Source organism: Schistocerca serialis, chromosome 1 (genome assembly GCF_023864345.2).
Source record: "Schistocerca serialis cubense isolate TAMUIC-IGC-003099 chromosome 1, iqSchSeri2.2, whole genome shotgun sequence".
Taxonomy (NCBI): Eukaryota; Metazoa; Arthropoda; class Insecta; order Orthoptera; family Acrididae; genus Schistocerca; species Schistocerca serialis.
The window spans coordinates 557,316,851-558,470,283 of record NC_064638.1 but is presented as its reverse complement, the minus strand read 5'-3'; the positions used below and the strand labels follow the sequence as shown (position 1 = coordinate 558,470,283).

Genomic DNA, 1,153,433 nt, shown 5'->3' with positions numbered 1-1,153,433 from the left:
CATGGATAAGCATCTTTTAATGTGGTGGGAGCACTTCTGCATCAAATTGAAGATGTTTACAGAAGATCTACCATTTGTGCAATAAGTTTTGTGAGCAGAATTCTCATGGAGTGTGAGCGATCATACTCAGTGACAGCATTAAAAGCATTTGCAGTTGTTTGGGCTGTTAGAAAATTTCTGTATTGTCTGTGGTCTTGCACGGTGGCCTCTTTTTCTTCAACAGTTTAATTGTGAAATTGTATGTATCAATGGAGAACAAATAAATATTTTTGGGTGCTCATTTTTGTCTTCCATGAGGTCTTAATGAGATTGTGGAGCTCTCTGAGCAAACATTTGACTTTCACATTTTTCTTATACATAATGGCGCTTTCTGTTCATATTATTTAAAGATGTGTGATAACATGGACCTTCCACAAGATGCTGATCACCAATGGAAAGCTGTAAAACAAAATCTTTAGCAAAATAGTCATGATGAACTATGTAAATGGAGTACTGTTTCACTGTCACACACCTGTATCTTCTTGGCGGTATGTAAACGCAAAAAAAGAGTTATGACCTAGACATCGAGCTATGAGCCACTCATTAGTTTATGCTTTAACTGACTGGTACAGGACCTGAGTGTGGAGGAGGATTGGTTCTCTCACCCACACTTGGAGGTGTGACTATTTACATTCTTATGTAAAATAATGGCAGCATAAAACATTGATGTACACTATACAATTTTGCTATATGAGGCATAATTTTGTATTATATCTGAAACTATGATGCAAAATACAATTCAAGCAAGATCTTATACAACAACTCAGTCTGAAGTGTGAAACTCATAACAAGAAATTAGTAATACGAAATGAGGAGAAACAGTGAATATGTTCTGTTAATAAGATTAGTATTTACCTTCTACACATGCACATATATGAAGAGAACTTAAAAGATTTTTCTTTGCACACAAGTGAATAAAACTAAAGTAATGTAAACATTTTTAGCTGTATTACTAGAGAAATTATTCCAGGCAAACAGTAATATACATGATTGAATCGAATTTTCTTCTTGGAAATGACTAATCCAGATTTCTAACTTTTCACAGTGCTGGATGGAATTCTGATTAAATTGGTGATGAATGTACATAGTAGATTTTGGAATAAACTTGTGTGTGTGTGTGTGTGTGTGTGTGTGTGTGTGTGTGTGTGTGTGTGTGTAAATAGAATAACAGAACCAGCTCAAATCTGGTGTATCTATGACAGATATCATTCTGGATAAATCTCTGTATGTAAATATGTACACATTCTTAGTGACAAAGGTAGGAAGTAAGTAATAAATAATTTTGTATGACGACTTATAAAGGCACATTTGCATGCCATGCATGAGTTTCCTCGGAAACGCGAAATCTTAATTAAATAATTAATCTCTGACAAATAAATAAAGCCTACGGCACAGAACTGCAGCGCTATGCCGCTGATAAAATAAAATACAATTATGACACTCTTATGTATCATTAAGAAGGAGAAGGTCTTGTAGAATAGCTGAGGCTGGAAGCACGTATATTTTATTAACTGGCACACTGCCATTTTTGATGTTGTATAAGAGATGCAACCTTACTAGGCACTCGATTCTGTAAAGAATTTATATTTATGAAAGTAAGTTGAATTATTTAACTGTAGGCTTATTCGTTGAATATATCTGATTTAACTAACTGTGTAAACTTTTTTATGTTTAGTAGACAGTCACCTCTGTACGAAGTATTGACATGGCTGGCAAATTATTCTAATATTGAGATTTAGATTTTGAGTCCGCACCTACCACAGCAGTCTTTGGAAATGATTTAAATACGAAGTCCGATTATTTGTGTCTTATTTCACGGTCAACTACGAATAACATTGCACTTACGAAAAAGCCATTGTCAAGCGTCTGATACCAAATAATTAAACGTCCACGTTCCAGATAAACAAATATTAATTACAACCAATCACTATAATACATAATCTATAATTGATCTTTTATTATTATTATTATTCACGTTTGGGCCCTACTGGACCACGCGAAGTACAATCACGGGGCATTCAGTTATTTTCTTTTAGACTTTCTCTCTGCCCAAATTGTTTTCATTCTCTCGGAATGAGCTCTTTTCCTTTCATCAGACCATGTGGTTCCAGTTTTCTTTGGTTTTTCAGCTTGACCAACTACCCAGTCATGAATTTTTTGCCTAAATAATTTTCTGTCTTGAATTTCATCTTGTTTTATATCTGCTTCTTTCATGTCCTCTTTTATAGCAGCAATCCATTTTATTGTCTCAAATTTAGCTTTACTTCGATTTTCGTAGAATTCCACTACTTGTTTAGTTAGTCTGGTAGCATCCATTCTTTTAATATGCCCATAAAATTTTAATCTGCGTTTTTTCATATCCGAATATATGCTGGTGTATTGTTGAATTTCACTATTTGCTCTTAGCCTGTATGTTCCTTCTTCAGTATATTTTGGACCTAGAATTTTTCTGATTACTTTTCTTTCTCTTTTTTGAATTTCTTGAATGTCCTTTTTTCTGTTTAAAATTAGCGTTTCAGCCCCATAAAGGCACTCTGGTTTTATGACCGTGTTGTAATGTCTCAATTTAGAGTACCTCGAGAGACATTTTTTGTTGTAGATGTCTTTTGTAAGTCTAAAAGCTGTCTCCATCTTTTGACAACGAATTTCATTTCCAATTTTTTCTAGACCAGTCTCTGAGATTGTTTCACCTAAATATTTGAATTGATCTTTTATTTTATTTATTAATTTATTTTATATTGGCGACTGCGTGTCGGACTTGTTATTTTGTCATTGTTCTCTTTGTTTCACGTGAAAAATTAACTTTCTGTACCTGGACTTGGATATATGAGAAATAACAAAAATCTGAAGATATTTTCCAATTCTAAAATTTTGCGGGAAGACGCAATGAAGCTTCCAGCAAAATAAGGTTGACGCAGCATCTGTGCATTGGCAGGCTTGACCAGACGCATAATTCAGTGTATTAGCTCTTCAGTAGATTCTGTAGTATTTCTTTCACGCGTAGCAGTTTTCAGTGATAAATTTCATTCTCAGTGCTTTTCCTTAAACAATAACTTCTGCAACAATACCTATACACGAGTGTACAATATGGCCGACTTCTGTACGATACGTTGCAACATGGCCAGCAGCCATTAACAATAATCCCATATTCAGTTTACATTTTTAAATTAACAAACAGCCATTGTTGCTACGAGCGATTCATGTTCAATTGCATTTTATTTTAAAACCAGTGTCAAACTTTATTTTCTCGAAGCATATCTTACGTGTGGCATGGTCATAACTAGAAAACAGCAAAGACATACTATTCAGACGCGATCCGACTCGGACGAGAGACAAATGTTTGAAAATGACTTTACGACAGCAACCGGTAGTGACGATTCATCAAACATTGACGCAAGTGTTACCGGAAATTTTGACAATAGGCCGTCCACCACAAAAATTTCAAAGTCTCAGTCAGAGCCCATGTTAATACATGACGTCACGTCTAAAGACGCGGCGGGGGCAGATACCTTGTAAACAGCAAACATTGCCAACATGTTACAAATGCTAATGAAACAAAACGCAGAAAATATGTCAACCTTAAAGACACAAAATGAACAGTTAAAGACACAAAATGAACAGTTAAAGACACAAAATGACGAAATTAAATCTGATCTCATAGCAATCAAGACAGGTAATGACACTTTATGTAAACGTGTGGAACTTATAGACGCCACACTGACCAAACAGATGACTGAACTCAGTACGAAATTTTCCAAGCTTAATACGATACAAGAAAAGACTACAAATGACGTAGCACTTTTACAGACACAAGTAAAAAACTTTAATGTCACGTGTGAAGCTCTTACTGAACAAATTCAAACATATCCTTCAGTACACGACAACCTTGAAAAACGAATTACTGACGTGCAGAATAAATTTGACGATGTTGAACAACACCTGACTGACATCTTACAATCTGATGCCACAGCTCATTTTCAAAATATTAATAAAGAATTTCATGATTGGGTAGAGAACAAAGACAAACATTTTGATAGATGCATACGTGAAAATTTACCAACAATTGTGCACGACTCCGTAGCGGAGTACATCACTAATAACAAACAGCTGATTAGTGACGCAGTACAATCTGTCACTGCACCCATCAGACAATTCACCGATCAACCACAGTCTGAATGTAACGAAAATATCAGTCAAAATGTACAATTCAGAAACCAATATACATACGAGTATGACGCACCCATACCGCACACGACAAACACACAAGAACAAAACACACCACGACAACAACACATACCTCGACGTGCAAACACAAACACAAGCTATTATCATGGCAAACCACAGCAACATTATCGTAATTACTCGCCATCTGAACATTACAGTAATTACAGTGGAACAAATCCATATCATAATGCAAAGGAAGAAGAAAGCTTAATAAAACACAGGCAGTTACAGACTTTTATCCCAGAAAAACGAACCATTCATCCGGTGATTTTTCTTAAATCTTTTAGTAACGCATTTCCACGCACTTGGAGTGACCGGAAAAAGATTTCATATATCGTCGGTTACATCCAAGGCGATGCAGCTGTCTGGGCATACAGTCAAGCTGACGTATGTACCACATACAGTGAGTTTGAGTGTGCCTTGCTGAACAAATTCTGGTCGCAATCCGTCCAGGAGCGACTCAGAAGACAAATTTTTGAAACTGAAACTTTTAACAGTAAAAATGGTAACTTACGCAGATATTTTGAAAAATGCTGGAACATGGGACATTTTTTGGACGAACCAGTCGCAACACGTGATATACTCCGTGCGTTGAAGGCCAAATTGCCTTTCAACATTAAAGAAAAGCTCTTACATATTCCGGATGACGATCCAGATTATTTTTTAACAGCTTTAGATTCGGTTGACATCTTACTAGAAGATCAGCAAAACAGCAACCACAATGTTTATATTAGTGGTATGCAAAACATGCAGGCTTGCCAACTCAGCGCCGACAGTTGGATACGCGGTACAGCAAAAACAGCAAACTCCCATGCCGTCTCAATACGGAAATCAAAATCAACACGCGTATTCCAATACAAACAACGGTTACAACAGTAATAACACTTCATGCGGCAATCCATACAAAAGGCACCGCGGTAACAACAACAACGGATACAAATATAACAACAAAAACACAAACGGAATTGAAATAATAATAACTACGAGCCAAGACAGTTTCAAGGGTGGACTCTTAGCGATCAATACTTTCATTCAAACACTGCTATACCACAGCAGCCACCAGGACAAAATTGGAGCATACCTTACGACCGACAGGTACGTCATAATGCGCAACAGCAACAACAACCGCAAAAGTTTGGAGATCACAACAGGCAATATCCGAATGTGAATATAATAGAAGTGACACCTGATATACAACCTCAATCTGTGTCAGTACCTAATACAAATGCTAATCCAACAAACTAGAAACAGTCACTTCTATGCCCCGGGTCGTGGCTGAAGAATTCTTGGGGGGTGACTTCATTGTTAATCAGTTATTTGACACCATCATCGAACAACAAAATATTGATATGCCTAATAATTCTAAACAAAAACTACCTATTTTTATTTATTTTATTTATAAGATACAACCACAATGAGAATTGTAGTAGGTGGGATTCCAACTACTATTATCTTAGATACAGGTGCAGTTGTGAGCGTTTTGTCTTTTAATTTCTATAAAAAGATGTGTGAATTGGAGCCTGTGCCTGAGTTTCCCGCCCAAAACTGTAAAATAACTACTGCTCTAGGTAATAAGTCTTGTAGGGTTAAGAAGCAAGTTTTTGTAAACATTAAAATAGGTAATGGAACCGTACAATGGCCATTCCTGGTTGCACAAAACCTTGTGACAAATTGCATATTAGGATTAGATATTATGAGCGAGAAGGACTGCATTATAGACTTCTCCAAAGGTAAATGTATTTTAAATGATAAAGGCAGTGTAATTATTATTGATTTGGACAGGAGAACTCTAAAGCATGACAAACACTGTACAGGGTACAAGGTTCAGTTAGTACTTGACAATGACATTTAAGACATGCAAACACACTCATCTGACACAGAGCTAATGGACTTGAAAACATTGCTTGATCATAAGATAAATGAAGCTACAGCTCTCAGTGTACATGAACATATAAAACTACAGGAAGTGTTATCCAAATATTTACAAGTTTTTACCAAACGATTAGGTGTTATCAACACGTATGTGTACAAGATTGAAGTTAAGCCTCACAAGATCTTCTACCACAAGACATATAACGTACCGTTATCTCAACGACCTGCTGTGTGGCAAGAATTAAAACAAATGTTAGACTGGAAGGTCATTGAACCATCCACCTCACCTTACTGTAGTCCTCTACTTGTTGTCAAAAAACCAAATGGTAGCATTAGGCTAGTGTTAGACGCATGAGCAATTAATGAAATAATTTTACCAGTTCACACTAAACCCGAAAATTTAGAAGAGCAATTACAGAAATTTCTAGATGCAAAATATTTTTCCACAATAGATCTCGCTAATTCATTTTGGCAAGTAGGTATCACTCCTGATTCTCCGAAATATACTGCATTTATGTTCGGGGGGCGAACCTATCAGTTTTGTGTTCTACCCTTCGGATTGAATGTCAGTTCTGGGGTATTCATTACAGCCCTAGATACCGTGCTTGGCGATGATTTAGTTGAGACAGTCACACACTATGTAGATGATATACTGATAGCTACACAGTCTTGGAATGAACACGTTGACACACTTCAAAGAATTTTAGAAAAATTTGCACAAGCTGGAGTCACAGCCAATCTTAGAAAATCAAAATTTGGTTGCAGTGGGATAAAATATTTAGGACATATCATTAATTCACAGGGCATAAGTCCTGATCCCAGTAAATTAGATGCTATCAGAAACTTTCCTAGCCCTCGAACAAAAAAGGAGTTAAAATCATTCCTTGGGCTATGTTCATTTTTCAGACCACAACCACTTTTGAACAGTAAACGTCTGTTAAATCTACTCAGAAAGAATCAAGTTTGGATCTGGTCGGAACAGTGCCAGAATGACTTTAATACAATTAAACATGCTTTAGTGAATGCAAACATATTAAGCCATCCAGATTTCAATTTAGATTTTTCTATGACTTGTGACGCTTCACGTTCTGGCCTGGGCTGTTGCTTATTTAAAGTTGTAAAGAATAAAGAAAAGGAACAGAGAAGAATTATTGGGTTTGCAAGTCGTACTCTAACTGAATGTGAGCGTACATACTCTGCTACTGAGTTAGAAACACTTTCCATAGTCTGGGCATTCAAGAAATTCAATTATTATTTATTTGGCAAACATACAGCAATTTATACCGATCACAAGGCCCTGACATTTTTGTTAACTTGTAAACTTGTACATCCTAGATTATCACGATGGGCAGTTGGGCAGTTACTCTTCAGAACTACTCTTTTGAAATTAAGTACATAAAAGGTAAGGACAACACCATTGCCGACGCTTTGTCTAGACTTCCACAAGGTATGAATGAAACCAACAGTGAGTTAGAAAATATAAATGAATACAGGAGTCTCTTAATGCAAGACAAGCAGTATCACCAATATTATATTCATATGTGCAGAAACATGGCTAAATTACAAAAATCTGATCCTCACTGGTATAAGATAATAACATTACTGGTAGAAAAACACAATCATCCTTTGACTAAGTATTACAAGTTACACAATGATGTGTTATTTTATCGCCGACATCCAAATGCTACTAACTGGTGTGTATGCATTCCCAAAGAGTCTGAACGTAATTTGATTTGGCACACACAGTTTGGGGTCATTATGGGACGAAAAGGTGTTTGGCAAAGCTCGGCCCATACTGTTATTTTAGCAATATGAGAAGAAAAATTTACAGGGAACTGAAAACATGTGTCATATGTCAAAAATCAAAACCTCAGAATTTATCCACAAAAACAGATTTACATTCTATTATACCGAGTAGACGCCTGGAAATTCTGTGTACTGACATCAGTGGATCGCATCCAGCAAGCTCTGGAGGCGTCAAATATATCTTAGCTTTTTACGATATATTTTCTAAACATGTAAAACTTTATGCTTTAAAATCCGTCACTGCAAATGGTATAATACGAAGATTCTCAAGTGATTACCTGACGCACGTGGGAAAACCTAAAGCAATTCTGTCAGATAATGCAGCATACTACTCTGGGTACAAATGGAGAAATTTCTTGAGGGACAATAACATTAAAAGTATATTTATTTAAAGGTTTAGTCCACAATGTAACGCGACTGAGAGACTTTTCCGAGAACTAAACCGATTCATGAGGACTTATATTTCATCAAAGCATACTAATTGGGTGTCCTACTTAAGTCTTTTCGAAGACGTACACAATAACTTAAATATTTACAATACAAATTACACACCTAACGAGATCATGTTCAATTGCAAACAAAACGATCAATGGATAGAACCATTACCTAAGTTGTCAGACAAGGAAATCACACCTGAACAGAAAATAAAAGAAGTATTGTCTACACTGACACATCACGCACAGATACGAAACAAACATCACGCAAACATAATAAAAAGAAAACAAAAATGCAAGGCAGGAATGCTTGTACTACTTCGTACTCATCATAAATCTGTAGCACTCAAACGACGCAATGCTAAGTGGCGTCTGCTATATGAAGGACCTTATATTATTGTTAACATACCGCATCCTGGTGCGTATCTGTTACAACATCCTAGAACTAACAAAATTATTGGGCTATACGCACACCGAGATCTTAGAGCATTTCATGCTAAATAATGTCAAAGTCATATCCATGAAAACGTTGCTAAGCAACTCGCAAAACTCTGTTTGCTACAACATAGATAATAAGTAGTATAGAAATTCTCATTTCAGCTGTACAAGTGACGCAGTTGAAGGCAGAAGAACTTTTCTTTCAACGCCGCGGCACTACCAAGAAGACTGAATATTAAGGTAAAATTTATGATTACGTAGCAGTGAATGATATATTAATTTTTCACGGAACATTTGTGACTGTAGGTACCACTGACTTGGTATGACACCTGATGAACCAACAGACGTCATCTGTGAAGGGACCTTTTACTTCGAGAAATAGATTAGACGCACATCTCTCAGCAAGAAAAGCATCTACCAGTAGCCAAGGCCACACAGACACTATACACACACGCACAAAACGCGAGGAATCTAACAGTTTTGCGTCTCTTATTATTTTGAATATTTATTGAGTAGTGAAAACGCCTGGTCTTGCCTACTGATGTAATGAATGTTGTGTCTAACTTATCTTAATTTCAGATGACATCACAAAAAACATCGATAAAATCCCAGCAAAACCGTTAAAGAGAAAGTAAATACCTGCAATTCATGTAATCAAATGTGACATAATGTAATAATTTGTAGCTATGTAATGATGATGTAAACATGCTTATGTGTAACTGAATTATGTTTATGCTAAGAAAATATGTGACATGTATATGTATGATTACTTATGTTCTTTTTAAAAAATGATGTATAATGTAACTGTTACTATGTGAAAATTTGAACGATAACGAGTGCCAAAATGTGAAAAACTTTTAAAAATTTGCATAGTGAACCACTGTTCACGGACATTAACGTACATTACTAAGTCTGCAACTACGCAGAAACCTATGTGAAAGAAACTGTTAATGACATTCATCATGCATCGTACCTTTGTAAACGCGATGAACGATTTCTTTGATAAGTAACTACGATCATTTAGGTGAGCTATATTTTAAAAGAAAAACTGAAAATGTGAAGTGCGTAATTGGTGCATCGTCTAGTGACATTACTACAATACCTAACTTCAAGATGTTACCTGGATTAAATGGTCACAACGTGCCTGTCCAGACGACAACACGACGAGTGGAAGAATTTTGGTTGGAACTTCAGGGAATGGAATGTTCTCGAAATGTGACGGGCACACTTACCTGGTCTGTCCAAGGATCTACGCCAGCTATGTGCCGTTCGAGGTTCTGCAACCAAGCTTCCACGGAATATCGAAACAAACTGCGTATGGACCAATTACTCGACGGGTCACGTCCGATCTGTAATAAACAATGCTTTTTTTCACGACGAACTGGATCACAACGACTATAATGGAAATAGGAAATGGACATGCTTATGTATCAATTACGTTGTTATACAGCGATGTTACTGTGAAAAAAAAACTTTACCACGACGACACTAACCTGTGAAACATTACTGTGCAGCAGATGAATATAAACTGTAATAACGACACAATGTGTATAGGTCAACGCACCTGAAACAAAAACACATTTTTCTTTGAAGCATTTCAATGCAATACTGTGTAACTAAGAACATTCAACAATCTAAAGTTGTATTGTATTATAACAAATATTGTACTTTTAAAATTAAGTTACCTGTCATAGAATGTACTCTTCATATGTAACCTTGGTGGAATATTTTCTTTGTTCAACGACTAAGAAACGCGCGCGCACACGAACAATATGAACTGTAATATTGTGCCGCGTGATGTAAATTTACGATATAACGGCAGTGCCGGAGTCACATAGACGCTTCTGCGCATGCGCGCACTCTATTTTGCCAACATTACAACTTTTACGGCGCACGCGCGTCATTCAAATTTTGTATATAATATGCTGTATAATGTATGTCATGTAAATAGTTGTAGATAACTTAGATTTTCTTGTGCCTTTAGGTGAATTGCTCGCCTGCAGGTGTGTCCTTTCGCCTTGCAATTCAGGGGGCAATATAAAGGCACATTTGCATTTGCGTGAGTTTCCTCGGAAACGCGAAATCTTAATTAAATAATTAATCTCTGACAAATAAATAAAGCCTATGGCACAGAACTGCAGCGCTATGCCGCTGATAAAACAAAATACAATTATGACACTCTTATGTTTCATTAAGAAGGAGAAGGTCTTGTAGAATAGCTGAGGCTGGAAGCGCGTATATTTTATTAACTGGCACACCGCCATTTTTGATGTTATATAAGAACACTGCGAGATGCAACCTTACTAGGCACTCGATTCTGTAAAGAATTTATATTTATGAAAGTAAGTTGAATTATTTAACTGTAGGCTTATTCGTTGAATATATCTGATTTAACTAACTGTGTAAACTTTTTTATGTTTAGTAGACAGTCACCTCTGTACGACGTATTGACATGGCTGGCAAATTATTCTAATATTGAGATTTAGATTTTGAGTCCGCACCTACCACAGCAGTCTTTGGAAATGATTTAAATACGAAGTCTGATTATTTGTGTCTTATTTCACGGTCAACGACGAATAACATTGCACTTACGAAAAAGCCATTGTCAAGTGTCTGATACCAAATAATTAAACGTCTACGTTCCAGATAAGCAAATATTAATTACAACCAATCACTATAATACATATTCTATAATTAATATTTTATTTTATTTTATTTATTTATTTATTTTATTTATTTATTTATTTTATACACTTCTGGAGGATACAAAAGTGGTTGCATATCAGGGGCGATTCTAGAAGTCCGTCAAGGGGGTGCTAATGGGGGAGGGGGGAGGGGAATGGAATATCGCTTAACAAAAGGAGAGTTGGGGTCCTCCACTGACAAATTGGTAAAATTTTGTTTTGCTTAAAGTAGTTTTTGGTATCTGTTTTGGAGTTCAGGGTAAAAAATGTGAATTAATAAATAATAAGACGCCCATATTAAGCTAAATGGTATTTATTGGTTTAGATGGTAAGCTGTTTGCCGCTCTTCTATATTGCTATATAATTATAAAAAATAGATTGAATCTGTTGGAGTAATATAGTCTCTGATTTCTGAAGTTATTTTAGCCAGTGTAATATGATACTCCATTGGGGGGGGGGGGCTATAGCACTCATAGCCCCGCACTTGCCACTGCCTCTGGTTGCCATGACCACATCTTCAGTAAATATAAGTGGACACAAGTTAAATATGAGTTCTATGTGAGGAGATAATGACGAGTCATGCTTTTGCTATAGATTCCATGTATATTTAACTTAATGCATCTTTTGTTGTAGAATTAGCTATGTTTCACTTCACTTGTAGGATGTACGATGTATATTCTCCTTGCTTGAATTTACATAGCTGAAATGTATCCACTGAGTAAAGTCTAGATTCTCTTCTAGAAGACTGTGGGATTTAGTTGCCAACCACTCGGATCTTAATATGTAATATGGGGTTATGTTGTGTTGCGTGTGATGTGAATCGAGCGTGAATTGCGATTCGTCACTGTAAAATACAGTAAATAATGAAGCTCCAATATTTTATTTTATTTACTTGGTGTGTAAAATCGGTTTCCACGCTAGTAAGCAGACTAAATACGAGCAGAGCCAGACTCTTAAAGCAAGTGTGTTAACGGAACATTGTGAATCAAGTATGTATTCATGAAAATAATTTTATTGAAATGTAAAACTATATATCGGCAGTTCAAATTGTCTTAAGTGCAAAGACATTGTGTTAATAAATAGGAATTTAGGAACTATACGTAAAAGGATGTTTGGTACCACAATAATAACGTCAGAACGAAATAAACAAAAACATTAGTGATTCAAAATAAACTCGGTGCACGGCAATGGATTAAGTGAGAGACGCAAACCTTGTTTCGTGTGTCGAAAAGCGTGTGATGGGACCGACGAGAGACAAATTGCAGTCGCCTCATGAAGATTTCCGCGGACAAAATGCGTAGCAACTTACCTGGCTGAAAAGCAAGTAGCGTGTTTCGCATCCTGTGTCTTTCTGCCTACACTATTAAATCGCGGGTCGGCGCAATCACGAAATAGATGAGTTCGACGGCACAAGGTAAATCACTATTAGACACGGAACAGTGTTCCTACACTTGCTGTCACTCCTGCTACCACCGTCAACGATGTCTCACGTGACAACAATGCTAAGCAACAATGCTGGCTGACTACATCATTATAGATCTACACTAACGTCATAATGAAGTGTGAACAATGCCATTTACTAAAGTGACTTCATCACAGTAAAGACAAAGAGCCATGAAATTCCGTCGCTGACTGCTCTGTAAAATAAAAATGAATAAAGATTATGCTTATTACACAAATTCATGTAAATCTGTGCCCTAAGCCTATGAAGGGTGTGCACTGTATATAAATGCTTTTATCCATGATTTACTTACTTACCCTTCATGTCTGTAAATTTCTTTAAGGACATTCTATAGAATTGTAGAATGATATGCATTCTGCACAATAAATTCTTTTTTTAGACTGTACATTGAATGTTCGACGCCCTTCACTATAAAACAGCTGATATCATACTATTGACTGCTATAGTAATTCATTTATAAATTCATGACTTCAGCAGCCAGTGGGGGAAATTGTGCTGTATTTAGAATACTTGTTCGTGCACTAAATGTCAAGGAATGTAGTTGTCTTTTTATTCAAATGATTCGCATGTACACTCGACAGCAAAAAAAGTGGATCACGTCTGAATTCCAATGTGTAGGCTGCACCTGAATGTATGCAACCAACATAGCATATATGTGTTGCACATCGTCGCAGCTCTCCACAGTTCAACGGGTGGTTTCGCATCAACTTTATGTAAGACTAATCTGTTAAAAGAAAACGTGATTAATGGCGGCAAGCACTCTACGGAAATCCCAATATTAACAGCGAATCACAAGTCATTTCATTGTTCACATTACTCATCAACAGTTACTTGTACACAAAGTTGTACAGTAAAATGACATGACCAATGTCTTTGTTCTGGATCCGGATGCAAAGCCAGAACGTAAAGCCATTGTTAACCAAGCAAAGCTTTGTGCCTTATCGAGACTCGATCGCTAGGCAGAAAGAGACGTCAAATATTGACGTTTGCACCAGTATCAGTTATCAATTCTCAACTTGAACGTAAATGACGATAATGTTCGTACGAAACCAGGAACCCTAACATGACAATTACCTTCTTGGTAATTAACCTCGAAAGACGTTGTATATTGTTGCATTGTCAAGGAACGAAGGATGCACATGTTTAAAATTGAAATGCCATCATGTAATGCTGGTGACAAGGATGCAAACCCAGCACCTAATCGGACTGTTGAATAAGTACGTAAAATTAGAATGTAGATATCACAGTTTGTCACCAGTAGTGTGGTTGGAACCTTAAATGACGACTGAAGTTGTATTGCCTGACCGGGATTCGAACCCAGCACCTACCGCCCTCGTCGTCTAACCAGGAACAGACGAGAAATGTCCAATGTTGATCCACCATTAGCGAGATGTGCGCACGTTTAACTAGAAATAAGGCGACGAAAACGTCTATACTGACTGAGAGTCGAACGCCGCACCTGGTTATGAAGACACGTTAATTATCAAATTCTTATTCAGTAGTAGCTAGGAGTAGCATGTTTAGTTGCAAACCTTAAGGCCTTTCTCAACGCTAGTAACGTGTTGCCTAATATCTGCGATATCATGGTGTTAATTTACGAGTGGATTGACTGCCGTAAAGAGCAATGTTCTCTAGTAGTCGTGTATCATTGAGATGTGAAAAAAGTGCCTCAGCAGAAAGTGATTTCCGTCGTGCAGCACGTATTGTTTCAGAGACACTGAGTACGTGTTATAAGTGCACAAAACGTGTATTATACACTACCTATATACTATTATTTGGAGAAGCTGCTGCCAAACCTGTTTACTTTTACATTCCGCATAGTTGTCGTGGTTGAATACACGTTTTCTTAAGGCGACATCTAATGCAGAGCGCTTACAAGAAAGAATAGTGTTCTGCGTCATGCTATTGCTAGCTAGGTGAAATATTTTGTGGTAGCTATGTTTAAAATGAATATATTTTTGAACATATTGATCGTCAAATATTTGAATGAATCGTCAACTGTAGGTGTGCCTGCACATGTTACAGCATAATACCTGTAGCTGCGTTAGTTTATACTACAGACTTGGGTAGGTTAGGTGTAACTTTTGATCCTTCAAGGGGTGATCATGGCCTTGCGGCCCGGGTCTGTACTAGCGGCGGCCCGCGAGCTACGGGCCAGCCAGGCTGGCCGAGGCGAGACGGAAATGAGCGAGCTGGCTGTGGCGTTGGTGGGCCAACAACCCGTGACGAGCCAGCACGGCTGCGCCGCATGCCTCTGACTTTGCCGCTCCGTCTGACGTAAATCTGTTTACCTCCTCTCCTGGCATCAGTATAAGAGCGGCAAGCAGAAATACACATCAGGCTGTCTGCGGTAATGGCTCACTGGGAGAAGTCTATTCGAGATAGAGTCGTCGCTCTCATTGAAGAAGGAGGAAGTTCCATCAGAGAAACTGGCAGTTGTATGACGTACCATATATCACTGCAACGAGATGGTGGAGGATCTGCCTTGAAAGAGGCACCACCAACAGGGCTCCTGGCTCAGGCAGGAAGAGAGTGAGCTCACAGCAGGAAGACATGGGCCTAGTGTCTAGGAGCAGAGAAAATCCCTTTCTGAACGCGAAGCAGTTGTGGCAGGAGACCAACTTCCCCGGCTCCAGTGACACGATTCGCCGAAGGCTGAGGGACGCTGGACTGCATGCACGACGATCCGCCGTGAAACAAGAGCTCAGCAAAGACAACGTTTTATACCGGCTAGCATTTGCGGAGCTTCATCTGAGGGCGTCGTGAGACAACGTCATTTTCACTGATGAGAAGGTGTTTTCCACCAGTAAGGACGGTCCACGAATCGTTTACAGGCCGCAAGTGACTCGCCATCGACGCGAATATGTAACAACGATGAGAAGAAGTGGCCGGCTATCTGTTACCTGCTAGGGTTGGATTTCTGCGAGAGGGGCGGGAATTCTTCACAGGATAAAAGGAACTCTGGACAGCGTGCAGTATGCCCACATATTGGAAAATGTGATGCTTCCGTCAGTGCGAATGCTGTAAGCGGAAGGGGACGTCACACTGCTAGAGGACCATTCTCCCATTCACAAGTCTGCATTTGTTCAGCAGCGGCTCTCCACGATTGGCGTCAACGTCATGGACTGGGCGCCACGGGCGGCTGATATGAACCGCATGGAAAACATGTGGGCTGAGGTCGCCAGAACATTAACAGAGAACTGGCCACGAAACCAACCATCTACTGCAGACGCTCTTTGGGACTGCCTCCTGGAAACCTGGGAGGAAGTTGCTTCTTCAGGCTGTTACGTCCGACGGCTCATACATTCTATGCCAAGACGCATGATAGAAGTACAAAATAATGAAGGATTCTGGATAAAATATTAGAGTCCTTAAAATGTTTTTTATGTCTTCTTTTTCGTCATTTTTCCTCATTGGGAGCTAGTGGAAGATCGCGTGGCAACAGGAAAGATACAATATGGGTTAGTTTTCCTTTGAGCAGCCTTTTTAATTCAAGTGGGTTTCTTTTGAATATACAGTTTGTTAAATATTCTATTTTAATTTCATTTATACCCTGTCTAGATACTTACAAACTAATCAGCGTAGATGGACTCTGTCACAGCAGTTTTTGTTATTTCAAACACATCTCTCTCTTCCCCTCCATCCATAAATACACCCTCCGTGCTCCACACAATAAGCAAACGATTTCGTATTATGTTTACTCGTTGTTAATATCTCCATATCTCCTCTATTCTCTGTCACACTTTCTCTCTCTGACACTATCGCCGCAAGTGCCCTTCTATTCCATTCCCCCAAAACTGTATAAACCAATCTAGCGGTTTAGATTGATGCTACATTTTCTCTTTTAATTGCTACTGTCTTTACTCTCTATCATTCCTCTCAACACCTCTCTCTCTCTCTCTCTCTCTCTCTCTCTCTGTTCGTTTAGTCGGTTCCGACTCTTCGTGACCCCATGAACCAAATCACGTCACTTTTTCCTGTCTTGGACTTTCTCCCGTAGACCTTCCAGGTTGGAACACATTGCTTCTGTGATGCCATCGATCCATCTCATCCTCTAACGTCCTCTTCTTCTAGTCCCTTCAATCTTCTCCAGCATTAATGTTTTTTCCAGCGAGGCATGCCTTCGCATTGTGTGTCCAAAGTGGGTCAGCTTTTGTTTTAACGTTAGAACTTCCAGGGAGAAATCTGGTTTTATTTGCCTCAATATTGATTTGTTGGTTCTCTTTGCAGTCCATGGAACTCTAAGAAGTTTCCTCCAACACCGCAATTCGAAGGAGTCAATTCTTCGCCGTTCAGCCATTCTAATGGTCCAGGTCTCACATCCATACATCACAACTGGAAAGACCATAGCTCACAGTACGGATCTTTGTTGCTAGTGTTATGTCTCTGGAGCTTATAACCTTGTCAAGGTTTGACGTCGTCTGTCTACCGAGCAACAGGCGTCTCCGGATTTCATGGCTGCAGTAGCCATCAGCAGACATCTGGGAACCGAGATAACTGAATGTGGTCACTACCTCCAATGGTTTCTCCTGCTATATCCCACGAATTGGTAGGTGTAGTTGCCATAATTTTCGTTTTCGTCACATTCTGCCTAAGACCGGCCTTTTCACTTTCGTCTTTCACCTTCAGCAAGACTGTTCTCAACTCTTCTTCACTTTCTGCCAAGAGGATCGTATCATCCGCGTACCTGAGGTTGTTTACATTTATTCCAGCTATTTTAATTCCTGTTTCTCCTTCATCTAGCCTCGCATTCCTCATAGCATGTTCTGCATACAGATTGAATAAGTACGGTGACAGTACGCATCCTTGCCGGACCCCTTTCTGAATCTTTATCCATTTCGTTGTTCCATTCATAGTTCTCACCGTGGCTTCTGGGTCGAGGTATAAACTGCGTATCAGATGAATGAGATGATCTGGTACACCCATGTTTTTCAGTACGTTCCATAATTTCTTGTGATCGATGCAGTCAAAGACTTTGCCGTGGTCAATAAAGCAGAGGTACACATCTCTTTGCAATTCTCTTGCTTTTTCCATAATCCACTGAATGTTTGCAATTTCATCTCTAGTTCCTCTTCCTTTCCTAAATCCAGCTTGTTCTTCTGGTAGCTCTCGATCTGTGGTGAAGTCTATTTTGTAAGATTTTCAACATGACTTTGCTAGCATGTGAGATAAGTGCGATTGGTCGGTAATCTGAACATTCTTTAGAACTTCTCTTCTTAGGAATGGGGATGAATACCGATCTCTTCCAGTCTTCTGGCCACTGCTGCGTGATCCATATTTTTTGACATATTGAGTGCAGCACTTTCACTGCATCCTTTCCAGTGACTTTAAACAATTCTGCTGGCATTTCATCATGTCCACTAGTTTTTTTATCAGCCATATTTTCAAGGGCCCATTGGATTTCGGTCTCCAAAATATCTGGCTCTAGTTCTAAATTAACATTAGCATCAGCAGTAGGAGCCCTGTCATTACGCAGTTCTTTCTTGTATAGGTCTTCTAAATATTCTGCCCATCTTTCCTTAACTTCCTCTGCTTCACTCAGATCTTTCCCGTTTCTATATTCTATCATTCCAATTTTTTCCTGGAATTTTCCTTTAATTTCTCTAAATTTCTTATAAAGATCTCTTGTCTTCCCCATTCCGTTACTGTCTTCAACTTCCTTGCACTGTTCATTAAAGAATATATTTTTATCTCTTCTAGCTAATTTCTGAAAAGCTTTATTTAATTCAAACACAGCTGATCTATCTCCCTTGATTTTTGCTTTCCTTCGTTCTTCTAAAATTTGCAATGCCTCACCTGATAGCCATCTAGCCTTCTTGCTGTTCCTTTTCTTGGGAATGTGTTTCTCTGCGGCCTCCTTGATAGTATTAGCTACTTCTGTCCATATCTCTTGTGAGCTTTTGTCCTCCAGCTCTAATACATTAAATCTGTTTTGCACCTCTATAGTGTAGTCGGAGCGTATAGAGTTAAGGTCGTATCTGCAAGTTGGGATACTTTTTGCTACATTCTGAAGTTTCAGCCGAAATTTTACAATCGGGAGCTCATGATCTGATCCGCAGTCAGCCCCGGGTCTTGTTGTAGCTGACTGAACCGCGCTCTTCCACCTCTGATTACAAAGTATGTATTTAATTTGGTTCCGGTGTAGGCCATCTGGCGAAGTCCAGGTATATAGGCGTCGGTTTGGTAGTTGAAACAGTGTATTAGTAAGTATCAATGAATTTTCTTGGCAGAATTCTAGGAGTCCCTGTCCTGCTTCATTTGTTGTACCAAGACCATATTTCCCTGTTATACCTTCTACAGCTTGATTTCCCACTTTTGCATTCCAATCTCCATCTATGAAGACGATATCCTTTTTTGGTGTTGACAGTAGTAATTCTTGTAAATCTCTATAGAACTGGTCAATAATTTCCTTTTCAGCATCGGTTGTTGGCGCATAAACTTGAATTACGGTGATGTTGAGGGGCTGACCTTGAAGTCTGATGGATATCATTCTATCATTTTTATATTTGCATCCCATTACAGCTTTTCTCACTTTATCACTAACTATGAAGGTTACTCCATTACTTCTGCTGTTATCGTGCCCAGGATAATACACCATATGGCCATCCGAAGCAAATTCTCCCATGCCAGTCCACCTCATTTCACTTATTCCCAATATGTCGATGTTAATTTTTTCCATTTCTCTTTTCACTATGTCTAGTTTTCCTTGATGCATGGATCTTATATTCCATGTCCCTATGCAGTGCTTCTCTTTGCACCATCTTACTCTTCGTGAAGCTCCTCTCAACCTGGTTCCCCCCGGAGATCCGATCGGGGAACTTGAAACTCCGGAACATTTTGGGCTGAGCGAAGACATGGGGTTTTCTTGGGATAGTTCAGTGGTGGTGTCCCGTTGCCTTCCACTGTCCTCCAACTCCTATCTGCTCACCGAATCAGTTTCCCGCTGGGATTGGTTACCCAACCTTCCGCTGAGTTGCTCGGCTTAACAGGGGCTCCACGTATGGGTAAGACGTTAGAGAATTGAGGTGACAGAGGATGTGAGAACTCTCTTGCTGAGTTCTTGTAATCGCGTATCACCCTCATTTCGTTCTGAAAACAGTCCTTCCTTAACTCTCGGTCCTAAGATAAAACGAACTGTGGCACACATCTAAGTATGCAATACTTTGCAAGCATTCCACGCTTATGTTTTGCACTTCTGCACTTCTGTCCATTCCCAGATCCCGCCCTCCTCCCTTGACATCTGCATCTACATTTCAATGAATACTCTGCAGTTCAAAATTATGTGCTTGACAGGGGGTTCTGTGGTCTGGTGGATTAATCTTGTATTGATGTGTAAAACGTGTAGGTTCACATCTCACATCAGGCGTAGATTTTTAACACACACAAGTAACTCTCCTTCACCCTTAGTAACGCCAAGTGCAGAACGCCAGTAAGCTCCGTAGTTCAATATCCGCAGTAAAGATAACATCCCTGGGGCAGAGCGGCATTCGTTTGAGCTGTGACAGATGGAGAAACCACGGAAGGCAGAGGCTCTGTTACCAGCAATCCGTCGTAAACTAGAAAACGTATTTCATTTAATGAACCAATGGCCATGTAAGTTCACAAGGCTCTTACCTTATTTGAAACTGAGACGTTGAAAACTGTGGTGCTGGACTGGGATTCGAATTCAATTTCACTGTGTTCTCCAAGATTGCAAAGTCTTCTAGGCCTCCTCGAAAGGCACCTATCTGGTTTCGAATCCTGATCAGCTCAAAATATTCATTATTTCATTTCAAGCCCTAGCATGTGCACTCCGAACTACTAGTGAAAAATAGTTGCATTTTCAACGTCTCTTCGTGCGTTGTCAGCTGTAACGTGTTCGTTTCAACTCACATCCACATGATGAGCTTTTTATCACATTACGAGATCAAACGTTTTCTTACATCTTTTCAAGTTCAAACATTCCTCTCCATCCTACTGGAGAAAACGGATTTGGATTTGGATTTGACGTTGTGTTCGTTGTGATCACCAACGACGATATGTTGTGGAGTCAACTTCTAGCCAGCAGAGTATTTTCCATCACATCATTTAAAGTACAAACATGCCACGCCTAGCTATTATTGGAAAAGAAATTGATAGTTAAAGCGTTTCCATGACCACGTGTGCGGGGTTTGAATTCCATTCAGCACAGAACTTTTCATCGCCTGATGTCTAGCTAAACATGCGCACATCTTGCTACTGGTGAACCAACAATAGCTATTTATCGTCTGTTCCTGACTAGAAAACGACGGCGCTAGATGCTGGGTTCGAATCCCAGTCAGGCAAAAACAATTCTATCGTCATTTAAGGTTCCAACATCTCGCTCTTGGTGAAAACATTTGATATTTAACTTCTGATTTTACGTACTTCGTTAACAGTCCGATTAGGTGCTGGGTTCGCATCCCTGTCACAAGCTTTACATGATGGCATTTCAATTTTAAACATGAGCATACCTTGTTCCTTGTGAATGACACCATATTAAACGTCGTTGGGGGTAGTTCCCAGGAAGGTAACTGTTATGACAGGATTCCCAGTTCAGTACAAACATTTTCGTCATTTATTTTCAGGATCTGAATTGATAACTGATACTGGTGCAAATGTCTATACTTCACGTCTCTTTATGCCTAGTGATCTGGTCTCAGTAAGGCACAAACAAAGCTTAGCTTAGTCAGCAATGGCTATAGGTGCTGGGTTTGAATCCAGGTCCAGAACGACGACGTTGGTCATGTCATTTAAATTTCAAATTTGTGTACACGTAGCTGTTGATGTGTCACGGGAACAATGATATTTCTGGTGATTCGCTGTTAGTGTTGAGATTTCCGCAGAGTGCTTGTTGCCGTTAATCGCGTTTTTTTTAGTGGTTCGTCCAATATCCAGTTTCCAGAGCCACTCGCCGTTGAGCGACGTTCAGCACGTGGATGGAAAACCTTTTCGAGAGCAAAAAACTTTTTTCCAATTGCCGTACAGCTTTGTAACTCCATATATTGTCTCAAGTATTTAATTTTGACTAAGGATTACTGTACGACATATGTAAAATAATCCGTTTTCTCAGAACTTTTGGAATGTCACTTGTTGTAATTAAGGTTAGTTTATGAGTGTTATGGGGTGTCTCATTGCTAATAACGTGTTTTCTAATATGTTTTGTATGACGATATTAGTTGACGCTTAGACTGACGGCCATGATGACCTTTGGTCTCTAGTAGTCTCTTGCAGTACTCATTGTGTGTAGCCAAACGACTGTACCCCGCGGGTTTCGGTGTTTAGAGGACCTGCAACACAGCTACGTTATGTTGGTTGTATTCGGCAGTGACCCACTTTTTTTCTGTCAAGTGTACATCTCCGAATGCAAAGGAGGCACTATCTGCGAAAATAATTGAACTGGATGATTTTCATTTTTGTGTAGCATCTCGGTGTTGTTGATGTAAGACGTATTACTTCAGAGCTCAAAAGGATATGTATTTCAATACATTTTCCAACTCCTGTGAAACGTATTACTTGGAGAGAAAGTCCGATATGACAAAGGAAATATCAGTTAAATACGATGACTGTAGGTGTTTATCATTAAGTTGGCGGTAAAGGATTTATGAAAGGATATTTCACTGGCCTGCACAACATCAAAAGTGTCTTTATACCTTAATGTAACTAAAGATTTGCCGTAAATACCTGCGGAACTTCCTCAGCGGCCGCCAGTTGTGGTTTCATGGAAGTGGAACATTCCAGAAACAATTCTGCATTCAGCGCTTTGTGCACAAAACGCGTGTAACACTACAGTGCGTGTCTCTCTGTTGCGGCATCAAGCGAAGCCGCAACTACGGTCGCCCTGCTGACACCCCATTGTGCTTCAGACGCCCTCTCACTGTTCGTGTGGACGCATGTCTTGCTGGAAACAAGGACACTGTCTGACGCAAGTTACGTGAGGCGTCTGCACGATTCTGTGCGGCGAAACGAACAACACCCTGTCAATTCAGAAAGTTTAGAGACTGGATTAATAAAAAATAAAGATAAGTTAAGATGGTGCTTTAAATGCTTAAGGTGTTCTAGGAGTCTCCCACTCCCCCCACGGCTGTGGAACTGACAGAAAAATCCTTTGGGGTGTTGCTCAATTTGCGAGCCACGTCATTCCATTGTTGATGTTGGTGAACTGACAAGAGACTCGTTGTGCACTTTAATTTGTATCAGATTCGTATTGATAACAGCAAGTCTCGTCACCTGTGATGATTTTTTTTTTCAGAAATAGACCCATTCGTGTTTTTTATTTCAGTGAAGTCGCGGCAGGCGTCCACTCGCCGTTATTTTTCATTCGGGAGTCATGAAGTGCGGGTCAAACATTGCACACGCTTTTCTCCTCTTCAAAACATTCTGAAGTGTGTCTTGGACACTTGATTTAGAGATTTTCAGTTCGTTGTCCCTTGCAATTCGAGACTGAAGAACGCTGACACACTAATGGTACAGAAGCACGTCCACTTCTTAACTCTGCTTCCTCATAACTGACTCGTCGAATGCACATTTGTTGTTTACAGCTGTTTGTTCAGACTGCCACCACAGTCACTGCGCTGACGTCGGTCGTACGCCAGGAATGAAATCAGTTTCGGAACTATTTGGACGGACGGTGTGTATCTACCCACTCAGGCGATACACACATGTAGCCGTTGAGATCCAGGATAGCGTTGATTATGATCTTACTGAATCCTTCGATTCCATTTTGACATGATAGTCTCAAGATACGGACCAAGGCGAGCAACAATATTGCGGAACGATAAACCGCCATCTGGATAGAGCACGATCCAGCCGCTGTCAAATTCCGACTTTTAATGTTATAAATTTCGCTTTTTTTATTTTGAGTCATTAGTCTTCTGACTGATTTGTTGCGGCTCCTGTGCCATCCTTCTCCTCATCTCAGAGTAGTAATTGCAATCTATATCTCAATTATTTTACTGGTTGTATTTCACTTTCTGTCTTCCTCTATAGTTTTTACCTTTTACAGCTCCCTCTAGTATCACAGAAGTTATTCCCTGATGTCTTAATAGATGTTCTATCATTCTGTCCCTTCTTCTTGTCAGTGTTTGCCATACATTCCTTTCCTCACTGAGTCTGCGGAGAACCACCTCATTCCTTACCTTATCACTCCACCTAATTTTCAACATTCTTCTGTCGCACCGCATCTCAAGTGCTTGAATTCTCTTCTGTTCCGGTTTTCCCACAGTCCATGTCTCACTGCCATACAATGCTGTGCCGGCCGAAGTGGCCGTGCGGTTAAAGGCGCTGCAGTCTGGAACCGCAAGACCGCTACGGTCGCAGGTTCGAATCCTGCCTCGGGCATGGATGTTTGTGATGTCCTTAGGTTAGTTAGGTTTAACTAGTTCTAAGTTCTAGGGGACTAATGACCTCAGCAGTTGAGTCCCATAGTGCTCAGAGCCATTTGAACCATACAATGCTGTGCTCCAAATGTACATTCTCGGAAATGAAGATCTATGTTTGATACTAGGAGACTTCTCTTGGCCACGAATGCCCTTTTTACCAGTGCTAGTCTGCTTTTCATGTCCTCCTTGCTCTCCCTTTTATATTATGGTTATAATATTGGACGCCTATGTCTTCCCTTCCTACTCCTATTTCTTCTTCTATCACGTTACCAGCCAAGTCTTCTCCCTCGTAGAGGCCTGCAATGTATTCATTCCACCTATGCGCACTCTCCTCTGCATTTAACAGTGGAATTCCCAATTAATGCTACCGCCCTTGCTTTTAATTTCACTTTTCTGTATGCTGAGTCCGTCCTTCCGATAGCCACTTCTTTTTCGATTTCTTCGCATTTCCCCCTTGACCCCCCTGACTGCTTCTTACAGATGGCATAACACAATATTCTCACAACCAACACTCAACTGCAATGTCTCTTTACTTACGTACAATATGTAGATGGCGTTCCTGCGACTTATCTTGGGCGGTTGCTGTGCAACAATAATCATTTCCATACCGTTGTATGTATTGCGCCTTATGCCAATTTGACTTTTGTTGCATGCCGCCAACATGGTGCTGCAATTTTGTAGCCAGCGGTGGTGACAACCCACACTGTGTCTGAGCCTGTACTGAATAAGCTTATCAAGTCCGGTAAACAGTAAAAATCAGTGACAGCCAAATGTAGCCCTTCTATGGCACACAAGTTTTCCTTTAGAGATACAAAGATTATATCTCTCGCTTTGTCTTAGTAGCACTGTGTAATAAAAGCAGCGTTAGAGATTCTAACGCGTTAATATAATTTACAGAGACAGTGTGTATAATGTGTGTGCGTTTGTTGTCAGCCAATATAAACAAAGAGTTCACGAAGAATCAGAATTCGACTGTAATATTTGAGACGCGAACTATTCCCGTCAGTCAGCTCCTGACGAAGACTTGGAGAATATCTTGAAAAGCTCGAGACTAAACTCAAACATGACGCGGTTTGCACACCGAGAAAATTTTATTTATGGATGTCGTCACGAAACACTCTGAAATCAAAAAAAGAGATGAATGTAACAGTCGTAACGAAAAAAAGGTTTCTTTCTCGAAACTTGGTAACAGACTCTAGTAACCGATATTGCAGTACATGGTTCCTTTAAGGACAGCAAAGCAAACGCCAAGTAAACTGCGAGTGTCTCACAAACGGGTGAGTTCTTCACCCGTGGCTGAAACCCGGGAAATGGCGAGATGTCCGCGTCCGTGGCGAACTACAGAGGTTTCTCTTGCCTCCTGGGAGAGCGCACCGTTGCAGAAGAAAGTGTGTGACAAGTAGGTGGAAGGAACTCGCGCGGCGTGACTCATACCGCCGCGTGCGAACCTAGCTCAAGGCGAGGATGATGCTTCTACTTCCGATTACTGCCAACACAGTATGAGGCTGCACAAACCGCGAACAGGAAGTTCCCAGTCTGCGGTCACTGTCAAGGTTTCATCCATACAAGCAGTGCTTTTTTCAATAGCGCAGAGCGAAACCTCGAGCAATGAGGGAACTGCGTCGTGAATATTTTAGACATGTCATAAAAATGAAAAATGTGCCATTTATTATTGCCTTCATTATAACTACAGATACAATGTCTTCAACAACGGGCTTAAAAACAGAGCGGTAAGGAAATTATTCTGCGTCTCTGCCAAATGCCAAAGTTCCGCTCCCCCCCCCCCCCCCCCCCCACGGCCCTCTTCCCCCTCTACTCACCGTAAAAATAGATTTACGCAATTTTTCCTATGCGGATTTAGTAAATGTTATCGTTTTATGAAAAAGTTTAATAACAAATGAATTACTGAAAAATATTTCTTAAATGAATTACACAGCTGGAAAAGAATTAGTACACCTGGGAAGATGACGTCGATTTTGATCCAATGATGGCATATGCCACCTGAAGCATAGGAGATGTACTGAAGATGATTTCAACGTCATATCCGTCCTCTAATAGGGTATGCTCACAGCCAGAAAGCTCGGTGTGGTGCAACGTGTGAAGCAAGTAGACAACCACGCAACGGAGACTTACTAGTGCTTCTTACAGCCAACTGAGCGAGTTTGAAACTGGTCAAATTGTGGCCTTTCGAGTAGAGGGAGGGTTCTTTCGGAGAACTGTCACACAAGTTAAACATGCTGCGTCAGTTATGCAACGATGCTCGTATTAGTAGTCAACGTGGACCCGTAGAAGAGGTTTTGAACGTCCAAGCAGCACAAACGCCCGCCAGGATCGTCACATTGTAAGGGGAGTAGTGGCAGATCGTACAGCTGCCACAGCACAGATAAGAGGGCTTGTGAGCCCAGACTTGTCAACAGGAACTGTTGCGAACGGGTTGTTAGCTGTGGGACTATAGGCAAGCACACCTCTAACCCATCTTCCCCTCACTCGACAGCATCGACGGGCACTGCTCGACTGGCGCTGTCAAGAGGATCACTTGGAAGATGGAATGGCGTGCCGTAGTCGTCAGCAATGAAAGCAGGTCCGGCCTGCACTCAAGTGATGGTCGTTTGTGCGTACGATGTAGACCTGGTGAGCGCTGTCTCGTAGAATGCATTCGTCCAAGACATACGGGCCCCACCCCAGGCCGTATAGTCTGGGGTGCAATAAGCAACAACTCTCGTTCACCTTTCGTGTTTCTGGAGGAGACGCTGACCAGCGTTCAGTACGTGCAGAATGTTGTTAGACACGTTTTATTGCCGTTCTTGCAACATGAATACGATGTAATGTTCCAGCAGGGTACTGCTCGTCCACACACTGCCCGTGAAACTCAACGTGCTCTGCAAGAAGTTCAGCAACTTTCCTAACCAGCATTATATCTAGATTTGTCTCCAGTCAAGCATGTGTGTGATATTACGGGACGAGAAGTGACTTCTACATCTACATCTACGTGATTACTCTGCTATTCACAATAAAGTGCCTGGCAGAGGGTTCAGTGAACCACCTTCAAGCTGTCACTCTACCGTTCCACTCTCGAACGGCTCCCGGGAAAAACGAGCACTTAAATTTTTCTGCGCGAGCCCTGATTACTCTTATTTTATCGTGATGATCATTTCTCCCTATGTAGGTGGGTGCCAACGGAATGTTTTCGCAATCGGAGGAGAAAACGGGTGATTGAAATTTCATGAGAAGATCCCGTCGCGACGAAAAACGCCTTTGTTTTAATGATTGCCACCCCAATTCAGGTATCATGTCTGTGACACTATCTCCCCTATTTCGCGATAATACAAAACGAGCTGCCCTTCTTTGTACTTTTTCGATCTCATCCGTCAGTCCGACCTGATGCGGATCCCACACCGCACAGCAATACTCCAGAATAGGGCTGACAAGCGTGGTGTAAGCAGTCTCTTTAGTAGGCCTTTTGCACCTTCTAAGTGTTCTGCCAATGAATTGCAGTCTTTGGTTTGCTCTACCCACAATATTATCTATGTGATCGTTCTAGTTTAGGTTATTTGTAATTATAATCCCTAAGTATTTAGTTGAATTTACAGCCTTCAGATCTGTACGACTTACCGCGTAATCGAAATTTAGCTGATTTCTTTTAGTACTCATGTGAATAACTTCACACTTTTCCTTATTCAGGGTCAATTGCCACTCTTCGCACCATACAGATACCTTATATAAATCATTTTGCAAGTCGTTTTGATCATTTGATGACTTTACAAGACGGTAAACGTCAGCATCATCTGCAAATAATCTAAGACGGCTACTCAGATTGTTTCCTATGTCGTTAATATAGATCAGGACCAATAGAGGGCCTATAACACTACCTTGGGGAACGCCGGATATTACTTCTGTTTTACTCGATGACTTTCCGTCTATTACTACGAACTGTCACCTTTCTGACAGGAAATCATGAATCCAGTCGGACAACTGAAGCGACACTCCGTAGGCATGCAGTTTGGTTAGAATACGTTTGTGAGGAACGGTGTCGAAAGCCTTCTGGAAATCTAAAATATGGAATCAATTTGACATCCCCTGTCGAAAGCACTTATTACTTCATAAGTATAAAGAGCTAGTTGTGTTTCACAAGAACGATATTTTCTGAAACCGTGCTGACTATGTGTCAATAAATCGTTTTCTTCGAGGTACTTCATAATGTTCGAATACAGTATATGTTCCAAAACCCTACTGCAAATCGATGTTAGTGATGTAGGCCTGTAATTCAGCGGATTACTCCTACTTCCCTTTTTGGGTATTGGTGTGACTTGAGCAATTTTCCAGTCTTTAGGTACGGATCTTTCTGTGAGCGAGTGGTTATATATAATTGCTAAATATGGAGCTATTTTATCAGCATACTCTAAGAGGAACCTGACTGATATACAAGCAGTACCGGAGGCCTGGGCTATATTAAGTGATTTAAGCTGCTTCGATACTCCGAGGATATCTACTTCTATGTTTCTCATTTTGGCAGTTGTTCTTGATTGGAATTCAGGAATATTTACTTCGTCTTCTTTGGTGAAGGAGTTTCGGAAAACCGTGTTTAATAACTCTGCTTTAGTGGCACTGTCATCAGTGACTTCACCGTTGTTATCGCGCACTGAAGATATTGATTGCGTCTTGCCACTGGTGTGCTTTACGTACGACCAGAATCTCTTTGGGTTTTCTGCCAGATTTCCAGACAGAATTTCGTTGTGGAAATTATTAAAATCACCTCGCATCGAAGTACGCACCATGTTTCGAACTTCTGTAAAACTTTGCCAATCTTGGGGATTTTGCGTTCTTTTAAATTTGGCATGCTTTTTTCGTAGCTTCTGCAACAACAATCTGACCCGTTTTGTTTACCATGGGGGATCAGCACCATCACTTTTTAATTTAGGTGGTATATGTCTCTCAATTGCTGTCGATATTATCTCTTTGAAAATATTCCACAACTTTTCTACACTTACATGATCAGATCGGATGGAGTGAAGACTGTGTCTTAAAAAGGCGTTGGGAGCATTTATATCAGTTTTTTTTAAATAGATATACTTTGTGTTTCTTTTTGATGGTTGAGCGACTCTTCAGCCGACAACGCTTACAGAACTACGTGAACAGGTCGAGCAGGCGTGGAATAACGTATCCCATTACAGTATTCGCCATATGAAAGACCGACTGGATGCCAGAGTCAGCGCCTGTATTGCCGCCCGTGCAGGATACACCTTGTACTAACATGGGTGTTTCAGCAAGAGTCGATATCTCGTACCTCAAAACCGCTTGTGCTATCGATTTGCAAATATCATCATTTTATCTACCCATATGCACTGTTGCAACAATAAAACTTGAGTGAATTGGAAACCTCTAAAACGGTGCACTTTTTTTCTGGCAGTGTATATTCATGAAAAATATTGCAAACAACAAATTAAATCCAGAATGAGATTTTCACTCTGCAGCGGAGTGTGCGCTGATATGAAACTTCCTGGCAGATTAAAACTGTGTGCCCGACCGAGACTCGAACTCGGGACCTTTACCTTTCGCGGGCAAGTGCTCTACGAACTGAGCTACCAAAGCACGACTCACGCCCGGTACTCACAGCTTTACTTCTGCCAGTACCTCGTCTCCTACCTTCCAAACTTTACAGAAGCTCTCCTGCGAACCTTGCAGAACTAGCACTCCTGAAAGAAAGGATATTGCGGAGACATGGCTTAGCCACAGCCTGGGGGATGTTTCCAGAATGAGATTTTCACTCTGCAGCGGAGTGTGCGCTGATATGAAACTTCCTGGCAGATTAAAACTGTGTGCCCGACCGAGACTCGAACTCGGGACCTTTGCCTTTCGCGGGCAAGTGCTCTACCAACTGAGCTACCAAAGCACGACTCACGCCCGGTACTCACAGCTTTACTTCTGCCAGTACCTCGTCTCCTACCTTCCAAACTTTACAGAAGCTCTCCTGCGAACCTTTCAACAAATTAAATGTAAACAAGTGAGGCCAACTTACAGTGGCCTTACGACAACGGATGCTTGAGCACTGCAGCTGATGACCAACGGCAGAACATACCGGTGTGTTTGTTTACACGTCGGTTCAGCTTAAATGAACGGAGTATAACTGTCTACAGGCACAAGGAATGGCAACTTCCATAATATTATTAGACAGCTGCAGAAGACTTATCCTTGAAATCTTTTTCATTTACCCAACAGATCATACCAACCGAAACTTGGGAGCAGCAAATGTACTGGCTGGAGAGGTAAGTAAGTTACACATCCCCTCCACCTTTTCTGCTTGCCTCCTCCACCGTCCGGTCTCGTCCTACTCCTCAGTCGGCAGAAATCAGCAAAAACCAGAAGCTTTCATTAAAATACTGTAGTGTATTTGCCTCAACACCAGACCGCCGGCCTATGAGATGGGCAAATACTGTAGTGAAGCAGTTGCAAGAAGTCTATGTTGAACACGAGCGAGTAGTATAGCCGACAGCTGTGTGAACGGCTCATTCATTCATTCATATGTTCATCGCGTTCTGTAGATCTCATCAAGGAGAATCTCAGGGATGTGGAACGAGTCAAGATATTCATTAATATGAGTTAAACACACCATAGTAACTGATTTGTATAAAAACTAACAGTGTAATGTTTAATGCTATTCTCGCTTACGCCATCTAAATTTAATCGAGTAAATTAGTAAGAAACCTGCAACTTCGCAAAAAAGCTACTGTCTCCTCTGTTCCATGAGGGTTATTCGAAAAGTAAGGTCCGATCAGTCACGAAATGGAAACCACTTTGAAAATCAAAAATATTTTATTTGCCACAGTTAGCTATACCTTCCAGCTACTTCTGTACATAGTCGCCGTTCTGACTTAGGTATTTGTTTTGCCTTGTACCAACGATCCACTACCCTCGTCATAGAATGCAACCGCCTGTGTTTTCTGCCAGGTCTGTACGCTGATCTACAGCTCTTTATTTGTGCCAGAATGTTATCTTCAAAGCCAGCGGTTCATGTGAGCAGTGAAGGAACCTGGTGGGTGATAACACTTTCCATCGGAAACGCTCCAAGAGTATCTTCATTGCCTCTGCAGGGTGCTGCCGAGAATTGTCACAAAGATGAAAACATGTGTCAGTTATGATATGTGGGCTGCTTTATATCAGGCGAAATCTCTCACCAGGTCCTCATACTTGGCGGGAGACGCTATTTACATGGGTTGGATAAAAAGTAATGGCAACACGGGAATAATTCGTACCAGGCTTTATTGACAAACGTTCACCGTATTACATGTCCTCAATATGATGGCTCCGCATCTGGATCACCTATTCCCTCAGAGATGGAAAGCATCGTACACCGTCAGCGCAAGCATCTCTGTCGATGTCTCACAAGAACCGCCCTATAGCACGGATGATGTCTTCTCTTGTGTTGTAGCGCGTGCCACGAAGAGGTCTCTTCTTTTTGGCGAACAGGTCGTAATCGCATGGAATCATATCCGGTAAACACGGCGAATGTTCCAGTATATCCCAACCCTACGTACGCGCAGCTTTTACACGTGGTCCGCCGTGCAGCGTTGTGCATAATCGTGAAGGATGATGGGATGCAGACCCAGAAGGAAACATTGTTGTACACTCCGACCACGTGCCACTGCAATCTTGATCCACACATTTTGTTCGCGTTACCTAAACATACTTTTAGGGCTCATGGACTGCCTCGCGCACTTTCAGACAGTACACACAGCAGCTGACGCCAACACAATTGTTGACGCTTGCTGCACTACTTTAACTGACCATGTGCTATCAGCTATAGGCAGCGGACATGTCATACGATACATATCTTCATGTTACAGCAGTGTTGCCACCACTTTTTGTCCAACCCATGTATCTAGGCGTCTTAACGAGCTCCTTGTGCGCTCAAAACTGAAAAGAGTGACGTGACGCGATCAACGGGCATACCAGAGAAACAGCCCAACGCATCTGTGCAAAACTTCGTCGAATTTTCACTATGGTTTCCATTTCGCGCCCGGAAGGACTTTGCTTTTCGAATAGCCCTAGGACTATACAGCGGTTATTTATTTGCTGTCAGCAGCTTAATTTTTCTTGATGACAATGGCATTTTTCAGAGATAATGTTTTTACATCCATAACTAATGAGTCCTATTTACATTACATTATTGTTTGTCGTACAGCTTGATAACAAACACTGCTACATACCATGCAACTAACAGAAATTTTCAGTGTGAACCTTGATATTCCTGGGCTAATGAGCTATTTTTTAACTTCCTTTGAATTGGTAGGGATTCCCATTTCCTTGTTCTGTTTTAGATGCAAGCCTGTTGAATACCTCACCATCAGAGGACATAACTCCACTCTGAACCATGAACAAGAAGGCAAAGTCTACGCGTAACTTATTTTTGTGTTCAGCTCAAGCTGGTTTTTATTATAAGCAACAAAAATCATTAAGAAGGAAATTGGGAAGTACGTATAAGGCTTCCCAGGCACTCTCGAAAAGGCTTCTGCAAGATGTACGATTATTCACTTTGCACAATATTCTTACTGTTCGCTTAGGTGCACAGTCCCAGAAGGTAGTTCCATAAGACAACAGGGAATGAAAATGTGCAACATAAACCAATAATCTTGCGTTCGATGTGATTTCGAAAATTCTGTGACGCTGTATAAGAGAACAGTGAAAGTTAGTTTTCCTTTCCAGCTCATGTGTGAGAAATATAAGAACATAAGCAGTGCAACAAAAAACATGCCGTTTGACAGTACAAAATTAAGTGTTGCCCAGAGCATCATACTTGTTGCATGCTAGATACGTCGTCTTACAATGGACGAGACAGTGTCTGAGTGCGAAGTTTCAGTGAATACGGTTTCTGACTGTTACACTTTTTGTATGAAGGTGTGTTATGGTTTAGTTACTAATGACAGCGGCCCCACTAGTGGTCGAAACAAAATTGTAGACGTAGATGAATATCACACTTGCTACCCGCAAGTATGGAAAAGGACGATTACTTAAAAATGAAACAGAATTCACCTGTGCTTTTGGGAGACTAGAGCGGGAATCAAGGAAGTGCTTCATTTTACGCGTGTGTTCCAGGGGAAAGAAAACGTTAGTACCTCTCATTAAACATTCCATTTTACCAGACAACAAAGTGTTCACCGATGGTTGGAAATCACATAAAACATTAAAAAACGAGGGAATTGATCACGAATTCGTCTATGATTCAGTAGAATTTATTTCGTCCAACGACCCATCTGTGCACACACAGAACATTGAGCGTCTCTGAAAGTCACTTAAATCGTCTCGTAAGAAGGAGAAGAAGCCCAGGGATAGAGAGACACAAATTTCAGTTTTTATACTACCACAGCTTACGACGATCTGGATAATCTCTCTCCTGTGAGACTCTCCCAATTTTCCTAAGAGAAGTGTCAAAAGTGTCCCCTTTGTCTACGCCTCACACGGTATTGTGCACAACGACGATAGACCTGATAAGTAAGCTAAGTGAGATTACTTATTTCTTTAGTACATTCCCATTAGTGAAAAAGTGCTGTTTTCAATACGATCGTATTTTGTCGCCACTCTTGTCAACATCCCGAGAGTCGAGCGTTTGCTGCTCGAGTGACCGCGCGGATTTGGGTGCCATGTCACAGATTGCACGGCCCCTCCCACTGGACATTCGAGTCCTCCCTCGGGCATGGACGCGCGAGTGTATGTGTGTGCTTGAGCTTGTGTGTGTGTGTGTGTGTGTGTGTGTGTGTGTGTGTGTGTGTTGTTCTTAGCGTAAGCTAGAGTATTGTGTAATCTAGGGACCGATGACCTCAGTAGTTTGCTCTCTTAGGAATTCACACACATTTGAACTGTTTTTTCCCCAAGCGTTCGATCTCTCTTGCCCACAATGACGCCGCGGATTCGACCTGCACACAATGAGGCTGCGAATTCAGTACTCACCGCTTCTTGGAAATTCTCCAGCTCTGGACTACATGAATTTATTGCGGACCACTTGTATCCCTTCACAATTAAGGTCTTTCCCAGTGGCGATGGCGTCTTCCAGCAAGATAAATGTCCGTGTCACAGGGCGAGAATCGTGCTACATTGGTTCGAGGATCGTGAACTCACGTTGATGTCTTGGTCACCAAATTCGTTTGGTTTGAACTTGATGGAACACACCTGGAACGCTGTCGAGTGCCATATCTGTGCACGCAAACTCTCGACCTGTAATTTATGGGAATTCTTGTCCTGTGCGCAGCTGTCTGTTGCCATACACATTCAGAAACCTATGAAGTACTTACCGCATTCAAGTCACGCAGAATCGCTGCTGCAGTGTATACCGTCTCCAAATTTGGACATTAAAGACTGCATGATTTTTGTAACTTATTACTAAAATGTCTGAAGTATACAGTAATTATTTTTCATCAGAGACATTGTCTGAACAATATAACTATCATACCTGACAATTGCTATTATAGGTAATAACATCTTTTTTTGTTCTCTAAAACAAGCGTCGTAACAACCGCTACGTCTTCTGTCCCTTTCTTTTGTTTTCGCTGATCTTGGAGAAAGTAATTTACGCTGAGGAGGTATGTATGTTGTAATTGTTTACATATGATTGAATTGTTAGCCTTGTTATGATTGAAAGTAACCTTCCGATCCCTCATGTCAATGTTTTCACCATTTAAACACTTTCTAGCTACTTATAGTTGCCGCGACGCCAGGACACAGAATATTCGCTGGTGTGCAACAATCAGTCGTCATTACGCGGTAGTTTCAAATACACAAAATATTTCATGTCTTTTTCCCACAGCAGCAGCCAAAGACCAGTTTAAAGCATTTCATTTAATAATAGCTTGCATAGCAAAGAGTTTATTTTATTAAAGTGTCAGTATTTACAATACTTTAGATCCAAATTAGATACAGCAGCTTTGGCCCTGACTACGAACGAGAGAATCTTAAAATATATAAATTGTTTAGGCGCCTTGTATGATAAAAGTGAACCCACCCACACAAAGCAAATGCAAAACCAGTATTTTATTCCCTTTGCGTACTCTTATTTCATTGGCTTGCCTACGGAAGCCTGACCTCTATTTTATAGGCAACTTTACGTGATTTATAGGCAGGCTTGGTGTCGGAATATCAATCAACGGACCCATAAGCAAGAATAAAATGGAAATAGTTGCGTTCCGGAGATGGAGCAACCCGACATTAAGTGGTAATAATGTTCTGGCTCTCCAGTGTACAGGGCGGTTGTAATTAAACTTTCGCTACTTGAGAGGCCCCCAATCAAAAACGAGAGAGCGTAGGACAATGAAAGTTTGTGGAAACATTTTTAAGGATATGCAGAAGAGAAATAACGAACAAAATCATCAAAAGACACATTTTTTAATTTCCACATGAGAGTGTAACACTTTTGAACTACGTGCCATGCTTACGTTCCAGATTACAAACGTTGCTCATTGTGGCGACCACGACAGCCTGGAACCTCACTAGGGATACCATTCTCCAACTGTTCGCAACACTTTTCAAACGGTGGACCACGAAATATTCATCTGTCTGACACAATTTGTGCACTGCTTGAAGATCGCACACTGCGTCCAGCATTCGCAGTAACTTCAACAAATCGGGTCGCAATTTGCCGTCGGCCTATGCAGAAGCAATTCCTAATAGCCGCTCAATTCGAACTTCCAAATCGTGTTCTTCATTCCTGGTGCACAAAGGCGTGTAATGCCCTTAGAAGCGTCTCTCATTATGTTGACCCAAAGACAAGGAAAACTAACTTTCACTCTCCTCTTCTACAGCGTCACAGAATTTTCGAAGCCTCAGTGAATGCAGTTACTCGCATCGTGATTTGGAAGCATTCCATAGTGCCAACAGAATCCTATGTATTTTTCAGTATCACTCAAACGGGGAATCAACTGCTTCCACATGAAAGAATTCGACATGGACATTGCACTATATTCACCCATGACTTCTGCTACTTTCATGCGATGTTCCGTTGTCAAAGCAGAAAACAATATCCACACTTCCACGCTTCGAGATTCGAGCGTTCTATATACACTCATGTTGAGAAAAAACAGGACACGTTGAACGACTAGAGGTAGGACGTTCACATTCGCAGGACATGTACGTCAGTACGGTCTACAGAAATGTTTAGCATTTCACTCACCTCGGTTCAGCATGTGTCCAGTTGCCTAGTAGGCACAGGGTCCGCCATGGGCTCTGGTAACTTGTTCCATGCGTGATGGCATTGACGCGTGTTAGGCGATGGCGACCTGTGGATAGGCATCCATGCTGCATGAACCTGCTTCCAAAGCTCATCTGTAGCGGCTGGGTCTCAGTGATGCACCTGTCGTTTCATCATACCCCACACATTTTCGATTGAGGACAAGTCTGGTGATCAGGCGGGCCTGTGTAGAAGGCTGAAATTCCATGATACCGAGAAGATACGTGTTCGTGCAGCAGCATGTGGTCGTGCATTGTCTTGCTGAAAAATGGCGTCTGGGGTGTTGCGCAGAAAGGGTATGCCTACAGGTCTCAGAATGGCATTAACGTAGGTCACACTGGACACACACCAACTGTGATTTGTGGGTGGGCGCAATAGCACCCAACACCATGAGGCCTCAATTGCATGTGTGTCTTGTGAGAATGCAGTCAGTCACTGTGATGTCGCTCCCCCTGTCTGCGGCGAACCAAAATGCGGTCCTCATTTTCAAACAGACAGAACCTGGATTCATCCGAAAACACTGTCTGATGCCATTCCTGTCCCCAGCTACGTCGTTCCATACACCACTGCCGTCTAGGTAGGTGGAGAAGTGGACGAAGCGCACGTAACCCATGGAGTAATAAACGGCGACAGACTGTCGCCCCTAATAGTGTATGATGTGTCACACTGTTCCACTCTTGCGCCAGAGCCGAAGAGGACGCAGATCAGTCTTGCTACGACATTCAGATGAGGTGTTGCTCTTCTCGGAGAGTGGTCTGGCTGGTGCGACCTGACCTATCTCGTCCTGTTCTACGGCCTTCCGTGAACCATTCTACATACACCCGTTGTACTGCACAAACGTTTCGTCCCACACGATCGGCAATTTCCTCGTTCGATGCATCACAATCTCTTATGCCAATAATTCACCCCCTTTCAAACTCACTCATTTGACGGTAAGGTTCGCGCACACCCCTGCGAGGCATCTTGCACGTCTGCTCAACTCACACTGATCCATCATTACCTTCGGTTTGTAGCGACAATGAGAGCCACAGTCACATTTTACCGGTGGGTGGTGTTGCGCCGCGATGTCGTTGTTGACCTTGAACCTGCATGTTTCAAATGCTAATCATTTCTGCAGTACATAGTATGTACATGTCCCGTGAATATGAACGTCTTATCTCTGTTTTTCCTAAACATGAGTGTAAGTCGCTCGCAGTGCGGCCGCGACTTCGATGTGCACCTTTCCTTGGAAATTACCCACAGTTGCAATTGTGCCTTCGATTTCTACCTCAAGTCCCATGGAAGACATGATGAATGTCTCCCATAGCATGATATTGCCCACACTGGTCTACGTCCATCGCATGGTATATTTTTAAGCCCTCCGTTTGGATGACGCCGTATCTGGACACGAGCACCGATATGGTGTGACAAGAAACATGATTCATCCGACCAGGCGACACGTATCCACTGATGCACGGCCCATTCTTAGTGATCCTGCGCCCATTGCAATCGTAACTGACGTTGTTGTTGGGTCAAAATGACACTCGTGTGGGTCGTCTGCTGCGCAGACTCATGTTCAGCGATGTGCGCTCAACAATGTGCTCTAAAAACACTCACGCCTGCGCCAGCATCGTACTGTGTCTTCAGATCTGCCACAGATCAACGCCATCCTACTTTACAGAATGAGGAAGCCGCCGACCTCGTTCTGTGATGAGATGCAGACGTCCAACATCTTATCGCCCACTCCTGTTCTCACTGTCCTTCAACTACTTCCCATAGGTGCTCACGAATGTAACAGCGAACAGACAAGTGGCATGATCTTTTCCGAGCACTGGCTTCCCATCCGACGGGCTATAACAACTAACCGTTTATCAAAGTCTTTTATGTCAATGGATTTCCCTGTTTGCGGTCCACTACAATTATTCCCCATTAATATCTGCTACGTTTTTGTACAATGCTGTGCGAAACGTAAGGACGAAAGTAACTTTCGCATTATGTGTCACTGTGTAAGTAGGCTGTTTAGGTTTTTGTATTGGTAACGCCATGTAGTGCTCTATATGAAAATCACTGACTGTGCTGTGTGCAGTCTGTGGCTGGTTTGCATTGTTGGAATATTCGCCATTGTAGGGTTGGGCAGTTGGCTGTTAACAGCGCGTAGCGTTGCGCAGTTGGCGGTGAGCCGCCAGCAGTGGTGGATGTGGGGAGTGAGATGGCGGAGTTTTGAGAGCGGATGATCTGGACAGAGACAGTAAATTTGTAAGACTGGATATCATGAACTGATATATATATATTATGACTTTTGAACACTATTAAGATCCAGTAAATAATAATTTTATGATCTACTTCCAAGAAAACGAGGGAACATAAATAGACATTTCCCTTCACAGGAATTGCATAAATAATTTTTTTACGATTTGGTAACTTATCTGCTAGAGTAAGTTCTCGTGATGCATCACCCTAGTGTTAAGATGTGACATAGGTATTAAACATGGCCATTTTTACTGTAATATTTGTTCTGCTTGAGCTTTGTCATGTTTAGATATTAGTTATCGCATTTGCTGCTGCTATTTGCCAGGCATAGTGTTACTGAATTTGACTTTGTATTACTCTGTTAAGCCAGTTTTACTACCGATTTATATTTCTTGTTGCTCCACATTGGCTCATATTAGTTGTAATGTTGCATTTGCTCTGCTAATTTAGATATACTGCTGCTAGCTTTGCCAATTTGCATTTTTTGTCATTCCTGTTTGTGTTAATTGTTTTGTGCTGCTGCATTGCCTCGTCCCTTAGTTTATGCATTTGAGCTCAGTAGATTTAAGTTAGCTTAAGTTGGGGTAGGCTATATAAGAGAACGAGTTGTGATGAATTGGAAGAAATGCATTGAGACGCTATAAGAAAATGGTTTGGCCAAAACAGGATTTTGAAAGAGGATATGAACAAAAAAAGTAGGGTTTAGGGACAACAGGTTTAGGTACGATTTTCTTGGAAATAAATGATGAGGTAAGATAATGGAAAATAAATAATGAGATAAGAAATATATGAACATGTAAACACAGAAAGCATGCTTGGATAGGATTTTTTTTTGTTGGAAACAAATGTTGAAATAAGAGGAAAGATCTATGGAATGAAGTTTTGGGTTGGACTGCAGTACCAAATGCCACACTGAAAACAAACCCTGTCCTGTTCTTTTGTGTTATTCTACTATGTGTCTGTGTACCTTGTGTATTTGTGTTCTTCCTGTCTTTATGTGTTTATCTGATAAGACTTATGTTGTAGAATTTTTCTAATACTCAGCTACATTCACTATGATGAGGAATACTGTTATCCTCAAATATAATTTGCATTTATAATATGTTATTTACTTTGTAAAGATGTTTAGACATTATTTATTCTGTTTTGTTTTTATGCTCACGTGTGAAGATGACGTTTTGAAAGTTATTCTGACCTTTTATGTATTTACTTATGTCATAATTCCTGTAACACTGATGTATATGTTATTTCGATTCTTTTGTAAGGCCTGTTTTACTACAAATGTTATCTGAATTTTTATGTTTTTTAATGATGTTTTCTGTACCTTTATAATTGTATTCTCATGTTATAAAATTGTAATTGACACCAGTTCATCAAATTAAGTAACTTGTAAGCATACATTTCACTGCACACGTTTCTGTTGATCATAGTATATGCACAATATGTGAGAAGTTGAGACTGTTAGTGTTTGCACGTGTGTTGATAATTCAGCAAGGGACTGGTTAACAGCATTGCTGGTTCTAAGGACAATTCCAAAAACTTTGTGAGTGCACAAGTGGTGGTTTATTGTCCGCAAGACTCTTTGATGGTGATTGTGCACCTGCACAGTCGCAACAGATGGCTGCTGGCCGTCTCTACAAGGACTGAAGTGAATCTGCACCTTTGATGGCCCACCAATACCATAATTTCTACAAGGACTGCAGTGGGTCTGCACCTCTGGTGGCCCACCAATACCATAATCTCTACCAGGACTACAGTGGGTCTGCTCTGTGATGACCTACCTACCAATATTCTTCAAAACTTCGACTGACTCTGCTGTGGGTTTGCTCTGTTGTGGCCCATTACCTGTCTGCATGTCAAGAGTCAGCACTGTCTTTCCGTTGGAAGGACAACACTACTTCTTCAAGACAGCATGGAAATCCACTACTTCCATGTGCATTTTCTTTTACTGTTCAAACTTTATGCATAAAATTGTAATTAATACTGTGGTCAATGATCAGGACTGTCTTTATGGAATGTGAGAAAATCTTTGCTTTTGACCAACAGTGTATCAATAAGTGTGTGCGTTGGCTTTCTTTGTTATTGCAATTATGAAAAATTTCTTCAAATCTGTATTGGCCACTGCCCAAAACAATTTGTAAATTTTTTTGTGGGGAGCATGGGGGCTATGTAAGTAGGCTGTTTAGGTTTTTATGTTGGTAACGCCAAGTAGCACTCTGTATAAAAATCACTGGCTGTGCTGTGTGCAGTCTGTGTCTGGTTTGCATTGTTGAAAAATTCTCTATTGTAGTGGGCAGTTAGATGTGAACAGCGCGTAGCGTTGCGCAGTTGGAGGTGAGCCGCCAGCAGTGGTGGATGTGGGGAGAGAGATGGCGGAGTTTTGAGAGCGGATGATCTGGACGTGTGTCCATCAGAGACGGTAAATTTGTAAGACTGGGTGTCATGAACTGATATATATTATGGCTTTTGAACACTATTAAGGTAAATACATTGTTTGTTCTCTATCAAAATCTTTCATTTGCTAACTATGCCTATCAGTAGTTAGTGCCTTCAGTAGTTAGAACCTTTTATTTAGCTGGCAGTAGTGGCGCTCACTGTATTGCAGTAGTTCGAGTAATGAAGATTTTTGTGAGGTAAGTGATTCATGAAAGGTATAGGTTATTGTTAGTCAGGGCCATTCTCTTGTAGGGATTATTGAAAGTCAGATTGCGTTGCGCTAAAAATATTGTGTGTCAGTTTAAGCAGTCATTTATAATTTTTCTAAGGGGACGTTTCAACTGTCAATTAGCACAGCTCGATGAAATAAGGACCATATATATAAAGAACTAGCACAGTATAGTGCAGAAGAACACTAAAAGAAATACAAAGTGATACATACAGAAGTGACACTGTTATTCAAAGGCAATAATTTAGGCGTTTTCTGGAACAACCTCTTAACTGAATCCCAAATGAGTCAGTCGTTCTTACACATTACACCATCACGTCATATATCCTGAAACCACAATATTTCGGTTATATTTGTCTGAAATGAAGTCCATGTACAACAGTTTGAAATGAATAAAATACTATTTAGATACGTTTCATGCTCTGTATCTTGACCTCAATATACTGTATTTCAAGTAAGTCAATTTTTATAGTCAATGCCTCAATTAGACCTAAGTCATCGCGATTTATTATGGTCCCCTGAATATTACAAAAACTGTGCCATGGTTCTTAATAGGGAAGCTAATACATGCTCTGCAACGTACTCTCTATGCTGGCAAGAGGACAAAAAGTTTTTGTGGTAGGGCGTTACATTGTTCCACCAAACAGTTGACGACTGCTGCTGTGGATTAGAGATGGGCGATCTGATCCTGAACTGCTTCAGAGAACTGGATCCTTCTGAGGAGTGAGTGATCGATGACTCAGAAAAAAGGAGCATTAGCTCCGCTGATCTGGAATGTCTCTCTGGAGACACTAGTGAGCAGCACAAGGATTTTGTGGCAGGCTGCTCCAACAGTGCCCCACATCACATACTGAAGGGAACGTTTCCAAAGCTGCAAAAAATGCACTGTGGACCATGTGCATGTATGGATTTGTATGGCTTGCTAATGTGTGTAGTTTTTCTCAGATGCGAAAAGAATAGGAAATGAAGGAAGATAAGTTCTCCAGAATACTGCATTAATGCACTTCATACAGAATTTAAACGACAACTGTTTACAATGAATCACAGTGTTATGGAGGAAGTCAAGAAGCAACAATTTGGTCTACCAAGTCGGGAAACGATTCAGATTGGTGTACAAGAACTACCTAAGGTACAGTATGTACAAGTCACCCAGGATTTTCAGTATTCTCTAATTATGTTTGTACAACCTGTTAATCCTAGAGAAAAATGAATGCAACATTATAAAACATATTTAATTATTTTTAACGTGCTTTATACTCATTGATGTGAAAAAAATGTTCCATCCTTCGCTTTACGCTCTTAGGGATCGATGTTTCCATTCTTTCTTTTACTTTCTAAAGTAGCCTAGGTTCTTTCTCTGCATTGAAGCCATCTCCATATCAAATTTCATTGAAATTTGATCAGCAGTTTACAGACAGAGTTTTTGCGTTAGTAATATTACTGTGGAAGTACAGATTAAACACGTTGGGACTGTAGAACCATTGTAGTCATTATGGTGGACCGAATTACGTAGAACATATCAATCAATAAAAGTATTTTCACAAATATGATTCAGTTGAAATTTCAGAGAGTAAACACCTTTTCCCTATGTTACCTTATACAGTATTACTATACATTTTTGTGATCTGATTTTGTGGAAATAAAGCTAATATGCTGCCCCAAGCTACGCACAAGTTACATGTGAAAACTCCATGAAAATTCGTTTATTAGTTTAGGAGACTAGCGTGTTCAAACAGACAGACAGATATGCACGAGAGTTTTACAGTTTTACTACTAATAGAGATTACATCATATTTTTGTCTCGTCAATGTACCAGGTGATCAAAAAGTCAGTATAAATTTGAAAACTTAATAAACCACGGAATAATGTAGATAGAGGGGTAAAAATTGACACACATGCTTGGAATGACATAGGGTTTTATTAGAACCAGAAAAAAAACAAAGTTCATAAAATGTCCGACAGACGCGTGAAAGATCTCTTGCGCGCGTCGTTTGGTGATGATCGTGTGCTCAACCGCCACTTTCGTCATGCTTGTCCTCCCAGGTCCCCAGACCTCAGTCCGTGCGATTATTGGCTTTGGGGTTACCTGAAGTCGCGAGTGTATCGTGATCGACTGACAACGCTAGGGATGCTGAAAGGCAACACCCGACGTCAATGCCTCACCATAACTCTGGACATGCTTTACAGTGCTGTTCACAACATTATTCCTCGACTACAGCTATTGTTGAGGAATGATGGTGGACGTATTGAGCATTTCCTGTAAAGAACATCATCTTTGCTTTGTCTTACTTTGTTATGCTAATTATTGCTGATCAGATGAAGCGCCATCTGTCGGACATTATTTGAACTTTTGTATTTTTTTGGTTCTAATAAAACCTCAAGTCATTGCAAGCATGTGTGTCAATTTGTACCTCTCTATCTACATTATTCTGTGATTTATTCAGTTTTCAAATTTATACTGACTTTTTGATCACCCGGTAGTTTCTGGCAGGGCTGTGATTAGGAAAACTATTTATAAAATTTTTAAGTTGTTTCAGATTAGGTAAGGCTTCTGAAGACCTCTAATTCCCTACAGGAACAGCTTTCATCAAGTTTGTTTTGAAGCTTTTAGAGTCCTTCAGAAATAAAAGAGAAAGTGCGTAGCCACCAAAATTGATGACATAACAAGTCTTTTTTCTTCTTTTTTACCATCAGTTTCCTGCTGATTTGATACGACTTGGCTATGCGCCACATTTTCTGAGAATACATGTTATGTGCCTTTAATGCGTGGTTTATATTGCCTTCTCCATCTTAATGTCATTGTTAATTATTGATTATTCTGCCCAGACATACAGAAGAGCAAGGGGCGCCCTGAACCTCTATCCACACTTCCATCTTCTTTGACAAGGGTGTTGGCAGAATCAGGGTGATTCCCTATACCAAAACTCTTTGACCACTATTGCTGATGAATATTTTTGTTCAAAATCTATACAGCGACTGTTATATAGCACAGGGCCTTTGATCCTTTTATTGCACACCTGACAATAACTTTAGCACCAAGAAAAGGAGCAGTAAACGAAATGAAACATCACCAGTTGAGAGGGTATGGTGATATTCTTCCAGTCGTTACAAAGTCGAGTCCAATTTACAAAGAACTAGGCAATGTGAGACGTTGGTTGGTTGGTTGGGTTTGAGGGCGCTCAACTGCTGAGGTCATTAGCGAATGTGAGACGTATCAGTACGGTTATATGGTTATGGTGTCTGTTCTTTCGGACATATATTTCTGATATCAGTATGGCGTTGCATATCCTCACACCTGCACGCATTCACTGATAGCAAATGACACACAGCTGTCGTAAATGATCATTTATATCCCAGTTACTGGCACTGGAACGGAGTTGATGGGTAATTTGGCCCCACACGTGTTCTATGGACAGATATAGGTATCCTGTGGCCACAAGAGCGCCTCAATATTATGCAGACAGTTGACAGAGACGTGGGCCATGTGTGCATGAGCGTTGTCCTGTTGAAGCATGGCACAACTGTACTATGAGTTAACACATGAAGACGCAGGATGTCCACGACGTACTATTGTGCCGTCAGAGTTCCCTCAGTCCCTACCAGCAATGACCTGAAGTCATACCCGATGGTTTCCCACACCATGATGCCAAGAATTAACACTGCTGTGCCTCTCAAAACATTGGAAGAATATGACCACTCCCCACTCGCTGACGATGATCATCCTGGGTAGTAGAGTCGCAATTCATGGCTGAACACAATGCGACACCATTCGTCAGCACTCCTTGCTTCCCAGTCACGGCGCTACTTCAAACGCAGTTGTTTTACGGTATTGTCTAGTGTGCGATTTAGTGTATTGGAGCACTAGTCTTTGCCAGTACCCTTTCAACAAAGCTAAGTCGCCGTTTCGCTTTCGCCAATACTGATTTTACATGATCATCCCATTTCATATCGCTTCATAGTTTTATCCCTTAATAATTAAAATATATAACGTCCACCACATTTTCGCCATTTATCGCGTAATTGGACACTAATGAAAACTGTCTTGCATTCAACTGCTGACTGACGGATGGCTGGCGACTAGACGCAACGCGCTGTTCCTTGTCGACAGGTGGCACATGCGGCTTTCGACAAGTTGCATTTGTTTAAGGCTCTTTTACAAGATCTACTTTTTTGTGTCAACTGACTATTGGAGGGAAACGAGTCTACTGCAACGCCCCTGGCGTTTTACTTCTGTAGTGGGTTTCGTCTGTTTGGAGTAGACATTTCTATTTACACCTCAGCGCCAAAACTGCGCACGTTGTGACTACTGTCTGCTATAGAGCTCGGCACCTGAAAGGTGAATGTGAGGTGACGAAAGACTACCATTTTTACGAAAAAGATCCAAATATAATAACAAAATGTAGGAAGAAGCAATTTCTACAGTGTCTGTTAATGATCAAAACACAATTCATGGTTGGTGCTCTTGTCAATGGTCGTGTGGTAAGTTCTTTACTTGGCTGAGAAGTGAAAGACCAGGCAAAGTGTCGTCCAAACAACATGTGTTTAGAAACACATCAAACAATATCTAGAACGCAGTAACTGGAACCTGTTTTACCTAATCCCTTATCTTTTGTTTTCTTGCTAAGTACCAAATAACATCGAAAATTATTTTTCTCCTCAAATAATTCTGATTTTGTTGCTGATGAAATAATTTTTAATAAAACATGATTATCTATTTGTGTTTTTATACATGCATTGTACAGACTTTTTCTCCGTAAAAAGTTAACATCTTTTTGCTTTCAGATATTTCGTCTGTCTTGTAGACAGAGTAGAAAAAATACCAGGACCTCGTCCAGCCTTTTCATTGTGTCACGAAAACAAAGCAAACAATACAATAAAGAATAAGAAGATACGAAAGCACAAAATCTATTTCTATAATAGAAGTGAGCTCTGCTAGAACAGGGTAACTTCTGATGTTCCGATGTCACTGTACCCCGTTTCTGCGCATGCGCAGTGTGGAGCACACTAGGAAATGTAGAACACATTCCGCACAGTCTATGGCTCGTTGACGTCACAGACACACTCGCGACGTGATTGGCTTCTGATTTAAGCGCAGATACGTAAGGTGCACGCACTTCGGGTAGTCGATTTCGACCAGAAAGTTGCTCGTATAGAAAGGGCTTTAGTGTGGCAGCCTACAGTGGCGCATGCGTCGTGTTGCCTTGCTCCATACAGCATGCGTCATAGCCCCACTCCAAATGCTACCTCGGTGGAATTCCGCCTTCAGGTCCTCGTGCACTACTTTCATTTCACTACTTTTCATTTCCTGGAACCGAGTCTCGAAGGAACGGTGCCGCTCCTTTCAGACCTGCGGAATTTGCTTCCTCCTCGCCCGTCTTAACACCGTCTTCTGACCTTGGTGTTTCATCTCCATCGCAGGAAGCAAAAGGAAGTTCAAATGGTTCAAATGGCGCTGAGCACTATGGGACTTAACAGCTATGGTCATCAGTCCCCTAGAACTTAGAACTACTTAAACCTAACTAACCTAAGGACAGCACACAACACCCAGCCATCACGAGGCAGAGAAAATCCCTGACCCCGCCGGGAATCGAACCCGGGAACCCGGGCGTGGGAACAAAAGGAAGTCATTGTATGTACTGATCGGACTGTGATAAGGATGGGTGAGTAGTTACAGTTTTATGGACGAAGCTAAATGCGACGTTCACCGCGAGTATTGGTGGGCTTCCGTGAAGGGGACAGAATGCTTCCTACTGTAGTCCACAACGGTAGCTATGCACTGTGTTGACTTATCTACTGAGTCAGTGCAGATAACCGCACATATTGCAGAGGTCGCGTCAAGGATTTTAGAATTCATACATCACCATCGACAAGAAACGACGTCAACCAGCGAACAAACAATGTCCAATAGCACCCGACTAGGGATAAGTGGCAACTTCTGGAGACAAACGTGTCGTTTAATAATTTAGGGGCGATATTAGGAAGCGTTATGAAATGGAATGACCATGGAAAATCAGTATTAGGGAAAGCGAAATAACTTTTTCTTATTTGGCCTCCAGAGTTCTTGCTCTGTTTAGCATCTAAAACACATGTTTCCATTGTGCGGAGAAAATAGTTAGGTGCGTATTTGCAGAATTAAAACCTCAAATTGTCACAATTTCTCCCACAGAAAATTTTACAAAAAATGGTTCAAATGGCCCTGAGCACTATGGGACTTAACAGCTATGGTCATCAGTCCCCTAGAACTTAGAACTACTTAGACCTAACTAACCTAAGGACATCACACAACACCCAGTCAGGAAATTTTACATTTTTATGTTGTAACCTCCCCACAAAAATATAAAATATAAAAAATAAAAAATATAAAATAAATAAATAATATGAATAATGATTCTAATTTAGTGTAACCTAAAAAAAATTTCTTTCACAGTGTAACCTCACCACAAAATTCATTTACGTTTATAACCTCCCTACAAAATTCTTTTCACATTAACCTCCACACAAAATTCTTTCTGATTTAATCTAAGCTCAAAATTCATTCACATTTAGCGTAACCTTAAAACAGAAAAATTCCTAAATCTCTCAACAGTAAAAATTATAATTATGTCGTTCACATTCAGTGTAACGTCCCAATAAAAAAATAAATTCAATGACCTGGTAATAAAACAATGTAACTAACCTCTCAATTAAATTGTCGCTCACTTATGACTTTTCAGTAATTCACTGTGAATTTAACCTGGTAAATTTTGGACGACAGCAGTGCTGCGTCATGGCCCTGAAAGATCATTCTGAATAAAAAAGGAAACATTCTTACCTCAATGAAGTCGCCGGATATATCTGCTCTTACAATAAATTTTTCCGGCACAGCTCTGTGCAATGTTGGCCGACCTATCTGTCATTTATGAAAGGAAGCAACTGATTTTTCTGTTGCAATAATCGGGATGATCATGGATGGGAGAAATTAGTAAATTCTTTAAATTGAAATGAATGGTTGTTAAAAGTTACCTTTTATGAGGAAGATTATTATTACGACAGTTTTAAAACATTTACATGCGACTTGAGATAACATTACTACGTATGCGCGAGACTGCTTTTTACCTTATACAATAATACTCAAGCTCCGACATCGCTGCACCGCGACCGGGCCAGCGAACACGATACACCAGACCAGACCAGAGCAGACTCCAGACTAGCAACAACTTACTGCTACAGCTACACAGTTCCTACTGCAGTCATCACTGCTCTCTGCTCAGAGACCTTGCATATCGCAGGCAGCGCATGAGCAGTACATCGAAATTACATCTGCTCGGACTTCTTACAATGTAATCAATTCACTCTAGTTCTTAATCATGAGCGATATATAGAAATGAAAAAAGTTATTCCTTTTAAAACTACAGATTTCTCCCCTGTATTCTTAATGGAATTAAAGGAAGAATTCAAAGGGTCCTGGCAAAGTGATGTGCGCCTGTACAGGAAATCGCATGCAAGATGCTAGTGTGGCCATTTCTAGAACGTAATTCCAATGCCAGGATAGTGAGGCAAAGATGACTTGAACTAAGGCAGTATTGAGTACGACAAGAGATGCTCTAAGCGAGGCGTTACGTAGTATCATGCCACTTACTCGGCCACCTGGGTTTCCACGAGAATTTGAAGCTGCTAGTAAGGTATATTTAATGACTAGGGAACTTCGCAATATAGGTAAGTGGTACACAGATACAGCACAGAAAGATTGGTGAAATATTGAATAACTGCATTTTTATTGGCCAGTGGTCTATTGCTGCGTCTTTGTGTTTTATTCCACATCTGGAATCACATACTCGTAGCACTGTCTCTGAGCATCAGAGGGTACAAGTTTTCTTCTCTGTGAAACAGTGGGGATCTGGCTTCGACGTATGCAAGTAGTAGTAATAATTAGCAATAACAGTAGACGTAGCAACAGTTCTTTCCCCGCGTGGATCACTTTTACAATGATACTGGGCTTATTGTTATTAGAATTTAAGAGCAAAGCACATAATTCATTTATTCCAGCACTGCAAACCCACTGGTCAAGTTTAACAAGGGAGGGACACGCCGTGGCCTTGAAGTAGAAAACATCCTGGGCTTTGCGAGGAGTAATTTATGGAAACCACGGAAAAGCTAAATCAAGATCGTGTCCATGTCAGGCAGGTTTTGCTAATTGACTTTTGGAGGTTATTCAGGATTAAGGCCGCGCGGGTAGCCGCTCGGTCTATGGCGTCTTGTCACGGTTCGCGCGGCTTCCCCCGCCGGAGGTTCGAGTCCTCCCTCGGGGACGGGTGCGTGTGGTGTCCTTAGCGTAAGTTAGGTTAAATTAGATTAATTAGTGTGTAAGCCTAGGGACCGATGACCTCAGCAGTTTGGTCCCATAGTCCTTACCACAAATTTCCAAATTTCGATGAAGTATAATTTACTTATGACGGTGAGCAAGAGGGCTATCTTCCTACACGCAGTGACACAAGGTATGCAACATCAATTCCTGTGGCCAAATTTCGTGCTAACGTGGACTAAATGTACGCAGAAACTAAAAATACGGAAGCAGTTTAACGCTGTAGGTTGCGTATGAATTACTGCAACAGTATGAACATGCATCAAAAACCGGAAAACTCGACATTTTGACGTTTATTTATAAAAGTACTCACAAACAGAGGACAGTCTATAAGTTAAATCAGACTAAGCACGAACATAAACAGAAGTCTTGTTTCTTCTGCATAAGTTCTTTTTGAAAGCATTTATTAATTGATTCTACCAATTTCGATGTCTCCACTGCCGATATTTTATCCCAGGCTTCTGGAAGCGGCTTCCTCCAATTGCTTTTAATACAGGAGTCTAAGATGTTCCACAAATTTTAACAGTTTTAAATTAGGAGACTGGAGTATCTTCAGCAGGTTTGGGATGTTGTACAGGAGCCAGTTTAGAGTGTCGTTGGCAGTGCGTTCATTACAGTTGTCCTGTGAAAAGTGAAATAGTTTTTAATTACGTCTATACTCTGCAGTCCACCCAGTGGTGCTTTATGTACCGCTGGTCGCAACCAGAAACTAGATTGGTCGCAATCAGAATCTAGATTTTTTCGCAGTCGTGCACAATTCCCTACAATGTGTGAATGCGTCATGTTCTCCATTATAATTTCAATGAGATAAAGGTTTCCGACTCGAGCAGACCTTCATATGCACACACTCAGTTTTATGGCTGAAATTACGGTACATGTTTGCCCTGAAGCTTTACACACGTACCAGATGTAAAATTGAAAATATAATGGAAATCAGAGAACTGAATAATACCTCTAATATAGAAAAAATATAGTATTCCCCTTGTACGGAAACCAGGCCGCAGTTACAAGAGTCGAAGGACATGAAAGAAAAGCAATAGATGAAGAGGGTCTGCCCCCCAATGTTATTGAGTCTGTAGATTGAGGAAACTGCAAAGGAATCCAAAGATAAATTTAGAAATGGAATTATAGCTCAGAAATAAGTTTCAGGTTTGCCGACGACACTATTATTCTGTTAGAGACAGCAAAAAACTTGGAAGAGCAGTTGAACAGACTGGATGGTATGTCGAAAATAGGTTATAAGATGAACTTCAAGGAAAATATAAATTGAGTAATTAAATGTACAGTAATTAAATCAAGCTATGCTGATGGAAATGGATTAGGAAATGAGACACTAAAATGAGTTTTACAATTTGGTCAGCAAATTAACTGATGATGGCCGAACGAGAGAGGATATAAAATGCAGATCGGCAATAGCAAGAAAAGCATTTATAGAAAAGGAAAATTTGTTTACATCGAATACAAATTTACATCTTAGGAAATCTTTTCTGAAGGTTTTTGTGTTGAGTATAGCTTTGTGCAGAAGTGAAACATGGACGATGTATAGTCCAGACAAGAAGAGAATGTATGATTTTGAAGTGTTACGCTACAGAGGAATGCTGGAGATTAGATGGAAAGATCTAATAAGTAACGAGTAGATACAGAGTCGAATTGGGGAAAAGAAAGAGATTAATGCACAACCCGACTGACGGGACACGTCGTGAATGATCAAGGAATCGCCAAGTTTGTAACGAAGGGAAATGTGGGGAGTAAAAAATGTGGAGGGAAGACCGAGGTTTGAATTCAGTAAGCAGGTTCAAATGGATGTAGGTTGCAATTGTTCTGCAGACGAGAACTGACTCAATACAGAACAGATTAGAGTGGATTGCTGTAGTATGCCAGTTGTTGGACCGAAGGCCGTAACAACACAAGGGCAGTATAAACTATGTTATTCTACTGTTTATTATATTTGACTTCCTTGATCATGTAGTAAAAACTGTTCTGTCGCTCTCTGTGGGGTTGCTTTCTCGACTAAGTATTATGATTTTGACTAGAAAATTTAGAACATTTATAAAACTGTAAGATATACCTCTTTCAGGCAAGATTAGCAGACAGATTAACTATTTTAAGTGCAAGAGATACGACTGAAGAAGATTGGAAAACCATTAAGAATGTATTTTTGAAAACATCTAACGAGGTTCTTGGCAAAAATGCAGTATACGGAAGAGAGAAAGGCTTAAAGTGTTAGAACTAAGAGACAGAACAATAAATGAATGAAGAAGCGTATAATATTTACCTAAAATCACACTTCCAAAAATATCTCCTCATATATCGCAGGAAAAGAAATATTCTTATAAATATAAATAGGAAAAAGGAACAGGAATCATGGAAACTTTTCATTAATGAAATTGAAAATGACATTCCTGGACGATCCATCAATAGCATAAAAATTAAGGAGACACATGAAACAAAAAGAAAAAGATACAGCCGAAATAAATGTAATAACTTTAGGTCGGTGGGAACAGCATTATAAAAACAATCTGCCGGAAAAAAATTAGTACACCCTTTCAGAGGTTTCCAATTCACTCAAGTTTTATTGTTGCAACAGTGCATATTTAGTACATGAAATGATTACACTTACTGATCAATAGCACACGTGGTTCTATGGTACCATGTATCGACCCACGCTGAGTTAATCATATTAGTAAGTGGTGTAGCCTCCACGGGCGGCAATGCACGCACTGATTTTGGCGTCCAGTAGATCGAAGAGATGACGAATACTGTTCTGGCATACGTTATTCCACGCCTATTCGACCTGTTTACGTAGTTCTGTAAGAGTTGTTAGTTGACAATCACACGAGTCACCTCTCGTCCCATCATATATCACATGTGCTCCTTTGAAGACAGGTCCAGAGATCGTGCTGACCAGGGAAGTTGTTGCACCTCTTGCAGAGCAGTGTGTGGGCGAACATTATTGTGTTGTAACAACACATCATCTCCCTGTTGCAAGAACGGCAGAATAACGGGTCTACCAACATTCTGCACGTACTGAGCACTGGTTAGCGTCCCCTCCAGAAACACCAAAGGTGAAGGAGAGTTGTAGCTTACCGCACCCCAGACCATAAGGCGAGGGTTGGGGCCAGTGTGTCACTATACGAGACAGCGCTCATCAGGTCTGCATCGTACGCACACACGGCCACCATATGCGTGCAGGCAGAATCTGCTTTCATCGCTGAAGACCATGGCGTACCATTCGATTTTTAAGTCATCCTCTGGTCCTCTGACGTCACCAGTCGAGTCGTGCACGTCGATGCTGTCGCTTGAGTGGAAGACGGTCTAGAGGTGTGCGTGTCCGTAGACCTGCCGCTAATAACCGGTTCGCAAAAGCTCGTGTTGGCACGTCTTGACTGAAAAGCTCTCTTATCTGTGCCATGGTAGCTGTACGATCTCCCACTGCTGCCCTTACAATACGACGATCTTGGCGGGCGTCTGTGCTGCTTGGACAACCAGAACCTCGTCCACGCGTGTGAGAATGTTGACATAACCACTGATACCAGCTTTGTTGCTCAGCTGTCGCAGCACGTCCAGTTTGTGAGGCAGTTCTCCGAAAGGACTATCCACTACGCTATCTGCTGGCGGACGACGTTAAAATTGCTATCATTCCATTTACTATTCCCCCTGTTCACACGGAGGAAACCAGTTCTGAACGACAGACTCCAAATATCTGATCAATTTATCCCATAGTCGCCGGGAGTGAAGTATCTCGTTGTCTACCTTGACAAAAAATTACTCTTTACGCAGCATATTGACGACAAGAAGACGTCAGCCCAGAAGATGGCCAGGTCATTGATTCCGTTCCTGAAGAGTAAGGATCTCAACCCTAAGACTAAACTCCAATTGTATAAGGCAACGGTGGAACCCACAATGTTCTATGGCTCCACCTCGTGGGGAACTATGTGCGTCTCCAATTACAACAAACTCCAAGCGCTGCAAAACATTTGCTATCGATTGATCACAGGAGCTCCATGGTGGACAAGAAACGTCGACATTCGCACCGCACTCCACGAGACCACTATACAAGAGAGGGTCCATGACAAGGCTGTACGAGTTTTTGACAAAATCGATGCCCCTTCGAAGTTCGACAATTAGAATCGGTAGGAACGGTAAACCCTGCAAGATGGCACAAGTATCGAGTACCGAAGTCAATAACGTTTCACCCCCCATAGGCAGTCTGTCATAACACGAGGAAGCAGTCACACATAACAACCTCGACACATTTCACCCTCCACAGGAGATAGACAGCACCAAAGACAGCAGGCTGAAGGACCCATTGTGTGCCCAAGCCTAATCGAATGTGTAATTTCCTTTTATCCTTACATCCCATCCTAGAAGAATAAGTCATCAAGGATGATCTCTTCAGTCCTCTCTACACACTATATATATATATATATATATATATATATATATATATATAACTATTCCCCAGAAGGCATATATCGTCATCGGATCAAAATCGACGTCGTCTTTCCAGGTGTACTAATTTTTTCCGGCAGTGTATGTGGCTTGATGATTCAGCAGTGAAGGAATATTGTGAAAATTATCCATCGACAAGAACATCGACCTCGTCGAAATGAAAGAATTAGGATAGCATTGTAAAAATTGAAGGATAGAAAAGCAACACGGGCAAACGGAATAAAAACGTCGAATTCTATAAAATCGGATGTCTTTTACTGAAGGAACGTGTGCTATATCTCATTAACCTACGCTGGACTGCGGGCAGGGCACCTGAGGAGTGGATTCTGGCTAAAATTTCCTCTATATTGGAGAAAGGCAACAGAAAAGGCGCAAACAACTACAGAGGAATTAGCCTCGTTAATAGAAGCTATAAAATCCGTAGCACTGTCTGAAATCATAACGTGCGCCGTATCTCTGATAGTTTTCTTACAGTCGAAGAGCAGATTAATTTTAGAAAAGGACGACCACGCGCTGAAAGTATTTTTAGTTAAAACAAGTAGTAGCGAAAGAATTTAACTTAGAGACGCACATAGCGTTTGTAGATAGCAAAAAAGCTTTTGATAAAGTTAACAGACACCGACAACGGCGTATCACGAAGAAAAGGCTTCTCAACGCGTCTAATTAAAACTGTAAAGGTTATTTATAAAGAGATGAAAATTGTAATGGAAGATGGAGGTAACTTGTCTAAACAGTTAACAAGACGGGGAATCAAACAAGGATGCGGTCTGTATCCAAGCTGCTTTTACGTCTACGTAGATGACCTAAACTGGGTTTGGAAACAAAATATCACCTACGGCATAAAGATCAACAGGGAGAACCCTCTGCTATATGCAGACGATCTGATAACAACTCAAGGAAATGAAGATGATTTTCAAAGAGACATTTATCGACTAAATTAGTTGGCTTCTAAATATAATATGAACATCCTATTAATAAAATAGAAGTTATGGCACTTAAGGGAAAATCGCCTATAAGATCTAAAATTATATTAAATAATGTAATACAGGAACAGACAACCCACTTTCACTATCTTTGCTGTGACACAGGACGAAATTCCGACAATGAAATTGATAACAAGATCATAAAATCTAGACTAATGCAGTCTTTGGAATAATTAGAGACACACTACGTAAAGAAGCCACGAAAGAGGCACAGACGAAGTTTTACAAAATCATGGCAGTACAATCTCCGCTGAGTGGATCTGAATTCATCTCTTAACGTTTGTTCTGCTATGCAATTTTTGGAACTACTATTTACAATAAATAAAGAGGGCATGAAAAAATGATTGATACAGCTCACTACTACAACCTACTCACACAGTGATTTTATCATAATAATATGAAAAGAATACATAACATGCATAACTCCACACATCATGTACACAATATCTCTAAATAGTTAGGTCACACATGTTTAAGTGGTTTAAAATCACATTCAATAGTAATGCACTCTTTTCGGTTGACAACAACATTGCAGCCGATGAAGGAAGAGGAATCTTTGCGTTAACCTTGCGGTGATAAAGGACGCTTGTCGTGTCTTGCATCTGCTGCAAGAGAACGGTAGATGATCCATGTCTCCTTCTTCATTGCATAAATCACGTAATGGAGATTCCTTCAATGCTATACGAACCAGGTGAATTGGAAATTTGTCATGATTTAAGAGCATATGCGTAGTGGCTGTTATGCATCGTCTGCTCCTATTCCAATCAGTAAACCAAGGGGAACGGTATTTTATGGCGCAGCGGCCATATCGTGCTCCTTCTGTTATCTTGGTCGAATCCCATTTCTTCTGACAGTCGTTTCTCGCTTGTTAATTAATTGAGCTTGGCATTTCTTGATACGGAATTCTATAGCTTAGTACTTCACTTACTTTCAATTGCTCGCTTCGCTAAGGCGTCTACTTTTTCATTTTGAAAGACACCACTGTGTCCTGGATCCACAAGAATTTTTTTCTTTTCCTGCTTGGTTATTTGTTGGGAGTTCTTTAATAATATCTATAATTACGGGCTGCACATTTTTGTTCCATTATGGTTTTTTCGGGCTCTTTAGTACACGTAGGGAATCAGTTAATATCACCAAACTGTTTCGTGTGCGAGATCTGCCGTATTTTATTGCTTCCCTAACTGCGATGTCTTCCGCGGAATAGATTGTTGCCTCCTTAGGTAGAGAGTATAGGGTTTGTTAATTTTATGTCGGCTTGTGTATTGCACGTCTTACTTTATCGCCGTCAGTGGTCTTGCATCTGTCCGTATGCCTCTTCGTCGAATTCACGAAAAATAGTATTGAGAAAATGTTGACGTCAATCTTCATATTTGGTGAATTTGTGTACTGTACGCTATTATCAAAGATTAGTACCTACAGCTTTTTCTCGGTAGCTGAATTGGGCTAGGAATTCTGTAAGAGATCGTATTTCCGTATTTTGTTTTCATACAAGACCTAGCATTCAAGTGTTATCATCATCAGTGGCTTTCTTCTGTTTCCAGAGAAGCTGTTAAATTTCTCAGTGTCTGACCACATTTCATTACGTCATTGATTAGAGGCTGTTCTTCCTGTGAGATTCGCTTCCAGATACATGAATTTGCAAGTTTTTTTCCCTTCCGGTGCTTAGTGGCGGTATCCCTACCTCAACAAGGAGAGCACTAATAGCCATGGATAACATGGCTCCAGTACAAATGATACATAATTTGCCACACAAAAGGATAAGAACAGGAACCAGGCTACACAAACAAGATTTCTACGCAGTGTTAGAGGGAACACCACAGAAGATTGCTTTAGAGGTGGAGACATTAGAAATATTTTACAAACTACACTACTGGCCATTAAAATTGCTACACCAAGAAGAAATGCAGATGATAAACGGGTATTCATTGGACAAATATATTATACTAGAACTGACATGTCATTACATTTTCACGCAATTTGGGTGCATAGATCCTCAGAAATCAATACCCAGAACAACCACCTCTGGCCGTAATAACGGCCTTGATACGCCTGGGCATTGAGTCAAACAGAGCTTGGATGGCGTGTACAGGTACAGCTGCCCATGCAGCTTCAACACGATACCACAGTTCATCAAGAGTAGTGACTGGCGTATTGTGACGAGCCAGTTGCTCGGCCACAATTGACCAGACGTTTTCAATTGGTGAGAGATCTGAAGAATGTGCTGGCCAGGGCAGCAGTCTAACATTTTCTGTATCCAGAAAGGCCCGTACAGGACCTGCAACATGCGGTCGTGCATTATCTTGCTGAAATGTAGGGTTTCGCAGGGATCGAATGAAGGGTAGAGCCACCGGTCGTAACACATCTGAAATGTAACGTCCACTGTTCAAAGTGCCGTCAATGCGAACAAGAGGTGACCGAGACGTGTAACCAATGGCACCCCATACCATCACGCCGCGTGATACGCCAGTATGGCAATGACGAATACACGCTTCCAATGTGGGTTCACCGCGATGTCGCCAAACATGGATGCGACCATCACGATGCTGTAAACAGAACCTGGATTCATGCGAAAAAATGACGTTTTGCCATTCGTGCACCCAGGTTCGTCGTTGAATATACACCATTGCAGGCGCTCCTGTCTCTGATGCAGCGTCAAGGGTAACCGCAGACATGGTCTACGAGCTGCTACAAACGTCATCGAACTGTTCGTGCAGATGGTTGTTGTCTTGCAAACGTCCCCATCTATTGACTCAGGGATCGAGACGTGACTGCATGATCCGTTACAGCCATGCGGATAAGATGCCTGTCATCTAGACTGCTAGTAATACAAGCCCGTTGGGATGCAGCATGGCGTTCCGTATTCCCCTCCGGAACCCACCGATTCCATATTCTGCTAAGAGTCATTGGATCTCGACCAACGCGAGCAGCAATGTCGCGATACGATAAACCGCAATCGCGATAGGCTACAATCGGACCTTTATCAAAGTCGGAAACGTGATGGTACGCATTTCTCCTCCTTACACGAGGCACCACAACAACGTCTCACCAGGCAAGGCCGGTCAACTGCTGTTTGTGTGTGGGAAATCTGTTGGAAACTTTCCTCATATCAGCACTTTGTAGGTGCCGCCACCGGCGCCAACCTTGTGTGAATGCTCTGAGAAGCTAATCATTTGCATATCACAGCATCTTCTTCCAGTCGGTTAAATTTCGCGTCTGTAGCATGTCATCTTCGTGGTGTAGCAATTTTAATGGCCAGTAGTGTAATTCAGTGCACAAGAATATAGATATAACATGACCATATGCTGGGAACATGTTGACTGAGCATATGAAAACAAACTTCTAAAACAAGTTCTTGACTGCATAGCTAAAGGGACAAGAGAGATGGGAAGATCACGGAAGAGACGGCTGGATTCTCTTGGCCACAACAGATGAAACCACCTATCTTTTAAGGGACAAGAGGAAGTTGGAACGTAGTGAACTTATTTTCGTAAACAAACTTCTGTTCTCAATTGACTCAGAGCAGACGACCGGCAGAGCGACGAGAACGCTTAAAGCCGCTTATCGACTGCGCGCAGCTGCCGCCCGTGTCTGTTCGTTTTTCGTGCGCTGCGACAGCGAATGCCGCGGCCAGTCGATACGGGGCTTAGCCCGATACAACAACAGGCTGTCCCAGGGAGTAGTTTGCAGTAAAACATCCTGGGCAGATTTAACGTCGCACGAACCTGGTAGCGCTGATCAACAGCGGGGACACTATTCTATAATACAGGGTGTTCACGATATGTCTCATAGTCACACAGGAACTAGTCAGAACTAGCAGAAGAGTTTCTATGAGGGTGTCATCAGAGACTAAGGTTACAAGGCCGATATTTTGGACTTTCGTCTGTTATAAAGAAATTAGCAGTGTGCGATAATTCTACTACATGCGGTTGGCAACTGTGCAGAGTTTCAGCAACCCACCACCTAAAGCGCTAGTTGTAGGTAAACACAAATGGCGACTCGTTCGGAAAACTGATCTCGCGAAGACATCCGCTCAGTTATTCGATTTCTGTGGGCGAAACCTGTCACAGCGGCTGAAATTCACCGGAAGCTGGTAGAGGTTTAGGGAGATACTGTAATGTCTCGTCAGCACGTCGCAGAACAGTGTCGAAAGTCTGCAGCTGGCAGAAAAGCCACCATTGAGGATCGCAGTTTCGCTGAGACATCATAAATCCGATCCTCCCTACAGCTCTGACTTCGCTCCAAGCGACTTCCATATTTTTCCTCACTTGAAGCAACACCTAGTAGGCCGACGATTCACTTCAGACAAGGAGGTGAAACACCACACAACAACGTGGCTGAAAACACAAGGACAAGATGTTTACCAGGAGGACATAATCAAACTCATCCCACGAAGGGCAAGTGACTAAACCGATATCTAATGTAATGTGGCTGGCTCTGAGCACTATGGGACTTAACATCTATGGTCATCAGTCCCCTAGAACTTAGAACTACTTAAACCTAACTAACCTAAGGACAGCACACAACACCCAGCCATCATGAGGCAGAGAAAATCCCTGACCCCGCCGGGAATCGAACCCGGGAACCCGGGCGATGTAATGTACTATCAGTTGGTTGTATGAAATAAAATGTTATACATTTTACTGAAAGCTTTGTAACCTTAGTTTCTGATTCCCCTTCATACATTTATACGGGTGCTTCAGAGTCTTTGCAACAAACTTCCAGGGATGATAGATCTTATCAAGGGGATCAGCTCTTGTTAGAAACAGAATGGTCACTGATGCTTCCCGGCGAAGCTTTTTATTGGACTCGCCGGCCCTAGAACGTCGAGATTTCGTCGAACCAACAGGGTCTGCTAGCCAGGTTTGCTGCATCTGCATACTATATAATTCAGTAAATAGCGAGTGATCTTAAACAAGAAAATCTTGAAAATGAGTATCTCTCAGTGAAGAAAGATACACTGCCGGGAAAAATAATGCAAAACCCTCAAGTAGAAGATCATTTGGTGATGTGACAGGCAGTTTATCATTTTAGAAGTACGTGATTATACATTCAGTCCAAATGAAAACACACATGTCACAATAAAGAGTCCCTAAACAGTCGCTTCAATACACACTGTGTACCCCCCCCCCCCCCCCCCCTTGGGCAGCAACGCAGGCGTGTATTCTTGCATTCAAGCGATCATAAAGGTGCCAAATGGCATCCTGCGAAAGACTGTCCCAAGCTCTTGTGCCTTTTATTTCAATTCAGGATTGGTTCTTGCTGGCCCTGGAGAAAGAGTATGTTCTAGCTTCATCATGTCCCATAAGTGTTCAATTGGCGAGAAAACTGATTATCTTGCTGGCCACAGCAGTTTTTATGCACCATGAAGAACATGTTTCATATAAGCGGCAGTTACATATTGCGTGCACTGTCCTGCTGAAAAATCTCATCACCATCCTGCCTAAGAAATTCCAGTGGCACAGGGATTACAACTTGTGTAAGGTAGCGGACACTGGTTGCTTTACTCTGCGGAAATACCAAATGTGATGGCGAGGTGTAACTGATGCCCACTCCCCCTTCCCCCCCCCCCCCCCCCCCCCACACACACACACACGCACATGAAAGCCTGAAGGGAGGTCTCTGTGTTGTGGTCGAATATATTCTGGAACAGGCCGCTCAGTAGGTCCATGCCATACTTGTGTATGTGCGTCATTCACGTACATGCTGAACGTATTCTCATCACTGAAACAGGAGAGCGCCATTCCTCTCTCGAGTAGACTTTTCCACGACACCAAAGTGGCCCTGTTTGGCGTTGTCGTAGTGTCTGCAGTAGCCTTGCCATAGGCATATGTTCTGCTGCAAGCACACAATTCCCAATGGTTCTTGGTGACAGAGCAGGTGTAATATCTGTCATGATTTCTTCCCTGAGTGGTATTAGGCTGGCCACCACAATGCATCAACCTTGATGTGAATCTGTACAACACAGACATCGAGAACCTGGTCTACGAGTGCGTGAATGTTTCACATATCTCTGTTAAAAGCAGCCATGCACCACCAATACATTGTGGCCAAAACATACAGCAATCTGTCGATATATCCATCTAGTTTCCTGCAGACCTACAATGAAACTCCATTCAGCTAACTGAATTTGTTCAAAAGAAATATATACTGGTCGACGGGGCATTGTTGTGCTCTAGAATTAACGTTGCAAACCTCCAAACTCAGCATAGATACAGCCTGAAGAGTCAAAACAGAAGGTGCAGAGACAAGCCACCTTAGTAGTGGGACAAGCTATGTTCTGTTCCACTCTGCATTGTTTCTTCAAGATGGTGGCGATGACGTCATACAAGATGGCGGCGTGTATACTTGGCAACAGTGCATGACATCCAAGATGGCGGAATTTGGCGGAAAATACGCCAATTGTGCTACCACCACTGACCTAACTCCCAGAAAAATGGCGCCAAATTAGAATTTTGGCTGTAAAATAGGTCAATTGGGCTATGCCCTCTAACCTAACCCTCCAGAAACAATTGGTGTGAAATTCAAATTCCAACATGATAACATGTCACACCATGAAAATGATGGGAAAATAGACCAATTGGGCTACGTCCACTAACCCAACCCCCCCAATCCCTAGAAAATGGCACAAAGTTCAAACTCCAACAGGATAATGTCTCAAAAACTGTACTTGCCTTTATTATTAGCATTTATTATCATTTACTATTATTTATTGTTATTATTTATACCATGCATGTGTGTTCGTTATGGGGTCCAGAGTCCAAGTGTGTTAGTTCATACCTCTGCCACCAGAGAGCACCGCCTTGACATTATTCAAGATGGCGGATTTTGGCGGGGAAAATAGGCCAATTTGGCTACCTCCGCTAACCTAACACACAGAAAATTGGCGCGAAATTTGAATTTTGATGGGAAAATAGGTCAATTGTGCTATGTCCACTAACCTATCCATCCAAAGAAAATTGGCGCCAAATTCAAATTCCAACAGGATAATGGCTACAAAACCGTACTTGTCTTTATTATTCATTATGATTTATTATTATTATTATTATTATTATTGGCCTACCTCCACTAGAAAATTGCGCCAAATTCAAATTCCAACACGATAATGTCTCGAAAACTGTACTTCTATTTATTATTATCATCATTTATTATTTATTCAAGATCTCCAATTTCGGCAGGAAGAAAGCCATTTGTCCTACATCCATAACAAAAAACTGTCACAAGTTCAAATTCCAGCACCATAATCGATCACATGTACAAAATAGTCCTACATCCTACATTATTTTTAATTGTTTACAATTAGCAAGCATGTGTGTAGAGCATTAAAAATGAGTTATGCAGGAGTGGTCTGCAGGTCTGTATGGTGTGGAACATGTCAGTGTGTGTATTCTGTGATACATATACTCCATCCCTAAATCAAGTACATTCGTTCGTCCATCCATGGGCCTAGCGCAGGCTGAGTCCTTTTACCGGAAGAGGTTGCATCCTGGAGGCTTAAATTAGTGGTGATGAGCTTCGTTTGCAACAATTTTCTTAGGTTGGTGGCAGATGCTCAAGTGATCTTTCTTTACTGACAGAATTCAAACTTGGCACTGGTTCCTAAGAGGAAGTGGCGGTCGGGTTGCTGAGATTAGTACAAGTGTCCTTCCTTTCCAACAATTTTCTTAGGTTGGTAGAGAAAGTGCAAGTGACCTTTCTTTACTGATAGAATTCAAACTCGGCGCTGATTCCTAGGTAGAGGAGGCGGTCTGGACCTTGAAAAGTAGTTGAAATTAGATAGTTGAATGCGTTTTCATACTTACATGAAATTGTAAAATTGAATTATTCAATATGATTAAAATTGAAATGCAATTTAGTACTTAGGCAATTGATAGCTTCGATGCATGATGTTGGTGTTACCATATTTACAGAAGACTATGTTTGGCACGTGTGTGGAGGTGGACCGATGGTGTGTGACGTAAGCGGTCAGACGCCCATGGGGCGGCAGCTTGGCGTGTGTCTGGGTATAATGTGCACGTGAGAGAGAGAGACAGAGCAGACAATCTTAAGTCAGTTAACTTAGCGACAGTGTTCTTTGTCAAGCATGCCATGTGGTGGACCGGCGGTTGTTTAACGTCAAGGCAGATTCCACTCTCCAGCAAACAACTTTGGCGCCAAACATGTTCTTTGTCTGCCACAAAACCATGTGGTGGATTGCTAACTGACCGTTGTGATGTTGACATCGGCAGGTTCGAACCTGTCCAGGACAATTTTTGCGCCACAAGTGTGGCAGGGCATTTTTTTGCCAACCACATGCTGGACCAATGAACCGAGCGTTGTGTGATGTTGGGGGAGATTCCACACTTGGGTGAACTATTATGGTGCAAAACGTGTGGGTAGGGACGAATATACATGGTGAACAGACAACCTACCATTGTGACATCAGCATCAGCAGGTTCAAACAAGCAAAATATGTTTATGCCACTGGGCTCGTGTGGTCAAAGCGGCTGCTGGACCACTGATGTGCACGTAGGCTACTGCTGACCGGTGGCACTAGGGGTAGCATCCTCTGCTGACTATGAGTTGAACTAATTCAGATGGACTCTGGACCTAGTGGCGAGTGCACTGGGTGTCGCCATCTCGAAGAGGTGTACTAAGTCTGTTGGAGAACAAGTGATGACACAATTTTCTAGAGGAGGTAGGCCAATAATAATAATAATAATAATAAATGATAATAAATCATAATGAATAATAATAAAGACAAGTACGGTGTTACAGCCACTATCCTGTTGGAATAGAATTTGGCGCCAATTTTTTCTGCATGGTTAGGTTAGTGGACATAGCACAATTGACCTATTTTCCCGCCAAAATTCAAATTTCGCGCCAATTTTCTGTGGGTTAGGTTAGCAGAGATAGCCCAATTGACCAATTTTCCCTGCCAAAATCCGCCATCTTGAATAACGTCAAGGCGGCACTCTCTGGTGGCAGGGGTAGAAATTAACACAGTTCGACTCCGGACCTCGTAGTGAACACACGTGCATGGTATAAATAATAATAATAAATAATAATAAACATTAATAAATAATAATAAATGATAGTAAATGATAATAATAAAGGCCAGTACCGTTTTCGAGACTTTATCCTGTTAGAGTTTGAACTTCAGGCCATTTTCTAGAGGGTGGGGGGTTAGGTCAGTGGATGTAGTGCAATTGGTCTATATTTCCGCCATTTTCGTGGTGTGATGCGTTATCATGTTGGAATTTGAATTTTGCGCCAGTTTTTTCTGGAGGGTTAGGTTAGTGGTCCTAGCCCAATTGACCTATTTTCGCGCTAAAATTCTAATTTGGCGCCATTTTTCTGGGAGTTAGATTAGTGGAGGTAGCACAATTGGCCTATTTTCCCGCGAAAATCTATCATCTTGGATGACGTCATGCACTGTTGCCAAGTGTACACGCCGCCAACTTGGATTACGTCAACGCCGCCACCTTAAAAATATTTGGCAACAATGCAGAGTGGAACAGAACATAGCATGTCGCACTACTCACCTTTATTGTCAGAGACCATTTTGCCTCCAACAAAAGTTGTTGCCTATGGTGTTTTATATCATCCCCATTCATTTGATGTGTAGGGCCCAGAACGCCCAGCTGATGCCCCTGCTGCATTCAGGGTGGTGGTGGTAGGGTCCTGGACGTGTTGGTAGATATAGTAAAAGAAGAATCAATTTTAATACATGCTTATTCAGTAATTTTACAATCCAGCTGGTGTATTCCGTGCTCTGCTTTGTCTTGGGGCACACCCTAACATCTGTTTGTTGCTGTGGTCTTCTGCCTGGGCGTCTGAGATGTCGCTCCCATGGGTCCTCTCGCCTTCCCACACCGCACTGTGGAGTCGTTGGAAGCCGTGATGCCAGATGCTATTGGTGAGGCTGCATTTAATTCCTTGAAGGTATCCTATGGTGGACATCTTGATATCCGTCGACTATGGAGTCAGACATACCGGTATTCTTCAACACCTGTGGTCACATGAAGCAACCTGATGCATCAAAACTAATTAATTTAATTTTAACCATTCCTGCAACCTGTGCACCGCCAGAAAGATCATTTTCGGCGTCGAAGAGAATCAAAACTTGTCTTCCTAATACACAGCTGCAAACCAGACTTCTTCATCTTGTTTTATGGTCCGTTGAAAAACGGTTGCTCAAGTCCGTGAAACAACAAGTGTCATTCTACGACTCCATGACCGAAGTTTTCGACAAGGACAGCGTAGCTGACCTTAGATACAAATAAAACTGCGAGTACCGGAACTTTTAATATCATCTTTATTCATATAGATACAATAAAAGGTATTTTGTGAGTATCCATTATCGCTCAGTAGGCCTAAACTTTTCGAGGGTGGTCCTTGTACTTTAATAAACTGTATGCATTATTCAGTGTATTACTAGCGCGTGATGCGAAGCAGTAATGGATAATCGTAAACAATAACGTAATAATAATAGCAATGACAATTATAATAACAACTACAACAGTAATACTGTTACTTTACCAATTTTTAAAAGGCTTATGGTTACAAATACATCACACGTCGTCATTGGTTTCAGAGCAAAAATAAGAGAGGCTGGTGGCAGATTGTTCGGAGGCAGACAACGGAACGCTGTTCATGTTCTTTCCTTAACGCTTTACAAGGAAAAACCAGAACTCCCTGACATATTTTATCCGATCATTTCCCTTGCTCGCGCAGTCCGGAACCGTGTGACTGCTACGGTCGCAGCTTCGAATCCTGCCTCGGGCATGGATGTGTGTGATGTCCTTAGGTTAGTTAGGTTTAAGTAGTTCTAAGTTCTAGGGGACTTATGACCACAGCAGTTGAGTCCCATAGTGCTCAGAGCCATTTGCACCATTTTTTTCCCTTGCTGTACGTAAAGTTTCATTGTGAGAATTGCGTGGGTCTGATCGCTTTCCGCTTGCGAACAATGACGCCGGCCAGCCTGCTCGCTGGCCTGATGCAATCTCAATTACAAGAAAACGTTCTGATGATGGACCATAACAAAGTAATGTTTCAGTTAGAGCAAGAGAAGTTTCAGTGAGTTGCATCATTGTGGGTTGCCTCCACGTCGCGGCTGTTGAGTTATGCAGAGTCAGATATCCTGTTAATTAATAATTAATGTCGTCCCTTTAAGAAATCTTCCCAGTGAATATCTCATTGTGAGACTGCCACGATCTGTCTCGTAGAACTTTACTGCAAATTTCTCGCACTTGTTAGGCATTGTTCAGTTGTTCAATCGTTCACCTTTAGAACTGCACGTTGCTTGAATTGATTTGTGTTACTGGGTCTGTTGACCACATTCTGTAGCTGTTTTGGTGTGGTATCTGAGGCGATTCTTTTTATTTAGAGATAAGAAAGCTCAGAAACATGATATCATGGTAACAGACATAGTAATTTTCAGGGCTATGTTTATAACCGTACCAACGCACCATAGTCTTCGATGAAAACAAGAGAAGAACTGTATCAGTTTTATGGCATCTACAGCAGACAGGGAGAATGTGATTTGTAATATAGATTAAAATTTTAAGGAAATGAAAAGAAGCACTCGCGCGCGCGCGCTTGTGTGTGTGTGTGTGTGTGTGTGTGTGTGTGTGTGTGTGCGTGTGTGTGTTTGCTAATGAGTCATTTCCATTCCAAAACCGGAAAATATGTCAAAACACTACCTTTCTTGGACGAAGAATAGCCAGATAGTAATTTGTGACGCTGAGATTACTTTTAATATTGGAATGCATGACACATTAGAAGTTATTCAGAGACTTAAAGTACCTGCAGGGAAAAAATCATAAAATATTTGAAGAATAAAAGACACGTAGAAAATAAACTCTTTTAAAGACGGGTAGAATGATTCACCGTTGAGCAAGAAAAGCAGGAAGGAGGCAGGAATCACAAAAGCAAGCAATAAAGGAAAAAAAGCATGTAACATACCTGTATTGTTCTCCCGGGAATTTTCACTCACACATGTCATCCGAAGGTACAGTAAAGAATTTATCAAACTTAGAAGTTGATTTTCTCAGTTCGTATACTTACGAAATGGCTTCCGTTGTAGCATCTTGCCTAATGTATGAGTCATGTCATAATTTTGGAAGGATATTCTACTTATGATGGTCTGAAATATAAACCAAAATTGTAGCTGAAGACGGCAAACTTCTTGAGTTATGAGTTTTAAAGGGATGTAAATATGGTGCAAAAAGCGGTTAAGTACCTCAATTTAGGGATTATAAAATAGTTTCCACTAGGAGTGTCTTGATGATGCTAGTGAATGTTCCTCCTATGTATAACGCCTATAAAACCTGATGAACAAAAACAGAAAATGTTTATTACATGTTGAGTAATCATGGAAGACGTAAAAATCACCACTGTTGCAATGTTAAATTTTAATTGTTAATTAAGACATTTTTAAACTAATTATCCAAGTGCCTGTCGCTCTCACTGTCTGTACGCTTATTTTTTGACACAATAAAATGCATGGAATTATCTTTTATATTTTTTGAGCAAGCCGTAGCTTTGGTGTGCGATAATCGTATCTACCCCTTTGAGGCCACCGTTCGACGTTGTCACAGATTTTGCCAATATTTGGATGGTGCAGCGGTTTTTGTAATTTCTGACTAGTTGCTGTTGGTCGGCAAACACAAGTGGAGTAATTGTACGCATTTTGTTTTTTCTGTAGGATACAATCTTAGACAAAAAGACGACGCACCTCGAAGGAATTATTTGAATGGGATGGAAATCAGTAGGTGTGACGTATAGACATACAAAGAATTAAAATTTCAGAAAAACTGGATGATTTATTCAAGAGAAAGAGCTTTGGAAACTCAAGAAGTCAATAATGCCTTGGTTCACCTATGGCCCTTATGCAAGCAGTTATTCGGCTTGGTATTGGCTCGTGGCCTCGCGGTAGCGATCTCGCTTCCCGAGCATGGGGTCCCGGGTTTGATTCCCGGCGGTGTCAGGGATTTGCACCTGCCTCGAGATGACTGGGTATTGTTGGGTCGTCTTCATCATCATCATTCATCTTGATGAAATGTTAGCCCAGGATGACTTGAGATTTAGGGTAGCAAAACGGTGCTTTCATCGATGTACCGCGGTGCTGTAAGGGTGCCGTGAATGACAACCAAAGAGATGACACCCCAAACTGTCACTGCTGGTTGTTGGGCCGTATGGCGGGCGACAGTAAGGTTGGTATCCGCCAGCCGTTTGGGACGTCTCCAATCACCTCGTCAGCCTCGAATGTCCTTGACTGAAGTAGAACCGTTTTCAGTGATGAATCGCGCTTCGAACAGTGCCGACGTCTCTGGAGACGCCCTGGCGTTGGTGGAATACCGACCTGACTGTCACCGACATACGGCATGACAACCAGGCGCGATGGTCTTGGGAGCCAATGAGCGGGACCGCTTTGATTGTCATTCGCGGCACCCTTACAACACACTGATCTTCTTCGCCCAGTTTTGTTACCCTTCATGGAAAGCGATCCTGAACTTACAATTCAGCAAAATAATGCCTTTCAGCACATGCCGAGTGTTTCCGCTGCATGTCTTGGCCAGAAAGGTCGCCTTGTCTCTCCCCAGTTGACGATCTAACGCACCAGTTGGACATAATCTGACTCGATATCCCCCAGGAGGACAACCAACAACTGTATCAATCGATGCCAAGCCGAATGAGTGCTTACATAAGAGACAGATATGGATCACCATATTGTTGACTTGCTCAACTTCTGGAGCACATTCTCTTGAATAAATGATCCGTTCATTCTGAAATTGGAATCACTTGTATGTCGGCAAATGTACATCACATCTACCGATTTCCATCCAGTTCGGATAATTCCTTGGTGCTGAGTCTTTTTATTACGCCTTAGAATGTGTTATCAGTCAGGGAAGAGCTATAGACATTACTGAATTAACGCTTTCACTAAAATCTGTTGAGGGGGTGGGTCACAACCCCTTCCCCCCTCGGAATAACAGCTGTAGCGAAGGGCTGCTCGCACTTCCAGTGGAAGCCTGGCCTGGCAGCTGGACCGCGGCAGCTGGCGCCGACACCCACGCCGCGGCACGCACCGGCGCCTCCGCGTGTCTCCAGCCAAGAAAGCGCTGCCCACGAGTTCCAGTTACAGACACTCGCAGAGTAGCCGCTAACGGTACGCCACACTAGTAGCTCACCCGGATGGAAGCAAGCTAGATTACAGGCTAAGCGAGCCAGCCTGCGACGAGGTCATTAATCACGGGACACCATCTCGAATCAAGGAAGATGTTGTATATGCACTTAAACAATGCATCCAGTGTGTGTGTGAGTGTGCGTGTGTGTGTGTGTGTCACAGATACCTGCTGCCTGGGCCAGGCGCGTTAGGCAATAATATAATCATTGACAGAAAAAAGGGGAATGTGCCTTGTCGACAGGTGGCAACATCTTGAGTTGTCGATGGTTGCAGCATCGAGGGCACTGCTTTTCTCAGCTAGCGCTCACAGTGACGGGAAGAACGTTGTCTATCTATCAGGGCTTAAAATGTATGTTCTTTTTCTCAGTTTCGAACAATTTATGCGAAGTCCAATTCCGATTGCTGGAAGAATTTGGACCTCCTGCAGCCCACAGGGACACAATCGCTCGAATAAACAAGCATTTTGATGCCAGTGCCTGTGCTGTAACCCCCAAACACCCTGCCCAGCTGAGAACTGTCCGAACTCTCCACACACACACACACACACACACACACACACACACACACACACACACACACACAACCACGCGTTCTTCGGAACTGGCACCCACTCCTGACAAATCGAAGTCTACCTGTCATTTGTTGGCCCTGTTGAACAACAAGTTTGCGCAGAGTTTTGCGAGACTTGGAGCTGACGCCATATCATCCACATCTTGTTTATGTGCTTAACAAGGACAACTTCGACAGGCGACCTGAGTTTGCTGAGGTGATACTCGCCAAGTTACTGGAGGCTCCTGACCTCATGCGAAATACCGTCGAGACTAGTGAACCAAACTCCACACATCAGAATCGGTGAACAGACACCACTGCGAGTTTTGCAGGGGAGAGAACCCCGTTGTCAGCACTGACTATGTTTTCCAGTTCCCAGGAATAACTGGGTAGAGCAGGGTGACATAGGAAGTACTGATTGGCCAGTTCTTGCTGGAAGGTCGAGTCATGGAGAAAACGTACCATGAGTTAGTGATAGATACTGTCTTCACAGAAATTCAGAATTGTCCAAACTTTCTATCAAATGAAAGAAAGAACAATGGTTTATAAACTGGTATGCTGATCATAGATGATCAATATTTGTTTTGGAAGACGGATTTAGTTAAAGTATAATCTGAGTGCAGTACGCCATCAATCGAGACCGTCGAGATATGTAGTTAGCAGACAATACTTGTATTATGACATGCGTTTCTTCGTAATATCAGAAAGCTCGTAAATACTAAAAGATATTGCAACAGAACGTATTAACATTACTATGCCCTGGTCCCAACGAACGTCATGAAAATTCCAACCCTCTGTCCACAAGCGTTGATATCTTCAAAACTAAAACGGGAATTTGAGGTTTCACTATACGACTGATGCGCACCAAATTACCTACTGATATACTTATTTCTATGCCCATAAGGCAGACTGCATTGTTCACTTTTCCTCCATTCGCATAGGTGGAGTTAGCCCTATTACTTTTCCTCACCCACTCCAAATACACTCGTGGAAATTGAAATAAGAACACCGTGAATTCATTGTCCCAGGAAGGGGAAACTTTATTGACACATTCCTGGGGTCAGATACATCACATGATCACACTGACAGAACCACAGGCACATAGACACAGGCAACAGAGCATGCACAATGTCGGCACTAGTACAGTGTATATCCACCTTTCGCAGCAATGCAGGCTGCTATTCTCCCATGGAGACGATCGTAGAGATGCTGGATGTAGTCCTGTGGAACGGCTTGCCATGCCATTTCCACCTGGCGCCTCAGTTGGACCAGCGTTCGTGCTGGACGTGCAGACCGCGTGAGACGACGCTTCATCCAGTCCCAAACATGCTCAATGGGGGACAGATCCGGAGATCTTGCTGGCCAGGGTAGTTGACTTACACCTTCTAGAGCACGTTGGGTGGCACGGGATACATGCGGACGTGCATTGTCCTGTTGGAACAGCAAGTTCCCTTGCCGGTCTAGGAATGGTAGAACGTTGGGTTCGATGACAGTTTGGATGTACCATGCACTATTCAGTGTCCCCTCGACGATCACCAGTGGTGTACGGCCAGTGTAGGAGATCGCTCCCCACACCATGATGCCGGGTGTTGGCCCTGAGTGCCTCGGTCGTATGCAGTCTTGATTGTGGCGCTCACCTGCACGGCGCCAAACACGCATACGACCATCATTGGCACCAAGGCAGAAGCGACTCTCATCGCTGAAGACGACACGTCTCCATTCGTCCCTCCATTCACGCCTGTCGCGACACCACTGGAGGCGGGCTGCACGATGTTGGGGCGTGAGCAGAAGACGGCCTAACGGTGTGCGGGACCGTAGCCCAGCTTCATGGAGACGGTTGCGAATGGTCCTCGCCGATACCCCAGGAGCAACAGTGTCCCTAATTTGCTGGGAAGTGGCGGTGCGGTCCCCTACGGCACTGCGTAGGATCCTACGGTCTTGGCGTGCATCCGTGCGTCGCTGCGGTCCGGTCCCAGGTCGACGGGCACGTGCACCTTCCGCCGACCACTGGCGACAACATCGATGTACTGTGGAGACCTCACGCCGCACGTGTTGAGCAATTCGGCGGTACGTCCACCCGGCCTCCCGCATGCCCACTATACGCCCTCGCTCAAAGTCCGTCAACTGCACATACGGTTCACGTCCACGCTGTCGCGGCATGCTACCAGTGTTAAAGACTGCGATGGAGCTCCGTATGCCACGGCAAACTGGCTGACACTGACGGCGGCGGTGCACAAATGCTGCGCAGCTAGCGCCATTCGACGGCCAACACCGCGGTTCCTGGTGTATCCGCTGTGCCGTGCGTGTGATCATTGCTCGTACAGCCCTCTCGCAGTGTCCGGAGCAAGTATGGTGGGTCTGACACACCGGTGTCAATGTGTTCTTTTTTCCATTTCCAGGAGTGTACTTGTTTGTAGCTAGGAATGCGCTCGCCCAGCTCTTACCTGGCCTCTGGATCGGCGTGATGACGCCATCAGTTGGTCTGTTCGTTCGCATGACTGAACGCCACTGGCCTTTTTCCTGTGGAGTAAACTCAAAGGTGAAGTCAATGCACAACTACCGACAATACATAACGGTTTGAAACAACGCATCATTACAGCATGTGCAATGATATCGAAGAAATCTCTTCAGTTATCCAGAAATCTCTTCAGTTATCCAGAAATCCTTGCTCCAGTGACTGCAGTCTTGTACTGCAGTAGACAGTTGGCATTTCGAACACTTGATGACATAAACAGAATTTAAAAAGAAAGTGTTTATGACCATTCTCTTTTGTGATTTAGTTTTTGTTGTTCTTGGTGATCTAATTTTGATATGTAAGTGTGTAACTCGACCGTGATCTCATGACACGAAATTATTATTTAACAGTCTTTATACCTTAATCTTCATCTTCTTAAGGATTATCTACGGGTAGCGCCGCTTCTCTGTCCCCGGTCGCCATCTTCTGTCTTCCCTCAATGACCATATCCCTCCCTTCCTTTGCCTCCTTCTTATTATTTTGCTAGTTGCGTCATTGGCGACCCTTTTTCTTCCACTGGGATGGTATCCATCGCAGTATCTTATTTGGTATCCTCTCTTCACTCATGCTATTCACAAGCCCAAACTACATCACCTGTTTTTGTTGGATGTCGTCACAGATATCCCTATCCATTTTCATCCTTTGTCAAATTACTACGTCATAGCTTACCCTATCCGTCCCAGCACAGTTTGAGCTTCGTACTAAATAATCCATCTCTGTGGCAAGCTATTTTTCTCCCCTAAGTCCCTGGCGTCTGCTCCGTGCAAAACTACACTGTGGATTATAGCCTTATACAGTCGCTTCTTCGCTGTTCTTATATTTTTATTCCACAGAACAGATTTCGTTGCCCTCGTTACAGCTTCTTCTTTATTCATCCTGCTAGTGATTCCATCACTGCTTGTGCCCTGTTTAATACCCCAAGATATTTTGCCTTTACCACACCTACAATTACTTGTCCATCTACCTTCAAATTATTTACTTCTTCCGTTCCAACAGCCAAATACTCAGACTTCTTCACGATCATCTTCAGGCAAACCTTATTGTATTCCTCTTTAAACTTTCTTATCATAGAGCTCAGACAATCTTCATCTTCTGCTAGAACAGTTTGGTCATCTGCAAAATACAGGCTAAATATCTTACTGTAGTCTACTGTCAGTCCCATGATCTGTCATTTTCAATGTAAAGTCTGTAGGATTGCTCCTAGATACAGCTTAAAGAGGGTCGGCGACCGCACACATCCTTGCCGGAGACCCTTATCCATCTCAAATTATTCTGTCTAACTATTCCCAGTCCTTTCTCTCACTGTGTTATTTTCATATAATTTCATAATAATCTTAGTAATCTTTGATCTATCTCTATCTCTTTCAGCTTTTCGTACAGTTTTTCGGCGGTTACATTATAATATGCTTTCTCTAGGTCAAGCAGTGCAACAACGGCTACATTACCATACTCTTTCTCTAAGTCAGTCAATGCAGCATTCATTACCAGTACAAGCGTTGTGCGTTTTTCACGTATTACACTACTGGCCATTAAAATTGCTACACCAAGAAGAAATGCAGATGATAAACGGGTATTCATTGGACAAATACATTATACTAGAACAGACATGTGATTACATTTTCACGCAATTTGGGTGCATAGATCATGAGAAATCAGTACCCAGAACAACCACCTCTGGCCGTACTAATGACCTTGAAACGCCTGGGCATTGAGTCAAACAGAGCTTGGATGGCGTGTACAGGTACAGCTACCTATGTAGCTTCAACACGATACCACAGTTCATCAAGAGTAGTGACTGGTGTATTGTGACGAGCCAGTTCCTCGGCCACCATTGACCAGTCTTCGTGTAATTCTATTATAACATTATATAGGCTGCAGTAAGCGAAGTCCGATATTCTACCGTGTGGAACAGGACTACTTATACTGATAATTAGGCGTTGTAAATTAGGGGCTCCCATGATAGCAAGGCTGCTTCATACTGATGAATATGTCTACACTACAATAAAATTCTCCTGACTGTTTCTTGTCTCTAATCGTACCACAGGTCCGAGTATATTCACACTGGTTGTTTTGGCAGAAAGGCCGACGAGATGTCCACTGTCACCACGATCATTATGGCAGGACAGTTTCTCTGGAGCTAAGAAACTGCTTGTCTGATATCAAAGAAGCAAGCAACAGCAATGGAAAGAGTAATCCCAAGAGTTACAAGGGTACACCACTTTTCCTGAGGATTTCAAACATACCACGCCATTTTACAGTGCCGGATGGTGATTCTATCAGGGCCTGCTGAAAATTATTGCCTCCGACTTTTCTACTGTGTTGTCAATACCGTTAAGTTATTACATTACCGGCCATTAAAATTGCTACACCAAGAAGAAATGCAGATGATAAACGCGAATTCATTTGACAAATATATTATACTAGGACTGACATGTGATTAGATTTCCCGCAATTTGGGTGTACAGATCCTGAGAAATCAGTACCCCGAACAACCACCTCAGGCCGTAATAACAGCCTTAATACGCCTGGGCATTGAGTCAAACAGAGCTTGGATGGCGTGTACAGGTACAGCTGCCCATGCAGCTTCAACACGATACCACATTTCATCAAGAGTAGTGACTGGCGTATTGTGACGAGCCAGTTGCTCGGCCACCATTGACCAGACGTTTTCAATTGGTGAGAGGTCTGGAGAATAAGCTGGCCAGGGCAGCAGTCGAACATTTTCTATATCCAGAAAGGCCCGTACAGGACCTGCAACATGCGGTCGTGCATTATCCTGCTGAAATGTAGGGTTTCGCAGGGATCGAATGAAGGGTAGGACCACGGGTCGTAACACATCTGCAATGTAACGTCCACTGTTCAAAGTGCCGTCAATGCGAACAAGAGGTGACCGAGACGTGTAACCAATGGTACCCCGTACCATCACGCCGTGTGATACGCCAATGTCCATTCACCTCGATGTCGCCAAACACGGATGTGACATCACGATTCTGTAAACAGAAGCTGGATTCATCCGAAAAAAATGACGTTTTGTCATTCGTCACCCAGGTTCGTCGTTGAGTACACCATCGCAGGCGCTCCTGTCTGTGATGCAGCGTCAAGGGTAACCGCAGTCATGGTCTCCGAGCTGATAGTCCATGCTGTTGCAAACGTCGTCGAACTGTTCGTGCAGATGGCTGTTGTCTTGCAAACGTCCCCATCTGTTGATTCAGGGATCGAGACGTGACTGCACGATCCGTTACAGCCATGCGGATAATATGCCTACCATCTAGACTGCTAGTGATACGAGGCCGTTGGGATCCAGCACGGCGTTCCGTATAACCCTCCTGAACCCACCGATTCCATATTCTGCTAAGAGTCATTGGATCTCGACCAACGCGAGCAGCGATGTCGCGATACAATAAACCGCAATCGCGATAGGCTGCAATCCGACCTTTATCAAAGTCGGAAACGTGATGGTACGCAATTCCCCTCCTTACACGAGGCATCACAACAACGTTTCACCAGGCAACGCCGGTCAACTGCCGTTTGTGTGTGAGAAATCTGTTGGAAACTTTCCTCATGTCAGCACGTTGTAGGTCTCGCCACCGGCGCCAGCCTTGTGTGAATGCTCTGAAAAGCTGATCATTTGCATATCACAGCATCTTCTTCCTGTAGGTTAAATTTCGCGTCTGTAGCACGTCATCTTCGCGGTGTAGCAATTTTAATGGACAGTAGTGTATATGTCGAGCACATTACTCGGTCGAGTTTGCCGCTTTGATGACGCAAGCTGCAACCCTCTGCCGCTAGAGGGCTCCGAATTGTAGCGTGTAAGGTGGCGGCGCGTAAGCTAACTACGTCTGGGCGTGAGAAACAGCCTGCTTTGAAGGAGTTTCTAACCATCACACGTGCAGCACCTTCCTCTTCAGCATCACATTGCCAGACCACACACGGGCGTGCGACGCCTGCAAAAGTCTGACGCCCTGGGTTCACTGTCGCTGCCCATCCGATTTTCATGTTCTTCAAAACTTAAAGAAGATTTTCGAGAACTTCACTTTCATAGCGATACAGCGGTGCAAGCACAGGAGAGGCTTTCACACCGTCAATAAGGTCAAACACTCTGCAGTAACGATATCAGCAAACTGGTCTCTCCTTGAGAGAAATTTGTTCATCGTCAGGGTGACTATGTTGAGAAATAAATATGTAAACTTGAACAATAAAAGTGTGGAATGTTAATGAAGTTTCTTTTATTTAAAAACCCTTGAGTGTTTTCTTATAAAAAATTCGGAGGTATTACTTTTCAACACGCCCTCGTAAATCGACGGATTCTTACTTTCAATATTAAGAATAACGTCAGAACCGACGTTAACATTTCCCTTACGAGAGGAAGGACAATGAAGGAAATGTTACGTCGTTTTTGAAGGAACTATCCCAGTAGTTATCTTAAGCAGTTTAGAAAACCTATTAAATATCTGAATCTGAATGACCCAACAGGGAGTTGAGCCACCGTCCTCCAGAATGCGAGTCCAGTGTGTCAGCACTGCGACACGTCGCTAGGTTGAGGCCTGGTCAGACAGGACGCGGTGCAGATCAGGCCGCAAGTAGGGGTATTTGCGTTCAAAAACCGCTCAAAATTGTTTAGGTTGTTTTCCGCAATGGAATCAAATGAAATACATTTCTTGACTTTAATTGTAAGTTTACTTATAGAATACACAAACTTGACATGCGAACTATTACAATATATCTTTATTTAGAGTCAAACTGTTGGTCACCATCCTCTTCGTCATTTTTGCCTTTCTTTATAGTTTCGTCGTTATCATTTTCATCTAGAGGTAAAGTGGCGTTCTTGCGACATTAGAATGATTGCTTCCTGCAAAAACGGGACAATTTTCTTATGGTTCTTGGTGATGATGATGATGATGTTTAGTTTCTGGGCCGCTCAACTGCGCGGTCATCAGCGCCCGTACAAAGTCCCAAGCTCCAAGCTTTACACTGTCCAGTCTAGTCACTTTCACGACTGTTGATGATAACACAAACATCCAGTCCCCGGGCAGAGAAAATCCCGAACCCGGCCGGGAATCGAACCCTGGATCCTGTGATTCAGAGGCAGCAACGCTAGCCACTAGACCACGGGCTGCGGACAGATCCTTCGTCTGCTACAATTTAAATATGGGTCTGAACTTAGTAAAAATCTGTGTAGCACTACTCTGTTATAATAGACACTTGAAAATTTACGAGCAAAATTTATTCTATATTGTCGTATGTGCTTGCTGTAGGCCTTAAGTGCCTCCTCCAACAACTTGACTGTCGATAGAACTGCTTTAAATTTGACTTCGGCGCTATGCGTTAAAACATTGTGAAGAATTAATCCACTGTTCATTTATTATCAAGGGATCTTCGTGATTGTAACCAGTGGCTGCCAGCTTTTCCTTGAAGTAAATTTTGAAATATCTCAAAGCGCGACGTAAAACAGCTGTTTCATCACCTGAGCACTTGAACATTTCTGCAAGTTTTTCTCCCGTAAACGAAAGCTTGTCCTCTATTTTTTCCCCTTTAAGTTGCTTCATAATTTCGCACAATGCAATTCTGGTAAATTTCTCGACTGTTACCAAAGACTCTATAACAGAATAAACAAAAAATTGATATGCTGCAGTAGTTTAACTAATTCAACATTTCACTTTGAATGACTAAAAAGCAAAATGCCTAATGATGGTGGACAGTGTTGTTGTGCTGAACAATTGTCATAGATTTAAATTTCATATCTGTAAAAGAAATATAGCTCGACAAGCCCTTATAGGCAGCTAAAAGCATTGAAATCTCAAGATTTTGAGGTAACAAAAATGCCCATAGAAATACTATCTATGAACGTACAATTTGAACGACAAATCATTAAGGGTACAATGTAAGATAAGTACATACCTTTAATTTCCATATTCAATAGGTGTTTTTGTCTAAATTTAACCACGAAAGTGAGAGAAACAAATCTCACAGACAAAAGCGCACGTACGAACACAGGTATGTTCCACTGTGTGTGGTCTACGAGTCACTTTGCAAGCAGGTGGCGTGAGCGTGGAGAAAGGTTCTGGCTGCCGAAAGACGGCCAGTTTGTCATGTTCGAAGATTAACACGTTTGAAAGTATTTTAAAATTATTTGTCGATTTTGATTTCTGACCGATTTTTGAGTGCAAGTACTCCTATGAGAGCGGCAGCGGATGGCCGTGGTGCACAGCTGCGAGGAGCGCCACAAAGGCCAAAGCGGTTGGCAGTAGCGGCTGCTGCTGCGTCGGCTGTCAGAACCTCCTCCTCTCCACGTCTGGGGCTGGTGCCGAAGACGCTCCCGAGCGCATTCTTACACTCCAACTCGTTAAACTTCCGCAAATTTTAAAAGAGCAGGCTTTTTACGTTATGGCCCAGACCAGCTGTCAGGACTGTAAAGGGGGGCAGTTCATATAAATTACGAAGAATGCTCAACGGACGTCCACTTGACAGCTCAATAGGAACTATTAATTGCGACCTCAGAGAGTGAGGAAGTCTTACGCCACAAAATATTTTAACAATATCCAGATGAATCTGGAGAACATATCAACACAGTACAAATAATGTGAATTACATCTAAATGCAGAGAAATACAGGGCTGTTTGCGTCCTTCATAAAACTCAAACGTGTAGCAGCCTTTGACAAAACGTATAAAGGGTCACAACTGTAGGTCGTAGTGCTTGTCCTATCCAGAGTGACAGTTATATTCTCTGGGAATCAATCACTGCATATCGTACGTTAATTCCTTCTCATTAATAGAGCAAAAACTCCTCTTTTGGCCATACCACAATCACAAATATATAATTACCTCTTGCTAAATCTGTACAAATTATAAAAATTGATGTACATTTTTATGTATGTATGTTCCATATCTCCTCCTAAACGCCGGCCGGTGTGGCCGAGCGATTCTAGGCGCTTCAGTCTGGAACCGCGCGACCCCTACGGTCGCAGGTTCGAATGCTGCCTCCGGCATGGATGTGTGTGATGTCCTTAGGTTAGTTAGGTTTAGGTAGTTCTAAGTTCTAGGGGACTGATGACCTCAGATGTTAAGTCCCATAGTGCTCAGAGCCATTTGAACCAATTTCCTCCTAAACCACTAGACCTATTGCAACCAAACTTGGTACACGTATCATTTACTGTCTGGAAAGAATCACCGTGGGGATAAGAGGGTAAGAACCACTCACATACCAAAGGGCTGGGGGTGGATCTGAAAAAGCAGCTTAGCCCACACTCGCGGATACCTATGTCTCTAATCAACTAGTATTTGAGAATCAGAGCACACAGAGACCTGAAAGAAATTAAACTCATAATTTCGAAGCTTTAAAAAACTTTTTCTGCCTGACAACCCCCACGAACTGATGAAAGGAAAAAAAGTTTATCGCTACTATATTTTCGCTGTACATGCAGCAAAACGGTCACATGGTGCGTGACGTTTTAGTTTATTGCTTTTTTTACTACCAACTATATTCATATGCCGATACTTTTGAGACATACCATCGAATATACTAAAAAAATTACATCGTTCTACGATACTTAGTTCAAGAGATACGACGTTATAAACACTGAATGCGTGAAAAACTACCGCGTCATGCAAGACGTTTAAATTATTACTTCGTTTACACAAACTCCATTCACAACATTTTTCGCAGATAGTATCCATATATCCGCTGAATGTAACTACAAAAATATATCGTTGTGCGGCACATAGTTCAGGAGATACGTCAGATACTGAGATGCGACAAAAAGCTACCGCATCATGCATGACGTTTTCGTTTATTACTGTGTTGCAACGGCCGGCCGCTGTGGACAAGCGCTTCTAGGCGCTTCAGCCCGGAACTGCGCGCCTGCTACAGTCGCAGGTTCGAACCCTGCCTAGGGCATGGATGTGTGTGATGTCCTTAGGTTAGTTAGGTTTAAGCAGTTCTAAGTCTAGGGGACTGATGACCTCAGACGTTAAGTCCCATAGTGTTTAGAGCCATTTGAACCATTTTTTCTATTCGCAACACATTTCGCAGACAGTGTCCACTTACTTCTTTACTACAAACCCTATTCGCAACACATTTTTCAGACGGCACGCACATATGACTGGCTGTACCTGTAAAATCATATCATTGTACAGCATACAGTTCAGAAGATACGACGTCATGAACATTGAGCTGCTTGAAAATGGAACTGCAGGGTGAATGAAATATGTTAATATGTGTTAAATATATCTGACATGTGCGTATGCAAGCAAAGCTATCGGTAAAAAGCTCATCCTAAGCTTCTGGAACGATTTCAACCACATTTGATATACATATTAGTTACAATCAGGAAAGAAATACTGTAGGGGTAAGAATCAGTAAAGAAATGCTGTAGGGTAAGGGTAAGAAGAATCAGACTCTTATTGGGGTGAGTGTGATAATGTGGAAAGAGAAGAGAAAGGGAGGACGAGAAGATGGACAGACAGCGAAGGGGAAGGAGGAGATAGGCATAGATAGGGGGAGGAGGAGATGGACAGAGACAGGGGAGAGGGAAATGGACAGAAAGAGGTGAGAGGACAAGGGGGGCAGTAAATGGAAAAAGGTGGAGATGGAGAGGGGAGAGATGAGAAGATGAAGACAGCAAGGAGAAGATAAATAGGATGTGGGGGAGTAGGAGATGGACAGAGAGACAGGGAGGAAGATATGGTCACTGAAAAGAAAGGGGAGGAGATGGAAAGAGAGAGGGGAGGAGGAGATAGGGAGAGAGAGGGGGGGGAGGAGATTGAGAAAGAGAGGGGGAGGATGAGATGGAATTAGAGATGGTAGGATGAGATGGACAGAGGATCTAGGAGCAGATTGACAGAGGGTATGGGGCAGATTGATAGAGAGAGGAGAGAAGGAGATGGACTAAAAGAGGGGCAGTAAGATATGGACAGAGAGTGGTGGGGGGGGGGGGGGGGAGGACCAGATGGACGAAGAGAGGGGTGCGGGGTGCAGGAGGTGGGTAAAGAGAGTGGGTGGTGGAGGTGGACAGAGAGAGGGGAAAGAGACTGGTAGAAGATTGGAATAAATACACACCAGGGAAACGCCAGGTACTCAGCTATTGATAAATGTATTAATGGAGCAGACTCCAGATAGAAAGTTTCGTCTACTGAACTTCAGTTACCTTAATTTGTAAAGTGAATCTTCAAGAAGTATTCGTGACTATGAAGACGTCAGTCAGCAAATTTAAATACAAAAGTTTTCTTGCCGTACTGGAAATTATTAAACTTGTTGATCACATGAACACCGTGCTGAGTTTCGTCTGCTATGAGGTTCTCGGCACGATCATACAGCCAGTCCGATATTCTGTAAATTCGTATTTTGCTAACTACAATGGTGGTGGACTATAGTGGAATTAAATCAGGTGGTACTGTGGGAACTAGATTACGAAATGAGACACGAAAAGTAGTAGACGATTTTAACTGTTCGGGTAGCAAAATAATTATGATGGCAGAAATAGAGGGGGCTATAAATCACAAATCACGGACTGGCAATAGGAAGAAAAGCATTTCCGAAAAACAGAAATTTGGTAACATCGAATGTAAATTTAAATGTTAGAAAGTGTTTTCTGAAAGTATTTATCTGTCTGGAATCTAGCCTTGTGCGCCAGTGAAAGTGGTCGATAAACTGTTCAGATATAAAGAGAATAGAAGCTTTTGAAATCTGCTATACATATGGGTACTGATGATTGACGGGTGGATCGAATGACTTATGAGGACGTAATGAGTCGAACTGGGGAAAAATACATTTGTGGAAAAACCTAAATACAAGAAGCGATTGGTTGATAGGACATTTCCTGAGGCATCAGGAAATCGTCAGTTTGATTATGATAGAGCGCGAGGGAGGCAAAAATAGTAGAGGTAGATCAAGACTCGAGCACATTAAACAGGTTCAAGTGGGTGTGGGTTGCGGAAGTTATACAGAAATGAAAAGATTTGCTCAGGATGTACTAGTGTGAGAGCTGCATCAAACCAGTCTTCGGACTGAAGACCGCCCGCAGCTCGTGGACGTGCGGTAGCGTTCTCGCTTCCCACGCCCGGGTTCCCGGGTTCGATTCCCGGCGGGGTCAGGGATTTTCTCTGCCTCGTGATGGCTGGGTGTTGTGTGATGTCCTTAGGTTAGTTAGGTTTAAGTAGTTCTAAGTTCTAGGGGACTGATGACCATAGATGTTAAGTCCCATAGTGCTCAGAGCCGGACTGAAGACCACAACAACACCAGGCCCCAGTACATTACAGTATCGAATGCCTTTGGTTGTGAAGGAACGCGATATCAGTCCAAACGCCGTTGATGTGTGTCACGGGCTATTCGTGCTGCCACAAAGGACTCTATTGTTTCTTCTGTCAATTTTCTCCATAACCGACTCTCTCGGGAAAAGCGCACAGAGCGGGTCGGGTCTTACAAGATCGCTGCTAGCGGAATCCGTGATGACCCTGCACAGAAGCTTTATGGTTTCCAACCTTCAATTTTCAGTAGCACTCTATAGCACCACATACCAAACTTATCGATTCCCTTCTTTTACGGGCTTTCCCACATTCCATGACTCACTTCTACACAATGCTGTGCTCCAGACGTCCAATCGCAGAAATCTTTTCCTCAAATTAAGGCTAATGTTTGAGACTATTAGATTTCTTTGGCCAGGAATGCCCTCTTTTCCTGTACTATTTTCTTATGTCCTTCATGCTCCGTCCATCATTCGTCATTTTGTTTCCAAGATCACTTAATTCCTTCTATTCCTCTACTTCATGGGCCCAAATCTGATGTTAAGTTCGTTACTATCCTAATTTATGCTGCTTCTGATAACTTCTCCCTTCAGTTTACTCTCAGTCCATTTTATGTGCTCACTAAACCGTTGCTTCCCTTTAGTATAAGCTATCAATCCTCCTCGCTTTTATTGACGATAGCAATGTCATCAGCGAATCTTTTCGTTGATATTCTTTCACCGTGCATTTTAATCGCATTTCTGCTCCTACATTTTATTTTCGTCATTGCTTCTTCCATGTACAGATTGAACAGTAGAGAAAAAGGACTGCATCTCTATCTTACACAATTTTTAATCCGAGCATTTCGTCTTGGTCTTTCAGTCTGATTGTATCCTCTTGGTTCTTATGCACATTTTTCGAGTATATTACCGGTAGTTCCCTGTATCTTACACCCATTTTCCTGAGAAATAGTGGGCACTGCTACAGCGATCTACGATAGCCTGGTGTTAGAAGGTTGACAAATTATTTTGGATTAACAATATAAACTAGATGTAGGAAAAGCAGGAGCCAGGCTGTGATTCATTGGCGGAATCCTTATGAAGTGTACATTATCCATGAAATAAGTGGCTTACAAAACACTCGTTAGACTGATTGTTGTGTATTACATAAGTGTGGCACTCTTACCAGACAGTGAAGGAGATAAAGAATAGCCACGTACTAATTTACCAAACGTGCACATTCAATCCCAGTGGTAGATGATGCAAGGCAGGAATAGTACCTCAAGCGTATGTTTACATTTACAATTTCAAGAATGCACATTCCAAGCAGATTCAGGCAACGTATCACTTCCTCATACACACATCTCGCGAATGACCACGAAAGAAAAATCAGAGGAATTGGAGCTCATACGCACGCTTAGAGACAACCTTTCTTCCTAAACACCAGACCATTCTAGAATGGAGTAGGAAAAAACACAGGGAAGGGGCGGGGGGAGGGGGGGATCAGAGGATAATTGCGGTCCTGAGAGTAACTCCGCCGTACACAGTACTAGAGGTAGTCATAAAGTTTTAATTGGTATTGTTATGGTCTTCAGTCCGAAGAGTGGTTTGATGCAGTTCTCCATGCTACTCTGTCCTGTGCAAAAATCTTCATCTCCGACTAACTGATGCAACCTAAATCGTTATGTATCCTTATTTATCTGCTTACTGTATTCATCTCTTTGTTTCCTTCAACTATTTGTACCTCCCAACACTTCCCTCCGATATTAAATTGATGGTCCCTTGATGTAAGCCGATCCCTTCGTTTAGTCAAGTTGTGGCACAAATTTCTTGTCTCCCCGATTCTATTCAGTATTTCCTCATTAGCTACGCGATCTTCCCGCCTATTCTTGGCATTCTTTAATAGCACCACATTTCAAACTCTCTATTTTCTTTTTGTTTAAAGTATTTATCGTCGGTGCGTGTTTCACACTCCGAACCAATACCTTCAGAAAACTTCCTCATACTTAAATATATACTCAGTATTAAAAAATTTCTCTTCTTCAGAAACGCCTTTGCCAATCTGTATTTTATTTCTCTCTACTTCGGCCCTTATTAGTTATTTCACTGCCCAAATAGCAAAACTCCTCTACCACTTCTGGTGTCTCGTTTCCTAATCTAATACCCTCAGCATCAGCTGATTGAATTCGACAACATTTCATTATCCTTGTTTTGCTTTTGCTGATGTTCATTTTATATCCTCCTATCAAGCCGCTGTCCATTCCGTTCAACTGCTTTTCCAAGCCCTTTACTTTCTCTGGCAGAATTACAGTGTCATCGGCAAACCTCGAAGTTTTTATTTCTTCTCCCTGAACTTTAAATCCTACTCTCCAAATTTTTTTTTGGTTTCCCTTACTGCTTGTCAGTGTACAGATTGAACAACATCTGCGACAGGCTACAACCGTGTTTCCCTTCCTTCTCAGCCACTGGTTACCTTTCATACCCCTCGACTCTTGTAACTGCTGTCTGGCTTCTGTACAAGTTGTAAATAGCCTCTCGCTCCCTGTATTTTACCCTTGCTATCTTCAGAATTTCAAAGTTTTATTCAAGTAAAAATTGCCAAAAGCTCACGACCAAATTATCAAGTTTCAACCTAACCTAGACCATGAAAACACTACCGATCAGCCAGCTACAACAAACAAGACTTCAGGCAAGCATCCAGTATCGCACTAGTCACAATATTTGCTTTCGAAGATGTACCCTTCAGTTTATATGTGTGCTTTTTTCATCACTTTCTGAGCAACTTCATAGCCCCACAGAATGAAACATGTAAAATAAACAAACATTTGCACAAGTACTGTCAAAAATAACAGTTACTGTTCAAAAGTGTAAAGGCAGTAACGTATCACTTCTGAAAATGTAGGTCGCTGATCTAGTCTAGAGTTACAGCATGTTGAGTAATTTACACTTTCTGTTATATATGAACATATTTTCCCCTCTATGAAGGTTAGACTTACAGCACACAAGCAATATTTACTTTCTACTGTCCCTGAAGAATAGTAATACCTACCTCCCTATGAAGGCTATCCAATTTTATCTTATGAAAAATTTTCATTGCTTAACTGCATGATAACATCACACTTACCTAGGTAAAAGAAAGGTCATCCACAGTAGTAGTCAAACAGTAGTTGATAGTTTTACAAAACAATTTAAAATATCCACATACCTGTGAAATGTAATATTCGTTCGTTTCTCGAATTTATTTGCACAATTAATCGCTGCGCAACTCTTCACATTGTACTTCTTTTGATTGGAACGTACAGACAGTAGAATTACGAGTAACAAATACTGTATGTACGCCCCATATATAACGTTGTATCAGGGTCTTCATAAACAACAATACTACACAACACAACAGACTACAACCACTATAATGGCGTCCAGCCGAAGGTCCAAATTATCCCGCGACTGCAGCGCCATCAGTTAGTCTAGTTATTTTTTAAAAGGTCTTTGATCTCTTGTGACGCCCTCACTGTGAGCACTTTGAATTATGCCGCGCTGCTGCCACCGGAGCTTTGGGACACGGTGCTCGAGAAGGAGGTGGCGGCGTCTTACGTGCAGCGACCGCGCTGCATGAACGCACGACACACTAGTCCATTACATGCCCCAACAAAGTTATCACGGATCATGCTGTTACCCTCTATAATGTTGCTTTCGGTGATAGTACTAATCGCTTTCTATGCAGGGTGGTCCATTGATAGTGACCGGGCCAAATATCTGACGAAATAAGCATCAAACGAAAAAACTACAGAGAACGAAACTCGTCTAGCTTGAAGGGGGAAACCAGATGGCGCTTTGGTTGGCCAGCTAGATGGCACTGCCATAGGTCAAACGGATATCAACTGCGTTTTTTTAAAAATAGGAACCCCCATTTTTATTACATTTTCGTGTAGTACTTAAAGAAATATGAATGTTTTAGTTGGACCACTTTTTTCGCTTTGCGATAGATGGCGCTGTAATAGTAACAAACGTATAAGTACGTGGTATCACCTAACATTCCGCCAGTACGGACGGTACTTGCTTCGTGATACATTACCCGTGTTAAAATAGACCGTTTACCAATTGCGGAAAAGGTCGATGTCGTGTTGATGTATGGCTATTTTGACCAAAATGCCCAACGGGTGTGTGCTATATATGCTGCTCGGTATCCTGGACAACATCATCCAAGTGTCCGGACCGTTCGCCGGATGGTTACGTTATTTAAGGAAACAGGAAGTGTTCAGCCACATGTGAAACGTGAACCACGGCCTGCAACAAATGATAATGCCCAAGTTTTAGCTGCTGTCGCGGCTAATACGCACATCAGTAGCAGACAAACTGCGCGAGAATCGTGAATCTCAAAAACGTCGGTGTTGAGAATGCTACATCAACATCGATTGCACCAGCACCATATTTCTGCGACAAGTGGAACATCTGCGACCTTGGCGGGTTAATGTGTGGTGCAGCATTATGGGAGGAAGGATAATTGGCCCCCATTTTATCGATGGCAATCTAAATGGTGCAATGTATGCTGATTTCCTACGCAATGTTCTACCAATGTTACTACAAGATGTTTCATTACTACAAGATGTTTCACTGCATGACAGAATGGCGATATACTTCCGACATGATGGATGTCCGGCACATAGCTCGCGTGCGGTTGGAGCGGTATTGAATAGCATATTTCATGACAGGTGGATCGGTCGTCGAAGCACCATACCATGGCCCGCACGTTCACCGGATCTGACGTCCCCGGATTTCCTTCTGTGGGGAAAGTTGAATGATATTTGCTATCGTGATCCACCGACAACGCGTGACAACATGTGTCAGCGCATTGTCAATGCATGTGGGAACATTACAGAAGGCGAACTACTCGTTGTTGAGAGGAATGTCATTACATGTATTTCCAAATGCATTGAGGTTGACGGACATAATTTTGAGTATTTATTGCATTAATGTGGTATTTACAGGTAATCACGCTGTAACAGCATGCGTTCTCAGAAATGATAAGTTCACAATGGTACATGTATCACATTGGAACAACCGAAATAAAATGTTCAAACGTACCTACGTTCTATATTTTAATTTAAAAAACCTACCTGTTACCAACTATTCATCTAAAATCTTGAGCCATATATTTGTGACTATAACAGTGCCATCTATCAGAAAGCGAAAAAAGTGGTTCAGCTAAAACGTTCATATTTCTATACGTACTACACGAATACTTAATAAAAATGGGGGTTCCTATTTTACAAAACGCAGTTTATATCCATTTGACCTATGGCAGCGCCATCTAGCGGCCAACCATAGCGCCATCTGGTTTCCCCCTTCAAGCTAGACAAGTTTCGTTCTTTGTAGTTTTTTCGTTTGACGCTTATTTCGTGAGATATTTGGCCCGGTCACGGTCAATGGGCCGCCCTGTACACACTGTCTGATCAAAAGTGTCCGGAAATCTACTAGCGGGCAATAATTTGTGACGTGTCCACCCTTTGCCTTTATGACGGCTTGAATTCTGTTGGTGACATTTTCAATGAAGTGTCTGCGGAGGAATGGCGGCGCGGTTTTCCTCAGGAGCCCAAATTTGAGTAGGCAGTGATGCTGGACGCTGGGATCTGGAGCGAAGTCGACGTCCTGACACATTCCGAAGGTGTTCTGTTGAGTTTAGATTCGGACTCTGCGCGGGTCAGTCCATTTCAGGAACTTTAGTGTCCACAAATAATTGCCTCACAGATTCTGCTTCATGACAGGATGCAGTGTCCTGCTGGTACAGTCACCGTCTTCAAACTGCTCCTCTACTCGACGCAGCACACGGTGCTCTAAAATTCGCATTTAGCGTTTTCTTCAGAGCAATAAGGGGGCCCTAACAAAGAAAAACACCCCCTACCTGATCACCGCCTCTCCCATACATGATTGTTGACACATTTGTTACTCAGCTGACATTAAACGACTAGTTCACTTTCGAAAATATTGAGCTCTGCTGACCCCATTCTGCTGTTACTAATTCTCTACTGACCACACAATGCTCCCCTCCTCCGTTTACACCGGGGCGTCCGCCTCTCGTGCTATCTAGTGGGCAACTCTACATTTCATGTGGGTGTCCGGATACTTTTGATCAAATAGCGTAGGACTGATTTGAGAAAATCGTAAGTAATTGGAAATCGGAATTTATTGTCGCGTTAGTGGACAGATATGAGCACCCTTCGCTGCGAGAGAACCACTACTGTCGTGAAGACCGCATTCGGTTACGTCATCTGGCGTCAGATATCGCCACAAGGAAGAAGAAATATTTGTCGTAGCGCCCCGTGCGGTTAGAGGCGATAGCTTTCACCGAGCAGCTCATTGACTTGCGGACAGTGACGGAGTACGAGACACCTGTTACTCTCCCAGTCATTTGGTGCGGGCAGTTCCGGTGGACTGCACCGCGTCCCGGATACGTGGCACACATCCTGACGTAACGCCGCGCGTCCTTTCGTACGGTGCCTGCAGGCGCACTGCGACTTGATCCACTGCCACACTAAATATATTCACTGCAGCACGTAAACATTGAGTGTCATACAGATCTGGAGCGCCGGGAAATATGGCCATTATTAATAACAACTCCTCAAGTGCCTGGCATTAACCAGTTGCTCATTTATCCCAGTCTCATATTCGACATTTACGACTGCAACACATTTCGCAAACGTGGCGAAGGATACTTCGTGTAACACCACCACTTTTCCCCTGTCCTGCTCCAGTCGGGAATTATGCTCTGGAAGACTGTTCGTAAATCTCCGTATAAACTTAAATCTCTCTCATTTTATCTTCATAGTCTTCCCACGAGATATACAGTAATGAAAATCAGTATAAAGGCAGGTTTCCTACGAAAGTAATATGTTGTAGTTGTTGTGGTCTTCAGTCCTGAGACTGGTTCGATGCAGCTCTCCATGCTACTCTATCCTGTGCAAGCTTCTTCATACCCCAGTACCTACTGCAGCCTACATCCTTCTGAATCTGCTTAGTGTATTCATCTCTTGGTCTCCCTCTACGATTTTTACCCTCCACACTGCCCTTCAGTACTAAATTGGTGATCCCAGGGATGCCCCAGAACATGTCCTACCAACCGATCCCTTATTCTAGTTAAGTTGTGCCACAAACTTCTCTTCTCCCCAATTCTATGCAATACCCCTCATTAGTTATGTGATCTACCCATCTAATCTTCAGCATTCTTCTGTAGCACCACATTTCGAAAGCTTCTATTCTCTTCTTGTCCAAACTAGTTATCGTCCATGTTTCACTTCCATACATGGCTACACTCCATACAAATACTTTCAGAAACGACTTCCTGGCATTTAAATCTATACTCGATGTTAACAAATTTCTCTTTTTCAGAAACGCTTTCCTTGCCATTGCCAGTCTACATTTTATATCCTCTCTTCTTCGACCATCATCAGTTATTTTGCTCCCCAAATAGCAAAACTCCTTTACTACTTTAAGTGCCTCATTTCCTAATCTAATTCCCTCAGCATCACCCGACTTAATTCGACTACATTCCATTATCCTCGTTTTGCTTTTGTTGATGTTCATCTTATATCTTCCTTTCAAGACACTGTCCATTCCGTTCAACTGCTCTTCCAAGTCATTTGCTGTCTCTGACAGAATTACAATGTCATCGGCGAACCACAAAGTTTTTATTTCTTCTCCGTGGATTTTAATACCTACTCCAAATTTTTCTTTTGTTTCCTTTACTGCTTGCTCAATATACAGATTGAATAGCATCAGGGAGAGGCTGCAACCCTGTCTCACTCCCTTCCCAACCACTGCTTCCCTTTCATGTCCCTCGACTCTTATAACTGCCTTCTGCTTTCTGTACAAATTGTAAATAGCCTTTCGCTCCCTGTATTTTACCCCTGCCACCTTCAGAATTTGAAAGAGAGAATTACAGTCAACGTTGTCAAAAGCTTTCTCTAAGTCTACAAATTCTAGAAACACGAAAGTAATATACAGTGTTTGAATTTATTGTGAAAGTAATAGATAGAGCCGCGCGTTGTGGCCGCGCGGTCAAGGGCGCCTTGTCACGGTCCTCGTGCCCCCCCCCCCCCCCCCCCCCCCCCCCCCGCCGGAGGTTGGAGTCCTCCCTCGCGCGTGGGAGTGTGTGTTGTCCTTAGCGTATATTAGTTTAAGTTAAATTAAGTCGTGGGTAAGCTTAGGGCCGATGACGTCAGCAGTTTGATCCCATAAGACCTTACGACAAAATTCCAAATTCCAACTGGTTCAACTGTCTTTAAGCACTATGGGACTTAACATCTGAGGTCATCAGTCCCCTAGACTTAGAACTACTTAAACCTAACTTACCTACGGACATCACACACATCCATGCCCGAAGCAGGATTCGAACCTGCGACCGTAGCAGCAGCGCGGTTCCGGACTGAAGCGCCTAGAACCGCTCGGCCACAACGACCGGCTCCAAATTCCAAATAGATACACTAAGACGTAAACAATCGTGACGTAATTACTTAGCTTCTTTCAAAACATGACTAACAAAATAAGGCGTTTGCATTTCCTCGATGGAAATTGGTAGAACAGCACTCACTGCATTGTTAGTAATTTGTCCAAACTCTGTTCTTGTGAATTACCTCAAAAAATCTCTTCGGTATTGATTTTCTTGGGGCTTGTAGTTCTTACAGTGAAATTGTCCCCCACTCTTCTCGTATCGCTCTTTTCAGCTTACATACGGCCTCAAAAAGCCTTCCGTTGCAATTAACGCTCCTTGCAAGTATTCCTCAAAGGTTTTTCACGGGCTGAATCCATGCTACGTGCAGGCCAGGGCAAGACATAGATATCTTTGTGTCCAAAACACGTTTTTGTTGTGCAGATACCTCGGTAGATGCATTATCTTGTTGAAACATTAGACTTCTGTCCCTTAGGTCATCATACATTCTACCCCATTCTGTCTCTAGCAGCTCAGTGTACATGTGGCGCCGGCCGCGGTGGTCTAGCGGTTCTAGGCGCTCAGTCCGGAGCCGTGCGACTGCTACGGTCGCAGGTTCGAATCCTGCCTCGGGCATGGATGTGTGTGATGTCCTTAGGTTAGTTACGTTTAAGTAGTTCTAAGTTCTAGGTGACTGATGACCATAGATGTTGAGTCCCATAGTGCTCAGAGCCATTTGAACCATTTTTTTGTACCTGTGGCGTTCGTTGTAGTATTCTCCTAAGCAATGCGTGATTTCCCTTTAGTGCAGAACGCTGCCCAAATCATAACACTCCACCAAAATTTCTGCTCATTCTTACCTGCTACTCTGTTCTTTGATCATGACGGTCATACTGAAATCCACCCAGACCATCTAAATTTAACTTCTTCTCATAACTGAAGATCACTTTATCCCGTTCTCAAGTTTATGACATACGTTTTACAACAAACTCAAATCTGGCATGTTTATGTTTGCGTGTTAAAGCAGGTTTCTGCAGTCATTTCATGAATGCAAGATGTTTTCATTTGCTAAAATTTGTTGTACGTATCTGACAGTTACTGGTAACTGTAAATCAGCAACAAACTCAGAAGAATAACGGTTTGTGGACCTTGCTTTGCCCAAAAGTAACCGTTTCGACGCCTCAAATAATTTTCTACTTTGCCCAGATTACCCGTTCCGTCCACATCGTTTGCCGAATCTAACGAAATTATAATCACTGCATTTCCACAGTTCAACTTATTGGCGATTTGACAATTAGGGAGTCCCGCTTCCTTAGACGCAACGATTTTTGATTTTTCATCACATGATAACTATACTCCTGGAAATGGAAAAAAGAACACATTGACACCGGTGTGTCAGACCCACCATACTTGCTCCGGACACTGCGAGAGGGCTGTACAAGCAATGATCACACGCACGGCACAGCGGACACACCAGGAACCGCGGTGTTGGCCGTCGAATGGCGCTAGCTGCGCAGCATTTGTGCACCGCCGCCGTCAGTGTCAGCCAGTTTGCCGTGGCATACGGAGCTCCATCGCAGTCTTTAACACTGGTAGCATGCCGCGACAGCGTGGATGTGAACCGTATGTGCAGTTGACGGACTTTGAGCGAGGGCGTATAGTGGGCATGCGGGAGGCCGGGTGGACGTACCGCCGAATTGCTCAACACGTGGGCCGTGAGGTCTCCACAGTACATCGATGTTGTCGCCAGTGGTCGGCGGAAGGTGCACGTGCCCTTCGACCTGGGACCGGACCGCAGCGACGCACGGATGCACGCCAAGACCGTAGGATCCTACGCAGTGCCGTAGGGGACCGCACCGCCACTTCCCAGCAAATTAGGGACACTGTTGCTCCTGGGGTATCGGCGAGGACCATTCGCAACCGTCTCCATGAAGCTGGGCTATGGTCCCGCACACCGTTAGGCCGTCTTCCGCTCACGCCCCAACATCGTGCAGCCCGCCTCCAGTGGTGTCGCGACAGGCGTGAATGGAGGGACGAATGGAGACGTGTCGTCTTCAGCGATGAGAGTCGCTTCTGCCTTGGTGCCAGTGATGGTCGTATGCGTGTTTGGCGCCGTGCAGGTGAGCGCCACAATCAGGACTGCATACGACCGAGACACACAGGGCCAACACCCGGCATCATGGTGTGGGGAGCGATCTCCTACACTGGCCGTACACCACTGGTGATCGTCGAGGGGACACTGAATAGTGCACGGTACATCCAAACCGTCATCGAACCCATCGTTCTACCATTCCTAGACCGACAAGGGAACTTGCTGTTCCAACAGGACAATGCACGTCCGCATGTATCCCGTGCCACCCAACGTGCTCTAGAAGGTGTAAGTCAAATACCCTGGCCAGCAAGATCTCCGGATCGGTCCCCCATTGAGCATGTACGGGACTGGATGAAGCGTCATCTCACGCGGTCTGCACGTCCAGTACGAACGCTGGTCCAACTGAGGCGCCAGGTGGAAATGGCATGGCAAGCCGTTCCACAGGACTACATCCAGCATCTCTACGATCGTCTCCATGGGAGAATAGCAGCCTGCATTGCTGCGAAAGGTGGATATACACTGTACTAGTGCCGACATTGTGCATGCTCTGTTGCCTGTGTCTATGTGCCTGTGGTTCTGTCAGTGTGATCATGTGATGTATCTGACCCCAGGAATGTGTCAATAAAGTTTCCCCTTCCTGGGACAATGAATTCACGGTGTTCTTATTTCAATTTCCAGGAGTGTAGATTCGTTAATTCATCACCAAATCTGTTCTCAATCAGTCGTAACGAGTAAGACAGAGGAACACGAGTAAAGAGAGAGACCACGTAGAAATTTAGTAGAGTATCAGACTCATTCAAACGCATTATCTCTAATCGACTAATCGACATAAGAAATCCGCCGAGTTCTTAATGTCGTGCTCATACAGACCTACTATAGGGCTCAACGGGTAACACGGTGTTTCGCTGCACGATATGTCTGAGCACCACTGTTACTACCGAGCAAGACGGTGCAGCAGTTAGCATACTGGACTCGCATTCGCATTTCTAATGAAATAATTTCAGGACAAACATTAATATAGAAACTTTTAGTACCAGCTTACACATGCAATACGCTAATATGGCCTTTCCTCTGGATGAAAGAATACTGTCTAATCGTGATGACTCTTCGTGCAATATCAAGATATGAGATCTAACAAATGGAAGACCAGAGCAAGGATACGTCTTCAGTATCCTGTCTTCGTTTAGACAACGTCGAACGCATAAGGTCGCGAACACTTTACTAGTTTTTGTTACCTACTACGAAAAAATGGCTCTGAGCACTATGCGACTTAACTTCTGAGGTCATCAGTCGCCTAGAACTTAGAACTAATTAAACCTAACTAACCTAAGGACATCACACACATCCAAACCCGAGGCAGGATTCGAACCTGCGACCGTAGCTGTCCCGCGGTTCCGGACTGAGCGCCTAGAACCGCTAGACCACCGCGGCCGGCACCTACTACGACAGCAGCTTGCCAAGTAGCCAGGAAGTTCAGGTATTGAGTTAGACGTCATGTAGTTAATGGGGGTCGTATTGATTACATGGGTTTCTAATTTGTTTACAAGCTGTGTGTACCACAATCAACTCCAGCAACAAGGAGAGGGTATAATATTTATCATCCTGTGCGTTTCCTCAGGAAAAAGAAATGGCTCTGAGCACTATGGGACTTAACATCTGTGGTCATCAGTCCCCTAGAACTTAGAACTACTTAAACCTAACTAACCTAAGGACATCACACAACACCCAGTCATCACGAGGCAGAGAAAATCCCTGACCCCGCCGGGAATCGAACCCGGGAACCCGGGCGTGGGAAGCGAGAACGCTACCGCACGACCACGAGATGCGAGCATTGCCTCAGCACCCTGAGAGCGCACCAAGTTTGAGGATCCCAACATGAGACAATGGTAACTGATAATTATTTGCAGAAACTGATTAGTCATGTAAGTATAAAACGACTTTATACTGAGGAAAGCAAAATCATTGTGGGAAAGTATCCATGAAGTGAAACCACCTATACATTTACTACCTTAAAAACAAATGAAATACTGTAGAGAGTTTCTATACGTCGGTCAGAACAGACGTTTGCGTTTGTTATGACATCTGAATCTAGCCACACCTGTCTACAAAAATTTTGTTATAAAAACATTCATTACATTAGAGTTTTAACGCCATTGAACTTAAGGAACTGGACTGTCTTTATCAGAATGTGTCCCTTCTTCAATTCGATTTTCTTTTAAAATACATACCAATTAAAGTGCGAAGTCAGCAATCCATTGCGGATGTTGTAATTTCCATTCCTGCATTCCTTTTTCCTTCGTAAATCCAAAAATTTTTTTGGGCCGTCAGTCTTCTTACCTTACCAGTCCACCTAATTTTCAACTTTCGTCTGCAGCACCATATCTCAAATGCTTCAATTCTCTTCTGTTCCAGTTTTTCCACAGTCCATGTTTCACTACCATTCAATGCAGTACTCCAGACGTATATTCTCAGAAATGTCTTCCTCAAATTAAGGTCTATGTTTGCTATTGGTAGACTTTTATTGGCCATGAATGCCCATTTAGCCGTTACTATTCTGCTTTTGATGTTCTCCTTGCACTGTGGATCACTGGTTATTTTACTGCCTAGGTAGGAGAATTCCTTGACTGTCTACTTCGTGACCATCAATCCTGATGTTAAGTTTCTCGCTGTTCTCGTTTCTGCTACTTGTCGTTACTTTCGTCTTTCTTCGATTTAATCCCAATCTATATTCTGTACTCGTTACATTGTTCATTCCATTCAGCAGATCATGTAATACTTCTTCACTTTCACTTAGGATAGCAGTGTCATGAGAGAATCGTATCGTTGTTACCCTTTCACCTTGCATTTTAATTCCACTCCTGTATCTTTCTTTTATTTCCATCACTGCTTCTTCGTTGTACAGATTGAACAGTAGGGGTGAAAGACTACATCCCTGTCTTACACCCTTTTTATACCGAACACTTCGGTTTTGGTCGTCCACTCTTATTACTCGCTCTTGGATCTTGTACGTAATGTATATGCCCCGTCTCTCCCTAAAGCTTACCCCTATTTTTCTCAGAATTTCGAATATCTTGCACCGTCTTACGGTTTCGAATGCTTTTTCCAGCGACAAATCTTATGAACGTGTCTTGATTTTTCTTTAGTGTGGCCTCCATTATCAATCGCAACGTCAGAATTGCCTCTCTCATGCTTTCACCTTTTCTAGAGCGAAACTGATCGTCACCTAGCACATCCTCAATTTTATTTTCCATTCTTCTGTATATTAGGCTTTTCAGTAACTTGGATGCGTGAGCTGTTAAACTGATTGTTCGATAATTCTCGGATTTGTCAGCCCTTGCAGTCTTGTGAATTGTGGGCATGATATTTTTCCGGAAGTCAGACGGTATATTGCCAGACTCATACACACATTCTACACGCCAACGTGAATCGTCGTTTCGTTGCCACTTCCTCCAGTAGCGAGTTTCAAATCGAAAAATCGTTCCAGGAATGCCCCTTGACTTAATCAACGTACTTTGCAGTCGAATGTGAAGTCTCGGTACTCTCTGTTCAGTTCCATTGAAAACTGTTGTAGCCGACAACTGAATTATGTGTGGGACATTAGAAATTTTACTGTCCGTGCCACTAATTTCTTCACGTGCTCCATGCCTGAAAATTTAGCACAAAGAGCTTCTTGATATACAGAACAATGAATCCCGTCTGTCGACCGTTGTAATTTTTTGCTCTTTGATCATCAACTAAAGCTTTAAATTCTTTCTGCAAGGTTTTGTGATGTCGTTTCATATCGGATATGCAGTAACCGTCGCTTATGCGAGCTGAGAACCCTCATCCCGCTTTCCTGTTATTCCCATTCATTTTAGAGAACTGTGACGATAGATTGCTGGAATTTCTCTTTTTGTGCAAAGAGCGATTGAACCTTTGTACTTCCTTCGTTCCACGAACAAAAAGCGAAAGGTACCACCACAATTCTGCCGACAGAAAATGCCAGTGCTATATGAAATGTTGCGCTGTTCCGGGTAATTCTGAGAAGGACCGAGAAAAACTGAGTTTCCTCGGCGCACCAGCGGCCCGCACTCGCTGCACGCGTGAGATTTGGTACACCGTGGGGGGATGCCTCTGCCTCACGGGGTCCCGGGTTCGATTCTCGGCCGGGTTGGGGATTTTATCTGCCTGGGGACTGGGTGTTTGTGTTGTCCTCATCGTTTCATCATCATCATCATTCGTGACAGTGGCTCGATCGGACTGTGTAAAAATTGGACTGTGAACAAACTGGGATTATGCACAGTTGAGCGCCACACAAACCAAACGTCATCATCAACACCGTGTCCGATACTGCTATAATTCAATCAACGTACCGTTACAGAAATTTCTATATTTTTCTACCGTTAGTTGCGAGTACGTCATACCAGATATATTAGTAATGAAGGTGAATGTGGCACTTTTGAAAGTGAACTTCAGAATGAATAAATCGCTAAACGAAATTACAAATGATGTCTCGTTCCTTTTGACGTAACCGTGCTTCTTGCAAGTGACAGAAGATATTTATGTTCTGTTTGTTTCAGCGGTGTAAATCCACAGTTATATTTTCAATAATTCTTAGTGAATCCATATATATTATAAAATGGATGTATGTTCCATATCTCTTCCTAAACTACTAGATCGATTCAGCCACACTTGGTACACAGATGGCCGGCCGGAATGGCCGTGCGGTTCTAGGCGCTACAGTCTGGAGCCGAGCGAACGCTACGGTCGCAGGTTCGAATCCTGCCTCGGGCATGGATGTGCGTGATGTCCGTAGGTTAGTTAGGTTTCATTAGTTCTAAATTCTAGGCGACTGATGACCTCAGAAGTTAAGTCGCATAGTGCTCAGAGCCATTTGAACCATGTAGGATGTTTTAATTCATTACTTATTTACCACTGAATCTATTCACAATATATGTACTTCACAGGCAGTATCCACGTAAGATGCTGAATGTACCAATAAAAAAATTCATTCAGGACACGGGACATATAAACAATGAAAATAGCGAAAAACTTCTGCACCATGCAGAGCGTTTTAATTTATTGATTCTTTACCACTGGCTCAATTCACAACATATTTCACAAGCAGTATCCAAATACACCGCAGTAACATTACATCATTGTACAGAACATAGTTCAGGAGATGTAAAACATTGAGCTGTTTGAGAAGGATACTCCAGGCCGAAATTCGGTAGAGATACACATGAAATTTTGTGTACAAATAAATTTGAAATATGTTAAATAACTGTGAAATATGTTTGGTGGGTGAAAGTGGACAAAGACATGGGTAAAAATCTCATTCTATGCCCCTTGAAGGATTTCAATGAAATTTGGATATATATTAGTTGCAATCTGGGGTTAAAAAAAGAAAGTAAAAGAAAATAAAAGAAAATAAAAGCAAGCCTTCTGGTCCAGACTGTACACAAATTAGGTTCCTTTCGGAGTATGCTGATGCATTAGCCCTATACTTAACAATCATATACAACCGTACGCTCGACGAAAGATCCGTACCCAAAGACTGGAAAGTTGCACAGGTCACACCAATATTCAAGAAAGGTAGTAGGAGTAATCCACTAAATTACAGGCCCATAACGTTAACGTCGATATGCAGCAGGATTTTAGAACATATATTGTGTTCGAACATAATGAATTACCTCGAAGGAAACGGTCTATTGACACACAGTCAACATGGGTTTAGAAAACATCGTTCCTGTGAAACACAACTAGCTCTTTATTCACATGAAGTGCTGAGTGCTATTGATAAGAGATTTCAGATCGATTCCGTATTCGTGGATTTCCGGAAGGCTTTTGACACTGTGCCACATATAATATAATAAAATAATGGAGTAGATGATAATAAAATGTTGAAATGTGTGGCTTTTTAAAATGTATTGAATTAATGAGATTAATTTTTCGGCATGAATGACAAACACAATAAGCTGAGCTATGCATGGAAATAGGTTCGTATTAGTTCATATTATTTTGCAGGGCGAAGTAGTTTCTTTCTCCGCTGTAGATTTGTGCTTACCATTCTTTATAATGCTACGTTTGGTCGCCGTGTTCACCTTTGCGGTCTTGACCGTGTTCCCATTAAGCTTATCGGATGTTCGTAATTTTCCAAAGTACACAGGTGGGCTTCAGTTCTTGTAGTTATCGTACTATTTGAAATAACAACTCACACGACATTTCTGTTAATAAAACAATACTGTATTTTTCTAAACGGTGCACATATGAAATACATACTCCTCACTTATTCATAGCGGCCCCAAAATGGCGGTCTACAATTACTCGCTTAAAATGGCGTGCTTTTCACTCGTCCACTAGCTGAGCGCGAATCCTCCCTTCCTCATACTGGTACAAGAAATTCTCCTCTGTTTTTTAACAACTGAAAATCAAAAGTACCTGAAGGTTGGCATAGGCTCTATGATGGGCTACCGCTTCATCTTTTCTCTTTCTCTTTGCCTTTAAAGAAGACGAAAACATAAAAGAAGTGCAAAAGGTTTATCACACACACAAGCGGCTCGTAGTGAAATTGCGTGCTTATGGAATATCGTCTCAATTATATGACTGGATTTGCGATTTCGTGTCAGAGAGGTCGCAGTTCATAGTAATTGACGGAAAGTCGTAAAACAGAAGTGATTTCAGGTGTTTCCCAAGGTAGTATTATAGGCCCTTTGCTCTTCCTTATCTATATAAACGATGTGGGAGACAATGTGAACAGCCGTCTTCGGTTGTTTGCAGATGACGCTGTAGTTTATCTACTAATAAAGTCTTCAAAGGTCAAAACAAACTGCGAAACGATTTAGAAAAAAATATCAGAATTGTGCGAAAAGTGGCAGTTGACCCTAAATAACGAAAAGTGTGAGGTCATCCACATGAGTGCAAAAAGGAACTCTCGGTTACACGATAAATCAGTCTAATCTAAAAGCCGTAAATTCAACTACATTCCTAGGTATTACAATTACGAACAACTTAAATTGAAAAGAACACATAGAAATGTGGGGAAGGCTAACCAAAGGCTGCGTTTTATTGACAGGACACTTAGAAAATGTAACAGACCTACTAACGAGACTGCATACACTACGCTTGTCCGTCCTCTTTTAGAATATTGCTGCGCGGTGTGGGATCCTTACCAGGTAGGACTGACGGAATACATCGCAAAAGTTCAAAGTAGCACGTTTTGTATTATCGCGAAATGTGGGAGAGTGTCACAGAAATGATGCAGGATTTGGGCTGGAAATCATTAAAAGAAAGGCGTTTTTCGTTGCGACGGAATCTTCTCACGAAATTCCAATCACCAACATTCTCCTCCGAATGCGAAAATATTTTGTTGACGCCGACCTACATAGGGAGGAACGTTCCCCACGATAAAATAACGGAAATCAGAGCTCGTAAGGAAAGATAGGTGTTCATTATTTCCTCACGCTATACGAGATTGGAATAGTAGAGAATTGTGAAGGTGGTTCGATGAACCCTCTGCCAGGCAACGTGATTTTCAGACTGTCCATGTAGATGTAGATGTAGAAATGCTGTAGGGGTAAGAACCACCAGCCTCCTATTAGGATGAGCGTGATGACTTTTAGAGAGAAGGGAATGAAGGGGAGGAGATGGACATACAGCGCCAGGGGGCAGGAGGATATGGGCACAAAGGAAGACATGGACAGAGAGAGAGGGAGGGGGAAATGGAGAGGATGAGGTGGACAGAGACAGGGGGAGGAAGAGAGAGGCAGAAAGAAGGGGGAGAAGGAGTTGCACAGAGAGAGAGGCAGGAGGAAATGGACAGAGAAAGAGAAATGGTGGAGATGAACAGTGAGACAGGGGAGGGGGAGATGAACAGGGGGAGGTGGAAACAAAGGAAGGAGGGATGGAGAGAGAGTGGGGGGAAAGAAGAGGGACAGAGGGGCAGGAGGGGACAGACGAAGAGAAGGGGAGCAGGAGATGAAATAGGAGGGAGGATGAGGAGATCAACATAAGTGGAAGGAACAGATGGACAGAGAGGGGAGGGTCAGTTGGAATGAGAGAAGGGGAGGAGGAGATGGACAGAGAGAGAGGGGCAGTAGAAGATGGACAGTGTATGTGTGTGGGGGGGGGGAGGGGAGGAAGAGAGGGGGGAGGAGATGGACAGAAAGGGGGCGAAGGAGCAATTAGAGGGAGAGAGAGAGAGAGAGAGAGAGAGATAGGAAATTGAAATAAATGCAACCCTGGTCACGCCATGTACTATACTACTAAATAAATAAAAACAGAAAATAAAATAAAACATAACAATTCATAAATAACGTGGAAAATAGACGCAATACAAAGGAATGAGAAATTTTATTGCAGTATGCATGACGTTAAGAGATGATGAACTATCTCCTCAGAACGTTAGTGTCGATCCAGTTGTCAAAAGGTAAACCTCTTTCACAACAGTCCAAACAGTTTCGAGACTGATTTTATTCTTGACCTATAAACGACAGCATCGTAGTAACTACGGTGGCATCTTGAACTAACAACTGTAAAAACAGACGTGTATTCCACCATTAAATTGTGAGCACGTTGTTTTAAACAGTGGACGTGCTGCGATAGCTTATCAAAGTTGTTGTGTCACAAATCACAATGGAGCAACATCTCTAAATCAAGTGTTCAAGAGAATAAGACCACCGACGTAGAGGAGGAGAAGGAACTTGCTTTGCTGCCGTTCTGTGGCTCTGTGTCGGTAAAGATAAGCCACCCGTTGAAAAGACACAAGATCAAATCAATCTTCAGGCATCCAACGAAAATCCGTCAGTTACTGAGACCAGTTAAAGACGCAGTAGGTCTCAGAACACCTGGAGTCTACGAAATACCTTGTGAGAGTGGCCAGAAGTACATCGGACAAACAGTGCGGACTGTGGAACAACGCAGGAAAGAACATGAGAGGTATTATCGCCTACGCTATCCAGAGAAATCTGCATTAGCTGGGCATGCGTTAGAAAACGGTCACCACATAAAATTTGACGATACCTTTGTCGTGGCTCACACTAACAGCTTCTGGGACTGTTTAATAAAGGACGCTATTGAAATAAAAATTACCTCAAACACCCTGAATAGAGACGGTGGCTTGCAGCTCAGCGCTGCGTGGGATCCAGCAATCGCGAGGTTGAAGAGGGCACATCGAACGCCGACTCAAAACATGCCCATATATGGCAATGTCACGGGCACCGGTGGCGTCACAGCCGGCAGCTAGCGTATATAAGGGCGCACCAACAGCCCACCGGCAGTCATAACAATTGACATTGGCCAAGGAGTGCTTGGCCGAAAGCTCGTGTAGTTTTAAGCAATTGACGCGTTTGGAAACCCGAGAACATTTTATTCGATGTTATCGCCGCGAGATTCTGCATTCATACAAGTGTTCAAGACGTTCTCCTGAGTCTTTTTGAAGAAGAGAAAAGTACCTGGTAACCTGGTCCCGCAAATTTTGTCTACAGAACAAAAACATCTGTGCGTTGACTTCTAGAGCCACTGGAATAAAATGCATCTGGGAACAATAATGATGGGTGAGAAGACATGGTGTTATTGGTACGTACTTCCCACAAAAATGCATAAATTTACATGAAGGATCAACGCTTGGATGACGCAAGTAATATTTAAGCCTGTGTGACGTACTAGTGAAACTACATCCCGAGGAAGAACACTTTCGCATGGTTAGATGAACGCTCTGTGCGTAATACTCAAGTGGATGAAGACTGTGTAGAAAACCTGAAGAACTAAAACCACTGTCTTAACTATTCTCTATTTTTTCTAATAAGTGAGTGACGCGCATGCGCGTGACAACGAGCTATGTAAATTGGATGCAGTAGGAGTAAATGACATGTGGAGATAATGTCAAGCTCACGAAGCAGCTGCCTGCACAGAGAAGTCGTTGACTTTGCGGTAGATAGCGCGCGATAAAGGTACCTTATCCAGAAATTACCAGATATTCTTAACTACCTTCGAAGAATGCGCCAAGGATCTTGATAAAACGTGTGTTTTATATCAGCCACAAAAAGCAGCCAAGTGTTGATTGCACAGACAATATGAGATATGGTTATCACCTCGTGTCTTCGAGGTCGTGGGAACAAAAATGCATTACACATCACCCGTCCTGTCGCAAGATAACTTAAGCCAAACCGCTATATTCTGCGCATTACCTCTTGACCTCATGTATTCCTGACGCAATATTCTGAATCGGTTTTCACTTTTAAAGTAAACAGAAAGCGTTATTTACTGTTTCGCCACGTGCAGATAGCGTCAGTAGCTAAACACACAATCTTCCTTCCATTCCAGGTGACACGTAACAAAAAAAGCACTTTGTGCTGCTTATGCTTTTGTGCCCACGATTGTGATCTACACGCTTCAGTGAATCTTATCTTCCTCTTAGCTACATAAGTGTACAAGGTTTTCGCAACTGACCAAGGTAAGTAAAGTTTTTCTTGTGCCCTACAGTGGTTTCAAGACACATTCCTATTTGCAAGGACATGAAATTGTTTTATGATAACATTTCAATACGCATTATTCATACAGTTTAATTTCAGTCAACTTATAAGTAATAATGCTTCATTGGAGGTCCCAGGATATCAACGCAAACCTAGTTCCAAGTCGTCAAAACTGTGATTTTTAGGTTATAATGCCCCTGTACATACCTACTCCATTCGTAATTAAATTGTACCTTTATCGTCCTTTAACACGAATGGCCGGTCACCCCAGCATACCCTGAATGGCTTTCGTAACGTCCTACTATGGTTCGCAAATAATAATAGAACTTGAGAACTGTTTTGACTTGAATTGAAATCTCTTACACATGTTAAGTGTGTAAAGCTGTTCCAATATTATTTACTATCTTACTAACTTTGGAGAGTGTAATGGCAAAGTCAATGGTTGAACTATGCAGCAACGAAGTTTAACTCTTCGTTTCACTCCTTACCTTTAACTGTCGTTTTCATGACAATGTTTTCCCCTGAAACATAGCATCAGTATTGGCAACTGTGCCAGGAACTAATAAAAATACATCTTAAGAACTTTCTCTCTGAAGGTAAAATAAGTCTCATTTCTGATAGTGAGTGATCGCCAGTCCTAATGGTACAAATTTTGTAGATAATTGTGTACATCAAACTTGAAACAGTTAACGAATTTATCTATGAATAAATATAATTATAGCTTTTAGAACCAGAAAGAAATTCACGATATCTTTAATGACTTCCATTTCAACAAGCACGATACAAAATATTTTTTAAGATAAAAATGAATTTACTTGTTCCTTCCAGATTGAATTTTACTGAAGTCTCGACAAACTAAGCAAATTATTTTAATCAAATACTATTACATTGCGACCCATCAAAGTAGTATAGGTCTACTTCCTTACATAAATGAACCACACAATCATTGCAGTAACGGCAATTATTTTACTTCTTAAAAATAATTTTTAGATTCAGTTTAAGCAACATAATTATAAGGTAGTTGAAGGAAGAAGTTGACGCTTTTGAGAAATAACTACTACTGTACCAAAAACACAATAACTTCAGTTTCTGTTAACGAAAGTCTGGTTTTCCTATTACATTTTCTAAATACGAAATAATTTGTGAGTGCAGTTTAGAATAAAAAGCAGACTTGTTTCCGCATTGTTTTCAAATCTGATTTTATTTGGAAAGACTAAACACACCATATTGTCTACCATTTGAATCGTTATTGAAGTATGATGCAATTCTTGCAGCACCATATTGTTTACCTGAGGTGATTTATTCCTGCAGAAATGCTGATTATCACCTTCCTCCATCAACTGCGCCAACGTTAACACAAAATATTAAAATCTTGAAGAGATTTCCACTAATTCACTCAATCACCTCTAGTTGGTTACAGTCTCAACTTCTGTCGCCCGCCATACATTAAAAAAAAAAAAAAAAAGTCGTTACGAAAACGAAAAAGCTGCTTACTAAGATTATATTGACGCTGTCCACAGGGTCAGCCTACTGAGCATTTTTCCTCCAGGAAAGGCGTTCCAGAAACGGGAATGACAACGGAAAAACCTTGGCAGTTCACGGGCCTAATGGATTTTCAATTTGGTTAGCTGGGTACCACTCTTTTCATTATTATAAATTGTTGCTTCCTCAGGAAGAGACCAGATTTGTTAACAACAAAATAAAGTGTTCAGTTCCTAATTACAGTATACGTTTACAGTCATTTTATGTCATCTGTCTCTCCATATTCACAACGAACCTTAATAAGTTATCTCAGTCATTGACAACACGTCGCAGAGGTGTAAAAGCAACGCTGTTCCGTTACGGTATCAAGTAGTAGTAAGTGCGTATGAAAGTGTATAACTCTCTGTAATTTATGTCCTATTAGTTATGTTGCTGGTGATTTGAGTGATTTTGTATCGGTATTTAGGTATTTGAATATGAATCTTCATAATCGATTGCAGCTGAAGTGGAAAGTAATAAATGCAACTCCTTCCGCCATGAAAAGTTTACTATTTGACATCCCAAGCCCTTGTTTCACTATGGAAGCTATGAGGTAGAAGCATTTGTACCTCATGTAGGCTATAATTCAATGCAGGGCAAAAGCGTGACTTAGATTACTACGTTGACGGGAAAGAAAGGCAACACCTAGGAGTCGTGCGGCATAAACGAAAGTTTGTAGATGTGTTTCTACACCTGGAAGATCATGTGTATACTAATTTCGTTCCAGTTGCATAAGAGTGATGCTAGCAGAATTCCTTTAAGGCGACAAAGACGCCATTTTTAACACCTTACTGTGTTTGAACGAGGTCGTGTAATTGTGCTACTAGAAGCTGGATGTTCCTTCTGCGACGTTGCAGAAAGTCCTGGCAAGAATGTTGCCACTGTATCTAAATTCTGGCAGTGGTAGTGAGGAGAATGTACGGTCGCGAGAATATCGGGCTACGGACGACCACTTGGCACTGCCGAAAGGGAAGCCCACATACCGCTACTGACATGTCGTTTTGGCTTTCTCGATTATCAGACCTGTCTCCGATCGGTCACATCTGGGGCATCGTGCGACGAAAACTCCAGCGTCATCCACAAATAGCATTAACCGTCCCTTTATGAAGGGGGCAAGTGTAACAGGCATAGAACTCCATTCCACAAACTGAAGAAAGAATCGTTTCGCACTGACTCTCAGTTTTCATCCAGTACATTTCGCGATTTCTACTCACTGAATGTGATAACACATATGACAATGGTGCCGTCCCACCCAGCATCCGATGATGAACCCAAGCGGTTTCTGCATACCTTTAAGCTACAGAAGTTGAAGATGCTGTCAGCTGCACCCAAGGCCGAGGTCCGAGATCCTCATCCAGTTTCTGGCCTCTACTACTATGGGAAGGCACTCCAACGTAACCGCTGTATGACCGCCAACACTGCAGCCCCTGGAACCTCCTGGAGCCTCCATCACGCCCACACCTGCCCACCCATAGCCTTCACTACCTGCTACGCATAGAGTTTAGAGTTCATAACCTTGGGATGGTCCCAGGACATACAACAGGTGCAATCAAAGCCGCCCAAGACTGACAAATGTTCACAATGGACGCCAGTGGCACTTGGATAGCACGACACGCCAACCAACTGTGACCACACTTAGCGACTTCCACCTCGAGACATTTACCACAGCCCCCAGGCCACCTTATTGCGAAGTACGAAACTTAGAAGACCTACATCCAGCGTCACTACTACGTTCAGCGTCGATGGAATTGGTTCACCATGGAATGGGACACCTTTCCATTCCAAGCACCATTGATTTGCATCACGCACCGGAACATCAGATCCAGCCGACCTTAGTATGAGCACTATGCCCACACCAAAAACACAGGAGCAATATGCGTCGAGGTGGATAACAAACCTAGCCCAACCCCATCTCCCACTACCGGTACAGCGATCAACATACTAAGAAGGATGCTTCCTGATATAGGCACCGACTAAAGACGTGAGGGATGCCATACTTCTGACATCTGACAGCGATCTTACAATGTCCGCTCTCAATGACGCCTGTTACACCCAGTAAGAAGCACCAACATGGGCTTCCCTACTGACGTCAAGTTGGAGACGAATCTCAGCAAACTCGCAGCTGCAAGATGCTTTGAATTGTGTTGTGCTAAAGAAGTCTTTACCTCGATTACAGCGTACTTTTGTAACCTGGGTGTTTACTTAATTAAGTGGTTCCCCTAGAACAGAACTACTTAAACCTAACTAACCTAAGGACATCACACACATCCATGCCCGAGGCAGGATTCGAACCTGCGACCGTAGCGTTCGCGCGGTTCCAGACTGTAGCGCCTAGAACCGCTCGGCCACTTCGGCCGGCTTACTTAATTAAAATTGGACTTAGTTTTAGGTTGATGTTCTACAGACGCTGATGGATTTAGTTGGTCCGGAGCTATATGAATTATTATCAAGGTGTGTTCTCCAGTTTACGACGTGGACTGGAATTGTAAACTGTACAGTGACCACAATGAATCTATGTTTCCTGTGTTAAAATGTGTGTATTTTACCGTAAGAGAACTCCTGAAAACACAAGACTAATGAAAGACATGTTTCTGGATATGGAGCCTGATTATTAACTGTATGGAGCAGTCCAATGAAAACGAGACAGATGGAAAAACAGTAACTAAACTAATTATTATTTCAAAAATAATCATCATAACTGTTAATTCATTTATCCTATTGTGAGACAAGATGGTTATTGCCTTCATGGAAAAATGCTCGCAGTTGTATTCATGCTTGCACCTTTTTGCCTTAATTGTTCTAAAAAATGGAAATAGTGTGGAGGGTGATGGTACCGTATGCAGGATGTGGACCGACCCACATGTCGCAAAGGTTGTTTCAAGCACACTACGAACGTTTCGCTGGAAACCCTTACACACCCTCCATAGAGTGCCAGTTCTCCCTACGCAATTTCCATATTTTCGCAGGCCCAAGGAAAAAATTCATGGGCGTCGATTTGTTTCCGGTGAAGAGGTCATGGTTCCGTAGCGAACAGTAAAAATTTTCCATGAGGGCATTGGTCACAGTGAGATAAATGTATTAACAGTTATTATAAATACTATATAAATAATAAACGTTTTCTTACTTCTTTTGCAACTGTAGAGGGGATATCAATAATGGGGTAAGTACCAAAAAAACTGATTCTGAGTTATTCAATTTTTTTGTTTTGATGAAAATATTTTAACGAAAATATCTGAACAATATTTTTTATTTGTTGTGTACAGTAAGAGTGAGACAATTATTGCAAAAATGCTTGAAGTCCCCTTCATTTTATCCATGAAAATAAATATATTATTCCGAATAATTCAAAACGTGGTAAATGCTATCAGCCAATGAAAGAAATCTTAAGCATTTATCAGCTTTTTAATAACAACGATTTTACAAATACACTATCCTACGACTAAACCCTTTTTAATAATACATTTAATTTTGCAAGTACAAAAGCAATTTTAATTAATCAACTGTTCGAAAAACATTCTATTAGCTACTTTCAGATATTGTAGCATCTGTGCCAGATCCTTTTTCTTTCCAACTGACGAGTTTTTTTCATTCAAATGTTTTTTATTCCAGTCTTTGATCACAATATCAATTCTTTAGACGATGACCGGTTTCAGTCCTTAATGACCATCCTCAGATCTTTTTTACACCATGTCCTAAAGTAATAAGGACATAATACGCGACCATGTCGAAGTTGGTATTTTTACATTGTTGTGACGGTAAAATAAAGTTCTCTATTATATCAGTGGGAACGCCTTCTTGAAAATATTGTAGGTGTTCCATTCTTCAAGTTTGTTGAACATTGTTCTCGTCTTCACGATCCCAGGAGCACTTTTTTCACTTGAATCCAACTACATTTGGAAATATTTATTTTAGTTGGCTGCTTTTTTAAAATAAAAAAACTTTTCAAGCTGGAGCGTAGTAACCACAAATAGATTGTTAGGTGCGCATTCTCCATACGTTTTGCAAGGTCTTTACGTACTTGACAGCCTTCCAGTCTCTGACGTTTCTCAATGCGGGAAAAATCTCTGTCACACGACATAAATAAATGGCCAGAGACCAAAAATTTATGATTTACCTCATCATACTTTCCTAAAGCCGCAAGATAAATCCAAAGAAAAAGGATCATTTTGTTCTTATTCTGGCCAATGAAGTTATCAGGCCAGATGGTAAGCTTCCGTTTCCTACAGCACTCAAGTCCACTAAGTGCTTTAAGGAGGCATGAAGCAATTTCATTGCTGCCTTGACCACTCATACCCTCATGGCACAAAACCATTAGCCGCTTATTGTTGTCACCAACAGGAACACACAGATTGTAGCATGAAAGCTGACGTGAATAATACATCACACAGTGAGTAAGAGAAGGCAAGGATAACACTTCTTCAAGATCTATCGAACACATGGTCACGTCACTATTAGGGAGCTAAGAAGATGTAGTATCTTCTTCCATTGCTTCTCTTGCTTTCTCAGCTTTTTGTGGTGTATTCCTAAAGCGATTTTTGCTTTTCTGTTGCCAGGTTTTGCTGACAGCTCGAATGAGTCGCATTTAGTCGCATTTAGAGCAAGTATCAATTGGTAGTCAATAGAATGAAATTTGAGAGGAAAAGTTTTTTAAAGGTTTTATAATAAAACTTATACGTAATTTTAGAGTTTAAATACCTACCGTTATAGGCACGATAAAGCCTGCTGACATTCAAATCTTGGCTCAAATACTCCTTGTTACTATTTCTTCTTCCACAATGACTCTCATTCCTTGGAAATGAGTTGACATTCTCCAAAATAAGGTTATCTACTTCCGTGAACTTAGTTCTTTGAGCTTTGTTACCCCGTTTTTCTGTTAACAATATTTCACCTTTCTTCCCCGCTGACACAATACTTTCGATTCTGCGTTTTGTTATTGCGAAAACATGCATAAAAGTGTTCTTGCAGACCTGTACAATGTCACCCTTTCCATCTGCCAACGAGTAACAAACCGTAACTTGCCGTCTGCTGTCACTGAGGTCTTCATGCTGACCATGGCGCCTTCTTTTCACACTTTTAACAACCATCAAACAGTGGCGGATTTACATGTAGGCCCAATAGGCACAGGCCTAGGGGCGGCACCTTAAAGAGGGCGGCATTTTTTGCTCAGTACTCATTTTAATCTTTTACGTTTTAAAATAACTGCTCTTACAAACGACAAAATTTTTTAATACTGTTAAACAACTTTCTAGTTTAAATGAGCCTTAAGAACGAAATTCGACAACACGAGCTTGGAAATATGCATAGTTTACTTGCTGACTGAATGGAAATTCAGCATTGGTTTTCTGTCTGGTATCACCTTCATGATTGTTCAAAATATTGTGAAGTAGGTTGTCAGGATGGCAATCTACAATACAATGTTTGAAACGTTATTATTCTGAGAATGTTGTCGGCTTCTACTTAACAATATCATATTTTCCCCATGAAAATACTGGGACACCTGAAAAGCTATGATAAACTAATCAGTAGTTTCTTAAATATTGTAACATATGTGGGCCTCAGTATGTAAAACCCGACTCTACTTAAATTTCTTGTAGAAATTAGAAGCATCAAGTTAACCCCCTTATTACTGTGATTAATGTGAAAGCTCTGTGGTCTTCAATATCTGAGCTTTGGTTTAATGACACCGTTTAAAAAAACATGTTGGTACTGGAAATGTTTTACATTTTGAACACACGTTCATACAAAAAGGACATAAGCAGAATATCTAATAATGTGTGAAACACACTTCACAACAGTTTAAAAATTTTATTTATTTATTTACTTAGTTACTTTTTTTGGCGAAAAAAGAAGAAACCAACTTTCGTTTGTCTCAGTTATTGTGCTGCAGCTTGCACGATATCAAACTTCCCACTCTATGTAATCGAATAGTATGTGACATTGCGAATTGTATATTACACTTTTTAACTAAGCTTTTTTTCTTAGAGGAAAAGATGGATAGTTTTTATGAGGCACTCAGTGATGTAGTTGTTAGAATAAAGGGCAAGGACAGTGTTCTGCTCATGGGTGATTTTAATGCCAGGATTGGAAATCGAACAGAAGGGTATGAAAAGGTTATGGGTAAATTTGGAGAGGATATGGAGGCCAACAGGAACGGGAAACAACTCTTGGATTTTTGTGCCAGTATGGGCTTAGTAATCACAAACTCCTTTGTTAAACATAAGAACATTCACCGGTATACTTGGGAAGGCAGGGGAACCAGATCTGTCATTGACTATATAATAACAGATCAGGAATTCAGGAAGGCTGTGAGGGATACATGTATATTCAGGGGATTCTTCGATGACATTGATCATTATTTAATCTGCAGTGAAATTGGGATTGTGAGGCCGAAAGTGCAGTAGGTCAGGTCCATATGTAGGAGGATAAGAGTGGAGAAACTTCAGGATAAGGAAATCAGGCACAAGTACATAACAGCGATCTCAGAAAGGTACCAGTTAGTAGTATTAGTCAATTACAGTCATTGGAAAAGGAATGGACAAGGTACAGGGGCACAGTACTAGAAGTGACTAAAGAATGTCTTGGAACGGTAGTGTGTAAAAGTAGGATGAAGCAAACAGCTTGGTGGAATGACACAGTCAAGGCAGCCTGTAAAAGGAAAAAGAAGGCGTATCAAAAATGGCTACATACTAGAACTCAGGTAGACAGAGAAAGTTATGTTGAAGAAAGAAACAAAGCCAAACAGATAATTGCAGCATCCAAGAAGAAATCTTGGGAAGACTTTGGAAACAGGTTGGAGACTATGGGTCAAGCTGCTGGAAAACCATTCTGGAGTGTAATTAGCAATCTTCGAAAGGGAGGTAAGAAGGAAATGACAAGTATTTTGGACAGGTCAGGAAAATTGCTGGTGAATCCTGTGGATGTCTTGGGCAGATGGAGGGAATATTTTGAAGAGTTGCTCAATGTAGGTGAAAATACGATCAGCAATGTTTCAGATTTCGAGGTAGAATGGGATAGGAATGATGATGGAAATAGGATCACATTTGAGGAAGTGGAGAAAATGGTCAATAGATTGCAGTGCAATAAAGCAGCTGGGGTGGATGAAATTAAGTCGGAACTCATCAAATACAGTGGAATGTCAGGTCTTAAATGGCTACACAGGATAACTGAATTGGCCTGGGAGTCGGGACAGGTTCCATCAGACTGGACAAAAGCAGTAATCACACCAATCTTTAAATATGGAAACAGAAAAGATTGTAACTACTACAGAGGTATCTCTTTAATCAGCGTTGTGGGTAAAATCTTCTCAGGTATTGTTGAAAGGAAAGTGCGAGTATTAGTTGAGGACAAATTGAAAATCAGTGTGGGTTTAGGCCTCTTAGAGGTTGTCAGGACCAGATCTTTAGCTTACGGCAAATAATGGAGAAGTGTTATGAGTGGAACAGGGAATTGTATCTATGCTTTATAGATCTAGAAAAGGCATATGACCAGGTTCCTAGGAGGAAGTTATTGTCTGTTCTACGAGATTATGGAATGGGAGGCAAACTTTTGCAAGCAATTAAAGGTCTTTACATGGTTAGTCAGGCAGCAGTTAGAGTTGACGGTAAATTGAGTTCATGGTTCAGAGTAGTTTCAGGGGTAAGACAAGGCTGCAACCTGTCTCCACTGTTGTTCATATTATTTATGGATCATATGTTGAAAACAATAGACTGGCTGGGTGAGATCAAGATACGTGAACACAAAACAAGCAGTCTTGCATATGCGGATGACTTAGTTGTGATGGCAGATTCGATTGAAAGTTTGCAAAGTAATATTTCAGAGCTAGATCATAAATGTAAGGACTATGGTATGAAGATTAGCATCTCCAAAACGAAAGTAATGTCAGTGGGAAAGAAATATAAACAGATTGAGTGCCAAATAGGAGGAACAAAGTTAGAACAGGTGGACGGTTTCAAGTACTTAGGATGCATATTCTCACAGGATGGCAACATAGCGAAAGAACTGTAAGCGAGGTGTAGCAAAGCTAATGCAGTGAGCGCTCAGCTACGATCTACTCTCTTCTGCAAGAAGGAAGTCAGTACCAAGACTAAGTTATCTGTGCACCGTTCAATCTTCCGACCAACTTTGTTGTATGGGAGCGAAAGCTGGGTGGATTCAGGTTACCTTATCAACAAGGTTGAGGTTACGGATATGAAAGTAGGTAGGATGATTGCAGGTACTAGTAGATGGGAACAATAGCAGGAAGGTGTCCACAATGAGGGAATCAAAGAAAAACTGGGAATGAACTCTATAGATGTAGCAGTTAGGGCGAACAGGCTTAGATAGTGGGGTCATGTTACACGCATGGGAGGAGCAAGGTTACCCAAGAGACTCATGGGTTCAGCAGTAGAGGATAGGAGGAGTCGGGGCAGACCAAGGAGAAGGTACCTGGATTCGGTTAAGAATGATTTTGAAGTAATAGGTTTAACATCAGATGAGGCACCAATGTTAGCACTGAATAGAGGATCATGGAGGAATTTTATAAGGGGGCTATGCTCGAGACTGAACGCTGAAAGGCATAGTCAGTCTTAAATGATGGTGATGATGATGATGATGAAGGTTATTTTTATTTTATTTTGGAACAAAAGGTGCATTTACGCGTAAACATAACAGCAGTATTCACTCAAATGACAACACACCACATCAACTGCCAACAAGACTACTTTAACTTCGTAGTCTGTCTTCTCTGCCCACAGAAACCGCTAAAATGCTATAAGAATAAGTGGGATAAGAGTCTACCCAGCACATCTCACTACAAGAAACTTCAAAAATTAAATGCTTTCTAAATTAGAGACAGAGTGTCAAGAATATTCAGAACATATTTGCGTCCCAGTTAAAATTCCGGCGACGCGGGCAACAAAAGCCAAAAAAAGGGACTGTCCCGGTTTCTTTACGAGACGAATTCCAGCCGGCAGATGTGCTTCTACTGTTCACTGACAACAGAGAAACAGGCGACAATGAAATTAAATTATTCTGCATTGTCGTTCTTTCATAGCACTGTTACGTTGAGTAATCCGAGTTGGTCACTTCAACGCTCCGTGTTTACAGGAAAAATCTTTGCGCTCGTGTGCCGGGTTTAAAGCAGAAAGCTTTATGCTTATGTGCGGTATAGAACGATTGGAACTGGGTAAGGTCTTTCTTTCTTTCCATTTACAATTTTTTTCTTTTGTTTTGACTGCTGGTTGACAATTTTGTAAGTACCTTAACATGAATAACACTGAGAAAAGCAAACATGTGAAATTAAGTGTGGCGGCATTTCGGAAATTGTCGAAGGAGAGGCGAGAAAGAGAAGCCGATGTTGGAAAAACTCTTGGCAGAGTAGATAAATTCCTCGCAAAAAATGTTGCTGGTTCGACTTCAAGTAATACGGATGATATTTCTGGCATTGTAGCTGTTGTAAAAGAAGTAATAAATACAGACGAAACAAAAGTTAAAAATGAAGAAAAGCAAATTGTTCCGTATTTCGAGTTTCACGGAAAACTAAGTGTTGAGTCACACATTACAAAAAGAAAAAACCTCGTTAGTGATGATCCTGCAGAATGATGTGTCATTGAATCAACAGTCGACATTCTCTTAAAACAGTGCATTAATCAGAATTCTGTAACGGTGATTTTTCTAACTCAACAAGATCAATAGGTGACAAAACCAGATATTTGAACAAAAATGTATTTTACTGTAAACTTTTAAATGGCCTGTGATTCTGAATGCGAACAAAGATTCCTATTCCGTTCTGGCTCTCGTGCTTTCCGGTTCTTGTGTGTGATGTGGTAACAAACGTGGCTGTTCTGAAACCTATTGAGAAGGAAACATTGTGATCTGTGCGGCCTTGGGTTGCGAACAGCATTTTCTCTGAGGACGTGGGGCGGAAATAATGTTAATAGTTGCTGCAAATAAGTGTTTGGCGAGTTATGTTGAAGCATGGTGCTCTTGTAGGCACTGAGACAGTATGAGTAACGTGGTGGGGCTTGCGGATTCGATTAATGTGGTAAATATCTTGTGTTTCTATATGGTGTATGTGATTTGTAACTGAGCTGAGTATTAACTGTATATTTCTTACTTGTCACTTCTTCTTCCGTGTGTTTTTGCTTTTAGGAAGCTTTAATTGTCGAGTGCTAGTAATAGTGTTCCATAGATTTCGTGTTTGGTTTGAATACAGAGAGGGTCCCTTTAGTCAGCCATAGTGCCAGTAGTGTCAGTGTCGTCGTAACTGCCGCCCGCTTCACGTCTGCTGTGCAGCGAGCTACCTTAATTTAAGTATTAACTGTATATTTCTTACTTGTCACTTCTTCTTCCATGTGTTTTTGCTTTTAGGAAGCTTTAATTGTCGAGTGCTAGTAACAGTGTTCCATAGATTTCGTGTTTGGGTTGAATACAGTCAGAGAGAGTCCCTTTAGTCAGCCACAATGCCAGTAGTGCTAGTGTTTGTTTTGAATACAGTCCAGAGACAGGTAGTGCTATTTTCATTGTTTTCTACAAGAAGTGGCTAGCAATCACAGTTTAGTCAACAATCAGCCGCCTTTAGTGAATTAGCAGTCTAGTTAAAAGTTGATTAACTCTCTACAGCAAATTGATTCCTTAGGATGAATAGGATGTGTGACTGCTGTGTACGGACGCAGGAGGAGCTGGCCACTGTTCGCGAACAGCTGAGCGTGTTGATGGCCGCGGTCAGCCGTTTTCAGGCTGCTGCCTCGGAGTGTAGCGGCCGTGGGGAGTCTGGTGCGTCGCATGGTACACCCCAGGTGTTACATGCTTCAGCCACTGTCTCTGCTGTCGAGACATCTTCGCGGGTGCCGGGCGCGGTTGGGTCACCCTCTCCCCAAGGGGAGTGGCGGGTTCAGCGGCGTTCACGGCGCACGAGGCGGACGGTAAATGTGGAGGCTGGCCGTGTGGCATCGCCCGCTCTGCCTGTGAGTGGACATGTGGCTGCTCCTTCAACAAAGTCCGAGCAGGCACATGGGGGGAGGGGTTTATTAGTTATTGGGAGCTCCAACGTTAGGCGGGTGATGGAGTCCCTTAGGGAAATAGCGGAAAGGTCGGGGAAGAAGGCCAGTGTTCACTCTGTCTGCTTGCCGGGGGGTCTCATCCGATATGTGGAGGAGGCCCTGCCGGCGGCGATAGAGAGCACTGGGTGCACCCGACTGCAAATTGTTGCTCATGTCGGCACCAATGACTCCTGCCGTCTGGGTTCAGAGGTCATCCTCAGTTCGTACAGGAGGTTGGCGTAATTGGTGAAGGCGGAAAGCCTCGCTCGCGGGGTGGAATCGCAGCTAACTATTTGTAGTATCGTTCCCAGAACCGATAGCGGTCCTCTGGTTTGGAGCCGAGTGGAAGGCTTAAACCAGAGGCTCAGACGATTCTGCGGAGATCTGGGGTGCAAATTTCTCGACCTCCGCTATCCGGTGGAGAAATGTAGGGTCACCCTGAATAGGTCACGCGTGCACTACACGCCGGAAGCGGCTACAAGGGTAGCGGAGTACTTGTGGAGTGCAGGTGGGGGTTTTTTAGGTTAGAGAATTCCCTCCCTAGGACCGACAAGACGCCTCCTGAAACGCGGCAAGGTAGGAGTAGGCAAAATGCCACAGGGAATAACAATATTAATGTGCTAATAGTAAACTGCAGGAGCGTCTATAGAAAGGTCCCACAACTGCTCTCATTAACAAACGGTCACAACGCCCATATAGTACTAGGGACAGAAAGTTGGCTGAAACCAGACGTAAACAGTAATGAAATCCTAAACTCAGATTGGAATGTATACCGCAGAGACAGGCTGGACAGTGAAGGGGGAGGCGTGTTTATAACGATAAGTGCAATAGTATCTAAGGAAATTAAAGGAGAACCGAAATATGAAATGATTTGGGTGAAGGTCACGGTTAAAGCGGGCTCAGACATGGTAATTGGATGTCTCTATAGGCCCCCTGGCCCAGCAGCTGTTGTGGCTGAGCACCTGAAGGATAATTTGGAAAATATTTCGAGTAGATTTCCCCACCATGTTATAGTTCTGGGTGGAGATTTTAATTTGCCGGATATAGACTGGAAGACTCAAACGTTCATAACGGGTGGCAGGGACAAAGAATCCAGTGAAATTTTTTTAAGTACTTTATCTGAAAACTGCCTTGAGCAGTTAAACAGAGACTCGTGGCGATAACATATTAGACCTTCTGGTGACTAACAGACCCCAACTATTTGAAACAGTTAAGGCAGAACAGGGAATATGCGATCATAAATCGGTTACTGCATCGATGATTTCAGCCGTAAACAGAAATATTAATAAAGGTAGGCAGAAAATCCTAAGAAATTTTGGTCTTACGTCAAAGCAGAAAGTGGATCAAAACAAAATGTCCAGACACTCTGTGACCAAAATGGTACTGAAACAGAGGTGACAGACTAAAGGCCGAAATACTAAATGTCTTTTTCCAAAGCTGTTTCACAGAGGAAGACTGCACTATAGTTCCTTCTCTAGATTGTCACACAGATGACAAAAGGTAGATACCGAAACAGACGACAGAGGGATAGAGAAATAATTAAAATCGTTTAACAGAGGAAAGGCCGCTGCACCTGATGGGATACCACTTCGATTTTACACAGAGTACGCGAAGGAACTTGCCCCCCTTCTTGCAGCGGTGTACCGTAGGTCTCTAGAAGAGCGTAGCGTTCCAACGGATTGGAAAAGGGCACAGGTCATCCCCGTTTTCAAGAAGGGACGTCGAACAGATGTGCAGAACTATAGACCTATATCTCTAATGTCGATCAGTTGTAGAATTTTGGAACACGTATTATGTTCGAGTATAATGATTTTTCTGGAGACTAGAAATCTACTCTGTAGGAATCATCATGGGTTTCGAAAAAGACGATCGTGTGAAACCCAGCTCGCGCTATTCGTCCACGAGACTTACAGGGCCACATACACGGATTCTCAGGTAGATGCCGTGTTTCTTGACTTCCGCAAGGCGTTTGATACAGTTCCCCACAGTCGTTTAATGAACAAAGTAAGAGCATATGGACTATCAGACCAATTGTGTGATTTGATTGAGGAGTTCCTAGATAACAGGACGCAGCATGTCATTCTCAATGGAGAGAAGTCTTCCGAAGTAAGAGTGATTTCAGGTGTGCCGCAGGGGAGTGTCGTAGGACAGTTGCTATTTACAATATACATAAATAACCTTGTGAATAACATCGGAAGTTCACTGAGGCTTTTTGCGGATGATGCTGTGGTATATCGAGGGTTTGTAACAATGGAAAATTGTACTGAAATGCAGGATGATCTGCAGCGAATTGACGCATGGTGCAGGGAATGGCAATTGAGTCTCAATGTAGACAAGTGTAATGTGCTGCGCATACATAGAAAAAAAACCCTTATCATTTAGCTACAATATAGCAGGTCAGCAACTGGAAGCAGTTAATTCCATAAATTATCTAGGAGTACGCATTAGAAGTGATTTAAAATGGAATGACCATATAAAGTTGATCGTCGGTAAAGCAGATGCCATACTGAGCTTCATTGGAAGAAACCTAAGGAAATGCAATCCGAAATCAAAGGAAGTAGGTTACAGTACGCTTGTTCGCCCACGGTTTGAATACTGCTCAGCAGTGTGGGATCCGTACCAGATAGGGTTGATAGAAGAGATAGAGAAGATCCAACGGAGGGCAGTGCGCTTCGTTACAGGATCATTCAGTAATCGCGAAAGCGTTACGGAGTTGATAAATAAACTCCAGTGGAAGAGTCTGCAGGAGAGACGCTCAATAACTCGGTACGGGCTTTTGTTGAAGTTTCGAGAACATACCTTCACCGAGGAGTCAAACAGTATATTGCTCCCTCCTACGTATATCTCACGAAGAGACCATGAGGATAAAATGAGAGAGATTAGAGCCCACACAAAGACATGCCGACAATCCTTCTTTCCACGAACAACACGAGACTGGAATAGAAGGGAGAACCAATAGAGGTACTCAAGGTACCCTCCGCCACACACCGTCAGGTGGCTTGCGGAGTATGGATGTAGATGTAGATACGTCTTCCCACCGCATCCTACATGTGATCGATGGGATTTAAGGCGGGAGATCGAGTAGGTCAGTCGATTCGCCGAATATCCTCTCGTTCCAAACGCTCCTCGACCTGCGTAGTTCGACGCGAGTGCTCATTGTCATCCAGAAAAATGAAGTCACGGCTGAATGCACCCCTGAAAAGACCGGCTGCCCCCCGTCGGAGGTTCGAGTCCCCCCATGGGCGTCAGTGTGTGTGTTATCCTTAGCGTAAGTTAGTTTAAGTTAGATTAAGTAGTGTGTAAGCCTAGGGACCGATGATCTGAGCAGTTTGGTCCCATAGGAACTTACCAAAAATTTCCAAAATTTCCTGCAAAGATGCAAATGGGGAAGAAATACAGTGTCACAACAACGTCGAGCCTGCCGTGGTGGCCGAGCAGTTCTAGGCGCTTCAGTCTGGAACCGCGGTGCTCCTAACGGTCGCAGGTTCGAATCCTGCCTCTGGCATGGATGTGTGTGATGTCCTTAGGTTAGTTAGGTTCAAGTAGTTCTTCTAGTGGACTGATGACCTCCGATGTTAAGTCCCATAATGCTTAGAGCCATCTGAACCATTTTAAAAGGGGTGTAAGACAGGGACATAGTCTTTCGCCCCTACTGTTCAATATGTAAATCGGATAAGCAATGACGGAAATAGATGAAAGGTTCAGGATCGAAATTAAAATTCAAGGTGAAAGGATATCAATGACACGTTTTGTTGATGACATTGCTATCCTGAGTGAAAGTGAAGAAGAATTATATGATCTGGTGAATCGAATGAAGAATCTAATGAGTACTGAATGCGGATTGAGAGTAAGTCGAAAGTAATGAAAGGAGCAGAAATGAGAACAGCGAGAAACTTTATAGTAGGATTGTTGGTCACAAAGTTGTTGAAGTTAAGGAATTCTGCTACCATGTTGTTGTTGTTGTTGTTGTTGTTGTCTTCAGTCCTGAGACTGGTTTGATGCAGCTCTCCATGCTACTCTATCCTGTGCAAGCTTCTTCATCTCCCAGTACCTACTGCAGCCTACATCCTTCTGAATCTGCTTAGTGTAATCATCTCTTGGTCTCCCTCTACGATTTTTACCCTCCACGCTGCCTACCAGTACTAAATTGGTGATTCCTTGATGCCTCAGAACATGTCCTACCAACCGATCCCTTCTTCTAGTCAAGTTGTGCCACAAACTCCTCTTCTCCCCAATTCTATTCAATACCTCTTCCTTAGTTATGTGATCTACCCATTTAATCTTCAGCATTCTTCTGTAGCACCACATTTCGAAAGCTTCTATTCTCTTCTTGTACAAACTATTTATCGTCCACGTTTCACTTCCATACATGGCCACACTCCATACAAATACTTTCAGAAACGACTTCCTGATACTTAAATCTATACTCTATGTTAACTAATTTCTATTCTTCAGAAACGCTTTCCTTGCCATTGCCAGTCTACATTTTATATCCTCTCTTCTTCGACCATCATCAGTTATTTTGCTCCCCAAATAGCAAAACTCCTTTACTACTTTAAGTGTCTCATTTCCTAATCTAATTCCCTCTGCATCACCCGACTTAATTCGACTCCATTCCATTATCCTCGTTTTGCTTTTGTTGATGTTTATGTTATATCTTCCTTTCAAGACACTGTCCATTCCGCTCAGCTGCTCTTCCAGGTCCTTTGCTATCTCTGACAGAATTACAATGTCATCGGCGAACCTCAAAGTTTTTATTTCTTCTCCATGGATTTTAATTCCAACTCCTAATTTTTCTTTTGTTTCCTTTACTGCTTGCTCAATATACAGATTGAATAACATCGGGGAGAGGCTACAACCCTGTCTCACTCCCTTCCCAACTAGGCGGTAAAATAGCCAACGACGGACGGAGCAAGAAGGATATCAAAAGCAGACTAGCAATGGCAGAAAGGGCATTTCTGGCCAAGAGAAGTCTACTAGTAGAAAACATACGCCTTAATTCGAGGAAGAAATTTCTGAGAATGTACGTCTGGAGTGCAGCACTGTATGGTAGCGAAACATGGACTGCGGGAAAACCGGAACAGAAGAGAATCGAAGCATTTGAGATGTGGTGCTACAGTCGAATGTTGAAAATTAGGTGCACTGATAAGGTAAGGAATGAGAAGGATCTGCGCAGAATCGGTGAGGAAAGGAATATGTGGGAAACGCTGATAAGCAGAAGGGACAGGATGATGGGACATCTGTTAAGACATAAGGGAATGATATCCATGATACTAGACAACTAGAGGGAGCTGTAGAGGGCAAAAACTGTATAGGAAGACAGAGATTGGAATACGTCCAGCAAATAATTGAGGACGTAGGTTGCAAGTGCCACTCTGAGGTGAAGAGATTGGCACAGGAGAGGAATTCGTGGCGGGCCGCATCAAACCAGTGAGAAGACTGATGACACAAAATATATATATATATATATATATATATATATATATATATATATGATATAATGCATATAATTTATATATATATATATATATATATATATATATATATATATATATATATATGCATCTTTATGCCTCCCCATGCCGTAACATCTGGACCATCATAACAATCATATTTGACAATGCTCCTGAGCGCATTATTTATTCACACCTTTCGCCTTATGAGGGTAAGTCCGGAATCACTGTTCAGACCGAATCTGTTCTTATCATATAAGAAAGCGCGACCCCACTCCTCGTGCTGGTCCAGTCCCTATCCTTTCGGCAGCATCGCAGACGGTGCTGCCGTTCTGCAGGTATCAACGGGAACGACGTACTTGTCATCTGGCAAAGAGACCACAGCGAATGCAGTCGCCGTACCACAGTGGAGCGTCAGGTTGCGTGCTTTGCGGTCCTGTTTAATGTAGTTGCAACTGCACCCGCTGTCTTATGTGGGACTCTTTTTTTCTGTTGCACAATGTATCGGCTGTCTGCTGCTCTACTTGATCGTGGACGAGCAGCTCCTCTCCTTCGGGCAGCAGTGTCTGTGGCTCGCCGACCGGAGTGGCCGAGCGGTTCAGGGCGCTACAGACTGGAACCGAGCGACCGCTACGGTCGCAGGTTCGAATCCTGCCTTGGGTATGGATGTGTGTGATGTCCTTAGGTTAGTTAGGTTTAAGTAGTTCTAAGTTCTAGGGGATTGATGACCTCAGCAGTTAAGTCCCTTAGTGCTCAGAGCCATTTGAACCATTTTTTGTCTGTAGCTCGAAACGCACGCGAAACAGTGATGCGAATAATACCAAACTCCTGGGCTACACGAGTCACGATGATTATTCCATGTGTGAAGCCATCCAGAAGTCTTCGTGGGCCATTTTGTAATGGAGAGCACCACCACAGTTCACCGCAACTTCTCGTTGATTAACATACGCTGGCTTTTGCCGTTCCTTCGACTGCTACGTGTTGGAGGACCAGCCACATTTGGCTCTATGGTCACCCTGACGTCACGCCATGCGAAGTAAAGCTTTCTGTGCACGACTGGGAGACCTCTGGCAACATGCTTCCGCATTTTCAATCATTTTCACCGAGTAGTTAATACGTTATGTGGCCGCCCGACTAGCTGTGTGGTCTAACGCACTTCCCCGGCACGAATCCGCCCGGAAGATTAGTGTCGAGGTCCGGTGTGCCGGCCAGCCTGTGGATGGTTTTTTAAGCGGTTTTCCGTCTGCCTCGGGGAATGCGGGCTGGTGGCCCTTCTTCCGCCTCAGTTACACTATGTCGGCGATTGGTGTGCAAACACTGTCTCCACGTACGCGTACACCATCATTACTCTACCAGGCAAACATTGGGGTTACACACGTCTGGAATGAGACGTTCCCGGCGGGGTCTACTGGATGCCGAACCGCGCCATAACCCTGGGTTAGGTGTGGGGCGGCGGTGAGGTGAGTGGATTGCTGTAGCCTGATGTGGGGTTGTGTACCATTGAGGGCTACGGCGGGGAGAAAGCCTCTCTGTCGTTTCCAGGTTCTCAGTTCAATACATACATTCATCCATACTAATACGTTATGTTATTTTATCGCGCTCGTCCTTAAGTTTTAGAGAATATTTTATTAGTTACTTATTCGTCAGAGAGAAAAATGGGGTAGGGCCACGGAAAAAGGTGTAGGGGGACCGTGGCAGACGAATTAATGGTATCTGAAGAAAAGTGACTGTTACGTGAACTTTCATTTCAAGCAGACGAGTTCAGAACTTTTGCAAATTCAGAAATGTTCATGTTGGGGAATAGCATGCATTAGTGTTTTGCAAATATTAAAGTAAAGGGGCACGTCGTTTATTAAATACATCATTTGTGAGGGTGCTCATCAATAAACTTATATGCCGCGTTTTGGACATTACCTGTATCGCAATCCTATCCAGAAATCCTATCTGAAATGTTTAGAGCGTTTCGTATTGTCAAGCTGTTTTGCGAAGCTATATTTTGAGTGTCAGTAAGTTTGAATTAATTTATTTAATTTTCCAGACGACACATCGCCGTATTAGTGGCCAGAGGTAATGAACGACGGTGTTGGAATCCAGAGATCTTCTTGACAGCGCAAGGTACAGAACATTCTGATCTTTGGTTTCAAAACGAAATAAGATGTCGCACGTCTATACCACAGTGGCTACAACATAGCGTAGAAATATTTCTGCTTGATGAGCTATACGAACGCTGTAGATCTGTAAAGACCATTTCAATTCGGTTTACTGAAAACAGTCTGAGAGGCAAAATTTTAAAAGTAGTGAAAAGATTACCAATAACAGAAATATTCGTGTGCTCTGGTATAAGCCAAACTGCCGCTCGCAGTTAGTTATCTTACATTTCTTTATAAAATCAGCTACCTATTCTCCTACAGACTGTGTGGGAATTATTAAGATTATGATGGCACGTTTCATTCACGTAAAATATAGTACAATTCAATTGTCGCCTGTGAGGGAGCCTCAAAAATTACATAGACCATTTCACTCATGTACGATATTTGTCGGCTGTGAGATTTAAAAATTACACAGACCATTTCACTCATGTACGATATTTGTCGGCTGTGAGTTAGTAAGCAGAGAAGTTGCTCGGGAATAACTGCACTCGCACGATACAACTGACTGCATAAAGACACTTACTAAACCTTCGGTGATGGCACGTTTCATTCACGTACAATATAGTACAATTCAATTGTCGCCTGTGAGGGAGCCTCAAAAATTACATAGACCATTTCACTCATGTACGATATTTGTCGGCTGTGAGTTAGTAAGCAGAGAAGGTGCTCGGGAATAACTGCACTCGTACAATACAACTGACTGCATAAAGACACTTACTAAACCTTCGGTAGACAATTTCACTGATGTACGATATCACGGAATACAATTGCCGGCTGTGAGGTAGTAAGCAGAAACAATGTTCGGAAGTAACTGCATTCGTACCACACAACTGACCACAAAATTATGATGCTACCATTTGAAGCATCATACAGTTTTTACAACTGACTACAAAATTATGTTGCTGCCACTTGAAACATCAAATATTCTATTTCTCAGTCTGCTCCCACCCGCAATGCCAGCCATCCCCCAATGTCCGCCCACCCACCACAGCCCCGGCCTAGGCTGATAGTATTAATTGAGGTAAGCTCTATGGTTAGATAAATAAACTCTGCTCCCACCCGCAATGCCAGCCATCCCCCAATGTCCGCCCACCCACCACAGTCCCGGCCTAGGCTGATAGTATTAATTGAGCTACGTTCTATGGTTAGATAAATAAACTCTTAACCTGTTTAACAAAATAAAAATAAACAATGTCAAAGCCTGCCTTGGTCTGGATGAATCTATTCACTGTCACTGATTTCATTATAATTGTCTGATATTGATGAAAACAATCAACTTCATCTACGTCCTTCGATGAGTAAAGATGAGCTGTGGTTATCCTTTCAATCATACACTTGGTCGTCTGGAATGTAGTACAGGAACCGCCGTTGCATTTGAAGCACTCTGATACCACGAGAGTTCCATTCATTGTAAGTGTAGACAGTCGGTTTCTCAACTTTTTTTCATTATCTTGTTGAATTAAAAAAAATAATTGAAAAACTCAATAGTTGACGATACGGATGGTAAGAGTAGCAACTAAATGACTTACAGTCTCAGGGCAATAATGATTTTTATCTTACCTGAATACTTGTTCGCATTCTGATGTGGAATTTGGAAGTAACAGTACTGCCTGGGCGAAGTCCATTAAAGAACCATAGAAATGCACGCCGCCGGCGGATGTAATTTGTCCAACCCGAAAATTATGTACCTTGTCCTACAATTAGATCTGTTTTCACAGAGATTTAAAGCATGGCATAACGCTTTTTCCTTCAAACTACATTTACTTTAAAAGTTCATACACAGCATATTATTATGAGAAGCTAAACGTATCTTGTGCCAAAATCTGTCAGGTTCAGATCTCGAAAAAAGGTTCAAATGGCTCTGAGCACTATGGGACTTAACATCTGAGGTCATCAGTCCCCTAGAACTTAGAACTACCTAAACCTAACTAACCTAAGTACATCACACACATCCATGCCCGAAGGAGGATTCGAACCTGCGCCCGTAGCGGTCGCGCAGTTCCAGACTGATGCGCCTAGAACCGCTCGGTCACACTGGCCGGCGAAAAAAGGTCTGCTTGTAGTACATCCAACCGTAAACAGCGCCATTAACCATCCAGTCTTTTGCATTTCAGGTGGTTTTAACTCATGGTGCTGAGTTGAGTTGTGAAAGTAGGTGTTAATTCTCTCTCTGTAAGAGACAAGGATCTTCCTGGAGATAATTCAGATAAATATTCTAGAAGATGGTCACTAAATTTAAACCGCATTTGAATTCCTTTACATCTACGAATTAAGAAGTTACGGCATCTCTCTCTAAATTCCATTATAAGATGAGGCATGGGCAAAACATCTTTCGGCTTCATTTCTTCCAGAAGATCTACTCCCGAGTACATGTCGTTAACGAAAAAAAAATGGTCTCATCTGCCGTCTCTACAGGATTCATAATAATTGTATCCCGAGATTCTTTGTGAACATAATCCAGTTTCGTACACTCGTAGACTGCCAGAATCTCTTTAAAAGAGTTTTCTATTTGTTACTTTATGTTTAGCGCTACAACTCGTGAAGATTGGAATTAAGCGTTCATTATATTAAATTTGGGCAAAATCTACTTTAAACATTATTGATAACATCTGTCAGAAGATGTATGCAGAAACTACTGCAAAGGTTGCAGCTAATATTAAACCTCCATCAAATTTTCTGAAAGTAGCAACAGAATACCATGTGACTGGGAGAGCTTCTGACAGTACTCACATGTGTAAATTCTGCTTCCAGGAAAAAGTGGGACTAGCATTCTTTCTCTGCACACATATTGCTGCTTGCGTTAAACGTGGACCTACCCTTTCTTTCTGTGCTGTGTGTCAGAGACCTGTTTTAGCTGCAGTAAGAGCGTTTTTCACAAAGGCAACGATGTTGTAACAGATACTATTACTTTATGATGTATTTTTTTTACTTTGTTAATACACATTGCGAAGAATAAAGCATTATCCTTAAAATGCGTTTTTTTCTTGGTTTTTTTTTTCCTACGTCGATCACACTTGGGTCTGCCCTTAATATGACTGCTATGATTATGCTGCGATCTTAACACCTCCTGGCCTGCATTGAAGTCTCGTGATTTTTTTTTAAATGTCAAAGTATGGAATTGAGATACAATACCATCGTGCTGTTAATGTATTCAGTATTCCAGGGGGTTAAAAAACATCATTTCGACCCTCAGCAGAGTACTATTGTTAAAATCTCTGTTACAGACTTCCATATGATCCACGAGCAAGAGCCTTGCGACATGTGTACCCAACTAAGCTAGTAGCGACTGGTTTCTGTATTGGGATATACTGCTGTGAGGAAAAGAAGATCTGAGTGCTGACTACAGCTGTGCATCATATTACTGTAAAGCATTGCATAACAGATGTAATCTGAATTGGCGGTTGAAGATGCTTGTATTCTTAATGTATGCACTATGTGTTGGATAGGAGGATGATTTTGTACATGAGACTTTAATAGGTGGAAGTCTATGCACTCTAGAGACATTGTACCATACTACATAGCCACAAGCATGGTGTATATTTGGAGAAATTGGTATGGATGTAGCAGGAATATGAAATCAATCTGTCTAGAGAAGAAATGGTTGATGCTGAAATGGACCATCAGCCTGTACTATTGCAACTGCCTTTTATAGATGACTATTAGCTAATGGATTCTGACAAAACGCTAGTTTTTTTTTTTTAATCAGAATGGATATGTGCGACTACATAACGTTTGAGAGAAACGATTACACCTTCCTCCACTAAAAAGAACCTGGTTTTTAAACTCTGTTTTATAACTATGGATATGGACTGTTGGAGCTTGATCCTGTAAAAGTGCTAGTGATACAGATGTACATTTCAGAAATCAGTATGGTATGTATATGTGCAGAAGGCTGTAGATTTAATGTAACATTTGATAAGGATGGGAAGGACTACCCTACGCACAATCGCTGTACTTTAATACCCTTCACAGTCGTTTGGAACCTTCACACATCTGTTTCCATTGCACCACAGGATGGTGTCTGTATGTATGTATATGACATCAAAGACTGCGGTTTTAATGGAACGTTTGTTTACTGTGGGAGGAATACCAACACAGCATCACTGTACAGAATAAGTCTGGCAATCGTTTGGTGATTAAGTTACACACATCTTGTTCCATTGCACCAAAGATGTTATGAGTTCTAAACTTAGAACCATGCAAGTTAGTACCTGCAGGGTGACGTTGTGGAGAATTTTGGTCCTCCTGCTCAGTGGTTTACAATGTTGGAAGGTCAGATGAGAATAATATGTTAGAAATTCATAGTGGGAGACTTCATTCTTGATGGGTAGTAAGTCTGGACGCTACAGGTGAGTAGTGGATAGAAATCTGCTGGAAATTTTAGAAGTCCTATGTAAAAGGTGGAACGCTAACAATTTATCAGAGAAATCACTCAAAAATGCAATGCCAGCCCGAACATGAAATCGTATCTGCTTATAAGAAGGACGGATGAACTTAACAATCGTCTGCATAAGTATCAAATTCCCATCACACAAAGATACGTCTACAGCGAAAATCGGTGTTAGTTAAAAAAGCTATACTGCCCTCCATCAAAAGAGTGTTGGGTCGCTATGACACAGCTGGCTAGGAATTGTACAGTTAGTTGGCAACCTACTGCAATCTGAATTCGTCATTGGCCTACTGTTTGAACCTATGGAGTCTACTATTACAAATGCTAGTATGGTACTATATTAACTGAGCCAAAGCGACCAACACATATCTATGAGCTATTATAGCACATTTTCCTGTACAAACACCAGTAAAATTCATCAGAAATAAGAGGTGTGATCTGCAGTTTCTCGATGGGCAGTAAGCCTGCATACAACACATTGTGGAGAATATCTTATATCTCTGCTAGTTGGTCCCTTTTTCAGTTCCACTTGCATATGGAGCAATGGGAGAAGGAATATATGCCTCTGACAGGTAACTTTAAGTGTTCAACTGTGGTGAATCTGTGGGACTTGTACTCTGCAGTATGGATCGCTATGAAGAGATCATCTATGGTGAATATAACTGCTCTTCGATTATGTTGTCAAATGAACTATTAGAGCACATTTTCCTGTACAGTGACAGCATTCCAGAACTTGGATTCTGACATCGTAGAACTTATACCAGTTTCTCAAGTCTGGACCAGTGTACCAGAATTCTACACTGTTACATCCCATCTTAAACTGCATCCCTTTCTCATTCCTCTCCTCCTATATACTCATGTTCAAAACTAATGTGATGAATGAGTGTCTCACACACCATTTGCACACACACACACACAGACAAAGTAATGGGAATATTATTTTTTTGTAAATAACAACAACAAAGATGTATGGTAACGAATTAATTCATTCAGTGCTCTTACACAGAGATGCACATAAATAACAGGGTGTGTTTCAATTCTTTATGATACAATTTGGCTCTTTAAAAATTTCACATCAAAATCATCTTGTTCATTTTTCACAGCAGTACAGTATCTGTCGAACAACTATTACTCATATGCCCTAAAATCTGCTCGTATTTCCCCAAACTGTAGGAGCATTTCAAAACTCAGGTATTCCAGTCATAAGTTTAGTGCAGATGGTTTCCATAGCTACTGAAGCAAAGTAGCTGAATTTGACGTTACAAGGATACGTGAACTGAATCACTGTTCTAAATCATTCATATGTATACTATACACATGAAGATAGTTAATAAATCCATTGTACACAGCTTGAGTAAGTGTAGCCAGCGGTTCAGTCTCTCTGACACGAGAGATAGCACCACCCCTAGTGCAAATAATTTCTTAACAGCAGAGTGCCGTAAGTAACTGGATGTATCTCCAGATTTCACCCTGAGCACTATTTCATAGTGCATTGATGTGATATATAGCCCCTGACCAGAACAGTAAATGTCTGAGGGAGAAAGAGATGGGTTGTACTCTGTATCAGCTGAGCACTGATGTACAACATTGCGCGACATAGCTCCTCCCATTCTGACTAAGTAAACCACTCTTTAATACCCTTCATCACATTATCAATCTCCATCTTCACACGGCAGTCACTGCCGCTTCTATGCCTATATTCGGATGCTTTGACCCACTAACATTTAAATTATATTATGATGAATAGTAGTAGCAGTGCACTGGGAGCAATTGGGTTCTTCTCATCCACTACATCAGTACTGTGTCCTTGCAGTATCACTGGAATATTCCACAGTTTAATATGTGGTGTGTGTGTTGGAGTCCATTACTGACCTGCATCATGCTGTTTGAGACTCCTGGTGCACTGCTGATGCTGTTCAGCAGGTTGTGGCTATGGAAATTGAAAGCCTCTGGTGCACTTCTGTGGCTTGTAGACAGGTATATACATGCAATGCTGTTGGGTGTCTTCATCACACAAATCGATAAGCAGTATAGACAATAGCGGATCCCTGTCTTGCTCCAACATGCTGACCAGTTCCGCTATAGGATCCCACGTGCTGGAAGCCGCTGCTGCTGCTGCAGGTCCTAATAATCTGGGCTATTGTGCTGCTGCAGGTCTCGACAGCTGGAGGACACCGCTGCAGCAGGTCCAACTTGTGCCACTAAAGGTAGAAGAAGGAGAAGAACCATTACATGAGATAATAATAATAGCAATTACAGCTATAGACGTAATAGATATAGAAGTAATATTATTTATCAGCTAGTATTTACTCTGCAACTTCTTTCTATTCTACTGGGAGGCGTTGGACGATTTCATCTGCTGCTGAAATGTCATGGTCCTTTCACTGACTGCAGTTGGAACTGGTTGAAATCTTACATGCCACTTAGGAGAACTACATTTCACACTCCTTGTGTAGTACAAGAAAAGACGACCATGACAAAATAACACACACACCAAGAACAGTTTTGCATCACCCCAGTTCCCAGAACTCCTGAAGATACACGTTGACTGTGGATATTGCATCACAGAGACAGTCCGTTTGACTGTTCAGAGATGTCACTAAACCTGCCCAAAGATGTAAACAACCATGCATGAGCATCGACTATTAGACGGAGGGGACCCGACAGCCGATCAGTTCCAGTCATTCCACTAGGAAAGAGGTACACGGCTCGTGGTGTCTGTAGTTCAGCCATGCCTAGACAGTCAATATCGCGGTTCGATCGCGTCCGCGTTGGTACTTTGTACCAGGAAGGGCTCTCAACAAGGGAAGTGTCTGGGTGTCTTGGAGTAAACCAAAGCGATGTTGTTCGGACATGGAGGAGATACAGAGAGACAGGAACTGTCGATGACATGCCTCGCTAAGGCCGTCCAAGGGCTACTACTGCAGTGGATAACGCTACCTACGGATTATGGCTCGGAGCAACCCTGACAACAACGCAACCATGTTGAATAATGCTTTTCGTGCAGCCACAGGACGTCGTGTTACGATTCAAAGTGTGCACAATAGGCTGCATGATGCGCAACTTCACTCCCGACGTCTATGGCGAGGTCTATCTTTGCAACCACGACATCATGCAGTGCGGTACAGATGGGCCCAACAACACGCCTAATGGATCGCTCAGGATTGGCATCACGTTCTCTTCACCGATGTGTGTCGCATATGCCTTCAACCAGATAATCGTTGGAGATGTGTTTGGAGGCAACCCAGTCAGGCCGAACGCCTTAGACACACCATCCAGCGAGTGCAGCAAGGTGGAGGTTCCCTGCTGTTTTGGGGTGGCATTATGTGGGGTCGATGTACGCTGTTGGTGGTCGTGGAAGACGCTCTAACGGCTGTACGAAACGTGAATGTCATCATCCGACCGATAGTGCAACCATATCGGCACCATATTGGCGAGGCATTCGACTTCATGGACGACAATTCATGCCCTCATCGTGGACATCTTGTGAATTACTTCCTTCAAGATAACGACATCGCTCGACTAGAGCGGCCAGCATGTTCTCCAGACATGAGCCCTCTCGAACGTGTCTGGAATAGATTGAAAAGTACTGTTTATGGACGACCCACCAACCACTCTGAGGGATCTACGTCGCATCGCCGTTGAGGATTGGGACAATCTGGACCAACAGTGCCTTGATGACTTTGTAGATAGTATGCCACGAAGAATACAAGCATGCATCGGTACAAGAGGACGTGCTACTGGCTATTTGAGGGTATTAGAGGTACCAATGTGTACAGCAAACTGGACCACCACCTCTAAAGGTCTCACTGTATGGTGGTACAACATGCTATGTGTGGTTTTCATGAGCAATAGAGGTGTGGAAATGATGTTTATGTTGATCTCTATTCCAGTTTTCTGTGCAGGTTCCGGAATACTCGGAACCGAGGTGATGCAAAACTTTTTTGATGTGTGTATTAAGTACAGAGTAAGTAACCAAATATGTATTGTGTGTGGTTGTTTGTAATCTTATATGCAGACTTTAAACAGGATATGTGGAATACATTTTACGTTTTCGCGTCGTGGCTTAGTGGTGGCTTGACTGTCAAGGAGCAACCCCACTCTCCAAGAATTAAAACAAAAGACAAGATGGTTTTGTGACAAATATAGTATATTGTAATCTCCAATAACAACTGCAGAACGCAAATAAGTCCAGCTTTTCCTTGGCCATATATGGGATTTCAGAGTCACTGATCTGCAGGACCTCTGGGTCGAGGAAATCGACTACGGCTATAATTTAAGAAAAAAAAAAGGTAAATGCGTGAGATATTATGTCAGGTGACAGATATCATAAAGTGTTGTGACTCTATTTCAACCACAAGGAGCAAGTCACCAGCTACATAAAACCCTAAACCAACAGAAAAAAATACTTCATGGTGAGATACTGTCCTCGCCTTATACCTTCGGTGTTGTCAGATTGCACAGTGGGGCCTTGCACAGGCATTAGTCGGTTTGGAGCTGCAGAAGAGAATGGCTCGCAGCAACCCCGTCCGTTTGGCTATGGGAGAACCGATATTAGTTCAGCATATTGCTACTATAATCCGTTCATCATAAGAATAAACCTAATGTAAACATTGCACTATGTATTCTTCCACATTTGCTGGAACCTCATTGGATTCCCGTTTCACGCGGGACTGCAGCCAAGTTATTTCGAGTAGTGTCAAGTACGATAATAAGGGTAAGTTTTATGCTGTGCGTTATGCGCACATCGACTTAGCGATAATATCAGACAACAGCTATACCAGCACATTGAACTTGGACAGCACTGGCCGGTCAGCTGGTACAGCTAGCTTGCAGTGACGTGGCCAGCTGCAGTTCTCACGTAAACAGAGGCGAGCAGAGGAGCAATACAGTTTCGGATGTCATTTAATTTTTAAGCAGAATGACATAATGCACTGCAAATCCCCCACAATACGCTCCTTAGACGACTAGACGGTATCCGCAACACGTTATCGTTTTTAGTTAACGCACTATTGTAATTGAAAACAAGAATAATGAAAATTCCTGACTTAACGACAGGTTAATTTTTCACATTCCATTACGCTACCAACTACGCTACAAAATTGATATGAATTTGTTTACAACGCTGGAAAAACTTCAAAGCCGATTGTCTCCGTAAATTTATGAAAATCATTGAGAACAGCCTGATTCTCAGCCCTTTCTAACCGTGTTCCACGCACGCGTTTCACTACGGAACAGAGAGCAGCCTCAGCCATTTTTATACTGCGCAATAACAGCGCGACAATCAGAGCACAGTGCTGCAGAGTCTGTGACTGTACACGATGTTTGAAATAAAAACTACGTAGCTGAAGCGTGATTAAGACAAACGTTCAAAAATGGCTCAAATGGCTCTGAGCACTATGCGACTTAACTTCTGAGGTCATCAGTCTCCTAGAACTTAGAAATAATTAAACCTAACTAACCTAAGGACATCACACACATCCATGCCCGAGGCAGGATTCGAACCTCCATACTGTAGCGCCCAGAACCGCACAGCCACTCCGGCCGGAAGACAAACGTTGATGGCTGTTAATACATTTGAATGTCTTAAAGTTTCATTTAACGTAACTTAGTTATAAGATATCTAATACATAAGTAGGACCTACTTCCAACAGAGCAACAACATTAGTGTATGTGTGCTACTGCTTCTGGCCAACCATTGCGTTTGTTTACATCAGGTTTATTCTTATGATGAACGGATTATATCAGTCAGATTCCCCCCCCCCCCCCCCACCCCCTCGCCCTCCAGACAGTGAAGCATCTAAGAACAATATCACTTACCTGTTGGGTCGGTGGCAATCGTCTGTTGCACAGTGCAAGATGTAGATTGACTGGCCATTTCAAACAAGGTCATTAGTTTGAGGGCTAGCAACCATCTGTATCAGTTGCCAAATGCATCTTCAAGCCATCCAACTCATGACCACTTTTTCCAGGGTGCGTGTCCTCTGGTGACAATTGTGAACTAGGACAGTCAGCTCCACACAGTGAGGTGAACACACACAGGGCCTTTTCCGTCAATTTTACTCACATGAGACTGGGTGCAGTGTTCCCAGGTCGCATTTCCCAGCCCCTGGTGGCGGTATTGTCAACTAGGTCAGACAGTCTCCATATGTCAACATGAAAAAAAAGACACTCACCCCCCACCCCAATTGACAGCCTAGCACAGATTGTGTCCCACCATTTCCACGTGGGGAGGGGACAAGAAGGGAAGGGAAGGGGAGGGGAATGGAAGGGAGGGGAAGGGAGGGGCAGAGGAGTGGAGGGGAGAGGGTAGGGGAGAGGAGGGGAGGGTAAGGGTGGAAAAGGGAAGGGAGGGGAGGGGTGGGGAGGGAAGGGAAGGGAAAGGAAGGGAAGGGAAGGAAAGGGAAGGGGAGGGAAGGGAAAGGAAGGGGAGGGAAGGGAAAATCATAAATTCATCTGGTGATGTTATCAATGAGATGCTGCCACATCTATTGCCAGTATCTTGAAATAATTTGGCAACAGTGCAGACTCTCTCCTTGCTTGGAGGGGAGGTGGAAAGCACATAACATGATCTGATGACGTAATTAGTGCGACATTGCCACATCTACTGCTGCTGTCTTGAATAAATTTGGCAACAGTGAAGACTTTCTCCTAGCCCACAGGAGGAGGAACGCTAAATGGGCTGTGGTTTTTCCAACTGGGGAGGGATGTAATTAATTGAGGAATTTAAGTAAGTAGTTAATTAATTTAATATCAGAATTGGATCAGAACTCCCTTGGTTCACTGTTCACAGCATCTAAGAAGATGTCCATTAATTACATGAGTGGTTTTCTTTAAAATTTGGAATCCCCCTCCCCCCTTGGCGAAATTTGGTGAGCTTTGGTGAGATGTGGTGGAACGCCTTCCTCCCCATCACGTAAGGTTTACTCCATATGTAAAAACTAAAATTTGTTTTAAACATTTGGCTCCTTGGATTCCAGAGCTATGATCATACGTCACCCTCATCCTAGAAGTGTTTCTTACTGTACGTAACTTTTTTGTATCCAAAAAATTGAGGAAGTATTGTGATATCACAGAATTACACTCTTCAAGTTATCACTGCAAAAAATAATGAGACAAATTAGAAAATGAATAATTTATTAAGGTCGTTCTATTACAAACAATCATCGTCCTCAAACTGTACCTCTACTACACGCAGTATACAGTGCTGCAAAATGAATTCACATCGTTTCGTAGTTAGCATTTCCTTAGGTGCAGTAAGGAGATCACCACGAAAGACACCCAATACTGTAACACCACCTCCTCTGTACTTCGCTGTTGGCACTGCACTTGATGGCAGGTAACGTTCTCCAGCCAGCTGCCAGATCCAGGCCCTTCCATCGGAGAGCATAGGGTGTGGCGTGATTCATCATTCCAATCCACTAGCTTACCATCATCCATTGTCCAGTGGCGTCGTTGTGTGCAACAGCTGGAGCGTCGCTTAGCTATGGCTACAGAAATGTGTGGCTTATGAGGAGCTGCTCGCCCCTGTACCTCATTCTTTTTAACTCCTTAAGCACAACCACTGCGCAAGCTGGACTAGTGGCAGCACTTTGAAACTCACGAGTGATTCCTTCCGCTGATTTCATGCGATTTTCTTACAACCATCCTCTGCAATCTTGACAATCCCTGTCCGTCAGTAATTGAGGTCTGTCTGGTCTTGGTTTAACTGGTTGTTCCTTCACATTCCCGCTTCATAATCGCATCACCAAGATGGAACTTGGGAAGAAAGGTGTTGAAATGTCCCTGATAATTTTGTTACTCATGATATATTCAGTGGCAAGTCCAGATTCGAAGTCAGTAAACTCTCCTGGCCGACCCATTCTGCTGTTAGTACTTCTCCACTGACAATACTCACCTCCAGTTTTCATACTGTCGGATCCGCCTCTTGTGATATCTAGTGGTCATTACATACGACAGTTCTCATATTTCTGATGAGACAGTGCACACTGTGGTGACAAAAGAAATGGGATATCATTATTTGCAATACACATGACGGTAGTATCGCGTACACAGGGTATAAAATGGTAGTACATTAGCGGAGGTCCCATTTGTACTCGGGTGATCCACGTGAAAAGGTTTCCGACGTGATTATGGCCGCACGGCGGCAATTAACAAACTTTCAAAGCGGACTGCTAGTTGCAGCTAGACGCATGGAATACTCATTTTCGGAAATCGTTAGGGAATTCAACATTCCGAGATCCGCAGTGACAAGAGTGTGTCGATAATACCAAGTTTCAGGCATTTCGTTCCACCGAAGAGAACACAGTGGCCGACAGCCTTCACTTAACTGCCGAAAGCAGCGGCGTTTGCGTAGAGATATCAGTGCTAACACACAAGCAACACTACCTGAAATCAGCGTGGGAAGTGCTACGAACGTGTCCGCGAGCACTATGCGGCGAAATTTGGCGTTAATGGGCTGCGGCAACAGACGAGCTACGCGAGTGGCTTTGCTAACAGCACGACATTGCCTGCAGCGCCTCTCCTGGGCTCGTGACCGTATCGGTTTGATTCTGGACGACTGGAAAACCGTGGCGAGGCTAAATGAGTACCGATTTTAGTTGGTAAGAGATTACGGTAGGGTCCGAGTGTGGCGCAGACACCACGAAGCCATGGACCACGTTGCCAACGAGGCGCTGTGCAAGCTGGTGCTGGCTCCGTAGTGGTGCAAGCTGTGTTTACATGGAATAGACTGGATTCTTTGGTCCAATTGAACCGATCACTGGCTATAAATGGCTATGTTCGGCTACTTAGACCCCATTTGCAGCCATTTATTGACTTCATACTCCCAAACAATGATGGAATTTTTATGGATGACAACGCGCCATGTCACTAGGCCACAGTTGTTCGTAATTTGTTTGAAGAACATTCTGGGCACTTCGACAGACCCAGATAGCCCAATATGAATCCTATCGAAAATTTATGAGACATAATTGAGAAGTCAGTTCGTGCACAAAATCCTGCACCGGCAACACTCTCGCTATTGTGGATCGCTACAGAACAGCAAAGCTCAATATTTCGTCAAAAATGGTTCAAATGGCTCTAAGCAGTATGGGACTTAACATCTGAGGTCATCAGTCCCCTAGACTTAGATCTACTTAAACCTAACTAATCTAAGGACATCACACACCTCCATGCCCGAGGCAGGATTCTAACCTGCGACCGTAGCAGCAGCGCGGTTCCCGACTGAAGCGCCTAGAACCGCTCGACCACAGCGGCCGACCAATATTTCTTCAGAGGACTTCGAACGACTTGTTGAGTACGTGCCACGTCGCGTTGCTGCACTACGCCGGCTCGCGTATCATGTCGTTTTTGGAAACCCAGAACTACTCTGTAGGAATCAACATGGATTCCGGAAACAGCGATCGTGTGAGACCCAACTCGCTTTATTTGTTCATGAGACCCAGAAAATATTTGATACAGGCTCCCAGGTAGATGCTATTTTCCTTGACTTCCGGAAGGCGTTCGATACAGTTCCGCACTGTCGCCTGATAAACAAAGTAAGAGCCTACGGAATATCAGACCAGCTGTGTGGCTGGATTGAAGAGTTTTTAGCAAACAGAACACAGCATGTTGTTTTCAATGGAGAGACGTCTACAGACGTTAAAGTAACCTCTGGCGTGTCACAGGGGAGTGTTATGGGACCATTGCTTTTCACAATATATATAAATGACCTAGTAGATAGTGTCGGAAGTTCCATGCGGCTTTTCGCGGATGATGCTGTAGTATACAGAGAAGTTGCAGCATTAGAAAATTGTAGCGAAATGCAGGAAGATCTGCAGCGGATAGGCACTTGGTGCAGGGAGTGGCAACTGTCCCTTAACATAGACAAATGTAATGTATTGCGAATACATAGAAAGAAGGATCCTTTATTGTATGATTATATGATAGCGGAAGAAACACTGGTAGCAGTTACTTCTGTAAAATATCTGGGAGTATGCGTGCGGAACGATTTGAAGTGGAATGATCATATAAAATTAATTGTTGGTAAGGCGGGTACCAGGTTGAGATTCATTGGGAGAGTCCTTAGAAAATGTAGTCCATCAACAAAGGAGGTGGCTTACAAAACACTCGTTCGACCTATACTTGAGTATTGCTCATCAGTGTGGGATCCGTACCAGGTCGAGTTGACAGGGGAGATAGAGAAGATCCAAAGAAGAGCGGCACGTTTCGTGACAGGGTTATTTGGTAACCGTGATAGCGTTACGGAGATGTTTAGCAAACTCAAGTGGCAGACTCTGCAAGAGAGGCGCTCTGCATCGCGATGTAGCTTGCTCGCCAGGTTTCGAGAGGGTGTGTTTCTGGATGAGGTATCGAATATATTGCTTCCCCCTACTTATAGCTCCCGAGGAGATCACGAATGTAAAATTAGGGAGATTCGAGTGCGCACGGAGGCTTTCAGACAGTCGTTCTTCCCGCGAACCATACGCGACTGCAACAAAAAAGGGAGGTAATGACAGTGGCACATAAAGTGCCCTCCGCCACACACCGTTGGGTGGCTTGCGGAGTATAAATGTAGATGTAGATGTAGATGAAATGGAGACCCAACACAATATTAGTAGATTTTCCGTGCCTTCTGTCGCCACAGGAGCAGCCCGTAATGCTTGTTTACGTGCAAAGTTATAAACACAGGTTGTTGAAGTAATCTGTATGGGCACAATGTACGCATCAGATCAATGTGGGAAGTGCTACGAACGTAACCGCGAGGACTGTGCGGCGAAATTTGGCGTTAATGGGCTGTGGCAACAGACGACCACTGGTGTTGGCCTAGAAGCTAATGGAGGCCACAAGAAGCTGGAGTGCGACTTTCACTGGTGACGCCGAGGAATTCCGGGCACGCGGCGTCACTGGCCGCTGAGTCAGCCGGCGGAGGGGCGCTTTACGCTGGAGATGGAGCCTTCCTGGTGACGCGGCGGGCGCAGCTTCCCTGTCGACGCGTGGAAGCTTCGTGGAAGGGCCCAGTGCACAGTACATCGCAGCGAAAGCTGGCGGAAACCAGCCGATATGTAAAAGGGCAGGCGGGTCACCGGAGCGAGCCGGCTTCCGGCCCGGTCACCCGGCCCGTGCCGTGCCGAAACACGCCCTACAGAGTCCGCACTCCACTCTCTTGGTTCCGGAATGCCTTAAGCCATCCGCTCAGAGGATGTGAAAGCGCACGTGGACGAGGAGCTGGTGACGTCACAGCGTGGAATCCACGTAGCAGTATACTCTGGAGCGTGAAATAAAGAATCTGGCATGTCAGATTTTTCTCTCTTGGAGAGGAACGTGGCAGATGAAGTGCGACAACATTTTACGTTACAGTCAGAACATTGTAGCCGCCTTATTGAATGTCGTTACACTGAGGTATCAAAAGTCATGGGATATCTTTATTCCGGCGTAGTGCACCAGCTCGACGTGGCATGTACTCAACAAGTAGTTGGTAGTTCAAATGGCTCAAATGGCTGTGAGCACTATGGGACTTAACTTCTGAGGTCATCAGTCCCCTAGAACTTAGAACTACTTAAACCTAACTAGCCTAAGGACATCACACACATCCATGCCCGAGGCAGGATTCGAACCTGCGACCGTAGCGGTCGCGCGGTTCCAGACTGTAGCGCCTAGAACCGCTCGGCCACCCCGGCCGGCAGCTTGTAGTTCCCTGCAGAAATATTGATCCAGGCTGCCTCCACAGCCACCTATAAGTGAGAAAGTGTTGCCGGTGCAGGATTTTGTGCACGAACTGACCTCTCGATTATGTACCATAAATTTTCGATAATATTCATGTCGTGTGATCTGGCCGGACAAACCAGTATGTTCTTCAAACCAATCGCGAACATTTGTGGCCCGGTGACATGCCTCATTGTCATCCCCAAAAATTCCATCATTGTCCGGGAACATGAAGTCCGTGAATTGCTGCAAATGGTCTCCATGTAGCAATACATCTCTAGTCAATGATCTACATCTACATCTACATTTACATTTATACTCCGCAACCCACCCAACGGTGTGTGGCTGAGGGCAGTTTACGTGCCACTGTCATTACCTCCCTTTCCTGTTCCAGTCGTGTATGGTTCGCGGGAAGAACGACTGCCGGAAAGCCTCCTTGCGCGCTCGAATCTCTCTAATTTTACATTCGTGATCTCCTCGGGAGGTATAAGTAGGGGGCAGCAATATATTCAATACCTCATCCAGAAACGCGGACAGCAAGCTACACCGCGATGCAGAGCGCCTCTCTTGCAGAGTCTGCCACTTGAGTTTGCTAAACATCTCCGTAACACTATCAGCTTACCAAATAACCCTGTGACGAAACGCGCCGCTCTTCTTTGGATCTTCTCTATCTCCTGTGTCAACCCGACTTGGTACGGATCCCACACTGATGAGCAATACTCAAGTATAGCTGTTTTGTAAGCCACCTCCTTCGTTGGTGGACTATATTTTCTAAGGATTCTCTCAATGAATCTCAACCTGGCACCCGCCTTACCAACAATTAATTTTATGTGATCATTCCTCTTCAAATCGTTCCGTACGCATACTCCAAGATATTTTATAGAAGTAACTGCTACCAGTGTTTGTTCCGCTATCATATAATCATACAATAAATGATCTTTCTTTCTATGTATTCGGTTCAGTCTGACCAGAGAACCAATCCATTCCATGTAAATACAGGCCACACTGTTACGTAGCCACCACCAACTTCCAAGTGACCTGCTGACAACGTCAGTTCACGGCATCGTGCGGTCTGCACCACAGTCGAATCCCACCGTTAGCTCTTAACAACTGAAATCGGGGTTCAACTAACCAGGCCACGATTTTCCAATCGTCTGATACGGTCACGAGGCTAGGGGAAGAGCTGTAGACGATGTTGTGCTGTTAGCGAAGGCACTCGTTTCGGTCGCGTTTTGCCATAGCCCATAAACGCCAAATTTCGCAGCGCTGTCCTCATGGATACATTCGTAGCACGTCCCACGATGATTAGTGCGGTTATTTCACGTAGTGTTGCTTGTCTGTTGGCACTGACAACTCTACGAAAACGCCTCTGCCCTCGCTCGATAAGTGAAGGCCGTGGCCACTGCGTTCTCCTTGGCGAGAGGTAAGGCCTGAATTTTGGTATTCTTGACACGCTCTTGACAGACGTGGATTTCGACATATTGAGTTCCGTAACGATTTCAGAAGTGCAATGTCCCATGAGTATAGCTCCAGCTACCATGCCGCTTTCAGAGCCTGTTAATTCCCGTCGAGAGGGTATAATCTCACCAGAAACTTTTACACACGAATACGAATGACAGCTCCGTCAATGCACTGCCCTTTTATTACTTTCTACACGATACTACCGTCATCTGCATACGCGTATATCGCTATGCCATGACCATCACTTCAGTCTAAACATCGCATTTGGTTGGCGTGAATATAAGCTGTTTCATAGCATCAGCAAATTGAGGATCTCTCGAAATCATGTCGTTATAGCTACGATTTTTTATGACAAAAAGGCTGGAAGCTATCGATAGGCAAAGGATTCCTGCATTTGTAGTGTTATACTTGCATCTTCGACCCTCCTCCCTTCCCTTCCCCCTCCCTCCCCCCATGAACCGTAGACGTTGCCGTTGGTGAGGAGGCTTGCGTGCTTCAGCGATAGAGATAGCCGTACCGTAGGTGCAAACACAACGGTATCCGTAGTGAGGCCAGACAAACGATTTGTACCTGAAGAGGAGTAGCAGCTTTTCAGTAGTTGCATGGGCAACAGTCTGGATGATTGACTGATCCGGCCTTGTAACATCAACCAAAACAGTTTTGCTGTTTTGGTACTGCGAACGGCTGAAAGTAAGAGGAACCTACAGCCGTAATTTTTCCAGAGGGTATGCAGCTCTATGTACGATGATGGCATCTTCTTGGGTAAAATATTCCTGAGGTAAAATAGTCCCCCATTTGGATCTACGGGCAGAGACTACTCAGGAGGACACCGTCATCAGGAGAAACAAAATTGGCGTTCTACGGTTAGGAGCGTGGAATGTCAAATCCTTTAAACGGACAGGAAGATTAGAAAATTTAAAAAGGGAAATGGATAGGCTAAATTTAGATATAGTGGGAATTAGTGAAGCTCGGCGGCAGGAGGAACAGGTCTTCTGGTCATGTGAATACGGGGCTATAAATACAGAATGAAATAAGTGTAACGCAGGAGTAATTTTAATAATGAGTAAAAAAATAGAAACCCTGATAAGCTACTATGAACAGCTTAGCGAACGAATTATTGAACCAAGTAAGACACGAAGCCCATACTCGCCATAGAGTACAAGTTTATATGCCAAGTAGCTGCGCAGATGTGAGGGAGACTGAGGAAATGAATGATGAGGTGAAAAACATTATTCAGATAGTTGAAGGAGACGAAAATTTAATAGTCATGAGGGACTGAAGTTCGGCAGTAGGAAAAGGAAGAGAAGGAAAAGTAGTAACTGAATATGGACTGAAAGAAAGGAACGAAAGGAGAAGCTGTCTGGTAGAATTTCGCACAGAACATAATTTAACCATAACTAGCACTTGGTTTAAGAATCATGAGAGAAAGTTTACAGAGATTTCGAAACCAGATTGTAAACTATAAGACCATTTCCAGGGGCAGATGTGGACTCTGACCACAATTTATTGTTTATGAACTGCAGATTAAAACGCAAAAGTAAGAATTTAAGAAGATGGGACCTGGATAAACCGAAAGAACTGGAGGTTGTAGAGAGTTTCAGAGAGAGCATTAGGGAACAACTAAAAGGGAAAGGAATACAGTAGAAGAAGAATGGTTAGCTTTGATAGATGAAATAGTGAAGGCAGCAGAGGACTTAGTAGGTAAAAAGACGAGGGCTAGTAGAAATACTTGGGTAACATCGGAGATACTGAATTTAATCGATGAAAGGAGAAAATATGAAAATGCAATAAATGAGATAGGTGAAAGGGAATACAAACATCTAAAAAATGAGATAGAGAAGAAGTGCGAAGTGGCTCAACAGGAATGGCTAGAGGACAAATGTAAGGAGGTAGAAGCATATATGACTAGTGGTAAGGTAGATGTTGCATACAGGAAAATTAAAGAGACATTTGGAGAAAAGAGAACCATCTGTATGAATATCAAGAGCTTAGATGGAACACGAATCCTAAGCAAAGAAGCGAAAGCAGAAAGGTGGAAGGGGTATATAGAGGCTCTATATGAGGGAGATGTACTTCAGGGCAACATTATGGAAATGGAAGAGGATGTAGATGAAGACGAGAAGGGAGATACGATGCTGCTTGAAGAACTTGACAAAGTACTGAAAGACTTAAGTCGAAACAAGGCCCCCAGGTAGACAACATTCCTTTAGAGCTTTTGATAGCCTTAGCGGAGACAGCATTCACAAAACTCTTCCATCTGGTGAACAAGATGTATGAAACAGGTGAAATACCCTCAGACTTCAAGAACGATATAATAATTCCAATTCCAAAGAAAATAGGTGCTGACAGGTGTGAAAATTACCAAACTATCAGTTTAATAAGTCACGGTTTCACAATACTAACACCAATCCTTTACAGAAGAATGGAAAAATTGATAGAAGCCATTCTTGGGGAAGATTAGTTTGGATTCCGGTGAAATGTAGGAACACACAAGGCAACACTGACCCTAGGATTTCTTGTAGAAGAAAGGTTAAGAAAACGTAAACCTACGTTTGTAGCATTTGTGGTCTAAGAGGAAGCTTTTGTCAATATTGACTGGAATATTCTCTTTCAAATTCTAAAGGCGGGAGGAGTAAAATAGAGGGAGCGAAAGGATATTTACAATTTGTACAGAAACCAGATGGCAGTTATAAGAGGAGACGCTCACGAAAGGGAAGCAGTGGTTGAGAAGGGAGTGAGACAGGGTTGTAGCCCATCCCCAATGTTATTCAATCTGTATACTGAGCGAGCAGTAAAAGAAAGAAAAGAAAAATTTGGAGTAAGAATTAAAGTCCAGGGAGAAGAAATAAGAACTTTGATTTTTGCTGATGACGTTATAATTCTGTTAGAGACAGCAAATAATTTGAAAGAGCAGCTGAACGGAATGGACAGTGTCTTGAAAAGAGGATATAAGATGAACATCAACAAAAGCAAAACGAGAATAATGGAACGTAGTTGAATTAAATCAGGTGATGCTGAGGGAATTAGATCACGAAATGAAACAGTTAAAGTAGTAGATGAGTTTTGCTATAACTGATGATGGTCTAAGTAGAGCAGATATAAAATGTATACTGACAATGGCAAGGAAAGCGTTTCTGAAGAAGAGAAATTTGATAACATCGAGTGTAGATTAAAGTGTTAGGAAGTCCTTTCTGAAAGTATTTGTATGAAGTGTAGCCACAAATGGGAGTGAAACATGGACAATGAACAGTCTACACAAAAAGAGAACAGAAGCTTTTGAAATGTGGTGCTACAGAATGCTGAAGATGAAATGGGTAATCACATAACCAGTGAGGAGGAACTGAATAGAATTGGGGAGAAGAGAAATTTGTAGTACAACCTGAGCAGAAGAAAGGCTCGGTTGGTAGGTCACATTCTGAAAATGGATCACCAATTTATTGCTGGAGGGGAGCGTGGGGGGTAAAAATCGTAGACGGAGACCAACAGATGAATACAGATAGTTACTCGGAGATGAAGAGGCTTGCACAGGATAGAGTAATGTATAGAGGTGCATCAGTGCAGTCTTTGGACTGATTACCACGACAACACTCATATCTTGTGTGCTACGAAAGTATACTGCTTCAGTGCTATGGTGCAAAGGTGACCTGTCAAGCGCGTCCTTTTGGTACAAATTGCATATTAAATACCAAATAATGACATTTGTAAGATGCAGTCTCTACAAAATGTATTCCATTTACCAAGGCCTGATTGCATTGTCCAACCTAGCCAGCATGGTGAACTGAACAGACACTTGTGTGCGGCTCAGCATGCTTGCATGTCTGTATGCTGTGTGCTGCATTATTTCGGTAATTTACGAGTTTTTTGCCTGTCTGTACATCAGTGCACTGCATTATTTCGGTTTGTAGTTTGCAGGTCTGTATGCTGTGTACTGCGTTATTTTGGTAATGTATGAATTGTTTGTGGGTCTGTACATCAGTGTACTGCGTTATTTATGAGTAGTTTGCAGGTCTGTAAACTGTATATTGTGACCCCAAGCACGTCAGAGCTTTTGTATTAGTGTAATAAATATATTTTGTCAAATCTGTCCCTAAATAAATTGTCCCAGAAATAAAGAAAGTACACTCCTTCCTCTCCTCAGCAGCCCACAACAGGCTGAGTCCTTTTCCCGCCAATTTCCCCTCCAGACCACCATCTTGGATTATGTCACGGGCGGGACGATGGCGCTCCCTGGTGGGAGTACTGTGTACTAGGTCAGTTGGACTCCGGGCCTTGTGGTGAACACACTGGACGACGATACTGCCTCAAATTGTTTAAATATTGGGCTGCCTGCAAAACAAAGACTAACGTCCAGCCTTTCCAGCAGCCCAGCAGAGGCTGAGTCATTTTCCTGCTATTTTCCCCCTCCAGAGCGCCATCTTCGATTACATCACGGGAGAGCCGACGGCGCCCTCTGGTGGTGGTACTGTGTACTAGGTCAGTTGGACTCTGGACCTCATGGTAAACACACTGGATGGAGTTACTTCCTCTAATTGTTTAAATAAAGACTGCCTACAAAATAAAGGCTTAAGTCCATCCTACCCAGACAGGCGGAGTCCATCAATTCCTAGAAAGAGGTGGCAGTTGGATGACAAGTTAGTGGAGGTATCCCAAGTGACTTTTTCTCCAGCCATTTTATTAGGTTAATGGAGGTAGCCATAGTGTGTTGCATTGTCCTGCTGGAATTTGAACTTCCTGCCTTTTTCTGGGGGAGGGGAGGGGAGGGAGAGGAGAAGGGGTTAGGTTAGTGGAGGTAGCCCAATTGATTTATCTTCCCACCAAAATCAGAACTTCCTGCTGTGACATCATTGCGACATTGATATATCTATCGCCGCATCTTGGATCCGCCATCTTGAATTAATTTGGCAACAATGGAGAGTGGGGCAGTACATAGGTTGCCCTACTACTGCCATAGTGTAAGTTGTTGGCAGCACAGTCAATGTCGGAGGTCTCGCCAGCCGGCAGCTGCGGCACTCGCCACTGTAAACACTTAGTGCGGAAGTGGTCGGGAGAGTTGCACGCTGCGCACGTCCTCGGCTGGCCATCGTGTATAACGATGCCTCGGCAACCACTGATGCTGATGTTTGATGGTACATGTCCGTGCAAGGCATCCTTTAATTGTCTCACTCCGTTGAACACTTGGGATTTGCGTTGCATTGGACCACTTTTCAGCAAAATTACTGAGTACTTTCCCATACAGCGCTATCACTGCAGTTATCTGATCTGCTGGTACTTCGAATGGCAGTTCGAATATCTTGATCGTCCGTATTCCAAATCCTGCATGTGCTATGATAACTTTATCTACATTTTCGAGGCAATGTTTAAACTTCATAATTCCTCCTCAAGACTCAACTACTTTCTCATGTAAGTTAAGCATTCTTCAATTTGGCAAAAACAATTCTGCTCACTATTGAAACATGCATTCCAATACCAGCCTCTGAATCAAGTTTCACTTCGTATGCTAACCAATCTTCGACTTCATGTAGCTTGGGTCAGGTGTAATTACCATCAAACGATAATTACAAAGTATCTTTTCTGTTGATGTGGGCCGTCACGGTATGATATTTCAGATTTCAGCAAGTATAGAAATTTCTGCAACGCTGCAGGAAGCACTGCGACTTACCACGCCTTAGCACAGCAGACCACGGCCCACGAAACTCAGCACATGTTTGCACAGCATAGCTGACTTGGTGAGACTTCAACGTTAGCCACCTCGTCCTGTCTGGACGGCTTTTGGAATGCTGCCTCACTGTTATGAAATAAACAAAACACACTACTGTGTGTTCCAAATGTGATGCACCCTTAAGCAGTGCAGGTTTCTTTTTTGTTGAAGAATAAATAGGTTACACACCACAGCAGCGAATATTCTTTATCACCTAGTACATTAGACTTGCCAGTTACTTCGAGGCTCGGAATGCCTACATGTGAAAGTGCACTGCTGGTTATTAAAAGTGCAACATCATGAAAGAGGCGTGCAACATACATCAGCTTAGTATTACGTGTACAACATGCTGGGATACTTATTTTTATCGTCATTTTTTTATGTTTTCTGTCGCTTCTTAGTTTCTTCCATATTTTTTCACCTCTATATTATATAACTTTATATTACATAACTCACATTGCGTAAAATAGCTGCAGTTCCTCCTCTTTCTTTGTTGTTTTCTAATTTTGAAATATTCAATCTTCTCCCACAGTTGTTCCCGGTTTATTATTTCTTCTGCCTTGAAAGCTTCTAAATCTAGTATTTTGTTTTTAACAATCTTTCTGCAATTTCCAACTCTCTGGTGTTGTTTCTTTCTAGTTATTTTCTTATTTTTGTAATCTGTGCTATCGTCGACTTGTTTTTTCAGACACAGCAATATTCGTTTCTTTAACCTGTTCTAATTTATTTGGTAGAGATGTCCAAAGAAGATTAATCTTTGCTTTGCCATCATTTCTGATATTTTCTCTATATCTTCGTACATCTCATTGTTACTTCTCACCGAGAGGGGTAGCGCAGTATTTAGCACACTGGATTCAAACCCACATCCGACCACCCTGATGTAGGTTTTCCGCGATTTCCCTAAATCACTTAAGGAAAATGCTGAGATGGTTCCTTCGAAAGGGCATGTCTTCTTTCCATCTTCATCCTTCCCTAATCCGAGCTTGTGTCCTTCTCTAATGACCTCCTTGTCGATGGAAGGTTCAACACTAATCTCCTCCTCATCCTAATCCTCATTACTTCTCATTTTCAAACTGTCTGTAGTTTGTATTGCATCTGTTACTTTTCTAATACTCCATCTCTCAAGTTCCTCTACTCTGTCCAGTTTGTAGTTCATCATGTATCAGTCACTTGGATTCTGGTCTTACCAATGTGGTACAATGTTTAATTTTTATTTTTCTCGATGCTCATATCTTGTTCTAGATTTTATTATGTCAAACCATGTGTTCTTTCCACTTTGCGAACTCTTGCATCTATGGCAAAATTTTCTAGTCCATTCAATTTTATAGTTTCTCCAAAATATTTAAATTTACCAACTCGCTATATTTCACCTACTTGTGTTTGTAAGTATTTGGATGCATATTTTATGTCTGTTATAAATAATAATTTTTCAGCTGAAATTTCAAGACGAGTGCTGTTCGCTATTTTTTTCCCAAAGATTTATTTGTGTAACTGTCAATGTCAGATTTTCTGGAAATATTGCAAATTCGTCTGCAAAAGCCAGGCAGTTTACCTTAACTCCTTTCAAAAATTATTGATTCAATTTTTTGATTTTTTACCTCTAAATTCTAGATAGTCATCGTTTCTACAATGCAGTTAAGCAGAAAAGATGATTAGCCATCTGCTTGTCTAATACCAGTTATATGTTATTATTACTGTTATTATTACCATCATCTTCTGCGAAATGTGGTCCATCTGTGCAACTGAATAAAGAGTTGTTTCTTTTTGTGCCATACAAGTTTCGCTTCCTTTTACTTAAGAAGCACCCTCAGAGGCCTGTAACACAAGTTCGTTGTATGTATATAATTAATGTGTTAGACAATATTTCCATATATTTTCCTATATTGCACATTTTTTCCGTTATTCTCCTGTTATTAAGTAAGCAAACTCTTTTTGGATCACAAATGTTGTAAAGCTACCATTTATAATGCAATTTTACGAAACTTGCGCTCTAAGAAAATGTTTATAATCTGACAATAAAAGAATAACGAAAAGAATCTATAGAGAAACGTATGTGGAAGCATTATGTAACACAATTTTGTATACATACAGCAAGCATGTACAGGGTTATTACAAATGATTGAAGCGATTTCACAGCTCTACAATAACTTTATTATTTGAGATATTTTCACAATGCTTTGCACATACATACAAAAACTCAAAAAGTTTTTTTAGGCACTCACAAATGTTCGATATGTGCCCCTTTAGTGATTCGGCAGACATCAAGCTGATAATCAAGTTCCTCCCTCACTCGGCGCAGCATGTCCCCATCAATGAGTTCGAAAGCATCGTTGATGCAAGCTCGCAGTTCTGGTACGTTTCTTGGTAGAGGAGGTTTAAACACTGAATCTTTTACATAACCCCACAGAAAGAAATCACATGGGGTTAAGTCGGGAGAGCGTGGAGGCCATGACATGAATTGCTGATCATGATCTCCACCACGACCGAGCCATCGGTTTTCCAATCTCCTGTTTGAGAAATGCCGAACATCATGATGGAAGTGCGGTGGAGCACCATCCTCTTGAAAGATGAAGTCGGCGCTGTCGGTCTCCAGTTGTGGCATGAGCCAATTTTCCAGCATGTCCAGATACACGTGTCCTGTAAAGTTTTTTTTGCAGAAGAAAAAGGGGCCGTAAACTTTAAACCGTGAGATAAAACACGTTAACTTTTGGTGAATTGCGAATTTGCTGCACGAATGCGCGAGGATTCTCTACCGCCCAGATTCGCACATTGTGTCTGTTCACTTCACCATTAAGAAAAAATGTAGCTTCATCACTGAAAACAAGTTTCGCACTGAACGCATCCTCTTCCATGAGCTGTTGCAACCGCGCCGAAAATTAAAAGTGTTTGACTTTGTCATCGGGTGTCAGGGCTTGTAGCAATTGTAAACGGTAAGGCTTCTGCTTTAGCCTTTTCTGTAAGATTTTCCAAACCGTCGGCTGTGGTACATTTAGCTGCCTGCTTGCTTTATTCGTCGACTTCCGCGGGCTACGCGTGAAACTTTCCCGCACGCGTTCAACCGTTTCTTCGCTCACTGCAGGCCGACCCGTTGATTTCCCCTTACAGAGGCATCCAGAAGCTTTAAACTGCGCATACCATCGCCGAATGGAGTTAGCAGTTGGTGGATCTTTGTTGAACTTCGTCCTGAGGTGTCGTTGCACTGTTATGACTGACTGATGTGAGTGCATTTCAAGCATGACATACGCTTTCTCGGCTCCTGTCGCCATTTTGTCTCACTGCGCTCTCGAGCGCTCTGGCGGCAGAAACCTGAAGTGCGGCTTCAGCCGAACAAAACTTTATGAGTTTTTCTAGGTATCTGTAGTGTGTCGTGACCATATGTCAATGAATGGAGCTACAGTGAATTTATGAAATCGCTTCAATCATTTGTAATAGCCCTGTATTACAGGCCGCTGGAGATCCCTCGTAAACAAAAAGAAGCGTAACACATGTCTGAAAGAAGAAACATCCTTTCATATACAGTACTTGTGTAGACGGCCCACATCTTCCAGAAGAAAGTATTAACAATAATTTATTTTTATTTCCTACCATTTACATTTGATCTGTCACATAGTGCCTAGGAGAGGTCATGTTCCCAAAATATTAAATTATAGTTGTACTTAAAATGAAGATAGTTAGGTTTCCTAGCATTTTGACAAAGTTGTAGCTTTACATACTTGCAGACTTGAAATTAATTAGTAAAGCCAAATGATTAAAATTAACCATTTATATATTAAGAAGCTATTTGGGGAGCAAAATAACTGATGATGGACGAAGTAGAGAGGATATAAAATGTAGACTGGCAATGGCAAGGAAAGCGTTTCTGAAGAAGAGAAATTTGTTAACATCGAGTATAGATTTAAGTGTCAGGAAGTCATTTCTGAAAGTATTTGTATGGAGTGTAGCCATGTATGGAAGTGAAACATGGACGGTAAATAGTTTGGACAAGAAGAGAATAGAAGCTTTTGAAATGTGGTGCTACAGAAGAATGCTGAAGATTAGATGGGTAGATCACATAACTAATGAGGAAGTATTGAATAGGATTGGGGAGAAGAGAAGTTTGTGGCACAACTTGACCAGAAGAAGGGATCGGTTGGTAGGACATGTTCTGAGGCATCAAGGGATCACCAATTTAGTATTTGAGGGCAGCGTGGAGGGTAAAAATCATAGGGGGAGACCAAGAGATGAATACACTAAGCAGATTCAGAAGGATGTAGGTTGCAGTAGGTACTGGGAGATGAAGAAGCTTGCACAGGATAGAGTAGCATGGAGAGCTGCATCAAACCAGTCTCAGGACTGAAGACCACAACAACAACAGGAAGATAGTAAACATTTTAGATTTGTAGACTGTCACCACCTACGCCACTGAGCAGGGAGTTTCTCAGCAAAAGATTACAACTCTCCTTCCTGGACAGCCACCACCCAATCTAATCGAAGACCACAGCTTTCCTTTGAACCCTTCGACCTCAGATGGTAGGGTCCTAAATCTTATTTATTTCATTTACTTTTTAACCTGATTTGGTTAGGACCATCTGACCCTCTCTTACATAGGAGCTGGGTTTCACAAAAACACTACCTGTTTACATCATAGTTACCTAAGAAAAACAATTTTGATGTGACAAATAACTTTAAAATGATTTGAATTTCTATAGTGATAATGAGAGTAAATAATACTGACTGTGAACTAATAAAGTTAATACTGGCAGTACTTGTACCACCTCTGCAGCTGCTACTAATTGTGATAATAGCTACAATAGTAATAATAACAATACTTACAATAATAATGGAATATTAGCAATAATGTTCGTAGTATATGTAAAAATATTTTATATATGTACAAGATGTATGTTTTCTGATACAGTGAGTTCTGCGGGAAGGAAATATAACCAGACTGCACCAGCTAATAACGCTGGAAAAGAAGGACAATCTGGTTGGAATATACAAGGGGAACAAGTGTGTACAGGGACAATGGTAATCATAATTGTTGCTTTAGAAGTTACATCATTAGCTGTATCCTGAAGCTGCAGATGTTATTTAGTTCTTTAATATAATGCGAAAGGTTGCCCCAGAGTCGGGTTCCTGTTACTGAGAAGGATTTCGAGAAAGTGGCTGAACGATGGAAAGGATTTTCTCTGGTGGGAACGAATATTTCTGCCATGTTGTTCAGACAAGAGCGTTAAGGTCGAGGGGAGATGTGAGGGATAACTTACGTTATTAAGACAATAGAGAAGACAGAGGGTACGGAAATCTCTGCGCATGTCTGCAACCAGTCAGAATAGCAGTGCATATGATGATGAAATTTACTCTACGACAAAAAAAGGTGCACTAAGAAGGAATTATCCAAATAGGACGTAAATCGGTAGGTGTGATGTGCAAATACAGACAAAGAAAGGATTACAGTTTCAGAAAGATTGGATGATTTCTTCAAAACAAAGAGCTTCACAAATTGAGCAAGTCAATAACGCGTTCGTCCACCAGTGGACCTTATAAAAGCAGGTATTCGGCTTGGCAGTGATTGATAGAGTTGTTGGATGTCCTTCTGAGGGATATCGTGCCAAATTCGGTCCAATTGGCGCGTTATATCGTCAAAATCCCGAACTGGTTGAAGGGCTCTGCCCAATGCTTCAAACGTTCTCAATTGCGGAGACATGTTAGCCTAGGTGGGGTATGGCAAACACGAAGACCAGCGTTATTAACTCTGGCTATGTACGGGTGGGCATTGCCTTGCTGAAATGTGGGCCCATGATGGTTTGACATAAAGCCCAATAAAAGGGGCATAGAATATAGTCGACGTAACTCTGTGCTGTAAGTGTGCCCCAGATGACAACCAAAGGAGTCCCACTTTGAATTGAAATGGTACCCCAGACCATCACTCCTGGTTGTCGGCCAGTATGGCGAGCGACAGTCCAGTTGGTATCCCCATTCCGTCTGTGACGTCTCTAGACACGTCTTCGCTGGTTATCAGTGCTCAGTTCGAAGCAGAACTCATCTCTGAAGGCAATTCTACTCTAGTGTAGGAGATTCCAGGCCGAAGATGTGTCTGGAGACGCTCCAGACAGTGGTGGCGTACTAACCTGACTGTCGCCCGCCATACTGTATGACTACCAGGAGTGATGTCTGGGGTGCCGTTTCTTTTCGTAGCAGGACCACTTTGGTTCTCATCCGCATCACCCTTACAGCACAGCAGTACGTCGCAGATAGTCTACGCATTACTGATATGCTCAGTTTGAGAATCTCTTTCTCTTGAATAAATCATCCAATTTTTAGGAAGTTATAATCGTTCGTTTGTATGTGTACATCACATGTACCGGTTTTCGCTCCATTCGGAAAATTCCTTCGTAGTGCTCTTTTTTGTTGTTGTCTTGGAGTGTATGATAAAGAAGTCGAACATCAAGCATCAAGGTGTAACGGACATAGCCATTCATAACCAGTTACAGGATCCGCTAGCTTTCCTGAGAAAGGCCTTGCAAGATAACATCACTGCAATTAATAATTGGAAGTATAAGTGTTTATATAAGTTTCTTTTCCAATTGAAGAAGGAAGAGTTGTTTATACTCGTATTTTCGCATAGCATGGAGAGATGCTGATACCTTCTTGCATATTACTGTTACGTGCTCAGTTCAATTTAAATTTTCATTCATTATTAGTCCCAGACTTTTGTTGAGGGAGACAAGTTGATATTTGTCCTATTTAGGGTTTAAGATGGTAGGGATTCCCTATATTTCATGTTAATGAGCCTAGAATGACAAACCAGTACCACCTGGGTTTTGAGTGCACTGAGCTTTAACCATATATCCTGCACCCATCTTGACAGCACCCACAAGTCGGTATTAAGATTCTTGATAGCTGTCTTCAAATTTACTGCTTTTGCAGTTGGATACAAATGGAGGTCATCAGTGTAAATGTGGTATTTGCACTAGGACAAAAATGATGACATACCATTGACATGCAATGAAAAGATTATAGGACCTAATACAGAACCCTGAGGGACGCCTAGTACTTCTTGCCTCCATTGTAACATTATCTTGCTGGACATGGCTCATTCGTGGCGAGACGTCAGGTATGACCGAAACCATTGCACAGATTTCGTCGACGCTTTAAAAGGCTTTCCTGCAGACTAAGAAGCGCTTGATGGTGGTCTGTTGTGCATCCATGGCAAGCTTCAGGTGATCTGTTATCTTTATTAAGGCTGGGAAATCTGATTGGTATCCATCTAATAGGTTGTTTGTGGTTAGGTAGATTGTGAGCTGGCTGTGAACTATATATTCTAAGGCCTTGGGCAGTACAGGAAGAATGCAAATAGGTAGGTAATCAGAGGGTGCTATCACAACATCCGTTTCTGGTAGTGGCTTCCTAGTACCTGCTTCCAGGCCTCAGAGAAAACACAGTAGGTGGTATCCACAGTTCCTGCTCCATGTCATCATCTCCACATGTCATCGCTGGAGTATGGCTCGAATGTGATCCACATTGGTTCGAAACCAGTCGCCACTTACGAATAGAAGTGTTTTAGGTGATCAACACTGTTCTGTATAAAATTTTGTTACTGTACACTATGATCGCTGCTATGCACAATATGTTTACAAAGATTATCAGCACGGAATGAGTACCCTAAGATGTCATCGATGTTCCGTTAGATTCTATGCCCAACCGGACAGGGTCCTGTTCGTACTACCCTGTATATGCACAGTAAATAAATTTCGTTTATTCAGTACTCTTCATCGAGTTGTAATTTTAGAGATCAGAAGCTTATTATTAACGATGTGCCAAACATGCACACTGTCAAGCAGCTGCACGAGAAGTTCCAGAAGGCAGGAAACGTGACAGATATAGCGTGAAATTGTCGACAAAGAGTGGTGATATAATAAAAGTGGGCTGACGTGCAACCTGCGTTTTCTTTGAGTCGCAGGGTATCTGGGCGACGCCTGTATAATCAGTCTTTCTATTCCATTGGTACTGCTCATACAGCATTGCATAGAGTTTTAAAATTACGTCCGCACACAAACCGTGCTGTATTCGGGTAGTTACCTGAAGATAATTAGAAAATGTGTAGTTTACTGACAACGGTTTTTGTTGTCTGTAACGTCAGATGGGGTAGAATTTTACTACTTAAGACATTTGTTTCTGAATTGATGGGTATGTGAATGCACAGGATACACACAAATGAGCCACGGAAAATCAAAGCACGAGTCCATCCTGCAGGCAGAGAAGGAGGCTTTCTGGTGCGCTGTGTCACCTAGGCCAATCTTCCTCGACATAGCAAGCAGTCAGTGCTATATACTGTATGTGGATACTACAACAATTTTTAAGTGCTATACCTGAGACGCCTACAATACTCACAGTTTCAGTAGGAAAATGCTATGGATCCTAAAGCCAACAATAGCAAAACTTTCTTGTATCAGTTTCTTTGTGGACAAGTGATACCCATGAGGTTATGGGACCCTATATCTCCTGATTCATCACCAACTGACTTTTTTGTGTGATTGTGGTAAGGATGCCGCTAACAAAACTCACTATCTCATTATTCCCCAGTCGCATGAAAAAACTGAGCGATCTGTATGCTGAAAATCGTTTGACTTGTGACGTTAAGTCGCGCAGGGGCCTGAGGCCACTACACTGACGTGACAGAAGTCATGGGATACCTCCTAATATCGTGTCGTACCTCCTTTCCTCAGCATAGTGCAGCAGCTCGATGTAGCATCGATTCGTTGAAAGTCTCTTGCAAAAACATTGAGCAATGCTGCCCTTTAGCCATTCATAATTGCGAAAGTGTTTCCACTAGATGATTTTGTGCATGAACTGACCTCTCGAGTAGATCCCATAAATGTCCGATGGGAGTCATGTCGAGCGGTCTGGGTGGTCAAATCATCTTCTCAAAGTGTCTGGAACGTTGTTCAAAACAACCGCGAACAGTTGTGGCCTGGTGACATGGTGCATTGGCATCCATAAAAATTCCATTGTTGCTTGGGAATATGAAGTCCATGAATGCTGCAAATGGTCTCCACGTAGCTAAACATAACCATTTCCAGTCAATGATAGTTTCAGTTGAACCAGAGAACACAGTCCATCCCATATAAGCACAGTCCACGCCATTATGGGGCCACCACAGTGCCTTCTCGACGCCGTGGGATCTGCGCCACACTAGAACCCTACCGTCAGCTCTTACCAACTGAAATCGGGACTCATATGACCAGAGCGCGGTTTTCCAGTCGTTTAGAGTCCTACCAATATTGTCACGCGCCCAGGAGAGGAGCTGCAGGCGATGTCCTGCATTTAACAAAGGCCATCTGCTGCAGTAGTCCATTAACGATAAATTTCAGTGCACTGTCCTAATGGATACGTTCGTCGTACGTCCCACGTTGATTTCTGCGGTTATTTCACGTAGTGTTGCTTGTCTGCTAGCACTGAAAACTTTACATAACTGTCTCTATTCTCGAGCATCAAATGAAGAACGTCACCACTGCGCTGTTCGTGGTGAGAGATAATGCCTGAAGTTTGGTATTCTTGGCACACTGTTGACATTGTGGATCTAGAAATATTTAATTTCCTGAACCTACACAATGTGATCAATGTGTGTTACACATCTGCACACGAAATTTCCACACTCCTAAACATCCCTAGGTCGCCTGTTTCCGATGTGATAGTGAAGTGCAGACGTGGAGGAACATGTACAGCACAAAATCTAACTGGCCGACCTCATCTGTTGACTGACAGAGACTGCCGACAGTTGAAGAAGGCCATAATGTGTAATAAGCAGACATCTATCCAGACGATCACATAGGAATTCCAAACTGCATGAGAATCCACTGCAAATACTACGACCGTTAGGCGAGAGGTGAGAATACTTGGATTTCATGGTCGAGCGGTTGCTCATAAACCAAGTATCTCGCTGGTAAATTCCAACCGACGCCTCGCTTGCTGTAAGGAGCGTAAACATTGGACGTTCGAACAGTGGAAAAACGTTGTGTGGAGGGACTAATCATGGTACATAATATGGTTATCCAATGGCAGGGTATGGGTATGGCGAATACCCAGTGAAAATCATATGCCAGCATGTGTAGTATCAACAGTAAAATTCGGAGGCGGTGGTGTTATGGTGTGGTGGTGTTTTCTATGGAGGGCCTTGCACCCCTTGTGGTTTTGCATGGCACTATCACAGCACAGACCTACACAGATGTTTTAAGCACCTTCTTGCATCCACTGTTGAAGAGAAATTCACGGATGGTGATTACATCTTTCAACACGATTGAGCACCTATTCATAATGTACGACCTGTGGCGGAGTTGTTACACGACAATAACTTCCCTGTAATAGACTGGCCTGCACAGGGTGCTGGCCTGAATCCTATAGAACACTTTTGGGATGTTTTAGAACGTCGACTTCATGCCAGGCCTCACCAACCGACATCGATACCTTTCCTCAGTGCAGCACTCCGTGAAGAACGGACTGCCATCCCAAAAAAAACCTTGCAGCACCAGACTGAATGGAAGCCTGTGAGGTGAAGCTGTCAACAGTAGTAGGACAAAGTTTGTATGGCGCCACTCTGCATTGTTGCCAAATTTATACAAGGTGGCAGATCCAAGATGGCTATGATAGATATGGCAACGTTGCAATAACGTCATGGTGGGAAGTTCAAATTTTGGCTGGAAAATAGCTCAGTTGGGCTACCTCCACTGACATAACCCCCTCCCCTCCCCCAGAAAATGGGGGAAGTTCAAATACTGGCGGAAAAGAGGGTCACTCCAATAACCTAAGAAAATGGCGGGAAAATAGCTTACTTGGGCTACCTCCAATAACTTAAGTCATCCGACCACCACCTCTTCCTTGGAATTGGCAGGAAAAGGACTCAGCCTGTTCTGGGCTGCTGGATAGGAAGGACTGTACTTTATTTATTTTGCAACAATTTATTTAGGGATGGATTTGACATAGTATATTTATTACACTAATACAAAACACTCATTCTGACGTGCTTAGGCTCACAATACACAGCCTACAGACTTGCAAACTACTTGTAAATTATCAAAATAATGCAGTACACTGATGTACAGACACGCAAAAAACTCGTAAATTACCGAAATAATGAATTGCACAGCCCACAGACCTCCAGACTACCCATAGATCACCGAAATAATACAGTACACTGATCTGCAGACACGAAGACAACTCGTAAATGCCGGCCACTATGGCCGAGCGGTTCTTGGCACTTTAGTCAGGAACCACGCGACCACTACAGTCGCAGGTTCAAATCCTGCCTCAGGCACGGATGTGTGTGATGTCCTTAGGTTAGTTCGATTTAAGTAGTTCTAAGTTCTAGGGGTTTAATGATCTCAGATGTTAAGTCCCGTAGTGATCAGAGCCATTTGAACAATTTGAACTCGTAAATTGTCAAAATAATGCATGTAAAAGGCTCTGCAAACAAGCTCACAATGCTTAAACAGCCAAAACTAATGCAGTGCACAAACATTCATTGCTTGTAAAAACGCTTTCGAATTATCGTCAATCGCGTTTCAGAGGCTGCAAGGTGCGCATCGCCATCGCCACCATGAGCCAACACAGGACAGCCGAATGCCGGGGTATGAACCATTACTCTCAGGCTGCTGTCACCTACAGCCAGCAGGTGAAAGTTGCATCTATTTTCGAGTATATAGATAGAATTCTTTGAGTGTTATACTGACGTCACATGTCTATGTGAATAAGAGCATAGTCACCCCCTGGACGTGCACATGTTGACTGTTGCTGGCACGATGCCTCTCAACCTGCAGTCCAGTGAAGATCTAATTGCCAAGTGACTCACCCTCATAGACACAGCTAAAAGGTTCTCATTGTTATACTGACATCACAGGTCTATGTAAATAAGATCCAAGTCTCCACTCTATACACACTATAGAAATCTGTTGCAGTGCTTCCCTGAACAGCACAGGGTACAATCTTCAAAAAATGTTTCAAATTACTCTAAGCATTATGGGACTTAACATCAGAGGTCATCAGTCCACTAGACTTAGAACTACTTAAACCTAACTAACCTAAAGACATCACACACATCCACGCCCGAGGCAGGATTCGAACCTGCGCCTGAAGCAGCAATGCGGTTCCAGACTGAAGCGCCTAGAACCGCTTGGCCACAACTGTTGGCTTGCAGTCTTCCTAGTGATCCTAATGGGTCATGTGAGATGCCTCTGGCCACTCACATGTTTACTGTGGCTGATGCATGGCTGTGAAATGTTCACATATCGACTCACCATCGCAGGCACAGGTAAAAGGTTCTCAGTGTTGTACTGATGTCTCATGTCTATGTAAATAACAATCATGTCTACCTCACAGAAATCATAAACTGTCGCTTTTGCAGGAGCTTTCGTGATGTCCCGGCTTGTCTGCATGGAAATTCTTGTCCTCACAGGACCTGTTTCCGAAAATAGCCCAGAATAACGCTGAATTCATTCCTCCTGATGGTCCTAACATGCCATCCCATCCATCACTTGTAACCCTTTCTGGAAATGGTTAAGTCCTTCCTTCAACAAACATCTCCAAAAGACAAACATTCTCACCGCTATGTAGACCCTCGTATGTCCCAGCATGAAGGATGTCTTGCAAAGGAAAGGAGCATTCTGATCGACTCTTACTGAATCTATCCTCCAAACTACTTATACTGCCGGTGTGGAAGCACTGTCCACCTTTTTCTTTCTGCAGACGACACTTTCAGGGGAAAAACAATTTTGTATAGATCGCCATATTGCACTGACAGTTAACCTCTGCAAAAGTGTCCTACAGGTCGTCAAATACGGAAGGACTCTTCTTCAATTACACTGCTCTGTCACTGAGTACAGAAGCTTGAATATTTCAGCGTGAAACCGATCTCCAACCCGGCAATATATCAGCACATACTGTATCGATGTAGTAAACACACAATTCGTATCATGTACCATACAAAATCGCCTCTTATGCATCATGCATGTAGCTATCGACCGCCAGACATTCATACATTTACCGCAAAGACAGATAGCATAAGCACATGCCCCTCACAGCACTAGATATTTCCCGGAAGGTCGGGTGGTCATCGATCGCAGACGACGGTCACAAGTCAATGCATGACCAGAGCGCCCTCAGTGGACTGAAGTCACTCTCAGAATTGTTGTACAAAGTCGGGGTCGGTTCCCCTTGGCACAAAGGCGTTACTGTTTCTGGCTCCGACCCGCTTGCTTGCTTGGTTTCTACACCCATCTCCAGACTCTGGGACTACAAGAACGCATGTATTTTCACATGGTTTGCCAGAATATTATACCACTTTTGCGATACTTCTCAATATCAAGCACATAGCAATATCGCTTGCATAGCAGTATCACTTGCACTGTATAATTTCTAAGATATAGACTGGAAATTATTTCTCTAGAAACCTGAAACTTTAGCGAGGTGCAGCATGCTGTAAACCACTGAACAACTAGAAACATCTCTTCTGCGAAGACCTTTACATGAAACTTCGAAAAAAATAGAGGAAACTGATATTTCCACTCACGAATACTGATGTCGGTGATATAACAGATTCCAAATCCTCCTTATAGTTTACAAAGTCAACTAAGGTCTTTCTCAAGTCTAGAGAACCAGCAAACGTGTCCTCCAATCATGTTTTGCCTGCTAGATGCACTCAACACAATCCACGATCGATGTTCTCTCAACTAAATAAAGACGGGAAATGTGAAGAAGCAGTCAAACGGACAATTTACATGGGAGGCAATAATGGTCCAGAGCAAACACATGTTCATATTGAATCTTTTCAAATATCCACGCAGTCACGAAAGGTATCCAACACATACTACAGGGTTATTACAAATGATTGAAGCGATTTCACAGCTCTACAATAACTTTATTATTTGAGATATTTTCACAATGCTTTGCACACACATACAAAAACTCAAAAAGTTTTTTTAGGCATTCACAAATGTTCGATATGTGGCCCTTTAGTGATTCGGCAGACATCAAGCCGATAATCAAGTTCCTCCCACACTCGGCGCAGCATGTCCCCATCAATGAGTTCGAAAGCATCGTTGATGCGAGCTCGCAGTTCTGGTACGTTTCTTGGTAGAGGAGGTTTAAACATTGAATCTTTCACATAACCCCACAGAAAGAAATCGCATGGGGTTATGTCGGGAGAGCTTGGAGGCCATGACATGAATTGCTGATCATGATCTCCACCACGACCGGTCCATCGGTTTTCCAATCTCCTGTTTAAGAAATGCCGAACATCATGATGGAAGTGCAGTGGAGCACCATCCTGTTGAAAGATGAAGTCGGCGCTGTCGGTCTCCAGTTGTGGCATGAGCCAATTTTCCAGCATGTCCAGATACACGTGTCCTGTAACGTTTTTTTCGCCGAAGAAAAAGGGGCCGTAGACTTTAAACCGTGAGATTGCACAAAACACGTTAACTTTTGGTGAATTGCGAATTTGCTGCACGAATGCGTGAGGATTCTCTACTGCCCAGATTCGCACATTTTGTCTGTTCACTTCGCCATTAAGAAAAAATGTAGCTTCATCACTGAAAACAAGTTTCGCACTGAACGCATCCTCTTCCATGAGCTGTTGCAACCGCGCCGAAAATTCAAAGCGTTTGACTTTGTCATCGGGTGTCAGGGCATGTAGCAATTGTAAACGGTAAGGCTTCTGCTTTAGCCTTTTCCGTAAGATTTTCCAAACCGTCGGCTGTGGTACGTTTAGCTCCCTGCTTGCTTTATTCGTCGACTTCCGCGGGCTGCGCGTGAAACTTGCCCGCACGCGTTCAACCGTTTCTTCGTTCACTGCAGGCCGACCCGCTGATTTCGCCTTACAGAGGCATCCAGAAGCTTTAAACTGCGCATACCATCGCCGAATGGAGTTAGCAGTTGGTGGATCTTGGTTGAACTTCGTCCTGAAGTGTCGTTGCACTGTTATGACTGACTAATGTGAGTGCATTTCAAGCACGACATACGCTTTCTCGGCTCCTGTCGCCATTTTGTCTCACTGCGCTCTCGAGCGCTCTGGCGGCAGAAACCTGAAGTGCGGCTTCAGCCAAACAAAACTTTATGAGTTTTTCTAGGTATCTGTAGTGTGTCGTGACCATATGTCAATTAATGGAGCTACAGTGAATTTATGAAATCGCTTCAATCATTTGTAATAGCCCTGTAAGTATTAGTTCACTGTTCGCCAATCTAGAGGACGACATGGTTAAGTCAGTTACATTCCTGCATCCCAACAGGCCTTTCCATTCGGACCGCTCCTGCTGTTAGCAGGAAAGGAGAATCATTCCCACCACAGGCCATGCACCCCTAGACAGAATCGTCCTATCAAAAATGGTTCAACTGGCTCTGATAAGTATGGGACTCAACTTCTGAGGTCATCAGTCCCCTATAACTTAGAAATACTTAAACCTAACTAACCTAAGGACAGCACACACATCCATGGCCGAGGCAGGATTCGAACCTGCGATCGTAGCGGTCGTCCTAGCAAACTGGCCACATACATATTTGATCACTATACTTAGAATTAAATATTACGATCGCGATCTCAACTGAACGACATTCGACAATGAGCGAAGTATCGGAAATACACCCTGCTGACGGCTGTGGCTCTGGAAATATAAATATCTGTACCATTCTTATGACTTGACATACTTTCCCCTTTGCTATCACAGTATTCCACCTCAAATCCATACCTTCCCTACGACGGGACATATGCATTCCCTTTGCACATGTCGGAACACACGTTCACATACTTTATGAGCCTGATGCTCAAGGCGAACCTATCATGCATCTTCTACAACTACGTATAATACTCCGCCAATAACTGATTTCTGGCGATATGAAATCATACTGAACAAAAATCAGCGATAGGTGGACATGTCTCGTAAGTTTTTCTTAAAAAGAGAGATGTAATCATCTTACAAACCGCCAGATGTTATAAAACACGATCGCAACAATTACTGTATGTTACAGTCAGAAGCGGTCATGGTTCTACAGGTGCACACAAGTATCCATGTTAAAAGCTATACTAGTTTTATAAATCAAGACATGGCATTACCTCCAAATGAAGTGGGTTTTCCAAACAAATACCGCGACACTGAATGTAGACGGTGATCGCCGGAGTGAATATTATCAGACCAACAGTGCGGTTACATGTCGCCGACTGTGCAACCTCGTAATAAAATTATCGAATCTAGTAAGTGATTTGGCTAAGGAACGTGGTATGAAACCGTTATTTGCAACTCCCTCATGCCGCCGCTAGATATTTCTCTAGTATTTGTAACACATTCTGTCTCAATGCCATGTCAGAGTTTCGGTGATATATCGACCGGTTTAAAGGCAATTGTTGATTGAGAACGATCATAAACAGTAGATGGTGTGGTGATTGATGTCGTAAGAAATGTACAGAGGTTTTCCAGATTGCTAGTACTACGCTTTCTGGTAGAAATTTCATCCAATCACATACCTGAAATGTATCCTATGGAGATGTCCTTTAATGATTACAACCACTAGTGAATCATGTTTCTGGCACTCTCATATCTCGAAACGAGTCACCTTTTTCGAAGCTATCTGCTACAGTAAAATTCCAATGTGGTTTCAGGTAGTCCCTATGCCTCTTGCACCTGCTGCCATTTATGCAGCTTTGTGCATTTGATCATTCTAATTTAAGTCGGAATTGAGTAGAAGTCACACAGAGCTATATCTACCACCTCCTGCAACCTGTGTAGGAACAGAGTGACTTGAGTTAGTACGACAGGTCCGTGTTTTGACCATTTAGTGGAAATGGAAACATGTTGTCATAGCTCCACCAACAGCGTACGATGAGTAAGGTCAGCGCCAAACAAAGCCCACTCCTGCAACATGAGGCAGTGTAAAAGACAGTATGGGAACTGGGGAGAAGGACGAGGAATTTTCTATTGCATTGTGGTGCGTCTCCAAAGTATATACAGGTACTCCAGTCTGAAGCAGATCCGCGTCCCTCATGGCCCATTCACGTCTTTCACCCCAACACGCTATCATCATTATTCTCTACCAGCCAACAGACAAAAAATTACGAAGTATGAAAACTCCACTAACTACATACGATAGAGAACTCGAAAAGATTTTTACTGCATCTCTCTCCTCCCATACATCAAAAACAAATACTGTCTGTGTGCCAGCACCGAGAGCAAGTGGCGATCCTATTAAATATACAGGAGTTGATCTACTGTGCAGACCAGTGTAAAGTTGCACTGCGTGTACTGCAGGAGGATGACCGTATCCCACGAACTATACTATAAGTAGCAGGAGACCCTCCCTGTGACCCTGTGGCGGTGTTTGAAACATTGTCTTTTGTGCCGTAACATGTTTCATACACTGCCATACCTTTTGGGTTTTCCGCCACGACTTTGAAGTCTGTGTCAGGTTCTAAACTGATAGTAATACGTTCTGATCCATTGCTTCACACAGAAAACTAGGCATCGCATGGTGCAAATCATTTTGTTACTGCTGCTACCATAACACACCACACACACACACTGTAGGATTTTAAATAAAAGACAGTTACAACATAAGGAGACTGGAAGAGTTTTGCGGTGTTGTGGATTATTTCCAAACTGCTGTCTGAAGGTGATTGACGACCTCTACATTTAAACTCTTCTGCCACAGTGACAGAATAGCTCATGGTTCTGCGTTCAATTTCGACGGATTCCTCATATTGAAGTCATGTATGCGATCACTGCTTCGGTGCAGCCATCCCCAGAAGGTGTTGCCCCTCCACCTTACATGGTAACCAACAGTGTACCAGTGGACGGATGGAATGGAAAAGACACCCTCGATATACTGTAATAATAAGCATCACAGTTGATAGTGCGAACAATTATAGAAATTTTACAGTACTTTCAACACTGACCAATGATGTGACAGCATGTTTCCTAATTTCAGTATCTCTACTTTGAGAGTATCATTGCGAATGTAGGTAGATGACTGTGCACTACGCCCATTCATTGTTAATGCTCGAACATGTACATCATCAAAGTATACCAGACGGCACTCTACATATTTCTAGCACCTGGAGCATAGTACTTAATTTACAATGTATCTCTATGCGGATGGGTGTCACAGAGAATTCCCGCAGTGTTCGTATAAATTTAGAGACTAAAAGAACTTTTCACCAGCCCACCATGTAGCACCATTATCGAGTTAATCTGCAGCTGACCAGAAGCAGACCGCTACATTCCACATCTCGTGAGTGAGTGGAGCTTGCCGAGTCCTCACCCATCCAAGTGCACAAGGTTTCTCCAGATGCGCCCATGTCGAGGAGGTTAGCACTCCTTATCGGTGTATAGTAACAGATTTCCAAGTGTTGTGATGTAATAGCAGACGGTTAAGAAGAAGAACAAGAAAGGGGTGATTTTTATGCATTATGGAACTCCAGACAGGTGAAGTTTGAAGCGTTTTACGTAAATCAACTACGCTATCAGTTTTAAAGTATTATTCTAGTATCTGGTATCAGTACCAGGAGGGTACTGGTAAGAACATAAACACACACACTCCTAAGGATACATGGTTCTGTACTTAAAACAAGCTATAATATTAGATCGTTTGAGTTTCCGACCTTTCAGTCGTGTGGAATGCAGCGCTGTTAATATTCCAATGTAAGAAATATATTTCCAGCGCATGATATACATCGTTCTTGTAGGTTTCTCTGCGATAAACTATGGTAACAAACTGTAAAACAAAAAAACTACTTCCTTAAAACATCGGCTCTCTGTGATACATGCACAATATAGCTTTCCAGAGATGTATAGCATCCACTGTTCACATCCGATCACGGTTCAGAAATTATACTATGGCTACATCAGTCCTATATAAAATGATTGTTAGTAACGGAGAATACCTCTTACAAGGAAACAGATCAACGCATAGCAGCAGTGTCCGACATGTGAAATTACACGTCATGATGCCAGTAACTCTGTAACCATCACATCTGTCAAGTAGATGTATACAGGGGGATTGCAGTATCTCACAAACACCTATCAACTTAGAATCATCTTAGTTATGAAACTGAAGTCTCGATTTTATACCCAAACTGCGATAGTGGAATGGAGTACATCGCAAAAATCTTCGTTCGTTTAGAGGAATGTGTCGCAACAGGATAGTCACAGATTTCATCACACGTGAGATGGAAGTCCTCTGATGAGTGAGAGGTTAGTAGTTAACGATCGCAAGCAGACAGTGCTCTATGTCACATACAGAACACGTGGTTGTATACGAGTCGAGCGCAGGCTATGTCATCTGACTGATACATCCTGACAGAACAGCGGAAAAAATGGTCAAATGAACTGCGGCAACATCTCCATCTCTAGAATGCATCATCAGTCTGCCATTAAATTGTACCTCGTTACAGCTTCACCTCAATCGATCTCCGTCCACTGTCTGTTATCCTTCAGCGCAGATGCATGTAAGTTTAAAGGGAGATGGTTCTCTGGTTTCCTGAAAAGCATCAAATACAGTAGTCAACTCGCGTGTATCACCATTATCTCAATTACATGCAGTAGAATGCTTCCTCAATAAAAAAAAGTGACTGTTTCCCTGGTTACCTTGGCTTTCATGCCGACGTTTTCTCGGATTCCTGTTACCTTGTGTGCAAGGTGTCCATGGGAGGAAAGGCGGCTGCACACAAAATACCGCAATTCAGCCAGAAGATCACGTGACCAGATGTGCCGCTATCGTGGATATTTAGAGTATAAAAGGATGCATGACAGCCGCAACCGATCCTCTAACCCGCTTGTCTCGCCCATCCCACCCACGCCCGCTGCCACACCTGTATTCCCATGTCCCACCCGGTCTCCATCTCTCCACCCACCTTACCCTCTCCCAAGGTGGCTTCCACCAGCTCCCCCTCCCTGATGATGTCCTCCTCCCCTCCATCTACCCCTCCTATCAACTTTGATCCTACACCCCCCCCCCCCTCCTGTGTCCTATCCTTTAGGCACCCTCCCTCCTTTCTCTTTCCTTTTCCCCCATCCCCTTCCTCCACCTCTCTTCCCCTGAGCTTCCCCTCCCCCTTCCTCCCTTCCCCCTATCTCCCCTGCCTGTGGCATCTGCTCTCCCCTCTCCCTCTCCCACCCCCCTCCTCCTCTCTTGGCAGGTCCCTGGACTCGTACACGATTAGTAAACTTTCACGCGCCGGAGATCAACGCCTCGTATTTTTGTGTGTGCCGTCGTTTTGTGCTTAAGTGGTTCAGTATTATTCGTTTTGTGCACCTACGTTCACGTGTGACAATTTTCGTCTCTGTATGTGTCCAGGTGTCTGAACAAATTTTATCTTGGACTCCACGCCCATGAATGGCTCCATGTATTTTAAAAAGTGTTTGTCTCCGTTTATCTGTGCACCATATTTTTTTTCTCTCAATGTCTTCAATTGTATATTTTGCGTTTCTCTGAAGCCAAAGAGCGGCGTAGTATGCTGCTGCTGGCCTGCCTGTAAACAGGTTTAAAAATAACAATAAAGAAAAAAAAACCGCAACCGATCAGTCTTCTGTTGTGGTTGAAAGTGTCAACACGGATTCCTCCAAAGTGCTGAACATGCCTCAGCTATTAGGGAGGAGGACGAGACCAACTGTCCAAAGCTTTAGTTTATTGCTCCTGGAGAACCTTGACAGTCTTCTTTCTGATAATGGCAACATAAATTACACCGAAAATGGTACGCTCCTTAGCAAGAACAATTAAAATGTGCTTACTCCTATTACAGAACCGCTGTGCGATAACATTTTGGTAGTTAAAATCTGTGATCAAGGGAGCTGTCAGGAGCAGTTAGAGAAGGGACGACCCGTAATGTTAAAGAAGGAGATGTGTGGCTCATGTAACTATTATCTACGTAGTAAATTCTCAAATTTCTTCACTGCAAGACATGGTGTCAAGGCGAAGCTACCATTTCTCCTACACTGATGCGACAGTGTGACAGCAAGAGGAATCGGCAAGGAAGCACTGGAAACCATTTTGAAGAAATACAAAAATCCTGTAGCTATACCATATAAAGTGCAATTAGCCGACGTTAAAGTGGATATTCTAATGGAAGAGTTGCCCGGGAAACTGCAGCAGCTAGTTGTAGACGATTATTACCTTTTGGATTTAGTCATAACGCAAGACTTCACCGGAATTTTTAATACACTGGAGATGTGCGACTACCTAATATCAACCCACGACTTCTGCATGGAAGGAGACCATCAAGGAAGCAGCAACGTGATTGTGAACAATGATAAGACTGCTGGAATAAACTGTTTAGCGTGGATGAGCTCCAGTTGTAGAGTAAAGGTATATAGCAAATTTATATGTCATGGAGAAGAAATAAAAACTTTGAGGTTTGCCGATGACATTGTAATTCTGTCAGAGACAGCAAAGGACTTGGAAGAGCAGTTGAATGGAATGGACAGTGTTTTGAAAGGAGGGTATAAGATGAACATCAACAAAAGCAAAACGAGGATAATGGAATGTGGTCTAATTAAGTCGGGTGATGCTGAGGGAATTAGATTAGGAAATGAGACACTTAAAGTAGTAAAGGAGTTCAGCTATTTGGGAAGCAAAATAACTGATGATGGTCGAAGTAGAGAGGATATAAAATGTAGACTGGCAATGGCAAGAAAATCGTTTCTGAAGAAGAAAAATTTGTTAACATCGGATATAGATTTAAATGTCAGGAAGTCATTTCTGAAAGTATTTGTATGGAGTGTAGCCATGTATGGAAGTGAAACATGGACGATAAATAGTTTGGACAAGAAGAGAATAGAAGCTTTTGAAATGTGGTGCTACAGAAGAATGCTGAAGATTAGATGGGTAGATCACATAACTAATGAGGAAGTATTGAATAGGACTGGGGAGAAGAGAAGTTTGTGGCACAACTTGACTAGAAGAAGGTATCAGTTGGTAGAACATGTGTTGAGGCATCAAGGGATCACCAATTTAGTATTGGAGGGCAGCGTAGAGGGTAAAAATCGTAGAGGGAGACCAAGAGATGAATACACTAAGCAGATTCAGAAGGATGTAGGTTGCAGTAGGTACTGGGAGATGAAGAAGCTTGCACAGGATAGAGTAGCATGGATAGCTGCATCAAACCAGTCTCAGGACTGAAGACCACAACAACAACAACAACAACAACATGTCAGATCAGAATTCAGGAGTAAACAAAGTTATCGGTAATCATCTTATAGACTTTATAACGAGAAACTTTTACGTCTTCTTCGGCTAAAGAGCATGGCATTACCGGGCTGGAGGCTACTACATACAACTACAGAACGGACCGTGTGTTCGACCCAGTGCAAAGCTGTTTAAGTGTATTAGACATCAACAGGCAGTATTTACAATGTGCTCCACTTTGCTCTGTGCCAATTGCGTCCATGCGATGTCAACTAACTAATAATTTACAGAACTGTTGCCGTGTGGTGTTTAACAACGTTCTGCAATTTGTCTACTGGAGTAATAAGAACACCCGAAAATTGACTAGTGTGCAAGTATTCTGCCGGACGAGAAAAGCTTATAAGTTGTGCTCTGTCTGCATACAGTTTTAATTATCTACCTGTAAACTACGTAGATGTTCTTAACACAGACTCAAACAAAGACAATATTAGTATTATGCAGAAATGTTATGTTATTTTTTTATTTTTTTATTTATTTATTGTTCCGTGGGACCACATTAAGGAGAAGTCTCCATGGTCATGGAACAAGTCAATACATGAAATTATAACATGATTGTAGAAACAGATAAAATGAAATATAAGAAACATATTCAGTTGTAGATTGTAGAAACAGATAAAATGAAATATAAGAAACATATTCAGGCGACAAGTCGTTAGTTTAAATAAAGAAAATCAAGAATGTAACACTGGAATTTGCTTAATTTTTTAGCTCTTCCAGGAGCTCCTCGACAGAATAGAAGGAGTGAGCCATGAGGAAACTCTTCAGTTTAGACTTAAAAGTGTTTGGACTACTGCTAAGATTTTTGAGTTCTTGTGGTAGCGTATTGAAAATGGATGCAGCAGAATACTGCACTCCTTTCTGCACAAAAGTCAAGGAAGTGCATTCCACATGCAGATTTGATTTCTGCCTAGTATTAACTGAGTGAAAGCTGCTAACTCTCGGGAATAAGCTAATATTGCTAACAACAAACGACATTAAAGAAAATATATACTGTGAGGGCAATGTCAAAATTCCCAGACTATTGAATAGGGGTCGACAAGAGGTTTTCGAACTTACACCACACATAGCTCGAACAGCCCGTTTTTGAGCCAAAAATACCCTTTTTGAATCAGAAGAATTACCCCAAAAAAATACCATATGACACAAGCGTATGAAAATAGGCGAAGTAGACTACTTTTCGTGTTGAAATGTCACTTACTTCAGATACTGTTCTAATAATAAATAAAGCGGCATTTAGTTTCTGAACAAGATCCTGAACATGGGGTTTCCACAACAACTTACTATCTATGCGAACGCCTAGGAACTTGAACTGTTCCGTCTCGCTTGTAATATGCCCATTCTGTCTGATTAAAATATCAGTTCTTGTTGAATTGTGAGTTAGAAACTGTAAAAACTGAGTCTTACTGTGATTTAGCATCAAATTATTTTCCGCAAGCCACGAACTTATTTCATGAACTACATTATTTGATAATGTTTCAATATTACACACAAGATCCTTCACTACCAAGCTGGTGTCATCAGCAAACAGAAATATTTTTGAATCACCTGTAATACTTGAAGGCATATCATTTACATAAATAAGAAACAGCAGTGGCCCCAGCACCGACCCTTGGGGAACGCCCAATTTAACAGTGTCCCATAGGGACTGAACATCACTACCATTCTCAATATTGTGGAGAATTACCTTCTGTTTTCTGTTCTTAAAGTAAGAGGCGAACCAATTGTAAGCTACTCCCCTTACTCCATAATGGTCCAACTTCTGCAGTAATATTTTGTGGTCAACACAATCAAAAGCCTTCGTTAAATCAAAGAAAACACCTAACGTTCGCAACCTTTTATTTAATCCGTCCAAAACCTCACAGAGAAAAGAGACTATAGCATTTTCAGTTGTTAAGCCATTTCTAAAACCAAACTGTACATTTGACAGCAAATTATGTGAATTTAAATGCTCCAGCAACCTTGTATATACAACCCTCTCGATAACTTTAGCAAACACTGACGGTATAGAAATAGGTCTATAATTGTCAACATTATCCCTGTCTCCCTTTTTATAAAGTGGCTTCACTACCGAGTACTTTAATCGGTCAGGAAACCGATCGCTCCTAAAGGAAAAGTTACAGATATGGCTAAGTACTGGGCTAACATACATGGAACAATACTTCAGTATTCTGCTAGATACCCCGTCATATCCATGAGAGTTCTTGGTCTTTAGTGATTTAATTATTAACTCAATCTCCCTCTTGTCAGTATCATGGAGGAGCGTTTCAGGTAACAGTCTCGGAACACTTTTTTCTACGAGCGCTATATGATTCCCAGTTGGGACTAGGTTTCTATTTAGTTTACCTGCTATATTCGGAAAGTGATTATTAAATACTGTACATATATGCGACTTATCAGTAACACGGACATTCCCACTACGCACTGATTCTATATCCTCGACCTGTCTCTGCAGACCAGCCACTTCCTTTACGACTGACCATATGGTTTTAATTTTATCCTGAGACTTAGCTATTCTATCTGCATACCACATACTTTTTGCCTTCCTAATAACTTTTTTAAGCACCTTACAATACTGTTTGTAATGCGCTGCTGCATTTAGATTGTGACTGTTTCTAACGTTTTTATATAATTGCCACTTTGTTCTACAAGATATTCTTATCCCTTTAGTCAGCCACCCAGGCTGCCTGTTTGTGCTAGTACCCTGTTTTGAACGTTCTAACGGAAAGCAACTTTCAAAGAGCACGAGAAAAGTCTTGAGGAAAGCATTATATTTATCGTCTACTGTATCAGCACTATAAACATCTTGCCACTCTTGTTCCTTGATAAGGTTTACAAAAGTCTCTACAGCAAATGGATCAGCTTTCTTAAAAAGTTGGTAACTATATTTAACATGTGTTGCAGCACAAAAAGCAGGAGAAACTTATTTTTCCCAGTCTAGAACCCTGTTCTCCACAATACTGTCCGATATAGATATCGCCGAATTGGGAATATCGCCGAATTGGGACTGGTTCCTACAAATAATGTTATACCCCAAGTCTTAAGAAAAAGAACCAAAGTATCAAACAGACTTAAAGCATTCCCCATTAAAGAAATTACTCCTTTAAGTGCAGTTAATGTATTAAGTGTACGGAAACGAAAACTGGAAACTGAAGACCTCGAAGTAAAGAAAAGGAAATTAGACTATACGAAGAAGACTACTGCCATAAAGGAAGAATATAAGCTGCAACTGGAAAAGGAATAAGCTATTTCCGATGTGCAGGCCAGTTTTACGTACGGATTTAAACATTCTGTAAGGAAAAATATGACTACGAAGGGGAATACAAAATATTGGCATTTACAGTAAACAGCCATGGAAACTGGTCACGTGTTGGAGTACTGGCCGAAATCAGTGGAATCGAGAACGTTTACTATATTAAGGGATACACGAAAAATGTGTTTATTGAGCTCTATTCCCATTTTGATCGGCTTAAAAGTGTGGCGAGCTGGATGATGTCCACCCACCAACAGAACAGCCATTTGCCGAGTTTAAAAGTCATGGAATTACTACATTTGATGGACATTCGTTTGCAAAAGTTGTAAACCTAAAGTTCTATATAAAAATCCTGCAAGAATGTGGAGCAGAAGAGTTGCCGACATACACACACAGGAAGACGTGGAACGCTTTAACGATAGCGTCATGGAGGAGATGTGAGGAAACATTAAAATCCCCGAATGCTCTCACCTAGAAGAACTGCAGGAAGGAACAGACCTAATAGTTAAAGCCATAAAACAAGTATTTTACAGGAAGAAAATTAGATATGTATCAGAATTCGAGAATATACCTTCTCCGTATTTGTCAAATTACTGGCTGGAGAAAGAAATAGATGATTTAGATGTGGATTTAAGTTACAAAAATTAAACTGGACATTATTAAAGCTATGCCTAACAAAAATAAGGAAATAGTTGTTTTCTGTGTGTAAATACATAGGCAAAAGTTAATAAATATTTTGTAAGACGATATTTACCTGTCTCACTCGCTAACCTACCGAAAATCCTAAGACATTTCCTACATACATCGATCTATGTCCCTGTATTTAGGATGTGGAAGTGAGTGGTTGGACGACATTAAAAAGTAGTTGAAACTAGGTAGCTGAAAGCGTAGCGACTCCCTTTTCTTACCTATAGGAGAACGTTTGCGTTTCGGAGACGTTTGTTGAAAGCAGGGCTTAACGATTTCCAGGAAGGGTAACACGTGATGGATGGGGTGCCACATTAGGACCATCAGGAAGAATGAAATCGGTGTTATTCTGGGCTATTTTCGTAAACAGATTCTGTTAGGACAAGAATTTCCATGCAGACAAGCTAAGACATTACAAAAGCTCCTACAAAAGCGACCGTTAACTATTTCTGTGACACTTTACAATTTACGAGAGGTAGATTGGCTCTTAGTTACATAGCTGCAGGACGTCTGTACAACATTGAGAATCTCTTACATGCACCTGCGATGGTGAGTTGCTATGTGAACATTTCATGGCGATGCGTCAGAGACGCTGGGCAGGTAAACATGTGCACGGCTAGATGCAGCTTGCATGTCCCATTAGGATCGCTAGGAACAATGCACCCTATGCTATTCTGGGAAGCATTGTAACAGATTCCTATAGCGTGACCTGGACCTCAATATAACATTGAGAACCTTCTACCTGCATCTGTAAGGGTGAGCCGCTATACGAACATTTCTCTCGGCTCTGGACTGGCAGGTATACCTCAGCCACGGTGGTTAGGTGAACACATTCACGTCCAGCGGGTGACTTGGAAATTATTTAAACAGACATGCGACATCAGTATAACACTCCAAGAATTCTAACAGTATACCCGAAAATAGACGCAACCTTCACCTGCTGGCTGTAGGCGACAGCGGCCTGAGAGTGATGGCTTGTGCCACGGGGTTCATCTCTCTGTCACTGGCTTGTGTCTGGCTGGCCCTGCAAAGAGCCTGTGCTGTGTCGGCGGTATTGGCACGTGCGCATGTTGCAACAGTTCGCTGATAGTCGCGGTTGACGATAGTTCGAAATTTGTTTTACGTGCACTGAGTGTTTGTGCACTGCATTATTTTCGGCTGTTTAAGCGTTGTGAGCGTGTTTACAGAGACTTTTACATCATTATTTTGACCATTTAGAGTTGTTTGTGTGAATGTTACATTATTTTGCGAACAGGTCTGTAGGCTCTGGTATGCATTATTTCAGTAACTTCCGAGATGTTTGTGTGTCTGTACATCAGCGTACTGCATTATTTCGCCAGTTTATAATTAGTGAGCGTGCCTGCAGAGCGTTTTTCATGCATTATTTTGACAATTTACGAGTTGTTTACATATCTGCACATCAGTGAACTGCATTATTTCGGTGATTTACGAATAGTTTGCGGGGCTGTAGGCTGTTCAATGCATAATTTCGACAGTTTACAATTAGCAAGCATGTTTGCAGAGCATTATACATGCATTATTTTGACAATTTACGAGCTGTTTTCGTGTCTGTACATCAGTGTACTGTATAGTTTCGGTGATTTACGAGTAGTTTGCAGGTCCGTAGACTATCTACTGTGACCCCAAGCACATCAGCACGAGTGTTTTGTATCAGTGTAATAAATAAACTATGTGAAATTTGTCCCTAAACAAATTGTGCCCGAACAAATAAAGTACACTCCCTCCTCTCTCTAGCAACCCAGCAGAGGCTGGGTCCTTTTCCTGCCATTTTTCCCCGGACTGCCATAGGACGATAGCCCCCTCTGGCAGCAGTGCTGTTTACTAGGTCAGTTGGTCTCTGGACCTCATGGTGAATACACTGGATGGAGCTACTGTCTCAGATCGTTTAAATGATCAGTGCCTGCAAAATAAAGTCTTACGTCCATCCTATCCAGCGGCCCAGCACAGGCTGAGTCACATGAATTCCTAGGAAGAGGTGGTGGTTGGATGACTTAGGTTAGTGGAGGTAACCCAAGTGACCTTTATTCCCGCCATTTTCTTAGGTTAGTGGACATATCCCAGGTGACCTTTTTATGCCAAAATTTGAACTTCCCGCCGTTTTCTTGGGGAGGGGGGAGGGGAGGGTTGGAGGAGGAGAGGGGGTTAGATTAGTGGAGGTAGCCCAGTTGACCTATCTTCCCGCCAAAATTTGAACTTCCCACCATGACATCATTGCAACGTTGCCATACCTATCGTCGCCATCTTGGATCCCCAGTCTTGAATAAATTTGGCAACAGTGGAGAGTGGGGTGACACCAGCCTTGCCCTACTACTGTCATCAAGGCTAAGGGTGGGTCAACACCATATTGAATTCCAGCATTACCAATGGAGGGCGCCACAAACTTGTAATTCGTTTTCAGGCAGGTGTCCAGATACTTTTGACCACATAATGTAGCTCTACCTACCGTTCCGAGATCAAAGTCTATTATGGGCCATAATCACATTGGAAATTTTTGCACATGTATCACCTGAGTCAAATGACAGTTCCGTCACTGCATTGTTCTTTTATACCATGTGAATGCGATACTACCGCCATCTGTATATGTGCATATCGTCATCCCATGTCTTTTGTAACCTCACTGTATATGAGTAGTCAGCACATCTCTAATATTGCTCTTTGGCGCTAATAACAACAGTACAATTGTCGCTGAAACTTTTTTATTTACGCGTTTCGGGAATAACACATGAACAGGATACAGATAAAAGAACTTAATAAAGAAGTTAATAAATGGAAGAAAAAAAATTTTAATTTAAAATATTATTAAGCTGTTGTGTTCTTCAGTCCAAACTTTGTTTTGACGCAGTTCTCCATGTTAGCCTACCGCGTGTAAGACCCTTCATAGCGCATAACTACTGCAACCTACCTCCACTTGAACCTGCTTACTGTACTGATCTATTGGTGAATTTTACTCTACAAATTTTACTCCTCACATTTCTCTCCATTTCTGAGTTGAATATTCCTACATGCCTCAGGATGTGTCTTGTCAACCAATCATTTTTTTAGTAAAGTTGTGCCACAAATTTCGTTGTTCCCGGATCGGTTCCGTCATCGGTTACTCGATTCACCCATGTTAGCTTCAGTGTTCTTCTCCAGTATCACATTGGAAAAGCTTCTAGACTCTTCTTGTCTGAACTGTTTATTGTGCACCTTTAACTGCCATGCAAGGCTATACTCGACATAAATAACTTTAGAAAAGACTTCTGAACACTCATATTTATGTTCGATGTCAACAGACTCTTCTTCTTGAGAAAGTCTTTTCTTGTTATTGACAGTCTGCATATTATATGTTCCCTAACTCGGCCATCATGAGTTATTTTGCTGACCAGATAACAAAACTCACAAACTACTTCTATTGTCTCTTTTCCTAATTAAATTACTTCAGCATTTCCTGATTTACTTCGACTACGTTCCACTATCCTTGTTGTTTATTTATACTCATCGCATAACCATCTTGAAGAAATTATCCTATCCGTTGAACTGTTCTACTAAGTCCTTAGCCATCCCTCTTAGGATTACAGTGTCATTGGCAAACTGCAAAATTTCTTTCTGTAACTTTAATTCCGTTTCAAAACTTCTCCTTGTTTTCCTTGACAGCGTGCTCGGTGTACAGACTGAATAACGTTCGAGATTGTCTACAACCTCTCTCTCTCTCACTTCTCACGTATGGCTTCCCGTTCATGTTCTTCGACTCTTGTAATTGTAGTCTCATTTCTGAACAAGTCGTAAATAATCTTTCGGTCCCTATATTTTTTCCCTCCTACCTTCAAAATTTGAAAGGAAATTGTTAAGAAAATTAAAGGAAATAAAACATAAGAAAAGTACAACAGAGTATCGATTCTCCGAAATTAATGGGGACGAGGAGCGTTCGAATAAATGATTTTTCAGGTAACTCAACAATTACGAAAACACATTGCGCAATTGTTCATAGCAAAATGGAACAATGAATCAAACAAAAAACAATACACATATGTTTTCTATCACACGCCACAAATAACAACGAGAAGGACGACAGGCGTTCAATAAGTTATGCAGCATACTTTTTTTCTGAACGCATGTCGGTTTCATTCAGGATTCGAATACACCATATTATTCTCCACTCTCCATTCACTGCGACAACCTTATTATACCTTACTGAAAGGGCCTGTATGGCCGCATGGTACCACTCTACTGGTCGACGTCGGAGCCAACGTCTTGCTGCATCAATAACCTCCCCACCAACTACGTACTGCTTCCAGCAGAGTGCATCCTTCATTGGACCACACCGATGGAAGTAGGAAGTTGCGAGAGTTGGGCTGCAGGGTGGATGGGGAATAACACTCCAATGAAGTTCTGTGAGCTCCTTTCGGGAGCACAGACTTGTGTGAGGCCTTGCTTTGCGTGGAGAGGGGGAAGTTCGTTTCCATTTTTGTGGTATCGAACACGGTGAAGTAGTTTCTTCAATTTCGTGAGAGTAGCTCAATACACTTCAGAGTTGATCGTAGCACCATGAGGGCATTATCAACAGAGATTACTTGTTGAGCAGTGAGGCGTTTGGCTGTGATCCGTCGATCACCTCGAATGAGAGTGTCCGCACGTTCCAACATTGCAGGAGAGACGGCTGTATGCGGCCGGCTGGCACGCGAGATGTCGGACGGGTCTGCGCGACATTGTTGCGATTATGCAGAGGCCTCGCCCAATTGTGGTTTTCTTCACTGCCATGTCTCCATGGGCATTCTACAATGACCTGGTTTTGCGCCAAAAGAAACTGAAAGACAGTTCTCTGGTTGGAGTGCACCTCCGTTACAGACGACATTTTGAAGACTACGTACACCGCCGTCACTAATCAGAACTTCATGAAAATGTAGGAGTTGAAGCGCGAATATTCTCGGATGTCCCACAGCAAATTCCGCATTTTTTCAACTAAAACTGGCCGATAAAAAATTGTTGTATTACTTTTTGAACGACCCTTGTAACCATTTACCCTAGTTTGAAAAGTTTCGGTTGGACATTAAATTAAACCTAAAATTCTGGAAAAGAAAAGCAAAACTCGTTTTTCCTCTAGAGCTGAGACTCGATTTCTTGCCGCTTGCTCTTGCCAACATTCTAAAGACACCAACTGGGCAACATCACATTCGTCTTTTTCTAATCTTTGACAACAAGGCAGTGCAACACTTTCTCACTAACTGGTCCTTTTCCAGCACGGCCGTTGTCGCTAGGCGCCCTCTCGTCACTGCAAGGATCTCGGTCGTCGATGACACTAACAATACAATGCCTGGCAAAAAAAAGAACCACCCGGAAGACATGCTCGGATGCCTGTGGAATTTCGTACACGTACACAACTTCGGTGGATACGTAAACGATTACAGCTGCATTTTTCTTTTGCAAGTAGAATGGCACCGGAATGCGTTAGTGTTGTTCGTGTTTACTGCTGTTACCAGGGCACAACAGTATCACTGGGGATGTTTCCAGAATGAAGGTAGGAGACAAGGTACTAGTGGAATTAAAGCTGTGAGGAGTGATCGCGAGTCATGCTTGGGTAGCTCAGTTGGTAGAGCACTTGCATGCGAAAGGCAAAGGTGCCGAGTTCGAGTCTAGGTCCGGCAAACTGTTTTAATCTGCCAGGAGGTTTCATATCAGCGCACACTCCGCTGCAGAGTGAAAATTTCATTCTGGAAACATCCCCCAGGCTGTGGCTAAGCCATGTCTCCGCAATGTCCTTTCTTCGAGGAGTGCTAGTTCTGCAAGCTTCGCAGGATAGCTTCTGTGAAGTTTGGAAGTTAGGAGACGAGGTACTTGTGGAATTAAAGTTGTGAGGACGGGTCATGAGTCATGCTTGGGTAGCTCGGTTGGTAGAGAACTTGGCAGCGAAAGGCAAAGGTCCCGAGTTCGACGGTTGGTCTGGTACACAGTTTTAATCTGTCAGGAGGTTTCAGTAGATAGCTTTTTCAAAGAGTAAATATTTTTACGTAATTCGCGTGATATTCTTCAAATAAATATCTTATACTACACACTTTCCAAAGTAGCCTATATTGTTCCTCATGGTTCATTCTATCCCCTTACCAAATCTCATCGTAACAGGTTGAGCGGATTGGTGATAATAAATTTAAACGTCAAGCATGGTGCTGCAGTTTTTCATGCATCTCCGTGTTTTTGACGTCATACCTCCTGAAAGTGGTCGTGCAACAATTTTGCACGTGACAGTAATGTGCATAATTGGTAAAAAGACGTTATTACTTTAGTTACAGCTACAGAAATAGATGGAAATTGAGCTCTCCAACAGTTACTAAAATAGTGTACTACTACGCAAGTAATTAACTAAATAAGTCCAAGCTAAACAAGTAAGAGTTACTACAAGAATAATTTATACTATAGTATGGCGCTCGCCATACGAACCACGAGTTTACGTTTAGTCGTCATTGCGAAACTCACAACGGCGTCATGATCTATAGCAAGCTAAGACTGAGGAGACAGAACGACAAGAATGACGGTTGTCAGGGAGGGGTAATCCGCCGTACTGGCCAGCGGAACATCCACATTGCGAGAGCAAATCTGAATCTGCTGACAGGGACGCTTTCGGTCACCCGCGTTTCGGTAGCTCGGTATTCCGGTAATCGACCCTCTACTGTACTCTAACCATACCTGTACTACTTAACAACCTACACTCTTTACTATTATGTTATGAAGAAAAATGAAATGGTCGTGTGGCATTGTTGGCCGGGAGGCCCCTACCGGGTTAGAGCGGCCGCCGGTTTGCAAGTCCTATCTGAGATGACGCCACATTCGGCGACTTCCGTGTCGGTGGTGATGAAATGACGATGAGTACAGCACAATACACAGTTCACGAGCAAGAAAATCTCCAATCCGGCCGTGAATCGAACAAATCGAAAGAGAGAACAAAATGAATCTCAAATTCGTGTAGCAGTTATTGCAAGATACAAGACTGATTATCAATTTGGTATTCTCAGCGTTTTGAGTATCCTAAAGAAACTTGCGATACCTTTTACTTGTGTTCAAATAAAGTAGATAAACAATGTTGTTGTGAGGTTTATGAAGGCATTCTCATGGACCTGAAGAGAGGTATTAACGCAAGTCAAAAAATTATATTTATAGACAACATGTGTTTATTTTCCAAGCGGAGTCGATAAATAATCGCAGAGTTAAACACAGTTCCAGTATCAGATGAACAGTTTAGACAATGTGAAATTTAAAATTTTCCCGGCAAACTGAATATTAAAAAAGATTTCGGCCTTGCAGCCGGTCGTCTTTAGCTTCCATCCACGACATTTCGACTGGACAACTGATAGCCATCCTCAGGTGAGCCATCGAAGACTGACGAAGACGCCCTCCGTTCCGTAATATATAGCACTGAGCAATGCATTCCCACTGGACACTCAATGGAGTATGACAAGACAACAATTTTGGCCACAGCAACATCCTTTTGGGATTCCGTCATAAAAGAATCAGTGGAAATTCGCATGAGAGACAATCTTATCAACCGTGACAATGGCTACCAGCCAGATAATGCGTGGAACCCCGTCATCTCGAAGATCTGCTCCAGACGAAGACGTCAGAGTACTTCGATGGCCGCGGCAATTGACAACGCCGTAGACAGCTGAGTTCTGCAGTTCCACCAGCGAGGGCGCGAGGGCGTCTTCGTCAGTCTTCGATGGCTCACCTGAAGATGGCTGGTAGTTGTCCAGTCGAAATATCGTGGATGGAAGCTAACGACGACCGGCTGCAAGCCCGAAATCTTTTTGAAAGTTTAGGCAATGTTTCACGAAATATAGACAAGTGTGTCTTGAACATATGCGCCTTCCAGAGCTTCGTTTTCCTCATTCTCTTGTTTCGCGCGGTGCATACTGGGTGTCGATGACACGCCTGTGGTTGGAGCGAACATTGGATTCCTCGCTGCGCTTTCTGCTCTTCTACGTCCGTTAGAGTACCTCTCCATGTCGGCTTCGTAAATAACGTTATTGATAGCGTGCTTCACTTGGGCTAAGGTTGTCGGATCGTACTTTCTGAGCTCGTTGGCGATATGTTGTCCGAATGTAACATAGGCGTCCGTCGACGCAGTGGCGCTGGGTTTGAGGATCTCGAACACCTCCCGGAGCAGCGTGCGGTTCTGCTCTGCTGTCCCGACGGCGGCAGGCGTGGACTCTGTGAGCAGGCTCCAGCCCCGATGCGATACCGAGGCTTCTGCGGACCTCAGTGCTCTAGTCTCTTCAGCTGCAACATCTGTTAAGGAGCCTTGACTGCCAACCTTTGAGGTGTCAGTGGTACGTGAAGCTCCATACTCCTGCAACAAAACATTTCTACACGTAAAACGTGTTTATTTTATTACAGGCTCTGTGCCTAGGGAAAAGACAGGCTGGCGACTGCACAAGGAGCTGAAACGAGTTTGAATTTTGATTGCTACAGATGCTATGGTCAGAAAGCAAAATATGTTGCAAACATAAACACAAGCATTTTCAGCATTTTATGGTTTTCTCTCTAGGACGCAGCCCAGTATTTTCTCTGAGGCGGTGCTGATAGGGAGGGGCGAGAAATGAGATCGCTAATCCGGAGAAGCTAGAGCACATGAGAACTCTCCATAAAGCATGCCTCACGGGAATCTTTAGAAGATGTTTTTATTTTTATTGGTTTTCAGAGTACATGCAGCGTACTTTGCTGCATAACTAGTACAGCAGCTGATTAAAAAACAATAATGACATCCGATGCACATAACACATCACAATAACATATCAATGTAAGTGACAATAAACACAACTTTCTATAATAATGTAGGAAATGAACTAGTAATGGTACAAAATTACTAGTTTGTTCTAAAATAAAATTACTGCAAAATTTCCTGGTTTTGCGGTGTATTCAAAAGGGAAAGGTTAAACTTTATGTAGAGATGGCACTATCGCCAGACAATTAGTCTATGTGATGACAGAGAAGCTCTTCGTGTTTTTTTACAATAATATTTCGATCAAAAAACTACGTAGAAAAACCATTTCATTGCGGATTTTACTTAAAGATTCAGGTGCAGTATAAGTTCGCCGCCACGCACGGCATGACCGACATTCGTATCAAACGCATACACTGAGAAGTCATTGAAGGAAATTCAGGTAGAAGTGTTTTTTAAAATGGTACAGATGGTGATTAAAAAATGTAACTTAAGAGCTGATAAGAGATCATAACAACACAGCATGGTAATTGGCAATTAACAAACTTCTTTTAGTTTACTGCAAGGGGTGGGGAGTAACGAATAGTGGAAATACTCGTTAACTTGTTATGAAGCTAAAGTGGCGCGTAATCTTCTGGTTTCATCGTGGCTTCCTTCATATAAATATTAAACAATACGTATATATGTTAGTTTCGCCAAACATACAGTCCATGGGGTGAAACAACAGCTCACGTGCTTTTCAAAATAATAGTTAGACGGAAAAAAAACATTAGAAGACAAACCGTTACGCCACTGACTACTTATATTTCTATGTGCAATATCAGCTCTCTACGGTGCATTACGTTATTGCCATGCGTATCAAATACATACACACAGATAATCGAAGGACATTCAGATATATGATACTTTAATCGTTTTATATTTGCTATTCAGACAGCTTACATAAACTTTAAAGAGTCTTGAAGAACATAAATACCAACAGCCATAATTTTATTTAGTTCCCAGTTTCGGTGCCTCATGAGCACGTCCCTATACACGAAACCAGGTAAGTCATCCAGTAGTTTGTCGAATTATAGGGACCACTATTCCAACTGGTTTGCTTAGACTACCACAAACCAGTTGGATACAGTGTGCCTACAAATAAGACAAACGACTGCATGACTTGTCTCGTTTCGCGTATAGGGGGCTGAAGATGGTCGCAAAGAGGCAACGAAACTGGTAGCTAAATAAAATTGGGGCTGGTGATATACATTTTCTTCAAGTATTCGACCAACTGCAGTCCCATTCCATATACACAAGATGGAATTAAAGAAGTTTAAAGAGTCTGCCCGAGAGCGTAAAGACAACAGTTACACAGGGGTGATGGATGTGACTGTCATCAGTAAACACTTCCGGGCTAAGTTGCCGTGGTCGATCTGTAGAACTTCTTCTCCCTGACGTTTCGTTCTCAACTACGGAGAACATCTTCCGAGGTGAGTCGACGACTAGCTGCTAGGAGCTGGGGCCGCCGCTTATATGGAGATCGTAGAGGGCGCCACCGCACGTCATGTGGCGTCGATGTGTAGCTATCTCTGGCTATCGTCTGTTCTCTCGTTTGCAGGCAATCGATTGTCACGTGATTGATGCAACGTCGACCGCCATATCTTGTCCAATTTTAATCCTTCTTCTTTACGGTTAAAATTGTATTGATGTTTGTGGATTTCAATTGCCTCTCTATACATACGTGTATAATAATGCGACGTCCTCGCTAGCACGCTTGTCTCACCAAATTTTATTTCGTGATCTCCACCCTTAAAAACATGTTCCGCTACTGCCGATTTGTCGATATGTCCCAAGCGACAGTTTCTTTTGTACTCCGTCAACCGTGTATTGATGCTTCTTTTTGTAGTTCCTACGTAAACCCTGCCACAACTACACGGAATTTTATATACCCCTGGGGTGGCTAGGGGGTGACGAACTCTTTTGTTGATCTTAGGCATTCACTAATTTTCTTAGTAGGTCTGAAAATAGTCTCCACCTGAAACTTGGCTAGTACTTTCCCAATGCGATCCGTGATGTTATAGATGAACGGAAGAAATACTTTTCCAGCTGATGGTTGTTGCTGTCTCCTATTTTTAGGCGTTTTTCAACTTGGGTGAAGTGCTCGGTTAATCTCGTTTTTCGTATAACCATTTTTCGCAAAAGCCATTCGTAAATGATTTATTTCTTCTTGTAAGTAGCCTGGTTCACAAATATTATTGGCCCTATCCACTAGTGATTTTATGACCCCCCTCTTTTGCCTAGGGTGATGGTTTGAGTTCTTATGGAGGTAGCGTTTATCGCTGCCTGACACCTATGTGGTATGTTCCAAATAAGCCAACGGAGATCACCCTGCAGTATCAGTTCCCATTCTTCAATGACAGCTCTTGAGAGTTCTTGGAGAGTCTGTGGTGGAACAGTACGACCACGAACACTTCCATAAAGCATGTGTCACACAGGTACGATGGGGTTTCGGTGGGATTCACGTCGCTTTTCTATGCAAGGCTTGGTGACGCGCGTCACGTGTGCTCTGGCATTATCGTGCACGAGAAGGAATTGAGGGCCAGTCCCACATGCAGCAGCCACCACGCGTTTCAGCGGGATCTGATCGATGTACTGCCTGGCGGTAAGGCGGCAATGGACAACGACAAGATGTCACCCCACATCATCACAGAACCTTGGCCGAATCTGTCAGTTTCCTGGACAACATTTGGCAGGTACCACCCACCAAGGCGTCTCCACACACGAACACGGCCATTGAGTTGCATCAGAGGCAATCTGGACTCCTCTGTGAATAACACGTTTCGCCACTGACGGAGCTGCGAGTTTACACGGGAACAGCAAAACTGGATGAGAACTGCGAGATGCTGTCGTGTCAAGAGAGGTACCCGCTCAGCCGTACGATACTGTAATGCAGAGGTGGCCAGATAACGATTTCCACAATCAGTACAACTGCGTCGGGTGTGCTAAATATAATTTTGATACAGGCGGTACCCGTGCTCATATAGCACAGCCTTCGATCTTTGTTTTCAGTGTAAGCAACAACTAAAGTCATTCGCCATCTATCGGCTGCGTTATGCATTGCAGTACCAGGTGAACCCGCAGAAAGAAGTGAGTTGCTGTGACCCTAGTGTTCGCTAGTGAGGTACACGAACGGCAGTTGCCATTTGTGGACGTTGTCTTCAACCAAGCACTAGAAATGCAACATTTGAACGCAGTGGAAGTTTCAAGGGCGATAAACGCTGAAGGAGGGAATACTCGTTATTGAAGCTCTCTAATTCCAGTGAAAAAACACAGGATGACAGAATGAATGACCAAGTTTGGTACTCGTACGGTAATTAGTTTCCATGTTCTAACGCGTTAAATAGGAAAAGTTCAATTATAACCACCCGGTATTATAACACCGGGTGTGAAAGCGATGAGCAGAAATTTATAGACCACAGTCACTGTTTACACTGTGCTAGTACTTGTCAGTATTACTAGATAAAAGATGAACCCGAGCTTCAGCGACAAAATTTCTATCTATTCAGGGATTTAAAAAAAAAAAAAAAGGTTCAAATGGCTCTGAGCACTATGGGACTTAACATCTATGGTCATCAGTCCCCTGGAACTTAGAACTACTTAAATCTAACTAACCTCAGGACATCACACAACACCCAGCCATCACGAGGCAGAGAAAATCCCTGACCCCGCCGGGAATCGAACCCGGGAACCTGGGCGCCGGAAGCGAGAACGCTACCGCACGACCACGAGCTGCGGACGGATTTTTTCAGAGTACTTTGATATAAGAGCCCCGTGGTCTCCGGTGGTTCGCTTCACAGTAATAAACTAAATATTATTTACTAAGTTTATTTCATTATTACCTTTGTTTCTGCGAAAACATTTCCTCAACAGTGAAAAACCGAACCGTGGATGCTTGACGCTCCGTGAGACCAGCAACTTTACTTCTCGTCCACAAGTCGTTCAGAAGACGCACTGAGTTGTGCAGAAAGCGGATTGATTGTGTTTTAAGGAAAATGGACACCCGTTCAGCACACTTAACTGAATATTCCACCACCAGAACAACCATCTGTACAAAGCCAGTTACCTCCAGCAGCCGGCCGAAGTGGCCGTGCGGTTAAAGGCGCTGCAGTCTGGAACCGCAAGACCGCTACGGTCGCAGGTTCGAATCCTGCCTCGGGCATGGATGTTTGTGCTGTCCTTAGGTTAGTTAGGTTTAACTAGTTCTAAGTTCTAGCGGACTAATGACCTCAGCAGTTGAGTCCCATAGTGCTCAGAGCCACCTCCAGCATTTTGCTTGCACGCCTAGGACTCTGAACGATTCTCGCTCGCTAACTAAAGCTGATAGATATTTGATATAAACTGATTTGTACAGATGTGGTTTAAATAATCAACGACACGATTGAAAATAGATGGTATATGTAGAACATTATAATTCGTTGTTGTATCTCTCTGAAAAAAACGTAACTCATCATTGCCCAGCCAGAACCGCTAAGTACAGAAACTAGAATTTTTTTTTTTGGGGGGCGGGGTGTGGGGGGGGGGGGGGTGTTGATCTTATACTGCAGGCGTCGTTTCAGAAAATATTTTTGGAAATGCAACCCCTAATAGGATAATATAATGCAAGGAAAATTTCTGAAAATATGGCACTTAAGACAATTTTGAAGCGAGACCTACGGAAATTGGCATATGGTTTCTCGATCAGAAATAAAGAAATACGTGTTTCAACTTTTTTGGAAATTTAACCACTATGGGAAAATAAATAGTGGGTGAAAGTGTTTTTTTGAAAACAAATCATTGTTGAAGAACTGCTAAAGTATTTTTAAAGCTACATACATGGAAATTAATATTTGTCTTCTCAGTTAAAAACGAAAAATATGTTTTCACTGTTTTTAGAAATTCAACCGCTGAGTGGGTGAAACAGCGCCAGGCCGATCCACTAACTCATCGTCGCCCATTCCAAACCCCTAAGGACAGAAACTTGGAGAGGGTGTGGATCTTATACTGTGGGCGTCATTTAAGGAGGGATTGTTCGAAATTCCACATCTAAGGGGGTGAAGCAGGAGTCGAAAGCCTTTTTAAAAATATGTCGCTATTAAGCAAATTTTAAAGCTAGAACTACGAAAATTGGTATTCAGTTCCTCAACGAGAAAAAAAAAAAAAAACGTTTTTCATTGTTTTTGGAAATTCAACCACTTAAGGGCGTATATGGCGGGTGAAAATTTTTTTAGAAAATAAATCATCGTTAAAGAAAACTACTAAAGCATTTTTAAAGCTACATCTATGAAAACTGATGTTTACTTCTGGGTCAGAAATTAAAAAAATGCGTGGCAGAGGGTATTTTGTTCCGTCGTTACAATTACAAGAAAATGCGTGCTTTTCCCACCAGATGCGTTTCGCTTTAGTGAAGTAAAGAATGATCAGTGGTCTTTAATTAAAGATATTTATAGTTTGATTTGCTTTTTAGATCGAGAAACAGTTCGTTAACAATTCGTTGGTTTTTAGATACGGTAATTTCGGCTTGGTTTTTCGCTTGGCTCAAGAAATGCCGTCTGTTAGCACGTCTTTGGTTTTTTCTTCCTTAGCCAATGATACTTGTGGTCTTAATTTTTCGCTGCTTTGCAGAACAATGTATATTTTTTTTTTACTTTTTGCAAGCATACTTTTTCGTATATCACTGTTCGCTGTTTATTTGTATAATTCTAAATGTGCATTTGCTTTGTAGTGTCGCCAGGATTGCCACTTGTTTGTCTTTGACCTATACTTTCTTCTTTTTGCCTGTAGTTAATTGTACGTGTTTTATTCTATTTAATTATGTAATGAAGTGAAATTGGGGGAGGCGGAGGAGGGAAAGAGGATTGAATGGTAGAGGGTGAAGAACGGGAAAAGCCCTATTCTTTGTCACGTGACTTCTTCGGTTATTTTATATAGTGTCCAATATTGATTTGCTCATTGGGAAACTGTTTATTTTGTGTTGTGGAAATTTTCTTGGAAAGGGAAGAGGTGTCTGTCTGTACTGATTCTTATGATGTTCATATCTTTTTCAATAGGGCATGGTCTGCAGTTTTACAGTTTTAGATGGTCTCCAAATGTTGATGTGGTTAAGTTAGTTTTTGTGTTTTTTTTCTGATTAGTTTATCTACCAGTGTTTCTTTGTGTCCGCTTTAATGCTATTTGTTTTATAATGGCCATATCTTTTTGGTAGCCAGACGGTTTTAGGGGCAGTCTGTTACGTCTGTTTAACATGTATCCGATTGCAGCCTGTTTCTTATTCTGCAGGTAGATTGAGGTTGCATTTAAGATAGTGACATTTGTTGTAGGTGTTCTGTATACATCAAATATATATTTGCGGTTATCCTTTCTTATGATTACATCTATAAAATTGAGTGTGTTCTCGTTATTTTATTGTGAACTTCCTTTTTTTGTGTATAGTGTTGCTAGCTTTGTGTAATTTCTGTATTTTATTTTTAGGTTATTACCATGCATATTATGTCATCCATATACCTGTACTAGTAGGTGATGTTGTAGCTTTTCTTTGTTATTATGTCTTCAAATATTAATTGCTCTAGGTAATTAATGACACTGTTGGCTAATGTTACTAACATAGGTGAACCATGGGTAAACCTTCTTCTTGTATGTAACTTTCTTGATTGAATTCAAAATAATTTTGTTGTGTTGTTAACTTTAACAGTTGTGTTGTTTCATCTGTGTGTTCAGGTTCTCTTCAGTTAATATTATGATTCCATTAATTTTTTTGTACAAATCTCTGGTTCTCTTGTCTGTAAGTGTATACTATATGTTGCTGAGAGTGTTTTTAACATATGTATGAAGTCTGTTGGTTGGGTTTGCCTTCAACTTATGTTGTTTTTGCTGATGAATTCTTCTGTTTTTTTTTTTTTTTTTTTTACTGTGTGTTCATTTTTTTATGAGGACAACATTATTACCTTTGTTAAATTTTGTTATACCGATATTTTCTGCTTGTAAGTTTTTTCTTTAGTTTTCTAAGTTTTGTTTCATCATGATTATTTTTGAATTTATTGTGTACTTTTTTAATCTGTGTTGCTATGTTTTTAATTTTTTTCTGTAGTAAGAATATATTGAGATGATATAATGTGATCTTCTATTTGTTGTTCATTTGCTGGTGAGTTAGCATTGTATTTTAAACCTTTTTCTAAGAGATGTTCTTCGTTTCTATTTATTGTTATATCTGTAAGTTTGACCACAGTTGATGGAAATGGTGAATATGAATGTGTTTCTTGTTATAGGATTGTCTGTGTGGTACAATTTGAGGTTTGCAATTTTCTTGTTATGCTTTAGTCGTATTTTGTTCATTGCTCTGCATTTGCAGTATTCGAGTTTTTCCATGTTGGAAGCGAAACTAGCACGATTATTTAATTTTTGTGCAATCTGAAGGTGAATTTCGAATAATTCTTCGTACAGTGGTTGTTTTTTCGTTTATGGTGATTTAATTTCATGATTCAGCTAAGCATTTTTAGCAGCTAGCCAGGGAACTTTTGCTGCTTTCGATTATTTTGTTTTTGACCTTTACATTTATGTCCTTTGGCATAAAATCATTATGTATACACAGGTTATTAAATGTGATGGTTTCAGTAGTTTTGTACAGATTAAAATGAATCTTCATAAACTGGTAATAGAGGCCACACTCAAGAAAGAAACATGTGTTTCAGTGTATTTGGAAATTCAACCCCTAATAGTGTGAAGTAGGACACGAAAATTTTTATGAAATTACTTCATTATGAAACCATTTTCAAAGCTAAGTTTATGAAACTTTGTATTTGGCTTCCCTGTTAGAAATAAAAAACCGCGTTTCACAACTTTCGTAAACCTTAATGGGGTGAAATTTTACGACAATATTTCGTTTTATATCAAAAAATTTTGAAAGCTAAATCTGTGAAAACTGGCGTTTCACTTCCCGGTTAGACACAAAGAAATATGTGTTGGGGGATGAAACTTTCTATGGATATATCACCACAAGAAGGCATACGGCATGATTAACAAAAACCTTGGACTCCAGCTACCAGAGTCGCTTTTTGATCAGCAGTACATTCGGAAAAGACCATGCTTCTATGGCCTCAATTAGCGTGAAAAGTTTAGAAGCTGTTGTAGTTTCTGAACAACATGAAAATTCGATTAAGGAAAACAAAACTGTGCGTACCGTACAGTCTATGCAAGCGAAGCAACTGGCGCTAAGCTACTAATTAAATAAACTCTCTTCATAAATGTGCAGAAAGAGTAACGTCTTTTTACGTCTACCTGTCTAAATAAACATTCCTTTCATTCATTTTTTGCAAGTTATAGAGAAATCACCTTATCTGAATCGTCCTGTCTGTGTGTAAAAATGTATGTACAGTAAGGGTAGGTAAATTCATGCTCAACACAGTGTTTGTCAGCAGTGAGCAGCAAATCCATAATAAGCAGCAATTTGTCATGTTGCCCATTGTAAGTGTACAGTAATATTAGCATCTCTCCCAATTAGCAGAAAAACTATCTGTCATACTGACCAGTCAATCACTATGCTCCCTCACAATTTCACTTCAAACCGGTGTTGATGGTTTTTCAGACCTGTAGCGAGGCGATTCCCAATGGAACATACGTGATTACTGTGGCTACTGAACTTTCCACCTCTGGTGAAACGCGCTTCATAACAGAGAAGTACTTACACAGGAAAGTAAGGATACACCACACAACTTTGCAGTGCCCATTGGCTCAACGTAGTGTGATATCTGCAGTCAACAGGAATTACGGCTTCTTCCTAATGTCCATAGTACGATTATACAATAGTTGCTGTCCCCGCACTAATGCTGCGCGGGGTAGCCGCGCGGTCTTGGGGGCTTGCCACGGTTCATGCGGCTCTCCCCGTCGGAGGTTCGAGTCCTCCCTCGGGCTTGCGTGTTTGTGTTGTTCTTAGCGTAAGTTAGTTTAACTTAGATTAAGTAGTGTGTAAGCCTAGGGACCGATGACCTCAGCAGTTTGGTCCCATAGGAACTTACCACCCGCGCTAATTTCCACACAGTACTCAGCTTGAAACCGATTTCACGTGCAGCTGGTACAGCGCTTACTTGCATGGTGCTCTGCTAAATATTCAAGACCTGCTTCTGCCAAGTCGGAAGTATACAAAGCTTGTGGTCTCCTCAGTTATTCTGTTGTGGTCACTTGCCCTGTTTCCTTGAACAGTTATAAGATTTTCGCAAGCATGGTGTGATTATGTCTCCTACATGAGTACTTGGCCTGGTACAACCTGTAATCTACCCTGCAGTGTTCATCTACTTACCTATGTGTGAAAACCACGTCCCCCAATTCTGTAGTTATGTACAATGCCAGTACACCAAAATCATGCCGCACAGTTTTGTAATCAGCACAGTTCTCACTTCACTAGCGCTGATGACTCTACACAACAACTTGTAAAGATAGATTACAATCTTAAGGATGTCTACATCAAGACTCATCATTTCAGTGTACATCATGCCATCTGTAGTGAGTTAGTTCAGTATCCAGCACCCACCGTTCATGATGTATACCTGGAGATTGGTCAGGTTTGCCTACCTTACAATTTTAGCATTTGTGTACATAATACATCAGTTTGTTACATTGCAGAAAGATTCGTGGGTTCTCATCTTCGCCTATATTCTACTATTGTTTCTAGATCATTGTCCCTTATATCAAACTTACATTTTCGTTTTACACTGTTCCATTATCAACGAAAGTTTGTATCATAATAGCAGAAACATCCTGAACTGTTATGTACAACTGTCGGACATTGACAAATAGCACTATTGAGATTAAAAAGAAAAGCATGAACACCACAACAACCCGATGTGGAGGAAGCAGTAGTATCATTTTAGTATCGATTCTCTGGGGGAACAATGCAATAGACACTGCATCGTGGCCAGAGAAATATTTTTTACATCCTTTTGGACCTGTCCCTGTTTTAAATTAGTTGAGTTCTGATTACTATTCAGATTTTCTATCCTATTAGGACTGTGCAGTGATTTTGATTTACTTCGGTGATTTTGTTTTATTTACATAGGCGCCTAATAAGATTTCTAGAATCAATTCACGTTAGTTATAAAATGATATACTTGCAATCATACTACCACAGTACACAACAAGCTTGCTAATGAAATAGTTACAGTTTCTCTAATTCGTCACATATTCACTACTAAGCCAATGGATATCCGAAGACAAAATGAAACATTTAAATTTTCATGTTACCTCTTACCTGCTCATAATACTTTAACATCACCTCAGCATTGTGGCACTGCAGTACACACAGACCAAGACAGAGGTTATTTATATTTTTTAAAAAACCTGGAGAAATGCTAGATTGAAAAGTTAAAGCTACTTAGAATCTGAATGACGTCTTTTTGATTGCAGTTTGGGAAAATCAGAAACATTTCATGTACTACCAGTATAAACTGTAAATATTTAATCAAATGTACTGGAACTCGTTCCTTATATTTCAGTGAATTTAAGAATAGTGTAAAAGTAGTATATGGCTGAAGGCCCTTAGTTTTTTGTTCAATTAATAAGAACAATAAATGCAACGCACACTGTACGTCACAGCTGTGAAAGAGCACTTAGTAGGCGCTAATTACGCACTTCCCTCTACTTTTAATGAAAAATATGCTTAATGAACTTTATTCACGAACAGTACGACACTCCTGGAAATTGAAATAAGAACACCGTGAATTCATTGTCCCAGGAAGGGGAAACCTCATTGCCACATTCCTGGGGTCAGATACATCACATGATCACACTGACAGAACCACAGGCACATAGACACAGGCAACAGAGCATGCACAATGTCGGCACTAGTACAGTGTATATCCACCTTTCGCAGCAATGCAGGCTGCTATTCTCCCATGGAGACGATCGTAGAGATGCTGGATGTAGTCCTGTGGAACAGCTTGCCATGCCATTTCCACCTGGCGCCTCAGTTGGACCAGCGTTCGTGCTGGACGTGCAGACCGCGTGAGACGACGCTTCATCCAGTCCCAAACATGCTCAATGGGGGACAGATCAGGAGATCTTGCTGGCCAGGGTAGTTGACTTACACCTTCTAGAGCACGTTGGGTGGCACGGGATACATGCGGACGTGCATTGTCCTGTTGGAACAGCAAGTTCCCTTGCCGGTCTAGGAATGGTAGAACGATGGGTTCGATGACGGTTTGGATGTACCGTGCACTATTCAGTGTCCCCTCGACGATCACCAGTGGTGTACGGCCAGTGTAGGAGATCGCTCCCCACACCATGATGCCCGGTGTTGGCCCTGTGTGCCTCGGTCGTATGCAGTCCTGATTGTGGCGCTCACCTGCACGGCGCCAAACACGCATACGACCATCATTGGCACCAAGGCAGAAGCGACTCTCATCGCTGAAGACGACACGTCTCCATTCGTCCCTCCATTCACGCCTGTCGCGACACCACTGGAGGCGGGCTGCACGATGTTGGGGCGTGAGCGGAAGACGGCCTAACGGTGTGCGGGACCGTAGCCCAGCTTCATGGAGACGGTTGCGAATGGTCCTCGCCGATACCCCAGGAGCAACAGTGTCCCTAATTTGCTGGGAAGTGGCGGTGCGGTCCCCTACGGCACTGCGTAGGATCCTACGGTCTTGGCGTGCATCCGTGCGTCGCTGCGGTCCGGTCCCAGGTCGACGGGCACGTGCACCTTCCGCCGACCACTGGCGACAACATCGATGTACTGTGGAGACCTCACGCCCCACGTGTTGAGCAATTCGGCGGTACGTCCACCCGGCCTCCCGCATGCCCACTATACGCCCTCGCTCAAAGACCGTCAACTGCACATACGGTTCACGTCCACGCTGTCGCGGCATGCTACCAGTGTTAAAGACTGCAATGGAGCTCCGTATGCCACGGCAAACTGGCTGACACTGACGGCGGCGGTGCACAAATGCTGCGCAGCTAGCGCCATTCGACGGCCAACACCGCGGTTCCTGGTGTGTCCGCTGTGCCGTGCGTGTGATCATTGCTTGTACAGCCCTCTCGCAGTGTCCGGAGCAAGTATGGTGGGTCTGACACACCGGTGTCAATGTGTTCTTTTTTCCATTTCCAGGAGTGTATATACATGATAACGTGGATAACAAGATAATTTGCAGTCACTTAAACACATTGAACTGCTTATGTGACATAGTGTCAAACTTCAGAAAGCACTAGTCGTCACACTGGTACAAAAGCAAATTTAAACAAATAATAATTATTTTCTTTTAAGGTCAATGATGGTGAGATCTACACTCAGTTCGGTGGTGCTCAGACATGTTCTTCCTACTGTACAGCTTAGATACCGTTTGTGCATTCTTCTTCCTTGTATACCTCTCTGCGTGCAGTTAATATTTCAAAAGCTGTGCTAATTACAGAACATCCTCCAAGCCTAATAACCATTATCATGAGCAGAATACAGGCTGTGCTAATTACAGAACATCCTCCAATCCTAATAACCATTATTATGAGCAGAATACAGCCACATTTTTTCTAAGATTTCTTCTTGCCTCGCTCGCAGCTCTCAGAACAGGTATATTTTCCCAAAAGCACCTGCCACTACGAAATGTTTCGTGCTACGCCTTTTTGCGCGCGAGCCGATCTGTAGCGTGTCTGAATCACGGAGGGGTTTCCAACTGAACTGCATCCGGATACATCCCAAGATTTACAAATTACCTGCCTAAGCAGTGCACAATTACTGTTTCTTTGATGTTATTACTACACAGTTCTACTGACACAATTTCTATAAAATAAAAACAGTAACACAGTAAAGTTACAATAGTCATTTAGGATTGATAAATACAATAAGATACGCAAATAGAATAGCTAATTCACAGGATAAAAATAAAAGCATATGGTCACTTGTGAAGGAAGTGTCGGGTCAGCAGCACAAGGTCGACAATATAAAGTCAGTTTGTCGTAAAAATACTTCTGTTACTGATAAATTACATATATGTGCAGTATTTAACAGTCATTTTCTGAGCATTGCTAGTGAATTGAATAAAAATTTAGCTTCTACAGGGAATCATATAACTCTCTTGGCAAATGCCTTTCCGAGATTGATTTAATTCAGGCGTTTGATTGTGTTGATCACAAAGTTTTGCTCCAGAAGTTGGACCATTAGAGAATACGGGGAGTAGCTCACAATTGGTTCACCTCTTACTTCAGCAACAGACACCAAAAGATCATTATTCATAGTGTTGAGAATGGTTGTGATGTGGGTTCTAAGTGGGATACTGTCAAGTGGGGGCAGGGATCAGTGTTGGGGCAACTCCTGCTCCTTATTTATGTAAATGATATGCCCTCTAGTATTACGGGTAACTCTAAACTATTTCTGTTTGCTGATGAGACTAGCTTGGTAGTAAAGGATGTTGTGTGTAACACTGGCTCGGTTACAAATAGTGCAGTCCATGACATAAGATCATGGCTTGTAGAAAATAAACTAACTAACAGTAAGAATCAGTTTTTACAGTTTCTAACACACAATTCAACAAAACCCGACGTTTTAATTTCAGAGAATTGGCATATGATTAGTGAAACTGAACAGCTCAAATTTTTAGGTGTTTCGATAAACAGTGAACAGTCGTGGAAAGCCCACGTCAGGATCTTGTTCAAAGACTTAATGCTGCTATTTTTACTAATCGAACGGTATCTGAAGTTAGTGATCGTTTGACACGAAAATTTGTCTACTTTGCTTATTTTCATTCGCTTATGTCGTATGGTATTATATTTTGGGGTAACTCTTCCCATTCTAAAAGGATATTTTTGGTTCAGAAACAGGCCGTTCGGGCAATAAGTGGTGTTGGTTCACCAAAATCTTGTCGACTCCTGTTCACTAGACTGTGTATTTTGACATAGGCCTCTCAATGTGTATATTCCTTATTGCCAGTTCCTGTTAACAATATTCTCAAGAATAAGCAGCTTTCACCCAGCTAATACTCGGCAGAAATTGAACCTGCATTTGGATCGGACTTCCTTAACTCTTGTGCAGAAAGGTGTGCAGTATACTGCTTCATCCATTTTCAATAAGCTGCCACACGAATTTAAAATCTTATCAGTAATCCACGTGTTTTCAAATCGCAACTGAAGAGTTTCCTCATGGGTCACTCTTCTATTCTGTCGAGGAATTCCGTGAAAAATTCAGCTGATTCTTATTGCATTGTTAATTGCACTTACTTAAACTTATGGTTTGACTTTTGTGGGGTTCACAAACATTTTATTTTTATCCATTATTATTTTTATGTTGTAATTTGATGTACTGACACGTTCCATGACTTTGGAGCTTTGCTCCTCAATTTTGAACCTACGGAACTTGACATGTAAATAAATAAGTAAATAAACAGGCTCAGCGGTTTTCAGTGCTGGCTGTAACACTTTGAAATACACATGAAGTTGTTTTGGTTGATAAATGAAAACGTTTAAGAAAAATTCTACGTCTTTGAAAAACGTATAACTCATTGTGTTGAATTACTACCACTGAGTTTTTTTTTAGTAAAATTGTATTCCTAGTTAAGTTTGGCTTTTCATAACATCTGACAATTCAAATTACATTACTTAGAAAAATTATATGCGTTTTACTAATTGATTCACAAACTATGAGATTTATACAGCAAGTATTATCGAACCTCACTAAAAAAGCATAAACACAAATAATCAAATTACATACACCTGTGTTAACAATACATTATAAAATGGAAATATTTAACTAGCCTTTTCATCAAATCCATTTACGTACATTCTGAGGTTACTCAACAATTACAAATTATCAACACTAAACGAGAGTCATAAATATTTAACATCTTTACCTCGCTCGCGAGAAGACTTCTGCTTACATTTTCTCGTAATTTCTACATTAATCTAACACTTGGTGGCTTCACAGAGCTCACCACAAAAACTGCCTACTCCATCCTCTTTCGCTCACAGACAGCTACTTACTACTGTGAGCCAAGCACTCTTTACTCCAGCACTACAATCTAGGACCAGAGACAGTATCTTTGGCTCTGTGGTCGTACACAGCCAGCGATCCGTATTATAAAGCCTATCAGAGACATACATCTTTTATACAGGGTGGTCCATTGATAGTGACTGGGCCAAATATCTCACGAAATAAGCATCAAACGAAAAAACTACAAAGAACGTAACTCGTCTAGCTTGAAGGGGTAAACCAGATGGCGCTATGGTTGGCCCGCTAGATGGCGCTGCCATAGGTCAAACGGATATCAACTGCGTTTTTTTTTTAAATCGGAACCCCCATTTTTTATTACATATTCGTGTGGTACGTAAACAAATATGAATGTTTTAATTGGACCAATTTTTTCGCTTTCTGATAGATGGCGCTGTAATAGTCACAAACGTGTAAGTACGAGGTATCACGTAACATTCCGCCAGTGCGGACGGTATTTGATTCGTGGTACATTACCCGTGTTAAAATGGACCGTTTACCAATTGCGGAAATGGTCGATATCGTGTTGATGTATGGCTATTGTGATCAAAATGCCCAAAGGGCGTGTGCTATGTATGCTGCTCGGTATCGTGGACGACATCATCCAAGTGTCCGGACCGTTTGCCGGATAGTTACGTTATTTAAGGAAACGGGAAGTGTTCAGCCACATGTGAGACGTCAACCACGACCTGCAACAAATGATGATGCCCAAGTAGGCGTTTTAGCTGGTGTCGTGGCTAATAAGCACATCAGTAGCAGGCAAATTGCGCGAAAATAGGGAATCTCAAAAACGTCGGTGTTGAGAATGCTACACCAACATCGATTGCACCCGTACCATATTTCTTTGCACCAGGTATTGCATGGTGACGACTTTGAACGTCGTGTACAGTTCTGCCACTGGGCACAAGTGAAATTACATGTCGATGACAGATGTTTTGCACAGGTTCTATTTAGCGACGACGCGTCATTCACCAACAGCGGTAACGTAAACCGGCACAATATGCACCATTGGGCAACGGAAAATCCACGATAACTGCGACAAGTGGAACGTCAGCGACCTTGGCGTGTTAATGTATGGTGCGGCATTGTGGGAGGAAGGATAATTGGCCCCCATTTTATCGATGACAATCTAAATGGTGCAATGTATGCTGATTTCATATGTAATGTTCTACCGATGTTACTACAAGATTTTTCACTGCATGACAGAATGGCGATGTACTTTCAACATTATGGATGTCCGGCACATAGTTCGCGTGCGGTTGAAGCGGTATTGAATAGCATATACGGTGACAGGTGGATCGGTCGTCGAAGCACCATACCATGGCCCGCACGTTCACCGGATCTGACGTCCCCGGATTTCTGTCTGTAGGGAAAGTTGAAGGATATTTGCTATCGTGATCCACCGACAACGCCTGACAACATGCGTCAGCGCATTGTCAATGCATGTGCGAACATTACGGAGGCGAACTACTCGCAGTTGAGTGGAATTTCGTTACACGTATTTCCAAATGGATTGAGGTTGACGGACATCATTTTGAGCATTTATTGCATTAATGTGGTATTTACAGGTAATCACGCTGTAACAGCATGCGTTCTCAGAAATGATAAGTTTACAAAGGTACATGTATCACATTGGAACAACCGAAATAAAATGTTCAAACGTACCTACGTTCTGTATTTTAATTTTAAAAAACCTACCCGTTACCAACTGCTCGTCTAAAATTGTGAGCCATGTGTTTGTGACTATTACAGCGCCATCTATCGCAAAGCGAAAAAAGTGGTCCAACTAAAACATTCATATTTCTAACGTACTACACGAATATGTAATAAAAAATGTGGGTTCCTATTTTTAAAAAACGCAGTTGATATCCGTTACACCTATGGCAGTGGCATCTAGTGGGCCAACCATAGCGCCATCTGGTTTCCCCCTTCTAGCTAGACAAGTTTCGTTCTCTGTAGTTTTTTCGTTTGACGCTTATTTCGTGAGATATTTGGCCCGGTCACGATCAATCGACCACCCTGTATTATATCAGCTCCATTTTAGTTTGCATTAATATTATTATCACATTCGGGTGCCACATACAAATGTACCCTGCAGGCTCCTTTCAGCAAGTACGGTACATAACAATGTAATGGCTGTAATCAGTATTTTTTCTTTATTTTGCACTCGAAGTTGTACTCTACTGTTTAGTTACTGAATGTAAAGACGACGGTTTTTAAAGTCGTTTCCCCGTAAACGATTACGTTTTTGAATTATTGCCGCAGTGGTTTTGGAAAAAAAGTCGTTCGCTTGGAAAAGATGTGACTACAACTGGTAAATATTTCATGGCATACTTACACAGTCGCAGGAAGATAGATTTCATAGTTTCCCTGAGTGATCGTGGTAATAGCTGAACCAATATACATCTGAACTTCAACCTCCACTGTAGCAGCAGACGACTACTGCTTAAACTTTATGCCGCTATGTGCTATATTTTTATTATGCTTCGCCGGCCGGTGTGGCCGTGCGGTTCTAGGCGCTTCAGTCTGGAACCACGTGACTGCTACGGTCGCAGGTTCGAATCCTGCCTCGCGCATGGATGTGTGTTATGTCCTTAGGTTAGTTAGGTTTAAGTAGTTCTAAGTTCTAGGGGACTGATGACCATAGATGTTAAGTCCCATAGTGCTCAGAGCCATTTGAACCAGCCATTTATTATGCTTCCATGTATCGATAGTCTCATCTTCTTCTTCTGCCTCGCCGGAAGAAGCGGACTTGCTAGGTTACTCATTTCATTGGCGTTTTTTGTGAATTCATTTAATTTAGTAACCATTTTACTGTTGGTCAAAGACTCTTTAAAATGTAATCACTTAATCTTTGGGTCCAACGCAGTAGTCAGGGACATAATGGAATTGTTTGTAATCTTCTGGGCCAGCTGCGTAATAAATGCCTTTCAAGGAGATACCCTTGAAAATTTTGGATAAAAAGTTTACGGTGCGACAGGTAGGTTTTTATTTTTTTATTTGAACTGTAGACGTATTTCAGCTATACAGCCATCATCAGGTTATCTGTAATAGAACATTTTATAAATTTTGATACTTTTGTTGTGTGACATGTGATTATTTGTGGCTAGTATGATTTTGCATACGTTTCCAAGTGCTAACTTCCATGCAGTATTGTCGATTCTGTTGCTGTCTATTTGTTTACTGACTATTTTTTCGCTGTTATTTTCATAGTAAACAACCGTGTGTTGGAACATCATTAATAATGCCCAGAAATAAACTTAATTTCCAGATGAAGTTTTCTGACAACAATTATGTCACATGATCAGCGATATTCTACCGTTACATCTGCTTCTTGACAATTCTATTAGCGATGGAAATGGAAATGTCGTGTGGCTAGGGCGTCCCGTCGGGTAGACCGTTCGCCTGGTGCAGGTCTTTCGATTTGACGCCACTTCGGCGACCTGCGCGTCGATGGGGATGAAATGATGATGATTAGGACAAAAGAGCGGAGAAAATTTCAGACCCAGCCGGGAATCGAACCCGGGCCCTTAGGATTGACAGTCTGTCACGCTGACCACTCAGCTACCGGGACGGACCTATTAGCGATGTTATCGGGTTATATTGAATGGATATTTGTTGTCTTGTGTTACTTAATTTTTGTTTTTGGTTTTATAATGATTTATCCAGGATCTTGGTGGATACTGTCAATAAAGGCTTCAATGAAATGTTTATGTTTAGGTAAACTTGTTCATTGAGGATTAAATGTGGATTGTTTCTGGTGTGTAAATATGTCTCGATTTCCTCCAAGATATTCATAATCTGTCCTTCTGGTGTTATGTGTAAAATATCTACAGCATTTACCAATCTGTTTGTTGTATGTTCTTGATTTTTAACATGGAGGAAAAAGGTGGTTGGGTTGTTCTCACTTAGTATAAGATGCTCTCAATGCCTTGTGGCGAAGCTTCTAGCTGTCTGTCCTGTGTAGAATTTTTCACAGTCCTTGCAGTGAATTTTATATATACCTGTGTTTCCAGTTGCATGACTCTTTTTTTGTTTTTATATTATGTGATGTATGGTAAGGGAAATATACACTGGCATTTTTCTGTTGTGGATTAATTTTGTTTCATGTACTGACAGGAATGTGGTGGATGTATATGTAATTTTCTGTTTTTTTTCTATATCTCTTTACATGTAGTAGGTCAAGAGGGTTTTCCATAATTGTTATATAACTCTGTGATTATTTGTGGATTTTATTCGTTCTGTATGCCACATATTGCAGAATTTTAATTTCTTTTTGTATAGTGTTCTGTTATATCGGCAGGTTTTGATACAACTCACTCATTAAAACCTTCGGGGTACTTCCCTTTAACATATAGTCCTGAAATTTGGCAGCAAGCAAAATTTCACAGTACAAGCAAAGGGAAAAAAATCCAAATTTTTAAATTCGTAATCATGTTACAAGAAAAATTTTTTTTACCTTTTCTTATCAGAATGTCTGTCTGGCCGGCCGGCTGTTAAGACATATTTTTCTCTGGAACTGGTAGACGTATAAAGTTGAAATTTATGTCGCTTATTAAGGTCTGTGTTTCATTGACTGTATAATAAACGTTAGCTTCTGAGTTCAAATGGCTCTGAGCACTATGAGACTTAACATCTGAGGTCATCAGTCCCCTAGAACTTAGGACTACTTAACCCTAAGGACATCACACACATCCATGCCCGAGGCAGGATTCGAACCTGCGATCGTAGCAGCAGCGCTGTTCCGGACTGAAGCGCCTAGAACCGCTCGGGCACACCGGCCGGCTTAGCTTCTGGGTCAATGCAATCAGAAAATACGGCCATATATAAAATGGTTCAAATGGCTCTGAGCACTATGGGACTCAACTGCTGAGGTCATTAGTCCCCTAGAACTTAGAACTAGTGAAACCTAACTAACCTAAGGACATCACAAACATCCATGCCCGAGGCAGGATTCGAACCTGCGACCGTAGCGGTCTTGCGGTTCCAGACTGCAGCGCCTTTAACCGCACGGCCACTTCGGCCGGCCACATATAAAAAAAAAACATCAATTTTGGCAAGAAGAAATATTTCGGAGTACAAGTAAAGAGAAACCAGAAAATTGCTAATTTGTAATTATATCACACGAAAATTATTTCTTTTGTCGTTGTTATCCGACTTCGAACTTGAAATTAAAACATTCACCAAAGTCTTGGAATCCCTAGAACCGATACCTTGCCATTATCAACGTCGGCAACAGGAAAAATCGTGGAGATCGTTAATGCTCGGAAAGGATGAACTGTCCACATACATAATCAAGTTTGGTTCGCACGGGGTAGCCGCGCGGTCTATGGCGTCTTGTCAGGATCCGCGCGGCTTCCCCCCCCCCCCCCCCTCTCTCTCCCGTTGGAGGGGTTCGAGTCCTCGCTCGGGCTTGGGTGTGCGTGTGTCGTCTTTAGCGTAAGTTAGTTTAAGTTAGATTAAGTAGTGTGTAAGCTCAGGGACCGATGACCTCAGTAGTTTGGTCCCATAAGACCTTACCACAAATTTCAATTTTTTCAAGTTTGGTACGGGCGCTCAGTGGGTAGGTCCTACTCGCACCTGAACAATTTTTTCTGGTTATTCCACTCCCTGGCGATAGTGTTCGACCGATTTACATATTTGTCGCGGTCGTAATTGTCTGTCATAACTTTTTACATATTTCTCGCAGGCGTAATAATCAGGAATAGTAAAGTCTCTGCTGTAAGGCAAATGTGCGGACTTGGAGAGAAGGAAATTTGATCACCAATGCCTTTATTTTACCTGATTATATGTATGCAACTTTAACAGCCATTGCAATAACTAAGCACCGAACTATCCTACATAAATGGCGCTACAGCAGCGCAAACCACAATTATAGGTTCAAGAGCCATGTCCTCCCATAGGCCATCCCTGTCAGAGGAGGTTGGAGATCCAAGTCGTCCCGCAGCCCTTCTGTGGTGCTATGCTCATATTTTTGTGCTTAAATACAAGTCTGGATCTGATGAAAACTTCCACAGATCTTTCGGCAAATCGCTGTGGCTTGTGTAACCTCCCCCTCACTTATCGACCTTAATGACAGTGAAATATTAAACCGCGTGCACCTAATGGAAATTTGGGAAAAGCAATCGTCACCGAAGTTAATTTGTCGGTAAAGAGGGAGGAAAGGGTTACATCTAAACGAAAGGAAAAATGCAAATGAAATTGGTGGAAATTAATTTTGAGAAAAGGGTAAAATTAATAAAGAAAGTAAATGTGCGGTCGTCATGTTAACAATTAATTGGCGTTAATTAGATATTTGAGATTTGGGGAAAATTACGGTCGCCAGTCCTATGGACAACTACTATAATAACTGAAAATGAAAGGTTATTGCACATATAATTAGCACTAAAAGGGTGGCAACTGTAGGTTGACACGTGTTGTGTGAAAACTGAAAGTTTGTCAGAAGTAATAAATTCCACTACACTCTGACTTAATTTAGCAAAAGAATTAATAAAACCGGAAAATTGAAAGTTAATTTAGTGAGTGAAATTAATAGTGAGATTTGTTTCTGAAGCACTACGAAATTCAGTAAAATAAGGTTAGTCTTGGGCTACCTCAACAATCATTTCAAAAGCTACTTGAATCTATGCAATTTAGAAATAAGAGATTTAACTTTGAACTTGAATTAAATGATTCTGAACAATTAACAATAGTAAAATTTAGTACGTACCAAGCTGAGCTGCAGTCACAGGTAAGCTAAAATATGGTAACAAAACTCGCACTCTTAATTTGTGCTTGTGTAATCTAAATATTGTACCCAGCTATGAATACTTTAACTGAACTTTGAAATTAAAGCAGTGAAATGGAATGATATTACTTTAATGCTGCCGTCTGAATTTCAACGACACTCGGGTTCATTTCGGAAAAGGAAGGGACCCTGCTTGGTAATGCAGTTGGGACAATGAGCAACAAAGGTTCATGCTAAGTTGCTGTAATTTTGTGATGCAACAATTTTAAAAGCTGAGGTCTGCCATACAGTTCTAAAACTTTACGTGCTTCCAGTCTTCCTTGTTGGTTGATTGAAGGTTTCTAGTCGTCGGTCGAGGAGGTGGCGACAGTCACTCATTGTTGGCCGTCGCTGTTGCAGAAGCTGGATGTTGGCACGCCTTCTTCTCGACACTGTCACCAGGCGAAACGGACTCTTGATGTGCGTCAGCTAATGCTTCCCGTCCGCGACACCGTGTCAGAAACTATCATAGCAAGTCGTGCGCAATTACATGCTGCCAAACCCCGAAAGCGCGGCGACTCGCGGGTGCGTCACGCAACACACCTGCTCAACCGTACTACACCAGCCAGACTCTGCTCTGCCCGCGCTCCACGCGGCAGAGTTAACACTACCAAAGATCCTAAACACTTTGGTTCTCCACACGACCTATCGGTGTAGTCGTTCGATAGCATAGTTTACCCTAGGCCAGACCCAGCGTAAAAATACAAATAATATTTACAAAACAAACCAATTATACATCGACACAAATATATATATATATATATATATATATATATATATATATATATATATATATATACGTCATATCGTCAGGTAACAAAATAAGGAAAAAAATTTGTAGTACAATAGGTGGAAATAGGAGGATATGCATTTCCGGCGTCACACTTGTTTTTATAGTTTAGAGGTTTCTTGTCAGAAGAAATAACATCTGCTTCCTCATGTTTCGCCAGTCTAACCTGGTGCTATCTTCGGACGATTTCCGTCGACTCAAGCGGCTGAACGGTGCTCCAGATTACAGGGATCACCTGCGGCTCTGTCTTCTAAATAGAGAGTATTGCTGTTCCAAGTAACGGTCGCTTCTGTGTGCTGTTGACTCGACGCAGAAGAGGACGATAATGACTATAATTTGGCGGCGGCCTGCCGCAGGCAAGGCCGTTTCTGCTCGCAGCTGTTTGTCCGGAGGACGTCTCTGCGTTGCGCCAGCAAAAAAAGACGCACAGAACGACCTTCCATTAGAAGAGCGGTAACACTCGCAGGTCGCTGTCCTCGTTCTTTGTACACAGTGAACAATGCCGTTCGAACCAACCGTTAATCCAGGTATTGCGTAGTTCGTATCTGCGTTTGCACTGCGATTCGAGGAAAACGCCTCCGAAGTACATGCTGTAGAGCTGCTGCTGGGGAGATATTTCCGGGGGCGGAGATACCGCGCAATTTCAGTCGGAGTACTCGACATCCGCCAGTTCAATAGGGAGCGAGGAAATTATACACAGCCGGCCGCTGTGGTCAGTTATAAAATGCAGGACAAATCTGAGAAGCATTTTTTCTTCAATTTTTCGTGACCCTTAGAGACGGAGGACAAGTTTGGATTCATTCATCCAGCTTTGCTTTGTGGAAACTGAGTATGAAAAAGGTTTTCTTCCAATATGGACTAACAATCAGACTTGAAATCCGCATAGCTTTTACATAATCTGAAAAAGCTTTCAATCGAGTTGTTCGAAATAAATTATAGCCAATAGTGAATTACAGTTTCTAGCCATCACATTGCATAACGGAAATCAGAAGCTTACATCTTCAAACAAAAATAGTAACAAATATAGAAGAGAATAGGACAAATGAGATAAAAATCAAACAAAGAATCAGACGGTGGTGTTCCGTGTCGTCTACTCTTTCCTGCATTTATATTAAAGTTTTCCTCAAGAACTGGAAAACAGATAATTATCCAGAAATTAAATTAAGTAAGTATACTTATTTTTATTGAATTAACTGTGGATTTTTGGTGAAACATTGTAAATTAACTAAACAAACACTGCTTTTAGTCTTATTTCACAATTTTTTGTTAATGTTGTTGCAGAACCTAGGTTTCGGCTTATAAGCCCATTTTCAAGGACATTTCTGATTCCCAAAGATGATAATACATTGATAAACATGATGACAAGGCAAAGATAATCTCAACTTCTTAGGTATCGATCCATAGCATAATGTACACTTACATCCATTATTACACATTCACCAATTATACCACAATGACCAGAGAATGTTATGCATAAGCTAAGATATTTTTAAGTAAGACGGACTGGGGCCCAAAGTTTTGTTTCTATCCTGGGTTTGTGATCTCATCTAAAAGAGGTGAATAATTAAATTGGGTTTTCTCGTTTAATAATAGATGTGGGGATGTACATTTCTGTTTTTTAATTTCTAAAATTTCTAATTGTCGAGTTTGGCCCCCTTTTCCTCTGTGTGTAGGACTAATACATCTATTGTGTATTTGTGATTATTGTTCAGGCAATCTTCTGCAAAGGATGAATCAGGCTTCCTCAATCTCCAGTTTCTATGGTGTTCATCAAGCCTGGTACAGACTGACCTCCCCGTCTGTCCAATGTAGCAAGAGTGACATACCCGACATGTGATTTTATATCTGTACCAGGCTTAAGGAACACCACAGAAGCTGGAGATTGTGGAAGCCTGATTCAGCCTTTGCAGAAGATTGCCTGGACAATAATCACAAATACACAATAGATGTACAAGTCCTACACAAAGAGGTAAAGGGGGCCAGACTAGACAATTAGAAATTTTAGAAATTAAAAAAACAGATGTGTATATCCCCACAGCTATAATTAAACCCAATTCAATTATTCATCTTTTTTTGACGAGATCACAACCTCAGAATAGAAGCAAAACTTTGGGCCTACGTCCATCGTAGTTAAAAATATCTTAGCTGATGCATAACTTTGTCTGGTCATTGTAGTATAATTGGTGAATATGTAATAATGGATGTAATCTGTTAAAAATGGTCATTGATGTAAGTGTACATTAAACAATGGATCGATACCTAAGAAGTTGAGATTATCTTTGCGTTGTCATCGTGTTTATCTATGTACTATCATCTTTGGGAATCAGTAAAGTACCTGAAAATGGGCTTATAGCCCGAAAGCTAGGTTGTGCAATAACATAAACAATAGATTGTGAAACAAGGCTAAAAACAGTGTTTGTTTAGTTAATTCACACTAATTTAAGTGCCTCACTATTCACAAATGACAAGGAAATAAGCAAAGAATGAACTCCAGTTAGTAGCACAGCGGCTGAACCAAATACGTACAGAATACAATGTAAAAATCTCATTTCATAAGACGAATGTTATGGTTTTCAAAATATATACACAGTACGGACGAAAGCAGTAGTTATCAACAAAGTAGTTCAGCATGTGTCACATTTTAAATATTTGGGCTGCGACACGAGTTATGATTATGATAATGACACAGATGAAGAGCTGCACAAATCAGAAGCACTATGTGGAACAATCAACAGAACAATTAACTATGAAACACCGGAAAGATACAAAAATTAAATTTTATAGAATTATGGCGATACCTTAATCTTGTATGGAAGCGAAAGTTGGATAAATAAAAGGAAAGATGAGAGCAAAATTCAAGTAGCCGAGTTTAGATTCTTGAAGAGCTAATGGACGGCACAAGAAGAGATGTAATTAAGAACGAAGGTGTTCGAAATGAACTGAATATACGAGTGCGTACTGTTAATGAGGTAATAACTGTATTCGGAGAGAGGTGGACACAACATGTGACTATAACGAAAGAAGAAAGATTACCCAACAAAATCCTAAACCACAACCCGGAAGCAAGGGGTGGCATAATTCGACCAAAGAACCGATGGACATAAACTTTGTGAAGACGGAACCGGCATATACCTAATCCTTGGATTAAGACGACAACGACGATGCCACAATTCGTGTCATAATTTGTGTTAATCGATTCAGGAGACTTGGGGAACCTAAGTCTGACGAACTGGATCAGTACACAAGCCACAGTTCTCCAACATACAAGTCCAATGAGTTAATTTTTCACTTAATTGACGTAATCTTAATTCACCATGTCCTGTGGGACCATTTGCGCTAATGCTGTTCCAGTCGTGAAATGGGTCATTATATCATTCACGAAAAAGCAATTACGAAAATCAACTGCCAGAAAGAAGAGCATAAAATAAAAAGAAAAAAGAAGCACCTACAGTAATACGTACAATAAATAATACGTCATAGTGTAAAGCTCTCAAATGCTGCGAGGATAGAATACCAGGAATGTGCCACAATGGAGTCTTTCAACTTCGTTTTGAAGCTACGGTGTTTATCATTAAAATTTTTCAGTTCCGCTGGGAAACTGTCGAAAATGAAACCTGCAGAATAATGTTCACCTCTGAGTAGTTTGGTTAAAGTAGTGTTACGTAATTTCAGATTGTTTTTCACATCTGGTGTTCATTGAGTGAATGTGACACTTCCATCTGATTGAGTACATACTTTAAACTACAAATTCCATCAGAGATTAAATGCGCAGCGACGCTAGAATCAGAATTCCGAGACGCTTGGATAATGACTAGCACAAAGTTTGCGAAATGGTCTCGCAGGTCGCTCTGTGTGTCCTTTGCTCGGTTACGACTTTTATTTGAGAATGAACAGAGTTGTTCGAAACTCTGATACCATAGGATATTACAGAGTAAAAGTACGCAAAGTAAAGAAGCTTTCGTGATTGTCAATGCGGCGTCGGTAGTTACGATGCCACAATGTTGGTGCACGCTCTCTTAAGTTGGCACAACGAGAGAAGACTGACGCCGCCGACCAGAGCGCCCTCTGGCCGACACTGTGAAGCTGAGGGAGTGCCGTCTGGATTTCCGCCTATTTCATCAAAAGTAGACGGCCTGGAAATATCGCTCCTACTAGCGAGTGGGTTAGCTTGCTATTGAGACTTTGTATTAGCTACGTTCAGTTAAAGTTTGGACAGCAACGAGTCTTTGTTAGTTTTGAGATTACACAGAACAGTCACCCTAACTTCACAGGATTAGACATGGACTACGGCTTCACACCCACGTGTTCATCCTAGCCAATGTTATGTACGCATTTGATATTTACTTGTAGTTTTGACTCTATTAAAAGTGTTAAAGTTACATGCAGTACCGAAGTGCTTCACCTCTCCTGCTGCTACTCGCTTCCTTCACTCTCGGCCTATATTACAGAAGCAGTTCACAGGAGCAGACCCACGCACCACCTATCCAGGCGAGATACAAAAGTCAAAACATAGTTGCATTTAGTACAAATATGTCCAATTTCAGTCTTTAGATAGCTCTTATTTATTTTTAAATAAGCGGTTTCGAGGCAGCTGCCCATCTTTAGTTCTGTTAAACAAAATGATACGACAATTGGCTCAAAACTAATGTTTACGATGCTCCAGATTTTCAGATACTAATTATGATTCAAAGCAAGCATGCTATTTATCACACTTAAAGACTAACCTGTTGGAAGAGAGCTGCAAGTTCATTGTCATAACAAAAAATATACTCGCATGCTGAGAATTACAGTGCATTTTTCAAGAAACGTAGTTACTGGGACGATTGTAGCGCTGAAAAATGACCTCTGTCTGCGGACATGCCGAAAATGTTCCAAAGTACGCATGGTGACAAAAATAATTTAAAATAATTAAATTTTAAGCAACACTGAAGGAGATTTAAAACTATTTTTAGGAAACATTTCAAAAATCTTTTTGGAGAATTATATTTCTTTTCTTTCTACATGTATATCTACATATATACACCGTTAGCCACCAAGCGGTGTGTGGCGGAGGGCACAATTAGCCCCAAAGTCATATTCCTCCCTCCCCCCCTCTCCCCCCTCTGTTCCACTCGCGGACGGAAAAACGACTGTCTGAACGCCTCAGTACGAGCTCTTATTTCCCTTATCTTTGAATCGTGATGATTGCGCCATTTGAAAGTTGGTGGTAATAATATATGCTCTACATCCGCGGTGAAGATCGGATTTCGGAATTTAGTGAGCAGCCCCTTCTGTTTACCGCGCCGTCTGTCTGCAAGTGAGTCCCACTTCAAACTTCCTATGAGATTCTTTCTATCTGATGTTCTTATAGGGAGCTTCTATTGCGCCAGGCCACACGTAATGCCACGCCGAAGTTTCCTCTGCCGTGTCCTATTCGCCGCCGTCCGTACGCTGAGGACCTCCGCAGCTGGTGTTCGAGAAACTTTTAAAATGTTTCCTGAAAATGAGTAACATCTTCTCTAGTGATCGGGGCTCATTCCGAAGCGGGTGAACTCCACTCTAGTCAATTAGATTCCAGGCCGAAGGCGGCTTTGGAGACTCCCTGGAGATGGCATGGCTAAAATGGCTCTGAGCACTATGGGACTTAACATCTGAGGTCATCAGTCCCCTAGAACTTAGAACTACTTAAACGTAACTAACCTAAGGACATCACACACATCCATGCCCGAGGCAGGATTCGAACCTGCGACCGTAGTGGTCGCGTGGTTCCAGACTGAAGCGCCTAGAACCGCTCGGCCACAACGGCCGGCCGAGATGGCATGATACCAGTGTGACTGTTGCCCGCTATGCGGTCCCCCGACGACCAGGAGCGATGGTCTGGGGTGTCACTTCATTTCATGGCACGACCCCTTTGATTGTCATCCACGGCACCCTGACATCACAGCGGTATGTTCACGATATCCTAGGCCCTGTTTTGTTGCCCTTCTTGGTAAGCATTCTGCGTTTACATTTCAGCAAGATAATGCCTGCCCGTACAAGGCGAGAGTGTCCTCGCGCTTGTCAAACCATACCTTTGCCAGCAAGGTCGTCGGATCTGTCCGCAACTGAGAACGTTTGGATCATTATGGGCAGAGCCCTGCGGGCAGCTCGGAATTTTGACTGTATAACCCGCCAATTGGACAAAATTTGGCACGTTATCCCGCAGGCGGACATCCAACAACTCTATCAATCAATGCCAAGCCGCACAACTGCTTGCGCAAAGACCAGAGGTGGACCAACGCGTCTCTGACTTCCTCAATTTGTGAAGCTCTTTCTCTTGAATAAATCATCCAACTTTTCTGAAACTGTAAACATTTGTTCGCCTGCACATGTGCATCAGATCTACCAATTTCAGTCCGATTCGGCCAATTCCTTCGTGATTCGTCAGTTTTCTTTCCTTAAGAGTGTATAAAGAGGATCCTACTGGACCTAGCAACGTAGAAAATAAGGTAATAGCCGCAACTGACCCTTAACATAGACAAATGTAATGTATTGCGAATACATAGAAAGAAGGATCCTTTATTGTATGATTATATGATAGCGGAACAAACACTGGTAGCAGTTACTTCTGTAAAATATCTGGGAGTATGCGTGCGGAACGATTCGAAGTGGAATGATCATATAAAATTAATTGTTGGTAAGGCGGGTACCAGGGTGAGATTCATTGGGAGAGTCCTTAGAAAATGTAGTCCATCAACAAAGGAGGTGGCTTACAAAACACTCGTTCGACCTATACTTGAGTATTGCTCATCAGTGTGGGATCCGTACCAGATCGGGTTGACGGAGGAGATAGAGAAGATCCAAAGAAGAGCGGCGCGTTTCGTGACAGGGTTATTTGGTAACCGTGATAGCGTTACGGAGATGTTTAACAAACTCAAGTGGCAGACTCTGCAAGAGAGGCGCTCTGCATCGCGGTGTAGCTTGATCGCCAGGTTTCGAGAGGGTGCGTTTCTGGATGAGGTATCGAATATATTGCTTCCCCCTACTTATAGCTCCCGAGGAGATCACGAATGTAAAATTAGAGAGATTAGAGCGCGCACGGAGGCTTTCAGACAGTCGTTCTTCCCGCGAACCATACGCGACTGGAACAGGAAAGGGAGGTAATGACAGTGGCACGTAAAGTGCCCTCCGCCACACACCGTTGGGTGGCTTGCCGAGTATAAATGTAGATGTAGATGTAGATGTAGAACAGACAAATTGTTTTTAAGGCCTAAATTTCTTTAGGACGATTAGTACTTTAAAAAGTTTACATTTTATGGACCTGATCATTGCACAATGGTACAGAAACAAGTCTGGCTATTTATAAATAGCAGTTGTGTGGATCCTAGTTCCCGTAAGTTGGAAACTAATATTCATTGCTGTGAAATTTGATTACAGTCATGAGTTCTAAATGGCCGATTGTTCTACATAGATTTCTAAAGCTGGCTTGTTACTTTACTTAATTAACATCCAGTTTTAGTTCTGTGCTATTGGTGTTACTTTTGTGAATATTTTCAAAATTACAGAGAGGAGTTTATAGGTCTAGACTCGTTCTTTGTTATTTGCGTGTCTCCATTCGTCTAAAATAGAACAATAAAAGCATTTTCCAGTTTTGGGAGACTGAATTTCCGAACAGAAAGTGTACAAATTTATTATAAACTCTATTTTATGATGTTGTCTCCGCCTTTAATCATTGCTACTGAAACACTGTTTCCTGATAATTCTCTTTTCTTTGCGTCTGGAATGTCCTCCAGTAAGACCCTGCGAATTAGGCACTGCCGTGCTTATAACTGCTAACGACTGTGTTCATCAGCCATTACTTTTGGAAGTTGTTACTTTCGTTATTAATTATCTGCGTCTTTCTGTCATCTCTTCAACTATACAAACATTTAAAAAAATCTTCGAAGCCTGTAGAATTTTGTTTCTGTTGTTAGTTACTGCTCTAACTGCCATCTTACTGATCAAATGTGAAAAAGCTACAAATATTTGAAAGAAAAATATGAGCAATATATAAAGGCCATAAATGTCTATCCCGGGATGTGAAAAGCAACAGTGTAGGATAAATACCTAGAAGCTCTGGAAACACAAAGAAGTAAGGTCAGGAATTTGCGTAATTGCTTGGGAAATGTTTGTAGAATGAATGTAAAGAGTTTAGCGGAATCAATTGTTCATGTAATCTGGGCAAAAAAATTGGCAGCCATCAACATTACACAGTTACTGTGCTTGATCCTATTTTTGGTGCTGTAGCATTGCTTCTCCCCTCCGACCGATCAACTGACTTGCACAGCCAGTTACAGCAGTACCTATGGCTTAACGTGAAAGCTGCATCACATTGAAACTTGTCATTTTTGAAGCCCGTAGCACTACAACGACGAAATAATTAAAAAAATATGTTCAAAAATAACGAAAGTGTTAATATTAAAATGTTTTCACGGGTAATTGTTATAGAGCCGCGCGGGATTAGCCGAGCGGTAAATGCGCTGCAGTCATGGACTGTGCGACTGGTCCCGGCGGAGGTTCGAGTCCTCCCTCGGGCATGGGTGTGTGTGTGTTTGTCCTGAGGGTAATTTAGGTTAAGTAGTGTGTAAGCTTAGGGACTGATGACCTTAGCAGTTAAGTCCCATAAGACTAAAAAAAATTGTTATAGAACGATTCAATGATGTAAAGTTTAATAAAATGGTGCAAGATGTCTACATAGAGGAAAATGTGAAACAGTTAAGAGCTGTAAGTATACTGCAGCCATAGGAAACGACAGACGTGAAGAAACTGAAAACTGATGTCTTGATCTCAGATGTATGTAACGAAGAGAAGTGACAAAAAGTAAGTGAAGAAGAGAGAAAGTAACTGGATGAGATGTGTTAATCACTCAACGAAGTGCTTTACGCCCAATTGTCGGCGAGGTCATTTCAGATGGGAGTAAAGCTTTTCAGGCAGGAAGGTCCGATTCACTAGATTCTTTACGGAGGCATCATCAGGACAGCTGATTTATGACTGAAGTGCTTTAAAAGTTTGTTATGTTACCCTAATCAGATTTTTGTAGATTTTGCTATGTCACTACAAAGCAATGTTCATAAAGGCAAGACAGTGCTCCACTACCTCTACAGTGCCAGCAAAACTGACATTGTTCCTTCCTGGAACCACCAGACTGTTAACTAGATGTTATATTATCAAAAAAGGAAAAAAAAAGTATATCAACTTGGCATCGAATCTGTCACATTTGCATTCCACTTTCTCGTTGTGAAAGATTCCATTGGGAATCAATTTAATCGTACTAGAGTGGAATAATACGGTTTTTTTAAAAAACACACAGATCGTTTTCTTGACTTCACTGAGTGCTGATTATGGTATTTATAACGCAAGGGAAAAACTTCTCCATTTTTTTCTAGTGACAGCAAACACACTCCACCTTATCGACACTAAATATAAATGTTCTAAAAAGTCGAAATACTGCTCTCAGGGCAGAGAAGAGAGGTAGTTTTAGAGATCGAAAAATGGAAAATAAAAATAAAAAATCAGAATACCACGCGGAACTGCTAGTGAATCACTAAACGCATTTTACTTTATCGCTTCTCTGTATTGCCTAAAGAGTTAAGAGGTTGTAGTGGATCGCCCGCCAGCTCCTCGCCCTGTGACTCTTCCTCAGTTGTGGAACTTGCCCCGGAGTCCAGGCGTGGCCGGAGGTTACACATTGCTCCGGGTGCGGACAGCGGTGTGCGCCCTGCTGCACGTGTGCAGAAACAAAATTGGACACTCCCAGTGGAGGTGCGGTAACACCTACTGCGGAAAGCGATAACTGCAGTCGCAGTCGCAAGCTTAGCTGGGACGAGGAAACCGAACTATTCGTGTATCTCTCTGCTCAATCAATATATTTACCTGTATTTATCTGTTTTTAGATGAGAATATCCTCAGCCGATTAACAAACGACGATAAAATATAAAGAGAAAACCACTGAATTAACGTATGAGATATCAGGTACTTCGTATTTTAATGTTATCGAAGTTTGTATTTTGATGTTATCGTTGTAATCATCGGTCCGAAGAGTGCAAGTCTATCTTGTGCAAATCTCTTCATATCTGCATACGTACTGCAACCTAAATCTCTTTGAACCTACTTACTACATTCAAGCCTTGGTCTCCCTCTACTACTTTGCCCCCCCCCCCCCCCCCCCCCCCAATACTTCTCTCACTGACTAACTGACGATTCATTGGGCTTCACGATGATCCAATCAACCGATCCCTCCTTTTAGTACAGTTGTGTCATAAATTTCTTTTCTTCCGAATTGGATTCCATGCCTGCTCATTAGCAATCGATGTAGTCATCTACTTTTCAGCACTCTTCTGTGGCAACACATTTCAAAAGCTTCTATTCTCTTCTTGCCTGAACTGCTTATCACGCACGTTTCACTTCCTTATAGGCTACACTGCGCATAAATACCTTTAGAAAAGACTCCCTAACAATTAAATTTATGTTCGAAACAACAAAATTCTATTCTTCAGGAACGATTTTCTGCTATTACTAGTCTGCTTCTTATATCCTCTCTGCTTCGACCATGATGAGTTATTTTTCTGCCTAAATAACAAAACTCATCACCTACTTTTAGTGTCTAATTTCCTAAACTGATTCTATCAGCATGCCTGATTTAATTCGACTATATTCAATTACTCTTGTTTTACGAGTACTTTTGTTGAAATTCATCGTGCAACCTTTTTTCAAGACCAATTCTATTCAAATCCTCTTCCAGGTCCTTCGCAGTCTGTAAATTAGAATGTCATCTTCAAACCACAAAGTTTTTTTTTAAATTTCTTCTCCCTCAGTTTAATTCACTTTCAAAAATTTCTCCTTGGTTTCTTTCAGCGTTTGATCAAAGTACAGACTGAATAACATAGGAGAAGGGCTATACCTCTGTCTGACTCCTTTCTCAATAACTGCTTGTTTTCGCGTCCACCGATCCTTATAATTCCAGTCTGGTTTCTGTGCATTTTGTAGATAGCCTCTTGCTCCCTCTATTTTACTCCTGCCACTTTTAGAATTGAAAGAGGCTATTGCAGTCATCATTGTCAAAAACGTTCTCTATATCTGCAAATGATAGAAACTTAGGTTTACCTTTCTTCAGTCTATCGTCAACGATAATGCGTAGAATCTGCATGGTTTTGCGTGTCCCTTCATTTCTCTGGAAGCCCACGGTCGGCTTCTGCCAAATTTTCCAGTTTCTGTAAGTAATTCATGTCAATATTTTGCAACCATGAATTGTTAAACTGATAGTTTGGTAACATACGCATCTATTAACAAGTGTCGTTTCTGGAATAAGAGTTATTACACTCTTCTTGTGATCTAAGGATATTTCACCTATTTGATATATCATGCGTGAAAGATGGGATAGGCTGCATTAGCATTCTATAAGTTGGGACAGTCCTGTTGTAGCTCTCCCAAGAATCTCATTATTTCTGAGGTACTATCGTTTACCACAGATGACTTGTTTTGACTTAGGTCTTTCAGAATTCTGTCAAATTCTTATCGCAACACCGTGTCTCCCATCTCATCTTCATTTACTTCCTCCTCTCTTTCTATAATATTGTCTTCAATTTTGTTTCACTTATACAGACCCATTACGTATCCCTTCTATCTTTATGCCTTCCCTTCTTTGCTGAATTCGGGACTGCCTACTGAGGTGCTAATATTATCTTCTCTACAAAGGTTCCTTTAATTTTCGTATGAGCTGCATGTTTCTTCACCAGAGTCATGCGTGCCTTACAGCCTTGCATTTTTCACCGCGCCATACCTGCTTTGTCAGTTTCAGTTTCTGTCAGTCTCATTTTTAAACGTATGCATCCCCTTTTGCCGCTCCATGTAGTGCATTTTCATATTTTCTCCTTTCCTCATTTATTCTCAATATCTGGTGCATTATCCAACGATTTATATTGGGAATTGCCTTTTAGCCTATTTGAACCTCTACTGCTTTCATTATTTCATCTCTCAGGGCTACCCATTCGTCGTCTATTGTGTTCCTTATATCTGTCTCAATGAATCGCTGCTTTAACGCTCCCTGTAAAACTCTCAACAGCCTCTGATGCTTTCAACTTGTCAAGGTCCCATCTCCTTGATTTCTTACCTTTCTGCAATTACTTCAGTTACATCTGCAGCTCATAACTAACAAACTATGGTCAGAGTCCACATCTGTCTCTGATAATGTTTTGCAGCTTAAGAGCTGGTTTCGAAATGGTCTTAGCATTATGTAACCTATTTGAAAAATTCCGGTGTTTCTGACACGCGAAACGAAAACGCGTGTCTTCATTAGACAACTGAGAAATCCCAGTTTGTCCATGTTGTGCTGTGATTAAGAATATGCGACCGTTTATGTTATGAAAGACAAATTAAAGCTATTATCTGTGTCAGTCACTTTGAATTTCTCCCAGGACAGATTTCGACTGCTTATACCCTCGTCTTCAGGCGTACTATCTGTGTAACTGAGTCTTTCTTTTCCTGGATGTAGCCAGCTGCCTGCCTTACGCTTCATTTCACTACAAATGTGTCTCTTGTCATCATAATGTGGTACTGAAAAGATACACTGAAGCGCCAAAGGAACTGGTATAGGCATTCGTATTCAAATATAGGGATACGTAAACAGGCAGAACACGGCACTGCGGTCTGCAATGTAAGTGTCTGGCTCAGTTGTTAGATCGGTTGCTGCTGCTACAATGGCAGGTTACCAAGATGTGTGGGTGTGAACGTGGTGCTACAGTCGGTGCACGAGCGATGAGACACAGCATCTCCGAGGTAGCGATGAAGTGGGGATTTTCCCGTACGACCATTTCACGAGTGTACCGTGAATATCAGGAATCCGTTAAAACATCAAATCTCCGACATCGCTGAGGCCGGCAAAATATCCTGCAAGAACGGGACCAACGACGACTGAAGAGAATCGTTGAAAGTGACAGAAGTGCAACCGTTCCGCAAATTGCTCCAGGTTTCAATGCTGGGCCATCAACAAGTGTCAGAGTGCGAACTATTCAAAGAATCATCATCGACATAGACTTTCGGAGCCGTAGGACCCACCCGTGCACCCTCGATGACTGCACGACACAAAGCTTTATGCCTCGCCCGGGCCCGTCAACACCGACATTGGACTGCTGATGACCAGACACTTGTTGCCTGGTCGGACCAGTCTCGTTACAAATTGTATCGGGCGGATGGACGTATACGGATATGGAGACAGCCTCATGAATTCATGGACTCTGCATGTCAGCAGGGGACTGTTCAAGCTGGTGGAGGCTCTATAATGGTGTGGGGCGTGTGCACTTGGAGTGATATGGGACCCCTGGTACGTCTAGATATGACTCTCACAGTTGACACATACGTGAGCATCCTGTCTGCTCATCTGCATCCATTCGTGTCCATTGTGCATTCCGACGAACTTGGGCAATTCCAGCAGGACAACGCGACACCCCACATGTCCATAATTGCTACTGAATGGCTCGAGGAACACTCTTCTGAGTTTAAACACTTCCGCTGGCCACCAAACTCCCCAGACATAAACATTATTGAGCATATCTGGAATGCCTTGTAATGTACTGTTCAGAAGAGATATCCACCCGCTCTTACTCTTACGGAGTTACGGACAGACCTGCCAGGTTTCATAGTGGCAATACTCTCCAGGACTACTTCAGACATTAGTCGAGTCCATACCATGTCGTGTTGCGGCACTTCTGCGTGCTCGCGGGGGCCCTACACGATATTAGGCAGGTGTACCAGTTTCTTTGGCTCTTCGGTGTACAATGTAAACGATAACAAAGCTAATTACATAACGTTCCATCTAAACGCGCACTATAGACATGTGGACCACTGAATATCACATATGTACAGAAAAGTATCAAACAAAGCGCAAACACATGTAAACATACGGCCCTTGATAAGTCAAAGAGCATTAAAACGTTTTGAGGATCAAAGATACAGACAACATTCATATTAATGTTTACATCTTTAGATTTTCCTCCCAAAAAATAACCTTATTAAAAATGTATTTACGTAGGTTCCAACGTATTTATTTGATAATGAATCGGTTTGATGATTTGAGTATTGAGTTCTGGTTCCCATAATTAAAGAAGTAATATTGTTTTGTAGCAGATTTTCTCGTATTTATCAATAGAAGAAAATATAAGCATTATGACGTTGTTGTAACAGAAGTCTCAAGCTGTCCAGAGATACTAGTACAGAAAGCGGCCAACAGGTCGACGGTGCTATGGGTGAACCATTTCCAAGTCACCGCATGTGCAGAAAGGATCTCTGTTGTGTTCGCCTGTTGTTCGGCGCGATGATGCACAACGGATGAGCCTGAGGGAGTGAAAATTTATAGCACGAAAGGACACCGAGGTTGCATATTTCGAGATGTATCACTGAACTAAGCGTTTCGAAATACTGGAATGTCTCTTGGTAAATGATTGCACAACAGCAAAGAAAGCAGCTAATAAATAATTCAATTGGAGGAATAAAGTATTTGAGCAATTCCTTTATATTTAAGGAAATGCCCAGGGCGAATTTACGAGAAAGTCAGGAGAGAGACGAGACGGAGTGATACTCCAACAGAGTTATCGCTTTGCTGCTAGGCCTGATGTGAGGCACTTCAATGTCTGCTGGGAAGTCGCTCAAGATTTTGATAATGAGTGGAAGCAAAGACAGTCAGATGGAGTCGTTGGTGCTAACTTTGGAAATTCGGTTTGGTCTAGGAAGCAAACACAAAACAGTCACCACTCAGGAATATTGTTTAATCGTCTCTGCAGCCACTTGAAAACAGCACGATGGCCACACACCACACGAAGATCAAATGTACTGATAAACCACTGTAAACGTCCTCCTACCAATATTCTGTTTGTCTTAAAGTAGCAAATGACACCCAGGAAAGTGGACGTGAAGTTAATTATACTATTTTTAAGCTTTGTGTGTCATGTTAACTGTGTCAGAATAATTTTTGAAAACTATAACTCAATCAATTGAGCTGTTGTCGAAAATATGTATATTTAAGTTATAAGATTGACCGTTATAATATGCTTCCATTACATTCCTGTAGCTGGCATATCTAATCTGCTTATATGTTACTGGTTGCAAATGTGCCACTTTAGAGCGTTCACTAACGTTTATGTCTGTATTTAACATACATTAGTGTCTCAAGTTGGATAGTGTAATAAATGCAAAACAGCACATAATCTGCCTACGAAAAGTGTGTCTCACAAATTTGTCACTGCGATGTGCTAGGGAAAAAAATTTAAGACTGAACCTCTTGAAAGTTCATGAGCTAAGGTAACCATAGGACAGGAGTCAGACAGTACTGTTATTAACATCAGCAAATAACTTGCTTACAGAATCAAATTTAAGGAACTTCACTTTGAAGATTTTTTTATAAGGTAGGGTGATTGTGCTTTACTGACTTGGCTATTGCGATATGGGCTGTTATAAACTTTGAATCCTCGTATACAATAAGAAAATTTATATTTGTTTGTCTGCAGTGTATTCTAGAAAAAAACTGCATTTCGTTCTCCACGTTTGACTCATTTTGAAATAAATAAATTCAATTCCAAGAAGGTAAGGAACACTAATTATCTGCGTTGTGATCACATACATCGGGATATTAACGATTTGCTCGTTTTAAGGAGAGAGAGGCAACCAGATTGCCGGTAGATAAGAAACAATGTGACTTGTCCAAAATCCTGGTCGGTTTCATCGCTCTCACCACAGAACACACAATATTGGTCATTAAAATTGCAACATTATGAAGGCTGCATGCAACAAAATTCAAATTATAAAGAAATGTATAATATACTTGGAAATGCAAATGTATTTCAGTGCAACTGCACAAACTAAGTGGAGGTACATTCAGTGTATAAGGCAAGATTATAGAGCTGATTTCTAAATTAGAAATCAAATTTAAAAGTTATTTGTTTGTTAGAATATCGTGTTATTTCATACACAGGGCTATCTTAATCCATAATGGCGAACAGAACAGAGATGAGATAAGCAAAATGTTTTTGAACATGATTTTCATGGTGATTTGGCGGATAAAGTGATTTTTCTCAGTGGGAACCCTAATATTTGATTTAAGATTTGAAAAGAGAGGCAAATTTTGCATACAGAATGATACGTTTTTCAATGTAATGGCAAGGGTCAATGAGGGTCAAATAAGCAAATATATTTTTAGTTCTAGTAGGTATTAACTCGGAATAGAGGAAGGATACACCAAAATACAATGCTAGATACAAATTGGAAAGTGCATCCCGACGAATGAGAGGCGAGGGGACTCACTCAGCGACTTTTAAATCAATGATTTACCTTTTATTTATGTTTGTTCTGTCAAATGTCAAAATGACATTTATACGTTGTGATATATTTATTTTTGGAAATAAACTCCTTCCATAAACTTAAATTTCAGATCTCTCTTCGCTCTTTCCAAATCAGACGTCACAAATAGGGGTTTTCATGAAACAAAACCCAATCTCCAAATGACCTTCGACAATTACCTTTAAGACCATGGTTATTAGTAATGATACGTCACACATTATGCCCCTTCCAATTTGTATCTAACATTGTATTTTGCTGTATCCCTCCTCTATTCCGAGTTACTCTCTCTTAGAAATAAAAACATACCCACTGATTTGACCTGCATCGATCTCGCCATTATATTAAATAATGTATCATTTTAGACGTAAACTTTACCGCACTTTTCGAAACTTCAATCAAATATTACAGTGCCCATTTAAAAAACCACTTTAAACTCCAGATAACCGTGAAAATCAAGTTAAGGTCACGGCCGTTAATAGCAATGCGTGACCCTCTTTACAGCCTATGGCCTTTATCTAAAACATTTTCCTGTATAACATCTCTCTCCCAGTTATTACCCATTACGGATTAAATTATCGATTAGATTGTATTGAATAGGAGACTCCCCAGAAAGACTGATTTTTTCTTGATTGTAAAAATATTTCGTTCCTAGTCTGGATCAAACAGCTGTCACTCATTACTTTCATAAATAGCATACAGTGTGTTACTTGGATGTTGAGGATATTTAATTAATCCACGAAAGAAGTGGCTTACAAAACACGTTTCACGTATTCTTGAATATTGCTCCTCACTCTGGAAACCTTGACAGGTAGGTTTAATACATGAAATACAAAAAAAAGTAAATGATGGCAGACTACTAATTCCTCTTACCGACAGCCGCTCCTCCTGGGCATCAGTCGCGGACAGAACACTACCTGACGACCTGGGGTAAACTACAATTGTACCACAGGTACCCTATGCTGCACACCATAAGGTGGCCAGTGCAGTACACAGGGTGTGAATGGTAATTGTATACAACTTGTAAAAGTGATTTATACGAAGGCGAGACGGACAATTTTATACAGGTCATTTGTGGTCCATCAAGTCGAGAAACTACTACAAATTGGCCTACAAAAACCACCTAAGCTACACTGCACGCTCGGGTGCGCGAGTTTTTCAGTTTTCTCTCGTTCTCTGCGCGCAAACTATTGGTCCTAGGAAACAAAAGGACCTGTACCGTAAGAAATTAAACGTAGTTTAAATTTGTACTGGGATACATTTTTCGCTGCAGACTGCGGTTTTCGAGTTATTCGAGAACCATGAACGAAAGGGACTTTCAGAAGTGCCTGGAATTAAATGGTTTAATAGATGCAGAGATAGATGCACGGACATTTCGTTTCTTTGGGGAAAGTGTCACAGCTGAGATATTAATTTTTTTTATTTCTTTTAGGGAGAGTAAGATTAGCCAACGCTGATTTTTAGGTTTTACACTGCATTTAATCGTTTGTTGTGTTAATAAATGGTGCTCTGTGACGTCACTGCGAAATCGCTTCATAATGTAGCAAATTGAAAGTGTTCTGAATAACTCAGAATTTGCAGCTAAGACATGCAGCAAATTACTGATTTGTCACAATTTTAAACATTGTTCGCGTCGAAGTTCCTTAGTGTTTACTTTGCCGTGCTACTACGTTCAGTCTTCTATCATTCTTGGGGAATGTAACTATTAATTGCACACCTTCGTTCTCCGCGCCATAGGAACCAGTACTACACTTTCCATTCTGACTACTTTAAAATAAGTACAGTAGTTTTCAGATTTGTACAATACAAAGATAACAACTGAGACTATTATACACAAGTTTCATCTCTTCTTCTTCTCCTGGTCTTAATCAGTAATGGGATAAGGGCGCACCACCCCATTTTGATATCAAGTTTATATGCAAACTAATTAAATTGATCAATTAATTACCACCCACACACCCACCCCCAGATGACGTCAAGTGTTTTCCGCAGCCGACATGTGAGACCCCGGCCTCCTGCCCTCTCCCTCTCTCTACCTCCGCCCCTCCTCCCGCCTAGCCTATTGGTGCGAACTTCGAATTCTGTCGAGAATCTCTTTGTCACAGGGCTGTGCTGACATCCCACCCCACCCACCACACGGGAATTGGCAGGTAATTAAAAATTGTCGATGCCTTTTCTGGAACTCGAACCCCAGTCCTTCTGGATGGAAAACCCAAGTGCGCCACCCAACTGTCCAGATGCAGGAGAGGAAGGTTAGGTTCGTGTATTTTATTTATTTTGGTTGGGAAACTGAAGTAAAGATCGGTCCTAATTATGTAATTAATCATAAAGATCGGTCCTAATTACACAACTGTATGCATAGCATTAGATACGGAACACCTAAAATCGCAATACAGCTCAAAACTGGAATTACCCTGCTGGGAAAAAATTCACAATACCATTCGAAACTAGTGGCAGACATTCTTAAACACTACCCGTCAGCTACAAGTTTGTGGTAAAAAGACTGGAGTGGAATGTACTAGTTTTAGTTTTGGTGGGAAATAAGTACAACTGACGAGATCCTGGTGTTCGACAGAGAGGAGTTTAATAATTGTGGTACCTGTAAGCATGCAGCTGAGGACTGCGTCTATCTCTATTTGACGCCAGAGATCACTACAGACGTCTCCGCTGCATTGTTCGACAACAGCCTTGTAGACCAGGTAATCGAAATTCAGGAAAGGCAATACATGCTACTACAACTGATAGAAACTGGTTCACTGTTCTAATTACATATCGAAATCGTCGTGAAAAAAACCAGCACTCATAATCAATGGGTCATAGTGCAACATATGTATGGCGATGAGGGAAAATCGCCGTCCCAAAGGATTCACCAGGTAAGAGGGGTGACAGTCGCACATGTATTCTCATCGATGAGTGGTCATGAATTAACCAACTTAGAGCCACTCTTACTTCCCCTCATTCATTCCTCTCCCCACCATAGGTAGGGATGTAGACTTTTTCAAACAGTCAGCTGCTACCGCTTTTGCACACCGCCTGTGCTGACTGCAGCCTCCCGCTGTATCTGGGAGTAGAGTTCAGTACAATGCGTCCCGGCGACCATGTGGCTGCATGCTCCAGGCAGTTGGTCTGCGCTAACGATGCTGGCATACGCAGTAGGCCGCAATACCCCCTGAACAAAGCGAGGTAAATGACGGCCACCCCGAGTGCAGATGGTTTGTCTAAAATGCTGCACCACCCATCCACGCTGCACCCACGCCTCCAGCACCCCACCCACAACCACAACCACAAACCAGTCCGCGATGGAGAATACTTTACTAACGTCAACACATCTCCTACAAGCGAGCATGTATTAAAAGAAACACAATCGCGATGATAATAAACGTCCTGGTTCCACAAAAACAGGCGCAGTCCACTTACATTTATTTTATGAGCAAAATTGGCATAGTTTGAGAGCATTCATCATGTTAATATCATAAATTGTTGTGCACAAGAGAATTATATTCTTTTCAGATGGTTGAAATTTCAATATAGAATAGTATCTATACAGTCACACTTTTATGTACGACTGCAGGGTACAATTTGCATTTCTCTCTCCCTCACATCGGACTATTTTGTAACATTCAATAAACTGAAAAAAACTGAAACTACTGCACTGTCGCCAATTACAGATGACCAAACTGCAACATCGAGGTACACATCTGAGAGATGTATTAACTTATCTCACATCTCCTATACATGTCCACTTTCACTATTTTGCTTTAAAAATACCGATAACGGCAGAATGTCTTCATTATTACGATAATGTCATTGGAGTAAAGACACAGCGAGAATTACAGCTCCGAAGAAAAAATATCTATGTTAAGCGATTTCTTTCAGCTTGATTTATATTAAAAAACATGGATTGAGAGCATCCCTGACACTCAAATTAGTGTCTATGAAGAAACTGTCATGCATGTGCGTATTACAAGCACTTCAGACATGTGAAATAACATTACAGAATGAAGCCTTTCACGCCATTTGCTGAAATGTCGAAAAAATTCAGTTTAAGTTCGACAACAAGAAGCTATAATTGAAGAGGACATTGTTGTTTTGTACACTACACCAGTTCCCGTTTTACCATGTGATGCTATATCGCACAGGCGTTTACGAAACAAATGTTGAAAGCATGATTTGTAATAGAACCTCCTAATGTCAGCTCTCCCCACGAACCATGGACCTTGCCGTTGGTGGGGAGGCTTGCGTGCCTCAGCGATACAGATAGCCGTACCGTAGGTGCAACCACAACGGACGGGTATCTGTTGAGAGGCCAGACAAACGTGTGGTTCCTGAAGAGGGGCAGCAGCCTTTTCAGTAGTTGCTAGGGCAACAGTCTGGATGATTGACTGATCTGGCCTTGTAACAATAACCAAAACGGCCTTGCTGTGCTGGTACTGCGAACGGCTGAAAGCAAGCGGAAACTACAGCCGTAATTTTTCCCGAGGGCATGCAGCTTTACTGTATGATTAAATGATGATGGCGTCCTCTTGGGTAAAATATTCCGGAGGTAAAATAGTCCCCCATTCGGATCTCCGGGCGGGGACTACTCAAGAGGACGTCGTTATCAGTAGAAAGAAAACTGGCATTCTACGGATCGGAGCGTGGAATGTCAGATCCCTTAATCGGGCAGGTAGGTTAGAAAATTTAAAAAGGGAAATGGATAGGTTGAAGTTAGATATAGTGGGAATTAGTGAAGTTCGGTGGCAGGAGGAACAACACTTCTGGACAGGTGACTACAGGGTTATAAACACAAAATCAAATAGGGGTAATGCAGGAGTAGGTTTAATAATGAATAGGAAAATAGGAATGCGGGTAAGCTACTACAAACAGCATAGTGAACGCATTATTGTGGCCAAGATAGATACGAAGCCCACACCTACTACAGTAGTACAAGTTTATATGCCAACTAGCTCTGCAGATGACGAAGAAATTGAAGAAATGTATGATGAAATAAAAGAAATTATTCAGATAGTGAAGGGAGACGAAAATTTAATAGTCATGGGTGACTGGAATTCGAGTGTAGGAAAAGGGAGAGAAGGAAAGATAGTAGGTGAATATGGATTGGGGCTAAGAAATGAAAGAGGAAGCCGCCTGGTAGAATTTTGCACAGAGCACAACATAATCATAGCTAACACTTGGTTTAAGAATCGTGAAAGAAGGTTGTATACATGGAAGATCCCTGGAGATACTAAAAGGTATCAGATAGATTATATAATGGTAAGACAGAGATTTAGGAACCAGGTTTTAAATTGTAAGACATTTCCAGGGGCAGATGTGGACTCTGACCACAATCTATTGGTTATGACCTGTAGATTAAAACTGAAGAAACTGCAAAAAGGTGGGAATTTAAGGAGATGGGACCTGGATAAACTGAAAGAACCAGAGGTTGTACAGAGTTTCAGGGAGAGCATAAGGGAACAATTGACAGGAATGGGAGAAAGAAATACAGTAGAAGAAGAATGGGTAGCTTTGAGGGATGAAGTAGCGAAGGCAGCAGAGGATCAAGTAGGTAAAAAGACGAGGGCTAGTAGAAATCCTTGGGTAACAGAAGAAATATTGAATTTAATTGATGAAAGGAGAAAATATAAAAATGCAGTAAATGAAGCAGGCAAAAAGGAATACAAACGTCTCAAAAATGAGATCGACAGCAAGTGCAAAATGGCTAAGCAGGGATGGCTAGAGGACAAATGTAAGGATGTAGAGGCCTATCTCACTAGGGGTAAGTTAGATACTGCCTACAGGAAAATTAAAGAGACCTTTGGAGATAAGAGATCGACTTGTATGAATATCAAGAGCTCAGATGGAAACCCAGTTCTAAGCAAAGAAGGGAAAGCAGAAAGGTGGAAGGAGTATATAGAGGGTCTATACAAGGGCGATGTACTTGAGGACAATATTATGGAAATGGAAGAGGATGTAGATGAAGGTGAAATGGGAGATATGATACTGCGTGAAGAGTTTCACAGAGCACTGAAAGACCTGAGTCGAAACAAGGCCCCCGGAGTAGACAACATTCCATTGGAACTACTGACGGCCTTGGGAGAGCCAGTCCTGACAAAACTCTACCATCTGGTGAGCAAGATGTATGAAACAGGCGAAATACCCTCAGACTTCAAGAAGAATATAATAATTCCAATCCCAAAGAAAGAAGGTGTTGACAGATGTGAAAATTACCGAACTATCAGTTTAATAAGTCACAGCTGCAAAATACTAACACGAATTCTTTACAGACGAATGGAAAAGCTAGTAGAAGCCAACCTCGGGGAAGATCAGGTTGGATTCCGTAGAAACACTGGAACACGTGAGGCAATACTGACCTTACGACTTATCTTAGAAGAAAGATTAAGGAAAGGCAAACCTACGTTTCTAGCATTTGGAGACTTAGCGAAAGCTTTTGACAATGTTGACTGGAATACTCTCTTTCAAATTCTAATGGTGGCAGGGGTAAAATACAGGGAGCGAAAGGCTATTTACAATTTGTACATAAACCAGATGGCAGTTATAAGAGTCGAGGGACATGAAAGGGAAGCAGTGGTTGGGAAGGGAGTGAGACAGGGTTGTAGCCTCTCCCCGATGTTGTTCAATCTGTATATTGAGTAAGCAGTAAAGGAAACAAAAGAAAAATTCGGAGTAGGTATTAAAATTCATGGAGAAGAAATAAAAACTTTGAGGTTCGCCGATGACGTTGTAATTCTGTCAGAGACAGCAAAGGACTTGGAAGAGCAGTTGAATGGAATGGACAGTGTCTTGAAAGGAGGATATAAGATGAACATCAACAAAAGCAAAACAAGGATAATGGAATGTAGTCTAATTAAGTCGAGTGATGCTGAGGGAATTAGATTAGGAAATGAGACACTTAAAGTAGTAAAGGAGTTTTGCTATTTGGGGAGTAAAATAACTGATGATGGTCGAAGTAGAGAGGATATAAAATGTTGACTGGCAATGGCAACGAAAGCGTTTCTGAAGAAGAGAAATTTGTTAACATCCAGTATAGATTTAAGTGTCAGGAAGTCATTTCTGAAAGTATTTGTATGGAGTGTAGCCATGTATGGAAGTGAAACATGGACGATAAATAGTTTGGACAAGAAGAGAATAGAAGCTTTCGAAATGTGGTGCTACAGAAGAATGCTGAAGATTAGATGGGTAGATCACATAACTAATGAGGAAGTATTGAATAGGATTGGGGAGAAGAGAAGTTTGTGGCACAACTTGACCAGAAGAAGGGATCGGTTGGTAGGACATGTTCTGAGGCATCAAGGGATCACCAGTTTAGTATTGGAGGGCAGCGTGGAGGGTAAAAATCGTAGAGGGAGACCAAGAGATGAATACACGAAGCAGATTCAGAAGGATGTAGGTTGCAGTAGGTACTGGGAGATGAAAAAGCTTGCACAGGATAGAGTAGCATGGAGAGCTGCATCAAACCAGTCTCAGGAATGAAGACCACAACAACAACAACAACAATGTCAGCTAGTAGAAAACCCTATAATATATACATCCTGTAATATATCCTCTGATATATTGAAAAGAAATACCATCTGTATGTTTACATTTGACATTTTTACTTCATTAAATACTTCTACTGTCCTGCATGTAAATTTTCTGCAATAGCAGCAGATTCTTACGTTCTAGTTTTGTAAGCAATCTCATCATCACAGAACAGCCTGTTTCATGCAGTCTAGTCACGTGTCAGGAAAAACACTATCATTTCTAGGTTCCACAAGGAGCTATGATTCAAGTGTTGTCTACATTATAATTAGAGGCTATGAAGTATGAAATAACAGAGAACTAGCAGTAACACCTATTTTATACACGCAATCGATGCAGTAATAATAGAAATAGTCATGATTCCACGAGAATACGTACAGTCGATTTCTATTAGTTTTATAAGCAAGATCAGTGTAGTTTCAGAGTAATCTGCATGTTCAAATTACAAATTGTCATGCACAAGGCCATTACATTCATTTCAGACATACGAAATACCAATACAAATCAGCATCTATACATTCATCTGGTACGTTCAACAGCATTACTCATTGGTATTTTGTAACATCATGAGTAGGTAAAAAAAAAAAAAAACAATGAACTATCTGCAGCCGACCATGGTGGCCAAGAGGTTCTAGGCGCTTCAGTCCGGAACCGCGTGACTGATACGGTCGCAGGTTCGAGTCCTGCATCGGGCATGGATGTGTGTGATGTCCATAGGTTAGTTAGGTTTAATTAGTTCTAAGTTCCAGGGAACTGATGACCTCAGATGTTAAGTCCCACAGTGCTCAGAGCCATTTGAACCATTTTTTGAAGTATCTGCATCCAAATTTTAACCAGTCATAGCACTCCTTGTAATAGAACATCCTGTAAGATTCAACTGCATCCCTCTCTTCCCATACGTCGAAAAAGAAATACTGTCTGAGTGTTGACCTTGAGCATATTGTATATACATGCATCGCTCCATTATAGCAGGTGGCCAGTGGTTGAAGTCGTTCCATTCAAAAGCTATTTAAAACATTTATTTTTTCAACTGTAGGACATCCAAGCAGTGTATGACCAGTTTAGTACACCACCATGCACTTCATTTTTGTACCATGACTTCGATTATGCGTCAGGTGCTAAACCAACATTAACATGTTTCGATCCATTGGCTGTCACAGAAAGCTGAACACTGCACTGTGTAAACTATGCTGCTCCCACAATACACGGGATGGTAGAAATAACACACTGACTTGATGTCTCTCATTGACAAGAATGTGGAAGACATCGCAACATATGGAAACTTGTAAAGTTTGCTGCATTTTAAAGCTTTCTAAACAGTTAATCACATCTTCCACAGTGATGTGATAGCAGATGTCCTGGTGTTCTGTTTCGAAGAGATCAAGAGCATTGTTTCCTCACTTTGCAGTTATGTACATGATCATTCTTCTGGAGTTCATCATCGCTCGAAGGTGCTATTAATTACATGCATGGGGTAGTAGAAATAAAAAAAGGTTCTGTTATCTTATTGGTGAAGAAAAAGAAAACGTGGCAGGCATCACAACATATGGAATTTGGACGAGTCTGCAGCATTGAGGAATGCTGCTAAACAATAGTTTAAAGGTGATGACCTCTACATTTAATCCCATTCTGCACAATGATAAATAGCAGATGTCCACTGTACCGGCAAGGTTCCCTCCATCCCAAACAAGTAGTGTTAGACAATCATTATGTGGTAATCAACAGTGTACGAATGGACATATTGGATAGAAAAGACACCATCCATGTACTATAATTTTAGCAATTTCATGTGCTTACATTCCCTACAGGATCGCCATTTGCACGGCTGTAGAAATATCAAAAATATCGTACAACTGGTTGAAATCGAGACTTCGCGATTGGTACTACGCATGCATAGTCACTTTATGTGTGTGTGTAGACCTATCTGCAGCAGCCAGTTGCGAGTTGAATGAATAACTTACTAAATTTTAGTCTACAAATTACGCTTCCTGGGAGGCGCACTCTGTAGGTACAGAGAAGGGAATCTCTAACGTTCCAGGATGCTGAGTGCAGGCGATATACTATCAACTAATGAATGACATATTACTAATATAAAAAATACCAAAAATCTACTATTTGTAGATGTCCTAGTTGCGGGAACTTACAAAAATTGGAAGGTATAAACAAATGTAGCGAGGCTCATCTTTAAGCAACAAGAGCATATACTTATGGGAAAAATATCAGAGCATTAGCAGAAATCAACTCTATACACATGTCAACTCCCTATTGCACATCCCTAAATGGTAGGATGAATGAACATGTAAAACTGTGCGAGCCTTTGTGCTTCTGTCAAGTGGATTGCTGCATGAGTACGTAGATAAGCTCTCTGATGTGTCGTAGCAGTACATGAACTGTTTCCAGACTTTGAGTTTCCAATCTGCAGCACTTGTTGAGTCCCATCTAGGTACAATATGAGTGTTATTACACTCTTTATGATCCTCCTATTCAAAATGCATGCGTATAGATCATCAGGATGAGGGGAATTCTTAGGGTTTTTTGCTAGGCTCGTGTGTACGACAGGCAAATACCCTTGTATAAAATCATACAACGCATGTCTATGCCAGCAAAAGCACCACATACATACGCAAAAATATCGAAAAATATGAAAAAATGAGAAAAATTGGTAACAATCGAGAAAAACATAGTATAATTCTGACAAATTGATCTTAAATACGTATGAATGAGGGAAATACGACAAAATGTGTAAAACCGCGAAAAACATGCAAAATTTCGTAAAGTGACTGCGAATACATAAAATTAGAGTTGAAGTACCATGAAATATGGAGAATTATGTGGGTCTGGAACCCAGATGCTCAAGACCGAAAAAAACTTAAAAATTATGCTCTGTCTGCATTCAGTTTTAACCTCCCCCTACCCCGTAAAATACGTGGGTTTTCGTAACACATACTTCAACAAACGCGATATAAGTATTACACAAAGGTGCTATATTAAAGCAGGCACAACTCTTGTATCCCAGTCCAGAACTGTTTTCTCACACATGAAGTCGAATATAGATAGTACCGAATTATGGGAGGTTCTACCAAGTAATGTTATTCCTTCAGTGTTCAGAAGAATCAATGTGTATATCAGATTTAAGCAATTCCCTAGTGTGTTCGGTAAGAGAGTGGACTGATGCTACATACGTCAGCGTTAATAGTGTGAGGAGGGTTTACTCTAGAGACATGGTTTTAGGACAAAACTGCTATATTATCCTACACATGAGCAAAACTATATAACGCCAGACTGGGACTTCTGTGTGCAAGAGGAATGCTACCAGAGCCATGGTGATTCTACTTTAAACAGCAATAAGATTGTTACGTCTCCTTTGGCTTTTGATCGTGGTGCTTACTCCCTCTAAAGAAGTTGCTGCCTCTTCATGTGCATTTTAGTGCAGCAGGGCATGGGTGCTAGCTCTACGACTCAACCATCGAAAAAATTCAAGTGTTTTCTCCTCACTCTATTTCTTAGTGAGGCATAAAGCACTAGGTCTTCAGGCCACAAGTGGCTCATTGGGACCATCCGACCGCCGTGTCACCCTCATCTACATCTACAACATACTCTGCAAGCCACCTAATGGTGTGGGCAGAGGGTACTTTCGGTAACACTATCTGATCCTCAGCTGAGGATGCGGATAGGAGGGGCTTGTGGTCAGCACACCGCTCTCCCGGCCCTTACGATGGTTTTCTTTGATTGGAGCCGCTACTATTCAGTCGAGTAACGCCTCATCTGGCATCACGAGGCTGAGTGTATGGTGGTCTGGATGAGCACCCATCCAAGTGCCGGCCACGCCTGACAGCGCTTAACTTCAGTGAGCTGATGGGAACCGGTGTATCCACTGCAGTAAGACTGTTGCCTAGTGAGGTATAACAAGTCTGTAAAAACTGCCACTATTACTAATAATAAGCACGACTGAAGCGGGAAGCGCGAGTCAAGGTACGTACGCTTCCTACTTAAAAAGATATATAAAATCCATACATTTCCTAAGAGACACAACAGCAGTCTCCTGGCTTGATTCTAGTTGGTCTGTAAGCAGCTCAAGTGACGGACATACACCGATGATGCCTTCATAGTGAGGAAAAGCTTGGTCGCTTCATAGGACGCCAAAACAGTGTAGAAGGAAGCAGTTTCATCATTTTAAAGTTTGTCACCATTGTGATTGGGGGTTGGAAACTTGCAGCGTGGTTGTATGTCTGATGTTGGACAGGTATGTCATGCATTAGAGTAGCAAGTGCATTGCATTCCACATGACTAGTACTTGGGAAACTATACGGCTTTAACAATATAGTATTTTTAGGTGCAGACCATGCAGCTATAGGAATGTATGTTTATGCTGTGTGATCATTTCTCTTGCACCAGTACCTTCTTGGTACTGACTCCAGACATTGGAATAATACTCTAGAACTGATAGCACAGTTAATTTACCTAAAATGATTCAAACTCCATCCATCTGGATCTACAACAAGTATAAATTACACGTTTCTTCTTAACCATCTGTCAGATCACCGGAACACTCTCATGTCTACTATACACAGATAAGGGGAGCTAGCCTCCTTGACATGCACACATCTCAAGGGATCTTGTGCACTTGGATGGGTGCTTTGAGTAAGACTAGTGTGGAACAGTCTTTGCTGAACAGCAATTACAGACACAGCTCACTCTGTTCCTTCTCGAGATGTGGACTGTAGTGTGTATTATACCCTCATACTTCTGGTCAATTGCAGATTCAAGTGGCGACTGTGTTGCAGGGAGGAGTGGTCTAGCACATCGTTGGGAGCATCTGTCAATCTCTGGCTTTATCCTATGACTGTGAGAATACTCTGTGACTCCCACCCATACAGGGAAAATTGGCCAGATATAATATAAATTCTGCACTATGTTCAATGTGCTAGAAATAAGTAGATAACCTAGCTGCATCTGTATAGGAGACTGTCTGGTATACTTTGGTATACTTGGCCGAATGGATGTACTGCACTGTCACATATCTGCATTTACAATCTAGTATATGGTACTTGCAAAGTCGGTTAAATTTCGCGTCTGTAGCACGTCATCTTCGTGGTGTAGCAATTTTAATGGCCAGTAGCGTAGGTCATCACCTTCAGATAGCTGTTTTTAAACGCTCTACAATGCCGCAAACTTTTCCAATTTCAATGTGTTGCGATACTTTCCACATTTCTGTCAATGAGAAGCTTTTATTTCTACCATCCCGTGTGTTGTGGGAGCAGCATAGTTTACACAGTGCAGTGTTCAGCTTTCTGTGACAGCCAATGGATCGAAACATGTTAATGTTGGTTTAGCACCTGACACATAATCGAAGTCATGGTACAAAAATGAAGTGTATGTGTATGGTGGTGTACTAAGCTGGTCATACACTGGTTGGATGTCCTACAGTTCAAAGAAATGCATTAAATTGATTTTGAATGGAACGACTTCAACCACTGACCACCTGCTGTAATGGAGCGATACATGTATATGCAATATGCTCACTGTCAACATGCAGACAGTATTTGCTTTTCGATATATCAGAAGAGATGGATGCTGTAGAAACTTACAGTATGCTCTATTACAAGGATTGATATGACTGGTTAAAATTTGGATGCAGATAGTTTGTAGTTTTTTACTTACTCCTGATGTTACAAAATACCGATGAGTAGTGCTGTTGAATGTACTAAATGAATGTATAGATGCTGATCAGTTTGGTATTTTGTTTGTCTGAAATGAATGTAATGCCCTTGTCCATGACAATTTGTAATTTGAACATGCAGACTGCTCTCATCCTACACTGATGTTACTTATAAAACTAAAAGAAATCGACTGTGTGTATTCTCGTGTAACCATGACTGTTTCTATTATTATTGCCTCGATTGCATATTTAAAAATAGGTGTTACTGCAAGTCCTCTGTAATTTCATACTTCATAACCTCTAATTATAATGTAGACAACACTTGAATCATAGCTCCTTGTGGAACCTAGAAATGATAGCGTTTTTCGCGACATGTGACTAGATCGCATGAAACAGGCTTTTCTGTGATGATCAAATTGCTTACGAAACTAGAAATCAAGAATCTGCTGCTATTGCAGATGATTGTCTGCTGGATGACAGAAACTTTACATGCAGGTCAGTAGAAGTAAGTCAGAAGCAAAAATGTCACATGTAAGAATGCAGATGGTACTTTTTTTTAATATATTGGAGGAATCTTATAGAGTTTTCTACTAGGTGATATTAGGAGGTTCTATTATAAGACATGCTCTCATGATTTGTTTCATAAACGCCAATACGACATAGCATCACATGGTAAAATGGAAACTGCTATAGTGTGCAAAACTGAAATGTCCTCTTGAATTATAGCTTCTTGTTGTCGAAAGTAAAATGAATTTGTACTTTCTGGCATGTGAGCAAATGGTGTGAAAGACCATGTACTGTTGTTTCACATGTCTGAAGTTTTTGTAATACACAAGTGCATGGCAGTTTATTTATACGAGTGTAAGTCAACTAGTATCCGAAATTTAGTTATATTTTCGTTTTACGTTGATGACGCATGCTTTGTTTATTTTTTGTTATATCTTTGCAATTTTCAAGCTGCTAGGTTAGTTTCGTTATTGCTGCCGTGTTGTTAATCATGGCTGCTCCGCTGTATATTTGCACCAAAGAAGAGCAACGTTCAGTGAATCGTTCTTTGTGGTCGAGAGGCGTATCAGGGGAAGGAATTCATCGAAGACTTTCGGTACAGTACGGGAACAACGTTTCTCCACAACGGAGTGTCTACGAATGGATTGAAAAATTCCGAAACGGTGGCACAAGTGATACGCACGATGAAGGATCCGGACGACCGTTTACCGCCACAAATGGAGAATCCATTGAGCCTCCCCGTGAAACGATTCTCTTACACAGACGACGAACTGTTGACGAAGTGGCGCATCGTCTGCAAATTAGTCACGGTTCTGCCTACGAAATCATCCACAGCAGACTTGGGATTCATGAAGTTTGTGCAAGATGGATCCCAAAACAACTCACACAGTTGCATAAACAAACGCGCTTGGACATCTGCAAAAAACATTTGGAATGCTTTGGTAACGAAGGGGACAACTTCTTAGGCAGGATCATTACTGGTGACGAAACATGGATCCATCATTACGAGCCGGAGAGTAGATGGCATAGTGTGGGATGGAAACATCCAAATTCGCCAGGCAAGAAAAAGTTCAAGACCCAAACGTCCGCAGGAAAAGTGATGCTTACGGTTTTATTAGGACGCACAAGGTCCAGTACTGGAACATTATGTGGGAATGGGCACAACAATAAACAGTGTACGTTACAGTGAGATGCTTATTACCAGGCTAAAGCGTGCAATTCGAAGCAAACGCCGAGGATTGCTGTCAAAAGGTGTTGTGTTGTTGCACGACAATGCCCGTCCGCATACTGCTGCTCACACTGCGGAAACGCTCCAGAAACTCAAATTTGAAGTACTGGATCATCCTCCCTGTAGCCCCGATCTTGCCCCTTCTGACTGTCACTTGTTGGGTCAAACAGGCATTAGGGCACCGTCGATTCGCCTCGGACGAAGCAGTGAAAGAAGCGGTGCATTCCTGGCTCGCAGCTCAACAGAGAACCTTGTTTTAAGAGGGCATCAGGAAGATTGTACAACGATGGACCACGTGCGTTGAAAAGCAAGTACACTAGGTAGAAAAATGATGTTCTTTTAAGTTTCCTATTCGATTAAAGTAAAATTTTATAACTACTTTGCGGATAATAATTGACTTACCCTCGTAGATACTGATTCGAATGTGAGGGAAGCTCTCAAGCCATGTGCTTTAGTCCATCAAGGTGAAAGAAATTGCTTAACACAGATGTTTTCTTCTTTGGAGTTTAAATTCTCGCTATGTCTTTACCCCAATGACAGTTTCAAAATAGCAAGAACATTCTGCAGTGATCGGTAGTTTTTAAGCAAAATAGGGGAAGCTTTTTTTCGATTTTATGCATGTGTTAGGAGATGTGACGTAAGTTAACACATCTGTCAGATGCGCAGCTCGACCTTTGCAGTTTGGTTGTCCGTAATTGTCAGCAGTGCTGTAGCTTCTTTTTTTGACTTCGTTGGGTGTTTCATAACAATGGGAGGTCAAGCAGAGAGAGCTGCAAATTGCTGAATGTGAAAACTATACGGAATTTCCTCATTTAATTCGAGAAAATGGAATGCGCCTATTTTTGTGAACCAGAACATTTAAGTATCATCGCAACCGTGTTTTCTTATTTTTAATAGATGCTCAGTAGTAGGAGACATTAAACAAAAGTGTCTCCATTACAGAACAGTATTCGGTTGTAGGTTGGGCTGCTGCAGGCTTGGGAGCGGCGTGGGGGTTGTGCGGCATGGCTACATTTTAGATAAACAAGTTGGACTCGGAGTGTCAGTAATTTATCTCGCTTTGTTCGGGGGGTATTGCGGGCTACTGCCTAGCGCTGAGCAACTGCCTGGAGCATGCAGCCACGTGGTCGCCGGGAACGCATTGTGCTGAACTCTATCCCCAGATACAGCGGGAGGCTGCAGTCAGCACAGGCGGCGCTCAAAAGTGGTAGCAGCTGGCTGTTTGAAAAAGTCTACCTACCTATGGTGGGGAGAGGAATGAATGAGGGGAAGTAAGAGTGGCTCTAAGTTGGTTAATTCATGACCACACATCGATGAGAATACATGTGCGACTCTCACCCCTCTTACCTGGTGAATCCTTTGGGACGGCGATTTTCCCTCATCGCTATACATATGTTGCACTATGACCCATTGATTATGAGTGCTGGTTTTTTTCACGACGATTTCGATACGTAATTAGAACAGTGAACCAGTTTCTATCAGTTGTGGTAGTATGTGTTGCCTTTCCTGAATTTCGATTACCTGGTCTACAAGGCAATTGTCGAGCAATGCAGCGGGAGACGTCTGTAGTGATCTCTGGCGTCAAATAGAGATAGACACAGTCCTCAACTGCATGCTTACAGGTACTACACTTATTAAACTCCTCTCTGTCGAAAACCAGCATCTCGTCAGTTGTACTTATTTCCCACCAAAACTAAAACTAGTACATTCCACTCCAGTCTTTTTACCACAACTTGTAGGTGAAGGGTAGAGTTTTAGAATGTCTGCAACTAGTTTCGAGTTGTATTGTGAAATTTTTTTCCCAGAAGAAAAACAGCAGTTGCATGACATCGTCAGTTGTGAGCTGTATTGTGATTTTAGGTGCTCCATGAGTGACGCTATGCATATAGCTATGCGATTAGGACCGTTCTTCATGATTAATTACATAATTAGGACCGATCATTACTTCCGTTTCCTGATCAAAATAAACAAAGTACAATAACGTAAGCTTCTGCTCCTGCACCTGGTCAGTTTTCATGTATTTGGTGGTGAACACTGGCTTTCCATCAAGAAGGACTGGGCTCCGAGTCCCAGAAAGGGCTTCCACCACTTGTAACTTTTCGCCAATTTCCGTGATGGTGGGGGTGGGGGGGGGGGTGGACATCAGCACAGTCTTGGGTCAAAGAAATTCCCGCGAAAATTCGAAATTCGCGCCAATAGCGTAGGCGGACGGAAGGGGTAGAGAGAGGGAGGGGGCGGGGACCCACGTGGCGGTGGTGGAAACCACATGACGTCATGTTGGGTGGGGGCTGATTTGTACATCAATTTGATATCAGAATTGTGGTCGTGCTCCCCTTGTCCCAATATTTTTATGCTGTATCTTGATGGGGCTGGCATGCTAATCTGGATGCGGCAGTGTTAGTGGGAGGGGGTGGCCAGATACCCTTCCTGTCACCACCCCCTCCGCCTGGTACGAAATCTGTGTACACCGTCCGTTTGCATCTAGTGTTATCCCATGTGAAAGCGTGAGAACATTGTTGAAAAGTTTGAGAATCGTGTAACTGAGGTTTGTTGTGCGTACCAGCTCGATATTCACCTAGTCGGATGTGGAAACCGCCTAAAAATCACTTCCAGGTGATCAGCACTCCGGCCCTCGTTATTGATCCGCCTGGCAGATTCGATCCGGGGCCGGAGCGTCTCCCCAAATCCTGGAAGCGGCGTGCTAATGCACGTGCCTATTCTGTCGGGTAGTATATAAATGTTTTGTGAAGGTGGAAATTGCTCGGAATGGGAGTTCATTCAACGGACTGATTGGCAGCACAATCCCGCACTTACCTTGTAAATATATGACCACGCAGTCACATAAATCAGCCCCACGATATAACTCTTTTTTACGCTCTCTCGATATTTTTCAGCACGTAAGTAGCTTCTTACTAGTGTGATGACTATAATTATACCTTTGTGATACTTACGTATGAAAAACAAGTTTTTGATCTTTTGACGTATTTCATTAGAACATTGTCCGCCCCGATATCTGAGTGGTCAGGCTGACGGATTGCCGTCCTAGTTGCTCGGGTTCGATTCCCGGCTGGGTCAGGGATTTTCTCCGCTGAGGGATTGGGTGTTGTGCTGTCCTCATCATCATTTCATCCCCATCCGGCGCGCAGCCCACCCAATGTGGCGTCGAATGTAATAAGACGTGCACTAAGGCGGCCGGACCTGCCCCACAAGGGACCTCCCGGCCAATGACGCCAAACGCTCATTTCCATTTCCATTACAACATCGATCTTAGAGTAACATATAAATAAGTAGATTTAAAGTAGTCACGTAATAGTTCCGGTTTGGTACTAGCGACATGTGCAGTATCCTACTCTAATTCCATTGTTATTACTACTCCATGAGTAAATCGTCAGGCATGTATTATTTTTTATGTGAATCCTTTGATTATTTGTGTCGCGTCTTGACTTCGAACAACTGAATAAATATGTACTGTACCTTCTAGAAGTCGATCAAGGGGGGGGGGGGGGCGTGTTAATGCCGGAGGGAGGGGGGCGGCTTGTGCGACTGGAATATCGATTAACAAAAAGAAAGTCGGGGTCCGCTACCAAACAAACTGGTAAAATTTGGTGTTGCTTAAAGAAGTTTTTGGTAACCGTTCTGGGGTTCAGGATAAAAACGTGTCTACAGAATGTGTATGCCCAGGAAAATAATACGATTTGACCCAGATGTCCGGCGATTTCGAAGTTTTTGTCTGGGGTCAGCAATTTAAGTGTTGGTAGGCATACCTGGCATATTTAGAGCTTTCTTGATTACTGTAAGTGGTACTCGTACATTATTAACATACATCCAATGTATATTAATAAATAATAAGACGCCCATTTTAAGTTAAATGATATTTATTGCTTTAGACAGTAAGCTCTTTGCCGCTGTTATTCTTTTGTTAAAATGTGTTTGAAATACATTGCAACCTATATTGCTACGTGATTATAAAAAAATGATTGAATCTGTTGAAGTAATAAAAGCGCTGATTTCTGAAGCCATTTTATCCTGTGTAATAAGATTCTACAGTGATTATGCTAAAGAACTTGCCCCCTTTCTATCAGCAATTTATCGTAGATCGCTGGAAGAACGTAAAGTACCTAGCGACTGGAAGAAAGCGCAGGTCGTTCCCATTTTCAAGAAGGGTCATAAATCAGATGCGAATAATTATAGGCCTATTTCGCTTACGTCAATCTGTTGTAGAATAATGGAACATGTTTTGTGTTCTCGTATTATGACGTTCTTAGATAATACAAATCTCCTTCATCATAACCAACATGGATTCCGCAAACAGAGATCATGTGAAACTCAGCTCGCCCTATTTGCCCAAGAAATTCACAGTGCCGTAGACACTGGCGAGCAGATTGATGCCGTATTCCTGGACTTCAGGAAGGCATTTGATACGGTTCCGCACTTACGTTTAGTGAAAAAAATACGAGCTTACGGAATATCGGACCAGGTTTGTGATTGGATTCAGGATTTCCTAGAAGAAAGAACACAACATGTCATTCTTAACGGTTCAAAATCTGCAGATGTAGAGGTAATTTCGGGAGTACCGCAGGGAAGCGTGATAGGACCTTTATTGTTTACAATATACATAAATGACTTAGTTGACAACATCGGTAGCTCCGTGAGGCTATTTGCAGATGACACGGTTGTCTACAAGAAAGTAGCAACATCAGAAGACTCGTACGTACTCCAGGAGGACCTGCAGAGGATTAATGCATGGTGCGACAGCTGGCAGCTTTCCCTAAACGTAGATAAATGTAATATAATGCGCATACATAGGGGCAGAAATCCATTCCAGTACGATTATGCCATAGGTGGTAAATCATTGGAAGCGGTAACGACCGTAAAATACTTAGGAGTTACTATCCGGAGCGATCTGAAGTGGAATGATCACATAAAACAAATAGTGGGAAAAGCAGGCGCCAGGTTGAGATTCATAGGAAGAATTCTAAGAAAATGTGACTCATCGACGAAAGAAGTAGCTTACAAAACGCTTGTTCGTCCGATTCTTGAGTATTGCTCATCAGTATGGGACCCTTACCAGGTTGGATTAATAGAAGAGATAGACATGATCCAGCGAAAAGCAGCGCGATTCGTCATGGGGACATTTAGTCAGAGCGAGAGCGTTACGGAGATGCTGAACAAGCTCCAGTGGCGGACACTTCAAGAAAGGCGTTACGCAATACGGAGAGGTTTATTATCGAAATTACGAGAGAGCACATTCCGGGAAGAGATGGGCAACATATTACTACCGCCCACATATATCTCGCGTAATGATCACAACGAAAAGATCCGAGAAATTAGAGCAAATACGGAGACTTACAAGCAGTCGTTCTTCCCACGCACAATTCGTGAATGGAACAGGGAAGGGGGGATCAGATAGTGGTACAATAAGTACCCTCCGCCACACACCGTAAGGTGGCTCGCGGAGTATAGATGTAGATGTAGATACTCCATGGGGGGAGGGGCTATAGCCCGCATAGCCCCACCCCTTCGCCGCCTCCCCTGCCCCCACACACCGATTTACGCGCCGAAACGATTAACTGAATCCGCAGGAACGATAAAACGCTTTTTACTTACATTGTCGCGTCAACTGCGTCACACGTAACAGCTCATGACAACCGCATCGCGTAATCAACACCTAACAGACAGACATACAGAAGACTGCAAGCACTGACTTCCTTCTGGAAAACGCAATTTCAGTCCGATTGCAATAAAATCTCTTTCCTCTGGTCGGTATATACAATACTGTGGTTCAACACCACTGAGAACCAACCTGTCTTGGACTACGCCATCTCACACGAGAATGAAAATACAGTGATGGAAATGGAAAGTATTACTCAATGAACTCCTTGACCGACCACTACCGCACTGATACTCCAGCATTTCCGTGACTGTGGAATATGTTGCTTAAAATTCCATGCTTACGCGAGTTTATTTTCAGTGTGTTCAGTACTAAAACTGCCATTCCTACAGATGAAGAATGGTGTGGTATATGATGGCTGTTGGGTGTTTTTATAGCTACTGAAACTTTTCAGGTGATGATCGCAACATTGCAAGCCCATAGGACGCGCACCTGCAGCTGATCGCCAACTGTCTACTGTCGGACTTTGAGAAAGGCCGAATCATTGACACGAGGGACATAGGAACGTCATACCGATAGACTGCACAGCCAACTGCTTGTAGTGCAATGACTGCAGAATGAACGGTGACGAGATGGAGTCCGGCGAACAGTGCAGCAAGAAAAGTAGGCGATAAGGACCACGCCACGAGAAGATCGTCTGACTGAGCGACTGGTTCCGACGAATAGACGGACGACAACAGCTGAAATCTGGGAGAGGTTACAGGCAGCGTGTCACCACGAATCCTCGGGAACAGATTCCTGGAAGCTGGGCTGATACCTCGAGCTGCAATTCGCCGTTTAGCGATGACACCATACAACAGACAACAGAAATTTGCGTGGATTAGAGCCAGAGTCAACTGAGGCATTGGGGAGCATCCTGTGACTTTCTGTGATAAGTCTCACTTCTTCTTGTGGCGGTCAGATTGGCGCCAACAAGACGGTAGACCTCCTGGTGAAAGGTCACAGGAGACAGCTATTCTCGAGACCTCTCCAACTGGAATCACGCTGTGACGAGCTATTGGAAATGACAACAGAACAACTGGTAATTGTTGAAGGGCAGCTGAATGCTCGCAAGTATGTGGTAATAATGGTGAAACCTGTTGTCAAGTTCATGACCAGTGTACCAAACGGCGTATTGCACCAGATATTGTACAGCTCCACTCTGCAATCATGCTAAAAACGGCTTGAGGAATGTGAGGATTCTATACTGGACTTCCAATTCCCTTGATTTGTCATCCACAGCCAGCAACCTTCGTGAATTGAGACAGCATGTACTTCAGGCTTGATAGTAAATTCCTCAAGACGACATTCCGTGGTTGTTTGCTTCCATGCGACGATTAAAAAAGGCCGTGCCCGCGGCGGCTACACCTCATACTAATATTGATAATGGACACTAGTTTAAAATGAAATGAGAGTTTAATCGTTTAATACTTTTTATGTAATGAACATCTCCACAAAGTTTTACGAATATCGGACTGGTGCTTTCCATTTCCGTGACAGTAGTTACGTGGTGGCTGCACACAACGAACAAATGGCTAGGGAAGTACAAGTCGTTGTAACTTTGACACCTGTTTACTGCCGCTGACGAAATGTCAGAAAAAAAAATCATTGAACAAACGTGGCCCGAAGTTACCGACAAAAAACGTGGACATTCATAATAGCAAACTTGTCTGTGTACAAACTGTCTCCACTAGATTTTAGTCCTAATGGCAATACATAGCTGATCAAGATCTTTTTTCTTATTGTCATGTTATCAGAATAAAGTCAAGACCGAACGTAGGGTCGCGGATGAAGTACAGCTCTTAGCAATGGACGCACGTTTATTACGAGCGGTAACGTATAGCCAGGAAAGAACCAAACTGTTCGTCAAAGATTGCTACCACTCATACAAATTTAGAATATTCTAGACTATATGAACATTACAGACATTAGAAATTTAGAGAATCTTCTGAGTATGGTACACATTAAAAAGCTGCTGGTGGTCGGGTTTGAACTGGCGACCCGCTGCACTCCAACCAGCAACGTTAACCGCTACGGCACACTGCATGCAGCCCAGTTCGCAACAATATATTACTGACCGATGTAACAGGAAAACACGTTACAACACTCATTTTTTTCATATCAAGTATTGCTATCACCTCCATCAAATCTGTTTGTAGTACTTTTATCTGCCATTAAAAGTATGTAACTCCTCTTGTCTATTTCATGTTCAAGTAGTGAATAATACAACCATGTACTTACAGTTATGAGAGTGAATATGCTCTACTGGAAACGTTATTGCTGTTAATGAAGATTATTCACAAAAAAAAGCTCCTGTGCTCACAGTTCATGTCCGCGCTGTAGATTATTCGTGCTAACATAGGATAAAATCTTAACAAGTATTTCGTAATAATATATTGTTTAGTTATCAGTCTCTTTAATACAGTGGCTACGCGAAGGAGTATAATGATTACAGAACAGATAAATCGGCGGCTCCTGTATACTCCACGGGGCACAAGCTACGTAATCGCTTTACACCGTTTTTTCGTTTCTTTTTCGACGCTGCCGTAGCTCTCGCTTTCGTTCTGGACTTTTTTGGCGTTTTGGATTCTTTACGACGCGGGCTTTCCTCTGACTTGCGCTTTCTATAATTGCAAACATATTTGCGAGTCGTCTGAGACGACATCTTTCATTGTTTTGTAATTTGCGCACGCATCTGTCTGGTGTGATGACGTCACAGACAAAACAAATACTGCGCGACAAACACGTACAAGCATGATGCATCCGTTGTGGCTGAAGCACTGTTCACGCATTACACCGAGGCGACAAAAGTGATAGAATAGCGATATGCACATGTACAGATGGCGCCAGAAACGCCTCCACAAGGTATAAAAGGCAGTGCACTTGCAGAGCTGTCTTTTGTACTCATGTGATTCTCTTTTGTACTCAGGTGATTCGTGTGGAAAGGCTTCCGACGTCATTATGCTCGCACAACGGGAATTAACAGGCTTTGAACGCGGAATGGTAGTTGGAGATAAACGCATCGTGCATTCCATTTTGAAATTCGTCAGCGAATTCAATGTTTCGTGATCCACAGTGTCAAGAGTGTGCCGAGAATACCAAATTCCGGGCACTACGTCTCACTACGGACAACGCAGTGGCCGATGGCCTTCACCTGACAACCGAAAGCAGTGGGATATGCGTGGACTTGCCAGTGTTAACAGGCAAGCAGAGGAAAGGCCGCTGGACCTGATGGGATACCAGTGCGATTTTACACAGAGTACGCGAAGGAACTTGCCCCCCTTCTTGCAGCGGTGTACCGTACGTCTCTAGAAGAGCGTAGCGTTCCAAAGGATTGGAAAAGGGCACAGGTCATCCCCGTTTTCAAGAAGGGACGTCGAACAGATGTGCAGAGCTATAGACCTATATCACTAACGTCGATCAGTTGTAGAATTTTGGAACACGTATTATGTTCGAGTATAATGACTTTTCTGGAGACTAGAAATATACTCTGTAGGAATCAGCATCGGTTTCAAAAACGACGATCGTGTGAAACATAGCTCGCGCTATTCGTCCACGAGATTCAGAGGGCCATAGACATGGGTTCTCAGGTAGATGCCGTGTTTCTTGACTTCCGCAAGGCGTTTGATACAGTTCCCCACAAAGTAAGAGCATATGGACTTTCAGACCAATTGTGTGATTGGATTGAAGAGTTCCTAGTTACCAGAACGGAACATGTCATTCTCAATGGAGAGAAGTCTTCCGAAGTAAGAGTGATTTCAGATGTGCCGCAGGGGAGTGTCGTAGGACCGTTGCTATTCACAATATACACAAATGACCTTGTGGATAACGTCGGAAGTTCACTGAGGCTTTTTGCGGATGATGCTGTAGTATATCGAGAGGTTGTAACAAAGGAAAATTGTACTGAAATGCAGGAGGATCTACAACGAATTGACGCATGGTGCAGGGAATGGCAATTGAATCTCAGTGTAGAAAAGTGTAACGTGCTGCGAATACATAGAAAGAAAAATCCTTTATCATTTAGCTACAATATAGCAGGTCAGCAACTGGAAGTAGTTAATTCCATAAATTATCTGGGAGTAGGCATTAGGAGTGATTTAAAATGGAATGATCATATAAAATTAATCGTCGGTAAATCAGATTCCAGACTGAGATTCATTGGAAGAATCGTAAGGTAATGCAATCCGAAAACAAAGGAAGTAGGTTACAGTACACTTGTTCACCCACTGTTTGAATATTGCTCACCAGTGAGAGATCCGTACCAGATAGGATTGATAGAAGAGATAGATAGGATCCAACGGAGAGCAGCGCGCTTCGTTACAGGATCATTTAGTAATGGCGAAGGCCTTACGGAGTGGAAGACTCTGCAGGAGAGACGCTCAGTAGCTCGGTACGGGCTTTTGTTGAAGTTTCGAGAACATACCTTCACCGAGGAGTCAAGCAGTATATTGCTCCCTCCTACGTATGTCTCGCGAAGAGAACATGAGGATAAAATCAGAGAGATTAGAGCCCACACAGAGGCATACCGACAATCTTTCTTTCCACGAACAATACGAGACTGGAATAGAAGGGAGAACGGATAGAGGTACTCAAAGTACCCTCCGCCACACCCCGTCATGTGGCCTGCGGAGTATGGATGTAGATGTAGATTGCGTGAAAAAACCGCAGAAGGCAATGTCGGACGCACGACGAACGTATCCGTTATGACAGTGTGCGAAATTTAGTGTTAACGACCTACAGCAGCAGACACCCGACGCGAGTGCCATTGCTAACAGCACAACATCGTCAACAGCGCTAGAAAAACGCGGCCTGACCAGGTCGAATCCCGATATCAGTTAGTAAGAGCAGATGGTAGGGTTCGAATTTGGCGCAAACTCCACTAAGCCGTGGTCCCAAGTTGTCAACAAGGCACTGTGCAAGCTGGTGGTGGTTCCTTAATGGTTTGGACTGTGTTTACATGGTGTGGACTGGATCCTCTGGTGCAACTGAACTAATCATTGATTAGAAATGGTTATGTTCGACTACTTGGAGACCATTTGCAGTCGTTCATGGACTTTACATTCCCTAACAACAAAGTCATGTCACCGGGCCACAATTGTTCGCGATTGGCTTGGAGAACATTCTGGGCAATTCGAGGGAATGATTTGGCTACCCAGATAGCCCGACATGAATCCCATAGAGCATTTATGGGACATAATCGAGATATGAGTTCGTGCAGAAAATCCTGCACCGGCAACACTTCCGAAATTCTGGACGACTGTAAAGGCAGAATGGCTCAATATTTCTGCAGGAGAATTCCAACGACTTGTTGAGTCCGTGCCACATCGAGTTGCTGCACTACGCCGGGCAAAAGGAGGTCCGACACAATCTTAGCGAAGTATCCCACGACTTTTGTCATCTCAGATTATTATTAGTCTCACAGCAAATAGCAATTCAAAGCTGACGGTATTTTGTCGCACAAGGAAGTTCGACCGACGAGCGAACAGAACGTTTTCACGTCAAAAAAGGCAACAAGCAAAAGGTCAACAAGTGTCCGGGAAAGCCTCAAGACTTTTGAAATGCAAATGCTATGTCACTAGCCAATAGCTCCTTGTACGGGAAAAACTCAGAAGATGTCCCTGAACAACCTCCGATACTTTTCCGGTGGAGTGCGTGTTGTGCCTGTGCCGTTTAATCAATGTCGGAGCTACACGCTGCCGTCGTGATGTTTGTGGATATCCGCGGCAGCGAGGGAAGACGGCGACCGGGTTGCGACGCTGCCCCTGGCCGTGGGGAGGGGCGCAGTTTGGCTGTGGGCGAAGTGGGTCGCGCGGGCCCGCTGCCGCCGCTGGCGGTACCGTAAGCGGCCGCCACCTGCCGCGGCCCGGCCCCTCAGTCCGGGACAACCGAGGCTGGCGCCCGCACCGCACCTCAGCGCCCAACGCACCGCCTCTGCAGCAGCGAGCGAGACGGCCACGGCGACACCGAGCACGCTCCGACACGCCGCGCGCAGCACATTGTAAGTACGCCGAGCGACCAGCGTCTCCTCCCTCGCTGCCTCGGGAACCGTGAGTACACATCGGCGGGTCAGTCCCTGTTTGTTGACTTTTGAAAAACTTGCGACAACGCCGGCTGTAGATAATTCTGTTGTGCCAGACATTTAGGCACGTTTGCTATTGCGTTCAAGACGTCTTTTCAGACAGAACGCTTTGAAGAAACGCTGCTCGTGTAAAAAGAACAACACACTACTTCATGTACAATACCGAGACTGTTACCTGAAATGCTCCTCCATGATACTGACAAGAGGGAGATTGAGTTAATAATTAAATCACTAAAGACCAAGAACTCTCATGGATATGACGGGGTATCTAGCAGAATACTGAAGTATTGTTCTACGCATGTTAGCCCAGTACTTAGCCATATCTGTAACTTTTCCTTTAGGAGCGATCGGTTTCCTGACCGATTAAAGTACTCGGTAGTGAAGCCACTTTATAAAAAGGGAGACAGGGATAATGTTGACAATTATAGACCTATTTCTATACCGTCGGTGTTTGCTAAAGTTATCGAGAGGGTTGTATATACAAGGTTGCTGGAGCATTTAAATTCACATAATTTGCTGTCAAATGTACAGTTTGGTTTTAGAAATGGCTTAAGAACTGAAAATGCTATATTCTCTTTTCTCTGTGAGGTTTTGGAAGGATTAGATAAAAGGTTGCGAACGCTAGGTGTCTTCTTTGATTTAACGAAGGCTTTTTACTGTGTTGACCACAAAATATTACTGCAGAAGTTGGACCATTATGGAGTAAGGGGAGTAGCTTACAATTGGTTCGCCTCTTACTTTAAGAACAGAAAACAGAAGGTAATTCTCCGCAATATTGAGAGTGGTAGTGATGTTATGTCGCAGTGGGGCACTGTTAAGTGGGGCGTTCCCCAAGGGTCGGTGCTGGGGCCACTGCTTTTTCTTATTTATATAAATGATATGCCTTCTAGTATTACAGGTGACTCAAAAATATTTGTTTGCTGATGACACCAGCTTGGTAGTGAAGGATCTTGTGTGTGTAATACTGAAACAGTATCAAATAATGTAGTTCATGAAATAAGTTCGTGGCTTCTGGAAAATAATTTGATGCTAAATCACAGTAAGACTCAGTTTTTACAGTTTCTAACTCACAATTCAACAAGAACTGATATTTTGATCAGACGGAATAGACATATTATAAGCGAGACGGAACAGTTCAAGTTCCTAAGCGTTCGGATAGATAGTAAGCTGTTGTGGAAAGCCCATGTTCAGGATCTTGTTCAGAATCTAAATGCTGCTTTATTTACCATTAGAACAGTATCTGAAATAAGTGACATTTCAACACGAAAAGTAGTCTACTTCGCATATTTTCATACGCTTATGTCATATGGCATTATTTTTTGGAGTAATTCTTCTGATTCAAAAAGGGTATTTTTGGCTCAAAAACGGGCTGTTCGAGCTATGTGTGGTGTAAGTTCAAAAACCTCTTGTCGACCCCTATTCAATAGTCTGGGAATTTTGCCATTGCCCTCGCAGTATATATTTTTTTAATGTCGTTTGTTGTTGGCAATATTAGCTTATTCCCAAGATTTAGCAGCTTTCACTCAGTTAATACTAGGCAGAAATCAAATCTGCATGTGGAATGCACTTCCTTGACTCTTGTGTAGAAAGGAGTGCAGTATTCTGCTGCATCCATTTTCAATAAGCTACCACAAGAACTCAAAAATCTTAGCAGTAGCCCAAACACTTTTAAGTCTAAACTGAAAAGTTTCCTCATGGCTCACTCCTTCTATTCTGTCGAGGAGCTCCTGGAAAAGCTAAAAAATTAAGCAAATTCCAGTGTTACATTGTTGATTTTCTTTATTTAAACTTACGACTTGTCGCCTGGATATGTTTCTCATATTTCATTTTATCTGTTTCTACAATCGTGTTATAATTTCATGTATTGACTCGTTCCATGACCATGGAGACTTCTCCTCAATGTGGTCCCACGGAACAATAAATAAATAAGTGAATAAAACCACGGAAACGACACGGGTGGACAGCTAGATTCTGTTTTCCTCTTTTTCCAAACAGATACTGTAACAAATCGCCGTCCAATAACTAAGTTACGATCACATCCAATATCCTCTCAGGTATGTGACTGTCTGGTGAATGTTTCACTGATACCACCCAGTACGTTATACTGGACGTCGATTGCTCAACAGTACCGAAAGAATCACTGGGTATGCCACAAGTAAGCGTAATAGGACGATTATTTTTCAAAAACAACTTATTAGTAGTAAATGTACAACAGTTCAACGTAATACAGACATTTTCACGGTAAGCAGCACACCAAACTGCCTTTTGTTGACGGCTCATTATGTAACTTTTACGTTTTGTTAGCACAGTAATCAGCATTACTTTCATTTAGAGACTGGAGCTACAGTATCATGACGACGAACACTCTGATCGTCATCTTCTTCAGCATCTTCACTATCACCAACTTGGTTGCTTCCACTCCGCTGCTGTCGTTTGCATCATAAGTTTCTTCCTCAGCAAACGTCTATGGTTCTTCTCGGTTCAGTGTGTAATGTTTAAGAACGCGGTCCCTAGGTCTCTTCCTAGTTTCAGTGACTGGCTGCTCAAGTCTATCAATGCCGCTACGTAGCGATGAAAAGAGCACCAGCAACCTTAACTTCAGGTACAGAATACGCTCAGCCATGCACAACTATGCCGTCCACCTCAGATGCTTCATTTATGTTCTTAGCAAGGGCAAATTCACTGGCGGAAGCCACCAGTGGCAGACAAATTGCAATACCAGCATTGTAATTTCTATCTCTTCGTGTTCTGTCTTTTTCTTTCCGCATATTTTCACTAGTTCCAGTGCTGAGATACATTTTGCATACTTTTGTCTATATTTACCCTCTTTCGTTAGTAATTGTACCTGTCATGCTCGGATATGATCGCTTTTCCTCAGATAAGGCCAGTAGAAGTATCCGATTGTTTGTTGAGATACCGTTCCTACAGCAAGGCATCGTCTTCGGACTACCGTATGATAATGCACAAACACTTCGCTAAAACTTCCACTTGGTGTAATGAACGATAAACTCTCTTTAAATGTGAATGAATGCAAGATAATGCTTATAACAAGGAGAAAAAACTCCTCAGCATCCGATTTTAACAATAGTGACGTGACGAACGTCTGGAGATCGCAACCGCATGTAAATACTAAGAAGCGATGTGAAACGAGACGAACACGTAAATCCAGTATCAGGGGTGACGAATGGAAGTCTTATATTTGTTGGGAAGGTTCCAAGAAAGTGAAGTGCATCCCTAAAGGAAACTGCATGCAAACGTTACAGCGACTAATTCCGGAGCATTGCCATAGTATATGGAGTTCTTATAAATCGTCTTTGCTAAATTTTGAGAATGTGTAACAGGGGAAAACTATGAGTCGGTTCTGATGTCACAGGCGGATATCACGCTCAGAGATCTTGAGAATGAAACAGAGGCACAAAGACAGTTGTATTTTGTCGCTCAATACGCGAAAGAAATAGGCCACAAAATCGCTAATATTGATACAGAACACGCTCTGCCATGCACAGAACTGTGGCGTCCATGGTTTATATGTAAATAGCTGTCACTCGTTGGCAACTATTAGGCCAGCCTGTTACGGAACCCATACTCAGTTACTGTATTCTAGTACAGTACTCACATGAATTTTGCAAGGAGCCTCTCTGATACACAAACTGCACTTTCAAAGTATCCTACCAATAAATCAGTGACTGCCTTTTAATTTACCTGGAGCTAAGATCTATGTGGTTGCTCCAATTCATAATCCTGAGTATTCCAAATGTTTGAACGTCGTGACTGACCGCAATTTCAGCCAAACAATAAATTTTATTTTTTATTTTTTCTGTACTGCGGAGCTTTACATTTCTCTCCCAAAGACTAACTGCCAGTCGCTGCTTCAGGCTGCTTTAATGCTAACGTTGAAAGGGATATTCCTACAGGTTTTTCTCGCATAACAGTACTCATGGGCGACCCTCTGCAAAAGGAAACTATAGATTTTAATTGTAGCCTGTATTATTCTCTCGCACTTTAAAGCATTGCACCCCGGCAAGAACAGTGACAAAACTCAGAACTGCAATACTTCAGAAATAATTCTATAAAATTTCTATTGAAATTGTATAACCTTCCTTTAAATTTCAAGTAAGTGTTGTTGGCAGTAAATTCCATTATATTATTCGTGCACGTTGGACACTTCACACGTATTTTTCAGTGACATAAACTGAATACGCCTTTTTTCACTTGTCATTTTTCTTGCGGGGTGCGATATGTGATTAACGAAGTGTGACATCGACACAGCGATACAGATGTTCTAATTGTATTATTTGTATCGGTCTTTGATCGCAAGAGTTTTTATTATCGTATGTGATAATCAATGCAGTCAGGAATGACCATCTTCTTATCAGTCTGTGCTAATAAAATTGTGTAAAAAACATAAATCTGGTGTCCAAGATAAACATTCTGTGGAGCGGCAGTGCTGAATACGCAGACGTTGACCCCAACTGTATAGGTCACGCACAATGATTGTTCTAAAGTTTTATCGTGTAATTAATTATCTGATGTCGTCAAACGTGGTACAAATTTTATCACGTTTTTAATACTATTTTATCAGCGCAGACTGATCTGAAGGTAATCATTGCTGACTGAAACTGATTATCAAATAAATTAAAATCGTGCGGTCAAAGACTGATATAAATACTACAAATCAAACCTAACATGAACAATAAGGGATGGAAAAAAAGGAAGATTGGAGTTTAACGTTCCAATTACGATTTCCTTAGAATGAGTCACAAGCTCGTATTGGCGAAGGGTGAAAAACAAAAAGGTCATGTCCGTCCCAGATGAACAGTCCTAGAATTTTTCTTACGTGATCCAGCAAAACTATAGAAAATGTTAGTGTAGTTGACCGGGCAGGGATATGAACTGACGTCCTTCCAAATGCGACTATATTCTCGTAACACTTACCCAACGACCTCTGTAACCATTTGAATATGAGTCAACCTATTACACTTTTCTGGTGCATGTCCGAAACTGCTTTTGTTTCTGTGTTTGACATTCCGTCCTGACCGTTAAGACGTCCTCATACAGGTGGCAAGGGTGAAAATACATGATGTCCCAGGAGGAATGGTCAGTGTTCAGGGATATGACAGAAAATATCATTCGAAACAAAAAAGTCTAATAAACATGGTCTGTAAAATGCATGCCCTAAGACGTATGAGCACTTCATTTTCGATACTGTAAAACATATCTCTTCTACTGCAGGTTCTATCCTTTCCATATTTTGAAAAGTGGTGGTATAGATCAAAAAAAGGAAAAAAAGCATCCAGTAAACATGGGCTCTAAAGTGCATATATTAAGAGCTATGAGCCCCTGTTTATCTTCGCTGCTGTGAATCAGATATCTTCTTCTGAACAGGTGCTCATATATCTTAAGGTCGGAATTTTAGAGCCCATTTTTTCTTGTTTTCATCCTAACTGCCCCCTTCCAAAATATGGAAAGCAAAGATCTTGCAGTAGAAGAGATTTCACAGCATCGAAGATTAAGTGCATTTTATAGCCCAAGTTTACTGGGCGTCTTTGCTTCGAATGATCGTTCCTGTTATATCCGTGGATATTGACCATTCCTCCTGGGACAACCTGCGTATCATAAACTGCACGGTGGAATGAGAAATATGCTAAAACAAATATCGGTAAATTTGGTAGGAGTAACGACGTCGTGCACAGTATAGCGAGTCGTGTATCAAGCGAGTCTCAGCGGCCAAGCGAAAATTTGAGTTGTGGACAAAGCAAAAAAATCCTACATTCCGAAAAGTTCTGCATCGTGATTATCGATTTTTTTTATCTATATGCCCATTTCTTGAAAGATCCTTTGTTGTTCCACTTCTACTGAATGAAAATCTGCTGAGATTAAATCGATAGCACTTTCTCCAGTCTGATAGCTGTCACAATTCCATAGTTTTTACCCGAATTGTTGTTTAATTTATGTGGCTGATCAGTGGCACGACTGTGTTAGTCGCTTCACAGTAGAGAACCGTTTCGAGGAGTATGTGGGTCGACTTAGTCTTTCAGAGACTCAATATCTCGCTGGCAGCGGTGGCACGTTTCGCACCGCAGAAGCTGACAGCTAGCCGGACGTGCGTGAGTTGTCACGGAGAAAGCAGAGGCCACCGTTACCGAGAGATTCCGCGTCTGCAGGAAATACCACCGCCCGCTCACCAGAATTCTCTCCAAACGATAAAAAAAATAAAAGTTGTGATGTATCACACAGCGTATCAGCGGCAGATCGCTCAAGATACTGTATATTTCTCTTGTTCCTGTCTTTCTTTCTGTCGTCTTTGTCTCCCGTATCAATTTTCAGCATAGCGTACTAGGTCGTTTTAAGTAGAAAATGTAATTCGTCTCAGTACACAGCCACAACAGAAATGGGACAGCTAGACTGATTTAATAACTGTTTGTCATGGCGTATTAGTTGTTTCGTTCATCAGCCTATACGCAGTTCTCCGTTCCAATCGTTTGTCAAATCAAATAATAATAACTAGGCATGCCCCTACCATTGTTTCCTTCTACCGCCCCTCAGCAACGGTTTCCAGCAACGATTTACGTCTTAATATGTGCACAATCATTCTCTCTCTTCGTTTCGTTACGTTCTTTATTCGATATTGTTTCCTCGTTGACTTATCTCAAGAAGCGTCATTCCTGACTCGATCAATTCATCGAACCTTTAACAGTATTCTGCAAAACCACATTTCCAAGTTTTCTAAGACTTCCGTTTCTGTCTTTCCCCGTTATCCACGTTCTGGTCTCCAGGTTTATGTGTTATCAGCTGTTTCTTTTTATAGAAAGCTTTTGCTGCTATATCGTTAATAAATCTTCCTTCATTATACAGTGTGTCCCATTTACCTTGACTACTCCAAATAACGTATTGCCCAGAAGGAAATAAAAAATACATCAAATAAATGTTCTTTATCTACCAGGGGGACATTAACCAACATGACTTCCTTTCTTGTAACTTTATTCATTGCGTGGGTCAGAACAGTAGTACGTCTTTTTTAAACAGAAACAGAAGGAAAATGCACGTTGGTCATTCAGTCAACTACCTTCAGTTGAAGATGTGTGTGAATACAACGTACATCAATGAAGAGAAGGTAGAAATGCAGCTCATTCGTGGTGTTCAAGATAAATGGGACTGAATTACCAGTGTGCATTTTCTCCGTATTTCCATTTGTTTGCTGTCGACTCCAGCAAGTGCACGAAATAGCTTAGTTTGTGCACCTGGAATGTACAGGAATGAAAGTCACTTTTGTTTTACGTTTTTAATTGCGTAATTTTTACGTTAATGGTATTCTGTGATACGTTTGTGAACAGGTCTCGAGGAGAAGAAATGGATTACAGAATTAAAGATGTAGGGTGCTATTTAAAAAAGACTTACTGCTGTTCGCAGCTTCGTAACGAGTAATGTTACAACAAAGGCAGTTGGTTAATGACCCGTGGTAGCTAAAGAATATTTGCTTGATACATTTTTCTTTTTTTATCTTGCTTCTGGACACAACGTTATTTGGGTCGGTCAATATAAATGGGATACACCACATATTTAGATTCTCGCGAAGCAAAATTATCCACTTGTTTAAGAGTATGTTGTCCTAGTTTGGCATTAGGTGTCCAGCATGTCCCCCTGCTGAGTTTTCTTTCTGTTTAGTGAGTACTACACCCATGAATAAACTCTCGCACCAATTAATGAAGCACTCGATACTATTGCTGTACGTTTCCGGCGATTACTGCCTTGTCGCCTGCGAAACATATCATGATGATTTTCTGTCCGCGTCAAATAACTCCCATAGAGCGTTTTCTCCTCATTGCCTTTTCGATATACAAATTAAATATCAGCGTTGGTAAAGAGAAGTTCTGGTTTCGAACTGATTCTGAACTTTTTTATCATTCTGCAGTGTGCTTCGCATGAAGAGAATCCTGTAGTTGACATTGCAGCTCGAATGAAATTACTCTGTGACTGACAGATTGCTTTGGCCGGAAAGGGGGAGGGCGGGAGAGGAGAGGGGTAGAGTTGCCGACGTAAAGTCAGCCATGCTTTACAAGACTCTGCACGTATCTACAAAATAGGTAGCACGGCGATCATATGGCGCTTGAGAAAGAACTACGATTGGCTTGCGGATGGTCTCTGCCACTCGACTCGCTGAGACGTCAGTAACAAAATTATTTTAATCGAAGTATACCCTGTGTAAGAGTGGAAAATATTTTTCTCCGTTCCATATTATCACAAGTCTTACCAAAATTTAGACATAACGAATACAATGTATGTTGCCGAATTACTGAGTAGCTTTGCTGTGACAAATTTCAACTTCCTCCGTCAGCACCGAGACAGAGGAGAATTTACTATAGACGTGTTCTTGTACTGCGTAAAGAAATATTTTATACTTAGAAATTATATTCAGTTAGTGCTAGCAACCTCCAAAAAAGGGCATTTGTTCCTTCCTAGTGTCCTCAGTAATGCTATTAGGAGCTCCGTCATTTTTGTCTTCTGGCGGAAAGCAGAAATATGTATGCAGCAACGTGTTCGTTCACTGCATCTGTTCTGATGGATTGTGATGAAACTTCTCACAGCCTGAGGGCACGCTTCACGGTCGGACAACAGTCATATAGTTCCTTAATAATGCAAGCAACGTCGTTTTTTTATGTCTAGGTAGCATTCTAAATGATCGCTTTATGCTACCTTCTTTCCAGATTTTCTAACCCTGCTATGAGCTAATCAATACGTACTCCGTATAATTATTTGTTTCCTTATTCATTCCTCTTTCTTTTCGGTTCACGATATTTTTTTAATTTCATTTTCTCAAACGATTTCGCTTCTCAAAAATAGTGTTATTCAGGGACCTATAGCGTTCTTCTGTAACATACTAGCGGTCTTCAATACTTTCCGAAATGTTAATACACGTTCTGCATTTAAAATTACACGAGGGGGAAAGATTCGCAGACCCATCATTAAGAACGGTGTAGGCTGCTTTAAATCATTCTGTCTGTATAATTTCCTAAGTTTTCTGCAACAAAAAATCCAACTCTGCAAAAAACTGTGTTGCTTTGGTGGTAAATAATGTGGCAGAACTAGTTCTAGCTAACAGTTGGACATAAGCAGATAAGGTACTTTTTTGTCGTAGATTTATCCCACAAATCAAATCCTCCTCTTTGTTTCAGTAAAAGGTTTAGTAATGAGTTATAACTGCCGATCGTACAATGAACAGTCTGCAGCCTTTTCCATGTTCGAATCGACGTTGGTGTATTTACCCACACAAACACATCACACGTACTAAGACTTGAGAAAGAATCCGGCTCTGATAATGTGTGTTTCACTCTTCGAGAATAAAAGTAAATAAATTGCTCACACCCTGTCCAAGTATTTCGAAATTGCATCGATTAGTTTACCTCCGCGTCAATAAAGCTCCTTATCTAACGAGAAGAATTCTAAAACAGCCTCACAACTCTCAAATATTTCTCATTATAGATCTCCTTAATCCGAGAGAAAATGTATTACTTTCTACGGCTAGACAGCTGAAAGATGGGAGTGGTTATGATCAGCGCAAGATCTCCATACCAAACACGGGTTACAGAACCGAGTGAATGTCTACTATATATACAGCGTCTACTCGGACGATCCCTTAACATTTATTCATTCAACTTTAGTGCTCCTCGCTGTTGTGTATTAAATTGTATCCATATGTACAGGAGCTTTGTAACTTACGCAGCAAACACAGCTGAAAATTCTGCTAATGCAGCTGCCTGAAGCGATTAATGAAATAATAGTAAAAGAGAATCCGACACAGAAATTCCCCTCTGTTGGGACAGTTTAATGTCATCTAATGCACGTTATGCACTAGAAACACGCTTCGAGCCTCTGCAGATATTCCGTTGCCTGCTGCAAAGTTCCCTAACACGCAGTGCGTAATTTGCTGTCTTGTTTTTCGATGCTCGGCGTCGATGTCAGCATACACTTGCTGCAAGATCGCCGGCGGCTCGGTTGCGAAGCGAACGGGTTCTTTGAACCTTCACTGGAAGGTCATGAATAATGCAAACTGGCTGCGGCTTTCTTGGCTGTAATCCTCCCGATTCCTTATCCGCAGAAATGGCACCGCCTTAAACGGCGCTTTGAGTATGGCAGAAACCTTTACGGACACATTTAAAACTTTATTAAGTTATCCTTGTCCTTCTGTTCTTATGAGTATGTCGTCAGTCTGAGGTGCAGTGCGTGGTAGAGAACTTTGTACGTATCAAGATTGCTTTCACTGCAACACAAGCGAGAGAAAACTGGGGTTTCTTTATTGAGGACGCAGACGAAAGAATCCGCTTCATTCGCCGGCAGCAATGGGAGCCGCGGTCTGAATGCCAATGGTGTTGCTTGTGGCTGCGTGTCTCGCACATAAACAAATCCGAGCGCCTTTTCAGAACTACTTCTTCTAAGGGTCATATTTTTCGATATATTCATTCTGTACAGGCCACATGCTTGTACAAAGAGTGGTTTAGAAATAATGTTGTTTACATAAGCTTTCACGTTCGAAACCGGACGCGATGGTTCAGTGGTAAGAGAGTATGAGACACAGCAGTGAACTCCAACGACAACAAATTCTGCATTGTGTATGAAATATCGTTGTCATGTGAATTAGATCATGTTAGATACTGAAGATGATAGCTGCCGGCCGGAGTGGCCGAGCGGTTCTGGACGCTACAGTCAGGAACCGCGCGACCGCTACGGTCGCAGGTTCGAATCTTGCCTCCGGCATGGATGTGTATGATTTCCTTAGTTTAGTTAGGTTTAAGTAGTTCTAAGTTCTAGGGGACTGATGACCTCAAAAGTTAAGTCCCATAGTGCTCAGAGCCATTTGAACCATTTTAAGATGATAGCTACATCTAAAGTGTGACGATATGAATAGAGCTGTCCACACTAATTATATCCCAGAAACAAAATACGTGGATTGTGAAAGAGGGCAAGACCCGACACTACTCAGTCAATAAATAATTCAAATGGTTCAAATGGCTCTGAGCACTATGGGACTTAACTTCTGAGGTCATCAGTCCCCTAGAACTTAGAACTACTTAAACCTAACTAACCTAAGGACATCACACACATCCATGCCCGAGGCAGGATTCGAACCTGCGACCGTAGCAGTCGCGTGGTTCCGGACTGAAGCGCCTAGAACCACTCGGCCACCACGGCCGGCTCAATAAATAATTAGCAGCTTAGGTCCCAACAATTAAAAATGTCTTTCCTTCAGTAAAATTTTCGATGTTCACAATTCCTTGGGGTTGCGTTTCACCCATGAATCATGATTTGGGAATTTGGTAATTCTTCTTCGATGGCCCGACGAAGTCTCGGGTAGATGCTTGATGAGGCAATGGCACATTTTTTTGCTGATGTAAGACGACGTCTAACGCACCATTGTGGTTCGAGATGAATTGATGGAGCAGAGCCTGTGCCTTGCTGTCAGATATCACCCGCTCTGTGACCTGGGTTTTTCTGCCTTGCGTCGTCTCAGAAGTGGAATGAACAGCACGCATTGACACAGTTAAAGAACTAGAGTAGCGAATTGCACACTCTTGAGATGCGTCCTTATTCATGAAATTGTGACCATAACACATGTTTATGTAGCAGAGATCATACATAAGCCGATCCCACTAACAAAATGTTCACTGTGGTACGCATAGAAAGTTTTGCATCAAAAAGAAATGAAGGAATTTCGTGGTGTAATACTGAACATGGCTCTCGAATTACATGACTGTTTTATTGGAAAGACCGAAGCGAAATCCTCAAGGCTATTTTCTCATCTGTCGGTTTGCTTTTTCATATATTCATTAACTTTATTCCCCATACACTGGAGAGAACGCGGTTGACAAAAAAATTGTTCAGCTATACCAACGTCCTTAATGCTAACCTACCAGACTGCCCCTCTGGTAGAGCGAGCAGCTGCACGGTCACAGGTCCGTTAGCTGACCAGCGCCTGCAGCCGGAGAGTTGAACGCTCGGTAGGGACAGCAGCCTTGGCCCTGTGGCGGCAAGGCCGGCGCGCCGCTCGGCGAGTCGTCCTTGGCCGCAGAGAGTTCCGTGACGTACCGGCCGCTGCCTGACCACCGACACGCTGCCTGGGTCACTTGCTTCCCAAGCGCACCACAGTTTCCCAATGACAGAAAAGCCGCACTAAACGGCAGTGAAATTTTCTGTCAAACGACAAAGCTTTTATTAGTGCCTTTTAAGTACGTTGTAGTTGTCTTCAGTCCTGAGACTGGTTTGATGCAGCTCTCCATGCTATTCTATCCTGTGCAAGCTTCTTCACCTCCCAGTACCTACTGCAACCTACATCCTACTGAATCTGCTTAGTGTGTTCATCTCTTGGTCTCCCTCTACGATTTTTACCCTCCAGTACTAAATTGGTGATCCGAGGGATGCCCCAGAACATGTCCTACCAACCGATCCCTTATTCTACTTAAGTTGTGCCACAAACTTCTCTTCTCCCCAATTCTATGCAATACCCCTCATTAGTTATGTGATCTACCCATCTAATCTTCAGCATTCTTCTGTAGCACCACATTTCGAAAGCTTCTATTCTCTTCTTGTCCAAACTAGTTATCGTCCATGTTTCACTTCCATACATGGCTACACTCCATACAAATACTTTCAGAACGACTTCCTGACCTTTAAATCTATACTCGATGTTAACAAATTTCTCTTCTTCAGAAACGCTTTCCTTGCCATTGCCAGTCTACATTTTATATCCTCTCTACTTCGACCATCATCAGTTATTTTGCTCCCCAAATACCAAAACTCCTTTACTACTTTAAGTGTCTCATTTCCTAATCTAATTCCCTCGGCATCGCCCGACTTAATTCGACTACATTCCACTACCCTCGTTTTGCTTTTGTTGATGTTCATCTTATACCCTCCTTTCATGACACTGTCCATTCCGTTCAACTGCTCTTCCAAGTCCTTTGCTGTCTCTGACAGAACTACAATGTCATCGGCGAACCTCAAAGTTTTTATTTCTTCTCCATGGATTTTAATACCTACTCCGAATTTTTCTTTTGTTTCCTTCACTGCTTGCTCAATATACAGATTGAATAACATCGGGGATAGGCAACAACCCTGTCTCACTCCCTTCCCAACCATTGCTTCCCTTTCGTGCCCCTCGACTCTTATAACTGCCATTTGGTTTCTGTACAAATTGTAAATAGCCTTTCGCTCCTTGTATTTTACCCCTGCCACCTTCAGAATTTGAAAGAGATTATTCCAGTCAACATAGTCAAAAGCTTTCTCTAAGTCTACAAATGCTAGAAATGTAGGTTTGCCCTTTTAAGTACATAAACGAGCTGTCACTTAGTCGGGAATTGGTCTTTTAAGTACATAAGACTAATTCCCGACTAAGTGACAGCTTGTTTATATAATTTCCAGTAGCTCCTTTTTTCCCATGGCTATACAACAGATACGTGAGAAACGGACACCACATATATAATTAAGGCGATGATGCCCAATAATACCTTCAGCACGCAGCTGCACAACAAGCCCGAACTCTTGCGGGAATCGGAGAGATGCCGCGAGTAATGAGGTTAATGAGCAAGGGCGCTACCGAAGAAGCGTCCAGTACAAGTTGAGAATTTGAATCTGTCGTGAGGCGTGCCAGAGTAGTCCGTGCGGTTGTGGTGACCGCTGTGTCCGGATGGAGTAGTGGTCTGTGCACCTGCGTAATAAGCTGGAGACGCCGGCTCGAATCCCAATCCGGCACAAATATATAAATCAATGTCTACTTGCAGCTAAAGTCTCTAATTCCTTTGTGTCATAATTCTGATGTTTGTGTATTATATCTTCCTTTTAAAGTTGGTGTCCCATTGAGAGGTTAAAAATAACTTTTGGGCGCACGTGTTCCTCTAGATTTTAACTTTTTTTTGTTGTCACACTTACAATTTTTGTAACGAAATAATAAGCAACCAGTTGCATAAAAGAAATTTAATTTCCTTACCGGTTTCAGAAGTGCCCGAAACCGGTAAAGATATTAAACTTCTTTCTTGCAACTGGTTGCTTATTATTTCGTCACTTAGAACTACAGTTCTTGAGGATGGATAAAATACTAAACTTATGATTTTGTATGGCACATATGTACCGCGGCAGAGTTGTGCTTGGCTATCCTGTAGGATCGAGAGTTACGTACGCTCGCGTTTTCTTAAGTGTGTTTTTTTAACGCATTTATTGTACGTGTTTACTAACTATGGCATTATCAACTACCATGGTTTAAGAAAAAAACGCTCTAAATGCATATGCTAAATGTAGGTCTATAAACTGAAATGTCGAGAATAGAATATCCTGAACTGAACGTGATAACCAAACACAGTTCGGTCAAAAAATGTAATTGAGACAAAAACTTCTTCAAACCTAGAATATTTAGAGTGCCAAAACGTTTTTATGACCTAACAATAGAAGATTAGCTCCAAATAGTAAACCATAAAAACATGTTCAGAGCTATACCATTCACTCAAATGAAAACCGAACACTCGCACCAACAGGACCATGGATTGGTTCCATTCAAGATAATAACTACACCCTTTAAGACATTTATCCCACTGGAGGACGAGACTCTTGCATTTCCTCGTCCGACTGAAACAGACGTTCACGCATGTCTTTATTCAGTTCGCCAAAGATGTGGAAATCACACCGTGAAAGATCCAGGCTGTACGAAGGATGTTGCAGTTTTTCCCAAGCAAATCGCTTCAGCGTAGCCTTCATACGATTGACAAGGAATTATCACGCCACAGAATGATTCCGTCCGGCAGCAATCCTGGGCGTTCTCACTTTATGGCGCGTCGCAGTTTCCGCAAAGTGTCTTCGTAGTGCTAGGCGTTGATTATGGTTCCACGCTCCAAGAACTCAACGAGCAGAGGGCGCCTGCAGTCGAAGACGAAGGTCATCGTGACCTTACCAGAACTTGTGTGAACAGCTTTGGAATTCTTTGGTGGGGGAGATAAGTGATCGTTTCCAGTGCTGGCTGGCTTTCCCGTTTGCTCTTGAGCTGTCGGAATGCTGTCGGACCGAATCCTCCTACTGCACTGTAACGCTCGCCTGTGCGGTGGCGCTCGACTCAGAGGCAAGCCGGTTCGAATCCTGGAGGCGGATGATGTTTTTACTGCCAGTATTTAATCAGCAATGGGAAGAGAAGTGAGGAGTAAAGTTTCTGATCGTCTGTTTTTGCTCTAATGTCCCGAATTAAACTCCAAGCTTCTCCATAGTATCTCATGAAGTGAGGGCATGTGACACAGTTGAGCCTGAGCTGTCCGTGGGATGTGGGCATTACGCTCGGCGGCCCCCTTGGTGCTATTCGAGAGGAGTAGGCTAAGTGCCGGCACCGGGTTTCACCCTCTCCCTTCCCTCGATCCATAACACCACAAACCCAACACTCACTGTACAAGCATTCATCACCGTCATGTACACACGACACAAATACACACTTGACACTTCATGACAGTTCGGAGGAAGGCAACGGCAAACCACACCCCCTAAGACCGTGGCATGGGCGACGGTGCATCTGCTCCAACCAAGTCGCATTAAAGGAAGACATTGAAACAGTTTGCCGTTTGTATATGTTCGTCCATTTATTTTGTGTATGTGTTGTTATGAGTTACGTGTAATCAAATGACAAATCCTATATCACATGTGTGATCTATTGGATGCTAAATATATAAATAAAAAAAAAAAAAATAGAGGTCCGCTGCTAGATCCGTTACCGGTTGGTTCGAACAAAACGCAAGTATTACGGAGATGGGAATTCCTGGAAGGAAGACGATGCCCTTTCAGTAAGGCAGTTTTCAAATGGTTTAAATGGCTCTAACCACTATGGGACTCAACATCTGAGGTCATCAGTCCCCTAGACTTAGAACTACTTAAACCTAACTAACCTAAGGACATGACACACATCCATGCCCGAGGCAGGATTCGAACCTGCGACCGTAGCAGTAGCACGGTTCCGGACCGGAGCGCCTAGAACCACTCGGCCACTACGGCCGGCAAGGCAATATTGCGCAAATTTAGAGAACCGGCATTTGAGGCCGACTGCAAACCAATTCTACTGCCTCCAACGTATGTTTCGCGTAACGACCGTAAAGATAAGATGGAAGAAATTAGGACTCGTACAGAGGCTTTTAGACAGTCGTTCTTCCCTCGCTCTGTTTACGAGAGGAACAGGAGAGGAAATGACTGCTGGTGGTACAAAGTACCCTCCGCGATGCACCGTACAATGATTTGCGAAGTGTGTTTGTAGATGCAAATGTAGATCTTCCCTTTATCAAAGTCACTTATGTCAGTGAATTTCCCTGTTTGGGTCTGTATCATTGCTAAAATAGTTCATCGTTAATCTTTGCTCCACTTGTATATTTTCCTTACCGCGTCACCAGGTGACACTGTTCTTGCGGTGGGCAGTGGTCGCGTATTGGTTGCTCAGAGTATCAACTATGCCGTAACTGTAGAAGCTGTAAAGTACTACTCTCACTCGAAAACTTCAAATACAAGACGGAATAGCTTGTTTGACGAATCTTTACCAATGGCACCAGTAGGAACTACTTTTGGAAGCTCTGAAGTGCTTTAGAGAGGAGGTAACTCACGAGCCAAAAAATTCGAAATAGGAAGCTCATTAATTACTAATTATTATACGATTACGATTCACTGCAGAACTTTAAGCTATGAATAGTATTCAAGTGGAAATGTTTTTGGTAACATATTACTGGTAGAGACTTAACAAGCAAACGATATATCACCCAATGTCGACAATGTTCTAAAATCATACAGACTGAAGCAATCAATTAAAAATTGTATCAGCGCTGAAATTCGAACCGATGTCTTCTGCTTATTAGGCAGATGCAGCTACCACACCGGCATGGACTATCCTAGTACGTCTCCCTCCACGATATAAACTCTAACTCACAGCTCAGCGCATTGCTACTCCCTTTCTGTATATGATTGATCTTCTAAAACATGATGTACCCATGAATACATGCAGAAATAAACAAGACTTAACCAGTCAGTAAACTATTAATTACGACATGTTTCTGAGGTTTGTTGTATTAGTTGACAGTTTTGGTTTTCAGCTCAGCGACATTAGTCCCAGGAAAGCAAGGATGTCAAAACTTCTAGAAATGTTTTAAATTTATGTCTTTGGTTGGAACTTTATTTCGTGGTCCATTAAAAAGACACACTTTTAGACCTGATGTTGCATACCAGCAGACCTGCGCATCTGCGTTGTGTATTAAGCTCGAGAGCTCTGCATTAGAGCTTTACTCACTCAGTGTTTACGCACAGTAACATACATGTTACGGGGATTTAGCACTTTTACAGAGATTGTTATGAAGGGATGCAGTAGTGGATATTGTTTTATGAATGTTAACAGATTGTACTACTCCTTAAATAAAACTGGTGGTTAGTCTCCTATTCCATCCATGAAGTTTAAAAATAATCTATACCTCTTCGACTGATGCTTAGGTGTACACCAAAAATTTAAATTAGAGCTCAGTTTTTATTTATTTTAGAAAGCAATATATGCTGTTGTACATACACATCATAAAAAACAGTACACCCTGAACGACTAGGAATAGGACGTTGATATTCACAGGGCATGTACATTAGCATGTTCTGCAGAAATGATTAACATTTGAACCATGTCGGCTCGCGCGTTCAGGGTCAACATCGATATCGCAGCGCAACACCACCCAAGTGTACAATGTGTCTGTTGATCTCTTTGTCACTATAAAGCGAAGATAATGCATCAGCGTAACTTGAGCAGACGTGCAGGATGAGTCGTAGACGTATGCGCGAACCGTACGTCCAATCAGTGAGTTTGAAAGGGGATGCATTATTGGCATGAGACAATGTGATGCATACATCTGGGAAACAGCTGCTCGTGTGGGACGAAGTGTTTCGGTATTGCAATGAGTGTGTACGTAATGGTTCACGGAAGGCCCTAGAACATGACGAGGTAGGTCAGGTGGCACCACCCAGGCTCTGACAGAACAGTGTAACACATTGTACGCTATTAAAGGTGAAAATCCGTCGCCGTTTATTACGGCACGGGTTACGTGCACGTCGTCCACTTCTCCGCCTACCTTCGACCAACGTACAGAGAAAGCTAGACGGCAATGGTGTATGGAACGACGCCACTGGGGACAGGAGTGGAATCAGGTAGTGTTTTCGAACGTATCCATGTTCTGTTTGTTTGAAAAGGACGGCCACATTCGGTTCGGCACAGACAGGGAGAGCAGCATCACAGTGACTCACTGCATTCGCACAAGACATATAGCACCAACTCAAGGCAGTATGGTGTGGGGTGTTATTGGGCACAACGACCAATTACAGATGCTGTGTGTCTACGGCGTTGTGGCTGTTGTGACGTACGTGAATGACATTCTGAGACCCGTAACCGTACTTCTCTGCACAACAAATCAAACGCCAATTTTCAGCAAGACAACGCACGACCACATCTTTCTGCACCAAAACGCCCCTTCTTGGTGGCAAAGGATGTGAGTCTTTTGCCCTGGCCCGCCAGATCACCAGTCTCCTCGCCAATCGAAAATTTGAGGTAGATGGTGAAACTACGTGTGCAGCGCTGTGACCCAATGCCAACCACCACAGATGAACTTTGGAACCAAATTAATGCAGCATGGATGGCTATATCACAGGACACCATTCGCGCCTGATACGCGTCGATACCATCACGCATGGAACAAGGTATCAGGACCCAAGACGGACCCTGAGGCTACTACGCAACAAGACACACGCTGAATCGAGGTGACTGAAATGCTAATCATTTCTGCAGAACATACTAACTTATTTGTCCTGTGAACATGTACGTCCTGTCTCTAGTCGTTGAAGCTGTTGTGTTTTTTCTGAACATGACTGTGTAATAAGAGTATCTACAGAGTGTTTCACGTTTCCTATTACAAAGCTTCTACGAGTTGTGAAGAGGACTTAGTAGATGAAGTGTTGATAAGGAAACCGTGTCCGGAAATGTTCCGTTTGGATATAAAATAAGTTGAAGATCAGATCAGTTTCAAATAACCCGCTTCATAGTAGGTACACGAACGAAGAAGAGGCGGCCGTTGTCAGTCCATGTTATAATTATTATGACATCACATTTCGTCCGATTACAACGGCTGCGAGAAACTGAAATGTTCGCAGCTAGGACCGTTGGCTGCGGTGCTCCACAGACGAGCCGCACTCTCGACTTTGAAGAGGGCGTCCTTCGTCACGCAGAAGAGGACCCGGGGACAAGTACTCGGAACATTACCCATCCCATGCCTCCTGCAGAGTAGGCGCTGCGTGCGTACTAAGAAGCGGTAGATTTGGAACTGATCTTCAGACTCTCACCTCTCCATGTTCTTTCTCTGTCTCTTCATTCAGGATTACATATTGCTGTAGCTTCTGTAAATTTCTAGTGTCTCTAGGATATTGCAAACTACCAACGCAGTCACCGTTCAGCTGTTAAGAGTTTTCAGACCAGTTATACTGCGACGAGCTTGATCGTAAAGAACAGGAGTTTCTCCGAAGCAGAAAATAGTGTAGTCGTTGTCGTAATGCGGAAACAGAACTGACGACCAAAAGGACATGATCATTACCTGTCGGGCCAAGTGTGGAAAGATTTTTGAAACGGGTAAGTTTGTAAACTGTTCACGTGCCGTTATGTTTAAAGTATACCGTGTGTGGCAAAACGGCGCTATCCAAAACCGGTGCCGAGGCAACTGTGGTGCACCACGGGCCATAGATAACAGGGGTGAGCGACGGCTGAGGAGATGTGTACGGGGGAACAGGCGTATAACTGTTGAGCTACTGACTGCGCAGATGAACCAAGGGACTACCAGCAGTGTCTCCTCAACGACCGTTCAGCGAACACTGCTGCGTATGGGTCTCCGAAGCAGGCGCCTCGTTCATGCACCAATGCTGACAGCTGTGCATCGGCGACGAAGGCTGGAATTTAGACGCCAATTTTGCACCTGGACGTTCACTGGGTGGCGACAGGTGGCCTTTTAAGACGAATCACGGCTTCTGCTCCATCAGACAGGTGGACGTTGGTGTGTGCGGTCTGGAGAACGTTATCGTGGCATCCCCTGGGTGATCTCGTCATTCTGGAAGGCACGATGGACGAACACAAGTATGTATCTATCCTTGAGGACCACGTCCACCACTACATGCAGTTTGTTTTTCTTCGGCACGATGGCATCAACCAGCAGGACAATGCAACGTGTCACACAGCTCGCAGTGTATGTGCTTGGTTCAAAGAGCTCCACGATGTGTTTACCGTGCTCATCTGGACACCGAAACTCCCCAGATTTAAACCCAATAGAGAACCTGTGGGACCACCTCGATCGGGCTGTTTGCGGTATGGATCCTCAACCGAGAAACCTGCCGCAGCTGGCCACGGCACAAGATTCGGTATGGCTAAACACCCCTATCGGTACCTTCCACAGCCTCATCGACATTTTTCCTGCACTTATCACAGCAGCCCACGCAGCAAAAGGTGGTTAATCAGGCTTTTGGCAAGTGGTGACACTAATGTGACTGGACACTGTAAATAAATCGGTTATTAGAATTTTTCCACATAATTTAATAGTTCGCTAATCACTTTACTCCAGGGAGTACGTTCTTGACATCCACTAGCGAGTTACGATCAGCGCACTGCCTGAGTCTGAAGGCAATGCACCAAAACTTCTGCTTTACCTCAGGACACTGGTGCACAGTATAGGAATCCGGAACTGTGGGTCATCACGTTCCGTTAGTGTACCACGCTAGGGAGACGCCGGCACGTGGTCCACGGAGTGTAGAAATGCGCTCTTCCTTTTGGCCGCCCTCATTGCGTCCTGAGCGCTGACAGGCCGTGGCTGCTTCTCCACGGGGAGCCAATTGTTTCGAGCATACGGGTCAGCCGAGACGCCTTTGTCTGGCGGTGGAATTCCGGGCCCTCACCGTTACCACAGGCAAGTGGAGCACGCGCCCGGGTGGCCATGTGCGGCCTTTCGCAAGCCATCTCTTTTGACCATCTGACTTTTCATTTGGTCGTCGCCACACACAGCACTGCTGTGAAAAAACAGTACTTGAATAAGTGTTTTGATGCACCATTTACTGAAAACCAAGCAATTTTTTTGAATACTTTATTTATTTTTTCTTCTGTTGTCTCATATCTGTAGGATTTGGTGGTGGTACTAGCATCATCAAGCAAACAGCACTATTTCTGCTCTCCCAATGTAGAATCGAAAGTAGTTTTATGCTGTTTCACCACTGTTGAACTTGATTATAATACTTGTATCATATCATCAAGCGAAGAACAATAAGAGCGCCCTCAATACTGAACCGTGTTGAAAACCTGTAACAAGGTGCCAGTAATCAGAAGAAGATTCATCGTGAAAACTGTACGCGTTATCTGCTCCTGCATCTGCATAGGGTTCAGAACTTGAGTCGTGAATTACAGTTGCAGGTCTTCTCAAATGTTTGAGATCAGCAACATTTCCTCTATGTGTAACTACTGATTTTCGTATTAAATCATCAGAAAATAGGTTTGCTTCGCACACTTTTATCCATTAAAATCATGTGGAATAACTTGACACACAAGGCACAAAGTATTCATCGCACAAAAACGTGATGTAAGGGTGATAACCGGTGTCTGTCCTTATTCTGATGTGGGATATTGTTTAAAATAACTCTACATAATAACCACAGCAACACAATACATAGTTGTCAAGAGTCACACAAAATTTTAAAATAATAGTAGCATTCAAGTAAACGAAAAAATAGGAACAAAAATATCTTTCACTGGCAGAATTTAAGCTTATTCTGGCACAGAAAAGAGCAGAGTATGCAGCCATAAATGTATTTGATCAACTGGCTCGTGAATTAAAGATGAAGTGGCTCGTTTTAAAATAAAGTTGACGTCATTTCTACTCAACACATTACTTTCTGAGTACGTCCACTAGCGCTGATTCCCGCCCTCACCAAGAGTCCGCCACCACAATGTCTGGGTATTTAGCCCACAGACAAGGTGTTACAAAAAAAATGGTTCAAATGGCTCTGAGCACTATGGGACTTAACATCTGTGGTCATCAGTCCCCTAGAACTTAGAACTACTTAAACCTAACTAACCTAAGGACAGCACACAACACCCAGCCATCACGAGGCAGAGAAAATCCCTGACCCCGCCGGGAATCGAACCCGGGAACCCGGGCGTGGGAAGCGAGAACGCTACCGCACGACCACGAGATGCGGGCACAAGGTGTTACAGGTCACTGGTCCTGTCCGGAGCATAGAGCCGTTTGCCTGACTTGCAAACTTCGTAATAAATCATAAGCTGTCATAGAACAAGCAGCACCTACATTCGGTGTGCTCCAAGTCCACGATGTTCTTCCGCTCGGTGAGTCCTACAGTCAAATGTTAATGGAAATGCCTACTATGCAGGGCCGAACCTTTTCGCCTCAAATAACTTCGCCTCGTTAAAGATATTTGTAATCTATTTACATCCAGGCGAACAGTGACTGGAGCGATTTCGCAACTGAATTTATCATCGAGATACAGGCATTATTTTTTACATGTAACTATGGTATTTTTGGAGCCAGAATAGCATATTTGTATGAGACAAATTCAGTAATATAAATATTGTAAATGTAATAAGGAACTGTGGAATAAAAATTCAGTGAACGATGGAATTTTTGTGCTGTTATTGAGGCTGATTGTATGCAGGAAGTTCACCACACTCTCCCCGCAAAAAAGTGCCGCCGAGGTACGTGATACGCGACGTTTACGCTTCTTCCGACGGAAACCTGCGTCGTCGAGACAATAGATACTTCACCAGTTCTGCGTTGGCCCTTGGAGGAGATGACTGCAGCGCAGGGAACCACTGACTACGAAGACTGAAGGTTCATACCTCAGTATGTCTAACGCTGAAGCATGACTTCGGATCTCAACGGATGGAGAATGGAGGCCTAAACTTCCGAATTGGTCTGCCTCTTCTGTTCCTAACAAACTATCCAACTGTATTTTCCCTACGTAAGTGCAGTCTTACCCGTCTCCTACCACCTAAATTCTGCCTCTTGCCCATCCTAGTAGTCATCCCACATACTTTCTCGTACTAATTCTTCTCCAGTTCCCTCTGTCTCCGAATCCTTAACCTAATAAGTATTACCAAGACTCTATAGTACCATCACACTTAAAAATTTTAAGACCCTATACATCGCCGATACCTCATTAAGCTTCAGATCGTCATTTTTATTTACATCAACGTATTTTTAATTTCCGGTTTGAATTTGATACAATACCATTAACAAGTTTTCGAGCCACTGCAGGCCCATCACCATGCGGAGGTATTACAGGCATATGGGAAAAGTATTCGTCGGTGCGAGTACGGACAACTTCCAACAGTAGAATGACATGACGACATTAAAAATTTGTGTCGGACCAGGACTCGAAGCCGAATATCGCGCTAATCGCAAACGGTCGCCGTAACAACTTAGGCTCCCAAGCACACTTCACGGCCAGAGTCAAACTTCCATATGTCGTCGTCCATCTGTCATTAATCTGCACTCGTACATTTGCTGTAATTCCCGTACAGGGAAGACATTTAATCGAAAGTCGCTAGCCTGGTATCAGCGAATAAATACGATACTGCAATGCCTGTGTTTGTAAGAAGTACGTGGCAATGTTCCTTCCGACATTCATGCATACCAGGCTAGCGACTCACGATTCAGTGTCTCCCCTGCATAGGAATTACAGTAAGTGAACAAGCGCAGGTTAATGACATGTGGACGACGACCTATGGAATTTTGAGTCCGGCCGTGAAGCGTGTACGGATAGCCTAAGCTATTAAGGCGATCGCTCGTGAAAAGCGGCAAACCAGCGTTCGAGTCCTGGTCCGACACAAATTTTCTGTGTCGTCATTCTGTTCTAGCTTTGGAGGATGCCCATATTCGCAGCTGTGAATACATTTCCTGTATCTCATAAAGGTTACAGTCGCCGCATGCATGTCCAAAGAAACATTGCATTGTACTTCTTACAAACACAGGGGCTGCTATGTCTTATTACAGGAACATTATTTTGTGGACCATGTGCAGGTTGACGCTAGTGTCGTGGTGACTGCATTGTATCTTGATATCCATGACAATTTAATTCCTATAACGTACGCATTATGCGTAAGTTAAATTAAATGTACCATATCGGAATGAATTTGTCATCGATACCAAGATGCAATGCAATCGCCACGGTTCTAGCGCCTAGCTGCACATGGCTCACAAAGTAATCTTCCTGTAACACCTCCACCTGATGATGTTGCAGTGTTTCTAAAACTAGTTAACGGTGAAATAAATCATAAAAAAATTCAAAAAGCAACTGGTTGCATATCATAAGTAGAAAAACAATCAATTTCAATCGCAGTTGCAGCACGTCATCTGCAAAGGATAAGTGTGGTTTAATTATTTTAATCAAAGGTAGAAGAACGTGAATACAGTAGATACGAACCCGCCATCCTACTGGAGAACTGTGCATAACAGATAAACAAAAAAGTAATATGCTTTCTTACAAATCTAAAACGGAAAAGTAAGTAGTTGAGGATCAATGGTTAATACCAGCCCAATAACAATTATCGACGAAAACAGAATGATTTTCAGATTACAGTACGAGACAAACTTTCATCACACTTCTGTCCTGTCCCAGAGGAGAGGACAGGTTATAATGGCGACTTACGATCATAGTGAGGTGGATTCGAGTGTTTCGTAAATAAGAAAGCATTGTCGTTGGTGGAAAAACGTTTGTGACGTCGGGAAATGAAAAGAGCCGTAGAAGACATCGCGCAACACTGATCTTGTTACCTTTCTCTCTGTTCATTGTACAGCCGCGTGTGCAACTATTTACTCCTGAATAAAACATGGCCGGCTCCGCATGCTTGTAAGAGCAGCCACATGTTTTATTCAAGAGAACACCTCTCCACAGAACGTTTGTAACGAATGGAAACATTCGCGAACACTCGGGTGAATCCGCTTCCCGCCGCAGCCTCTTTAAACCAAAAGAGAAATACGATTTTCTTTCAAACGTAGAAAAAAAGTTGAATAAGTGCCGAAGGTCTCGTTGTTTCACAATACTGTTTACTTACATGAAGGTTTTCTCAAAGGCACATGTTAAGCGAAGTGAAGACGACGTTGTTATTGATTTAGTCTCGAATCCGAACACTGGTTCCCGTGCAAGTATTTTCATCTGTGCGTTACCACCGCAACCGAAATACGATACGTTAGAACCTGTTTAGTGTGTCTCTTCCTACAATTTTTAACCGCGCCCCTTGAACGCCTCAAAGACAACCCCACACACTTCCCTTCATTATCAAATTCCTTATTTCCTGAGGCATCAGGGTGCATCCCACCAACGAAAGACTTCTTTGAGTCAAATTGTGCCATAAAGCTCTCTTTCCTCCTTTTCAGTTCAATACTACTTTATTAATTACTCGATCTATCCGACTAATCTTAATCATTCTTCTGCAGCACCACATTACGAAAGAATCTATTCTCTTCTTGCAGGGCTTTTTCCGATTTCTTTCCAAGCCCTCGAAGTCGTGCAGTTCTGATAAAGCCGATACACCATCTACCCTTTATTCTGAACAACGGGCCGTAGCGCCATATGGCGATCGGAGACAGCGCTTGTTTGTGAAGCACATTGTATTGCCAGGCTCGTTTTCTCTGGTGTTTCGGCAAATACACTGGTATGCGAAACGTAAGGACGAAAGCAGCTTTGGCATGTTGTATCATTGCCAAACAACATAAGCTCACTAAAACTTGAAAGATACGTAGAAAGAACTGTTAAAGTATAGTGCAGAAGGTACTTGAAAGAAATGCCCAAAAGACGAATAGAAATTCAATTACATTAATTACGCTGACGTCACCGTCATTCATGATCGACAGTTCTGGGCGTACCTTCATATGACGAGAAATGGAAACACGTTATGCACCCAGAAATAATCCCGGACAAATCGTTTTGGTGGTCTCAGTGTTACGGTGTGGCAAGGCCTAATGTTGCATGGACGTACTGACCTTCTAAGCTTCGAACACCGCACACTCAACTGTCAATTTTATTGTGACACTATACTTGTTTTCCACGTACGTTTTTTCAAGGGCGCATTCGGTACAGACATCATTTTCGTGGATGACAACGCGCGACCGCATCGAAAAGCGCCGATGGAGGAGTTCTTCGGTCGAAGGTGCAGGATGCGTCGGGGAGACGTATAGCAACATGTCTGCATGCACCAACGACCTTGCTGCAGTTCTGAATGGAGCTGGTGGAGGAATGGAACTCCTTGCCACAAGAGCTCGTTACCAAGCTTGTGGTAAGCATAGGAGCGCGTTGCAGATCGTGCAATGCCGTTCCTGCTGATCACACATCTGTTAAGAACCATGTCTCACCTTTTGTAATGTGCAGGGGACCATCATGGTCGAGGTGACATCAGTGTAATTATTGTCTTTGAATAAAAGTGCCGTTTCTGTTCGTCTCACTGGGTATTTCTTTCAGTTATCTTCTGTATTGTACTGTACTATTCTATGCTGTAGCAATTCTTTCTATGTATGCTCGAAGATTCATTGAACTATATTAATTTGTAGTGGTCACATTGCAAAGTAAGTTTCGTCCTTAAATTCTGCATCCAGTGTGTTTGCTATTTCGTTAATGTAATGTTTAGATGGAGCAAGCCCAAACAAACATTGCTGTATCACGCGTTTCACGAGACGCCCATTGTCAATGGAAAACTTCAGTATATTTTTCATTACAAACAAAAAGAGGTTTTGAAGTGGAATTTTTTGTCGCTACTCGTTAGATCGGACACAAACTAGTCCAAAAGCCGCAGGTGTCATTAGGTGGAAATGGATATCCGTGCAGTGATTATAACGGAGGACATCCCTTTGACGTTTTATAGAGATAATGGGGAAGAAAGTTCTCGTTCTACCGATTCTTGTATATTGATCACTAGTCTGCGACAATTACCTCGTAGGATTAGTAGAAATTATGGACAAGATGCAAAGAAGAGCGGCGCGTTTCGTCACGTTATCGTTTGATCATCAAACACGAGTGACAGATGCTACAAGAGAGACGTTGTGAGCCATGGAGACGTATACTGTTGAAATTTCAAGATCGTACGTTCCAAGAAGGTCGGCTAACGTGTTACTTCCTCCCATATATGTCTCGCGAAATGATCATGACGAGAAAATTAGAGAAATTAGACGTCTCACGGATCTTTACCGACAGCAGTCCTTAACACGCGCCATTCGTGAGTGGCACAACAAAAGGGAGGGAAAGGTAGTGGTGCCCGGAATACCCTCTCCCACACAATGTGAAGTGGCTTGGCGAATATAGATGTAGATGTGCAAGGTGGTAAGAAATAGTCTGGAAAGCTTGTAAGGGTGCTGCGGAGTAGGTTATGTTGAGAAATAATTGTTAAGACAAAAATTTGACGCGTTGCGTCATGTACAAGTTAATCATCATTGAAGTTAGGCAATCAGGCCGTTGCGCACGCATATTCAAGCGGTTCGCCAGATACAATTACTGTCAAAATGTTCAAATGTGTGTGAAATCTTATGGGACTTAACTGCTAAGGTCATCAGTCCCTAAGCTTACACACTACTTAACCTAAATTATCCTAAGGACAAACACACACACCCATGCCCGAGGGAGGACTCGAACCTCCGCCGGGATCAGCCGCACAGTCCATGACTGCAGCGCCTAGACCGCTCGGCTAATCCTGCGCGGCATTACTGTCAAAAATGGTTCAAATGGCTCTGAGCACTATGGGACTTAAGATCCGAGGCCATCAGTCCCCTAAAACTTAGAACTACTTGAACCTAACTAACCTAAGGACATCACACACATCCATGCCCGAGGCAGGATTCGAACCTGCGACCGTAGCGGTCGAACGGTTCCAGACTGAAGCGCCTAGAATCGCTCGGCCACACCGGCCGGCCAATTACTGTCAGTTGTTCTCATTAGGGCAGATGATAGTGCACGAGACTGCTCAGTCTTTGGCTCGAGTTAGATCCTTACTATTGTCTCATATCCAATTTTTTTTACTGTTCTCTTGCTCGGTTTTAGGAAATCAAGAACACGTTTGGCGACACAGTCACTGGCTTGCCGCTTGAATCTTCTCGCGCAACAGACTGACTGGCTACCTGTAATGGTAATTAACGCGGAAACGACGCAACGTGTCGATTTTTTTTTCTGAGCAGTTATTTGTCAGTACAATGTATCCCGCAACGCTCTTACAAGCTTTTCAGACTGCTTTTCACCACCCTGTAGATGCCGCAGCCCGGCAGATTGCCCGCTAGATACAGGACGCACAGTACGGGGCACCTCGCGCCGTGAAGTCCCGTGAACCTTGACACTGTGGGCGGCCAGTGACGCCGGAGTGACGCTCTTGACTGCATTCTTGTTCCTCGACGCAGAGGTCACGGCTGTCTTTTGGCGGAGAAAGCTGGCCTGCGTGGCCGCGCCGCCCACGTGCGTGTCGCGGGGCGTGGGCCCAGCAAGAGCAGGCGCCAAAACCAGTCCGCCGGATAACTGTGCCGACAATGACGCGCGCCGCCCGGCGCAGCTGGACGCCGTGCCGCAGGGAGGCGGGCGGGCCAGCCCACATTCCAGTGGGCGGCCGCTGGCCTCGCTTACGGACTGGCAATAACAATAAACACGTATTTGTTTTTGTGGCTTTCGTTTCAGTCGCAGTACTACCGGTAATGAACTGCAACCACTGTCTGTTATAGCGCTTAAACACGCCATTTCTTGTTTATGTTGTGACATACATAATAGTAAATCCTACTCAACTAGCCGCTCTTTTCATAAATCGAAGATCGATCACGACTATTCGACCTATTTCAAACCGTTCGCTACAGACCAAAACTGCTTTGTTAACTGTAGCGTCTTGTATCTTAGGAAGCAAGGGAGAGGGTGTTGTTACAGGTGGCCTGTATCCTCTTTCTACAACACAAATGTAGACGTCGATTAATACCGTTCTTTATTTACACCAGCAGGATACTTAACTAGAATAGAGTCCATGTGTTGTGGTACAAGCTCCTCAATAATAGTCCTCTTGCAGTCTGTCGTAAAGTCCATCGGTAATCTTGCTGTTACAAACTTCAGTCTCGCTATAATCACTAATCTGGGCGCTATGAACTGTCGTAGCCTGGTACTAAGCAAGGGCGCTAAGCGAATATACTGACAGACGCCACACTAGAATGAGTGAGTCAGTGACGCCCGCCGGTCGGCGGCGGCGGCCAAAATACGCACATCAAACAAAGTTTTGCATCACCTCGGTTCCGAGAGTTCCGGAATCTATACAGAAAATTGGAATTGAGATCAACATAAACTTTTTATCGCTCATGAAAACCACACACTGCATGTTGTACCACCATACAGAGAGACTGCAACGTGCGCGTGGGGCACACAATACTCGTTAAAGCCTGTACTATGGTAAGTGAGCGGGGTACACCTTATGAGAAACGATTTTCGTATAGATATCGAGCGCGTGTACCTGAATGGTGGCAACACCCACTCTGTAATAACAATGATCCGTCAAGTAAGCTCGAAATGCAATTACACGTCAGAATGGACCAAAAGCAAACCAGAAGATTCTACCTATTTAATAATAATACGGTCGCCAGCCTAATTAGGCATTAACTGAGTTTCTTCCCTGTACGAGTTGGTATATATTCATGCAAAACAACAAATAGTAACACTGCATAATATAGTAGAATTTTACAACCAGAAAATCTATTGAACTGATAGTTTCTTGTTCTGTACTGATATGGAAAAACCATGAATACATAACACTACACTATAATGTATACTACAAAACTTCATACTGTCTATTAATCTGATTAAAATCGGGCATAGGTTACCCTAGCAATAGCACTTTCGTGACACACACAAAATGTCAATTTTGATAAAGATAAAACACTGATAAATTTTGGCTTTTATATTGACTTTAACTTTTGCTGGTCAAATCAATGTGGAACACTTCAGATTTCAAATGAATAAAAAGGGGGGGGGGGACAGGAAACTGTATTAAAAAATTGATTACTGAATTTATTATGCGTTCAAGATTTCCAGTATATAAGTTACTACTCTTTTCGTCTTATTTACTGCTCATTTAAATACCTTTATATCTGTCTCGAAATAATTAAACTTCATTTCTATATCAATATTAAAGTTATCTTTCAACTTCGTTAGACCTTCGTTATTCATTTACTGGTTCATTAACAAACCAGTTCTTCAAACACCATTCTTACATAGTTAGGTCTGCAGGTAATTGTTATTAACACAAAATTTAATTTTTCATTTCGGGACACTCGGATTGCACAACATTTGGAAAGGACCCTATCTAGGTTAGTTGTGAGGATAATTGAATGATAGGAAAGTTCTGGTAAAATTTAAGTTATTATTGCATAAGTCATTCTCTGGTCCTTGCGAATACAGTACTAAAAGTTTCAACCTGCTTGTATCGATGCGGCGGTCGGCAGGCGGCGAGATGGCGAGGCACAGAGCACACATACAACCACAGCTATGGCTCTTGACGTATCGGCACTTTAATTCTTCTTAGCGTCGCAATACTTTTCCGTTTAGTGCCTATGTAATTTTACCGTGCTGTATGGGCGTTGGAACGGCATACCCGAGACTCAATGAAACTACGTCTTCCAGGACAGCCTCCTCGCTCCAGAAGGTGTTGCTCAGACCAATGCCAAACTCCAACTACTACTGCTGATTCCGTTGTGCCGTGCAGCGCCCGCGCGCATTTCCCCACGCTCGCCTGCCATCCACCTTTTACCGCTCCCTTACAGACAGGGTATTCACCCGAGGTTTTGCATTCTACATATCCTAACACATTGCCTACGTATGGACCAGACGCACAGTTACAATTTTAAACATCTTACAACAGTCTCAACATTTATTACATTTCAATTCTATTACAATATTGCTTGACATTTGACATAAACATTAATATTCACATTGAAACTTGTTTACAGTTTTCTTAACACAATGACATGAAACAAAAAAGAAATGAAATCAGAACATCAATTACACTAGTTTATCGAAAAATCTGATAGAAAAAAAAAATTACTTATATGTACAATACTACAGCGTCGTTGTTGTTACAAGACCTTCAGAGCCAGTAGTCCATACTGCTGTACACACCGGTATCTCTAATACGCAGTAGCAAGTCCTCTTGCATTGATAGATGCCTGTATTTGTCGTGGCATACTATCCACAATTTCATCAAGGCACTGTTGGTCCAGATTGTCCCACGCCTCAGCGGCGATTCGGCGTAGATCCTTCAAAGTGGCTGGTGGGTCACGTCGTTCATAAACAGCCCTTTTCCATCTTTCCCAGACACGTTCGATAGGATTCATGTCTGGAGAACATGCTGGCCACTCTAGTCGAGCGATGTCGTTATCCTGAAGGAAGTCATTCACAAGATGTGCACGATGGGGCCGCGAACTGTTGTCCATGAAGAAGAATGCCTCGCCGATATGCTGCCGATATGATTGCACTATCGGTCGGAGGATGGCATTCACGTATCGTACAGCCGTTACGGCGCCTTCCGTGACCACCAGCGACGTGCGTCGGCCCCACATAATGCCACCTCAAAACAGCAGGGACCTTCCAGCTTGCTGCACTTGCTGGCCAGTGTGTCTAAGGCGTTCAGCCTGACCGGATTGCTTCCAAACACGTCTGTCTGGTTCAAGGCATATGTGACACTCATCAGTGAAGAGAACGTGATGCCAATCCTGAGCGGTCCATTCGGCATGTTGTTGGGCCCATCTGTACCACGCTCCTTGGTGTCGTGGTTGCAAAGATGACCTCGCCATCCACGTCGGGAGTGAAGTTGCGCATCATGCAGCCTATTGCACATTTTGAGTCGTAACACGACGTCCTGTGGCTGCACGAAAAGCGTTATTCAACATGGTGACGTTGCCGTCAGGGTTCCTCCGAGCCATAATCCATAGGTACTGGTCATGCACTGAAGTAGTAGTCCTTGGGCGGCCTGAGCGAGGCATATCATCGACAGTTCCTGTCTCTCTGTATCTTCTCCATGTCCGAACAACATTGCTTTGGTTCACGTCGAGACGCCTGGACACTTCTCTCGTTGAGAGCTCTTCCTGGCATAGAGTAACAGTGCGAACACGATCGAACCGCGGTATTGACCCTCTAGGCATGGTTGAACCACAGACAACAGGAACCGTGTACCTCCTTCCTGGTGGAATGACTGGAACTGATCAGCTCTCGGACCCCCTCCTTCTAATAGGCGCTGCTCATGCATGGTTGTTTACATCTTTGGGCGGGTTTAGTGACATATCTGAGCAAAGGTACTGTGTCTGTAATACAATATCCACAGTCAACGTCTGTCTTCAGGATTTCTGGGAACTGGGGTGATGCAAAACATTTTTTTGATGCGTGAAGATGATGTCGAGAGGGCGTTACCGGAGTGTTGCTTGTCGGTGTGTCTCCGGCCTCTCTCGTGATAGGCGCGCTTGATTCTACTATCGATCTTCGCGCTACATCTTTGTCGACTGGTGTGCTGGTGACACATTACGCCAGAACATAAACTATAACCCAAAAATTCTAGTTAGTAAATCTTGGTTTTGATCTAACTTAAGACGCTTTTTTTGACATAACTGCTTTTGTGGGTGATAGCTCCCATATACTAATACTATGAGAACACTACTTATCTGAATTTTGCCACTTTTTTAAAGCTTTTTGAAGCAACCGATGTACTTCAATCGAAGCACGAGGTTAAAATAAGTGGATTCTGATAACTACTTTCACTTAAAAGACGATGTTTTGATTACTGTGAATTACTTAAAAGAACGTTAACCTACATAGTACTTTACCTAGACAAAATCCAATTTCAGTTTCGTGCTCCTGTGACTAATTGTAATCATTTGACTTACATGACAGTTACATTCTGTTCGGTTTTTATTTTGGCACTAGCTCACAAACCCGGCACTGACTGGATAGTTTCTGTACGCCGGGCGCATCTGCTCCGCGTGTCTACAACGCGATTTTGCAAACGTCTCTATCGCAACGCCTGTCCATAGCTCCAGAGAAGGCTATTGTTTTCGCCTACAGTTGTTTGTGCTTCGCATTTCAGAGATTTCAAAAGCGCTTTCCGATGTCACGGATTTTCTTAATACGTAAATTGAAGCAGGATAGTGAGAGAAAGGAAGGGAAAGGAATCACTGCTGTCAGCAGCATCGGGACATTACGTGGCATCAGCGGCTACGAGTGAAAATGTGTTCCCAACCGGATTCGAACCCGGGATCGCGTTAACCGCTGCGCCATCCGGGACGCAGCGTTATCGCTACTGCGCGGACTACCACGGTACGCCTCACGGCCGATCCACACTACCATCCAACGCCACCTATCTGCAGTCGCTGCGCATTTCCCCCAAGCTCGCTACACTGAGTTTCCCACAGGACGTATTTGTGCATCCGCACAGTAGAAAGTGGATCCGTTGCCAAGCTAGATCCAATTAATTATATGAGTGCGTGTGTCTGTTCTTTCGGGTTTGTGTGAAAGAACAGACACCAAGCACTCATAGGATTTTCTTAAGTTGAGTCGACAGTAGGAGTGTATTAGTGATGGAGAATAAATCTATTAGAACTTGATGCACGATGCGGCATTTTTACGAGCATTTCAGGGTTTATCACGTCATAGCTCTTGACCCATGTGTCCTACAATGATATATTTGTGTAGGTACATTCAGGGGCGTATGTGGATACAGTCTGCGAATTTATTGCGAAAAGAGTTACTAACACGGAAGTAATAAAATTTTCACGCATCTGATTGTTTATGACGTCATATTTCCTGAACCATAATAGGCAGCTGGTTCTTACTCCCATAGCGATCGTTGCCTGGCGATAGGGGATATGTGTCCAAGTTTGATTGAAATCGGTCTAGTGGTTTAGGAGGAGGTTTAGAACATACATACGCACATACATGCACTTTTATAATAGGTATGGATTGTCGGAAGACTTCTGCTTTTGTACATTTTTTTAGCCTTTCCACCCCTCATTTAACCCGGTTTGATCAGTATATTATAAACAAGATTTGCATGCGAACAGAACTGTCAATTAATGAGGGATTCCCCATATGTAATCATCATTTTTTATGAAAAATGCTTGCCTTCTTGTTTCAAATTACGTAACACGCACAAAATTTCGGTTTTCATTGGATATAAAAATTCTGTGGTATCGATAGCTACGATGCCTCGGCGTAGATTGGCACTACGACACCGACGACAGCGCCCTCTAGCCGGTGCTGTGCTCCACGAGCTCCGCTCCAGATTCAGCCCATTTCATCAAGAGCAGACGGCCTGGAAACATCGCTTCAGCCTCAGCTTGCTATCGAGACTATGTACTACTTACGACGGGAATACGGTTTTGCACCTACGGGCTCTTCAGTTGTAAAGTTACGTATGTCATTGACTAATAATTAAATGTAAGAAGTCTAAGCTTAGGTAATTTCGTTCGATGATTCGGCTTGGCCCTAATGACTGTTCTGAATTGTCGAATCACACTGTCGTATCTTCTAGTACTGGGATCGCTGTACAGGCAGCTCCCGAAAGCCAATTAAAAAACGAAAAACTAAACTCGTGTCTACAGTAGAAGTAGACAAGATAGCAAACGAAGGCTTTCTGTACTGCTAGCGCAGAAGTGTAAACAAGGCGAACTTCCTTTGATGGTTCACTGAAAGACCGACAAGTAGCAAATGCGAACCCAACCGAAAACGACCGAAAGCAGTTCGCTCTCGCTAGTCTACCGTTTACACCAGAGACAATTTCCGCTCGCTGTTGCTCGTTCGCTTGTGTTCGCTCTGGTGTAAGCCGGGCTTCAGTGACACGGGTACGTGTTCAATACGCTGTACGCATGGAATTGCGTCTATATCGGATCATTGTTTCCAGCTGCTTATTTTTTTTTATCGGTGAGCATAAACGGTCAAGTGCGAAGTCATCATGCCGGAACAAAGAGACTAGTTGACGGCGAGCATTGTTTGCCCAGAGGGTAGACTGACAGTTGTTGCCGTGCGTGCACTGGCAGCCCGGAAGCGACTGTTTTGCTCTGGACGTAATGCAGGGCCCCGGTGGCTGCGGTAACTGTGCTGTGGTGCTGTTCTGCATGTTTCTCCGAAATGCCGTGGCGGCGGCGGCGGCGGAAGGCGGCTTGGCGACCGGCATTACAGAACCGTTAGTGGCGCGGCTGCGCCCCTCGTGTAACCCGATGCTGCGCTAGCCTGGCGTGTCGCGTCTGCTGCCCTCCTAAGCATCCGCCGCTTCTCGTCTCCGGCCGCATTCACAAACCGGCCAGGCAGACACCAGAGCTTCCGCGAAAAGAGTACTCAGCGCAGCGTACACTACTTGATCAAAAGTATACGGATACTCGTGTGTACTGTGCGACTGACCACTAGATGTCATGAGAGGCGGACCCGCCCGTTTAAAAGGAGGCGTTCAGTATTCTCTTGTCAAATTCCTCTATATCCAAAAGGACCAGAGATAAAACACCACACTCCTAGACTGAACAGCGAGAGAAAAGCGCCGGCCGGTGTGGCCGAGCGGTTCTAGGCGCTACAATCTGGAACCGCGCGACCGCTACGGTCGCAGGTTCGAATCCTGCCTCGGGCATGGTTGTGTGTGATGTCCTTAGGTTAGTTGGGTTTAAGTAGTTCTAAGTTATCGGAGACTGATGACCTTAGAAGTTAAGTCCCATAGTGCTCAGAGCCATTTGAACCATTTTTGAAAGAAAAGCCCAATAAGACATTTTTGTAGAGTTGCAGCAAATACTGAAAAATAAAGAAAACATAAACCATGATGTAATATCCGTGGCTGAAAAACGCCAGACAATAACCATTCGACCAGTCCATCCCCCTCCATTCCTCCACAACTGGAGAGAATTGAAGAGTGCAAATAATAATAATAATAATAATAATACGTGTCGTCAGAACATTTACATCCTGGGTACCACAGAGATCCGTATCAATTTTAACATCATGAAGATTCCATACAGGCGTACTACACGTCCTGTCACATTAATGAGACCACCTGTCAAAAGCCTGAATAAGCTCCTTTTGCAGCATGGACTTGCAGGAAGAGAGTCAGTGAGGTTCTCAAAGGTACCGACAGGTATGTGCAGACGTGCCGACTCCAGTGCCGAAGTGAGCTGCACTGGGTTTCTCGATAGAGGGTCCCTGAACCTAACAGCTCCATAGAAGTTGTCCCGTAGATTTTAGACTGGGCTTTAATCTGGGAAGTTTGGTGGCCAGGGGGGTGAGGCAAACTGATTCTGGTGCCTCCTCAAACTTCTGTTGATCCATTGTGACTTCCAGAATGAAGACACCACCCGGGGAATTGCGCGATTACATTCCCCACATCATAACGCCCCCTCCTCCGGCCTGAATCATTCCTACGATTGTTGCAAGTTCGTACATGCCAACAGCCACCAGTCCGATGGAGCATAAAATGTGAACCATCTGAAAAGGCTGCCAGTCACCAAGCAGTGGATGTCCAGTAGTGGTATCGGCGTGTAAATTCCAAATGGTTCAAATGGCTCTAAGCACTGCACTGCACCGAGGTCATCAGTCCCCTAGATTTAGAATTACTTAAACCTAACTAACCGAAGGACATGACACACATCCATGCTCTAGGCAGGATTCGAACCTGCGACCGTAGCGGCAGCGCGGTTCCAGACTGAAGCGCCTAGAACCGCTCGGCCACAGCGGCCGGCTGCAAATTCCAGCCTTCGTCGCCAGTGAATGGGTGCCTGAACCAGGCGCCTGCTGCGGAGCCCATACGCAGCAACGTTCACTGAACCGTTCTTGAGCACACACTGTTGGTAGCCCCTTGGTTCATCTGGGCGATCAGTTGCTCAACAACTCCACGTCCACATCTCTGCAGGCATGGCTCACCCATATCATTTATTACCCGTGGTGCATCTCAGTTGACCCGTCGCTGGTTTTGGATCCTGCCATTTTTCCATGCACGGTATACTTTAACCATGGCTCCACGCAAACAGTTTACAGATTTAGCTGTTTCGAAAATGCTTCAACCTATGGTCCGAAAGCCAATGATCACGCCCTTTTGGACGTCAAATAAATCACTCTGTATCTGCATTACGACAACCTGCACTGTTTCCGCCCCCCCCCCCCCCCGCCCCCGCCCCCCAAGACAAGCTTTACACTCTGATCTTGAACATTATGACCACCGACCCACTATCAATATAAACCTGTCCAGGCGATAGCAGCGTCACTTGGCGAGCAATGACTGCTAGTCAGACCAGACACATGCACGGTGCATGTAACTACCAGTAAGCGTGCTGTCCATGTATAGAATGGTCTATATGAGTTTGACCGAGAACAGATTGTGATAGCTCGAAGACTCGGCACGAGCATTTTGGAAACCACACGACTTGTTTGGTGTTAGAGGAGCGCTGTGGTGAGTGTCTTCACCAAGTGGCGAAATCATGGTGAAACCATTTCCAGACCTCGTGTGGTTGGGCGGCCACCTCTTATTAAATACGTCGGACTTCGTAGGCCGCGCAGACTGATAAAACAAGACAGGCGGCCAACTGTGGCGGAACTAACATCAAACTTTAATGCTGAGCAAGAAACATGTGTGTGTCACAACAACGGGCCTCCGCAGCTGACGAATCGGCAACTACATTATGAGATCAAAAGTATCCGGATAGCCCCAAAAACATACGTCTTTCATATAAGGAACATCGCGCTGCTACTCACTGCCAGATACTCCATACCAGCGACCTCAGTAGTCATTAGAAATCGTGAGAGCAGAATGAGGCGCTCCGTGGAATTCACGGACTTCGAACGTGGTCAGGTGATTGGGAGTCACTTGTGTCATAGGTCTGCACGCGAGGTTTCCACACTCCTAAACATCCCTAGGTCCATTGTGATACTGAAGTGGAAACGTGAAGGGACACTTACAGCACAAAAGCGTACAGACCGACTTCGTCTGTTGACTGACAGAGACCGCCGACAGTTGAAGAGAGTCGTCATGTGTAATAGGCAGACATCAATCCAGACCATCACACAGGAATTCCCAACTCCATCAGGATCCACTGCAAGTACTATGACAGTTAGGCAGGAGGTGAGAAAAAGTGCATTTCATGGTCGAGCGGCTGCTCATAAACCAAACATCACGCCGATAATGCCAAACGACGCCTCGCTTGGTGCAAGGAGCGTAAACATGGGACGACTGAAAAGTGAAAAAACGTTGTGTGGCGTGACGAATCACGGTACACAATGTGCCGATACGATGGCAGGGTGTGGGTATGGCGAATGCCCGGTGAACGTCATCAGCAGCGTGTGTAGTGCCAACAGTAAAATTCGGAGGCGTTGGCGTTATGGTGTTTTTCATGGAGGGGCTTGCACCCCTTGTTGTCTTGCGTCACTATCACAGCAGAGACCTACATTGATGTTTTAAGCACCTTCCTGATTCCCACTGTGGAAGAGCAATACGGGGATGGCTATTGCATCCTTCAGTACGATCGAGTACCTGTTCATAATGCACGGCCTGTGGCAGAGTGGTTACACTACAATAACATCCCTATAATGGACTTTCCTGCACAGAGTCCTGACCTGAATCCTACAGAACACCTTTGGGATGTTTTGAACGCAGACTACGTGCCAGGCCTCACCGAGCGACACCGATACCTCTCCTCAGTGGAACACTCCGTGAAGAATGGGCTGCCATTCCCCAAGAAACCTTCCAGCACCTGACTGAATGTATGCCTGCAAGATTGGAAGCTGTCATCAAGGCTAAGGGTGGGCCAACACCATACTGAATTCCAGCATTACCGATGGAGGGCGCCACGAACTTGTAAGTCATTCTCAGCCAGGTGTCCGGATACTTTTGATCACATAGTGTGTGACTGAAATGGGCTCGTGACCATCGGCACTGGACGCTGGCGCAGTGGCAGATCGTTGGATAGTCTGATGAATCGTGATACCTCCTTCATCATGTCGATGGGAGGGTGCGAATCCGTCTTCCAGGGGACAACTGCTTGACACGTGTACTGCGGGACGGAGACAAGTTGGCGGCGGCTCCATGAATGTATGGAGAACATTGACGTGGACGTCCATAGGTTCAGTTGACCTCGTCCAAGGCACCATGACGGCCGCAGAGTATCGGACACTGGTTGCCGACTACGTACATCCCTTCATGACTATCATGTTTCCCGGCAGCAGCGGAATCTTTCAAAAAGATAATCCGCCATGTCACAAGGCCAGGAGTGTGATGGAGTGGCTCAAGGAACTCAGTGGCGAGTTCCAGTTCATGTGCTGGTCCCCCAACTCACCAGATCTGCACCCGATCGAAAACATGTGGTATGTGATTGAACGTGGCGTCAGAGCTCATCGCCTCCCTTCCCGGAATTTACGGGAATTAGGTGGCTTGTGTGTGTGTGTGCAGATGTGATGCCAACTTCCCCTAGGTACCTACGAAGCTTCCATGCCTCGACGTGTCGTAGCTGTCATCTGTGCCAAAGGTGGAGATACCGCTATTAAGTAGGTGGTCATAATGTTTTGGCTGATCAGTGAACACCCTCCGCTGCTAGTGCTGCCACGTGCCTTCTGTGAATGGTTATTGCAAATTGATGTCCAACAGCTGAGACAACTAACGACAGCTCGAATGTTTTGTTCGAAGGGATGCTGCTTCAAAACAGCGATTTTATTGTGGTATTTCACCGCAAAAGACTCATAGGACACAGATTATGCAGCATTGTATCATAATGTCTCAAAAATGGTTTGTATGAAAAAAGCTATTTGCAGCAGAGACTTCTGAGTGATATCGTCGCAGCTTAAGCTGGTACAAGATGTCCATCATGCTGCTGGGCCCTCAGAAACGATCTGGAATGCCCGTACAGTAAGTGCATTGTGAAATGGTATTGATTGTTGATAGATAACAACCGTCTCAAGTCTTAGCTGTGGAAATTTAGGAACCAAATATGATTTTTTAATAGGAGTTTTGCGAATCACTCTCAAAACCGTGACAGAGAGTGCCAGACATTTATTCAAAAATAAAAAAAAGTCTGGTGAACATGAACAAATGGTTCAAATGGCTCTTAGCACTAGGGGATTTAATATCTGAGGTTATCAGTCCCCTAAAGCTTAGAACTACTTGAACCTGACTAACCTAAGGACATCACACACATCCATGCCCGAGGCAGGATTCGAGCCTGCGACCGTAGTGGTCGCACGGTTCCAGACTGAAGCGCCTAGAACCGTTTGGCCTCGCTGCCGGCGAACATGAACAGATGTAACCTAATTGCGCAAAGAATATAAAAAAATAAAAATAAAAAACAGGAAACATCGTGCTGATACCATGTAAGAACGCCTCTAGGCTTGAAGACTCCATTTGTCGAAAAAAAGAGAATCCACAAGTTTCTTTAGGTATGCCACATCGAGCTGAAGCCACTCACTGATGATTACATCCCGCAGAGCTATGGACTTTCAGGGATGCTAATTTCTGCGTTACATCCTCTGGTCCAAGAAGTCGCAGACATTTTCTACGCCGGCCGCAGTGGCCGAGCGGTTCTAGGCGCTTCAGTCTGGAACCGCGCGACCGCTACGGTCGCAGGTTCGAATCCTGCCTCGGGCATGGATGTGTGTGATGTTCTTAGGTTAGTTAGGTTTAAGTAGTTCTAAGTTCTAGGGGACTGATGACCTTAGATGTTAAGTCCCATAGCGCTCAGAGCCATTTGAACATTTTCTACGGGGTTAAGATAGGGCGATTTAGAGGCCACTGGAGGTACGATAGGATGCCTTGGTGTCTGTCAAACTAACAACTCTGTGAATAGGGTAGCTGTAAAATTGGAGGACGGGAGTGTCAACAGCATATAATTGTGAAGGCGACAAAGAAATTGTAACTGGTCACAGGAAATATTGAAATTTTCATGTTTACAATAATCTGAATGAGTGACACCAAGCCATGGCACGAAACTCACCACCCAAATGTCACAAAAGTATCTCCGGAGTGAACTACACCCTCCAAACAGCGCGCGCTAATCTCTTTTTTGGGCCGTCGGTACACTCGACACTTTGCACCACTTGTAAAGAGGCTAAACTGAGAACCGTCGAGCCACTCAACACGCCTCCAATCAGCCTTTGTCCCGTTTCTGTGTTTGGTCAAATGAGGAAGCTTTATATGCCGGTGAGAGCAAGAGCCATTTTCGAGGTAACTGTCTCGAAGTGCCACTTCGCAACGTTCTGTCCGAAACTAGATGAGCTGAAGCTGCATTCACCGACAGCGTCGGGTTTGAAAGGGGTGGATGATGTTATCCCTGAGGCTTTTTGCGGATGAATCTGTAGTATATCGAGAGGTTGTAACAATGGAAAATTGAACTCAAATGCAGGAGGATCTGCAACGAATTGACGCATGGTGCACGGAATGGCAATTGAATCTCAATGTAGACAAGTGTAATGTGCTGCGAATACATAGAAAGAAAGATCCTTTATCACTTAGCTACAATATAGCAGGTCAGCAACTGGAAGGAGTTAATTCCATAAATTATCTGGGAGTAGGCATTAGGAGTGATTTAAAATGGAATGAGCACATAAAATTAATCGTCGGTAAAGCAGATGCCAGACAGAGAGTCATTGGAAGAATCCTAAGGAAATGCAATCCGAAAACAAAGGAAGTAGGTTACAGTACACTTGTTCGCCCACTGCTTGAATACTGCTCACCGGTATGGGATCCGTGCCAGATAGGGTTGATAGAGGAGAGAGAGAAGATCCAATGGAGAGCAGCGCGCTTCATTACAGGATCATTTAGTAATCGCGGAAGCGTTACGGAGATGATAAACTCCAGTGGAAGACTCTGCAAGAGAGACGCTCAGTAGCTCGTTACGGGCTTTCCTTGAAGTTTCGAGAACATACCTTCACCGAGGAGTCAGCAAGTATATTGCTGCCTCCTACTTATATCTCGCGAAGAGACCATGAGGATAAAATCAGAGAGATTAGAGCCCACACAGAGGCATACCGACAATCTTTCTTTGCACGAACAATACGAGACTGGAATAGAAGGGAGAACCGATAGAGGTACTCAGAGTACCCTCCGCCACACACCGTCAGGTGGCTTGCGGAGTATGGATGTAGATGTAGATGTAGGTTGTCATTGACAAGGCATGATTCTCGTCTCCAGTCCCTGTCGGTCAGGATCTTTATACGAACATTGTTCTTACACTCTGCGTTGATGCAGCAACAAATTGAACAACTTCATACACGATGTAGCCATGGGCACGTTCAATAACAATAGCTCCTTTCTGTGCTTTGTGTAGCATTTCCACCTTTCTTATGCTGGAACCAATCCTACACCATCTAAAGCCCTCCAAAGTGATCATTGTGTTCTTTTATGGGGATGACTGAGATCTTGTCCAGAAAGCTTACTGAACTGCCGAGCTTCTGCGGCAGAATCCGGGTGATTGGCAACCCTGTGTGTGTGTGTGTGTGTGTGTGTGTGTGTGTGTGTGTGTGTGTGTGTGTGGTGGGGGTCGGAATGCCGCTCGGTGGTGGCGCGCGAAAGCAGCCGACCATTACGTTAGCGGCGGCCGCTCGTTTTGTTACGGGAGGCAAAAACGTGACCGCCCGGTGACGGCGCGAGCGGGTTCCCGCGGGACTGTCGCTTTCTGCAGGCCGCGCGGCGCCGAGCGCTCCACACCCACCAGGGCAGACACAGTCAGCTGGCTCCCGCCAGCCCTGCCTTCGTCATCATACAACAGTAGAAAATGAAAACTAACGTCGCACATTAATACACCGCATTTCAATTGAAACGAACTGAAACTACACTAGCGGCCATTAAAATTGCTACAACACGAAGATGACGTGCTACAGACGCGAAATTTAACCGACAGTAAGAAGATGCTGTGATATGCAAATGATTAACTTTTCAGAGCATCCGCACAAGGTTGGCGCCGGTGGCGACACCTACAACGTGCTGACATGAGGAAAGTTTCCAGCCGATTTCTCATACACAAACAGCAGTTGACCGGCGTTGCCTGGTGAAACGTTGTAGTGATGCCTCGTGTAAGGAGGAGAAATGCGTACCATCACGTTTCCGACTTTGATAAAGGTCGGATTGTAGCCTATCGCGATTGCGGTTTATCGTATCGCGACAATGCTGCTCGCGTTGGTCGAGATCCAATGACTGTTAGCAGAATATGGAATCGGTGGGTTCAGGAGGGTAATACGGAACGCCGTGCTGGATCCCAACGGCCTCGTATCACTAGCAGTCGAGATGACGGGCATCTTATCCGCATGGCTGTAACGGATCGGACACCCACGTCTCGAACCCTGAGTCAACGGATGGGGACGTTTGCAAGACGACAACAGTCTGCACGAACAGTTCGACGACGTTTGCAGCAGCATAGACTATCAGCTCGGAGACCATGGCTGCGGTTACCCTTGACGCTGCATCACAGACAGGAGCGCCTGCGATGGTGTACTCAACGACGAATCTGGGTGCACGAATGGCAAAACGTCATTTTTTCGGATGAATCCAGGTTCTGCTTACAGCATCATGATGGTCGCATCCGTGATTGGTGACATTGCTGTGAACGCACAGTGGAAGCGTTTATTCGTCGTCGCCATACTGGCGTATCACCCGGCGTGATGATATGGGGTGCCATTGGTTACACGTCTCGGTAACCTCTTGTTTGCATTGACGGCACTTTGAATAGTGGACGTTACATTTCAGATGTGTTACGACCCGTGGCTCTACCCTTCATTCGATCCCTGCAAAACCCTACATTTCAGCAAGATAATGGACGACCGCATGTTGCAGTTCCTGTTCGGGCCATTCTGGATACAGAAAACGTTCGACTGCTGCCCTGATTCTCCAGATCTCTCACCAATTGAAAACGTCTGGTCAATGGTGGCCGAGCAACTGGCTCGTCACAATAAGCCAGTCACTACTCTTGATGATCTGTGGTATCGCGTTGAAGCTGCATGGGCAGCTGGGATCCAAGCTCTGTTTCAATCAATGCCCAGGCGTATCAAGGCCGTTATTACGGCTGGAGGTGGTTGTTCTGGGTACTGATTTCTCAGGATCTATGCACCCAAAACCCAAATTGCGTGAAAATGTAATCACATGTCAGTTCTAGTATAATATATTTGTCCAATGAATACCCGTTTATCATCTGCATTTCTTCTTGGAGTAGCAATTTTAATGGCTAGTAGTGTACAAGTTAACTGTCGTCCTCATCATTCAGTTTATTGTTACCGTCATCATTATTCGAGTTCTGCCCAGAGGCAGGTTTTCATCAACATCATACAACAGTTCCAGTTTTCCGGGTATTGGTAATGAGCCTCTTTCACTTCGTCCTGTCTAAATACACCTGCTCACGGAGAACATCACAGGTGGTTTTCCCATGATAATTCTCCATGTCCTCCTGTCTTCTACCATCCTCTTCAGGTCCGCCTACTTTCCGCTTCCCTCTTATGCCGTCCAACGTCTTGTACCTCCTTCTTTCTCTCAGTACCCTCCCACAAACTAGTCTTTCAAAAGCGTCAGCTAGCAGACACTCCCGTCTCAACGAATGTCGCTTCCAGTTCTTCTTCCTTTCTTTTACAATCTGCAGCAGTCTTCTCCTCTCACAAGCCTTTGCAACGCTCTTTCGTTACTCTTTCTATTCAGCTTACGCTCTCCATTCTGCTCCGCACCCTCATCCTAGATACTTCTAGCCTTTTTTGTCCTCTCGTCTCATTGTCCATGTTTCTCCCCCCATAGAGTGCCTCACTCCAGACAAAACACCTGACAAACCCTTTTCGTCAAACCCTTTTCTAATTTGTCACATAATAAACCCCTCTTTCTCCAGAATTTCCAGTCACAATTTGTTTCATATGCACTTCGTTTTTCAGAGTTTCAAACATCCAGTACGAGGTGAATTTGTGTCAGTTAATAATACATGTATGTGTCATGTCTGCAACTCTGGCGTAATCTGTGGCTGTCTCTAGTAACAGTGGTAGCACACTAGAGTCGCAGGCAGGAGAACGACGGTCCAAACCCCCATCCTGCCATCCAGGCTTAGGTTTTCCGCAGTTTTCCTAAATCGCTCCAGGTAAACGCCGGGATGGTTTCTTTGAAAGGGCACGGCCGATTTTCTTCCCCATCCTTGACATAATCCGAGCTTGTGCTCCGTCTCTAATGACCTAGATGTGACGGAACGTCACACCCAATCTTCCTTCTTCAGTAACAATGGACAAAGGAAAACACTCTTTTAGTACATGGTTCGAAGTTTAGAGAAGGTTTTTGATTCCACGGGTGAGCAGAAATGTAGATGTAAAGTTCTCCAGTGGTTCTTTTTCTGTCGCGTTCACAGCACATAAATTTTGTACACATTGAAGTAAGCAAAATGGCATCTTACTAACGAATAAGAGCAAAGAACATAAAAGTGATAATTTTGATACACACACAATAATATTAATAATAATAAAATTAAAATGGTTGTATAAATTTGGCACTGTTTATATAACAACTTTAATTATTGTATTATATTACTATACACAATGTCAGTGTGATATAATAATAATAATTAAAGTTTTTATACACGAGCTATGGTCAACATTCAGGGATACGACAGGAATGCTCGTCTGAACCGAAAAACTTCATACGCACATATGTCCTATTCCGAATGGTTTGCCGGCCGCTGTGGCCGAGCGGTTCTAGGCGCTTCAGTCTGGAACCGCGCTGCTGCTACGGTCGCAGGTTCGAATCCTGCCTCGGGCATGGATGTGTGTGCTGTCCTTAGGTTAGTTAGGTTTAAGCAGTTCTAAGTCTAGGGGACTGATGACCTCAGATGTTAAGTTCCATATTGCTTAGAGCCATTTGAACCATTTTGAACCGAATGGTTTCCGAGACAACACTTTTAATGTACATTTGTTTCTCGGCTAGTGACGTGCACGTATATATCTCACTCAACCAACTTCTTTAGAGTTTTATTCTAGCCCAATCTACTTCGTTACTTTGCTCTGGAAGTCTTTCTGCCATTAAACTTTCAGTGAAGAAGCAAGGGACAGAGCATATCAGAGTAGAGCATCGGCTATGTTTGTACACGCACTGACTAAAATGCCACGCATCTACACTACTGAAGAACATGTAGCTATGGTACATGTTTACGGCTTCTACGGTTGCAGTGTTCCTGCTGATGTCGAAGAATACCGTCGGCGCTTTCCGACAAGTCGAATTCCTGATCGTTGAGTATTTACCAGGATTTTCAACAAGTTGCGTGAAACAGGTATTCTTCAGAACGTGTAGTTCAACAACCTAGTTCAACACATTGTTGGTGGTGCAACAAAGTCCTAATAACACTTAGAGATGCATGTGTTAAAAATACTTATTTTTCAATTGATACTTTGTAAAATGCATTTTGTAATGTTTAGAAACTGTTGTAAATGTGTAAACCCGGAAGTGTATTGAATAACACAGAAAAATAAGTGACAATGTACATTAAATGTGTTCTATACCGTAAACCATACGAACTAGGGCATATTTCTAAACGAAGTTTTTTGCTTCAAATGATCGATCCTATCGTACCTCTAAAGTAATGACCACTCCTCCTGGGACCCCTCTTTATAAATTTATCACTATGATGGCTATGGTACCTCCAGCAGGACAGCTGTCCATTTCTTCTCAATGCCATAATGTGCTATAGTGGTTTGGCGAGCGTGCTAGTGAACTCAGGCAGATGTCCTGGCCACCTAATGTGCCGGATGTGAACCCGATGGAACTCCTCTGAAACCCTACTGGGCACCAAATTGCGACCACACACAACCGGGCCGTATTTTGCGGCAATTGCGTGTCCTGTGCTATGACAACTGGTGCCACATCTCTCCAGAAACCTTCAAAGCACTTGACGAATCCATGTCACGCAGAAGCGCTGCTGTACTGAATTTCAAAGGTACGCGGACACGCTATTAAGCATGGTCATAATGTTTTGGTCCATCAGTGTTTGTGCTATAGAGAGCTAGTCACTGGGATGATCTCAAATAATATTTCAGTACAGTGGCCGAAGTAAAGAACCGTTACGGATGTTTGATACTGCTCTCAGATAAGATACTGATTTGTTGTGTACTTCCCCAGCTCATTGCAAGCTTTTATTGAATATATGTAATGTATTGTATCTATATGGATGTATGTATTAAACCGGGGAGCTAGAAACGACGGAGAGCAACTGGGGACCTAGAAACGAAGGAGAGGCTTCGTCCAGCCATAGCCCTCAGTGGTTCACAACCCCACAACAGGCCACAGCAGTCTACCCATCCCACCGCCGCCCCATGCCGAACCCAGGGTTATTGTGCGGTTCGGCCCCCAGTGGACCCCCTCGGGAACGCCTCATACCAGACAAGTGTAGCCCCTAATGTTTGCGTGGTAGAAAAATTATGGTGTACGCGTACGTGGAAACGGTGTTTGCACAGCAATCACCGACACAGTGTAACTGAGGCAGAATAAGGGGAACCAGCCCGCATTCTCCGAGGCAGATGGAAAACCGCCTTAAAAACCATCCACAGGCCGGCCGGAACACTGGCACACCGCCGGGCGGATTCGTGCCGGGGACCGGCACGCCTTCACGCTCAGGAAGCAGCGCGTTAGACAGCGCGTTGTATGTATATACTAAGCTAAAATCTCTTTAGATTGCCTTAGATTGACCCCGGAACAACACTTTAACGACTGTTGTGACTAAAAGGAACCATATTCTCTGGCCTTCGCAAGAGCGATAGTATGGCACGATCCCTGGACTTCATCCCTTGTTGTGAACAGTCAGCTGAATCAATCGTCTACTAGAAGGTGGAGCAAGGCAGGTTGCCTGCTCGCACAGCACCGCCGGGATACATCACATTCAGTCGTACTTAATATGGCCCCACTCTTGTGTGAATATCAGTGATTACAAGAAGAAATGTCTCTCTGTTTTCCGAAACAGAAGAAAGGGGGGCAGGAATTATTGTAAGCCTTGTCTTCTGAGGCGACCCTGAAACTCAGATTCATTCTTTAAATATTTATTTAAACTCTCATCATAATTCTCAGGACACCAGACCACAAAGGATCCATTTATTTGAAATCACTCCCCTGCAGACTCCGAAATACTGACGACTGTTCTTTCGTATATAAAGACTACAGAGGAAAAAAGGGTAGCGTCCATGTAAATACAGGACGTTTCAAAAATGACCGGTATATTTGAAACGGCAATAAAAACTAAACGAGCAGCGATAGAAATACACCGTTTGTTGCAATATGCTTGGGACAACAGTACATTTTCAGGCGGACAAACTTTCGAAATTACAGTAGTTACAATTTTCAACAACAGATGGCGCTGCATGTGATGTGAAAGATATAGAAGACAACGCAGTCTGTGGGTGCGCCATTCTGTACGTCGTGTTTCTGCTGTAAGCGTGTGCTGTTCACAACGTGCAAGTGTGCTGTAGACAACATGGTTTATTCCTTAGAACAGAGGATTTTTCTGGTGTTGGAATTCCACCGCCTAGAACACAGTGTTGTTGCAACAAGACGAAGTTTTAAACGGAGGTTTAATGTAACCAAAGGACCGAAAAGCGATACAATAAAGGATCTGTTTGAAAAATTTCAACGGACTGGGAACGTGACGGATGAACGTGCTGGAAAGGTAGGGCGACCGCGTACGGCAACCACAGAGGGCAACGCGCAGCTAGTGCAGCAGGTGATCCAACAGCGACCTCGGGTTTCCATTCGCCGTGTTGCAGCTGCGGTCCAAATGACGCCAACGTCCACGTATCGTCTCATGCGCCAGAGTTTACACCTCTATCCATACAAAATTCAAATGCGGCAACCCCTCAGCGCCACTACCATTGCTGCACGAGAGACATTTGCTAACGATATAGAGCACAGGATTGATGACGGCGATATGCATGTGGGCAGCATTTGGTTTACTGACGAAGCTTATTTTTACCTGGACAGCTTCGTCAATAAACAGAACTGGCGCATATGGGGAACCGAAAAGCCCCATGTTGCAGTCCCATCGTCCCTACATCCTCAAAAAGTACTGGTCTGGGCCGCCATTTCTTCCAAAGGAATCATTGGCCCATTTTTCAGATCCGAAACGATTACTGCATCACGCTATCTGAACATTCTTCGTGAATTTGTGGCGGTACAAACTGCCTTAGACGACACTGCGAACACCTCGTGGTTTATGCAAGATGGTGCCCGGCCACATCGCGCGGCCGACGTCTTTAATTTCCTGAATGAATATTTCGATGATCGTGTGATTGCTTTGGGCTATCCGAAACATACAGGAGGCGGCGTGGATTGGCCTCCCTATTCGCCAGACATGAACCCCTGTGACTTCTTTCTGTGGGGACACTTGAAAGACCAGGTGTACCGCCGGAATCCAGAAACAATTGAACAGCTGAAGCAGTACATCTCATCTGCATGTGAAGCCATTCCGCCAGACACGTTGTCAAAGGTTTCGGGTAATTTCATTCAGAGACTACGCCATATTATTGCTACGCATGGTGGATATGTGGAAAATATCGTACTATAGAGTTTCCCAGACCGCAGCGCCATCTGTTGTTGAAAATTGTAACTACCGTAATTTCGAAAGTTTGTCCGCCTGAAAATGTACTGTTGTCCCAAGCATATTGCAACAAACGGTGTATTTCTATTGCTGCTCGTTTAGTTTTTATTGCCGTTTCAAATATACCGGTCATTTTTGAAACACCCTGTATATTTTACGGGTTAGCAATTTCAAATAATGAATCACAATGTTTCACATAATATTCTATTCCTGAAATCTTCCTTCATTGTTATGTTCAAAAAGTCTCTCCGCAGTGCCGTATGATTGTTAGCCACGCGTGCCGTATGCCGCAGTGAACATATCGAAATGAAACTCAGTGAAATACAAGTTATTAATTTACAGAATATTCGTTTTTACTGAGATAAACGAAACAGTGGAATGTTGGGAGAGTCCATTTGAAGGGAAGTAACCCAGGCAGGCGAACAATCGTACGGCACGCGCGGCTAACAATCATACGGCACTGCGGAGGGACTTTTTGAACACCCGTACTTACTTCTACGAATAACATTACATATTTGTTATATGGGCATTTTTATAATGAATAAAAAAACGGTGGAAACTAATGTGGCATGAATTTGCTCTACGGGAAATTACATGTAAAAACAAACACTTTTTATTCTGGGGCACAGAAAAGAGAATGTTTTTCGTGCTTGCATTAGTGCTTCTTGCTTAACATTTTTTAATACTGTCAAAGTAATAATATATCAATCATGCCATAGTGAGGACAATAAATCACTCATGCGATAGGGTAATTAGTCTTGGGCTTTGGAGGGTAGACTCCGTCCGAACAGGCCTTGGAAGACCCAACGGTACTGACCTGCCGCCGTGTCATCCTCAGCCTACAGGCATCACTGGATACGGATACGGAGGGGCATGTGGTCTGCACACCGCTCTCCCGGCCGAATGTCAGTTTACGAGACCGGAGCCGTTACTTCCCAATCAAGTAGCTCCTGAGTTCGCCTCACAAGGGCTGAGTGCACCCCGCTTGCCAACAGCTCCCGGCACACCGGATGGTCACCCATCCAAGTGCTAGCCCAGCCCGACAGCGCGTAACTTCGGTGATCTGACGGGAACCGGTGTTACACTGCGGCAAGGCTATTGGCCCCTTTGGAGGGTACAAATTATTAAAAATGTTTAATTATCTTTGACCTTTTTGGAGGTTCCATATTTTTCCAGCTACAAAACTTACTTTGTACACTTGACTGCACGCTTAGCCTCCTCTTCGCGTGATTTAACTTTCCATGTGGTTCACTTCTTTAGCACTCAATAAAAGGAAAATATTCTAAGACGCACTAATAATAACACGGCAGCAACAAACACATTACTCCTTAAATGACAACAAAGACAACGCAACTGAGCATACAGCTTCAGGCAGAAATGAAGACTAATTAAGTTCTCTGTTTAGCTAAGTGCGGGTTGGCCAACCAAAAATTCAAAATAAGATGCACTGTTACAGTGATGCAGTGTAATATTTATGAAAGGTCCCCCTTTTTTCCATTAGGTACTGCTTGCTGCCTCTGGATCGCGGGGTCTCGGGTTCGATTCTCGGAAGGTTTGGGGATTTCCTCTACATGGAGACTTGGTGTTTGTGTTGTCCTGATAATTTCATCATCATCATTCGTGACAGTGGCTAGGTTGGATTGTGTAAAAATTGGACTCTGTAAAATTGAGACTTTGTACGGGCGCTGATGCCCCCCCCCTCCCCCCTTGCACTTATATACAAGGGCTGGAACTTAAATTGTGGCAAATATTTATTCACAACCGATACAAAGGAGTTACATGTTTGCAGCTGTTACTGACGTTCAAAGTAGTCACCTGCGTTGTGTAGAACCCGTTGCCAGCGATGTGGAAGGCGTAGTATACCGTTAACAGAGCTTGTTCTGTTGGTGGTGAGAATGCAGCGGTCTACTGCCTGTCGAATCTCTGGAACAGTTCTGAAGCGAATGCTATGAAGTAGTTCCTTCATCTTCGGAATCAAATCAGAGTCACAAGGACTTAAGTCGTATTACTGTTCGTTTTTGGAGCATCACCTGCGACCAGCTTTGCGAAAGAAGCGGCGACACTTTCTGCGCAACCCACCCATCATTTTGCACGACAATGCGCGGGCGCATACAGCCCAAGCTGTGGCAATTTTTTCCGACAGATGGAACTGGGAAGTACTGAACCATCGACCATACTCCCCGGACTTAAGCCCTTGTGACTTTGATTTGATTCCAAAGATGAAGGAACCACTTCGTGGCATTCGCTTCAGAACTGTTCCAGAGATTCGACAGGCAGTACACCGCTCCATTCGCACCATCAACAGAACGGGCTCTGCTAACGGTATATTACGCCTTCCACTACTCTGAAGGACGACAGTAACAGGTGCAAGCATGCAACTCGTTTGTATCGGTTGTGAATAAATAGTTGCCACTGTTTATGATCTAACCCTCGTATGTAGAAAGAGTAATTACTTCTGTGACTAACCTCTTTCTTCCCTAAAGCATTTGTTACTGTAGTAAACAAACATAAGCTACATCTGTGGAGCACCGAGCGACGTGGCACAGATTTAGGTTTTCCACGATTTCCCTTAATCGCTCCAGGCAAATGGCGAGATGGTTCCTCTGAAAGAGCACGGCCTATTTCCTTCTCCCTCGTGCTCCGTCTATAATGACCTTGATGTCGACGGGAGTTCAACCCGGTTTTCCTTCCTTTCTTTTTCACGTGTGGAGAATCAAAAGACTTTGGTGTGGTGTTGTATTCTTTCCCTCCCGTGCTCTTCGTTTGAGTACCTCGGTATTAAGTACGGGAGGAAATAATAACCAAGTTATAAAAGGAGATGGCTTTTCCTACTTCTACTGTGTTTATGTTATTGGCACGTGACTAGTTTCTGCATTTTATATTTTCAAGTTATTTTCTGCAACAGAAAAATGTGCCACATGTACTTCACGCTGTATTAAAATTTCAGGCTGTGAGACCAACAAAGCAGCATGCATGTGAGCCAAAACGAATAGAACTCATAAATTTAAATACGCTGTCATTTTAATGCATGTGGCGCATTTTTCTGTTACAGAGAATCGCTTGAAAATGGCATATAAGGGAGAAACTAGCCACGTGCCAATAAAATATAGACAGTGGAAGTCCAAAACGCCGCTTTCTTTTAGCAGTATTTTTGCAGTTGTGCCCGCTATGAAGAAGAGCATTTAAAATGTGGTAGGCAACGGCACGTCAAAAGCAGGAAACAAAGACAACCATAGACCATCATTAAGTGCATTCGAGAGCGCCCCGATAGCAAATGGAGGCACGGCTCGTGGAGCACGAGCGCACAATTGCTCTGGAGCTGGGCCTACATCCGGTGCGGAGTCGTGGCAGAGGTCCACGTAGCCTAGTTGCCAGTCACGAGGGAGAAACGCCGCTGCCACGGCGACATTGACTCGGGCCCACACGCCGGAGCGCGAAAGCCGTCACGATAAGTCCCCCATAGCGAGACGCAGCGCGTGAAAGTAAGCTAGCCGCGGAGAAAAGTACACGGGGTACAAATGAAGTCACATTTCGTATTCCTGTCGGAACGTTGTTTCGTCGGAGCTTCCGGAATTCACGCGAAGTTCTTCCCTCGGGCAGCGGCCAGAGGGGACACATACTTGGCGGTGGGAGCGCCCGACGAATTAATGCACTACTGGGCATTACAATTGCTACACCACGAAGATGACGTGCTACAGACGCGAAATTTAACCCACTGGAAGAGGATGCTGTGATATACAAATGATTAGCTTTTCAGAGCATTCACACAAGGTTGGCGCCGGTGGCGACACCTACAACGTGCTGACATGAGGAAAGTTTCCAGCCGATTTCTCATACACAAACAGCAGTTGACCGGCGTTGCCTGGTGAAACGTTGCTGTGATGCCTCGTGTAAGGAGGAGAAATGCGTACCATCACGTTTCCGACTTACCTAAAGGTCGGATTGTAGCCTATCGCGATTGCGGTTTATCGTATCGCGACAATGCTGCTCGCGTTGGTCGAGATCCAAGCGTTGGTCGAGATCCAATGACTGTTAGCAGAATATGGAATCGGTGGGTTCAGGAGGGTAATACGGAACGCCGTGCTGGATCCCAACGGCCTCGTATCACTAGCAGTCGAGATGGCAGGCATCTTATCCGCATGGCTGTAACGGATCGTGCACCCACGTCTCGATCCCTGAGTCAACAGATGAGGACGTTTGCAAGACAACAACAATCTGCACGAACAGTTCGACGACATTTGCAGCAGCATGGACTATCAGCTCGGATACCATGGTTGCGGTTACCCTTGACGCTGCATCACAGACAGGATCGCCTGCGGTGGTATACTCAACGACGAACCTGGGTGCACGAATGGCAAAACGTCATTTCTGCGGATGAATCCAGGTTCTGTTTACAGCATCATGATGATCGCATCCGTGTTTGGCGACATCGCGGTGAACGCACATTGGAAGCGTGTATTCGTCATCGCCATACTGGCGTATCACCCGGCGTGATGGGAATGGGGTGCCATTGGTTACACGTCTCGGTCACCTCTTGTTAGCATTGACGGCACTTTGAACAGTGGACGTTACATTTCAGATGTGTTACGAGCCGGCCGAAGTGGCCGTGCGGTTAAAGGCGCTGCAGTCTGGAACCGCAAGACCGCTACGGTCGCAGGTTCGAATCCTGCCTCGGGCATGGATGTTTGTGATGTCCCTAGGTTAGTTAGGTTTAACTAGTTCTAAGTTCTAGGGGACTAATGACCTTAGCAGTTGAGTCCCATAGTGCTCAGAGCCATTTGAACCATGTGTTACGACCCGTGGCTCTACCCTTCATTCGATCCCTGCGAAACCCCACATTTCGGCAGGATAATGCACGACCGCATGTTGCAGGTCCTGTACGGGCCTTTCTGCATACAGAAAATGTGCGACTGCTGCCCTGGCGACCACATTCTTCAGATCTCTCACATATTGAAAACGTCTGATCAATGGTGCCCGAGCAACTGGCTCGTCACAATACGCCAGTCACTACTCTTGATGAACTGTGGTACCGCGCTGAAGCTGCATGGGCAGCTGTACCTGTACACTCCATCCAAGCTCTGTTTGACTCAATGCCCAGGCGTATGAAGGCCGTTATTACGGCCAGAGGTGGTTGTTCTGGGTACTGATTTCTCAAGATCTATGCAGCCAAACTGCGTGAAAATGTAATCACATGTCAGTTCTAGTATAATATATTTGTCCAATGAATACCCGTTTATCATCTGCATTTCTTCTCGGTGTACCAATTTTAATGGCCAGTAGTGTAAGACGTACGACGAGCGTTCAATAATTAATGGAACACATTCTTCTTCTCGGTCAGTTTCGATTGAAGAAATGCGGAATTTGTTGTGGGACATCGTGGAATATTCCTGCTTCAGTCCCTATAGTTTCGTGAAGTTTCGATGGGTGGCGGCGCTATACGTGGCCTTCAAAATGGCGTCTGTAACGGCGGTTCTTTCTAAGCAGAGAGCTGTCACTGAGTTTTGGCGGAAAAACCAGAGGATCGCAGATACTCATAGGCTCTTCCAGAACGTCTGGCAGTGAAGAAAAGCACGGTGAGTCGTTGGGCCAGGCGTCCGTCATCATCGCAACAAAGTCACGCAGACCAGTCCGCTCTCCTGCGTGCCGGCCGGCCGCAGACAGTTGAGAGTCCTGCAACGTTGGGACGTACAGACGTTCTCATTCGAGATGATCGACCAATCATAATCAAACACCTCGCTGCTCAGCTGGGCATCTCACTCGCCCATCAGTTGGGGTACTCAAAGGTGTGTGCCCGCTGGGTTCATCGGTGCCTAGCAGAACACCACAAACAACATACGAAGGGCCATCTGTGCGGAACTGCTTGCGCGCAACGTTGCTAACCTGATAATTTTCTGTCGAACATCGTCACAGGCGATGAAACGTCAATTCGAACCGGGAACAAAATGGCAATCCACGGAGCGGCGCCACACCTCCTCTCCTCCGAAGAAAAAGTTCAAAGCCGCGCCCTCAGTCTGTAATGTCATGGCGACGGTCCTTTGGGACTCCGAAGGAGTTATTCTGTTTGATATCCTCCCTCATTGTGTAACTCGGAAGTGTATTGTGTTACCCACAGGAAATTGAAGAAACGGCTACGGCGTGTTCGTCGCCACAAAAATGTAGCGATGATGATGATGTTTGGTTTGTGGGGCGCTCAACTGCGTGGTGATCAGCGCCCAAATAAAGTCCCAATTTTTTCACAGTCCAATTTTTTTTCACAGTCCAATATAGCCACTGTCACGAATGATGAGGATGATGATGAAATAATGAGGACAACAGAAACACCCAGTACCCGGGCAGAGAAAATCCCCAACTTGTCCGGGAATCGAACCCGGGACCTCATGATTCAGAGGCAGCAACGCTAGTCACTAGACCACGAGCTGCGGACAAAAAAAGTAAAAAAATGTAGCGAACTTCTCCTATTCCATGACAACGCAAGGGCTCACACAACTCTGTGCACCCGCAAGGAGCTCACAAAATTTCACTGGACTGTCCTCACTCATTCACCCTACAGCCTGATCTCGCACCTTCCGACTTCCATCTGTTTGGCCCAATGAAGGATGCACTCTGCGGGAAGCAGTATGTGGATGATAGGGAGGTTGCTGATGCAGCAACACGTTGGCTCCTACGTCGACCAGCAGAGTGGTACCGCGCTGGCATATAGGCCTTTCCACTAAGGTGGTGTTAAGGCCGTCGCATTGAACTGAGATTGTGTTGAAAAACAGAGTTTTGTAGCCAAAAAAGTGGGCAATAATATGGTGTATTGGAATCCTGAATAAAACCAATCTGCTTTCATGTCTTGCATAACTTGTTGAATGCCCTTCGTATTAAGCCCCTTTTACAAGATCGACTTTCTTGTCTCAACTGACTAGTCGAAAGTCTACTGCGGCGCATCTAGAGTTTAGTCCTTACTCAGCCTCTTCTGTATGAAGTGGTCATTTTCGTTCACACGACAGCACCAAAACCACGTGTGTTTTGAGAACTGTCGGGTAAACAGTTTGGCATCTGAACGGTAAAAGTGAGGTTACGAGGAACTGTCACTTTTATGGGAAAACCGAAATACAGTTATAAAATGTCGGAATAAGCAAAGGCAGAATAGCTTGTTAATGATCAGAGCGGAATTCATGCTGGAAATGCTTGCCAAAGATCACGTGATAAGTTGTTTACAGTCGTGAGAACTGAAAGAATAGCAAGAGTGCCATCCAATCATTTCAGAACATATACATTTGTTCAAGAAAATGTATACTTGCAAACGTATTAGACAACGTTTAGGACCCAGTAAATACCGTTCTTGCGCTTTATTCTTTGTATCTTATTTTCTTGCCAAGTTTCAAATAACATCGGAGATTATTTTTCTCCTCAAACAATTCTGACTTTTTCACTGTTGAAATAATTGTCATTAAAACACGTTTATCTGTTTACGTCCTTACTTATGCATAGGCTTGTTCTCTTTAAAACGTAAATATCTTTTTGGTTTCATATACTTCGTCTCTCTTGTACAAGAACATTAGCAGGTAAAAATAGCAGGACCTTGTGTAACTTCTCAGTCTGCCGTGAAAATAAAGGAAACAATACAATAAAGATTGAGATGACACACCAAAGCACAGTTACCATTTTTGTAACAGGGGTGACATCGACCAGAATAGGTTAACTTTCGATACTAGCAGACGCCGCCACAGTCCCTTGTTTCTACACATCCGCTGTGCGCAGCATATTCGGAAATTTGGAACTCCGCCGTCGGCGCAGTCTATAGATCATTGACGTCATAGACACACTCGAGGCTGGTGTCTGATTTACAGGCAGATACGAAAGGTGCACACAAATCGAGTAGTCGATTTCGACAAGAAAGTCCTTCGTGTAAAATGGGCTTTACTTTGTAGATTTACTACGAAACTTTTTTTTAAAGACCGGCTTAACCCTCTGCACTGCCACACTATTAAATGAGGGCCGCTCTCTTCCATAGCTGAGGTCGGCGAAACACGCCATTGCAGTGGCGCTCGACTTGGAGGTAAACCTGTTCGAATCTTGGTGAAGAAAAATTTTCGCTGCCAGTATTTGGCTAGCAAGGGTAGAGGAGGTGGCGGTGTTTTGTTCCGGATCGCCAGTCTTTGCGCCTATGTCCTGGATTAAATCTGAGACACCTCAGCAGTGTCTCATGAACTGAAGGCACGTGACATTGTTGATGCTGATCGGTACGTCGGATGGCAGCATTAAGCTTGGCTGCCCCCTTGGTGCTATTCGCGAGGAGTAGGCTAGGCGCCAGCACCGAGTTTCACCCTCTCTCTTCCCTTCGTCCATAGTAACACATATCCAATACAACACAGCACGACTGCTAACCACAGTCATCCGCCCGACGCTGATACACGCTTTACACTTCACAAAAAATTCGAAGAACCAACGGAAATCCAACTACACCAGCACCTTGCCTAGAACAGCGATGCAGAATTCCTGCATCTGGTCTCCTACATTCATTTCCTGACTATGGGGCTACTCTGCCTTCGAAAAAAGGGCCTCCTACTCCACTTTGACACGAAAGACTGATTTAAACTTGTCATTACTCCAAAAGAATAATTAAAAGCCGCGTACCTCATTAACTATTTTCAGAAAGAGTCCAAGGTGCTGGAAGATCGCTCATGCACCAGATCCAGGTGCCTCCTAACAACTTCCTTCGATAAACTCCACAAAACAGAACTGGTATCCGTGGGTCATCTGCCCCTCCACCGCTGATTAAGTAATGGCAGTGAAGTGGTGAGTACGTGTCAGCCGATTGCATGGAATTGGTGCAGTACGATGGATGGATGTGGAGGCGTGACAATGACAGAAAGGAGCTACCGTGTTTTTACGGGCCACGACCAAACCACGAGTCGACTTGCAACACTGACAGCCGTGCAAAGTCGAGTAAGAACAGCGGTTGTAAAAAGGTCCTAACCAGAGACAAGTGGCGCCTCTTCTTAACGACTATCGGTTTCAAACACGAAAGAAATTGCTACTGTCAACGAAAGTAGATCCATCTCAGTCAATTCCCAAGAGAGTACTGCGAAGACACTGCATGGAATGATCATTTGGAGTGAAGTACTTTGCAAAGGGCCATTGCTCATAGCAGCACATGAACTGATCAGCCAGAACATTATGACCACTGCCCACCGCAACGTTGGATGCCGTCTGGTGGTGTTGCAGACACGCAGCGCAGTAACAAAAGTATGTAAGCGGAGTAGACACGGATGGGATTCACCGTAGCGAATATAAGGGCTGCAAATGGGGAAACCCACTGAGATAAACGACTTCGACAAAGCAGATAGTTATTACGCAGACCCTATGAACGAGTATCTCGAAAATGGCGAAACTGGTCGAATGTTCACGGGCTACAGCCACGAGTATCCAAGGAAAGAGATAGGACAGTGAAACTAGGCGTTAAATAGTTGGACGTCAACGACTCTTCATAGGCTTGTCTGCTCTGTAAAGCGGCATAGGTGTTGATCTGCGCCGTCTCTGCCGAAAGAGGTCAATGCTGGTGCACGCATAAGTGTTTCTGAGCATACCGTTCATCGTTCGTTGTTGAACATGGAGCTTCGCTGCAGACCACCCCTACGTGTTCACATGTTTACCGAACGACGCCGTCAGTTATGATTGCAGTGGGCACGGGACCATAGGGACTCGACCATCGATCAATGGAAACGTGTCGGCTCTTCGGGTGAAACGCATTTTTGCTACACCAGATCGATGGTCGTCTCCACAAACGCCATCATCGAGGTGAACGGCTGTTCGAAACGCGCGGCTCGCCTGGGACGCATGCTTTGAGAGCAGTATTATGCTACGGGTGATATTCTACTGCGCTTGCGTGAGACCCGTGGTAATAATCGAAGACGCTGACAGCTACGAACCACCTGCATACCTTTAAGCTTGACGTCTTCCCGACGGCTATGTCATCTTCCAACAGTATAATTGTCCTGGTTTCGGAGCCAGAACCGTGCTACGATGGTTTGACGAGCGTTACAGTGAACTCGCGCGGGTGACCAAATTCGCCTGATGTAAATCCTATGGAACCCATCTGGGGCACTATCGGGCGCCATCACAGCGTACACAAATCAGCGGCCCGTTATTTACGCGAGTCACATGACCTGTGCGTAGACATCTAATACCACATACCTTCAGAAATCTACCAAAAAACTGTGGGATTTCTGATACGCAGAATCAGTTATATCTTTCGTTCCAAGGACGCACAGGCAATCTATTAAGCAGGCGGTCATAATATTTTGGCTCATCAGTGTAAAGCGGCACGTCCTCAGTGGGTCGAAAAACGTAGAAAATGAACAGCAGTCGACTGCAGGGCATGTAGTATGGTACAACTCGCGATTTTGCTTCGTTTCAAATGATACGAGGCTTCGTGTGTGGAAAGCGTAATTCAGACCGGAGTTAATTCTTTGAGGTTTCCGGTGTGTTTTTCGTACAATGACGCGGGCCCATTCATTCACGTTACCGTGAACATGAACCAGGGTATTTATTTCAACACTGTCGATCACCAAGTGTTGTCCCTTCTTCTACATCCTGCCTTTCAAGATGACAACACCCGTACTCACAAGTTTGGTTGACGAACACTGTGTCATCCAATCGTACGTCATTTGACGCCCTAAATCACCCGATATTAGTCCACAGAAAATGTCTGGGATTATTTCGAACAGTGGGTGAAACGTAGCAAACACTATCCTTGAATGGGATGTAATCATCAATGAGTGGCTTCTGCCGAGTATGGAATACCTGGAGAAACTTGGGACACTCTTCCTTGCTGAATTGAAGCTCTTATCGTGGATATAAATGGTGATACACGGTATCAGCGAGATGTCACCAGCGGATGGACTAATTTTTTGTCCTGTGTGTTTATTACACGGAGCAGACAGCCTGCTCTATCTGATGGTCCGAGTTGGTACCATATGGCGAAACGCGTTGGACTACCAGCGACAGCAAAGCAGGGGATTAGGTAACAAAAACATTACGTAAACAATATAAGTCACTGTAGCCAACGACTCAAGGAGCACATTGTGTTTTATGTATGAGGGTGAAGTTCACATAAAATATCAGTGCATTCCCGACTTAGAAGAAGTCGTTCCCTGAGTGGAAGGGACAAAAACCTTTCGTCTCAGAGCAAGGAGGCCAATACCCGGGCCAAGAGGGAGCCGCAGCCCCTCCCTAGCTCTCAGGAAAAGGGAAAAGATATAGTGTAGCCACGTGTTTTCCTTTCAAGAAAATGATTTAAAAGTTGGTGTTACTCAGGTTTTTAACAGAGTCGGAAATGGAAATTTTTATAGCTACTTACAAGTCGCCTTCGTCTTCCAAAATATCAATAATACTTCATAAACACGTCTCACCACCCCCCCTCCCACCGCCTTCCCCCCCTCCTCACCGCCTCTCCCCACCCCTACAAACTATCGTACGGGCGTCCTTGTTCAGAAACCCTGAGGGGGATAACTTTCCTGCTTTCCTTCACTGTCGTCTTGTTCCATCATAATCAGCGGTAACTCAGCATCGAGGAAAACTGTTTCTTGCGTAGGAGAGTGTGATAAGGATAATATGTAGTGTCCACTCCAGAACTTCTCGTAGCTCTTTAAACAGTTGTGAGTACTGACAACAGCCTCAGAGTAAATTTAGTCCCTTACGTAGTTTGTTGTCAAGAGTCACAGTTTGGAAACAACAGTAACATTCATCGACATAACAGTACAACGAGAAATACGCTGAGGTGACAAGAGTCGTGGAATAGCCATATTCACATAAACAGATGGCAGTAGTATCGTGTACACAAGGTATACAAGAGTAGTTCATTGCCGGAGCTGTCATGTGAACTCAGGTGACTCATGTGAAAGGGTTTCCGACGTGTTATGGCCGCACAGCGGAGACTAACAGACTTTGAATGCGGAATGGTAACTGCAGCTGGAAGTATGGGACATTTCGTTTCGGAGATAGTGAACCCAATATTCCGAGATCCATAGTTTCAGGAGTGTACCGAGTATACCAAATTTCAGGCGCTACCTCTCACCACGGACAACGCAGTGGCGGACGGACTTCACTTAACGACCAAGAACAGTGGCATTTGAGTAGTGTTGTCAGTGGTAACAGATAAGCAACACTGCATGAATTAACCACAGTAATCAATGTGGGACGTACGACGAACGTATCCGTTAGGACGAGGTGGCGAAATTTGGTGTTAATGGGCTATGGCGGCAGACGACCGACGCGAGTGCTGTTACAGCACGACATAGCCAGCAGCACCACTCCTGGTCTGTCACCATATGGGTTGGACCCTAAACGACTGGAAAACCGTGACCTGGTCAGATGAGTTCCAGTTTCAGTTGATAAGAACTGATGGTAGGGTTCAAGTGTGGCGCAGATCCCACGAAGTCTCGGGCCCAAGTTGTCAACAAGACACTGTGCAAGCTGGTGGTGGCGCCATAACGATGTGGGCTGTGTTTACATCGTATGGAATGGGTCCTCTGGTGAAATTGAAACGATCATGGACTGGAAATGATTAGTTCGGTTTCTTGGACATCATTTCGATCTATTCATGAACTTCATGTTCCCAGACAGCGATGGAATTTTTATAGATGACAATGCTCCGTATCACCGGGCCACAGTTTTCATGATTGGTCTGAAGAACATTCTGTACACTTTGAGCGAATAATTTGGCCATCCAGATCGCCCGACATGAGTTCCACCGAACATTTATGGGACATAATCGAGAGGTCAGTTGGTGCACAAAATCCTGCAGCGGCAGCGCTTTCGGGCACTATATCTCTGCAGGAGACTTGCAAAGCGTTGTTAAGTCCATGCCACGTGGAGTTGCTGCATTACGCTGGGTAAAAGGAGGTCCGATACGATATTAGGAGGTACTCCATAACTTTTGTCACAGTGTAATGTACAGTACCCATCACTGTGTCTTTGTGTGGCACAGAAAGTAGGTATTCAGTCACCAAAATCTTTGACCACCTACCCAGTGTCGTAAGGAATTTAATAGATGGTAAAATTAGCTTCAAACACGAGCTGAAATCATCTCGGCTTGACAACGCGTTCTACTCTATAGACGAATAACTGAATGTGTACCGAGCGAGGTGGCGCAGTGGTTAGCACACTGGACTCGCATTCGGGAGGACGACGGTTCAATCCCGTCTCCAGCCATCCTGATTTAGGTTTTCCGTGATTTCCCTAAATCGTTTAAGGCAAATGCCGGGATGGTTCCTTTGAAAGGGCACGGCCGATTTCCTTCCCAATCCTTCCCTAACCCGAGCTTGTGCTCCGTCTCTAATGACCTCGTTGTCGACGGGACGTTAAACGCTAACCACCACCACCACCACTGAATGTGTGGGAGAATGGTGTGTGTTTGTGTGTGTGTTAAGTATACCGCCTGAAGCATCCAAAAGGGGGGGGGGGGGGTGGGATGGAGAGGAAAAGAGATAATACTTTGTAGGTTGAGAGGGTACGTAATGTTATTTCAGCGATTAGAAAATCGAACCAAGTTTTCAAAAAAATGGCATTATGAGCCCACTTGTCGGCTAGACGTTGCACCCTTTCTGCCCTTTATGCATGTACTGATTTGGTTGCGAAGGGTGTCACGAAGCCGCTGTATCCTCTCCTGAGGCAAACTGGCCCACATATGTTGTAATTGGTTCTTCATATCCTGGATACTGGTACCGTGTTGGAGGTGACGTCAGGGCTCTATCGGAGAGAGACTGGGGATGTTGTTGACCACGGGAGTACCTGAGTCTCATGCAGAAGGTTCCGAGACTCATGTCATGTGTGAATGAGCATTGTCCTCTTGGAAAATGACGCCACGATATCGTCGCGTGAGAGAAACACATGAGGGCTCAGGATGTCTGTGAAGAACCGTCATACCGCCAGAGTTCCCTTACCCTATGACGCCAGGAATAACGCCGCTTCGCCTCTCCAAAAGGGAGGAGATTAGTGTTTAACGGCCCGTCGGCACCGAGGTCATTCGAGGCGGGGCACAAGCTCGGATTAGGGAAGGATGGTGAAGGGAAGTGGCCGTGTCCTTTGTGAAAGGAAACATCCCGGAATTTGCATGAAGCGATTTAGGTAAATCACGGAAAACCTAAATCAGGATGGCCGGAGCCGGGTTTGAACCGTAGTCCTCCCGAATGTGCCTCTCCAAAACACTGGAAAGGTTGGACCTCTTCCCAGGTCGCCGCCATACTCCCGGACGATGGACCTCTGGGGTAGCGCAGAACCACGATTCGTTGCTGAACACAATGCGATGCCATTCATCAGCAGGCCATGCTTCCAACTCAGTGCACCATTCCAAACGCAGCCGCTTGTGTTGTGGTGTTAGCGACAGCCTACGCATGGGACGGAAATTCCCTAGTCAGACCGCTGCTAGTCTCTGACCAGTGGTGGGGATGACCCAGAATGTTGCAGGGAATTGTCGGACGGCAGTGGCGGATTTGAAGAGGTGACAATGTACTTACTGCACAATGCGGTCATCCGCCCCTAGGATGGTCAGGGGTGATCGACCGGAAACTTGACGATGAGTGTGCTTGACCTCGCGTTCTTATGTGGTCCAAGGTCGGGCCACTGTCACGTGTGAATGCCCCACGCATCTGAATATTGCACGATTCGAGGCCCTTTTCAAACTCTGTCATGGGCTAACAACGCTGTCTCATACAAATACGCAACATGTCCGTGTCCTTGACAGTCACCACTCAACATCTGATGCTGTTCACGTCCCTTATATTAACCACCGGGCTTGGTATCAACATTACATATGAATAACTCGAATGCAGTCTGGTGGCCGGTATGCCTGTCACAAAGAATTGTGACTCTATTCATTTACATACCTGTTGATGGTATGTATGTGACAAATTTACGTTGACATCCAACCAAGTCTTCTGGGTGATTCACATTTTTTCAGCCATGTATAAATCTGCGTTGGTACGTAAAAAATGAAGAACATTAAGAGAAGGAAATAGAGATTTAACATAGTTAGGTATAAATCACAATATGCATTGAAAAAGTAACTCAAAAATCATGTTAGTAGTTACCATGTGGCTGTATTTTTAGCTGAGAAAGTGTACGATAACCATAAAACTGACGCGTTTCACATCATAACGAGAGGATGCAGTTGTGATCCATGGAGGGTGCAACTAGCTTACTAACTAACTCCTTGGTGAGGTCTTCAGCTACGCCATAATTTGGCGCTCCTGAAGGCAGTTTAAACGATGGCCGCAGAACAAACGGGTACCTCTGGTCGTCTCCTGGGTACCACTTGTGTACCAGACTGCGACTAACGAATCTGGGCTGTTTCCGCTGGTTGTTACCCGGATCGCGTTATCTCCTGCTCTTCACTCTTTCCGAGCTCTGCTTTCTCCTCTCACAATTGACACCCTGCTGTTTCTTGCGGTTATGAAGGTAATATGCCTTCCCGGCATCAACCCGTAATGCACTTGGTTTTCTCTGCTTTTGTTCCAGTTTACAGTCCCCATTTCCTTCCACTGACGGAGTTTTCTCGCAGCTACGTAATTGGTTCCCCACTACAGTGAAACCGTTAAATACTCTTCAGTAATGTCTCGTTTCGTGGACAAAATGCTGGAAACGGAAGGGTACGAGTCACGATTCTTTGCACCATTCTCTGTGAAGCTTCAAGAAACGGAGCGAGTGGTTTTTCATACCCGAGTATGAAATAGACGATCACTTATTAAATAAGTTTCAGATGACATGTGGCAATACGCAGGACATTGAGTGACGAAACAAGGAAGGGTTCAATGCTAAAATTTTATAAAGCATTTAGTACACCAATACTAACCAATGGAAGCGAATCATGGACATTAACTATGAAACAGAAAACAAGAATACTGTCGGCTGAAATGAAACTTTTAAAAGGACGTGCACTCAGAGATAAAATAAAAAACAATATTATAAGAGAAGAACTTAATGTATACTGTATAAATGATAAAAAGCCGGGCAAGTGAGATCAAGAATCGCTCTTTGAGGGTTCCGTACAAACTTAATTACGTATATATAGTTCATCTATAGGTTTTGCTGAGTGACGAGTTTGTTTGTGTGGCCATCATGCGCAGCATGAACAGAAATATTCGTTTTGTAAATAAAAACAGCCTTTTATTGCTGCAATATATTTTATATCCTCAGTGGAATCTAGAATAACACAGTTTTGTTTTAATATGCGATACAGATTATATTGCATGTATTTTACACAAATGATTACTTACAGTTTTTCGCGGTTTTGGTTGGCATCTGCGATTCCTCACATCTGGTCACATGGTGGAGGCGCACTTATCTACGCAAAAAACAAGACGTGAACTGTTTTATAATCTACAAATATCGCATATTAAAATAAAAGTGTATCGGTCTAGATTCCACTGACGATGCGTTAAAGTAAAAGGCGAAACGCATCTGGAAGAAATAACATACATTGCAGCGACAGAAGGCAGTTTTAATTTACAAAACGAATTTGATGTGTGAGCTAGCAAGTATAAAAAAACGTGACATAAATAGCGGTATCTTTTGATTGCATTGACTTACACCGCTAATAGACAGTAGACCTTAGTATTTGATATAAATTTCAACTCTATACCTCTAGCCGTGCGTGAAAAAGGAGCCTTAACAGACAGACAGAGGGACAGCAAATGACAAAAATATTTTTATATGATGTAATTACAAATTAACAATTTTCGGATTTTTTTTCTTCGCTTGTACTGTGAGACCTTGCTTCTTGCCAAATTTTATGATTATAGGTTAACGGGATTTACCGGTACCTTATAAGCTTTGATGAACCACTTTGCGAGTATCGCGATGTGTTACAAAAATGGCTGCTTCTTTTGAGGGCATTGACTTAGCAGATTAAAGTTTTTACACCGCCAAGGAAACGCGTACTTCAGTTTTCACATAAATTTCAGATTGATATCTCTACCCGTTCCTGTGAGAAAGGGGTCTTAACAGACAAACAAGTGACAACAAACGAAGTGATCCTATAAGGGGTACCTTTTCACCGACTGACTGAGATACGGAACGCTTAATAATGGAGCAAACATGCATGAAATGGAAATAACGTATCAACAGAATGGCTGAAGGCAGACAGTTAGCCAAAGAAGCAATCAATTATAAACCAAAAGGAAGCCCAACAAATAAATACAAAAAAGATACTGGACTCGCATTCACGTAAACGGCGTTTCAAATCCCCGTACGACCGTCCACACTTAGATTCTTCGTAGTCTTTCTACAACACTTAATACAAAGTTACTTAGTTAGTTACATGTTCCATAGATCATTTGAATGATTCTTTTACCGAAATGATGTGGAAATAGTTAGTTTGCAGGATATGTATAAATGATTAGTGTTAACATTAATGAACACACTATTACTTTATTCCTACTCATGAGACTACACTTAAAAACATGCATTATTATTTGTTTCATCTGGCTACCGGTTTTTAAGTAGAAATTCGTAAATGAAATAGGAGTTGTCCAGGAGAAATGATTTTAAATTACATTTAAAACTTACTTCGCTACTTGTCAGGCAAACGATCAAAAACTTTTATTGCTGCATACTGAACTCCTCTCAGGCTCACTGACAGCTTTAACAGTGGGCAACAAAGCCCATTTTTCGCTCTAGTGTTGTTGGTATGTACATTACTATGCTTCTCAAATTATGACGGATTATTTATGACGAATTTCACTAGTGAAAATGTGCATTATGACGGCGCAATTAAAATGCCTAGCTCCTTGAAGAGGGACGTACATGATGTCTATGGGTGAACACCACAATTTATTCTCACCGCTCGTTTTTGTGGCATAAGTACGTGATGAGCTACCCCAAAGAAGTATTCTGTACGACATTATTGAGTGGAAAAATACAAAAAATGTCGTGGTAGTTTCTTCGAAAGGAGACACCGAATTTCTTTCCGCAGTCTGAGCTTGTGCTTCGTCTTCAGTGACTCCACCGTTGACGAGACGCTAAACCTGAATCTTCTTCTTCTTAAAAAAAAAAAAAAAAAAAAAAAAAAAAAAATGCTCGATCAGTGAGGTAACAGAAGCAACTGGCTGAGATACGTTTTGTAGAGTCCCGGCCGGCGGTCTCACGATGTGCCGTGATGCTGGCCTTCTTGCCCGTAGAGTTCCTATTTGCCGTGAGAGAGAACGAGGTCGTGGCGGAAACTGCTCCCGAGAGAAACAACGGCCCGGCCCGTTGGAGGCGGAACGGGTGGCGAATCGCTGTGCCACGGGCAGATGCTGGGCCACTTGGCACAGCCGTGGTGCTGCGTGCCTTCCCACGCAACGGCTCCAACCTTTTTCACCGCGTACCGAGGTCGCTAGAAAAAGTCTCAGCATGGTGTGTTCTGGCCCACGGCAGTACTTCCAGGCTGACTGAAAAAGAAAGAACAGATTTCAGTTGTTTATTACAAACTCAGCGTGTTCGGTCAGAGGGTTGGCTGCCCACTGTAATAAAAAACTGAGTTAATCGATCAACGACGAACTTAAACGGGTGTCTTACGACGTCCGCCCCGAGCACATGCAAAGAACGAAAGCGAACAAAAAAGCCGGCACGGTAGCTCAGCGTGTTCGGTCAGAGAGATGGTTGGCCTCTTTAACAAAAAACTGAGTGGAAGGATCAACAAACGAACTCGAACGGATGTCATGTGACGTCCGCGACGACCAAACACAGCGATCAGCAACGAACAAAAATGAAAATAAAAAAATAAAAAATGGTCAGCGCGACAGAATGTCAATCTTAAGGGCCCGGGCTCGATTCCCGGCTGGATCGGAGATTTTCTCTGCTCAGGGACTGGGTGTTGTGTTGTCCTAATCATCATCATTTCATCCCCATCGACGCGCAAGTCGTCGAAGTGGCGTCAAATCGAAAGACTTGCACCCGGCGAATAGTGTACCCGACGGGAGGCCCTAGTCACACGACATTTACATTTTTTTTTTTTTTTGTATCGAAGTTTGAATATATACACGTCCTCCAGCACACGCAAATGGAAAATCGGTTGGTTCTTTTTGCATTAGATGTGATCTACGGTGTGCTTTAAGGGGCTTATGGAAGCAACATTTAGTTGATGGGCGGGTCCTGAGCAAATCAGAAAAACATGGCTTTTCGATACCAAAACCGAGCCGTGGATTCCAAGACGGCAGTACACATAAATCACCTAAAATTTTTACGACTTATTTCCAACATAAGGATCTCGAACAATATTGAAAATTTTGTTAATATCTTTATCCGTTTCCGAGATGTAGAGATTGAAAATTATCTTACACGTCATGTAAAATACCTATGTAAATTCCGGAGTGAGGCGAAGTACACAGACGGGAAGAAACTCGTAGCGCCAGAAAATAATTAATATGGAGTAATGAAATTTCGGGAATACATTCGTCTAGATAACATATTTAAGTGATTAACATTGCAAGATCGCAGGTTAATGTAACCACGAGATAAACCGCTGCAAATGTCAAATTCTGGACCAGTAATAACCAGTGTAACCGGCAGAATATTGAATGCAAGCAAGCAAACGTACATGTATTGTGTTGTAAAGGTGTCACAAGTCATTTTTGGGATGGATTTCCACATCTGTTGCACTTCGTCGGTCAATAGAGGGACGGTTAATGCTGGTTGTGGATGACGCTGGAGTTGTCGTCTGATGATGTCCCATGTGTGCTCGATTGGAGACATATTTGATGGAGGTCAGGTCAAGGCAACATGTCAACACCCTGTAGAGCATGCTGGGCTACAACAGCAGTACGTGGGCGAGCGTTATCCTGTTGGAAAGCACCCCCTGGAACGCTGATCATAAATGCCGCCACAACAGGTCGAATCACCAGATTGATGCTCAAGTGCGTGGGATAAACACGAGAGTGCTCCTGCTGTCATAGGAAATCGCACCACATACCATAGCTCCAGGTGTAGGTCCCGTGCATCTAGCACGCAAACAAGTTGTTTGCAGGCCCTCGATTGGCCTCATTTTAACCAACACGTAGCCATCACTGGCACTGGCAGGACCAGCCTTCATCAGAAAAAATAAGAGACATTCAGGAAACATAACAGGTCTCCATCCTACCCTCCACTGCGCTCTCGCTTGAAACCACTGAAGTCACAAGTGGCGGTGGTTTTGGATCAATGGAATGCACGCTACAGGTAGTCTGGCTCGGAGATATAGTTGAAGTAACCGATTTGTAACAGTTCTTTGTGGTACCAAACGGTGCTCAAAATGCTGCTACAGACGCAGTACGATGCACCAACCCGGCCGGCTAGCCGCACGGCCTAACGCCCTGCTTCCCGAGTGGGAAGGAGTGCCGGTCCCCAGCACAAATCCGCCCGGCGGATTTGTGTCGAGGTCCGGTGTGCCGGCCAGCCTGTGGATGGTTTTTAAGGCGGTTTTCCATCTACCTCAGCGAATGCGGGCTGGTTTCCCTAATTCCGCCTCAGTTACACTATGTCGGCGATTGCTGTACGAACACTGTCTCCAAGTATGCGTACACCATAATTACTCTACCACGCAAACATTTGGGGTTACACTCGTCTGGTATGAGACGTTCCCAGGAGGAGGGGGGGGGGGGGGGGGGTGGTCCAGTGGGGGCCGAACCGCACAATAACCTCTGTGCGCTACGGTCACAGGTTCGAATTCTGCCTCGGGCATGGATGTACGTGATGTCCTTAGGTTAGTTAGGTTTAAGTAGTTCTCAGTTCTAGGGGACTGATGACCTCAGCAAATCGCTCTGACCACTATGGGACTTAACATCTGTGGTCATCAGTCCCCTAGAACTTAGAACTACTTAAACCTAACTAACCTAAGGACACCACACACATCCATGCCCGAGGCAGGATCCGAACCTGCGACCGTAGCAGCGGCGCGGTTCCGAACTGAAGCGCCTAGAACCGCTCGGCCACTCCGGCCGGCATGACCTCAGCAGTTAAGTCCCATAGTGGTCAGAGCCATTTGAACCATTTAACCCCTGTGTTCGGTGTGGGGCGGCGGAGGCGTGGGTGGACTGCTGTGACCTGTTGTGGACTACTGAGGGCTACGGCAGGACGAAGCCTCTCTGTCGTTTCTTGGTCCCCAGTTCAGTAAACACACACACACACACACACACACACACACACACACACACACACACACACACACACACACACACACGATGTACCAGACCCATATTCCAAACAACATGGTCTTCCCTCTTGGTAATGCCCGTGGCCGTCCGGAGCCCAGTCTTCTTGTGACTGTACTTTCTCCTTACCATCACTGTCAGCAATCATGTACAATGGTTACACTCCTGCCAAATCTTCTTGCTGTATCGCAGAAGGAACAACCAACTTCTCGTAGCCCTATTACACGACCTCGTTCAAACTCAGTGAAGTGTTGATAACGACATCTTTGTCACCTTATGCGACTGCAGCAAAATTTGAGTAGTCATAATTTTTCACATGTAGAAACACGCCCACCAACTTTCGTCTATGTCGTACAACATCTTCTTGGTGTTGTGATTTTTTCCGTCTGTGTATAAATGATAAATAACCGCAGCATAGTGCCTTAATTTTAACGGTATATTCTCTAGGCATTTGTTTGGAAGTGTCGTTTTCTCGTGTTCAAAAACCTTTATATGCTACCTCAAAACACCTCGAAAACATTATTTTTGGGTACCACAACCGAGCCGCGTATTCCAAGACATCTATGCAAAGCAAAAGGCTGTAATTTTACAATAAGTTTCTAAGATCCCGATCTCGAACAACCTTGAAAATGTTCTTGACGTCTTTATCCGTTTCCGAGGTACAGATGTTCAAAGTTATCCTGCTTTCACACGTAAAATTCTTTGTGATGCAAAAATGTAGTTTATAAAGTGATGTAGCACCGAGAAATACGCTGTAAAGTGTCTCCATGATCATCAGAAAGATTCCGGACATTTCATGTTGTTGTAGTATTGAAGCACGCGCACAATTTTCGTGGCCATATAATTCAGTCCGAGATGTAAAATTATATAGCTTTGCTATATTTGAATAGAACATAAGCAAACTATCAAAACTTTACTGTCCCGTAAAGTCCTTTGCAAATGAGTGACATGCACTGCTGTAGCACGCAAAAGAAGGGAACACAAAAACGGTGAATATGCTCCTGTTTATTAAAACACTGAGTGTAAAGTGGGGTACCAGCTGCGCCATTCTGCCTTCCTCAGCACATTTAAAAATTTTCCCAAAAACTTTGGCATGCGAACATATCCGCGCTTTTTGATGCTGAGAGAGAAGTGGACAATGGCAGTGGGAGAGCGACCGAAAAGTAGTAAACACTGGAAGATTGTAGGCAGTGGTAGTGGAATAGAAAGAGCGAAGGAGACAGTGGTGGTGTGGAAGAAAGATAGGGAGACAGTGGCAGAGGAACGTTGTGGACAGTGACATAACAGTGCTAGGAAAAGATTGAAGGTGGCAGTGTCAGTAGCAGAGGAACAAAGAGGAGAAAGTGGAAGTGGCTGAGAGTCAGTGATAATGAGAGACAAAATGTGTGACAACGACGAGGAGGGAGAGAGAGTTAGTGACAGTGAGAAGAGACAGTGGCAGAGAGAATGAATGAAACTGATAGTCGCAGTAAGAGATGAAGAGGGAGACAGTGACAGCGTGAGAAGACAGTATTAGTAGGACAGGACGAAGGAGACTGGCTGTGTGACAGGGGATGGTGGCATTTAGAGAGACACAAAGACATCAGTTGGACTGAATGAGAGAATGAGAATGGGCAAGTGGGAGTGGATGGATATGAGCGACTTACAGCGATGGACTAGTGGGTGTGAGCGAGTTACAGTTAGGGGAGCTTGTGGGAATGTGAGCTGAGCTGCTTGTTAAAAAGAGCGCGAATATGTTCGCGTGCCAAAATTGTTGGGATAATTTTTAAAGGTACTAAGGAAGACAGAATGAGGAAGTTGATACTCCACTTCTCAGTCTGCATACACGCCTTTTTTGTGCTCCAGGAGCATTTTTCTGCATGTTTTCATCCTCCAACATCACGTGACTTAGAGTACATTTCATTGCCCTTATTGTGCTTTAATTTGTTCATCTTCTAATCTCTTTTCAAACCATTATCCATTATGTTCAACTGATCTTCCAGGTTCTATAATATTCCATCCTCATACAGCAAAGTTTTTGTTTCCTCTCCCAAAACTTTTACAAAATCTCTTTTTTTCTGTCTTACCCCATAAAAATTGTAATAGACCTAGTGTGGAATGTATTAATTGTGTAATATGCATTACTCTGTAACAGTATAATTATATTGGTTGCTATGCACGTAGTTGGATACTTCCGGCTCGCCTCGTATCCACCAGTGCATTAAGTTAAGAGTCTTTACTGGCGTACCTTGCGGAGTAAAGTATATGACACGTCGTTTGAGGTCTGTCTAGAAAGGGACGTTAAACCTAACGGCACGCTCGGTGCTTCTCTATTGTAATTGTTACAGGATCCCACACTACCCTCTCCCGCTTCAGCCATAAACAACTTAATTTACGTACAGTCTCTCACACTGAACAGGTGCGCCCAACACACACACACACACACACACACACACACTGCTCGTAACTTCGCAAGGTTAACGTGCCAATGAACGAGTAAAGAAAACCGCTGGATATTATGGCGTCAGTTCTGCTCCTCAGTACACAACAGCGATTTTACTGATTTAATGATATAAGATTCTATGTTACAGATCATAAAATACTGTTGAGTGTAAAGGAAAGTACAGAAAGATGTATTTCTTTAAACGGTATAATATTTAAAGGATAAATCATCTTAACGTTTAAAGTTCATCTAATGTTATTTAACAGAGACTGTCTTGGGTGTAGCGAATAATAATGGTTAATACTTAAAACCACAAGGTTATTTCGCAGAAACAGATTGTTTTTCACTTCGATACTCACCACGTCTTTCGAGATTTTTTTTTTTTTTTCAGTTTGTGGTAAGTCCTTATGGGACCAAACCGCTGAGATCATATCCGACGTGGGGAACCGCACGGGCCGTGACAAGGCGCCTCAGACCGCGCGGCTACCCCGCGCGGCGTCTTTCGAGAATTTATTCTCAGTTTCAGTTGTCTGTTCTTGTGTATTTTTATGTATGATCGTCTAATTCTGTGTTATTCGCTAGTGAGGTGCTGCATTTTATGCTTTTCTTCTTCATATATAGAAGCGCCAGACATCCATTAAAATTCTTTTTAAAAAATACGAAATCAAACGTAAAATGCACCACATAGCTCGGAAACAACACATAGCCAGACCATCATACATAAAATATTTGAAAAAAACACTCGATAGTTATCATAACGCTCTGTACTTAATAATACAACATTTATATATTTACCAGCAGTAGAAACTAATTTATTAGAAATAACTTTACACATGCGTTTATTTTTAATTTTAAAAGTATCATCTGTGACTTAATTTGCACTCCCATGAATCAGGACATTGTTCTTATGACTGTTGCATGGTACTCGTATATATTTCAATCATTTTATTTGCAACAGTTACGATATACCCTTAAGATAAAACCGGTTGAGTATTTCGTACAATATATTTTCTGTTCGTACTATTACAGTCGACTCTCGATATTTCTCTGTTCAATGGATATCACAAAAAGTTCGAATAACTGAGAAATCGATGTAATGAAAATTTGAGTGATTAAGTTGGAATCAGGAAAAATTAGAAATAAAGGTTCCCTCTACAAACAAAATATCTGAAACATGGCACTCTAGTCTCTGTAACATTCCTGTTTGTTTACGCAAAGAAATAGAAAATAGCAACTAGTACTCAAATTAAGAAAATTTTTTTACGTGTTTCATTAATTTTTATTTATTTTTAACATTTCAAACGAAACACACATATAAAATTCCGAAAACAAATAGCAGAATTTCAATCAGAAATCAACGATTTTTTTTCTGATCAAGTGACCTATAGCGTGTCTCGTCAACGCCATTTTATATTATAACAAAAGCCAAAAACACATCTACTTCTGCTGTAAGTATGTACGTGCTCCGTGACTTATCTTCTTTTGGAGTCCCAGTTGGAATCAATTTGCTTCCTTTTCTTCATCTGGTACATTTCCCGATACTTTAGCACAACAAACCGTACTAAAAATAGCCTTTAATGTGGTGAATCACTCAAACAGCTTATTTTCGTAATATGCAGGTAACACATACAAAAACCGCCAATTATAGCCTCTTAGCTTCACACACACTGAAATCATAATACATCGGCTATAATGATCTTCCTTCTTCTTGTCAATATTTTCCCCATGCTCCTCTCCTCGCTGATTCTGCAGAGACACTCTCATTTCTTCTATTGCCAATCCACCTAATTTCCAAAATCTCCCAGTATTACCACATTTCAAACACTTCGATTCTCTTTTCCGATTTTCCCACAATTTTTGATTTACTTTCATACAATTATGTCGTCCAGTAGACTTCTTTGGTTTGTGAGTACCCTCTTGCCTATGCTAGTCTGCTTTTTGTCTTTGCTTCGTTCGTCACGCGTTGTTTTGCTTCCAAGGTAACAGTATTCCTTCACGTCGTCTACTTCGCAATCATTCCATTTCATTGTACACTACGTGAAGATGGCATAAACGTGACGAAACCAGTCTGATCGTATGAATTATCGGAAATGTAATGCTCTACAGAAAGTTATGTAGTAAAATTATTCACACAGAATCAATCGCTTCGACTGTCATTATGGGTACTCTGAATACGAACGTAATAGTTGGTGTAATCTCCCGCTTTAGCTCCGGGAGCAATAAGCGCATGTCACTTGCATATTCCCAAGTTCTAGCAAGACGAAGGGCTATCCGTAGCCGCGAATGCAGCCAGTTGTCGCCGAACTATACTTCTGAATATATTTTCCAAAGGGTTGTGCCGCACAGCTCGTAAATATTTGAAAAAATTCGTGTTACTGCCTCGAACTTCTCATAAAACTTTTGATTTACATAACCAGTTTCGGTCGACTGACCGTCATCAGGTTCCTAATAGTATTCACACTATCATATTAGGTGAAATATAAAATAATCAAAGTCAGATGACAAAACAATGAATTAGACACTGTTATTATATCGTAATACAAATTACATCATCAATCTATAAAATCTGTACCAGTTAGTGTTCGCTATCAACAGCAGTTTGTATAGACTGACGATGTAATTTATATTACAATATAACAGTGTCTAATTCGTGGTTTTATCATATGACATTAATGATGATATATTTCGCCCAACATAACGCTGTGAATAGTTTTACGAACCTGATGATGGGTAGTCGATCGAAAAAGGTTGTACAAATAAAGCATTTTACCATCAGCTCAAGGCGGTAATATGACATTTTTCGAAAGCTAAATGCATCAAAGCTTTGTGAGATGCGGTGACGGTTCTGTAATGCACTCAAATACTTTTGGACGTTGCTGTACCTACTCTACATCTTTTCCGTTACCAGAGCAAAACGTTTCTGCAGGAAAGGCACCAAATAGGTGACACCGAATAGCGGTTGTACAGGGACTGAGGAAATAAAAATACGAGTAGCGGCTACTTGACTTCTCCATCTCTCTCTCTCTCTCTCTCTCTCTCTCTCTCTCTCTCTCTTTTCGTTCTGCCTAGAGACTCGGTCTGTTTGTTGCGGGACACAGGTAGCAGCAAAAAACCATTCGAAGTCTGCGTTTTGCATCTTCAGTGGTGGGAGCGTGCCGTGACCCGATGCAGCGATAGAATAACGGCAACCTTCTCGGTTGAAAACCAGGCGTCGCCGCCTAACAGTTCAGAGGCGCTGAGCAAGCACTGGATTTGCCCTGCTACTGTATACTTCCGAAACTGCCACGCAAAATGTATTCAAATTTTCATTATCAGTGAACTTTCACCTATAATTTTCGTACAGAATTACCAGGGGTCTTTCCACATGGTATGTGGGAATGTAACTGATTTCATTAAATTCCCCTTCTGGTCGAGCAAGACACGATCCTTCGGCAGTTCTATCCCCCAGTGGTGCTAGTCCCACATAGCCCTTGGGAGAACCTCTGCTTGTAGCGTTCGGAGATGATAGTAAGTGGAAACATCAGATATTGACTACACCGGAGGCGTTCAGCATGCTGAAGAATCTTCAGACACTCAGACAGAAAGCGCTGCTAAGTGTGTCCCCCAAAGAAGAAACTGTCTTCATGGGGCACAAAACCCCCTGTTAGGAGAGCTCGTCTTGTTGCTGATTACACTGTGTTTATATTCCGTAGATGAAAGTTCAAATGCCGTGCGCCGAACAATTGTACCACTGGGGCTACACAGTTCAAAAAAACGCTAAATCTGAGAAGGAAGGGTGGCATTCATTGACAAACGTCTACAGCTGGGAATACTGCTGTCCTCACCAGTCAGTATATCCAGGGTCTGAATCCATAGACAGTAACCCATATTGGCCTTAACGGGGTGGTAAGAGGTGCCAAGAGCATGCAAATAACGAAGAACTGTTTAGGGCTACAATAATACCGCTACCAATTAACAGTCTGTCTGGCAGTTTTTACAGCAACTGGACCGGATGAGATCATCTGAATTTCTACAGAATTATGCGAAAGAACTTGCTTCTCTTCTAGCACGAGCTTATGACGGATCGCCAGAGACACGTAGGTTGCTTTTCTGGCACAACGCGAGTAATTGACGCAGCTAAAAATTTTAGCATTCCTTCTTGAACAAACTCCTCCTCCTCCGCTCCTCTTCCTCTCTTTAAAAATGTAGCCACGTCCATAAACAATTCTCTTTATTAAGAGAATTATAAAATTGCCGTTAACCTTGCTTCACGGAGCTGACGAACCTGGAGCATCCGATTTAAACACGCCATTCGCGCAAAACGGCTGACGCTCGAAAAATTATGTTTGACAGCGCTAGCAAAATCGATTGATTCCTAACATGTAAATACAATATCGAAAATCAGATTAGAAACATCGATTTTATTGTTTCCCAAGTTGTGCCGCATGTAATAGTTGTGGCCAAAAGAGAGTTATAAATAGTAAAGGATTCTGACTATTAAGCTACATCTACGCTCATGCATTATAACGTTGCTGGAGATCGAAAATCTCCTCTACAAAAACCAACATGAATGTCGTAAATTAAGACTTTACGAATCACAGGTCGCAGTACTCGTCCACGAAATCGAGACTGCAATAGACACAACTTTCGGTTTACTACACGTCTATGATCACAAATTTTTCTGATCAGACTACCGGTTTCGGTCTATAATGACCATCTTTAGATATGTTTTATAAAAACATGCCATTAAGGCGTCAGTATATTAGGACATCTTTTACGAAACAGATCTGAAGGTGGTCATTATATACCGAAACCGGTAGTCTGGTGACAAAAAATTTGTGATCATAGACGTTTAGTAAAGGAAATTTATTCTATATTCAGGTCACTGATCAGTTCGCGACCATGTCACAGCATCTGATAAACGCAACTTGCGAAAAAATAAAATCGAAGATCATAATTACATGTTACAAGTCAATCGGTTTTGCTAGCCCCGTCGAACATCGTTTCTAGATGCAATAGGCGAAGACACCCAGATTAACTCCGTGATTCTTGGCTTTCGGAAGGCATGTGATACATTTCCAAATTGACGGTTAGTGAATAAAATACGAGCTTATCGAGTACGAGACCAGATTTGTGACTGTGTTCAGGACTCAATACGCCGTTCTTAAGGGAAAAAAGATCGACACATATGAAGATAGTTTCAGGAGTACCTCAAAGAAATGTTATAGCGCCTTTACTTTTTACAATCGATACATATTTTAAATCAAAGTCCCCCGCCGCGTTTTTCTGCCTGTATATGAAGGCTAATCTATGGAACTACTGTAGGGAATTTTAGACGGTTTTCACTAGCAGATAGAAAGGTTCATGAGGAAGGTTCTTTTACACACGCATTAAAAAAAGTTCCGAGATTTCCAGAAACTTTACAGAAAACTGGTATAGCCATCAACATGAACATCATTTCCGCCCTTTTTATTGCTCATAAAAATCACACATTGCGTGTTGTACCAACATACACCGAGACCTTCAGAGGTGGTGGTGGTCCAGATTGCTGTACACACCGGTACTTCTGATACCCAGTAGCACGTCCTCTTGCGTTGATGCATGCCTGAATTCGTCATGGCATACTATCTAAAAGTTCATTAAGGCACTGATGGTCCAGATTGTCCCACTCCTCAACGGCGATTCCGCGTAGATTCCTCAGAGTGGTTGGTGGCTCACGTCGCCAATAAACAGCCCTTTTCAATCTATCCCAGGCATGTTCGACAGGGTTCATGTCTGGAGAACATGCTGGCCACTCAAGTCGAGCGATGTCGTTATCCTGAAGAAAGTCATTCACAAGACGTGCACGGTGGGGGCGAGAAGTGTCATCCATGAAGAAGAATGCCTCGCCAATATGCTGCCGATATGGTTGCGCTGTCGGTCGGAGGATGGCATTCACGTATCGTACAGCCGTTACGGCGCCTTCCATGACCACTAGCGGCGTACGTCGGCCGCACATAAGGCCACCCCAAAACAGTAGGGGATCTCCACCTTGCTGCACTCGCTGGACAGTGTGTCTAAGGCGTTCAGCCTAACCGGGTTGCCTCCAAACATGTCCCCGACGATTGTCTGGTTGAAGGCATATACGACACTCATGGGTGAAGAGAACGTGATGCCAGTCCTGAGCGGTCCGTTCGGCATGTTGTTGGGCCCATCCGTACCGTGCTGTATGGTGTCGTGGTTGCAAAGATGGACCTCGCCATGGACGTCGGGAGTGACCTTGCGAATCATGCAGCCTACTGCGCACTGTTTGAGTCGTAAAACGACGTCCTGTGTCTTCACGAAAAACGTTATTCAAAATGGTGGCGTTGCTGTCAGGGTTCCTCCGAGCCATAACCCGTAGGCAGAGGTCATCCACTGCTTCAGTAGCTCTTGGGCGGCCTGAGCGAGGCATGTCATCGACAGTTCCTGTCTCTCTGTATCTCCTCCATGTCGAACAACACCGCTTTGGTTCAGTCCGAGACGCTTGGACACTTCCCTTGTCGAAAGCCCTTCCTGGTACAGAGCAAAAGTGCCGACGCGATCGCACCGCGGTATTGACCGTCTAGGCATGGTTGAACTACAGACAACACTAGCCGTGTAGCTCCTTCGTGGTGGAATGACTGGAACTGATCAGCTGTCGGACCCCCTTCGTGTAATAGGCGCTGCTCATGCATGATTGTTTACATCTTTGGGATGAACAGCCAAAGGGACTGTGACTCTGATATAATATCCACAGTCAACGTCGATCTTAAGGAGTTCTAGGAACCGGGGTGTTGCAAAACTTTTTTGATGTATGTATATACGACGGGTAGTTTTTCGAGGTCCGATCAGTGAGGAAATTGAAACCACCGCAAAAGTCCGCTGCAGCTTTGCACAGATGTGTTGCACAGTGTCTCTAGTACGTCCATCGACCGCGTAACGTCGAGCTCTTCAATTCTGAACACGAAAGATGCCTAGAACAATAGCCTTTCACCAAGAGTGTAATGCCTGCCGTCATTCGATGTCTTCATGCTGAGGGATTCAGCCTAATTTCATGCGGTCCACATATCTTAACTGTCACGCGTGACGATAAAGTCCTTCTACATGACAATGCTCGGCCGCATACTGCAACAAAGACACTGATACACTATTTTAGATGAGAAGTGTTTGAGCAACCACCATATATCCCGAACTTGGCTCCCTCTGATTTTCATCTTTTCGCCCGCATAAACCGCAGTCTAGGGGGGGCAGTATTTGGCACAGACGACGACCTGTAGACCAACGTAGAGGGTTTGGAAAGCAAAGCTGCGACAAATGTGTAAGTCGTAGCGGCGAGAAGTATATACGATATAGCAGTACCTGTGTTTCTAAGAAGTACGATGGAATATTCCTTCTAATATGCTTGCATGTCGGAAGGAATAGGCACGCGGCGACTACAGCCGTTATGAAATACATGAAACGTATTCGCAATTGCGAACGTGGACAACCATAAGATGTATAGTGGAATGACGATAATGAAAATTTGTGATGGACTGGGACTCGAACCCGGAATGAGCTATCTGAGCACGAGTCACGGCCAGCCTCATGGTTGACGACGTGTGGAAGTTTATTACCGCCACGACACTTCCAGCCGTAGATATTTAGTGCTAACCGCATGAAACCGGGGCGGGTCGCTAGTTTATGTTGATAATTTGTTGGGTAGTGCTGCACACTCGGTGAAGCTATTCGCAGACGACGCTGTTATCTACAGGAAGGTTGCAAGGGCAGAAGACTGTAGCGAACTGGAGGAAACCCGCAGAGGATCAACGACTGGTGCACGCTCTGATAGTTGGCCCTGGAAATAAATAAATGTAACTTACGGCGCATAAACAGCCGAAGAGATCCGCTACTGTTCCATTATACTACCGGCTACAAACCGATGGAAGCAGTAGCTGCAGCAAGTATCTAGGCGTAACCATCCGGAATAACACGAAGAGGACTGACCATATAAAACAAGTAATAGTAAAATCAGATGCCAGGAGAGATTCATTCGAAAAATCTTAAGAACATGTAATTTATTCACGAAAGAAGTGCTTGCAAAACACTCGTTTGACTGATTTTTGAGTATTGTTCAACAGTTTAGGGTGCTTATCAAGTAGAATTAATAGAAGGTACAGAGAAGATCCAAAGAAGAGCGGCAGGTTTCGGCATGCTAAAAAAAATACTGTAAAGACGCGCCACGAAGGAATTGTCCGAATGGAAAGGAAATCGCATGTACAGAAAAACAAATGATTACAATTTCAGAAAATTCGGCTGATTTATTCAAGAGAAAGGGCTTCACAAATTGAGCAAGTCAGTAACGCGTTGTTCCAACTACGGCCCTTATGGAAGCAGTTATTCGGCTTGGTATTGATTGATATAGTTTTGGATGTCCTCTTGAGGGATACAGAGCCAAATTCTGTCCAATTGGTGGGTTCGATCGCCGAAATCGCGAGATGGTCGGAGGGCCCTGCCCATAGTGCTCGAAATCTTCTCAGTTGGGGAGAGATTCGCTGACCTTGCTGCCTAAGGTCGAACACAAGCAGTAGAAATTCTCGCCGTGTGCTGGAGGACATTATCTCGCTGAAATGTAAGTCCAGTGTGGCTTGCCATGAAGGGTAACAAACGGGGCGTAGAATATCGTCGAGGTACCGCTATGCTGTAAAGGTGCTGTGGACGATATCCGAAGGGGTCCTACTATGAAAGGAAATGGTAGCCTAGACCATCACTCCTGGCTGTCGGGCAGTATGGCGGGCGACAGTCAGACTCGTCGCCCAACTCTGTCTGGGGCGTCTCCAGAGACATCTTCACTGGTGATCTGGGCTCAGATGAAGAGGAACTCATCACTGAAGACAGTTCCACTCCAGTCAGTTTGATACCAGGCCAGCCTTTAACATTACTTTGAGCCTGTGGAATTTCAGACCAACTATGTTATTGGACTGAAGAGTTTCTACTAAATAGAAGACACCATACTACTCCTCATGGAGAGAAAACACACAAAAGTAACAGGGGGCATACCCGGAGGGAGCGTTTTAGTTACTTTTCGGAATACATACAAATGACATACTGGATAACGTGAGAAGTTCCATGAAGCTTTTCGCAGATGGTGTTGTTATACACAGAGACGTTGCAACACCAGAAAAGAGTAGCGAATTGTAGGAAGATCTGGGGCAGATCGACGCAGGGTGCAGGGATTGGCAGTTGACCCTCAGCATACACAAACGTAACATGGTGCATAAGTAGGTAGAAAGACGCATGTTCTATGATTTCACGATTGTTGAACAAACACTCAACACCCACACCCATTAAATATTTTGGAGTATGTGTACAGAGCCGTTTTAGGTGAAAAGACCATATAAAAGTAACTGCAGTCAAGGCAAATGCCAGACTGAGTTCCATTTGAAGAATCCTCATAAAGTGTAGAGTGTAGACCATTCACGGAAGACGTATCTTACAAACCTCTCTTTCGACCAATTACTGAATATTGCGCGCTAGTCTGGGGTCCAAACCAGAAAGGGTTTATAAACAGAGATGTTCCAAAGAAGAACAGCGCTTTTCGTATAGTATAATTCAGTAAGCGTGAAAGCGTCACGGAGATATCACTCAACGCCAATGGCAGACGCTAGAAAAAGAGTTGCTGTGCGTAAGCATATGGTTTACTGTTAAAACTCCAGGAGCATCCATTCCAAGAAAAGTCGACAACTCCATTGCTTCCTCCTACGCAGAACTCGCAAAAAGACGACGAAGAGGTGTTCGTTCTCGCACAGAGACTTCCCAGCTATCGTACCTTCCTCGAACCATTCGCGACTGGAACAGAAATGGGGGCAAGTGACAGTGGTACCCAAGTAGCTTCCGCCACACACCACAAGGTGGCATGCGGAGTGCATTGGCCAGGTATGCAGGACACACGGTTGCTGCCAAGAGGTTAGATTTTGTTAATACAGCAAATGCATCAGCAGCTGCCTACCAATTTCCAGTTAAATACACTGAGGCGACAATAGTCATGGGCTACGTCCTAATATCGCGTCGGACCACCTTTTTCCCAGCGTAGTGGATCATCTCGGCGTGACATGAACCCAACAAGAAGTTGGAGGTCTCCTGCAGAAATATAGACCCATGCTGCCTCTATAGCCGTCCGTAACTGCGAAAGTGTTCCCGGCGCAGGATTTTGTGCACGAACTGACCTCACGATTGTGCCCATAAATGTTGGATGGGATTCATGTCCTGCGATCTGGATGGGCAAATTATTCTCTCAAATTGGCCAGAATGTTCTTCAAACCAATCGCCAACAATTGTCGCCCGGTTACATGGCGCATTGTCATCCATAAAAATTCCGTCGTTGTTTGGGAACATGAACTGCACTAATGGCTGATAATGGTCTCCAAGTAGCCCAACATAACCATTTCCAGTCAATGATTGTTTCAGCTGGGCCGGAGGATCCAGTCCATTCCATATAAATATAGCCCACACCATAATGGAGCCACCGGCAGCTTGCACAGTGCCTTGTTGACAACTTGGTTCCATAGGTTCGGGGGTCTGCACCACACTCGAATCCTACCATCTGTTCTTATCAACTGAGTTGGAGACCAGGGCACGATTTTTCAGTCGTCTAGGGACCAACCAGGTCAGCAGCCCAGGTGAGTCGTTGCGTCGTGCTGTTAGCGAACGCACTCGCGCCGGCCGTCTGCGGTTATAGTCCATTGACGTCAAACTTCGCAGCACTGTCCTAACGGTTGATGTTGTTCGGATCGTGGGGCGCTCAACTGCGCGGTCATCAGCGTCCGTACAAAGTCCAATTTTAACATAGTCCAATTTTTTACACAGTCGAATATAGCCACTGTCACGAATGACGTTGATAATGATGAAATGACGAGGACAACACAAACACCCAGTCCCCGGGCAGAGAAAATCCCCAACCCGGCCGGGAATCGAACGAGCTGCGTAATCTGTCCTAACGGACACGTTCGTTGTACGTCCTTCACTGATTTCTGTGGTTATTCCATGCAGTGTTGCTTGTCTGTTAGCACCGACAGCGCTACGCAAACGCCGATGCTCTCTATCGTTAAGTGCAGGCAGTCGACCGCCCCGTTGTCCTTGGTGAGACGTAATGCCTGAACTTTGCTATTCTCGGCTCACTCTTGACACTGTGGATCCCGGAATATTGAATTCTCTAACGGTTTCCAAAATGGATGCGATTAGCTCCAACTACCATTTCGATTTCAGTGTCTGTTAATTCCCGTCATGCGGTCATAATCACTTGAATACAAATGATAGCTCCGACAATGCACTGCCCTTTTCATACCTTGAGTACGCGATACCATCACCATCTGCATATGTATATATCGCTATCCCATCACTCTTTGTCACCTCAGTGTATAGGAACGGAATTATTTCCTGGTCAATCGGGTACTTTATCATCTCCTTCACTCCACATAAAATCACTTTTTCCACATTTACTAACATTTTATACACCAAATAACAACCTGACAGTCCAATCACAGCTCAAATGAGTTAGAGCATTTACATTGTAATGTTCTGAACGAATCAGTATACTACAAACTTAAACAATGTAAGTATATTTTAGGTATAATTATTCGCCTTTTTTGATCTGTTTAATAACCACTGGGAAGAAGTAATTGCATTCAAAACTTCTTTTTTTACTTATCTTTCTCTGTTGTTTTCTGTTCGTTGCCTACAGTCGGGTTTGTTATAAGATGACTGAAATACATTTCTTCGCCTTTTTCGTAATTTATTAACATCACATCAGATGTTCACTACGGAACTTTTACAGACAAGTGAGACAAATGACGAATAATAGCTTCAGATGAGTAGCACAGTATCTTTACAGGTCGAAAACTATATGGTACGTTGGGGCACAACGCTCAAATTTATAACCTCGCATTTCCCGCAAGAATTTTCACGAAACAGAAACTTTTTAACTACAATAATTTTATCATCACCAGACTATTTTTGAAAATGGTGCACATTTTTAAAAACCTTGTTACTGTTATTAAACCATTTTTCAGTTTGACACGAGAATATTCTAGAACGCGAAAGTTTTTATCATGAATAACTTTTCAAAGTAATTATTTTTGAAGAATTTAAACTGTGCTTTCATAAGCGAAGCAAAGCAGGTCTCAATTGAAATATGTCAAGGCTAATACAAATAACCTTTCACTTGTAAAAAAATTTGTATCTTCATCTTATAGTAAATTTGTAAATAAAATGTTCTTAATAAAGTAAACTGCAGTATTACATTCCGGTGTCTGATAACTAAATAGTGAATAGTTTTGTTTAATCTTTGATAAAATCTTTGATAAAATTTCGACTACTTCTGTACTGATTACGCATTACGAATTTAATAGATATTATAAAGGAAATATCAAGTGTTCTTTGGATCGTAAGTTCCCCGATTTGTTTTTAATTATTTCCTTCGTTTTAAAATAAATGATGTGATGGCGAATATTCGTTAAACATACGTGTTATACTTGTCTGTAACTCAAAACAAATAAATTTCATTAGTTACAACAATTATTGAACGCAATAATTACTTATATGCGATCACATGTTTCGCATAATTGAGACATAAGTTAATATCGAGAGTTTTTATAAACACCGGTATCGACTACCAGAATAACGGAAGTTTATCTACCCCCACACTCCCCCACCCAGTAACACTTCAACATGGAGCGAACCCACATTTCCAGATATTGGGTGTTTATGTGATCAATCAAAAACGGCATTGGAAAACAGATTTATGGGAAACTGGATTTGAGAGGCCCATGTAAACGTAGTGACTGTCACATTGTTTCGTGACCGATGGAACATGTGGAACACGAAAATCGAATTCTGGAAACCGATTTTCGCTGTCTTGTTGACATCGCTCAGTCGAATATCGGTGCTCCTGACATTCGCCGTTTTACACGAATTTTCTCTGTAAATCAACTATGCGCGATAAAGCTATGTTATCAGTTCTTTCGAAATATTTTTAATAAAGAGGGAGTAGTGTACTACTTATTTACCGAAGTAACAAGGAATTATGAGGAGGAGGAGGAAGAGGTTGTTAAAGAAAGATGTTTAAAAATCTTACTGAAGCCGAGTAGTCTAATCAAAACTGTTTTACCAATCCACACAAAAATTGGCGCGTTGTGGAAAACAGTGTGAACTAGGCTTTGGTCGAAGATTGTACGACTGCAAGGCTTTGGAGACTTGGAACGGCTAGAAAACCAGTTAGTGAGTACAGTCGCATTAATATTCCTGTGCGCAGACTTAGCAACTGTTTTTTTTTTCAGAAGTCACTGATTTTGAACGAGAGCGTTTAATGTTGGAAGACAGATAGGGTGTAACTAAACCGGATAAAATATTGTTACTATGCGATTTTATTTTCATAAATCAGCATGTGCACCACCCCAAAGTATCTCTTTCGATCTAATAAATACAAAACACGCTTCTCTTCAGTCAATTAAAGGAAACAGAAAACTTCCTGACATGTTGAATAATCGATTTTTCTGAAGACCCGATTATTCAACACGTCAACTCATCGCCGGGAAAGCCTGAAGAAACACAGAAGACTTCCTGGTCAGTCAAACGCAATGGGCATACCCAGCGAGGGACGAGGAAAGGAATCGGTCCAACTTCCCAAGCCTAGTAAGAAATAAATAAATAAACCTTAGAACTGTTCCATTTTTCACATCGAAACTAACATGAATTGGCACCTCCTTCCGCCCCCGCCACATCCCCTTTCTTTTCCTTCACTCCACTTCGATCACAATAATCAACTTTTTAAACAGCAAGTAGTAACTGCCTGGAACCGAACCACTACTCAGACACGTTTCAGCAGCCAAACCCGCATTTCCGAAATCGATACTGGAGTGTTTATATGATCAGCCAAACCGATTTACGGAAAACCTCATTTGCAAGCCTAGATAAACGCAGTGATCGGACACGACAGCAGCCCTACACCCGCATGTGGGGACCGGCATGTGCTGGGCTGCATCGCAGCAAAAGTGTCCCGGATGGGTCTGGGCGGCGGTGGAACGCGACGTAACGGTAGGGTTGACGTCCGGCGCCGACGGCGGCTGACCTTGAACCCGACCCGCGCTTAGTGGGGCGCACCTTTGTCCCGCTGCTGCCCCACATTCCTGCAGTGGCCACGCCGAAGTCAGCTGCGCCCGGCGCGCCGCTAAGGTATGCAGCACGGATGTAAAATTACCGCGCGGACCCACTGCCGAAGAAGTCTGCTTGAAGGCGCCAACTATACGCCCACCATAATGACCGAATGACCTCGAGCTGTGTCGACTATAGTCCGATCCACGAACGATGACGGTTCGTTAATGTCGATGCACAGACAGGGATTGCATCATTGACGATGCGCCTGCTTTCCGCTTGAAGAAAGTGTATATCCGGTAAACTATATTCCTGGCTTGTGTCTGCAGAATTTATCACTTACCACCATCATCAGCGATGACAACTCACAGCAAACGGAATAGAAATTCACTAAACTCGCTACGGTCACGTTTAATGTTCGCATTAGCTACGGCATTAACAGCAGAGCGCTCACAATGCGACTGAACGCTCATTGGCTTTCGGAGAACGCGTAGCGTAGCTGCGCAGAACAAGCCTAAACTCGAGCGCCATTGTTAGTGACTCCAACTATAGTGCGGTGTTTAAGTTCATTTCTAAGGCGGCTTCTAGACTATCGATAATACTGAGCAATAATTTCCTGCAATATATTGACAGTTGGCTCCAGGCAGCTAATCGATATTTGGCAACTTAAGATCGATGCACCCTGGGTGGCGAGACGCAGGGTCACAAGTCGTTTCAGTGCACACGCTGCGGCATCGCAGTGATATTCGCAGAGTAGCATTAGAGTGGAATCCATGCGACATGGACGTAGGCAGAAGAAAATGGGCAGTTTTTGCTTATTTCGTTAATGAATACATTAAGAAAGACGAAAGAAGTTTTTGTAGTCATGCAATGATTAGTTCACAGCTGCCGAGAGGAGCGTTCGTGACACTGTTCATGGATTTAAGAGAAGATGAAAGTGAATTCTTTATTTTCGAATGCATGTGCAGTCGTTTGATGATCAACAGTAAAACAACACTGTACATCTTTCCCAGATATCCGAGTAGCAGCTACGCTGTAGTAACTGATCTGCATTATCAATACAGAATCGCCCACATAACACGGTGTAAAATTTGATCAATTTTTGAAAACCTGCTACTGTAGAAACAATAGGTTTGTTTATAAATAAATAAATCTTCTGCTATCAGTCACGATTTTTCTTTATTTTACTTTTCGCACGACGCGTTTCGAGAAGCAATTCCCATTTTCAAGTGCGTTTTTTGTGTGTATTAGGCCAATTTTTTTTTTGATGCTGCACAAATGGACCACTAGAAAACTTAAAAGTCAACGAAATTAATCAGACTCACACACACTGACAACATCAAAAGAAATGGCTTAATTCGCACAAAAAACGCACTTGAAAATGGGAATTACTTCTCGAAACGCGTCGTGCGAAAAGTAAAATAAAGAAAAATCGTGACTGTTAGCAGAAGATTTATTTATTTATAAACAAACCTACGGTGTAAAATAGTAAGTAAAGTTTGTAAATCTGTGTGAGACGTCTTGCAAAAAGAGTGCATACCGAAACTCACAGAAGAAAGGCGACCGAAGAAAGCCAGTGGATGTGATAAAGGACGCTACAACACATGGACAGTAAAGTCCCGTCAAGCCAACGAGGAACTTCACGTAACAGTATAGAAATTATTTCGCTGATTATTTTAAAGACAGTGCTGGAAAAGTGCCACAGCAAGAAAAAATATATTTAAACATCTCGCAGCAGTCGGCGAGATCGCTGGGATGCAGCAGTGGTTGGCGAGCATGGCTTAATGTGCGCCGTTCTATTGTTTCACATGCACCGCTGAAACGCGCGAGAAAAGGACGCTGCGGGCTCGCAGTAATAAATCGCTCGTATGCATCGAACCTAGCCGTCCGTACACGGGGACACTAAAAGGGAATGCAACGGGGAACAGATCTACATCGGCAACTGGTTGCCGACTAACCGGTAATGCAGTTCAGCTCACGGTGCAACTCTGAAATCAGAAACCACTTGCCGTATGTGAGCGTAGAGGGGAGGGATCACTGTTTGTCGCACCCGAGCATCTTTTGGTTACACTTCGCATGTCGAGAACTGATTCAAGCTCAGAGAAAGATACGATTCTCTATTATTATTACACACGAGTGAGAGAACGAAGACATTTTTGGATACATCCATACATCAGAATTAGCATAAACTGCACCGTATGTAGCAACCAAGGAGCTGCGACAGATTCGAAATTCATAGCTTCTTATAGGACGACTAAACAGTGATACAGTAATTTAGCACAGTTGATTTCTTCCGCCATAATACATCTTTACTTTCACTATGAAAACACAAATATCTTGAGGTTCATATTCACGGAAATGTAATGGTGATTTGTGTTCGTTAAATCATTTGTACGTGAACGCCATTATTTTTACACGTATCGTAAATTTGTGGCTTTTGTATTGTTTTCCCGCCGTTTTCACTGTTCGTTTCTACTCGACAATGCACCACGAAAGACACAAGCTGCTAGTCACTCAAAAACGAAAAAAAAAAACTCTCGGTATAATTTACATTTTTTGTACTTTTGCTTCCACTGACGTAATGGCAACTTTATTTTAAGCAACTGATGTACGGTACACTATGTACATGTCATATGACATACTTTTCCCACTTCACATAACGCTTTACCTGTCAAATCCCTCCTGCAGTAGCCTGGGAGCTTGTTGGTGTACGAAATGGGATTATTTCCACTTCCCGTACAAAGCTTATGACCACAACCTGATCGTTCATCTTCCAGTTAAACCAATACAGAGCTGTGTTCGAGGGTACACCGCACCTCAGGTCGCTTGACAACGCGGTCGCCGAGTTGCTGGCAACTGGTTGACAACGCAGTGGAAGCGATTTACTGGTGAGTCACTCTGCAATCGCACTGTCTGCGGAGACCTGTTTACCATAACTAAACGGGAAGTGATTCGCAAGCGACCGGTTACCTACACAAGTCGGAATGGGGTTTCATTTAAGTCACTTCGTGTGCGGAGGTCCTTTAGTGTCAAGCCTGGGATGTTCTAAGGCTGGCTTAGTGGCTTTCCGATCGTGTATGGAAAAGCCGAAGCGCAAATGGATAGATGGAGTGCTATAACAAGAGACGGAGGGAGATAAACGAAAATTTGCTAAGTGACTTGAGGATAAGCGAAACACATGAATATCGAGACTTTCTGAGCATGGTCGCACGTTCATTTGCTGTAATTTTGTAGTATAAACATTTTTATATACATTGTGCAAAGAAATTTATTCCCCTTGCAAAAAGTTGATGGCGTCGAGCTACCATAGTTCGCCAGTGCCAACTCCGCTTTTCGATGATTCGTAATTGCTTTCTGTTTCTGTCTGTAATTTGTCTGCAATGAATTTATTTTTTTACTAATTGAACAGGTTACGAATACATGTCACTACATATTTCGACAATAATTGATCGAATCGATTTGTTTTCTTTTGGCGATTACTATAGTCGTTTTACTTAACACTCCATAGTGCTGACGAACCCCAATACGGGCGTTCATGATTTGAGCCTTCGATATATTGACTATGGCCGGCCGGTGTGACCGAGCGGTTCTAGGCGCTTCAGTTTAGAACCGCGCGACCGCTACGGTCGCAGGTTCGAATCCCGCCTTGGGCATGGATGTGTGTGATGTCCTTAGGTTAGTTAGGTTTAAGTAGTTCTAAGTTCTAGGGGACTGATGACCTCAGATGTTGAGTCCCATAGTGCGCAGAGCCATTTGAACCATATGACTATGTGAGGGTGTGTATTGACGTACAGTCAATACTGAAAATACTGACGAGCAGTATTGATGGCTCCTGAAATAATCTTAGTATTGTCAAATGGTTCAAATGGCTCTGAGCACTATGCAACTTAACTTCTGAGGTCATCAATCGCCTATAACTTACAACTAATTAAACGTAACTAACCTAAGGACATCACACACATCCATGCCCGAGGCAGGATTCGAACCTGTGACAGTAGTGATCGTTCGGCTCCATACTGTAGCGCCTAGAACCGCACGGCCACTCCGGCCAGCTTAGTATTATCAATTCATACTGAGCGTGTGATGTCGAGTGTTAATGGTCTAAAATTATTCGCCATTACGATGCTGACAGAGCTTCATAAACCAGCTACACTCCCTGTTTATGTTTTCAATTCGTCTGTGTTTTTGTTCGTGGTTCACTGTTCAGTTTTATAAAATAAAGGAAGAAATAATGGTTGAACTTATCGAGTGCTACAAGAAAAAAGCAACCCACGTTTCAATTTTCAAAGGAGTGTGTGAACAAAAATAGAAAAAAATATCCTAGCTGAAAATAATTTCTGAACATGCACATAAAACAGTTATGACGAATAGTCTTAGTATTTAGGTTTTAGTGTTCTAGCGTACAATGGCGCCAGCACACCATGCGGCATAGAGGTTACGAGAGACCGATCGAGGCCAATGACAAGACTCGCTGGAAACGTGCCGCCAACGCCCCTGAGACGCCAGTATTTAGGATCGCCACAGCAGACCGGTGGGCCAGTTTAGCCAGTTAGTTCGAGCCTGTTACGCCAGTTAGTTCGAGGTTGTGCGCCGTGTGAGATCCAGCGTGTCACCGAGACGGAGCCGCAGACAACCTCTCGCACAGAGACAGGCAGCACGTAGCTACATTATAGTGAACACAGCAGACTTCATCCTCAACAGGATTGAGGCTACGTGGACTATACAGAAGAGAACTTGTACCACAGCACATGGAAACTTAAGTAGGCATTTGTTTATGAATAAAGAACCCATTTATTAATTGCGTGCAGTTGTGTTACAGAACGAGGATACCGGCGACCACCCAACATCCTCTCCTAGCTTCCCACGGTACAACTCTACAGAGAGAACGAGACGACATAAAAGCGGCAAAAGAGAATACAACATTTAGGATGGTCACTGGAGGATTCTCTATGTCACTGCTTTCATTATTAATTTGAAAACATAGTATTAGTGTGTACAGTTACATAACAGTATCAAACACTTCTCATCTAACAAGGCGTTTAACAATAATTATTACACACTTCTAGGGGTTGTAGAAGAGACTTAGTAGGTTAAGGTGTGATAACGAACCGATGCCTGTATATGTACCGTTTGAATATAAAATACGTTTGAAGATCGGATCACCTTCAAATCTCCCACATCACGGTCTCACACAAACTGAGATGAAGGCCTGTAGCCGGTCTCTTTGTATGTCGCCCACAAGAAAGACAGGCCATGGCGAGTACGTCACAACACGTGGCAATGCAAGTCTTACACGAGTACCAGCAGCCGTCACTGAGGATGATCTTTCTTGTACGTACTTATGTTTAGTACCCCCTGCTCCTTGGACGACGATTGTCCTTATTACGTTACAATGGAGATGGTATTTATGTTTCCTTGTGCGACAAGAATGATGAACTGCATGGCTCGACAGCTGCTTCAATATCATTTTCACTAGTTAAGCACGTGTCATCATCACTGTACTCCTCATGTACATTGTCCGCGCAGTCGAGCGTATATGACGCCACACATTCCACTCACTCATCTTGCAGACACGCTAATATTCCATCTGACACTTCCTGCTCACTCTGCGAAATTCCTTGGGTTCCTTTCTGACGAAATGTCAACTTCGGCAACTATTATTCTAAATATAATGCAACGTTTGCTTTGTTTATGGTTGCCATTGCTCTGCTTTTTATCAACACCATTAACACTGTAGCGTCGTTGTGAGTTACTCGTCGACTAAGCAGTTCAACTAATTTCCTCATTTTGTTCTCGCCACTGGATACCTTCAGCCCCGCCCCTTGTTGTCATTTAGTAACCAATATTGTGGTTGCATGGCAGACAATATGTGGGGAGGGGGGGGGGGGTCGAAAGCTGTAAACATCAATGGCCTTTTGCGACCTCGCAATCAAGTGGTTCCTTTCTAGACGGTGCTAAGGTGTTTAGAAATTTCTTTTGTCATTTCAGTTTTCACTTTCAGCTGAGAACACTTCCGTTAGCAACACTTTAGAAAATAATCGTGTACCACATCTATCCGGAAGCTGTTCTGTCTCTATGTCTTCTCTTTCCCTATCCTGTCTGTTGCGTTTCCATGGAAAAGCTTTTAGTTTCTATCAGTTCACATTCTTTTTTCGACCTACACAACATTCCTCATCTTGCCCTATCGTTCGCTCCATTAGTGCTAAATTACAAGCGTGGCCAGCTTCTTCGGAACAGCAAGTGTCTCGAGTGTTGTGTTTCTGAGACGAGCGACACCAGTGATATCGACTTTTGCAGTTAAGCGACCCTCTCCCTCTAAAATCCGGTTCGACATAACCCTCTGAAAGATAGGAGCACATTAAGAGAACGGCCGTAACGCATCCCTCCAACTGAGCATACTGGCCAAACCAAAGCTATGCACAGCGCCTGGTCTCACAATGAAAGATATTTTAGATGCCAGGCACTTCCCTCAAGCAGCAGAGCTCGGACGTGCTGGAGGAAAGTTGGCAGCTTGAGGAAATAAGTGACTTATTTGTTTATTTGTATCATGCCTGTCAACAGCTTCTTATGCAACCCAGTGTCCGAGGAAATTAGTTACAAGAATAAAATTTACAGAACAAGAGCAGCTGTAACAGCCTACAAAAGATAGGACGTTCTTCTAAATACTTGAATGGACTTGTCACATGTAGTGCCGGATAAAACTATGTGGGGCCCCCGGTTGTTGTTTCGGTCAGCAACGCTAAAGTTCCTTTGATGCAGTTCCTGCCGCTTGCCGGAGAGCCTCCTCATTCCAGTATAACTACTGCGTCATTCATCATTGACGATCTGCATTATATTCTCGTAACTAGGCTTACCTCTGCGATTTGTTCCTTCCACCATCCTTTCAACTACAGCTTTCAGCGTCGACTAATGTAATCTTCTCTTATCCTCTTTGCACGTCGTTTTCATTCTTTACTCCATCAATCTGTCTGATCCCCAATTGTCTCCAGTAACGTCACATTACAAAGCTTCTAACCGTTTCATTTCTGACTCTCCTACTGCCGACGTTTCGTCTCCCTACAGAGCCGTGCTTCATACACAGCTGTAAGTGAGCAGCTTTTACTTGTGTGTGTGTGCGCGCGCGCGCGCGTTTGTGTGTGTGTGTGTGTGTGTGTGTGTGTGTGTGTGTGTGTTATCGCAAATACAAACCTGGGAATGTGAACTTATAACCTAAATGTGCTACTGAGCTCAAAGCGACATTACTTAAGTGAAAATGAAAAGAATCCTGTATGTGTGAAAACCGATCTCATTCACATGCAAATAAAGCAAAACAATAACCTCACGCTCAGTCGACTTGGCCAGTTCGAACTGTTTGAAAAAAAAAAAGTAGCTGTCTTAAAAAAAGCTGTGATGTCGGCCTGTATAAGCATCTGCTCTGAGGGTATTCTGTATCAGATAAGGAGTATGAAATGGCTTCGTGTACGAATGATACTGTTACACAGCATTAGACAATGACGACTACAGTGGTGGTACGCCTACTGTGTACAGTATCATTTGATCGTCGTTACGAGAAGAACCAAATACACTCTAAGACAAAAAGAAAAAATACACACCATGAAGGAATTATGCGAATGGGATAGAAAGTGGTAGATGTGACGTACATGTAAAGAGAAACAAATGATTACAATTTCAGAACAATTGGATGGCTTATTTAAGAGAAAGAGCTTCACAAGTTGAGCAAGTCACTAACGCATCGGCCCACCTCTGGCCCTTATGCAAGCAGTTATTCGGTTTCGTATTGATTGATAGAGTGATTGGATGTCGTCCTGACGGATGTCATGGCAAATTCTGTTCAACTGATGCGTTAGATGGTCAAAATCTCGGGATGGCCCAAACGTTCTCGATTGGGGAGAGCTCCGACGACTTCTGGCCAAGGTAGGCATTGGCAAGCACAAAGACTAGCAGTAAAAATTCTCGCCGTTTGCGAGCTGGCATTATCTTGCTGAAACTAAGCCCAGAATCGCTTGCCATGAAGGACAACAAAACGGGGCGTGGAATATTGTCGACGTACGGCAGTGCTATAAGGATGCTACGATTGGCAACCAAAAGGATCCTGCTATGAAAAGAAATGGCACCCCAGACCATCGCTCCTGGATGTAGGGCCGTATGGAGAGAGATAGATTAGTGTCACGCCGCTGTCAGGGGCATCTCCAGACACGTATTGTCTGGAACCTCATTGTCTGGAGTACAATTGTCTTCAGTTTCGACTCCTGCTCCAAACTGAGCGCCGACGGCCAGTGTAGGCGTATCTGGAGATGCTCCGGACAGCGGTGGAATACCAACACGACAGTCTCCCTCCATACTGCTCGACATCCAGGAGTGGTGGTCTGGGGTACCATTTCTTTTCATAGCAGATCTTTTTTCATTGTCATCCGCGGCACCCTTTCGGCACAGCGGTACGTCGATAACGTTCTGCGCCCCATTTTGTTGTCCTTCATGGCAAACCATCGTGAGCTTACATTTCAGCAAAATATGGCCCGCTCGCAAAGGGCAAGACTATCTTCTACTGCTTGTCTTCGTGCTAGGTAAAGTCTAACTTGGCCAGAAGTAGCCGGACATCTCCCCAATTGAGAACGTTTGCAGCATTACGGGCCGGGCCCTCCAACCTTCCCGGGATTTTGACGAGCTAACACAGCATTTGACAGAATTTCGCACGATATTCCTCAGGAGCACGTCCAATGATTGTCAATCAATGCCAAGCCGAACAACTGCTTGCTCAATTTGTGAAGCTCTTTCTCTTGAATAAATCATCCATTTGTTCTGAAATTGTAATCATCTGTTTGTCTGTACATGTACGAGGGACATTTGAAAAGTCCGTGCAAAAATAAAAACTACTTACATGTTTGGGTACACCTTTTTTATTTTTCGACATAGTCTCCTTTTAGACTTATACACTTCGTCCAACGCTGCTCTAAGTAGTTGATACCGTCCGAATAATAGCAATTGTCCAAGTCTGCAAAATAGCTATTAGTTGCTACAATCACCTCCTCATTTGAATAAATTCTTTGTCCCATCAGCCATTTCTTCAAACTGGGGAACAAATAGCAGTCCGAGGGAGCCAAGTCTGAAGAACAGGGGGGATGTGAAACGAGTTGGAATCCTATTTACATTAATTTTGCGACCACAACTGCTGAGGTGTGTACTGGTGCATTGTCGTGATAGAGAAGGACATTTTTGCGGTCCAATCGCCAGCATTTTTCTTGCACCTTGGTTTTCAAACGGTCCAATGACGATGAATAATATTCACCTGTAATAATTTTACCCTTTTCCAGATAGTCGATGAGGATTATCCCTTGCGAATCCCAAAAGACAGTCGCCATAACCTTTCCGGCCGAAGGAATGGTCTTCGCCTTTTTTGTGCAGATTCTCCCTTGGTAACTCATGGTTTAGATTGTTGTTTGGTCTCAGGAGTATAATAATGTATCCATGTTACCTCCACAGTGACGAAACGACGCTTAAAGTCCTGCGGATTCTTCCTGAACAGCTGCAAACCATTCTTGCAACATTTCACACTATTCCGGTTTTGGTCAAGCGTCAGCAATCGCGGAACCCATCTTGCGGATAGCTTTCTCATGTCCAAATGTTTACGCAAAATATTATGTACTGTTCATTCCAGACGCCCACAGCACTAGCAATCTCACGCACCTTAACTCTTCTGTCATCCATCACCATATCATGGATTTTATCAATGATTTCTGGAGTCATAACCTCCACAGTGCATACAGAACGTTCAGCATCACTTGTGCACTTGTGGCCACTCCGAAAATTTTGAAACCACTTATAAACTAACCGAAGGTGCAGAGTCACCATAATGTTTATGAAGCTTCTCTTTGGTCTCCTGAGGCCTTTTGCCTTTCATTTTTCGTCCATTTTTTTGACAATCACTCGAGTTCCTTAATTCACACGAATGCCAAACACAAAGAAATAGACCAATATGGCTGAAACTTGATGTGCGTTCTTTCCAAAGATGCTAGTAACTAAACATGACCTCGATATGCGCCGGTGGTGCCATCTCTCGAACTTTGCACGGACTTTTCAAACGCCCCTCGTACATCACATCTACTGATTTCCGTCCGTCTGTGATCATTTTTTCGTAGTGTGTCGCCCCTCTCCCCCCCCCCCCCCCCCCCACTTGTACGGTGTATTAGCAGCTTGAATGCCATCGACCTCTACCGATTCAGTACTAGAGAGCTGAAAATCCAAGAAAATGCGAGCGCACTGCACTGCAATTGAAGGTACGTACTGCTGCCGGCACACAAACGATAGCTGACCCATGTTGTTTAATAATACGTAAACTGAAACAACGATTTCAAATCTTATATCATTCAGGTTTATAAAACACTTATGACCGAAAAGGCAAACTAATTTCCTGACAAAAATATAGCATGATGTTTGAAATTCGTCTATAATCGTTAGAAATTCTTATAAATATGTTATGTTACGACACGTGCTTGGCAAACGTGTCTTTCAAGACACTGCGGTAACATATTCGACTCGTAGAGCGATTACAGAGATCACTTGGCACGGAAACTTTGTAGGAGAATGTCTGTAGTATTCCGATTTTACTCTAATTACAAGAGTTGTAAAATTAATGCTACTTCAAACACAAACTGCTTCAGATAAATCTTGATAAGCCGTCTAGACGACTAGTTTGCAAAATCAAATTATCCAGAATGAAACGGCGTGTCTAACATCTTCATATTCATTAAACATACACGCCTGTGAGAATTTACGTTATGCGTCGGAAGAGTGTACAGCTGATTTGGCGCCAGCGTCTTGGATGCCACGGATTGACAGAACTCATAGGTTTGTTGTTGACTTACCTTCCGACTGTTACAGTTGCTCCGTGCTCTTGCTGCACTTCACGATATCCTTAGGATTTTGCTGATTGGGGACGGACAGATTCGTGTTGCTAATCAGTCGCTTTGCCTCAAACTGGTGCTAAGCAACAGCTTGAGTCGCTGCAGCGACCCTTGCATTGTTAGTAATGACGTCACGTCGCGGTATGTTGTTTCCGCCAAGAGTATATACGGAAAATAATAGCCGTACAATTAAGACTATCCAGCGAGGATAGCAGGTACTAACTAGGTTGGGGGGGAAATGTAATGGGTAGCAAAAGTGAAAAATTTAGTAAAATCGATCAGTAAAGAGATGTCTTCCATTATGTAGAAGCAATAAAAATGGTTTTCAAAATCATTCTGACGTAAAATTATACGAATAACTGCCTCCTCCGCCCAGGTCAAAGGTCAATTTACATTAGGATACGAACGTAAGTTATATGAGTGTGTAGTACGAAGGGGATTAAATGTGAGCAATTATTTCGGTCAAGACTATGATTGAGCATCCGTCACGAGTGACATATACAATGGTGTACAAAATTAAATCAAGTCATAATTTAAATTGAATACTTAAAAGCTTTTAGAGTCTAAGAGGCTAGTCAAGAAACAGCGGTGTATTTGGAAACAGTTGAAGACATCTACAAATTTTTTGGTCGTGGCATGCTGCAGCAGTAGGAGTTAAAAATTTGTTCCTTTTGTATTTCCAAGGTAACGCTAAAAACACCAAATCCAACGCATTGGGCTGGCAGATACGGAAGCACCAATACGTCTTAATACTAAGACAAACATATTCTATTACGTACATACCACACGTCGATGTACAATAAAATGAAGACTATTTAATTGCAGTCTGAGACAAAAATCCCATAATTGTTTTATGTGTTTGCACGTTAACTAAGAATTTTTATTTATGATTTATCTATTTAAAACTAGAAATTTTAATTTTTTTAAAACTAAACATTAGTTGGGTTGGAACTTTGTTTGCAGTATCGGCTAGTATCTGATCTTGTTGATGGGTGACGTTCTTATGAACATTGGCAACTACTGCTGTAGATCAGTGAAAGCTATGTATGTGTTTCATTAAGCTCTACTCTTTTAACAGCAGGAGTGTTAATTTTTGTTGAGTCTGAAATTGGTTATGTGTTAACCTTTGTGGGAGTACTGGCTACTATCTAATCTCGTTCAGGTACTGCAGTCCCAGAAACATTGAGAATAACTATCCTTGGAAAGTACTCGGAGTATTGATAGCAGCAGCAGTAGCAGGAGAAGTTTTATTCAACCGTCGATCACTTTTACAAGGGTACTGAACATGTCATGCTATAACAGTTTAAGAACAACAAAAATACACAATTCATTAATACATACTTATATGTCCAGTTTGACAAGGATGGGACAGGTGGTCAGCCATACCCCATACTAAGACCCATCCTGGCATGTGCATGAAGTAATTTGAAGAAAAAAAGAAAAATCTAAATTAAGATGACCGGTGAAGACTGAAGCCTCTATCCATCCGAATATAAGGCCACTATGTTTAGAAGTGCTAGCTCATTCGGTTTATACCTACCGTACAACACTGTTTTGCAAAGAAATTGTTTAAAATTGTAAAACACTAGTGCTAATCCGTTTATTCATTTCTCACCATCAGTTACTGCAGACGCTACACACATTATAAACACGTTATACGAGAATCTAATACTAGATACAGTATCAGGTGATTACAGGATCGCCCGCATCTCGTGGTCGTGCGGTAGCGTTCTCGCTTCCCACGCCCGGGTTCCCGGGTTCGATTCCCGGCGGGGTCAGGGATTTTCTCTGCCTCGTGATGGCTGGGTGTTGTGTGCTGTCCTTAGGTTAGTTAGGTTTAAGTAGTTCTAAGTTCTAGGGGACTGATGACCATTGCCGTTAAGTCCCATAGTGCTCAGAGCCATTTGAACCATTTGATTACAGGATCAAAGCGATGATATTTTATTTCCATTCAGTGTGCCACAAATTCCCATTTACTAGCTAGAATAATTTGAGTTAGTCCGTAGTGAGTGAAATTTTGAGCTCAGAAAGAATATTGTTAGATTATGTATTGCAGACCTTTGGGAGTAAGGTTTTCTAGAAAAAAAGTAGTGTGAAAGTGTTATGTGAAATGATATAAGTTTTTTGTTATTATCATTATTATTATTTACTCGAGTTTTACTAACAAAACTCCTGTGTTATCTAACCAATCCTTTGCTGTACGGAATCGTACCTGTTAAGCAGTATTTTCATACGTTTTAGCTACCTTTTTAAATATCGTTGTTTCAGTAATCCATTTAATCCTCTTGGGCAATTTATTGTGCAGTTTTATTTCCCTATAGAAAACGCTGATTTGAGTTTTTATGTTTATTCTTTCTTGGTAAATGTAAGTTCAGTCTGCATCTTGTTCCCGGTCATGGGCAGAGCAGTTTGTGCAATCATTATTAATTCTATTTTTTATGTGCATAACTGATTGCTAATGTATTCACATGGTGCAATTAAAAAATGCAGTGCCTTGATGAGCAAGAGTAATGTTTCTGGTTATTATTCTACTGGTCTTTTCTGTAGACTGAAAACTCTGATCCTACTCTGTGCTTTTGTTCCCTAGAACAGAATTCCATAGCAAAGAACTGATGAGGAGAACACGGCAAGTAACATAACCCGATTTCCCAGAAACTTCGCTCAATGGAAGACGAGTCAAAGTATGCGAATACGTGTCTCGGCTAATCCGTAGACTTTCGGCCGTTTTTGAAAAAACGACGATCAAAGTTTTCGAGGTAGATCCCGGGTAGTTTATGTGCCTTTCACCGGACAACAACATCAGACGAAATGGATGCACTGTGGTTAGTGTCGCGGTTTTTTAATTTTGCGCCCCGTGTTGTTTTTCATATATATACCCATGACTGGAGAACACACGGATGTTTTCCTGCGTATATTTATACAACGTTGACCTTATTCGTCTATTAATTGCATGGCAGGTGAATAAATTAAAAAAGAAAAGAATGGTAAAATCATTTGAAATTTTATACGGGGAAATTTCTGTAGTATATCTTGATTCAGAATTAACTGCAAGCGCTAGTTTACGGTGAAGTGATCCGCTATACAAGGTTTGCTGCGAAATAATTGTCAACATGCGAAATCTTCAGCAACGTTAACGACGTTTCTTCCCCGAGTCAGATTCATTCGAAGAAATGTCACTGTGGAAACCTACCTTCGTGAGATGCTCACGGTGTTCGGAATATCTGTTTCGAATGTTTCTACGATCGGGATCATCCAAGTGAATGCACAAATCTTCCTGATGAAAAAATATATGAATGAAATATAAGAACTGATATGAGAATTTAAAAAGATTGTAACTCATCAACATAACGTACACACCTACTGTGTATTATATAATAAATACACGAAATTCAGTTGTATTTTCACAATTAATGTAACATCCTTGTATCCCCTTATTTCATAAGAAAGACTGGTGTAGTAACGTTCTACGGACATGAATGGAAAAATGAAAAGAATAAAAGTAAAATAAAATATAATATATAAAAACAATATCGGCTTTCAAACATGGTGCGAAAAACTAAGAAGCCGCGACACAAACCACCGAACCATCATTTCGTCTAAAATACCGCCTCGTTCAAAAATGGTTCAAATGGCTCTAACACTATGGGACTTAACATCTGAGGTCAGCAGTCCCATAGACTTAGAACTAGTTAAACCTAACTAACCTAAGGACATCACACACTTCCATGCCCTAGGCAGGATTCGAGCCTGCGACCATAGCAGCAGTGCGGTTCCGGACTGAAGCGCCTAGAACCGCTCTGTCACAGCGGCCGGCTATCGCGTCGTAAAAGACACACAAAGTACATCGAAAATACCTCTGAAACTTTGACCGTCGTTTCTTCAGAAACGGTAGAGTATCTACCGATAAGCCGAAACACGCTTTCGCTTATTTTGACTCCTCTTCCATTGAGCGAAGTTCCTGGGAAATGGGTTGATGGTACTTGCCGTGTTCTTCTCGTGAGTGTAATATGAAAGTATACAACTAAAAGACACGTTACGTAATTCCAGAAGAGTTTTCCACTCTACAGCGGAAGTGTGCGCTATTTTTAAACATGCTGGTGGGTTAAAACTTGTGCGCTGCAGCGCTAATGTGTATTTGTTTGCAGGTAGAAGATGAGGTGGGCGAAGCCCGCAAAGGCGCTGCTGTCGGCGGCTGCCGTACTCTTTGCCTTGTCGTCGGCAGCTGCGAACCCGCAGACTGGCTCCAGTGCGAGCGCGGCGGACGACGGCGACCAAGAGGTTGCTGCAGCTGCGCATGCGCCTACGGCAGCGCCTCTGGTGGCGGAGGGCGCGGCGCACCAGGGCTACCGCATGCCCGGCCTCTTCGGCTTCAACGGCGGGCGGCCCTTCTTCGCGGAGCGCGACCCGCTCACCGGCTCCCTCGACTTCGGCACGCGCGCCGTCACCGCCACCGGCGCCGGTGCTGCCTCTCACGGGGACGGCGACTACTTCTACGAAGACGAGGAGGTAGACATGGCAAACATTACCTCATAACAGAAGACCAAAGTAGTTGTGATCTTCAGTCCGAACACTGGTTTCATGTAGCTCTCCAAGCTACTCTATCCCGTGCAAGCCACTTCATTTCTATGTAACTACTGCAACCTACACCCAGCTGAACTCTCAGACTGTACTCAGCCCTTGGTGTCCCTTTACAATTTGTAATACCTACACTTCCCTCCATTACGAAACTGACAATTCCTTGAAGCCTCAGGATGTGTCTTATCGACCGATCCCTTCAAGCTGTGGCACAAAATTGTTTCTTATTTTTTTTTTTTTCACTTCAATTCAGTAAGTCTTAATCAGTTATTCGATCCACCCACCGAGCGAGGTGGTGCACTGGTTAGCAAACTGGACTTGCATTCGGGAGGACGCCGGTTCATATTCGTATCCAGCAATCGAGATTTAGGTTTTCCGTGATTTGCCTAAATCACTCTAGGCAAATTCCGGGATGGCGACCAGTTTCCTTCCCCACTTTTCCGTAATCCGAGCTAGTGCTCTGTATCTAATCACTTCATTGGCGACAGGACATTAAACCCTAATCTTCCTTTCTTTCTTCGATTCATCTACCCAGTCTTCAGTATTCTTGCGTAGTTGTCATGAGAAATGAGCTCCGTACGCGAAATAGTACTGCCTGTCTTTTTAAGAATTACGATCCAATATTCCTTCGGACTTGTATGCTTGCATGTCCGATTTAACATTGCATTGTACTTGTTAATTAAGACAGGCATTACTATTTTGCATTTATTCGCCAATACCATGTTCTCCACTCTCAATAAATATGCGGGAATATACGCAACATAGGAGTGCAGGTTGTGACACATGGACGACAACGACATATTGAAGTTTGGGTCTGGTTGTAATTCGTGCACGGATAGCCGAAGCAGTTAAGGCAACCGTACAGGTAACGCAGAAAATCCGGGTTCGAGTCCCAATCCGGCACAAATTTTCACTATCGCCATTCTGACATAGGTTGAAGGCGCTTTATATCCGCAACTGCGAATACTTGTCCAGATCCGTACACTCGCTTTAAACTCGCCAACGAGTGCTGTGTCGCCATCTTCGAATTCGCCGTCACCATGTGCCCGCAGACACGACCCGTGAGTCTCCGCTGCAGCCCAACCGTCATCAGAGTCTGTTGCCGGGCGCTACTGCAGTTGACTTCCTCAGAAAGGAGAGCGAGTACACGAGTTCACAAGTATAACCGCCTTGACTCGCAGCATTCCCGCTACGTACACAACCGTTCTGAATGAGATTTCCGCCATTAAACTTTAAATTACTATTTATTTACTTCATATAATCATGATTTCGGCTTTTTAGCCATTCACAAGTGTAGACTGAAATGCAAAATGTTCGACCTGCCGAAATGACAAGCAAATTATATACCAATATTACGAATGATAAGTTAGCAGAGAATATTATTCTGCTTATGTATACATTTGTATGGGTAAAAATTTTTCGAAGAGTGCTGTAAATGTATTTTAAAACTTCATATCTATTCAGAAAATATCTAACAATTACGTTGACATATACTCAGTTTCGAGGCGTTACCGAGTCTGTATCGACTCAGGAGGACGTCGTTGTCAGGAGGAAGAAAACTGGCGTTCTACGGATCGGAGCGTGGGATGTCAGATCCCTTAATCGGGCAGGTACATTAGAAAATTTAAAAAGGGAAATGGATAGGTTAAAGTTAGATATAGTGGGAATTAGCGAAGTTCCGTGGCAGGAGGAAAAAGACATTTGGTCAGGTGAATACAGGGTTATAAATACAAAATCAAATAGGCGTAATGCAGGAGTAGGTTTAATAATGAATAAAAAAATAGGAGTTCGTGTAAGCTACTACAAACAACATAGTGAACGCATTATTGTGGCCAAGATAGACACGAAGCCCACGCCTACAACAGTAGTACAGGTTTATATGCCAACTAGCTCTGCAGATGAGGAAGAAATTGATGAAATGTATGATGAGGGGAAGAAGTAGAAGAAAAGGTTACAGGAGAATATGGGCTTGGGAAAGGAATGAAAGAGGAGAAAGACTAATTGAGTTCTGTAACAAGTTTCAGCTAGTAATAGCGAATACCCTGTTCAAGAATCACAAGAGGAGAAGGTATACTTGGAAAAGGCCGGGAGATACGGGAAGATTTCAATTAGATTACATCATGGTCAGACAGAGATTCCGAAATCAGATACTGGATTGTAAGGCATACCCAGGAGCAGATATAGACTCAGATCACAATATAGTTGTGATGAAGAGTAGGCTGAAGTTCAAGATATTAGTCAGGAAGAATCAATACGCAAAGAAGTGGGATACGGAAGTACTAAGGAATGACGAGATACGTTTGAAGTTCTCTAACGCTATAGATACAGCAATAAGGAATAGCGCAGTAGGCAGTAAAGTTGAAGAGGAATGGACATCTCTAAAAAGGGCCATCACAGAAGTTGGGAAGGAAAACATAGGTAGAAAGAAGGTAGCTGCGAAGAAACCATGGATAACAGAAGAAATACTTCAGTTGATTCATGAAAGGAGGAAGTACAAACACGTTCCGGGAAAATCAGGAATACAGAAATACAAGTCGCTGAGGAATGAAATAAATAGGAAGTGCAGGGAAGTTAAGACGAAATGGCTGCAGGAAAAATGTGAAGACATCGAAAAAGATATGATTGTCGGAAGGACAGACTCAGCACACAGGAAAGTCAAAACAACCTTTGGTGACATTAAAAGCAACGGTGGTAACATTAAGAGTGCAACGGGAATTTCACTGTTAAATGCAGAGGAGAGAGCAGATAGGTGGAAAGAATACGTTGAAAGCCTCCATGAGGGGGAAGATTTGTCCTATGTGATAGAAGAAGAAACAGGAGTCGATTTAGAAGAGATAGGCGATCCAGTATTAGAATCAGAATTTAAAAGAGCTTTGGAGGACTTACGGTCAAATAAGGCAGAAGGGATAGATAACATTTCATCAGAATTTCTAAAATCATTGGGGGAAGTGGCAACAAAACGACTATTCACGTTGGTGTGTAGAATATATGAGTCTGGCGATATACCATCTGACTTTCGGAAAAGCATCATCCACACAATTCCGAAGACGGCAATAGCTGACAAGTGCGAGAATTATCGCACAATCAGCTTAACAGCTCATGCATCGAAGCTGCTTACAAGAATAATATACAGAAGAATGGAAAAGAAAATTGAGAATGCGCTAGGTGACGATCAGTTTGGCTTTAGGAAAAGTAAAGGGACGAGAGAGGCAATTCTGACGTTACGGCTAATAATGAAAGCAAGGCTAAAGAAAAATCAAGACACTTTCATAGGATTTGTCGACCTGGAAAAAGCGTTCGACAATATAAAATGGTGCAAGCTGTTCGAGATTCTGAAAAAAGTAGGGGTAAGCTATAGGGAGAGACGGGTCATATACAATATGTACAACAACCAAGAGGGAATAATAAGAGTGGACGACCAAGAACGAAGTGCTCATATTAAGAAGGGTGTAAGACAAGGCTGCAGCCTTTCGCCCCTACTCTTCAATCTGTACATCGAGGAAGCAATGATGGAAATAAAAGAAAGGTTCAGGAGTGGAATTATACGATTCGCTGATGACATTGCTATCCTGAGTGAAAGTGAAGAAGAATTAAATGATCTGCTGAACGGAATGAACAGTCTAATGAGTACACAGTATGGTTTGAGAGTAAATCGGAGAAAGACGAAGGTAATGAGAAGTAGTAGAAATGAGAACAGCGAGAAACTTAACATCAGGATTGATGGTCACGAAGTCAATGAAGTTAAGGAATTCTGCTACCTAGGCAGTAAAATAACCAAGGACGGAGCAAGGAGGACATCAAAAGCAGACTCGCTATGGCAAAAAAGGCATTTCTGGCCAAGAGAAGTCTACTAATATCAAATACCGGCCTTAATTTGAGGAAGAAATTTCTGAGGCTGTACGTCTGGAGTACAGCATTGTATGGTAGTGAAACATGGACTGTGGGAAAACCGGAACAGAAGAAAATCGAAGCATTTGAGATGTGGTGCTGTAGACGAATGTTGAAAATTAGGTGGACTGATAAGGTAAGGAATGAGGAGGTTCTACACAGAATCGGAGAGGAAAGGAATATGTGGAAAACACCGATAAGGAGAAGGGACAGAATGATAGGACATCTGCTAAGACATGAGGGAATGACTTCCATGGTACTAGAGGGAGCTGTAGAGGGCATAAACTGTAGAGGAAGACAGAGATTGGAATACGTCAAGCAAATAATTGAGGACGTAGGTTGCAACTGCTATTCTGAGATGAAGAGGTTAGCACAGGAAAGGAATTAAGGAATTCGTGGCGGGCCGCATCAAACCAGTCAGTAGACCGATGACAAAAAAAAAAAAAAAAAAAAAGATAAAAGAAATTATTCAGGTAGTGAAGGGAGACGAAAATTTAGTAGTCATGGGTGATTGGAATTCGAGACTAGGAAAAGGGAGAGAAGGAAACATAGTAGGTGAATATGGATTGGGGCTAAGAAATGAAAGAGGAAGCCGCCTGGTAGAATTTTGCGCAGAGCATAACTTAATCATAGCTAACACTTGGTTCAAGAATCATCAAAGAAGGTTGTATACATGGAAGAACCCTGGAGATACTAAAAGGTGTCAGATAGATTATATAATGGTAAGACAGAGATTTAGGAACCAGGTTTTAAATTGTAAGACATTTCCAGGGGCAAATGTGGACTCTGACCACAATCTATTGGTTATGAACTGTAGATTAAAACTGAAGAAACTGCAAAAAGGTGGGAATTTGAGGAGATGGGACCTGGTAAACTGAAGGAACCAGAGGTTTTAGAGAGTTTCAGGAAGAGCATAAAGGAACAATTGACAAGAATGGGGGAAAGAAATACAGTAGAAGAAGAATGGATAGCTTTGAGGGATGAAGTAGTGAAGGCAGCAGAGAATCAAGTAGGTAAAAAGACGAGGGCTAGTAGAAATCCTTGGGTGACAGAAGAAATATTGAATTTAACTGATGAAAGGAGAAAATATAAAAATGCAGTAAATGAAGCAGGCAAAAAGGAGTACAAACGTCTCAAAAATGAGATTGACAGGAAGTGCAAAATGGCTAAGCAGGCATGGCTAGAGGACAAATGTAAGGATGTAGAGGCTTACCTCACTAGGGGTAAGATAGATACTGCCTATAGGAAAATTAAAGAGACCTTTGGAGAAAAGAGAACCACTTGTATGAATATCAAGGGCTCAGATGGAAACCCAGTTCTAAGCAAAGAAGGGAAAGCAGAAAGGTGGAAGGAGTATATAGAGGGACTATACAAGGGCGATGTTCTTGAGAACAATATTATGGAAATGGAAGAGGATGCAGATGAAGATGAAATGGGAGATATGATACTGCGTGAAGAATTTGATAGAGCACTGAAAGACCTAAGTCGAAACAAGGCCCCGGGATTAGACAACATTCCATTAGAACTACTGACAGCCTTGGGAGAGCCAGTCCTGACAAAACTCTACCATCTGGTGAGCAAAATGTATGAGACAGGCGAAATACCCTCAGACTTCAAGAAGAATTTAATAATTCCAATCCCAAAGAAAGCAGGCGTTGACAGATGTGAAAATTACCGAACTGTCAGTTTAATAAGTCACGGCTGCAAAATACTAAAGCGAATTCTGTACAGTGAATGGAAAAAGTGGTAGAAGCCGACCTCGGGGAAGATCAGTTTGAATTCCGTAGAAATATGGGAACACGTGAGGCAATACTGACCCTACGACTTATCTTAGAAGCTAGATTAAGAAAAGGCAAACCTACGTTTCTAGCATTTGTAGACTTGGAGAAAGCTTTTGACAATGTTGACTGGAATAATCTCTTTCAAATTCTGAAGGTGGCAGGGGTAAAATACAGGGAGCGAAAGGCTATTTACAATTTGTACAGAAACCAGATGGCAGTTATAAGAGTCGAGGGGTATGAAAGGGAAGCGATGGTTGGGAAAGGAGTGAGACAGGGTTGTAGCCTATCCCCGATGTTACTCAATCTGTATATTGAGCAAGCAGTAAAGGAAACAAAAGAAAAATTCGGAGTAGGTATTAAAATCCATGGAGAAGAAATAAAAACTTTAAGGTTCGCCGATGACATTGTAATTCTGTCAGAGACAGAAAAGGACTTGGAAGAGCAGTTGAACGGAATGGAAAGTGTCTTGAAAACAGGATATAAGATGAACATCAACAAAAGCAAAACAAATATAATGGAATGTAGTCGAATTAAGTCGGGTGCTGCTGAGGGAATTAGATTAGGAAATGAGACACTTAAAATAGTAAAGGAGTTTTGCTATTTGGGGAACAAAATAACTGATGATGGTCGAAGTAGAGAGGATATAAAATGTAGACTGGCAATGGCAAGGAAAGCGTTTCTGAAGAAGAGAAATTTGTTATCATCGAGTATAGATTTAAATGTCAGGAAGTCGTTTCTGAAAGTATTTGTGTGGAGTGTAGCCATGTATGGAAGTGAAACGTGGACGATAAATAGTTTGGAATGAAAAGAATAGAAGCCTTTGAAATGTGGTGCTACAGAAGAATGCTGAAGATTAGATGGATAGATCACGCAACTAATGAGGAAGTATTGAATAGGATTGGGGAGAAGAGGAGTTTGTGGCACAACTTGACAAGAAGAAGGGATCGGTTGGTAGGACATGTTCTGAGGCATCAAGGGATTTACCAATTTAGTATTGGAGGGCAGCGTGGACGGTAAAAATCGTAGAGGGAGACCAAGAGATGAATACACTAAGCAGATTCAGAAGGATGTGGGTTGCGATAGGTACTGGGAGATGAAGAAGCTTGCACAGGATAGAGTAGCATGGAGAGCTGGATCAAACCAGTCTCAGGACTGAAGACCACAACAACAACATCGACAGTACTAGAAAACGTGACACGAGGATGAAGTGTAACCTCTAAATGGTGTTACATTATTAAAATAAATTAGAGAAATTAATAATAACATACACAACTCGCTGTTAGCCCATAAACTCAAGTTACCACGAACAAATGAATACAGCAATAGCTGGATTTTTGTCGTAAGGATATAACACTGACGTTGCTCTGTGACCAGTTTCCGCTTGAAGCAGCGCACATGTTATCTCATGGTGGACATGGAATAAACACGAATAGAATCATTTTGTTTGCACTGGACAAAATCTGCATGTTTTTCATCAGAAGCGTGGACTATAGTTTGAAACTTGTTCTAGATATCATTCCTCCTCTAATGGAACACATTTGCAATTGTGTACTTTGCATTAATTAATTTTCGTCTTACACCCTCCACAGTCTCACAAATACAGATTCGTTAAAGCCCATCTGATTCCGACAATCGGTCACTTCACCTTGTCAGCACTACTTCACAACAGCAAGACCGTGTACCCATCTTCCGTACTAACAATAAGTCACGCCTAGCCTTACACTCCTGCATGCTTCAACAAGAGGGAACGAGTCGACGAGTATGAAGCGACCGAAGCGCCACAGTTCTAGACCCATCATACTTGCCGGAATATAGCGGGAACGAAGGAAGCGCGTTAGCAATGTTGTAACAGCGGCGCCTTGATCTGTGAAGTACGCAACCCGAACATTAAACTCGTACTAGCTTCGTTTCTTATCTGTTATAACCACATGTTAGAAGCTTCTGTACTCTTCTTGTCTTAACTGTTCATCGTCTACAATTCACTTCCTAACAAGGTGACACCATGCAAATACCTTCCGAAAAGAATTCCTTGCACAAAAAAATTAAATTCGATGTTAACAGTTATATTGCTGCCCAAATAGCTAAACTCATCGACTACTTCTAGTTTTTCATTTCCTGATCTAATTCCCGCAGCATCGCCTGATCTGATTCGACTGCATTTCACTACCATCCGTTTCCTTTAGTTTATATTCATGTTAGAACCTCTTTTCAGTACAATATTCATTTAATTCAAGTGCCGTTGCTTGTACATCGCCGTGCCTGACAGGATTTTAAAGTCGCCGGTAAAGCCTCACAGTTTTTATTTCTTCTCCCTGAAACTTAATTCCCTTTCCACAATTCTTCTTGGTATACTTACTTCTTGCACAGTGCACAGATTGAATAACTTTGCGAATTACTACAACCTTCTTTCGCTCCTTTCTCGAGTACTCCTCCCCTTTCAAGTACTCCTTTGACTCTATAACTGAAGTCTGATTTCTGCATTAGTCGTAGTAAACTTTTCACTGTCTCTGTTTTGTTCCCGCTACCTTCACAATTTCAAAGAGTTTGTTGCAGTCCACATTGTCAAAAGTTTTCTGTAATTCTACAAATGCAGTAAATGTAGATTTGCCTCACTACAAACTATCGTCCGTAATAGGGTAGGTTAAGTATTGTCTGACGTATTCCTACGTTTCACTGGAGCTCAAACTGACGTTCACTGAGATCGGCTTCTACCAGTTTTTCCATTCTTCTGCAATCAATTCGCGCCAGCATTTCGCAATCATGACTCATTACACTGATAGTTCTCTAATAGGCACATCTGTCAGCCCCTATCTTTTTTTAAATTGGAATTATTACATTCTTCCTGAAGTCAGAGGGTATTTCTCATACATCTTACAAATTTGGCTCTTCCAAGTATCTCAGTAATTCCGAGGGAGTGTCTTCTGTTCCAGGTGCGTTCTTTCAACTTCCGGCTTTCAGTGTTCTGTCAAATTCTTCTCACAACATCGTATCCCCACCACATATTCACCTACTTGCTCTTCACTTTCTATAATACTGTCTTCAAGTTTGTTTCCATTATACAGACTGATATACGCACGGTGTTAGGGGTATAGTAGCAGATATTGTGATCATCGATACCTTAATATTACCCACTTCAGTGTGTTAGTTGTTTTTACTCTGCATCGAGTAGTCTTCCTGCAAACACTTCACATTAATTTACTACCTGATGTTTTCTGCACGGTCGTAACTGCACCAGGAAGAGGACTACACGTGTCAGTATAGACTACCCGTTTTGAGTCCACGTGTCAACACTTCAGTACCTGACCTGCTATTCAGGGAAAATAAAATAATGGCTGGCTTGTGCCACTAGTACTTGGAGGTACTATCCAATCTAAAAACATACCACTCATAATAGCTACAATTATTAATCTGCATGTGAAGTAAGTATTGATGTAATTTTGTTCAGCACACTACCCTCAGTCGACAATAAAAATGCCACTAAAACTTTGTATATTCCTTCAACCTATCAACCTTCTGATTTTTGCTCTGTATGGCCTTGCATCTGAGCTCTTGACATTCATATATGTTGAAATTGTGTTAGCGATGGCAAACGACTTCGATGATCAATTGAACGAAATGGATAGTGTCTTGAAAAGAGATTATAAGATGAACGGAAATAAAAATAAAACAAGGTCGATAATGGAATGTGGTGGGATCAAATCAGGCGGAATTATATTGCGAAATGAGATGCCATAAATAGTAGATGCGTTTCACTGCTCGGACAGCAAAATAAACGGTAAGTGTCAAAACAGACAGCATCCAAAATACAGACTGGTAATGGTAAGAAAAGCATTCCTGGAAATAGAAATTTGTTAGCACTGCAACACCAAGAAAAATGCATTGCCTGACAAAAAAGTGGAACACCCAAAAGACACGGACAGGTGCCAAACCTTGCACACGCACTCGCCATCTGCGAGTATGTCAATGAGTAGAGTTGCAATTCTCTGTGATAACTAGAAGCCGGCCGGTGTGGCCGAGCGGTTCTAGGCGCTTCAGTCTGGGACCGCGTGACCGCTACGGTCGCAGGTTCGAATCCTGCCTCGGGCATGGGTGTGTGTGATGTCCTTAGGTTGGTTAGGTTTAAGTAGTTCTGAGTTCTATGGGATCGATGACCACAGATGTTAAGTCCCATAGTGCTCAGAGCCATTTGAACCATAACTAGAACGGCCACGACAGCGCATTACTGTTATTCGTGTTAAATGTTGTCTGGAGGAGGGGGGGGGGCGGCGCGGGGGCGTGTATAAGCGACGTTAACAACGTCAGATGTTGGGTGAACTCTGTGAAGGACAAAGAGGCGCTGTGTAGTCGTTTGAGATAGCATTGTCAGCACCTAACACAATTTGAAAGTGGCCTCGTTGTGGGTCTCCATTTGACCGGCTGGTCGAAACATAAAGTACCCAGATTTATGGGGCATTTGGATGTGGCAGTAGTCCGGTGTTGTAGTATATGAGAATATGACAGCAGGCATACTCATCATCAAAGTTCTGGTATACCACATCTGACCACTATAAGGGAAGATCGCCATTTTGTGCATCAAGCACACCATGGGTGTTGTATTCTCTTTAGGCGCTTTTATGTCATCTCTTTGTCTCTAAAACTAAACTATGGGAAACAGATTTTATGTCATTTCGTTGTCTCTAGAACTGTACTATGGGAAACAAGGAGAGGATGTTGGTTGGTGGTCGGTATCCTCGCTCTATAACACAACTGCATGCAATTAATAACTGGGTTCTTTATCTTAAACAAAGAACTACTTAACTTAAGTTTCCATGTGCTGTGCTACACGCTATCTTCTGTACAGTCCATGTAGCCTCAATGCTGTTGAAGTAGAAGTCCGCTACGTTCACTATAAGGTTGCTATGTACTGAATGTTTCTGTTGTAGAGACTAAGTCTGCTGCTTCGCCTCGGTGACGCGCTGGGACTCACGCGGTGTATACATCTACATCTACATCTATACTCCGCGAGCCACCTTACGGTGTGTGGCGGAGGGTACTTATTGTACCACTATCTGATCCCCCCTTCCCTGTTCCATTCACGAATTGTGCGTGGGAAGAACGACTGCTTGTAAGTCTCCGTATTTGCTCTAATTTCTCGGATCTTTTCGTTGTGATCATTACGCGAGATATATGTGGGCGGTAGTAATATGTTGCCTACCTCTTCCCGGAATGTGCTCTCTCGTAATTTCGATAATAAACCTCTCCGTATTGCGTAACGCCTTTCTTGAAGTGTCCGCCACTGGAGCTTGTTCAGCATCTCCGTAACGCTCTCGCGCTGACTAAATGTCCCCATGGCGAATCGCGCTGCTTTTCGCTGGATCATGTCTATCTCTTCTATTAATCCAACCTGGTAAGGGTCCCATACTGATGAGCAATACTCAAGAATCGGACGAACAAGCGTTTTGTAAGCTACTTCTTTCGTCGATGAGTCACATTTTCTTAGAATTCTTCCTATGAATCTCAACCTGGCGCCTGCTTTTCCCACTATTTGTTTTATGTGATCATTCCACTTCAGATCGCTCCGGATAGTAACTCCTAAGTATTTTACGGTCGTTACCGCTTCCAATGATTTACCACCTATGGCATAATCGTACTGGAATGGATTTCTGCCCCTATGTATGCGCATTATATTACATTTATCTACGTTTAGGGAAAGCTGCCAGCTGTCGCACCATGCATTAATCCTCTGCAGGTCCTCCTGGAGTACGTACGAGTCTTCTGATGTTGCTACTTTCTTGTAGACAACCGTGTCATCTGCAAATAGCCTCACGGAGCTACCGATGTTGTCAACTAAGTCATTTATGTATATTGTAAACAATAAAGGTCCTATCACGCTTCCCTGCGGTACTCCCGAAATTACCTCTACATCTGCAGATTTTGAACCGTTAAGAATGACATGTTGTGTTCTTTCTTCTAGGAAATCCTGAATCCAATCACAAACCTGGTCCGATATTCCGTAAGCTCGTATTTTTTTCACTAAACGTAAGTGCGGAACCGTATCAAATGCCTTCCTGAAGTCCAGGAATACGGCATCAATCTGCTCGCCAGTGTCTACGGCACTGTGAATTTCTTGGGCAAATAGGGCGAGCTGAGTTTCACATGATCTCTGTTTGCGGAATCCATGTTGGTTATGATGAAGGAGATTTGTATTATCTAAGAACGTCATAATACGAGAACACAAAACATGTTCCATTATTCTACAACAGATTGACGTAAGCGAAATAGGCCTATAATTATTCGCATCTGATTTATGACCCTTCTTGAAAATGGGAACGACCTGCGCTTTCTTCCAGTCGCTAGGTACTTTACGTTCTTCCAGCGATCTACGATAAATTGCTGATAGAAAGGGGGCAAGTTCTTTAGCATAATCACTGTAGAATCTTAAGGGTATCTCGTCTGGTCCGGATGCTTTTCCGCTACTAAGTGATAGCAGTTGTTTTTCAATTCCGATATCGTTTATTTCAATATTTTCCATTTTGGCGTCCGTGCGACGGCTGAAGTCAGGGACCGTGTTACGATTTTCCGCAGTGAAACAGTTTCGGAACACTGAATTCAGTATTTCTGCCTTTCTTCGGTCGTCCTCTGTTTCGGTGCCATCGTGGTCAACGAGTGACTGAATAGGGGATTTAGATCCGCTTACCGATTTTACATATGACCAAAACTTTTTAGGGTTCTTGTTTAGATTGTTTGCCAATGTTTTATGTTCGAATTCGTTGAATGCTTCTCTCATTGCTCTCTTTACGCTCTTTTTCGCTTCGTTCAGCTTTTCCTTATCAGCTATGATTCGACTACTCTTAAACCTATGATGAAGCTTTCTTTGTTTCCGTAGTACCTTTCGTACATGATTGTTATACCACGGTGGATCTTTCCCCTCGCTTTGGACCTTAGTCGGTACGAACTTATCTAAGGCGTACTGGACGATGTTTCTGAATTTTTTCCATTTTTGTTCCACATCCTCTTCCTCAGAAATGAACGTTTGATGGTGGTCACTCAGATATTCTGCGATTTGTGCCCTATCACTCTTGTTAAGCAAATATATTTTACTTCCTTTCTTGGCATTTCTTGTTACACTTGTAGTCATTGATGCAACCACTGACTTATGATCACTGATACCCTCTTCTACATTCACGAAGTCGAAAAGTTCCGGTCTATTTGTTGCTATGAGGTCTAAAACGTTAGCTTCACGAGTTGGTTCTCTAACTATCTGCTCGAAGTAATTCTCGGACAAGGCAGTCAGGATAATGTCACAAGAGTCTCTGTCCCTGGCTCCAGTTCTGATTGTGTGACTATCCCATTCTATACCTGGTAGATTGAAGTCTCCCCCTATTACAATAGTATGATCACGAAACTTCTTCACGACGTTCTGCAGGTTCTCTCTGAGGCGCTCAACTACTACGGTTGCTGATGCAGGTGGTCTATAGAAGCATCCGACTATCATATCTGACCCACCTTTGATACTTAACTTAACCCAGATTATTTCACATTCGCATTCGCTAATAACTTCACTGGATATTATTGAATTCTTTACTGCTATAAATACTCCTCCACCATTGGCGTTTATCCTATCCTTGCGGTATATATTCCATTCTGTGTCTAGGATTTCGTTACTGTTCACTTCCGGTTTTAACCAACTTTCCGTTCCTAATACTATATGCGCACTATTTCCTTCAATAAGAGATACTAATTCAGGAACCTTGCCCTGGATACTCCTGCAGTTTACCAATATTACGTTAACTTTTCCTGTTTTTGGTCTCTGAGGACGGACGTTCTTTATCAACGATGATAATGTCCTCTCTGGTAAGCCGTCAGGTATTTTATCGTTTCGCCCAAGGGGGGTCCCTCTAACCTAAAAAACCCCCGTGTGCACGCCACACGTACTCTGCTACCCTAGTAGCTGCTTCCGGTGTGTAGTGCACGCCTGACCTGTCTAGGGGGGCCCTACAGTTCTCCACCCAATAACGGAGGTCGATGAATTTGCAACCATTATAGTCGCAGAGTCGTCTGAGCCTCTGGTTTAGACCCTCCACACGGCTCCAAACCAGAGGACCGCGATCGACTCTGGGCACTATGCTGCAGATATTAAGCTCAGCTTGCACTCCGCGTGCGATGCTGGTTGTCTTCACCAAATCAGCCAGCCGCCGGAAGGAACCAAGGATGGCCTCAGAACCCAAGCGGCAGGCGTCATTCGTTCCGACATGTGCTACTATCTGCAGCCGGTCACACCCAGTGCGTTCAATAGCTGCCGGAAGGGCCTCCTCCACATTACGGACGAGACCCCCCGGCAAGCACACCGAGTGCACACTGGCATTCTTCCCCGACCTACCCGCTATTTTCCTGAGGGGCTCCATAACCCGCCTAACGTTGGAGCTCCCTATAACTAATAGGCCCGCCCTCTGTGACTGTCGGGACCTTGCCGGAGAATCGGCCACTCGCCCAACAGGCGAGGCATCCTGTGGTGGCTCGGAAACGATGTCATCACCACTAGGAAGCACCCCGTACCTGTTGGAAAGGGGTAAGGCAGCTGCCACGCGGCCAGATCCCACCTTCGCCTTTCGGCCAGGCACGCGCGAGCCCACCACTGTCCGCCATTCACCCTGGAGTGATGGCTGACCGGTAAGATGCTCACTGCCGGAAGACGCAGCGACATCAGGGGTTCCATGTGATTCCAAGGCCACCGAAGTAGGCATAGGTCTCACCACAGTTGCCCCAACGCCACTACGAGCCGACGCCTGCGCCTCGAGCTCGATGAGCCTAACAGACAAAGCCTCCACCTGCCCCCGAAGAGTGGCCAATTCTCCTTGCGTCCGCTCACAACAACCACAGTCCCTACGCATGACTATGTTTACCCTACTCTATACGGTGACAAATTCCCAAGATAATCTTCTGATGAGCTACTCTTATAATCAAGAAACACTCACTGAAATACGAGACGCGAAAACTACGCTAGGTTTTCCCAGAAAAACTATTTAAAAGCTAAGCGCAGCAAATAAGTACAAAAACGCTTTATACAAACAGTACTCGCTGCTGCTGGTGCTCTCGCTCTGGCTGTCACAAGACAACTGCTGATTCAAGTGACTAGTGGCTAACGGCCGCGAAACAAACAAAAGACGGTTTTAGGGCGCTTTCTGTTCTAAACGATCAAGAAAACACTAAGAAATCTAACACGAAAACTACGTAAAGTTTTATCAAGAACTGTTAGTTACTATGCAGAGCAGATAAACACAAATAGAATCCCTTCCTTAGTGGAAGGTCGTAAACAAAATGCAAAATAAACGCTTTATACAAACAGTACTCGCTGCTGCTGGTGCTCTCGCTCTGGCTGTCACAAGACATAGACTCGAACTCGAACTATTTCATGGCCTACATTAGACGCAGACAGCTGGGGTACACTCATTCCGTCCCAGGGGGTTCGGGGTGGCGACAGGAAGGGCATCCAGCCAGTCTCTGACGCTAACATCGCCAAATCCGTAGTAACGATGCCTACCCCGCATAGAAGTGGGACAAAAGCCCAAAGAACATGATGATGACATTCGAATCTATGTCTTCTCCCATAGATTTTGCTTAATTACAGAGTATCGCGGAAGCCATTCTTCAATGTCTTAACCTATGTCCCATCATCCTGAAAAAACAGAAAGAAAGAAGCAATATTGCGTAAAAATGGCTTCGCCACAGCCTAGGCAGCTGTATCCTGAAAGATTCTTACTCTCTGCAGAGGTGTACACTGTTTGGAAATTTCTTTCCGCCTTTAAAACCGTGAGGTTTAACATAGTAAGACAAGTGTAACATTTAGAAACTGTATACAAGTCCTATGGCAGTGAAATTCGCGGCACCAAAATTTCCCAGACTATATCCATCCAGTATTTGAGAACGACAGCACTTAGCCACTTCCAACAAAATTCACACAGCATTTCAAACTTTTTCGATAGGTTCCTTTTCTCGCTGACCCTCCACCCCCCCCCCCCCCCCCACAAAATGATGACACGAAAAATGTTTATTGCCTACTACATTTTCGTTGTTCGTGCAGTAAAACTTCAGCATCAGGCATGACGTATTAATTTTCTATTTCTTTACTACTAAATACACTACTGACCATTACAATTGCAACACCAAGAAGAAATGCAGATGATAAACGGGTATTCATTGGACAAATATATTATACTAGAACTGACATGTGATTACATTTTCACGCAATTTGGGTGCATAGATCCTGAGAAATCAGTACCCAGAACAATCACCTCTGGCCGTAATAACGGCCTTGATACGCCTGGGCATTGAGCCAAACAGAGCTTGGATGGCTTGTACAGGTACAGCTGCCCATGCAGCTTCAACACGATACCACAGTTCATCAAGAGTAGTGACTGGCGTATTGTGACGAGCCAGTTGCTCGGCCACCATTGACCAGACGTTTTCAGTCGGTGAGAGATCTGGACAATGTGATGGCCAGGGCATCAGTCGAACATTTTCTGTATCCAGAAAGGCCCGTACAGGACCTGTAACATGCGGTCGTGCATTATCCTGCTGAAATGTAGGGTCTCGCAGGGATCGAATGAAGGGTAGAGCCACGGGTCGTAACACATCTGAAATGTAACGTCCACTATTCAAAGTGCCGTCAGTGAGAACAAGAGGTGACGGAGACGTGTAACCAATGGCACCCCATTCCCATCACGCCGGGTGATACGCCAGTATGGCGATGACGAATACACGCTTCCAATGTGCGTTCACCGTGTAGTCGCCAAACACGGATGCGACCATCATGATGCTGCAAAAAAGAACCTGGATTCATCCAAAAAAATGACGTTTTGCCATTAGTGCACCCAGGTTCGTCGTTGAGTACACCATCGCAGGTGCTTCTGTCTGTGATGCAGCGTGAAGGGTAACCGCAGGCATGGTCTCCGAGATGATAGTCCATGCTGCTGCAAACGTCGTCGAACTGTTCGTGCAGATGGTTGTTGTATTGCAAACGTCCCCATCTGTTGACTCAGGGATCGAGACGTGGCTGCACGATCCGTTACGGCCATGCGGATAAGATGCCTGTCATCCCGACTGCTAGTGATATGAGGCCGTTGGGATCCAGCACGGCGTTCCGTATTACCCTCCTGAACCCACCGATTCCATATTCTGCTAACAGTCATTGGATCTCGACCAACGCGAGCAGCAATGTCGCGATGCGATAAACCGCAATCCCGATAGGCTACAATCCGACCTTTATTAAAGTCGGAAACGTGATGGTATGCATTTCTCCTCCTTGCACGAGGCATCACAACAACGTTTCACGGGGCAACGCCGGTCAACTGCTGTTTATATATGAGAAATCGGTTGGAAACTTTCGTCAAGTCAGCACGATGTAGGTGTCGCTACCGGCGCCAACCTTGTGTGAATGCTCTAAAAAGCTAATCATTTGCGTATCACAGTATCTGCTTCCTGTAGGTTAAATTTCGCGTCTGTTGCACGTCATCTTCGTGGTGTAGCAATTTTAATGGCCAGTAGTGTATTTGCAACTCACTTTGCAGACAGTGTCCACATACACCACTAAACTTATCTGCAAAATTATATCATTGTATGACACATAGTTCTTGAGACATGACGTCATGAACATTGAGATACGTGAGAAACTAGCCTTGTTTAAAATGGGAGGGCAAATAACACATGCTATACTGATCCAATGTTTGACAATGAGAGCACTTAGCAACTTCCAAGAAACTTTAAGCAATAATTTCATATAATTTCTGAACTTTTTCTCACTTACTCGCTTAACATCAATTATTTAACGCATGAGGATGTTTGAAAAGTAATCATACGTTTGAATCTGTAGTATGTAAGGGCATTCGAAAGGTTTCCGCTTGAGGGCATTGCTGCAGCGTATATGCAACGTAGCGCGACTCCCATGCGGGTATAAAAGTACCGACATGTAGACAACGGATTAGTGTGGCATTCGTGTCTTTCCGAAGCGCGTGCGGTACATGCGGCAACGTGATCTATGGCGCCGTTGTTATCAAATGCGTCCAAACAGGACCAACGTGGTGTTCTTCTTTTCTTGGTTGCCGAAAGACAAACACCGGTAGACATCCACCAGAGAATGAAGAATGTGTATGGGGCAGCACGTCCGTCGAAAACCACCGTTGTTGACTAGTGCGCCAAGCTGCTTAATGGTAACGCACGTCGATATATCGCAAATGTCGTAGTGCAGAAGTTATGCCATCTCAAGTGGGAAACACTCGAGCTCCCTCCCTGTAGTCCTGACCTCCCCTCACGCGATTATCACGCCTTCGGTCTCTTAAAACACGCGTTGAAGAGTCGGCGATTCCTGTCGGATGAGGATGTGCAGCAGGGAGTTACGGACTTCTTCAAGCAGCAGGTATCTTCCACCTGGGATAACTGCCTCCTTGCTTACGGTGATTTTGCCTGATTGGCATACCGATGGCCCCTTATACATTGCCGTTCGATCCCTTAAAGAATAATGGGTAGGGAGTTTACTGGTAACGAGATCTAACGGTCCAGCCTGGCCCAAAATGGATGGTTAGAGCGGAGACCGTATCTTGACCTGAAGATCATCTGACCTTCATCCTCTGGATGTTCATGTTTGTGATCACCTCAGGAGAGAATTTTATAGTCTTGTCGAGATTTACGAGGTGATTCGGGAGTGTTTGAAAAAAGTCGTAACTCACGGCAGAGACAAGCGAGGTATCGCAAAAAAGACGAAGGCGACACGTTGGACACCTCCATTAACAGGCGGAAGCGTGCAGTAATTCCTAATGTGTGACTTGCTAAAGTAGTACTGTATTTCCCGTTAACATTGGCCTCGAATAAAATTTTGGGTCAATTAGAAAAGTTTACATTTAAAATACATATATAGTAACAAGGACAACATTTCACACCGAAGTCACTTGCGGTTCGTAACTACACATTCCAGTTATCTCGTAAACGGTTCATTTTCCGATACATGTTTACTGCAGCGTTCTTACTTCTGTTGCCTTATACTGTCAGCCTCTTAACAGTCACTGAGCCCAAAGCACAAAAACAAAATTTTGAGAAAAACAGTTGTATGTGAAAAACAGTTTTATAAAGCAATCACCAGTGTCAGAGGTCTGAACTGATTTTTAACCAAGGCTTAATGTCCAATATTTTTTTATGAAACAATAATGTACCCATGTCATGTTATGAAATATTAATTAATATTTAAGATTATAACAGTTATTAGTGTTAATTCACAAAAATTACTTTTATAGGCTAGTGATAGTTATAAAGTTCGTAAATTAATGTGAAACTAGAATCAGAACATAAAGAATAGATACGAAATATAACACACACACACACACACACACACACACACACACACACACACACAGTTATTACCTATACGGCAATTCATGATCCTCGTTTACGATCATCTTCATGAAGAACATTCTGTGTTTTGAAGTTCTGATAAAACTGCCGATACACCTCTGATTTTGAAATATAAGTCCTACGTACATGACATACACTAAATTACAGCTCTATATAACAACAGAGTAGTGCAGAACAACGTAATTATGCTTTGTGCTATGGGTCCAAATGGAAATGAATATTTGAAAACACCGTGCGACAGCTTTTCGTGAATTTTCATACATACAGTGAGGAGCTACATATACAGATAAAGCTTGTTCGCCGTAAGATCAAGAGGATATCCGGAGCTTACATACGTGTTACAATCTCAAAATCGATGACTGTGTGTTTTAGGCTCTTTGGTTCTCAGCACCTCAATTGTAACACACCTTGTACACTTACGAAAGCTCGAGATGGCAACCAGAGAAGTCGCAACGCTGGAAAATTGCAGCGAGATGCAGAAAGACTTGCAGAGCATCGATATTTGTCGCAGGGATTGGCGGTTGACTTTCAACATAAAAGAATATTAACGCGTTGCGTATAAGTGGGCAGAAAGACCCATTACGGAATGACTCACGATTGCCAAGTAAGCGCTGAAAACTGTCACATCCACGGAATATATCAGAGTGTATTCACAAATTGATTTAAACTGTAACGAACACTCGAACTAATATTACGAATGGCAGATTTTCATTGACAGAAGACTTAGGCAGACATTTCTGTCCAGGAAGGAGGTAACATACGAAGCACTCATTCGAACGTAGTTTAAATGCTACTCTTCAGTTCACGATCCGTAATAGAAATGATTGATAATAGAAATGTAGAAGGACCAAGTTTAGCTCGTTTCGTTACAGGTGCGTTCTGTACCCGCGAAAGCGTTACAGAGATACTCGTCTAACGCCAGTAGCACATGTTAAAAGTGAACCGATTCGCTTAACGGTGTGATTTAATGTTAAAATTCGATGAGCGTAGTTTCCTGGAAAAGTGAACCCATATAGTGCCTCCTCCTACGTATATCTAGCGAAAATGGCACGAAGATAAAATTAGAGGACTTCTGGCTCAAGCGGAGTCTTACCAACATTCCTTCTTCCCGTGGGACATTTGCTCCTGACCAGGGAGGGGAGAAAGTGGCTTGCGGAGTATGGATGTAGATTTAAACTAAAAACTTCCTCGCAGATTAAAGCTGTGTCCCAGACCAGAACTCAAATCTGGGACTTTTGCGGTTCGTGAAACTTGCTTGGGTAGCTCAGTCGGTAGAGCACTTGCCCTCGGAAGGTGATGGTCGTAGGTTCTAGTCCTGGTCCGACACACAATTTCAATGTGAATATTCAATCTAGATGTAAATGTATACATGTTGTTGTTGTGGTCTTCAGTCCTGAGACTGGTTTGATGCAGCTCTCCATGCTACTCTATCCTGTGCAAGCTTCTTCATCTCCCAGTACCTACTGCAACCTACATCCTTCTGAATCTGCTTAGCGTATTCATCTCTTGGTCTCCCTCTACGATTTTTACCCTCCACGCTGCCCTCCAATACTAAACTGGTGATCCCTTGATGCCTCAGAACATGTCCTACCAACCGATCCCTTCTTATAGTCAAGTTGTGCCACAAACTTCTCTTCTCCCCAATCCTATTCAATACTTCCTCATTAGTTACGTGATCTACCCATCTGATCTTCAGCATTCTTCTGTAGCACCACATTTCGAAAGCTTCTATTCTCTTCTTGTCCAAACTAATTATCGTCCATGTTTCACTTCTATACATGGCTACACTCCATACAAATACTTTCAGAAACGACTTCCTGACACTTAAACCTATACTCGATGTTAACAAATTTCTCTTCTTCAGAAATGCTTTCCTTGCCATTGCCAGTCTACATTTTATATCCTCTCTACTTCGACCATCATCAGTTATTTTGCTCCCCAAATAGCAAAACTCCTTTACTATTTTAAGTGTCTCATTTTGTAATCTAATTCCCTCAGCAGCACCCGATTTAATTCGACTACATTCCATTATCTTTGTTTTGCTTTTGTTGCTGTTCATCTTATATCCTCTTTTCAAGACACTATCCATTCCGTTCAACTGCTCTTCCAAGTCCTTTGCTGTCTCTGACAGAATTACAATGTCAACGGCGAACCTCAAAGTTTTTATTTCTTCTCCATGGATTTTAATACCTACTACGAACTTTTCTTTTGTTTCCTTTACTGCTTGCTCAATATACAGATTGAGTAACATCGGGGATAGGCTACAACCCTGTCTCACTCCCTTCCCAACCATCACTTCTCTTTCATACCCCTCGACTCTTATAACTGTCATCTGGTTTCTGTACAAATTGTAAATAGCCTTTCGCTCCCTGTATTTTACCCCTGCCACCTTCAGAATTTGAAAGAGATTATTCCAGTCAACATTGTCAATAGCTTTCTCCAAGTCTAAAAATGCTAGAAACGTAGGTTTGCCTTTTCTTAATCTAGCTTCTAAGATAAGTCGTAGGGTCAGTATTGCCTTACGTGTTCCAATATTTCTACGGAATCCAAACTGATCTTCCCCGAGGTCGGCTTCTACTAGTTTTTCCATTCGTCTGTAATGAATTACATATCGTTATTATTTCTACAAAATGTTGACGTTTCTGATACATCAATGTATCTTTGCCATCTGCAGGCGGTGGACGACACCGAGGCCGACAGCTGGGACGGCGTGGACCGTCGAGACGGGCCTATCCGCGGCAGCAGCAGTGCCGCCCCGGCGCACAACGAGGTGGCGGGCGTGCGCATCGTGCACGGCTACAGCAACCACAAGTACACCGAGGAGGACCTCAAGTACCCGCTCATCTCCAGCTCGTACGCCAACACCAAGGTGCAGGGCGCGGGCGGCAGCCAGCGCGTCGTCCGGCCGCAGCCCACCAGCTCCACCCCCGTGCCCTCCTACTACACAGTGAGGCCGCACCCCGCCACCTCCTCGACGACGACCACCAGGCGGCCAGCTCCCACCACCACTACCACTACTCCCATCAGCACCACCACCACTACCACTACCACCACCACGACCACCACTACGACCAGAAAACCTCCGACGACTACGACAACGACCACCACCGAGCCACCGTTCGATGAAAATTACGACTACGAATTCTATGATACGGCACCGGAGGGGCCCAGTCCGTCTGGCCACGCGAGACCGGTCGAGAATGGGGTACCCTCGTACGATATCAGTCACGGCTACATCTACCCCATTGCCAATGGAGAAGTAAAGCCCGTCACAACTGCAGCAACTACCACCGCATTCACAACCACCACCACTACTGCCACCGAGCCCACGACGAAAGACACCCGCCGCGAAGACTCACCCTCTTCGACTACCAGTACCACAGCCGCAACCACCACACCGACTACCACCACCAGGAGACCGGCAGTGACATATGTTACTTCGGATAATAAGGAGCCTACATCAGCGCCATTCGTCGTCACTTCGATGCCACTCGATGCCCACACTCCTCTGAAACCTCAGGGACGACCTCCCTCTCTAACCAGCAATGTCATATTGACTCCCAACCAGCGTCCACAAGCGTCATCATCACGCCCTCCTCTCGTTCCGTCTGTCGAACTACAGACCGAATCCTCGTATCTGAATAATGCCGACAGGCTGAGTCCGTACGGTGCCTATGCCGAGGAACCTTTCCGACCGATATTTGGGCCGGGTGAAGGTGTCGAGCAGACGCGTCCTCCCGGTGGTACCCCTACCCCGAGGCCACGACCGCCGGCACCTGGAGTCCTGAGACCCGGCTATGCCCAGAATGCTACCGTGTTCTTCCCTTACGGTGCTAACAGGCCAGCTGCAACTCCCACTAACACTCACAGAGTGCCGGCAGATTCACTGACTGGTCATATCCGCCCCACTGCCAGCCCTGTAGCCGTACAGCCCAATCCGCTGGCGACACTGCTAGCTTCTTCTGGCGCTCTAGCTGTCCAGACACAGCCTGCCCCTCGCCCGAGTGCTCCTACTCCCCAGCCGGCACCACAAGATGGCAACAGGTGGACTGCAGCATCAGCCAAACCTACTACCACCAGTGGAGGTGTCGTCAAGTTTCCTGAAGACAAGCAACCTTCTCGCCCAGTTCCGGACACTTCTTCGACTCCAGCAGCTGGGAGCAAGGTCGACGGTAGTGGTAGCTTCATCAGCTCTGTGCAGAAAGTTCCACTGTCTGCACCACCCCCGGCTGGCATCCCGTCACGGCCACAGGTCCGTCCACCTTCTACAGAGCTGCAACCGCCAGCAGAAGCCTCTCGCCCACCGCCCTTCTCATGGGACACCCGTCCTAAGCAGCCTCCTCTGAGATACCCTCTCCCTCCTCCACCGCCTCCTCATCCCGCTTCACCCCAAAATAATCAGATCGCACGTCCCAAGGTGGACACTGTCCCATCGCCGACATACGTAGTCGGTTCACCGGCAGCAGGTGGTGGCTACAATCGCGGCAAGCCTCCAGCAGCCCAGCCTCACAATGGGCGACCTAGAGTACCGCCGCCGCCGCCTCCACCTCCATCGCCTCACTCGGCAGCGCCAGGAGCAGCTCTTCCCAACATCCTGCCACAGTTCCGGCCGACAGCGGGGCAGGGTGACGGTCGCTTCCCATACCGTCAGCAGCCACTGGTGCAGCGTTTGCAGCCACCACCCATGCAGCCGGCAGCACACTACCGCCGCCGCAGTGACCGCCCTGATGAAGAACCACTGCCACCCCCAGCGCCACTGGTGCATCGCCGCGCAGGACCCGACAACCGACGCATCACTACGCTGCAGATGATGCAGGGTGCAGGAGGTGGTTCCGGTCCTTCGTCGGCATTCCTGCCGCCCCCTGTAGCCGCCGCCGCCAGGAACGAATTTACCGTTTCCCCAGCTGCTTCCGAAAACAGGCCCGTGTTCGTTGTTTATCCAGTGAAACCTAATGAAGAGCGAATCGCCGACACAGGTGTTGTGATTGGGTCGCACGGTCCACAACGACCACTGCCTCCAGCTGACCTGGAGGCAGAGCGTGAGGCAGCTGCCGCCTCCGAGGAGTTGCCTCTACTGCAGCCAGTCAGGGATCGCACAGACACACCACTGCTTAAGCCGCACCGTGCTGAAACTGTTGCTCCAGTTACAGCAGATGACTTCCCCTACCGCATGGAAAGACCGCATCTCGAAGAAGACAGACCTCTCGCCGAAGCACTCGATGCTGAGATACATGACGATCATTTTGGTGGCGCAACGGGCCGCGACAGAGACGACCACGACACTGAAGACAATGTAGTCATTCCTTATCTGCAGGACTACCAGCCTTTTGCCACCAAGAAGCCTCCTCATTCGCCATCCACTGTGGGGAATACCGACAGGTGGGCGTCCGTCAGCAAGGATGTAAGTACTACAACGACAGCTACAGTCGCTACCTCGCAGAAAAAATATCCTTCGATGCAGGAGACGGTAGTGGAACCTGGTGCTGGTGGCTCCGAATTCACAGTGTCGGCAGTGATGCACACCCGGCCTCAACTCGGAGGACTCAATGGCAGCCACCGTTCCAATCATCGGGAGCGTCCAGAGGACCTCCCATCGTCATCTACTCCTCCGTCTCTCAATTTCCAGGCTCCATTCCAGGCGAGCGCCAACGTGGATGCTGCTCCCTCCAACCAGGGCTGGAGTGTGGTACCTGACACTCGCTTTCCACCAGCTGCCGAAGACAGGGAGGACTCTCCATTACCCACGCCAGCGAACTCCAAAGACGACATTTCTGAAGCCACCCCGTCCAAATTCGACTTTGAAAACTTCAAACCACAGTTGTTCGGAGGTTTCAAGCCCATCTATAACGTCCCCATCACCAACGGCACTGCCTCAGCTGGGCAACAACTACTAGCAACGGAGAGAGAAGAGAGACAGCTCTGAAAGCGGCTTCTTCTTTGGTGGTTCATGTGAGCCGTAAGCTTCATCTCTCCCGCATCATCAAAGGACTCTGCCGATTCCTCCGTCCTGCCTATGGACGACCAGTGAACGAATACTTCCCACGTAACGATGTTCTGCGGTCTGCAGATGGACAATCTCGCGGCATAGTAAAAGATGCCACGACAAACGAGACGAATGTCGAAACGTAAGAAGTATTGGTGGAAAGGTGCATACAGACGTTTACGAGCGTGCAAAAAGCGCCGCTGACGCTACTGGCCTGAACATTATTTTTGGTCTAATTACGTTTTACGAAAAGAAATCAGCAGAAAATATTGTCTTGATTTCGTTACGTTTGTAACGTCCTTCTCAATGGGTAACCTACATTAATTAGGTAATTTTCTACGTTGGCTACTTCTTTTGGTACGATATTGGGTGAAGCTGAGTGCCTTTACAAGCACCAGATCGACTTCTGTTCCTATTGCTAAGGGTCTTCTAGGTTCTGTCTCACTGTTGTAACAAACAATAAAAATGGTTCGTTTTCAAGTTGGCCACTGTATTCCCTTAAAGCAGTAGGCCTCATACTCGGTGTAAAATCCTTTCTCTTTCTGTATGGGAGATCCCTATTCCGTAGTCGTTGCTACGTAGTATACAGTTCCTTACAGTCTAGCGGGCGCCGTTGTTATAATCTGGAAACCAGAAACACAGCTGAGTATAGAAGGTTTAAAAATCTGCTGTTAACTCAGTTCCTTTAAATAAATCAACAGGAAACTATCAAACAAGAAGTGATCTTTCAGATCTTTTCTGCAATCATTGCACATAACCTTATTTTACACACGATTCCTGTGTTGTATTTTAAAAAGCCTAGCAACTACTGTCCCTTATATAGTTCCGTTAATATAGTTCCGTTAATATAGCTTTGGAAAAGTGCTCGGTTCTGAAACAGCGTTACAATACCAGAATCGTAGCGTTGTCTTTACTTACTATCAAGCAGTAGAGATCTAAATATACTACACAAACTGTATCTTGCGAACATGCTCAGTCAGGGGCAGGGAAACGCTCAAATGTCAACATTTGCTGTCAGTGTTTCTTCCTCAAAGATAGCTGCAATCGAGGGACAGGCGCTGGTGAACGTTATGGGAGAACCAGCGCCCCTTACATCGCCTTCATGTTCCTTATTACTCTCAGATTCAATAACTGCAGATGCATCAGAATCGGTTGGAAAATGGTACGACATACATATGAAAACGTTACTCGTTTAACAACCACACAGTTGGACACTGTTACAAGATGGAACAGGAGCTAGCTTTCTAGATATGGAGAAGTAAGTGCAAGTCAGGCGAGAAATAGAACTTTGTATTTTGTTTCCAAAATTTCGCCTTAATTTATTATTTATTTATTTATTTAGTTAATTTATCATTTATAATTTATTGCCAGTATATAGCAATTGTCATTTTTCATTTTCATGCGTGTTGTTCATAAGAAAAGTCTTCATTATCCACCAGGTAAATAACTGTAACATTGTTCCTGGAAATGTGTGTTTTGCATGATTGTAGTCAGTTCTGTGTAAGTGTTGGCTAACCTCTATCCAGGGTTTCACGAAATGGTTATTCAGACCTGATGGTATCTGAGCATATTCGTCGAAGCTGTCACTTCTGAAAGAAAAGAATGAGGTAATATACTGATTTTTGAGAGCAGTCAGTTGTTAATTAGCCATCGATATCACATAAGATGAGAAACAACTATTGACAAAATTTATGTCTGTCTAAGAGCAAGAGGCATACACAGTGATATTATTTATGTACAGTTAACATTTAATCAATATTTAAAACCAATATAATCAGCTATGACAGAGATTTATATGTTAAGCTTTCGAATAAAATGTCATCTGTATTTATAAGAACGTCTCTTTGGTTGTACAGTCAGTTGCTTCTTTTATGCAGTAGTATATCTAGTAACTTTTTATTGAATATTTTTCACTTTGCACACTGCATACAATAAAACAGTGTTTATAGCACCTGTGGTGTTCTGCTTGACGTGGCCAGTAAATGAGGCCTTTTATTTGTTACTGTTGTGTAGTCAGTATGTTGTTTGTTTCGCGTCAGTGTAGGAGTTGCATCCACCTCATGTCATGACTACCTAGTCATAAACTTTGTAATTAAAAGAGAGGACACAATAAATATCTTGTTTTGTAATATTTACCAGTCAAATTTCCAGTTGGCCTTTTCCTTTTTGTAGTGACAACTTTATGTATGAAAATGAAGCACCAATCTTTGAATCTACACCATGTGAATATCAAGATAAAGCACATTCACTCTAAGAAAAAAAAAATCGAGGCATCACGAGGAATTATCCGACCGGGACAGCTATCGGTAGACGTGATTTACTTGTACAGGCAAACAAATCAGTACAATTTTAGTAAAATTTAAATTTATTCAAGAGAAAAAGCTTCTCAAATTGAGCAAGTCAATAACGCGTTAGTCCACCTCCACTTCTGGTCCTTATGCAAGCAGTTATTCGGCTTGGCATTGACTGATAGAATTGCTGGTTGTCCTCATGAGGGATATCGGGTAAAATTGTTTCCAACTGGCGTGTTGGATAGTCAAAACCCCGAGCCAATTGGAGAGCCATGCCCATAATGCTCCAAACGTTCTTAATTGGGGAGAGATCTGGCGAAGTCGCTGGTAAGGCAGGGTTTGGTAAGCACGAAGACAAGCAGTAAAACTCATTAGGTGTGCGGGCAGGCATTATCTTGCTGAAATGTTAGCCCAGGGTAGCTTGCCGTGAAGGGCAACAAAACGGGCGTTGAATACCGTAGACATACCATTGTGATGTAAAGACGCCGCGTATGATAACCAAAGGGTTCCTGCTATCAGAAGAATAGCACCACTGACCATCACTCCTGTTTGTCGGGCTACACGGCGGGCAACTGTCAGGTTGATATCCCATCGCTGTCCGGAGCGTCGTAGACAAGTCTTCACTGGTCATCGGGACTTATTTCGAAGAGGGACTCGTTACCGGAGACAATTCTACTCCAGTCAATGAGATTGCAGGCCGAATGTGCCCGACACCACTGCAAGTGGGTTTGTTTCTGTTCAGAGGTCAATGGCAGTCGGCACAAGCGGTGCCATGAGCTAAGTCCTGTAGGCCACCTATTGGTGGTCCTTGTGGTCACTGAAGCAAAAGTTGCACGCCGATCGATGATAATTATGGATCTGAGGCTCTGAGTGCCTTTCTGACGATCTATGTCGACGGCTTACCTGTTAACGCTGTGTTCGGCCATGGCACACCCATTCCCTCCAACATCGTCGTCGAGTAGTGTCGTCACTAACAGTCAAATGTCGAGCGATTCACCAGTTCCTCCAACCGGCTTCTTTCAGTCCAACTGCCGTCTCTCTCAAATGCTGCCATATTCTTCACGCGCCTGTCTGCGAGGCATAGTTACTATCCAGCTGAGTACACGGAATGAAATTTGCAAAGACTTTAGGCCCTGGTATCGACATGTCCCCTGTTTTTCTGACCTTGACAGGTGCGCGGTGAAATTGCGCTGCAGCGTCACACATTCATCCCATCGGCCGCCAAAATTTATAATTTTGCATTTTGAGATGGCTCTGAGCACTATGGGACTTATCATCTGAGGTCATCAGTCCCCTAGAACTTAGAACTACTTAAACCTAACTAACCTAAGGACATCACACACACCCATGCCCGAGGCAGGATTCGAACCTGCGACCGTAGCGGTCGCGCGGTTCCAGACTGAAGCGCCTAGAACCGCTCGGCCACATCGGCCGGCTTTTGCATTTTCCGTCGATACCTGTATGCATATCAATTTGTGACCAATTTGCATAACTCCTTGCTAGTGTCAAAATGATGATGAGCATGATTGCGGTTTTAAAAGAACTAAACTTATGTTCAGAAAAAAAAAACAGAACACCTCGAACAACTAGAGACAGGACGTTCATATTCACAGGACATGTGCATAAGTATGTTATGCAGAAATGATTAGCATTTCAGTCACCTCGGAACAGCATGTGTACTGTTGTCTGGTAGGCACTTGGTCCGCCATGGGCCCTGTTAAGTTGTTCCATGCTGATGGCATCGGCGCCTATAAGGCGCGAATAGCCTCCAGTGGTGTATAGCCATCCATGTTGCATTCACCTTGTACCAAAGTTCATATGTGGTGATTGGCATTGGGTTACAGCGCAGCACCTGTCGTTTCACTATCTCCCACACGTTTTCGATTAACAACAGGTCCAGTCCGGTGGTCCGGCGAGCCAGGGCAAAAGGCTGACATCCTGTGACACGGAGAAGGCATATGTTCGTGTAACATCATGTGGTCGTGCATTGTCTTGCTGAAAAATGGTATCCGGGGCGTTGTGCAGAAAAGGCACGGCTACAGGTAGCAGAATGTCGTTCATGTAAGTCACACTAGTCACAGAGCCCTGGACACACACAACATGTGATTTGTGGTTGTACCCAATAACACCTCACACCATATGGCCTTGATTTGGTGCTGTATGTCTTGTGCAAATGCAGTGACTGTGTGGTGCCTCGCCCGCTACCCCCCCCCCCCCCCCCGCACCCCACCCCTTGTCTGCGGCGGACCCCGATGCCGCCATCATTTTCAAAACAAGAACCCGGATTCGTTCGAAAACACTGTTTGATGCCATTCCTGTTCCCAGTGACATTGTTCCGTACACCGTTGCCGTCTAGCATGTTTCTGCACATTCGTCAAAGGTAGACGGAGAAGTGGAAGACGCGCACTAACCCGCGCCGTAATAAACGGCGACGGCCTGTCATCCCAGATAGCGTACGATGTGTTGCACTGTTCCACTGTTGCGCCAGAGCCGAGGAAGACGCAGATCTGTCCTGCAATGCTATTCGGATGAGGTGTCGATCTTTCCGAGGGGCGGGTCTGGATGGTGCGACCTGACATATCTCGTCGTGTTCTACGGCCTTCCGTGAATCATTCAGCACACACTCGTTGCATCGCCGAAATACTTCGTCTCACACGAGCAGCAATTTCCCGGATGGATGCTTCACGTTCTCCCATGCCAATAATGTACCCTCTTTCTAACTCTCTGATTTGATAGTACGGTTCGTGCCACGATATCGATGTTGACCTTGAGCCCGAGGGTCGACTCGATTCAAATGCTAATCATTTCTGCAGAACGTAATAATGTACATGTCCTATCTCTAGTCGTTCAATGTGTTCTTTTATTCTGAGTATGAGTGTACATAGGTATTACATATTGCTCCTTCACTCATCTCATGGTGGTTAACAATATGTGTTGTGCAAATGCAGTCACTGTGGTGTCGCCCCCCCCCTTCTTTTTTTATTATTCGTGATAATAATGTTATCATATGTTTTACGCCTGGCACACAATTCTTAACTAAAGTAAACTAACATCATATGTAAAAAAAAATCCAAAATGTGTAGTTTATATCTTCTATGTTCAAGAATGGCAGTGAAAGATGTTTTATTGTTTAAGTTGGGTTCAGGAACAAAGAATCGACTGGGTGGCGCCTCGAAGATAAAAGACAGAGAAAGGCCCCACTACTCGTCCCCGCTCTCTTAGGCGCCATCTGATAGTCTTGATTTAAAATCTGTCGTAATACCCGCTCTTTATTTTGAACCCAAGTACATGCCTTCTAGACTTTACTTCATCCGCTAGGAACGATGGTAGTCATTTTTTAGTTTCTACTGACGTAATATGTCTTGTCTGCTTGCGCCATCATCAGGAGTGGCACGAAAACGTCTGAGCTTCTCTGCAGATGCACCTTTGACAGGGATGCAAATCCAAATATATGTAGGAAGAAAGGGTAACTAAGTCTTTGTGACTTATTTTGTGACATTTTTCATCAAATTCACAAGTACTGATTCATCTGTATTAAACAATACACTACTGGCCATTAAAATTGCTACACCAAGAAGAAATGCAGATGATAAACGGGTATTCACTGGACAAATATATTATACTAGAACTGACATGTGATTACATTTTCACGCAATTTGGGTGCATAGATCCTGATAAATCAGTACCCAGAACAATCACCTCTGGCCGAAATAAAGGCCTTGATACGCCTGGGCATTGAGTCAAACAGAGCTTGGATGGCGTGTACAGGTACAGCTGCCCATGCAGCTTCAACACGATACCACAGTTCATCAAGAGTAGTGACTGACGTATTGTGACGAGCCAGTTGCTCGGCCACCATTGACCAGACCTTTTCAATTGGTAAGAGATCTGGAGAATGTGCTGGTCAGGGCAGCAGTCGAACATTCCCTGTATCCAGAAAGGCCCGTACAGGACCTGTAACATGCAGTAGTGCATTATCCTGCCGAAATGTAGGGTCTCGCAGGGGTCCAATGAAGGGTAGAGCCACGGGTCGTAACACATCTGAAATGTAACGTCCACTGTTCAAAGTGCCGTCAATGCGAAAAATAGGTGACGGAGACGTGTAACCGAAGGCACCCCATACCATCACGCCGGCTGATACGCCAGTATGGCGATGACGAATACACGCTTCCAATGTGCGTTCACCGAGATGTCGCCAAACACGGATGCGACCGTCATGATGCTGGAAACAGAACCTGAATTCATCCGAAAAAAATTACGCTTTGCCATTCGTGCACCCAGGTTCGTCGTTGAGTACACCATCGCAGGCGCTCCTGTCCGTGATGCAGCGTCAAGGGTAACCGCAGCCATGGTCTCCGAGCTGATAGTCCATGCTACTGCAAACGTCGTCGAACTGTTCGTGCAGATGGTTGTTGCCTTGCAGACGTCCCCATCTGTTGACTCAGGAATCGAGACGTGGCTGCACGATTCGTTACGGCCATGCGGATAAGACGCCTGTCATCACGAGTGCTAGTGATGCGAGGCCGTTGGGATCCAGCGCGGCGTTCCGTATTACCCTCCTGAACCCACCGATTCCATATTCTGCTAACAGTCATTGGAGCTCGACCAAGGCGAGCTGCAATGTCGCGATACGATAAACCGCAATCGCGATAGGCTACAATCCGACCTTTATCAAAATCGGAAACGTGATGGTAAGCATTTCTCCTCCTTACACGAGGCATCACAACGACGTTTCACCAGGCAACGCCGGTCAACTGCTGTTTGTGTATGAGAAATCGGTTGGAAACTTTCCTCATGTCCGCACGTTGTAGGTGTCGCCACCGGCGCCAACCTTGTGTGAATGCTCTGAAAAGCTATCATTTGCATATCACAGCATCTTCTTCCTGTCGGCTAAATTTCGCGTCTGTAGCACGTCATCCTCTTGGTGTAGCAATTTTAATGGTCAGTAGTGTAGATTAAAAACAGTACCTAGGCCTACAACTTGGTTATTGACACAAGTTCTGAACTGAAGTTGATGGAGTAGGTTTGCTGGTAACTGAACAGTAGGGCTTTTAAAGCTAAAATGGATGAAGAGCCGGTAGTGTAATGTCTCTATGAAAAACTTGAAACATTTAGCTCTGCACAGGAGCATGTAGAGGAACTACGGCTCAAGTTTAGAAGAATAGCTGACCATGTACTGGATAGTATCTAGTAGAACAGTTTGCGATGGGAGGGACACTCCAAGGTATACAGTCACTACAAAGAAACTTCTAAAGAAACAGGTACTACTGCGTAATAAGTGTAAACAAAGCAAAGGGCTGTTAGATACAGAGATGCTGAACGAAACGCGTTTGGCTGCCAAGAGGGCAATACATGAAGCCTTCAACGACCACCGTAACAGTATATTACCGAAAGAAATTATGCTTATATGTAAAGACTAAGAGCGGCAACGAAGTTTGTGTCCAGCCGCTCATGGGCGAGACTGGAACTGAAATTGACGATAGCAAACCAAAAGCGGAAATGCACAACTCCGTTTTCAAATGTTCGTTCACAAAGGAAAATCCAGGAGTACTGCCCAATTTAATTCTCGTAACATGCAAAAAATTAGTGAACATATTGGTGTCAGTGGCACTGAGAAGCTGCCGAAACTGGATCCCTGTAAGATTCTATACCGAATTTGCGGTTGAGTTAGCCCCTCTTTTAACCATAATTTACCGTAGACCTCTCAAACAAAAAGCCGTGACCGGTGGTTGGAAGACAACACAGGTCACATCCATCTATAGAAATGGCAGCATAAGTCATCCACCGCGCTACCGATCAATATCCTTGACATACATTTGTTGTAGAAACTTACAAAAATTCGGAGTTGAAATATAATGAAGTAATCTCGAATAGAATGAGATCCTCCATGCCAGCCAGCAGGATTCCAAAGACATTAGTCATGTGAAAACCAACTTTCCACACATCCTTAAAGCCATGGATCAGGGCAGTCAGAGAGACCATTTGAATCAGAATCACGCATTAGTATCGAAAGTATGTTCGTGAGAGCTGTCAGGCGAAATTCGTAAATGGACTGAGGATTTCTTCGTAGGGAGCACGCGGCTGCTATTATCTGGGACGGATGTGGAAGTAATTTCATGGGTGCTCCAGAGAATTGTGTTTGGACTCTTGCTGTTGATGTTGTATATTAATGACCTTGCAGACAACATTAATAGTAACCTCAGATTTTTCTCGCAGATGATGTACCCTGAAGAGCCAAAGAAACTGGTACATCAGCCTAACATAGTGCAGGGTCCCGCGAGCACGCAGAAGTGGCGCAACACGGCGTGGTATTGGCTCGACTAATGTCTGGAGTAGTGCTGGAGGGAACTGACACCATGACTCCTACAGGGCTGCCCATAAATCCGTAAGAGTGCGACGGGGTGGAGATCTCTTCTGAGCAGCACGTTGCAAGCCATCACAGATATGCTCGATAATGATCATGTCGGGGAGTTTGGTGACCAGCAGAAATGTTTAAACTGAGAAGAGTGTTCCTAGAGCCACTCTGTAGCAAGTCTTGACGTGTGCGGTGTCGCGTTGTCCTGCTGGAATTGCACAATCGACATGATTGGATGCAGGTGATCAGACAGGATGCTTACGTACGTGTCACCTATCAGAGTCGTATATAGACGTATCAGGGGTCCCATATCACTCCAACTGCACACGCCCCACACCGTTACAGAGCCTCCGCCAGCTTGAACAGTCCCCTGCTGACGTGCAGAGTCCATGGATTCATGAGGTTGTCTCCATACCCGTACATGTCCATCTGCTCAATACAATTTGAAACAAGACTCGTCCGATCAGGCATCATGTGTACAGTCATCAACAGTCCAATGTCGGTGTTGACGGGTCCAGGCGAGGTGTAAGGTTTTGAGTCGTGCAATCATCAAGGGTACACGAGTGGGCCTTCGGGTCCGAAAGCCCATATCGATGATGTTTCGTTGAATGGTTCGCACACTGATACTTGCTGATTCCACAGCACTGAAATCTGCAGCAATTTGCGGAAGGGTTGCACTTTTGTCACGTTAAACTATTCTCTTCAGTTGTCGTTGGTCCCATTTATACAGGATCTTTTTCCAGCCGCAGCTATGTCAGAGAATTGATGTTTTACCCAATTCATTCGTGAAATGGTCTTCCGGGAAAATCCCCACTTCGTCGCTACCTCGGAGATACTGTGTCCCACCGCTCGTGCGCCGACTGCAACACCACGTTCAAACTCACTTAAATCTTGATAACCTAGTAAGGCGTAGGGATTTTGGACATCTTACAAATCGGGTGCCTCGGTTTTACGTGTCGTTTATAGTGTTGCAGGACAGTGGTTTTGCAACATGGATCGGTTTTTTTTTTGTGTATATTACACTCGTTTGAAATTTAATACACGTGGCAAAGAGAATGACGAGAATAACTCCCTTATGTAAATTTGCATGTTTAAGTTAGCTAGAAACGGGGTGGAAGCATCACTGGAGGGGAAGCCACGGTGTGAAACAATGGCCTACAGAGCCGCAGCCTAGTCAAGATAAAGCACAGGTGACGGACACGGCTGTGAACTGGGGAAAGATCAGTATATCACGTGAGCGGTGCGTGAGGACGTAACTTAACATTCTTGTGGATGATGGAGTGTTAATAATGGGGGGGGGGGGGGGGGGTAACAGACTTGGCTGTTCACTTGAAAGCCAGCCAGTTATGCGACACTGTACTTATTAAGCTGTTTGCCGATTGGGCAGCCATGGCTACTATAAATGAAAGAGCGACTGTAATTGACTGTCCCATCCAGTGTCCAAAACCACTGTAGAGGGAAGGGAAGCTACGCTGAGGAGACGCGCAACTGCCCAGCGCGGCAGGTACGTTCCCTTCAGATGTCGTCGAGTGTGGTCGGAGGGCATGGTGTGAACACTTTGTTCATCTGGCTCGAAAATTCAGTCAAGAGCTGGCTGAATTCCTTTCGTATATCTCCTGAGCGGAGAACGAAGAGACCCAAGTTTTCGCGAGAACAGCGAGGCCAGTTACCACACGGCGCGCCAGCCTTGCGCGTCTGCTTAGCCATTAAAAGCAGACTAGGGTGAAGTTAACGTTTTTCGGTACACGAAAACGTAGGGCAATTTTGCTGATATAGAATCAGCCAGGCTCAGTATAGGATTTTGATAGAATTACAGATCCGACGACACGCGGCAGCAGGCAAGCCGACGACGCGGTGTAACAAAAGGTAAAGAACGCTACACGCCATTAAATGTAAATGTCGTGTCATAAGCCAGTTTTTACTCCAGTGATACGAAGCTCAAAGCACTAAGAGCTGTCCTCCTTGTAGTACTTCCCGAAGTTAACATGTTTCCTTCGTGCACTCCATGGCCACGTTTGGTTAAATAAAATTTGTTAGAGCCGGTAACATTGTTCAGCTCGACATTAGAATAGTCTTCCACCAGAGAGTCTGTCCCTCAGTTAAAATAATTTACTATCCTAAATTTTGTGATATTATTGTTCTTGATATTTTATGTTATTTTATAATTTAACACAAGGATCCCCCTTGTCTGAACAGGCGATGCCTGAGATTGCTCTTGTACACTGTAATGACCCAACATGTGCAAAAGTGATTCCAATAAATACAATTACAGATTGTAAATAGAGGTACCCTTCCTACCGCATTGGAATATTTTAGGAGCATTGATGGCAGTTATTCCTCTGAAGTCTAAACTCTTGGTGAATAATAGCACCTGTAACGGTGGGGTTCAAGGTGCGTTATGCGCGCTACGGGGAATCGTGCAGACAATGCGAACGTGGCATTCACTTATTACCAACCAGAGGCGTGTTTAGCTGCCATTGTAGCAGCAGTAACCCATCTAACAACTGCGCCAGACACTTGTTGTCTTATATAGGCATTGCCGACAGCAGCTCCGTATTCTGCCCGTTTACATATCTCTGTATTTGAATACGCATGCTTATACCAGTTTTTTTATTTTTTATTTTTGGCGCTTCAGTGTAGTCATCTATACTGGAGTACTGTTTGAAAAAGGCTGCATAAACATTCAGTGAGATCTTGATAAGATTTCAAAGTGGTGCAAAGATTGGTAAGTTGCTTCCAGTTTCAGAAATGTAAAAATGTGCACGAAAAACTGTGGTGTCCTACGACTAGAATATCAGTAAATCACAGTTGGAAACGGTCAGTTCATACAAATATGTGTGTAACAATTTATAAAACCGTCGGTACACGGACCGTGCTTTCGAACGTCAGTAGCAGAATCCTTACAATATGTAACATACAAAACTTGAAACAAGAAATTGCAAAATACCTTGTTGCAAGTAGTGCAAGCTGCCTTGCAGATAAAGCCAATCGAACAAGCTCACTCCTCAGAGAATGCGCATAAACGATGCGACTTGTGCAGGCGGTACGTGTGCCTCAGCGTGGTATATGCGATTCCAGAAGCAATTATCGGCTGTAACTGGCTGGCAAATCATACTGTTTACGAAAAGGAATGGCGTTAAAGTCCTATGTTACCTCTATTAAAACGCACATTTCCTCCGTTGTCGATCTGCTAGTCATTTTGTTTTCATTGTATTATACCGTACGTAAATACTGAAACAAAGAAGAAAGGCCAAGGAGAAGAAGAACTGGATAATTATGTACATATCTGGAGTGGGGTATCAAAAGCAGTAAGAGCCAAAGCAGGAGTCTCCATTATGATAAAAAAATCATGGAAAGAAAGAATCACAAATTGGACATTCATCAATCAACGTATAATAACTGTTGAAACGACATTATTTGCTAGTGAAGTTGTGATTATTGGCGTATATGCACCCACGAACGACACAAAAGATAAGGAGAAAGATACATTTTGGGACACCCTCAGGGAGACTATTGAAAAAATCCCAAGAAGAAAGGAACTGATTATCATGGGAGATCTGAATGGAAGGGTAGGAATTAGAGAATCTTGTAGAATAGTAGGAAAACATGGAGAGGACGAATATAATGACAATGGAGAACGATTGATTGCAATTTGTGAACAATATGATCTAAAAATTACCAACACATTTTTCAACCATAAGGACATTCATAAATATACTTGGCAACAGAACACCAAAGAACTTCGTTCTATAATAGATTATACACTCCTGGAAATTGAAATAAGAACACCGTGAATTCATTGTCCCAGGAAGGGGAAACTTTATTGACACATTCCTGGGGTCAGATACATCACATGATCACACTGACAGAACCACAGGCACAGACACAGGCAACAGAGCATGCACAATGTCGGCACTAGTACAGTGTATATCCACCTTTCGCAGCAATGCAGGCTGCTATTCTCCCATGGAGACGATCGTAGAGATGCTGGATGTAGTCCTGTGGAACGGCTTGCCATGCTATTTTCACCTGGCGCCTCAGTTGGACCAGCGTTCGTGCTGGACGTGCAGACCGCGTGAGACGACGCTTCATCCAGTCCCAAACATGCTCAATGGGGGACAGATCCGGAGATCTTGCTGGCCAGGGTAGTTGACTTACACCTTCTACAGCACGTTGGGTGGCACGGGATACATGTGGACGTGCATTGTCCTGTTGGAACAGCAAGTTCCCTTGCCGGTCTAGGAATGGTAGAACGATGGGTTCGATGACGGTTTGGATGTACCGTGCACTATTCAGTGTCCCCTCGACGATCACCAGTGGTGTACGGCCAGTGTAGGAGATCGCTCCCCACACCATGATGCCGGGTGTTGGCCCTGTGTGCCTCGGTCGTATGCAGTCCTGATTGTGGCGCTCACCTGCACGGCGCCAAACACGCATACGACCATCATTGGCACCAAGGCAGAAGCGACTCTCATCGCTGAAGACGACACGTCTCCATTCGTCCCTCCATTCACGCCTGTCGCGACACCACTGGAGGCGGGCTGCACGATGTTGGGGCGTGAGCGGAAGACGGCCTAACGGTGTGCGGGACCGTAGCCCAGCTTCATGGAGACGGTTGCTAATGGTCCTCGCCGATACCCCAGGAGCAACAGTGTCCCTAATTTGCTGGGAAGTGGCGGTGCGGTCCCCTACGGCACTGCGTAGGATCCTACGGTCTTGGCGTGCATCTGTGCGTCGCTGCGGTCCGGACACCAGGTCGACGGGCACGTGCACCTTCCGCCGACCACTGGCGACAACATCGATGTACTGTGGAGACCTCACGCCCCACGTGTTGAGCAATTCGGCGGTACGTCCACCCGGCCTCCCGCATGCCCACTATACGCCCTCGCTCAAAGTCCGTCAACTGCACATACGGTTCACGTCCACGCTGTCGCGGCATGCTACCAGTGTTAAAGACTGCGATGGAGCTCCGTATGCCACGGCAAACTGGCTGACACTGACGGCGGCGGTGCACAAATGCTGCGCAGCTAGCGCCATTCGACGGCCAACACCGCGGTTCCTGGTGTGTCCGCTGTGCCGTGCGTGTGATCATTGCTTGTACAGCCCTCTTGCAGTGTCCAGAGCAAGTATGGTGGGTCTGACACACCGGTGTCAATGTGTTCTTTTTTCCATTTCCAGGAGTGTTTTATCATTAGGCAAACAAGTAGTTTCAAGGCAGTAGACGTCAGATCTTATAGAGGAGCCCAGTGTGGATCAGACCACTATCTAGTTAAAATGAAGTCTTTCTGGCCATGGAAGAATGCAAGGAGTGATACAAGTAACATAAATAAAACGAACCAGACTGAGAAAGATGAAAATTTACCTTTTAATATTGACAGCCTACAAGACGAAAGTATCAGAACACTCTTTGCGGCCAAGATGGAAAGGAAACTGGTTGAATCATTTGAAGGAAGTACAGAGGAAATATATGACTATATAAAAGCTAATGTGAAAATCATAGCAACAGAGGTGTTGGGTAAAAAAGATAGCAACCACAACCGTGCAGCAGAGGGGTGGTCAGAGGAACTAGAGGTCCTCATTAGAGAAAAACGAAATGCGTTCCTTCAGTGGTTGAATGATAAATCAGAAGAAACAAGGTCAATATACAAGGAAAAGAAGAATGAAGTGATGAAAAAAATAAGGATGGTAAAAAATGAAGCATGGGAAAGAACATGTGCCAAGGTGAATAGCAAATTAGGATTTGGGAGAGCAAAAGAAGCATGGTCAGTATTGAAAGGGCTTCGACAGGATACAAAAAGCAAAACTAATCTCCAACTGATAACACAAAAGGAATGGGAAGAGTATTTCCAAAAATTATTAAATGAGGACAGAGAAGAATATCTAGAAGAAGGAACAGGGGAAGATAAAGGACATGAAGATGATGAGATCCATATTTTAGAAAGTGAAGTACTTCAGGCGTTGAGAACAGGAAAGAATGGTAAATCACCGGGACCAGGCAATATCAATCTGGAGTGTCTGAAATATGGTGGTGACAAAATTGTGAAACTGATAACACACCTCTTCAACAAAATGATACATGGAGATTCAATACCCAACGAAATGAAGCTAGGTTACATTAATACAATATTTAAGAAAGGGGATCGCAAAATTTGTTCAAACTATCGAGGAATTTGTGTTACAAACACATTAATGAGAACTTTTGCGAAAGTAATTAAAAACAAACTGGAAAAAAATTTTAGAACCCAAGAAGAACAATGTGGATTCACGGCTGGGAGATCATGTGTAGACCATATTTTCACATTACGACAGATTTTGGAGAAACATAGGGAAAAATCAAAAAGTATAGGATTAATTTTCATAGATCTAGAAAAAGCGTATGATACTGTTCCAAGAAAATTACTTTGGAGAGCACTACATACGGCAAACATAAACCCTTCCTTGATTAAAATAATACAACAGATGTATAAAGATAACATTTGCCAAGTGAAAGTTGGTAATAAACTTTCACAGAAATTTAGAACAAGCAAAGGCCTTTTACAGGGCTGTCCCATGTCACCATCATTATTTAAAATCTATATAGATATTAGCCTTAGAACGTGGTCTCGTAAATGTAATAGTATGGGATTAGAAATAAGAGATGGAGTTTACCTACATCATTTATTATTTGCTGATGATCAAGTAGTCGTAGCACAAGATGGGGAGGATGCTAACTATATGTGCAATCAACTAGCAGTATCATACAAAACTTGGGGTTTGAAGATTAATTACCAAAAAACAATACTTGACTAATGATTCAGATGAGCTATACATTGAAGGAAAGAAAATCAAAAAGATAAACACTTTCTGTTATTTGGGATCCATTTTAGAAATCGAGGGAAAATCAGAGTCAGAAATCAATAAAAGAATTAGTAGCGGACGGAGGGTCATTGGGATGCTTAACTCAGCCTTATGGAGCAGGAATGTAATGAGCAGAACTAAAAAATTAATATACAAATCCATATTAGAGAGTGTGGTTCTGTATGGAACGGAGACCTGGACAATTAACATGAAGCACATTAAAAAATTACAAGTTCTAGAGATGGACTTTTGGAGAAGATCGGCAAGAATCTCCAGGAAAGAAAAGATAAGGAACACCGAAGTAATAAGGAGAATGGAAATAAAAGAAAGAATATATGACGTAATGGATAGGAAGAAATTACAGTGGTACAGGCATGTACGACGAATGGAGGAAGCCAGAATACCAAAATTGATACTGGAGTGGGAACCGGAGGGGAGAAGAAGAAGAGGACGACCTGTGACCACCTGGTTCCAAAATGTACAGCACACAATGAGGAGAATGGGCGCAGAGGAAGAGGACACGCAAGACCGAAACACCTGGAGAAATATTTTGAGAGTATAGTTTAAGAACGTTTATTGTTTGTATTGTAATTTCCAAGTAAATTATTATGTTGGAGATAAGCCTCTGTAATGAGGAAAAGCTCAAAATAAATAAAAATTTTAATATCCATGAACATGTTTCAAAGCAAAAAGAAAAATATAATGTTCAGTCAATAAGGACGTTGAGTATGAAAGTTCCGTGACAAATAATGCGATACAAATTCACAATAGTTCTCACATAAGACAAAAATTATTGTACGATTCTCACCTTTTGCTAAAACCCTAACTTACTTATTTAATCACGTTCCTATTCAGTAGCAGAATCCTTACAATATGTAACATACAAAACTTGAAACAAGAAATTGCAAAATACCTTGTTGCAAGTAGTGCAAGCTGCCTTGCAGATAAAGCCAATCGAACAAGCTCACTCCTCAGAGAGAGCAAACTTATATTTACATAACTTCCATTAATGTACAATTTACTTCTATTAAACTTATAAGAACGTATCAGAACCTATTAGGAAACGCGATGTTTAAGAAGAGATTTCGATTTAATGGGATGCCAGCAAGTAATATCTATTGAATTACATTACTAATCTGCAGCTCTAATCATTACGTTATACCGATCACAACTATTATGTGACCATACCTTGTACGTTTCCATCTCCTGAAAGCGTTAATCGTAGATATGTTTTTAACTGGCATAAATTATAACAAATTGTACCACCAAGAATGCGTTTTTGATGGATCCTTAATATTCCATTACCTTGAAGCGGCATATTTTCATAAAACGTAAGTGACAATAATTCTTTAGGCACTAATGTGACGTTTCTCATCGTTTTATTTCAACAAGTCGTATAATTAACGAGGGGTTTTCGGGAGATCCGCAATGGCGTACATACATATGCGCTTCAATTGAAAGCGAAAATAGCGTCTCGCGACTCTGTAATGAAGAGAGATGGCATCTTCTGACGTAAGTCGCGTTCTCCCATCTCATTGGACTACACGCTCAAACGCGTGTTCACAATATCTGATATGCTAGAAATTTCCCAACACGATCGGAAACACGCTCCTACGTGTTTCCCACGGTATAACGTTAGTAATTTCGCATGCTAAACGCTCAGCGTTCGAATACACGATCCGTGTGCCGACGGCTTAAGAATGTGAACTGGAAGGATCACATAAGCTCAATTGCAGGTATAGCAGATAGGAGACTTCGGTTTATTGGTAGGATACTAGGGAAGTGCAAACAGTCTACAAAGAAAGTACCTTTCTTTCTGCGGCCCATACGTGAATGGAAAGGGAAAAAGGCGTAACAACTGTTGCTATGGGAAGCAAACTCCACCATGCACTTCACGGTGCTTTGGAGAGCACAGATGTAGATGTAGACGAATGTCAATGTTTCTTTCAACCGCAGTCATCTAGTGGATTGATGCAGAAGTTCGTAGCGTTTTTCCATAAGTTTAATAAACACAACAGACACACATAACATTGACTTCAGTCGTTAATAACATATTCTGCTTCACTATTTACGACAGTCTGCCAACGCTGAAGTAACTTTTCGATTCCGCGACTGTAGAAATTTCGTGGTTTTGAGGCTAAGAACTCGTCGAGCCATGTTCGGAGCGCATTTTCATCCGGAAAGGAAATTCCTTGCAGGTTGTTCGATAGAGAGCGGAAAAGGTAAAAATCTGAGGGGGCAAGATCATATGAATAAGGTGAGTGCGGTAATGACTTCTGGTCCATGTCCCGTACAGTGTGTTTATCAGTATAGCAGAATGCGGGCGGGCGTTACCGTGAAATAGCGTCACTTCACGCAGTCTTCCTGGTCATTGTTCTTCGATTGGGTCTACAAGACATCTCAGTTGTTAACAGAAAATGTCAATAGTGATGGTTACACTTCGTGGAAGCAATTCGTGGTACACCACATAGTCGCTGTTCCACCAGATGCGTAATATGCAAGCGGGTCTTTCTACGGAAAGTTGCTGCATTGTCTGAGTTAAATCATTCTGTTCTTTTCCTTGTGTCAACATAAAGCACAGTTTCTCATCACCAGTAACGATACAGGCCTGGAATGGTTGGTGTTGTTCACAAGCCAATTGAAGACGAGCAAGCAGAGCATATGGTCACCCACTGATTTTTGTGATTTCGGCTAAGAGCATGCGGTATCCATACACCCGATTTTTTAACCTGCCCCATTGCATTCAAATGTCGCACGATGGTGGAATGATCACAGTTCATCACATATGCTAGCTCTCGGGCACTCTGACATGGATCATTGTGGATTAATGAGTTTAAACAATCTTCGGAAAACTTCGAAAATCTTCCTGAACCTGGAGATTGACGAGTGTCAAAACGAACCTCCTTAAAGCGAGGAAAGCATTTTTTTGCCGTGCTCTGTCCAATGGCCTTATTCCTATACACCAGTAGCGGATTTACATATAGGTCCACTAAGCTCGGGCCTAGGGGCGGCACCTAAGGGCGGGCGGCATTTTTTGCTCTGTACTCATTTTAACCTTTTACGTTTCTCATCACCAGTAACGATACAGGCCTGGAATGGTTGGTGTTGTTCACAAGCCAATTGAAAACGAGCAAGCAGAGCATATGGTCACCCACTGATTTTTGTGATTTCGGCTAAGAGCATGCGGTATCCATACACCCGATTTTTTAACCTGCCCCATTGCATTCAAATGTCGCACGATGGTGGAATGATCACAGTTCATCACATATGCTAGCTCTCGGGCACTCTGACATGGACAAAAAATTTGAATGTTGTTAAACAACTTGCTAGTTTAAATAAGCCTTAAGAACGAAATTCGACAATACAAGCTTGGAAATGTACATAGATTACTTGGTGACTGAATGAAAATTTAACATTGAGTTTCTTTCCGGTATCATCTTCATGACTGATCAAAATATTTTGAAGTAAGCTGTCATGACGGCAGTCTACAATACGATGTTTGAAACGTTATTATTCCGAGAATGTTGTCGCCTTATACATAACCCATATTCTCCTCACGAAAATACCGGGACCCGTGAAAAGCTGTGACAAACTAATCAGCAGTTTCTTAAATACTGTAACATGTGTGCCCCTCACTATGTAAAACCCGAATCTACTTAAATTTCTTGTAGAAATCACGGGGAAGTATCAAGTCAACACGCCATTGCTGTAATTGATGTGACAGCTCTGTGGTCTTCAATATCTGAGCATTTAACAAAACCATGTTACATACTGGGAATGTTTTATATTTTTAAACACATGTTTATATGAGAATAACATAAGCATAATATCTACTAATGTGTGAAATACACTTCACAACGGTTTAAAAATTTTATTTATTTATTTACTTAGTTACTTTTTTGGCGAAAAAAGGATAAGAAACCAATTTTCGTTTGTCTCATTTATTGTGCTGCAGCCTGCACGATATCAAAGTTCTCACCCTGTGCTATCAAATAGTATTTGGCATTGCAAATTTTATATTAAACTTCATAACAAACCTTTTTTCTTCGAGGAAAGGTTATTTTTATTTTATGTTGGAATAAGAGGTGCATTTGCGTGTTGACGTAACAGCAGTGTTCACACAAATGACAACACACCACATCAACTGCCAACAAAACTACTTAAACTTTGTAGTCTGTCTTCTCTGCCCACAGAAACCGCTAGAATGTTATAAGAATAAGTGGGATACGAGTCGATCCAGCACATCCCACTGCAAGAAATTGCTAAAATTATTCGCTTTTTAAATTAGAAAGACAGTGTCAAGAATATTCAGAACATATTTGCGTCCCAGCTAAAATTCCGGCGACGCGGGAAACAGAAGCCAAAAAAGTCCTGTCCCATTTTCTTTACGAGACCAATTCCAGCCGGCAGGTGTGCTTCTACTGTTCGCTGACAACAGAGAAACAGGCGACAATGAAATTAAATTATTCTGCATTGTCGTTCTTTCATAACACAATTACGTCGAGTAATCCGAGTTGGTCAGTCCATCACTCCGTCTTTAAAGGAAAAATATTTGTGCTCGTGTGCCGTCTTTAAAGTAGAAAGCTTTGTGCTCATGTGCGGTATAGTACGATTCGAACTGGATACGGTCTTTCTTTCTTTCCTTTTACAATTTTTTCTTTTGTTTTGACTGTTGGTTGACAATTTTGTAAGTGCCTTAATATGAACAACAGAGAAAAAAAAAAAAGCAAACGTGCGAAATTAAGTGGTGCGTCATTTCGGAAATAGTCGAAGGAAAGGCGAGAACGAGAAGCCAACTTTCTAAAAACACTTGGCTGAATAGATAAATTTTTCACACAAAATGTTCCTGATTCGACTACGAGTTCAAGTAGTACGGATATCTCTGGCACTGTAGCTGTTGTAAAAGAAGTAAATACAGACGAAACAAAAGTTAGAAATGAAGAAAAGCAAATTGTTCCAGATTTCGAGTTTCATGAAAAACCAAGTGTAGAGTCAGACATTACAAAAAGAAATAACCTCGTTAGTGGTGATCCTGCAGAATGGTGAGTCAATGAGTCCACAATCGACATTCTCCTACAACCTGGCATTAAAATTGTAACGGTGATTTCTATAATTCAAGAAGATCAATAGGCAATAAAATCAGATATTTAAACAAAAATGTATTTTACCGTAAACTTTTAAATGGTGAATAACTATGCGTCATGTTCTAGTATTCTCCTCTTCTTTGTGCACCATGTAAATTATTCGGAGGTAAGGCAGCGATTGCTACTAATGGTATTGCAGATTGGAAAAACATTTCTAAGATTTTACCTCATCATGAGAATTCATTTAAGCACAAAAATTCTGAGTTTTCACTCTGAACAAGAAAAAAGTCACTTGGAACAATAGATAACTATTTCGAGTCATATGTTGAGACAGAAAAAATGTACTGGCGCAGTGTGTTGAAAAGGGTGTTTGCAATAGTGAAAAAACTAACAAGTCGTGGGCTTCCCCTAAAGGGACACGTTGAAAGATTCCATTCATCACATAATGGTCAATTTATTATGTCTCTTGAACTTATAGCCGAGTTCGATCCTTTTCTCGCAGAGCTCATTGAACGATATGGACCCCCAGGGCAGGGACATACAAGTTATCGTTCTTCAACAATCTGTGATGAAATAATAGAGCTTCTTTCTAAACGAATAAAAAGAATTATCATAAGTGAAATAACACAGACCAAATATTTTACTATAATAGTAGATTCTACTGTGGTCATTTCACACATTGTTCAGTTACGTTTCATATTAAGATATGTGAACGAGAATGGTGAACCTGTTGAACGTTTCCTTCTGTTTTTACGAAACCGGGGGCACAAGTCTGAAAACTTAGCTTTGGCCGTACTAAAAGTGCTGTCTACAAATTCCATTAATATTACTGAGGCCAGTCATATGACAACGCAAGCAATATGTCAGGAACCTACACTGGTTTGCAGGCACGCATTTAAGAACGAAATCCGAAAGCGCACTATGTGCCTAGTGCAGCACATTCTTTGAATTTAGTCTGCACTAGTGCTGGAAGCTGTTTTCGGGAAGCGTGTTCATTTTTCAGTGTACTGTAAAACCTTTATAATTTTTTCTCTGCTTCTACACAGCTAGATAAACTTCTTTCTTTTATGAAACCAGGCAGCAAAACGGTAAAAAGTTTATGAAAAACACGTTGGTCAGGAAGAGAGGAAACGACGTTACCAATGCCCTCACACATATTACCAATAATGCGCTTGAAAAACCACTTACGCGAAATGAGGCTTCAGCTTTAATGAATCAACTCAGCAGACTAGAAACACTATTCAAGATGTCAGTTTGGAAGGACGGAATCCAGACATTTAATAACTTAAATCTGAAATTGCGAAGTGTAAATAGCGATACTTTAAAATAGTTCGTGAATTACTCCAATCACTTGTAGGATTTATTGCATCTATTCGTGGCATATTCGACTATTATGAAAATAAAGCACCTATAAAAGATCACGAAAACGCAAACATCATGATGACGAATAAGCGGACTCTGGAAGAAGTTTTTCTGACTGGAAGGGAAAAAACTAAAGTCGAAACATTTTTCCCAGTAACCGACAACTTGTACGCCGAATTAGCGAGAAGCGAAAGCTATAGAACATTGTTGAACTCCTTCACAATTTTCAGCAACCTTGACAGTTCAGTGCTGAACTTTCTGCAAAACTCCTAGCGTCATATGACACACATTCCCTAGTGAATGGGTACATTTCGCGGAATTTTTGAAATCTTATGAGATTAGTGACATACCAGTCGAAATGACTAAAATTTTACAAAAAGAGAGGTTACAGTCCGTGTTTCCGAATGTTGACATTGCTCTTAGAATATTTTAATGTACGGCACTTATAAATTGTTCAGCAGAACGCTCGTTTTCGGCTCTTAAAAGACTGAAATCGTACCTACGTTCTACGTTGTCTGAGGAGAGATTGAACGCCTTGTTCATTCTTCACATCATAGCCGACCTCATAACTGATAAGTAACCGTCTGAACTATGGAAATATGATCAACAAGTTTTCTGCCGTCAAAGCCAAACGCAAACTTCGCTGACTGGTAGGTTTGTTTATTTATTCATATAAATTTTAAAAATTTAAGATTATAATGTGATTTTTATTATAACTTAGAGCACATTCATTGGTTTTATAAACTACGTATTAATTACCTGTCTATTTTACAATTGCCGATGGCAGAACGCGGAACTAAACCTCGTTTACATTCAGACGTGACCGAAGACGCCCGACAATAATAAACAATAACCGAATGACCCAGGCCGTTCGGCGCTGTACAGTCAAGTCATACTGATACTGTGTTATATTATAACTGATGCGTATTCTTGGCGTCTGCTGAAATGTGTAGTTATCGCGGAAATATACGTTATCGGACAGTACCCTCAGATGAAAAAGTGTTAGTAAATAACGTAGTTTAGTTCTGTCGATAAATACGTAAACCCTTTGCTAATACCATTAGAAAGAGCTATGATGAGAGCAGTAGCTGCAGTACGAAACTGTTCAGCCCTTGCATGGATTAAAGGTATTGTGTACACTTATTATGCAGCATCTGGTTACACAGACCCTAATGCTTTACGCGTTAACTATTAGATTATAAAACAAATTTGGTTTTTCTACACTAGTCTGTAAAATTAGGTAATAGCAAATCCTGCTCCGTGTCATTTTCAACGATTTCGTGTAAAATAACATATTAAAAGTGAATGTATAACAAAAATCCGTTGTCTCCTACAAGCTCTGCTGAATTTTTAGGCCATAAAAGAAAAGTTACTTTCCTTGTGTTTGTTTCTGTTGTCTTTCGATAGAAGAATGTGATAGCACAATGCAGTTTTAAGTTTTTTTATCCGCTGCCGTGCACCAAGTACAGATCAGGAACCATATTACATTTTGATTGAGCGCAACTAGACCGCCGACGTGTCCTTCAGAACAACGAATGGCAGAGTAGGGAAACAGCTCACAGCGCTCCCACCCAAAACGGCAGTTATGAAGTGATCGGGTAATAGTTATTATTTAAATTTTTTTTGGGGGGGGGGGGGCGGCGTATAATATGGTGTGCCTAGGGGCGCAAAATTTTTAAATCCGCCACTGTCTGCTGCAGTTCTTCAGACGAATTTCCTTGGATTGTGTCGAAGAATTCCAGAACCATGGCGACATATTGAGGAGTAACTACACTTTTTCTGGGGCCAAAATTCCCCACCAGGTCATCAGCCACGCTGCTTGTCAGTTACAGTTTAGAGAAGAGCTTATAAATGGCTTTTACATCGGATAAATTTCCAGCATTGGATCGTGTTTGAAGAATGCGCGCTACTGCTGTAGGGCTGTGTTCTAACTCGCGGTCACTTTGAGGTGTCGCGTATTATTTATATGCACAACGTGTTTCTTATACGTCACCTGCCCATGTTAGGCAAAATTCTTCTGCCTGACTCATGTAGTACTATCACCGTCAGAGGGTGGTACGGGACTACAAGTCCCACCGCCACACCCCCAAAGTGAATTGCAGTGACGGAGTCACTGCTCTGTGGAAATTTACTGCCTCACCAACACAGTTAGACCGCAATAGACCGGTGTAACATATCACCCTGGACTACAAGTCCATTGAAAAAAAAAATCTTATACGTATTGCGATTACAGCGCAGTTTCGAAAATTCTTACTACTTTTGTTTGTTGCACTCGTCTATCAATATTAAATTTTCGAGATACGGTACTTAATTTTGAAATCTGGGACTCCTTCGCTGGACAGCCTGTAAAATAAATGGGGGGAAATGCAATAAAACGACTGTTCAGTTGGTGTGTAGAAAATAAATGGGGGAAATGCAATAAAACGACTGTTCAGTTGGTGTGTAGAATCTATGAGGCCTGACAGACAGCATCAAACTTTGGGAATAGGCCTAATGTCGGCCACACAGTTCTATAGTTAGGTGTTCTGAAAAGTGGAAGAACTGTCACACCAAATTTTTGAGAAGATAATTACTTTAGAACAGCATTTCAATAATATGCTCAGCAAATACAGTTTGGCTTTGCACCACTGAGAAAGCCATTTACATGTTCAATCAACAGATTTTACAAGCATTAAATAACAAAACAGCAAAGTCTTATGGGACTGGTGGTATAGCCAACCAGTGGTTGTGTTATACCTATAAAAAAAAGCTGTACTTAGAAATTCAACAAATGTAGTCCTGGGGCGTAACCCTAAAGTGGGAGAAATCACATATTGGGTTCCACAAGATTCAGTCTTAAGTCCACTATTGTTCCTCATATATGTAAATGATCTTCCCTCCAATATACAACAAGCGGAATTAGTTCTTTTTGCAGATGACACTAATATTGTTATCAGTCCAAGCATACATACAAAAACAGAAGAAATGATAAACAAAGTTCTTAAAGGTTTTCCGTGAATGACCTCAACCTCTATTTTAAAAAGATACAATATAATCAGTTCTGCACTACATCAGTCTATTTTAAAAAGATACGATATATTCAGATCTACTCTACGCTAGTCATAAGTGTAACACATGGTGAGGATATAATAAATAGGGTGAAAAATTCAAGATTCTTAGGTGTCCTTATTGATGAGAAGTGAAACTGGGAAAAGCACGTTTTAGAACTCCTAAGACAACTTAGTTCAGCCACATTTGCATTTAGAATCGTTGCAAATCTTGGGTAGAGGTAAAGCAGTATGTTGACATATTTTGCAAATTTTCATTCAGTAATGTGATATGGAATAATGTTATGGAGTAAGTCATCTTCAAGAAAAAAGTCTTCGTTTCTAAAAAATATGCTGTAAGAATAACATGTGAGGCTCACCCACGATCATCTTGTACATATCTGTTTAAGGAGTTGGGCATTCTGGCTACTGCTTCACAGTAATTTACTCCCTCGTGAAGTTTGTAGTAAATAATCCACTACAGTTAAAAAGGAACAGTGATGTACATAATGAACCATATGTTCAAATTAATTTGCAATGCGAATGTAAAATGACTCAGTCCACATCATTATGATTTATCGTGCAAAATGATCCATGGAACATGAAACCGACCAACAGTCAGCCTAAGAGTTCATGTATCCAACTTGCTGACAAGAGTAATACACAGATGAATGGGAAAAAATCGGGGAGTTCTTTAATTAATGGTCAGTTTGCCTGCAGGAAAGGTAAAGCCACTAAAGAGGCAGTGCTGACACTGCACTTCATAACAGAAGTAAGACTTAAGAAAAATCAAGAAATCTTCATTAGATTTGTTGACTTGGAAAAGTGTTGCAAAATGTCCGAAATTCTCAGAAAGCATATTGGGAAATGCAGTGGTCCAAACCCCTTCCTAGCCAATTAATGAAATAATTAAGCTGATTTATGGAATGTTCCTGCTGTGACATGAATGCGTCAGACATGGTAACTGTGGAAGTTGTTCTTTGCAAATAGTTGCGTATGGAGGACTACACAGAATGCTTTGCGAGTAAGTGCTTTAGCCATTTTCCCCTGTTCCTTCCCTAGCTCATCAGAGGAAGGTCTGCTTCTCTCACTTCTTCTCAAGTTGTCTCAATGACCCCATTGGATGTCTTCTTCATCGGCCACAGACCCTAACATGCATCAAATAGACAGTGAACTTTGGAACAGTTTTTAGGAATATTTTGACATCACTGTAATGAACATTTTGATATACTGGAATTCCACCTGAATTATTCCTTGAATCTCAATATCAGAAAATGATTTCTTATAATGAATACTATTTAAGAGCTAGTCTAAAATCAGTTATTGCATTAACAGTTGTTGCATCTAATTACAACTTTTGAGCACCATGATAATTCACATAAACGATTTCCAGATGACTTTGATGGCAGTGTTTTGAACTTCTCTGTTCAGGGTGCTCTTGTGATTGGTCTGTCTAGACTGCTAATCATTTACACATTAATGTCATTCTGTAATTAAGCTTTGCACATAAATTGTGATTGATAGAAAGTATAATTTGAAAGCCTTCCGTACAGATGACGTCTTCAGTATAGTTAGAAGCAGGTATAAATATTTCAACAGTAAATTATAGATAACCAAAGTTAAGGGTCTTGGCGCCACAACCAGCTTGTTCACACACTTTCAGCCCATCTGCTACTTTGTGGGGTGTGTAGCCCAAAATATGGCTCAAATGCCACAGAAAGACAGATAACATACAAGAACAAAGTGTTTGGATTAAAAAGTATCTGACAGGGATGCAGTCTTTCAATATTACTATTCAAGAAGTGAAGAAGAATTGCAGGACATACTGAATGGAATGAACAGTCTAATTGGCACAGAATAGAGATTAAACTGAAGAGAGATGAAGGTAATGATGAGTGGCAGAAATGAGATTAGTGATAAATTTACAATTAAAATTGCAGACGATGAAGTAGATGTAGGAAAGAATTCTACTACATTGGAAGCAAAATAATATATCACGAATGAAGTAAGGGGGACAAGTTAGCACAGGCAAAGAGGACATTACTGAACAAAAGAAGGCCTTAATTTGATGAAAAAATTATGGAGAATGCACATTTGAAGCACAGCATTGTATGGTAATTAATCATGGATTGTGGGAAAACTGAAAAAGAAGAAAACTGAGGTGTTTGAGATGTGGTGCTATAGGAAGTTGCTGAAAATTAAGTGGACTGATAAGAAAAGGAATGAGGAGGTAGAAAGGAATTATTCAGCATTCACGGCACCTCGTGCAGTGTTTTATTCTGCGCTGAACTGCTGAATAGTTCTGACTACTGGATAAAAGTGCACGTGGAAGTTGAAATGGGAAATTGAGTAATAAAACTCCTGTTCCTAATAGTAAGTGGGTTGATTGTAAAATGCATTTTTGGCATTGACTTCCTAGGGGAGAAGGATTTACTGATCGATTTCTCCTCAGGCAAATGCTCTCTAAACAGTGATGGCCAAAATATTGTAGCTGACTGGGTAAAAACAAAGATATAGCATGGCCAGTGTAAGCATACTGCAGTCCTCTTCTAGCTGTGGCAAAGCCTGGTGGCAACATTCACTTGGTTTTAGACACAAGAAAAATCAACAAAATTATCATTCCATTACAAGCTAGACCAGAGAATTTAGATGAACAGTTGCAAAAGTTTCAATGCAGTTGCAAAAGTTTCACCTTACCAGCATTGATTTGAGTATTCATATTGGCAGGAAAGATCAAAAGAAATCAAAGACTATTGGTGGAAGGAGTTAGCAATTTTGTGTATTGCCATTCCGACTAAATATAAGTTCAGGAGTATTCATTACCACATTGGGCACTGTCGTAGGGCCTGGCATCCTTACATTGATGATCTACTAACAGCCACCGCTATGTAGGAAGAATGAGTAGATTTGTTGGAAAGAACATCACACAAAGCAGGAGTTAAGAAAATGTACAGAAGTGAAAATTTGTCAGAGGCAAGATCAAATTTCTTGGTCTTATAATTTCTTCCAGAGGAATAACACCAGACACAAACAGTATCAGTCATATAAAGAGATTTCCTGGTTCAAGAACTAAAACACAGCTTAAGGTATTTTTTGGCCTATGCTCATTTTTCAGACAATTTGTGCTAAATTAACTGTTGAATAGCATAGCTATGTTAAACTTATTAAAGGAAAATTCACTATGAATATGGACAAGTGACTGCCAAAAAGATTTTTATTAAATAAAAGATGCTTTAACTAATTCTGATATTTTACATCATCCAGATATGTCACAAGATATTTACGCTATGACTGATGTCTCATTCACTGGTTGGGAAGCATGTTTATTTCAAGTTAAAGATGGGGATGGCAAGCAAGATATTTGTGTTATATGTTTTGCAAGCTGCACATTGTCAAAACATGTATGCGCCTGCACTGCTATCAAGTTGGAAACACTAGCTGTAGTTGACCCTTTAAAAAATTAAATTACTATATTTATGGGGAAAAACATCAAAGTCTTCTGTGATCATCATGCATAAAGGCATGTTATGCCGTACAAACAACTCCATGCATGCTTGATGTGTTGGTCACTATTTTTACAAGGTCACAGATTTGAAATCACACACATTTCAGGAGAAGACGAAATAGTGCCAGATGTCATGTCATGTCATGTCTACCACAAGATTTACCCGAGTACACAGAACTTAGAGAGAGAGAGAGAGAGAGAGAGAGAGAGAGAGAGAGAGAGAGAGAGAGAGAGAGAGAAAACGATTATCACTTACTGATAATGAAAGACAGAAATTACAGACTGCATTATTTAGATATGTGCAAAAATACAACTGGTTTGCAAAATGCTGATCAGTGCTGGTGTCAAGTTAAAACACCACTTTAACAAATTCCTAATCAAACATTAAAACAACATTACTAAATAAATAATTAGGTTCTGTACTATAGGCATGATGTATGATCTGACATATTGTGTGTTTGCCACACATGAGAACATGGCATAATTTGGTACACGTATCTCACCTGGGGGCATTATGGCACAACTAAATGTCAAGATCAGTTTGTATTGCTATTTTCCCAAGATGAGCAGGTGAATACACCAACTACTTAAAATATGTCTCATATGTCGGAAAACAAAACCCACAAACTATTATTGTCTTGCAGAATTATGTCTCATCATACAAACAATTATGCATTATGTTAAAGGATACACAGTACAACCTATTACTTGTTTTTAGAATTTTACAAGAAATATCATATATGTCTACATTCTCAGATGATCTCAGATGTTTAACTATTTCTAGGACAAGACGAGGTGGGACCTCAGAGAAGGTAAACATACCTGTATTTACTAGTGGTTTACAGACATTTTTGAAAGAATCTCAGATGAGCTAATGACAGGTTTGGTGATAGCATTTCCTGCTTCTTGAACTCATTTAATAAAGAAATCATTGAATTTCTGAGGGCATATACCGATTTTTCTGTTTGTTTCATCTTTAGTAAGACTGTTAGTTAGTTTCCATGCAACTTTGCATTTATTCATGGAATTCTCAATACCGCTGAAGTTGTGTGCTCTTTTGGCTTCCACAATGGCTTTTTTGTACTTGTTCCTACAATGCTTCAAATTTCACTTGTCACGCATGGAAAAAATTTCTCCATGAACAACAGATTAAATAATACTAACGTCACGATTCAACCCAGAAGGAAATCCCACAGTGAGAATTTTCTGTAAGTCGAACAGGTTTATATACACATATGCACAGTGTCAACAAACACATTGGGTAGAATACCTATAGTTCTTCGATCAGATTGTAAACTACTCTTCGCTGCACATAACACAATTCACTCCACTTGAACTAGCATGCAAGACAACAGAGACAAATGAATGGACAGGTCCCCTTCTACATCTTTGGAGAGAAGAAGAATGTTTGTAGGAAGAAAAGGTAAGGCAACACTCGCTGAAGAAGCATACACCAGGAAAACTTGCTGTGATTAGGAACAGGTGCAAAGACATCAAGGAGGAGAATGTATTCTTTTGAAACTTCACCTGCAATCTTTACTTCTGCACAGAAGGAATTGTAAGTGCCAGTGACTACAAAGGGTGATTATAATTAAAGTTAAACTTTAAGAACTATAAAGTTATGACGAGAAAAGCACACATATTGCACTAAAGACAACCTTTTGCCATATCACTGATGTTAACAGCAATGTCCTTTTTCCTTCTCATCATCTCATCATTCAAGCATTCAGCTTTGAACTTATGTATTTATTTTTTTTTTTCTTTTCATTTTATTTTGTGGGATAAGCACAAATACCACATTACAAAGTTACAGCTCTCCAGAGTCAGGTCAAACTAAAATTCCTATTTCACACATGCTATACTCTGTTAGCAAGAGTGTCATTCTTGGCATTATATCTGCTGAATACATTTCATTTAGTGTTTGCCATGGAGCAATTTTTCTGGAGGCAGAGATTCAGAGACATTTTCAGTGACAGTCAGACTCACTCCATTTCAAAAGGAAGTTCTAATATGTGGATTGGGGTGACTGCTTTCTGTCAGAAGTTCTTAACACATTTGCTTGCAAAAATTCTTTGATATTTTCATGTTTGTGTGTGGTTCAGAAGATTAACAATGCAAACAAATTGACAAGCATCTAAAATTTACTGCAGTCTTTTGAATAGAACATCAAAAACTAGTTTGGTGTTTTAGTATGACACATATAAGAGAATGTACTGCTAGAAGAGTGCAAAAATATCTGTTGATGTGACTGATTGTAAACTAAAAGTAACATTATTAGTTATGGCATGGAGAGATGAAACAGATTTTCCAATAAGAGGTGGAAGCGAGAAGGCATGAACACCTTTAGTGTCAAACACAGTTGTTAATTATAAATACCAATATCATTGTACACTGAAGAAACAAAGAAAATGGTACAACTGCCTAATATTTTGTAGGGATCCCGCTGGAATGCAGAAGTGCCACGACACTACATGGCATGGAGTCGACTAATGTCAAAGTAGTGCTGGAGAGAATTGACACCATGAATCCTGCAGGGCTGTCCATAAATCTGTAAGAGCATGAGGAGGTGGAGATCTCTTCTGAACAGCATTTCCCAAGGCATCCCAGATATGTACAATAATGTTCATGTCTGGGGAATTTGGTGGCCAGCATAAGTGTTTAAACTCGGAAGAATGTTCCTGGAGCCACTCTGTAGCAGTTCTGCCACTCTGTAGCAATTCTGCACACGTGGAGTGTCGCACTGTCCTGCTGTAATTGCCCAAGTCTGTCGGAATGCACAATGGACACGAATGGATGCAAGTGATCAGACAGGATGCTTACGTACGTGTCACCTGTCAGAGTCATATCTAGAAGTATTAGGGGTCTCATATCACTCCAGCTGCACACGCCCCACACCAGTACAGAGCCTCCACCAGCTTGAACAGTCCCCTGCTGAAAAGCAGGGTCCTTGAACTCATGAGGTAGTCTCCATACCCATACATAGATCAGCTAATGGTTCTGTGTACAAAACAACTAAACAAAAGTAGTAAGTCTAATACTGATTTGCATTAATATGAATTCATTACTAACTAGTAATGAGACTGTCTGCACTGAAGGTCGATAACTTTGGGTTATGCTCAGTGGCACAATAGCCAGAAAATTAATCGCACTACAAATATTTAATATTACTCAGATGGGTAGTATCACATATATTATTATGGAACCCATAAGGAATGTGCTGGCTCAAAACTTAGTGAGCCACACACCAACCAGATGGCTGTTCATAGTAGAAAAACACGAATAAAGTGTTTGTGGATAATATTTGTAGAAAATGTATATGTGGCTGTATGTTGAAGAATTTCTGACTTGGTGTAAGTAAAACTTAAGACTGAGGTACCTACAAACTGAAGGGCATCAAAAGCAATCCTTAAAAGCAACTTAACATATTGTGACTAAGTAAACTTCCCTGGCATATTAATTCATCCTATTCTTGTTGAGTCTGCAACTGGATCATACAGTCATCTTGGCAAAATATTTCAGCAGTCCATCCGGCTGCCATCTTAAGGTGAGAACCACCACCCCCAGCTTGGTGGACCATAGGCCTCTTCTGTCTGGCCAACTACTGCCTACAAGGCAGTATGAGGAGAGACTGATGATCGTGGGACATGTGGCCAGCTTGTTGTGAATCCTGCAGCTACCATTGCCAATAGAAGAATCCTGATAGTGCTACTACTACTTTATTCAAGCAACTACCCATTTGGCCCTACAAGATTGGATGGACTCCATTCGAGACCTCCCTACCATAGGGAAAATCTGAGAAGGTATCGGAAACTCAACCCAGGTTCTTCTGAACCAAAGGCAGCAATTATAACCACTCAGCTATGGAGGCACTCTCAGATGAGAAAGTTGTTTGCTAAGTCTCACCTAATGATAGTGGTCAGATCTTTTTTTAACATTATAAAAAATGATTTACTTGCAGATTACAAAAGCAACAGTATTCTCTGAGAAAATGCTGCTCTATGTGGCATTTAAATTATATTCAAATTAACATTGTGAAATTCCATTCAGCATTTTTTCTCTCAAATGAATGTCTCCTCTGTTTTATCCTTATTTCATGTGACTGAAACGACTAGTCAGTAAAGTTCTCTGTATCTGCTGGCCACTTGGTCAAGTGACTTCTTGCTCCATTTCTTCCAACTGCCATATCTTGCACATTGTCTTCTATGCTAGTACTGGAGCTGGAGACTATAACTTACTTCTCATTTAACTGTATCTACTTACCAGTCCTTTCACAACATTAAACGAAAACTTTGACTACATGGACTTTTATAGCCTGTTGAGAACAACCGTTAAGAAACATTGGATAAAACGAGCATAAGACATGAGGGATCATTGTAAGCAGGAAATATTTTAGGCTGTAAAATTTGCAGTTTTTGTACATCATTCTAATGAAGCCAGTTCAAACTCAGAGCAGAGAAGTTCACTTGTATTTGGGGTGTGTTCATATATGTATAGCCTATTTTTGCTACCTTGTCTTATGTGATTTATGATCTACATAATGTTTACGAATAAAAGAAAAGCACACTGTCATTTTGACAACTGCATATGATTTATGGCAAAGCCTGTAGTCAGTTATCGTCTAGTACTCTCGGTGAATTCTTATGTATGGGCAACAAATGCCATTCCAAGTGAAGCGTAATTATAAAGTACATATACAAATTGTTTCACAATACTGCTTCGTATTTGCTTATAGTGTTTACTGAATATGCTTATCCATGATCAATAAATCTTTAGCAATGTGAACAGCCTATACCCATTATATTTTCTGTGGGTTCTATTTGCACTGGATAACTTGTTCCTCCTCTTATTTGCTGTCAATGGAGAAGTGAAAAATATCACTAACATTGAATAGAAGCTGGTTTATAAATAAAAAAGCTTAAAGAAATTATTGCTTATTTAATGTTCTTTATTTTATAAATATATTTGTGTGAATACAAAATATAAATTATTCCATTGTTTTACTTGCATAAAGAAGCAGAATTAAATGGACATATAATAATTGAAATTAATTTAGTATTAAGTCAGAAAATAGATATTTTATCATGCCAAATTAGTGGCTAACATTTCCATTCAAAATATAATAATCTGCTTCATTTTGTAATTAATTTCTGTAGTATGTCCCTTACTGGTAACTATATAAAATTCCAGATTTTTTTCTGCATCTCCTCAAACACCTCCAGTTGTTGACAAGCACAACTGCACCATCCATGCCTTATCTTTGAATAAAACCTTTGATGAAATAGCTACAAACTTCTTCTCTACATTTCACTTACAAGATGCTTACTACAAATCTATTGCACAAAATTAAGACATGCAAGTGAAAACTATATGGCCTATAAGGTAACGGAAACTGGTCTTTGAGAGCTACATCAATAAATCATAGATTCAGTCTGAAATTGAAAGGATGTGTAAATTATTCAACTCTTGAAACCATAACTACTGTGATGGAAAATTCTATGTGGTACTTAGAAATGTCTATTATTTCAGGTACTGTGTACACAAATAATCTTGAAAACATATGAAATTAAGAATAACCTTCTAAAGATTTTGGTACTTCATGTTACTAAGAAACTATAGTAATATCACTCAACACAGCAGGCTTTTTTTTTTTTCAAAGTGTGAGATTCATTATAGTTTTTATAATTTTATTACATACAGTAAGAATGCTCGTAACACTAAAATGAAGTCACACTATGATTGATGAAGTTCAGGGCAAAGGCATTATCAGGGTGTGGTCAATGAGCACTACAAAAATTAGAGCTTAGGAAGTTACAATTTAAGAAAGTTATGTTTGAGAATGTAGAATATGGACACACTGACACCTGACACAGTACTTATACAGTACTGAATAACATTATTTGCATCGTTTCACTGACTGATAGATTATAGTGCTCCAAGAGGTATTCTAGTCTGAATGTCAGGTAGAAGTAGTTTGCATGAAGAATCAACAACAGATGTTTTTCTATAGTAAATACTAAACTAAACTTTTCAGAAGATATAGAAAGGCAGCAATTTTTGTGTAATTTTCTATTGGTTGAGTTTAGCATAATAAATGCACTCTGCTGTCACATCTGTTCATTAGAAATCAAATTTCAATTTGTGAAGCCAAGTGAAATGCATGGAAGAAACCACTTTTCAACAAAATCCATCTTCAGGAGTTAGCGTGTCAACCTCAAGTAGGTATTTTTCATCATTTTAAATAATCTGTAGACTCCCTCACTTTGGAAGAAAGGAAATTCAACTGAAGGTTTAATTTTTTTTCTGTAGCTGTGTTTACTTTTAACAACTAATTTTGATTATACTCTTAAAAATCTGTGCTTTCTGGTAATAATTTGTATCTTTTCTTAAACAATACATACTTTATTTCATGTTTTCACTTTCGATTCAGGTGTCAACATTATCCACTTACTACTATCTGATGCTCATAAAAGGAAAAATAATGTTTTATAGCACTGTAGATAGATAAATTTACTCTACATTCAGGATTACAAAACTGCAGAATGTCAATTGAAGTAACAGTTTCACATATCTGTAAAGGTGACTATCACATCTGAATAGAGGAACATTCTACCAGGGATCTGAAATGCAAAGGAGCATATCAAATATTTAACGACCTATATAAATAACAACAAAATAGCCTATACTTCACTACATCTGAATATGTGAAGGATGAAGTGTCTATATAAACACTATTATTTCTCTACGATCTTGTCCGCATTTGTACATTAAGTAGGGCATAAAAACAACATCCTTACAAAAGATAAATAATAACAACATTTCAAAAATATCTAACTAATATACTTTTTTTAAAATTTCTCTTAATATCGTGGTAGACACACCTCAAAAAGGACAAGAGTAACAGGAAGACTCCTTCAAGGACACAAAAAACAACTTATTACCACAATGAGTCTTAATGAAGACTGTGATAAAATTGAATATCATTTCCAACAAAGATAACAAAAAATATAGAGATACTTTCAATTAAAGTGGCTAGGCTGCTTAAACATTACAGTGCGAACCATTTACATACATTCTTGATAACCTATTCGTGAGAGTTACAATACAATATAGCCTTTTAGGATCCATATTAATGGGAAATATTTACATAGCATAAGAAGTTATAGTAATATTATTTTCTTGCAAACGATAGCAACAAATAACACTATTATCTTACATTTTGCTGTACAATATTTACACTGATAGTTACAATGAACACACATTCCACATCAGACATCAAAAAGGAACAATAAAGGATGTGAATATTTGTAACTAATATTCACAAGTAAGCGTATTTTTTATATTCAAATAAATATTTTCAACGAAGTAAAAAAGATGCACTCATCCATTCTGCAGCCCACGAACACTTCGGGTTGCGTGCATTCTGCATTAAAGACATACATGAAACAAAACATTCTCTCCCACATAAACATGTCTTTAGAATTTATGTTTGAATATATGAATGAAGTTCCTTACCCCTTTTTTGGAGAAAGGGGATGAATTTTTTTACTTTTATTTTGTAGAATATGTCACAGATTTCGTGTCAGCAAATACATCTCACTTTAAATTCAACATCAATTTTAAATGCAAAGTTTCCACATTTCCTGTCATACTTTAACCACTAAACAAATTTCTATTTTAAAACTAAACTTCTTCTCACAAACTGCCAGACTGAGAAATAAGGTTTTCATCAAAGCTTAGTTGAAGAAGTTGCACAGAAGCGTGAAGTCCAACGTGTCTTAGTGCTAGCACTTCGGTCCAGAGATTCAGCACCGCCCATTAGTGGATATGACGTTGCACGCTTTGCAGATCGACTGAAGTAAAGAATGAAATTAAAGCATTTTTAATTTAATTATTCTTATATGGATCACTGTGTACAGTATTATTTGCATTATGGATATTTTAAGTAAAAGAAACCATACTAAGTACTGTAAAATAAGCACAAGAGTAACTGCAATTAAACATCAAAGCCAGATACTAACAAGGAGGAATAGAAACTACAGCTGATGTAGGCATGCTGCATTGATAACATGAGACAATCCTCCTGAACTTCCATACACTTGTCTATAGAGCATTGTATTATCAAATAATTATGTTTTCATTCGTTTTCTTGTGCTCTGAATGTGTGTGACATCAATTTGTCAATACACCATGTCCTTTTCTTTCTGGGCAGGGGGGGGGGGGGGGCAGCTACGCAATGGACAATTGGACTAATTTTCTTTTACATTGGCTTTAATTTTCCACATGATACAAAATTCCCCCTTGTGAAGAGTTTAGGATGAGAAGACGTAAGCAGTTTCTCCATTAATGAAACTTACTATAACATAGTGCAATAAACCAATTTAATCTGCTGGTCTCTCAATATATGATGGTTATGATACTTTTCTTTATTCTGTACATATTTTTCCCATAGTCTGAAATAACAACCACAGAAAAATTATTTACTTGAAGGCTGCTTATTAGAGAATAGATGATTTGCCTACTATGTGGCAAATTGAACCCATGCAAAGTTAAAGTGTTTTGTACAAAATGTATGTTTTCCATGCACATATGTCTGTAACAAATACCTGTAAGAATTAAGAACTAGTGGTGCATGTACAGCTTCCAGATAGGTAACAGTAAAAATTACTTAGGTATCTTGCAATAAACAGTGAGTCAAATTTTACAGAAACGAAGACATCATTCATTTACAGATTACATGTTTGGTATAATAGCAATACCAAATTAATATTGTAATTATACACATTAATGTTGTCCTGTTAATTTAACAACTAACAAATTATGCTGCAGTAAATGATTAATTTCCATCACATATGTGAAGTGTAAGTCATGCTATTCATCTAACCAAATGAATGGACACAATTCCTAAATACCTGTTCCCATCTCTAACAACAGGAATCTGCGCCACCTACAAAATGCTCTTTTACTCACATACCCTTCCCTTTTTTTGTGTGTGTGACTGTAGCAACAGTTGGGCCTCAATTGATTGCTGATTTTGGTAATGAGAGTATCAGAATATTAGCTTAATTTGCATACTTTTATTTATTAATGTAATATGGTATAATTTTCTGAGTCGATGCCACACACTGACAAACTGTTCACTGGACAGAAACACATTGTAAGGGTATTAAAAATATTATCTTGTGCCCATTCTCTCTCTCTCTCTCTCTCTCTCTCTCTCTCTCTCTCTCTCTCTCTCTCTCAAACACACACACACACACACACACACACACACACACACACCCACCCTATCCAGGCAAATTCTGTATAGTGCACTAACAACAAATTATGCTACCTATTCACAATCATAATTATGCAGTTTATTTCTAGATTACTTTCTACACTTACATCCATTTTTAAAAAGGCTACTGCCTCTGCTCTTGCACTACTTATCTACTCTACTATGTCGTACTAAACTTTTACATAAATTTACTGATTTCAGAGACCACTATAGTTCTCTATGTACTGAAGAAGTTAAAAAAAACTGTTCAATGTGAATGTTAGATGTCACTGGAATTTATATCCTTGAGTCCGTATAGTCTGAAAAATCATTTTCTGGTGTTAGTTACATTGCCCAGTACTTTATGCAGAAGTATGAAGGTCAAACCTCAATTGGAAACTGTTTAGAAAACTAAGCTTAGTAACAACAGTTTCACAATACACTTACACTTATGAAGTTTGCTATGTAAAAGATAATAGCATTCATAAACATGATATCCACAATTTAACCTTACCTGTGCACAGAGAGGAGTAAAGTATGTAATTGTAAAAATGTTTGACTCCCTTCCATGTAAATTAAATGTGCTAGGAAACAAAGGAAACGTTTACAAAAGCAAATTAAAATCGTTTCTGTTTCATGGCTTCTTCAAGCACACAGGAAGGTTTCTGCATATTCAATATCTATACATGTTTGGCTACATTTGTTAAAATGTAATGTGCATTAATATTAAAGTAAAAATCTAGTTATGTAAATGGTCAGCATGTATCCATATTTTCCCTAGGAAATTGTGTAACATCTGTAAATTTATTTAATGTCACACCAAGTTGCCCATAAGCTAAAATTAAAAACTCAGTCATCTTACCCATCATTGTGTCACTGCTATTTATCCCTTTGTATTTCATTCAAATGACACCCCTCTTAGTAACTAATTATTTAACAATGTAAATGAGCAGGTGTGTGCAATTGTTGGAATACTGGTTTTGTATTCGGATGGCTCAAGGTTCAAAATCCTGTGTTTTGCGGTATCTCTAAATGATTTCAGGCAAATACCAATATGGCTCCTTCAACACCCAGAACTCTACCTCCAACGATCTCACTGTCAATAGAACATCAAACTCTAACTTCCTTCTTCATTCTCCTTAGGTAGTGAGTGTATATATCCCTCATGTATGTCACTTTTCATCTGGGTTCTACAGAATACTTCTATCTTCCAATGGCTTTTACGTTTTCAGATTTTTCTTCTCAGTGCCACAGGATGGAAGTTTTGTTTGCCATGTGTCTCGGCACATGAGAAGCAATCCAAATTTATAGTGACATTATATATTGCTTACCAAGCACTTTCTTCTGGAACACAATGACAATATTTGATTAGCAGAAAGAGCAGGGAGTGCAAAATGTGAAAAGGGTAGCATGAAATGGCCTACCACTGCAGTAAAAGAATTATATATATTTTGTTCCCTTCAAACAAACAAACAAACAAACACACACACACACACACACACACACACACACACACACACACACACACACACACAATTTTCTCCCTTTCTCCAAGAAGCAGGCACTGAATACCAGACTGTATCTCTGGTGTTGCCCATTTATGCATTCTTAAACAAACACAATATGTGTGTGATTTGGTTTTGTGAAACAAACAGGTAGAAAATTTATATAATTACTGCGAGTAGCTATCAGCTCGAAAGTGGAAGCTAGTTTCAGCATATATTGTGAACAGCAAGCAGAATTAAACAAACAGATAAGTTATTCAAGAAACTCATTTAGGTGGTCTTGCACATGGAAGCATGCAAATATACATTGACAGTGTATTTTATGGCTATTTTCTTTCATTTTCTGGTGATCTACAAGTTAAGAAATTAGGATTCTTACATCCAAAATGAATATACTACACATTCCACAAAACTGCTGCAAAAATCATGCAGTAAGACAATTTATAGCAAGTTCAAACATATAACACAAGATGTAAAATAAAACTGTGAAATTATCTTGCACAATCTAAATTTTAAAGTGAACTTCTAGATTTTTGTACACAAATATATAAGAAATTGACAACAGGAATCAAAAGGAAACTGAAAGCTTACCACAAGTACTAAAAAACAAACACAGTTCCTACAAATTATCCAACTTTCCGGCATTTGGAAGTGTAAATATCTGTAACTAAACTAAGTTAATACATGCAAAGCAAAATAAATCTTCACATTAAAACAAATACAAAATATTTCTCTCATTAAAAGTAAGGAAATTAATGTACTTGTGCACATATATATGTATCATACTAAAGTAATAAATAAATTCCACATGAAATCCACGACTAAAAAGCAGAAGCTCATTTGCAAAGTAGAAGTCTTTTGTATAATGGAATAAGATCATTTATTTGCAATCAGATGTCTCACACATGACTGCTGAGAAATAAAACCACTCTGCTGTTAGACTATGAGCGTAACTAAAAAATCTGTCCTAGCTAGCAGAACATCTTGGGTAATGCTTCCCCCTCCCTCTTTCTATGTAACTCTGGTCCAGCTTGCTATTTCCCACCTATGTGTGCACATCAGCCCGAAACCACTCACCAATCACACTGCAGCATCAGAAGAGACAGTTATTTCTTTCTGCCTCAAGCTTCTGCTGTGAGCTATGTCACTTCAATAATTTTGTTTGTGTGTGTTTGTGTGTCACAGTTAATGCATTAAAGAACAAAATTAATTTTAATGTGTTAGCCATCAGTTCTTGAATGCCTGTTCACCATTTTCTTCAGTCACATTATTTGTTCCATCAGTCTGTAAAACACTAAATTCTTTGGATCATAAGTGGAAAATTCTTTTCAACACCAGAAAATTCTTTTTATCATCATCTTTCATTTCAAATTGTAACAACCATTTCTCTATTTCCCTACTACCACACAATCTGTAACCATCTTTTTGTTTGTTTCTCACCATTACAGTTTATTTACATCTGTTTCATCTTCTTCTGTTCATTTATCCATTTCCTAAGACTTCTATGATCCTTACAAGACAATTAATTTGAAATATATTTCAGACACAATTGTCCTACATTTAGTCAGCTGAATATTCTTCTCACACAACTAGATGCCTCATTGACCCCTTCCGTCTCTTTCTCGGAGGTTATTCGTGCTCTTTTGCATTCTGTATAATTTATAATCATTGCATCATCAGTTTATCCTCAATAATTAATTCTGTGTAATAGTTTACAACATTCTACCCCTTCCACTTCATCAACTAATCACTCATCCAGTTCCAAAAGCAAGCATTCCCCAACAATTTGGTACCGGTTCTATGGTGTGAATACAATGTCCAACCTGAGAAACCTGTGGTGACTGCAATAAATACGGAATCAACACCAATATGAGTGCGATTCATCTTTGAGATGCAGAATACATAACTGCCTTTGTTTCCTTATTCTTTGGTCTTATTTTTGTGCATGTTGAAAGTGCGCGATACGTGATTAGTTTCATACTGCAACAGGTGCTCCACCATTCCAGACCACATTACAACGGGTCACACCAAGCGCAGATGATAACCTCTTTCAGCAGCTACTTAAGGAATTCCCCACACTCACAGACCCAGTTCTGCAAAAGACAAGCATTGCTATTCCACATAACATCACAGCTGGACTACATATGAGTAGCTTGTTATTGCTCGGCCATGTCAGTTAGCACCGGAGAAACTACTGGCCATGTACGCGGAGTTTGACGAAATGCTTACTGATGGTACCATCTTAAGATCTGACAGTGTGTGGGCATCACTGTTTCAAAAGGTAGAAATAAGGATGGTTCTTGGAGACTGTTAAGAACTATACGGTCATAAATACCTGCACCATTCCTGACAGGTATCCCATCCCTAACATTGCGGATTTTAACTGCAATGTGTCTGATGCCCATGTTTTTAGTGTGATCAATTGTGCAAAGCATATTCACAAATTCCAGAGGCCCATGCACATAAATATAAGTCTGCTGTCATAACACCACTGTCTGAATATTATTCTATCCCTTTCAGATTATGAAATGCTGTTCGAACATGGCAGCGCTTCACAAATTCGTTTTCCGCTATGTTGCTATGTGTTTTGATGTACGAGGACGAAACAAGTATAAACAGGATTTTATTTTTAGAATAATTCATGTATTGAAAAATAAAAGGCAGTTACATTTATTTTTCCACATAGTTTCCCACTTTAGAAATATGTATTTCCTAGCGAGAAGGAAGGTATTTAATCTGCATCACAGAATAGGTCTGGTTGCTTCATGAGCCAACTGTGAACAAATTCATCCATGTCCTCACCATTTTTGAATCTGTGCCCTCCTAGACCTTCTTGAAGTGGTCCAAATAAATGGAAATCGCAGCGTGACAGGTCTGGGATCAAGATGAGTCCACTGCTTTTCCTGTAGTTTGGAGAGTGTTGGATGTGCAGTATTTATTTGGCATTGTCCTGGAGGAGGAGGACCTGTCAAATTGCTTGGTCTCATCTCTAGGTGATGTGCATCTCTCATCTTATTCAACAGCTTGCTGTAGTATGCAGCATTCACTGTGTATAGCTCATGCAAAAACCGGTTGAAAGAACCTTGCCTTGCTTTCACTGGAACACCCTCCCCTTTCGTCCATCACTCCTTACTAGCTTGTTTAGGTTTGGGAATGTAGTGGTGGGCTCACGTATTGTCACAGGTGATGATCCAACCTTCTTTCACAACCTTGCTTAAACCTCTGACAGATGTCCAAACTCCTCAACTTCTGATTTTCAGGCAAAAGGCAAGGGTTCCATCTGGAACATACATTTTACGAACCTGCATGTCATTTTTGATGATCCCTTGACAGGTCCCATAACTTATTCTGACCTGTTCTGCAGTTTCTGATACTCTTGCCCATTGACTGCCTTTAAGAATGTCTCGAACCACATGAATGTTTTCATCTGTAATGCTGGTCCAAATACAGCAATCACCTTGCTGATTTTCCATGCATTCTTTTCCTTTCTTGAACTGCCAGGGAAACACCCACTTCCTTGACAATGTTTGATCACCAAACTGTGCAGTCAATCTCCGAAAAATTTCTGTCACTTCAACTCCTTTTCACAAGCAAGAAATTTTATAATTATGCTTTGAGCAGTGCACCTGTTGCTCCAACATCATGAACATTAGTGACAAAGCTGTTGGAAGTAAGTAATTGTTGGCTCTCCTATCTCCTAACAGCCCCACTCAACAATACTAGAAATGGGGGTGTGGTCATACTAACTGTTGATGCTCATGAACAAGTATCCCTTTTATATTTGATTAGCCCTCATATTAGTATTTTCTGAGACATGGCTGCAGTGTAATAATCACTTACAATTGGTGTTTCAATGCCTAGAGTGTTATAGCATGATAATCAACAGTGACTGTGAATTAACAAAGTGAATTTTTCAGGTTTTGCTGTCTCTCATGCACGCTCTTCTCCCCTGGTTGAGAAGGTGGAAGCTATTCAGCAGATGCTTTTACTGACTGCATTAAAAGGTCTCCGCAGATTCATAGGGATTTTAAACTACTACTACAGGCAATGTTTACCTCATTTGGAGGCAATACAAGAACTGCTCGACAGATTGCTGACTAGAAACAATATGTCTGTCAGCAGGAAAGTTCTGTGGATGAGGAAAGTGGAGCTTACATTTCATGATTTAAAGGTGGCACTAGCTATAGCTTCTTTACTGGCACATCTGGTTCCAGGTGCTTCCCTGCAGTAATGGTGGATGTAAGTCAGGTGGCGGTCAGTGCCAACAAAAATGGAGGGTATCTGGTAGTGTGTTACTTGTCATCTGCTTACCCATCAAACACTGAAGACCCTGGATAGAAGGCAAACATTTCAAGATACTTACTGATCGCAAGCCTCTAACCTTTGTATGTCAACAGATGACTGAGCTCAACCTGCCTTGCCAGTGCAGGCATGCTGAATTCATCATCCAGTTTACTACTGACATAAAACACGTAGCTGAAAAAAACAACACTGTGCAGACTGTCTGTCCTGCAACTGCACAGGATTGAATACGATGGATGGATGGATGGATGGATGGGTATGGTGTTATGGGCGCTCAACAGTGTAGTCTTTAGTGCCCGGATTGAATATGATCAGTTGGATTGACATGATGGCTGGTCAAGGAAAAAGATGCATTCCTTCAACACATTACTGCTAATTGAGAATCAATGGCCTTACAGCTAGAGCACATATCTAGGCAGACCATGCACCAAGGAATTTGGTGCAACATAAGTCATAGGAGGAAACAGCATGTCATCCGTATGTGATGGTGGCATGAGATTTTCAGTGTCTACCACAACCTTGCATACCCAAACATCAGAGCTTCTGCCAAGCTTGTTGCTTGGAAGTCATCTGGCTGAGTACGCAGAAGCATTGTTGCACCTGGGCACATGCATGCAAGAGTTACCAACTCAGCAAGATCCCTAGACACACATTCATGCCAGGGGATTGCCCCCCCCCCCTCCCCCTCCCCACTTACAGCGAGGTAAACTCACATTCATGTTGACATTGTTGGGCCTCTGCCATACTAAAGAGGAATCCTGTTATTCATTTATGATGATTGACCATTCCACGAGATGGCCAGAAGCAGTATCTATTCCCAATATAGCGGCAGAGTCCATGGCTTGAGAATTGGTGCATGAGAATTGGTGCAATCTTGGTTCGGTGTCCCACAAACCATCATGACAGAAAGAGGATGACAATTCGACAAACAGCTTTTTAAGGTATTGCTCCTACTCTGTGAAAGTAGGCACATTTTCAAGACTAGCTATCATCTTGCAAGCATTGAGATGGTAGAGCGAATGCATTACATTTTAAAGGTGGCATTAAAGTGCCACATGGAGGCCTAGTTTGATGCATTATCCTTGGCGCTGCTTGGACTTCGCATAGCGTTTATGAAAGACATACGCTGTTCAACTGAATAGATAATATATGGAAAGTAGTTTCCTTCTCACCTACGCCATTTCCTCCACTGACTGAGGAAGGTTCTGCAGCCTTCATCCACCAACTGTGTTCATCCACGTGCCACCTCATACCACTTAACATAATCATTGTGACAGAAAAATTGAGATACATAAAAATGTACACAGATGAGAGTTTGGCGCATGATCTGAGATGATGCCATCTGACTGCCACACTTTCCCTTATTCGGGACTGTTTCGTGTTGTTATGAGAAGAGGAAACACATTCGTTATCAAGAAAAATGGCAGGCACAATACTATATCAACTGAATGCTTAAAACCAGCATATACAGATTATGCAGCACTGATAACCTTTAGCACTTCACTTTTTCCATCTTTTAATTCACAGGAACTCGCAACACATGCCTTAGAACTGCCACAGGATTTACAGACTCCATTACCTAAAGTAGTGTCACCTCTCAGGCCACCTTTAATTTTCACATGTTCTTACAGGCAACTAAGATTCAAATTTCCTCTCATGAGAGGGGCTCCTGGTTTTGCAATGAGAGAGTTTAGTCAGAGGGGTGACCATATCACACAGCTCAAACATTCTACCCAAAGCCATGTGGCACCCCTTGGAACACAATGTAAAAGTGCCTGTGAGTGGTGCTTTTCAGAGTTCATACCTACTCTCTACTTGCTTCACAGTGCTTAGTAATGTGAAAGGGGCCTGCAGTGTTCTGCTTCAGTGGCCAGCTACTATACAGCCAGTCATCTCCCCCCAAACTTCCTCAGGGAACTAGGAAGCAACATGAGGTTTGCACCCATTTGTGCCATGATTAGTTCGTATTTAGTGAGACTGTATTTAACATACATAAAGTTGTGTTATACTTTACTTGCTGTGTAAAGGTTTAATATTGGAGATAGGCACAACAAACGGGTGCTTTTCATTTATCATCACATAAAACTTTTTAAGGATACAAAAACATTTAATACTTTATGCTTCCATCTACAAGAACATCAGCTGTAAGACATTGTGTCTGTTTCCAAGATCTCTAATAATTATCTACATTTAATTGTTACATTATGGCTTCCTTCACTGACAAAAAATATGAAAGGGGAAAAAACAATGCAAAATGTTTCAAGGGACAACGTCTCAGTTTCCTCTTGTCCTACTCTAACCGCTTGACAAAGGATCTGTGCAACTTCTGTTTCTAATCCTCACATCATCAATTCCTCTGCTCTCCATTTTGCTAGATTAAGCAAAACCTTGTCACGAATGCTAGTGTTTCTGTCAACTTCTGTATGCGTCTAACATATTCAGTTTATTCTTACTAGGTAAATGTATCTTGTTTTTCTTCTGTTTTAGTAGTTGTAATTTCATTTTGGAAATCATTTTACTTACAGTTGAAGAAACAATAAATACAGTTTATACCATATATACATTTCTATTAGTACTGAAATGATTATACCACAAATTGACAAATTTATGAAATACTAGCTTCCCACAAATACACTACTTTTATGTTTAGGTAATTTACAGAAATATGTCCAGTCGAAGAGAAAGAAAGATTTTTATGCTTCCTTCAATTTTTATATTCAGCAGAAGTAAAATATACTCACCGGCCATGCTTAACAAATAGAAACATTTCAACAGTAAAGCAATTTAATGTCTACCATTAATTTTTTCCAGTTACTTGATTACAAACCTTTTCATATGAAAGACGGCCACTTCTTATCTAATATCTTCCTTTAACTGTTTTATTTTCACTTTTTTTAGTTTCATGTTTAGAGTGTGAGATATAGTTGTTGTTCAGTTTAATAAAAATTAATTTCAAAGAAGGTTAATAAATATTTAAATTATAGTCAGCCACAGTTAGAGGGGTGAGAACTTGTACAGGCACAATGTTGGAGGGCTTGCTGAAAATTATTTAGGTATATTCCACCCAATAAATTACCATTAACATAATTCTCTGCAGAAACAATTGTCGAGATCTTAGTTACTGATCGGCATGAACAGGTTTAATGAGAAAAAAAACTTGAAGAAATGTTAAGAGCCTGTGCTCTCCATTTCAGAACTCCATATAAATACTGTTTTTGCTGTGTAGGGACACTACAGGTATTGTGAAAATAAACACTTGTTTCAGACTTAACTTTCAAGTTTAACATTTCTGTAGAAATAATGTTTTCCTATCTGACAATCAGAAAAGACTCAAAGAATTGGCAACAGAAACTGAGTATTTACAAGAGAACTGTGATACTTTTGGATATAAAAGCAGAGGGATAAATGTGCTAAGAGCTAGCAGTAGTGTGTGATAGGTGAATCATCCAAACAACTACAGAACTTGTCTAGTTCATGTTGTTGAGCGTTAAATGGTTTCATATCTGAATACAGGGAACATTTTGAAATGCATAATATTTAAGGACAAAGTTTATATATGAGTTTTAGAACTGTGAAAAATTATGATTATCCAATGTTTGGAAAACAAAACAGAAGCAGCAGTATATGTCAAGTTTTAAGATAAAGGGTTAGTTTTGTGAGATTAAGAGCACATATGTGAGGATCAAACACAAGAATTAACATAGGCCTTGAAAAATAAACACTGAACAAGGTATATTGAAAAACAAAACATGGATAGTTACCGTCATGAGGGGACTAGAAGATTCCGTAACAACTGCTACTACAAATCGATGGGTGCTGGATTTGTACAGTTGTGCTACACATGACTAATGTACACTTTTCTCTTAATGTACAGGCTGCCACGAGGAGGTGAAGGGACTGTGGTTTCATTGCTGAAACAGACAGTAATCTTCCAGTCACATAATATTTTCCTTACTCACTTATGGCCAATGATCACATGCTGCAGTCGTGAAGCTGTTACATGTTTCATATAGTCTCTACAACACAAACTTCTAATTTTTATGCATCTATGCAAAAAAATGAAAGAATGATGGGAGAAAGCTACACCTATGTCTAAAAAAATATAGTATAATATAAATGGATAGATAAAAAATCTACTCACCAAGTAGCAGCAGGGGAAAACACACACACACACACACACACACACACACACACACACACACACACACACAAAAATAGGATTTAACTTTTACAAGCTTTTGGGGCCAGTGGCTCCTCCTTTTGGTGGAAGAGTTGAAGGGAAACAAAGTAGGGTGAAGGAAAAGGACTGGAGAGGTTTAGGGAAAGGGGTGCAGTTCAGAAACATCAGCCAGAACTCCAATTTAGGGGAGACTTACCAGACGGGATGAGAAGGTATTTCCTGCTCATCCCGTCTGGAAGTCTCCCATAACCCAGGGTTCTGAGTGACTTTTTTGAACTGTACCCCTTTCCCTAGACCTCAGCAGTCCTTTTCCTTCACCTCTCTTCCTTTCCCTTCAACTCTTCTGCCAGAAGAAGGAGCCACTGGTTCCGGAAGCTTGCATTAGTTAAATCCTTTTGTGTGTGTGTTCCACGGCCACTGCTTGGTGAGTAGATATTTTATCTATCCATATATGTTATATTATAAATAATTGATTATTTTTGTTGTTATAAAAATTTATAGCTAATATGAATTCGTAGGCAGATGACTGTGTAACGTAAATGTTACATGTTTTGCCGTACTGAAGCAATCTGATACCGAGTACATGAATCGATGGGGAAACTGATGAACTTTATTGCAGTATACTGGGCAGGTCTCATAATGATCTTGTTTTCAAAATAAACTATTTATTCTCCAAAGCTGAGAGAATGCCAGAACTGCAGTGGTAACGCCTACTCATGATATGATGAGCCACACTGTCATGAGGTCCTCACATTATTCGGCGACTATGGCTTGCACAGTTACAGCTCCCTTTATAAGTCAATATAGCCCAATTGTAAAGCCACAGGAGGGTGTTGCATACGCTCCAGCATTCCTTTTTGCTCCAATGTTTTTTCCCTTTGTGTGTTCTATCTACATTGCAATACACCAGTTTGAACTTTCTGTTCTCCAGTTGTGAAATTACTTATAAAAAATATTGCTTTAGGGGAAGAGATCATCTTGTAAAGCAAATTTTAAATGTTAGTTCTAAATGTAATGACAGTTCAGATGATGACAGCATTTCTTCTTGTAAAGTTTACAACAAAAGCAACAGTTCTTCTGATGAAATTAGTGATCAAAGTTCAACAAAATTTTCTTATCTACTCTGTACTAATGCATATTAAGTCCTTATACTGTGCACCATAAAACCACAGGTCAGAGTAAGAAAATGTTTGCATACTTTAGTGCTAACACTTGGGGAACAATCATTCCAAATAGTGCAAATCCCAGAATATGTAACAAGAGGAAGGCAGGTGTTACCCTCTACAAGCAAAGTATTGGACTCGTTTTTAAAGGCACTTCTCGTTAACTGAAAGTAATGAGAGACTAACAAAACATTGCACAGTGAGCTCAGTAGAGGAAAATGAAGAGCAACTGCTTCACAATGCAAAAAATGCTGTGTCTGTCTACATTTACTGCAATTTTTGGGGAAAAAGAAAGGGAGAGGGGGGGGGGGGGGGACAGAGAGAGAGAGAGAGAGAGAGAGAGAGAGAGAGAGAGAGAGAGAGAGAGAGAGAGAGAGAGAGAGACCCACCCAGAATATTATTCTGGACCTATATTGAGTATAAGTGCAAATTATAATAGAATATTCCATGAATGAGTGTACCATATCTTACTTTATGTATGGGCCAAGAATGAAGATTTTTTTCCTGAAACCCACTACTAATTTGTTGAAACAAGGCTATCAGCACAGTAACGGTAAGAATAACATAGTACACATTTTGTTTCCCGAAAACAAAATAACAATTCTCATTACATGTGTTGTAACTGTGTGACGGAAAAAATAATAAGCTTCTCCACATATTATTGATACTTCAGACCAGAAATGTGGGATTTCAAATACTTAACACACATTACCACAAAAGCCTAAAAGACAAGAAAAGACACAAATACTTAATTAAAATTTGAAATCATATTGGCAATAGACTACAGAAGAAACAGACCAGTTTGAATTAATTTGATCAGCAAGTGAAGAGATGGCTTACAGATTTGACTAAATTTGTGTTACATTTTGACCAGATGCCAAATATGGTAGCCAATCATTTTCACTCACCTTCTGTTGATGACTATTTTTATATCAAATTTGTTTCTCTTTTATTGAGAATTTAAGTTTGATATGCAATAATAAAATAAATTACAACAATAAACAAAACTACTGCTTGCACATAGGAAATAATTAATATACAGAATTTGGAATTTTCCATTTTCTACTAAATGAGCATTCATATTTGAACACTTTCTGTGTGTGTGAATGAAGGATAATCAGAGCTACATATTCTAATCCCACTGTTCAAAATTAAATAAGTCTGAAGGGTCACATCAATAATCCAACAATTTACATGCAATAAATGAGATTCCACTTTTTACAAGATGATTCAACTGATGTATCAAAGGCATCATCATGCAAAATGACACAGAGTTATTGAACTTTCAATATTATTGACATAAATAAACTTCATTATTACCTGCGCCTTCTAATTGAGGCATTTTGTCCTGGCAGTCCAAAGTATCCTCTTGGTATGACCATTCTGGCATTTCCTTGGGCAGGCCGAGATCCACCAGGAGCCATTAAAGTTGTCAAATGTGCTGCATATCCATCTTGCAAAATTGTTGCCAGTGTATGATGCTTTTTTGAAACTTTTCCAACAATGAATATTTGTTTTGGTTTCAAACCAATTGAAGTGTACACACTGATGTCTTTGCTACTACCATATGCTACATGAATCGCAACCCCATGTTCCTGTAAGAGCAAGAGTGTAAATGCAGTTCTGCACTTTTTTTTACAAACACACACACACACACACACACACACACACACACACACACGCACACACAGCTGTATTTTCCTGGTTGACTATAATGTAACAGTGCTGAAGCTTGGCTGCTGTGAAGGGTTGTGTATGTTGAACTGGGTGGGGTGGGGAAGAAAGTGTAACTTCAACATTTCATGTCAGTCATAATTTTCACTCTTTTTATAAATAATGTTTAGGCTGTTTTTATTTGTATGCTTTGTCTAAAACAGAACTCCCTGATTTTAAAATTAAATAGCCTCAAAACAAAGATTAATACAAGAATGCAACAAATGTTATGTTTATTGTGAAATCTTTAAGTATTTTATACAGCAGTTTTGAATTAGTGGTTACAAAAACTGCTAAAAGATGGTAGTGTACACTGTATGGCTCATATCAGCACATAGTCTGCAACCATTCTTTGCAATGACATCTCCTCATAGTGGAGAGATTGCGCAAACAAGCAGTGAAATTTGCCATCACATCTGGTAATGGCTCTGCAGAAATGGATTCAATTGCCAAACAGATCAATGATGCAAACTCACCCAGCATGGTGGGGTAGTTCTACAGACAGTGTCTTTCAATGCACTCCACAAAAAGTAGTCACAAGGAATCAGGCTGGGTGAATAGGGAGCCAATTCGTGCCTGAATCAGTAAATTTTGGATAGTCCAACACAGTGACTATTCCTGATGTATTCATCAAGAAATCAAAACATCTATTCGGTGTGATGTGGTCGGACCCTATGCTGCAAGGACCACTTAGTGTCTGGTCGATCCTCCAACTCTTAGCCAGTCACTACTTACTGAATTTCACATGGACAAAGGGCCAAATAAACCTCTGCTGTACACTGAAAGCCTGTGAACCAGATGCAGCCAACGTAAAAGACTCCATTGTTGTGAGAATCTGGCTTTCAAAGTCGGCTGTTTGTCTCACAACAGGCATGAGTTTGACCTGGTGACTTTGCATTTTGAACTGCAACATGTAGATTGTTTCTCAATATTGTAGGTATGCTGAAACACTTCATATCACTCTCTTCTGTAACTATTTGCGTGTATTTTCTCGTATATTGCCAAACAAGCTCAGAAACTGTGGAAGATAATTTCAGGAGTAACCACAGTTGGACATTGGCCAACATTTGCCACCAAATTTTCAGCCACACTAACTGTCTACTCGAATTTGGTGAAGAACTTGTGAATGGTTTTCACACTGGGTCCTTTTGGAACATTAAATCATGTCTGAAACCTGTGCCTTGTTGTAGCAGCACTGTCAAACACTGCAATATTCCGGTACCAGTAACACATGTTGTTCAATGGAATACATGATTTCCACCTTTACTTTCTACGTGGTTAACCTCCTTTCTCCAGTGGAATTCATCACTCTGGGCCTCTGAGTACTATTTACAGACACTATGTATTGTAACTGTAGCTACTACTTTAACATTCCTGTGTAAAATTCTTACAGCTTTCATAGTAAACATTCCATTGTTTCGTTCTTCTATTGATCTTCCTTTTTATATAATTTAATTTTAAAACCAAGGAGTCCTTTGGTAGACACCCTGAATATTAACTTGTAATTTTGTGCTCAATATGGACATATTCTATATATGTATTGTATACTGCAAAATAATACAATGGGTATTTGGAAAATAAGTTCCAATTGACCACAAAATGGAAACCACTATGAAAATAAAAAAAATGTTTTATCTGTGACAGTTAGCTACAACTTCCAGCTATTTATCTACACAGTCACTGCTCTGACTTAGACATTTGTTGTAGTGTTGTAACAGCTTTCCAATACCCCTGTGATAGAAGACAGCTGCCAGTGCTTTCTGCCAATTCTCTACACTGGTCTACAGCTCACTGCCTGTGCCAAAATGTTGTCTTCATAGTCAGCAGTTCATGTGAACAGAGATGAAACTCAGAGGAAGCCAATTATGGGCTGTATTGTGGGTGATTAAACAATTTCTATCAAAAATGCTGCAGGAGCATCTTCATTGTGCCTGCAGACTGCTGCTAGTTAAGTTATGTGGGGTGCATAGCTTCAGGCAAAATTTCTCCTGAGGTCCTCATACTTGGTGGGAGACACTATATTCTAGGCATCTTGACATGCTCACTGGGCACTCAGAACTCAAAAGAGCAACATGATACAATCAATAGACGTACTACAGACACTGGCCAACATCTGTGCAAAGTTTCATTGGATTTTCACTGTGGTTTCTGTAATGACAGAATGAGAACAGTGGAGGCAAGTCCTACACTAGGGAGACAAAAGCATGCCAATGAAAAAGGTGGAAAGGTGGAAGGCACAAAGGATAATGCACCTACGGTTGTTAGCCATCGGATTGCACAGGTCGAAATGCGGATGTGAGACTGAAGTATTTTCAGTCCCAAGGAATTACAGCATCAGATGGAGATTCATTCTGTATTTGAAGGTGAGAGAATACTAATTATCTTGCATGGCATTTAGTAACTGGGAAAAGAGTGATGTGTGAGCTACATAAATGCTGAGGTATGTATGTATAATACTCATAAATGCAGTAATTCCTTCTGTTACCTACAGCCAAAGCACTATTTTAATTAGATTTGTGCAAATGCACTGACAAATATTTATTATGCATTGTTCATGAATACACTGGTACAATGTAACTGATGTGTGTACCCAATCAGTCACTGATTCAGTTTGTGTCTGTTTGAAAGGATCCTGGTCTGAATCCTAAAATCTACCTTAGTCCTATAACTATAATGAAAGAAAGGCAATTTATTCTAAAAATGATTTTCACAGATCAATAATGTTAGTTGAATTTCTTGAGAAATGATTTACAGACTGAAGGGAAAAAATAGTGTGTTCAAATGGGTTATTGCACAACATTGAAGTAAAATTTCAGGCTTATTAAAAATTTCTATTAATCTGAAAATAGCTTGCATCTGACAGTATTATTCAACAAGTTTAAGATAAATATTTAAATTTTGTTTAGCACTCCATTATTTTCTGCGCAACAAGAGCATATTCATCCATGTGCACTTGTGCTAATAGAGTATCTATGCAAAGAAAGTAGGTCTGCAAGTTTACTTCCACAGTAACTTCAGATGTTGATTTACTCACAACTATCCAGACAATTTTTGTAATCATTAGTGTGATGAAGTAATTATTAGTATCTCACAGTAAAGAGCAAAATTAATATTGTAGTGATGAGTTGATTCCACTAAACAGTTTCCTCACAAAACTTTGGTGAAGAAATTTAATTTATTGAAAAAGTTCATGCCTTTTTATAATGCCATGATTTGATTTTGTTAGTACACTACTCAGTGATGTAATCACCATCTGTGTCTGCTATCATTCAGTTAGGAGTTCTATGCCTCTCTTGTACAACTGTTGTTATTTAATGTTGATGAAATCTGATAACCAGATGCTACAAGAAGTTTCATCATGAAACACTTGTCCCTGAATGTTATTAAAGAGAGGCCTGAAAAAATATAATCATAAGTGGGGTTCAATCTGGTGATTATAGAGAGTGAGGAAACGGCTCCCAACCAAGTTCAGCAATCATACATGACATGATTCCACCAGTATATGGTTGTGCATATCATGAATTAACAACATAGATTTACCAGATCTTTAATTTTCAGTAGCAAAAGGAAGTCATCTTAGCTGTTTGTTATATGCAGCAGCTTTTACAATTACATTTCATGTTAGCAGTTCATGGTGAAGAATGTTGGTTTGGTTCCATCAAATGTACAATAGTTTTTGAGGGTGTGCATAATCCTGCATATGGGGTCTTTCTTTTTTCAGTAGGTGGAGCCATTCTTTCCTGTTCTTTAAATTCACATACAGGCACCATTTCTAGTCAACTGGAGCAAAGTTCCCAAGGAATGGCTTGTGCCAATTACATAAAAGACCAGCAAGGAAAAACATATCATTATTTATGGATTTTCGTTGGTGTCACTTAACACATGTGGTTTCCATATACCCAAGTTTTGTATCTTACCAATGAATGCAAAAGGCTCACAATGATTGTGTTATCACATTCCGTAATTTGTGATAGTCTGCAAATTGTTTGGTGAGCATTGCTGTAAAACAACAGATTTGGGAGATTTTTATCAAAATGAGGTGGTTTTCTGGAATGCAGTTCATCACACAAGTTGAGTTTTTCTTTTCAGAAATGAGAGAGTTCCCACCAAAAGCTTCACCCCTACAGGCCACAAATTATTCTTAAGGCTCCAGCAGCACTAGATCTTAGATTAAATTCTAAGGGTAAAATGTGTTGGAATTTTTCATTTTTATCTACTTGACATTCCATACTGATTAACCCCAAAAAAGATGAAAAATGAGCTGTTAACAACATACAAGCTCCTGTTCATAACAGCCAAACTCCTAAATGAAGAAAAACAACTGAATAACAAAGAATGAAACTTTGACAATGTGGTGGTGTCAGGCCAATAAGTAATAGTAAGGACTTACACAAAGACTCAATATTTACTAAAATTTTGAGTTTAATGATTACAATTGTCTTGTATACTAAAATATATGTCTAATTTGGACCAGCAAACATTCTATTACCTTACAATAATTAGTACTAATTCCTTTGCATGACTCAACAAAAAAAACTATGAAACTAAACATTTTTCTGTGAAGTAATTATGATGTGTTTCGGAAATGAGTAAATAAATACTCATCTGATTGCCTAAGCAAAAGATTGGTAATACTATCACCATCAAATTTTAGTTAAAGAGGAACACAAGAGAGTGAATGTTACAAATGAGGTCAGGGTGGGGAGTTGGAGGAGAGATGGCTGAGGGCTAGGAGTGAGAGGAGTCAAGTGTAAAAGATAGGAGTGTGGCACTGGTGAACTTGGCCCTGGCACATGATGGGGTAATTACATGTGACACACACTGATGTGGAGGAGTAGACTGGGAGAGGAAGACATTAGAGAGTAAGAGGGAGGCTCTGTACAGGAGAGGGAGCAGAGTGAGTGAACGGGAAAGGGAAAGGGCTACAGATCAGTTTGCAATAAGGGCTAATGGAGACTGAGGTCAGGAGGACTGAGATCAGCACATGTTGCACTTACCAGTCTACAAAAAGTTCACATAACCTTTACCTGAATTAAGTTTCTCAGATACATTGTCTTGTGACCCAGTGGATCTGTAGAAAAGCCATCAGCAAACGAAAGGAGACCATGGGGAAAATTGTGTTGTGACAGCCATGAGACCACTTTCTGCTGCTGCATGTCTGGTCTGCCTGTTATGTACACTATCAAATAACCCAGTTCTTGCCAGTGCCTGCCAAACAGAAATCTAAAGTTATAATAGTACAATTCAACATTTTGAATGTTAGAAATGGACTATAATTTTAACAATGCACATGTGTTAATAGTTGTATTGTATTGTATCTTAACCGGGGGCCTAGAAACGATGGAGGGGCTCTGTCCCCATCACAGCTGCAGTGGTCCACAACCCCATGACGACTACCGCAGTCCACTTCACCCTTTCGTCGCCCCACACTGAACGATTCTATCAGTGTCATGAGAGAAAGAAACCAAATTCCACATGCCATCATAATACTAAATATTGAAGCTTCAAATAACACTACTAGATTTGCAACAATTTCAATCCACATCTTCACATCATCATCATCATCATGCACCAAATGTTTCTAGCTCCAGTACCTATGAGTCAGCTTCTGCCCTATGCACCCGCAACCCCTCCATCGCACATTCCTAGCCTGCAAACCTGCTGCCTCCCTCCGAGCCACTAGCTACCCTTCCCTGCCCCTCCTCCAGCTTCCCATCTCTTTCTCCTTATACCCACCATAAGCAAAAGGCACCACCATCCCATCCCAGTCCACCTGCTGAACTGCATCTTGGTTTTGTATGTCCAGCTGGCGTAATGTTGGCACACAGGTTTGTTTGTTTGTGTGTGTGTGTATGCATTTTTTTGTTATATGTTGCTGGCATCTCTAATTCTGAGGTGAAATCCATGAAGAGCAAACATATAGTGGTTCCACTTTGGCTAATTTCTACTATCTGTAATGTATTACGAATACACCTTGATATTTAAGCCCTCAGTATACAGATGACACACACATTTTCCATGTGTGTTATCTTTCAAGGAACACCTATTTATAACCTATTTAATTCAAGTTAGCAATTTTTTCCACTTTACAGTAAGCATGAAAGTAATAATTAAAGGAATTCACTCAGTACTCGAGAGAAAATGGAATGATGAAAATTTTTACATATCTCTCTCTCTCTCTCTCTCTCTCATATATATATATATCACACACACACACACACACACACACACACACACACACACAGTGGCAAAAGTACATTGAATACCAATATTAAATTACAACAAAGTTCTTCTGTACCTCACAACATCTACGGCACCTGCTCTGACTTTTGGATCACGACCAGTCACAGACATACTTGCAGTGAAGGAACCATCTATACTGAAGACAACGAACTCTGTTTTAGGTGGAACAACAGCCATGTAGAAGTCCACTGATGTGTGATCACCTCTGAAACAGTTATAAGCACCTGTAAATATTGCAGCATGAATACAGAAGTGATATAACAACAATTAAACTAAAATATTCAAAGGTACAACCACCTAATGCACATTTTACTCTGCAGTAGAGTACGAACAGTTTTGAAACTTACTAGAAGATTAAAACCATGTGCTGAATTGCAACTCACACCCTGAATCCTTTGTAGGTCCAAGTCTGGCACGCAGTTCTAACCTGTCAGAATGTTTCACACAATGACTTTTTCTTCAGTTACTTTCTTCAGAATCTCAAGCTAGATTCTGCATGCAGCATATCATTTGAAGCTGGCGGGTATAAAAATCAGTCTTTTCCACAGGTAACATTGTCGTTACACCAGCTTCTTTAGCAACTTTTTCTCTTGCTGCTTTTTTGTGTTTCTATCAAGAAAGTCATTAAATAAACAGCTAAAGAAATGGAGTGTCAAAGAAAAAGCTCTTTTTACCTATATCTGGCTTTTTCCATGAAAGTTTACTAATATCTAACTGAAGTTAGCCTGTAGCTAATTTATCTTATTATATCAGCATGTTTAAAAAATATGTTCACATCTTTGCAGGAAGAATTACAAGGAATTGAAGGTAAGCATCTAAAGAAGTTTTGAAAAACAGATATTATGTCACAAAGAAGCACAGTCCATGATCAATAGTTATTATAAAATAATTATGACGAGTCTTGAATACAGGCATTCAGTAACTGAGCAGTTGCTGCTGCTATAGCTATCTTCAGATCTTATCTTGACATAGGATGTCTCTGGTTCAAACCTTCACGCATTACTATTATAATTAAATATTTCAAGTGTGAAGATGCTTACAGTAACTGAAATTTGTCTCTAATTGCTTGCTTGTCATCAAGGCTGTTAAGCAACTTTTATCTAGAGAAAAGCAAAAAATTCCAGCTTTCTGCAACACGCAAGAATGAATGAAACAGATAATGTGTGGTAGGATGTTATGCCTTTAAAATAAGGATTATTCAAAGATATCAGGAAAAAAGAGTAATTATAATGTATATTAGTACAACTTCCAATAATATAATGAAAGCATTCACAGCCAATGTTTCCCTCTGTTAAGACTCTCGGACCAAGAGCTGTAGTTGATGCATAGAAACTATTCACAGAAGAGAGCTTCAATGAAAAAACTGGTGGTTAGGGCAAATAAAATATGATAGGCAGGCTACTTGCAAAAAGGAGCTGAATTACTTATAGCCTACTTTTAAGGAAAATGGTTACTCTAATGAGGAGGTGGAATGAGTACTGCAGCCAAAAAGAAAGATTTCCAGGACTAATAAACAACAACAACAGTTGCCCATGAGGAAAGTTTGCTTCCCCTTTACAAACAAGATTAATGACAGTTTTGGATAAGTCAGCTGTAGTGAGTTGCATACAGGTGCAGAAATGACCAAATTTCATGAAACTAAGTTTTAGCCATGACGATGCATTAAAATGTGCAGAATAACAGAAAGGAAGAGATATTTGAAAAATAAAATACAGGCGTAACAATTGCACATACCTGAAGATGGGGACACGACATTAGAGAATAATGTTATTTATCGAACACTTGTTTCAGCTTGAAAGTTTTAACAGAAGTCTAACTAATCAACCTACCAACCAATCAGTCAACCTACCAACTTATCCTCTTTCACATACTGAACAGGTTTCAAGTGAAGTGGAAAGAAATGAATGGGTTTTTAATGTAAGTATGTGGCTGGTCCTCCAAAAGTTAATGCACAGTAGTTAACCAAGGAAAATATGTGTGTGTTTTGTACTTACTTTACAAATACAATGTATCTTATCAAATGCCACCAAAATTTTATTGCAGGTCAAATTTTTTAAACAATAATCACTGCTTAGACACTTTAAATTTTGTCATATAAATTCAATAAGTTAAATCTGACAACCTCTCAAGTAGGTAAGAGTAACTCACAAGCCTAAAAACTACTACATGTTTATGTGGTCAAATGGCTGCTGCAAGAGTTTCAATAGTCTGTTATCATAATAAAGAAATGCACTGGTACATTTGAAGTAGTATGACTGCTGGGAATTTGTTATTCATTTCAGTACACTCCATGAAATTGCAGCAGGAATCAGCTTCCACACTGTGCAGTTCCAGTTAAGTAGTATTTACATTTTGTTATATTTTTGTGGCATTTGTTGTGTTAAATACTCTCTGTGATCATAGTTCGATCATAACAACATTCCAGTGATACAGTGTGGACCTCAACATGAATGTGAATATACAGAAAGAGATTGAATTATCACTGAAAATGAATTATTTTCATACAATGACTGACATAGCAAACCAGTTTCCATTAGATGGCAGCTCCCAGCAAGGTATTCCAGCTTAAACACATCGTTAAAAAGAAATAAAAATTAGCAATATGGTGTAAGCAGGATGAACATGGTCACACATTTTGAGGAAGGTGGTGTCTTACAGGGCCTTCAAGTTTTGTAACCATTAATTGTTTGATGTGTCATGTTCAGAGAGATTTGAAGTTCTTCAGCATCTTTCATATTCTGTTCTTACTTTATATCACTTTTTAAACATAGCATCCTCGGTGAAGTACCTCCACTGTTATCTGTCACGCATTTTTTTCCACTTCATACTTTTCCTGATTTAGAATTAGTTCACAAAAAGGCCCGCTTAGTTCTAAATGTTCAAAATTTATCTGCAACTATTTTATGCTGCTATTGGCACCGTCCAATTTGATGCTTATTCTGTGGTTAACACTCCGAACTCTTATCTACATGGACAAAGTATTATTTACAAAGTCAAAAAGTGCTGGAAAAATCAAAAAAATAAAGGAAAGTGTGAAAAATTTTCAATTAATAAATATGGTAGAGGAAATCTGTGATTACCACAATCACCATAAGCACTAAGAACTATTATTATTGCTATAACCACAAAATTACAGAGTATGAAAACATTAAACAAACCTAACAACCATTTTTACTGGGTACATTCCATAGCCAAGGGCTTTGTCATCAGGAATGGTGTATGTCACCCGTCCAGTCTTGTCAGTAACTTCTGTAGCTATCAATGTCCACTCTCCAGCACGCACATCTTTCATTATATGAATGTCCACCTTCTCCCCTTAAAAGGAAAACTTGTGTGAATAATTATTATAAACAAGTAAATAAAGCTATAAACAAACAGAGGGTGCTAAGAAGTAGTTTCTCACATGACTGGTACTCCCAGTCAAGCCATTTTGAAAAGTAAACATGATAATTTGAAACACAGAATGTAAACCAGAAGCAGTAAATATACAACTAAGGAAATAAAATGAATAAGATTTTTTTCCATTGCATTATTTAGTTCAGATTCCATATATCTTAGTAGATGAGTCTTTGGGATGTGAAAAATATCAAATGTATGCATTTTATAGTGTGATATAAAAATGATGTGGATATGAAATATTAGCAACAGATTTAAGAGGGTGAGTCAATAGATAAGCCACAAATGTCAAAATATTGCACACAGTTATAAATTTCCTGTTGGTCTATTTGTAGGAGGAAACAGCATGTCAGCCGGAAGAGATTCAGTATACATTACTCTGCAGTCAATAGTTAGTGAACTGCAGCCAGTGTAAGATGGTAGGTTTGCCACAGGAAAGTACTTGACTAAAACAGCCTGCAGTTGTGCTTTTGTTTTGGGCTAAGGGACTGTCCATAAATGTGGATATCTTTTTCAAAGTGGATACAGAAATAGCCAAAAAGATTGGAAATAATTGTAAACAATGAGATGTTGTTCACTCTATGGAGTTTCCCAGTAATGCCACATTATAATGTGGGGAATGATCCATAAAGATTGTCAAATAACAATCTATGACAAGTTGTACATCCTACGTTGCATGTGCAGAATTGTGCACAACGTTAATAGCAAGTGGCTGAATTTTTGCAAAGTTTGTAGACAGAGTCCTCTGCAGGTTGAGAGTAGGGAAGAAATGGAACAAAGCCAGCATATACATACAGTACCTATTTCTTTGTGGTAAAGGTAACTTCCTAATATGGATCATTGGGGCATCAAGATTGCCATCCTGAGTTAAAGCTGTCTTCCAGTTGCTGAAATTTCAACCTCAGAATGAGCCTTAATACCACACTCTACTGTACCACTCTGCAGGAACTACAAAAGGCCATTTGCTGCAAATGTCCTGGACTCAATGCAGTGGGCACTATTCGTCTGGATAGAATTCTCATCCTCACACAACAAGACAAATTATTGCAAAAATTTCACTAGGAATGTATGGTATGTCCACTGAATGATCCAGACTTAGCTTCCAATGATTTTCATCTGATTGGGCCCCTTAAAAACCAGCTGGGAAGGCAGCAAAATGAAGGCGATAAGGCTGTGGCTCAAGTAATCACTTGTTGGCTGAGACAGGAGCCATAACAGTTCTTAGATGCAGGTTTTAAGGTCTTATTGAATGTGGGGTAAGTGTTAAATTTACAGGGGGGAACTTTTGAAAAAGTAAAGAAAATTCCGATTTTCCGGGCGGGCAGGAATGCCTGGTCCCCGGCACGAATCCGCCTGGCGGACTTGTGTCGAGGTCCGGTGAGCCGGCCAGTTTGTGGATGGTTTTTAGGCAGTTTTCCATCTGCCACGGCGAATGTGGGCTGGTTCCCCTTATTCCGCCTCAGCTACACTATGTCGTTGATTGCTGCACAAACAAGTTCTCCACGTATGCGTAAGCCACAATTACTCTACCACGCAAACATAGGGGTCACACTCGTCTGGTGTGAGACGTTCCCTGTGGGGGCCCATTGGGTGCCGAACCGCACAATAACCCTGGGTTCGGTGTGGGGCAGCACAGGGGCAATGCGGACAGCGGTAGCCGTTGTGGGGTTGTGGACCACTGCGGGTGCAGTGGGGACAGAGCCTCTCCGTCGTTTCTAGGCCCCTGGTTAACATACAATGCAATACAATACAAAAGTAAATTCCAGCTTGATACCCTCAGCACTGATCTCATTACCCATATTGTGACTTATTTATTGACTCAGCCATGGACTAATATGAATGAGATTACAAAGAAATGTGTTTGTTTTTAAGAACTCCTGTACAGGTACTTTTCCATGGTAAAGGACAAGTTGGCCAAAATAAATGTCTGTAATTCACTCAAGCTTTGTCACATGTGAACAACAAGAAAATTTCTTCATCTGACACAGATACTGCAGCAATAGTAAGGAAATTCTTCTGCTGGTACCTCCTGAGCATAAATGTCAATGAAAAGCCAGTTTCATCTGGGGAATAGTTACATTTGGTTATGCTTAGTTTAAAAGAAATTTACTTGAAGAAACAGATCATGTACCAATATTTTCACATATTACTTTGTTGTGGTGATGTTTGTATAATGCAGTTCAAGCAACACATACAAACTTCATGTTGGACAAACAGTGAAGCGAATGCTCACTATACTCAGGTACTTAATACCATTTTTGTTTTTGAGCAGGGCTCATATCGTTTCCATCTGTTTATCTCCCTTGCGTGCAATTGCTTCACCAGGCCATTATGAAAGGTTTGACTGAAATACGTAAACTCTGAGGATTAAGCTTTCACTCCATAATACCTAAAATGAAATAAATATGATAGTGGACTTTAGTACATAAAAAATGTATCTTCTACTGTCTCTGCATGCTAGGTGAAACCATTACGAAGAGGGGAGAAAATATGAAACATGTAACATAAAAAATTAATTTTTGTCGGATTCTTTTAAATGGACAGTTCTCAAAAGGCGAAACAATAATTGATGAGTACAATGCAAATCTTCTGGCTGAAACAGATGAAAAAAATTTGTGAACAGTCTCTTTAAGGAAATTATTATTCCTCAGGACAGTGTCAATGTCAATGAGAGGACTGAGATCTTTGAAGAACAAACTGCTGCACATTCTATGGTTAGTCAGAGTTTTAATTATCAGCACAAAAAATAAACTTATATAATTATTTGTTTGATCGCTGGTACATTCTGCAGTCCTCGTACACAGTGAGATAAGTCATGCCACAGTACAGTAAATGCAGCTAGAGGATGCAATAATAGTACAGCCCATATCCACTTCCTCAATGGATTGTGCCATTTGTTTTGGCTGCCCTAGTCGCATGGGGATGTCAGTGTGTAATTGGACTGCTGATCCATACCTACAAAATTTTGTAACTTTAATTTTTTAGGAGATAATTAAAATTTTATGAGTATCCCCTGTATACTTGATTCACATCAAGAGATCCATCTATTCCAACATCTAAAAAAATTTGTAGTTGAAAAATGTTTCCAAGCCCAATGAAATGGTAATACGGCTACAGAGTGTTATTTTGAAAATGCTCCAGGATACCAGTCAAGGATGGAATATATTCAACAGAAAAGTAAAGTAAATTGAAGTAAAAGCAAAAAAGAAAATGATCAAGAAGGGGGCAATGTTTTAAGAAAAATGAGTGCATTTTTAATCTAATCATCACAGTGATTCTATTTCAGACCAACAAATTTTTTCCTTGCCCTGAAATATTACACTTTCTGTATAGTTCTGACAGAATGTAAATAATTTAGGGGTGAAGATAAGAACTGACACAATAGCAGAAGCATTGCATCATCAACAAGCACACTAAAGAAAGAATCAAAACATTGCTAGTTTTCAGACAAATCTTGTTACAACGATTCTTCTTTTACAAACAGAAATAGATGATTATGAAGGGTTCTCTGCTTACATACACCTCCCTCATCCCCAAAGGTTATTTATCATCACAACTGTCACCAATCAGTCTAGCAACCCCTATCACTGCGGGTTCAACATTAACATCAGTCAGTTTTAATTATTTTTACATATTACTCACTTCTCAGGTACAACACCCCTTCTAATAATATTAGTGGTGTCTTACCCTCAGAGCATTTTTTTTCTAGATAGTGAACCACGTGTGTCGAAAGTTTGGTTCAAATTTCTCCATGCTAACTTATTAACTCCTTCCTTTCCTTACCCCATCTTCACCCACAGGAGTGCTGAGGTATCCTATAGTCCCACAGTAGACATTTTTGTTTTGTCTAGAAAATTCTGAGAACAATGAGATGCACTTGCATAAAGGGCAGTCAAATGAAAACAAGATAGAAAAAAGTAAATTAACTATTTAGTATTTCAAAAGTAAATGGCATAACTGTTTATACATTTATTGCAATGTGAGACAACACAGTCAATGCCTTAAAGAAAAAAATGTCTGCCATAATCTATGGAACATGACTGAACCCATGCATGTCACCTCTTCACCTGAAGCAAATCAACAGCCATGAATGTCTTTCTTCAGGGCTTCAAAAGTGTGGAAATCACATGGGGAGAGCAATCAGGTCCATATGGAGGATGTGTAAAGAATTTCCCAGCAAAACTTCTGCAGTGTAGTTAAAACAACCTTGGCAACATGTAGATGGGCGTTATCCTGCAACAGAATTATGCTGTCCATCAACTTTCCTGAGCATTTGGATTTGATAGCATTTCAATTTTTGCAAAGTGTCTACAGACTGCTGTGCATCAACTGTAGCACTGTGTTCTAGAAATTCAGTGAGCAATGGGCCCTTGCAGTCAAAGAACAAGGTCATCATGACTTTCCCAAAGCTGGCTGCACTGATTTGGATCTTTTTGGTGGAGGTGAATCCATGTGCTTCCATTGTTGGCTCTGACACTTATTCTTCAACTCAAAATGATGACACTGTGTTTCATTTCCTGTGACAATAAGAAATTGATGCAGCTTCTGCTGCTCCATCTGGCTGTGGGAAACCCACTGCGTTCAGTTTTCCAGAACTTCAGATGCTATGTCATGATGGTGTGTGCCAAACCATGACTGATGCCCAAATAAGCCAAATGTCTTCACTGTCTGCTGTCGGTCATTTCTGATGGCAGTATCCACCATGGCAACAGTAGAAGGGGTAATGACATCATGAGCCTGTCCTGGTTGACTGCTGTCTTTCAATGACACCGACCTTCTTGAAGTCGTTTATTCCATGCAAACACATGCACACATTACCTACTGTGTTTGCCACACACAGCACACATATGGGCATGAATTTCACTTCCTCACATTCCTCCCACTGGTATGCTCACACTGTTCCTTCCTTTTTCAAATACAGAAGTATCCTCTACGCAAACCTAACTATGTTATCAACATCTGAACAATGCTCGTTATATGGTCTGTCTAATTTTCATCTGACTGCCCCTTAGAGTTGTATGCTATTGCTCTACTTTCTTTCTTCTGAAGTGGGGTGACTACAGCATATTAAAGTTGCCTGGCAAACTATTACTCTGAAGAGTTTAATTGCAAAACTGAATTACTGTATTACGAAGCTTGTGCAAACAATTTTTGTTTATTTTACTACTGATTACGTCATGAAAGCTAGAATGTTTTTCAAAGGACAGTTGACAACATTACAAACTTCCCCTAGAGATCTAGTATGTAGCTGGATTTTATTACAATTTTTTTTGGAATGCTTTTCTTGGAAATGGTAGGGCCTTCCTTCAAGGATCATCTTAAAACGTAAATTATGTGCTACTGATAGAACACTATAGCAAATATCTGACATTTGTGGGCTTCTATGAGCAACCAATTGTCTCATTTCCTCAATTTCCTTTTTGTTGCAAACAGTTGTTACCATGTTCTGATGCCTTTGCTAAGAACTTAATAGCACCAATTTTTAATGTCATAATGGTCTGTAATCTTTTCCTCTACTTCAAATGTAATTTTTTCATATTTTAGCATGATATAGTAATGCCATTTTGAAATTTAGGATTAGTTAGTTTATTGAAATAGGACAATTGTTCCTTCCATTTTTTTCCATTATGCTTTACTATTTCTTGTAATTTGTGTCAAGCATAATGTTCTGATGCCTCTGATGTTCACATGTAGTTGAGCAACATGGTCTGAAAGATTATTTACTACAGTATTTACACTAATGTGTGGATGTGTGTTTAAAAATGTTATCAACTACAGGGCTATTTGCTTCAGTAGTTGAAGGTGCAAAATGTACCACTGATTTATATTTTACAAAACAGCTTAGGGTTTGATAGGGCTGCAAAACAGCTATATTGCAGAAATTTAAATTGGAGTCACTATTCAATTTTTGCATCATGCACTATGTAATTTTCTTCATGTATACCTTGTCTTGTTGCACATATCTGAAGTTTCTATTTCACAATGGGATCTATGAATATACAACATTGTAGTGACTGTGACTGCATTGTGTGTGTTCTAGCATTAGCTTGACATAAGACAGCTTCACTGAATATGAAATTTCTACATAGAAATCCCTGCTTTGGTAGTTTTTGTCATACTAGTACAAAATCCTAACTATAAATATCTTATGCAAGCACTGCCAGAAATGTGTTTTCTCTGGCTCCACTTATTATCATCATATTTACCTGCTAAGGTGATCATGTCCAATGGTCCATACATGAAGCGGGCTGTCAAAATTTGAGGTGCACCCTCTTTTACTATTACATCATTTGCTCGATGATTTGCAGCAACATTCTGTTCAGGGAATAAAGCATAAAACAGCTGTTAAAACCAATGCCAGAATAGGCAGTTTCTCATCAAATTTTAAAATATAAATTATACTGAAAATAAAAGAACCAACACACTTTCTTCTCCTTTTTACAGCAACATTTGCATGAAATCATCAAACCAATGCCTTCTGCAAACATTAGACATGATAATAATACATAATTATACTGGGAAAACACATTATGCAATTTATATCGCCTTTATACACTCCCGGAAATGGAAAAAAGAACACATTGACACCGGTGTGTCAGACCCACCATACTTGCTCCGGACACTGCGAGAGTGCTGTACAAGCAATGATCACACGCACGGCACAGCGGACACACCAGGAACCGCGGTGTTGGCCGTCGAATGGCGCTAGCTGCGCAGCATTTGTGCACCGCCGCCGTCAGTGTCAGCCAGTTTGCCGTGGCATACGGAGCTCCATCGCAGTCTTTAACACTGGTAGCATGCCGCGACAGCGTGGACGTGAACCGTACGTGCAGTTGACGGACTTTGAGCGAGGGCGTATAGTGGGCATGCGGGAGGCCGGGTGGACGTACCGCCGAATTGCTCAACACGTGGGGCGTGAGGTCTCCACTGTACATCGATGTCGCCAGTGGTCGGCGGAAGGTGCACGTGCCCGTTGACCTGGGACCGGACCGCAGCGACGCACGGATGCACGCCAAGACCGTAGGATCCGACGCAGTGCCGTAGGGGACCGCACCGCCACTTCCCAGCAAATTAGGGACACTGTTGCTCCTGGGGTATCGGCGAGGACCATTCGCAACCGTCTCCATGAAGCTGGGCTACGGTCCCGGACACCGTTAGGCCGTCTTCCGCTCACGCCCCAACATCGTGCAGCCCGCCTCCAGTGGTGTCGCGACAGGCGTGAATGGAGGGACGAATGGAGACGTGTCGTCTTCACCGATGAGAGTCGCTTCTGCCTTGGTGCCAATGATGGTCGTATGCGTGTTTGGCGCTGTGCAGGTGAGCGCCACAATCAGGACTGCATACGACCGAGGCACACAGGGCCAACACCCGGCATCATGGTGTGGGGAGCGATCTCCTACACTGGCCATACACCACTGGTGATCGTCGAGGGGACACTGAATAGTGCACGGTACATCCAAACCGTCATCGAACCCATCGTTCTACCATTCCTAGACCGGCAAGGGAACTTGCTGTTCCAACGGGACAATGCACGTCCGCATGTATCCCGTGCCACCCAACGTGCTCTAGAAGGTGTAAGTCAACTACCCTGGCCAGCAAGATCTTCGGATCTGTCCCCCATTGAGCATGTTTGGGACTGGATGAAGCGTCGTCTCACGCGGTCTGCACGTCCAGCACGAACGCTGGTCCAACTGAGGCGCCAGGTGGAAATGGCATGGCAAGCCGTTCCACAGGACTACATCCAGCATCTCTACGATCGTCTCCATGGGAGAATAGCAGCCTGCATTGCTGCGAAAGGTGGATATACACTGTACTAGTGCCGACATAGTGCATGCTCTGTTGCCTGTGTCTATGTGCCTGTGGTTCTGTCAGTGTGATCATGTGATGTATCTGACCCCAGGAATGTGTCAATAAAGTTTCCCCTTCCTGGGACAATGAATTCACGGTGTTCTTATTTCAATTTCCAGGAGTGTATATTTAACAGTCTCTTCCACATGGCTTCACCTACATTTGTACTTGACGTACACTCCTGGAAATTGAAATAAGAACACCGTGAATTCATTGTCCCAGGAAGGGGAAACTTTAATGACACATTCCTGGGGTCAGATACATCACATGATCACACTGACAGAACCACAGGCACATATGGAGAGACGTCTACAGACGTTAAAGTAACCTCTGGCGTGCCACAGGGGAGTGTTATGGGACCATTGCTTTTCACAATATATATAAATGACTTAGTAGATAGTGTCGGAAGTTCCATGCGGCTTTTCGCGGATGATGCTGTAGTATACAGAGAAGTTGCTGCATTAGAAAATTGTAGCGAAATACAGGAAGATCTGCAGCGGATAGGCACTTGGTGCAGGGAGTGGCAACTGACCCTTAACATAGACAAATGTAATGTATTGCGAATACATAGAAAGAAGGATCCTTTATTGTATGATTATATGATAGCGGAACAAACACTGGTAGCAGTTACTTCTGTAAAATATTTGGGAGTATGCGTACGGAACGATTTGAAGTGGAATGATCATATAAAACTAATTGTTGGTAAGGCGGGTACCAGGTTGAGATTCATTGGGAGAGTGCTTAGAAAATGTAGTCCATCAACAAAGGAGGTGGCTTACAAAACACTCGTTCGACCTATACTTGAGTATTGCTCATCAGTGTGGGATACGTACCAGGTCGGGTTGACGGAGGAGATAGAGAAGATCCAAAGAAGAGCGGCGCGTTTCGTCACTGGGTTATTTGGTAACCGTGATAGCGTTACGGAGATGTTTAATAAACTCAAGTGGCAGACTCTGCAAGAGAGGCGCTCTGCATCGCGGTGTAGCTTGCTCGCCAGGTTTCGAGAGGGTGCGTTTCTGGATGAGGTATCGAATATATTGCTTCCCCCTACTTATACTTCCCGAGGAGATCACGAATGTAAAATTAGAGAGATTAGAGCGCGCACGGAGGCTTTCAGACAGTCGTTCTTCCCGCGAACCATACGCGACTGGAACAGGAAAGGGAGGTAATGACAGTGGCACGTAAAGTGCCCTCCGCCACACACCGTTGGGTGGCTTGCGGAGTATCAATGTAGATGTAGATGTAGACATAGACACAGGCAACAGAGCATGCACAATGTTGGCACTAGTACAGTGTATATCCACCTTTCGCAGCAATGCAGGCTGTTATTCTCCCATGGAGACGATCGTAGAGATGCTGGATGTAGTCCTGTGGAACGGCTTGCCATGCCATTTCCACCTGGCGCCTCAGTTGGACCAGCGTTCGTGTTGGACGTGCAGACCGCGTGAGACGACGCTTCATCCAGTCCCAAACATGCTCAATGGGGGACAGATCCGGAGATCTTGCTGGCCAGGGTAGTTGACTTACACCTTCTAGAGCACGTTGGGTGGCACGGGATACATGCGGACGTGCATTGTCCTGTTGGAACAGCAAGTTCCCTTGCCGGTCTAGGAATGGTAGAACGATGGGTTTGATGACGGTTTGGATGTACCGTGCACTATTCAGTGTCCCCTCGATGATCACCAGTGGTGTACGGCTAATGTAGGAGATCGCTCCTCACACCATGACGCCGGGTGTTGGCCCTGTGTGCCTCGGTTGTATGCAGTCCTGATTATGGCGCTCACCTGCACGGCGCCAAACACGCATACGACCATCATTGGCACCAAGGCAGAAGCGACTCTCATCGGTGAAGACGACACGTCTCCATTCGTCCCTCCATTCACGCCTGTCGTGACACCACTGGAGGCGGGCTGCACGATGTTGGGGCGTGAGCGGAAGACGGCCTAACGGTGTGCGGGACCGTAGCCCAGCTTCATGGAGACGGTTGCGAATGGTCCTCGCCGATACCCCAGGAGCAGCAGTGTCCCTAATTTGCTGGGAAGTGGCGGTGCGGTCCCCTACGGCACTGCGTAGGATCCTACGGTCTTGGCGTGCATCCGTGCGTCGCTGCGGTCCGGACCCAGGTCGACGGGCACGTGCACCTTCCGCCGACCACTGGCGACAACATCGATGTACTTTGGAGACCTCACGCCCCACGTGTTGAGCAATTCGGCGGTACGTCCACCCGGCCTCCCGCATGCCCACTATACGCCCTCGTTCAAAGTCCGTCAACTGCATATACGGTTCACGTCCACGCCGTCGCGGCATAATACCAGTGTTAAAGACTGCGATGGAGCTCCGTATGCCACGGCAAACTGGCTGACACTGACGGCGGCGGTGCACAAATGCTGCGCAGCTAGCGCCATTCGACGGCCAACACTGCGGTTCCTGGTGTGTCCGCTGTGCCGTGCGTGTGATCATTGCTTGTACAGCCCTCTCGCAGTGTCCGGAGCAAGTATGGTGGGTCTGACACACCGGTGTCAATGTGTTCTTTTTTCCATTTCCAGGAGTGTATATTGAATGGCTCCTCCTCCCACTCTTTCTGCCTACCTCTTCCTTCCTCTCTCTGTCTATCTCATCCTCCCACTTCTATCTGTATATCCTCGTCTCCACTCTCTGTCCTCTCTTTGTCCATCTTCTTTGTCCATTTCCTCACTCTGTGTGTATCTTCCTCCTCCCTCCCCCTGACCATATGCTCCTGCCCCTCTCTCTTTCCCTGTCTGTCTTCCCTCCTTCCTTTTCCACCTGCTCACTTCACTACCCCTCTACACCTTACACCTGAGCACAAAATCTTGCCCTGATTATAAAAATTTATAACACAGTAACCATTTGGCGTAATAATTTGGATTTGATGCCGTTACATAGGTTAGTGTTACTATTTTTAAGACAACTTACGTTAGTAAACTTCAACGTGTGCTCCCTTGGTAGCTTGGAGAATGTCGAGCCGGTATTCCAGATCTTGCCAGGTGTTTCGTAATGTGTGTTCTGTCACAGTACCCACAGCAGTTTGTATCCTAGCCTTCATTTCATTAACGTCAGCAACTGGTGTGACGCAGACTCTGTCCTTGAAACAGCCCCAGAAAAAAAAAGTCAAGGGGCATAATGTCTGGCGAGTGGGGTGGCCAGGGTGTTGGACTGTTCCTTCCAATCCACTGATCCGGACATTACTCCCCTCTCCAGACATTACGCCCCTTGGTTTTGTTTTTTCTGGGGCTATACCAAGGACAGAGTCTTTGTCACACCAGTTGCTGATGACGACGAACTGAAAGCTAGGATACAAGCTGCTGTGGGTACTGTGACAGAACACATGTTACAAAACACCTGGCAGGAACTGGAATACCACCTCGACATTCTCCAAGCTACCAAGGGAGCATGTGTTAAGGTTTACTAGTCTAAGTGGTCTTAAAAAAACTAGTAACACTAACCTATGTGATGGTAGCAAATGTAAATTATTATGTCAAATGGTTTTTCTGTAATAAATTGTTACAATCAGGGCAGGCAAGACTTTGTGTTGACCCTGTAGATGTAGAATTTAATCCCACTGACAAGAAAACAATAAATAGTCACACAATACACAATATTTAATATCTGGCTTTGGTCTATCTTCGCAGCTGACTAAGGAATATGAGCTACCACTTATTTTAAAAATATAATAAAAACAATGTAGACTGCATAAACTATTGTATTTAAAAAAGAATGGTGACTGGTTTTGATTTCTGTCTGATCAACGTCAGATTGTTACATACTTCTTGCTGACTGCTGGAACTGGTGGCACTGAAGCACTATTGTTCTTGGCTGGTGTGAGCAGCAGTTATAGGACCCATATACCCCTCTCTGAATAAATTACTTGCTTGTTAGGTATGTATTCTTATGACCTCTAAACTCTCATCCTAACCTAATGTGCCCACTGCCTACATTGGCCACCCTGTACACTGGTGTGCAGAAATTTGATCTGATATGTAATCTTTCACCTGAATGCCCTGCTTCCTTATGGCACAATAGATGGCTGACATCCCTGGTGCACTATGCTTTCGTGTGTCCTTTGACTATGGCATGTGTGTCAGTAGACAGCTGGGTGCTGCCTGGCAAGGCAAACAAGTTGCTATCTATTCAGATTTCGTGGGTACACCACTGCTTACATGGGTGCATCAGGTGTACATGTCTTGTGGACCTGGGTATCTGAGCACTTTGACAACTGGTTGTTCATCATAGTGGAGGGTCCTGGGTTTGGTTCCCACTCCACCACATGTTGCCCTCACATTGCCTGCAGGCTGTGCTCTGCTGTTGCTGCTGCCACAACACTGTCCTCATTATTATTCTAGGCCCCTGTTATGACTGACGATCCAGAAAACAGTGCAAGATGACCTACAAATATAAATTTTGAAATGGAACTTCATTTACAACTAAGAGTCATGAGATAAAGCCTAGCTCTCTACACTTTCACTGAAGTAGTATTTGCCTGACAATATCTGTTCATCATTATTTATTTGTTGCCCAATTTAATTAAAGTGTGCAACTATGCTATATACACTACTGGCCATTAAAATTGCTACACCACAAAGATGACATGCTACAGACGCGAAATTTAACTGACAGGAAGAAGATGCTGTGATATGCAAATGATTAGCTTTTCAGAGCATTCACACAAGGTTGGCGCCGGTGGCGACACCTACAATGTGCTGACGTGAGGAAAGTTTCCAACCAATTTCTCATACACAAACAGCAGTTGACCGGTGTAGCCTGGTGAAACGTTGTTGTGATGCCTCGTGTAAGGAGGAGGAATGCGTACCATCATGTTTCCGACTGATAAAGGTAGGATTGTAGCCTATCGCGATTGTGGTTTATCATATTGCTACATTGCTGCTTGGGGTTGGTAGATCCAATGACTGTTAGCACTGGAATTGGTGGGTTCAGGAGGGTAATACGGAATGCTGTGATGGATCCCAACGGCCTCGTATTACTAGCAGTCGAGATGACAGGCATCTTATCCGCATGGCTGTAACGGATTGTGCAGCCACATCTCCATCCCTGAGTCAACAGATGGGGTTGTTTACAAGACAACAACCTTCTGCACAAAGAGTTCGATGACGTTTGCAGAGACCATGGCTGTGGTTACCCCTGATGCTGCATCACAGACAGGAGCGCCTGCAATGGTGTACTCAACGACGAACCTGGGTGCACGAATGGCAAAACGTCATTTTTTCGGATGAATCCAGGTTCTGCTTGCAGCATCATGATGATCGGATCCATGTTTGGCGACATCACGGTGAATGTACATTGGAATCGTGTATTTGTCATCGCCATACTGGCATATCACCCGGCGTGATGGTATGGGGTGCCATTGGTTACACATCTCAGTCACCTCTTCTTCGCATTGAACAGTGGATGTTACATTTCAGATGTGTTACGACCCATGGCTCTACCCTTCATTCGATCCCTGTGAAACCCTACATTTCAGCAGGATAACACAAGAGCGTATGTTGCAGGTCCTGTACGGGCCTTTCTGGATACAGAAAATGTTAGAATGCTGCCCTGGCCAGCACATACTCCAGATCTCTCACCAATTGAAAACGTCTGGTCAATGGTGGCCGAGCAACTGGCTCGTCACAATACGCCAGTCACTACTCTTGATGAACTGTGGTATCGTGTTGAAGCTGCATGGGCAGCTGTACCTGTACACGCCATCCAAGCTCTGTTTGACTCAATGCCCAGGCGTATCAAGGCCGTTATTATGGCCAGAGGTGGTTTTTATACGTACTGATTTCTCAGGATCTATGCACCCAAATTACTTGAAAATGTAATCACATGTCAGTTCTAGTATAATATATTTGTCCAATGAATACCTGTTTATCATCTGTATTTCTTCTTGGTGTAGCAATTTTAATGGCCAGTAGTGTATTTATTACTTTACACTCTCTATGAAAGATGGGAAAATTTTTAGAATGTCCGTTGAGGCAAAGAATTATTAAGATTAGAGCCCCAGAGAAAGATGATAATAGTGAAATTACTTGTACTGTAGACAGAAATATTAATAGCAGATGTATAGTGAATGAGGTTATTATGCAGTATTTAGAGCAGTTACAGCAACAAACTGCAACTTTAGAGAACCAACAATTAAATGGAAATCAAATCAAGCAGTTGTGGTTGCAGCGTTTTTAGTGGAGACAAAAAATTAGCAACTGCTTCAACTTCATAAGCCCATTTAGTTTAGCAATCTGTTCCAATGGCAATTAACCTGATAAAAGGTGGTTCTTTCAGCAATTTTCTACTGTTTTCTTGTGGAGATATCAAATGAAAATTTTGTTATATTCCTATAGCATATTAGATATGTTGGGTCATGTGTGTGCACATTCCTGTGAGCTACAATTGAATAATACTCAAATTGAACTGTCTGCTGATGATACATGTTTTGCAAACAAAAAATGTTATCTTCTGTGGGGATAAATTATCTAATTTGAGAGAAAAATATGTTTATGATACTAAGTCATTTTCAGATAAAATCCAAGCTGCTTCTTCCTGCATATATATTTTCACAGGATGCCATGAATATAATGCTATTCTGCTTAATTAGGCCATGGCTCTAAGGAACTGATTCTAGAATATGAGCTGAGATAAAGTTTGCATCTCCTGGTACTTTGCAAGAAACAGTGTGGCTTACTCTAATGAGGGAAGAAGAAAACTACACAGTAACAACTGTGACAACAGGACTGGTGCATCACAGTGTACACACTGTAGAGCGTATGCTACAGGCATGCCCCAGGTTTGGGTGCCATAAGAATAGAATTTGCCAAGAGCTTGATGTGACCACAGAGGAAATAGTGAAGGTGCCAGTAGAGGCAGAAATTCAGGAAATAGATGGAGAAACAGAGGAGCCACCACTCTAGAGCTCATTCATCAGGTGAGAAGCCACCACCACCAATGCCAGGCTCCCCCCACTCCCACCCCCTACCCTCCCTCTGCCTAGTGACATCCACACCTTGTGGCAAGTTACTTCTCATCTGAATGGTTGAGGATTCAGAATAATGTGTCCTGAAGGCTCACAGGAGATTAATTTGGAGATTGATACAGAAATATTTGTTTTCACAGTAGAGGTACTACAATGGGAAAATCCAGGTTTTGATGTGCTCCTAAAAAGTGATTTCCTGTGCTGTGTATGCAGTGTCGTTCAATTAAGTGACCAAGAATTCCACTTTTGGTAGCAACAATATTGTACAGGCATTTGAGAAGGGCAGGACAGGGTCTGTTTCACCCTTTCCAGAAGACTGCTGCACTTCAGTGTTTAAGTCAAATAGCTGGGAAACTTAATGAGGGGGAATGAGAAAGGTTCTCTGGGTGAATGTCAAATCTAAATTTCCAACCCTCTTAGGTATTCTAGAGAATTCCATCAGCAGAAATGAGTTGCCAGATGACTCTCAACTGCACATGAAAAAAGTATATGTTAACCAGTTGTATTTATGAAGCAATATTTTTGTCAGCTAATACTAATTTTGGCATTACATATGCCATGTAGCCAACAAAATAGATTTAGTGAACATTTCAAGAGCTGCCAGCAAATGAAACTGTAAAATGGGAAGACAGGGGAAAAAGAAGGAACAAGAAAAATTACGTTGTAGTAGAGTATTTAAAGCAATGTAAATGTCACAAGCCCCTTAAAACAGAAATTACCAGAAAAGCTGATGCATCTGCCTGAGAAGGGTAGAAATTTGTTGTATTCAGTACTTAAAGAATTTAGCAGCACAGGTTTTTCAGAACGTTGGGATTTGCCTGCTATAAATTTGACATGTCATCTGATTGTGACTTGAACACAAGACCATTTAATAACAAATCATATAGGCAGAGCATTTAAGAATTGTTTGGTGCTGGAGCAACACAACTGTCAAGCAGTTCTTGAGCTCTGTCCATCATGATTATTCCTAAATGGACAAAAGATGGAGAAAAATCATACCGTATAATGCACCATCAGAATTCCAACATTTTTCTAATTTATAGCTGAGGGGAGTGAAAACTTTCAATCTGCCTTATTTATTTAGATGGCACAACTGTATTTTCTAGTTCCCTAGAGGAACATGCACACTGACAAAGCTGTTCTTTCACAGATTCAAAATGCAAATGTCAGTCTGAAATAAGAGAAATTTAAGTTTACATAATCACAGTTTAAGTATCTGAGCAACATAATTTCTGCTGATGGAGCTCAAGCCAAACCATGATCACAACCAGTGTGGTGAAAACTTTTCTTCCCTTTGTAACATGGTAGAATTACAGTCATTTTCTGAGCTCAGAAAACTATTACTGCAGCTTTCTCCCAGAATATACCACTACTGCCAAACCTCTCACCAAATTGCTAAAGAAGGGAACAATACTTATGGCTTCCCTGAGTGTAAAACAGCCAAGCTAAAACTGAATGAAATTCTAGCCCAATTTGCCATTTTAGCATAGCTTGACACAGAGAAATCATTTATAATCTCCCATGGTGTTGGTCATTTTACAATTGGTTGTGTTCCTGGTCAAGTTCATGGAGAGCTTGAATGCTACATGGGTATTAATCTAGGCAGTTGAATCAGGCTGATGTGAACAACAGGACAACAGAAAAAGGAGCTGTATTCTTTCTCCCAGGAGTGTTAGTTCTACAAAGTAAGCAGGAGGACTTCTGTGAAGGTTGGAAGTAAAGCTGTGAGGGTGGATTGAGAGTTGTGTTTGGATAGCTCAGTGATAGAACACTTGCCTGTGAAAGGCAAGAGGCCCAGGTTTTAAGTCGTGGTTCAGTACACAGTCTTACTTTGCTAGGAAGTTGCAAATCAGTGAACACATTGCTGCAGAGTGAAAATTCATCTTGTATGTTAGGACATTGTTTGTACAGAAAGGAATATTGTAGTATGAAAAATACCCATCTCTTGGTATTTCCTTCCAAATCCACCAACTGTTGGTAGTTACAGCCCCCCCCAAGGATTGGCACATACTGGCATTTAACTGTACCTGATTAATCTAATACTGTTTATGTTTTATGTATATAATTAGAGTGTAGGAAAAAGGTGAGTACAGTGTGGTACCACATTTCTTTTTGTTGTGTGTGAGTTAGTTGTCCTACTTGAAAGGTACTTTTCTCGATATAGGAAATTATACGGTATTGAATACAATGACATAGGCAGCAATTTTAGCTGCTAAAGAACAAATGTGGGATAGATGTGCACCCAGTAAAATTTAGGAAAAGCAAGATGTTCAAAAGTATGGAAATTTAATAAAATATTTAAATCAAATGGGAAGAATCATACCAGGATACAATTAGTATCAATGAAACAATGAGTAGACTATTACCAGCAATTACTGAACATATAAATAATTATTTCTGAAACAGAAATATTAATTGAAGAGAGAAACATTGATGTTCCCACACTTGACAGAACTGTATATAAATTAAAAAATGGGTGCCCTGCAGGTCCAGAAAGAATCCCAGTAGAACTTGTCAAGTGTGGAACAGGGAAACTATATGAACCCTTGTCCTGGTGAATTGATTAGTTTTTAAGCAATGCTCTTCTATACAATCAGGTGAAGGCTGCTCGAGTATCAGTCATTTACACAATATGAAAGGAAATGTACAGTGCAAAATATAGAGGCATTTCATTGACAAGTATGGTGACTCATTTGTATGGAAGAATTCTCAAATACCTAGTGCAGTCAGAATACAAACAGGAAGAACAGCAATCAGGCTTCTCAGCTGGTAGGACTTGCAATGCCAATTTGCTTTCTTTGAAACAAGTAATAGAGGAAAGATCAAACACCAAGCAGATGCATTGTCTATATTCATATCATATATGTTGAATTAATTCTCTTCATTGCACTATTAGTTGCAACAGGCAGAGGACATGCTTTGCTGGTGCTGGACATTTTAGTGATATTGACCGAGATAAACTCATGCTGAAGTGTTCGGCACACCAGTATACAAGTGTGCACAGAAACAGCTAAGTGAAAAATCCGTGCAGCTGGTATGTTTATTTGTGTGTAAGCTGACTTCACAATTTTCCTTCGTGCGAGATTATGTGTAGAAAACGTGCGCCCCAATTTGAAGTTCAAAATTCACATATTTTACCATCACATCACTTCTGCATAAGCTCCCACTGACTGTATCAAAACCCATTTGTATTGTGATACATTGTGAAATTTTGTACCTTCTGAGTGCCACGCAAAACTCATCTTGTTATCGACAATTATAAGTTTAAATTTAATTGTGCTCTTTTAAAGTAGAACAGTAGACATATCCTCATTCAAAATTAAATTTTTCGTGGTACAATTATGTGAGAAATAGGGTTATTTTTGAGAAATTTTGGATACTTACAAACAAAACTATATTTTCATAAGTTACCACTATGAGTGTTTGGATACATAACTTATTTCATAGCAAATTAGCATCTGTGATTCACAGTTCTGCCAAAGAATACATCACCCCTTAAATCCATGCAAATAAATGTGCATTTTTGAGAATATTTGGAAGCTACCATTGTCCTTTGCATAATCATCAGCAATTTGTAGTAAATCTGTTTTTGGTTTAGTTACTGTAGCAGATATTCTCACTAACATATCATGTTACATCTAGTTCTCTCTTAAAAAGGAATAGCCCTCTACTCTCTTAAAAAAGAGTAGCCCTCTATATAATCTGCATTTATTGTAAACTAACTGTTTTTGAGTTTGCTAACAATCATAATTAAGCTAAAAAGTTTTAGGATACTAGTAGTTTTTACCATGTTTTGTTGTTGGGTTAATAGAAATCTTGTTTTGTGTATTTGCTTCAATCCTTAAAGAGAATTAGCAACTTTTTAGATCAACAGACTAAAAGATAATCAACAGGCTTAATTTAAAGTTAGTTGCTCACTGCCTTGCAATACGTTGCCAGCCAAAATGCAGCCCTGCTGTGAATGCTGTTTTCAAACACGGGATGAGTTGGTTGTCATTGATAAGCAGCTGGAAATCACACTGATTACTGTCAAACAAATGGCAGCTGCCATGAATTAGTGTGCTGGAAAAGTGCCAGAGGTGTACCTGTGATACCTGTACCAGAGGTACCTCAAGTACTATCCTCTCCTCTGGATCCTGTCACCTCTGCAGAAAGTACAACATCTGTCATAACCCATCCACTTGACTGTGACTGGCATGTCAATTATAGTTACATGCTTTTTATTTGATTTTGGTGACATTTTATACATTTCAAGGTAGCCCTTTGTTACAAATAAGTGATACAGAATGATGGTTTCATCATAGTTGATGATGTTGCTAGGTGGGATATTTTCTAGCTTTGCCTTGATATTGGAGAAAAACATTTTAACAGTCTCTTTGTTCACTTCTGCACGAGCTCGTTTAATATTTTTGCTTAGGCGAACGGAAAGATGTTCTGACTGTCGTTTGAAAAATAAATGCACCCATTCTTCTCCTAGCAAATTATTATGAAATTTCTTCTCTTTTTGGCCAGATTTATCAAGGTAGCATTTAACTAAATATCTAACACCCAATTTAGTGAAGGGAAATCCCCAATGTGCAGCCCTCAAGATACTTTGCTTCAACATTTCTTCTTCTTCTTCTTTTTCTTCTTCTTCTTTATTCTTTATTTAGCACTGGCTGTCCTCCCATTTTTTTTGGATGTGCTTCCTGCACTTTATTTTGTAGGGTTGATTTAGGTATGCCATACAAATCACATGCTTTTCTGTATGATAATTTACCACTCTGAATATCACAAACAGCTTTATCTAAAAGTTACAGGTCATAATTACACCGTACTGTAGCACCTCTCCTGCTCTTACACGTTCTCGGCATTGTCCGAAATCACCCCATACAGTACACAGTTTCACAAAAACCGTTGTTATTATATAACCTTGCATGATAAACTTGACAAACTTGTACAGAAATTGTCTCATACTGTTAGCTACATAGCACACCAACAATTACGGTTACAATAACTTCCTGCTCGACGCAACAATAGAAAGTTTCCACTATATGATAATGCATGGATTTCTAACACTGAGACTGTTTGTCAGTTATTCACCTAGGGAAACAACTGATGCAAAATAAAAGTTGGGGAAAGCGATAAATGAAAGCTTGCGCTTAAAATAACTGATGCACGGACTTTAAAATAAGTAACTCTTTGTTTCTATGCGGTGGCAAAGAGCAAATAAGCCATACTGTTCAAATTCGCCCCGGTGTCTGAAATCACCCCGTTTGACGGTATACTGAAAGGATAGATAAATGGGAAGTGGAGGTGGTGTACCCACCACATTATACATGAAGCTCAAATCCACAGATAGAAACTGGAGCTTCTGGTGAGATTGACTGGGAAAGACTCAGTGTCAGGGATGGACATAAAATGATAATCCTTATAATACCCACCAGACTTCTCCCCTAATGTAAGCAAAAGCTTTAGACACAATCTCATTTCACTTGTACTTAAGTCCCTCAATCGTACTTTAACAAAACTCATTTCCCTAATCAATTGTTGGATGACAAATGGTGGGCATGATAAGACATCCTGTGAAACATCACTAAATGCCTTCTCTGGAAACTACCTAGAACAGATAGATAGGAACCCTGCTTATGATGGAAATACAGTAAAACTTTCTCAAATTGGCACGTGTATAATTCAGATATCTGCCTAAACCATAGTACAAGTATTTCTGTCTCAACACATTCAGTGCACTTTTTTATGCTGATTTCTTGTATAAAGTGGAACATGCCTAACATGGAAACAGAAAGCAAATCTTCAAAAATACTTAATAATTCATTGTATAATGAAGAAAAGAGCCTATACAGTACTGCTGTATTACAGTTCATTAGTTATTCTACAAGGATGTTACTTTTAACACCTATGTTAAGTGGCACAAAACCAAGAAAATAGGTCCAGCACAGCACAGTGCTGTTGGTGTGGACCTAAAACCGCGCTGCTCTGTTCAACAACGAGTGAGTTACACTCAGTATCAGTACAGTACATCAAAGGAAACGGTTCACTGGTCAGCACTCTGTTTGTCAGCTTTCTCATTTTCCTTATTATTAATGGACACCGGTGCATACAGGAACATTGTTGCACATCTACCAACACACTGCTGCAATGGGCGCAGTGAAAGAGGTGGGTATTGTCCCGTTAAACAATGGTTTTACCCGGCAAGGTCATTATTTTCTGCCAGCTTCAGTTGAATAGTAGACTTTTCAAGATACAGTAACATGATGTTGAACAAATGGTATGTGCTGTTGCCACATAACAAAAAGGTTAATGTAATCAAGGCGACTGTGTGTACAAAATTATGTTCCATTTCAAATGTGGGAACACACAAATTTATGAGACTTTAAGAAACAAAGATAAGAGTCAGGATGAATGGATGAAAAGGAACGGGCAGATGAAAAGAAAGGCAAAGAAGACCGGAAATGAAGAAATTGACGAAATAGTGTGGGAATGGTTCGCTAGTGCCTGGGCAAAAGTTTACTTTTATCTGGACCTATGTCGCAGAGTGAGGCTCTGAAAGTCACTAAAGAGCTTGGAATTATGGGGTTTAAGGTATCCACAGGATGGCTGGACAGTTTAAAAGCTAGGCACAACATTGCTTGGAACAAAGTGTGTGGGGAAGCTAAGGATGTGCAGGAGAGTGTAGCAACAGAATGGAAGACAATGCTGTTCAACTTAATTGTGGATTATGATCCGAAAGATGTGTTCAGTGCTGGTGAAATGGGACTGTTTTATCATGCGCTGCCTTCAAAACTAGCAGTTTGGGGTGACAAATGCACCGGCGGAAAAATATCCAAGGAAAGACTCACCATACTGCTGTGTGGAAACATTGTAGGCAAAATGGAGAAGCCATTGGTGATTGGAAAGGTGGGAAAACCATGCTGTTTCAAAAACATGGATGTCAGTAAGCTCCCAGTCACATGGCGAAGCAATAAAAAGGCATGGATGGTGAGTGGTCTTATGAAAGAATGGCTGGACTCTTTCAATGCCAAAATGAAAAAAGGAAATCGTCAAGTTCTCTTTTTCTGAGATAATGCAACCTGCCACCCAAAAGTAACACTATCAAACGTGAAACTGACTTGGTTCCCTACAGATTCAACCAGCCTCTCACAACCCATAAACCAGGGGGTTATTTACATAGTCAAGTGTCATTATAGTTGATTACTTCATCTTAGTGTTGAAAAAGCCGAAATTGCATTAGCTCTTGCACACTCAGTTTCTGTCGTGGATGCAGTAAATTGGATTGGCTTGGCAGTAAAGGAAATAAAACCTGAAACTGTCACAAAGTGCTTCAGCGAAGTGGCGTTTGGGGATCAAGAACAAGACCGTTCTGTGGCCATTGAAGTTCAAGAAAATGCAGCAGCAACTGCTGAATTGATGAAAATGCCAAACATTTCATGTAGTGCAGATGATTACATTTGAAGTAATGACATTCTGTCAACCCACTCCACTTTCACTTCACCAACAGATTTAATCTGCAACACAGAGGAGGAAGATGATGATGATGATGATGATGATGATGATGATAATGAAGAAACGAAGAAGAAGAAGAAGAAGAGCAAAGTTATGTCCCTAGAAACATTAATACGCCTGAAGAACCCATTGCATGCATAAACAATGTTATGCAATTTGCAGCACACACAAATTCTCCCTACTTGTTGGAACTATTGTATGATGCAAAAAATTGCCTAGAAAAACAATTTTGAACAGGAAACTAAAACAAGTTTCCCTCCTTGATATGTGGCAAAAAAAGTGAAATGTAAGGCAAATAAATATGGGAATAATATCTATGTATGTACAATAATAAAGGAATTTAAAGTTCAAGTAAAAGTACAGAAATTCCATGTTATTTATCAATTAGTTCAATTAGTGTACTAGTCCAGTGTTCTACTACACAATATACAGTAAATGAACATCTACTGTGCTGGAGTGAAGGTATGTAAATAAAGTATATGCATAATTAAAAAAATTTCCTGTACTTTTGTGTATGGTATCTGACAAATTTTATGTACCCCATTGAGTTTTCTTTTAATCCAGAAACTTGTCCAATTTGGAAAATTATTTTAGTCCCAGGCAATTCCACTATGATGAAGTTTTACTGTATATTGGATCTAATGGCAACAAACAGATCTGACATTTTTGAGGATGTCCACACAAACTGGTATAAGTAACGATGTCGCAACTGTGGCAACAATTATTACCCCAAGTACAAAGTACAAGTAAACTAAGCAGAAATATGTATACATACAGTAAACTAGACAAAAATCAGTAGCATATATTTTAATGAGGAACTTGAAACTTTCAGCACAGGGAAGGAGCATGTAGAGGAACTATGGCTCAGGTTTAAAAGAATAGTTGACCACACTGGATAAATATGTACCCAGAAGAATAGTCCATAATGGGAGGGTAGCTCCCTAATATACAGTCACTGTAAAGAAACTGAGATTACAGCATAATATGTATAGTAGGGCTGTAGATGGAGATATACTGAATGAAACATGTTTGGCTGTCAACAGAGTAACGCATGATGCCTTCAATGATTACTACAGCAGGGTACTGTCAAATTTTATTTCAAAAAACCTGAAGAAATTCTGGTCACATGTAAAGCCAGTTAGTGGCACCAAAATTAGTGTCCAGTTCAAAGCAAATGAGACAGGCACTGAAATTGAGGGTGGCAAAGTGAAAGCTGAAATGTGTAACTTTATTTTTAAATGCCCTGTACAAACAAAAACCCATGAAAATTGCCCTGATTTAATCCTCGTACCACTGAAGAGATGAATGAAATAAGTACTAGTGACAGAGTTGTTGAGAAACAGCTGAAATTGTTGAAATTGAAGAATGCTCCTGGACCCAATGGAATCCATGTCAGAGTCAATGGTGAATCTGTGGCTAAGTTAGCCCCTCTTCTAACTATAATGTAGCACAGATCCCTTGAACAAAAAACCATGCTCAGGTATTGGAAAAAAAGCATAGGTCACACCTTTCAACAAGAAGGGCAGTAGGAGCAATCCACAAAACTACCATCCAATACCCTTAATGAGGTATCTTGAACAGAGCAACCTCCTCCATGCCAACCAACATGGATTCCAAAAACATCAATCATGTGAAGCTCACCTAGCACTTTTCTCACAAGACATACTGAAAGCCTTTGACTCATTATCATACTTACGCTTATTGTCGAAAGTACGATTGTATGGGATATCAAGTGCAATTTGTGACTGGATTTAGGAATTTTTGATAGGGAGGGCCTAGTATGTTATTTTGATAGATAGTACATATACTCATTGATGTCCTTTGTCATTTCCAACATGTCTCTTTTTACACAAAATAGTGCAAAACATGATTATAATACCAGAACCAAAAACAATCTGTATGTTGTTGTTGTTGTGGTCTTCAGTCCTGAGACTGGTTTGATGCAGCTCTCCATGCTACTCTATCCTGTGCAAGCTTCTTCATCTCCCAGTACCTACTGCAACCTACATCCTTCTGAATCTGCTTAGTGTATTCATCTCTTGGTCTCCCCCTATGATTTTTACCCTCCACGCTGCCCTCCAATACTAAATTGGTGATCCCTTGATGCCTCAGAACATGTCCTACCAACCGATCCCTTCTTCTGGTCAAGTTGTGCCACAAACTTCTCTTCTCCCCAATCCTATTCAATACTTCCTCATTAGTTATGTGATCTACCCATCTAATCTTCAGCATTCTTCTCTAGCACCACATTTCAAAAGCTTCTATTCTCTTCTTGTCCAAACTAGTTATCGTCCATGTTTCACTTCCATACATGGCTACACTCCATACAAATACTTTCAGAAATAACTTCCTGACACTTAAATCTATACTCGATGTTAACAAATTTCTCTTCTTCAGAAACGCTTTCCTTGCCATTGCCAGTCTACATTTTATATCCTCTCTACTTCGTCCATCATCAGTTATTTTGCTCCCCAAATAGCAAAACTCCTTTACTACTTTAAGTGTCTCATTTCCTAGTCTAATACCCTCAGCATCACCCAACTTAATTCGACTACATTCCATTATCCTCGTTTTGCTTTTGTTGATGTTCATCTTATATCCTCCCTTCAAGACACCATCCATTCCGTATAAGGACTGTAAAAGCTTAACATTAGTACAAAGAGGAGTCAAACACATGGATACTCATATATTCAGTAACTTACCAGAGCATATCAGAGGTCTTGTAAGTGATAAAGATCAGTTTCAGAGAGAATTAAAGAACTTCCTGTTGGCCAACACCTCCTACTCCATACTCCATCAATGAATATCTTCACATGGATTATAGCTCATAACTCTGTCTGCATTAGAATTGTACAGTATCCATGTATCTGAGTAAAAAAAAGAGAAAAGGGACCTTTGGCTCTTTTCACGTCTCAGAGACTCCTCTCCAAGGGATCCATGGAAAACGATAAATGTAATGTAATGTAATAGTCATCGTCAGATGTAGAAGTAACCTCGGGTGTGCCCCAGGTAAGTGTTCGTACTGTATATTAATGACCTTGAAGGCAACATTAATAGTAAAATCAGGATTTTTGCAGATGATGCAGTTATCTGCAATGGAGTAATATCTGAAATAAGCTGTATAAATATTCAGTCAGATACTGACAAAAGTTCAAAGTAGTGCAACAGTTGGCAACTTGCTTTAAATATTCAGAAATGTAAAATTGTGCACTTCGCAAAACAAACAAAAATGTAGTATCCTATGACTATATTATCAATGAGTCAATGTTGGACTTGTACAAATACTAGGGTGTAACACTTTGTAGGGATATGAAATGGAATGACTATGTAGACTTAGTTGTGAGTAAATCACATGGTAGATTTTATTTTTGGCAGAACACTGGGGAAGTGCAATCAGTCCACAAAGGAGATTGTTTACTAACCACTTACGCAACCAGTTCTAGAATATTGCTGAAGTGTGTGGGACCCGTGTGAAATAGGACTAACAGAGAATACTGAATGTATACAGAGAAGGGCAGCATGAATTGTCACAGGTTCATTTTATCAATGGAGAGTGTCACAAGTATACTGAAGAAACTGAACTGGCAAATTCTTGAAGATAGACGTAAAATTCTACTAACAAAATTTCAAGAACCAACTTTAAATGGTGACTCTAGCTCTAGGAACATACATACAACAACCCCCCCCCCCCCCCCCCCATACATATATATTGCTCCCATAGGGATCGTGAGGATAAGTTAGAATAAATGCAGCATGCACAGAGGCATTGAAACACTCATTCCTCCTGTAGTACATACATGAATGGAACAAGAAGAAACCCTAATAACTGATTCAATGGGATGGGATGTACCCTCTGTCATGCACCTCACGGTGGTTTGAGGAGTAGTGATGTAGATGTAGTTGTTGATGTCATCCCCCACTCTCCCTCTGGGGAAGAGATGGGGCATTGACTGTATTCCTGAACTGGTTGTTACAAAAGTAAAGTGACTGGTAAGCCTAATATTTAATTGCAGGCCCCCCATCCCCCTCCCTAAGCCACATTTTTGTGTGTGTACTTTTCAGCACTTGGCTTGTTGACTTCAACAATGTCTTAACTAACAAAAAGCAAATTTTACAGGAGAATAAAAAACTGTTTTATGCTTACTTATTTGGGTTTTCTTGATGCATGCATTATAAACTAGGTAAAACATCATCCTGGATACGTTTCGGTCAAATGTTTGAGTAAGGGAAAAACACTACTCCCTATACATTACAAAGTGGGTTTTGTCCAAATTTTAATAGTCAAACGAAGAGTGGGAAATGGAGAAATATGGTATCAAATTGATCAGTGCGAAGCCAGGCCCGTAAATTGACATACGGTCAGGAGAGTGGTGTGCTGACCACATGCCCCTCCATATCTGCATCCAGTGACGCCTGTGGTCCGAGGATGACAGTGGCCGGCCGGTACCATTGGGCCTTCCAAGGCCTGTTTGGATGGAGAGAGAGAGAGAGAAGCCTAGTTTTGTATACCAAATGTTTAACTTCTGGAAAGTAACCAAGGTAACTAGGCAAAACTCAATAATTTGAGGGACAATTGAAATATTTCACGAGCAGCTGCTGCTAGCTATGTAAATGAAGTGTCAAAAAGTTCATCTCTTCAAGGTCTAGCAATTTTGCACCATCATAAAACTTTTCTTTGAATCACGTGCTAAATTTAGGACATTCCAAGAACAAAAGACTCTGGAAAGCAAATGAGTTGTCAAAAAGATCATGCTTTCTGAACAAAATATGGAAACAAATGTTTTTTGAAAAATTGAAAAATTGTCAAGTGTTTTGTGAAACAATTTGCATAAATGTGAGAGTCTGCTGTTGTGTGGCCTTGACATATTTTGATCACTTATGCCCGAAGATTTAAGAAAGTTCTAAAAGTTTTTCAGTCTCAAAAATCTGTCAATAGACAATCCTTCAAATATCAGGAAAGAGAATGTGTGTTGGTATCTCATTTGCTGTGCACATTTTCAAGGATCATTCAAAGGTATGACAAATGTTTCGCTAATCTGTTTCATTTCTTAATTTTTAATAAATTATTTCACAAATATTTGTATTTTTTATTCTAACGGTTATTATACAACATAAAATGGCACATGTTATCTTTGAAAAATAGTATTAATTTGATTTTTTTGGGAAACAACGATGTATCAGTGCAGTTACACTGTTGCACCACTGAAACATACTGATTTTTCTATGTTACTAATTGCAAAAATAGCATACTTCGAGAAACAACAATAAAACATATAATGTTTATTGTAGTACAAGTACATAAAAGAAGTAGCACTGGAATATGTTGAAACATTTAACACTGCTTCTGTTGCATGTATACTAAATCTGTACATAGTCAGTATTAAAGCCTCAGTAATCAGTCAATGGGTTTTACCATGCAGATTTTAATCTGATATTCACTTGGTAGTTGCTAATAGAAATCCTGTTTTTCAGCTGGGATGTACCGACATGTCAAGGAAGCCCTTCTTCTTGGCGCTTCTGGCTGGCAAAAGCTTATCATACAAGGTAAGTAACTCTTCATCTCTTTGCAATGCTTTGATAAATTCACAGTTGCAGAATGCTATGACTTTTTTGTTCCCTAGTATAGCAGTGCCATCAGATGAAATTTGTAGCCAGATATACTGAGATATTTTGAATTAACCTCTATGTGACACATGGCCTATGCGGCCAAGATATCTGAAATCAGTTCATCATGTAGACAAGAAATTCCAGGGTGTTTACGTGGACAAGGAAAAAAAATTCCCGGATTTTTCCCGGATTTCCCGGTTAAAAACACAATTTCTCCCGGATGAAATTATGTAAAAAGCGAGTGAAAATATATCCGTGTTAAGCAACAGTATACTTCCCCTTGGAGCTGTAAAACCTATTAGTCCTCTGAATAGTGAAGGTCTTATACCGGCTGAGGACGTCCCAGCACTTTAGGAAACAGGAGAAACAATGCGTTTGGAAAGATGTTTGATGTGAGACAATATGGACAGATTTTATTTTCGTATTGCGAAAGTATATACACAAATTCCACAAGTTACAGCACGGTAGCTTCCAAAGCCTTAAAATAGAGATTGCGTTGAGCGATGCACTTTTGTCAGCCAGTCATAGCTCTTGTCACGTGATCTCGTTAGCGAACGACGGCAGTTATTCAGAGCACGAGGCCTATGAGAAAGACAGGCCGCGGCGCGTACGTTACAGATGTAGGCCGAGCTCGCTCAACTTAGCAAAGTGCGTTTCTACACCGGTTAACGTAACTAAATGTGTATGTACGAACGAGAATTGCATCGACTATTGGAATCCACTATTATTAGTCCTACAATGATAAGAAGTCTGTAGGCCTACTAACAGGGTCTAATTTGGCAATTAAAATCGTACCAAAATGATTATCAGTTGAGTAAGGTACCACATCTTCTATGAAAGGAGAACTGTTACAAAGAAGAGACTAAATGCTGTAAACGAGCGGTTATACCATTTCTATCGAGAACTGACATTAAATTTTGTTGTACGAACAGCAATCAGTAAGACTTCATAATAACGGATTCCAGTACTAGATGAAATTCTCGTTAGTATGCACGAACCCGGTTGTGGAGTTAACAGATTTAAATACGCATTTTGCCCGCTGAGTTAAGGGAACTAGGGAGCTGAGGCCCTTCTTCGTGACGTACGCGCCGCAGCCCGTCTTTCTCGTGGGCCTCGATCAGTGCATAAGACATGTTATGTACTCAACCACTAACAGCATCATTGTTAAGTAGCACGACCATACAAAGATGAAAGGTTAATGGGTTAAAGTAATGTAAGTACACTATATCTTCACGAAAAGCTGAACTTTCACATATAATATTGGGCATTAACAATGTTTTGCTGTTTTTTCTCGAAGGGCGTGGTTAGGAAGGAACCTAAGAATGCTTCGGCAACTAAACTGCTGTATTTGATGTATTTCGTACATATACTTTCGTATTACGCAAACATGCAGTCCAAATGCCGATGCGAATCAAAGATCTTTCCAAAATGCGTTGTTTTTTGCTGGATTTCATTTCCTAAAGTGCTCGGAAGTATAAAACCCCTAAACTTTCCATAAGCCGTTTTCCAATAACACTATTTAGTTTTTATTTCGTGATCATAGCTGCAGCGATTTAGGAGAACCTTTACAAAGTGAAGTTTATACTTAGCTGTAGTCAGTGTCATGTTTTCTCGAAGAGTGATGCATCAACTTTTACATTGTTTTTATTCGAAACTCTGAATATACTGTACAACATTTAAACACCCACTGACGTAAGGCTGCGAGCACTCACAACAAGGTATAAGGATCTTTGAGAGCATTCTGTGTTCTGCCTGACTGGGACTGGAGTGGCAATGAAGGATGGGACAGAATAGGAGTCACCATGGCGTCAGCTGGTCAATGCAAAGCGATCCAGTGACTGGATGAAATGGGAAGAGACATCGCTGCGAGCTGAGGAGGCGAGGTGAGATGACCAAGCCAGCACTCAATCACACAAAAGACGAGCCATCGCTTTCAGCAGCTAACATCATTACATGCCTGCTCAAAATCCCAATACCGTGAAACGCCGTAATAATACAGCCGCTGTTACCGTGATTAAATACAAATAAAACAATTGCCGTTTATACATTCAATGCCAAAAAGTATAACTTGGTATATGTAAAGAGAAAAAAAAAAACGTCGAGACAGTATTACAGGAAAATACTAGCTGGCAAATAATTGGTAAACAAAAACATTACGTAAGTTGGTCAATAATTAAAGAAGAAAAGTCTGGAGCAAGAGTCTCGAAATACGAGTTTATTGAGCTGAGTAGCATGTTCTTCAGATGATCATAGACTACCGTGTAGCTAGCACGTTCCAGGTTGTTTTTGTGCTCTATCTTTGCAACAAACATTGGCAAATACAGAAACAGTTACTAGAGCACACTCCGCAACGTCTAAGTTCTCCAGCCATCGGATCACGCAAATCTTCAATGGCAAACGTTCCGATTCAATGGTCCAAATATACAGAGCTAGTCTGGAATGGAAATCCTTAAATAGGGTTTACAAGGCATGTACAAACTGAATCATCATCCAGAGTGTTTCCTTTACTGCGAACTTTATTAGCAGAAAAATATGGAGAGGGGGCTTGCAAGTACGTCAAAGAACAGCAAGAAAACATAACGTGAAGACAACAATAACAGCTGAACAGGGTTTATTACATTTATAAGTGCGGAGGGATACATAAAAAGCGACATTATCAATGTACTGGATCACAAACACACATATCCATCCGCACATACACAGACACAATCAGACATTTGTAAAGGCAAAGACTTTGCCTTTACAAATGTCTGCTTGTGTCTGTGTATGTGCGGATGGATATGTGTGTGTGTGTGTGTGTGTGTGTGTGTGTGTGTGTGTGTGTGTGTGTGGGTGTGGGTGTGGGTGTGTGTGTGTGTGTGTGTGTGTGTGTGTGTGTGTGTGTGTGTGTGGGGGGGGGGGGGGGGGGCGCACGCGCGACTGTATACCTGCCCTTTTTCCCCCATAAGGTAAGTCTTTCCGCTCCCGGGATTGGAATGACTCCTTACCCTCTCCCTTAAAACCCACATCCTTTCGTCTTTCCCTCTCCTTCCCTCTTTCCTGATGAAGCAACTGTTTGTAACGAAAGTTTGAATTTTGTGTGTATGTTTGTGTGTCTATCGACCTGCCAGCGCTTTTGTTTGGTAAGTCTCATCATCTTTGTTTTTAGATATATGTTTCCCACGTGGAATGTTTCCCTATATATATATCATGCACAGTCACAAGCAGACATGTCTGCTTGTGACTGTGTATGAGCGCGGATGGGTGTGTGTGTGCGCGAGTGTATACCTGTCCTTTTTTCCCCCCTAAGGTAAGTCTTTCCACTCCAGGGATTGGAATGACTCCTTACCCTCTCCCTTAAAACTCACATCCTTTTGCCTTTCCCTCTTTCCTGATGAAGCAACCGTTGGTTGCGAAAGCTTGAATTTTGTGTTTGTTTGTGTGTCTATCGACCTGCCAGCGCTTTCTTTTGGTTTGGTATATATATATATATATATATATATATATATAGAGAGAGAGAGAGAGAGAGAGAGAGAGAGAGAGAGAGAGAGGAGAAGCCTCATGGTAAGGAATTAGCTAGAACGAAAAGGTGGCGAAGCCTTCAGAACTTTGGTCGATGAGCGCGGTGGCTTTAATATCTTTCGTCTTTATAATTGAGGTGCTGTACTGTACATGTAAAATTAGCTAGAAACTTGCAACAGATTACTGGAGTAAGACTGGTTTATAAGTCTTGTCATTCATAGTTTCTTAAAGGGTCAACAAACGCAGCGCTACTAATAATATCATAATTAATGCTGATTGTTGCTTGGCAGAGACAGTGTTGTCGAACGTGCCTCACTCGTTTTTCAAATCACACAGTCTGTCAGTAGTCAGTGTGCTTGGCTCACCTGCTGAATTCAGTTCTGTGCACGTGCGGGGCAAAGTTTTATAAACTGACAAGGTAGGTAACACTCATTGTGTCACATTTCATTATGCGTAATAATGAGGCGCAGCCTTATTTACATCCATCGTTCCTCTTTCTCCAATAAAGGTTACCCACCAACAACCACTGCGACTGTGCCATGTCGATTGGTTTTCAAGATAGCTGGCTTTCAGATCCTGCATTCAAGGACTGGTTGGTGAAAGTACCTACAGACCTTTATAGTGCTAAATGTGGATTATGTCCAGGGACCCTCATTAACATCTGTACTATTGGAAGATCGGCTCTTACAAATCACATGACAAAATCCAAGAAGCACGTCACGAAAGCAGCTGCCATGAGAAGCACAGCAAGTTTGTACATCTACACCCGACCGGCGGCGACCACTTCAACCCAGCAGACAGAGTCTACTTCCACTACCACATCTGCGGATTCAGTGGCGTTGGCCGCTGGAATTATTGCGCCTCCGCAAAAGCATGTCACTGCAATGTCTAAACCCGGGAATAAGCTGGGAGGAATTGATCGGATGGCAATAAAGGACGAAGTAACAAAGGCGGAAATACTGTGGTGTTTGGAGTGCATCGTTTCACACAAGTCACTGCGTAGTTCTGCGAACTACGTGTTGCTTTTCCCCGCAATGTTCCCCGACAGTGAAGTGGCCAAGAGCATGTGCTTACAAAAGGACAAAATCGGTTATATCGTGCAATATGGACTAGCCCCCTTCTTTGAGTCTGAAATTAAATCTGACCTCGTAAACGCATCAAGGATTGTTGTTTCTTTTGACGAATCCTTGAACAAGGTGTGCAAAAGAATCCAGAGGGACATTTTAGTGCGTTATTGGGACATTAAAAAAAATCTAGGGTGCCCCCGTTACTACGCATCGGCTTTTCTAGGCAGTTCGACGGCAGCTAAGCTATTCGAGTCCTTCATAAAAATAATTCCCGGCGAAGCAATGAAAAAACTTTTACAAGTATCGATGGACAGCCCTAACGTCAACTTCGTGTTCTTAAGGGAACTTTAAAAATTTTTTGAACGAAATGGAAGGAGTAGACACCGTTTTACTGGAAATTGGAACGTGTGGGCTTCACGTTGTTCATGGTGCCTTCAAGTCCGCAGTTCAAGAAACACAGTGAATGATAATTCAGTTTTTACGTGCCTTGTACAATCTTTTTAAGGATGTCCCTGCCAGAAAAGCTCCATATATTTCGACAACGGAATCGGAACTGTTTCCCTTAAAATTTTGCGTGATCCGATGGCTGGAGAATGTGGAAGTTGCTGAGCGAGCTCTAGTAATGCTTCTGTTTCTGCGAATATTTGTTGGAAAACTGGAAGGAAAAAACAAACCAAAATGCGCTAGCTACCTCAAGGACAAGTTACTTGGTCCGAAAATTGCCCTTTTCAAGACTCTTGCTGGAGACTTGACACCTTTCCTAAAGGATTTCCAATCCAATTGGCCACTATCACCATTCCTCCACCCTGCTTTGACAGAGATAATGGAGACAACAATGACACGTTTTGTCCAGCCGACGACGATTTTGCCGTCAGTTAATTTGGACAAAGAATCCAATCTTTTGGGTGTGAACCACATCAAGATTGGGTTCACCATCAAGAATGAATTCAGAAAGGGCAGGTCTCTCACAGCCCTTGAAATCACTAAGATCCGGAGCGAATGCAGAAGAGTAATGATCAAGCTCGTGTCAAAGTTGATGGAGAAATCTCCCTTACACTTTAGGTTGACAAAAGCTGTAAGCTGCTTTGATCCCACAATAGCGTGCAGGGAGGCTGGTCCCAAATGATTTAATTCCTTTCTACAGATTTTGGCGGAGAGCAATTGGATGGACGGTGTATGTGCCGATAAAGCAGAAGCTTCTGTTGTAAAGAAGAACTGCAAAACAAAGTTCGAAACATTCAACAAAAAGAAGCAACAGCTAGATGAAATGTCTCAAAAACCAGAATGCAAAGTGCCACGAGCTGCAGAAGGCAATGGAAATCATGCTCACTTTGTACCACGGTCAAGCAGCTGCGAAGCGAGAATATGAGGGAACAATCTGTAATCAGCAGAAGACTGGTGTACGACGCCGTCAAGACACACGGCGGAGTCCAAGGAGTGCCTATAACAAAGTACCTTATACACTCTGTAAGAAACTCACGAGATCAATATGCTGAAGACCTCAAAAATCGAAACGACGAGTCATACAGGAAAAAGGATCATCTGGCTAAAAGGAAGATTGCTGACGCATAAATAAGTCAGCTTAAAGAGAAGAAGGCAAAACTTGAGGGGACCATTCAAAACGCTCAGATAGAGCGAGAATCTATTACAGAACGAATCAAAACTCTCGCACACAGTTCCAAGTGAGTTATTCTCCAAGGCCAATTCGTAAATTACAGTATTTGTTGTTAAACATGGTACTTCCTTCTAAATTATTTGTTGTATTGTCTAATAATAATTAAAATGTTTCTTTAATAAAATGTTTTTAAAACAAATTAATATGATAGTGTTATTTATTTGAAACTGCTAACTCCCACAGATATTTAAATATACATTTCAAACAATAACTTCCGTGATTAAAAAATATTTGAAAAATAAACCTAATTTCAGAAATTAAGTATTAAAATAAAGACCTGAGCTAAAATTTAGCAAAACGAAAATCCGAAAAGAAAGGACTGTAAAAATGCACAAAATATTTTACGGAAAAAATCTCTTATTATTCTAAAACGAAAGACAGTAATTAAAGGTATTTAACAGCAATTAAACCACAAGCTTTTGTATTTAAATAAAAAAATAATAAAATCAGATAAATTGAGGAGTGGAAGAGGTAAAAGACATACTTGTCCTTACAGAAAACAAATTTTAGAGTGGGGAATACAGTAGCTGCGCTTGACACAGGTTTCGCTCTAAAACAGGACTAATTTCATACACGAACAAGGTACGGGTAGAAACAAGTAGTAGCGAACGTTAGAGCTGTTCGGAGACGAAGATCCAATTCACCGGCAAAAAAAGTAGAAAAGAAGCGAACTGGTATCGTTCTGCATGCCAGAACACTTCGTCTTTTCTATACTATAGAAAAGTCTAAGTGCTCTGGCATGAAGAGACCTGTGACATTGCTCAGCAACACATTATTCACTTTTTTTGAAGGTCAATTATACTTTTTGCCATTGACTGCATAATTTTTTATCTATGAAAGAACAACATTAAATATGAAAACTAACTTGACGCTCAGTCTTTTTTTTAACGTGTTACATGTTAAGTCATATCAAATACAAATGTGCGGTAAAATTTTAAATAGTGACATAAATGACTTATCTTCTGGGCCCGAAATTTTTCAAATGGTTGATCCTCAAGTGTTACCGGTACGTTTTGAATGAGAGTTATAACGCCCTGTGATTTAAGAAATTCACTGCACATTCTCACACGTAACATACATCATCTTGCGTGGAAATTTACTTTGAAAGTAACACTTCTCAAGTCACTATTCGTAATATTTTCCAGTGATCTGTTAGAAATGTAAACAATTGTGACACAAGCACATCGAATGCACGTTAGTTGTTATGGACGTACTGCATAATCTTCGACTTAAAGCCCTTGACACTTTTCGGTGTCGGCAAACTGGTCTGTGCATTGTGTAAATTACTCATTTTCTACGCAACTAAACTTTTATTTTGGTGTTATTCTCTGATTTATGTTTCATTGCTGCAGTATTATTCAGCAGTAGTGGGCTAAAGTTCCTTGTCAAGGTATCAGATCTTACACATCAAACCTACAAAAATTTAACTGAAATCTAAAAGAATGAAAAATTCCGGAATTCTAAAAAATTCCCGGGTTTTTCCCAGATAAAAAAATTCCCGGGTTTTTCCCAGATAAAAAAATTCCCGGGTTTTTCCCGGATCTCCCGGGCCGTATACACCCTGAATTCATTGCCCTGGCATTGGCAGTGACTGGACCTCAATCATTTTGATGATATCCATGAAAGGCTCTTTTATTTGGCTGTGTAAGGGTAAAATTCTGAAGACTGGTAGGAAACTATACCTTGTAATGAGTAATTTATAGTCCACAGCAGTGGATCATTTATTAATTCCTGTTTTGATTGTTATACTACTGTATTTAACTCTGCAAATATTTTACAAATACAAGTTCTTGGCTATGCAAATTATGAGAAACTTATTTTCATTATGATTAACAGTTATAATATTGTTCCACTCACCCATCAGAAGTCAATTTTCCACAAACAGGACAATTTGTGTTTGCTATAGAAGGGTATTTACTGCCACTAAGTGTCTTCTTTTCATTGACCTTCCACTCACAAAATGGTAACTTGACTTTTCCTTCCTCTATTCATGTGTGCTATGTGCTATACTCATTACCACAACATTTTGTATGTCGTCCATGACCCCTTCACGTACAATGTTGTTCCCCGCAGCAAAGAAGTGTGTGGTTTCACAGTGATAGCAAAAGTAACCCGAGACAGTAACAACTTAACGATCAGATGCAGGATCTCAAATACAGCGCTTTCCAACTCTTTAACTCCTATCCTATGAAAATGTTGGTTACAATACTGTTCAGGCAAACTAGTCACTTCCTGAGGACACCTAAGTTAAATTATGTGCCTGCAGAAGAAAATGTGACAATAATTAAGGGGAGGCAGCTGAGAAAGGGAGATGGAAGGAGAGTAAAAGGGAAAGGGAGTGGGAGATATAAACAGAAATAGAAAGAGAGAGTGAAAGAGAGGAGGGGGGGGGGGGGGGGCTAATACCATGAGAAAAGACTAAACTTAATGACACTTTACTCACCATTTTGGAATTATGAAAGATAGAGATATATGAGACAGAAACTACAAACGGCATTAATAGAAAAAAATTCATTCACCTTCAGTTTAACTGAAGTTCTCTTCTTGATCCATTTTTCCCGTGGATGCCCTGGATTGAAAGCAGCTGTATCCTTTTCCTCAAATCCTGCTGCAGGTGCCCCATCAATTCTTGCCAGCTGACACAAAACGAATTGAAATTTTTGTCAAAATTAAAATTTGTAAAACATAAATAATTTAATAAAGGGAATAAGAACTTATTAAAATACATTTTCTTATTACAAAGAGATACAGTGAACTTTCTTTTCATCTAAATTAACATTTATGCACCACAAGTCAGCATATAGTGTTTGGTTATTGAGACACAGTCTAACAAAATAATTATTTCCCTTCCTACTGCATTCAGAAATGGTACACAGGAGGGACTCCAAAAAATGTTCAAATGTCTGTGAAATCTTATGTGACTTAACTGCTAAGGTCATCAGTCCCTAAGCTTACACACTACTTAACCTAAATTATCCTAAGGTCAAACACACACACACCCATGCCCGTGGGAGGACTCGAACCTCCGCCGGGATCAGCTGCACAGTCATGACTGCAGCGCCTCAGACCGCACGGCTAATCCTGCGCGGCGGAGGGACTCCCTATACAATTTTGTACATTCTCATTCTTCTCTAGCTTTACTGATTTCATCAGTACATCAAATTTAGAGTTTTCCATTTTAATTTTGAGCCCTCCAATATTTCAAAAATTATATAAAATATACAGACAACTGAAACCACACTGCAAGCTGCAGCACCAGTGCATGATGGGAGTGGCGACTGGGCAGGGGTAAGGAGGAGGCAGGGAAGGGGATGGGGGAGGGATAGTATGGTGGGGGTGGCAGACAGTGAAATGCTGAAGTTTAGAAGGAGGGCAGGAGACAAGATGGAGAGAGGGGAAGGGGGGGGGGGAGTAGTGGAAAGGAGAGAAATAAAAAGAAATTAAAAGACTGTGTGTGGTGGTGAAATGACAGCTGTGTAGTGCTGGAATGGGAACAGGGAGGGGGCTGTATGGGTGAGGACAGTGACTAATGAAGGTTGAGGCCAGGAGGGTTACGGGAACTAGGATGTATTGCAGGGAAAGTTCCCATCTGTGCAATTCATAAAAGCTGGTGTTCGTGGGAAGGATCCATGTGGCACAGGCTGTGAAGCAGTCATTGAGATGAGGGATGAGGGATATCATGTCTGGCAGTGTGTTCAGCAACAGGGTGGTCCACTTGTTTTTTGGCCACAGTCTGTCTGTGTCCATTCATGTGGACAGACAGCTTGTTGGTTGTCATGCCTACACAGAATGCAGTACAGTGGTTGCAGCTTAGCTTGTAGATCACATGACTGGTTTCACAGGTAGCCCTGCCTTTGATGGGATAGGTGATGTTAGTGACCTGACTGGAGTAGGTGGTGGTAGGAGGACATATGGGTCAGGTCTTCCATCTAGGTCTATTACAGGGGTATGACCGATGAGGTAAGGGATTGGGAGCTGGGGTTGTTTAAGGATGGACAAATATATTGTGTAGGTTCGGTGGATGGGGAAATATCACTGTAGGAGGGGTGGGAAGGATAGTGGGTAGGACATTTCTCATTTCAAGGCACGACGAGAGTTAATCTAAACCCTGGTGGAGAATGTATTGCAGTTGCTCCAGTCCCGGATGGTACTGACTTACAAGGGGAATGCCCCCCTGTGGCTGGACTGTGGGACTTTGGGAGGTGTTGGGAGACTGGAAAGTAAAGGCATGGAAGATTTGCTTTTGTACAAGGTTGGGAGGATAACTGCGGTCAGTGAAGGCTTCAGTGTGACACTCGTGTATATTTTGAGGGGGACTGCTCAACACTGCAGATGTGACAACCATGGGTGGCTAGGCTGTATGGAAGGGACTTGTTGGTATGGAATGGGTGGCAGCTGTCAAAGCGGAGGTATTGCTGGTGGTTTGTAGGTTTGATATGGATGGAGGTACTGATGTAGCCATCTCTGAGGTGGAGGTCTACATCTAGGAAGGTGGGTTGTTGGGTTGACTAGGACCAGGTGAAGCAAATAGGGGAGAAGTTGTTGAGGTTCTGGAGGAATGTGAATAGGGTTTCCTTACCTTCAAGTCAGATAGCAAAGATGTCATCAATGAATCTGAACCAGGTGAGGGGTTACGGATTCTGGATTTTTAGGAAGGATTCCTGTAGGTGGGGAATGAATGGCGAATGAATAGGTACAATGATAATGAAAAGTGATGATTGGGATTTTGCATAAACACATGGGTAATGTGTTAAAATGAAGAATAGGGTTGCAGGTACATCATGAAATCACACCATTTACGCAATATAACATTGTTGCAATTCCAGTGCGGTTCCTTTTTCATGAGTTATAAAATAAACTAATAGTAGTTTCAATCTCTCACTTGATAAACTGCTACTACTACTACGTGATCAGGCCCAGTGGACCGCACGCATCTACAAGTTTCCTCCTCCACTGTATTCTGTCCATGGCTGCTATCTGCCATTCGTCCACATCTATTGACACTTGGTATAAATCTTCATGGAGTCCATCCCTCCAACACTTCTTGGGTCTCCCTGGCGGTCTGTTTCCTGTAGGTGTGAAATCCAGGAGCTTCCGAGGCCATCTGTGATCCTCCATCCGGGCCACATGGCCGGCCCACTGCATTCGTTTAGCTTTGACAGTTCCTGCTATGTTGGGCTGCTGGTATAGTTCCTCAAGCTCTTGGTTTATCTGATCCTCCATTCCCCTGTATCTGCTTCCAGTGATACTAACAAAAGGGGAAGTATTTTTTAGTGTGATTAATATTTATCATTGTTTATCAAGTGTCTGGTTCAAAAATGGCTCTGAGCACTATGGGACTTAACATCTGAGGTCATCAGTCCCCTAGAACTTAGAACTACTTAAACCTAACTAACCTAAGGACATCACACACATCCATGCCCGAAGCAGGATTCGAACCTGCGACCGAAGCGGCCGCGCGGGTCCAGGCTGTAGCGCCTAGAACCACTTGGCCACACCGGCCGGCCAAGTGTCTGGATGCAGACACTTGATAAACGATGATAAATATTAATCACACTAAAAAAATACTTCCCCTTTTGTTAGTATCACTGCGAAAACCTTGTTCCAATGTCTTTAGCAGTTCATGCAATATTATGGGTATCCATGTTACATTGAAGTCGGAAAGCATATTTGTTGATTCCCTGCAGTAGATGTGATTTTGAAACTTCGAGACTCATTCCTTTCACGATCATATATTTTCTCATATTAAAGACCTTTGAACAGAAGTGTGATATTTTCAATTTATATGAAAAACCCTGTGACAGACTGCACATCTCTTTTCTGAGCATTCTCTTATCACTGTCTCAGATCTGTTTTGTATGGTTACCAGACACTGGGACTTACTCAACAACAGCTGAAATATGTGGTCTGAAGCAATCTCCTCCATACAAAACATAATTTTCTAGGAACTGTTTTTGTAAACATCAGCCTGGGCTCTGCTTTACTAACAAATTTATGCAGTTGTTTGATCATAAGTCAATGTGGAAGGAAACTTAAAATATTTCACTGTTGTACTGGAGTCTCATAACATCATGCACAATGTATATCAGCAAACAGAACCTAACGAGTAGGATTTTGGACAAGCAGCAGCATGTAGCTGTTTTATCACAATGAAATTCTGTTTATGTGGCTTCCATCCACCTTAGTAATAGCAGAACTACATGATCTGATTCATCCAAGGGCTTCACCTAGTAAAGGAAACCAATTATTCTTTTTGTGGGGACACAAGCTCTTTGGACTTCTGTCTCCAAGAAGATTGCTGCAAGAACAGTATCTCTGGACCTTGGGCGCAGTGTGTTTTGAGATGCCAAGTGTTTAATTTGTATATGTCCATATAATATGTATAAATAAATATTGTATACATGAATCAGTAATGTTGACAGTCGTTACACATTATGAACATTGTGTTCAGTACCTGAATCCCACATTGGTGACCCCGAGTTTTTTTGACAAATGCGTTGCAACATTTTCGTACGTCACGTTGCTCCACCTCCACCCGACCTAAGAATCCAATACCTTGCCGACAAGGATCCAACATACACACAGCAACGGTCAGTCAGCTACAGTCAATGATAGCAAGTGTTGTGAGTGTTTATCTAACGACTTTTCACTGCAAGACAAAATTTGCAATATTTCTATGTTTAATACCCGCACATCAATGCAACCATTGTCACATCAGCACCCACACAAGGACTATGATATTGAACTTCCCTAAACCACAGTGCCTTTAACAAACACTGAAAGTAGTACTACGAGTGCTTACATGGACACTAACCTCGTCAGACTACATAATGAAGGGACAATGACGAACGTTGGTAACGAACAATGGCACTACCCTGCCGCCCCCACCATTCTTGAGTGCAATATTCCAATTTATATACATTCAGCTATTACTAATGCTACTTGCAAGTCTCCCTATCATCTGAGTAAGTCTACCATTACATTGAAATGTCAGGCATTGACAGGATAATTACACCAACTACAGTGACGTAACAAAAGCTGAACAATCAGTGTCAACAAACAAATATGCAGGTCAGTTTATTTGGGGCTCTCAGGGACAGGGAGTGTCAGTTAACAGTAATTTTGAACAGAATGGGATATTTCTGCAAACTGCTTTCACTCCCACATGTTACATGGGTGACGTCACAGCAGCCACACCATGTACCACAGTACACCCCATGCGTGACATCAGAGCCCACTTGCCGCACCACTCCCCACACCCCAGCTCCCACCAGGATGCACTGATGCTGCCGCACACTGGTACGGATGCACAACACAACCATTTTACCATGACCACATATCAACAACACCAGGACGCCACAAAAGACATGTCAACAGCACTAAGACCACAATGTGGATATCAGAATTACAACCCAACTGCTACACCACCCGCACTGACAACGAAGGGTGTCAAATCCCAGCCAAATATCACCACCATGCCTACAGTGAACCCCATAACACATGAGCCAACTCTCTACCATGAATTTATTCAGCCAACAATGATTACACGACATGCCGCTGACTGTATGAGCACACCACAATGGCTTCCAACTAATTGTGACTTCACCCCACCTACCGCAACACGTTACAACCAAGGGGTGCGAAGCTGTTAACACGAACTTACTTGCTACATCACCTGCACCATGCATTGTGTTTTGTTACATCAATGACACCACAGTAACTGCGACAGCCGCAACATGACTAACAGAACAGTGTGCACAGCAGACACATGGACAAACATTGTCAGACAACTGTGATTCCAACAGAACTATATTTCACCGCAGTCCACTGTTGCCTCTATATGTCAAAAGGGGGACAGCACAGAGATATCAGCTGCGCTGTGCCACACGCCAGTCCACGGGTGTGACATCACTGCCCAGCACAGCTCCAACCGGAATATCACACCACACCATGCTGACAGGTACAAAAAACAGTGGCCATACCTGATCAGGCCACTACAGTCGATCTGAGGAATGCCAGGCAACTACTGCACGGTGACAACGCAGTGTGACCAACACAAAATGACCACTACGGGAACCACCCACCATCTATCAAACTCCACCTGCCACCCATTCACACAGACTCACCAGAAGTGTGGTTTGCTTTATGCCAATGTATGATGAGGACAGCAGGGATCGAGGATGACCAGAGCAAGCTGTTAATACTTCACAACCATCTCGGTAAACAAGTGGACCTCGTCAGTGATCTTCTGCTAAATACTCCAACTGCGCCCAAGTGTGAGACGGTGAAGTCACCAATATTACAATGATTATCACGCACAACTGCATCTTGCCATAAATGAGACAATGTTGGGCGATGACACACCATCGGTGTTATGGTGCAAACTGCACCTGAAAATTGATAGCAACCTGCTAGCAGACTGGGCCCTATGGTCATTATGGTTACTGACGCTCCCAGAGCAAATACAGACAGCATTTCTAGTGCATGCGGACACATCACTGGAAATGCACCTACAACTGGCCACTAGGGTGCTAGCTCTCGCACACCACTGGATACTGAACGGTGCCAGAACACCTAACTATGACTGCCATGCCAGCAATGGATACAGTGCAGACCTTGCAGGCTGCAACCGCTGCAGAGCCGCAACAATAACGGTGCACGGACCAGCTCCAGCAGGAAATAAACAAACAAGGGAGACGGACAACACCCAGTCCACCATGAAATGACACAGCCCAGCCAACACGACACAACACGACTCGCAGCTACTGCTGGTTTTACGCACGATTCGGTGCTGATGCACACCACTGCCAACAGCCATGTGACTACCCAAAATACAGTGGTGGACTGGCTTAGGTGCACCAGTCTGCCTCCCTACAAAAAGCTGCCTTTCTACTGGAGATACAAAAGCATGTAATATGCCACACACATGGGCAGATGACTACACCAGTACCTGCCGGTTGATACGGGTGCGGACATCAGCAAGCTACCCCCACATCTCACCACAGGAGATAACATGCCCTCAACCATATAACTCCGAGCAGAAAATGATTCAGTAATACTGGTAATGGGGGCAACCTCCATGATTCTCTGGCTAGACATCCACACACCATGCCCATGAACTTTCTTTGTGGCTGAAATAGTCTAACCTGTTCTCGGAGCGGACTTCCTCCGTCATTATCACTTCATCCCAAATCTCAGCAGGGCTCTGTTATTATACCCTCTGCAGTGACAGTCTGCCTTCCATCACAGACCCTCCCCCCTCCACCACTAGATGTGGAGACTGCAGTGGATCTTGCATTACAATGTGCAACACTTGTGATGAACTCCCAGAAAGATCACAGCCTATGAGAACATCTGCTAAGAGAACAACAAAACATGTATAGAGAACGAGCAGCTGAGCTACCACCATCACGAACTAGACAGCCAACTGCAATAAATTTGGCAGCAACTACAGACAGCCTGGCACACACGAGAGCCACAGGATAACTGTACAACCACTAGCATGGATACACATGCTAGTACAGTGCCTATTACACTTAGTGACACATATCTCATGAGCAGGTTGAACAGTGACAGTGTTTACGCTCTCACAAGCAGGTCGAATAGCAACAGTGTTTTGCTCTCATGAGCAGGTTACCCACTAACAAGGCAGACAGATCAGACAACAGGACCACCCCTACCAAACAAAACAGTTAGCATAGTTACGGGCGGCACCATCCACAGAATTAATGTGATTCTGGGACTACTACTTAGCCCCTCAAGGCGGCCAAGGCAGCCACTGAAGAATTTCTCCAGGAGAGTACAATCAGACCTGCGGACAGGGCATGGGCATCACATGGCACCCCTGATGCGCCTACCAATACCTCAATGCCAGAATGATTATAGATAGCTACCCAGTCCTGAATATCTACGATTTCGCACACGATCTTAGCGTACTGGACTGTAGGAGAACATACTCCCAAATACCTATGGCCCCAGAGGATGTTCACAAAATGGCCATTATCACTCCATTCAGTTTTTATGAATTCTTATTCATGCGTCTGGGTTGGAAAACGCCACACAAATGTGACCAAGATTCATTGATGGGTTGTTTTTCAATGTGCCACACTGTTACTGCTATTTAGATGATTTAATTACATTCTCAATATCCACAGAGGAACATGAATGACACTTGAATGGAGTATATGACAAGCTGTCACAACACAGGGTGGAAATTTATACTGAGGAATGCCAACTGCGACAGCCTCTTGGCCACCTAGTTGTTGCAACAGTCATATGACCCATACAGGGCAAAACTGAGTAGATTACTAACAGGTCCCCTCCAACAAATTACTAAGAACTACCTAAATTTCTCATCATTGTCAATTTCTACTGCCGACACTGACCCCTTGCAGCTGAAACTCTACTTTCCATCACAGAACCTCTACGAGGGAAAAATAAATCAGGGAAGAAGAAGCTAACATGGACAGCCGAGATGCAAACTGCATTTGACAACATTAAAGCTCATCTAGCCCACACCACCTTCACCAGATGCTGAGCTTATCATTACATCAGACACAAGTGACCGAGCGCTGTATTATAGGATGAAGTACCAGGGATGACACAAGCTCTCCGTTTTTTTCTCAAGGAAACTGACAGGCTCTAAAACGGAAGAGGTCAATCTTTGACCGCGAACTACTGGCCATGTACGGAGTGGTGTGCTACTTCTACGACAATATTGAAGGGAGACCACTTAATGTCTATACAGACCATCAACCATTAGCTGACGCAGCAAAGAATCCATCTGCCAACACCACATCATACTGGCTTAGGCATTTGGATCACATCTCACAGTTCACAACAGCCATTTACCATGTGCATGGAGTGGACAATATGGTTGTGAACTACTTGTCTTGCCTAGTGGCCACGACCATTCAACTGGATTTCCATAACCTTGCAGATGCACAGGTAACAGATACGGACCTGGAATGATTCTTGTCAGGCGGCGACATGGGAATTAAGCGACCTTTCGTTCCTGCCAACTATCACCAAACAATATTTGACTTGCTCCATAACTTAGCTCACCTCTGAGTATGCCCCACAATGAAACTAGTTTTACATGGACCCGAATATGAAGCGGGATTGTGCCACTTGGACATAAGCGTGCATTCCTTGCCAGAGGGTGAAAACAGCACGACACAACCAGCCACAATTGGGGAGCTTCTCTGCGCCGAAGGGCCATTTTTGCCACACACATAGATTTAGTGGGGCCACTACCTGAATCTAGTGGATTTCCAGGGTGTATATGCGGACAAGGAAAAAAATTCCCAGCTATTTCTTGGATTTCCTGGTTAAGAATACATTTTCTCCTAGGTGAAAATACACTTTCTCCATATTAAATGACAGTATAATTCTCTTCAGAACTGTAAAACTTATCAATCCATTGAATAGTTATGGTTTTATACACTGGCATAGAATTTCCCAGCACTTTATAAAACAAAACATGGGGAAAAAGACATGTTTTGCAAAGATCTGCGATGTGCAGCAACATGTACGTTGCATATTTTCATATTGCAAAAGTATAATTCAAATCCCACCATACACCACATGTTACTTTCTGAAGCATTGAAATCAATATTGTGACGAGCTTTTGTAAGCCAATCATAGCTCGTGTCACCTGATCTTCACCAGCTGATGACGGCGGATATTCAGAACATAGGACTAGTGATCGTAGTCAGCCAATATTAAGTAGCGCGAACACACAAATAGCAAAAGTTAACAGTTTACATTAATATACAAAGCTTTCACATATAATATTGGTCTCTAAGATTAATAAACTGCAAGAGAATTGAAGCTTTCGCATACAACATTGATCTTTATTGCACGTGTTACACTTTAAGATACATCACACAAATGTGCCAGTAAAATTTTGAATGACGACTTAGATGTCTGATCATCTGAGCTCGAAATAATTCTAATGGTCGTCCTCAAAGAGTTGTTTTTTAAATGAGAGTCAAACACTTTGTGATTTAAGAAATTCATCGTACATTCTCACACATAGTTCAATCTTGTGTAAAAGGAAATTTACTTTGGAAGTAACACTTTTCAGACCACCATTCACAATATTTTCCCACAACCTGTTAGAAATAGGTTCATTTCAGCAGTTGCCAGAGAGCGCCAGATAACAGGCATCAACGAGCTTGTGCAGCTATGGTGACGCAGGAAGCCTCTATGTTTGTAATCTTACATTATGTCGTAAAAGAAACACGACATCAGAGGATACTTCAAGAACATTGGAATTTCGTGAACCATACAAAAACACACAATTCGGCTTGAAGTGCACATTCATATGTCCAGATTTGGATGTGAATTTTCTTGGAGTACCAGTACTGTATTATATCATGTTTGGTTCTTTATTATGGCATAATGCGATACATGCTAGAAGATGAAAACATGCACTTGAAATGCAGCGAACAGTTGGTACTAGGGACCGATGGCCGTTGTAGTCTGGCCCCTTCAATCCCACAAACCAACCAACCAAGTTGATACTAGCCAATTGTGTAGAATTAAACACTTCATTTCAAATGGACTGCCTCAGTGGAAAAGATTAACAAAAGCCAAATTTCTTCAGCAAACCAAAAAAAAATAACTTCATTGTTCTGCAAGGCAATTAATGCTTGACTGTCAGGAAAGGTGGAAATACAATAAAATCCAAACCTAATAACTTATTTTAGCCTTCCGTAATTATGTGAATGTATTTTAATTCACTTAATAGTTCACAGCTGCAGAAATCGGTTTTGTTTTCATTTGATGTCAGAGTAATGATCGAAGAGGAAACAGCAAACTCACTAAATGTAAACTCGGATCATGTGGAGGCTACCCACCTCCCCGCTACAGCTCAGACTGTTCTGCGTATCAGTCCCAGGTCTACGATATGTCAGAACTAGAGCAATACTAGATAGTGGCACTCCCCCCCTCCCTCCCCCCCCCCCCCCCCCTCCCAGGGCTAGAGAGAGTATGCCAACAATTAAAGCAACTTTTCAAAAAATGTTCATTTTGTAGCGAACATCTTTCTGAAGAGCCTGATACATAAAACATATGTCTTAGAGGAGTGTGTGTGTGTATGTGTGTGTGTGTGTGTGTGTGTGTGTGTGTGTGTGTGTTGGGGCTTATGGGCTCTCAACGTCAAGGTCATCAGCGCCCTGACACACATTAAAGGGAACGAATGTGGGCGGACGTAACAAAACTGAAGCACAAATGCAAAGAGAGCAGGAAAAGAAGGAAAATGCTACACAAGAAAGTAAAACGTAAGGAAAGGGAAAACGTAGCAACAAGAATGCCACAGTAAATTGTCATTGGCTGGCCACTTACATAAAATATCGGTGCCGCGGGCCGCTGGTCAGAAAATTAAATGCAATCCAATAAAACGTGGCGCACAGTGACCTGGACACCACAAGCACCACACATTGGAGGGTCCTCCCGCCGGAGCAGGAAGCCATGAGTCATAGGGCTGTGGCCTATCCGAAGCCAAGTGAGGAGAACCTCGTCCCATCGATGGGCTGAAAGGAAGTACACCACACACACGTTGTGGGCTTGACTATATGGAGCTTATTATCAGTCGCTTCCAGCCACTCATCCTCCCACCGACGCACGACTCGTGAGCTCAACAGTGAGGTGAGTGCATGCAGGGGGATAGCACACAGAGATACTTGAGTATCGAGACACACCTCCTTGGCTCGAGATCTGCCATTTCATTCCCAACAATGCTGACATGCCCCAGAACCCAACAGAAAGCCACCACCTTCCCCAATCGCTATAGTTGGGAGGAGGGCATCCTGGATGGTCTGGACTATTTTATCAGCTGGATACAAATGTTGCAATGAGTGAAGGGCACTTAGTGAATTGGAACAGACAAGAAATTTAGGACAGGAAGAATGTCTCATCTGCTCCAGTGCCCGCAAGATCGCAGACAATTCTGCATCAAATACCGTAAAAGTCTGAGGCAGTCGGACCTTGAGGACACGATCCGGAAAAACAACAGAGCAACCAACGGAATCCCCTTGTTTCGACCCATCCGTAAAAACAGCTACATAGTCGTGGTGCTCAGATAAAATGGCAGAAAATGCTGCATTAAAAAGGGTGGCAGGAGTGCAATATCTCTTGTACTGCAATAAATCTAAAATCACTCCGGGTCTCTTCAGTAACCAGGGTGGCAGGCGGTTAAAACCCAGAATTTGGGGTTGTACAGACTCCACACCGAGGGACTCTAGCACACGTTGCACACGGATCCCAAATGGCAACGTAGCCTGCGGGACGGTGGGAAAAAAGGCGGTCCGGAGGTGGATGAGCAACAAGATGGTGAGCAGGCGAGGTGGGAGCTGCAAGAAACTTACAAGCCTGGCGCACCAGCAGGAGCTGCCGCCTGATGGTAAGTGGCGGTTCCCCAGCCTCAGCACAGAGGTTGGGTATGGGACTGGTCCGATAAGCACCCATGGGAAGTCGAATCCCAGCATGGTGGACAGCGTCAAGGATCTACAAATAAGACAGCCTCGCTGACCTATACACTGTGCACCCACAGTCCAGCCGTGAACTTACAAATGTGCGATAAAACTGAAGGAGACGCACCCTGTCCACTCCCCATGACCTGTGGCTGAGGCACTTGAGGATGCTCAGTGCCTTCAGGGTTCTGGCTTTCAAGTCGTGTAGGTGTGGCAGTCATGACAACCTAGAGTCAAAAATTAGGCCCAGAAACCACACTGTGTCTCTAAAATGTAGGACAGTATCCCCCATATGCAAGGCAGGCAAATTAAAAAGATGACGAGAATGATTAAAATGAACACAAACACACTTATCGGCAGAAAACCGAAAACCCGTCTTTGCAGCCCACTCCTCTAACCGCTGGACTGTTAGCTGCAACTGACGGCTCATGGTTGCAACACTGGAGGAGGAACAGAAAACAGCAAAGTCATCCACAAATAAGGAGCACTGTACTGGACTCCTCACTGTAGACATTATACTGTTGATGGCTATGGCAAAGAGGGTAACACTTAAAACACTGCCCTGGGGGACACCGTTCTCTTGCTCAGAGTGATCAGACAGTGTGTCATCAACTTGGGTTCGAAAAAACGGCGGAGACAGGAAAGACCGTATGAAAATGGGGAGGTGGCCACAAAAGCCCCATTGATGCAGTTGTGCAAGAATACAGCGTCTCCAAGTAGTGCCATATGCCTTGCTGATATCAAAGAAGATACCAATACAGTGATGCTGATGGAGGAAAGCCTTCTGAATAGCCGCCTCTAGGAGGGTCAGGTTGTCGACTGTGGACCAAAATTTTCGGAATCCACACTGAGAGTGGCTAATGAGCTGTCTGGTCTCTAACAGCCAGACCAGTTCGGTTAACCATCCGTTCCAGGGTCTTTCCAACACAGCTTGTCAAGGTGGTACTCAGATAACTAATGGGACATGTGCGGTCCTTTTCTGGTTTGAGGAGAGGGATGAGAATTGCCTCCCTCCACGAAGTGGGGAACACTCCTGTCTGCCATATGAGATTAAAACATTCGAGGAGGATTTCCTTTGACGCCGCTGGCAGATGTCAAAGCATGGAGTACCGGATGCGGTCATGACCTGGTGCAGTGTCAGAAGACATGGTAAGTGGCGATTCAAGTTCCCACATGGAAAAAGGGGAGTTGTAAGCCTCAGAACTGTTCGACCGAAAGTCCAAGTTTGCTCGTTCGACAGTCGCACGGTAGCGACGAAACACTAATGGTTGATGGAGTCCAGGAACTCCTATCATGACCTTTTCTTGCTCTCTTTAATGACACGACATGCCCTGGCTCTCGCAATTCGAAAGGCGGTAAGATTGACCACTGTTAGGCGGCATTTAAATCGTCGAAGAGCCGCATGCCTGTCCCGGATGGCTGAATGACACTCTTCTGTCCACCAAGGCACAAGGCACCACTTAAGAGGGCCAAAAGACTGTGGTACGGGCAGGTCAGCAGCATGATGGATCACAAGTGTGATGTGATCCACCCATTCCTGTACACTGTTGTGGCGTTCAAAGACAGCCAACCGACTGAACAGTGGCCAGTTAGCCCTGCCAATCATCCACGATGGCGGCCTCTGCTCCAGCAATACACCATCCAGGAGATGAATGCGGATGGGGAAATGATCGCTGGAATGAAGGTCATCAATTACCTCCCAGTGAACAGAGTCAGTGAGGGTTGGAGAGCAGAAAGATAGGTCAATGGCTGAGAATGACCCAGTAGCAGCAGAGAAGTGAGTCAGAGTACCAGTACTGTGGATGCACAACACTTGAGATGTTAAGAGGCTCTCCAAAACTCGACCTTGAGCGCAAAGAGAAGTGGAGCCCCACAGGACATGATGGGCATTGAAGTCACCCAGGAGGAGAAACGGGCAAGGGAGTTGTGTGATAAGATCTGTGAGAGCCTCTAAGTTCACTGCATCCAGAGGAGGTAAATAAAGGGAGCAAATGGTAAACTTCCGACGTGAATGAATTTCAACTGCAACTGCTTGCAGGTCAGTATCCAGGGGGAAAGCAGAGGAATGGTGGTCATTATTAACAAACACGGCTATTCCGCCTTTGGCCCTTTCCCCAGCCAGGTCATCCTTGCGATATAACATATAGCCCCTTTGTACAAGAGCATCAGATGGTTTTAAATGTGTTTCCTGTAAACACAAGCACAGGGGGCATTGCTGTGCTAGGAGGTTCACTTCATCCACATATGCCCAGAATCCATTCACGCTTCACTGTATAATGGGAGCCATCTATCAGGGTGGGAGTACCTTAGAGGAAGTATAAGACATGTTATTTGGTCTGAAGTGAGTCAAAGTGCAGTGCCATGCCTCTTCACACAACATAACATTCTTCTATTGCATGTCACTGTATTTCACCGTTGAATGTTGGCTGATTTGACATCCTGCCCTCCTTTTCCTTTTTTTTTTTTTTTTTTTTTTTTAAAAAAAAAAAACAACTCGCAGTTAATACTGGATGGGATTATTCGTAACCGGGAGAACAAGAACCCCTCAGAAAATCTACACTCTCTATTAGCTAATAAATTGCTGTTTTGTGTGACATAAAATTAAATATGGGATACATAGAACCAGTAAAGACAAGCTATTACCTCATCAAAGTTCATCAAACATTTTGCTGCATGAAAAAACAAAATGTCATTGTTTAATACTGAAGAAGTTGTTAAGACTGGTGTGGTTTCTCAAGCTGATTATGTGTATTTTGTCACTGTCTGCTACATGAAATGAAATAGGCTTGTCTAATATTGCAGCAATTGTAACATATACCAAATAAACAAGGCTGTTTCAGAACAAATGGTAATTTTTATGACATGACAGAATATAATTCACAAAGTACCAATATCAAATGCCTATTAGCCCTACAACAAGCAAAAAGCTTTATGTTAGGAAATAGTTTCACATTTCATTCATATGCTCCAGCTTCTCAAGCATGAGATCGAAAAGTAGTATTCAGAAATTTTTATATAAATTTGGAATCATTATATTCTTCTATAATTTGTGAGATGTCCCCGTTTCTTCTCCTTCCTCATTCTAACAACCAACCTCGTCATCATTAATACTGTAACTATTCCTGCCAGTGTTAAAACTTATTCTCCGGTTAACTTTACTAACCGTGCCACAATCACCAGTTTAGCTATCCTGTGTTTATTCTCCGGTTAGGCTTACCGCGTGTTCATAAAAACACATTTTCCACATTACTCCCAGAATAGAACATATAGCCAGCAACTGTACAACTAGCTCTTGCTAGTGTAGCGGTCTGGCCAAGAACTTTGTCAAAATTTAATTTTCTTGGGATTCACGTTGAAGATAACATGTAATGTTTCTTACCTGTTATTCCTGTTAGTCGTTTATTTCCACTCTGGTATTCTGAATCTATGTCTATCACTAGTAATTAGTAGTACAAGTTTATATGCCAACTAGCTCTGCAGATGACGAAGAAATTGATCTTAATCGCGCTAAAAAGAAAACTGTATGAGCTGAGAGGAACAAATGTTATTGTTTTTTCAGTGCCACACCGTTACGACTTGATAGAATGGCCCTGTGTAAATAAAGAAATTGAAACAGCAAATAAAGAGATGCAAAATATTTGCAAGCGGTTTGAAAATGTAACATTTGTGAACATCAGCAATTTAGGGAAAAGATTTCACACAACACAGGTTCCCATCTAAATGTACTTGGAAAAAACGTAATTGTAACCAAAATTTTAGAACTTGTAAATAAAATCTCAAATGTGCAGTGTGATGATAGAAAAGTCATACCTCTCATGGACAGGAAGTGTGTGTATCCTGTAGAATCCAATGTGAAATCTGCTATCAGTGAAGCTACACCTCTCCAAGACAAATGTGAAATTTTATTAATGCAAGTGAACACTCCAAATGTTAATAATTCACAGAAAGGCACAGCAGTTATGGAACAACAAACACCAGAAATAAGTGAAACAGCAGCAGCACCATCATTATCAGCAGAAGCAGCAGCAGTAACAGAACCAACAATGACTGGAGCAGCAACACAGCAATGCTTAAGGAGGAGCCAAAGGAAAAATACATCTGTGTCACTCAGTGATAATTTTTTATGGTTTCAAGCCAAGAAGAAAATAAAAATGTGAAAAACCAGCCTGCTAACTCACAGATAAGTCACAACAACATCCTATTTTTAAACATTCAGGGTCTTGAAAATAAAGTTGAAATTCTGGATGAGTCATTGCCACAGAATAAGTATTCTTTCTTATGTCTATCAGAACATTGGCTTAAACCAGAACAAATACAATACTATGTACCAGAAGGTTATAAATATGGAAACAGTTTTTGCAGATCTCAGTCCCGTAATGGTGGTACTGTTATCTATGTTTCAAATGAAATAGAGTGTAGAGAACTAGATCTTAGTTGGGCATGTGTAGAGAAACACTTTGAAATTACCGGGATCATATGTGATATAATGAAACTTATCATAGTATGTATTTACCATTCCCCTGACTCAGATGATAAAACTTTTTTAGATAATTTAGACAGTGTACTCTGCTACATAACGAAATGGAAACAGTATGTAACTGTAATTGGGGGAGACTTTAATTCAAGCTTTGATGTAACATGTAACAAACCCAATGTAAATAAGTTACTGAATATGCTAAGGCAGCACAACTTCCATCATGTAAATTCAGAACCAACAAGACTACAAGCGTGCTTGGATAACGCTTTTGTCAACTGTGCTCGTGATATGTACTCCACCAAGGTAAAGGAGTTTGTTTTCTCAGACCACTCCATGTTAACAGTAAAGTTAAGACATTTTATAAAAGGGGATGAGAGCAAGGCTGGACAAAAGTTAAGAAAATCTAATACCTTAATATTAACAAAACACAATCTCATAAAACTAACACACCAGTTGAGCATAACAAACTGGGACAAATTATTTCAAAACTGTGATTCCAGTGCCCAAACAGTTTATGAAACATTCCACAATTACTTAACAGGTATTTTAAAAGCCCATCTTGTTCAAAAGAAATACCATAAAACAAGAAAAGGTAAATTTTGGTACACCAAAGAACTGGAGAATCTAAAAAATAAGCTACTGCTGTTGAAGCGCCTTGCCAAAGTAAACAATTCTAATGAAATTAAGGATCTTGAAAAAAATCACTAAGAAACTGTATAAGAAAGAGTTGCAATTAGCGAAACTAAGATACAACACAAATTTCATAAAAAATAGTAAAAACCAATGCAAAACAGCCTGGTCAGTAATTAATACTGTTAAAGGTGAAGTCAGAAACTTCGACAAGACAGTCCTAATACCAGCAGATACATTCAATAAATATTTTGTAGGCTGTGCTGATGATATCAAAAAGCTGATCAGTAAACCCAATGTAACATGTATAGATTATCTGAAGAGAGCAAACCTAAATCATAATAGGGCCGGATCATCATTGAAACACTTCAAAGAGGTATGCCAACATGAAGTTCTTAAAATAGTCAAAGAAATGAAAAATTCATACAGTACAGATATTTTTAATATGTCAAACAATCTATTGAAAGGAATCACACATTACATTGCAGCACCATTAACATATTCTATAAACCTGTGTCTCATAGAAGGGTTTTTTCCTGATCCTCTCAAACTATCCAAGGTAATTCCAGTCTTTAAGAAGGGTGTCAAATCAGATCCTGCACACTACAGACCAATTTCACTAATTCCAGTACTAGGAAAAGTCTTTGAAGGCATAATATATAAGCAGATGTATGAGTACCTAGAACTAAATGGTATGTTAAGTGCATCACAGTTTGGTTACAGAAAAGGAAGGTCAGCTATACATGCCATAGAGCTCTTAGTCAGAGACATTCTAGCAGCATTTGAGGACCATGCGCACGCACAGGTAACCTTATGTGATCTGAGCAAAGCTTTTGACTGTGTTGACCACTCACTTCTGCTCTCTAAACTTGAGTACTATGGAATATGTGATAAAAGTTTAAAACTCATCAAATCATACCTCAATAAAAGGAACCAGGTGGTGAGTTCAGGAAGTCATCTGTCAAACATACTCGAGGTTCAACATGGAGTGCCACAGGGATCTAAATTGGGACCACTTCTATTCCTTGTACACATAAATGACTTACCAGAAAATATAGATGTAAAGACATATATGTATGCAGATGACACAACTTTTCTATCTGTAAACCATGTACTTGATAACCTTGTAAGTGATATGAAATTGGCAAAAGAAAATGCAACATCATGGTTTAATGCCAATGGTCTGCTATTAAATGAGGAAAAGACCCAGAATATGTGGTTCAGTCTATCAAAGTCTACAAAAATAGAAAAACAAAAGGCAAAGTTTTTAGGTATTGTACTTGACAACAGTCTAACATGGAACTCTCATGTTGATCACATAGTGGTTAGGTTGTCAAGAGTTATATATTTGTTGAAGAGACTGACGTGTTGTGTGACATTTGAGTACGTAAGGACAGCGTACTTTGCCTTTTTTCAATCTGTTTTAAGGTATGGGTTAATACTCTGGGGAAACAGCAGAAAAATAAATGAAATTATGGTGATCCAGAAGAAAGCAATCAGAGTAATGGCTAAGGTAGATAACGGAACACATTGTAAACCATTGTTCACTAAATATAGAATTTTAACAGTAATTAATTTATATATTCTTGACAGTGTTAACTACATACTTGCTGAACTACCTAATTTAAGTGTAACAAATGAAAGACATGGCTACTGTACAAGAACGTGTACTTCTCTGCTGTTGCCACAAAATAGATTAGCTAAAACTAACAATAGTCATAAGTATATGGCAATTAAAATATATAACAAATTGTCTAAAAATGGGTCAATCAAGCCTGACAAATTATTTAAAGACAATGTTCATAACTTCTTGTTAACCAATCCATTCTATTCATTAGAAGAATTTTTAGAAATGCCCAATATCAACTTAAATATGTAAATTTTTTTTTTTGTAAAATTAATAGGTTAAGTGAACTGACGAAGTCTATTGCATGTAACAATGCTGAATGACTAATAAAGAATCTGAATCTGAATTAAATAAAAGAAATTATTCAGATAGTGAAAGGTGATGAAAATTTAATAGTCATGGGTGACTGGAATTCGGTAGTAGGAAAAGGGAGAGAAGGAAACGTAGTAGGTGAATATGGATTGGGGCTAAGAAATGAAAGAGGAAGCCGCCTGGTAGAATTTTGCACAGAGCACAACTTAATCATAGCTAACACTTGGTTCAAGAATCATAAAAGAAGGCTGTGTACATGGAAGAAGCCTGGAGATACTGACAGGTTTCAGATAGATTATATAATGGTAAGACAGAGATTTAGGAACCAGGTTTTAAATTGTAAGACATTTCCAGGGGCAGATGTGGACTCTGACCACAATCTATTGGTTATGACCTGTAGATTAAAACTGAAGAAACTGCAAAAAGGTGGGAATTTAAGGATATGGGACCTGGATAAACTGACTAAACCAGAGGTTGTACAGAGTTTCAGGGAGAGCATAAGGGAACAATTGACAGGAATGGGGGAAAGAAATACAGTAGAAGAAGAATGGGTAGCTTTGAGGGATGAAGTAGTGAAGGCAGCAGAGAATCAAGTAGGTAAAAAGACGAGGGCTAGTAGAAATCCTTGGGTAACAGAAGAAATATTGAATTTAATTGATGAAAGGAGAAAATATAAAAATGCAGTAAATGAAGCAGGCAAAGAGGAATACAAACGTCTCAAAAATGAGATCGACAGGAAGTGCAAAATGGCTAAGCAGGGATGGCTAGAGGACAAATGCAAGGATGTAGAGGCTTATCTCACTATGGGTAAGATAGATACTGCCTACAGGAAAATTAAAGAGGCCTTTGGAGATAAGAGAACCACTTGTATGAACATCAAGAGCTCAGATGGAAACCAGTTCTATGCAAAGAAGGGAAAGCAGAAAGGTGGAAGGAGTATATAGAGGGTCTATACAAGGGCGATGTACTTGAGGACAATATTATGGAAATGGAAGAGGATGTAGATGAAGATGAAATGGGAGATACGATACTGCGTGAAGAGTTTGACAGAGCACTGAGAGACCTGAGTCGAAACAAGGCCCCGGGAGTAGACAACATTCCATTAGAACTACTGACGGCCTTGGGAGAGCCAGTCCTGACAAAACTCTACCATCCGGTGAGCAAAATGTATGAGACAGGTGAAATACCCTCAGACTTCAAGAAAAATATAATAATTCCATTCCCAAAGAAAGCAGGTGTTGACAGATGTGAAAATTACCGAACTATCAGTTTAATAAGTCACAGCTGCAAAAATACTAACGCGAATTCTTTACAGACGAATGCAAAAACTAGTAGAAGCTGACCTCGGGGAAGATCAGTTTGGATTCCATAGAAATATTGGAACACGTGAGGCAATACTGACCCTATGACTTATCTTAGAAGCTAGATTAAGGAAGGGCAAACCTACATTTCTAGCATTTGTAGACTTAGAGAAAGCTTTTGGCAATGTTGACTGGAATACTCTCTTTCAAATTCTGAAGGTGGCAGGGGTAAAATACAGGGAGCGAAAGGCTATTTACAATTTGTACAGAAACCAGATGGCAGTTATAAGGGTCGAGGGGCATGAAAGGGAAGCAGTGGTTGGGAAGGGAGTCAGACAGGGTTGTAGCCCATCCCCGATGTTATTCAATCTGTATATTGAGCAAGCAGTAAAGGAAACAAAAGAAAAATTCAGAGTAGGTATTAAAATCCATGGAGAAGAAATAAAAACTTTGAGGTTCGCCGATGACATTGTAATTCTGTCAGAGACAGAAAAGGACTTGGAAGAGCAGTTGAACGGAATGGATAGTGTCTTGAAAGGAGGATATAAGATGAACATCAACAAAAGCAAAATGAGGATAATGGAATGTAGTCAAATTAAGTCGAGTGATGCTGAGGGAATTAGATTAGGAAATGAGACACTTAAAGTAGTAAAGGAGTTTTGCTATTTGGGGAGCAAAATAACTGATGATGGTCGAAGTAGAGAGGATATAAAATGTAGACTGGCAATGGCAAGGAAAGAGTTTCTGAAGAAGAGAAATTTGTTAACATCGAGTTAGATTTAAGTGTCAGGAAGTCATTTCTGAAAGTATTTGTATGGAGTGTAGCCATGTATGGAAGTGAAACATGGACGATAAATAGTTTGGACAAGAAAAGAATTGAAGCTTTCAAAATGTGGTGCTACAGAAGAATGCTGAAGATTAGATGAGTAGATCACATAACTATTAAGGAAGTATTGAATAGGGTTGGGGAGAAGTGAAGTTTGTGGCACAACTTGACCAGAAGAAGGGATCGGTTGGTAGGACATGTTCTGAGGCATCAAGGGATCACCAATTTAGTATTGGAGGGCAGTGTGGACGATAAAAATCGTATAGGGAGACCAAGAGATGAATACACTAAGCAGATTCAGAAGGATGTAGGTTGCAGGAGGTACTGGGAGATGAAGAAGCTTGCACAGGATAGAGTAGCATGGAGAGCTGCATCAAATCAGTCTCAGGACTGAAGACCACAACAACAACAACAACAACAACAACAACAACAACAACAGTAATTATAACAACACTGATCATTTGCAAAGCCAGTCAACCACATAAGCAAACAGCAACTGGCATTCACCCATTTGGCTTTATTCCGTTTAGCTGATATAGCCCCGTCCCCTTTTGTCTGCAGGAAAGTTTATTTCTAGATGTGACGGGGATTTCCCTGGCAGGTACACTATGCAATAATAAACTTATTTTTCATTCAGAAATTAACTTAGAATGTGTTAAAAATTTTTCGAAAACCAACATGGATGCGTTTCAAAATTATATGAATAATCGATAGACCAACATGCGCTGGATGCTAGCCACTTTGTGAAACAAGGTTTTTTTCCTCAAGAATATGAATTTGGCGAGGACCTCCCAGATCACATACGACGGGTCATGAGAACGGATAGACAGCATCAGATTCCCATCATCGTTGCACCACACAATACCCACTGTATTTGTGCATAAAAATCTACAGACTTGCACTCACTTTATGCTATGCACAGACACCATCAAGCCAATGCTGCACCCAGCATATAGCGGACTGTATAAAGTACTAAGATGGGGACCAAACATATTCAAAATAATGCTAGCTGGCAAACCCACTACTGTGTCCGTCAATAGACTTAAGCCAGCATGGACTTTGGTGGAGACACCAGGGAACAATACCATTCCTCTGACTTCATGCCATGACACAACTCACTTTTCCGTCACAGTCGATGTCAAGCATTACCTTCGAGAAGATATCACAGTGTCTCTACATGACACGACGATCATGGTTATCTCTGTCATGTATGAAAACCGAAAGATCGGCAACAGCACGGTGTCACGATAATTGCACCCCTCCAGGTTGATACCACAGTCAGTCAATACAGCTGCATTGTTATCTACACTATACAGGGGCGGTATCCACAGGATCACATATAACCACTGGCAGACAACCTAATGATGGCACCTCTAGTAACACCTACTCAGCCAGTACCAACATCATGAACAGGCAGACCACTGTGCTGACCAAGACATCTACATGAGTACAAGCTAGACAGCATCTCCAGAGACAATGTACACCACACTGCAACACAGCTTCAGCATGCCTTTGGAGGGGTGTGTGAGCCCTGTGAGGACAGAAGCTCTATGAACTTCCATCTACAAGAATATCACTGCCAGAGCAGTATCTCTGGACCTTGGGCAATGTGTTCGGAGATGCCAGGTGTTTAACTTGTATCTGTCCGTATAATGTGTATAAATAAATATTGAATATGTGAATCGGTAATGTTGACAGTCATTCTACCCAAATCCTACATGTTATTTGCTACTCTTTTGATCTCCACACAAATTTTGCATCTTATTCAGGTCTTGATATTCTCAAGTTCACTTTTCATGACTATCCTCTCGATTTCTTCCCCTGTAAATTGTTATGAGAAAGATGTGATCAGCTTATTATGATTATGACTATCTTAACTCTCAATAGCACGTCTATATTTGTTTTCCTACCCATCCAACTTGTTCTGGCCACTATCCTCACTATTGAAATTTCTACTGTGTGCAGCAGGGATATCTCCTTTTTTTTTCTAGTGCCCATCTTTCAAAGATTTCCACGTTAATAAATTGATGTAGTTACTTGTAAGAGTATTACTTTTCACCAGTATTGCCTTGTATTCTATTGCTATTCTTCTCTTCATTTCTGTTAAGCATCTGTTATCTTCTACAACAACGCAGTCAAGATATCAGAGGTGTTTTGCTAAATTAATGTATGTGTCACTTATCTTTACCTCCTGTTGGTCTTTACTTTTTGTAACTGCTATTAACTTTATTCGGTTTTGTTCTTAATTATTTTCAATTTTCACTTCTGTTGTTTAACAAATAGTACTTAACATTTTGTTCATTGCCTTATTTGAATTAGCAACTATCACTGTCATCACCAATGCAGTGTAGCTTTTCACTAATGAATTTATTTATTTTTCTTTTTTTTTTTTTCTTTTATGGTTTATGCATCTCCTCCAATTTATTTACTAAACAAGCATACATTTCTATCTAGCTTTAACAGCTTTCAGGTGGTGTTAATGTGAAGAAAACTAGCTTTAGATGACAGTAACTAAAGTGGATCTCCTATCATCAGTGTTTTCTGGAATTAATGAAAAGACAAAATGCATGTTTCTAAACATCAACCTTTCAGAGAAGATGCAAATAATGAAGTTTTCTTACAAGGTTAAACAAAACATATGTGCTTTTGAAATGTGAGACCATTTAACCCTGTTACCGAAGCTCCCACTCTACTAAACAAAAATCCCTGCAACTGTGTAATATAACCTCCATCTTTAAACCCAAATCATTACAAATCCATCATCATGACTGCAAAATTCACCAATAGAGAACCTCCTAACATTTTCAAGTTAGAGGATAAAAACAATTATGAAATGCAATGATATCAATCTGTCTCATGCAGGTAGTAGAGGGAAGTCATCCTCACCACTCCTGTCCAGAAAATTTAAATAATCATAAATTTTCCTTTCCAGGCTTTTCACTGTGTGACAGCAATATAATAGATAAAAAGTATAAATAAGACACAACAAGAAATCATGCAAGGGTAATTCAAAATTAAAATTACAATTACAATGAAACTTACTTGGCGCAAAATGAAAGCAATTACATCAGATGATTCCCAATAACTTGCATGGAAAAGATGTGGCAAAGCATTTGTTGGGAAATTTGCAAGTCCCTCTGGACAATACAATGCATAGTCTAGTCGCTTTGTACCCCACCATTTCTGTGTTACTGAAAAGTGAAGGATAAAAAGCTGTAATTCAGCAATTCTCTTCCACAAATAACACTTCACCATAGAAACATGTGACTACTGTAGTATCAAAAATTGATGTAACATTACAGAAAACAAGGAAAGTTTTCTAATTCACAGGCACAAAAATATTATTTGAAATCAGATACATGTTCACTTTTGTAATGTAAGTTTTATATATATATATAAATATATCACAAAGGAAAACTAATTTCAGCACTACCTGAAAACTTCTCCATAAATTCATCAGTACCTCACTACAGCATGTACCTGACATTGCTTACAGAGTATGTAATATATGAAACATTTAAACATAACTATTTTGTGCCCTTTCCTTGTTTCAGATTAAAATACCTTCTGCAGTATGTTTTCTTCTTTTCAGAGCTTTTGGAAAAAACAATGACGACTCATTACACCACATAAAATTCTCTCACGAAAAAAAAGAAACATGCAAGAATAAATAAGACTACAAATATGAACTGAAACATTTACAATAATGCCATCTGTGCATTTGTGTTTTTCTACTGATAAAATAGAAAATTAATTTCTTCTTTCATTCCACAGTAAAAAAATAAAAATAAAAAAAAATAAAAACATGAGTCAGGAACAATCACATACTACTCCAAGTACAGGAAGAAAGAAAATGTGCAATGTGTGCCATCAGTAGGGCAATAAACATGCGAGCAACTTAACTGTACCATAGTAACACAGAAAAATCTGGCACATTTGCCAAATCAAATCAAAATCTACTTACAGGCATTAATAGTTTGTAGTGGTAATGAGTCAATTACTCCTGATACAGTACTTTGGATGCTAACTTCTGACATTCTTCGTAGATGACTTCCTTGAATGGGTGATGTCAGATTCAAGCTCTCAGCGAACATTTGTGGGTTAGCCTGAATTACTTCCACTGGTAGAATCAACACAAGAGTTTTAACATGAGTACAAATTGACCTTGGGTTTTGAAGCTTTGTTTAAAGATGCACTTTCACAAATGGCTAATTGTTACAGAAATCCTGGTAACTAGTACAGTGGGAAGTACTGATTACTGCTCATCTTACAGATGAAGCTGTAAATACTATATGATACAGAACACAATGAACAGAATTAACAGCTATTTTCGTTTGATAAGTGTTACGGTATAATATTCAAGTGTAAATGATCTAATCAGCACAAAAAAGTTAGAATCATGTGGGATACCATCCCACTTCCCCCTGAACCTCATGGTGTACTCTGCTGAAACATCTTTGTATAATAACTACATCATCTCAATACCCGTACTCCCACATTTTTTCATAAACCATCCTGCTCAGTATAAAAAATTACAACATTATGACCATAAACTAGAAGGCACGAGGATCCCCTCTCTGACCTGTAGCAATTGATGGTCCTGCAAAAGGAAGTGAAGTGTGCCTATGCTAAAATGTTCAGTTCACTAGTACACAATATCAAAGGCACAAAAATACTTTAATCTTTAAGCTGTTATTGCTTCACCTTTACTTATAACCTTCTGTGACAATATGTATTTTAATTTTAGACTGCAAAGGATAAATAATATTATACATACAACTCTCTGTAAAGCTCATTATTACTAGTGCACAGTTGTAGTACTCATTATTATTTTATTCTACTTATTGACATTTGTATTCTAAGTATTAATTGACCCTCTCACAAGAGACCTACGTGCTCATAAGGATCCACAGAACCTGTGAACCACAATCAAATAAATATTAAAAAAAAAAAGATGTTTCAGCTGTCTGAATTGTGACTGGCTTCTCAAATCTGATCTCTCAGGTAAACTCAAATTGGCCATTTATTCTGTTCAGAATATTCTTTTAAGTTTCAACTTTAGTTGTAAGATGAGGGACATATCGGTCTTCCCTACTTAAATTTATCTCAGTTCTGTAAATCTAAATTAGTGCAAATAGAGCTTCTGTCCACCAACATACAGTCACATGAATGCTAATTTTATGTAACAGCAATCTAATCTAATATAGATGTAAAGCAAACTCTCATTGATACATCATCACATATTTTGACATATTTTAAGAATGTGCAATTTTTCTGTACTTCATTATAATGTGTGCATATTGTTTTGTTTTTCAGCGACACATGTTTCTTAAAGAACAATATTTATCAGTACCACCCATGAAGTCCCAGATGTGAATATAAAATAATAGTACAAATATCATTTATCCAAATCTCCTGTCTGACAGAGTTAAGGGCAGAAAAATCATTCAATTTGATGAGATACTGTGCACAAGTTGCTCCTCTTTCACAGGCACATGGGACTCTGATGTTTTGGACTTATTTTTCACATAAAGGAAGTAAACCTGAAGAAACAGTTATTCCTTGTAACATTAACTGCAGATTTTCTTGATTATCACTCCTCATAAACAAGAGAGAAAAAAATCCTACTGCAATGGTATCCTAGTTCATGTATCAAAATTATTTTGACCCAAAAGAAAAGTGTCATAAGTACCTACATTATATTTTTAATGTGCTGCACTAACTACTAAAGAGTCTCATTTTAGCAGTCAGTTCTGAAGGCAGTGAAACTCTCCTACCAAAAAGACATGCTCTCTTTGCACTTTCTTCATGTCAACAATTTAACTCCATCCCCTCTATCCCACCCCAAGAATATTTATTGTGCAGGAAGCTTCATATATATTTAAATCATTTTAGGAACTCTTAAAAACTTCTACATTTGCCCTTTAAAATTCCAAACCTTACACTTAATCTCAATATTCGTACCGATGATTGATGTCGCAAGAGCTTCACCCAAAAATTTGTAGGCACAATGATCCAAGTGACATCTAAAAATTCACCTAGCTTGCACATCAGTCAAGCAATAAGTAGAATGATAAGTAAACCATAATTTTCGAAATATATCAACATCATTTCAAGAAAGCGAAATATGGATTGCATTTTTCAAAGGCAACACAATTTCTGGGTCACACATTTGCTACACAGAACACTGTTTTCCTTCAGAGATATTATTAGTTATTAAGAATATGCTTACATTGGAAGGGGATGGGGCAGGAGGATGAGATAGAAAGACAAGAGAGGGTCAAAGGAGGAGGGGGGTGGGCAAAAGGTGTGGGATGGGAAAAGGTAGGGGGAGGAGAGGTGGGGGGAGGATGGGAAAGAGGAGGTGCAGGGGAAGAGTGGGGCAGGGGCAGAGGAGGGGGCAAAGGAGGTGCGGGAGGAGGAGGGGGGGAGGTGGTGCGGAGGGGGCAGAGGAGGTGCAGGGGGAGGATGGAGCGGGGGTGGAGGAGGGGGCAGAGGTGTAGGGGGAAGAGGGGTGGAGGTGGGAGCGGAGGCACGGGAGGAGGGGGTGAGGGTTGAGGGGGGGGGGGGGGGTGGAGACAGGAGGAGGAGGAGGAGGAGGAGGAGGAGGAGGAAGAAAGGTGGAGGTTAGGGGCCCAAGGGAGGGGTCATTCCAAACCAAGTTGTCTAGTATTGGTTGTTTGACTGTCTTAGAAAAAGACCTGGCCTTCAAATTAAATCCATCACCTAGCTGAATGTATTCCTTCATATGTTTTTAATAGTTCAAAGTTATTAGCCACAAATTAAAAAAACTCCATTTTTGAACAGTAGAATTTCCCACCCTTGATATCTTTTGTGTTATTACGCTATCCTCTTCACTCCTGAGACAAAAACGATTGGCAAGAAAGTTTCCTTTTCATGTTTTCCAGAAAACCAATAAACAAGTATGACACAAATGCAAATGAAATATCTTTTTGGTGATTCATTAAGGTGCAAATAGAAGTCCACATAAGTGGACCTCAAGCCTTACTTATCGTGAAAAATGTACAAGTCTTTTTTTATAGTTTCTTTGCCCTTTCTTCTATATAAACATTTTATTTAGCAACTTACGCATATTCAAAACAGTAAACTCTACTGTATTTTCTAATGCACACAGAAAATAAGGTTCTTACAGTTAGTTTTGAAATAGTGATTTCCAATACAGGTTTTTGGTCATGATCTAAAACTACTTCATAAATGTAAGAAAATAATATTTATAGAATAATTTATGAAAAGTAATAATTTGCTACTACCAGTAAATTAATCTTTGCTTTTGTAATAAGCTCCAAAACAATTGTTCTTCGCAATACACAAAACATTTCATATTTGAGACACATTTCTCTTATTTTGGAATTGCAGTCATGTTTACTGTGTTTTAAAGCATTCCTTGCCTCAATGGATTTTGGTAGTTGGTCAACATTGTAAAATCTAACTTCTGACATTGGTTTCAACACAGATCACCTTCCTTTTTATTTACGTTTTCTACATCATCTACTTCTTCACTGTCAGAGGGATTCTCTATACAAGTGTGTCCTCTTCTCTTAGCTACTAGCATGACACCTTAATGTTCTTATTATTTACCAGTCAGTTTCATCAAGCTCAGCAGGACAAACTTCATTCCTAAATGAGAATCCACCATCTTCCTATTCAGATAGTTTCACATTGTTGTCTTTAAGAAGAGCTTCTAATACCTCATCAGTTAAAATTTAATGCATTGCTTTATAGTGTAGAAATAACTTTTATTTCAGTATCCCACTACTGAAGATCAAACTGAAATTAGCAGATATGCACTATGACCTGAGGTCCACATATGGGGACCTTCATAAAATGCATTATTTCATAGTAACAAGGACAATTTGTGCAAACTGAACTAATTCTCAACTTCTGGATTAGTTAGTTAGGTAAAATATACAGATTCTCAATCTAATATTTAGACACAATAATTATTTACAAACCTTTTAGATCTGTAGAAGTAACCTTTTGCTTTGTACGACCTGCTGTAAACTAACACACTAATCATTCCCTTCAAGATGCTGTGCTCAGGGTTTAAAGCTAAGAATTAGAAGGTCCATTCTCACAGATCGTGGGTCTACAAATGGAAAAATACACCTATTTACGGAGAAAAAAAAAAATCATGAATTAAGGTCCAAATGTGTGGACCAAAGGAACGAAGAAGCTAGATAGTACAGTTACTTTATATAGAGCATTAGTGGTGAGAAGTTTAAACTTTAAAAAATAGATTTTTGAATTTTTTTGTTTCCTAGTCTGCGAGATTTTTGTTGGGGGACTAGATAAAAATCTGAAAACCATGCACTTTTGATACGATACTTCAGCACACATTCAACTTTGAGATTCAGTGGGAAGTTGTGGAAAAAATTACATATATGAGTAAAAAATGTGTTTTTGAACATCTGTGATATCTAGGCTAATGCAATAAAGTATATCAGTTACATACTTTAAACATATCAATGATTACTTGTTATTTTGTAAATGAAACTCAGCCAACTAATTACATTATCGTGTTCTCATGTCATTTGTTTTTACTACAAAGTTCACTGAACATCTGTGGAATTTCTTCACTCAGTTTTGCTTTAGGTTAAAAGTTTGCCCACTCACAGATGTAAATTCCAGGGGAGACTGTTTCTTCAGTACATACTAACTTCACCTTCTCAACCTTTCTGAATGAGGCCATTGGTCCTGGTGGGTGGTACATTGTAACATTTACATCTTAGATTTGACTGTTTATTTTATCAGTTTCAGCACTCCACTACTGTTCTTCACAAGCACAAGCCACTACATCTTTTTTTTTGAAGTGTCAATGGCACAAGTTTGTCACATTACTGAAGTTCATAATCAGGTGATGATGATGTGATCTCACATTTGAGCAAGTTGTTTGACTGCAGTATAAAACAGTGAAAGTGACTTTAATCTTCTAACAAGTGTGGAATCTTTCCTTCAAGATAATGGTGCAGAGTTCTTGTATTTATTCACGTTTTACAAAAATGTAGGTGCGGCTCTTGAGTTTATCTTAATCTTTATAACAGAACACAAATGGATGAACTGTGGCCTCTTTATGTGTACCTAGTGGTCCCCTTGTACGTCATCTTTAACAAAAAGGAATAGTTTTCTGAAAAGTCAGCAAGAAGTAAGCATTCATCAACTGTCAAGGTTTGCTTTTTGTCTCTCACAAATTTACCTTTAGCTTTGTTTTCTAAATGAACTAGCAGGAGATACACCTAATGTTTCACAAGTGGAATCTACTTTTTTAAAGTTTACGATAAGTCACAAATTTGTTTATCTGAACTGTCACTATCCTTTTCTTTGTTAATTATTAATATCTTAGAATAACGTGTTGGTCACAATGATTTTCCTGGTGTTGGATTGATAAAAGTGCTTTTATTTTTAGAATAATGATCAATGATTTAACCTCCGAGCCAACTGTGAAGTAAAACAACACTTTATCTCCTTCACTGTACTCTTCAATTAAAGTAATGTCTTTAGGAAACACTCCATACACACTTATGACAAGCTGCATTAATAAGAACACTTGAGACTCCATTTTTTAACTGCACACTTCAGGAGCTCATAGTTAACTCAGTGTGAATGGACAGACATTGGTGGAAATGGGGGAGAACACACAGACTTGCACAGGCTTGTCTGTGAGCCTGTACAGACTTGCAGATGCTGTCTGCTGGCCTACTCAAACTTTCAGCATAGGACTGTCTTAACAAATGATCATCAGTTTCTTTAATCTGATGTATTTAAATTATGCAGTTGATCTAAGTTTTTGCATTGTCAACCTAGATATAACAGATGCTAAAAAACATATTTTTGAGTCTTATTTGTATTTATCTTTCATAGTTTCTAGTTGAATCCCACAGCTGAAATATGTACTGAAGTTTGATATCATAAAGGTGTCTTAAGTGTGTAATTTTCAGATTTTTATCTGGTCCCCTAACAAAGACGTTGCAGGCCAAAAAATGAAAAAATTAAAAAAAAATCTGTTTTTCTAAGTAGTGTACTTTTTAAGTGTAAGCTTCTCACCATTGGTACTCTATAAAAAGTAACTATAAAATTTAGTGTAATTGCACAAAAAATATTAAGACAGAAATTATTCCTTGTGTAGAAAATTATTGTTTACAAATTGAGTTTCTTTTCTTTTCTGTTAATCTGCTACCAAGAACATTGAGCTATATATAAAAAAAGCGCTGGCAGGTCGATAGACAAACAAACAAACACAAACATACACACAAAATTCAAGCTATCGCAACAAACGGTTGCTTCATCAAGAAAGAGGGAAGGAGAGAGAAAGACGAAAGGATGTGGGTTTTATGGGAGAGGGTAAGGAGTCATTCCAATCCCGGGAGCGGAAAGACTTACCTTAGGGGGAAAAAAGGACAGGCATACTCTCGCGCACACACATATCCATCCGCATATACACAGACACAAGCAGACATTTGTAAAGGCAAAGAGTTTGGGCAGAGATGTCAGTCGAGGCGGAAGTACAGAGGCAAAGATGTTGTTGAAAGACAGGTGAGGTATGAGTGGCGGCAACTTGAAATTAGCGGAGGTTGAGGCCTGGCGGATAATGAGAAGAGAGGATATACTGAAGGGCAAGTTCCCATCTCCGGAGTTCTGACAGATTGGTGTTAGTGGGAAGTATTCAGATAACCCGGACGGTGTAACACTGTGCCAAGATGTGCTGGCTGTGCACCAAGGCATGTTTAGCCACAGGGTGATCCTCATTACCAACAAACACTGTCTGCCTGTGTCCATTCATGCGAATGGACAGTTTGTTGCTGGTCACTCCCACATAGAAAGCTTCACAGTGTAGGCAGGTCAGTTGGTAAATCACGTGGGTGTTTTCACATGTGGCTCTGCCTTTGATCGTGTACACCTTCCAGGTTACAGGACTGGAGTAGGTGGTGGTGGGAGGGTGCATTGGACAGGTTGTACACCGGGGGCGGTTACAGGGGTAGGAGCCAGAGGGTAAGGAAGGTGGTTTGGGGATTTCATAGGGATGAACTAACAGGTTACGAAGGTTAGGTGGACGGCGGAAAGACACTCTTGGTGGAGTGGGGAGGATTTCATGAAGGATGGTCCTCATTTCAGGGTAGGATTTGAGGAAGTCGTATCCCTGCTGGAGAGCCACATTCAGAGTCTGATCCAGTCCCGGAAAGTATCTTGTCACAAGTGGGGCACTTTTGTGGTTCGTCTGTGGGAGGTTCTGGATTTGAGGAGATGAGGAAGTGGCTCTGGTTATTTGCTTCTGTACCAGGTTGGGAAGGTAGTTGCGGGATGTGAAAGCTGTTTTCAGGTTGTTGGTGTAATGGTTCAGGGATTCCGGACTGGAGCAGGTTTGTTGTCCACGAAGACCTAGGCTGTAGGGAAGGGACCGTTTAATGTGGAATGGGTGGCAGCTGTCATAATGGAGGTACTGTTGCTTGTTGGTGGGTTTGATGTGGACGGACATTTGAAGCTGGCCATTGGACAGATGGAGGTCAATGTCAAGGAAAGTGGCATGGGATTTGGAGTAGGACCAGATGAATCTGATGGAACCAAAGGAAATTCTGGAGTAGTTGTTCTCTGTGCGTCCAGATCATGAAGATGTCATCAATAAATCTGTACCAAACTTTGGGTTGGCAGGCCTGGGTAACCAAGAAGGCTTCCTCTAAGCGACCCATGAATAGGTTGGTGTACAAGGGGGCCATCCTGGTACCCATGGCTGTTCCCTTTAATTGTTGGTATGTCTGGCCTTCAAAAGTGAAGAAGTTGTGGGTCAGGATGAAGCTGGCTAAGGTAATGAGGAAAGAGGTTTTAGGTAGGGTGGCAGGTGATCGGCGGGAAAGGAAGTGCTCCATCACAGGGAGGCCCTGGACGTGCGGAATATTTGTGTATAAGGAAGTGGCATCAATGGTTACAAGGATGGTTTCCGGGGGTAATAGATTGGGTAAGGATTCCAGGCGTTCGAGAAAGTGGTTGGTGTCTTTGATGAAGGATGGGAGACTGCACGTAATGGGTTGAAGGTGTTGATCTACGTAGGCAGATATACGTTCTGTGGGGGCTTGGTAACCAGCTACAATGGGGCGGCCGGGATGATTGGGTTTGTGAATTTTAGGAAGAGGGTTTGTGAATTTTAGGAAGAAGGTAGGGGTGCGGGGTGTCTGTGGGGTCAGGAGGTTGATGGAGTCGGGTGAAAGGTTTTGTAGGGGACCTAAGGTTCTGAGGATTCCTTGAAGCTCCGCCTGGACATCAGGAATGGGATTACCTTGGCAAACTTTGTATGTGGTGTTGTCTGAAAGCTGACGCAGTCCCTCAGCCACATACTCCCGACGATCAAGTAACACGGTCGTGGAACCCTTGTCCGCCGGAAGAATGACGATGGATCGGTCAGCCTTCAGATCACGGATACTTGGGCTTCAGCAGTGGTGATGTTGGGAGTAGGATTAAGGTTTTTTAAGAAGGATTGAGAAGCAAGGCTGGAAGTCAGAAATTCCTGGAAGGTTTGGAGAGGGTGATTTTGAGGAAGAGGCAGTGGGTCCCGCTGTGACGGAGGACGGAACTGTTCCAGGCAGGGTTCAATCTGGATAGTGTCTTGAGGAGTTGGATCATTAGGAGTAGGATTAGGATCATTTTTCTTCGTGGCAAAGTGGTATCTCCAGCAGAGAGTACGGGTGTAGGACAGTAAATCTTTGACGAGGGCTGTTTGGTTGAATCTGGGAGTGGGGCTGAAGGTGAGGCCTTTGGATAGGACAGAGGTTTCGGATTGGGAGAGAGGTTTGGAGGAAAGGTTAACTACTGAATTGGGGTGTTGTGGTTCCAGATTGCATTGATTGGAATTTTGAGGTTTTGGAGGGAGTGGAGCTGGAAGTGGGAGATTGAGTAGATGGGAGAGACTGGGTTTGTGTGCAATGAGAGGAGGTTGAGGTTTGCTGGAAAGGTTGTGAAGGGTGAGTGAGTTGCCTTTCCGGAGGTGGGAAACCAGGAGATGGATAATTTTTTGAGGTGGAGGGTGGCATGCTGTCCTAATTTGCGGTTTGCCTGTAGGAGGATGCTTTGAACAGCCAGTGTGGATGTGGGAGAGGAAAGATTGAGGACTTTTATTAAGGATAGGAGTTGACGGGTGTGTTCATTGGCTGAGTTGATGTGTAGGTGAAGGATTAGGTGGGTGAGGGCAATGGATTGTTCAGTTTGGAGCTGGTATAGGGACTGATGGAAAGAAGGGTTGCAGCCAGAGATGGGAACTTTAAGTGTGAAGCTTTAAGTGTTAAGTTCCAAACTGAACAATCCATTGCCCTCACCCACCTAATCCTTCACCTACACATCAACTCAGCCAATGAACACACCCGATCAAAGGCAGAGCCACATGTGAAAGCACCCACATGATTTACCAACTGACCTGCCTACACTGTGACCCTTTCTATGTGGGAATGACCAGCAACAAACTGTCCATTCGCATGAATGGACACAGGCAGACAGTGTTTGTTGGTAATGAGGATCACCCTGTGGCTAAACATGCCTTGGTGCACGGCCAGCACATCTTGGCACAGTGTTACACCGTCCGGGTTATCTGGATACTTCCCACTAACACCAACCTGTCAGAACTCCGGAGATGGGAACTTGCCCTTCAGTATATCCTCTCTTCTCGTTATCCGCCAGGCCTCAACCTCCGCTAATTTCAAGTTACCGCCACTCATACCTCACCTGTCTTTCAACAACATCTTTGCCTCTGTACTTCCGCCTCGACTGACATCTCTGCCCAAACTCTTTGCCTTTACAAATGTCTGCTTGTGTCTGTGTATATGCGGATGGATATGTGTGTGTGTGTGTGTGTGTGTGTGTGTGTGTGTGTGTGTGTGTGTGTGTGTGTGGGTGTGGGTGTGTGGGTGTGTGGGTGTGGGTGTGGGTGTGGGTGGGTGTGTGGGTGTGGGTGTGGGTGTGGGTGTGTGGGTGTGGGTGTGGGTGTGTGGGTGTGGGTGTGTGGGTGTGGGTGTGTGGGTGTGGGTGTGTGGGTGTGGGTGGGTGGGTGTGTGGGCATGCTCGCGCGAGTGTATACCTGTCCTTTTTTCCCCCTAAGGTAAGTCTTTCCGCTCCCGGGATTGGAATGACTCCTTACCCTCTCCCTTAAAACCCACATCCTTTCATCTTTCCCTCTTTTCTGACGAAGCAACCATTGGTTGCGAAAGATAGAATTTTGTGTGTATGTATGTGTGTGTTTGTGTTTCTATCAGCCTGCCAGCGCTTTCGTATGGTAAGTCACACCATCTTTGTTTTTAAATATATATATATTACATTCAGCTAAGTGATAACAGTTTTAATTTGTAAGCCAGAGTGTGTTGCACAAGGAGGGATGGGAGGATGAGGATGGGTGAGGAATAAAAGGAAAAGGACAAGGAAAATGAGAAGAGGAAGAGGAGCAGGAAGGAGGGAAATGAGGTTTCGATGGGAAAATTTTATTGACATCCAAAATTGTAAGTAATATAAATGGATGGAGCCCAAAACAGCACACCATCACAGAAACCTCTTTGGAGAGATTTGTAGATTTTGTTTGAATTGGCATTAATCAGAACACGTTCTCAATGTAAAATGGTAAAATTGCCAAAAAATAAGGAAATGTCATCGCTCATATCAGGACAGGAAAAGTAAGAATAGAATAGAATAGGTGGAACAAGTACAGAATTGCAATTAACAAGAGAGGCTATTTGAAATTGAAAGCAGTTGTGTCAGTTATGGGCTGGCAAGTACTTCCCAACTGCAATATTTTGAAGTGTGGGTATAAATGTCTATGTGGTTAATCTGCAAAACAGGAATAGAGTGTACACTTTTTAAAAACAAGCAGAAAAGCAATACGGCATTTGAGGAATGAGTGTTCACTACTGGATCACGCTCAATGTTTAGTGACTGATGGTCAACACACACAAATATTTGGACATACTGGTAACCAGAGTATAACATAAATGAAGACAGAAATGCATTTTGCCTCTGCAAATATCCTCAGTTCAAACTGTGGTTCTATCTCTCTAAAAAAAGTGAGCAGTGACGCATATGTTTTATGCACATCATGTCAAAAATATGATTAATAGGAATAAGATATTAGGTTGCTTCATCATGATCATTAATGGCTACTCCAATGTTGTGAGGGGGGTGGGGGGGGAATCACAACTAGGAAGGAGGGGGGGAGAGAGGGGCTGGACAAACTACAGTAAGAGAAGCTACAAGAGATGTATTGAGCATCACAGGGAGGTTTAGTATCGAAATTCTGAGACAGTATGTTTCAGGAAGAATTGGACAATGTATTACTTTCTTCCACATATCTCATGAAAGGACCATAATGAGGAATTCTGTGATGCTGTAGCTGATATGCACCATTTGTGAAGGGAACAGGGAATGGTGGTGGGTAGGGGGAAGGGAGGGATAAGATAGTGGTATCAGAAGTTCTCCCCCTCCACAAACTGGGCAGCAGATCCCTTGTCAGCAGCACATCAGAGCCCAGCATTTTGTTTGAGAGTTTTAACTAATTTCTAATAACTAGAAGTAACTTAGTTTTATCTACTTTGTGCATTTTAGTCTACTGAACTTTAAAATTTCTTGTTTGTTTGTGTGCCTGGTAACTAAAGCTCCATTTTTAAAAATTATGTATCTGTGTATTTATACTGTATACTAGTGTTTACTAACTTATTCTAATCTTTTTGCATAAATTTTACTGCATATCTTTAAGTGAGGAACTTTCTCGGGTAGCTTCTGGCTTCCAGGAGTGCCATGTCATGTGACTCCATTTAATTTCATTTTAGTATATAGCAGACAGTTTAGATCGGTGCTTTAGAATTTGCATATTTATTTTCCACAGTAGCTTTTGTGTAAGCAGAGTTTCTAGTAAAAAGTAATTATTGATACACCCATTTTCAGTAGAGAATTTCTGTTTTAGGAGCTTGCAAGTCTTGTAGTCTTGGACTAAGTAAGAACTCTGCAGAGCAGATTTTAGTGTTTGTTTATCTCCTCATTTACATGTTGCATACAGTCCAACTACAATAGCACCACAGTCATATAATTCTCTCTTTTGTGAGGTTCTCTTTGTAATTTCTCAGTTACTCTTCACTACTTTGCTTGTATTTTTTATATCTTATTCACTTTTTTACACAGCATGACATGGCTGGGGACTATGCCCGTTATGAGTGGCCACAAGGAGAATTGTCTGCTATCTGTAAACAGCAGGATGCTGTGTCAGCCACAGTTGACAGGCTTCTGGCTACTGCTCAAAGCTGCAGCAACATCAGGGCACCAGTGCCAAGGCCAGTGATACCTTTTTGTGCCGTTGGAATCCCCCAGGTGACCTGGCTGTTGCTGTGTCTTCCAATATGCAACATCCAACCAGTCTGTCTTCTCTCAAGAGTGAGTGGCAGACTCTGGAGGGTTCTAACATCACTGGGTAGAAGGTGAAGGAGGGAACAGGCTGCATGGATGGCTCCTTAGCAACAGGTACGAGGTGCTACCAAGTGTTGATAATCTTTTGAGACAACAAAGGATAAGCCTCCTGTTGGGCCAGGAGCTGATTCTCTTGCAGATCAAGACAAGTGCAAAGGGTAAATATGCTAGTCATTGGGAGCTCCAACATCAGATGAGTAATGGAGTGAAATAGCAGGCAGTGAGGGAAAGAATGACAATGTGCACTTCATGGTTTTTTTTCCCCCCTGGGGGTAGTAGACAGTCTCATCCAAAATGTGGAGAAGGCTCTGCCAGTTGCTATCAAACGCACTGGAGGCAACATGGTTGCAAATCGTGACACACGTTGGCACGAATGAGGCCTGCCACTTGGATTCTGAGGTTATCCTCAGCTTTTTTCAGCAGACAACTCATCTGGAGCTCACTATTTTTAGAGGTCAGATGATTCTATGATGAGATTGGATGTAAATTTCTCAAATATCATTATTGGATGGAGAGTCTTAGGGTTTTCCTTAATAGGTCAGGTGTGCTCTTCACACAGAGAGAGGCTACTAGTGTAGTAGAGCACATGTGGTGTGCAAATGGGCCTTTTTAAGGTTAGAGAAACACCCATTGTGATCAGAGATGAACTGCCTACATAAATCAAATATGGATCAGCCACAATGTTCTCAGAGAATGCTCATCCTCACAAATTGGATATAGAAAAGGTAATATGATATTACTGAACTGCAGGATCATCCGAGGAAAGGTCCCAGAATCATCCGAGGAAAGGTCCCAGAATTAGTACTGCTCAGTGAAGGTCAAATGTAGTGAATAACAATAAAATCTAAATTTCAGATTTGAGTAATTAGTGTAAGGATAGGCTATTCACCAATGGCTGTGTCACATTTTTTGCAGCAAAGAATTCAATAATATCTAGCAAGGTTATCACAGATTCCAAATGCGAATTAATCTGAGTGAAGTTAACCATCAAAGGTTGGTCAAAAATGGTATTCAGTTCTTTTACAGACTGCCTGGCTTCAGAGAGAATTTGCAGGATATTGTTAATAACTTTCCTGATCATGCTGTTGTAATATGAGGTGACTTCTACTTGCCAGAGATATAGTGGGAGGGGTATGCAATTAAAACTGCTGCCAGAGACAGGGATGTGTGTGACATTAATCTAAATGTCTTGTACAAAAATTACTTTTAGCAGATACCTAGAGAACCAACCCTTGAGGGTAATGTATAAGACTGCCTAGCAACAAAGATATCTACATTTATAAAATTAGTTAACTTTTAAAGTAAAATTTATCAAATAATCTGACTAAAAACCCTAAGAAGTTTTGGTATCACCTAAACTTAGAAAATGATCTGCAATCATCAACTCAGTCAATCAGTAACCACAACTGCATGGAAACAGAAGATACCAGAGAGAAGGCTGAAATACTGAGTTCAGTCTCCCGAAATTGTTTCATCACAGAAGATTATAATGCGGTCCCTCCTTTCAGTCACTGTATGAATGTCATAAATTAGACATTGAGATAACAGACTGCAGAATAGGAAAACAATTACAGTCACTTAGTAGTGGAAACGCATCAGAAGCAGATGAGATACCTGTAAGACCCTACAAAGATTATGCAAAAGAACTTGCTCCCCTTCTAGCAAAAGTTTATTGTAGTTTGCTGGCACAACAAAGAGTATCCGGTGACTAGAAAAAAAAATGCAGGTCATTCTCATTTTCAAGAAGGGTCGTAGGACAGATGCACATAATTATAGGCCTATATCTTTGACATCAATCTGTTTTAGAATTACGGAACAAGTTTTATGCTCAAAACATATGGTGTATCTGGAGAATGTAAATCTCCTCTATAAAAACCAACAGATTCCACACACAGAGATCTTGCTCTGTTCTGGACAAGATCAATAGCACTGTATACAATGGCACTCAGGTTGATGTCATGTTCCTGCCATTTAGTGACAATGGATGAGCTTACTGAGTATTGCTCCAGGTTTGTGACTGGATCCAAGACTTCCTTGCAGATAGATCTCAATATGTCACTTTTAATGAAACATAATCAACAAATGTAAAGGTAATTTCTGAAGCCCCCAAGAAAGTGTGATAGGACCATTACTATTTACAGTGTATAGAAATGCTCTAGTTAGTGTTGGAAGCTCTTTAAGACTAACAGTGAACAATGAGGTTGTCTATAAGAAAGTAGCAACACCAGAAGACAGATTCAATTTGCAGAACAACCTATAAAAGATTGATGAATGGCGCAGGCCATGTCAGTTGACCCTGAACATACCTAAATGTAACATATAGCACATACATAGGAAAAGAAACACACTCTTGTATTATTTTGCTATTGATGACAAATTGCTGGAAACAGTATCTACTGTAAAATATCAAGGAGTAACCATGAGCAGCGACCTTAAGTTGAATAAGCACATAAAACAAATACAAAAAACAAATGCCATGCTGAGATTCATAGGAAGAATCTTAAGGAAATGTAAGACATCCATGAAAAAAGTGGCTTACAAGACACTTGTTTGTCCGATTCTGAGAACTGATCTGGGACCATTACCATGTAGGACTTATGGGAGAGACAAAGGAAAGCCAACAAGGAGCAGTGTGTTTGATCTCGTGACTGTTTGGTCAGCGTGACAGCATTACACAGGTCCTCAACAAACTCCAGTGGCAGACACTAAAGAGATTCATTGTGCATCAAGGAGAGGTGTACTACTGAAATTTTGAGACAGTACTTTCCAGGAGGAGGTGGACAAAATAATACATACTCTCATGTACATCTCATAAAATGACTATGACGAGAAAACTCGAGAAATTATAGCCAATACAGAGGCTTGCCAACAATCAGGGAAGGGAGAGTCAGTCAGTGGCACCAGAAGTATCATCCACCACACACCATCAGGTGGCATGTAGAGTATTTATGTAGAGATAGAGGTAAGGTGAGAGCTGCATCAAACCAGTCTCAGGACTGAAGACCACAACAACAACAACAACAACAACAAAAACAACAACAGAGGTAATGTGCTTGTGGAGTATAGATGTAGACAAAGCTTATGTGTGTGCTTATGTTAATCTGAAGGTGAGAGTTGTAACCTATAATAAATGAGTTCCTAATTTTAAAGTATCAAGCTACATACAAAGTTAATACAGTGACGGTCAGCCAGAACTGCTGACTACACTTCTGCTTAAAAAATTAAAATTAATAAGTGGACAGTTTCAATGGTTTTTAATACTGTATGCTGTCAACAGGGACTAAATATCATTTAACAGTTTTCCACTACTATTTCATGTAATATGAGTTGTACTCTTGCTTAAATATCCCTTTAATATTGTTGAAATAATACTCTTGTGCTGATCATACAGGAAAACTCTACAAAAGATATAAATATAGGATATAAATCTGAGGTATACTAAGGAATCTGCATGAGGCATCTAATAGCCAAAGATTTCAAAAAATGCCTTAACATAAAGAGAAATCTGAAACAGTGCATATATTATGATTATATTATGTGTCATGCATCATTGCAGAATCATACTAAGGAGTTATTATTACATGATATTTCGCATGCTTTTTACACTACTGTAACTATAACTCTAGGGTTTTATTTCTCACTCGAGGCATACTACTTACAGAGATGATATGGCTGCCCATTTCCCAATGGATATTTCTGGTACCTGGCAACGTTTACAGGTGGCAGCATAGAGAACCTTGCTGACAGTAAAGGTTCCAGCCTTGCTGCTACTGGATCAGTGGGATGAAAGAGATTGTAAATCTGCTGCACCATGGGCTTTGGTATAGGGCCTGTAACAAAGCAGTATTTGCTATACCAGGGTGAAAAAACCACCCATCCACCCACCCGCCCACACACACACACACACACACACACACACACACACACACACACACACACAGAGAGAGAGAGAGAGAGAGAGAGAGAGAGAGAGAGAGAGAGAGAGAGAGAGATTTATTAGTGAGCATAGCAAGCTTATACATGAGTGCTGTATTACAAACAAAACTTTAGAGTTTCCATAAGAGATTTCCTACATGAAAGTACATTAAAATAAAGACAAAAGAAATACTTACCAGTTTAGCAGGAGTCTCCACCCATAAAAATAGAGAAAATAGGTGGAAGAATAAACTGGACAATATGCGAGTGGAACTTTAAAAAATGTATACATTAAAAACTTTATCATACTCTACAATGTTGTCTTAAAGTTGAGCGACATTTATCTTAAACCCAGAAATTCTTTTTTGTTCCTACTTTTTGAGCTAAAAAAGCACTTGATCCAAGAAAATGCATCTTTTGCTGTCCTTTAATTAATAAATGTGTGTACTTTCGTCTGAAAAACAAACAATCGTTTAGGAACTGGTTGCAAAGGAAAACACTTCGTTACCCTTACCTCTCATATAACAAGGCTTCAGATTTAAACTAATCAATTTGTTCTTCACTCATGCATTGTTTGTAAAAGAAAAGATATCTCAATGATTATGGAATAAAATGGATAATATTACTTTATAGTGTCCCATCCATAGCACAACAAAACTTCTTGTGGTAACTGACATAACTTAAAAATCATGACCTGTGAGGTGCCCTACTCTCACTTTTGAGATACTTTGCTTAACCCAAATATATCAACAGCAAAACAGCAGTAGTATTCAGTTAGCAAAAATGCCACTATCAATCCTTCCACTGCTTGAGATATGCTCTCTGCAGTCTGTGCTGAGGTGGCTTTTGTTATCACTGTATTGCTCTCACAAATTCTGGTGCCTGCTCTGAGAGACAGCATTCTGACCAATATGACCTTCCAGTCTATTATCTTCACTTGACAAGGAACTGAATTTCTTTCTGTTATCCATCATACTTACTAAATTGCAACAAATTAAGTAAAACATTGCCTCCAACTGTAAAGAGTTTGCAGAGATAGAAACACACTGGGTAAACTTTGTATTTGGTTGACTTTTAGCTCGTACATTGTAGTGAATGAAATATAGATAAGACATCAAAATTTTATTTAAAATTCAGAACAGAATGATATCTAATTTCATTCTTGAGTTATTGGGTTTTATATCTGAAGGGCAGTCACTCATATCTGATACATGATTCAAGAGGGTTTCCCCCTTCCCCAAATGAAGCACACAATGAGGCACATGTGAAGTACAGTAAGTACTCAAAACTTTTTATTCACCAATATATGGAAGTAACTTTGCAGCAGTGAGGTGTCAGTGGCTCAGGAAATCGGATGCATGTACACATGCCCACACCACATGGGAGACGACGTAGCAGCGCATGTATACACACACCCACAGCAGTGAAAGGTTTAAGTGCATTAAACCCAGAATTAGAAATTTCCTTTACTTTAAAAATTTAAAGTAGGGTAGAGGCTGATAACCTTAGTATTAATGTTCACTAGCCATTATCAGCACTGAACTCCCCCCCTCCTGCCTCTCTCAAATCAGACTAGAGCCCAAGACTGTCTTCTATGCAACTGCCAACAGAATGCATACCACCACCTGCTATCCTACAACTTTTTCGAAAAACAACTAAGCAGTAGTGGTTACTACGCAAAATTGTACCAATGAAAGATTCCGTTCAAGCAATAGCTCCATTTCTACTTTATGACTGAAAATGTATAAAACTATTATTGAGGTTATGTGGGAAAATAATGTGTCTTAATTTACCCCTTATTTTTTTAACTTTCATTAAGCAACTGGAGAGGGAGAGAGAGGTGTGTGTGTGTGTGTGTGTGTGTGTGTGTGTGTGTGTGTGTGTGTGTGTGTTTATTGTTCAACTATAAAGATATATGTGAAAGGTTAATTGGCTGTGTGTTTGTTGTTAACTGTTATAAGCTGTGGTATCACCTGAAACTTATTGAGAGATTAAAAGTGTGTGTCTGTGTGCCAGACACTCGAACCCGGAATCTTGTTTTCTGTAGCAATGCCCTTGTCACCTGAGTTATTCAGGCATGATTCATGTCATGCAATCACAGATTTAAACTAAAACTTTCTGAAGCAGTAAAGGCTGGTCGTCAGATGTGTGTCAGAGAATTTCCTGTGAAAGTCCTCATTCCCGATTTCACCCCCAGTTCTCAATGCAAATTTAATTTTTTGTACAACTTCACAACAGTGCAAAATCAGCTGTAGAATGAAAGAGTTGCTCTATTTATTACCTTTTTTTGTGGGGTGGGGTGGGGGGGGGGGGGGAGGGGGGTAAGGGACAAAACATAGTAAAATACATTCTGTATCAGGAAATCCACAGAGGCCCAATTTTTCGTAAATCTACAGTATCATATAGGCGAAACATAAAAAGTATATCTTATTGGCATATTTTTGTGACTTATTAGAAATGATTTTTTAAAACTAAAGAACCACATTCATTTAAATAACATTTTCAGGTATTGCACTATTATGTTAATTGTCAGGAGAGTACTTACTGTTTTTATCATCAGATGAAGAAATTTTTCTGTATGCAAGAACCAGTGCCAGGGGACTTCCAAACATGAAAAAATCACTGACTTCAAAGTCTAGTTTGCAGTGATGAGAATGCTCACTGGAAACAATGAAAAAACACACAGAGATCAATACGACAGTTTATACTTTCACCAAAGCAGGAATGAATTGACAAGGTAACTACCACAATTTCATTTTGATTGAACCATGGAAGTGTCATATGAAATATAATTTCCTTAATCAGAATAGCACAGTGCTGCATGTACTTCATTTGTTAAGAACTGAGCTGCACTCAGTGTGATGTAGCAGTTGGTGTCATTGGCTTGCATGCCGTATGTCACCCGTACAACCCCAACTACCGGCAGTTATTGGTCATTTAATAATTACATTCCTGGAAGGATCTCAAAATTTCTTATGTTTGTATATTCTGGAATATTTGATTTTTGCATAGATAGTAGCATACTCCATCCAGGGGATCAGTTCCGTTTGATCTGTTCTGGCTGTACGTCTGTGTTCATAATAAACATGCTCTGTTGTATTCTATTGACAATCCTGCTCCTGCATTTGCAATTCGTTCTGGTTACAACCTGACATTGTTTCTCAGAGACACTGGGTACTTCAGAAGATCTACATTATCATGGCTCCAATCAGGTAGTGTAAAAGCTGTTGCCTACACAGACAGAAACTGAAATGTTAGCAGTGCATAATTCCCATGGACCGAATATCCAGGAACTCAATGGGCTCCTAAACAACAGTAAGTCAGTGCACATCAGGTATCCATCAGTGTTTTCTGGAGACACTGGTCAGGATTCGGTGACAGGGCGGAAGGGACTCTACTAAGTTGCCAAATGCAATAGTTGGGAGGACATAATGCATTTAGCAAATGTGTATTTTTATTGGACGGCACACTTCAGCAGTGGTTTGAGGGAAGAGAAGAGAAGATAAACAGCTGGGACAAACTGCAGTCCACAGGAAAGAAAACATTTGACAATAATCATCAGCAAGTATACTTATCAACAGAAAAGCTGCAAAACAAGATCTATCATGGGAAAATGAAATAGCACTATAGCAGTGATAGTGACAATTTTAGCAGCAATGATGACAGAAGTGGCAAAAACTACACTGACACAGCTCCCAGCAGAGTTAACACACTGTTGAGTGGAATCAACAGGTTTATATAATGGGACGTTCATAAACACAATAGTATCAGGCATGCACACACCCTGTCTCATGCACAGCTTTTGTGTTTTCCTGTCATGGACAGAGCATAACAATCATAGCTAACGCTTAGCTTAAGAATCATGAATGAAGGTTGTATATGTGATAGAGGCCTGGAGACACTGGAAGGTTTCAGACAGATTATATAATGATGAGATTTAGCAACCAGGTTTAAAACTGTAAGACATTTCCAGGTGCAGATGTGGACTCTGACCACAATTTATTGGTTATGTACTGTAGATTATAACTGAAGAAACTGCAAAAAGGTGGGATCTGGACAAGCTGAAAGAACCAGAGGTTTTAGAGAGAGCATTAGGGAACAATGGGCAAGAGCAGGGGAAAGAAACACAGTAGAAGAACAACGGGTAGCTTTGAAGGATGAAATAGTGAAGGCAACAGAGGATCAAGTAGGTAAAAAGACAAGGGCTAGAAAAAATCCTTGGGTAACATGAGAGATATTTAATTTAATTGATGAATGAAGAAAAAATAAAATGCAGTAAATGAAGCAGGTTAAAAGATATACAAACGTCTCAAAAATGAGATCGACAGGAAGCCAAGTGCAATATGGCTAAGTGGGGATGGCTAGAGGACAAATGTAAGTATGTAGAAGCATATATCACTAGGGGTAACATAGATACTGCCCACAGGAAAATTAAAGAGACCTTTGATGAAAAGAGAATCACCTTATGAATATTAAGAGCTCAGATGGAAAACCAGTTCTAAGCAAAGAAGGGAAAGAAAGGTGGACGGAGTATATGGAAGATCTATACAAGGGCAATATTATGGAAATGGAAGAGGATGTAGATGAAGTGAAATGGGAGATATGATACTGCATGAAGAATTCGATAGAACACTGAAAGACCTAAGTCGAAACAAGGCCCTAGGAGTAGGCAACATTCCATTAGAACTACTGAGAGCAAAAGTCTACCATCCGGTGAGCAAGATGTATGAAACAGGCAAAATACCCTCAGACTTCAAGAAGAATATAGTAATTCCAATCACAAAGACAGCAGGTGTTAACAGTTGTGAAAATTATTGAACTATCAGTTTAATAAGTCACAACTGCAAAGTACTGACACAAATTCTTTATAGACGAATGGAAAAACTGTTAGAAGCCGACAATGGGGAACATCAGTTTGGATTCCGTAGAAATATAGGAACATGTGAGGCAATACTAACCCTATGAGTTATCTTAGAAAATAGACTAAGGAAAGGCAAACCTACGTTTCTAGCATTCATAGACTTAGAGAAAGCTTTTGACAATGTTGACTGGAATACTCTCATTCAAATTCTGACGGTGGCAGAATGGACAGTGTCTTGAAAGAAGGATATAAGACGAACAGCAACAAAAGCAAAATGAGGATAATGGAATGTAGTTGAATTAAATCAGGTGGTGCTGAGGGAATTATATTAGTAAATAAGACATTTAAAGTAGTAGATGAATTTTGCTATTTAGGGGGCAAAATAACTGATGATGGTTGAACTAGAAAGGATATTGAATGTAGACTGGCTATGACAAGGAAAGCGTTTCTGAAGAAGAGGAATTCGTTAACATCAAGTATATATTGAAAAGTCAGGAAGTCTTGCCTGAAAGTATTTGTATGGAGTGTAGCCATGTATGTAAGACAAGAAGAAAATACAAGCTTTTGAAATGTGGTGCTACAGAAGAATGCTGAAGTTTAGATGGGTAGATCACGTAGCTAATGAATAGGTATTGAACAGAATTGGGTAGAAGAGGAATTTGTGGCATAATTTGCCTAGAAGAAGGATTGATTGGTAGGACACGTTCTGAGGCATCAAGGGACCATCAGTTTAGTATTGGAGGTAAGTGCAGAGGGTAAAAATTGTAGAGGGAGACCAAGAGACGAATATACTAAGCAGATGTAGGTAGGTTGTATTAATTACTCAGAGATGAAGAAGCTTGCACAGGATAGAGCAGCATGGAGTGCTGCATGAAACCAGTCTCTGGACTGAAGACCAGCACCACAACAACAGCAACAGTCTGTGTTGTTGCATCTCACCAAGCATGTAACTCACAAGGTTTTCAGTTTGGAACTCCTACAGAATATGCTTATTTTTTGTCTTTTTACATTATCATGTTGTTTAGATACAGGACATTCAGTAGTCAGAAATTTCCAGTACACTCACCTTTTATGTTAGACTAGTGATGCTGCCATTTTCTCTTGCCCTACCCAACACTCAATGAGCTTTGTTCTGTTGTATATGTACCTTTACCACTGTTCTTTTCTCAACAGAATTTATTATAATTTAGAGTCAAATTAATGAGTTTCCTATACATCTTTAACGTTAACATTTTACTTTTACCATTTGGATTGTTGGTGACTATTTTCTGTATCTAAGTATGTTAAAAAATTCACAAATACTGATATGTTCCTTCAAGCACTACTGTAATAGGTCTCATCAACACTTAATCAAACAACGTAAAAGCCAGGATATCTTAAATGTTAATGATATTATGAGAAGCAAAGCTGCTACTCACCATGTAGCGGAGATGCTGAGTCGCACTATATGGCGAGTAGTAACTTACCTTCTCATAATATCATTAACACTTAAGATATACTAGAATAACATGAAAGCAGACAGTTACTTTGCTTGCAGTTTATTCTTATATATGAACATGACTGCTTACTTACAGGGTGGTGGCTGTCTCCGAGAAAATGATCCTCCAGTTCCTCACATAAACTTTTATTCTTTCAATTTGAGTAATTTTCAGCCCAGACACTTTATTCTGCCTCTCACATCATGAATACTACTCAACTCTTAAGCTATAGCCATTTTTGAAATCTTCTAAAACAGTTAACTGTTCCAAATTTTTAGATACCTTGTCAACTGTTTTTGTCTACTATAGAGACAGACAGAGAGAATTGACAACGATTGGATTGAGAAGTTTAGTGAATTTGTGCCTCCAGTTATTTCGAATTTTCAAATGTTATCTGGCATCAATAGCAAGAAGATGATCAACAAAAGTGCTTTGCAAAGTTTCAAGTCTAGTGCCACGCAAAAAACCTGCAGTGAAAAATCATCCAAATCAAAATGTAAGTGTGTAACATGTGAAGTCCATCCTGACAAAGCAAAACTAGTTGAAACTATTAATTCGTTGCAAGAAATTGTGCGCAGATCCTTGGCAGAAATCAGAGTGTTAGCTGATAGACTCGAATGTCTTGAAAATGATCGTGGAAAACTAAAAACCGCCGAGCAGGGCGTAAGTGAATTCGACAGAAATAAAGTGTACACAGTAACCAATGATTCCGTCGCCATTTCAAGTTTTCCAACACATTCTGGGTGTACCGGTAACGCAAACCATAGCGCAATCATTTCGTCATCTTTAGTAATAAATTCTCCTGCCGTGCTCCAAAAAATGGTAGGCCTATCTACAAAAGATCAAATCGTGCACCATCTGAAAGAAAAGCCCGTTATTAAGCAAAATGTGGAACCTACACAACAGAGTCCGTGTAAAATAAAGTGTGCAGATATTGTAAATAGTGTTTCTTCATCAGTAATAGCTCAAAAAAAACAAATTCGATATCCTACTACAAAACGGTGGTCATTGTGAAAAAAAACTTCTGCTGCATACAATAAATTTGCTCCCAAGACCGCAAAGTTAACACAGGTTCATAGTTATCAAAAAAGGTTACCGAATGTGCAAAAACAGAATATATCTACACAGCAGAAACATGTTTCAAAACCTTCTAGCCCCAAAACTGTGATAAACAAAAAAATGTGTGCACTTGGTGACAGTCATGGACGTGGAATTTCAGCACTATTGGAAGATAAATGTAATTTAATGGCAACTGGTTTTGTGAAGCCAGGAGCGCAGTTTTGTGAGGTAAATAAACTAACAAACTCTACTGATGTATCTCACTTAAGTAATTGTGATTTTGTCGTGCTTCTAGGTGGTTCAAACGATATATATAGGAATGAAATAAAAGGGTTTGCAAAAGAAATGAAGGAATGCTTAAACAACCTATTACATACAAATGTACTCATTGTTAACATTCCTCATCGTTATGATTTGCCTTCCTGGTCCTGTGTCAACCAAGAAATTTACATTGCAAACAAACTGATATCAGAAATATGTTCTACATTTCATAACATAGAGATAATTGATACATACAATTTAGGAAGAAGATTTCATACAGCTCATGGACTACATTTAAATATGTTAGGAAAAGACCAAATAGTAGAAAAACTCCGAAATCATATCCTGAAGAAATCAGCCGCAAGTATCAAGATCGCCAAACAACCACAAATTACAAAATGGTTTAGGCCAAACACAGAAGCCTTGATGGAAGCAGAACTGTGTCAACCACTCAAAACCAACTCTGCTACTGAAAATTGCGTGCAAGAAGCCACACACAAAAATAAAATCTCGGCCAATTTTTTAGGGTAAGTGCTGTGTCAGAAATACCTTTAGAAAAGAAATTAATTAAACCCTTAACTGAAAAGTCACAAAGTCCATCATTTCTTGTATTACACCATAACGTCCAGTCATTCAGAAATAAGAATCAAATGCTGGAAGTGTTACTTCAGTCTCAAATAAATCCAGATGTAATATGTATTACCGAACACTGGCTGTCTAAAGAAGAAATTCAGTCAACCTCTATTCCAAGGTACTCATTAACAAGCTTTTATTGTAGGAATTTCTCCACACATGGCGGTACTGCTATATTTGTAAAGGACCAGATAAAATTCAGTGAGGTAGGCCTAAATGAACAGATTGCATTATCTGAAGATAAGGAATTTGAGCTTTCTATGGTTAAGCTGCCTGAACTAAACTATATAATTATAAATGTATACAGAGCACCAAGTAGTAATATTCCAAATTTTATGACCAAATTAGAAGTTCTGCTGAATAGTGTCAGCTCATTAGATATGAGAATAATACTTTGTGGCGATTTTAACATCAATTTATCAAAAAACAGTAATGCTAAACTTGATTTGTTAATCATGACCAAATCCTTTAATATGATCCCCACAATACACTCTCCAACAAGATCAACAGAGCATACTGATTCAATAATTGATCAAATCTTCATAACTGATACTGGTTACAAATTCACTGGCGAAGTACTGAGCATGGGATACAGTGACCACGATGCTCAGCTACTGAGCGTTGACATGGAAAATAGTAAAATCAGCCCCAAAAAAGTATTTCAAAGAAGAAACTTTTCAGATGACAATATTAGGATTTTTAACTTCCTATTAGCTAAGGAAAATTGGGACAGTGTTTACATGCAAACAACTGTTGATAATATGTTCTTAAGCTTCCATAACACCTTCCTTTATTACTTTAATACAGCATTTCCTTTTGAAACAAAAACTTCAAGCAATCAAAATAGAAAGTCGTGGGTAACAAAAGGAATCAAAATTTCTAGTGAGAGAAACAGATTTCTCCAATATTGCTCCAAAAAATACATAGTCACTGAAGAATTTTCTGACTATTGTAAAGCCTACAAAAAAACTTATCTTAAGAGTGATTAGACAGGCAAAACTTTTATGGAACGACAATTTCATAAGAAACTCTTCAAACAAAATGAAAGCTATATGGAAAGTTTATAAAAAAGAAACTTGTAGTTCAACACCTAAAAAGGAAAACATTTCTCTAACACTTAATGACTCTAAGGTAACAGAACCATACACAGTTGTAAACAAGTTCAATGAATATTTCACTCACTAGCAGAAGATCTCATTCAGGCAAACTGCAAGGTATCGTTCTTCAATTCCACCAATACGTCAAACAGCACTAATGCTACAATGTTTGTTTATGAAACAAACCCTGATGAAATTAGGAACATAATAAAATTGTTACCCAATAAAATCTCTAGTGGCTATGATGAAGTACCTGACCTCATATTAAAGGTGTGTGCTCCCCATATAGTAAAGCCATTATCAACCATCTACAACCAATCATTAAAAACTGGCATTTTTCCAGATGCTCTCAAAATAGCTAAAGTCTCACCATTACTAAAGAAAGGTTCCCCTGATTTAGTATCCAATTATAGACCATTATGCATCTTTTCAAAAATCCTGGAAAAACTTTTTTATGACAGGCTTATAAATTTCATAAAAAACCACGCACCAATCAGCATTCAACAACATGGTTTTAGTAAATCTTTATCCACCCAGACAGCAATTTTTGAGCTGTTGGACCACATACTGAAATCAATTGACCAACATAATATAGCTGCAGGTATCTTCTTAGATCTCTCTAAAGCCTTTGACGTACTAGATCATAAAATACTGCTTGCTAAATTGGAAAGAAGAGGAATAAGAGGTGTGGCTCACAACTGGCTATGCTCTTACCTACAAAACCACAGACAGAAGGTATCACTTCAATACGATATTAATGTACAGAATAAAATAAATAACACAGTTTTCCTCTCGGAGGAAAGAACAATAAGATATGGTGTTCCCCAGGGCTCTGTTCTAGGGCCATTACTTTTCCTCATTTACATAGATGATCTTGTTGAACGTATGAGCCCACAAAAAGCTATCCTGTTTGCTGATGATACAAGCATAGTGTTGACTGGATCTAGCGCTGAATCCCTTCAGACAATATCCGATAACTCTATGAAAATACTTTCTGAGTGGTTTAACAAAAATGGCCTAATCGTAAATAGTGGGAAAACTGTATGTATCAACTTCCATCTAATTCCCACATCCAATCAAAAAACTATCCAAGTAAAGTTAAATAATGATACAATTGAAAATGTAAATGCAACAAAATTTTTGGGTCTATGTGTCCAACAAAATTTAAAATGGGACACACATATAAACAACTTATCAAAGAAACTCTCATCATTGTGCTATGGACTAAGAATACTAAAATCTACTACAAGTAAATCCACACTAATGCAAGCATACCATGCGCAGTTCCACTCATTGCTCCGCTATGGAATCATCTTTTGGGGAAATTGAACTCACAGCACAAATATATTTAAACTACAAAAAAGAGCACTGAGGATAATCTGTGGCCTCAAAAAGCTGGAATCCTGTTGTCAATTTATAAAACTTAATGTTCTAAGCATCCCATCCCTATTCATTCAAGAAACAATCCTATTCACCAGGGAATACCTCTCAAGAACAGGCAAATTAATCCAAAACAATGATATACACACTCATTATACCAGAGGGCAATCTAATATCCATCAAATTTTTTCAAGGACATCATCATACCAAAAATATATAACTCATCTGGGTGTCATATTACACAATAAAATTCCAGAACAAATAAAAACTGCTCCAGATCCAATATTTAAAAATAAACTAAAGGCATTTCTGACAAAGCACTGTTTCTATTCAGTACAAGAATTCCTGGAAATGAAAAATTATAAAGTTCCTTTGTCAAATACTGTGATTAGAGTAAAACATTCTGTAGGCAAAATAATAACCTAATTTCTACTATACACAACTATGTTTCAGTTTCACTTCCCAAAATTTTTTAACTCGCTTTTTGAATGTACAAGTACACATTCTATTAGTATTAAAACTTAATTGTCTGTGAAATCTCAATGTTAATTTCATGTTTAATGTAGTTTTTAAATGACATTGTCCTTCTGTTGTGTTTCCAGTTGACATTTTCACTATTCTGTAATCTCAGTGATTATTTGTGTAAATTTAAAGTAGCACTACATTGCCTACATGTTTCTTAGTTCCCCATGTAAATTGTTTGTATTCTCTGTATGTAAAGTTACTATATTCATCGATGAACAATTTTGTGTACATTTTTTTAAATGGCAGTCCATTGCCTTTTTTTTCTCCAAACTACATATTTGTTAAGAAAAATGACTTGTCCTATATCGTGTGTACTTCGTACAATATGTGATCCACAGGATAAATAAATAAATAAATAAATACAAATACAAATACAAATACTTCAAGGATAATAAATGAAAATGGAATTGACAAATTCAAGAAGTAATTGTGTAACAAACTAGAAAGACGTACACAAAACGTTTGACTTTGATGAAAAGTGTAAAGGATCCAGTAACATACATACATGTTTCTTTAACAATTGTTGTCCTAAAAATTTAATCTGTGCCAGCAGATTAAATATTGGTAGGCAGTCAGAGTATCATGTAAATCTATGTAGACTTTACTTAACATCCAGAGACATTTGATGATGATAAGATTGAGCCTGTAACTGCTGTGGGCAGATTAATATGCACAGCCGTATCTTTTGCAGGTGAAGTAGATTCACAAAAGCATGCCAAACTGCCTTACTGCACTGTAGATATTTAGTTATGCTAACTGCTTAGTCCATAAGTGCTATGGGCACATTTGGATGTGTTGTTAACATGCAAAGCCATATTTCTGCCCCCTAAACCCAGTAGCTCTAAGTTCATTCACATTACGTAATTTGAGTTGATGCCAACATCATGCACACCCTTTATAACAGGGAAGTTTTAGGTGGCAAGTATTCTGAACTATGGTTACATAAGATACCAGAAGAGATCTGATCTGAACTACCACATTTATAACCATGCCAACCTCAGCAAACAATTGCACTGTTGGCATTATTGAATTCTTTGAGTACTCTGCTTTGCTTTGTGTTGCTCAATGTTCTCTTTTCCTGGACCATGACAGGGTTCAAGTATAACACACCTCAACACATCAGTTCTGCTTTTTCAGGAGCTCAGAACACAGACATAGGATGCTAGCCCTGTGAGTAGGAGGTGGGCCTCATTCCCCTCCTCCCTACTCAGGTGGCTAAAGTTCTCATTTGTTTACACTTATGGTTCACAGTCATGTTACAGAGATTGCACTTATATCTCCTGTAGATGTTTCCAATTTCTCTTTACAATTTAGGCAGTTCTTCAGTACTGGTCACTGATTATCATACTCTCTGTTTTTCTTATCTGCATATGTTGCATCCATATAAGTACTGCCAAGAGAATGACATATCATGACACTGTACAGAGGAATAAATCCTAGAGATAGTATGAATTTTGTTCAAGATGGCGCTGGGTGTAGAGTGCAATGTCACATCGCTCCCAAAAAAGAATAATATAAACAGTGCATCATGTAAGAAGTGCCAAAGACGTTTAGTTAAAGGAATTCTGTGCAGTAAATGCAGCTTTTGGTTACATGAAAAGTGTGTCAAAGTATGTTTGAAGTTCCTTAGTGACACTATACAGTGATTGTGTGCCATATGTTTAGAACAAGAAAACGTGTGTTTATCATCAGCAGTGAAGATGAAAGATGAAATTATAAAAGTGCTTTTAGGCGATATAGACACTCTGAAAAGTGAAATACAACTACTGATGTAAGAAAATAAAAACCTGAAGCATCAATAAAATTGTAGTTGTATGAAAACACCAGTTGTGGAGCACACACAAGAAAATGAGCGAAACAATAATAATGGGCAAAGTCGTAAAAATGAGTGGAGTAATACACTTCTGCAATCCTCAAAAGAATGTGTAACAAGTCTTGAAACAAGCTGAAGACTTTAAATCAGGGAATAAATATAAATGGACAAAAGTGACATACAACAAAAGAGTACACAAGCAGTGCAATAGTGAAACAAATCCTCTCAAAGAATAGTTCGTCGTCATTAGTGACAATATGCTGAAAAACATCGAAGTACCAAACACAAAAATTGATGTACATCCAGGAATCAAGTCTCAGAAAATGAATAAACATCAGAATAACTTATTAAGCTTGGAAGAAACTTCAACAGATAAATTCAGCCAGAACTACAAAGCTGTTTTCCTATATGTGAGGACAAATTCTCTTTGAAGCAGCAGTGAAGAAGAAATCATCAGTAAGACCAGAAACATTATTCAAACAGCAACACACCTCTACAAAGCTTCTATGATTTTAGTAAGCAGCATAATATACAGAAGGTCAGTGAGTGAAACAAAAATAGCAAGAATAAATTCTTGTATCAAAGAGCAATGCAACAAGTTAGGAGCTGTATTTATAGATCCTAATAAATTCTTGAGTAATATATGTCTGGGGAACGATGGTTTACATCTTAACAGATTGGGTTTCAAAATACTTAGCAAAATGGTTGCTGATATGTGTCATATCACAAGAAATAAGGGAAACTAAAAAGTGCTGATGGGGATGTTAAAGAACCTAAACGACTTCCAACCAATAGTAAATATAAAATTATAAACAGAACTGAGTGTACACATATCATGTACTGTAATGTAAGTGGATTAAATGCTTAATAATCTGGTGGCAAAATCTCCTAGATAGAAGAGTTTGATTCTTTTTTTTTTTTTTTTTTTTTATTTTAAAAATGTCATAGTAATTTGTTTAAATGAACACTGGCTTAGTGAAGGTACATTAAAAATCTTAAGTAAAATTGAAAACTTAGAGGTAGCAGCTTTTGTAGGAAAAATGAGTCACGTGAAGTTTCATGGATACTTATTTATTCAGATTTAGATTACCATGTAAGAAGTGACTTTAACTGTTCAAATGAAGAGTGTATTTTTGAGGGTTGCTGTGTTGAATTAAGGAACCAAAATATTGTTATAATCTTGATTTACAGAATCCCAGGGAAAGTCACAAGTGAGCATTTCTTACGAAAATTTCCGTTTTTGCCAGAACACCTTAGAAATGAAAAAAAAAAAATTGTAACTGCTGCTGATTTCAAAATCAATGTGTTGAATGAAAACTGAAGCATCACAATTCATTGACTTCATAAAAAATATGTTTCAAATTTAATTTTTCAGAATCAACAAGGGAAAATGCTCAGTCAGCTATATGTATTGACAATATTTTAATGAATTATGTTTTTGAAGATGTACATAAATTTTGTTTAGATTTCGTAATTTCTATCCATTCAGCACTATTCATTGAGTTGGCCAGATCAAGTAAGGAGGTTCTGGGTAGAAAGGTCTATGTAAACCGAAACTTTAAACAGGAAAACATGATTTCATTTCACGACAAGCTGAATGAGAGACAATGGCACTTTGACAAAAATATTTCAAGCACTGGAAATTTTGAAACATTCTTAAGCAGTTTTTTTAATGTTTACAATCAAACATTTCCACCTAAAACTTGTTTTAATAAAGTGACAAAAAGATCAGAATGGATCAATAAAGGCATAAAAATCTCCAGTGTTGAGAAAAGGCAGCTACATAATGAACTAAGATATAATAAAAGTACTGACTTTGTTGAATATGTTAGATGATACAAAATTACATTTAAGAAAGTTGTCAATGAAACAAAGCAAATGGCAAATAATAGTTTAAGTTTAAGACATGAGAATAAATCAAAGGCAGTGGGGTCAGTCATGAAATCTGAATTAGGTATTAAAGCGTCTAGTCACAAAATTCGTAAAATCAAGCTTGAAAATAAGGTTATTGTGAATCCAGCTCAAATTTCAGAATGCTTCAATGAATTGTTCATTAATGTAGCGAAACCAGATGTCAGTGTTGCAGATTATGACGACAAAGTATGTGCCTTCAGACTTCATCAAATGTCAGAATGCTTCACACATTTAGCGCGGTATCAGCAACAGAAGTAGAAAAACATTATATTAACAATGAAAAACAAAAGTTTTCAAATTTTTGCACAGGACACACGCTATCTTTAATAATAAACCATTCTTTTGAACGAGGACGTTTCCCAGCGGTGCTAAAGTACGCAGAAGTAAATCCGCTGTTCAAAAATGGGTCAACAGAGGATATGGGAAATTATCATCCCATATCTCTTTTCCCAGTCCTGTCAAGTATTTGAAAAAGCTGCTGCCACCCAGATTCAAAATTTTATTGAAAAATGTGACATTATTTTGAAAACTCAATTTGGCTTTCAAAGCAAAAAAAGCACTACAGAAGCAATAAACATGTTTGTTAATAACATTAGCACATCATAAGACAATAAGAATTAAGTTGCAGGGATCTTTTGTGATCTCACAAAAACTTCGGACTCAGTAAATCATGCACTTCCCATACACAAATTTGACAAAAGTATGGAATTAGGGGTAGCACTTTACATTGGCTTACTTCATGCCTGTGCAATAGAAAACAAAGAGTGGTTGTCACTACAAACACAGCAAATTACTTTTCCAAATGGAAGACAGTAATGCAAGGTGTTCCTCAAGGTTCTATCCTAGGACCTACTTTGTTTCTATCCTACATCAATTTAGATACTTGGTTTCATCTCACTGGATTAGCACTCAACATCCCAAAGACACATGTGATCCAGTTCAGAACAAACGAGTCAACGTCCCAGGAAATTGAAATAAATCACAGAAATCAAAATCTAAAAGAAGTGGATTCTGTGAAATTTTTAGGATTAATCATAGATAAGAATTGAAATTGGAAGGAACACGTTGACTATCTGTTAAGCTAACAATGTAGTTTTGCATTTGCAATGCAAATGATAGCTAATGCTACTGACATTGACACAAGGAAAATTGCATAATATAAGGAGGTTGTTTGTGTTGTTACCTCCGGTTGATAATTACATGAAATATTTGTCAGTATTCGTAAGCAGTGGGTCCCTAGGGCACAGAATACATGAACACTGAGAAGTGAGTTTAAACAGTGTATTAACAAAAGATTGATTATAAAACATGCACACTATGCACACACGTCATCACTTTGTTTGACATCCTAACACCAGATAATTATGATCGTATCAACAGGCTCCATGGTGAGCCAAGAAAAGAGACATATTTGCGCCCAAGTGCATGCTAGTTATACAGCGCACTGCGGACGGCGGCCAGTGGCTTACTCTCCCGTGAGCGCACTGTGGCTGGATGCGAGTCCACTGAACAAGCAAATTGTCAGCATTCCAAGATAGGTAGGATGGCGAGCACATGTTACATACTGTATGTCTACGTGCAAACCTGTAGACCCTTTCATCACTCTCCCCAGAGAAAAAGAGCAACCATAGGTGGCTCAAAACGACCTCATGGGCGTTATCAATTTATTTCACCATTTGTGGCATCAGAAGGCATTGCAAAATGTATTTCATTTGCAAACACAGTAACATTCAGTACAGAGAAGCGAGCTTTCAGGATGACAATTTCATACATGGCTCTGAGCACTATGGGGCTTAACATCTGTGGTCATCAGTCCCCTAGAACTTAGAACTACTTAAACCTAACTAACCTAAGGACATCACACACATCCATGCCCGAGGCAGGATTCGAACCTGCGACCGTAGCGGTCACGCGGTTCCAGACTGAAGCGCCTAGAACCGCACGGCCACACCGGTCGGCACAATTTCATACATGACAAATGCTGTTGACAAAAGGCAAATTAATAAAACCAATAAAAACACAATACTGACAATCAAGTATGCATGAACATTACTGGATGAATTGAAGGACTTAATTCTATTTGCTGCTTCAGTAAAGCTTAACTCGTTATTGGAAGAAATTACAATTTCAGGGATATCCTTAATTAAATCATTGTCTTCAGAAAAACTTGATAAGGAATGCTTTCCGTATGTTAATATGTATGAATCATTGTAATAAACAGATAACATGCTCATTAATAGCAAATGTCCAGTTGCATGAAATGTAGTTGCCAATACACTAGGCATATCAAGTAGCTCACATGATAAATCACAATTGTGGCATTCAAAATTAATCCAACATCATGCAATTTGAGTGTAAAGGGTACTTCAGGTGTATCATAATTTTTACATGTAAACGTGACATCAAGGGTGGAGTTAAATGAGAAAATGATAGCTTCAGAACATCGTTTAAGAAATGGATGATAAAGATGCGTTAAAATTCTAGGGCAATCATCTCTTGGGGGATGATTCATAAACAATTCTTTCTCACAGCTGTACACACTACTATCTAAGAATACTGCTGATTCAGGGCAAATTAACTTATGACTACGTTTACACATATGCAAATCATTTTCATTTAGGGACACAAAATATCTTTGATCTTTGCTCATCAGTAGATAATCATTTAGTATGTACTTTACATGAATACCTGCCTGTCTCAATTTCACAGGGAAAGTATAAATCTTATACATTTCAGAATCACGCTTTGATAAAGCAATGTGTATTGAAACAATAACAGTTAATTCATCCTCAATCTTTAAAGAATGTGTGGTGGTAAACTTTTAGTAAGCATATAAATTGTAATAGTTAACAAGGTAAATAATAGTATATGTTACATCTAGCTTTCATTCAATTGATAGTAGGATCTGTAAAAATTGTTCTGGACGTAGTAGCACACTGCTCAATCATTTGAACTACTTTCTAAGGATGTCCGTAAGTTAAGGGCATCAATTCTAGCATTTGATAAACTATCAATAATCCTTAACAAAAGAGTGTTTAAATCTAAGTGTGCACTCACAGCATTTAATCCTTGGAATAGTTCTTGGATGCTTGCATTCGTTTCATTACGAAGTATGTGGAAATGTGAGATAAATTGCTTTACAATCTGTTCAATGGAAACTGTGTGGTTAGTAATGGTTCTTTGCATATTCTTTAATGCAATAATTTCATTAGAGAGATTACTGAATTTGTACTGGACTGCTGTTCAAGAGCTAGTATTTTGTCTTTAACTTCCAGTAGATCTCTACTAGTTAAAGAACCAAATACAGTACGAAGGATACTCCCTCCAAAATCAAACCAGGCATGTTTATGCCTAATTAAAGTTTTGTGTGGCAAAAGCTTTAAAAACAGTAAATCTCTTGTTCATAATTAGCAAATGTAGACACTACCTGCATTTTGGCTGTGATCCAGTTATTATACCAAGATGTATTCATTTCCAAAATTGTATCATTACCCTTAACAGAACAAATTAGATCAATTTGCTTCTTTACAGAATTGAGCTGTTGTTGGATTTCACTCAGATTGTATTTGAGTACAAGTTTTGCATTACTTGTTGAGACTACCATGTCTGATCGTGGTTCAAACAAAACACCTGTACTCTGTGGTACTATTACTACAGCATTAGTAGAATATGCTATCATTGCAAACATTGGAATAAAAATGAACATGGTTAATTAATTCTAAATACTAGAGTTAACAATGAACATAAAATAAAAGAATTGCTTGTGGTAACCTGGTTTAGCTTCACTTGTGTACTCGTGTAATAGCTTCAATACTAAATTTTCACAACACATTCACATAAGCACATGGCTGAAATAAACACACACATTGCACTCTCACAAACTACACATGTTTATGCAGATTGTAGGGGTGACTGGAACAGGATCACTTGAAACGTGGTGATGCTTCAGCCTTGAAGTCTCGACTGTGCCGTTGTGATTCTCGCTTCCTGGGTTTGAGAACAGCAGGTCTGCCTCTCAGTCGGTCCTCATCATATTGCGATGCTACAGGAAATCCACCCGGAAATGGCTTTACATGATTGACATGAACAACAATCGAATGAAAGGGCAGTTGGAGCTTAAAAGTGACTGGTGACAACACCTCCAAGACTGGATATGGTCCTTTCCAAAACTTCTTAAACTTTTTGACTTGAATTTTCTTTAACACTATGTTGCTCAGATACACAAGATCTCCAGCTCTATACTGTGGCACTGCTGCTTGGCAGATGTCTTGTCTTGCTTGCTGAAGAAAGAATTGATTTCACTGTTTCACTCCTCTCCACGCTTCCTTTAGTTCGCGTGCTAGATCCCTTACGTGTTCATTGCTGATTCTGGCAGTTGATCATGCAAAGTCCAAGGGTGAATGCATTCTTTTTCCATAGCCAATCTCATACGGAGTTAGGCCAGCTGAGCTGTGCATTTTGGCATTGTAACAACTTACCAAGTACGGTAAACAGACATCCCAATTGTCGTGTTTGCTTCCCACATAATGACTAACCATTTTAACCATTTCCTTCAGGGTTCTGCTGGTGTAATCCTTATTGCATGAGCTTACAAACCTATTTAAGTAATTCACTCATAAAATTCATTCCTTGATCACTAATTATACTTAATGGTGATCCAAACTTAAGAATCCATTTTTTTACAAAAACTTTAGCTACGGTCTCAGCACTCTGATCATGTATTGGTATCATGAGAAGGTATCTAGAGAGATGATCTAACATTCTCAATATGTATTTGTTTCCATCTTTAGTCTTGGCAACAGTCCTACAACATAAAGGTGTTACTCTTTCAAATGGTTCACTTGTCTCTGTCAGTTCTTGCAATGGTGCTCTACTTTTTCCTACATTATTCCTTCTGTTACAGGAATAACATTGTGAAACAAATTCGAAAACGCCAGCTTTGCAAAGCATCTGAGCTATTTTAATGTTTGTTGCTTTTTTTCCGCAATGTCCTGATAATAAAGAATCACGCTGTTCTCTCATGATTTTCTCTTTCATGTTTTCTGGAATAACTAGGCAGTTTCCTTTACTAGTGATTTTGTACAATAATCCATTTATTTTGACAAAACGTTGATCATTTTTCCATTATTTGCATTGTGGATCTTCTTCTTGAGCAGCCTTTAACTCTTCTTCTCGACTTATTGTAACACAAACATTGTCTTTTCGACTCATTGTATCAGCATTCCCATGTTGTTTACCAGGTCGGTGAATAACCTTAAGTTGGTACTCAGTCTTCATGCCCATCTTGTTAATCTGGAACTTGGATCCTTTAAGCTCAATAACCATTTAAGTGCAGCAGGGTCTGTAATAACTGTAAATTCTCTTTCACTTAAGAAATATCTGTTATCTGTTATACCAAAAGCCAAAGCACAAAGCTCCTTCTCAGTAGTAGTATAATTACATTCTTCTTTGTTTACTTGTCTGGAAGCAAATGAGACTGGATGTTCATGACCATCTAATTCTTGAGACAAGATTGCACCTATGGCAAAATTGGATGCATCTGTTGAAAGAATAAATGGTTTACTGAAATCTGGATATGCTAACACTGGGGCTGTGGTTAGAGCAGTTTTAAGTTCTTCCATTGTCCTTTTGCATTCTGTTGACCAATTAAATGTGGATCCTTTCTTCAGTAGCTGTGTCATTGGACATGCTATATTCGCATAACTGGCTATAAATCGTCTGTAGAAATTTGACAATCCCAAGAATGATTGTAGTTCTTTCAAATTCTGTGGTTCAGGAAAATTCTTTACACCTGCAATTAACATCTTCAACTTTTGTGGTCCTGTCCTCCTCAGTTGCACGTAATACTACGGTATGTTGATGATTTTCACTTATGGACCGTCTGACAGCAACTGAATAAAACACAATTTTAGTGCCATACGCATTTCCAATTGCAGAAAATAAAGGCGAAACGCGTATGGCACTAAAATTGTGTTTTATTCAGTTGCTGTCAGGTGGTCCATAAGTGAAAATCATCAACATACCTGCAATTAATTTTGGATCAGGTCGAACACCTTACTGGTTATAACATGACCAAGGTAGTTAACCTTAATTTGTGCAGAATGACATTTATCTATTGACAAAGACAGGTTTGCACTTCTTATATGCTCAAAAGCAGATTGTAGCGTCTCGGTATGCTGCTACATGTTTTCACCAAAATTTATTACATCATCAAGGTAAACAAGTGCTTGTGTTGGGGTGAGCCCTCGTAAAACTGAATCCATTAGGCGTTGAAAGGTAGCTGGAGCATTACAAAGTCCAAATGGCATATGAAGATACTTTTATACTCCTGTTGCAGTTACAAATGAAGTTTTTGCTTGATCATCTGGATGCACTGTTAACTGGTGATAACCACTTGTTAAATCACATACTGAAAAATATCTGCCCAAATAATCCAAGGTTTCCACTAAATTTGGTAAAGGGTAAATGTCCGGTGTGGCCACAGCATTCAAAGATCAGTAATCAATCTCCAGAAATTGATTTCTTCTTTACAATTAAAACAGGTGAACACCACAGTGGGTCTGAAGGATATCTTGGTTTCATAATTCTGGCTTCTACTTGTTCTTTAACCATGTCTTCTACCAACTCTCTTTGACTAAATGGTATTTGGTAAGGTTTCTGTGTGATTGGGGCTGCATTCCCTGTATGAATACGATGCTGAACTAAATGAGTGACAGGTAAATTTGCACATTCTCGGAATAAATCTGCATACTCCAACAAAACAGGCACTAAAATCTTCTGTTCATTAGCTGCCAAATGTTCTATCTTCTCCAAAATCTTGCACTTCAGTTCATTATTAACTTCGACTCCTCACTGCAATTTTGCGGTACTGTTACCAAAATCTGTGTTTATAACTGCAGTGTTTGTTACTTCATCTGGAATCTGCATTATGTCACTTTTACTTACGCTCAACACTTCAGCAACTTTTGTTCCTCGTGGCACAACAACATCCTCATTGCTCATATTCATTATTGTAACCAGGACTTTTGCGACATTCTGTCTCACCATTGTAGCAACACCTATGCTTCTAGCTACATAACAATGCATTGTATCCAGTAACTCACTTTTCTCAGATCACTCAATTAATAATAAAGTTCCTTCCTTGCATTGTGGTGACTTAACTTCAATGTAGATTGTCTTTCCTGCTCCCTTGGGAATTTACTAAGGCTGATCAATTTGAACATCGACTCAAATGGTTTGAACTGATGCATCGTTTGTGCGGTCCATTCCCATGACGTCAGTATTGCTGCTCCTTTGAGTACGCCCTGAAGAACGATTTCCTAGGTTGTAGTTGCTACGGCCTAGTCTGATCTTTCTTTCTGCAACAAATATCTCTGCCTTGTTAGCGGACAAGAAGTCAAATCCAAGTACACCATCATAACGCATTTTGTTATTTGAAACTACTTGCACCTTTGCTGTGTATTTATCTTTGTCTTTATTTTCACCATCTTCGCCTTGGCCAAGAATTAATTCTACGTCAACTTCTCCATAGTTACGTAGTTTTCCTCCGTTTAACCCTCACACTTTTAATAGCGGCGTTTTCAGTTTATCCCATTTATCTATGCAACACCACATTAATGAGGTTTGTGCTCCTGTGTCAATAAGGAGTTTGATGTTTCTCCCACAATACACAGTACCTATCACGAAGTCATTTTGGGTCCGATTTTCACTGGAACTAACAGGAATCACTGTCTCTGGCAGGGGGTGCATGGAGTGGTGGCCCTTACGTCTCTGTACTTGTTTAAAGATCTGGCAGATAGTCTGCTGCGTTTGCATTACCTTTCTTCTTGCTGTGACAATCTCTCTAAACATGACCCTGCATCCTGCAATGATAGCAGATTCAATTCTCTTTACAGTCCTTACACTTATGACCCACCTTATTGCATCTGCAGTGTTGTACTGTTGTGTTGAAAACTCTGCATTCTTGTTTCTGCTTCTCATTTGGTCATCTTAGTGCTACAACGAACCCAACAGATGATTCTATTGCTTCCTGAAACGTTTTACATCATGCCAATCTAACAGCTTTGCTTAATTCCTCTCACCATGAATAAATGTGTCCAAGGCTCTATGGTCGGGATCGAACAACTGAATATGATTTTCATCTTCTACTAACTCATATGTTTGAGTGATGATGTTTCAAATTCTGTCAGCAAACTGCTTGATAGATTCATCTCATCGCATTCAAAAACTGTAAAACAGCTCTCTGTAAAATCTGATTACATTTTTACGTTTAAATCTCTGAACAACAACCATTCTGAACTCATTGTAATCTTCTGTTTTCACGCAAGTAGGCTCTGTGCTAATGAAATCTTGTGGTGCTCCATGAATTCTTAATTTGGCAACTACTGACTTATCGTAATCTGTCCTAACAGGGCAGCACCTTCAACTTTACAAAAAAACACTTTCATGTCATCTTTGGGTTTCCCGCTAAACACTGGTAATGATGGAAATAATGAAAAATTCTTTATTGTACTTGTTGTGCATGAACTATCACTTGACAAGTCTTTCGGAATGTTAGACTCACTTCCTTCTGCTTTTAACTGCCAAATCTCTTCTTGTAGTTCATTAATAACAGTTTGTAGATCGAAAACTGTTACTCTGACTGGATTGCAGCATTTCATCTAATTTAACGCCAATGATTCATTCAGGTGTAAAATAAAAATCCATCACTGCCTTTCGTATTCTAGGCAAACTGGATTAGACCAACCTGAATTCCAGTGTTGGATGTCCCTGCATAGTCGGAAGACGTTCATGCTGCTGTTGCTCGAAGTTCATGTTGTGCTGTGCCTCTTCAGGACTGTAGGTTTTGCATAATTATCCCACCTCTGACACCACTTCTATTAGGAGGTTGTTTGTGTTGTTACCCCCGGTTGATAATTACATGAAATATTTCTTAGAATTCGTAAACAGTGGGTCCCTGAGGTATAGAATATGCGAACACCGAGAAGTAAGTTTAAACAGTTTAGTAACAAAAGGCTGATTATAAAACACACATGCTACACGCACCCATCATCACTGTGTCTGACATCCTAACACTGGCTAATTACGATCATATCGAAAGGCTCCATTGTTAGCTAAGAAAAGAGACATATTCGTGCCCAAGGCCGTGCTAGTTATATGGCACACTGTGGACAGTGGCCAGTGGCTTACTCTCCTGTGGCGCAGTGCGCACGTCTACTGACCAAGCACATTGTCATCATTCCAAGATAAATCAGCTGGTGGGCGCGTGTTATGTACTGTACAGTTACGTGGAAACCCATAGACCCTTTAAAAATCTGAAATTATTAACAGAATTGTCCCTATATATCTATGATGATATAATTTTTTTATGTAACAATTTAGAATTATGCCAGGAGAACTGCTTTGATCACACTAACAATACAAGCAATAAAGAAAGTTTTATGCTGCTTGCTCATGATTTAAAATTATAAACTCCCCAGTGTATGAGAATGGAAATTTACAACAAACTAAAAGCCAAGATCATACTGAGTTTGAAACTAGATTCACTGAAAAGAAAGCTGCATGACACACTACTTCAGTGATGCTATTACTCAGTTGAAGGATTTATGGATGATGAACTGAATACTTGAGCAGGATGTAGTTTATCAATTGTCTTTTTATGTAAATATAACGTGTGTAAGGCCCCATAGCAAATTTTATCCATATCAAAACCTATCACTGACAAAAACATACTGAAGTGCTTAATATTTAACAATTTATTCCAGTCAAATGAGGTACATTTTTATGTCAATAACTGATGCCTGTCTAATGGAACTAATGTTTGCAAAATTATCTGTGGACAGAAAAACTAAATTGAGGAGAAATTCAGTTTCTGTCATCAGATAAAATGCTTTTCAGTGAAACCATAAGAAACAAAGAGAATATGGATGTTACGAGCCTCAAATTCTAGTCAGTTGTCTGGAATGGAAAATGTTGCCTGAAAGACTGGGGCACATGTTAATAAACTGTAATATGTTGTTTAAAACTTCAATGTTATGAGTACCACAGACAGAAAGAAGAACCAATGTTTCTATTACAGAAGAACTTAGCATCAAAAGAAGTTTATGTTGCAGTGCTTGTCAAGTTCCTTGGACATGTTTCAAGAAGAGAAGAGGATAATTTAGAAATGATCATCTTGCATGGCAAAATCAAAGGCAGAAGACCAAGATGACGAGCAGCATTATGATCTTCTTGTTTTCGTTATTGTGGTCTTCAGTCCAGAGACTGGTTTCACGCACCTCTGCATGCTACTCTATCCTGTGCAAGCTACTTCATCTTCGAGTAAGTACTGCATCCTACATTCTTTTGAATCTGCTTAGTGTATTCACCCTTGGTCTCCCTCTATGATTTTTGCCCTCCATGCTTCCCTCCAGTACTAAACTGGTAATGCCTTGATGCCCCAGAATGTATCCTGTCAAGCGACCCCTTCTTCTAGACAATTTCTGCCACAAATTCCTCTTCTCCCCAACTCTGTTCAATACCTCTTCATTAGTTACATGATCTACCCATCTAAACTTCAGCATTCTTCTGTAGCACTACATTTCAAAAGCTTGTATTCTCTATTGTCTTGCACACATAGCTACACTCCATACAAATACTTTCAGACAAGTCTTCCTGACATTTAAATCTGTACTTGATGTTAACAAATTCCTCCTCTTCAAAAACGCTTTCCTTGCTATAGCCAGTCTACATTTAATATCCTGTCTAGTTCGACCATCATCAGTTATTTTGCTCCCTAAATAGCAAAACTCATCTACTACTTTAAATGTCTTATTTACTAATATAATTCCCTCAGCACCACCTGATTTAATTCAACTACATTCCATTATCCTCATTTTGCTTTTGTTGCTGTTCATCTTATATCCTTATTTCAAGACACTGTCCATTCTGCCACCGTCAGAATTTGAATGACAGTATTCCAGTCAAAATTGTCAAAAGCTTTCTCTAAGTCTATGAATGCTACAAACGTAGGTTTGCCTTTCCTTAGTCTATTTTCTAAGATAACTCATAGGGTTAGTATTGCCTCACATGTTCCTATATTTCTACGGAATCCAAACTGATGTTCCCCATTGTCGGCTTCTAACAGTTTTTCCATTCGTCTGTAAAGAATTCACGTTAGTATTTTGCAGTCATGACATATTAAACTGATAGTTCGATAATTTTCACACCTGTCAACACCTGCTTTCTTTGGGATTGGAATTATATTATTCTTCTTGAAGTCTGAGGGTATTTCGCCTGTCTCATACATCTTGCTCATGAGATGTTAGAGTTTTACTCTCAGTAGTTCTAATGGAATGTTGCCTGCTCCTGGGGCCTTGTTTTGACTTAGGTCTTTCAGTGTTCTATCAAATTCTTCACGCAGTATCATATCTCCCATTTCATCTTTATCTACGTCCTCTTCCATTTCCATAATATTGCCCTCAAGTACATTGCCCTTGTATAGACCCTCCATATACTACACCCACCTTTCTGCTTTCCCTTCTTTGCTTAGAATTGGTTTTCCATCTGAGCTCTTAATATTCATAATTATTAGATTAGATTTACTTTCATTCCAATTGATCCATAGTGAGGAGGTCCTCCAGGATGTGGAACATGTCAGAAAAACAACAATACATGACAAATATTTACAACTAAAACCAATAAGCTAATGTACCATTCCACAGGTCCCAAGTGGAATGATCGTCATTTTTTAATGAACACTATATGAAAGAGTCATTTTACAAATACTAATGAACTGAATTTAAAACACACACACACACACACACACACACACACACACACACACACACACACACACACATCCATCCATCTGCACATATACAGAAACAAGCAGACATTTGTAAAGGCAAAGAGTTTGGGCAGAGATGTCAGTCGAAGCGGAAGTACAGAGGCAAAGATGTTGTTGAATGACAGGTGAGGTATGAGCGGTGGCAGCTTGAAATCAGCGGAGGTTGAGGCCTGGTGGGTAACGGGAAGAGAGGATATATTGAAGGGCAAGTTCCCATCTCTGGAGTTCTGATAGGTTGGTGTTGGTGGGAAGTATCCAGATAGCCCGGATACATTACTGCACCGAAATTGTGCAGAAGTTATATATATATATATATATATATATATATATATATATATAAAAAAACAAAGATGATGTGACTTACCAAATGAAAGTGCTGGCAGGTCGACAGACACACAAACAAACACAAACATATACACAAAATTCAAGCTTTCGCAACAAACTGTTGCCTCATCAGGAAAGAGGGAAGGAGAGGGAAAGACGAAAGGATGTGGGTTTTAAGGGAGAGGGTAAGGGGTCATTCCAATCCCGGGAGCGGAAAGACTTACCTTAGGGGGTGTGTGTGTGTGTGTGTGTGTGGGCGTGCGCGAGCGCGAGTGTATACCTGTCCTTTTTTCCCCCTAAGGTAAGTCTTTCCGCTCCCGGGATTGGAATGACCCCTTACCCTCTCCCTTAAAACCCACATCCTTTCGTCTTTCCCTCTCCTTCCCTCTTTCCTGATGAGGCAACAGTTTGTTGCGAAAGCTTGAATTTTGTGTGTATGTTTGTGTGTCTGTCGACCTGCCAGCACTTTCATTTGGTAAGTCACATCATCTTTGTTTTTAGATATATATTTCCTACGTGGAATGTTTCCCTCTATTATAACTATGTATATATACACACACACACACACACACACACACACACACACACACACACACACACACACACACACACACAAGTCAGTCAGTTTTACTGAGAAATTCATCAATGGATTAGGAGTTGGCCACCAATAGATCCTTTATGCTTCTCTTAAACTGAATTTCATTGCTTGTTAAGCTTTTTATGGCTGCTGGCAAGTTATTGAAAATGTGTGTTCCTGAATAATGCACACCTTTTTGTACAAGACTAAGTGACTTTAAATCCTTGTGAAGATTATTCTTATTTCTCGTATTGATTCCATGAATTGAGCTGTTGGTTTGAAAAAGTGTTATATTTTTAATGACAAATTTCATTAAGGAATAAATATATTGGGAAGCAGTAGTTAGTATCCCTAGTTCCCTAAACAGGCTTCTGCAGGATGTTCTTGAGTTCACATCACATATAACTCTTACTGCACGTTTTTGTGCTCAGAAAACTTTAGCTTGGCTTGATGAATTACCCCAAAAAATAATCCCATATGACATTATGGAATGAAAGTAGGCATAGTATGTCAGTTTTTTCATTTTTATATCCCCTATGTCTGACAAAATTCGCATTGCAAACAGAGATTTGTTAACACGCTTCAGCAGTTCTGTGGTGTGCTCCTCCCAGTTGAATTTATTATCAAGCTGTAATCCCAAGAATTTGACACTGTCCACTTCTTCTCCAAAGGTCTCTTTAATTTTCCTGTAGGCAGTACGTATGTTGCCCCTAGTGATATATGCCCCTACATCCTTACATTTGTTCTCTAGCCGCACCTGCTTAGTCTTTTTGCACCTCCTGTCAATCTCATTTATGAGACGTTTGTATTCCTTTTCACCTGTTTCATTTACTGCATTTTAAAATTTTCTCATTTCATCAATTAAATTCAATATATCTTCTGTTACCCAAGGATTTCTACTAGTCCTCATCTTTTTTCCTACTTGATCCTCTGCTGCTTTCACTATTTCATCCTTCAAAGCTGCCCATTCTTCTTCTACTGTATTTCTTCCCCCCCTCCCCCCTTCCTGTCAGTCATTCCCTAATGCTCTCCCTGAAACTCTCTACAACCTCTGGTTCTGTCAGTTTATCCAGGTCTCATCTCCTTAAATTCCCACCTTTTTGAAGTTTATTCAGTTCTAATATACAGTTCATAATCAATAAATTGTGATCGGAGTCCACATCTGCTCCTGGGAATTTTTTGAAACCTGGTTCCTAAATCTCTGTCTTACCATTATATAATCTATCTGAAACCTTCCAGTGTACAAAGGCCTCTTCCACACATACAGCCATCTTTCATGATTCTTAAACCAAGGTTTTGCTATGATTAAGTTATACTCTGTGCAAAATTCTACCAGGTGACTTCCTTTTCTCATTCCTTACCCTCAGTCCATATTCACCTAGTAATTTTACTTCTCTTCCGTCTGCTACTATCAAATTCCAGTCCACCCATATCTATTAAATTTTCACCTCCCTTCACTATCTGAATAATTTCTTTCATCACATCATATATTTCTGCAATCTCATCATCATCTGCGGAGCTAGTTGGTATCTGTACTTGTACTACTGTGGTAGGCACAGGCTTCGTTTCTATCTTGACTACAATAATGCATTTACTTTTCTGTTTGTAGTATCTTTCCCTATTCTCTTTATTCATTATTAAACCTACTCCTGCATTAGCCCTATGTAATTTTGTATTTATAATCCTGTATTCACCTGGCTAGCAGTCTTGTTCCTCCTGCCACCGAACTTCACTAATTCACCTCTGTATCTAACTTTAACCAATCCATTTCCCTTTTAAATGTTCTAACCTACCTGCCCGATTAAGGGACCTGACATTCCACACTCTGATCAATAGAATGTCAATTTTCTTTCTCCTGATAATAACATCCTTCTGAGTAGTCCTCGCCCGGAGATTCGAATGAGGGACTATTTTACCTCCCGAATATTTTACCCAAGAGGCTGCCACCATCATCTAACCATACAGTAAAGCTATATGCCCTCAGGAAAAATTACAGCTATAGTTTTCCTTGCTTTCAGCAGTTTGCAGTACCAGCAGCAGCAAATACACTCCTGGAAATTGAAATAGGAACACCGTGAATTCATTGCCCCAGGAAGGGGAAACTTTATTGACACATTCCTGGGGTCAGATACATCACATGATCACACTGACAGAACCACAGGCACATAGACACAGGCAACAGAGCATGCACAATGTCGGCACTAGTACAGTGTATATCCACCTTTCGCAGCAATGCAGGCTGCTATTCTCCCATGGAGACGATTGTAGAGATGCTGGATGTAGTCCTGTGGAACGGCTTGCCATGCCATTTCCACCTGGCGCCTCAGTTGGACCAGCGTTCGTGCTGGACGTGCAGACCGCGTGAGACGACGCTTCATCCAGTCCCAAACATGCTCAATGGGGGACAGATCCGGAGATCTTGCTGGCCAGGGTAGTTGACTTACACCTTCTAGAGCACGTTGGGTGGCACGGGATACATGCGGACGTGCATTGTCCTGTTGGAACAGCAAGTTCCCTTGCCGGTCTAGGAATGGTAGAACGATGGGTTCGATGACGGTTTGGATGTACCGTGCACTATTCAGTGTCCCCTCGACGATCACCAGTGGTGTACGGCCAGTGTAGGAGATCGCTCCCCACACCATGATGCCGGGTGTTGGCCCTGTGTGCCTCGGTCGTATGCAGTCCTGATTGTGGCGCTCACCTGCACGGCGCCAAACACGCATACGACCATCATTGGCACCAAGGCAGAAGCGACTCTCATTGCTGAAGACGACACGTCTCCATTCATCCCTCCATTCACGCCTGTCGCGACACCACTGGAGGCGGGCTGCACGATGTTGGGGCATGAGCGGAAGACGGCCTAACGGTGTGCGGGACCGTAGCCCAGCTTCATGGAGACGGTTGCGAATGGTCCTCGCCGATACCCCAGGAGCAACAGTGTCCCTAATTTGCTGGGAAGTGGCGGTGCGGTCCCCTACGGCACTGCGTAGGATCCTACGGTCTTGGCGTGCATCCGTGCGTCGCTGCGGTCCGGTCCCAGGTCGACGGGCACGTGCACCTTCCGCCGACCACTGGCGACAACATCGATGTACTGTGGAGACCTCACGCCCCACGTGTTGAGCAATTCGGCGGTACGTCCACCCGGCCTTCCGCATGCCCACTATACGCCCTCGCTCAAAGTCCGTCAACTGCACATACGGTTCACGTCCACGCTGTCGCGGCATGCTACCAGTGTTAAAGACTGCGATGGAGCTCCGAATGCCACGGCAAACTCGCTGACACTGACGGCAGCGGTGCACAAATGCTGCGCAGCTAGCGCCATTCGACGGCCAACACCGCGGTTCCTGGTGTGTCCGCTGTGCCGTGCGTGTGATCATTGCTTGTACAGCCCTCTCGCAGTGACCGGAGAAAGTATGGTGGGTCTGACACACCGGTGTCAATGTGTTCTTTTTTCCATTTCCAGGAGTGTATATAGTTGGATAAAGTAAACAATATTACCACCCTACCACTTCGCATAACATTACGAAGAGATTAAAATTGCTGTGGATGGAGATGTTTGGTTGAAGGTTTAATTACTTAATAAATGAATGAAGAAACAAGGTCACAACACTCGGCAATGAGTAAACCAACTGAAGATGGTAAAAATTCTACTAAGGGGATTTGACCTTCCTGTTTTGCTAGTGAGTCAGTTAGACACGTGCTCTTGACAGATGGAATAAGTTATTTTAAATATTTGTTCGTATGTATTTTAATTTGTCATACTCTCTGGAATGACCTACCATTCACTATGACATATTTCCAAAACAGGGCATTTGTAACAGAAAATGTGCTAATGAGCATGGAATTACAAAAGCGAAAGGATAAATTTCATTACGTTTCAACTGCCCCCGCCAAAACCACACAACAGGTGGTAACAAGAGATCACCCAACTTAAAGCTTAATGTAACTTACATGAACCTTAAGCACTTTACCAGTAAGAGAGTCTTTAAGCAAGAGGTTGACGGGATTTAAAATCTTCTGTATACAATATGTACCGGGGAAGGGTGGTGCAAACTTCCCATCAGCCTGGGCAAGGAAGCACTTTCCAAGATTAAAATTCTTAACAAAAACTGTATCCCCAACCTTTCCCTGAATGGAGAGTTAGCCACAACTGTAATGGAGTGCCTCCCGATGATGAGTGTTGGCTCTAGCACTCTCCCAATTGTTCTTGATCGAGTGGGAATCTATGACTTCATGCAAGAGATCGTTGATATGCCATAAATTGGTGAGTGGACAATTCAAAGGATAGGTTAACATCAATGAGGCAGGAGTAGCCCTAGGAGACTCATGGCGGGTGGAATTCAAAGTGAAGTTTAATCATGGCAAGGATTGATCCCAATTAGATGGAGAATGGGAATTTTAAATAACAAGAGGCGCCTTCACATTATGGTTAACCTGTTCCGCGAAAGAAGGCTGTAAGTAATAAGGTGTAGTGGTGAAATGACGAACCCCATTACTAAAACAAAATTGCTTAAACTGGTGAGATGTAAATGTGGGAGCATTATCACTGACTAATGCTTTAGGTGGCCCAAAGATCCCAAAAATTCTGGTCAGATGCTAGACAGTAAGGTTAGCTGTAACCCCCCCCCCCCGACTGGGGAGAAGCCAAAGAAAATGACTAAAAGCATCAACAGCCACAAATATATACTTATTCCCACAGCATGTCTGGAGAAGAAGACCCACATAATCAACAAACAATTTGTCCATGGGATTTTCTTCCATTTCAGACTGCAAAAGCCCTGTCCGTAACCTATTATTAGGTTTACTAATTTTGGAGAGTTGATAGCTATTTACCAACTTCCTAATATCCCGACTCATAGAGGGTGAAGTTAACTGTTGACTAACCTTGGCAACAGTTTTAGCAACCCCCAAGTGACCTCCCACAAGTGAATCATGGAAATAAGCAAAAACCGGATGTACCAAATGTTGAGCGAGGCAAATCATAAACTGACCAGTCTTCGCAACCCGCTTACACAAGATGCCTCTATTTATAACATATCCAGGCATCTGCTTTCTGGAAAGAATAGCTTCCCTAATGGCGCTCCATCTGGGATCCTCTTCCTGCTTCTCCTTGATGTCGTTAAATAATTCCGGGATCTTGGACAGGACATTGGCCACAATAAGTTCCTCAGAACAGAGGGATTCCTGTTCCTCCTCAGAAAACATCCAACTGAGGGCATCAGAGACCTGATTGTCAACGCCACATGTATGGCAAACTTTGAAATGAGAGGCCGATATACAGACCGCCCAGTGAGCCACCCTACCAGTTTTTCTGTGTCCGGCCAAAACCCAACACAGTGCCTGTTTTATCAGTCTCCAGTAAAAATTCCCAATGTTCTAGATAAAATTTGAACTTTTCAAGGGCAAACAAAACAGCTAAGGATCCACATTCATAAACTGAATACTTCACTTCCACCTCAGACAAACACCTTGAGGCATAAGCAACTGGCCGCCTATCACCATTGAATTCCTGCATAAGAACGGCGGCAATCCCACCCCTGGATGCATTGGTTTGGACAATAAAACTTTGACTAAAGTCAGGAACAACAAGAATTGGAGGATTGGTAAGAGCAGTTTTAATTGCTTCGAAAGCTGCCGCTGACTCGAGCCCCATTGAAACACTTGGTTTTTGCCATGCAGACAATTAAGTTGAGCGGCTAACTGAGCAAAATTAGATACAAATTTATGAAAATAATTGGTCATTCAAACATATCTAGCAATCTCTTTCTTATTACATGGCAGGCGAAAATGTCTAAAGCTGACAGTGCTCTCTTGATCGATCCTAATGCCATCAGCCGAGACCAAGTGCCCACGGAAGGAAATGTCTCCATAACATAGTTTAATTTTATCGGGTTTGACCGTCAATCCCGCCTCACTCAGGTGATCTAAAAGCAGTGCCAGATGTTGTAAGTGTTGATCAAAGCTACGACTGTAGACTACAATGTTGTCTAAATACTTATAAACACAGTTACATTTTAGATCACCCAACATATTATCCAAAAGACGGGAGAGCACTGCTGCCCCAGTAGCAAGTTCAAAGGGAACGCAACTGAACTCAAAGAGATTCCAGTCTGTTGCAAATGTGGTAACAGGCTTAGAATCTTCAGTAATTGGTATCTGGTAGTAGGCCTGATTTAAATCCAGAAAGGAAAAAGAGTGTGCTCCAGTGAACCAACTGAAACAATTATGAAGATCAGGCATTGGTACCGACTCCAATATCACCTTCTGGTTAAGGTGGCGGTAATCAACGACACGTGGATAGTCTTTATCATGCTCCTTAGAGACCAAGAATATAGGTGAAGCATATGGGAAAGTAGACAGTCTGATAACCCCATTATTCAACATCTCATCGATTTTACAACGTAATATCCACATCTTGGGACGTGACAGGTGCTACGGGCCCTGTTGGACCAGATCATCATCCATCAAACGAAGTGTGTAATAAATACGATCCATAACCACCAATTGAGTAGTCAAGACCTGAGAATAATGTAACAATTGGAGCAAATGAGATGCCTGCTCATCAAACAGATGACCAACATCAAACACCAAAATGATATTAACGGCCTTAAGTGGAACAGACTTATGACAAGAACAGAATCCAAATTTCCCTGCAGGACGAAAAGCAAAGCTAAAGATATTACTTGCAAAATTAAGCACCAGACTGACCTTGCGAACAAAGCACAGCTCAGCAACAAACTAAGTGAAAGATTCTTAGTTAGAAGCAAATGAATAGGCCAAGAAAAATCGCCTACCACACTGTTCCCCTTTAGCTCCCCCACCAGAGGTAACTTCCTTCCATTCACTGCCCGACGTCCCTGCATGGAAGGAGACAAAGGAGGAAACCTGTACAGAGCATGATATTCAAGATACTAATCATAATAGAGCAAGGAAATGGCACTGCCAGAATCCAACAGGGCACAAAAGGGCTCATGATTACGCGCAGCACACAAGTGGGGCAGCAATGACCCCGATACAGCTCTAATATGGGCATAGCCCTTAGGTGGACCATCCTTGGAAACATTGTCCCTTCTCTTCTGACATCATTTACTAGAACGAGCTGCTCGCTGATGTGGACAGTCACAAACCAAATGACCGGTAACACCACACCTAAAACATTGATGACAGGCAGGAAAAGGAACAACTCCTCGCTTAGGCTCCATTACTACAGATGTTGATCTTTCATCCAATGAGCTTGCACAATGGTGTTCATTGGCAAAACTAAGCACCTCAATAGAACTAACAAGTTGACTCAACTCGGTATATGAGATCGGTTCATGAACAAACTAAATATGTGATCAATCCTCGGGTCTCATCCCTTGGACTATGACCAGGATGGAGTCACGTTGAGTAACCTTCATATCAAGAGCCCTTACCGCCATTTGAACCCATTCCATATATTCAGAGATTGTCTCATTGAACCCCTGCACTCACCAATAATATTGGCGCTCTAAATGCTGTCAAAGCTTTGGTAAAAGTTTACACTTAATGATCAAGTATCTCAATTCACCTAAGAGAGGCCATCTGTGCAAGGCCTCAGAAAGAATTTCACTAAGAAGCCCCTAAATAATGGATACAAAAAAATTAGCAAAACCACCTCGGGAAACTGCAGGGCACTATAGTTCAATTCTTTTATCTTGGCGGCTCGCGCATGCCAACTCAGACACGGGAGACTGCTGCGTTGCCAGTTGCACATGACGCACGCACCAATAGAAGCAGCGCCATAGTATAGCTAGTTTGCAAGCTTACGTTTAGGGGGGAGTGCACAGCTCATGAAGTAAAGCCACCACGGCCGCATTAACCCTTTTGCTGTTACAAAGACGTGCTCCCTGCATTCCGCACTGTGCGCGATTTTGTCACTGCACTACTCGCCTGTGCAGACACATGGTGTCCCCACTGCTTTGACACACTTATCATTCGATTCCACAAAAACTATTTGGCCCGAAAATTAGATTTTTACATGTCTTCTTGACTGATACCTTCCCCACATAAATGACTTAATTTTGTTTCGATGTTCAACGCAGTTATTATGCAGCATTAAAAGTAGTAAACCATTGCACGAAATTTTGAAGAGTTTGCAGAGGTAGAAGTCCATAGCGCATACTTTCCGTATGGTCAATTTTAGTTGCCACAATGTTGAGAATGAAATGTGGACAAGATACCTAAATTTCATATAAAATTTACTGTATAACAATATCTCATTTAAGTACCACATAGGTGTCATATGTAATATTGAGAAATATTCCGTCTTTCGCGACTGTAACAAAAGTTTTATTTTCACTGAGCACGTTAGGCTTTATTTTTAAGCACTTCAATGGAAAAAAAAAGGAAGTAGACAAAATACATTAAACAAAACTGTGGACTTACAAAAACATTAGGACTTGAATATACCGTCTATCAGTGAAGTGCTCTGAGCTATGTCAAATATAATTTTTGTGTGTGGCACACACAAACATCATTTATTTTGCTAAAACACTGATCAGCCAACACAAACATTGAATATTGTGTTACCACAGCACAAAACTACGAAAGGTGACTTGGCAATGGAGGAGTCAAAATACTGTCCACTGAAGATGCTTCAAAAGAGAGAAACGGGTCTGGTCTAAATAAGTCGCTTATTACAGTTGCGGAAGAGGAATATATTTCAGTACCATTGGTGAAACTGCGACTGTGGATCAAAAACAAGACAGAGAACATGAGTACCATTGGGTATGTGCCATACCTTTCATTGATTGAAGTGCTTTAAAATAAAGCCAAACGCGTCCGGTGTAAATAAAACTTTTATTACAGTCGCGAAAGACGGAATATTTCTCAATATTACATACGACACCTATGTGGTACTTAAATTAAATGTGATATTGTTATACAGTAAATTTTATATGAAATTTAGGTATCTTGTCCACATTTCATTCTCAAGATTGTGGCAACTAAAATCGACCGTACGGAAAGTATGCGCTATGGACTTCTACCTCTGCAAACTCTTCAAAATTTCGTGCAATGGTTTACTACATTTAATGCTGCATAATAACTGCGTTGAACATCGAAACAAAATTAAGTCGTTTATGGGGGGAAGGTATCAGTCAAGAAGAAGTGTAAAAATCAAATTTTTGGGCCCAATAGTTTTTGTGAAATCGAATGATAACTGTGTCAAAGCAGTGGGAACACCATGTGTCTGCACAGGCGAGCAGTGTAGTGATGACAAAACTGCACACAGCGCGGAATGCGGGGAGCAAGTGTCTGCAGCAGCAAAAGAGTTAATGAAGAGACAAAGCATTAGAAATTTCAAAAAAATTGCATTCAAATGAATATAATTCATGAAGTAAGGCACTTTGATATTGTTTTTAAATAGTTAAAATTTTAAGCACCGCACAAGGTTTGAACTCGTAACCTTTCGCGTAGAAGTCCAACACCTTAACCATTACGTTAATGCAGATTGTCTGCCTACAGACCGCAGTGAGGACTCTAACACGTCACGCAAAATACTGCAAACACTTTTGGTATGACTATGAATTACTCACGCTTCGTCGAAGTACAATAGGAAATAAACAATTAACGCTCTTCTTCAGTGTGAAAAAGCGGTTCGTGAGGTTGATACAATCACCTTTCCTTGCTATCGCCTGAATTAGGAGTCTTATTGCTTGTTTGGTTTAATTAATTAATACACTCCTGGAAATGGAAAAAAGAACACATTGACACCGGTGTGTCAGACCTGCCATACTTGCTCCGGACACTGCGAGAGGGCTGTACAAGCAATGATCACACGCACGGCACAGCGGACACACCAGGAACCGCGGTGTTGGCCGTCGAATGGCGCTAGCTGCGCAGCATTTGTGCACTGCCACCGTCAGTGTCAGCCAGTTTGCCGTGGCATATGGAGCTCCATCGCAGTCTTTAACACTAGTAGCATGCCGCGACAGCGTGGACGTGAAGCGTATGTGCAGTTGACGGACTTTGAGTGAGGGCGTATAGTTGGCATGCGGGAGGCTGGATGGACGTACCGCCGAATTGCTCAACACGTGGGGCGTGAGGTCTCCACAGTACATCGATGTTGTCGCCAGTGGTCGGCGGAAGGTGCACATGCCCGTCGACCTGGGACCGGACCGCAGCAACGCACGGATGCACGCCAAGACCGTAGGATCCTACGCAGTGCCGTAGGGGACCGCACCGCCACTTCCCAGCAAATTAGGGACACTGTTGCTCCTGGGGTATCGGCAAGGACCATTCGCAACCGTCTCCATGAAGCTGGGCTACGGTCCCGCACACCGTTAGGCCGTCTTCCGCTCACGCCCCAACATCGTGCAGCCCGCCTCCAGTGGTGTCGCGACAGGCGTGAATGGAGGGACGAATGGAGACGTGTCGTCTTCAGCAATGAGAGTCGCTTCTGCCTTGGTGCCAATGATGGTCGTATGCGTGTTTGGCGCCGTGCAGGTGAGCGCCACAATCAGGACTGCATACGACCGAGGCACACAGGGCCAACACCCGGCATCATGGTGTGGGGAGCGATCTCCTACACTGGCCGTACACCACTGGTGATCGTCGAGGGGACACTGAATAGTGCACGGTACATCCAAACCGTCATCGAACCCATCGTTCTACCATTCCTAGACCGGCAAGGGAACTTGCTGTTCCAACAGGACAATGCACGTCCGCATGTATCCCGTGCCACCCAACGTGCTCTAGAAGGTGTAAGTCAACTACCCTGGCCAGCAAGATCTCCGGATCTGTCCCCCATTGAGCATGTTTGGGACTGGATGAAGCGTCGTCTCACGCGGTCTGCACGTCCAGCACGAACGCTGGTCCAACTGAGGCGCCAGGTGGAAATGGCATGGCAAGCCGTTCCACAGGACTACATCCAGCATCTCTACAATCGTCTCCATGGGAGAATAGCAGCCTGCATTGCTGCGAAAGGTGGATATACACTGTACTAGTGCCGACATTGTGCATGCTCTGTTGCCTGTGTCTATGTGCCTGTGGTTCTGTCAGTGTGATCATGTGATGTATCTGACCCCAGGAATGTGTCAATAAAGTTTCCCCTTCCTGGGACAATGAATTCACGGTGTTCTTATTTCAATTTCCAGGAGTGTAGAATATGAAGCAATTGGTATAAAGAAAGCTTTTTCCAAACTTTCCACAAAAGAAAGTCTGCTATCAAGACATTGCTTTTGTTCTATTACTTTATTTATGACTGAACGTTTCTAAAACTGAAGACACTCGTCCATGCTATGCATTGCAGTCGAGATCTGGCAACGTCGTTCTCTGTTCATTGGCTGACTCTGTTTTGTGACGTCAGATGTGCAGAACGAACCTAAACTCGGCTGCCAACATAAATGACGCACACTTTAGTATGTATTTTGAGGCTAACAGTAAGCCACAAAGCCATTTGAACTTAAGTCAATAAATACATATTAGCATTGGGAAAATTGGCAAACACTTCTGATCCCTGACCCTTAAACACTTGACTGCTAAAACCCTGATTATTGTTACCCATGGAAGCCAAACTCTCATCATCTTCCTCATGAACATCTTCCAATCCTAATACACTGGCCTTAACCTGCAGTACCTTTACTCTTTGGGTAAGTTGGCTAACCGATCCCTGCTGTTCTTCATTCAAAGACAATAATTGTAAGTCCTGTAAATGAGAGTGCCAATGGCACAACTGGGCCTTCACCCACCCCCCCTGTCTCAAGGTAACACCAGTTCCGTGAAGAATGGTAATAATCTGATTTAATTCATTGACAGCACTACTAATGAGATGTAGGGCATCGCTGACCTGCCCGATAAGTCACTGGAAATGACTAATGGATTGTTCAATGCACCATGAAACCTAACAACCAAGTCCGCCACCGTACCCTGCAGATGCTGCTTACGAATGAGCAATTCATAAACTAACTGCTCCTTCTTTAAGAAGGCCAGACCAGGACAATCACATTGCCCCATCATGACACACGTCAAATTTACAAGTTACTGTAAAACACAATTTCAAGTAAATAGAAAACGTATCAAATTGAAAATCTGTACAGTAAATGCAAGACAGTGCAGCAAATCTAAACCTCCCCCTTAACTAGGAAGGGAAACAAATCATTGGGACACAAGCACCTCCCTCCAACATTGAAACAATTAAATATTATGAGTTTAGATTAGCCAATGCAGAGATAGGATATCATGGGAACAACTATCGACACACAAGTCGCCGAAGTGGCGTCAACTCGAAAGACTTGCACCAGGCTAACGGTCTACCCGACGGGAGGCCCTAGCCACACGGCATTTCCATTTCCATGGGAACAACTGAAATTTGCATTTATTGTAACACTTGATAACAGACCAAGAAAATGTCACATGTTACACTTGACAGATAATAGCAATAGAACAATAATAAACACCTAATTCAGTTTTCTGCACCTTAGTTAAAGTTCAACAGGGGAATACACTTTAACGTTCCCCAATAAATATAAATATGCATGTAGGTGCGTTAAAGAACTGGTTTTGAAACAGCCACTTATAACATCAAGGCGGGCACACTCCATGTAAAGAGAAAATAATCAGCAAGTTTACACATTGAATAAGACATTAAAATGAATAACAGGAAAGTGCACAAGTGCACCATCCACAACACCTTAAGGCAACAGTTCACCTCCAATAAGTTCCTTTCTTTACAATATGACATTAAGTTCAGATCATAGTAATAAAAGAATTTAGATTCTGCCCATATTTTATATTATCTAAACACCCCAAAAAATGGCAACTTAATGGCTACCTAGAGTAACAAATTAAGTATAGCATGCTTATAGATTGACTAGAATAAAGAAATAAATAACACATACATCGCTTCTGATGGCTGACAAACTGTGTTGGGCTATTGAGCAGTGATTAATTTAAAATAGCCACAACATACACTAACCAGGTTAGCAGCGTATTTAAAGACAAGCTTCGAGCAAGGACCCTAGTCAGAAGGTAATCAAACTAGCAGGATTCCCTTACACGGCAGACGTGCCAACACATCCATTCATACCCCAGAATCAACTAGCACAACATAAATCATCGACACATTTCAGATAATATTTTAAAACAACATACTTAAACACCTTCGTTTACCACAAGCCTTAATTAGTTAACAGGTTAGGCTCTGTCATTGAAGACACGCAAATGAGGTAGCAAGTTAAGGTCTACAATTCTCCTTTGCCATTTAACACGCATTGTGACAAGGAAAAGGAAGAATCTATCTAATTAACTGAAAGTTGCTACTTGGATCCAGTATTTGACAATGTGTACAAAATCAACGGACAAAGGTGAGAGTCAAGTTTACACTCGCAAACAGCACATGCAAAACATGAGCATAAGATGAACATTAACTAAACTGCTCCTTGTTCAGTCATTTACACACCGGTGAAGTAAATAATCTTCGCCGAATTACTGAAGACGCTGGAAAGCCCAGTTGCTTGCAAATAATGCCAAATAATGGGCAAAATGTCTTACTTTAAGTCCGACGACATCTGTAGTATAGGAGTTTCAATGGACAACCAGGCCCTATCTCCTTTGATCCATCTGCGACCAAGACAGTAACACCGGCTGCTATCATGGCTTTAACGATCATCACAACTGACACGAGTCACACCAAACATCAACAAAATGGCGAGGCCTCCTGTACACTCCCAGACGTCCACAATTAGAGTTCCTCCTCCAGACCGATGCTCTCTCGCAAACACAGCAGACAGCCATCCACAGCAATGCTACAGTGCCCACTGGCTAGGGTAAGGAAGCAACAGAGCACAAAGCGGAAATTTCTAAAGGAGCACGCTACAGACAAGGAGGAAATGCGGAGAACCAACAGAGACATTTCGTCATGGTTCAGCACTCTCTGCCATCACAACCATGTCATCTTCAAATCTTATACACTCCACTCTCCAATCCCCTATACAAACTCCTCTCCTTCCATCAAAACTTTCATTAATAATTTCCTCCAGATAAGTATTGAACAGTGATAAACAACAAACTTGTCTTACACCTCTTCCCAGTTCAATTTCTTCACTCATTACACTTCTTATTCTTCCTCTTGCTCTCTGGCTCAAAAATAAATTTCTAATTAGCCGTCTATCCCTCCAATCAACTCTATGTTTCCTTAGGATTTCTGTTATTTTGTCCCATCTGACACAGTCAAAAGCCTTCTCAAGATCAATGAACACAACATACACCCTTCCTTTTCTTCTCCGTGTACCTCTCCCCTACCACTCACAGTAGGGCAATGGCATCACTAGCTCCCACTCCTCGCCTGAAACCAAATTGTTCATCTCCTATTACGCAATTGAGCTCAGCAAAACTTTGGCTGCATGTGATATCAGGCTCACTGTTCCATGTTCCTCACACTTTTTGCTGTTCCTTTTCTTTTCTATAGGTATTAAGATACTTTGTATAAAGTCATTTGGCCATTTTCCTGTCACGTATATTTGATTACACAATTCAATTGACTCCCTTTTCCCTTCTTCCTCCAATGACCTTACCAGTTCCTCAGGAATCTCATCAATTCCCATTGCCTTTCCATTTTTCATCTCCTTCATAGATGCTTTAATCTCACTAGTGAGTATTGCATTTCCTGGTGCCGGCCGCGGTGGCCGTGGGGTTCTAGGCGCTCCAGTCCGGAGCCGCGCTGCTGCTACGGTCGCAGTTTTGAATCCTGGCTCGGGCATGGGTGTGTGTGATGTCCTTAGGTTAGTTAGGTTTAAAGTAGTTCTAAGTTTAGGGGACTGATGACCTCAGCTGTTAAGTCCCATAGTGCTTAGAGCCATTTAAACCATTTTTTGCATTTCCTTTGTCATCATCTGCAACTTTATCTTCTTCTTCTGTCCCAAGCTCTTCTTCACTTTGTTGGCTGCTGGCAGAGTATAGCCATTCTATATATTCCTCCTATCTTCTCATTATTTCTTGGGTTTCACTCACCATTTTACCATCTGCTATCTCTACTTCCTGTAGTCCATTGTTGTTTCTCTTTTGCCTGAATGTCAAGTCCATAGCTTCTTAGTACATCAACTCATATTTCCCTTCTTTCTCTAATTTCTCTATCTTGTCACACTTTTCTGCCAGCCATTTCTCCTTTGCTATTTCTGTCTCCCTTCTTAACAGTGTTTGCAATATTCATTTTGATTTTAGCATTAATCATGTCGTACCCTCTTTGGTACTACTTTTTATCTCTATAATTATATCTCCTTCAATCATCTTATTAAAGAAGCAGCCAATGAAATATCTGGAAGCATCAGCAGCAGATGGCTGAATGCAAATGGATTATCGGCATGTTTCACGACATTCAGCACTCCTCGTAGCAATAAAAAGAAATGAATTTATTTCACTCTGCACAGTTCCTTTCACTAACGAGTTATGTAATTGCTTTTTGGGAACCGCTACTTACAACAGTAGCATTTTCAGAATACATAGTCCTGGTGCAAGAATTGTGCCTGGTATTAGTTTTGGAACTTCTTGTAGAGACGTTTTATTAAAACATGATATTTTGAAAGTTGTTCCACAGTAAAATATATTAAGTAATGCCCTTTATCACTTTGAATATTTTCTATCTCTCATATATGGGTTGTCCATTCACTGTTGATAATTATCCATGCAATGCCATTCAAGATGTATTCCAGCCATCTACTATGGGTTCTTTCTATTCCTTGTATTCAGTCTATATGTAGTGAATGCTACGCTACACATTCTGTTCTCAGACAATCATATGACATGACCAGCCCAGCTTAACTGTCTCTATTGTGTCATTCTGTCAATATTATGGTGTTTATACAGAAAATAAGAGAAACTTTTGAAATGTGCTGCTACTGAACACTGCTGAAAACTAGAGGGTTGGGTTGAAAACATACTGAGGAGGTACTGAATCAGATTGGGAAGAAACGGAATGTATGGCACAACCTGACTAAAAGCTGAATTAGATAGGAAGGACACATCCTAAGGCATTAAGAAATCATTAATTTATTAACGGAAGGAGGTGTGGGGGTAACAGTTTTAGAGAGGATTACTAATGTTTGCTTAAAGTAAGTGGGTTCAAATAGATAAAGAGTCCAGTAGTTATTCTGACATGAAAAGATTTGCACATGGAAGAGTAGCGTGCAAAGTTTTATCAGTCTTGTGTCCAATGACTAAAGCATCATCATCATCATGATCACCACCACAGAGTTCTTTATTTTAGCATCTACTCCTCTATTCCCTCGTCTTCATCAATTATAGGCCCCAAAACTTTCCTTCCGCTTTTCCTTTAAAAAGTGAATAGTTTTCACTCTTAATTCTTCTTAAACATTAAAGCTTTACATCTACATTACAATACTGGAATTTTACAGTAGATTCATATAAGGAAGTTTTAAAATTGTAGTTGAGCACATCACTGGTTCAAGAACAGCAGCACCTGGATTGAGGAATCGTCATCTCACGTTTAGGCTTTCATTACCAGTGATGAATTGTAGCTCTGCGCTACTCCAAATGACTACTGCTAGGGCATATGGCAATGATCTGTGAAGAGTTCCTATTCTTCCAATGTTCTGGAGAATCCTGCAGTGCTAATCCTGATTACTCTGAAAGTTAGCAAGTTTTCTTTCTTTTTGCATGCACCTACCAATGACTCAATGGTTCTGCTTTTCTGTGAGTAGTCTCCTTTAATGCCAAAGTGTATGTTGTATTAAATTAAGGTGCATTTAATATTAGCACGCCATAACATTTCATGAAGTTACATAATTCTACAGCAACACACTTCAGTTAAATCTACATTTATTATTTCTTTCCACATCCACGAGGCTCCTTTGTGCAAGATCCAGAGAACACAATTAGTATGATGTAAACTAGCCTGACTTGACTTTAGCTTACCTACAGTCAACAGAGTTTTGAAGTTTTCATGTCAGTATGATACACTTTCCAGAACACTTGAAAGGAATTATTTACAAATGGCAGTTTCATTAGTAATGAGGGATATCAGTGTTGTTATTTTCAAAGTGACTAGTACCACTTCAAATTATTTTACCTTCTGAATCATCAGTCACATTTAGAAGGTAACATTTCTTTTGAAATTTGTAATAATAAACTTACCTCTATATGAAAGCTTACATATTACTGTTATGGCAAATAATCAAAAGTGAAGAAACCACAATGAATTAAGAGAATTATTATTTTTTAAATTTACAATACTATGAAAAGGAGAGATTGCTACTCACCATAAAGATGACATGTTGAGTAGCTGATGGGCACGACAAAAAGGCTCTTACATATAAGCTTTTGGTCAAGGCTTTCTTCAGAAAAGAAAAACACATACAAGTCACACAAACAAGCATACTTCACACATACATGACTGCTATCTCTGGCCGCTGCAGCCAGAATACAACAGAAATGCATTAATGGGAGCAACAATCAGGAGTGAGGAGGGGAAGGGGGAGAAATGGCACGCTATGAGTGGAGAAGAGGAATCAGCACTCCCTTTGGGGACTGGAGGTTGTAGTATAGCATGGTCAGGTGCAGTGAAGGGAGGCTGTGGGGGAGGGAAAGGGCAGGCAATGGGTGGCAGAAGGGAGAGGAGCAGAGGCCATTCATCCTGGTAGATTACCGGTTGGTAGTTATACCAATTTAAAAAGCTTAGCAATGATTGCAGCAGAGCTGGTATATGACATAGCTGCTTTCATAGGTGGCCTGGCTTCTGATGGAGTTGGATAAGCCTTTGGCAAGAATGGAACAGAAAGTGCTGGGTGGGAGGACTGGGCAGGTATTACACCTGGGACTTCCACAGGGATATGGTCCCCATGGCAAGGGGTTGGGGTTGGAGTAGCATAGGGAAGAACCAAGATGATGTGGAGGTTGGGTGGGCTATTAAACATCACTTTAGGAGAGGTGTGTAGGATGTTCCTAATTTCAAATAATACACCAGTTCAGAAAAGTATCCCTTCCCTGGATAAACCCCAGTCCCACATCCTATTTCTTAAATATAGCCTTAACCAAGGAATCTCTCTCACCCATTCCCCCCCCCCCCCCCCATCCCACCCCCACAATGACCTTACCATAAAAATTCCTTTCTTTGGATCCCAACCTTCCTTTCACAATGACATTCACCTATTCAGATTCTAGCAGTTCCTATCATTCACAAACCTGGTACTGCAAAAATACATCTCCAAGGCATAGATATCCCAAAACCACATATATCCCCTCCACAAGATGCTGCTACTGTGCAATCCCTGCTGCATACATAACGTCTCTGAAATTGAATCCCTTGCACTCCAGCACCTAGAAGAGCATTCCAGACACCACATCCGTAAGTTACTCGGCCTGCTAACCTCCTATTGCCACCTTGGGCCACCACTATCCTACCCCTGTCCTACCCAAATGTTCCTTTTTGTAAACTCCTCATAGCACCCAGACCCTGCCTAGCTGAACTTTTTAACTTGGCATATCCCACAAAACTCCCAACAGTCGACTAAATCCAAAGCTGAAATAATCCCAGAACACCGTTATTAATCTTTCCACCAAAATCCACACCCCAGGAAAGTTTCAGTCGCATCGAAAGGCATCATCTTCATACCCCATACTGAATTTTAACCACAGTGGATTTGTTAAAGACCTATTCTCCTCCTCCAGATCCCTGCAATGGAAACACTTACCTGCCACCACTCCTTCCAGCCAAAACCAACCTAGTCCCAACAAAGACACCTGCCTCTCCCAGTTCCAACCTATGATCCATGATCCTTCCCCCCCCTCGCACCTAACCAACTACCTGCTGGTCACCTTCCAGGAATTCCATATCTCCAACCTTCCTCACTATCCTTCCGCCCATCCTTTCTCAAAACACCAACCTGTCAGCAAAACAAAGGACAGCCATACACAGCCTCAAAACTGATCCTGACCTAATCATCCTACCTGCAGACAAAGGTTCCACCACTGTCATTATGAATCACAGTGACTAACTGCCAGAAGCCTCCGTCAACTGTCTGATACCTCCTATAAATTCTGCCACAGTTATCCCATCCCAGAAGTCCAACATAACATAGAACCCTTCCTTAAAGCCATAGGCCCTTTCTGGAACTTATTCCTTGAATCCATTTCCTCCTCACTGGACAGGGAGGTACACCAACATCCATCATTCCCATGATCATTTATCCACTACTGAAAACTACCTCTCTCAATGTCCTTCATACTCCAGACCTAGCACCTCATGCCTCATACGCCTAGTAGCTATATAATAATATGCCACTACTTCTTTGAAGGTAAGATATTAGCAAAAACCACAGCATGACCATGAGCACTGGTATGAAACCATCCTATGCCAACCTGTTTACGAGGCATTTAGCGGAAACCTTTCTAGCCTCACAAAACTGAAAACCCATGGTCTGATTCAGGTTCATTGATGACATAGATCTCCATGATCTGGACACAGGACTGGGACATCTTACCCTCATTCCTTCACAATCTCAACACTTTCTCTCCCATCCACTTCACTTGACCCAGAATGCCACCACCCTGGACACTGACCTTCTCCTCTCTGTGAGTTCCATCCTCACCTCTGGGCACATTATACCCACCAACCACCACTATATCTGCTTTTCAACAGCTGTCATCGCTTTCACACCAAAAAATCCTTCACAAACAGCCTGGTCACCTGAAGATGGTGTATCTGCAGTGATACAAGTTCCCATGCTCAATATGCTGAAGGTCTCACAAAGACCTTCACAGACAGGCACTGTCCCCCCCAGACCTAGTCCACAAACAGATAAACTGATTTTCTGTGCCATATCCCCACACACTCCCAATCCTCTCATCACTTCCAAGAACCAGCAAGACAGAAGAGCCCCCTAAGTCACCTAAACCACCTCAGACAGGAACAATTGAACCACATGCTTCATCAGGGCTTTGATTATCTATCGTCATCCCCAGGACGTAGGGACATCCTACCCAAGATCCTTCCTATCCATTCTGAAGTGGTGTTCCATCACCCATCAAACCTCCATAACATACTGGAACATCCCTATGCCACTGCCAATCCCAACCTGTTGCCACAGGGAAGACCCCTGCGCTTCCAGCCAATTCACCCACCCAGCACTTCCCATTCCAGTCCTGTCAAAGGATTATCCTTGTAAAAGCAGCCATGTTATATACTACCTCTGCTGCAATCATTACTCAAGTCTTTTTATACTGTTATGACTACCAACCAGCTGTCTACCAGTGTGAAAGGTCACTGCCAAACTGTGGCCATGACCAAAGTGGTCCACCATATGGTACACTGTGCAGCTGTACACAACAAACTTTATTTCAATTCTCAATGGCTCCTTCACGACTCAGGCCATCTTGACCCTCCCCTGCACCAGCAGCTTCTCTGAACTGCACAGACAGGAGTTACCCTTGCAATGCATTCTCCTCTCCCAAAATCATCCCAGCCCCAACCTACCATAACCTACTGTTCCCACAATCTCCAGCCAACTCTTTCTCCCGCCCCCTCCCCCATCCTGTCACCACCTCACAATTCGCCTCCCCTCACCCTCACCACATGCTGCTCTCAGTCAGCACAACCACTGGTCTGTTCTCTGCTCCTCCTTTATGCTACCCATTCTCTCTCCCTCTCTCTCCCCCGCAGCCTCCCAAAACTGAACCTGGCAGTCTTGTCCTGCCACTTCTAGCCCTGTGGGAGCTGTGCTTGCTTGTGTGAATGTGTGTGAAATTTTCTCTTCTGAAGAAGGTTTGGCCAAAAACTTATACATAACAGTCTTTCTGTCATGCCCATCTGCAATTCAACATGTCATCTTTACAATGACTAGCAATTATCTTTTTCATAGTACTGTTAATATTCCAACCTGAATTGATTTTTATACTTAATTTGGCAGATACATCCCAATTTCAAAGTTGCAGAATAATGATTTTGAAAGCAAAGGTATTGGATGATGAAGGCTAAAGGGGATATGATTGCAGAAAGAAATAGGTAATACATAACTTACTGAAGATTAAGAGGAGTACACAATGGGTACACTACATTTTTTGCTCTTTTTGTTGCCAATAACAGAAGTTCATGCTATTCTGGAAATTCTGGTCGATTTGGAACTTACCATACACATTGGCACAGAAATTTAAAAAATGAAACCGTAATTAACTTTTTCCTAAATAACTTTTTCAATTTCCGAGCATCAAATATGTGGTTTTAGAGCAAACCTTGCTGAAGAAGATCGTCTTCGAGGTGCAGGAGCAGACAGCAGCTTATTTGAGTAGGAAACATCCACATTTGTACTATTGTCACCATCTGCTCCTCCTTGTCGGTTGCTGGATTTTGCACTGTCAATGGCATCTTCCACTTGCTGTGGATACTCTGAATCTAATATACTGTTCTCACTATCATGCCGAGATTGATAATGTATAAAACGACACAAAGCATCAAAACCAAGAATTGACCCCACACCATCACCTGTAAACAGAGAATGTAAGGGGAAAAATTAGGTACTTTTATAGATCTCATACATATTGATTTCATACAAATCAGGTTCCCCTACATTTGATTCTAAAACAATGTCACTATATTTAATCCACAATCATACTCTGCAGTTCAATTCTAAACATTATCTTGTTAACTTGTTGCTATGATTGGGTGTATTTGGCAGGCAGTGCCCAGATAAATGTAGCATAATACAAGGGTGATTCCAATGAAAGTGCTATAATATTCTTAAATGTACTGTACTAATGAACAAACAACTTACATGTCATTTTTCAAAATACTCTCTCTGTTGAATGCACGTATTCCTCTGCTTCATCGGGAGTACACAGCTACCATGATGAAAGAATTCTTTTGGTCATGTGTGTAGCCACTCATGCCCCCTCAGTTTTCATCTCTTCATCACCTCTGAAATGCCTGCCTCCCATTGCTTTTTGAGTGCACTTAACTGATGAAAGTCATTACAAGTGAGGTCTGGTGAATAAGGGGGCTGTACTATAAAGGCAAATTTAATTTCCTGAATAGTCTCCACTGTCTTACGGGCTGTATGAAGTCAGGTGGTGTTACACCGTAACAATACTCCCAGAATGATATCCTTGTCGATTATTCCTGATTGCAGGGCAAAGTTGATTTTTCAGCATGTCTGAATAAGAAGTATTGGTTACCATCACTCCCTTATCCATGTAATTCTCCAAAACTACTCCATCTCAGAAGAGAATGAGTGCGATTTTTCCAGCAGATGGCTCACTGCAGAAAGGTTTCTGTTTCAGTGATGAGCTGTGGTGCCATTCCTTGCTCAACCTTTTTGTTTCTGGTTGGTGATAGTGTACCCAAGTCTCATTGCCTGTAATAGTTTTTCCCAGGAATGCATCACCTTTGATGTGGAAATGATATAACAGTTCTTCACAGGTACTGACACAATGATCTTTCAATTTGGCAATCAACTGACGCAACACCTGTCTTGCAGACAACTTACTAAAGTGCAGTATATTTTGAACAACATTCTTGCACTAAACCAATACTAATCTTCAAACTTGTGGCTATTTCATTCAGAGTTATGAGTCTGTTCTCCTTTACAAGCTCCTCCACTAATGCAATGTTCTTGCTGTCACTATGTGGTGAGCCTTCGCTCATCTTGCTGCATCCTCCACAAAAGTTACAACACTTTTAAACTTCTTACACTACTTGTACACTTGTTGCAGTGACCAACTTTTATCAGTGTACTGCACTGTCATTATTCAATGAATTTTGTTTGGTTTGACACCTTCACTAAACAAATAACACATCACGGATAGCTTCTCAATTGTGATACATGCTGACAGCAGGATGGCCATCTTATCGTGGATGGTACTCCCTTCTCCTGCATTGTAGCATCACTCTGCCACCTGTCAGTCACTTTCTGAACTTCAAGAAACACTGCTGCCCCCTACCAACTCCACTACACAACTTGTCAAAATTTTATGGAACCTTAAAAGTTTTCATTCAATCACTCTCAGAGTAAGTGTTGTGTCTCTATTAGATATAATTATATTTACCAACATCAGACAACCTTTCACTGACAAATACACTTCAAAGACACGCTTCTGCTAATAATAAAAGAAACACAAGATTTTTCATGCAAATAATTAATATCAGTGAGCTAGCGTATTTTATAACACCTCCAATGAGGTCATAAATGTATACATAATCAGTGGTGCTTGACTCAGAGGTAGCCAGTTCGAAGCCTGGTGGTCTGAGAAATTTTCATCACAATTCGACTGGCCAGGTGACGAGAGGGGGTGATGTAAAGTTCCCCACCACCAAAATTTGGTCCAATATCCTGGATTCATCAGCAAAACTTGCACTCTATGAGAAAGTGAAGGAACATAATCTGTTGTGATGATCTGTCCTTTGGATGGTGATGTTAGACTTGTGGCCTTCTTGATGCCATCTGAGAGAAACATACATGTGCCAGAACCAGGTTTCATCCTCTCCCTGCTCACTCATCTACACACACACACACACACACACACACACACACACACACACACACACACACACACACTGAAAAGAAACCTTTTCCGATCAGGTCAAGAACCTAATCATCACCTTCATATTCATTGAGTTCCAAGAGGCAGAAAAAGGGAAGAATGATTGTTTTATTCATTTATCAATAGTTATTGATTTGTTCCAAATACACTTTAAGTTGATATTAAAGCAAATGATGGGAACAGAAAATGCTGTCAAGCTCTTAACAGAAAGAGAAAGTTACAACAAACTTTGAATTATTTACATTACTTGATGAAAATGAACAGTGCGCCAAAAATTTTCTGTAACTCCATGGTAGTTGCCAGTGTCTTCAGATGTTCTAGAACAATAGATGCTGGTGTCTCAACTGCTACGAGAAGTGGCAGTGGTGATAAATAAATTAGATGAAACAAAATGCACAAATTGCTTTACTCACAACAAGCATCAGTAATATATTAATGTCAAGGTGAACAAAAGCTCTTGTAAAAGATTCAAGCTACAAGCTTGAAGAAACTTCAGTGCCTAGATGGAGCAACATAAACAATAGAAGAGGTGACAAGGAAAATGATAAGGTAATAAAGTTCAAATTAAAATCAGGAGGGAAGAGACTGCCTTCTTCCTATATCTCTAACATAGACTAATCATATAACAACACATATAAAAAACTTGAGTTGCTGAACTACATTGATGATACATCCTCTGTTAGCTGGAACTGCATTAAACAGCTGGCATGGGAACTGCATTAAACAGCTGGCATTACAAAAACAATAAAGGGATTCCCAGTGTGACCACAGAACATAAGAGGTACATTCTGAAAGTGAGTTCCATATGTATTTCTTTCAATGGCAGTGCTACAACAGCAGCTTGATGCATGTGTGGTAGTTTGAGTTAAGGAGAAGGAGACAACACCATTTTGAGTCCTCTTTGTGTTGTTTATGGTGCATAGTGCTTGTTTAAGATGGAGAAATTTGTCAAAAATCCCACCACTTGTGGGATTAGGTCTGAATTTTGTTTCCTAAATGCAAAAAAATATTAAACCAGTTGACCTTCAATGAGAAAGATTTGTTAGGTTTATGCAGAAAAGTGCTGAGTCATTCATTGATAAGGACATGACCATGTGCATGATGATGAGGACGTGGGTGTCCATGTCGGTTACTGAAAAACTGGGGTATGCAGTTTAACTTCTAAGGGAAAGCAATAAGTTTACAGGTCCTATCTTTCCCAGAACATTCCACAAATGTGAAGATCATCTCTTCATGAAAAGTTTCTGAAGACCTTAATTTTTGAAAACTGTGTGCTCGTTGGGGGCCAAAAACTCTTACAGAACAACACAAAAAACAGGATGTGAGCAATGCACATTACTATTTGATGAGCTAAAACAAAGACGACAATGATTTTTAAGTAGGATAGTAACCAAGCATAAAACTTGGGGAGCTTATGAAACACCTCAATCAAAACAATAAAAAACTGAACGGAGGCACACTGCATCACCAGTAAAGACTAAATCCAAGAAAATTCGCATTACAATTTATGATTGCTTAGTAAGAGAGAGAGAGAGAGAGAGAGAGAGAGAGAGAGAGAGAGAGAGAGAGAGAGAGAGAGAGAGAGAGAGAGAACCAACAAACAAAAAACACCTTATGAATGGCAAATTGGGTGGACATCTATATAGAAAATAGTCTTTAAAAATGAAATTACAATCTATCGCAGATGTAAATCATCTACTTTCTGGAGAAGAAAGGAAGGAAGATTAGAGTTTAATTTCTTCACCATGATGTGCTTGATAAGAGATGGAGAACAAGCTCGGATAGGGGAACAAAATTAGCCTTATACTTTTCAAAGGAACCACCTGGGAATTTGCTTTAAGCGATGTACGGAAACTATGAAAAACTTTAATCTGGAAGGCTATACGAGGATTTGAACTGCCAACCTCCCAAATGAGAGTTCAGCATTTTAACCACTGTGCCACTTTACTCAGTGCTTACCAAGGAGCTGCACAGAACCAGTGATGAAAACTAACAGATTTTGGATCCAGAGGTTCCTTTGCCTGAACCAGAAGAACTGGAAGAAATAATACTAATCAAAATTAATCAGAGTCCCAAGCCAAAGCTAATATTCATTATGATAATCTCTTTACCTAATCTCTCCTGCTTCTTTCTTCTTTATAAAAAGGAGTTTGATCTAGAGTTGATTGGAAAAATCATTCATGCACATGATTTTGTGTGTGTGTGTGTGTGTGTGTGTGTGTGTGTGTGTGTGTGTGTGTGTGTGTGTGTGTGTGTGCGTGTGTGTGTGGGTGGGTGGGGGTTCATGTTTTATTACAGATTAGCTTAGCATCCGCTGCTGTGCTCGCGTAGACTGTATTGTCTGTACAGCCAAGCCAAAGGTTCATCTCTGGCCAGTAGGTCATATGAGCCTTCCAGCCAGCCAATATGAGGCCAATCAGCTGGCAGCCTAGTCTCACTTCTGTCCACAGGTGAATATGTTTAGCTTCACAGTCAACTGAAACAGTGATGAATCTGCAAGACACCAGTTATTCCATGAACAGGTTCATGTTACAACTAGGGTTGTTTGTGATCTGTGTTAAGTGGCTCCCATTTATCACTATTAAATTTTACTTCAGACATTTAAACAAGTGAATAATTTCTGCCTCACATAAAGTGGTTTACACAGCCATTATTCAAGTTATGCTACTGCCAGCTATTTCCATTTGTAGTACCAGGCAATTCACATGAGCTGCAAGACCAATGAATCATGTGATTTATTACGTAAGTGTAATCAACAAAAGTTAATAATGACAAACTATGATCTAAAGTGGGAAATACAAAAAGTGTCTCCTAGTGTTTCTTCTCAGACAGCAGTCTGCTGACTGTCTTCGAATTTATCTAATTCTGATTAACGTAGTCAACGTAGTCAACTGTTAAGTGTACAATGCTACACTGCAATAATGGATTATAGGTGTCACTAATTTATTCTTATTGTCAAGCATACTGTGTGCACTGTAAGTTGTCAGGACTGCAACAAGATCACTATTACCCCCTTCCTTTTTAAATATCATATGCCCAAGTGAAACATCTTCATTATTGTTGTTGTTGTTGTTGTTGTTGTGGTGGTCTTCAGTCCTGAAACTAGTTTGATGCAGCTCTCCATGCTACTCTATCCTGTGCAAGCTTCTTCATCTCCCAGTACTTACTGCAACCTACATCCTTCTGAATCTGTTTAGTGTATTCATCTCTTATTCGCCCTCTACGATTTTTACCCTCCATGCTGCCCTCCAATGCTAAATTTGTGATCCCTTGATGCCTCAGAACATGTCCTACCAAGCAATCCTTTCTTCTTGTCAAGTTGTGCCACAAACTCTTCTTCTCCCCAATCCTATTCAATACCTCCTCATTAGTTATGTGTTCTACCCATCTAATCTTCAGCATTCTTCTGTAGCACCACATTTCGAAAACTTCTATACAAAAAATAAAAATTTCCCTGAGAAAAAGTTTTGCAGAAACATCAGAAAAATAAGATTATATTTCCAGTTCATTTTGTCCCACTGTGAGCTGCAACAGAACATGTTTTCTTTCCCCCTTCCCCACATTTAATTTCACCAAGAGTCTTTTGTAACAGCAGCTTTAATCTTCAGTAGATTATTTTGTTCACAATGAGTAGCTATCTCACATATGCCCCAGAATCTCCGCTCATTTAATTTGTGGCTCTATAGAGTGTTTCACCAATCCTGCTTTTGTGGACATCTCATATTAAAAATATTTAATGTAATCACAATTTATTATTTCACAAAGTTCAAAATCTGAATGACAGCTTTGTATTACACATTTGATAAAATTTATGTGATTCACATAACTTCCAGCAATTTAATGAAAATCCTCTTGAATTTACTGACAAACAATGTGTTTGCTTACTTATGGAGTTTACTGAAGTCAGTCAATGAGTGGTTAGGATAAGAAATTGACAGCCTAGTTTAAGGGACCTACATTGTTTTGTTCATTCCTTCTTTCAAGATCAAGTGTTGACATCTTAATATCATATTTACTATTTTCTAAACACAAACTACCAACTTGACGATTAAGAGCCAGGATTTATCACAAGATCATGCTATTTAAAGTAGAGCATAGACAAGTTTCTGCCAGACAGACATTAAAGCTAATCTGGACATCAAGTGGGACAAGTTTTGTGTCATTATAATGTTGAATTTCACTTTGAAAATCATTTACCTATATGAAAAATACATTTAGTCCCATCAGAGATCAGTAATGTGCTGGAAAACATGAAACAATGTGATGGAAGATCACTTTTTACGTTACAAGCTGAACCAAGCAAACATCATAATGCAATACAGCTTAGGTGCTGTATTTGGCAGTTTTTGTATTAGAATTCATGAACAACAAAAATATTTTAAAAAGTAACACACAATTTTGTGTACAACTTCTTGTAAAAATGTACTGAGAACTGGTGTGGTGATGGTTAAGAGCTACCACATCTGTAAGTGCAAAAGAATAGTTTAAAAAATTAGTTACACTTGGAAAGAATGGAGAAGGTAGGAATTTGAACTTTGATCACATTCGAAATGTACATACATACATAGCATATGTGGTGTTGAGGATCTATATTCCATACCTGAAAGGTCACGAAATTTTGAATTTTCTAAACTCTATTTGCTTCATAAAAAATTTTATCATCAGTATTTTGTCAAGAACAAAATGGAACATTTTAGAAATCTGTTTTCAATGTGTTAAGAGCCTTCGAATCTTTTTACACTGCCAAAGCACACTGTTTTTCTCCACACATCCTTGAGAATTGCTGAGTAAGTTAACACAGCTATTTAATGAATGACCATTTTCAGAAGCCAAATATCTTTGGTGCACACACCAGACATAACCAACAATTGATATTAGAGAGTGATGCAGTTGCAGAACACATTGACAAGCATGTACATGTTCATTTCCATGCTCATGTAAGCTTTTGCATCCCATTTGTGGGGGGATTTAACAGTCTCTGTCTTGATATTTAGGTACAGATTCTGAGATAGTGGAGTTTTTCTGAAGAAGAATGCCACAAGTCAAATGTTAGTGAAAAAAAACAATAACCTTCATAGACTAAGAAAATTTTAGTAAAATGGTTTCACAACTTAAGCAACAGACACAGCACAAGAGCATATAAGGAGGATAAATTCCTCGCACTGGTGCACTAGCTAAATCTCTTATCATAATGAACATACATATATTCTGGAGAAGAACTTACCAATAAAACAAACTTGCCCAGAAAATCCTTGTCCTTCTTCAGATTTTAGAAATTCTTGGTAGACACCATTTGCAGCGTTGATGACACGTGACACAGATTCCTGATACTCTGGTGCAGACGTGGCAAACAATGGAATAGCACCAACTGGTATTGAATCATGTGTAACCTGAGGAGTGTCTGTACATGATGGTGACACATCAAAACTGTAAGGACTTAAACTGTAAAAACAAAACAAAACAAAACATTTTAAAGCTGTAAATATAAAATATTTTATACAAAAAAGTTTGTATCATAGTGTATATGGATGAGAAAAATATTCCCTACACATTATAGACACAAAATATTACTGTGAGAAGATCAACCCCTGATCTTTCTGCATGAGCATATTTCATTCAGCAATGATGTTCACTGAAATTTAAATACAACGATGAACCCCTGACGATGGGTATTTTAGAAGGACAGAAAGGTGACAAACATACAGCACTCATGAAGAACATGTTAATAAGGTTTTCATTCCTTTTCAATAGAATGTCATGCAACATTGAAGATGAATTATGAGATTAAAGAAGGCTACTAATTAGAAATAAGACAAGGGAAAACTATCACTTCCACAAGAAGCCAACTGAAATGAGAAACAGTTTTAAATAGTTTAAAAGTCATACAGAAATATTAAGTATTATTATAATTGTCTATACTCTGCAAGTGATTTTCTAGCAATGAAAATAATCAATTTTTGGAAATATAATTTAATTGGGTAGATAAAAGTCTACTCACCAAATGGTAGTGTGAGGAAACACATTCACTATATGGCTACCGAAGTTTGCAAGTTTTCAGAGCTAGTGGCTCCTCCTTCTGGCAGAAGGGTTGAAGGGAAAGAGAGGGATGAAGGAAAACGTTGGTGAGGTCTAGAAAATGGGAAGAGTTCATAGAAATTGCCCAGAGCCCCAGGTTACATGATGAGAAGGAAGGATTGATTGTTGGAGAATGCACCAGAAGAGACTTGAAAACTTGAGAGCTTCAAGGTAGAAGATGGTACAACATGCAAGACAGAGATTACTGACAAAACATTGTGCATAACTAAATAAAGAGTGGAAAGCTGAGGGTGTTTTATGTAATAATATCAATATTATGAAAAGGCTAGTTGCTACTCCCCATATAGCAAAGATATTGAGTCACAGATAGACACAACAAAAAGACTGTCAAACAAAGGTTAGGGGTGTGGGACAGTAAAGTGCTGCTTATGCGAGCGTAGAGGGTAGAGCAGCTAGGTGCAGTCAGGAGGTTATGGAGGGCGCATCGGATGAAGCAGAGGAAAAGGAGAGAACTAAAAAAACTGTGGGTGTGTTGGTGGTATAGAGGGCTGTGAAGTGCTGGAATGGGAACAGGGAAGGGGATAGGTGGGTAAGGACAATGACTAACAGAGGTTGAGACCACGAGCATTATGGGAACTTAAGATGTATTGTAGGGAGAGTTCCCAGCTGTGCAATTCAGAAAATCTGGCATAGGTGGGAAGGATCCAAATGGCACAGGCTGTGATGCAGTCATTGAAATGAGGAAAGTCATGTTGGGAAGCGTGCTCAGCAACTGAATTATCCAGCTGTTTCTGGGCCACAGTTTGTCAGTGGCCATTCACACGGATGGATCATGCATGCAGAACAGTGATTGCACCTTAGCTTGTAAATCACGACTAGTTTCACAGGTAGCCTGCCTTTGATGAGATAGGTGATGCTTGTGACTGGACTGGAGCGGTGGTGATAGGAGGATGTATGGGACAGGTCTTGCACCTAGGTGTGCAACAGGGATATGAATGCTGAGATAAGGGGCTGGTAGCAGGGGTTGTGTAAGGATGAACGAGCATATGTGTAGGTTCGGTGTGTGATGGAATACCACAGTGGGATGGGTGGGAATGAAGATAGGTAGGACAATCCTATTTCATGGCATGATGAGAGGCAGCTGAAATCCTGGTGGATAATATGATTCAGTTGCTCCAGTCCCGGGTGGTACTGCATCACGAGGGGAATGCTCCACTGTGGCTAGACAGTGTGACTTTTGGAGGTGGTGGTTGACTGAGAGATACGGCATGGGAGATCTGTTTTTATACAAGGATGGGATGACCAAGGTGGCAGCTGTCAAAGTTGAGGTACTGCTAGTGGTTGGTAGGTTTGATATGGACAGAGGTACTGATGTAGCTATCTTTGAGGTGGAGTTCAACATTGAGGAAGGTGGCTTGTTAGTTTGAGGAGGACTAGCTGAAGCAAATGGGGGAGAAGGTGTTAAGATTCTGGAGAAATGTGGATAGGGCGTCCTCATCCTAGATCCAGACCACGAAGATGTTATGGCCCAGGAATAGGTTGGCATAGGATAGTGCCATTCATGTGCCCACAACCATACCCCAAATTTGTTTGTAGGTATGGTAGGAAAAGTAATTGTGGGTGACGTCTCAAAGTCATGGTGAGTAGGAAGGAGTTTGTAGGTTTGGAATCCGTCGAGAATTGGGGAAGGTAGTGCTCAATAGTGGCAAGGCCATGGGTATTATGGGTGTTCATGTAAAGAGAGGTGGCATCAGTAATGAAAAGCAGTGCACCATGTGGTAAAGCAACAGAAACTGTGGAGAGTCAGTGGAGGATATCATTGGTATCTTTTATGTAGGAGGATAGGTTTTCGGTAATAAGCTGAAGGTGTTTTTCAACAAGGTCAGAGATTCTCTCAGTGAGGACATAGTAGCTGGTCACAATGGGACATCCTGGGTGATTGGATTTATGGACTTTAGGACGTGTGTAGAAGGTAGGAGTGTGGGGAACAGTAGGAGTGAAGAGAGAGGTGGACTCAGGTAAGATATTCTGGAATGGGTCTAAGGATTTGAGGAGAGCCTGGAGATCCTGCTGGATTTCTAGAATTGGGTCACTGTGGCAGGGTTTCTGGTGAATGAATCTGACAGCCAGCAGAGTCCTTCTGCCATGTAATTCTTGTGGACCAAAACAACAGTGGTGGACCCTTTGTCAACAGGTAGGATTGTAAGGTTGATCAGTTTCTATGTGGTGGACTGTGGTTCTTTCTGTGGTAAGGTTAGCTTGAATGTTGAGAGATTTGGGGAATGATGGTAGCGCAAGGTTTGAGTTTAAGAAATTCTGGAAAGTTAACGGGGGCTAATTTTGGGGCAGTGGGTGTGGATCACAGTTGTATGGAGGAGTGAACTGAGTCAGGAAGAGTCCAGCATTTGTCTTTGGTTGGTGGCGAAAAAGTTTTTCCACTGTGGGTATTGGGAAAGGAGAGAAGGTCTTTAACAAGTCCTGCATGATTGAATTTGGGACTGGGGCAAAAGGTGAGGCTTTTGGAAAGGACTGATACTTCTGTGGGGATAAGGCTTTTGAAGGAAAGGTTCATGACTGTGTTTCACGTCTGTTTAGGTTCTGGATTCTTTATGGTGTTGGGAGGGAGTTTTTGAGCATGGGATATTGTATGTGGTAACAATGGGAGCCAGGGAAAAACAGACAAGTCAAAAAATAAAAGATATAAAAAACCAAAAAGGAGTGAAGAAAGGAACAGTTATTGAAAATGAATGATGAGAGCAATGGAATTAAGGTAAATTAAGGCCAGGTAGGTGGCAAGAACCAGGGACAGATAACACCAGTTCCTACCAGCTGTGGTCTGAGAAACTGGTGTCATGGGGACAAATCCAGGTGGCACGCGGTGAAACAGGCAACAAGGTCATGAATGTCATCCTGTAGAGTGTAATCTAAAACAGGATATTTTGTGTTGAACCATATACCCTTCGCCTATGCTCATTCATCCTAACCGATAAACTTGGTAGTAGTCACACTGATGTAAGAGGCCAAATAGTGTTTATTTACATTACAGCTTGTACACAAGATGTATTGTTTTACATGTGGCTCTTCCTTATGTAGTATATGTTTTGCCATTTATAGGGCTGGTATAGCTGGTAGTAGAAGAGTGGATAGGGCAAGTGTTATAATGGGGACAGTCGCAAAGGTAGGAGCCACAGGGTAGGGAAAGGTGTGCAGAAGTAACATGAGGTCTGAGAGGGATGTTGTGGAGATTGGGAGAGTGACAAAAAGCTATTTTGGGTGTGGTTGCAGAATGCCAAACAGAATGGATCTCATTTCAGGGCATGATTTTATGAAGCAATAGCCTCGTAGAAGTAGCTGGTTAATACATCTTCAAGACCATGATAATACTGAGTGACAAGAGATGTACTCTATGTGATGGCCCAGAAAATCCGCTTTTGCCCAAGGCTGGTGGGGTAACTGTGTCCAGTGACGGAAGAGGTGAGAATGGTGATTCATTGCTATAAAGAGTTAACATCTGAACAAATATGTTTGTCTTGAATGCCAAGGCTGTATGGGAGGGAACATTTGACATGAAAAGTACGGTAACTGTCAAAACGAAGTAATGTTGTTTGTTAGTAGGTTTAATGGAACAACGGTGTTCCCTTCCTGTCCCCCGCCACCTCCTTAATAGCCACACCATCGACAACTGCTCCTCTCCTACAAACTGAGTTTGGTCAACCTCCTTAACATCCCCCCGTCTTCAACACTGCTTCCTAGATCAATGATAACTCATGAACACAAGAACCAATTACCAAAGTACAGTGTTCTCAACCTCTCATCCAAGGCAATCTCATCTTCTGAGTAACCTGTATTATCCGTGAGTCCCATGTCCCACCCTAAGCCTGCATTTAATCATGCTGCTTTGATGAAGGACCTACTCTCCTTCACACATAATGTCAACTGGAAATATCACTTTGCAACTCAATCCCAAAAGCTTTCCAACAGTAAACTTGACATGGAACCTTGCCTTGAACAGTTCTGACCACGATCTCAAAATTATTCACCACCACTACCTCGGAATCATCCCTTACAACCCTTCCACAAATTCCTAATCTCCAGCATTGCTTTACAGCCCTTCCTCAGGTCCCTACAACATGACCTTAACCTGACCACCGCAGAACTCGTAGCAAACACAGGACCTACCGCTGTGGTACTTGACCAACAGGAGTATGTAAGTGAGGCTCTAAGCTAGTTGTCTCATACCTCTATGTACAGTGTGTGCCATCAAGAGTCCATCCCTGTGATAAAACTGACATATAGTCCCTCATTAAAATATCAGTCCCCTGACAAGGACGAACACCTGAGTCTATAGAGCTCCTTATCCCACTCAAACCACACACCCCAACCATTTACCTTCTTCCTAAGATTCACAAACCCAATCATCGTAGCCATCCCATAGTTGTTGGCTTCAAAGTACCCACTGAATTTTGTATTTGCCTCCATTGATCAAAACCTGCAAACTAGAGTACAAAGACTACCTTATTATATTAATGACACCACCCACAGATTGTTTGAAATCTGTGTCCATTCCCCTCCTGTCACGCACCTTTTTGCTTGTCATCACTGATGCCACCTCTCTTCACCAACATCCCCCACGTACAAGGTTTTATACCAACATCCCCCATTTACATGGGCTCTCTGCTGCTAGACATTTGAACACCTATGATGTCCTTTGCACTCACTTTAAACTACATTGTACTTGTGAACAACTACTTTAACTTTGAGGGGCAGACATACAAGCAAATAGGGGGCATGACCGTCAGAGCCATGATGGCTGCTTCCTGTGCCAACATTTTCATGGGTTACTTGGAGGGGGATTTCCTGGGATCCATAGGCCTTCAGGCCCTGCTTTGGTTTAGATACATTCATCACTCTTTTCCATATTCACTAATGGTGAGGGTGACCTGTTAAAACTCTTTCAACCTTTAAATAAATTCTCCCAATCAAATATCACATGGTCCAATGCCGTTTTCCTTGATGCTGACCTCATCCTGTCCAAAAGTTAGCTACACACTTCTGTCCACATTAAATCCACTAACAAACAACAGTACTTACATTTTGACAGTTGCCATCCTTTTCATGTCAAATATTTCCTCCCATACAGCCTTAGCATTCAAGGCAAACAAATCTGTTCTGATGCAGACTCTTTATAGCAATAAATCACCATTCTCACCTCAGCCTTCATTGGACATCATTACTCCACGACCCTAGTTCAAAAGCAGATTTCCTGGGCTGTCCAGTTCAATTCTGGTATTCCTGACCCTGAAAAAAAACAACTTAAGATTACACCTCTTGTTACTTAGTAATATCATGGTCTTGAAGATTTATAAATAAACTATTTTGACAAGGCTATTCTTCATAAAATCATGCCCTGGAATGAGATCCATTCTGAAACTTCCTGGCAGATTAAAACTGTGTGCCGGACCGAGACTCGAACTCGGGACCTTTGCCTTTCGCGGGCAAATGCTCTACCAACTGAGTTACCCAAGCACAACTCACGCCCCGTCCTCACAGCTTTACTTCTGCCAGTACCTTTTGATCCATTCTTTTTGACATTTTGTCACCCCACATAGAATATCTTTTTATCACCCTCTCAATCTCTGAAACATTCTTGTCAGACCCTATGTTACATCCACACACGTTTTCCTACCCTGTGGCTCCTACCTATGTGATTGTTCCCGCTATAAGACTTGCCCTATGCACCCACCTACCAACAGCTACACCAGCCCCGTAGCTAGCAAGACATATACTGAACAAGGGAGAGCCACCTTTGAAACAACATATGTTGTGTACCAGCCGTTATGTAAGTAAACACTATTCGGCCTCTTATACTGGTGTGACTACAGGCTGTATATCACCCAGGACAACCGGGAAAAACCCAGGAATTTTTTCATCCGGGAGAAAACCGGGAAAAACCCGGGAATTTTTTGGAATTCTGGGATTTTTTTTATTTTAGTTTTCAGTTAAATTTTTGTAATTTTGACACATAAGAAACAATACTCTAACACAGGATGCTACTGTATCCTACTACTGTAGAATAATATTGCAGCAATAGAACATGAATGAGATTTAAAAAAAAAAAAATAAAAAAAACCGAAGATAAAGCTTGAGTTGCAAAGGAAATGTGCTATATATAACAACAAAACATAGTGCTCATATGAGCGTCTGCCAACAGCAAAATGTGTCAACAGCTTTACGAAGACTGTTCAATGCTTCGTAACAACAAATTGCCTCCGATGCGAGGCCGACGTCTCGTGTGTCTCACTCCAATGAGCGTGTCGTCACAACTGTTTATATTAGATTCGTTTGAGCAGTCGCAAGGGGGCTCATGCTCATGCATAGTTGAATCACGCATTTATAGTAACTTCTCCTGCTTCTGGCTATAGAAGTGTGGCTGTTAGCTGTATAAGAAGTAGCAGCAAGATGCTACCCGGAAAATTTTACTGGCACGCGCAAGCTGCCAGATTTACTGGGGGCAAACTGGGGTATCCACCCCAGGCGGCAATTTCAGGGGTGGGGGCACCAAATTCATATTCTTGAGGAAAAAACCTAGTTTCACAAAGCGCCTAGTATCCAGCGCACGCTTGCCTATCAATTATTCATAGATTTTGAAAAGCATCCCTGTTGGTTTTTGAACATATTGTAAGTTCATTTCTGAATGAATCATAAGTTAATTTTTGAATGTGTGCACAGTGTACATTGTGTCTCTGCCAGGGGAATCTCCATCACATCTCAAAATAAACTGCCTGCAGACAGAAGGGAATGGGGCTATACGAGCTTAGTGGAATAAAGCCGAATGGCTGATTGCCAATCGCTGTTCATTTATGTGGTTGACTGGGTTTTCAAATGATCAGCATTGTTATAATTACCAGCAAAATCCATAGATTCAGACTACCAGAGTGAAAATAAACGACTAACAGTAATAACATGTAAAAAAGAGAATACGTAATCTTCTCGGTGTATCGAAGAAAATGAAATTTTGATAGAAAATTTTTGGCCAGACTGCTACACTAGTAACGGCCGGATGTACAGACCCTGGTAACAGCTGCCTAGGTTCTATTCTGTAAGTAGCACAGAAAACGTGTTGTACGAACATGTAATAACACCTAACTGGAAAATAAATGCGGAATATCTAAGCCGTTGATTGTGGCAGGGTTAGTGAAGTTAACCGGAGAATAAGTTTTGACACTGGCAGGAACAGTTACAGAACTAGTGAGGACAAGATTGATTGTTAGAATGAGGAAGGAGGAGAAATGGGGAAATCAGACTAATTACGGAAGAATATGACGATTCATAATTTATATAAAAATTTCGTACTACTACTTTTTGATCTCACGCTTGAGAAGCTGGAGCATAAGAATGAAATGCGAAACTATTTCCGAACATAAAGCTTTTTGTTTGTAGTAGGCCTAATAGGGATTTGATATTGGTACTTTGTGAATCATATTCTGTCATGTTTTAAAAAAAAAAGAGAGTGATCATTTCTGCCAAAACAGTCTCGTTTATTTGGTGTGAGTTACAATTGTTGCAGTATTGGGCAGGCCTATTTCATTTTATCTAGCAGACAGTGACAAAATACACATAGTGAGATTGAGAAACCACACCAGTCTTGGGTACTGTTTGTATTAACAGCTTTTTCAGTATTAGACAACGACATTTCATTTTTTCATGCAAAACATTTGATAAAGTTTGATGAGGTAATAGATTCTCTCACAGAAAGGAAAGCATGCTATGTAAAGCTGTAGCAAGGTTAGAGAGAGAAAAAAATGCTAGGACTTGAGGATTGAAGAAATGTGTACTGTCTTGCTCGTCACTTGTCTCCATTGGTTTCACATATCCTATATTTAATTTTTGTTAAACAAAAAAAGCAAGTTATTAGCTGATAGGCAATAAAGAGTGCAAATTTTCTGAAGAGTTCTTGTTCTCCAGGTTACAAATAATCCCATCCAATATTAATAGCAAGGTTTCTTTACTTTTTTTAAAAAAAGAGGGGCTGGATGTCAAACCGGCCAACTGGGAACAGGAGAGGCACCAAGGACATTTTAATTTCCACTGTTCTGAATATAGTTTGATTATTATGGATTTGAATTCCACAGAGCAAAATACAGTGACGTGCAATGAAAGAATGCTGTGTAAGAGGTGTGGCACTGCACTTTGGCACACGTAAGACCAAATAACATGTCTTACATTTCCTCGAACACATGTTTTATATCAGACTCTCTGAAAGATGTGTGCTACAAAATGAACATATTTTTGAAAAGCTTTTTTTTGTCCTACCTCAAACACTCGAGGGTAGGGGGGAGGGGGTGGGGGGAAGAGGGCACCACTATTTAGTATTGCCGCGATTCGCAAAAATCGTTGAGCCAGTGCTGATGCACAGAGCAGTCAGAGTTGTAGTGGGAAGGTGGATAGTTTCCTCATGACCCATGTTTACATTTAGTCATTTTGTGTTTCCTCTTCGTTATTGCTCTATGTCAAATGAAAACAAAACGGATTTGTGTGGCCGGGAGTTATCAAGTGGATTAAAATACATTCACATAATTACGGAAGGCTAAAATACGTTATTAGTTTCAGATTTTGTTCTATTTCCACCTTTTGTACAGTCAAGCACTAATCGCCTTGCAGAACAATGAAGTTATTTTTGTAGGTCTGCTAAAGAAATTTGGCTTTTATCGATCTTTTCTGCTGAGGCACTCAATTTTTTTGAAACAAAGTGTTTAATTCTATTCAACTGTTCATTGCATTAAAAAAGTGCATCTTTTCATCTTCTAACACATATGGCATTATGCCATAGTGAAGAACCAAACATGAGATAATGTAGTACTGGTACTCCAAGAAAATTTACATCCGAATCTGGACATACGAATGTGCACTGTAAGACGAATTATGCTTTTTAGTGTGGTTCATGAAATTCCGATACTCTTGGAGTATCCTCTGATGTCTTGTTTTTTTAATGCCACAATCTAAGATCTTTTAATGTTTTACATGTACGAACATACGGGCTTCCTGTGCCATCATTGCTGCGCTCTCCGACAGTTGCTGAAACAAACCTATTAACAGGGTCACAGGAAAATATTGCAAATGTATGTTTGAAAAGCGTTACTTTCCAAGTAAATTTCCTTTTATGTAAGCTGAACTGTGTGCGAGAATGTACGATGAATTTCTTAAATCACAGAGCGTTTGACTCTCTTTGAGGACGACCATTTAGAAAAATTTTGAGCTCAGATCAAACATTTATGTCATTATTAAAAATTTTACTAAAAAATCAATGTTATATGTGAAAGTTTAGCTTCTCTTGCAGATTATTAATTTTTGAAACCAATATTATATGTGAAAGCTTTGATTTTCTTTTAGCAACACTATGTATATGTATATTAACTTTTCCAATTTGTGTATATGCGCTACTTAACAGTGATATTGTTAGTGGCTAACTGCATCATGCTTCCCAGGCTCTGAATATCCGCTGTCATCATCTGGCAAAATAATGTGACATGAGCTATGACTGGCTTACAAAAGCGCTTTGCAATCACAATTTCAAAGCTTCGGAAAGTCACATGTGGTATTTGGTGGAAGTCAAATTTATACTTTGTGATACAAAAATATGCAGTGTTCATGTTGCTGCACATCAAAGATCTTTCCAAATTTTTTTTTTTTTTTTTTTTATTTTTTTATTTTTTTATTTGCTGAGTTTGGTTTTCTAAAGAGCCGGGAAATTCTATGCCGGTGTAGAATACCATAACCGTTTAAAAGATTGATAAGTTTTACTATTCCAAGGAAAAGTATACTGTCACTTAACATGGAAAAAGTGTATTTTGACCCGGGAGAAAATTTATTTTTAATCAGCAAATCCGGGAAAAATCCGGGAATTTCTTTTTCTTGTGCACGTATACACACTGGACTACCACTAAGGGTATATGGTTTCAGCACAGAATATCTTGTTGTAGAGTATGCTCTACAGGATGACAGTCATGACCTTGTTGCCTGTCTCACCACACATTCAATCTGGATTCCTCTCCCTGACACGTTTCTCAAACCTCAGCAGGTGGGAACTGGTATTACGTGTCTCTGGTTCTCACCACCTACCTGGCCTTAATTTACCTTAATTTCTTTGTTCTCAGCTTTCCTTTTCAATAATTATTCTTTGCTTCACTTCCTTTTAGTTTTTTACATCTTTTATTATCTGACCTGTCTGTTTTTCCCTGGCTCCCTTTGGTACCACACACAATACACTTAGCTATCTGCTCTTATTTACTTATGCACAATGTTTTGTCAGTAATTTCTGCCTTGCATATTAATCTATCTTTCACCTCGAAGATATCAGGTTTTCAAATCTCATCCAGTGCATTCCCAACGATCATTCTTCCTTCTCATTCCTTCAGCCAAGTCTCCTTTGACCCGGGGTTCTGGATGATTTTTATGAATTCTCCCCATTTCCCAAACCTCACTATTCATTTTCCTTCACCCTCTTCCGATTGTAGTTTTTTTAATCCATCCAATTACATTATATTATCAAGTGATTTTACATTTATTTTGCATGAGAGTAGTAATCTAAATTTGAAAATGGAACAAATGATGTTTTCATTTAAATACAACTTAAATCTAAATTTTGGAACATTACTATTCTCCAACATTTTATTTCCATGGGCATATTGCCCATCAGTATTCTGTACATAGAATGCATACTGTCTAAATGATTAATGGAAAATCTCATATAAAGATGTGAAACAAATACTAACAAAGAGATAGAGGGGCTGGCCAGTACTTACCTCAGCTCAGTACAGCCGACAGATACACAAAAAGCAGAACCGAAAATTTACGTTCCTAGCTTTCGGAACAAACGTTCCTTCATCATGGAGGAGAGAGGGGAAAGAAAGGGAAGAAGGTAAAGTGGATTCAGTTACTCACAACCCAGGTTATGAAGCAACAGGAAAGGAAAACAGGGAGGGTAGCAAGGATGGAGGCATGGTTGTCAGAGGGAAGCCAAAGATATTCTACTGTAAGTACTGTGCCAGCTTCAAACCAAAGAGGATGCAACAGAAGTAAAGAGGTATACAGTATAAAGATAAACACAACTATGTAGGATGAATAGATGCGTGAATGGCTAAAGAGGAAAGGGAAACAGGAGAAGACTGAAGAGTAAATGGGAGTGAGGTGGTTTAACGTAGGTTCAGTCCTGGGGGATGGCGGGATGAAAGAATGTGTTGGAGTGCAAGTTCCCATCTCCGCAGTTCAGAGGGACTGGTGTTGGGTGGGAGAAGCCAAATAGCACATACGGTGTAGCAGGTTCCTAGGTCCCTAGAATTATGCTGGAGGGCATGCTCCGCTACTGGGTATTGGACATCTCCTAGGCGGACAGTTTGTCTGTGTCCGTTTATGCGCTCAAATACTAGACCCGTGTTGAACCCTGTCTGGAACAGTTCCGACCGCCTTCTCAAAGGGATCCTCCTCCCCTCCCCCAAAACCATCCCTTGCAGACATTTCAGGAATTCCTCACATCCAGTGTTGCCTCCCAGTCCTTCTTGAAGAACATCCCGACAACCCCCAACATCACCCCAGCTGAATCCCGTGCCATTAAGGAGCTGAAAACAGACCGCTCTATTGTCATCCTCCCGGCGGATAAAGGCTCCACAACTGTGGTACTTGACCGCGTGGAGTATGTGGCAGAAGGACTGCGTCAACTCTCCGACACCTCAACCTACAAAGCTGTTACCCAGGATCCCATTCCCTCCATCCAGACTGAGCTGCAGAAAATCCTAAAAATCCAAGGTCCCTCACAACGGCTTCCATAGACTTACTCACTCCACCTGAGCCCCGTACTCCTACCTTCTACCTATTACCCAAAATCCACAAAGAGAACCATCCTGGCCATCCCATTGTAGCAGGCTTCAAAGCCCCAACAGAACGTATCTCAGCTCTGGTAGACCAACACCTCCAACCTATCACCCGCACACTCCCATCCTACAGCAAAGACACAAACCACTTCCTAGAACGCCTCAAATCCATTCCTACTCCTCTCCCACCTGAAACCTTTCTTGTCACCATAGATGCTACATCCCTTTACACAAACATCCCACATACCCATGGTCTCTCTGCCCTTGAGCACTATCTCTCCCAACGCCCACCCGAAGATCTTCCAAAAACCTCGTTCCTTAGCACACTTACCAACTTCATCCTAACCCATAATTACTTCACCTTTGAAGGCCAGACCTACAAACAAATCAGGGGAACGGCCATGGGAACCAGGATGGCTCCGTCCTATGCTAACCTCTTCATGGGCCGCATGGAGGAGGCTTTCCTGAAGACCCAACAGCTGCTTCCCCTGGCCTGGTATAGGTTTATGGATGACATCTTTGTGGTCTGGACTCATGGTGAAGAAACACTCCTTAATTTCCTCCATAACCTCAACTCCTTTTCGAATCTGAATTTCACCTGGTCCTTCTCCAAAACCCAAGCCACCTTCCTGGATGTTGACCTTCATCTTGTTGAAGCTCACATCCACACCTCTGTCCATATCAAACCCACAAACAAACAACAGTACCTTCACTTTGATAGCTGCCATCCATTCCACATCAAACGTTCCCTTCCCTACAGCCTAGATATTTGTGGCAAACGTATCTGCTCCAGTGATGAATCCCTCAACAATTACACCAATAACCTGACCAGTGCTTTCCTCTCCCGCAACTATCCTGCAGACCTTGTCCACAAACAGATCTCCCGAGCAATACATTCCTCCCCGTCCAACAACAATGTTCCTACCCCCAGACCACACAGAAGCATCCCCCTTGTCACCCAATATTATCCTGGCCTCGAATACATCAACAAATTACTCCGCCAGGGATATGACTTTCCCAAGTCAACCCCTGAAATGAGATCATCCCTTGAGAAAATTCTCCCCACACCACCAAGAGTTGCCTTTCGTCACCGCCCCCCTAACCTCTGTAACATCCTTGTTAAACCCTACAATATTCCCAGACTACCTTCTCTACCCAGCGGTTCCTACCCCTGTAACCGACCCCGCTGCAAAACCTGCCCCATGCATCCCCCGACAACCACCTACTCCAGCCCCACTACTGGTAAAACATACACAATTCAAGGCAAGGCCACGTGTGAAACTACACATGTCATTTATCAGCTGACATGACTGCACTGCACAGCCTTTTACATCGGTATGACAACAACTAAACTGGCTGAGCGCATGAACGGACACAGACAAACTGTCCGCCTAGGAGATGTCCAATACCCAGTAGCGGAGCATGCCCTCCAGCATAATTCTAGGGACCTAGGAACCTGCTACACCGTATGTGCCATTTGGCTTCTCCCACCCAACACCAGTCCCTCTGAACTGCGGAGATGGGAACTTGCACTCCAACACATTCTTTCATCCCGCCATCCCCCAGGACTGAACCTACGTTAAACAACCTCACTCCCATTTACTCTTCAGTCTTCTCTTGTTTCCCTTTCCTCTTTAGCCATTCACGCATCTATTCATCCTTCATAGTTTTGTTTATCTTTATACTGTATACCTCTTTACTTCTGTTGCATCCTCTTTGGTTTGAAGCTGGCACAGTACTTACAGTAGAATATCTTTGGCTTCCCTCTGACAACCATGCCTCCATCCTTGCTACCCTCCCTGTTTTCCTTCCCTGTTGCTTCATAACCTGGGTTGTGAGTAACTGAATCCACTTTACCTTCTTCCCTTTCTTTCCCCTCTCTCCTCCCTGATGAAGAAACATTTGTTCCGAAAGCTAGGAACGTAAATTTTCGGTTCTGCTTTTTGTGTATCTATCGGCTGTACTGAGCTGAGGTAAGTACTGGCCAGCCCCTCTATCTCTTTGAATGCATACTGTCTGTAATTTCTAACCAACTTTTTTCATTTATAAGAATGTCTTCAGATGCCACATCATGATCAACATGACCAGGCCCCCCAACACCTGCAGAAACTGGTGTCACAAATGGGATCCCTGCACCATCACCATTTGGTCCAAAGACAGACCATAATTTTGTGGCACACATTTTCTACAGTAGCCACATTTGATGCTAACTGGCTGACAAGAGAACAGATAGGGTGACTGTGCTATTTGCACATGGCACCACTGCTTGAGGTCTCTGTGCCACTCACTACGCAACTGTCGGCAACTCTTCGTGTGATTGCGGGCAACCTACAATCAGCACATTCTGAGCCTCCACACATCACAATCAGCTACTATTTGTTATGAGATGTAGTCACAAGTTTACTGCCAGCATGTGGTCACAGCCACAAGACCACAAGCTGTTAACACCTCACCATGTCACTGCCACACTGACATCAAGTCAACAACGGTAAGCTTCACTAAAGCACAGCTTTACAGCTGTTGACCTGCACTGCTGAGAATGCAAAACTGTCTGAGAAGGGAGTAGTATTTTTGTGTCTATGTATTTTCACGTGTTAGTGTTTACTTTTTTTAAGATGCCTACTACATGCTCTCAAATGGAGGGAGCTGCAGTATCGGTTAGTGCAGATCCCCTTAAAGCTTTGCCACCTCAGTGGCCCTTGCGCTTAAAAAGTAAGCAAGCAAACAAGCAAAAACAAGACCTGCCATTTGATCACTTTATGTATTCCAGCAACGCTTGACAATTCCATTATGTATGCTTAAACTACTTCTCTCATATTGCATTCCAGTGTGATTAACTGTTTCCCCTGCTATTAACTACATATCTCTGTTTTCAAGGAAGATGTCAGAAAATGTCATTACATTTTATCAAACATGACTGATGTTGACTGAATCTGTTCTTATCTTGATGCGTTTCAACTGAATATTTTAAGTCTAAAGTTGACTAGAGATCTACTGTACGATCATATGTAGACTCAATTAAGCCACTGTGCAGTGTCAGCAGCTTTGATTTGTGTGCCAAAAGGATTATCTAACCAATACATTGACAAAAAGGGGCAAGTTTTCACTGTGTTCAGCTTTCCACTCTCCATCAGTAGACAGGGAAAGATTCTGAGGCACTTTTGTAATATGTATTGTACTTCTGTCCTGCAGTCAGATAAAGGGAGAAATTGTGTGCTCCCAGAAGAGGCAAAGGTGAGGACTGTGAATGTGTTTATCAAGGGGATAGATCTGCAAATAGGTGAAGAAACAAAGGTAGCTTTGCCCCCCATCTCCATGCGAATCTTTGTGCCTTGCACTGCTGAGGGACGCCTCTAGACATTTTGTTTCATTCTCCTTTCAAGTGAATGATTTTTGTCATATATTCACTATGAAGACAAATTTTATATGTTGCAAGTGCCAAGAGCATGCAACTGTTGTCAAACCTCCTTCTGCTCTCACTGTAGATACAGTCACTGAAGTCCTAACTGTGACTGTGTATGGATAAGATGGTGCAACAGGAACTGGTGTAGCTGTCACTATCATCTCCCATTAAAATTAGTTAATCCTGTTAGTGTCCAGGACTAGGAGCGGTGGCAAACATGATTGTAGAAAGCAATAGAAATGGAAAACCAGCAAGAGTCATGAGAGACCTGAGCACTCAGGTGAGCCTATTACTTTTGGTCTCTGGTGATAAATATGTTTTAAAGTTGCCGTACTGACACAACAGTGGATCAGGTGCAGAAAATATTATTCCCCTGGGAATATTCTGTGTGCGTATGGAGAGTGGTAAGGAAAAACATGAATTTGACATGGAGATGCTCAAAAAGAGCGGACAGCATTTCAATGTTGTTCTTGGGTATTATTTTCTTCCGACTTTCTGGGAGCTGTGGACTTACAGGTGCAAACTGTCCAAATGGGTGGTGTGATGCACTGGTTTGGCAGCAATGAAACTACAAAGGCTACCAGTAATCCACAGCAAAGGGGCTATTCCCTTTGTTTATGCTACAATATGCATTTTATCCCTCCGTTTACAATAAAATATGTATCTTAGAGTCAAAGATATGCACCCCAAAAATCATACATGATAGACTGGAGCGACAAACACAAGAGTTCACAGGAATTATCTTTCTGGTTGAGTCCCTCAGCAGTAATGGAGTTCTAGAGAGCCACCAAGTGCATGCAAAAAGAGGAATTTGCTGAGCTGAAAGTATTAACACTCTGCCACTCAGCGACACCACAGTGGTGTCGTGAGCAAAATAGCGGTCAACGGCTGGTGACACCACAGTGGCGTCATGCGCATAGTATTGCTCATGGCTGGCGACACCACAGTGGTATCATCAGCATAGTATCGCACAGTGGCCGGCGACAGCACTTTAGTATCTTTTGCATTCTGTTGGTGCTTTGTTTAGGTAACAATAAGTTACACATTTCAACAAGTTTTTTTGTTTTTATAAGCACTTGTGCCCTTTCATCATAGCAGACAAAAGAGACGATATGATTATTTATGAAGAACGTGTGGAGCAAAACTTGGAGGTTGCCACTACATTGCATACATCTCATCATGATCCAGTTGACAGACTTCCCGGTCACATAAAGCAACACCAACTAACAGGCCTATGTATTTCCAAAACGATTAAATGAAAACGAAGAAACTGCCACATACGTTCCAAAACACAAAACTTAATATGCAAGTCTTGTGGTGTTACGTTTGGCTGCATATCATATGAAAGAGAAATATTGAGTACCAAAGACAATGCAAATAAACAAAATTTGTGTTTATTTACGTATGTATATCTTCAAAATTTCATGAAAGTAGGAGAAAAAGGTTGAGAACTTATGAGAACTAACGATGAGATTAGTAAAACATAACGATTCATAATCTCCCAATAATGTCAATAATGGCCAGCAACAAGCCAAGTAATCCAAATTAGCACTGCCGGCACCAAGCTAATAAATTTGTACAACATGTGCAGACGTCAAAGTGTTAATGGAGAAATATGTGCTCCTGTGTGTGCTTAGAAAATTTTGGGTCACAAGAAGTAATAATTCCACATGGAACAGCACTGGTCAGTGTACAAGAAGCAGAAGCAATCGATGCTGAACAGTTTTGGACAGAAAAAAATGTCCCAGGAAAATTCAAGGGTCTGTTACTGCGTCAGAAGACAAAGAACGTGACCTGAATCCGAAGATATTTTGAAAATATTTGATGACAAGTCACATTGTTGAAATATTGTGCACGAATGATGCTGATATCTGGCAGAATATCAGGACATCTCAAGATGTCAACATATAGCTGGGAAAGCCTGAAGAACCACATCAAGAGATTCTATGGGGAGGAGATGCACCAAAATATAAAAAATCTGGACAAGTTTCATCAGAGGAAAGGGAAGATTCCAAATTCTGTCTGTTCCCAGCTGCCACATACGTTCCAAAACACAAAACTTAATATGCAAGTCTTGTGGTGTTACGTTTGGCTGCATATCATATGAAAGAGAAATATTGAGTACCAAAGACAATGCAAATAAACAAAATTTGTGTTTATTTACGTATGTATATCTTCAAAATTTCATGAAAGTAGGAGAAAAAGGTTGAGAACTTATGAGAACTAACGATGAGATTAGTAAAACATAACGATTCATAATCTCCCAATAATGTCAATAATGGCCAGCAACAAGCCAAGTAATCCAAATTAGCACTGCCGGCACCAAGCTAATAAATTTGTACAACATGTGCAGACGTCAAAGTGTTAATGGAGAAATATGTGCTCCTGTGTGTGCTTAGAAAATTTTGGGTCACAAGAAGTAATAATTCCACATGGAACAGCACTGGTCAGTGTACAAGAAGCAGAAGCAATCGATGCTGAACAGTTTTGGACAGAAAAAAATGTCCCAGGAAAATTCAAGGGTCTGTTACTGCGTCAGAAGACAAAGAACGTGACCTGAATCCGAAGATATTTTGAAAATATTTGATGACAAGTCACATTGTTGAAATATTGTGCACGAATGATGCTGATATCTGGCAGAATATCAGGACATCTCAAGATGTCAACATATAGCTGGGAAAGCCTGAAGAACCACATCAAGAGATTCTATGGGGAGGAGATGCACCAAAATATAAAAAATCTGGACAAGTTTCATCAGAGGAAAGGGAAGATTCCAAATTCTGTCTGTTCCCAGCTGAGATATCGAGATGGAAAAATAATATCAGATTTTGCCAAGATTTAAAATCGCACCAACTGCAGAGTGGCCAGCAAGGCACTTGTGAGAAAGTGGATTTGAGATATGTGCCACAGGCTAGATGTGGTAGCCAGGGAGCTATTACACCTTCGTCTGCAAATGGCAGCTTCCTTAGCAGCTGAAGATTGGGACAGGGTAGGCACTGCCCCTTGGTCTATAGCAGGGATATGAAAGCACAGCAGAAGGACGACACTCGCACAGTGATTAACCTGAGTGGCTAGCAGTTTGATGATATCACTCTGAAAGTACTCCGCAAACGTGTCCACATCACAATGATTCCTAGAAATGTGACCATTTCAGGTTTCATCAGTGCAATTGAGCAAGCAGCCAACACACTTTCAGCAAATGTGGCTGCCACGAGACCTGCAGGGCACTAACCAAGACAAAGCCTCCAAAAGCTAACACCTCATTCGCAAGAGACTCCTGGGATACAGCATCATCATAATGTTGCCAGAAGATGAAGGGAACTCCACAGTTGTTTTGCAGTAGGCTGATTATAATGATGAAGTGTGTCAACTTCTGGAGGACTCTGCCTACAGACTTTTGAAACATGGAACTATGGACGAAGTGGAGAAGACAAGGGCTCTCTTGAAGGAAACCAGCATTCCTGGCAAGGTCATTAAATAACTATGATAGAGAGCATTAGTTCCATGTAGACTATGTAGGCTGCTGACAGTCCATAAAGAGGGTGTGTCACTGTGCCCAATTGTTAACAGGATTGGTACATCAGTGTAATCAACAGCCTTATGCTTGAAGGAATTATTTGTTCCCAAATGTGGAGAATTGTATTCACTACATCTGCAACTTTGAGGACCTGCAAAAAGTTACAAGAAATTACATATTACAGAACCTAACATAACGGTTAATTTTCATGTGGTATCCCTATTCACTAGTGTTACTGACAGACTCAATGTAGCTGATGCAGAGAAATTTGATGATGCACCTATTCAGTCATGTACTGACATCAACTTATTTTCTGTATGGGGGCCAATACTGTGATCAGACAGAAGGTGTAGCCATGGGCAGCTCCCTGTCTCCTATGGTTGCCAACGCAGGCATGGTAAGATCTGAGGAGGTGGTATTAGAGGCAGTTAAATATAAGCCCATATGCTTCTTCAGGTATGCGGATGATAACTTTGTGATCTGGTCTCATGGAAGAGATAGGGTCAATGAGATTCTGGAACCTCTTAATTAATGCCACCCAAATATTAAGTTGACTGTAGAACTGGAAAAGGGCGGCCAGTTTCGGAAAGCAGGGGAGAACAGGTGGGTTATTTGGCCACAGCATCTATCGCAGACCTACACACACCGATTTATATCTGCAAGCCAGCAGCTGCCACCCAGCACAAAGGAATAGTGTTCTGAAGACACTGGTCCACAGAGCATCCAGTTTGTCAGACCCAGATAGTTTCGCAGTAGAAATAGAGCATAACGATCAGTGGTCTGTAAGATAGGATAGATGGCCAAGCAGATTCAGAAGGTCCTTCAAATAGCCACTCCACCACGTGATCTAGAAGCAGAGTAAGATGAAGCAAGGACTGAGGTGTACCTGCTCCAAGCAGGATCTATTTCTGCCAAAATCAACTGGATTCTCAGGACGTGTAACATCAAGTGTGTGTGTTATCCACATACCACATTAAGAGGACTACTGGGAAATATGGAAGCTGACCTGAGACTACAAAAACAATGGATTTATAATATATCTTATCTTGCCAATATGGCATGCCATACATTGGCCAAACAACTAGGGCAGTGGACATCAGATGCAAAGAACATCAAAGGCTCACCGACTAGATAGACAACTAAATCAGCCTTTGTCGAGCACTGTCCAGAACTCAATCATTCCATTAATTATGATGACATGAGGGTTCTTGTACAGACCCCCAGATATTGGGACAGTGTTAAGTCTATAGAGATAAAACTAGCAGAAAGCCTCTCGAATCATGACTCTGGATATCAACTCAGTAGAGCCTAGAATCCTGCACCAAGAGTTGCTGAAAATGCAATGGGGGCAGCAGCAGAACTCCACATAAAAGAATGTCACAGGATACTTCTAGTGGAATCTGAGTCCAAAACTGCACTGGACCAAAAACAGAATGCTAGTGTACAGAGAGATGTACCAGGTCAAAGAGGAAATGTCTAAGAATGTTTCTAGTGGGAGTGGACTGCAGAGGAAATGCCAGGAATTGCACTGGACTGAAAAGGGAAGGACAGCATGTAGATACGCGCACCACACTGAAGAGCGAACACCTGAGGACACTGCTAGGTGTGGGTGGCATACGGAACACCTGGAACATCCGCATGCCAAACAGCCTCAGGTAGCACCTGATGAAGACAGAGTGTCACGGTGTCGAAATATTGTGCAAGAACAACACTGAATCCAGCAGAACACCCAACATCTCAAGTTGTCAGCATTCTGATCTCTGTTGACTTACACTTCTAGCTGATGGTGTCACAGCACATTTATTAAATCTGGCTTGAAATGAGCAACTCATTCATGCATCATTTCTACATAGTTCATTATCAAATCCATTCTACTCAGATACAATGAGTTCTAGTACTGCATCTTACACCAGTGTCCCTTCCCTACACACAGGTCTCTGCTGTTGGGAACCTTCCTCCATTGTTTCTCCTTTTCTATACTCATGTTGTCACTGTCTGTGTTGCAGTTTTGTTCACTATTTATCTGTCACAATGTAGCACCCATTACAATACTGTATGTGCCATGATCACTGTGCCACTTGTTGGTGTAACGTGCCTCCTATTCATTAAAAAGGATAAGTATTTTTTCTTACTCTTAGAGATGAACCTGTATGGGCAAATGTCTGTATTTTCATTTAATGCTCTTGTATTTCATTGACACTGAATATTGTGCCTGTATCCTTTAAATTTATGGAGTCATCATCCCACTTTTGATTTGCATACTCAAAGCATTCAATTGTTTTCTGCTACACTAACAGAAAATGCCATGGCCAAGCCACAATCTCACATTGGAATGCAAGAATGATGAGATGCAGTGCCAGAGAGGACTTGCTGTCTCATTGCCTTAACAGTCACATACTATGAAGTTAGTCTATGACCCAATATTGGTGTCCTGTCTATAGTGTACCTGTAAGCACACTCCAAAATAACTATCTTCCTAACATAGAAGTTACTTTGTCAAATACCTTAACCTGTGATCTCTGGGCTAAATCTCTTAGACTCATCTGATTTTCTGTGAATTACTGACCTCATGTTAAAAGTGAGATGGAAGCCAAATATAATACACAATGTTTTTGTCCTCCAAAACCCACCATGGACTGAACAGGTGGTCACATCTTTGAAAACCTTTCATAAAAATGTATCCTCTTACAGTGTGCTCTTTTCTCTGACACATTCAGAAAACACCTGCTTACCTTTTTACTACAGACTTGTGATCAAACCATTGTTCTTCACAAATCAAGTTCTGCTTCACTTTCATGTCCATCCTGATACTACCCGTACATGTAATTTTCATATTTTACTAGAAAACACTGATCATGCTATGTTAATGCATCAAATTTTGTATTTTGTTCAACTTATTTAGGTAGTGTACTTCAATTTAGCTTCACGAAATGGTTAATTCTGACTTTGAATAACTGCCTGTCCCCAGGTGAATCCTAATATCTTTGTTTATCTATAACCAACCTAGTAATATCACCATGACTTTAGTAATGGATTATCCATGTTGTTTTCTAATTTTTTTGTTGATGCACACATACTATGTTTGATTACTAGGGGACTTACTTCTGTTCTTAAAGTATCTGCTACCTATCACAGATCTTAGCGTTTAATGGGTTCAGTTGGCTATTTTTCTGTGGTTCATCCTTCATTTAACTCTAACAAAAAAATTAAATCACTGCTGTGAAATTTAGTCACTCATGTTAAGCTTCTTTATCTTTGGGAAACTTGTTAGCTTAGTTGACATTTATTGTTCAAAACTGAATTTTTATTTAATGAAGATTATTTCCAGGAATTAATCCCACAGCAATTGTATTTGTCTTCCCGTGGCATCACATTCACAACCTTTTAAATGAGTGATATGTATGTCAAACTGTTGTTGCTAGTGTTACTCAACTGCTGCAGACAATGATAGCCCAGATATGTAATCCCATCTGGCAAACTCAGCCAGTCAGACCTTTGTTACCTCTAACTTGAAGTCTCTATGGTCCACCCAACCCCTAGCCACTACATGTGGGCCTTACGAAAGGGGGAGGAACCAGGCACGTTGTCTAGCCAGTCTGATCATTATTTTAAATATTTTCTTGTAATGTTCAAGTATAATTCATTGTGACTTACATGTCAAGAAGGATTGTCACTTCAGCAGGGGTTGGTTTGTCTCTGTAGATCATCATCCTCTGACAAATGTGTCCACTGTATGTCTATAGTGGGTAGTCAATAGGAAGTAAATGACAATTGCCACCTGGCGTGTCAATTTCAAGATGGATGAACTCTCTGGCAGCTAGTAATGATGTGTCTCTTTTCCTACACCTTTCTTTGTTACTTCATTCCGACAAAGATAACTTCATCTTTTGGCCACTGAGACTGGATAATGGTATAACATACTGACCTGGGCATGGACATCTGTATTCCATACATTGAATGTACTTTTTCTGTAATTTTCATCAAGTTTTTCTATTTTTACAGAAGCCTTCAGATGGCTACATCCTCCACCTTACTAGGTGCCCTCAATACTTTTGCATTAGTTCCCTAGTATTTTACTATCCCTAATTTTTCTTTTTTCTTCAAACAGAACATCCAATGATAACTTACTACGAAGTCAAAACCAACTGTAATACTATTTGCATAACATGAGGCTGAGAAATACAATACAAAATTTCACAAGAAACTTAAATCTAAATCTGAAATTTAACTTTGTCATCTAATCTAAAATCACCTTCAACAAAGACATGTTATGTGGAAATTAGTCACAAAATGTTTCTTTCAGCATCAAGGAAAGATGTTGAAGAGAAACCACCTGTGCACATGTAAAACACAAGAAGAATAATTAATGATATTTTTCAAAAATAAAATTAAAACTTCCACAAAGAATAAAACAAGAAGCCCATGAAAGCATCTTTCATACAAATAAAACCCAAGTATTCTGTTTTAGAAATAAGTGTTAATTACCTGGATAGCACTCCTAAGGCCTCAGTACATACAGAAGGGCAAGAAACCAGTTTTATAGCAACACGCCCTATCAGAGAAGGGTAGTGCTGGCGCATTACTGATTCAAATGCACCACGGAATGTTGTAATGTCAGACTTTTTAGCTGCTAAATCTACATTTGCATCTGAAACAATAACAAGAAATTGTACACCCAAAAGAGCAAAGCCACTGTCCACAGTGAAAATTTTAACTTTGATAAAGATAAGTATATTATTAGAAATAACCTAACTAGTGACAAAGAGGAATAATATCAAAGAGTCTCATAAGATTATCATTTAACCTCTCCTCTTCCACACTTACTAGCTGTTAGTTATGTAGTGCTTTGCTTTAAAAACTACACAAGAGACAGCAGTTTAATGAAGATGAATAGATATTCCGCATTGCAATGTGCTAACTGTTCATCGAAAATAGTGCACATGAAATTAATAGAAACATTCATGGAAACTGCAGTCCTCTAACAGTGTACCAGAGCTGCATGAAAATGATGAAAAATCCTTCAACTGCTACGGGGCACACTCTTACCTCTGTATCAACTGGCATCATGTCACATTATTTTGTTTACCTCTACTACATTATTAGTATGTTAGAAAAAATTGAGTGACATTTTACCCAGTATGCTTCCTGCATGCAGCACAAGTATAAGTACACTTGTGCGGCATGTCTGGTGGGCAGGGGACGTGATGGGCGAGCCCGGACAAGATGCATCTATACTACCAGCACCCTGCAGTGTACGACTCCGTTCACTGGCCACACGTTGCAAGTAGGATTGAGAAAATATACTATCTGTGAACAGAAACAAGAAAAAAAATGCAAATTTTAATAGTAACTTGTAGATAAAATCAAATCTGCATTTAAAATTGCAGTATTTAACTGGCAAAAGGCAGCTGCATATATAAAATTGTATCTTCAGGTTCACACCTTCTATTTTATTTATATGCTTCAATAAGGAAACAGCTTTTACATGATGATGTTGCAATATCACAAACACTTTCATTTATTATAGTGATCCAGATAGTTATTTCCACAATATCACAAAAGCAGCAGTTACAATGGTTTTGCTGTTTATTAGTGTACATGTTTTCAGCACTACAAAATACACTCCCCTCCACTGTAGGCACACTTATATCATGAGGTTCATTTCTGTATGATAATCAACTGGTATCTGTTTCATTCATTCTGTTACAATTACTTCAACCATTTCCATCTAGTAGTACACCTACTTTGGTGGACATTTCCCCTTGTTTCATTCTCCCAAATACTATTGACAAGAAACATTTGATTTTTTTCTGTCTTCAAACCTTAAAAATAAAGGAAAAAAGGAGAACTTGGTGATTTCCTTTTTTCATTTTGGCATTTAAAGAGTCCAGCCATTCTTCCATAAGACCACTCACCATCCACGCTGTTTTATTGCTTCACTATGTGACTGGAAGCTTACAGACATCATGTTTTTGAAACAATGTGGTTTTGCCGCCTTTCCAATCACCAGTGGCTTCTCCATTTCACCTAACATGTTTCCACACAGCAGTACAGTGAGTCTTTCTTTGGACATTTTTCCATCGGTGCACTTCTCACCTCAAATTGTTAGAGATTTTGAAGGCAGCACACAATAAAACAGTAACACATCTTTTGGGTCATATTTCACAATTAAGTGGGACAGTATTGTCTTCCATTCTGTTGCTACATTTTTCTGCACATCCTTAGCTTCCCCACACACTTTATTCTACGCAATGTTGTGCCTAGCTCTTAAACTGTCCAGCCATCCTGTGGATGCCTTAAACTCCATAATTTCAAGCTCTTTAGTGACTTTTAGAGCCTCACTCTGCAAAATGGGTCCAGATAAAGGCAAGTGTTTTGCCCACACACTTATGAAACATTCCCACACTATTTCATTAATTTCTTCATTTCCGGTCTTCTTCACCTTTCTATTCTTCAGCCCATTCCCTTTCATCCATTCATCTCAAATCTTATCTTTGTCTCTTAATGACTCATAAATTTGTGTTTTACCGCATTTGAAACATAACATAATTCTGCGCACAGAGAGTTTGTCTTTCTCACTTGCCTCGATTACATTAATCTTTTCATTACATGGTAACATCGCACACCCTTTGTTCAACATCATGTCACTGTATCTCTTAAAGTCTACCAGGCAATTGAAACTGGCAAAAAATCATGACCTTGCCAGGCAAAACCATTGTTTAATGGAACATGCACCTCTTTCACTGCACACATTGCAGCAGTGTGTTGATAGTTGCGCAACAATGTTCCTGTATGTGCCGAAGTGCGTCAATAATGAGGAAAACAAGAAAGCTGACAAACAGAGCACTGATGAACAAACCTTTTCCTTTGACATACTGTACAGACACTGAGCATAGCTTATTCATTGTCGCACAGAGCGGTGCTGTTTTAGGTCCAAACCAGTGTCACTGCTCTGAGCTTGACCTCTTTTCTTGGTTTTGCACCGTTTAACATAGGTGTTAATTTTAACATTCTTGTAGAGCCAGGAAATAACTAATGAACTGTAATACAGTAGTACTATACAGGTTCTTTTGCCACATTATACAATGAATTATTAAGTATGTTCTAAGATTTGCTTTCCATTTCCACGTTAGGCACGGTCTGCTTTTTACAAAACAAAAATTCACTGAATGCGTCAGGACTGAAACACGTGTATGGTTTGGGCAGATTTCTGAATTATACACGTGCCAATCTGAGCAAGTTTTACTGTATTCACAACTGAGAATAATGACAACCATCAGTTGTAGAACGGAATGACGACAATAAAAATTTGTGGTAGACCAGGACACAAACCCAGATTTTCTACTTATCACAAGCAGTTGCCTTACCTTTTGTCTATCTGTGCCTGACTCACAGCCAAACCCAAAACTCCATTTGTCATCAACCCTGTATCTACGACCTAGACTGACAACCAACAGCTGTAGAATGGAATGACGACAATGGAAATTTGTGCCAGACCGGGACACGGACCTGGATTTTCCACTTATTGCCTTACCATTTGACTATCTGTGCACAACTCATGGTCCGACCCAAACTTCCATATGCCGTCGAACACCCAGTCCAGCACAAATTTTCATTGTCATCATTCAATTCTACAACTGATGGTTGTCATTATTCACAATTGAGAATACATTTAATATAGTTTTAAAAAGTTCTCGAAACTCATAATAAGACCATGTTTATGCATGCCTACAGGTAGAATTAAGCATCTGACAAATCTTTATGGTTAACCAGTGGCTCTAGTAGTTTTATTGATTGAATGGAAAGAAGCTTAAATAGGGGAGTGGAAATCAGACACCATCCCACTTCAAAACACTTTTGGCACTGGCTGAAATACCAAGACACATAATGTATAGTTATAAGAGACTAGTACTGCTGAAATATTTGATACTATACATAGTCTCAAATACTGCAGTACATAGCAATTAAGGAGTACCACACAAAACTCTGCATTATGTGGAGACTATAACAAAAAAAAAAAAAAAAAAAAAAAAAAAAAAAAAAAAAACACACACACACACACACACAGGGGGGAGGGGGGAGGGAGGGGAAGGGAGAGGAAGAGGGAGGGGGAGAATTTAATGTCTCATGTTCATTACAGTGTACACAAGAAACTCAAATTAATTAAAACTAAGATAAGTACTAACATACATCTAGATTAAGTTTGCATAAGCCATATCACTAATGGACATAGAGTACAGCTATGTTAAGCACACATTGAACCTGCTTGTAACACTAATGTTGTAAGATGAATACAACCAATACCTTTCCTGAAAGTAGTAGTGCATATGCACTTTGGAGTGTATGATGTACCACTAAACAGCATGTCCCCCATATAAATATGAGAATTTTCATTCAAATACAAGCAGACTAAAAGAGAATAGTACCAATACTTTCTGCAGGATTAGCTCATGCAGACCACAATGGTATGGTTCACATATTCTATCACATAGAGTAACACCAAGACATATTTGTTGCAGATTTTTTAACTTTCCATATTTTTTACCTTGGCAGGACTTGTTACATTTTCATTGGCAAAGATATTTATTAAAATTATTGAAGAACTACGCTATATAATAACATACAACATCAGATAATTCAGCTCTGGGGTCCATCAGCTAAAACAAATAACTGTATACTGCTACTATTAACTCAATCCTTTCTTCCAGCAACAACTCTAAAATATGCTTCATAATGTTAAATTGTAACAAGATGAAATTACCTTGTTTATCTGCATCAGATGCTGGTACACCCTCTATATCTTCCTCTGTAAGTAAGTCTAATGAACTCCATTTTGCCAAAGAGCCAGAATCTCCAAGATCTTCTGAAAAGTTTTATCTCATGTTAAGACAACATTCATGACAAACACACAATCAGAAAAAAATGCTCACTAAAGTTATATTAAAAGTTAATGTAATGTGAGAAACACTGCACTATTCGGAAACAAACTGTAGTTAGACTGTAGTAAGTAAGTAATCATTTCATATTCATTTAATTCCACTGCACTCTCCACAAATGTGTATATTGCATCACCAAGCCAAAAGAGGTACAAACAAGATGAAGTCTTGATGCACACTTGGGGAGCTTGAGATTTTATACTTCTGTTCAAGAATGTCTCAAAAATTTTAACATCATAAATAATTATTGCAATTACTGTCTTAAACATTACGATCTATAGAATCTTTCACCCTTTCACCATCGCCAATTCACAGACTATGACAAAATGTATATTACTGAGTTAAAACCTTCAGTTTATTTTTGCTGTATCTTCAAAGAACAATTTCCAATAGTAATATGCTTTGTTGCTTGTAGATATGTTTTTGCTCTGACAGTCAAAATTTATTTTTTCAGTTTCCTGTAAATCCATTCACCCCACCCCCTTCCTCCCAAGAACAAAGGACCTTGTGGACATCAAGTATCCAGATAGCCCTACTGTAAGTGTACTGCAACAGCCAGGATTATGTGGATATGGAAGAGTAACCTTAAGTTCCTGAAGAGAGGAACAGTAGTATTTTTAGTAGTTGCAGGGACAACAGTCTGGATGATTGACTAATCCAGCCTCGTAACATTAGCCAACATGACCTTAGCATGTTGGTATTGGAAATGGCTGAAAGCAAGGGCAAACTACAGCTGTTATTTTTTGCAAGGAATGCCGCTCTACTATATGGCTTAATGATTATGGTACCCCCTTCAGTAAAATATGACAGAGGCTAAATAGTCCTGCATTAGGAACTCTAAAGGGACCTACTCGTACTTTGGTGGATGTTGTCATCCAGACAGTGGGCAGGGGAGGGGGTCATCTGGTGTTTTATGAGTCATGATATGAAATCTTGATCCCTTAGACAGATACAAAATTTACAAATGAAATAGATCCTTTGCAGTCAGATATAGCAGAAATTAAGTGTGGTGGCAGAAAGAACAAGACCTCTGGTCAAGTAAGTAAAGGGTTATCAGTATGAAAACCAGCAGCAGTATTGCAGTAGTTGGTATAAATATATTAATGAATAAGAAAATAGGAATGCAGGTAAGTTACTATGAACAGCACAGTGAACACATTATTGTAGCCAAGGCTGACATAAAACCAACACCCACCACAGTAGTAAAAGTTTATATGCCTACTACTGTCAAAGGTGGTAAAAGAGTGAAAGAATGTATGACAAGATAAAAGCCATTATTTGAACACTTAAGGAAGATGAAAATTTATTTGTAATGGAAGACTGGAATTTGATAGTAGGGAAAGGATGAGAAGGAAAAGTAGTAGGAGAATGTGGAATGGGGGAGAGGCTAATGGTAAAACTACCAGCCAGAATTTTTCACAAAGGATAATTAAATCATTTCTAACACTTGGTTTAAGGAATGCAAAATACGGTTTTTTTACATGAAATGCTCCTGGAGACACCAGACAGTTTGGTATTGATTATATAATGATATAACACTTCTCAAAACCAGATTTTGAGCTGCCACAAGCAAATGTGGCCTCCGACTGTAATTTTTGAACTGTAGATTAAAACTAAAGAAATTGCATGAAGATAGGAAATTAAGTAGATGTGGATACAGTAAACGAACCAGAGGTTGTGAAGAGTTTCAAACAGAGCATTAAGCAACAACTAACTTCAACTAACTTAAAGAGGGAAAGACAAATGGATGGCTCTAAGAGATGAAATAGGGTCACATGGATACAAAGACAGGGCCTACTAGTAATCCTTGGGTAGCACAGAAAATACTGAATTTAACTTAAGAAAGGAGAAAATATAAAAATGCAGCAAATGAAGTAAGCAAGCGAGAACCCAATGACAAAAAAATGAGATCGGCAGAATGTGCAAAATATTTAAGCAGGCTTGGTTAGAGGACAAATGTTGGGCTGTAAAAGCATACATGACTATAGGAAGGATGTGAGGCCATCTGCAGAAAAATTAGAGAGATCTTTGGCGAAAAAATAAGCAGATAAAAGAATATCCAGAGTTCAGACAGCAAGTCAGTACTAAATAAAGAAGAGAAAGCTGAAGAACTGAAGAAATATATTGATGACCTATACACGGAAAATTAATTTCAAGAACTTATTATGATCAAAAGGGAAGAGGAAGTATATAAAGATGAGATCAAAGGGATAAAATTACATGAATAATTTGACAGAGCACTGAAAACCGCAAATTAAAACAAGGATCCTGGAGTAGATGACATTCCCTCTGAATTATAAAGATACTTGAGAGAGCCAGCCGTGACAACACTATTCACCTTTGTGCACAAGAAATACAAGACTGTCAAAATACCATTTGGCTTTACAAAAAAGGTAATAATTTGAAATACAAAGAATGTAGGTGCTGAGATGCGTGAATGTTGCCAAACTATCAGTTTGGTAAGCCAAGGTTACGAAGTGCTGACATGAATTATTTACAGAAGAATGGAAAAACTGATAAAAACTGAAGAGAGGTTTGGGTTATGGAGAGATGTAAGACCACGCAAGGAATACTGACCCTAAAAACATATCTTAAAAGATAGATTGAATAAAATCAAACCTACAGTTACAGCATTTGTAAATACAGAGAAAGTTTTTGAGAGCATTGAAAGGATGTGTCTTTAAAATTCTGAAGGTATCAGCGATAAAATGCAGAAGATAAAAAATTGTTCAAAACTTGTACAAAAAACAGACTGCAGTTATAAGAGTTGAAGGATATTAGGGGGCAGTAGTAGTTGAGAGGGGACTGAGAAAGGGTTGTTGCGTGTCCAAAGTGTTATTCAATCTGCACATTAACCAAACAATAAACGAAACCATGAAGAAATTTGTAAATGGAATTAAAGTTCAGGAAGAAGAGGCAAAAACTTTTTGCTTTGCTGACAACATTGTAAGTCAGTCAAAGACAGCAAAAGGACATCAGAATAGTGTTTGAACAGAATGGATACTGTCTGGAAAAGAGGTTATAATGTGACCGTCAACAAAAGTAAGACAATGTTAACGGAATGTAGTCAAGTTAAATCAGGTGATGCTGAGCGAATTAGGTTAGGAAATGAGTTACCAAACTTTTTTAATTACATTAGGAAATGAAACATACAAAACTGAAAGTGAGTTTTGCTGTCTGGTGGCAAAGTACCTGGTGATGCAGAAGGAGGCAGGCTATAAAACATTGTGACAGCATGAAATACATTTCTGAAAAGTGAATTTAAGTGTTATGAAGTCTTTTCTGAAAATATTTAACTGAAGTGAAAGAGGAGGTAACCACAGGAAAAAGATTGAATAACCAACAAAATGGAAACATTCCACAAGTTAGAGAGCATGGACTGTCAGAAATTTGAACATGGTAGAGAAGCTAAAAAACCTGAAATGGTCAGGCAAATATTGGGTAATATCAATAGTGGTACAAAATGGTACAATGGGAGTAGAACAGGGATGAATACACTAATGCGTACAGAATGTGTGCTGACAGTAGAGTGAAGAAAGACGACAATAATGAGAAGTAGCAGAAATGAGAATAGCAAGAAACTTAATGAAATTGGGAACTATCAAGGAATTTTTCTACCTTGGAAGCAAAATAACAAATAATGGACAAAACGAGGAGGATATAAAAGGTAGACTAGCACAGGCAACGAGGGCATCCATGGTCAAAAGAACTCTACTCAGGTCAATCATTAGTCTCAATTTGAGGAAAAAGTTCCTGAGAATGGGTGTAGTGCATGGCACTGTATGACAGTGAAAACATGGATTGTAGGAACCCAGAAAAGAAGAGAACTGAAGCATTTAAGATGTGCTGCTCTTAGAAGAAGGACGTCAAAAGTTAGGTGGAGTGATAATATCATGAATGTGGTGGTTTTTCATAGAATCTGAGATGAAAGAAACATATAGAAAGCACTAACAAGAAGGGACTGCATGATAGGACATATGTTAAGGTATCAGCAAATACCATCCCTGGTTCTAGAGAGAACTATAGAAACATCTTTAGGGGTAGACAGAAATTGGAATGCATCATACAAATAAGTGAGAGGTGCAAGTACTACTCTGAGGTGGAGAGTATGGCACAAAATGAATTTATGGTGGGCTGCATCAGACCAGTCAAAAAATATTTTCTTTTATGAACCAATTTGTTACAATAGTAAACCGTCATCCCAACAGTAAAGATTGCACTTGCTATTAACTTAGTTATTCTCCTCTATGGACGACAAGCCAGTTTAAGTTCGTTCTCATTTTCTGCTTACTTTTCTTCCACCTTTTCACTGTGCCCCATTCATCTTTTTCAGACAACTTCACAACTGTTCCCTAACCCTTTCTATCTTGGAATCCTTCAGATCTTAACACTTTCTACTGGAAAAAATATTTTTCCCACTGCTGCTTCTCCTTTTTATGATTTTTTTGAAGAAAATGTCCACACTAGTTGCACTTTTCTTTTTATTTAAAACCACAACTGGTTTTGGCCCCAAAGGCATTTATCTAGTCAGGTGTCCTGAGAGTGCACAAGAGTCGTCCTGTACCCCTCAGGTGAATACAGCATAATAACAACAGGACGAGCAAATGGTATAGTGGGAATAGGACACGTATGCAGTTTTTCACCTCTACTGTTCAAACTATATATTGAAGAAGCAATGATGGAAATAACAGAAAGGTTCAAGAATGGGATTAAAATTCAAGGTGAAAGTATAACAATGACAAGATTCACTGACCATACTGCTATCCTCAGTGAAGGTGAAGAGGAATTACAGGATATGTTGATTGGAATGAAGCCTAAACAGAATATGGACTGACAGTCAAGTGAAGAAAGGTGAAAGTAATGAGATGAAGCAGAAGTGAGAATAGCAAGAAACTTGTCAAAATTGGGGCCCAAGAAGAAAACCTGCTACCGTGGAAGCAAAATAACGAATGATGGGCAAAACAAGGAGTCGTCCTGTGTCCACTCAGGTCACCAGCAGATATTTTCTTCAAAACCATTACCACAGTTGGGAAATTGTCACCAAGACGTTCTACATGCTGGACAACAATTGTATTTTGTATTCCAAGTCCTTACTAACTTCTTGGAGCCTGGTTTTTTTTGTCAATCTATATTTTTCTTAAGTGTCAGTTTTCTGTGCTTCTTACTTGACCTCAAAATTTCCTCATAATTCTTGTCTCCAGTACTTCTAATTTGGATGACCCATAATTCAGTGTAGGCGGTCACTTGTACAGAGACATCCCGGTTTCAGTGCTGTGTTGTAATTTGTTATTTTTGCCATTGTGTTACACATTTTTTAGTGCCAATATTCTCCAGTATTCCATATGCTCATTCCAGACTGTTTATTCTTTCATCTTTGCAGCTTATTTCTTTCAATTATCTCTCCTAATAATGTTAATACTTTGACCTTTCCTGTTTTATTAACTTCTGTTATCAGTTTTTTTTTAATTTTTACTATTAGCTACCTCTTGGAAGCTTTTTCGACCTGCACTTGACTTAACTGTTGACAAACAAGTTAAAGTAATCATTCAGAAGTTCCACCAAAGCAGAATAATGTTTACTTTTCCCCAATCATCACAATAAGCAATTGGAGTCTTAAGATTTAGGTTTTATCATCATTGGTTCTGAACAAATTACAAATTTTACTCACACCCAGACCCAGTGCCAAAAAACCTCTTCATACAATACAAAATGCCAAATTTTTTTTTACTACAATCATGTTAACTAGAACAGTGCAAAAATGTAGATGAATGACATTCAAAAATTGTGTTAATTATTAATAAACTGATTGGCAAGACCTAAGGTTAAAAAGGCATGGTAGTGCAAGTATTTAATAAATTCCTTGCACTGTTCCGTAGTCATTTATTTCACATTGCAATATTTCGTGACTTAGAGGAGACTCCATGCTGTATTTATCATACATTTCTAACATAGACAATAACATAATAGCCTACTGTCTTCAAAATCACAGCACTGTTATTAATTTTAAAAATACATAAAACAGCTGTGGCAAATCTCTGGACTATCTCAGCCAAATTCCCTCACATTGACAGCTCTTCATATCTACACTTGACTCTGGATCTTTTAGTTACAATTATTGACACATGATTAATAAGAGATTGGACTTCTTAACTTACTTCTAAAATTTTATTTCTTTGCCTTTCATTTATACATACACTGAAGAACCACAGAAACTGGTACATCTGCCTAATATCATGCAGGGGCCCCATGACCATACAGAAGTGCTGCAACATTATTTGGCATTGACTCGACTAATTTATGAAGTAGTGCTGGAGGGAATTGAAAATACGAATCCTGCAGGGATGTCTATAAATCTGTAAGAGTACAAGGGGATGGAGACCTCTTCTGAACAGCATACTGCAAGACATCCCGAATATGCTCAAGAATGTTGATGTCTGGGGAGTTTGGTGGTCAGTGGAAGTGTTTAAACTCAGAAGAGTGTTCCTTGAGCCTCTCTGTAGCAATTCTGGATGTGTGGGGTGTCACATTATTCTGCTGAAATTGCGAAAGTCTGTTGGAATGCACAATGGCTATGAATGGATGCAGGCTGATCAGACAGAATGCTTATGTATGTTCACCTGTCAGAGTCGTCTATCTACATGTATCAGGGGTCCCATATCACTCCAACTGCACACGCCCCACACCATTACAGAGGCTCTACGAGCTTGAACAGTCCCCTACTACATACAGGGTCCATAGATTCATGAGGTTGTCTCCATACCCGTACACATCCATTCAGTTCACACAATTTGAAACGAGACTCGTCTGACTAGGCAACATGTTTCCAGTCATCAACAGTCCAGTGTTGGTGTTGGACCCAGCCAAGGCGTAAAGCTTTGTGTCATGCTGTCATCAAGGGTACATGAATGGGCTTTCAGTTCCGAAAGCCTGTATCAATGATGTTTCGTTGATTGTTCCGCACGCTGACACTTGCTGATGGCCCACCATTGGAATTTACAGCAATTTTCAGAACAGTTGCACTTCTGTCACATTGAGCGATTCTCTTCAGTCATCATTGGTCCTGTTCTTGGAGGATGTTTTTCCGGCTGCAGCAATGTTGGAGATTTAATGTTTTACTGGATTCCTGATATTCAAGGTACACTAGTGAAATGGTCATACAGGAAAATACCTACTTCATACCTGCCTTGGAAATGCTGTGTCCCGTCTCTCATGCATCAACTGTAACACAATGTTCAAACTCACTGAAAACTTGATGAACTGCCATTGTAGCAACAGCAAGTGATCTAACAACTGCTCTATTCACTTGTTGTCTTATATAGGAGTTGCTGAGTGCAGCGCCATATTCTGCATGTTTACATATCTGTGTATTTGACACCGCATGCCTATACCAGTTTCTTTGGCACTTCAGTGCATCATTACTTTTATTTGAAACTTCATAATCCTATGTTTTTATATTTCATAGAGACTCTGGGACTGAATAAAATAAACACATACTTTTCACAAACTTGAAGATTGCTTTGCACAGCACAATATTTTACTAAGCTTGGTGCTACTGGAGATGGTATGCTCTGACCTACCTTCAAACTACAAACTTTCTTATCCAGCCACTTACATGTGTGTGTGTGTGTGTGTGTGTGTGTGTGTGTGTGTGTGTGTGTGTGTGTGTGTGTGTGTGGCGGGGAGGAGGGGGGGGGGGTGTAAGTCTGAACTAGAATACAACATGGCATTTTTCCATTAGAAATAATTGCTAAAAGTGAAAGAAGTGCAGAAAAAAATCCTAATACTAGCTAAAAACTAAGCCTCATACTCTGTGGTCTGGGCCATTTAAATAAGATTATGCAGTTGAAGATCTTGTAGCCTGCAAATTGTGTTTATTTCTCTGGTAACCAATTTCAGTTATAGATAGGCCCTCTTCAGCCCAGTATGTAACTTCATTGGTGATGTGTGGAGTCATTGTGCAGAGCCACTGTAAATGCCAGGAAGCAACTGTCATCAACAACAAGGGCCTCGAGCATGTATGACAGCTATGTGCATCAACTACACATCACCAATGGAAATATGACTAGTGCCTCGTAGCACATTTAATAAATCCTTACACTGACAATGCATAACCAGTGGAGACACACGCTGTTCTGAAGATCATCTATCTATGACAGTTACCAGTTGCCAAAAAAATGAATACCATTTGCAATTTAGACTGACTGGTTTTTGTTAACTTACACTACAAGAGCACTGTCGTTCCAGCTACGATTTCAAAATGTATAATCATTTAAAATGTACACCAACCACTATTTAACCCTATGATCCTGTTCAGATGCTATAAAGCTTGTTTGCAACACTACCCTCACCATTACAAAAGGTAAATTTCAAAAAGGATACAGGACTTATAACCAAAATTCACATTTCCAATTATGTAGTCACATTATATTTGTTTCTACTCTTTTAGTAATGTATAGAACTATACATAAACTTCTAATGTAATTTCATTTCAAACACAAAGCTTACAAAATCATGCAGTCAGTCAATATTCTTCATGTACCACATATTTACCTTTTAAAAGTTAAAACAGAACATGTATTAATTCACTAGCATGCGTACTGAAAATGAAAGAATGCTAACATCAGATCATGCAACATACTGAAATATGTATAAAATGTAATAGAAAATGAATAAACACACAATTTTGGGTTGTGGTGTAGTGCATGCAAGCATCCAAATTTTCTCTATCAATATATAAGGCCATTCTCCTCTCATTTTTAACTCAGGTTTGTAATACATAAACAATTTTGAATATTCCAATTAATATATTTTATTATAGACCATGACATCTGTCTAGTAACAAAGGGTGTTCAAATACACAGCATATACTCCAGTACACTAATAGTCAAGATTATTCAACATTATCAAGCTTTCAAAGATACAAGAGAAGAATAAAGGAAATTCAATGTTCAGGTGACTGATGGCTGCATACACATTTTACCATGCAGTCAAAATGAAATACATATGATCCAGCCTGCGCACTTAAGATGAAGCATGTTCAAATACACAAAACATCTAAACAATATCATTCAATGAAAGGTGATTTCTTGGTCAAATAAGTTTTTAATTTTATTAAATGTGTGCTGTCTTATGCAAATTACTACAATGGGTGCTTTTGTGAAAGTTAAATTTTAGAAAACTAACTTCACCTACTAGGAAACTTTCAAAGAAAATGTGATGCTGCAATCACTGAGCACAAATCAAAATAAAAACTCATCAACCAGAAAATTAGATAATACACAAAAGTTCCAAAAAAGAATACATACTGGTAAAACAAAAAGAGCAACTGTAATTCAAGTGCCACATAATAACTGGAAATTTTCAAAACACTGCATTTCTAAATTTTCATATCTGGTACTGATGAACAACAATATATCAGATGTTGTTTCATATACCTACCCTTAATAACAGGAATAACAAAGCCCGCTGTCGACCAGACATAAGGAGCAGATAGTGAAGGATGAAGAGCAGAAAGAAATTGTAAGAGAAAACAAAAGAATGAGCTACAAAATTACACATGCACTATGAAAATTACTTATGGCTTTAATTATAAAACTGGAAACTTCTTCCACTTTTTAATTAGCCAAACTATTTAAATCATAAAATTCAATACACTATAAATTTACAATAGAGAATGAGAAATGACTATATTCACCACACACTTGAACTGATGATGAGGCAGGCAGAAACACAAACTAACTATTAACACTACCTGAAGCTTTCATATTAAAAGAATCTTTACATATCACATTGAGTGTGAGACCTACTGGGTGGATGGTTGCAGGAGACAATTATTAATGAATATGTGATGGGCAGAAGTCATTACTAAAATTAGTGTGTCATAAAAGTATGAAAATCTAGTAAACAATCTTTGAATGATTCTGCATTATTTTATTCTTTCACATTCGAACTACAGTTAACATATTTCACTTTGAACATTTTGACAGGCTTTATAAATTACTATCTTTGATCAACAAAACCAAATTTTTGTGCACTATCCACCTCCAAATTTCTTATCATAAAAATATTCACTTCCCTTTGATTTTTCCTTACTACCTACCAGAAAATACATTAAAAGTATGAAGTTATCAAAGTCAGAACCTATCACAGTAATCATATGGCACAATGTATCTGTAAATACACATCTATAGCAGATTTTGATATGTGGGCTTCATTTTTCATTCTTCATTGTGATTGATATGTTTTGTTTCCATTTTAACATTCTGAGCACTGTAAAAGCCTTGCCCTTGCATATGATTTGTCTTCATTGCTTTACAAGAATATGGTACATATTTATTAACTGACCAATGCTGTATAATCCAACCACACAAATACAGAGCTCATTGTAGACTTATCACTAATTTACATAAATTAAATGCAAATAAACTACTACCAAGACTATATCACTGATTTCATTATAATTTCTTAGTTCAAATATCATTGATTCATGCCTAGAATGGCATACTTAGATCTCTGCGAATCCGATCTGAAAATTAATAAATTTTAGAACATGCTCGCTCCCCCACCCCCCCCCCCCCCCCCCAAAAAAAAAAAAAAAAAAAAAGAGAGAGAGAGAGAGAGAGAGAGAGAGAGAGAGAGAGAGAGATGAACACTAAACAATTTCACAGTCATTTAAGCGAATCCAACACAAACTGTCATTATTTATAATGGCTTTAAAGACCTTAAATAGAGCTGATGAGAAACATCAGCCAAAGCTACAACAACAAAAACTTTAATTATCAAAACAATCCCTTCTTTCACAAATTGTTTGTTATTTCCACTGCCGAGTCTTATTTTTTGGTACCCTCTTTAATTACATTCCCTTTTACTCCAGCTCATTCCACTTCTGGAAGTTCCGGATGTGAGGTGTGTGTGTGTGTGTGTGTGTGTGTGTGTGTGTGTGTGTGTGTGTGGTTTTACCAGCTACTTTAACAGAGCAAGTCAAACACTTCATAAATGTTAAAAGCTGTACCACATTTGTCTCATTGTCCGCAAAAATAGAGAGCACATTAATTGATAAAATATTCTCTACACTCTTATCTAAATATTAAATATATGTGATGCACTGAAATCAGTACTCCACAAGCACAATACACTGCAGGGTCGGACAGCAGCAGTAAGCCATGTGTCTTTAGACTGTGCCCTTCCTAAGTCAAATGAGAAGGACTTTTATCTCACCTTCGAGGTCACAATGAGGTAAACCCGGCTAAGTAGTTGATTTTACTAGCCAGTGCATATTGTCCACTTCCAGCCACTCTTCTTCTTACCAAAAGATTATCCTGTATCTTAACCTAAGGAAATTAACCTCTCATTGTCTACTACAAAAAAGAAAAAAAATAGATACCTTTGATGCACAATCTGTACTTACATATTGACTTTACTTTGCACATAGACATCACGTGAATTCAAACATTTGTCATATTGAGCCAGCAGCTTCTTTACCCCTTCACCGAAGAATAGTGCCACCTGATGCTTCAGCATTTGTTGATGGCATCCTCGTGTTCAAAGTTGGTTGTGATGTGCTGAGTAACCAGCTAGGACTGCTTCTTGGGGAAGAGACAAAAGTCACTTGGTGCAAGTCCAGACTACGAATAGGATGTTGAAAAATCTTCCGAGGTCTGAGATTTTCCTATGTTTGATCTGCAATCTGGGGTACCATACTGTCATGAAGGAGAATGAATCCTTCAGTAATATTGCTGTGCCATTTATTTTGTATTGACCTTTGGAGTTTTGTAAGAGTCTCACAATAAACTGTTGTCACAGTATTCTCACATGTTATTCTCATGAAATCTGTTATCAAAGTTGCTTTGCAATCCCACAAAGCTGTAACCACCATTTTGCAGTTTGTGCCTGCTTGAATTTTTTGGGCTTGTTTGACAAATGAGTATGCATGCACTGTTTGAACTGATCCTCACTTTCAAAGTTCATGTATACACCAATTTCCCATCACCAGTCACGCCTCCTGTCACAAAAATAGTTCACATCTTGATGTTAACATGAATGAATGTCAAGACCAAATCCATTCTTTCAGTTTCATGAATATCGGTTAGACATTTTGGACCTGCTGCACATAAAATTTTTGATACCCCATTCTCTCTGTGTTAAAGATGATTGTTCTTAAAACTGAGGCACATTGTGTGAAAGTTCAGAAATCAGTTGCAGATTAATGTCTTCCTCTAACCCTTTCATCATGCACATTTACACGACCAGCCTTGAATTTTCTGCACTGTTCCCTCACAATACCATTACTCATAACCCCACCCCTATACACAATGCAACAGATGGTGAACCATAACGTTGACTCCTCCTGTTTGAGGAAATGGATGACTGAACTTATCTCTTAACTGGCAGCAAACACAATGACATCATCCATTTCTATCATTTGTTGCTTAACACTAATGAATGCAATAATGTGTTGACTGGCACAATATGACCTTCTAAGTGTCCATTTATCACTAAAGTACCATGAAGCAACAAACATTTGCTTATTTTTCATACCCAGTCAGGGATTAATTTATGAATAGCCCTTTTAGCATCCAAGGGGTGGGCATGATATTTTGACTACATGCATTCTTGGTCGACATGGTTTGCAGTTCATTTTCCCAAATCTCTGTGTCCTGGTATGTTGAACAATGACTCATACTTTTCCAATCTCTTTATGAGTGGAGAAGAGAGTCCTGGATATTCTGGCAAATTTTTGGAACATGATGTACAGATAGGACGAAAGCCATAGAATCTACACAAACCACTGAAAAATGTATGTCCCACTGTACCAATTATGGGTGTCTTCCTGTTCCATGCACATATGAAGTGTGGGAAGAATGATTGTCTGACTGCCTCTCAGAGTGCTGCAATTATTCTAATCTTGTCCTCACAATCCCTATGTGAGCAATATGTAGGGTTTGCATTATATTCCTAGGGTCATCATTTAATGTCAGTTCTTAAAACTTTGATAGTAGAGTTTCTCAGGATGATTTATCTCTGTCTTCAAGAGTCTGCCAGTTCAGTTTCTTCAGCATCATTGTAACACACTCTCATGGGTCAAATAAATATGTAATCATTTGCGCTGCCTCTCTCTGTATACATTCAATACCCTCTGTTACCCCTACTTAGTTTGGGCCACACAAACTTGAGCAGTATTCTAGAATGGACTGCACGAGTGATTTGTAGGAATCTCCTTTGTGTATTGATTGCAAATATTCTCCCAAATAAACCTAAGTCTGTGACGCACTTTACCCGCAACTGAATGTATGTGACCATTCCATTTCATATCACTACAAAGTGTGTTACACCCACTTATTTGTATTATTGGCCAATTCCAACAGAGACTCACTTGTATCTTAGTCATACAATACTGCATTTTTTTTTTCCATTTTGTAAAGTGTACAATTTCACATTTCTGAACATTTACAGCAATCTTTGCACCACTTTCAAATCTTATCAAGACCTGACTGAATATTTATGTAGCTGTATTTCATTACAGATAACTGCATCATCTGCAAAAAGTCTGAGGTTATTTTTAATATTGTATGAAAGGTCATTCATATACAAAATGAACAGCAAGGGTCCGTGAGGCTCACCTGCAGTTAATGTTTTTGGGATCCATGTTGGTTGGCATGGAGGAGGTCATTCTGTTCAACATACATCAAATCATGCTTGAGCTTACAATATGCTCCAAGATTCTACAACAAACTAACAACAAAGAGACTGGACAGTAGTTTTGTTTATCACACTTCTTGTAGACATGTGTTACTTATGCTTTCTTCCAACTAATGGGCACAGTTTTTTTGTTTGAGGGATCTTTGACAGATTACAGTTAGAAGATGGGCTAATTCAGCCACAAATTCAATATAGAATCTAATAGGGATTCCACCAAGGCCCTGGAGCTAAGTTCAACTTTAACAATTTCAGCTGTTTCTCGACACCACTGACACTATTACTGATTTCATTCGTCTTTTTAGTGTCACAAGGATTAAATTGGGGCAGTTGTTGTGGGTTTCCTTTGCAATGGAACATTTGAAAACAGAGTTAAGTATTTCAGCTCTGCTTTGCCACCCTCAATTTTAGTTCCTGTCTCATTCACTAAGGACTGGGCACTACCTGTGGTGCCATTAACAGCCTTTACGTACTATTAGAATTTCTTTGTGTTTTGTGAAACAACATTTGACAGTTTCTGCTGAAGTCACTGAAAGCATCACTCACTGCTCTCTTGACAGCCAAATGCATTTCATTCAACATCTCTTCATCTATAGCCTTATGTTTTGTTTTACACCTATTATGTAGTAATCTCTGGAAGTTTCTTTACAATGACTGTATACCATTGAGGTTCCCTCCCATTATGGACTGTTCTCCTAGATACATATCTATCCAGTGCATAGTCAACTACTCTTTTAAACTTGAGCCAGAGTTCCTCTACATGCTCCTGCCCTTTGCTGAAAGTTATGAGTTCCTCATCGAGTTATAACGCCACTGATTTTGACTAGTTTACTGAACATATCTTTCTGCTTGTTTTGGTTGTCCTTCGTGCTTTGGTAGCCATTGTTCCACAACTGCATTTTGGTCACTGATACCAGTTTCGATGTGAACATCCTCAAATATATCAGGTCTATTTGTTGTCACTAGATCCAATGTATTTCTGCCCTGAGTGGGGGGGGGGGGGGGGGGGGCGCTTGAAAATATCTGTTCTAGGCAGTTTTCAGAGAAGACATTTAGTAATGTTTCACGGGATGTCTTATCATACCCATCTCTAACAAAACTGTAATTTTCCCAGTTTGTTGAGGGATGATTAAAGAGTCTCCACTAATGATTCCCATATGACTGAGGAACTTATGTAGAAGTTAAATGGGGTTTTCTCTAAAGTTTTCATTTATATCAGGGGAGGAGTCTGGTGAGCAATAGAGGGATCCAATAACAATTTTATGACCACCCCTGATAGTAGGTCTTGCACAAACAATCTCACATGCAGCTTCAATTTCTATCTCAGTGGATTTGCCTCCAATTCCCTTTAGTCTGTCCTTTCAAAACACTCTTGAATTTACCCCAAAATTCTCACTGCTATTAATTTCAGGTTTCAACCACTTTCTTTACCTAGTTACGTGATTTCATTGCTTTTCAAGAGCACTTCAAACTCTGACACTCTGTTGCAAACGATTTGGGAGTTAACCACTAGAATTTTAATAGTCTGACCTGTGGGAGGCATTTCACTTGGTCTTACACTGATACTTCTGGTTTCCGACAGCTATATTTTTAAGCGGATTGGACAGAGAGTCACCTAATCTAAAAATCCTTTGCATGGCGCCACACACAACCTTCTACCTGAGTAATAGCTTCTGATGTGTAGTGCACATGTGGCCCATTTACGGGGACCCTACAGTTCCCAAACCTATGGCACAAGTCCAGAAGCCGCAGCCTAGTTTGTCACAGAACCTTCGAAGTCTCTTGTTCAGTCCTTCCATTCAAGTCAGAACCAAGGGGCCACAATCAGTTCTGGAGACAATACTGCAAATTAAGGACTTCATTGAAACTCCATGAATAAGGCTGGTCTTCTCAACCTTCTCTGCCAGTCGCTGGAATGATCCAAGTATGACCTTGGAGCCTGGTATTTTGCAGCCTGAGTACATTTCATCTGTTCCGATGACTACAAGATTGTGTGTAATTCTGCATAATATGTAGTACATTATACAGGTAGCTATATCTGGAAGACATACAGGGAAACCACTGAGCAACTAAGAATGTGCCCCTGCCTAAAACCATCTGTAAATGCTGTTGTACAGCTCTGGTGCTCATTTAACCCTTGAGTGGGCGCGTCATTTTGCGTCATTTTTCATAACACAAGCGTGTGCGCAGAGCACTTTGTACACATGGAAACAATAGCTTTCCTTATGTTACCAAGGTAAGCCATGTATGATCAGAATCACAATTTAATCATAGTTTATTTAAAGAAGGAGAAAATAAACTTACATAATATGAGCTAAAATACTGTTTTATTAAACAATAATGCAATAAATTTTCACTATAATTCTCTGATGCCAAAGACTGATGTTAAAGAGACAGTAATGTCACATTAGAAGCACCAAGCAGTTCAGTTGCACCAGATCTTGGTCAGCTGCTTATTCAATCACTAATTATGTCATAGACAACTGCTTCAATGTGAGATTATGTTGCTAGTTCATAACTGGGGTCATTTTTTTAAAATGATTGTAAAGTTTTTCTAGCCTAGCTCACTTTGTGTTTTATATTACTGCTGCTCACTTGGACGTTTGACCTGAAGCAATATTGAAGGTATAGGTATAGGTATAGGTTTGAAGTCATGAAACAAAAATGGAACAGCACAAAATCATTTTATTTTTTGTTGGTGCACTTTATACACAGGCGCGCCCACTCAAGCGTTAAAATTTTATGAAACAAGTTAATATATACAAAAGTATGCAGTATCTCTTATTTCTCATATTTCTCACTATATCCAAAACTACACAAGACTTTTTCAGTACCTGAGGTGGCAGTTTCTTCTAATCCTTGATTTGAGTCGCTGTTTGTCCCATATCAAGTGCCACTAGGTTGTGTTGCATATGAAACCCAAATGGCCTCATTGTTTTCAGGGTAACAACAGGACTTATTATTATTGAAACAAAATGCCAGCTCACTCCTTTCCATTATCGCCTGCTGGTAAGGGATGCTACTACAGCCAATTTACAGTGCAGAAATAATATCAAACCCAAGGGCAGGCCTGGTGGTCTAATCGTTAATTACCCTGAATGTGTCATTCGGCAACAACAAAACTTTAAAGAGATCCACTTTTTAGAAAGAAGATATTATTTATCTTTTGAGAAGAATCCTCAGAACCTTTAAATATCTGTTGATTTTAACTGTGGACTAAACAAAAAGACAGTGAAATCCCTATCTTATGTTTGTGTGCAATTCAGACTTAAAAAACGCAAAACTGAGGAAAATTCAGAATCGAGGAAAAATTTTTTAAAAACCCAAAATATAAGCAAAAGCACATGTAACTGGTACACATGATTATCAGCTGTAAGCCTCTCAAATATTCTGTATAAAAGCTGTCTAACTGAAAGAAATTAAATGTACAATGCAATGTTTATACAATAAATTGTCATAATGAATTTCATCAGTTCTAAAAAAATTACAAATGTGTAACAGCGGGTAAAAACTCATCAAAAAATTGAAATTGGTGTCTGGGTAGATGGTAATTGAGCTATTTTCCAGCATGCTACAACTACAAATTATACGTTCAAAACAGTTGTTTTCCAGAGCTCATCCATTGTGCTCACCCAGAAAAAAGCAACCTTAGCTTAAGTTAGATTAAGTAGTGTGTAAGCTTAGGGACTGATGACATCAGCAGTTTACTCCCAAAGAACTTCCCACAAATTTCTATTTCCATACGCATAAATGTTGAAGTCTGCTTAATGATATACTTTGTCACCATTGCTGTTATTGTTTAATGCTTTCGTTATGAGCTGCACTTCATGTTCTACCAATGTTAAAGTGTTATTTTAGGCTTGATGAGCGACTGCAAGAGTCGACCGCCTCATCTTTGAGAATGAACTTCTTTCAAACTGTTGATCTCGTGCGTTCCGAACTCTGTATTCGAGCGGATGTGTTTGTACCGACATGATCAAAATAAAGTTAACTCATTATAAATGAGCGAATACTTAATGTTGGGTTTGATATTACCGTACATAACATCTTGACCCCCCATAAACTCAAATAATTTGGTATCTTATACAAGGTAATGCAGCTATTTTCTGACATGCTATGACCATAAACTATACATCAAAACACGTGTTTTTTAGAGAGCTTTTCTTTGTGCTCGTACAGAAAAAAAGGCAACAAGTTGATGAACAAGGTGAATTAAACTGAAAATATCACGACAGCTAAGCGATTAAACCATAAGCATAAATGTGGACATCTGCTTAATGATAAACTTTGTCACCACTGCTATTATCGTTTAACACTTTTCTTACAAGCCGTCTATATGCTCACTGCTGTCAAAGTGTTATTTTAGAGGCAATGAGAGAAACAGAGATGTGAAAAAATGAGTTCACTTCCCCAGCTGACATTACAAGCATATTAGAAATTGGTTCTGTGAATTTCTATACACTTTGTAAAACGTAAACTTCAAAAAAAGCTCACGCACTACAATTTTGCTTCATGACTTCTATCACTGCCTATGATCTTTATGATCCACAGTGAGTGGTACAAATTATCAACATGAGTAGTGTATGTACTTGGTGCAACTGTATCGTGTCAGATTTGAACACGAAAGTCTTTAAAATATGCTATCACAAAACCCTTGTTCCATTTCCCTGTGACGTATCTGTGACATCTCTTCCATATCACATTGTCTGCCTGAAAAGTATATTTTCAGCACTTCACAAAATGCTTTCAACCCTACTTGCACTCCTAACATTCAAGAGTCACTCCCCCTCTTACACATCCAGCAGGCAAGCCCATTTTGGTGAAAGTCTAGAATAGGGACAGCGGCGTACTTATGTGTTTCATGCAGGAATGTTATCAGCGCTTGTCACAATGTGTGATGAGAACAAAAGGTGTCAGCTGCATGTTACACAGCCAATGAGAGATTAGCAGGGAGATGATATGTTTTGAAGTAATACATTCAGAAGAAAGAGGGCAACATTACTGTAAATGAGGATTATAAATTTAATTGTTCCTTTTTCAGGTGCAGCTGTTTAAACTGTGCTAGCATCTGCAAACCAATGACAGTGTCACAACTCATGATACCTTCAAAAAAGCAGTGAAATATTTCTCTGCTCTGTCTTGTTACACAATTGAGCTACACAATCACACTGAGTAAGTTGATCAACATTTTTTAATTAAATCATGGGAGAAGATAGGTGCATCAGTGTTTATTGATGTATAAAATGTGTGACTATTATGTATAAACATTGATCTACCTTGCTTCTCCCATGATTCAATTTAAAAAAACGTTGATCCACTTATGAGGGGAGACCCAAAAGAAACCGGACTCCGAGGGCACTGCCACTTGTGGACGTAGTGCAGGGCTCTCACACTAGATGGTGTTAGTAGAGACCTTCATGAAACAGCTGTGCAGACGGTCTCAGTGTAGAGCTGAACGTGCAAGTGTGTTATTGTGTTTCTCTGACTTTTGGCGGGTTACCTCTGCGAAGTCGTTATGGCAATTTTAAAAGAACAAAGAGTGTGTGTAAAATTTTGTTTCCTGCTTTAAAAAACTGCAACGGAGACACACCAAATGCTTCATGAAGCTTTCCAGGAGGACGCTATGAGCCACACACAGGTTTTCGAGTGCTTTGGGTGCATTAAACATGGTGAGATGTGTGTTGAAGACCAAGCTCATTCTGAACGCCCTTCAACATCGCGAAATGAGGAGAACATTGAAAAGGTCCACCAAAAGATCAACGAGGATTGTCATCAAATGATCAACCAAATTTCAGCAGAGACAGGAATCAGTTGGAGCTCGTGCCAGCGGATTTTGAGTGAGGATTTGCACATGAGACGTGTTGCTGCTAAATTTGTTCCGCGCCTTCTCACACAGGAGCAAAAAACCATCCACATGAATGTGTGTCAGGACTTGAAAACAGAGACTGCACGTGACCCAAACTTCTTGAACAAAGTCATTACAGGGGATGAGAGTTGGTGTTATGGGTATGACCCAGAAACCAAGCAAGCGTCAAGCCAGTGGAGGACTCCCAACTCTCCCAGACCAAAAAAAGCAAGGCAAGTGAGGTCAAATGTGAAGACAATGATCATTGTCTTTTTTGATGTTCGTGGAATTGTGCATCGGAAATTCGTACCCCCTGGCCAGACTGTTAACCAGCACTTTTACTTGGATGTTTTAAGGCATCTACGAGAGGATGTGAGGGGGAAATGCTCGGAACTTCAGTGATCAGGTGACTGGTTTCTGCATCATGACAATGCTCCAGCACACACGGCCTTACGAGTGACCCACTATTTGGCATCTTGGAGGTGGTCTGTCATTCCCCACGCTCTGTATTCGCTGGACCTAGCCCCGTGCTTTTTCCTATTTCCACGAATGAAAAAAACGCTAAAAGGGGAGCGTTATGATGATGTGGAGGCGGTAAAAACAGCTTCGCAAAGGGCACTGCACAATATCAAACTTGAAGAGTTCCAAACATGCTTCCAACAGTGGGAAAAGAGACTTGACAAGTGCATCGCATGTAATGGAGAGTATTTTGAAGGTGACTGAAGTAATTTTGTAAAAAGGTTCATCAATAAATTTTTTATGACAACAATCCGACTTCTTTTGGATCCCCCCCTCGTACTAAGTGTGCTCATGAAGATTAATTGCGTATTTATTTCACCATCATATTTGACACATTTTCGTGTCCCTGCAACTAATCGACAAGACATGCATCAACATCAGTCCACTTTATAGCACTCGCTGCCATAATCACAAAATATTTCTCTTGAAACTCACTAATACACTGAGAAATAGCAAACAAGACAATGGTTTCAATTTCAATGCTACAAATACATTGCTTCACTTCTCTTTGTTTACATCAAAGAATTCTCTCACTGGCTACAAAAAACTGATGTGCTACCAACCTATGAGCAATAGATAAGCACTGCCACTGCCACTGCCACCGATCTAGACTTTAGCCACTCATTTTATGTGTGTTACTGTGGTGTAGTGACTGCGCTGGTCATTGTGCGAGTAACTAGCTGCCAGCCAATAAGAACTGACTAGTCAAAAATGTCCAACATTTCCTCGATTCTGACTGAGCATATTCTTCAAGACACAGCGTTTCATTTTAAAAGGTTTACAATTGATATTGTTGCTGAATACAGTACATCGGAAATACATGCAAAAAGACAAGACCGAGTTATGAGTGGCACAAGAAAAAGTGGCGGCTGGGCCCCTTCATCACATATTGGCTTGGTCTGGAAAACTTCACATTGACTGTCCTGTTTTTCCATTGCTGCGCAACTGCACACTGAAACTAAACTTTACAAGTTGGGTTTGGGTGTCAATACCGACTGTGGATTATGTCAGCAAATTCTCTCTCACGTCTTCCCTCTCTGCAATGGCCTGAAGTATTTCTTTAGTTCCGTCACCACCCATGGTGGGAACCATCTGTCTTCTCTGGCACTCATTCAGTCACATCAAATGTCAATAGGAAGAGAATGGAACAAAGTCAAGAAAGATGTTGAGTAAAAACATAGAATCGAGGTAAGCCTTACTAGGAAGAAATGAGAAATTGGGGAATTTTTAGCACCGATCTTATTGGTTTTTCACAGGTGCTACGAATTTATGGCAAAGAATCACAAAAAACATAAAATTGAAATTCCCCTGTAATAATCTTCAAGAATTTTATCTATGACAAAATTGAAACAAAACCTACAATTCACCTAAAATTTCAATAATACACAAATTATTTTGTTCTGTTATTTGTTCACTTTCTATAGCCATCCAATGAACTATTAGAACAGCACCTTCGACATGAAATAATTCACTATTAAGTCATAAGTATAATTCTATCACATCTCTACCTTTGTTTTCCAGATAGCATCACTAGAATCTTCAACCACTGACAGTGTTGACACAATCATCAAGTTCTTACAACATTTTTTTAATAATTTGGATCATATCACACTTCTACACAGACTGAGACAAAACTTCCACTCTCAACAGAGATTTAAATCTAGATCCATAACAAAATAAAATTTACATTCTCTACTTATACGAAACAAAGACATACCATCACATAATACATTTCATAACACTATTCGTAAAATGAGAAATGAGTATTTTCTTCAAATGTCTGATCTACATTTACAGCTAATACAAAGGAAAATACATATTATTTTAAGCTTACCAACCAACTGTGAAGGTTGTCTTTACATCAAACGTTAGGGCGAGAAAAACAAGGAATAGTGTGTGTGTATATCCTCATTTCATGCACAGCACATAGTAGAGAGGGAGAGGGAGAGGTGGAGAGAAAGTGCAAGGATGGATGCGAAGTTAACTGAAGAAAGTGGGAGGGATAACATCCCCGGAATCAGTTAATATTTAATTTCCATGATAGAGAAGATAATTACCATCAAACACGAGAAAGTAACAGAACACATTAACAATATAACTAATGAAGGAAAAGAAGTCTATAAGCAGTTACTGTTATTTACTTTAGCATTTAATTATAATTGTGCTCTGGAGTCACTGATTGATACCTGGGTGAATCAAAGATTCCTTTTTACGCTCCACTTACTTAGGTTTGGGCTAGTATAAATATATTTATTTCTGTAAAAAAGTCATCAGGTGGTGCTCCTGTAAATCTAGGTGAAACATTAGCGCACACCTTTGACAACAACTGTAAGGGACAATCAGAAAGTTTTTGTTTGAGGGCATTGCTGCAGAATATATGCAACATATTACAACTCTGATGCAGGTATATAGACATCGACACGTAGGTAAGGGATTAGTGAGGCATTTGTGTCTTTCCAACATGTGTGTAGTAAATGTGGAAACATGAACTATGGTGACCTCATTACAAAATGTGTTCATAAGGGACCAATGAGCTGTTTTTCTTTTTTTTTGGCTGCTTTAGGACAAACGCAGAGAGACATCCACTGGACAATGAAGAATGTGTGTGGGGTAGCATGCCTGTCGAAAACCATTATTGAGGTGCTGCTGCTTCTTGATAACGCATGTCCCTATATTGTAAATGCAGCAGTGCAGAAGTTAAGCTAACTCATGTGGGAGACACTATAGCACCCATCCTATAGTCCTGATCTCTCACCCTTCAATTATCTCACCTTTTGTCACTTAAAAAGGCCCTTGAAGGGCCAATGATTTCTGTTGGAAGAGGATGTGGACCAGGCAGTTATGGTCTTCTCACATGACAGGGCACATTGTTTTACCAAATAGGTTTCTTCAAACTGGTGTGTCAGTAGGACAATTGTCTTAATGCTCACAGTGGTTTTGCCTGATTGGCACAACAATTCTGGACTGTAATGCCTTCTGAACAGAAACTTTTTGATTGCCTGCTACACAAATATTAATTCGGTGATGGCCACAGAAATTCTCATTTTATGCCAGAAAATATCAGCATCTGATATGTTTTCATTGAACTGTCAATGAAATTTCATTTTCTGGGATACAGTTCACAGATTTTTATTTTTCATCAACTGCAAATCTTAAATTTTTCATTACACTTAAGTAACACGAGGGGACCTTTTAAAATCTTCCACATTAAGTTAAACATAGGAACACGATTATAAAAGAAGAGTTATTCTGGTAAGGGTCTTCCAGAAGCTTCTTTCTTCACCTACTTCTTTTAGTCCATTTTCATTTTGTACTTTATGCTTAATTTTTAATATTCTTTAATAGTCCCCCACATTTCAACTGTTTAAAGTTTCTTCTCTGCAATCTTGTTGGTCTACATTCCACTTTCACACAGTACTGTGCCCCAGACACACACCTTCTTCCATGACTGTGTTTTCAGCTTTTATATTAAGCAAATCACTATTCATCTTTTTACTTCTCTTTATCAACTTCATTTTTCTTCTTTCATACTAGGCATGCTGCTGCTTTCTTTTGAGAAGTCTTAAGTCTTCATTACATCTGGTCAGAAGTGCTGTGTCATCTGCAAACCATGACCACAATATTTTTCCTGTTTGAACTTTTATTTCTGTGCTGAAATTTTCTTTCATTTTATTTATTACTTTCTTGACATGCAAGTTGAACACTAGTGTTACACATTTCTTAGCATGAAAGTTTCTTCTCTGACCATCAAATTTTATTATTCTCACTTCAGTTCTGTAGATGCAGATCAAATGTATGAGCAATTTAAGTACTGCTTTAATGCCATTCTCTGCTACTAACCTCTAATTTTACTCTCCTTTCCTCAGTGGCAGTGCTCAGTGGGAAGTTGATAATTACCTATCTTAGGTGCCTTTCCTATCTGTGCTCATCTGGCATACAGAGCAGTCGCTGACAGAAACCTTCCAATGCGGACACCCAACAGGCCAAACTGCACACCATAATCATGCAGCTGTTTTAGAATACCAAAAAAGCACTCAAAGTAGAGTGTATTACATTGCAAGAATATGCTGACATATCCATTGCTAAGGTGTCAAGTCATACAATGAGGAAGCATGAAGCTCATCAACACACTACCTGAAGCATGTGGGAAGCTCTGAGAAAGTTCAAGTGTTGACCAGCTGTAGGGAACCTCATAGTCATGAGGGTACAAGTCAGATGTATTATCAAGCCTGCCCCACACAGAGTAAGATTTGCTGTAAGTTTACTTGACAGTCCATACAGCAGTTTCCAAGTTGTCAGCACACACTGCTAGACTGTTTGTTGGCAGAGTGTTTCACATGTATTCAGATGATAGTTCTTGCACTATTTTCCTTATAATTTCCTATCTGCACTGGATAATCAAGAGCCTTATCAACACAGGGCATCACAATCCACATGCATGGCTATGACAGAAAGACACTCAGGTGGAACTACAGTGTCTTAAATATGACAAGTGGCTCCATAGGGAAGCAAAAGAAAATATTATCACTTTAATTTTTGCATATAGGAAGACTTATGCATATAGTCTAAGAAAATCCCTAATTATTACAACAAATATCTGTACTTGAAACACTTTGCTACCAACTTTCTGCTAAACTGTTTTTGTGCGCATGGACTAGCTGCCCCCAGTACCTACTGGCCAGCAGCCATACATGCCACTATGCAAACTTATGACAAAGCTTGCTCCACGTGACAGCGACTTTAGGCTGTCATGTGAATGGATGTGTTAATTAATATAACAAATAGAATAAATAGTGTCAGTAAACATTCTACTCATACTGAAAAGAGCCAAGAGTACCACACTATCACCACTTAATACATGAATGCAGCCAGGGATACCATGAAAATGACTGTGTGCTCACCTGTTGAAATATCAGCAGTTGATGAAAATATCACCCGGCTGCATTTCCATATGTTGTTGGAACATTCGATACATGGGGAGAAAATCTTTTTTCATATGGCCCAATATGAAAACTATCAATTGCGCAATACATCCTCACCTACAAATTTATATGGAAAGCTTTCAAATTAACAAAGAAAATGTAATTAATCTGATGATTACAGGCTGTATGCTGCACACTCATGCCTTCTACCACTGATTTTAAGCAGATGGAAAACTTCTGTGGCTCTACAATTGTTTCTAGTGAAATTTTGATAAGCAATCATTTTACTCCTTTTAAATTTTAATATTAAACATCATCTGAAAAATTCCCATTTTTTTTCCTAATACGTAGATACCTACACTATATTGCAGGTAAAAATAAGATAAAAAGAAACGAGTATATCAAATGGGATAATGTACTCGGTGAAGAGCAGATGGCAGGAATAGGATTAATGGAATATGTCAATTTAAAAGAAACTGCTTCATAAACACACAAGTTTCTACTCTGTGGCTGGAATCCGTGCAGAATACCATGGCCAGTGAACGTGCAGATGGCATGGCACGGCATGCCTGCGGAGAGCGATAGTGGTGGTGGTTACGGGCAGGTGCCGTACTGTAAATACCAAGTGCTGGAGGGGAAGTGTCATTCTAAAACTGAAGCCTATGCTCACATTTTTTGAAGATATTAAGTGATGCCCTTCCATGCCCACACTTGCATGGTAGCCATTCAAAAAGATCTACTGTCACCTCTGCTTTGGTTAGTAACTACACAGAATTTCACCACAAATGCAGAGATTTATTTTCGTCTGGCTTGTTAACAACTCATAACTTTCAGAGAAGCATCATGAATGGCGAATTTTGAATAAAACCTACACATTTCTCTGGTTGCCATGTTACAATTTGCTTCTTTTGCCAAAATACAGCAGAGTTTACACAGTCTTACCTCACTAACACATTGTGCAGACACAATTGCAAGAGGATTCTGAAACAACAGTTTATTAAGTGAGAAACTGAGGAAAAGTAAGGTCAATATCTTATGAAAAATTACATCCTCAGCACAAAATAAATGTGTAATGTCTTCACTTATGTTGTTCCAATTCATCAAAAAAGTGTGTAGTTAGTAGAATAACATGACAGATAATGAAGTTTTGCATAATAAGGATATGGAAAAATCCTCTCCCCTTTGCATGCTGTCATCTGCGAAAATCTCATTTTGATATATCAAACCATTTATGAAATATGAGGAATGCTGTGGATATTCCACTCTGGCTCAGTGCCATTCCAAATGAGTATGTTATGTCAGATCAATTTTCTCAAGATTGGTGACAGACAGAGACCTCCACCCAAGCCTAATAAAAATTCAGTGTGTTTGCTAAATTTCACACATAGCAAAATATTGAGTAATATGCACCAAATGCAAAACCACAGAGACCACTACTTTTCATCACAAACTTTTTTAAATTTCGCACACTGTCTTACTTCCATGTAACTATCACAATAACTGTGACCATTAATGAAATGAAGGGCACATCTTCATCAACCTGATGTATAAAGCTATAAGTAAAGCAGAAATATTTTTTTTTAATTGAATAGTTTCTGTAAAGTCATTTGAGGAAGATTGCAGGCCATGTGCCTCAGTTCCATTATCGTCAACCAGCCAAAAGATGGCAACCACTGTCACCCTCCCCTTCTGGACAAATCCAGCACCCTGGATGAAACCTGGTCACTGTGCATTGACCACCATATCCTGCTGGAACTCTACCAGTGACCAAATAATTTCTAAGAGCAATTATGGATTCCCCTGCATCACTTCCAACAATCTTAAATTGTTGAAAATTTCAAGAAAGTTTAGAACTGATTTCTTTTTACGTATGACAATAGACCAGACCTCTTATCACTCTACTAGAACTTAAGAGTGAGATTTACTGATGCCATTTATGATTCATATATTGTCCAGAAAATAATTTAAAATTTGATTACACTTGCCTCTGATTCATTCCAAGTGACTGAGAATAACTGGACACACATTTATAAATCAATATGTCATGTATGCCGAAGCTTTCATAGTTTGGTGTCATCTTCCTTGTGGCTACCATAATGTGCATTAGACCAGTCACCAATACCACTTTTATTCAGTAGAGTCAGGGAGATGTTTTAAGGCTACACAGTTCACTACTCCAATAAATCACTGCATAATATTATTTTGCCAAATGACGTTATAGAGAATTACAGCATGCTCAGTGGCTCAATTATTCCTGGTACCAAAACTCAATGGTAGTAAAGAGGCAGTACTTTCTTTCCCATTACTTGGTTTATTTGCATGCAAACATAGCACCTATTTTAAAAGAACCATTTTTAGGAAACTATTCTTGAAAATGCTGTTAACATGGCTACAGGAGAATGGCCTTCAGACAAAATGCAAACAAGTATCCATTTCAGGAATGTACACATGCATTTAACAGAGGCTGTAATGTGAAGTTACTGCATCCAGTAAGGCAGTGTAAAAATTTTACATTAACCCAAAATTTTAAGGAAATGGAAATAATATTATCACCAGAATAATGGTGCACTTTATGGAACAACAGATTTCCATATCCATTCGGCACAATGGAAAGGTTTTATCCGGCACAGTTATGAGAGAATACCCTCTGTCCAGTACCGAACACTGTATGGTCTAGTAACTGATCCCACAAATACAGAGGCTGATCTCATTTGAAGTGCAGAGCACCAGTGACAGTGTGGCATATGTTACTTGTTACTGGGAGCAAAAACCCAGCAAAAATCAAATATTAACTTGTAATTATTGCAAGAGTTTCTGAAATTCACATTAGCATAAATATTAAGTTTGAAAGCAATGGAAATGGAGAGAAATTTTACAGGAGTCTGTTACACAATTTAGTGGTAAATTAATGAGGACGTTTGGACAAGGCAGAAGGGCACACAAAGTGAAAAAAAGAAGAAAATTTATGAAGCCCAGAATGAAGCACCATTAAAGGCTTTGTAAATTCCATGTGTAGGGATCAATAGATACAGAGAAGAAAGGTATCGCACACAGTTTTACTTCAAAGCTAACATCTAGCTATTGTTTCCGAGACAGATTTATGTGAAGTACTGAATGGGACCACATGTGAACACTCTACCTACTTGCCAAATGTAAAATACATTGCATGCCTAGAGATTAGGAGAATCAATTCTTAAAACAGATTAATTTTACTGCATGTTAACTTGTACTACAAATAACCAATTACTATAATGTTACATTATGGCTTGTGGCTCCTTATGCAAAGCTGTTATGAGATAATGTCATGTAGCAACAAATAAGATGGTCAAGATTAAATAAATAGTGTAATCTTCACACAAACAGGAAAATAACATACAACACACCTAAAGATCATATGCAAAACAAAATGCATAATGGAAACTGACTACATAAAATAATTGACAAATGCTTTCTCTCTTGCAGACAACTGAACTTCACAATGGACTAAACATCATCAGGTTTCACAAAGCTACACTCATTGACACATAGTTAAAAAAAGTAACATAAATCTGAAATAAATAACAAACTGAACATCAAAGCTCCCAAGTGACAGTATGCCCTCCTGAAATCACAATATGGCCCATGTTTATGGTAAAATATGACAGTTATCAAGAATTTTTATAGAAGAAAAGAAAAAAAAATGTATAGAGAGACTTGGTGCTGCAGGACAAGGAAACTGTGTAGCATACAAATTTTGACAGCTCTATTACTGTAAGAACCATTGTTTTACTTTTCCAAACAATGCACTTAATTTCTTTCTTTTCCTTTTTATTTCCCTTTACAGACTAAGGAACTTCTTAATGTCAATCCCACAGCAGACACTGTACCAGCCACATTATGATTTTTGGAGTTTAATGAGTACCGACATATTATCAAAACACACACACACACACACACACACACACACACACACACACACACACACACAAACACACACACACACACACACACTCTTTCTAACAATTTCTTCTGTGTGTAGAAAAATGCAGATCTAACTGTTACCTACAAAAAGCACATCAGTCAAAACATACATTGCATGAGCTCAGTCAATGTCATTAAAATACAAATAAATAAAAGCCTCACAAGACTGGCACATCCACAACAACGTATAAGCAGTGAAATACATACCTTGGCAGTCAAAAAATTCCTCCTCACTGCCGGAGTCAGAGTCCCGGACAATGCTCTCCATACGCCAATTAGCCACCTGCAAGTTGAAGCTTTTGCTGGAGGCAGAACCTGGAGAGTGCAACGCAGCTTTTGAGTTGCTACGAGACCAGAGTGTATGTCTTCCCTCAGCATCCCTTGGTGAAGAATCTTCAATCCTACAACATCAAAATCACTTTTAAAAGACAAGTCTTTTACACTCAATTGAGGTGTCTTCTACAGCGTCACAGACACTATGATTTTTGTATTTAAAACAGCCAATTAAGTTCTTCATGGAACTACTTACAAACCTCATGATCAGATGTCCAAGCTTGTTATGGAACAGAGACTAATTATGTTTGTGAGTTACAAAGATCCTAAAATCTGTCAGAAACCAAATACTTCTCAAACTTCCATGATTTGATGTATTTCCCTCCTGCAGTTAACACTTTACACAACATTCAACTGTTCAAAAAAATTCTTTAATTTGAAAGTGCTCTCAGCTACCACATTTTATTTTCCATCAGAAAGGATAATATTTTGTCACTAAAAATTTGCTTTTAAATATGGGAATAGGAAGAAATCAGAAACTGTAAAGAATAGGTGAGCAGCATGAAGTTTTAACATAAACAACATTTCTCTTGATAAACAATGTTTAATTATGAGTATATCAGCTATCTAAAATCTCTTTTATTAACAAGAAAAATATCTTCTTATATGACCTAACATATGAAGTTATCTAACTAAATTACTGCTTTGTGCTTTATAAACTCAATTACCATTTTCATGCTCAGGGAAGTACTTTACAGGGAATTTGATTTTTGGCTGTGTCCTATGGACACAAACCAACGTTTTCTTGAACGTGTGACTGGTAACTACTGTATAAACCAATCTTGTCCTGCAAAGGGACTGTGAGCTGGTCAGGAAAAGGGAGCAGAACTTTCTCCAAACTATGGAATGAAACTGAGCTGCAACACAGTTTCTGAAGACAAGGCAGTAATATAGCAGTGCTACGAAGTCTAGTGAAATGATCCTCCCACAAAGCTGAATCACAGCTTGGTGGGAATTTCTTTGCTTGGCCTACATGTGGTGTCAATATGAACTACATTTTATTCCTATTATGATGGCACTTGAAACAAATAACACCCAGGGCATATCAAAAGAAACAGTGTGGCACATTTTGTGTGAACAACAATCTATGGTAAAGCTTTCTTTAAAATTGTTGTCACATTTGTGCAGTGCTGTCAAAAAGTCGAAGAGAAAATAATGTTTTTAATGATGTTAGGACCACCAAACTATGCAACTGAATCTATGAGCCAATTTCTTCATGTGCACATTGTGTAGGCCTATCTCTTAAAGCCAGAAATAAAACCATAAATACAGTTGTGGTTGTAAGCTAGCTGTCCCGCATAAAAAAAAAAAGGGGCGTAGTTGATTTCATATACCAGAAATATTATGGCCATAGTTTCTTGGGTGAAAAAGGATTTCTTCTCACTGATTCACATGCAGAGTACAGCAATAACAGAAAATACTCCATAAGCTATTTAGACAAATTGGATCAAAAAAAGCATTGAGAAGAAGCCTGCACAGAAAAAGGGGGCAAATCAGTTTTCATCAAATCGACAAAATGTGATCAGGCTATGGGTAACATGTATACAAAGCATAAAATATTGGAGTGTTTTCCTTATGAAGTTGATTTGGCACATTAGAACATTTTATTGTGTTTCAGCCCAGTGAAGAGGTTATGATCAGTATATCTGCATACTTCCCATTATCACACTTCACTAGTAGAAACAATTAGCTGGAAAAATGTTAGACAATATGCAATTACTTAAAACAGGTCTAAGTTGCAAAATAAGCACATTTTTCAGCTGTCTTTCACTGTCAGTTTATGAACCTTTCACTTTCCACTAGTACATGTAGCAAGTCTCATCCCCCCCCTCCACCACCACCTCTTTTCTTTTCATATTCCAGGCCCGAATTTCTTTTTAGTGTTGTGGTCACTAAGTGAGATGTATGATGTAAGATGTAGTATGTTTTTTGACTCAGTTTGGAATGTGGGCTCCCAGAATTTTATGAAAATGGCTCTCTGCTATCTATACTGCCTCACTTGCAACATTTACCAGAGCATTTTTATGAACATTTATCTGAAACCTTTTACCAGCTAAACAAGTCTGAGCTGAATCGCACCTCTATACTTTGAATCTTTACTATCTCTTTCATCAATAAAACCTGGAAAGAGTCCCAGGCTAATCAACAGTACTCAAGAACTGGTAGAACAAGAGTTTTGCAAGTTAACACGTTTCCATGTGCACTACACTTCCTCAGGAATCTTCCAGCAAATCTGAGTGTGGCATCTGCATTCTCCACAGATAAAGTTTTGTGCTCCCTTCTGTCTTAAATCATTTCAGACAGAAGATGCTAGATACTTGGCCACTGTAACTGATTCAAATGACTGACTGTCAATCACATAGTCAAACAGTATCAGATCTTCTCATTTATTTACACGTATTACATTAAATTTATTTACATTTATAGTCAGTTACCAATCTTTCGACAAAGCACTGTTCATCTCAAAGTCTCTCTGCATTTCATAACAAGTTCTGACAATGTCACCTCTCTGTTGACAACTGCATCATCTGTGAACAGCATCATATGGTTACAGATGTTATAAGATAGGTCACTGTTTCACAGTTCACATTACACACTCCTAGAAGCTGTAGAGGGGACCTAACACATCAAGTTTTACACAGGAACCAATGTCCAGAAACATCATCCAATGACACTATAGAGGTGCCGGCACCTGTAAATATATGTATATAAAGGATAAAGGGCAATTCCATGATGATGTTACAGACTTTCTAGGATGGTGGCGAGGATAAATGTATCAGTTTGAGGTAAGGTTTTCCCATACCAGAAACACACAAGTCAGAAGCTATAAACCGTAACTCTTCTCATATCTCTCACACTGGAATACATATACTGGTACTGTTGTTGCTAAGATTGTAGGATAGGCAACTTTTAGTCCATTGTCAGAGGTATCAGAACAGTTTTTGCTTATAACTTTTGACTCCTCCATTTCCAGTACTGACTCATTCGTTTCCAGTACAGGGACCCTAACCTTCTCCAGCATAACAGAATCACTCTGTATATACATACATGTACAGGTGCCAGACCTATTTCTTTGACACACTGTTGCATCACTGGATTTACGGACATGGGTTCCTATGTAAAACTTGATTTATTAAGTCCCCTCCACAATCTCTAGAAGTGTGTAACATGAATTGTGAGACACCTTTTATGTAATGTCAACAGTAGTGCTCCTATCGTAGTACCTTAAGGTACACCAGACATCTTATGATACTTCTCCATTAAGATTAACTTGTCTGCTAGGAAGTCCAATTCAAATTAATATCTGCTCATATAAGTTCTGCATCCATATGTTTTTCTTACAAGGTGACAACGTGGAACTGTATCAAAGGCTTTCTAGACATAAAGACACACAGCATCAACATGAGCTCTGCTATCTACTGTCCTCAGTATCTCATGAATGTCAGATCTAGCTGAGTTTCAAACAACTGGTGGCTGAGCTAACCGTGTCAATTTGTACACAGGACTGGTTCAGTCTACTGAAAAGTTATCTTATGTGAGCACAATATATTACATAATTCCATAAGAAATCAACGTCTGTCGTATGCATGTACAGTTTTGTGTGTGTCTTTTTTAAGTATTCTTTTTGTAGATAATGACCTGTACATTTTTCTATTCACTTGGCAGGGAGCTATGTTAAACTGACGCTAGAAAATTGGTCAGCATACTCCAAACATAATCTCATGGTCACACCATCAGGTCCTGTAAACATTCCTCTATCAAACAATTTCAGCTTGTTTTTCCAGTTCTGTATTCACTTACTTCTGGTGAAACAGTTTCAAAAGGTAGACTTTTGTATTTTGGTCTTGATTTTTCTCATCTTCCACTTTGATATAACCAAGGCTGATGAACATTTGGACAAACGATTTTGTTTCATTAACTGATTTTATATAGCACCAAACCTTTTTACGATTTTTGAGAAATCAGCATGTAAAATCTTGCTTTTGCTTCTCACACAGCTGTCCTAATGCACATTTTGAATTCATTTTCTTTTATATTTCAACTGAAATGCACTTATTTAGGCTCAAAAATGTTGGGAGGCAAAAATAAGCACACACAAAAGAAAACCAATACATCAATATTATATTTATTGCTAATACCTACTTCTATACACGGAATAACGTGTAAAAAACGATTTTGACAGTAACGTTACACGACTAGGACTGATAAGTGAACAAGACTCACATCAGACCAACGCAGTACAAATTTGTATGAAACTACCTGCCAGCATGCTCTGACTCAAGTGCATTTCGTTTATCATTGGGCTTAATCCACACATTTGCAGTCAATGATATAAATGGGACACGGAGAGTTCACGGAAAATGTGTCGTCATAATCTACAACGAAATTGGTGTTCTGGCGATCTTGTGGTTGGGATAATCTATTAAATTTTGTGCTAGTAGTGTATTGGATAAATAATTTAACTTATCCTTCGATGAGGTCTTCAAATCATTGACTGTGTTTGCACTATTTGCAATACCTAGACAACATACGTATGAGGGGCATCAAATGAAAACCGAACGCCTGTCACAATGGGACCATGGAATGGTTCATTCAGAAGCGATCAACGTACATGTTAAGACATTTATCCCACTGGGAGATGAGATGAACAGTTCCTGTTTCATGGGATGCGATTGGTCACTGATGAATCCACAGTCACACCAACTTTGCACTTCCTCGTCTATCTGAAATCAATGTCCATTCATGTCTCTCTTAAGGTTGTCAAGCCCTCACGCTCAAACTGGTGGCGCCATGTTTTGTCCCTTGTCGTGATATGGACAGAAACACATAACCTTCCTTGAGGTACAGAAGCAAATGACTCAGACTTGACATCATTCTGTCCATCCTTTGTCAGGTGATATGGCACCCACTTCACGCAAATTTTGTTGTAAATCAAGTGGTCTTTGATGATGGCTTCGATGGAGCCATGGATAATGTCAACCTGAACATGAATTTCATCCTCCGTGATTCATCAGCCTCCCCAGATAAGACCATCAGTCCACCCAACCACATCACGGATAAGAGCTCGATGGGTTTATCCTGGGTGTGGATCATCTTGCAGTGATGTGTGCCTTTCCCCAAATCATCTCTGCCACTAGGACACACGGCAGGGACATTCAATGTTCACCGTACACAGCAGACATGTGACAATGTATTTCATGTACTCCAGCACCCTAGGTGAACAGAAAAAAATCAAACCTCTCCTTTGCTTGCCTCCTTGTGAATAGCTGGATAAGAACACTAAATGGGTCTGCAAACAACCCACATGCATGAACCTGTGATGTGGCACTATGCCTTTTCACTATAACAAAGGTGACAGTATTGAAATGTAACAACAGTGGTGCCATCTGTCTCACAGACTGTGTATTATGTTGGCTGTTCAGTTTTTATTTGACTGCTCCTTATACTAACATGTAGTTAGGGCAGTTCTAAAATTTTTATAGGATGAGTTTGTAAGTGGTATAAATGGTCCAAAGAGGGTTGAGAAGATGTTTAAGACAAAGACCATCCTGGACACCTTAGCGCATCAATTACAATGTGTAAGAAGTAAGGAATATGGTTCCGAAAAATCACCGAATAATTATCAGAGAGGTTGCTGATGAAGTTGGTATATCTTATAGCTCATGCCAAGCTAGATTTTGGAACTGTTAGCTTCTTTCAGAGGGTGGATACCTTTCACTTTGCATTCTGAGTGACGTGCTCCTCTTTACTACCCTTTCCTCAACTATCCCTCTTTCCTCTCTGGCGAAGAGAATGTGGACTGTAACCAAAACGTGGCAGATAATACATCAGAGACACCTGAAATGTTTCTCAGATTTGATATCTCAATGTAAGCCAGTCCTCACTACATGAAAGAGTGTTACAAAATGTTGATTGCTGGTAATTAAATTTTATTGGTCTCGACCTTTGCCTGTAACACCATTCATCACATGTGCTAATGTTTTTTGGTTTGTCATATTAAGAGAGATACACCTAAAATTTATTCCTTGTATATGAACTGTTTGCTATAAATTATAAAGACTATAAAAATATGACAGATATATTTATAATTTTAAACTTTTAATACTCATCAGAGATGCCGTATAACTAAGAATAATCACCTAAAAAGAGAGTAGTAACCTTAGTTTTCTAAATCTGTTAAACTTATTGCTGTGTGTATGTGAAAGCTACAGAGACCAAGTTTGCAAGCTGAAATAGATTTAGTACACTACACATTTGAGAGAGATCATTGCTTGGTATTGCTGACTTGAGTAATGATATTCTTAAGGTTCAACCATCCCACCATACCTCTAAATGGCAACACAAAATTTTATTTAATCATTATTCTGGCAAAACCTATGAAATTATGTTCTAGTTGCATATCTTTTGAACTACACTGGTGGAGTAACTACATCCAGAGAAGGCTGAGGTGAAAATGGTGGTGTATTGCTGTAGTGACTGATTCTGAATAAATAAATTTGCCTGTAATAACGAGGCTGTAGGACTGCAATGGCCATGAGAACCAGAATATCTTCTTCTATGCCTACGTTTTCATGGGTTGCTTGGAGGGGTTTTTCTTGGGATCCATAAGCCTTCATCCCCTGGTTTATTTTAGATACATTGATGACATCTTTGCCATATGGACTCACAGTTCTTCCTTCCCCTTCAGTTTTACTACCAGAAGTGCCACTGGCGCTGAAAGCTTGTGCAGTTCCTTAACTTTTATGTGTTTGTTGAGATTTTTATCTATCCAGTTGCATTATATTTTTAGAGCAGCTTACCTATAAGCTGCATTTCTTAAGGAAATTCTGCATGTAAACCTTATTTATACTCTCATTTTATTTTTTTACATTATCTGCTAATCAAAGATTGTAAAGAATTAGTATGCAATTTTTCACACAGTATCATAATAATATAATACAGTTACAATTCAATTTCATTTACTTCACTGACGTAAAACAAGTGGAGTAAATGGGCATGAAATCAATGAAGACAGTATGGCATAAGCATACCATGACTAAAGAAAATTTGCCCCAGACTGGGATTTGAACCCACACCACCTTATTTTTGTGAGCAGTCATCTTAAGCACACCTCCACACCCAGGTCAAACTTTCATATTCACTGTAAAACCAACATAAATGAAATTTGGAGTCAGGAGTGGAAATGTGCTCAGATAGCTAATAGTTAAAATTACTGCTCACAAAAGGCAGGAAATTTGGTTCTTAATCTTTGTCTGGACAACATTTTTACCCTCTCCTTGTGACTAATATCACAAATTAAGAAGTGTGTGTATTGGGGGGGGGGGGGGGGTGGAGCAGCAGCAGACCAATAGCTGATAATCAAATTTAGACACCAGCTGCTGCAAATTTTCTCCAACTATCTTAAAAAGTATAAAAAGATAAACCAGAAGCCATATCATGTCCTTTGCACACATGCAGCAATCAAATAGTATTCCCTCAGTTTTCTCTCAAAATAACTGAAGAAGGGAAGAATAAATGAACATACCTTAAATTTAAGTCAGTGGGTGAACTGTCAGAGCTTGGTTCCCCATCTGAACCTTTGGAACTCAGGGATGGCATTGCTTCAGATTTCTTGACAACTGGAGGGCTAGGCATATCTTGCTCAGGTTTTTCGATACTTCCTAGTGTTGCTTGGATTGTCTTAGCTACAGATGAATCCTGAGGCGTAGACACACCACTTCCACCACCGTTCGAATTTGCATACTGTCCATCACCTTCATCCCCCGAGTCTTGAGATTCATTTTCTGCTGCACCCATTTTCCTCTTGAGGGCTTCCTGAGTCTGTCGCTCAATTTGCCGGATGTCATCCATGGTCAGGCCATGCCATTCATCCTGCCAAGCCCATGCCTGTCTATGAGCTCGCAACATGGTCTTCCGCAGTGCTTTAGGAATGTAACATACATAGCAAGCTAATAACATAGAATATAGAATATATTCCGTACAATAGTTTTGAAAGTTAACTACAACTCTGTTGTTAATAAATATAATTTGTATAACATTTAAGGTAGACAATAAATATCTATGTAACAGTACTGATAGTAGAAGCAGCTTAACAAGTAAATACCAAAGGGCCTCGTTAATGAAAAAATTTCTATTGCTTCAAGCACTTTCTATTAATAATTAATTAGCATGATGCATTTCAGCAGAATGCTTGATCTTCATGGGCATTCAAGTTACATGTACATTACATTAATCTGATCTGTGATTAGGTTTATTTGCTGTGTGTGCCACAGTGAGGGTTGTGCTGAAATGCAATCAGTTTTGCTGGAAATTTAATTGTCCAGCACTCACAGCACAGTGACGAACACTTCACAGCTTAACGCTTTCACATACAGATGTTAAACTGGAATTCAGCTGATGATGCCAGCACACTGCCAAATTAGTCAGAGCTCCAGTGCAAATCTTGACTGAAGAGGTTCAGATCGAAACTAAGAAAAAGTGTTACTTCCAAGACAGAATTTCCTTAGTGAACAATGTGAGACATGGTAAGATGCGACCTGCTAAGTCTGTTCTCATTTCCATTGTAGACATCATTCATGTGTTTTGTTTATAATTTTTTGTTTAGTTCTTATGGGTATGAGCTTAATATATGCCCCTGAAAGTCTGTATTACTTTGGACATTCTGATAGTTTTTCTGTTTTTATTTTTCTACCATTTTCATGTTGTCAGTTACATCGTATTTCATTTATGCTACTATCTCTGTAATATTAATGTCACTGGTCTGATGGCACAGATCAATGTAACACCTAACCTTGAACTTTCTGTGTAGATGACCTGCTGTTGCATGAACTCATTTAATTTTTATCACTTCTGTCTCTTTTTTTATCTCTCAAAGAAGAAACTTCATGTCTGCATTATGACATAAAGTTTGATTGGCTCTATTACTCTTCAAATTGTCCTTGAACTTAAAAAAAAAAAAGAATAATCTCTGTAAGAATATCACTGCTCTGTTCAAAACATCATGTGTTATTCACTAAATAGGAACCACAGTACATGAGCGGGCACATTACGTTTGTATTTAAACACACTCTCATAACGCTTAAATCACTTTAGTGACAGGCAAATATTTCATTAAATATTTCCAAGTACTGCTGGGTGCTGCAATCGTACTTACCAACATCATGTATAAACTTTTCCAGCTTTGTCTGCATACCCCAGTAGCGGAATTCAACCCTACAGAGTTTATAGGCACACATGAGGGACTTTCCATTTGGTAAAGGCATTTGCTTTCCCTAGACAAACAAATGTTTACTATGATTTCCTTCACTAAATTAGCATAAATATATTCCACACAAAACTTGGAGATTAAATTCATAAATTACCCGACACTCATTCCAGTAATCTTCGAGCCATGTCTCTGTGAGAGGACCCCTGCCAGTTTTTTGAGAAACATACATTTTTGGGTCCTCATCCCGGACATAGTCGGCTCCATATAGTTGATCCTTGACAACATCAATCAAGTCTGAAACATTTCATGCATGAAAACCTTTTCCAAAGTGATACAGTTATTCGAGAGAATACAATATTTTCTGATATATATTATCTCTTACGAGGCACAAGACTGGAGCTAACTCACCAACGATCCTGTTCCGCAGGTCGCTTCCTGATAGTTTGAACACATTTTCCTGGTGGCCATTATCAGGAAAATAGTAGGTTTCTATTTCCAGAAAAAACTTTTCAACAAAGGGACATGTATATCGGGTTTTAGTATAAGGATAAGCATTCCATGCTTCTTCTTCCACCGTGAGTGCAGACTTTGGCAGTAAACTTTTGAACCAGCCTGAAGAACCAAATAAAAAAGCAGCAAGATAATTAGTACATAATTAGGCTGAAATAGCCTCTACATACATGTTAAATGTATATTATAAAATTCAAAGTTATACTGGAAGTGCAAATGGATAATACACTGAAGTGCCAAAGAAACTGGTATGGGCTTGCATATTCAAATACAGAGATATGTACACAGGCAGTCAGCAATTCCTATATAAGACACAAGTGTCTGGAGCAGTTGTTAATATTGGTTACTACAGTTGTTAAGATTGGTTACTGCTGCTACAATGGCAGATCATCAAGATTTGAGTGAGTATGAACGTGGTGTTATAGTCGGTGCACAAATGATGGGACACAGTATCTCCAAGGTAGCTATGAAGTGGGAATTTTCCCATACGACCATTTCACAAGTGTACCGCGAATATCAGGAATCAGGTAAAACATCAAATCTCCAACATTGCTGCAGCCTGAAAAATATCCTGCAAGAATGGCACCAATGATGACTAAGGAGAATCATTCAACTTGATAGAAGGGCAACCCTTCCACAAATTGATGCAGATTTCAATGCTGGGCCATCAGCAAGTGTCAACATGTGAACCATTCAATGAAACATCATTATAAGGGCTTTTGGAGCCAAAGGTCCTCTCATGTATCCTTGATGACTGCACGACACAAAGCTTTACACCTTGCCTTGGCCCTTCGACACCGAAATTGGACTTTTGATGACTGGAAACATGTTGTCTGGTCAGACAAGTCTCATTTCAAATTGTGTCAAGCAGATGGACATGTATGGGTATGAAGACAACCTTGTGAATCCATGGACCATGGACCCTGCATGTCTGCAGGGGACTATTCAAGTTGGTGGAGGCTCTGTAGGGTATGCGGTGTGTGCAGTTGGAGTGATATGGGACTGATGACATGTCTGCATACAACTCTGACAGGTGACACATATGTAAGCATCCTGTCTGATCAGCTGCATCCATTCATGCTCATTGTGCATTCCAACAGACTTGGGCAGTTCCAGCAGGACAATGCAACATCCCCCATGTCCTGAATTGCTACAGAGTGGATTCAGGAACACACTTCTGAGTTTAAGCACTTCTGTTGACCTCAACTCCAAACATTAACATTATTAAGCATATCTGGGATGCCTTGCAAAATGCTGTCCAGAAGAGATATTCACTGCCTCATAGTCTCTCAGATTCATGGACAGCCCTGTGGAATTCATGGTGTCAATTCCATCCAGCACTACTTCAGACATTAGTCACGTCCATGCCACGTCGTCTTGCTTGCCGGGACCCCACATGATATTAGGAAGGTGCACCCGTTTCTTTGGCTCTTCAGTGTAGTTACTGAAATGGAACATTGGCGTGGATCCCATTTTTCTTAACTCAGGACCCAATACCTGTCAGTGGTGGAGATTACGTAAAGTGCTCGTAACAACAATGCTACTTTACTAAGCTAAATGTGAAAAGGAAATGTCAACATTGTCAAAGGATAGCTTATCTAACATTCTTGAATGTATAGAAGTTAATAATGAGTCTAACATATCTGTGAGACACTATTTCTATAGTCTGAATTGTGAAGGTAAAAACAAGTAAAAGAGCAATGGGGAGTCAGAAGTACATCAGACATCCAGCAGTGTCATTACAAGAGGTCTTTGCCTCAGTCTGAGAATATGCTACTTCATCATCCATTACATAAAAAAAATTTACACATCTACATGACAAAAACTGGTTCTGTCGTAATCCAGAAAAAGTGAGAGCCACTACAGATTTCCGATGTTCTTGGAATATTCATGACATGGGGGTAACCTCTTCGGGGTGCTCTCCTATTTCACGCATATCACGAAGAATTTCAATTGCAAGATACTATCAGTACAAGAACTGTTGCAGGGAGACAACATATTTTCTTTGATCAAGGAGCAGGAAAGATCTTTCCATATCCTTAAGAAAGCACTAATATCTTCAACAGTCTTGGCTCTTTATGACTAGACTGCTGAGACATGGCTATATCCTGATGCTATTGGTTATGGACAGTGCAGCTGTAGTGCTTGAGAGACATGAAATAATGATATCTTAAAATACTCTTCAAGTCCAAGAAGAATGACACAAGTGATTGAGAGTGGCTAGTAGATTTTTTATTTCTCATTCAGCTACAGGCAAAGCGTGATACACTTACAAACATCAACATAAAAATTTAAATTAACATTAACAATGATTTAAAATAAAATTTTCAGGGTTTCCAGCCACAAAAGTGCTTGGTCACTTATCACATGTATGTCCATCAGATTTCCTCCCTTAAGTCCGTGTACGTCGCACTCAACTATATGCTGCATGGTTTGACTCTCTCCGCACTCACAATTGGGGTCCTGGGAGAAACCCCACTTTTTCAGCAAATATCCGCACCGACCAACACCTGTCCGCAGACGATTTAGGGTTACCCACACTCTACGTTGGAGTTGGAAGCCTGGAACTCGTTGAGATGGGTCCTCAATAAGGAAACTGTTATTCACTTTGCTTTCCTGCCATTGCTGTTTCCACAGGTTATCGATAGTAGATGTTCGGGCAATTAGTAGGTTCCAACCCTAATTTATATGGGAGATGATTCACTGTTGTGACTTGTCCTCATTTTTGCTGGCTAACAATTTTGAAGGATCTATCAGGACAACTAGCAAGACAGGCTTGAGGAAAACAAAAATGGGCACGTACACAAGGTTATCAACAGCCTTTTGTAGAATACATTGGAGGACTATTACAGACTGATGGTTTCTCAGCCATTGTTGCACTAACTATGCAGCTGAACAAAGGGAAGGTCAAAGATTACTAAAGCTCACAGAGGTCTTCAAGAATGAAAAAAAACTGTCAAAGGAGAATTTAAATTAATAGTCAGACCACTGTATAAAACGAACTTACAACTGAATGGAACAAAAATGGTTGCTCATCATTCTAGGGACAACAGCTAGCCAAACTGAAGTATTTTCATGATGATACTACATCAGGTCATCTGGGATTTGTGAAGGCCTTTGATACTCAAAGTAGTTGTCATTAGCTAGGTCTATTTATTTTTCACATGCCACAGCAGGGAAAGCCAATGATGGAGCATGTACTTTCGTCACTCACAGTGTATCTAGCATCAATTCAGCCTGCAATTACTTTGTTTCCCCTCCATAGCAGTATCTCACTAAGATAAATTAGGATAAGTTAAATGGATAGTAATGTTTACAGACTACATCACCTGTTACACTGTCAGTGATGGAGTTCTGATTGCCACGGCTCCAGAAAAAGAGCCTACTAGGGTGCAGTCTCCTCCAGGTGCCAGGTCCAGGGGTTAACAGAACTTGCGAGTTGAAATCCCCAGCCCAGCCCCTCCCCACCTCCACCCCCAGTGGTTTCATTGCTGGCACTCATGGGAGTGGGTTGGGCAACTAGAGAGATTTTGAACTGAGCCTGGCCCTTTCGCAAGCATACGCAAATTTCACCACCAAAATACCACCTACATAGCCAAGACTGCTAACACTTGCTGTGTGGTGGCACACAACTCTGAGATTAGCCACTTCAAATCTTGGTGATGAATGAAAGTTTCACTGCCAGTACTTGCCTGGGGAGGTGAGGGGAGGTAGTAGTGTACAGTTCATGATCACTAGTGTTTGCAATAATGTCACTGATGAAATTCCCCTCTCCTCTGTGTTTCCTGAAGCAAGAGCATCAATAACATTGATGGTATTTTTCCATTGGATGGGGAGGTAGTAGTGTACAGTTCATGATCACTAGTGTTTGCAATAATGTCGCAGAAGAAATTCCCCCTCTCCTCAGTTGTCCCTTTGGTGCTCTTCGAGAGGGATACACTATGTGCCAGCACCTCGAATTACCGTTCTCCCTTCACTCATCATCATGCAACACAAAACGTAACACCACACTACACACACAACCATTACACTCACCTGGAGTCTACAAATACACAAAACACACAATTCTCAAACATCTGCAAGGAAAGTTGCCAGTTTACATGAATGAAGAAAATCCTTCCCGAGAACAGACTTTACCTCTTGGGAGTCTCACAGGCAACAATACAATATAATTTAATGTTGTTTTTACGACTAAAATTGCGTTTAAACGAAACAATTTTCTAATATAGAACTTGAGACGGCGATGCCAATGATCGTAGTTTGACATATATATATATTTTTTTATGGGGGACGGGGCATTGTTAACATACAGCTTGTCAGCCACTTAACTGTTTTTGCAATTTTGTTTCGCTATTAAGATTTACGTTTGTGGTAAGCAGAGATTTGAGATTGTAAAATAAAGAAACCCGATCCTTTAATAGCAGAGGTACTGTGACTTTAAAAAAAAAAAACACAACTGAGGCTGTGAGTGGAGATGTCACATTTAGCGTTTCCCAGATTCAAAGAAGCGTTTTTCCACTACATTTTTACCTGAATATGTACTGATATAAATATATTAGCATCCGAAATAATTTTTCGTTAATTTTGTAATATTTGTTACTTTTACGTTGTTTGTTACATTGAAGAAGCAACATTTAAATGAAAAAAGAAAAAAAATTACCTTTCTATTTCTAAAAAGGAAACCGTGCTGGTACCGTATATGTTACGCTAAGCACTACTGAGAGCAACAGATGCACCGAAACATTCACCATACTGTCTCACATCACATTTATTGTTCTGGATTTGTGCTGATGTCTTACAGTTTATTCCAACGCATTGTCTTCTTTTCTGAGTTCCTGAATTTTCACGAGCACGTGCTTCGTCCTAACCAAACTGAGCTCAATTGCTACAATACTAGAGCGCAGGGTTCATTCAGGCTCTACGCTGGCATCATGTATCTTCTCAATTACAGCGGCACAATTTCTATTTACACGAGAGATTGTATTTCCATTTTTGCAGCAGAATATCCAGGTATTGTGAACGTTACACCCAACAATCAAATGAAAAGAACCGAGTACTAGGGGAACATCTGGTAAGATTGAGCAGTCAGGTAGCAGTGCACATCGCTGTATTTTAAAGTTGGCTAACCTCGTCAGCTAACTGACGCTACCAGCCAGTCATCCGCTCCGGCCCACGGGCGTTCATGCCCGTTGGCAAAAACGGAGAGGATTGGCGGCGGACACCTCTGGCTCCATACACCAGAAAAACTGAAAGTTAATTTTCACCGAAGAAAGGCTAAATGAGGTACGCGCTAGAACTGAAAGCATGCCAAATTACTTTGGAGAAGAAGAACCAGAACTATCCTTATTAATGATGATTTGATTGACTTGATTAGTGTCTGTGGTCCACATTAACTGGCGCTAAAGCTGCTGCTAAGATGAAGATTAAACTTAAAGAGATGTAAGGCAAATTTGAAATTAATAGCAATGAAAAATTCAGAGTGATCCAAAACCAGAAATCGAAATCTGTTTATTCAGGTGTTCATACAGCGCACAGAAGAAAATAACCGCTTAGCTTCTTAATATTCACACCTTGCCGAAGCGCAGAGTTGAAAAAGGGCAAATCAATGCACAAAAGTCTGAAACTGTATCAAGTTCTTTACTAAAAATTATGCTGCTAGAAGAAAACAAACAAAGACTCTGAGAAAAAGAAGAAAGGAAAACGGAAGAAATAAAGAGCTCAAGGGAAAATCTGTGAAAAGAAAGTTTGAAATTGAAGACAAGAACAGCTCGAAATCTATCAAACCAAGGCGATGCGCCAACTGCGACGTTAAGAAAGAAACAAAATAAGAGGAACAATAAGAAACCTTTTGCGCCGGTTAACATGACAGCTTTGAAGATTGTTGGGTGCAGTAGTGTGTCAAAACCATGGGCGAGGCGTGCTCTGCTTGTGCAGGCTCAGTACCTGGTATCTGTGATCAACGTTAGGCCCATAATTACACAGTCTTAAGAGTCATGCTGTGCAGCCTTAACTGACAAGGTGGCTAAGACTGCGCAAATGTAACCTTTTAAAACTGTTAATAATTTGTCGCTAGATTTTAAGTTTCATAAATCTTATAGTCAGACCATTCGATAACGTACAAATCAAGAAGATTTTAATTTGTTTTTGAATAAAAAAAATTTACAGCAATAAATATGTTGGGTGCACATTCTCACTTAACTCTCCCCTGTTTCATGTTATAGATATTTATACTGCGCGTGTGTGTCATTGATTCACATTCCTATTTATTTACTTACTTGATTCGTTCGATCTGTTATACCCATACCCTTGTATTGTTAGGATGGAGAGTTCCGTATCTTTGATGTCTTTCTTTGGCCGCTGAGAATATCTTGTAACATTAGTTACTGGGTTAACGCTAGTTGTATTAGATGCTGCAGAAACAATTAAGTTGTCATGCCGTGTACTGTTTCATGTTATAGATATTTATACTGCGCGTGTGTGTCATTGATTCACATTCCTATTTATTTACTTACTTGATTCGTTCGATCTGTTATACCCATACCCTTGTATTGTTAGGATGGAGAGTTCCGTATCTTTGATGTCTTTCTTTGGCCGCTGAGAATATCTTGTAACATTAGTTACTGGGTTAACGCTAGTTGTATTAGATGCTGCAGAAACAATTAAGTTGTCATGCCGTGTACTCAGAAAAATGCCATTTTTGTTTTGTATGGCAAAATGAATAGTACCTCTCACCTTTCTCAATTTCCGTCTTCTTTCGAAGGAGGCAATTTTGGGGGATATGATTTTCTGTCTCGCTCTCGGTGCCCCCAAAACCTTGCTCTTAAGGAAAATTTATCAAAATTCTGTCCTGTAAGCAAGTTGACAAAATAGAAGTAAAAATTATTTACGTGCTCTCATTAGTACTCAGCGTTATTTTTACGATATTCTGAAAATGTAGCATGTGTCCCTACGATACAAATAATGTGGCATAAATTTCAACAGGGTCTAAATGAGACCGAGCAATGGGTAGCACACTGGACTCGCATTCTAAGACGATGATGGCTCAAATCCGCGTCCGGCCATTTTGATTTAGGTTTCCGTTATTTCCCTAAATCGTTTCAGGCCGGGATGGTTCCTTTGGAAGGGACTGGTCGACTTCCTTGCCCATCCTTCCCTAATCCGACAGGGCCAATGACCTCGTTGTTTGCCGCCCCTCCCCCCCTAAAATCAACCTACCTACCTAAACGAGATTTTTTTTAACAAGTTTGTTTGTGTGGCCATTCTCCGCAGCAAGCATATAAATACTTGTTTTGTAAATACAACTGCCTTTTCCTGCTGCCACTTACCTTATCCCATGTGCGTTTCGCCTTCTCCTGTTCTAAGGCATCATCAGTGGGAACTATAACGATACAGTTCTGTTAGTTTTAGATTATTAAACAGTTCACTTCCGGATTTCTTTTGTAAAAAAGTAATTACTTACGATTTTCTGATCTACGTTTCCTCACATCTGGCATGGAGGTCGCACTACCACTTTTATCATTGCCATATAATCACATCTTTGTGTTCTCGTCTTCCACACACTGTTCACCATGTTTCTAACTCTTTTTTTTAGTGGACTATTGTCCTTTTGTAACTCGATACAACTATTTCGTCGTACACGACAGGTTGTTGTCAAAAACCGAAAGACCACGAGGCAGAAAATATCCTGCTCAATTACCTGTAAAATATCTTCCACCATGTTAACGACTTTCTTCCCAGTTTGCCAAAAATTACCTAGAAATTCTGCTTTATTCCACTATTTTGTTTTCTATGTGAATTTAACGGATGATTTCACTGAATTGTTCAAAGTGCTGCGTGCCGTCAAATATGATACAAAATTGCTTCGAATTTTTTTTATATATCATTGCCCCACAAGTGTTCTATATGGCAGCGGAATGAAAGATTTTGTTATGCTAAAAACATAGTGACGTTTAGTAGTATTTCTTCACTTCACTTCCTTTCCTTACATGTGTTCCATATGTTGTCTGGGTAACATGGCCTATTTTTATATTGGTAATAAGACTTTCTGAAGATTTTTCTTCTTTCAAAACAAGTTTGGTATTTTTCTGAGGTTTCATGTGTAAACTTTCCGACTACGTTTCCATCAAGCATGAAAACTAGTAGCAGATTTATATATATTGTTCAAACTTGCTTCAGTGCTCAAGAGCCTGCAGCAAGAACAGTACAAACGTTGGCTTTTTAGTTGAGTACATCGTTTCGGTTATAAGAATTTTCTCCCATTTGACTGACTGATAAAGAACCAATCAGACGTCAAATGTCGGTTTGCAACCTTCGATTATTATTATTATTTTATAGTTTTTTTTTCTCAGACGTTACGTCTGGTTAAAAATGGAAAGTGACGCGGACCTTGATCAAACGTGACTTCCTTTTAACTGTACGGTATATGTTACATTGCATTTAGGAACTTTCGCGTAATTGAACATGTATCAATAATTACGGATTTCTATAATTGTATATATAAGTTTGGATGTAGCTGTATTGTATTGATGTAATGGTGGATATTGTGTGGTATGACTCCTGTAGTTGATAGTATGATTGGTATGATGTTAACTTTATTCTGATGCCACATGTCCTTGACTTCCTCAGCCAGTTGGATGTATTTTTCAATTTTTTCTCCTGTTTTCTTTTGTATATTTGTAGTATTGGGTATGGATATTTCGATTAGTTGTGTTAATTTCTTCTTTTTATTGGTGAGTATGATGTCAGGTTTGTTATGTGGTGTTGTTTTATCTGTTATAATGGTTCTGTTCCAGTATAATTTGTATTCATCATTCTCCAGTACATTTTGTGGTGCATACTTGTATGTGGGAACATGTTGTTTTATTAGTTCATGTTGTATGGCAAGTTGTTGATGTATTATTTTTGCTACATTGTCATGTCTTCTGGGGTATTCTGTATTTGCTAGTATTGTACATCCGCTTGTTATGTGATCTACTGTTTCTATTTGTTGTTTGCAAAGTCTGCATTTATCTGTTGTGGTATTGGGATCTTTAATAATATGCTTGCTGTAATATCTGGTGTTTATTGTTTGATCCTGTATTGCAATCATGAATCCTTCCGTCTCACTGTATATATTGCCTTTTCCTAGCCATGTGTTGGATGCGTCTTGATCGATGTGTGGCTGTGTTAGATGATACGGGTGCTTGCCATGTAGTGTTTTCTTTTTCCAATTTACTTTCTTTGTATCTGCTGATGTTACATGATCTAAAGGGTTGTAAAGGTGGTTATGAAATTGCAGTGGTGTAGCCGATGTATTTATATGAGTGATTGCTTTGTGTATTTTGCTAGTTTCTGCTCGTTCTAGAAAGAATTTTCTTAAATTGTCTACCTGTCCATAATGTAGGTTTTTTATGTCGATGAATCCCCTTCTTCCTTCCTTTCTGCTTAATGTGAATCTTTCTGTTGCTGAATGTATGTGATGTATTCTATATTTGTGGCATTGTGAACGTGTAAGTGTATTGAGTGCTTCTAGGTCTGTGTTACTCCATTTCACTACTCCAAATGAGTAGGTCAATATTGGTATAGCATAAGTATTTATAGCTTTTGTCTTGTTTCTTGCTGTCAATTCTGTTTTCAGTATTTTTGTTAGCCTTTGTCTATATTTTTCTTTTAGTTCTTCTTTAATATTTGTATTATCTATTCCTATTTTTTGTCTGTATCCTAGATATTTATAGGCATTTGTTTTTTCCATCGCTTCTATGGAGTCACTGTGGTTATTCAATATGTAATCTTCTTGTTTAGTGTGTTTTCCCTTGACTATGCAATTTTTCTTACATTTGTCTGTTCCAAAAGCCATATTTATATCATTGCTGAATACTTCTGTTATCTTTAGTAATTGGTTGAGTTGTTGATTGGTTGCTGCCAGTAGTTTTAGATCATCCATATATAGCAAATGTGTGATTTTGTGTGGGTATGTTCCAGTAATATTATATCCATAATTTGTATTATTTAGCATGTTGGATAGTGGGTTCAGAGCAAGACAGAACCAGAAAGGACTTAATGAGTCTCCTTGGTATATTCCACGCTTAATCTGTATTGGCTGTGATGTGATGTTATCTGAATTTGTTTGAATATTAAGTGTGGTTTTCCAGTTTTTCATTACTATGTTTAGAAACTGTATCAATTTAGGATCTACTTTGTATATTTCCAATATCTGTAGTAACCATGAGTGGGGTACACTATCAAAGGCTTTTTGGTAATCAATGTATGCGTAGTGTAGCGACCTTTGTTTAGTTTTAGCTTGATATGTCACCTCTGCATCTATTATCAGTTGCTCTTTACATCCTCGTGCTCCTTTGCAGCAGCCTTTTTGTTCTTCATTTATAATTTTGTTCTGTGTTGTATGTGTCATTAATTTCTGTGTAATGACTGAAGTTAATATTTTGTAGATTGTTGGTAGGCATGTTATGGGGCGATATTTAGCTGGGTTTGCTGTGTCTGCTTGATCTTTAGGTTTCAGATAGGTTATTCCATGTGCAAGTGTATCAGGGAATGTGTATGGGTCTGCAATGTAACTGTTAAATAATTTAGTTAGATGTGAATGTGTTGAGGTGAACTTCTTTAGCCAGTAATTTGCTATTTTATCATTTCCAGGGGATTTCCAATTGCGTGTAGAATTAATTGCTCGGGTGACTTCATGTTGCAAAATTATCACTTCAGGCATTTGTGGTATCATCTTGTATGTGTCTGTTTCTGCTTGTATCCACTGTCCATGCCTGTTATGTTGTACCGGGTTTGACCATATGTTGCTCCAGAAGTGTTTCATGTCTGTTATGTTTGGTGGACTGTCTGTTTTAATGTGTGTGTTATCTATTGTTTGGTAAAATCTCTTTTGGTTTGTGTTGAATGTTTGGTTTTGTTTCCTTCTATTTTCACTTTTTTTGTATCTTCTAAGTCGTTTGGCCAATGCTTGTAATTTCTGCTTCTTTTCATCTAATTGCTCTATTGCTTCTTGTTGTGATATTTTACCTAACCTTTTTCGTTTTTTGTCTGATATTTCATTTCTTATAAATTGTGTTAGCTGTCCGATGTCTTTTCTCAGTTTTTCTATTCTGATCTGTAGCCTGTGTTGCCATGCTGGTTTTGTGGGTTTCTTCTGTGTATTGGTTTGTTCTGATCTCTGCCTAGTGTGTATATTTAGTGTAGTGAGTGCTCCTATATAAACCAGTAGTTGTAACTCTTCCATAGTTGTATTTTCATTTATTTTGTTGTGTATGATTGTGTTGATAGTTTTTATTGTTGTTTCGACTTGTGGGTTATTTGGCGGTCTATGCAAGAATGGTCTGATGTCTGTATTTGTGTCTTTGTATTCTACATATTATATTATATTATATTATATTATATTATATTATATTATATTATATTATATTATATTATATTATATTATATTATATTATATTTATTATTATTATTATTATTATTATTATTATTATTGTTGTTGTTGTTGTTGTTGTGGTCTTCTGTCCTGAGACTGGTTTGATGCAGCTCTCCATGCTACTCTATCCTGTGCAAGCCTCTTCATCTCCCAGTACCTACTGCAACCTACATCCTTCTGAATCTGCTTAGTGTATTCATCTCTTGGTCTCCCTCTACGATTTTTACCCTCCACGCTGCCCTCCAATACTAAATTGGTGATCCCTTGATGCCTCAGAACATGTCCTACCAACCGATCCCTTCTTCTGGTCAAGTTGTGCCACAAACTTCTCTTCTCCCCAATCCTATTCAATACTTCCTCATTAGTTATGTGGTCTACCCATCTAATCATCAGCATTCTATTCTCTTCTTGTCCAAACTATTTATCGTCCATGTTTCACTTCCATACATGGCTACACTCCATAGAAATAATTTCAGAAATGACTTCCTGATACTTAAATCTATACTCGATGTTAACAAATTTCTCTTCTTCAGAAACGCTTTCCTTGCCATTGCCAGTCTACATTTTATATCCTCTCTACTTCGACCATCATCAGTTATTTTGCCCCCCAAATAGCAAAACTCCTTTACTACTTTAAGTGTCTCATTTCCTAATCTAATTCCCTCAGCATCACTCGACTTAATTCGACTACATTCCATTATCCTCGTTTTGCTTTTGTTGATGTTCATCTTATATCCTCCATTCAAGACACCATCCATTCCGTTCAACTGCTCTTCCAAGTCCTTTGCTGTCTCTGACAGAATTACAATGTCATCGGCGAACCTCAAAGTTTTTATTTCTTCTCCATGGATTTTAATACCTACTCCGAATTTTTCTTTTGTTTCCTTTACTGCTTGCTCAATATACAGATTGAATAACATCGGGGAGAGACTACAACCCTGTCTTACTCCCTTCCCAACCACAGCTTCCCTTTCATGTCCCTCGACTCTTATAACTGCCATCTGGTTTCCGTACAAATTGTAAATAGCCTGCCGCTCCCTGTATTTTGCCCCTGCCACCTTTAGAATTTGAAAGAGAGTATTCCAGTCAACATTGTCAAAAGCTTTCTCTATGTCTACAAATGCTAGAAATGTAGGTTTGCCTTTCCTTAATCTTTCTTCTAAGATAAGTCGTAAGGTCAGTATTGCCTCACGTGTTCCAGTGTTTCTACGGAATCCAAACTGATCTTCCCCGAGGTCGGCTTCTACTAGTTTTTCCATTCGTCTGTAAAGAATTCGTGTTAGTATTTTGCAGCTGTGGCTCATTAAACTGATTGTTCGGTAATTTTCACATCTGTCAACACCTGCTTTCTTTGGGATTGGAATTATTATATTCTTCTTGAAGTCTGAGGGTATTTCACCTGTTTCATACATCTTGCTCACCAGATGGTAGAGTTTTGTCAGGACTGGCTCTCCCAAGGCCGTCAGTAGTTCCAATGGAATGTTGTCTACTCCCGGGGCCTTGTTTCGACTCATGTCTTTCAGAGCTCTGTCAAACTCTTCACGCAGTATCGTATCTCCCATTTCATCTTCATCTACACCCTCTTCCATTTCCATAATATTGTCCTCAAGTACATCGCCCTTGTATAGATCCTCTATATACTCCTTCCACCTTTCTGCGTTCCCTTCTTTGTTTAGAACTGGGTTTCCATCTGAGCTCTTGATATTCATACAAGTGGTTCTCTTATCTCCAAAGGTCTCTTTAATTTTTCTGTAGGCAGTATCTATCTTACCCCTAGTGAGATAAGCCTCTACATCCTTACATTTGTCCTCTAGCCATCCCTGCTTAGCCATTTTGCACTTCCTGTCGATCTCATTTTTGAGACGTTTATATTCCTTTTTGCCTGCTTCATTTATTGCATTTTTATATTTTCTCCTTTCATCAATTAAATTCAATATTTCTTCTGTTACCCAAGGATTTCTACTAGCCCTCTTCTTTTTACCTACTTGATCCTCTGCTGCCTTCACTACTTCATCCCTCAAAGCTACCCATTCTTCTTCTACTGTATTTCTTTCCCCCATTTGTGACAATTGTTCCCTTATGCTCTCCCTGAAACTCTGTACAACCTCTGGTTTAGTCAGTTTATCCAGGCTCATCTCCTTAAATTCCCACCTTTTTGCAGTTTCTTTAATTTTAATCTACAGTTCATAACCAATAGATTGTGGTCAGAGTCCACATCTGCCCCTGGAAATGTCTTACAATTTAAAACCTGGTTCCTAAATCTCTGTCTTACCATTATATAATCTACCTGATACCTTTTAGTATCTCCAGGGTTCTTCCATGTATACAACATTCTTTCATGGTTCTTAAACCAAGTGTTAGCAATGAGTATGTTGTGCTCTGTGCAAAATTCTACCAGGCGGCTTCCTCTTTCATTTCTTAGCCCCAATCCATATTCACCTACTACGTTTCCTCCTCTCCCTTTTCCTACACTCGAATTCCAGTCACCCATGACTATTAATTATTATTATTGTAGCATTTTCTAGTAACAAAAAATAACCCACCTTTGTTTTGAAATGCTGCATTTATTTTAATTAAGTCAACCCTTAGTTTCTGTACAACAGGGAAAGGTCACTGAGAGATGTCAGAAAACAAAATGTTACTGCAGCTTTTAGTGGTTTCTCCTATTATCGAATGCGAAAAAAAGGAGCCACTATTCACAGTGACAGTTCAAACACCAGAATTGGAGGGTAATATCAAAACAACTATCAAATTCACTTTCTTCACTCTTCCCATCTTCAAGCTCAGAGAACCATCTCACAGATTCACCATCATTATCGTGATAAAGTAACTCCACAAGAAGTTTCACGCATTTTGCATCGAGGAAAAGAAATCTCTTATCGTTTTCCTTCGTACCAAGAGAAGAAAAAAAGTTAATCAAAAATATTCTTAAGCAATTCCATTTACTTATGTACAAATGAATAGAGGGCGTCCCACAAAGGGGTTTACACTGTTTAGACTTTAATAACTATGGACGGATCGACATACGTGTGTTACGGTTGCAACTGGTGTTGGATTCGCAAGCACTCACAATCGTCTCTCTCATATTGTCCAGCAGACGTGGCTTTGTAGCCTAGGCCTTGTCCTTCATAGTTTCCCCCACAGAAAGAAGTGTAATGGCTTCCAGAACTTAATTTTCACTCTGCAGCGAAGTGTGCACTTATATGAGACTTCCTGGCAGATTAAAACTGTGTGCCAGACCGTGACTCGAACTCTAGGCCTTTGCCCTTTCGCGGGCAAGTGCTCTAAAATCTGAGCTACCCAAGACTGACTCACGAGCCGTCCTCACAGCTTTAATTCCGCCAGTACCTCGTCTACTACTTTCCAAACTTCGCAGAAGCTCTCCTGTAGAGCATTTTCTCGCGAAAGGCAAACGTCTCTAGTTCGAGTCTCGGTCCGGCACAAAGCTTTAATCTGCCAGGAAGTTTAAAGTCCAATGGCGTTAAATTGGGAGATATTGGTGGAAATTCACATTTCCTTGTCGGCCTATCCACCTCTCTGCAAATGCTTTATCCAGGAATTGTTGCATGTCACATGACAATGCGAAAGTGCACTGTCTAGTTGAGAAGAAGGAAAAAATCCTCATTCCGTACAGTTGGTGAACAGCTGGTACAATTCGTTCCTACGACATGTTAAGGTGCTTTACACCTGTCGCTGTTCGTTCAAAAAAGACTGGCCCTACAAGCTCTCTGACAGGCTTAAGGATGCAGGGTACTTATAAATGGAACAATCGAAATTTCTTATGACTTTATTAAATTCTAGAGTCTTTCCTGATTACACTGATATATACATTATAGGTTTTCGAAAAACTACCTACATGTACAAACTCTTAAAGTTGCATTATGTATGCCGCCACACTTCTTTATTTCTGTTACAGAAACCAGTATTATTTCGAAAAGAACTGTAAACTTTGTTTCCAGCGATTATACATATGATACATTGTACATGTTGATAAAGAGTGCAGGTTTCTAATGTCTGTAAATGATTATCTTTGCTAGTATTACTTTTGTTTCGCTGAAGCAGTTTTTTCACATGCTATTGAATGTATGTTACCCAAGTGCTACATATATTTGTGGAAGTGCATATCCTTTAGGGTGCAATAAATACGAACAATGCTACGCATCAAGAAATTAAATAAAAGGAAATTCCGTGGTAACCAGTTCACAACAAAGCAAGCCTCACTGTTGAAAGTAATCTATGTATCTGTTCTTCTGGGAAGAAACTCCCACATGGCATGCCTTCTGGTGATTAAAATTTTTTGTGTTAACAATGACGTTGTTTGTAGTGGATTTGTTGTATGTAAATAATGTGATGGTGTAGGCTGGCTGAAAATAACTGAACAACAAAGTAGCAGGAAGGGTTTAGTGTCAAAACTAGTTGTTCTGTGTAGATCCTGCAATAAATCTACCTCGAAAATGACTTCGAACATTGTGCATAATTCATATGTTTCGAATTTGAAGTTAGTGTATGCAATGCGTGCAATAGGAAAAGGAAAAAGGGCTTGTGGTTTGATGGACCTCCCTCCTCCCCATGGACCTCCCTCCCCCCTCAGTAGGTTCAGCAAGTACATAAAAATACTTTTAGGTGCCTTGACGGTTGTGTCTAAACCATTTATGAAACGTGCAGTAGAAGAAACTGTAAATATCAGTGGAACCAGGGAAATTGCTGTTGCACTTATGAGACATGGCAACGTCGATGACATCGTTCGTTGAATGGTGGTGTAAGTGCTACTACTCTGGAGAATGGGAAAGTTGTTGATGTTGAGTGCTTATCTAAGTACTGCAACACCTGCCATGGTAACACTGAAGGACATATTGAACATCTGTGTTCTAAGAATTACGATGGTTACAGTGGAGGTATGGAGTGTGATGGAGCTCTAAAAATATTTCATAGGTTGGTGCCTGTTTGTAAAGTTAGATATACGAAGTACGTAGGCGATGGGGACTCTAAAGCTTTCAATAAAATTAATGAATTCAATGTTTATGGTGATACGTTGGTAACAAAACTGGAGTGTTTTAGACATGCGCAAAAGAGGATGAGTGCTACATTGAGGAAGCTACGGACTGAAATGAAAGGAAAGTTGTTATCTGATGGAAAATCTCTGCCTGGACGAGGCAGGGCGACAGGAACTGAAATAGACCTCCTTCAGAGTTATTATGAACTAAATGCTGGTGTACTCTTTGTGGGAGATTCTTCAGCAGTTGGTTGTTTATTCCGTCGCTGTTTCCTTCTTTCCTGGTGTTCAGGTAACGAAGTTCACCACAACTTCTTCCTCTGAAATCGGCTCGATATGTCTTCTTCATTCCTAGCTGCTAGGAAGATCGGTAGTTGGTCGTCAACCCGACGACTGTGCGCTCGTCCACAACGTCGGCCACTGGCGTGAAATTAGCGATGAGTGCATTCCCGAACACGCTGGCTTTTGCATCTGGCTCACTGAAGTATTCGTTGCCGACTTGTAGCGGTGGTACGAGCAGTCGGCGCCGCAGGAGGTTCCTCTCGATTCTCCAGGCGCTGCCGTCGTCTCGGTTGAGGGTGGACAATAAGTTTGTTCCTCTGTGTTCCTATTTTCTTCGACTGCTATCTTTATCTCCCGTCGCATGCGGTTGACGCGGCGTTTGGTGTCGCATTGGTGAAAGAATTGTCATTCAGGGAACAATCTATTCTTCTCGGTGATATCTGCCAGGTTGTGTGACGGTAACTGCCGCGAAAAGTCTCGTGGTCGCCGCGGTCGTCTCGAGATGGTAGAGTTTGCTGCTTCTAGTATCACAAGGTTGCGGAAAGATAGGGCTGCGTCGCCCCCGACGACTTAGGGGTTAGCCGCGCCTTCCAGAGACCCAAGGATTTCCGCTCGGAAACGATCGCAGTTCAAGTTTCTGTAACGTGAACGCTGATCTGGAAAGGAGGCGCCGATCACGTCCATCTCTTAGATCGCTGGGACATGGTCGGATGATGGGACGTTCCGCGTTTCGGCGTACGTGAACTGTCCGATACCCTTCAGTAGTACGAAGTCGATCACTTCCGGTCGGACTCGGACGGTGAAGTGTGCGGGGTCAAACGGCCCCAGGCAGACTGCGCCGTTTAGATTAACAACGCGGGAGAGCCGGCGCCCATTGGAGTTGGTGAGGTGGGAGTTCCATTCAGGGTTTTTCTCACTGAAATCCTCCGCAATGAAAAGTCGACCCTCGAGTGACAGCAGAGAATTCAAATCCTCGTGTATCAGTCTATCGGGGCTGCCGATATACCGACACGAAGAAATCTTCCCGGCGGTGGTGCTGACGGCCACACCCGTGGCCTTCAACATGTCGAGCTCCGGCAGGTAGACTCGATGATGACGCAGCGATCTCTTGACGAAGGTGGCAGTGCCTGTCGTGACAGTGCTCTGTCGTCTCGGTAGCGGCAATTGCTTGCTGCTCGCACGTTCACCTCGTTTGATGAATGTTTCCTGCACCAGAGAGATGTCAATATCCTTGTCATGTACGAATTGGCTAAATTCGCCCTGCTGGGGACACAGTCCGTTCACATTGAACGTGTATATGGTCAAACCATGGATCTGGGCATTATCCATTATGTCCCTGGATTTTGACGGTGTTGGCCTGGAGAGCCGCCGCTGCTGCTTCGACGAGTGCTGGAATTTGGCGCATAAGCTGGATCAATGCCCGCAGGAACGTAGTGAGTTCGCTGGCGTCCGCTCTTTGCCGCTGTTATTTATCCCTCGCGGGTCCAGGTGTGATTGCGTGCGCCGAAGGCGCGCGTTGAGTCCGATGGTGGGAGGAAGCGTCCGCTACGGTAGGTGGGGAGGGCGGGGGGGGGGGGGGGGGGCGGGGGCAGCATCTCTTTACTCTTTGGCGGCAGTGGCGGAATGAGTTCGTGTCCATTTGCACCGTTGCTCCTTGATAGAGCCTAGTACTGGTTCCCAGGCCTTACTGAGTTGCTAACCTGTCTCCCTGTTGACAACGTTTTCTGTTACCCAAATTTCTGCCCCTAGTAGCTGAGTAGTCAGTGCGACGGCCCGTCAGTCCTAAAAGGCACGGGTTCGATTCCCAGCTGGGTCGGTGATTTTCTCCGCTCAGGGACTGGGTGTTGTGTTGTCCTAATCATTATCCTTTCATCCCCATCTACGCGCAAGTCGCCGAAGTGGCGTCAAATCGAAAGACTTGCACCCGGCGAACGGTCTACCCGACGGGAGGCCCTAGTCACCCAAATTTCTATGGCCCCTTTTAAGATACAGCCCCAGTAGTTATTTACGGATGCAAGTACTTTTGTCTGTCTCTCTGTTGACAACGTTTTCTGTTACCCAAATTTCTATGGCCCCTTTGAAGATATAGCCCCAGTAGTTATTTATGGAGGCAAGTACTTTTGTCTCGTCGTAATTCGCTGTGTGTCCAATGTTTACGCAATGTTCTGCTAGAGCAGATTGGCTTGGTTGGCCTAGGAGTGTGTAGCGTTTGTGTTCTTTGCATCGATCTTCCACCGTAAGGACTGTTTGGCCGATATTGCATTTGCCACAGCCGCACAATTTTTTTATACGCCCTTTTTCTTGAGGCCGACATTGTCTTTCACTGTTCCTAGTAAGGCGCGCGTCTTAGCCGGTGGCCAGAAGACTGCGTCGATCTTGTATTGCCTCAGTAGTCTCCCTATTTAGGACGACACGTTGCCTGCAAAAGGTAGTAACGCCACGCCTTTTTCTGTTCTTCCGTTTGTTCATCTTGGTCGCTAATGCCCTTCTGTTGTCGGAAGGCCCTTTGGACTTGGCGACTGTCGTATCCATTCTTGCAGAACAAAGTCTCCAGGTGTTTGAGTTCTGTTGACAGGATCTGCTGGTCCGAGATCGTATGTGCTCTGTGTACCAAGGTGTTAAGCACTCTGTTTAGCTGAGCCGTATGGTGGCAGCTGGAAGGATGTAGGTACAGGTCAGTGTGTGCGGCTTGCGGAACACACTGTGACCTAGTGAGCCATTTGACCTGCGCTGCACCAAGACATCAAGTAAGGGTACTTGTTCATCTTTCCCGATTTCCGTAGTGAACTGTATGCTATTCTGGATGGAATTTAGATGTTTTAGAAATGTTTGTAAATGATACTTTCCATGTGGCCAGATTACAAATGTGTCGTCCACTTATCGAAAGAAACATACAGGCTTCAGTTCAGCGGTTTTCAGGGCTACTTCTTCGAAACTCTCCATTTTGCTACCACCGGAGTGAGAGAGGGCTCCCCATGGCCACTCCGTCGATCTACTCGTAGTACTGGCCGCTGAAGACAAAAGTAGGTCGATGTTAACACATGTCTGAAAAGTTGTGCCAGTTCTGCCCCAGACTTCTCACTGATTAAGTTGATAGAATCTTCCAGGGGGACTCGTGTAAATAGTGACACGACTTCAGAGCTGGCCATAACGTCGGATTATTGTGAAGCTAGATTATTGTGAAGCTAGCTCCTTTAGGAGGCCAATGAAGTCCGTCGAATTCCGGATGTGGTGCACATATTCGCCCACGAAGAGTCGTAGCAGGCCCGTCAGGTGCTGTACCAGGGGATACGTCGGTGCCCCTATGTTACTAACTATCGGTCGCATCCCATCTTCGTGCGTCTTTGGAAAGCCATATACCCTTAGTGCTACCGTCGAGTGTTGTCGAAGCCTCTTGATGTCCTTATCATCGAGCGCGCCATTTTTCAGCAAGTTGGAGGTGCTTTTTTGTATCTTCTTCGTTGAGTCTTTTAATTTTCCGATATAATGAATCCTCTAGTAATTGCAGTATCTCCTGTTCACAGTCGCGTCTCAAGAATGGCAGTAGCGTTCCCATTGTCGGCGGTGAGAACGACTATCTCTGTATTTTCTCTGAGGTTGCGTAGTGCTGTTCTTTCCGCTCTGGAGATATTGCTTCTGGCCGGTGTTGCTCTCTAAAGAATCCGGCACGTTTCCTTCCTGATTTTTTCAACCTTTTCGTCTGGTAGCCCTCGGATTGCTTGTTCTACTGAAGATGATATTTCAGTGAACGGAAGAGTTACAGGTGTTGGCGCAAAGTTTGAAGAATGTTTATAGCTATGTCGTCAAGTGGTTTTCCCGTGAGATTGATCACGGTGCGTCGTGAGGTCTCTGTTTCTTCTTGTACCTGGGAAGGTAGTCGTACAAACTTAATGAAAATCCACGGAGAAGCAGATCACTACCAGCAACATCTACCGTAGCCTTCGCTTCTACCACCAGCCGACAAGCGGCGCGCCGTCGGCGCACGAAATCGCAACTGGATCCGCGAGGGATAAATACTAGCGGCAGAGAGAGGACAGATGATGACGGAACGGTTATTCGCCGGAATATCCTGGTCATTCAGAGATCGTATCCGGATGTACACCCGAAAACCCTTCAAAGAGAAATAATGATGTACATAATTACAATCCCAGAAGAAGAAAAATGACATTCATTAAGCTACATTAAGGTTGTCTGTAGCATTAACGGAGTCCACGATGCTGCAACCAGAAGTTTTGATTACTTATGCAGTGATATACAACGCCTGACAGACCGCAAAGTAAAATCTGAAACTAAACCGGAAACGTTTATCTTTGACAACTACTCTTATTTCGCATAAAACTGTAATTGTATTGTGTAAATGGTGACGGGGAGGAATTCCTGACTAAGTGTGTTTGTCTTTAATTAAGAAAGTAATAAATTATAAGCGTGGAGACATATACAGGGTGTCCAATTTATCTTGACCACCCTAAATAACTGTTTGTCCAGATGCAAATTACAAAATATTTCAAGCAAATGTTCTTTAGCTATCAGGAGGACATCAATCAGCATGATTGTCTTCGTTGTAGCTTTGTTTTTTACAAAGATATGAACAGCGGTATGACAGTTTTAAATGGCACCCTGTATTTTTTATTCGGCAATTCATTATCTCTCCTAAAGACCTATTCAAAAATGTATCACAGTGTACCATTTACTGAAACTCAACGTTATCAATTACATAACATAACACTGACGTTGACGCTCCCAGTGCTTAGTGCAGGTTCAAATGGCTCCAAGCACTAGGAGTCTTAACATCTGAGGTCATCAGTCCCCTAGACTTAAAACTACTTAAACCTAACTAACTTAAGGACATCCCACGCACCCATTCCCGAGGCAGGATTCGAACCTGCGACCGTAGCGGTCGCGCGGTTCCGGACTGAAGCGCCTAGAACCGCCTCGGCCACAGCGGCCGGCCTTAGCGCAGGTACTCGGGGTAATGGAACACATCCACGTGCTGACGTTGACAGAGTTGTGTGAGTAGAATATACACCAACGAAGAGAAAGTAGAAATGCTACTCATTTATGGGGAATGTAAGTTAGCAGAACAGTAACTGCAATACTGTTTTCTTACGTACGGGTACATTTAGTACAGTAGTTTGCTCCTTTTAAATACTGTTATGTAGAGTAGGCATACAGTAAAGGCTGTCCTTACAAACTGCATCGACATAACGTTTCTTTTATTGTTGTTGTCGAAGGTATGCGAAATGCTATGCAGGCAGCGGAACTGTACAGAGAGCGATATCCTGACAAGAACCCACCTTCCTGACGGATTTTTTCTCGTCTTGTTGCGACGCTCCAGGAAACGGGATGTTTCAACCCACGACAACGCAATCGTCGTAGCACTTGCAAAGACGAAGCTGCCGAAATTACTGTTCTCGCTTCCATTGCTATGAATCCACATGTGAGCACACGACAGCTAGAACACGAGATTGGCATTCCTAAAACCAGTGTACATCGTATTCTTACACGTCACCGTTCCATCCTTACCATGTACTCCTACAACAAGAATTGCATGGGGATGATTTCCAGAATCGTGTACAGCTCTGTCAGTGGGCACAGCAGCAAATCCTCGCCAACCCGAACTACTTCTCCTATGTTCTATTTACCGATGAATGTTCCTTCTCAAACAAAGGACAGGCAAGTACAAGGAACATGCATTATTGGTCCAGCGATAACCTACGATGGCTTAGACAGGTGGAACATCAGCGTCAATGTAGAGTTAACGTCTGGTGTGGGATGCTTGGTACTACAATTATTGGCCCTTATTTCATCAATGGTAGTCTAAACGGCATAGCGTATGCCAACTTCCTCAGACGAATTCTTCCTCCTCTTCTGGATGAAGTGCCGTTAAGAACCAGAATTCTTATGCGGTATCAACACCATGGATGCCCAGCACATAATGCCTTGCGTGCACGTCGTGTTCTGAACCGAAGGTATCCTGCCAGAGGAATTGGTCGAGGAGGGACAGTTACTTGGGCTGTCAGGTCTCCTGATTTAAGTCCTCTGGTCTTTTTTATTTGGGGATGCATTAAAGACGTTGTCTATCGCGATATTCCAACAACTCTAGAGTATATGCAGGAACGTATCGTGCTTGCTTGTAATTCTCTTTAGCAGGCAACACTGGAAGCAGTAAATAATTCTTTCATTCAATGAGTGCACCAGTGTATCAGTGTCCAGGGTCATCACTTTGAGCAGCTTTGAATGTTCTACTCCTGGGCAATGGTACAGGAGTCAAAGTCAATTTTGTGTTATGTTTTTACTTGGTCTCCGTTTGTTTTCTGAAAACTCCAGCAAGTGTACGAGTTTGTGATCCTGGGCTCAAAGTCAATATTGTGTTATGTAATTAATAACGTTGTGTTTCAGTGAGGAGAGGAAGTGAATTACCAAATAAAAAATACAGGGTGCCATTTAAAAAATTCACACCACTGTTCGTATCTTTGTAAAAAACAAAGCTACAACGAAGGTAATCATGCTGATTGATGTCCCCCTGACAGTTAAAGAAGATTTGCTTGAACCATTTTGTAATTTGCATCTGCAAAAACAGTTATTTAGGGTGGTCAAGACAAATGGAACACCCCATATACAAAAAATTGATGTTAATATAAAATGATTCGTTCCACATAATTAAGATTTACCGTGAAAATTATACACGGGCCATGACACTAACTATCTACCTAGATAATTAACCACTGTATATCACAAGGCATGGTATAGACTTATATACTTTGAAAACCTCAAAACGAATTTCGAAAGAAAAATGAAGCAGGTGATCAACTTAGACATACATTCCTATTTTAATGCGTTTGGTTATTCATTAAAAACTGACAGAGTTACTGGCGACAAATACTCCGGAAAAAGAAGCAATTAGGCTACTGTTGACGTGATGGGTCTATATGCAACAAAGGTTAAGCTATTATTACTAAAAAATATTTGACTTAAATACATGTTAAAGCAAAATATTCATTTTACGCGGTCTAAGCGTTAAAGACCACTCGTTAATTACATTTATAGTGTTGTACACTGCTGGACATATTCCAAAAAATTATATTTTTTTTGACCCTGTAAATTGTTATTACTGATCACACACTGACTGACGCATCATAGGTAAGATTTAAAAATCAGAAGACATGTGAACTACAGTGAAACTAATGTACTGACAACCCAATAAAACAAGAACCCTATTCCGCATGGAGGTATACCTCTATGCAGTTGTATTTCTCTGACATTTCAATAACCGTTCACTTTGTTGACATCCACAAGATACGACAGCATGCCTAGGTTCTTTCCTCACTGCACACATTTATGGGTATGCGTGAGTATACATACAATTTTTATGTTCAGAAAAATTTGAGAGTGTGAAATTAATAGCATCTACAGTTGTGCTTCTCAATAGTTTTGTAGAACTACAGCCACTGCCAGTAATAACAACAACAGTAATGGTTCAAATGGCTCTGAGCACTATGGGACTTAACATCTGAGGTAATCAGTCCCCTAGAACTTAGAACGACTTAAACCTAACTAACCTAAGGACATCACACACATCCATGCCCGAGGCAGGATTCGAATCTCCGACCGTAGCGGTCGCGCGGATCCAGAATGAAGCGCCTAGAACCGCTCGGCCACTCCGGCCGGCTAACAACAGTAATAACAATAATAAGATGCATACCTTATCTGAAAGAATGTGTAAGCTTTCACAACTTTCCATTTCATTTCACGTGTTTGTGTAAATGAGTGTTTTTATACTTTTCCATTTTTTCGGACAAATGTACAAGTCTCCTAAGAGACATATTAGCTCACGAATTAACTTCCGGGCTGAAAATCAGATATTCTTACGCTGTACCCACACAGTAACTTGTGCTAACTGTACACTTGGTTATTAAATGTTCGCTTGTAGTCATGTTTATTTGATTTCGTCACTATCTCAATCAAAGAACCTGTTCTTGGAAGCCCTAGTTCCTTTGTGGCTAACTTCTCCTGGTAATTTACTTTTCTCTTCCCAGAATGAGATTTTTTCTCTGCAGCGGAGGGTGCGCAGATATGAATCTTCTTGGCAGATTAAAGTTGTGTGCCGAGGCTCGAAATCGGGACATTTGCCTTTCGTGGGCAAGTGCTCTGCCGGTTGAGCTACCCAAGCACGACTCGCGACCCGTCCTCACAGCTTTATTTTTCTGTTAGCATACAAATACAACATCATTCATGTTTACACTGCACACGAAAGCCGTTTTCCGCACAGTAAATAACCAACTCCAAACACAACGTGCCGTTTGCGGAAATGAGTAAACTCAAGTAGCAATGTCTACCAACATGGTCACTTGAATAGAATACAAATGAGGAGTGAGATCCATAAGGGCCTAAAGAAAGCACACAGCTGTCGATCCCACAACTAAATGAATTTCAGAGAAACCACTGATACTACCTTTCGTGAATTTTGGTGTACAGAGTGGACCTACAGCACAGATAAATTCGACTCACCATAAGATGAACAGGTTTCAGAAGCATGAGTAAATGCTACAATCCCACAATCGTCGGTGATGTACTGTAGGTTCTTACGATTCTCACAAGGGAAATTCCCGCCCAGATTTAGTGGTAAGAGGTCCCCGTGGACAGTCGTTCAAAAACTGAACACAGATCAATAATGAAAACAGGAAGAAGGTGTACTGAACTGTGAAAAACAAGCAAAATAGAGACAGCGAACGGTCCAAGCTCAAGAAGTACTAAATAGAAAACAGCCTAATAGTAATGGCCCCATACACGGCATTAGTGACAGTATGTGTATCATGTGATAGGAGCCTCTTATCGACGCACCTAATTGGTACGCCTGGTGAGTGAGATATGCCTCCTTGCCCGATTTAGATGTTCGTATGAATGTCAATGTGATCACTTGCAAAGAAATAGTTTGTCAAATAAGCTGCAACAAATGGACGCAACTGTTTCACAATCACAAAGTTTTCCCTGTGCTGTATTAAAACATACGTTTTTAACGTTTTTGAAGTTGCGTTCGTTTAGGAAATTTTTAGTCTCGACTTTCGTTGTTGCAACATTGTTCACATCAGTTTAACTACTGTTTTCATTATGTGAGATGACTATGTGGTATCTTGTCTGCTCTACATTCATCTCATTTACTTGCGAAGTAATGTATTCTTACCACACGCTCTTATTCTGTAACCAATTTACAGTATAACAATTGCCAAGATTACAGAAAGAGAAACATTTCTATTACTGGAAGAACAGTTCATAATTTTGTGAAAAAATAAATTAAAAATTGGCAATAGGGAGTTATGAACACTGCCCACTCGCATTGCAGTCCAGCACCGTGTCCACTTAACCACGACGCCTTAGCTATTCAACTTCGCCCTATGTTGTACTTTTTAAGCGTATGTTAGACCGTTTGCTGTTTCTGTTTTGCTTTTTTTGTCACAGTTCAGTACATATACTTCCTGTTTTCATGCTTGACCCGTATTTGGTTTTTGACGAGTTATGCACTGGACATAGATGAAGATGAAATGGGAGATATGATACTGCGTGAAGAATTTGACAGAGCACGGGAAGACCTAGATCAAAACAAGGCCCCGGGAGTAAACAACATTCCATTAGAACTACTGACAGCCCCGAGAAAACTCTACCATCTGGTGAGCAAGATGTATGAGACAGGCGAAATACTCTCAGACTTCAAGAAAAATAGAATAATTCCAATACCAAAGAAAGCAGGTGTTGACAGGTGTGAAAAATGCCGAATTATTAGCTTAATAAGTCACGGCTGCAAAATACTGACACGAATTCTTTACAGAAACGGAAAAACTGGTAGAAGCCGACCTTGTGGAAGATCAGTCCGCATTCCGCGGAAATGCTGGAACACCTGAGACAATTCTGACCCAACGACTTATCTTAGAAGACGGATTAAGGAAAGGCAAACCTGCGTTTGTAGCATTTGTAGACTTAGAGAAAGCTTTTGACAATGTTGACTGGAATACTCTTTTTCAAATTCTGAAGGTGGCAGGTGTCAACTATAGGGAGCGAAAAGCTATTTACAATTTGTACACAAACCAGGTGGCAGTTACAGGAGTCGAGGGGCATGAAAGGGAAGCAGTGGTTGGGAAAGGAGTGAGACAGGATTGCAGCCTATCCCCGATATTATTCAACCTGTATATAGAGCAAGCAGTAAAGGAAACAAAAGAAAAACCTGAAGTAGGAATGAAAATCCATGGAGAAGAAATAAAAACTTTAATTAAATCAGGTGATGCTGAGGGAATTAGATTAGGAAATGAGACACTTAAAAGTAATACATGAGTTTTGCCATTTGGGGAGCAAAATGGTGGTCGAAGTAGAGATGATATAAAATGTAGACTGGCAATGGCAAGAAAAGTATTTATGAAGAAGAGAAATTTGTTGGTTCAGATGGCTCTGAGCACTATGGGACTTAACATCTGAGGTAATCAGTCCCCTAGAACTTAGAACTACTGAAACCTAACTAACCTAAGGACATCACACACATCCATGCCCGAGGCAGGATTCGAACCTGCTACCGTAGCGGTCGCGCGGTTCCAGACTGAAGCGCCTAGAACCGCTCGGCCACAGCCGCCCGGCAGAAATTTCTTAACATCGAGTACTGATTTAAGTGTCAGGAAGACTTTTCTAAATGTATTTGTATGGATGTGAAACATGGACAATAAATAGTTTATACAAGAAGAGAATAGAAGCTTTCGAAATTTGGTGCTACAGAAGAATGCTGACAATTAGATGGGTAGATCACGTAACTAACGAGGAGGTACTGAATAGAATTGGGGCGAAGAGGAATTAGTGGCACAACTTGACTAGAAGAAGGGATTGGTTGGTAGGACACGTTCTGAGGCATCAAGGGATTACCAATTTAGTATTGGAGGGCAGCTTGGATGGTAAATATCATAGAGAGAGACCAAGAGATGAATACACTAAGCAGATTCAGAAGGATGTAGGGCGCAGTAGTTACTTGTAGATGAAGAAGCTTGCACAGGATAGAGTAACATAGAGAGCTGCATCAAACCAGTCTCTGGACTGAAGATCACAACAACATCCACTGGACCAGCAGTGGCTGCTGTGTAAGAGCACTTGAACGCCTGAACACACAAACTTTTGACACCTTGCACATTTACTGTTTTTTTTTCCTTCGAATGCTGTTAAACATAATATAGCTGCAGAAATCTGAAATACACAGCACTTAAGTCTATCGCGCTATGCCACATTGCTACCTCTCTCCACTCGGTGAAACTTGGGACCAGGGGGCGAGCACACCGTCAGTTATGCACGTTTTAAAGAGCTTCTGCACATGCGCGACTGGCATGACGTTATTGCCTTATGGGTCACATACATGCGGATCAGATAAACAATGTGCCTGTACGTTAGTGGGAAATGATGGGCTTCAGATCGGCATGCCCGATCCGTTCAAGATATCCACAGAAATGGCCTGTGGTTCTGGCCCTGGAAGTCCACTCGTATGGCCAGCTATTCAGGTGTCACAGACACCATGTTGATGCAATGAGACTGTGGTGGCTAATCCATGCAACAGATAACGCGCGCAAGTACTCTGAGAGTCAATACTAATGAGGATAGGCAGCAACTTACCGTTAAGATGATTGCTGAGCTGCACACGGGCACGTAGAAAACACTATCACACTCTCACAACTAAATTTTTGGCCATAGCCTTTGTCAGAAAGCGAGAGCATACACTCATTCACACAATTACTTAGGCACAACTCATGACCACATGATGGCCGCTCCAACTGTTGTGTCAACAGTCTCTGATAATCAGATCCAAATAAATGGCTCCTCACATCTCCCTGCCTCTCGTCGGCAGCAGCTAAGCTAGCGGCAAGAAGTGCTGCAGCACTGACTGCAAGTTGAGGGAATGGTAGAAGGGAAGAGGCAATAAGAATGAGGGAGTAGGGAAGCGGTGCACATACTCGGCTGTGCCCGGCCAGTGCCGATGCATGACATCTCAATTAATAAACTTTATCTACTGAGATAAAAAAATTCCAGTGTTTTTCCCTGATTTCCCTGACATGTTTGAAATTCCCTGATTCCAGAACTTGTGGCAATCCTGACAGTGCTGCTTTGAATGCTTTCAGACAAAGTCAAATGGGCCCAGAAGGATCTATCTTTTCAACTACTGTGACCGTCAGACTGCAAAGTGTCACCTGCATCTATCCAGTGTGGCTTAGCTGGAAAATACTGATGTCTGTCAATTATGACCATGGCAGGCACGGAGTGCAGAACGAAAGACGTTGCTTACCTGGAAGGTGGCTGCCGACGTGGTAGAGCTTGTGCGTGTACTGTCCTTTCCCACCGGGTCCATCATCGTACGGTTCATTGACTAGAATTTCCACACCGCTGCCAGCTCCTTTGCTCTCTTCACGACTTTTTTTCTACAGAAAGACATTAAAATGTATTAGTCATGATGTAATACGAAAATTTTGTTTAAATCAAAACAAAAGATAGGTGTGTGTGTGTGTGTGTGTGTGTGTGTGTGTGTGTGTGTGTGTAAGAGAGATGGGGTTAGGGGAGGGGGGGGGGGGGGGACAGGGGGAGGTGAAATGTGGGAGTGTGTTGACAGTAAAAGCAACAATAGTAAAAAAGGCACGCCTAATATTAGACGCTTCAGGGCACGAAAATTGACTCCAAATTGGAAAAATCGTTACCGGTTTAAAAAATTTAACTGCACCGTCTTTTTTTTTTTTTTCAGAACAGCTATAATCAAACCCAACATGGAGGACCATTTAGAAATTAGCAACGAATTGGCAGAGCTATCTACAGGGACAACCTCTTGCGTTTCACGAGGGTGATACATGCGTCGAACATAATGAGTTACGGAACTCCCAGCTGGCTTTGCTACAGTCAGGAAGCTGGCATGTATAAACATACTGCAAAACGATTGAGTGTTGTGTATATGGAGTTGTAGAAGCACATTCAAAATGCAAATGAGGTCTGTTTCGCAGCTTATTGTGTAGCTACAAATCGTAACAATAAAAAATATAATCTGTTAACATAATAATAATAATAATGTTACATCCAGGAAAGATGAAAACACCTCAGGTTACAATTCATTTCTCGTCTTAAAGGGTTTTCAGTGCTACGATTACCACTGTACTACTGTGAACGGTACATATTACAATGCACTCAGGTTTATTATTATATGTTAACATTGGCAGGAAGTGGATATTCGTTTAATTACATTTCCCTATACGTATTGGGAAAACCACTACCGCGTTTAGTTCAAATGGCTCTCAGCGCAATGGGACTTAACATCTGAGGTCATCAGTCCCCTAGAACTTCGAACTACTTAAACCTAACTAACCTAAGGACATCACACACATCCATGCCGGAGGCAGGATTCGAACCTGCGACCGCAGCGGTCGCGCGGTTCCGGACTGAAGCGCCTAGAACCGCTCGGCCACAACGGCCGGCTACCGCGTTTAGTGACCGGGATATACAGGTATGGAAGTAATAGTCATCCCCGATAGCTGACTGTTCAGCGTGACGGAATGCCGTCTTACGGGCCCGGGTTGGATTCCCGGCTGGGTCGGGGATTTTCTCCGCTCAGGGACTGGGTGTTGTGTTGTCTTCATCATCATTTCATCCCCATCCGGCGCGCAGGTCGCCCAGTGTGGCGTCGAATGTAATAAGACCTGCACCAAGGCGACCATTTCCATGGAAGTAACAGCATTAAAAATAGCAGTTTTTCAGTTGATATCCACGCCATTCTTCTGTTACTACATGTCGTCAGCCGCTGGAGTGCTAGCGTTGCTGCAGCTATCGAAAGGTTGCATTTTTACTCTATAGTGTTTCATGACTGTTTGTCGTTGACAGTAGTGATACAATGAACTTTAAGTGTGATAAAGATGTGGCTCATTACAGTTCTACTACGTGCTGCGATGTTATCGCTCACTTCTGTTTATTCTCTGATCTCATATTTATTTCTTTGCTTTTAATGTTATAATGTTTAGGTTCGCGAGTCGTTCGCGTCTGTTGTTAATAAAGTATTCATACTAAGAACGCAACATGTTTTGCGACTACCAACGCTTGGAGTAGTGCCGCTCCGTAAACTGAATATGAAAACACCGCGCTACGCATCTGCTGCATACTGAATCATAACTATCTAGAATGCAGAGTCCGACGCTGACTGTCAATGTGCTTACAAACGCACTCGACACCCGTATCACAGTTAAACCATCACCGTTGGGACAACAAAATTCTGTTCTATGGTCTGCACAAAGGCAGTTTGTGTTAGGCTACATAACCTTCGACGAAACCAAGTATAGTCACCACACTCAATGAGGACATGGCCATGGCAATGCAGGATATTTTGGCCTCACCACCAAGCACTGATAAGTAAGCTGCCATTAAAAATTCTCTAATCAATCGCTTAAGTCGCAATTTGAAGCCAAGCGATTGGAAAAGTTACTCCTTTACAGTTGCTGCGTCGCCTATCGACTCCAGCAAGCAATGTAGTCAATGAAGATATTCTACGATACATCTGGCTGTCGCACGTACCGCCTAACGCACAGACTGTATGCGCCAGCGAGCTCGACGCCCATACAAGATGTATCTGCCTGCTTGTGTTACAGTCGTATGCCCACACTCATACAGTGCCTTCGCTTCACTACAAGCACAAGATTGCTGACCTTATCGCACAAGTCGCCTCTGTTCAAGCGTAACAGTGCAGCCCCCAGTCACAGCTGCAAAGGTATGCTGATACCACAGATGGTTTGGTGCCGAAGCACGAAAATACTATCCCCCGTGAGAGTTGGAAAATGTGATCAGAAGTCAGTAATGACAGCAATGGCTTCTAGGCCCCACAGAACACATGTTTTAGTGGACACATATGCCGACGTATCGGTGTACCTATCGTCTCAACCACGTCGCCAGAAATTACTACTGTGGTCTCTCTGCTGTCAATGATTCAGTTAAGATACCTGGTCGCGTGACACACTCACTGTACTTAAGCCTCCGTCATGAGTTTATGTGGCAATGGTGGTAGACTCAGTATATCCCAGCCTTGGAGCAGACTTTATCATTTTACAGTCTTCTATCGGATCTTGGCCACTGCTGCTTCTCCATAGAACTACTAACTTAGCGTCGTACACGCTGTGCAGACAACACTGTCATAAGCACGGTCACTGGTGATTCTCCATGTTTAGAAATTCTTGAACAGTTCCCAGAGATAACTCAGCAGCTATCCATACTAATGGCTGTACAACATTCAGGAATGCATTATATTCTTACCACGCCAGTACCACCAACTCACCGTCGATCTCGTCAACTACCACCCGAGAAACTGAATGTAGCGAAGAATAAATTTTCTTATATGTTCACCATAGGGGTCTGTCGTCCACCGAATAGTAGTTGGGCATCGCCTCTGTACATATTTCCAAATGAAATACAACAACTCTTTGTTTTACATTCCTTTTTCGATACCCCAATGAAATACTCTCCAAAGAGGTAATTCACTGGAAGTTTCGTAATTCCAATTCTATATAATAAGTGATTTCGTATAATACATTAAATTTCATATAATTTATTATTTCATTTGTTTACCTGTATGCCATGTTCGTCCAGTATATGCTAGCATTATTTTGTATTCACTAATTAAGCCATAATTAAGAAAAATTAGGTTGGCATTGTTCTTTTTCACTGTTTTGTATAATGCAATGTATATCTTACGTAAAAATCTTTTTATATTGTATACGCCAGTTTGGGCATAAAATACGAAAGCTTTTGTGTATAGTTATTCATAATAACTTTTAATTGTTATTTTTATAAATTCGCACTATAGTTTTGTTAACTTCACTGTTAAGAACACATAAATAGCGGGAGCAGAAGGCTCAGGAAAGCTTAGTTGGAGACAGTTCACTGTCTGTGTCGCACGTCAGTGTATAATACAATTGTTGTACTACGGTTTTTTGACTCTGCAGCCTGTTATGTGGAGTGGGCTCCCACCAAGAAGTTGTACAGTTTGTCATTAATAAATAACTATTAAACGACATGGTACCTGGATTATTTCATTGAATTCACGTAACTACATCCAGTTTGCAGATGAAATGGACCTGGGCGACGACTTAACCAGCAGCGGCAGGAAGCAGATTACACCGAACTACGATATGTATAAGCAATGAACTAAATTTTAAATATCACTGCAGAACTAATTACTAAAGTGTAATGTTTGGAAACTGTTCCAGCATAAACATATGTCTCAAAGTTATCCTTGAGTGGTGGAGGCCTAAGTGATCAAGAACAAAGACACCCCCATAATCACACGTTCTTGTTGTCATTGGAACACAAGTATAACAACTAACTTTTCAAATGCTCTGTTTAATCAAGTAATCTTTCAATGATTATTTTTGTTGTATTTATGCCACAATTCCAGTCTCCCCTCTCCAAAAAATTTCGTTACACAGAGAAGACCTGATGGCGCCTATGCGGTAATTACCGGCAAGTTAACGTTAGAACAATTCCCGAGTGATATTCTATTCAGCATGTTTAAGATTTCTCGTTCCATGTTCACAATAGATATCTCTTCTCCACAACAGACTTGGTATGAGCTTCGTACCAAATACCCACTGCTCTGGGAAACGTACCTAAGGCCGCAGTCTGTACTCCATTTGGCCCATTAGAGTTCACTAGGATGCCTTTTGGATTGTGCAACGCAGCACAAACATTCCAGCACTTTACAACCGAAGTCACACGTCATCTCGATTTCTGCCACATCAATACTGACGATTTTTTTGGTAATTTACAGCTCCAAAACAGAATATCTGGAGCATTTATGACAACTCTTCACTCGCCTCCGTTTACACGGTTTACTCATCAATTCATCGAGATGGTTTTTGGAGCATCAGAAGTTTAATTCCTGAGTCATACCGCTAACTCCCAAGGAATGCGGACGCCGCAGGAGAGGATAGAAGCCATAAACAACTTCCTACAGCCCGTAACAATCCGAGAATTGCGAAGATTTCTTGGTCTGGCTAACTCTTATCGCCGTTTCGCCTGCTATCGCGCACTGCTTCCCGCTACACGGAATGATTTCTTACTACGTTCACCGAAACAAAGTGACAAACTACAGTGGACTAACGAAGGAGAAACTACCTTTAATAACGTGAAGACATCTATCACTGAGGCTGCACTTTTAGCACATTCTGTTCTGCAAGCATCTCTCTCTTTGGTGGTTAAAATGTCTGCAACTGCAATAGGTGCTGCACATCAACAACAAACAAACCAACAACGGCACTCCTTTGGTCAAACTACCTCTGTTGCAACAAAGCTGGTCAACATACAACCGTGAGTTATATGTAGCGTATACTATCGTAAAGAAATTCCTCAATATGCTTGAAATCTGCCAGTTTATGCTGGTCACATGCCGCTAATTTATGTTTTTCGTCAGAGACCAAACAAAGCACTGCCACTTCAACTACAGCACTTGGAATAAATAGTGCCATATTGTCCACACTCGGTACACTAGAAGACACCATCTCCCATGTAGGTAAATCTCCTATGACGCACTTGCTTCGACACAACAACTTAACAGTGAGTTGCAAGACTGACTTTTACATCCAATTGGTTCACCACTTCATCACATCCATATAACTTATTCAAACAATATTGTATTGGGATGTTTCTATATAACAGGCGCACCCATTTGCAAAAATGAACTTTCCTCAACAGGCAATCACGTTGCTGCATGATTTGTGCCAACTTAGGGTCCAGAGTACGGCAAGGGTGATTACGTGAATTTTGTGTGGCTGAATATGGACAGAGAGTGCACAGCTTTTGTGCGCCAGTGTGTAGCCTGTCAATGTAATATGATCACCCATCCCATCAGGACACGCCTTGGTACTTCTGTCATCGAACCAGTCATCCGAACTTGTACAAGTAGACATAGTTGACCATTACAGTTATCTGAAGGATACACCTACTGTCCAAATGCCACTGACCACTTCACCCATTCGCTGAATCAGTTGCGACCACATTCTTTTGCTGATAGGTAGCTGGTTTCGGAGTCCCTTTCAATATCACTTCCAATGAAGGTAGGCAGTTTGAGTTAGGTCTATTCAAATCACTCGGTGTTTCGTTAGGTATGAAGCGTATTCAAACTGCAGCTTATCACCCAGCAGCAAATGGCTTAATTGAGCATTTGAACTGCCAATTAAAGGTAGCTTTGTGATACTGTGAATCACAATGTTGGACAAACTCTATCAGTTGTCTTACTGGGTCTCTGCACTTCTGTCAAATACAGTCTTAATGTCATAGCAGAACAATTGGTTTACTGTCAACAAGTTCGACTGCCCAGTGAATTCTTCGGCAACAGGCCTACCAACCTTATTGAGGCATCATACTTCATCAATAATTTCGTTCGCACCTTCGCAGCTCTTTCATTTTCGTTGACCTCTAGAAATTTAACCAAGTTCCTGTCAAACCTGTGTAAGCCTCTGCAGCCACCATAACACGGACTATATACCGTCATTAGTCGAAACAAGCACACACCTTAAGGTCGGTTTTAATGGACCTCAACTATGATTTCCATTGATCGCCTTACATCTTTACAGGTACCAGCATAGGAGGGGCGCAAACTGGACAAGCCACAGGGGACGCCGGGGAAAACGACTGATAATGCTACGAGAGACTTGGCAGAAGCGGCTACCCTTCCGTCTGGACGCCAAGTCTGTCTCCACAGAAAATAACTTTGGACTTTGGGGGAGGGGGGGGGGGGGGTGATAAAATGTGATAAAGGTGTGATTACATTGTGCGCTACAATGTTATGGCTGACTCGTGTTTATTCTCTGATCAATATGTGTTTCTTTGATTTTAATGTTCTCGTGTTTCTGGGTTTCGAGATGTTCGCACTCTCGCTTGCGTATGTGTATAACATGTTGTTAATAAAATATTCATTCTAAACCGCAATAAACTGAACACTAACACAGTCTGTGTCGCGTGCTGACTCTGAAAGACCACAGAACGCTGTCCGACAGTGGATGAAGTTGTTGGTAAAAGGTTCCTGGCTGGGGCGGCTGTCAATTCGGCAAAGCTTTCCCTCAATGAAGCACCTGAATTCCAGTTTTACCACCACCAATTAAGGTAAACAGTTTGAGTTATGTCTATTCAAATCACTCGCCCTTTCGTTATGTATGAAGCTTATTTAAACTGCAGCTTATCACCCAGCAGTTTTCTGTAGTTCTGATTTACCTTTAATCTCCTCCGTACTTAGGGCGCTAAGGCTTCGTGGGCAGGGGAGGAGAACTGGTGGCGGTCAATTGCTAATCATCAGACTGTGCATCAACATTCTGCGTCGAAACTCTAACATTTTCACAATATATCATAGCGTGGCTTCTTGTAATTCTATTGTTGTCGTTATTGCTGTTGCTGATGATACCCTCAGAAATTTCGGCGGTTCCTTTGGTGTTGTTTGAGAGGAAAACGGTAACTGCTGACAGAGGTTTTCAAACCTCTCTCCCATCGGATTTCCGTGGCCATCTACATCAGCCCACACAAACACTCGCGGCAGTAACCCAAAAAAGACGCGCCGGCCGTTGGCGCCGAGCGGCTCTAGGCGCTTCAGTCCGGAACCGCGAGACTGCTACGGTCGCAGGTTCGAATCCTGCCTCGGGCATGGATGTGTGTGATGTCCTTAGGTTAGTTAGGTTTAAGTAGTTCTAAGTTCTGGGGGTCTGACGACCTAAGATGTTAAGTCCCATAGAGCGCAGAGCCATTTGAACCACTTTGAGCCAAAAACGACGCACTTTGACGAGGGAAGGAGACATACCTCACTTTACCATATCTCACGGTGACCCATCAAAACGGGCGCTAAGGTTCGGGTTCGAATAGGGATGCAGTTACACTACTGGCCATTAAAATTGCTACACCAAGACGAAATGCAGATGATGAACGGGTATTCATTGGATAAATATATTTTACTAGAACTGACATGTGATTACATTTTCACGCAATTTGGGTGCATAGATCCTGAGAAATCAGTACCCAGAACAACCACCTCTGGCCGTAATAGCGGCCTTGATACGCCTGGGTATTGAATCAAACAGAGCTTGGATGGCGTGTACAGGTACAGCTGCCCATGCAGCTTCAACACGATACCACAGTACATCGAGAGTAGTGACTGGCGTAGTGTGACGAGCCAGTTGCTCGGCCACCATTGACCAGACGATTTCAATTGGTGAGAGATCTGAAGAATGTGCTGGCCAGGGCAGCAGTCGAACATTTTCTGTATCCAGAAAGCCCCATGCGGTCGTGCATTATCCTGCTGAAATGTAGGGTTTCGCAGGGATCGAATGAAGGGTAGAGCCACGGGTCGTAACACATCTTAAATGTAACGTCCCTGTTCAAAGTGCCGTCAGTGCGAACAAGAGGTGACCGAGACGTGTAACCAATGGCACCCCATACCATCACGCCGGGTGATACGCCAGTATGGCGATGAGGAATACACGCTTCCGATGTGCGTTCACCACGATGTCGCCAAACACGGATGCGACCATCATTATGCTGTAAACAGAACCTGGATTCATCCGAAAAAATTACGTTTTGCCATTCGTGCACCCAGGTTCGTCGTTCAGTACACCATCGCAGGCGCTCCTCTCTGTGATGCAGCATCAAGGGTAACCGCAGCCATGGTCTCCGAGCTGATAGTCCATGCTGCTGCAAACGTCGTCGAACTGTTCTGTCATCTCGACTGCTAGTGATACGAGGCCGTTGGAATCCAGCACGGCGTTCCGTATTATCCTCCTGAACCCACCGATTCCATATTCTGCTAACAGTCATTGGATCTCGAACAACGCGAGCAGCAATGTCGCGATATGATAAGCCGCATTCGCGATAGGCTACAATTCGATCTTTATCAAAGTCGGAAACGTGATGGTACGCATTTCTCTTCCTTACACGAGGCATCACAACAACGTTTCACCATGCAACGCCGGTCAACTGCTGTTTGTGTATGAGAAATCGGTTGGAAACTTTCCTCGTGTCAGCACGTTGTAGATGTCGCCACCAGCGCCAACCTTGTGTAAATGCTCTGAAAAGCTAATCCTTTGCATATCACAGCATCCTCTTCCTGTCGGTTAAATTTTGAGTTTATAGCACGTCATCTTGGTGGTGTAGCAATTTTAATGGCCAGTAGTGTATTTACCTTTGCCCGCCTGACTCCTGAACGGCCAAGACGTACACATTCGTTCTGTTTCTTCTTCTTAGTTCGACGTTTAGGCCTAGTTGACTATGAGCTAGTTCTGCAGTTCTCTTCCCTACATTCCTGTCAATGGCTGCCAATATCTGTTCATTTATCAACATCTGGCAACATTCCTTAATTGATTATAGGGGCAAAATACTGATCGTCGTCGTCAGTGATCACTGTGATGGTATTATTTTACTTATTGGCTCGCTCATTTTTACATGGTACTAATATAATGACAACAGTTAATTTGACAAGTTATCAGTAAATTAACTACTATTCTCCAAGAACTTTCAGCACAACTCCCTTCTGCAGTTACAGTCTGTTTTGGGACAACTCCGGTGTCCGATATCACTACAGAGATGATGTGTACTGACTTAACGTTTCCACATGACTTTTACCTCATCTGCCAGTTTCCTGTAACTGGCCATCTTCTCAATGCTGTTGGCTTCCAAATTATGTGTGTTCACTACAGCGATATTGATAAGGTGTGCTCAGCTTTATCAATCTCTGTTATGTCAGGTCTATTAAAACCAATTTTTTCATTGGTTATTATGCTGAGGTTCTAATATCAACAGCGCGAAGATCGTATCTGTAGCATGGAGGAAGTTGGCGCAACTTCTGATGGATTGTTTTGACCTCATCACGCTGACTCAAATATTCCGTGGGCGCCAAGGTCTCTTCCACGTAGATATGTGATAGTCTCTTTTTGATCCCAACACTTTCTACAGCTATCATCTATGCCTTGCTCAATCAAGATATACTGCAAGCGCAATAACCTGTTCTCGTACCTTCATCAGAAATCCCTCAATTTCTGCACGCAAACATCTGTGCGTCAACCAGCTAATCGATGCTTGCGAACTGACATTATCCTGGCTGAGATAATTCGAATATTTCCCTTGGAGTTCGAAAGCCGCCTTAATATCTTCCGACTTACGAACGACACCTTTGACTTTGAACGCCCAGAACCGCACGAAACTATGCTTATAATGACACTCGATCATAAAGAAACAGTGGTCTGCGTCATTTTCAAGCAAAACGTTGCATTCTACAGCAAGTGACATTTTAATAGAAAGAAACGAGATAACAAGATATCAGTACTATAGGAGGGAAATTATACGTATTTCAATGACGTCAGTGTATTGAAATGAAATTATCATATGTTATTGTTGGCCGGGAGGCCCCATTCGAGAGACATCTTGTGACAGCAACCACCGAGTTTCACAAGCAAAATGTTTACAGACTGAATCAGGACGATCGCCGTATCACTCAGAGGAAAATTGCAAGCACACTCGACATTTCACAAGAACGTGTGGGTCACATTATTGCTTTGCTTGGCCATCGGAAGATCTGTGCACGATGAGTACTCCGGATGCTGACTCCTGAAATGAAAGCGCACAGACTTGAAATTTGCCAGGAACTCCTCTCGCGTTACGATAATGAAGGTGACGCCTTTCTCCATTCAATTGTGACAGGAGACGAAACGTGGGTACAGCGTTACGACCGAGACGAAACGTCAGTCTGTGGAATATCGACACAAAGACTCGGCCCAGAAAAAGAAATTCAAGATGCAGCCCTCAACCCCCAAAAATCATGGCCACAGTGTTCTGGGATGCAGATGGTGTTAGCCGTGTTGATTTCCTTGATCGTGGAACAACGATAAATTCAGAGCGTTACATCACAACGCTGCGAACTCTGAAATGACGGCTAACAAGAGTCCGAAAGGAAAAGGGAAGTGTTCTCCTGCAGCATGACAATGCCAAACCACACATTTAACGTGCCACCACAGCAGAACTTCAGAGACTGAATCTCACCACCGTACGGTATCCTCCATACAGTCCAGATTTAGCACCGTCAGCCTTCCATCTGTTCCCGGTAGTGAAAGACGATCTGCGGGGACACCATCATGCTTCTGATGAAGACGTTGAGAGAACTGTGAGACTGTGGTTGCGGAAACAGAGTGTCGACTTCTTCCGTGCTTGTTCATCGTTGGCAGAAATGTATCAAATTGGCTGGTGATTATGTGGAAAAATTAATATTGGTAATTGAAGATCACATACTAACGATTATTTCTGCGTTTGATTTATTAAAATATTCCCATCCAAACCCAATTAACGAAAGTGGAGGCGTTACTTTTCATTCAACCCCCGCATATCACTTAAATATCGACGCTCCAGGGAGCACAGCTTTCAGAATTGACAACAAATAAAAATATGTTCGTTTACAGGAGGTTATTCTACTTTATAGACTAGATTAGTAAAATATAAAAGCCTGAATGTTACAACTGTAGTTTAGAAAATAATTCAAACATGTCGATGGGGCACGTTTATGCAGTTCCTCTGGGACACGTCTACGCACCATTTTGCATTGTCTTTCTAAATTATGTCCGAAGTCCAGAAAACATTTAGACAACAGCAACTGGAAGCGCAATCTAAAAATATCAGGGCGCAGGATAGTAAATAACAGAAATTGCTAAAAATCCTTTTAATGCTAATAAATCTCAAGCACAAATAATTAATTCTGTGAGTGCAAAGACAGATAAGGGCATGAAACTGCTACAAATAAGAACAAGGAAAAATGTGGATAGGCCTACTTTACTCCCTTTGGTGTAATAATTGGACTCATGACGATTCTACAACGGGAAACATTTTTGTTTGTGTGCACAAATTGAACCTCAGACTATTTGATGAATATGCTTTTAATTAATATTCAAAAATTTAATTAACATTATTAAACATGTAAACATAACATTGAAACTGCTATGTAGGCCTTATTATGCTACGGGGTGGGAGTTCGCCAGAAAACTTGCTTAGTGCCAGGAACATTTTTGTATTTTATGATGTTAACTGGTGTAAGCATTTTATTTACTGCCAATAAAACACATTTTTTTAAATTTTTGTATACTCATTATTGTGTTCTGTGATATGCGTAAATGTGCACCCATACCCAGAAAACGTTTACACACTTGACTTACAGTCTACATAAAATTATTTTGAGGTCTATATGCCAAGCTGTACAACCTGGCGCAGACAAAAGTAGCCCTTGTAAGCATAAAGAAAATGCAGTGAAATTACAGAGACAAAGAGCTGATATGGACTTAACATTTATTTACAGAGAAAAACACTTTTGTAGAAGATGCTGAAAGTGACCCCCGCACGTCTAAGCAAACTGAGGTACAGCCGGCGTAAAGTTTGGATATCGATGGCAGCAACTTCACGGTTGATGTTCTTTCAGTGCTTGTATTATGTGTTGATTTGGTTCGTAGACCTGGCTCTTCAAGTGTCCCCACAGGAAAAAAATTACATGTTCTAAGATCCGGGAAATGTGGCGGCCACAAATGTTAGTTGGCACCTCGTTCCTCAGTAAAGACGTCATGGATTTTTTCCAGGGATACCTTAGACATGTGGCATGTTGTCCCATCTTGCTGGAAGAAGCAGTATTGTCTTTCGTACTTAGTGACCTGAGCACAAAATGTATCAAGAATTTCTATGTGTGCAGCGGTGTTGAGATTAGTATCAAAAAACACAGGTCAAATGATGCGCGTTCCTGTTACGGGCAGTACGTCGTGTTTTGTGAATTCACATGTCCGGAAAGACAAAACCATGCTTCATGACTCACGATTTAACGAAAAGGGTCAAACAAACCATCGTTGATGTTATTCAAAAGCCACAAGCAATAGTCTGAACGTTTCTGACTGCCATCCTCCCGTAATTGCTGCTGCACAACAGTTATACGATACGGCTTCAAATTAAGACTTTTCAATATCCGCTGACAACTACTGCTACTTTCGTGCGCCTGTTGGGCCATTTTACGTGTAGACTTCTTTGGACTCTGGATAATTCTTCGGCAAATGTCTGCAATAACTTCTGGAGTACGAACCGAAGCAAATGGTTCAAATGGCTCTGAGCACTATGGGACTCAACTTCTGAGGTCATCAGTCCTCTAGAACTTAGAACTACTTAAACCTAACTAACCTAAGGACATCACACACATCTATGCCCGAGGCAGGATTCGAACCTGCGACCGTAGCAGTCGCGCAGTTCCAGACTGAAGCGCCTAAAACCGCTCGACCACAGCGGCTGGCACCGAAGCAATCCTTTGTCTTTTTACATTTTGCACATATCCGTAGGTGCGCCAATTTTTATACAGACCCTGTATTGCTCTTTTTGCTGGTAGTCCTCTATCCGGAGAGGTGACCCCAAAAATTTCGCGAGTTTCTTTAATCTAACCTGTTTTCACATGTTTCCATAATTTAAATTCTTTATTCTATCGAGAAAGTCATTTCGCAGAACGCAGTGAGAAACGCCTACCTTCACTGAAGAAATGAAATGATGACAGAAGAATCCTAACACAATCGATTATTGCATAAAACTGTCCACTGTAGTAGCTGTTTACACTATTTCAGAAGCCGAAATATTGCGTTCACATTAGGTTGGAAGGCGGGCTAATTTTAAGTGCGCCACAAGTGCTTTAATAACCATGTTATGACTAAACAGTTCTAAACACGATAAATCTAACCAAAAAATTTAAAAATCCTAAAAGAAACCCGCGTAAAAGTGCCCCTACTCCCAGTAGTTTCACGCCTTAACAAGTCAATATGGCTGAGACCTTCGCAGAGAAGGCAGTGTTTACCCTTTTCACTTTATTTAACGTTTGGGGTATAGTAGCACCATAATGAAGCATAATCGGTGTAAAACATTTGAGGACTAAATTGTAAGCTGCTTTATGCGTGTAAATATTGTGTCAAGTATTCATCATCATCATCATCATCATCATCAGCCAATTCAATCATTAAATGATGTGGCCTCTTCGAGTCGTGGATTCAGGTAGGCTTTCAGCAGTCTTCTCCAAGTGGGACGGTCTTGGGCAGTTCTCTGCCAGGTGATACCAGCGATCTTCTTGATGTCTTTGTCCCATCTGTCTGGTGGTCTTCCTCTAGGCCTCCGGTGCTCTCTCGGACTCCACTCCAGTACTAGGTTCGTCCATCTGTTGTCTTTTCTTCTTGCGACGTGGCCAGCCCACTGCCATTTCAAGGAACCTACTGTCTCTAAGATGTCATTAACCTTCGTCACAGACCGGATGTCATCTGCCCTTTTCCAGTCCTTTCTTGTATAGCCCAGCATTGATCTCTCCATGGCTCTCTGTGCTGTCCTAAGTTTCCCTTTTGTAAATGAGTTCAGTGTCCATTTCTCGCAGCCATACGTCATCACAGGAAGAATGCATTGATCAAATACTGCTTTCTTCAAATTTACTGGCATTTTTGATCTGAATACTTTTGAATTCTTCCCAAATGCTTGCCAGCCAAGCTTGATGCGTCGATAGATTTCTGGCCTTATGTCTCCCTTCATATTTATAATCTGGCCAAGGTAGACATATTCACTGACCTCTTCTTGTAGACTGTCGACTTTCACATCTCCAGGTGGGACCCATTTGTTGGACATTACTTTTGTTTTGTAAAGATTCATGTTCAAGCCAACCAGCTGACATTCCGATGCAAGATCTGTAACTAAGTTTTGGAGCTCTGCGAAGTCTTTGGCCAGTAAGGCAATATCATCAGCAAATCTCAAGTTGGTAAGCCTTCTTCCATTAACTCTAATTCCCTTACCTTCCCAGCTCAGGTTTGACATAGTCATTTCCAATACAGCAGAGAACAGTTTTGGGGAGATGGGATCGCCTTGCTTGACACCCCTCATGATGCGAAATTCTTTAGTTGATTCGCCGATGTTAATATAAGCAGAAGAATTCTCGTAGATTTTCCTGAGCATTATATTATTATTATATTATTATAGTTATTTTTAAACAAAAAATATAACCATGTTAATTATAAAACTTAAATTATTATTTTAAAGCAATTACAGTGGATAACTGGAAATTTTCAGTAAATTTTGTTGGGTGAAAGAAAACGACTTATCGAAAATAGACCTTCGCCCTTACCAACTTCAGATTCCGAAGGCCGTTATTCCGAAATCGATGAGAGGATTTTGTCCTCCCACAATTAAAAACTAAAGAAAAATACGAAACGAGGAAGAACAATCGGATGCTCTTGCAGGCAAATTCGGTGTCCTGTTCTGCGAGTTTCCGATTCCGGTGAAGACAGTCCATCAGAGCGTCTTACAACTACTGACGCATCGAAGGTGAATATCGTAAAACCGTAAAATTAACTCGAAGGGGAAGTGCAGTGGCTAAATAAGGGTTCTCTATCGCTTTCCTAAAGCAAATTGTGTAGTGCGATTACCAGGAAACGAAAACAAAGCAAGAGAAGTAAACAACCGACTGCAAGATTGACAGCTATGCTTAGGAAAATAAATATTGGATATGAGTACAGAGTACACTAACAAAGAAACTGAAGCTCAGAGATCTAAATAAAACAAAAATATGGTTAAAAAATCACAGTGAGGCTGCGCCTGAAGACAATAAGCCATCATACACCGACAAACGGTTGCATTGAAGTCTAAGCTCTCATAGGATTGTTGTACTGTGGTGGAGTCAAGAAAATGGGAGGTGCTTTATAAATGAGCTTCTTCACCAAAACATTGGAATAGAAATATTTGAAGCAGTGAAGGACATATTCGTGGGCAGTCCTGGTAAATCAACACGCCACGCAGCTCGTGGAAGTGGAACCAGCAGGCACAAAGTGCGTCCTGTGCTAGAGAAGGCCTTGATTCGGAAACCCCATTATGTTCAGGAGTTATCGTTGGATGAATTAGACTGGTTGCTGAAATATGGGAAAATTATGCTGTCATGGCATAACGACTGGCTGGATTTGTTAAAGAATAGTATTTGGAGCGAAGAGGCGGTGTTTCACGTCGAGGGATTTGTCAATTGACACAACTGTCATTACTAGGCAGAAGCAAGTCCAGGAATGAAAACTGAAGAATGACAAAGTCGACCAAAATTGACAATCTGGTGCGGTACGATCGCGGATCGCCTCACTGTTCCATTCACATTGCGAAATACCATATTGTCAAACACACGATGCTGAATGAATGTGTGTCGCCAATAATATCACAATGGGAAAATGTTGCGGATATTATTTTCCAGCAAGACGGAGCACCACGTCATTTTACCTGCATCGTTCGTGACTGGCTGGACGAACACTTTCAGGACGTTGGCTGCGACGGCGAGGAGCCCACGAATGGCCTCCGGGAAGTCCCGATCTCTCCCCTTGTGACTTGTTCTAGTTGGGTTGAACCAAGGAACAGGTGTACCGAACAACTGGACGAATTAGAGTAGAGGCTCTCGGTTGTTCTCGGAGAAGTACAAGTGACTGCCCGCACAAATCAGTTGACGACATTTCTGCTAGAGTTTTTGATAAAATATTGTCAGCGATATTTTTGACAAGAGGTATCGACATTTTCACCGACATATCGATATCGAAATGACAATATCGAGGGCTGATAAAATAAAACTATATTTTTTCGCAATTTTAGATAAATATTTGAAGTGGTTCTTTTTAAATTGTAGTAGAACATAATTTTACTTTCACTGTGTGAAGGAGTTTTGTATGGTATTGTATCGCATTATATTGAACTGGGGACCTAGGAACGAAGGAGAGGCTTCGTCCCCGCCGTAGCCCTTAGTGGTGCACAACTCCACAACAGGCTACAGCAGTCCACCCACCCCACCGCCGCCCCATACCGAACCCAGGGTTACTGTGAAGTTCGGCCCCCAATAGAGCTTCCGGGAACGCCTCACACCAGACGACTGTAACCCCAATGTTTGCGTGGTAGAGTAATTATGGTGTAAGCGTACGTGGAGAATGTTTACGCAGCAGTCGCCGACATAATGTAACTGAGGGGAACCAGCCCGAATTCCCCGAGACAGATGGAAAACCGCCTTAAAAACCATCTACAGACTGGCCGGTACATCGGACCTCGACATTAATCCGCGGGGCGGATTCATGCCGGGAACCGGCACGCCTTCCCGCCCGGATAGCAGTGCGTTAGACCGCACGGCTCACATGGCGGGCAAAGGAGTCTTACTATTTCTTTGAGCTTTCATCACATCCAGTCTTCCTTTTTCGACTGTGTGAAGCAAGAAGACGGTACAAAGAATGAGTCCGATTGCACTGAAAAGGGGGTGGGGGTCAATGGAATAACAAGACATCTGATGTCGAGAAATTGTACACCAGTTGCGCGTCCGCAGCTCGTGGTCGTGCGGTAGCGTTCTCGCTTCCCGCGCCCGTGTTCCCGGTTCGATTCCCGGCGGGGTCAGGGATTGTCTCTGCCTCGTGATGACTGGGTGTTGTGTGATGTCCTTAGGTTAGTTAGGTTTAAGTAGTTCTAAGTTCTAGGGGACAGATGACCATAAATGTTAAGTCCCATAGTGCTCAGAGCCACCAGTTGCGTTAAAAACAATTTTTAACGCAAGTTGTGTGCTGTTTTTTACATCGGCCTTCTTCAAAAACAACTGCTGAAACTGGTTAGTACAAGAATGATCTTGGCGGTGGGCAGAGACGTGTGAGGGGAAATGCTGACGTAATCGGCGCTACCAACAGAAACTGCGACATTTAACTTCACCACGCATTTTTGACACTCCAACCGCTAGGCGTTTACAGAAATGAAAAAAGACGGGGAAGTCGACGTGAATTGTTCTAGACAAATCCGATATGAGTCGAAACAGAACGACGAACCCATCGGACACCATTCATTGTGCCACTTGCCTGTAGTTCGCCAAGAGCGAACGTGCATCGTTTTTTCCTTTCGGTACTTGCTATGAGGGGGATAGGCAGGATGCTAGCTTGTTGATGTACAGAATATCTAATAATAAATCAATACTTAAATATACAGCTCGAAAACTGGCAATATATTTACAATGTGCAGCCTTTTTTCCCTATCTTTTTGCTGGTATGTCGGTATTCTTTGATATTTTTCGATATATCGATGGACTATAATGATATATGTTTAAATAACGATATATCGGATTCGCGATATACTGAAAAATATCAACAGTCCTAATCCTACGCTTTTACGTCGTTTGGTCGACAATGCAGGAGAATATGTGGAATTTCACTGAATGACAGTAACTTGTTTCGCGTGCAAATATTCACTAATAAAAGATTTTAAGGACATTTAAAATAGGGAGCGACTTCTCACCCACAATGTATATTCCAATGTATATATTATGTGGTAGATACAGAAATGTATACAGGTGAAGTAGTTATATAACATTACATTGACAATTATTTATATTTATTTAAGTATTAGTTGTTGCTTATATTGCAATAAATAAAGCCTACAGTACTTTACTATTTATCACACAAAATCACATACTTTTGTGAGGGTTTCTATGCAGTACACAAACGAAATGTTAGGTAATTGAAATTTACATCCTGTAAAATTATAGTACTCTATAGTAAGTAAATTTCTTCATAAAACTTTATTCCATCGTTTAAAATTGCACATAAAAATTGTAGTCGGTGTCTGAAAAACTGACATTAAATGCTGGAATGAACATTTTTCTTATCCACCACTCAGAACACATGTGATTTTAATTATTTTAACTACTTTTATTTTTTGTTTAGGTATTTTAATTATTTTATTGGAGAAACAGAAAAGTCCCTCCCCATCGTCTTTGTCCTGAAGTTCTACCTCTGAATGATATGTTTGTTCGCTAGCAGAATATCATTGGCTGTAGAAAATCGTCGGCTTTTCCTCTACATCACAGACTTCTTCCTTCGTCCGCAATCAGTTTCATTATAAAAAATATATAAAAAATGGCTCTGAGCACTATGGGGTCAGTCGCCTAGAACGTAGAACTACTTAAACTTAACTAACCTAAGGACATCGCACACATCCACGCCCGAGGCAGGATTCGAACCTGCGATCTTAGCGGTCGCACGGTTCCAGACTGTAGCGCCAAGAACCGCTCGGCCACCCCAGCCGGCGTTTCATCAAATTCAGGATCGTTAATGCACATCCCGATGAACACGTTTTGTACTGTACTGAAGAAAGAGGAACGCAGTTCACGAGGCGACAATACAATCAACAATAAAACTGTATGCCTGGCGTTTTAAGAAGACTACGGGGGTTTAGTAGCATTTCGCCAGAACTGACCTTGGATAGCAAGTCCGAAAATTTTCGGGAGATCACACCTCGCCGAGTTAGAGTTACTGTCGAGAGGGAGTATCGCAGTTGATACAGAAATATTTAGTAACAGAGGATTTCACCAAAAAAAGTTGGCTTTAGACATGATCCTTTTTTTTATGTATGATGTAAATGTTTATTATAGTACCTTGAAATAAAAGAAAAATTGATCATTTTCGAAGCTATTTTTTTTATTTTGGGCACACCAGAACCCCTGTGTGGCATTCCAGGGTTAATTCACAATTATACTGTGTGAGTACCAATCAACTCATTTTTATAAGGCCTGGTATACTGTCTTGGAGAGCTCCATACAGCATAATTCTCTTCACATTCATCTTGCAGCTGTGGTTAATCAATAACCAGTTTAATAGCAACACACTGAATTTTCTGTAGTCTGCTTCACTTCCATAGAATATTCCTTATCACGTAGAAGTGTCTCATTTATGACCAAAGACCAGAACTTCAGCAGAATGCCTTTATAAATTCTTTAAAGCTACCTTGAATTTGAACGTGAATGTAATTGATTGACATCTTTGTTACTGAACCCTGGCAGTTATATTGCCTTTTTCTGAATTTTTGTACAAATGTCTAGTAGCAGGATTAAAGGCCTTTTGTTGCCCTTTCTATTGTTATTTATTCCTTTATTATAAGAACAGAAGACTAGGCGAAAAAGAGCTAACAGAACACAAAGGTTATAATTATGGCTTGTGTTTACTTTGCTTATTACTGGATCAATCCTCTTCCACAACCAAGAATGAGTTCCCGAGCTAAAACGTGGTTTCATTGTCGTTCTGAATTTCTCTTTCTTTTAGTTTTTGATTAAGACGTCATTGTGCAAGCCGAAATTCAGTGTTTCATTATGCAGTAAATTGCAAAGTTACGTTAACATTTCTGATCCGACGCCTTTTCTACTGATGGTAAAATACTTCTGTGCAATATATGAAAGCAGTCAGTGAACTACGGAAGGAAATATTTCATTTCTCAACATAGCAGTTCAAACAAACACAAAAATGCGCTTTCCAAGACTAGTGGGAAGAAGATTTCTTTGCTTTCTACGGAACAGCAACATCGAGTGGAAAATCGCAATTTGCATTCGACTAATGTAAAGCTCTTATTGGTGCCGAATTCCCTTTACGGAAACTCTACACAATCCTCCATTAAAGCTGCTTTTGGAGAAGTATACGGACGAATCTGCGCCCGGAGTTTGCGAAAATGTTACTTAACTGAAGGTTACGATGAAATAATGAAATTTATTAATGATAAGGTAAAAAATAGAGAGATTTGCATTTCAATCGACGAGTCAATTAGTCATACGGGTCGGAGCTAAAAAGCTCTGGGGCAAGAACGAAGTCTAATACATCTTGTTGGCAGTAGAACCTGTCAACTTGCTACGCCAGTAAGTCGAAGCGACGGATACTGGGCTTACAATCTGAACCACTGCCCCGCGTAATACAGGGTTTGGATGGAAGTAAAGTACCGTGTGGAATTAGTTTCTCTGTTTCATTTTTTCTGTCTCCATCATACAAGAGAAATGGAAGGAAAGGGAGATAAGAAAAGCGACTAAATGCCGTATTCCGGAGAAGCTCTCTGAGCGCAACGATTATCGCTGTTCTGTTGAATCTGGCGTTGTATTGGTGCAGGAACGGTAGCTAAGCGCGTTCGGTCGGGGGACTAGCTACCTTCTCTAACATAGAAACTGAGTGTAATTCTCACCGAATAAATTTGAAAGATTTTGTGCGACAATTGCACATAACTGCTAAAGAAAAACGACGAAGAAACGAGAGGACGTAAACTCACGGGCAACACGCCCCGACGCCCTGTCGGCCGCAAGTATTTAGGCCGCCGCTGACCGAAGAGTCTCTCTCACTACAGTCACTGACGCACTAACTCGCACTAGTTTGGCGTCTGTCATTCATTCTCAGAGCGGGCTTAGGCTACGACAGCACATAGCGGGGACCCGATTAGTGTAACAGCAAGATTATCGATACTGTCTGCAAGAGGACAATGATTGAAGGTCTTGTACAACAACACGTGGATTATGTTGAAGTTAAGTAGCAGCTGTCCCTTCATGTAAATAAAGAATAATGTTAATCCACATGTGCATTTGTGTTGTAGAAAAAGGATACCGACCACCCATATCATCTTCTCACTTGCTTCCTGCGGTACAAGACTCTACAACGGCAACGAAGATATACAGAAACAAACAGAAAGTAGAAGAGGGGAAAAAAAGCGCGTGCCTGGAAATCGAGAAATCGAAAGGTCGCCGAATAGCATTCTGGTGGGACCACAGAAATTTTCCTGTCTTCCTTTGATCTAGCCTTCACTTCTCAATGATGTGAAGAACCATCAGACCATGATTCAGTTTCCGAGTCAAACTTGGAAAATCTCATTCCCCGGTAAAATTACTTGGGTATGCTAAGGGCAAGCAAGTAACCGCAGTGGCGGCCAATTGAAAGACACAGAGGTTCTAGGCGCTCTAGTCTGGAACCGAGCGACCGCTACGGTCGCAGGTTCGAATCCTGCCTCGGGCGTGGATGTGTGTGGTGTCCTTAAGTTAATAAGGTTAAATTAGTTCTAAGTTCTAGGCGACTGATGACCTCAGAAGTTAAGTCGCACAGTGTTCAGAGCCATTTGAACCATTTTTTTGAAAGACACACTACGGCGTTGTGTTTTTGCTGCTGCAGTTTCATCCCGCAAACTTTCTTGTTGCCCAAAACCCAGGGTTATGGCATATATTTATAATCATAATAGCTAACTAACGCAGTCAACAGTCCACGTTTGAAAATGGATGGCCGATAAACGTTTAGGCTCAAGACCGTAAAAAGTCGCCTCTGACAGCTCCCATCGGGAACGATAGGCTGTGTTGACTCGGAGCTCAGAGATTCTGACAAACAATTCCACACGTGCGCGCCCCATTCCATTAGCACAGGACGACTTGGGGCGCCGGCAGACACTGCTAAACAGACACGACGTTTAAACAACCACTTTTCACGAGCGCACAACTTCATCCAGCGCATAGCAGCTGCCAACAGAAAATATGGAAGAAGTGAAAGGGCAGTGCACGACCGGATGGCTCTTTCCGGCTTCATTGTAACCGAATTTGCAAATCTAAATATTGCTTGTCAACTACGGCATACAGAAAGTCCGCGAAACTGGAAAACGATAGTGATCTTACGAAACCCTCGTGAAGCAAGCATATGGGAAACCCGTAGTCACACTATGTCTTTCGAAATACAACATTTCTGCAGAGCAAAGACACACTTTATCGCCGCGCGAAGTAGTCGTGCGATCTAAGGCGCTTTGCCGCGGCTCGCCCCGTCGGAGATTCGAGTCCTCCCTGTGGCTTGGGTGTGTGTATTGTCGTTAGTGTAAGTTAAATTAAGTAGTGTGTAAGCCTAGGGACCGTTGACCTTAGCAGTTTGGTCCCACAGGAACTTACCACAAATTTCCAAAAATGTCCACTTTGTCGTCAATCTCGTCAGTCCTACAAGTTAACAACCCTACAATTTTTAGTGATTGGCTATCGGACTTGTCGTGAATATGAATAACGGAAGTCACAGGCAAAACTACTAAAAAGAATCAAAATACAGACCTACTTCACTCTAATTCTCCACCAGAATACCATCGGTATGTATTGGATAATAAAAGTAACATCGATAGATGTGCATATAAGGCACATTACATGTCGGTAGGAGCACCTATTAAAACGCCGTAGACTGAAGAAACGCTGTTGAAACCTCTTCGAATCAACAACCACTCTGAAACAGAACTGACAAAACACTTTTCACCTATTTACGAAATCGTGTCAGTAAGCTTACTCCTGACCTACACACACACTATAAGTAGGCTGTTTAGGTTTTTTTATTGGTAACGCCACCTCTGTATGAAAATCACTGGCTGTGCTGTGTGCAGTCTGTGGCTGCTTTGCATTGTTGTAATACTCGCCATTGTAGTGTTAGGCAGCTGGCTGCGAACAGCGCGTAGCGTTGCGCAGTTGGAGGTGAGCCGCCAGCAGTGGTGGATGTGGGGAGAGAGATGGCGGAGATTTGTAATTTGTCATGAACTGCTATATTTATATATGATGATATCAAGGTAAATACATTGTTTGTTCTCTATTAATATCTTTCATTTGCTAACTGTGCCTATCAGTAGTTAGTGCCTTCAGTAGTTTGAATCTTTCATTTAGCTGGCAGTAGTGGCGCTCCTGTATTGCAGTAGCTTGAGCAGCGAAGATTTTTGTGAGGTAAGTGATTTGTGAAAGTATAGTTTAATGTTAGTCAGGGCCATTCTTTTGTAGGGATTTTTGAAAGTCAGATTGCGTTGCGCTAAAAAAAAAAAAAAAAATTGTGTGTCAGTTTAAGGACAGTCGTGTATAATTGTTCAAAGGGGACGTTTCATATGTCGACCCTTAGCCTAGGATACCTCACTGGAATCTTCTGATTTTTTCTTGTAGTTTGTGTATTTAGTGTAGCTTTTGTTTATTGCTAGCGCGTAATTGTAGAGAGAATCCCCTTTGTAGTTGTAGCCTTTCATTGTTGTACAGTAAAACAGTTGTGGCATGCATATAGATTTGCACCAAGTATTTCGCAGCTACGCTTGCAATTAACTAGATATTATTTTCAGTGCTATGTTAATGTGTTCTCCTATTTTTGCACTTCAAATTGTGCTTTTCTGTGTTATCGTGTGAAATATTGTGACAATTATGGCGTGTGAAAAACGTAACACTAGGCTCCAAAGTAAATTGAGAAATGATAGTGACGACGAGCGTAGCTTGCCAGCACCACTGGGTAATGAATTAACTAATGTTCAAAGTAGTAATTTGGTAATTGCGCATAGGGAAATGGAGCGGGCGGCAAACAATGGTGTAGACAGTGAAACAGGTAGTGAACAGGGAAGCGTTATCGATCGATTGGTCGGCAACAGCTCGCCTCAGGAATCGGGAATGACAGAACACAATATTGCAAATACTACAGACTCAGGTTTTGGGTTCTCACCGTTTTCTCAAATGAGTCAAGACACATTTTCCGCTTGTCAAAATGTGAATGTTGCCGGTGGAAATTCACTGCCGAAAAGCACTGAGGAACATGTTTCAGACACCAGTGCATTGTTATTACAATTAATGCAACAAATGGGACAAAAGCTTGAAAAGTTAGACAATGGAACAAAATCAGAGACAAACACAGCAAAAGTTAGACACAGTGGAACAAAATCTTCAAAAGTTAGACACAATGGAACAACACCAGAGACAAACACAGCAACAGTTAGACGCAATGGGACAAAATCTTCAAAAGTTAGACACCACACTTGAACAAACACGTGAAGATTTAACTAGTGAGTTACATAACATTGAATCGAAATGCCAAAAAGTCTGTAATGACATAAAAACACAAATTTGTGAGCATTTTCAACCCATTTTTTCACGGCATGAAAATGTATTATAGAATCACGAAGCAGCCATAAAAGAACTGCAAACCATTGTTCATGAAAATCACAACACCATGCAAGCTAAAATTGACTCAGTTGCATCTACCGATTCGGTTACGCAACTTGCAAAAACTCAAGAAAACTTAAAGGACACAGTAGATACGATTTCAACACAAATGGACACTCTGAAACTTGGTTCAGAAAAACACGCTGAGGAAATGTGTTCACTATCGGAGAAAGTAGCCGAACTTTCGGATAAGGTCACTAACTTATCTACAAAGGTAGATGATGATCTGAATGACACAAGACCTGTAGCCTTCACTGACACAGAAGAGTATGAACAAATTAGAAAATTCAAACAGAATCAAAATCAAATCAATACACAGTACAAAAGAGAAATCCGAGAAGTACAAGATCAGCTGACACAGGTAATACAAGAATTACGTATTTCAGAGGATACTCGCGCCCCAATACGGGAAGAGGGACACAGAAATACGGAACAGCCACAAAATAATAACACAGGGCATTTCGGAAGTTATGAAAGAAATTGGCAAGGTGCACCGAATTTTGAAATGGAACCGCCGAAACGACGTAACAATGACCGATATGCGACTCGCCGACATGATGACTTTGACTATAAGCTGTTCATTACTACACGTAAATTCAAAACATTTAAGAATTCTGGCAACGACATTCATCCACAAGCATGGCTCCATCAATTCTCTCATTGTTTTCCTCCCAACTGGTCATTAGAGCACAGATTAGAATTTATGTGTGGCTACTTGGAGAATGAACCAGCTGTAAGAATGCGATCGGTAATTCACGATTGTCACAGTGAAGGAGAGTTTTACCATGCCTTCCTCTCAGCATATTGGTCTCAAGCCACACAAGATCGAGTAAAACATAGCATCATAATGATGAAACGTTTCGAACAATCTGAATTTTCCAGTCTTGTGAAATATTTTGAAGACATGTTGCATAAGAATCAGTATCTTTCAAACCCATACAGCCCCTCAGAACTCATCCGCATTTGCTTAATCAAACTGCCTGAACATTTACGACATATTATTTTGGCAGGACGTTGCAAAGACGACATTGAAGCATTTCAGGGACTGTTACAAGAACTGGAAATTGACACTGACAATCGCGGAACGCAGGAGCACAACAATTACAGATCACATCCGTCGCAATTCCGCGATGAAAGAAATAATAACTGGACACGACAAAGCTATTCTCACAACACATAACGTGACCAAAACAGACACCACCCGTACGACAACCGTTGGCTGAGTAGTAATAATTACAGGGAAAGATCACCTCTCCGCGGTAGTGACTATCACAGAGACAATCAGAGAAACAGACAATATGGGAACCAAAATAATTATTATTACGGGAGACAGAATAACTTTAGACGCAACGGTCCAGCGCGCAGTAACGATTCAGGGAGAAATTCTCCACCACTTAACCGACAAGAAAGAAACTACAGGAACTACCGACATGACGACAGACGATGTGATCGTAACGACAGACCTGAATTGCATCAGAACTGGCGGGACTTAAACAGGGCAGGACCCTCTCGTCACGGTGAATTTGTAGAAGTTAGGTCTCCAAATCCCAATAACGACGCGCGCCAACAAAGAGACAATAGGCAATGACTCACACCGCTGGCAGCCAGAAAACGTTCTTATGACACTAACGACGCAGCTGCCGTAGCTAGTAATTACGTAAAAATGGAAGATATTAGGGACATCTTACTCCAAGAACACGACGTAAAACATAACAACGTTGCATATCCTGTGATTTGCATTACAGTAAATGACGTAAAATTTACGGCAGTACTTGACTCTGGCAGTCCCATTTCAGTAATCAGTGAAACAGCCTTTAGCAAATGCAACAAATCGAACGATTGCCCCACACTTCCGTTACGTAAGATTAAATTACAAGGTGCAATCTTTGGAAAAAGTGTAGATGTACGCCAACAAACCAACTTAGAATTCTTTTGTCAAAGCCACAGCTTCTCTATGAACTTTCTTATTGTTCCATTATTGTCGACGGAAATTATACTGGGAGTAGACTTTTTGAATGAATACAAAGCAATCTTAAACTTTCACGATGCTGAAATAACTTTAGAAAAAGAAGGTAAGTCAGTAGCTTTGAAATTTGAAGATTGGCTCTCAAACCATGACGAAGAAATCAATCGGCTTTACCTTCTGTTGGACAACAGTTCGGAATTTTCTACGGAACTAGACACTAACAATCACTCTGCAAGAACTGACAGGGATGATATCGACGGCATACTTGAAATTAATGAGTTAATTCAGAATAAAATTCAAACAATTGAGAATTGTAATGACACTGATAGGCAGGACCTTTTTGAGATTTTACAAGAACATTCCACAGTTTTTACTCACAAAACAGGAACAATCAAGGGATTACAATACCAATTTCGTGTTCGTGAGCATACTAAATTTTGTGTTAGACCATATGTAATTCCAGCACATCATAGGGACCGTGTTAGAACAGAAATACAATCTATGCTCGACGAGGGCATTATTGAGCCTGCAGTAAGCTCATACAACAATCCATTACATGTTGTTGAGAAGAAAAATGGATCGATCAGGCTTGTCTTAGATTCGAGACAAATCAATACGATCATTATTCCTGAAACAGACAGGCCGCAAACGTTGGAAGAACTTCTTCAAAATTTTAATGGTGTAAAAGTGTTGTCTTCCATTGATCTCAGATCCAGCTTTTATCAGATCGAACTTCATCCAGAATGTAGAAAATACACAGCTTTCCTTTGTTTCGGCGTTTGTTATCAGTTTCGGAAACTTCCCTTTGGTTTGAACATTTCTTCAGCAGCATTCATTCGCGGGCTAAATTCCATATTACCTGAGTTCTTAAAACGTCACATCACCTTATATGTGGACGATATTCTAATAGCAGAAGCTTCATGGGAACTACATAATCGCATCCTCAACAGTTTGTTACGTATTTTTGCAGAATCTGGAATTACAGTTAACTTGGAAAAGTCTGAATTCGGTAGGTCAAAGGTGAGGTTTTTGGGACATATTATTTCTTCTGAAGGCATTCAGCCGGATCCTGAAAAGTTAGAAGCAATCAGAGCCATTCCAGTTCCATCCACAAAAAAACAAGTCCGTAGTTTTCTAGGTCTCGTAAATTTTTACCGTCGTTTTCTGAATATGCAAATTCTAGTTACACCAAAACTTTGTTCTCTCACTAGAAAAAATACTATTTGGAACTGGGACGAACAAGCACAGTTGGAATTCAGTTCTTTGAAAGAAGCGTTACTTAACGCGCCAATACTAGCTCATCCAGATTTGTCACAAGATTTCTGCCTTAGGACGGATTCTTCCAAAGTCGGTCTTGGTGCCCATTTATTTCAAGAAGCCATAGAAGATGACATTACTGTTCAGAAAACCATTGCTTTTGCTAGCCGAGTGCTAACAAAATCTGAAAAAAATTATTCCGTTACTGAATTAGAAGCTTTAGCTATCGTTTAGGCATTTAACAAATTCCGTTTCTTTCTTTCTGGTAAGCACGTAAAAGTATACAGTGATCATCGTGCATTACAATTTCTTATGTATTCAAAATTAAATCATGACAGGTTAAAACGTTGGGCATTCTTTCTGCAAGAATTCCACTTTACAATAGTCTACATTCCCGGCAAGGAGAACATTGTTGCGGACGCGCTGTCACGCGCACCGGCTGGGCTTGAGAAAAGTAACACACAAGGCAACCTCGAGAAAAATTTCAGTATTCTTTACATTCAGAAAGTCGCCTTTGAAAACTTCATCACCACATCTTTAAAGGACATTGCTCATGAACAAGATAAAGATCCGATTTGGAAAGACATCAAAAATAAATGGCATGAAAAGACACACACTCAGATTCGGCATTATTACCTGGTTAGAAACAACATACTCTTCAAACGCTGCACTGTTGATGACAAGCTATGGGTACTTTGCATTCCAGACGATTTTGTTAATAAGCTCATTTGGTACATTCATTTCAGCTACGCACATTTTGGTCCTCGAAAATGTTATCATATTCTTCGAACGACTTGTTATTTTAACAATATGGAAAAGAGAATTCGAAGAGTCTTGTCTATTTGTAAACTTTGTCAAAAGGCGAAACCATCTACTGTCTCACATCGTGCACCGTTATTTCCTATTATTCCTTCTAAATTAAAAGAATTTGCTGCTGTTGATCTCTTGGGACCGCTTGTCAGAACATCTAATGGATTTTCGTACGTTTTAGTCGCTGTTGAACTTACTTCAAAATTTGTTTCTTTCACTCCGTTACGTAAAGCCACTGGACGATCTGTATCCAACGCCTTTGTTAAAAATTTCTTACGTGAAGTTGGCCACGTTGCTAAAGTCATTTCAGATAACGGACCGCAATTTATATCTGCTGTTTGGTCACGCACGCTTCGGAATCATAAAATCAAACCTGTTTTTATTTCATTGTACTCACCACATTGTAACCCATCTGAACGGATTATGAAAGAAATCAATAAGCTTTGCAGACTTTATTGTCATAGAAAGCATCAGCATTGGGACAGATATTTACACTTATTTCAAAATGTGCTGAATGAAATGCCTCATGATTCCACTGCTTTACCACCTACTCTTGTACTAAAGAATGAAGAACCACCGAACAGAATCAGAGAGCTTGTACCTTTCCCAAATACACGTAAACTTCGACACAAAGACATAATTGATTTGGCTCTTAAAAATATAAAATCTGCAGCAGACAAAAGTAGAAAACTACACGGTAAAGCAAATGCAAAGAAATTGTATATTGGTCAGAAAGTTCTCATTAAAGCTCATTCATTGTCACATAAGAAGAAACACTTGAGTCACAAATTCTTTCTAGTTTACAATGGACCTTACAGAATCCGACGTATACCACATGATAATTGCGTTGAAGTTGAAACTCTGCGTACTAGGAAGAGTAAAGGTTTACACCACATTTCACATGTAAAACCGTTTATTGAAAGATAATCTGCTTTTTAACTTTGTCTTTGCCATATAACTTTTCACTTTACATTACTAGTATGCTGTGTTAGACTTAAGAAACTGCTAACATACAACAATGTTTGAAGTTAAATATCCAGTCCAGAACCTAGGGAACATTTTTAAACAGAAATTACGAATGCATTGTTATAGTGAACAGACGACACAGTGTTGTATTTGTACATTCTTGCTTGTTAGTTGCACGATTATGTAACGACTATCAGGCTTACATACTTAGAACAATTACCAGTACTGCTAATGAGATTTTAATGCAACATTTTGGTTACCTGAAAATACATTCTGTATTTAAAGTACTTTCTGTGAGATACCAGATGACACAGTGGTTAGTTTATGGGACAGCTACACGATTTATATCACGACGTTACGAATGTGTGACAATTTACATTGTTGCTTTTGCGGAGTATCTGTTTTATATCTGCACAGTTTTTCTGTATTATTCTGGAAAGTAAAACATGTTTTAATAGTAACTTTTGTGATATAGCTACAATGAGACAGCCTTTTCCGTAGCACAACAATACGTTACAGCACAGTAATTTCTTCATCACAACAATAAGCGTAATAACTACGATATCTAATACGCAAAGCATTTCACTTTTGTTTATCATGAGGTAAGTACATTGGCTTCTGCAGAACTTAGCTTTTGGAGGACGATAACTGCGACACTTCCACAGAGATTATCTTACAACAAGATGCACATTTAGCGCTGCAGGACACGCATTTCAGTGATTAATGTTGTACTTAAAACATTTATTTTTAAAGATTTTTGAATTACAAAGAAAGTTTTCCGTGATACATTTCATTCCATTGCTGTAATCTGTAACACCTGAGGGTATAATTACATTAATCCTCAGGGGGGTACACGCCTACTTTGTGTACCATGTGTTTGGCAAGCACAAGGAACCCTAGCTAATATGGTATTTGCTTATACAACTTTACACATCGGTACCATATTTCTCTAACACACAAATTACACAGCTATCTGATCATTTAACTGAGAGAGACAAACATTTATTTTACTATATCAGTGACAGATGTTTACGTAATTACACAGTTGGATAACTTCACACTTATGAAACTGTATTTTGTCTGTATTTTGTAAACTGTTCATATTTTTTCGGAACCATTGTGATACTATGAGAGCTTTGAATGATGTATTTGGTATGGATTCATGATTTTTAAAGTACGTTTGAGGCAGATGATACTTTTGACATGAGCAGAGAATTTTTTTAATTATTGGAGGAAGCTACGACGATTTTGAGATTTGACTGTGGTGTTATGATGTTATTTTTACGACGACGATGTGTATTATGCTGCTGAGGTATGTTTACGATTAATAGGCTGAGGCTATATGAGTTATTTGATTATGCTTCATATTTATAATGACGAAATATTGACGAGTGTCGATGGATACGTATATGTGTAATAAGGTAAGGAGTAATGAATAGTGGGTAGGGACTCTTGACTTGTGAAAAAGGATGTTGGAAACCAAGAATCATACTTTAGAATTATGAAATGTGTGTACATGTGTGAATCATGTGTGAATGTATCACAATGCCACTGAAAATTTTTTTTGGACACTGTTATATTCATAGGATTTTGTTTCTACAGATTTGCAACGCTAATTCTTGACCTGTGAAATATTTTTATGTGAGACTGTCACTGTAGCGGAAACTGCTGTCGTAAATTTTTCCGTAAGAAAGTTAAGTGACCACCTGCACGTAATGCGTCGCGGGCACCCACCTGGGCGACAGCCGCCCGAAAAAAAAAAAAGCCATTAGCCTTTCAGCGGCACAGGTAGAAAAAAAAAGGGGGGGCCATTATCCTGGCTATTGACGTTCCTTTGTAGAAAGCATCGCAAATATTACACGCTCATTACCTGAAAACATATGGTTACTCGTACTTGGTGCTAATTACTGAAATGCTTATGAATTGATGGGAAATATTCGTACATCTGCACACCTGATTATGACAAGTGTCTTTCTACGAGAGTTGAGAGCTACTGAGTTACGAAATGCCACATGACTATTGAATGATGTTTTTATGCTTTGGTTTGCGTAATTGCTTATTTCATTTGACATCTGGTTTCCAGCTGTGTTGCAGCATTGCTTTTATAAAATAAAATGCATTTGCTAATGTGAACACTTTCTGTCAACAGATCTATTAAATAATTATTTTATGACCCACATTCTTCGATAAAGGAGCTCTTGGAAAGGAAAGAACAATAAGAAGGAACTAGTAACAGTAACTGCATACATAATATTCTTTTCAAGTACATGGTAATATTTCTTTTACAATAAGTTGTTGTGGTGCACCACTTTAATTACATAGACATTAAGATGTGAATATACATTTCCCTTATTGTTGTTTTTCCTGAAATATTTTTTATGCTTGAGCTTTGTCATGCTTAGGTATACGTCATAGCATTTGCTGCTGCTGTTTGCCAGGCATAGTGTTACTGAATTTGACTTTGTGTTACTCTTCTAAGCTAGTTTTTCTTGTTTCCTGCACAGTGCCCTATATTAGTTGTAATTTTGCATTTTTTTTGTTAATTTAGATTTACTGCTGCTTGCTTTGCAAATTGGCATTTTTTTGTCATTGCTGTTTGTGTTAATTGTTTTGTGCTGCTGTATTGCCTTGTTCCTTAGTTTAGCATCTGAGCTCAGTAGATTTAAGTTAGCTTAAGAGGGGGTAGCCTATAAGAGAATGAGTTGCGATGAATTTGAAGAAATGCACTGAGAGGCTATACGAGAAAAGTACAGAAAGCAGGTATAGATAGGACTTTTGAAAATAATGAAGAACGAAGGGAGATCTCTGAGAAGTAAAGAAAGTTTTGTTTGCAAAATACTGCAGTAAAACAAACCCTGTCCTTTCCTTGTATTATTCCGCTATATGTTTGTGTACCCTTGTGTAGTTGTTTTCTTCCTGTCTCTGTGTAGTTTCATAGAATTTTTTCTCTTTTAATATTAAGCTACATTCACTATGATGAGGAATACTGTTATCCTCAAATATAATTGGCATTAATAATATGTTATTTACTTTGTAAAGATGTTAGACATTATTTATTCTGTTAATACTCATGTGTGAAGTTGATGTTTCAAAAGTTATTCTGATCTTTTATGTATTTACTTATGTCATAATTCCTGTAACACTGATGTATATGTTTATTTCTATTCTTTTGTAAAGCCCCTATTACTACAAACGTTATCTGTATTATTAGGTTTTTAATGATGTGTTTTGTACCTTTGTTATTGTACTCTTATGTTATAAAATTGTAATTGTCACCAGTTCATGATATTATTAACTTGTTAGTTACATTTCACTGCACACGTTTCTGTTGGTCATAGTATATGGACAATATGTGAGAAGTAGGGACTGATAGTGTTTGCACGTGTGTTAATAATTCAGCAAGGGACTGGATAACAGCATTGCTGGTTCTAAGGACAATTTCAAAAACCTTGTGAGTGCACAAGTGGTGGTTTATGGACTTGCTATATTCTCCGCAAGACTCTTCGATGGTGATTGTGCACCTGCACAGTCGCAACAGATGGCTGCTGGCCGTCTCTACAAGGACTACAGTAGGTCTGCATCTTTGATGGCCCACCAATACCATTATTTCTACAAGGACTGCAGTGGGTCTGCACCTCTGGTGGCCCACCAATACCGTAATCTCTACCAGGACTACAGTGGGTCTGCTCTGTGATGACCTACCTACCAATACTTTTCAAAATTTCGACTGACTCTGCTGTGGGTTTGCTCTGTTGTGGCCCATTACCTGTATGCATGTCAAGAGTCAGCACTGTCTTTCCGTTGGAAGGACAACACTACTTCTTCAAGACTGCATGGAAATCCACTACTTCTGTGTGCATTTTCTTTTACTGCTCAGACTTTGAGAAAAACTCTGCATTTTTACTGTGATGAACAGTCTGGACTGTCTTTATGGACTGTGAGAAATTTTTAGCTTTTGACCAACATTGTATCAATAAGTGTGTGCATTTGATTTCTTTGTTATTGTAATTATGAAAAATTTTTTTCAAATCTGTATTGGCCACTGCCCAATCCAATTTGTAAAAATTTTTTGTGGGGAGCATGGGGGCTATGTAAGTAGGCTGTTTAGGTTTTTTTATTGGTAACGCCACCTCTGTATGAAAATCACTGGCTGTGCTGTGTGCAGTCTGTGGCTGCTTTGCATTGTTGTAATACTCGCCATTGTAGTGTTAGGCAGCTGGCTGCGAACAGCGCGTAGCGTTGCGCAGTTGGAGGTGAGCCGCCAGCAGTGGTGGATGTGGGGAGAGAGATGGCGGAGATTTGTAATTTGTCATGAACTGCTATATTTATATATGATGATATCAAGGTAAATACATTGTTTGTTCTCTATTAATATCTTTCATTTGCTAACTTTGCCTATCAGTAGCTAGTGCCTTCAGTAGTTTGAATCTTTCATTTAGCTGGCAGTAGTGGCGCTCCTGTATTGCAGTAGCTTGAGCAGCGAAGATTTTTGTGAGGTAAGTGATTTGTGAAAGTATAGTTTAATGTTAGTCAGGGCCATTCTTTTGTAGGGATTTTTGAAAGTCAGATTGCGTTGCGCTAAAAAAAAAAATATTGTGTGTCAGTTTAAGGACAGTCGTGTATAATTGTTCAAAGGGGACGTTTCAACACACACACACACACACACACACACACACACACACACACACACACACACACACACACACACACACACACACACACACACACACACAGAGAGAGAGAGAGAGAGAGAGAGAGAGAGAGAGAGAGAGAGAGCGCAATTAAACAAGATCATACGTTTCTGTCAGTTTGCTTAAACAATAATGATTATCAGCGGAAAGTGCAATGGTGCTGTTTCATTTGCTATGTCGTAACCTGAAGGTGGTCACAACGTACTTGCGTGAATCCCTCAGTCGAACAGGAAGCAAATATTTCAGGTCTACCGAAACTCTGGCACGCGAGCTGTTTCGTGCAAGGGAGTAAGTCGGCGACAGGATCTAGCTGAGATTCATTAGGTCTCTGTGGTTGGAGGCAGTATAGGAAGACTCGGGTATCAGGCTAGGAAGGCCAAACGAAGAAACCAGCTTCTGTGCTGGTACCTTGGTCTGATTTTTTTGCTTCTTCCAGAGCCTACATGAAAATATCGAAGAGCACAGACACAGGGTGTCATTTCAACTAGCGTAGGACATAGATGAAGCTTACTACATACTCAAATTATTAGAACAAATAGCCTGCCTGGCCTATCACTTTGAATTTAATAATGAAAAGGAGCCACTTTCTTATTGCTCAAATCGAACCCCCAGGTTCCGTCACACGTCACGCTGCAAGTGGCGGTCATAAGTGCAAGTAAGCCATGGTAGACTAACTACCAACAGTCCAGAGATACGTACAGGCAAGAACACAAGCCGTCCTTAGTCTGCAAGCTTCATTGAATAGATTCTTTCACTCATATAATGTTCTGCTGTCGGCTGACGGACACCAGAGACCCGTCTGCTGGCAGCAACTCACGAATTATTGAACTCTGCCATACTCGTCAACTGATAGCCTCTAAACTGTGTTGGGGCTGTTTGCTTAGAGATGGTACGTGATCGCGTCGCATTTTTGCCCGCAATTCGTAATAAGCCAGCTTGTAATCAGCGGTTTTCTTAATGCTGACGACCTCATATTGGTCCGGCGAAAGCGTCAAGCATTGTACGTCTCCATCTAGGTTTCCAGACTCTGCTTGTTAAAATTCTTACGTAGATGACTTGTTATGTTCTTTTTGTTGACAATGCATTCTTGTTTCGGTCGTTACAGCTATGTGAACAGCTGTTCACAAAATATTTTATAATTCTACCAGAGAACTCGGTGTTCTTGTACACAAAGGCTGAATGCAGCGTTGTTATATTGACGTAACTTACCAGGGACAGAGGAACTATTCGTCGAACTGGGTAGATTAACTTACACGATCTAATGTTTTACTTCTTTTTCGAAAATATCAATAGATCAATTACTATTCATTGTCTCAATAAATTAAATGAGTGGCAAAGTTTGCAAGTTTATTTACTATTCATTTATTTGCCGTAATATGTAAGGTTTGCCGTCTACTGACTATAGGAAACTGTGCCATATTTTACATAAAAAAGAAAAGTTCAGCATAATTTCATAACACAGTTTTTGTTGCTATGTGAATTGTAGCATAATAACTAATGCTCTACTTCGAGATACGCATTATAAATTGTTTATATCAAATTAAATTAAAACTACACTAGAACACCGAAAAAATGAATCCACGCATAAATCAAGGATCAACCAAAGCAAAACACGTTGAATCACATGATGCCAGAAAGAAATCTTAAAAACAAAAAAGAGAGTCACAAATGTAGCGTAGCACTTAACATCGCTCACTACAATAGTGACATTGTATAATAAATTGTGTCAGCCCCTGACAACCTGTTCGGCAATATTACCTAAAAACAAAAAAATTCTCCTCTTTCTACCACGTCTTTCCTGAAGCAGAGTAGCCTTGGGAAGCACTTGTACCCACCTATGCCTTATTATCTTCATTGTTCGATTGTAATAGGTATTGGTTTCTGCAATCCCCTGAAGCATTTTCTTAACGAGATTTCCTGCTTCATCGTTTGCCTCATCCAACAAAAAATTAATGGCATTGCATATAACCACAAGTGCCTGGGGGTGCAGTGTTACGTAGTAAAAAAATAGCCGCGCGGTTAAGGCTCTACGTCACGGACTGCGCGGCCCCTCTCGACTCCTCCCTCGGGCATAGCTGTGTGTGTGTGTGTGTGTGTGTGTGTGTGTGTGTGTGTGTGTGTTCTTAACATAAGTTAGTTTAAGTAGTGTGGAAGTCTAGGTACAGATGACCTCAGTTCTTTGGTCCCTTAGGAATTCACACACATTTGACATTTTCACAAAAAGATAGCAAGGAGAAGGTATTGAGCATGGAAGTAGGTAAACTACAAACGACTGAAGCAGCCACCACTATGTCACAAAGTGACGGAATCACCTAGAGTTTACAGTTAGATTACGTTTCTGCACTGATGCGAGGTTATTTTGCGCACGGTCTAGTACATTCCTCTCTCATCACATGTGTACCGCACTGTGTGGTGCTGTCCCCCTCGTGTGACTTAGTACTTAATTACACACCAAAAGCTCGGTCGTTAAAGAAAAAAGAAAGTAGTGTATGACACATATAACAAACATGAAGTATGAAAATTTCAAAACACTATACCAAATAAAAGATCACCAAGAAAGTAACGCATTTCGTTTGTAGTATTTTGGTTACAAGCAGTTTTTTTTCTTTCCAGTAGACTCAACCATCTGTGATGAGGGTGTCATAAACGGTAAGGAACAGAATTTAATGGTTATTTTACCTTTAACTTTATTCCTGATGGGGTTCCACTTCAGCTAGCATATATGGCTTCAGATACTGTTCGGCCTCCTCAATACACACATCAACAAAAGCTCTGGAACACCCCGGTTCCCAGAACTTCTGAAGATAGACGTTGACTGCGGATATTGTATCACAGACACAGTCCCTTTGTTTGTTCAGAGATGTCGCTAAACCCGCCCAAAGATGTAAACAACAATCCATGAGCAGCGCCTATTAGACGGAGGGGGTCTGACAGCCAATCACTTCCAGTCATTCTACCAGAAAGGAGGTACACAGCTCGTGTTATCTGTAGTTCAACCATGCCTAGACGGTCAAAACCGCGGTTCCATCGCGTCCGCATTGTTACTTTATGCCAGGAAGGACTCTCAGCAAGGGAAGTGACCAGGCGTCTCGAAGTGAACCAAAGCGATATTGTTAGGACATGGAGGACTTACACAGAGACAGGAACTGTCGATGACATGCCTCGCTCAGGCCGCCCAAGGTCTACTACTGCAGTGGAAGACCGCTACCTACGGATTATGGCTCGGAGGAACTCTGACAGCAACGCCACCATGTTGAATAATGCTTTTCATGCAGCCAGAGGACGTAGTGTTTACGATTCAAACTGTGCGCAAGAGGCTGCATGACGCACATCTTCACTCCCGACGTCCTTGGCGAGGTCCATCTTTGCAACCACGACACCATGCAGCGCGGTACAGATAGGCCCTACAACATGCCGAATGGACCGCTCAGGATTGGCATCACGTCCTCTTCACCGATGAGTGTCGCATATGCCTTCAACCAGACAATCGTCGGAGACGTGTTTGGAGGCAACCCGGTCAGGCTTAACGCCTTAGACACTGTCCAGCGAATGCAACTAAGGTGGAGGATCCCTGATGTTTTGGGGTGGCATTATGTGGGGCCAACTTACGCCGCTGGTGGTCATGGAAGGCGCCGTAACGGCTGTACGAAACGTGAATGCCAACCTCCGACCGATAGTGCAACCATATCGGCAGCATATTGGCGAGGTGTTAGTCTTCATGGACGACAATTCGCGCCCCCATCGTCACACATCGTAAATGACTTCCTTCAGGAAAACGACATCGTTCGACAAGAGTGGCCAGCATGTTCTCCAGACATGAAACCTCTCGAAATTGCCTGGGATAGAGTGAAAAGGGCTGTTTATGGACGACATGACCCATTAACCACTCTGAGGGATAAACGCCGAATCGCCATTGAGGAGTGGGACAATATGAACCACAGTGTCTTGATGAACTTGTGGATTGTATGCCACGACGAATACAAGCATGCATCAATGAAAGAGGGCGTGCTACTGGGTATTAGAGGTACCGGTGTGTACAGCAATCTGGACCACCACCTCTGAAGGTCTCGCTGTATGGTGGTACAACATGCAATGTGTTGTTTTCATGAGCAATGAAAAGGGCAGAAATGATGTTTATGTTGATCTCTATTCCAATTTTCTGTACAGGTTCCGGAACTCTAGGAAACCGAGGTGATGCAAATCTTTTATTGGTGTATGTAGAATCGTGTGGCTTTTCGGGTGCAGCTACGTGCTGAGAGATGACAGGACGTATTCTGTGTCCGGACCTCATATCAAACTCTTCTTTGCCTTACCGTGGTAGACTTTCGATGTAATGCTCTTGAAACAAGACTTGGTTGCGTATACTCGAACAAGCTTTTCCAGCAATTTGCGACGGATTAGCTTATAGAAGTCGCAGATCAGAAGCGCCGTTAGAAATACTTCCTTACAGCTAACGCTTGTTTAAACAAGTCTGCTTATTTTTAGTTTTAACGACGAAGCATATGCACTTTGGCAGGCTTGCGTTATTACCCTGGAAATCTATCAAGGCTCCAACAGCTTGAACAGTCCTTACGCTTGTCCAGAATTACTCTACGGACGGGTAAGTATGCTTGCAAAATGTGCCAGATCATGTATAAGCCTATTACTGAAGTTCACAGTTCTGTGCGTGAGTCCCACCTGAAGACTTCAGTGTGCATTCAGACGAGCGTGGACTATCAGAGGAGGAGGAGGAGATTACTGTTTAACGTCCCGTCGACAACGAGGTCATTAGAGACGGAGCACAAGCTCGGATTAGGGAAGGTTGGGGAAGGAAATCGGCCGTGCCCTTTCAAAGGAACCATCCCGGCATTTGCCTGGGACTATCAGATTCCACAAGTGCATTTACACGATCCTTTGTTGCGGTGAAGGGTGCCAGTGGTAGAGTCGCTCGGATTGTTATAGCAAAATGTAAGTATCTTGTTGGGTGATTGTTAAACTAAAAATAGATTATCTAACTACTCCAACGCAATAAAACCTTCAGCATAATACCTTGGAAATTTGTGTCACTGCCGTCAGTTAAAATGGAGAGCACTTTACTGCTGCTGTCTTTTCAGGATCCATGAAGTGCGTATAATGGATCTTGAATGGAGCCGCCTTACAAAATAAAAAGGAAAGATACTGTCACGTAAACTTATGCCTGGAAGTTACTGCTGATGAATTATTCCAGAAATGTGGCGTAAGAAATACGAAGTATGATGTGGTGTATGCATGGTGATTAAGCGGGACTACAAATTTATACTTCGCAAATTTTTTAGATAATTTTAGGTGCTCATTATGTTTTTTTGATGCGGTAAGGTCAGAAAAACCGAGGGCAGATCTACACAATGCAAGATTTTTTTCAAAAAGTATTGATGAATATTCAGAAAATTCGTACTAATCACATACACCCAGGAACAATGAAACTAACGTACCAAGAGTGAACCATCGAATATGATGAGAGGCAAGTAATCAAATACAGTGAGTACAAGTAGAAAGATACAGTGCAACAACAACGCTTTGAACCACCTAGGCTATATGATTGTCGAAGATCCACAAGGATAACGTGCCATTACGTCCGACTGTGAGTAATATTGGAGAAGCCACCTACGACTTTGCAAAGTACTTGGCGTCTTTGCTCAAACCAATAGTAGGAGAGTGTCCACATCACAAAGAATTCTAGTGATTTCATCAGCAGACTTCAGTTATTGCAGCTGCAAAGTTATGACTTGTGATCAACTTTGATGCAGTTTCACTTTTTACAAATGTACCTCTTGTGGACTCACTACACCTCATTGGCAAAAGGTTTGGAGCTGACATTACAGCGCTGTTTGACCACACCCTCTCCACTACATATTTTTTATTTAACAATGCGTTTTATGAGCAATCAGACGGTGTCGCCATGGGGGGTCCTTTGTGTCCCCTGGTGGCCAATCTTTTTATGGAAGATTTTGAGGAGCGAGCACTCGCCTCAGCCACTTTTAAACAAAGAGTATTTTGGTGATATGTTGATGATACTTTTATAGTGTGGCCTCAAGGTTTGGATCGTCTGCGAGAGTTCCTATATCTGAACTCCATACACGAAAACATCTTGATGCGACGTAAGAGCGATGGCACACTTGGCCACTCGGTATATAGAAAGCCCACTCACACAAACCTTTACTTGCAAGCCGCTAGCTGCCACCATCCGGCACAAGCTATTGGTGTTTTCAAGACACAGATTCACGGAGCCCGTGTCATCTCTGACCCCGATAGTTTGCAAACGGAACTGGAGCACCTGCAGACTGTATTTCTGAAGAATGGGTATTCGTTACAGCAATTGGAGAGAGCGCTGCAGACCTGTAAACGACGGAGCAAAGAAGAGGAAGAGGCCTTTAAAACGACTGCCTATTTACCATATATTGGTAATATTGCAGCGCAAATGGGCAGAATACTAAGAAAATATAAAGTGAAAGCAATCTTTCGCCCTCCTGCAAAAATTTCGTCGCTCTTGGGCTCTGTCAAAGTCGACCTAGAGCTGCGCAAGGCAGGTGTTTACAGGATTCAGTGTGAATGCGGCAAACCCTACATAGAGCAAACGACGCGTACTGTGCAGGATCGCATTGTAGAACATCAGCGGCATATTCGCCTTCTTCAGCCTTGTACGTCTGCCATCGCTGAACACTGTATTTCCACTGGTCATCTCATGAATTACACAGAGACAAAAATTGTGGCCCATACGTCTAACTTTTGGAGTTGTATTATTAATGAAGCCGTGGAAACACGACTGACAATGAGTCTCTCATTAATCAAATGGTTCAAATGGCTCTGAGCACTATGGGACTTAACATCTTAGGTCATCAGTCCCGTAGAACTTAGAATTACTTAAACCTAACTAACCTAAGGACGTCACACACATCCATGCCCGAGGCAGAATTCGAACCTGCGACCGCAGGAGTCCCGCGGTTCCGGACTGCAGCGCCTAGAACCGCACGGCCACCGCGGCAGGCGTCTCTCATTAATCGAGAGGGCATGGAATCCAATCGTTGAAAAACTTCGTGTCCTCCGTAGCCTGCGTAGGAAGACAATCTAATTGATATCGACGCCGCGAGTTTTCACCACGGAGAGCGCGCGGCACAACTGAATCGAACGCGCTCAAGTAGCGCAAGCGCAACGCCAAGTGAATCCACCGTGGATGTGCCGTCGGGGCCTTAAGTACCAGAGCTCAGTGCGTTTTCGCCAGTATCACCTGAAGATGGCCAGAAGACTCTGCGCCGAAATATTGTGGCAGGAAGTTACAAACATCCGGCAGTTGTCCCGAAATTTTAACTAAAACGAGCACGCGAGAACATACAAACAAAATCTTCCCGCTATAGAAACAATTTCTTTGTTAACCAGTGTTATTTGAGATGCACTAGCCTATCGACTTCCAAAATAGACAGACGCGTAGGGGAAGACCAGTTTCCTTGGAGCAGGGCTGAGAAAGTGAAGGGGGGGGGGGGGGGGGGTTAAGAGGAGGGTTAACAGCCGGGCGACAAGAGAACTGGGATATTCGCAGAGGAGTTAAAATGAGAAAGTGGAAAAGAGTTGGGCAAAATGTGACATAACAGAAGGGGAAGGATATGAGTAGTAGTAGATGACGATAATGACGACGACTATAATGACGACGACTATAATGACGACGACTATAATGACGACGACTATAATGACGACGACTATAATGACGACGACTATAATGACGACGACTATAATGACGACGACTATAATGACGACGACTATAATGACGACGACTATAATGACGACGACTATAATGACGACGACTATAATGACGACGACTATAATGACGACGACTATAATGACGACGACTATAATGACGACGACTATAATGACGACGACTATAATGACGACGACTATAATGACGACGACTATAATGACGACGACTATAATGACGACTATAATGACGACTATAATGATGACCACAAGGAGGAGAAAGACGATGTGGAACAAGAGGAGAAATACGCGAAAAGCAGACGTAAAGGGAGGCACCACATGTGAATTAGAGGCACGGTATAAAGATAACCAGAAACAAAAGGAGGCAGAATGAAATGGTTGGGAAAGCGGTGAGGTGTGTGGCAGCGCAGGCGTGAGCACTCACCGCTATCATGAAGAGCTGTGCGATGCGGTACTCCTCGACGGTGAGGGGCAGCGGGATGCGGTACTCCTTAATGAGCATGGCAGCTGCTCCCCACCTCACGACGCATCAGGCCCTGCCTGCAACAAGGCAGAACACACCACTGTAGGCTACATGACACAAGGAAAACGCCAGAAACAGTATTTAGGATAGAACAGTGATGTAATGTTAATTAGATGGAGTAAGGTTTGTGAAAACTGCAACACATACAAGAAATGGCCTCAAACAACGTTTTAAACAGTGCGTCAGGTGTCACGAGTACACCAACATTATATGATCAAAAGTAAATCCAAACACCTGTCAGTTGACACTCTTCGCCTTTACGGCGGTTGAACTCTTCAGGCGACAGTTCAAAAAACAAGGTCTCTGAATGTCTGTGAAGAGCCGACCGCTGTGACCGAGCGGTTCTAGACGCTTCAGTCCGGAACCGCGCTGCTGCTACGGTCGCAGGTTCGAATCCCGTCTCGGGCATGGATGCGTGTGAGACGTTCTTAGGTTAGTTAGGTTTAAGTATTTCTAAGCCTAGGGGACTGATGACATCAGATGTTAAGTTCCATAGTGCTTTGAGCCATTTGGACAATTTTTTGTCTGTGAAGAAATGGCAGCCCATTCTTCGTTAGGAGCTAAAATCAGAGAAGATAGATATTGGACGCTCGTCCTAAGCGTGTTCCAATGGGTCCAGGTCGGGACTCTTGGACAAGCTGTCCATTTCAGAGATGTCCACAAACCACTGCCTCGAAGATGCTGCTTTGTGACAGCGTGCATCGTAATGCTGACTGTTACTCTACTGTGCGCAGTACACAGTGCTGTGAAATGTGTTCCAGCCTTTGGCATTTAGCGTTTTCTTAATCTCAATAAGGGGACTGCAATCTAGCCACGGAGAACACCCTCATACTGTAACACTAACCCTTCCACCCGACTGCCACAGACTACAGTGTGATTTATAACTCCAAATCATTCGTTCCAGTCATCGACTGTCCAGTGGAATCACTCTTTACACCACCTCATGCGTCTCTCAGTACTGACTACAGAAATGTGTGGTTTATGAAGAACTGTTGGAGCATTATACCCCGTTCTTTTTAACTCCCGACACACAGTCATTGTGGTAGCTGGATAACTGGTAGCGTTTTGGAGACCCCAAGTGATTCCTTCCCCTGGTTAAATGCGATTTTTCACAACACCACCTACAATCTTTGATGGTTCCTGTTCGTTAGAAGATTAGTTGAGCCTGCTATTGATTTAGCTGTGGTTGTTCCTTCTCGTTTCCATTTGAGGATCACACCACCCTGGTGACGTGAGTAGCTTTAGAAGGGTTGAAACGGCTCTGATGACATCCAATGACTGGTAGAAATTCCAAGTCAGTGAGCTCTCCCGATATAACCATTCTGCTGTTACTGCTTCCCTTTTACACTGGCGAGTCCACTCCTAGTGCCGGCTAGTTCCCAACGCCGCATTACACAGGGATGTGCGGATATTTTTGATCAGATAGTGTATGTCTTGCAGCGGGGCTGTCTCGTGTGACGGGAAACATCGATTGCTACGCCAACAAAACGAGGTGAAGAGTCTTCAAACGTAGTGTAAGTGCCGGTACAATTGACTGACAAGAAAAGATGCGTCACTAACAACGAGAGTTCCATTGCAGCTGAGTAATCGGTCTTCGAAAGTTGTCACACACAACATCCAACCCCGGTTCTTGTGTATTGACGGAAACTAGAATAGCAAGTATGTTTTTGAACTCGAGGCGCTGTCCATCTCTTTTTCAGTCAAACCCACACGGCACACATTGAGGTGAGAATAGCCATGGGATTGCGAGATGCACCTCCGCAAGTGGACATAGTAACGCGTACAAAAGGTATAAAAGATAGTGCACTGTCGGAGCTGTCGTTTGTTCTCAGGTAATTCATGTGAAAAGGTTTCCGACGTGATTACGGCTGCACAACGGGGATTAACTGACTTTGAAAGCGATATGGTAGTTGGAGTTAGATGCATGCGACATTCCACGTGTGAAATCGTTAGGGAATTTAAAATTCCGAGACCTACATTGTCAAGAGTGTGCCAAGAATATCAAATTTCAGCCATTACATCTCACCACGGACAATGCAGTGCCCGACGGGCTTTACTTAACGACCGAGAGCAGCGGCGTTTCCGTAGAGTTGTCAGAGCTAACAGGCAAGCAACACTGCGTCATATAACTGCAGAATCAATGTTGGAGGTACGATGAACGTATCCGTTGCGACAGTGCGGCGAAATCTGGTGCCAATGACCTATCGCAGCAGACGACCGATACGAGTGCCTGGGAAACTGCAAGACATCGCCTGCAGCGGCTCTGTTGGCTCGTGATCATATCGGTTGGATCCTAGACGATTGGAAAACCGTGGCCTGGTCAGATGAGTCCCGATTTCAGTTGGTGAGAGCTGGTGGAAGGGTTCGAGTGTGTCCCAGACACCATGAAGTCGTTGACCAAAGCTGTCAATAAGGGACAGTGCTAGCTGGTTGTGGCTCCAGCGAATGGACTGAGTCCTCTGGTCCAACAGGATCGATCATTGACTGGAAATGGTTATGTTCGGCTGCTTGGAAAGCATTTGCAGCAATTCGTACAGTTCATGTTCCCAGACAATGTGCCATGTAACCGGGCCACAATTGTTTGCGATTCGTTTGAAGAACATTATGCGTAATTCGAGCGAATAATTTGGACACGCTGATCGCCCGACATGAATCCCATCGAACATTTATGCGAGATAATCGAGGTGTCAGTTCGTCGACAAAATGCTGAATCGGGAATACTTTCGCAATTACGGACGTGATGCTATAAGGTGGCTATAATTTCGCACCTTACAAGCACTCATCCACATACTTTGCCGTGAACTACATCCACAATTAGGTATCATTTAATACGCTTACATCGTATATATGAATATTTAAAGGAGACTGACATCGTCACGCATGTCTTGTAAATAACTGTTGACACTTATTGCAGGAAAGGTGACGGATTGTCTTTATTCTCAGAACGGTGTAATGAATGCCTACACTAGTGGAGGTTGGAACGCCAGTGGAGATGAAACGGCAGGCAGAATTCAAGCTCTGGGTGGAAGGCCCGCACAGGTGTTCGTCCCGCTTAAAAACAGGAAGTAGCTAGATGGACGTCGTGGCACCTCTGCAGCACAATAGGGCGATGGCCGGCCGCTATTGTAGCAGGACTGGAAGGATAACCGGGAACTCTGCAAATCTTGGACGCAGGTGAGAGGAACGAAGAAGCAGCACCTCAGAAACCAAGAAGGCTGGGTTACTTCCAAGGATTTTTACTCAGAAGTGTACCATTGTACGAGTATAGGTTTTTCCTCGCAAACTTCCACGCTGGACGACAAAAGACTAAAATGGGCGTTCGGAAGAATCTGTAGAGAGAGAGAATATTCCGTCGTTTCGGGAATATGATTCGTTTTCGGAATTACAAGTGTAGGGAGCCGAGCCTTGCTGGGAAGCCAGCGGTGGAGAGACGAGGTCTCTTCCGTTGTGAGCGCCCGTGTGTGACGGTCGCTCGGTATCGGCTTTGTTGGTACAGACGGACTTGCTGTCTTTGCTCTCAGGAGAGTTTATAGTTAGAACAGTTAGGCACTGTACTGTTGCGAACCTATACGATTCTGGACTTCACCTCCGGGTTGGAAGTCGTTTCGTTGTTGAGAACGCAGCGTTCAGTAATTGTGAGCACTTCTTCTGCCTATACTTATGTTGAGACGTTAACTGAACTCCGTCCTTATGGCTGGGAGTTCGGTTTTCTCGTCTGTAGAAAACAGAGAGGAGAAGACAGTATTAGAGTATATCAGTCAGAGGACCGCCGTCCTAGGGTTTGAAAGCGTTTATTTGTGGCTGGAGTTCTTCCACCGTCGTAGACGAGTACGAGAACCACCAGACGGTGTACATACGGTGATATCGCAAACTGCTTCGGCTTATTAGGGCTATAAAGCTAAACAGCTGTGATCACGCTAGTTTATTTCCACTGAGGTTCCACACCACCGTAGATCGTCTTTGAAAGTAGTGTCTTCTAGCGTTTAATACATAGATGACGTCAGTCATTTCGTGTTATTGATATTAGGTCGCGCAGTCATAATAGACGGCAGAGTTGGGCAATCGATTACCAATTTTGGTTAGGAAATATAGATAATTGTACTGAAAGGGTTGGTTTTAATCTATAATAAATATTTATTGAACAACAACGTTTATCATTTATAAATATTTATTGAACAACAACGTTTATCATTTAGTAGTATTAGTTGCCTTCATCATACATTTACGTTTAGATTGTAATTTATATATAAAGAGAGAATGAAGAGATCCTAAGATCTGCTTCAGGGAGTAGTGAGACAGGGCCAAATCATCATTTTAGCGCTTATTGTTCTCCGTTGCGCACATTCATTTTGCACCCGCCTGGAGTAACATCTTGGAAGGCAGCGTGGCTCAGTATTTCTGCAGGCGACTTCCAACGACCTGTTGAGTCTATGCCACATCGAGATGCTATACTACGCCGGAAAAAGGAGGTCCGACACGGTATTAGCGAGTATCGCATGACTTTTGTTACCTCTCCGTGTAGGTCTAGTTATTTCTGGTTTCACTAAAAGCTTTTATGAAGCTCTAAGGAATTACCTTAAATGGAAACTACTTGTTTCTTAGCTTTTTATTTAGCACTAGAATACGATTAGGGAATTCATTTCTATTACAGAGGAATGATTATGTAGTTTTTAAAGAAAAAACAACCCATTTGTACAATCCCTAGATTTGGATTCATTTTTAAACGCCTTATTTGTCACTTGAGTGTGGAAAACTAATCTCTAACCGGCCCTGTTCATAACTGGATGTAACAGAGTATGCTGCTCGAGTACGACGCGCTTCTCAGGTGCTTTCTAGAAACTGGGTTTGAAAGTTTGACGAGCGGGCAGGACACCATACAGCGGCGCCAGCGCACCCGGCCGAGGCGGCAGCACACGAGGTCTGCTCCCACTGCGTTTCCAGTCTCGTCATTCCACCAAACACTGCTATCTCTGCAACTAATCGTGTTTTTTCGGAAACAAACCACAATAACACCGTGCATTATTAAAAAAATCGTGATGAATTTGACATTTATTTATCGCTTCGTTCCTGTGCGTATTAAGAAGTTATCGCAGTGAGGTAATTATACTCCTAATTCTTCGTTGTTATTGACAAGCCGATAGCATTTTCGGGTGTTATCTATCATGGAATGTGAAAAAGACGATACGAACTTGCAACAAGCACATTCCGCTTTGTGACTCGCATATTTGGTTATTATTAATGACAGTCGAAAATGTAACTCATAAACATTTAAAAAATAACAGTCATTCAGATATAATTTTGTATGCAAATCATGACCATTTCAGCACAGGTACAAATACCGGACCTGTCAACTGATGCAGCACCAGAAGAAAAGAGTAATGCAATCTTCAAGAGATGATATGGTAGTTCTCTCTGGCTGTATGACAATGTTTTATGCAATCGCTTAAGAATTTTCGTTTTACTCGTCTACGAAAGTACACATCGCAAGGCAAACGCGATGGTGACACGATTCCTTAATTATACCTCGCCATGAATGTACCACTTATTAATATAAGGTCCGGCAAAAAGACCTCCCGTATTTCAAAATGTAGTTACTTACTAGTTAAGAAACGATACAGAGAAAATATTTTTATTTGTGAACAACAAATGCTACGCCATTTTAGTTGGTTTTAAAAATTATGTCCGATAAATGGCGTCCTCCATCTTTTTGACACATTGACGAAGCCTTTCCCGAAAGCTGTCCGTAGTTCTTCCTGTCTTTTCCTGAGGAATGGCAGCCACTTCTTGAGTGATCGCCTCCTTAACTGTTTACGGGGTTGCACTTGAGCCCTTAAGTGTCCCCATGGGGAAAAGATCACAAGGTGATATATATGAGGCGGCCGTGGGGGACAGGTGATGTCTCCTCGCGAAGAGCGTAGACCTCCAGGAAACAACTCCCTCAAAATTTCTAGAGAACGCCGAGAGGTGTGAGCTATCACTCCGTATTGTAGGAACCAGACTTCTCCCTCTTCATGGTCCTCAACAAAATGGTTTAACTTAGGTCTCTTACAAGTGACAGTAATAAGAAATAACTGCTACCATGAAGACATCATCTTCGAAAAACCAAACCCGCTGAAAATCGGAAGTAATCCGCTACCGTTAACGATCGATACCTCCATCACAACAGTAACCTCATCACAAGTCACTCTGTGGCGTTTCCATATACGGTTAGGTCTCTTTGCAGGACCCTATGTTATTATAATCATCCCCTATTATATTACTTCTCCGATGGTCCATCTAAGGACCGATTCCTCATTCGTTGCTTTTTTTTCCTCCTCTTCTTCTAGTATGGTTCCCTCTGTTCTTCCTCCTGTCTTCTGATCTTGTCAGACCAGCTTTTTTGTCTCTCTCCTACTTTGGAATTTTTCCATATTTAATACCTTTTCAAACAACTCTGTGCTCTGGGCATCCACCGCTGTAGTAATACATTTTGCAATAAGAAGGCCGTGTAGAGCACGTGGTTTCGTAGGGGCACGACCGGTTTCGTAGCCTGTAGCCACATCTTCTTGTGTAAATCTAAACAGAAAAAAAACTAAATGGCTATCCATGTGGTCCAGCGGATCCAAGTCATAACATTACAGTCACAAAACCCTAGTAATGACAATCACTATTCTATCGCTTGCACCTTGTCCCGCAGTTACGCAGGGTCAGCCATGGTTAAACGGATTTGGCATGTTAATGGTAAGGGGTGGCCGGATGCCCTTCCTGCCGCCACCCTGTACCCTCAGGACGGAATTAGTGTACCCCCAACTGTCTGTGTCTAGTGTAAATTGCGAAATAGTGCGGACGTGTTTTCAGATGTCAGCGAGTCGTGTAACTGAGGCGGAACTTGGGGACCAGCCCGGTATTCACCTAGCGGGATGTGGAAAACCGCCTAAAAACCACATCCAGGCTGGCCGGCACACCAGCCCTCGTCGTTAATCCGCCGGGCGGATTCGATTCGGGGCCGGCGCGCCAACCCGAGTCCAGGAAGCAGCGCGTCAACGCGCTCGGCTACCCTGGCGGGTCTAGTAATGACAATCACTGACTGCACGAAATTGTAAGTCATTAAAGATATCGATGTAGGAAAAGAGGAAGACCCAGCCTATACTGGTAAAACGGCATTGCCCGCTGAATGCAGATAGTCAGTTATAAAGGGGCCGAATGGTGCGTACATGATCCTCCGTGAAAGCTAGGAAGAACGTACAACCAATAATAAAAAGTATTGAATAGAGGGGATCCGGACAATAACCCGTACAAAACGAGCAGCTTGAATACTTACAAATTATCGAGCACATCCTAATGACAGCCCCAGGAACAGTAACAACACGCAAGCCACACTCAGCGCGCAATAACGCATTGGCACTTAGGGCGGCCGGCGTCGTGTAGATTTATGCTGCTGTTAGTGCTTTGCTCCGTTGTAACGGGTGGGGGAAGGGGGAGAGACACCTTTCCTGGCTGCATACTGTTAAGTACGCTGTATGAGGGTAACCTGTTGCTCGTCCCACCTCGCGGTGGCGCTTTCAACGTCGGTCGCGACGCAAACGCTACACTCTGACAAAGGATTTAGTGGTATGAGGGCCCAGTCAAAAACTGAACACAGATCAAGCATAAAAACGGGAACAAGGTGTACTGAACTGCATGTGAAAAAAATTGAAACAATGAACGGTGAAACGCCAGGAAGTGCAATATAAGGCAGGCTGAATCAGCAACGGCGCCATGAATAAGAGGTCAGAATGTTGAACTGCCAACCGGCCAGCCTTGTTCAAATCTTCCTCGTGCCATTTTTTTTTTCCTTCACGCTGTTCGCTGTAATCAAAATCGTATGTGTGTCGTGGCGTAACGTTGGCAACAGCGACATGTAAGGTCGGACCTATAATGACAACTGATTCTGCACAACTACACTATTAGCAGCCGAAATGAAGTAGCTGCGAACCGCAGACGTTTGATGACAAGGCGACAAGTGAACTGAATCCGGTACCGGAAAACGCCTGGTGAGTCATACACGGCATTAGTGACAGACAGTACATGTAAATTTGTACGCCAGGTGAGTGAGTGAGACATGCCTCCTTGCCTGACTTTTGTGTTCGTACGAAAGTGGTCACTGCAGAGGAAATGATGAAAACATAATAATTTGTCACATCAGCTGCAAAAAATGAACTCAATAGTTTCACAATCACACAGTTTCTCAGTGCTTTGTCAAATCATATGTTGTCAAGGTTTTTTAAGTTGCTTTCCGCTTTGGAAGTTTTGATTAATTCCTTTGTTGTAACGTAGTTCACACCTGTTTATTTACTGATTTCATTTCTTTGAAACGTCTATGTGGTATCTCGCCTGCTCTCATTATTCATCGCATTTACTTGCGACGGTGACGTATTCCTACCACATGACTCATATTCTATAGCCAATATATAGTATGACAACTGCCAGGACTACAGAAAGAGAACAAACATTTCAATGGCCGGACGGACAGTTCATAATGTTGTGGGGGAAAAAATGGCACGGGGGGGGGGGGGGGGGGGTTGAACACGGCTCGTCCATTTACAGTCCGTAACCACGAAGCCGCAGCTGTTCAACTACTCTCAATATTGCACTTGTTACGCTTCGACATGGTCATTGTTTCTTCTTTACTTTTTTTCACAGCTCAGTATACCTTCTTCCTGTTTTCATGCTTGATCTGTGTTCAGTTTTTGACGGGCTATTCACTGGGCCATATTACCACTAAATCTGAGGGGGATGCGATGGGAAGTTTCCCTTGTGAGTACCAACGCTATACTCTACTGTAATTTTTGCCTTTTTATACAGGCATTTTTTTACTGCGAAGGTCTTTGGTTGCACCATATGCCATTCCCACTTTATTTATGCTTTCTTCTGCAGCACTTTTCTCCAATCAATTTTTTTGATTATCTTCCAAAGATATTTAAATTTTTTAACCTTCTCTATTTGGCTAATATCTCTGTTCTGAAATTTCGGTGCATTTTTGATGTCTGTTAGAATTTTTTCCTGCAGCCATTCTTAACCTGGTTCTACTGGCTACTTCCTCTAAAAGTATAACTTGTATTACAATAGGTGTCACATTTTCAGAAATTAAACTAAAGTCATCTGCTAATGCGAAGCACGTTGTTCCAATATCTTATTAAGAATATCTTATTAAGAATCCGCTTTTCTAATACTCATTCTCGTATTTTCCTAGAACACTATTAAAATGAATCAGGGATAGGCTACCACCTTACCATACACCTAAGTTTAATTCGAAGGGCTGCTATATTTCTTCCACAAATTTACTTTAGATATTGTGTTTGTATGTGTCTCATGAATTATATTTGCTAATTTAGACTTGATACCAAACTGTCGGATTATTCTCTGCTGTCAGAATAAACGCGATTTGTTGGAACGACTGGAATGTAGTAAGGGCAGAATTCTAGTCCGCCGCCTCACCCGGCTGCGCTGAAGCCGCTGCCCGACAGTTGGCGCTCGCACATGTTATTCAACGGGCTCGTAGAACTTAGAAACCACAATTTCTCGAAAACACTTTAGAAGTTCATTGTACTAGAGCAGCATTACTTACATCTCTGTACGTACCACAGTCGCGCCAAAGACGAGCAAAGTCGTCTACCCGACGGGCATACGCTTCCCTTGTTAGCAACACGACATTTAACTAACTGGTATTGAAAGTAAACTATTGTCAGGTAGCGAAACTTCCTGGCAGATTAAAACTGTGTGCCCGACCGAGACTCGAACTCGGGACCTTTGCCTTTCGCGGGCAAGTGCTCTACCATCTGAGCTACCGAAGCACGACTCACGCCCGGTACTCACAGCTTTACTTCTGCCAGTATCTCGTCTCCTACCTTCCAAACTTTACAGAAGCTCTCCTGCGAACCTTGCAGAACTAGCACTCCTGAAAGAAAGGATATAGCGGAGACATGGCTTAGCCACAGCCTTTGCAAAGGTCCCGAGTTCGAGTCTCGGTCGGGCACACAGTTTTAATCTGCCAGGAAGTTTCATATCAGCGCACACTCCGCTGCAGAGTGAGAATCTCATTCTGGAAACATCCCCCAGGCTGTGCCTCATCTAGTGCAACCTCTCACAACGCCTTTGTGAAGCTGACCAACTGCATTTGCACCCGAGAAATAGAAGAACACGTCTCCATGGTGCGAGTGAATTCATCTTTAAAAAAATAACGCCAACGGCTGCGTCCCAACAGTGTACTTATAAAAGTCGCCTTCACTGATATAAAACTTCATTTACATCTCGGACCACAAAATTCCGGAGTAAGTGTATGGATATCAGGGTTTAACGTCCTCTCGAGGTCAAGTTCATTAGAAACGGAACGCGTGTTACAACTGGGAAAGTCAGTAAGTAGATTTCTTTTCAAAGAAACCTTCCTTACATTTGCCTTAAAGGATTTAGAGAAATCACTAAACATATATGGCGATTTGAACCGCCGTCGTCCTCAGAGTCCAGAAACTTCACTACTAAACTTTTTATGAACATAGTCTGTGAATCACTGAAATGCAGACAGTACTTTTAAATTGTAACAGTAGCCTTTTCCCCGCAGCTCCTCCACCTCTCTATGTTCACCTCTACCTCCCTGTCTGTCTGTCCACATAATCCTCCCGTATCTAGCTCCTCCTCCTCTTCCACCCTGTCTATTTCCTCCAGCCCCTCTCTTTCACCTTACCTTTCCTCCCCCCTCCCTCTGACCACATCCTTGTCCCCTCTCTCTTTCTATCCTCACCCCCGCCCCTGTTCCTTCTCCACCTGCTGACTACCCCTCTATAGCTTTCACCTGCTTCACACATCTCCCTCTCTCTGTCCACTTCCTCCTCCCTCTCACTCTGTCCATCACCTCCTTTATTCATCTCAACCTGGCCCAACCCATGTTCATTGGCTCTTGTAGCCCCTGGAATACAGTTGAATAAAGCAGGCCGGTACTACTACCACAATACACCTGTCATGCAAGGCAGCCTAGTGCTGGAACTGAAAAACTGTTTCTTGCCTGACATGTAGGCTGCCCTGCAAAGCAAGTAGATTCGATAGGTCGATACTGTTCCCACATAAAATACTCGTCATGGATGGCAGTCTACATGTCAGAGGCTGAAAAAAAAAATTGCCAGTATCTCCATTTCTGTTGTAGCTAGGAGGTAAATTCAACAATGTTTATAATTGTGGAGCCCGCTGTTTATTCGGTTGAAATCGATCCAGTGGTGTCGGAGGAGATCCCAGACACCAGAAAAGGAAGAGCTAATGCCTGTATACTTTTGAGTGAGCTGTTATTTGCCCGATTCTTTTTCTATGATCTCTGATTCTTTGTGTATGATCTCTGTGGGCCAGATGTGAGGGTTCAGAAGAACATGTTTACTTCCTGCTGCTGAAAGGAGTTCAAGTTTCCTAATCAAGTTCTCGATACATGTACATCTGTAAGAGACAGCCAATAAAGATTTTTCAACATTTCCGTCACAGTCGTTCAGTTGGACCTTATGGCTGTATGGTTAGATGCTTCAGTTTCTGCATTATTCACAATAGCACAACCACACGATTTCTTGCATCACTGGTGCAATGAGATAACATCCAGATCATGCTCGTAAGTCTATAATTGATTGATTTCATAACTGCATGTTAGAAAGAACAGTCCGTAACCTAACGATGATACGTGATCTAAACGTCACAGGATACACATGTTACACTGCGTTTAGAAGACGTTGCCATTCCTCGCAATCAAAACTTGCGAACAGCGAATGTATGGGCTTCAGGAGCAAGTAAACTATGCATTCTCTCCACCGTTTTTGCTTGCTTCCTCCAGCGTCGCATCTCGCTCGAGTCCCAAATCTGCAGAAATCTGAATTCTTCTGTCAAACAGCACTGTTGCCACAAAATACAATTTAGCGATGCAGTAACTGTTATGATGCTACTTGGACGACACTGTGACAACAACGCACCGATGAATATCTTCTCGCAAGTAACACAGGAACATGAGGATAGAGGAACTCACGTACTTCTCTCGGTTAGTTATTAAACCGCCATTTTTCTTGGTCTTTGCACCACCTATGTGCCTGCGCCCTTGACGTGGACGTATCTCGCCACCCAGCCCTGTTCTCAGCCCCACCATACAAGTAAGCCTGCTAGCGGCTCCCTCACAGTTCTCTCCTGGTACTTAGTTATATGCGTACGAGGTAAGTTAAAATCGCTCAAGACGTCGAGAGCTATGCTAGAACTCCCCCCTCCCCTCCCCACCTCCCCCTTATACCCGCCCACACACAATTGGGCCTCTTTTATCCAGATTACGTCGGATCGGAGGTCATCAGGAGTATAGAAAATTTGAACAATCCGAAAATTCATATAAAAATTGTATGAAATGGGTTAAATGTCGTAAACAGACACACATTTATTTTCACGAAAAAATGTACCAATTATAAATTACATTCACAGAAATTTATATTAGGTTTTGAAATAATATGCGTCATAATGTCTTCAGATTGAGCGCCATCTTTGTCACCTAATTCATGATCACTGTCGTCATTGTCTGCTGACGAACAAACTACGATATTTTCGTCGCTGTAGCAGGCGTCATTGTCATTTCGTGGCCAGTTATTTCAGTCATTTACCCTAGATTACTAAACAGGCGTAAATTTTACGACTGCAGTTGGTACCAGTTCGCGGTTTCCGACAGTTTGGTATTGTCGGTATAGATGCAAAACAGATCTATTTATAATTATTTTGGACACTGAGGTGACAAAGTAATGGGGTGCCTCGTAATATCTTGTCAGGCTTGCTTTTGCCCGCCGTAGTGCATCAACTCGTCGTGGCATCGACTCAGCATATCGTTGGAAGTACCCTGGAGAAACACAGAGCCATGCTGCCTCCACATCCTTCCGTGATTGCGGAAAGTATTACCGGTGCAGGATTTTGTGCGCGAACTGATCTCTCGATAATGTCCCACAAATGTTCGATGGGATTAATGTAAATCATTCGCACTAATTGTCCAGAATGTTCTAACATGACACACTGTCATCCATAAAAATTCCACCGTTGTTTGGGAACATGACGTCCATGAATGGCTGCAAATCGGCCCCAAGAAGCCAAACATAAGAATTTCCACTCAATGATAGGTGCAGTTGGACCAGAGGACCGAGTCCATTCTATGTAAACACAGCCCACGCCGTTATGGAGTCACCACCAGCTTGCACAGTGTTTTGTTGACAACTTTGGTCCATTGGTTCGTTGTATCTGCGCACCACTCGAACCCTACTATCAACTCTTACTAACTGAAATCGGGTCTCATCCGACCAAGCCAACGTTTTCCAGTCGTCTAGGGTCCAACCGATATGGTCACGAGCCCAGGACAGACGCTGCAGGCGATGGGTTGTTAGCAAAGGCAATTGCGTACGTCGTCTGCTGCCACAGCCCGTAACGCAAAACTCCGCCGTACTGTCCTAACTGACACGTTCGTCGTACGTCTCACATTCATTTCTGCGGTTGTTTCACGCAGTACTGCTTGTCTCTCTGCACTGACAACTAATTCTACGTTAACTCAGCTGCTATCGGCCGTTAAGTGAAGGTCGTCGGCCACTACGTTGTCCTTGGTGAGGGTAATGCCTGAAATTTAGAATTCTCGACATAGTCTTGACATTGTTGATTTCGGGATATCCCTGACGATTTCGGAAATGAAATATCCTATGGGTCTCTAGCTCCAACTGCCATTCCGCATTCAATGTCTGTTAATTCCCGTTTTGCGGTCTTAAACACGTCGGAAATCTTTTCACATGCGGGGACCAAGCAGCAATCGGAATTGTAATTGTCAACTGTCGAAGCTGCGTTGGTAAAGTACCAGAACTTCAAGCGCTGATAGAAAGCACCGAAGCTGAAATCGTTATAGGTACAGAAAGCTGGCTTAAGCCAGAGATAAATTCTGCCGAAATTTTTACAAAGGTACAGACGGTGTTTACAAAGGATAGATTGCATGCAACCGGTGGTGGAGTGTTCGTCGCTGTTAGTAGTAGTTTATCCTGTAGTGAAGTAGAAGTGGATAGTTCCTGTGAATTATTATGGGTGGAGGCTACACTCAACAACCGAGCTAGGTTAATAATTGGCTCCTTTTACCGACCTCCCGACTCAGCAGCATTAGTGGCAGAACAACTGAGAGAAAATTTGGAATACATTTTGTTGTGGCGTAGCAAGACAGCCACGCCACGGAAGTAGCCGAAAGGCACGCGTTTAGTTCACGCAGGCAAGAGATAGGTCTGTAACAGGATACGTAATGAATGCTATAAAGAAAAGTACGTAGCTTCTGGAATACTTAACTTTAATACATCCTTGTTGCATACATCGCTCTTGACGATACAAGTGAGACTCTTTAGATACAAGCTATGTAAGGCTAATGGCGCCTTGCTAGGTCGTAGCCATGGACTTAGCTGAAGGCTATTCTAACTATCTGCTCGGCAAAGGAGCGAGGCTTCGTCAGTGTAGTCGCTAGCTACGTCGTCCGTACAACTGGGGCGAGTGCTATTCCATATCTCGAGACCTGCCTTGTGGTGGCGCTCGGTCTGCGATCACACAGTGGCGACACGCGGGTCCGACATGTACTAATGGACCGCGGCCGATTTAAAACTACCACCTAGCAAGTGTGGTGTCTGGCGGTGACACCACACATTTCACATAAATTTTCTCAGCATGTTATAGTCTTAGGTGGAGATTTCAATTTACCAGATATAGACTGGGACACTCAGATGTTTAGGACGGGTGGTAGGGACAGAGCATCGGGTGACATTATACTGAGTGTACTATCCGAAAATTACCTCGAGCAATTAAACAGAGAACCGACTCGTGGACATAACATCTTGGACCTACTGATAACAAACAGATCCGAACTTTTCGACTCTTTAAGTGCAGAACAGGGAATCAGTGATCATAAGGCCGTTGCAGCATCCCTGAATATGGAAGTTAATAGGAATATAAAAAAAGGGAGGAAGGTTTATCTGTTTAGCAAGAGTAATAGAAGGCAGATTTCAGACTACCTAACAGATCAAAACGAAAATTTCTGTTCCGACACTGACAATGTTGAGTGTTTATGGAAAAAGTTCAAGGCAGTCGTAAAATGCGTTTTAGACAGGTACGTGCCGAGTAAAACTGTGAGGGACGGGAAAAACCCATCGTGGTACAACAACAAAGTTAGGAAACTACTGCGAAAGCAAAGAGAGCTTCACTCCAAGTTTAAACGCAGCCAAAACCTCTCAGACAAACAGAAGCTAAACGATGTCAAAGTTAGCGTAAGGAGGGCTATGCATGAAGCGTTCAGTGAATTCGAAAGTAAAATTCTATGTACCGACTTGACAGAAAATCCTAGGAAGTTCTGGTCTTACGTTAAATCAGTAAGTGGCTCGAAACAGCATATCCAGACTCTCCAGGATGATGATGGCATTGAAACAGAGGGTGACACGCGTAAAGCTGAAATACTAAACACCTTTTTCCAAAGCTGTTTCACAGAGGAAGACCGCACTGCAATTCCTTCTCTAAATCCTCGCACAAACGACAAAATGGCTGACATCGAAATAAGTGTCCAAGGAATAGAAAAGCAACTGGAATCACTCAATAGAGGAAAGTCCACTGGACCTGACGGGATACCAATTCGATTCTACACAGAGTACGCGAAAGAACTTGCCCCCTTCTAACAGCCGTGTACCGCAAGTCTCTAGAGGAACGGAGGGTTCCAAATGATTGGAAAAGAGCACAGGTAGTCCCAGTCTTCAAGAAGGGTCGTCGAGCAGTTGCGCAAAACTATAGACCTATATCTCTGACGTCGATCTGTTGTAGAATTTTAGAACATGTTTTTTGCTCGAGTATCATGTCGTTTCTGGAAACCCAGAATCTACTATGTAGGAATCAACATGGATTCCGGAAACAGCGATCGTGTGAGACCCAACTCGCTTTATTTGTTCATGAGACCCAGAAAATATTAGATACAGGCTCCCAGGTAGATGCTATTTTTCTTGACTTCCGGAAGGCGTTCGATACAGTTCCGCACTGTCGCCTGATAAACAAAGTAAGAGCCTACGGAATATCAGACCAGCTGTATGGCTGGATTGAAGAGTTTTTAGCAAACAGAACACAGCATGTTGTTATCAATGGAGAGACGTCTACAGACAAAGTATCCTCTGGCGTGCCACAGGGGAGTGTTATGGGACCATTGCTTTTCACAATATATATAAATGACCTAGTAGATAGTGTCCGCTTTTCGCGGATGATGCTGTAGTATACAGAGAAGTTGCAGCATTAGAAAATTGTAGCGAAATGCAGGAAGATCTGCAGCGGATAGGCACTTGGTGCAGGGAGTAGCAACTGTCCCTTAACATAGACAAATGTAATGTATTGCGAATAGATAGAAAGAAGGATCCTTTATTGTATGATTATATGATAGCGGAACAAACACTGGTAGCAGTTACTTCTGTAAAATATCTGGGAGTGTGCGTGCGGAACGATTTGAAGTGGAATGATCATATAAAATTAATTGTTGGTAAAGCGGGTACCAGGTTGAGATTCATTGGGAGAGTGCTTAGAAAATGTAGTCCATCAACAAAGGAGGTGGCTTACAAAACTCTCGTTCGACCTATACTTGAGTATTGCTCATCAGTGTGGGATCCGTACCAGATCGGTTTGACGGAGGAGATAGAGAAGATCCAAAGAAGAGCGGCGCGTTTCGTCACAGGGTTATTTGGTAACCGTGATAGCGTTACGGAGATGTTTAATAAACTCAAGTGGCAGACTCTGCAAGAGAGGCGCTCTGCATCGCGGTGTAGATTGCTCGCCAGGTTTCGAGAGGGTGCGTTTCTGGATGAGGTATCGAATATATTGCTTCCCCCTACTTATACCTCCCGAGGAGATCACGAATGTAAAATTAGAGAGATTAGAGCGCGCACGGAGGCTTTCAGACAGTCGTTCTTCCCGCGAACCATACGCGACTGGAACAGGAAGGGGAGGTAATGACAGTGGCACGTAAAATGCCCTCCGCCACACACCTTTGGGTGGCTTGCGGAGTATAAATGTAGATGTAGATGTAGAATCACCTGAGTAGAAATGACAGCCCCGTTAATGTACTGCCGTTGTGTACGCCATACTATCTCCACCTGCGTAGGTGCACATCTCTATCTCACGACTTTGTCACCTCAGTGTGTGTGACATACTACTGGAGACCTTTGGATTGTTTCCGCTATTAGTTCTGAAGTGCGAAACAATGTACACTTTTTACTGTCCTTAAAAAAAAAACGTTGGTGAACCGGAGATGTGGATTAATGAGGCTCGGATAAACAAGGTTCCACTGCATTCATTCCCATCTGTATCGGAAATAACGTGAGATACTACGTTCCATTGACTTAGGCCTGTTTCACAAGTGTTGGGTTCTATTCGGTTCGGTTCATTCTCGCGTCTTTTTCGGTCACTGCCGACAAGTATGAAACGGTGCTTCGGTTTCTGTTCGGTACCTAATGGAAACAGTACAGTACCGAATACTCCCTCGACACGAACAAGTTTCATGTTGTTCCTATAAGGTGCGAAGTCGTGTCCAGGGAACAGAAAGCAATCAAGGCGTTCGCACACGCACAGTTCAGTTTCTGTTTTGACCTGGTACTGATAGCGAGGGAATCTGTATAAAAATTACCTCTTATTATTAGTTTTTCAAAGTAGTTGTAGGTTTTCTGATAAAATATGCGATTTACCCGATGCTGATGTGAATCGGCTGATTTTTGCAGTGTGGTCTAAACCGGTGCTGAGAGGCAAAGCTTGTGAAAAATATAAGGATACATTTAAGACTCAAGGAGACATGGAAAGACGCCTGTGTTGAAATTTTTCAATGACTTTGATGAATTTAATGTCACTAAAAAAGTAGAATTGGATAAGTATTGAATAAATACATTTTTCTTCGCATAAGGGAAGTAGTACATTAGGACAATTGGTGAACCCTCCGCGAATTTGAGGAAATTTAAAAAGAAATTATTTGAAAATGAAAATAACTGATGACATTTATTTAAAATACATATCAAATTATAATACAGATCAGATTAAAACTGCCAACTCACTGAACCCACTTCAGTCAGTCATGAAGTAATCTTTCAAGACATCTCTTACATTTTTGGCTAACAACCGAGGGGACGTCTTCAAAACCAGAGATGGACAATGTCTTTTCCATTTTAGAACGATTTTGTGCAAAACTCCACAAGCTTTTACTATATCCGTAGCATAGTCAGGATCCAAGTTAACTGCGCGATGGAAGATTCTCCAGTTGTTGCTAATGATTCAAAATATATATTCCACGAATCTGCCGAGCTTTGCACACACGACGATTGTAGGTCTTTTTCTCCACTGTCAAACCTACGTCCACTGTACGTTGAGAAGAGATGCTTATTTAAGTCAAAAGCGTCATCTGTGTGGCAATAAGGCATTTTAGGATTGTGTGTGCCTGGAAGACACTTGTCCTCAGGTAGATCCATGATGCCGTTAATGATAGCTGACTCATCTGAAAAACGTTAGAATCGCAGTTCGTCTCATACGCCCAACATCAGCGTACAAAAAAATCGGTATTCTGCATCAGCTACTGCCATCAGAACTAGAGACGAATATATTTTATAGTTGATGCATATAGCAGAGTCTGTGGACAATCCTTATGTGTTTGCCATCAACGGCGCCCACGCATTTACGAAAATTAACGATATGTTCCAATCTCAGGGCAATTGATTCCGATTTCTTCTTATGTAAACCAGGAATGCATTCCAGTCATTATCCGTCCAGATTTTTTACAACAAACATCTCTAACGGTCCTTCTTGTAATCGAAAGCCCGGGGAGAAAACTGTAACTAAAATCTGAGGAAGTACAACCACTTGCCAAATATCTAAAACAGAAAAGCAAAAACACTAGATTACAATATTGCAACGCAGGTTGTTACAAAAAAAACAACAAATAAGAGGTGGATGGTTCTTGTGATTAATGAAATAAAAATTTCCTTTCTAGTAAACACGTTCTGAAGAAGTTGACTCAAGTGAGAGACTCAAAACGACAAAAGTAAGTCGTAAGGCGAAATCGGGAGGAGGGACGTCGAAGGTAAAGCCTATACTTCTACATTTCAGCTTTAGTCTCTGGCCAAAATATTTGAAGACAGACAAATACGGGACACACGCTTACAAAATATTGATGATAATGAGGGTGGTGTAGCTGATGTAACTGCTGAAAATGATGAGAATCCTATACAGTCAGTACCACCTGATTCTGCAGCAGCTAAAAAACCTGAATATCTTTTAAAAAACACGCATAAGAAACGGAAAATTGATTCTACGGAATTAGAAACGATTACAGCTCTGAAGAAAACAACAAGAAAAAATGGCTCTGAGCACTATGGGACTCATCATCTGAGGTCATCAGTCCCCTAGAACTTAGAACTACTTAAACCTAACTAACCTAAGGACATCACACACATCCATGCCCGAGGCAGGATTCGAACCTGCGACCTTTGTGGTCGCGCGGTTCCAGACTGAAGCGCCTAGAACCGCACGGTCACATCGGCCGGCAAGGAAACAACAAATCGGCATCTTTCATACCTCAAAGAATTACTCCCTTCTCTCGAAGACTTCAGTTAATTTGAGACACTTCATTTTTCAAATGGAGATGCTGAAAGCTGTAAAGGAAATCAGGCAGCGGAAGCATACTGTGCTTTCTACCTTCGATACATGATATATCTCTCTCCACCTATGGCACTTAATCAATATATACTGTTCAGCGCCAGCCATATCAGTCTATTAAAAGCCAATTCAGTCACAAGTGTCCGCAGCTCAATTCTACGGCGGTTCACATAGCCTTGGCCTGAACTGTCTCCACAGTTTTTTTTTTTTCGATGAGAGCTCAGAATACGCCTTTCGCAATTTATAAAGCATCATTTAACTTCACTTTTCCTTGCATTTATTCTGACCTATTATTCCGAACCTGTGTTATCTGAATTTTTCATTAAAATCTAAATTAAATAGAGGCTTCTTACAATACAGTATTGATTGTATTGTCTTGCCTCAAAGTTGCGGTCAACGTCTGAATCGGTAGAATACTTTCCCTTATAAATGCGTCTTGGCCCTGAAGACTGACCTTTAGCTGTATGTATAACTTATGATTTAGTTGAGATTCTGAAATAATTAAAAAATTCGTCTCCGTTCTTTCGTAGTTTCTGGAAAATGGTGTAGTACCCTCCACATTCCTGCCGTAAAACGATGAGAGGCTGCTCCCAATGAACTTAGTACTCCTCCTCTGTTTTTGTATTCGTCTATAGAGAAACAACATTGCAACATCTTGACTTCTCTCCACGATCACTACGGAGCCTGTGTACGGTAGAAAACAAAAAACACAAGTGAGAACCGTGTATGTGTGAACGGTTTCAATCGTTTTCGGTTGCAAAACGAAAACGAAACTAACCGAATGGCACTGCCTAATGTAAACCAGGTCTAAATCTGTCCGCGTAGTTTCTGCACAACGGGTTTACTCTTCGGGCGGTGGCAGCCGGCGAGCTGCAGCACACAGCGAGTTGTGTACTTACCACACTTGGTGATGGACTGATCAGAGTGCGGGTTAATTTTGTCGCGCGGCGACTTCAGTGACGTGACGTAACGCACTTGGAAAGAATCTGCACGTCTGCGTACGGCGAGCACGCATGCGCCAAGGTGCGAGTCGTACAACTGGGGCAATCCAATATGCGCTGCTGCCTAATCCTGGCCGGAAGCCTTCCAGTGCTAATGTTCCCCTCCTGGCACTTCATGCATCAAAGACAGACAGCACTATTCTCGAACAACAGAAAATTTATAGACGCCCCAACTTCCACAACAACAGGATCTGAACCATTTACGTAGCTGACTAGACGAGTTAGGTCATGTTTTGTAGAAGGTGACCGGTCCACAAATATTCTATTATGAGAGTTTTGTCTTCTTGTTTGTTGTTGTGTCCATCAGCCTGAAGAGTGGCTTTATGTAATTCCCCATGTTAGTCTATCCCTTGTCAGTTTTTTTTTCATTTTTGCATAATTATAACACCCTACAGCCATTTCAACCTACTTATTGAACCGAAGGTCAATCTTTTATAACTCTTGCCTCTTACAGTTCCCTCTCTTACCATAGTAACCACTCCTTGATACTTCAGGATGTCCTACCAACATACCCTTCCGTTTAGCCAAGTGCTGCCGTAAATCTCCTTTCTCCCAGATTCCACTCGGTAACCTTCCATTAAATATCCTGCCCAGGCATATAGCCTTCAGTATTATTTCGTACCACCACGATTAAAAAGCTATTTTCTTCTTGTCTTTACAATGCGTAGGTCGTGTTTGACTTAACACACACGGCTATACTCAAAATACTCGGAGGAAAGATTTCCTCGCACTCAAGTTTATATTCGTTATTAACATGCTTCTCTTTTTTAGGAGAACTCTTCCACCTACTGCCACCTTCCATTTTACGTTCGCTTTACCTCGCTCAGACTTTGTCGTTATTTTGTCTCATTCTCTAATCTGACTCCCTCTGCACCTTCTGATTTGATTCGACTACATTCCATTACCCTTGTTTTACTTTTGTTGATGTTCATCTTATAACATTTTACACACTACCCATTCCGTTCAACTGATCTTCCAAGCTACGATAGTGATATACCAGTTACACTGTTGCTATGTGAACTTTATTGCGTAGATCACAATGACCTCATTTCGGCATACTGCCGTCGTTAGATATTCTGTAAATACATTGACAGGCGACAATCTTGATGCGCGACCGCTACGGTCGCAGGTTCGAATCCTGCCTCGGGCATAGACGTGTGTGATGTCCTTAGGTTAGTTAGGTTTAAGTAGTTCTAAGTTCTAGGGGACTGATGACCTCAGAAGTTAGGTCCCATAGTGCTCAGAGCCATTTGAACTATTTTTGACAGTCTTGATATTGTAAACTGTAACTATGATCGTAAACATAATATAAATTCGATTGGTGTTTTTCCCTTACGTGTAACATCGATGCTGCCGAATGCTGTCTTTGTTGGAATTTATATTTACGCGTTACTTGGACGTTCGTTGTTTATTTTCCCTCTTGACAGCTTGAATGACGGTGGATCAGCGATGTTACGTGTTTACATATTACCGTTACGAGTGGGATGATGTGCAGAAATTCGGCAATGTTCTGATTATTTTCTTATGTTACGTTCTGGTTATGTTTTTTACATGAAATTTCGTCTGGTTTGTGTTGACATTTTTTTCGCAATAAAACTCAAAGAGCAGTGTAAATGGTATATCATTATCGTAATCATGTCACTAAAAGACATTTTGCACTGCGGGCCCCAAGGAACAAAAGAATCTTCCAAGTCCTTTGCCGTTACTGACAGAATTAGAATGTCCCAGGTAAACCTGAAAGTTTTTATTTCTTCTCCCTGAACTTTAATTTCCTTTTCAAACTTTCCTATAGTTTCCTGAACTGCTTAATCAATGCACAGATTGAATAACACGAGCGACAGGCTATGACCCTGTTTCAATCCCTTCACAAACACTGCTTTCCTTCCATGCCCCTGAACTCTTACTACTGGCGTCTGGTTTCTGTGCAAGTTGTACAAAACCTTTCCCTCGTAGTACTTTTTCTCCAATGACTTCAGAATTTCAAATCTGCACTCTCTTCAACTTTGTCTAAGGTTTCGTCTAAATCTAAAAAAGCTACATCTGTACGTTCATTTCTCTGGAACCCAAATTGATCTTTCCCCGGCTCACATACTATCAGGCGCATCATTCTTCCGTACATAATTTGAGTTAGTGTTTTGCAACCATGATTTATTACACTGTGGTTCGGTAATATTCGCACCTGTCAGCGTCTCACCCTTTTGTACTGGTATTATTACATGGTAATTAAATTCGAGAGTGTTTGGCTTATACTCGTATTATACAACCTGCGTACCAAGTGGTACACTTTTGTTGTGGTTGATTCTCCCAAGGATCTGCATAAGACAGGATGTTTTTCTACACGGGGTGTAAACAGTAATTGTTTACAAGGCACCACAGTGGTGTAGAGAAAGCAGAGACACTTCCCATCCATAAAGTCGGGGAACTACCAGAAACGGGCGTACAAAGACTACGTAAGCTACAGAACGTGGGCGATTTCCAGTTTTCTCTCGCTCTGGGCGCCACGTACTAGTCCGACAAGAAACATGAATAGGACGCGTTTTGTAGGAAATTTAATGTATTCAAGATGAATTTCTGTGAGGACGGTCCATGAGTCGTCCTTCGGTAGCTCAGCCCGTGTAAGGCAAAAGTCTCACGTTCGTGTCCTGCTCCGTAGCAGTGTGTTAAACTTTCAATATGTTTCAATGTTATGCAGTATAATTTTATACAGGGATACGTTTTTATTATTTCCCATATTCGACCTTTTTTTGTCTTAACTGACTGAGCTATTATTACGCCTCCGGTTTCGTCGTGTTCTTATAAGCTGCAAAATTGACGTTTGTGTAAATTTCATGTCACTATTTCGTGAGTTTGAACGGCATAAAATTAACAATTAAATCGTTTCCTCTTTCTTGGCTTCTTACTACTGATACAAGGGCAATGCTGTTGAATAAAGAAGAAAGTGTGCGTATTTCTTACCCTTCGTTGTTGCTCTAACTGCTCTTTTCTCTCATTGTGCAGTAATGATAATGGAAATGTAAGTTCCCGAAACCAGTCTACGAATAAAATTTCAAAGGAAAATTACAGCTATGTGGAGAATCTTCTTCCTCTCCAAACGAAGAGTGCAGAGGCTTCCCGTCTCCCTTCACGGCGCAACCCGACCTACGGCTCCAGTTCTAAAGACGCCGACGGGCAGCTAACTCTAGCTTGATTTCTTTCACTCATTTTTCGACTGGGTATTGTCGCATTTTAAGCAGCAGAAAGCTTCCATTGTAAGTAGTCTGCTGTGCCACGTAGCTCGGCTATTCAATGCGTGCCTGAAAGGCCCGTTCTAAGGCTAAAAGGTACGCAGTAACTGGGGGGCGGCAGCAGTTGAGAAACACGCCGGAACGCGGCGCTCCTGGCAGCAGTCCAACAGTCTGCTGTCAGCTGTCAGAGCAGAGAGGCCGCTGACGGCCGCCGTGCGCCCAGCTGACACGCCACCTCCTGACACCTGCAGCAATTGCAATTCCCCCCCCCCCCCCCCGTCACCCACCAGACAGGCTGTTTCCCTCCATAAGGCCCCCAAAGTCCGCAGGTTGGTCGTACGGACGTTTCGATATTAAGTAGTGGAAATCGGCTAAAATTAAACGAAGCCAAGACAGAGTACCTCGTTATGACGCGTGGTCATTGTCAGACTGCTGATCATCCACAATCACTGCAGGTTGGGGACCATTCCTACAAGAGAGTGCAAGAATTCAAATACCTAGGGGCACTTTTCACTGAGAACTCGTCATGTGATGCAGAGATCAATGCCAGAATACAAGCAGGAACGGCCATGTGGCCCGGATGGAGGATCACAGATGGCCTCGGAAGCTCCTGGATTTCACACATACAGGAAAGAGACTGCCAGGAGTGATGGACTGCATGAAGATTTAAACCAAGTGTCAATAGATGTGGACGAATGGCGGGTAGCAGCAATGGACAGAATACAGTGCAAGAGGAAACTTTTAGATGCGTCCGGTCCACTGGGCCTGACCACGTAGTAGTAGTAGTAGTAGTAGTAGTAGTAGTAGTACTGGTGGTGGTAGTGGTGGTGGTGGAAATCGGTATAAAGGCAGGTTATCTGGAGGAAAATTAACATTATCGATGATCATTAATTGAAACCCTCAGCTGCCGACAGGTGTTGTTGATATATCTCGATGGGGAAAGCTGAAGATGTGTGCCCCGACCGAGACTCGAACCCGGGATCTCGTGCTTACATGTCAGACGCTCTATCCGTCTGAGCCGCCGAGGACACAGATGAATAGCGCTACTTCAGGGACTTATCCCTTGCACGCTTCCTGTGAGATCCACATTCCCAACTGTCCACAATTCTACATATGTAATGTACCCAGTAGATACATAGCATTATCGGCTGAAATGTTGTGCACGGTGTATATGCAATAGTATGAGATCCAGTATACCGACAAATGCAGTCAAATGGTATCGCATTTGGTGTCAGTAGTACGATATATAACAAGAAATCAACGGTTCACGTGGTAGAGGGTGGTACTCGGTATAAAGGCAGTCAGCTCTCTGTGGTGTTTGCCACGGGGATGAAAGCTATATGGGAGAAGAGGCAACAAGCCACGTAGTCCCTTCCAGACCACTAGAGGCGCTAGGGGGCAAACGAAGCTGGAATTGACCGATGAGAGCTGTCCAATGACGGTTGTTGGTATTCTATCGTCTTGCTCTGTACTGAGGTACACTGTTACAGTCGTCTTCGTAGTTGTTTCATATTTATATACTACTGATCTTCATTATAAACAGTTTTTTTTTTTTTTTTTACTTCAAATTTCATTGAGTTCGCCGTGGAATTGAAGAGATTTCCTGCTGAAAAGATGTCCGCAATTAATCCAAAGGTAAGGCATTTAATCATCAGTAAATAATCTCGTAGCCTATAAATGAAATTTATTCCCTTCTATCGTGAATTAAGCTGTGTGGTTCCGTTTATTTATTTAATTAACTATGATATGTCAGTAGTATTTCTATTTAATGAAGAATTTTATGTTTTTCAGAATATTCAACACAACAAATTGACGTTGAAAATACTCCTGTAAATTCCCCGGCTGTTCTTCTGGATATTACATGGCTTCATCGAAGAAAGTTAGCAACAAGCATTTCTACATGTTTCCAAAACAACCTCAAGCATTGCTTCTGAAGTGGGAAAGTGTTTGTAAACTGTCACCTAATGTGAAATGTGCTACTTATTTTGTTTGTGAAGATCATTTTTTTCCAAGATGATTTTATGAATAAAACTAGGCATAGGCTAAACAGGGGTGTGTTTCCAAAACACGTGGCAGGTTTTCCTTGTGAAATTGCTAATATCGTTAGTGAATTAGGTGAAACTGTTGTTAATATGAAATTTTTATTGTGTGCTTGAGAAACAAGAAGTTAGTTTTGTTTTCATTTCACCGTCTTTATCCACCTTTCCTATTTGTGGTACTTCTTACTGACGTCTTTTTTGTGTTGAAGCCTTTACAATCTTAAGATGTAGGAACGTTTTTTAAGAAATTAATGGTCAGTAGTACAAGTTTATTGGGCGATTACTCAGAAATGACAGTCCTGAAACATGGTTGTAACAAATTGTAGAATTCTTCATTAATTAACAATGTGATAAAGATTTCTTAATTGAACCTCTTTAATTGCCGATTATTCTCTTAATAATAGGTTCTCTTTCTCCATTGACCCCGCAGCTTGTAAGATGTCAAAGTATGACATTATTCAGGAATATCTGTAGTCCAATTTAGCTGCTACAATTTTTATTTAGTTTGTGACAGTTACATAGAGTACATGCATGTTTCGACTTACTGCCACTGTCAAGTGTTGTATTGTATTGTATGGAACTGGGGACATAGAAACGTGGACACTCCCCCTCACAATGCGTGTTCTACACGTAACCCACGATTGTGCAATGCCACGTGGAAAACAGTGGTCAAGAAATGAAAAAGCAGGAATTTGTGTGTACGAGGATATGGGACTCTCTAATCGTCAAATCGCCAAAAAGCTGGACCGTTCAAGTACAATGATTGGTAACTTCGTAAGATTGGGCGCACCATATAGATAGAACGGAAAATATGGGCAAAGTGGGAAATTATCTGAGGCTTCGAAACCGTTCGTTTCCCTCAAATCAAGGGTCACAAACCGTTATTCTTCTCAACTTGTGACTGATTTACAGTTGTCAGCAACTACCAAACGTGTACGACAAATTTTTTCAAATGACAAACATCTCGCATTTAAGAAACGACTGCAGAAATCTACTCCAACACCCAAACATAAAAAGGTTAGATTGAAGTTTGTTGCAAAACATATGTCATGGATTTCAAATGAGGTAAAATGATCTTCAGTGACGACAAAAAGTTTGATTTTAGATGGGTCGGATGAATATTACTATTACTGGCATAATCTGAGAACAAAGCAACAGCTAAAAATGAGTAGAAATTTTGATGGTGAAAGTGTTATGATTTGGGCAACCGTCTGCGCTAAAAGTGTATTACGCACTGCCTGGCTGAATATTAGAATGAACTCTTAATATAACTGATTAGAACGTATGAGGGTCTAGGGATCGAAAGTCTGATGTTTCAACAAGATAAAGCAAGTGTTGCATGTTTCTGCTAAAACTAAAATGTGGTTTGAAGACAAAGATATCGATGTCTTGCCCTGGCCTGCACAAAGCCCAAACATGAAAACCGTGGCAAACCATTGGGGAATTCATGCAAGGTGTGTTTATCGCAATGAGAGGCAAAATGAGGCCGCATGTGATCTGAAAACTGCGATACGAGAAGATTGGGCAACAATTTCACTGCAAGAACTACAAACCCCAACAAAAGAAATGCCGAAGAGAATTTTTGGCGCATTTAGGAAGTACAGATATTGGACAAAGTACTAACAATGCAACAACACACCAGGACAGTGAGTGTCTTTATACCAGTAACATATGCAAACTGAGGCTAGAAGCGATAGGAGTGACGTTATGTACGTAGATTTTTTTCTTTTTAAGTCACAGTGTATAGGAGGTGTACGAACAAAAGTCGTATAATTTATTTAGTGAATTTCCATACACAACTGTTATACCGTGTGCACCATAGTAAGACACCATGAATATTCTACTCCAGTACATGTCGTCCATAATAATAGCTTTATATGTTTTTGTTTGGATCCTATCTCATCGGTAGCGATGCAAATATCGTAAGAAATATGACAGTATAGGCATCGGAAATATCGAATGATGTTGGAGGAAATAGTAAGCGTTCACTACTTATTTAAGGATAACTAAAAATTTGCTGTATCTATGTAGCGTACCAAGCACAAATGCAACATTGTAAACTGGGTGTTGTGTTGTCCCCACATTCTTATCGTCATAATTGACATTGTGATAATTTTGAAACTGAAGAAACTGCAAAAAGGCGGGAATTTAAGGAGATGGGACCTGGATCAACTGGAGGAACCAGAGGTTGTACAGAGTTTCAGGGAGAGCATAAGGGAACAATTGACAGGAATGGGGGAAAGAAATACAGTAGAAGAAGAATGGGTAGCTCTGAGGGATGAAGTAGTGAAGGCAGCAGAGGATAAAGTAGGTAAAAAGACGAGGGCTAATAGAAATCCTTGGGTAACAGAAGAAATATTGAATTTAATTGATGAAAGGAGAAAGTATAAAAATGCAGTAAATGAAGCAGGCAAAAAGGAACACAAACTGCCTACAGGAAAATTAAAGAGACCTTTGGAGATAAGAGAACCACTTGTATGAATATCAAGAGCTCAGATGGCAACCCAGTTCTAAGCAAAGAAGGGAAGGCAGAAAGGTGGAAGGAGTATATAGAGGGTTTATACAAGGGCGGTGTACTTGAGGACAATATTATGGAAATGGAAGAGGATGTAGATGAAGATGAAATGGGAGATACGATACTGCGTGAAGAGTTTGACAGAGCACTGAAAGGCCTGAGTCGAAACAAGGCCCCGGGAGTAGACAACATTCCATTAGAACTACTGATGGCCTTGGGAGAGCCAGTCATGACAAATCTCTACCATCTGGTGAGCAAGATGTATGAGACAGGCGAAATACCCACAGACTTCAATAAGAATATAATAATTCCAATCCCAAAGAAAGCAGGTGTTGACAGATGTGAAAATTACCGAACTATCAGTTTCATAAGCCACAGCTGCAAAATACTAACGCGAATTCTTTACAGACGAATGGAAAAACTGGTAGAAGCGGACCTCGGGGAAGATCAGTTTGGATTCCGCAGAAATGTTGGAACACGTGAGGCAATACTAACCTTACGACTTATCGTAGAAGAAAGATTAAGAAAAGGCAAACCTACGTCTCTAGCATTTGTAGACTTAGAGAAAGCTTTTGACAACGTTAACTGGAATACTCTCTTTCAAATTCTGAAGGTGGCAGGGGTAAAATACAGGGAGCGAAAGGCTATTTACAATTTGTACAGAAACCAGATGGCAGTTATAAGAGTCGAGGGGCATGAAAGGGAAGCAGTGGTTGGGAAAGGAGTGAGACAGGGTTGTAGCCTCTCCCCGATGTTATTCAATCTGTATATTGAGCAAGCAGTAAAGGAAACAAAAGAAAAATTCGGAGTAGGTATTAAAATCCATGGAGAAGAAGTAAAAACTTTTAGGTTCGCCGATGACATTGTAATTCTGTCAGAGACAGCAAAGGACTTTGAAGAGCAGTTGAACGGAATGGACAGTGTCTTGAAAGGAGGATATAAGATGAACATCAACAAAAGCAAAACGAGGATAATGGAATGTAGTGAAATTAAATCGGGTGATGCTGAGGGGATTAGATTAGGAAATGAGACACTTAAAGTAGTAAAGGAGTTTTGCTATTTAGGGAGTAAAATAACTGATGATGGTCGAAGTAGAGAGGATATAAAATGTAGACTGGCAATGGCAAGGAAAGCGTTTCTCAAGAAGAGAAATTTGTTTACATCGAGTATAGATTTAAGTGTCAGGAAGTCGTTTCTGAAAGTATTTGTATGGAGTGTAGCCATGTATGGAAGTGAAACATGGACGATAACCAGTTTGGACAAGAAGAGAATAGAAGCTTTCGAAATGTGGTGCTACAGAAGAATGCTGAAGATAAGGTGGGTAGATCACGTAACTAATGAGGAGGTATTGAATAGGATTGGGGAGAAGAGAAGTTTGTGGCACAACTTCACTAGAAGAAGGGATCGGTTGGTAGGACATGTTTTGAGGCATCAAGGGATCACAAATTTAGCATTGGAGGGCAGCGTGGATGGTAAAAATCGTAGGGGGAGACCAAGAGATCAATACACTAAGCAGATTCAGAAGGATGTAGGTTGCAGTAGGTACTGGGAGATGAAGCAGCTTGCACAGGATAGTGTAGCATGGAGAGCTGCATCAAACCAGTCTCAGGACTGAAGACCACAACAACAACAATTGACATTTCACTATTGAGATGGATGGCTGTATGAGCAAGTTCGAAAGCCAAATAATAAATTTAAAAAAATGGAAACTACGTACCATCCACACTCTTTGGTTTACTACTCCAGGTGGTTCATGAAAACATAGTACGATTCCTGTATTACGTTGTATTGGAAACGAAGTGTCTTTCCTAAAGAAACAGTATGTTGTAAAACAGTGCGTTTCTATTAAAAGCTTGTACTGATGCATCGTTATATGACACGTGCGTAACACGGAACTTATGTTAAGTCGTGTATTTTGTCTTACGCATTACTCCTTAGATTTGTATTAGATGTTCTATTTGATTTGCTTCGAGGAACATAGCATAAACTGTATATTTCCCTATTATTCTAAATAATTCCTTTTACGTTCAAGTAAAGCTAGTCTGGAAGTATTTACGAAGTGCTGTATCAATGTAGTACAATGCTTCATTTGCTTTAAAATATTAAAAAAATCCACAACGAACTTATTACATACTATAAGGAGAAAAACTAAAACTTAACATTTCATTCATAATTTGCAGTAAAAATAGAAAGCAACTGATCTGCTGCCTGTGTCTCCATAATATGCCTTAATCTGCAAGTAGCCCTTAAATGGACGAAATAACACGAAAATGAGAGTTCTCAACTTCAGGTTTCGCGCTTTAGCACTGACTATTCGTAATGCCCAAAACAGTGGTGTGATACCCGAATAGAACACGATCTTTGAGCAGAGTTTAAAAAAATTAGAATCAATGGGAGAATACTTGAGATTTTTTGCAGTAGTTATTACTTATCGAGGAAAGCAACGAACGTTGGACTGAGTAAATCCTCTTTCATTTGCCTATTTAATTTAATATTTTGAGTGTAAATATCTTGAAAATGAAAGTGTCAAAATTTTTCGATCTTTGTTGAATTTCTACTTTTATTACAGGAAATAACAGGAATAATAACACCGAAAATCGGTTATTTCAAATGCCGGTTACCTTGAGCGGTTTTAACAGTCCGGTTGAACCAGCGTTGATAAAAATCGACATAACCACATAACTGAAGACAGGTTGTTTCAGAGGTGACAGCCATCCCTGGTGTAAGGTCGGGACGCTCCAATTGTGCCCTACGCGCTGGGCACAATATGGCGCTGAGCACTGCAACGCCTGCTGCTGCCTGTTATCGCAGGCTCTTCTGTATTTATTCTCACCAGTAAGTTCCTAAAAAAACTATACTTTGAGTATTCTCTATTGTTGAAGTTCCTAAAGCTAGGTAACATTACAAAGAAGCATATTTCGGAACGTTTTTTGTGTGTTAGACTTCGCAACAAGGCACAACACACAGGCCTACATCACATTGCTTAACAGCAATAACGAGACTCATTTTGTATTTTGTGCTTCCTGCATATAATGAATCTCCTTACAGCTGCGTGTTGTTTTACCGACGGTTGAACAATGCTTGGAAAGTGCCTTTCTCGAACCGCGATGGATTTTTCTCGTCTGATCGACACGCTCATGATGCTTTCCTTCCTTGGTGGTGTGTGTCTTAAACATCACAAATGAGGCAGCCAAAGATGGAAATTCGACGACTAAAATATTCTTTCCGGTATGAACCTTGTAAATAACGTCAGACCTTAGGACGCACATGTCTAAGGATTGAAACAAAGAGTTCTTTTGCACCGTTTCATTATCTCGCAAAGACATTCCGTCGAGTTAAGTAGCACGTCGCATTTGCCCACTGCACTGCTCTACTCCAATACAATTTTGGTTTAAAATTATCCGTATTAATTTTGCAGCCCATTTTCACAGCAGATATCATTGCAACCATACGGCCCTTCGTCAACATACGAACGTCTGTTTTTGTCATGCCAACTTCAAAGTCATCACAGTGTCGGCTGACCTAAATTCCATCTCTCCTCTTTGCAGTTTGGCTTCTAGTTTCCACATACCTATGTTTTTTCATGCCAGTAGTGGACGAGAGATGGACATGGGTAACAACTGTCCACATACAGCCTTGTTTTATAGCGTGAATTTCCTATGAAAACTCTGAAGTGTACAAACCCGACGTTAGCACTCTTGGCGCGCTTAACTGCATTGGTAGTGGCAGCTGAAACATCCTGCGCACATGGTTAGGGCTGGAGGCACGATGGCTGTGCAACGATATTTACGTCACTAGCAGTTAAAGGGCTAACGATACGTAAACGAATTTCTACCTTTCGTACAAAAAATGCATGCCTTTTGGAGCAGACACGGGTGCAGTGTGCAATACTTTCGTGGCTTCAGCAAAGGGAAACGCACGATTTATGACCTTTTCGGCGCTTTCTGCCACTCGTAATTCGTGGTCGGGTTTGTTATTTACTGACCCTATTACCACTGCTTGTGAAACTGGTCACAGTTTTCGTATTTATTGTCGAATGCAGCTAATTCGGAACACCATAAATCGAATTTCTCAATAAATGTAAATGGTTGTCTGGTCCGCTGAAGAAACCTCGACAGTTCGAAGCGATTGGCATGACAGAGCACGCACAAAGAATCAATAATTCGAAATTTGCGGATGTATAGCACACGGTAATTTAAGTTCTTCCGTTCTTGTTTCGAGATTGAACTCTTCGTGATCCTCCTTTTTTCACTCAAAATATAAATACGTCAGTAGTAACTAAAACTTCAAAAAAGTGCAAGTCATCTCTCGCAAAAAGCAATTGCGTTATTGAAGCCGCGCCCTGCCATTTGAAACGTTTTGCCTGTGGTATCGGTCTCGGCACTCTATACTCAACCCGGTAATCAAACGAACTAATTTAGTCAGAAGTGGTACCAGGTATGTTTGCTTGACAAGTTTTCCCTATTAGGTAAAAATTATCACTCGTAACTTGAATAATAAAGTTTTCAGTACTTTCTGAAATGACGGGATGCGCTTACTGACGCAGAAGACGAAGTCATCTTTTTCATATAATGACATTTAATGAATGATAAACCAAAATCCCTACGATAATTGACACTAAGCAATAAAACAATGTCAGCTGATAGCAAAACGTAATGATACTCAATTTAGTCTGATACATCACGACCTGTGAACAACCTTTAAATCCACAAAAACATGAAACCAACCTTTACCTTCAAGTGACAAAAAAATTTACGAAAATTCTGAAATCAAAAAGTAATTATCTTCTCTGACTTTTATATCCGATTAAAAAGAGCTCAGGCCATGGAGAATCCCGTAAAACTCGCACTTTCCCTCATACTTGATAGGCTGAAGTTTATTCGACAACAGTAAGAATTTCTTAAAAATGCAATTGATTCACACCTTTGTGATATTCAAAACTTCACGTTTATTTTTATCCTGTTAAAGTAATCGGATTACAGATTAGAGGAACATATAGTAAAATATTTATATTGCCGACAACACCGAAATTACATTGCGCTAGTCAAATTACGTGCACTACTTACAAAAGTCTGTAAAACGATACTTGCAGGTTTAAACACCAGTTCCGTGACAGCCGATTTCTGTACAAAACACATCAATATGTATACTAAATTTCACGCCTGCGTAACATTTGTCCCGAAACTAAGTCGCAAGCAGGCAATTAACTTTGGTACCGAAGATGCCAAGCATTTCTGAAGCAAGAGTCACGTGTCAAATGAAAGCTCCTGAAAGAAGACTTATGTATGTATACCATTGTCAAACAATATTGCGCAGTACAAAACAAATGTGTTGCATTGTAAAAGCTGAATAGTGGAAAAGCTATCAGCTAATAAATTGAAACGTCTGCCAGTACATAGCCATTTTTATTTTACTAAACAACTGCAGGGACAATTTGCTAAGGATTATTTTCGCAGAATCAACGAACCTGGAAAACACAAGGCAACTTAAAGACGACGATGCTGCAAAAGCTAAGTACAAACTTTACTAAAATTCGTGGAGACACACAGCCATCTTGCATCATTGGGACTTCGTCGTGCATATCTCATACTAACTGAGAGCACACACGATTCGCAGGAAAGAACGCTGAGTGAACTGACAATGGTCGCCTTATGGTGGAAATTTCATGTCTGCCTGCAGTGGCCCTACATAAGATAGTGTGGCGACTCAATCTTCAATTATTTTGGTACGATGCGTTATATTCTTGCAACTTCAGCAAACATTAACGCCGGCACAGCTATGGTAATTGTTCTTCAGCATGTGGAAGAGAAACATTTGTTCAGGAAAAAGATCCCACTCAAAAGGCATTGTCACGTTGCAACATAACAACTGCAGTTAGAATTCATCGTTCACTCATGATTGCAGGGCGATGGTGACTTCGTAGGTTTGGGTACGATTTGAATTCAAATTTCATATACCGACCGCATCGATATCGGTACAAAATATTCGACAATATCCTAGAATCAAAAGAACTGTCAGAGTATCGATGTCGGAAGCATGGAAGCTGCAATATCTGCACCTCTGATAAAGGGGTTGAGCGTTGTCACGGATGAACGGACAGTATGTGGACGATCACGGTTAGCGTCAATTTGATTGGAAGTCTTGGTAGATGTGTGTGTGACCATTATAACAACAAAAACTACAAGGAATCTAAGAAACCTGGATGATGGCGGAAAAACAGATACTAGATGTTTTTTAGACACGTTTACTTTATTCCTTATTATGCGGTTCGGGTTCTGCCAATCTTCAAGTCACCTGACGAAAATACAGTAACAAATATAAAATTACATGGTGTACATAATACGCAAGTGTCTTAAATAGGTAATGTAGTGCAACATATTTGTTGCACAACAATTATTTTTGATAGAGGAATATACACTATTTCAAATAAACGTTGAAGACAACTTTGACAGGTACATCAAAAATTGTCACGAAAACTATTAAGTCAAACAAAATAATAGCGGTAACTACATAAGATGACATAACACGTACAAAAATTGTAGTGGAATGACAGGAACGGCCTTTTGTGCCTGCTAAGTAAACAATATATGAACAGATGGTGTGGCTACACAGGCGCTGCCTTGCAACATCGTTTCATCGTTATTGTTAGTTACATATTTGTCCATAATAAAAATTATGTTAAAATGACATATGAAATAAAATATGTGTTTATAAATTATAAGAGCTATTCATGCCAATCTTCTCAGGCAAAAACAGTATGTAGAAGGAAATAATTTTTATAGACACAGCTTAATTATTTTATATACATTAGATGACAGAAGAGAACTACACGTACAGTAATGTGATCAAAACAAAATAACAGGACAAGTATTTCTCTGTAATCTCTTATAATCCCATAAGAACTAAACAGTAAAATACGTAAGTCAGATAACATTTTTTCTCCTTTTAGAAGAAGAATATATATATATATATATATATATATATATATATATATATATATATATATATATATATATATAAGAAAATCACTTCCGATAGCAAGAGGTTTGCTCATTAATTATAAGGTTTGGAGCTAGCCGACTATTAGTATATAGATTTCAAGTTTCTGGAGAGTATATAAAATACTGACTTTTTATTTAGAATGTAATATGGACAGGCTATTTCCAGCTGTACTGAGCTGGCGGTTCTGCTCTTTCAAATGACAACAAAACGCACTTCTGTTACTCGCACACCTGCGTTCTGTGAATCTCGTCTTCAGTTCTCTCCGAGTTTGCCCAATGTAAAAATTATCACAAGACCCCACATTTAATTTTTTACTCCTCCGTTACAATATTTGACCTAAGGCAGATCTAGATTATGACGTAGTAGCTTCCCTAGTTTGTTATTTGTTCGAAAAAAGTCCTGAATCCTAAATTTTTTTAAGGCATTGGCTATTCTTTCTGAAACAGGGCCAATATGTGGTAATGAAATATGTTTGACCGCTATTTTATTTTCAACTGTGTTACTATCTACTTTTTAAAACATTTTTTCCCTAAGTTCCTTAGTGCTGTTTCCGAAAGACCATTTGCTTACTTGAACTGAATAATTGTGTCAACTTCCCTATCTACAGCTTCTTTGTTCAAGCCTTAAAAAAGTTATCTACCTGACTTACAAATTTTACTTTTTTGTTCTTACGGGATTCAGGAGCTGTAGCAAGGGGGGCGGGCGCTATGGGGGGGCTATAGCCCCCCCCCCCCCCTCACACGCAAAGGAGTATCATATTACACTGGATAAAATGACTTCTGAATTCAGCGAATATATTACTCCAACAGATTCAATAATTTTTTTTATAATTATGTAACAATATTGGTTGAAATGTATTTCAAACACATTTTAATAAAAGAATAAGGGCGGCAAATAGCTTACTATCTAAACCAATAAGTATCATGTAACTTAAAATGGGCGCCTTATTATTTATTATTTTTATCCTGAACTCCAAAACTGTTACCAAAAACTACTTTAAGCAAATCCAACTTTTACCTGTTCGTCGGTGGAGCACCCCCAACTCTCATTTTATTAAGCGATATTCCATTCTATTCCCCCCCCCCCCCCCCCTCCGACCGACTTCTATAATCTACCCGACGGGATTGTAGGAGGTTATGATTATAAACAAACATTTGTCCTGTTATTTTGTATTAATCAAATTACGTGTAGTTTTCTTCTGTCATCCATTTTATATGAAAAAGTTAAGTTGTGTGTATTAAAGAATAATTTTCTGCTGTATATTGTTCTTTGCGTAATAAGTTAGCGTGAATACTTCTCAAAATTTATAAATAAATATTTTATTCCATATATAATTTTTTACACTGACTTCTGTTGTGGGCACATATGCAACTGATGACGATGAAATATTATTGTAGTAAAGCAGCGTCACTGTAGTCAGCCATCTGCTGACAGATGGTCTACCTAGCACGCACTAGAGGCCGTTCCTATTAACCCACTGCCAGTTTTGTACATGTTATGTCACCGTATCTAGTTACTGCTGTCATTTTGTTTAACTGCATGGTTTTCCTGGCGATTTTTTGTGTAATTGTCAAAGGTTTATTAAACACCAATTTAGAATCGTCCATCAAAAATAACTTGTGCAAATATGTTGCAACTACACTGCTTATTTAAGACATCTGTGCATTAGGTACAGCATATTTGTTACTATATTTTTATCAGGTCATCTGAAGATGGGCAGAGCTTTAAACGCCTACAGGTCTAAAAACACCTAGTATCTGTTTTTCCGCAATCACCCAGCTTTTTAAAATTCCTTACAGTTTTTGTGAGCACAGTAATACCCACAGGTAGCTAGGATAGCAATAATGTGTGATGCCTTTACCAGAAATAACGTTTAATAACGAAAAAACGAGTAACAAATACTTTGTAACGAATACTTGCCTCGAAAATACTGAATACTGTACGAAATTCAGTAGTTCCTTTTACAGCTCTGCTACTCACGAGGTAAACACGGCAAGTGCCACAATACGATTTCCCAGGAACTTCGTTCAGTTGACGAGGGGTCAAAATAAGTGAATCCATGTCTCAGCGTATCATTAGATACCCGACCGTTTATGAGAAAACGACGGTCAAAGTATTCGAGGTATTTTATGTGCCTTTTAGCGAGGGAATGGTTCAACCGAAGCGACTATAATTTTTATTTTTTTCATTTATCTAACCGTGACCTAAGAAAATTACTACACGAATGTCTTCCACTCTATACTGAAATAAAGTCAGTCCTTATTAGTCTACGAATTGTATGTCTGGGGAATTAATTAAAAAAGCAATAAATGAATGACAAAATTGATTGGAATTGCTTTCGGTGAAATTCCTGTAGTGTATCTTGATTAACAATCAGTTGCAAGCTCCTGTTTTAGGAAAAGTGGTCCGTCATGTGTGGTTTCCCACGAAATTATTGCCAACTTTTGAAATATTCTGCAGTGTTAATAGACGTTTCATTCCCGAGTGAGATTCATACGAAGAAACGTCACTGTGGCAAACCTTCCTTCGCGTGATGCTCGTGGTGTTCCGAAAATCTGTGTTTCGAATGTTTTTATGATCGGTATCATCCAGGCAAATGCACCTAATCTTCCTGAAGAACAAACATGAGATTAAACTAATTATAAGAATTGATACAGGAATGACATATAAAAATATGATAATTTCAAAAGATTGTAACCATTATTTTAATACCTTCCACTACTTTTTCCTTTTCGTGTACGTTTTCCTCTTTCTGTTAGCTTCTGTAGTTTTGCTTTCAATGTGATTCGACGTTAGTTTTACGCCTTATCTTTCTCCGATTCCTTTTTTGGACTTTTTAACTCGAGACCTGTTTGAATGAGAAAAGAGGGACTGATGACCCCTTAGTTTGGTCCCCAAACCAACCAACCAACCAACCAACCTTAAAAATACCATACACACTATATACTAAGTGTATGAGATCGTTAAATCCAGATGTAATTTACAATTACTGTAAGCGCTTGTTCCCTTATCTTGGTAAGAAACATACGTGAAGTAGCCTTCTACGGGACATGGGTAGATAAATGAAAAGTAAAACAAAACAGGAAAAAAAATCAGGTTTCGAACACGGGGTGCAAAAGTGAGAGGCCGCGACGCTAGCCACTGTGCTACCATTTCGGATGAGGTTATCGCTCTCTCGAAGTCTTGTAAGTTTCGTCGAAAACTCTGAGCGCCGTTTTCTCTGAACGGTCGAATATATACGGATAAGCCGAAACACGTGTTCGCCTATTTTGACTCCTCTGGCACTGAGTGAAGCTTCTGCGAAATGGGGTTGTGGCACTTGCCGTGTTCGTTTGGTCAGTCCAGTGTTGTGCTGGGCAAGAGAGCGCGCTTTGCCGCCGCGCACCGCGATATGCCGCTCGGTGCCTGGCAGATGTTTTGATTGGCGAGGCTACTCTGGCGTCTTTCCCAGCCCGCTAGTGAAGCGCAGAGTATCCGTCACACAGGCTGTATCGCCGCTGTGTCTGTTACGGTTTCTCAGGTTCAACTTCCTGAGGACGATAACTGAAACTACTTTTTGCTGTCGCGTTTGTGAGTTAGGCCGGGACTGAGTTTGTAGTTCCATCAAGATGCTGGTTTTCCGAGCGTCATTTGTTTCACATGCGTCGTGTCTGTAAAGCAGCTGTTCCAATTTCGTTAGCACGATGCAGTGAGATTATCTGTGCTTCCGTGATGGCCTTTAAAAAACTAACTGTTCCCGGCCAAGTGTTACTCTGCGTCAGTATGCTTAAAGCTTTAAACTAAAAATATAGAAAACCAAAAGCACACGCATCTAATGTGTGTGAAGTCTATATACGTCCGTATCTCTTTCTCCCCATTAACTCAGTCCGTCTTCTCCCTTCTCTTTGTTCATCTCTTCCTTTTCACTTTCTGCCTTCATTTCCTCACATCCCTCTGTCTATCTCCTCTGCCCCATCCTCCTGACCTTGAGCCTTGTTTATTTATACTGGGTATTCAGATTCTGTGGTACTATGCTTATCATAAGGTGATAAACCATAAATATAACATTTCTGTTTCCTACCAACGTTTCAATTATGTGGTGTCACCGCCAGACACCACACTTGCTAGGTGGTAGCTTAAATCGGCCGCGGTCCATTTAGTACATGTCGGACCCGCGTTTCGCCACTGTGTGATCGCAGACTGAGCGCCACCACAAGGCAGGTCTCGAGATACGGACGAGCACTCGCCCCAGTTGTACGGACGACATTGCTAGCGACAATACGGACGAAGCCTTCCTCTCATTTGCCGAGAGACAGTTAGAATAGCCTTCTGCTGAGTCCATGGCTACGACCTAGCAAGGCGCCAATTGTAACAGTGCATGTATCTTACGAGTCTCATTTGTATAGTCCAGAGAGATGTATCACAAGGAGTGCAAAGCTACGTATTTTCTTTATAGCAGTCATAACGTATCCTGTTCCAGACTTGACGCCAGTCGGCGTGTGTGTACGCGTGCCTTTCTTTCGGCTCCCTTCCCAGTGTGGCGTAGCAAGCTTGTTACGCCACAACAGATTATATATATATATACTACGTCCATACAAATGTTTATTAGAGTATTGTGTATAAACTTAAATCGGGCAACAACTTTTACAGATTTTCGGTAATAACATTTTCCCTTTATATGTTACATATTTATCTACATGTATTTAAAACACGTGTATATAGAAACACGCGTATTCGAATGCTACGTTGTGTCCTGACTTCGAAGTAACCGATGAACAGCTTAAATATCAAGCATTTTGAACACACATCACTTCTGTTTCACTTGATGACTTTTCTTCAGTTACTACGAACTGTGATCTTTTTTACAGGACCGCGCGGAGAGGCCGCCCGTTTTGTGGGACCATGTAACGTATTGCACGGCCCCTCCCGCCGGATGTTCGAGTCCTCATTTACATATAGATGTAAATCTTCGAAAGTTCTTCACTGATTCCTTTGAAATTTTAACACGACACTATATTCGAACAGGCACGTGTTTTTATAAACCTACGGAACTGCCGTATAGAATATAAACATATGCTTACATATTACATTTTTATTTGTTAAATATATATAAAATACAAATTTATACACTATACGACGCTGCAGTACGTATATAAAAACATGTACGTATTCGAATGCAGTGTTGTGTCAAAATGTCAAAGGGATCGGTTTAGAACTTTCGGAGATATACGATTTTGAACTGACGAACCTTTACATTTTTGTTTATATAGATAGTGTACGATTTCCATAAACATGTTACTCAAATATGAAGGAGGCGCAAGAGCAAGAGGAGATTTTACAAGAAAGGATGTTTAAATGTCTTATCAAAACCAATAAGTGGTTTCAAAGCTGTTGTATTATGCTGCCCAAATTACAGGTGTGAAAAAAAGTGCGAAGATATCACTGGTGAACGATTATTCTACTCCAAAGTGTTGAAGTCTTCGTATGGCTACAAAACTTCCAAATACGTAGAGACATAACTAATCCAATGAATTATTGAATTATGGAATGTATAGTGTTTTCGAACATTATTAATTACCTCGAAGAAAACGATTAACTGACAAACAGCCAACACGGATCCAGACAATATCGTTCTTGTCAAACACAACTAGTTCTTTCTCCTCATGAAGTAATGAGTGCTATGAACACGGGCTTTCAAACTGATTCCAGATTTCCAGAAGGCTTTTGACACCGTCCCTCACAAGGGGCTTCTGATCAAATTGTGTGCCTATGGAGTCTCGTCTCAGTCGCGCGACTGGATTCGTGATTTCCTGTAAGAGAGAGAGAGAGAGAGAGAGAGAGAGAGAGAGAGAGAGAGAGAGAGAGAGAGAGAGAGAGAGAGAGAGAGAGAGAGAGAGTCCTTAGGTTAGTTAGGTTTAAGTAATTCTAAGTCTAGGGGACTGATGACCTCAGATGTTAAGTCTCATAGTGCTCAGAGCCATTTGAACCATTTAGATTACACGATAAAGTACACAAATCCATAAAGAATATCAATACAATTAAATACTTAGGGATTACAATTACGAACAACTTAAATTGAAATGGTCACATAGATAATGTTGTGGGGAAAGTAAACCGAAGACTGCGATTTATTGGCAGAACATTTAGGAGATGCAACAGGTCTATTACAGAGACTACCTATACTGCGACTGTCCATCCTCTGGCGGGGAATTGCTGTGCTGTATGAAAATCTTACCCGATAGGATTGACGGAGGACACCGAACAAGCTCATAGATGGGCAGCTTGTTTTGTATAATCGCGAAATAGGGGAGTGTGTATCACAGAGACGATATGCCAGTTGGGGTGGCAATCATTAACACAAAGGAGTTTTCCGATGGAGCAAGGTCTTTTTCCGAGATTTCAATCTCCAACGTTCTTCTCGGAAAGAGAAAATATTTTGTTGACACCCACCTACACAGGGAGAAATAATCATCATAAAAAATTAAGAGAAATCAGAATCCGTACGGAAAGCTTTAGGTGTACCTTTCTCCCGCGGGCTGTTTGTGTGTGCAACGGTAGAGAAATGGAAAGAAAATGGTTCGATAAACCCTCTGCCAGGCCTTAACTGTGAATTGCAGAACAGTCATGTAGATGTAAGTGTAATTCTAAGGGGGAGAGCACTGTGTTTTTTCTTATGGGAAAAAAATGCACGATACAGCACTAGTATTGGCAAATTCAGTCTGATATTCCGTCTCCAATAATAACTACGTTGCGAATAAATCACACCGTCATAGAGTTTGATTTTCTATTTAAAATTATTCTATTTCGTCACATCCGTCATGCATCCTTTTGAGTATGAGGGTTAAGGACATGGTTGGTTGATTCGGGGGGAAAGGACCACACAGCGAGGTCATAGGTCCCATCGGATTAGGGAAGGATGGGGAAGGAAGTCGGCCGTGCCCTTTCAAAGAAACCATCGCGGCATTTGCCTGAAACGATTAAGTGAAATCACGGAGAACCTAGTCAGGATGGCCGGACGCGGGATTGAACCGTCGTCCTCCCGAATGCGAGTCCAGTGTGCTAACCACTGCGCCACCTCGCTCAGTGGTTAAGGCCATGCTGTATTCTTCTGATTTAGATATGTCCTCTGAATAGCACCAGTCTTTCAATTTGAATATAGATGTACTGAAACTATGGATCCAGGGCGCTACCTTTCGTCAGGAACGAAAGCAAATTAGCGGTAAAAGTTTGAGCCTGTGTGCGCTAGAGGTCTCCAGCGGGACATTACGACACAAAATAAAACCGCACAAACGCCACGTGTCGGAAAACCAACGGCGTAGTCAGCATTAGGGCACACACAGATGTTAACAAGCGCATAGACCCACGCGTGCGCTTCCCTTTATGGATGTGCAAGTACACAGGAAACCAAGGCGCACGCTCGGCTTTTACGACTCGCGCCGACCGTTATGCAATCCTGTTTACAGCATTGGTCCGCGGGTCTGCCAGCTGCACAGGCGCAGCCGTTAGCGAGCACCAGAAGGCACGTGTGTGTGTGTGTGTGTGTGTGTGTGTGTGTGTGTGTGTGTGTGTGTGTGTGGACTGCAGTGATGTGCTTACTTCCTGGATGTATAACCCTGGTCTCTGAGCACGTAACTTCAGTGTGCGTGTAGGTTGTCCACACCGTCGGCTTAATGGAGTAAAGCAAAAAGTTTCTATCAGTCTGTACGTGATGACAATCATTTAGGGGAACCTCGTTTATCCGGACTAGACGGGACTGTACGTCATCCAGATAATCTGGAAAGTTAGTAAGAAGTAGAATGACGTCGGTTAAATGCTGTTAATACACCCGTTATATTAATTTTCAAGTGAAAAATCACAATGGAAATTATTTTCACACAAATTTTGACTAGATATTGAAAAAAATCATGTTTTATACAGAGAAATAGTCATCGAAACACTAATCAAAATAGAATACTTGACAAATATCGTAAGTCGTTAAAAACAGATATCGGAAAAAATTAATCAAATTCAAAAATATTAATACCTCCAAGAAATCATTCAAACCAATGGACTGACCAAAGAAGCAAACAGCGCAGGCTCCCAGAAGATAGAGATGGCGATTCAACTCGGCAGAGACACCTACAATTAAAAAGAACATATATCTTCATTAATGGGAAAGTTATACAATATGAAACTGGTATAAAACGGCAATCACTGTATTCGGCAGACTGCTCTGCCTCATTTAAAGTACGAGAAATGGAAAGAAACGGCCAAGTGCGGTAAAGACTCCCGCTCTGAGGTTTCCGTAGAAACTTAATTATGTATACTGATAGTTCATCTATAGGGTTTGATGAGTTTGCGAGTATGAAAATACGTGACATAATTGTCTATCTTTTGACTGCATTGACTCTGAAGCCGAAATTATTTACACCACCAAGAACTGTAGACCTTACTGTTTGACAAATTTCAACTTAATACCTCTATCCGTTTCGGAGAAAAAGGGGTCCTGACAGACAGACCAACAGCCAGATAACAAAGTGATCATATAAGGGCTCCGTTTTTACCGACTGAGGTACGGAACCGTAAAATTGGGGAAAAAAGAAAGGGGAATACGTCGAAAAATTCTGGGACCCGTCATAGACGAAAATGACAACTACAACTTAAGAAGCAAGAAAGAACTATCAAGAAAATTCCCATACTCTCAGACATAACTCTGAGAAGGCGGATCAGTTTCTTTGGATGTGTGGTAAGACTGGAGGAATATCTATTGACTAAAATAATCTTACAATACTTCAAAAACGAGAAGGAAAACATTAGTGTATCCCCAGTAAACAAAAAAATTAGTCGGAAAAAATCATTAAAAGTACAGAAAAAATTCAGAACTGTAATAACAAACTTCAACGGTTTTCATGATAATGAGAGGAAACGTGAAAGACTTTCCACCAACGAACAGAAACAACAACACAGCGGGAGAATGAAAAAGTACTAAACGACAGGAAGAATCACCTTATTCGAATGCACAGTTCCTCTGAGTAATTGTTTTACGTGGTCCACAGATGGTGGGACTCGACGCAAGAAGAAGAAGAAGAAGAAGAAGAAGAAATAACCAGTAAGTTTTCTTTGTGTCAGATTCGTATGTCGTTTACGTGCAGCCGAAACTTTACGCATGGCGTTGCATACGAACCATTATTTTGTCCACTTTCGCTGCTGCTTCTCCCCCCCCCCCCCCCCCAATCTCTCTCTCTCTCTCTCTCTCTCTCTCTCTCTCTCTCTCTCTCTCTCTCTCTCTCTGTGTATGTTTTTTACTGTCTTGAGACTGAGCATCAGTTTCATCACCTAATCATTGCTATCGTCTTGTCCGCAGGTGAGCGAACAGAGCTACATACGCGATCAGAAATCATACCGTGGTCAGCGCCCTTATTTCGCAACAAGTCACTTACGTCTATAAGACCTACAGCTGAGCATACTGGAATCTTTGTAACAGCTTCAACATCACATTCAGAGCAATTTTTCTTTTCAAAAACTCTCCATTATCCTAACTATCCAGTGCATTTAACTTTTCATACATTGACACTTACATCCTCTCGCTCTCTGATGTCACTGTACACTCTCAACAAATGGGTGCAATGCGGTACTCCACAATTCATTGTTAACTTGTTGATTGTGCTGTGTGGGAGTCGTAACTGAATAACTAGTAAGCAAGTTTGTGTATGTAATCGATACGATGATTTTGTTAAAATGTTAGTATAATGCTTATTAATGTTAATAAGATGGCGGACAGTCGATGGTGGACAACTTTATGATATGTGATTTTAATTCTGATAAATTGAAACAGGCCTTTTTTATTATAAGTTTTAATTCCGCGTGGCATATTCCACAGAGGCCGCTTGTAAACTAAGAAGCCGCCTGCGTGGAACTTCTTGGTGAGCTTAACTATATCAGGATCTAGTGACAGGAAGTCTTGAGCTCCAGGTAAGAACTGACTGTTAGCGTGAATGTTCCATATCAAATTTCAACTGAGCTTTAGATAGAAAGTCTTGAAGAGTGCCTAGAGACTTGTGTTGCAGTACGCATCTGAGAGTATACCCTCATTTATCCTTTAGAACACTGATTTACAGAAAGAAAACTACATCCCGGAAGGTAAAATGAACTTCCTAACTTTCAGCTATTTCTAGTCATTATACAGTCTACGGACTCATGCAGTGCCATCATAATTTTTCACAACTTTCCTTGGCTGAATAACCTTGTGTGTTGTCCTTAACCCAGCGGAGCTTATTGAGGTGAGTAGAACCATCTCTTGCTGCATTACATCCACGCATGACAAATCATCAACGAAAGTAGTACTGCTGCAAAGAGAGTTTTCACTTACGGCATAAAGAAGTGGAATCGCAGTTTCTATTATCAGTAGTGTGATGTTTGAGTAAACAATAACTTCTTTCAAGCGGCACCTGCGTTGATGAGACACTTTGTTTTACGAATTACACGTGCCGGTGCTTGTAAATGGGCTAATACACTGTTCAAGTCATCCTTTTCTGTTGAATCTCAGGACACTGTTTTGCGTGTCAGGGAAATCAATGCGTAAAGCATAAGTGAAAATAAAGCAGGATTCATTTCTTGGTGAGCCAGTCAACATCCAGATGAGACTGTTATCCCCTAAGTATTCGTCTTCCTTCTGTCAAGTGAGCAGGCAATTCGTCTCCTTCGTAGAGGCCGTCAACTACTGTTTACATCTGCCCGTTCTCTTCTCTGAGTTTTGCAGTGGACTATGGTATTGTTAATCAACGGCAGTTTATATGCAGAACAATCAAAATCGCAAAGCTTCGTCCTATAACCAGCTTCTTAGTCTAACTACAGCTCAATCACGCATATACGCTGTTTTTTAACACATCATGCGACCATTTTCGAAACAAACACAGACGAAACTCATTTATCCTAAGTAGGTCAGATCGCAGGTATCCGCATTACAGAAAATCGGGAAAATGAAAAAAAGTATGGTATTGGTTAAATGACTCACATTAACACGTATTTATCTTCATGTAAACAGGCAAATTACACATTTTAAATTTTGTGCAAATTGTGTAAAAAATAGTACAATGGGTTTTACTTCCTGAAATAAACAGTATGTTTCTTTTCAGCTACTTCCGTTGTAATTTATGTGCAGCAGGATTACGTGAGCGTTTCACCAGCAATCATTTGGCCAAAGTTGTTCATGCCTGGGCTTCGAAGTAAGTTGTTTTGTGCAGATGTGTTGTTTATACTAGATGAGTCGTAACGTCTTCAGATTGAATAACAACTTCGTCAACTAACCAACCACCACTATCGTCGTTTTCTGTATACCAACATACGGCATTAATTCCGTAATTATAGATGTTAGCGTAGGCAGATTTCGCAGTCAGTCATATTCGTGATTAGCACCTAAGTCTGAGCGTCGTGGACTGCTGGCAAATGTTCTCACAAACTCGGCCACCAGCTCTTCATTCACTATGCGAACTGCGTCAGTGGAGCCACAAAGGGTTGGTAATTAATTATTCTTGGCATCTGACCCCGTTGAAGTTCCTGTATCAAATTCAGGAAAATTTTTTTCAACAGTTCATGTATTCTAGGCAGTGTTTTTTTTTTTTTGCACCACCGCTTTTTTTTCTCTCTGAACGTTATTTTCCACTCACAAAAAACGTGGAAATAAAGTACTGTACAGCTCATTGATATTTTGTTAACTGACGTACCAAGATTCGTGTTGGCCGACTTTAGATTTAATGTTTCTGGTCATCGAGTGTTGTCGCAGATATCTTCCCTTCTCAGTATCAAACACAGTATGCTTAAGAGCACTAAAAAAACCATCCGGATGAACGGGCGATCCGGACGAGAGAGGGCGAGAGAAAGAGGATCTGAAGTACAGTATACCTGAATCAATGAATTCTCCGAAACCGCAAGTCTTGCAAGGAGCTGGGAATACGGGCACGAATCTCAGCATAGCAGTCCACGTGGGGGAAATGAAGGCAGTGGCAGCACCGGCAGAGCGTGGCGTGTCCTCCTCCACGGTCGTACCTGTGGGGTTTCCCGATTCCCTTTACGTAACATGAGGGTAACTCTTGCTCAGTGATATCGTCCCCACCCCGTCTCGACGACAAAGTTAGCCCAGTTTGTGAGTAATATCAAAGATGACATTCATGGAAGAAGGAGAATGGCCTACGAAGTAATGAAGCAACTTTCTCTTCGAGTCAAAAGTAATATGACAACTTCTTACATAAACTGCAGCGTGGCTGCGGTACTACGCGAAGTGAGTGAGTGTGTGTGTGTGTGTGTGTGTGTGTGTGTGTGTGCGCGCGCGCGCTACTACTCACCGTCTCCATTACATCGTTCCTCATTTCGCTGTTAAGAAATAGTGTCAGATTCACACTGTAACAAACCTACGTGTTATGGAAATCTAATTCCAAATACAGGAGAGAAAAAAAATCCATACACCGACTGTCTGTCCAAGAGACTGCAATTTTTAATCAGTTCCTTTTACAGTTACGTTTTAATTATCTGTAACTCTGTACCAAGGAAAGCAAAAGGAAGAAAAATGGACGTATAAGGCAAACTAGGAGTAAATCCTCACACTTACGTACTGTAGACTGGTATCATACAAATATAACCCTTATGTATATATCTCTCTTCTCTCAGCCTAACCTAGAGAGAGAGAGAGAGAGAGAGAGAGAGAGAGAGAGAGAGAGAAGACGCAAATCAGTCGAAAAAGGAAGCATATTAACAAAGCAGGGAAGGACAAAACATAATAAATACAAACATTATTCATTATTAACACATTAAAAAAACCCTGTGGTACGTTAAGAGTGCAGAAACAACCTTATGTCCAAGATACAGTCATAATAGACGAAGCTTTTACAAGAAAATTTATTTAAAGTTCAAGAACTATGTGAAAATTTTCAAAACAAAAAAAACGAAAAGCAAAAAAGAGAAGGCATAATTAATACAAATCTTATAAAATATGGTGGCATGTTACTGAGGTATAGGATGGTGTATTACTGTACTATGTGCTGCTTATTGAGGAATATACCCGATAAATGGGGGAATGCCATTCTCGTCTCTCTCTTCAAAGATAAGAAACTGAAATGAACGTTGATTAAGTTACAGAGACCGATGTCTGGATCACACATTAGTTTATTGAAATTCATGACAAGAGTTCAGGATTGCATACAATATCAGATACAACGAGTACAGCAGGGAGATGGAGGTGCATGGTATTTAGTGACTACGCACTTGACTGGGTGTTGTGTGATGTCCTTAGGTTAGTTAGGTTTAAGTAGCTCTAAGTTCTAGGAGACTGATGACCATAGATGTTAAGTCCCATAGTGCTCAGAGCCAGCCACTACGCACTTACTTGTTGATGCTGTACTCGCTGTATCTAATAGTGGTTGCAAACCTGACTCGGTCATTAATATCAATAAACTAATACAAGGTGTGATCTAAAAGCAACAGGAATTTTTCTTTTTCTTATAGAGTCTTTATTTATTCATCAACATGAACTGTCCCCTTGAAAGTATTCCTCCTCATATATAATAAACTAGTGACAGGCTTTTCCAATCTTGGAAACATTTATGGAACTCACTTTTCATGCTGGTGTTCAGATCCTTCAACAATTCTGTTTTTATATCTTCAGTTGCGACAGAACGGCGGCCTTTCATTGTTCTCTTCAGCCTCCAGAACCGAACGAAGTCGCACGGGAGCATATCCGGCGAATATGGTGGCTGAGACAACACATTGGTTTTGTTTTCTGCCGAAAAATCACAATTATTGAGGTGTGAGCGCGAGCATTATCATGATGCAGTTTCCACGAGTGGTTTTGACACAGTTCTGGTCTTTTTCTTCGGATTGCTTCACACAAACGGCCCATAACTTCCAGGTAGTATTAACCACTGACCTACGAGCACAAAGCAGGAACACATGATGCACATCTAACTGTAATCGAAAGAACAGTCAGAAGAACTTTCACATGTGATCTAAATTCATCGTACCGTTATTCTCGGGTTTCTTCATCTGTTATAAACTATTTCAGAAATTCTGCATCGTTGTCAACTTTATTCATCAACTCCAGAGCGATCTCTATTTTCCATCGAAATTCGACAATTTAGGACCAAACTCTGCTGCTACGTTTCATGACCTAAAAATCCGAAACAATTGCTTGGCATGAATCAAAGGATATGCCAGCATCATCAGCAACGTCTCTGATGTTGATTCGATGATTATCCAGAATCATTTTCTTTACTTCTTTCACACTGTCATCAGTAACTAATGTGATAAGACGTCCACGATGGTCGTCGTTTTCTCGACCCTCTTTGAAACGTTTATACCACTCGTAATCTCTTGTCTTAATCATAGCAGATTCGCCAAGAGCCACAGTCAACATTCCGAATGTGATGCTGCACTTAATTCCGTTTTTCAAGCCAAATTTAATGCAAAGTTTTTGATCCATCTTTTTCAAAACACAACCTTTTCGACTCTCAACAGTAAACTAAATATTCCTAATAGCTGGAAATGGAAACTTACATCAGGAACCTGTGTACCAGAAAGATGAAAAAGATTAATCAGATGCATAAAGCCCACGAAATTAAAAAATTCTCGTTACTTTTTGATCACACCTCGTACATGACCACGACATTAATATCACTAAGTTAATCCGTTACAATGGTGGTTGGTCTGCTCCGCAGGTCCAAGAGGCCTCATTCCATGAATGTATTACAAAGGTGTAAGTCTGGTAGATAAGGCAAAATAGATATAGGGTTCCACCAACATGATCTGTAAAAACAGAGTACAAAGAATAAATAAAGCACTTCTTTCAGAAGAGCAGAACGGTTTTAGAAAGGACAGATATCGTGCGGAAAGGGTCTTCCTTTTCAGAGAATTGACGGAGCAAAGGAGAAAGCATAATAGTGAAACTTACTTATGTTTGACGGACTATATAAAGATGTTTGGCCGAACAGATCGTCCAATAACTGTGTGGCATTATAATCAGAATTTTAAAAACTCTATATGATAAGGAAAACTAAAACTAGTGCACAAAAGGTGGCATAAAAAATATAAAAATAGAAAGAAGACTGGTTCAAAGCATATGTGCCGCAAGGGCAACAGAAACAGAACACAACAGGCCACGACCTAACGAAGAAATGTATGATCAAGCAGAGGATAATACACACCACGCGCAAAGGAAAGAATGCCTCTCTTCGGACATTCGGCTAGAATGACGACAGGCTGAGAAAGTAAATCTTTAGTAAAATTCTGAAGCTGAATGACAACAAGTATGGTTTACATAGACATTAAATTACGTCGAAGAAACAAGTATCAACACATTTTATTTTGGAACCAACCAACTAAGGATGACCCTTTAAGATAGAACAAGCGTCACAACAGACACACGTCACCAATAGCTACACACACAAATAGGACAGGACACCCATTTGAAAAAGTGAAGCAAAATGTCAAAGATCTCCACCGACTAAATAAAGGGCACAAAATGGATTTTTTAGAAGAAATGGAGATATATTTGCATTACAGAAAATATGAGGACAAAAATGTTAAATGAAGAACTTGAAAGTGAGTCGGTGAATTTCTTCAGATGCTTCGACAATATACTTAAATATAAATAGTAACACAGAGAAATAAGCACTATTGTAAAACTGGCGTAAGCAAATTATAATCCAATTGTTGAGATAAATACCTCCCGCACAAAAGTTTGTCGTTCTCGCTTCCCGCGCCCGGGTTCCCGGGTTCGATTCCCGGCGGGGTCAGGGATTTTCTCTGTCTCGTGATGACTGGGTGTTGTGTGCTGTCCTTAGGTTAGTTATGTTTAAGTAGTTCTAAGTTCTAGGGGACTGATGACCATAGATGTTAAGCCCCATAGTGCTCAGAGTCATTTGAACCATTTGAACAAAAGCTTGTAACTGTTCGTTTACGTAAGTTATTCTCGATGGATATTACGCACTGAAAGCTGTGGGTGATGTTTGAGGTGTGTGAGAGACTGTACAAATGGGCCAAAAGAAACTGTAAGTAGTACAGATTTTTCCAAATTTCGTCACTAGCTACACACAAAAATCGATAAGTAACTAAAAACTGTGCGTCTTTATAGCAATGTATAAAGTCAACAAAGCAAAGCAGAACCTCAGACATCGAAAACATAACGTAAAAATGGCGTAGTACGAAGAAAAATACTCTTGAAAATGGGAATCATTTCCCGAAACACGTAGTGTAAAATAAAAATAAAATCGTGACTGGTAGTAGAAAAGTTATTTACAAACAAACTCAATGTTTTCACAGTCGTACCGTTTATAATGGGCAAAATCAGATTCACACTTCTATATCGAAGTATACATTCGATTTGTAATAAACTGGTACTGTGTTCGACCGGATAGTGCTCACGCTATGTAATGACTTTTTTCCTGTCCGAAAAATATTCCCCAGATTGCATACCGTGGTTTATCGTTTTCACTGTGGTCTGCAAATTTCATTTACTGAAAATTACTTTCAAGTCGAAAACGATACAGCCACAAACATTTTTACACGAGTTTTGACTACGATATACTTAATCTGTGTCGTTTCGGCAAAAATGCCAACCGTGCTTTTTTCTTCCTCAAGATTTTAAACATGGCTGCAGCAGCAACTGTTGATCCTGTGCCCATTACACATGTTGTACAAATGGAGATGATATTTTAATTACTGACGACGCCTTTTGGCATAATTGTTTTATTATTCTCTAGTGCATGATGTAATTTTAGTAAGTACTAAAGATTTTGTGCCTGTATTACTTTAGCAATTTCACCGTTACTTTAGCTTCTGTTTCTCACTTTCATTGATATGGCTTTTCTAATGAATGTGTCTTTCTGTTCAGGAAGTTTTACATCTGATGAAGGTATATTTATATGTACCGAAACCTTGGTCAAGAATTTTAATAAAAAAATTCTATCCTGCAACTGTTTTTGGCTGTCATCCTTTTTTTCTTCCTCTAAATATTCCTCTATCCACACCATCACTCTCCGATATTGAGTGACATACTTTCCACGCTAACAGAAAGAAGAGAGTGGGTCGCACCAATAAAACGGCTAAAACCGAACAGAAATGATCTTAAAATACTGAAGACGTTTCTGCTGTACCAACCATTAACGTCTTTCACCTGGTAAAACTCTGTAGCTCTGTAAAATAGATGTTTGAAGGTTATCAAATATAAAGACCACTGAAGCATAAACAGCTGAAGAGACAATACCGAGCAGCAAACAGTTATGAGCAGCACACAAATGAGGTATTATCTGGAGAAGATATACACATTACTAAACTAAACTCCGTCCGAAGAGGACTTGAAGGCCCAACGGTAACGACCGACCGCCGTGTCATCTTCAGCCCACAGGCGTCACTGGATACGGGTATGGACGGGCATGTGGTCAACACACCACTCCCCCAGACGTTGTCAGTTTTCGTGAACGGAGCCGCTACTTCCCCATCAAGTATCTCCTCAATTGGCCTCACGAGGGCTGAGTGCACCCCGCTTGCCAACAGCGCTCGCAGACCGGACGGTCGCCCATCCAAGTGCTAGCCAAGCCATACAACGCGTATCTTCGGTGATCTGACGGAAACCGGTATTACCACTGCGGCAAAGTCGTTGGCATATCTACACATTAGCTTGAAATAACATATGTTAACACATGCAATTCTTATAGAGTGATATCTCCTAAAATTCGAGCTGCTATGTTATCGTACGCTCTTCCCCTATTCATCACAGAAGATGATGTTGGGGTTGTGGGGCGCTCAACGGCGTGGTTATCAGCGCCCGTACAATTATCCAATCTTTGCTCAGTCCAATTTCGCCACTTTCCTGGATGATGATGAAATGATGAGGACAACACAAACACCCAGTCATCTCGAGGCAGGTGAAAATCCCTGACCCCGCCGGGAATCGAACCCGGGACCCCGTGCTCGGGAAGCGAGAACGCTACCGCGAGACCACGAGCGGCGGACTCATCACAGAAGTACGGATGTGGGTATCAATGATGTGGTTAAAACACAGCAGAACAGAACAGTAGTATGCACATTTGACAAAGCTTGGCCTCTTTTCTCGTGTGATATCCTAACTAACTATGTATGAAAGGCGACAGCAGGTTCCATACTTCTTGATTTCCACGTGTGCATTTTACTTACATGCTACGTAGAAAAAAGTAAAATGCCGGAGCTCCCAGGAAACGTTGCCCAATCGGACAACGGCCAAACCTTCCACCACCAGAAACCAATGCAATCAAAAGCCAAAAACAAAAAACAAAAACAGGTCCTTTTCAGGGCCAACCCTGACGATCGTCAGCCTGAACGTCGAGGGAATCACCAAGAATAAGGAGGATGTAATATCGCCAACTATGGCAATCAGAAAAGTGGGACGTACTGTGCCTGCAGTAAACGCTTAGAGATGAAACAGCAAACAGACCCAATATCAAAGGTTCAAATGGGGTTTGCTGGACGAAAATGACGTCAAATGCGACTTCGGCATTCGACAGGACATGGAACATATCCTACAATGCCCTGCCTGCCACCACAGATGCGCCCTCGATGATCTATGGCTGGTTAAAGAAGAAGCATTGGACATTGCCCAATACTGGGCAAACAAATTGTAGTTTCCGGACACGAAAAAGTAAAGTAAGTCTTGATTTCCGAGAATGCGTTTGACACAGTGATACACAGTAGACTGTTAACGAAGATCAGAGCATACGGTATTCGTTACCAAATATGTGGGTGGCTTGAAGACTTCTTAAATAATAGAACCGAATACGTTGTCCTCTACAGCGAGGATGTATCAGAGAAAGGTATCGCTAGGAGTGCCCCAGTATGTACATAAACTATCTGATGCACAGAATGAGCAGCAACGGGTGACAGTTTGCTAATGACGTAGTAGCGTACGGGAAAGCGTCATCGTTGAGAGACTGTAATAGGATACAGGACAACTTATTCAGAATATTTATTTGCCGTGATGAATGGCAGTTTCCTCAAAAATCTGTAAAAAATTTAAGTTAATGCTAGGAAAAAAAAAGTCCTTTAATGCTGTAATACGTTATCAGTGGCGTGTTGCCTGGCACTGTCACACCGATTACATACCTAGGCGCTTCGTTGCAGAGCGACATGAAATGGAACGAGAATGTAAATTCGACTGCAGAGGAGAGAAATGTTGACTTCGGTTTCTTGGGAGAATTCTTGGAAAGTAAAGCTCGCCTATAAAGGATACAGCGTATAGAACACCGATACGACCCATTCTTGAATACTGCTCAAGTGTTTGAGATTCTCAACATGTCGGAGGACGACATCGAAACAGTTCAGAGGCGTGCTCTGGTAGGTTCGATTAACACATGAGTATTCCAGAAATGCTCCGTAAACTCAAACGGGAATCCCTAGAGTGAGGAAATACTTTTCACGAAGCGATATTCAGGAAGTCTGAAGAACTACATATGATGCGCAAGAACCGCGAATACACGATGAAAGAAATTACGGCTCGTACGGAAGCATATACAGAGTGTTCGGAAATTCCCGTTTCTAGTTTCTAGGACTTGTAGAGGGGAGCGAGAACATAATATTTTGATTAGGAACCCATGCCCAGAAACGTACCGTTTCCATTCTATCGTGACAAGTAAAAACACCTACAGCCAAAGTTTCCATTCTACGTCGGTTCCGATTCAGTTGTGTAACGCGTCCACGTCTGCTAAGCAAAAGAGGAAAGTCTCAGAGTTGCTTGTCCTAGTATGCAATAGCGTACATAGGATGACGTGTACTACGTCAGACGGTCACCTGATGTCACTTAATGTTATATGGAAAGTTTAATTTACGAGACTGCTGTAAAGCTGCTGGCACGGGTTCTGGCCGCTGCACTAGGAATGGAAGCGATACCCGGTAGGTTCGAGGGTGAATACTAGAACTTGCTTCGTAAGTACATTGTCTGTACAAGCATCGGTGGACGCCACATCGACCCGCTACTGTAAAGCGTTAGTACCTTCCTGCACGTACAGTACGCTGCGTCTTTTATTCTGGAATAATGGATACATATAATATTTAAGTGTTAACAAGAAAGGGATTCAGCGATAAATGGATGTTTCGTTATGTTTCCTTTCGAATTGTTACCTAATAACTGTACAGCGTCACCCCTTATTCAGTCCCTGAGCTGAAGTGAATGAGTTGAACATCTGAACTGAAACCGTTGTAGAATGGAAACGGTACGTTTCCGATCATGGGTCCTATTCAAAATATTACGTACTAACTGCCCTCTACAACTCCTGTAAGTTTGTAACGGGATTTTTCGACCACCCTGTAGACAGTCGTTTCTTCCCTCACTCCATTTTGCGAGTGGAACAGGAAAGGAAATGACTAGCACTGATTCAGGGCATCCACTGTTTGGTGGCATGCGTACTACGTATGTAGATGTGGAAGTCGCGAGCATGCTACATCGCTTTCGGCGTAGAGACGCTGCAGTTGTTCAAAATGATAAGTCGCAGTGATCACATGATCCACATCTTTATGAAAAGTTGTTCCATCCTGCTGTGTTTTAGTAACTGAACTGAAACCTCACTTTTGCTCTTTGAGAAGGAATAAGGAAAGGACGTACGATAATAGCAACAACTTCTATTTTGGGAAATACTACCCCGTAAGTACTGCCTGGGTTAACACATTATGTCAAGTAAATATTTAGCTTTTTATCAAATAGTATCTCATTTATGACTGTTGTGAATCTGCTGATCGTCTGTCACACGATATTATTTCTCGGGCGTCTTAACGTTTCTGAAGTATTCCGAAAATTTATTAGCCTTCTAACACCGACTGTACACAAATGCAGATTTTTACAGATAAATAACCTTGAGAAGTGTCAAAAGAGACAGATCTCCGTTTTTAGAGTCATTTTTATCTCGTTTAATGTCGACTGAGCTGCATATTTTCGTTGTTGGCGATGAGGTTACTTCTGAGCAACGAAATTTCTCACCGCGCTACGTGCGCATCAAGATTCACTTCATCATTGATTACCTATTTTTCTTACTTGATACTTAGCGACTTCTTTTTGCGATTGTTTGTTGAAACGACTGGTATATGTGTCGCTAGTGAATGACTTTAAGATACCAGCTGTTAATTCTGGATGTGGCAGCTGTTACCCAATGCTTGAGACGTGTGCCATTCGGAAGAAGGTGGTCTCACTGAACGCTGTGGAAATTGCTCCCTAAAAAACTGTTTTGGAAGATATTGTAATAAAAGGTATAGGATTTTTAATCTATGTTACGTTTAAGAGACTTTGTACTAAAAGACAGGCAGTTCTACGTATTATACGAGGGCGATTCAAATAAAACCTTAAACAACTGTTATTGTGAACATCAGGTAAGGCAGAAAGATTACAAACATCACGTTTTCGACGTAGTTCCCATGGCGTGTATTGCCCTTGTTCCAGCACTGCCGAAGTGCCTGCAAAACGCGCGGAAAGAATTCTTTTGGTTGTTAATGCAGCCACTCGTGCACCGCGGTTTTCATCTCTTCATTGCTTCTGAAATGCTTATTTGAGCTATCAGGACTAATGAATGTCACACGAGACGAAGTCTGCTGAGCAAGGGGTATGTTCGAAATACTGAAATACCTCCCAAAGGTATGGAATAGTGGTGCTACGGTTTGTCCTGACTGCACAGCGAAAGTGATTTCGAAGATGTGAGTATGAATTACTCGTCACGTTAATCCCTTTTCCACGTAATGCTCCAAAATTACCACTTTTGCTTCCCAGAGGAGAGCAGGTATAACTTGTCCTGCCGACGACTGAGTGAGGAGTTCTTTTGTTTAGTTTTGCGAAGAGCCATGGCGCAATCCCTTGTTCAGTCTTTTCGCTTGATGTTGGTGACAGTGCACCCAGCTTTCGTCTACTGTAACAGCTTTATCCAGACATCCATTACCTTCGATCTGGGAACGACGCGAAAGTTCTTCACAGGCATCGAAATGAGGATCCGTCATTTCAGCACTCAACTGACGTGGCATACGACTTGTGAGCGCAATTTATTAAATCCTGGTTCAACGAACCACAATGTCCGTGGTGTTTTAACACTGACATCAAATATGGTGGGTATCGTTTTTACTGTAGTACGCTTTTTTCCCCTCTATTATTCCGCTACGATAATATTTTCAATCCCGACTACGCGGTATGCCTCCCCTTGGCGGGAAGCGTCTTCCACAATAGTTACGCCTCTCTCTTAAACCTTCTGCGCCACTCTTAATTTGCTGTACGGACACACAGGAATCACCGTTCCGTGATTTTAAACTACGAAGCATTTCCACAGGTTCAACAGTTCCATTACTTAAAAAACGTAGCACAAGGCCTGTAACTTGACACTGGGGCGGCCAGATCTGCACTGAGAGCTTCTTTCTCTGGGATCGAACACAAGCTGCCAGCTCGTTCCCATTTGCCGGAACACAAGGATAAAGCCTAGCAACTGCCAAGTCGATAGTAAAACTTTTAGAAATGAGATTGTTCTTTTAAGGTTTTCATTTGTATCAACCTCTGATCTACATATAAAGTTCAGAAGAAAATAACCCTCCCCAGGACTGTCACGCTAAAAATATTTAGTAAATCTTTTACTATCACGTAATGAAGCATGACATTCCAGAATAAAGAGATTACTAGAGAAGAGAAAACTGTTCAGGGAAGATACCATATTTATATTGGTGAGGGCAGTGCTACTTCAAAAGAACGCAAGTTAACTCTATTGCTGAAATTCATCGCAGACTTCTGCGTGAATATAAAGATACGTGCATGGGCGCCATCTGCATGGAAGAATATTACAGAAAGGGAAGCGGAAGTAGATGAAGACGAGACGCGAGATGTATTACTGCGAGAAGAATTTGACAACGCTTTGAAACATCTAAGTCGAAGTAAGGCCCCTGGAGTAGACGACATAGCCTCAGAATTACTGATATCCTTGGGAGAGCCAGTCATGACAAAACTGTGACACCTAGTGTGAAAGATGTTCAGGCAGGCGAAAGAACATTACCCGACTAGCAGTTTATAAAGTCATCGTTGCAAAATAATGATGCGAATTATTTACAGAATAACGCGTCAATTTGGCGGAGAAGTGTAGGGACAATTGAAGAAGTATGTCTTAACTTAAACGATGGAGAAATCTACGTTTATAGTATCTGTAGATTTACAGAAATGCTTTTGCCATTGGAATACCCTCTTTGAAATTCTGGAGGTAGGAGAAGTAAAGTACAGGGAGCGAAAGGTTATACACAACTCGTACAGAAGTCACAGCGCTGTTTATAAGACACGAATAGCACGAAAGGGAAGCAGGAGTGGGACAGGGTTGTAGCCTAGCCGCGATGTCATTCAATCTGTACAATGAGCAAACAGTAAAGACAACTAAAGGAATTAAAGTCCAAGGAGAACAAACAAAAACTTCGAGGTTTGCCGATGGCATTGTAATTCTGCCTATAATTTTATTTCCTATGCCGAAAACAATTAGGACCATCATGTTTGCTTGGAAAAAATTAAAAATTCAGCTGCAAACGTCCATTAAGTAGTAATAACATTCTTATTTGCATGATTAAAAAATGGTTCAAATGGCTCTAAGCACTATGGGACTTAACATCTGAGGTCATCAGTCCCCTAGAACTTAGAACCACTTAAACCTAACTAACCTAAGAACATCACACACATCCATGCCCGAGGCAGGCTTCGAACCTGCGACCGTAGCAGCAGCACCGTTCCGGACTGAAGCGCCTAGAACCGCTGGGCCACAGCGGCTGGCTGCATGATAAACAGTACCTATATACACTGAGCGGCGTAAGTAACTGGTACGCCTGCTTAATATCGTGTAGGGCCCCGCGAGCACGCAACATCACGTGGCATGAACTCGACTAATGTCTGAAGTAGTGCTGGAGGAATTTGCTACTTGAATCCTGCAGGGCTGTCCACAAACCGTAAGAGTACGAGGAGGTGGAGATCTCGTCTGAACAGCACATTGCAAAGCATCCAGGATATGCTCAATAATGCTCATGTTTGTGAAGTTAGGTGGTCAGGGGAAGTGTTTAAACTCATAAGAGTGTTCATGGACCACTCTGTAGCAACTCTGGACGTGTGGGGTGTCGCATTGTCCTGCTGCAATTGCGCAAGTCCGTCGGAACGCATAATGGACATGAATGAATGCAGGTGATTGGACAGAATTCTTAGGTACGTGTCACGTGTCAGAGTCGTATCTAGACGTATCAGGGGTCCCATGTCACTCCAGCTGCACACGCACCACACCATTACAGAGCCTCCACCAGCTTGAACAGTTCCCTACTGAAATGCAGGGTCCATGGATTCATGAGTTACCTCCAAACCCGTGCAAGTCCATCAGCTCGATACAATTTGAAACGAGACTCATCCGACCAGGCAACACGTTTCCAGTTGTCAACAGTCGAATGACGCGCCCAGGCGAGGCGTAAAGCTTTGTGCCGCGCAGTCATCAAGGGCACAAGAGTGAGTCTTCGGCTCCGAAACGCCATATCGATGATGTTTAGTTGAATGGTTCGCACGCTGACACTTGTTGACGGCCCAACATTCATTCACATCTGTAGCAATTTGCGGCAGGGTTGCACGATTGTAATGAAAATTTGTGTAAGTTCTACGGGAGCAAACTGCTGAGGTCATCGGTCCCTAGGCGTACACACTTCTTAATCTAACACTAACTTCCGCTTAGGACAACATACAACCCACGCCCAAGGGAGGGCTAGAACCTCCGACGGCGGAGCCGCGCGAATCGTGGCAAGGCGCCATAGACCGCACGGCTACCCCGCGCCGCTGCAGGTTCTTTGGCGCATCAGTTTATTTTTTGACAATTTTAACTTGCACTGATTTGCGTGTGCTAAGTTTGCACGTCTTGTGCCCTTAGGTGCAATAATAGCCTACGTACACAAGGAAAGTGCCATTTCGGCAGAGACCACGAACGCCATGTTCTAATGCTGGAAGCAAAGTGCAGTCGTTCAGGGATAAAAAACGACGTCCGCGGCATATGCAAAGAGAGAGGGCTCCAACTTACCTACTGTACCTGCGGACTGAGAGGCCAGCTGAGCCAAGATACAGGCAGCAGTGCGTGCTCATGGGCCGAGCCGACTGGTCTCTGGGGCTACAGCGTACTCCCTGTGCAGGGTACCAGAACTTCATGCACCCGTTCCTTCGTGGTTTCTCCACAGTGTTAACTGGTAGGTCAGTGAACTGGCTGAGACAGCTTGGGAAGATTTACAGTCTCAGCAGCCGGACGCAACTGAAACTGATGTGTTACGTGTGGTAACATTCGCCCCTACGCACTGGAACAGCAGTAGTAATTAGTTTACGACACTGTATCAATCATTTAATTTTGAAAGGTGTAATGGCCGTCCTATAATTGCTGCATGTCATTAAAATTACAACACCATGAAGACGGCTTGCGGTAAATGATTAACTGGCATGAAGTGAGCTACATGCTTTGACTATGTAAATAATTAGCATATCATCGCTGCCGCACATAGTAGGTAACAGTCACACTGTCTATATTCTTTATACATGTTATTCTAAACTTTCACGGATGATTGAGAATGATAAATGTATCAATTTGAGATAAGGAACCTTGGCCCGGAAACGACAAAACGAAAGCTATAAGCGAAAATAATTCTAATACCTCTGACAGTGGAATACATGTACTGCTCCTGGTGTTGCTAAAATTGTAGGTCAGGTAACTTCCAGAGGTGGTAGTATGGACCAAAACAAGAAAACTTCCATTACACAAGGGCTCTAAAGTGCATAACTTAACAGCTTTGAGCACTTGCTCATCTTCGCTAATGTGGAACACACCTCTTCAACTGAATAAATGCTCACGGCTCTGAAGGAGGGACGTTTGTGAAGTCGCAATACTTAAAAAAAGCCCTAATTAAAGTCCAAAGTTTTTCAAGGCAATGTAACAAACTGGCACAGGTATTAAGGAATGTTATATGGATACACACATACGTTTTCATGCTAATTGAAGTTACAAGTTTTAATTACAAATAATTGGATTTTTTTGAACAAGGAGAGTACAGATCTTCCGTTTTTGAAAAATCTGTCTGTACGAATTTAATGTATTTTTGTCAAAGTGTGATATCATTACTACAGATATCTGTGGAATAGAATATTGTTATCTTCTTTTTTTAGATTTTTACAGCTCGCGAAATTTCTGTTAAGTACGCCAAATCTTACGGCTTTTCTCTTGCATAAATGCCATACTATTGTAGTAAATGCAAACTCCTTCCACAGAATGTTTTACTACAGTACTGAGTAACTGTGTGCCAAAGCAATTATTTCAGTGATTTGTGAGGAAAAGTACATAAGGTTGCCAATATGTAACTTACGGGAGACCTGAATCAAAAATTTGGCAGTGTTCTTATTAGATCTTACCTTATCTGGGTGATCTAGTGCAAAGAATATGCATTGTCCTCTTCATCCTAAAGCAGTCTTTTCTTTGCTTGTCCTCCGATTTTCGAAATGAGTACCAATAATGTCAGCTGCATCAGTTATCCTTTTACCGAATTCTTTCAATATCGACAGCGTGAAAGCTCCTGTATCAAATCCTAGCCCCCTTTGAGTCCGTAATAGGCCAAGATTAGCACAAACGCTGAAACTTCATCAGCAGTTGTGAAAACAAATGTCTTGTGGCATGGTTTTCCTCTCAGGACTTGCAACTTTCATTAGGATTTTTTTTCCATGCAGACAGTTTTGTAGAAGTTCTGTATCTGCTAAATACCGAAATATTCTCCAGATTGTGACTGTATGAAACTGGAAGGAAACACCGCAGGAATAAATAATATGACGAAATACAGAACAACAAAGGGGCGTGGGCCAGGCCAGCTTTTGTTACTTATTATTTTTGTCACTCTTGGGACTGGAATTGGAACGTAATATTCAGGAATCAAAATTTCAGTAGCATATAGTAAATGAAGATGCAAAAAAATGTTCCACGATTTTGGTCGCTTTCGTGTACGTCGCCACTGAGGTATGCATTTGTAGCCCATATTTACTCCCTACTTACGCTTAACTACATACTGTTTTCTTTATGTCCAATAATAATTTATTTTGTACTGTCCACTCATAAAAATGCGTGAGGTGCTAAATGCAGTCTTCTAGGATAAACAAAGAATAATGTTCGATGGAACTAACTTACTCCTCATGATTCTACATACTGTAGCATTGTTATTAAAATACCAGCAGAAATTAGAATGTGTAACAACAGCTTCAACCATGACAGTGAATATAGTCCCTAGTGGTGTGTAGAAGATAGCTCTTGACGCTGAGAAGAGAGAGATAAATGCGTTGAATCGTTTACGTTCCTACGAGAGAGAGAGAGAGAGAGAGAGAGAGAGAGAGAGAGAGAGAGAGAGAGAGAGAGGGGCAGAGAGAGAGAGAGAGAGAGAGAGAGAGAGAGAGAGAGAGAGAGAGAGGGGCAGAGAGAGAGAGAGAGAGAGAGAGAGAGAGAGAGAGAGAGAGAATGCAATGAACTGTTTACGTTCCTAGGAGAGCGGTTGCATCACCGTCGCAGATGGTACCGGCAGTATTTCAATGATTATACACGTCACCCGTCAATAGCTGTGTGTGCGCTATAAATGGCAACCACAACAGCAGCCGCGACAGTCAGTTGTCCCTGGCGATGACCATGGAGGCGATCGTTGAAATTTCGTGTTTACTAAGATTTGACGAGGCAAAATCAGAGTCTACCCTTAAGACATGCTTTTGTAAGATGCAAAGTTCCTTCTTTAAGGATGAAATATAATTATTAAATGAAAATCGGCGTATTATGTAAGTTTATTGATTTGTTCCCTGTCAGGATTTGCAGACGCAGCGCACTTAAACAGATGAACAGACTTGCTTAAGAGGAACTGAAGTGTTTATGTTTCAAAGTTAAATTTTCATCTAATTGCACACTGAAAAATTTTGAAGAGGCTGCCTGATTTAATAACTTTTGGCCACACTTTAACAACTGGTGCTGTACCCAATGAGGTGCAGAACTGCATACGGTCTTTCTCAGATGGTCTGCGGAAATACCCTCAGTATTCTTTTAAATATTATGTTTATAATTTACTTTGTTGATTTATTATAATACTAGTGTCATTTGCAAAAAGAACTAATTCTATTAAATATGTATTAAAAGAGAATCAATTCATAAACATGGGAATTCAACAGCAGAACTAATATTGAACCTCGCGGAACTGATTAGTGGTTTTTTACACTACGAAAAATATCTCCGTTACAGATTTACAGCTGCTGGATAAGGTAATATACTTTCTTCATTCTGAATAGTAGCTCCTTCCAAACACGAGTAAGTGCTGAAGTAGAACCCCCACTGACTTGGTAATTTTCGAGATGAAGTAGAGGATTAATTCGACTTGGATGGACGAAGAAGTTGGGGCTAGTTTTATTGAAGAAACTACACTTTAAGTCGTGCTTAGCTAAAACGAAGCCTAAAAAACAATGGCTGGAGACAGAGTTTAACCCCCTTCACTCCGGCGGACTCGACAGTCCACTTGGTAGGCGCTGGTGCAGCTGCTATTTAGAAGGCTTATCTCCTTGGTGCAGAGTTCGAGGAACCAACACGGACCGAGGCAAATGAAGGCCGCTGCGCTGACGCAAGAGAACTCCATTTACCTGTTGCCGCTTTCTCTGCTATCCGAGTATCTTGCACCGTCACTCCACGGAGATCATAGTCGCTATCGGCGGATTTTTTTTTTTTTTTGGTTGGGTTTAAGGGCGCTCAACTGCTGAGGTCATTAGCGCCCAGTCACTGTTGGTAGAGCACATGGAATCTGGTAAAACTCAAGGGGATGGGGGGGACACCAGAAGGATGCAGATAAAATAAGTAAAAAGGTTAAATGTCTTTGGACAAGCCAGTTAAAGTTATAAAACGCAGAATACGAGCAGCTGCTCGAGCGTCATCAGCTAAAACAACCGGTAAAGTAGATGGCAGGGACAGGACAACACGAAATTGACTAAAACGGGGACACGACAATAAAACATGGCGCACTGTTAATGCCTGACCACAAGGGCACTGCGGGGCTGGGTCACCGGAGAGCAGGTAGCGGTGGCTAAACCGGCAATGCCCAATCCGCAACCTGGTCAGAAGGACCTCCTCGCGCCGAGATGGTCGGGAGGATGTTGTCCAAGCAGTTGGGAGCGGTTTTACTGCCCGGAGCTTGTTTCCTTGGAGGGATGACCAAGCATCCCACCACAACGACACAAGCCTCTTACATACTTCCCCACGAACGTCAGATGACGGGACACAATGGGAGGCTGGCCGAGGCAGGAGGACTGCAGCCTTGGCTGCAGCATCCGCAGCCTCATTCCCAGGCACTCCTACATGTCCGGGAACCCACAGAAAGCTGACAGAACCACCATTATCAGCGAAAGAATGGAGGGACTGCTGTATCCGTTGAATCAAGGGATGGACCGGATAGGGAGCTCCAAGGCTCTGAAGAGCACTGAGTGAGTCAGAGCAGAGTACATACGATGAATGGCGGTGGCGGCGGGCATACTGAACGGCCTGATGGAGAGCAAAAAGCTCGGCCGTAAAGCTGGAACATTGGTCGAGGAGCCGGTATTTAAAGGTGGCGGCCCCGACTCCAAAGGCACAGCCGACACCATCGTCAGTTTTGGAGCCATCGGTGTAAATAAAGACGTGACCGGCAAGTCGAGCACGAAGTTCGACAAACCGTGAGCAATACACTGCAGCCGGAGTACCCTCCTTCGGGAGTGAGCTGAGGTCGAGATAAATATGAACCGGAGCCTGGAGCCAAGGTGGTGTCGGGCTCTCACCCTCTCTGAAGGTGGTAGGGAGGGCACAATCCAATTGTCGAAGCAGGCGCCGGAAGCGGACTCCGGGGGGCAGCAGGGCAGACACATACAACCCGTACTGACGGTCGAGAGAATCTGCGAAGAAGGACTTGTAAGAGGGGTGGTCGGGCATAGACAACAGCTGGCAGGCATACCGACACAGCAGTTCGTCGCGCCGGTAGGTCAATGGTAACTCGGCAGCTTCAGCATAAAGGCTCTCGACAGGACTAGTGTAGAAGGCTCCGGTCGCAAGACGTATCCCCCGATGGTGGATGGAGTTGAGTCGGCGTAAGAGGGATGGCCGAGCGGACGAGTAGACGAAGCTCCCATAATCCAGCTTCGATCGGACTATGGACCGATACAAGCGAAGCAGGACAGTGCGATCCGCTCCCCAAGATGAACCGCTAAGAACTCTGAGGACATTAAGGGAACGTGTACAACGGGTCGCCAAATAAGAGACGTGTGGACACCAACACAGTTTCCTGTCCAACGTGAGCCCTAGAAACTTAGTTGTTTCCACGAATGGGAGAACAACGGGACCGAGATGTAAGGATGGCGGAAGGAACGCTTTATATCGCCAAAAGTTGATACAAACCGTCTTCTCTTCAGAGAACCGGAAGCCATTTGCCACACTCCATGAGTAGAGGCTGTCTAGACAACGCTGAAGGCAGCGCTCCAGGAGGCATGTTTTCTGGGCACTGCAGTAGATCGCGAAGTCATCGACAAAGAGAGAGCCTGAGACATTAGGTGGAATGCAATCCATAATTGGATTGATCGCGATGGCAAAAAGGGCTACGCTCAAGACGGAGCCCTGAGGCACTCCGTTCTCCTGGAGGAAGACGTCGGACAATACGGAACCCACATGTACCCTAAACTTTCGATCCGTTAAAAAGGAATCAATAAAAAGGGGCAGGCGACCGCGTAGGCCCCACCTGTGCATAGTGCGGAGGATACCTCCTCTCCAACGAGTATCATAAGCCTTCTCCAAGTCGAAGAATACGGCTACCGTTTGGCGCCTTCGCAAAAAGTTGTTCATGATGAATGTCGACAAGGTCACAAGGTGGTCAACAGCGGAGCGGCGGCGACGAAAGCCGCATTGGACATTAGTAAGTAGCCGTCGAGATTCAAGAATCCAGACTAACCGAGCATTAACCATGCGCTCCATCACCTTACAGACACAGCTTGTAAGAGAAATGGGGCGGTAAGTAGAAGGAAGGTGTCTATCCTTCCCGGGTTTGGGTATAGGAACAGCAACGGCATCACGCCAACACATGGGGACCTGACCCTCGGTCCAGACGCGATTGTAGGTACAAAGAAGGAAGCTTTTGCCCGCCGGAGAAAGGTGTGCCAGCATCTGAACGTGAATGGCATCTGGCCCCGGAGCAGAGGACCGGGACAGTGCAAGCGCACGTTCGAGTTCCCGCATAGTAAAGGGGGCATTATAAGTTTCCAGATTCAGCGAGTGGAAGGAAGGTCGCCGAGCCTCTTCTGCCTCTTTCCTGGGAAGTAAGGCAGGATGGTAATGGGCGGAGCTTGAAACCTCCGCGAAAAAGCGGCCGAAGGCGTTGGAGACAGCCACAGGATCAACAAGGACCTCATTACCTGAGGTCAGGCCAGGTACCGAGGAGTGGGCCTTAATGCCCGACAGCCGGCGCAGGCTACCCCAAACGACGGAAGAGGGAGTAAAACTGTTGAAGGAGCTGGTGAAAGAGGCCCAACAAGCTTTTTTGCTGTCTTTGATGACTCTACGGCATTGCGCTCGGAGTCGTTTGTATTCAATACAATTCGCCAACGTAGGATGGCGGCGAAAGGTGCGTAAAGCACGTCGTCGAGCACGGATAGCGTCCCTACAAGCCTCGTTCCACCAGGGGACGGAAACGCGACGTGAAGAAGAAGTAGTACGAGGAATGGAACGTTCGGCAGCATTGATGATAACAGCCGTGAGGTATTCGACCTGACTGTCACAACTGGGAAAATCGTGGTCCGGAAAGGTCGCCAGGGAGGAGTAAAGTCCCCAGTCAGCTTTCAGTATGTTCCAGCTCGAAGGACGTGGGGATGGGGTGTGGTGCAGGAGACGAACGACACAGGGGAAGTGGTCGCTCGAATAGGTGTCAGAAAGGACATACCACTCGAACCGACGGGCAAGAGTGGTAGAACAGATCGAGAGGTCCAAGTGGGAGTAGGTATGAGTAGAGTCCGAGAGGAAAGTCAGGGCGCCGGTATTGAGGCAGACAAGATTGAGATGGTTGAAGACATCCGCCAAGAGTGAGCCTCTTGGACAGGACGCAGGAGAGCCCCAAAGGGGATGATGGGCATTGAAGTCGCCAAACAATAAAAACGGCGGGGGAAGCTGAATGATCAGGTGCATCATGTCAGCCCGACTAACAGCAGATGACGGTGGAGTGTAGATGGTACAAACTGAAAAAGTAAAAGCAGAAAGAGTAATGCGGACAGCTCTTGCTTGGAGTGGGGTGGTCAATGGGATGGGATGGTAATATACATCATCCCGAACGAGCAACATGACCCCACCATGAGCTGGGATACCATCCACAGGGGTGAGGTCATACCGCTCCGAGGTATAGCGGGTAAAGGCAATACGGTCAGTCGGGCGCAACTTGGTTTCCTGGAGACCAAGGACGAGCGGACAGTGCAGGCAGAGGAGCAGTTGTAATTCCTCCCGATTAGATCGAATACCTCTTATGTTCCAATGAAACAACGCCATCGCTAGTCAAAAAGTTGGGGGAACGAGACGGGGGAAGAGCTGGTCACCTCGACGGCCGCGGAGGGCCAGGTTGCGAGGGAACAACACTACAACCGATGGGAGGCGGATCCGGTTCCATTGACTCGTCGCCAGCTGCAGCCGCTGTCCCTGGTTGTGTAGGAGGGGCAGCATCATTTGCCGACGAAAGGCCAGCTGAGCGCCTGGCAGCAGAGTGTCCCGGCGAAACTGAGGACGGCCGGGAGCAGCGACTCACGGATGGAGCGTCAGACGAAACGCGCCGGGGTGGAAAGGGGGATAGAGACTTCTTCTTGGAGGCCTTCTTGGAAGGCCGAGGAGGCACAGGGATGGTGGGCTGGACCCGAAGAAGGTCCTCACGCGCGGGGTCCGTTTTGGAACGCCGGACCTCGGAAGCTGGGGTCCGGAACGTTTCCCCGATGGACGCCTGAAAAGAGGATCGCTTCTCAGGTGGTGTGGGTGTAGGAGGAGGAGGAAGGGTGGCCCCCTGGGCCAGAGGGGGTGGGGGCGACGGGGGAGGAGGATTTGGAAGGGAGGGATTTGGGAGGCGGAGGCAGAGCCCCCTGATGGGTGGAGGAGGCGGAGGGGGGACAGGATAGGGGTGAGGATACCGCGGAAGGAGTGGACACAACTGAGCCAAACGAAGTGGTCAATGGCACGGGATGGAGGCGGTCATACTTCTTCCTGGCCTCAGAATAAGAGAGCCGATCCAAAGTTTTGATTTCTTGTATCTTTTTCTCCTTCTGATATGCGGGGCAGTCTGAGGATCGAGGCGAGTGGACGCCAGGACAATTAATGCACCGAGGTGGTGGGGTGCATGTATGTTCCTCACGAAGAGGACATCCACAATCGCCACAAAGGGGCTCAGCCTCACACTGTGACGACATGTGCCCAAAGCACAAACACCTAAAACAGCGCATAGGAGGCGGGACGTAAGGTCGCACATCACACCGGTAGCACATCACCTTTACCTTCTCCGGGAGAACGTCCCCCTCGAAGGCGAGGATAAAGGCCCTGGTGTCGATGCGACGGTCTTTGGGGCCGCGCTGGACTCGCCGGAGGAAATGCACGCCTCGGCGCTCCAGGTTGGCCCTGAGCTCCTCATAAGATTGTAGCAGGAGGTCACGATGAAAAATAACCCCCTGCGTCCTATTTAGTGCCAGATGTGGGACAATGGATACTGGGATGTCCCCTAGGCGGTCGCACGCCTGGAGCGCCGTCGACTGTGTGGCGGAGGTGGTCTTGATAAGAATGGACCCTGAACGCATCTTGCTGAGAGCCTCGATTTCCCCGAATATGTCCTCAATGTGCTGAACAAAGAACATGGGCTTGGAGGTGGCGAATGTCCCCCCATCGGTTCGAGAACAGACCATATAGCGGGGGAAGTACTTCGCCCCAAGCCGGCGGGCCTGTCCCTCCTCCCATGGAGTGGCCAAGGGGGAAAGGGCAGGAGAACCAGAACTAGAAACGGTACCTTTTCTTTTGAAAGACTCGGCCGCAGAGCGACCTGATGTGTGTTGACGTTTCATCTGCGAAATGTCCGCCCCGATACCACCCACTCCGACCAGGGGCTCTCCCCACGGGCGCCACCCAGCCGCAGCAAGGGCCACCTGGCAGGATGACCATTGCCGGGAGTCCTGATGCCCCAAGGAGACGGGCATCTACTCCTTGGCCGACGTGGGGAGGGTGCAGCTCAGGTATCGACAGTACGATCCCTGTGTTGTCAGGGGGCTACAACCTAGAGGGTACATGACGACCCCACCACAACGGGCTGGCTACCGTGCTGGATTTCTGGTGCCATGGAAAGTCCATCATGATCGCTGGTGCAGATGGAGATGCACTATGGGCGTAACTTGGACAACCCGTCGGGCGTTTAGGCCCAATTTGAGGAATAGTGGGTATGGTTACAACGCCGGTGCAATGCTGAGTGCCAAGGTCTTACTGCACTTAGGACCAGTGGTGCACCACGTAAGGTGTCCTTCCCCAAAAGGCTCGTACTTCTGTAGAATTTTGAAAAATGGAGGTCAAACCCCAAAGGGGACCATCACATGGAAGGCCGAAACGGTTGAAACTCCTTTTAGTCGCCTCTTACGATAGGCAGGAATACCTCGGGCCTATTCTTACCCCGGACCCGCAGGGGGGGCTATCGGCGGAGTGGCCGTAACAGATGAATTTCGTTGTTAGTATGAGGCATATTCACCATCTACGCCACTGTACAGCGCTTGGTGGACTGATTTTCGCAAGAATATTAGAAACTTTACGTTCCATTGCATACTACACAGAGCAGGGGATAATGGATTGATACACACCTCAATCTCTCTTAAATTACTCCGAAATTCCTCAACTCCCTATGACGGAGGAAGCAGAATTATTGTAGAATCTGCATCTTCCGCCAGTTCTCTAAATTTACCCAGTGCGGTTCTGAGAGAACAGCGTCGTCTTTTTTATAAAGTTCTAATTCGATTTCCCTGAACACCTACAAACTATAAACACTTTCCTGAAGTTCAAAATATTTATTTGGCCACGAATCGGCTTTCGGCTTCTTAAGTGCGCTCTAGACAGTCAATAATATTGCGTTGTCTGTGGGCAGTATCGAAAACATCCTGGACAGTCTCTCGCGTGCTTCGCTGACCAAGGAAATTAGCTTGTTTGTCGTTTAGTGGACAATGAGTTAAAGAAAGACCATTATTATTAGAATGCATCGAAATGTATAAATCATTGTCGGTATTGCGGGATATTAGTGCGTTAAGAATGATAAATCGTATGATTTGTTCAAATGGTTCAAATGGCTCTGAGCACTATGGGACTCAACTGCTGAGGTCATAAGTCCCCTAGAACTTAGAACTACTTAAACCTAACTAACCTAAGGACATCACACACATCCATGCCCGAGGCAGGATTCGAACCTGCGACCGTAGCGGTCGGGCGGTTCCAGACTGTAGCGTCAGAACCGCTCGGCCACCATCGGCCGGCGTATGATTTGTTACTCAAAGATCGAGAACTGCCACGAAGGAAGATTTTTTTAAAATTTAATTAATGCAACGCGTTCGTGCGTGCGTACATTACGTAATCTAATACAATCCTTCAGAGCACGCATTATTGCTCTACACGTTACTCTAACTATGCAAAAATGTTCAAATGTGTGTGAAATCTTATGGGACTTAACTGCTAAGGTCATCAGTCCCTAAGCTTACACACTACTTAACCTAAATTATCCGATGGCCAGCACACACACCCATGCCCGAGGGAGGACTCGAACCTCCGCCGGAACCAGCCAAACAGTCCATGACTGCAGCGCCCAAGACCGTTCGGCTAATCCCGCGCGGCCCTAACTATGCCTCAAATACTTTAAGAGGAAACTGCGCTTAAAAGTTTCAGGTCTTCGAAATATCGTAACCTAATAGATAAGCGCTGCCGTGATGGAACTGCATCTCTCATAGTAGTATTTTGTGTTTTGATCATGAGGATATGGTCGTTCGCAGAAAATTATCCACGTAAGACTAGAGGGGACAGGGAGGCGTGGGCAAGACTGTAAAATTTTGGAGATAAATGGATTTGTCGCTTTCGAGATGTCTCATTCCACAGGATATAAATTTTGTATGTGAAACACAAATCTTATTACATCCCAGAGAATTGATAGTTATCGCTCAATGTTTGCTAGAGGCAGATCACTTAAAACCAACAAACAAACAATTATACATCAGCTGTCTCACTGCGATCTGCCATGTAGTGCTACACTTGGCAAAAAGAAAGGTGTAGCGGACTCCCTACAAGAAGTGCATGAGAATTTTTGTAATGATTGTATCTCCGTACTCCAGAGTGCAGAGAGGGAGGCGGGAGTAAGTGCTTATGTATGACAACTATATCCAGTAACGTATCAAATATTGTTGGACAATTAACACAAAAAGTTGTGGAACCTTTTTTTCCAGCCTCTTAACAAGTTTTCGTAAGTGGTCTTTGACGCTCCTTGAACTAATTTTTCGTCCATCTTTTTATTTACTTGCACAACAAATTTAAGGAATTATCACAGCAGCAGCGTCTTTATCGTCCAACATTCCGAAGCAAAATATTACAGTACAACGTTATTGATCGTCTAAGGGCTGCTTTCGGCCGTCGTTAGGTGACTACTGAATGTCGCGAACACAGATAATATGACGTGCAACTTACACAGACATTACTTATACAGAAGATACAAAAAATGGTGACATATAGTCTGTTTACAAAAGAAAGTATTACACTTTCTGTCACGCAGGAATAGTTACATATAACTAAAACTAACGAACTTACCGCTTCCAGTTATGGCTATAGATCCGATAATTTCCCACGAAAAATAAAATTTGTCTGTGTGCTGGCCAACATGACCCAGTCCGTAGTTACAGAAACTGGAGCACCATCCCATATGTTAGCAAAATGTTTAGTAGTCTAGCATCTACAGACCAGCGTTTAACAGTAGCAACATCATATAAAATTATAATTCCTTAGTAAAGACAAACTCCAAGGTGTGGCACAGAGTGGTATGTACAGAATCATACAAGCACCGTGGGAAAGTATGTGCTGGTTAGACAGAACTGTCGCAGTTAGTTTATCAGAGCATAGGAGAAGCTTAAGACAAGAGAAGACAGAGTCCGCCTCTGTGGATTATCTTTTAGAAGAAAACCACACAAAAGACGGAGGTTGCGAAGTGTTACTGTTAAGAAAAGCTGAACGATGATCCAACTGGAAATACTTGATAAAAAAAAACAAAAAGATTGCACCGAATACCTACTTAGTTTTAAATGATAAAAGTCGACTTTCTGTTTCCCTCTCTATTAAATGAAGTTTTAGTTATAAAAATTTTAGATTACAATTGTAAATTCAACTGTATCTTTCATCAGTTATTAAATATAATGATGGCTACATAAAGAATTTATTTTTTATTTTTGTTAATTTAAACTATTTCTGCCTGACATAAAAATGTAATATCTTCCTTTGTAAAACTCGATGCATCACAGTTTTTTTTAGTCTTTTGTATATGCCGTATAAATAATATTTCTAGAAGTCGCACGACATCTTACATGTAGGTAAAAAAAGAACGGATGTATCATGTCACAAACTTGACGCCGATGTCCGCCATTTAAACCATTCCAAAACATTAGGTTCATCGCATTCATCTATCTCCATGGTTCAACGCTTTGATACTTCCCCGTGACATCACTAACATGCCCGTGACCAGTTTCGATCATGCTGGGTTTCATCAAAAATGCCAGCTTGCGTCGTTTACGGGTGTACTAATCGATTCGATCGTAATCTAAAGTTCAAAGGAATCACATTTCATTCGTAACTGGAGCGATTCAATTAATATTTTCTTTTGTGTATATGAATTATTGTTGCAGTGTTTACTTTTATTGTAATGGTTGTATTTCTGCCGTTTGACTTTAGGTTTGCCTTACTTCACTCAGTATCCGTTCTCTCTCTTCTTTCTTCATTGCCTGGAAGGCAAACGCTCCGACATCTGGGCCACACTGCATCAACGGTCTCGTCCCCGCACAATACACGGTTACGAAACCGCGCTGACTGTTCAGGCAAAATCCGATGCCCCAAATTCCGTTGTCTGATAATTATTATTCACTGTACAACATTTCATCCCCCTTTAAAAAAGATTCTGGTTAGAATAGCCGGAGAATTTTATGAGTGCCGTGCTTCCTTTCTGAAGGCTTTGGCTGAAAATTTACGTGAACGCTCTTTTCGTCGTGTCTGCCTCGTGCTCGCTTGTGAATAGCAATCTATCCGTTTCACAGTATAGTTATTCCCTCATGGACTTTGTTGAAAATAAACCACTGCACTTCAACAGGAACAATGAGGTACATAATTACAACAGAAAAAATGTCACTCATTACGTCACATTATGGTTGTCTGTAGCACAAACAGGGGTTCACAATGCTGCATCACTTACACATTGATATAAAATGCCTGACACACTGCAAAGTAAAATTTGAAACTAAACTGAAAACGTTTCTCTTTAATAACTACTACTACCCCGCAGAAAATTATATATTGTTGTAATGTGTAAATGTAAGTTGTTACTATTGGCCATACACTGAATGACGCATCATTGGTAAGATTTCAGAGCGAGAAGATGGATAAACTACTATGAGACTAAGGCACTGCCAATCTAAAAAAACAAAAACTCTATTCTGCACGGAGGTGTACCTCTATGCAGTTCTTTTTCTTTGACATTTCAATAATCATTCACTTTGTTGACATGGGCAATGTATGATAGCATGCCTTGCTTCTTTCCTCATTGCACATGTTTATGGCCTAGCAAAGAACACGTAAGTTGTCTTGCAAACTTGGACACTAAAAATATTGTGCATACCAGTTGAGGGCTGAAAATGTAACACAACAAGCAATACCGATACCAGTATGCAAACATGCATTTGTTTCGGAGTTCAGTTTCATTAGCTATCTATACAAATACAGTAAAAGTGGAATTAAATGGATTACGCAAGCGCACTTTTCACATCATTCCTTCTGCTTCTAGTTATCTGAAATATAGCAGCAAAAAAAAAAAAAAAAAAAATTTCGTTAATCAAGCCAAATGCGTGATACCAAGAACTGAAAAACGTTCGAAATTGCCTTCCGGACACTATTATTCATGTAAGATCTATAATTTTTAGTGTTCAGAACAGTTGTTGCGCGCACACGACAGAAACGATGATCATGAAGCAATAGCAAAACAGTAGTCTGCTAATATTTTTGGCAACTTAAAATGGCGGCAGACCCTGCCCACTCTGGTTTCAAACTACGTACAGCAGCGTAAAGTCTGCAGTGTCTCCCTTCTTTTTCTACCTCCATGTCATTTTATCTGTCTGCAACGAGTGTAAACCCGATGATCTGCGACATTCAATTATCATCTGTAGGGCTGAGTTTGAACACGACTCACTGTTTGAGCAGTTTACATTACAGTTCGGGAAATCTCGGTTTCTGTTCGATCTTTTGATAGGCCTGCGATCTAGTGACTTTTGTTGGTCCTATCACACCGACCTGTTTTAGCGTTTTGAATGCTCTATTGGTTTTAGCGATAAAAATAGCTGTGGAATACGCACTTAAATATCTTCTAGGGCGCAGATCACGCATACAACGGAAACAAACAAATAAAAGGATTGCAATCATGATTCGGCATAATTCTCGAGCTTTCGATCGTCCTGCTATCTGGTAAGGCCTGACTGCGTTACCCAAAGACGGGTAACTCGGTTGCAATTTAGTTTCGCGATAAAAATTACAATCACTTTATTACGATATAATTCGTATATTGAGCATTTAATTCTTCATTAGTTGTCTTGATTGTTTCATCTGAATGTTGCCGTCTTGTTTTCAAACCGATTAAAATTTAGTGAAGTTTTTATCTGTATTTCAAATATGTGAACAGGGACTGAATTGCTGATTTGCAAGCTACTTGGAAAATCGTTAGAGAGCCTCATAACCAAATAAACTATGATACTGGGTTTGGTCAAGCAATACTTTTTGGTGGGCAACATGTTCATGTTTGTCTGTTACCTCTACTTAAAAATCGACGTGAATGTTTCATACGTACCGTATGAGAACACACAGTGTAAATGTGTTCAAACGCAATAGGGGTTTGTGCAGGAGTGGGGTTTAATGCTGTTTCCTCCACTGTTTCACGAAATTGTGTAATTATGCAGAGCCACAGCTTCTTCTTGTCGCTAGTTCGTAGTTTCTTACACTAGCGCCGCTCGAGTCAAACGTCACGTGATTGTTCGAACAAGCTCGATACTGTGCCGAACGCAGCGGTGTAACGGGAAATTTCGAGTCTGTTCGAACTCTAGCGTCATTTGCCCAGCCCTAATCACCTGACAGAAGTCTAAGAAAGCCAAAGCCGGTTCGTGACCAAATAAATAATAATTTGCAAAAAAATTACAAAAGTGTTCCCTGTACAATGTTATGCCAAGCTCCGACGTGACCAAAGAACGGAGTGTAACGCTAAAACAATTCGCGCTAGTGTTACGCAAGAGGTTTCCTTTCAAGACGCACTGCAATATCTCCAGAGTCGTAAGTATTCCTCACTACAATACTCGTACCATTTCACGTAATTTCGTGATGTTACCACTAACTATTTAAACAATGTGAAGTGGCCGACTAATTAAGTAATTTTATCTTATCATATTCCTTTCCTTTTAAGTTTGTAGGACTGCCTTAAGTCACAATCAGTACTTTTTATTTACAGCTCACATTCGAACGCGGTACTCGCATAATTATGAACACACTTATAGACCACATAATGACGGACCAAGAACACATTCGGAAATGAGTTCCTAAAGTCTTCGTTCCTGGAAGAGTCGCAAGAATTAGTTTTGATTGACGAGATGTATACGCCAAGCAGTTTGTTTACATGTGATTATCGTATTCGACTGGCTTTCTTTAGTTGCATATAAAAAAAACGACATGTGACATGACGCCATGGTGCAAGTCTTTCAGCTGGACATTTTTTCAAAGGGAGCTAGATGAAAACAATTCTAAGCGAATCACCTTTGTGGCTCAGTGGTAGGATGTCGCACATCAAACCTTAGGATTCGAATCCTCTGCCAGCACTAGCATTTTTTTTCGCTCACTTATAACTTCTTTCGTTTCTGTGAATGATTTGTATACAGTACAAGGAAATTGTTAAACTGCACCTTGGCTCAAAATTCACCTAAAGCTATAGTTCTCCTACAAGCAGCTGGGTAACTCAGTTCATATATCTGAGTCAAGGAAGAGAAACTACCTCAAATAGGACTAACATGCCCATACCTATTAAGAGACTGTGGTTTTAAAGTTACATTTGGGATGAGGAACCACTTTCTGTACTGAGCATTATATTTACATATAATTTATGTGCCGGATCGGGACTCCTATTGCAAGAGTACTAAGACACGCCTATGAAGGTGTGAATGGAAAGCTGAAACTTGCCGGTCTTCCCTCCATCTGGACTAATAAAACAGTTTTACCATAAAATACACTGAAACGTTAAAACCTGTGTAACTCCAAGTTTAGAGCACTCCATTATGAAGATATTGAATCCCGCTTTTGTATTTCTAATTTCGGATACTATCCGAAATTGCCAATATTCGTTTCATATTTAATAACTTCCAAGCACCACCACCACCACCACCACCACCACCACCACCACCACCAAAATTGTGATATAGTTGAACTTAAGCACGAAAAACAGTACATGTCGTTATTTACTAATATCTAATGCTACATATTCTTTGTTGCCTGGAATATTTACATTCAAAATCTTAGACGACGAGCTTTTACACTGATATACGCAACAGCCGCCTCGTGAGTTTGTTACTGTTATAAGCTTTTGTTTTCTCCAGAGGCGTTGTTAGAGCTTAGCTTCTCTGGTACTTTGTTAGACCGGTTATTCGTAACGAACAACATTATGTCACTGTAGGCTTTCCCGCCGTAAACTGTTGATTAAGGTTTCTCGGGTCTCCAGCCGGGTGGTAGCGTCGATATCTCGCGACGTTTCGGGAAGTGTCATAGTACCAATCTTCTGGCGAACATCCAAGATAGTATCGGAAAACACACACTTTAGCTGCACGCCTGGAGACAGCGAAAAGCAGTTTGAGACACATGTCCATTTCGATAGTAGCCTTTATCGAAAGTGGTGCGACAAGAAGAACTTTTAACTATTTACTGAAAAGAAAACGAATCTAGTACCGGAAAAAAGTCAACAGCAATTGGGATCGCGATACACAATGCTAACTAAAAACGAAAGTAATCGTAAAGAAAGTGAAGGTACTGTTGAAAAATACTCTTTTGCTGTGGTATAGAACTCAAGTGGAGACTACGACACGCGGTTACTAATAAATGTGCGTGCGTCATAAATAAATCAAAACGGTTTTTACCATTTATCGGAAGGGAAACTAAGTGCAAAAATGCACTTGAAAGTTAGAATAAATTCTCAACAAATACACAACTGGTGCAGTTTTCATTATTTAATCATTAATTACACAGTTGCAGGCTTCCCTTAAACATATAATATGATGAACGAAATTAAATCCGCTATTGTCGAACACTGTTTCTACTGGTCATTAGAAAGACCACAAGGAAATAAAAATTATGATCTATAAATACAGGTTTTGGAACTATCATAAGAAATCTGTGAAAATACGGCTGTCTGGAAACATAATCTATCGGCAGAGTTGTTTTCATTTGGATACCGCACGCGATCCTGGAAAACTTCGAGGTCTGCGAAACCGCCGTCTTCCTGTGATTTCAGCAAACGAAAATACTGGAACTGATCTCGATAAGGCGAGCTTTCCTTTCAGTACAAGAGGGCGCTCGGAGCTAACAACAGAGGCGCATGCGCTCAAGTAACTTAAGTAACGTCTCCGATGCGACGTAACACTATACCATGCACACGCCAGCGGGGTCTTTATAGAGCTCGATGCACCTCGGCCACAATAATACACCAGACGAATGCCAGAAGGCTCTGGCAAGTTACCGACATCTAGCTGTTCTCCAAAATTTCATGGAACAATCATCAGTGATCCACATAACAAAAAATTATATAAGCGGAGATAACGCTAGCGTGTGTGCGGCAACTAATTTCACAAAAATCACTATCTGGGAACAGGGGGCACAAAGTGAAATCTAATTTTTATTTCGACATAATATATTGCCACAGCCACGGACTGATAATGGTTAAGTGTGCTCAACTTCACTCGTCAAATTAAACTGCCTACAATGGACTAGATTGACTTGTCCTTCAGGTATGTTGCTTTATAAAATTAAGACATGTCAGACATCTCATCTTCGACAAGCATTTTGTTGCGTGTTCTACATCAACTACAAAAAATTCCAAGGAGGGCACAACTTACGTAAGCACTTACCGAGATTTCCGACTGATTGCTGCGAAATTTGACGTTCATTTGATGTGAGTTTGGATGGGTGCTAGTATGAAACAAATAAGGCAACTTACCACGTGTCTGCCTAATACAGGAAGAAGATCTTACGAAGAACTGATACCTGACCTGCTTGGACTATCAACAGGTGATGTGAAATTTCTCTTAATCTAAGAGTAAAACAGAGCGACCATGGCAAAGAGAAAATACGTAACTGCAGGACTGTACCAGTCTAATACATACAGTCACGACACTGCCACTCATTTTTGTTATACACTGTGACAACAGTGCTCCAAGCGGACAGTAAACTACACTTTTGAACACAATATCGGGCGAGTGAGAATACGAGGGTGGTTTGAAAAGTTCTCGGAATCATCAAGAGTGCGTCACTACTTCAGAAATCATTGCAGAAGTGCATAAAATGGTCGTGGAGGATCGCCGATTGAAAGTGCGTGAAATTGCTCACGCTTGCCAGAGGTCACCTGAAAGGGTATATCACATTTTAGCTGAAGAATTAGAACCGAAAAAAATTATCTGCAAGATGGTTGCCGCGGCTCCTGACGCGCGACCGCACCCATGTGCCGTCGCCATGGTAAATTTACACAAACTAAGGTATGAATTGTTGGCACACCCGCCTTATTCACCTGATATGGCTCCGTCAGACTTCCATCTCATCTCAAAGCTGAAAATTTTTCTGGGTGGACGAAGATTCACTTCAAACGACGAATTGATAACTGGAGTTGACAACTATTTTGCAGGCCTGGGGGAAACTCATTTTCGAGATGGGATCAAGGCACTGAAATATCGTTGGACCAAGTGCATTAATCTACAAGGAGACTACATTGAAAACTAAAAGAAGTTTCAGTGACGTACGTGCATTTTTCTATTCCATTCTGAGAACTTTTCGAACCACCCTCATATTATCCTTTATATTGGTCTGTAATGCAGTTTTCACAAAAGGGAGTGCATGCACTGCAATAAAAATGACTAGAAAATTTACACCACAATTTAAACTTTCCTAAGAGCCCTAGAAGTATGTTCATTATGTCTGAGATTAGCACATCTGATAATAAAATTAAAACAATTGGGAATATTGTTAAAAAAGAACAAGGCAACCAAGAGGACAGGAAGATTGTATTTCTATACGAACTCAATGAAAAGATTGTTAACAAAAAGTCAGAAGTAGAAAACATTTTTAATTATCATTATTTAAATGTTGCAGAGAAAAAAAGGATCTAACAATTCATTAGAAAATGTTAGTCAGTATTTGGAAGAGGCAACACCTATGGAATTTGATAAAATTGAACTTCAACCCACCTGTCCTACTGAAATCTACATCCATACTCCGCAAGCCACCTGACGGTGTGGTGGAGGGTACTTTGAGTACCTCTATCGGTTCTCCCATCTATTCCAGTCTCGTATTGTTCGTGGAAAGAAAGATTGTCGGTATGTCTCTGTGTGGGCTCTAATCTCTCTGATGTCATCCTCATGGTCTCTTCGTGAGATATACGTAGGAGGGAGCAATATACTGCTCGACTCCTCGGTGAAGATATGTTCTCGAAACTTCAACAAAAGCCCGTACCGAGCTACTGAGCATCTCTCCTGCAGAGTCTTCCACTGGAGTTTATCATTTCCGTAACGCTTTCGCGATTACTAAATGATCCTGTAACGAAGCGCGCTGCTCTCCGTTGGATCTTCTCTCTCTCTTCTATCAACCCTATCTGGTACGGATCCCACACTGGTGAGCAATATTCAAGCAGTGGGCGAACAAGTGTACTGTAACCTACTTCCTTTGTTTTCGGATTGCATTTCTTCCAATGAATCTCAGTCTGGCATCTTTACCGACGATCAACTTTATGTGATCATTCCATTTTAAATCAATCCTAATGCCTACTCCCAGGTAATTTATGGAATTAACTGCTTCCAGTTGCTGACCTGCTATATTGTAGCTAAATGATAAGGGATCTTTCTTTCTATGTATCCGCAGCACATTGCACTCGTCTACATTGAGATTCAATTGCCATTCCCTGCACCATGCGTCAATTCATTGCAGATCCTCCTGCATTTCAGTACGATTTTCCATTGTTACAACCTTTCGATATAGTACAGCATCATCCGCAAAAAGCCTCAGTGAACTTCCGATGTTATCCACAAAGTCATCTATGTATATTGTGAATGGCAACGGTCCTACGACACTCCCCTGCGGCACACCTGAAATCACTCTTACTTCGGAAGACTTCTCTCCACTGAGAATGACATGCCGTTTCTGTTATCTAGGAATTCTTAAATCCAATCACACAATTGGTCTGATACTCCATATGCTCTTATTTTATTCATTAAACGACTGTGGCGAAATCTATCGAACGCCCTGCGGAAGTTAAGAAACACGGCATCTACCTGGGAACCCGTGTCTATGGCCCTCTGATTCTCGTGGACGAATAGCGCGAGCTGGGTTTCACACGATCGTCTTTTTCGAAACCCATGCTGATTCCTACAGAGTAGATTTCTAGTCTCCAGAAAAGTCAAACATAATACGTGTTCCAAAATTCTACAGCTGATCGACGTTAGAGATATAGGTCTATAGTTCTGCACATCTGTTCGACGTCCCTTCTTGAAAACGGAACGCTACGCTCTTCTAGAGACCTACGGTACACCGCTGCAAGAAGGGGGCAAGTTCCTTCGCGTATTCTGTCTAAAATCGAACTGGTATCCCATCAGGTCCAGCGGCCTTTCCTCTTTTGAGGAATTTTACTTCTTTTTCTATCCCTCTGTCATCTATTTCGATATCTACCATTTTGTCATCTGTGCGACAATCTAGAGAAGGAACTACAGTGCAGTCTTCCTCTGTGAAACAGCTTTGAAAAAAGACATTTAGTATTTTGGCCTTTAGTCTGAAATTAGGAAAATAATAAATTCACTCAAAAGTAAAAGCCCACATGGAATTGATGGCATTTCCAACAGAGTAGTAAAAGCTTGTTCGCAACAGATAAGTAGGATTCTCAGCCACGTAAGCAGTAGCTCACTCAAACAGGGCATTTTCCAGACAGTCTGAAATATGCTATCGTTAAACCATTGCATAAAAAAGGGGATAGGTGTGGCTAACAACTACTGCCCGATCTCACTTCTGAGAGCTTTATCCAAAAGTCTTGAAAAGTTAATGTTTTTCAAGAATAGCATCACATATTTGTAAGAATGAAGTACTAAAAAAAATGTCAGTTTGGTTTCCATAAAGGCTTTTCAATGGAAAATGCTGTACATGCTTTCACTGATCCAACATTAAATGCATTAAATAACCGGACATCACCCATAGGGATGTTTTGTGATCTCTCAAAGGCTTTTCACTGTGTGACTCATGAAATTCTTCTAGATAAGCTTAAGTATTGTGGTATGAGTGGGACAGTGCACAAATGGTTTAGTTCATATTTAAGTGGAAGAATGCAGAAGGTTGAAATTAACAGTACAGATAGTCTCCAAAAATCAGCAGACTTCTCTAACTGGGAAGGTATCAAGAATAGTGTCCCACAGGGTTCACTCTTAGGTCCCTTATTGTTCTTTTGCCACTGTATATTCATGAAGATGCAAAGCTAGTTCTTTTTCCTGATGAAACAAGCATAGTAATCACACCCAACAAACAAGAATCAGCTGAGTAAATTGTAAATAATGTCTTTCAGAAAATTATTAAGTGGTTCTCTGCAAATGAACTCACAAAATTTTGAGGAAACGCAGTATACACAATTCTGTACAGTAAACGGCATAACACCATTTATAAATATAGATTATGAACAGAAGTATGTTGCTAAGGTGGAATATTCAAAATTTATGAGTATGTGCACTGACGAGAAATTGAATTTGAAGAAACATATTGATGATCTGCTGAAACGGTTAGGTTCAGCTACTTATGCTATTAGGGTTATTGCAAATTTTGGTGATAAACATTTCAGTAAATTAGCTTACTATGCCTACTTTCATTCTGCTTTCATATGGCATCATATTTTGAGGAATTTCATCATTATGAGAAAAAGTATTCACGGCACAGAAGTGTCTAATTAGAATAATAGCAGGATCCCACACAAGATCTAAGGAACTTAGGGTATTCACAGTACCTTCGCAATACATATATTCACTTATGAAATCTGTTAACAATAACCCATCCCAATTCAAAAATAACAGCCAAGTGCTATACTGCAATACTAGAAGAAATGATGATCTTCTCTATTCTGGGTTAAATCTGACTCTGCACAGGAAGGGGTGAATTGTGCTACCACAAAAATCTTTGATAATTTGCCAAATTGCATTAAAAGTTTTGACAGATAGCCAATCAACATTTAAAAATAAATTAAAAGAATTTCTGAATGACAACTACTCCTACTCAACAGATGAATTTTTAGATATGTAGTAACTGTAAAAAAAAATTAATTATTTTTCGTAAAGAAAACTTACGTTAAAGTGACACGTTCCACATCATTACGAAATGTCGTATTCATGATCTATGGAACAAGTATTAATGTATGTATATCCCTATATAAATTGGCACATTTTGGAACTTTGTTTACGATTCTCTTGCAACGTAGATATATTTGCTAAAGAGTGTTGTTTCTAAATAGCAGAAGACATCACCTTTTGCAGAGAGAGCTCGTATTCCTACCCAACAATGTTACGTTTTATTCGCTACATTTCCAGTCAAATCATTGAAAGTAGAACTTAGAAAGCTTGTATGGAATGCAATATCTAAATTATTCAAAGCCGTCAGAAGCAATAAAGCTGTTTCCTAACGCAGAAAGAACCAGTTCTGCGATTGTTGCTACACCTGAGCCACAAACGGCAAGCATCATCACTACAACAGTCTTTTGAAGAGAAAGTAATTACATTTACAAAAATATTCGTGTATTAGAAAATCGTGTGTAGTGTAAGAATCTGTGAATCATTAGGCTACATACAAAATTGTTACGTGTCAAAAGTGCCTACCGTAACAAGACCAGGTAGCAACAGAAATATATTATTCTTATGTATGTCATACTGTGTTTGTACTTTCTTGGTTTTAGTAAAGTAAGCAACAATTACACTCATATTCGAAAGTATTTCTTCATAAATAAGTTTTTGCACTTTTTACATTTATTTCAAGACATTCATTTCTCTTGATAATTTACTAATACTTCGGACGCAAAAACATAGTCTAATAGCTGCTTTTTAATTAAGTTGAAATATAATTAAGAAATAGGTAATCGTATGGCTGGGTTCTTTGGTGACAGGGGCGCTAGTGTCGTTCCAATTGTCAGACGATATCTCTTACAGCACCGTATCGCGACTGTGATTGTACCAAACAGTATAAATATAGGATTCGGAATCTGTCACAGGAAGAGAGAAATTAACATTATTTTCATTAAGATATAAATGTACGCATATCAGCAGAGAATATTCAACTCGGTAACGTCTAGGTGTGAATCAGTGTCAGTTACTTAGTGTTTAGCAGAGTAACATTGGCAGTACTTGCTATGAAGAAAAGGCTGAACGCAAGATAGTAAGTACTAACATCTACAGTCCCACTTCGCACATGACTAAAGTGCATGGCTGATGGTACTTACCAATGTAATAGGTATTAGGGTGTCTTCCTGTCCCATTCGCATTGGATCGATGCAAGAATGGTTGCTTAAATTGCCTCCTTGTGTCTATTATTCTTGTTCCCAACGAAAACTATACGCAGGGAGCTGCAGTATAGTCCTAGATTCCAAACTTAATACTGGTTCTTGAAACTTTCTGAGGAGGCTTTCACGGGACTAGTTGGCATTTCCATCTTCGAGCGTCTTTCAGTTCAGTTTCCTCACCACTTCCGTGACACTTCTGTTGGTCAAGCAAACCTGCCCCTTCTCTGTGTGTGTTCATCAGTAGACTTGTTAGATGTCCAAAAATTAGAGCAGTCTACTAGGATTTGCCAGCAGCCATATCTTTGTAGACTGACTGCATTTTTCCAGTTTGAACAGAAGCCTGTCGTCTACTTTATCTACGACGGAGTCTACGTGATCATTCCACTTCATATCACCACTAATTATTACACACAGTTATTTGCATCAGTTGAGTAGTGACTGACGCCGTAGTCATAGCGTACCAGGTTTATGCATTTTGTGAACTCCACAATTTTGCAATTCTGAAAAATTGAAGCATGTTGCCAATTTTTGCACTGTTCTGAAAATTTATCAAGATCTGCGTGAAATATCTGTGCAGCCTTTTTTCGAACTTCGTTATACACTGCCTGACAAAAATGTGTAGCCCCCCAGAAGACATGGTTGGATGTCAGTATAACTTCCTACACGTACACACTGTCGACGGGTATGTAAATGTAAGAGTGGCATTTCTCTGGGACAGATAAAACGGTCACCAGAATCCACTAGTGTTGTTCGTGTTTAGTGTTGTTACTACGTCTAATAAGGTGTATGAAGACGTGAACAGTGTCAGATACTGAGTGATCATTGTGAAGGGCATGCAGATACCGCATACCCTTGTGAGACAGCGTTATCATTACCTGACGAAATCTGAAAGGGGCCTCGTTAAGTGTTTCCATTTTCTCAACGGATAGAATCCTGCAATATCCAGATTCGTGGAGCATTCAGACGTGGCAGTGGTCCGATGTTTGAATGCAGGGCAGCGTGAGGGTAGTCATATTCCTCATCAAGGTATCAGTCGACCACGTATGAACGTCGCGTGAGAGGATCGGCCTAGTTTGCACCAAGCACATCGTAACCCGACAAGTTATGGAGAGTCTGTAACATTTCGCGCTTAGAAAAGCGTCGAAATTTTTCTCCTAAATTCGCCTCTTTCTTCACTAGTTACCTGCAACTATCTTCCCGTTGGCTTGACAAAACTGACGCGTAGCCAACCTATGTGCTGTGAGTGTAGCGTCCTGCTTCGCAAAGCCCTGGTTCTATTCTTCAGCTCTCCGCCCCCGTTGCTTTGGAGTGGTTCTATCGCCCGATAGGATAACCTCTGCGTTTAAGTGGCCGCCATATAGGAGGTAGTGAAGAGTGAGGCACACATTTTTATCGGTCTTGGTGGCGTGCCTCAATACTGTAATGTCAAGCCGACTGCCGGCAAGAAGCAGGAAGTAAAGGTTTCTCTCGCTATCCTGGCACAAATTATCCATTACGAAATTAGCTACTAACAAAAACATTGCTCTGTTACCGATAGCACAAAAGATTTTCAATTCAGGTTCACTGGCACCATAGACTTCAACGACGCATCATAAGCTAGACAGTGTTCTGGGTTTGTAGATGGCATGGCGTGAGGGGAGGTTGGGGGGAGTATTAGCAAGCTTGTGAATCTCCGCTACTCGTGTTCCTCGCATCGGTACACTGCTGCCAACAGTTGAATCCAGTGTTACCACATAGAGATAGGTTTCCCGCGGCATAGAATATATGACCATTTTTAAGACTGGCGAGAATTTTATATCGAACACTGGGCATTTTTAAACCGAAGCGGCAAAGACACTGTTATAGGTATGCGTATTCAAATACAGAGACATATAAACAGGCAGAATACGGCGCTGCGGTCAGCAACGCCTGTATAAGACAACATGTGCCTGGCGCAGTTGTTATATCGGTTACAGCTGGTACAGTGGCAGGTTATCAACATTTAAATGAGTTTGAATGTGGTGTTATAGTCGGCGCGCGAGAGATGGGACAGCATCTCCGAGGTAGCCATGAAGTGGGGATTTTCCCGTGCGACCATTTCACGAGTGTACCGTGAATATCAGAAATCTGGTAAAACATCAAATCTCCGACATCGGTTCGGCCGGAGAAAGATCCTGCAAGAACGGGACCAACGACGACTGACGAGAACCGTTCAACGTGATAGAAGTGCAACACTTCCGCAAATTGTTGCAGATTTCAATGATAGATTATCAACAAGTGTCAGCTGCGAACCATTCAACGAAACATCATCGATATGGGCTTTCGGAGCCGAAGGCCCACTCGTGACTGCATGACACCAAGCTTTACGACTCGCCTGGGTCGATCAACACCGACATTGGACTGTTGATGACTTGAAACATGTTGCCTTGTCGCACGAGTCTCGTTTCAAATTGTGTCGAGCGGATGGACGTATACGGGTATGGAGACAACCTCATGAATCTACGGACCCTGCATGTCAGCAGTGGACTGGTCAAGCTGGTGGAGGCTCTGTAATGGTGTGCGGCGTGTGCAGCTGGAGTCATATGGGACCCCTGATAGATCAAGATACGACTCTGACAGGTGACACGTACGTAAGCATCCTGTCTGATCATCTGCATCCATTGATGTCCATTGGGCATTCCGACGTACTTGGATAATTTCAGCAGGACAATGCAGCGACCAATAAACTGTTGTTCCGAAGAACAAGTTGCAGGTCCGTTCCTACTCACTCACAGCTGGCATGCGAGAATAACTAAATCTTACTCCTCTCGCAGCAACGTAGGTTGTCCGTTATTGCAACGAAAAATTTGTTACAAATTACAAAATGAAAACGGGGTAGCAACAATATATTCAAAATAATAACTTATAATTTTAATTTATGTTATTTCTTAATAATTATTTGTCGTCGTACAGTGGTTACAAATACAGACCCCGAGTCAATAGTCTAACCAAATATACAGAAATTTAGGTGCAATTACAAAAGTGGGTTCATTAACAAAAATCTAATGATACAACAAGCGCATGGAGACAGACTCGGACCAGCGATTTAATATCTTCACCGACAAAATGAACCAATCAAGAAAAAAGTACATACATTTACGTAGAAAGTGTAATGGATACTGCATCTTAAGTCGCAGAAGACGCACTTTCTTCTTCGAAAAATTGCCTCCAAAATTCAGGTGCCTCTTATACTCGAAATTAATATACACAGAAGAGCTAAAGATACTCGTACATCTACCTAATATCGTGTAGGGCCCCCGCAAGCAGAAGTACCACAACACGACGTGGCATGATCTCGACTAATGTCTGAAGTAGTGCTGGAGGGAACTGACACCATGAATCCTGCACGGCTGTCCATAAATCCGTGTTCTCATTAATTAAGATGAAAATTAATGTAATAGGTAGCCCCCACAGTATTTCGAGGCGGAATCATTTTGTCTTTCAGACAGACAGATTGGAAAACAACAAGAATATAACACAAAGCGAAGCTGTCGTCCTGGTGTCGACACACACACACACACACACACACACACACACACACACACACACACACACACACACACACACACAGAGAGAGAGAGAGAGAGAGAGAGAGAGAGAGAGAGAGAGAAGAAATATGAATATAAACCCATTCTCAGCAAAATCTGTGTGATAATATCGCTGTATGTATGAGTACTGTAGGATGTGGCAAACCTTTCTTGCGCTACCTTATCTTGCAGGAGTGCTAGTCAGACAAGTAACTTAGGAGAGCTTCTGTGAAGTTTAGAAAGTGGCGCTCCGGTAATGACTGTCAGGATGAATTGCGCCCTCAAACTGCATTGTGCAGGTAGTTGTTAGGTTATGACGGCTGTCGCCTAGTGTGTTCATCCAGTTCTTGACTTGGGAGGCAAGTAAAAAAGAGCAGAGAGCTGTGGTTGGTTTTCTGGTGGCTGACTTTGCTGCAGTACGTGAAATTCATCGTCGCATGTCCGTTGTGTAGGAGAATGCCTGAAGTCCCTGACGTGTGCACACGAGTGGCGGAGGAGATTCCGGGAAGGGCGCACATCACCGCAAGATGATCGGCGGCCAGGGCAGACCATCGGGCCGCTGCCCCTGATCAAACGGGCAGGTTGATGGCCTTAACTGTGGAGACCGACGAACCACGGAGGACGAAATTCGTGTTCAGGTGGCATCAGCCGTGGCTCCGTGAATGCCATTATCAAAGACCGCTTGCTTTACCGCAAAATTTGCGCGCAGTGGACGCTGCATTACCTGACGGCCCGCACATTTAAAAAATAAAAAAAAACGTAAAAAGAGGATAGAATGGCGTCCAAATCAGAGTCATCTCCTGTGGTACCACGAAGAAGGGCATGTTTCTGTCCCGTGTCGCCAAAGAAGAGGAAATGTGGTGCCACCATTTCGAGCACGAGGGCAAAACGCAAAGTCAGCAGCGGAAACGTCACACATCTCCCCCGCCAAGAAACCAAAAACTTCATGACTAATCTCCTCCTTCGACTGCAGTGGCTTTCTGCTCGTCATTTTTCACCAACTGCGACGTGCCATAGAGTTCAAAAGCCAGGAATGCTGAAGGACGGAATCACCCTGTTCGACGATAACGCCCGCCCCCACACTGCCAATCGGACGAAGGCTACCCTTCAGCGATTTGGTTGGGAAACACTGCAACATCCTCTGTACCTTTCGGCGTATGTTTTTTTTACATCTTTGGTGACATGAAGAAAGACATACATAGACGTCGGTTTCCGTTTGACGAAGAATTGCAACAGTGGGTGTGGCTGCTAATCCGTCAGCGGCCGACCGCGTTCTACGAAACAGGAATTGACCGTCTCGTCTCCCAGTGGGATAAATGTCTTAACAAGTGTAGTGATTACTCTTCAACGGAACCATTCAATGGCCCCGTTTTGGTGAGTGTTCGGTTTTTATGTGACTGCCCCTCATACAAAGGTTCTTAAGATGTCTAAACTTTTTTGAAGCTTCATCATGTGTGCTATATAGGCAGTTGCAATTTGCAATTTTTTATTTATTAAATGGTTCAAATGGCTCTGAGCACTATGGGACTTAATATCTGAGGCCATCGATCCCCTAAGACTTAGAACTACTTACACCTAACTAACCTAAGGACATCACACACATCCATGCCCGAGGCGGTTCCGAACTGAAGCGCCTAGAACCGCTCGGCCACATCGGCTTTTATTTATTAATACGATGCTTTTATGCGACTATTCAAGTCCCATAACTGCTGGTAGATGTATCACATTTATGAAATTAACAGTTCTCTCACTGCACTGGTGAACCTCAATAAAAACAACAACAAACATTTGGCTTATTTCAAACTACTTTAATGAATCCCGTAAGTCCTTCCACCAAAGCCTTAAGAACAAGAATCTTGTACAAGGAGGCATATCGATGAGAAGCGCATTTTAAAGAGGCACAGGATGGTTATAATTAAACTTTTTCTACTTGAGAGCCCCCCCCCCCCCCCCAATGAAAAACAAGTGATCGTAGGACAATGAAACTTGGTAGAAACATTAGTAATGCCATGCAAAATAAAATAACAACTGAGAGAGACAAATTTTAATTTCTACATTAGAGAGTAACATTTGTTAATTACATACCATGTTTATTTTCCAGGTTACAAACGTTGCTCAATATGAGGACTATCTGCAACCATGACACTCTGGAATCGCACTGGAGATTTCTCTACTGCTGGCCGAAACATTTCATGTGGGATATTCGTTATCTCCCTCGCTATGCTCATCTTCAACCTCCAACGTATGTTCGCACCCCGTTGATAAACCCTGTCCTTCGGGTAACCTCGAAGCCAGAAATCAAAAGGGTTAAAAATTGATTATCTTGGTGGCCACGCAATTTGAAACGATCGACCAATCATTCGGTTTCCCCCAAATGTGTTGCAGAGTAGCCGAGAAAAACAGGTTGGAGCTTCACCGTGCATCAAAACATCTGAGTCCAAAGCACCCCTCTCCCACAGAGCAGGGATCATGTTGGTGAAGCAGATCACTGTAATGTCCTTGGTCTTTGGGGTTCGAGTCTCTCAAAGAAAAATGGACCAATTATGAACTGTGTCGTGAAGCCAAACCGCAGAGTGACGGGTTCACCATGCAAGGGCACTTCATGAACGTTCGTTGTCGGTGACTATCCCAAAATGCGACAATTGTGTGTGTTCACTGCCCCGAATCATGTTCTTCAACCCCGGTGCAGAAAGCTGATCCCTACGTATTCCTTTACTGCGTCGATGCTCATTAAGAGCAGCAGAAACGTTGCTGCTGTTTTGATAATCTACTTTAACGAGTAGAGCCCTGCTCACCTTGTGCCGAACCATGCTGATTATCTGCGATACTGATGCACACTGATGCTAACGTTTCAGCCCTACGTCGCCATATCTGTACTGGTGCCTCATGGCAAGTCATGACACTAACACTACTACCAAAGCAAATCCTGCAGCACGAAGTCCGAACATAATTCCAATCATGATGGGTACCCAAACGGTGAATGGATTTCCGTCTGCACTGACTCAAGCACAAAAGGTTTAATTATAACAATTCATTATTATAAATTTCTGTATGAATCACCATTAGTGGTCGCCAAACCAGTTCTGATGGGTGTAGAGTCATTCGTACTGATATTGCTCCCGCCAATTCTCGGGCAAATCACTTGTTTGTGTTTCAGCGTTCTTGAAAAGGTATGCATCCAGCATCAGTTCCCGAGTTGAAGATCCGGGAGCCGGCTCGTGTAAAAACTCTTGTCCCGTAAGCGTAAAGACACACACATTGCCGGGCGCCAGTGACAGGCAATGTTGCCGCACATGAGGCTGCAATTAGTTTGATCACACTGTTGCCGGACAACTTTGGCGACATTTTTATGGCCCGGGTAAACGTTTCTTAAAAACTCTTTCTGGGCTCTAACATTTTTCACAAAACGTAAGGAAGGAGTGAATTTTAAAATGTCGAAATATATTAAGTACAAAGTAGAATTAGAATTTAAAATAGTCGGCCGTAATGCATAGAGTACGTATTCCCAAAGAGAACTGACCGAAAACGCGGGACAGATAACCAGTAGCAATGAGCAGGACTACCGCGTTATCTGAGGAACCTATGTTTTACACACTGTAACTAACCCTGTGTAACTAAATACCCTTCACAGACTCAAGAAGTTGTAGTGAGGACCAAGATGGTAAAGTTTAGTATCGAACTCATTTTCAGGAACGTACTGTTTCCCGTCGCACGGAAAATACGACACACGTTGCTCTCTGACTGCTTCTGTCTGTCGCGTAAATCCGCTTACAAGTAGATCTCGATGAGACGACCACCGACGTCGACACAGACGTGGCACCTCTGTTCCATGTTCCGGAACACACGATCACTAGTTCCTGGTCGTCCAGCATTCGTCGCAGCCATAATCCGTATTCCATCTGACATTTTTTGCTTCAATGTCCGTTTCTGTGACACCCCTGAATATTGGCCAATGCTCCTGGGACACTCTTTATAAGGAATAGGAGTGGATCCAAAGTGAAGCGCCGTGGGAGTCCATCACTTCTCCCTAGTGACTAAAATTCTCTCTTCTTACAACAAAGTTTGGATTATTCAGCGCAGCATTTTGCAATCTGATTGTGAAGTATAACTGAAACCTCCTGTTTGTAAAGCCGTCAATTCCATAAAACTGAGAACACGTTCTACGTAATCAAACGCCTAGGAAGGATCACAAAAAACAGCAAATGGAGAGATTTCATTACTTAAGGCTTGTAATATTTGGTGAGTTAGTACCATTTACGCTTGGACAGTAAGAAGAATGATTGCTTATGCGTCTCTGCAAAGGCTATTGCGCACCTAGTTCTTAACTGCATGATTTCTACGCAAGAGATACGTAATGGGCTGAGGAACTTGCATCGTTTCTGCACTGAAAGAGGACCCTTTAATGTATTTAAACAGGTTCTCACGATGTTAACATCACTCTTCCAGTTCTGCCAGCTAAGCTTTGTTCGCATTTAGTCAAGTAAGCCTCAGACAATTCGCATTCCCATTACTTGTGTACCCTCGATGTCACCTGTTTATCAGACTTCTTGTGTACTCAAGCACTTGAGAACTGTTAGAGTATGGACAGCAGAACAGTTCTGCGTATAATCTGCTTTGCAGATAGCCGGCCGCTGTGGCCGACTGGTTCTAGGTGCTACAGTCTGGAACTGAGCGACCGCTACGGTAGCAGGTTCGAATCCTGCCTCGGGCATGGATGTGTGTGATGTCCTTAGCTTAGTTAGGTTCAAGCAGTTCTAAGTTCTAGGAGACTGATGACCTCAGAAGTTAAGTCCCATAGCGCTCAAAGCCACTTGAACCATTTGTTTTGCAGATAAACTGCAGTTTCCTAATATCCTGCCACTGAATCATTGCACGTTATTTGCTATATCTAACCTGAGCCCATATGGTCGTTGAACTTCGTATCTCTACATGCCGTTATTTCCAAATATTTGTATGACTTGGCTGATTATAGTTGTACGTCATTAGTCCTGGAGTTAAAGTAGTAATTCGGAAGGTGTGAAACCTTGTTGATTTGCCTGCAGCCGACAACCTTGGTAACCAACGAATACGCAGTTGGCTCTTTGGCAATTCCGCCATCATCTCTTGAACAGCTTTACTACGTACACCGTCACTACAAGAAGTTCCGAGACTGGATTAATAAGAAACAGAAAAGTCAATGCTTCAGGTGTTCTACAAGTCTCCTCCCACTTAAGTGCGACGCACTGAACGTTTATGCAATTATGTGAAACCGTCACAGGAGTCGTCCTGTGCAGTGGTCAAACCGCGCATCACACTGTCTTGAATGTCGGTTATGTCGTCAAAGCAAGTGAATTTCTGCGCTTTAGCGTTTTGCGGTAGGTCCCTATTGGTAACACGAAGTCTCGTCATCAGTGATTTCTTCTGAAAAAGACTTGTCCGCCTTTCAATCAAGACGCAGAAGGCGTCCTCAAGTCGACTTTCGTACAGGAGTGAAGGTGTGCGGGACAAACTCTGCACGTACTTTTCTCTTTTTCAAAACTTTGTGGAGAACGTCTTGAACACTTGATTGAGAGATGTTGCTCCTTTATGGTTTGTCACACAACCACGCTGACACGCTATGGTCGCACGTCCAGTACTTAACATTTGTTTTCTTACAAGCGACTGATCGAATGCACATCTGTTGTTTTCTTGTTTACAGTTGTTAGTACGAACTGCCACAGTAATTGTTGCACTGACATCGGCCTTAGCCAGGAACAAAATCAGTCTCAGACCTTCTTGGACACGCGGTGTAGGTAAGTAAACACTTTAATTGTCATACAAAGGGTAAACCTGAATGGATGTTCCATTCCACAGCGGAGCTTGTGCCGATTTGAAACTTCCTGGTAGTTTAAAACTCCTTCCCACACTTGGAGTCCAACCATCAGTCTTGCCCCTTTCGCCGGCGATCTCTTACCGATTGACCTATCCCGACATGCCTCACGACATGTCTTCACAGCTTCACTTCTGCCAGTATCGCTCGGCTACCTTCCGAACTTCACAGAGGATCTCCTACATACCTTGGCGGACTCGCACTACTGGAAAGAAGGCTACAGCGGTGAAAATGCTTAGGCACGCCTAAGAGTTGTTTCCAGAATGAAGCTTCACTCTGTACAGAGGAGCACCTGGATAGTTCAACTGATAAAAGCAATGGCTGCAAAAGACTGGGTTCTAGGTTCTAATCCAGATCTGGCAGACAATTTTAATGTGGCACACACTGCTGCAGATTGATAAGTCGTTCTGGACACAATCCCATAGGCTGGCATTTCTCTAGAATATAGTTGCATCCATGAGTGCTAGTCCCCCAGTGTATGCAGGAGAGCGCCTTTGCAGTTTCGAAAGTAAGAGGCAGGTACTGGCAGGATTGAAGCTGTGAGAGCGGGTCATGAATCGTACCCGGATACCTCAGTCAATGAGAGAATTGGCTGCACAAGACAAGGTTCAGGATTCGAGGCTCTGTCCGGCATACACAATCTAACAGTAAGTTAATCGGGTCACTCACCTGTTAATTCTTCTAATCTACGCTATCAGAATGGGAACAACTAATTTGTAACTGATTTCAAATTAAGTTCTTAATTTTCACACCTATTAGACTGTTCCTTTCGTTATTTACAAGCATTCAATGATGTATCGTCATCAGAGGAAAACTGTAAGGATGGTCTATACACCCACCATGATAGGTAAGTAGATGCGAGCTTAGCATTTTCATGTTCTTACCTGACAAAACGGGCACGATGATGTGTTGTGCGAATCAATTTGCGCCTCTTAAGTAGTTAGACTGATTTTCCACTATCAATGATAAATATGTGATGCAGGAAACACCTGTGTGTAAAGGAATTCATTGATTGCAGTTTTTTAAAATTCTACGCCACTGTGAGTCACTGCCTCACAGTGTGTATCGGCACGATTTCACGCCAGTCATGCCAGCACAGCTTCGAAACTTTATCAAGTGATTAATCACTCGCGATAACCAGAAAATACAACTGCCGTGACACATATTTTGACGAACCGAAACATTATGAACACCTGGTTACAAGCATGTTGGCCTGCCTCAAACGCAATACAGCGACGATTGTGCGTGGCATGGATTCGACAAGTTCTTTGTAGGTATGTCGCATCAGATCTCTACGCACAGTTACGGAAATTCCCGTGAACTACGTGTCAGCAGTTTGTAAGCGCCCAAGTGGCATCCAATAGCGTCTCACATGACGCCCATAAGGCTTCGTATGAGGCGAATCCAGTGGCCAAGACATTAACGTAAATTAACTATCACACTCCTCAAACCACTGTAGCGGGGTTCCGGACTTGTGATATTGACAGTTATTCTGCTGCTAATCATTTTCTTTTATTTTTTAAACGCAAATGGAGCAAGAGGAAGAGTTGTTCACGTACGCATCTGTATGAGTTGTATTTTCCATTTTTTGTCCTTCCGACATGAACGTTGGTCGCAGCAGAATCGGTCTGCAGTCTGCCGCGAATGCTGGTTCTCTGAACTGCATAAACAGCGTTTCGCCAAATCATCATCTACTTCCCTCCGAGGATTTCCATCTAAGGTCAAGCATTTCCTAATATAAACTCGAACAGAGCAAATCCAGCCGCAGGCCTCTCAATTACTTCGATGTGTTATTTTGTTGCGACCTGATGGGATTTCTAAAACTCAAGTAAAACTGAAATAATATCTCTCTTAAGGTCAAGGCAATTTACATAGATAGTTGTACGACGTGATCACTGGACAGAAGTTGAGCTCTACTCAGTGCTGGGATCCGTTTGCGAACTTTAGAAGGAAAGTCTCGACGAAAACGCAAAAAACCCCACTGCAAACGACAAAATAACTTATTATCGTGAGGTATCTGCAACAGCCAAACTGGTCCGATCCCATTTATTTGAATTTTTGAATTTCTGAAGGTAGCAGGGATAAAATACAAACAGAGAGCGAAGGGTTAGCCACAATTTGTAAAGAAAACAGAACGCAGTTTTAAGAGTCTGAAGATATGAAAGGGAGACAGTAGTTCAAAAGGGAGTGAGACAGGTTTGTTGTCTTTCCTGTCATGTTATTCAATCTGTACACTGAGCAAGCAGTAAAGGACCACGCAAAAATTTGGACAGGGGCACTAAATTTCACGAGCAAGAAATTAAAATGAAGAGGTTTGCCGATGAAACTGTCACTCAAAGATGGCGAAGGTCTTTTGTTTCCTTTATTGCTTGCTCAATATACAGATTGAATAACATCGGCGATAGCCTACAACCATGTCTGACTCGCTTCCCAACCACTGCTTCCCTTTCATGCCCCTCGACCCTTGTAACTGCCATCTGCTTTCTGTACAAATTGTAAATAGCCTTTCGTTCCCTGTATTTTACCCCTACCACCTTCAGAATTTGAGAGAGAGTATTCCAATCAACATTGTCAAAAGCTTTCTCTAAGTCTACTAATGCTAGAAACGTAGGTTTGCCTTTCCTTAATCTTTCTTCTAAGATAAGTCGTAGGGTCAACATTACCTCATGTGTTCCAACATTTCTACGGAATCCAAACTCATCTTCCCCGAGGTCGGCTGTCGATCTCATTTTTGAGACGTTTGTATTCCTTTTTGCCTGCTTCATTTACTGCATTTTTATATTTTCTCCTTTCATCAGTTAAATTCAATATTTCTTCTGTTACCCAAGGGTTTCTACTAGCCGTCGTCTTTTTACCTATTTGATCCTCTGCTGCCTACACTACTTCATCCCTCAAAGCTACCCATTCTTCTTCTACTGTATTTCTTTTCCCCATTCCTGTCAATTGTTCCCTTATGCTCTCCCTGAAACTCTGTACAACCTCTGGTTCTTTCAGTTTATCCAGGTCCCATCTCCTTAAATTCCCACCTTTTTGCAGTTTCTTCAGTTTTAATCTACATTTCATAACCAATAGATTGTGGTCAGAGTCCACATCTGCCCCTGGAAATGTCTTACAATTTAAAACCTGGTTCCTAAATCTCTGTCTTACCATTACACAATCTATCTGATACCTTTTAGTATCTCCAGGGTTCTTCCATGTATACAACCTTCTTTCATGGTTCTTGAACCAAGTGTTAGCTATCATTAATTTATGCTCTGCGCAAAATTCTACCAGGCGGCTTCCTCTTTCATTTCTTAGCCCCAATCCATATTCACCTACTATGTTTCCTTCTCTCCCTTTTCCTACTCTCGGATTGCAGTCACCCATGACTATTAAATTTTCGTCTCCCTTCACTACCTGAATAATTTATCTCATCACACATTTCATCAATTTCTTCGTCATCTGCAGAGCTAGGTGGCATATAAACTTGTACTACTGTAGTAGACGTGGGCTTCGTATCTATCTTGGCCACAATAATGCGTTCACTACGCTGTTTGCCCTATCCCCATGGACCATGGACCTTGCCGTTGGTGGGGAGGCTTGCGTGCCTCAGCGATACAGATGGCCGTACCGTAGGTGCAACCACAACGGAGGGGTATCTGTTGAGAGGCCAGACAAACGTGTGTTTCCTGAAGAGGGGCAGCAGCCTTTTCAGTAGTTGCAGGGGCAACAGTCTGGATGATTGATTGATCTGGCCTTGTAACACAAACCAAAACGGCCTTGCTGTGCTGGTACTGCGAGCCGCTGAAAGCAAGGGGAAACTACAGCCGTAATTTTTCCCGAGGGCATGCAGCTTTACTGTATGGTTAAATGTTGATGGCGTCCTCTTGGGTAAAATATTCCGGAGGTAAAATAGCCCCCCATTCGGATCTCCGGGCGGGGACTACTCAGGAGGACGTCGTTATCAGGAGAAAGAAAACTGGCGTTCTACGGATCGGAGCGTGGAATGTCAGATCCCTTAATCGGGCAGGTAGGTTAGAAAATTTAAAAAGAGAAATGGATAGGTTAAAGTTAGATACAGTGGGAATTAGTGAAGTTCGGTGGCAGGCGGAACAAGACTTTTGGTCAGGTGAATACAGGGTTATAAATATAAAATCAAATAGGGGTAATGCAGGAGTAGGTTTAATAATGAATAAAAAAAAAAATAGGACTACGGGTAAGCTACTACAAACAGCATGTTGTTGTTGTTGTTGTTGTCTTCAGTCCTGAGACTGGTTTGATGCAGCTCTCCATGCTACTCTATCCTGTGCAAGCTTATTCACCTCCCAGTACTTACTGCAAACTATATCTTTCTGAATCTGCTTAGTGTATTCATCTCTTGGTCTCCCTCTACGATTTTTACCCTCCACGCTGCCCTCCAATGCTAAATTTGTGATCCCTTGATGCTTCAGAACATGTCCTACCAACCAGTCCCTTCTTCTAGTCAAGTTGTGCCACAAACTCCTCTTCTCCCTAAATTTATACAATACCTCCTCATTGGTTACGTGATCTACCCATCTAATCTTCAGCATTCATCTGTAGCACCACATTTGGAAAGCTTCTATTCTCTTCTTGTCCAAACTACACTCCTGGAAATGGAAAAAAGAACTCATTAACACCGGTGTGTCAGACCCACCATACTTGCTCCGGACACTGCGAGAGGGCTGTACAAGCAATGATCACACGCACGGCACAGCGGACACACCAGGAACCGCGGTGTTGGCCGTCGAATGGCGCTAGCTGCGCAGCATTTGTGCACCGCCGCCGTCAGTGTCAGCCAGTTTGCCGTGGCATACGGAGCTCCATCGCAGTCTTTAACACTGGTAGCATGCCGCGACAGCGTGGACGTGAACCGTATGTGCAGTTGGCGGACTTTGAGCGAGGGCGTATAGTGGGCATGTGGGAGGCCGGGTGGACGTACCGCCGAATTGCTCAACACGTGGGGCGTGAGGTCTCCACAGTACATCGATGTTGTCGCCAGTGGTCGGCGGAAGGTGCACGTGCCCGTCGACCTGGGACCGGACCGCAGCGACACACGGATGCACGCCAAGACCGTAGGATCCTACACAGTGCCGTAGGGGACCGCACCGACACTTCCCAGCAAATTAGCGACACTGTTGCTCCTGGGGTATCGGCGAGGACCATTCGCAACCGTCTCCATGAAGCTGGGCTACGGTCCCGCACACCGTTAGGCCGTCTTCCGCTCACGCCCCAACATCGTGCAGCCCGCCTCCAGTGGTGTCGCGACAGGCGTGAATGGAGGGACGAATGGAGACGTGTCGTCTTCAGCGATGAGAGTCACTTCTGCCTTGGTGCCAATGATGGTCGTATGCGTGTTTGGCGCCGTGCAGGTGAGCGCCACAATCAGGACTGCATACGACCGAGGCACACAGGGCCAACACCCGGCATCATGGTGTGGGGAGCGATCTCCTACACTGGCCGTACACCACTGGTGATCGTCGAGGGGACACTGAATAGTGCACGGTACATCCAAACCGTCATCGAACCCATCGTTCTACCATTCCTAGACCGGCAAGGGAACTTGCTGTTCCAACAGGACAATGCACGTCCGCATATATCCTGTGCCACCCAACGTGCTCTAGAAGGTGTAAGTCAACTACCCTGGCTAGCAAGATCTCCGGATCTGTCCCCCATTGAGCATGTTTGGGACTGGATGAAGCGTCGTCTCACGCGGTCTGCACGTCCAGCACGAACGCTGGTCCAACTGGGGCGCCAGGTGGAAATGGCATGGCAAGCCGTTCCACAGGACTACATCCAGCATCTCTACGATCGTCTCCATGGGAGAATAGCAGCCTGCATTGCTGCGAAAGGTGGATATACGCTGTATTAGTGCCGACATTGTGCATGCTCTGTTGCCTGTGTCTATGTGCCTGTGGTTCTGTCAGTGTGATCATGTGATGTATCTGACCCCAGGAATGTGTCAATAAAGTTTCCCCTTCCTGGGACAATGAATTCACGGTGTTCCTATTTCAATTTCCAGGAGTGTATTTATCGTCCATGTTTCAGTTCCATAAATGGTTACACTCCATACAAACACTTTCAGAAACGACTTCCTGACACTTAAATCTATACTCGATGTTAACAAATTTCTCTTCTTCAGAAAGGCTTTTCTTGCCATTGCCAGTTTACATTTTATATCCTCTCCACTTCGACCATCATCAGTTATTTTTCTCCCCAAATAGCAAAACTCCTTTAATACTTTAAATGTCTCATTTCCTAATCTAATTCCCTCAGCATCGCCCGACTTAATTCGACTACTTTCTATTATCTTCGTTTTGCTTATGTTGATGTTCATCTTATATCCTCCTTTCAAGACACTGTCCATTCCGTTCAACTGCTCTTCCAAGTCCTTTGCTGTCTCTGACAGAATTACAAAGTCATCGGCGAACCTCAAAGTTTTTATTTCTTCTCCATGGATTTTAATACCTACTCCAAATTTTTCTTTTGTTTCCTTTACTGCTTGCTCAATATACAGATTGAATAACATCGGGGACAGGCTACAAGCCTGTCTCACTCCCTTCCCAACCGCTGCTTCCCTTTCATGCCCCTTGACTCTTATAACTGCCATCTGGTTCAAATGGTTCAAATGGCTCTGAGCACTATGGGACTTAACATCTAAGGTCATCAGTCCCCTAGATCTTAGAACTACTTAAACCTAACTAACCTAAGGACAGCACACAACACCCAGCCATCACGAGGCAGAGAAAATCCCTGACCCCGCCGGGAATCGAACCCGGGAACCCGGGCGCGGGAAGCGAGAACGCTACCGCACGACCACGGGATGCGGGCAACTGCCATCTGGTTTCTGTACAAATTGTAAATAGCCTTTCGCTCCCTGTATTTTACCCCTGCCATCTTTAGAATTTGAAAGAGTATTCCAGTCAACATTGTCCAAAGCTTTCTCTATGTATACAGATACTAGAAACGTAGATTTGCCTTTCCTTAATCTTTCTTCTAAGATAAGTCGTAGGGTCAGTATTGCCTCACATGTTCAAACATTTCTACGGAATCCAAACTGATCTTCCCCGAGGTCGGCTTCTACCAGTTTTTCCATCCGTCTGTAAAGAATTCGCGTTAGTATTTTGCAGCAATGACTTATTAAGCTAATAGTTCGGTAATTTTCACATCTGTCAACACCTGCATTCTTCGGGATTGGAATTATTATATTCTTCTTGAAGTCTGAGGGTATTTCACCTGTCTCATACATCTTGCTCACCAGATGGTAGAGTTTTGTCATGACTGGCTCCCCCAAGGCCGTCAGTAGTTCCAATGGAATGTTGTCTAATCCCGGGGCCTTGTTTCGACTCAGGACTTTCAGTGCTCTGTCAAACTCTTCACGCAGTATCATATCTCCCATTTCATCTTCATCTACATCCTCTTCCATTTCCATAATATTGTTCTCAAGTACATCGCCCTTGTATAGACCCTCTATAGACTCGTTCCACCTTTATGCTTTCTCTTCTTTGCTTAGAACTGGTTTTCCATTTGAGCTCTTGATATTCATACGAGTGGCTCTCTTTTGTCCAAAGGTCTCTTTAATTTTCCTGTAGGCAGTATCTATGTTACCCCTAGTGAGATAAGCCTCTACATCCTTACATTTGTCCTCTAGCCATCCCTGCTTATTCGTTTTGCACTTCATGTCAATCTCATTTTTGAGACGTTTGTATTCCATTTTGCCTGTTTCATTTACTGCGTTTTTATATTTTCTTCCTTCATCAATGAAATTCAATATTTCTTCTGTTACCCAAGGATTTCTACTAGCCCTTGTCTTTTTACCTACTTGATCCTCTGCCGCCTTCACTACTTCATCCCTCAGAGCAACCCATTCTTCTTCTACTGTATTTCTTTCCCCCATTCCTGTCAATTGTTCCCTTATGCTCTCCCTGAAACTCTGAACAACCTCTGGTTCTTTCAGTTTATCCAGGTCCCATCTCCTTAAATTCCCACCATTTTGCAGTTTCTTCAGTTTTAATCTACAGGTCATAACCAATAGATTGTGGTCAGAGTCCACATCTGCCCCTGGAAATGTCTTACAATTTAAAACCTGGTTCCTAAATCTCTGTCCTACCATTATATAATCCATCTGATATCTTCTAGTATCTCCAGGATACTTCTATGTATACAACCTTCTTTTATGATTCTTGAACCAATTGTTAGCTATGATTAAGTTATGCTCTGTGCAAAATTCTACCAGACGGCTTCCTCTTTCATTTCTCTCCCCCAATCCACATTCACCCACTATGTTTCCTTATCTCCCTTTTCCTACTCTCGAATTGCAGTCACCCATGACTATTAAATTTTCGCCTCCCTTCACTACGTGAATAATTTCTTTTATCTCATTATACATTTCATCAATTTCTTCATCATCTGCAAAGCCAGTTGGCATATAAACTTGTACTACTGTAGTAGGCATGGGCTTCGTGTCTATCTTGGCCACAATAATGCGTTCACTATGCCGTTTGTAGTAGCTTACCCGTACTCCTATTTTTTTTATTCATTATTAAACCTACTCCTGCATTACCCCTATTTGATTTTGTATTTGTAACCCTGTATTCACCTGACAAAAATTTTTGTTCCTCCTGCCACCGAACTTCACTAATTCCCACTATATCTAACTTTAACCTATCGATTTCCCTTTTTAAATTTTCTAACCTACCTGCCCGATTAAGGGATCTGACATTCCACGCTCTGATCCGTAGAACGCCAGTTTTCTTTCTCCTGATAACGACGTCCTCCTGAGTAGTCATCGCCCGGAGATCCGAATGGGGGACTATTTTACCTCCGGAATATTTTACCCAAGAGGACGCCATCATCATGTAATCATACAGTAAAGCTGCATGCCCTCGGGAAAAATTACGGCTGTAGTTTCCACTTGCTTTCAGCCGTTCGCAGTACCAGCACAGCAAAGCCATTTTGGTTAATGTTACAAGACCATATCAGTCAATCATCCAGACTGTTGCCCCCTGCAACTACTGAAAAGGCTGCTGCCCCTCTTCAGGAACCACACGTTTGACTGGCCTCTCAACAGATACCCCTCCGTTGTGGTTGCACCTACGGTACGGCTATCTGTATCGCTGAGGCACACAAGCCTCCCCACCAACGGCAAGGTCCATGGTCCATGGTTCATGGTTCATGGTTCATAGGGGGGGGGGGGCGGGGGCTTAACATCTTACTTTTTATAAAGAGACGATGTCTTTAAATTCTTCATGCAAGTAACAGGAAGTGGCTGTATACAAAATGTAAACCAATCACCACCATCATGATCCTGACGTCAGTTTGCAGTACGCGTCGTAACGTCAGCTTATAGTGTATGCAGTGTTATCCTGTGAAACAATGAATGTGTAGAGCAGGTAGTGGATGCGGTGATCGATAAGAGAAATTACTGGATAGTGTAACATTCCATTTTTTACATTATTCCCTAACTTTTGAAGAATACTGAATAAACAAAGCAGTGTTGTACACTAGGGATAAACCTTATGAGGTTGCACTGTTTTGAACAGACCATATTTACGGAAGCAGGCTCCAGTCTCTATTTGGTCATCTTGATTTAAGTTGTGTGTCGTTTCCTTAAATTAAGTCAGGTTAATGACGAAATGGTTCCTACCATAAGGCCGCAGTGGACTACCTTCCCATTGTCGCTATGTTAGACAAGTAAGTAAGTAAACGCCGACTATTACTACTACTACTACTAATACTAGTCGTTTTAACAGTGGCATTTCTATCACCACACAAATGAGACAGGGGTAATGGAATTTAGTTGAATATATCAACTGATTCGGAGGAAATTAGATTAGGGCACAGTTTTGCTATTTGGACAGATAAATAATTGATAACAGCAAAATTAAATATAATATAATTTGGGCTGGTAATACCCAGAACCTTGCAGAAAGAGAGATATGTTAACTGTGTGCCGGCCGCGGTGGTCTCGCGGTTCTAGGCGCTCAGTCCGGAGCCGCGCGACTGTTACGGTCGCAGGTTCGAATCCTGCCTCGGGCATGGATGTGTGTGATGTCCTTAGGTTAGTTAGGTTTAAGTAGTTCGAAGTTCTGGGGGTCTGATGACCTAAGATGTTAAGTCCCATAGTCCCATTTGAACCATTTTTTTTTGTTAACGGTGAATATCATTTAAAGTGTTACAAACGTATTGGATAAGTATGTATCTGGGGCATAGACTTATATGGCAGTAAATAATGGACGTTAAACAATATAGGCAATAACAGAACAGAAGATTTTGAAATGTAGCGCTACGGAAGGACGCCGAAGATCAGATGGCTGTATGAAGTACACTACTTGCCATTAAAATTGCTACACCACGAAGATGATATGCTACAGACGCGAAATTTAACAGACAGGAAGAAGATGCTGTGATATGCAAACGATTAGCTTTTCAGAGCATTCACACAAGGTTGGCGCCGGTGGCGACACCTACAACGCGCTGACATGAGGAAAGTTTCCAACCGATTTCTCATACACAAACAGCAGTTGACCGGCGTTGCATGGTGAAACATTGTTGTGATGCCTCGTGTAAGGAGGAGAAATGCATACCATCACGTTTCCGACGTTGATAAAGGTCGGATTGTAGCCTATCGCGATTGCGGTTTATCGTATCGCGACATTGCTGCTCGCGTTGGTCGAGATCCAATGACTGTTAGCAGAATATGGAATCGGTGGGTTCAGGACGGTAATACGGAACGCCGTGTTGAATCACAACGGCCTCGTATCACTAGCAGTCGAGATGACACGCATCTTATCCGCATGGCTGTAGCGGATAGTGCAGCCACGTCTCGATCCCTGAGTCAACAGATGGGGACGTTTGCAAGACAACAACCATCTGCACGTGCAGTTCGACGGCGTTTGCAGCAGTATGGACTATCAGCTCGGAGACCATGGCTGCGGTTACCCTTGACGCTGCATCACAAACAGGAGCGCCTGCGATGGTGTACTAAACGACGAACCTGGGTGCACGAATGGCAAAACGTCATTTTTTCGGATGAATTCAGGTTCTGTTTACGGCATCATGATGGTTGCATGCGTGTTTGGCGACATTACGGTGAACGCACATTGGAAACGTGTATTCGTCATCGGCATAATGGTGTACCACCCGGCGTGATGGTATGGGGTGCCATTGGTTACACGTTTCGGTCACCTCTTGTTCGCATTGACGGCACTTTGAACAGTGGACGTTACATTTCAAATGTGTTACGACCCGTGGCTCTACCCTTCATTCGATCCCTGCGAAACCCTACATTTCAGCAGGATAATGCAAGACCGCATGTTGCAGGTCCTGTACGAGCCTTTCTGGATACAGGAAATGTTCGACTGCTGCCCTGGCCGGCACATTCTCCTGACCTCTCACCAAGTGAAAAAGTCTGGTCAATGGTGGCCGAGCAACTGGCTCGTCACAATGCGCCAGTGACTACTCTTGATGAACTGTGGTATCGTGTTGAAGCTGCATGGGCAGCTGTACCTGTAGACGCCATCCAAGCTCTGACTCAATGCCTAGGCGTATTAAGGCCGTTATTACGGCCAGAGGTGGTTGTTCTGAGTACGATTTCTCAGGATCTATGCACCTAAATTGCGTGAAAATGTAATCACGTGTCAGTTCTAGTATAATATATTTGCCCAATGAATACCCGTTTATCATCTGCATTTCTTCTTGGTGTAGCAATTTTAATGGCCAGTAGTGTAGAAATAAAGCTGTCTCGCAACGAGTTGGGGAGTAACTTTTTACCACAATCTGATTAAAAGAAGGGATCGGTTGATACGACGCTTTTTGAGGCATTGAGTAATAGCTGTTTCAAATGGATGTAGGTTGCAATAGTTGTGAAAAGACTTGCACCAGGCTTGGCTACATCCAACCAGTTTTCAAACATATGTCAGCAACAACGACAACTTTGTGTCTTGCATGTACAAAGGCCTAAATGACGGCACGTAGGCGGACAGCCCGGTGGTCCCCAGAGTAAGGAGTGAGGCAGAGGCTGCAGATGTGCGACCCCAGTGCTACTGCGGCGCAGAAGTCCGCCTTCCGCTCGCGGACCAGCGACGCAGACGCGATCGATGTTCGTCCTCGAGCCACGAGGACTTCAAACAAAGCGCCGCTTCTGTGCCTCATCCGCAGCCGGGGCTGCCAAGAGACCAGCCAGCCCACAGCACGCAACCCACCGGCGCCGTGCAACACGGCGGCGCCGCGCCCTGCGGCGTCTGCAGCGGCGAGAGTAAGGCGCAGGAAGAACCGACCGCGCGATTTCAACCAAACATGGTCCACATATCCCTGATTGTCAGGCAACAATACCAGTAGGTGTAAGAACCACCTGTCTGCAATAATTCAGGAGATACGACGTCGTAAACACTGAGATACGTGAGAACCTGCATATGCGTGAAACGTCGCATGACATTTTAGTTTAATAATTCTTTGCTAGCATCTGAATGTACCTACCCAAATACATCATGGTTCAAGACAAGGTCCACGACAAAGACAGGCCGTAGCGCGTACGTCACAGCACATGAGATTGCAGTGCCAGCAAGTCTCCGGCGGGGAGCGAGTACCTATTTTAGACGAGTTTAATAATTCTTGTAGGTTGGTTTCGGGTACAAACGGACCAAACTACAGAATCATCAGTCCCTTTTTCCTCATGCCAACAACGTTCAAGTTAAAACAATTCCCAAAAGGGGAATGGAAAAGGGCGGAAACTAACGGAGAACCATACGGAAAGAGACAACTAAAGAAGCTAACCAAAAAGGGGAAACGTACACTAAAAGGAAAAGTAACGGAAGGTATTAAAATAATACAGCAGATGGCCGAGGCTGGCTGATGGCACGAATAAAAAAGGATGAGCCAGCCACTCTGCAACACACTGAACTCTCCAGCCTAAAAGAGAAGGCGAAATGAACACACAAAGGGACAAGAACAACATCAAGGCCAACAAATAGCAAAGAAAGGGTGAAGCAGAGTTAAAATGGAGGTAGGATGGAAGCCTGTGTGCGAAGGCCACACGCCCACCCTTAGTCTGTGTAACAAAACCCCCCTTTACGAATAAAACGCGAAACAACATCAGCCATTGAGGCATTGTCGCCGAATACCGGAGCAGAGTGCTGGGAAGGTTAAAAGTCAGTCCGTCGCAGAGCGGTTAAAATTGGGCAGTCCAACAGGATGTGGACGACGGTCATGTGGGAGCCAGTGACACCGAAGTGGGTCTGCGCGACGGAGGAGGTGACCAGGTGTCAGCCAAGTATGGCCGATGCGGAGTAGGCAAAGGACAACGGAGTCTCTGCAAGTGGCTTGCATGGATGACCGCCACACATTCGTTTTCTCCTTGATAACACGTGGTTTAAAAGGGTGCGTCCTTCAGTATCCCAGATCGCGAAAATTCAGATCAGTCTCCGGGAGGTCAATCTCCAGAGTTGGTTTACTGGTAGCCTGTTTGGCCAGGCGGTCATCAAATTCATTTTCCGGGATCCCGACATGGTCTGGGGTCTAAATGAAGGTGACTGATTGTCGTCTGGGCGTTTACGTGGATACAAGTTCTCGACATCGCACGACTAAACTAAGACCTTTTCTCTGTACCTTTTCGATTAAATACTGATTTGCCGTTGGCCCTGCACGGACCCGAACATTCCCGAAGTGTGATGGACAAGCTTGTAGTCTTAAACTCACACGTTTATTGCAGGGCTCATATATATCGATGGGCCAGGTTCAAGGAATATGACGTCATAAACACTGAGATGCGTGAATAAATGCAATATCATATACGAACTTTTGACACATTCATTATTTTCTACTGGACAAAACATCAGGTCACTGCATGACTATCCCCTCTAGTGCTAAAGATAGTGCAGATAGAATGTAAAATGCCGTCCTCGTAACAACTAGTTTCTTGAAACCGGATGGTTCATCACGTGTGACAGTGGCTCCAACAGGGAGCGACGTAGTAATTTTCGACGTCGGTCTCGGTGTCGCAGTGCCTGGTTCACCATGGTGCTCACAGGGTACAGGAACACCACTTGTTGTTGATTTCTCTGTCTTCTCTGGTTTGCGTTCCGCACTATTTGTAACATCTATTGCATCCAGAACCGCTGGCTTCATCCGATCCATTGCGACTGAGGTGAGTGTACCATAGACCATTAATCGGAAAGTACGGTTGCCCTTGCTGACTACCGGACACGGTCCGTCGTGGCTTATGCTGTGCATCGTTGTGTGAGAGCACGGTAGCGAAGTCTGAGGCGGTGATTGTGTCATCTGCTATGCTGTACGAAAGGTAGGCGTAACGTTTGTCCACATACCAGTTCCGCTGCTGTGCTCTTAAGATCATCCTTAAATGACCAATGAAGATGCTCAACGATACCGTTTGACGCGGCGTGGGTATGCTGTGGTGTGTAAGTACTTCCTACCTAATAACGTGGTCAATGCTCTGAAAACATAAGACTTCAAACTACCATAGCTGATCATCGTAATTTTCAGCGCGACTCCGAACAGGACAATCCCGCCGCGGAAAAATGTTTGCATTAGAGCTTCTGCCGCAATGTCATTCATTGGTTCAAATGGCTCTGAGCACTATGGGACTCAATATCTGAGGTCATCAGTCCCCTGGACTTAGAACTATTTATTTATTTATTTATTTATTTACACGTCAAGTTCCGTAGGACCAAATTGAGGAGCAAATCTCCAAGGTCATGGAACGTGTCAGTACATGAACTTACAACATAAAAGTAATAACAGATAAAAATAAATGTTCATGAACCTGCAAGAAAATCAGTCCATAAGTTTAAGCAAACGCTATCAACTATACAATGAGAATCAGCTTAATTTTTCAAGTAACTCCTCGACAGAATAGGAGTGACCCATGAGGAAACTCTTCAGTTTCAATTTGAAAGTGCGTGGATTACTGCTAAGATTTTTGAATTCGAGTGGCAGCTTATTGAAAATGGATGCAGCAGTATACTGCACACCTTTTTGCACAAGAGTTAAGGAAGTCCGATCCAAATGGAGGTTTGATTTCTGCCGAGTATTAACCGAGTGAAAGCTGCTTATTGTTGGAAATAAACTAATATTGGTAACAAGAAACGACAATAAGGAATATACGTATTGAGAGGCCAATGTCAAAATACCCAGACTCGTGAACAGAGGTCGACAGGAGGTTCGTGAACTCACACCACTTATTGCCCGAACCGCCCGTTTCTGAGCCAAAAATATCCTTCTAGAATGGGAAGAGTTACCCCAAAACATAATACCATATGACATAAGTGAATGAAAATAAGCAAAGTAGACTAATTTATGTGTCGAAGTATCACTCACTTTCGATACCGTTTCAATAGTGAAAATGGCGGTGTTAAGTCTTTGAACAAGATCCTGAACGTGGGCTTTCCACGACAGCGTACTATCTATCTGAACACCTAGGGGAATTTGAACTGTTCAGTTTCACTAATCATATGCCCGTTCTGTGAGATTAAGACGTCAGGTTTTGTTGAATTGTGTGTTAGAAACTGTAAAAACTGAGTCTTACTGTGATTTAACGTTAGTTTATTTTCTACAAGCCATGAACTGTCATGTACTGCACTTCTTGAAACCGAGTCAATGCTGCACACAACATCCTTTACTACCAAGGTAGTGTCATCAGCAAACAGAAATATTTTAGAGTTACCCATAATACTAGAGAGCATATCGTTTATATAAATAAGGAACAGGAGCGGCCCCAACACTGATCCCTAGGGCGCCCCCACTTGACAGTACCCCACTCAGATCCCACATCACAGCCGTTATCAACATTGTGAATAATGACCTTTTGCTGCCTGTTGCTAAAGTAAGAGGTGAACCAGTTGTGAGCTACTCCCCTTATTCCGTAATGATCCAACTTCTGGAGCAATATTGTGAGATCAACACAGTCAAATGCCTTTGTTAAATCAAAAAAATACTCCAAGCGTTCGAAACTTTTTGTTTAGCCCATCCAGTACCTCACAGAGAAAAGAGAATACAGCATTTTCAGTTGTCAAACGACTTCTAAAGCCAAACTGTGCATTTGATAGCAAATCGTGTGATTTAAAATGATCAATTAACCTTACATACACAGCCTTTTCGATAACTTTTGCAAACACTGATAGCATAGAAATAGGCCTAAAATTATCTACATTATCCCTTTCTCCCTTTTTATAAAGCGGCTTTACTACTGAGTACTTTAACCACTTAGGAAACTGACCATTCCTAAAGGAAAAATTACAAATATGGCTAAATACAGGGCTAACATGTGCAGCACAGTACTCTAATATTCTACTAGACACTCCATCATAACCATGAGAGTCCTTAGTCTTCAGTGATTTAATTATTGACTCAATCTCCCTCTTGTCTGTATCACAGAGGAGTATTTCCGATGTCAATCTCGGAAAGGCATTTGCTAAGCAATTTATATAATTTCCTGTAGAAACTAAATTTTTATTTAATTCACCAGCAATGCTCAGAAAATGGTTGTTAAATACTGTACATATATCTGATTTATCAGTAACAGAAATATTATTACTGCGAACTGACTTTATATCATCAATCTTGTGCTGCTGACCAGACTCTTCCTTCACAACTGACCATATGGCTTTATTTTTATCCTGTGAATTAGCTATTCTATTTGCATACCACATACTTTTTGCCTTGCTAATAACATTTTTAAGCACCTTACAATACTGTTTGTATTGGGCTACTGTAGCTTGATTGTGACTACTTCTAACATTTTGATATAATTCCCGCTTTGTTCTACATGATATCCTTATCCCACTAGTCAGCCAACCGGGCTGTCCATTACTGCTAGTACCCCGTTTAGAATGTTCTAATGGAAAGCAACTCTCAAAGAGCATGAGAAATGTGTTATGGAAAGCATTGTATTTATCATCTATATTATCGGCATTTAAGGTTTTTAAATGTTCGGATAATAAGTTGCCGTCTCTTTATCTAAGAACAGATGATGAATGCAGCTAGCCGCTATCTCTGTGTAATGTCTTGTCTGTATAGACGTTTATCTGTTGCCTTTAAGATCACTTCACCTTCACACATAAATCTATACAGTAAAGTAAGGCCCTCCCACTTCTTGGCTTATCCGTGATAAGACAGGCGAAAAATTAGACTAATGGAGGATTATTAGTATTATCTCTATTTTCATTCGCTCTCTCTCTTTCTTTCCTTTATCTATGTACAGTTTTTAATATAATATTTCATTACGTGAAATCAGCCAAACAGGATCTTTGGTGGAGTCCTTCGACTTGGTAATCACCGGCTGGCTTGCTGTAAGAGATCTTTACATTTATTATTACTGTTAAACACTGCAGTCAGTCGGGAGAATCAATCGTTTGGACAATTTGTTCCTTTTACGAAAGATTGCGAATTCCAGATGTGTACGAAGCCTTTTTGGACGATTTAACACAGACTCAGTGATTGCAGGCTCTCTTCGACACAGATGAAACTTCCCCACTAATTACAGGGCCAACGTGATCATCAAATGATTCAGAAAAAACTCATTCTTTCATTCACTCCAGAACAAAAGAGTCACAAACCTTATTTATGAAGGAAATTGTGTATTAAATCCATCTCCATTACATGTCCAGATCTCCGGTGATTCCACGCCTTAATTATTTTCCGTTTACAGTCTCTTTCTCTCCAAACAAACCGCTAGCGGCACAAATGTTAATTGGCTCGCTTTAGCGAGAAGAAAAGCAGAGTATGTATCTCTCAGAAACACGTCAATCCCTCAACAGATACTCCAGAAGCTGTCCTAGTTACCACTCTTAACAACCATGGAGAATGCATATATGCATCTCTGTTATTTCAAAGAATAAACGCACTAGAAAATACTTTGGCGTCGTCGAGCTGTCGCCGCATATATTACGAGAAAATCAGATCAGATAACTTTTCCAAAGTGAATGAATGTGGATGGTTTGATTGAAAATGATTAATTGGCGCATGGTAGAGGGTATTTTCTGTAGGGACATTACAGGCACTATAAACTTCTTGCCACTCTTGTTCCTTGACAAGTTTTGAAAAACTCTCTATTGCTCTTGGATTAACTGTACTACGTATTTTGTAATTAAATACGACATTGGTTTGAGTACAAAAACCTTTTAGTTTTAAAATTTGTGCATCATGGTCTGAAAAGCCATTCACCCTTTTACTAACAGAATGCCTATCTAGTAATGAAGAATGAATAAAAATATTGTCTATGACTGTGCTACTGTTCCCCTGCACCCTAGTTGGAAAAAACACAGGTTGCATCAGATCATATGAATTTAGGAGATCTACCAACATCCTTTTTCTTACACAACATGTACAAAATTAATATTGAAGACCACATATAACTACTTTCTGGTACTTCTTACAAAGTGAATCAACAACCCTCTCTAGCTTAAGCAAAAATGCTCTGAAGTCGGAGTTAGGGGATACATATACAACAGCAATTAGAAACTTAGTTTCACTAAATTCAACTAATGCTGCACAACTTTCAAATATCTGTTCAGTGCAGTGTCGTGATACGTCTATGGACTCAAATGAAATACTGTTGCCGGCCGTGGTGGCCGTGCGGTTCTGGCGCTGCAGTCCGGAACTGCGGGACTGCTACGGTCGCAGGTTCAAATCCTGCCTCGGGCATGGGTGTGTGTGTGTGATGTCCTTAGGTTAGTTAGGTTTAAGTAGTTCTAAGTTATAGGGGACTTATGACCAAAGATGTTGAGTCCCATAGTGCTCAGAGCCATTTTTGAAATACTGTTTTTTTACGTACAGTGCCACTCCCCCACCCCGCAAGGAACTCCTCGAGAAACAGCCAGATAGTCTGTAGCCTGGTAAAGGAAGCCTCTGAATTATCAAATTATTTAAGTGGTGCTCTGATATACCAATAATTTCAGAGTTAACATCTATTAGCAGTTCACTAACTTTATCTCTAATACCTCTTATATTTTGATGAAATATGCTAATTCCTTCTCTACATGATTACATCCTCTGAAGGTGAGCGCTTAGTTAGAGGCACTTCCTTTAAGCAGGTATACCTATCAGCTGACTTCAGTCTAAGAAAGGTGCAGCTCTAACACCAACTACTACAGGAATTTTTCCATGAGTGATACCACAAAAACCACCACCACCACCACCACCACCACCACCACCACCACCACCACCACCACCACCATCCACTACACTGGCACCTATAAGCTTAGCCAGCCTCCCCTTCCCATACCTATTGAGGTGCAGGCCATGCCTAGTGACACCCCATCTACTGATAGACCCAACTGGCACCACTGAGATGTGATCCATGCCCTCCGCCATCAGTGCACTCCTCAGCCCCACATTAACGCGCCTAACAGCCGCATTAAGGTGAGGCCGATCATGACGCTGAAACAGTTGCACGAAATGCACATTAGTGCCACCAGTTTGAGTAGCTATCTTAACCAAGCCACCACTGACGAAATATTCCCCGTCCCTATCGAGACTGTTCCCTGCTGCACCCACTATCACTACCTGATCCTCCTCCATAAAATTCTTACATAACTCCCCTATGCTTTCAGTCACCTGAGCCAACCCTGCACTAGGCTTCACAATGCTGGTGACCTGGTACTCACTTCCAAGCACTTCCTGCAACTGTTGGCCCACACCTCTACCGTGGGAACTACCTAGCAGCAGAACCTTCTTTCTGCTAGACTTCGGAACTAACCTAGGCCCCCTAATTGCTGAGGACTGCTGCAAGTTACCTACATCTACGGCTACACGAGGCTCCTCTCCAATGAACTCTGACAGTTGGTCGTATCTATTGCATGTATGCAAAGTAAAACTATCTGAATACGTCCTCTTCCTAGCTACCTTCTTGCCAACTGCCAGTTCCCATTCCCCACCACCCTTCACCCTCCTCAACCTATCTAGTTCCTCCTTTGCGCATTGTAACTGCACCTGAAGGGCACAGATCTTACGCTCCTGCTCCTCTGTTAATTCGTTTCTACTACACATTCTACATTCCCAGGAGAGGATCTCCCTAAAATGACCACTGGCTTCCCCACTGCATTCCCCCCAGTGAAAGTACTTTGAACAAATCCCACACCGTAATCCACTACTCACAAACCTACGACAGAGCCCACACTTTTTACTCATGATAAAATTTTACAGTTACTGAAAAAAATATACGTCTACGTTACCAAAGCTCAGTTTCACCAGTAGAACTATTTAAGAACTAACAATAATGATCTCGAAATTCTCTGCCTACTAAGAAAGCAGCTACTTGTATTAATACTACTACAACACAGCCGATACCAATACCAGCAAAACTTCACAAAATTATTAGTTAAAACCAAAAAATTAAAACGACCACTGTAACACTGAGCGAAGTTAAAACACTAAATCAAAATTTTACTGAAATATTTCACCCGAAAGAATAATAAACGTCAGTTGAAAACTCAAGCACGAAATTTACTAAACGACTTCAACACACTGAAAACTGTATAAAACACAGCGAGCGAACGATTACAAAAGTTTATTAAGTCGTTATTTCGCTACAAACGGCACGAAACACCGCTGAAATCTATTAAATTTAATAACTGTATTACAAAGCACAAATAAGTTTGTCAGTACTTAGCTTATAACCGCTACAGCTGCAGTGCACGCCGCAAAATGTAAACACACTACTGAGGCGCGAGGCTTAGACGAACGACGAAAGCAGACTCACAAATAATAGACCACTCGAGTCAATTAACACAGAAGACAGACTGAGATTAATGAAAATCCACTAATAAGTTACGTTTACGGCAAATATTAAAACAAATAAACTTTAAAATAAGTAAATGCAGTCTAAAATTTACAAAATATTAACGAGCTATTTCAACAGCAGTGCAGCACACGTGACGTCACACCAAATAATTTTCATTAAACCTAACGAAATTAAGGACAGCACACACATGCATGCCCGAGGCAGCATTCGAACCTGCGACCGTAGCGGTCGCGAGGTTCCAGACTGAAGCGCCTAGAACCGCTCGGCCACACCGGCCGGCTGTCATTCATTGCAAACGCCTCAGGTCACCAGGTGGTGAACGTGCCTACTACCGTGAGGCAGTAACTGTAGCCTTCCGATGCTGCGAGTGGGCCTACGATGTCAGCATGCACACGTTCTAACCATTGGTTTGGTGGAAATATGTGCCTAACGGTGCTCTGATATGCCGCGTGATTTTATTCCTCTGGCGCGCTACAAATAAGTTTATAAATGTTCTGCAGGCTGTGTGCATACCTAGCCACACAAAGTTCTGTTTGACCAATCTAGCACTGACTTTACTCCCGGTTTAGTAACCTTGGCTAGTTGGGCATATGAAAATAGGAACAAACATAGAAGCAACCACTTCCACTAATGTACTAAGTGTTATACAATCAACAAATAAAAAGTTTCGATACTGATTTATTTCGTGCAACTTCAATTTTCTCAATAAGTTTTCGTGAGTGAATTTTTGACGCCGATTACACTAACAATTCAACCAACTTTTTATGTTTGAAAGAAAGTAAAGCAATTATTGTCCATTTTATTGAGCAAGCTAGGAAGAAGATCAGTAATATTAAGAAGTATTATTGTACAGTATTATTGATCATCTACAGGGCACTTAAATTCAAAATCACTTTACTCTCATTTTGTCTCGAGAGAGGAAGAACTGTGAAAATACAGATTCTTTGACTGTAACCTTAGTTTGTTTTACAAAATTTATCTGGAAGACGCAATGTCGCACCTCATTTTATCATCCCTCACAGTCTTCCGTCACGCATGAACTTATGCTCGATAAAACTGAACCTTTATATGAGTGCGTGGTGTCTCTTCTTTCGGACATGTCTGATGTCAGCTGCATCGGGATTTTCGACTGTATGGGCAATGGATCCGCCTGCTTCAGTGCGAATGCACAAGTGTGTCAGACATCCCCCGAGAATCTCAGAATACCCAGGATGGAGAAAACGGACAGGGACAGCGGGTAGGTGGCGCTCGGTGGGAAGGTGGATCGACCTCGATGCGTGCCGATATAGTCCGCGCAGTTGCAGTGAACCCTGCGCCCCGGGTGACGCAGTGGTTGACACACCTGCCTAGTAAGCAGAGGATCATGGGTTCGAATCCCGGTCCAGCACACATTTTAAATCATCGCCGCTGATTCCTCGTAAAGTCCTGATGCAGCTGACATCAGTAATCCCTTCCTTTTCCCTTCGTTTCTCCCCCTCCCCTTTCAAGTTATTTGATGCAGAAGTGCTTCGCGGCTATAAAATAATCTTTAGCGGTTGCTTCCAGGCATAAGCTTTTTGGTTATGAGAGGAATGCTGCCATTTCAATTCCTGTGTTCGATGATAATCTCACGGATCATCACGCAGAATTCCAGAATGCTATGACTGCGAGGTATGGCAGAGAGAGCTAATGAAACTTGTTCGTGTATTTGCTTCAACCAATCGCATCGGTTTCTCGTTTATATTCGGCACAGTATCTCCTAAACTTTTTTAAATCAAAGAACCACGTATTACAGATATGTTGACTTGGGAATGATCAGGGCCACCCGTATGAGAGAGGAAAAAATCGTCGTGCATATTCGCTTCCAGGTTTTAAGGACCCATCTATCCAAGCCGCTTCATCAAAAGTCGAACCAATGCACGCGCGCCTCACGTCACTTTTGTAGATGTTACATATTTTTCTGTACTTACGTCCTCAGCCTGACGAAACATGTCAAGTTCAGTCCGAAAATTCGGAATGCAATTAAGTCGTCCTCAGTTTTTGCAAGATTTGTAGTTTTATTTGCGTGTTCCAGTGCTCCAATAGGGATTCGTTGTACACGTTATGTTTTCTTAACCTTCTTTAATTTTTCCTGTGTCTACTTGGACCTCGTATTTACCTTGAACTACGCTTCTAGCGACTGCCAGCTATCCAAGGAAAGTAGTCGTATAGCCGGCCGTGGTGGCCGAGCGGTTCTAGGCGCTTCAGTCTGGAACCGCGCGACCGCTACGGTCGTGGGTTCGAATCCTGCCTCGGGCATGGATGTGTGTGATGTCCTTAGGTTAGTCAGGTTTAAGTAGTTCTAAGTTCTAGAGGACTGATGACCTCAGGTGTTAAGTCCCATAGTGTTCAGAGCCAGCCAGTAGTCGTATAATAAGACAGCACCCCATCTTGTCCATGTGGATTAAGAAAAGGACGGCACAGGCAAGTGCCTAGTTCAGGTAGTAAAGCACTAAATCCTTTAATAACACTACCTGAAATGCCTGTAATAACTTTAAATCCACGGGAAACTTCCAAATTCCAAGATTCAGGATTCCAAGATTTTTGGCAAACATGTAGAGCTTGCCACATCTAATGAGAATACTACGAAGCGGCAGCTGCAGCTACAGCAACATCTACATCTACGTATAGTTCTACACCTACATACATACTTCCAAAGCCACTGGGCAGTGCAAGGTGTGACCGTCAATGTTTGCCTGCAGGAAACCTAATGTGTATTATCTTATTCCCATGATCGCACTACGAGACGATTATAGCAGCGCGTGTTTGAAGTACAGGGGATAGGCAAAATAATGTGAACACCTGTACTTAATTGGGAATGGTTTATTAATAAGGCATTGGACCCCATTTGCCCGTAATACAGCTGCGATTCTTCTTGGGTAATGACATATAATGACTGTATAGTCTGTTATGCCACTCTTCAATCAAAACCTCTTCTAATTCCTGTAGTGACAAGGGAGACGGAAATCTGCTCCGGAGTCTGCACTTCAATATTGCCCACAAGGGTTCGACAATGTTCAAGCCCGGGGACTGTGATAGACAGGGAAAACGCTGCAGTGGCGTTGCATGCTCCTCATACCGCGATTGTACTGTCCTGGTTGTGTGAATAGGTGCATTATCGTCCAGAAATATAGCATCATTGTTGGGAAACAACATTTTAATCACGGGATGCACCTGATCACCCAAAATGTTTACATAATCGTTGGCTGTAACACGGCGTTTGAGACTAATGATGGGACCAGCAGAATACCACGATATGGCTTCCCACGCCATCACACTTCCTCCTCCATGCTTAACCGCTGGAATCAATCAGAATTGTAGACTTCATTTGGCGTTCTCCAGAGATAAACCCGGCCCTATATTGGTAATAACGAAAACGTTTAGTCGTCAGACCTTATGACGTATTTCCACTGATGACCGAGCGAGGCGGCGCAGTGGTTAGCACTCAGGACCCGCGTTCGGGAGGACGACGGTCAACTCCTCGTTCGGCCATCCTCATTTCGGTTTTCCGTGATTTCCCTAAATCGCTTCAGGCAAATGCCGGGATGGTTCCTTTAAAAAGGCACGGTCGACTTCCTTCTCCATCCTTCCATAATCGATGGAACCGATGACCTCGCTATTTGCTCCCCTCCCCCCAAATCAACCAACCAATCACTGATCAGCCGTCCGGGGTTTATGCTCCTGACACAATGTTTTACGCTTCTTTGCGTTGGTTGTCGTCATTAATGGTTTCGTTATAGCAGATCGTCCGTGAATATTCGCTTTATGGAGTTCTCGGTGGACAATGTCGATAGATACGGGGTCTCGAAGATGGCTATTGAGCTCTGCAGTCACTTTAGCCGCCGTAATTTTGTGCTGTTTAGACAGAATTCGTATTAGCGTACGACGATCTCTGTCAGTTAGTTTTGATTTGAGCCCACTATTACGTTTATACTATGATGTCTTTCCATGATTTGTGTTGGCTCTCATGACTGTTGCAACAGCTCTTAGAACATTCAGCAAGTTGGCTGTCTTGGTTACTGATGTTCCAGCTAATCGGGCCCCCACAATCTGCCCTCTTTGGAACTCTGTTAGGTCTTACATGGCACGTCTACCTCGACATCTGAATGCGAATACGAAGTGTGCAACACTCGTAAACAACCTGCACTGATGCCTAGTCCGTACTGAACACGCACAGTCCATCGCGACACTTGCCTTGCCTGCATTGTTGACCGTCGAACACAACCATCCCAGTACTACCACTGTTCAGATTGTTTTGCCTACCCCCTGTATTTAGATGTGTGCTATCACGCCTGCTCTATAGTACACCAAAAGCTGGAGAAATACTCTAGAAATTGTCATACAAGGGATTTAGACGTGTCGGAAGGTGGCTGTAAACTGCAGTGTAGCTACATATAGGTCTTCCTTTCGTCCATCGCGACACTGATTTTACGTGTTCGTCTCGTTTCAAGCCGTATCATAATTTATTTGGTGTGACATGCTTCAGATGTTCGCTTTTTGCCTTGTAATAATAACTGAGTGAGGCTCAATGGCCTCGTCCAACTCTCAGTTGGACGCCACTTTGGCGACTGGCGTGTCACTATCCTGCCACATTATCCATCTCGGGACGGGGATGTATAGTTTAACCTGAACTTCGAACCACTTATCGTTCCTGGTGACTCCTCACACGGTTAAGAGGTGAAGGTAAGATTAAAGGCAGACTGAAAATTTCCGTGCTCCGACCGGTATTCGATTCCGCGACCTCTAGATCTTCAGGCACACACTTTACCGCTAGAGAACCAGGGCCTTGCCGTCTGATTTTATGGTGGGATAAACACCTAAAACTGGTAGCAGGTATGGCGAAAGAAGTCTGTGTTCCGAGTGTTCTGCGACAGCGCAGTGAATTTGTCCAGGACATGGCAAACGAGACGCCAGCGCTTAACTTTACAATACTGCTTCAGGATTTGGCGTCATCAAACAGGCTTGACTGCAGACAAAGAACAAATGCCGAGACATGCTCCGATGATCGCATTCTGTCAGTATAACCCACAGAAAAGTGTAAGAGTGACGCTCCAGAAACTTTAACTTTATCTCTGGAAGAATGGCGATGATGTTCTCGCGAAACCAGGTTGGTAAATTTTGCAGTCTGTATTCGAAGAAGAATGCGTGACAATCATGCAGCTGCCATCGTGCATCTAGCACAAGGAACGTCATCGTGCATCTGGCATAAGTACGCATTACGAGCGCTTCAAACGTAATATTAGTTCGTACATAGAAGACCAATATTCTCAAATATGCAGCGTCTCTCTGGATGGCTAACCCAAAACCAACAAAAAGATTATTCAGACCGGAAAGGAGAATCCTAAGAATAGATGCAACATCCGCCATAAATACGCCAAACAACATCTATGAAATGCCTAATGCAATTCCTTGAATATATCGGTTCACGGAACTAGCTAGTAAAACTGGACAGAACAGATTAAGTACCAATACATCGACGACAAACCTACCCAAAGATGGAGTAACAGTTTCCAAATTTCCAAGGTGTCAGCATAGTTAACCGCCGCATGCAGTAGCCCAAGCGTAAGCAAACAACAGAGAAAGACTATAACGAAACAGAACTGTAAACAAGGGTAGCCAGCGAATTTAACCATCGCGTATTACAAAAGCAAGGAAAAAAAACTAGGAATATGACAGTCACACCTACTGTGTACAAAGGACTCACAGGTTTTAGAGGCGTTTCCCCTCACTTGTAAGGGAATGCTGGCATTATACCATATCCCTAAAAATTAAAATAAAATGAAGAATAGAAACAATGAACAATTAAGATTTCTTTTCTCCCCACCTATAAATAAATGGAGTCCACACAGGACAGCAAAACTTGTGGGTGAAAAAGAGCATAAGCTCTACCACGAAGTCCTCTCTCCATCCAGGAGAAAGAACGGAAGGTGAGAAAAAAAAAAGTAATGAGGAGGAGGAGGAGGGAGAGGGAACGCGTGCAGAGCCATGTGGGCAGTTACTTTCCCTCCTTCGGTATGCGCATGGAATAGGGCAGAAGATCACTGGTGCAATGTACACTCCAACCCTCATCGTACAGTGGACTGCTGAGCATGTATCCAGGTGCAGACATGAAATTTTGGTATACTTACATTTTCAGGTGACTATCTTTAAATCCTCCTTAATGGAAACTTACCAGCAGCACCCACACGCACCTGCAAGAGGTAAGAAACGACATTGTATCAGGAACACTTGCTTCCATAGCTTCAGTTATGTGTACAGTATATTTTGCAATAATAGAAATGCTGTATAAACCACTAAGTTTTGAAGTATCCCAGATAATGACGAAAACATCCAAATTGGCGACAAAATAAACAATCTTTCCAAAGCTATAGGACAAAATGGGAAAGAATTGCCCATCTCGCATCATAATACACGTTTCCTTTGCGAATTGTAAGGGGAGGGTACAAATTTTAACTCTTTGTATGTGCAACTGTGGTGAGTACCTGTAGACAGTACAGAAGGAAGACGCTGTTTCAATTGTTTCACTCTTCAACCTTAAGAATGCAATTGTCGTTTGAAAATCTCATGCTTATAAAGCTCTTTCTTCCTATATTATATTCAGTCTATTTTCATTAGTTACACGACATAATCTTCAGCGCTCTTCTGTAACATCACATTCCAAAAATTTGTCTTTTGGTTTGTACTCTTAATAGCTAACGTTTCACTTCCATATATGGCTACACTACAAACATACAGTTCCAGGAAACACTACAAAAAAATTTAATTTTTATAAATGAAATGTCTTTGCAGTTGCGAATATGGACGACCATAAGCTGTGTAATAGAATGACTATAATGAAAATTTGTACCGGACTTTGATTCGAATCCGGATTCTCCGCTTTTCGCGTCAAATCTGAAGAAAATCTAGAGTTTTCGAAGAAAGCATCCGCCGTCTTCATCAGGCATTTTTGATTGTCGTAGCTTGTGTGTGGTGACCATGGAGGTGACTGGTCGGCATACGTCATCACCACGGCACGCTGCCAGACTGAGCTACACTTTTACGTAATGACGATGAAAATGTACATGCTTTTGTCTCTAAAGTAAAAATAGAGCATACATTAGTTATATATCTGAAATTTAAAACACCACGTCCTTCACATCCTGAAATATTGATCTTTAGATCTGGGGCACGCCGTATAATCAGATTTTTGCAGAGGTTTCCTAAACATTCGCCGATGCAAGCAATGAAGTTCGTTAAGAAACTTCGTAATTTTTTTTGTTACATCCACGTCTTCGTCCGTCCTTTACATTTTCTCACATGTCTCCTGAGCGCCAGTAAATCAACTGCATTTCATACATGGTGAGAGGAACGCCTTCCCCGGCCGCGCGGTTAGAGGCGCCATGTCACTAATCGTACGGCCGCTCCCGCCGGAGGTTCGTGTCCTCCCTCCGGCATGGGTGTGAGTGTTGTCCTTAGCGTTAAGTTAGTTTAAGTAGTGTGTAAGTCTAGGAATCGATGACCTCAGCAGTTTGGTCCCTTAGGAATTCACACATATTTGAACATTTTTGAGCGACTTTCCCCAACACTTATTTTGATGGATTTAAGGTATCTTTTCGCTGTAGTATTTATAATGAGCCGTGAATATTTCCACGATGTTCTTACCTATGCTGTTACTCCTTCGGACACGCCTCATTTCGCACTATCTCTGATATATCGCACGATGTGACCGCGCGAGCGCGCGCGCTCTCCATTCTGTTGCCACTGCTACAGGAACACTCGCGCCTGCCAAGTGGGCGTCGGCGTCCTCTATTGGCAAAACCTCTGCCAACTCAGCTGTGCCAGCACAGCCGAGGCCTCCTTCATTACGTAGAATTTCGTGACCCGAAATACAGTCTCGCTGGTTGACAGACAAAACTTGCATTGGATAAATAGTTCTTTCTTCTCAAGGCGCATCAACCAAGGTCTGCTGCATCGCAATTGTGAAGTGGACACCTTGCTCATCCAGGCAGCGTTAAGTTTTAACTCCTAAGAGCGATGACGGAGTTCGAGAATTTTATCTCAACTGACCTGGCTTCAAAGTCGGTTTCATTTCATCCAGCTATGCATCCTTGAACAAGTCACAGGACACGACACTAGCGTTTTTCTCGATATACTGGGTGATTCAAAAAGAATACCACAACTTTAGGAATTTAAAACTCTGCAACGACAAAAGGCAGAGCTAAGCACTATCTGTCGGCGAATTAAGGGAGCTATAAAGTTTCATTTAGTTGTACATTTGTTCGCTTGAGGCGCTGTTGACTAGGCTTCAGCGTCAGTTGATGCTAAGATGGCGACCGCTCAACAGAAAGCTTTTTGTGTTACTGAGTACGGCAGAAGTGAATCGACGACAGTTGTTCAGCGAGCATTTCGAACGAAGTATGGTGTTAAACCTCCTGATAGGTGGTGTATTAAACGTTGGTATAAACAGTTTACAGAGAATGGGTGTTTGTGCAAAGGGAAAAGTTCTGGACGGCCGAGAACGAGTGATGAAAATGTAGCACGCATCCAGCAAGCATTTGTTCGCAGCCCAGGAAAATCGACTCGCAGAGCTAGCAGAGAGCTGCAAATTCCACAATCAACTGTATGGAGAGTCCTACGAAAAAGGTTAGTTATGAAACCTGAACGTCAACTAGCCGAGGCGATGGATCAGCCGCCAGGCAGCCCGTGACAGAGCACTTCATCACTGGCCTCCAAGAAGCCCTGATCTTACCCCCTGCGATTTTTTCTTATGGGGGTATGTTAAGGATATGGTGTTTCGGCCACCTCTCCCAGCCACCATTGATGATTTGAAACGAGAAACAGAGTTGGAGTATCGGGTTGATATTGCTCGTGTCTGGAGGGGCCCATATTGAACATCTCAGAACTTGTTGTAACTCTTCAGGCTTTCCCGGCGATCTAATGACATCTTGGGTTGTCGGGTGTTCTGCCGGATATCAGCGTCGTACTTGCACGATATTTCGGTCACGTAGCTCGAGACCTTCATCAGGTGCGACCTGAGACTGCTCCTCGAGTGGACCTGGTCCAGTATTTATGCCTATGGACTTCCCCCTCCACCAACGGCTGCAGGCGCTTCCTCTGTGGTCCGCGCCCATTCCCTGTGACCTGCTGGAGCAGCAACGCTCCAGCAGGTCACAGGGAATGGGCGCGGACCACAGAGGAAGTGCCTGCAGCCGTTGGTGGAGGGGGAAGTCCATAGGCATAAATACTGGACCAGGTCCACTCGAGGAGCAGTCTCAGGTCGCACCAGATGAAGGTCTCGAGCTACGTGACCGAAATATCGTGCAAATACGACGCTGATATCCGGCAGAACACCCGACAACCCAAGATGTCATTAGATCGCCGGGAAAGCCTGAAGAGTTACATCAAAAGTCTCTACGGGGAGGAGATGTATCAGAATATCAAGAAGCTGGACAAGCTACGGCAGAAGAAAGGGAAGATGCTGAGTTCTCTCAGTTTTTTGCTGAGGTGTCGAGATGGAGAAGTGGTACCAGTATTTGCCAGAATTAATCATCATATCAACTCCAGAGCGGCGAACAAGATAAAACGCAGAGCTAGCATGGCACTGGTGAGAGAGAGGATTCGAGATATGCGCCACAGGTTAGATGTTGTGGCCAGGGAGCTGTTACACATTCATCTGTACATGGCAGCTTCCTTAACAAGAGAAGATTGGGATTGGGTAGACCGTGCCTCCTGGTCTTTAGCTGAGTGTGCTAGAAGGAATGCCTCATCTTGCCAATCTGCAAAGTTTGACCGCATGAGCAAGAAAGCACAGCAGATGGAAGAGACACGCACGGTGACGAATCTGAGTAGCATACAGTTTGATGATACAACCTTAAAGGTACTCAGCAGGGGTCTCAACTTTGCTACGACCCCTAGAAACGTACCCATTTCAGGTTTCGTCAGTGCAGTAGAGCAAGTTGCAGCCACACTTCCACCTAATGTGGCAGAGGAAGTCCGCCGAGAGACCTGCAGGGCCCTCACCAAGGCCAGGCCGCCGTAATCGAACATCACAACCGAGGAGAGGCTTGCACTCAAGAAACTACGGGAAGACAACAGCATTGTGGTACTGCCAGCAGACAAAGGGAACTCCACTGTCATCTTGCAGCGAGTGGATTATGATGAGAAAGTACGCCAACTTCTGGAGGACCCTGCATACAGAATTCTGGAGTGTGACCCCACGGACAAGGTGGCCAAGAAGACTAGTGCTCTCTTGAAGGAAACAGGGATGCCCGATAAGATCATCAGACAACTACGGGAAAAAGCGCCAGTGCCACCCAGACTGTATGGTCTGCCTAAAATACACAAGGAGGGTGTGCCCCTACGTCCTATTGTCAGTAATATTGGGGCACCTACGTACACAACAGCCAAGTACCTGAAAGGTCTCCTGGCTCCATATGTGGGGAAATGTATTCACCACATCCGCAACTCAGAAGATTTCCTGCAACGCCTCAAGCAACTGCACATCACAGATTCGGACATCATGGTTAGTTTTGATGTGGTATCGCTGTTCACCAGGCTCCCACTGATGGACTCACTAGAACTGATTGCAGAGAAATTTGATGGTGCTCTGTTGGACCTGTTCAGTCATACACTGACATCCACGTATTTCCTGTACAGAAACCAATATTACGAGCAAACTGAAGGTGTAGCTATGGGCAGCCCACTTTCCCCTGTGGTTGCCAACATGTTTATGGAGAGTTTTGAGGAGAGGGCATTGGAGACAGCCACATTTAAACCCACATGCTTCTTTAGGTATGTAGATGACACCTTCGTGATCTGGCCACATGGGATGGACAGGCTCAATGAGTTTCTTGAACATCTTAACTCATGCCACCCTAATATCAAGTTCACCATGGAACTGGAGAAGAATGGCCAGCTGTCATTTCTGGATGTACTAGTCCAGAGGAAAGCAGATGGATCAATTGGCCACAGTGTGTACCGAAAACCTACACACACTGATTTATATCTGCAGGCCAGCAGTTGTCACCACCCTGCACAGAAGAATGGGGTTCTGAAGACTTTGGTCCACAGAGCACGTGCCCTATCAGACTAAGAGAATCTACCCATAGAGATAGAACGTCTCAAAACAGTTTTCTCCAAGAATGGATACATGGACAGACAAATTGAGAGGGCACTCAGACCAGCCACTATACCACAGGTTCCTGAAGAAGACCAAGATGAAGCAAGAAAGGTGGCATATCTGCCCTATGCTGGCTCTATTTCTGCCAGAATCAGTAGGATCCTGCGTAAACACAATATCAAGTGTGTTTTCTGTCCATCCAACAAGATCGGGGGACTGCTGGGGAGTGTCAAAGACGACCTGGGGTTACGAAAACCAGGGATTTACAATATACCTTGTCAATGTGGCATGTCCTACATTGGCCAGACGACAAGAACTGTGGAGATCAGGTGCAAAGAACATCAGAGGCACACTAGATTAAGACAGGTGACTAAGTCAGCCATTGCTGAACACTGTCTAGAGCTAGATCATGCCATGAAGTATGAGGATACCAAGATTCTAGCACAAACACCCAGATTTTGGGACAGTGTCATAAGAGAATCGATTGAGATTAAAATGGCTGACGATCTTATGAATCGTGACACAGGGTACCAGCTAAGCAGAGCCTGGGATCCGGCTCTGGAATTGTTAAAGGAGCAACGGGGCCAGCTACAACACTACACAAACAGAAGAACCAGAGACATGGAGATGGTAAACGAGCCCCTGACGGACTGCCAGGAGCACCAGACCGAAGATGGAACACCCAGAAGTGGGACTGGTGGGCGCGGACCGCAGAGGGAACATCCAGAGCCGCAGTTGATGAAAAACGGAGCGGCAACGCTCCAACAGGTCGTGGTGAGCGGGCGCGGACCGCAGGGGGAACGCCTGGTACCCCAGACCGTAGATGAAACCCCCAGGAGCGGGTTTGGTGGGCGCGGACCGCAGAGGGAACACCTAGAACCGTAGCGGACGGAAAATGGAGCAGCAATGCTCCAGCAGGTCACAGGGAATGGGCGCGGACCACAGAGGAAGCGCCTGCAGCCGTTGGTGGAGGGGGAAGTCCATAGGCATAAATACTGGACCAGGTCCACTCGAGGAGCAGTCTCAGGTCGCACCTGATGAAGGTCTCGAGCTACGTGACCGAAATATCGTGCAAGTACGACGCTGATATCCGGCAGAACACCCGACAACCCAAGATGTCATCTCTGAACTTGTTTTTGAGTGAAAAATACCTTTTTAAATACTCTTTGTAATGATGTATAACAGAAGGTTATATTATGTTTCTTTCATTAAATACACATTTTTAAAGTTGTGGTATTCTTTTTGAATCACCCTGTATAGCGGAACCTGTACCAACTTTTATTCCGCAATACGTTCGACTAGCGAACCCGACAATACATCGCAGTTCATAAATATTTCGCAGAAAACGTAGTTGCATGAGTAGGACTAAAAATAATAGTGTGCTCATTAATGTAAAGAAGTACCTCGTAATCTGACTCGTTCCACGCGCCATATCGATAAAAGAATAGTTCAAATGATTATGGTACATGCAACTAACTAACTAATTAACTATGTAAGGGAAATTGGATGTACATCCAAATTTCTGTCTCCCCCTCTCTATATCCATCTCTCCTTCCCCCCTTTCTACGTCCATTTCCTTCTCCCCTCTCTCTATCCATCTCCTCTTTCCCCCTCTCTCTGATGTTATATCATGCCAATTGTTATTGCAAAAGTAACCTTGATTGTGAACTGAAGTGACTTAAAATGAACGGAAAAATCGGTCGGGATCATATGTATACGGCGTATTATAGATACCTCTCCAGCTGCTGGATAGTAGCTACGGTGACAGTACTTCGCATAGTTTTTATCTGCAAACGGGTAGGATTACAACTTTGCGGACCATTCAGATTGCGTAGTATTCTAATAATAAGTCTACATGTCATACATACACCTTTCCTGGTTTTTTTTTAAACAGACTGCGAAGAAGGGACAAAACAGCGCACTGCTATGCATACAATTTTCGCTTAAAATTACGAATAATGAGAACGATTTTATGTGGGAGGAACAATTTGTGTAATGGTTTAAATACTCTGCGAGAAAGAAAACATAACGCTAAGTTTTCACTACACATCAAATTTTCTTCCCCGCAGTCCGTCTGAACAGAAGGTCTGTAATTTGCTATATAAAGAAATATATTGCCTGTGTCCGTCTGAATATATTTACTGGAGTACGCTGTAAAAAAAAAGGAAAAAAAAAGAAAACTGAAGTAAATAGGCCAAGAGCTTTTCGAGATTTTTCCTCTGAACATACGCGCACGGGCATACCAGCACGCTGGACGTTGTTGTTGTTGTTGTTGTGGTCTTCAGTCCTGAGACTGGTTTGATGCAGCTCTCCATGCTACTCTATCCTGTGCAAGCTTCTTCATCTCCCAGTACCTACTGCAACCTACATCCTTCTGAATCTGCTTAGTGTATTCATCTCTTGGTCTCCCTCTACGATTTTTACCCTTCACGCTGCCCTCCAATGCTAAATTTGTTATCTCTTGATGCCTCAAAACATGGCCTACCAACCGATCCCTTCTTCTAGTCAAGTTGTGCCACAAACTTCTCTTCTCCCCAATCCTATTCAATACCTCCTCATTAGTTACGTGAGCTACCCACCTCATCTTCAGCATTCTTCTGTAGCACCACATTTCGAAAGCTTCTATTCTCTTCTTGTCCAAACTGGTTATCGTCCATGTTTCACTTCCATACATGGCTACACTCCATACAAATACTTTCAGAAACGACTTCCTGACACTTAAATCTATACTCGATGTGAACAAATTTCTCTTCTTCAGAAACGATTTCCTTGCCATTGCCAGTCTACATTTTATATCCTCTCTACTTCGACCATCATCAGTTATTTTACTCCCTAAATAGCAAAACTCCTTTACTACTTTAAGTGTCTCATTTCCTAATCTAATCCCCTCAGCATCACCCGATTTAATATGACTACATTCCATTATCCTCGTTTTGCTTCATTCTACGCTGGACATAGAACAACACATCCTGAGTGATAGGGAGGCACTGAGTGTGAGGTAAGATAATCGGCTTTTGAGCTCCATGAGGTTCATTAGTCTCCGTTAACGACGTGGTTGAAATAGTTCCCTCAAGCCCCACATTCAAATCTACGGTGGGGATGTGACATCCGTTAGTAACACACTTACGGTTGTCCTGTAGTTATGTAAATAATTCAGCGCATTTCTGTGTTGTATCATCGAGAGAAGCTTTCATGCACCACTAACATTATAACCTCTAGCCCGTTTGAAGCTGTCCCCGCACAGAGGAACACGCAGAATTTTTTACGTTCCAGCGAGAGCGCTAAGGCCACACGTGCAGTCTTGGAGTCTGGCAGCATGACGCACTGATGAAGTACGACAACCAATCACAGGCCTTCTACGGTCACAACAATAGAAGTCATGACAGCAATTGTTCCTGCCTGATGAATGTGACGGAGGCTTCCCTCGAAAGCTCGAGATTGTCTTCGGATTTGACATGGCAAGTAAGCCGAGATTGCCTTTTATACAAGGATCTCGTTGCGATAAAATTCCATCTTATGCGGCACAGGCTATTCCGAAGAATGATGGTACAATAGTGTGCAAAACTTAAGGACGAAAGTAGCTTTCGCACGTTGTGTCACTGCCAAGCAAAATAACTATACGAAACTTGGAACATACTTAGAACTGCTACAGTATAGTACAAAGGGTAACTGTAAGAAATATGCAATGAGATGAATAGAAATGACACTTTTATTCAAAGAAAATAATTATATGGAATTCATTGTGATTTATGATAATCTCTTGAACATTACAAAAGGCGAGACATGGTTCTTAATAGGCTGTGTGATCACCACGGACGCCTCTGCAACGTGCCCCCACGATGGACGCAAGGTTGTTAAGGAGTTCTTGTGGTAGGGCGTTCCATTTCCCCACCAGAGCAGTTGATGGTCACTGGTGCACATGGAAGCGCTGCAAACCGTCTCTCCAAAGCGTCCCACACATGCTCCTTGAGATTTAAGTGGAGGGACGAGCAGGCCACTCCATTCGCCGAATATCCTCACTTTCCAAGAGCTCCTGCATTTGCGCTGTTCGACACAATAGCGCATTATCCATAAAAATTAAGTCAGGGCCGAATGCACTCCTGAAAAGGCGGACATGTGGTACGAGTACAGTGTCACAATAACGCTGACTGGTGAGTGTCGCGTGTTAAAAGATTTGGTGGTCAGTAAGCTCATTCAACATTATACATTCCAACATCGTAACACCTGCACCACCAAAACGATCGTGTTCGACAATGTTCCTGGACGCATTGCGTGTTCCAACCTCTCGTCTGATGAGTGTTTAAATCCAGCATTGTCGAACATAACATTTTAAAGAACCTAGTTCTTACATAGGAAAACAGCAATCTTTAATTATTATAAATAAACAGGAAACAGTCTTGATCGCTTAACTTTTTTAATGGTGACCGGTTTCGATCTTTATATCAGATCATCTTGGGACCGTGAATGCCTGCCGGAGGCGATGGCGCATGGCAATCCTCTTGTTTATGTCTGGTGGTTAAATCCCACAGCACAAGTGTGGAATGCATCGGGGAGACGTACTACAACACATTCACAAGCATCAACGACCATCTATCAATTGTAAACCGCGCTGGGGGATGAATGGAATGACCCATCATGAGAATTCCTTACCAACCTTGCAGCCAGAATGGGAGCGCGCTGCAAAGCATGCGCGGACGTCGGCGGTGAACATACACCCAATTAAGAACCACGCCCCGCTTTTTGTGATGTCCACGGGGCAATCGTGAATCGCGGTGACTTCAGTGTAATTATTGTCTTTGAGGAAAAGTCATTTCTATTCGTCTCATTGCGTATTTCTTTGACATACCTTGTGTACTATACTGTACGAGTTCGTTCTATGCATGGTCCAAGTTTCATCGAGCTATGTTACTTGTCAGTGACAGATCATGCCTAAGTTACTTTCGTCTTTAAGTTTTGCACTCCAGTGCACGAAAGAAAATAGTTGATACGCAGCTGACTAGAATATTCTACATTTACATGATTACTCTGCATTTCTCAATTAAGTACATGGCAGAGGGTTCATCGAACCGCTTTCAGGCTATTTCTTTCCGTTCCACTTTGGAATAGCGCGAGGTAAAAACGGACACTTAAATCTTTCCGTGCGAGCTCTGATTTATTTTATTATGATGATCGTTCCTCCCTCTGTAGAAGAGCGCTACCAAAATATTTCACACTCATAGGATAAAGATGGTAATGGAAATTATATGAGTAGATTCTGCCGCGACGAAAATTACCTTTGCTTTAATGATTGCCAACCCTATTTCGCGATAATACAAAACTAGATTCCCTCCATTGAACTTTTTGTTCTGCCCAACCCTATCTGGTGCGAATCCCCCACAAGCTTATTGTAAGCTGCCTCTCTAGTACACCTATAGCATTTTTCACTTGTTCTACCAATGACTCACTATCTTTGATTAAATAAAAATATGGCATTTCAGTCTTTGATCGCTATTTTTTTATTTTCAATGACCGGTTTCAGGCTGGCTGCCCATCTTACAAAGTAACTTGTGAGTACAGAACTATCGGTTCGCTTTGAGTTATGACAGAGAACCGATAGTTCTGTACTGACAAGTTACTCTGTAACTGCAATATATGATCTGCCAAGATGGGCAGCCAGCCTGAAACCGGTCATTGAAAATAAAAAAATAGCGATCAAAGACTGAAATGCCATATTTCTGTTTAAAGTACGATCGCGTCAATCCCACTAAGACAATCATGTCTAGTTTTGAATCACTATCTTTGGTTTGCTTTCCCCACAACTTCATCTACGTGATCGTTCCAATTTAAGTTATTCGTAATTGCAGTCCGTAAGTATTCAGTTGAATTTACAGTTTTTGGATTTGTGTGTCTTATTCTGTAACCGAAATTTGAGGGATTCCTTTTAAAGCTCATGTGAAAAACTTCACACTTTTCCATAGCACGCAATTTGATTACAAATATCTTGTGAGGAACGGTGTCGAAAGCCTTTTGTAAATAATAAAATATGGGATCGATGTGACACATCCTGTCGACAGGAATTTGATTCGACTTCAGAGGATTGAGTGTAACTTGACAGTCTAAATTGCCGGTTTTTACGTACATCAACCATGCGGAACAAATTTGTGGTATCTGCGAGAGCCACCACAAGAGCACTCAAGAACACGCAGCTCGTAATCTACGGGAAATGCACGCGCTGCGGCTAGATCTATGGGGCGGTCTGTAGTTGGTCACGCGCCAAAGAGTTGTAGAATTCATGTTACGAGTAATTGCTGCTGCTTTATGTGCCAACGCCCAGACAGCACGTGCGCTAATAGATGGTTGGTCAGAATATACTGGCTGGTGCGTATGGAATATTATTCTAGAAACAAATCTGATTGAAATTGAACGAAAAAAGGGGGTGGTAACTGATTGTTGAAAGCACTGGAGGCAAAAATATTGCTCTCAAAAACCGAATAAAAATGCTTGACAATGTTCAATAAGCTCAAGTGTCACAAATAGATTATACGCTTTTTCTGTTTCCAAAATATATGTACGAGGCACATCAACATCAGAAAGTTTATACAGAATAAAGCAGAACCTGTGGAAGTGGTAGTACAGTATTTCAAATCGGAGGTCTACATAAGTCGTAAATGTAGATGCCTTTTTCATTCACACGTCAGAACGTGGTTGAGTACGAACAACTGCCTTGGCGAATGTAATTGAATGTGTTTCCAACTTTATGGCTGTCGCCTACCATTGATTTCACAACATGAAAACAGTGAACTAAATTTGGTTTTGGCAAACTCACTCAGGGGCGAAACGGCAGAGGAAAGCATTAAATACTAGGAAAACTATCCTGTACGGTATACTTATTTATACTAAATGAGAAATATATGCGGTGCTTTTCCATCCAGTTTCTTAAGATTATGTCTTCTTAATGACGGAAGATGACAACTTACGCATAGAACTACAAAGTTTATTTCCGAAGGGTATATCTTTTACATGCGTACACATACAACCTTGAGGTACTTTTAAAAATATGTTTCACTAGCTGCAGTGCTCAGCGTTGCCCGGGTTGTTTAATATCTGCCACACAAATAAAGGGCCCTGTGCCTTGTTGATACTTACAGCGAATGGAAGCCGCATAGGAAAGTGCAATCGCTTTTATCCAAGGGCATACTAAATCATTGGGTATCAACGAAATGCGAGGAATGAATACCCCCGTGATGACGGTAGCCTGTCTTACGTCTGGCAATAGGCTCTTCACGGCCAGCCTTGTCCCGTTACAATGTAACAACGGCAAATAATCTTATGTTAAAAGTTTGCTTCTTGTTTCTGTCAAATTCTCGAGCTTTCGCTCGTCCCGTGATCTATTGACGTCTGATGGTACTATCTCCAAGACGAGTATTGCCGCTGTAATTTATTCTCGTGATAGGAATTACAGTCTGTTTACCAAGACATATTCGTTTGTTAGGTATTCAATTTTTCATCGATTTTCTTTATTGTTTCATTTGAATGTAAAAATCTGAAGTAAAGTGACTAAGAACTCTGAAGTAAATCGGTCAAGTACTTTTCCAGATGTTTGATAACAGCGTTTTTGCTTTATATATTTTGTACATATATTTACATGTTGTGCGTATTACATATAGATTTATAGCCTATGTCCGCGCAAATGGTCATTCGGTATCGTGTAAACCGGCCGAGACCTTCTAGAGATTTTTGAAAACAACCTTTTCGCTTTAATTTGCATACATTCGGAAAAGACCATGCTTAAATGGCCTTCAATAGCGTGAAAAGCTTAGAAGGTGCTGCAATTTGTGAACATCAAAATTCGGCTAAACAAAAACAAAAAACTATCTGCAGGCCATATAGTCTACTAGAGTGAAGAAGTGGGCGTTAAATAGTCTTTTGATAAAACAACAAAGGTAGCTCTTGTGCCTGAGTACTCCTTTAGAGGCATGATAATATTAATGTCAGGTGATATTCCTGCTTACTGACTACTATGTAACAAGTCTGATGTTATTTCAATTAAAATAGTCTTATAAGTGTATTAGAAAGGAGCAAAGTTCAAATGGCTCTGAGCACTATGGGACTCAGTGCCCTAGAACTTAGAACTACTTAAACCTAATTAACCTAAGGACATCACACACATCCATGCCCGAGGCAGGATTGGAACCTGCGACCGTAGCAGTCGCGCGGTTCCGGACTGAAGCGCCTAGAGCCGCTCGGCCACTGTGGCCGGCAAAGGAGCAAAGTCTTTTTGACCAATGACATCTTTAAACTTATGACGTACCAATCTTAATTTTGCGAACTTGTATCTATGTTATCTCTTTCCTTTCTGGCAGCGGCGCGATACAGATTTAAGTATATTCATTGTAACGTTTTACGGATAGTAACTGGACCATTATACACTCCTGGAAATTGAAATAAGAACACCGTGAATTCATTGTCCCAGGAAGGGGAAACTTTATTGACACATTCCTGGGGTCAGATACATCACATGATCACACTGACAGAACCACAGGCACATAGACACAGGCAACAGAGCATGCACAATGTCGGCACTAGTACAGTGTATATCCACCTTTCGCAGCAATGCAGGTTGCTATTCTCCCATGGAGACGATCGTAGAGATGCTGGATATAGTCCTGTGGAACGGCTTGCCATGCCATTTCCACCTGGCGCCTCAGTTGGACCAGCGTTCGTGCTGGACGTGCAGATCGCGTGAGACGACGCTTCATCCAGTCCCAAACATGCTCAATGGGGGACAGATCCAGAGATCTTGCTGGCCAGGGTAGTTGACTTACACCTTCTAGAGCACGTTGGGTGGCACGGGATACATGCGGACGTGCATTGTCCTGTTGGAACAGCAAGTTCCCTTGCCGGTCTAGGAATGGTAGAACGATGGGTTCGATGACGGTTTGGATGTACCGTGCACTACTCAGTGTCCCCTCGACGATCACCAGTGGTGTACGGCCAGTGTAGGAGATCGCTCCCCACACCATGATGCCGGGTGTTGGCCCTGTGTGCCTCGGTCGTATGCAGTCCTGATTGTGGCGCTCACCTGCACGGCGCCAAACACGCATACGACCATCATTGGCACCAAGGCAGAAGCGACTCTCATCGCTGAAGACGACACGTCTCCATTCGTCCCTCCATTCACGCCTGTCGCGACACCACTGGAGGCGGGCTGCACGATGTTGGGGCGTGAGCGGAAGACGGCCTAACGGTGTGCGGGACCGTAGCCCAGCTTCATGGAGACGGTTGCGAATGGTCCTCGCCGATACCCCAGGAGCAACAGTGTCCCTAATTTGCTGGGAAGAGGCGGTGCGGTCCCCTACGGCACTGCGTAGGATCCTACGGTCTTGGCGTGCATCCGTGCGTCGCTGTGGTCCGGTCCCAGGTCGACGGGCACGTGCACCTTCCGCCGACCACTGGCGACAACATCGATGTACTGTGGAGACCTCACGCCCCACGTGTTGAGCAATTCGGCGGTACGTCCACCCGGCCTCCCGCATGCCCACTATACGCCCTCGCTCAAAGTCCGTCAACTGCACATACGGTTCACGTCCACACTGTCGCGGCATGCTACCAGTGTTAAAGACTGCGATGGAGCTCCGTATGCTACGGCAAACTGGCTGACACTGACGGCGGCGGTGCACAAATGCTGCGCAGCTAGCGCCATTAGACGGCCAACACCGCGGTTCCTGGTGTGTCCGCTGTGCCGTGCGTGTGATCATTGCTTGTACAGCCCTCTCGCTGTGTCCGGAGCAAGTATGGTGGGTCTGACACACCGGTGTCAATGTGTTCTTTTTTCCATTTCCAGGAGTGTATTTTAAGCTTCGTTTTATTTTGTAAAATGGGTAACCTTGCACTTATCTTGTTTGAATCATATAACGCAAGTAATTTCTGGCCGTTTAGAGTAGGTTGGGAGCGACTTGCTTGGTGACTAAACGATCGGTCACCATAAGCGCTCTACCGTTGGTTATGTAAGCCTTTGAAAATCGAGCTTGCATCTTAATACGAAGTCCGATTAACTTTTTACAAAATAAATGTCTTTGTGTGAACTGAAGTACACGGTTATTCGTCACCAAGAGCGCTGTCAACGAACAGTGGCCGCTCTGGCCTGAATTTCAACTTTCATTCAAGGTGGTTAGGCCCATGAACTTTTAGGTAGTGCGACATAATCAGTAGTAGTTCTGTTTAGGTATTGCCCGTAGCAAAAAAATGTCCTGTGTTTTTTCTTTGCAACAATTGTGTATTCACTAAAAACAAGGGGATAATAAGATTCGCTCACACATTCTTTGAGCCCATAAATATGCATTAGCGACTGAAGTTCCTTTGGAATAAGCGGTGCTGAATATACAACGAGGGCTTCAGCTTGCTCCAGTCGGCTATTTAAAGTTTTCGGTTTTTCGAGCAGAATTGACAAGAGTAAGACATGAATAAGTAGTGTGTTTCGTTATTTTCAATAAACAATAGCCAAATATTTTAGCAGTTATTCCACACCATATCAAGTTTTAGTAATATGTATATGTCGGTGCTACTTGGGAGTATGAATTTAGATTAAGTGATTAGACATCTCATGCCGCTCGTCAGTTAGCTCCAGTCCCCGCTATGTCGGTTGAAATGTGGCCTATGATACCTCTTCCATATCGGAAGGTACCTTCTGAAGTGTTTCCGTTCGAATAAGCTAATTAAATTTCCTGTTCGTGTATATGATAAAGATCCTCTTCAAAAGGGGAGGTACTATTGTTCTCATTTTTACTTTAAATTGTTGTAATTGCTGATTATCTTGAGTTTGAGTAAATGCTTCCGGCAGTTGAGACTGCTGGTGGCGTTTCTGTTCGAATCGAGACGCTCACGGTATGATGATGATTGTTGTTGTTGTTGTTGTTGTTGTTGTTGTCTGCAGTCCAAAGACTGGTTTGATGCAGCTCTCCATGCTATTCTATCCTGTGGAAGCCTCTTCATCTACGAGTGACTACTGCAACCTACATCCCTCTGAATCTACTTAGTAAATTCATCTCCGTCTCCCGCTACGATTTTTACCCTCCATGTTTCCCTCCAACACTGAACTGATGGTACCTTGATGCTTCAGAACGTGTCCTACTAACCGATCCCTTCTTCTAATCGAGTTGTGCCCCAGATTCCTCTTCTCCCCAATTCTGTTCATTACCTCCCCATTAGTTACGTGATCTACCCATCTAATCTTCAGTATTCTTATGTAGCACCACATTTCAAAAGTTTCACTCACGGTATATAGACAGGAAAGCAAGTGAAAATCGCACTTTTTGCAGGATATCGATGATCATACGCCAGGCAGCATAGATCAGCATGTGAACAAACACACGGATAATGCATATCCTTTCCATCCTGTGCTAGATTGTCACGTTGACGATGAGTACACGGCACGACGATTTTCAGTCACGTGATACGCCAAACTACATTGAAGAGCCGAAGCAATCTGACCACTGCTTGATAAATCGTTACTCCACATATGTAATAAGGCAATACAGAAGCTATTTGGCACCACGTAGCTAAGCACAGGTCACGCAATCCCGCAAATTACGGGCCGCTGACCTGTGGCTGCGCTGTCTTGCATCAGGTTGAGATCAGGCGAATTCGATGGCCAAGACTTCAACGTGAGTTCACTATCACGCTCCTCAAAACACCGCAGCATGATTTTGGCCTTGTGACTCAGCCATTTATCGTGTTGGAAGATGCCGTCGCCGCCAGTGTAATCCATCATCGTGGGATGCAGCTGCCTGTAATAATGTAACGTAGTGCACAACTGTCATGTTAGTATTCTATCCATTAGTACGACAGTTCCATGCAAGCCGAGGTGAATGTCCCTCATAGCATAACACTGCGTCCGTGGCGCACTGCACGTTTCGAGACGTAGTTCGCCGGGATGGCGGCGTATTCAGACACGACGATTCGCCCGTCCAAGCGACATGTTTCCAATAATGTACGTTCCAATCTCGATCACCCCCTGCCCGTTGCAACGTAATTGAAAATGTCGTTGGGTCAATATGGGAACACACAGGGGTCGTCTGCTGTGGAACTCCACGTTCAACAATGTCCGCTGAATGGTGTTTTCCGAAGTACACGTGCGTGCACCAACTTTGCACCTTGTTCTCAGATGTGTCACAGATCGTCGCGCATACTGCTTTTCAGGGAAGGCAAGTGTCCGGCCTCCACTATCTGTGATGAGGTATGGACGTCCACCACATTGTCGACTCTTGGAGGACTCACCGTCCTTCACTCACTTTTCATATATTTTCACGATAACAGCATGCGAACAGCCGATCAGCTTCGCTGTTTCTGATACGCTCGTTCACAGGCACCGAGCCATAACAATGTGCCCTACGTCGAAGTCGCTGACCACTATTTCAGGAGCGTTGTCTCTCAAACAGACTAGCTACCCGCGACTCAGTTCTCCCTGACTATATATGGAAATTATATAAAATTTTCTATAAAAAAGTTGAAATGGTATTTGTTAATCAGAAATACAAAAAAGTTTGGCCTCTGCGTAAAATCTTGTGTGTGTTCAGACCACGTCAGGTTGTGTTAAAATCTAGCTTTCGAGGCCTAGTACCATGTTATTCAACAAAAGATGACTGCCTGCCTGCCGGGAGCGAGGTCTGATTGCTTTATGGTGGCGTTCTTCAAAGCCTCACACTGGTCGGATGACGTCACTTTGATTTCTATCTTCTGTTTGCGAATACGTCACCTGCAGGTTATAATCTGACAATGAGTGGTGCCTGTTGACGAGCGCTCGAGACATTCTTTAAAGAAGTACAACAAAAAATGGTATCTGTTAAGGGGCAGGTGGTACTGCGAGTGGTCTCCGGTCCCCTTCCGCCCCTCGATTGTGGCCCGGCGGATGAAGGGTGGCATACCGCCACATTACCGATTCATTTGCGCATGCGAATATCGCCCTTCAGATGATGTCATCGCCAACAGAATTCCAAGCGAAGTCACCTGACCAATGACAAGCTTCAACGCCGCTATAAAGAAAGCAGACTTCGCACCCACGTATACAGTCATCTTCTGATGAAGGAAATGACACTAATCTTCGAAAGCTCGAGTTTTAACTCCGATTTGACGGATTTGAATAAGGAGAAGATTTTATACAAGGATGACGCTGCAAAAAACTACGGTGTCAAGTTTGACCTCCATTGGCGTGATTGTATCAGTTTCGAGGTCTACAGCTAGTAGTGGTGAAATATATTCATTCAGAGCGGAAAAGAACACAACAATAACTCCTAGAAGCCCGAAATGAACTCTGTAGACTGGCCGTCGATAGCGGAAGAGCTGATCTGCAAGTATTTGAGATGCCTGTCAGGCAGAGACCACGTGATAGGTCAAGGGTTAAACAGTTGGGTTTCAGCCTCTCCCTAACCTGCGCTATTCCCCTCTCCCTCCCTCTCTCTCTCTCTCTCTCTCTCTCTCTCTCTCTCTCTCTCTCTTTGCTCTGACCATACCTTACCCCACACAGTTGAATCACAATCAGTACACAGATTAATGGACTCTAATCCTAGCACGTGGGACAGGTTTCAGTAAAGTTGCTCGCGTATTACTTTCTTGTACCTCTCTACTAAGTCGATGACAGTGCTGCATAGTATACAGGGTTCTTTAGTTATGCTGTTCACCTCATACATTTCAGAAACCACTTAATATCCGTAATTTTGTTATCACCAAGATTATATTTAAGGAACTCCTCCCTAAACTACATACTGTCTTTTGCCGTAACTATATTAACTACAGAGATATCAGTATCAACTTCACTACTTCAAACGGGGTAATAGTACTTTTTGCTGCTAGTGTTGTAAATCTCTAACAGCCGAATTCAACAACGTTTCTCTCTCCACAACCCAGCTACTAAGAGACTATAAACAAACACCGAAAGTGTTATAGATATGGAAAATATAACAACAAAGCCAATGAACACAAACAAAAGAGTACGACAAGGATGCTGTATTTCTTCAACATGTTGAACATAAATGGAGTTCCACTAATGTAATTTTATATGCACATGACTTAACTCTGGTTACAGAAAATGAAGATGAGCTTCAAATGGAAGTCTATAAGTTGCAACAGATAGCCTCAAATTATAACCTAACATTGCCGGTAGAGAAAACGGAAGTGATGGCATTTCTGAGCAGACAACCAGTAAGCTCTAAAATAATTTTAAACAATAAAATCTTGGAGCAAGTAAAGGATGCGATATCACTTACGAATATAATCATGATGTGGACCAAAAGTTAAATAATTTTGCTGCCATATGTGGAACCATCGTAAAAAGTTCGTAGAAATAAAGCCAGAAAAGAAACCCAGCTGAACACTAGCAGTACCACCTCTTACTTATGGAAGTGAAGCATGGGCACAACGAGACACCAAGGACGTCGAATACAGGGCCAATAAATGAGATTTGCAAGGAGAGTGGAAGAACGTACAAGAGAAGACAGAAGAAGAAATGCAGACATAAAGAAATATTTAGGAGTATAAATAAGCTAAACGAGAAAATAAAAGAAAATGGGAAAAACTGGAAGGAACATGTAAACTGGATGGGTGAAGAAGAGCCCCGGTAAAGGCTGTAAATCATAAACGTCTCGGAAGAAGAAATGTAGATAGACACACAAGAGAAGTGTACTGTAACAGGCAATGTACCTAATACATGAAGTGGGGAAGAAGAAGAAGAAGAAGAGCAAAAAAAGGAGAGCAAAAAAAAAGAAGAGCAAAAAAAGAGAAAAAAGAGTAAAAAAGAAGAGCAAAAAAAAAAACAAGAAGAGCAAAAAAAGAAGAGAGAAATTAAAATACATAGGACTTGGAATTCATCTGTTCTGAACATCGAACCAATTGTCGTCTACACGGAAGTTGATGATTTCTCGCACAAGTCAGTCAGATTAAGAAGAGAGAGCTGCACCACTGCGATGCAGGTACAAACTGGTCACAGTGCTTTGTTAGTATAGTTCACCAGTATGGGCACTGATTACTTCAAAAGAAGGTCTTCCATAAGAGAAATTAAATATTTTACTTCTTTACAAGAATGTAAAAAGAACACAGAGAGTAGATGAGTTGCATACATACAGCCGACACACATGGCCGACGGCACTCATCGAGAATGAAAATTTAACAAACAATCAAACAACCGTTAGTGAAAGGAGAGCACACACGCACAGGTTAAGTTGCGAGACTGCAAGGTGCAGATCGAATGAAACATTGTCTGGCAGTTTTGTTCTTAATCCTCGTGTTAGCTTCATAAAAATAATATCGAGTGCTTCTGGAATAAGAGTTGTTCATATGTTACATAAAGACGGCCATACTAGCAGCACAAATTAAACGTAGTTCTAGTAGAAACAGCGAAGTTTATACATACGTTTCTGCAATTAAAATGGCTACATCAAAAGACAATACCTAGTTTAAAGGTGACTTATTTATAATTCATCTTACAAGGGGACCGTAAACGCTAGCTTCTGCCGCTGCGCTTGCTCGGTCGAAACATTATTATCGTCACAGGTATAGGAGATACGCATAAAAACATCGTTTTTTCTCGGAAACTAGGGGTTGTCGCTTGAAAAGGCGATAGGCAGGTACTTAAGTATGTTGTAGAGGTAATTGTCATAGGACTCATCAAAACCCGTGGTTAACAGGTCTGATGGTCACATTATTGACAACAGAATAAAACTCCCTTACACGCTTTCGTAACTGCTTGAGGTGAACAGGTCAGCTGGCCATCTATATAGGGTTATTCATTAGTGTCTCCGAAGTTTCAGAAGATGATTGCGTAGAAACAAGACATACAAAAAAAAATGACATCAGTGGATGATGCATCTCTAAGTTCCGATTGGTAATAAGCGGCGTTGCGTAGTTGCATAGGTCACCACTAGGCAGCAGGAGTCTCAGAACATGTAGACAAAATCACCCACTCCATATTGTCACACTTAATAAGTTTGCACCCGCAGATATGCAACCCAATAAACAGATTTTCCAAAGCGGGCTGCTGCTGTTGCACCTTCCCGAGCTGCAGCAGCGACTTCGATGAACTGCACACACAAACTGACATTTCTTGTGCCGTAACCCGTGCCCATATAAAGCAACCGTAATGTCAGAAACCTGGAGAGATAGTCTATCCACTGATACGTGTGTATTCTTTGTATGCCTTTTAATTTCCACGCAGCAGTCTTCTGAAGCTCCAGAGGTACTTATGAATAATCATGTACACATAGGTCACAAAAGTCATGAGGTACCTCCTAACATCGTGTCGGACCTCCTTTTGCACGGCATAGTGCAGCAGCTCGACGTGTCATGAGATCAACAAGTCGTTGGAAGCTTCAGCAGAAATATTGAGCCATGCTGCCTCTACAGGCGTCAATAATTCCGGAAGTGTTGCCAGAGCAGGGTTCTGTGCTAGAACTGTTCTCTTGATTATGTGATCTGGGTGGTCAAATCATTCGCTCGAAAACTGTCCAGAATGTTCTTAAAACCAATCGCGAAAGTTGTGGCCCAGTGATATGGCGTATCGTCACCCATAAATCTTCCATCATTGGGAGCAAGTATCCGAACATAACCATTTCCAGTGAATTATTGGTTCGCTTGGACCAGAGGACATAGTCCATTCCACGTAAACTCAAACCGACACCATTATGGAGACACCACCGGCTTGGACCGTGCGTTGTTGACAACTTGGGCCCACAGCTTCGTGGCGTCTACGCGACGTTCTAACCCTTCCATCAGCTCTTACCACCGAAATTGGAATTCACCTGAGCAGGCCACGGTTTTCATATCGTGTAGGATCCAACCGATTAATGAGCAGTTATGTGATCCATCCACCATTGAACTTCATCTTTTCCATTCTAATTTCTTTAGATTCTATTGTGGATAGTGCATGCTTCCAGAAACATCAACTGCACGCTAGATTCATGGTTTCTGAGTGAAGATACTTATCGCTCCAGCAATGTGCAGGACAGGAGACAACTTCTCTGGCCAGGCGGTGCTTCAGGTGGCGCAGGGATGTTGCTGGCAGCTGGGCACCCCAACTGTGTATTTGGGGGGGGGGGGGGGGGAGATTCCTGTCGATCTCAAGAAACGGGAACGAGGGCAGTGATGTCGGCTCGGCCAGGCCAGATATCCATTGAAATCCTCTGGAAATGTTAAGTTAATATTTTCGGAAGCTGTTCGCCAGGCACAGAACAGGAAAGCTGTTTTTCGCTCAAAGAATGCGTTGCTGTTGTGCTGGCTGAAAAAATAGTTATCGAGATATCTTTCCAAGTTGCATGAGAAGCCACTTTGAGTGACGGCTTGTTTTGTGGGCAGAAGATGATGCTCGGGCTCTGAGCGTAAGCAAAGTTTTGGCTGTGCATTTCTTGGTGCGCAGGAACGTTGCGTATTGGTTCATTCTGAAAATTCCCGTATGGTGGGAGAAGTGACTTCACAACTAAACTTTCCATTGGACAGAAGCTTTGGAAAAAGCCGTCCGATTGGCAGAGGAAGGTGCCCCAAACTGTAACACTGACCACTGGAGCCGAGAAGCGAGCAGAATTTCAGGGATTATGCAGTAGGCACTGTTGGAGTGAAGTCATCATGAGTCTTGGCCTGCATGAAGAAATTTTTGCGCTCGCTCTGGTCTTAAAGAAAGTCGCTCTGATGAGCTTTATAGGCAGGGGGACTTTGGAGGCTGTCCCGCAGCTGCAGTTTCCGGCACACGATTGGTAAGATGCATCCGCAGCCTGGGATTTGAGGACTTTGATGAAATTTAGGCGCGATATACAAGTGGGTTGTATTCAGTCTCATCGTCATCCAACATTTGCAAAGGCCTATGTTTGACGACGACATGTAGACATGCCCGAGGATTTTGAAGCTTGACATGTGCTGAAGTGAAATCTTTTGCAGTACTACTTAATGAACCAAAGGCAGATACTGCAACTCTGAAATAAATAATTTCTACAGTCAATAGCAAATATTTAAAAAAACATTTGCAAATCCAGAATAAGATTTTCACTCTACAGCGGAGTGGGCGCTGATATGAACTTCCTGGCAGATTAACACAGTGTGCTGGACCGAGACTCGAACTCTGGATCTTTACCTTTCGTGGGCAAATGCTTTACCATCTGAGCTACCCAAGCACGACTCACGACCCGTCCTCACATTTGCAAATGTTTCTGCGTCTCCCCTGACGCCCATTGGACATATGGTATTAGGGACTTGGTGTCACATCATGCTCAGAATGTAACCACTCTTGGAGTGGTGACTGTCATTCAGATTCGAGGCATAACATCGAACAGATGTATAGTGTGACGATGTTACCACAGGCAGTCCGTGAACGTCTCGCACATACTCTTTCTATTGTCGATTTTGCTGGTTCTAGTAACCTGAATAAATAGGTACGAAAGTGAAGCACCTGCAGCCGTTCTTATTATGTCGCTATGGCTACCAGATTAGGTGCTTTAGAGCACCATCTTCAGGCCTTAGTTGATGTTAAGGGGTTGTTAACCCCCTCAACGTCAACTAAGACCTGAAGGTGGTGCTCTAAAGCAGAAAAACTGGTAGCCATACAATAAATGAGATCATAAGGTTGGATGTAGGTGTTTCCCTTTCTTATGTAAGTGAACGGTCGAAGTCCCCCAGAGCTCGAGTCAGAGATGGACGTACAAAAACTTGAATAAACAGGCGTAAATGCAATGATTAATGGAAGTGAACTTTGGAACGTGACTGAAGACTTATGTGACATCTTCGTGGGCATTTATATGCACAATCAGCTACCGAACAATGTCTGTCGCCTGAAGAAAGATTTCATGCGCGTCGTGTGACGTCGATCGAAGTGCCGTGCGTCGTACCCAGCGGCGGCAGTCAAGAACAACGAAGGGTCCCGGGACAATTATGGCCGGAGCACGGCACGAATATCAATAGAGAACGCCTCGACACAAGGGACCGCTCCGCTCATTCTGTGTGATTAATGGTGGCGTTCCCTCAGAGGACCGGGCGCACGTGCTAGGGCGGCGAATCTACTGTCTGCCGGTCTCTACCGGACAGGCTTGTCTCAGTTCCGAAGCTGATGCCGTCAATGTGTCGCCCTGATACGAATTTATTTCAGCAAGCCTCTACATCCACTCACATTCCGCACCGTCGCCTAGTGAACAAATTACCAGTGTGCGGATTATTGAACCAGCATGTGACAATTTTAGAATACTTAGCAAACAAGTTGTTCCGTACCCGCCAGGGTAGCCGAGAGCGCTAATGCACTGCTTCCTGTACTCGGGTAGGCGCGCTGGCCAGCCCAGATGTGGTTTTCAGGCGGTTTTCCGCATCCCGCTAGGTGAATACCGAGCTGGTCCCCAAGTTCCGCCTCAGTTACACGACTCAGGCATTTGAAAACGATCGTACTACTTCATGCGTTACACTAGACGCGGACAGCTGGGGTACACTACTTCCGTCCCGGGGGGTTCGGGGTGGCGTCAGGGAGGGCATCCGGCCACCCTCTGCAATTAACACTGCCATATCCGTAATAGCAAAGCCGACCCCGCGTTGGAGCGGGACAAAGGCCCCGAGAAAGAAAGAAAGTAAACAAGTTGTTGGGTAAGTTCGTTGTTTTTTTTCTTTTTGGTTTCCTTGTTGCTATGCGTCTATTTACCGGTTGTCAATTTTTGTTTGTAGTTCACTATTGTTAGATGAGTTTACATATTGTCAGTTTGTCATTTAGAAATAGTGAGTGGAATTGTGAACGCTAGAAAATGGAGTGCCAAGTGGACACATCGGAACATTTCCGACGTATTCTTCTTTCTGTGTTAAGTAGAGGGGTGACAGCAACGGTGGCTGCCAGAAACATTTGCACCCTGTATGGGGATAATGCCACTGGACTGAGCACGCCAAGAAAATGGTTTTCTCGTTTCAACGAGGATCGCTTTGACATTAGTGACTCAACGCTCAGGAAGATCTTCGGGGTTTGATGAAGATCGTTAAACGCATTAATCCACAATGATCTACGTTAGTGTACTCGAGAACTGGCAAATGTGATGAACTGCGATCATGCCATCGTCGTGCGACATTCGCATGCGATGGGGAAGGTTCAAAAATCGGGTGTATGAGTAATGCACGCTCTAAGCCAAAATCATAAAAATCAGCCGGTGGCCATTTGTGCATCTCTGCGTACTCCTCATCAATTGGCGCGTGAAAAACGCCGACCACTCCTGTCCTGTACCGTTACTGGTGACGAGAAATGGTGTCTTTATACTAGCATAAGGACTAGGAAGAAATCGTGTACCTCGTCCACCTTATTCACCCGAACCTGCGCCCTCAGATTTTCACCTTTTCCTTTTTCTATCCAATACCTTCGACAAACTTCCTTTCCGGATAAAAACGCGCTCCGAACATTGCTCAACGAGTTCTTCGCCTCGAAACTACGTTATTTCTCCAGTCGCGGTATCGCAAAGTTACCTCAGCGTCGGCAGACGGAGAATATGTTATCGATAACTTAAGTCTCTATTATGCGTATCTGTTGTGTTTATTAAACTTACAGAAAAACGCTACGAACTTACGCACCAAACGAATAGAAAACAGCGATGTATAATACACGTCAGTTTACTTTTCGCGTCGAATCTGGGCAAAATCTTGAGCTTTCGACGAAATTTGGCATCGCCTTCGCCAAGAACAACTGACTGTAGTGGCTGCCGTTGTGGTGGTCATTTACAGCCCATAGACGGCTTGTGATTGGTCGGCTTTCTGCATTACATCATGCCCACAGAGATTGTCTCTCTTTCTGCGCTTGCTATGTGTAGTGGTTTCGTTGCTTCAGAAGCTGCACGCGAAATATTCACACGGTTGCGGAGCAACTTGACATTTCTACAGCAGTGCCCAGACAAGGATAAAGTAATGCCTGATTCATCGAATTTGCCAGTCCTACATTTGGTGACAATCCACACATATTATAAAAATGGATGTATGTTCATGCCAATGTTCCACATCTCTTCCTAAATCACTGGACCGATTTCAACCAAACTTTGTGCACAAATCACTTACTGTCTGGAAATCATCACTATGGGAGAAGGAACTACCTACCTATGAAAGGTGTGGATGTGAAAAATTAGTGCAGCCCGCGAAGCGCGAATACGCTGTACTTTAGTAACCTATCATTTGAGAATGAGAGTACTTCGTAACTTACAACGAACTCTGCACATCAGTTCAAACCTCCACGATGCTCCTTCTCGCTGATAACCCCCACAAAATGATGAAAGAAAAAAAGTTTGTAGCTTACTACATTTTCGCTGTCCATGCACTCAAATTGCCACATGGAGCATGACATTTTAATTTATTACTTCTTGACTACTAAGTGTATTCACGACCCATTTTCAGACCGTGTTCACACATACCGCTGAAGGACCAGCAAAATAATATCATTGTGCAACACACAGTTCAGGAGATAAGACGTCATAAACACTGAGACGCATGAAAATTGTCACGTCATGCATGACGTTCTAAATTATACTTTTTTTTACTGCTAACTCTATTCACAAGATATTTCGCAGACAGTAGCCACATGAACTACTGGATGTACTTGCATAATTATATAACTGTACAGCATACAAGCCGGCCGCGGTGGCGGAGCGGTTCTAGGCGCTTCAGTCCGGAACCGCGTGACTGCTACGGTCGCAGGTTCGAATCCTGCCTCGGGCATGGATGTGTGTCATATCCTTAGGTTAGTTAGGTTTAAGTAGTTGTAAGCTCTAGGGCACTGATGACCTCAAATGTTAAGTCTTATAGTGCTCAGAGCCATTTGAACCATTTGAACAGCATACAGTTCAGCAGATACGATGTCATAAACACTGAGGTGCGTGAAAATGAGACTCCATGGCGGAATTCGCTTGATATACAGGTGAACTGTGTGTACAATTACGTATGATATATGTGAAATATATTCGACATGTGCGGTCGCAGACAAAGCCAAAGAAAAAAAACTCATCCTAAACCCCTGGAACGATTTTACACAAATTTGGCACGCATATTATTCGTAATTACCATCGAGAAAGCAATACTCTGGAATAAAATCACCAGTCTTCTATTTAGCTGAGCGTGTTAACGTTGACACAGAAAGGGGGAGAGGAAGACGGAGAGAGAGCGAGGGAGGAGGAGGAGATCGACACACACAGGGGGAAGGAGAGGATGGACAGAGGCAGGAAGAGGTAGGCTGAGAAACAGAAGAGGAAGAGACGAACTGTGTGAGGTGAGGAGGACAGAGAGAGGGGAGGAGAAGAAAATGGAAGACTGTGGAGGGAGGAGGAGATGGACAGTGTGGGAGAGGAAGAGATTAACAAAGAGAGGAGGATGGAGAAGGTGTACAAAGAGAGGGATTGGAGGTCACTGACAGAGGAGGTGGACGAGGAGATGGAAAGAGAGGAGAGAGGAGGAGATGAACTAATAGAAGATTGAGAAGATTGGAAAAAATACACACACAGGCAACGCCAGGTAATCAGCTAGTATGCTATGAAACTTACATATGGAACTTAGTGAGCTCCAGACTTATTTAGCGTCATATCAATTGAAACAGTGCTGCAAATAACAATGCTGCTTCAGTGGGGTTTTATTAGTTTTATTGTAGAAAGAAAAATACACTTTTTCGTGCTCTTTCAATTAAAATATTTTTTTTCGTAAAATGGTCAAATGGCTCTGAGCACTATGGGACTTAACATCTGAGGTCATCAGTCCCCTAGACTTAGACGTGCTTAAACCTAACTAACCTAAGGACATCACACACATCCATGCCCGAGGCAGGATTCGAACCTGCGATCGTAGCAGTCACGCGGTTCCGGACTGAAGCGTCTAGAACCGCTCCGCCACCGCGGTCTGCTTGTATGCTGTACAGCGATATAATTATGCAAGTATATATAGTAGTACATGTGGCTACTGTCTGCGAAATATGTTGAGAGTAGAGTTAGAGACCATAGCGGCCGGCTTTTTCCTTTCAGTAACAGATATACACTGATAATGGAAAACATTATGACCACCTGTTTAACAACGTGTTTTGCCCACTTTGAAACGCAATAAAGTAGAGATTCGACATGGCATGGATTCGATAAATCGTTGGTAGGTATCCGAAGGTATGAGGCATCAGACGTCTATGCACAGATCACACAATTCCCACAACTTACACGTCGGTGGCTTCAAGGGGCGAAGCTGGCGCCCCTTGGGTCCCGGAGGTGTTCTATCAGATTCAGATGAGGTGAATTCGGTGGCCAAGACATCAAACTGAGCACACTATCATGCTCCTCAATCCACTGTCGCATGATCCGGGCCAAGTGACACGGACAGTTATCATGCTGGAAAATGCCATCAACGTCAGGACAGACGAAGAACATGAAGTGATGCCAATGGTCCGCAGTAATGTTCGCACAGTACAGAGCTGTCATGGTGCTTTAAATTACCGCAAGTCCTGTATGAGCATAAGTGAATATCGAGCAGCGTTTATTCGGATGACGGCATATCCTGATGACTCAACAATCGACGTAGTGTAACAACAGATATGTTGCATTCGACCAGACGTTTCCACAGATTCACGGTCCAGTCTCAATGATTCATTCCATGCCTACTGCTATCTTAATTGAGGATGATGATAGGTCAACACTGAAACACTCGGGGGGGGGGGGGGGGGGGGGGCTATCTGCTGCGGTGCCCCATGTACAACTGAACGCTGTGTTCCGAAACACTTGTGCCTACAACAGCACTGTGCTCTGTCGTCACGTACACCACCTGCATTTGTCTGCACTGCTTTACAGTATGAGTACGCATCAAGTGTTGATACTGTTGATGATAATATACAAAACATGTTCATGCAAGAGTAGCTGACTAAACCTTCAAAACCCCTACGTATTATACTTAAAGATGGTCAATATTAATCATAAAAGTACTAACATTCGAGAACAATGCCAGTTTCAACGTTAAATAGTTATTTATGCATTCCGTTATAGTACCTGTGTAGCGCTCTACGCAGAAGTATTAAAGTAAATGAAATTGCAAAACAATTTCAACTAATTTATTTATGAATTTGTTCACTTTAGTGCGTTTACCCAGCTCTTGAATTCAAGACAAAATGGTAATGAGATGTGAAACTAGGAAAATTGTTGTTTGGCTGAAACTGTAGACCTTGTTAATAACATGAAACTGAGTAACTTGACTATCTGCAGTTCAACAATGGGCATATTTATGAATGTGGGATCAACTGTGTCAGGTCTGACTTGACGTATATCTTGTCGACCCGATTTCAAAAGTCCGCCTCTACGTATCATTCTACTTTCTACCGCCATGACACATAACTAAGACTAAATCCAACTCTGCGCCTTATAAAAGGCACAACAAAGCCACGCCAAGTAATATACACTGATAAGCCAAAACACTATGATCACTGCCCAACGCGACGTTGGATGCCGCTAAAGAAAGTATGTAAGCGGACCAGCCACGGACGGGAGATCACCCTGGCGAAGACATGGGCTGCAAATGGAGAAATCCATTGAGAAAAGCGACTTTGACGAAGGGCAGATTATTATTATTCAGAAGCTGTGAAGGAGAATCTCGAGAACGGAGAAGCTCATCGAATGTTCACGTGCTACTGTCGTATCTACGGAAAAAGGTAGGACAGTAAAACAACCAATAGGAGCTGAATGCTTCGATGTCCACGATTCTTCACAGAAAGAGGGGTTCGGAGGCTTGGCTGCTTTCTAATGTAGGATACATGGTGATCTGTGGCATCTCTACCGAAACAGCACAATGCTGGTGCACGCGGAAGTGTTTCGGAGCACAGTGTTGAAAGTACATTTTCAGCATGCGAGTTTTGCAGCAGACTACGTGTTCACGTGCAGACCCAACGAGATCGTCAACTGTGATTGCAATGTGCACGGAATCATCGGGATTCGACCGTCGATCAATGGAAATGTGTCGGCTCTTTGGGTATAAATGGAAATGTCGTGTGGCTAGGGCCTCCCATCGGGCAGACCGTTCGCCTGGTGCAGGTATTTCGATTTGACGCCACTTCGGGGACCTGCGCGTCGATGGGGATGAAATGATAATGATTAGGACAACGCAACACCCAGTCCCTGAGCGGAAAAAATCTCCGACCCGGGCCTTTAGGATTGACAGTCTCTCACGCTGACCACTCAGCTACCGGGGCGGACGGCTCTTTGGGTGAATCACGGTTTTGCTACAATGGGTCAATGGACGTCTCCTCAAATGTCGCAACAAACGCCCTCATCAAGGTGAACGGCGGCTCGAAGCGTGCATCGCGCACTGACGCAGGCCCGCTGGGAGCAATTTTATGCTATGGGACACATTGTCCTACGTTTGCATGGGACCTGTCGTAGTAATCGAAGACACGCCGACAGCTGCGAGCCACCTGCATCCCTTCATGCTTTATGTCTTTCCCGACGGCGATGTTATCTTCCAGCAGTGTAACTGTCTCGGAGCCAGAAACGTGGTACAATGGTTTGAGGAGCATTATAGTGAACTCACGTTGATGGTTCGGCGACCAAATTCGCCTGATGTAAGTCCTATGGACCCCATCCGAGTCGCTATCGGGCGCCATCACCGCGTACGCAAATCAGCGGCCCGTTATTTATGCGAAATTACATGACCTGTGCGTAGATATCTAATGCCACATACCTTCACAAACCTACCACAAACTGTCGGATCCCTGATACCCAGAATCAATGATGTATTTCGTTCAAAAGATGGACAAACAAGCTACTATGCAGGTTGTCATAATGATTTGGCTGATCAGTGTAGCTCCCTCCATCCGAGACTCAATCACTTATCAGAGAATTAAAAGCGACCATGAACAACTGTATTTTACAAGTCCATCACGACAGTGAGAACGGCACTGATCTCTACATATCGACCCTTAAAGAGTCTAACAATTTTGGATTACAATGCATTCGATCTAATTGATCGCTGGAAAGTGGAGCAGACCAAACAGGCACACCATGTCTTTCGTAATATGACTTGCCTCACGACCACACCATCCGGATTCGACAAGCTTCACAAAACCTGGCCTACCGTAAATAGAATACAAACAAATTGTGGTAGATGTGGTACTCGCCGTATGGATGAGAAGAACTAGCTATTGTCGAATTCTAGGCAAACAGTAAAACATATAGTTGAAGTATCTTGAGGGTATTTTTGTTCTGTCGTTGCAACTACAAAAAATGTGAGTTTTTCACCAGACGTGTTTCACTTTATTAAGGTCATCAGTGGTCTGTAATTAATTTTGATTTTCTTTAAGCTCAAAAAACAGTTCGTTAACAATGTGTTAGTTTTTACTTACGGTGATTTCCACTTAATTTTTCGCCTACATCAGGAAATGCAGTCTGCTAGAGCATCGTTGATGTTTTTCTTCTTTAGAAACTGACAGTTGTAGTCTAATTTTTAGTTGTTCGATCTTAAAGGAAATCAAAATGCAAATAACTTAGTTACAGACTACTGATGATTCCTTACCTTAATATAGGGAGACGCGTCTGGTGAAAAAAAAAACCACGCATTTTTTTACCTGCACCGACAGAACAAATATACCCCGAAGAATTGTAAAGCAACTACGGACAATACGGCCACACAAACTAAGAATATTTTTAAAGACTGTCCACTCACAGCCTTCACTCGTAACCACTCCGAATTCCTGGATGTTACCAAGAAGGCGGTAGAATATATCAGCAATTTGGACACTTCGCTGTTGTGTTTCTGTAGACTCCGAGTTTTATTTTGTTTAAGTATCGTGATTCTGTCAGAGACAGCAAAGGACTTTGAAGAGCAGCTGAACGGAATGGACTGTGTCTTGAAAGGAGGGTATAAGATGAACATCAACAAAAGCAAAACGAGGATAATGGAATGTAGTCGAATTAAATCAGGTGATGCTGAGGGAATTAGATTAGGAAATGAGACACTTAAAGTAGTAAAGGAATTTTGCTATTTGGGGAGCAAAATAACTGATGATGGTCGAAGTAGAGAGGATATAAAATGTAGACTGGTAATGGCAAGGAAAGCGTTTCTGAAGAAGAGAAAATTGTTAACATCGAGTATTGATTTAAGTGTCAGGAAGTCGTTTCTGAAAGTATTTGTATGGAGTGTGGCGATGTATGGAAGTGAAACATGGACGATAAATAATTTGGACAAGAAGAGAATAGAAGCTTTCCACATGTGGTGCTACAGATGAATGCTGAAGATTAGATGGGTAGATCACATAACTAATGAGGAGGTACTGAATAGGATTGGGGAGAAGAGGAGTTTGTGGCACAACTTGACAAGAAGAAGGGACCGGTTGGTAGACATGTTCTGAGGCATCAAGGGATCATAAATTTAGCATTGGAGGGCAGCGTGGAGGGTAAAAATCATAGAGGGAGACCAAGAGATGAATACACTAAGCAGATTCAGAAGGATGTGGGTTGCAGTAAGTACTGGGAGATGAAGAAGCTTGCACAGGATAGGGTAGCATATAGAGCTGCATCAAACCAGCCTCAGGACTAAAGGCCACAACAACAACAATTTTTACACCTCTCTCTTTTTTATGATGTGTATGTTTTATGTGCATACTTGATGTTTGTACTGTAGGCTACTTAAAACTTACGTAATTCATGTGCAGTATTACGCCACACACTAACTAAATAGAGAACCTGGAAACAGTAATCTGCGATCAACTTGAGGGTATAACTAAAACCACTTTAATTTGGCTAACGGCGACATGCTGGAGCGTGTATCTCTTCAACACTTAACGAAAAATAAATATTTGGAGACAAGTTCGGAAGTACCGTATTATGTCTTACAGGCTGAACGTAGGAGTTTATGTAATACTGGTTCGTTAATCATCGGGAGCCCCATTTGACGCCTTTGGAAAAGCCACAGGATCGAAACAATTTTCAGTGCTTCTGTCTTTCTTTCCTTTCTCATGCAGGAGAACGAAGCATTACTCTACACAGTAGTTCAAAAGCACTTACAGTATTATGACATTCAAATGGTACAGATAGTTTCAAGAAGAATACAAGCCCAAACCGGTAGTACTAATAAAGAAAAATAGGATTCTGCCTTGGTTCTGAGAAACATCAGCACCCAAGTAAACAGTGGCATAAGTAGTCAAGTAAACCGGACAGCAATAGGTCAGTCTGCATTGACTCTTAGATCTCAAATAAATTTAAAGCACATTTGCAGACGTTTCTGTCCATTTATGTGTATGCTTTTGTTTAGAGAAGGTAACTTAAAAATCATTCTTTCACTCATATGATTGTGTTGCCTATTCTAAACCCGCTAAAATCCATCAGCGTTATCCACTCTCAATTAACAACGCACTAGTTCCATGTAATTTACACTGTATTACCTCTTTTACACGTGAAAATCCGAAGTACAGATCGTTCGAACTTGTTCCACAACCAACGATACACAACTGCAGGAACACATTGTGACGCTGTCTCCTCTCCCCCCCCCCCCCCAATCCCTAGTAATTTTACGGCCTGTTGACAAGCATATCACACACAGACGGATTTATTTAATCTTATCTAATGAGAGTAAATAATAGTATGCGCCATCTGTTAATGAAACGTGTCAGCTCTGTCGAAATGAACATCCTGATACATTTATGCGAGAGCGGGATATTTGCGCGAAGGGAAGATATCAGCCCAATACTAGGACAGAGGATCAGGCACTCGCGGAGATGAAAAGGGCGGATCCAGGGATCATTTCTGGAGGGGAGGGAGTGGTCATAATTTGTTCCTATTAACTCTGTCCATTGGTTGATGTGAAGTTAGGAAAGTGATATCTGTAAAAATTGCGAAGTCTTACACTACATTTTTTGTTGGTTGTCGGGAGAGTTAGCAAGCGCAACACTCCTCCTGCCCCCTTCATCCCCCACCATGGCTCTGTGCCTGTCCACACGCAGCTTCCCAAATGTACACTGTCGACAACCCATGTCCGTGACAAAGTTCAAAGCACGGAAAATTCGTACAATTTGTCGCTTGGAAAAACCTCTGGCGCTTAATTTTAATTTAATATACGATTAGAAAAATACATTCACAAAACCATTTTTGTGGGTGCCGATAGGGTTACTCGAGGGGTTGGTGGCTTAGCCGTACCGCGTACGATTCAAATGGCTCTGAGCACTATGGGACTCAACTGCTGAGGTCATTAGTCCCCTAGAACTTAGAACTAGTTAAACCTAACTAACCTAAGGACATCACAAACATCCATGCCCGAGGCAGGATTCGAACCTGCGACCGTAGCGGTCTTGCGGTTCCAGACTGCAGCGCCTTTAACCGCACGGCCACTTCGGCCGGCGTACCGCGTACGCTCTCGTTTAGGTGGGGTGGTGTATTAATCGTTCACTGCAAGCAGACTTCCGACGACGAGTTTGCAGATTAGAGTTGTTTGATCGAAGTCGAAAGTTGGTGTACGGCTTCACAAAGATGTTCATTTGTTGCCGGTGCTATCAACATTTGCTTTCAATACAGTTTAACAATGAGTGTATTCCTTGAAAATATTACTGACTCAACTACATATTACATTTGTTTGATCTTTAACTAGACGTATTACGTCTACATTCCCTTACGAGTACTTTGACACAATGAACACAGTGTCGCTTGCTAATAGGCGAGCGGCCGCATTCAGTTTGAAGTGACTGTGAGGCAAATGCTTTAGTTTCTTGAAAATCTACTCGCACTCACGAGTTATAGCGCTGGGAAGTTCCATAAATAAATAGAACAGATCATGATTCTTTGGAGGAAACTGCACTGTAAAATTAAACAGTTGCAGTTTCATTGAATATATCGTCAACTACCTGTATTTACAGTGATAATTTTTAGGAAAGTAATTGTAAGTATTCTTCGCACCGTCTAGTGCTTCATGCGTTACCTGTAACGATCACTAACGTCAAAAATCATGTTCAAATAATCCCTTACGTAGTCTCACTCGTCAACCTTCCACTTTTCTCAGTACACAAGCACCAGTTCCTATCTTTTCCACAATATGATTTATACTTTGTTTCAATCTCAGACATCACCATCACATTTACGAGTTCAGAACTGAAAAATGAGTCAGGTTACCTTCCATTAGGAACGTGGGTGCATTCAGCGACTGTGGTATGATTTACAAATGATAAAGCACAGCAATCAGTTATCTTTACTGTAGGTTTTATTTGGAAAATCTAGATTTGCCTTTTGTTAGGGCGCCCGAATAACAGGGAACTGACAAGCATCGATACCATGATACGTATAATGCATTGCCAATGGCTAGACACTAGCCGAAATCTAGATTTGAAAAATAATACCTGCAGAAAAAGGCAGGCTGATTATTGTGCTCTATAATTTGTAAATCAAAAATGAATCACATGCAGATACGCAAGCAGACGGGAGTACTAAAAACAGAAATCCACAGCGGCGACCGACACACACGAAAACATCGATAATGCGCAACCCAACTCGCGCTTTTCTTAGATGACATCCTGAAAGACACAGATCAAGATAGCTTGGGAGAGATCCTATTTCTAGGCTTCTGAAAAGCATTTGACTCAGTACATGTATTCTTATCGTCCGAAGTATGATTGTATGGCGGTACCAAGCGAAACTTTCGACTGGCTTGAGGATTTTCTGATATGGAGGGTGCAGGATGTTATCTCTGATGGAGCGTCATCATATACATGTAGAAGTAACATTAGACGTGTCTCTGGGAAAAGTCTGGGACCACTGCTGACATAGCATACTAATGACGTAGTAATAATGGTAGTAACATCAGAATTTTCGCAGACAATACAGTTATTTATAATAAAGTACTGGATGAAAATACTGCACAAATATTCAGTCAGTCCTAGATAAAATTTCAATGTGGTGCAGACACTGGATGAACTGTTGACATTACACACTTCACAAAACCTATTATCATATGACTATAATTTCTATAGTTGCGATGAGTCTTCAATGCTCAGTAAGACCATCTACAAGCTGGTTGAAGGACTTCGGCTGTTCGATATAAAACGTAAAATTAAGAACATCTTCAGTTGTATATAATTAACTGATCTCTTAGAATTTTACACCCTCCTTTTATTACGTTGTTTATCCTGTCATTATTGTTGTTTGTGTGAATGCGTGGTGTGTGTTCTTTCAGGCATGTCCGTGAGAACAGACACCACGAACTCATGTAACAGATTCGCCTCGATTGCCATGAGTCCAGCACCTTCAGTGAGGATGCACATTTTCGTCTGACCTGCTGTGGGAATCTCAAATAAGACAGCATGGAGGGCACAGACAGGGACGGGTACGGGGACTGCGCATAGGTGGCGCTCGGTGGAAGTGTGGGTCGGCCGCGGGGCGTGACGAGGTAGACTGCGCAATTGCAGTAATAAACACTGTGTCCGGCTGGTTAATGCAAAAAAATGGTTCAAATGACTCTGGGCACTATGGGACGTAACATCTGAGGTCGTCAGTCCCATAGGCTTAGAACTACTTAAACCAAACTAACCTAAGGACTTCGCACACATCCATGCCCGACGCAGGATTCGAACCTGCGACAGTAGCAGCAGCGCGGTTCCGGACTGAAGCGCCTAGAACCGCTTGGCCACAGCGGCCGACTGGTTAATGCAACTGCATAGTAAGCTGGAGATGATACGTTCGAATTCCGGCCCGGTACACATTTTCACTTGTCGCCGTATGAAGTGCCGATGGAGCTGACAACAACAATTCCTTCTCTTTCCTTCTCCCATCTCCATCATCGGTATACGTATTATAATTGTTGTCTTTAAACAGGGGCCTAGAGAAAAGCCGGAACTGGTCGCAGAAATTAATAACATTCAAAATATACACTCCTGGCCATTAAAATTGCTACACCACGAAGATGACGTGCTACAGACGCGAAATTTAACCGACAGGAAGAAGATGCTGCGATATGCCAATGATTAGTTTTTCAGAGCATTCACACAAGGTTGGCGCCGGTGGCGACACCCACAACGTGCTGACATGAGGAAAGTTTCCAACCGATTTCTCATACACAAACTGCAGTTGACCGGCGTTGCCTAGTGAAACGTTGTTGTGATGCCTCGTGTAAGGAGGAGAAATGCGTACCATCACGTTTCCGACTTTGATAAAGGTCGGATTGTAGCCTATCGCGATTGCGGTTTATCGTATCGCGACATTGCTGCTCGCGTTGGTCGAGATCCAACGACTGTTGGCAGAATATGGAATCGGTGGGTTCAGGAGGGTAATACGGAACGCCGTGCTGGATCCCAACGGCCTCGTATCACTAGCAGTCGAGATGGCACGCATCTTATCCGCATGGCTGTAACGGATCGTGCAGCCACGTCTCGATCCCTGAGTCAACAGATGGTGACGCTTGCAAGACAACAACCATCTGTAAGAACAGTTCGACGACGTTTGCAGCAGCATGGTCTATCAGCTCGGAGACCATGGTTGCGGTTACCCTTGACGCTGCATCACAGACATGAGCGCCTGCGATGGTTTACTCGACGACGAACCTGGGTGCACGAATGGCAAAATGTCATTTTTTCGGATGAATCCAGGTTCTGTATACAGCATCATGATGGTCACATCCGTCTTTGGCGACATCGCGGTGAACGCACAAGGGAAGCGTGTATTCGTCATCGCCATACTGGCATATCACCCGACGTAATCATATGGGGTGCCATTGGTTACACGTCTCGGTCACCTATTGTTCGCACTGACGCCAGTCGCTTCTCTTGATGAACTGTGGTATCGTGTTGAAGCTGCATGAACAGCTATACCTGTACACGCCATCCAAGTTCTGTTTGACTCAATACCCAGGCGTTGAAAGTGTTTTTAAGTTAACATTTTATAATACCAATTATTCATAGTTAAAATTAATCAACCGTTGTAAATAATTGGCTGCACTAGTTTGTGGCGATATGAAATGGAGACAGCGTATCGGTTCAGTCGTAGATAAAGCAGATGGCAGACTTCCGTCCGTTGGTAGAATACAAGGAAAATGCAGTTACTCTAAGTTGTGTAGACAGCCACGCCACGGGAGATCGCAAACATCCTGGCACAGTTACGCCAGGCGCCTCCCACCTCCGAAGTCCAGCCACAGCCACGCAGTGGTAGCACTTCTGCAAAAACCACATAGCCCGCCCCCCCCCCCCTCCCCGAGATGTCGTGGGATCAAATCCTTGTTGGACCACGGATGTTTCAGTCTGCGTTTTAACCTGGACCTCACCTCCTAACCACGTCAGCAGCAGCAAGAAACGACACGTGGTTCGGTTTCTCTACGATCAGGAATTCGACATGTCTGACAGCGCCGATGGTACTCTTCGATAGCAGCAGGAGCACTACAGGTGCCATCACAGAAGCCGTGAACAAACAGCATATCTGCAAACTCTTCATTAGTGTAGCTGTGTGGCATTTTAGACATCACGTGTACGAACACAGTTAACCGACACACCTCTCTGACACACTCATTAATCCCTTGCACTACTTCACTCAGAACACACCATGGACAACTGCGCGTTCGTCGGGCTAGTTTAATGGCACAAAGACATCACGAGGAAAGAGGTAAAAGCAGCCAGGCACATTGGGTTGGAATAAAACGTCAAAGAGATTGGGTGGGTAAGAAACATCCGTGTGCACTGCTAGCCCAAAAACAAATATAAATTAAATGTATTCCATCTCGGAAATCATTCATAATAGGGCTTATGACCGTATGAAGTTTTTTTGCTTCAAATGAATGTTACTGCCATACCCCTGAATACTGACCACCCCTCCTTGCATACACTGTATACTGTCACCTTGTAGTGAAACTGTAGTACCGTGTTCGCTGGCTGCTAGATTAACATCAAGATAGGTCATCTCAACCCTCTACAAGTGAGATGGTTTTCTGAACTCATCCTAGATTATTTGCCTTTTGGTGTCAGCCACACTAAATACTACGACGAGGGAATACTCAAAGTAAAGAAAGAAGAGATCGAAGCAGGAAGATTAGTAATTTATGGCGTAACTTGACTAAAAGAAAGCATCGGCTGATGCCACAAATCAGGGTGGCGACGTCGAATTGCTTGTCGCGAACGATTCAAAACAATGATGCAAAGAGTTTGGTTCACTGTTTGACCTGGAGGAACGTACTCTTGGTGAGCTAATCCTTTACTATCAAAGAATGCGATCAACATTGTCTTTGTTCTCGAAGGTTATCGTTTGACTTTTTTCGAAGTAGGTGATCCAGGGGTCCGCATTTGGCACTTAAGACATTTCGTGTGATGGACACACTGGTAGAACCACCTTTCATCCCCAGCAATCATCTTTGACAAAAATGTGGGGTCACGTCGGACTCTATCCAGTAGTTCAGCAAGAATTCTTCGTCTTTCCTCTTTCTGCTCTTCTGTTAGTGTATGAGGGACGAGTTTTGCGTTTCAGTTTCCCTAAATCTTCGCGTAAAATCTTATGAAGCACATCACGATTCAAATTAAGTTCTTTTGATATCACGCAGTTACATAGCGGTCTTCTTGCAGCAACTGCCTTACACGCTCCACGTTAGCATCGTTATGTCCTGTAGACGGGCGGCCAGCTCTGGGTTCGTCCTCCACTGAATCTCTGTCTTAACGAAACCTTTTGTGTCATATGAGAACACGACTTCTTGAAAGTGCCTCGCCTGCATATGCTTGCTTAATCATAGTCCATTTTTCATTAGGTATTTTCCCGAGCTTAAAGCAGAACTTAATATTCGCTCTTTGTTCACAATCAGCATCCACTGTGTCACCGTAACTAATGCAGAAAAAAAAAACCGAAACAGCCTGCCGTCTGTCGCTAAGTACACCTCTGCCACCTACTGAGTCTACGCATAAGCAATTCAAGGTCATTTCAAGGACGCACACGAACCACGCAACAAAATATGTTTGTTCCTTTCTAGTACTACAAATAAAAAAACCTGCCCTGGAACTTTTCTGACAAAGGGAGTATAGGTTGATCACCGGCCCTTAAGTAATGACTTTTAATTCGGCCCCAATAAGAACACTTCGTGTCGACAGTAGTCTTTTCAGACTGCTACCACACTCAAAGATTCCAAAGTTGTGATGCTGAAGTTGTCTAGGCCTGCCATGAAGTAAATTGCTTGCCACACTCAAAGACTTCGAAAGCCGTAGACACCCGGGTCATATCGGATTATTTTCCCGGACAAATACAGTTTGTCGACGATAGTTTCACTGAATGCCATGGTGAACCGTGCAATGGAAATGAATGTTGAACAATTTCTGCACACTACTTCCCCATCATGATTTCCTCTTTATAACGCTAGAGATATGTTTCGCGAATCACTGTTAAATATTCGTTTCGTTTTAGCATGTTGCATCCGGAAACAATAATACAATAATAGACTGCTGTTATTGGGGTTTTAGGGCGCAGGGGGCTTATTAGCAAAAGCACAATTGAAAGAAATAGGCAAAAGACACAAATGAAACCATGACGACTTATAACAATCTTAACGAGTATAAATGATACAAACCTATGTTAGTCTGTGTACTGCAGTACTGAGATGATATGTTTGCGCCATGCCTGCGCACAAAATGTTTGGCGGGTGGCACATCGGCGCGATGCATGCGACCCTGGATTGTCGACAGCTCTTCATTTTTCTCAACAGAGAAGAATGTGCGTAGGAGAGCGTCTAAGCGTGTTTGCTGCTGTTGTTTTTAAAATAAAACCAACAAAATTACCAATGCGTCACTCTTCATTAAGTGAATTTTAACTAGGATTTATTAAAATGTATTTACTTCCACTCAGTCGATTTCCCCCATTCACGAAAACTTCCAGTCTACCGCAGATCATTGGGTAATAGTGCTCCAGGACGCCCCCAGATGCCCACAAAAGTAGGACAGATGCAGGAAAACAGGGACGTATGGCAGCCCTAAATAGCCTGACAAAGTGTTCTGTCGTCTGTATGACTGGGTTATTAACAGATTAATAGCCGTAATTGCACTTCCTAAACGCATCATGAAATGTGTAAAGAAATGTTTACTATTAAGTATTTTGAATGTCATTTTCTTGCCGGGAGCTGTGACCGAGCGGTTCTAGGCGCTTCAGTCCGGAAACGCGCTGCTGCTTCGGTCGCAGGTTCAAATCCTGCCTCGGGCATGGATGTATGTGATGTCCTTAGGTTACTTAGGTTTAAGTAGTTCTAAGTCTAGGGGACTGATGATCTCAGATGTTAAGTCCCATTGTGCTTAGAGCCATTTTCTTATGCTCAGCCTTAATTAATTTGATATTCTTTGCTGCACATAAACACCGCAATTGAAGAGGGACGTCTCTATAATGCCCATTCACGAATCCATGTTACATCCGTGTCAAAATTTATACCGTACCAGCTGATCGGTACGAGTTGCGCAGGTCTGTGTGTGTACTGGAAGAGAAACAAAATATTCTTCTCTCCCACCCTTTAACCCTGCTTGGACTTATGAAGTCTGAGGCAAGCGGCCAATTTTACTTGGCTCACACCAGTAATCATTTAAATCAATTACAATTTAAGCCCATATTCTTGTGTATGTAAGTACTTTTGTTACTGAGCAGCAGACCTAAACTCCCTTTGAGTCACACAAATACGTTTGGACACGATATGCTCTGAAATTTGATCTTATCCTTCTTTATTGCATTACTGGAGAACATTACACTTTATTTAATTTTTCAGTTTTTCTAAAAAATAAACATGGCTTGTTTCACTATGAAACCACTGTGACCCATGGCGCTGTAAAACGTCTTTCGAAAATCCACTAATTTTTAATTTTCAATATTTTATGACAATGTTACATTTTCTTCCATACATATTTTTTTATAAACCGATGTCCCAACAAAAAAATTTTTGTTTGATGCAAAATTACGAAGTACATTGCATACTTGTTTTTTACTTTTCATGATATTCCAGAAAACAGTTTCTTTTTGTCTGTTAGGCACTATCCGACATCACATACTTTGCATGACCATCTAGTCCTATGAGGCTCCTTTTTTTTTTAACTACAATTTGCACAGCATTTCGATTTGCTATCAACAGGAATATGAGGTTCATTGGATTGACTTTTATCCATAGAGACTTCCATTCTAAATGTCTTCTTCGATGATGATGGCCGGGAAACTGCTTTCCTTTTCCTGCCAGAAGACAAGCTGCCTTGCACAAACAGATCCTCAACCACTAGTACCTTAAAAATCTTTCAATTTCAGTGGTGTTCCTCCAGTTTTTACACCCATCAAAGAAAATTTTGCATCACCTCGGTTCCGAGAGTTCCGGAACCTGCACATAAAACTGGAATAGAGATCAACATAAACATCATTCCACCATTTTTAATGCGCAAGGAAACGACACATTCCATGTCGTACCACCACACAGTGAGACCTTCAGAGGTGGTGGACCTGATTGCTGTACACACTGGTACCTCTAATACCCAGTAGCACACCCTCTTGCATTGGTGCGCGCCCGTATTCGTAGTGGCATACTATCCATAAGTTCATCAAGGCACTGTTGGTCCAGATTGTCCCACTCCTCAACGGCGATTCGGCATAGATCCCTCAGAGTGGTTGGTGGGTCTCGTCGTCCATAAACAGCCCTTTTCAATCTATCCCAGTCATGTTCGATAGGGTTCATGTCTCCAGAACATGCTGGCCACTCTAGACGAGCGATGTCATTATCCTGAAGGAAGTCATTCACAACATGTGCACGATGTGGGTGGGAATTGTAGTCCACGACGACGAATGCCTCGCCAATATGCTGCCGATATGGTTGCACTATCGGTCAGAGGACGGCATTCACGTAGCCGTTACGACGCCTTCCATGACCACCAGCGGTGTACATCGGCCCCACATAATGCCACCCCAAAACATCAGGGATCCTCCACCTTGCTGCACTCGCTGGACAGTGTGTCTAATGCGTTCAGCCTGACCGGCTTGCCTCCAACCACGACTCCGACAATTGTCTGGTTGAAGGCATATGCGATACTCCTCGACGAAGAGAACGTGATGCCATTCCTGAGTGGTCCATTAGCATGTTGTTGAGCCCATCTGTACCGCGCTGTATGGTGTTGTTACAATGATGGACCTCGCCATGGACATTGGGAGTGAAGTTGCGCATCAGGCAGCTCGTTGCGCACAGTTTGAGTCGGAACACGACCTCCTGTGGCTGCACGAAAAGCATTATTCAACATAGTGGCGTTATTGACGGGGTTCCTCCGAGCCATAATCCGTAGGTAGCGGTCATCCACTGCAGTAGTAGCCCTTGGGCGGCCTGAGTAAGGCATGAAACTTCCTGGCAGATTAAAACTGTGCGCCCGACGGAGACTCGAACTCGGGACCTTTGTCTTTCGCGGGCAAGTGCTCTACCAACTGAGCTACCGAAGCACGACTCACGCCCGGTACTCACAGCTTTACTTCTGCCAGTATCTCGTCTCCTATATTCCAAATCGTCTCCTACATTCCAAACTTTACAGAAGCTCTCCTGCGAACCTTGCAGAACTAGCACTCCTGAATGAAAGGATATTGCGGAGACATGGCTTAGCCACAGCCTCGGGATGTTTCCAGACTCCGCTGCAGAGTGAAAATCTCATTCTGAGTAAGGCATGTCATCGACAATTCCTGTCTCTTTGTAACTCCATGTCCGAATAACATCGCTTTCGTTCACTCAGAGACGGCTGGACACTTCCCTTGTTGAGAGCTCTTCCTGGCACAAAGTAACGATGCGGACGCTGTCGAACAGCGGTATTGACCATCTAGGCATGATTGAACTACAGACGGTGAGTGGAACTGATCGGCTGTCGGACCCCCTCCGTCTGCTCATGCATTGTTTTTTACATCAGAAATTAAAACAAGGATAGCAATGGCAAAAGAGGCGTTTTATAAGAAAAGGAGAATCTTCTGCAGCGGTCTGGACAGAGAACTCAGAAAGAGACTCATAAAATGTCTTGTATGGAGTGTTCTTCTATATGGCGCTGAAACATGGACTATGAGGAAAAAAGACAGAGAAAGGCTGGAGGCTTTTGAGATCTGGACATGGCGGAAGATGGAAAGAATAAGTTGATGGACAGAGTAAAAAATGAAGAGGTACTGAGAAGAGTGGGAGAGAAAAGACAGTTGCTAGATGTAAGAAAGAGAAGAAAAAGAAATTGGATTGGGCATATATTAAGAAAGAATGACGGACTGATAAAAACTGTTTTAGAAGGTTATGTAGAAGGGAAAAGGAAGCGAGGAAGGAAGAGATTCCAGATACATATGACACAGTCATATATTTTATCTAACAGAAGGTTTTTGAACAATGGTACTGATGTAAAACAGTTGTTACTGATTTGAGCAGGTCACTGGTAGGTCAGGGTCAGGAAATCTACGTAGGCATATCTCCCACCTAGGTCCTTTTCTATCTGGGTTCCTTTTTCCCTGTGTAGATTTGAAACTCACAAATGCATCTCATTTCGTCCGCCCTTACCCACACTTTTTATGGGTTTCTGTGGCATATACAATTTCATAAATGATGGCCCTCTGAACTTAATCATTGACTCGTCAATGCTTTTAACAATTTTTGTAGGTTGAGGAGAGAAAATTTAGCAATGGTCGTAGTTTATATAGTTTTCCATAATCTGATGATCCTCTATGTGGTTGTTTTTCGTTGTAGTTTACTTGTAAATTAGAAAGGAGCCACACAAATCTATTCAATGGCATTCTTTGGGCAATATATTCATCCTACAATGCTGGAAAAGATGACCATTAATCCCATAAGTAAATTAATACCTAAAAACACTTCTCATCTACATTTGTAGGGTGGGGATTGATGCCACCACCCTTTTGCATAGCATATCAATTTTCCTGATACACTATTTCCTCCAATGTCTGATTTGTAAAAGGTTCAAGGAAAAAGTCAACTGGAGAAGAATGATCACTGAAAGTCAATGAAGTCCCAGTTTCCTCGACAAAATTTAGATGATCGTAATCACAGAACTCACGTGCCCACTTCGGTTCTGTAAAATGTTGGGTAGAAGGAAGAAGTTCAATGACATCAGCTGGAACTTCAGAAACTTCTTTCTCAGCTGGTAAAGAAGGGGTTCCTGTCCAATGGCCTGAGTAATACCCTCAAAGTTTCCATCTTAATCCTCTTCAGATTCTGACTAATCGTTTGGAATATCCTCATACATACATATGTACATACATACATACATTAATCCTTGTTCCATAGATCATGAAAACGACATTTCGTAATGATGAGGAACGCGTCACTTTAACATAACTTTTACACAAAATAATTAATTAATTAATTTTTTTACAGTTACTACTTCATATCTAAGAATTCATCTATTTAGTAGAAGGAGTTGCCATTCATAAATTCTTTTAATTTGCTTTTAAATGTTGGTTGGCTATCTGTTAGACTTTTAATACTATTTGGCAAATGACCAAATATATTTGTGGCAGCATAATTCACCCCTTGCTGTGCCAAAGTGAGATTTAATCCAGAATAACCAATATCATCCTTTCTGCTAGTGTTGTATCTATGCACTTCGCTGTTATTTTTGAATTGGGGTGGGTTATTAATGAAAAATTTCGTAAGTGAACATATGTATTGGTAAGGTACTGTGAATATCCCGAGTTCCTTAAATAAATGTCTGCAAGGTGATCTTGGGTGGGCTCCAGCTATTATTCTGATTACAAGCTTTTGTGCAATGAATACTCTCTCTTAATGACGAATTGACCCAAAATATGATGCCATATGAAAGCAGTGAAAGAAAACAGGCGAAGCAGGCTAATTTACTGATATGTTTATCACCAAAATTTGCACTAACCCTAATAGCATAAGTAGCTGAACCTAACCGTTTCAGCAGATCATCGATGTATTTCTTCCAATTCAATTTCTCATCAATGCACACACCCAGATATTTTGAGTATTCTGCCTTAGCAACAGACTTCCGTTCATAGTCTATATTTATCAATGGTGTTATGCCATTTACTGTACACAATTGTAAAAACTGTGTTTTCTCAAAATTAAGTGAGAGTCCATTTGTGATAACCACTTAATTTTCTGAAAGACATTATTTGCAATTTCCTCAGTTGAGTCTTGCTTCTTGGGTGTGATTACTATACTTGTATCGTCAGCAAAAAGAACTAACTTTGCAACTTCATGAATATAGAGTGGCAAGTCGTTAATATACACTCCTGGAAATTGAAATAAGAACACCGTGAATTCATTGTCCCAGGAAGGGGAAACTTTATTGACACGTTCCTGGGGTCAGATACATCACATGATCACACTGACAGAACCACAGGCACATAGACACAGGCAACAGAGCATGCACAATGTCGGCACTAGTACAGTGTATATCCACCTTTCGCAGCAATGCAGGCTGCTATTCTCCCATGGAGACGATCGTAGAGATGCTGGATGTAGTCCTGTGGAACGGCTTGCCATGCCATTTCCACCTGGCGCCTCAGTTGGACCAGCGTTCGTGCTGGACGTGCAGACCGCGTGAGAAGACGCTTCATCCAGTCCCAAACATGCTCAATGGGGGACAGATCCGGAGATCTTGTTGGCCAGGGTAGTTGACTTACACCTTCTAGAGCACGTTGGGTGGCACGGGATACATACGGACGTGCATTGTCCTGTTGGAACAGCAAGTTCCCTTGCCGGTCTAGGAATGGTAGAACGATGGGTTCGATGACGGTTTGGATGTACCGTGCACTATTCAGTGTCCCCTCGACGATCACCAGTGGTGTACGGCCAGTGTAGGAGATCGCTCCCCACACCATGATGCCGGGTGTTGGCCCTGTGTGCCTCGGTCGTATGCAGTCCTGATTGTGGCGCTCACCTGCACGGCGCCAAACACGCATACGACCATCATTGGCAAAAAGGCAGAAGCGACTCTCATCGCTGAAGACGACACATCTCCATTCGTCCCTCCATTCACGCCTGTCGCGACACCACTGGAGGCGGGCTGCACGATGTTGGGGCGTGAGCGGAAGACGGCCTAACGGTGTGCGGGAGCGTAGCCCAGCTTCATGGAGACGATACCCCAGGAGCAACAGTGTCCCTAATTTGCTGGGAAGAGGCGGTGCGGTCCCCTACGGCACTGCGTAGGATCCTACGGTCTTGGCGTGCATCCGTGCGTCGCTGCGGTCCGGTCCCAGATCGACGGGCACGTGCACCTTCCGCCGACCACTGGCGACAACATCGATGTACTGTGAAGACCTCTCGCCCCACGTGTTGAGCAATTCGGCGGTACGTCCACCCGGCCTCCCGCATGCCCACTATACGCCCTCGCTCAAAGTCCGTCAACTGCACATACGGTTCACGTCCACGCTGTCGCGGCATGCTACCAGTGTTAAAGACTGCGATGGAGCTCCGTATGCCACGGCAAACTGGCTGACACTGACGGCGGCGGTGCACAAATGCTGCGCACCTAGCGCCATTCTACATCTACATCTATACTCCGCGAGCCACCTTACGGTGTGTGGCGGAGGGTACTTATTGTACCACTATCTGATTCCCCCTTCCCTGTTCCATTCACGAATTGTGCGTGGGAAGAACGACTGCTTGTAAGTCTCCGTATTTGCTCTAATTTCTCGGATCTTTTCGTTGTGATCATTACGCGAGATATATGTGGGCGGTAGTAATATGTTGCCCATCTCTTCCCGGAATGTGCTCTCTCGTAATTTCGATAATAAACCTCTCCGTATTGCGTAACGCCTTTCTTGAAGTGTCCGCCACTGGAGCTTGTTCAGCATCTCCGTAACGCTCTCGCGCTGACTAAATGTCCCCATGACGAATCGCGCTGCTTTTCGCTGGATCATGTCTATCTCTTCTATTAATTCAACCTGGTAAGGGTCCCATACTGATGAGCAATACTCAAGAATCGGACGAACAAGCGTTTTGTAAGCTACTTCTTTCGTCGATGAGTCACATTTTCTTAGAATTCTTCCTATGAATCTCAACCTGGCGCCTGCTTTTCCCACTATTTGTTTTATGTGATCATTCCACTTCAGATCGCTCCGGATAGTAACTCCTAAGTATTTTACGGTCGTTACCGCTTCCAATGATTTACCACCTATGGCATAACCGCGGTTCCTGGTGTGTCCGCTGTGCCGTGCGTGTGATCATTGCTTGTACAGCCCTCTCACAGTGTCCGGAGCAAGTATGGTGGGTCTGACACACCGGTGTCAATGTGTTCTTTTTTCCATTTCCAGGAGTGTATATTAATAACAATAAGGGAGCCAAGACTGAACCCTGTGGGACACCATCCTTGATACCACACTACTTAGAGGACTGCTGGTTTTTGTAGACTATCTGTATTGTTAATGTCAACCTTCTGCATTCTTCCATTTAAGTATGAATTGAACCATTTGTGCACTGTCCCTCTCATACCACAATACTTAAGCTTATCTAGAAGTAGTTCACGATTCACACAGTCAAAAGCCTCAAAAAGTATGTTGTAGACAGCAACCTCATCTAATTCTGCCAAGGTGTATCTTTTGTCCATCTAAATAGAGGTAAAAGTTAAATAACTTACTGTATATAAGAATAGAAGCTTTGTATGGTAAAGGTATCATATTAGCGTAGTGGTTTCGCAGCGAAACCACCAACCTTTGTGCCTCTCATTGTTTCAAATAATGCTTTAGACGTATTTTCAATCTAGAACATGTGTAGTAGCGTGTACAAAAATTTTACTTACACTGAATAAAGTGCAGCATCTGAATAACACAAAACAACGTGTCTGAATTGCAATATGTCGCACTTGCACGGAAAACACGCGCCGAATGTTCCCGCTCGCATCGTTGCTCTCTCAAAATTCGTTGAGTTAGTTCATCGAAAATTCGCTGGAGTGGACTACAAATAAGGGTGAGACGGTGGTTTCACACTGAGACACCTATGACGCAAGGGGATACAAAGGGTTAAGAAGCTCTTAACGATAGTGGAGATTTCTGGACTCCGCAGTCAGCTGGTATACGCATATTGTTATAAAATATGCCCGATAAGAGCGGACCGCAAGAATACTTGATTCGGTCACAGTCCGACGACCACTCGACTAAACCGCTTCTACACTATATTTCTGAGGACACTGAGAAATACACAACACACTTTCAACGTAGATAAAATCAGCACCATACAACGTAGGTGAGAAGCTTTATTTTGAACCCTTTGATCACGCTCGTAATTTCTGAGCTTCACATGCCAAGTCACGAACATTGTGAGAGCACGTACAGATTCTGGGCGAAAATGTGGAAGACCGTTTCAAGTTGTAGGACGACTTTCACACCTCGGTCATTATCCAGGTGCGCACATTGGAAGACAATCATGTTCACTCCTGAAGAATGGCACGCTCAGGGTCGGTTTAAGTCTCAAGCGACACAGGCGGCCGGTTTGTGGGCCAAACATTTGTATATAAGACGTATCATAAAATAATAACGAAAACTGACGCGAGTGAAAGTTTGCAACGCTAGAAGCAAAAACGTACCAGTACATATTAAGTATTACGAGCAGCCACTGCCTTCGGCATGATATATTGACGTAGTTATCCTAAATGCGTTTAAATTGAAATTTGTGGAATTAAACATAATCGGATGGGCTAATTTCAGTCAAGGCTTAACTCTGAATTCTATACTCTTCCATAATGTTACACGTTAGAATTTATTGTGTACTCGTTAAAGGACGCGTTGCACATTTCTTCACCGCATGCCTTTACTAATGGAATGTTTCCCTATTGTACGACACTGTTTTCCTTTATGTTGTACAAATTAAAACTCTGACCATGTTTATCAATATTCAACTGTTTTCAAGGCAAATTTTCTAAAAATTTGACTGCTTAGAAGTGAGTTTTCTTCCCATGAACATAAACTTACACAGCTGAACAGTGCCTTTTGTTCAATATGTCTATATGAAATTGCATGATTTTCTTGTATTTCTGACCCAATTTTTCCGGTGTAAAGGAAAAAAAATGTAAATTGTAGAATTAGAAAGTTCAGCTGCTAATTTTCATTTCATTTTAATAAACAGCACGATTACATAAAGGTAGAGAAACACCATACACACACATTTCATTCTGATTTAACTGAAAAGTCTTAAGAATGTCAGGACTTACTTTGCATTGAAATGAACTAATTTTTCTTTTAATATTCAGCTCTGGAGTAAGATTTAAAAATATTTTTCTAACAGAGTAATGTTCTCATATAACTTTTACCGGACTAGTGGAAGAAATCTATTTGTTGCTTGCCGGCCGAAGTGGCCGAGCGGTTCTAGGTGCTACAGTCTGGAACCGCGCGACCGTTACGGTCGCAGGTACGAATCCTGCCTCGGGCATGGATGTGTGTGATGTCCTTAGTTTAGTTAGGTTAAAGTAGTTCTAAGTTCTAGAGGACTGATGATCTCAGAAGTTAAGTCCCATAAAGCTCAGAGCCATTTGAATCATATTTGTTACTTAGTTGGATAACTACTATCAACATAAATATAAAATAATTTAACAGTTTGAGAATAAATGTAGTGCACATTAAGCTGACTCGACAGTCACAGTTATATTTACGTAAATTCGTTACAAAAACATGAGGACGCATCTCTCTGCGTCAGCCTAGTTCAACATCCACCAGCACAGAAATTAGGTCTACATCTACCACTTTTCATTTATTGCAAGAATCGGTGAACTCTTACAAATACCTCGCCATAACATTTAATAGGGACATTAAATGGAACTATCACATAGGCTCAGCCGTGGGTAAAGCGTATAGCAAACTTTTCCTTTATTGGTAGAATATTGGGGAAATTGTCAGTCTACAAATGAGATTGGTTACAAATCACGCGTGCGACACATCCTAGAATATTGCTGAAGTGTGTGGGACCCGTACCAATAAGGAACCGCTGGGAATATTGAAGTATACACGGAAGTGTAGCAAGAATGGTTATAGATTTATCTGTGACCATGGAGATGTTGAAAAGTATCCCGGGTGGTAAGCCTATTAACAAAGTTTCAAGAACCTGCTTTAAATGATGTCTATGTATATCGCTCGCATAGGGATCATGAGGACAAGAGTAGATAATTACAGAATGCATGTGTACAATCATTCTACCAGCGATCCATACATGAATGGAATGGGAAAAAGCCCTGATAATTGTTATAGAGTGACGTAGCCTCTCCCGTGCACTTCAGTGGTCAGCAGAGTGACGAAAGTCATGAGATAGCGATATCAATATATACAGATGGCGGTAGTATCGCGTACACAAGGTATAAAAGGGCAGTGCATTGGCGGAGATGTCATTTGTACTCAGGTGACTCATGTGAAAATGTTTCCGCCCTGATTATGACCCCACGACGGGAATTAACAGACTTTGAACGCTAAGTGATAGTTGGAGCTAGACGCACGAGACATTCCATTTCTGAAATTGTTAGCGAGTCCAGTATTCCGAGATCCACAGCTCAAGAGTGTGTCGAGAATACTAGACTTCAGGCATTACCTCTCACTACAGACAACACAGTGGCCGATGAACTTCACTTAACGAACGAGAGCAGCGTTTGCACAGTTGTCAGTGCTAACAGACAAGCAACACTGTGTGAAATAACAGCACAAATTATTGTGGGACGTACGACGAACGCATCTTGTAGACAGTGCGGAGTTTGACGTTTATGGGCTACGGCAGCAGACGGCCGATGCGAGTGCCTTTGCTAACAGCACGACATCGCCTGCAGCGCCTCTCCTGGGTTTGGCTGGACCCTACAGGACTACAAAACCGTTGGCTGGTCAGATGGGTACCGATTTCAATTGGTAAGAAATGATAGTAGGGTTCGAGTTAGCGGAGACCCCACGAAGCCACGGATACAAGTTGTCAACAAGGCACTGTGCAAACTGGTGGTGGCTCCATAAAGGTGTGAACTATGTTTACAGGGGAAAGGACTGGGTTCTTGGGTCCAACTCAACCGATCACTGACTGGAAATGTTTATGTTCGGCTATTTGGAGACCATTTGCGGCCATTCATGGACATCATTTTACCAAATAACGATGGAATTTTTATGGATCACAATGCACCATGTCAGAACATTCTGGACAATATGAGCGAATGGTTTTGCCACCCAGATCGTCCCACAGTAATTCCATCGAACATTTGTGAGATGTAATGGAAATGTCAGTTCGTGCATAAACTCCTACAACAGCAACAATTTTGCAATTACGGACGGCTACAGGGGCAGCACGGATAAATATTTCTGCAGAGGACTTCCAATGACTTGAGTCCCTGCCTCGTCGAGTTACTGCACTACGTTCGGCAGAAAGAGGCCCGACACTATGTTAGGAGCAATTCTATGATTTTTGTCACCTCAGTGTAGATATAGATGTAGAACCGGTCCTGAGTATGCAGCTTGAAGACGAGATGGTCCTTCAGTCGCTGGTGCGCCGCGTAGAGGAGCAAGAGGGCACCAGTGGGACGGGAAACCACGGCTAAGGTGACGGGAGGTCCTCGGCAGCTGGTGCTGGCAGCGGCCTACACGCCGGCCCGCGTGTTATCGGCTGACCACCAGATAACGGCTGGCGGCGAAACTCTCGCTCTACCGTACCGTAGCGTAGCGTACCGTACCTATCTGGCCGGCAATCGATAACACGGCCTGCAGTCTGCCAGCCCGCTGCCACCGCCTGCTTAACACCTCGTGATTACGCCTGTCACACACAACCTGGCACTCCACCGCTAGGTTATAAGCATTTACAGAGTGAGCTTTCGGATGTACAGAACGAGAATTTTGCCCGCAGCTTCGCCAGCAGCTTAAGTCACGTGAGTTTGGGACAGCGCATTATACCCCGTGTAACGCTTAGCGTAATTTTGAGTGTTGTTACTTCGCTGCTACTGACATTACCATCAGAAGTACCGTGAAACTTTCTCTATGCTTTTTACAGCCGACTTCATACCAGGAACTGAAGTTGGCTTAAAGGCGAGAAGAGCAGTGGTATCATTGCTCAAATTCAACTTTCTTTAGGTTTTTTTGCTAACGGGACAAGTGACAACCAACAATGTTTTTTTTTTACATTCTCTATTCATTTTCTCAAATTGTCGAATCTTTGTTCTAATTAATTTTTAAAATGACACTGTAGCCGGCGCAGAAGTGTCACGAAAAAACAACGAATCTGGAATTATGAAATTGTCACAGTAAACATGGTGAGAATCTGTTTGAATTTCGTCGTGGACGGAGATTCACTGTGACGCTAATGCATTGACCGTTGAATGGTTTCCGGGGTCAAGTGAGAAATCCACGTTTCATCGCCCGTGACGATCCTGTCTAGGAACTCGTCGCCGTCGTCATGATTCCGTTGCAGAAATGTCAGTGCTGCTCCAAAGTGTTTCGTTTTGTGTTCGGAAGTTGTTCGGCATCCACCTGGCACACAAGTTCTTGAATACCAGGTGATCAGTGACAATTTCACGCAACAAGGATAGCGATATCCGCGGAGAAAATGAATGCTGAGCTCCAAAATCGCGAAGCGGCAGTTGTTGAGGATGCCCTGCCCCATCAGCTCAACCAGGTGATCGTTGGGGGAGGGTCGCTCACTGCGCCCTCCATCATGGACACCAGCGATGCACCACTTGTTTGGTCAAGATGTTCTGCCCGTAGACCTGACAGACCTGACAGTAACGAGGCTTTTCACTGACCGTATGTCGCAGGCAAATAACAGAGGCATCATTGCCGTGGTGCTGACACACAGGCGGGATCTGTCTGGCCGGCATGATTTGACTGTCACATCACAGATCCGATGCGCATGCGTAGTTTTTCTTTCTAAATACGTCTACTTTAAAGGAAACAACACCAGCAAACTTACTTTCTGGATGCACCTTTTTTTAGGTTGTCTATTACACTGATTCATATTGTCGAATCTTTTCTAATTAATTACATTAAAATGACACTGTGTAGGAAACTGTCATGCAGAAATACTGAGCTATACACAAGGGTTTGACAATCTTCATAAACTGGAGGAAATTAATCAGAGAGTCATGTATAAATGTGATATGTATTGAAAGGTAGCACCACTATCTGTACAATGATTGGCCGTTTACCCAGTCACATTTGCAAATTTATCTAACACTGGCCTCGTAAACACATGGCCAAAAATCGCAGAAAAGCTCTACTTTATACCGTGTCTCGATATTTTTCAACATATAAAGTGCCTCATATCAATATTACATTTACGATTATACAGCCGGCCGAAGTGGCCGTGCGGTTAAAGGCGCTGCAGTCTGGAACCGCAAGACCGCTACGGTCGCAGGTTCGAATCCTGCCTCGGGCATGGATGTTTGTGATGTCCTTAGGTTAGTTAGGTTTAACTAGTTCTAAGTTCTAGGGGGCTAATGACCTCAGCAGTTGAGTCCCATAGTGCTCAGAGCCATTTGAACGATTATACATTTGCTGTACATCATACACTGTACATACTGTACATTATACATTTGCTGTACTATGAAAAGTAACTGGTGCGCCTTTCACGTACATCTCTTTACATCCGTAGCAACGATAGTACTGCACCGCATCTGTTACTAAAACGTGCATAGACGTATATAAAAGATGGCGAATACGTGTATCGTTCAAGTTCCGCTATTACCGCAAATTGTAGACAAGCAGCGTCGTCCCAAAATGACGTGACCGGCTAAAAACGTAGAGGACATCAGTTACACGTTGAGAACATGCTCAGTACACAACGCTCACTCCGTAGATATACGTGCTATATGGGATCGTCGCGTTTAGTATACGGGCGTATCAGATCACCAGGTGTAGAAGTACGAAACCGGAATTTACCTATGGGTGGTGTTAGCCGTCAGTGTAGTGCCCGTGAGGCCCGCGTCTGCAGCACCATCTGCTCCCTGTAACGGCCGACGACGAATGTCAACGCACAGTAATCCCAGTTCCATACATCGGTATCTGTTTCAAACCTGTAAACATCTCGAGTTTTGTGCCTACGAAAAACGATTTACGGGCAGCATTGGTTTTCTGTTGTCATTTGAAGAGAACTGCTGCACAGTCGCATCGAATGCTTGTCGAAGCTTTCGGCAAACATGCTCCTGAGAAAACACAAAGTTTCAAGTGGTTCAAAAAATTCAAAACTGGTGATTTTGACGTGGGAAACCACTGAAAAGTTCGAAGACAACGAAGTGCAGGCGTTATTAGATGAAGATGATATTCAAATTCAACTAGAACTCGCGGAATAATTGAATGCGTCGCAGAAACCCGTTTCTCTTCGGTTGAAAGCTATAGTAAAGGTGCAGAAAGTGAGAAAATGGGTTCCTCATGAACTGAATGAAAGGCAGCAAGCAAATCGGAAGACCACTTGTGAAATGCTGCTCATCAGATACAAAACAAAGTCTTTTTCCATCGAATAGTGACAGGTGATGAGAAATGGGTACATTTTGAGAATCCTCAGCGCCGTAAATCATGTATGAATCCAGGCAAACCATGGACATCTACTGCAAGACCAAATCGCTTTAGAAAACCCACCAATGCTCTGTGTTTGGTGGGATCAGAAGAGCGTCATCTATTTTGAGCTTCTAAAGCCTGGTGGACATTGATCGCTACCAACAGCAAATGATCGATTTAAATCGAGTATTACGTGAAAAACGAGTGGAATATGTAAAAAGGGAACACAAAGTCCATGATAACGCCCTATCCCACACACCAAAACGGGCCAGGGAAACGATCGAGGCGTTCAGTTGGGAAATATTAGGGCATGCGGCTTATTCTCCAGACTTGGCTCCGCCCGATTATCATTTATTTGCATCATTGGGACACGCTTTAGCTAAACAATGCTTCAATTCGTATGGAAATGCACGAAAATGGATCGCTGACTAGTTCGCTTCAAAAGAATACCTGTTTCTTTTGGCATGACATTCATAGCCTGCAAGAGAGGTGAGAAAAATTTATAAACAGAAATGGGGATTATTTTGAATAAAGTATTGTTTATCAGTTTCAGACAACAGACGTGTAATTATTGCAGCCAAATTCCGGTTTCATACTTGCACACCTGGTACATCTCAACCGGCTAAAGCGTCAATTTCGTTCCCCGCCGTTCGCTTTGCACGCGGCTCGGCTTCTCTCGGCTGCCATGCTTCACATTTGCCACTGAACACCCCCTCCCCCGTTAACACGCTACCCTTCAAACGTTTCTATCTACTACCTCCCCACGGGCCCCGTGTTGGCGAGTAATCTCACCCAGACGTACGGATGACGTTACAGACCTCCATCCTGTGGTGCCCCGATTTAATTATTAACCCTTTGCAGCAGCGGAAGAGCACTCGCCGAGTGTGACATAACAGGCATGTGCCATTACCACGCGGCTGTGTCCTTTTGCATGTTCCTAAAACGATACAAAAAAAAGAGTGCGAGAAAGGGAAAGGGAAGAGTCGCGTGTGGTTGGACGGGCCACAAAGCACACGTCAGTACCGCACAAACACAGACAAGCTATCATGGAGTCGGGTGCTAAAAGCAAAATGGTCAATTCTTGTTTTTTCTGCGGCCACTACATTATATGCCGCGACAGTAAACAACTCGAAAAGAAGAAAACGGTCATTATTGGCGAAAGAAATTTATGAGCACATTGTGTGAGGAGAGAAACTTGACATTTCTTCCAAAATGACTTCTTTTAGAGGGTGGATGGTCGTTTAGAAATCGGTAGAACATGAGTGAAGATAATTATCGATTCCTATTGGATGTTAGCGACATAAATTTGCGAAGCGGTCTACTGTGATCAGGTAAGTATAGTAAGATTCCACGCCACTGGTGACTCGAAGCCTGTCACAGAACTATACAGGGTGTCCCGAAAGCCCGTTAACATTTGAAAATGCACTGATTCAAGGAATAATTTAGGTAGGGATGTAAAACTTGACACACTTCCCTGAAATTACATAGGGGTTTTACTGAAACCGAAAACCACTGGAAAAGACGGGCCAACAGATAGCGCTGGACGGCAACACTGTCAGTGTGACAGGTGCGAGACATGCCGGTATGTTACAGAATCTCATGAGCACCTGCTGAACGGTACGACTTTTATGCAGCATGACGCTCGACTCTGTGTTGCTACACCTGTGAAAGAGCTGTTGCGCACATCGTTTGTTAAGGATCGTGTGCTGAGCCGCCACTTCCGTCATACTTGGCCTCCCAGGTCCCCAGACCTCAGTCCGTATGATTATTGGTTGTGAATTGACCTGATGTCTGAAGTCTACCGCGATCGTCCGACATCATTAGAGATGCTACACGACAATATCCGATGGCAATTTCTGACCACACCTACTGATATGCAGTACAGTGCTTACAACATTGTCCCGCAACTTCAGGTTTTGATGATGAATGGCAGTCGAATGTTGAGCATTTTTTAGACTGAAGCGCCAAAGAAACTGGTACAGTCATACGTATTCAAATACAGAGATATGTAAACAGGCATAATACGGCCGTGCGGTCGGCAACGCATACATAAGACAAGCGTCCGGCGCAGTTACTACTGCTACAATGGCAGGTTATCAAGATGAGTGAGTTTGAACGTGGTGTAATAGTCGACGCTCGAGCGATGGGACAGAGCACCTCCGAGGTAGCGATGAAGTGGGGATTTTCCCGCACGAACATTTCACGAGTGTACCGTGAATATCAGGAATCCGGCAAAACATCAAATCCCCGACATCGCTGCAAGAACTGGACCATTGACGACTGAAGAGAATTGTTCAACGTGACAGAAGCGCAACCCTTACGCAAACTGCTGCAGATTTCAATACTGGACCATCATGAGGTGACAGCGTGCGAACCATTTAACGAACATAATCGATATGGGCTTTCGCAGCCGAAAGCCCAAGCGTGTACCCTTGATGACTGCACGACAACGCTTTACGCCTCTCCTGGGCCCGTCAACGCCGACATTGGACTGTTGATTACTAGATACATGTTGCCTGGTATCCAGTAATCAACAGTCCAATGTCGGCGTTGACGGGCCCAGGAGAGGCGTAAAGCGTTGTTCCCTGGTCGCCACCCTCCCCCCCACCTCCTGAACCATGGACCTTGCCGTTGGTGGGGAGGCTTGTGTGCCTCAACGACACAGATAGCCGTACCGTAGGTGCAACCACAACGGAGGGGTATCTGTTGAGAGGCCAGACAAACGTGTGGTTTCTGAAGAGGGGCAGCAGCCTTTTCAGTAGTTGCAGGGGCAACAGTCTGGATGATTGACTGGGCCTTGCTGTGCTGGTACTGTGAACGGCTGCAAGCAAGGGGAAACTACAGCCGTAATTTTTCCCGCGGGCATGCAGCTTTACTGTATGATTAAATGATGATGGCGTCCTCTTGGGTAAAATATTCCGGAGGTAAAATAGTCCCCCATTCGGATCTCCGGGCGGGGACTAGTCAGGAGGACGTCGTTCTCAGGAGAAAGAAAACTGGCGTTCTACGCATCGGAGCGTGGAATGTCAGATCCCTTAATCGAGCAGGTAGGTTAGAAAATTTAAAAACGGAAATGGATAAGTTAAAGTTAGATGTAGTGGGAATTAGTGAAGTTCGGTGGCAGGAGGAACAAGACTTTTGGTCAGGTGAATACAGAGTTATAAATATAAAATCAAATAGGGGTAATGCAGGAGTAGGTTTGATAATTAATAAAAAAATAGGAGTGCGGGTAAGCTACTACAAACAGCACAGTGAACGCATTATTGTGGCCAAGATATACACGAAGCCCACGCTTACTACAGTAGTACAAATTTATATGCCAACTAGCTCTGCAGATGATGAAGAAATTGATGAAATGAAAGATGAGATAAAAGAAATTATTCAGGTGGTGAAGGGGGACGAAAATTTAATAGTTATGGGTGACTGGATTTCGACAGTAGGAAAAGGAAGAGGAGGAAACGTAGTAGGTGAATATGGATTGGGGCTAAGAAATGAAAGAGGAAGCCACCTGGTAGAATTTTGCACAGAACATAACTTAATCGTAGCTAACACTTGGTTCAAGAATCATGAGAGAAGGTTGTATACATGGAAGAACCCTGGAGATACTAGAAGAAACTGCAAAAAGGTAGGAATTTAAGGAGATGGGACCTGGATAAACTGAAAGAACCAGAGGTTGTACAGGTTTTCAGGGAGAGAATAAGGGAACAATTAACATGAATGGGGGGAAAAAATACAGTAGAAGAAGAATGGGTAGCTTTGAGGAATGAAATAGTGAAGGCAGCAGAGGATCAAGTAGGTAAACCGACAATGGCTAGTAGAAATCCTTGGGTAACAGAAGAGATACTGAATTTAATTGATGAAAGGAGAAAATACAAAAATGCAGTAAGTGAAGGAGGCAAAAAGGAATACAAACGTCTCAAAAATGAGATCGAAAGGAAGTGCAAAATGGCTAAGCAGGCATGGCTAGAGGACAAATGTAAGGATGTAGAGGCTTATCTCACGAGGGGTAAGATAGATACTGCCTACAGAAAAATTAAAGATACCTTTGGAGAAAAGAGGACCACTTCCATGAATATCAAGAGCTCAGATGGAAACCCGGTTCTAAGCAAAGAAGGAAAAGCAGAAAGGTGGAAGGAACATCTACAGGGTCGATACAAGGGAGATGTACTTGAAGGCGATATTATGGAGATGAAATAGGAGGTAGATGAAGATGAAATGGGAGATATGATACTGCGTGAAGAGTTTGACATAGCACTGAAAGACCTAAGTCGAAACAAGGCCCCGGGAGTAGACAACATTCCATTAGAACTACTGACAGCCTTGGGAGAGCCAGTCCTGACAAAACTACCATGTGGTGAGCAAGATGTATGAGACAGGCGAAATTCCCTCAGACTTCAAGAAGAATATAATAATTCAAAAAATGGTTCAAATGGTTCTGAGCAATATGGGACTTAACATATTAGGTCATCAGTCCCCTAGAACTTAGAACTAATTAAACCTAACTAACCTAAGAACATCACACACATCCATGCCCGAGACAGGATTCGAACCTGCGACCGTAGCAGTCGCGCAGTTCCGGACTGAGCGCCTAGATATAATAATTCCAATCCCAAAGAAGGCAGGTGTTGACAGATGTGAAAATTACCGAACTATAGGTTTAATAAGTCACAGCTGCAAAATACTATCGCGAATTCTTTACAGACGAATGGAAAAACTGGTAGAAGCCGACCACGGAGAAGATCAGTTTGGATTCCGTAGAAATGTTGGAACACGTGGGGCAATACTGACCCTACGACTTATCTTAGATTAAAGATTAAGGAAAGGCAAACCTACGTTTCTAGCATTTGTAGACTTAGAGAAAGTTTTTGACAATGTTGACTGGAATACTCTCAAATTCTGAAGGTGGCAGGGGTAAAATACAGGGAGCGAAAGGCTATTTACAATTTGTACAGAAAGCAGTAAAGGAAACAAAAGAAAAGTTCGGAGTAGGTATTAAAATCCATGGAGAAGAAATAAAAACTTTGAGGTTCGCCGATGACATTGTAATTCTGTCAGAGACAGCAGAGGACTTGGGAGAGCAGTTGAACGGAATGGACAGTGTCTTGAAAGGAGGGTATAAGATGAACATCAACAAAAGCAAAACAAGGATAAAGGAATGTAGTCGAATTAAGTCGGGCGATGCTGAGAGAATTATATTAGGAAATGAGACACTTAAAGTAGTAAAGGAGTTTTGCTATTTGGGGAGCAAAATAACTGATGATGTTCGAAGTAGAGAGGATATAAAATGTAGACTGGTAATGGCAAGGAAAGCGTTTCTGAAGAAGGGAAATTTGTTAACATCGAGTATTGATTTAAGTGTCAGGAAGCCGTTTCTGAAAGTATTTGTATGGAGTGTAGCCATGTATGGAAGTGAAACGTGGACGATAAATAGCTTAGACAAGAAGAGAATAGAAGCTTTCGAAATGTGGTGCTACAGAAGAATGCTGAAGATTAGATGGGTAGATCACATAACTAATGAGGAGGTATTGAATAGAATTGGGGAGAAGAGGAGTTTGTGGCACATCTTGACTAGAAGAAGGGATCGGTTGGTAGGACATGTTCTGAGGCATCAAGGGATCACCAATTTAGTACTGGAGGGCAGCGTGGAGGGTAAAAATCGTAGAGGGAGACAAAGAGATGAGTACTCTAAGCAGATTCAGGAGGATGTAGGCTGCAGTAGGTACTGGATGATGAAGAAGCTTGCACAAGACAGAGTAGCATGGAGAGCTGTATCAAACCAGTCTCAGGACTGAAAACAACAAGAACAACAACAACATGTTGCCTGGTCGGACGATTCTTGTTCCAAATTGTATCGAGCGGATGGACGTGTACGATTAGGGATATCATCTCATGAATTCATGCACCCTGCATGTCAGTAGGAGATGTTCTAGCTGGCGGAGGCTCTGTAATGATGTGGGGCGTGTGCAGTTGGAGTGATACGGATGTAAGCATCCTGTCTGATCACCTGCATCCATCCATATCCAATGTGCGCTCCGACCGACTTGGACAGTTCCAGCAGGGCTATGCAGTACCCCACACAGAACTGCTGCAGAGTGGCTCCAGAAACACCCTTCTTAGTTTAAGCACTTCCGCTGGGCACCAAACTCCCCATACATGAACATTATTGAGCATATCTGGGATGCCTTGCAACGTGCTGTTCAGAAAAGATCTCCACCCCTTCGTACCCTTATGCATTTATGGGCAGCCCTGCAGGATTCATGGTGTCAGTTCCCTCCAGCACTATTTCAGACATTAGTCGAGTCCATGCCAAGTCGAGTTGTGGCAGTTCTGCGTGCTCGCGGGGGCCCTACACGATTATTAGACAGATGTACCAAATTTCGTTGGCTCTTCAGTGTATAAAGAACATAGTTTTACTTAAAAATCAATTATTATGCTAATTATTGCTTTTATATTATATGAAGCGTTATATGTTGATAATTTTGTGCTTTTAATTTGATTTGAATGGAACGCCTTGTTATTTTAGGCACGTGCGTCAGTTTTACCCATCTACCTACATTATTCCGTGAAATACTGAATTTTAATATGTTGATTAGCTTTTGGGTCACCCTGTACTTTAGCTACATAAAAACATCCCCACTTCTCAGCACCACTTCTCTTCAAGGTATAAATGTCGTGTCTTTCTCTGGAGAATGCAGAGTTTCTAATTTTCTTTTTAATTTTCTCTACTGTTGTCTGCGCCCTACAGTACGCTCTTTACGTACAACGTATTTCTTTTAATGATGTATCAAGTTTGTTCCTGTTGTGATAATCCATCCTCCTGATGTCAGCAAGACACGACTTCAGTTGACATTATACAATTAAAACACCGACGTGTTCTCCACAGCAAGCTGCCATACTCAGCCTTCTTTTTTTTTATATCACTTAGTCAGTGCGCAATGTGAGATATGAAGTGCCTAGATGCATATGCCTTTTAGTAGTCATATTTCTGATTGCAGGCTTCGGCCTCTATCAGCACCAATTTGTTTAGCGTCGAATGCGTTTTCTTGTGTGGATATTGACTTGCTTTCTGTTACGTGACAGGCACTTAGGAAATTTACCTGTTAGTTACGTCACTAAGCAATGCAGGGTTTAGTGTTGAGAAAAGGCCATCAAACACTGGCGACAGATCGCTGGCTTAACTACAGCGAATTCGCCTGCAATCTGTCAGTCGCTTCGACCCCACCACCCAAGAGCGATTTGGCAAGCAAGTTCAGCTAGTATTCCGAGCAGCACTGTCTTATCGAGCTCTGCTATACAAGACGAACTATGTTTAAGGGAGTGTGTTAATCATAATAGTAATAATAACAACAATAATAATAATAACAGAAATTTACTATATTTTCTTCTGGAATGTTTCACTTGCGAACAGAATAATATCTAACAGAATACGTTTTTCATTGCTGCCAAGTGTGTTGTGTACATCTTTCAAGTCTGCATTTAACGAATACACATTTAAGTCTTCAATTCTGTTTTCATTTACAGTATTTAGACAATGGTTTCACAATTTTATTGTATTTATAGGAATTGTGACGTTCGTGTCGTATATCGCTGTGCGATAAAATTTCGTTTTCTACGGCTATTTCGCAGTTATCTAGTGAGTTTCTGTGTCTTTTGAAAACACATACAACGAAAAAGATTAATACAAGTGCCCAATTAGAACTATAAATGTATTCTACGTCTTAGCTGGATAGTGGACGTAAATGCAATTCGCATGTCGAATTTAAAACCAGTATTTACATTATATTTCACGAAGTGCATCTGTCCCACATTACAAGTCACAGAGTACATCAGTGATACAAAATCGCCGATGAACTGACGCGCGGCGTCAGTTACTAGAGAACATGTTGACATTTAGTGCCGCTAGAGGTCCCTTGGGTATTCGCGTCGTTGTCAACTGCTAATACACACATGTAATTTTAATGATGTTTTGTTTATGGGGCGTTCAACTGCGCGGTCATCAGCGCCCGTACAAAGTCGTACGTTTTTCGTAGTCCAATCTAGCCACTGTCATGAACGATGATGATGATGAAATGATGAGGACAACACACATCCAGTCCCCGGTGTAATTTTAATGAGGTTGTGGTAACTGGTATACAATAACATTTTTTAGGAAGAAGAAGCTAAAATATTTTCTAGGATAACAACAGCGCACGCAACCATACAGAGATAAACACAAGAAGTCGAAAAAGACAAGATTTCGTTAAGACTGCAACCTAACTCGAATTTCAGAATCTTGTCTGAATCCAACGTCAGACACAATACAAAATAATAGCACAGTAACATTTAACGACAATATGCTTGCACAGAAAAAACCTAGTACACGTCGCTATTGCACAGTATAGAGGACCATACGTAGCTCATTATGTAGGTGAAGAAGAGGCAGTCCTTCATTTAGTAAATTCAACATCATTGTCTTCGGTACATAGTTTTAGTGGTGAACGCATTACAGGAGGTCATCTGCACTAAAATGGCTTTTAGATCTATAACACGATACGCAGCCCGAGGTCTACGTGTAGCTGGACTCACGGCAAAATTACAATGGGGAAACATTACAATCTCAAATCCAAAAGAACAACATGGCAGCGGTGGCAGCAAGGAAAATTTACTGAGACTCTGAAAGATTTAGATAAAATAGGAATATAATCACAAGTAAGGCGTGTAGTTACGCGAAGTATTGGAAATACGGGCAAATTACATGATATAGGCACATAAAGGTCATGGCAAAATGATTAGTTCATACGTAATCCTGCTTAAAACAGGTGGAACAATGTGACGTTCAGCTCTAAGGTAACGTGAGATCTCAAATATGCAAGGTGATCAACAGCTCATGAGCCATGTGGTCTACGAGCAGTTGGATTTCACAGGTAACAACTTCTTTAAAATACACTGAAAATCCAAAGAAACTGCTACACCTGAATATCGTGTAGAACCCCCGCGAGCACGCAGACACCTGAATATCGTGTAGAAGTGCCGCAACACGACGTGGCATGGACTTCGACTAATGTCTGTGGTAGTACTGGAGGGTACTGACAACATGAATCCTGCAGGACTATCCATAAATCCGTAAGAGTACCAAGGGGGTGGACATCTTTTCTGATTAGCACGTTGCAAGGCATACCAGATATGCTCAATAATGTTCTTGTCTGGGGAGATTGGTGGCCGACGGAAGTGATTAAACTCAGAAGAGTGTTCCTGCAGCAACTCAGTACATGTGATGTGTCGCATTGTCTGTGTGTCCGTAAACTGGCCAGGAGGGCATTCGGGCTGTTCTAGCGCTCATCTGCGGCATCCGTCGCATCTGACTCCTCACCGAGGCAGTTACAGAATAAAGAATGCCTCCTATCTGGGAGACTCATAATACTAAAAGTGAAGAAGCTAGGGGCGACCATCCGGCAGAGCACTGCAGGCGACGGGCGGTCACTCCCACAGCCACCGCCCCCCCCCCCCCCCCCCGCCGCTCCCTCCCCGAACATTTATAGTCAAAGTGTGAAGTATGAGATTATAACCTACATTACAGTGCTACCCCTGAAGAGAAAATTGACTGAGGCTGAAAAAAGGATTCGCCGGCTCTAAAAGCAGTTGATACAGAGTAAAAGTGGGATGGCCGAGGCACCTGTCGAAGGAGGCAGAGTCAAAAGCTCCTCAGGCCTAGCATGTGGCAAGAGACGCCCTGACCCCAACCACCCTGGCCTCGTCCCGAAAGTACTTTAAAAGCTTATAAAGGGTGATTCTATGTCCGTACCAATGTCGTTTTATGCAACCTGCTATATCATATCTTGCCTTTAAAAACAGCGCGCGAGATTTTCATGTTCTCTTTGTTCGCACCACTTCGTGTTAATATGTCTAGATCACAAGCCCTCTTTCCTTGCTGTGGTGACTTTACGATCTGCTGCTGTTGCCCTTACAATACGACGATAATGGCGGGAGTCTGTGCAGGTGGACGTCCAGAACCTCTTCTACGGGTGTGACATGTTGATATCAGCATCGTTGCACAACTGACGCAGCACATCCAACTTGCGTGGCAGTTTTGCGAAACGACCTTCTCACCACTCGCAAGGCCAGAATTTGACACTTTCCAAACCCCCTCTTTTAACTGTAGGAAGCACAAGAGCGGCTCCGTGGCATGTTAACTGCTAGCTTCAGACGTTTTCACCTCACTGACCCTTGAGCGCTCCTAATAAATGGTAGCTACGCCACTACGCTATCTGGTGGCGGAAGACGTTGAGACCATTACCAGTGCATCTATGCCGCAGGTGGTAGATGCTGTTATCGGATCAGACATCGTCTTTCCAGGTGTACTAACTATTTTCCCGCAGTATATTATTAAACATTCCCGTGCGGATAATGAACGAAAAATGATATTTGTACATGTTACGCTAAATTACGTTGACAGTTCCATCCAAACATAGCCTTTAAAAGCACGGTAGTTTCGTAGTCAGAAGGCCTGACGAATACAACGATGCGACTATTTATTGTATACTGTTAAAAATTACCAGTTTTTTAGGTAAAATTTACAGAACGGTCAATTTTACAATTTACAAGCCCGCGACTAAGCCGGTGGGGTAGTAAGGACAGTCACTGAGGACCACGAAATGTCGAATGTGGGAAATAACTCGCGCAGTCGCAAATTTTTGTTCAGCGGTAGGAATGAGTGTGGGGGTGGGAGCTGCATTTCTCTTGAATATCTCAAAACCATCGGTATCTTGAGAAAATGTATTCCAGTACAAAATGTAACTACTGTATATTTTCTACAAAAGATGTCTTTTTCATTTTTTCTGCAGGACGAATAGTTTGCAGCGAGCGAGAGAATATGGAACCTCGCGCATTGGTTTTGAATGCCAGATATAACATTACGATGTACACAAAACGAAAGAATTACAGACAAGTACTCCAGAAGACCATGCTTAGCATGGAGAGGGGAGGGGGGGAGGGGAGGCATTCCACCTCGATGTGGGCTACCATCTGCGAGACTCTGCAGCCGGTTCATTGCAGTACGATCGCCTTTTCACTACGTAATAATTCTCCCAGATGATGATGTTGCGATCTTCAGTCCAAAGACTTCTTTGATGCAGCTCTCTATGCTACTATATGCTGTGCAAGCCTCTTCATCTCAAAGTAACTACTGCAACCTACATCCTTCTGAATCTGCTTGGTCTCCCTCTACGATTTTTACTCTCCACGCTTGCTTCAGTACTAAACTGACGACCACTTGATGCCTCAGAATGTGTTCTACCAACCGATCTCTTCTAGTCAAGTTGTGCCACAAATTTTTTTTCTCCCCAATTCTACTCAGTACTTCCTCATTATTTACTTGATCTACCCATCTACTCTTCAGCATTCTTCTGAAGCACCACATTTCAAAAGCTCCTATTTTCTTCTCGTCTAAACTGTTTATCGTCCATTGGTCACTTCCCTACATGGCGACACTCCATACAAATACTTTCAGAATGTACTACCTGACACTTAAATCTATATTCGATGGCAACAAATATCTCTTCTTATGAAACGCTTTCCTTGTCATAGTCGGTCTACGTTTTGTATCCTCTCTACTTCCATCATCATCATCATCAGTTTTTTCGCTGCCCAAATAGTGAAACTTATCTACTACTTTAAGTTTCTCATTCCCTAGTCTAATTTCCTCAGCATCACCTACTTTATTTCGACTACATTCCATTATCTTCGTTTTGATTTTGTCGATGTTCATCTTGTACCGTTCTTTCAAGACACAGTCCATTCAACTGCTCTTCCAGGTTCTTTGCTGTCTCTGACAGGATTAGAATGTCATCGGTAAACCTCAATGTTCTTATTTCTTCTCCATAGATTTTAATTCCTACTCCAATTTTTTCTTTCATTTCCTCTACTGCTTGCTCAGCATACAGATTGAATAACATCGAGGATAGGCTGCAATCTTGTCTCACTCTCTTCTCAACCACTGCTTCCCTTTCATGCCCCTCGACTCTTATAACTACCATCTGGTTTCCGTACAAATTATACAAAGCCTTTTGCTCTTTCCAGTTAACATTGTCAAAGCGTTCTCTAAGTCTACAAATGCTATAAACGTATTGCCTCTCCTTAACCTATCTTCTAATGTAAGTCGTATAGTCAGTGTTGCCTCTCGTGTTCCTACATTTCTAGGGACCGATGGCTCTGGCAGTCTGGTCCCTTCAATCCCACAAACCAACCAACCTACATTTCTACGAAATCCAAACTGATCTTCCTCGAGATCGGCTTCTACCAGTTTTTTCCATTCGTCTGTACAGAAAACGTGTTAGTATTTTGCGACCGTGACTTATTAAACTGATAGTTCGGTAATTTTCCCACCTGTCAGCGCCTGCCTTATTCGGGATTGGAATTATTATATTCTTCTTGAAGTCTGAGGGTATTCCGCCTGTCTCATACATCTTGCTCACCAGATGGTAGAGTTTTGTCAGGGCTGCCCCTCCCAAGGCTTTCAATAGTTCTAACGGAATGTTGTCTACTTCCTGAGCCTTATTTTGACTTATGTCCGGGATACGAAACATAATTTTGAGCTTAAAAATTCTAACTTTATTTACCCACATACGCAAGTTTATACGCGATACCGAGACGGGGAAGGCACTCGGGATCTGCCCTGTAAGCTTGGTCAGGGTCGACTGAGTCACTCCTTAACGCCAAAACATCTGCGGGCACCAATCTCTCCCGTACAGAACGATGGGGCATCCGAGTCAGCGATGTCGCTGCTCTGTAAACAAAGAGCGTAAGGGTCGATTCGATCCTTCATGTGTAGGGTCGGTATCTGTAGCTTCACACGCCGTAAAAACTGTATATGTTCCCGGCACAAACGTTGTTCCTGACCGGTGGGAGATGTAAAAGCATGTCCCATCCTACCCATGGTTTTAGAGCCGTCAGTGTAAATGTCGATAGCACCTTGCTACTCCTCAAAATCTGAAAGGAACAGGCGCTGGAAGGTCATGCGAGCAACTGAGACATTGACACAGATGGGTACTAATTCGTGGTCTGGGTATTAACCAGAAAGAATGGGGTAGCGATTTGCAGGAGAACATGGGGAGAACACTGTAAGGGGGTTAGGCGGAGGCCCGACCAAAGAGGGCCCTGGGAAAAAAAGATGTCTGGGATTCAACGTCCCGTCGACATCGTGGTCATTAAACACGGAACGCAAACTCGCAATGTTTCAAGAATGAGGATGGCAATAGGCCATGCACAGTTAAAGGAACCATACCGGCATTTGATTGGAGCGATTTACCAAAACCACGGAAAACCCAAATCTGTATAGCCGAATTTGAGTCCATTGTGCTAACAACTGTGCTAATTTGCTCGGTAGACAGTCTGGAGCCGACTTCCAACCTCCAGGACAAGGGAAGGGAAGGGGGGAGTTCGATGCCTCTTGCATGCAAAAAATAATTTATTAAGTTGGATGATTAGGAAACTGTCGGGTTGTGATTGTATAAGTGAGCAGTAGTTAATGCCGACGAGGGAAGATTCGTAAAACATTGAACCTCGATTTCTACAGAACGCTTGAAAGTCGTGTAGTAATAGAACAGCATTCGTTATACCTATGTATGTAGTAGAATTGCAGAAAAGATGAGCAACATAGTTCGTACTTCCTGGCTTGTCCTCTGTCGGCCGCCTTCCAGTAACTTGTACGTATTGGCCGCGTACAGTCACCACGAAGCAGGAATTCCCGTGTGGTTTCTCGATCCCACATCCGCGCGCGCCTGCCAGTTCCGATTACAGTCACTTCCGGAGGTCGCTTCTATAAACAGAGACTTTTATGTTAATTACTGACTATATCGTTTGGTAGGGTACAAATAGGCAAGGCGTTGGTCTCACCACGTTGCCGGGATAATCGAGCTCCGTAGGCTACAGTACGAGCAACGCCTCATCTAGTAGTCCTGCCGCAGAGCTTCGATGAGTGTGCAGTAATTTTATCACATATTAGCGAACACGGCAACGATTTGCAATTGCTAAATATGTATGGGAATTTGATGTACGTCCTTATCTCGTCCTTCCCAGGCTCTCTGTGCATCTGATCCTCTCCCTTCTCTCTGCCCGTCACCCCTCACCCCCTCTATCCATCACCTCTCTGTAATTTATCACCGCCCCCCTCTTCCGTCTATACCCTCTCTCCGACCTTCTCTTTTGGAAATTTTTGGTAAGATCTTATGGCACCAAACTGCTGAGGTCATCCGCCCCTAAGCTTACACACTACATAATCTAACTTAAAGTAACTTACACACCACACACACACACACACACACACACACACACACACACACACACACACACACACACACACACCAATGCCCGAGGGAGGACTCGAACCTCCGACGGGGCAAGCCGCACGGACCGTGACAAGACGCTCTGGACCGGGCGGCTCCACCTTCTCTGACACTAAGCCTTGTTTATTGACATATTGTATACGGAAACTTCATTAGGAATTGAAGTCGCTTAAAATGAATGGGTAAATCGATAGGGATCATTGGTATACGGGTATGAGAGAGACCTGTCCACGTGCTGGATCTGTGATAGGCCGCGTGAGGCACCATGCCACGGACTGCGCGGCCCTTCCCGCCGGTGGTTCGAGTCCTCCCTCGGGCATGGGTGTGCTTGTTGTTCTAACATAAGTTAGTTTAAGTGGTGTGTATGTTTAGGGACCAGTGACCTCAGCAGCTTCGTCCCTTAGGAATTTAGACACATTTGAACATTTGATCTTTGAGGATAGTAGCTCCAATGACAGTATTTCACATAGTTTTAAACTGCGAAAGGGTAGGATTACAAAATTTCTGACGAATGAGATTCCGTAGATGTAGTCTAATGATCAGATAATTCATAAATGCAATTTTCCCGTTTTTTGTTAAAACTAGCTCCGAGTAAGGAAACAAAAACATGACATTTTTATGAATACAGTTTTTGTTTATCATTTTACGTTTGGGAGAAACAGCTTCACTAATGGTTTAAATGTCCCAATATCTTAGTGAAGACAGGCTGCGAGGAAGAAAACGATACCGAGCATTTTACAGCACAGTACAGTATTTCTTTTCTCGTAGTCGGTTTTAACACAAAGCCTCTATATTACTGTTTTTAGTTAGAATTTTTATTAAAAGTTTTAAGTATGTTGGTAATCTTGTAAATTATTTAAGAAGACATGAAAGTCACTCAATAAGTAATGCAACAGTTTTTTTCTGAAAGCAGGTTGGTATCATTTCGCATTCCAATGCATCATATTACTACTCAATCTTTTGGCTACAAAACCCTGTTTTCCAACATAATCTCCTATGCGACGGCTTTAGCCACCTCACTGGGAGGGTCTACATGCCCGCAAGGTACAACTCTACAGGTCGACGTTGGAGCCGGCGTCTTGCTGCATCAGCAACCTCCCCATCGTCCACGAACTGCTTCATCCGGAATTCATCTTTCATTGGACTAAACAGATGGAAGTCGGATGGTGCGAGGTCCGGGCTATAGGATGGATGAGGAAGAACAGTGGGCACACACCTTTGAGTACGCCAACTGGTGGACGAGTGTGCCAGATACGTCCACTAGCGCATCGATGTGTCTGTGATGCGTCGAACACCGCAAATGAGTGTGTCCGCACGTTGGAACACTGCGTGAGTCACAATTGCGTGCGGCCGACCGGCATGCAAGAAGCTAGACGTTCTCACGACCTTGTTGCGATGATGACAGAAGACTCCCAACGACTTACCGTGCTTTTGTCTGTGCCAGGCCTCCGCAGAGATTCTGCAACTGCCTATGAATATCTGCGATTGTCCGGTTTTCCGCCAAAACAAACTCATGAAAACTCTCTGTTTGGGACGCACCTCCGCTACAGACGTCATTTTGAAGGGTACGTATAGTGGCACCACCTATCGAAAGTTTAAACTATAGGGACTGGAGCGGGAATATTCCACAATGTCCCACAACAGCTTACGCATTTTTCGACCGAAATTGGACGAGAAAAAACTGTGTTCTATTACTTACTGAATGTAACACACTATATCGATCTGAATGTTTATTAGGGTTTCATTTGAAAATTTGAAGTAAATCGGTCAAGAACATTTCGTGATTTTTGGTAATAACCTTAAACTCCGTCTTGTCCTATATAGTAGAATAGATTGTAGCACGAATTACTCGAGCCTTACATTGTTCGTGAACTGGAGGTGCAGTAACTGAGAAGACAGGTTATGTCGAAGCCATTTCTTCTGCCTCTCGTGACGCGGGCGAGCTTAGTTGCTGCGTGGCTGAGAGCGACCACGCAGCGGAACAGAGCGCCACTGTTCGGGCAGCTGATAGCGAGCAGCGACGTGCGTACAATCGCCTCGCCCGTCTGCAGCGAGCCACAGAGAGAGAGAGAGAGAGAGAGAGAGAGAGAGAGAGAGAGAGAGAGAGAGAGGTGTCACGCGCGTCCCCCTGGCACACGCCTTGTTCCACTTCACTAAAGTTAGTTTTGTTTCCCGTTTTCTGGTACATGGCGTGGTTCGTGAAAACACCTTTACTTTATATAACTTTTCGATCCTCAGTTGCTAATGCGGTGGGCGTGGGCGGGGGGGGGGGGATTTCAAAAAGTAGGCTCAACATATTATGGTAGGCCAAGTAACTTGTAAATGACGCATTACGCTAATGCTCACTTGTGACACGGATACATGACGCTATTTTCCAATATAGTCACCAAGTTTCTGTAAACAACGATCGAAACCTCCTAACAGTCGTTCAATTCGTCGACGACAGAATTCGTTCTTTCCAAGAGTGAATTTCAACTCTGCAGCAGTGTGTGCGCTGATACGTAACTTCCCGGCAGACTAGAACTGTGTGCCGGAACTCGAACCCGGACCTTCGTCTGTTGCGGAAAAGTGCTCTACCAACCGCGGTACACGAACACGACTCATAGTACATCCTCACAGCTTAGTTCCGCCAGTACCTCATCGTCCCCTACAACCTTGCGGAACTATTAAGTTTGAAAGGTAGGAGTCCGCAGCTCGTGGTCGTGCGGTAGCGTTCTCGCTTCCCACGCCCGGGTTCCCGGGTTCGATTCCCGGCGGGGGTCAGGGATTTTCTCTGGCCTCGTGATGACTGGGTGTTGTGTGCTGTCCTTAGGTTAGTTAGGTTTAAGTAGTTCTAAGTTCTAGGGGACTGATGACCATAGCTGTTAAGTCCCATAGTGCTCAGAGCCATTTTAACCATTTTTTTTTTTTTTGAAAGGTAGGAGATGAAGTGAAGATGTGAGGACGGGTCGTGATTCGTGCTCAGTTTGTAAGTTTGTAGAGCACTTGGTTGCGAAAGTCAAAAGTCCCGGATTCGACGCCGGGTCTGGCACACCGTTTTAAAACCTGTCAGGAAGTTCCATCCGCTCCTTGGTCACGAAGCCATTCGCGAAGCACTGTGTGCACGTTCTCATCGTTGGGAAGTCTTCTTTCCACCCCCCCCCCCCCCCCCCCCCCCCCGGTTTTATTTCAGGAAGAGAAAAATCCACGTCTGTGCCGCCTTGCCCGAAAATTGTTGTCATCATTCCACTACCGTTAGGCACGACATTCAATTGGTTCATATACTGCCAGAATCGTACAGCGAATCAGGGTGCAGTTTAGAAGTTTTGCACCCAAGAATCCCGAAGTCACGTGTACTTCCATCTTTGAAGCACATTTCCAGTTGTCGTACCATTCAATCACACATTGTCATGCACCTGTTACAAGTACCACAGTAGAACTGTATCCAGAGGCAACTCGCAACGTGTACCATCTTTTGACAATGAAACACTGTCGTTGCACAATGGTCTTAGCGTTGGACATGTCTAACTTACTTTCTGATGTCCCTACGCAATAATGTGTGCGGTGCCGCCACCGTCTACCCCCTCCCTCCAAGTACCCAGTCATCTGATAGTGAAAAATAACGGTACACCTGCTCAGCGATTCCATCCCTTTGTCCTGCCCAAGTTGACTTTCGAGCGTCCTCGTTGTTATACATGATTGGTATTCACACTTCTTCGGTGCAACGGAAGTTTTTCATAATCAGCCACGTGCAACACCACTAAACTTACGTTGAAAGAGGCAAACGAGGAAGCAAAAATGTCATTTAAAACTGAGCTTGAGAGGGTTGCAGGAACTATCAGCTATTCCCACTACACAATTTTTGTTTCTACTTCCTTTTTCACATTTCTAGTGAGAGACAATGTACTTTAAACGTCTGTATTCATCGAATTTTCAGTCTCTCATACACTATCTGTTAATGCTGTCTTTTACAGACCAGCTAACTGCATTCGCATGTTCCACAAAATCTGTGTCTGTGCAAAGGTTTTCTGTGTCTAACTGCACCTCCCACCACTACCATTGTCCACACCCTTACTGTGCCGCCTTTGCAGGCACGGGCGAAGCACTCTACATTCCATTATTCTTTCAGGAAGAGCGCTGCAAGTCTATGCGCCACTACCCTGGATGGCACAACAATTGAACGATAAGTGGCACTTTCGTTTGATAACATTTCTCAAACACTACCGCTAGTTGCAGGGTAGTGAAACACTGGCCACTTTAATTCCTGTGCATAATGTTATCGTAATAATCCAACGTATTTTGCTTTTCTTTTTAACTATGCAGTGTCGGTCACACATGATGACACTTCTATTCGTATTCTGGCATCTTTGAAAATCAAATTACACAGACGAAATATTCTTAGAATTTTCTTGCTGGTCTTGACGTCTCGTTCTGCGCAACAAAAGCTGTGTAGTTTTCGCGGAATTCGTGCTTCTTTGTAGCCTTCGTGATATCGCAGAATTCCCTGTCTAATTACACATTTACCACATCGTCAATGGAATATTTATTGTGTCAATTTTGGTTCTGCATACTGTAATCCCATTTCGCTCTTCATCGTGCCACTCCTGCAATTCGCACAACACTGACGTAAGTGTCACACACCCTTTCCGCAACATTTTCCTTCTGCAACGTCATCCTTACTCCTTATCGTCAATAAAACAACTGATGTTAACAGCAGTCCAAAACACTTTCACAAGAAGAAATTTTTCGCGATTATTTTGCGTGCTTCCACTAGGAAGCAACAACGCGAACATCTTTGAAATGGAACACGGCAATATCTTGTCTCGTGGTTTGCTTTATCGAGTAACAAAAACCTGTAACCTGTACCTTTACACCCTGCAAGTCCTTGTAGTAGTCTTCGATGATGGTAGCACTATCTTATTTTACCGCATGCCATTTAGTCTCTCTCATTTCCTTCAGCTGTTTATCCCGCGTAATGACCACTCTGGCGTTTCTGCAGTTTGGGTTGCGAGGGAGGTTTGTGTGTGTGTGTGTGTGTGTGTGTGTGTGTGTGTGTGTGTGTGTGTGAGAGGAGAGAGAGAGAGAGAGCGAGAGAGCGAGAGAGAGAGAGAGGAGAGAGAGAGAGGAGAGAGAGAGAGAGAGAGTGAGAGAGAGAGAGGGGGGGGGGGGGGGGGGGACTGGCTGGAAGCCCTTTTTAAGAAACGTGCATTCTCTGCAGAGTTTGTTGGTCTTAGAGAGACCAAGAGGTCCATGCCTTTTCCTGCCTCTGCAATTTCAATAGGTCCTTTGCGCTGGCATGCGGAGGCGGAGGCGCCTAGATAAGGTGCGAGGCGGAATACGTAGGGTGACATCATTTCAACGGTTTACTTGGCAGGAACGACTTTCGGGCCACCAAGGCTGCCGTAAAACACAATAGAAGCGCAGCTTTATTGTGCAAGCTGTCAAGATAAAGAGCAACCCCCTCCCCCACCCATCCCCGCCATTCCCTATCTCGTCACCCGGTGAAAACGTTGGCGTACCGTTAAAGCTGCTTTAACACGGTGGGCGCACTTGTGTACTATCTGATTCTACTGGAGCGCTCCGGCTGTTCTGTTCCGTAATGACTGACTCGTCTCACGCTTGAAAGCGCGATAGTCACCTGTGTGCGTGCGTGTGTTTGTTCTCCACCCACCTTTAGTATCTGCAAGGGCTACGTTAATTTTGATGCAACAAGAACGCAATACATACAAACGTTGTTTGGTTCCTAAAGATTTATCGCTGAACGCTACCAAAAATCATATGAATGATATGTTCTGAACAACTTCAAATGCAGACGTTACAAGAGAAGCAGCCTGCCTCACTGAGAGGTTTATTATTCAAATTTTCAAGAGTAACATTTCAAAAATAGTCGAACAATATATATCCTTCTCCCACATACATCTAGCAAAATTAACACGTCGGGGAAATCTGGGAGATCTACGGTGATACGGAGGTTTCTTGACAGTCATTCTTCACATGTATCATTCGCAAATAGAACAGGTGAAGGTGGGCTGAAATGACAGTGTTACCGGAAGTACGCAACGCTACACACTGCTTGGTGGTATGTGCTATATGGGTGTACTATTTGTCCACCATATGGCGTATGGGTGTTTTATTTGTCCACGATAAGATGACGAGAGGCGCGGTGTCTGTCGGGAACGGCGGTACCCCCGCATTACGGCTGTCGTTGGGGGGGGGGGGGGGGGGGGGGGAGGGGGGGGATGGGGGGGGGAAGGCAGAATCGGCTGCTTGCAGCAGTGCTCCCACCCCTTGCGCTTAACACGAAATCGCTGGGAGCACTCGCGGAATTATGGCCCGCTTAAGTGACACTTCCGTCGAATGGTAAATCACCTAATTTGTAGACACATTCAGGTTCGACAGTTTAAGCAATAACGTAATGTATTATTTACGTATCGAAAACAAATGAAAAATGAATGTAGATGATTGTACGACTCACAACACTGTGAATCGAAAGTAAAAATGAATCTGTTTTCACATTGAATTTATTAAAGACAGACAGCAGTAATGTTTACTAAGTGTAATTACTGTGCCTAAAGGAACTGTCCAAATGATGTTCGCTACAGATCAGTCATTTATGTTTGTTTCAAGATTATCATCAGCGTCATCGCGTGAGGAACTGATAACTTCTACATCTACATCGATACTCTGCAAATCACATTTAAGTGCTTGGCAGAGGGTTCATCGAACCACCTTCACAATTCTCTATTATTCCAATCTCTTATAGCGCGCGGAAAGATCGATCACCTGTATCTCCCCGCACGAGCTCTGATTTCTCTTATTTTATCGTGGTGCTCGTTACTCTCTATGTCGGTCGGTGTCAACAAAATATTCACACATTCGGAGGAGAAAGTTGGCGATTGAAATTACGTCAGAAGATTCCGTCGCAGCTAAAGACGCCTTTGTTTTAATGACGTCCAGCCCAAATAATATTTCATTTCAGTGACACTCTCTCCCATATTTCGCGATAATACAAAACGTGCTGCCCTTCTTTGAACTTTTTCCATGTACTCCATCAGTCCTATCTGTTAAGGATCCCACAACGCACAGCAGTATTCTAAAAGAAGACGGACAAGTATAGTGTACGCAGTCTCCTTGGTAGAACTGTTACATTTTCCAAGTGTCCTGCTAATAAAACGCAGTCTTTGGTTAGCTCTCCCCACAACATTTTCTGTGTGTTCCTTCCAATTTAAGTTGTTCGTAATTCTAATTCCTAGGTATTTAGTTGAATTTACGGCCTTTAGATTCGACTGATTTATTGTGCAACCGAAGTCTAACGGATGCCTTTTAGCACTCATGTGAATGATCACACACTTCTCGTTATTTAAGATTAACTGCTAATTTTCGCACCATTGAGATATCTTTTCTAAATCGTTTTGCAATTTGTCTTGATCTTCTGATGACTTTATTTGTCGATAAACGACAGCGTCCTCTGAAAACAACCCAAGACGGCTGCCCAGATTGTCTCCCAAATCGTTTATACAGATAAGGAATAGCAAAGGGCTTATAACACTACCCTGGGGGACGCCAGAAATCACTTCCGTTTTACTCGATGACTTTCCGTCAATTACTACGAACTGTGACCTCTCTGATAGGAAATCACAAATCCAGTCACATAACTGAGACGATATGCCATAAGCACGCAATTTCACTACAAGCCGCTCGTGTGGTACAGTGTCAAAAGCCTTCCGGAAATCGAGAAATAGGGAATCAATCTGAAACTTCATACGAATAAAGAGCTAGTTGTGTTTCACAAGAACGATGTTTTCTGAATCCATGTTAACTATGAGTCAATAGACCGTTTCCTTCGAGGTAATTCATAATGTTCGAACACAATATATGTTCCAAAATCCTGCTGCATATCGATGTTAATGATATGGGCCTCTAATTTAGTGGACTACTCCTAGTACCTTTCTTGTATACTGGTGTGACCTGTGCAACTTTCCAGTCTTTGAGTTCGGATCTTTCGTCGAGCGAACGGTTGTATATGATTGTTAAGTATGGAGCTAAAGCATCAACATACTCCGTAAGGAACCTAGTCGGTATACAATCTGGACCATAAGACTTGATTTTATTAAGTGCTTTAAGTGGCTCCAAGGATATTTACTTATACGTTACTCATGTTGGCAGCTGTTGTTGATTCGCATTCTGGAATATTTAATGCGTCTTGCTTTGTGAAGGTTTTCGGAAGGCTGTGTTTAGTACATCTGCTTGGCAGCATTTTTCGATAGTATTTCCATTGCTATCGCGCAGAGAAGGCATTGATTGTTTCTTGCCACTGACATACGACCAGAACCTCTTTGGGTTTTCTGCCAGGTTTTGAGGCAAAGTTTGGTTGTGGACGAACCTTTACAAATAAAGTGTCGTAATATGATATCGGACATATTTACAGGCTATATATCTTCAATTGATTGGTCTTGGCTTCATTGGAATGCTATACGAAGGGTAAAAATGTAACGTCTGTGGTACAGGCCCGTCGCCGGACTATCGGCCTGAATATTCAAGGAGTGCAACCCTTCTATCTAACACGGTACTAACAAGGGAACCTCCCCATCGGAACCTCCCCATCGCACCCCCCTCAGATTTAGTTATAGGCTGGCACAGTGGATAGGCCTTGAAAAACTGAACACAGATCAATCGAGAAAACAGGAAGAAGTTGTGTGGAACTATGAAAAAAATAAGCAAAATATACAAATTGAGTAGTCTATGAGCAAGATAGGCAACATCAAGGACAGTCTGAGCTCAGGAGCACCGTGGTCCCGTGGTTAGCATGAGCAGCTGCGGAACGAGAGGTCTTTGGTTCAAGTCTTCCCTCGAGTGAAAAGTTTACTTTCTTTATTTTCGCAAAGTTATGATCTGTCCGTTCGTCCGTTGACGTCCCTGTCACTGTAATAAGTTTAGTGTCTGTGTTTTGCGATCGCACCGCAAAACCGTGCGATTAGTAGACCAAAGGACGTGCCTCTCCAATGGGAACCGAAACATTTGATTGCAAGGTCATAGGTCAACCGATTCCTCCACAGGAAAACACGTCTGATATATTCTATACGACACTGATGACGGCATGTGCGTCACATGACAGGAATATGCTGTCGACCCACCTAACTTGTACACTTGGCGAATGGGTAAAAAGATTCTTCTATCTTGCCCGATTTAGGTTTTCTTGTGGATACATACTACGGCGCAGTTACCTCGCATCGGACGGACGGACGGACGCACAGATAATAATTGTCTGAAAATAAAAAATTAAACTTTTCACTCGAGGGAAGACTTGAACCAAGGACCTCTCGTTCCACAGCTGCTCACGCTAATCACGAGACCACGGCGCTCCTGAGCTCTTATTATCCTTGATGTTTCCTATCTTGCACATGGACTACTCAGTTTGTATATTTTGTTTATTTTTTTCAAAGTTCCACACAACTTCTTCCTGTTTTCTCGATTGATCTGTGTTCAGTTTTTCAAGGCCTACCCACTGTGCCAACTTATAACTAAATCTGAGGGGGGGGGGGGGGGTGCGATGGGGAGGTTCCCTTGTAAGAGGAGGAGGGGGTGGTGGGACCCTCACCGCTGCCCTCTTTCACCATCGCCAAACATCTCCTGTATTCATTTCGACAGCAAGCTGAGTCAATCTGGGATATAAACCAGGAAGAGTCCCCGTCTCATATGGGCTGTACCCGCCAGACCACAACGGCCACGGAGTATGAAGGAGCACTACTAGAAATGTCGAACAGTGTAGCAGCATGAGGGAGGTGGGAAGCCAGCAGATTCTGGCGGTGGTGATTGGGTTTCCGGAAGCGCGCCGCCGGTGACCCAGGGCAGCGCGTGGCGTTACGTGGGCGGCAGCCACGCCCACCCCAGGAGGCGCTCGGCGGGAGGCAGGCACAGGCGGAGCATCGATCCCGGGGCCCGGCCACAGCCGCAGAGCTGCCCTCCGCACGCCCACGCCGCGCCGCGCCGTCTGCAGACCGGCGCCAGCCGGCTCCTGCACCACCTACCGGCAGGGCGCGGGCGGGTTGTCGTCATAGTCTCGTGGACTGCACGACTCCGACTGCGGTCCGATGGCATACACTGAGTCGGCAGAAGTCATGGGATACTCCATAATACCGTGTCGGACCTCGTTTTGGACTCAACAACTCGTTGGAAGTCCCCTACAGAAATACTGAGCCATGCCGCCTCTATAGTCGTCCATAATTGCGAAGGCGTAGCCGGTGTAAGATACTCTACACGAACTGATCTCATATCGAGCGATCTCTGTGGCCAAATCATTCGCTCGAACTGTCAAAAATATCCTTTATACCCATCGCGAACAATTGTGGCCCGGTGACATGGCACAATGTCATCCAAAACAAATCCTTCGTTCGTTTGGGAACATCATGAATGGCTGCAAGTGGTCTCCAGGCAGTCCAACACAAAATCGGTTCATTTGGGCCAGAGGACCCAGTCCATCCCATGCAAACACAGCCCACACCATTATGGAGCCACCACCAGTTTCATGATGATGATGATTGGTTTCTGGGGCGCTCAACTGCGCGGTCATGAGCATCCGCACAAAGTCCCAATCGTTACACTATCCAATCTAGTCACTTTCATGAATGATGACTAAATGGTGAGGACAAGAGAAACATCCAGTCCCTGGCAGTGAAAATACCCAACCGGGCCGGGAATCGAACTCGGGACCCGGTGATCCTGAGACAGCAACGCTAGCCACTAGACCACAAGCTGCGCCACCAGCTCGGACAGTGCCTTCTTGATAACCTGGGTCCGTGACTTCGTGGCGTCTGCGCCACACTCGACCCTACCAATCTGCGTCAGTTTGTCAGTTCCCGTCGTGGCGCCATAATCACGTCGAAAGCGATTTCACATTAATTAACTGAGTATAAATGACAGCTCAGCAAATGTACTGCCTTTTTACACCCTTTGTTCAAGACATTACCGCCATTTGAATATGCGCATATAGCTATCTCATGACTTGTTGCCTCAGTGTATGTCAGCTAGCAGGCTGCGCTGCACACACTGGAAACAGCCAAAAGGGGACTGCAGTGGCACTGTGGGCTCTCACTGTGCTGACACTTCCGCTGTGCGAAACAAATCCGCCCGTCACTGCCCTAAGTGGGAAACGTTTTTCAAACGTGAAACTTTCGCCTATTTCAAGAGAAGCATAATTCCAGCTTCATTTTAAATGAAGAACATTTTTGGCAAGTTCCGAGCCACTATTTTCGTCATTTGTGTGTTAGAGGCGCTCAATGACGATTTTATCAGCACCCAACCACTGCTGTGATCGATACGATACGTCACATCCAGATATTTGCAGTACATAAATACTTTTAAATTCAGACTTCATAACAAGTTTGTTTGCGTGCCCTGTCACTCAAGGCAAGCACAGAAATTTTGGTTTTGTAAATAAATAATAAAAAAAAAACCAAATAGGAAGACACATGAAGCGAACACACGGTAGTTCCGACTTTAAGTCACAATTTTCGGTATAGTATCTACAACCAGTGACAGCAGTTAGCGCAAACAAAATGAAAATCGTGAAGAAGGGAAAAAATAGTTCGTAACGTGGAAATGTGATTATGTTTCGCAACTGAGGTTACAAAATGGTTCAAATGGCTCTGAGCACTATGGGACTTAACATCTGAGGTCATCAGTCCCCCAGAACTTAGAACTACTTAAACCTAACTAACCTAAGGACATCACAAACATCCATGCCCGAGGCAGGATTCGAACCTGCGACCGTAGCGGTCGCACGATTCCAGACTGTAGCGCCTAGAACCGCTCGGCCACTCCGGCCGGCCCAACTGAGGTTACACTGCGACTTCCAGAGCATGTTACGAGATGAGTGGAAACACAGATCCCAGTTACAAACGTGAGTAAATGTAAGTAATCACCTATTTACGTAAAAATATGGCGAACTGTTTTATAATCTACAAATATATCAAACCAAAACCGTATAATTCTAGATTCTACTGAAGATACCTTGAAGTAGAAGGCGTAACGCGTCTCGAGGGCACAAAAACACTGCAGCAACAAAAAGTAGTTTCTTTTTATCTTCACAACGCATATTTTGGAATTCATATTTTCTCAAAAGCTAGTCGTAAGTATGGTGTTCACTCGCAGCCATGTTGTAGGTACCTCTTCAAGCCGTTAGGCATTTCAGGTCTACAACATGCACAGCCGTCCGACAAAATAAGGAAACTGCGGGAAATGCATGCTTTAACACAAACGCAGATGCTTACGAAGCCTGCACGTTGCGCTGTTTTATTTGTCCGCGAGCGGCAGCCGTGCAATGTCCTCATTACATTGTAAGTGTCAGTCGTGGTCAGAAAATATTCTGTGTAGTTGTGAGTGAATTATGGCGGAGCTAAGTGAATTCTAACGTGGAAAAGTTGTTGATTGTCGAAGGTGGATGCTTCCGCAACCAACATAGCCGAAGTGTTTGGTGTTTGAAGAGGCACCGAATGGAAGATTTTTACCGGTTAAGGGCATAGCGGGCAAATCATCTGTATCTACATATATACTCCGCTATCCACCAAGCGGAGTGTGGCGGAGGGCACAGTTCACGCCAAAGTCTTACTCCCTCCCCCTCCCACTCTGTTCCGCTCGCGGATCGCGCGGGAAAAAAACGACTGAACGCCTCAGTACGAGCTCTAATTTCCCTTATCTTTGAATCTTATCTTATCATTGCGCGATTTGAAAGTTTGTGGTAATAACATATGCTCTACAACCTCGGTGAAGATCGGATTCCAGAATTTAGTGAGCAGCCCCTTCCGTTTAGCGCGTCGTCTAGCTGCAAGTGTCTCCCACTTCAAACTTTCTATGAGATTTGTAACGCTCTCGCGATGGCTAAATGTACCAATCACAAATCTTGCCACTCTTCTTTGGACCTTCTCAATCTCTTGAATCAGACACAACTGGTAAGGGTCCCATACAGACGAACAATGCTCTAAGACTCGACGAACTAACGTATTGTAAGCAATTTCCTTTGTTGACGGACTGCATCGCTTCAGGATTCTACCAATAAACCGCAATCTAGAGTTTGCCTTGCCCGTTACTTGTGTAATCTAATCATTCCATTTGAGGTCATTTCGAATAGTCACACCCAGATACTTGACGGATGTTACCGCTTCCAAAGACTGGGCATTTATTATGTACTCTTACATTAATGGGGATTTTCGTCTTGTTATACGCAGTAGGTTACACTTACTAATATTGAGAGATAACTGCCAGTCATTACACCACGCATTTATTTTCTGCAAATCGTCATTGATTTGTTCGTAGCTTTCGTGTGATCCTACTTTCCTGTCGGCAAAAAGTCTAATACCGCTATCAATACCATCAACCAGATCGTTTATCATCATCCCCTTAGTCACGACGCGAAGAAAACTGCGTACTGATTGTGATGGACGGTCATTCAAGAGGATTGGAGCAAACATAAGAAGACAACAGCCGCAACGGAAATGAATGTCGCACTCGCGAACCCTGTCACACGAATCGAGCTGCATTAGATCCGAATTGCAGGAAACGCTAGAATTCCAAAACCATTCAGCAGTGGTGGAAACGCGCGTAACAGAAAACATGGTATCGAAGCCATAAAACCTGGGCTATGGAGCAACGGAAGAAAGTCGGGTGAGACGCTTCTTCAAACTTCTGGCCGATGTTACGTCGCAAGAGTGAAACATGGCGGGGTTCGGTGATAATTTGGACAGCCATATCCTGATATCTCACGGGGCCCACGGTTACTCTTAGTGACTCTGCAAGTGCGGCTTACTGCCAATTATTGTATGAGTATTTTGGCTGATCGGTCCATACAATGGTACAGTATTTGTTCCCCAATGGTGATGCTGTGTTCCAAGACCGACGGAGCGGCTGTTCTCACAGCTCACATCGCCCAGTACTAGTTTTGTGAACACGAGGACGATTTGTCTCATCTCCTCTGGCCTCCACAGCCGCCAGATCCCAATACTGACTCTTTGCGGTCTGCTTTGGAGAGAAGGGTTCTAGTATGACAAAAGAAAAAAAATTAAATGTATTTCAATTTTTTCAATTTTAATCTGACAATTATACATGTATTGTGTTTCATACGGTACAGCTTTGCTACAGGAAACACGAAAGAGGTCGAAGACGTCCGTCTTCTGGTCGGCTCCTGATCGCTGCCAGAAGGAGGCTAGTTTTTGATTACGCAAATGCTTCTATTATTTGAAAAAGAACAACCCGGATTCCTTTACGTAATCAGTACGAATTTTATAATCACCTAACGGACCTTTAACAGTGAACAATAAAAAAATTGCATTTACAAATGAAATCATTAATAAATGGGGCGGCTACGAGTTGTATAGAAAACAAGGAGCAGCCTTCTGTCTACGACCAGGATGCCGCAGTATTCTCTGCTGTAGTAAAGGCTGTTTGAAATTTATAAAAATAATATGACATGGAGGTTAAAAAAGTAAAGGAAAAGAATATAATAAGAAATCTGGTACACACTAAATATATTCAAATAATTCTTACAAGCAATCAGGGCTTATTTATAAACAATATAACTTACGTAAAGTAATTTTCTGACTGTATGGTGCGATCAGACTTCAGCCTGTCCTGTGCTAGCTTCTTGGTTCACGTTTTTGTCACAAATTACAGTCATCACTTTTCTCCTTCCTTCGAGACAATCCTGGCACCGTTCAACACCTTCATAACAATAACTTGACGATTTACAGTATCGAACATAAATCACTTGAATTTTATTAGTTAATAACTGTTGTCTGCACGCTGGCAAGACCGCTCAAAGACGACCTTCTTTACGCTTTCACATTACAAGAAGTAGAACGGTAAAATCTGAAGATCTACAAAGGTTTTTACCGTCGTATTTTTTATTTAGATCGAAGCGGAACGCTCAGTTCAGCTTCTGTTAAAATGTTTGACTGCGCAATCGATGTATTAGCGTTCGCGCTAGATGCGCATCTTTAAAGTTACGTAAATTATAGAAAACAAATGTCTTTCAAAGAATAGGTCTCATCTCATAAGTTGATCATTTAATACACAGCTAGGTGAATGCCTTTCCAAGGTTACTCACAGCTTTCATACGACGAACAGGGTGCGTGACACCACCATTTTCCAGGAAGATTGGAATAAGATTCCCTGACGATTGGAAGCTGTCCTGAATGTCAAGAGTTTACCTGCACCGTATTAGGCATGATAATGTGCCGAGTGTTTGGTGTTCCATATTTCTGTCCATCGCTAATGAAATTCCTATAAATAATCCATTACAGTCTGAGAAGAATAACTGTGTCCATATTTACAAGACTACAAGAAAATATGGCATTTATTATCCATTATTATTGCTATTTAGTGCCTCAGAAAGACGATCAGTAGGTATCAGCAAAATTTTTTTATCATTTGCTCAGTAAGGTAAAATGCCTGACAGCACATCAAGTTTTAAATATAATCTAAAATCATTTCTTCTGGAAAAGTCCTTCTACTCCAGAGGCAAATAATTTTATTCAAATCTGACACACACCAAAAAACTAGTTTGTAAATGTAGTTGCATAAATAGCGCAGAAAAATGATATGTTGTTGAATGTTGAAACCAACCATGCATACATACCCTGTAAACTGGCCCGTTCCTCATAATTTAGATGAAAAAATTGTTCAAGTTCTACATGTAATATGTAAAAGGTAAGCGAGTATTTTTCATGAGTTGAACAAGGAAGGAAAAAAATATCATGACGCCGTTTTACGAAGCTTACGCATAGGAAACTGAATGCGATAAATACGTTGGAAAGATTTGATGTGCAGCGAGGTATACGAAAAAGTTTGTCCGTTCAATAGGTTTTCAAATATAACGTGATAAATTTGAAGTGTTTCCCCGCGGAGAGCGAAGCTGTGCGGCGGGTGCTTGCTGGCAGAACTATTCACAACGTCGCAACTTCAGACGTTCAGATGCCAGCTAATTTAAATCAGATTGTTACACCAACGTACACAGGTGCTGTGCAGCCAGGCATTGTTCAGTAGTGCGCGCCGCATGGCTAAGAATTCAGTCGAGAAGGGCTAGGCCACCTGGTAGGCGAACGAGCAGCCGCGAAGACACGGCGTAAGGTTCCGTAACAGCAATTTCTACCCACACGCACGGGGTTACAGCGCTGATAGACTCCACAAAAAGTTTCTTTCCCCAAGGCAGCAAGTCACCAACTGTAAAGGTGGTGGTGATAACTGTTCTCTTCTGTCCAAAGACTGGCTTGAGGCAGCTCTCAGTTTATCCTGACAATTTCTGCTTAACTCATGCAAACTACATGCATCCGACTCAGCATACTGTATTCGGTGTTTAATTTCCCGCTTTAACTTTCAACTCTCCATCACACTTACCTCCCTTATCAAAGCAACAATTCTCAGATGATTCACGATTTGTGTCGTACAAAACAATCTCTTTTTTTAGTCAGGTTATGGCACGAATTTCTTTCCTCGCAATTCGATTCTGTGCCTCCTTTTGTTTACCTATTCAATTTATCCATCTACTTTTCCACATTTTTCTGCAGCGCCACATGTCAAAATCTTATACCGGTATTCTGTTTGTGTCGGAACTGTTTATTGTCTACCTACCATTGTCAGACAAAAGCGATCAGGAAAGCCCCCAAATACCTGAAGTTACATTCCATAGCACAAAATTTCTCTCTTCAGAAACTATTCTCTTTCTAGGCTAGTCAGCATTCTGCAACCTGTCTGCTTCGTCGGTCGTTATTTATTTCTCTACCCAACCAGCAAATGTCATATACAACTTTTGGTGTTTCACTCGTAATCTAAGTCCTTCATTACCATCTGATTTATTTCTACTGCATTACATTATCCTTGTTTACTTTTTTTTTCTTTTCTTTACGTATTTGCCATCTGGACCACGATATTCTAAATGCCCTTATCCTCCTTTGCGCCTGGGCTTTAACTTCAGCTCAGTATTCCGGCATTCGTTTCTTGCGCTGTTCCTTCCTCGCTTTTGTCCATGTTTCGGGAGTATTTATTTTTGGTTTATCTTGGAGTTTACTCTTGAGCGGAATCCGGTAATTGGTAACCTACCTAGGAAGCAATATAACTCATGACGGACGGAGCAAAGACGACGTAAAAAGCAGGCTAGCATTGGCAAAAAGGACATTTCTAGCCACGAGAAGTGGTTCAGTGAGGAGGTTCTCCGGAGAATCAGTGAGGAAAGGAATATATGGAAAACACTGACAAAAAGGAGGGATAGGATGGTGGAACAACTGTTAAGACATCACGAAATAATTTCCTTGCTAATAGAGAGCTGTAGACGGTAATAACTGTACAGCAACACAGAGATTGGAATATATCCAGCAAAAATCATTGAGGACGTAGTTTGCAATACTCGGAAATGAAGAGGTCGGCACAGGACAGGAATTCGTAGCAGGCTGCATGAAACCAGTCACAAGACTGATGAAAAAAAAAATTGCTTCCTCTCCCGACAAAATTTTATTGTTGCATATTATCAGAATTGCCTGATTATGAAGAACTTTCCCTGCGTCTACGGTCCATGAAGACTGTGCACTAAAGAGACAGCAGCGATAAAGCTCGAAGCTAGCAGGTATGAAGGTAAAACCTCCGCCTCCCTCCCACCCGCCCTACCCTACCCTACCCCACCCCATCCTTCCGTACAATTGGGTGGAATCGCGATCGCGCTACCCTCAGGAAGTGGACGCATTTTTGCGGTGATGCTAAGTTATTCTGTGATAGATCTACTTATGAGCGCTTATCTGTTAATACAACTATCCGGACGAGAGTTCTGCCACCGAAAAACGCGTCCACAGACTCAAGTAGTGTGACAGATCCTGCCTGGTATATGAAGTAATGCATTTCTGCAGTGTTTGCAAATGATTAAAATATTTCATAAACAGTGATACAATGTATGTTTACCAGGTATAGTTTCACAAAGGGATGGATACTTGGCAACTACACAAATTGCAGTCGGTAAAATATCAACATCAGTTGTATTGCAGACAACTACATGAACATTAGGAAAAATGTAACAATGTAAAATGAACCTACAGGCGATAGCGAATCTTCACTGAAGCATGTACAGGTGTTAAAGAAGAAAATTGTGTTTGCGATAGGCTGAATCTTTTTGCATTAAGTTTTAATGGGATCTGAACAACTGCTCCACTTGAAAATTAATTCAGTATTTACTGTGTCACAAAGCTCTGTAGTTATGGGAGGAGAGGGAAAACAAAGAAAAATAAGAATAAGGAAAGGTTATGATGAATCAATGATCGAAATATACACAATAATGTTCGAGCACCAATGATTTTTCGAAATATTCGACTGGTATATGATGAAGCATGAGGCCGGTGTCTTACTTACATCGCTCCTACAAATAGTTTAGTTTCTCCGTACCCCGGCAAGCAGTGCCTCCACGGACACGTGATAAAACTTCGAAACCACATGCGAGGCCTCAGTCCGAAATATCCAACGATAAAACTGAAAATATACTGAGCGCCTGCGTAGTGAGACGTCAGGGCACAGCATATGACGCTGTACCAAGGAGCGGCTATTACACAGCTGTAGTTGCTACACTGGCTTAGAGGATTCTTGCCCTATTTATCTTTATTTTTAGTAATTTTCAGAATTAGATTTTACATTAGTGGAATTAAAGATGTACGAGACTGGATTTCATTTATTTACTACAATTTCTTTTACGCAAAAAAAATCTTACTTAAAAAATTTCATTGACCTCCTCTAAGTTTGTCAATAGGAAATTTTTTTATAGCCTCCGCAGGAGCAAATGCTTATATCTAACCAGTCTTTGAATGTAAGTTACCATAACTGCACGCGTAAGGAAGGAAGGAAGAAAGAAAGAAAGAAAGATTGGTTGTAACGTCTCGTCAACGTCGATCAGAGACGGAGCGCTAACTTGGAAATGTTTCAAGCATGGGCAAGTATATCGGCCATTCGCTTTCCAAGCAACCATCCCGGCATTTACCTGGAGCGATTTACAGAAATGTGGACGGTCCGATGCGAATTTGAACGTTCGTCGTCCTGAATGCCAGTCCAGCGTACTATCCACACCTCGGAACAATGTGTGTTTCACATGAATAATAAATAAGGATAATAATAAATGATTACGGTATTTTATGAATTAGAAATACGAATCTAAGTAACAGTGTATTAAATTATTTCCTCATTACGTTTACTCCGTATGCCAGTAATGATAAGAGAAATGTACGGTAGCAGTCGCGAAGGAATTAAATCTGGAGAAGATAGCAGATGAGATGGAGGAAAGAAAGTAGACGTAACAAGGGACGAGGAAGCCATCAATAGTGCTGATAACGTGACAGAATACTGGTTTGCTGTTGGGCAGAAAGAAGGCAGATGGGATAGCCGAAGTAAAGCTACGCAGATGAAAAGTAACTCTGCAGTCTTGTCTTTATAGCAGAATAGTTTTTTACGGCTCTTTATATTATATGTTTGCATTATCTACAACACTGCTCTCTCGAATTCCGCTAATCAGTTCTGGGCAGTACACACAGAAGAATCAAACGCAACCACATCTGGTGAATAAGGATGGGCGGAGAACTACACTCCTGGAAATTGAAATAAGAACACCGTGAATTCATTGTCCCAGGAAGGGGAAACTTTATTGACACATTCCTGGGGTCAGATACATCACATGATCACACTGACAGAACCACAGGCACATAGACACAGGCAACAGAGCATGCACAATGTCGGCACTAGTACAGTGTATATCCACCTTTCGCAGCAATGCAGGCTGCTATTCTCCCATGGAGACGATCGTAGAGATGCTGGATGTAGTCCTGTGGAACGGCTTGCCATGCCATTTCCACCTGGCGCCTCAGTTGGACCAGCGTTCGTGCTGGACGTGCAGACCGCGTGAGACGACGCTTCATCCAGTCCCAAACATGCTCAATGGGGGACAGATCCGGAGATCTTGCTGGCCAGGGTAGTTGATTTACACCTTCTAGAGCACGTTGGGTGGCACGGGATACATGCGGACGTGCATTGTCCTGTTGGAACAGCAAGTTCCCTTGCCGGTCTAGGAATGGTAGAACGATGGGTTCGATGACGGTTTGGATGTACCGTGCACTATTCAGTGTCCCCTCGACGATCACCAGTGTTGTACGGTCAGTGTAGGAGATCGCTCCCCACACCATGATGCCGGGTGTTGGCCCTGTGTGCCTCGGTCGTATGCAGTCCTGATTGTGGCGCTCACCTGCACGGCGCCAAACACGCATACGACCATCATTGGCACCAAGGCAGAAGCGACTCTCATCGCTGAAGACGATACGTCTCCATTCGTCCCTCCATTCACGCCTGTCGCGACACCACTGGAGGCGGGCTGCACGATGTTGGGGCGTGAGCGGAAGACGGCCTAACGGTGTGCGGGACCGTAGCCCAGCTTCATGGAGACGGTTGCGAATGGTCCTCGCCGATACCCCAGGAGCAACAGTGTCCCTAATTTGCTGGGAAGTGGCGGTGCGGTCCCCTACGGCACTGCGTAGGATCCTACGGTCTTTGCGTGTATCCGTGCGTCGCTGCGGTCCGGTCCCAGGTCGACGGGCACGTGCACCTTCCGCCGACCACTGGCGACAATATCGATGTACTGTGGAGACCTCACGCCCCACGTGTTGAGCAATTCGGCGGTACGTCCACCCGGCCTCCCGCATGCCCACTATATGCCCTCGCTCAAAGTCCGTCAACTGCACATACGGTTCACGTCCACACTGTCGCGGCATGCTACCAGTGTTAAAGACTGCGATGGAGCTCCGTATGCCACGGCAAACTGGCTGACACTGACGGCGGCGGTGCACAAATGCTGCGCAGCTAGCGCCATTCGACGGCCAACACCGCGGTTCCTGGTGTGTCCGCTGTGCCGTGCGTGTGATCATTGCTTGTACAGCCCTCTCGCAGTGTCCGGAGCAAGTATGGTGGGTCTGACACACCGGTGTCAATGTGTTCTTTTTTCCATTTCCAGGAGTGTATTTCCATCGTAGCAAGCGACATACACTACCTGATCAAAAGTGTCCGGACAACTAGCAGTGGACATAAATATGGCATGCGTCCACTCTTCGCCTTTATGTAGGCTTGAACTCTGCCGTGGGCACTTTAAACCAGGCGTCTGGGTGTGTGTGGAGAAATGGCAGTCCATTCTTCCTCAAGAGCCTGAACTAGAGGAGGTAGTCGTGTTGGAAACTGGACCTCGAGATACTCGACATTCTCACCCATACCACAAGAGTTCCATTGGGTTCAGGTACGGACTCTGGGCAAGCCAGTCAATTTCAGAACTGTTACTGTCTATAAACAATTGCCTAACAGATGCTACTTTATGACAGGACACAGTGTAACGCTGATACAGTCATCGTCTTAGAACTGTTGACAACGCTGTAAAATGTGCCCATATCCTTCCGCATTTAACGTTTTCTTAAGCGCAATAACCGCGAAAAACACGCCCAATCCGTAACTCCAACTCTTCCGTACTTCTCTGTTGGCAGTACAAATGATGGCAACATTCGGCACACCAAACTCTTTCCATCGGATTGCAACAGAGGATGGTGTGATTCGCCACTCAACTGTCCAGTGGAGAAGCTCTTTGCACCACCTAAGGCGTTGCTTAATTTTGACTACAGGAATGTGTAGCTTATGAGGAGCTACTCGACCACTGTACCATTCCTCTTATCTCCCTACATACAGTCATTGTGCCAGCTGGACTGCTGGTAGCACTTTGGAACTCACGAGTGAGTCCTTTCGCTGATTCCGTGCAGCTTTTACAACCCTCCTACGCAATACTCTACGGTCCCTGTCCGTCAGTAGATGAGGTCTGCGTGGCCTTGGTTTAGCTACTGTTGTTCCTGTGCGTTTCCACTTCACACCACCAACAGTCCACTTTGACAGCTCTATAGGAGCCTGGGATGGATCTGTATCTCAGCTGACACCTTGACTAGCTTACGCTGGAAGTTCGTGAGTTCTCCTGACCGACCCATTTTGCTGTTACTGCTCCCCTACCTACAGCGCAATTATCCCCGCCTCCTTTCATACTGGCGGATCCACCTCCGGGTACATGACCATTTCTGCATTAGCTGGAGGTGTCCGGATACTTTCGCTCAGGTGGTGTATTGGAGGCCGTTGCGCTCGTGCAAGGAGAGATTATTCAAGCTACGCTTCCATTGCAATAAAATGCCTAAATCGTCCACTGATGTTGCGTAACCTGAACGCTCTTTTGGGAAGCCAAGCCTTGCTTCTCACACGTGAGAATAAAGTTTAAATTTGGAAGTGCAACTCCTCCTTAAAATAAGTTTCGCCCAACTGACCCTGCTGATAGTTCCTCCTGACGGATCCATCCGAGAGATACGGTGAAGGCTGCAACGATCTGAGAGGTAAATGGGGCTAGGGAATCACCAATACGGCTTAGAGTGCAGTAGCTACGGTCCTCTCTGCTGAGGTTGATACACAGAGAAGCTTTACCCTGGAGGGAGGCAGCAGTTTTTCAGTTGTTGCAGTTAGCTGAAATCAAGGAATTTGGTTCAGCAACTGTTAAGGCTTGGTCGAGACGATTTCAGTGGTTGTAGTATTGACGTGTGGAAGAGAACTGAGGATCTCATGAATGGTTCTTTCTGGATAAAATAATCAGAGGTTAACAGTCTCCTGTGCCAAACTCCAGGTGGTAACTACTCTGGGGAAGTTACAAATCCAAACTATGCCTCATAGAAAGAAAAAATAGGTTTCAAAGTTCCGTTGACGACAGTGTCATCAGTGACCGAGCCCAAGCTCGGACTGGCAAGAGAATTCAGGAAGAACACGATGGTGTCCTTTTCAGTACTACCATCCCAGCATAAGCCAAAAGAAATTTAAATCTGGACGGAAGTCTGAATCTGGGGCGATCGACATTTGATCAAGGTTTCAAGTGAGATGACCAACATCTGACCAAGACTTTAAGAGATATTTGTTGTTGTTGTTGTTGTTGTGGTCTTCAGTCCTGAGATTGGTTTGATGCAGCTGAGATTTAAGGGAGATTTAATCACAACAAATTTCAATCGCACAATTACATCGCATTTTCTAGGAATGGGTGGTGCCCATGTATTTTCAAGACAAACACATGCACATTTTGTTGTATTACACGCTTGTTTTCTTCTTGAAGCACTTTAAAGGAAGAATTATGCTTCAAGTAATTTACATTTGAATCGGTCTTTTTTAAAACGGTGTAAGCCAAGAAAAACAACTAAGTGGGAAATTAAAAAAAAATACTGTTTTGGAAGAAAAATACCACGAAATAAGAACGTCTGTTCATATGAGCTAGTAATATAGGTGCCCCTTGATTGGTGTATATATTAATTGTTACATGAATACAAATACATACAATGTTAACGACATTTACAATATGAAAACATCCGCCCTACGAAAAGAAAAAAAAAATGGTCTCATAGGAAGAAGACACAAAACAAAATGTTGCTACTTGGCAAGGTTAGTGAATTAAATGATACAAAGAGACTGTAAGCCACTTTTAAATTTGTAAAAGAAAGATATAGCACTACTGGAAGAAGTACATAAAAACTCGAGTCTCCTCACTTCTGATGAACTATTTCTCAGTCATCTGCATGTTCTTTACTATTATCAGTAGTCCAGCTCAGAAGTTCCTTGTAGAATGTTTCTCTTGGAATGTACTGCTGCATCTTTTGTAAGTCGAATTTTTTGCACTTTAATTGGCAACCGTCCCGCTGGGTACACGTCGAACCTTTGATGAGTCAAACTGTTGACACACTAACACACAAAGTGAAAGAAACTGCTGACTGCAAATTTATATCTATCACATCTTGGCTTTTTCCTTCTTTCTTCAGAAACTATCGTCTTCTTACAATATTTTGTTGACCAGCCTTTAAAGTCCAGAATGTCATATTTGTCAACTTCTGTAACCACAAATTGTCCAGGTTTTGTGCTACTCTGTAGTATGTGCTGTGTTATTTGATGAACAATGAATATCTTGCCATTCTATCGAAACGTCTTTGAAATGATACAAAGTTTCGACCGCATGGTAGTAACCTGTGTGCTCTTACTGGGAAATATTGTTGAGTAAGTCTGAATGGCCCAGAATCTGTCAGTGCACTTACATGTCTAGAGAGCATTTGGTTTTTGTTCTGTCACGTGCACGTATTACAGAACCGTCGAAGCTCTGTGATATTTTGGGGAATACACTTCAGATAATCAAATAAAAAGGAACAGCGTTCACCTGTTCCTTCACGATAAACAACAAGGTACTTGACCCCTTTTTAATATCCTGAACATTGACTGAGACCTTTCCGAAACAAAATAGATCCTGTACTGGTACTTTAGGGAGCCTAATATTTTTCTTATAATCAAATACGAGGAATAATACATGGGTCTCTCTTTTGCCTTCATCTGTTTTTCATAGGTGAGAGCAGAGAAAAATTTTCTACTTCGGCGCTGGTGTATCGTAAGTTCTGCAGCAGCTGCGCGTCTTGCTGTACCGTTGAAATGTGGTGATCTAAGCTTCAATTTAAATTTTTCACATGTACAGTAGGTGTATAACTGAGGCCGCCAAAAGCGGCAGTTGAAATTGTCTTTGAAATAATTCCAGTAGAAATAGTAACTTATATTGCTATGAGGATGCTCCTCTAAGAATAATTTCCTCAGCGATTTGACATGTAAATCTGCACTTAGATTAAACACCTTTGTGGAACAGTAGCGTGATTCCTGCAATGGGAAGGACTGAATATACTCCTTTACTTGATTGGTGGACAGAGGAGGGAAGATTACGACTAACTCCTCTATACTCTTTTCTTCTGGAGTTTTGCCAGCAAGCTTCAGTTGCCTTATTATTCGAACTCGCTTTTCCCTGATCTGAAACACTGCGACGAAAGCTTTCATACATCCTTCTTCTCGAGATACGCCTCTAAAACGTGGTAATCACAAACGTTGTGAAGATGTATCTGCAGTTGTCTTCTCCAGCATATTCTAAACAGTTTATCTTGCACCTCGGAAAATACTAAGCAATGCAATTACGTTTAGGAGAATATGCAAACAAGAATGTAAAACACGAAGGTGTTCATAGACAGTAACATACCAACTAACATAATTTGACACGATAAGAAGTACCAGTTGAAACGTACGTATCTGTAAATGATGCATAAGGAAATTACGAGCTTACCCCCCCCATGAACCATGGACCTTGCCGTTGGTGGGGAGGCTTGCGTGCCTCAGCGATACAGATAGCCGTACCGTAGGTGCAACCACAACGGAGGGGTATCTGTTGAGAGGCCAGACAAACGTGTGGTTCCTGAAGAGGGGCAGCAGCCTTTTCAGTAGTTGCAAGGGCAACAGTCTGGATGATTGACTGATCTGGCCTTGTAACAATAACCAAAACGGCCTTGCTGTGCTGGTACTGCGAACGGCTGAAAGCAAGGGGAAACTACAGCCGTAATTTTTCCCGAGGGCATGCAGCTTTACTGTATGATTACATGATGATGGCGTCCTCTTGGGTAAAATATTCCGGAGGTAAAATAGTCCCCCATTCGGATCTCCGGGCGGGGACTACTCAAGAGGATGTCGTTATCAGGAGAAAGAAAACTGGTGTTCTACGGATCGGAGCGTGGAATGTCAGATCCCTTAATCGGGCAGGTAGGTTAGAAAATTTAAAAAGGGAAATGGATAGGTTGAAGTTAGATATAGTGGGAATTAGTGAAGTTCGGTGGCAGGAGGAACAAGACTTCTGGTCAGGTGACTACAGGGTTATAAACACAAAATCAAATAGGGGGAATGCAGGAGTAGGTTTAATAATGAATAGGAAAATAGGAATGCGGGTAAGCTACTACAAACAGCATAGTGAACGCATTATTGTGGCCAAGATAGATACCAAGCCCACACCTACTACAGTAGTACAAGTTTATATGCCAACTAGCTCTGCAGATGACGAAGAAATTGAAGAAATGTATGATGAAATAAAAGAAATTATTCAGATAGTGAAGGGAGACGAAAATTTAATAGTCATGGGTGACTGGAATTCGAGTGTAGGAAAAGGGAGAGAAGGAAACGTAGTAGGTGAATATGGATTGGGGGACAGAAATGAAAGAGGAAGCCGCCTGGTAGAATTTTGCACAGAGCACAACATAATCATAACTAACACTTGGTTTAAGAATCATGAAAGAAGGTTGTATACATGGAAGAACCCTGGAGATACTAAAAGGTATCAGATAGATTATATAATGGTAAGACAGAGATTTAGGAACCAGGTTTTAAATTGTAAGACATTTCCAGGGGCAGATGTGGACTCTGACCACAATCTATTGGTTATGACCTGTAGATTAAAACTGAAGAAACTGCAAAAAGGTGGGAATTTAAGGAGATGGGACCTGGATAAACTAAAAGAACCAGAGGTTGTACAGAGATTCAGGGAGAGCATAAGGGAGCAATTGACAGGAATGGGGGAAATAAATACAGTAGAAGAAGAATGGGTAGCTTTGAGGGATGAAGTAGTGAAGGCAGCAGAGGATCAAGTAGGTAAAAAGACGAGGGCTAGTAGAAATCCTTGGGTAACAGAAGAAATATTGAATTTAATTGATGAAAGGAGAAAATATAAAAATGCAGTAAGTGAAACAGGCAAAAAGGAATACAAACGTCTCAAAAATGAGATCGACAGGAAGTGCAAAATGGCTAAGCAGGGATGGCTAGAGGACAAATGTAAGGATGTAGAGGGCTATCTCACTAGTGGTAAGATAGATACCGCCTACAGGAAAATTAAAGAGACCTTTGGAGATAAGAGAACGACTTGTATGAATATCAAGAGCTCAGATGGAAACCCAGTTCTAAGCAAAGAAGGGAAAGCAGAAAGATGGAAGGAGTATATAGAGGGTCTATACAAGGGCGATGTACTTGAGGACAATATTATGGAAATGGAAGAGGATGTAGATGAAGATGAAATGGGAGATACGATACTGCGTGAAGAGTTTGACAGAGCACTGAAAGACCTGAGTCGAAACAAGGCCCCCGGAGTAGACAATATTCCATTGGAACTACTGACGGCCTTGGGAGAGCCAGTCCTGACAAAACTCTACCATCTGGTGAGCAAGATGTATGAAACAGGCGAAATACCCTCAGACTTCAAGAAGAATATAATAATTCCAATCCCAAAGAAAGCAGGTGTTGACAGATGTGAAAATTACCGAACTATCAGCTTAATAAGTCACAGCTGCAAAATACTAACACGAATTCTGTACAGACGAATGGAAAAACTAGTAGAAGCCAACCTCGGGGAAGATCAGTTTGGATTCCGTAGAAACACTGGAACACGTGAGGCAATACTGACCTTACGACTTATCTTAGAAGAAAGATTAAGGAAAGGCAAACCTACGTTTCTAGCATTTGTAGACTTAGAGAAAGCTTTTGACAATGTTGACTGGAATACTCTCTTTCAAATTCTAAAGGTGGCAGGGGTAAAATACAGGAAGCGAAAGGCTATTTACAATTTGTACAGAAACCAGATGGCAGTTATAAGAGTCGAGGGGCATGAAAGGGAAGCAGTGGTTGGGAAGGGAGTAAGACAGGGTTGTAGCCTCTCCCCGATGTTGTTCAATCTGTATATTGAGCAAGCAGTAAAGGAAACAAAAGAAAAATTCGGAGTAGGTATTAAAATTCATGGAGAAGAAATAAAAACTTTGAGGTTCGCCGATGACATTGTAATTCTGTCAGAGACAGCAAAGGACTTGGAAGAGCAGTTGAATGGAATGGACAGTGTCTTGAAAGGAGGATATAAGATGAACATCAACAAAAGCAAAACAAGGATAATGGAATGTAGTCTAATTAAGTCAGGTGATGCTGAGGGAATTAGATTAGGAAATGAGGCACTTAAAGTAGTAAAGGAGTTTTGCTATTTGGGGAGCAAAATAACTGATGATGGTCGAAGTAGAGAGGATATAAAATGTAGACTGGTAATGGCAAGGAAAGCGTTTCTGAAGAAGAGAAATTTGTTAACATCCAGTATTGATTTAAGTGTCAGGAAGTCATTTCTGAAAGTATTCGTATGGAGTGTAGCCATGTATGGAAGTGAAACATGGACGATAAATAGTTTAGACAAGAAGAGAATAGAAGCTTTCGAAATGTGGTGCTACAGAAGAATGCTGAAGATTAGATGGGTAGATCATGTAACTAATGAGGAAGTATTGAATAGGATTGGGGAGAAGAGAAGTTTGTGGCACAACTTGACCAGAAGAAGGGATCGGTTGGTAGGGCATGTTCTGAGGCATCAAGGGATCACCAATTTAGTATTGGAGGGCAGCGTGGAGGGTAAAAATCGTAGAGGGAGACCAAGAGATCAATACACTAAGCAGATTCAGAAGGATGTAGGTTGCAGTAGGTACTGGGAGATGAAAAAGCTTGCACAGGATAGAGTAGCATGGAGAGCTGCATCAAACCAGTCTCAGGACTGAAGACCACAACAACAACAACAACAACAACAACAAACAACAACAACCTGCAAGATTGACCCGGGTCCTTTGGACTGAATTGGATTCCCACTGTGATTTACGTAGGCGTCGCCTTTCAACCGAGATACTTTTATTTTCGTGCTCTTGTAACAAAGTGGATTTCATCATATCCTCCTTTTTTTGCGTCTCATCTTCAGTATCATTATAAACACCTTCATCGTCACACATTTAGCTCCTAGCAAACACACCACAAACTCGGAAGATACGAGGCACGCGGCAACCAGCTCTTCAACTGTTTTCACTCACCGGACCATTGCTGTCTGCTCAGTTTTAAAAAGGCGCATGTCAGTGACTCACACCTATTTAAAACAAAATGATTTTAAATTTCATTTTACAAGGCAACCAAATGTGTTGAAGACTCCCTTTTATACGCAAATGACAGATCTACATTCATAATAATTGAACCACTACACAACGCGACGTAGGCAAAGCACTGACTTAGGTCCTTTTAAAAAAGACCTACTCATTTGTGTTACCTGCACAGTATGCAGCCACGTTCTTTACGTCTATATTATGGAAATTCAGTGGACTTGATGAGACTAAACACTATTAGCTGTGTTATCAGCGTGTTCAATGAAGTCCAGAATTCTGCCCCTTATCACCTTTCCAGGATCAAAATACCTTGCATCTAGAGGGAACAGGTTTCTGTTTTTGTGGTTGGAGGCATAGGTTGGATTTTTCAAGGCGTCAATGAAGTTCTAAACACTTTCTGGGGGCAAAACCTTTTTCACAATTGCTTCTGCCGTAATTCGACCACGTATCAGCAGCTCAACCAAATTATAGCCATGAAAACATCCTTCAATAATCAATTTATTTATTTCCACAGACCAAATTTCCGTCGCTGATATTGTCTGACAGTATGAAAAACTATTGCTAGTTACCTACAACGTTTTTAATGTCCTTGCTGCCATCATCAAAACATTTGAGTAAATTTGAGGACGCCTCCACTTTTTTTCGTTCCTATTATGTACTTTTAAACAAGAATGTAGGCTGGAGTCGGCATTACCCATACTAGCGATGCTGAAGCCACGTTTATATAGCACACTTTACGCTTGTGTTAGTCTGTTGGAAAGTAAATAGTGTGTGTGTGTGTGTGTGTGTGTGTGTGTGTGTGTGTGTGTGTGTGTGTATGAAAAAAGGGGACGGGGACAACATGTGATAGCAGCTCAAATCTTTTGTACAAGAGTAGTCGGTATGGGCTCAACTCGTCGAGTCCACGTCTAGAATGGAAAAACTTCAACCATTACACAGCGTGACATGACTGCTACAGATCACGGTTCTACATCAGTTCAGCGCCAATAGGAAATTTTGTATAGCGGCTGTCTCGTAAAGGGAGGGGGGGGGGGCGAATTCCTGTGCAATCTTGGGATTTTACTGCCCAGTTTCGCAGATCAGGCTTTTACGAAGCCTCAAGACTTGATTTGGGAGCCACTTGGGAGGCACCAAGAAGACATTGGGGGGGGGGGGGGGGGGGGAAGAGTAGGTACATTAGCTGAGTCAAGTGTCAGGTTCGTGGCGCAAATCCCTGTGTGGCAAAGGGGAGCGCGTAGGCCTTCTTGTGCCCACTTGGGCTGCTGCAAAGTGGCATTTCATCCTGGATGTGAAAAGAAAACCGTCTTTAGCTTCCTTGCAACGTGAGAAGATTCTTAGTCTCCACAAAATTGTGATTATTGAATCCAGAGGGTTCTCCTACCACTACGTGCTGTGTGTGCTATGTCCAGCAATAAACAAAGACTGCTCATACTTGATACCATTGTGATAAGTAGAAATATGCGTGTTTGTACAGCATGACAATTTTACGAACGTTCCCCTCAGTTTTAAGCTACAAGCCACATTCACATTTCGTCGCATTGACAACAAACATTCCCTCTTCCCTCCAAAGAAGTTAGGACAATCGTATCCAGCTCATGTCAGAAAGAAAAACACAGAAGTTTGGAGGCATGCGCTTCCTGGTTCTCGTATCGTCCTGACTGGCGCCAACACTCTTGGAGGTTGAAATCGTAAGTGTCGCTCTGCAGAAGCACAGGTAGCGTTAGGTGTTCCATTTATTCACAGGCAATATCCTGAAAAACTCATTTAACTTACTCAATAGTACATCTAGATAGCACAGTTAATCGTGCCAGCGTTTTTTTTTTTCCTCATTTTTAGAATGTGATCTGGCCAGATGTGGAACTCTTAATTTTTCTTCTTCCAGACTTTGAATAATTTCGATGTCCCAGTGCATTTATCTTGAAGTTTCATGTTAGTTTTCTGTGTTTTAAGAGTAACATTTCAGTAATATTTCAATATTGTGATTTTAAGACTGAATTAAAGTTTTGGTGACTGTAAACTCGACTTATATTTGTGTACCCAATCTCCTGCTACTTCTCATGTGGTTAGGCTACCCTTTTTTAAATACAACCAAGTGTTCTCTAAGCTGGTGTTTCAGTGCGATGGTGTTTCCACTGTGCTCAGTGGCAAAATAATCGGTGCAATGGTACACGATAAGCAAATGTTTTAAATGTAGCGACGAGTGGCAAGCGCTCGCACTTACTCTGACAGACGTGAGTACAAGCTGATGACTTCTATTTCGATCTCTCCCAGGTCGTATTTGGACAAATAACTGAAGTTTGTTGCTTCATGCGACGTCTGTCAGGATATACAGGGTGATTATTATTAAAGTTAGACTTTCAAAACGCTGTAGAAATACCACCACTGGACAGAATTTTGTCAAATTGCAACGGAATATTATCGGAGAATGTGGAAAACGTAAGGCATAATTAAAAAAAAAGTGTGAAAACCGATCAATAGGTGGTGCTGTATGAGTCAGGATACGTAAATGAAAACACCTGTCATGCGCATGACCCATTGAAGTCGGTATAAACACGCCGGGTACACGGCTTTTCCTCCTTTCGCGTCTACGACGTTCGCCATTACTGTCTCAATGCAGGGTGCGCTCTGCTTGTAAGGCTGTATTACAAGAATGATTGTGCACACGTCGCTCTACAGAAGTTCCGAACACTGGAACGTTTGAAAAACAGCGTTAGTCCGATGACTGCCGTCGGTCTGGAGGAAATGATTTAGAAATTCGAAAAGACGGGTTCTTTTGGTGTGAAACATGGTAGAGAGAGGAAATAAATTGATTCGACATCAGTGGAAGCAGCCACAGCAATGCAGGCGACGAGTGGTGGTGTGCAAACGTGTAGCGCACGGCGAATGGCCCGAACATTGGACACACACGTGAGTACGCTGCGTAAAATCCTACGAAACATCCTTCTTTACTATCCATTCAAAATTACCCATGTGCACGAGTTGCTTCCTGTTGACCTGCCAGCAAGAGAGAGCTTTGCTTAAAACTTCTTGCTCGCATGGAAATGCACAATGATTGGCCGTGGAAGATTTTGTGGACAGACGAAGTTCACTTCCATCTGACGGGATATGTCAATACACAGAATTGTCGAATATGGGTAACGGAAAAACCACACGCTAATCAACCAGTACCACTTTATCCTGAAAAGTCACAGTGTGGTGCGGGTTTACGGCAGAGAGGTGTTTTCGGTCCTGTTACCTGTACTGTCAACAGTAAGCGCTATGAGTGACTTTTGCGCAACTACGTCATTCCAGCTCTCCAACAGCGTGGATGTGTGGATAGGATCATTTTTATGCAAGATGGCGCCCCTCCGCACATTGCAAATCCAGTTAAGCAGCTGCTGATGATGTGCCACATCGATAAAGGCTAGAATTATCAGCCGCCATTTCCCTACAGCCTGGCCGTCCCGAACACCTGATCGTAATCCGTGTGACTTCTGGCTGTGGGGCTATCTGAAAGATGATGTGTTCAGTGTTCCGATCGCAAACTTAGCTGCTCTGAAGGCACGCATTGCGCAACACATTCTGAACGTGACCCCGGAAACATTTCGATCAGTTGTGGAACATGCTGTTTCTCGATTTCAAATTGTTGCAGAAAACGGTGGACAGCATATTGAACACGTTTTGCGCCAGTCACACGGAAATTAATAATCCGATTTGATTTCGATTGATGCTTTTTATGTGGTTTTTGGCCTCAGGACAATTAAAAAACAGATTTTTCCCATCTGATGTGATATGACCTTCTCGTGGTGGATGGGCTTACGTAACTAACAGTATCACATCTGTACACCCATGCACACTGAGTAGTACAGTTTGCTTAACGTCAGACGTACGCCTTAGGCATTGTTGTATGATTCATTTGTAGTCGACCACTATTAAATTATGGTGCTTACAGCGTCATGTATCGCTACATTTTGTAGCTATTTAGTTTTCTTCTGCCATACGTTTTCCACCTTCTCCGATAATATTCCGTTACAGTTTGACGTCATTCTAACCAGTGCTGTTATTTCTACAGCGGTTTGAAAGTTTAATTTTAATTGTAATCTCCCTGTATATAAATGTACAGACTTTCGACAAAAGTGTGGAGACACCGGTGAACATATATGCAGACACTCCCCATGCCTGCAGTTCTGTGCCGCTGTACTTGACCACGAACGGCACCTGTGCAACATCCTCAATACGTTACACTATCAGTCGTGTACGCAATTCGAAAGTCGGGAAATTGTAGGTGCTCGTATGCTGGCGGCTTCCGTAATCAAAGTAGCCGAAGTGTGGCCTTACAAAAGCACCATACCGGAAGATTTATACCGCATACAGCGAAAGCGGGAAACATCATCCGATACGTCACAACGCGGACAGAAGTGAGCGATGAGTGTTTGTGGCAGACGGTCATTGAAGAGGATTGTCCTGAAAAATAAGAGGACATCAGCTGCAAAAGTCACTGTAGAACTGAATTTCGCACTCGTGAAACCTGCCAGCAGCAAAACAACAAGAAAGAAGCTGAACAGGCTGGGAATTTCAGGGCGAGCTGGAATTTCAAAACCGTTCATCAGTGACATAAACGCCCGTTACAGGAAAACTTGGGCTGAAGACCTAAAACGTGGACTATGGAGCCCAGTTGGTCGGATGAATCTTGTTTCACAGTTGGCAGTTTCGAGTCTTACGCCCGCGAGTGAAACGGTGAAGATTTGGGCAGCCATAACGTGGTGTTCCATGTGCTCCATGGTCACTCTGCAAGATTGCATTACTGGCAAGGATTATGTGACCATTTTAGTTGATCAGTTCGATAAGACGATACAATGTTAATTCCCCGATGGCGACACTGTGTTCCAAGACACAGCCCGCATCGTCCAGGACTGGTTTTGTGAGCCTTTTTTTTAGTTTCTGTGATATGTGCTTTTTGGTGGTGCATGTCATCAGCCCACAGCCCCCGGGTGTCCTGGTGGGGCTGCCACCTCACGGCCTGGACACATGCCAATGTTTTATTTCAGTGTCTCACCCCTTAGATAGCTTGTCTTCACCACGACTAAAGAACGCTATCCATCCCTTCGCAGTAAGGCCTATGTGCATCAACGTTTTCCTGATTTCCAAGGATCTTCCGCTGTCCACATTAGGGGACTGTGTCTGCTGCCACACAATCACAGGGATGAAAAAGGAAAGGAAGGGAGAATATAGGATGGGACAGAATAGGACAGGACTGGACAGGACAGGACAGGACAGGACAGGACAGGACAGGACAGGACAGGACAGGACAGGACAGGACAGGACAGGACGTTGTGAGACACACTTTGTCTGGATCCTCCATGGAGACATGTCCGGCTTGGGAGGCCCTGCTGGTAGTTACACTACCGCCGGTATAGTCCTCCACTTCGTTGCATCACAGAAACCCCCTCGCCCACACAGACAGTGTTTCGTTAAGGCGGTGTCTCCTGAGGTGGGGTTTTATGAGCACCAGGATGAATTGTCGCATCTCCCCTGGCCACTACAGTAACGAGACATCAACTTTACCGAGCCTTTGTTATCTCCTTTGGGGAACGGGGTGAGAGATCGCTACGCACCTCCGTTATCGTTAGCTATACTTGCCACTATTTTGCCTTTGAAAACCATACAGGACCCGTGTTTATCTATTCCGAGGCGACTGGAAGCTGTTTTAAGGCAAACGGTATTCCTACACAGTAGTAGGGACGGTAATGTCTTGTTCTTGGTATCTTCACAATTTTGTCCACCTCCCTGTTTGTACGCCTGTTCACGACCGCAAATATTTTCTCTGTTATTAAAAATTGAACTAGCTTCAAACGGTTTTGTCGCTGTACCAGTATGTTTAAGACTTTGAAATACGGCAGCATTACTATTGAAGCAAAACACACTTCTTAAAATCAAACAGGACGCAGATCAGTGAACATACGCAAAGTCGATATATGATACGAACAAATACAAAATCTCAGTCCAGCATACATGCTACAGTGGACAGTGTTCCGCAATATACTTCCTTTTGCACAGTGTACTTGGCAACTAATGTGGGGTTTGCTGAAGATCATGCCGAAGGTTTAGATCATACATTTGAGAGAAGACAACACGAGGGAAAAGTAGGCACCAGTGTGGTTTATTTAAGCAGTAATTTCAGTAACATCAAATGACGCCTTTACTTTAATTATTCCAATTCGTACAAGCCGTGAGAGAGAGAGTGAGTGAGTGAGTCATCAGTAGTGGAATGTTAAAGCCCGCAGAATAAAAAAGTGTGTGAGACACTCCGCGTGGGAGCACTGTTCCCGCTGAACCAGTACATACTGCAGTGTAGGTGTGGGCGACGAGTCAGCAAACACGTGTCGCCGTTGTTAGGAGGGACCTCTACTCCTGTTACACGTCCCGGGAGGGAATCCAATATATTGACGCCTGGGAATAGCTGTCAGGGCCACATGCGAAGAGTATATTCGAAAGATGAAGCACAGTTTCCACGTGATACAGCGCTTGCGAGAAAATGACGTAAGCGTCGTTCCCATGCAGCTCACTGCTGCAGCCCTTCTGGCCTATTCTTAGAAAGACGGCTGCGGAAAAGTACTCTCGAGGTATATTTTACTAACATTCGCGTTTAATGCTTGAATAACACGGTTAGTGCTCATTCTACGCTTTTTTCCGGCATAATTCGAATAGTTCACGGGAATGCGGCCGGTTAGTAAAATCCAAAGCAGCGGATATTTCAGCTGCAAAAGAAACTACACGGATGAGCCGAAAAATTACGAACACTTGCATAATAAATATTCATTCTACAATGTGTTTATCTGCAAAATCTTGCACCCAAGGTTCCGTACAGACTTAACTATGTGTATTCAGTTCAGCTCATTTCGGGAATCTCGACGATTTTTGCCTGTTATCGACATTGATACTGGCAAGATATCGGTCCCAGGAGTTCCACAGACTTTCGAGAATGTTTTAATTTCGAGTCTGAAGTTGTACAACAAATGACAAAAGAAATATTTTTTTCATATGATATAAATACAAATTAATTTTCTGACTTTTTCCCCGATTTGTGCTCTAAAACGTTTCTCCTTGACAAATTTGATGATTCTACGTGAACGGGAAGTACTCTGTAAGTTTTAATCAGTGAGTTTTTACCTACCAAAATACGAGACATAAATGACCGAATCTTTTGATTGCAGTGATTTAGAAGCTTCAAGTTTTTACACCGCCAAGGAACCATCCATCTTAGTGTGTGTGAAAATTTAATTTGATATATTCAACAGACACAGACGGACAACTATGTGATCCTATAAGGGTTACGTTTTTACTTGTTGACGCACGGCACAATAAAAAAAGGTTTATTTAAAAATCATAAGTCTTAGCACCACTGCTAAAACAAACTGACATCAGTTTTCTACCCAGTTATCACTAAAAAAATAGCTTTTATAAACGGGACCATAAAAATATCGAAAAATACCGGTATCGGTTTTAACTAGGTGGCTTCTACCCACCCTACGGTGCAGTAGACTGGGAGCGCGGTCGCATCATGATGAGGTCTCTGGACACGGCAGGTGCGGTGAGCTCCGGCCGCGGTGTCCCAGCCCGGAAATTGAATGCCAGCCGCGTCCAGACCCCCCCCCCCCCCCCCCCCCCAAGCCAATAGCTCCGCGACCTTTACTGACCTTCGCCCGCTCCCTAATTAGCATCCAATTACTGCTGCAACCAACTCCTGATGGCTTCCCGACTGTGGCATGGAGGATGGAAATGTCTGGTACGAGCTGTTTTTGTTTCGCTCTTCTTTTAAGGATACGGGGTACTTTTCCGGCTCAATAATATGTAAAAATCAACACCTATTTCTTTCAGGCACTGTTGATAATGTATATGTTTTACAGATTTTGTTGTTGATATCAGGTAATGCAGCACGCCTCCTAACAAATTAGAAGTATTTTGAATATTTTTGAACTTGCTAAGAGTTATTAAAAAAATTACGAAGAAACTGATGCAATTTTTTCCCAAAATGATTCCTCAAATTGAGGTACCATTTAATCCAATGTTATACATTTCAAGGAGACCAAATTTTTACCTGATATACATGACATGATGGCCGAGGTACCAGACCCATTTAATTCCACCTGTTATGTATACCCGCAAGTTACAGAAAAAATTAGAATAATGCTTTATAAACTCCAGGAAATATTTGTACCTGAATTCTGAAAAATACCACTTGCAGGGAATTGCGAATGAAGATGTGAGTCCAATTAAACTGTGCCTCCGAACATTCCTGAAGCATAATCTTCATCCTGCAGCATTTCCTTATCGTCAAGCTCCCTCTTGGCATTCCTTTTGGCACTTCTTGCTTCTTTGGTAACTTGAAGAGCGAATCTTTCAGCTTCATGCACCCCTTGTCTGTCACACGCAAGCAATTGATCTCCCATATTAGAGTCACATTTTATGCCTAAATTTCTCAGGACTTCCAACCTTCCTATCACTCCATCATTGAAACATACCACTGCATCTACTACACCAACTTTTAATGTATTTAGTCCTACAAAAACATTCTTGGGTAATCTTTCTCATATGCAATGGCTGGAACTTTCATTTGTATTCTGAGTGCCCCCATGAAGACATTTACCAAGCAAAACAAGGTCACTCAGGTACCTAAAACTTGGTTTTATTTCGTTCATAACAGGCCCAGGAAGAGAATGCCTATGATGGTATTTTTGACCACTTTCTTTTGCTTTTTGGTAACCACACCAAGAATATACTGCTTTAGGGCAAAGTCCGTGAACAGGGTGGTAGTCTGTGGACAACCTATGAAAGTAGGTGGCCCATACAGCTTTTCTCATTGCTATAACGTCATTCAGGTGTGCAGTTGGTCTAATGGCCAGTCCATAATAACTCTGAAGGAGGCCTATTTCAGTTTCTGTCACTCTGCCTCTGCCAGACAGAAATTTTCCATCAGATAGCAACTTTCATTTCTCTTATTAGCTTCCTTAATCTAGAACCCATCCTCTCTTGCACATATGCACACCACTCCAGTTTTGTTACCAAGGTAACCAAGGTATCACCATAAACATTGAACTCATTAATTTTATTGAAAATCCCCATCGCCTAGGTACTTCGTATATCTAACGTTATAAATGGACACCGAACTCTGAAATATTTGTAGAGCTCCATCACACTCCACTGTAACCACCATAATTCTTAGGACACTGATGCTCAATTTGTCCTCCAGTGTTACCATGGCAGGTGTGGCAGTACTTAGATAAGCAATCAACAACAGCTTTTCCATTCTCCAGAGAAGTAGCACTTAGACCACCATTCAAAGAACGATGTCCTCCAAGTTGCCATGTCCAATCAAGTGGAACAGCAATGTCCCTAGTTTTACTACTATTTACAGTTTCTTCTGCTGCACGTTTCATAGATGCTTTAGACACAACTGTCAATGCACCTAAAAGTATTTTTATGTCCATCAAATTCATATCATATCAATTATGCACAATGTTCGAAGTCATTTTCGAGGTAGATTTATTGCACGATCTACACAGAACTAATTTTGCCAGGTGGGCAGTACGCATTTCGGCATTTCAGTTTGAAGTTAAACATGTGAGGGGCTCTGGAAATTCCTTGCGGATGTCCTCAGCCGGATGTTCGCCGAAACTGCACCTGGTGAGAAATCAGCACGTAGTGGGAGACATTACCGGCTCTTCGATTGGTGTGAAGGTGGCTTCAAAGGCATTTAACTAAGGCGTCACCTTGTTGCTCCAGTCCTGGTTGCGATGGTTTTGAATGGCAACCTTGATGTTACGACGCATCCAGTTAAGGAGACGCTTGGCCGTTAGGATGCACGGCAGCAGCTGACGAGAATGCTATGGTGCGATGCAGGCGGTGTTGCTGCAAGAGCGGTGGCCAGAGTGACGTCCGCTAAGTGTTGGATCGCTGCTTCCATGACGACGTCCGGAGGGGGCAGAGCGGTTGCAAGCGAGTCTGCCTGGGTGTCTTGGAAGCGGTCCCAGTTGATGATGGCGAGCGAATGGCCCTCTTTGGTCGTTGCAGGGCGTCCAGGTCGACGTCGAACACCGCCTGACGAATGCGCGTTCCATGTAGAGGCGGTTATCCGGTGTGGTCTTCCCTTAACGATGGCAAAGTCGATAACGTCCGGTTGACCACGGGCAGGGAAGACAGTCATATCGTATGGCCCCAATACGATCGTCTCGTGTCGCTCAACAGTCCTGAGAATGCAGCGTCCGGGGGCGCTCGTGATCCTGGAGTGCCAGGCGACGTGTTTACAGGTTTATTGTAGTCATTTCAGAGGAATCATTTTCCGAATATATCACACAATGACAGCAGTGAAACACTTGGGCAGCTTATCGAACAGTCATGGACAGGAGAAAGCAATAGTTTTAAACAAACTAAGGCAGGAACATTGACTATTGCTACAGCTCAACGTGATGTAGTTCCTATCATCATTCATTCGACTCATGCTTTCGTCGTGTCAAGTGGAGTAATTTTTTTATTGCTAAAATGGCTCCGATTTATGTAAATATATTTTCATTCATTTTCGGCTCATGTGAATATAAGGATTTATAGAGGGTGATCGTCGCCATTCACGCCGTGGAAGCGTTGGGAGTAGCATGGCTACCTACACATACCGCGAAATAGCTGAGATGCATCTGATTTATGGCGCAGCCAACTGCAGTGGACGAGAAGCCGTGCGACTATATCGTGTGAAATATCCCGACAGAAAGGTGCTGCGCCACACATTATTCGCCACTCTGCATCGCTGATTGTACGCAACCGACTCTTTCCATGTGCACAAGCCAGATGCTGGTCGCCAACGAACAACACGGACAGTTGCAGCGGAAGAAAGCGTTCTTGAAAAAGTGCAGCGTACGCAGTCAACAACTACACGAGGAGTTTCTCGCGCCACTGATATCCTCCGTCTGTAGCACTGTACACGATGAAGGTTCAAAATGGTTCAAATGGCTCTGAGCACTATGGGACTTAACTTCTGAGGTCATCAGTCCCCTAGAACTTAGCACTACTTAAACCTAAGTAACCTAAGGACATCACAAACATCCATGCCCGAGGCAGGATTCGAACCTGCGACCGTAGCAGTCGCGCGCTTCCGGACTGTAGCGCCTAGAGCCGCTCGGCCACCCCGGGCGGCCACGATGAAGGACTGCACCCGTTTCACTTCGAACGTATCCAGGCACGCCAACCGCAGGACTACAACAAGCGCATGGTATTTGCGCGGTGGTTTCTGCAGGAATCTGCTACAGATCGAAGCTTCACACCGAGTGTTCTCTTCATTGATGGGGCTACGTTCTCATTCGAGGGTGTGATGAACGTTCACAACTAGCACACGTGGGCAGAGGTGTACAAATTCCCATTGCAGCCTGCTTGCCCCTAGCTCCTCTGCAACCATTCATACAGGTCAGCTTGCCGCGACGTAAACACAAGAGTATGCATGTACTGAGGCATAGTGGGTAATGCGAGCGACTTGGGCTCCCGCAAGCCCGGGCTACCTGGGTTCCCGCAGGCCTGCCAACCTTCACGGGACCCGCTCAGCTTGCTACGCCTGACAACAGGTTGCGCTGTCAAGTTACCGTGACTAGAGTAGCCAGGTAGTTAGCCCGCAGTACATTTATCGCAACGGTGGGGGCAGCACAATGAATAGGTCGGACTTTAGTGAGATTGAAAAAAAATTTACAACTGGCGAATACATGCTGGTAACGAAACAGAGCACAAGTGCCCCATAGGAAACGTTTTCGTGTGTTTATGAGGCCGCTTCAAATAAATCGGTAGGTGTGTCTCAATGCAAACTATGTAAAAAGCTCTTAAGTACTTATTTAGGAGCCTCGACTATGTTACGACATGTGTGCAAATTTGACAAGCAGTTCCTTCACTCCGTAAATATCTTGAAAGAGGACAAAGATTTAGTGGCCGAAAAGGGCGCCGAAATGTGTGCTAAGGACCTGAGACCATTTAGCAGTATAGAGGGAGAAAAATTTCATGGTAACCCGCAAACGATGTCAAAATCTTTTGTAAGGTACTCTTTTCCATGCACTGTCCGAAATATTATGTAGACAGTAATGTTCCTCTTGATGGTCAAGTCTGCAAAATTTCTTCAAGATCGGAATAAAACTGTAGGTTGGTGTAGAAGTGTGTAAGTAAAGTACCCTCCGCCATGTACCACTCAGAATTTTAAGCAGACAGCGCCCTTCATCCTGCTTTGAATATCAAGTATGCCAAATTTCATCAAGATCGGAATAAAAACGTTCAATTTGTCGAATTCCGTTAGGTAAAGTAACCTCTGCTATGCATCCTACGAAATTTTAAGTAGACTGTGACCTTCCTCTTGGTTTCAATGTATAGTGTGCAAAATTTCATCAAGATTGTATGCAATACAAACACACGGACACAATGAAAACACACTTTCAGTTTTTCTCAAATTTTCCAATTTTTCGGTCGATTTTCTAAAAATTTTATTTCATAAAAACCTTGTCCTGAGAATTACGAACACAGCAAAAAAAAAAAAATTGCCGAATTGGCCCAGCCGTTCTCGAGTTTTACACTTATCAACGCATTTGGCAATTCATTTTTATTTGTATAGATAATAAGCCCGAAATATACGCGTAAAGGAAGAATGTACAAATAAAACCCAATATTTTTTGACCTGAAATTAATATATATATAATGTTAGGGTTTGTCTTTTGGTGCTCAGGTAAAATAAAAACTTTCAATTAACGTTCATAGTACGACAATGAAGCGCGCAGACTAAACGGCTGCGCAGCGCAGCTCGGCAGTAATATGGGCAGGCAAGCAAGTTTCCCGCAGCCTGCCCGGGTTGGGTTGTGCTTGGCTTGGCTGGGAGTGAAGCAGCCTGCCCGTTCTGTTGACAACGCGCGGCGGCCTGCCCGCCTGGCCACCGGGCAAGCATGGGCGGGTTAAAAGCGGAACATGTACACCTCTACACGTGGGCGGATATGAACCCAATACTAGACGTATGCATGCCTCACAATACTAAGTGGCTTCCAATAGAAAAACTTGCACCAGGCCACTGAGCCACGAGAAATAATAATTAATACATTTTATAAAAAAGTTTGTATGGAGCCCACACTGCGCGAGTTTTACTGGCACTTGTCCGGTTTTTCCTGTATGTGTTGTAGCACTTGCGCAGTCTTTTGGAACACCAGAGGTACTTACGAATAATCACTGTATATATTCACCATTTAACATCGATTTTGGGGTCATTATTATCTGCTGCCGATCTTCAGATGTCGATGAGGAAATAGGACTCAGTAGCCATGATTTGCAAACGTTGCATATCCCTACTGTGTACTCGCTGCGAGCTGACCGCGCACGTGGCGGCTAGGGGGAACACAGGGCGTCTTGCCGTAAGTCAGGAGCAGCGCGCACACTAGAGCACGGAACAACACGTCTCGCACTTCCGCTCGCCTGCGGTGGCGGAGGGCTGGTGCCGGACGCTGAGTGCTGGCCGCTGGTGCAGCCACGGAGGCTAAATATAGCCGGCGGCGGCGCGTCGCTCCGTGACTGTCCACGGTGCCTTTGAACTGCCAGAAGTGCCCGGCGGTGCGCGCCGCTGCAGCCAGACACACAGACGCACTTCGGCACTGCAACGTGCTTTCATCTTTTCTTCTCTCTTAGCGCTGTTTGGTTTGTATCCAGCTATTCGCGCAAGTACGCCCGCAAAGGAAAAGGGTGTGGAGTAAATGCGGCGGCGCCGCGGGGAGGGGGGTATTAGCCAGAGTGCTACGCTATCGCAAAAAAGTCGCAACACCAAAAACTAACTCATATAGAGCAACGAAATTTAGGGAATATATTTGTCTAGGTAAAATATTCAACTGATTAACATTGCAAGATCTCATGTTAACGTAAGCGCGAGAGTCACTGCAAATGTGAAATGCTGGTACATTAATAACCGGTGTTACCGCCAGAATGTCGAATGCAGCATACAGACGTGCATGCTTTGTGTTGAACAGGTGCCGGGTGTCAGTTTGTAGGATGAAATTCCATGCCTCTTGCACTTGGTCACTCAACACAGGGACTGTTGTTGATGGTTATGGATGTCGCTGGAGTTGTCGTCCCATGATGTCAGCATCAGGTTAATTTTAATAGGAAAGAGGAGGCAATGAAAGTTAGCGACATATGGACAGTAGCTCTGCAGAATCGCTTGACATTTTTATCTTTGACAAGACGACAATCGATAGTTAAGTTTTATCTTTGACAAGGATTATTTATGCTCATCATGTGTTATTTCGACCACCCTCCTTTTCTACAGTATACACGTCGCTTTCGGACGTCCGACGGGTCAGTCGGCAACACTCAGAGGAGGAGCGCCTCTGAGGATGTCCAGCGCAGTCCTGGACGAAATGTCAGGAACAGGAGAATTTCTTGGACGACATCACATCCCGAAAGGTTTACCAGCAGCTATGTCATCCAGTCGTGAAAGCCTTCATACTTTCAACTATTTTCGAAGGCTATCATTAACATTCGACCACTTCACTGTTCCTAGCAGTAAGTGTTTCATATTCGCACACATCATCTGATAACTGACTGAAGGAACGGCAGCTATTATTCCCCAAGAGCCGATGTTAGAGAAGGCATTGATGCCCAACGCTAGGATCCGGAGCGAAGTGGATGTTCCGACTCATTCCTGACAGGTTCCATTGGGTCCATATCGGGACTATGGACAAGCCAGTCCATTTCTAGACTGGTACTGTTCTCACAGGCTGCTTTATGACAGGGTGCATTGTCATGCTGATACAGTCACCAACATCGAAGTATTTCTCCACTGTAGGTAATACACAGTCCTGTAAAATGCATTCACGTACTTCCGCATTTATTGTTTTCTTAAGCGCAATATCCGGACCAAACCCCAACCACGAAAAACACTTCCCTATAGGAACACCATCTGCTTCAAATTTCACTCGTGACACTTTACATGATGGTATGTAGCGTTGTCCATGCATTCACCAAACGCAAACCCTTCCCTCGAATTGCCATAGCGTATAGCGTAATTCGTCACTCCAAATCACTTGTTTCCAGTCATTCACTGTCCAGTGGTATCACTCACACTACCTCAAGCGTCGATCAGCACTGACAATAGAAGTTTGCGGCTTATCAGGCACTGTACTCCAGTCTTTTTAGCTCCTTACGCACAGTCATTCTGATAGCTGGACTTCTGGGAAAACTTTGGAACTCAGGAGTTACTCATTTTGCTGGGGACTGATGATCCTGTAGTTTGGTCCCTTTACTCTCCGAACCAACCAACCATTTTGCTGATTTCATGCGGCTTTTTACGACCACTCTCCGCAACAATCGACGGTTCCTGTCCGTCAGCTTATTAGATCTGCTTGCTCTTGGTGTAGCTGTGTTTGTTCCTTCGCGTTTCCACTTCAGTCACATCGCCAGCAGTCGACTTGGGCAGATTTAAGGCTTTGTAGGTCTCTGATGGATTTATTACTCAGATGACATAGAGTGACTTACTGCCCACCTCCTTTTATGCTGGCGGGTCCGCCTCCCGTTGACATCCAGTGCTCCATTCCGCAATACATACCGGTGACCGGATAATTTTAATCAGATAAAGGATTCGTTGCAATAAATGGAAAACGCCTCTTCTTAATAAATTTTGAACTGTGGCATGTAATTTCTTAAGTCACCTAAAAAACTGAAACGTTTCTTTCGTCCGCGCGCAGCAGCTTCCGTGACGTCGCATTAGCGGCCCGAATCCACGCACTCTTGGCGATGTGCGGCGCACTAGAAAAATTACACCATGGCTTTACACTTAGGTGACAAAAGTCATGGGGTACCTCCTAGCATCGCGTCGGACCTCCGTTTGCCAACCGTAGTGCAGCGGCTCGCCGTGGAATGGACTCAACAAGTCGTTGGAAGTCCCCTGCAGAAATATTGAGCCATTCTGCCTCTATAGCCTTCCACAATTGCGAAAGTGCTGCCGCTACAGGATTTTGCGCACGAAATGACCTCTCGATTATGTACCATAAAAGTTCGATGGAATTCATGTCGAGCGATCTAATTTGTCACATCATTCGCTCGAATTGCCCAGAATCGCGAAGAATTGTGGTCCGGTGACGTGGCCCACTGTCATTCGTAAAAATACCATCGTTGTTTGGTAACGGTCTCCAGATAGCCGAACATAACCATTTCCAGTCAATGATTGGGTCGGCTGGACCAGAGGACCCCGTCCATTCCATGTATGGAAAAAACAGCCCAAACCATTATGGAGCCACCACCAGCTTGCACAGTGCCTTGTTCACAATGGCTTCGTGAGGTCTGCGCCACACTTTAATCCTACCATGAGCTGTTACAGGACTGTTCTGGCAAGGCCACGGTTTTCCAGTCGGGTAGTGTCCAACCGATATGGTCACGAGCCCACACAGTCGCTGTAGGCGATGTCGTGCTGTCAGCAAAGACACTCGCGTCGGTCGTCTGCTGCCATATATAGCCCATTAACGCCAAATTTCACCGGACTGTCCTAACCGATACGTTCGTCATTCTTCCTACATTGATTCCTGTGGTCCTTTCACGCAGTGTTGCTTGACTGTTAGCACTGACAACTCTACACAAACGGCACTGCTCTTGGCAGTTAAGTGGAGGCCGACGACCAGTGCGTTGTCTGTGGTGAGAGGTACGGCCTGACATTTGGTATTCTCGGCACTCTCTTCACATTGTGGACCGCGGACTACTGAAATCCCTAATGATTTTCGAAATGGAATATCCAATGCCTGTAGCTTTAACTACCATTCCAAGCTGACACTCTGAATTCCCGTTGTGCGGCCATTATCACTTCGGAAATCTTTTCACACGTATCACCTGAGTGCAAATAACAGCTCCGCCAGTACACTGCTCTTTTATACCCTGTGTACGCAATACTATCGCCATCTGTATATGTGCATATCGCTATCCCATGACATTTGTCACCTCAGTGTATTTGGTAATGTTTACGGGCAGACACGGATTAGCTAACTGCTACACTAATAAACAATTCTAAATCAGGACTGCCAGCCTCGCTTTCAATCTACAACCGCGTGACAAGGCTGAACTCCTTAACACTCCAAAGTCAATAATAAAAGCCCTGTAGCAGTCTAACTACTTTCAGCTACGACAACTGGGCTGGAATATGTGCAGCGCTTATAGTTCGCATCGCCGCCCACTGTCTCCTAGGAACTTCTGATCATAAATTCTACCTAACAAAATGTAAACAATAGCCTAACGCAGCGTTCCCTGGAGCACTGTCGGGGTTAATAACCCGTGTGTTACAGTGAGCACTGCGCCATGCCTAATGCTCTCTTCCGATGTTTGTCTGTGACGAGCTCGTTGCTATTGTGGCGACGATGTGTAAGGGTACGTTATGCCAATTTATAGTCCTGCTATGAAATGTACTCTGCACAACAAAGGTAGCCAAGTTATTTGCGTTTATTAAGATTATTTAACACCAAGATAAATACGTAGATGAGATGAGATATGAAATCTCGTAGGAGACAGGCGACCATGGTTGTATTATAATGTAGCACGGTATTGGAGCTGAGAAGTCAGTAGGTCTTGCAGCCAATGAAGAATGACTTTATTACTCAAACTGCTTACTTGCCAGATTGGTCTGTTAGCCTATGTTCCATATACACAGCCCGAACACTGTCACCACTGACCTACTATCGATATAAGCCCGTCCAGACGATAGCAGCCAGTGTGTATCAGTACAGTCTCAGTACAGTGTGTTAAGTTTTAAGTTGCTCGATCGGTCCCATAGACCTACATCGATAGAAGTCATTGGCTGCTAGTCATTTGTTTTTTGTTTACGGCAAATGTTGCCTAGATGACAGTACAGCCTGCTGTCTTATTGTTTTATACATCACTATTTTATACTGTTTTCTTTCCTTGTGCAAAGTGTACGTAATTGTTGCAGTTTATTAAAGGTGTCAATACATAAGGCGATTTCATTTTCGATTATGAATAACATGTAAGCGATTTTTACCTCCATACATCTGACTTCTGCTTTCACAGAAGCGTGAAGCACAGATTAAGGCCACATGCACTGCGAGAGGGAGCTTGTCTCCCCCCACCCCCGACTATAGCTCCACGCCCCATGTCGGTCAGCATAAGAGCTGGACTTTTTTTACTTCCCTCCTTGCAACGCCTCCCCCTTCTGGCAATCGGGTAACTTACAACTAACACACTGTAGTGCTGCTCCATCATGAAATGTCAGCTGAACTGTTAGAATTCCACCCATGAGCACATTCTCAGAGAATGCAATTGAAAGTGATATAAATTATCAGTTAAGGCACTGATTCAACCTATGTTAATACTCTAAATAATTTACACATTATGTAGCTTCACAAAAATGATGGGAAACTGAGAATTTAAAGAGGAGTCAGGAAGTATAATAGGAAATACGCGCAGCAACCCCTATAGGAACTCTTTAGATCCACAGACCCAGAGAAAGACAAAAAAGGAGTTCATGTTAAACAGAACATGACTGAAGCTTCTTCGTTTTGCTGATGATAGTGATAATTCGGGAGGACGACGGTTCGAACCCACGTCCGGTCATCTTGATTTAGATTTTCCGTGATTTCCCTAAATTGCCCCGCCATATGCCGGGACGGTTTCTTTGAAAGTGGACGGACGATTTCCTTCCCCATCCTTGACACCATCCGAGCTTCAGCCAGGTTTCTGATGACTTCTATATCGACGGGAAGTTAAATCAGATCTTCCTTCCTTCGACACTGATAATACAAACAAACGGCAGGAACGGATGGACGAACTTATTAGAGCATTTCAAAGTAGACCCGAAAATGCATTACAGCAAACTACAATAAAGTATGGTCAACACTGGAAAAAAGTTGTAAAAATTAGTCATGAAATCACAGAACCAGTTGATGAGCTTTTATGATTAACACCGATCGATGAAAAGAAAAGAAATGAATAGGAAAAAAATAGATTCGAATGATTTTGGTGAACTAAAAAGGGATTTCATCAAAACTAAGGTTTAATGTGACTAAAAGATGAGTTTACAGCCAGTGTGTATCAGTAGCTCTGAGTAACTGTACTGAGCATGGATTTTTAATTCTTACGAAGCAATGTTTAGAGTCATATTCCAAATTACTAGGAGAGTCAGGGGAGTAGAGGGAAAGAAATCACACGAAGAAGGAACGAAGTACAGTGGAAGACTTCATTGTGAGTGTAATGGAAAAACCTGAGATGAGCGGCCCACATTCAGGCGAATGGGTGGCCGATGCACCTAACAAGTAATTTTTGATGGATTCGAAGATATCAGGACAGTCTACAAAAAGAACGAATCGAATATGTATTGATAAGCTTGAAAACATAAAGGAGCGCATACATATTGAAAACCAACGGTACAAAGATAGGGGCAGGGGGGGGGGGGGGGGTTGGTTGGGTTAGTAGAAATTCCTTACTACATATAGACTTAGTTAATTGGTCAAATGTTCTTAGAACCAACCTTAAAAATTGAATAATACTGCAAACAGTTTTTGTGTGGGGTACAGGGGATTATAAAAGCTATGGAATTTCAAATTTTATGAAGATAGTCATCCTCTAAATTATTACTCCACGTTTCCTCCGAAATACCATAATGTTTTGCTGCAGTCTCCAGTGTTTACCTTTCGACGTTAGCTACTTAGCACTCGGAAAAATGAACACCTAAATTTTTCGGTGTGTGCTCTTACTTTATCACGATGGTCGTTTCTCCCCATGTAGGGCGGCGAAAAAAAAAATTATATATATGCGCGTTCGAGGAAAAAGTTGGAGATTAAAATTTAGTGAAAATATCTCGCCGCTAAGAAAAATGCCTCTGTTTTAATGATTTCCACCCCAATTCACTTAACGCATCTGTGACATTACCGTATTTCGCGGTAAAACAAAATCGAACTGCTCTTCTCTGAAATTTTGATATTCTCTGTAAATCTTATCGGCTAAGGATCCTATATCGTACAGCAAATACTCGAGAAGACTATAGACAAGTGTAGGTAGGCAGTCTCTTTAGTACAACTGCTGCGTTTTGTAAGTGGTCTGCCAATAAAATGTTGTCTTTGGTTCGCCTTGCCCACAATGATTTGTGTGTGTTGGTTATAATTTTATTTCTTCGTAACTGTAATTCGTAGATATTTAGTAGAATCGACTGTCTTTAAATTCGTATGATTCATCGTGTAGCCGAAACTTAATTCAATTCTTTCTGTACTCATGTGGAGGACGTCAGGCTTTTTGTTGTTTAGGGTCAACTGTCACTTTTGACATCACAACATAAGTGTTGTCTATATCATTTTGAATTCGTTTTCAGCTTCTAATAAACAAAAGACAGCATCATCTATAAGGGACACTCAAAAACTCTTTTGTTCAAAGGCCGTACACAGTCGGTACACCAGTCAGGCAAAATCACCGTGAGCACTGAAGCAATCGCATCGCAGACGCACCAGATTGAGTATATCTGCTTGCTAGAACACCATTTACTGTACTGCTGCGTGAAATCGTCCGCAACTGCCTGCTGCACATCCTCGTCCGACAAGAGTCGTCGACCCTTCAAGGCCATTTTTAGGGTCCGAAGGGGTGGTAATCACAAGGAAAGATGAGGACTACAGGGCGGGTGTTCGAGTGTCTCCCACTTCAGTTGGCGTAACTCTTTCGTTAACACATTTGCGATATGAGGAAGTGTGATCACGAAGCAGCAGCAGCATCCATTTGCACTGGTTTTCGACAGAAATGCTGCTCGGTACACATTCTTCTTCTCCCACGGATTTCTACTGGCGTTTCTCCTCCGGCAGCCAAGACAAGAAAAGCCGATGGTCCTGTTTGGACGCGTTTGGTAAAAACGTGACCATAGTTGACGTTGCCGCATTCATCGAACGCATCTCGGAAAAACACGAATGCCACACTAACTTCTTGCCTACATGTCGGTGCTTATACAGGGTGGTCCATTGATCGTGACCGGGCCAAATATCTCACGAAATAAGCGTCAAACGAAAAAACTACAAAGAACGAAACTTGTGTAGCTTGAAGGGGGAAACCAGATGGCGCTATGGTTGGCCCGCTAGATGGCGCTGCCATATATCAGACGGATATCAACTACCATTTTTTAAAATAGGAACCCCGATTTTTTATTACATATTCGTGTAGTACGTAAAGAAATATGAATGTTTTACTTGGATCACTTTTTTCGCTTTGTGATAGACGGCGCTGCAATAGTCACAAAAATATGGCTCACAATTTTAGACGAACAGTTGGTAACACGTAGGTTTTTTAAATTAAAGTACAGAACGTAGGTACGTTTGAACATTTTATTTCGGTTGTTCCAATGTGTTACATATAACTTTGTGAACTTAGCATTTCTGTTACAGCGCGATTACCTGTAAATACCACATTAATGCAACAAATGCTCGAAATGATGTCCGTCAACCTCAATGCATTTGGCAATACGTGTAACGACATTCCTCTCAACGGCGAGTAGTTCGATTTCCGTAATGTTCGCACATGCATTGACAATGCGCTGACGCATGTTGTCAGGCGTTGTCGGTGGATCACGATAGCAAATATCCTTCAATTTTCCCCACAGAAAGAAATCCGGGGACGTCAGATCCGGTGAACGTGCGGGCCATGGTATGGTGCTTCGACGACCAATCCACCTGTCATCAAATACGCTATTCAATACCGCATCAACCGCACGCAAGCTATGTGCTGGACATCCATCATGTTGGAAGTACATCGCCATTCTGTCATGCAGTGAAACATCTTGTAGTAACACCGGTAGAACATTACGTAGGAAATCAGCATCCATCACACCATTTAGATTCCCATCGATAAAATGGAGGCCAATTATCCTTCCTCCCATAATTCTGTACCATACATTAACCCGCCAAGGTCGCTGATGTTCCACTTGTCACAGCCATCGTGGATTTTCCGTTGCCCAATTGTGCATATTATGCCGGTTTACGTTACCGCTGTTGGTGAATGACGCTTCGTCGCTAAACAGAACGTGTGCAAAAAATCTATCATCGTTCCGTAATTTCTCTTGCGCACAATGGCAGAACTGTACACGACGTTCAAAGTCGTCAACATGCAATTCCTGGTGCATAGAAATATGGTACGGGTGCAATAGATGATGTAGCATTCTCAACACCGACGTTTTTGAGATTCCCGATTCTCGCGCAATTTGTCTGCTACTGTTGTGCGGATTAGCCGTGATAGCAGCTAAAACACCTACTTGGGCATCATCATTTGTTGCAGGTCGTGTTTGATGTTTCACATAAGACTGAACACTTCCTGTTTCATTAAATAACGTAACTATCCGGCGAACGGTCCGGACACTTGCATGATGTCGTCCAGGATACCGAACAGTACATAGCACACGCCCGTTGGGCATTTTGATCACAATAGCCTTACATCATCACGATATCGATCTTTCCCGCAATTGGTAAACGGTCCATTTTAACACGGGTAGTGTATCACGAAGCAAATACCGTCCGCACTGGCGGAATGTTACGTGATACCACGTACTTATACGTTTGTGCCTGTTACAGCGCCAATCACAAAGCGAAAAAAGTGGTCCAACTAAAACGTTCATATTTCTTTACGTACTACACGAATATGTAATAAAAAATGGGGGTTCCTATTTAAAAAAAAAAACGCAGTTGATATCCGTTTGACCCATGGCAGCGCCACCTAGCGGGCCAACCATAGCGCCATCTGGCTTCCCGCTTCAAGTTAGACGAGTTTCGTTCTTTGTAGTTTTTTCGTTTGATGCTTATTTCGAGAAATATTTGGCCCGATCACTATCAATGGACCACACTGTATACTCGATTCAGAGTCGCACTACGTTGCATCTTCGCTACAGCAACGCCCTCAAACGGAAACTTTTTGATCGCTCCTTATACAAACAGTATAAAAAGTGTTGCTCAAATTGTCTCTTAAATCGTTTATATAGTTTAAGAAGGCGAGGGAACTCCAGATACCACTTTGGTTTCACTAGTTGACTTGCCGTCAGTTACTACCAACTGCGACCTTCCTGATAGGAAATTACGAGTCTTATCGCCCAACTGAGACGATGTTTCATTGGTACACAGTTTGACCAAAATTAGAATCAATCCTTTTACTCGTGACAGACTGTCACAGTAAAACGTTCTTGAATTTATTACTGTTTGCGGGGATGGTAACAGTCCTACGTACTCTTACAAAGGTGCAGACAGTGGAGGAAATACTTACTGGAGTGTTACATGCACGAGTGTCTGATAAATATAATAGCACATATTTACAGGAAAGGTTTCTTGTAGTCAAGACTCCCGTTAAGTCTTTTGTTAGCAGCCTCGCACGTATGATAAATGTCCGACGTGTTCCGACACAGCCTCGGACCCTGACTCACTAGGCAGGCTACTGAAAACTAACGTCACGGCGAAACCTTTATAGCCACAGCCAGGCGTTTTGACTGCAGTAAACCCTGTTATAAGGCAAAATGCGTTCGAGTAGACCCCTATCGCCGTCCAGTGCTACAAGCGTCAAGCAGGTGTGCAGCGTGACAACGCAAGAAAGAGAAACGAGAAGACAGGAACACAACAAAAAGGAACTCTCGAGAATGAATACTCGGTGACGTCAATGTGAAGGATAAATTACTACTTACCATCTTTGTTTTTTGCCTTTCACACACAATGGGTTGTACTGTGCTTCTGTAGCCTAACCCTTATGACGTAACAGAAATGTACGAATGCCTCTCTCTCTCTCTCTCTCTCTCTCTCTCTCTCTCTCTCTCTCTCTCTCACACACACACACACACACACACACACACACACACACACACACGCAAACGCGCGCGCGCGCAAGCAAAAGCTGAGAAGCTGTCATGCTTGGACGCGCCCATAACCATGGCATGAATGATGATGTCGGTGTGTGAAAGCGGACCCTAGCGTCACGGCGAAACCCGTATAGCCACAGCCAGGCGTTATGACTGCAGTAAACCCTGCTATAAGGCAAAATGCGTCTAGAACGAATGGTGTGCCACTCACGCACATGTAAATGCCTTCTCAATGACAATATGTTTCTAACCCGACAGGAATTGTTGCTTTCAATGAGTGCACTTCCGCCGCAATTAGTTTCCGAGCAAACAATAACCATATGTAGGAAATGGACGTCTGGAGTCTCATAAAAGCTCATAGTGCCACCTAAAGCTGCAAGTCGTCAGTTTGCCACAAGACACAGAAAATGGCCTGTGCATGATTGAGAGGAAAGAAGATTAGGTTTCAACATCCAGTCGACATCGAGGTCATTAGCGACGGACCACAAGCTTGGACTGTGTCAAGGATGGGGACTGAAATCAGCCGTGCCCTTTCGAAGGAACCATCCCGGAATTTGCCTGGAGCGATTTCGGGAAATCACGGAAAACTGACTGGAGGCATGTAACCTCGACGTGACGCGAATTTGTCTCTTTTCAAGTGACACAAAACTTCGATTACGCCGGCTGCCCAAAGACACGTTTAACCTACAGCGTGTGGTTGGTGTAAGTCCGTGCAGAGGTTTTTCTGCTGTTCCGGGGGTTCTTTTTGTACCATGACTTGGGCCCAAACATTACGGTTAGCGTGAACATGACCAGTGTTTTTTTATTTCAACATGACGAATTGCAGCCGTTTCTTCCACAAGATGGGTATCCTGTGGACACTTCCGTCTTCCAGTATGAGAACAACACTCTTCACAAGACTGCACGCATACGTCCCTGGACTGGCGAACATTGAGGCACTCCAATGCATCTTATCGGCTAGTCCGCTGAATCACCGCTCGTTAATCCTACACAGAATATGCGGGCATCAGCTTAATATGACATACCTGGAGCAACCTGTTAACACTCTTCCTCTCCGAACCGAAGTCAGTATCAAGAGTCATGTCTCCTGGGGGAGGGCTGACTAACTTTTTATCCGCTGTACTTACTGTTAGATCGTTTAAAGCTGTAACATTAAATTCTGAAACTGAATCGGGCTTAACAGTATATCTGTGGATTTTCTTGTCAGAGAGGAAATTAATCTGCTAGAACAAACTTCAATAGAAGAGAGCGAAGCATATAAATTAAGAACAAGAAATAGGGATCTTTATTAACTATAAATAAAATGTTTGCTCTGGACAATTATATTTAAAAAACAGTTTACTGTCGTTAAAGCTGAAATAACTAAAAATGGCATTTGTCCTCAGAAGAAAGTTTGTCCACTATTTTAAAGTTCTTTGTTTTGAACGACATACTTTATTTTAAGTACAAGTTTTTTTCCTCCATTATTTATTTACTCGTAGTGATACAAGCTACACGACGAGCTCTTTTCGGCGATTTGCTGTTATAAGTGTACGTCTTAGTTGGTATGACGTGGTCCATTGGTATCTTGAAGAGTAAATGTCGGTTGTCTTTTTGTTATGATACGTTTACGTTTTTTGTGCGTTTACCTCTAATTTACGTGATCTTGGAAAGTTATTTTTTGACAGCTTTTCCGACACCTTCGGCTCCAACGATGCTATGTATCACCTGTGGAGCCGAAACTGTCAGGAAAGCTGTCCAAAAATAATAAAAGTTAACATATAAATAACTTGATCGTATCATAACAAAAAGACAAATGACATTTGCGCTCCAGGATGCCATATGGAGCACGTCACATCAGCTAAGACTTACAATTGACAATGGAAAATCGCCGAAACGAGATCGTTGTTTAACTTTTATCACTACGAGAAATAAATATACAGAGCAGCAAACAACTTGTACCTAAAATTAAATATGCCATGCTTCGAGTTCATGGAAGCTGCGGGGCCTACTGGAAAGGAAATTTTTGGAAATGTGTGGTAGTTCCTTCGTGATCAAACTGCTGAGGTCATTGGTCCCTAGGCTTACACACTACTTAATCTAACTTAAACTAACTTACGCGCAGGACAAGACACACACACCGATGCCCGAGGGAGGACTCGAACCTCCGACGGGGGGAACCGCGCGAACCGTGGCAAGGCGGCCTAGACTGCGCGACTGGAAAGGAAATCTTCGTTTCACTAATGTAAAAATAATTCATTTTTTTCGGTTGCAACAGCAATAGTACTGTCTTCTCTTAAGAGAGAGACTGGAGTATAACTACATATATATTTAGCTACAGCATTTGCAGCTTTAACAAACTGGTAACAATGCGTTTGTTTCACACTAACAGTCCGGATACTTCGTGACATACAAATTGGACGTAATGTCATTACGATTATCTACGTGCAACGGTGAAATATTCGTAAATGAACTGAAATGTGAAGGGGGGAAAAAGCATTCTATTAAGTTACAGTCCTTGCTTACGAAATGGTAGCATGTACAAATTTAATAGCTGTCTTCTTCTTGCAGTTTTAGGCTGTTTATTACATATTTTCCTCGGTCTTCCAGTGTTTGAGTTTCAAGATCCACTCATTCCTTAACGTCACTACAGCTGCTATTTTTGTTCTAACGTGGCATATATTAATTTAATTAATTTAATTTGCGATAATACTTCTGATTCTATTTTTTCTTTTATATCCCTCGACACCTCTTAGAAACCCGATCTCAGTACTCTGTTTGTTGTATACCACTGGAAATGTAGTAGCGTTTATGACCAGTATTCGTAAACAATGTTAATCTATCTTTTTGAAATATATTTCAGATATCTGCTAATTCTTTTCGCTTTTTCAGTTTTTGTTATATCTGTCACAATAGGATGCGATATCACAGCGTAGATATTTGAGGTACTGAACTTTTCTAGTTAGTTATGATAATTTTAGTTTGAAATGAGTGTTGAACTATACATAAAGAAGTGCTTTAAAGAGCTGGTTAACTACAGTAAACCTACATTAACAAAAAAGTTCGCAGAACTTAGGTAAAAGATGGGACAGGCTGAGGCATCAAGGGATAGTTATGCCGAAATGAAGAGGCTTTCATAGGACAGACTACAGTTAACAAAAATAAACAAGTCTTCTGAAACTTACTGGCAGATTAAAACTGTGTGCCCGACCGAGACTCGAACTCCCGAGTTCGAGTCTCGGTCGGGCATACAGTTTTAATCTGCCAGTAAGTTTCATAACAGCGCACACTCCGCTGCAGAGTGAAAATCTCATTCTGGAATCATCCCCCAGGCTGTAGCTAAGCCATGTCTCCGCAGTATCCTTTCTTTCAGGAGTGCTAGTTCTGCAAGGTTCGCAGGAGAGCTTCTGTAAAGTTTGGAAGGTAGGAGACGAGATACTGGCAGAAGTAAAGCTGTGAGTACCGGGCGTGAGTCGTGCTTCGGTAGCTCAGATGGTAGAGCACCTGCCCGCGAAAGGCGATAGGTCCCGAGTTCGAAGTCTCGGTCGGGCACAGAGTTTTAATCTGCCAGGAAGTTTCATATCAGCGCACACTCCGCTGCAGAGTGAAAATCTCATTCTGGAACAAGTCTTCTGATTATGACGACAACGACAACATTTGACAGGATGAGTGGAACCAAGTGATTACCTACATCCAGCACTTGCTAATAGTGTATAGGAAGCAGAATTTTTATCGGTCAACATATCGCGAAAATAGTTCGATATTCTAGATGTATCAAATGGTTCAAATGGCTCTGAGCACTATGGGGCTCAACTGCTGTGGTCATAAGTCCCCTAGAACTTAGAACTACTTAAACCTAACTAACCTAAGGACATCACTCACATCCATGCCCGAGGCAGGATTCGAACCTGCGACCGTAGCGGTTGTGCGGTTCCAGACTGTAGCGCCTTTAACCGCTCGGCCACTCCGGCCGGCCGATGTATCGAAAGCCATAGTAACGAGGTATAATTACTGGTGTTGTTTCTGCAGTATTTTGACATATCAATTATTGTTACCATTTCTGACCAATGTTTTTGATAGCGGAAAACCCGGCGCAAATACTAGCCGGCACAGCGAGCGATAATTAGCGTTCGTCGCACGTGCACCGGCGAAACTATGCAGCAGCAGCCGGCGTCACCGTTCCGCTGACGTCGCAGCAGCGCCGCGGAGCGGACCAGGGCGCAATCACGGCAGGACGAGGCATGACGTCAGCAGCAACAGCTTGCGTCACGCATAATGGCCCGGTGTGCAGCTGAAGCGGCCTGTTCCGGCTGCAGAGTCGCGTCGCGTGGCGTGGCGTGGCATAGCTCGCCTGTCTACGGCGGATGCGGGGACTATTCAGGCCAACTGGGCTTCCTGCGCGCGTGCGAACAGGCGTGCTACTTTACGAACACTGCAGACTGTTTACGTCTTTGAAACGTCGCCGACTGGACCTGAAGTGCGTCCCACGTCAGAGAGTAGTTTTTTGCGGGCGGGTGGGAGGATATGACGAACCTGAGTTGCAAGGAACCTAGTCCAGAAATTAATATTCATGTACTAGCGTCGGGAGCTCAGATGGCTAACCAGTACTAAGCAATTGCCGGCCGGAGTGGCCGTGCGGTTCTAGGCGCTACAGTCTGGAACCAAGCGTCCGCTACGGTCTCAGGTTCGAATCCTGCCTCGGGCATGGATGTGTGTGGTGCCCCCCCATCTGGGGGGCAGAAGGTATATGTTTTGATTTCTACGTTTTGCGTATAGTTAAAGGGAATAGCGACAATGCGGTATCTTCTTCTAAATTTATGGCGGACTTCTGCAGTGTCAAACAAACAAGGGAGTGTTTTAGCTGACGGCCACGTGTGTGCAAGAAAATGGAAATCATATTTTTATTATTGTAAAAATAAAAAATGTAATATCTGTCTTTTGTAAACCAGCTCTGCAATGTAATGTAAACAAACTGCTAGTATTTGTCCGCCAGTCAAATGATACCGATAGAGCACTGTACTGTACTAAAGCAAGTGAAAGCAGTAGAACGAAATAGTAAACTGGGACTCAAGAAGTCATTAACATCATAATGAAATTCTACGTCCTTATTTATGAAGAAATTACTTTATTTAGCAAAAACTGAATGGTTGCCTAAGGTAACTAGAGAAGAAACAAATAAACGAAGTTGAAGATTTCGGTTTTAATATCTAAACAGTTTTTTACAACACCAGCAACGATTTACTTTGAATATTTTACGGAAAATTTAGTCTTTCTGGGAAGCCTTTGATGTTTTGTATTATGAAACGCAAAATATGCAAGGAATAAAAAGAACGAAAAGTAATTTATGAAATATTTGAGACAATCTATTCTAGACAGGAATTATCTTACGTTATCGTGTGTTCCTCGAGTCATGCCACTGAATTCCATTTTGTACACGTAGCTACATGCCGTTGTTTTTCAATGAGAGGTGGCTGCTGGAGTAATATTGCCTCATGTAGAGGGAACCGAATGTAAGAAAAGGAGGCTTATAACAAGTTTGTTAAAAATATCTTTACTCTTTTATAGTTGGTGGCTTTTCTTGTTCCGTGCCTGCTGTCTACGTCCGTCGCTATGTAAATTATCGTCGTAACAGGCAAAAATGCATCCAGCCTTGACGAGACGGTTATCCGCCGAGCGAGCTGTGGAATGGAATGGAATGTCGTAAGCAATTACTCCTTAGGGACTGAAATTTTAAAAATTCCTTCTCGGTGGATGCCTACTGTATGCTTCAAATATTCTCTCAACTTGTCCTGTTTCTAGGATCAATAGTTTATCCTGGCTGTTCATACGTCACCAAAGTTTACAACCTACATTTAACCTCGTAAGTGGTTATTATAGACAAAAAATATTTTTTTAGGTGACGTCTACTCCAGATACAGAATGTTCCTTCCAAATTTCGTACCTTTAGAACCAATGGTTTAAGATGGGCGTTGATTCTTATATTTTTCACGTCTTCTACAGTGAAATTACATGCTACTTCGAAAAGATTCTTCCTACTTTAGAAGACTATTGGTTAACGCATAGAACTACAAAGTTTTTTTATTTTTAGAAGAACGATCCGATTTTAGGAGGATATTATCTTTTACACACATGTATATACAAACTTTGGGTGCGTTTCACATTTGCTTCTCGGATGCAAGTTTTAATCTGCCTTTCACAAATGTTCAATGGGCTGTCTACTGAATACACGACAACCATACAAACGATAGGTTAGCTCGTCCCATACTTTATGAGCTTTCCTGTTGTTGTTGCTGCTGCTGCTGCCGCCACGTGGCCTAGCAATACACCTAAAGTCGCTGGAAGGGGAGCCAAATTCATGAAGTCTTTCACGAACGTAAATGTAAACTCCGTCCACAGGACTGTCGAACCCGTCAATACCGCATGCCTGCCGTGTCATCCTATGACAATGGCGTCATGGCAGCGGTATGTAAGGGCGTGGAGTCAGCACACCGCTCTCCCGGCCGCTGTCAGTTTTCGTAACCTGGAGCCGCTACTTCTCGCCAAGTAGCTCCTCAACTGGCATCACGAAGCTGAGCGCACCCCGTTCCAGTAATTCCACCAAGCAAAACGGCCTGACAATGCCGGCGCTCGAACTCGGGTGTTCCGCACGGCAGTCAATCGTGCTGACGACTGAGCTACGGAGGCAGACGTCTTTCACAAACACCAGCAAGAGAAGTCGCGTGCTTTGAGACCAGTCGACTTTTTTAAGTCCAACAGTACAAATTAATATTTGGTATGCCCTTGCGCTTTAGGTGTAGTGTTGTACTCCCACGGAAGACACTATAGTTTGAAACTGAACTGTACCTGTTGAAACAAGAGTACGGAAAACGCCTTTTGTTTCTGTGTTATCGTCATCTCAGTGAGAAGCACATTGCTTAATGAACGAGCGAGTGGGCTAGCTACGGGGCTGGCTGCACCGTGGAGACCCATACCAGCCACGCGAACAGGACACTCACAGCAGGCGGCATATTAAAACCCCTCTCTTTGATGCGCGAAACGATTTTGATTGCCAAACTTTTTAAAACGGACGAAGAAATTAGAGCTTAATTTATTTAGTGTTACAGAAATAACCTAACCCATGCCTGTGCGACCAGTCACCAAAAGTATTTCTGGACGAATATTTAAAAAGTGCTTGTTAATAGTGTTCGTGGGTACCAAAATACTAAATTTAGAACACTAATGACCTGCCTGTGGTCAAAAATCACAAAGTTACTCGTAACTGCATGTCGACTGGGAATACCGATATCATTGCCGTATTTTGATTCTCTATTCTTTCTCGTATTAATTTTATCAAATTATTGTGGACCAGTGAGGACACTGCAACTGTTGAAACTGAAGGCAATTTATAATGAATTCACTGAAACTAGTTTCTTTTTACCCATGATACTTCAAGATGCCGGTTCTGAACATTGTTTCTTTATGAACGGCGTTGCAGAATTTTACAATGGAAATTAAGAAAACTATTGTGTAAAACGTAAAAAAAGAACCAATGTTCATCACGACTCATAAATAAATGTAAACATCTGAAAATGTTGTGAATATAAAATGAAAGTATCTGCAAAACGCGAGTTTTGAGGCGTAATTTTTTGGTGGTTGCGTCTAGGAAAATAGAAGCCATTCATATCGGTCCATTACTCCATAAATATTAACCTCATGGCAGGCAGTATAGTTTCGACTTTGTGAGCTGGGAGTGCTGCTGTCGCATTACATGACGAGGCGGTCCCGAAGTGGCCGTGCGGTTAAAGGCGCTGCAGTCTGGAACCGCAAGACCGATACGGTCGCAGGTTCGAATCCTGCCTCGGGCATGGATGTTTGTGATGTCCTTAGGTTAGTTAGGTTTAACTAGTTCTAAGTTCTAGGGGACTAATGACCTCAGCAGTTGAGTCCCATAGTGCTCAGAGCCGTTTGAACCATTTTTTGAACGAGGCGGTCCCATGAGCTGAAGTATGTATTTCCATCAGGCTCGGGTATCGCCAAAGGTTGCCCACGTCTGATACGGTTCTGTGAAATCGGGTGAATATTTTTCTACAGAATTCTATCTCAACGTGAGCCTACAATACATAATACTCGCACCAAATTTAATGTTCCTCGGACGAACTGTTTAAACTGGGTGTCGATTCCGTTGATGCTGGAATTGCGCAAAATCCTTTCGTAACAGGCGTCTATGTCACAGAAAACACATTTCTTCCGAATGTCATAGTCTTAGGACCGTCGATTACAGTGCTCATAGTGTCAGTTTCTCCTCGTATCTATGTAAAGAGAAAGACAATGCTGTCGTTCTCCGCAAGAATATTACGAGGATCAGCGGGAACACGACGGCACCTTCGAGATATTATTCCGCCTACTTCCCGTAAAATGCTCAACGGAGGATCTGTTGACAAACAGGAGAGGAGAACAGAGCGCAGAAGGCAGGACCAGGCGGCCGGCGCGGCCAGTTCGGTGTGAGCCCTCGCGTCCGCATTTGCGGACAATAGCTATGCTGTAGCGGTGCCAAAGCGCTAACTGGTGTGTGGTGTGGATGGGGCAAGGCCATACTGATCAGCGGCAGACGCCTCGCGCTGTCCTTGCCAATGGCAAGCCATGCGGTCCCATCCAGCACGTGCACGAGATACTTAAGGGAATCAAGCAAAAACCCTCAACTAGTGGCAGCAATATATGAACACATGGTTTCGCGAGAATATGCACTGCTAAACTTCTCTCGAGCTTCCAGACGCATCAAGTGGTTTCAGACCTTTCGGCTGAGTGTCCTCGGCCACAGTCAAGTGGTGGCTGTGTATTGGTTGCTGCTGCCATCCTTATACACCCGCGCTGCCTTCCGTGACGTCATTGGTGCTCGCTCCAGCGCCATATAGGGTAATGTTTTCGTTGCGCACGCGGCTCGCCTCCTTCAACCTTGCGATGGCTGGGTCCCAAGCCGTGCTTCATTTTAGGCCGCCGTCTTCACTGAGGCTGTTGTCACAAATTTTTATCTCAATCGCTTCTTTAATTACGCCATTCCAGGAACTAATAGTCTGTATAATAACTGATGTCTTTTCGAATGCATACGGTGTCCATTTTATAGAGCATGCTCCGCTACAGCTGATTCCTCAGTGTACTGAAAGCGAAAGCATCTCTCGTATTCTACGCAGCGCTGTTTAATAGCGCCTGCAGTCTGTGCGACATAAAACTGTCCACACCCACACGGTATTTTGTGTACTCTTGGCGTTCTGAGGCGTACATAATCCTTCACAGGCTCCTGATTTGTCGAATTTTTATTAGATACCTGAAGACTGAATTGATTTTATGCCTCTTTAGAAGCCGGCTAACCTTTCCTGTTCGAGTTGTCCTCGGGGTCCTTCCGATTCCATGCTTCCGGAAAGATGGCTTGCGAAATCTAACGGTTGTCGTAGCAGTTTTCCTTCACTATTTTCCATAGGTGGCTCAGTTCCTTCGGCAAGTTTACAGCGTCTGAACCAAGGTCTTGAGAATAGAACGATTCTGTAACGGATTATGACAGAGCTGTTACCGTGCAGGTATCGGTCCATGTGGTGAGTTTCCTGTATACGCTGTGGCTGAGACCCATTTGCTTTAGGGTGGACGAGGACGTCAAGAAACGGGAAGGTACCATCGGTCTCTACCTCCATCGTGAACCTGATGTCACGGATATTGCTGATGTGGTCCAAGAATTCTTCCAGTTTTTCACATCCACGAGACCAGACGACGAACATGTCGTCGACGTAATGATAGAAGCGATAGGCATTACAGGAGCCGTGTCCAGCACAATGTCCTCAAAGTGCTCCATAAACAACTGGAGCTACTGGACTCCCCATCAGGACGCCGTCCATCTGATTAAAATATTCTCCCTCACAAAAAATACGATCTGAGAATGTGCTTAAATAATGGTCTCGTAAAATAACTGGGAGAACATATATATGGAATCCTGGATGAGGACGCGCGTGAATAATGACACCACATCAAAGTTGACCCAATACTTTCTTACAGGCATTTAATTCGATTGATGAAATCGGCCGTATTCTTGATGTGGTGCCCACAGTACCGACGTGCGGAGTAAGAGGGCAGGTCAGACGTTTCGCGAGTCTGTAAGTCAGCGATCCTATGGTGCTCACGATGGTACGTAGAGATGTGCTGTTCTTGTGAACCATAGGAAGGTCATACAATGTAGGTGGTAGAGGTGCCCGACGGAGGGGATTTTTAATGATTTTCTCTTCCAGCTAAGATCTCTTTACAAGCTCTAACGTTTTCCTCATTATTCTGGGTGTTGAGTTTCTTCATGATCTTTAACATGTCTCCTCTTTCAGCGTCAACCGAATCTTCTCGTACACTAGACTGAATCTTCTCGTACACTAGATAGCGCTGGCACGAGCACCAGTGACCACTGAAGGCAGCGCGGCTATATAAGGACGGTGGCAGCGACAGAAGACAGTCGCCACTTGACAGTAGCCGAAGAGTACTCGGCCGAAAGCTCGTGGATTTTAGATCACTTATCACGCGACTGGAAGCTCGGGAGAATTTTATCAGTTTCAACAATGTTAGCAAAAGTACACAGGGACTCCTTCAGAAGAGGAAGGGAAGGAATTAAAGTAAGCTGTAATTAATTCAAATTGCAGTATCTACCAAAGAATCAACATGATACCAACACTGTGGCTCAAATTTTCTTTTCTCTGCCACATCTCTTCTAACTCTTATCAAGATCCTGCGGCGACTTCCCACTTCTGTATCAACCTCTCCTCAGATTTATATATTTATTTTCGCTTCAGGCAACATTCACCAAACAGCTACCAATTGTTACAACTGCAAAAAGCTGTTAATAAACGTGTTCCCATTTCTCGTAGTATGAGGGTAGTAATGCATGTAGAGATATTGTCGAACATGATCGTTCTGATGGCCCAGATGTTATGATGCGGGGAGGATTAATGTTCTATGGGCGTTCTGATCTCCAAATTTTTGAACACCGTACACTTACCGATCAACGTTACTGCTACTCTGTACTTCCACCCCATGTGCGTCTTTTCATGGCCTCATTTCTCTGGGGGCGAATAGACTGGCTTACACGTCCTCTCGCCCCTCCGCCATCTCGACTTAAATCCCACCACGTGCCTGTGGGACGTTTTGGGGGAGACGGATTCCAGCACATCCAAATGAACCAATCACCATCCAGCAGTTGTCGAACAGGACGGTGGAGGAATGGAACGCCCTACCACGTAACTTACCAACCTTGAAGAGCATGCATTGCCGTCCGCTGGATCACAAAATCCTATTCAGAACCATGTCCAGGAGACCATCATAAATTGTAGTGATACACTAATTATTGTCTTTGAATGAAAGTGTCATTTCAGTTCATCTCGCAGCGTATTTCTTTCAGTTACTTTATGTACTATACAGTAGCAGTTCTAGCTATGTATTATCCAAGTCCCATCGGGCTGTTTTACTTGGCACCGACTCATCACACCAAAGCTACTTTCTATCTTCAGTTTTCCACACATGTGTATAAGTTACAAAGGTACACGCATTATTCTAACTGGCTTGTCTGCACTCTCTCTGTAAGATTACTTACACCACGCGGACTTACAGTATCAAATTTAAAAATGTGTCTCAGCTGTTTTAAAGTATTCCACTATCAAGTTGAATGTATTTACATCGAATTTATGAAGTAAGGAAGTAACGCTCCTATACAGGGGAAAGCCCGTCGCAACTAGTTTCCTGTACAGGGCTACTAGTGTTTCCTCGTACTTCCTGCACGCCAGTACCACCCTATTCAAATTGGACACGTCAGTTTGATCCTCACCACAACGTCGAGGAACTAGAATTTTTATTAGACGCAAATTTACAAAGAAACATCCGTTTCCCATCCCCGTAAGAATTGAGGATGTAACACGATATTTATTTAGCTTCACGTAGTCGAACCACGGTAGAGGAGATATGTTCGTTTGTATGGGCACAATAACCTTTTCTTCAGTCTGTCTTCCCCTACAGTTTTCGCCCTCTACAGCTTCCTGTAGTATCATGGAATATACTATCTATTATCTTAACATGTCCTATATTCCTGCCTCTTCTTGTAGGTAGTGTTATCCACATACTCCTTTCCACGCCGACTGTGCCGAGAATCTCCTTGCCACAAGCGTCAGGTGGTTTCTGTTGTCGAAACTAATTCATCAGACATGTAAGAACTGATTCAAAGGAAAACACTGAATTTTGGTGGAACACCCCGACCCCCAATTTCGCTACCAAGTGGTATCCAAACAAGCCTACGAAGCAACTGAGTCGACCCTACTTACAAACATGAATCAAGCGCTCAGTTTGAACACTGATTAATCAAAACTTAAGACGCTGTAGGCGAACTGAAAGGGCGTACCCCACCATAACAATGGGAAGGGCCCCAAATTTGACTTCGACTTCGTAACTCAAGTGTAATTTGCAGTTAGGATTTACATACGAACACCAAAATGAATATTCGAACATTGAAATCGTAAAGAAAGAAGTGGTCGGGACCAGGTCTCTTACGATCAAGCATCAGTTAAAAATAAAGGTTACAAAACGATATCAAGAAAGCCACGACAGAGTTGAGCAAGAGAGGGAGGGAAGGAGGGGGAGAGAGAGAGAGAGAGAGAGAGAGAGAGAGAGAGAGAGAGAGAGAGAGGAGAGAGAGAGAGAGAGAGAGAGAGAGATTTTTGAGCAATGAGGTGTCACATGATGGCTTGGCTTGTTACATATTTACATTTCGCAAATGGCAAACTACGTTAACTGATTTTCAAACGCTCTTACCACTCCTGTGCGTGCGTGAAATCTCATGGTCAGACTTTCGCCATCTAGCTCAAATATACTCCTGCACACTCTCGTCCAGGGTAAAACTTTGTCGGTCTGTCCGGTACGAATATTGCAAGTGCTTTCAAACTAAATTCAAGATAGGCCAGGAGCTTGTAAACTTCAACATAGCTCAGAAGTGGACAACAATGCAATATTAACTCACTTTGTCTGGCGTGTGGCGGAGGGTACTTCGTGTACCACTTCCATTTCCCCCTCTTCGTGTTTCAGTCGCAAGTGGTTCGCGGGAAGAAAGATTGCTGGCAAGCCTCCGTTTCAGCTCTAATCTCTCTAGTTTTTACCCTAACGGTCTTTTCGCCAGGAACAAGTAAGAGGAAGCAATATATTCGTAGACTCACGTGAAGAGAAACTGAAATTTACACATGTGTGCGTTTGAATCTCATCAAAACAGTTGAAGTCGATAGAAAGATTTCTCACACAGATGACTAAAGAGAAGAAAATAATTAGATAAACATCAGTTTTTACTATAGAACGTTTATAAAGCGGCCTAAAAAACATAAAATAATCTCTCGTAGCCCCCCTACAGATTCCTAACCCTATACTGATAGTACTGAAAATTTGTAATTGTGAATTTCTAATAACTACGAAGATACATGTAAGATTTAAAACGAAAAACACGAGGCGCACGCAGTGCATAACTGATGCATGACTAGTTCACCTCCTTACTATTATCTGTTGCATGTGGCAAAATTTTTTTTGTTTTAAATCTTACAAGTGTATTCATAGCTTTTAAAAATTAACAATCACAAATTTTCATGACTAACTGTATAGAGTTAGGAATCTGTATGAGGTGAGGAATCATTACTTTGCCCTTTTTATTCTGATTTTAAAAAGTGGTATATTAAAAACAGATTTCAATTTAAATAATTATTTTACTTTAATTTATACATCATTTCCCTAGCAAAAAAAAAAAAAAAATGGTTCAAATGGCTCTGAGCACTATGTGACTTAAATTCTGATGTCATCCGTCCCCTAGAACTTAGAACTACTTAAAACTAACCTAAGGACATCACACACATCCATGCCCGAGGTAGGATTCGAACCTGCGACCGTAGCGGTCACGCGGTTCCGGACTGTAGCGCTAAGAACCGCTCGGCCACATCGGCCGGCCCCTAACAAAATAACTGCAGTATCGCAATGCGCAATCACGTGCCACTGACAGCCTACTAATATAACTAGTGAGATGGCGTGGTGATAAAACTTTTTATAAGTAGGGACAAAACTCGAGTATGCTGTAATTGGTTGGTTGGCAATGAGACAGGTATTACTCAAGAAAGCGAACTCTAGACCCGGGTGTACCAGAAAGTGGCTTTATCACATGACTGGATAAAACAGTGTTTCATTTCAAAGCAGCAAGCGTATCCATCTCAGTGAAAACAAGAAAGGTGGAAAGGTGAAATGTGTGGCAAGGGCCTCCCGGCGGGTAGACCTGATCGCCTGGTGCAAGTCTTTTGAGGTGACGCCACTTCGCCGACTTGCGCGTCGATGAGGATGAAGTAATGATTACGAAGGCGACACAAACACCCAGTCCCTGAGCGGAGAAAATCTCCAACCCAGCCGTGAATCGGACCCGGGCCCCTTGGCATGACAAGCCGGCAAGCTGTCCACTCAGATACGGTGGCGCCCAGCAAGGTTATTGTGGGAAATAGTCCAATCAGCGAAGGAAAATTCGAGGAAAAATTCCTGCTGTCGCAAACTTTTGTAAATTGGTAGTCGGGAGTGACACAACTAATTAAAAATCCTGACAGGTGCAGCGTGAGCCTTGGGTGAGGAGGAGGGTGTTCACAGGTCACACTATTACTGAATAACGCTAGAAGCTCAGTATCTACCGGAAATGTTTCCCGGTACAAAATTAAACACCATTAAATTTTCTACAAAAAGCTTCCTACCCATTTTTTCTCTACAACTAATAGCTTCCGCGTTGCAGGGCATAGAAAAATCACAGTTTGTTTAATGATATAAAATTACGGTTTATTATTAAATGAAACGTGTTAACAACAAATATTAAGTATGCGTACCAGACGTAAGAACAACCTTATTAAGGGATAAGCCATGTTCTGGGTGTGTAACAGGGTGGGAAGGCGCGGATGAAAGTTAGAGGCGTAACAGCAGAAGGGGGGGAGGGGGGGCTCAATACCTACCCCACTTCCTTACCAGAAGCAACTAAAGGGTGCTTCACAAAGTTATAACTGCGGTGCGGTCGCACTTTCAAATACGCGCGCCGCCAGTTACGCCGCCGTATTTCCTATAGCCGCCACCGTGGTACGAGGGCGCTGCCACAAGCAATTACGCGGCTGCCAACAAGATGCAAGCAACCCCTCTCCGGAGCTCCAGCGGCGTGTGTACCTAAGTGCTAACATTCATGCACTGACCCCATTTTGTGTGTTTGCCAGCTGAATAACATTTTCAGACGTTCATACCCTACTGACCATTAAAATTGATACACCAAGAAGAAATGCAGATAATAAACGGGTATTCATTGAACAAATATATTATACTAGAACTAACATGTGATACATTTTCACGCCATTTGGGTGCATAGATCCTGAGAAATCAGTACCCAGAACAACCACCTCTGGCCGTAATAACGGCCTTGATACGCCTGGGAATTGAGTCAAACAGAGCTTGGATGGCGTGTACAGGTACAGCTGACAGCTGCCCATGCAGCTTCAACACGATACCACAGTTCATCAATAGTAGTGACTGCCGTATTGTGACGAGCCAGTTGCTCGACCACCATTGACCAGACGTTTTCAATTGGTGAGAGATCTGGAGAATGTGCTGGCCAGGGCAGCATTCTAACATTTTCTGTATCCAGAAAGGCCCGTACAGGACCTGAAAACATGCGGTCGTGCGTTATCCTGCTGAAATGTAGGGTGTCGCAGGGATCGAATGTAGGGTAGAGCCACGGGTCGTAACACATCTGAAATGTAACGTCAACTGTTCAAAGTGCCGTGAATGCGAACAAGAGGTGACCGAGACGTGTAACCAATAGCACGCGATACCATCATCACCCTGGGTGATACGCCAGCATGGCGATGACGAATACACGCTTACAATGTGCGTTCACCACGATGTCGCCAAACACGGATTCGGCCATCATGATGGCGTAAAGCAAACCTGGATTCATCCGAAAAAATGACGTTTTGCCATTCGTGCACCCAGGTTCGTCGTTGAGTACACCATCGCAGGCGCTCCTGTCTGTGATGCAGCGTCAAGGGTAACCGCAGCCATGGTCTCCGAGCTGGTAGTCCATGCTGCCGCAAACGTCGTCGAACTGTTCGTGCAGATGGTTGTCGTCTTGCAAACGTCCCCATCTGTTGACTCAGGGATCGAGATGTGGCTGCACGATCCGTTACAGCCATGTGGATAAGATGCCTCGACTGCTAGTGATACGAGGCCGTTGGGATCCAGCACGGCGTTCCGTCTTACCATCCTGAACCCACCGATTCCATATTCTGCTAACAGTCATTGGATCTCGACCAACGCGAGCAGCAATGTCGCGATACGATAAACCGCAATCGCGATAGGCTGCAATCCGACCTTTATCAAAGTCGGAAACGTGATGGTACGCATTTCTCCTCCTTACACGAGGCATCACAACGACGTTTCATCAGGCAACGCCGGTCAACTGCTGTTTGTGTATGAGAAATCGGTCGGAAACTTTCCTCATGTCAGCACGTTGTAGGTGTCGCCACCGGCGCCAACCTTGTGGGAATGCTCTGAAAATCTAATTATTTGCACATCAAAGCATCTTCTTCCTGTCGGTTAAATTTCACGTCTTTAGCACGTTATCTTCGTGGTGTAGCAATTTTAATTGCCAGTAGCGTAGTTGCCAGGGTACGACATCTTTAGAGTAGGCATTGTATTGAAGAGTGACAGATTTACAGACCTTTTGTATCTGTATATACTTCTACATTCTAATCTACTGTTCGCAACTGACGCTGCTCCTTCAGCAAGAACGTTATGTATTATTTTTATTGTCTGATATTAGATGTAGCATAAATTAATATCTGAATTTTCTGTCCATGAAGAGCATGTATTGCTCATTCCTTTATCTATTAAAGAATCACACAGCGTGCAAAGAAGACATAACAGTAATGACCATCCACAGTGAATCACTGGCGACTCAGTAGGCAGACATGCCCACAAGGGTGTTTATTTTTCTACGAGTGCAGGTGTGAGTTAATAATACTAATACAATTAACGCTTATGGGCAGCATCTACGTATATGTCTGCATACTGTTCTACAGTGCCCAGTCATTCTCAACAGCAGTTTTACCTTTCTACCTGGAAAGGGAACTTTCGCGAACACCGGCGCTGATCACTTTTCTGCTTACGCACAGACTTCCGCCTTAGAAGTTCACTGAGCACGTGCTTATACAGGGTGTTTCACGAGGAACGATCAGTACTCAGGAAAAAAAAGTCTAGTAAACCTCGGCTCTAAAATGTATAGCTTAAAAATCTATGAGCCCTCTTTCACGTTCGCTACTGTGAAACATCTCTTCTACTGAGAAAGTGCTCACAGCTCTTTCAGTACGCATTTTACAGCTTATGTTTACTACTAGACGACTGTTTTGCTTCGAATGATCGTTCCTTTCATATGCCTGAGGACTGAACGTTCCTCCCGGAACGCCGTGTGTCTTGTAAACATTAACGGCGGGATCACACTTCTTTACGGTACTCGCGCCGTTGCCTTCAGACGTGTCTGTTGTGTTAGGAGACGGCCGTGCACAGGAGGACAGCTGTGACCGGCTAGCTGCCGCTGGTGTCACCGGCAGCTGTCCGCGTACGTCAGCCACGGGCGGCAGCGCCTCAAAATAAAACCCCGTCGCGTCGTTCAGGAAGTTCAGGGACGCGTCACTTGCGAGCCGGCGCGCTATCCTACCGCTTCCTGTCGACCGAGCTCTCTGGGAAGTAGGGGGTCGCGCATTTCACAGGGCACAGTTGTGACGACAGTCTGCTGGGCTTCAAACTTACTTCGCTGCACCATTCCCAAGCTGTCCAGGAAGACTTCTTGCCGTGGGATCTTTTTCAGCGCTCCAGTTCTCTTTAGGCGAAAAACTGTATGTCTAACAGAGTGCTGCACTTCGTAACAGTTTCTCGTTCGTACCGGGTGTAACTCCTTCCACACGACTCACGTTCCCAAGATGTGTGTTTCAAACTCCAGTCAGGTTATCCAGATCCATAAACATTTTTATGGAGACTGCTGTTGGTGTTGTATTAAGTGCTAACACCAGTTCGCCGTAGCTCATCATGCAAGCGTCGTCCGCCCCCGGTAGCTGAGTGGACAGCGTGACAGAATGTCAATCCTAAGGGTTAGCCGGCACGGTAGCTCATCATGTTCGGTCAGAGGGCTGCTCGCCCTCTGTAGTAAAAAAACTGAGTAAAGGAATCAACGACCAACTTGAACGGATGTCTTGTGATGTCGGTCCAGACCAAACGCAACGAATAATACCGAACAGATGGAAAAAAGAGGGGAAAAAAGGGCCCGGGTTCGATTCCCGGCTGAGTCGGAGATCTTCTCCGCTCAAGGACTGGGTGTTCGTTGTCCTAATAATAATAATGATCATAATAATAATAATAATAATAATAATAATCATCATCTCATCCCCATCGATCCGCAAGTCGCCGAAGTGGCGTCAAATCGGAAGTCCTGCACCCGGCAAACGCTCTACCCGACGGGAGGCCCTAGTCACACGACCTATCTATCTAACATGCAAGCATATTGTATTTTCACTTCTGCGTAACTACTGCAACCAACATCCAATTTAAAATGCTTACTGTATTCAAGCCTTGGCCTCCAACTGCAAGTTTTGTCTCACACACGATTCCTACAATAATAAAATTAACTATACAACTGGCCATTAAAATTGCAAGACCACGAAGATGACGTGGTAAAGAAGTGAAATTTAACCGACAGGAAGAAGATGCTGTGATATGCAAATGATTAGCTTTTCAGAGCATTCACACAAGGTTGGCGCCGGTGGCGACACCTACAACGTGCTGACATGAGGAAAGTTTCCGACCGATTTCTCATACACAAACAGCAGTTGACCGGCGTTGCCTGGTGAAACGTCGTTGTGATGCCTCGTGTAAGGAGGAGAAACGCGTACCATCACGTTTCCGACTTTGATAAAGGTCGGATTGCAGCCTATCACGATTGCGGTTTATCGTATCGCGACATTGCTGCTCGCGTTGGTCGAGATCCAATGACTGTTAGCAGAATATGGAATAGGTGGGTTCAGTAGGGTAAGACGGAACGCCGTGCTGGATCCCAACGGCCTCGTATCACTAGCAGTCGAGATGACAGGCATCTTATACGCATGGCTTTAACGGATCGTGCAGCCACGTCTCGATCCCTGAATCAACAGATGGGGACGATTGCAAGACAACAACCATCTGCACGAACAGTTCGACGACGTTTGCAGCAGCATCGACTATCGACTGTCAGCTCGGAGACCATGGCTGCGGTCACCCTTGCTGCTGCATCACAGACAGGAGCGCCTGCGATGGTGTACTCAACGACGAACCTGGGTGCACGAATGGCAAAACGTCATTTTTTCGGATGAATCCAGGTTCGCTTTACGGCATCATGATGGCCGAATCCGTGTTTGGCGACATCGCGGTGAACGCACATTGTAAGCGTGTATTCGTCATCGCCATGCTGGCGTATCACCCAGCGTGATGGTATCGCGTGCTATTGGTTACACGTCTCGGTCACCTCTTGTTCGCATTCACGGCATTTTGAACAGTTGACGTTACATTTCAGATGTGTTACGACCCGTGGCTCTACCCTTCATTCGATCCCTGCGATACCCTACATTTCAGCAGGATAACGCATGACCGCATGTTTTCAGGTCCTGTACGGGCCTTTCTGGATACAGAAAATGTTAGAAAGCTGCCCTGGCCAGCACATACTCCAGATCTCTCACCAATTGAAAACGTCCGGTTAATGGTGGCCGAGCAACTGGCTCGTCACAATACGCCAGTCACTATTGATGAACTGTGGAATCGTGTTGAAGCTGCATGGGCAGCTGGCAACTGTACCTGTACACGCCATCCAAGCTCTGTTTGACTGAATGCCCAGGCGTATCAAGGCCGTTATTACGGCCAGAGGTGGTTGTTCTGGGTCCTGATTTCTCAGAATCTGTGCACTCAAATTGCGTGAAAATGTAATCACATGTCAGCTCTAGTATAATATATTTGTCCAATGAATACCCATTTATCATCTGCATTTCTTCTTGGTATGGCAGTTTTAATGGTCATTAGTGTACTTCTCGATGAGTCCTATCAATCGACATTTGCTTTAGGCAAGCTTCACGATAAATTTCTATTTGATTCGCTTCAGTGCTTCAAGATTACTTATGTCATTTAGGCGTCTATTATTCGGATTTATCTGTAGCTCGACTTCTAAGAAGTTCCTGTCCTCCTCTAGCCTGAACTATTTATTGGCTGCACTTCACTTTCGTGGATGTCAACACTCCAAAGAAATATTCTGAGAAGAGACTTTACCACTCAAGGTTATATTCGACGTTAACAAATTCCCTTTTCAGAAATACTTTTTTCGCTATTATTAGTACATGGAGATGACAAAAGCCATGGGATACCGATATGGATATATATACAGATGGCGGTAGCATTGCTTACACAAGGTATTAAAGGGCAGTGCATTGGTGGAGCTGTCATTTGTACTCAGATCATTCAGGTGAAAAGGTGTCCGACGTGATTATGGCAGCACGATGGTAATTAAGAGGCTTCGAACGCGGAATGGTAGTTCGAACTAGGTGCATGGGACATTCCATTCCGTACATAGTTAGGGAATCCAATATTTTGCAATATTCTGAGATCTGAAGTCTCGAGAGTGTGCCAAGAATACCATATTTCTGACATTACTTCTCACCACAGACAATGTAGTCGCTGGCGGTCTTCACTTAACGACCGAGGGCAGCGGCGTTTGTGTAGAGCTGTCATTACTACGGTTCGCGTGGCTCCCCCCGTCGGAGATTCGAGTCCTCCCTCGGGTTTGTGTGTGTGTGTGTGTGTGTGTGTTGTCCGTAGTGTAAGTTAGTTTAAGTTAGATTAAGTAGTGTGAAATTCTAGGGACTGATGACCTCTGCAGTTTGGTTCCATAGGAACTTAGCGGAGTGGTGCTAACAGACAAGCAACACTGTGTGAAACAGCTGCAGGAAACAATGTGGGACGTACGACGAAAGTATCCTTTAGGGCGGTCCGGCGATTTTGGTGTTAATGGGCTGTGGTAGCAGACGACCGACGCGAGTGCCCTTATTAACAGCACATCGCCTGCAGCGCTCCTCCTGGGTTCGTCACTATGCCGGTTGGACCCTAGACTACCGGAAAACCGTCACCCGGTCACAAGAGTCCCGATTTCATTTGGTAAGAGGTGATGGTAGGGTTCGAGTGTGGCGCAGACCCCACGAAGCCACGGTCCCAAGTTATCAACAAGCACTGTGCAAGCTGGTGATGGTTCCATTGTGGTGTGGGCTTGTGTTTACATGGAAAAGAGTGGGTCCTCTAGTCCAACTGGACCGATCATGGACTGGAAATGGTTTTGTCTGGCTACTGAGAGACCACCTGCAGCAAACGACGACGAAATTGTTATGGGTGACAGTGCACCATGCCACCGGATCACGACTGTTAGCGATTGGTTTGGAGAACATTCTGGAAAATTCTGAATCCCATCGAAATTTTGTGGGACGTAATCGTGAGGTCAGTTCGTGCATGAAATCCTGCACCGGTAACACTTTTGCAATTATGAACGGCTATGGAGGTATCATAGCACAATATTTCTGAAGGAGTCTTCCACCTGCCTGTTGAGTCCATGCCACTCCGAGTTGCTGCTCTATGCTGGACAGGAGGTGGTCCGACGCGATATTAGGAGGTATCCTTTGACTTTTGTTACCTCAGTGTATTCTGTCGTCAGATTTACTAGATCTCCGCCAACACTTGGTCGCCTATTATCAAGCACAGGACAGCAGCACGCGATCAGCTAACCGGTTTGTCCGCTTCAGAGATGCTCGTTCAAAAGCGCTGGGCCACTACACACTGCCCTCTGTCAAAGACTGACACGTCAGTGGATTTCTCCATTTACGGCCCGTATCATGGCTAGAACGACCCCGTTCATATCTGGTCCGCTTACATAATTTCCTTAGGTTCACGCATTGCAAACAGGAAATAAAATGCAACCGTTTGATACAGTAAAATTATCTATTCGTTATAACAGAACTAACCATTACTATGCATAGATTTGTATTAGAAAACCAAATACAGTAGCAGCAAACCGGTGCGTTCATGAGAATTAAGTGACGCACTAGGATGTGAGAGAAATCGGCCGCCGCCATTCCGAGTAGCCGAATCTGGTTTTCACCTATAGTGAATTACAGAAACACAGGAAATTGAAATGCTGCATAAGACAGTTTATTGCTATAATCGACTGTGACTGTTTGTTAAAATGTATAAAAACATTTTATATCATCTTATTACAGTATTTTATCTCTGCGAGAACTTCAGATTACGGCCACATTTCTCTGTATTACCATATTCTCTTTCTTCCACGATTGTATTTCAGAAAGTGGGAGAAAGAAGGAGAATAAGGTGAGTGAGACAGTCCAGCTAACGAAATAAACGCTCGGGAGGCCAAGGTTCGAACACATGCAGGAAATGCAGGAGAAATTTCGAAGCGGAATTATAGTTCACGGAGAAGAAAAATGTTCAAATGTGTGTGAAATCTTATGGGACTTAACTGCTAAGGTCATCAGTCCTTAAGCTTACACACTACTTAACCTAAATTATCCTAAGGACAACACACACACACACACACACACACACACACACACACACACACACACACACACACACACACACACATTATATATATATATGCCGAGGGAGGACTCGAACCTCCGCCGGGACCAGCCGAACAGTCCATGACTACTGCGCCCTTAGACCGCTAGGCTAATCCCGCGCGGCACGGAGAAGAAACAGGAGCTTTAAATTTTGCCAGTGACATTGTAATACTGTCCGAAATGACGAAGCACTTGGAAGATCGGTTGAGCCAAGTTTATCATGCGGGGAGAGCGATTGTAATTCAACAAAACTAAATTATGGGTAAAGATGTAGCCAAATTAAATTAGGTGATGCTGAGGAAACTGCATTAGGAAATGATATATTGAAAGCTGCATATTAGTACTCCTATTAGGGGAGTAGAGTAACTGTCTATAGCGCAGAATTGAATTGATGAGAATATACGTTGAGGTAACAAGTGACAAGATACCTCCCAATATCGTGTCGGACCTCTTTTGACCCGCGTAGTGCAGCAACCCGACGTGGCGTGGACTCAGCAGGTCGTTGGAAGTCCCCTGCAGAAATTTTGAGCCATGCTACCTCCACAGCCGTTCATAATTGCGAAAATGTTGCCGATGCAGGATTTTGTGCACGAACTGACCTCTCGATTATGTCCCATAAAATTTCAATGTGGTTAATCGCGGGCGATCTGGGTGCATTAGCTCGAATTTTCCAGAATGTTCTTCAAACCAATCGATAACAATCGTGGTATGACGACATGGCGCTTTTTCATCCATAAAAATCCCATGTTAGTTTGCTGCAAACGGTCTCCCAGTAGCCAAACATAACGATTTCCAGTCAATGATCGGTTCAGATGGACCAGAGGACCCAGTCCATTCCATGTAAACACAAGCCCACACTGTCATGGAGCCACCACCAGCTTTCACAGTACCTTGTTGACAATTTGGGTCCATGGCTTCTTGGGGTCTGCGCCACACCCTAACCCTACCATCAGCTCTTACCAAACGCCATTTGGACTCATTTGACCAGACCACGATTTTCCTGTGGCCTAGGGTCCAACCGAAATGGTCACGAGCCCAGAAGTGACGTTGCAAGCGATGTCGTGCTGTTAGCAAAGGAACTCGCGTCATTCGTCTGCTGCTGTAGCCCATTAGCGCCAAATTTCGTCGCAGTGTCGGATACGTTCGCCGTACAATCCACATTGATTGTTACTTGTCTATTAGCACTGACACCTCTATGCAAACGCCGCTGATCTCGATAGTTAAGTGAATGCCGTCGGCCGCTGCGTTGTCCGTGGTGAGAGGTGATGCCTGAAACTTGGTATTCTCGGCACACTCTCGACACTGGATCTCGGAAAATTGAATTCCCTAACCATTTTCAAATGGAATGTCCCATAGGTCTAGCTGCAACTACTATTCGGCGCTGAAAGTTGTTAATTTCCGTCATGTGCCTGTAATCACGTCAGACATTTTCACATTAATCACCTGTACTGCCCTGTTATTTCTTGTGTACGTGATGCTACCGTCATCTGTGTAAGTGGATACCGCTTTCCCATGACTTTTGTCACCTCAGTGTACATTGCCGGTGACACCGTTCAGCGAACTTTGTTGAACATGGAGTTCCGCTACAGATGGCGACTGTGTGTTCCCTTGTTGACCCAAAGGTATCATCAATTACGATTCAACGAGAGAGGAGGGGGGGGGGGGTCATCGAGACTGGGCTATCGTCCACTAGAAAGGCTGCTCGAAACATGTACCTCGACATGATCATAGGCTACAGGGGCAGTGTTACGCTGTGGTAAACATTGGGATCTGTGGCGGTAATCGAAGGAACCACGCCCCTTATGGAAAATGTGAACGTTATTCGCGGACCACGTGCATCCATTCGTATTTGATGTCTTCTGCGACGACGACGGAATCTTCCAGCAGGACAAGACCAGACAGCAAGTCTCAAGACCAGAGTCGTGCTACATGGTTTGAAGGACGTGACAGAAATTCACGTCGTTGCCTTGGCCACCAAATTCACCAGATCTGAACACATCTGGGACGGTATCGAGCAACAGCTCCGCGCCCGCAAACTACCAGCCCGTAATTTGTCCTGTGCACAGACATTCGGTGCCACATTCATACCATGGACCTGTCCTACCCATGCCACTCAGAACTGCAGCTATATTGCGTTTCAAATGTGTGCCAGCAGCGCGCTACAAAGGAGGTCGTCATGAATTTTTGCATGTCAGTATATTTTCTGTAACAGGTGCTAGTGTATGAACACAGTTTTCACTTTTGATTACCTCTTTTGAGTTCATGCCGATATCTGGCATATTTTGTAAATCAGAACAACCTTTCATTCAGACGGAGGGAAAATACTTCTTTAGTAACTGTTGTTCTGACCAAACCTGAAATACGGAAAGTACTGCACAAGATGGTTTTAGTAGTTTTCACATTTTTGAAGTCACTGAGCTATGTCTGTCACAATGGAGGCTGTCGAACACCTCACTTCGGACATTTATGTGGAAGCTTCTCATACACAACTCCTGGGACTCAGATCAGGGCGAAATATCGAACGGCAAGAAAATTCCTGGCATGCCGCACTGGATGAAATCACATCGTTCGAAAGACACGTAAACCAACTTCCGTGCACTCGCGCCAAAATTAATTATCGGCGATGCTCGGCCTTAGCATTCCTGGGATATGCCATCAGCGCTCTCTGGTAACTCCCAGTAGAACTAAACTTCCGATATGGTAGCCCATGTTCCGAAACCTATACATGCCAAAAAAACGAAATATACGATTAATTCAACAGCAACCGACGATGTTAATAACGTCGACATGTTTTGGGTTTATCTGTCCTCGGAAATGTAATCTTTGAAAGCGAATTTTTAATTTTTTTGAGGAGTGAGTCGTGCTGCTGTAGTGAATTAATGCTTTTCAAAGCCTTTAGGTACAAAGAAAATCGAAGAGGGTCAACCCGTAAGGTCTCCTTTTTAATTACGCAATTCGAACAGATAAAATGTTAAAATTCTCTCTCTCTCTCTCTCTCTCTCTCTCTCTCTCTCTCTCTCTCGATCTACTTCTCAAACTCCCCACCCCTATCTTCTCTCTCCCCTCCTTACAGTGGCAACTAACAAAATTGTGGTAACTTCTCAGACTATGTGACATGCTGTTATATTACATTGTGGGACCAGTCTGAAATTCGAACAATGAACTGTTGTTATCTTTGACAACACTGTAAACACCCTTCACCACCTGTGTGCACACATAGCATCGCCGTATACCAAGTGAGCTCACACTTCCAACTTCTATTTACATAGTTCCAGAGTCCAATGACCCTGTTCCTTTTCGTGCTTCATCAGTCTTCTGACTAGTTTGATGAGGCCCATCACACAAATTCCTTTTCTGCGCTAACATCTTCAGTAGGGTAATGACCATTAAGAGCCAAAGGAAAATTTTTCTATAGAATGCACTTCTTCGACTCCACAAGCAGTCACCCGACCCTTATTCACCCGACAAGGAAACAACACTGGACTCGACAAGGAAACAACATTGGACTCGACAAGGAAACAGGAAGCACTAGGACTGTCAAAATCAATTGAACTTCAACTTCAGACAAGAGTATCTAAAGTGAAGCCTGAATTGCCCGCGCTCCAAGTATGACGTTGGTAATAAGAGAATGGTCAAACAGTAACACCTTCGATACCAAGATACCAACGTAATTAGTTGAGGGTACTCCCGCCATAAACGTAACGCTAGTCCCTGAGAGGAAAAGCCTAATACCCTCAAGAATAGTGCACGCAACCGTTAAATATTGCATACGAGTCACTCCATAAAAGCAACCATTCGTACGCAAGTGAAAGTTTTGTTTGGTTTAAAGGAAGTCTCTGTATATCAGCGTCACCAGCGGAGGAAGACGACGAAAATAGAACTGATACTGAATTCGTGAAACAGATGAGAAATCTGCCTGCAGAGAGACAGTAAGTATAGAAGTCTCCAATACACTGCTTAAAACTGGAGTACGTTTGAATAGTGGTTCGCATGCTGTAGAAGCTAGAAGTTAACGTCTTTAACTTCCGGCCACCGAGAATTTCTGTTTTGTATTCAGAACTAGTTGGCAACCAGCTCTTGTTCCCCGTTAACAATCTGAATTAAGATACCCGTCTATAGAATACATTTCAGTAATATAGTTTCATTGCTCGGAGACGTCGACGGACAAAATCTAGCGAAAACGATTACGCCTCCTCTGAAGTTAGAAGAGCTGTATATCCATGTAAATTGTTTACTTGAATAAATGTGTGATAGATGAGGTCTGCAGAAGACATTGCACCCCCTAAATTCCTCTGATTAACTCTTCAGATAAAACCCAATACATCACTGAAAGGGGAAATTCTACACTCCGTCATCTTCGTAGACTTTACAGAAGTACCACCATTCAGACATGCGCTGCCAAATAACCCTATATTAAAGCGCAGAATAACGTAGTGATGCGGCGATCGTTCATAAACGTTTCTTTCACTTTTTCCCACAATTTGATCGGTTGATGATGTGCAGTGGCATTCAAGAGTGCAGGCGCTCGTCATGTTATGTCTTCTCGCGGTCATCTTTGAAACCCTTATGCGACTCGTAAACGCATGTTCTGTTCACAGCACACTCACCATTTGAGCATATTTAACATTTTTAAACTTCACTGCATTTTGCTCTGCTCTTATAGCAAAACATTACTGAATTTCGCTCACCCATTTTTATATAAAAAAGCAAATAAGCAAAAGAAATATATAAAATAAAAAACTGGGTATGATATAAAAACACATGTAACTTTTTGGACAGATGACAAAACTACATATCCGACATCACTAACACTGTAAAGATACTTCAGACACCTTTACCGACGAATAACGAAAAAATCTGACTAACAACACGCGAAATTGATGAGTTCTCGTTACTTCTGGAACACAGATTGTGCATCTGTAGCATGGGACTCTATGGAAGTCAACCGCCGATTTTGGGAAATCCGGAGAAGAATAAACTAGACACATTTGGAATATGGTGCTGTCGAAAAATGTTGAAAATTAAGTGCACTTGTAGAGTTTGGAAACGAGAAATATTGACAAGAACAGGCAAGGACAGAATCCTACGGAAGATCTTATTAGACGGAGGATAAACAATTGACATGGCAATGGAAGCAGAAGGGCAGTGAGGGGGGGGGGGGGGGGTGGAGATAGTACGGACAGACAGATACTAACACATGCAAAGCAGGTGACAGAAGGTGTTTGTTACGTGGAGATGAAGAAAAGGAACAAGATAGTAAAAACTGGAAGACTGGACGAACCGAGTAGAATGAATGATAGCTTGTGATTTACGTACTGTGGCGATTATCTTCGAGCCTAATTCTGCATGCTGGCCCAGAAGTAATTTATCGAGCCATGGTGTCCACAGAACGTCGCATGTACCCAAAAGACAACAGATTTCAACGTAGTACTGTATGTACTGGGTGTAATGTATGAGGCCAGTCTTTCCCTTTGTGGTTATCTGCTCCCGATCATGCGTCATCCTCAATTCGGTCAGCTGTAACATGACACATTTTTTAGCTTATGTAACGCACTACATTGTATCTGATAACGCGACCACGCGTAGTGTGGATAGGTTATCTAGTTTCCTACGGGTCTACGAGGTACATCGAATTTCCGCATGGTTACAACAAATTCCTTCACAAAGACATCATCGGAATTCACAACAGGCACACATAATTCTTCACCTGACTGACGCGTATACAGTTAGATCAATAAGCACCCTAGACTATATAAACTGGACAATCTAACAAAAATCTGTCACGTTGGACTTGCTTGATGCAAGTACTGTACTAACTAAGGACAAAGAAAATCAGGAAAGCGGTCATTCAAGCCAAAACAAATCTGCTAATTTAAAGTAACAATGAATCTGCCTCACACTGAAGTTACGTTATCTTTAGTTTTATTATAACATGGTCGATTTCGAGGCCTACAGCTTCATCTTCAGATGTACCTTTGAGCAGCTTCCGTATCTTGGCTATATACAGGGTGGCCAGTAAAGCTTGCAAGGGCTTTGCAGGGCAGGTAATGCTGAGAAATAACTGCTAAGAAAAAAAAAAAAAAAAAAAAACTGGGTACCTTGCGCCGAGTTAATTAGCGATGAAGTTTTCCAATCAGGAAGTTGTGCGCTCTTATTCAAGCGGGACTAGCAACTAGCTGCTAGTTGGCATGTTTTTCACTATCAATATCTATGTTTGACATTATATTTTGTGTCTGTATATGTGAGGTTACTGAACTTAGTCTTGTTCTGTGATTGAAATCGATATGCAACAATAAAAAAACTGTTTCAAATTTATACGACCAATGCTGGGGTTTCCCTTGTTTGCATCAATGAAAATTAATAAATACCGTAATAATTTTGACAGAAAGGATGAGAGTTAAATGATTAAAATACGGATATCGACTTTTAAAAAAGAGTGGTATTTACTTGAATATGTTCGGCCACTTTGCAACACTCCCTCCACAGAGAGTGGAACCCAGACGATATTGCCGTAGGCAGTACTGGTTATTTCAATTCGGTCCTTTTTATATCCACATCCCCCCCCCTTCCCCCCGCGCGCCCCACCCGGCTCCCGGCTCCTTCCATTAAAGTCGACGTAACTCAAAATTCGGTTGCCAAGTTGTCACTCAGCAGAGAACGGGACATGTACGAGCCAATGCGGTTGTTGACGAGGAAAACTTATTTCTGATGTTCGCTTCTTGTTTCGGGTTGCGATAAGATGATAAGACGGTAAATCTGTGGCGGAGAAAGAAGGAAGTGCGTACATGCTCCTCATGTAGTAAGTTTGTTCGGGAACGTTCTGTTCATCCCGCACACTGACAGATTTTTTATAGGGTGGTGTATTTCTCACGATGAGTCACTATTTTAGCTTTCTTTATTGATATACTGAGGTATATTATTTCCCCCCTAACTTACGAAGCTTGTAAACTGTTTTCTGTAGCTCTTGTTACTTACTTCCAAAACTGTTACCGGTATATCATTGCTTGCATAAGGATATTATGATATTTATTTCCATTAGTCCGTATACTCCGCTTTACTCCCTGACGCCAGATCTTAATAAAATAATTTATATACACATTAAACAAGGTTGGTGACATCCTCGATTTAGTTCCTTATTAGTAGTGATTTCTTAAGTTTAATTATTGCCAACTTTTATTATTTTTTCTTTATTTGTCTAAGCTTTCTATAGCTTCAGTAGGATGGGAGGAGGAGGAGGAGGAGGAGGAGGAGATTAGTGTTTTACGTCCCGTCGACAACGAGGTCATTAGAGACGGGGCGCAAGCTCGGGTGAGGGAAGGATGGGGAAGGAAATCGGCCGTGCCCTTTCAAAGGAACCATCCCGGCATTTGCCTGAAGCGATTTAGAGAAATCACGGAAAACCTAAATCTGGATGGCCGGAGGCGGGATTGAACCGTCGTCCTCCCGAATGCGAGTCCAGTGTGCTAACCACTGCGCCACCTCGCTCGGTTCAGTCAGCTTTCGTCATTATGTCCCACAGTTTCTTTCTGTTCACACTGCCAATGCTTTTCCAAAGTCAAAAATGCTGTATTTTTTGTTATTTGCCTTATCATCGTTTGCCTAATATTTTCCGTATGACACTTTAAAATATATCAGAACACGGAGTATCAATGTGTATCCGCTGTCTGACCGCCGCATCGTCTTCTATGGCAGCACTGTAGATAAACGGAGGAAACGCATCATACGGGAACTCTAATTCTGATATACTCGCCGGTCAAATGGAATGGCTAATTAGCTGAACTCGAGTGAAATGGCTGCCCTCTTTGTTTGCTCCGGTCGAGCTCCAATTGAACGTCAGCCCCTCCGGTAACACCCGAAAGGACTGGGGTGAGCGCGTTAGTCGAAAACTGGATTACTCTCCACTTAACAGGATCCGTTGGCTAACCTTACGGCAAGTTGCAGCGGTGCGTGCGAGGTCTGTATAACCAAGTTGTTTCTGTTTTTTTTTTATGTAAAGTGATTTCCATGGGTCAGACTGCTTACGAGTGCGAGAGACAAATTATCTCTGACTCGTGACATAAAAATTCTGTGGATAGAATGTGGAACATTACGTGTACAATTTAGAACTGCGGAAAGTAGGGTTGCAGTGGAACTGTAACGAGCGGCATTGTATTTTGAATACTGACTGCAGTTTTATGAATTATGATAACGTTACATCCCGTACAAGAGGATGATGCATACTGAAATGTTGCTAGGAAAATCGTTTATGGAAAAATATAATTTCGTGAATGGGAAAGGTACGTTCAATTCTTTCGTTATTTTAACTTTTGCCTGTGGGTCGGACAAAATTTTTGTGTCATGACACGTAGGGAACTTTGTATCCTGGGAAATCAATAGAGCCTGCACCACAGTCGTTTATGCTCTATTTCAAGAGATTAAATTCTGGACTTTATCGAAACTGATACACAACTTGGACACTGATTCTCATGCTATAGAGTGAGTACGTCTTAACACCCAGGACGTCTTCTCCATGGCGTAAGATTGAGCCTCTGATTTTTTTAAAAAAATTTCAGAGTCGACGATCGACGGAATTCTGCAGAGCCACAGACATTTCATTCCAGGTGGCGTAACTAAATGGTTCAAATGGCTCTGAGCACTATGGGACTCAACATCTTAGGTCATAAGTCCCCTAGAACTTAGAACTACTTAAACCTAACTAACCTAAGGACATCACACACACCCATGCCCGAGGCAGGATTCGAACCTGCGACCGTAGCAGTCCCGCGGTTCCGGACTGCAGCGCCAGAACCGCACGGCCACCGCGGCCGGCGTGGCGTAACTAATTGTATACCTGGAAGAGTAGGAGATAATTGTGTAAAAGTATTCGGAAAACGTCTTCTTTCGTCGAAAAGTTTCCATTCAAGTAACTACATATTATTCAGTCATAATAATTGAACTTAAAATTTCACATCGCTCCAGCCTACTTACTCTGTCGCGATGCATCCGGCGTGCAAGTTAGTACTGACGTTACTGAAGAAAAAACACACTGCGACTGCAATATTCGAGGAGAGAGAGTATTGCTCTGATGCTGAAATCAGCCGTTGGAAATTGAGGAAAAGTACACGCATTCAGACAAGAAAATTAGCCATGAGGAAGAAGGTCCAAACGTTCATCTTTTAAAGACGGCGTGAGATGTATAAATGACGCTGATTATCAAAGTGAGTAGAGACTGTTTGTTTCGTGATTGTACAATCTTCCACTAATGATCCACCAGAATAGATGCATCAGTGTGAAATATGGGAGCGCACTACTAGGAAACTCGAGTTCAGTGACTAGCTAATCAGTTTCGCTGACCAGGTCTACTTTGCAACGGTTACATGGTTTGGAAATAGCGAACAGATTATCTAATTAAAAGTATCCGGACATCCTTATATAATGCGGAACTGACGTCTAGATGTCGCGGAAAGAATTGTGTTGTCACCAGAGAAGCGTTAACAGGAGACTGGATCGGTCAGGAGGTTTGAGTGACTTAGAACGTGGGCTACCCATTCGACGCCCCTGAGCAACAAATCCATCAGGGACATTTCAACGTTTCTAAAGATACCAGCGTCGACTATTGGTGGAGTGCATTCGGTGTTAAGAGACGCTTAAGGTGGTGCAGAGTGCCGCCACTGGATAGTAGTTGACTGGAAAACTGTGATTGAGTGCTGAATTACCCTATGGCAATCCGGTGGAAGGATTTGGGTTCGGCAAGCGCCTGTAGAACGTTACCTGCCATCACGTGTAGCATTTGTATTGTCCGCAGCTCGTGGCCGTGCGGTAGCGTTCTCGCTTCCCGCGCCCGGATTCCCGGGTTCGATTCCCGTCGGGGTCAGGGATTTTCTCTGCTTCGTGATGACTGGGTGTTGTGTGATGTCCTTAGGTTAGTTAGGTTTAAGTAGTTCTAAGTTCTAGGGGACTGATGACCATAGATGTTAAGTCTCATAGTGCTCAGAGCCATTTGTACTGTATAGAGGAAGAGACCAGACAGCGAGGTCATCGGTCTCGTCGGATGAGGGAAGGACAGGGAAGGAAGTCGGCCGTGCCCTTTCAAAGGAACCATCCCGGAATTTGCCTGGAGCGTTTTAGGGAAATCACGGAAAACCTAAATCAGGATGGCCGGACGCGGGATTGAACCGTCGTCCTCCCGAATGCGAGTCCAGTGCGCTAGCTACTGCGCCACCTCGCTCGGTCACGTGTTGCGCCAAAGCGAAGTACGGAGGGGGTAGTGTTACGTTATGGGGGCGTTTTTTGTTGTTAGGATGTGGTTTCCTTATTGCAATGAAGAGAACGCTAAGTACGGAAGGATATGAACACATTACACAGTAGTGTGTACTGCATACAGCAGTGGAACAGTTCGGAGGCGACCACTAATTCTATCAGCATGGATATCCACCCTGTCACAACGTAGTATATGTGAGGTAACTGTTTGCGAAAAATAGCATTACTGAAATGGACTAGAGTAGTGGGGGGGGGGGGGGGGTTACCAGTTTTAACTTATTGGTTACAGAGGTGGAGGGCATTGTTCCTTTAAGTAAGCAAACCAGCCGCCTGTGCTAGCCTAATTTAATAGCCCTTACGTAAATTGTTCACTTGCGCGCATGTTTTGTTTATAATAGTCAATAACTGTCAGGATGATTAACCTTATTTACGTGCAAGATGGCATGTTTACTCCTGCGTGCAAAGCTATTAGGTTAATGTGGTAACTGTCATTTTTAATTACGCTAATTTATCACCCAACAAAATGACGCCCCCACTGTGCAGCTATTGGCCAAACCCCCACCACCACTCCTCCTTAGTGTCCTCCCAGCATCCAGAGACTGTCATCCTTAATGTGGATCTCGCTGAAGCAATAGCAGCATCAGTAAATTCAGGTGATGTTGCAAATTCCCAACATAGCATAGCACCCAGTGGTGCTGATCTAGTCTTCACGGATGTTCAGCACCCAGTGCTTCTGCAACATACGACGCTATTTACGATTTCGAAGTTAATTTATACAAATCTTTTCAAAAGGATGTACATTTAATTGCTATTCCACTGACTTTCTCCCTTTAAGAAAATACATGTAAATATGGGTTTCGTGACTAATTTTAACCGAATGTTTGAGGCCACTAACACATACAGAATTCGCTGCTGTTTTATCCATGCTCAGAAAAATATTTCTTTAAATGTTTAGTAACTAACACCTCCAACATATAGCTATTTACAGTTTTATCGGTTTTCGCCTCCATATTCCGAAAATACCTATAATTCTACCAATTTCTTAAGACGGCACCCATACAAATACCTTTTTTGTTAAAATTTTATCGATTTTCATCACAAACAGCGACTTCTTTTTTATCCATAAAAATCCCTGTCAAGCAATAGCAACGTCGCGATACTCTAATAAAGTACACAGATTTTCAGCGTAAAACAATTTTTACTTAACAAAAAACCAGCACTACGTTTCACTTAAAAGCACTTACTGACCGCACTTTTTTTTTGTATGACTATCTATCAGCTCTCCTAACACGATATGATTATAGCGGACTTGTGAAGAAAATAAAAATAAAAGCGTAACAGCTGGAACGCTTCTGCGCAGAAATGTACACGCACTCGCGAAGCTAACAGTAGGCTGGGAGAGAAATGCGCGTGTCCGCATGTGCCTAGCGGGTAGACGTTACTTCCAGCTCACGGGGTGCTCTGCATTTTACGGAGGCAAACTGGCGGGGTAGTACGCGAGTAATTGCCACGTCTATATTTACTCAAACACCACACAGTGCAGTGTCTTCCAAGCGCACCGAAAGAATACTGTCGTGATGTCCTCCTCATAGCTTCTGCCGCGCTTCAGCCGTACGCTTGAGCATCACACTGCCTCAGGCAGCACTCACGTCTGTCATAAGACAATAAAAAAACCGTCATTCCACAGCTGGACGTAAGCGCAGGCTGACAACTGCGACAACGGGCCTCTGTATTCTTTAAGCAGCCCCTTTCTCCACCCATCGCCCACAAACGGGCTCCTACAGGTAGGCTGCAGAGACAAGCGAGAACGTTTCTTTCAACTGCGAAATCAATTACAAAAATATATTTATTCGGAAATATCCGAGCACTTACTAACGGACATCATTACGATAATGTCTACTGATAAAATCACACGCCGTACTGAATAACAGAAAAAAAATCCTGGCAGACAAGTCTGAACGTGTGCGCGGATTTGCGATACACTGTAAGTGCTTAGTTTTTTTCCCCCAGGACATCTCCTTCCCACTAGCTCTACGGATTCGAACAGACCACATACGCGAATTTGCATCCCTCCCTTCAGGTACGAATGTTTATCTTTGTACAGTATCACGATGGGCACAAAACGTGGGTCTTGATATACTGACATATTTCCTACAGTTTCACTATCCAGTGGTAACCACTTCACTTCATTCGTTTGTCGCAGTGCGCTGCGTTCGTTTCCTGGTTTCTGTACACTACTGTGCAACATTTACGCCTTTGCTTCACTACTGCACCATGATTACGAAACACTGATACAGCAGATTGAATGAACACATGTACTCCACATCCAATCATACTGTTGTATCAAGGAATTCGTAGGATCGCAAAAGAAATCAGAGCTGTATTAAGCGAAAGAATATTTTCCAGCAAATCCAAATGGCCTCACCATTTTGCATGCACAGTACATGCTGTTGTTCAAGTAACTAACCAACATTTATCCCATTACTAGACGTACCTTCGTCATTAACCTAATCCACAGCCCAATAAGTTCGTCTCTACCATGTTGTTGTTCAAGTAACTAACCAACATTTATCCCATTACTAGACGTACCTTCGTCATTAACCTAATCCACAGCCCAGTAAGTTCGTCTCTACTTCTCTTCCTCATATATAGCCAATTGAATTCTTAACAGTCACATGCTTATTGCCCACAACGTTTACGAGTTACACAGAATTCGGTCATAGGCAGATTAGAAAGTGCTCTAGAAATCGCACCCTCATGATTCTGAAATGTACGGCTCGAAAGCTGTAGTTTTTAATTAGGCGTCAGCAAACCTTCAATGAAATCGAATTTTACGATCACTGTTACGAAATTCTTCGCATAACTGTGTCACCTACCCGACAGATGCTTACGTGCAAACCGCAGTTTTTCCTACATTATCGAAATCATGTCGCCACGGATCCTCAATTTTCTATTCCTTTCTTCTGTATATTAATCTTTTTAGGAATTTGGATGCATGGTATCTTCCAGAAAAATATCGCAGTTGCGCTAGGTGTTTACATTTGTACTACATGTACAAGCAAGTTTAGAATACGTGACCAGTAGTGGCGTCATGATCACGTGAGCTTAAGTGTCAAGAGCTTTGAACGCAAATCGCAGTGTAACATAGTGGACGTCTGAGGGTGTTGGGGTGGTATATCGGTGGGTTGAAATGTTTGTTTCGTACACTACTTGTAACCTGTGACAATGGAAATACTCACACATTCATCTCCAGAATCAGCATCGCTGTGCAGTTCAACGTGAGATGTGCGGGATATTAGGTTAGCTCACCCTAAGTACAGAACGTAAGATGCGAGGCTGGCATCTTTCAAATATTGGTCTTCAGTAGCCATTAAGCAATGTCCTGACAAACAGTGAAGCTGAATTGTTTTATACCGATGACGGAGATTAAACCCTGTGTTTCCATTGTGGTGGAGGGTTTAAATACTGAAGTGAAACGAGCAACCCGTGGGTTGAACATGCTATGTGGTTTTCCAAGTGCTAGTTTGTGCTTCTTGCGAAGAGTGAGGTTTTTGTGGACAATATGTCATAATACTTTTCTTGTTTTTTCCTACATCAATCACACTTAGGTCTGCTCCTAATATGACGACTATGATTACATTGTGAACCTAACACCCTCTGACGTCCGTCGAAGAACTGATCTTCTAATGTCGAAGCATCGAACTGACAGACAATACCAACGTTCTGTCTACAGATGCGGTCTTTCATGGGGTTCCTCAGTAGGATACTCTTGTTAAGACCTGTATTACACAGTTCCATATGATCCAGTAACAAGTACTTTGCGACATTTGCACCCCACTAAGCTAGCAGCGACTAGATCCAGTACTGAGATGTAATAGCAAGGACAAAAAGAAAATCTGAGTGCTGCCTACTGCCATATTACTTTAGTATAAAGCATTGCACACCGCGTGTAACCGGAATTGGCGGTCGAAGGTGCTTAGTTTCTTGTCGTATGCACTATATATTGGATATACAATATTTTAATAGCGGAAATTCTATACACTCTAGAGAAAATATGCAATTTTTCACAGTCAGAAGCAGGAAGTATATTAGAAGAAATTAGTATGGATGCAGTGGGGATGTAAAAAATCTATGGAAAGGAAAACTAATTGACATTGAAATTGATCATCAGCCTGTATTGCTGCAATGATCTTCTATGGAAGCCCACTAGCTTATGGATTCGGATAAAATACTAGATTTTTTTTAAACAGAACCAATATGTGCGATTACCTAGCGCTTGGCAGAAACGTTTACATCTTCCTTCGCTGAAAAGAACTTCGATTTTAAGATATGATTTGTAACTATGGAAATGGGCTGTTCGAGTTTGATCTGTCTAAATGCTAGCGATACGGAGGTACCGTTCAGAAATCAGTATGCGATGTACAGGGTGTAGCAGATATATTTGACGCTTTTCAAGAAGGCAGAGAACCTTCCGCCTCTAATCTTACATGCATCTGCATTAAAGGATGACAGAGAGTGGACGGGGTGATCCATTGAGATGGAGCTGTAACGATGTACGATTTAATGGTAGACTAATGATGCATTCTAGAAAGAGAGAAGTTGCTGTAGGTCAATTTTTGCACTGTTCTATCAGGATGCAACAGTCGTGTAACATAGTCTGTTCGAGTCGTATACAGCCAAGTGTTCTGTATGTGATTTAAAGCACTGTCTACTTATGATCGTTAACGGCAAACCTCTCGGTCATCAGAGGACTTCCATCTCATGTATGATGAAACGTGACACATTCCTCTAAACGAACTGTGATTTATGCGATGTGCTCCATCCCCCTGTCGCATCTTGAATGTAAAATCGAGACTTTAACGTCATAACTAAGTTAGCGATAGGTGCTTGTGAGGTACTGCAATCCCCGTGTATACATTGCATGACAGATGTGCTGTTTACAGAGTTAGTGGCGGAATGACTTTTAATTTTCACATGTCGGACGCTGCTGCTATGCGTTTATCTGTTTCCTTGTAACAGGTATTCCCCGTTACTAACCATAACTTTATATAGGGCTGATGCAGGCATAGTATAATTTCTGAAGCGTGCTCGGATGTGAACAGTGGACGCTATACATCTCTGGAAAGCTATATTGTGCTCGTATCACACAAAGCCAATGTTTTAAGGAAGTACACTACTGGCCATTAAATCTTCTACACCAAGAAGAAATGCAGATGATAAACGGGTGTTCATTGGACACATATATTATACTAGAACTGACATGTGATTACATTTTCACACAATTTGGGTGCATAGATCCTGAGAAATCAGTACCGAGAACAACCACCTCTGGCGGTAATAACGGCCTTGATACGCCTGGGCATTCAGTCAAACAGAGCTTGGATGGCGTGTACAGGTACAGCTGCCCATGCAGCTTCAAGACGATACCACAGTTCATCGAGAGTAGTGACTGGCGTTTTGTGACGAGCCAGTTGCTCGGCCACCATTGACCAGACGTTTTCAGTTGGTGAGAGATCTGGAGAATGTGCTGGTCAGGGCAGCAGTCGAACATTTTATGTATCCAGAAAGGCCCGTACAGGACCTGCAACATGCGGTCGTGCATTATCCTGCTGAAATGCAGGGTTTCGCAGGGATCGAATGAAGGGTAGAGCCACGGGTCGTAACACATCTGAAATGTAACGTCCACTGTTCAAAGTGCCGTCAATGCGAACAAGAGGTGACCGAGACATGTAACCAATGGCACGCCATACCATCACGCCGGGTGATACGCCAGTATGGCGATGAAGAATACATGCTTCCAATGTGCATTCACCCCGATGTCGCCAAACACGGATGCAACCATCATGATGCTGTAAACAGAACCTGGAATCATCCGAAAAAATGACGTTTTGCCATTCGTGCACCCAGGTTGGTTGTTGAGTACACCATCGCAGGCGCTCCTGTCTGTGATACAGCGTCAAGAGTAACCGCAGCCACGGTCTCCGAGCTGATAGTCCATGCTGCTGCAAACGTCGTCGAACTGTACGTGCAGATGGTTGTCGTCTTGCAAACATCCCCATCTGGTGACTCAGGGATCGAGAGGTGGCTGCACGATCCGCTACAGCCATGCGGATAAGATGCGTGTCATCTCGACTGCTAGTGATACGAGGCCGTTGGGATTCAGCACGGCGTTCCGTATTACAGTCCCAAACCCACCGATTCCATATTCTGCTAACAGTCATTGGATCTCGACCAACGCGAGCAGCAATGTCGCGATACGATAAACCGCAATAGCGATAGGCTACAGTCGGACCTTTATCAAAGTCGGAAACGTGATGGTACGCATTTCTTCTCCTTACACGAGGCATCACAACAACGTTTCACCAGGCAACGCCGGTCAACTGCTGTTTGTGTATGAGAAATCAGTTGGAAACTTTCCTCATGTCAGCACGTTGTAGGTACCTCCACCGGCGCCAGCCTTGTGTGAATGCTCTGAAAAGCTAATCATTTGCATATCACAGCATATCCTTCCTGCCGGTTAAATTTCGCATCTGTAGCACGTCATCTTCGTGGTGTAGCTAAAATAGCTGGCCAGTAGTGTAGTTTTCTCGTTTTACGGTTCGATAACATAGTTTATAGTAGAGAAACCGGAAAGAACGATGTATGTCTTGCGCTTGAAATATATTTCTTACATCGGAATATTAACACCACTACATTCCATACGACTGATAGGTCGGAAACGCAAGCGATCAAACATTATAGCCCGTTTTAAGTGCAGAATGTTGTAGTGTGTGTTTATGTTATCTCTTACCAATGCCTTCCAGGTACTGATCCTAGACTCTGGAATAATACTTTAAAATTGATAGCTTGGTTGATTTACTTAAAAATGCTTCTAACTCCGTCTGGAGCTCCATCGCGCAAGAAAAATCATCACCCGTTTCTTGTTCTTCTTCACTGTCTGCTATTACATCAGAACACTTTCAAATCTGTGACTATATATCGGTAAGGAGTGCTAACCTCCTCTACATGGGCGCACCTCAAGAAATCTTGTGCATTTGGATGGGCGAGGACTCGGCAAGCTCCATTGATTCACGAGATGTGGAATGTAGCGGTCTACTTCTTGTCAGCTGCAGATTAAATCGATACTGGTGCTATAGGGTGGGTTGGTGAAAGATAGTGCCAGGCGGTCTTTCAGCCTCTAATTTTATCCTAACACTGCGGGAATGCTCTGTGACTCCCATCCGCATAGAGATACATTGTAAATTAAGCACTAGGCTCGAAGTGTTAGAAATACGTAGTGCACTGTCTGATAGACTTTGATGATGGATGTGTTCGAGAATTAACAATGCATGGACGCACTGCACAGTCATCCATCCACATTTGCAATGATACTTGCAAAGTGAGGAGGGGGTGGTTTAGCTATGATACTGAAATTGGGAAACATACTGTCAAGTCATTGGTCAGTGTTGAAATTACTGTAAGATTATTCACATAATCAACTGTAACGTTTATTATTTCATTACATCGGGGGTGTCTTTTCCATCCCATCTGTCCACTGGTACGCTGTTGGTTACTACATAATGATTGACTGACATCGCTTGTTTGAGTTGGAGAACGAGTTTTTGTAGAGGGACAACACCTGGGGGCGGACAGCACCGAAACTGCAGGATGGGGAATCAGTCGAAACAGAATGCAGAGCCATCAGCTATTCTGTCACTGACAGTTAAGTTTAAATGTGGAGGTCGTCAACCACTTTCGGACAGCAGTTTGGAAACACTCTACAACGCCTCCAAACTCTTCCAGTTTCCTTATGTTGTAACTGTCTTATTTAAAATCATCCAGTGTGTGCGGTGTGTTATGGTAGCTGGAGTAACCAGATGAATTACACCGTGCAATGTGTAGTTTTCTGTGTGAGGCAATGGATCAGAACGTGTTAATATCAGTTTAGAACCTGACACATACCTCAAAGTCGTGGCAGAAAAACAAAATGTATGTCAATGTACAAAGCATGTTACAGCAGAAAAACGACGCTGGGTCGCAGGGAGCGTCTCTTGGAAATTACAGCATGGTCTGCAGGATACGGTCATCCTCCTACAGTAAAGGTGATGAAACTTTAAACTTGTTTGTGCAGTGGAAAAAACCTGTATATTTAATAGGATCGTCACATGAGCTCGATGCCGGCATGCATGCGGTATTTGTTTTCGATATATGGGAGGAGAGAGATTCAGTAAAAATCTTATTGAGTTCTCTATCGAATGAAGTTAGTGGAACTTTTATAGTTCGTAGTTATCATCTGGTGGATGCAATAGAATAACTACGATAAAATGTTGGAGTGATAGACGTGAATGGGTCCTGAGGGATGTGGATCTATAGTACCTGCTTGTAGTTTGGGGAAGCACCACAATGCAGCAGCAAAATCCATGTCCTTCCCCCAGTTCCTGTACTGTCTTTTATACTACCTCATGTTGCAGGAGCAGGCTTCGGTTCTGTCGAATGGTCAAAACACAGTTCAGTCGCAGATAACGCAGGTGGTAGATATATGCCTATGTGTGCTTGGCATGCAGCGCCAGTGACGGGAATGATTCACGTTTCCCATTAACGGTAGGAGCTATCTGAATGGAAAGCCCTGTTAGAGTGTAGGAATGTAGCTGACAACCATGTAAACCTCTAGACGGCTGAATAGCGAACTAATACTTAGAATGTATTGGACAGCTTTCGCGATGGCGTGGAAATTTGAGAAGATTCAATATGGACATGTATTTGCACAGGGCCATTATTCCCACCCATGTAAATTGTTCAGTTGACTGCTTCTTCACATTTCGTATCTTTATTTAGTTGAGAGAAAATAGATTGAGGTGTATGCATCTAGCGGGTGGAAGACACATTTGCTGGTTCTCTAGACATGAGAAGCATGTTATTTGACTTCGTAAATTATAGGGATGATTTGGAATCTATTACATCACCGAAATTGGTATTAGCGAGTGTAAATATCAGTTTACTCTGTTTTTCTTTTGTCGAGTTTTTTCTTGTAAAGGTCTTCACAGACAGGGTAAGTTTCTAGTTACTCTATGGTTTACAGCACGCTCCACCTAGCTAAAGTTTCGGGTTTCTAGAGATATAATTTCCAGTCTATATCTTCAGAATTAGATCGCGTGAGCGATACTGCTATGCAAGCGATATTGATACGTGTTTTATATCGAGAAGTACCACGAAAATGGTAGGATATTCTATCAAAACATGTGAAATTAGATATATTCTTGTGATCACAGAGTCTGGAGATGAGTGTAGAAAAGCGAGCAAGCAAGCAGGCCCGGACTAGAAACAGTAATGTGTTTGTGCCGAGGGGAAACGAGCCAGTCTTTGCACAACAGTTCTGAGAGTGACTTCGATCCACTGAGGGTGCTCTGGTCACGTGCTGGGATTAGATGACCATTTGAACTCACAGGAAATATCTAGTCCTGCGAGTATACCTATGGTGCATGTGCTTATGCTGTCTGTCTTCGCAGTACATGTACAAATGATGTACAAGGGGTGATTGTGTATGGTGCAGGATATGAATGGTATGTTTACTACATCGACACGGTACACAGTGATACATTGCTGGTTGGAGATCGGTTTCACGCTCTAATATTCAAGCTCCTGGCCTCAGTCGGATAGCAGTTTAATTGAGTAAGAGTCTTTCTGTATTTGACGATACGTAGAGCACTTTGCAAGAGGTAATGACAGTGGCACATAAAGTGCTCTCCGCCACACACCATTGGGTGGCTTGCGGAGTATAAATGTAGGTGTAGATGTTTAATTGTGGGTGCAATATGGTTATCTGTATATAATAGTTTTTTACTGCTGAAAGTCTTGTCCACAGAAAGAAAAAAAAAGGCAGATGGTGCTTCCACACTGGCGGCATTAGTAATACGGCGGGTAAATTCGATAAGAGCCAATCATAATCCCCCATTCATTCACAAGACATCCTTTGTGCTGGGATGTAGGAGTCTCTACATAGCGGTGAGAACGTTAGTGTATGTTGAAAGCATGAATGGTAAGACGTGATGGATGGGGTGCCACGTTAGGACCATCAGAAGGAATGCATTCGGCGTTATTCTGTGCTATTTTCGTAAACAGGTTCTGTTACGACAAGAATTTCCATGTGGACATGCTGAGACATCATAAAAGCTCCTACAAAAGCAACCATTAACTATTTCTGGGACACTATACTATTTCTGAGAGGTCGACTTGACTCATATTTTACATAGTCATGTGACGTCAGTGTAACACAGAGAACCTTTTAGATGGCGAATCTCTAAGTGGACATTTTGCAGCGAGGCGTCAGTCACGCTGGGGCAGGTAAGCACGGCTGGATGCAGCTCTTATGTCTTGTTAGAATCACCAGGGAGACAGCAGCCTGTGCTATTTTGCAACAGATTTCTATAGTGCGATGTGACAACATTCTCCACAGGTATAGCATCAGCAATTGTATTCACATTTGCTGCCTAGAGGCGTTTTGCATACTAGATAGGTGTGAGCACACCTTTGAGTTCTGTGGTGATGTGGACAGGGGTCTGGGCTCTACCTCACGTGATCTGGGAGGACGTGACGGCAGAGGAGGAGGCGTCACTGCGTAATCGGGCTGCTGCGAGCAGCCTGGATGCTGCAGCCCTAACCTGCTAGTGTGAGGGATGGTGGCCCATGGACGCCAGAGCGATGCTGTGGCGGCCGCGGTCGTGGTAGGGTCAGGGCCGGGGGCGGTGGCCCCTGTTGAGTGGCGGAATGTGTTTTTTATTAGCGACCTTTTGTTTAAACTGTAGTCCATCGATTTCGCTGACCAATAGGATGCTGCAAATTAAAAAAAAACTACCCCATACATACAAAATCGATTTAATTAATTTGCATAAATTTTTTATATCAAAGTGGTGTTAGCGGTACAACAGTTAAGGGAGAGAGTGCGTGAGTGGGTGACATGGAGCAGAACAGCAGGTTAAGAGCAGAGCACAAGGTTAATTTGCATAATTTTTAAGTCAAACGCAGTACAATAGTTTAAGGGGGTGGGTGACAAAGAAGAAAGCGCCAGAAATGGCGTTCAAAATCATGTGATATTCGAAAAGTGTACCAGAAAATGGTGGAAGGACATAACTAATTACTTAATTTGGAATCAAAGGCGGTACAACAGTTTAAGGAAATGGGGGTGACATGGAAAACCACTTAACAGAATAGGTTAAGTGCTGACAAAGGCCTAACCATTAGGTTAAGACACTCAGAGTACAGTGCCAAACATTAGGTTATGCAACATGTTTGCCACATGTAATTGCTTCTTACAAGACCTAGACGTTTCCAAACAGCAGAGAATGATGAGCAAGAAGAATCTAACCCCACAAATTGGAATTTTTTATAAATAGACAATATGCCCTCGAATTGCATGTTATGAGAGCCTTCCTCTCCACCAATTTCCATATATTCCGTACACTGCCTAGAATACCCTAAATTGTTTAAATCGATAATATTCCATACACTACAATCGAATTCCCTCCAAATGATCGATCAACTGAGTCTTTTTCCTGCCAAAACCCGGGAGGGAGGGTGGGAGGGGAGAGGGCAATTAATTGATCAATTTCATTAAGTAATCAGTCAAATTGATAAAAGCGGCAAGGGCTATTCCAATAACTCAGACTTGAACATATAGTTGTAGCAGTGAGGTGGGATGGTGGAGGGGGAGTGGGTGGGGGAACAATAGGTTAACTGCCTGTCAAACAAAAGGCAGGATCGTTTTAGGAGAATAATAGGTTAAGTACCTGTCAATTAAAGGAGAACAATATGTTCAGTACCTGCCAATCCAGGAGACCAATAGGTTTGCCTGAGTGCATATCTGCCCCAAATGTAGGCAACCCACACTAACAAAATGCACCACAATGAAGGTAGTCCCACTACTCATAGTGTCTTATCTCACTCTAGACCATGACTCTTTTATCCACTGACGCACTTGTTTGATTGCAGGTCGTTTTAAAGCTCCCTTTGGCGTGAATTCCTGTTGGGTTTCATCCATTTGTTCCATTCCTCTCTCATATATGCTTTAAATGGTTTATTTATCAAGACATCAATAAGATGCAACTGCGAAGTAAGTCCTCCTGGACTAACAGCAAGCTCTGTATTTCCCTGTGGCAATTTCTTTTTCACAGAATTTTTAAATGATTACTAAACCGATCCAGCACAAGAAGAGAACTCTTCTTCAACAAAGCACCTTTCCTTCTCTCTCACATTCTGTTAATCCATACTTTCATACTAGCCTTGTCTATCCAACCCTTGTCATGAACATGAACACCACCACCTCACAGTATTTCAGAAGGTTTTGGCATTGTTTTGCGCTTGAAATGACAACAGTGTAGTGCATTTTTTCCATGTACACTTCCTTTTATAGTTACAGTTTTAGCGCTTTTCGTGGCAACAACAGTTCTGTTACTCAGCGCATCAAATGTCACAGAAGTTTCGCCCATTTTTACTGTTTGGCTTGGTTCTACACTGGTTTTCTTTCGATGTTGAATAGTAAAGCAATGGAAATATTCTCTCTTCATACTCTTGGGGCATTTTCTGACATATTTTGGTTTTCATTCGCATGCGAAGTCCATGACGCATCATAAACCTGTAGCACCAACCAACTCCACCCTCAACAGACTAAGTTCCTATGTAGCGCTAGCTGTATTGATTCTAGTGCCATTCTGGCGGTGTCTTTGAATCAATTTCAATACGTCATCAGCTAGTTTTTGCAATTTTTCATTCAATCACTCCTCTCTTTGCATATTTAATCTCGCTCATTTTCTATAGTTTTTCTTCTGCGGCCAGTTGAATCCATTATTGCCATATACAGATATGTTCCCCACGGCATCAAATATACGGCCATTTTTCAGAATGGCGGGAATTCTAAATAAAACACTGCACATTTTTATATTTATTTAGAGTATAAGACATACCTGACATTTGGAGGCAATTTTTCGAAGAAAAGAAGTGCATCTTATAGTCCGTAAAATACGGAGTAGCAAAAACAGCTCAACCGTAAAATACGGTGTCACAAAAACAACTTGGCTCATCCATCTAAGTTGCTGACGCGAATATTATACAGTAGAATGGAAAAGAAAATTGCAAACCTGTTAGAATGAAAAGATTGGTTTGGCTTTCAGAACGGTAAAGGCACCAGACAGGCAGTTCCGACGGTGCAACTGTTGACTGAATCAAGACTTATAAGAAACCGAGTCAAGTTCAAAGGCTTTGTCGACCTGAAGAAAGCTTTCGACAACGTAAAATAGTATAAGTAGTTCTAAATTCCGAGATAATACCAGTGAGCTACAGAGAATGACGGGTAATATACGATATGTACTAGAACCAAGAGGGGACAATTACTTTGTAAAACCAAGAACGAAATTCTCAGATTAAACAGGGCGTACTATAGAGAGTCTTTCTCCGCTGCTGTTCAATCTATAAATCGAAGAAGCAATGACAGAGATAAAACATAGTTCCCAGATTAAAATGCAGGGTGAAAAAATATCAATGACAAGTTCCCCTGATAACGTTTCTATCTTCAGTGTAAGTGAAGAAGAATTACAGCACCTGCCAAATGGAATCTACATTCAACTTAGCAGCAACAGAATATGGTTTGTAAGTAAACCAAAGAACGACGAAGGCAATGACGAGGAACAAAAGTAAGATTAACGGGAATCTTATTGAAATTGGGTACCAGGCACTACACGAAGTGAAGGAATTCTGCTACCTTGAAGGCAAAATAACGGATGACGGACGAAGCAACGAGAATATAAGAAACAGAGTGGCACATGCAAAGAAAGTAATCCTCGGTTACAGAAGCCTGTTAGTATCAAACAACGGCCTCAATTCAGAAGAAATTTCTGAGAATGTACGTCTGGAGCACAATATTGTGTTGAAGTGACTCATGGACTAGGGGAACAAGGAGGGAAAAATAAGAAGATTCGAAGCGTTTTAGATGTAGTGTTACAGAAGGATTCTGAAAATTAAAGTGGACTGATAAGATAAAAATGGGTGATTCTCTGTAGAAACGCTGACCAAACAGGAACTCTACAAAGGGACAGAATTTCCGGACACGTGTTAATATCTCAGCAAGTAACTTCCATGGTACTAGAGGTAGATTTTTTGAGAGCAAAAATTCTATAGAAAGATATTAGAATGTAAAGCAATCTCCCTACCACATGAGTTAACGCGGGCGCGATATTGCACGAATAACTGAAGAACACTGATAATCACAATACAAATGTTTTTACTGGAAACCTATTTGCTGTTAAATAAAAAAAAACAGCCACGTGTCACATCCCAAAGCCTACTGCATTACTTATCCGCTACTCCCCTGGAGCTGACAACGAATTTACAAACCCTTCCAAGCAGGGTGTTAGTTGACAGGTTAATACTGAGTTGTGTTGTACTGTATTGCCCTCGTTTATTGAGAGTGCAGTAAAACACCAAGGAGAAAAAAGATGGTTATTGTCCACGGATGCAAAGTTAGGTAAACTGCATAGAATTGATGGATGAAAGAGAACTGTTGAAAAACATTGGTGCTGAATTTGGAATTTTAAAGGCGTGACTTCTTAAGAACAACATGAAAGAAGTCTTGTTTGAAAATTACGACAGAGAACAGTGTAGAAGCGTTGCGGGGAAACTAAAACAGCAAAGAGCGAGTCGAGCTTTGCATGTTTTTTAGGGCAAGCAGGGAAAGTGGCGTTTCTATTTTAAGCCTAATAGCCCAGGGAAAGAGAGGAGTTTAAACAAGAATTTACCTAATGGTGGTCCTAACTTCGCAGCCAGCCGACTTGGTTACAAATTCTGAATACGTCAGCTGTCAGTGGCTGGTGGTAGCCTTTCGAGGATAGACAACAGCTGCTGAAAATTCTAGAAAGGCATTCTAAAATCTGTTTTCCTCTGATAAGCTATGAAAATAACACTACAGAACGATACAGATTTTTTAATTTTTCCCTACACTTCCTTTTTGCTTGTTTCCTGCTTCAATTGCGTGATACAATGAAAGAATTATTTCGGGGTGATTGCTGTAAATGTCTTTGTACAACTATGTTTCTATTTACGTCATGGAATGGTCATGAATGTATTTGCTATCTTCATTTGTTCTGAGGCTCTATGTTTTGTCTTTTCTTTATCATATGGTTTAAATTCATTTTCCTTGAACAGAGTAATGTGAAGTTTTATGTGTTGGACGGTGTAGAAACATATCGATAGGTCGATAGAGAAAAGCACCAACAAAGAGTCGGGAACAAGAACAGCAAGGTGATTGTTGTGCCACGTGAGTGTTAGTGTGTATTGTGTCCGTGACCGGTGTAAAATAACTGTTTGGACAGTGACATGTTTTGTGTACCGCGGACTAGGAACTGATAACCATACGTGTCGCGTTGCTTATTAGTCGGAGCCACTACTCGGAAAAATCTTAAAAGCTATGATGTGCAGACTGCTTAAGTGCGTGAACGCTCGAAGTGCACTGTTTTGATTGTAGACATTACAGACTAGTGCACTCCGCGGGCAATGAAATTAAGAAGATGATGTTAACGCATATCAGTGTTGTAAAGTGATGCGAAGAACTTTTACCGACAGCGTATGGAGTGCCGATCGCCGCGAGACCGTTGTTATTATACGGTGAGGTTTGCGCACAGCACGGATAGTTTGATGCATACCGCGGACTGTTAACTCGAATTACTAATATATTAATTAAATGTTCTTTCTTACTGCGGACGGTTCTACTGTAAAATGTCGATCGATCGGAAAACCATAAAACTGAAACTGTGGCTAATAACGGCTAACGAAACTTATTAAGTCGGAATACGTGACCCGTTAATTTAATGACCTATCTTACTTTCGTCGCTGTATGTAGATACTTCTACAAACATCGCGTATTCCTTCTACACTCGCAACGGTCGGCTACGATCAAGAGGAACTGCAAGACGACGATAATTACAAGACTGCGCGCTCCAGGATTATGGACCAACGACGCGGACCTCGAAGACTCGCGGTCATTACCAGACAAGTGGAGACTGACCCTGAGAAAAAAACTGAATTCACGCGAACTATTTCTCTAAAGAATACTCTAAAGACCTTTTGCAAAAGCAGTGGTAGGTTCTTACTCTCACTAAGTTTACGTAACTGTAAATTATCCCTTTGAACTGCAATCTTTTTCCTGTTAATAACATTCAGAATTTTCGTTCATTAAACCATTTTTTACAATAAACATTATAATTCTGCAAACCATTAGCTTCCAACTCTGTCATTATTGCAAACAACTGCAATTATAACTAATTAGACCAATTTATTAGTCTTTACTTTTCATTCGCTTTTTAATCGCTGGGAGTTTATCTGCATTTGCATGTATTCTTGTTTTTGTGCTAATTCTCTTGTGGATTAATGTGCAGTGTCCTGCATTACGTCAGTAGCACACCACGGTTTGTCCAGTCATTTGGTGGAATATTTTGTTAGGAGAAGATTTTTTGATTTTGAGAGATGGATGAATACTCAACATGTTATACTTTTATGAATCTTGACTACGTGTGTCAGCTTGATTTACAGTTAATTCCGGGAATAGTTAAATATTCTTAGTTTCAGTTACTTCAAAACTTGAGAAATCAGGAGACACCTATTAGCTTTTCTTCTCTGTTATTAGACAAGCACAGTCATTTCTAGTTCGATTATTATTCGAGTGACCCCCGCTTTGCACATATGGCTCCTTTAACGACAGGACTAATACAGCAAGTTATGGCCGATATGGCTAAATTTAGTGACAGGACTGAGTTACATTCTTCACATCAAATATTAGGCAAAGTTAATCTCTGAGAAACGCATTCGTCACAAAGTAAACTCCAAGTTCTCAGAATTTTTGATAATCCGAGTGTTATACTGCCACATCTAGTACGGAATAATGAGGTTCCACTGTATAACAGGTTTGGGTTTTTAATTTTTGAAGAATAAGCGAACTATGCACAAATAATCAGCATCCTGGTAATCGGGAGCTAGCTGTAGCCTATACCGCGTATAAACAGGTCTAAGGGCTCCTCTGAAAGCGGAGGAAATGGATACTGACTGCATCGGATCAGACAAAAAGGGCCTAAATAAATGCTTCTACTGAATGAATGAGAACAAATTAAAGAAACACATTTTTCCTGTACTTCTTTTAAAAGGAAAAAAACCATGGATTACAGAAATAAGAACAGAAAGAAACAACATTAAAGAATCGGAAATAACGGAAAGAAACCTTTTTTAAGGAAAATATATTAAATTTAGAAGGTTCTCAAGGCAGAAGAAATAAGAAATTGGGAACATCGTCAGCAACAAGGAAAAAACACGAGGAGAAAGCGGAGGACTGGTGAAACAGGAAACAATAAAGAATGAAGTTGTCGCATGATCGTGTTTGGCCGATAAGAATATTTAAAAAGTCGTCCACGACACCAAGAAAACAGTAGGTATTGGCGCCCAGGTTGATTACACGTTCCTTGACTTTCGAAAAGCGTTCAATAGTTACGCTCTGCAGTCTAATAAAATAAGAGCGAACCGAATATCAGATCAGCTATATGACTGGACTGAAGAGAGAGTAGCAAACAGAACACGGCATGTCGTTCTCAATGGAAGAAAAATCTTCAGAAGTAATAATAACGTCGGGTGCATGTCAAGGACATGTTATAGGTCCATTACTTTCCGAAATATACGTATGTGATGCAGTGGATAATGTCGGAAGTTCGATAAGGCTTTTTGCGGATGCTCCTGTTCTGTACAGAGAAGTGGCAATACTAGAAAACTGAAGCGGAATACAGGAAGATCTGCAGACGATCGATTCTTGGTGCAGGGAATGGCAACTAACTTTCAACATAAACAAATATAACCTATTGTGGATATACAGAACAATCACTGGAAGCAGCTACTGTCATAAAATCGCTATAAATATGCATACAGAGCGATCAATAAAATTAATCGCGAGTATGGTAGATGCCAGACAGATTCATTGGGAGAACCATCAGGAAACTACGTCCAACCACTTACAAGGAGGTAGCTTACAAAACCGCGTTCGATCAGTATCTGAATACTGCTTATCAGTATGGGATCCGTACCAGATAGGATTGATGGAGGAAATAGAGAAGATACATAGAAAGTTCATTTAGTAAGCACGAAAGTGTCACAGAGATGATCAACCAATTCCAGTGGCAGACACTACAAGAGAGGCGTTCAGAGTCACAGTGTGGTTTATCCTTGATAGTTCCCAGAGTGTACGTCCCTTGAAGAGTGAACTAATAGATTGGTTCCTCCAACGTGTAGCTCGCGAAAAGACCACGAAGGCAAAACTAGAAAGATTCGAACTCACACAGAGGCAAACCAGCAATCGTTCTCCCTGCGAACCATTCGCGACTGGAACAGGAAAAGCGAGGGAGGAGGAAGTAAGAATTGTACACAAAGTATCCTCAGTTACACACTGCGAGGTGGCTCATGGTGTACAGATGTAGTCCGTTGAGAGGGGGGGGGGAGGGGAGCTGGTTCATCTCTTCTTTGGCAGTGATGTGTATCATGCATGTGTAAAATACACTGTGGCTATATAACGCAGCTACTGTGCACGAGACAGTGTGTACAGAGCAAGACACACAATGACTTTTAGCAGCAGCCAGGCTCCTCAAAACATGCCACACACACAGTGTTGGTGGCTCTGTAACGTGGTTCGGACAGCACGGGAGCTCCCAGTAACGCCGGCCGGCAGGATGTTTACAAAAGCTGAGCTACGTAATGTCGGCCGCTTACCGGTACACCGCACGGGCCTGACCCAAGCCAAGCTACCACACCTTCCCGCCGCGCCGTCTAAAAACGGAACACCCGCCCCACTTTAATTCCACTCTCGGGGCCGCCGTTAGCCCAATTGTTGTCTCGTACTACGCGCCGAATTGTTAAGTCTCGCACTACGCCGGCGACCAACAATTCGTGAACACAGCTGGCGTAGCCTCTAAGGTTGTATCCTACGTGAGCGACAGCGAGGGACTTTGGATACAGGACACTCCAGCGACACACACCAACATTGGGCGAAAACCTTGGGTGTCCTGCGTACGAGCGACCATGTCGCGCTTCAAGATGGCTTCTTAGAGCCAATCAGCTGTTTCTATAAAACGGCGTCCTTAACCTGTAGAATACTGTAGCTGGGGAGTAAGGCTCCAGAACTAGATTTACTTCAGAAAACAAAACGAAAAGGAATGCTGTGCATGAAATTTACCAAGGGAGGAATCTCCGTGGAGAATTTCGTAAGTATCGGCAACTACGAAGATCACCAGACAAGTTCTTCGAATACACGTGAATGAGCAGTGGAGCATTCGACTATCTCATCAATAAATTACATACGAATCTTTTTTTACATGATCAAGAACTTTTTAACAGCCAATAAATGTGGACGAATGACTATTACATGACTAACTACGCTAAATGCAAACATAAGTACACAGTTTGATATCGGACGAAAGATAGAGAGCTGTGGTGTAAGGGTAGTGTATGCAGTTCATAATTATGTGTGGGGAAATTGTCCTTGGTTCCATCCCCATTCGGTCTTACATTTTTACTGACTCAGTTACGATTCTCTATACTAAGTTTTATGTATACTGTTTACACTGCATCGCTAAGTATATTTTTAAGGTCTTGCCAAAGAACTTGATCACACCTATCCCAGTGTATCACACACATTTAATTCCTAATAAATTACAATGAATCATGAAATTTTACAGATATTTGATGTTGCGAACGTACTTCACCAGCAGTCAGTGTTAAGGCCAAACGTTTCGATTACTCGAAATAGTCTGTAAAAGTAAAGCTTACAAAATTTTTGAAAAGTAAGTCAAACGTTTTGTGTAATGATTTGTCTAAAAGTATAAAATAAAAAATATTAGGGAAATGTTTGGTGCACCTCATTTTCTGTTCATGATTTCGATCATCATTCAAAGGCACGTAGAACGTTTCTCTGATCTACTTATTTCTTTTACACAAATCATTTCATAAAATATTTGACCGATTTCTTCCATTTTTGAATTTCACGTTTTATTCAGAAAGCATGGTCATACTGACTCCTCATTTGCCTTCCTGATGTGCTTGATTCGAAGGAAGCCTTTTTGACATTTAAATACCGCACCAATGTATCTTTTTGTGCGCAAAATAGCTAGGTCTTGAACAGATGACATTTTTGACACTTCGTTTACAGCAGCTATTCGTAAAATATTTCAATTTTTCCTTAGCTTATTAATTAAGTTCTTGTACATTACCCTGATTACTTTCAAACAGTTAAATATTTTCATGTCAAACTAGATCCCATGCTGGTCACTTTGATACCCCCTTTACCTGTTTCTCTCCCTTTGTTTAGCTGTGAAAATGTTGACAAAACCTCATGGTGTAAGTTATAGGGAGTCTTGTTTCCGCTTTGCTCACGCGTTTACAAAAACGTATCGAGTGTTTACCATATGATAAAATAGTCCTTCCTGCGTGCTGTCATTTCCAAAATTCGTCGTTTCGATATCTTGAACCTTTTATGAGATACGACAACTTTTACGACCACTTGATTCCCGAAGCGCAGGAAAGGTTCGGACGCGCCAAGAGCGACCCGTCTGCAGATATAACAACCAATATCTCAAGAACGAAAAGAGATATCATTGCAGTCTCAACTTCAAATACATTTAGATATATTGGTTACATTTCATACGCAATAATGTATGGCCTTAAATGAACTATACGTAAAGTCTGCACAATGCGATTTTACCTCTGCAAATTCTTAAAAATTTCGTGCAGCATTAACTATGACGAATAACGAAAATAAATTCTGACCTTTATCATTTGAGGATACCAAGCTATGGGTAGCGGAAGAATCAAATTTTTTCACCGAATAGCTTTCTTAAAATCGGATGTTAAGTAATTCATAGCTGCCGTCGCGTCTACTCCACTGCTTTGCCAAGAAGACACATGGCTGTCGCTCTGTGCCGCGCGTGCTGCAGCAACAAGATTCAAACACGTTTGAATTCAAACGTCGCCAGTTGCAGCGGGAGACAGGCAGCGACACAGATGTCGCTCACGTAGGACACTTCCGTAACTACACCTGCGGTTGTGTTTTGTCGCCTGAAGCTGTCACGTGCTGTCGCTTGCTTCTGTCACTCGCGTAGGACACGGCCAAAAGATGTGGCACAAGGCGGAAGGGTCTTGCACGAGGAGCCGCTGCGTCGATTCACTGTCATGCTATTGCATAACAACCAAACATGGTAGTTAGTAAATTTATTTTTATTTCGCCAAGAGATTACAAAAGATCTGAGCCGAGGACACAACGAGGAAGTTCATTTATCCTGTATACAGGGTGGTCAGAAACACACTGAAAAGTTTGTAAGGGTGTTGCAGGGACAGTTGTACTGAGAAATGATTGTTAAGAAAAAATTAAATACGTCGCGCCGTTTCGAAGTTAATTAGGCTGAAGTTAGCCTATCAAGTCGTCGCTCGCGCACAGACTCAAGCAGCCTGCGAGGCGTTGTAGCCAACAAACATGTCCTTCGTTTGGTTTCCTCAAATCGAACAATCGTAGCTTTTGTCACCTAGCTTAAATATGTCACTTCCAAAAAAGTCATATTTCAACTGGTAATGAGCATTTCATCAAGTGGTTGCTCACAGACCACCAAATGTTGGTACAATAGCGCATTTTAGCGCGTGAAAGTGCTTGAGTTTGTGCGCAGATCATCATCATTGGCTAAATAATGCTAAATAATTCCGAAACGGAGCAACGTATCCAATTATTTTCTTAATTGCTTATCAGCATAGCCTCTCCTACAACACGCTCTTACAAGCATTTCGGACTGGTTCTGACCGTCCTGTATATAGCCGCTACATAGCCTCCACCAGCTTGAACAGTCCCCTGCTGACAAGCAGGGTCCATGGATTCATGAGGTTGTCTCCATACCCGTATACGTCCATCTGCTCGATACAATTTGAAACGAGACTCGCCCGACCAGGCAACATGTTTCCAATCATCAACAGTCCAACGTCGGTGTTGACGAGCCCAGGCAAGGCATAAAGCTCTGTGTCGTTGGATGGTTCGCACGCTGACACGTCTTGATGTCCCAGCACTGAAACTGGCAGCATTTTTGGGAAGGGTTGCACTTCTGTCACGTTTAACGATTCTCTTCAGTCGTCGTTGGTCCCGTTTTTGCAGGATATTTTTCCAGCCGCAGCGGTGTTGGAGATTTGATGTTTTACCAGATCCCTGATATTCACCGTACAATCGTGGAATGGTCGTACGGTAAAATCCCCACTTCATCACTACCTCGGAGATTCTGTGTCCCACCGCTCGTGCGCTGCTATAACACCACGTTCAACCTCACTTAAATCCTTATAACCTGCCTGCAGCAGCAACTGATCTAACAACTGCGCCAGACACTTGTTTTATATAGATAGGTATTGCCTACTGCAGCGCCGTATTCTGCCTCTATACAAACCATCTCTGTTTGAATAGCATGCCTATACCAGTTTCCTTGTAGCTTCAGTGTATCTACTGAGAGATATAACAAAAATCGAAACCTTGTGTCCGATTATGACAGTAATATCGCAGCTACGACTGTAGCATACAGTTACGAAGAAGTCTTCTTTAGTTTTGTGCGGAACGTTCTGTGACTTAATACCATATTTGTCAACGGCAAGGACGTGCTGAAACTGTTTCTCGCTACATAGTAAAATAAATGATAATTTAGACAGTGAGGATCGAGTGATTTCCTCTCGACACTGCGCTAATAATTGCAATACTAGGAAATAGAGTACGAATTTCCTTCACTGCCTAACAAGGAATTAATTTAATATAGTTGCTAAAACTGTAAATGCGCAGATGTGTAGGGAGGACCCAATGACCTATTTGTAACAGTAGTACTTTTGGAACATTCTGAAATGGAAGAATCTGCTCTTTCCGATTGTTTGCACCTCAGAAACGGTTCTTGGTATGTCACTGCCTAACAGCTTTGAGTGTACTTCCGTCGATTTCCTGTTTTCAACCTGTGTATTTTATAAACAATGCTTTTCTGCTACAGTCACGCTTTGAAACCAATTATTGGATTTGGCATGACACGATTCGACAGCAACACGTTCTTATCTACTGATTATACATTAATTTATCATTACATTTGTCATATTGGGATGTTTTCGTTGCTATGTGTGTGAGTGAATTTGGTTGGCGTGGTTTCGTTGGTTAAATGAGTGAAATCAACTTTCATCTGGTGAATATTTGACACACAAAGCATATGTAAAACCAGAAAGGTCCTTTCCATTAATTTCAAAGCTTTTTTATACTGGAGTGATTGGAACTGCCAAAGATAATTATAACGCTCAGATAATTATTACACTGACAGCCAATAACAAAGAAACAGCAACATCGCGCTTGTGGCAAGTTGAGTGACAAATAATATATAATTAGTACGTTAAACTAATCCATTTTCTGCGTGCCGCTTGTTTGAAATAAGCATTTCATTTCTATTAGTTAATTTCACCTACCGGGCGCTATCAAGCGACATCACACAATTCTGTTATACCCTTTTCCATCTGTCAGTATGTCGAGAGCAACACAAGAGTGTGGAAAAATCAACTCGTATTAGCATGCCATATTCCCGCCGAACCGCTGAATACCTCCTCTATCATAGCTGCGTGGTTCCTAATCCGAAACGAGAACAGTGCAACCCGCCATCACAAATTTGAGATTCTAGATACAGAAATAAAACAGCAAATTGCTTGAGAATTTAGTTACCAAACCAGCACACACAACGCGTTTGTATAGGTCAGGATAATATTTTTTCTCATTTCGCTAGCCTTTATCCGTTCAACGTCCATAAATCAAAAAGACTTCTGGGTTATGTTTTGTATAGGCACACGATGGCTTTTTTTAATATTTACAATGGACATTGTAGTAAGAGAAGTGTCCAAGAACGTTTTACCCTTTTCATGACCGGAACTCCAAACGTCTTACAATAATTTCATTTTTATAACTGAAATAATTGTTACTGACACATTACTAATAATGTCATATAGGCTGCCATATCCAGAGTAACTTTCATCTGCAGCCGAGTGTGCGCTGATATGAACCTTTCTGTGATATTAAAACAGTGTGCCATATCGGGACTCGAACCCGGGTCCTCTGCCTTCCGCGGAAAAGTGCTTTACACTTACTTCTTTTCAAGTTGGTCGGGGCGGATGTCACTTTACAGAAGGCAGCCAACCCTCTGACCGAACACGATGAGCTACCGTGCCGGCAAATTTCATTTCTACCAACTGAGCTACCCAAGTACGACTCACTGCCGGTATTACGTAATTTCTATCAAATAAAGATTTGTTTATTTAACATCTCACTGCCTTACAAAAAGAAATTACGTTTTTTCAAATATTCTATTTTTGAAGATAATTATGTTACAGTTAAATTCATTCTTTACATCAGTGGGTAAGTGTTAAAAAGCACAATACCTAACGCTTCTTTGCGCCACACTAAGGCTGAGTGAAGGATGTGCAAGTAATTTCTCCTTTTACTATTAGCCTACTTATACGAATGTTGCTATCGGTTCTGAATCATGCAGATTTTCGACAAAGCTTCAAAAGGGTGTAATTTTGCTGCAAGGCTGTTGTATGCGCAAGTGCTTAAAGATCTTTCTTTAGGAGTCATGTTCGGTAGGTTGTTTTCGTGGCTGTGTACTTAAAATGTAAATTAAAACAACGCAACCAGTCAATAAATTTTAGGCTTACTATTTACGGCAAGTTTTCTTTTTTTCTTGGAGGGAGGAGGCCTTGGTTCCATTATGTGATGTTTACATTGGGTGAAGTGATGCTGGGAAACCAACAATGTTGAAATATAGAGAAAGTTTTTTTTGAGTATATCATGTTGACTGCAGAATGCTTTTGACGGATTAGTATTTATTCTTACTAATCCACAAAAATCCCCGAAATCGTTGTAAATAAAAAAGGCTGAGTAACTGATATTTTTAAAATTATACTTACGGAAGGTTCAGGAGTTATGGTATTAGACATCACATAAGCAAGGCACATCTTAGGAAACATTTTTGTAATCGCAAGAAACATTTAGTAATAATTCATTTACTCCGGTTCGCTAGTTGGTATAAAATGCTCACATCTTGACTAATATCTGAATTTGTTGTTTCAGTTTAGTTGAGATGTTTAGCATGTAATATGTACGACAGTCGAATCAACAGAACTAGACGAGTGTGTTAATCGCGATAGAGGACTCTCACCGATATGAATGAAAAGCGCCGCGATTATGTTTTTTCTGTGGGTTGCCTTTTCACGCGGTGCAAAAATTCTACTGAAATCAGGTGAGTCTTCACTTTCCTGCTTTCGCAACGAAATCAGCATTAACAAACACAATGTCGAGAATACGAAAGTAAAGTATATCGGAACCAGCTTTTCAGTAGAAAGCTGCGTTATCGAAAAGCTTATTTCCTATGCAGTATGTGGACCACGTGAGTAACTAACAGCAGTTCAACATTCATTTCCGGACGCCGCTTGCACGCGTCTACACACCGGTTTGATACGCGGTGGGTACATTCGGTCCGCCCGCTTCCACCGGCTATCACAGAAACGCGTAAAGGACTTTGTTTTGACATTGCCACACACACGAATTAAATTTACATATGATATTTCTTTTAACATATCGAACCAGCTTGCATGCGTGAGAGATGTGTGACGCTTAGTTTCTAAACAATACAGTTATTTCTAACACACGATTTCCATGAGATTACCGTGTGGAAAGTACTAGGGGGGTAATAGAAAACATTTCTCGGTTATGTCTGTGTGCTGCCAATTAAATGCAAATGACCTATTATTCCCACTAAAAACACTTGTCAGAGTAGAGTAGGAAACAACACACTATTAACAGCGGCGGAAGCAGAACAATTAGGATACATATGGTAAACCACAATCACTGCCACTGAGAAGGGCTCAGCTTATGGAGGCGAAACCAGTAGCAGCTGATAACTGACAGGTCAACAACCGTTGAGGTTTATTCGCCGAGTAGGAAGGAAGTGACATGACCAACGGACCTGTCTTATTAACGACACACTGAAAAATTTCCTGTTAGGCGCCCGTGTCGAAAAATGAAAAAAGTCAGAATTACTTCGCTGTACTGTCAGGCAAGATTTAACAGGACAACAATGAATTGCCAACAATCGGTGTACTTGAAACTTTAGTATTATACCAGTCTTTTTTCGCAACTCACTTAGTTAAGCAGCTTAAATCAATTCTGATTGGAAATAGTTATTAAATAACATAGAAAACCACTTTTCTCTCCAAGATTGGCGTCAATACAACAAATTAAAACTTATGGACAGCCGTATCTTCATCGTGAAAATGTCATACTTCATGTGTTTTGTACGTTGACATGTGTTTTAACACACCAGTAGCATAGGAATTCATCATAGTGATACGCTTAGAAAGGGAATATTTGCAGTATGCGTAACATATGACTGTCCGTAAGGCCGTGTGTGACTTTCAGTTGGCGACCAGATGGCAAGCTTCAACGTTCATTCCGCGACAGACGCTTGTTAGCTACACTATACATCTGCTAGATGGCGCGTGTATGTGGTGGTGTAGACAGTGCAGAGACAGCAGGCGTTGCTGCGGCACTGTATGTTTGCACGAACAAATCGCACGGGCGCGACAACGCCGCTAATCAGGCGAATTATCAGCAGGAGAGGCACTCACTGTTTGGCGGGCAGAGACGCTTGCACGAGCAGGCAGACGACGGCAGCAGCGCAGCCTGTCACATGGGCGCGCCTCTCCGCCACTGGATTACACACCCACACGGCACGAACCGAGGCGACGCGCGCTAGCCGCTAGTGGGCCTGACGCTCCGCCACGCAGCCGCTACGAGCAACCTGCCCGTCCACACGGTGCAGAGACTAGCTGCACACTGACCGACCTGCCGCCGGGCCGCGGGCGCAGCAGCGCCGCCACGCGGATGACGTCACGGCCCGCGCTATTGATCTCTCTGGTCTGGCGACCGGGCGCTCGCCGGCCGGGCGCCAAACTCGAAAAGAATCGCTGGCGCGCCGCGGGTCTCGCGTCGAGTGCGTTCGCAATAAAGTACCAGCGATACAGCGCCGATAACGAAATAAACATCATTCTCAACTTCTCTGCGTTAACATTCAAAGTTCGTTGATACTGTATCGCTGTATCTGCATTCTTTTTTACTGGGTCGTCGTCTGAAGTCGACTGTAAGATTTCTTCTTCCCTCAGAGTAATACTTGAAACTCAACGACTTTCATTATTTGTTAAATCTATTGCAATCACTGCTTTCCGCTAACTGATTTGCCATCTATAGCTCCCTCTAGTACAATGGAAGCTGTTCTGTGATTTCTTAATGCAGTCAATGACTCCCTCTCGTAGATTGGAAGCTTTTCTGTGATTACTTAATACATATCCAGTCATCCTGTCCGTATTCCTAGCCGGTGATTCCCAAATATTCCTTTCCTCGCTTGCTTCACGCAGAATTTTTCAGGCTTAAATTTCAGCAGCCTTCTGTACCATCACATCTCAAACGATTCTATTCTATTCCTTTGGCGTTTTCTCACAGTCCTTCATGTCGCAAAATGATGGACTCCAGATGTACATTCACAGAAATTTCTTTGGGAACTTTCGCTTGTGTCTGACTCAAAGATACTTCTTTTAGCGAGAAATGCACTTCTTACACTTATTAGACTGCTGCGTATGTCCTGCTTGCTCCGCCCTTATTATATTGTTTAGCTTCCAAGGTAGTACTAAGTGGTCCCTGTCTTTGATATTTAGTTTGGCACTAATTTCATTTCAGTTACCCATGAATACTTCCGCTGTTTTTTGGTTTACACTCAGTGCATATTCTCTTCTGTATAGAATGTTCACTACACGGGGCCTGTAATTCTTCCTCACTTTCACGGAGGATAACATCAGTATCGCCTGACATTGTCAGGAATGGAGAAAACGGTCTTTATGTGATTTATTAAAACTTAAATTTTTTTTCCAAAAATCTTTTAAGAACTAGACCGCATTTGCATAAAACAATTAAAACAAGATGACTAAATAACAACAATGACTAAATAACAATAATCTTCAGACCATGCGCACGCAAAATGTGGGCTGTGCATGAACTGTATATACCAGTAATAATCATCATGTTTTGACTTGCGCTTGTGTAGAAAGAACCTGAATAAGAAAACTTTTTTGAACAAAACAAACAGCCTGCGTCTCGTAAGAATATGGTGTGCGCATCCTGGGCCAGTCTTGTCAGTGCTGTAAAAAAATAAATAAATTCGAAAACATGTCGCTTTCTACACGGACGCATGTCGCAGCACGTTGATTACTACTGGTTTATCCACTTCATCTGTAACCCACATTTTGTATATGCATGGTCTGAAGACGGTTGTTATTTACAACCGAAACTAACTAGTCATATTATTTTAATTGTTTTATATAAATGCGGTCTAGGCACTCAAAGATTTTTGTACGAAACAAAACTTTAAATTTTAATAGATAACAATATCAGTGAATTATATCAGTTGAGGCGCTGATATCCATAAGGGCCTAAAACACACCATCGTTGGGGATATTTGGAAGCAAATATAAGAGAAACCGGTGATGCATATACATATGTAGGCTACAATGTGGACTTGCTGCACAGATAAATCAGGCTCACCATCACATCAACAGATGTCAAGAGGATGCATACATGCTACAGTCTCAAAATTGACGACGGTGTGTTTTAGGCCCTTATGGTTCTCAGCACCTTAATTATATGCTTTCAGCTTGAAATTCAACCCAATTTTTCAAATTTGCTTTCTATTCCTTCATTTCTTCTCCGATGCACAGTTTGAGTACCTGACGAAAAAACCTGTCTTATGCTCTTTTTAATCGGAGCACGTTTCTCTTGGTCTTCCATTTTTATTATGCTTTCTTGGTCCCTGTGCTTATTCTGTATTTCCCGTCTTTCCATACAGTGTTTGCTTATTTATCTCCGAATTTCAGTTGATATGTTGCCACATTACATCGTCTAACGCTTCTTCAAGCGCTGTGGTTCCCAACCTGGGCTGTAATTAGCCCCTGTGGGGTCATATGAAATTTTCTGAGGGGTAAAAACAAAACGATTCGATTCTGTCTCAGTGATGAAACTAAATTATTTTCAAAAGATCATTACTATTATCACAATTTTGTAAGGCTCTTGATTATATAAATGACAAATAATTACTTTTTCTCAATTAGCAACATTACACCGGTGGAGATTAAAGTTCCGTAACACAGTACATCCACTACACACATGTGTTGTGCTTTGTCCCGTACGTTGTTGGTGGTAAAAGTGTGACATATACGTAACAAATGCTAAGATCTCGAGAAAATGTCTTGTCTAAGTTTTAGATAGTATCTGCAGTAGTCCAGAAATCGCTATATTAGTCGCTTTGAAACAGGTAACTGAATTAATTGACAACACGACACAGCAGTAACTACTTAAGGGCTACTATAGTTCTGTATACAGCGTTATTATTACTATTATTATTATTATTATTATTATTATTATTATTATTATTATTATACAAATTTGGCCGTTAAAGACCGTGAAAACAGTTATTTCTTGCGCTTCTGGGAAGTCTTCTTTCTCTCAGTCCACACTACTTCCATTCTTGCGCTGAAGGCGGCTTTTCTCTCTTCAGACCATTTAGTTCCACAAGTCTTCTTAATTTTCACACCGAAACCCGTGAATGAATTCAGTTTTTTTCTAAAAAGGTTTCTGTTAAATATTGTTTCCTGATCTATGTCCATTTCTTTTAGATCTCTTTCTGTGTTGATAAACCATAAATTTTTATTTTTTAGATTTGCGATGTACGAAAATATTTGTTTTGTAAGCCTATTCGGGTTCATCCTCATGATGTGAGCATAAAAGGAGCATCTTCTTTTTCTAATTTCGTCTGTAATTTTGCTGCACTTCGTATACACTTCTTTGTTGCTTTTTAGTCTGTATATAGACTAGCCTTGATCATCTGTTATTTTCCTGTGTCCAAGAATTGTCCTCACAATTCTTCTTTCACGATTTTCTATCTGTTCTGCGTATGTAAAATTTGCCAGTGTTTCTGATGCATATAATATTTGTGGTCTAATGACAGCCTGGTAGTGTCTGAGTTTAATGTTTTTGGATATACATTTTTTTGAATACATTTGTCTGCAGTAGTGAGTTGCTGTCCCTAGTTTTTGTATTCTAGCCCTGCAGGCTGGATGACCTTTTGCCATAGGCTGAATTAGTTCACCAAGATATTTAAAATGTTTAGATACCTGTATTTTCCCGTATTTTGTAGTTATTTTCTTTGGTGGATTTTTGATATTTGTAATGATTTCTGTCTTTTCAAATGAAATTTGCAAGCCTGCTTTTTCAGCAGTTTCTTTAAGTAATTCTATTTGTTTTATTGTGTCTTTTTGTGTGTAAGCTAAACAGGCGAGATCGTCAGCGAAGGCAAAACAATTGGTTTCAATGGCTCTGTAGCACTTCCCTCCAATTTGGACTTTCTCAACTCCAACTGCGTCAGTTTTCTCCATTCTGCTATGACTTTATCCAGAACACAATTGAAGAGTACCGGGGACAGCGCATCTCCTTGTCTGACGCCGGTTTTGACCTCGAAATGCCGTGAAATTTCTCCTTGGAATTTTACTTTTGATGTTGTATTTGTTAATGTTTCTTTGATTATGGTGACTGTTGTTTCATCTATTTCATATTCTCGAAGTGTTTTGATGAGTGTGTCCCTATCGATTGAGTCATAAGCTTTTTTGAAATCAATGAATGTTATGAAATATTTCTTGCTCCTTGTAGATAAATAGTTCATTGTTGTTTTGAGGTTAAAAATTTGTTCGGCGCAGGATCTTCCTGGTCTGAAGCCAGCTTGATATTCTCCAAGTTTTCCCTCTATAATAGAATTTTGTATGGGACTGAGAGAAGCGATATTCCACGATAGTTGTTAACATCCCTTTTGTCACCTTTTTTAAACAAAGGGTGAATTAGGGCAGTTTTCCAGTGACTTGGGATTTTCTTGGTTTCCCATACTTGTTCAAGTTCTTTGTGTAGTGCTTCTACTGATGTTTCTCCCCCAAGCTTGAGCATTTCTGCTGTAATTGTGTCTTCTCCACATGCTTTCCTGTTTTTGAGATTTTTGATTAAGTTTGTGATTTCCTCTCGTGTCGGAGGTGTTGAATGTGTTGGTAATGTTTCTGGTTGCGTAAAACTGAGAGTCTGGATGGGTGTTTGGCAGTTTAGGAGTGTCTCAAAATATTCAGCCAGGATTTCACAGTTTTCAGTATTGTTGGTGGCGAGAGTTATTATTTCTCATAAGGTTTAGGCAAGGGGACTGGTATCCTCGGAGTTTCTGGTTGAATGTTTTGTGCCAAGCTGCCGTGTTGCATTTCTTGAAATTCTCTTCGATTGAGTCCAGTTGTTGTTTTTCATATTGTCTCTTGGTGTTGCGAATAGTTTTCGAGGCATTCTTTCTGGCTTGCTTAAATTCATCAAAGTTGTTTTCAGTTTTATGTGAGTTCCACTTTTTCCAGGCTTTAAGTCTTTCATGCAGAACTTCATTACAGTTGCTGTCCCACCACGGGTGTCTCGGTTTGCTCTTTTTTGGGAAGGTTGTTTCTGTTGCCTCAATCAAGTTGTTCTGAAATTCTTGGAGGTTTTGTGAAGGGGAGAATGTCTTTAGTTTTTTCTGAAAATCCTTGAGGTTAGAGTTGGACTTAAGGTTGTAATTTCTCAGGGTTGTAAGATCAAAATTTATTTTATTTCTGTTTTTATATTCACCGTTTCTGCTTTTCTGCTTGTTTTGTGGGATCAGTTTAGTTTTTATTTTCGTGAGATAGTGATCGGAGTCGAAGTTTAGAGATTTTCGGACACGTGTGTTCAATATTTCTTTTTCACATTTGGAGGAGATGGCAACGTGATCTATTTGAAATTCTCCGATACTCTTTATCGGAGATACCCAGGTTTTTTGTTTTCTGGGAAGATGTTTAAAACGTGTTGACATTAGCTTGAGTTTAAACTGCTTACAGAGCATAATTAACCTTTCTCCATTTTTGTTGGTTCGTTTGTGTGCGGGAAAGTTGCCGACAGTATCGCGGAATTTCTTTTCTTTTCCAATCTGAGCGTTAAAATCTCCTAGACGTATTTTTGCATTGTTTTCTGGGATTTCTGATATATGATTCTTAAGGTTTTCCCAGAATTCATCTGTTTCTTCCTATTTTTAGCATTATTTTTGTGATTTGTGGGAGCGTGAACATTGATTAATGTGTATTTTTTATTTGCACATCGAAAAGTGAGGAAAGATGTTCTCGATGATGTTGACCAAAAATGTTCGACAGAGTTCAGAATTTTTGTGTTTACAGCAAAAGCTGTGCCAAGCTGAGGGCATTTCTTCATTACAATTTTTCCAGGTTTTCCTTTAAATATTCTGAATCTGTTTGATTCAAATGTGTTTTCATCAGTGAAGCGAGTTTCTTGTAGCGCCATAATTTGTATGTCTTCCGTGTGTAACTGGTCTGTAAGGTGCTTAAGTTTTCCCACTTTGAGAAGGGAGTTTATGTTGAGAGTTGCTATGTTGAAGATTTTTCTGGGTTTAATCTTGTTGGATTTGCATGGTGTTGCAGACTCCCCAGAATCCATGGGTCTGCTTGCGTCGTTGCCGGCGGTGGATTGGCCACCTGGGGTAGTTTCGTTATTGAAAGACATTTCCATCATGCGTTAAGATTGTAACTGTTGAAATTCTTCAAAGTTGGGGAGATTACTTGCGTAACCTACCAGGAATACGACTAACGTTGTTAGCGTTAGAAGGTTTTCTTGAAACAGCCGCCTCTAACATGAGGAACAGACGCTGCCCACAAGCCGCCCAATCTGGGTACAGACGCTTGCAGTTATAGATTTTTGGTTCCTCCGCTCTCTCAGCCGTTGGGAGTTAAAAATTCCTCATCCGCCTATGAGACCGTTGACCGGTTTTCACCCGTAACCCTAGGCAGGGGCCCTCACAGGGTGCTACCATCCGGAGCCAGATGGACCCAGGTTTTTTTACGAGGTTGTTACTCCTCCCCCTCCTCCTCCCTCATCACTTGTAAGATGAGGATCCGGGCTTGGGACCGGCAATGGTGGAGTTTATTATTATTATTATTATTATTATTATTACAGTGGTTAGACACAAAGCATTAACAGCCTGAGCTCATACAATTTCTGCCAGTTCAGAAGTAAGGAGTGCAGCAATGAAGAGATTTACGAACAGTAAGTACAGTGCACACACCTGAACTTGTTTGATTTTAAATGGTGTTGCATGCATGTCAAACAAGTGCCGCAATGGAGGGCAGTGATGCAGGAGAAACATGTTTTGTAACACGTGTGTATCCTCATCGTGGATAGTTAGCTTTTTTTCTGAGGAGTTGTGGGTAACACTTGCGATGTAGTACGAATTGCTTCGTCATTCATTCTAACACACACAAACTAAACATAATTCACCTTTCAATATTTTAAAAATAAATACGTACCAAGAAAAGTCTTTTTGTCTACAGCTTAGTTTGGCGCTAAAGTAGGTGATAATGTGGGGGAGGTGGGAGCAACTGATGGTAGGGGGGGGGGGGGGTGCGGCAGGGAGGGGGAGTACTACCTAATGTCTGGTTGCACTCAGGGGCAATGGTCTAAGAGTGGTTGGTAACCAGTGTTGAAGAGCAACAGAGCCTATGAAAGTCTCTTGATTTTTTTAAAATTCTTGTTTCCATGATCAAGTGTAACGGCAGAACTCCATGTTTGGTAACTTATACCCATTGGTTCTGAAAAAAGATGCGTACTGTTTCTGTGTATCAAATCTGCGGTTATGTCATTAAACATGACCAGCATTTAGGCCAATTGCAACAATGAAGCACAATTAGACGACCATATTACCTAGGGCTCACTTTAGACAAAATATAACTTCTTATACTCACTTCATCGAAGAGTTATACAAAACGACGAGTGAATGAAAATTCCACTGTGATGTGATCATGGGGAATTTTAATGCAGAACATGAAAGTAAACTAAAGAACGACCTCCCGTGGGAGAGCATGACACTTCATTCCAAAACCGACAGAGGTCAAGTTTGTCCTTAAAATGTTCTTGAAGAAGAATGCATATAGGAAATTTACATGATAAGTACCACTTGAAACTTAAAAATAAGACAAGTACATTTTATCAAACGATAAAGTAATTGATTGTATATGCATGTGACAGTCTTAAATCACTTTTGATTGGTAAATGACGGTATGCTAATGAAGTACAGAGTAAATATAAATACAAACCTAGAAAGAAAGACACTTAACAAGGACAAACACAGAAGTGTAGATTGTGAGAATTTATTGAAGAACAGGGGGTTCATCGAATTAAATTAAGATAAAATTTCTGCATCTGAGAAAACGGGTATCATTAAAACATAGCTGACAGGGTCAACTATTGGATAAATAGTAAAAAAAACAGCGAAAAATATTGAAGGCATTTGAAAATTTTTTGGAGGAGAAATGAAAAGATACATTAAACGTATCGTAACAGGGAAACTCTAAACAGTTTGTATACGAAGAAAACAAGAGTTTTACTTGCGCTCGACTATAGCACGACCTGTCTCTTAATATTAGAGAAATTGCACATTCACCCAGTCGAAAAATAAAGTAATGGTTTATTTATTGAAAAAATGGCACAAACGTTTATTTGCGGAACACACTATACCCTGCAGTCTCAATATTATTACCGAAAATTTAACACACATTCAACCCCCTTATTCCATTTCCTCTTGCTTCTTTTCTATTTCTTCTGCTCCCAGCTTCCTCGTTCATATTGTTTGTAAGTTTGAGCTTTGTATTATAGTTACATCTTTTTGTACGTTGTCTTTAAGTCACACGTAAAAATCTGTCTCTCTATGTTGTAAAATGTAAGGTAGCTGCTCTAATATAACCAGGGTTAACAAATGGATGAAACTGAAGCAATTCTTTCACTAAATTTCATGTAAGTGGTATCTAATCTAAATTGAACAAAGAGTGCTTTACAGTTTCAGGTAGATTACATGGAAATGGTGAAAAACCGAGCATTATAGCATCCCTGAAAGTCTTGGAGAAAATTTTTAAATCAGTAAACTGGTATATTTATGAAGAATGTAAAACAACAAGATCTCTCTTAATCAACTTCGATTTTCGGATGCCGTCGTTTTGTTTGTTTTGACAGCAAGAGAACGTCAGTAAAGACGGGAAGAGTTCTACAAAGCAAGTCAGAGGGAGCAAGAGACAAAATACGATTACTACGCCGTATATGAAACGATTTATAATAAGTTTTGTGACAAGAAAATTATAGAGGTTAATTATTTAACGTTATTTAACGAGGTAACTAGTTCGTGTTTTACAGGACTTAAAGTGACGAAACGGTTGTTACTAAACGAAATAAGCAGGAAAATAAAACTGACTTAGGATTTATATGGGAAATTATGCGACATGTTCAGAAATAAACGTCGCCATGTCTGAAAAAGAAATTGTATAAGCAAACTATGCTGACGTATTTGACATAAGGCAGCGATACATGTACGCAAATGCATAAACGATTAAAAATCGGGAACAATAAGAATAAACTTGTTGCAGATATTTAGAAGTGTGAGGAAAACAAATAAGCGATTAGGGGAAAGGACGAAAAGCTGTCCTAGCGACAGAGATGATGTTTGAAAAATAGGTATGCCACACGAGCTCTTTAGTAATTACTGAAATACAGCGCAAGACAACCACAAGCCGTCGGTAGCAGCGCCGTCCATGCAGGAAAATAATTTAATAAAAGAGATCTCGTAAAACTATCACCAGAAATTTTCAGCACAGAAACGAGTTCAAACGCAGCGGCTGAATCTGTCTTTCAGCTGGGAAGGAATTTCATTTTCATTGGCCTTATGGACGTCATCGTGGAGCCCGGCATGTTTTAATCTTCTAGGGTTTTCATCTCAGAACAACTCTTACACCCAACGGCGTAATTTATTTTTGTGTATGTATTCCATTCTTTGTCTTCTACTATTTTCGCCCTTTACGACTCTCTAGCATATCGTGGAAGCTATTCGATGATGCCTGAACACGTGTCTTATCCTCCTGTACCTTCTTGTTGATAGTATGTTCCGTATATTCGTTTCCTCGCCGATTCTGCCTATGACTGACTTCCATGGAATTCTGTCTATCAGACGAGTGTGCACAGGAATTCCTTTTTCTAATGGAAGGGTTACGTTTGATAATTGTAAACTTCTTTCAACGAAGAATGCCCACTTAGCCTGTCCTGTCTTCTTCTAATGTGCTCCTTGCTTCACCCTCTCTGCGTTATTTTGCTTCCGGCTTAGCAGATTTCCTTTGATTCGAATACTGAGTGACCACCAATTTTGATGTTAAGCTTGTCGCTAAGTTTGTTATTTCTTCTATTCCTCAATACTTTAGCCTTAGTTTGTTTTAGTCACACTTTATGTTTTGTACTGAGTATAATGTCCATTCCATTCAACAGGTCCTGTAATTGTTCTTCACTTTCCCTCAAAATTGCAGTATCAGCGACAAAACTTGTCATTGACGTCTTTTCATTCTGAATCGCAATTTATTTTCTTCATTGCCTTCTCGATATACAAGTTGGACAGTTGACGAGAAGGATTTCATTCCTGCTTATACCCTTTTTAATTTGAGCATTTCTCTCTCGTTTTCCCGTCATATCTTTCCATCTTGGTTTTTTCGTTCACTAATCGAATTCCGTACAGCGTACTCTTATTTTCTTACAAATTCAAGTATGTTGCATGACTTTACATTGTAGAACGATTATTCAAGATAATCGACGAAAATATATGGGTGGTCTGCATGGTAACAGCTGTGGGAGGCAAGTGTGGCTTGAAGTGAATACTAGACGTTGCGACCAGTGAAGCTGGTCGTTTCGTATCTCCTTTCAGTCAGTGGTCCAAGAAGTCCTGTTAACGAGCCTGCAGATACAGCACGGTGCGCTGGTACACGAGTTCCGTCCCTGGCGACAGGGTGCAGTGCTTATGAATAACATATATCACTAAGTGCTATGTAGTCAATTTGCTTTAAAGTTATTACTTAAGGCTTTTTCCAAATTTGTACTTGGTTTCCCTTAAGGGAGATTTGGGTAGTTGTGGCATGTAAGTCAATGAGGAGTCAAGCTTCAAAAATCTGATTTAGAGATAACCAACGAAATGTATACAGCAGTTATACAAAAGCAGTATTAAAGTTGGGCATCGCGATACAAAAACCAGATATATCTAGGTTTCATATCATATATGTGTTTTTATTCTACGTCAGTAGGCTTAAGAACAAAACGATACAAAATTTTTAAGAAAAAGAAAGGTTCTGTATGCAATGGTTTAACATAAATAACGATACAAGTTCCATCATACCTATTTTAACTCATTTCACGGCGTTCGGGTAAAACCAATTATTCTCCTCTTTCTACAAATGCTATCATTTAGTTAAACCCCTTCTGTTTTCTTCAGACAACAGATTTACAGTGTCTCCAGCTGCACCTGCTGAACCTCAGAAGGCTTTACGTTCCTCTTAACGATGTAATGTTCCTTGAACTCTTCAGCAGCATTGAGAGGTGACCGAAGTGCAGTACTTCTAGCCATTCAGCAATGAGTGGTGAAATTCATATTTTTTTCAGCAGCTACGTTAAATCGTAAAAACCTCTTTCTTGCGCAATAGACACTGTGCATGTTTGCGTGCGCATAGATTCAATGATGAGGGTAACTAAATCTTTCGGTATTTCAGACACAGCAAGTGTCTTTCGTTTCTTAGTACGTGCAAAATAGCAATCACAAGACTTTTTGAGTGTCCTTTCACCAAAAACTTCTGTTCTCTTTTAGTAAAGTAGATGATTCCATGCAAGTAGCTAACTGTAAGTTCATAATTAGAATGATGTTTCTTGTCGATACGAAATTCGCTTCAAAAACAAATTAAACGCATTAAAATACTTTAAAATTACTTATGTTGACTCTAAAGCCTTATAATAAATATTAAAATGACAGTCAATGTCTACAGGGTGCTTCGAACTCTCTTCAGCTGGAACCACACTACTATCTTTTCGAGTATTACACAGAGTGTTACAAAAAGGTACGGCCAAACTTTCAGGAAACATTCCTCACACACAAAGAAAGAAAATATGTTATGTGGACATGTGTCCGGAAACTCTTACCTTCCATATTACAACTCATTTTATTACTTCTCTTCAAATCTCATTAATAATAGAATGGAAACACACAGCAACAGAACGTACCAGCGTGACTTCAAACACTTTGTTACAGGAAATGTTCAAAATGTCTTCCGTTAGCGAGGATACATGCATCCACCCTCCGTCACATGGAATCCCTGATGCGCTGATGCAGCCCTGGAGAATGGCGTATTGTATCACAGCCGTCCACAATACGAGCACGAAGAGTCTCTACATTTGGTACCGGGGTTGCTTAGACAAGAGCTTTCAAATGCCCCCATAAATGAAAGTCAAGAGGGTTAAGGTCAGGAGAGCGTGGAGGCCATGAAATTGGTCCGCCTCTACCAATCCATCGGTCACCGAATCTGTTGTTGAGAAGCGTACGAACACTTCGACTGAAATGTGCAGGAGCTCCATCGTGCATGAACCACATGTTGTGTCGTACTTGTAAAGGCACATGTTCTAGCAGCACAGGTAGAGTATCCCGTATGAAATCATGATAACGTGCTCCATTGAGCGTAGGTGGAAGAACATGGGGCCCAATCAAGACATCACCAACAATTCCTGCCCAAACGTTCACAGAAAATCTGTGTTGATGGCGTGATTGCACAATTGCGTGCGGTTTCTCGTCAGCCCACACATGTTGATTGTGAAAATTTACAATTTGATCACGTTGGAATGAAGCCTCATCCGTAAAGAGAACATTTGCACTGAAATGAGGATTGACACATTGTTGGATGAACCATTCGCAGAAGTGTACCCGTGGAGGCCAATCAGCTGCTGATAGTGCCTGCACACGCTGTACATGGTACGGAAACAACTGGTTCTCCCGTAGCACTCTCCATACAGTGACGTGGTTAACGTTACCTTATACAGCAGCAACTTCTCCGACGCTGACATTAGGGTTATCGTCAACTGCACGAAGAATTGCCTCGTCTATTGCAGGTGTCCTCGTCGTTCTAGGTCTTCCCCAGTCGCGAGTCATAGGCTGGAATTCTCCGTGCTCCCTAAGACGCCGATCAATTGCTTCGAACGTCTTCCTGTCGGGACACCTTCGTTCTGGAAATGTGTCTCGATACAAACGTACCGCGCCACGGCTATTGCCCCGTGCTAATCCATACATCAAATGGGCATCTGCCAACTCCGCATTTGTAAACATTGCACTGACTGCAAAACCACGTTCGTGATGAACACTAACCTGTTGATGCTACGTACTGATGTGCTTGATGCTAGTACTGTAGAGCAATGAGTCGCTTGTCAACACAAGCACCGAAGTCAACATTACCTTCCTTCAATTGGGCCAACTGGCGGTGAATCGAGGAAGTACAGTACATACTGACGAAACTAAAATGAGCTCTAACATGGAAATTAAACGTTTCCGGACACATGTCCACATAACATCTTTTCTTTATTTGTGCGTGAGGAATGTTTCCTGAAAGTTTGGCCGTACCTTTTTGTAACACCCTGTATTTCTTTCCTTCTCTGCGTAGTTCCTTCCTTTAGCTCTACCTTCCCCTCTCTTCCTCCGTTCTGGTACAGTTTTCCTTTCCGTTTTGCAATATTGTGTATTTTTTACATGTAGTAATTATTTCAGTAGTGTCCTGTTTTTGCAAACAAACTAAAGAGCAACATCAGTTGTCATCAGTGCACACAAGTGCACGCCAAGACACGTACAGAGAATTGGCGAATGACTTCTTATGTAAATATCGATGCTGGTCTGACAGGCGAGTGCCATCTTTACGCAGCTGTAAACACTGTTTGCCGGTGTCCTGGCGCTTGTGTCAGAATATATGTTATTGGCCTTGGCATTTACATCGAAATTTCACCAATAGCTCAAGTTTTCCTTCTCATGGCGTTTAACCTGTTATTTACCTACATACCACAAGTTGTGTTCAGCAGCAAATCATACGCTTCAGTATTTGAAGCTCGCGGTGAACTTGACGACTTCCGACAACTGCTACCTTCTTCTGATTCCTGCAAGTTCTAAATAGGAACAAGAATACAGGCACCAGTTTAGCTGTGAAATGCATGGGAGTGAGGCAAACGTAACGGGCCAGTTTGTTTTAGAACCCGTAATTCATTCTTTCTGAATATGTTACTAGAACCTGTAATTCATTCTATCACCCCATAGATTTACTTTTTAAATATAAGAGTTTAGCGTACAGAACATGACCACGTTAGTATGTAATGGCAGACTTGGGTAACGGTGCACGAAGAAGGTCCACACCACCGTGAAAAAGAAGATGGAAGAAGCTGAAATGAAGAACACGAGGAATGAAAAGTAACAGAAGACTGGGTTGAAAAACAAGAATGGGAAAGCTCTGCTTATGGACTTTACTGAGAAATCAGAAAAGATGAAAAATAAAACCTAAAGGAAAGAGGAACACCAGAGTCAGCGGAGGGATCGGATGCTTCCAACATTTGTGATGATGCCGATGACAATGATTATGGTATCCAGCTAACTGGGCCACTGAACTCATTACCTACACGTAGTAAAGAACCTAATGATTAATAGTGCGTCTGTGGAGAAGTAGGTAAAGACAAAGAATTGTGGTACAGATGCGGTGGGTGCCCTGCTTCGAATCATGCTGCCGGTGCTGGAGAAGAGACATCCGAACACTATGTTTCTTATGACTGGTTATCTAAGAAAGAAACATTCCAAAAATTATTGAAATGTGGAAACAAAAGTAATTACACATTGCATGTTACTGTTTAAATACATTTCAGTATTCTAGTTTTTTAACAGAAATTGGCAGATAGTTTTAATGTCGACTATTCTGACTCATGTGTATTTAATATAAGCTTCCCTTTCCAAGTGCACAATTCCACAACCACGGTGGATAATAATCCTCTGTCATAGAAAATCGTGCGCAATCGCATCTTTGTGACTTTTGCAGAGAAACGCCGTTGTACTGTTTTTTTTTTTTTTTTAAATTCAAATTGATTTATTGTTAGTTTAGCAGAAGTAGAGAAATTACAACACTCTTACAGTTACGGCGTAAAGTCAAGCGCCGGCACGCCATTTGGAAACGACAAAGCAGAGATGGCCGTGGGAAGAGGTCAGCCAATCGCACGCTGACCGACCCCTCTCCCTATACTTATATGGATATGGTGTCTGTTCTTTCGGTCATGTCCGAAAGAACACTTTCGGTCATGTCCGAAAGAACAGACACCACTGATCACCTGCAGCCGTCTGCAAGGAAATTACAATTATATATTAATACCTTCAGCTGCTCACGGGCGTTGATATATATCAACGGAGACAGGTGAAAATGTGTCCCCTAACCAGGGCTAGAATCCAGGATATCCTGCTTACATGACAGAAGCTCTATCCATCTGAGCCACCGAGGGCACAGAGCATAGTGCGACTGCCGGCCGCGGTGGACGAGCGGTTCTTGGCGCTTCAGTCCGGAACCGGGCGACTGCTACGGTCGCAGGTTCGAATCCTGCCTCGGGGATGGATGTGTGTGATGTCCTTAGGGTGGTTAGGTTTAAGTAGTTCTAAGTTCTATGGGACTGATGACCTCAGATGTTAAGTCCCATAGTGCTCAGAGCCATTTGAACCATAGTGCGACTGCAGGAACTATCTCGCGCACGCCTCCCGCGAGACCCACATTTTCACCTTATATGTCAACACACTACATTCGTAGTGTCCCTACCCAACACACTCATTTCGTGGAAGACATTCTTGCCAAGTCCCATAAGAGTTCGGGTAATATGTGTGCATCCGCACAGAAGAAGGAGGCCATGGCCAGTATTGCTAGAACTATATACTTATATGGATATGGTGTCTGTCCTTTCGGACATGTGGTTAGCGTTGCTGCCTCTGGATCACGGGGTCCGGGTTCGATTCTCTGCCGTGTTGAGGGTTTTCTCTGCCTGGGGACTGGGTGTTTGTGTCGTGCTCATCATTTCATCACCATTCGCTAAAGTGGCTAGACTGGACCGTGTAGAGGTTGGGACTTTGTAAAGGCGCTGATGACCGCGCGGTTGAACACCCCAGAAGCCAAACATCGTCATCATCATCATGCCACTTGAGCTGGGGACCGTGCGCGCTATCACTTACAGATGATGGTTTCCCGCTTTCCCGATACGCGATATAAGCCGTCGATATGGTTCCTGTTGAAACAGCAAACGCTTTGGTTATCTTGATTAACACACCACACGAACACCAACAACTTGTCCACGTTCGCGTTCACTTAGCACCGACATAATGCACCCACAACTACACAGAACACCATTCTGACCACGAGTGACACTTGCTACTTATTGAAAATGTTAAACACTTGCCGTTCATGATCAAATACAACAGCGCAACCTGCAGGCTCGGCTAGCATCTGGATTTATGATGAAGCCTGCAATGCTCGTGTGTTTTCATCTTTTCGTTCAAGCGTGTAAGTATGTTGAGAGCAGTTCACAGTCCATATATAATACAGTATTACGGTTACAAGTGAGACTCACTTTATATCTGACCAATCACGATTGTAAACGAACGTACACAAAGATACACTGAAAACACCACTAACAGTATTGATGTTGACGCCTGTGGGCTGTGCATGACACGGCGGCCGGTCGGTACCGTTGGGCCTTGATGGCCTATTCAGGCTGAGTGTTTTTTTGTTTTTGTTGTTAATTGATCTTGGAGGTACTCGAGTGAAAGGTCGCCTCTAAGAGTAGACAATGGAATGTTAGCTTAGTTGTCAGTCAGTCGCAAATACACTATTTGTGCAGAACTATCCGAACGTCAGTGTGTAATGCGGGGACTACTGTGTTGTCAGTAGAATAGCAGAAATAGGAGAGTGGTCGGGTCAGGAGAGCTCAGTGACCTCCACGTGGAGTGGTCGCTGGATGTCATGTGAGTAACAGATCCATCAGGAATATTTAAAGCCTTCTAAAGCTGCACAAGTCGACTGTCAGTGACGTGACTGTGAAGTGGAAGCGCGAAGGAAGAACCGCAGCTTAATCAAGACCAGGCAGAGCTCACTTACTGACGGACAGGGACCGTTGAGCACTGCGGAGGGTGGTTGTAAAAAATCACGTGAAATCAGAGGAAGAGGCCACTCGTGAGTTATGTACAAAGCGCAACCAGCAGTCCAGGCAGCACTATCACTCTGTACAGGGAGTTAAAAGAATGAAGTACAAGGGTCGAGCAGCTCCTCATAATCCACACATTTCTGCAGCCAGTGCTAAGCAACGCTTGAGGTGGTGTAAAGAGCGACGGCGCTGTGTAGTGGTTGACTGGAAACGAGTGTTTAGGAGTGACAAGTCGCGCTACACCGCGTGGCAGTGCGATGGAAGGGTTTGGATTTAGCGTGTGATGGAAAACTTACCTGCCAAAGCATAACAATAACATTCCTGGAATGGACTGGCCTGCTCAGAGCCCCGACCTGATTCCAGTGGAACACCTTTGAGATAAGTTAGAACATCGACTTCACTCCAGATATTTCGGCTCTTGGAGAAGAATGGGTTGCCACTCCCCCATTCAGACACCTCGTTGAAAGTGTCCCCAGCGGATTTCAAGCGGTGATACAGGTGAAGGATGGGTACACCCAATATTAATGTCCACTAACTTTTGATCAGATAGTGTAGTAATTTAGGCGAATGTGCATGTAACATAGTATATGCAGCGTCAAGCAAAGCCACTTTATCAGTGTTTTAAAGCTACAGTAATACTGAGTTTTGGGTAATGTCTAAGAGAGGATATGATTTGTCGAGTAGGTTGAACTGTTGTGAGCACAGGCTTCGAGGCAGAATAAAAGTGTGTTCTGCAAAATGTGGTATACATTTCGTACTTTAGGGCATCCTGTTATCAACGAAAGCCATCCATTATTTTTATTTGAGGAAAACTGCAGGTCACAGAACTGTGCAGCAAACGTCGCACGGTTAGCGGCAAGACGTATACAACGTTATCAGAGCTCGCCAGGAAGTACAGGGTGGAGCAGAGGAAACGCATGTTTTTTGAACCGCTAGCATGCGGCGACGAGAGGGGTTATTGTCCTTGAATGAATGTTAGCAGACTGCCCATACAATGCAGTTTCAGTCGCTATGGAGCTGTGGAGCGTAGAGGATCGTGAGTTCGTTGTCGAGCAGTACTTGAGAAACAGTGATTCTGTAGTCCCAGTGCAACGTCTTTTCCGTCAAAATTTTATAGTTGGACGTCGAGGTGCAGTGCCTGATCGAAATACTGTACTCCGATGGGTTGCAGAGTTTAGAAGTACTGGATATGTGATGAAAAGCAAACCACCTGGTCTTCACCGTTCGGTACGTACTCCGGAAAATGTAGACCGAGTGAGAACGGTAGTTCTTGCTAGTCCGAAACAATCGGTTAGACGACAGGCTGTAGCGCTGGGTACGTCACGTCGTTCCCCTCACCGCATCTTACTTGATGATCTTAAGTTTCACCCGTACAGGATAATGATCGTCCAGCAGCTTAGTGAAGGGGATTTTGTGCAGTGCACAGAGTTTTGTCTCGTTATGGACGAAATTATTACGGAAGATGCAGATGCTACAGTCTTCATGAGTGATGAATCACACGCTACGATCGCAGGTTCGAATCCTGCCTCAGGCGTGGCTGCGTGTGATGTCCTTAGGTTTAAGTAGTTCTAAGTTCTAGGGGACTGATGACCTCAGATGTTAAGTCTCATAGTGCTCAGAGCTATTTGGACCATTTTTGATTCATCACACTTTCATGCAGACGGTTACGTCAATGTTTAAAATTGTCGGTACTGGGCGCCGGAGAAACCACATGAACTACACCAAACACCTCTCCACAGTTTAAAAGTAACAGAGTGGTGCTGCATTTCAATGATGGGTATTGTTGTACCCTATTTTTTTGAAGAGGAAGGAACTGTAGTTACTGTGACCTCAGCACACTACATTAAAATGTTAAACAACTTTCTTCATCCAGAACTTGATAGGCGTCAAGTGAACATGACAGAAATATGGTCTCAGTAGGACGGTGCCACAGCTCACACGGCAAGAGCATCCATGGAAGTGGTTCGACAAATGTTCCCAGGAAATGTGATTTCGAGATATGGTGATGTTTACTGGCCCCCTCGCTCACCCTATTTGTCGATATGCGACTTCTTTTTGTGAGGATATTACCATCAAAAGTCTACATGAACAGGCCTCGCAGAATCGATGACCTGAAGAATTCCATTCGTCAGGAAATTAAAGCCGTGCCACATGAAATGTTGGAAAGAGCCATTCGTAATTTTCGGGAGAGGTTCCAAATTTTTATCCAGCAAGAAGGACGCCACCTCCAAGACATTATTTTTCTAACCTAATTAAAGTATGTATAGTTCAAAACTGAATTAAGAAATCTATCACTTAATGCTTGTTTTTGTTATTTTTATCAAACCGTGTCCGAGTCATTCAATAGTGAAAAACAAGCGTTTCCTCTGCTCCACCCTGTATAAGACCTATCCTGCTTAAGAATACAAACTGTCTTCTGTTCAATACATCACACAGAATTAGGCGGGACTTCGAAAATTAAGTTAAAGATTATTATGATGGGCAGAGTATCTTTTTTGAGTACTGAATTACCCAAATACGTGATGCAAGCAACCATACAATTTACGGACGATTGCTACTGGACCACGAGGGCTTTCAAGAACCGTTATGTGAACGTCTTCATCGTTGGAAACTTTCTTTCCCCGAGATGTTATTTCAGGTTGCCCAAAAGACGGAAATCGCATAATGCAAATCCAAGAAGTCTCCAACAGTGTCACCCATGTCTGTGCGATGGTGGTCGAATTGTTGGCACTTTTTCACGACGTCAGGACGCGAGCTTGCATTTGATCCATATGCCGCCAGAATTTCACGTGAATCTGGCGCAATGACCTTGTGGATAACATCGGAAGTTCACTGAAGCTTTTTGTGGATGATGCTGTGGTATATCTAGAGGTTGTAACAATGGAAATTTGTACTGAAATGCAGGAGGATCTGCAACGAATTGACGCATGGTGCAGGGAATGGCAATTGAATGTCAATGTAGACAAGTGTAATGTGCTGCGAGTACATAGAAAGAAAGATCCTTTATCATTTAGCTACAATATAGCAGGTCAGCAACTGGAAGCAGCTAATTCCATAAATTATCTGGGAGTAGGCATTAGGAGTGATTTAAAATGGAATGATCATATAAAGTTGATCGTCGATAAAGCAGATGCCAGACTGAGATTCATTGGAAGAATCCTAAGGAAATGCAATCCGAAAACAAAGGAAGTAGGTTACAGTACACTTGTTCGCCCACTGCTTGAATATTGCTCACCAGTGTGGGATCTGTACCAGACAGGGTTGATAGAAGAGATAGAGAAGATCCAACGGAGAGCAGCGAGCTTCGTTACAGGATCATTTAGTAATCGCGAAAGCGTTACGTAGATGACAGATAAACTCCAGTGGAAGACTTTGCAGGAGAGACGGTCAGTAGCTCGGTACGGGCTTTTGTTGAAGTTTCGAGAACATACCTTCACCGAGCAGTCAAGCAGTATATTGCTCCCTCCTACGTATATCCCGCGAAGAGACCACGCAGAGGCATACCGACAATCTTTCTTTCCACGAACAGTACGAGACTGGAATAGAAGGGAGAACCGATAGAGGTACTCAAAGTACCCTCCACCACACACCGTCAGGTGGCTTGCGGAGTATGGATGTAGATGTAGAATTTAAACGTTTCGCCCACAGGAGTCGCGTTGTACTGCGTACTTCAACTTTGGACTATGTTTCCATATGCCACACCATTTATCTCCGATACTGTGATGTTCTTGTTACCCACACTGCAGGAAACTGTGTCTGCACGAAAACATGTGCTGTCTTTTGATAAAGCGCCACTCTTGTCGCGCTACGGCCTCAGCGTGGGACGACATGTGTACCTTGATTTCTGAAGTACCAGCACAGAATGCTATCGATGACGGATATCGAATTCAGGTGTGGTTGAGGCAGCGTGTAATTTGTGCTAGGTACCTCCAATACAAAAGTGACTTATGTAGTCACACCAACGACTAGCTTTTTCTTGATATCCCTTGAGAAAAGGCACTACTCTAAAACAGTATAAAAATTAGGTGGCAGAAAGTTTACAATAGTAAGCACTGTTACGGGGTCCCCTGCTGCTCTTGCTGTCACGTTTTGCGATGGCGGAAGTATCCCTGAGTTCCCCCGCTCGTGCGCCACTGTATCTGCAGCGCACTCGGCAGCAGGTGGTGCTTTTGATCCGATTCTGAGGCCAGCAGAGCGGCTGGCGGTCTGATTTATGGCGGAGATTAATCCGGCGCCCTGGCGGGACCTCTGCGGCCGTCCACACTGGTGTCTGGCGGAAGCACCGCGGGCGGCGACGGCCGGCCGCTGCCCTCCCGGTTACTTCTGAACTCTCCTCCAATCAACTAAACCGAGTCTAGTTTCACAAAGAGCTTTAAGTCCAGTATCAAAAGGACTGCGAAAGATTGTTGTGTACATAGTGCCACGTAGTCAGTGCGTACACAACTTTCCCACTAGAGCGCGCCCCGCTAAGCACAACAGCGCAGGCACAGCTCTCGTCCGTCTCCGCACTACGAGATGGCGCTGTCTTAGAGACGGACCAAATTCTGCTTCCGCCGATCCGCGTATTAATATGTAATGCAGCCAATGAGATTGCTGCTAACGTAGAACCTTTTCTCCTCGCGGAGCACACTTGCGCAGTGATACTGTAAGTAGGCTGTTTATGTTTTCTCTATGTAAGTAGGCTGTTTATGTTTTCTTATTGGCAACGTTACGTACCGCTCAATATGAAAATCACTGGCTGTGCTGTGTGCAGTCTGTGGCTGCTTTGCATTGTTGTAATACTCGCCATTGTAGTGTTAGGCAGCTGGCTGTGAACAGCGCGTAGCGTTGCGCAGTTGGAGGTGAGCCGCCAGCAGTGGTGGATGTGGGGAGAGAGATGGCGGAGTTTTGAAATTTGTCATGAACTGCTATATTTATATATGATGATATCAAGGTAAATACATTGTTTGTTCTCTATTAATATCTTTCATTTGCTAACTATCCCTATCAGTAGTTAGTGCCTTCCATAGTTTGAATCTTTTATTTAGCTGGCAGTAGTGGCGCTCGCTGTATTGCAGTAGCTTGAGCAGCGAAGATTTTTGTGAGGTAAGTGATTTGTGAAAGGTATAGTTTAATGTTAGTCAGGGCCATTCTTTTGTAGGGAATTTTGAAAGTCAGATTGCGTTGCGCTAACAAAATATTGTGTGTCAGTTTAAGCACAGTCATGTATAAATTGTTCAAAGGGGACGTTTCATATGGCGACCCTTAGCCAAGGATACCTCACTGGAATCTTCTGATTTTTTTTTCTTGTAGTTTGTGTAATTGGTGTAGCTATTGTTTATTGATAGCGCGTAATCATAGAGAGAATTTCCTTTGTAGTTGTAGTTTTTCATTGTTGTACAGTAAAACAGTTGTGGCATGCATGTAGATTTGCACCAAGTATTTCGCAGCTGCGCTGGCAATTAAGTAGACATTATTTCCATTGCTATGTTATTTTATTTTGCTCTTCAAATTGTGCTTTTCTGTGTTATCGTGTGAAATATTGTGACAATTATGGCGTGTGAAAAACGTAATACTAGGCTCCAAAGTAAACTGAGAAATGACAGTGAAGACGAAGGCAGTGTGTTAGCGTCGCAGAGTAATGAATTAACTAATATTCAAAGTAGTAATTTGGTAATTGCGCATAGGGAAATGGAGCGGGCGGCAAACAATGGTGTAGACAGTGAAACAGGTAGTGAACAGGGAAGCGTTATCGATCGATTGGTCGGCAACAGCTCGCCTCAGGAATCGGGAATGACAGAACACAATATTGCAAATACTGCAGACTCAGGTTTTGGGTTCTCACCGTTTTCTCAAATGAGTCAAGACACATTTTCCGCTTGTCAAAATGTGAATGTTGCCGGTGCAACTTCACTGCCGAAAAGCACTGAGGAACATGTTTCAGACACCAGTGCATTGTTATTACAATTAATGCAACAAATGGGACAAAAGCTTGAAAAGTTAGACACAATGGAACAACACCAGAGACAAACACAGCAACAGTTAGACACAGTGGAACAAAATCTCAAAAAGTTAGACACAATGGAACAAAATCAGAGACAAACACAGCAACAGCTTCAAAAGTTAGACTCATTGGAACAAACTCTTGAACAAACGCGTGAAGATTCAACTACTGAGTTACATAACATTGAATCGAAATGTCAAAAAGTCTGTAATGACGTAAAAACTCAAATTTGTGAGCATTTTCAACCTATTTTTTCGCGGCATGAAAATGCATTACAGAATCACGAAGCAGCCATAAAAGAACTGCAAATTATTGTTCATGAAAACCATGAGACCTTGCAAGCTAAATTTGACTCAGTTGCATCTACCAATTCGGTTACGCAACTTGCAAAAACTCAGGAAAACTTTAAGGACACAGTAGATACTCTGAAACTTGGTTCAGAAAAACACACTGAGGAAATAAGTACACTATCGGAGAAAGTAGCCGAACTTTTGGATCAGTTCACTAATTTATCTACGAAGGTAGATGATAATCTGATTGACGCAAGACCGGTAGTCTTTAATGACACAGAAGAGTACGAACAAATTAGGAAATTCAAACAAAATCAGAATCAAATTAATACGCAACACCAAAGAGAAATCCGGGAAGTACAAGATCAGCTAACACAGGTAATACAAGAATTACGTATTTCAGAGGACACTCGCGCTCCAATACGGGAAGAGGGACTTAGAAATACGGAAAAGCCGCAAAATAATAACACAGGGCATTTCGGAAGTTATGAAAGAAATTGGCAATGTGCACCGAATTTTGAGATGGAACGGCCGACACGACCTAACAATGACCGATATGCGACTCGCCGACGTGATGATTTTGACTATAAGCTGTTCATTACTACACGTAAATTCAAAACATTTAAGAATTCTGGCAACGACATTCATCCACAAGCATGGCTCCATCAATTCTCTCATTGTTTTCCTCCCAACTGGTCGTTGGAACACAGATTAGAATTTATGTGTGGCTACTTAGAGAATGAACCAGCTGTAAGAATGTGATCGGTCATTCACCATTGCCACAGTGAAGGAGAATTTTACCATGCCTTCCTCTCAGCATATTGGTCTCAATCCACACAAGACCGAGTAAAACATGGTATCATAATGATGAAACATTTCGAACAATCTGAATTCTCCAGTCTTGTGAAATATTTTGAAGACATGTTGCACAAGAATCAGTACCTGTCAAACCCATACAGCCCCTCAGAACTCATCCGCATTTGCTTAATCAAATTACCTGAACATTTACGACATATTATTTTGGCAGGACGTTGCAAAGACGACATTGAAGCTTTTCAGGGACTGTTACAAGAACTGGAAAGTGACACTGACAATCGCGGAACGCAGGAGCACAACAATTACAGATCACATCAGTCGCAATTCCGCGATGAAAGAAATAATAACTGGACGCGACAAGGCTATTCTCACAACACAAATCGTGACCGAAACAGACACCACCCGTATTACAACCGTTGGCAGAGTAGTAATAATTACAGAGAAAGATCACCTCTCCGCGGTAGTGACTATCACAGAGACAATCAGAGAAACAGACAATATGGGAACCAAAATAATTATTATCAAGGGAGACAGAATAACTTCAGACGCAACAGTTCAGCGCGCAGTTACGATTCAGGGAGAAATTCTCCACCACTTAACCGACAAGAAAGAAACTACAGGAACTACCGACATGACGACAGACGATGTGATCGTAACGACAGACCTGAATTGCATCAGAACTGGCGGGATTCAAACAGAGCAGGGCCCTCTCGAGGAGGTGAATTTGTAGAAGTTAGGTCTCCAAATCCCAATAACGACGCGCGCCAACAAAGAGACAATAGGCAATGACTCACACCGCTGGCAGCCACAAAACGTTCTTATGACACTAACGACGCAGCTGCCGTAGCTAGTAATTACGTAAAAATGGAAGACATTAGGGACATATTACTCCAGGAACACGACATAAAACATAACAATATTGCATATCCTGTGATTCACATTACAGTAAATGACGTAAAATTTACGGCAGTACTTGACTCTGGCAGTCCCATCTCAGTAATTAGTGAAACAGCCTTAAGCAAATGCAACAAATCGAACGATTGTCCCACACTTCCGTTACGTAAGATTAAATTACAAGGTGCAATCTTTGGAAAAAGTGTAGATGTACGCCAACAAGCCAACTTAGAATTCTTTTGTCAAAGCCACAGCTTCTCTACGAACTTTCTTATTGTTCCATTATTGTCGACGGAAATTATATTGGGAGTAGACTTTTTGAATGAATTCAAAGCAATCTTAAACTTTCACGATGCTGAAATAAGTTTAGAGAAAGAAGGTAAGTCAATAGCTTTGAAATTTGAAGATTGGCTCTCAAACCATGACGAGGAAATTAATCGGCTTTACCTTCTGTTAGACAACAGTTCGGACTTTTCTACGGAACTAGACACTAGCAATCACTCTGCAAGTACTGACAGGGATGATATCGACGGCGCATTTGACACTAATAAGTTAATTCAGAATAAAATTCAAACAATTGAGAATTGTAATGACACTGATAGGCAGGACCTTTTTGAGATTTTACAAGCACATTCCACAGTTTTTACTCATAAAACAGGAACAATCAAGGGATTTCAATACCAATTTCGTGTTCGGGAGCATACTAAATTTTGTGTTAGACCATATGTAATTCCAGCACATTATAGGGACCGTGTTAGAACAGAAATACAATCTATGCTCGACGAGGGCATTATTGAGCCTGCAGTAAGCTCATACAACAATCCATTACATGTTGTTGAGAAGAAAAATGGATCGATCAGGCTTGTCTTAGATTCGAGACAAATCAATACGATCATTATTCCTGAAACAGACAGGCCGCAAACGTTGGAAGAACTTCTTCAAAATTTTAATGGTGTAAAAGTGTTGTCTTCCATTGATCTCAGATCCAGCTTTTATCAGATCGAACTTCATCCAGAATGTAGAAAATACACAGCTTTCCTTTGTTTCGGCGTTTGTTATCAGTTTCGGAAACTTCCCTTTGGTTTGAACATTTCTTCAGCAGCATTCATTCGCGGGCTAAATTCCATATTACCTGAGTTCTTAAAACGTCACATCACCTTATATGTGGACGATATTCTAATAGCAGAAGCTTCATGGGAACTACATAATCGCATCCTCAACAGTTTGTTACGTATTTTTGCAGAATCTGGAATTACAGTTAACTTGGAAAAGTCTGAATTCGGTAGGTCAAAGGTGAGGTTTTTGGGACATATTATTTCTTCTGAAGGCATTCAGCCGGATCCTGAAAAGTTAGAAGCAATCAGAGCCATTCCAGTTCCATCCACAAAAAGACAAGTCCGCAGTTTTCTAGCGGATTCTTCTAAAGTCGGTCTTGGTGCCCATTTATTTCAAGAAGCCATAGAAAATGACACTACCATTCAGAAAACCATTGCTTTTGCTAGCCGAGTGCTAACAAAATCTGAAAAAAATTATTCCGTTACTGAATTAGAAGCTTTAGCTATCGTTTGGGCATTTAACAAATTCCGTTTCTTTCTTTCTGGTAAGCACGTAAAAGTATACAGTGATCATCGTGCATTACAATTTCTTATGTCTTCAAAATTAAATCATGACAGGTTAAAACGTTGGGCATTGTTTCTGCAAGAATTCCGCTTCACAATAGTCTACATTCCCGGTAAGGAGAACATTGTTGCGGACGCACTGTCACGCGCACCGGCTGGGCTTGAGAAAAGTACCACAGAAGGCAACCTCGAGAAAAATTTCAGTATTCTTTACATTCAGAAAGTCGCCTTTGAAAACTTCATCACCACATCTTTAAAGGACATTCCTCATGAACAAGATAAAGATCCGATTTGGAAAGACATCAAGAGCAAATGGCATGAAAAGACACACACTCAGATTCGGCATTATTATCTGGTTAGAAACAACATACTGTTCAAACGCTGCACTGTTGATGACAAGCTATGGGTACTTTGCATTCCAGACGATTTTGTTAAAAAGCTCATTTGGTACATTCATTTCAGCTACGCACATTTTGGTCCACGAAAATGTTATCATATTCTTCGAACGACTTGTTATTTTTAACAATATGGAAAAGAGAATTCGAAGAGTCTTGTCTATTTGTAAACTTTGTCAAAAGGAGAAACCATCTACTGTCTCACATCGTGCTCCATTGTTTCCTATCATTCCTTCTAAATTAAAAGAATTTGCTGCTGTTGATCTCTTGGGACCGCTTGTCAGAACATCTAATGGATTTTCGTACGTTCTAGTCGCTGTTGAACTTACTTCAAAATTTGTTTCTTTCACTCCGTTACGTAAAGCCACTGGACGGTCTGTATCCAACGCCTTTGTTAAAAATTTCTTACGTGAAGTTGGACACGTTAGTAAAGTCATTTCAGATAACGGACCGCAATTCAGGTCTGCTGTTTGGTCACGCATGCTTCGCAACCATAAAATCAAACCTGTTTTTATTTCATTGTACTCACCACATTGTAACCCCTCCGAACGGATTATGAAAGAAATCAATAAGCTTTGCAGACTTTATTGTCACAGAAAGCATCAGCATTGGGACAGATATTTACACTTATTTCAAAACGTGCTGAATGAAATGCCTCACGACTCCACTGCTTTACCACCTACTCTTGTACTGAAGAATGAAGAACCACCGAACAGAATCAGAGAGCTTGTACCTTTCCCGAATACACGTAAACTTCGACACAAAGACATAATTGATTTGGCTCTTAAAAATATAAAATCTGCAGCAGACAAAAGGAGAAAACTACACGGTAAAGCAAATGCAAAGAAGTTGTATATTGGTCAGAAAGTTCTCATTGAAGCTCATTCATTGTCACATAAGAAGAAACACTTGAGTCACAAATTCTTTCTAGTTTACAATGGACCTTACAGAATCCGACGTATACCACATGATAATTGCGTTGAAGTTGAAACTCTGCGTACTAGGAAGAGTAAAGGTTTACACCACATTTCACATGTAAAACCGTTTATTGAAAGATAATCTGCTTTTTAACTTAGTCTTTGTCATAAAATTTTTCGCTTCACATTACTAATATGCTTTGTCAGACTTAGAATCTGTTAACATACAACAATGTTTGAAGTTAAATATCCAATCAAGAACCAAGAGAACTTATTTAAACAGAAATGACGAATGCATTGTTATAGTGAACAGACGTCACAGTGTTATTGTGTGTGTACATTCTTGCTTGTTTGTTGCATGATTACGTAACGACTATAAGGCTCACATACTTAGAACATTTACCAGTACTGCTAATGAGATTTTAATGCAACATTTTGGTTTATTTGAAAATACATTCTGAATTTAAAGTGCTTTCTGAGAGATACCAGATGACACAGAGGTTAGTTTAAGTGACAGCTACACGATTTTATCACGACGCTACTAATGAGTGACAGTTTACAATGTTGCTTTTGCGCTGTATCTGTTTTATATCTGCACAGTTTTCTGAATTCTTCTGGAAAGAAAAACATGTTTTAGTAGTAACTTTTGTGGTATAGCAACAATGAGACAGCCTTTTTCGTGGCACAACAATACATTACTGTACAGTACTTTCTTCATCACGCCAATAAGCATAATAACTACGATATCTATACGCAAAGCATTTCACTTTTGTTTATCATGAGGTAAGTACATTGACTTCTGCAGAACTTAGCTTTCGGTGGACGATAACTACGACACTTCCACAGAGATTATGTTACAAGACACACAGTTTAGCGCTACAGTACACGTATTTGAGTGATCAATTTTATACTTAAAACATTTATTTTTAAAGATTTTTGAATTACAAAGAAAGTTTTCCGTGATATATTTCATTCCATTGGTGTAATCTGTAACACCTGAGGGTATAATTACATTAATCCTCAGGGGGGTACACGCCTACTTTGTGTACCATGTGTTTGGCAAGCACAAGGAACCCTAGCTAATATGGTATTTGCTTATACAACTTTACACATCGGTACCATATTTCTCTAACACACAAATTACACAGCTATCTGATTATTTAACTGAGAGAGACAAACATTTATTTTACTATGTCAGTGACAGAAGTTTACGTAATTACACCGTTGGATAACTTCACACTTACGAAATTGTATTTTGTCTGTACTGTGTGAACTCCTCATATTTTTTCGGAATCATTGTGATACTATGAGAGCTTTGAATGATGTATTTGGTATGAGATCATGATTTTTAAAGTACGTTTGAGGCAGCTGACACTTTTGACATGAGCAGAGAATTTTTTTAGGTTTAGAAATTATTGGAGGAAGTTACGACGATTTTGAGATTTGACTGAAGTGTTATGATGTTATTATTACGACGACGATGTGTATTATGTTGTTGAGGAATGTTTATTATGCTACGTATTTCTCATGATGAAATATTGAAGAAGTGTCGACGAATATGTATATGTATAATGAGGTAAGGAATAATTAGTAGTGTTTAGGGACTCTGATTTATGAAAAGGATGTTGGAAACCAAGAAACGTACTTTAAGAGTTATGAAATGTGTGTGAGTTATGAAATGTGCGTAAATGAGTGACTGTATCACAATGCTGACGAATATTTTATTTGGACACTTATATTTATAGGATTTTCTTTCTATAGATTTGCAACGCTAATTCTTGACCTGTGAAATATTTTTATGTGAGACTGTCACTGTAGCGGAAACTGCTGTCGTAAATATTTCCGTAAGAAAGTTAAGTGACCACCTGCACGTAATGCGTCGCGGGCACCCACCTGGGCGACAGCCGCCCGAAAAAAAAAAAAAAAAGCCATTAGCCTTTCAGCTGGCACAGGTAGAAAAAAAAAGCGGGAGGCCATTATCCTCGCTATCGACATTCCTTTGTAGAAAGCATCGTAAATACGACACCCTCAAACTTGAAAACATGATTACACTGTAGGTTCTTAATTTATGATATTTACTGAAATGAAATGACGAGAAATATTTTTACATCTGCACACCTGATTATGACAAGCGTCTTTCTATGAGAGTTGAGAGAATTTCTACTAACTTATGAACTGTCACATGACTACTGAATGATATTTTTAAGCTTTGCTTTTCATAATTGCTTATTTCATTTGATATCTGGTTTCCAGCTGTGTTGCAGCATTGCTTTTATAAAATGAAATGCATTTGCTAATGTGAACACTTTCTGTCAACAGATCTATTAAATAATTATTTTATAATCCACATTCTTTAAAAAAGGAGCACTTGGAAAGGAAAGAACAATAAGAAGGAACTAGTAACAGTAACACATAATTTTCTTTTCAAGTACATGGTAATATTTCCTTTTACAATCAGTTGTTGTGGTGCACCACTTTAATTACATAGATATTAAGATGTGAATATACATTTCCCTTATCTGCATTGTTGTTTTTACTGTAATATTTGTTCTGCGTGAGCTATGTCATGTTTAGATATAAGCTGCTGTTTGCCAGGCATAGTGCTACTGAACTTTAATTTGTGTTACTCTGCTAAGCCAGATTTATTTTTTTGTTGCCGCACATTGGCTCATATTAGTTGTAATGTTGCATTGCTTGGTAATTTATTTTTACTGTAGCTTGCTTTGCAATTTTCCATTTTTTGTGCATTGCTGCTTGTGTTAATTTGTTATGTGCTGCTGCATTGCCTCGTCCCTTAGTTTAGCATCTGAGCTCAGTAGATTTAAGTTAGCTTAAGAGGAGTAGACTATATAAGAAACTAACTATTATAAATTTATAAGAAATGCATTGAGAAGCTATCAGAAAATGGTCTGGCAAAATAAAAAGGATACTGTACAGTGGAGAAAAACTATTATTGACAGAGGAAGTGAACAGAATACAGAAAGCAGGGAGAAAAACTATTTTTGACAGAGGATGTGAACAAAATACAGAAGGCAGGCTTAGATAGGACTTTTGGGAATAATGATGAATGAAGGGAGATCTCCAAGAAGCAAAGAAAGTTTTGTTTGCAAAATACTGCAATGAAACAAACCCTGTCCTTTCCTATTGGTGTTATCCCACTATGTGTTTGTGTACCCTTGCGTATTTGTTTTCTTCCTGTCTCTGTGTAGTTTCATAAAATTTTTTCTTCTTTTAATATTAAGCTACATTCACTATGATGAGGAATACTGTTATCCTCGAATATAATTGGCACTAATGATATGTTATTTACTTTGTAAAGATGTTAGACATTATTAATTCTGTTCTGTTTAATGCTCATGTGTGAAGTTGATGTTTTGAAAGTTATTCTGATCTTTTATGTATGTACTCATGTAATAATTCCTGTAACACTGACGTATATGTCTATTTCTATTCTTTTGTAAAGCCTGTACTACAAATGTTATCTGTATTGTTATGTTTTTAATGATGTATTTTGTACCTTTGTAATTGTATTCTCATGTTATAAAATTGTAATTGACACCAGTTCATCTTATTATTAACTTGTAAGTTACATTTCACTGCACACGTTTCTGTTGGTCATAGTATATGGACAATATGTGAGAAGTAGGGACTGATAGTGTTTGCATGTGTGTTAATCATTCAGCAAGGGACTGGATAACAGCATTGCTGGTTCTAAGGACAATTAGAAACTAACTTTGTGAGTGCACAAGTGGTGGTTTATGGACTTGCTATATTCTCCGCAAGACTCTTCGATGGTGAATGTGCACCTGCACAATCGCAACAGATGGCTGCTGGCCTTCTCTACAAGGACTACAGTGGGTCTGCATCTATGATGATCCATCAATACCATTATTTCTACAAGGACTGCAGTGGGTCTGCGCCTCTGGTGGCCCACCAATACCGTAATCTCTACCAGAACTTACAGTGGGTCTGCTCTGTGATGACCTACCAATACTCTTCAAAACTTCGAATGACTCTGCTGTGGGTTTGCTCTGTTGTGGCCCATTACCTGTCAGCATGTCAAGAGTCAGCACTGTCTTTCCATTGGAAGGACAACACTACTTCTTCAAGACAGCATGGAAATCCACTACTTCTGTGTGCATTTTCTTTTACTGCTCAGACTTTGAGAAAAACACTGCAATTTTACTGTGACGAATGATGAGGACTGTCTTTATGGACTGTGAGAAAAGGTTAGCTTTTGACCAACATTGTATCAATAAGTGTGTGCATTTGATTTCTTTGTTATTGTAATTATGAAAAATTTTATCAAATCATTATTGGCCTCTGCCCAAAAAAAATTTGTAAAATTTTTTGTGGGGAGCATGGGGGCTATGTAAGTAGGCTGTTTATGTATTCTCTATGTAAGTAGGCTGTTTATGTTTTCTTATTGGCAACGTTACGTACCGCTCAATATGAAAATCACTGGCTGTGCTGTGTGCAGTCTGTGGCTGCTTTGCATTGTTGTAATACTCGCCATTGTAGTGTTAGGCAGCTGGCTGTGAACAGCGCGTAGCGTTGCGCAGTTGGAGGTGAGCCGCCAGCAGTGGTGGATGTGGGGAGAGAGATGGCGGAGTTTTGAAATTTGTCATGAACTGCTATATTTATATATGATGATATCAAGGTAAATACATTGTTTGTTCTCTATTAATATCTTTCATTTGCTAACTATCCCTATCAGTAGTTAGTGCCTTCCATAGTTTGAATCTTTTATTTAGCTGGCAGTAGTGGCGCTCGCTGTATTGCAGTAGCTTGAGCAGCGAAGATTTTTGTGAGGTAAGTGATTTGTGAAAGGTATAGTTTAATGTTAGTCAGGGCCATTCTTTTGTAGGGAATTTTGAAAGTCAGATTGCGTTGCGCTAACAAAATATTGTGTGTCAGTTTAAGCACAGTCATGTATAAATTGTTCAAAGGGGACGTTTCATAATACCTGAACGCGCGAGGTATTATAACGAGTGTACAGACCTCCGATTAGTCAGTCTGCATTTGTCTGCACCAGTCTGCATTAGTCTGTAGTCAAGTTTCAGTCTGTGCCTAATAAGATTATCATATTCCTGTACATAGCCATGAAGAGAAATGTATAGACACTTTGCCAAGTATCAGAGATATGTGAGAAGAAGATAACGTACCAAGACCAAAGGAACTTCAGATTGTGAATTGTAAACAACATCCAGAATCAAGTTACGTAATATCTATGCTTTTTATTATTTTAATAAATGTGTGTGAAAATTAATCAAGTTCTGTTTAAAGTTGGTCACCGTCAATCTGCTACTCTAAGCGTACAAGTGGCATTTCTATCGTCTGACCTAATGGCAGAAGATAAACACGCCACAATAAGACCACGAGACATATTGCCGACACTCGCCTACTTCGTTAGAGCGACAAGTCAAATAATCTGATGGTGTGTGTACCGAAGGTCTTACAGTGCGCACACCACAAGGATAGTACAGGGGTTTGCGATACAGTGAAAAACAGAATGTATCAGTAGAGAATGTCACAACGTACCTTACTTGTGTAATCTTTTGACAAAGGCCTATGAACAACTTGATTAAGCTCTTTCAAGAGTAAAAAAAATAGAAAGGCGACTATCATGGATGGAATAAGAATGCCCCATCTGTTTAAATGTTGGAAGATGGTTCAAATGGCTCTGAGCACTATGGGACTTAACATCAGAGGTCATCACTCCCCTATAACTTAGAACTACTTAAACCTAACTAACTTAAGGACAGCACACACATCCATGCCTGATGCAGGATTCGAACCTGCGACCGTAGTGGTCGCATGGTTCCAGACTGAAGCGCCTAGAACCGCTCGGCCACACCGGCCAGCTGTTGGAAGAATGAGCATATACAATCCAAGGATGAGTGCAGTTGTCATCTCTCTTTTTTAAAAAAGAAAAACGAAATGCCTGTGGTAGTCTTAGATGGGTAGGTTTCATAAACACATCCCATGGCATATGTACTGGAATGGTGAGGGACTATAGGCTAACCAACAAATTTAATCGACGATGAAAATAAATTACAACATGCCATACGTAGATATTGATAAGTGAACAGAAAACAGAAAGCATAAGATTGACAGAGGACATGCTGATTCTTGCAGAAAACGAAGTGCACTGATTCAGACGCTAAGGTCTGAAACCACAGAACACTTGCGGGCATTCAGATATTTGGGGAAAGCGATTGGGAAAGATCAGCATTGTGAACAGGACATCAACGTCGAAATGCCGCTGGCGAAGGAGGCATTTCAGGGGCATAAAAGGGTCTTAGTAGGTTGAACATAGAATTGAGAAAGCGACTAGTGAATGTCTCGTATTGAACTTGGCCTGTTCGGAACAGAAACGTGGGACGAGAGGAGAATTGAAGTTTGTGAAAGTGAATATGGCACAGAATGGAGAAGATCACCCGATGTAAGTCATTACCTTCATTAGACTGTTCATTCCATTCAGCAGATCATGTAATTCTTCTTCACTTTCACTCAGGATAGCAATGTCAACAGCAAATCGTATGATTGATATTCTTTCGCCTTGAATTTTAATCGCACATCTGAACCTTTCGTTTATTTCCATCATTACTTCTTTGGTGTAAAGATTGGACAGTCGAAAGACTACACCCCTGACTTACCACCATTTTAATCTGAGCACTACGTTCTTGGTAGCCCACTCTTATTATTCCCTCCTGGTTCTTGTATAATTTGTCTATTACCTGTCTCTCCCTGTAGCCAATCCCCATTTTTCTCAGAATTTCGGACATCTTGCATCAGTTTACACTGACAAACGCTTTTTGCAAGTCGACAAATCCTATGAACGTGTCTCGGTTTTTCTTTAGTCTTGCTTCCATTATCAACCGCAACGACTGAATTGCATCTCTGGTTCCAAACTGTTCGTCATTTAACACATCCTCAATTTTCTTTTCCATTCTTCTGTATATTATTCTTGTCAGCAACTTGGATGCATGAGCTGTTAAGCTGATTGTGCGATAATTCTCGCACTTGTCAGCTCTTGCAGTCTTTGCAATGGTGTGGATGGTATTTTTCCGAAAGTCAGATGGTAGGTCGCCATATTCATGCATTTTACAAATCAACGTGAATAGTCGTTTTGTTGTCACTTGCCCCAATAATTTTAAAAAATTCTGATGGAATGTTATGTATCCCTCCTGCCTTATTTTACTTAAGTCCTCCAAAACTCTCTTAAATTCCGATTCTAATATTGGTCCCCCTACTATCTCCTCAAACTCGACTCCTGTTTCTTCTTCTAACACATCAGATAGATCTTCCACCTCATGAGGCTTTCAATATATTCTTTCCATCTATCCGCTCTCTCCTCCGCATTTAACAGTGGAATTCCCGTTGCACTCTTACTGTTACCGCCCTTGCTTTTAATTCACCGATGGTTGTTTTGACTTACCTTTTTGCCGAGTCAGTTTGTCCGACAACTATTTCTTTTTCGATTTCTTCACATCTGCATGCAGCCATTTCGTCTTCGCTTTCCTACAGTTCCTATTTATTTCATTCCTCAGCGACTTGTATTTCTGTATTCCTGAGTTTCCCTATACATTTTTGTACTTCCTTCTGTCATCGGTCAACTGAAGTATTTTTTTTCTGTAACCCATGGTTTCTTCGCAGCTATCTTCTTTGTGTCTATGTTTTTCTTTCCAACTTCTGTGCTTTCCATTTTTAGAGATGTCAATTCCTCTTCAACTGTACTGGCTATTGAGCTATTCCTTATTGCTGTATCTACAGCCTTAGAGAACTTCAAGTGTGTCTCGTTATGTCTTAGTACTTCTGTACTCCACTTCTTTGGGTATTGATTCTTCCCGACTAATCTCTTGAATTTCAGTCTACTATTCATCACTATTACATTGTGATCTGAGTCTATATTTGCTCCAGGGTATGTCTTAGTATCTTAGTATCTGATTTAGGAATCTCTCTCTGACCACGACGTAATCTAACTGAAATATTCTCGTATCTTCCGTTCTTTTCCAAGTATACCTTCTCCTCTTGTCATTCTTGAACAGAGTATTCGCTATTACTACCTGAAATTAACTGCAGGACTCAATTAGTCTTTCTCCACTCTCATGCCTTGTCCCAAGCCAATAGTCTCCTGTAACCTTCTCTTCTGCTCTTTCCCCTACAGCTGCATTCCAGTCCTCCAAGACTATTAGCTTTTCAATTCCCTCTATGTACTGTATTATTGTTTCAAGATCCTCATATACATTCTCTATCGCTTTATCTTCAGCTTGCGACGTCGGCAGGTATACCCGAATTATCGTTGTCGGTGTTGGTTTGCTGGCGATTCTGGCAAGAACTGTCCTATTACTGGACTGTTCACTGTAACATACTTTCGTCCTACCTTCCTACTCATATCGGATACTACTCCCGTTATACCATTTTCTGCGTCTGTTGATATTACCCTATACTTCCTTTTTTCCATTCCAGTTTCTGTTCCCTACTATATCTAGCTTGAGACTTTTCATTTCCATTTTTAGATTTTCTAGATTCCCTACCACATTCATGCTTAGTCATTCCACGGCCAGACTCGTAGAACGTTATCCTTTCACTGATTTTTCAATCTTTTCCTCACCTCCCCTTAGCAGTCTCCTCCCGAAGATCCGAACGGGTTACTATTCCAGTATCTCTTGCCACGACTCTTTTTCAATTACAGGCCGCATGTCCTGTGGATACACATTATGTATCTTTAATGCATTGGTTTCCATTGCTTTCTTCATCCTCATGTCGTTGATCATTGCTGATTCTTCCTCCTTTAGGGGCAGTTTCCCACCCCTAGGACATGAGAGTGCCCTGATCTTCTGTCCGCTTCTCCGCCCTCTTTGACAAAGCGTCGGCAGAATGAGGGTTACTTCTTATGCCGGATGTCTTCGACTGCCAATACTGATTATTGATGAAAATCTAAGCGGTGACGTGTTTTGACCCCAGATCCGACGAGATTTTGATTATTTATCAAAGATTCTACCCCTAGACCATGTTTTTTTAAATCTCCGTTTGTTCTATATCATTCGTTGAATGCGTTCGGGGAGGACGTCCGATGACACCCGTTCAGGTTCTTCGTTTATCCGTTCACTCAGGTTTTTTTATTGCAGGGGGTAGCCAACCCTCTGAGCCAGCACGCTGAGCTACCGTGACGGCTGACCATGGGCACAGTTCAAGACATATGACGACTTAAACGTTGAGATGGGTGAAAAATTATCTTTTGCTTAAAATTTAGCGCAAATTACCCAGACTACATTCGTCCAGTGTTTCACAATAAGAGTACACAGTCGCTTCCAGGAAACTTTAACCATTATTTCAAACTTTACCTAGTCTTCTTCTCGCTTAAATGTTCAGAGTCAAATATTTAACATATTAACTCAGTTGTAATCAGACATTTTAAGCTCTTTTATGCATTGGAGCTCGATTCTTTAAAGAATCGGAGATTTGCTAGTTATCCACGAAGTTAGCAAGTGAAGAGCAGCCATACAATTTGTGGTCCGGAACAGTGAGGGGCAGACAGTATCGCGAAGTACTGGTGATTTAACGGTAGTGATGAGAGAATTGGCTCCGGAAGCGTTCATTCGAAGCCTCAAATCTGCTGTCTCTTTTTTCTTAGGGGCAAGGTAGTTAGAACTGACGCAGGTGTAAATGTGACTAAGGTATTTCTCTCATCGTTGATTTGGATGCAGTGGTCGCTGTGTTGGATGGACTCGAAGCACTAAAGGTCACTGAAGACGTTGTCAAATTGGCGTTGAGCATTAATGTAAATCGCAGCGACAGAGAGAGCGCGTCTTGTGTCACACATTACGTTGGATACTACGTCACAGCTATGGTTGCCTTGCTTTGCGTCCTGCATTTAGCCCATCTATCACATCCTTTAGGCCTGGACATCGTCAGTTTGTTTTCAGTGCAACAGAGTGACATGTGGAACTATAGTTTCTCTGTCGGACATTCCATTTTTGAAAATAATGCTTTTAGTATACTTTAGAACAGTAGGTTCTAAAGTGGACAAACTTCTTCCACCGCTCGAAGTCTTACGAATTCTAATCATTGGTGTACAACCAAATTATGTACCATATTTTGGAAGACAATTTATCGCTATGGGGTTAAATAACAGTTTCAGGAAGTAATTCACCTGATGATTTTGATTATGACCGTTGCAGTATCGGCAGCACCCTCTGAGAGATCATCAGTGCCTTGCGACGAGGCCGGCCGGTGTGGCCGAGCGGTTCTAGGCGCTTCAGTCTGGAACCGCGCGACCGCTACGGTCGCAGGTTCGAATCCTGCCTCGGGCATGGATGTGTGTGATGTCCTTAGGTTAGTTAGGTTTAAGTAGTTCTAAGTTCTAGGGGACTGATGACCTCAGATGTTAAGTCCCATAGCGCTCAGATCCATTTGAACCATTTGAACCTTGCGACGACTCAGAACGTGTCCCAAAGTCAACAGTGACACAGCCGAGACTCGCTTATATACTCCTGCTTCATGTTCATCAAGTTAGGGCTGGGGAAATTAACCTCAGCGATGTCAAGAAAGAATTTGTTTCCTGGAGCTTCATCAAGGATCGTGTGTTCGTGCCTCCGCTACCAGCAGACCTCCCTGAATTAAGAAACCGGTTTGAAGCAGCTGTTGCTACAGTCACTGAAGACACACTTATCAACGTTTGGGAAGAACTCGGCTATAGGCTTGATGTGTGCCGTGTGACATGTGGTGCTCACATTGAACATTTATAAGATTCTTAGTAAAACTGTTTGAGTTGCTCTTTCATTTGACATATCATTTATAACTGTAAGTTTAATGTAATAGATATTATAAAGAGTTAAAACCCCGAAATTCATTTACAAACACCCTGTAAAATGCTCTTTATTGTGTTAGCACTTGCAGGTTTTTCTTTCAGAGTTAAACCGTTATAACTGCAAATTAATTTCACCTTTTGTCGTTATAGAATGCACTTGCTACCTTCCTGATCACATTTTTTAAAAATTGTACATCTGATCTTTTATTATTTTGAGTGTTATACACTTCATTCTTTACATAATCTTTATTTATGGAACTATTTGTAATTTTGCTGTGGCACATAACACAGCTTTTAACTTTGTGTCACTTTTTAGATTTAAAATTTAGCAGCTTGCACTGTAACAGCAGCGTCTTTATTAAAATGTGCCCTTTTATTATAAAAAAATTGTATTATTTTATGGCCAGAAAATTTGTACATGTGTCAGTTCAACAACTCATGTTTCAGTAAGTCTCGACAAATAACATTTTAACCTGTAGCACTAAGCGTAGTGTTACAAACGCCACCTACTGGTAAAATTGTTTACTTTCTATCATGCTATGTCAGTATGGGCTCTGATGATATGCCGGAATGTATTAGGAGGCGACATCGGACTCTATGCGATTTTGGCAGATACGTTTGTCAGCTTGACTGCATTGTTCGAATGAATATGAATCTCTACATTCATACCACAGATCTGGCGACGGGGATATCCCGAAACGCGTAGTGCTGAGATGATAATAAAACTATATTGGTGACCAAGCCTAGAGTACTTCTACCCTGCATTAAGCTGTTATATTTATTTAGATATACCTGATTGTCCAACGAAGGTTTCCATTTTCGGAACAACTACAAAATCGTATACAGTCCGTAGTCGTCTCCTACTACATTCCGCAGCCATCAGAGCTCATAGCACAGCAGAAAGTAAACAATTTTGCCAGTTGGTGGCGTTCGTGACACTATGCTTAATGCTACAGGCTAAAATGTTATGTCAAGGCTTACTGAAAAACAAGTTGTTCAGCTGATATATGTACAAATATTTTGGTCACAAAATTACATATTTTTAATAATGAAAGAAACACATCTTAATAACGACACAGCTGTTACATTGCAAGGAGCTAAATTTTAAATCTAGGAAGTGGTACAAAGTTAAAAGTGGTGTTACGTGCTACACAAAAATTGTAAATCATTCCATGTATAACAATTGTATGAAAACACTCAAAATAATAAAAGATCAGATGTACAGTTTTTAAAAAAAATGTAGTCAGTAAGGGAGCTAGCGCATTCTATTACGATAAAAGGTGAAGTTAATCTGCAGTAGTAACGATCTGAGCTCTGAAACTGAAATAAAAATCTGCGAGTGCTACCCGCTCGTCAGCACAAATAAGTGCATTCTATGTTACCCAACAATCCTTTAATAATTTGACCACTGCGCACAACGGAAAACAACTCAAATCTAAACAACACCTGAGTATATACCTGACTAGAAACGTAAAATAAACGTAAACTCCGTCCACAGACCTTGACGTATCCGTCAGTATCGACCGACTGCCATGTCACCCTCTGCCAATCGCGTCATGGATTGGTGTGGAGGGACGTGAGGTCACGCTTTATTTTGCTCCTAATGTAGCAATTTCTTTCGCTACGTGGTACCTAATTTTAATGTCAGATATACTGATAATTACATTTCTGTCATTCCTCAACACTTTCGTCTTTTTTTTGGTTCATTTTCAAATGATGTTCTGTTGTCATAGATTGTTCACTCCATTCAACAGGTTTTCGAATTAGTCGTCATTTTAACGAGGACTGTGCCACACCGTATATTATCATTGATATTCTTTCAGTCTGATATTTAATCCCACTTCTGAACATTTTCTTGATTTTCCTCATTGATTCTTTAACATACTGGATGAACATTAAAGAAGGAAGATTGAATTCGTACCTTACAACCTCTTTAATCTTAGCCCTTCTCACTTTGTCTAACATTCTTATTGGTGACTCATGGTTTTTGTATATTACCCTTTTTTGTAATGGATAGCTGTCTTTCTGAGCGTCTTGAACGTATTGGTGTGCTTTATGTTGTCACACCTTTTTGTTTATGACATGAAAGTACCTTTATTTATCTGAAGTCTTGCTTGTGTTATCATGCGCAACTTCAGTACTCCTCCTTTGTGCTTTTACTTTATCTAAAGCCAAAGTGATCTTCATCTAAGAAATTGAATACCAAACGAATTATTACTATCTTCCTGCAGGTTTATATTTACACCGAGTGGAAAACGGATAGTAATTTTACGTATTTCCGCTCATATTGTTTTGAGTTGTTCTTTGAGTGCTGCATTTTAATTGCGTGCTGCACGTTTATTGTATACCATGTGGAAAATTAGTTACTTTATCTGAATCCATGATGAGCATGGTTGTTACTTTCAGCTCGTGAGCAAAATGACACGTAAATTTCTGAGAGTGAGGTCGGCTGTGTCTTTATTGATCGCAACCGATTGTACGGTGATGACTCCTTACCAGCGACATATCGCGCACCCAGGCTAGCCATGCGAGTAGAAACGATTGTCGCATTTATTGGAAAAGTTCCCAGCAGACAGTTTCATAAGGGGGACGGAAACTCAATTAGGCTGTGAGAAACCGTTATTGCTCCAGTGGTTTGGCCGAACGCCATCTCGTGCTATTACCCAATTAACTTGCTCCATATTCTTTTCCAGCTATCGATTCCACACAATGACCTCGATTCTCAGACGTTTGTGTAACTGAATCATTCGCTTCCTTTCGGTGACTATTTCTATGTCTTCCTCTTGGTTTCTGTTAATGACGAGGACATGTCACCACCACTACATATTGTAAACTCAAGTCCAGTGTTGCGTTTTTCACTCTAAATGTGGAGGGTAATCTTGGGATCTGCCGTAGGGATCTTCATATGGTTTGCGCTAATTGATATACTGAATCACGAGGAAGATATATAATTTAACCCATTGGCTTATACAGCTGGTTCACAGCCGGCAGCAGGAAGTCCGTTGTTACACTGTCTGCTGCTAGACTGGCCGAACAGCTATATCTTCTTCTTAGTGTTTCTTCTTCTCTGTTAACAGATGGCGTGACATGTTATACACTGAAGAACCAAAGAAACTGGTACACCTGCCCAATATCGTGTAGGGCCCCTGCGAGCAAGCAGAAGCGCAGCAGCACGACGTGGCATGCACTCGCCTAATGCCTGAAGTAGTGCTGGAGGGAACTGACACCATGAATCCTTCAGGGCTGACCGTAAACCTACGACGGGGTGGAGATCTCTTCTGAACAGCAAGTTGCAAGGCATATTGCTCATTAATCCTTCGTCGGATATCTGGGGAATTTGCTGGCCAGCGGAAGTGTTTAAACTCAGAAGAGTGTTCCTGGAGCCACTCTGTAGCAAGTCTGGACGTGTGGGGCGTCTCATTGTCCTGCTGGAATTGCCCAAGTCCGCCGGAATGCACAATGGACATGAATGGATTTAGGTCATCAAACAGGATGCTTACGTACGTACCACCTCTCAAAGTCGTATCTACACGTATCATGGGTCCCGTATGACTCCAACTGCACACGCCCCACGCCATTAACGAGCCTCCACCATCTTGAACAACCCTTGCTGACATGCAGCGTGCATGGATGCATGAGGTTGTCTCCATACTCGTACACTTCCATCCGCTCGACACAATTTGAAACAAGACTCCTCCGTCCAGGCAACATGTTTCCAGTCATCAACAGTCCAATGTCGTTGTTGACGGGCCCAGGCGAGGCGTAAAGCTTTGTGTCGTGCAGCCACCAAGGGTACACAAGTGGAACTTCGGTTTCGAAAGTCCATATCGATGGTGTTTCGTTGAATGGTTCGTACGCTTACACTTGTTGATAGCCCACCACTGAAATCTGCAGCAATTTTCTGAAGGGTTGCACTTCTGTCACGTTGGAAGATTCTCATCAGTCATCGTTGGTCCCGTTGTTGCAGGATCTTTTTCCGGCCGCAGTGATGTCGGAGATTTGTTGTTTTACCGGTTTCCTGATATTCACGGTACACTCGTGAAATGGTCGTACGGGAAAAACCCCACTTCATCGCTACCTCTGAGATGCTGTGTCCTATCGCTCTTGTGCGCCAACTATGATACCACGTTGAACCTCTCTTCAGTCTTGATAACCTGCCATTGTAGCAACAGTAACCGATCTAACAACTGCGTCAGACATTTGTTGTCTTACATAGGCGTTGCTGACCGCAGCGCCGTATTCTGCCTGTTTACATATATCTATATTTGAATTCGCGAGACTATACTCGTTTGTTTGGTACTTCAGTATGTAGCACTGAGAAGTTGTGAAATCGGTCTATTTAGTGGTGTATAACACACTTGATTTCTTTCGATATTTTGAGAGTTTTATCGTTTTCTGGTTTTGTTAGGTTTATCCCCCCCCCCCCCAGCACTCTGTCGCCGTTATTCCCTATCCTTCCGTCAATCACATCCAGAAAACACCTTCCAGAAATTTGAAGAAGAAAAGTGATACAAAGAACGAGCGTGAGAAATGTCTAGTAGCGTTGCACAAACCTGTTTTTCTTCGGGTGTACCACGCCAACAAAAACTTCTAAGAAAAGTATTTCCATCAGTCCTCATCACTTCAACAACTAGCAAAGCTAGATTCATAAAGAATTCCTATGGAAACAATTATATAACTTTGAGAAAACTGTGTAAGACAAAATATGCTGATTTCCTTAAATTTAAATAGTCAGTATAGGGTCGACTAGTAAGTCAATCGGTTATTAATGTACGCCGTAGATACTTTGCGCTGCCCATTGTTAAGCCCAAGCTTGTCACTTCTTCGTTGATAAATATTAAATGTACTGCATAATAGTCATTACATTTGCTTACAGCACAATTTACTGTATATGTAATTTACGTTTTATAGGAATAATTTCAAATCGCTTCCGTAGCTGACGTTCTCAACATATCGAGTATGGTGTAGTTTGCGATCTACCTAAGTTTGTTGACCCTTATTCAGTACTTCACCATATCCACGAACCCCTTGTAAAGGTAGACGGTCAAGTCGACGACTGTCGTGGGCAGAATCTTATTTTTTGCCATCGAACATCGTTGTCTCGTCGATGCTGCAGGCTCGAGTTTGCCTTAGCTGGTTCCCCAGCCTAGACACTTCCACCACTGTTCTCTAACCGTCGTCAAATGTCTTTACTTTTTTCATACTGCTTCTTTTTACGATGTTTTCTCCTATGTTACTGCCTACATCTCGTAAGTGCTACATATTTGTGTGTTGTATTTTACATTTGCTTCCTGCTATCCACCTCCCCTGACGTCATCAGACCCTCTCTGCGACCCCCCCCCCCCCCCCCCCCTATGTAAGCACTGCCTCTTCACATGTCTCATCAATATGCATCTGCGTACCTCCACGACGCTAGGTTCGTAACTTCACACGTTATTTCTGTTACCGTCTTGGAACTTGGACGAGATTTTATACAACATTATTTGCTTTGTATTATGTAGTTCACTCTTCACTGTCTTTTCTTAACGATGTTTGTTGTTCTTCTGATATGACTTATTCTATTTGTACTCTTTTGAACGCTGATATGTCCATTGATCAGCCAGACCATAAAAACTACCTACCTAATAGCCGGTATCTGCACTTTCGGCACGGATAACAGCGGTGACGCGTAATATGGAATATGAAAGCAATGAGGCCTTGGTAGGTCGCTGGAGGGAGTTGTCACCACTTCTACGCACCGAGTCGCCTAATCCCCGTAAATTCCAGGCAGGGGGGGGGGGGGGGGGCGATGAGCTCTGACGCCACGTTCAGCCATATCTCAGATGTGTTCGATCGGGTTCAGATCTGGTGAGTTGGTGGGGAGGGGGGGGGGGGGGCAGCACATCAATTAGAATTCGCCACTGTGTTCCACGAACCACTCAGTCGTACTTCTGGCGCAATATTTTGTTGAAAAATGCCACTGCCGTCGGGAAACATGATCGTCATGAAGGGGTGTACGTGGCCTGCAACTAGTGTACGATACTGCTTAGCCGTCATGGGGTCTCGCACAAGCTCAATTGGACCCGTAGATTCCCATGTGAATGTTCCCCAGAGCATAATGGAGCCGTCGCCAGCTTGTCTCCATCCCACAGTACAGGTGTCAATTAGATGTTCTCCTGGAGAACGACGGATTCACGTCCTCTAATCGGCAAGATGAACATGTATCAGGACTCATCAGATCATGTAACGCTCTGTCACTGCGCCAACGTCCAGTGGCAAAGGTCATGTGCTCGTTTCAGTCGTAATTGTCGATGTCGTCGTGTTAAAACTGGCGCATGCATGGGTCGTTGGCTGCGGAGGCCCATCGTTAGGAGTGTCCGGTGCACTGTGTGTTCAAACACATTTGTACTCTGCTCACCATGAAACTACAATGTGAGTTCCGTCACAGTTCGCTGCCTGACCTATTTTACCAGTCTGCCCAGCCTACGACGTTCGACATCTGTAATGGTGGCCGCCCAACCCCGCGATCTGGACGTGGTTCCACCTAGGTTTCACCACGTATTGGAGACGCTTACCACAGCACTCCTCGAACACCCGATAAGTCGTGCAGTTCCCGAAATGCTCATGCCGAGCCTCTGGGCCATCACAATCTCCCTTCGGTCAATCTCAGATAGATCGCGCGCCTTCCTCATTCTACGCACAGATAGCACGCTCACTGATTTGACATGCACCGTGAGTATGGCTAGCAGTCATTCCCTTCCAGATTACTGTGATATCGTCTGGACGGGTTGATATCATATCGGTGACCATAATGTTCCAGCTGATCTCTGTATTTTTATTCCGATAATAATTTTGAAATGGTTATTGCTGTCAAACCAGTCATGGTGTTTAAACAATAAAATTGCAACTGGTGCTGTAATTTGTTTCCAGTCTCCGAGTTCTGTCCAGATTTAAGATTTATGTCGTTATGTGTGCAGTAAATACAGGGTGGGCATTAAGTATTTCTCTGATATCAAACAATCATTTCTGTGGAACTATGCTAGATTCAGCTAAGCAGTTTGTTGCATGTGGTAGCTTTTGACATGACTGTCACATATCGCTTTTGACGTTTGTTTCAGCTCTGTCACGATTAGGCGATAATTAATTGTGTGAGTCTGGCACATTTTGCTGGGAGAGGCAAGTATTCGATTTCTCGCCAGAAGGGAGAGCTTACGGAAGGCTTGGCAGTCCCGTAGGGTTGGCAGAGTGCTTTTCACTGTGTCTCAATAGCTGGAAGCGAGCAGCTCCTGGGTAGCAGCCAGTTTTTGCGGAAATGGTCCTGTTTCCCGAAATTCTTATTGTAGACAGTTCCTGTCGCTAATCCGCTTGCCAAAGGCTCAGCGCCATCGGTGCCTTTCCCTGAGGCTGCTTGAGGGCGAAATTTGCCTTTCTGTCCACACATCAAAGGGCAGGCCGCCCACCGGTACTTCCATGGTGTGAGAAAGTTCTTTGCTTCCCTCAAAACTTACCGGACTGTCCAGTTCGAAGTAACGTCCCCACCACCAAACGCGGTGCGGTGGTGCTGACCAGTGGAGAGAGGCTGTTGAAAACCAGCACCAACCTCATGAATTGTAACGACGCGTTTTACTTGGTTTGAGTGAGAAGTTTCGGTTGCTTTCCCCTGCTTTTACATAGAAAAGGGAACATATTCATTCGTTAGATTGACAGCAGCGTTCGGTCTCCACTGCAAATGGAGCTTCGGAATGGTGAGAACGTATTCGTCGCTGTGTCTGTTATCTGGTGCTGGCTGGCGCCCCCTCGCTACACTTCAAGAATATAGGTTTATGAGCAGCTCGCATTTAAATCATTTGTTTATACACTTTGAATGCTAAGTTGTCTTTATTAAACTATTGTCTCATTTACCTTGCTTTTGCGGGCTGCCCAGATGTGGAAGGGTTATTGATTTTTGCTTCCTGCAGCCTTTCAGCTAAACGCCAGTCCCACGGAGTGTAGACTGATTTTATTTTAGTTTGCTACAATTTTCAGAACATTGGTCCGCGCTCTTCTCTGTCAATTGTTCACTGGATTTGATTAAATAAAAGTTTTGTATTTTGAATTTGGCTTACATTTTGAGGTCGCTAATGTCGCAGAACTTCCCTTTCGGCAGGCGACTCTGAAGTAATAAGCATAACCAGTTACATTTCTAGGATGTTTTCTTCAATCTGACGAGTTTCCGTTATGTGTAGTGGCCAGAGCACTATTTTTAAAGATGTAAGAGATGCCAGAAGTGTTAAAGACTGTCAAATGATCAAAGGTTTCTATAGCAGGAGTAGTTGGTGCTAAGTTATTGTTCCTTATTTTGACCTTTTCCACGAATTTTTATTACCGTACGTCACTGTGTATGTTAATTGTACCTTGCTTCCCATGCAGGAATATTTTGCATTTAATTGCCACAGGCACTGAATCAGATAATTGCATGTCCAATCTTTTACAAGACGGTGGCAGTTTTCATGTTTTTGTCGATATACTTCCAAATGTCTGTGCGGTTTCGTTAACTCATGAAGCTTCTGTGGATATACTTCTACGTGTGCTGCGACAGTAACTGCTACAGGAATTTCAGCCATGTGTTGTGTTTTAACGAGATGGTGCACCACCATACTGGATGTTATATGTTCGGCAGTTCTTGGATGAAACATCGTGAAACCCCAGTGTTGCTAAAAACACTATGTGTCGGAATTAACTGTGAGACAGATCCATCCTTAATGATCAGTGAGCACTGATACGTAAGGCTGGATCTGTCTCACAGTACGGGATTAGTGCTATCTCCAGCACTGGGTTAAATGTGCACAACGGATTAACGCTTTAGGATTATGCGTCCCCAACAGTGTAACTTAAGTTGGGGTCTTCACAACTGATATATTCGAATACGTAGAGCATGATAGTGGGTTTACTATCTGTTTTAATCAAAAGCACTATTTGCCGGACTCTACACTATGTCATCGAAAGTATGCGGACACCAACAAAAACATACGTTTTTCATATTAGGTGCATTGTGCTGCCACCTACTGCCAGGTACTCCATGTCAGCGACCTCAGTAGTCATTAGACATCGTGAGAGAGCAGAATGGGACGCTCCGCACAACTCACGGACATCGATCGTGGTCAGGTGATAGAGTGTCACTTTTGTCATACGTCTGTACGCGAGGTTTCCACACTCATAAACATCACTAGATCCACTGTTTCCGGTGTGATAGTGAAGTGGAAACCTGAAGGAACACGTGCAGCATAAAAGCGTACAGGCCGACCTCGTCTGTTGAATGACAGAGACCGCCGACAGTTCAGGGTCGTAACGTGTAATAGGCAGACATCTATCCAGACCATCACACAGGAATCCCAAACAGCACCAGGACCCACTTCAAGTACTATAGCAATTAGGCGGGAGGTGAGAAAACTTGGATTTCATGGTCGAGCAGCTGCTCATAAGCCACATATCACGCTGGTAAATGCCAGACGACGCGTCTCTGAGTGTAAGGAGCGTAAACACTGGACGATTGAACTGTGGAAAAACGTTGTGTGAAGTGACGAATCACAGTACTCAATGTGGCGATCCGATGGCAGGTGTGGGTATGGCAAATGCCCGGTGATCTTCCAGTGTGTGTAGTGCCAACAGTAAAATTCGGAGGCGGTGATGTTATGGAGTGGTCATGTTTTTCATGGATGGGGTTTGCACCTCTTGGTGTTTTTCGTGGCACTATCACAGCACAGGCCTACACTGATGTTTATCATATCTCACTGTTGAAGAGCAATTCGGGGGTAGCAATTGCATCTTTCAACACGATCGAGGACCTGTTCGTAATGCACGGCCTGTGGCGGAGTGGTTACGCGACAATAACATCCCTGTAATGGACTGGCCTGCAAAGGGTTCTGACTCGAATCCTATAGAACACCTTTGGGATGTTTTGGAATGCCGACTTCGTGCCAGGCCTCACCGACCGACATCCATACCTCACCTCAGTGCAGCACTCCGTGAAGTATGGGCTGCCATTCCCCAAGAAACCTTCCAGCACCTGATTAAACGTACCTTATGCCTGCGAGAGTGGAAGTTGTCATCAAGGCTAAGGGTTGGCAAACACCATATTGAATTCCAGCACTACTGATGGAGGGCCCCACGAACTTGTAAGTCATTTTCAGCCAGATGTCCCGAAACTTTTGATCACGTAGTGTACATGCTTCTGACTCCGCTTAATTTATCCTAAACTGGTGATCTCTTGATGACTGAGAATGTCTTCTATAAATCTTATCCCTTCTTCTTGTCAGGTTGTGCTAAAAATTTCTTTTCTTACCAGTTCTATTCTGTACTTCCCCATCAGTTACGCGATCTACCCATCTAATCTTCATCATTCTTCTGTAGCACCACATTTCAAATACTTCTATTCTCTTCTTGTCTATACCCTTTATCGTCCACATGGCTATACTCTATACAATTACTTTCAGAAAATACAATCTGACACCTAAATCAATGTTTCATATTAACAAATTTCTCTTATTCAGGAACGCAAAAAAAATGGTTCAAATGACTCTGAGCACTATGGGACTTAACATCTATGGTGATCAGTCCCCTAGAACTTAGAACTACTTAAACCTAACTAACCTAAGGACATCACACAACACCCAGTCATCACGAGGCAGAGAAAACCCCTGACCCCGCCGGGAATCGAACCCGGGAACCCGGGCGTGGGAAGCGAGAACGCTACCGCACGACCACGAGCTGCAGACCAGGAACGCATTCCTTGTCGTTGCCAGTCCGCATATTATATAATCTTTTCTTCTGCCATCATCAGCTATTTTTCTCTCCAAATAGCAAAATTCATCTACTACTTTAAGTGCCTAGTTTTCTAATGTAACTCCCTCAGCATCAACAGATTTAATTCGACTATATTCAATTATTCTTGTTTTGCTTTTGTTGGTGTTCATCTTATGTCCTCCTTTCAAGACACTATCTACTCCGTTCAGCTGCTGTTCCAAATCCTTTGCTGGCTCTGATGGAATTGCAATGTCATCGGCTCAGAGTTTTCTTTGTTTTCCCAGAACTTTAACTCCTACACAAAATTTTTCTTTGGTTTCTTTTACTGTTTGTTCAGTGCAGAGACTGAACGAAATCCTGTCTCACTCTCGTCTCAACCATTGCTTCCCTTTCATGCCCCACGACTCTTATTACTGCCGTCTGGTTTCTGTACAAGTTGGAAATTTGTGGTAAGATCCTGTGGGATCAAACTGCTGAGATCATCGGTCCTTATGCTTGCACACTACTTAATCTAACTTAAACTAACTTACACAGAGGACAATACACACACCCATGCCAGAGGGAGGACTCGAACCTTCGACGAGGGGAGCCGCGCGAGCCGTGGCAAGGCGCCTGAGACCGCGCGGCTGTACAAGTTGTAAATAGCTTTTCGTTCTTTGTATTTAACCTCTGCTACCTTCAGAATTTGAAAGAGAGTATTCCAGTCAACATTGTCAAAAGCTTTCTCTAAGACTACAAATGTTGTAAACATAGGTTTGCGTTTTCTTAACCTGTCTGCTAAGAGAAGTCCAAGGGTTCGTATTTCTTCAAGGGTTCCTACAGTTCTTTGGAATCTAAACTGATCTTCCCCAAGATCAGCGTCTACCAGTTTTTTCATTCTTCTATTTAGAATTCGTGTTAGCATTTTGCAGCGATGTCTTATTAATCTGATAGTTTGGTAATTTTCACAGCTATCGGCACCTACTTTTTGTAGAATTGGGATTACTACATTCTTTTTGAAGTCTCAGAATATTACATCTTCTCGCACATGTTTCATACAAGATGGAAGAGTTTTGTAGTGGCTGATACTCCCACCAAGTATCATATCTCCCATCTCACCTTCATCTACGTTCTCTTCTATTTCTTTAATATTGTCTGCAAGTTCGTCTCCATTGTACAGACCCCTTCTAGCTTGCTCTTAAGAATATTAGAATAATGTGTGCGTTTATTATAATTTCGCTTTACAGTGATACTCTTCAGGCAAGATGGAGCTATACCATGCCAGTCTCATTACAGCAGAGCTGGATGTCGAATGTTGAAAGATATTTGAGAGAAGCAATGAGACTTCAGGGCGAAAGGGTGAATGCAGAATATTAAATGCAGACGCAAGCTGCCGAGGGCATAGAGGCGGGTGGCCTGTCCGTGCAGGCAGACGCGGGTGCCTGTTACTCAGCCTCACGTCTCCCGATCGGTTATTCAGGGAATACTGGTCTGTCGTGTGTACTGACACGGTGCCTTGAATTTCGGTCCGTCGATTCAGCACTCATACAGTGGCACGTATACCTGTCTGCAATGACTCGGTACGGAAAGTAGAATCTTAAAGAGAAATTAAAAGATAATAAAAAATACTAATTTTTGTTATCGATAAGACTGACAGTTTGAGGTTCAACGTACGCTGTGCGATGATCTCGGTTTGAGACAGTGTGGCTGAGAGCATCTCGCGCCGTGAGCCGGCAGCGGCGCCAGGGCCCGGGGATAGTACGACAGCCAGCGCGCAGCAACCCTGCTCTAACCTTCTCCCTCCACCCCCAGCCACACCGAACCGATGACGTACCTCGAGAGCTGTCATCGGCGCGCTTCCGGCTCGCCTTGTGCTCCTCGCCATCTCGGGACGCGAGACCCGAAAACCCGGGTGGCGCGCGGGCATTCGGCGCGATCGATGCAGCGCCTAAATGTCAAAGGGCCACCGCCGAGCCGCACAAATGTCCCGCGGCTCCTGCGAGCCCGCACCACTGTGGCCAGGGGCCGCGGCCACGCGAGCTTCCTGCAGGCTCCTCACACCCACAACACTGGGGGGGGGGGGGGGGGGACACCTGTTCATTTCTTTCGGTCGACTACGCAATACTTTTTCATAAACTGGAGCTTTATGACTTCAGAAGAAAAGCTGACTGCTTTCTTCAGGTCATCTGTAAACGGTATGCTCCATATCCCGATCAGTGAAGCAGATACAAGTAAGGAAATCAACATACTTAAATCTGAAACCCAAAATAATGGGTGTAGTACTTCCCTCATAAATTCTCTAGCTGAAAAAATCCAAAGTAGATTTAAACAGTCACCATCTCCACTACGAGATAAGAAAGAAATACCAAAATCTGTCAGTCTTCCATTTCTTGGCAATGTGCCAAATAAACTTCCAATTTTTTTCACACTATTTAACATAAAAATATCCTTTTACACCGACTATAAACTGAAGAATAGAATTGTTCACAATAATAAATCCACAAGAGAGTCGCATCAAAAGTCCGGCATATACAAAGTCACATGCTCCTGCTGTTCCTTGCGTATAGTACAAACAGGTACAAATTTTGCAACACACTACAAAGAACATATGGATGCCCCTCGACTCAAAAAATTAAATAAGTTCACCTTGACATCACATATTGCTCACCATGAACACTGGTGACATCAGCGACAGTCTTTCTGTTATGCACATCGCTGAAAAAGTCTTACAGATGGCGCTTCTTGAACAATCCGAGATTTACATTCACAAGCTAAACTCACCTGAAAAAATTCATAACGAAACAACGGAACTGATGCAGAACTTTTTCTCCCAGAATTTCCAAGACTTCCTGGCGCCATAATATAAAAAAAGACAGTAATAAGACATAATCATCCACCTGCATAAATTATTTTCTTAATTCACTCTTAAATTACATAGTAAATATCTCACTCTCTTAGTCACGTAACAAGTACGACATACTGTAACTAACTCACTCTTTAATTACATAGTAAATTATTCACTCTATTTGTTTATTCTTTCTGTAACTTTTTAACCATATTATTTGTATATTTTCAATATAGGAATACACCTGAAACTAGTGAGATTCACTTATGTGTATTACGTGTACTTGTAAATATTTATTTTGTAATCAGTGTATTTCAGGCTAAATATCCGCAGCTCGTGGTCTTGCGGTAGCGCTCTTGCTTCCCGCGCACGGGGTCCCGGGTTCGATTCCTGGCGGGGTCAGGGATTTTTCCTGCCTCGTGATGACTGGGTGTTGTTGTGTCGTTTTCATCATAATCATTCATCCCCACTACGGTCGGAGGAAGGCAACGGCAAACCATCTCCGCAAGGAGCTTGCCTAATACGGCTGTGCGGGTCTCTCGCATCGTCCCCTACGCTCCTCGGAGTACGGGACCTCATCATCATCGTTTATGTGGCAAAATGTTGTATCTATTGCATACATATTCTTTGTAATTACGCCCAATGTTTACATTGTGTGAATACAGCGATGGGCCGAAACATTATGACCACCTGCTTAATAGCTTGTTTGTACGTCTTTGCAACGGAAAACGTTACTAAATTTGCATCTTAGGGATACGAAAGTTTATTTGTGGGTTTATGGAGGTTAGATGTCTACGCACAGGTCATGTAATTCACGTAAATAACGGGTCGCTGATATGCGTGCACGGTGATGGCCCCCGATAGGGACCCAGATGAGTTCCGTAGGATTTACATCAGGCGTGTTTGGTTGCCTAGACATCTCCTCAGTACACCGTAGCACCATTCTGACTCAGACACTGGCAACTATACTGCTGAAAAATGACGTCGCCGTCGGGAAAGGTGTCAAGCATGAAGCGATGCAGGTGGTTCGGAGCCGTAAGCGTGTCTTCGATTATTACCACAGGTCCCATGCAAGCGCAAGACAAAGTATCTCATAGCATAACACTGCGTCCGTGGCGCGCTGCACGTTTCGAACCGGCGTTCACCACGATGACAGCGTTTGTGGAGATGACCATCGATCTCGTGTAACAAAAATGTGATTCACGCGAAGAACCGACGGTCAAATACCGATTGTCCTGCGCCCACTGCAATCGTAATTAACGATGTCGTTGGGTCAACATGTGAACACGTTGGGGTGGTCTGCTGCGGAGCTCCACGTTCAACGATTTACGATGAACGGTTTGCTCCGAAACACTTGTCCGTGCACCAGCATTGTGCTCTTTCGGCACAGCTGTCAAACACCACCGTCTACCATACTTTACGGAGCAGACAAGCCTCCGAACACTACTTCGTGTGCAGAGTCGTGGACGTACAACCATTTAGCGCCTTGCGGTAGTTTCACTGTCGCCCTACCTCTTTCTGTACATTACATGCTCACGACAGTAGCACACGAACATTCGACCAGCATCACCGTTTCTAGAGACTCGTTCACAGGCTTTGCGTAACAATAATCGTCCCTTTGTCAGAGTCGCGTATCTCAGTGGATTTCCCCATTTGCAGCCCTTATCTTCGCTAGGGTGATCCCCCGTCTCTGTCTCCTCCGCTTACATACTTTTGTTACTGTGTCACGTGCCCGCAACGCCATCAGGAGGCATCCAAATTGGCGGTGTGCAGTGGTCATAATGTTTCGGCTGATCGGCATAAGAGTGAACCCAAGTGCAGCTAAATACTGCGAATATTTGTATGTAAGCCTGTAACATACATTGTGGTAAAGGATTTGGTATGGATACCACTATGCAGTGCTTTGTAAGTAGCCAAAAGATAACGTTCCCGTTTCATAAACGTTTCGTTACCGATTGCTAAATTTCTGTCATTTTCGCCAGCCCCATCACCACAGTGTCTGGCTACACTTGGACCACGATATATGTTCTTGTAACTGCTCCATCTGATGATGAGCCTGCAGTAGCTCGAAATCTAGTTAAAAAAGGTAAAATAAATCGTATGTAAAACCAAAAAGCGGCTAGTTGCACGCTTATACCCCCATAAATCGTCACTTTATATCACAGTTCGTCATCCATAATGCATATACTGAAATGCTCATCTGCTGTCATCATCATCGTCTTCACATCTAGGGACTGGGCTAACTGCCCATTCCGTTTTCGAAGCTTATTGCTGATCCCATCTCATTTTGTCCCTCCCACAATTTCTTCTTCCTTTCGGCCTTTATCTCTATAGTTGCTTCGTAAGTATTTCTTCTGGCATTCTGACTGATCTCTCCATCTTTTTCTATCTTTCTCTATTGAGTTGTTTATCTCTTCGATATCCAGTACTCCTCCAAAGTGTTCATTCCTAATCCGGCCTTGAAGTGTACGTTTCACTGTTCTTAACAATCACATCTCAGCGGAGTGTATTTTCGTCTTAACCCTCTTTGTGAGAGGGGCTGAGGCAGAGGTTGAAGCAAGTTGCAACAGACATCGACTTCTATACAGCAGGGACTCAGCCATATTTCTATAAAGCTTCGTTTTTGTTATCTTTCTCTGTTCTTTAATGTCCTATTAATAGTGCCACAAGTGTAATGAAGCTGATGAACATTGTTGCCTGTATTTCTATTATGCTGGTAACTTATTTATTTTCCTAAATATTTAAAACTTTTAACTTGTTCAGTTACTATGTTATTAACAACAATATTTGATCCAATTCGCTCAACTTCCTTAAGTGCTATTACCTTCATTTCATTTGCTTCAGAGTGAGCTCCATAGCCTCAATAAATAAGAAAAACGACATGATTCCACGAGAATTTGTTTTAAATTACTATTTTGCCCGTCTAAGTTTAGGCACTGTCCGTTTTCAAGTTCATCTAAGAACATACAACACACCGTAATAAAAAAATAAAAAGAGACTAAAACCAAGAAAGTCACATAATTACAGCGGATATGGCGTTAAACAAACATAATAGTTACATATAGTAACAGATGTGGACACATCATTGTCAGTTCATTAAGAATCGTGTGCCATACATAGGGGATGTTCAAAAAAAGTATCGAATACTTTGAAACAAGAAAAATAAGTACAGTAAACATGGGTCCGGAAACGTGTACCTTCCGAGATAAACACGTGTTTATAGGAAGGGCTGCACATCGCTTGGTTTAGGATATTAGCAAAGTCGTTGGATAGGCGCTCCGTCAAATGTGTCAGAAGGGTATTATGACGTCTTACTCACAATACTCTGTCCACTATTAGGTGCTCTGCGGTTAGTTGTGTGGCTCGAGTCGTGTTGTAGGCTACGTTAGTTTTCGTCGTTTTTGTGTGCCTTACTGTACAGTACTGTCATCCCTGAATACGTATCATGGTGTTTTACCTTTTTCTAAACGCGAATTCACTTACGTGTGGTACTGTTACCGCGCTCTTTGTACGTACAAATGGTATAGTACATTTACATTTTCTCTCTTGCACCACTTGTTAGCAGTGGAAGCCTACTACTCGGCGAGTGAAATGGCGGATATGATATTCTGCTATGGTTTAGCAAATGGACGTAGCCGACGAGTCCGTGCCCTCTACGCTGAAAAATATCCACAGCACAGAGTGCCCTCTAATAACCTGCTCGGCAGATTTTTCCAGCGTCTGAGGGACACAGGTACCCTTGTACCTCGGAAGAGTGACAGTGGAAAGCCCCGCACAGTCCACACGCCTGAGTGCTACGTTCGGTGGAAGAAACCCCTGGGATCAGATGATGACGATTACCAGCAGCAAAAGGCGTGGCTCACTCTGTTATCTGGAGGCTACTTCATGAACATTTGCTGTACGCATACCATATATATATATAAATCGTTCAGGCCCTGAGACCACAGGATCATCATGGTGGACGGCGGTTCTGTCAATGGGTGTTGCAGAAGTGTGCCTTAGATCCACTGTTCACATTCAAGATTTTATTTACGGATGATACAGGGTTCACAAAAGATGGTGTTGTGAATTTCCACAACCAGCATATATGTGCAGATGTAAATCCCCAAGCAATTCAGGAAAGAGGGCATCAAAACCGATTCTCAATCAACGTATGGACAGGCGAAGGTTAAATAGGGCACATTATCTGGACTTCCTCATTAATGTATTTCCTACCTAGCTGGAGGCTGTACCATTGCAGCAGTGAATACAAATGTAGTTCACGAATGATGGTGCACCAGCACACTTTCGTCACAATGTGCGGGAACATCTGACAGATATTACAGGACCGCTGGATTGGCCCCTACACCTGCTCGTTCCCCAGACCTCAATCCCCTATTCTTTTGGTTATGGGGCCCCTTGAAGGAATTGGTCTACGCCACGCCAATCAACGATGTGCAGACACTACAGTGTCGCGTCTCCACTGTGTGACAGCAGCTACAACAACAACAACCGGGTATACTTCAGAGCGTACGTCATTCATTACCTCGGAGGGCAGAGGGGTGCATTGTCAAGAATGGACGCCACGTTGAACATCTCCTGTAAACACGTGTTTGTCTCAGAAAATATGCATTTCCGGACCATGTTTATTGGACTTATCTCAGAAACTGCGCATTTCCGGATACATATTTATTGGACTTATTTTTCTTGTTTCGATGAGTAGTGGCATCTCTGAAAGTATTCGACACATTTTTCTGAACACTCTGTATATGTGCACAGCACACTTGTCAACGGTCATCTTCTAAAATATAGGTTGCACGACATGCAAAGTGCTTTCGAGCACCATAACATTACTTCCGAGTGCTGTTGACAAGCGGGGTGCCCTCAGCTCTTGTGAGGCCAGCTGAGGAGCTACTTAACTGAGAAGTAGCGACACTGGTCACGAAAATTGACAAACTGCCGGGAGAGCGGTGTGCTGGTCACATACCCCTCCGTATCCTCATCCGGTGACGCCTGAGGGCCGAGCATGACACGGCGACCGGCCGACACCGTTGGACCTTCAAGGTCTGTGCGGACGCTGTTTGTTTCTTTTTTATTTAGCCAGAGGCATCTGGGAAACGAACTATAAAATGTTTACTACAAATTACACTGCGTACACCTGTTCACATGACTGTTACATGTGCATGAATGTGTGGGAAAATGTTAACTGTCAGTTAGAGAATAAAAAACAATGATCCTACTGTGCTGTCGATACGATTTCAGAGTACATTTCTGTTTTATACCAAAAGTTCTATGGGAGACATAGATACTTACAGTTACAAATCGGTGTCACACATAAGGACCGGTAAAGAGGCTTTTAGTGTAACCGGCTGATAAGGCAATGCGTTGAATAATTTCGTAGAGCTACTTGGAGCTCGCGATGTTGGGAGCCAGCCGGCAACCCTCGTGCGTCTGAGATGGCGAATCGTGCTCGTTAGGAAGAGACATCTTACATCAGAGAGTGGAACTGTTAGCTAGCTGGAGGTACTGTTGACTGATCGAAGTGGACTTGGCGAGGTTTAATGCAAGCAAATAATTTCACTTTCATTCCACAGGAATTTGGGTGCATGTCTTTGTCTTTTGACCTGTTTTGCTGTGTGGATGTTATCGGCGGAAGTCGTTAGTTGTAGCAGTAGTAGTAATAGTAGTAGTAGTGGTAGTAGTAGAGGGTAGTACCCATAATGGGAGCTACATTTTGTTTTTCGTTTGTAAAAAAGAGAAAATAGTAATAAATTATGTTTTAAAACCATGTAACAATTAATTTATTATGTTATGCAACGTTTATGTTTTACTCTTAAAAAATATAAAGTTTTGTACGAAAAAATTACCTTCAAAAACCTTATGCTTAGCGTGTTTGAGAAATAGTTGTAAAAATTGGACCACTTCTAAAACTAATCAAAATAGGACTAAATACAGTATAAAAGGCTATTAAAATATTGGAAACATAATCTAGTTTGAAACAAGGTTGTAGAATTTCTCTTGTTTTCTTTGCTGAACCCTAGAGCCCTGCTTTAGGATATTTCTGTACGTTTTTCTTCTGGCAGTTTGGTTTTGTGGAATTGAAGAAAAAGACTTACCCATTTTCCCAGCAATTTCATCTCTGATAGGGTGTTCATTATTTCTTTCTGTCGACTGTGCGACCACTCTTCCTAAGTCACTGTCAGTGAGCCCGAAGTAGCAAACTTCCACAAGAAGGCAATAGGAAACCAGTTTCTCTTCAAGATCTTTGTCCAAAATGGTATGTCTACTTCTTTTTGTGTTTGTTGCTTCCTCAGGTTAGCACATTTCATTTTGGATATCCTCATAAGTGTTATTTTCGAAACATTGAACTTTTTACTAATCTTCTTCCAACTCATCTTTTTCTGACGTGCATAAATAGCATTAATCTTTTTGGATGGACTCCACTTTCTTTCATCAACAGTGTTAACAGAAGGATGGATCGTCAGGAGAGTTCACTAACTTCGAACGTGGACTGGTCGTTGGATATCACCTGAGTTACGAATCCATCAGGTGTATTTCAGTCCCTTTAAAGCTGCCCAAATTGACTGTTGGCGATATGATCATGAAGTGGAACAACTAAAGCTAAACGCAACCAGACAGACATCATGTACTTGCGGACAGGGACCGTCGAACATTTGCGGAGGGTGGTTGCGAAAAAAAAATCACATGAAACCAGCGGAAGAAATCACGCTTAAATTCCAAAGCGCTACCAGCAGTTCAGCTAGCACAAAATGCAAAGCGGCCCGTGAAGTGGTGTACAGAATGATGTCACTGAACAGTGGGTGAGTAAAAACGCGTGATTTGGAGTGATGAATGAATAATCACGCCATAGCCTCTACGATAATCTGATGGAAGGGTTTTGGTTTCGTGACTATCTTGAGAACGTTATCTGCCATTATGTGAAGCGTCAGTAGCAAAGTACAGTGGAGGTCGTGTTATGATATGAGGGTGTTTTCCGTGGTAAGAATGTGGTCTCTTTATTGCATTTAAAGAAAACGCTAAATACGGAAGTACACGGACATATTTTACAGCATTGTGTACTACATACTGTAGAGGCACAGTTGGGATTAGATTACTGCTTGTATCAGAAGGACAATGCACCTTGTTGTAAACCAGCATATGTTAGTCAATGGTTGTGGACAATAACGTTTTTGAAAGGGACTGTTCTGTCCAGTGTCCTGACCTGAACCCAACGTAACACCCTTGAGATGAGTTAGATCGTCGAATTCGTTCCAAAGCAGGCTCAAGAGGAAGAATGGGCTGCATTCCTCCACAGTCGTTGAGACAAGTCATTGAAAGTGTCGCCAGCAGAGTTTATATCGTCATAAAGGCGAAAGGTGTACGCACCCCAACTAATATCCACTAATAAGTGTCCGGATACTTTTGATCGGTTAGTGTAATCTGGAGCGTCAGGCGCATGGGGGTTATGGGTTCCCGTGTAACGCCGAAGATAATGATTGCATCGTAGGAGAAACAAGCTGCATTTGCGCGTAAGGTAAGGTGCGACGTGAAATGAAAGAACACGTAAAATCTGTAACAGGTAAGTCAAATGAAAGACTTCGGCTTGTTGAAATGGTTTTGGAAGAATGAGGCACATGTGTAAAGGAAATGGCATAGAAGTCGCAAGTGCGAGCACTTCTAGAGATCCCAATAGTGTGTAGAGTCTTTGTAAGACGCCAGACATCGCACGCATTCAGAGGCGCTGTGCTAGGGCAGTAATAGTTCGATAAAACACATACGACAGTGTAATAGGACCGCTTATAGAACTTAAATGGAAAACATCTACAACTACATCTACTTACATACCCTGCAAGCTGCTACAAGGTGCTTGGCGGACGTTACCCTGTCTCACTGCTAGTCATTATCTTTCCTGTTCCACTCGCAAATAGAGCGAGGGAAAAAGGCTATCCTATTCTTCCACAAGAGCCCTCATTTCTCTTATGTAGTCTTCACTGTCCTTATGGAAGATAACGTCGATGATAGTAAAATCGTTCTGCAGTCTCTTACAAATGCTGCTTTCCAAGCTTTCTCAACAGTGTTTCCCGAAAAGAATGTCTTCATCCCTCCAAGAATTCCCATTTGGGATCACGGAGCATTCCATAATACTCTGGAGTTGATCGAACTTAAAAGTTACAAATGTAGCAGTACTCCTCTGAGTTGCTTCGATGTCTTCCTTTAATCCGAACTAATGACGATCCCAAATTCTCGAGCGGTACATAAGAATAGTTCGCACAAGTGTTCTGTACGCCGTCTGCTTTATGGATGAGTTATAATTTCCTGAAATTCTCCCAGTAAACGCAAATCTACCATTCGCCTTTTTTACGCCAACCTGTCGTGCTCGCTACATTTCGTGTCACCTCGTAACATTACGCCTAGATATGTAATCGACGTGACTGTCTCAAATCCCATGCCACTAATGCTGTATTCGCACGTTACAGGGCTGTTTTCATAGTAGTACACATTTTTCAACATTTAGAGCAAGCTGCCGCTCCTCACACCAAACAGAAACATCTTGTATCCACCTAAAGTCACTCAACGACGTAACTTTCCCCTGCAGTACAGAGTCATCAGCAGGCTGGCAACGTTGTTCTCGCAAGACCCTGTGCGGTAGCTTTAGAGAAACGTTATCCGAAGAAGACTGTGAAACAGTTCTGCAGCCACCGTCGCGTGTGCCTCGTATGAATGATACGGATATGCTAAAGGAGATTTGGCCACGTGCTGAGTTATTTTACCGATACTCAATACGAGGTAGGAATACGTCAGGAAGTCTCTAGTACTCCTACGACGCACTCTCCGCCATGCACAATGCACTGATTTGCGAAGCGTATATGTGAGTGCAGATGTCTTTATTACGAAATCCTTAATAACCATAGCTATCACGTAACGGTAGGCCGTGAAGAATACTTCCTGTTTCTCGCAGATGTCGGCAGAGTGCAGCAATGGTCTCGGGATAGGAATCAGACATGTGTAGATATGAGGAATTCCCCCCCCCCCCTCGGCTAAGTGTAACATATCCTTCTTCTTCTTTTGTGCCTTTACAGCTCATTGTGAGCCTTGGCCTCTTCAACAGTTCACAGCAATTTATCTCGGTCTATTGCTAGAGCTCTCCAATTTCTATAGCTCATTGTCCGCAGATCCTCGATGACTCTATCCTCCCATTTTATTTTCGGATGGCCACGCCGTCCCTGTTCTCCTACATTTCCTTGTAATACTTTTTTGGGTACTTTCGCGTCACTCATCCGTATTACATCCCAGCCCGCACCAATCTGGATGATTTCACTATTTTTCTGGTCGGTGATTTTTTTAAATAAAAGTTGTGTAACTCACGATTGTATCGTTTCTCCGTATTTCTCTTTCACAAATTGGTCCTATGAATCTTTGAAGATTCATTCTTTCAAATGCTTGCAGCATTTCGATGTCTTTTGCTGTCAGGGTCCAAGTTTCAAAGGCATATGTGACCACAAGTCCTTAAGTGTTCTGTAGATGATTAACTTCATGGTGTGGGTCAGGAGCCATGGTGATATGAGTATTATTAGAGTAAAATACGCTTCATTGGCTGCTACTAGTCTCCGTTTTATTTCATATGAAGTATCGTTTGTTTAATTTCATAGGAAGTATCTTTTGAGTAGGTGTTTGATGTTTAATCCCACGTTCCTGTTAGCTTGGTCAAGAGCGGTGAATGTCTCTTCCACTGCCTTTCTGGTTCTTGCTACTATATCTCTGTCATCGCCATAAGCGACTATCTGCACCGATTTATGGAAGATCGTCGCCCTGCTCAAAAGTTTGCATCTCTCGCCAATTTCTCCAGGGCGACATTAAAAAGGAGGCAGGCCAGTGCGTCTCCTTAACGTATGTTTAATGTATCAGACGCCATTCCCTAAATTTTCTGGGGATTTCCGATACAGCCAGGGCGTGACATAACTGCTCTCTGTCTATACTGTCACATACAGCTTTAAAGTCTATAAAGAGGTTTAAGAGTAGTCGAATCATAGCTGATAAGGAAAACCTGAACGAAGCGAAAAAGAGCGTAAAGAGAGCAATGAGAGAAGCATTCAACGAATTCGAACATAAAACATTGGCAAACAATCTAAACAAGAACCCTAAAAAGTTTTGGTCATATGTAAAATCGGTAAGCGGATCTAAATCCCCTATTCAGTCACTCGTTGACCACGATGGCACCGAAACAGAGGACGACCGAAGAAAGGCAGAAATACTGAATTCAGTCTTCCGAAACTGTTTCACTGCGGAAAATCGTAACACGGTCCCTGACTTCAGCCGTCGCACGGACGCCAAAATGGAAAATATTGAAATAAACGATATCGGAATTGAAAAACAACTGCTATCACTTAGTAGCGGAAAAGCATCCGGACCAGACGAGATACCCTTAAGATTCTACAGTGATTATGCTAAAGAACTTGCCCCCTTTCTATCAGCAATTTATCGTAGATCGCTGGAAGAACGTAAAGTACCTAGCGACTGGAAGAAAGCGCAGGTCGTTCCCATTTTCAAGAAGGGTCATAAATCAGATGCGAATAATTATAGGTCTATTTCGCTTACGTCAATCTGTTGTAGAATAATGGAACATGTTTTGTGTTCTCGTATTATGACGTTCTTAGATAATACAAATCTCCTTCATCATAACCAACATGGATTCCGCAAACAGAGATCATGTGAAACTCAGCTCGCCCTATTTGCCCAAGAAATTCACAGTGCCATAGACACTGGCGAGCAGATTGATGCCGTATTCCTGGACTTCAGGAAGGCATTTGATACGGTTCCGCACTTACGTTTAGTGAAAAAAATACGAGCTTACGGAATATCGGACCAGGTTTGTGATTGGATTCAGGATTTCCTAGAAGAAAGAACACAACATGTCATTCTTAACGGTTCAAAATCTGCAGATGTAGAGGTAATTTCGGGAGTACCGCAGGGAAGCGTGATAGGACCTTTATTGTTTACAATATACATAAATGACTTAGTTGACAACATCGGTAGCTCCGTGAGGCTATTTGCAGATGACACGGTTGTCTACAAGAAAGTAGCAACATCAGAAGACTCGTACGTACTCCAGGAGGACCTGCAGAGGATTAATGCATGGTGCGACAGCTGGCAGCTTTCCCTAAACGTAGATAAATGTAATATAATGCGCATACATAGGGGCAGAAATCCATTCCAGTACGATTATGCCATAGGTGGTAAATCATTGGAAGCGGTAACGACCGTAAAATACTTAGGAGTTACTATCCGGAGCGATCTGAAGTGGAATGATCACATAAAACAAATAGTGGGAAAAGCAGGCGCCAGGTTGAGATTCATAGGAAGAATTCTAAGAAAATGTGACTCATCGACGAAAGAAGTAGCTTACAAAACGCTTGTTCGTCCGATTCTTGAGTATTGCTCATCAGTATGGGACCCTTACCAGGTTGGATTAATAGAAGAGATAGACATGATCCAGCGAAAAGCAGCGCGATTCGTCATGGGGACATTTAGTCAGCGCGAGAGCGTTACGGAGATGCTGAACAAGCTCCAGTGGCGGACACTTCAAGAAAGGCGTTACGCAATACGGAGAGGTTTATTATCGAAATTACGAGAGAGCACATTCCGGGAAGAGATGGGCAACATATTACTACCGCCCACATATATCTCGCGTAATGATCACAACGAAAAGATCCGAGAAATTAGAGCAAATACGGAGACTTACAAGCAGTCGTTCTTCCCACGCACAATTCGTGAATGGAACAGGGAAGGGGGATCAGATAGTGGTACAATAAGTACCCTCCGCCACACACCGTAAGGTGGCTCGCGGAGTATAGATGTAGATGTAGATGTAGATTCGTGCCAATTCAGAATTCGATCGCCTTCTTAAGGATTTGGCTTAGACTACAGATCTCATGTACAGTTGTCATGCCCCTGGCTCTCTCTCAATTACTGGGAGGCCATGGTCGAATATAATGTTTGAGAATACTTTATACTCCAACTTAAGTAATGTGATTCCCCTACAGTTAACACTAGAGACCGAATTACACTGAAGAGCCAAAGAAACTGGCACACTTGCCCAATATCTGTAGGACCCCCGCGAGTATGCAAAAGTGCCGGAAGACGACGTGACATGGACTCGACTAATGTCTAAAGTACTGTTGGAGGGAATTGACACCCTAAATGCTGCAGGACTGCCCGTAAATCCGTGAGAATATTAGGGGTTAGAGATCTCTTCTAAACAGCACTTTGCAAGGCATCCCAGATATGCTCAATAATGTTCGTGGCTAAGTTTGGTGGCCAGCGGAAGTGTTTAAACTCAGAAGAGTGCTCCTGGAGCCACTCTGTAGCAATTCTGAACATGTGGGGTCTTGCATTGTCCTGTTGGAATTTCCCAAGTCCGTCGGAATGTACAATGGATATGTATGGATGCAGGTGATCAGACAGGATGCTTACGTACGTGTCACCTGCCAGAGTCGTATCTAGACGTATATGACTCCAACTGCACACGCCCCACACCATTATGGAGCCTTCACCATCTTTAACAACCCCTGCTGACATGCAGCGTGCATGGATTCATGAGGTTGTCTCCATACTCGTACACGTCCATCCGCTCGATACAATTTGAAACGAGACTCGTCCGACCAGGCAACATGCTTCCAGTCATCAACAGTCCAATGTCGTTGTTGACGGGCCCAGGCGAGGCGTAAAACTGTGACTCGTGCAGTCATCAATGATACACAAGTGGGCCTTCAGTTTAAAAAGTCCATATCGATAGTGTTTTTCGTTGAATGGTTCGCACGTTTACACCGGATTGTAATCTGCAGCAATTTGCGGAAAGGTTGCACTTCTGTGATGTTGAACGATTCTCTTTAGTCATCGTTGGCCCCGTTGTTGCAGGATGTTTTTCCGGCCGCAGCGATGTCGGAGATTTGATGTTTTACCCGATTACTGATATTCACGATACACTCCTGAAATGGTCGTACCGAAAAACCCCACTTCATCGCTATCTCGGAGATGCTGTGTCCCATCGCTTGTGCGGCGACTACAACACCACGTTCAAACTCACTTAACTCTTGGTAACATGACATTGTAGCAGCAGTAGCCGATCTAACAACTAAGCCAGACACTTTTTGTCTTATATTGGCGTTACCGACCGCAGCACCGTATTGTGCCTGTTTACATATCTCTGTATGTGAATGCGCATGCCTATACCAGATTCTCTAGCGCTTCAATGTATATGCAACGTAACAAGCTCAAAAATGCGTGCAAAAAAGCGTGAAACATGCTTAAAACATACATGAAAAGTGTTGAAACGTGCAAGATCAATTAATAAAAAACATACTAGTTACTGCATGCGATTCATTTCGAAGTTCTACCTGTGCGTATCGATTGCGAGGATGAGTGCTGATTACGCGAAAAATTGGGGTATTTAGAATGCTGACCTCATGATCTGTATACTTTGTGGTAGATGTTAGGCAGGGTCCTTTTTGAGATTAGTTTTAAAAAAATTGCAAAACGATGACGCACACCATGTTTCAAATATTGTTCCTTCTTTGCTTTGTTGTCGATAACAAGTTAATGCGATAAAGTTAGTCGTCGCAAAATAACCGATATGCACAGGTCCAACTTGGAGATATATCACACACAGAGTGGCACGCAATAGAACTCGGTAAGATCTTATTTCAAAAATAGAATACAGTTAGAAATTTTTTGAAAAATATTAATGTTTAATAAATAGTATCGGACTAAAGTATCGTTTACAAATTATTTTACATTTTGCTACCATTGTAAACAGGTACTGTTCCAAATTTTCGGTAATAAGATAGTCTTAGATCACTCAAAACATTTGTGTAAACAGAAAAGGACCGTTGTACAGCAACGGAGGTAAACGGGGCAGTATTTGAATTTGGATGCTATGCTGGCACGTATTGTTTGTGGCAAGAGGTCATCCGTCCCATTAATCAAAATATTAATTTGGGAGAAGGGTTCAAAGCCTGGGTCATTGTTCAAAATGTTCTCAAATTTTCTTTAAGTTTTCTCGGGAATACCTCTGGCAGTGAGGAGTTCACAAGACTAATTTTATTAATTATAGCCAAATCTTGAATATCAAGGGTTTAAATACTCGCAGATGTACGAGAAAAATGAATGCTAATCACAGTAATGTTTTTTTTCCATTTTGGAATTGTTAAATGCTTCCTTGCACTGGCAAACTGCCAAAGGCTCTGCATTACTGAAGTCGTTTACCTGGCCTTTGATGGCCTCGAAATGTTCATTGTAAAACAACGCAGCCTCTTTCCACGTACCCCAAGAGTTCCCATTGGTCCAGGGGTAGAGCCACGTCTGGTAGAAATCCTTTGTAGGTCTTGAAGCGAGCTGGTGCCTTAAGAAACACTTGATTTATGGATGAAATCAGTTTATTTACATTCCCAAATGTGAATCGCCCTGCTGCAGAAGAATGATAGAGTGATGCACTCCGTGAGCAAAGCACATCACATGAATGAAAATTTGGGTAAAATTTTCCTGCTTTGATCATACAGGGAACAGCATTGAAAGAAACGAAAACATCATCTGCAGAGGGTCCTTGAAAATATTTTTTTAATACTCCCGTTCACAAATCTGGTGATCGTAGAATAATTTGTCTTTTCAAGTTTTTTTAGACCACTAAACAAAAAGAAGAAGGCTCTTGTTTTAACGCACCAACCATTCATCAACTGAAGTCCAAATAATGCAGTCCTTGAGATCACTGGATATTTCTTCCAGAACCCGTAGATAAATTGTTGGCATGTAATTTTTACGCAATTCATGTCGTAAATTTTGACTTAAGCAATATTTGTGCAGGAAACCTCTGTGGATGGGATTTGTAAGTTTGTTACTTGCAATGAATGTTTCATATAGATCCATGTTAAAACGATCTGTTTGGTTACCTTTGGAGGTTAAATCCCTGCTGTCAAAAGTTGTTATCGTAAGCCTTTTTTTTTTTTTTTTTTTGCATTCCTGCAATATAAAGACTTGTCTTAACCTTAGGACGCCTAAGGGGGGGGGGGGGGGTTCATTGAACCCATAATTTTTTTATGTCCCCTGCTTTTGCCCAAGTAACTTTCATACTACATATTCTCTTTGAGTTATTGTTTATTGGCTATTTTATGAAACGTTAGTGTCAATATATTTTATAGAAACCTCCTGCTTTGAAAGAAAAAATAAATAAACTTATTATGGGTCCAACGAACCCCCCCCCCCCTTAGGCTTCCATGCTATAGAAAATTTCCCTTAGTAGGATTTCGTATTTCTCATCTCTACAACAATGCAAGTTAGTTTCTTGTTGGTTGGTATTCTTGATATTCACAACAATCGGTTTATTTTCAGAGGAAGTGATTCTTGATGTCAGTCAGCTGTTATTTATCTTGTAAACTGGCAGTGAGTTAGTGCAGTTCCCAGCATGTAGGCCTCCAGTAACTTTGGTGCCCTACACAGCAAAAACGAAACCAAGTAAAAACTTACTGATGTTGTCAACAATGCACGAAGATAAAGGCACTGTTGTAGGAGAGAAGAATAAAACCGTGATAAATGCATATTATAATTCCACTAAAGGTGGAATTGATACCATTGATCAAATGGCGCGTATGTACACCTGCAAGAGGGGAACAAAGAGATGGCCTCTATCTCTATTTTACTCTCTCATCAACATTTGCGCTATCAATGCAACCACTATATTCATCCAGCAACATCCACGATGGAATGAGAAGAAACACAACAAACGGAAACTTTATCTTCTGCAAGCTGGGATGGAACTAGTGCAATTGCAGGTAGAAGAAAGAAGTGCCAATGCAAGAGGGTTATCTAACCAAATTGTTCAATCAATTGAGACTATTCTACAAAAGAAAATCAAAGAAATGACAACAGAAGCATGTCAGCCTCCTGCAGGGAAAGGTCGGTGCCATATTTGTGTAGGAAAAGCTAAAACAAAGAAGCAGAAGTACAACAATATAAGTAAACCAAAACAGCATTGTGGACAGTGTCATAAACATGTGCGTAACACACATTCAGGAAAAATTCTGAAGTGTGTCTCTTGCCTTGAAGTTGAGGACTCAAGAGTAGTCTATTGTATATGAACACATCTGTATTTTGTATTGTAATATGTCAATTTTTTATTCACTCAATCCAATATTTATAACAATTAACAACATTATTAAACCAATGCCTTAGTTAAATTACATAAACCATTTTTAAAGTTGTAATTTTTCATCAGTAAACTTATTTAATACCTGTGGGCTCGCCCAACCCCCCCCCCCCCCCTTAGGCATCCAAGTTAGAAAAAAAGGCTTGGGCGTCCTAGGGTTAACATGCTCGTCTGTTTGAAGCTTTTTTTTTTTTCAGGAAACGTTTTTTCTCGCAAACTCGAACATATAGAACATTTCCGTCATAAGTAAATGTTCCAGGACGGTCAGCTATCCACGAAAGTTTTCTTTTTTCCGGCGGCATGGTGCACAACACGTTACACACTACACGTAAAGGCTGTAATCTTTGTACAAATAAAAATAAAACTAAAGTGAAACAATGGACGTGCGGCTAGCAACTTGCTTATTTAATTTAATTGTTGCCGACGCGTGCGATGTGACAGGGGAGGGGATTAAGCGCGGTCGCGGACGTTCTTAATCAGTTCGTTAGGCCATGGCCTCTTGGTTAGCGATCGCATGCCGCAGTCACTCCGTGAGATATTAAAACGAGATCTAGCTACTGCCTGTCCGTCTAGATTTTTCAAATATCGTGAACATAGAGCGAAAGTATGTATCATCACTAGTTTTCAGTTAAAATATGCATTAACCGGTGAAAAGGAGCCAAGAGAAGGAAGGAAGATTGCGTTTAACGTCCCGTCGACATCGAGGTCATTAGGGACGGAGCACAAGCTCGGATTGTGTCAAGGATAGGGAAGGAAATCGGCTATGCCCTTCAAAGGAACCACCCCGGCAAAGAGCGATTTAGGGAAATCACGGAAAACCTTAATCTGGATGGCCGGACTCAGGTTTGAGCTGTCGTCCTCCCGAATGCGAGTCCAGTGTGTTAACCAATGTTCCACCTGGAAAAGAAGACAATTATACAAATACGTATGCAACATGCAAATTCTTATAATCTTATCACATTCTGACTGATCTCCGCCGGCCGGTGTGGCCGAGCGGTTCTAGGCACTTCAGTCTGTAACCGCGCGACCGCTAAGGTCGCAGGCTCGAATTCTGCCTCGGGCATGGATTTGTGTGATGTCCTTAGGTTAGTTAGGTTTAAGTAGTTCTCAGTTCTAGGGGACTGGTGACCTCAGATGTTAAGTCCCATAGTGCTCAGAGCCATTTGAACCATTTTTGACTGATCTCCCTTCTTGTGCATGGGGCACATTATCCCTTCTTTCCATTTTTGGGGCACTTTCTCCTCTTCCCATATTGGGCAAGTTATGTTTTCTTTCCACTGCTGGTGCATTTTCTCCTCTTCCCAAGCTGAAGTTTCCATCTTTAGGATGATTGGTTCCAATTCGTTATCTCATTGTACAAACAGCTCTGTCGGGATAGGTCTGTTCCTGCCGTGTTTTTCATTTTCTTCATGGATGCACTTATTTTCCCCACGTTTGGTGGAGCTATGATAGCAGAGGCATTTTCTCCCTGTATCTCTGTTGGCTCTCTTGGTGTTATTATTCTGAAGTGAGGAGTTTGTCAAAGTGTCGGCTTCACCTTTCACATATCTCCTTTGATTTGTCCTCTTTTCAGTCCTCCGTTTCTCTTTATAATCTTCCACCATCCCTCTTGTACACTGTGATGGTAGTGTCCTCTTATGTGCCTTGTTCTCTTTTTCTGTTGTAGCGTTAACACAACCAGTCACCTCAAAAATTCGTAGTCTTCATTGGATCACATGTAGACAATAAGTGTCAAGGCACACTGGATACCTAAAAGCAGAACTTAAAGGCAAGCAGACTTCCTGCGGTGTGAGTACTCGCCTGCGCACCCGCGCTTGTTTGTGTGTATGACAGACAGAGAGAGAGAGAGAGAGAGAGAGAGAGAGAGAAGTGCAGACAAACTGTTTATTGCGTGGGCGTACCCATCATGGTTTCAGTGGTCCTGGCGGTTTACATGACTGAAATAGAAACACGTATTTGTGTATCCAAAATTTTATACGCCCTAAATACCAGTTCCTCTTCCCGTTCCATCGCGAACCACACATCCACTGAAATACCGAGCTCCGTTACACGCAAGCCGCGACGCGGCGGAGATTCTCCAGGAGTGGACCCTCGAATCGAAAATAGTGCGAATAGAAAGAAAACGAAAGGATAAGTGCACTTTAGCTGGCCAGCTTGTTGATAAATGGAAAGCAGTTTTCTAACTTTCTCTGCCAGATGACATATGTTCGGTTGTATACAGATTCCCAGATACTTCTATGGTGTCCGAAAATAGAGCTCTTTGGCTGTAAAATCAACAGCGTGAAAAACAGAAAACAATAAATACGGATTAGAGGATAAGGAGAAAGGAACAAAACAGAGGAATATAATGTATTTATTTCCTCTGTGCTGATAGTTTGGTTTAGTCGTAGGATATCTCTAACAAAAATTCTCGCGCACATTCCTTACGATATCCTGCGGGATAAGCCTCCGTAAATAATTACAAGTCTCGCAAGCAGCTATAACAAAAACGCAGAGTTCCATTCGACAAGCAAAATTATCGTAAACGGTCGTTTCTCTGTCATTTGTTGAATGGTGGTCTGGAACTGAAATCACGAAAACTCTAAAAACTCAGTCTGTCCTACGAATTCCATGTCATGTTCTGCACAGGATCTTCCAATAGCTTAGTTGCGGTCTTCACCTTCATTTAGCTAAGACTAATTGGGTAGAGAACTGCTTCCAGTGATTGAGCACAATGTAGAGATCTGCACGCCTTAGTATCAGTTTTATGTGATTTTCTTTTCATTATTATCTGAAATGATGGTCGAAGTAGAGAAGATATAAAATGTAGACTGGCAATGGCAAGGAAAGCGTTTCTGAAGAAGAGAAATTTGTTAACATCGGGTATAGATTTAAGTGTCAGGAAGTTGTTTCTGAAAGTATTTCTATGGAGTGTAGCCATGTATGGAAGTGAAACATGGACGATAAATAGTTTGTACAAGAAGAGAATAGAAGCTTTCGAAATGTGGTGCTACGGAAGAATGCTGAAGATTAGATGGGTAGATCACATAACTAATGAAGAGGTATTGAATAGAATTGGGGAGAAAAGGAGTTTGTGGCACAACTTGACAAGAAGAAGGGACCGGTTGGTAGGACATGTTCTGAGGCATCAAGGGATCATAAATTTAGTATTGGAGGGCAGCGTAGAGGGTAAAAATCATAGAGGGAGACCAAGAGATGAATACACTAAGCAGATTCAGAAGGATGTGGGTTGCAGTAAGTACTGGGAGATGAAGAAGCTTGCACAGGATATGGTAGCATATAGAGCTGCATCAAACCAGTCTCAGGACTGAAGACCACAACAACAACAACATTATCTGAAATACTTCATAACAACAACAAAGTTGTTTTTTAATAACGTCGTTGATTTCGTCAGTCCGTAGAATAATTTGATGCAACCATCCGCTCTAGTATATCCTTTGCGTCTCGTTCTCTGCATAATTAACACAATCTGATTACTGTATTCAGGTTTCTCTTCGCAATTTTTATTCAATGTACATCCCCCCATTACCAAGTGAACTATTTCTTGCTGTCTCGTAACATGTCTTAATAACGTATCCCATCTCTTAGCCAACTTTTACCGTGTTTTTCTTTTCTTTAAGATTTGAATCAGAACCTCTTCATAAGTTAGGCGATGTTCGTATGAACTTTTTAGTATTCTTCAGCAATACAACATTTCATTAGCTCCTGTTCTCTTATTGTCTGTACTATTTACAGTCCATGTTTCATTTCCATACAGCGCTGTACGGCAGACATATGCTTTCAGAAAACCTTCCTAACACTTAAATTTATAGATCATCAGTTTTCTGACTCGTTTGATGCGTCCCACCACGAATTCTTCTCCTGTCCCAACCTCTTCATCTCACAGTAGCACTTGCAGCCTACGTCTTCAATTATTTGCTGGGCGTATTCCAATCTATTCTTCCTCTACAGTTTTTGCCCTCTCCAGCTTCTTCTGTTTTCCCATATACTCCTTTCCTCTCAGATTCTGCACAGAACCTCTTCATTCCTTATCAGTCCACCTAATTTTCAACATTCGTCCGTAGCACCACATCTCAAATGCATCGATTCTCTTCTGTTCCGGTTTTCCCACAGTCCATATCTCGCTACCATACAGTCTCAGAAATTTCGACTTCAGATTAAGGCCTATGTTTGAGTAGATTTCTCTTGGCCAGGAATGCTCTTTTTGTCAGTACTAGTCTGTTTTTGATGTCCTCCTTGCTCCGTCTGTCATTGGTTATTCTGCCTTGGCAGCAGAATTCCTTAACTTCATTGACTTCGTGACCATCAATCCTGATGTTAAGTTTCTCGCTGTTCTCATTTCTACTACTTCTCATTACTTTCGTCTTTCTTCGATTTACTCTCAGTCCATATTATGTACTCATTAGACTGTTCATTCCGTTGAGTAGATCACGTAATTCTTCTTCACCTCCATTCAGGATAGCAATGTCATCAGCGAATCGTATCATTGATATCCTTTCACCTTTAATTTTAATTCCACGCCTGAACCTTTCTATTATTTCTATCAATACTTCTTCGGTCTACAGATTGAACAGCAGGGTCGAAAGGCTACATGCTTGCATTACAACCTGTTTAATCCGAGCAAATTCTTGGTTGTCCACTGTTATTATTCCCTCTTGGCTCTTGTACATATCGTGTATTACCCGCCTGTCTCTATAGCCTACACCTATTTTTCTCAGAATTTCGAACATCTTGCACCATTTTACATTGCTGAACGCGTTTTCCAGGTCGACAAATCCTATGAAAGTGTCTTGATCTTTCTTTAGTCTTGTCTCCATTGTGAACCCCAACTTCACAATAATCTTCCTCGTGCCTTTACCTTTTTTAGAGCCAAACTGATCGTCATCTAACACATCCTAAATTTTCTTTTTCATTCTTCTGTATATTATTCTTGTCTGCAACTTGGATACATGAGCTGTTACGCTGATTGTGCGATAATTTCTGCAGTTGTGAGTCCTTGCAGTCTTCGGAACAGTGTGGATCATATTTTTCCGAAAGTCGGATGGTATGTAGCCAGACTCACACATTCTACCCACCAACGTGAATAGTCGTTTTGTTGCCACTTCCCCAAATGATTTTAGAAATTCTGATGCAATGTTATCTATCCCTTCCGCCTTATTTGATCTTAAGTCCTCCAAAGCTCTCTCAAATTGTGATCTAGGAGGGTAGAATGAAAAGCAATGCCTCCACCTTCGTTAATTGGGTTTGTATGGGAATATGTTAATAAATCAAACGCTGAAATAATCCTTAGAATGTGATCTTTAATTACCAATATTCACTTTCCCGCATAATGACCAGCAAATTGGATACATTCCTGCCAAAGACGAACAAGTTTTGTGAAGCCGTCACGGAAGAAGTCGACACTCTGTTTCCGCAACCACAGTCTCACAGTTCTCTCGTCTTCGTCAGAAGCATAACGATGTCCCCGCAGATCGTCTTTCATTATCGGGGACAGATGGAAGTCAAACGGTGCTAAATGTGGACTGTATGGAGGATACGTAGGGTGGTGAGATTCAGTCTCTGAAGTTCTGCTGTGGTGGCACGATAAGTGTGTGGTTTGGCATTGTCATGGTGCAGGAAAACATTTCACTTTTCCTTTCGGACCCTTGTTAGCCGTCATTTCAGAGTTCGCAGCGTTGTGATGTAACGCTTTGAATTTATCGTTGTTCCACGATCAAGGAAATCAACACGGCTAACACTATCTGCATCCCAGAACACTGTGGCCATGATTTTTCCAGCTGAGGGCTGCGTCTTGAATTTCTTTTTCTGGGGCGAGGCTTTGTGTCGATATTCCATAGACTGACGTTTCGTCTCGGGGTCGTAATTGTGTACCCACGTTTCGTCTTCTGTCACAATTGAATGGAGAAAGGCGTTCCCTTTATTCTCGTAACGCGAGAGGAGTTCCTGGCAAATTTCAAGTCTGTGCGCTTTCATTTCGGGAGTCAGCATCCAGGGTACCCATCGTGCACAGATCTTCCGATAGCCAGGCAAAGCAATAATGTAACCCAAACGTTCTTGTGAAATGCCGATTTTGCTTGTAATTTCTCTCTGAGTGAAACGACCATCGTCTTGAATCAGTCCATCAACGTTTTGCTTGTGAAACTCGGTGGCTGCTGTCACAGGACGTCCAACTCCTTGTTTGTCACGCAAGTCAAATGGCCCGCCTTAACATCTTTTAACTTACTCGCCCAACGACTCAAAGTACGCACATCAACACAATCACCATAAACTGCTTTCATTCTCTGATGAATCTCCTTTGGGGTGATACCTTCTGCTGTCAAGAATTCAATGACTGCACGTTGCTTAAATCGCACTGACCGACCGTCTGCGCAGGGTTGCATACTTCATACTGTAACAATACAATCGTTCAACGCTAAGGCTTCCCGCCAACTGGAGCTGTTGAGAAGAGGCTGCGGATCAAGCCAGTACCTGTCGCATACCAATGCTGCCAACTATTGAAGAGTTACGAAGGTGGTGGCATTACTTTTCAGTCAACCCTCGTAATACTGGATACCCTATCTCTTCTAAATCGACTCCTCTTTCTTCTTCTATCACATCAGACAAATCTTCCCCCTCATAGAGGCCTTCAAGGTAATCTTTCCACCTATCCGCTCTCTCCTCTGCATTTAACAGCAGAATTCCCGTTGCACTCTTAATGTTATCACCCGTGCTTTTAATTTCACCGAAGGTTGTTCTGACTTTCCTGTATGTTGAGTCAGTCTTTCCGACATTCATTTCTTTTTAGATTTCTTAAAATTTTTCATGCAGCCATTTCGTCTTAGCTTCCCTGCACTTCCTATTTATTTCATTCCTCAGCGACTTGTATTTCTGTATTCCTGATTTTCCCGGAACATGTTTGTACTTCCTCTTTTCATCAATGAACTGAAGTATTTCTTCTGTTACCCATGGTTTCTTCGCAGCTACCTTCTTTGTACCTATGTTTTCCTTCCCAACTTCTGTGATGGGCCTTTTTAGAGATGTCTATTCCTCTTCAACTGTACTGCCTACTGCGCTATTCCTTATTGCTGTATCTATAGCGTTAGAGAACTTCAAACGTATCTCGTCATTCCTTAGTACTTCCGTATCCCACTTCTTTGCGTATTGATTCTTCCTGACTAATGTCTTGAACTTCAGCCTACTCTTCATCACTACTATATTGTGATCTGAGTCTATATCTGCTCCTGGGTACGCCTTACAATCCAATATCTGATTTCGCAATCTCTGCCTGACCAAGATGTAATCTAACTGAAATCTTCTTGTATCACCCGGCCTTTTCCAAGTATACCTCTATTCTCGAATAGAGTATTCGCTATTACTAGCTGAAATTTATTACAGAGCTCAATTAGTCTTTCTCCACTCTCATTCCTTGTCCCAAGCCAATAAATTCCTGTAACCTGTTCTTCTACTCCTGCCCCTACAACGGCATTTCAGTCCCCCAAGACTGTTAGATTTTCATCTACCTTTACGTACTGTATTACCGTTTCAACATCCTCATACACTTTTTCTCTCTCTCTTCTCGTCGACAGCTTGCGACGTCGGCATATATACCCGAATTATCGTTGTTGATGTTGGTTTGCTGTCGATCCTGATAATAACAACCGTATCACTGAGCTGTTCCCAGTAACACACTTTCTGCCATACCTTACTATTCGTAACGAATCCTACTCCCGTTTTCCGCTGCTGTTGATATTACCCTGTATTCACCCGACCAGAAATCGTTGTCTTCTTTCCATTTCACTTCACTCACTCCTACTATACCTAGATTGAGCCTTTGCATCTCCCTTTTCAGATTTTCTAGCTTCCCTGCCATGTTCAAGATTCTGACATTTCACGCCCCTACTCGTAGAACGTTATCCTTGTATTGGTTTTTCAATCTTTTTCTCGTGGTCGCCTCTCCCTTGGCAGTCCCCTCCCAGAGATCCGAATGGGGGACTACTCCGGAATCTTTTGACAATAGAGAGAGCATTTTGACACTTTTTCATTTATAGGCCACATGTCCTGTAGATACACGTAATACGTCTTTCATGCAGTGGTTTCCATTGTCTTCTGCATCCTCATGCTGTTGATCGTTGCTGGTATTTCCTTCTTTAGAGGCAGTTTCCCACCCTATGGACAAGAGACTACCCTGAACCTCTGTCCTCCGCCCTCTTTGTCAAGGCCTTTGGTAGAATGAAGGTGACTTCTTATGCCAAAAGTGTTCGGCCGCCAATGCTGATTATTAATCAAAATTTAGGAGGTGACGGGTTTTGTACCCAGGACCAAGGACGTTTTGATTACTATCGAAGACGCTACACCTAGACCACTGGAGGAAACTCGGTTTATCTTAACCTCTCTTAAAGACAGTAGTCTTCCTTTCAGCTTGATCTTTTAAGTCGTTTACAGTCTGTGACTCAATTATAATGTCTTCGGTAAACTTCAGTTTTTATTTCATGTTTCTAAATTTAATTTTCTTTACAATTTTCTTCTTAGTTTCCCCTATTTTTGTTCAGTGTGGTGACTGAGCAACATGGGGATAGGGCTAAAGTCCCACCTCACTCTCTTCTCAAATAATACCTTCCTCTCATGTCCTTCGACCATTTTGACTGCAGTCTGGTTTCTTTGCAAGTTGTAGACGGCATTTTGCTTCATGTAATTATTGCTGTTAACTTCAGAATTTAAAAGAGCGTATTCATAATATTATTGTTTATATCTGCCAATAATGTTATCGTAGTCTGGTTAGGTAAAGAACGTTTTTTTTTAAATTCTTTTTACAAACAGTGCTCCACAGCTGTCAGTATGACTACCACAGTTAATGTATTTTAATAAATTATGTGTGGTCATTCCTCCAGGTAACTGAAATATTTTTGTGAAAATAGTATATTTGTTTGTCGTGATGGTGTTCTGCAGTCCCCTTTAGTTGAGAGCGGCAGCTAAGCAGTCAGGGCTCAGATATGTCCTTCGAGGCCACACCACAGAGCGTTGCTGCAGTCATCAGCGGGAAAGGGAGCAGTAGGCGCTACTATGCACTAGAAACCTCGCTAATTGCAACTAACTGGGACGAGACCATTTTTGAATGTTTTCTAAAATTATTATTTCAAGTTGTAATTAGTGATATAACATACATCCTCTGGTAGGACCATCCATGGTGGATTGGTCTGATGGTGAGAGATCAAATGAAGAGTAGTCCCTCCCAGGGGTCACCCTTCTTGGGAGTGCGTAGGTAGCAACCATGTGGGCTGTTAGCTAGGTCTGACATTACTTGTGTCAGACTTCTTTGGTCTTCTTTCCTGTCGCCTCTCTTAGCCAACTCTTGCCCTTTCCGCCGTTTTGCCGACCGGTTCGGTACGCGAGCGCACCGAACGGTCTTGTTTTCGAAACAGAGCCCCAACATTGTTCAGTAAGCATTTAGAAAGCGATGCTGAACGGTCCTAGCGAACCAAAACGCTGTTGTCAGTTCTCCTCACGCCAACCAATGAAAAGCAATCTGCCTCAGATCCACGCATGCGCACTGCAGTGCCTCAGCGGCACGAACTCGAAGCGACTAGCAGCTGACACAGGCATACCATTCTTCACAGTACCGAAAAGTAATACTGTTCAAATTTCGCTGACCAAGTCTTCCATGATTGCATGATGTTGTTGTTGTGGTCTTCAGTCCTGAGACTGGTTTGATGCAGCTCTCCATGCTACTCTATCCTGTGCAAGCTTTTTCATCTCCCAGTACCTACTGCAACCTACATCCTTCTGAATCTGCTTAGTGTATTCATCTCTTGGTCTCCCTCTACGATTTTTACCCTCTACGCTGCCCTCCGATACTAAATTGGTGATCGCTTGATGCCTCAGAACATGTCCTACCAACCGATCCCTTCTTCTGGTCAAGTTGTGCCACAAACTTCTCTTCTCCCCAATCCTATTCAATACTTCCTCATTAGTTATGTGATCTACCCATCTAATCTTCAGCATTCTTCTGTAGCACCACATTTCGAAAGCTTCTATTCTCTTCTTGTCCAAACTATTTATCGTCCATGTTTCACTTCCATACAAATACTTTCAGAAATGACTTCCTTACAGTTAAATCAATACTGGATGTTAACAAATTTCTCTTCTTCAGAAACGCTTTCCTTACCATTGGCAGCCTACATTTTATATCCTCTCTACTTCGACCATCATCAGTTATTTTGCTCCCCAAATAGCAAAACTCCTTTACTACTTTAAGTGCCTCATTTCCTAATCTAATTCCCTCAGCATCACCCGACTTAATTAGACTACATTCCATTATCCTTGTTTTGCTTTTGTTGATGTTCATCTTATATCCTCCTTTCAAGACACTGTCCATTCCGTTCAACTGCTCTTCCAAGTCCTTTGCTGTCTCTGACAGAATTACAATGTCATCGGCGAACCTCAAAGTTTTTATTTCTTCTCCATGAATTTTAATACCTACTCCTAATTTTTCTTTTGTTTCCTTTACTGCTTGCTCAATATACAGATTGAACAACATCGGGGAGAGGCTACAACCCTGTCTTACTCCCTTCCCAACCACTGCTTCCCTTTCATGTCCCTCGACTCTTATAACTGCCATCTGGTTTCTGTACAAATTGTAAATAGCCTTTCGCTCCCTGTATTTTACCCCTGCCACCTTTAGAATTTGAGAGTATTCCAGTCAACATTGTCAAAAGCTTTCTCTAAGTCTACAAATGCTAGAAAGGTAGGTTTGCCTTTCCTTAATCTTTCTTCTAAGATAAGTCGTAAGGTCAGTATTGCCTCACGTGTTCCAGTGTTTCTACGGAATCCAAACTGATCTTCCCCGAGGTTGGCTTCTACTAGTTTTTCCATTCGTCTGTAAAGAATTCGTGTTAGTATTTTGCAGCTGTGACTTATTAAGCTGATAGTTCGGTAATTTTCACATCTGTCAACACCTGCTTTCTTTGGGATTGGAATTATTATATTCTTCTTGAAGTCTGAGGGTATTTCGCCTGTTTCATACATCTTGCTCACCAGATGGTAGAGTTTTGTCAGGACTGGCTCTCCCACGGCCGTCAGTAGTTCCAACGGAATATTGTCTACTCCGGGGGCCTTGTTTCGACTCAGGTCTTTCAGTGCTCGGTCAAACTCTTCACGCAGTATCATATCTCCCATTTCATCTTCATCTACATCCTCTTCCATTTCCATAATATTGTCCTCAAGTACATCGCCCTTGTATAGACCCTCTATATACTCCTTCCACCTTTCTGCTTTCCCTTCTTTGTTTAGAACTGGGTTTCCATCTGAGCTCTTGATATTCATACAAGTCGTTCTCTTATCTCCAAAGGTCTCTTTAATTTTCCTGTAGGCGGTATCTATCTTACCCCTAGTGAGATAGGCCTCTACATCCTTACATTTGTCCTCTAGCCATCCCTGCTTAGCCATTTTGCACTTCCTGTCGATCTCATTTTTGAGACGTTTGTATTCGTTTTTGCCTGTTTCACTTACTGCATTTTTATATTTTCTCCTTTCATCAATTAAATTCAGTATTTCTTCTGTTACCCAAGGATTTCTACTAGCCCTCGTCTTTTTACCTACTTGATCCTCTGCTGCCTTCACTACTTCATCCCTCAAAGCCACCCATTCTTCTTCTACTGTATTTATTTCCCCCATTCCTGTCAATTGCTCCCTTATGCTCTCCCTGAATCTCTGTACAACCTCTGGTTCTTTTAGTTTATCCAGGTCCCATCTCCTTAAATTCCCACCTTTTTGCAGTTTCTTCAGTTTTAATCTACAGGTCATAACCAATAGATTGTGGTCAGAGTCCACATCTGCCCCTGGAAATGTCTTACAATTTAAAACCTGGTTCCTAAATCTCTGTCTTACCATTATATAATCTATCTGATACCTTTTAGTATCTCCAGGGTTCTTCCATGTATACAACCTTCTTTCATGATTCTTAAACCAAGTGTTAGTTATAATTATGTTGTGCTCTGTGCAAAATTCTACAAGGCGGCTTCCTCTTTCATTTCTGTCCCCCAATCCATATTCACCTACTATGTTTCCTTCTCTCCCTTTTCCTACACTCGGATTCCAGTCACCCATGACTATTAAATTTTCGTCTCCCTTCACAAACTGAATAATTTCTTTTATTTCATCATACATTTCTTCAATTTCTTCGTCATCTGCAGAGCTAGTTGGCATATAAACTTGTACTACTGTAGTAGGTGTGGGCTTCGTATCTATCTTGGCCACAATAATGCGTTCACTATGCTGTTTGTAGTAGCTTACCCGCATTCCTATTTTCCTATTCATTATTAAACCTACTCCTGCATTACCCCTATTTGATTTTGTGTTTATAACCCTGTAGTCACCTGACCAGAAGTCTTGTTCCTCCTGCCACCGAACTTCACTAATTCCCACTATATCTAACTTCAACCTATCCATTTCCCTTTTTAAATTTTCTAACTTACCTGCCCGATTAAGGGATCTGACATTCCACGCTCCGATCCGTAGAACGCCAGTTTTCTTTCTCCTGATAACGACATCCTCTTGAGTAGTCCCCGCCCGGAGATCCGAATGGGGGACTATTTTACCTCCGGAATATTTTACCCAAGAGGACGCCATCATCATTTAATCATACAGTAAAGCTGCATGCCCTCGGGAAAAATTACGGCTGTAGTTTCCCCTTGCTTTCAGCCGTTCGCAGTACCAACACACCAAGGCCGTTTTGGTTATTGTTACAAGGCCAGATCAGTCAATCATCCAGACTGTTGCCCTTGCAACTACTGAAAAGGCTGCTGCCCCTCTTCAGGATCCACACGTTTGTCTGGCCTCTCTACAGATACCCCTCCGTTGTGGTTGCACCTACGGTACGGCTATCTGTATCGCTGAGGCACGCAAGCCTCCCCACCAACGGCAAGGTCCATGGTTCATGGGGGGAGATTGCATGATAACGATAGAATATTGACCGTGTTCTGGAAACTGTCGTAAATGTCACATCATGTCATTTTATTCTCATTCACATCAACGTTTTGTTTTGGATTTTACGTTTCGGAACAAAAGTTGGGAATGGAGTATGGTACCACATTGCAAAAAAAAAAAAAAAAAAAAAAAAAAAAAAAAAAAAAAAAAAAAAAAAAAAAAAAAAAACATGTATAGAAACACCAGAAAAATTCGTCATTTTTTCTGTTTACCGTCGTTCCTCAGTTCCTTCAAAATTCATTGAGGTACATTCTGTCTATGCAAGTAACTGAAGGCAGTTTGTTTATTGTCATTCACGTTTCGCATCTTTTCTTCGTGAAGATGCTTCACAAATAAAAGAAACAAAACGCATTGGACAATAAACAAACTGCTTTCAATTAATTGCATAGATGGAACACATCTCCACGAACCCGAAAAATTGTTTAAGAGAGTGACAAAGAATAAGAACATGCATAGAATGTGGTTGTAGTTCGCTCCTAGAGATCCAAATGATATAGTAACCTACTTCCCTATATGATACATCAACGATTTGGTTCATAAAAACAAAATTTAAAAAACGCATTTTCGAGAGCGTGTGGCGAGTGCAGTTATAGAAGTTTGTTGTAGTTTATAACATGCTTCTAGTGAACAAAATGTTACATATAAGGTGGTATAGACTAAAAATATTGTGGCTCGAAACTTTCAGCTCTGTCTACTGTTGTTAATTATTCGATCGCAAATGAATTCTTGTGACAAGGCCGGCCGGTGTGGCCGTCCGGTTCTAGGCGCTTCAGTCTGGAACCGCGTGACCACTACGGTCGCAGGTTCGAATCCTGCCTCGGGCATGGATGTGTGTGATGTCCTTAGGTTAGTTAGGTTTAAGTAGTTCTAAGTTCTAGGGGACTGATGACCACAGATGTTAAGTACCATAGTGCTCAGAGCCATTTGAACCATTTTTTCTTGTGACAAGCTAGAGTATAAAGACGATTGCTGCTAGTTTCATTTGCAGTAATTTACTTTGTTCTGTTAGATTCCTCATATGGAAGTCACGAATCGGAGATACTCGTTACTGAGGAAGCGCGCTCTTGTGTTTAAATTACAACGACTATTTCAGAAAAATGCTTAACTCTGACGATTAACGAAGTCACTGAATGTGTTGCAAACACTGTAAGATGGCAAGAACTATGCCCCTTACATGAAGTCATTAAAGATCACCGAACTCACGTTGAGCGAACAGTAGGGCTGAACAAAAATGACTGACAAGGCACAATGCATCTTGTAGAGGGTATAGTGTGGACGCATTGGAATAATTAATGTTGGGTGATGGTTTTAAAGTAATTCACGCGACATGAAAACTTTGTGGAAACACGCCGATTTACTGGAGGCTAGTTTACCCCAGGGAAGTATTCAGAGTTGACTGCGGCCAGGGGCGCGCACAGCTGGGGAGCAGCAAAAGGAAGTGACAATAGGCAGCTTAGGGTGCCTCAAACTCTGAAAAGCAGTAATGGGGCGTGGCCTCCAGCTGCCTTAAGATGAGTGACAGTGACGGGGTGGTTTACTCTATGCTGGTGTACCGGGAAGCAGACAGAGAACTTGTACGCCTGTTGATAAATGTCCGTCGTCCCGTTTTCAGTGAAACATGCGAGAAAGCTGCGCAAAGCTATGGTGGTGCGGTGAACAGAGGCCAACATATGCGTGTTCGTGACTATAGCAACTTCTCGCTGAATCCACGGTCCACAGAGTCTGATGTAAATCAGGTGAAGAGCAACAGAATGAAATACGCCGGCCTCCGATGGGAACGTAGGACCAAGGAATTTGAAGTACTCTCCTGGGAGTCAGAATTCCAGAAAAATTGATGTTTTGTGCAGATGCTAACCTTGATGGGTGGCCTGGGAGCAACTAAATAGCGGAAGTTGAGAGGAAGGGAAATTTTGGGGGAATTTGTTCACTTCCCAGAGCAGGCATTGGTCGGCGCTGGGAAGCGATGCATAATTAATGCATCTTGCGCTGCAATTGGCGTAAGTGTTTTTGCTGGAGGGGAAACCAAGGCGAAGAGCGGACTGGCAGAAGTCTCGGTAGAGGTCTTCCGTTCCCAGCTTGCCTAGAGTACGGACGTGGCGTTCTTAACTCAGCTTGCCTGAGAAAGAGTGAGCATCTCTGCTGTTTAGGACTTAGCAAACGGAACGATTGAGCTTGGAGATAGGAAGTTTTCGTTTAGCTATGTACTGAGCAAGATAGCTAGGAGTGAATAGACGAGCGCAGCCTTGCAGCACCATGAGGTCAGTCGATAGGAATTAATTTTGATTTATAGCGCTTTACTCCACATAAACGCAATTTATTCCCACTGCCTGTTAGGAGAGTCATGTAATGTGATGATTGAAGGTCGTGAGTTAAAATAAATTTGTGCTAATCGACTGCATCTGTTCTCAATCAAGTAGTTGAAATCCCAAGTCACTTTCTTAATTAATTTTATGTTCAACATTTGCATCTGGTGTTCAATAGCTGAATATAACATCAATGTGCACCCCTTTTAATTAAAAGGGATCAATTCTGAATCAATTAATGCCAACACTGCCACCGCAGTTCAATCAGGAGTCACAGGGCCTTATTACTTTCTTTGCGCTTTCCGATATTGTGGCAGTTTTTGCACTCTCTGTTGATCTGTTAGTCAATTAGCTGGGGTGAACACGCGCCAAAATCAGATAAGTGACATGGGGGGCGTTACAACACGAAGAGGAAACAAAAAATACTTTCATATCCAGCAGTATACGAACCTACACTCTTTGCCACGGTAGTTCGTCGCCTTACCAACTTCGCTACTACAATTCACATGAGTACAGCACTTTACTTTATGTAATTCCACTCGAGAGAGTCACAGGCTGACTTCATTGTCGAATGATGTGGGCGTAAGCCGTAAATGCATGAAATTTTGGGAGGTTTCCTCTACCAGACTTTACAAAATTTCTTATCATTTCGATGGTTAATAAGTAAACAATTTGCAGAGAAGAGTAAGCGAAGTCACTAGTAATTTCAGCTAACACTCATGTAACATACGTAAGCAGAGCCGTTGTCTTGATATTCAGTGATCTTTAAACTCTTAATTTCATAAAAAATAGCAGATTTTTGAGAGAATAATGACCTAACCATATTTCTAAAATGCGAAAACAGTCTATTATCAACTCATTTTCCAACCGGACACGTCCTGTGGTGATTCTTTAGTAACACAATCACTAAATCCAAAGCTAAAACCGTTCAATATGCTTAAAATAGCAAATTTTAGGTGTAAATAAACCACAGCTCACCGAACGACAGGGCCATACCGAAATCCGGAACCTGTCGGTACAGTTGTCGAAAAATCGGTGGGAGGACCGTTCGGTGACTGGTCTCAGAAGCTTACTGAATAGAAAATTCGGATAAAGAACCGAAAATGACGTCACTACCGAGACTAACCTACTGCGCCGATCGGTATGAACGATATAGAATAGGGCCCCAGAGGGCTGTATTATCTGGGTCGGTTCTGAGAAATTTAATGTCTTCGTCCATGGGGTTCAACAGTACAACATCCACGTAAACCACCGCCGTCCAACAGCCAGAGGCTGTTTCAGGCCTTTGGTTTGCCGCTCATAGCCCAAGAAACACCATCTGATTGGTGAACTGGTATGACGTGCTGATGCAAGAGAGCGCACTCCGAATTTGGCGAGACGACCCGCGTTAGGAGAAAAATTCGTTGTATTGTTTTGGAGGGGAAAAGAGGAGCAGAATCTAGCAGTACGATTGGCAGCTGTTTCTGTGTCCTCCCACGGTTAGAGATTTTCCTGTGTGGTGGGAACAAGGCGGCAAGGTGAAGTGAGGAGTTCAGGGGATTCGCTACTGGACGGCCAGAGAGAGCAGTCATTTTTCGCTTCTGGACAACTAGAGCCAACGTTAGAGTTCTTCACCTATTGTCATGGTCGTCCAGGCAGCGGCTGTCTGTTGCCACTTGGTGACAGGGTCGGCCGGTGTGGTCGAGCGGTTCTAGGCGCGTCAGTCTGGAACCGCGCGGCCGCTACGGTCGCAGGTTCGAATCCTGCCTAGGACATGGATGTGTGTGATGTCCTTAGGTTAGTTAGGTTTAAGTAGCTCTAAGTTCTAGGGGACTGATGACCTTAGATGTTAAGTCTCATAGTCCTCAGAGCCATTTGAACCATTTTGAATCACTTGGTGACAACAGTCGGTATTGTCTGTCGTTTCGCGCTCGCCGCACACAGCCGCGGCTTGCATGTGTGATCTGTATCAAGGGCTCTCATTCCCAATCAATACTGATATTATTCAAAGTAGTTAGGGGTAACATGTTAAGGCATTCTCTCGCACACTAAGTTTGTAGGGCTCCGTAACTTGATAGTTGATCCATTCCTTACCCGATTTCAGCCAACATCTCATTACCCACATTACAGTGTTCTTAATTATGTTCCATTCAATATTTGTGTCTTGTTATACTTTAGGAATTCTCGCAATAAATCACTTTATGATACCAAAATCTTTGTATTATTTGACACCTGAATTTCACCTTTATTATCACGGCCCTTTGCCAGATATGAGTGATCAGCTATTAAATTACCATAAGTAGAATTATTTCAAAGGCGAACTCTTAAACTGACCAGAAACAGGGACATATCATAATATACTCAATAATTGTTTGTGCGTGATAGGAACGGGGGTAGTTAGAGAGCGGTTTGAATGTACTAGCCTAAATTTTCTTTAATAAATTCGGGTGACATGTCCATCTCTTAACACTGGCACCTCGCAGGTTTATATACTTGCCCATGTTGTGTACTTCTGCAAAGCTGGATTGACATCCGACCATCACTTCTTTGTATATTTCTTTTTTTGTCAGGCGTTATATGCAACATTCGCCCATAAAGTTTCATTGAATCTAAACTAATTAACATATCAAAATCAAAATTTGATCACTACATTACTTTTATTTTGCTTAATTTTAGGACATTGTTGTTGGTAGTGTTACCTGTAATATTTTTAAAAGAAAGTTCTCGATACTGAAGTGCTACACTCCGGAATAAAGCCGTTGGCGCACGGGACGAGACAGCTGGCGATGACATGCATGCACATGGGATATCCAATTTCATAGGACACAGCGCCATTGGATAATGCCATGAGCTTGTTAACGTGATAGTGGGCTCCCGGCGCTCTCCAGTGGCACCTGTCGGCTTTGTTTGGCTCACACACCATGCAGTTTGCACGAAAATGGACGCGCGTAGAATTCCTAAGTTAACTCTTTTAAAACGCATGTTTCCTTTCTTGACCGTGTGCTAGTAATGTTGTTCTGTCTGTGGTATACATAAAGAAAAACTTTAATATCCGTGAAAGTGTAATAAGACAGAAAATGAAAGGTACATAATCGCTATGAAGGGACATCAGCTTATAAAAGTTCACCAAATCGAACAAAATCACTCCTGACAGAGAGCACACTTATATTTACATAACATCAAATATTATAGAAATAATTTCTATTGAGTTAAAAGGCAAGTCCGACAACCTTTTAGAAGCTGGAGAAAAGAACTTGTATACAGCACAACGCGAATTCTCTAGCGGTCCACCCTCGCTTCCGTAACATGGCGCCTTAATCAACTACATTGTGTTGTAACTCTGCTTCTAGCGAACTCGTATTTTATGTTACAGTCGTCTAAAGGCCTTAATCACCGAAGTGTTATTAACTGACGTTTAATTATAACTAATCTTAACGACAGCGAGGCAACGGCCTTGCCGCAGTGGCTACAGCGGTTCCTGTTAAGATCACCGAAGTTAAGCACTGTCGGCCGTGGTCGGCACTTGGATGGGTGACCATCCAGGCCGCCTTGCGATGTTGCCATTTTTCGGGGTGCACTCAGCCTCGTGATGCCAATTGAGGAGCTACTCGACCGAATAGTAGCGGCTTCGGTCAAGAATACCATCGTAACGACCGGAAGAGCGGTGTGCTGACCCCACGCCCCTCCTACCTGCATCCATCACTGAGGATGACACAGCGGTCGGATGGTCCCGGTAGGCCACTCGTGGCCTGAAGACGGAGTGCTAACAAGAGTGTATGGATCTTCAATGGGTCGTTGTCTTAAATCGACTTACTCTCATATCCATCGAGCTATAACGTAAAAATAAGTAAATGAAAAAATTCTTCCAATATGACGTTTCCCGTCATTTTATTACAACAAATCGTACTAATAACGACTTGTGCTCGAGACGTTCAATGTGCTGTGCTTAGAAACAGCATATATTCATAGCGTGTAACGTATAACATAAAACCTACCGAATATGGGCTGCTACTGCACGTGACAATGACAGTATTGCGTGTTGCTTCCTGTTTGTCATGTATGGACCGTTCTCGTTTTCTATTGGTTCTGCTCTACGTAGCACGTGGCCGAAATATAGCTGAAAATATTTTGTGTTTCAGTTGACGAAATGGCTCCTCAACGAGAAATAACAGGAAGTGACGTCACAGAACTCGTAGAGCGTCACGTCAACGTTGACTAAACTCGTCTCGTGTGCCGGCAGCTTAAACCGTGTCTAGCGTGAGCTAATCCTTGCCTCCACGTGTTGTTTGTCATTCAACACTGCAGTCGCCACTAGACGGCGCCAGCGCACTGCAGTGCAGGCGCGCCATGACCCCGTTCTACGACACGCCACGCTCTGTTGTGCCTGCCGCCTTGTTTACCCGCTTTGATCTCCCTCCGTTCCCTCCGCCGAATTACCTTCCGGCCTTTAACATGTTTTCAGCATCTGAGGAGGGACAACAACTCTGCGAGTTTACTGCCCTGACTTCACTCGCTGGATAGGTTTACATAAATTAAAACGGGACAGTGTTTCTGTTTGCACTGATGTGCCCTGCGGAGGAGGATTTTCGCTGCTGGTAAGACACAAAATGGGAGGGTGTTTCGGCTGCAGCTCTGTGCTGGCATTCGCCAGGCTAGCGGCTGAGATTCTCTTCTGGTTATACGTCTCTGGGCTGTCTGTGCTTTCTCTAGATCGTTTAAGGCAAACCTTCGAAAACGACACGGCCGATTTTCTTTGCCAGGCCAATCTCAGTCTTCAAACGACTCCTCTTCCAAGGTTTCTCCTTCGCTCGTTTAACTACTGCGAACAGTTCTCAAGTGAATGGTTCCAGGACAAACTTATGTTCAGACGGAAGCTGATTCACCTGCAGACCACGTAGAATGTGTCGGCGAGTTCTTCTTCTTCCTCCTGAAACGTTACTGCTTATGCAGGTCATTCACAGACCCTATTCGAAGTTTCTCTTCTCTCCCATAGTCTATCATTTATGGATTCATGAGCAAAAGCTAACGGTTTCAGCTTCAGGTGATCATCTGCCGAATGATAGGTGAATGTTAATTTACTACATTTTACTTGATTGTGTCTCGGTTGTGTATGCTTTCGTGGCAAGTAATTGCCTCTGGAGAATTATTCCAGTGGAGACTGAAAAGTACATGCACCAGACATACGACATTAAAGTGATAGACATTAGCCAAAACATAGGACCATCTTCAGATTATCTGAAGCAATGGGGAAAGCAAAAAAAAATACTATTTGCTAGAATATTTACATCTAAAAATAAAATACAAGTTGTTTCAAAAAGATTCATCCGTTCACGGGTTATGAGCGCAGTAGCAAGCTACGATGCTGACATCGCAACTGACCCTGCCGTCGCTCAGTAGCCCGCCACGGTCATACCTAATGCAATGTCATTGCTTGGTAAGTGAAACCAGGTTCTTTATGTGAGTGTGAATTCTTATAGTTCATGGAAGGTTGGTGAAGTACAGTGGTATGCTACAGATATCAGTGGTTCAAATGGCTCTGAGCACTATAGGACTCAACTGCTGAGGTCATTAGTCCCCTAGAACTTAGAACTAGTTAAACCTAACTTACCTAAGGACATCACAAACATCCATGCCCGAGGCAGGATTCGAACCTGCGACCGTAGCGGTCTTGCGGTTCCAGACTGCAGCGCCTTTAACCGCACGGCAGATATCAGTGCATTTAGGGGTTTTGAGAGTGTGTTTTAAATTGTTTTCTGTGAAAAATAATGGTTCGCTGTGCGATCGCGAATTGTGTTAACCACTGAAGACAACGAAAATAGTTAGGAATTAAGTTTTATATAATTCCTGAGAACAATGAGACGAAACATAAGCTGATAAACGCGTTGTAGACATGCCGATTCGTTTTCAGTTGCTAATGTACCTTTTGCTGATTAGGTTTATGAAAGGTACTTGAGAAGCTAACCGTTGAGTCCTCCTCCAAAACACAAGTTGAACGTTGATACTGTTGTAGCTCTAAATATCCCATCCTCCAGAACTGATTTAGGTGGCAGTAATGAGCCTAATAACGAGAGAAAAATTCAGACACAAGAACGAAGTTATCGTAAAGAAGCGGGGAAAAGTGTACAAAACCACTCTAGTTTTGTTTCTTGTTTAAAAAAATAAAAAAATCGTAAAAATTATGTTTTAAAGGCATTTAATATTTACTTTACAATATTATGCACGATTTACGTTTTACTCTTAGAAAATATAATGAAAAATCATTATGAAAAAAATTATTTTCATAAATGCTACACTTAGTGAGTCTGAAAAATAATAGCAAAAAGGGAATTCGTTCTAAAAACTAATCAAAGTAGCACTAAAAATTGGAAAAGGTATTAAATCACAGAAAATATAACCTAGTTTCAAAGTAGGTGTAATACGACATCTTCTAGGAAGTTATGGAACTTCTCAGTTTTCTTTGCTAAACCCAAGAGCCGTGCTTTAGGATGTTCCTGTAGGCTTTCGTTCTAACAGTCAGGTTTTGTGGTGTTTAAGAAAATGTCTAACCCACTACTTACCAGCAATTTCGTCTTTTAAAAGGAGTTCAGCTTATCCCTTTTTGACAATTGTTCAGCCATTTTTCATAACTCGTTACCAGTAAGCCTACAGAAAGCAGCTTTCATAGTAACACAATACTAAACCAGCTCTTCTTCAAGATCCTTACGCAAAATTCTAGGTCTGTCTCTTTTTGTTTCTGTTGCTTCCTCAAATGTAGCCTACTTCATATTGGACAACCTCATAAGTGTTATTTTTGAAACACTAAACTGTTTACTGGTCTTCTTCCAATCCATCTTCTTTGTGTGAGTAGCTTTAGTCACTTTGGAAGAACACATTTCTCTTTCCATCAACCGTCCCCATTATCCTCTTCAAATATGCAACTTAATTCCAAGAGAATAAGACTGTACCAATACAGGAAGATTTCAAACATAAAAAAGTAAGGGGTCCGATTTACACAAACAATGCTTCGAGGCTAAGCATATGTTGTCCCTGTGTAGGTCCCATTATTATAGAATCGTCTAAGTATTATGAATGCCCTGAACCAAACGACTGAGATATCTTTAGAATCTATTTGAAACAGCGATAAATTGTACTGGTACACCACGAACTGTGCATTAAGAATGAGAGTTTTTTTGATTGCTCGCGTAAGGGAAGTTATGAGTAAGCATCCACAAGATCAGTTTTGGAGACATACTGGCTCCGTGGCTAATAATGCCAATATCTCCACTGGTTGCAGCACTGGATAGAAGCACCATATGCACAAATCAGCCCAATAGGTTTTTTAATCATAACAATCGATGTCGGTGGCCGGCCGCTGTGTCCGAGCGGTTCTAGGCACTTCAGTCCGGAACCGCGCTGCTGCTACGGTCGTAGGTTCGAATCCTACCTCGGGCATAAATGTGTGTCATGTCCTTAGGTTAGTTAGGTTTAAGTAGTTCTATGTCTAGGGGACTGATGACCTCAGATGTTAAGTCCCCTAGTGCTTAGAGCCATTTGAACCATTTTTTCAACAATCGGTGTCGCCTACTGGTTAGCCGATACGGGGACATATAGCTTTGTTTGAACAGCATCAATGTCAATTGCACTCAGCACACATTGTGTAGATAGTCTGATTTGTGGCATATGTCACACTTCGCGCTGTAATACGGGCCTGATAGCGTTCGAAGTTCTGCGTAGCTTTCGGGGCATGATTTATCTAACCTCACTGGGCTGTGAAGGCAGTGAAGTGAAGGATGGACTGTGTCGTGACACTTAAGATGGTGACCGACAGTGAACTAAGGACACCTATACTAGAGCATCTACAAATGCAGCGCATGGAAAATTATTGACTCCTTTATACTATAACACCGGACACAAGTAGAAAATCTGTTATCGATGCCTGTGTGCCTTCAGTTGCTTAGAAACGTTGGCTGCTGGACAATCTACAGATACTGACACTCTTATCGAATGTTTGTTTAGCAGTAGCCGCTATTTGAAATGGCTGTGCTATTTTTAAGACCTCATTGAGTGGGTGTTTGAAGACGCTAATCCTCTCATCGTAACTGACAAACATGTCATGAATTAGAGATTGTATATATGATTTATTGCAGAATATATATATACAGAATTACACTAGAGTGATAAGCTTTGTAATTCTGTGCCCTACATCACATGTTTTCTACAGTGATTGAATTGAGACTGACGTCTATAATGTGAATATCCTGACTGTGATGTTTTGTCAGCAAATAGTTACAAACTACAGAAAATTGTAAGGTATATGTATCATCCAGATACCATAAATTCTGAATCAATTTGTGTAAATAACTACGGGAAGTGCACTGACAAATTGGGTCAGAAATAGCAATTGCCTTGCAGTACTGAAGTCAACCTGGACCACTTCTGTGCAGGATTGGCCAGTCACTGAGGGTCGTGGCGAAGGTGCAGACCAGTGGCATCTGATTAAAACGATACTGTAACGGGACAAAACTATAGGAGAACTTGTAGCAGAACTCAAAGTCCAGAACTGAAACCAGGCGGAGCTAGACAGCAGATGCTGGTCGTTGAACTGCGCGATCCGCGCCACATCTCAGTCACTGCCCTGTTCCAGATGGTTCGCAGTGGCCCACAAATGCAGCCCTTTCACGAATTTAGCACCGGGAACCAGCATTTAAACGCTGGACCAGCAGAGTACGTCTTGCTAGGTCATGGCAGGGTCACAGCTGTCGCTTGCCGTGTGTCAGCCGGGAACCCTCGCTATGAACTCTGCCGCCACCGGACCGCGAAGGAGGGACCTCTGTCTGTATGCTCAGCCCCGGCAGGCAACACCGCGCCATCTGTCCGTCCCCGCTCCTCACCGTCGGTCCACACTTCGACTCCGGGAAACTGCGTCGCCGTGCCACTGGAACGACTTGACCTTCCGTATTAGAGAAGATCTGATGGCTGCCTGTGACCGCAGCGCGGCCGCATCCTGGAGTCTCACCTCGCCTCGCATACCGGAGATGCCAGCGCAGAAGTCTGTCTCCCGAGCAGCACGTGTATGCCGCCCATCATACTTCAACGTCTGCAGCTACAACTTATAAATATTACGAAGGAATTTTGGACCGTGTCAAAGAATGGAGCACAATCTGAAGGATATTTGAAATGTATGAATTAGTAAAGAAGTAGTAAAGAGTTGTTGTATCTTCACCAGGAGCCGCCTTCGACAGAGAACCTAACCCACACCCACGTGGTAGGAACAAGAGCGCTGAAATCAGGCTACAACTCACTGATAATATTAATACACCCCGGTTCCCAGAACTCCTGAAGATAGACGTTGACTGTGGATATTGTATCACAGACACCGTCCCTTTGGCTGTTCAGAGATGTCACCAAACCTGCCCAAAGATGTAAACAACCATTCATGAGGAGCGCCTATTAGACGGAGGGGGTCCGACAGGCGATCGGTTCCAGTCATTCCACCAGGAAGGAAGTACACGGCTCCTGTTGTCTTTTGTTCAAACCGCGGTTCTATCACGTCCGTATTGTTACTTTGTGCAAGGAAGGGATCTCAACAAGGGAAGTGTCCAGGAGTCTCGGAGTGAACCAAAGCGACGTTTTACGGACATGGAGGAGATACAGAGAGACAGGAGCTGTCGATGACATTCCTCGCTAGGCTGCCCAAGGGCTACTACTGCAGTGGATGACCGCTACCTACGGATTATGGCTCGGAGGAACCCTACAGCAACGCCACCATGTTGAAAAATGCTTTTCGTGCAGCCACAGGACGTCGTGTTACGACTCAAACTGTGCGCAATAGGCTGCAGTATGCGCAACTTCACTCTCGACGTCTATGGCGAGGCCCATCTATGCAACCACGACACCATGCAGCGTGGTAGAGATGGGCCCAACGACATGCCGAATGGACCGCTCAGAATTGGCATCACGTTCTCTTTACCAATGAGTGTCGCATATGCATTCAACCAGACAATCGTGGGAGACTTGTTTGGAGGCAACCCGGTCAGGCTGAACGTCTTGGACACACTTTCCAGCGAGTCCAGAAAGGTGGAGGTTCTCTGCTGTTTTGCGGTGGCATTATGTGGGGCCGACGTTCACCGCTGGTGGTCATGGAAGGCACCGTAACGGCTGTACGATACGTGAATGCCATCCTCCGACCGATACTGCAACAATATCGGGAGCATATTGGTGAGGCAGTCGTCTTCATGTACATCAGTTCGCGCCCCCATCGTGCATACCTTGTGAATGACGTCCTTCAGGATAACGACATCGCTCGACTAGAGTGGCCAGCATGTTCTCCAGACATGAACTCTATCGAATATACCTCGGATAGATTGAAAAGGGTTTTTATGGACGACATGACCCACCAACCACTCTTGAGAGATCCACGCCGAATCACCGTTGAGGATTGGGACCATCTGGACCAACAGTGCCTTGATGAACTTGTGGATAGTATGCCACGACGAATACAAGCATGCATCAGTGTAATAGGATGTGCTACGGAGTATTAGAGGTACCGGTGTGTATAGCGAACTGGACCACCACCTGTATGGTGGTAGAACATGCAATGTGTGGTTTTCATGAGCAATAAAAAGGCGGAAATGATGTTTATGTTGATCTGCATTCCAGTTTTCTGCACAGATTCCGGAACCGAGGTGATGCAGAACTTTTTTTGATGTGTGCAGATGAATCACTTTATTACAGCTCATGCAGCTACACTCAGATGACACAGTATGGCGGCCACACCACTCGTGGCATGTGGTGAGGTAGGGATTGTGGTGTGGTGTCAGCTGGCAAGTGACTAGTGTATCCTGACGTACGTACCCCGGAATGGTGATGCCCACAGTCTACTGGCGGCATGTGTTCCAGTTAGGCATGCTGAGCTGTACACAAGTAGCGTCAACAGTGTAGAAGACAACCAGATCACTTGAGGATGCCTGTCTTCCAGCTGGAGGCCCCACTTACGTGAGTGGCGGCGCAAGGCGCCACGATGCCAACGCCATCGTGGAAGGAAAATCGGCTGTAACGCTCTGATCACGACCTGCTGGCCCCTGGGCCCGAAGTTTTGCTGCTACTGGAGCGAACCTGGAGTGGCTCACCAGTGTAGCAGCACCAGTCTCTGAAGGTGGACTTGGCGCCAATAGATGGTGCTGTGGTAGCGTAGGTGGTTTTTTTAAATGAACGAAACTGTATTAATCGTTTGGTTTGTTTATTCACAGTTCTTCTTGTTTTTTCGTTTCACCCTCTTTGGGGTACGCTGGATCAATCATTTCTTTGTCCGTTGTTCTTTTCTTAGGACCCAGTATTCCTTCATTCTTTCTGATGTTCTTTTCCTCTCTTCGTCCGAGATGAAGGGTTTGGACTTTTGTGTTGATTTGTCTTGGAACCTTATGTTTTCACCTTTAGTAGTTAATTTAGCTGTTCGATCGATAAGTGAATTTTCTGAAATCTTTAATTCTACTAGGTCTTTCTCAGTTTTTTTAAACCAATTGGGTTTCGTTTTGCGGTTACGGAAAAAGTCAAAGATTTGTTTGGTTAATCTGTTGGAATTCATTCTGAGAAGATGACCATAAAAATTTATCCTCCTATTTCGCATAGTATCTGAAAGTTTTTCAATTTTCTTGTAGAGTGTTTCATTTTTGATGTATATAATCTTATTTTCTTGAAATTTTGGTCGTATGATTTTCTTAAAATTTTTCTTTCTTTTAGCTCAAGTGTCTCCATTTGACCTTTGAAATTAGTGTTTCTGCTGTATATAGTGCTTCTTGCTTAATCACTGTCTTGAAATGTGCAATTTTGAACTCCCATAAAAGGGATTTTTTGTTGTATTTATTTTTTTGTTAGTTGTAAGGCCAATTCAAGTTTATTTTTTCTGGATTCCATTGATTTGCTTTCCCCAGCATTCCAACTAATCCATCTCTGAGATATTTGTATTCTTTTACTATTTCAATCTTTTGTTCTTTAACTTTGAGGTATTTACGTGCTTGAGGTTTGTCAATACTGTATCTTCGTTTTTTTCAAAGGAGATCTGATGACCTATTTTAGCTGCTTGTTTCTTTAGTTCAAGGATTTGATCCCGTACTTCTTCCATTGTTTCAGCAAACAGGGCCATATCATCAGTAAAAGCAAAGCAATTTGCTTTGAGGTTCTTCGTTTTGCAACCCAGTCTTATACACAGTCTTATTCACAGTCATTACAAAAATGTTTAATTCTCAATAACATATAATAAAAGCATCGAGTGGCAACATTTCGATAAGGCAACCTGTGCAAATGCAAATCTGTTAATCTGACATGGAAGTCGGAGGAAAACTGAAAATAAATTGGCTAAGTACTTAGTAATCTTCATGAAATGAGTTACTAAAGAGATACTGCTCAAGGCAACACGTAGAAGTATGGAAGATAGCGACTCGCACTTGTGAAATCTGGAAGCAAACGTTTCATGACTTGCAAGACAAGTGAAGCTCTAAGATATTAAAGTTGTGAACTGATACGACTCTCCCCACTGTCTTGTAGCTGTTGGTGGCATAAGAGTTGCGACCGCACTCTGTGATAGCGCCGGCGTCTTTCCTTCCAAGATGGCGTCGTAGGTTGAAGATATGCAGAGAAGCTCTGCGAGATGACTAGGAGGCGAGAAGTGGCAGATGAATTGTCTAGTTACTGTGTGACGACGTCGATCAAGGAAGCCTACCTTCATCGCGTTTTTCGTTAAGAGCTAGCCCTGATTGGCTGGTTTCTGTTTCTTGCGAGCGCCGACCACTAAACAGGAGTCCCTAAGAGCGCAGGTGCTCTTTCCTGGACTATGTTTAACTTGGCTAAACACTGAAATACTTCCTAACAGTTTCCTCGGAGATAAGTCTTTCCTCGCTCCTCCTGTCTCTTTCTTCAGCCAATAGGGAGCTTCCTTTTGACATTGCTGAGTTCTCTCACTTTGGGAAAAAGCTCAATATGAACCAGCGTCCGTCCCTCTTATAATCTTAAACATTCAGTGGCATCCCATGGTTTTCAAAGACTCGGGGCTGTCTATTCACTTGCCTGGTATTGCTTTCCGGTGTCTGTTCCAAAAATAGTTTGTTCATTTGGCAGACAATAGCGCTTTTTGCTAAGGTTCCTCCTCACTCCGCCTCATAAAACGTTTTCGCAAGTGGTCACTACAGAATGCTCTTCCTGTTGCGGAATTCGACCGATGCCGCTGCAGGATTTCACAGAAAGCCTTGCCGCCTCCTAGTCGTTATATGACCACCGTCCAGTGTGGTCCTTTCTCCAAAGAAGCGCATCGCGGTGCCTGCCCGTTCCAGCATTTGGTTCACTGGCTACGTCGTCCAGTTTGATTACAAACATTTTTTTACTCCCCAATAGCGTGCAAACCCATTTTTATACAACTGCAAGTAAGGTTCACTCGTATATTTAAGATCAATTATTGAGTCCCTAATTTGAATATTATGAATTGGCACATGTTGCGGGACCGTTCCGAGAAATGATGCCGTAACAGTGGCAGCTGGCCTGGTTCTTGGTGTCTGCTCGCATTCCGTGGTGTGGTGGTGCCTGTCCTGTCCCCCTTATCATAGCCGGTCCGCTGGGCTGTGAATGTCTCTGCTGAAAAGTCACAGCTATTTATGCAAGATAGCAGCTCACTTGTTTTGCCGGCGCACTGCTTCTAGCCACGTTCTTGACAACAAGTTGCATGGCCTACATGCGGAGAAACCGCTCGGCCCTTTCCCTCTGAATCGTGTCTCAACGCTGCACTGGCAGGTTCTCGGTGTCAGGCTTGGTCTGAATCACAATGTATAAACAGCCTTATTGCTGTAATCCAGCATGCCGACATCTTGTGACCACCAGCTTCCTTTGGCTTCTGCAATGCTGCACTACAACGCTTGCACAGAACCACCAAAAATTAGTGGCAGCACTACAATACAGTAAGAAACAATGTAAATGAACATGCCACTTTTTTTTTCCTTTGTTGAGGACGAAGGAAGGCACTGGTTGTGACGAGGTTACTGCTGCTGTCTATTTGCTGTTGCTGCAGTAACTGTATCATCTTCTGCTGATGTTGTTCCAAATTCTGCTTCCAAAACATGTGAAATTGTGGATCCATTAGTATCAGTCGCGTGCCCACAGTTGGATCTCTCCTTGTCGCCAGTTATTCTGTTCGTCACGATAGAAACAGTTGCGCCTGTTAAATAGAATGGAGCGAGGTGAGTTGCCGAAATCAGAAGCTGAATCAGTGAAACCGCGGTGGTGCGAGATATTGAAGCTGTAGGCAGTTCAGTCAGCCAGTAAGGAGCTTATGCGAAACTGTAGGAAAACCAAAACTCACAAATGAGGAAAAGTGGTGACGAGCCAAGTGCGTAGCAGCAGGAGAAAATTCCTATAGCGATCTCCATAATAATAATGTCGTATCTCTATATTGGAACTGTAATGGCATGTCGTCGTGACTTCGTCTATGGACAGCAACAGATAGCTTTGTGAGTAACTCTAGACTCACCCTCAAGAGGCCATGCATGGCTAAAAGCTGCTTGCTATAATGATGCGCGCATGAGAAGGTGTGCAGCACCAAGAGTCAGTATACCACACGGCTTTCTAGCTAGTAGTTTCATTCTGCTGTGTTTGTCTATTTCAAGTGCTTTGGGGCACATCTAGAAAACACTTAGCGTTGCTTTTCATGTGAGATTACTTATGGTAAAGTTAGTCTACCACTGTAATATTCAGTATGTGTGGTGCAAACCAGACACAACAAGTATTACGTTAAGAAGCGACAGCAGTATGCTCTGGGAAAATAAGATGTACATATACGGACAAACGTATGATTGAAACTTCAGAAAAATGGATGATATCTTTAATAGAAAGAGCTTCACAAATTGATCATGTCAATAAGGCATTGCTCCATCTGTGATCCTTAAGCAAGAAGTAATTCGGCTTGGCATTGATTGCTCCATTTGTTGGATGTCCTCGTGAGGGATATCGTGTCAAATTATGTCAAACTGGTGCGCTAGGTCGTCAAAATGTCGGGATGGTTGGAGGGCCCTGGCCATAATGTTACAAACGTCCTCATTTGGGGTCAAATCTGATGATCTTGCTGGTCCAGGTATGGTTTGGAAAACACGAAGACAAGCAGTAGAACATTTCGCTGTGTGCGGGCAGTATGATTTTGCTCAATATGGCTTGCCCTATATGGCTTGCCATGAAGCGCAAAATATCGGGGCGTCGACTATCATCGACGCACTGCAGTCCTTTCGCGGACGACAACCTAAAGGTTCTGTTATGAAAAGAAATGTGAGTCCAAACCATCACTTCTGGTTGTCAGGCTCTATGAAGACTGATAGCCAGTGTGGGATCCGACCGCTGTCCGGGACATCTCCAGACACGTCTTCTCTGGTCATAGGGGCTCAATTCGAAGCGGTTCTCATCACTGAAGGCAATTCTGTTCAGTAAATGAGATTCCAGGTCGAAGGCGTGTCTGGAGACACCCCAGACAGCGGTGGGATACCAGCCTGACTGTCGCCCAACACACGGTCCGACAGCCAGGAGTGATGGTCCAGAGTGCCGTTTCTTTTCGTAGCAAGACACCGCGGCGCCCTTACAGCACAGCGATATGTTGACGATATTCTACGCCCCGTTTTGCTGCCCTTCATGGCAAGCCATCCTGGGCTCACAATTCAGCAAGATAATTCCCACCCACAGATGGTAAAATTTTCTACTGCTTGTCTTCGTGTTTGACAAACCCTACATTTGCCACCAAGGTCGCCGAATTCGTCACCAATGCAGAACGTTCGGAGCATTGTGGACAGGGCAGAATTTGGCACCATATCCCTCGGAAGGACATCCAACAACTGTATCAGCCAATGCCACGCCAAATAACCGCTTACATTAGGGGCAGAGGTGGACTAACGGGTTACTGACATGCTGAATTTGTGAAGCCCTTTCTCTTAAATAAATCATCCATTTTTTAAGTTGTAATAATTATTTGTATGAACTTTTACGAGTACATCACATCTACCGATTTCCGTCCCATTCTGATAATTCCTTTATGGTATGTCTTTTTCTGCCTTCAAGTCTACATCATCCGATCAAAAGTATCAGGGCACCACTAGGTAATGCGTTATTGATCTAGAGATATCAAGAGAGGAGGACCCGCCTTTATAAAATGTGGCTGGGAGTATTGAGTTGCCAATGGAGAAGCGGTAAGAGCAGAATGGGTCTGTCAAGAGAGTTCAGTGACTTTGAATGTGAACTAGTCACTGCATGTCACCTGAGTGACGATTACATCACGGAACTTTGAATTACTCTAAAACTACGCAGGTCGTCTGTCTGTGATGCGACTGCGAAGTGAAAACGTGAAGGATTAATCTCAGCTGAACCAAGACCAGGCAGATCTCACATACTGACGGACGGAGGCAGAGGAGCGTTGCAGAGGGTGGCTGTAAAAATCGCATAAAATCAAAGGAAGAAATAACTCGTGAGTTCCTAAGTCCAGCTAGGACTATGATTATGCATCGCGAGTTGAAAAGAACGGGGTACAATGATCTCTCCATAAGCCACACATTTCTGCTGTCAGTGTAAAATGATGCTTCAGGGATGTAAAGAGTGATTCCACTGGACATAGACGACTGGGAAACGACTGCTTTAGAGTGATGAATCACGGCACACCCTGCGGCAATCCGGTGGAATGGTTTGAGTCGGCGACTACTTAAAGAACTATATCTGTCATCATGTGTAATGCCAAAAATGAAGTAGGGAGATGGTGGTGTTGTAGTATGGAGATGTCTTTTTTGGTGGATTGTGTGTGATCCCTTTATTGCACTTAAGAAAACGCTGAAAGCGAAGGGATAGGCACACATTTTACACTATTGTGTACTGCGTACAGTAGAGGAATAATTCGGATACAGTGATTGTTTGTATTAGCTTGAGAGTGCACACTGTCATAAAGGAGCATCAGTGAGGCAACGCTTTGTGGACAGTAACATTCCTGAAATGGACTGGCCTGCACAGAATCCCGACGTGAACCCAGTGGAACACCTGTGATGTGAATAAGAACGTTAACTTCGCTTCAGATCCCAACGTCCATCTCGTTTCGCCTCTTGCGAAAAAATGAGCTGACATTCCTCTTCAGATATTCAGATACCTCACTGAAAGTGCACCCAGTGGAGTTCAAGCCATTTTAAAGGTGAAGGATGGGCACACCCAGTTGTGACCATGTGAAACTACTTTCGTCTGGCCATAACTGCAGGTTCTTTGATTCTTCTGGGAGAACGTTGATCATATTACAGTATATGAAATAACAGTTCACTTTATTACATAAATGAATAAAAGAGTTACTTAACTTTAGAAGCCCCTAAACACAGGCTGGAGTGAGACAAGGAAAGCATGGAAGGGCAAACCTAGAATGGTCACATTCGTTTAACAACCACATAACAGCATAAATAAAGAAATACAATATTCACAAATAATGATGAGGAAGAGGGTAAGGCTAATTATTTGCTTACAGTACAGATAGTGTTGAGGATCAGTGGACAAAGTTCAAAACCATCGTACAACATGCATTATATGTGCCAAGAAAGATCGTAAGAGATGGAAAAGAGCCACCGTGGTACAACAACCGAGTTAGAAAACTGCTGCGGAAGCAAAGGGAACTTCACAGCAAACATAAATATAGCCAAAGCCTTGCAGACAAACAAAAATTACGCGAAGCGGAATGTAGTGTGAGGAGGGCTATGCGAGAGGCGTTCAATGAATTCGAAAGTAAAGTTATATGCACTGACTTGGCAGAAAATCCTAAGAAATTTTAGTCTTTTTTCAAAGCGGTAGGTGGATCAAAACAAAATGTCCAGACACTCTGTGACCGAAATGGTACTGAAACAGAGGATGACAAAGGCCGAAATACTAAATGTCTTTTTCCAAAGCTGTTTCACAGAGGAAGACTGCACTGTAGTTCCTTCTCTAGATTGTCGCACAGATGACAAAATGGTAGATATCGAAATAGACGACAGAGGGATAGAGAAACAATTAAAATCGGTCAAAAGATGAAAGGCCGCTGGACCTGATGGGATACCAGTTCGATTTTACACAGAGTACGCAAAGGAACTTGCCCCCGTTATTGCAGCGGTGTACCGTAGGTCTCAAGAAGAGCGTAGCGTTCCAAAGGATTGGAAAAGGGCACAGGTCATCCCCGTTTTCAAGAAGGGACGTCGAACAGATGTTCAGAACTATAGACCTATATAGAGGCGCGGCAACGGGCGGTGGTAGAGAGGAAGGAGGAAGCCAGAGGGTGGGGGGGATCAAGCCTGCGGACAATGTAAAGGGTGCGGAGATGTTGGAGGAACAGGAGCTGTGTGGGGGAAGGAAGGCGGATACAGAAGGCGCATGGCGTTCGAGGATTTGGAGGGCCTTGTAAAAGCGGGTGGATGCGGAGATCGAGGCAACACTGGCATAACAGGATAGGATGGATGAGGGATTCGTAGGTGTGGAGGATTGTAGAAGGATGCAATCCCCATGTCCGGCCAGGTAGGAGTTTCAGAAGGCGGAGGCGGGAATGGGCTTTCTGCTGGATGGTCTGGAGGTGAGGGGTGCAGGTGAGGTGACGGTCGAGGGTGAGGCCAAGGTATCTTAGGGTGGGGGTGAGCTGGATGGGATGACCGTAAATGGTGAGGTAGAAATCATGGAGACGAAAGGAGCGGGTGCTGCGGCCTATGACGATTGCCTGGGTTTTGGACGGGTTGAGATGGAGGAACCACTGGTTACACCAAGTGGTGAACTGGTTAAGGTGGGTTTGGAAGGTACTTTGGGACCGTTGAAGGGTAGGATAGAGAGCCAGGAAGGCGGTGTCATCAGCATACTGGAGAAGGTGGACAGGTGGGGCATCTCAGCCGTATACAAGAGATAAAGGAGATGGGAGAGGACAGGGCCCTGGGGGACCCAGCAGTGGGATAAAAGATACGGGTGTTGGTGTTGTGGAGGGTGACATAGGAAGGACGGTGCGAGAGGAAGGAAGAGACCAGATGGACAAAATTGGTAGGCAGGGCGTAGGTTTGGAGTTTAAAGAGGAGACCGGGATGCCATTACACGGTCATATGCATTTTGGAGGTCAAGGGAAACAAAAATGGCGGAGCGACGGGAGTTGAGCTGCAGGGACAGAAGGTGAACGAGGTTAAGGAGTTGGTCTTCAGCAGAGAAGGAGGGTCGGAAGCCACACTGGGTAAGGGGGAGGAGGTGGTGTTGAGTAAGGTGCTGATGGATAAGGTGGGAGAGGATGGATTCGAAGACCTTACTGAAGATGGAGGTGAGGCAGACGGAAGGAGGTTTGTTGGGTTTGAGGAATAAGAGGACGCGGGAAGTCTTCCACAGGTCAGGGTAGAAGCCGGTAGAGAGAATGACGTTACAGAGATGGGCGAGGACAGTCAGGAAGGAATAGGGGCTTTCTCGAAGGTGGCGGTAGGTGATGCAGTCGTGACCAGGGGCCGTGTTGTGTTTGGACCAGAGGATAAGTTTAATGTCTTGGGCGGTGGCTGAGGATAGCCTGCTTAACAAACAAAAGATTTTATTTGGAGAAACGAGAGTAATAGCCCACGCATCGAATTACTGGGACTCTGTGATCCAGGAAGCAGTGACAACGGCTATGCACTTAGCAACAGCTGGAAGATTGCACTGGATAAAGAAAAATCGCAGAGGAAAACTTCCCGCAAGTTACCTCCTGATTCAAGGGATGGTGCTGCAAGCAACGCGGGATAGAAACTACATCTATGGAAGTAGAGGGCACCACACCACTACCCGCCATATCGCTGTTGCTATGACGTATTCCAGCCAATCATAAATCGTCCTTTGTATGTAAAAGTGGGAGCCTCGCCATTTTACGACATATTTACCAACTTTTTAGTGCAGTGTTCAAGTGAATGTTCAGTGTTGTTCATCTTTCCAAAGTGTTGCGAACAGAACCCACGCTGTCGCTGGGTGTGAATTTTATGTCTTTTGCGTACAGAAACCAGACTGTCGCCTGTTTTTTAATTGTCTATTATTTTACCTCTCTGCTTCATATGTATTTATTAGCATCATCATCCCTTTGTTCTATGTTTTAAGTTCCACGATTTTTTCGCCATGTTACCTTTTAAGTCTGCGATTTTATCGCCTGTTTGTATTATTTGTTACCTTCATCTTTTTAAAACAAAGTATGTAGGCTGAAGAGCGGCATACTAAGCTGCTGCCAGCCCGCCCCCTTCGGGGGGAATCGAAACTCAATAATAATAAAAAAAACATTTAACGACATTCAGTTTTAGCCCTGACAACGAGCATGGAGGTAGTGGTCGAAAGCTTGGAGTTTTATCCTGAATTGACGCAGCATGTACACCGACAGACTTTTATTCAAGAAATACGTCGCGAAAGACTTCGTAGCCATACTAGTCCAGTGATTAATTCAGTTTTGTATTATATTTCGAAATTTTAATTAAATTAGATGGTGACTCGGAAAATTTTGTAGCAAGCGAAAGTTACAGTAGACTGCAGAGTTCCACATTAGCGAATTTCCCGCAGTTTCTGTTTGCAAATCACTTTCAAGATAACCATTGACCCATTAATAACGATTTAAAGGGAGGTGGAATTTCAGACTTACGCTGTACGTTATTTTGAAGCCAGAGTGGGCGGGTGCTGGCGCCATTTTAACTAGCCCAAAACATTAGCAAACCACAGTTTACGAGTGCTTCTTGTTAATTATTTCTGTTGTCTGCACGCAACAACTGTTTTAAATACTAAAAATTATAGAGATTGCATGAATAACATAGTGTCAGGAAGGCTGTTTCGAACGTTTTTCTGTTCTTGAATGCTTAGTTGCTCTAGTACAACGACTAGTCAGAGTGACATCACAGGGAAGTGTCACCGCGGTGAACTATGGCGGTTTGAATGCGCTGAATGTAATGTTTTGGGCTAATTAAGATGGCGGACATCGGTTTCAAGTTTGGGACGTAATGTAACCTCCCTTCTAAAAGAATAGAAGAAGATATTTGGGTTCAGCTCACGTACTTACGCCAAAAGATAATGTTTTGAAGCATTTACACAGTTCAGTGCCCACAATTAGATAGCTAGAGCGGAGTGAACCCTTCTAAATAATAATTTTACCTATCTTCGGATGTATAAAGGTGTGGTTAGGCGCGATCTCTGCGAAGACGGTAGTGGAACTTACTTGGCCTACGGGCTATGTAAGAAACGCTCCACCAGAAGAGTCTTAAAGCTTCTGATTACTAATTATCTATAGAGAAATTGCGACGTGACCCATCCTGAAATAGTAACATCTGAACTGCACGCTGTTCTCCTACGGTGCGCACAGCTAGGGACGCGGCCATTTGTTTCAACTGCGTTTCCTATTCAGCTCTTCCTGTCATCTGTCGGCATATGCCAAAATTTTCTCGAATTGAATTGCCCGTGTACGAAGAGAAAGAATATTCAGTAGAAACTCGGTGATGTGGAGGCGGTACCGCCGTGTAGAAGTGACGGGATTTTCCGGCCGCACCCCCTGGGAGGCGGGCACGTGTGACGGGTTGGCCGCCGGCCGCTCCAAGGCCGGCCGAGTCCCCGAGGGCCCATGAATCGGCGAGCAGCCGCACGGCCGGGGTCGGGCCCTGCATCATGTAGGGCCACGGGCGCAGGGCGTGGCTCCAGTCTGACCCGCGGCAGCCAGGGCGCCGCCTTAATAAATAATGCACGGCGCCGCTCTCCAACCCGCTGCGCCGCGCTCTTGGCTTACACTTCAGTGGACTCAAATTAACTAACACGCCCTGAACGAGCAGGCCGATCCCGCTGAAGTAAGTATTCAGGGGTGAGTGCACGGGTGAGCGGCAATTATCCGTAACAGCAGATGTTCATGCTTAATTCTGGCCGACCACTGGCAACGTATGCGTCAGACATAACAAGGAGGACGACGGTTCAATCCCGCGTCCGGCCATCCTGACTTAGGTTTTCCGTGATTTCCCTAAATCACTCCAGGCAAATGCCGGGATGGTTCCTCTGCAAGGGCACGGCCGACTTCCTTCCCCATCCTTCCCTAATCCGATGAGACCGATGACCACGCTGTCTGGTCTCCTTCCCCAAACAACCAACCAACATAACAAGGACTTGGCGCGTGTGATCGGCCTATAATGACGATAAAGAACAACAAAGTATCCGATTATAACATGAAGGTGAACAACTTGAGCCTGTTACAACGTATAAGTGCCGAATTTGTTGTGGGACATCATGGAACATTCCCGCTTCAGCCTCTATAGTTTCATAAAGTTCCGATAGATAGCGGCGTTATATGTAGTCTTCAAAATGGCGTCTATAACGGATGTGCGTTACAAGCAGAGAGCTTTGATGAGCTTCTTTTGGCGGAAAACCACGTCATTACAGAGTTCATTGGGGGCTAGCAGAATGTCTACGGATAACTTTCAGTGAACAAAAGCCCGGCGAGCCGTTGGGCGAGTTGTCTGTCATCATCGCAATAAGGTCGCGGAGTCCTTTCAGATCTCCTGGGTACCGAGAGGGCACACACAGGCATGTAGGCGCTTCAGTCCGGAACCGCGCTGCTGCTACGGTCGCAGGTTCGAATCCTGCCTCGGGCATGGATGTGTGTGATGTCCCTAGGTTAGTTAGGTTTAAGTAGTTCTAAGTCAAGGGGACTGATGGCCTCAGATGTTAAGTCCCATAGTGCTTAGAGCCATTTGATCCATTTGAACACAGCCGTGACTCTACGAATGTTGGAACGTGCGGACAACCGTTCAAGATGATCGACAGATCACAAACACCTCGCTGCACAACTGGACGTCTCTATTCGTGGTGCTGACACACTCGTTCACCAGTTGGGATACTGAAAAGTGTATGACTGGAGGGTTCCTCGCCGCCCAACATAAGACTACAAAAAGCAACTAAGGTCCATTCGTGCGGAGTTGGTTGCGCGTTAGGAGGCTGATCGTGACAACTTTTGTCGAACAATATCACAAACTATGAAACATGGATTCCTCAGTTTGAATCGGAAACGAAACGGCCTTCCATGGAATGACGCCACCTCTCCTCCGAAAGAAAAGTTCAAAGCAGCATCCTGAGCTGGCAAAGTCGTGACGACGGTCTCCCGGGGCTCTGAAATGATTATTCTGTTTGATATCCTCCCTCATGACGCGACGATGAACTCTGAGGTGTATTATGTTACCCTCAGGAAATTGAAGAAACAACTTCATTCAGGATCAAACGATTTTCTCCATCTGCATGAGAACGTAAGGCCTCATACAAGTCCGCGCACCCGAGAGCAGCTCGTAGAACTTCATTCGAATGTTCTTCCTCGTCCGTCCCATAAGCCGCATCTCGCACCTTCCGACTTGCATCTGCCTGGCACAATGAAGGATGCGCTCCGCGGGCTGGTGGGGAGGTTATTGGTGGAGAAAGACGTTCGCTCCTACGTTGTTCAGTAGAGTGATATCATGCGAGCATAAATACCGTCCCAGTAAGGCAGGATAAGCTGTCGCATTCATCGGAGATTACGCTGAAAAATACGGTTTTGTAGCCAAAAGAGAGGGGAATAGTGTGGTGTACTGATATTGTGAATGAAACCAAATTGCTTTAGAAAAAAATGTGTTGCATCACTTACGGAACGGGTCTGGTACTTACAGCAGGCGTATACAAACGTGTCGCTGGATACGATACCAACGGAGCCCCATAGATTAACGTAACAGCTGTCTTCAGCGGCTCCATCTGGGCTACACAGGACAGCGGTTCCACTGACAGAATTGTATTAAGTGGGATGCTTTGTTAATCCGCATCAGCTTTCGATTTCTCTTAACACTGGCGGCTGTTGCTGCAGATCACGACAGTGGGAAGATCAAGTAAAATCAGTACTAGGCAATGAGAAGAGAAGGTTTACACTGTTGGATAGTTGGGGAAAAGTAGGACATCTGTAAAGGAAATCAAGTAGAAGTTGCTAGTCCGTCCAATTCTAGAGTGTTCATGTGGCGTTAGGAATTGCTATCAATTAGGCATGACAAAAGACACTGAACGATTTGAAAGACGCGCTGCTAGGACCGTAACAAGCCGCCATGGGCAGTACAAAAATGTACGTTACATACTCGGAGAATGTAAACGGGAATCTATGTAACGAAGACGACGTAATTCTCAGGCAATCCTGTTGAGGGGAAAAAAAAAGGAAATGAGCATATGGCATCAACCCGGCTGCGAATCGAGCCGGGGCCCGGTTACATGGGAGGCGAGCACGTTACCACCCAGCTAAGCAGGCCGACGCTCTTGAAAAAATTTGAAAGAACAGGTATACGACTAACAATGAGTGTCAGTTCTGGTGTCACCATCTTGCATTTGGATCATAAAAGTGCGGCGAGAGAGATTAGGCGGCGTACAGAGGAGTATACTATAGATACTCATTTTTCGCTATCTCAATACGAAAGTGATACACTGTAGGATACAAAATGGGTAAAACTGGTACGAAGCACACACTGCCACGTACGGTACACTGGCTTGAAAAGTTTACAGGGTGATGAAAACAGTATTCCATATTTGGAAATTCGATAGTATGGATCAAAAGAAGAAAACTGTCAAGTAAACATCGGTTCTACATTGCATACGTTAACAGCTCTGGGCACTGGTTCATCTTTGCTGCGGGGTAATTACCTCGTACGGCTAAAATTAAAAAATGTCATTTTCTGAGCGGTAAAAACAAAAGGTTCCATTCGTGTTCCAGTCACGAAACTGAACTTTTTTGAAACATCATTACGACATTACCAAATCCCTGTTTCGTAAGATTATAATACTGATTATATAAGTTACCAATAATTGCATACTTTTAATTTCAAAACACACGGTGTGGTGGAGGTTACAGTCTGTGAAACAAATGAATGAACGTCTTCCTCACGTGGTCCACCCTCAACAAACGTACTTCATATTTTGTACCTTGCATCTACGACAGTAAAATTGTGACTTGTACCACACGTGCTTAAATATCTCATGGCCCGCAATAGAACACAAATTGCTTTGTTCTTCACTTCGCAACAATAAACGAACTAATTGACTGCACGACACAACAATATGTAATGACACTACACTGCTGTAGGTCCTACACAACATTATTATTATAATTAGTGTACATGGTCAGACACAAACAATTGGCACCGTAAAGTCTTCCAATTTCCGCCATTTCAGAAGTAAAGAGTCCAGCAGTCAAGTGATTTACAAAGAGTAAGGAAAGTGCATATATTGATTTTGAATGGGGGTGTAGGGTGACGGTGAACCATGTGTTACTAGGGAGTATTGATGGAGGAGAAGAATCTTTTGTAAGAAAATTCTGTTCTCAGTGCCTTTTCAGGTGATTGACTGAAGGCAGCGATCCACTGAGTATTGCTTCATCATTCTATTACAAAAGCTGTTAGAAATAAACAGTCATAATTATCTCCTTGACTCATTAGTTCGTGGTTTAATAAAACACCTACAAAAACAAAATACCGTTTATCTTTCATGATTTTAAAAACGCAAGTGCTCAAAGAAAATTCGTTTTGATTTGAAAGATTCGTTAATCACCAATATTGATGACGGTGGGGGAGAGGAAGAAGGGGTGAGGGTCTGCTAGCTAGTGTGTGATTGCACACAGGTGTCATGTTTTTTTAAATGGACACGCCGCCATTTGACTGTATTGTTGTTTATTTAATTACGACCCAGGTTTCGGCCTTTTATGCCACTTTCAAGTGACTGAGTTTATGTCATTAACAAATTTTGCAGAACATCAAGCTCAAAATTGCTCATAAATTAAGAAAAATATTCGCTCCCCACCAAATGCCAAGTGTAAAATCATCATAGTGTAGAAAGACGAGTAAAAAATAGTGGAAGCATGTAATATTTAATAAATACACTTTTAAAAAATATGATATGTGATCAGCCGCCAGGAAGCTGGTCTGCTTCACTACAAACTTTCTACAAAATGCATACCTCATGAGGTAAAAATATAGGAAAGGCAAAGGGAGTCCTGGGTTAGTCCCAGCTAAGAGAGTTTCAGCATTTACATGAGCAACAGAAGAAGGTCAAGCTAAACCTTTTTAACTACTACTGGTTGACCACGGAAACACGTCAGTGTTTACTTACTGCTAATGGGAAATGATCGAATTTCAAAGAAAGGATACCCCATCAGCAATATCTGACCTTAATACTGAAATAGCCTGCACATACATTCAACCGCTGAGTCATTTACACATCGCGTTCCGTAAATCCCGTGGCGAAAATGAGCCTTCAGGAGTGTGGAATGAGGCAAGTTACTTATCAATACCCAGACCCAACCATTGCAGCCTATTTCTATAAAATATATTAACAACATATTCTGACTAGCACCGGGCTACTCATATTGTTGATTCCCACAATTATTTCTAAATAACTATACATGTGTTTATGTAAGGATCTGGAGAATGAGCTGAATAGGACAACCCTGGAACACACCCTCTATTAAGAAAAGTCAGGGCACCACGGACAACGTCCTGTCTTTCACTGTCTTGTTGAAAGGTAACATCTCGGAGACATCTAAGGTGGGGCGCAGTCAATGGACTTATGATGTCAGGAGTGTAACGGCTGCACTCCAAATTACCGGCTATGCGAACCAGATTTGATGGAATTGTAAACCCAGAGGATCACACATAAGATGTTGGTTCAGTCTGATAACGACAAATGAAATCTGGCAACATTCGTACTGCTTGGAGCCTCTACACACGGATACATCCACTGCAATGCTTTAAGCAGATAAGACGACATGGTGCTTTTCCTGATTCGGTGTTATCTTTGGACGCAACATTGTCGTGCCGTGTCAAGGTGCGAAGATAGGCACCGTGCCGGAGAGTTCGTGAAACTCCAGGTATCGCAGCACTGTACGTGTGAATGTTTACCTTGCTGAATACAACCGCTTTCCTGGCACAACGTACGTGATGTCACTGTGCGATCCTGCACGGGCGAGAGAACAGTATGTCTGACCTGTTGGGCGCTAGTCGCGTGGCGCCGTTGATGTCCTCATGAACCCATCAATTCCATATTCGCATGACGATTGTGAGATCCCGATCAACGTCAGCAGCTATAGCGCCCAACGAAGAACAGCATGTTCGTTAGTCCACGATCCCACCGCTATCGGACTTCGACAAGTGGCGGTAGACTTTTCTTCTTTTCACAAGATGCATAACACGATTTCCTCTCAAATGCAATTTTTGAATGAGAAGCTCAGTGCGTGATCTTTATCCACGTATGGCGCTACTCCCCTGCTTTTTGCTAGGCATGGGAAAAACCGATCGCTTAAAGCAGATACCGGTATTTTAGTTCTGAATAACAGGAATTTTTCGGTATTCTTTGGTCTCGGTTATAACAAGTTCTTTTCATTTTTTTTATTAATATCCGGATGAAAAACCGGCATATCAATTAGCCATAGCAGCAGTGATAAAATTTTTAGTTTTTAGATAGAATTTTTCTTACAAACGAGTAATGTTTATTAGTTAAACTACCGTTACTTTGAAACATTGGTTTATTATAGAAAATTGTGAAAAATCGACCAGTGTTGTCTTAATAACAATGCTGACATTTACGAACGAGCAACGAACACATGACATAAAAATTGGTAAAGCACTGCTGACACAATAATGTTACTTGTTGCCGTGTGACCTGATCTGGTAGACGGTATGCGTATACATACAGTGTTCAGGAGAACGTTCACCCGCCGACCGCTGTGGCCGAGAGGTTCTAGGCACTTCAGTCTGGAACCGCGTGACCGCTTCGGTCGCAGGTTCGAATCCTGCCTCGGGCATGGATGTGTGTGATGTCCTTAGGTTAGTTAGGTTTAAGTAGTTCCAAGTTCTAGGGGACTGATGACCTCAGATGTTAAGTTCCATAGTGCTCAGAGCCATTTGAACGTTCACCCCTGGAGTACAAGGTAATTTCTTGCTGCCGCCCTTGCACATCAACTGTATTGCAGAATGACACCATCCCTAGTTTGGAAGTATTTTACGAAATGCGCTACACTGAAATAAAGGCTGCATTTGCTTTAAAAGATTAAAAACTGGAGGAAACACAAGAAGTTTGCGATATTATACAAGTAAAAGGAGAAAATGTCCCTTAGAAGACAAGATAAATTTGATTGGTGTACCTAGACTTTTATGGACGTTCTATAAGCTTGGTATAATAACTGGATCCTTAATTTTGTGGCTGCTTGAGGATGAAAAATTGACGGTATCCAAAAACGACGATTCAGGAAAGTCGTCAGATTGTGACATTTTGCTCTCGCCGTCGCGACACCCGTGCCCATGTTAGTCATCTTTGCTGGAGACACTAAGACCTATTTCCGCTGCAGCCTCAACCCCATATCGATACAGTTCATTTACTTCTTTATCTTCATCAGAATTGTACAATCTTTGTTCGAAGACAACGTTTTCTCCTGGGAATAATAGCAATAAGAAAACCGAAAATCGGTTATTTCAGAAACCTGTAATTTTGAGCAGTTTTAACAGCCAGGTTGAATTGCAGACAAAAAAATGGGTGTAACTGAAAACCAGTTTTTCAGTTGTAACCACCATCCCTATTTTGGGCGAATGTCTTGAACCTGGAGTGCTAATGATATGCATATCCAAGTATATAGTACACTTCATGCCAGTGTGAAGTTTTGTCGCATGCCTCTTTATAGTGTTGGAATTTAAATGTCCAGCAGTGCAAGAAAAAAAAAAGAAACCAGCGAATGAGAAGAGAATTCTGGGTTGTCGCATGATTACCAAACGAAATTGACTGGGAGAATTTCATCACCAACATGAAGAACTGAAATACCATCTTAAAAGAGAGTTGCAGCAACGTGCAATGAGTCAAGTCATACATTAATAGGCAGAAGTGACCACTGCGAGCTTTTTTTTTTTTAAAAAAAAGTATACAAACGTTGCTCTTGAGCGTCTCTACCTACACTATGTGATCAAAAGTATCCGGACACCCCCAGAAACATACGTTTTTCATGTTAGGTGCATTGTGCTGCCACCTACAGCCAGGTACTTAATATCAGCGACCTCAGTAGTCATTAGACATCGTGAAAGAGCAGAATGGGGCGCTCCGTGGAACTCACGGACTTCGAACGTGGTCAGGTGATTGGGAGTCACTTGTGTTATACTTCTGTACGCGAGGTTTTCACACTCCTAAACATCCCTAGGTCAACTGTTTCCGATGTGATAGTGATGTGGAAACTTGACGGGACACGTACAGCACAAAAGCGTACAGGCCGACCTCGTCTGTTAACTGACAGAGACCGCCGACGGTTGAAGAGGGTCGTAATGTGTAATAGGCAGACATCTATCCAGACCATCACACAGGAATTACAAACTGCGTCATGATCCACTGCAAGTACTATGGCAGTTAGGCGGGAGGTGAGAAAACTTGGATTTCATGGTCGAGCGGCTGCTCATAAGCCACACATCACGGCAGTAAATGGCAAACGACGCCTCCCTTGGTGTAAGGAGTGTAAACATTGGACGACTGAGCAGTGGAAAAACGTTGTGTGGAGTGACGAATCACGGTACACAGTGTGGCGATGCGATGGAAGGGTGTGGGTATGGCGAACGCTCGGTGAACGTCATCTACCAGCGTGTGTAGTGGCAACAGTACAATTCAGAGGCGGTGGTGTTATGATGTGGTTGTGTTTTTCATGGAGGAGGATTGCACCCCTTGTTGTTTTGCTTGGCGTTATTACAGCACAGGCCTAAATTGATGTTTTATGCAACTTCAAAATGGTTCAAATGGCTCTGAGCACTATGGGACTTAACTGCTGTGGTCATCAGTCCCCTAGAACTTAGAACTATTTAAACCTAACTAACCTAAGGACATCACACACATCCATGCCCGAGGCAGTATTCGAACCTGCGACCGTAGCGGTCGCGCGGTTCCAGACTGTAGCGTTATGCAACTTCTTGCTTCCCACTGTTGAAGAGCAATTCGGGGATGGCGATTGCATCTTTCAACACGATTGAGCACCTGTTTATAATGCACGGCCTGTGACGGAGTGGCTACACGATAATAACATCCCCGTAATGGTCTGACCTGCATAGGGTACTGACCTGAATCCTATAGAAAACGTTTGGGATGTTTTGGAACGCCGACTTCGTGCCAGGTCTCAGCGAGTAACATTGATACCTCCCCTCTCCTCCGTGAAGAATGGGCTGCCATTCCCCAAGAAACCTTCCAGCACCTGATTGAACGTGTGCCTGCGAGAGTGGAAGCTGTCATCAAGGCTAAGGGTTGGCCAACACCATACTGAATTCCAGCATTACTGATGGAGGGCGCCATGAACTTGTGAGTCATTTTCAGCCTGGTGTCAGGATACTTTCGATCACATAGTGTATGGTGCCAGCTTTCAAACTGAAGCTAAATCACGTTGTGCACCGGTCAGTAACGTGACTCGTCGGAGAGAACGATTTACAGACAAAGACAGAGCCAGTTAAGGCCCGGCAATACGAAACACCGGCAACACTACGACTACACTTCGGGAATTATCAGCAACAGTCTGCTCCGTCATCAGTACACGGCAATGTTGCCGTGTATAGCAGCCATATTGTATCACTGTTGACGGAAATGTTGTTACGGTTACATACTGCAGTAAAACGTGGCCCATGTAAAGGCACCCTTCGGAGGTTGGTCACCAGCAACCGAGCTCCTCAAATATAACGATCAGTTTTTGAAGGACATCATCTTTACACCAGTGATTGTTACAAGTTTTTATTAAACTATTGCAATTTCGGCCTTTGGCCATTACCAAGTGCTGATATTATGGCTTTAACCCACGTCAACGTTATGTAAACTGACATGGCTTAAAGCCATAATATCAGAACTTGATAATGGCCTAAGGCCGAAATTACAATAGTGTAATAAAAACTTATAACAGTCACTGGTGTAACGATGATGTCCTTTAAAAAAAATTTATGACTATGAATCCCATCTACAACAAGTCTACAACGATCATGTTGAAGGACCTCTCTCATTAAGAGACGTGTGCCCTTTACTCGGTTATCAAATCACAAACCAGCACTTTGGTGTCGTAACTAGAAATGCACAAGGTCAATGAATTTCAGTGATTAGAAAAGCGTCGTCAGAATGTAATATGTGTCATTCACCAAATCAATCACCCTTAAAAAGTACCAAAAAAGGTGACGACTTATAAGACATCAAGAGAAACTAGACATCCGATTGGAGGCCGCCACGAGGTTCATCAGTAAGTCCCGTTTTCGCGAATCCCTAAAACAGGGCGTAACGAAAAACCGCGACACTCGTTGGCTGGAGCGACTCTTGGTCACGGAAGCTAAAGAAAGCCGTACTTGGAACGGGGAGGCAAGATCAATCTGCTTCCTGTAATCATAGAATAGTGGCGTTCTAACCTAAATTTTCAGTAATATGGTTTCAAATCATATGCAAGAGACTGTACTAATACTTTTCTACCTGACACGAACACGAAGGTAGCCAAAAAGCCATGATCATAATCAGTATATGAATGAGTTAAGTAATTCTTAGGAGATATACTTATTTGGTGACGACGCAGATTAATAACAGTAAAATAAATTGCTGAAGCTAAGTCTGTGTCCATTCTGGTTTAATACAACCAGTGACGAAGTTTGCATCAACATAAAAGCTATCGTGAATTATGTAGGGTCTTTTAGACTAGATGTTTTTCTTTGTAGCTTGCAAAATACGAGGAGTGTTCAATAAGCATGGCAACACTTTTCCTCTGAAAGCAGGTTGGTTTTATGCGGGATTCCAATATACCCTATTATTTCCCAATCTTTTGACTATAAAATCCTATTTTTCAACATAATTTCCGATCCGTTTCGCTTCGAACGCACTTCTGTTACAGACTGCCACGTTTAAAACTTAATAAAACTATAGGGGCTGAAGCGGGTATATTCCAAGATGTCCCACAACAAATTCCGCATTTTTCCAACCGAAACTGGACGAGAAAAAAATAGTATTGCATTATTTATTGAAGGTCCCTCGTAATAAGTGAAAGTTATAGACTTAAGTAGGCAAACGTAAGAAACTTTATTCTTTCTGGGAACTTACGAACATAGTTTATTTAGTTATTTTCCAGAGAGTTACTGCTTCTAATTATACTAATAGAACAATTTTCTCTCTGGTGTAGCTCGTGTATTTAAACCATCTGTGTACAAAGTAATTTGAATCAAGTTTCTATCAATTTTAGTTGGAGACCTAGAAAATTTCAAAGTTTACGGGGTGGGTACAATACTCTGTACGTACTTCTCTGTGTTCTGCTGGCAGAATGTCCATTTAAGTGCATTGGTCAAACTAGTGCCCATTTTTCTGAAAGCACAACTCAGTGCGCGATTTAGACGGCCGGCGGACGAGAGGCAAAGTTTCAATTATCAGGAGCGACAAGTTTCCTCGACGCGCCGTTAGAGGTCACGTGCCACTTTGGGTTCGGTGAAATGAACACGGTTCTTTAGGTACCCTTCAGAAAAGAAACGTACTGGTGTTGAATCAGGTGACCGTGAGGACCATTCCGGAGGACCAAGGCATTCTAACCATTTCACAGGAAATCTGCCGTTCAGTTCATGCACAACATCACGTACACAATGGGTTGACATACTACCATGTACATTCTCTGCTGGCTAGATTGACATTTTCAAGGAGACCACCTAAACTGTCGGCTACTGAAGCGCGATACGTGTCACCTGTCAGAGTATTCCGCGAAGTAGTGTAGAGCGACGATCTCATGTCCAAAGATTACTCACAGCCTCCTTTTGCCGACCGAAATGACGTATTCATCTATGATTTTGTGGACCGGTAATGCATTTAATGGTGGTTCCCTGCACGATAATTTATGAACGTGGGTTTATCAGAAAACATGACACTTTTTAAGGCCTGCAGAGTGAAATTATTCACGGCTCATTTACAGAAAGTAATTCTCCAACTGCAATCGTTTCCATGCACCTTCTGTATCACTGACACGTGGTATGCGAGAAACCTGTGACCGTGTACTGTTCGCCACACAGATGCAAGGTCGATACCACTGACTGCAAGAACTTCTCATAAGATGTAATGAGGATCTCGATATATTGCAGCTAAAACAAACGCTTTCATATCCTCGCTTCATGCTGATCTTCGTCTATTACTACCGCGCCATCTAAGGTCACTGTTTTCTGCAAGTCGTTATTCAGCGTATCCGCCGGCCGCGGTGGTCTCGTGGTTCTAGGCGCGCAGTCCGGAACAGCGGGCCTGCTACGGTCGCAGGTTCGAATCCTGCCTCGGGCATGGATGTGTGTGATGTCCTTAGGTTAGTTAGATTTAAGTAGTTCTAAGTTCTAGGGAACTGATGACCGCAGAAGTTAAGTCCCATAGTGCTCAGAGCCATTTGAACCAGCCATTCAGCGTATCAGCAAGTAATGACTGATAAAGCTCTTCGACCAGGTTATCGCACGGCACAAGCCATGATTGCTTCATTAGCAAACATGCCAACGTGCTCACTGGATGTGTGTGCCGTATTTGTTCCATATTATCTGCGTCAGACCGAACCTCACTTGTTGGAGCATTCCTACTGCCGTGTATACGACAGTATAAGAATACATTCTACAGTGTAACCGAAAGTGACTTCAGACACCGCATTGAGTAAGCTTGTCGTTCCGTGACAGCAGCGACTTAATCTCGTACACAGGTCATTTACACTCATGCTCATAAATTAAGGATAATGCTGATACATGGTGAAACAACGCTCTGGTGGGCTGTTTGCGGGTTTACATCACCTCGGGGTATGACCATGCGGTGCATTTGAACTGCGGTCGTCGCACGGTGGCGCTGGCAGCAGTCCACATACGCAGACGTGTGTTGGTGCATGTCAGAGGATGGAGCAGCGAGTAAGTGTGCAGACGTTTTCAGACTTGCTAATGGTGACTGTGTGTTGAAAATGACTCAAAGAACACACATTGATGACGTTATGAGGGGCCGAATACTAGGGCGACTGGAGGCTGGTCAAACACAGCAGGTTGTAGCACGGGCCCTCCGTACTGTAGTACGGGACGCTCACAGTGTACAACACCACAAGAAGACCGATATCTCACCATCAGTGCCCGCAGACGGCTACGGAGTACTGCAGGTAGTCTTGCTTGGGACCTTATCGCAACCGCTGGAACAGTTGTCTCCAGATACACAGTCCACAGACGACTGAACAGACATGGTTTATTCGCCCGGAGACTGACCCCTGGTCACAGGAGAGCCTGTAAAGCCTGGTGTCAAGAACACAGTACATGGTCATTGGAACAGTGGTCCCAGGTTATGTTCACGGACGAGTCCAGGTATAGTCTGAACAGTGATTCTCGCCGGGTTTTCATCTGGCGTGAACCAGGAACCAGATACCAACTCCTTAATGTCCTTGAAAGGGATCTGTATGGAGGTCGTGGTTTGATGGTGTGGGGTGGGATTATGATTGGTGCACGTACACCCCTGCATGTCTTTGACACAGGAACTGTAACAGGTCAGGTGTATCGGGACGTCATTTTGCACCAGTATGTCCGACTTTTCAGGGTGCAGTGGGTCCCACCTTCCTCCTGATGGATGATAATGCACGGCCCCACCGAGCTGCCATCGTGGAGGAATACCTTGAAACCGAAGATATCAGGTGAATGGAGTGGCCTACCTGTTCTCCAGACCTAAACCCCATCGAGCACGTCTGTAATGCTCTCGGTCGACGTATCGCTGCACGTCTTGAAACCCCTACGACACTTCAGGAGCTCCGACAGGCTCTGGTGCAAGAATTGGAGGCTATACCCCATCAGCTCCTCGACCACCTGATCCAGAATATGCCAACCTGTTGTGCGGCCTGTGTACGTGTGCGTGGTCATCATATCCCGTAACGATGTCGGAGTACATGCGCAGGAAACAGTGGCGTTTTGTAGCACATGTGTTTCGGAACGGTTTTCTCGACCTATCATCAATACCGTGGTCTTACAGATCTGTGTCGTGTGTGTTCCCTACGTGCCTATGCTGTTAGCGCCAGTTTTGTGTAGTGCCACGTTGTGTGGCACCACATTCTGCAATTATCGTTAATTTATGAGCATGAGTGTAGAAAGCGCACTGAGTTGTGCTTTTAGGAGAATGGGACATCGTTTGAACACCTCACTTAAATGCACATCCCGCCATCAGAACATCTGTCTGAAAACAGCCGATTATGTGCAGCATGAGGGGATTACCAGTAAATATTTGACCATTTCTAAATGCCTGACTAAAACTGATAGCAATTTGATTTAGATTGTTTTCTAGACAGTTCGTTTCAGTATATCAGCTCAATGAGAGAAGTAGTTAATTTTCTGTTTAGAAAGAGCGACTTTTCTTACGTTTATTTATGTCTCTAAATACATGTTCCTTTCACTTATTGTTTTGTAAGTTGCAGAGGAGAACACCTTGTCTTAAATACTCTGTTTGTGTTACAAGTGCTCTCCCTATTTCTTCTGAAGCATCAACGGGAAAATGGAACCATCAGTGGAGAGATCTTTCCACAACGACCATGAGCTGAATGCCAATGAACGGGCTTCTACGTTAAAACTATGGAATCTTTATGACATAACAGTCATTTTCTGTACACTTATCGCTCTTCTGTGCCGAGTACAGCTACGGAGGTACATCGTGGGGCAAATGTGATCGTAGCTGCATTAACTAATGTGATTTGCGATACTGCGACAATGTAATTTAATCTTCCGAGTGATATACGAAGTTAGATGTTAAAGCAAAGCAGGTGGTATGAAATATCCTTATTACTGTGCTTCAGAACTGACGGCAGCACGGCGTCGTTTGCGCATGCGAACTCACCCGCAGGGCGACTTATGTAAGCGGCGGTCTCGAGAACTCGCCTGCAGAGCATGGACCTGAGCTGCAACCACACAAAGAAAAGGCTGTTACTGTGGGAAGGCCAGCGACAACAGCGGGAGGTCTGGACACAAGTAACTTCAGCTATTTTAACTGACTTCACTACGGTTTCAAGGTGGAACACTGTAAATAATTACACAATTAAATACATATTGTTGTCTGTACTATACTTGACACGATAGCCCACCAGGTGAGATCTACCTATGTTTATTTGAAATGCATTAGTAGAATTCTCTACTAATAATGTAGAATCCGAGATCCACAACTCCCATGGATGTACTTATCTTGCGGTCGCTCGTTGTACAGAGTTGCAGGTACAGTATCCATATGTTGTTTGAAGTGTTTTTACGGTTCCGTACTTCAGTCAGTAAAAACGGAACCCTTATACTTTGAAGGATCAATACGTTATCCGCCTGCCTGTCTGTCTGTCTCTTTGTCTGTACGACTGCTAAAAGCCCTTTTCCTCGGGAACGGGTAGCTGTGTCAAACTGAAATTTATATCACATACTAAGGTAACAGTCCCTTGATGCTGTAAAAAACTGAAGCTTCTAAGTCAATGCAGTCAAAAGATACGACTATTTATGTCGCATACTTTGATACTCAACCAACTCACTCATAAAAACCAATTGGGTACTTCCCGTTGGTCTACAATCATGAAACATGACTAGAAGCTAGATTTCACAGTACTAGTAAAGGAAAAAGAACAGAAAATTGTTAATTTGTAGTTGTACCACACGAAAGAAGTATTTCTTTTATGCTTTGTTATCCGACTTCAGACTTGGAATTAAAACATTCTAATGTTTTGGAATCCCCAGTACCGGTATCTTGGCAGTATGAATGTCGATAACAGTCAAAAATTGTCGAGATTCTCGATTCCCGGAATGGATGAACTGTCTATCTACATCTACATCTACATTTATACTCCGCAAGCCACCCAACGATGTGTGGCGGAGGGCACTTAACGTGCCACTGTCATTACCTCCCTTTCCTGTTCCAGTCGCGTATGGTTCGCGGGAAGAACGACTGCCGGAAAGCCTCCGTGCGCGCTCGAATCTCTCTAATTTTACATTCGTGATCTCCTCGGGAGGTATAAGTAGGGGGAAGCAATATATTCGATAACTCATCCAGAAACGCACCCTCTCGAAACCTGGACAGCAAGCTTCACCGCGATGCAGAGCGCCTCTCTTGCAGAGTCTGCCACTTGAGTTTCCTAAACATCTCCGTAACGCTATCACGCTTACCAGATAACCCTGTGACGAAACGCGCCGCTCTTCTTTGGATCTTCTATGCAGGGCTTGTCAACACTGTTGAGTCAGATTGAAACAGGGGATATTGGGTCCACAACTGATTATATTGAGATAGGGAACAAATGATCGGAAATGTGATATATTATCGATACACAGAGCGTACACCGCATAACAACAACTCAGCTCATAGTTCAAATGGCTCTAAGCACTATGGGACTTAACATCTGAGGTCATCAGTCCCCTAGAGCTTAGAACTACTTAAACCTAAATAACCTAAGGACATCACACACATCCATGCCCGAGGCAGGATTCGAACCTGCGACTGTAGCAGCAGCTCGGTTCCGGACTGAAGCGCGTAGAACCGCTCGGCCAGCCCATAGTAATTTTCAAAGCAACGACCGCCAGTTTCAACGCATGTATTTCAACGGAGAGATGTGCTGCCACAGTTCTTGGAGACTTCAGTCCTTGCTGTCCACAAAAGGGTGTGGTTTCAACACGACGGAGCACCAGCCCACTTCGATGTTAATGTCCGCGAGCACCTGAACAACATGTGCCGTCATCATTGGACGGAAGCGGAGGACCTGCCCCTTGGCTCGTGCGATCGCCGTATATCACAGTTCTGGACTTTCTTTCCTGCCGTTACGTCAAGACATTGGTGTACGAAAACGCCGTAGAAACTGGTGAAGACCTGCTTGCTAGGGTCTAAGCTGCGCGTCTCTTGGTGCAACAGATACCGAGAATCTCTGAAAGAGTGTGGCAAAACTGCATGCGCCGTTTCCATGCATGCATTGAGACTGGCAATCATCGCTTTGAAAAATTACTCTGATCTACGTTGTTGTTATGCGGTGTATGCTGTATAAGACCAGAACGCAATAAATGTGCATTTCCAACCATTGGTTCCCTATCTCAATATAATTGGATGTGGACCCACCATCACCGGCATCAGTTTGACCCAAAAAGTATGGGGCACTCGGTACGCACAGGGGAACCATACCTAAGAGTGCGCAGTTAAGGAATAACCGTAAGTATATGAGTTATTATCAATAGGAAAACAAAATAATTTTAGGTTTATATTTTTGTTAACACAAAATCTACATGTTCAGAAAACTACAAAAGCAGAGAGCTAATAATTTTATTGAACTTTTCAAAATTACGAAAATTACGCGTAGTCTTTCGTTCACCTGCCCTTAAGACTATGTAAAACATGTCCAAAGAGTACGCATTTAACAAATGTCACAAATGAACGCAATATCACTCTCAGTCCTCTGGAAACGCCAAAATCTGTGTTCTCTACTCACAGATTTCCGTATTTTCCGTAAAGCAGACTCCGTCGTGCAAAGAGCAGCGGCAACCTTTGCCTGGTTTCTCCATTTTCAATTCGTTGTCTGGCCCCATTGAGAACCTCTTCGGCTTAGACGAGCTTCCTTTCCAATTTTCGTACTTGTCTTTCAGAGACAAAACCTGTCTTTCGGACTCCACAACGCGCTCAAGAGGTACAAATTTGCAGTTGTGCCATAAAGGGAGACAGAGCGAGGTGGCGCAGTGGTTAGCACACTGGACTCGCATTCTGGATGACGACTGTTCAAACCCGCGTCCGGCCATCCTGATTTAGGTTTTCCGTGATTTCCCTAAATGACTTCAGGCAAATGCTGGGATGGTTCCTTTGAAAAGGCACGGCTGACTTCCTTCCCATCTTTCCCTAATCCGATGCGACCGATGAACCTGTTTGGTCCCCTTCCCCAAATCAACCAACCAACCAAACCTAAAGAGAACGCACGTTCAATTTGGGGACGTTATCTCCGCGCTCTTTCGTACAGGAACAATGATTCCAAGCGAAGTCAACAGGTGGCAGCATACGCCACATTTGCAAAACATGTGGCTGCAGTATGGTAGAGTGCAAGCCAGCCTTTCAAAATGTAATCAAGAATTAAAGCCCACTGCTCGCGTATTGTGTGTATAACGTATGCAACAAAGTACCAGAAGTATATCAAGAAAGCTGAAAAGTGATTTTTGCTTGTTTCACTTCGGAAACACAGGATTTCTTCATACAACTTCTACGAGGTGTTTCTAACACCATTATGGACACAACTGCATCAGTGACGAGCTGATCAGTTTAGTCAACTATGACCAACACAGCCTGTGCTCTCTTTGGGACTGCGCACACTTTGGTATATTCGCTCTAATTAAGGTTGTACGGAACCCACAGTGGCCAATTTTTTAACTTTGCAAATAACAAATGAAAACTTTGCGAAATGTGTTTATGTGACTTTCAGGAATAAACAACAGATCAAGTGGGATGCACTGGACTACCTCGCTGCATCAGCGTCGCCACTTTCACAATAGGCAAACACATTAGAGCGGCAACTTCAAAAATATGCACGCCTGTAGCTGCCAAAGCGTCTGCTTGCTACGCCCGTTGGCATCTTTCCGAGACTCAACAGTCCATCTTCTGCTGAGTCTGCTTTTATTCTGGTGGCTTGTGACGTCATTTCTATGACGTAAAACAAGCCCTACATGAGAATTACGATTGTCTAATGCATCAAATTAAATTTCTTGTAATTTGTAATGGCCATTTATACGGAGAATTAAGTGCATCTAAATGACGCTCGCAGTCCTTACGAATTGCTATTTTGTTCACAGGCAAATTATGTTTATAATGTATAAGTTGGCGTAGATTGCAAAGGGGGCTGGAAGGGTTGAAAATATACAAAAACAAAAAAACACTTGAAGAACGCAAAAATGAAAAATAAACAATGCTAGTGTATGTATATATCAAACGGTCCTGTTTGATCAGAGGATTACAAAATCAAAATGTTCAAATGTGTATGAAATCTTATGGGACTTAACTGCTAAAGTCATCAGTCCCTAAGCTTACACACTACTTAACCTAAATTATCCTAAGGACAAACACACACACCCATGCCCGAGCGAGGACTCGAACCTCCACCGGGATCAGCCGCACAGTCCATGACTGCAGCGCCTCAGACCGCTCCGTTAATTCCGCGCGTCAGAGGATTACAAAACTGAAATTCGATTTTGTCTAGGTAAAGTGTTCTGAAAATTTTTCGAAGTGTCTTTACTGATGGCTTTTAAGTAAAACTTGTTATTAAAATCGAAGTATTTTGACTCGTCTTGCGTCCTAAATGCATCAATAGTTTCTAAAGGCTTTTCTGAAAGATGTGTCAAAATCAGAGTGAACAGTGGTCTCATTTCAGGCTATCCGGAATTAGTTGAAGGGAGCTGTCCCTCGCAACACAGGATGAGCACAGTCAGCAGCTGTCTGCCGATGATGCTGTGCTGTACGGGAGGGTGTCGTCGTTGAGTGACTGTAGGAGGATACAAGATGACTTAGACAGGATTTGTGATTGGTGTGATGAATGGCAGATAGATCTACATGTAGCAAACATCTACATCTACGTGATTACTCTGCTGTTCACAACAAAGTGTCTGGCAGAGGCTTCAATGAACCACCTCCAAGCTGTCTCTCTACCGTTCCACTCTCGAACGGCGCGCGGGGAAAACGAGCACTTAATTTTTTCTGTGCGAGCTGTGATTTCTCTCATTTTATCGTGATGATCATTTCTCCCTATGTAGGTGTGTGCCAAAAGAATGTTTTCGCGATCGGAGGAGAAAACTGGTGATTGTAATTTCATGAGAAGATCCCGCGCAACAAAAAACGCCTTTGTTTTAATGATTGCCACTCCAATCCACGTATCATGTCTGTGGCACTATCTGCCCTATTTCGTGATAATACAAAACGAGCTGCCCTTCTTTGAATTTTTTCGATGTGATCCGTCATTCCTGTCTGATGAGGATCCCTCACCGCACAGCAATACTCCAGAATAGGGCGGACAAGCATAGTGTAAGCAGTCTCTTCAGTAGACCTGTTGCACCTTCTAAGTTCAAAAAATGGTTCAAATGGCTCTGAGCACTATGGGACTTAACATCTGTGGTCATCAGTCCCCTAGAACTTAGAACTACTTAAACCTAACTAACCTAAGGACATCACACACATCCATGTCCGAGGCAGGATTCGAATCTGCGACCGTAGCAGTCGCGCGGTTCCGGACTGAGCGCCTGAACCGCTAGACCACCGCGGCCGGCTGCACCTTCTAAGTGTTCTGCCAATGAAACACAGTCTTTGGTTTGCTCAACCCACAACATTATCTATGTGATCGTTCCAATTTAGGTTATTTGTAATAGTAATCCCTAAGTATTTAGTTGAATTTACAGCCTTCAGATTTGTGTGACTTATTGCGTAATCGAAATTTAGCTGATTTCTTTTAGTACTCATGTGAATAACTTCTCACTTTTCCTTATTCAGGGTCAATTGCCACTTTTCGCACCGTATAGATATCTTACCTAAATCATTTTGCAATTTGTTTTGGTCATATGATGACTTTACAAGTCAGTAAATGACAGCATGATCTGCAAACAATCTAAGAGGGCTACTCAGCTTGTCTCCTATGTCGTTAATATAGGTCAGGAACAATAGAGGGCCTATAACACTTCCTTTGGGAACGCCGGATATTACTTCTGTTTTACTCGATGACTTTCCGTCTATTACTACGAACTGTGACTTTTCTGGCAGGAAATCACAAATCCAGTCGCACATCTGAGGCGATAATCCATAGGCACGCAATTTGGTTAGAAGACGCTTGTGAGGAACGGTATCGAAAGCCTTCTGGAAATCTGAAAATATGGAATCAATTTGACATCCCCTGTCGATAGCACTTATTACTTCATGAGTATAAAGAACTAGTTGTGTTTCACAAGAATGCTATTTTCAGAACTTTGTGGTGGCTATGTGTCAATAAATCGTTTTCTTCGACGTAATTCATAATGTTCTAACACAGTTGTTGTTGTTGTTGTTGTTGTTGTGGTCTTCAGTCCTGAGACTGGTTTGTTGCAGCTCTCCATGCTACTCTATCCTGTGCAAGCTTCTTCATCTCCCAGTACCTACTGCAACCTACATCCTTCTGAATCTGCTTAGTGTATTCATCTCTTGGTCTCCCTCTACAGTATATGTTCCAAAACCCTACTGCAAATCGGCGTTAGAGATATGGGCCTGTAATTCAGCGAATTACTCCTGTTTCCCTTTTTGGGTATTGGTGTGACTTGAGCAATTTTTCAGTCATTAGGTACGGATCATTCTGTGAGCGAGTGGTTGTATATAACTGCTAAATATGGAGCTATTTTATCAGCATACTCTGAGAGGAACCTGACTGGTGTACAATCTGGACCGTAGGCCTTGGCTTTATTAAGTGATTTAAGCCGCTTTGCTATACCGAGTATATCTACTTCTATGTTTCTCTTCACGGCAGTTGTTCTTGATTGGAATTCAGGAATATTTACTTCGTATTTTTGGTTACGATGTTTCAGAAAACCGTATTTAATAACTCTGCTTTAGTGGCACTGTCATCAGTGACTACACATTTGTTATCGCGCAGTGAAGGTATTGATTGCGGCTTGCCACTGGTATGCGTTATGTATGACCAGAATCTCTTTGGGTTTTGTGCCACATACCGAGACAGTGTTTCAATGTGGAAACTATTAAAAGCATCTCGCAATGAAGTACGCGCTATATTTCGAAAATCTGCAAAACTTTGCCAATCCTGGGGATTTTACGTTCTTTTAAATTTGGCATACAATTTTCGTTGCTTCTGCAACAGCGATCCAGCGATCTGTGTACCATGGGGGATCATTAGTGTTGTTGTTGTTGTGGTCTTCAGTCCTGAGACTGGTTTGATGTAGCTATCCATGCTACTCTATCCTGCGCAAGCTTCTTCATCTCCCAGTACCTACTGCAACCTACATCCTTCTGAATCTGCTTGGTATTCATCTCTTGGTCTCCCTCTACGATTTTTACCCTCCACGCTGCCCTCCAATACTAAATTGGTGATCCCTTGATGCCTCAGAACATGTCCTACCAACCGATCCCTTCTTCTAGTCAATTTGTGCCACAAACTTCTCTTCTCCCCAATCCTATTCAACACATCCTCATTAGTTATGTGATCTACCCATTCTGTAGCACCACATTTCGAAAGATTCTATTCTCTTCTTGTCTAAACTATTTATCGTCCATGTTTCACTTCCATACATGGCTACACTCCATACAAATACTTTCAGAAACGACTTCCTTACACTTAAATCTGTACTCTATGTTAACAAATTTCTCTTCTTCAGAAACGCTTTCCTTGCCATTGCCAGTCTACATTTTATATCCTCTCTACTTCGACAATCATCAGTTATTTTGCTCCCCAAATAGCAAAACTCCTTTACTACTTTAAGTGTCTCTTTTCCTAATCTAATCCCCTCAATATCACCTGACTTAATTTGACTACATTCCATTATCCTCGTTTTCCTTTTGTTGATGTTCATCTTATATCCTCCCTTCAAGACACTATCCATTCCGTTCAACTGCTCTTCCAAGTCCTTTGCTGTCTTTGACAAAATTACAATGTCATCAGCGAACCTCACAGTTTTTATTTCTTCTCCATGGATTTTAATACCTACTCCGAACTTTTCTTTCGTTTCCTTTACTGCTTGCTCAATATACAGATTGAACAGCATCGGGGAGAGGCTACAACCCTGTCTCACTCCCTTCCCAACCACTGCTTCCCTTTCATGCCCCTCAACTCTTATAACTGCTATCTGGTTTCTGTACAAATTGTAAATAGCCTTTCTCTCCCTGTATTTTACCCCTGCCGCCTTCAGAATTTGAAAGAGAGTATTCCAGTCAACATTGTCAAAAGCTTTCTCTAAGTCTACAAATGCTAGAAACGTAGGTTTGCCTTTCCTTAATTTAGCTTCTAAGATAAGCCGTAGGGTCAGTATTGCCTCACGTATTCGAATATTTCTACGGAAACCAAACTGATCTTCCCCAAGGTCGGATTCTACTAGTTTTTCCATTCGTCTGTAAAGAATTCGTGTTAGTATTTTGCAGCCGTGACTTATTAAATCGATAGTTCGGTAATTTTCACATCTGTCAACACCTGCTTTCTTTGGGATTGGAATTATTATATTCTTCTTGAAGTCGGAAGGTATTTCACCTGTCTCATACATCTTGCTCACCAGATGGTAGAGTTTTGTCAGGATTGGCTCTCCCATGGCCGTCAGTAGTTCTAAAGGAATGTTGTCTACTCCCGGGGCCTTGTTTCGACTTAGGTCTTTCAGTGATCTGTCAAACTCTTCACGCAGTATCATATCTCCCATTTCATCTTCATCTACATCCTCTTCCATTTCCATAATATTGTCCTCAAGTACATCGCCCTTGTATTCACCTTCTATATACTCCTTCCACCTTTCTGCTTTCCCTTCTTTGCTTAGAACTGGATTTCCATCTGAGCTCTTGATATTCATACAAGTGGTTTTCTTTTCTTCAAAGGTCTCTTGAATTTTCCTGTAGGCAGTATCTGTCTTACCCCCAGTGAGATAAGCCTTTACATCCTTACACTTATCCTCTAGCCATCCATTCTGCACTTGTTGTCCATCTCATTATTGAGACTTTTGTATTCCTTTTTGCCTGCTTCATTCTCTGCATTTTTATACTTTCTCCTTTCATCAATTAAATTCAGTATTTCTTCTGTTACCCAAGGATTTCTACTAGCCCTCGTCTTTTTACCTACTTGATCCTCTGCTGCCTTCACTACTTCATCCCTCAAAGCTACCCATTCTTCTTCTACTGTATTTCTTTCCCCCATTCCTACCATTTGTTCCCTTACGCTGTCCCTGAAACTCTGTACAACCTCTGGTTCTTTTAGTTCATCTCGGTCCCATCTCCTTCAGTTCCCACCTTTCTGCAGTTTCTTCAGTTTTAATCTACAGTTCATAACCAATAGACTGTGGTCAGAGTCCACATCTGCCCCTGGAAATGTCTTACAGTTTAAAACCTGGTTCCTAAATCTCTGTCTTAGCATTATATGATCTATCTGAAATCTGTCAGTATCTCCAGGATTCTTCCATGTATACAACCTTCTTTTATGATACTTGAACCAAGTGTTAGCTATGATTAAGTTGTGCTCTGTGCAAAATTCTACCAGGTGGCTTCCTCTTTCATTTCTTAGCCCCAATCCATACGCGTATTCACCTACTACGTTTCCTTCTCTTCCTTTTCCAACTGTCGAATTCCAGTCACCCATGACTATTAAATTTTCATCTCCCTTCACTACCTGAATAATTTCTTTTGTCTCATCATACATTTCTTCAATTTCTTCGTCATCTGCAGAGCTAGTTGGCATATAAACTTGTACTACTGTAGTAGGAGTGGGCTTCGTATCTATCTTGGCCACAATATTGCGTTCACTATGCTGTTTGTAGCAGCTTACCCGCACGCCTATTTTTTTATTCATTATTAAACCTACTCCTGCGTTACCCCTATTTGACTTTGTATTTATAATCCTGTATTCGCCTGACCAAAAGTCCTGCCACCGAACTTCACTAATTCCCACTATATCTAACTTTAACCTATCCATTTCCCTTTTTAAATTTTCTAACCTACCTGCCCGATTAAGGGAACTGACATTCCAGAACGCCAGTTTTCTTTCTCCTGATAACGACGTCCTCCATAGTAGTCCCCGCCCGGAGATCCAAATGGGGGACTATTTTAGCTCCGGAATATTTTACCCAAGAGGATGCCATCATCATAAACCATACAGTAAAGCTGCATGCCCTCGGGAAAAATTACGGCTGTAGTTTCCCCTTGCTTTCAACCGTTCGCAATACCAGCACAGCAAGGCCGTTTTCTAGTGTTACAAGGCTAGATCAGTCAATCATCCAGACTGTTGCCCCTGCAACTACTGATAAGGCTGCTGCCCCTCTTCAGGAACCACACGTTTGTCTGGCCTCTCAACAGATACCCCAACGTTGTGGTTGCACCTACGGTACGGCTATCTATATCGCTGAGGCACGCAAGCCTCCCCACTAACGGCAAGGTCCATGGTTCATGGGGATGGGGGGGGGGGGGGGATCATTAGTATCACTTATTAATTGATATGGTATATATCTCCCAATTGCCTTGATCAGATCGGAAGGAGACTGTCTCTTAAAAAGGCCTTAAGAGAATTTTTTAACTAGATGTACTTTGCGTTTCTTTTTGATGGTTATGGGTTTTACGGTATTCAGCTTGGCAGCAACTGCGTTGTGGTCGTCAATGCCTGTATTCGTCATGATACTCCCTATTGGTCCGGATTATTTATTGCTAAGAGGTCAAATATGCTTTCGCAACCAACCACGCTTCGAGTGGGCTCATGAACTAATTGTTCAAAATAATTTTGTGAGAAAACATTCCGTATAATTTCGGATGACGTTTTATGCGTGCTGCCGGCTTTAAATACATAAGTTTTTTGCATATCGCTGGTAGATTGAAGTCACCACCGACTGTAATTGTATGAGGGGGATACGTATTTGAAATGAGATTCAAGTTTTCTTTGAACTGTTCAGCAACTATATCTTCTGAGTCGAGGGGTTGGCAAAACGATCCAATTAATAGATTAGTCCGATTATCAGGTATAACTTCTACTCACACTATTTTGCAGTAACTATCTACTTCAATTTCACTACAAGATAAACTACTTCTGACAGCAATAAATACTCCAACACCAACTGTATTTAACCTAGACTTTCTGAACACTGTTTGGTCGTCTGAAAAAATTTCGGCTGAACTTATTTACGGCTGTAGCCAGCTTTCCGTACCTATAACTATTTCAGCTTCAGAGCTTTCTATGAGGGCTTGGACCTCTGGTTCTTTTTCAACATAGCTACGACAATTTACAACCACAATACCGATCGTTTCTACAGCTACCTTACTGTGTTTTACCTGCCCCCTTCTAGACGGACGCCCTTTCTGTGGTTTCCTGAGACCCTCTGACCTAAGAAGCCGCTCAGTCCCTTCCAAACAGTCCCCGCTACCCGTGTAGCCGCTTCCTGTGTGTATTGGGCTCCTGACCTATAAGCGAAACCTGGAAACCCACCACTCAATGGCGCAGGTCAAGGAATCTGCAGCTTACACGATCACAGAACCACCTGAGCCTCTGATTCAGACCCTCCACTCGGCTCTGCACGAAAGGACCACAGTCTGTTCTATCAACGATGCTGCAGATGCTGAGCTCAGCCTTAATCTTGGAGCCGGCCGGAGTGGCCGTGCGGTTCTAGGCGCTACAGTATGAAGCCGAGCGACCGCTACGGTCGCAGGTTCGAATCGTGCCTGGGCCATGGATGTGTGTGATGTCCGTAGGTTAGTTAGGTTTAATTAGTTCTAAGTTCTAGGCGACTGATGACCTCAGAAGTTAAGTCGCATAGTGCTCAGAGCCATTTGAACTTAATCTTGGAAGGAAGACTGGCAGTCTTAATTTCGCTAGCCGCCAGAAACCAGAGAGAATCTCCTTCGATCCAAAGCGACACACGTCTTTGGTACCGAATGAGCCAGCACCTGCAGTTGGCTGCAACCTGTACTCTTCGCGGCATCCGGAAGCACCCTTTGCACATCCGGAATGACTCCCCCTGGTATGCACACGATCCGGAATGACTCCCTCTGGTATGCACACGGAGTGTGGCAGCCATGTTCCTAATCGCATTCGGGAGGACGACGGTTCAATCCCACGTCCGGCCATCCTGATTTAGGTTTTCCGTGATTTCCCTAAATCGCTCCAGGCAAATGCCGGGATGGTTCCTTTGAAAGGGCACGGCCGATTTACATCCCCGTCCTTCCCTAATCCAATGAGACCGCTGACCTCGCTGTCTGGTCTCCTTCCCCAAAACAACTCAACCCAACCATTTTCCTAAGGAGCCCCATCACTCAACTAACGCTGGAGTTCACAACTACCAGCAAACCCACCCTCTGTGAATGCCCAGACCTTGAGGGCCGAGAAGCTTCCTCTGGAACAGGGTGGACGGCTGCATCCGGCTTAGGAACTTCATCAGCCACATATAACGCCTGAAACCTGTTCGTCAAACGAACCGGCGAGGCCGTACGAGCGGCTCCTCGGAACAACTTTCACTGCCCGCCAAACTTTGGAATGATCTCCCACTCGACCACGGGTGAGGGGTCAACCTCAGTGCAGGCAATACCCGGGGCGGCCACTGCAGTGGACCGGTCGGGGGACACGTAAATGTAAGTTGGTGCGGATGACTTGGTGAAACAACCTCATAATGTTCGAATAGAGCATTAGTAATGTGTTGCTTGACACTGTCACTTCGTTTAAATATCTGGGCGTAACGTTACAAGGCGATACGAAATGGCACGAGGACGTAAGGACGGTAGTAGAGAAGGCGAATGGTCGACTTCGGCATATGGGAGGATTTTAGGAAACTGCAGCTCATCTGTGAGCAGATGGTTTGTAGAACACTATTGTGACCCCATCTTGAGCACTGTTCGAGTGTTCGGGATCCCCAACAGGTCGGCTTAAACGAAGACATCGACGCAGTCCAGAGGTGGGCTGCTAGATCTGTTACCAGTAGATACGATCAACACACGGGTATTATGGAAATGCTTTGTCAAGTCAAAAAATGGCTCTGAGCACTATGGGACTTAACATCTGTGGTCATCAGTCCCCTAGCACTTAGAACTACTTAAACCTAACTAACCTAAGGACATCACACACATCCATGCCCGAGGCAGGATTCGAACCTGCGACTGTAGCGGTCACGCGATTCCAGACTGAAGCGCCTAGAACCGCACGGCAACACCGGCCGGCTTGTGAAGTCAAATAGGAATTCCTGGATGGAAGACGACATACTTTCTGCGGAACACTATTGAGATTACTATTGAACAAATTTATGGAAACGCCATTTGAATCTGACTGCAGAGCGGCTCTATTGCCGTCAACGTACATTTCGCGAAAGGACCACGAAGATAAGGTATCCGGAAACCCCTACGTAACGCGCAATTGACCACTAGATGTCACTAGATACGGACCCGTCAGTATAAAACTCATCGGATATCAACTGAATAACAGATGCATCCCCCCCATGAACCATGGACCTTGCCGTTGGTGTGGAGGCTTGCGTGCCTCAGCGATACAGATAGCCGTACCGTAGGTGCAACCACAACGGAGGGGTACCTGTTGAGAGGCCAGACAAACGTGTGGTTCCTGAAGAGGGGCAGCAGCCTTTTCAGTAGTTGCAGGGGAAACAGTCTGGATGATTGACTGATCTGGCCCTGTAACACTAACCAAAACGGCCTTGCTGTGCTGGTACTGCGAACAGCTGAAAGCAAGGGGAAACTACAGCCGTAATTTTTCCCGAGGGCATGCAGCTTTACTGTATGATTAAATGACGATGGCGTCCTCTTGGGTAAAATATTCCGGAGGTAAAATAGTCCCCCATTCGGATCTCCGGGCGGGGACTACTCAAGAGGACATCATTATCAGGAGAAAGAAAACTGGCGTTCTACGGATCGGAGCGTGGAATGTCAGTTTCCTTAATCGGGCAGGTAGGTTAGAAAATTTAAAAAGGGAAATGGATAGGTTAAAGTTAGATATAGTGGGAATTAGTGAAGTTCAGTGGCAGGAGGATCAAGACTTTTGGTCAGGTGAATACAGGATTATAAATACAAAATCAAATAGGGGTAACGCAGGAGTAGGCTTAATAATGAATAAAAAATAGGAGTGCGGGTAAGCTACTACAAACAGCATAGTGAACGCATTATTGAGGCCAAGATAGACACGAAGCCCACTCCTACAACAGTAGTACAAGTTTATATGCCAACTAGCTCTGCAGATGACGAAGAAATTTAAGAAATGTATGATGAGACAAAAGAGATCATTCAGGTAGAGAAGGGAGAAGAAAATTTAATAATCATGGGTAACTGGAACTAGACAGTTGGAAAAGGAAGAGAAGGAAACGTAGTAGGTGAATACGCGTATGGATTGGGGCTAAGAAATGAAAGAGGAAGCCGCCTGGTAGCATTTCCCACGGAGTATAACTTAATCATAGCTAACACTTGGTTCAAGAATCATGAAAGAAGGTTGTATACATGGAAGAACCCTGGAGATACTAAAAGGTTTCAGATACATTATATAATGGTAAGACAGAGATTTAGGAACCAGGTTTTAAATTGTAAGACATTTCCAGGGGCAGATGTGGACTCTGACCACAATCTATTGGTTATGAACTGTAGATTAAAACTGAAGAAACTGCAAAAATAGGAGTGTGGGTAAGCTACTACAAACAGCATAGTGAACGCAATATTGTGGCCAAGATAGATACCAAGCCCACTCCTACTACAGTAGTACAAGTTTATATGCCAACTAGCTCTGCAGATGACGAAGAAATTGAAGAAATGTATGATGAGACAAAAGAAATTATTCAGGTAGTGAAGGGAGATGAAAATTTAATACTCACGGGTGACTGGAATTCGACAGTTGGAAAAGGAAGAGAAGGAAACGGAGTAGGTGAATACGCGTATGGATTGGGGCTAAGAAATGAAAGAGGAAGCCGCCTGGTAGAATTTTGCACAGAGCATAACTTAATCATAGCTAACACTTGGTTCAAGAATCATGAAAGAAGGTTGTATACATGGAAGAACCCTGGAGATACTAAAAGGTTTCAGATAGATGATATAATGGTAAGACAGAGATTTAGGAACCAGGTTTTAAACTGTAAGACATTTCCAGGGGCAGATGTGGACTCTAACCTCAATCTATTGGCTATGAACTGTAGATTAAAACTGAAGAAACTGCAAAAAGGTGGGAATTTAAGGCGATAGGATCTGGATAAACTGAAAGAACCAGAGGTTGTAGAGAGTTTCAGGGAGAGCATAAGGGAACAAATGGTAGGAATGGGGGAAACAAATACAGTAGAAGAAGAATGGGTAGCTTTGAGGAATGAAATACTGAAGGCAGCAGAGGATCAAGTAGGTAAAAAGACGAGGGCTAGTAGACATCCTTGGGTAACGGAAGAGATACTGAATTTAATTAATGAAAGGAGAAAGTATAAAAATGCAGCAAATGAAGCAGGCAAAAAGGAATACAAACGTCTCAAAAATGCGATCGACAGGAAGTGCAGAATGGCTAAGCAGGGATGGCTAGAGGACAAATGTAAGGATGTTGAAGCTTATCTCAGAAGGGGTCAGATAGATACTGCCTACAGGAAAATTCAAGAGACCTTTGGAGAAAAGAGAACCACTTGCATGAATATCAAGATCTCAGATGAAAACCCAGTTCTAAGCAAAGAAGGGAAAGCAGAAAGGTGGAAGGAGTATATAGAGGGTCTACACAGCGGCAGTGTTCTTGAGGACAATATTATGGAAACGGAAGAGGAGGTAAATGAAGATGAAATGGGAGATATGATACTGCGTGAAGAGTTTGACAGAGCACTGAAAGACCTAAGTCGAAACAAGGCCCCGGGAGTAGACAACATTCCATTAGAACTGCAGACAGCCTTGGGAGAGCCAGTCCTGACAAAACTCTACCATCTGGTGAGCAAGATGTATGAGACAGGCGAAATTCCCTCAGACTTCAAGAAGAATATAATGATTCCAATCCCAAAGAAAGCACGTGTTGACAGATGTGAAAATTACCGAACTATCAGTTTAACAAGTCACAGCTGCAAAATACTAACGCGAATTTCTTACAGACGAATGGAAATACTGGTAGAAGCCGACCTCGGGGAAGATCAGTTTGGATTCCGTAGAAATGTTGGAACACGTGACGCAATACTGACCCTACGACCTATCTTAGAATAAAGATTAAGGAAAGGCAAACCTACGTTTCTAGCATTTGTAGACTTAGAGAAAGCTTTTGACAATGTTGACTGGAATACTCTCTTTCAAATTTTGAATGTGGCAGGGGTATAATACAGGGAGCGAAAGGCTATTTACAATTTGTAGAAAAAGCAGATGGCAGTTATAAGAGTCGAGGGGCATGAAAGGGAAGCAGTGGTTGGAAAGGGAGTGGGACAGGGTTGTAGCCTCTCCCCGATGTTATTCAATCTGTATATTGAGCAAGCAGTAAAGGAAACGAAAGAAAAGTTCGGAGTAGGTATTAAAATCCATGGAGAAGAAATAAAAACTTTGAGGTTCGCCGATGACATTGTAATTCTGTCAGAGACAGCAAAGGACTTGGAAGAGCAGTTGAACGGAATGGACAGTGTCTTGAAAGGAGGGTATAAGATGAACATCAACAAAAGGAAAACGAGGATAATGGTATGTAGTCGAATTAAGTCGGGTGATGCTGCGGGAATTAGATGAGGAAATGAGACACTTAAAGTAGTAAAGGAGTTTTGCTATTTGGGGAGCAAAATAACTGATGATTGTCGAAGTAGAGAGGATATAAAATGTAGACTGGCAATGGCAAGGAAAGCGTTTCTGAAGAAGAGAAATTTGTTAACATCGAGTATTGATTTAAGTGTCAGGAAGTCGTTTCTGAAAGTATTTGTTGGAGTGTAGCCATGTATGGAAGTGAATCATGGCCTATAAATAGTTTAGAGAAGAAGAGAATAGAAGCTTTCGAAATGTGGTGCTACAGAAGAATGCTGAAGATTAGATGGGTAGATCACATAACTAATTAGGAGGTATTGAATAGGATTGGGGAGAAGAGACGTTTGAGGCACAACTTGACTAGAAGAAGGGAACGGTTGGTAGGACATGTTCTAAGGCATCAAGGGATCGCCAATTTAGTATTGGAGAGCAGCATGGGGGGTAAAAATCGTAGAGGGAGACCAAGTGCTGAATACACTAAGCAGATTCAGAAGGATGTAGGCTGCAGTAGGTACTGGGAGATGAAGAGGCTTGCACAGGACAGAGTAGCATGGAGAGCTGCATCAAACCAGTCTCAGGACTGTAGACCACAACAACAACAACAGATGCATCAGGGAAATTTCAACCTCTTTGCCCTAGCTAACCAGGACCAGACAGATGTCATGAACAGTGCGGATGGTGACTGTAAAATATCGCGTGAGAGTCAGCGGAAGGACTCACTCTTGATTTCCAGAGTCATAGCACAATGACCATGCGCAGGTAGTTAAACAGAATGGCGCAGAATGGTCGAGACTAGTACACGTACAGTGAACATTCGCGCGCCGGAGATCATCGGCATCGGTTTTTTGTGTGCCATCGTGTTATGCCTTAGTGTTTCACCGCCCACGCTCCATCGTTCACGTGTGTCATTTCAGTCGCCAATGTTCGAGTACCAGTGCTGAAAGTTTTTTATTTTACTACGCATGTGAACGGCTCCGTATTTTTTACTTAGTGTTTCTATTGTTTTTTGTCCATCATTTTGTTTTGTTTTTCTATGTCTTCCTATGTTCTACTTGTATTATCTGTGGCCGAAGAGCGGCGTAGTATTGCCGCTACCGGCTTACCTTGTATAAGGCGTTAAAACGACAATAAATAAAAAAAAAGAGTGGTCAACGGCTCCTCATAAGCCACAATTTTCTGTAGTCAGTGTTAAGCGACGCTTGATGTGGGGTAAAGAGCGACACTTCTGGACAGTGAAAGGCCGAAAATGAGTGATTTGTGGTGTTGAATCACGACATACCGCGTGGCAATCCGACGGGAGGTTTTGGGTTTTGCGAATGCCCGTAGAACGTTACCTGGTATCATGCATACCTCGTAGTGAAATATAGAGAAAGTGGTGTTATAGTATGGGAGTTGTTTTATGGTTAGAGTGTGGTCATCTTACTAAGCTTAAGAAAACACTAAGTGCAGAGAGATATGAGCACATTGTACAGAATTACGTACTTCGTACAGTAGAGGAACAGTTCGGAGACGATGATTGCGTGTATCAGCACGACAATGCACCCTGTCATAAAGCGGCATCTGTGAAGCAGTGGTTTACGGACGATAACATTCCTGAAATGGACTGGCGTGCCGAGAACCCCAATCTGAAACCAATGAACACCTTCGCTCCAGACCCCAGTGACTACCTTCTTTTGCCTGGATCTTGAGGAAGAATAGGCTGCAATTCCTCTACAGGCATTCAGACATCTCATCGAAAGTATCGCCTGCAGAGCGGCAATGCGCAAGCAGTCATAAAGACGAAGGGTGGACATGCCGCATATTAATAGTTGTCCAGTAATAGGTGTTGGGACATTTTGGTCAAATAAGATATCAGTACCATAAGTGAAAACTGATATGCACACAGACTGTAAACTATACTTTTCCAACATATCGGAGGCTTAATTTTGTTAGTGATTTTTAATTTACCAGTAACAACAGAATTTAAATAACTTTTAATTAGACCTAGATTTCATTGTCAGCCGCCCACTGTGGCCGAGCGGTTCTAGGCGCTTCAGTCCGGAGCCGCGCTGCTGCTACGGTCGCAGGTGTGAATCCTGCCTCGGGCATGGATGTCTGTGATGTCCTTAGGTTGGTTAGGTTAAAGTAGTTCTAAGTCTAGGGGTCTGATGACCTCAGATGTTAAGTCCCATAGTGCTTAGAGCCATTTGAACCATTTTTGAGTTCATTGTTCGTTTATCTATACTTCTCAACAGAAGTTTGGGATACTATCGCAAAATGTAGCCTACGATACAATACGTCTCATTGACCTAGGCATTTCATCCATTATCCAGTTAGAGCCAAAATGCGGGCTGTGTTTTCTACTGGCATGTTTTGTGGCTGTTTTCCAGTCATGTAAACATACCGCTTCCGCAGCGGCACACCGCGAGCATTCCAGTGTCAACAAAAGCTTTACTCAGTCTGTGTTCAGCACTCCGGTAGCATGCCACCTAGAGGTGTACAACACTTTGATTGAGCCAGGATAGTGGCTTTGCTTTCAGCACGTCATATACAGTAAAATGTTGCCGATCGGTTTACATCCCACTCAAAATTGTGTGTCTAAGGTGTTGAGGAAGTACAAATGGATGGGAAATGTTAACGATAGACCTCGCAATGGTCATCCTCGTATGAAAAAAACAATTCAGGAGCGTTTCCTCCAGATGTTGTCTCTCAGGTGTCCAACATCACCTGCCACCAATATTGGAAATGACTTCTCCCAAGCAACAGGGATTCGTATCCCATGCCAAACAGTGCGTAGAAGATTGAATCATGGTGGTCTTTATTCCAGAAGACAAGTGAGAAGTTTTACACAGAACCAGAGGAACCGACGCAGTCGAAGGAATTGGGCTCTTGCACATCAACATTGGACAGTTGCAGAATGGAGTAATGTTATATTTACTGACGAGACCAGGATTGGTTTGCGACCGGACACTAGACGTGTTAGAGGTTGGAGGAGGAGGAGATTAGTGATTAACGTCCACGTCGACAACGAAGTCATTAAAGACGGAGCACAAGCTCGGATTATGGAAGGATGGGGAAGTAAACCGGCCGTGCCCTTCCAAAGGAACCATCTCGGCATTTGCTTGAAACGATTAAGGGAAATCACGGAAAACCTAAATCAGGATGGCCGGAGACAGGTTTGAACCGTCGTCCTCCCGAATGCGAGTCCAGTGTGCTAACCACTGCGCTACCTCGCTCGGTTTTAGAGGTTCGCGAAGCACTAGAATACACCAGGAACGCCGATACGTTCAGGTTCGCAGGTGGAAGCGTAATGTTCTGGGCGGCAGTAATGATGAGACGGCAGACCCCTCTAATTCCCATCTACGGCAGTTTAACTGGTTCCCGATACCCCCAAGAGGTCCTGCAAACGATTGTAAGGCCCTGTGGATGTGAAGTCGTTAATAACTTCATCCTAGTCGACGGTAATGCAAGACCGCACCGTAGCCTAGAGGTTTCTCAGTATCTTCAAAGATGCAGCATCAATCTAATGCATAGGCCAGCACAGTCTTCGTACATGAACGCAACTGAGCATCCATGACACCTTTTGAAGGTGGCCATTGCACGACGTCCGAATCCACCTGACAGTACTCAGGACATCACTGAAGCTGCCACTGAGGAGTGGGACCTCATACCCCAGGATAAACTTGATGGTCTCATTCAGAGCATGCCTCGCAGAGTGAAAAAACTCATATGTGTACGAGGAGGACGTATTCACTACTGAAGACTTATAATTGAGGTAAAGATTTTCACTTTTTTTTTTTTTTAAGACGTTCACTTAGGAGAGCGCCTGCTTCGTTTTGTAATGACATTTTGTAACTAACCAAAACCGTTCTTGTTTTCAGATGAAATTATGTTCATTTTGTTAATAACATATTGTACAAATCTCAATGGGTGTACCACAAGAAGTCGTTGTAGTAAGCTCTATGATACTCCAAATGTTTTTTGAGGTATGTGTTTTTTCGATCCATTGCTAATGCATTATATTAGTCATATTGTAATTAATTTTGAGCCCTACTTTCATATTTCCTCTATTACGTCTTACCGTTCATAGCACACGTTGTCGTAAACCACATGCAAATAGCACAGTGTCACTAGATCGTCAGTACAGCCGACGCCTTGCGCCATTTTAAAAGAGACAGCATCTCGACTCATAGGACAATAATACACGTCTCCAGACAGCTACTGTGCAGTTTCCGTATTGCTTGAAACAGTGCACGCGCAGCTTTGTTTCGTTGTAGGCAACGGCCTTTTGCGAGGCCCCCTTCTCTAAAGATCCAAATGTCCACTGCATATGGTTCTCTTAGGAATGTTCGCTTGGAAACTTGTTGAGGTCGACATGAATTCACTAAAAGCAGGCATTACTGTTGGGCTTTAAACCAATCGTTACTGATAAGGTGCTGATTTCCTAAAATCGACGAGAACATAAGCCTACTTCACTACCATGATTTTCAACAGCGATGACGGTCGCATGGGCACCTGGTACCTGTTTTGCACCGTGTACTGTGCTCGAGAGCGACCAGCGTGCCATTTTCACTGTGGTGACTAATATCTTGCCTGGTGAAGTTATGTTGAATCAATCTCTTTCTTGTCAATGGCTTTTAGTACAGATTCGTGTTGATACTGAGTCAATAGAGCGTTCAGAAGCTCTATGAATTGCAGACAAACTTTTAATTTATATTCGATTTCTATTTTATAATTTCATACAAGGTTTGCAAATGGTCTATAATGCTATATCCTCATCCAAATGTTGCATCTTCCTGTATCTGATAAAAATCTACTTTATTTTCTAGGTGGTTGGAGAATTCTTTATTGATAGTCTAGTACATTAAGGACAGCAAATTACAAAAGTGCAGATTTTTTTTCTATATATTGTCTGTCTCCTTTCGTGTGAAGCAAAACAATTACAGCACTACTCTTGCTTGAGGCCTTGTCTTCTTTCGCAGTCATTCTGTAAACCATTTTGTGAACTCCTTTTGAATCAGTCTGCTTGCAGATTGTACTCTTTCTGTTTACATGCTGCTCCAATAACGCGTGTACATAATCTTCAACGTCATTTGCTTTACTTTACCAAAGTTCTGAATAGTATACTTCATGTAATTTTTAGAAAGCAATGAAGACGAAGAAAAACTATTTAACGTATCAAAGAAGCAAAACATCTACACCGCACACAAAAAGCCGAGACTTTCCATACTACAAAAGAACTGTTTTCTTGGCGTACTATTGCTCTTTCGTTTCTCGACTTTAAACTGCATGATTACCACTGCTCGCATTTTAAGGTAAATAAATATTTTCTGTGTGAATACATATTTTAAACATTTTTCTAGAATTTCATGAATCCCTATTTTTCAATTATTAGCATATAATACTGACGTCTTTATCAGTATGCTAGATCTTTCAACTTATTTCACTTCTGTTTTGTGTTACTTCAAGGAGGAAATCCCTCTGGGATATTTAATCTTAATATAAACATCCGCTGCCCTAGAGGCAGAACGTGCGTTATTCTATTTTTATGTATCAGCTTGCAGCTGTGTGTTTATCCTCTTATCGGCCGCAATCATCACAGAAGTCGGGATTTCCTCGTCGATAGCCATAGTGCACTATGTGTCTCACCTTCCTCCCAACTCACTCATATGTTGTTCATTTCTGGCGCTCTGAAGTGCAAGGCAACTACGACGCCTAAAATAAAAGCACAAACATATAATCGTCTGTAGCAGTATGTTGCAGACTTTAAGCATAATGTTATTCAGATACACGCGTCCTATTCTGCCAACCATGCGGCAAAGCAATGAAGTCTGAACAGCGGCCACACGGTACATAACACCAGGAGAGAGAGAGAGAGAGAGAGAGAGAGAAACGTATCGCTGCAGTTACGCGCCTGGCAGAAGCAACAACCTCTAATTAGTGACGCCGCAGTTCTGCGTTTTCCTGCCAGACCTGATGCATTTTTATTTATTGTGAATACTTATGTTGGGCGTTTGTGTCAGCCGATATATGTCTTTCTAAAGTAAAATATCGAATGTTAAGGTAAATAGTCCAGTGTCAACGTTGAGAAACCAGTACCAA

The 1,153,433-nt window shown here is 42.2% G+C and overlaps 2 protein-coding genes and 1 pseudogene across 2 annotated transcripts; 1 reads left to right on the top strand and 2 right to left on the bottom strand.

Moving 5' to 3' along the window:
* Window positions 1-297,930: 297,930 nt before the first annotated feature.
* On the bottom strand, window positions 297,931-298,047 carry LOC126424849 (5S ribosomal RNA; annotated as a pseudogene).
* A 51,627-nt stretch (window positions 298,048-349,674) lies between these two features.
* LOC126415323 (mucin-2-like) lies at window positions 349,675-375,609 on the top strand. The gene is made up of 3 exons (XM_050083426.1): window positions 349,675-350,028; window positions 371,821-372,093; window positions 372,151-375,609. Exons 1-3 carry the CDS (start codon window positions 349,675-349,677, stop codon window positions 375,067-375,069), a joined length of 3,546 nt encoding a protein of 1,181 aa, XP_049939383.1. The 3' UTR covers window positions 375,070-375,609.
* Window positions 375,610-411,308: 35,699 nt separating this feature from the next.
* Window positions 411,309-1,011,942, bottom strand: LOC126475444 (protein retinal degeneration B). The gene is made up of 27 exons (XM_050103311.1): window positions 1,011,747-1,011,942; window positions 829,854-829,872; window positions 708,882-708,997; window positions 666,533-666,665; window positions 637,442-637,645; window positions 637,188-637,327; window positions 636,980-637,097; window positions 635,351-635,747; window positions 627,700-627,893; window positions 607,990-608,016; window positions 598,377-598,478; window positions 594,749-594,922; window positions 594,101-594,263; window positions 570,017-570,234; window positions 562,489-562,738; window positions 516,084-516,199; window positions 513,283-513,453; window positions 497,148-497,303; window positions 496,226-496,374; window positions 472,053-472,169; window positions 441,554-441,662; window positions 435,110-435,266; window positions 432,007-432,156; window positions 430,736-430,916; window positions 425,316-425,590; window positions 422,414-422,563; window positions 411,309-411,439 (listed from the first exon to the last, which is right to left on the bottom strand). Exons 3-26 carry the CDS (start codon window positions 708,957-708,959, stop codon window positions 422,488-422,490), a joined length of 3,855 nt encoding a protein of 1,284 aa, XP_049959268.1. The 5' UTR covers window positions 708,960-708,997; window positions 829,854-829,872; window positions 1,011,747-1,011,942; the 3' UTR covers window positions 411,309-411,439; window positions 422,414-422,487.
* Between the last annotated feature and the right edge of the window lie 141,491 nt (window positions 1,011,943-1,153,433).

Bases quoted from the DNA above. Each gene is read 5' to 3' on its own strand.
- LOC126475444 (XM_050103311.1), bottom strand. From the start codon at position 708,959: ATGCTCATTAAGGAGTACCGCATCCCGCTGCCCCTCACCGTCGAGGAG. The intron at 497,304-513,282 runs GTAAGTAGTATG...TGATTCTACCAG, and splicing joins TGGGCAGCCATATCATCTCT to TGGAAGTAATTCAGGCTAAC. The intron at 425,591-430,735 runs GTAAAGGTTATG...TTGCTCTTACAG, and splicing joins ATCTGAGAAACTTAATTCAG to GAACATGGGGTTGCGATTCA.
- LOC126415323 (XM_050083426.1), top strand. From the start codon at position 349,675: ATGAGGTGGGCGAAGCCCGCAAAGGCGCTGCTGTCGGCGGCTGCCGTA. The intron at 350,029-371,820 runs GTAGACATGGCA...TGCCATCTGCAG, and splicing joins ACTTCTACGAAGACGAGGAG to GCGGTGGACGACACCGAGGC. The intron at 372,094-372,150 runs GTGAGGCCGCAC...CCAGCTCCCACC, and splicing joins CCGTGCCCTCCTACTACACA to ACCACTACCACTACTCCCAT.